This window comes from Rhipicephalus sanguineus, chromosome 3 (assembly GCF_013339695.2).
Source record: "Rhipicephalus sanguineus isolate Rsan-2018 chromosome 3, BIME_Rsan_1.4, whole genome shotgun sequence".
Classification (NCBI taxonomy): Eukaryota; Metazoa; Arthropoda; class Arachnida; order Ixodida; family Ixodidae; genus Rhipicephalus; species Rhipicephalus sanguineus.
This window is the reverse complement of record NC_051178.1, coordinates 14,243,242-15,334,763: the sequence shown is the minus strand read 5'-3', so window position 1 is coordinate 15,334,763 and position 1,091,522 is coordinate 14,243,242. Positions and strand designations below refer to the sequence as shown.

Here is a 1,091,522-nt window from a genome sequence, read left to right as displayed (position 1 = left end):
TCAATTGGAAGAAGGCCGAAGGAAAAATTCCTAAGCGCACTACTCCGGGCTTAGATGAGACATAACACTAAAGAAGCACTTCTGAAAGCCGTAGAAAAGTGCTTACAGGAGAGGGAAATACCAGACAGTTAGCGAAAAAGTAGAATGAATTTAATCTATAAAGGCAGGGGAGAAAAGGATAACATTCGCTCGTATAGACCGCTAACCATTACATTGGTGCTATACAGGTTGGCGATGCAGGCAGTAAAATTAAAAATAGAAGCGTGGGTAGAACAAAATGATATTTTGGGAGAACTTCAGAATGGATTTCGAATCGACAGGCGGTTAGACGATAATCTGTTCTTACGCAGTGTATAGAAATATCGAAAATAGAAAGCAGGCCCTTATACGTAGCTTATCTAGATATCACCGGGGCGTATGACAACGTTAATCAGGAAATTTTGTGGGATATATTGAAAGAAGTGGGCATAGGGGACGACTGTATACAGCTTTTGAGGGAAATACAGTCGAACCCACTTATAACGATCCCACATATAACGATCTATCGGTTATAATGACCATATTTGGGTGCACTTGCGATTTTCCTATGCTAACCATTGAAGCTGCGTCCAGATATAGCGAACATTTTTCAAAGCCTCCTACTTTTACAACGAACACTTCAGACACGGTCGCGGTAAAAATACGGCGCATATGAAGCGAAAAAAAGTTAAAACATGCCTTCTAAAGCGTGACAGGGGCGCGCGCTCGCGCGTGCTTCGCTCCAGTTTACTCGCGGCTGAGATACCCAGATCGGCGAGCACCGCACGGAGATTTCGGACGCTGCGAGCGACGTCGCTCACTTTCCAGGCGTTTCTTCAGTGGTAGAATGGCAGTGAGGAAAAAAAAAAATAGTAGGCAGCATGAAGCCTTGCGGTCAGCTTTCGCACAGTAACCTTTCCTGATGCCGTTCTCTGCAGCTACGCCCGCCTACGATGAACCAAACAATGCCTTGGAACGCAAGAAGGCATAACCGCGATAACTTTCCATTGCAAAAAGGTTCACTGCGTCCCTAAACTCGTCGACGCCACAATGTGCCGCGAAAAGTCGTCCGTCTTTTCGGTAACGGCAGAGACCGGTCGATCGGTGATTACGACTTCCGCGCGATTGCGGCGATGCCTTCGCGGATAAGCATCAGACAAGAGCGAAGGCAAGGTGGCGGCCGTCGATGAACATGTCATTATGCCTTATAGCCGACAACCTTATCACAGTCATCTGTAGATATAGCTGCTCGGCTGCGCGTGTGGCGTACGCCGTACACTGCGGATTGACGGCGGTACGAGCGCGCCATGCTTAGCCATGCTGCCGTTCTCAAGTTCGCCGCCACCGCGTCGTGCGAGACCGCTTTAAACTGCGCGTCGCTTTGTAGAAACGAAAGTAGCTCGCTGTTGTTGAGCGGCGCGGGCACCGAGAAACGTTGATGCACTGACAGCGAGTGTATACTGCGTGTTTGACTAGTAGGTGACAACTGAAGTGCGCCGCGCATCGTCGTGCAGGGCCGCGAGAGCATCGTGGAGACGTAGAGTGCGCGTTGCTTGCAAAATGCGTTTTCGCCGCGTTGAACGAAGAGGCTGCAGTCGCCGCACCCGTGCACGGTCCGGAGTGAAGCAAGCACGAAGAACGTACAAACGCGCGCATACGGCATACAGCAAGCGGCCCGGCAGTGACTCCGCGACCCGAGTAGGCGACGCGCTGCACGCAACTAGCCAGGGATGATCGGCTCCACGTCGCGGTACCGCGCTTCGGTGAAACAGTGTCAGCTCATTGCAAAGGCGGTTAATTCACTCGTTAGCACGCAGCGGGCGTCGCTTCACGACGCGAAAAGGCTTAGCTTGTCACCGAAGGGGTTGTTAGCACTTTAATAAAAGTGCACAAAGAAAAAAAAAAACGGCTTGGCCGCTAAGCGCACGTTTTTAAGGCCGAGTCCATATACAACGAACTACTGATATAACGACCATTTTTCGCGACACTTTCGAATTCGTTATAAACGGGTTCGACTGTATACCGAGAAAATACAGTTTGTATAGAATGGGAAGGAATAAAAAAGCAAGGACAGCGTTGAAATTAGCAAGGGGCTGAGACAGGGATGTCCTTTGTCCCCGCTGTTATTGATGCTGTACATGGTGAGGATGGAAAAAGCGCTACACTCTGAGACAAAATCGAGTATTTTGGGAGTGTTTCTGCCACACAACAACAATCGTCATCCACCTCGCGTACTTTCCTCGCGTTATCACCGCGGTCGCGGCACTTCCCGGTCACGAACGGCACGCGCGTTATCAGCGTGACATAGCATTCTTGACAGGAAAGTGACGAGAGCTGGGTTTTCAAGAAAGGAAACGCGAGCAAGCCAGATGACGAGTATTGTTGTGTGGCAGAAATACTCCCCAAATACTCGATTTTGGCTTAGAGTGTAGAAGGTAGCAAAATTGGATTTAATTTGTCGCACAAACAGGTCGGCACGATGGTTGAGCAGAAGCTTCCAGGTCTATTTTAAGCTGATGATATTGTCTTATTTGCGGACAGTCAAGATGATATACAGCGACTGGCAGATATATGTGGAAGGGAATGTGAGGCTCTAGGACTTGGATTTAGTGCAACAAAATGTGGATTGATGGTATTCAATGATCACGAAGACCATGCGGTCTTCATACAGGGCCAAAAAATACCGAGGGTAAGTGAGTACAAGTACGTCGGAGTATGGGTAAATGAGGGGGATAGATATATGGAGGTACAAGAGAAAGCATCGGTAGCAAAGGGAAAGAGGAATGCTGCAATTATGAAGCACAGAGCTTTATGGGGATACAATAGGTACGAGGTGCTTCGAGGGCTGTGGAAGGGTGTGATGGTCCCGGGGCTTACATTTGGGAACTCAGTGGTGTGCATGAAGTCAGAGGTACAATCAGGAATGGATGTAAACATAGGCGTGCACAGGGGGGGGGGGGCAAGGGGGCGAGAAGGGGGGCGCAAAGTCAGCTCTATACATTGTAGGGGGGGCGAGAAGAGGGGCGCAAAGGCAGCCGCATACATTGACATAATAGGTAGGGGGGCGCTGCGACGAACCTTCGCCCCCCCTGAAGGGGAACCCTGCGCACGCTTATGGATGTAAATCAAAGGACGGTGGGCCGCCTCGCGTTGGGCGCTCACGGGAAGACGACAAATGAGGCTGTAAAGGGTGATATGGGATGGACAGTCTTTGAAGTGAGGGAAGCTCAGAGCAAAATGAGATTCGAAGAGAGGCTGAGGAAAATGAAGAAGAGTAGATGGGCAGAGAAGGTTTTCAGGTATTTGTATAGAAAAAGCGTTGACACGCAGTGGAGAAAAAGAACTAGGAGGCTCACCAGTAAATATACTGCTAACAGTGCGGGCGATATGGCAACAAGGAGCATTAAGCGGAAGGTCAGAGAGGCGGAGAGGACTTATTGGATGACAGCGATGGAAAAGAAGCCGACTCTGAGTAACTACCGAAAGGGAAAAAACGAAATAAGGAGGGAAAGGTGTTATGATAATTCAGGGGGAAGCGCTTTACTGTTTGAAGCAAGGTCGGGCTGCCTTAGAACGCGTAGTTATAAAGCGATATTCAGTAACGAAGAAGAACAATGTACATGCTGCGGGGGAACTAAGGAAACGATGGAACATGTACTGATTGAATGTGGCGATATTCACCCAGGTATACGAGTGGAACACGAGTCTACATGAAGCCTTGGGTTTTAGAGACAACAATGGAAAGCTGAACACGTCCGCGATAGAAATAAGTAAGAGACGGTTAGAGTATTGGTGGCAGAAAAGTAGAGATAAAGTACAAAAATAAATGATGGGGAAAAAAATAAGGTCATTCTGTCTTAAGAGGCAGAGAGATAGACCGTGAATTTATAATTTTTTTGGTATAATAACATAGATTTAATCAATGTATATAAGGCATTAGGACAGCATGAAACAAGGAAGTTTTTTCTTTTTTCTTCGAGCATGGTGGCAGACATGTCACCGCCCCGTTATAAAGGGGACGCTCATAGCATCCATCCATCCATCCACATACAAACTGCAGTTCAGGGACGATATTCTAGATGGCGCTGTACACAATCTGTGTCGTCATCACCATTTCTCGTCTCATTTCCTAGATGGCGTTGGTCCAATAGAATCCAATAGCTACATGCGCAGAAGCAGTCAAGGAAAGGGTGAGAGGCGACAAACGAGTTTTAATAGGAAAGTTCCCGGGCCATAGGCTGGGATCAGTGATGAGACAAGCTAACGCAAAACTCGCAGCTAAGCCTAATGGACGTAACCTCGTGATAATCGCGGGAGGTCTAAACGACGTCTTGAGTAACGAATCAGCCGAACTAGCGACCACATTGGCGAAAGGGGTCGATGACATGCGCGCCATTTCCCCTCAGGTGCAGATAGTGGTATGCACAATACCGGAGGTACCGGTGCGTGACGGCAACCTGCAAAGAGCGGTTGTCGACGCAAACAAACAGATATGGCAGATGAGTAGAGAGAAAGGCATCGAGGTAGTGGAAATAAACAGAGAGGTGCACAGGTGGGGTGGTTTTCGAAGAGACGGAATACACTTCGATAGGAGGCTTGGCCATGAGGTGGGTTGGCGTCTTGCAGGACGCGCAGTAGCTTTTTTGGGGGGCACGCGGGCCCTTCGGTGCCCATGGTAGCTTGTAATGAGGAAAACAACCAGGGGGACTCTTTGACAGGTAGTATAGCGAAAAAACAGAGAAAAGGTAAAAGAAGGGAGAAGGCGCGTGTTGCAATTAGTTACATTAACATGCAGGGTGGCAGAAAAAAGGCAAAATGGTTAGAGATTGAGGGACAGTTAAACAAGGAACAGATAGGTGTTTATGCGGTTACAGAAACACACCTTAGAGACTTGGAAGAGCCACCACATATTGAAAATTATGTTTGGGAAGGATGTAACAGGATCACATCAGAAAGGAGCGGTGGGGGGGTTGGAATGCTAATTCATAGCAGAACAAAATGGGAGAGAGTGAAACAAACGTGTTCAGAGCACATGTGGGTTTCGGGCACAGTAGGTGGAAAGAAAACGTGGCTAGGTGTAGCTTACTTGTGGACAGGCAATAACTGCAGAGAAAAGAATCTGGAGATAGTGAAATGCATAAGCACCGATATTAAAGAATTTGGTCATGATGCCGAGATAATCCTTCTAGGGGACATGAACGCTCACATTCATGACCTTGACGGATATTCAGACACCAATGGCAAGTTATTGCTAGATCTCTGCGAGCAACATAGTCTTGAGATAGTTAACGTGGGGCCTAAGTGTGAGGGGCAGATCACGTGGGAAGTCAGAAACAGGCAATCGAGCATTGATTACTGTCTCATGACAGAAGGAATATATGACAAACTTAGAGAGATGAGAATAGACGAAGAAGGCATTAACAGCTTAGGTAGTGATCATAAACGCATAATATTACAAATGGGATATAAAACTGAAAATAAGAACATAGAATCAAAGTTTGGCAGCTCGTATCTAAATGACAAACAAATAACAAATATAGCCGCAAGAGTCGAGGAAAAAGTAGACGAACTACCAGGCAAAGACTGGAAGTATAGTGAGCTGCTACATGTAATCACGAAAGAAATGGAAATAGAGAAGAAAACTATTTGTTGGAAAGGAAAGAAAAAGCCAAAAAGTTGGTGGAACAAAGAAATCCGGGAAGCGATCGAGATGCGACGTCAGGCATCACGGGAGCACAGAAAGGCAAAAAAGGAGAAGCGGCCACAGGACGAAGTCAACCAAATATGGGAAATATATTTAGAGCAAAAATCCATTGTGCAGAAATTAGTCGAGGCAAAAATTAAAGGTGAAAGTGAACGCTGGATGACAGAGATTCGCGAAAAGAAGAAGGCCGCGCCTAGGATATTTTGGAGCCACCTAAAAGCGCTGGGTAGGAAGTCTGTCACAATGCAACAACATATAGTAGATGAAGGAGGAAATAAATTGGAAGGATATGAAGCGCTAGGTTACATCCGAAAGATAACAGCCGATTCGTTTAAAAAGGTCCCCCAGGGGATTCCCCCGGTGAGTAAAAGTACGCAAAGGAGTGCAACCGACGAAGATGTAGTACTAGAGAATTTCAATTGGAAGAAGGCCGAAGGAAAAATTCCTAAGCGCACTACTCCGGGCTTAGATGGGGTTCCCGTCAGCCTCATTAACGAACTCGGACATAACACTAAAGAAGCACTGCTGAAAGCCGTAGAAAAGTGCTTACAGGAGAGGGAAATACCAGACAGTTGGAGAAAAAGTAGAATGAACTTAATCTATAAAGGCAAGGGAGAAAAGGATAACATTCGCTCGTATAGACCGCTAACAATTACATCGGTGCTATACAGGTTGGCGATGCAGGCAGTAAAATTAAAAATAGAAGCGTGGGTAGAACAAAATGATATTTTGGGAGAACTTCAGAATGGATTTCGAATCGACAGGCGGTTAGACGATAATCTGTTTGTTCTTACCCAGTGTATAGAAATATCTAAAATAGAAAACAGGCCCTTATACGTAGCTTATCTAGATATCACCGGGGCGTATGACAACGTTAATCAGGAAATTTTGTGGGATATATTGAAGGAAGTGGGCATAGGTGACGACTGTGTACAGCTTTTGAGGGAAATATACCGAGGAAATACAGTTTGTATAGAATGGGAAGGAATAAGTAGCAAGGACAGCGTTGAAATTAGCAAGGGGCTGAGACAGGGATGCCCTTTGTCCCCGCTGTTATTCATGCTGTACATGGCGAGGATGGAAAAAGCGCTAGAAGGTAGCAACATTGGATTTAATTTGTCACACAAACAGGTCGGAGCGATGGTTGAGCAGAAGCTTCCAGGTCTATTTTATGCTGATGATATTGTCTTATTTGCGGACAGTCAAGATGATATACAGCGACTGGCAGATATATGCGGAAGGGAGTGTGAGGCTCTAGGACTAGGATTTAGTGCAACAAAATGTGGATTGATGGTATTCAATGATCACGGAGACCATACGGTATTAATACAGGGCCAAAAAATACTGAGGGTAAGCGAGTACAAGTACCTCGGAGTATGGGTAAATGAGGGGGATAGATATATGGAGGTACAAGAGAAAGCATCGGTAGCAAAGGGAAAGAGGAATGCTGCAATTATGAAGCACAGAGCTTTATGGGGATACAATAGGTACGAGGTGCTTCGAGGGCTGTGGAAGGGTGTGATGGTTCCGGGGCTTACATTTGGGAACTCAGTGGTGTGCATGAAGTCAGAGGTGCAATCAGGAATGGATGTAAATCAAAGGACGGTGGGCCGCCTCGCGTTGGGCGCTCACGGGAAGACGACAAATGAGGCGGTAAAGGGTGATATGGGATGGACAGGCTTTGAAGTGAGGGAAGCGCAGAGCAAAATGAGATTCGAAGAGAGGCTGAGGAAAATGAAGGAGAGTAGATGGGCAGAGAAGGTTTTCAGGTATTTGTATAGAAAAAGCGTTGACACGCAGTGGAGAAAAAGAACTAGGAGGCTCACCAGTAAATATACGGCTGGCAGTGCGGGCGATATGGCAACAAGGAGCATTAAGCGGAAGGTCAGAGAGGCGGAGAGGACTTATTGGATGACAGCGATGGAAAAGAAGCCGGCTCTGAGTAACTACCGAAAAGGAAAAAACGAAATAAGGAGGGAAAGGTTTTATGATAATTCAAGGGGAAGCGCTTTACTGTTTGAAGCGAGGTCGGGCTGCCTTAGAACGCGTAGTTATAAAGCGAGATTTAGTAACGAAGAAGAACAATGTACATGCTGCGGGGGAACTAAGGAAACGATGGAACATGTACTGATTGAATGTGGCGATATTCACCCAGGTATACGTGTGGGCACGAGTCTACATGAAGCCTTGGGTTTTAGGGACAACAATGGAAAGCTGAACACGTCCGCGATAGAAATAAGTAAGAGACGGTTAGAGTATTGGTGGCAGAAAAGTAGAGATAAAGAACAAAAATAAATAATGGGGGGAAAAATAAGGTCATTCTGCCTTAAGAGGCAGAGAGATGGACCGTGAATTTATATTTTTTGGTATAATAACATAGATTTAATCAATGTAGATAAGGTATTAGGCCAGCATGAAACAAGGAAGGCTTTTTTTTTTTTTTTTTTTTTTTCTTCGAGCCTGGTGGCAGACATGTCACCGCCCCGTTTTAAAGGGGACGCTCATAGCATCCATCCATCCATCCATGTGAGGGCCAAAAAATACCGAGGGTAAGCGAGTACAAGTGGGAGAGTCGGCCGCGCGTTAAAAAAGTCACGTGGTACACGTCGGCTGTGCTGCCCTGGCTGCCCTCTGCCTGCACGCGAGGAGTTGGCGGGGGTATTCGCAACTTTCACGGCCTATAGGTGGCGCGACTGTACATCCAACATGGCGGTCGTTGAGATTATCGGCCCGCTGCAGACGATTTAGGAACGTACATGTTTGGCGAAGAGTTCAGTTCTTTGCGCTTCGGCTGCACTCCGATTTGTGTTTTAGTGAAAGCAGGGTTGCGGTGACATATTATAATAAGTAAACGAATGTCGGGTACGTGATTGGAACCTCATTAGGAAGATAAATATGCACACAATTGTAAATAAAGCAAACACACTAGTCGCGTTGCTTGCGGCGCTTAATCGCGCGTTGCAACCCCCGCTGCATTGTTAGCACGATACGGTAGTAGGAGACTCAGTAAAGATGTCTCGGTAGTATCAGAGACATTCTCGGAGACATGCTTTATCTCATTTTTGCTTGCATGCATTCTGCAGCGTAGCTAGCTCAGCTCCATTCAAAGCACGAAGTAATGTAAGTAAACGAAAAAAAAATGTGTTGCCCTTCGAGACCGAAGCGCAAGAACCACTTGAGGCATGTGCGCGATTATCGGAAATACGATTTTATTGCGCTTTCTTGGTAAAAAAGAGAAAAAACCCAGCGGAATGCCACAATAGGTCGACAAGCAGCGAATGAAACCAGCGCAAGACGCAATTTTCACGTTTAAGAAGGGACGTTTCTGTCATCCTACGCTTTCGGTGTTTATGAGAAGTGCAATAAGTAACATCGCACGGGACCGGGACGAAAAAACAGCGCGATCAGCAAGTAATACAGAACAAAAAGAGCTGGAGATGTGAAGGTCACGGAGGCACTTCACAGCCACTTCAGACGTGGAATGGTGCAATGGACGCTTTGAAAGCGGACTTTTCATTATATTCTAGAGGCAGAACGCATTCCTTATCAGTTCTGGTACTGTCTGCACAGCGACTGTGTCGAGCGGAGGAACGAAGCGCGAGAAAGGTGATATGAGGTAGTAGACATATACTCAAACACAAAATGGGATTCTGCATACATTCATGGGCCTTGGTTATTTGCTTGCGAAGTTTAACCCGCTTAACCACTCACGGCTTTTCGAGGCGCTAATCTGAAGTGGAGGCTTTTGCTTTGCCTCCCGCTGTACGCTGTGAACACCGAGGCCCGCAGTAAAATCAGTTGCCTTTTTCTTTTATTTTCCGTTCACATTGAGGAACCGAAAGTGTCACGTATCGAGACCGTGCACACCGTCGCAAAACGACCCCAAACGAGACAAAACAAGTGGCAACATTCGCTGACTCTAGTGGGTCCAACATTTCAATAATCTCAACAGAGCTTCCGGCGGCCACCGCTCGGCGGCGCCACGGTACCTGGAAGTTGCTAGAGGACTGCTAGAGGACTCTAGCAGGAAACTGCTAGAGGACTGCTAGAGGACGGACGTGTTTTTCGTGGGCTCCGGAATGACAGCGTCAGATAAGTGCTTTTTTTTTTTGCATGATTCGAGCTTGTTTCTTTAGTTAAGCCACTAGATTGCAGCTTAATAGAGCTTACAACTTTGTGCTGTTGGTACAAAGTGGTGTGACAGTCGCTTCGGGTGTTTTTTTTTTTTTAAATATTTGTTTTTTTTGGCCACCACGTGGCTGAAAGGTGCACAGGTGCTTTGAAGTGTAACATACTTGCGGAGTTTTGTGATATCATTTGGCTTTAAGTGTATCTAATCTGCCGCGTGAATGCTCTATAGCCATGGTCAAAAAGACCGTAAAGTGTTCAGGATGCGGAATGGGGCGGAAAATAGAGGTTTGTGAGGATGAGACGACAGAGAGAGCTGACGCCAAGTGTAAGCAATGCGAGTTAGAGGCGAAGATGGAAATAATGATGGCCGCCCAGAATGAGCTCAAGGTGAGAATCTCCGAGCTGGAGAAAGCGGTAGCGACAGAGCGGGAAAAAACGATGGCTATGGCGGAAAGGCTTAAGTCAGCCGAGGAGGGATTGGCAAAGGTAGCCATGCCAGCAAATGTAGCCATGCCAGCAAATGTAGCCACGGGGAACAGGGAAGCAGGCGACAGCGGGAAAAATGGGGCATCGACCCCCACAGTGGTAGGCGCGAAGGGGGAAACAGGTTTGGAAAAGACAGGTGCAAGGGACACAGGACCCACCTTCCGCGAAGTAGTCTTGGGAACGGGAGGGGACAAAACAACAGCAGTAGCACGCGCTAGTAACAGGTGCAGTGGCCAGGTGCGGGAGAGTCCACCAGAAAAGTCGGATCACGTGATAATCGCCGGGGACTCGAACTTAGCTACATGCGCAGAAGCAGTCAAGGAAAGGGTGAGAGGCGACAAACGAGTTTTAATAGGAAAGTTCCCGGGCCATAGGCTGGGATCAGTGATGAGACAAGCTAACGCAAAACTCGCAGCTAAGTCTAATGGACGTAACCTCGTGATAATCGCGGGAGGTCTAAACGACGTCTTGAGTAACGAATCAGCCGAACTAGCGACCACATTGGCGAAAGGGGTCGATGAAATGCGCGCCATTTCCCCTCAGGTGCAGATAGTGGTATGCACAATACCGGAGGTACCGGTGCGTGACGGCAACCTGCAAAGAGCGGTTGTCGACGCAAACAAAGAGATATGGCAGATGAGTAGAGAGAAAGGCATCGAGGTAGTGGAAATAAACAGAGAGGTGCACAGGTGGGGTGGTTTTCGAAGAGACGGAATACACTTCGATAGGAGGCTTGGCCATGAGGTGGGTTGGCGTCTTGCAGGACGCGCAGTAGCTTTTTTGGGGGGCACGCGGGCCCTTCGGTGCCCATGGTAGCTTGTAATGAGGAAAACAACCAGGGGGACTCTTTGACAGGTAGTATAGCGAAAAAACAGAGAAAAGGTAAAAGAAGGGAGAAGGCGCGTGTTGCAATTAGTTACATTAACATGCAGGGTGGCAGAAAAAAGGCAAAATGGTTAGAGATTGAGGGACAGTTAAACAAGGAACAGATAGGTGTTTATGCGGTTACAGAAACACACCTTAGAGACTTGGAAGAGCCACCACATATTGAAAATTATGTTTGGGAAGGATGTAACAGGATCACATCAGAAAGGAGAGGTGGGGGGGTTGGAATGCTAATTCATAGCAGAACAAAATGGGAGAGAGTGAAACAAACGTGTTCAGAGCACATGTGGGTTTCGGGCACAGTAGGTGGAAAGAAAACGTGGCTAGGTGTAGCTTACTTGTGGACAGGCAATAACTGCAGAGAAAAGAATCTGGAGATAGTGAAATGCATAAGCACCGATATTAAAGAATTTGGTCATGATGCCGAGATAATCCTTCTAGGGGACATGAACGCTCACATTCATGACCTTGACGGATATTCAGACACCAATGGCAAGTTATTGCTAGATCTCTGCGAGCAACATAGTCTTGAGATAGTTAACGTGGGGCCTAAGTGTGAGGGGCAGATCACGTGGGAAGTCAGAAACAGGCAATCGAGCATTGATTACTGTCTCATGACAGAAGGAATATATGACAAACTTAGAGAGATGAGAATAGACGAAGAAGGCATTAACAGCTTGGGTAGTGATCATAAACGCATAATATTACAAATGGGATATAAAACTGAAAATAAGAACATAGAATCAAAGTTTGGCAGCTCGTATCTAAATGACAAACAAATAACAAATATAGCCGCAAGAGTCGAGGAAAAAGTAGACGAACTACCAGGCAAAGACTGGAAGTATAGTGAGCTGCTACATGTAATCACGAAAGAAATGGAAATAGAGAAGAAAACTGTTTGTTGGAAAGGAAAGAAAAAGCCAAAAAGTTGGTGGAACAAAGAAATCCGGGAAGCGATCGAGATGCGACGTCAGGCATCACGGGAGCACAGACAGGCAAAAAAGGAGAAGCGGCCACAGGACGAAGTCAACCAAATATGGGAAATATATTTAGAGCAAAAATCCATTGTGCAGAAATTAGTCGAGGCAAAAATTAAAGGTGAAAGTGAACGCTGGATGACAGAGATTCGCGAAAAGAAGAAGGCCGCGCCTAGGATATTTTGGAGCCACCTAAAAGCGCTGGGTAGGAAGTCTGTCACAATGCAACAACATATGGTAGATGAAGGAGGAAATAAATTGGAAGGATATGAAGCGCTAGGTTACATCCGAAAGATAACAGCCGATTCGTTTAAAAAGGTCCCCCAGGGGATTCCCCCGGTGAGTAAAAGTACGCAAAGGAGTGCAACCGACGAAGATGTAGTACTAGAGAATTTCAATTGGAAGAAGGCCGAAGGAAAAATTCCTAAGCGCACTACTCCGGGCTTAGATGGGGTTCCCGTCAGCCTCATTAACGAACTGGGACATAACACTAAAGAAGCACTGCTGAAAGCCGTAGAAAAGTGCTTACAGGAGAGGGAAATACCAGACAGTTGGAGAAAAAGTAGAATGAACTTAATCTATAAAGGCAAGGGAGAAAAGGATAACATTCGCTCGTATAGACCGCTAACAATTACATCGGTGCTATACAGGTTGGCGATGCAGGCAGTAAAATTAAAAATAGAAGCGTGGGTAGAACAAAATGATATTTTGGGAGAACTTCAGAATGGATTTCGAATCGACAGGCGGTTAGACGATAATCTGTTTGTTCTTACCCAGTGTATAGAAATATCTAAAATAGAAAACAGGCCCTTATACGTAGCTTATCTAGATATCACCGGGGCGTATGACAACGTTAATCAGGAAATTTTGTGGGATATATTGAAGGAAGTGGGCATAGGTGACGACTGTGTACAGCTTTTGAGGGAAATATACCGAGGAAATACAGTTTGTATAGAATGGGAAGGAATAAGTAGCAAGGACAGCGTTGAAATTAGCAAGGGGCTGAGACAGGGATGCCCTTTGTCCCCGCTGTTATTCATGCTGTACATGGCGAGGATGGAAAAAGCGCTAGAAGGTAGCAACATTGGATTTAATTTGTCACACAGACAGGTCGGAGCGATGGTTGAGCAGAAGCTTCCAGGTCTATTTTATGCTGATGATATTGTCTTATTTGCGGACAGTCAAGATGATATACAGCGACTGGCAGATATATGCGGAAGGGAGTGTGAGGCTCTAGGACTAGGATTTAGTGCAACAAAATGTGGATTGATGGTATTCAATGATCACGGAGACCATACGGTATTAATACAGGGCCAAAAAATACCGAGGGTAAGCGAGTACAAGTACCTCGGAGTATGGGTAAATGAGGGGGATAGATATATGGAGGTACAAGAGAAAGCATCGGTAGCAAAGGGAAAGAGGAATGCTGCAATTATGAAGCACAGAGCTTTATGGGGATACAATAGGTACGAGGTGCTTCGAGGGCTGTGGAAGGGTGTGATGGTTCCGGGGCTTACATTTGGGAACTCAGTGGTGTGCATGAAGTCAGAGGTGCAATCAGGAATGGATGTAAATCAAAGGACGGTGGGCCGCCTCGCGTTGGGCGCTCACGGGAAGACGACAAATGAGGCGGTAAAGGGTGATATGGGATGGACAGGCTTTGAAGTGAGGGAAGCGCAGAGCAAAATGAGATTCGAAGAGAGGCTGAGGAAAATGAAGGAGAGTAGATGGGCAGAGAAGGTTTTCAGGTATTTGTATAGAAAAAGCGTTGACACGCAGTGGAGAAAAAGAACCAGGAGGCTCACCAGTAAATATACGGCTGGCAGTGCGGGCGATATGGCAACAAGGAGCATTAAGCGGAAGGTCAGAGAGGCGGAGAGGACTTATTGGATGACAGCGATGGAAAAGAAGCCGGCTCTGAGTAACTACCGAAAAGGAAAAAACGAAATAAGGAGGGAAAGGTTTTATGATAATTCAAGGGGAAGCGCTTTACTGTTTGAAGCAAGGTCGGGCTGCCTTAGAACGCGTAGTTATAAAGCGAGATTTAGTAACGAAGAAGAACAATGTACATGCTGCGGGGGAACTAAGGAAACGATGGAACATGTACTGATTGAATGTGGCGATATTCACCCAGGTATACGTGTGGGCACGAGTCTACATGAAGCCTTGGGTTTTAGGGACAACAATGGAAAGCTGAACACGTCCGCGATAGAAATAAGTAAGAGACGGTTAGAGTATTGGTGGCAGAAAAGTAGAGATAAAGAACAAAAATAAATAATGGCGGAAAAATAAGGTCATTCTGCCTTAAGAGGCAGAGAGATGGACCGTGAATTTATATTTTTTGGTATAATAACATAGATTTAATCAATGTAGATAAGGTATTAGGCCAACATGAAACAAGGAAGCTTTTTTTTTTTTCTTTTTTTTTTTTTCTTCGAGCCTGGTGGCAGACATGTCACCGCCCCGTTTTAAAGGGGACGCTCATAGCATCCATCCATCCATCCGTTGCGAATAGTGCCAGGCGGGGGTATAGTGCCTATTCGCAACTTCCAGGTACCGTGGCGCCGCCGAGTGGTGGCCGCCGGAAGCTCTGTTGAGATTATTGAAATGTTGGACCCGCTTGAGTCAGCGAATGTTGCCACTTGTTTTGTCTCGTTTGGGGTCGTTTTGCGATGGTGTGCACGATCTCGATACGTGACACTTTCGGCTCCTCAATGTGAACGGAAAATAAAAGAAAAAGGCAACTGATTTTACTGCGGGCCTCGGTGCTCACATCGTACAGCGGGAGGCAAAGCAAAAGCCTCCCCTTCAGATTAACGTCTCGAAAACCCGTGAGTGGTTAAGCGGGTTAAACTTCGCAAGCAAATAATCAAGGCCCATGAATGTATGTAGAATCCAATTTTGTGTTTGAGCATATGTCTACTACCTCATATCACCTTTCTCGCGCTTCGTTCCTCCGCTCGACACAGTCGCTGTGCAGACAGTACCAGAACTGATTAGGAATGCGTTCCGCCTCTAGAATATAATGAAAAGTCCGCTTTCAAAGCGTCCATCGCACCATTCCACGTCTGAAGTGGCTGTGAAGTGCCTCCGTGACCTTCACATCTCCAGCTCTTTTTGTTCGGTATTACTTGCTGATGGTGCTGTTTTTTCGTCCCTGTCCCGTACGATGTTACTTATTGCACTTCTCATAAACACCGAAAGCGTAGGATGATAACAGGAACGTCACATCTTAAACGTGAAAATTGCGTCTCGCGCTGGTTTCATTCGCTGCTTGTCGACCTATTGTGGCATTCCGCTGCTTTTTTTTCTCTTTTTACCAAGAAAGCGCAATAAAATCGTATTTCCGATAATCGCACATGCCTCAAGTGGTTCTTGTGCTTCGGTCTCGAAGGGCAACACATCTTTTTTTTTTTTCGTTTACTTACATTACTTCGTGCTTTGAATGGAGCTGAGCTAGCTACGCGGCAGAATGCAATGCAAGCAAAAATGAGATAAAGCATGTCTCAGACATCTTTACTGAGTCTCCTACTACCACATCGTGCTAACAACACAGCGGGGGTTGCAACGCGCGATTAAGCGCCGCAAGCAACGCGACTAGTGTGTTTGCTTTATTTACAATTGTGTGCATATTTATCTTCCTAATGAGGTTCCAATTACGTACCCGACATTCCTTTACTTATTATAATATGTCACCGCAACCCTGCTTTCACTAAAACATACATCGGAGTGCAGCCGAAGCGCAAAGAACTGAGCTCTTCGCCAAACATGTACGTTCCTAAATCGTCTGCAGCGGGCCGATAATCTCAACGACCGCCATGTTGGATGTACAGTCGCGCCACCTATAGGCCGTGGAAGTTGCGAATAGCGGGGGTCTGGCCGTTGCCAGGCGAGCGAGACCGGCGAGACGCGTGGACGCGGTGGCTCCGGCCATCGTATCGATAGTATGCGCTCCCCTTCTGCGGTAGTGTTATGTTATTTCGGCAGAGTAAAAAGCTGGGCTTGGTGTCCCCTGACTACTGTGCGATGGAGTGAGGAGAGGCTAGGATAGACGCACATCTTCATTATCTTTGTTTATTGCTAGCGTGCATGCTTGTTGACATTCGACCGCCAGTTCGTGTTGCATATCGTGCTTCAATTGTGGTGTTAATTCTAATGCGGCCGGACTGCTCGCACTGAGCTTACAAGAGTGGCCCCTACCTCTAGGCCGCACACCTTGATTTAACAGCACTAACATTGATTCATTTCGTTGTTGCTGCAAGAATAAATTCTGCGTGAACAAAGCAGTACAAAAGCGTGCACTGTCGGCGCAGAGCATTACGACGTTCGGCGACGAGTATGGCGAGTACGAACAAGGTTCTGTCTTCGGGAGAAGCGGCGCGGCGGGAAATATGATGGGAATTAGCATGGGCCCAACGTGACGGGCCGACCCCGAGTTTCGAGTGAGAGAGGCGTGTCGCGGCAACTGCACGACAAAACTCATCAGGAAGAGAGACGTCGGCCGCCCAGCAACGAAGGGAATCCGATCCTGGCTTACGAGTGGCCAAAGCAGGAGCTCACGGACCGTTTAGCGGCGTCATATTATCAGTTGTAATACCAAAGGAAACATGGCACTGCCGCAGAACCCAACGACGGTCGGAGTGCCGCCGCGGCCGCGTCTTCGTCGCCTAGGCAACCGCGACCGCCGCGCGCGGAGCAGCTCTGTGTACCACGTGACTTTTTTAACGCGCGGCCGAAATACTCTCCCAGTACAAGTACCTCGGAGTAGAGCACTGCACGGGCCCGGGCCGGCCCGAAAGCCCGGGCCCGACACGGCCCGCGGGCCGGGCCGGGTCGGGTAAGGGATTGTTGGATCGGGCCCGGGCCGGGCTCGGGCCCGTGATGTTCGGGCTCGGGTCGGGCTCGGGCCTGAGCCAGGCCCGTATTAGGCCCGGGTCTCATACGTATCTGTATAATTGCGTGTGTACGTTGTTTGGCTTTGTTTTTGTTTTGTGGGGTTTAACTCTCCGAAGTGACCCAGGCTATATGAGACGCCATCGTTGAGGGCTCCGGGTAATTTAAACCACCTGGAGTGCATTGGCGTGCACAGAAATTGCACAGTACAAGACGTCTACAATTTTGCTCCATCGGTATGCTACACGTAATTTCAAGAAACGCCTAATATAAGTTTCCTCCATTATAGTGAGTGAAAGACGTTCTTGGGTACCGTGTAAGGAAACAGTAAACTGCCTAGATTAGTGTATATAAGATGTGTTCACTTCGGCGCTCTAATAAACAGTTGTTTTGGAAGCCCTTAGTCTGGTCTTGCTTTAAGGCGTAACATTTTCAAAGATCGAAGGCGGTCATGGGCGTCCGCAAGGGGGGGCAAGGGGGGCATCTGCCCCCCCCCCCCTGGAATTCGGGATATATATATATGAAAGAGAGGGGGGGGGGGGGGAGTACTTTTAGCGTTGTATCGTGGCCAAAGTTTTCCCAAAGCTAGAGCGGGTCGTATGTATCTCTTCTCGTGTGTGCACGGCCCGGCGCCGCGGGCTAACTGCGGTACCATCTTAACTTGGACCATCTGTGTGATGTGTAGAAGCGACAATTCTCTTTTCCCCTTTTCCTTGGTCGCTTGCTCAGGCCGCCTTTTTATCTACCCTACGAAGATAAGACAGGGATAAACCGCCCGCCTCGCCCGCCTCCGGCGGCTCTCCGTCTTTCCTACCGCTGTTCTTTCCCTCCCTCGTTCTGCAGCTGTTGACGAATGCCCCAACAAAGCAATTGTTGCTGTTGCTGCCTTCGTTATTTCTCTCTTTCTTCTTTTCCTTTCTCCTTTTTTTTATCTTTTTTTTGAAATTCTCGTTTGGCACCCAAACTGGGCGGGCGGCCCTGGTGCAGCAGGTTGGGCCATGTCATTTCAATTACATCCTCCGAAGAAGGCTGCACCGCGCGCCAGCCGAAACTGTTACGATAAAATAAATATTTGTTTTGTTTCTTATATTGTAGCACGAAGGAGTTTTTCACAACTTTTATGACGGTAGCCAGAAGACGTTCTCTTTATGCCTATATATATATATATATATATATATATATCTAGACGTCAAGTCATGGCAGTGAGACTGCCTGCGATGGCTATTGAAGATAGCGAATAATTCTGAGATACAAGTTTCATGTTTTCTTTTCCTGAACTAAGAGATTTACGCAGTCTGACACAAGAACTTTAGTTCTCACAAAATTGACGGCTACATTTAGCAAGAAATCATTACCGCTACACTTCGTTAAAAGACTGTAACAATATCCCATGGCGTCGCGCCTCTCACCACCCAAGCTCCCAAACAATGCTTTTATATCGGTCGCTCAGAAAGCTTGTGGGCTTGTACAAGTTTCATGCTGTGCTTTGTTGTGGAGCTCAAGTTGCCCTTGTTGTTGGTCCTTATAAGGCCTCGATTATACCTTCACAACAGCGGGCCTTCATGCTCATGCAAATTAAATCGCCTTACCATTTTCGGGAGTCATGTACTTATGTTGCTTACATGATTAGTTAATGTTGCGGCAATGTCATACGCATCTCAAAATAAAATACTACTGCATGTGCATGTTAGTTTTTTAGGAATGTGTCCAAACCCTGACAAAAGAATCGTGAAGTACAGCGTGTACGAAGGCGACATGATGAGTACTCGTAGGAAGTGACGACACTGACGAGTCACGACGGAGGATGTATTTATATAATCAGAAGCAGAAATTAATTTACAAAAAGGACTAACTTTGCAGTACCTACTGTACTCATTGTTCATTTGGTTAGAGCCTAAGTATAGCCGTGGTACAGGGTTTGCCTGGAGCTTCAGCTCAGACTGTACTGGCTATCGAGATTTTGCTCGCGCTAAAATAAAAAACTTGGTTAACAAGCATCAATAAAGTTGTTTCACTCACTTACTTGGTTAACAAGCCAGTTGCGACGGTTATTCAAAAATGCCATCAGAAGATCAGCCAATCAAATATCATTAAAGGTGACCACCACCTTAAAGCTTAGGCCCAGTTTAAGGCCCGACCAATAACACAGAGCAAAGCAAAATCAATAGCTTTATTCGTCCCCCTTGAAAGCACAATCAAGCCTTCTTCCTATGGGAGTCTTTTTTGGCCCCCGACACACATCCGTGCAGCCGTGCCCATCCGCGCGATGATTACAGCCTAATGGCAACGCGCCTATGCTTAAACACTTAAACCGTGACTGATGGTTGTCAACGACGAAAGGAAAAGAGCCGCCACGAATGGGCCGGCGACGCACCCTGCGAAACGGGTGAAATCAGCCCCCGCTTTTACGCTTTGGGTGGCACCTCTGGACTGTGGCGTGTCTATAGGTTTTACGGGCACGTGTCCTTTTGCCGTCTTCGAAAGGTGTCATCGTTAAAAAGGGCTGAAGGGCGATCTGTTCTAATCATTTCGACACGTTCAGGCGCCGGGCGCCTCCAAGTCCGATGGTAGCAGTGCCGGCACGCATGTGTTCCGACCCTTCTTCAGGGGAGGTCTCTGTTGTTCAGCTCTGTAGAGAGATAGCGGCACGAAAAGAGACACCGTACAGGGCATTGTGTTTTCGCCTTCGTTGCTCACTGTGTTCGGAATACGCTGGTACTCCCGAGCCGGCAACCCTTGTGAGCACGCATCTTGTTGAGTGCACCTCCAGTGTGGGGGACCTCAACAAGGTAGCAAATTCGGCGAGTCGGAATATATTTATGATGGCCAGCCCTGCGCCTTGTTTGCGCTATCCATCACGGGGAACCTCGCCAGAGCGGCGACAGCGCGTAAACGATTCCAGCCATCTTCCCACTTTGTGGTGCGCGCAATGTCCTGTCTACAAGGAGAGCCGACACGGCCACATGGTTCCGTTTTTTCGACAGTAAGCCCCTGCACCCGTGCGCCTCTCTTTGTGTGGTTCAGTGTGTTTAAGTGCATGGCTATGCGGAGATGAAACAACCAGGACACTGGACGAGAGAGCAACGAGCGGCAAGCAGTGCATGGCCCGGTCGCTCGACTGTGCGGGTGCGCGAGCGAGATTGAGCTAGACGAATGAATTTGTGAGCGTGTGTATTAGCCGGTAAATAAGATTTCCTTGTAAATATAATGCTTTCGTGTTTTTAACGTGAGCATTTGAATAATTATCCTTCCAGTCAGTGTGCGTATATTTTCTAGTGGTCAACCACCAGGAACTCTGACAGCTTTGCCTCGTCCGGTCCCCAATTATGGATATCCGACGCTTCTTCAAGCGTCCACGGGTGTCTGACGGAGTGTCACTGAGCTGTCCGGCGGACGATTCTAGTGTGGCGTGTGACGATTTTGCAGAAGTTGACCAGCCTAGTGAATGTGATGCATACTTTCACCAACGGACTGTGCCTGAGGTCGTCGCCACCATGGAAGAGGTTCCACCATCAGTGAGCTACCACGACACAGTAAGCCACGATGATACTTCTCCTTGCTTGAGATTAAGTAACAGTGACAACAGCAAGCAAGCAACTAACATTTCTCTAGAATGTGATTTGGGAGAGTTTCTAGACAAAGCTAAACTCGCGGGCATCCCAGACAATTTGAAGTTACGCCTTCTGACTAATTCATGGTCGCCAAATGCTACATATGACTTTAAGAAAGATGTAACACCTGGCAAGAGGACTTTTCGCTACCAATGGCTGGCAGATTACGCCCCTTGGTTTGCGTACTCAGCGACACTGAAAGGCGCCCTTTGTCGTTTCTGCGTCACCTTTCCTCCAAATGTTCATCGGGGTACTCAAGGTAGCTTTATCGTGCGCACTTTCAGTAACTACAAAAAAATGCACGAGGCGTGCAGGGATCATGGGAAATCCCAATGGCACCAGGAAGCAATGGCCGCCTCACAGAACTTTATGGGTGTGATATCAGGCAAGAAATTACCCGTTGTACAGCAGCTAAACAAAGCCCTGCACGAGCAGGTTGAAACGAACCGCCAGAAACTATTTCCGATCATTTCCACCATTATATTTTGTGCAACGCATGACTTGCCAGTACGCGGGAAGCAGTCTGACAGTGGAGTTTTCAATGATCTCCTTGACTTTCGGGTAGAAGCAGGAGATACCTGACTTCAAGAACACTTTGCATCTTCTCCTGGTAATGCAAAGTACACTTCCGCCCGAGTCCAGAACGAGATCATCACAATCTGTGGCGACATCCTGAGGGAGGAAATAGTGGCTGAAGTTAACACAGCGTTTGCTTTTTCCGTCCTTGCGGACGAAACTGCAGATATTGCAGGAACAGAGCAGATGTCTATAGGCATTCGCTTCATTGACAAGAGAGTAACGGATGCCTGCGTTCGAGAGCATTTTATGGGATTTGTAGAGTTGAATCAGCTGAACTCAGCTTGCATCGCCGCCGCAATTTTGAAGTTTTTAAAGGATGCTGGGCTGATTCTTTTGAACCTCGTTGGACAGGGGTATGATGGATGCTCCACAATGGCTGGAAGAGAAGCTGGAGTTAACAGAATAATACAGAAAGAACTTCCAAAGGCACTATTTTTCCACTGCGCAAGCCACAAACTGAATCTCGTGATCAACGATTTGAACGAAGTCTCTGAAATTCGCAACACAATAGGGATAATCAAGCAAACCATAAACTTCTTCCGTGAGAGCGTACTTCGAAGGAAATTGGTGCCCAACATTCCGATGCTGTGTGAAACAAGGTGGTCTGCAAAATACAAGTCGATTAGGATCTTCTCTCAACATTACGTGGCCATAGTTGAAGCCCTCGAGGAGCTCGCATCAATGGAATCAACCTCGAATGCTGCAACTAGGCAACGAGCTCACATCCTCTACTGTGCAACGACAAGCTCATCTTTCATTGTCTGCTTGCACATCGTAGCGAAGTACAGCGCACGACTGGAACCTGTTACGAACGTTCTGCAGAGTGTAACCATGAACTTTCATTCTGTACACGACTACATCACTGAGCTGCAGAATATATTTCGCGACCACCAGAATAACGCTGAAGAGCAGTTTTCTGACATCATGAGAACAGCAAGTAAGGCAGCCAATCGCTTTAATATAGTGATATCTGTGCCAAGGCAAGCCTCTCGTCAGACCCACCGAGACAACTACGGGATACAGTCGCCGGAGAAATATTACCGCGTGGCAATATATGTGCCTTACTTGGACTCTCTCACTGCTTCTTCATTGGCTCGCCGCTTTTCTGACACTAATGAGAAGAGCTTCAAGCTTCTGCAGCTTCATCCAACAAAAATGAAGTCTTTGAGCCTTGTTGAGTTTGCTGTCCTCGCTGATGAACTCCAAGAATTTTATAGCATCGAGAACTCCAAGGAAGAGAGCATATCTTGGTACGAGATGTGGCACAACAAAACTAGGGACACCTCAGAATTAACATATTCTGAACTCTTGATTCAGGCCAAGACATTCTTCCCCGCTGTCGCAATTACCTACAAAAGAAAGGCATTTACCTGCAAAAGGCATCGCATTTACCTACAAAAGAAAGGCATTTGTATCGAGTCCAGTGTAGCACCAATTTCAGTACATCTTTTTATCTCGTATTGACCAGGCACTACAATGTGTTTCTACTTCATTTCATCCATTTTCTATTTTTAGGTATGTTGTCGATTTTTTTTATTGTTTAATATAAGATATGTCATGTGCCTTACCATGAAATGGTATATTTCATTTTAGGTGCCTTGAAGACGAATTCTAAGGAACTAACTTTCACTCATGAGCTTCAGACCGACAATTGTTTGCAGTTTTTAGATATTTGCCCGGCTTTGAAAAACGATCATGTCTCTTGCGCTTACTTTCCTCGCAGCACAAAAGCGCTATTGTCTTATGATTGTTCAATGTGCATCGCTCTGTATTGCCTTCAATCTGCGTTGCGCGGGTCGTGTTCGCACATGATGTACTAGCCTTTGCACTCAGATTGGCAAACTCCAAAAAGGCTGGCTTCCCTCGGATGGTCTTGGTTGACGTCGCCGAGTCTTTACTACGGAAAGTGAAAATCAGTACTCTGGAAGAGCACTTGAGAGAACCGGAGCGTGCAAAACCACAAGTGCTACCGTGCGTGCACAAAGTGAGCCATAACCTGAAGAAGGTGGCCACTAGCCGTGGAATTCCTGTTGTGTTTTCCGCTCCAAATTAACTGGCACAGCTGTGCCAGCGAACCGCTAGTGCTAAGCAGCAAGGGTGCCAAAAGAAGCACGCGAAACCCTTCAGGCGACGTGCCGAATGTGTTGTCTACCAAATTCCTGTGAGCTGTGGCAATGGCGAGGCCTATACATAGGACAAACGGGACGTAATGACCACCTGAGGGAGCACGCCAATAGTATTGGTAAAAGTGATGGTGCGCATCTTCCGGTGCATGTTAAGGCATGCGCATATACGCCACGTTTCGAGCAAGCTAATATCGTTGGCAAGAGCAGAGACCAAACGGCGAGATAACTTTTAGAAGCGTTTCATATTTCAAGGAATGGGTCCGCTTGTGTCAGTGGCACATCATTTGTATCATATCAATCTGAGAGATCCTTTTTTAATGGACAGCTTACGTATTGACATGCTGACGTCACAGTTTCACGCCCCTGCGATATGCGTATACGTTTTCTTGATTTCCAATCTTCGCCGGCAATAAACAGTTCGTAGTTTGGTGCCCCTCTGACTCTTTCCTCTGTCTTTTTTCATGTTTCTAGCTTTGCGCCAAAATTAACACGTTGAGAGCGGTGCTATGTTTTCGCATATTGCTTATTAGGTTTAGTTATTTGTTCATTAACAAAATCCAATGTATTTTCCAATCCAATGATTCGTTGTTTCGATTTTGTTTTCGCACGTGCATAACTCAGACCATAAATAGTGCCTTTTTAGTGCTAACCTACCATACCCCCCCCCCCCCCCCCCCCCCCGCCCAGCGGTTGCCCCCCCCCTGAAAAAAGTTCTGCGGACGCCCTTGAAGGCGGTCACACGAAGACGACGAGACAGCCACCTTCAGCGAACAGCGAGGACGGTGGCTCGCTCGCTAACGGGTGTGCCTCACTTTGACAGATCTATGGCACTGCAGTGGCGGTGACTCGGGGAAGAAGGGTGAGACAAAGAACCTTCTTGTTTTCAACACGAAAACGTAGTGTACGTTGGGTGCAGTTTCCTGCCGAGGAGTCAACACGACAGCTTGAATTTATGTAACGCTGCCCAGCCTGGTGTATTCCTCCCAGAAGCAGCACTTCTTTTTTGTCATTGCATTGTGCAGTAGATGAAGTTTGCAGGAGACGCTACTTTTACTCAACAGCCCTAGCTCCTATGCAGTTGATGTAGACTCAAACAAAAATGTTTGCCATGCTTATTTTTCCCACTTTATGGAGGTATTTTGTAGTCGTTCTTTGAAATGCAAAAGTAAGATTGCGTGGTCAGCACTGCGTGCGTACATGAAACAGCCAGCTATGACTCCAATTATATTTTATATTGCCCTGTAATTATTTCGCAAGAGTGTTACGGGCGTAATTAACAGAAAGTATACACAGTACCAGTGAAAGTCGTGACACTGAAAGAAGTTCCTTAAACAATCTCTAGATAATATCTGGTGTGCGGCAGGTATCTTCACAATCACCGAAGGTTGGACAGTGTCTCCTTTATGCTCAAGGCATAAGTAGCTGAAACGGGCCGGGCCGGGCCGGGCCCAAACCTTTCGTGCCCGGGCCAGGTACGGGCCACATTAAAGAACACCGGGCCGGGCTCGGGCGGGCCGGAGCATGGCGGTTTCGGGCCGGGCCGTGCCCGGGCCGGAAAAATCGGCCCGTGCAGTGCTCTACCTCGGAGTATGGGTAAATGAGGGGGATAGATATATGGAGGTACAAGAGAAAGCATCGGTAGCAAAGGGAAAGAGGAATGCTGCAATTATGAAGCACAGAGCTTTATGGGGATACAATAGGTACGAGGTGCTTCGAGGGCTGTGGAAGGGTGTGATGGTCCCGGGGCTTACATTTGGGAACTCAGTGGTGTGCATGAAGTCAGAGGTACAATCAGGAATGGATGTAAATCAAAGGACGGTGGGCCGCCTCGCGTTGGGCGCTCACGGGAAGACGACAAATGAGGCTGTTGTCGCGGACGCGCCACTAGCAGATGGCGCTATGTGTACCGCATCACGTGACCAGTGGAGGATCAGGCGGGAAGATCCTCTCTAGGACCTGGGTGTGTGATCGTGTCTGTTGAGCTAACATGTAGTCGCGCGTGCCCGCGTGCTTTAATCCTTAAGTCATTAAACAGTTGTCGTTATCCGTCTGCTCGTTCGTGTGCTCTGTTCTCGACCACGACATGGCGGCAGCGGTGGGATACGTGGAAGTCACGACAACGCAGTGAAGAAGGCACCGGTCAAGTAGGCCTAACAAACGCCGGCACCGCAACACGGAACTTTGCAGCACCCATGGCAACGCCTACAGTGCCCGCAGCTCAGGCTGCAACGCCGCTCAACCCTTTCGTCTTCGAACTGCCGGAAAAGCTCGACTTTCGGAAACCCGAGGAGTGGAAGCGGTGGTTTACACGATGGGAAAGGTACCGCGTCATCTCAGGTTTGAAGAAACAGGACGACGAAACCCAGGTGAACACACTCATTTACGCGATGGACCGTGAAGCAGAAGATGTCCTGGCGTCGCTCAAACTTTCCGACGCTGAGAAACTCAACTACGACGCGGTAACACGAATGTTCGCGAAACATTTCGTGCCGCGGACGAACGTGATATACGAGCGGGCGAAGTTCAACAGCCGGAAGCAAGAAGCGCATGAGTCAGTCGACGCGTTCGTAACTGAACTCTACAGACTAGCCGAAACCTGCGAGTACGGAGATCTGAAAGAAGAATTGATCCGCGATAGGCTCGTGGTCGGTCTCGCTGACACGCAACTAAGCGAGAAGCTGCAACTTAACGCCGAGCTGACTCTTGAAGCCGCCGTCACCGCTGCACGCAACTCAGAAACGATCAAGCAGCAGCAAAAAGATCTACGGCCGCAGCAACAGACGCCTGCGGCTATAGACACCATGCGTGGATGCTTGAAGAGCAAAGGAAAGCCAAATCAGCGCTCTCAAAAAACACAGCGCGATCAAACGGCGCTGACGTGCAAGTGGTGTGGCTCAACAACGGACCCACCATCACGCACTATGTGCCCGGCGTACGGGAAAATATGCAGTGCCTGCGGCAAAAAGGGACACTTTGCCGCCGTGTGCTTGTCTGCCTCTCCGAGGAAGAAAAAGAGCACCCACCAAGCCGTTTTGGAAGAGGTTTATTTGGATCAATTGACTGACCAACAGGACTCTGGGCCGTGGAGGACTGACGTTACAGTAAATGGCTTGCCAATGAAGTTCAAAGTAGACACCGGTGCAGATGTTACCGCTATACCTACAAGCCTCTACAAAGAACAAGTCATGGGCAACCTGAAGCAGGCCCAGAAACAGCTGCTGGGACCCGGCCGGACCAAAATCGCAACAGTGGGTGTGTTCAGCGCAACCTTGTGCTGGAATGGCCGATTGTGTCAAGAAGTTTACGTGATCGACAAGTTACACGATGCACTTCTCGGACGTCCTGCAATCAAATCATTGGATATCCTTCCAAGCCTCCTCGAAGTCACAGCGTCAACAAGCAAGGTCAGCGACCCTGCCAACATTCTCTGCCACTACCCCAACTTGACTACAGGCCTGGGTCTTCTCAAGACGGAATACAGGATAATATTACTCCCCGATGCCAAGCCAAGCGCTATTACGTATCCGCGGCGAGTACCCTTGCCCATGCTGCCCAGTGTGAAACGTGAGTTGGAGAGAATGGAGAACCTTGGCGTCATCAGAAAGGTCGACGAGGCCACAGAGTGGTGCGCACCTATGGTAGTCGCGAAAAAGAGAGGAGGTGAGCTTCGAATCTGCGTCGACTTCGGAGGGTTAAACAAGAACATTTTGCGGGAACGAGTCGTAATGCCCACCGTCGACGAATGTTTGGCCAGACTTGCCGGAGCTACATGGTTCAGCAAGCTTGGTGCAAGGGCTGGTTATTGGCAAGCTCCGCTAGCACCAGAGTCCCAGAAGTACACCACTTTTCTGACGCCATTCGGCCGGTTTCTATTCCTCCGATTGCCCTTTGGAATTTCGACAGCACCCGAGTTTTTCCAGAGAGAAATGCTAAGAGTTCTAGAAGGCGTTGAAGGCCAAGCGTGTCTACAAGACGACATTATAGTGTTTGGCCCTTCAAGGGAAGAACATGACGCACGGCTGCACGAAGTACTGCAGCACCTGCAAGAAGCTGGCATCACCTTGAACGCAGAAAAATGCGTACTACACCAGCAGTCAGTGAGATTCCTGGGACACATTGTGTCTGCGAATGGTATCAGTGCCGACCCTGAAAAGGTCAGCGCACTATGTCACCTAGCAGAGCTTACAGATGTAACAGAAGTGAGGTCCTTCTTGGGAATGGCAAACCACTTGGCCAAGTTTCTCCCAGGGCTCTCGCAGCTCACAAAACCGTTACGTGACCTGCTTCACAGCGACGCTGAATGGTGCTGGGACAAGCCACAGCAAGAAAAGCTTCAACGCCGTCAAGAAAGCATTGACGACGACTCCAGTGCTTACTCACTACGACCCTTGTAGTCATCACACTGTGTCGGCGGATGCATCGTCGTACGGTCTTGGAGCAGTCCTCCTTCAAGAGACAGCGGGTCAGAGACTTCCAGTAGCCTATGCCTCAAGATCCCTCTCTGACACGGAGACGCGATATGCGCAAATAGAGAAAGAAGCACTCGCAGTTACATGGGCCTGGGAGCATTTCCGCTCCTATCTGCTTGGTCTGCAGTTTCACGTGGAAACTGATCACAAATCACTAGTGCCATTGCTGTCATCAAGCCGCCTGGACGAACTTAGTCCCCGTCTGCAACGGTTCCGTATCAGACTCCTCGAGTTCGATTACACCAATGCCCACATCCCAGGCAAGGAAATCCATACAGCCGATGCGCTCTCAAGGAAACCACAGAAGGAAACGGACAACAGCAGGCCAAGGAGCCTTAGCAAGGCCATCGTAGAACATGAAATTCTCACTGTGGAACTTCTGCCTGCTTCCCACGATATGCTTGAAAAGATAAAGGCAGCACAAGAGAACGATCCTGTTCTAGCAAGAGTTAGGGACTACTGCACGACGTCGTGGCCCAAAGAAGTGGCACTACCTCCGGACGTGCAGAGGTACTCAGCATTTACCCATGAACTGACACAAGTGGATGGCATTTTACTCAAAGGCAGCCGCATTGTCATTCCACCAAGCATGCAAAGTGATGTGCTAGAACACTTGCATGCCGGTCATCAGGGCATTGGGAGATGTAGGGCTCGAGCCACTCAATCGGTGTGGTGGCCAGGCATTAACCAGCACATCCAAAGTTATGTGTCAAGATGCCCTATCTGTCAACAACACCGTAAACCACACGCCGAGCCTATGATAGTCTCCCCACTTCCTAAACACCCATGGGAAGCGATAGGAATCGATCTCTTCTGTGTGGATGGTGTTAACTACCTCGTAGTTGTGGACTACTACTCACGTTTCTTTGAACTCAAAAAGTTGAAGCGTACCACCACAGAGAACATAACACAAGCACTGAGTCAGATCTTCGCGCGCTTTGGGGCACCGGCTATCATACGATCAGACAACGGCCCTCAGTTTGCTTCGGCACAGTTCAAAGCGTTTGTCAAGCAATGGGGATCAAGTCACGTAACCAGCAGCCCCTACTTCCCTCAGAGCAATGGCGCGGCAGAAAGAACAGTTCAGACTGCTAAACAGCTGATCAAGAAATCGCCGAACATCCACAAGGCTCTGCTCGCGTATAGAGACACGCCAGGGAAACAAGGATTCACACCAGCGGAACTCCTCATGGGAAGGCGCCTAAGAACTGACGTGCCCGTGGCACCACACGTGCTGAGGCCACAGTGGAGCACCGTAGAATTTACTAAACGAAACGAAGCCTATAAGGTCAAGCAGGGCCAACAATATAATCGGAGACACAGGACCTTGGCAAGAGAGCCCATTCAACCGCAGACAGCCGTCCGCATTCTGTCTGATGCTCCAACAACAGGGGCCGTCATTGGGCCAGCTCACACGCCTCGTTCGTATGTAGTGAGCACACCTGGAGGTCTCACAAGACGCACCAGCAAACATCTCCAGCCGCTACAACCTGTGGCGACAACAAGAAGTGGACGAACCGTAAGAGCTCCGAGTCGGCTTGACCTGTGACAAGAGCAGGGGGTCACTTCAAAGAAGAGGAGGTGTCGCGGACGCGCCACTATGAGATGGCGCTATGTGTACCGCATCACGTGACCAGTGGAGGATCAGGCGGGAATATCCTCTCTAGGACCTGGGTGTGTGATCGTGTCTGTTGAGCTAACATGTAGTCGCGCGTGCCCGCGTGCTTTAATCCTTAAGTCATTAAACAGTTGTCGTTATCCGTCTGCTCGTTCGTGTGCTCTGTTCTCGACCACGACAGCTGTAAAAGGTGATATGGGATGGACAGGCTTTGAAGTGAGGGAAGCTCGGAGCAAAATGAGATTCGAAGAGAGGCTGAGGAAAATGAAGAGGAGTAGATGGGCAGAGAAGGTTTTCAGGTATTTGTATAGAAAAAGCGTTGACACGCAGTCGAGAAAAAGAACTAGGAGGCTCACCAGTAAATATACGGCTGGCAGTGCGGGCGATATGGCAACGAGGAGCATTAAGCGGAAGGTCAGAGAAGCGGAGAGGACTTATTGGATGACAGCGATGGAAAAGAAGCCGGCTCTGAGTAACTACCGAAAGGGAAAAAACGAAATAAGGAGGGAAAGGTTTTATGATAACTCAAGGGGAAGCGCTTTACTGTTTGAAGCAAGGTCGGGCTGCCTTAGAACGCGTAGTTATAAAGCGAGATTCAGTAACGAAGAAGAACAATGTACATGCTGCGGGGGAACTAAGGAAACGATGGAACATGTACTGATTGAATGTGGCGATATTCACCCAGGTATACTTGTGGGCACGAGTCTACAGGAAGCCTTGGGTTTTAGGGACAACAATGGAAAGCTCAACACGTCCGCGATAGAAATAAGTAAGAGACGGTTAGAGTATTGGTGGCAGAAAAGTAGAGATAAAGTACAAAAATAAATAACGGGGATAAAATAAGGCCATCCATCCATGTGTGCAATATGGCGCTTGTGTGAATCGACACTAGATGGCGCTAGAAGTGCCGCTGCTCTGATGAGACAAGCTAACGCTTGTCTCATCAGTGATGAGACAAGCTAACGCAAAACTCGCAGCTAAGTCTAATGGACGTAACCTCGTGATAATCGCGGGAGGTCTAAACGACGTCTTGAGTAACGAATCAGCCGAACTAGCGACCACATTGGCGAAAGGGGTCGATGACATGCGCGCCATTTCCCCTCAGGTGCAGATAGTGGTATGCACAATACCGGAGGTACCGGTGCGTGACGGCAACCTGCAAAGAGCGGTTGTCGACGCAAACAAAGAGATATGGCAGATGAGTAGAGAGAAAGGCATCGAGGTAGTGGAAATAAACAGAGAGGTGCACAGGTGGGGCGGTTTTCGAAGAGACGGAATACACTTCGATAGGAGGCTTGGCCATGAGGTGGGTTGGCGTCTTGCAGGACGCGCAGTAGCTTTTTTGGGGGGCACGCGGGCCCTTCGGTGCCCATGGTAGCTTGTAATGAGGAAAACAACCAGGGGGACTCTTTGACAGGTAGTATAGCGAAAAAACAGAGAAAAGGTAAAAGAAGGGAGAAGGCGCGTGTTGCAATTAGTTACATTAACATGCAGGGTGGCAGAAAAAAGGCAAAATGGTTAGAGATTGAGGGACAGTTAAACAAGGAACAGATAGGTGTTTATGCGGTTACAGAAACACACCTTAGAGACTTGGAAGAGCCACCACATATTGAAAATTATGTTTGGGAAGGATGTAACAGGATCACATCAGAAAGGAGAGGTGGGGGGGTTGGAATGCTAATTCATAGCAGAACAAAATGGGAGAGAGTGAAACAAACGTGTTCAGAGCACATGTGGGTTTCGGGCACAGTAGGTGGAAAGAAAACGTGGCTAGGTGTAGCTTACTTGTGGACAGGCAATAACTGCAGAGAAAAGAATCTGGAGATAGTGAAATGCATAAGCACCGATATTAAAGAATTTGGTCATGATGCCGAGATAATCCTTCTAGGGGACATGAACGCTCACATTCATGACCTTGACGGATATTCAGACACCAATGGCAAGTTATTGCTAGATCTCTGCGAGCAACATAGTCTTGAGATAGTTAACGTGGGGCCTAAGTGTGAGGGGCAGATCACGTGGGAAGTCAGAAACAGGCAATCGAGCATTGATTACTGTCTCATGACAGAAGGAATATATGACAAACTTAGAGAGATGAGAATAGACGAAGAAGGCATTAACAGCTTGGGTAGTGATCATAAACGCATAATATTACAAATGGGATATAAAACTGAAAATAAGAACATAGAATCAAAGTTTGGCAGCTCGTATCTAAATGACAAACAAATAACAAATATAGCCGCAAGAGTCGAGGAAAAAGTAGACGAACTACCAGGCAAAGACTGGAAGTATAGTGAGCTGCTACATGTAATCACGAAAGAAATGGAAATAGAAAAGAAAACTATTTGTTGGAAAGGAAAGAAAAAGCCAAAAAGTTGGTGGAACAAAGAAATCCGGGAAGCGATCGAGATGCGACGTCAGGCATCACGGGAGCACAGACAGGCAAAAAAGGAGAAGCGGCCACAGGACGAAGTCAACCAAATATGGGAAATATATTTAGAGCAAAAATCCATTGTGCAGAAATTAGTCGAGGCAAAAATTAAAGGTGAAAGTGAACGCTGGATGACAGAGGTTCGCGAAAAGAAGAAGGCCGCGCCTAGGATATTTTGGAGCCACCTAAAAGCGCTGGGTAGGAAGTCTGTCACAATGCAACAACATATGGTAGATGAAGGAGGAAATAAATTGGAAGGATATGAAGCGCTAGGTTACATCCGAAAGATAACAGCCGATTCGTTTAAAAAGGTCCCCCAGGGGATTCCCCCGGTGAGTAAAAGTACGCAAAGGAGTGCAACCGACGAAGATGTAGTACTAGAGAATTTCAATTGGAAGAAGGCCGAAGGAAAAATTCCTAAGCGCACTACTCCGGGCTTAGATGGGGTTCCCGTCAGCCTCATTAACGAACTCGGACATAACACTAAAGAAGCACTGTTGAAAGCCGTAGAAAAGTGCTTACAGGAGAGGGAAATACCAGACAGTTGGAGAAAAAGTAGAATGAACTTAATCTATAAAGGCAAGGGAGAAAAGGATAACATTCGCTCGTATAGACCGCTAACAATTACATCGGTGCTATACAGGTTGGCGATGCAGGCAGTAAAATTAAAAATAGAAGCGTGGGTAGAACAAAATGATATTTTGGGAGAACTTCAGAATGGATTTCGAATCGACAGGCGGTTAGACGATAATCTGTTTGTTCTTACCCAGTGTATAGAAATATCTAAAATAGAAAACAGGCCCTTATACGTAGCTTATCTAGATATCACCGGGGCGTATGACAACGTTAATCAGGAAATTTTGTGGGATATATTGAAGGAAGTGGGCATAGGTGACGACTGTGTACAGCTTTTGAGGGAAATATACCGAGGAAATACAGTTTGTATAGAATGGGAAGGAATAAGTAGCAAGGACAGCGTTGAAATTAGCAAGGGGCTGAGACAGGGATGCCCTTTGTCCCCGCTGTTATTCATGCTGTACATGGCGAGGATGGAAAAAGCGCTAGAAGGTAGCAACATTGGATTTAATTTGTCACACAAACAGGTCGGAGCGATGGTTGAGCAGAAGCTTCCAGGTCTATTTTATGCTGATGATATTGTCTTATTTGCGGACAGGCAAGATGATATACAGCGACTGGCAGATATATGCGGAAGGGAGTGTGAGGCTCTAGGACTAGGATTTAGTGCAACAAAATGTGGATTGATGGTATTCAACGATCACGGAGACCATACGGTATTAATACAGGGCCAAAAAATACCGAGGGTAAGCGAGTACAAGTACCTCGGAGTATGGGTAAATGAGGGGGATAGATATATGGAGGTACAAGAGAAAGCATCGGTAGCAAAGGGAAAGAGGAATGCTGCAATTATGAAGCACAGAGCTTTATGGGGATTCAATAGGTACGAGGTGCTTCGAGGGCTGTGGAAGGGTGTGATGGTTCCGGGGCTTACATTTGGGAACTCAGTGGTGTGCATGAAGTCAGAGGTACAATCAGGAATGGATGTAAATCAAAGGACGGTGGGCCGCCTCGCGTTGGGCGCTCACGGGAAGACGACAAATGAGGCGGTAAAGGGTGATATGGGATGGACAGGCTTTGAAGTGAGGGAAGCGCAGAGCAAAATGAGATTCGAAGAGAGGCTGAGGAAAATGAAGGAGAGTAGATGGGCAGAGAAGGTTTTCAGGTATTTGTATAGAAAAAGCGTTGACACGCAGTGGAGAAAAAGAACTAGGAGGCTCACCAGTAAATATATGGCTGGCAGTGCGGGCGATATGGCAACAAGGAGCATTAAGCGGAAGGTCAGAGAGGCGGAGAGGACTTATTGGATGGCAGCGATGGAAAAGAAGCCGGCTCTGAGTAACTACCGAAAAGGAAAAAACGAAATAAGGAGGGAAAGGTTTTATGATAATTCAAGGGGAAGCGCTTTACTGTTTGAAGCAAGGTCGGGCTGCCTTAGAACGCGTAGTTATAAAGCGAGATTTAGTAACAAAGAAGAACAATGTACATGCTGCGGGGGAACTAAGGAAACGATGGAACATGTACTGATTGAATGTGGCGATATTCACCCAGGTATACGTGTGGGCACGAGTCTACATGAAGCCTTGGGTTTTAGGGACAACAATGGAAAGCTGAACACGTCCGCGATAGAAATAAGTAAGAGACGGTTAGAGTATTGGTGGCAGAAAAGTAGAGATAAAGAACAAAAATAAATAATGGCGGAAAAATAAGGTCATTCTGCCTTAAGAGGCAGAGAGATGGACCGTGAATTTATATTTTTTGGTATAATAACATAGATTTAATCAATGTAGATAAGGTATTAGGCCAACATGAAACAAGGAAGTTTTTTTTTTTTTTTTTTTTCTTCGAGCCTGGTGGCAGACATGTCACCGCCCCGTTTTAAAGGGGACGCTCATAGCATCCATCCATCCATCCATCTCCGATTGGCTGCTGCGCGGGCTGCGCGGGGATGCGCGGGGAGCGAGCGCCTCTCTCATTCTCCTGGATCGTCGCCGTACGTGTCGGATCGTTGGTGGAGCATGAAGCGGGGGACAGACGGGTCCGATTTTCCATGCGATCCGACGGCCGACGCCGTGGTGGGGGAGAGGGAATGGTGGCTGTACGATGCTATGAAAGGTCACCATTCCGGTTTTCCCTCCGCCGTGTCGGACGTCGAATCGCATGAAAAATCGTACCGTCTGTCTCGCCCTTGAACGATGCGCAGCGGCGGGCGCTCGCTTGGCGGCAGCCAGGCGGATCCCGGGATGGTGCGCGCCAAGGACGCCGTTGCGAAATGGGCTCAACGAGAAGCCGATCACGAGACCACGATTGCTTCAGGAGCTTCGCCCGAGCTCTTCATCATTCACCCGTGGATATGCTGTAATTTTTTCACCATATGCCTCCGGTGTGGACGTAAAAAGAATAAGAAAATCATCCACATAGACCGCCGAGTAGTCAGGTTCAAGTAATGAATGACTTGAATGAAGAAATTGAGGCAGTTAACGGAGATCACGTAATATTGGGGGGTGACTTTAACTTGCCTGAAATTGACTGGCATCAACCAAATAATGATTCTTGCAATATTAGTGGCTCATGTAAAGAACTGTTAAGGATGTGTAACTGCTACTCGCTTAACCAACTTGTACGGCAGCCTACAAGAGGAAATAATGTGCTTGATTTATTATTTACTGATTTAGCTGATCAGGACCAGCAAACGATAGTGTTACCCGGTGTTAGTGACCATAGCGCTGTGCTTTGCGAGTTGAACTTGCGTCATGTTAAGGTTACAGATACTGGAGCAAGACGAACATAACACTGAAAAGATAACAGAAGCGCTTGATCGGTACTACGACATTTTCGAGACACTGTCAGATACGTCTGATGTAGATGATCTGTGGGATAAATTTAAATGTAAACTGTTTGAATTACGTCACCAATATGTACCTTCATGGTTGATGTCAACGCGACGCAGCAAAAGCAAACCCTGGTTTACAAGAGGTATTCAAAGCTTAAACTCGCAAGCGGCAGCATGCGTACAATAAATTTAAAAAGAAATCGAACGCAGAGGCAAAAGAAAAACTACTAATTCTTACGGCAAAAATGAATGACGCCATAAAAAATGCAAAGGCCAATTACTTTGAAACTCTAGAAATGATAAAAGATCGCCCGAAAGAATTGTGGCAAGTTTTCAAAAAAAAAAAAAAAAATGGAAAAGACGATCTAACCGTACCGACTATTGATGACAACGGCACGTTTGTGTACAACAATCGGAAGAAAGCTGAATGCTTTATCTCTTTTTTTTAGTTCGGTCTTCTCCAGGCATGCGCATACACTCGCTAAGGTTCCTAGAACACTTTGTGGCGTTTCTATGAGCAAGGTTGAACTTAGTTTGCACGGAATCGAAGCCCTCCTAAAAAAATTAGATCCCAGTACAGCTAGCGGTCCAGATGACATACCGACCGCTTTATTGAAATTAGGTGCGCACTCACTATCTAAATATTTATGTCTACTTTTCAATAAATCCATAGATGAGGGTTGCTTACCTTCTGATTGGAAAAAGGCACATATTGTACCGATTCACAAATCTGGACCACGTAAGTTGGTTTGAACTACCGTCCTGTGTCGTTAATCAGTACGGTATGTAAGCTGATGGAACATGTACTTTTCTCAAGCATAATGAAGCATCTAAATGAGAACTCGTTATTAAACATGCCAGCATGGATTTCGCTCTTGACTTTCCTGTGTCACACAACTAACGGACTCATGACCTGTCAAGTGCATTGGACAGAGGTGACACCATTGACTGCATATTTCTCGATTTCCAGAAGGCTTCTGATGTTGTACATCATGATGCGTTAATTGAAAAGTTGTCATGGTATTGTATTGACAGTTCTGTGATTTCATGGATTAAAAATTATTTACAGTTTAGGCACTTAAGAGTTATAATTAATGGTGAAAAATCGGGTGAGGCTGACATTACCTCAGGAGTGCCGCAAGGGTCGGTACTTGGCCCCTTGCTCTTCTTGATTTATGTGAACGACATCAGTGATAATATTGATTCTTCTGTACGCATGTTTGCAGATGACTGTGTGTTGTATAGAGTAATTCATGACAAAAGTGATTGTGCAATTCTGCAAGGTGATATAGATCAGATTACACAGTGGTGCGCAGATTGGCATGTGAAACTAACGTTAAAAAACAGTACACATGTGTTTTTCTCAAAAAAGAACTCAACAATTTCAGACTATTTACAACATTAATGGAACTCAGCTATTGTCCGTGCGCGAATTTAAATATTTGGGAGTGTTCTTTACCACCGATTTGTCATGGACACGACATATTGACTACGTTACTGCCAAAGCATCTCGTGTGCTCGGGTATCTCAAAAGGAATCCCAAACAATTTCCAATCAATGCAAGGGCTCTACTTTATCTTTCCCATGTACGATCAGTGCTTGAGTACGCCAGTACGGTTTGGGATCCCTGGACGCAAACGAGCATAGACAAGCTGGAAAGAATACAGAGTAAAGCAGTGCGGTTTGTTTTTCAAAATTATTAGAGGCAATTTAGTGTATCTGAGGCAAAAAAGTTAATTGGATGGGACAGTCTTCAAAACGACGCTGTACTAATAAATTGAAATTGTTCCATGACATCTACCATTCACGTACGGGAATCGACCGTACGAAATATTTGCATAACCCTGATTACGTGTCTAGGAGAGTGGACCACGATTCAAAAATAAAAGAAATATTCTGTAGAAGTACCATGTATAAAAAGTAGGCGTGTGCGAATATTCCAAAGTTGCGAATATTCGTCGAATATTACATTCGAAATATTCGTATTCGATTCGAAAATCGTGTATTCGGAAAGTTTCGAATATTCGATAACTTCGAATATTCGAAAAATTCGAATATGCGATTCGACTATCATCATCATCATCATCATCATCAGCCTGTCTACGCCCACTGCAGGGCAAAGGCCTCTCCCATGTTCCGCCAATCAACCCGGTCCTGTGCTTTCTGCTGCCACGTAATACCTGCAAACTTCTTAATCTCATCTACCCACCTAATTTTCTGTCTCCCCCTCACGCGTTTGCCATCTCTTGGAATCCAGTCAGTTACCCTTAATGACCACCGGTTATCCTGCCGACGTGCTACGTGCCCGGCTCATATCCATTTCTTCTTCTTGATTTCAACTATGATGTCATTAACCCCCGTTTGTTCCCTGACCCACTCTGCTCTCTTCCTGTCTCTTAAGGTTACACCTATCATTTTCCTTTCCGTCGCTCGCTGCGTCGTCCTCAATTTAAGTTGAACCCTCTTTGTAAGTCTCCAGGTTTCTGCTCCGTAGGTAAGTACCGGTAAGATGCAGCTGTTATATACCTTCCTCTTGAGGGATAGTGGTAGATTACCATTCATGATTTGATAATGCTTGCCGAATGAGCCCCAACCCATCCTTATTCTTCTAGTTATTTCACTCTCATGGTTCGGCTCCGCGGTTACTACCTGTCCTAAGTAGACGTACTCCTTTACAACTTCCAGTGTCTCGCCACCTATCGCAAAGCGCTGTTCTCTACCAAGATTGTTCCACATTACTTTAGTTTTATGCATAATAATTTTCAGACCTACTCTTCTACTTTCCGTATCCAGTTCAGTAATCATGAGCTGCAATTCGTCTCCCGCGTTACTCATCAATGCAATGTCATCAGCGAATCGTAGGTTACTGAGATACTCTCCATTAACTCTTATCCCTAGCTCTTCCCAATCTAGGGCCCTGAAAACCTCCTGTAAACACGCGGTGAATAACATTGGAGAGATCGTGTCTCCCTGCCGTACGCCCTTCTTTATTGGGATTCTGTCGCTTTCTTTATGGAGGACTATAGTGGCTGTGGATCCGCTGTAGGTTTCTTCCATTATGTTTATATAGGCTTCGTCGATGCCTTGATTCGACTATCATGCATAAGATAACTGGATTTCCACATTTCTGCTGCGTTCGTATAGCGAAAAACGTTGCCGAGAGGAGCAACAAACATCGTAAGTACATGGAGGCACGATATCTGCCTGCGACGAGCGCCCCAATACGTATGATTTATTGCTGGTGCATCTCCGACGTGCAGCGCTGTTGGCGATCATGTAACCGTACATTTTCAATATTATGCGGCCGTAACGTGCCGCACTACCACTCGTTCACTATGCGGGACCACTTCTGAAGAAAGACAGTGACCCATGTGAGTGGTGGCGGACTGTAGGCACCTTCAGATACCGCAGTCTGGGAAAGCTTTGCCCCATGTACCTCCCTATACCAGCCATTTCTGTTCCAAGCAAGCGTGCCTTTTCAGTGGCAGAGGGGGGGGGGGGGTGTCTCTGTTAGAAGGGAGCGCCTGCTGCCTGATCATGTGGAGCAACTCATATTTCTTCATGATAACATCTAGTCATTACTTTCATTGTGCCGTGATATTTGCTTGTGTTGTGATGTGCATTGTGCTAGCCTGGACATTGTGTTCTGGAGATAGCAGCGTATGTTGTGTTGCCAGTCAGGCTGTTAATGTTTTTTTTTTCAAATAGCTACATGTTAAATAAAATATTATTACCGTGGAGGCATTTTTCCTTTCATATTCGATATTCTATTCGATATTCGAAGGTGGATATTCGTATTCGATTCGTATTCGAAAAATGTGATATTCGCACACCCCTAATAAAAAGTCCTTTTTTTCCCAGTACAATTACAGCCTGGAATCGGCTGCCATCAGACATTGCGAAAATAAATTCAAATGCAGCGTTTGTCCAGGCACTCCATGATGTTATTGTATAGGTGTAACCATGTTGTGATGTACTAGTATAGTTATGATCATGTTTCTCTGTTAATGCGTGTAACCTGTATTTTTGTATTATGTACTTTATGTATCCCCCCACTGTAATGCCTATGAAGGCGCTATGGGTATTTGATAAATAAATAAATAAATAAATAAATAAATAAATAAATAAATAAATAAATAAATAAATAAATAAATAAATAAATAATTAATACTGGAACACATGAACCACCCCCGAACCATCCAGGCGTTCGACAATTCACGGTCATAACGGGCCAACAGAAGATCACTGAGAACCGGTGCCAGGCAGGAGCCGATACACACTCCTGCCTTTTGCACATAGTGGGTGCCGTCGTACGCTATGAGGGAGGAACTCAAATAGAAGTGCAGCAGCTCAAGAAACTTACTCGTGTTCGTGCCACGAGTTCTGAAAACGTGCTTCACCGAGTTCGTCGATAGGCCTCCCAAGCTCGGCCAGGGGGCGCTGCGTCGCACGCGTTTCGCCGCCTTTCTTGCAAAAACCGGTCGCTTCACTCCCCGCACCTGCCTTTTGACTGCGCTGTCTCAGCACGTTCACGCACCCTGCACGCGCTGTTTTCTGCTCGCCGTGCACGTGCAGCTTCACGTGTCGCTTGCTCTGAAGGTTTAGAAAGATCCCAGAGGTGGAAAAAACGTTTTCACGGTGGGAATCTCGCCAGAGGAGGACGGTTGATCGACCGCCTTTTCGGGACCGAGCAGGTCGTCAAGGACGATGCTGTTTGTGCGAGCGCTACGCGCGTGCCGATGCTGAACGGGCACATTTATTTGACATGAATAGGGAGGGGACTGCGTGAGCTCTGTGATTATGTTACCGGTAAAACGCACATTCGTTGCGGCAGTCGTGTCTACTCGGAGCTGTCAGCAAACATTCACCACGCTTTCGCGTGCGTTTTCTATTGATAACTTTTCGATTGCTTGGATGCCAAGTTTGTCGCGAGGCTTTAAATTTATTATGAGCTCAGTGTGAAGAGTGTAAATTTACATCTGCCCTGTTGAGTCACTGGCTGCATCGCAATGCGCAGTGTTCAGTTTCGTGGGAGTTTCACTTTTGCCGAGGTTTGCATCGAATGATAACAACGTCGTATCGCATACTGAAAAACCAAAAAGACGCGTACCATCAAGGAAAAAAGTAAGGACAGGACAGAAAGGGCGTCACTCGCAACTAACTTTATTCCCAGAACATCAGCATCATATATAACCACAGCGACCCTGCGCGCGCACATCGCCTCACAAGCTCGTCAAAAACCCGCGATAACAAGATTAACTAATCGAAAAATAAATCGATGAAACTAAACTCACCCCCACGCAGAGCAACAGAAGTGTCACTAACACAGCATTCTTTCTTCTTTCTAATATAGTATGCTTCCATAATTTCACGCGCTAAGACATCGTTACTCTTTCCAAGAACGGAAACACTGGCAAACCCAGGCTCACACTTGCAGGAACCACAATGCACAGGCAAATGTGCTGAAAGTTTATTTTTCACCGAAAGTTCGTGCTCCCTCATCCTGTCGTTTATGCACCGGCCTGTTTGGCCGATATATACCCTACCGCAACTAAGCGGGATCTCGTACACCACGCCAACCGAGCAGGCGACAAAAGGCCTTGCGTGCCTCTTCCCACACGGGGAGGGCCTCGGTGCAGAAGAAATGCGTGGGCACAGGCTAGCCAACTTGCGGGGCGCCGAGAACACCAAGGGTACCTTGTACCTGTTGGCCACATTCTTAAGGTTGTGAGCAACCTTGTGCACATATGGCATAACCATGGGCCTTTTTTCCATCGGCTGCCTATTTCTTCTCGATCCCTTCAGTTTCTGAAGGAGGGTTTCCGAGACTGCAACAACGACAGAACCAGGGTAGCCGGCTGAATACAGCCTCGTGACCTGATTATTGAAACTTTCCTGCATTAGATGAGGACAAGATTTCACCAGCGCTCCTTCCAGGCACATGGAAGCAACGGCCCTCTTGACAAACGAAAGCAAACGCACGCATGTACCAACTAGCCCAACAAAAAGTTCTATTAAGTCGTATCGCATGTTTAATGTCACCTTGGATTTTTTTAGAGCTCCCTTTGACAGCATATTGAAACGCGCAAAAAAAAAAAAAAATTCATGCCCACTTCGACCATGCGTGTTTCTTGCGGAGGCGTGTTTCATTTCGAATATTATCGATGCCTGATCACGCACCGTGTTCGCTTATTCGAATGTCGCTTTGGTTGTTTCGACAGTTCGCTTGGTCAGCATCATACTATCCAGGGGCGTAGCCAACGGGGGGGGGGGGGGTTGAAACCCTCCCCGAAAATTTTCAATTTTGCTTGCGTATATGTACACGCACACATACAAACGCACGCACGAACATACATAAAGTATGGTTGGACCCCCCCCCCTGAAAAAATTTCTGGCCACGCCCCTGATAATGTATACAATACGCACTGGGATCGCGGATGTTTATGATTATGCCGAGATTTGTGCCCGATGATAAGCGCATCTGAATTCACGAACCCATCGAAAATTTATTTGCCGCCTTGGTTCTTTTTTCAGCTCGTTTCCAAAACGGCAAATGTATATTGCCCGCGGCTCACGGGCATGCAAGGCTTTTTATTACGTGCCAAACGCATGACATCATTACGAGGCACGCCGTGGTGGGGGACTTCGGATTAATTTCGGCCACCTGGGGTTCTTTAACGTGTACGTAAATCTAAGTACGCCGGTGTTACTGCATTTCGCTCCCATCGAAATGCAGCTGCCGTATGCGTGAACCGAACCCATGACCACGATCTTAGCAGCGTAACACTTCAGCCTGCTAAGCAATCACGGCGTGTCACATGCAAGGCCAATAAAAACGCTCAGTGCAAACATGCAGCTTAATTCTGTTTACAGGGAGCCGCGACGGGAAATGTACCGCAATCACCTGAATTAAACACTTAGTACTCATGGTACGTTATTTAAACTGTGGTGTATTAAGCCCACATGCTCCGCTGCTGTCACATTAGAAATGGTTTACTCGGAAAGTCAGCGCAATCTCGAAACGTACAGCGGCTGTCTATTTGTTGTAGCTTAATTCGGTTCACAAGTGCACTTCCCTGTCAAATGAGCACGATCATCGCGTTTCTCCCCGTTAATAGTTCGTAATACTGTGTACGACAAAAATTACTCCAAGGTGACAAGACCGCGAAAGCATCGCATGCCATAATCCACTCTTGACGCCTCTGCTCCTCGCACGTACTGCATTGGAAACGGTAGAACATGACAGGAGGTTTTCGGCTCTTCGTCATTTTAAAACTTTTGTGACAGTTCACAATGCAGCAGGACTGCATGCCTGATTTCGAGTAAGACGAAGGAATGGCACCCATAGCGTGAAAAATGCGAGATAAAAGCCCCGGGGAGCACGTTCTCCGCGCGCGCTATGGGAAAACCAAGCAAGAGCGACCCGTCCGAGCTACCGGAGGTTTCCCCTCTCTCCGCTGGGGCGGTGGACGGCGTTGCGCAAACTTGAGCGTTGGAGGCCTATGGCCTCCTGAACGGCAGCCAGAAGTTCCTCGTGGGGAAGGGAACGTCCTTCACATCCACGGACAGGGCGAGCACATCACGTTGGCTCAAACGTTCTAAGAACTGGGACACTTCCGCTGGACTTCTCACCAGAAAGGGGTCTCTAACTGGTAATGCCGAAAGGGACGATTGAACTTCAATTGATGGCGCAAATGTTGAGACAGGAACGTAGAAGACACGTAAGACACGGACAAGCGCACACTCGCAACTAAATTTTATTCTTCGAAGAATGTGAAGAGAGCGATAGCAACTGCTAGTTTGCAGATGGCTCTAAATAGGTCCTGCTCACATGCAGTTCAAGAAAGCTTTGAACTGCAAGTTTCTAGACTTGTTTCCGCGGGTTACCCTTCATTGCTTTTAGGATCTGTGTGCGAGGCTTTATTGAAGAAAGTTCGGCGTGATGTCAGTGGTGCTCCTCCAGTGAATGCAAAATATAGGCGCCCCGTCGTCATTCCCTACATTCACAGGGTATCTCATTCTTCGAAAAATGTGGCCTCTAGGTATAATGTACCGGTGGTGTTTTCGGCTCCGAAAAAACTATCTCGTATTTGTGCTCGTGTGTCGTCAGATAAGAGCTCTGGGTGTGGGAAAGAACACACGAAGAAGACGCGCTTTATGGAATGTGCTACGGGTGTTATTTATAAGATTCCTTTGAGTTGCGGCCGGATGTATATCGGCCAGACAGGCAGATGTATTAATGACCGACTAGCAGAGCATGCCCTGTCTATGAGGAATGGGACCGGATCTCATTTGCCACATCACTGTAAAGTTTGCACGTGTAAACCACTACTGGGCAGCGTGCGCATTTTGCGGAAAAGCAAAGACAAAGTGGCAAGGGAATTGGCTGAGGCTATGTACATACAGAAAGCTGGCGATCTGTGTGTCAGTGTTCCTTCTATAACTCTTTATCAAAATGAGTATAGTTTTTTGGTGGATAGGTTTTGATCAAGCGGTGGTATCAGAGATTGATTTTTCTTCTGTGGCGTTGTGCGCATGCTTGAGGGTTCTTAAGCTAAGCTTTCGGAAGAATAAAATTTAGTTGCGAGTGTGCGCTTGTCCGTGTCTTACGTGTCTTCTACGTTCCTGTCTCAACATTTGCGCCATCAATTGAAGTTCAGCTATGCACCAACTAGCCCGACAGCAAACGCTATAAAGGGACGATTGCAGGTAGGTTTCCAACTGTCGCTGCCAAGTTCCCCTATCTGAGACAATGGCTCGGAAAGGGCAAGCTTCTTTATGCGTCTCACCGAGAGAAAGATGCTCTAGGCCAGACCTTCTTGACTGCGTCTGCCACGCGGCCTAGACCAGCTCTCTCTAACATCTTCAGGGACTCTTTTTTGAGGCGAGAGGGTCGTTCTTCAGCTTTGCGAAAGTTTTCTTGTTTTTTGTTTTTTTCTTGGCCCTCGCTGCTTTGTCTTCATAGTTTCCACAGGTGAACACCACAAATCCACCCTCCTTATCAGACAAGACCAAATGGTCATTCCTCTGACGCAACAGGGTTCACCTGGTTTTACACGGGTGTTGCCTTTCACGCTTGGCGGTAGGCTGTCAACCATTTCAAGGGCGCATCTGTCAGCTTCCAGGGTTTTTGCCTTGGCTGCTGTGTTTCGTACGAGACTTAGAAGGTCAACCCTGTCCATCCTCCGTTGGACGCAGTACTTAGGTGCCAGCTTCAGTACGTCCTGTACCCTAGTATTGATGGATGCTATGGGCGTCCCCTTATAACGGGGCGGCGACACGTGTGCCACCAGGCTCGACAACAAAATTACCGTTTCTTTTTATGTTCTCCCAATGCCTTGCCTACTTAGAATAAATCGATCTTACCAGGGGCGTAGCCAGAAAAATTTTTCGGGGGGGGGGTGTGTTCAACCATACTTTATGTATGTTCGTGCGTGCTTTTGTATGTGCGCGTGTATATATACGCACGCAAAACTGTAAAATTTCGGGGGGGGGGGGGTTTCAACCCCCCCCCCCCCTCGGCTACGCCCCTGGATCTTACAATAGAAAAAAAGCAAATTCACAGCCCAGCTCTCTGCCCCTTTACGGCAGAATGTCCTTATTTTTCCCATATGTATTTATTTTCCTCCTTTCGCTTTAGTTTTCTGCCTCCAATACTCTAACCGTCTCTTACTTATTTCTATCGCAGGCGTGTTCAGCTTTCCATTGTTGTCCCTAAAACCCAAGGCTTCATGTAGGCTCGTACCCAAACGTACACCTTGGTGGATATCTCCACATTCAATCGGAACATGCTCCGCCATTTCCTTATCTTCCCCACAGCATGCGCATTGTTCTTTTTTACTGAATCTCGCTTTATAACTACGCGTTCTAAGGCAACCCGACCTCGCTTCAAGCAGTAAAGCACCTCCCCTCGAATTATCGTAAAATGCCTCCCTCCTTATTTCCCCTTTGCCCTTTCGGTAGCTACTAAGAGCCGTTCTTTTTTTTTCTGTCTCTGCCATCCAGTTAATCCTCTCCACCTCTCTGGTTTTTCGTTTAAAGCTCTTTTTTTGACATATCGCTTACACTGCCGTATATTTACCCGTGAGCTTCCTACTTCTTTTTCTCCACAGTGTGTCAACGCTGTTCCTGTACAAATACCGGAACACCTTCTCTGCCCCTCTACTCTCCTTCATATTCCTTAGCCTTTCTTCGAACCTTATTTCGCTCTGAGCTTCTCTCGCCTCAAAACCTGCCCATTCGTTATCGCCCTTTGCAGCCTCATTTGTCGTCTTCCCGTGAGCGCCCAACGTGAGGCGTCCCACAGTCCTTTGATTTACATCCATTCCTGATTGCACCTCTGCACTCATGCACACCACTGAGTTCCCAAAAGTAAGCCCTGGAACCATTACACCTTTCCACAGACCTTTAAGCACCTCGTACCTATTGTATCCCCACAACACTCCGTGCTTCATTATTGCAGCATTCCTCATTCCTTTTGCTGCCGAGGCTTTTTCCTGCACCTTTATGTATCTATCGCTCTCATTTAAGTACTTGTACTCGCTTACCCTCGGTATTTCTTGGCCTTGTATCGACACCGTCTGATCACAGGGATTATTGAATACCATCAATCCACACTTCGTTACACTAAATCCTAGTCCAAGAGCTTCACCTTCTCTTCCGCATATATCCGCCAGCCGCTGTATATAATCTCGACTGTCCGCAAATAAGACAATATCATCCGCATAAAATAAACCTGGAAGCTTCTGCTCAATCATCACGCCGCCCTGTTTGTGTGACAGGTTAATACTAGGGGTGTGCGAATATTCGAAAGTTTCGAATATTCGTCGAATATTACATTCGGAATATTCGTATTCGATTCGAAAATCGTGTATTCGAAAGTTTCGAATATTCGATAACTTCGAATATTCGAAAAATTCGAATATGCGATTCGATTATCGTGCATAAAATAACTCGTCTTCCACATTTCTGCTGCGTTCGTATAGCTAAAAACGTTGCCGAGAGGAGCGATAAACATCGTAAGTACACGGAGGCACGATATCTGCCTGCGACGAGCGCCCCAATACGTATGATTTATTGCTGGTGCATCTCCGACGTGCAGCGCTGTTGGCGATCATGTAACCGTACATTTTCAATATTATGCGGCCGTAACGTGCCGCACTACCACTCGTTCACTATGCGGGACCACTTCTGAAGAAAGACAGTGACCCATGTGACTGGTGGCGGACTGTATGCACCTTCAGATACCCCAGTCTGGCAAAGCTTTGCCCCATGTACCTCCCTATACCAGCCACTTCTGTTCCAAGCGAGCGTGCCTTTTCAGTGGCAAGGAGGGGGGGGGGGGAGGGATGTCTCTGGTAGAAGGGAGCGCCTGCTGTGTGATCATGTGGAGCAACTCATATTTCTCCATGATAACATCTAGTCATTACTTTCATTGTGCGTGATATTTGCTTGCGTTGTGATGTGCATTGTGCTAGCCTGGACATTGTGTTCTGGAGATAGCAGTGTATGTTATGTTGCCAGTCAGGCTGTTAATGTTTCTTTTTTTCAAATAGCTACATGTTAAATAAAATATTGTTACTGTGGTAGTAGGGCGGCAACAGGGGCTAGTCGGTACGTATTCATACTTGTAGTGCGCTTCCGGAGGACGCGTGTCAAGAGATCTCTTGACACGTTTCGGTGATACTGTTTAAAGCCATGATATGTATATTTTTCTTGTTTGTTGTGTTATACTGCCTCATCACTGAATCCCCTGCCCCCCTCGTCATTTAGTGTGCCTTCTTTCTTGTACGTACATAAGGCTGTATGTTATCGAAATAAAGTAGTTGTGAGTTTGCGCATCATCTTGTGTTGTTTTCCTTGTTTCTTGGTCCGTGTCCTCCGGAAGCGCACTACAAGTATGAACAAGTATGGTTACTGTGGAGGCATTTTTCCTTTGATATTCGATATTCGATTCGATATTCGAAGGTGATTATTCGTATTCGATTCGTATTCGAAAAATTTGATATTCGCACACCCCTAGTTAATACCAATCAGGGCTGGGCAGTATCGCGATACAAGAGTATCGCGATAGTATTTCAGAGATACTTTTTAGTGCCTATATTTCTGTATCGAGGTACATTTGAAAAATGTATTTGTATCTCAGTAGTGAACTACAGTTACGATGTATCGCCTGTATCGCGATACTATGCAGGACACGGGTATCTCGTTACATTGCTTTTTTGTGTCGGAAATGAGTCGAGGCGTGTTTCCAATGGGGGAATGGCGTTTTTTTTTTCTTTTTTGTGCCAAGAGAAGCAAAGGCGCGCCGCCGGTCGCCGACAGATAGGGCGGCGATGGTTTCCCCTCAAGCACAGAATGGTACATGTGGTAAAGCGCGCGACGCCGCAGACGGCAGAATCGCGGGGGCAGTGTTGTCGGCCTCTGCCGACGAAAGTCGCTGTCTCTCAAGGTCAGTGCAGCACGCCTAATATTTTTCGGGTGGCAAGCCATTACTTCGCGACCCCCCACGCGGATACCGCCTTGGAACAGGCTTTGCAATGCTTCGCGTGCGTTCAGTTCTCAAAGCGGCGGCACTTCCAAAAGCAGTTCCCGTAGTCGCGGCGGAAGTGACTAGAAGATGGCTATCTTTGACGCGCTTTCAGCCACCTCTCCAATGTCAAGGTGCGTTCCTAATTGATTACATGCGTGAAACGGTCTTTGTGGTAGCAGGCTCGCCCACCGCCGGAGCCGACTTCACCTGTTGCGGCTTTCTGAAATTGGTGCTGGTAGCGTCGGTGGTGGTGACAGCTTCATTGAAGCCGACAGGATCAGACGGCTGAGGATTCCGAAGATGGGGACAGACTTCGGATTCTCAACGGTCAGAACAACCCAAGTGAGGGTGGAAGTGTTTCGGTATCTAGATGACCCGAGAACAGATATCGCCACGCTGAAGAGCAATCCGGCTATGAAGGCGATATTTATTCATTATAACACGAATTTGTGCTCGCCTTTAGACAGACTTTTTTTCTTTCGTGAGTCTTGTGCTGAGGCTGAACCGACGCTGTTAGAAAACAGCCTATTTGAGAAGCCTACACAGCAACCTTCTCAGCAAAGCAGATCTTCAAAATAAATGTGTGCTTTTTCTTAATTCACTGGTGTTCATTAGTGATTCGAGTGATTTGCTTAAAGTGTGCTATGTCTAGCATAGCTTAGTTTGTTCGCCAAGTATGTAGATTTTTGTGTCCAATCCTTGTTACTGTTGCTGTGAAATAGTGTATTTTTATTGCAATTGATACTTGTAATTATGTCATTATTACTAATTATATACTTTGTCCACCCCCTCCCCTGGAATGTCTTAATGGCGCTGAGGGTACGGTAATAAATAAATAAGTGAACTGAACGTTTCGATGCGCTGTAACTTTAATTACAACATTATGCTGCACTAATAGGTGTCTTTGCGCAGTATGAGCATCCTTGAAATAAAAAAAGTATTCCAGTATCTGTATCGCTGTAACTGTAATCCGGAATACTTTTTTCGTCTTATTGCAAAAGTATCTCCGAAATATCCCGTTACGTTAAAAGCAAATGTATCTCAGTATCTGTATTTTAGGCTTCCAGTTCATGTATTTCGATATCTGTATTCCGGAATACTTTTCTCAGTATCTCTGCCCAGCCCTGATACCAATGTTGCTACCTTCCAGCGTTTTTTCAGTACTAACCATGTGCAGCATGAATAGCAGCGGGGACAAAGGACATCCCTGTCTCAGCCCCTTGCTAATATCAACGTTCTCTTTGCTACTCATTCCTTCCCATTCTATGCAAACTGTATTTTCTCCGTATATCTCCCTCAAAACCTGTATACAGTCGTCGCCTATGCCCATTCCTTTCAATATATCCCACAAAATGTCCTGAATAACGTTGTCGTACGCCCCAGTGATGTCTAGAAAAGCCACGTACAAGGGCCTATTTTCTATTTTAGATATTTCTATACACTGAGTGAGAACAAACAGGTTATCGTCTAACAGCCTGTAGAATCGAAATCCATTCTGAAGTTCTCCTAACATATTGTTATGTTCTGCCCACGTTTCTATTTTCATTTTTACTGCTTGCATCGCCAACCTGTATATAGTACCGATGTAATGGTTAGTGGTCTATACGAGCGAACCTTAAGGGGTATTCAGACGGGGGAGGAATGCTCGGGGAAGACGGGGGGATTGCGTATCACGTGACCGCGACGTCACGGATTAGCGAGTGGGCGTGACCCCCCCGCGCCTCCTCGGAGGAGACGGGGACGTTTTCCCCGAATGGACAAACGATCCCCCTGCGGTGGGGGATGTGGCGGAATTTCGGGCTCTTGTTTGGCCACATTGTTGCACTTGCTCCTGCAGAGAGCGGCAGTGGGTGTCCAGTCTGCAGCTGGATGGTCGTCTGCAGCTCGTCAAACGGGTGGTGCAAGCCACCAGAGTAGTCTAGTAACACTGGTCTCCCCCTCCGTTTGCCTCGTCCGTGTGAGTGGGGGGCATTTGTGGAGACTTCTCCTCGCGAGTTGACGTCACTAGGCTCCGCCTTTACCCCCCGAGCATTTCTCCCCCGTCTGAATACCCCTTTATCCTTTTCTCCCTTGGCTTTATAGATTAAGTTCATTCTACTTTTTCGCCAACTATCCGGTATTTGCCTGTCCTTTAACCATTTTTCTACGGCTGTCAACAATGCTTCTTTAGTGTTATGTCCTAGTTCGTTAATGAGGCTAACGGGAACCCCATGTAAACCCGCGGCAGTGCGCTTTGGAATTTTTCCTTCGGCCTTTTTCCAGTTGAAATTCTCAAGTACTAGGTCTTCCTCGGTTGCTCTCTCCGCCACACCTTTACTCACCGGGAAAACCCCCGGACGCTCTTTTTAAACGAATCGGATGTTACCTTTTGAACGTAACCTAGTGCTTCGTATCCTTCCAATTGATTTCCTCCTTCATCTACAATCTTTTGTTGCATTGTGACAGACTTCTTACCTAGCGCCTTTATGTGGCTCCAAAATATCCTAAGCGCGGCCACCTTTTTTTCGTCAATCTCTGTCACCGAGCGTTCACTTTCACGTACATCTAATTTTTGCCTCGACCAATTTCTGTACAATGGATTTTTCTCTAAATATGTTTCCCATATTTCGTTGACTTCGTCCTGCGGCCGCTTCTCCTTTTTTGCCCTTCTGTGCTCCCGTGATGCTTCACGCCGCTTCTCGATCGCTTCCCAGGTTTCCTTGTTCCACCAACTTTTTGGCTTCCCCTTTCCTTTTCAGCAAATAGTTTTCTTCTCTTTCCCTAAGTCTTTCCTCATTAGATGTAACAGCTCACTATACTCCCAGTCCTTGCCTGGTATTTTGCCTACTTCTTCCTCGACTCTTGCAGCTATATTTGTTATTTGTTTGTCATTTAAATACGAGCTGCCAGACTGATTCCATGCTCTTATTTCCAGTTTCATATCCCATTTGTAATGTTATCCGTTTATGGTCACTACCCAAGCTTTTAATCCCTTCCTCGTCTAATGTCATTTCTCTCAGTTTGTGGTAAATTCCTTCAGTCATGAGACAATAATCAATACTTGATTGTTTGTTTCCGACTTCCCACGTGATCTGGCCGTCACATTTAGACCCCGTGTTAACTATCTCCAGACTATGTTGCTCACAGAGATCTAGTATCATCTCATTGGTGTCTGAATACTCAAGGTCATGTATGTGTGAATTCATGTCCCCTAGAAGAATGATTCCGGCCGCATTACCAAATTCCTTTATATCCGCACTCAATAATCCACTATCTCCTGATTCTTTTCTCTGCAGTTATTCCCCGTCCACAAGTAGGCTACCCCTAGCCCAGAGCCATATATACCCTTCTGGAGAGTTTGGCGATTCTTTCATCTCGCCGCTCTCCGCGCTCCGCCCCAGCGCCGCCCTCTTCTTGTGACGTAAACCCTCTATCCTCGCCGGCGGCGGCAGTGGCGGAAGCGTAGCGCGGAGTCTGGCGGAGCCGCGACGGTCTCGCGCGCGTATTCATGGCGACTGCTCCTCACATTCATGCGTGAATTTGTTGCGTGCGATGGGCTGTTGTTGCGCAGTTGGCTGCTCGAACAGCAGCGCGCTGGGTTTCCGCCTTTTTAGGCTTTCCAAGGAAAAGAAGCGACGACGCCTTTGGATTAGGAACATCAGACGCAGCAAATGGACACCGACCGACTGCTGCGTGTTATGCGAGATACGTACTTGAGTATTTCGCTTGAATATTGCTGGTATTGTAAACAGCGTACCATTAACACAAACTTATTATTTGTTGTGTAATGGGGCCCTTTCAGGCGCACAAACTTTAAAAATCACTGTATCACGCTGAAAAAAGGAGTTTTATGGTTCGCGTTTCGAACGCTTGGGCAGACTGAAATTTTGCAGCGATCACGCTATAAGTGTCAAGCGTGATGTGTTCCGTTTACAACATTTATCGCGCGTTCTGAGCACGAGCTTGGGATGTTACCGTTATGTTGTGAGGGGAAGATTTAGTTCGATATCGCAGGTTACTGCCGCCGCGCGTCAGATGCGGCGGTTATCTGGCATGTGTTGTACGTTATGTGGTATGCGTTTCTGTGACTGTCAGCCTATGGTGTCATTTACCGCTGTGTTGCCGCTTGTGCACATGCTGCCAGTTTCACGCTTAATTCGCGCATGTAAATTAATCCGTGCCTCTGTGCTAAGCGAATGTGCCTTGCGCTTTTTAGTCATGCATGTATAGTGCACGATGTCTGTGCTCGTGCAGGAAGCTCTTCTACTATAGCAAGGGACCCTCATGTGCTCGATGAAATTTCGTGATTAGGAAGTATAGAGCGTGAAGAAGTTGAGCAGAAAAATGATTTTCTGAAGTAAACCAACAGGATGCCCGCTATCACAGACCAGCAGAACGAAGTATTATTTTCATTTAACACTCGCCCTCTGGGGGCCCTGCACCTGCTCTGGCGAAAACCGATGCCTCAGCAAACACGAAAATAGACCACTGGCGGCCACGGCGTCGGCGACCCGCGTCGGCGGCGTCAACACGAGGGATGTGAAAAATCATCACGTAATGACGTACCATACGACCAATGCTTGTGACGTCATGATGACGTCGAATAACGTGACTTCACGCGATGACCTCATCACATGACCAACAATTTGCACTGCCTTCGTGATCGGGCCACCGATCACGGAGGCTGTGCAAAGCGCTGATGTCATGCTATCAGATGACGTGACGTAAGCTGACGTCAACATGACGTCATTGTGACGTCCCAAATTCTAGCTATCTGTGACGTCCCAGTGAAGTCATCACATGATTATTTCTGCCTCCAAGGTCGGCGGCGTTGCAAGCTTTCTGCACGTCCCCGGTTCTTGCATTGCCTCCGCGATTGGTGGGCCGATCACAGAGGTTGTGCAAAGCGCCGATGTCATGTGATGACAATATCAGATGATGTAACTTAATCCGACGTCATCATGACGTCGTTGACACGTCACCAATTCGAGCTATCTACGACGTCCTGGTGACGTCATTACAGGATTTCTGCCTCACTCGTGTTGGCGCCGAAGCCTCGGGACTCCAGTCAATTCGCGCGTTTCATGAGGCATCTCAGGCGTTCGCCCTAAAAGCAATGTTTTAATGACCGTGACGTTCATGAGCGCGAATCCTGCTTGCATGAACACCCCCATACTGTTGAAAGCGCGAGCATGGGATATCTGATTTCTGACTGTGGTGATCTTGCACACCCGCCGGTACCCCGCTCCTGAAGCAAATAAAGAAATCAATGTTATATACCCAAGCAACATTTTATCCTTGGCAAAAAGCCGGCCTGACGTCGCTACCCAACTACGCTGTGGGTGGCCCATCCTTGGCACCCAATGTAGGGCCGGTCTCGGGGACTGACATTGGCCTCACGTGGGCCTGCGTCGGCACCCAACGTAGGCGAGCCCACCTTGGCCGACGAGGCCGAATGCAGGCCGCTCGCGGGTTGACCAAGGCCCGACCTTACATAAGCGTCAATTTACCGACGGCCGTAGGTCGGTTGCGGACGTTTCTCGCAAGTATTGCTCTGCTTTTCTGCATCAATTGCACAAAATGCATCAATTGTTTTTCTGGTGTGTTGGTGCGTGCCGTATTTAATGTCAACGGGCAGTTTATAGAGGCGCTGAAGCCTATCTGAATTACGGGCACAGTGCACATGTAAGACGGAGTTAAACGCCTCTCACGGTCTGCACTTGTTAGCCTGTTAATACGTAACACGTACACAATAAAAGAAAGACGTGAATCAGTGGCGTACCAACTTGTTCGCAAATGAGGGGGGGGGGGGCTGGCCTCCCTCACTCCGTCCGCCGTCTATATATATATATATTGCCACGCCCACTTGTTTGATTTGGATGTAATTCGGGTTTGACCAGGCCAGGAAGGACGGTTAGCAACGCTCGACAGTGTTCGAGAAGCTTCGCGATTGCAGCAGATCATTTTGTTAAGATTGCGCGCAGAACGCGAATAGTCTAGATTATTCCGGAGCTTGCGCGACCACCAGTGATAAGACTGGAAAGTTCGATGCGTAATGTATAAAAGACGGCGCGTCCCAGCCATGGGGAGATTATCGACGGCCGACGCCCAGTTCGCCGCTATCAGTATACAGCGTGTATTGCTTTAGGTTGGCTTTTCGTTTCACGGCCACAGGTTCGGCCAAATAAAGAGTTTCATCTCGACACGCCGACTGCTGCCTTCATCAACGTCACGACCACGTGACAATACATATATATATATATATATATATATATATATATATATATATATATATATATATATATATATATATATATATATATATATATATATATATATATATATATATATATATATGTATATATATATCGTAGTGGGAAGAGGATCACGCGGACCCCGATAGAATAAGGAATGAAGAAAGAGACTACGACTTTCTTTTTTTTTCTCGAAAGTCTGCCCTTAGGGATAATATTAATTCAGAAATACACATATAAATTTGCTTCCTGTATGAAGTCCAGTAACGACTGGTCCACTAATCCAGCGGTCAAGGTCGGGTGGTCGGCCAGGCCTGAGGACTTTCGTTGGTTTGGCACTAACGTTACGTCTGGTGGACCAGGCTTTGTCAAAGTAACAAGTACATCGTGGTGGGTTTCCTTATAAACACGCTTAAATTAGATAGCTTCAAGGAACTTATCGATAGCAAGAATGACAGCATAAGATAGCGGTCACACGCAGTTGATATGGCATTACACACTAGTGATATGACAGAATTATTGGATTGCACGTATATATATATATATATATATATATATATATATATATATATATATATATATATATATATATATATATATATATATATATATATATATATATATATATATATATATAGAGAGAGAGAGAGAGAGAGAGAGAGCTTAATTCGTACTGAATTTGATGTGATTCTTCATATACAGAGATTAAATTTGGATAACATTACAGAAAAGGTACAGGCAGTCCTGTGTGGCATATACTGGGACAACCATACGTATACGTGCTATGCATGTAATAGTATTGAACGCAACACTCTTATAAATTACCCACACTATTTTATGCTTGATGAAAACTTGAGCGCAAACCCGGACGGACCACAAAGAATAGACGAGACAAGCACTGGCGCTGTGCTTCTTTCATCTATTCTTTGTGGTCCGTCGGGGTTTGCGCTGAAGTTTTCATCTTAAAAGCTGTATATACCAACAGATGTTGTATTGACTTTATGAATAAATACAATGATGCCGTTGGCGGCCTCCCCTGTAGTATAGATTTGCATCATTCAATTAAATTTCGTTAACGTCTAGGCGCTGCTCAATAATAATTGCGTTTTTTTAATGTAGGCAACAGTGACTGTACATTTCCTTTTCCGTAATTAGTAGGGATGGGCGAATAGTGAATTTGAGGTTCGAAGCGAATCCGAAGTGAATAGTGGTTTGGTCGAATAATTTCGAATCGAATAGTTTGAATCGTATTCACCGCTTATTATTAAGAAAAATGAGCATTTCTGTCATGAACTTTGCACAATATTTTTAAGGATTGGAACTAGGTATGAGTGAATATGTCACTTTTTTGGATTCAAATGAAACAGTTTTGAATAGTATCAAGATTTGAATAGCAGTAGGGTGCAAGTTATAAGTGCTGCAATACGTTACAATTTAAAAATTACTATACTTAGCGCATATAACCCCATATAACACGATTTTAAACTTAAAAAAAAAAATTCGGCGTATCCCACGTACCGTGGGAATCGATGTTATGCGAAGCATGCGCGGGAAAGCGACTGTGGCGTATTTTACAGCGAAAGCTGTTATAAGATCACAACAAGGGCCGTTTTTGGCGCCGTAGTTGTCCGCCGCCGCCGCCGCCACCGCCGGTGTCCGTAACCACTATCGCACAAAATGAAAAAAGGAAACGAAATAAGAAAAAAATATCCAGGATGGAACGAGGTTCGAACCTGTACCCTTTGCGTGGGAGCCCAGTATTCTACCCCAGAGCAATGGCGGTGCTTGAAAGTGCCTTGCAAAAAGACCCTATACAATAACAGAGAGCTGAGCTAGTTGGTAAGTATTCATTCTAAAAAGACGGGGCGTGCAAATACGGACACAAGAAAGAGGTCAGGACACCACAGACGCCGACTAACAACTGAATAGATGCACAACGGCGGAAAAGAAAGAAGGCACGAAAACTTATCTGCGCATGCCCGTGCAACAGGCGAACCTATGAATCCGACACGCGCCTACGCGAAAGATTCCTGTTAAGGCATTTGATTTCATCTTTATGCAAGTTAATCGACGGCTGGCTCATGCATGCGCTACCACTATTGTCGAAATGCCATGCCTCAATCATCAGACGCGTTTCTTCATTGCTATGTGGGTACAAAACTGCGCATTCATTGAATTTTGGCGTGCACTTACAATCTCGACAATGTAACGATAGATTAGAAGGTGAGCCTCCGGTTAGTGATCTTTTATGTTCTAATAATCTCTGGTTAGTGCATCGGCCCGTTTGTCCTACGTAGAAGCGACCGCAGCTGAAAGGGACCTTATACACCACACTCGTACGGCAATCAGTGAATTTGTTTGTGTGTTTTACGAAACAAATATAGGTTCGCTTCTTGTCTTTTACTCGCTCATTCTTCCTCTGCACAGGGGCACATACCTTACCTAGCTTATTGGCAGCCGTGAAAACAATATTAACGGCCCGAAGGTCGCGGGATCGAATCCCGGTCGCGGCGGCTGCATTTTCGATCGAGGCGAAAATGTTTGAGGCCCGTGTACTTAGATTTAGGTTCACGTTAAAGAACCCCAGGTGGTCGAAATTTCCGGAGCCCTTCACTACGCCGTCTCTCACATCATATCGTGGTTTTGGGACATTAAACCCCAGATATTATTATGAAAACAACATTAACGCCGTATCGACCTCCTACTTTCTTTAGCCTGTGAGATACGCAATGAATGTACGGTATACCTACGACACGTTTCTTCCTATCGCTTTCTGCAACCATGCTCGGACTTAACATAATGGATTTCTTTAAACGCTGAGCGACAGTGGCCACTGCATCACGGGGATAACCTACATCTAAAAGACGCGTAAGCTGTGCGTTAAAGCTATCACTCATTTTGTGCTCACACGACTTGGTGAGGGCAGACTTTAGGCAAGACATGGCGATACCGTTTTTTACAACCTTCGAGTGCTTCGACAAAAAAATTAATAGCGGTTTTGAAGATCTAGGAGCATACTGCCAGCACACGTGGTTCTTCTGAAACGTTAAGGAAATGTCTAGAAATTGTATTGCATTACTCTGGGGCATCTCTTTAGTAACGCTCAGCCCTCCTCCATTTAATTCAAATTTTTCGCTCACTGAGGTTACTACGTTTCTACTGAGGTTACTACGAGACTTCCTACCTAAAATCACTAGGTAGGAAGTCTGTCACAATGCAACAAAATATTGTAGATGAAGGAGGAAATCAATTGGAAGGATACGAAGCGCTAGGTTACATTCAAAAGGTAACAGCCGATTCGTTTAAAAAGAGCGTCCGGGGGTTTTCCCGGTGAGTAAAGGTGTGGCGGAGAGAGCAACCGAGGAAGAGCTAGTTCTGGAGAATTTCAACTGGAAAAAGGCCGAAGGACAAATTCCAAAGCGCACTGCCGCGGGTTTAGATGAGATTCCCGTTAGCCTCATTAACGACCTAGGACATAACTCTAAAGAAGCACTGCTGAAAGACGTAGAAAAATGCTTACAGGACAGGCAAATGCCGGACAGTTGGCGAAAAAGTAGAACGAACTTAATCTATAAAGGCAAGGGAGAAAAGGATAACATTCGCTCGTATAGACCACTAACCATTACATCGGTACTATACAGGTTGGCGATGCAAGCAGTAAAAAATGAAAAAAGAAACGTGTGGCAGAATATAACGACATTTTGGGAGAGCTCTAGAACGAATTTTGAGTCGACAGGCGGTTAGACGATAACCTTGTTTGTTCTCACTCAGTGTATAGAAATATCTAAAATAGAAAATAGGCCCTTCCGCGTGGCTTTTCTACACATTACTGGGGCGTACGACAACGTTAATCAGGAAATTCTGTGGGATATATTGAAAGAAATGGGCGCAGACGACGACTAATTATCACACATATTTTCAAGTTTGTGCACTGTGGAGCTTGAAGCACTTCTCAGAATTTCAGCACACTCGCATTTATTGTAAGTGCAGTGTTTTTCGATTTGTGCAGCGACAAAATTATTTTGCTTAGTTGTGTGATGTGGAGATAGGTTTAGCACAAAGCTTACCCTACGAGGCGACCGTGAAGGGACGCGACGTTCTCCACTGCCGCAGCGAACAAAGACGCTACGGCCGGGTTCGTCGACTCCGGCACGGCGCAGAAAAGGCACTCGAGGCAGGATGTCAACAAACAACACGGGTTTATTAACCCAAGATGCAGCACAGTACGACAGTCACGGGCTTGCAGGCCGTAAAAGGGAACTCCGCAAGACCGATAGAGTACGCTTGCCAGCGGCGCTAAGACTACCACACAAAGGGCAGCAGTCGAGCGCACGGACGAGAAGCCGCCTGCCAGAGCAGCGCGTCAACCTTCTCGTGCCAGCCTGAGAGCAGGCCCCGGAAAGTCTCAAGTTCCAGCGATCGCCGCAGAGGGCGAAAAAATCGACCGCGGCGAGTTCCAGCTTCAAACACCGGGAGTGGATCTACTAACCTCTGCGTTAGGATAACATGGCGACGTTGTGGTGGCCGCCATTCGCGCTATTTGACTTTTTATGTAGGGGCGCCCTCGTCGGGCCCAAACTTCAAATTAAAATATTCTTGAAATAAGGAAGTTTAGTTGTTTGCTTACTCTTACACTTCAATAAACAAACTGCTGTTTATACGAAGTGGCTTTGCCTTGCCAGGTATCACGTAATCAATCTTTTGTAATAGTTTTTGCTCCAACAAACTCGTAGTTGTCAGCAGCCTATCGGCATCATTATCTTCATTTCAAAATATACCGCGGCGCAACGACAGGTAACGGTTCGCGGTGCATTGGGATGTGTCTCGCGCTGTTTCGTTTCGCTGTAAATGTTTCGAGCCACTGCCGGCCGACACACTCGCTTTTGTTCTGTTCGTTTTGACTCGTTAAAATTCCTTCGCGAAGTGCATTCAGCTGACTTCAGGGGAACGAAGGGACCGTTGAAGCTTTCACCGGATGACACTCGTTTCAAGCCCGAGAATACACGGACCGGTGAGTAAAAGCCCATTGCTTCAGTTTTTTTTTAACCAATGGTTTTGTGTGGGTGTCACACGGAGGCGACGCACTGCAATATTCAATTTTTCAACGTCATACTCTGTCGTTGAGAAAACGTGCGTTCCTTGAGGCGTGGCTTCACATGGGAGCGGGTTGCTGAGTTTTATCTTTCGGTTAACATTAACCAGGCCACTGCAATAAATAAAGGGAGGCAATTGCATCACCAACGCCTCGCATGTATCTTCGTAACTAGCCCGTATATCAGTGCAAAAAACATATGAGTTATAGTTTGCCGGATCGCATTTGAGAAGCCAGGTTTAGAGGTCTCATTTCTCCTGCTGTTAGTTTAGGTTACCTTTACTACACATTTAGTGTAACAAAAGCTTCACATAATTGTGAGCGTACTTTCACTTTAGTGTGATAAAAAACCGTCACTATAATCAGAAATATTTTTTTTTCTGCTGTAGCCTCCTGGCCTGACAAGGAAACAGCTGTGTGCAATGAGCAAGGCACCCGTTACATGACACGCCTTGTAAAGAAGCTAGCCCGAGTGATACAACATGCATTATGAGGTACGTTTACATATATGTATAACAAACCGCTGTTTTTGTTCACTATGTTCATATGTTTATTTTGCAAAATTTAATATTTCATTGATTATGCTTATCAATATCTGGTGATGTCATTACTTGTTTTTCCAGGATTGCCAGGCAACGACAGGGTGACTACCCCCGAATGTCCACTCTGCAAGTGCGGCAAAACATGTGAACGTCTGCTGCTACAACAGGTCATCTTGAACCTCACGCTTGCAATGCTGTATTTGTGAATGGTTTACCAGGCATCTCATGGAGCTGTGCCTACAATCGTCTACAAGTATTAGCTGTCTACTGTGTCATGCAATCTACACCGCAATAGCGTTGAAATTGAGCACTAGCTCCGTGCATTAGTTACGTTACCTGGCACTGCTGAGCTCAACGACGCAGGTTTTATACCCAGCCACGGTGGTCACATTTCATCGGGGGCGAAATACAAAGACACTCGTGTGCTTAGATCTGCGTCTGAAGTTCAGGGAAAAACGAAAGCTTGAAGAGACGACAAATTTGTGAACAAGAGGTGTCACTGGAGCAAATGTTTCGACAAGCAGTCTTGTCTTCTTCAAGGCTACAACTGCGTTTGTTAAACGCCAGTCAGTTAGAATTAATCTAGAGTTGCCCACTACTGTATGACTCATAATCATATCATGGTTTGCATGTGAATCATCAGAAATTATAAATTTAAAGGTAAATAATAGAAGTCTGTCTGGCTGGGCAAGATGATAAGAATAGAAAGACTCTCCAGCCACATTTAATCATTAGTCTTCTTAATTTAAAAAAAACTAAGAGACCAAACGAGTCTTGAAACGTAGGGTCAGTTTTTTTTTAAATTATAAATCACATTACAAAACGAACATCACGGCAGTGAGGGGAATTAACAGTCTTTCCAACATCTAATAATATCTGGGCTTTAACGTCCCAAAACGACGATATGATTATGAGGGACGCCGTAGTGGAGGGCTCAGGAATTTCGACCACCTGGGATCTAAGTACACGGGCCTGAAACATTTTCGCCTCCATCGAAAATGCAGCCACCGCGCAACATAAATGGAACATTTAGTTGTGGATTATGAGACAGTTTGCAAACTATGCTCAAAACTGTTTTGCCTTAATTAACTGTGTTTAGATCATAGAAGTTTACAAAAAGATACGACAAAGCTTTAGAAGGCTGTGCTCAATTACATTAGCCTTTGCACATATGTTCAATGGGCTCCTTCAAATTATTTACAGCTATTAAACAAATTATAAGTGTGACGAGCACTTCTTCCAGCACAGCTTCACCAAGCACGTTTACGTTGTCGTGATGAGTGAGATTGTGTTCAGTGAGTGTGGTAGTGTTTTCTTTTTTACATATCGGAGAAACGTCCCAAATTTGTTTGAACACACCTACTTCTGCTGTTTAATTAAATTAACATGTCACAGTTGTAGCACCTACCACTATGAAGTGAAAGTCTGTGAACTACTGTCACCAAAAAAACCTAGGAAATCGAAGAGGTAATTTAAAACATACATGAACTTGGACTTATCCACAGCCACACTACAAGATTTTACGTATTGTCACGGGGTCGTGACGTCGACGAAAGCAGCAGTCGGTGTGTCCAAGATGAAACTTTTTATTCGGCCGAACTTGTGGCCGGGAAACGAAAAGTCAAACTACAGCAATACACACTGCACACTGATAGCGGCGAACAGGCGTCGGCCGTCGATAAACTGATCTGTGGCAAGGCGCGTCGGCATTTATACCTGCGGCATCGAACATTCGAGCATTATCACTGGTGGCTGCGTTAGTTCGACAATAAACTGAGCTGTTTGCAGTTGCACGCTCCAGTCTAACAGAAGATCCTAAAATAATCTGGAATGTTCCCAGACATTCTGGCACGGTTTGCGCAACGCAGTAACAACACGTGCAATTGGCCAATAACATAAAACATAGAAAGAAAGGTGCGCATGTGGCAGTATTTCAAGCCGGAGCTTCTAAAAGTAGCAGGGAGAATACATACTTGAGCTCCCAAGCCCAAATATATTGAAAAAGTAAATAACACAATAACAAGTATGCAATACATATATGACCTTTATTTATCCAGCATTGGCACAGGTTCACATCATGCCCCACAGCTTGATTTCGTGAGTCTGCTTGCAATAGAGTGCTCAAGTTCTATCGACATGTCTGTGATACAGAGATTGTGCTTACGGCTGAGAAGTTGTTTGGTGTTCTGTGCGAACACCAACAAAGATGTACACTGAATGCCTAAAGCTTATTTTCTTAGAATTGTGCTTCTAGAATCTGTAAGCACTCGCCTTATATCTCTGTTTCTTTAGCATTCATCTATGCTGCATACTCAGCAGTCCGATTACTACTAGCGCCAAGAAATTCTAGCTGTAGAAACTGTGTAACAGAACTATATCGAGGAACAAAACGAGCCTGAAATATTTTCTTCCACCTATTACCTGAATACGTAATACCTATGGTATGGCTTCACGGCCGAGAATTTAGCCGAGAAATTCGTGCCTGCCCTGTAGACACAACGCGATATTCTTTATTTGTAACGCATTCAAGGTGACATCGCAGAGCGAGAAGGATGCAGAACTGTACGCATCCGCGATTGTTTGCGTAAAAGATTAATCAAAACTACATTGCTCTCACTGCGCCAACTATCTGTCGGCGTAGCGCACGTTTCGTTTCCGACTCCACACCATGCACTCAAAGATCAACACAACCTGGCAAGCGCCGCATAACTAACGGAAGGATAAGACCCCTGTCCTAAAGCTATGCTGTTAAAACTCGGACGCTGCTATACAACGAGAGCAACGTTCTTTCAGCGATCTCGGTGTTCAGTTATATGCACATATTTGTCAGCTTTCAGACTGATTACACACGTACGGGTTGAAAGCTTTCGACGTGTATGAGTGACTTGTTTTGATTGGACCTGACTGTATACATTGCTTGTACCAGCTTGGGCACTCACAATAAACGATGCAAACCTTACTTGATTGACGTTGTTTTTGCCAGTCGAGGCCAGTTTGGTCACCTGGCGATAAATATTACACACGCGAGCAGCGATTTAGCAACGACAAAGAACAAAATACCACAGGGAACAAAAAGCGCAGTAGCGCGACCAGGGCGAACCAACCGCAAAAACGCGTTTTTCTAATGATGATGATAGTACTTGCAGCGCCATCTCGCCTCGCTCTATTGCAGTTCAGTACGCCGCCGCTACCCTTATTTCCGTACTACAGTCAAAGGTACAGTTTCCGTTCTCTAAAGTGGTAGATATTCTCTGCTGAGAGCATCTCACGCGGGCAAGCCCGCGCCAGACAGAAGCGAGCTCAAGGGGGAAGGAGGTTGTCACTGGCGGCCAATGAGGACAGGCGTTGCGCAGTGACGTAAGCTAGCTTGGTGGCGTGAGCATGTGAGCATGTCCAAGCATGCCCGGACGCGTGCCCGCGCGCCGGGAAGCCGACGCATGGCTCGCACCAGACAAAGAGGCCTGGCGCTGCCGCCATGGTGGCCATACTGCCGATTAACGGCGGTCCCCGGCGCTCGAGCCGCGCGGGGCCAACACACGCGCTAGCTGGGGAACGAGGCGTCAAAGGGGAGGGCGCGCTCGATTCCCACAGTGAATAGAGTTTCTAGACGCGACATGACTGTGCAACTGGTCAAGTAAATGGTCTACCTTTCTCACAGTATTATTCATTGTTCTTTCTTTCAGTCTTTCCCGACAGACGAAGAATGCAAGTCTCACATCTCGATGAGGGTGGCGATTTACAGTCTCACATCTCGACGGTAAAACGTCGCATCTGCGTACGTGTTCAGGGCCAAGAGCACGAGAACTGGTCTAAAGAAGGGAGCCGAACCAACAAGAATGCCGTCCGTCTTATATATATATGTCAGCGCTATATTACAGGGATCACATGGACTGTACGGTTGCGTTGCACAAGGGCTGATGCAAACGCTCCGTGCGAACAATGTTGCATGTAAAATTAGTGCACCTATACAATTGCAAAATCAACATCTAAAGAGAGAAAACTTATATTCACGCGTCTTTCTTTTATTGTGTTACGTATTAACAGGTTAATTAGTGCAGACCGTTAGAGGCGTTTAATTCCGTCTTACATGTGCACCCTGCCCGTAATTAATTCAGATAGTTAAACGCCTCTATAAACTGCCCGTTCACATTAAATACGACACGCAATCAAAGGACAAAAAAAAAAACAACTGATGCGTTTTGTTAGAACACGCACAAAAAAAATAAGAAAAAAAATTGGCCGCGTATCTGCGTGCTTCGCTGCAAATGTCGTCTAAAGACGATAGAAGAGGCGCTGCGTGAGATATGGACGCCATCTGGCAATACGTCGGGAAACATGAGTGCTGTGTTGCGGGCTGGTAGTCCCGGCGCAGCAGCAGGCGAAGACCGGCGGTGACCAACGCGACTGGCGGGAACGCCAGCCAGCCCGAACACGCGGTTTGGCACGAAGCGCTGAAGCAGAAGAAACTTCCGCACTCAACGAGTTCTCTACACACACTCTTTTATTTACACGTCGCCTGTGTAAAAGAGGAATGCGAGAGCGGCGCCCCATGGCATTCGTACAGTGCAATGCAGAACCGAAACCGAAACACAACAATGAGCTCGTGCAGAGGGCACGCAGGAAGGCAAGTTTCAGCGCAGTCGCATTTTCAGCGCAGCTTAAGAAACTAGGGTCTTTAGAATTACGTATGTGTGCATTTTCTATTAAAGTAACACACCACCTAATACTTACCTAATGATGTTGCGCCTCAGATATGCGTAATGTTTGCTTTTTGGTCGACAATGTACACAAGTATGAACCTAGTCAGCCGTTCAAGATGGCTGGCCCCTGGGCAAGTGGTTCAACTTTGGCCGAGTAGTTGAATCGAGGGACGTGCCGACAAACAGAAAGACAGACCAAAATTTCTCCGTTTAAGTATCCCAAGAAAGACTATCGTCTTTAAAAACAGCAGAGCAATACTAGCGAGAAACGTCCGCAACCGACCTACGGCCGTCGGTAAATCGACGCTAATGTAATGTCGGCCCTTGGTCAACCGGCAAGTGGCATGCACTCGGCATCGTCGGCCACGGTGGACGGGCCTACATCGGGTGCCGACGCAGGCCCACATGAGGCCAATGTCAATCCCCAAGACCGGCCCTACATTGGTTGCCAAGGTTGGGCCAACGACAGTGCAGTTGGCCAGCGACGTCAGGCCGACATTTTGCCAAGGATAAAATGTTGCTTGGGGCTGTGATCCCCCCCACTTCCAGTGCACGTCGTATTGGAAGCGCGACGTCACGCAGGCAGCTGATCTGATTGGATATGTCCAGTCCACGTCACTGGACCTCTTGTGGGCAACGATCGTCGTCTGCCTGTGTTACAACGTGCTCTGTGTTGACGTGAGCTGAGCGGCAGTGTTTACCTCGAGGTTTCTTTTCTTGGACCAAAATGAATTGCCCTAGCCGTGTTGTGTACCACATAGCTAACAACTGGTGACGTGTAGCTGCGACATCGTGCAGTGTTTGTGAGGCATCTGGCGAGCGGAATCCCTTCAGCTCGTCGCTGCAATGAGCGTCGCGCTCTCGCTATCTATTCAACGCCACCATCGACGTGTCTGCGGCTTTAACTTCACCACTGAAGACACAACCACATTGCCCGAGTTTACGCTTATCGGGGATCGTTCTCGAATTCTTTTTGTTTGTCCGCGTGCTTTTGCAGGTTGTCGCCGTACAGGAGTATAATATAATATTATAATATCTGGGGTCAGCGCCTCCTCTATTTTCAGTGCCTGGGCGAACGCTCTCCTCGGGCCGTCGAGCGCGCCGCTACCGCGTGGTGGCGCTGTGCAAGTAGACTATACTTGCACAGCGTACTTACTTGTACAGCGTACTTACTCGTACTTACATGCTGTGCAAGTACAGCGTACTTGCACAGCATACTTTTCCAAAATAAATATTGAAAAAAAAGGACATTGCCGTAAAGGGCAGAGAACGGAGCTGAAAACTTAAGTTTTTTTTTTCCGGAGTAAGATAATTTTAATTGAAGTAAGGACACTAGGCCAACGCTAAGAAAAAAAGAGTAAAAGGTTTTTTTGTCGAACCTGGTGGCACACTTGTCACCGCCCCGTTATAAAGGGGACGCTCATAGCATCCATCCATCCATCCATCCATCCATCCACGGGAAGCTGGCGCTGAACGGCCGCACGTACTACGAAGCTCACGAATTCGTGTTCGCATCCGAGTTTAATTACATTTGTGCTTCTTGCAGGCGTTCACAGGTACAGGGGGATGGAAAGAATCGCGAACATAGCGGCGCGCTGTTTTCATCACGCTCTAACCGTGGTGGCAATAAAGAGATGCTACATGGTCTTTTATTGAGTCATTAATGACGTCGTCTTCTTATCAATCATCCAGGCTATAACGACTTGAAAATAAATGCGAAACAGCAAAGAATGCAGATGCCGTATGTTCACGTGTCTTTCCATCCCCGCTGTACGTATTCCGCAGGCATTCTGTCAGGTCGTGCTGCCGGTTCGATACTTGCACTCGAGTTTGATAGTATTCGCGTTTTATTTTCTATTTCAGGCTATTGCAACCGCCCCAATGCCTTAGTATGTCATACTGTTATATTCCACTCTGCAAATGGAACTGAAAGAAATCACGATTGTCTTCATTTTTATTTCCCTTTATTGATAAAGAAAAAAAAATCTCACAGGGTCCCTTATCAGGGGCGTAGCCAGAAATTTTTTTTTTTTTGGGGGGGGGGGGGGAGTTGAACCATGCTTTATGTATGTTCGTGCGTGCGTTTGTATGTGTGCGTGTATATATACGCAAGCAAAATTGAAAAAAATTGGGGCGGGGGGGGGGGGGTTCGAACCCCCCCCCCTCCTCTTGGCTACTTCCCTGTCCCTTATGCATTCATCTATGACGACTGAAAGGCGACAGCCATCTTCTTCTTTTTCTTCTAGTCAGTGTATTGAACATTCCCTGCCTCTCTCCGAGATATTTCTGCGCCTAACGTGGTTTTCTTAAAGCCTCAAGGATCGGAGGCAGTGCAAGCTTTCTGCGCGAACAAGCGGAGGCATGCACTGCCTCCGTGATCGGCCCATTTTGACCAAGCGAAGATGTAATATGACGACGTCACGTTATGTGACGTCACGATGATGTCACAAAATTTTATGATCTGATACGTCATATGATGACGTCATCACGTAATTATTTTTTGCATCACTCGTGCTGACGCCGCCGACGGTCAGTTTTCGCGTTTGATGAGGCATCTAAGGCTTTCGCCTTAATACACTGTTCGGCTGGCGTTCCATGAAATTCCAGCTGCCGCTAGTGTTCGGTAGAGTTGGCTTGCAGTAATTAGGCGGAAAAGTTGGTCCCTACATCTTCAAGCTACACTAAAATATGCAGCCGTCGTTTACGACGCGAAGATTTCATAGAATATAAGAAGCGGCGGCTTAAGAAGGATGCAGTAGCATCACTCTTTGCAGACTACCCTTCACGTTTGCAGCCCAAGGTAACAACTGAACCAAGCATGGCAAGTATCACTAAACGTGACCGTGTTGCGTCGTAACAGTCAACGAATGCATGTAGTGCCAGTAGCATATCGCTGCCTCGCGATCGCCGCCATGTGCGTGCAGCGCTGACATTAGGTCCCGAATCTGAAGAATCAGAGTCCATGTACACCACATGCGCTACCGGCGAAGCAACCGACAATCATTATGTACAGTGTCACAATAAATGAGTGCACAAGGCTGGGCAGGTTGCACCATGAGAGAAAAGCGTCCAGGTCGACAGCCATTGGGCCTCTATACTTTGCTCACTACCGAAAAGGCCAAATGGAAGATAAAAGAAAGATACCTGAGGAGCCATATGCTGAGGTTACAACAGTCCGTCGACAAAAACGAAGACGAGCTCAAGCAACTGACAAGAGGCCTCGTTTTAGATGCGAAGTATCTTAAGGCCGAGCTCAATACGGTGGTGTGCGGCGTGACCACCCTTACTGCGCATGCGCATACCCTCTCCACTTTCCATCTCCATTTACCCTCTCCCCTCCCCCTCTCCACTTTCCCTCTCCCCTCCCCCTCCCCCTTTCCACTCTTCGTCTGAAACGCGGGCTAGACCAGCGCCTCCTAGACTTTTCAAGGCCTCTTCACTCCCTTCGTTTCCCTGTCTGACGTCACCACACCTAGCCCGACGAACTGGTGGGCAAGGTGAGGACCGGTTGGGGAATGCACAGTCAGTCACTCCTGAACTTGTTTGGGCCTGCCACAGCGAGGTGCTACGCTGCACAAAATTTGGAAATAGTGCTGGTGGACGTGCTTTGGAGATTTGTGCAAGTCTTGACCCTATCTGTGTTATTTGGAGTGCAAGCAGTGAAGTTTCGTGACGTGAAATTACCAGGAAGTCCGCAGGATGGGCCGCTGCTGCGTGCCGAACTGTCGTGGAAATTATGACGGTGGACCGAAGGTCCGCTTGTTCTCCTTCCCTAAAGACCACCGCAGGGTAAATGGAAACGCGCTATTCGTCGGGAAGACGTGGACATCGATACTCTGCGTGATCCGAAGGTAAGAATTTAAGATTTGTACCAATAAATCTTCACATAAAGCCAGGCCCCTAGCCAGGAATTTTTTTTCGGGGGGGAAGGGGGGGGCACTTGCTGAAAGCCTTGAAAAAGTGAGAAGAACGCCTATTTTCATTATTTATTTTCGGTAAAACACCATGTATCATGAAAATATCGAGAGGGGGGGGGGCGCCCCCCCCCCCCTGGCTACGGGCCTGCAGAAAGCCAATTCTGTGTCGCAGACCTGTGTTAGTGCAATGGATTACTGAGCAGCGTCACTATAGACCTCAATCCTTGCTAATTATAACGTTCTATAAAGTAATTCAGGCAGAAAAACATATCTGAAATGTTGCTAAAATATTTTAAAACATTCTTTTTGCTTTTGCATATCGCAGGTCTGCGAACTTCATTTCAAAGCAGAGTATTTGAGGACTACCACTACTTACACGGATAGCAACGGAAGGACTATAGAAGTTCCGATGAGCCTTACACGACTAACCGAAGATGCAGTGCCGACGATGTTTCCTAACAGCCCCGCTTACCTATCCAACGTGCTCCGGTTCGCGAGGAGCCTGACTCAAAATGGAAGCGCCGTGAGGCAGACCAGCCAGAAAAGGTCATTCAGATGTCGCTTTCTTCGCACGAAGAGGATGAACGCAAAAATAGGGTGGCATCTTTCGAGCAGCTCGTGTCACAACTCTCGGAACTTAAGTTGTCCGACTATTGGATAGTGAGCAGCACGGAAGCTGCTATTATGTTTTTACATATTCAGAGCAACACACTACCTCCAGAGGTTGAACGTTCTGTGGTCGTTTCCGACGCGTTGCACATTTCTGCCTACTGGAAAAAGATGAAGCTGTGCATTGCTGATGTTGCCATTCCAGAAAAACTGGAGGACATTCGGAGCTTGCAGGCTATTCTTGAAAGTGTGGAGCATTTCAATGCTCCAGACGTCTGTGAAAAAGAAGAAAAGTTGAAAGCCTGCTTCCACAATATTTTTTCTCTTCTTGATGACCTGTCTAATGGTGACCTCCTGCCAGAAGAGAAATTAGAAGCACTCGAGTTTCTGAAGGAACAGTTGCGCCTTCTACTTAAAGAGCGAGGAGCTGTGAGATATTCTTCAGATCTTCTTATACTAGCAAGCATTTTTCACACGATCTCTCCTCACGCATACAAATTTGTTCGCAACACTGGGAAATTAATGTTACCTCATCCTTCCACAATATTAAGGCTGTGCAGCAAGTACAATGTAAGTCCTGCAAACGAACAAAGCGATGAAGGCTTTTTGCAGTACATTACAAAAAAGGTGAGCCTTCTAAAGCCGCATGAAAGAGTCGTAACGCTCATGTTAGATGAAATTCACATACAGCAATATTTTGAATATAAGGGCGGCTCATTGACAGGGACGGCATCAAATTCCTCTCAAGCAGCAAAAACAGCACACGTGTTCATGACAAATTCGTTGCTTTCTGCGCACAAAGATGTGGTACACATCCTCCCTGTTTTCAGCATTGAAGCCAGCCATTTGCACGACATCTTGAAAAAAGTAATTTTGGGTCTTGAAAAAGCAGGACTTACAGTAATTGCCGTTATCACTGATAACAACGCCGTGAACCGAAAAGTCATGTCGTTTTTTTCAAAAAACAAAACAATAGACATTGTGTACCCACATCCAGCAGACAATTCAAGGCCGCTATTTTTTGTTGTCGATACCGTGCATTTATTAAAGTGCATCCGTAACAACTGGTTGAACCAGAAAAATGAAGGCTGTTCAATTTTTTATCCGGAATTTTCAAGTACGACATCGCAGGTGCAAGTGAAAAAAGCAACATTTGAGACACTTCGTGAACTGTACGCCTCCGAGCAGCACAATCTCTCGAAGCTTGGATACGGACTTACCTACAAGGCTTTGAACCCCTCCAACCTCGAAAGACAAAACGTGAAACTAGCACTGAAAGTGATGAGTCCATTCATTGCAGAAGCACTCAAAACTTATGGTGCAAAGCTTGGTTTGAGTTCTGCCCGAGAAACTGCCGAATTTATTGAATTAATACACAAGTGGTGGTGCGTTGTGAACACTAAAACACCATCGAAAGGCAAGCGCCTAAGAAATCCTCTTCAAGCACCCGTAAGAAGTATGGAGGACATGCAGCTTCAGTTTCTTAATACATTTGTGGACTGGCTTGACACTTGGGAAAACATGAAGGTTGGCACTGGCCGTGCAGGACTGTTAACCACGGAGACGCACTCGGCACTACGTCTCACGTCGTACTCCTTGATTGAAGTCAGCCGGTACTGCCTGGAGGAGCTACGTTTTGAATATGTCTTGCTTGGAAAGTTTCAGACAGACAGCCTCGAGGAGGGATTTGGTCGTTACCGTCGGCTATGTGGATCCAACTACCATATTTCCGTCCAACAAATATTTGAATCAGAAGCCAAACTGAGGCTTCAAAACTCGCTGGTATTTCCAGACATGAAAGAACTGTCCCAGCCGAGCAGCATTGTGTTTGATGCAGCCAAGGTGATAGAAGAATATGGCATCAAGGTGACCGAAGAGGACGTGAAATCAAAAGAGGAAAGCTTGCCTGCAATAGTGTATATTGCAGGTTACTGCGCCCACGCCGCTCTCAGAAAAATTCCCTGTGAAGATTGTGCGGCCAACATCACGAGACGAGATAGGGATATGCCAATGGGAGATGATATGCTAATCGAAGGCCTCACAAGAGGGGCCCTCAAGTTTCCCCAACCAGTAGTAATCAGTGCTGTTCTTCACACACAACTCGTGCTAGAAAAGCTAACCTCAAAAGAGAACATCGCCCGCTTTCATGCAGCACGGCACCAAAGGCAGCTTCTTCTCAGTGTGGTGAAGCACCTCTTAATTGACAATGAAGATTTAGACATTTGTTGCAAAGGACACCATCCAGACACAGTGCTTCATAACATATTGTGGGCAGCCACCAACACCTTACTGAAAAACTACGTCCAAATGAAAACCGACAAGTTAACGGCGGCAAAGAAGGGTGCAGCACTGAAGAGAAAACTGAAGACGCTTAATTAAGGTACCTTTAACGGCTTGAAAATTCGCCTCAGAATAAATAAATGATGCAGTTTGCATGAAATATATTTGATTGTAGTTTATTTCTATTTATTCAAGTAAATCGAAAGACGCCATACCGTAGTCTGACACGCTTCTAACACTACGGCTTTCGGGCAAAATAATCAAAGCTTCCTTTAGCATGTCTTAGTTTGACATACCTTGCCCTCGAGTTTACATCTGCATGCTTGAGTGAAAAGTACATATATGTGATTACCACTGCGACTTGTGTGAGGCAACCCCACACACGTCTAGCCATGGAAGTGAGTAGAGCCTGGGCGGCTAGCAGACAAACTTTTTCGCGAGGCGCGGCCCACTCGGGCAAGGCGCGTGACGTCACGGAGGGAGTGCGCAGGCCTTAACCTGTTCTAAGTGGCTTTGGCTAGACATGCCGAAATTCTCTCCTGCGCAACGCCGCGATGAGCTCGAGCGCATGCGCGTCCCCTCCCCTTCTCTCTCCTCTCCTACGCTGCCCCCCTCTCGCCCGCCTGTCGACCGCGTTCCCCGCTCGCCCTTTGAGAATTAACGGCCAGGCTAGATGGAAGATACGACGCGCGTAGCGTCCCTCTTCGCGTTCCACGACGCGAGGTCGGTAGCATGCCCAACGAACGCCAACGGAACGCGATCGTGCAAGTGCTCCGGCTTCGCATCGCCTCATGGTCCCCTTTAGCGGGAGATGGTGTAATTTTTCTTTTTCACACCTATCACATTGGCTCAAGTTGAGAGTCGGCACTACAACTTTAGACTTGAAAAACAGCGTATGTTCACACACATCGGCCAGCGTTGCAGGAATCGCGCAGCATATGCAGCTGAATTTTGTTTGCTTTTCGTACCACCACGATTTAACTGGTTTAATCTCTGAAATGGTGGAATCACTTCGCATGGTTTTTCATTTTCTGGCACCAACTGTTGCTTTCTCTCGGTGGCAACAAATGTAATTCTCGAAAGCTTTTGGAAGAGAAAGGGTGATCACGTATATCCCTGGAAGCAGTCTAGTGACATTTCGTGCTATTTAGTGCATGAACTCCAGGCTTGAGTATAGTGTGCTTCACCAGCAGGCGGTAGCACGCACCGGGGAAATTTAAGCGCCCAAGTTTTCAGTATTAGCTCCTGGCAAATGCTGCTTTCAAAATCCGCTTTCACACAGTCAAAAACTGACTATCACTCAAGCGAACGGAACGGTGACAAAACAATCTTCCGTGCATCACTGGCATGCGCTCTCTGGTATGCGCCTAGCAGACGACGCGCGAGCATCTGGATCAAATAGTGTGCCTCGATGTGTGCGCCCCCCTTGAAAAAACGCGCATCAAGGCACCCTAGATCAAATAGCCGGGAGCGACACGCGCCTTTGAAATGAGCTGGGTGCCCAAAACGAGAGGCGCTTCATGATTTTCGTTTACAAGTTTTCATTATACTTTAACCAGCGCGAATACAGCCGAAAACTGAACCATACAGAAGCTTCGAGTGCAGCCCCGGCATTAAGGGCGAGACAGACGGTATGATTTTTCATGCGATTCGACGTCCGACACGGCGGATGGGAAACCGGAATGGTGACCTTTCATAGCATCGTACAGCCACCATTCCCTCTCCCCCACCGCGGCGTCGGCCGTCGGATCGCATGGAAAATCGGACCCGTCTGTCCCCCGCTTCAAGGGCGAGACAGACGGTACGATTTTTCATGAGATTCGACGTCCGACACGGCGGAGGAGAAACCGGAATGGTGACCTTTCATAGCAACAGGGTAGCTGCTTGGGCTGGTTGGTACTGCATTCTTTAAAGGAACCCTTTTTTGTGCGCAAAACGTTTCAGGAAAAAACTGGAGATAGGACAGAGCGCACACTTACAACCATTTTATTGCTCAGATGGCGGGAGAATATATACACGTTCAGATAGGTGAGGGGATGAAGCAGCCATGAGAAAGGGAAGGCAACAACGCATGGGCAAAAGGCTATTCACGTATTGAAATGACACATCAATTCAACAGATACCGATATTCATTATCCGACAAATTGATAGAAGCGGCACTCACACACACTGGTCCTGCCTTGCGGATCAAGAAGGCTTCGTAAATTTCGCGTGCCCTCTTGTCCCCGTATCTTGCCATTACTTGACAATCTTCGAACTTGGGGGTACACCCACACTTGGAACAGTGACTAGCCAAGTGGCTGCCCACAGACCCGCGCATGAGATGCGCATGTTCCCTGAGGCGGTCGTTGAGACAACGCCCCGTCTGGCCGATGTAGCATCGACCACATGATAAGGAAATATTGTACACAACTCCAAAAATGCATTTTACAAACTTTTTGACATGATTTTTAGTGCAACCAACGCTTGAAGTATCTTCCGAATTCACTCGTTTACAAAGGGACCCTAGCTTATTTTTGGCCGTAAAAACAACCTTCACTCCAGTTTTTTCGACAATTCTTTTTAAGCGATGCGAAACATTGTGCACATAGGGTATGGCCGAGACTTTCGGCTTCGGCTCGTCCTGAGTTTTCTTTTGTGAACCCCTTCCCTGCTTCAAGTCGTTAAAAAGTGACTCGGCTATGCCCGAGAGCTTCCTTTTTCCGCTGCTGGGGCTTAACAAACCACGATATGATTATGAGAGACGCCGTAGTGGATGGCTCCGGAAATTTCGACCACCTGGGGTTCTTTAACGTGCACCTAAATCTAAGTAGACGGGCCTCAAACACTTTGGCCTCCATCGAAAATGCAGCCGCCGCGGCAGGAGAATAAAATAAGATCGGCTGGTAGTGTGGCGGCACCTGTGGGAGCAGACATCAACCACTCCGCGAGCTTTGTCTTTGTTGCCAGGCGGCGTGCTGCCGGGCACACTGGGCCTCCGAGATTTCGCTCAACCTATCGGCGCACAATATCGGAGTCCACAAGTGTTGAAGATTGGGCGAGTTGGTTGTAGCACTCTGTCTTCTTGTGTCGGTCTGCTCGGCCGTTTCTTCTTCCCCGTAATGCGCTATACCAGTTCAAGTACAATATCGGAGGCCATCACTAGGCGAAGCTCAAACCGTCGAGTGTGCTCATGAGAGCGCTGCGATCGCCGGCGATGCCAGCGTGTCTGTGAGTTAAGGGTGCAGCGCAGGGTGAGGAGGAGCGTATACATATAATTGTCCGTAGTGGCCTTGGTACACGGTGCGTCGCTTTATTTCTGGTGCAAATGATTTGGGGATGCTTTTGCCTAAACGCCGACAAAACTTCAAAAAAAAAAACCGTTTCAGGGTCCCTTTATGGGGCGGCAGTCGTCGGGCAGATTCCAAGGGCTGACGTATCGGCCCACCCAAACGCAACACGAAAGCACGCACAATTTAAATGTAGGCCCTTTTAGTGCGCCAACGAACGCCGGTTGTAGTCCAAAGACCGAGTTATAGCTAAGAGTTGACAGCACAAACAAAACGTATTCTCAGTTAAGGCAGTACAAGCATCACACAAACTTGGACACTAGGCAGGTATCAATTACAGCTCACAACATCATTTAGATGGTGTTTAAAACAACGGGAACCAACTTACCGCGCTAAAAAAATGCAATCTCATCCATTCGAAGCTATCCAAGAACACCTTGAATATTCACCGAACGTGTGCTGCCCACAATTCTTCGAACGTTTCTCGAATGTTTCCCTCCCAGGAAACACTCAAACGAACTCCAGCTCTTATCACCGTCGGCGACACTCTTCAAAACAGCGCGCCCACGGCATCACTCGATTCTTCACGATTGACTGACCGCACTAAACGACTCACTCGAACAACATAACTACTTCGCCGACTTCACCATAGTGTCCTACCCTCCGTGGTCTCTCGTTTGGATCTTTCCCGGTTTCGCGAACATTCCAAGCGATTGTTCTGCGCATAGCACATAGGACAGCAACAGCTAGGGGAAAGGAATTCGTCTCGCCGGTTCGTCTGAAAAAACGGTCGGTCCCACTTTGATTTTTCGAATTCTCCCGATCTGCGGGGGCGTTAAGCCTGATCACCCGTATGCGTTGCAGCGCGTCAGCGCGTGGCGACTCGGCGTTGCGACCTCTGCCTATGGATAGAGAGGGCGCGCAGCTTCGTGTAGTCGCGCGGCCTCTCCCTCCATAGGGAGAGGGCGCGACGCCGAGTCTGCTACGCGCTGACGCGCTGCAGCGCGTACGTGTGGTCAGGCCTTTAGGCTATCGCGACGGCATCTTCGGTGGGGAGGGTAAGGGCAAGCCGTGGGTGCCTTTTGATGCTTGTTTTTTTTTCCGTTGCGCGCGCCCCTTGAGAGGGAACGGTCGGCTTACTTTATGATGTCGTCAGGATGCGGCGGCGCGCCTGTCTGAGCGCTCGTTTGTGAGAAAAAGAAGTGCTCTATTACGAGTATTACGCTTCCCGACACTTTAGATCGCACGGGAATACGTGGTACTTCACAGTAGCATCTTTTCGCGCGTTCGAGTTGCACAGCGGCACACAACGTTACAGCTTCGCGGCATCAGGCACACCACTGGAAAAAAAACAGTCTGCCAGGCACGTGCGCACCAAAGAACCGTACTCAAGTACAGGGAACATGACGCAAGCTGCCGACACACACGATCACACACAAGAAAAACAGGAGAAAGCACATGAAAAAGCACACGGACACGCATAAATCCTGAGGCGACCACATTGTAACAGGAACCGGCGTCTGCTTTGTGTACTGGAGTAGTGGCGGCCTCACCCAAAACAGCAGCCGCAACTGTCAACTCAGCCGAGACGCGCTCGCCCATAGACGGTGACAATAGAGTGACCTAGAATAGGGGGAGTGTCCAAAGCACCGCGCGAATACATGGGAGGAGCGAGCGCCTTTTGCGGTGAACTGCCGCGCTGCGGCGCTGCCATGCCGGACGCGTGAAAGTGAAAGTGAACGCTGGATGACAGAGATTCGCGAAAAGAAGAAGGCCGCGCCTAGGATATTTTGGAGCCATCTAAAAGCGCTGGGTAGGAAGTCTGTCACAATGCAACAACATATGGTAGATGAAGGAGGAAATAAATTGGAACGATATGAAGCGCTAGGTTACATCGGAAAGATAACAGCCGATTCGTTTAAAAAGGTCCCCCAGGGGATTCCCCCGGTGAGTAAAAGTACGCAAAGGAGTGCAACCGACGAAGATGTAGTACTAGAGAATTTCAATTGGAAGAAGGCCGAAGGAAAAATTCCTAAGCGCACTACTCCGGGCTTAGATGGGGTTCCCGTCAGCCTCATTAACGAACTCGGACATAACACTAAAGAAGCACTGCTGAAAGCCGTAGAAAAGTGCTTACAGGAGAGGGAAATACCAGACAGTTGGAGAAAAAGCAGAATGAACTTAATCTATAAAGGCAAGGGAGAAAAGGATAACATTCGCTCGTATAGACCGCTAACAATTACATCGGTGCTATACAGGTTGGCGTGCAGGCAGTAAAATTAAAAATAGAAGCGTGGGTAGAACAAAATGATATTTTGGGAGAACTTCAGAATGGATTTCGAATCGACCGGCGGTTAGACGATAATCTGTTTGTTCTTACCCAGTGTATAGAAATATCTAAAATAGTAAACAGGCCCTTATACGTAGCTTATCTAGATATCACCGGGGCGTATGACAAATTAAGTTAATCAGGAAATTTTGTGGGATATATTGAAGGAAGTGGGCATAGGTGACGACTGTGTACAGCTTTTGAGGGAAATATACCGAGAAAGTACAGTTTGTATAGAATGGGAAGGAATAAGTAGCAAGGACAGCGTTGAAATTAGCAAGGGGCTGAGACAGGGATGTCCTTTGTCCCCGCTGATATTCATGCTGTACATGGCGAGGATGGAAAAAGCGCTAGAAGGTAGCAACATTGGATTTAATTTGTCACACAAACAGGTCGGAGCGATGGTTGAGCAGAAGCTTCCAGGTCTATTTTATGCTGATGATATGGTCTTATTTGCGGACAGTCAAGATGATATACAGCGACTGGCAGATATATGCGGAAGGGAGTGTGAGGCTCTAGGACTAGGATTTAGTGCAACAAAATGTGGATTGATGGTATTCAATGATCACGGAGACCATACGGTCTTAATACAGGGCCAAAAAAATACCGAGGGTAAGCGAGTACAAGTACCTCGGAGTATGGGTGAATGAGGGGGATAGATATATGGAGGTACAAGAGAAAGCATCGGTAGCAAAGGGAAAGAGGAATGCTGCAATTATGAAGCACAGAGCTTTATGGGGATACAATAAGTACGAGGTGCTTCGAGGGCTGTGGAAGGGTGTGATGGTTCCGGGGCTTACATTTGGGAACTCAGTGGTGTGCATGAAGTCAGAGGTGCAATCAGGAATGGATGTAAATCAAAGGACGGTGGGCCGCCTCGCGTTGGGCGCTCACGGGAAGACGACAAATGAGGCGGTAAAGGGTGATATGGGATGGACGGGCTTTGAAGTGAGGGAAGCGCAGAGAAAAATGAGATTCGAAGAGAGGCTGAGGAAAATGAAGAAGAGTAGATGGGCAGAGAAGGTTTTCAGGTATTTGTATAGAAAAAGCGTTGACACGCAGTGGAGAAAAAGAACTAGGAGGCTCACCAGTAAATATATGGCTGGCAGTACGGGCGATATGGCAACAAGGAGCATTAAGCGGAAGGTCAGAGAGGCGGAGAGGACTTATTGGATGACAGCGATGGAGAAGAAGCCGGCTGTGAGTAACTACCGAAAAGGAAAAAACGAAATAAGGAGGGAAAGGTTTTATGATAATTCAAGGGGAAGCGCTTTACTGTTTGAAGCAAGGTCGGGCTGCCTTAGAACGCGTAGTTATAAAGCGAGATTCAGTAACGAAGGAGAACAATGTACATGCTGCGGGGGAACTAAGGAAACGATGGAACATGTACTGATTGAATGTGGCGATATTCACCCAGGTATACGTGTGGGCACGAGTCTACATGAAGCCTTGGGTTTTAGGGACAACAATGGAAAGCTGAACACGCCCGCGATAGAAATAAGTAAGAGACGGTTAGAGTATTGGTGGCAGAAAAGTAGAGATAAAGTACAAAAATAAATAATTGGGGGAAAAAAAAGGTCATTCTGCCTTAAGAGGCAGAGAGATAGACCGTGAATTTATATTTTTTGGTATAATAACACAGATTTAATCAATGTAGATAAGGCATTAGGACAGCATGAAACAAGGAAGTTTTTTTTTTCTTTCTTTTTTTTTCGCCTTCGAGCCTGGTGGCAGACATGTCACCGCCCCGTTATAAAGGGGACGCTCATAGCATCCATCCATCCATCCGTTAAGGTCCCTCTATTTTTCAAAGGTAGCGCAAACTCCTCCTCTCAGCGCCGTTTCCTCCTCTCCCGGTCGCCATTATTGGGCGAGACTCGCAAGGCGCGCCCGGCCCGCATGCGGTGCGTCGAAGCGCCTGCTATTTCTGGGCGCAGATTCACACAGCTGTTCGTACGTAAGATGTGTAGTAAAAATAGCTTGTGGTTGGTCGGTACATTAGCTATCATTTCGCGTTTTATAAGCACCAAATCGCACACTAGTGCCGGCATATATGAGAAATCTCATTGCGGCACCTTACGCGCGAACAGTTTTCTGGACCTGGGACCTGTTTTGACAACTTGAAAACCTAGCATTTGTGCATTGTACTTGAGTTCATAAGTATAGGATGCGTCGCTCGCACCAGGCGAACAAGAGGCAGAACATATTAAACGCAATCCTAGAAAGTTTTTGCAGCTGCCGTTTTTCTTTTCGGATACAGTGGTGTTTGTTCACAAGACGCATTTCGGATAATCAGACGCTACATGAAATTATGAACACACAACACGGCGGAGGCACCTATTTGCTAAATACCCCCATCGCGCATTCTTTTAAATTTCGAACTGGGTTGACGCGCTTCTGTTGCCCCCTCAGGTAAATATCTTTTTGGTTCCATCGTGTGCTGCTCGCGCTCATTAATTGGATCTAGCTCTTTAATTGGAGACTGTTCCAGACAGGCCGATGCAGAAATATGGAGGGAACCGCATTAGGCTTTAGCTTCTTGCAGCCATTTGTTGCAAGGATGACAGGCTCGAAGTGATCGTCCGTGAAGTGTTTCTGAAATATACAGACATCCTCCAATGTGCCCTCTGTAATTTGCCTAACGAAATACGGCCGAAGTGCTCAAAGCTACAACAAATAATAAAGCGCATCAAAGAGAAACATGCAGCAACTGTCTTATAATAATTATTATTATTGAACACAGAGTACCAGTAACACTGAATCAGAAACACTGAGAAATGCGGATAAATTTAAAAACATATAAAAACCGACAACACAAAGAATAAAAACTTACACCTGCTTCAAATAAACATATAGTTAAGGGGAACAAACATGCGTTTAAAATTATAGTTTGCATACGGGCAGCTTTGCAGCATATTGCTAAGTAAATTTTTTTTTTACGTTCAGCAAATTACGCTGATCAATCGATGCTACTTACTTGTCATGTCTCTTTCTTTATCGTACACATCTCATCACCACCCTCTATTTATGAGCGCTAAAGGAACAGCTCCGACTTTCTCAGAGTAAGCTTTTTAAGGACTTTTGGCAAATAAATTTTGTAAAATCTACAGGCCGCGCCAGGGTTGAGCGAGAAAACAGAGATCTTGCAAAGATATTTTTCTCAAACGTTGCAGTAAATTTTCGCAGAAGAATTATTTTCGCTGTGAATATAGTGTGCGAGAAAGCTTGGCCGATAATGTCTCGCCGCTTTTTTTTTTGTCTAATTTAGGCATCAGTATGGAGCCTTAGCTCCATCTAAAAGAGTTCGAATGGCAAATATGCGCGAAAGGGTTTAATAGTGGTCGATTTACCTCACAAAGCCTCCCGTCGTGGCAATCGAAATCCTTTCTCCCGATAAAATAAAGCCATATCGCTCGCCGTTTGAGGTTTTCCTTTCCACGAGGAACAAAAAAAAAAAAAAAAAGCTTGACACCCTTGGTAGTGCTGTTCGAGCAGCCAACAGCGCAACAAGTTGGCATCTGGCTGCAGCCGATGGCATCTTGCAAACTGTAAAAAGCTATAAGAAGCCCGCGCTCACGCACAGCGTGCACGTGCGGCGGTGTTTCTACGCCCAATAATGGCGTCGTTTTCCGGCGCCAGAGCAAGAGGCGGAGGGGTCATCGGGAATAGCTGGTCACGTCTCTAGCCTAGTCCAATAGGGGAGCACAAAAGGGCGAAGAAGAGAGGAGAGACGCAGAGGGCGGGGAGGAAATTCTCCCTTTCCTTTTCGGACAATGGTTTGCGCTACCTTTGAAAAATACAGGGACCTTAGGACGCGTGGTTTTGGCTCGGGATAGAGCAAGGCAGGAAGCAACGTTTTTGCAGGAAGGTCGTGTTTTTCGAGAGCTCCGGAACGACAGCGACAGATAAATGTATTTGCATGATTTGAGCTTGCCTCTGTCTATTGGCCGCGAGATCGAGCGGAGCCGCCGCCTGGCGGCTTCTGGCTGAACCGCGCCTAGTGTGGATTGCTCCATGCGTCGTCTGCTAGCCACGTGTGTTTGCATGTGCGCGTACGGCATGCAGGTCCTCAAAAGGCGGTTTGTTCCTTTGCGTTAGTGCAACTTTAACCGCTCGTACGTATGCCTAACACGATTTAAAGAAGCATTTCGCCTTGATCGGCTGTATATGTACTGTAATAAGATCAGTGAGTGCACTTCTCTAGAGTGCTGTGTGTGGTCGTCGTTCACGAAAGTGATATCAGTGTAGGTGCAGCTCTGTGGTTCAAGCGCATTGCAAAGTGCACTTGGCGTTGTCCTAAAGATGAGAAGTATTAAATCTCATGTGAATATAGCCTTTTAACGGCTCGGGGGTAAAAAAAAAGGTTCTCATGCACTTGCGCGTTGTGGTTAGGTGTATAACTTCGGGACTGTCGTTTATAAGTTACACGACGAGCTTTAGTTGTGCACGGTCCTGGTCTCACTACAGAGAAATACTTCTGTCAAGTCACGTCTTACACTTCGGTATTTAAATTGTCTCCTAAAAAGAACGGAAAATGGAATGACACGGAAATCGCAAAATTAACTGAGTCCTTGCGCAATTTTAACTTGTGGCGAAATTTATACAAAAACACCCGTGTACTTAGATTAAGGTACGTTTAAAGAGCCCTGATAGTCAAAATTAATCCAAACGGCGTACTTTACATTTATGTCGTGGTAATTTCACGCGAAGCCACATTTTTTTTCTTTACATTATCTTGAGCGTTTGTGTTGCATTGTTACAGATTGACGGAAGGCAGCGGACATTATTCGCGTCAAAAACATTCTTTGGTCCCGTGAAATAACCGGGCCTTTGTTCCATTACTGTCGTGTAAGTAATCAATCGAAGAAAGTTCCGTGCTGTACAGTTACCTTTGTGTACTGTTACTGGAATAAAAAGAAGCGTGTGCGTGTTAAACGTCTCCGTAGCGATAAAGCGCTGTCAGCCACGCAGCTTCCCTCAGTAAACCTATCAACTGTCCTACATTTCATGGAGAACTTAATAAGAAATGCGAATGAATATTTGAGCATGCAGTGCACAAAGAACTCATCGTGTAGGAACACTGGCTTTCTTTTTGTTGGGGGATATCCAGATGAACAAGAAGTAAGTACTTAATTCAGTCGCGCTACAGCAGTAGGTGGAACACAAGCTAAACATGTACAAATAAAACAAGAAAACGTCATCCATTGCGAAAAAGGCGACTGCTGCCGAAGGCGAGCAACCCGTTCGTTGGCAGAATGCGATTCTCTCACAAGTCATAGTAACGTTCGGCGCGCTTCGCGCATTAATTCGGGAATGAAGAGCGCACATATTACGAGAAAGCTGCAGTCAACGCATTTTGTTTGCCGGAAATCGGGTCAAATCGCTCACAACGAAGCGCTGTTGTGTGCGTTTGTATACGCGCCAACAACCGCCTATCCACACTAGCGCGGCGACAGTGCTGCCACCTGTAGCCCGATCTCGCGGCGAATAGGGACCTCCCGCTCAAGTTTGCGCGCCGACGCCAGCGCTTGCCATTCCCCTGCCGGAAAAAGCGTACAACTGTAGAGCGGTACGACTCTTCCGCTCCCTTTGGCTCCCACGCATTTGCGAAGCGCGCGCTGCACGTGAAACGCCCCTCGTTCCGCGATGTCTCCCCGACAGAAAGGGGGGAACTATTGCTGCGTCTTCAACTGTCACAATGGCCATGCAAACACGAAGGGGTCGGCTCCACCACTGAAATTCTACCGATTCCCAAACAGATGGCACGAAAAAAGCAGACGACAGGCATGGATGCGAAGCTTACGCTTGAGTGGGCACGACCACAACTACGAAAAAAGAAAAAAAGGCATTAGCCATTGTTGCACGTCCAGTGGCTTTTTTTTTGGTAGAGACAGTGAATTAGTTGTTACTGAGTGTGCAGGTACAGCCCGTACAACACGGTGTACTTTGGATAGTGACCAAGATAAAATGCCTTGACAGCAATTGGCTCTTCTCCCGCAGATTGCACAAAAAAGTTCTTCTGAAAGCGCGGCGCTCGTCCTGTTCCTATTAACAATGCTATGTCAAGTTGATAGTACGCACGCTGTCCGTGAACTCGGAGTACCGGCTATGAGAACGGCGATAATGCAAGGAAGAACACGCGAGGTAGATGTCAGTTTTTGTTCCGGGAAAGAAAGGAGCCCAAAATAGACCATTTATTTTTGGAGTGTTGCGTACCGCACGATAACTCGAATGGTTGCTAGTAAATTAAGGTATCCCAACTAATTCCGCAGTCACAGCGCCAGGGCCGCTTAACCTAAAGCACGAGAAGCGGCCTTACCCATGCATCGAGTAACAAACATAGGGAGTGCGTAGTACACACAGCAAAACCAAATAAAACAGGTATATAATTATGAACGTACAGAACATTGTGCTAACTTCACGTCGTAAACAGCGTCGACGGCGTCGTCTGCTATCACTTGCTCCGCATCTGCTACATGGCTGAGCAGACGCTGACCTTTCACTAAATTGCTGCCACACGGACAGAAGCGTGTACATCCTAGCCGCGCGCGACCCGAAATTCTCAAAAACACGAGCAGAACGCGTGCAGCGTGCGAGCAAAGCAACGCGTTTTCAAGCAGCTTGAAGGGGACAGCGGAGGGGTGAACACTCGAGTAACCAGTTCTCGCCCCACATTGACTGACAGCGCCCGGCGCCGCAGCGCCTCCCACGGCGTGGGTCTCCCCTATAGCTTTCTGATTATATAAGGCGTTAGCGTCAAGCTTGATTGGTTTCTACCTACTGTTTCTTTGTGTATTACTTTCTACTGTGTTTTTTTTTTCTTTTCTGCCACCACGTGGCTGAGGTCCGCGTGTAGACCGACCACGTGCATGCACAGGTGCTTTGAAGTGTAGCGTATTCATTGGTTTTTGTGGTTCCCTTTGACTTAAGGCAGTGTATTTAGTACGCCGTGATTATTTGTTGTGACAGTTTTGTAATACGTGGGCATCGGTGAACAGACCTAGCCATGGTCAAAAATACCGTAAAGTGTTCAGGGTGCGGGGTAGGTTGGAAGATGGAAGTTTGTGCGGACGAGAAGGCAGAGGAAGCTGACGCCAAATGTAGACAATGCAAATTCGAGGAGAAAATGGAAAACATGATGACTCTCCAGAGTGGGCTCTAGACGAGAATCTCAAAGCTGGAGAATGCGTTGGTGACAGAGCGAGAGAAGACGAAGGTCGTGGGAGAAAGGCTCAGGTCAGCCGAGGAGGGTCTATCGAAGGTCGTCAAAGGGAACAAAGAAGACGCAGGTGACGGTGGAAGCATTAGAGAGTTTTAGCACTGGGGACCCCAAGCCACCTGCGTACGCACGCTCTTGCGTTCCTTTGTACTCCCAGCCGCATCCACCGAGAATACAAAAGAGCGCAAGGGCCCGCGCGCCCCCAAGCCCGCGGGAACCCAGCACTAAAACTCTCTAATATGGAGAGTTTTAGCGCTGGGGACCCCAAGCCACCTGCGTACGCACGCTCTTGCGTTCCTTTGTACTCCCAGCCGCATCCACCGAGAATACAAAAGAGCGCAAGGGCCCGCGCGCCCCCAAGCCCGCGGGAACCCAGCACTAAAACTCTCTAATAGAGTTTTAGTGCTGGGTTCCCGCGGGCTTGGGGGCGCGCGGGCCCTTGAACGCAAGAGCGTGCGTACGCAGGTGGCTTGGAGTCCCCAGTGCTGACCCCCCGTGGGGGAGAGGCGAAGGGAACATCAGGCATGACAAAGGCCGGTGCAGTGGTCACAGGGCCCAGCTTCCGAGAAGTAGTTTTGAGGGAGGGAGGGGACAAAGCGGCAGCCGTGACTCACGCTAGTCGCCCAGCCAGCAGCCAGGTGCAGTTTACGGAAAGAATGTCTGATCAGGTCATTATTGCCGGTGAAGATGTGAAAGTTTCAAAGTATAACAGAGGAAGGCATACGTGCGATGACCGGAAGCGTTGAGTGCTCGACGATCGCATGCGACAATTCACAGAGGTCGGGCAAGACTGCGATGTCAGCGGAGTTTCAACGTTGATCATTCCGGGGCCTAGTACCTATAAAGGCGATCTTAGGCAGGTTGAGCTAACTTGAGATTGAAGTTCCGATGCCTACGTTGCAGATATTTATTGCGCGTCTCAGCTAGACGAACGGCTAAGTTTAGTTGGCCAGCCGATACAGAGCCACACTAAAAACTTCTTGAAGGGATATTTGCTGATCTGCTTCTACACGATGTTAGACAAGCAACTAGACTGATTAGTAGGGCGATATACCTTCGTGGCCCCCCGATTCTCTTCATGGGGGAAAAGGGACCTCCACATGGGTCGAATCATGCGCGTTTCATTGTTACCAACTCCGCCCTAAAATATATTGACCACGCTCCCTTTTCTTTATGGGAGGGTACTCAAGTGAGTGAGAGTGACAACCTGTTAAGGCGATCGCATAAGGCTTGCTCATCTGCAGTTTTCATCGTGAGAATAGTCCGTATCCTTGGCTCTCAGCCGGTGTCTTGCAGTCTACCTGGTTCGGGGCAGTCTTGGGCAGTAACTAGTCACTAGTAACGCGTTACCATCTCCATCTCACCACTACCGTTCAGCACTATCAAGGCTACGGGGTGTACGCAAGCCACCCACTTGCGCAGCAAAAACTAGTTGAGTATACGTGTGTTCGTGTGTGTGCGCTGTGTTAAGATGAAAAACTAGTTCCAGAATAATTGCCATACAATTGGCAGGGCTGAGATATATTTGCGCTTGTTGGGCACGTGTTACGTCACATCGATGCATGATATGTTTATTCTTCTTCGCACTGATGTCGTGTGCCTTTAAGTGCTGTATCAGTAAGCGCCGGTAACTGCGGTTACAAATCAACATGGCAGCACCCATGCGGAAGCGACCGCCCGCTTCGACCCGAACTTGCGCTTGCTGTACGCCCACTGCGCTGGAAGCAGCAAATAAATGGTGAAATGAGCCATCGGTTTGTGCCATCTCACGCTGAGGACAAAGCATGAGGCACATTAATAATAATAATACCTGTGGTTTAACGTCCCAAAACCACGAAATGATTATGAGAGACGCCGTAGTGGAGGGCTCCGGAAATTTCGACCACCTGGGGTTCTTTATGGTGCATCCAGACTACGGGCCAAACTGCCACCCGCCGCGGGCGGCTGAGTCACGTGACGCCGGGGCCGCGAGGGGCCCGGCCGCTTGCGCCGTACACACGCGAGGACCAAAACGAGAGGAAGATGCGTGGGCCAGGCTAGTTCAAGCCTCTCGCCGCAGCTTGGTGGGCGACGCTGCGACAGTGACTTTCACACGCGGTGTGCGTGCCTCTCACACGCCTCAAGACCCCAGGCTCCGCTCAGCCGTCTGTCTATTCGCGCAGTACACACAGAGCTGGCAGAAACAGAAAGCCTGTTTTGCAAAAGAAACAAACAAATAAAGCCAGGAGTGATGGTACAAAAAAAATTGACAAACTAAGGAAACGAACAACATCAACAAACGCGTGTAAAAGCGGGCAGAGCACGGTGTGTGGCTTCCCAAGAGGTTGGTGGCGTCAGTCAAAGGGTTGGCGTGTGGTTAGTCGCTGACAGAGGTCACAATAGGGGGAGGGGAGAGCAGCGAAGGCTACGGAGCTAGACAAAAGAGGATAGGAAGCGCCGGAAAATTTGAAAAGGCACTGCCCACAGGCGAAAGTCGGGAGCGCTTCGCATGCGAACAAGAAAAAAATGCCGTGACGGAAAGAAATGCACTGAGAAGAACCGCGCGAGACGCGCGAAAGACCTAATTGATACCAGGTGACAACACGAAAGCTAAGAGGAAAGAACGTACCGCTACGGAAGTTCACAGTTTGAACATGGAGGTTGCGCGAAAGAAATCCCTGGCGGCTATGGCTCTCGCGCTATCGGTTGAGGACGACGAGGATCTGCAGATATATTCGTTCAAAATTGTCGGGAACTGCTCCACCAATGGGAGAAAGTATAACGTAGCATCGTCGCTCCACGTAGCCATCTTTACACAAGCACGGCCGGTAGAACGAGTACTGGGCCGCAAAAACGACGCGAATGATCCCGCGTGCTTGTTTTCAAACAGAAACACGTGTTCGAATAGTCGCCGGCGTGCCCAGCTGCCAAAAAAAGATGATAAAAACCCGGTTTTGTTGACACACCACCCCCGAGAGCGCGCGGGCCGCCGTCGAGGGCCGGTGCGGGCGGCTCGTGAAAATGTTTTCGGGATTTCTCGCGCCCTCCCTCCCCGGGCCGCCCGCGGCCTCTCCCAACCGGAAGCGGAGGGTCACGTGACGGCGAGGCCGCGGGCGAAAAGAGCGGTTTGGCCCGTCGTCTGGATGCACCATTAACGTGCACCTAAAGCTAAGTACACGGGCCTCAAACATTTTCGCCTCCATCGAAAATGCAGCCGCCGCGGCCGGGATTCGATCCCGCGACCTGCGGGTCAGCAGTCGAGCGCCATAACCACTAGACCACCGTGGCGGGGCAGCATGAGGCACATTTTGCCTTTATTTACGAGGTCAGCTGTTTGTTTAGCCACGCCTGCTAAGCCTAACGCGCCGAGAATTTGATAACGGTTAATGAAATTAATGCATTATAGTCGCGAATACATTGCTGTCGAAGCGTCAGCACATTCATCTGTAGCAAATACAAGCGTCAGTTCGTAACTTACGGGTCACACAGCGCACGATGACGTCTCGATAAATTCGAAGCAGAGGGCGCGAGCTGCGGTGGGTGCTGCCATTTTTTTTCAGTGATGCCGTCTGTTGGCTTTACTCGCCCTAAGCGTGTGAGCAGACGCCAGGGAGACGCTGAGAAGACGAGGCGACGCGGATGAATACATGTGTAGTGGCTAATCGCCCTTCCTATTGGCTAAGGGGCCCTGTAGCCTTAGCAGTGCCGAAGGGAACTTCAGAGATGGAGTATAGTCACTTTTTTAACAGCGAAGCTGTTTAGAAAAGAGTTCCTTGTCCAGCGAACAAAAAAAAAAAAACTATCATCATCATAAAATGGTATGTGGCACAGAAATTGGATAAAGCCCTACTCACCACTGGTCCACTAAAAATGAAGAAGGCAACAGTGATGGCGGCCCCGTAGCGATGAAAGGCCTATGCCAACGATGGCGTGCCCGTAGATCTATGAGTTCTGTCTCGGCAGTTTGGACATCCGTGTTGTGTATGTGACTGTCTGTGGTTTCACTCGAACCTCTCTGCGCTGAGAATCAACATAGGAACAACCTAGCGCCACCTAGCTAAAGCCTAGCAATGACCTAGAAGCAACCTAGAAACAACCTGCATCACCTAGCTAAGGCCTAGAACCAACCTAGAAACAACGAGATCAGTCTTCAGAATCGTCCAGTTTCGCTGTTTCAAGCCTTGCTCAGCTTAGTGCAAGCTCCGGCAAATTTCGTTAATTACGTTTAAATTAGAGTAACTTGTAACTGTAACACTCTTACTTTCTACACAGTAAATGTAATGGGAAATACCGTTGCAGTTGCTTTCCCATATCCGCCACAGCTTTCACCTGTCCGCAGGACGGCTCCCCTCGAAGTGTAGGAGAGGTCGCTAAGAGAATTATCTTCCGTGCAGATGACCGAGGTATGCGGTCGGTCTTTAATACAACTTCAAGTTTACTTGTAAACTACATATCGTAAATCAATCATGTTGCAACTGAACAGCTTGCTAAGTTCACGTCCGTTTTTTTTTCCGGCATATATATGCACATAGACAAATCACCAAAGCAGTTCAACGCAACGATGACAACCCACAAATCGACCGACACCTTGTGGCGCGCATTTTACCCGTACCTCAGACGCTAAGCAGCGTTTGCGTCGAAATGCAACGCTAGCCATCACTTTCCACGGCGTTACATGGCGCGCGCCAAACCGGACTACTTCTGCTACATGTGCAGACGCTCCGCCCCGTAGCTTTCCCTTCATTGCAAAGAAAAGTTGTCCGCGAGCAGACAGCGGAAGGGCAAGGTTCTCCCTGCGCAAATATTAGAAGAAGCGAGCGAGATGTCCGACGACTTTGAAATGCGCCCGTTTAGGGAGCCTTCATGTGCGGAGCTTCCGTCGGAGGCACGGAGGCGCGCACTTTAAAGGGGCCCTGTAACACTTTTTGAGCAGGGTCAAAAAGCGCTGCCAATCGGTAGTCGAGGCTCCCGAGAACACGCGAGCCAAATATTATAGCGAAGCGAGCGGCCTGGAATTTATAATAAATTCTCAGTCAGCTGAAAATCGCTCCCTCTTCTCTCGACAAATGATGTATTAGTCCGCAATATATGACGCGATTGTCGGCAGTTCCACCATTGGCTGATGTTATAATCACGATAACACCCTCATTATTACCTTAGTTGTTAATTTTGAGTTCAATAAGTAGATAATATGTATGTTTATATTGTGTTATGCCGTTAAAACACCGAACAAACATTAATATTAGCACTTCCGGTCTCAACGACAGCTCGTCTGCTCGTAGTTGCGTGGTTGCGTTTTCTTCACCATGTGCAGTGCCGAAATCGTGAATATTTCTGTGCTTTTGACCATCGCCGGTTGCCGTTGAGAGTGGCAGCCGTTCGAGTGTTGCCTCGTCAGCTGGAAACTGCATCGTCGGCACGTTCTCACGACCGACCGAGGCAGCGGTGCAGCATTTCTCCGATAATAATGCTGGCACCGGCTAGCTTAGGATACCTGTGTTCGCTGTATGGCGAGAGTCCCGTTCGCTGTCTGTTCAGTATGTCATCGAGCCGTACCTCGGCGTATCCTCCCCGTAGTCTCAGGTTCCCGAGAAACCGCGACACAGCAACCAAGCCGACTCGCATTTTCACGGTAGCTGCAGACAGCCGGGGGATGGGTCCGCGCCGGCCCGATGCCCCACGATTCTTTCTTGTAGTCTTTAGTTCTTTGTTGTGAGCCCGCACTCGCTGTGCGCCCGCATTCGAAGAGCCAACAGCATCGAAGTACCGCCACTGGGAGAAGGGTGCACGCAGCTTCGCCGTGTTGTATACGATTCAAGCGCGAGCAGTGCGACGAGGCGGTGTATCGGAGTGTGGTCGAAACTCATCTCAGCTGTCATTCGTTCCAAACGCGCACGAAGTTTGCGTCCATGGTTGGCAGAGCGATGAAAACACTACGGCAGTTCGAGGTGCACACCCAACATTACCAAACCGACTCGCAGTTTTCAAGCACGCGCGATACACGGTGCCATGGGCTCCGCCGCTCGACGACGACCGCAGGCCCGAGGCATGATGGCAGTTTGGCGTCCGGGAGATGGGGCGTCGCTACCGTCGAAACGATTGCAGCTAACCTGGTACGGGCGGGAAGTGAAGGCCTCAGTAAGCCTAATTAAAATAAAATAACGCGGCCACGGTAGTACACAGTAGTAAATAAAAACGTGCTTCTGCATTAAACTATAACCATCCACGATTACTACAAGGCAAAGTTTTAAAGAAGTTTTGTAAACATGACTGTGCGTGGCTCCGCTAGGTACCGCCGCCATCACGCCTGCGCAGCGCACAAGCAGACGACGCGCAAGCACGAGAGCGCATTTACCACCGCAGCGAGGAGCCGAGATGTCGCACCTTTATTGCGGTGTGAAGTGGTGCGATTCCTCAGGGAATGAAGGCGAACACTTCTTCAGAATCCCTGCTGACCACAGGTATTTATACGTTTCACTAATATATATTTCCCAAGATGTTCACAAAGTTTTGATTTGACTGTCGTTGACCGTTATGATTTGAAACTGCTGAATGAACAGCGAATTTTCTTGCTGCCATTCGTTGCTGCAGCTATCTGTTTCAGAAATGGTTACGATAATAAGTTAAAATTAGTGGGCGGGCTGCAGTTTGTGGCTCGACGCGGCGTCACCTCTCAAAAGCGGAGCTGTTCGCTAGTTATGGTTGCTCACTTTAGTATTCGCAATGCCCACGAACTATAGGTGGCGCGCCGTGCTTTTCAAGATGGCGCCAGGAGGAGGGTCAACCCGTTCGTTAGCATAGGAACAGATAGGACGTGCGGACGTACGGACCATGCCACTTTTACCGGATGAAGTCATGAGCTGCGCTGAAATGGATATGAGACTAAAATACTTTCTCAAACCATGGAAAGTGCTAAGTACTTGCCACCTAATTATTTGCTGCGAAGTGAAAGGTTATATTTCAGCTCCGTTACCGTGCATAACGATGCTTTGCGAAATCCTGTGCGTGCTACATAAACCTGTATGAACTAGAATTGACGTATGAGCTGAACGGCACTCCGAGGTAGTACGTACCAAGCCTGCCTGACGGATTTGCCGCAGTAGTAGGCCGCCAGTGAGTAGCGCCATCGCTGCTGCGCGTGATGATGGCTGGCAAACATAAAAGTGTTCTGCGATAATACCCCTTCGTCATTACTTGCGCAGTCGGAAACGCGGAGTTACGTCTTCAACGGAACACAAGCATTTAACATGCCATTCAGTAGCGCTTGTGTCACAGCCATGCTGAGACTCTAGCCATGTGTACTTCACTCGCATGTTGCAGGTTCGATCAGCACGATCGAAACATGAATATCGAAAAGAATGCACACGTATATGCTTTTCGCAACGTCGAAGAAGTTCGCCGAGAGGCGTGGATTATGGCCGTGACTGCACGCTCCATCGCTCTAACCATTTCGCTTCGCTGGTAGAGCTCAAGCGTGTTGGCGGCATGCGGCGCTCCATAATATCCACAATAATTGTGATACATGCAATGCACAAGAGGAACTATGCTTTTATTTTGATCTCGCTCAAGGATATTAGGGCTATACATTAAACACAATCAAAGTGACTTACGAGTTACGAGCGTGAAAGAACATTAACGCACGAGGGGACGTGAAGTGCAACTCGCTCGTCGTGAGTTAGCAGCTGGTGGTTCATCGTCGCTATCACTCTCGGTGCTTTCACAGTCTTCTACGTCCAGTGAAAAATTCTCGTCGTCAAGACGGTTCCTTTCAACATCACTGCTGAAAGCAATCTGAAGAATTTCCTTCGCCGAACGACTTCGACCACTCCGCGTCACCACGCTTACAATCAGAAAGACGTCTGGGCGCGGAGAACGTTTTGCTCTCAGACCGGTCAACAAGCCAATCGCTTGCAGTGTGCTGCCACCTATCAACAAACGTACAAAAACAAGCGGCGCAGCGGTGGCTATGAAACCCAACACACTGGCGAAGGACGGCGTGGATGGAAAGCGTTCGCTCCACGAAAGGCGTCGAGCTGACGCGTCCTCGAATGATTCGTAACAGCGCTTTGCTGACAAAGGATAGAGGCCCTATTTTAATGTATCGCCAACTTGAGATCGCTCAGTTATACATGAGCACATCGCGAGCCCGCGCGACCTCCGTCCCGCGTACAGTGTTATGGGACTCATGCACTACAAGAAACACTGACCAATTATATATGCAAGTAAAACAGGGTGAGCTTCAACTGAATATGTCACACGATAACATTTAACTTAGCTACGTGGCTACAGAAAGCCTCGCGAAGCTGATAGTATGTGTGCACTGTGTGCTAGCATTGAAAGCGCGAGTTGCCACGTATTTTCGCGAAAACTTCGCGTCTCGCAAGAACGAATCAGATTTCTCGTGTCACGGAGGGCCCGGTTTGTTCACTGATGCAGGGAACATGCAAAGTCGTAGTGTTCCTTTCTTGCCAACGCGTTAACACTGAGGCTAGCACAGCCGAACAAGGGAGCGACTGCATAGTGCCGCCATTTTGTCGTCTACTAACCCTCCTCGAGAGGACGCTGCTCGATTCCGCTCGTACTGATTGAATGTGGCGATATTCACCCAGGTATACGTGTGGGCACGAGTCTACATGAAGCCTTGGGTTTTAGGGACAACAATGGAAAGCTGAACACGTCCGCGATAGAAATAAGTAAGAGACGGTTAGAGTATTGGTGGCAGAAAAGTAGAGATAAAGAACAAAAATAAATAATGGGGGAAAAATAAGGTCATTCTGCCTTAAGAGGCAGAGAGATGGACCGTGAATTTATATTTTTGGTATAATAACATAGATTTAATCAATGTAGATAAGGTATTAGGCCAACATGAAACAAGGAAGCTTTTTTTTTTTTCTCTTTTTTTTTTTTTTTTTTCTTCGAGCCTGGTGGCAGACATGTCACCGCCCCGTTTTAAAGGGGACGCTCATAGCATCCATCCATCCATCCGGCGGCGCGACAGTCTATGGGCATTGCGAATATATGTGCGTGCCTCAGTGCCTGACGTTACCTCTACTATCTCATGAAAGCTAACGAATTCGGATTACCGTGTCATGCAACCGTGTCTTCAGAGTGTTTTGTTACGTGTTACTTTAACTTATGCGTGCTGGTAACATTAACTGAGTGGGATAGTTGTTGTGCTCGCTGCAGCTGTTTTTTTAAGCGCTTTAATGCGTGCGTATACATCACGTCCGTGTAGTTTATGGGTGGTGCTCGCAGCCGACGAAAGTATCGCTCGCAAAGTTATTGCGGAGGCCCCAGTAGCGAACTCGGGACACTGCCCTCAGATTCGAATGTGTGCTGCGGTGTTGCACAAGTGAAAACCACCGCGTTCCTCATCTGTGTGTCTGTTTACACACCGACCGCCTGCTCGGATTTTTGTCGCCGTAAATTGTCCTCATTCCTTCCCTTCGGCGTACCTTGCCGCGCTGCTCGACGGGGGACCTTGAACCAAGCGTGATACCCACCTGCCCCTTTTCGCTCTCGGGAAGCTCCCGGAAACAGTTTCGCTTATCTCTTCGTTACTCCCTCATGATGCTTCCAACGGGCGAAGGCATGACCAAGCTCGGTTTTGGATGTTCGTGAAACAGGCCGCGCTTATCGCGCGGGGCCACTTTTTTTTTCCTCTCTAATCTGGACCCATCCCACCGCCACCCTTCCACTTTTCTGTATTTTTTTTTCAATGCGCTGTTTGCTCTTGGCGTTTACACACCATAATTCCTTATAAGCTTTCAATATCGTTTCGACTCGCAAAAGCAGTGGAAAAACAACAACTCGATCGAGTTGTGTTTCATACATCAAGTTTTAATTCAGAGAATATTGTCGGGATATATGTAATTATCTGTAATTATAATTTAGTGGAGATTAAAAACAAGCACATTTATTAAGCTTAGTGCCATGCCTTTAAAAGCTTGCAAGTGTATTTACTCTACCAGCTGTTTTTTCACCGTAGGGTGACTAAGTTCGAGTACTTTAATTGCAGACAACCAGTTTACTGCAAGCGAGTTGCCATCCCTGCTGCTGAGACTGCCCCCCTAGTGTGGAAGGTAGGTGTACCGAACAAGGATCTGTTTCACCTTTCTGCTTGGAATGAAAGGGTACAGAATATTTGGTTGGTGGTGCCACTGTAATACTGCACGAATAGCTTGCAAAAAATAAAAACAAACAGCGGTACTATTTTGTATTCTACACCTGCACACTCGAGCAGATTGTTCTCTGAAATTAGAACAGTAGGTAGAAATGCCACAGCTGTTTTTCAATTACCAGTGCTATGAGAACAATTGCTGTACGTAAACCTTAAATGCAGGAAATGTACTCTAGGGGCAAAAAATGTTGTTAGCTTACGCTCATAGAGTAGCATTTTGCATGCTTTCCAGTAAGAATGTCTGAGTGCACTGTTTACATGGTATAGATCAAGTGATAGCATGCTGCACAAACGCAAAATGAAGAAACAGGGAGATAGAGCAGCGAAAATGGCTTTTGGCATCTCACAGTATAAATAGTTTGTACTCTGTCCTGTTTCCGTCCTTACTCCTCTAGTGTTTGTGGAGCTCGGTATGAGTTCACAACAAACCAACCTCCCTGCAATAAAGCTTTGTTGCGTGGTATAGATATCTTTTCTTTTTCTACATCAATGCATAGACTCAGTGCTTTTTTTGTTGAGCTCATTCCATAGAGATGAAAACACTGAGTAGTTTTCCTCAGGCACATGTGAAAATAGCTCCATAAGTCTGTTGCTCAGTATTCACACGTGCAATGCAAAGTCAGGGTATTAAAATACCTACTTGCCAGCCTTTTATAGCATATTTATTTATTTTTCAACAGCCGCTTCGCCAAGCACACCCACAAGAAGGCCCACACCACCGTCACAGGTTTCACCAAGTGATGGTAAGTGCAAAAAGTGAGAGAGAGAGGATTATTGCAAAGTACACATCCTGCATCTGCATAAGGAAGTATGGACCAGTAGTCTTGATGCTTTCCTAGTAGATATGGACACCTAAGCCTGTGTAATATTGTCACAACCTATAATGTTGACAAAACCATACATATAGTTCAGGGCCTTCAACCAGTGATTTAGTTCACGCAATTATTTATATTTCAAATATAAGGTGGGTGCAGTTGGACCTACATGGTTCACACTGAAAATTGTGTTGCCCGATTTGTTGTGATGAGAGTAGCTCTGCGAGATAGGCCAGCGAAATATGACGCACAATCAAGGTGTGCATTCATGTAAATGTGGCTTATGCAGCCCGGATAGATATTTATGAGATGAATAATTCAAAATCCTCCACTTTGTAAATGTCATTGCCTCTGTTCAGCATTTCATGAAATGTTCATTTTTGCAATGCTTTGTGATATTTCCTTAATCATGGATGATTCTTTGAAGATAAAATGCTTGGAATGTATAAATCAATTATGATTCCTGTCTCAGTCGCAGAATACACATTGCTTCCAATGAAAAATGGCATGGCAGCACATAGTGGTCCATATATTAGTAGCCCCGTGATTGCGCCCTGATAGCTTAATCGTGATTTTTTTCTTTCTCTACAAGACTGATGAAAGTCTATACCTTCGCATTCCTCCATGTCTTTTTTTTTTCAGCTGAGCCTGGTCCGAGCGGCCTCCAATTTTCCAAGGAGGGCAGCAGCGCGGAGCAGATGCAAGAAACGCCAAAAAAGTGGGCGAAGAGAACGCAGCTCTGTGCACACCCTTCGCACCAAAAAGAAGCTGTTAACACTTCACTCACGAAGTGAAAGTTACCGCAAGGCAGTCGGTCAGATGAAAAAAAGGGACGAGGCGAGGCGAGTAACGCAGCAGGAGGTTTTAAACAAGCTTGAACCGGATTTGTCAAAGGACCTTTCTTGAACTGCTTAAAGCACAAATCAGGCTTGGTACATTCCCCCCCCCCCCCAAAAAAAAAAAAACATTGGTCCAAATGGATTAAACAATTGGCTCTCTCAAATTCACGCTTCCTCAGAGAAATGCTTCACTTGCCACATGTGCGGACACTCGGTGCTGGCTGGCAGACATCCCAATGACACCTGGTATCATTCCAGGTGCCATGGATGCAATAGAATCAATCATTAAAGCTTGACCTCTGCAAGACAAAGCATGCTGTCTTTTATTCGATTAAATAGCCCTGAAAAGACATTTGATGTACGATCAATCAAAAGATATAGTGATTGGCTACACATATGATGGAAACACAAGGACTTTTCGTGTGGCAAATGCAGCCATTCTAATGGCTGTGTCTGGCATATCGAGAACTTGGATACAGCCAGTAGCCTTTGCAGTGTCCCGCAATGCAACGTCAGCTCTTGCAATGCACAAGCTGCTATTAGATGTAATTATGCAGCTTGAAAAAAAAGGTCTTTTGGTAAAAGTGGTCATCTATGATCAAGGGTCAAACAATGTCAGCCTGTCAAGAATGCTGATCCATTCTCTTCATGAACCATGTTTTACTGTCAACAACTGCAAACTATACTTCATGTTTGACATCCCACACCTGATAAAATGCACGCGGAATAATTTGAGAAAACACAAGCTCACGATTGGCTCCGAGGCTGTTGACTGGGCGTACATTGAAACCTTTTACAAAAATACTCGCAAATCACGCCTCTAACACACCAACTGAACATTTAAAAAAGAAAGATTGCCAAGGAAGCTCAAAGAGCAACATATCGACAAGATGCCCTTTGCTGACATAAGAGTGAAGTATGCCACACAAGTATTGAGTGAATCTGTCTCTGTGGCACTCCTCACTCTCATTGCCATTCAAGAGCTTCCTCTTGATGCTAAATTTACAGCTCAGTTCACAGAAAGAATGGATAAGATTTTTGACAGCCAGAACAGTTCGACCCTAAAAAATCAGGACGATAAGTTGCGGTATGCAATGATTGATGGGTCGGGACACCGTGCTTCCCTTGAGTCATGCATCAGTTGGATTGCCAAATGGCACTTTGGTAGTCCTCGGGACAAGCAGCCGCGCACTGTTAAAGGCTGGCAGATTACAATCAAAGCCTTGTTGTTGCTGTGGACTGATATAAAAGAGGACTTTGATTTCACTCATCTTTTCACACGTTGATTGCAGCAAGATCCCCTAGAAAACTTTTTTGGAATCATTTGTCAAAAACATGGCTGCAATGAGACAGCAAATGTGTACCAATTCGTGGCGGCTCTAAAACATATTTGGATTGGCAAGCTCTTCAAGCTTTCTCAAGGAAACTGTGAGGTGACAACAATTGCTTTCCTCAACAACTTGGAGAGTGCATCTGCATTGTTGTCACCTAGCAGCACACCAACCACAAGCCACAGCACGCAGCAGGCCTCTGATTCATCTGATCTGCAGGCATCTTCACAAGATGCCACCGACATGGTGTATGAAAATGTTGTGTACCATGTCGCTGGTACTCTTGTGAACAGCTTTCTTGAACTGAGGACTAGTGAGTGCATATGTGAGAGAACACTCCTTGAAGTGGATGGTGACTCTCTCAATGGACGACAACACCAATTCTTTGCACTACTCAAGGAAAGTGGTGTACCCGAGAAACTCCTCGGTTCCATTGCAGTAACCTCTGAATCATGTCTGAATTACATAAAGGAATTAGATTCGGCCTTCAGACATGAAATCAACTATTGAGCACATTTTTCCAATGTGTGCAAAAATCTGGTGGAAAGGATGCCAATCCGTCAAGCTCTTTTCTGTTCAGTTGGCTGCACTGAGAAATTTCTTAAAATATTCTGCCGCACAAGGCTACATTGGCACATTACATTTGTAAACAAAAATACACAAGAAACAAAGTCAAGGCACAGTGCTGCTGCCAGCAAAAAATGTAAAGTGGCAGGCTAAATTTATCCTGTACCTTTATAGAACATGATTATGTAAATTGGATTTCTAGTGCAGCCTTCTGCACCCATTTCCTATCCATTTTTTAGATGTGTTGCACTATTTCTTTTTTTATGTGTATATGTACGTATTTTTATGTATATATGTATATTTTATGTAGGTATATGTTTATATATGTGTATTTATAATTCTGCTATGGTTGTATGTAATGCATTGACTACTTTTGCTCCTGCTGCGTTACTTTTGTATTATACAAGTTTAACTGACTAACTTTTTTTTTGAAGCCTTGTGTGCCCCTATCAGCATGAGTATTACAACCAGAGGGTATGGATTGCTTTAGTATTGGGAAATGCCAACACTTCCCAAAATGCACTGGAAAACCCTGCTCGTTCTGCTTTCTTTCTGTTTGCTTGACATGGTTTGGAAGGCAATCAAACATCCAGCCTCCCAAAAAATGCCAAAATTTATATAATACTGACGACTCGTTTTACACTGAAGCAGACTTTACAAACAGTAACAGTGTGATTAATTCACAATGAACGTTGCGAAAATAGGTTGATTAATAAAAAAATGTGGGGGTTTTATGTCCAAAAACCATGATACGAATATGAAGCATGCAGTAGTGGAGCACTTCAGATATTTTGAGCACCTGGGGTTTTTTTAACGTGCACCTAAATCTAAGCAGATGGGCCTCAAGCATATTGCACCATTGATATGCAGCCGGGATTCAATCCCACTACGTTCGGGCCAGCAGTTGAGCACCGTAACCATTAGACCACTGCGACGGGCCACGAAGGTTTAAGCATGCATGAATTCAGGTGCTCACCAAGTCCAAAAGATTTTCAGCACCCAGGGGCTCTGTCACTTTTCAATTACAAACCTCTGGTCATGACTGTTGTGCCACTGCAAAGAACTGATGGTGTCAGCTATTCACAGGCATAAAAGATACATTGATGAAGTGCTCAGCTCTGTGAGGATTCCAGAGGGGTTTGTGCAGAAGCTGTGACTCGGTTGACATGCATGTTAGTTTAAAATAGAAGCATGCATCCATACTCACTGAAACTATTCACAACGTACTGTTTGTGTAGAACAACTGTGTTTCTTGTTAAACTCTGCAAACTCCGACATTCCACTTCCTGAACCAACGAATGACAAGCGATGCAGTTCTAGTTAGTGACACATTATGATGAAACTGTGCAGCGTTCTCCATCTGCAATTTAAGTACTGCTCAGAAAATCTTCTGACAATTTGATGGATCCAACATGATACCTGGTAGAACAATAATAGGGAAGCTGCGTTCAACTTTGCACTTTACTCTACTTATTTCTTTGATAAGATGCTTATCTTCGTGTATATTTCATGTTACCTTGAGTATTTCGCACCACTTCGAACTTAACTAATGACCTGTGATCATTCCTGTTGTTCACCAGTCACAACCACAATGTTTCCACAAAATTCAAAGGTCACCTCTGCAACTGAGTTTAGACCATTCTTCGTTGCGTTTTCTCCCTTTATTACTTGAAAATTAAAGCGTCGCGTGTCTTGTTCACATCACGTGAGCTTGCCTGCAACACATTTACCTGGAGGAAAACATTATCAGGGATAGCTGAGCCAAATTGGTAGATTTGTCTCACTGCTTTTACAAAATAATATGCTGTAGCACTGCAGCATATTATGACATTGATCTACTTATGCTCCATGGGTTTGTCTACATGAGCCAAAGGCTATGACTGTTAGGTGCACTTTCTGTGTACATATATGCAAAGGTATGTGTGTGTGTATATGTGCAAAAGGCAATAACACAACGCAGGGCAATAAAAAAAAGTACAGGAAAGGGTGTTTTTCCTGTACCCCTTGGTTTCCTCGGCTTGCGTTGCGTCATTATCTTTTGCACAGTATGAACCAACCATTCTAACAACTTGTATTGTTATGATATATTTCAATGCGCGGCAATGTTTCGCTTCATGCTGTTAGTCATAATCTGTACAACTCGTATGTGTACACTTATTTACGCTGATGTAGCACTTCTTTATATGCTTACCCTGCTTATGTGATTGTATTATGCTGTATTATGCGTTTTCGTATGTACGCATTCCTGTATTCAGGTTTTACCACAGCAGTATTTCGAATCTTTTTCGTTTTCTTTTGTTATTATTACCGATAATATAGCCCAAATATTGCCTAAACGTACAGCAATTTACGTTTCTTTCAATAAAATGTCATGTGAAGAAAGTTATATGCGCTTTTTGCTTCTCGAGCGAGCGCCGAAAGCGGCTGCTATGCAGCTGCGACGGCGCCGCTCGCCACCATTCGCCATGCTACCACAGAGACTACAACGAAGCAGAAAAACAACTACACACATTACGTACGTACATCGGCAATAAAGAGAGAAGACAGTGCAGTGGCAATTAGTGCGCAAACGCTCGAACCGACGTCGCGGCCGCGGGGCCGGCGGCACCACGAGCGAGGAAGCGACCGCAAACGGGCGCGGCCATATTGGATTTTTTCCTTTCGGATTGGCTCGCCTCCACCAGAATTCCAAAATCCAGTCAATTCCCGCCGCTCCCAGGAACCGCCACCATCACCGGAAGCGGAAAAACGTCCCCATTGGCCCTATGGGTATGTCACTCCACTGACGACCGCGCGAGCCGACCGGAAGTGGCGCCACAGACCACGTGGTTGCGCTGAGAGGCCAGAGAGAAAAAAATGAAAAAAAAAAAAAGCCGCCGGCGCTGACGTCGCCTCCTCGCACCTCCGCCCTTCCTCCCTTCACGCCGCGCGCAGCTTTCCGCGCGCTCGCTGCGTTGAGTTGAGGGAGAAAGCTGCGGAACGTGATCTCTATAATTTGGTAACACCACTTAGACTTGACGGATTCGAAAAATTTTTGCGGCATATGACTCGTGAAGAGTCATACGTCAATAATGAGACTATTCCAATATAACTAAAAAAGGTGTTGCAGGGCCCCTTTAAGGCTCCCTACGCCCGTTGTGCGCCTCGCGCCATCTCGCTGGTAATGAAGAAACGCTTATAAGCGCTTGCCGTCTCTGAGTCCTGCCAGCGGTAAAGGGTGTGTATATAACGCTCGCCGTTAGCTACTTGAAGGATCTGCTCTTTGCGGCGTATTGGCTAGGCCACGCACTACGGAGCGAGAGGCGGCTGGTTCGATTCCGCGCTTCGGAAGCATTTTTCTGAATTATTTTTCTTTGGGACTTTATATATATATATATATATATATATATATATATATATATATATATTTATATACTTATACATATACGGTGCATGACGGCGGCGACGGGGACGGCAAAACCATCCCGGACTGTCCATATAATTGCTATGGCAATAAACTGCACATGTATATATGTCCGCATACCACATCACGTGAGAGCGCATAAAAAATTGCGTAACCATAGTCAATAGGTTAAGCAGAAAACACTTATCGGACTTGACTAAATGCATAATAGTGACATACCCATAGGGCCAATGGGGACGTTTTTCCGCTTCCGGTGATGGTGGCGGTTCCTGGGAGCGGCGGGAATTGACTGGATTTTGGAATTCTGGTGGAGGCGAGCCAATTCACAGAAAAACCAATGAAAAGCATATCAATGGTGTGGACCGTGGCTGTCAAGAAGAGCCAGCCAACAGAGACAGCGCTTCTCTCTGTTCCCTTTCTTGTCCCTTGTACGTTCTGCGCTGGTCGTTGAAGATGTACGTACGAGCCTACTAGCCACTCTACCAGCCGATTGCAGCCAGACACAGCCACGTGCTCCCCACCTCGGTGGTCTAGTGGTTATGGTGCTCGACTGCTGGCCCGAAGGTCGCGGGATCGAATCCCGGCCGCGGCGCCTGCATTTTCGATAGAGGCGAAAATATCTGAGGCTTGTGTCTAAGATTTAGGTGCACGTTAAAGAACCCCAGGAGGTCGAAATTTTCGGAGCCCTCCACTACGGCGTGTCTCATAATCATATGGTGGTTTTGGGACGTTAAACCTCAGATAATAATATTATTGCTTTGTAGACATGACAAATCAATACTTGTGCGTCTAAGCTTTTTCAAGGCGCAGGTTACGCCATGTGGTAGGTGTACACTGTATGTCTGAATAAAAACATTGGGTGAAAAAGCCAGTTTAAGCATCAAGAAAAAGCATGAAGAAATTTTCGTTTATCAAGATGTTATCCTTTTCTAACTGGCATGATTCAAGCATCCTTGGGGCTTGGCAGTGCCGCAGTGTTCTACACGTTCCTCTAAAACACGAACGACAGCTCGTTTCTCGTTCCTTCCCAATTTTGAAACTAGTTCCCGTTACAAGTTCCCCTGACGCGAAAGGAACGCGTTCGAGTTACATTTCGAAAATTGGAACGTGTCGTTACATTAAAGTTACATTTGACTTTTTAATCAAAATATAGTGTCGGATAATCCTGAGGTGAAACAAAGTTCGCAATATGTAGTTCACATCGAGGTACATATATAGTACGAATTTGATATCGCCGGAAGCAGGTTATATGTATATAAAAGAAATCTAAAGAAACGCTCCCTAGACGAATTACTTTAGAGACCACCGGCCATACTACACACATTCTATAAGTGCAACTTTCGTGCACGTCTATTAAAAGTGCAACACATGGGGCACTTTCCACGATAGGTCTACAAGTGCACTGTTAGGATACTGCGCTTGGGATATTAAAATAGAAATTTCCACACATCCACCAACATAAAGAAATTTCTTGCGCGGGAAACCTCATCAAACGGGACAATATACAGGCGTTTAGTGAGTTCTGATCCAATATTGTAGTGTGAGTAGAAAATAATGTCAACGATACGTATTCGCAACTTAGTAAAATCCCTTGTTCGCACTTAGCAACAGTTGCATCTCGATGTTGGTATCCGTCAGACGTATACCAACATCTCGTCAGCACTTCCATGGAAATGCTTGTTGGAAGAGAGCCGTTCCATGGAAATGCTTGAGGGTACTGCCGTCTTGTACACAAATCAGAACAAAGTCAACTGAGGTCGTAGGAGCGAGGGCAGGCTCAGAGGACGCAACGAGAATATAGCGCTTGATGTACGCCTATTGTTTTGCATGACAGACCAGCGCGAAGGCTGTCGAACTGAACTCTAAAGGCCTGACCACACGTACGCGCTGACATGCCGCAACGCGTACGTGTGATCAGGCCTTAATAATATTGTAGACCGATAGCCGCGGGGATAACTCGTATGTTGAAGGTGTACCCTCAACAAGGATTTAAACTGCGCGAAGAAGACCGGACGAAAACAGGAACACATACGCACACACAAGCTCTGAACTTCCAACTCACTTTATTTACGGAAAGCATACCATTTATGGGTTCTTCAAAATAAGAAAAAATAAAAGCAAGGAACAATCGCGCAATGAGAATGTTAAGAAAAATAACAAGAACGCGTGCGCATCACGTACGCGGGAGTGACCTGATGTGTCCATCTAACGATTCCATTTCATCTCTTGATAGTGATGTGGAAGGAGAGCTGACACACCTATCGCGCCTTTTTGCTATGTAAAACGCCTTGATGACTTCCCTTTCAGCTCTATACTCTCGATCAGGCAAGCAGCTTTTTCTATCGTATTTCTTGCAATGCACCTAGGCCAGACTGCTGTCCGTGCCGGTGCACAAGGATCGGTTGTGCTCCTGTGCATGCTCATTGAAAGATTGGCTTGTTTGGTCTATATGTAAGACCCACTGCGCGTAAAGGGCATCTCTTACGTAACGTTAGAAACACAACTGATGAACTTCGTCTGATGGTGCTTCTTGCATGACATCTCTTGTTTTGTTCTCTTAGTGTGATCTCTTAGTTTGTAAGGCGCCAAGAAGACGATGCGAACCTCATACCGTTGTGTCTCCTCCTTAACGTTGTGGGACGCAGTCGCTTCCATACATACATGGTCGGTCTCGGCGTCGCACGTTTCCCTGCGCCCCGACGAGGGCCTTCAATTGAAAACCAGGATGCTTCATAGTCACGGGACAGGCGAGCGGTATGTTATTGCACCTCCTGCGTTCGCCCATCCGCCCTGTTCTGCACAATGAGCTGCATGCGTGTGCCTCTTCAATGCGGTGGAACGTGCACAGAAGGAACGCGGTTCCCTCTGCCATTCCCTCGTAAAGGTAACGAGTTACCGTTACAGTTCCACGCATCCTAAATGGATCGGTGGCGTTCCTCCCAAAAGGAACTAGTTCCTGGAACGCCGTTCCGTACAACACTGGGCAGTGGCTACAATGCTGCAAGGTTAATTTAACTGTAGGGCACTGCGACCCGCTTGTCTATCACATAAGTGAATCCAACTGCTGGCTGCTGCAGTGGTCTGCAAAGAGGAGTTCCGGTGCTTGTTGAAGACGTGTATTTGGGCAGCTTCCACCCACACTGTTTCACGAGTTGTGATATCTGATCATTTCTGACCAAAATCAACGGCAAGAAGAGTATATGAAACTAACAACGAAAATTAAGGAAAAAAAGCTAGCAGAATAACTATAACAAAATGAAAAATATGGTGTGGCAGCCTTGTATAATTGTCAGTCCAATAATATAGTTGTCTGAATTTTTTTACTTTGTTCCAGGTGTTGTTATGCAGTAGCGACGTATGTCTGCCAAAAGCAACGTATGAACACTTGATGCTGCGTCCAAAAGGTGACATTTTTGTCCGTGAGGCCTGCGTTCAAATTTATTCAACTGCAGGCCTCGTGGGCAGAAGTGCCAGTGGGTCTGTATCAAACAGGACAATAGGAGAGCCAGAGCCAGCTTTGGATGCATCGAAGTATGATGCGCTAAAAGGTATGCCTCATACTTGTAATCATATGGCAAATTGGCAGCAAACAAGGAAGATGTGTTATGTAACATTGACTCATGGGGCCCTTTTGTCAAGAGTTGGTGACGTCCTCTGCAGTTTATTTACTCTATTGTTCTCACTGCTCAGAGCTTGTGGCATTAAAGATGTAATGTCAGTACCATTTCGTGATGGTTGTTTTCTACTGCAAGCTTTTTTACCAACATCCCCAATATTTGGTGAAGTGGCTTAGCCCTTGCTCTGGTGGTGGTGGGACGCCCCTATTCGGCATCACCTACTCTGTTCATTTGGCCACAGACGCATGTATGGGACATGCTGTAAAACAACTTTGTCAGTTTTTTAATTGTACAGTTTAGCACTTGAGTGGTGCCTCTGCCGCATTGCATTGTAACAAGACTAAGGACAAAAAAATAAAAAAATATGTACAAAAGGCAAAAAGGAAAAGAAGCAGGATGATGCAGATGATATTTCAAAAACACTGAAAACTGCAAGCTTGTCTTCATTAAATCTCAATACATTGATCAAAATGTGTGCAAGTTTTCGAGTGATAAAATGCGCTCTACTAGGCGACAGTAAAGTTAAGTCGGTGTTGATTGCTGAAATAACGTTCGAAACGTTGTTTCGTGCCAAGGAAGAGCTTATTTAAAAAAATCGCATTTTAGTGGCCCGCACAGCGTCAGTGCACTTCAAATTGCCCGCCTGGAAATGGCCTCCTGATGTAGCGTTTGCATTGCCTAACGTTGGCCGCCTTTCCTGCTCGGCAGGCGACGCGGCGGTTTCTGCTTTGAAGGGCACATTACAAGCCTTGCCCAAGTTGCAGTTTATCTCGTAATACTCTGCACGAAGATGCAGCGAGTACACACGCATATTCCTTGGTTGTTTAGCACACTGTCGCGGAGGCACGTTACACGGCCACTTCGTCCTAAGGGTTTATTTGCGGCACCCATTGGAAAGTCACGTCGGTTTCTTTGCTGCAGCTACTGTTTCTCAAGCGGCGCACACCATTCAGGCACCCAGCAACATAACAGGGACGCGATATCTTGTTGAATTTTCCGGAGCGACTTTGATGAGTGGAACGTACACGCAATCGTACGCGATAACGAAACTACCACTCAGACGCCGCCCGAGCGGGGAGCAGCCCGGCGAAAACGGAACTTTTAAACCACCCGCGCTGTTCTCATGAATGAAACAGAAACGCACAAGCAGCCTTTTATTACCTCTTGTACTGTACGGAAGGTTATCTTTTTATTATGTGTAGTTTGAGTACTAGTGATTAATTGTACTCGAGACTCTTGACGTCATGAAGTTCATTCCAAAATTTCCCACTGCTGGCGCATATCGTGCCCTAGATTTACCTTAATTTCCCGATTAGTATAGCACTGCTGTTGATAATATTGACAACTTAGGCGTTCGCAAACATTCACCTTTCACGTTGACATAAATCGTTATTCGGCTTTAGTGTCCCTTTAAGGAAGCTGATCACCAATAAAAAACTTGTGCAACTGTCCCATACTCAATTGGAGGTCAAGCTAGCTGAATCCCATTTTGTGGCCAACACAGTTACACTAGAGAAGTACTATTTATTCAAATTTATCTGTACGACATCGCGAAATTCAGATGCTGGAATTGGTTTAGTGTGAATGTTGTGGCGCATTTCTCCGCGAGTATCCACTCGCATGAATGAGGCTTGGGCACACAGTCTTTATTGCTTCTGCTCTACATTTGACAAAACATGTGCCTTTACTGTGCTTAGCTGTTCCATGCTGCCAGCTCGCCAGAATTTTTTTACATTGATTCCGTGTTGTGTGCAGTTTGTATGTTTCTTCAAAATAATGCTTTACAATTTTTCGTTAAGTAGCACTTCTAAAAATTGTTGTTCTTACTACCTGGCATTTTGTATTTTAGTTTTCTTCAGGCACTACCTGGAGAAGCGGTGCAGTGACTGGGAACTAACGAAGAGGCACAACATGTTGGGGAAGCTTGTTGCGGCGAAGATTGCGGACGTTATGAAGCAGAAGTGATTTTGTAATTATTTAACACATGCCTACCTTCCAATGGAAATTGTTCATTCTATAGAGGTTCTGTACATCGCAGTACTCAAAATAGGAAGAAAACAGGCCCATTCCTTTTATGCCTTAATCGTGAGTCGCCAGTAAATAATTACAGCACGAAAAGGCCAAAACTGCGGCAATACACAAATACGCTACTAATAGGCCAATAATAATAATAATAATTTTTGGGATTTAACGTCCCAAAACCACGATATGATTATGAGAGACGCCGTAGTGGAGGACTCCGGAAATTTCGATCACCTGGGGTTCTTTAACGCGCACCTAAGTCTAAGTACACGGTAATAGGCCAATAGGCAAGTACACTACTAATGGGCCAATAGACAAATACACTACTAACAGGCCAGTAGAGTGCCTGTAGGCAGATACACTAACAGGCAAATAGCGATCGAATAGATCAGCATGCTACCAATAGACCAATAGACCAATACCAATACCAATAGCAATACAATACCAATAGCAATAGCAATACCAATAGCAATACCAATACCAATACCAATACCAGACCAATACCAATAGACCAATATGCTCAATAATCCGATAGGCTGTTGGTTTTCCTACGGGTGATTTTTGCTAGGGCAACAAAAGAGGGGATTCTATTGTGGTCTATGACTTGCGGATGGCTCTCTTTGCGCTACCCAGTTGACGCCAAGGCGGCTGGTTGCGGTGTTTTTTGCAGCGCCGCCTGGCCAGAGTCTGACACCTATAGGGAACCACGCCATCGCACAGGGCGATTTTTCTTTGTATCTCTCCCGCGTTGGTCCTACAAGTTCGTCAAAGTATGCAGGAAAATGTCCTGAACGATTCTCCTTCGCCATAAGCGCAAGGCAAACGATCCAAACACGCGCACTAAGCCAAACAATTCACCGCACGAACGTAAACACGGCGCGGTCACTGAGATGTATGTGCTCGATGATGGCGGACGCAAAACCGGAATACAGAAACTGATGTCACGTGCTAGTTATGTCTACGGCGGCGGTCATCCTCCCGTCCACTTCATTGGGTATATCTGTGCATTTAATGATTATAAAAACTGCGCTACAGTTACTGCGAAATACAAAGTTAGGAGGGAGACACGAAACGAAGTGGACACTACAAGCGCAATAGTGTCCACTTCGTTTCGTGTCTCCCTCCTAACTTCGTATTTCGCAGTAACTGTAGCGCAGTTTTTTATAATCATGAAAAACCAACTAGCCCAATACCTCACTTTGTGCATTTAACACCTTACTGCACCTTGTTGCATTTACGCAACGTTGCAGTAAATGGCGATCAAAACAAAATGAAAGGCCGTTTGGAGCATCCTGCACTCGTCGTTGCATTTCTGCAACATTGCTTCGAAAAACACGGGGACTTGTGCTGCCATCTGGGGTCATCCCGTAGAACTATTACCAAAACATCCATGGCACACGCTGAATGCTCCCGCATGAAGTGATAGAGCTAGGTTTTGCCAATTGTAAGTGCATTTCTGAACAGGATAAAGTGCGGGAAAATTTCTTACGATCTGCTACACATTCTCTCGATTGTGTTGATCCTAAACAGAAAAAAAGCGGGAATTGTGCACTAAGTTGCGCACAGCTTGCCTCAGCGAAGCTGGTTGATACTCAGCTCATCGTGCACGGGAATCGCCGGTGGCGACTGGATCCAGCGTGCTTGGCCGAAGAGATGGCGACGGGCGGATCTAGAATACGCTCAAAGCTTGCCACTCTGAATGTGGTGAAATCGCTGTCCCTAAGCCACAGTGTAAGAAATTGTGGAGGCTGCTATGGCGACAGCCCGGCGGCGGCTTGGCTATTTTTAGCAACGGCGCAGCAAGCGTGCTTTTGTTAACGGATGTCTTACTGCCAGCTTTAACTGCTTCCCTGTTGAAAGCCTTCTGATCTCGAAATAGTTTGTTCCTGGTGACGGAACGTTGCGATGTTGCACAAATGCAACAACGGGTACGGGGGTTTGTTCTTCTTAAAAATGGAAGTGGGCCATAAACGCTTCTATGGCTGAGTAATTACCTTTGATAGTGAATACAGCGAGCTCTCCGGTAGTGATGGCAACCCCGAGTGTAAGTTCATTTCGATTCAGCATGTTTCAGCGTGTTTCAGGTCGTAGGCCGAGTTTCCTCTTAGGATATCGTACTGGTGTAGCGCAGCTCAGTTTGAGCATGAAGGAAAGAGGCAACAGCGGAGAAGGAAACACAGGCAACAGGATGAGCGCTAAACTTCCAACTTTTGTTTATTGCATGACCCTACAGCACATTATATGGCTCACCTCACAGCACACGTGACGCTGCAACCTGACCAAAAAAAAAAAAAAACACAACTAAACATGTGGCGCAGCACACGTGACCAGAAGCCGCCGTTTACGCAAAAAACCACATTAACAATTCTACATCCGCACTTCACTGCACACGCTCAAGAAAATCGATCTCTTTTTCAGATAAGGCTATAGATGGCATACTCACACACAGCTTCACACATTTTGCAATTGCATACGCCTCAATGATCTCACGTGTCAAGTGATTACGACTGCGGCCCAATACAACACAACGGTCAAACAATGGAGTGTACGCACACGTCTTACAATGCACAGCGAGGAAACTGCCTGAGGAAACCTTGTTTTTTACGTTGCAACAATGCTCGCGCAGGCGGTCATTGATACACCTACCCGTCTGTCCTATGTAAACCGCATCGCACGACAGAGGGAACATATACACGACAGCTAGGGAACATTCAACAAACTTAGTCACATGCCTCTTTCCACAGGCGGGTTGAGACTCCTTCTTAGGATTCGTGAGCTTGCATAGTCGACTAAGTCTCTGCGGCGCAGAGAACACTACGCGGACGTTTTCTCTCAGGGCTATCTTCTTCAAATGGTGTGATACTTTATGCACGGGTATGACACTGGTTTTTCCAGCATCGGGCACACCATTGTTCTGCGGACGTTCCCGCTTACGTGAACAATGCAACAAGCACTCAGCCACTGACACCTGCAGCAACACTGGAGAGACTGCCATGAATAATCTCTTGCTTTGTCCTGAGAAACTAGCGGCCATAGTGTGATGGCATGACTTCATCAAGGCATTCCTAAAGCATAGCCTGGCAATCCCTCGTTTAATTAGCTTTGAATGCGCTTAATTGTACTGCAGGAGAGGCTTTTACAGCCAAAGCTGTTATGAGATCATTTCAACGGCCGTGTTTGGCGCCGTAGTTGTCCGCCGCCGCCGCCGCCGCCGCTGCCGCCGGTGTCCGTAACCACTATCGCGCGAAATAAGAAAAAAAAAAAAACGAAATAAGAAAAAACTTCCAGGATGGAACGGTGTTCGAACCTGGGCCCTCTGCGTGGGAGCCCAGTGTTCTACCTCAGAGCCATGACGATGTTTTCTTTTCATGGTATTTATTCAACATAGGATAGCACTTGAAAGCAATTGAATACAGAATTCTGTAGTGCCTTCTGTTCGTCATTGTGTTGCGATAAGAGCATAATCAACAGAGCCATGTCGGTGCTTGAAACTGCCTTGCAAAAAGACGCTATACAGGCTTCATGTCCGGAAGGAACCACATTAACATATGTAATTTAGTGTGGTAGAAGAGTGAAATAACAACCACGCATCACACAACGCGAATTCTGTAACCAGGCGTCACGCAATGCGAATTGCGCAACGAGTGGGCTGTTGGATGGTTCCAACCCATTACAGGGGCTCTGCAATAAGTCTTCATCGTCATCAGGCACAACATCAACAAAGTGCGCATAATGCCTTACATGTTTTTAGCGGGTACCACGGCTCTCCTTTGAATGACGAAAAATGACATAGTGGCTGCTTCCCTACTTCACAGAAATGATGATGATTTATAGCGTAGTGGGTTCCTCGCAAGTGCACTTGTATTGGTTGTCAAGGAAGCCCATCAGCACATGATCCATTTCCTCAGGTTCTCAATAAAGTTCTTCCCCCCTCTCTCTAGCTGTCTCTCTTTCTTACGTCAACGTATGTTATATTGCATGGTGGGAGAGTGAAATAGCGACCGGGCGTCACGCAATGCGAATTACGTAACTGGTGAGCCGTTTAAAGCTTCCAACCCATTACAAAGGGCTGAGCCACAATTCTTCATCATGATCAGTCGTCACGTCAACAAAGTGCACATAATGCCTTACAGATGTGTAGCTGGAAACTCGCTTCTGCGCAGAATGACGAATAATGGCGTTGTAGGTACAACGGGCTCTAGAAATGCCGCTCTTCCAGCTTTCGCTGTGACTGTGCTGCGCTTTCCGCGCAGGCCTGGCGTTTTTTTGTGATACAGCAAGTATGTCCTACTGAAAAAAACAGACGAAGGTCAAGAAAGCGGATAGTACCTTCTTGCGGTATTTCATACGTAACGTCAAGGGGAACCAGACACTCCTTAATGGTTGGCAAAATTTCTGCAACCTGACGTTCAACGTCAGTTGAAGCACACTCAATAAAAAACAAGAAATCGTCAACGTAACGAAAAGATTTGCGCACTTTCGTCTGAGCCAGCATAGGTCTGGCTAGCAACCATGGCTATGTCGCGAAGACTCAATCCGTTTTTGCAGGCGACATGCCTACCGGGTCACCGGTCGACATGTTTGGCGTGTCGAAGACCGGTGATTTACTTTAATATGAATGACTAGTGTCAATCCAGTTCGCTGCAGCGGCGCCATCGAGAAATACAAAACTTGGCCCCAGCGTCAGCTTCTCCACAACGCATGGTTGCTAGCGGCGTTTGGAAGACATGCGCAACTCTGCTACCTAAAGGGAGCATATGCAGTAACTCTACGCTGGGTGAGATATGGGCGCTATCTGGCAATACGTCGGGAAAGGAGCTTGTGCAGAGGGCACGGAGGAGGAAAGTCCTTTCGTTCCTGCGTGGCAGAGGGCTTTCGTCGGCGCGTCGCACTTTCAGCGCAGCTTAAGAAACTAGGGTCATTAGAATTACGTATCTATGTATTTTCTATTCAAGGAACACACCATCTAATACTTACCTAGTGATGTTGCGCCTCAGATATGCGTAATATTTACTTTGTGATCGACAACTTTCACAAGTATGAACAGCCGCGCCAGTTCAAGCTTGGTGGGCGGTAAGCAAGTGGTTCAACTTTGGCCGGGTGGCTGATTCGGGTGACAGACAGACAAACAGACAACAAGAAAGACAGACAGACCAAAATTTCTGTAAGTTCCCCAAGAAAGACTATCGTCTTTAAAAATACTTGCCTTCGGTGCAGCCAGAAGATTCTGGTGGTGGTTCTTGCTCGTACGCGGAAAAAAAAAAAAAAAAAAAACACGCGCACGCTGACGTCCCGTGCGCTCTGCTTTCTGCCGCAGTCACCGCCGCCGCCGGAAGCACAGTGAATGCGCCCTCTCGCGGTAGCCGGGCGAGCGAGGCGAACACGTTGGTTTCGCTGGAGAGCGCGACGATTGGGACGGCCGGAGAGAAACGCGCCGCGCGCCCGCCATCTCGGAGGCCATGCTCCATCCATAGAGTTTCCTAAGATTAAGTAGAGGAGACTCTGGCGTTGCAATCGCTCAGCCACCATGAGAATGATGGGTAGTACACGGATTTGCCTAATATTTGTGCTTACGGCTTCGAACGCACTTGTGGCTTTGTTTATTGCTGTGTTTTGGCGTTCGTTTAGGATAAATGAATAGACCGTTGTGCACTTTGTGACCAGATTTGAATTGGTGAGTCTAAAAAAGTTAAAGCGGTGAAGTGGAACTGCTGAAATTTGTTTTTCGACAAAGAGGATGCAGGTGACGCGGAGCCAAAAGAACGAAGTTTAGACAAATCCGTGTACTACCCATCATTCCCATGCTGCTGAAGCGCCATGCGTTGCAGCTCCCATAGACACTAGCGCCGGAGTTCCCTCTAGTAAGTATTGTACGAAACTCTATGCCTCCATCGGCGCATTGTATTTTTGTATTTTTTGTGACGTTATCTGGACGCCCGCCAACGTCCGTTCTAGGGGGTTTCGCCTCCTAAATATTTCTTCCTCCGTGCCCGAGTTGTATGAATCTGGGGACCGGTACTGTGGTTGGCCGTTGATATGCCCCGATAACACAAAGTAAGCGTACGCCGCGCACAATATATAGCCTGCGTTTAGATCTTTAGATTTGATATCGTCAACATTTAATTGTTTTGTTTTTGAGTTTAAGAAGACTTGAAACATGACATATCATTGCTAGCTGCAGTATTCGATATACCAGTCACGCCAATAATCAGCCAAATATGTACTGCAATTTGTTGTCGTTGACCAGTTCAGAAGAGCCAACAAATTCACAAACCCACTACAGTATATCTTTCTGCAGCCCTTCCAACGCAGTTATGAGGAATGTAACAATATTCTATAGAATCCATTCTAGCATTATGCATCAGTGCCTGAATTAAGCAATTTTTGCCTCAGGACATTTTTCCCATATAAGTCTTTCAGGTATGTTTTTCTAGATATGTTGTGTTTACAAAGAATATGAACCTGCATTGTTTCATTTTGGAGGAACTGTACACTCTCAAGGTATTTGTGCCGAGAAGTGTGAAAGGGGCTGAAGCAATGTCACATAAACTGAAATAATTTTGCTAAAGTATAAGCGATATGACTCACGCTCGTATATTACAGAATTTATTGCTCACGTTCAGCCCGATATAATGTTGCTACGCGTATTGTGATTTATTCCTTCTTTACAAAATGTGCAGTTGCTTAAAAAAAGCGTTCCACTGAAAGTCTCCTGCAAAGTTTACGTAAATATGCGCAAGCACTGTGCCACTAGCTAATCTTCGTCGTCCGTGATGCTGCTGCAGTTCGGTTTTGCCGTTGCGGTCTTCGCTTGTTAAAGCGATGCGACGTACGCGTGGAGATGAGTAATTGGCGCCATGCTTGCGCAATCCTGTAGAGGCGAGGATCTTGAAACACTTATTCAGTGGGTGCACGAGTCGGGCGTCTACAGCATTATGTTCGACGAAACAACCGACGTATCTCAGACGTCACTGCTAAGGGTTTTTCTGCGGTATTTACGCGAGAACATAGTACAAAAGGACTTTTGACAATTCGTTGACCCTTCCACTGATAGCCATGTTGTCGACGCCAGCGTAACTTATCCCATCTTCACAGGGAGAGTGCTTGGTGAGCGGGTTTTGAAGATGCTGAAGGACCCAGAACTCGACTTAGACAGGTGCACAGCTACAGATGGCTGCAGCCTCATGGTGTCAGAGCTGTGTGGCGCCGTGGCAGAAATTGAACGGTGCGAAACAAACGCAGTTCACTCTCTGTGCTCTAACAACGCAGTCAACTTGTCGCTATCAAAATCATCGTGTGTTCAAGCCGTCAGGACCGCGTTGGGGATTATGACAGATATAATTTCCTTCTTCACCGCCTGACCGAAACGAAACAGTGTGGCAAAGAACACACTTGGCCACCGGATTCAAGGCCATTGCGAGACGATATGAGTGAAGCGATATGACAGTGTCATCCAGTTTTGGGACTCTCTCGACATCTTGACGAAAGCTCTTGACGCCGTCGCCAACTGAAAAGAGCTTCGAAGCGCCGCAAATGCAAGAATGCTCCGCGTCGCTGTTGCGATGGTGAGTTCATAATGGCAATGGTTAGCCTCTCGGACCTATTGGCGCACACGCTTCCAGTGAGTCGTCTCTACCAGAAGGAGCGCGTTCATGGGTATACTGCAAGGAAAGCGTTTTACACATATACGTGCAAGCCGTCGCGCTCGTGGACGAACTTGAAACAAATCTGCGGCTCCCTCACATCAAGGAGAGGCAGTCCTACAGGTCCAGTACTCTAGCACTTGTTCCGCAGAGCTTATACAGGACACAGACAGACAGAGGAACTTTATTTAGCTTATACAGGACGTCAGTATACATTGCACTGCTGGATAATGTGTTGGCAGATCTCAAATGGAGATTCGGTGAAGGTACTTTCGAAGTTTCCAAGCGCTTCCTATTTATGCCGTCAAAGCTGCTGTATCATCAGAAGACGAGGCTGAAATAGTAACGCAGACTGCCAAGTGTCATGGATCGTTCGTAAGGCATGGCCCGATAACTGCGAGTGTTATTGCAGCAGAATTGTGGCTATGACGGTAAAAGTGGAAGCGCGAAAGCGAGGAAGGAGAGGCATCCCTGCGACTAATGTTGAAGCACTCTTCTTGTGCGACGCTGATATTGCTGCATCATTTTCGTCTGAACCAAATCCTCCGTTGACGCTCCCTACGAACACGAACCTAATTGATTTGCAAGTGGATGGTATTTCTGTGACCGCGTTAATTGATACTGGAGCTCAGGTGTTTATCATCAGTGCGCATCTCTGCCGTTGACTTAAGAAAGTACTCACGCCTGCTACAACTAAAGCCGTACGCGTCGCCGATGGTGGAACTGTTGCCGTCACGGGAATGTGTACCGCTCGAATAAGCATTGCCGGCCCCCACGTTCCCGTCCTCTTTACCGTGCTCTGCAGTTGCCCTCACGACCTCATCTTAGGGATGGACTTCCTCTCGACACATTCTGCCCTGATTGCTGTTCTGCCGGTACTCTTTGCTTGGAACTTCCTCTTCTGCCAGATACTAGCCCCAAACTCCAGAACAGCCTCTGTACCACAGAATTTATTCGCATGCCACCTAAAGCCCTAACATTCGTCGAATTGGCAACGTCTTCACCGGTGCTTGATGGGGACTACGTCGTCACGCCTATTTCTGATGTCCTTCTGGCGCACGACGTCACTGTACCACACTGCGTTGTCACCGTAGCCGCTAACTGGATACATCTCCCTGTTGTAAATTTCGGCTTCACGAAGCAAGTGCTACCCCACGGCATCTCAGTCGCCACGCTCCGATCCTTATCAGATGACCACGTCACCATTTTCGCTGCGGACGTGTGCTCAGATGTTCCTTGTCGCCCGCCGGACACCATACGCCTCGACATGGAATTACGCCACATGATCGCCCCGGACCTCGAACCTGAGCAATCAGCCGCTCTAAGCCGCCTTTTGGCTTCTTACCGCGACTTCTTTGACGTCGATAATCGACCACTAGGCCAGACTTTTCTTGTAAAGCACCGCATAAACACCGGTGATTCTTTTCCCATTCACCTCCGACCATATCGGGTGTCTGCCGCAGAGCGCACGGTCATTCAACAAGAAGTGAACAAGATGCTAGCCAGAGGCATTATTGAACTCTCATCGAGCCCTTGGGCGTCACTCGTCGTGCTGGTTAAAAAGAAAGACGACACGTGGCGCTTCTGCGTTGGTTACCGCCATCTGAATCGAATTACGAAAAAGGACGCTCTTGATTGCCTACACGGCGCGCGCTACTTTTTTAAAGACGATAGTCTTTCTTGGGGAACTTAAACGCAGAAATTTTGGTCTGTCTTTCTGTCTTTCTGTTTGTCGGCACGTCCCTCGATTCAGCCACTCGGCCAAAGTTGAACCACTTGCCCAAGGGCCAGCCGTCTTGAACTGGTATGGCTGTTCATACTTGTGAACGTTGTCGATCAAAAAGTAAATATCATGCATATCTGAGGTGCAACATCACTAGGTAAGTATTAGGTGGCGTGTTCCTTTAATAGAAAATGCATACATACGTAATTTTAAGGACCCTAGTTTCTTAAGCTGCGCTGAAAATGCATAAGAATGGAAGCTTGAGCGAGTTGGTAGGCGTTCATCTTTGTTGAAACAGCGCTCACTAGACGACGACGAAGTAAAAGAAGGCACAGGACAGGCGCTGCCTGTCGTGTGCCTTCTTTTACTTCGTCGTCGTCTAGCGAGCGCTGTTTCAACAAAGCTGAAAATGCGACTGCGCTGAAATTTGCCTTCCTCCGTGCCCTTCGCACGAGCTCATTGTTGTGTTTCGGTTTCGGTTCTGTATTGCACTGTACGAATGCCATGGGTTGGTGTTGAAAAACTTTAGTTTTGAGAAGGCCAAGAAGGTGAAAAAAAATATTTAAAAAATGAAAGAGCAGCGTTGTGGGCGGCCTTCAGGCTGCCGGTTGTGGGCGCCGCTCTGGCGTTCCTGTTTTACCCAGGCGACGTGTAAATAAAAGAGTGTGTGGAGAGTACTCGTTGAGTGCGGACGTTTCTCTGCTTCAGCGCTTCGCGCCAAACCGCGTTTTCGGGCTGGCTGGCGTCCCCGCCGGTCGCGTTGGTCACCGCCGGTCTTCGCCTGCTGCTGCGCCGGGACTACCAGCACGCAACACAGCACTCATGTTTCCCGACGTATTGCCAGATGGCGTCCATATCTCACACAGCGCCTCTTCTATCGTCTTTACTCGACATTTGCAGCGAAGCACGCAGATACGCGGCCAATTTTTCAATAGACCTACGCTCTGGCTACTGGCAGATTGCTATGGACGAGAAAGACCAAGAAAAGACTGCGTTTGTAACTCCCGATGGCCTCTACCACTTCAAGGTTATGCCGTTCGGTCTGTGCAACGCTCCAGCCACGTTCGAGCGTATGATGGACTCTCTGCTACAAGGATTCAAATGGTCTTTGTTACCTCGACGATGTCCTTGTATATTCGCCTACATTTGAAACCGACCTTCGGCGTTTGGCAGATATTCTTGGCGTCTTCCGCAAAGCTGGCCTCCAAGTGAATTCGTCGAAGTGCCACCTCGGCCGCCGGCAGGTTACAGTCTTGGGCCACCTCGTCGATGCTTCAGGTGTGCAGCCAGACCCAGAGAATTCGTGCAGTCACGAGTTTTCCTGTACCCCACTCAGCCAAAGATGTCCGGAGTTTTGTGGGACTCCGTTCCTACTTCGGAAGGTTCGTGGAAGATATTGCAACAATCGCTCGACCATTCATTGAACTTCTGAAGAAAGACGTGCCTTTTACGTGGGGTCCCGCTCAAACCGCCGCTTTTTCTCGCCTCGTCACACTTTTGACAACGCCACCTATATTGGCCCACTTTGACCCATCCGCTCCGACGGAGGTCCGAACCGATGCTAGTGGTCACGGGATCGGAGCCGTCCTAGCCCAACGACAACAGGGACGCAACCGCGTTGTCGCCTACGCCAGCCGCCTCCTTACAGCTTTCCTCCGGTCAAGGCACTTCTACCAATACTGGCCACCCTCCCTGTCGGCCTCACCAGCGCCGAACGATCCTTCCAACTCAAAGTGGAAGAATGGGCCAGTTGGTGATTCATGATCGAAGTATAACGATCCTTCCTAGACTCCGCCTCTTAAAGACATGGCTGCGTTCACAGATGAGTGAAAACCACCTTACCGGGCTGGCCTGGCTGCATATGCACAGAGGCATCCCAGTTGACTGCGAAGAAGTTATTGATCGCTTTGTGAACAAAAATCGTAGGCGATGGAGGTTAGAATTTGTCACCTCAAACAGATTTTACAATAGAAGTGCCCAAATCTACCAACCTGACGTTGTGGTGCTCAAGCTACATATATCTTTTGTGGTATTGTTTGTGCAGTCTAGCACACGAAATCACATTGTATTTGCTGTAAAGCTTAATTGTCTAATCACTTTCGCGTCTTTCGAAAGCATACACACTAGTGGAAGGAACGTCGGTAGGAAGAAACCACACCGACGACTACCGCACTTACAAATGTTGTTTCTTTTGAAAAACTCTCTGAACGGAATGGCTTCTTTTGCAGCCAGCACGTGCGCAGTTCCGAAACCACATCTCCACACGGCGCACTCACACGTGTACCGCCCTGGTATGGCACTCAGAAACGCAATTTCTTTATAGGTTAAAACCAGTGATGGTTCACTCACGCCTCATTGTCTCTTCATCAAGAAGGCTTCTAACAGCTTCCGCTCGTGCCTTGTCGCCTTGAGAGGTGTGCCCCTCGCTTCTCAACGATTGAAGACGACCCGGAGTGGGTGGAGGGGGAGCAACAATAGCGCACCTGCCATGTCGCCTTTTTGTCGCCATACGGATGATCTCTGGCCAAATCCTCGCACAAGTGCTGACTAATCCCCGAAATGATCGTTAGAGATGTCGGTCTTCAACCTGTAAAACGCTGCGCGGCCAACGGAACATTAACTTTTGGAGTGCAGGTGTGTGCTCATCATTGTGACCTTGCCAAGGTTCCAGGTTTGGTGGGATCCTGGTGCCCGCGTGGAGGAAGGAAAAACGGGGTGTATACCCCGAGCTGCTTATTTAATCCGTTGCACCGGAGAGCGCCGTGCCTGTTCACTGAGATCTGAATCATGTCGTATAAAGTTTTCTTTCTTACATCAACTTGTCCTGATGAATGCCCCGGAACGACAACCCGTCTTCGCACCGGCCACGCAAGCCCAGTCCTAAGGAAGGCTTAGCAAAATTAATTTGTTTTAATTCTTCTAATTTATCACGCATATAAAACCGATTAGAACAAATTAGTGGGACCACTGTGAACAACAAATTCACAGTATTTATGCTGTGATGGGGTTGTTGTGATAATGGTAACTGCCAAAAACTAAAGAGTCGGCACCCCCCCGCCCTCTCCTAAACTGACTGGATGGATAAGCCCCTGATTTGTCACCACAAGTCTATACTGTGCATCCGGCTCTCTTTGGCCATATGCTAAAGTAATGTTGACGTATGACTGCTAGTTTCAATGTGGCAGTTTTTTTCTTGGATGCATTGTCCCACTGAATGGTCTTAGGAGACAGATTATTTGAAAGGCATAACGAGAGGTGGGTCTCGGTTACGCATATGGCTTTTTCGCGCTTAGCTTTCAAAGTGTACAAGGGAGGGGTGAGGAGTATTCTAGAAGAGTCGATATCTGAGCCGGTTGTTTCATGTTACTTGAAAATACCCGCTTAAGCCGACACACTAGAAAGATAATAATAATAAGTGATGCCCTTTAGCGTCACAAAACCCCGGTTTGGTTATGACAGACGCTCTAGTGGTTGGCTCCAGAAATTTTGACCATCTGGTGTTCTTTACCGTGCACCTAAATCTAAGAAACGGGCCTAAGCATTTTCGCCTCCATCGGAAATGCGGCCGCTGCGGCCAGGATTCGATCCCACGACCTGCGGGTCAGCAGTCGAGCACCATAACCACTAGACCACCATGGCGGGTGACAAACGAGATAGAAGACAGACGTACAAGACGTTTGAGCACATTTTAATGTGTCCAAAGGATATTTCAAGGTGATGAAGTAAGCACAAAAAACTTGCATATTCATAAAATGCTCCACGGGTGAGCACCGCCGTCGGAGCCTGCTCGAACTGAGGGGCCGAAATAAAACATGCATACTTCTGAGCGCTGACTTGGCACACATTTCTAGCAGAGGAGGAGGACGCCTGACCCCGAAAGGTCGCGCCACTGACGGCGCGGAGATGCTTTTGCCGCCCAGGATGGGAGTGGCCGTTCCGAGCGCTCTCGTCCGAGACGACTCTTTCAGCGGTGGTCCCACGGGGCTGCAGATGTGCCAGGTGCCGAGCTTCGCGAAGGGTCCATGGCGCTCAACGCCACCCAGCTGGCGGCCAACCTCACTGCCCAACTTTTGGCCCAGTCTAGTGAGTTGTTTATTTTCTACAATGTTGCCGTGATGTCTATTTTCCGGGCCTTTGAAAATGCCTCTGCTTATTGCCATGTCGAGTGCGAGGACATTTAGTGGGTTTGTCGACCGCGACAAGGACGACACATACGTAAGATTACTTTGAAACGTTATAAAATCATTTTATGCCTGCTGTCACATGTATGAATTTTTAAAGAGTTCGGCATCTGCTGAAATAAAACGCAGTAAGACTTCCAAGTGCACATGTGTCAGTTGTTCACCCTGCGAGAATTCACTTGGTGTGCGGCAAGCCGGAGCTTCTTCAAGAGTGGTGCGCTCCTCAAGCTTTGTCAGAGCTGCATACATTTTTCTTGCATTTCCAACCCGCGTGAAAACACCACGGCTAATCTAGTATTACATAAAGATTAGGTGTTCAGTGGAAAGGTTTCATACGTAAATACATGAAGTTTCAATATCGCATCTTAGGAACGATCCGTTGAGTGGTTAATTTTCATAATTTAATGCTTGCTCACTGGAATGCAATGAAATTATATTCTTGTACTTTACATGTCACAGCCACAATCCGATCGTGAGGCTCACCTTTGGAATGAATTTGACCAACTCGGGTTGTTTGCATAATGCGTTTACACATTCCGCCTCCATAAAAATGCGCTCTTTGAAGCCGGCATTTCATCTGAAGACGTCGTGCTCAGCCGCGCCAGGTCAGTAAGCCAATACTACGCATCATTTCCGTGCCGACGTCTCGCTTACTCCCGCTAATCCACAACAGTAAGGGCTGTTACACACATACAAAAATATCTCAGGCACATATACACATGTGCTCCGTTCAAGGTAGAAGATGCTTAAGATGTACTTACAAACAATCTTCATTTCACGAAACAAACCGGCAGATCTCACGCATTGTGAGAATCAGGGTCATGCGAAGCACTCACCGAGTAGCAGCCTATGCCAGATTCTTGCTTTGAGTCAAGTGTTACGAGGTGGAGCGACGTGCAAAGGGAGAAGAGCGCATAGAGCGGCCTTACCAGGCACGTCGACTATAACTGGCGTTTAGAGGCTAGCTCATGGTCAGACCTAACGTCGGCACTCACGTTATGCAGGGACGTCAATTTTATCGTGCGCGCTACGATGCGATGACGTGCGTATCTGTAGCCAAACGCAACTATTGACTATAGCTTGCGGAATCATTGGTGTACGTATGTAACGTCTATTGCATCGATATAAAGTCGGATGACCAACTCCGCAATTTGCGTTGTTCTCACATAACGCTTACACAGGGTCTTTTTCCAGAGCAGCTTGAAGTACTGTTGTGGCTCTGTGGTAGAATACTTGGTTGCCATGCCGAATACCTGGGTTCGATACCGGCTCGAGTTGTGCTTTTTAAGGAGAAGGCCTTTAATGTCTCATACTTGAATCCATCCGTGCGTCCGTACCCGGACATGGTGCCAGCTGTGGCCTCTCCCCCTCACACTCTCTCAGCAATGACGTCATGTCACAGCGGCTCATAGCAACAGTTGCGCGTTGCTTCATCCAACGCGCGTTGCGCAAGTGTTGCGTAACGCGGCGGCGGCGTCCGTTCGTCAACGCGAAAAAGTTGCGCGTTGTTCCTACCAACGCGCATTGCGCAACTGCTGCGCAACGCGACGGCGGCGTCCAGAGGGGGCGTCCGCCCGTCAATGTGCAACAGTGGTGCGTTGCTTCGCAACGAGACGACAGCATCCGTCCGTCAACGCGCGACAGTGACGCGTTGCTCCTTCCCACGGGCTTTGCGCAACTGTTGCGCAACGCGGAGGCGGCGTCCGTCCATCAACGCGGAACAGTTGCGCGTTGTTCCTTCCAACGCGCGTTGCGCGACTGGTGCACAACGCGGCGGCGGCGTCCGTCAGTAAACGCGCAACAGTTGCCCGTTGCTCCCTCCAACGCGTGTTGCTCAACTGTAACGCAAAGCGGTGGCGGCGTCCGTCGGCGGAGTCGAATGGCCACAGGCTTTCGCCGAACACACTTTCGAATTTACAAAGTGCCCTTCAATTTCTTATTTTTTGCTTCCTTCGGGATATTTCTCCTCCCCCCTTTCTTTCTCTCCCACCTACCGCCATAGATGACACGGGCTACTGTACGCTTTCGCGCTAAGATTTCCAGTCTGGATTGACGTAGACTAAATCACCGGCCTATGGTGCATACCCGCACCATAGGCCGCTTCATGCGGGTATGTGCCACACATGACTGGTGGAAAGGATTTCGTGACGCACGCGACAGGGAAGTCACGCTACTCATGTCATGACTAGAGGCCGGATTTTTAGGCAATAAAAAAGCTCGTTGTAGCCTCCAAGAATAGGCAGGCAAAAGAACGTTTTAGGCCTCCAATATCGTAAATATAGGCACAATAAACGTTCACATAAATAATTTCAAACCAAGGCATGCGCAACATTTATCTAGACAGGAAAACAAAAATGTTATTGCTTAAGATGGCACAAAGGCGCCCACAGTTGAACATAGCCGAGCAATTGTGCTTTGTCCCACTCGGTTCGGAGAACACGGTCTCTCCCGTGTTCTGCAGGCGACTCAAGTGTCCACTGCCGAATCAACATACTCCTGGGTGACTTTTCGGCATGACTGAGAAGCGCAGAGCAGGAGTAATATTGCTAAATCACCAAAAGGGATGGATTCCTTCAATTGGCCAGGTGGAGTGGGGGGTTCAACCGACCACCACCCCAGAGAGAGAGAGAGAGAGAACAACTTTATTGGTTCGATCCGGCAAAACAGGGGAGGGGATAAGGATGGAGACTCTTGCGTGCCCGCAAAACTGAAAAGTTTCTGGGGTGGTGGTGACTCTTGCGTAGGGCAAGGGGGCACGCAAGATTCACCACCACCCCAGAAACTTTTCAGTTTTGCATGTGTATGTACACGCACATACAAACGCATGCACGAACATACATAAAGTATGGTTGAACTAACTACGCTACTGCAATGAACACCTTAAAAAGTCAATTACAAACAGAACAAAAGCTGCGTGCACATCACATTTTTCTTGCTTTTCTTGTTCTTCACTCTCCTTTCCGCTGACGGCTCTCCGCAGGTTCGCATTCGCCAACCGCTCGCGCCATGTCAATGCGGCGGCGAATGCTCGCAGACGTGTCCCACTTCACTGCTGCTAGCGGTTGTTTCAGGGAGTAGGTTGAACTAGAGGACCACGTTGAACCCCATAGTCCCCGACAGTCAATGTCACGCAGTAACATGAATAACGGTCTTAAACAGCACCCGGGAGCGAAACTTGAGGCTAAATATCGTTGATATAAGCATTAGTGTTCAAAAAAGGCATTTGTAGGCATTTGTAAGCATTTAGGCACGAACGCCAAAAATAGGCATTTATAGGCACTATAAAAACACCATAAATCCTTTTCTTAACCTCTAATTAATGCTCATCTACCAAATAGTGCGATAGGAGCGCAAGGAACAAGATAGGCATTTGCCTAAAATCCGGTCTCTAGTCATGACCTGCGAATCGCGTTTTTCATACACAGAAGTCATCCTGTGCCGATTTTGGTACATACCAAGTTAAGGAGACGATCACGAGAGCGCCAAGGCGTAGGCGGCCAGATAGATAGCTAGATAGAAACGGTAAAAGTTTCTTTGGTTCGCTCAGAAATGCTTCGCATTTACAATGGGTTCTGTACTACATTAATATGTCATCAAAACGTCAAGTGCGCTATACCGTATTTACTCGAATCCAGGCCGGCCCCGATTCTAAGTCGACGCCCGAAATTCGCAAAGCCAGAAAAAAAAAAAGATCTTAATCATTGCACTCGAATCTTAACCTACCCCCTCACTTTCGCATTGTTTTTTCGAAAAAAAGATATCGGCTTAGATTCGAGGAAATACGGTACATAGAAAACAATTGCAGGACACTGTAAATTCCAAAGTGTGTTCGACGAAAGCCTGTGGCCATTCGACTCCGCCGACGCGTTGGAAGGAGCAACGCGCAACTGTTGCGCGTTGATGGACGGACGCCGCCGCCACGTTGCGCAACAGTTCCGAAACAGTTCCGCAACGCGCGTTGGAATCAGCAACGCGCAACTGTTGCATGTTAACAGACAGACGCCACCGCCGCGCTTCGCCACAGTTGCGAAATGGGCGTTGGAAGTTACTACGCGCAACAGTTTCGCGTTGACGGACACGCGCCGCCGATGGACGCCGCCGCGTTGCGCAACAGTTGCGCAACGCGCGACTATTGCTATGCGCCTCTGTGTAGAGTCACTGGAAATTTTTCAGAGTATCGCATCTGTTTTCCGCGCGCCGCCGCCGACGCGATTGGCTTACTCGCATCACGTGACCTCTCGCCGCCATATCCCTTCCAAGCGCTTTGGGTGCAGGCGCGTCCAATGCAGAGCGTGGCCGGACATTTAGCAGTACCACAGTCCCTAGAAGTACTTCGTCGCATTTTTAAACGCGCCTTGCAGACAGGGCGTAAGAAATTTTTTTCGGGAGGGGGGTGGCACCTCCTTGATCTGAAGTGGGGGCCTGGCAGGCAGATGTGGTCGAGTGGCATTTCGTGCTATGTATGCCACGGGAAAAAAATTTGGGGGAGGTGGGGGCACGGGCCCCGCTGTGTCCGCCCCCTGGCTACGCCACTGCATGCAGATTCCAGAGAGTAGCTCACCAGCAATCTAACATTACTGGTGAGCTACTCTAGGAATCTCGTTAATTTTTGCATGCCATGTGGGAAAAATTAATGTCAAAGAGCGCCGTTCTACGTGGCTGCATATAGTTGGTCGGAATGAATTCGTCCCCCTCTAAGAACACACCTTCCTACAGTGAACTACACAAACTTTGCTCGAAAAGATCTCATGCGACAGGATACTTCACATTTTCGGTTCGCTATGGTCAGTGATATTGAAAACAATATATACCTTTCTATTTGTTCGGCTATTTATATCTCGATCTGTTGAACAGATTACGTATGCTGTTCGAGTTATAAGCGTGTCACGCACGAGAGGGAAATTAAAGATTTATTAAAATAATAACTGTTTATTGTGATACCTTGAAGGCAATTGTGGCATGATCATTTGCCATTGCGCAAAACAGAAGCGTGGAACTCTGTTGATAAACTTGGTATAAGGCAATGTTATAAATCGCAGTTTTAAATTAGTTGCCAAAAAAATGTTGCTAATGCTGCATTGCGCCGAGCGTACCCCTAAGATACTGTTTAGTGGGTGAGAAATGGTCACATAAAAAAAAAAAAAGCAGATCCCACGCATTGCGTGAGTCGATTTTATGCCAGCCCTATGTCTATATACGTACTGCGTAGCAGAAGCTTTAAAAATTTTCCGGATGTGCTATTTCTGATGAAAAAAACATAAAGCACCGTGCCGATGAAGTTTTAATAAAAGTGCATTTCATGAAAAAAAAAGATGCAACAGTGCAGAAACCGAACCCCAGCTGTTTACCCGCTGGCAGCGCAAAAAAAAAAAAAAGAACTGTTTGTCGGAACACAGCAAAATATTTGCAAATGCACTGCAACGTTGGGAATATTAGGGAGAAAAGAAATAGTAAATGAAACAATTAAGTAGTGATGTCAATCATTTTCGATGGCCTATTTTCAACGTGTCGCAAGATAAGACGCACCTTACCTACCGCACGCCGATTCGCCCATGCGTTTGGCTGCTGGCGTTGCGAATCAAGACATAAATGCATCGCACACAACTTCCAATTACCGTAAACACACAACTTCTATTACACATAACAACCAGTTGAACAGCAAGCATGGTGGCAAGGTATGCGTCAGCGATCAGTCGCTGACGCATACCTTGCCAAGACGCAATGTTGAATGTTCTCGATGTTGTTCGATAATGTTCTTGAGTGGGTTATGAATTGAACCTGAACGCCGACTGCAAAGCTAGCGCAAACAGTCAATATTCACCAAGTGTCGAAGTAAATGGCATCTCGCACGATATCACTGCGCTAATGCAACTATGTTTTCAGCTCCGGACCTAGCGAACACACCCGGGCGTGACACGAAAAGAGACCGACGAAGCCATGAAGCGAGTTCGCGAGCACATGGCAGTATTCGCCGTACGTTTCATTAGTTACACCGCTAACCGCGCAGTCGATCCATAACTGTCGATGAGTCGAAATCACTTCTAATATCCTCTTGAATAAACACACACACATAATGCCGTTCCGCCGAGCGTAACACGGCACCGAGGCGAAAAGATCGGTCACTTCTCAACACACACTAGCAACGCGCCGGACGGTCTGGAAGGGAAATGGCCGCCGCCGCCCAATGTTGCCCGCATGCAGCCTACCTTTGCGGTACTCTGATTTTCCAGTGACTCTACCTCTGTGACGCCGACTGCCTGCCTCGCGCCCCGTCAACCCACCGCCGCCACACGACCAGGACGATCACTGCTTCTTGGGAGCCATAACTGCAGACGGCTTCGCTAAACGACAGCGAGCTTACCCGGAACACCGGGGCCTTATGGAATACTTCGAGGGCAAGACCGCCGTGGTTCCGAAGGTATTCAAGCAAGGACTCGCGTCGTTCTTCTTGCGAAATGAGGTTTTTCTAAAGAAAAATTTCTAGCCGCTTCGAGCCAACTACTTCCCCGTTACACGTTCAGCACTACGTTCGGAGGTTCTAGATGCTTTGCATGACGACACCATTTCCGGGCACCTTGAATTTTCCCGCAAGCTCGTAAAGATACAAGAAAATCACTACTGGCGTCGCCTTACTGCCGACGCCGCCCATTACAACTCACTGAGAATGTCAGCGACGGAAGACGCCGCCGACTAGGCCAGCCGGATTTCAGCAGTGCATCAAACCGTCTCACCTACCGTTCCGGCAAATCTGGATGTACTTATTGGGACCGTTCGTGACGTCAACTTCCGGAAATAAAGTGATCGTCGTAGCTGACAACTACCTCAGCCATTACGACGAAATAAGTTCCCCGCCGAAAAGCAGTGGCGCCGAGGTGGCCAAGTTCTCCGTTGAGAACATCCTCCTGCGTCAGGCACCCCAGAGTCATCGACAGAGGTGCACCCTTTACTGCTGACTTTACTCAGGCAATGTTGGAATACAGCCAGACAAACCACCGGCGGACCACCGCCCTTCACACACAGACCAATGGCCTCGCCGAGCATCGAACACAAAACGTGTAATGCCATCTTTCCGTACCTGACCTTAGCACACAACTCCATCGCGCAAGAAACGACGTAGATGACGCCATAGAAGTTGGTCTACGCAAGGAACCCCGCAACGACGCTTGATGCAATGCGGCCGAACATCACCGACGAAGAAAATCTAGACGTTGGTACCTACCTGCAGCGCGCCGAAGAAGCTCGACAGCTTGCCCGTCTACGCATCAAGAATGAGCAGAGCTTCGAAAGCCGTCCCTACAATCTTCGCCTACGCAAGATAGAAAAAACAATCACAGCATATCTACGTTGTGAATGATGATGAGTGGGCGAAGCTCCGGAGGATATCATCGGTAAACCATGAATCTTCTGTGTAACGCCCCATAAATCGTCATATAAAGAGTGAGAAACACTGTGTGCATATTACAAACATCAAACTTTAATTTTTCTTAATTACATGATGCTTGGCTTGCGTTGTCCCTTCATTATCACGGCTTTATGGTGCGTGAAATGAAGGGATAGCGGTTCCTGTACGGGTTGCAATTGGAAATTTGAAAATACCAGGTCTATACGTGTCCCTCGGATGGTCGTTGGTTTCATATGATCAAAGGACGTGCACGTGAGGGCATATTTGGCTGCCATATGTTGTATTAACCACTCATTGTTCTTTTCGGTAATATCGACATTCAGGTCACCATCTAACAGAAATGGTCTATGCTTGTACTTGTACATGGAAACGAAAATAATAGGTGCAACCTTAAAGGAGTCATGAAGCTCCCCTCGGGCTTGTTGAACAAACTTATCCTGCGGAGAACTGACAAGGCCATGAACTGCTCAGCCAAATATTGCAGTCGTGCGCGCCGCGTAAAGGCTACGAGCGGCGCGCGAAGTTCCGTGTTCTCAGGCGCCCTCTTTTCAAACAGAGGCCGGTTCTCACTCTCGTCGGTGGGCGGGGCGCCTGTCAGTTGACGTCACGGATCTGTTTCTCTGCGTCGCAAGAGACATAGCATCCTTATTGGCCAATAACCGACATAAATCAAGATGCGCTTGTTCCCGTTGACACTGTGTATAATAGTTGCTGTAGTTAAATAAACAGGCTGAAATATAGAAAAACTTTGTTGCGAGTTTTCAAAAAGATGACTTACTTCCGGTAGAGGCCAACTGTCGTCTTCCCGCGCTATGCTAAATGCCAGTTTATGATGAACCAACAAGCCCACATTGGTACCCTTGTCAACTGTCATCTGCTGAACTCAGCGTGACCGCGCACGTTCGAGCGTAACCTAATTGGCCACGCTGCCTTTTTGATATCGCAGCCTCTTGTGCCTCCATTATTTCAATTAGTTTTCAATGTCATAACTGGCCTCAAATCTTACAAAGCTTGTGTGTGGAGTTGAGTTCTAATGCCACAGATCTCGTGCTGACTTGATCAATGCGTGCACAGATCGAGTTGCAAGCAGGTTCCTAATTAACAGGCCACAGAGCGGCCCCTCGTGAACCATGGGGGTTGGCTTATAGCTGAGGGTTTTAACACACTATTATTCTTTTGACAGAGAATGCTCACGATCATTTAACCTTTGGATGATACACTTCACGTCAAAGATATCCCCAAGATGGATGCAGCGGTAAGGTCGAAATAATACAACCTGAATTCTACTGTCAACTCACTGAGAGCACTTTTGCTTCCAGTTGTCTTCAAAGGACAACCATCGGCCTGTGTTTAAGCTTACGTAAGGGCAGCAGCGTGTCCTGAGCTGTTCTAAGACCGCCTGTGTTTGCATTGTAGTGGTCTGGGCCAGCCGCTGCGCAGAACCCCTTAGAGACGAGGACGAGACACTGAGAAACACGTCTTTATCATTCAAAGTCTCGGCCGCGACTCACTGTCAACGGTCACTGAGCGCGAGCCGCGAGCGTGCCCGTGTCCATAGTTCTCTTCCACCGTCGGCGCGCTAGCGGCTGCCGCTCCCATAGCATGCAAAAGTTACACAGACGCCACAGTTACAAGGATATTGTAACGCGGCTACACTAGGTGCATTTAAAGCGCGCCTACTGTCGCGAGCTGCACGCAGGGGCAGCAGCGCCTTCTGAGAACTTATTTGCAATGCGCCCTTTAGCGTGGCATACAGTGGTTCTCCATAACTGATATTTTGTATTTAGTTGCTTTCATACTCGGATACTACCTACTATCTTACTAATTAACCGTTATTGTTAAGCATGACGCCACCACGTTAAAGAGAATGCCAAAAGCATGTCCCGATGTCAAGCTAATCTAGTAATGTTGGTTGAGCACAACATGCACAAATTTACCAGTGACATGTCTCCCGCAAAATAAAAAAAGTTAGTGAAATTGTACTTCTCCCTTGTGAACGTCCACGTGTACTTGGCACTCCCCTTGCACCGATGACGCAGTACGAGTTAGAAAAAAAGTTCTCCTTAATGAAACAGCTGTTATTCAGAAAATAATGGTTCGTTTGAATTGCTAGTATACTATATTCACAGCAGTAAACATGTTGGCTTGTTCGCAATTCATAATTTTGCATACATAGCATAACATAACACAGAAACACGAGGACTATAGCAAATATGCACAAAACTGGAAAAACTTGGTCGTATGTGCACTCCCTCCTCCACCTGTACATTACGTTAAAGTTCACTTATACAACAGGCACCTTCAATTATGGTACGGTTGATGAAATATCACCCAATCTACGATAGAACACAATGACTTATTGCATACCTGCCTGTCACCCATTTCTCTTCCACAATGTGTTCGAATGTGTAAATAATCTGTTCTACATGTTTGATAATATAACACAAGCCGTTACATTGAGCGAGCATTGTTTCACCAATTTGTATTGCATACTGAAGTTCATTTCTTTCATTTGCATGCACGACAAATAGTCATACCTCAACTGATACGAGAAACAGTGTTTGCACTATTTTATTGGAATCAATACAGTAGGGTGTGTCCAGATAAAATCGAACACGAGGTCCCGGTCACCATTCCCGATTTTGATGAAATTCACTGTAGGTCTAGGCATTTGACCCAGAACAATTGTTTCAGAGTTGGTTTTGTGAAAAAGAAATGTTGTTCGCCTTAAACGAAAATATCAATTTTGGCCGCAGAGAACACTTTCCCGCCAATTTTGCGATTTATGAATTTTGAGCGCATCTAGGAAAAAAACGGTGCATATGTATTGGTCACAATACTTATCGCCCTTGAAGAACAAGTGAAATGCAATCTTATGAGTCTACTATTTCTCTTACCTGTCGAAGCACCATTCATGAAAAAAATCACAAACATGGCAAATCGCACAAAATACCTGTATTTCAGGAATTCATTCCTGCAAACAAGTTAAAGTGAGGATAATGAATATCGCTACATATTTACTTTGATGTTTGCGCTCTCTTTTAACATACTTAACGTGGTTGTATCGCGCTCCGCTTCACTCTATAATTGTGCTTATACGTAAGTGATTTACCAAAAACACCGAAGTTTGAAAAAAGTTTTCTCAAGAAAGTCCATTTCTGATTCATTAAAAATTCCTCTGATTGAAGTCTAGGACGTGATCCACCATACTGCGTAAAATAACGTTGCATTATTTGGGTTTCTAAGAAGTCATAATGCTTCACACGTGACCAAATCAGCCTAGCGGCCGGGCCGTTCGTAATGTGCTGAAAATCGTATAAAAGTTGTTCAAAATAATTGTACGCGACATGATCACGAAGCAGCTCCTCCACAACAACAAATTCACAGCCAGGTCCCATGGTTGAGCAAGCTTTGTCTTGAGATCAGCCACTTGATAAATCCGGAGCAGCGGCCGCTCGATGCCGGGGGGCGCTCACATTACATGAGTACCGCTACGACTGCGGACGAGCTCCGCTTGCGCGCCAAACTACTCTCAGAGGACGAACGAAATAAGAAATGCATCAATGTGAAAGTTAAAGGCTGTTAGGTTCCAACAAAAGCCATATTATGCAACAAACACTCTGCCGGCAATCTTGCAGTGAGCGCCTCTAGTAGTGCGCTCAAACTATTTTCAAACTTCGGCGTGTTTGGCAAACTACTTACGTTTCAGCACTATTATGGAGTGACGCGGAGCGCTATAAATCCACGGAAGGTATTTTAAAAGAGAGCGCAAACATCAATCTTAATTTGTACCGATCTTTATTTTCCTCAGTTTAACTTGTTTTGCAGCAATAAATTCCTGAAGCACAGGTATCTTGTGCGACAGGTAGTTTGTGCGATTAGCCATTATTGTGATTTTTTGTCAAAGGTGCTTCGACAGGTGAGGAAAATAATATGCTCATAAAATTGCATTTCACTTTTTCGTCAAGGGTAATAAATATCGTGACCAAGAAGTGCACCGTTTTTTCTTTAGTCGCGCTCAAAATTCAGATATCGCGAAATTGGTGGAAAAGTGTTCCTTGCGGTTAAAATCGATATTTTTTTTTCAGGCGAACAAATTTTTTTTTCACAAAACTAAGTTCAAAAGCATTGTTCTGGGCCTAATGCCTAGACCTACAGTAAATTTCATCAAAATCGGGAATTGTGACCGGGACCTGGTGTTCGGTCTTATCTGAAAACACCCCGTAGCAGTTGTCATGTCAGCGTAAGCATATGTATATTTCTCTCCTTGTGCACAGAACCTGCACCCAAATACTGAACACATGGAACAGCATACACAGTACAGCCCAAGCACTATATATAATTCTCAGCAGTAAAGCAACATGAAGGTAGTGTGTAAAACCTCCTCGTAATGCCTACTGACATGTGCACTTCACAGTGCCAGTACCTATATACTGTGTACCTTCACCGTATCCAAAGAAATAGGATGCTCAAGGAACTTGGTGTCAGCCTACACATGAAGGCAACTAAATTAGCACAATAAGGCTAGCTTTACTTTTGAGAAACATGTAATTATGCAGATTGGCATGTTCTAGTTTTTTTATTGCATTAGTTTGCATTATGGCATCAACACATGTCGCACATGATCATACAGTTGAGTTTCTTGCAAAAAAAGTCTAAAATTGATTGTAGAACTACTCACCACAATTTATAAAAGCATTCAGCAATGCTCACAAAATGACAACGCTGCCTTCACATACTGCTGCACATATTTGCTCACAGATATCTGAAAACTGACGTAAATTTCTGGAATTATGCGTGGGAACTTGTCGGCGTTATCACATGACTACAATGTACCGATACTTCTATTATGCATAATTAGTACATCTGGCATATATCCATGTCAGCTAGTGCTATCTGCAACCTAATGTTCTTCATCTTTAATTCATCACTTCATGGCTTATGCATAATTACCACATTGAAAATTAAGCCCGGCATTATGGCTGCACGGTAAACTTGAAATGAGGTTTGAAATGAATCAGCTTAAAATTACAAATTTCCTATAAATAGTGGTTGATGGGTTGGCACATTGGATCCTAGGACTTGATATGACATGAGGTTGAATAAAATTTCACCACGCACATATAGAGGCTGTAAAGCACTCAGGACTTAAGTTCATGGTAAAAGAAAGTGGGAAAACAAAACCACAACACACGTAGAAATGAAGGGGACAGGACGACGCAGTACTAGCAACTGAAGTTTAACACGTGCTTGGCTTTTTAGACATGTTTTTACTCTTTCTGCGCCTGCGTGATTCTTTAATATTGTAGTTTTTTCATACTGTTGTGTATATCTTTCTGTGGTTTGCATTAAACTTCAGGTTCTTGTAGCGCATCGTCCTGTGCCTTTCATTCTCATTTCTCTGTGCTATGGGATTTGTTCTGCACTTTCTTTAACTATGAATACACATCAACTCGCCCAACTGTCCATTTTAGGATAAAGTTTGCTGAATAAAGCCGGTTCCACTAACTGTCATTTTGAACAATTCGAAATTTTGAAATGCACATCCCATTGGAAAGGTTGCACGCAGTATCATGCATACCACTCCTCATCAATCCCAGTATTTGCCCAAATGCTGTAGTACGAAATGTTCGAGATAGTGTACAGTGAGGCACAGTGGAGTGTTCCCACAGTACACTGTCTCGTACACAAGCAGTGGGCGAGCAACTCTTGCTGTTTTGCCAGAAATGTCTTCCTGAAAATGATTAAGGAAACCATGCTTGATTCCTCTGTCACAGGAATTGGTATAGCACGAAAGTGAAACGTGTCTTCACAGACATAGTTGAGCGTTTCTTGCGCATTCATTCGCCCCAAGGGCGAAGGAATGAATGCTACAGCAACAAATTGTAATGTCACGCGAAGAACGGCAAGCAGCTCGAAGCTTGCAACGCGCTGCTCAAGCAGAAAGGACGCATGGAACGAACATACACAGGATGAGAGCGAACTGTCACATTTGTAACTTAATTCTGCGTCAGCACCGCGCTCGTTTTGCAAAAGCGGCCGCTGCAGTGAACCAAGTGACCTTCGTGCTCTCAACGCGAGATGTACACACCACTGCGATCACGAGATAAGCGCACGCACAAGCGACCACGCCCTGTAGACGCGGGTGGTCGTCACAACGGCGACGACCTTTCAAGCGCGCTCTTGTTATACGCTCTTCGAGCCCTTCGCGCCATCTCGCTAGTGATAACGAAAACACGCTGTAACACAGATCTCTGAGTACAGCCACCGGCAAATGGTGTATATAAATAGCTCGCCGTTAGCATTGCGAGGAACGTGCCGTCCATGGCCAAATCATTTCGCGCTGCGCGCTGCAGAGCGAGGGGTCGTAAGTTCGATTCCCGGTGGCAGACCTTTTCCTTCTGGTTTTTTTCTTTGCCCACTGTTAGTCTTTATATTTTACAACGTCAAGTACGTCAGTGGAGCCGTGGTGGACCCCGGCATAAAACACTTTCGTGTTGAAAAGAAGTTCATTAAGCTTGCTGCGTCCATAAAAATGAATTTCTTGCCAGGACTCACACTTGACTATACTTATTGCAGACTTTTTAAGAAAACGTGAAACAAATGCAAAATTGTGAGGCTGCTAAGTAGTTCCTTGTGAACTTTTCACTTAAAGTACACAGGGCGAAAAATACATGAAGGTAAAGAAATGCAAAACAACACCAGAAGTGTTACTCTTGTCCTGTGTACCACCATTTGGGCAGATTTCGATGACCGTCAAGTTAGCGTTATAGCGTAAAGGGGTGCGAATGTTAGTGAGGTTCCCTTTGTATTTAAACACGTTGGACTCTTGCTTCTTCATCAACCACAGCTGCTCTGTTTAGTACTGAAGTTTGTGCGACTTGGTATGGATTCATGGCAAAAATTAACAGCGTACTTGTAATGAGGGCAAAAGAAGACCTGGACGCAATACCAGCGCTTTTACATTGTCAGAAATTGTGTCAACAATGAGAATGCTGTGTACACTATGGCAATATAATGCAAAACAAAATAACGAGAGGGAAGAAACAAGGTGATTGAACAACGTGGTTCAACCGGTTCAACTTACTTATACCAATGTGATTAAAATAGCCTTGGATAACTAATACATCTTCTAAAGACTATTAATATGCATATGTAACCCTGGCAAGTTTCAGTGCTGATATGTGACTAATGAAGTGACAATATCATAAAATGCATGTTCTTCACAACATACACTGTCACTTAGCGGATGTTTGTCACATCATATGGCTATTTATCTTTTTTCTTATGGTCAGAATTATGTCACGATTATGCCACATGTCAACGCACACAAATTGACATAGAGACCGAGGATCAAAACAAGCAAATCAAGCATGAAAACAGCATAAACAGAAAAGAAATATGGCCCCAATGCATATTTCATCATATGACAGCGTGATAATAGCGGCGTTTTGTTTTGCGTTAGTGTAATAATAATATCTGGGGTTTAACGTCCCAAAACCAGGATATGATTATGAGAGACGCCGTAGTGGAGGGCTCCGGAAATTTCGACCACCTGGGGTTGTTTAACGTGCACCTAAATCTAAGTACACGGGCCTCAGACATTTCCGCCTCCATCGAAAATGCAGCCGCCGCGGCGAGGATTCGATCCTGCGACCTTCGGGTCAGCAGTCGAGCGCCATATCCACTAGACCACCGTGGCGGGGTTTGCCTTAGTGTACAATCCTTGAAAGCATTCTGCTTCATGTATGCGTTATCGCGAGGTAGGAAATTATGGTGTGCAAATATCTTTTTTCAAGGCACAATCGCAAATCGATTGGCTGGCCGTGTGAAGCATGTGCTATGTTCACAAGAGTTTCTAAACACTCATTACACAGCGTTGCTGTGTTAGCCTAATGAATATTTTTTTAAATGCGAAGCATTTCTTAGCGAAACTCTGGCACTTTGAGCGTTTCTATCTATCTATCTATCTATCTATCTATCTATCTATCTATCTATCTATCTATCTATCTATCTATCTATCTATCTATCTATCTATCTATCTATCTATCTATCTATCTATCTATCTATCTATCTATCTATCTATCTATCTATCTATCTATCTATCTATCTATCTATCTATCTAGCCGCCTACGTCTGGGCGCTCTCATGATCACCTCCTTGACTTGGTGTAGACCAAAATTTGCATGGAAAGGTAAGACGATTTAACGAATATGATTGCCGGGTCATGATGTGAATAATGTGAAAATCCTGTCGCGTACGTCGTCAAACCCTTTCCACCGGACACGTGTGGCACATACCCGTTTACCACGGGCCGCGGTGTACGGTTATGCGCCACAGGTGATTGACGGTTTATATCTACCCAGGAACGGCGAGAACAGACATTGGTAACTTAAATGCTAGAGCGTTAAGGAAAACCAATATCGGCAGCGTTGACTCAACGAACGGAAAGAATAAAAATTAGGATCCCAGCAGGAATCTAACCCAAGCATTCTACGTGGCAATCAGGTATTCTACCACTGAGCTACGCCAGGTCTATAAACTGGTTTAGAAAAACTGCCTACGCAGGCGTAATATCGGTGCAACGTCAATTGTGGTTGTGGTGCTGGCTATCTAATTTTACAAGAAAGCAATAAACACTACATGATATTCCTACGATGTGTACTTCTACGATATAGGCCTCATATCAGATTAACGTCTGTAGTTCCAGTGTTGGCTCCGCTTTTTTAGCAGTCCAATAAACATTACGTTTGTATTCCTATGATTCAGCAAGCAGTATTGAAGCATTGCTCGACCCCGGAGGAATACATTAACGAAAGTTACATATGATATCCACATCACCGCACCGTAAAGTGCACTTCGTTCACTAGAACAACGCAGTCTCCTCTTTATTTCTTGCAAGGCTGGGCGATGGCTTCATGCTGACCGAGGATGATGCCAGATTGATTGACAGCCGCTTTGTAGACTAGGCTACGTAGGCCAGATACGCGCAGGTAGTCTACGAATACGACAAACACCATCCATTGATGTTGGTCTACGTAGCACTATCCAGGCCTACCAGCCTCGATGGCTTATACTTCACCAACGCGAAGGGGGGCTTCAGGTTCCGACATGTCGCCGGCTCTGTCGACAGACAATTTGTCGACGAAATGACCGAGGCATCCACGAATTCCAACAGCTCTACTATACCACATACTTCACTACACATGGACCTCTCGTCACCACGATCACGACCGGATCCTATAACAAGTCATGACCAGCTGCTGGTGCTCACTGATCACGGTGATGATACCCTTGTTCAAGAACTGTCAAGAGCTACTTGCACACATGCGCACGGGTTCGTGAAACGTGCGTGCGTTCTCGGGAAACGTATAAGCACTACATATCAGCTTACCGCTTCTGGTGTTGATAATACCCACGTTGCCATTGGCAGTGTTGCCCAACCGTAAACAACTGGCTATATAACACATATGCGGCTCTTCAACATATATATGTGTGCGTATAACATTGATACAAATCTTTAGCGTCATTTTGTAACGTGTCGCTCAGTAAAAAAGTTACGCCACAGTCACCTACCCGCCGCATGCTTCGCATAACATCGACTCCCACGGTACGTGGGATCTGCCGATTTTTTCGATTGCACTTTTCAGACGACGCAATGTGCAGAACGACGCCTAGAGGAAACATAAGTATTACTTACCATTTTGTTCCCGACGGTACCGCGAACGCAGCGTGCACATCATCTGCTTGGTAATGTACACAGCGGCAGGCTCGCTTGAGTCGCCGGGTCATCTTCACACGATATCCCACCCGCAGTAAGGCATATTGCACTGTCGTGAAACCACGTATTTCACGTCCAGCTGCGAGAGCAGGCACAAAACGCACACACACGGCCGACACAGCTGGGTAGTTGAGAAGCGGCGTTCACACTCTCCGCCGGCGTTTCTTACTTTATTCTTTTTTTCCTTCGTGCTCGCATACGTCGCGACGCTTTCTCAAATCGCGCTTATATTCCGACGCGTCTGATTGTCTGATTTCCTCGCTCTTGCCGACGAGCAGGCGGGCTGCAGCCGTCTGAGGTCGAAGGGCATTTTATCTCGTTTCCTCCTGTTCACAGCGGCAGCTTAAAGGGCCCCTCACCAGGTGACAAAACAAATTTTAGTTAGACACTGGAAGTTGTTGTGCGCCCAATAAACAGCATTATGCCACAAGAATTTTTCTAATCGGTCCGTTAGAAGCTGAGAAAACTAATGTTTTGAGGTGGCGCGAAACCATGATGCGAGGAGGCTAGCTTGAAACCCTTGTCGATCGCCCCGTGTAGCCTTCGCAAGCCAAATTCCTTCCCTAACCTCGAATCACATGACGCATACGCATGAACACGTCATGCGCACACTACGAGCGCAAGACGTACCCGAACCAGCCCGAGCCCCCGAGACGCGAGCGGTGTTGTGGCGGCGTTCTTTGCGCTTCATGTCTGCAAGTTATGCCGAATGCGCCCTCGCCGATCACTTGGCTTTCAACCTATGCGACATTTGCACGGACGCGAGACTAGCGGTGTGCCGCATGAACATCTAGTTAGACGCGGGAGGATAAATGAGCCTAATGAGCGCTGGAACGCGGTGGAAAAATTGTTTCGTTGTAAGGGGTGGCGTCTGCACGATGCGCAAAGCGCGACATCACGAACGCATGCGAAACGGAGGTAGATTAGTCTCTCATCTCGCGGTGATTCGCAGTAAACATTTAAAAAAAGGTAACGCACACATTCCGTTTGTTTGTTTTATTGCTCTCAAGTTTTATTATCTATTCAATCAACAAATTACACAGACTACACGTCGTGTCAAATAATTATCGCAGTGGCACGTGCTACTGTTGGCGACGTCAGAGCACAGTCGTCTACGTAGAGGAGCGAAGTCACAGCACTACCATCTACGTAGGGCCATTCCCTCATGTACATCATCCCCTCATTCTCTGGGCAGGAGCCTGCGAGAGGAAGGGCAAGCAGCGTTCAGCTTGAAATTTGACCATTTTCTGCGGCGCGTAGCGTTGCAAATTTTGGCAGACGTGATCGTGAACGCCAAATGTATGCGTTGCGCTCGTCAGCTCAAAATTGTCAAACCTGGTGAGGGGCCCTTTAAAGGGCCCCTCACCGGGCCACATAGCAAATTTTAGTTAGACGCTGGAAGTTGTTGTGTGCCGAATGAAGAGCAGTATGCCGCAAGAATTTTTCAAATCGGTTCATTACGAGCTGAGAATAATTTGTTGCGGCGCGAAACCATGATGCGAGAAGGCGAGTTTCAAACCCTTGCCACTCGCCCCGTGTAGCCTTAGCAAGCCAAATCCCTTCCCTGCCCTCTTCACTTGACGCATACGCATGAACACGTCATGCGCATGCATGGTCACGTGCGCATGACGTGCCCGAGCCAGCCCGAGAACGCGAGCGGCGTTGCACGGCTGCTACCTTTTTTGTTATGTAGCGGCCGTGGGCGTTTTGTCGGCGTTCTCTGTGGTGTACTGCCTGCTTCTGCGGGACGGGCATGAAAGTTGAGACATTTGTACGGACACGAGAGTGTCGGTACCATGAGCCATTGCCGCATTAACGTTTACTTGGACGCGGTGGAATAAATGAGCATAATGAGGGCTCGAACGCGCCAGAACATTACTTTCGTTTCCAGGGCTGGCGTCTGCTCGATGCGCTAACCGCGGTGACACGAACGCATGGGAAAGGGAGGCACATTAGCCCCGCATCTCGCTGCAATTCACGAAAAAAAAATGAAAAAGACGCACACGTTCCCTTTGTGTGTCTCATTATTTCTCTCAAGTTTTATTAATATGTTCAAGCAACAAATTACACAAACTACACATGCCGCGTCAAATAATTATCGTGGTGTCACGTGCTACTGTTGGCGACGTTAGAGCACAGTCGTCTACGTAAAGGAGCGACGGCACAGCACTACCATCTACGTATGGCCATTTCCTCATGTACGTCATCCCCTCATTCTCTAAAGCGCGCGCCCGCGAGAGGAAGGGCAAGCAGCGTTCACCTTGAAATTTGGCCCATTTCCGCGGCGCGTAGCGTTGCAAATTTTGGCAGACATGATCGTGAACGCCCAGTGTATACATTGCGCTCGTTAGCTCAAAATTGTCAAACCTGGTGAGGGGCCCTTTAAAGAGAATCGCGTTTTTTTCCTTTTGCGTCGCGTTTTCTCCGCACGGGATTTTATTCCGTGCGTTGAGGCAGGCCGCCTTGGCCAGTTCGTTATCTAAAAGCGTATACTGAGTGTACTACATTCCGCGCCAATCCGCCACATCGAGGGCATGCCGGCTTTTTCTTTTAGGTTAATTTTGATTTGATGGAAAAAAAATTACAGCATATCCACAGGTGAATGATGAGGAGCTTGGGCGAATCTCCTGAAGCAATCATGTGTACACCGTGAAATGTTCAGTGGTTTCGCCCAGCAGTAATCAAAGCGATACGCTGCTTTGATTATATTTCCATTTGCCGTTTTTTCTTCATTTTTTATTTTTCTATTTTTAATTTAAAAAAAAGATATTATTTATTTATCTTTTATTTATTATTATTTTTTTAATTTTTAATATTTTATTTTTATTTCTATTGATTTTTTATTTTTTATTTATTTTCTTTCTATCTCTATGAGACAGCGCAATCTATTATACTGTTCGGGAGATACTGCCACGGTTACGCCTGACATGGGACAAGGTTAGACTAAGTGGAGCTACGCCCCTAAAAGTCACAGTTCGCCGCAACGGCGAAGCAATGAATGCGATAGCAACAAGTTGGAATGTAATGAGAAGAACGGAAAGCAGCTCGAAATTGTCAGCGCGTCGCTCGAGCCTAAAGGATGCACGAAAAGAACGCACACAGGACGAGAGCGAACTATCATGCGACACAGCTCGATACTTGAAGCGCACTGCTGAAACATAAAGCAGGACGCATGAAACGAACGAACAGGTATACACAGGACGAGCGCGAACGAAACCTCTCAGTTGTTACTTATTTCTGTTTGAACAGCACGCTCCTTTCGCAAACGTGGCCGCTGGAGCAAGCGAAGTGACCGTTGTACGCTCTGCGACTTCAGCGCGGACATCGTGGGGAAAGCACAAGACATACAACCCCCCGCTCTACCCCGCGCCCGCCCCCCTTCTTTCCTTGAGATAAGCGCACGAAGGCGACCACGCCCTGTCGGGCAAAGAGCATCGGCGTGCTCCTCGCCCAGCTAAAGCCCCTTGATCTAGAAAGTAGCGACACTCTCCTCCGCGCGCGCGTTCTCCTCCTCAATTCTCCTCGGATTTCTCCCCTCCACTGACCGGCGCGCTGCGCACGGCACGCTGAACCCTCCACTGGCTCGCCGCAGCCGCATTAGAATCATTGCGCGCGCTTGTTTAAAGGGATGCTGAAGTGGTTTCACAAATCGGTAAAACTTTGTTGTTAACAAGGACCAACATTATTGTCGACGATGGCGTAATTTTTTTCGCTGTTGTGGTAGCAGGAGCTTTAAAATACGCGAAAGAAAAGTTCGTCATGCTCCCCCCAAGCAAGCGCGCCAGAAGTGTGGGCGTGGAAATGAACTAACCGGAACTACGTCCTAGTCGGTAGTTTTGGCCACGGTGGTAGAATAGCAGCTGGCCCGATGCGCCGCTCCGCCAATGCGCCGCGCGTGTCACGGAGGTGCTCGAGTTGCTGCCGCTTTTCCGCAAGGTGGCAACAGGTGTACTCTGGGCCGATATCTCCGCTCCGGCGCATTTGAAAGCATGTGGCGAGCGTGCCTCGCGAGCACTTAAACTGCAATTTACATCTCTAACTTTTGAGAAAGAGATCCGCGGTGTATTTATTACGCCATAGAGGCCTTGAGCAACACTGAAGAGTTGCTGTCGCTTAGAACGGACGCGCCACTAAAGGCCGTTTCACATGACACAAAATAGAGTGATTTTCAGGCTGCGAATTCGCTCGCGGCGAAAAAAACGGCCGATTGCTCTCGCCGCAGTGGTCAGCGGCGATCGACCAACATGTTGGAAATTTTTCGCTCTGTTCGCAGCGGCGGAGCGATTTTTCAGTCGAGACCCGTCGAAATAGCGCCGACCCTGCCGAGCCGTCGAAATTGCGCCAACGAGTTTGTTTCGGTTCTGGCAGTTGTTGCGTATTCTCAAGTGAATTTCGATTGGAAAATGTTTTTAAATGACAAAACACGCATGCTCTTCGCTACCGGCGATGAAAAGTTAAGAATATCATAACGCACAGATTGTTACATTACATTCGAAAATTATGCAGCGTCTGCCATAAACAACGGCAGCAAGCAGCTTTGCGCGCCGCGCCAGTCGCAGAGCGAAAATCATAGACCATTTGCAGTCCATGTGAAACGAAACCGCCATTAGCGGCGGTTGCGAACGGAGCGAATAGAGCGAACCGAGCGATTTTCTTCGCTGCAATCGCGGCATGTGAAACAGCCTTAAGGAAAGCATACAACGCACCCAGCGTCGCAAAGTCGCAATCAGCCTTCGAGTCATGATCACGGCCAGATCACGGTGGTCGTGATTAGGTGATCCCACGGCTTGAGATCCGCTCTGATGCGTCGCATTTCTTGCGCTCTGTCAAACCAACGCGCGTGACCGCATCGGTGTTTCCGCTCACTTTGTAAGCTGGAACCACGGCTGAAACCACGGTTATGGTGGCTACCACGGTGGCTCGAACTGTGCCGCTGATGCGGCGGCCACCATGGGACGAAAATGCTTCGCTCCAAATTGCAAATATGGCTACAAAACGTGAAAAGAAAAGCTGTGTCTTTTCTCCGCGCCGAAAGACGAAAAGCGACTGCAGTTGTGGAGAAATGCAATTCCACGGAAAGACCGCCAGCTACAGTCGTCCGACATACATACGATAACGTGAAAACCAAATGCTTTTTTTCTTTACTCTGTACACTCGCCGGTAAGAATTTTCACGCTTTCGAAACAAAAAATACACGCGCGTCTCTTGCAATCGGCACCCTGTGACAGTGACATCGGGACTACCCGCGCCGATTAAAAAAAAATTAAGCTTCATAAAGCCTGGTGCTCTTACTTTTGCGGTCGAAGCTGGCAGACAGCGGGTACAAGCTAGTAAAAGCACAAACAACCGTTTAAAGCCACAAAATTAGCTACAGAAACCGGTTTTTACAGCACAGCGAGAGCTTGCGGTGCGCGTCTTTCAGCCCAAAAACTCGTCGTGAACCTAGCGGCGGCCGCGAGCAACTCGAGCAGTACGGCGACGTGCTCGCGGCGCTCGATGGGGCACCTGTTTTATTCTGCCACCGTGGTTTTGGCGGAGCCGTGGCCTCCGTGAGTACTTCTGGATGCCCGTGTTGGTGGAACCGATCGCAAAGGCCATGCTTTTACAGAGCTGATGGCGCCCATGACGCGGCACAACGAAGTTGACGTCGCCGCCTTCGCTCAGCAGTTCAAGAAGCCCTGCGTCTGCAGCCGCTGTTTTTTGCCAAGAAATGCCATTTGCGTTCACTTCTGTGAACACTTTACATTGGTTTTCGAATTCAGCAAGGATAAAACTATGGTTACACATTCAAAAGTCATTTTTTAAAAGTGCTTCAGCTTCCCTTTAATCGGCCCCTTGAAGCATTAAATGAGAACCTGTCTCTTAAGCAATAGTCATGACGAAAGTGGGCTTCCCCTAGAACAAATTAAGTGACAAATATATTTTTTAGACGCTTCGATAAATACAAATGAGCGCTTCGAAAGAAATGAGTATACGAACCGCGGCGGCTGAGCAGTTTACCTCTCCGTCGCCGCCTCGGCTGTCCGTAACGCGGAGGTGTATTAAGCGCATATAATGTAAGCAGCATAAAGTATAGGCGAGAATTTTTTTCGTAATTGTGGTCTTGATGAGCTCAAAGAAGGAACTGTTCACTTAGGAAGTCCATTCCAAGTATTGCATCCCTGGAGCAGTTTTGTAGGATTACAAAGCTCGCAGGATAAGTCCGGTCATTGATGGTGACTCTCGCCGTGCAGACACCAATCGGCGTTATCAGATGGCCTCCAGCGGTGCGGATTTCGGGGCTTTCCCAAGCGGTCTTAACTTTCTTCAACTTCGTGGCGAAAGGCCCACTGATGACGCAATAGTCGGCTCCAGTATCGACGAGAGCGGTGACGTTGTGGCCGTCGATGAGAACGTCGAGGTCGCTAGTTCGTCGTCTTGCGTTGCGGTTGGGTCTCGGCGTCGGGTCACGGCTGCGTCGGTTTGTTCCGCTGCTTCCATGTTGCGTCGTCGGGTCTTCTTCGGTCCGCAAGATCTCGTCGTCAGGGGTCTGTCTGGTTCGCGTCGTGTTCTGAAGGTTTCGTCGCGACGTCGTCGTCGTCGGCGGAGGATCTTCGGTAGTTCGTCGTACAGCAACCGCACCTCCATCGGTTGCTGCCCTTAGTTTTCTGGATACGGGCTAGGCGACCGGCCCCGGTTTGGGCCAGTGTACGGCCGGCGGTGCGGTGACATGTAGCGGCCGGGCGACGGCGAGCGTGAAGGACGTCGTTCTTGCCACTGCGTTCCGGTTAGGTAGTCGTCGATGTCGCGAGGCCGTTCGCCTGGCTGCGGTCGCGGCGCGTTGATGGCGAATCCTCGTAGTCCCATCTGTCGGTACTGGCAGCGGCGGTACTAAAGCTCCTTGATGTTGGAAAGTAGCGACGCTCCTTTATCCACGCCGGCTCATCCTCGCCGCGCCGTCAACCTCCTCTTTTTTCACCCTCTCTTTCGCGGAGCCGGCGCATCCGCAACGCTGAATGGCTGCGACACGCGATAGCTCCCAGTCAGGTGACCCTGACGTCACGAGAAGCGAGCGCAAGCAAACTTCGCGCGCTTTCAGCTGCTCACGCCCGCCATGAACCCTCCAGGCGTCAACCCTCCAGGCGTGTGTGTACGGGTGTGTGCAGGTGTATGCGTGTTTGTATGTGCGCATATGTGCGCCTGCGTTTGTATGTGCGTGTGCGCACGTGTTAACGTGTGAGTGCATGTGCGTGCGTTTGTGTATTCGCGGTGTTTGTGCGTGTACGCACGTATGTGTATGCGTGCGCGTGCGTGTCTGTATACTCTGTATCACTTGTGCATGCGCGTGCGTTTCTGTATCGCTGTGTATGTGCGTGTGTGTCTGTATCGCGTGTGTATGTATGTGCCTGCGTGTCAGCATCGCGTGTGTATTTATGCGCGTGCGTGTCTGCATCGCGTGTGTATTTATGCGCGTGCGTGTCTGCATCGCGTGTGTATGTATGTGCGTGCATGTCTGCATAGCGTGTGTATGTATGTGCCTGCGTGTCTGCATTGCGTGTGTCTGTATCGCGTGTGTATGTATGTATGTGTGTGCGTGTCTGTATCGCGTGTGTATGTATGTATGAGCGTGCGTGTCTATCGCGTGTGTATGTATGTGCGTGCGTGTCTGTATCACGTGTGTATGTATGTGCGTGCGTGTCTATATCGCGTGTGTATGTATGTATGAGCGTGCGTGTCTGTATCGCGTGTGTATGTATGTATGAGCGTGCGTGTCTGTATCGCGTGTGTATGTATGTGCGTGCGTGTCTGTATCGCGTGTGTATGTATGTGCCTGCGTGTCAGCATCGCGTGTGTATTTATGCGCGTGCGTGTCTGCATCGCGTGTGTATGTATGTGCCTGCGTGTCTGCATTGCGTGTGTCTGTATCGCGTGTGTATGTATGTATGTGCGTGCGTGTCTGTATCGCGTGTGTATGTATGTATGAGCGTGCGTGGCTATCGCGTGTGTATGTATGTGCGTGCGTGTCTGTATCACGTGTGTATGTATGTGCGTGCGTGTCTATATCGCGTGTGTATGTATGTATGAGCGTGCGTGTCTGTATCGCGTGTGTATGTATGTATGAGCGTGCGTGTCTGTATCGCGTGTGTATGTATGTGCGTGCGTGTCTGTATCGCGTGTGTATGTATGTGCCTGCGTGTCAGCATCGCGTGTGTATTTATGCGCGTGCGTGTCTGCATCGCGTGTGTATGTATGTGCCTGCGTGTCTGCATTGCGTGTGTCTGTATCGCGTGTGTATGTATGTATGTGCGTGCGTGTCTGTATCGCGTGTGTATGTATGTATGAGCGTGCGTGGCTATCGCGTGTGTATGTATGTGCGTGCGTGTCTGTATCACGTGTGTATGTATGTGCGTGCGTGTCTATATCGCGTGTGTATGTATGTATGAGCGTGCGTGTCTGTATCGCGTGTGTATGTATGTATGAGCGTGCGTGTCTGTATCGCGTGTGTATGTATGTGCGTGCGTGTCTGTATCGCGTGTGTATGTATGAGCGTGCGTGTCTGTATCGCGTGTGTATGTATGAGCGTGCGTGTCTGTATCGCGTGTGTATGTATGTATGAGCGTGCGTGTCTGTATCGCGTGTGTATGTATGTATGAGCGTGCGTGTCTGTATCGCGTGTGTATGTATGTGCGTGCGTGTCTATATCGCGTGTGTATGTATGTATGAGCGTGCGTGTCTGTATCGCGTGTGTATGTATGTATGAGCGTGCGTGTCTGTATCGCGTGTGTACGTATGTGCGTGCGTGTCTGTATCGCGTGTGTATGTATGTATGAGCGTGCGTGTCTGCATCGCGTGTGTATGTATGTATGTATGTATGTGCGTGCGTGTCTGTATCGCGTCTATATGCGCGTGTATATGTATGTATGTATGTGCGTGCGTGTCTATATCGTGTGTGTTTGCGCATGTGTATGTAAGTGCGTGCGTGTCTGTTCGCATGTCCACGCACGTGTGTCTATAACACGTGTGTACGCGCGTGTGTATGTATGTGCGTATCTATATTGCACGTGTATGAGCGTGCGTGCCTGTATCCCGTGCGTATGATCATGTGTATCTATGTGTGTGCGTGTCTGTATCGCGTGTGTATGCATGTCCGTGTGTGTACGTATGTGCGTGTCTTTATCACGTGTGTATAAGCGTGTGTGTGTGCATGCATCGTGTGCGTGCGTGCGTGTCTGACAGCGGCATTGACACAAAAAGGCTTCGGGCTGGCTCATTTGGCCAAATTTAAGTAAACCACCACATTCCTTCTTGGGTGCCCTTTTTTAGCTCATCAAGACCACAATTATGAAAAAAATTCTCGCCTATACTTTATGCTGGTTACATTATATGCGTTAATACACCGTGTTAAGGACAGCCGAGGTGGCAACGGGAAGGTAAACCGCTCCGCCAGTTGATATACTCATTTTTTTTCGAAGCGCTTATTTGTATATACCGAAGCGTCTTTAAAAATATATTTGTCACTTTGTTCTATCGGAAGCCCACTTTCGTCATGATTATTGCTTAAGAAACAGGTTCTCATTTGACGCTCCAAGGAGCCGATTAAACAAGCGCGCGCAGTGATTTTAATGCGGCTGCGGCGAGCCAGTGGAGGGTTCAGCGTGCCGTGCGCAGTGCGCCGGCCAGGGGAGGGGAGAAATCCGAGGAGAATTGAGGAGGAAAACGCGCGCGCGGAGGAGAGTGTCGCTACTTTCTAGATCAAGGGGCTTTGCCCGTTGCCACCTCGGCTGTCCTTAACACGGTGTATTAACGCATATAATGTAACCAGCATAAAGTATAGGCGAGAATTTTTTTCATAATTGTGGTCTTGATGAGCTACAAGAAGGCACCCAAGAAGGAATGTGGTGGTTTACTTAAATTGGGCCAAATGAGTCAGCCCGAAGCCTTTTTGTGTCAATGCCGCTGTCAGACACGCACGCACGCACACGATGCATGCACACACACACGCTTATACACACGTGATAAAGACACGCGCATACGTACACACACGGACATGCATACACACGCGATACAGACACGCACACACATAGATGCACACGATCATACGCACGGGATACAGGCACGCACGCTCATACACATGCAATATAGATACGCACATACATACTGTCACGTGGTCGTGACGTCGACGAAGAAAGCAGTCGGCGTTTGCAGAATGAAACTGTTTATTTGGCCGAACTCGTGGCCGGGAAAATGAGAACTAGAGCTACAGCAATACACGCTGTACAATGATAGCGGCGAACAGGGCGTCGTCCGTCGATCAACTGACAAGCGGTCAATCGCGTCGGCTTTTATACAGGCAGTATCGAACTTTCCAGCAATATCGCTGGTGGCGGCGTTATCTCTAGACAAAGCTGGAACATTCGCGTGCGGGGCGCAATCTTAACAGAACGATCTACTATAGACGTGAAGCTTCTCGAACAATGCTTCGCGGACAGCGTCGAGCGTTGATAACCGTCCCTGCCGGTCAAACCCGAATACATCAAAACAAGACAAGAAGTGGGCGTGGCATTGCCCCCCTCTGAAAAAGCATCGTCCCGATGCTTGTGAAAGAACATAGAAGAGAGAAAAAAAAAACAAGTGCATACAAAAATAAATTACAATAACAAAGGAAGAAAAATAGAGTCCCCAGGTTCTCTAACGCGCAAAAAACGGCTTAAGGCGCACGACATGGACGACTTCTGGTCGTGCGCGGCGTCGCTGGGAGTTCGTAATGCCGTCCGGGATCACCTCGTAGTCAAGAGCGCCGAGGCGTCGAAGAACCTTGTATGGCCCGAAGTATCGCCGAAGGAGTTTTTCGCTAAGCCCACGTCGGCGTATCGGCGTCCAGACCCAAACACGGTCGCCGGGCTGGTATTCCGCGAAGCGTCGTCGAAGATTGTAGCGACGGCTGTCGGTGTGCTGCTGGGTCTTGATGCGCAGGCGGGCGAGCTGTCGAGCTTCTTCGGCACGTTGTAAGTAAGCAGCGGCATCGAGGTTTTCTTCGTCGGTGACGTTGGGTAGCATGGCGTCGAGCGTCGTCGCCGGGCTCCTTCCGTAGACCAACTTGTACGGCGTCATCTGCGTCGTTTCTTGGACGGCCGTGTTGTATGCGAATGTCACATACGGAAGGATGGCATCCCACGTCTTGTGTTCGACGTCGACATACATGGCCAACATGTCGGCGATGGTCTTGTTTAGCCGCTCGGTCAGGCCATTTGTCTGTGGGTGGTACGCTGTGGTCCGGCGGTGGCTTGTTTGGCTGTATCTCAGTATTGCCTGAGTTAGGTCAGCAGTAAACGCCGTACCTCTGTCGGTGATGAGAACTTCTGGGGCGCCATGACGCAGGACGATGTTCTCAACGAAGAACTTCGCTACCTCGGCGGCACTGCCTCTAGGCAGGGCCCTCGTCTCGGCGTAGCGTGTGAGGTAGTCTGTAGCTACGACGATCCATTTGTTTCCGGTATTGGACGTCGGGAACGGCCCCAGTAAGTCCATCCCGATTTGCTGGAACGGCCGTCGAGGTGGCTCGATAGGCTGCAGAAGTCCGGCTGGCCTAGTGGGCGGTGTCTTGCGTCGCTGACAGTCCCGGCAGGTCTTCACGTAACGAGTGACGTCGGCGGAAAGGCGCGGCCAGTAGTACTTCTCCTGTATTCTTGCTAGCGTGCGAGAAACACCCAGGTGTCCAGCCGTCGGGTCGTCGTGCAGAGCCTGGAGGACCTCTGGCCGCAATGTCGAGGGTACCACGAGAAGGCAATCGGCTCGAAGCGGTGAGAAGTTCTTCTTTAGGAGAACACCGTTGCGCAAGAAAAATGACGCCAGTCCCCGCGTGAATACCTTCGGAACAACGGTGGTCCTGCCCTCGAGGTATTCCACAAGGCCCCTGAGTTCTGGATCCGTTCGCTGTCGTTCGGCGAAGTCGTCGGCACTTATGATTCCCAAGAAGGAGTCGTCCTCCTTGTCGTCCTGCGGCGGTGGGTCGACGGGGGCGCGAGACAGGCAGTCGGCGTCGGAGTGTTTCCTTCCGGACTTGTAAACGACGGTAATGTCGAATTCTTGAAGTCGTAGGCTCCACCGTGCGAGGCGACCTGAAGGGTCCTTCAAGTTAGCTAGCCAACACAACGCGTGGTGGTCGCTCACAACTTTGAAGGGCCTGCCGTAGAGGTAGGGGCGAAACTTGGATGCAGCCCAGATGATCGCTAGGCACTCCTTTTCTGTTGTGGAATAGTTCGTTTCTGCCTTTGATAGCGACCGGCTAGCATAACTGATGACCCTTTCCTGCCCGTCAGTCTTCTGCACAAGGACGGCGCCGAGTCCTACGCTGCTTGCGTCGGTGTGGATTTCCGTATCGGCGTATTCGTCGAAATGTGCTAGTATGGGAGGCATCTGAAGGCGTCGTTTCAGTTCTTCAAATGCTTCGATTTGCGCCGTTTCCCACTTGAATGGCACGTCTGTCTTCGTGAGGTGAGTTAGCGGTTCGGCGATTCGTGAAAATTCCTTGACAAAGCGCCTGTAGTAGGCGCACAAGCCGAGAAAACGGCGCACGGCTTTCGTGTCGGTGGGGGGCGGGAAGGCAGCGATGGCAGCTGTTTTCCGCGGGTCTGGGCGAACACCACCCTTGCTGATCACGTGACCCAAAAACAGCAGCTCCTCGTATGCAAAGCGGCACTTTTCAGGCTTCAAGGTGAGGCCAGAAGTCTTGATTGCTTGTAGTACAGTGTCAAGGCGCCGGAGGTGTTCGTCGAAGCTTGAGGCAAACACAATGACGTCGTCCAAGTACACAAGGCAAGTCTGCCACTTCAGTCCAGCCAGCACGGTGTCCATAACGCGCTGGAACGTCGCAGGTGCCGAGCAAAGACCAAAGGGCATAACCTTGAACTCGAAGAGGCCGTCTGGTGTTATAAAGGCAGTCTTCTCTCGGTCTCTCTCGTCGACTTCGATTTGCCAATAGCCGGTCTTGAGGTCCATCGACGAAAAGTACCTCGTGTTGTAGAGTCGATCCAGGGTGTCGTCTATCCGTGGGAGAGGGTAGACGTCCTTCTTCGTGATTTTGTTCAGGCGGCGATAATCGACGCAGAAGCGTAGGGTTCCGTCTTTCTTCTTCACTAGCACCACGGGTGACGCCCATGGACTCTTCGACGGCTGGATGATGTCGTCGCGTAGCATTTCGTCGACTTGTTTCTTTATGGATTCGCGTTCTCGCGTTGAAACTCTGTACGGGCTCTGCCGGAGTGGCCTGGCATTTTCCTCTGTTATGATGCGATGTTTTGCGACTGGGGTCTGGCGGATTCTTGACGATGACGAAAAGCAGTCCCTGTATTTCAAGAGCAGGGTTTTGAGCTGTTCTTGTTTATGCTTCGGAAGGCTAGGATTAACGTCGAAAACTGGTTGAGAAGCTTGGTTCGTCGGTGTTGGCTCGGAAGAATCGGCGATGGCGAAAGCCATCGACGTAGCCGTGATTTCTTCGATGTAGGCGACTGTCGTGCCTTTGTTTACGTGCTTATACTCGTTGCTAAAGTTTGTGAGCATCACTGTTGCTTTGCCTCCCCGCAACTCTGCTATTCCTCTTGCGACGCAAATCTCGCGGTTAATCAACTGGTGCTGGTCGCCTTCAATGACGCCTTCCAGGTCTGCTACTTTCTGAGAGCCGACGGAAATGATGACGCTGGAGCGAGGGGGAATGGTGACTTGGTCTTCCAGCACATTCAAGGCATGCTTCCCTGGCGGCGTGTACCGCGGTAATGCTTTTTCTGTAGATAGTGTTATCGACTTCGATCTGAGGTCGATGACTGCACCATGAAGGCCTAAGAAGTCCATACCAAGGATGACATCTCGGGAGCAATGCTGAAGGACTACGAAGCTTGCGGGATAAATCCGGTTGTTGATGGAGACCCTCGCTGTGCAGATTCCTGCCGGCGTTACTAGGTGACCTCCCGCTGTGCGGATTTCGGGGCCTTCCCAGGCGGTCTTGACTTTCTTCAGCTTCGTCGCGAATGGTCCACTGATGACGGAATAGTCGGCTCCAGTATCGACGAGAGCGGTGACGTTGTGGCCGTCGATGAGAACGTCGAGGTCACTCGTTCGTCGCCTACCGTTTCGATTTGGTCGCGGCGTCGGATCACGGCTACGTCGGTTTGTCCCGCTGCTTCGTCGTGGTGTCGTCAGGTCTTCTTCGGGCCGTGAAGTTTCGACGTCAGGGCTTCGTTCGGCTTGCGGCGTGTTCTTTAGATGTCGTTGCAGCGTTGTCGTCGGCGGCGGAGGATCTTCGGTATTTCGTCGTACAGCAACCGCACCTCCATCGGTTGCTGCCCTTAGTTTTCCGGATACGGGCTGGGTGACCGGCCTCGCGTTGGGCCAGTGTATGGTCGGCGTTGGGGGGAGACGTAGCGGCCTGGCGACGGCGAACGGGAAGGTTGTCGGGGCGTCCATTGCGTTCCCGCGAGGTAGTCGGCGATGTCATGTGGTCTTTCCCCTCGCTGTGGACGCGGCGCGTCGATGGCGAACCCACGCAGTCCCATCTGTCGGTACTGGCAGCGGCGGTAAGTGTGGCCAGCTTCCCCGCAATGGTAGCAGAGTGGGCGGTGGTCGGGGGTGCGCCAAACGTCGGTCTTTCGGGGGGCGCAGCGTTGTCCTGTCGGCGGGCGGTATGGCGTCGGTGGTGGTGGCGGCGGTGCCTGGCGGCGGAACTGCTGCGGCGACGCGGCGTCTTGACGTGGGCGAGGGGGTGGGGCGTTGCGTCGGGCTGCAGCAGCATAGCTCATTGCTTCCGGCTGAGCCTGCGGTGCTTCGGGAATTCCAAGCGATTGCCGGACTTCCTCGCGGACAACGTCGGCGATTGAATGCACTTGATGCTGCGGCGAAGGTAACAGTTTGCGCAGCTCTTCCCGCACAATCGCTCTGATGGTGTCACGCAGGTCATCAGACTGCAGCGCCTGAACCTCCCCGTAGGTCGTCGTAGGAATGCGGCGGTTGTACTGCCTAGTGCGGATTTCTAGTGCCTTTTCGATTGTGGTGGCCTCTGAAAGGAATTCCGAGACCGTCTTCGGCGGGTTGCGCACAAGTCCGGCGAAGAGTTCTTCCTTCACTCCCCGCATCAGGAAGCGAACTTTCTTTTCTTCGGACATGGCTGGATCGGCATGGCGGAATAGTCGAGTCATTTCTTCGGTGTACAGTCCGACGTTTTCATTGGGGAGCTGTACACGGGTCTCGAGAAGGGTTTCAGCCCTTTCTTTCCGGATGACGCTCGTGAAGGTGTTGAGAAATCCGGTGCGGAAGAGGTCCCATGATGTTAGCGTGGACTCTCGATTCTCGAACCAGGTCCTTGCGCCATCTTGAAGGGCGAAGTAGACATGGCGTAGCTTCTCGTCGCAGTCCCAGTTGTTGAACGTGGAGACTCGGTCGTATGCCTCCAGCCAGCTTTCTGGATCCTCGCATGGTGATCCGCGGAATGTCGGCGGCTCCCTCGGTTGATGCATGACGACCGTTGTAGGCGCCACAGCGGTTGTCATTGTGGCTGTTGTCTTCTTCGTTGTGATCCTGGTCTTGTCCGGTAGGGGTCCGTATTGTGGGGGTAGTCCTTCCAGTCTGCGGCTGGCTCGACTGCCGCTGATGGTGTCGGTGTCTTCTTCGCGACGTGGGCTGGGTTCAAGGCTTGTCGGGGGCGTCCGGAACATGAACGAGCAGCACCTCCACCAGATGTCACGTGGTCGTGACGTCGACGAAGAAAGCAGTCGGCGTTTGCAGAATGAAACTGTTTATTTGGCCGAACTCGTGGCCGGGAAAATGAGAACTAGAGCTACAGCAATACACGCTGTACAATGATAGCGGCGAACAGGGCGTCGTCCGTCGATCAACTGACAAGCGGTCAATCGCGTCGGCTTTTATACAGGCAGTATCGAACTTTCCAGCAATATCGCTGGTGGCGGCGTTATCTCTAGACAAAGCTGGAACATTCGCGTGCGGGGCGCAATCTTAACAGAACGATCTACTATAGACGTGAAGCTTCTCGAACAATGCTTCGCGGACAGCGTCGAGCGTTGATAACCGTCCCTGCCGGTCAAACCCGAATACATCAAAACAAGACAAGAAGTGGGCGTGGCAATACACACGCGCGGACACACGTGTTATAGACACACGTGCGTGGACATGCGAACAGACACGCACGCACTTACATACACATGCGCATACACACGCGATATAGACACGCACGCACGCACATACATACATATACACGCGCATATAGACGCGATACAGACACGCACGCACATACATACATACACACGCGATACAGACACGCACGCTAATACATACATACACACGCGATACAGACACGCACGCGCATAAATACACACGCGATGCTGACACGCAGGCACATACATACACACGCGATACAGACACACACGCACATACACAGCGATACAGAAACGCACGCGCATGCACAAGTGATACAGAGTATACAGAGTATATGGAGGGGGGGGGGGGAGGAGGGGGAATGCATGGTGTACGGGTTTGTGACCGTTCGCTAGCGGCCCGGCTGGAACACATGAGCGTATCCGTCCCATTTGTTTTTATTTTCTAAATAAGTATGTTCGGTGAACTACACAGGCATGACTGGTCTCAAGCATTTCTTTCGTGAGGAACATGTGGTCACCATGTGCTGAAACATAACCGTGGAACAAAAAATCTACATTTCAATCCGCGTCCAGATTTCACTCGTTCTGTACATCGGTATCAATGTTTCTCGAATCCTGACTCCAAATACCCTTCAGAAATCACTTATATATGAGATATGGGAAAGGTTTTGTTTCAAATTGCAACGTCATTTTGTTCAAACTCTCTCCGACCCCACCATCTTCACTGTACCGGCCCTTGGAGCTAAATTTTGCTACTGAGTTTGAGCTGAGTTTGAGACCCCTGGTGTATACGTAGATGACGTAAAACTGCAATGAATTTTCATGTTCTGCTTAGCTGCTGGCGTGAGGGATTCATTGTTGATATGCTCACCAACCTGCAATCTTTTGGCAATTTTTCTTCAACGAGAGAACATGTGCAACGCATAAACGTCTCAGGCGTATCGTACAGTTGCACTAAGCGTCGCAGGACACCGCAGCTATTCGCGCTATTGCCGCTTATAGCTCCCATTACGTGGCGATTAGTAATAGAAAAAATATTCAAGACGCCCTAAAACAGGAAAACAAATATAAGTAGAATAGAGAGGTGGTTTTGTATCAAACATTCACATTGAATGAGTACAGAAAAACAATACAGACGGCGCCCTAATAACTATAAGCATGAAGTATCGTAGACTTACCTGTTGAGACAATAGAAAATTCAGTGCCTACGGAAAATTGCCTGAAACGGCTCGTTGGGACGCTCATGAGCAAAACAGAGCATTCAGTAAAGCAAAGTTTCTCGAATCCCCTTCCTAACATCTTCAAGATGGCTCCTAATTATTTCCATTATTATAACGCAAACTCAATTTCGCTATTTTCTTAAGCGGTAAGCAGAATATGTTGTACTGTATACTCAAGGCACACCCACATAATAATATGTTTGTTTTCAAAATCGCCTTGGCAACGTCTAAATGTGTAAACAGTAGTATAAATAAAGCAGACAGAAGAATAAAGCAGAAATCTTATTTTGGGAGCGCGTTACAGAAGACATACTGCAGTGACCAGACTAGAAAAGCAGTCCAGAGACCTAGGTAATGTATGTGATGCAAAATGACAGCTAAGAAAGCACTTGTGCTAATAAAGAAAATATGATTTCATAAATTCTTTGAATAAATGTAGATGGAAGTGAAAATTACGGCACGCGAAGATATTTTCTGTTAGGTAAACGCTTGCTCTGTTAGATCTAGCATCTGTACCAGTGGTGCTAAAGTTGTTAGAACTTTATTTGCATATAAGTTAATTCATTGCATGCAAGTCAAACTTACATCCACGAGATCCTTCAAATCGCTGATATGCAAAATCTACGCGACGCAAAGCAACCCCATTCTTGCACGCATCACATTTCGTTACGGAGCAAGACACAAGAGAATCTTCAATAACGACACTGTAGCAACATCAGAATTTGCGCGATAGACGCCGCACGCAGTGGAGTACGCGGCGCAGGACAGTGGCTATAAGAGCAAGTATCACGGCATAGGCACAACTAAAAAGAACAGAAATCAAGAAAACAAAAGGTGCGTGGGCTGTTCGTAGACGTCCGCGTGCTTGTGTTCCTCATCTTCTACCCTCACTGGAGGACTCTGGCGTAAAAATAAAATAACGCCACTGCCCTTAGACTTTTTCAGATGGCTTAGTGGCACCAGTACCAGCTTGAGAAGCGGAGCTGGGCCAGAGATTATTGTTTCGCACGGTTGTGTTGCGATAGAAGTATCTTGTATCTTAAGATGCACGATACATTATCGAATGTATCGGAAATACAGATACTGATACTCGTCTTTCGAGTCGTATCGCGATACAGATACAAGATACCCATAGAGTATCTAAGATAGTATCTAAGATACATGTATCTTCGATACTGCCCAGCACTGACATTGGCGGGCGTGAGCAGCTGAAAGCGCGCGAAGTTTGCTTGCGCTCGCTTCTCGTGACGTCAGGGTCACCTGACTGGGAGCTATCGCGCCTCGCAGCCATTCAGCGTTGCGGATGCGCCGGCTCCGCGAAAGAGAGGGTGAAAAAAGAGGAGGTTGACGGCGCGGCGAGGATGAGCCGGCGTGGATAAAGGAGCGTCGCTACTTTCCAACATCAAGGGGCTTTAGCGACGGGAAGGTAAACCGCTCCGCCAGTTGATATACTCATTTTTTTTCGAAGCGCTTATTTGTATATACCGAAGCGTCTTTAAAAATATATTTGTCACTTTGTTCTATCGGAAGCCCACTTTCGTCATGATTATTGCTTAAGAAACAGGTTCTCATTTGACGCTCCAAGGAGCCGATTAAACAAGCGCGCGCAGTGATTTTAATGCGGCTGCGGCGAGCCAGTGGAGGGTTCAGCGTGCCGTGCGCAGTGCGCCGGCCAGGGGAGGGGAGAAATCCGAGGAGAATTGAGGAGGAAAACGCGCGCGCGGAGGAGAGTGTCGCTACTTTCAAGATCAAGGGGCTTTAGCGGTACGTGTGGCCGGCCTCCCCGCAGTGGCAGCAGAGCGGGCGGTTGTCAGGGGCGCGCCAAACGTCGGTCTTCCTCGGCGCGGATCGCTGGCCGGCTGGCGGGCGGTATGACGTCGGTGGTGGCGGCGGAACTGCTGCGGCGGCGCGGCGTCTTGACGCGGGCGAGGAGGAGCATTGCGGCGGACTGCAGCGGCGTAGCTGATCCCTTGTGGCTCAGGCTGCACTAGTTGAGGTGCTCGCAGGGATTGCTGTATTTCCTGGCGCACGACGTCAGTAATCGAGTCTACTTCAGGCTGCGAGGACGGCAACAGTTTTCGCAGCTCCTCCCGCACGATAGCTCTGATCGTGTCTTGCAGGTCGTCGGATTGCAGCGCTTGAACCTCCCCGTAGGTCGTCGTGGGAATCCGGCGGTTGTACTGCCTCGTACGCATTTCAAGCGCCTTTTCGATCGTTGTGGCTTCCGAGGCGAATTCCGCCACCGTCTTAGGTGGGTTACGAACAAGGCCGGCAAAGAGTTCCTGCTTGACTCCTCGCATTAGGAAGCGGATGTTCTTCTCCTCGGACATAGCGGGGTCAGCATGGCGAAAAAGGCGGACCATTTCTTCAATGTACATGCCGATGTTCTCGTTCGGCAGCTGTACACGAGTCTCTAGCAGAGTTTCGGCTCTTTCCTTCCGGACGACGCTCGTGAACGTGTCCAGGAAAGCGGCGCGAAAAAGGTCCCAGGTTGTGAGCGTGGCCTCTCGGTTCTCGAACCATGTTCGAGCGGTGTCTTCCAAGGCGAAGTACACGTTCCGTAGCTTGTCGTTATCAGTCCAGTTGTTGTAAAGGGCGACGCGGTCGCACCTTTCAAGCCAACTTTCCGGGTCCTCGAGCGGTGACCCACGGAAGGTAGGTGGCTCCCTCGGCTGCTGTAGCAGCACAGGTGCAGGCACCATGGGTGCTGTCGCCGTCGCTGATGTGGTGGGCATGGTCGGGGTCTTCCTGGTCTTGTCGGGTAGAGGCCCGTACTCCGGTGGGAGACCTTGCTGCCTGCGGCTGGCCCGCTGGTCGGTGTCTTCTTGACGGTGTGGGCTCGGCTCACGGCTTGACGGGGGCGTCCGGATCATGAAGGAACAGCACCTCCACCAGATGTCACGTGGTTGTGACGTCGACGAAGACAGCAGTCGGCGTTTTCAAGAGGAAACTGTTTATTTGGCCGAACTTGTGGCCGGGAAACGGAAAGTTGATTTACAGCAATACACACGGTATGCAGTGATAGCGGCGAGCAGAGCGTCGACCGTCGATCAACTGACAAGCGGTCACACGCGTCGGCTTTTATACAGGCGCTATCGAACTTTCCAGCAATATCGCTGGTGGCGGCGTAATCTCTAGACAAAGATGGAACATTCGCGTGCGGGGCGCAATCTTAACAAACCGATCTACTACGATCGCGACGCTTCTAGAACACTATTTCGCGGACAGCGTCGAGCGTTGATAACCGTCCCTGCCGGTCAAACCCGAATACATAAAAACAAGACAAGAAGTGGGCGTGGCACCAGGGTGTTTTTCACGACAAGCGCAAGGGGTGGTTCATGACCCCTTTAAGGAACGAGAAGACAACAGAATGGTAGTCATTTTTGCAGTGCAAATATAAACACTCGGACGCAAAAAACGACACGGAGACAAGACCAGCGCCCGTCCTGTCTTCGTGTCTTTTGTTGTGTCTCTGCGTTTATATTTCGTGCTGCAAAAATTATAGCTAGGTCTTGCAACCAACTAGCCCGCGTAACCGCTTTGACAGCAGAGTGGGTAAGGGAGGAAACTGGTGTTGAGGGCATCTTGGTCGAAATCAAGAGAAAGAAATGGGCATGGGCAGGGCATGTAGCGCGTACGCAAGATAACCGCTGGTAATTAAGAGTAACAGACTGCATTCCAAGTGAACGCAAGCGCGCATAGGGGAGGCACAAAGTTAGGTGGCCAGACGAGATTAAGAAGTTTGCGACGAGGTTGAACGAGCGGCTAAGGCTAGTGGAGCTAATAAGGCTGCAACAAGGGCTAGTTCGTTCGTCTTCACCTTGTGATGCTCTGCCAGGTACGACACGGGCCGAAAAAACGAGAGACAACACAGGGTGATGCCAGTGGAGCCCTCGACTAAGGCTCCCCCCATAGTAATAACTTACGTTTCATCAAACATTTAGGGGCGAAGCTCCTTATAGTGGCACCCGTTCGTCCCCTGTATGTAGTGCGTAACCAGTCTTAACGCTAGTACCAGATCTTGACCTCCAAGGTGGTGCCGGTGTGAGATTTCTCCTGTGCGTTGTTGAACAATAAAAAATTCGCAGCGTGCGCGTTAACTAAAAGCCGACTTCTTCTGTCTCCCATTCCCCATTAGCAGCCATTGTTTACCTCCAAGGTAGTGCCTGGTGAGATTTCTCCTGTGCGTGATTAAACAATAAAAATTCACAGCGTACATGTAAAATTAAAGTGAGCTGCAAGTCGCCATGACTCTCATCGACCCTTTAGTATAAACCGGCCCAATCTCACGTGTTGATGATGTACTGGGCGTGAAGCTGCGCGACGCCGCCGCCAAGATCCTGCCGTACGAGAGCTTCATCCCACTCATCATCATTCACCCCGTGGATATGCTGTGGAATTTTTTTTTCTCTTGTTCTGTTCCGTTGCGGACATGACGTGGCCGCATCAAGCACAGGACAGGGTTGATGGGCGAAACATATCACATGCCTTTGCCCCGCAGTGGGCGCAGTTAAACTGCTGCTACTGGTAGTGATGATGATGGTGAAATTATTTTGCTATGTATTTGCAGTTCCGTACAGCATGGGGACGAAGCTGCACGTCGGGAGATTGACACGCTTAGTTGCCTTCTTTTATTTGATGGGGTCCGCCTTATCATTTTCTTGGGACGCGCTGTATTGCTCGGTGCAGGCTGTGCTTCAACTTGCATGGTTCTTCGTGAATGAAACCGAATGTTCTACAAACATCGCATGCCCGGCGCATGCGTTCAGTGCCTTCTAGATTGTACGCGAGCATCAGTGATAACCCTAGAATGTACTGTGACGCATGTATACCAGCTGACGCATTTGGCGGCCAGTCAGTCCTTTTTAGGTGCGAATGAGCTTATGCTCGAGGCCTGTCCCCCTGGCGTAGCCAGTACGCCGCTAGTACACGATGCGCCCACTAGATGGCTCTGCGGTAGAGCGCTCACTCCACTCCGGCCGTGCTCTAGTTTGGGTGGAGACCACTTGCGGCTCTCCACTCCACTCCTACCTCTCCTCCTCTGCTCTCCTCTCCCCCGGCGCGCTCACTTCTACAGCAACTGTCATGGAGTGCGCTTCGACGAACGAAGATGGCATCGCGGCGGCGCGGGCTCGCAAAGCGGCCGCAGCGCGGCAGCGTCGTCAAGCCGATCCGGAGCGGTGGGCTTGCGAAACCTAAGCGAAACGGGCGCGTTGTGAAGCCGACCTGGAGTTGAGAGCTCGAGAAGCTGCAGCAGCACGGGCACGTCGACAAGCCGACCCGGCTTGTCGTGCATTCACATCGTATTCTCAAACTTCAAGCTACGACCTTTGCAGCAAGAGCCATTAACTTTATACTTACGGACCACAAGGCCTTTATACCGAAGGGGAAACGTTCCCCTGAGCTTAGTCATATATGACGAGTAACAACATAAGAGGAACCTCGAATGAAAGAATCATAAACAGTGATGAAGAAAATAAGATTTGGAGAACTTTAAGTCGACACATGGCTGCTCCGCATACTACTCAGGGTTCCCTTTACGGTGATATGGTGACATTTTTTCGGCTACCGACGACTGTACTCGCTGCTATCGTTTTGCAGTGTGATTCGCTCGCTTGGCTAGGCACAACTTCGCCCAATAAACAGTTCGACTTCCAGTGCTTTGGTATCGGCGTCCTCTATCGTCAGAACCACGTGACAGTGCACACACACACACACACACACACACACACACACACACACACACACACACACACACACACACACACACACACACACACACACACACACACACACACACACACACACACACACACACACACACACACACACACACACACACACACACACAATGTGGGAGCCACGCTCCTTGCCAGGCGGACGTGCTGCGCACTGCCGTTGCGCGTGGCCAACTCTCGGGGTTCAAAAGTGGCAGCCGTGGCGTTTCACAGAGAGTCGGCAGCGCATTCAAGAGTGGTTTGAGGAGGCGGGGACGTTGGTGTGTGTGCGGGTGGTGCGTGCCTGGCGCGGTGTCCGGTTCTTGAGGCAAAACGAACCACTTCAATATATATATATATATATATATTGTTAAGCTGTTTATTGGACGGCACTCGGCGACAATTCGCTATGGCGACAGTCAAGGCCAAAGCACGGGCTCCGAGAGCGAGCGGCGTTTGTAAGAGGACGACCCACTAGGAGCCGCTGGAGAACGCAACCGTTAAACAGTACCAAATGCTTCGCCACAATTACCCCGGGTACGAAAAGGGAGCCGTCCGGCGACCTAACAGCTCGTCACTATGAGTGGGTCATAGTAGGCCTTGAGGCGCTCCACGTTGACTATGTCGCGCCCTCGACGGCGCATGTCCGAAGCTGGTTCGATGGGTTCAATCAAGTAGTTGACCGGGGATGTGCGCTCGACGACCCGGTATGGGCCTTCGTATTTCGGCAGCAGTTTTGAAGAGAGGCCACTTGCAGTGGTAGGGACCGAGAGCCATACGAGCGATCCAGGGAGGAACGTGGGCTCAGAAGTGGTGGGGCCATCGCGAATGCTCTTCTGCAGCTCTTGTTCCTGCGTCGTAAATGTCTTGGCAAGCTCGCGACACTCTTCAGCAAGCCTGGCTGTGTCAGAAATAGGCGCACACTCGGATGGATCCGGCTTGTATGGCAGTATCGTGTCGATGGTGTGCGACGGGTGCCTTCCGTACAGTAAGAAGGGTGAAAAACCAGTAGTGCTCTGAGGGGCGGTATTATAAGCGTAGGTGACGAAGGGCAGAATAGCATCCCAATTGGTGTGATCAGCGGCGACATACATTGACAGCATGTCGCCGATCGTGCGGTTAAAGCGTTCGGTTAGGCCATTCGTCTGCGGGTGGTAAGCAGTAGTTTTGCGGTGAACAGCACGGCACTCTTTCAGAATGGCTTCCACGACTTCCGATAAGAAGACACGGCCCCGATCGCTGAGAAGCTCTTGGGGTGGACCGTGACGCAGTATGAATCGGTGTAGTAGGAAAGAGGCAACATCGCGCGCTGTAGCCGCTGGGAGGGCAGCGGTTTCGGCGTATCGCGTTAGATGGTCAACAGCGACGATGGCCCAGCGGTTACCAGCCGAAGTCAGAGGAAGTGGTCCATACAAATCGATGCCTACGCGCCCAAACGGACGGTTAGGGCAAGGTAATGGTTGTAGACCTGCTGGCGACAAGTGCGTTGCAGGTTTTCGGCGTTGGCAATCGAGGCAGGAGCGAACGAACTTCTGCACGTAGCGGTACATCCCACGCCAGAAGTATCGTTGTCGAATGCGGTGGTAAGTTTTGGATGCCCCAGAGTGCGCACATTGCGGGCCAGAGTGGAAGGCCTCGCATATTTCAGAACGCAGACTGCGGGGTATCACTAGTAGCCACTGGCGGCCGTCGGCGTTGTAATTGCGTCGGTGCAGGAGGTCGTCACGAACGGCGAAATGGTGGGCTTGACGACGCAACGCGCGAGTGGATGGTGTCGCCGACGGATCAGTGAGCAAGTCGATCAGCGAGGTGATCCATTTATCCTTGCGCTGTTCGGTAGCGATCGTGTAAACGTCGATTGAAGCAACAGCTATGTGAGATACTGAGCAGGGGGCATGGTCGTCAGGCAAGGGAGAGCGCGAGAGGGCGTCGGCGTCAGCGTGCTGGCGTCCGTTGCGGTACAGCACGCGGATGTCGTAGTCCTGCAGGCGAAGTGCCCAGCGGGCGAGACGGCCTGAGGGATCCTTCAATGACGACAGCCAGCATAGTGCATGATGGTCGGTGACGACATCAAATGGGCGACCATACAAATAAGGTCGAAACTTTGTAAGGGCCCATATGATCGCCAGGCACTCTTTCTCCGTGACTGAGTAATTGGTCTCGGCTCTGGTAAGCGTACGGCTTGCGTATGCCACGACATATTCGGGGAACCCTGGTTTGCGCTGCGCAAGGACAGCGCCGAGGCCTACACCGCTGGCGTCCGTGTGTACCTCCGTTGGGGCCGTAGGATCGTAGTGGCGTAGTATGGGAGGAGACGTCAACAAACGACGGAGCTTTGCGAACGCGTCGTCACACTTGGACGACCACGAATTTAGGGGTCCGTTACTTCCAAGGAGCTTCGTCAGCGGCGATATGATGGTGGCAAAGTTTCGTATGAAGCGTCGAAAGTACGAACACAGTCCTACGAAACTGCGCAGTTCTTTTACGGACGTAGGTTTGGGAAATTCGGCCACGGCCCGAAGCTTGGCCGGATCGGGAAGTATTCCGTCCTTGGACACGACGTAGCCGAGGATTGTCAGCTGCCGTGCTGCAAATCGGCACTTCTTCAGATTCAGTTGGAGGCCGGCGTTGCGCAAACGCGTCAAAACATGCCGCAGACGTTGGAGATGCGTGGAGAAGTCCGGAGCGAAAACCACGACGTCGTCCAGGTAACACAAGCACGTGTGCCATTTCAAGTTGCGCAGAACGGTGTCCATCATGCGCTCGAAGGTCGCGGGCGCATTACACAGACCAAACGGCATGACGTTGAACTCGTACAAGCCGTCAGGCGTGACAAAAGCTGTCTTCGGTCGAGCGTAATCCGCCATGGGTACTTGCCAGTACCCCGAGCGCAAATCAAGAGATGAAAAGAATTCGGCTCCTTGCAGGCTGTCAATTGCGTCGTCGATTCGCGGCAGCGGATAAACATCCTTGCCAGTGATCTTGTTGAGCCGTCGGTAGTCCACACAGAACCGCACGGAACCGTCCTTCTTCGCAACGAGAACAACGGGAGACGCCCATGGGCTGTCCGAGGGCCGAATAACGTCGCGTCGAAGCATATCGTCGACTTGCTCATTAATGACCCGCCGTTCTGAGGGAGACACGCGATATGGACTTTGCCGCAGTGGTGGTTGGGCGCCGGTGTCGATGCGATGCGTAACGGTGGAAGTGCGGCCGAGAGAAGTTTGCCCGACATCGAAAGAAGAACGAAATTCTTCCAGCAGGCACAGAAGTTGGGAACGCTGGACCGATGTGAGGTTGTCAGCAATGGAGGACCTAAACACATCAGCAGGTGACGAATCGGACGAATAGATCGCGAGCCAGTCCTCCACGTCGGTCCCATCTGCGCCAGTGAAGACTGGGGGGTCGCGGATACGAGGGACACCGGGACATGAGGTCGGTGTGGGCGGAGGCGTCTGCTGGGCGGCGTCTTGAGGCATGGTAGCTGGTAGGGTACGGGATCGAAGCTCCAGAGGCATCGAATGGGAGCACAGCACTCTCCACCAATTTGTTAAGCTGTTTATTGGACGGCACTCGGCGACAATTCGCTATGCCGACAGTCAAGGCCAAAGCACGGGCTCCGAGAGCGAGCGGCGTTTGTAAGAGGACGACCCACTAGGAGCCGCTGGAGAACGCAACCGTTAAACAGTACCAAATGCTTCGCCACAATATATATATATATAAATTCGGCAGATCCCACGTACCGTGGGAGTCGATGTTATGCGAAGCATGTGGCGGGTAGGTGACTGGGGCGTAACTTTTTTTACTGAGCGACACCTTACAAAATGACGCTAAAGATTTGTATATATTTTATACGCAGATAATAACCAGTTGTTTACGATTGGGTAACGCAGCCAATGGCAACGTGGGTATTACCAAAACCAGAAGCGGTAAGCTGATATGTAGTGCTTATACGTGTCCCGAAAACGCACGCACGTTTCACGAACCCGTGTGCATGTGTGCAAGAAGTTCTTGACAGTTCTTGAGCAAGGGCATCATCACCATGATCAGTGAGCACCAACAGCTGGTCATGACTTGTTATAGGATCCGGTCCTGATCGTTGTGACGAGGGGTCCATGTGTAATGAAGTATGTGGTATAGTAGAGCTGTTAGAATTCGTGGATGCCTTGGTCATTTCGTCGACAAATTATCTGTCGACAGAGCCAGCGACATGTCCGAACCTGAAGCCACCCTTCGCGTTCGTGAGGTATAGGCCGTCGAGGCTGGTAGGCCTGGATAGTGCTACGTAGACCAACTGCAGTGGATGGTGTTTGTCGTATTCGTAGACTACCTGGGCGTATGTGGCCTACGTAGCCTAGTCTACAAAGCGGCTGTCAATTAATCTGGCATCATCCTCGGTCAGCATGAGGCCATCGCCCAGCCTCGTAAGAAATGAAGAGGACACTTCGTCGTTCTGGTGGACGAAGTGCACTTTACGGTGCTGTGATGTGGATATCATACGTAACATTCGTTAATGCATTCTTCCGGGGTCGAGCAATGCTCCAATATAGCTTCCTGAATGATAGGAATACAAATGTAATGTTTATTAGACTGCTATAAAAGAGGAGCCAACACTGGAACTATAGACGTTCATCTGATATGACGCCTGTATCGTAGGAGTACACATCGTAGGAGTATCGTGTAGTGTTTATTGCTGTCTTGTAAAATTAGATAACCAGCACCACAACCACAATTGATGTTGCACCGAAAGTACGCCTGCGTAGGCTGTTTTTCCAAGCCAGTTTATAGACCTGGCGTGGCTCAGAGGTAGAATACCTGACTGCCACGCAGAATGCTTGGGTTCGATTCCTGCTGGGATCCTAACTTTTATTATTTCCATTCGCTGAGTCAACGCTGCCAATGTTGGTTTTCCTTAACGCTCTAGCATTTAAGTTACCAACGTCTGTTCTCGCCGTTCCTGGGTAGATATAAACTGTCAAACACCTGTGGCGCATACCCGTACACCGCGGCCCGTGGTAAACGGGTATGTGCCACACGTGTCTAGTGGAAAGGGTTTGACGACGTACGCGACAGGATTTTAACGTTATTCATGTTATGACCCGGCATTCATATTCGTCAAATCCTCTTACCCTCTCATGCAAATTTAGGTCTACACCAACTCAAGGAGGCGATCATGAGAGCACCCAGACGTAGGCGGCTAGATAGATAGATAGATACGTAGATAGAAACGCTCAAAGTGCCAGAGGTTCGCTAAGAAATGCTTCGCATTTAATATATATATATATATTGTAGTGAACCAGGCAGAGACAACACCCTTTCGTCGGGCATGCTGTTCTAATCTGACTCGTCTTCCTCTGCTTCGCGCTAGCTCCCCGCGCGCCCAAAGCCCGGTGCCGTTCTTCGTCATCACACTCGGCCATGACTGCGAGTGCGCGGAGCTGCCGACAATGTTTCTGGTGGGCGGTGCTGGCGGCATCGTGGTGGTCGGCCCTGAAAACGCTGCAGCATGGTTTGGTGGTCTGCCAGAAGTGTCTCTGGAGGGCGACACTGGCTCCATCGCGGTGGTCGATCCTGGACACGTTGCGACTTGGCTTGAGAAGTCTCAGCGTACTCTGGCTGGCCAAATCGACTTTGTCGTTGTCGTCGAAGTTCTCGGCCACTCTGGCATTCGGCATGGAAAGCTGCCGATGGCGACTCTGGTGGGCGCCATTGGCTGTGCCATCGAAGTCGTAGGTCTCGCTGACGACTGTCTTGCATGTAGGAGCAATGCAGATGAGACTGTAGACGACGTACAAGAACGAATCGGTCGTCCTGATCACGACTGGTCACAGTGTGATGGTGTGGTAGTATGCTACGTATCGGCGAACCGAGAACCGCACTCAGTGCCGGCGCGCCGCGCGACTTGTGCTCTGGCAGCTCGGCTGCCACTGGGCCAGTGCACCACGGATTTGGGCAAGCAGTAGTTGTTGAGTAAATTCCGCGTAACTTCAAGCCGAGGACTTCATGCCAACAGGGGTCAGAAGCCGTGTCAGATGAAAGATACTTGGGCTGAGTGGCCAGTTCTCGGCTAACAATTACTTCAGCTATGCTCGTCGTTATGGCTTCGTTGACCTCACTAAGCACCCTTCTGGAGTCGGAAGCGATGTCGTAGGGAGGAGGCGCAGACGGTATGAGAAGGTCGTTTGTGAGAAGAGTGGTTTCTTTTATCTGGGGTTCATTAACCGAGTGTTCGCTCAGCATGGAATGGCTGCCTCCTTGTGCCTCCCATGCCTGCACTGACAACCGAGGATGTTGCATCAACGGCTCACGAAGCCTCTCGTTCCTGACATCCGTAGGTAAGTCAGCGTCCCGGTATGGCACATCAGAGGCGAGCCAAGCCATCGTATCTGTGTGGTGTAACAATGCTGAACTTGGTGGTGGCATTTGCGATTTCAACGGATGAAAAGTGTTGTCGGCCGCTGAAAGTGGTGTAGCGTTCATCCGGTTATCGAAATCCGTTGGCTGGTCTGTTACCTGGAACGACGGTGGGAAAGGAACAGGCCGCTTCATGTATTCAAGCGAAGATGTCCTCGAGGGCAGCGTCACAGACTTCTGTAGATGCAAGGAGGTCTCGGCCTCTGGTAGCAACGGTGTCTTGTCCGACACGTATGCAGAGTACGAGACACGAAGTGGTGAGCACGACATAGGTCCGCTGCTTACATTGGGGAAAGCTGCGAAGATGTCTGCCGGTGAGCAGCAGTGCGCAGTTTCAGCCTCGAGGAGATGGCCGTCCTCGGTAACAGACGTGTTAGATTCGTTGGTGGCGTCATAGGGGATCGGGCCGAAAGCAGCAATCAGAGCTGCGCACCATTCCGGCCATGACTGTCGCTTGATGCCGTCGTAATAGTGCCGTGCCTTGGCTGCGCCCCGGAGACGGTCTATGGCAACGAGCCGTTTATGATCGTCAGACCAGGCCTGACGGGAGCCGAGCGCAATGACCATCTCTACCCAAGCATCGCCATTGTCCTGCAAACCGGAGAATTCCGGAAGTTCCAAAAGAACCGGTTGTCGAAAGGTGGCAGACCGCGAGCAGGAGCTCAACGACGCCAAGCGGTCGAGTTGTTGCGTCATTTGCGTGATTGTACGCATGAGCTCCGTGACAATGCCGGGTGAGGCGCCCGAATAGCCAGGATTCACGTCCGTGGAGCATGTGGTGATAGCAGCACTTACGGCGGCGACATCCACGGCCAAGGAAGTAGCAGGGTCCTGGTGTCCATGATCGATCGAGGAAGCGTGGACGTCGTTCCTTCGATGGAGACACCCGCAACGCCGACGGCCTACGAGCACTGACAGGTGGCTTCAGCCTTAAGGTTCAGTCGTCGTAGACTGCGCCATTGTAGTGAACCAGACAGAGACAACACCCTTTCGTCGGGCAAGCTTGCTTGCTTGCTTGCTTGCTTGCTTGTTTGCTTGTTCCTTGCATTTGGCTCACACCCACAACGGGGGATTGGTCAAGAAGCCGGCGGTTACAGTCAATTGGAACATTGGGTTAAAAAAAAGTCTGGGAAAGGCAAAAGTGGCTTTCTTCAAGTAGAATAAGGCGATTCTCGTGATAAGAGAAAATGAAATAACGATATAAATAAGATTTTGTTTTCGGGGAAAGGGGATGGGAAACAATAAATTGATAAACAATGGATTAGCAAGGTAATTTCATCGTGTCAATCAGGAATTCGCAGAGGGCCCCGCAGACGTTCCTTTTACTGAACTCCAATGAAGCAGCCCCAAAGGAGAGGATATCTAGAGTACTTAGCGGTATTCCTAATTTTTTAAAATAAAATTTCAAAGCATTTTTTCCTTTGGTTTTTAAAATGGTGGCATCTTAGTAGATAATGGTCAATATTTTCGGGTTCGTTACAGTTGGGACACAGAGGGGATGGGACCAGACCAGACCTTTTTAATTAGAAATTAAGCGGTGGAATACGACATCTTAATTTAGTGATGGATACTTCCAATTTACGCGTGGGACACCATTTATTATCCCATGCAAAATACAAGTGCGAATATTCTGGATCCCGTATTTTAATCTTTTCTGAGTCTTCAATAAGAGAAAATTTTCTGAACCTCGCCGCTGTGACATAAGCTGACAAAACTGGGCCTTCAAGGGATACTCTCGCGAGTGAGTCAGCCATCTCGTTTACAAATATTCCACGATGACCTGGAACCCATATGAGCCTCACTAGGCGAATGTTTATGGGGATTAATGACCTGAATGTGTTTAGAATAACTGACTCCGAAGTTGAAGTGAGGGACGAACACACAGATAACGAATCGGTCACTATAACAGCTTGCGAATGATTTGCGGGAAGTTTTTGAAGGGCTAAAATAACTGCCGTTAACTCCGCTTCAAATATAGGAGTATAACCTGGAAGGCGTAATGAATATGACCAGGATAACGATTGGGAGAAGATACCCATACCTGCTCTCTTATCATTCATGGATGCATCTGTTGCAATTACATTATTAATTCCTAATTGTAAGTGGTGATCTTCGAATACGCCAATTAAATACTTAGAGGGCAAGAGTTTGGCATTTGCTGGGAATATGTCGTCGAATTCTATTTTTACATTGTATATGGATTTATCTAATTGAATGATTTCGGAGATATTAGCATTCAGGGGTTCCAGTAATGTTTGAACAAACAAAATCTGAGGTTTATGAAGACGGGACCAGTGCTCATTGAAAAAAGCACTCGATTCAGCAAAAAATACGAATTGCAACCGTCTTGGAGTAGCTCATATAATTTTAAATATGTTTTAACTGTCAGCATACGGAATCTGCAAGCAAGAGTGGGTACCCAAGCTTCTTGATACAACACACTATTAGCTGTAAATTTAGGAACACCAAGACAACTCCGAAGAGCTTGGCGCTCTAAGAGAACCAAAGGATTAATCTTGTATGCTGGCCCACCAGAAAAAAGCACGCAACCAAATTCAAGAATCGGGCGAACGTACATATGGTAAATCATGATCAGAGTATCTCTGCGTAGCCCGGAACGGAGCCGACCAAGTTATCATTCCGACGGCGCGTGCAGCCTTAGCTTTAACATGTTCAATGTGACTACGCCAGCTCAGTTTTTCATCATATATTATTCCCAGATATTTAATACAGTCCACTTGGGGAATTCTTTCTTGCCGGTAGTGAAGAGAAATATTAACAGGCATATTTAAAGGAAAAACAATTATGGCACTTTTGGTAACGTTTAGTTTCATTCGAATATCTTCCAACCAGGAGTCTAATGTTGCTAAGTATGATTGCAACGTTGAATGGAGTAAATGTATGTCATAAGCAGATGCGAAAAACGCAATGTCATCTGCGTATACATACACTTGTACCTTATCACACAGTGGAATCGAACTTAACAAGATATTAAATAAAACAGGCGAAAGAACAGAGCCCTGGGGAACACCTCTCTTTTGACTATACTTAGATGTAGAATCGCCTCGTTGGGAGCAATAAAATTTTCTATCTTTTAAAAATTCGTACAGCCAATTTGTAATATATTGCGGAAAATTTAATTTGTTGAGGGCATTAAGGAGAATGATATGTTCAACGCTATCATATGCCTTGGCTAAATCTAGGGTTACTAAAGCCGATAATTGTCGTCTGTGCCGGGCAAGCTTTATACGAGCCTCTAAATCGACATGTGCACACCATATCGAGCAACCGGGTCGAAATCCAATCTGGCACGCGCTCAGTATTGCATTATCTGTGTTAAACTTAATAATTCTTGTGTATAGAATTCTTTCTATTAATTTAACGACATGGGATGTTAGAGCGATTTGTCTAATGTTGTCTATCTGCATTCCCGCTCCCTTTTTAAGAAGGGGAACAATTTTTGAGGAATCCAGCCATTGCGAAGGGAGTGGTTGACGACGTTAAGAAGATCGTCTGGAGAGATATCAAATAATATCTTTAACATTTCTGACGTAACTCCATCTGGGCCTGGAGCTGAATTAGGGAGAAGGCGAATGACATGCGCAAGTTCTTCCATATTTACTTCGATAAAATCGTTCACACATGAATGCTTTACAAACTTTAGTTGTAACTGTGATGTAAAGCGCTTTTCAAGGCCCGATGCAATTTCAGTTAATAAATCTGCCAATTCCTTTGGTGAAAGAATAACCGAGTCAATGTTTACGGGCGCTGCAATAGCCTTACGACTACGAAGAAATCTAAACAGAGCTTTTTAATTACCACCCTTGGATAGAAAATTATATCGTTTTTCGTCATATTCATCTTTCACTAATGATACTGTTCTTTTGAACATAGCTTTAGCATACAAATAATTTCGCCAATTAGTAGGACTTTGGTTTATAAGAAGTTTCTTCCAGGCCGCTTTTCGGCGGCGATAATCTCTTGCACAATCCGAATTCCACCATGCACACACTGAATTTTCTTTTGCTGAGGATATAGTGAGCTGTGATTTTGTTATGGTACGTTTTAAAACTGAGCAGAGGCTCATAGCTTTAACATTTCTGTCCATACTAGACAATGATGACAAAGTTGACTGTAAATTCTTTTTAAATTTGGAGTAGTTCACAAAAATTCGCGCCTGGTAGTCTACCGATAATACTGGGATCTTGACTTCAAATACAAGTGGACGGTGATTAGTACTTGTAGCAGTATCAAGCACAGTCCAAGACGAAATTAAAACGTTTGAGCTAGCGAATGTTAAATCTAAGACGGATCTCGAGGTACATCGAACAAAAGTGGTAACTTTGGAATTTAGACATATAAAGTTATTTGTGTTGGTCCAGTCCCATAACAGTTTTCCCGATGTGTCTGAGAGGAAACCCCACGACACATGATGGGAGTTGAAGTCTCCCGCAAACAGAATGTTCTTTTTGCAGAAGCTCAGAGTGACATCAAGAGCGCTCTCATCTTGTATCCCAGCCGGAAAATAGTTATTAACTATGGATAGCGGAGCGCAGCCAAGAAGGTTTAATTCCACTACCAAAACTTCATAGTCAGACGACATTGCTTTATAAGCTATCTTCGCTCTATGGAAAAATTTTGAAGAAATGAAAACAGTTAGTCCTCCACCACGTGAGTTTCTGTCCAATCGATAGCATTGATAATTTTTAAATAAAAGTTCTGATCAGCTGACAACCAAGTTGGAGATTGCTGAGAAATAAGGTCTGACTCGTCTGTGTATATATATATATATATATATATATATATATATATATAATTCAAAAGAAAGTTCTGAAGGTCCGGTGCACATGTAGTTGAAGAAATGAAGGAGCACACTTACGAAAATTGCATATTTTTACTCATTTACGTTTCGGCCGTGGCACGGCCGAAACGATTCTGACGAAGGCCGTGCCACGGCCGAAACGTAAATGAGTAAAAATATGCAATTTTCGTAAGTGTGCTCATTCATTTCTTCAACTATATATATATATATATATATATATATATATATATATATATATATATATATATATATATATATAAAGAAAGAGACAAGTTCAGGGAAGATGACGCTTCAAGGGATGGAAAAAGTGGTCGAAGAGCGAACGTTGCTGTACAACTCAGTGAGTGCTCCGCTGTGAGCACTGAGAAGGACAGTGATCAGTGCGGCTGAAATCTGGGCTAGTTGGTGACTGATAGTTATACCGCATGGTGAAGTAGCGCATTTTTGGCGAGGGCAAAGGGGACAGTAATCAGCAGCACGAAAGAAGAGCCAGCCGCGTGATGGCATTAGACGTGGAAGCTTGAGCTGCGTTTTTCTGCGTCGCTTCACAAATGCACGCGTAGCACATATGAATCAATGCCTTTCGGGTCGGTTAAATTTTAGGTTAGATAGCCATTTTTTTCAAGTTGTTGCTCCTTATCATTCCCTGCGGCTTTGACGCAGTTCGTTGCTCTTGTTTTAGGAAAGATAGGAGTAGTCTATGTTGAGCTGAATGTTTTAGTAGACTAATTTTAAGATACATACTTGAGAAATAGACTGTCAAAGATGTGATGGCATGGCTTTCTTAAGTCGTCAGATAAGACAGTGGGTACAGTGACATCATATGCTTCGACATAATGTGCTTCTGTATCTAGGCAACACGCTCAGCGACATTCGGAACGTGGAGTATGCGATGGGCACAATGGCGTTGCTCTTCTTGGCTGCCTACTACCGCGCCTATTCGCAGCTCTACAAGCACTACAAGGAGAACATGGCCACCTACAGGCACCCGCATGGTAAGCATAGAGTGACGTGGTTCACCGATATCTGAAAGTATCTAACCGTTGCTGTACAATAACAATGTGTGGGACGTAGCCAGGAATATTTCCCGGAGGACAGGCAGGCGTTAACATGTCAACAAGTGAAATGGGCCAAAACACATCCTATATATATAGGAGTCCCTCTCCTCCCAAAAGAATGCGCGAGTTGAACACCAAAACATGAGCAAGCACAGTGTTAAAGCAAAAATATCAAAACGCGGAGTAGTTCCATGTCACAAGGGAGTTCCGTAAAACTAGTACTAAAACTTTCAAACAGAGTCCCGCAGTCCGGTGATATTCAACGCAGCTCTGGTGGGCGAGGCTGGCTGTTCCACATTGGATGACATAAGAGTGCCCGGCGCGTGGACACTGCTGATGACATGGCTTGAGCTCATGTGAAGAACGAACAAGGTTGGGAGCCCTTGTAGCAGAAGGTCGTATGTCCCACGAGTCGGACTCTGTGTCGTGGCTGGCACAGAAGCTTTGCTTCCAGTCTGCGCGTGCAAAGATCAAGGCTGATAGGGCAATGTCTGTGTTCTTGCGTTGTAGCTTCCGGCCTCTTTCGTGGTTCTCTGTGGCCTTGTCTCAGGTGGTTTGGTAGTAGGCGCAGTCTTGATAGCTGGTGGAGAAGTGCATGGCGAGTTTCCTTTGTGCGAAGATGTCTTCGATCCTTAATTTGTACTCATTTTAAATGACTTATTTTCAGACGTCCTTTTTTTAAGCAGGGAGTGTGCTGTCAATGAAGTATTCTTTCGTCGTTGCAGATGTTGCAGTCTTTGTTGTGGTCGCTGAGGTTCTTCGAGATGCCTTTGCTGGTAGTGATGATGTAGCGGAAGTTGCACAAGCAGACTCCTGTTAGGAACATGACATAGAGCTTTTGTTTCATAGTGATGCGGTGTTCAGTAGGTGCCTGGTGCATTGTGGGATGTTGTGATGCTTTCCAGAGAGTGAAGGTATTGCACCATAATTGATAGAAATCTCTTCAGAGGCTCCTGCGTCGCCGTTAATTATGGATTCTTCTAGCACCTGGCAACGTTCGAGATTCGGTGCATCCAAGTCTTCTGTTTTGCTTCACCTTATAGCAACAGCGCCGAGCGAACGTGCTCAAGGCTCGAAGTACACGTTGACGTCGTGTAGTTTTTACTGTGCTGGCGCCGAATGCGTCCGGTCAACTCGAGTTACAGCCAGCGCATCCCTGACCTTGGCCAATCGTCTGTTTACGCGCCAAGCACGTGCGCTGGAAACACAGCGGCCGCGCCCAACTTACGGCAGTCGCCTCGTCGCTACTGCCTCGTTCGCCTCGCAACGTTTTTGCTTAAAATATGCAAGTTCGTATTGTAGACGTGCCTTTGTTTCTGTTTACTTGTGAATACGCAAAATTATCATGCAAACAACGCCCGGACGTCTACAAATTGGTGACCACGGACTTTCGAAATTTCGCAACCATTTCATGACTGCGACGACAATGGATACCACCGGCTACTCCAGACAAGCATCCACCGACCCAGCAGCTAACTGCGTGATTGAATTCGACTTCCCATCCATGTCAACGATCGCGACCACTTCCACTACACGTGAGGCATCTCGCCCTTTGCCACCAGACCTGCAAGTCCTACGCGACGACTTTCGCAGCCAGATCGAACAGCTATCCGCTCAGATCGCTACCATGTCTGCGCGCTCTCGATTCTCGTCACGCAGTCGCTCCTCTCCCCGCCGGCGCTCCTCATCACGGTCTCCACATCATGGCGAGTGTTGGTATCCCCGGACCTTCGGTGCAGCCGCCCGAAAGTGTCCATCTTTGCACTTTCTCGAGAAACGCTCCGACTCACCACTAGAAGCGGCGAGTGGTGGCGGTCCAGCAAGCAGCCGCTTGTTCTTCGTTTTGGACAAAGCGTCTGGGCTCCGTTTCCTCGTGGATACGGGAGCCGAAGTTAGCGTTCTTCCACCCTCACCTGCATTCCCGAAGAATCGCCTATCTGCATTTACGCTGCAAGCCGCCAACAAGATCACCATCGTGGCTTACGGTGAGCGCGCGCTCACGCTGAACATTGGACTCTCGCGTTTTCCGTTGGGTTTTCCTCGTTGTGGACGTGTTTTACCCAATTCTCGGAGCGGAATTCCTTCGTCGTTTCGACCTGCTCGTGGGCATCGTTCGCAAGCGTCTTTTCGATGCAAAGACACACCTAACGGTGCAAGTTATAGCGTCAACAAGCAGCATCAGCGCAGTTATCAACAAGCCACCTTCGTCGGTGTACGAGCAGTTACTCGACGACTTTCCAAGCTTTCTTCGCCCATCCAATTTTCTGCGCCCAGTCAAGCACGATGTCACCCACCACATTATTAGCTCAGGGCCACCTGTCCATGGTCGTTCACGACGCCTCGCACCCGATCGACTCAAGGTTGCCCGAGCTGAATTTGATCACATGCTCGCCCTTGGTATTGTGCGACCTTGGGCTTCTCTGCTGCACATGGTGCCCAAGAAGTCCCCAGGCGACTGGCAGCCCTGCGGCGACTACCGCGCTTTGAACTACGCCACCGTTCCTGATCTCTACCCACTGCCTAACATCGCGGACTTCACAACACCACTGCATGAAGCGACCATCTTTTCGAAGCTTGACCTGGTCAAGGCGTATCATCAGATACCTGTCGAACCCTCGGTCATTCCCAAGACTACTGTCATAACACCTGTCGGCATTTCTAAATACCTGCGGATGCCCTTCGGACTCCGTAACGCCGCTCAAACATTCCAGCGGTTTGTAGACACAGTCACCCGAGGCCTGTCGTTCTACTTTGCGTACATCGATGATATCCTCATCTTTAGCCGCAACGCAGACGAACATCTTTCCCATCTTCGACAGCTCTTCGAACACCTTGCCGAGTACGGCCTCACCGCCAACAAAACCCAGTGTACGTTCGGCGTGCCTGAACTTGACTTTCTCGGACACCACGTTGATTGTCATGGAATCCGGCCACTCCCTTCCAAAGTGCAAGTTGTTCGAGACTTCCTGACGCCAACTTCCTTGCGTCAACTGCGCGAGTTCCTGGGACTCATCAATTTCTATCGGCGTTTCAATCCCCGCTGTGCTGACCTGATTAGACCCCTTGCTGGCCTGCTCCAGGGTAAGAAGAAGAAGTGTACTCCCATTACATGGTCTGAGAATACATCAAGCTCTTTTGAGGCAGTTAAAACAGAGATCGCAGACGCCACCCTGCTTGTTCACCCAACACCAGACGCTCCAATCTGCCTCATGACCGACGCATCGGACGGGGCAGTCGCACCGCCTTCGGAGCGTTTCGATGAGTTCATCTGGACATCCTCGGACCATGGCCTCCATCGGACGGAAACACCTATACTCGCGGACAACTTTTCTTGACAATGAAGTGAAGGCTACAGAGCCAAATCGCGAGTATCCTACCGCTCGTGAATTAGTCCCACAATTGTGTCCGCATTTTCTGCGTGATGTATCAAAAATACTCCTTTATTTTCTACATGTACCCCTTTCAGACAGGACGCAGCTCACACCAGCGAGATATTTTCATTTGTTTTGCTTTACACGTTGTCACTTTGCGTTTCTGAAGGCGTGAGAAAGTGGCGCCATTTACGTGTACCTCAAACGCCAAGCGGCGCCTGCGTCGATATGCAACGCTGATTGCGCATAGCCATCACTTTGCACAGCGGTGCGAAACGCGCGCCATAGCGGACTACTTCGCGTAGGAGTACATGTGCAGAAGCTCCGCCCCCGTAGCTTTCCCTTCATTGCCAAGAAAAGTTGTCCGCGAGTATACCTGCTGACATGCGTTCACCGTTTTAATCGTTGGCCAGAGGCGTTTCCCATCCCCGACATAAGAAGCAAAACAATCGCTAAAGCTTTTGTTTCGGGTTGGGTGTCACGCCTTGGCGTCCCCACTACAATCACCACCGATCGCGGTCGACAGTTCGAGTCTGCTCTTTTTAAGAAGCTCATGGTTTTGCTGGGAAGTTCGCGGATTCTCACAACAGCATACCAACAGATCGCTAACGGCATGGTTGAGCGTTTTCACCGGAACCTGAAAGCATCCTTGAAGGCGCAACCCGACACGGTGAACTGGACAGTTTCCCTGCCACTTGTTTCGCTTAGCCTTAGGGCGACGTTAAAGCAAGGTATCAAGTTTACACGTGCCGACCTGACCTACGGTTCACCGCTCCGCCTTGCTGGAGAGTTTTTAGATGCTTTAACTACCTCGCCTTGCCCTGATCCAACCGAGTATGTGGTGCAGCTGCGCTCCGCTGTGCGCAGTCTTTCTGCCCCACACCCTCGCGTAAAACACCGTGTTTCTACCTACATCTCTCCTGACTTGGAAACGGCGACACACGTGTTTGTGCGGCGCGACGCAGTCCGAAAGCCTTTGCAGCACCCTTACGATGGACCTTACCGTGTCATCAAGCGCCATGAGAAGCTCTACACGCCTGATTTGAACGGTCGTCATGATACCGTGTCTATAGACCGTCTTAAAGGAGTGGTGACACAAAAATTCGGACACAATTTCACTGTTGAATCACACTAATGGGTGCATATAGGTGCCATCTGTACAATATCAGCCACAAATACAGCCTGAAAAGTATTTTAATTGAGTTTTGAAGTTCGTGAAAGTGCCGAATCGGAAATAGAAGCAAAAGACGATGAGGTGTTCGAGCGGATACCACGTACGTCACGAGTTCTGGCCGGGTTACCGGAGGCGTGTACGAGACGGACAACGCTGGTAGCGACAGCTGATGATGCATAGCCTAACCAGAGACCTACAATATAACATCGCAGCGACTTACCCGCTTACTGATTCTGTGTAAATCATTAGCAGTGAGATAATTAGCAACTCATAGTATTCTCGTTGCTTTTCTCCCGACAGGAACAGCAACGCGACAGAAAGAATAGAAAAAAAATGATTGTAGTTGGAAAAAAAGCCACAAGATGTCACTACGGGCTCCGCAGTTGTACGCAGTTGCTGCTACTGCTGCAGCCGTCAACAGCTCCGGTAACCAGGTACTCGCAAACGTTAGCAAGTCTACAGACGAACTAAAACTCTCTGCTGCCGGGATCATATTGCGTAGTGGACAGATAACTGCATCGGCCCTCCGATGCGCGTACGTGGGATTGATAAGCCTTGAGAACGCGACGTTGCCCGATATAAACACGAGTCAGTAAAGCGTACATCACGTCACTTGCATGTTACGCATAAACACTGTTACATAGCGCCAATGTTCTGATTTCACTGCTTCCTTCGTCACTTGTCGTCCTACTACTTTACGATTAACCGGAGCGAAAATGTTTCAGCACGTCTAATGCTGCGGCTACTCCAAGCCTGGCGGAAAACGTCGCCTTAGTTGGACGACGACGACAAGAACGAAATCGCAGGCACCGGCGAGATTCGCAAAGTGAATCGAGCTTTTCTTACTGATTTTTACGCTCCTCCCAGCTCTTTCGTACATCACCGCACTAGATAAGCAACGTAGTTTGACAATCGAGGAAACAAGCACTCGCAACGCTCAACACCTGCTCAACACAGCAGACGAAACAGAAGCGCTGACAACATGGCAGAAGCTGGCCAGTGACGTCACTGGCTCTCGCAGTCACCTGATCGAGTAGGCCGGCTACGTCACGGGGCCAGCGAGTGCTCTTCGAAATCGAAACTGCTTCCGGTTGTAACATACGAGCATATAATTAAACATTCGTCTCGCGCTGGGGCAAATGAGTTTCGTTGCCGCTATTACCGAGTCAGTAGACATTGATTAGGAGCAAAAAACAGAGGTTCAGAAATTTTCTGTCACCACTCCTTTAAAGCAGCCTTCTTCGAGGACCGGCTGCCCCGTGGTATTCCAGATTGCGCCACACCTTCCGCCTCGGTTTCCACCACTTCATCGCACTCTTCACCCCCTCCCTCCGATGCAACCAGGGAGCGTCGCTCTGTATCGTTCAGGCTCCCTCCTTTCAGCGGCCTCCTTCACTAGCTGGGGGCCTATATAGCAACAACGCTGAGCGAACGTGCTCAAGGATCGAAGTACACGTTGACGTCGTGTAGTGATTACTGTGCTGGCGCCGAATACGTCCGGTCAACTCGAGTTACAGCCAGCGCATCCCTGACCTTGGCCAATCGTCTGTTTACGCGCCAAGCACGTGCGCTGGAAACACAGCGGCCGCGCCCAACTTACGGCAGTCGCCTCGTCGCTACTACCTCGTTCGCCTCGCAACGTTTTTGCTTAAATATACAAGTTCCGCGCAGGGGCGTCTGCGCAACACTACGGACGCGAGCTAACGAGGGGTTTAGACCCTTCCCACGCCTAGCCGTGCGTGGTTTGGCCGTGTCCTGGGAAAAGGGGATCCTGGGGGTTGAGCCGACGCTGGGTGATCGGACCATTAAGGCGCCCCGGCAGAGACAACAACCCCTTTGGCCCCGGCTTCACGTAGACGGCACCTCTGGACTGACCCACCCAAGGGAAATCGGCAGTCGCCTCTTCCTGTCTCTCTCTCCCCTTATCTTCGTCTTTGCCTCTCGCTTTTAATTTTTCCTGTCCTCTACTCTCTCACATTTACTTCCACTTTTCCTGGCGGCAAGGGTTAACCCTGTGTGGCTATCCTACCTAGGGCAAACCCTATTCGGTGATAGGAACGGTGCACTACTGGCGTTGCGCAGACTTGTTCACATGTTCTGCCACGTCCCCTTGTTGGGCTCCGCGGTCGGTGGTAGGCGCCGTTTCCGAACAAATTGCTCTTCAACCCTTCTTAAACCGATCGTGCCCCGAAAAGGGTACGTACCGACGCAACGTCATTCTTCTGTCCTAGAAGCAAAGAAACGTTTCCGAAATTTCACGTGCTTCACTGCGAGCAACCGACGACAAAAGCTAGAGCTATCTCACCATTCCTAGTGGCCAAGCGCCTATAAGAGACGATTGGAGCCGGGTATAAGGCCACAAAGAAGGCAAGTGGGGATCTGCTGCTCGAACTAAAAGGCAAATAACAGTTCAACAAACTCGCACACCTAGTAGCTTTTGGTAACGTCCCTGTATCTGTAAGTCCACACCGAACGATGAACACAGTCAAAGGCGTAGTGTCGGACGAATACTTGATGACATTGAACGAAGATGAACTCCTCGACGGATGGAGCAACCAAGGTGTAATCCTTGTGCAACGAATCAAAGTCAGACGGAACAACAACGAAATCGCAACGAAACATCTACTAATTGCCTTCAGTTCAACCACACTACCCGACACTCTTGAAAGTGGCTATGTGAAACTTCATGTCCGATCGTATATCCATAACCCGAGGTGTTGCTTCAAGTGCCAGAGATTTGGTGATGGAGACTGGGGACGTCCCATCTGATTGGAAACATTCAGTTGTTGTCCCGATTTCAAAACCAGGAAAGTCTACAAATAACCTGCTAGCTTTACGCCCAAGTTCACTGACTGCGACCGTCTGCAAGCTCGTTGAAAAGATGCTGGCCACACGTATTTCCTGGTGGCTTGAACGAGAGAATAAATACCATCCGGCTCAAATTGGATTCCGTTCTCATTTGGGAACTGAAGATGGGCTTTCTATCTTGTCGGACGACATTTTACAGGTTTCACCACACAGCCACGCAGTACGCACGGTTGTAGCAATCGACATAACGAAAGCGTATGACAATATAGACCATGAAGTCATTATTTACAACCTCATCGACCTGGGACTTCCGACGCGGGTCGTAAGATTTATTTACTCTTTCCTTCACAACCGCACATTTGCTATAGGAGTAGATGGAAAGCCAGAAGGTTGCTTCACGTCCAACAGAGGTGTCCCACCTCCTCTTCTGTTCAACGTTGCACTAATACCTCTAGCTTGGCAACTACACCGGATTCCAGACGTGAAGTTTCTAATATATGCTGATGATGTGACATTGTGGTCTGTGCATAGAGACGTCTCAAGACAAGCTCAACAGCTTCAGCAAGCCCTTGATGTACTTGAGAACTACACTCGGAACGCAGGGTTAGACATTTCCGCCCAAAAATCAAGCTATGTTGTAGTGGCTAACAAGGCAGGACGCAGAAAGGTCACGCAGTGCCCCTTTACATTTACACTTGGTACAGTGACAATTCCTGAGGCTTCGGAGGTCCGCATACTGGGTCTTGACATTCACTGGTCCGGCAGTGGTGCGCACTGGCTCCGCAAAGTCAGGCAGAGTTCCACAAAAACGCTTCATCTGATCCGCCGCATTGCATCAAAAGCAGCTGGAGCTTGTACTGATGTAGCTCGATGGCTCGTGCGCACAGTTGTACGTCCAAGAATTGTATATCAGGCGCAATTTCAAGGTTTAACTTTGGCACAGCTGGCACAGTTGGAGACTATTAACCGTGATGCCATGCGCACAATAACAGCGTTACCCCGCATCACCCCGATACCAACTTTACAGGAGCACGCCCAGCTTAACACAATTGCAGAGCTAATTTCGCAAAAGGAAAAAGCGCGTGAAATAAAAAAAACTTGTTCTGGTTGTTGCTGCGCTGCATGCCCACTTTCAACGCGGGTCTCTCATTGACCATCAGTCCGATACAATGCCTCCCTGGGAATTCACCACCATCACATCTAAGACAAGCAAGTTACGGCGCAGCGCTACATCAGGTATTATTGACGAACGATCTGTCATCGAAGCACCATGCGCTAACGTCTGCAAAGTCTATACAGATGCTGCCATCCTACAAGACGGCGGAAGGACATCATTCCTTAGTACCACGCATAATTTCATCAGTGGTCACCAGCGTTATCTATCTACGGAAGCCAGTCCTCTTGTAATGGAACTTCAAGCCATTCATGACGCAGTGCGGGATGTCACCTCTAAGCTGTCCAGAATTAGGCAACTTGACGTATTCACCGATTCTTTAGCGATTGTCCAAGAACTCAAGAAAGTTCACAAGGTGATGGAAGTCTGCGAGGCGATACATAAGCTGAACCGTAATACAGGCACTTGCATAAGGGTACACTGGATTCAAGGCCATGCTGCGAACCCTCACAATATTGCTGCTGACCAACAGGCACACTGCCCTCCTAATACAGACCTCCCATCTATTCCCCTTCCACCTCAACCCCTAAATACACTCCGCGCCCGTAAAAATGTTCCCCGGCAGGATACATGCGCTCTTATCCCACCGTGTGTCTGCTCTCTCCCCCTTCACCTTACTAGGGCGGAGGAAGTCGTGCTTAGGAGGCTTCGGGCAGGGGTGGCCCTTACACCAGCTGTTCTCTCAACATGGAACTGGTCGCATTTACCATTTGGTGATACATGCCCGTACTGTTCTGTTCCGGTGATGCAAGCAGATGCATACCACCTTATATGGACATGCCAAGGATTACAGTCGAAACGCTCCCGTCATCTCCTGCAAGCTGGCCTTCGCTACAGTGACACAAACAGTTATGACCGATGGATACAAGACAACACATTCCACAAGACACTTCTTCACTTCATACACAACACCGGCCTAACGGCGCACATTTAACACAAGTATACCCAACAAATATTATGCCTTAAGGGCAAGTCTCTGTCGTAAATAAAAAAAAAAAAAGATTGCAGAGCTGCTGAGGGTAGCTTATTTGCGCTGAGTGTGGCACCATCGGCCACAGTACTGACGATTGATGGAATGATGAGGTCCATTGTGCAAACTGCGATGACAGTCACCCCGCATACTCCAGAGCTTGCCCGGCCTGGAAGAAAGAAACAGAAAAAAATTCGGCAGATCCCACGTACGTGGGAGTCGATGTTATGCGAAGCATGTGGCGGGTAGGTGACTGTGACGTAACTTTTTTTACTGAGCGACACGTTACAAAATGACGCTAAAGATCTGTACGTATTTTATACGCACATATATATATGTTCCAGAGGCGCATATGTGTCATATAACCAGTTGTTTACGGTTGGGTAACGCTGCCAATGGCAACGTGGGTATTACCAAAACCAGAAGCGGTAAGCTGATATGTAGTGCTTATACGTGTCCCGAGAACGCACGCACGTTTCACGAACCCGTGTGCATGTGTGTAAGAAGTTCTTGACAGTTCTTGGTCAAGGGCATCATCACCATTATCAGTGAGCACCAGCAGCTGGTCATGACTTGTTAAAGGATCCGGTCGTGATCGTGGTGACGAGGGGCCATGTGTAGTGAGGTATGTGGTATAGTAGAGCTGATGGAATTCGTGGATGCCTCGGTCATTTCGTCGACAAATTATCTGTCGACGTAGCCGGCGACATGTCCGAACCTGAAGCCACCCTTCGTGTTGGTGAGGTAGAAGCCGTCGAGGCTGGTAGGCTTGGATAATGCTACGTAGACCAACTTCAGTGGATGGTGTTTGTAGTATTCGTAGACCACCTGGGCGTATGTGGCCTACGTAGCCTAGTCTACAAAGCGACTGTCAATTAATCTGGCATCATCCTTGGTCAGCATGAGGCCATAGCCCAGCCTCGTAAGAAATGAAGAGGACACTGCGTCGTTCTGGTGGACGAAGTGCACTTTACGGTGCGGTTATGTGGATATCATATGTACAGTGGCGGTCAAAATTTTGCGGACCACGGGAGCGCATGGCAGACAGCGCCGAGGCGCCTTCTCACGGCTGCTTGCGAAGCTCTAGAGCGTGCACTGCGCACGCGCATCCTTGTTTACCTGCCGGCCTGCTCGTTCGCTCGCTTCAAGTGCGCGCGCGCCGGAAAGCCAGAGAAATCGGAAGGTGCCGCTTCTGGAGTCGCCGCGGAAGCACCGAGCGGTGATATCGCGACGAAAATATGTAACTTGTACTGGAAGTGCTCGGTGCGCGCTGCGCTTTGTTCCCAGACGCTTCGCAGCGTGGGAAATACGCTTTGCGTCAGTTTGTCTCGAATCGACATGTGTGATAAAACATATAAGCAGCTTCCATTCGCGGAACTCATGCATGCTGCAATATTTTTTTTTTTGTGGTGCTCGGTGCAACTATCATGCGCCCGTTGATATGCGCTATAAAAGAAAAAAACTTGGCATTGACTGGTTTGTAGCACGAACCTACAAGAAAAACCCACATGGGTTAAAAAATGAAAAAGAAAATCTTGAGAGCTGACGAAAAATTTGTCTAGACCAGGACAAAGTTTTCGCCAAGTAGAAAAGTTTTCTTTTAGGCAAATCGCTCGGGGCTTCCGCGGTGACTGCAGTAGCGGCACCTTGCACTTTCTCTGGCGTTCTGGTGCGCGCGCACTTGAAGCGAGCGAACGAACAGGGCGGCAGGTAAACAAGGATGCGCGTGCGCAGTGCGCGCTCTAGAGCTTCGCAAGCAGCCGTGAGAAGGCGCCTCGGTGCTGTCTGCCACGCGCTCCCGTGGTCCGCAAAATTTTGACCGCCACTGCACCTTTCGGTAATGTATTCCTCCGGGGTCGAGCAATGCTTCAATATAGCTTCATGAATCATAGCAATACAAATGTAATGTTCATTAGACTGCTATAAAAGAGAAGCCAGCACTGGAACTACAGACGTTCATCTGCTATGAGGCCTCTATCGTAGGAGTACACATCGTAGGAGTATCATGCAGTGTTTGTTGCTGTCTTTTAAAATTAGATAGCCAGCACCACAACCACAGGTGACGTTGCACCGATGGCACGCCTGCGTAGGCTGTTTTTCCAAACCAGTTTATAGACCTGGTGTGGCTCAGTGGTAGAATACGTGATTGCCACGCAGAATGCTTGGGTTCGATTCCTGCTGGGATCCTAATTTTTATTCTTTCCATTCGTTGAGTCAACGCTGCCGATGTTGGTTTTCCTTAACGCTCTAGCATTTAAGTTACTAATGTCTGTTCTTGCCGTTCCTGGGTAGATATAAACTGTCAATCACCTGTGGCGCATACCCGTACACCGCGGCCCGTGGTAAACGGGTATGTGCCACACGTGTCCAGTGGAAAGGGTTTGACGACGTACGCGACAGGATTTTAACGTTATTGATGTCATGACTCGGCAATCATATTCATGAAATCCTCTTACCCTCCCATGCAAAGTTTGGTCTACACCAAGTTAAGGAGGTGATCATGAGAGCTCCCAGACGTAGGCGGCTAGATAGACAGATGGATAGATAGATAGATAGATACGTAGATAGAAACGCTCAAAGTGCCAGAGGTTCGCTAAGAAATGCTTCGCATTTAAAAATCACTGTAAAGAGAAAGGAAAATATATCATTCCGCGAAGCAAGACAACGGATTTCATCGACATTCCCACTGGAAACATCCTTCGCGGAAGTAGTGCAACGAGGGGCGGCACCACAAAGGCCGCTGGCAGTTGCCCGGACCACGCCTAGCGTGCCAAGGCTAACGCCACTCGCCCCTACGGCGGGAGCAGCAAGCGCTGCCCTACCCACTGTCACTCAGTCCATACCAGTGGCCTCCACAAGTTCTGGCAGCAGCCGGGGCAAAGAAGAGGCCAAGGGGGTCCCATCGACTTCCGGCTTGGTGGGGGCGAAGACTTCGTCAACCGTGGCGAAGTCTACACTACGAAACACCGCTCTGTAGAGCGACCGTCTCTCGCCTCTCAAGAGGCGATGGACACTACTGGTCCACCGGCGCAGGCTGCGCCGAAGGAGCGGCCAGCATCCCTCGACCGCTCCAAAAAAGACAAAACCCTAATCACAGGGCCTGATAAAGGCTCTGTGAAATAAGTGACTCTCCTTTTTTGGCGACACACAGCATACGTACACTTTAACATGGACACAATATTACAATGGAACATTAGAGGACTGTTACACAATCTAGACGATATTCAAGAACTTAGTAAATTGTGTCCAAAGGTGCTGTGCGTACAGGAGACGCACATAAATCCCAAACAGACAAATTTCCTACGTAAATATGTCGTTTTTCGGAAAGACCGCCAGGATGCTGTCGCGTCATCTGGCGGTGTGGCAATTATGCTAGACAGAAATGTAGCATGCCAGCACTTTACACTCCAAACGGCACTGGAGGTAGTGGCCGTTCGTGCTATACTCGCTAACAAGCTTATAACTATCTGTTCTGTATACATACCTCGTCATTACCAGCTACACAAACACGAATTCCAATCATTTGTAGACGAGTTGCTCGAGCCTTACCTCGTTCTCGGCGATTTTAATGCTCACAGCAGCCTGTGGGGCGACTCTCGCACTGACGTGCGAGGCCGCCTCATTGAGAATTTCCTTTTTTTTTCCACAGGCGCAACAAGAAAGAACCCACATTTTTTAGCTTAGGGAACAAACCTTATTCAGCAATTGATCTTAGAATCATCTCTCCATCGAGTTTACCTGATTTTAACTGAGAAGCGGTTAAAAACCCTTACGGGAGTGACCAATTCCCAATACTCCTCAAAACACAAGAAAAAACGAATCTCCACCCCAGGCTCCTCGGTGGAAGCTTGACAAAGCCAATTGGGAGGAGTTTCAGAAACTTACTAAGATCTCGTGAGCAGACATTTCTTCTTTTAGTATGGACGCTGCTGTTGAGTATTTTACCGCTTTTATAATTAACGCTGCTCTTAGATGTATGCCAGAAACAGCTAGGGGAACAAGCAAGCGTCGTGTTCCCTGGTAGAACGACGAGTGCCGTAAGGCTCGGAGGCAACAGAATGAAGCGTGGGGGCTTTTGCGCGATTCTCCCACAGCGGAAAATTTTATAAATTTTAAACAGATCAAATCGCAAGGCCGCAGAATGCGCCCGCAGGCTAGAAGGAACAGCTGGCAGACGTTCATATCCGGCATAGACTCCTATAGAGATGAGGCGAAGGTATGGAATAGCGTAAATAAAGTACGAGGCCTACAAGCTTATTCGGTACCCTTAGTGGAAACCCAACGGGAAAGCCTGGAAGAGCAAGCTGACTCTCTGGGAGCACAGTTCGAATTCTTATCGAGTTCTACAAACTATTCCGAAACCTTCCAAAGATACAAAACAAGACTGGAGCGAGAGAAGTTAGAAAGAAAATCTACAAATAATGAAGCATACAACCAACCGTTCCGCTTAGCAGAGCTGCAGGCAGCACTCATCTGCTGCAACAAGTCTGCCTCAGGTTCCGAGCGTATTGTATACGATATGTTAAAACACTTCTCCCACGAAACACAAAAAACACTGCTTTCCCTCTACAATTCTATATGGTTTTCCGGCGTGATCCCTACCTCCTTGAGAGAGGCTATTGTGACATCTATTCTGAAAGAGGGAAATGATCCATCCTCTGTGACTACTTTGAGACCCATCGCGCTAACAAGTTGCCTGTGCAAAGTTTTCGAAAAAATGATAAACTGCCGGTTAATATATTTTCTCGAAAAAAACAAATTGCTTGACCCGTACCACTGCGGATTTCAAGAAGCTCGATCCACAACCGATCACTTAATACGCATTGAGGCTGAAATTCGCGAAGCATTTCTTCATAAGCAGTTTTCGTAGCGTTAGCTACACTGACTTTGCGAAGCCAGTTTCGTGTGGATCATCAAGAGCCGTGCTGCGCATGCGCGAGGATCAGTGATGTCACGCACCGGAGCCGGCAACTCTCGCGCACTCCGTCGCCGCCGCCTGTCTGCGCTTTCCAGAGGAGTGACGTCGTAGCCTTGGCAGACGTATTGGCGCTGGCGCGCGCGCAGCTATTCGCCTTCACTGCGCAGTCGCCGTCTGACACTGCGCTAGAGCTGGCGCCTGTGACTGGCGCCTGTGACTGCGCCTGTGACTGGCGTTTGCCAGTGTGGTATAGCCATGAAGAAGGAGAGCGCAAATGTTGCTCAACGGCGCAGAAGAGCGGAGCAGCTTAACTCATCGGATCCCGAAGTAGTTGCCTGGCAAAATAAATATACATGTGCCACATAATGCGTATACCGTGTGTGTGTCATTGGAGCGGCAGTAAGCATGATAATTAAGCTAGTCCTTGACAATCAGGAAAACTAAGAATAATTAGCTGGAACTTTGCTAACGCTACGTTATCGTGCCATAGCCGTGCTAAGCCACTGCACCATTTTCTCTCTGTATTCCTCTACATGGAAAAGGCCTACGATACGACTTGGCGCTTTGGAATACTGAGAGATCTCTCACATTTAGGTGTACGAGGCAGAATGCTGACTATAACTGAAAACTACTTGTCCGATCGCACTTTCCATGTCGAAGTGAGAAATGCGTTATCACGAGCATTTGTCCAGGAAACTGGAGTGCCGCAGGGTGGTGTCCTCAGTTGTACACTTTTCCTGATGAAAATGACTTCCCTGCGTGTGTGAATCCCGCGTACCATGTTTTACTGCGTGCACGTGGATGACGTCATCTTGTAATCTTTCAAATCTTGTAATCTTCCAATGTGTGAGCGGCAAGTACAACTTGGTTTGAAGGAAGTTGCCAAATGGGCAGACGAGAACGGGTTCAACATAAATCCACGAAAAAGCACATACGTCTTGTTCTCTAGAAACAGAGGTCTGCGCCCTGATCCTGACATTGACCTGTGCGGTCGGCGGCTACCTGTCCAAATCGAACACAAATTCCTAGACGTAATATTAGACTCCTAACTGACATTCGTGCCACACATTAAATATATTAGGGAGAAGTGCATGAAAACGATAAATGTTTTAAAGGTGTTGTCGCGCACTGCATGGGGTAGTGACAGAAAGTGTCCTATAAGTTTGTACAAGAGCCTCATACGCACACGCCTAGATTATGGGGCCATAGTATAGCGACACCAACCACTTTAAAAATAATTGACCCTGTCCACCGTCTGGGCATTCGCCTATCTACGGGTGCTTTTAGGACGAGCCCCGTAGAAAGCCTACAGGTGGAATCAAACGAGTGGTCGCTTCATTTGCAGAGAGCCTACATTTCCTCCGTATATTTTCTGAACGTCAATGCTAACAGTGAACATCCCGCATATTGTGTTATAAATGATCTATCTAGTTCTCGTCTCTTTCGCAGCTCTCCTGCATTCAGAGAGCCCTGCTCACTGCGCGCACGATGTCTTGCCGAGGAAGTGGGAGTCCCACTCTTTGAGCACCGCGTGATGGCTCCCGCTGTACAGCCATGGCAGTGGCAGATTATAGACTGCGATGTATCTTTCATGGAAGTCACAAAGCATGCACCAGCAACACATATCCGCATGTACTTCCTCAAACTACAACAGAAATAATCTTGCCCTGAATTTTTTCAGACGCTTCAAAGTCTGACAAACGTGTGTCGTACGCCGCAGTCGGTCTATCCTTCTCTGTGATGCTGGTGTTCTCCACCCCAACACGAGCATTTTCATAGCGGAGGCCTATGCGATACTTGCTGCTGTTAAACACATTAAAGAATGCAGATTACACCACGCAGTTATATACACGGATTCCTTAGGCGTTGTAAAAGCTTTGAGGACTCTCAAAACGCACAAAAATCCTGTCGTCGTCACGCTCTACTCACTACTGTGCACAATCTACGCAGTTAAACAGGATGTGGTGGTGTGTTGGGTGCCAGGGCACCGCGAGATAAAAGGTAATGTGTTAGCGGACGAACTGGCTGCATCCGCCCTTCGAAACAGCACCGATCCACCCATAGCTGTCCCTCTCATTTTTTTCTTCTTTTTTGTTTTTTTGTGCTTTGTTTTTTACTTTTTGTCTGCATTTTTTTTGCAATGTGTATACTGATGCGCCCCTTACTCAATGCCCTTTAATGGGCCTGTCAGGCATTTTGAATGAATAAGTAATGTACCTGAAACCTCCGCTAAAGAAAACACTCAGGGCTTACTGGCAGCGGTTATGGGACGGTGAAATACACAATAAACTACACGTAATAAAACTGTATCTTGGAAATTGGCCACCACTATCTAAGTCACGACGCACAGAGGTCACACTTAGCAGATACATACACACAACACACATTCATACCTATCGTCCCGTAATGATCCACCCATGTGTGAGAGGTGCGGTGAACCGCTTACCGTGCTTCACATTCTGATGCAATGCAAACAATTAGACGCTATTTGAAGGAAACACTTTCCAATGCCCTACCGGCAACAACTCCACCCGTCGATGTTCATAGGTCGAGAGCCGCTTTTTAAACATCAGTCATTGCTTTCGTTTTTAAAAGATGTGGATAACTTTCACGTCATTTACCCAGGCATTCCGTGCACGGCCTGCTAACAGAGGCTGCTGCTGCGGTAGTTACACCTAACAAATGCACCTGCTTCGCAGCCCTTGGACGGAAGAACTCTGACGAGATATTCGTGCTCATCTATGTACCCGCAGTTTCATTATTACGACCACTCGCCATTCATTCTCATAACACACATTTCACGTCGCTCTCATGGTTTTAATTCTTATATGTTCTACTCGCCTTTTGCGCGAGGAATTTCAAGGCCCCTTTACAGCCATTTACCATATTCATTGTCCACATTCTTTACCATGTCGTGGCGCTCTTTGGCCAACAAATGGCCCTTACATCACATATCATCATCATCATAAAATATACAAGTTCGTATTGTGGACGTGCCTTTGTTTCCGTTTACTTGTGAATACGTAAAATTATCCCACAAACAGCGCCCGGACGTCTACAAATTGCTGGCGCCGAATGCGTCCCGTGAACTCGACTTACAGCCAGCGCATCCCTTACCTTGGCCGATCGTCTCTGTTTACGCGCCAAGCACGCGCCTTCGAAACACAGCGGCCGCGCCTCGTCGCTGCTGCCTCGTTCGCCTCGGAACGTTTTTACTTAAAATATACAAGTTCGTATTGTAGACGTGCCTTTGTTTCTGTTTACTTGTGAATACGTAAAATTATCCCACAAACAGCGCCCGGACGTCTACAAATTGCTGGCGCCGAATGCGTCCCGTGAACTCGACTTACAGCCAGCGCATCCCTTACCTTGGCCGATCGTCTCTGTTTACGCGCCAAGCACGCGCCTTCGAAACACAGCGGCCGCGCCTCGTCGCTGCTGCCTCGTTCGCCTCGGAACGTTTTTGCTTAAAATATACAAGTTCGTATTGTAGACGTGCCTTTGTTTCTGTTTACTTGTGAATACGTAAAATTATCCCACAAACAGCGCCCGGACGTCTACAAATTGCTGGCGCCGAATGCGTCCCGTGAACTCGAGTTACAGCCAGCGCATCCCTTACCTTGGCCGATCGTCTCTGTTTACGCGCCAAGCACGCGCCTTCGAAACACAGCGGCCGCGCCTCGTCGCTGCTGCCTCGTTGGCCTCGGAACGTTTTTGCTTAAAATATACAAGTTCGTATTGTAGACGTGCCTTTGTTTCTGTTTACTTGTGAATACGTAAAATTATCCCACAAACAGCGCCTGGACGTCTACAAATTGCTGGCGCCGAATGCGTCCCGTGAACTCGACTTACAGCCAGCGCATCCCTTACCTTGGCCGATCGTCTCTGTTTACGCGCCAAGCACGCGCCTTCGAAACACAGCGGCCGCGCCTCGTCGCTGCTGCCTCGTTCGCCTCGGAACGTTTTTGCTTAAAATATACAAGTTCGTATTGTAGACGTGCCTTTGTTTCTGTTTACTTGTGAATACGTAAAATTATCCCACAAACAGCGCCCGGACGTCTACAAATTGCTGGCGCCGAATGCGTCCCGTGAACTCGACTTACAGCCAGCGCATCCCTTACCTTGGCCGATCGTCTCTGTTTACGCGCCAAGCACGCGCCTTCGAAACACAGCGGCCGCGCCTCGTCGCTGCTGCCTCGTTCGCCTCGGAACGTTTTTACTTAAAATATACAAGTTCGTATTGTAGACGTGCCTTTGTTTCTGTTTACTTGTGAATACGTAAAATTATCCCACAAACAGCGCCCGGACGTCTACAAATTGCTGGCGCCGAATGCGTCCCGTGAACTCGACTTACAGCCAGCGCATCCCTTACCTTGGCCGATCGTCTCTGTTTACGCGCCAAGCACGCGCCTTCGAAACACAGCGGCCGCGCCTCGTCGCTGCTGCCTCGTTCGCCTCGGAACGTTTTTGCTTAAAATATACAAGTTCGTATTGTAGACGTGCCTTTGTTTCTGTTTACTTGTGAATACGTAAAATTATCCCACAAACAGCGCCTGGACGTCTACAAATTGCTGGCGCCGAATGCGTCCCGTGAACTCGACTTACAGCCAGCGCATCCCTTACCTTGGCCGATCGTCTCTGTTTACGCGCCAAGCACGCGCCTTCGAAACACAGCGGCCGCGCCTCGTCGCTGCTGCCTCGTTGGCCTCGGAACGTTTTTGCTTAAAATATACAAGTTCGTATTGTAGACGTGCCTTTGTTTCTGTTTACTTGTGAATACGTAAAATTATCCCACAAACAGCGCCCGGACGTCTACAAATTGCTGGCGCCGAATGCGTCCCGTGAACTCGACTTACAGCCAGCGCATCCCTTACCTTGGCCGATCGTCTCTGTTTACGCGCCAAGCACGCGCCTTCGAAACACAGCGGCCGCGCCTCGTCGCTGCTGCCTCGTTCGCCTCGGAACGTTTTTACTTAAAATATACAAGTTCGTATTGTAGACGTGCCTTTGTTTCTGTTTACTTGTGAATACGTAAAATTATCCCACAAACAGCGCCCGGACGTCTACAAATTGCTGGCGCCGAATGCGTCCCGTGAACTCGACTTACAGCCAGCGCATCCCTTACCTTGGCCGATCGTCTCTGTTTACGCGCCAAGCACGCGCCTTCGAAACACAGCGGCCGCGCCTCGTCGCTGCTGCCTCGTTCGCCTCGGAACGTTTTTGCTTAAAATATACAAGTTCGTATTGTAGACGTGCCTTTGTTTCTGTTTACTTGTGAATACGTAAAATTATCCCACAAACAGCGCCCGGACGTCTACAAATTGCTGGCGCCGAATGCGTCCCGTGAACTCGACTTACAGCCAGCGCATCCCTTACCTTGGCCGATCGTCTCTGTTTACGCGCCAAGCACGCGCCTTCGAAACACAGCGGCCGCGCCTCGTCGCTGCTGCCTCGTTCGCCTCGGAACGTTTTTGCTTAAAATATACAAGTTCGTATTGTAGACGTGCCTTTGTTTCTGTTTACTTGTGAATACGTAAAATTATCCCACAAACAGCGCCTGGACGTCTACAAATTGCTGGCGCCGAATGCGTCCCGTGAACTCGACTTACAGCCAGCGCATCCCTTACCTTGGCCGATCGTCTCTGTTTACGCGCCAAGCACGCGCCTTCGAAACACAGCGGCCGCGCCTCGTCGCTGCTGCCTCGTTGGCCTCGGAACGTTTTTGCTTAAAATATACAAGTTCGTATTGTAGACGTGCCTTTGTTTCTGTTTACTTGTGAATACGTAAAATTATCCCACAAACAGCGCCCGGACGTCTACAAATTGCTGGCGCCGAATGCGTCCCGTGAACTCGACTTACAGCCAGCGCATCCCTTACCTTGGCCGATCGTCTCTGTTTACGCGCCAAGCACGCGCCTTCGAAACACAGCGGCCGCGCCTCGTCGCTGCTGCCTCGTTCGCCTCGGAACGTTTTTACTTAAAATATACAAGTTCGTATTGTAGACGTGCCTTTGTTTCTGTTTACTTGTGAATACGTAAAATTATCCCACAAACAGCGCCCGGACGTCTACAAATTGCTGGCGCCGAATGCGTCCCGTGAACTCGACTTACAGCCAGCGCATCCCTTACCTTGGCCGATCGTCTCTGTTTACGCGCCAAGCACGCGCCTTCGAAACACAGCGGCCGCGCCTCGTCGCTGCTGCCTCGTTGGCCTCGGAACGTTTTTGCTTAAAATATACAAGTTCGTATTGTAGACGTGCCTTTGTTTCTGTTTACTTGTGAATACGTAAAATTATCCCACAAACAGCGCCTGGACGTCTACAAATTGCTGGCGCCGAATGCGTCCCGTGAACTCGACTTACAGCCAGCGCATCCCTTACCTTGGCCGATCGTCTCTGTTTACGCGCCAAGCACGCGCCTTCGAAACACAGCGGCCGCGCCTCGTCGCTGCTGCCTCGTTCGCCTCGGAACGTTTTTGCTTAAAATATACAAGTTCGTATTGTAGACGTGCCTTTGTTTCTGTTTACTTGTGAATACGTAAAATTATCCCACAAACAGCGCCCGGACGTCTACAAATTGCTGGCGCCGAATGCGTCCCGTGAACTCGACTTACAGCCAGCGCATCCCTTACCTTGGCCGATCGTCTCTGTTTACGCGCCAAGCACGCGCCTTCGAAACACAGCGGCCGCGCCTCGTCGCTGCTGCCTCGTTGGCCTCGGAACGTTTTTGCTTAAAATATACAAGTTCGTATTGTAGACGTGCCTTTGTTTCTGTTTACTTGTGAATACGTAAAATTATCCCACAAACAGCGCCTGGACGTCTACAAATTGCTGGCGCCGAATGCGTCCCGTGAACTCGACTTACAGCCAGCGCATCCCTTACCTTGGCCGATCGTCTCTGTTTACGCGCCAAGCACGCGCCTTCGAAACACAGCGGCCGCGCCTCGTCGCTGCTGCCTCGTTCGCCTCGGAACGTTTTTGCTTAAAATATACAAGTTCGTATTGTAGACGTGCCTTTGTTTCTGTTTACTTGTGAATACGTAAAATTATCCCACAAACAGCGCCCGGACGTCTACAAATTGCTGGCGCCGAATGCGTCCCGTGAACTCGACTTACAGCCAGCGCATCCCTTACCTTGGCCGATCGTCTCTGTTTACGCGCCAAGCACGCGCCTTCGAAACACAGCGGCCGCGCCTCGTCGCTGCTGCCTCGTTGGCCTCGGAACGTTTTTGCTTAAATATACAAGTTCGTATTGTAGACGTGCCTTTGTTTCTGTTTACTTGTGAATACGTAAAATTATCCCACAAACAGCGCCTGGACGTCTACAAATTGCTGGCGCCGAATGCGTCCCGTGAACTCGACTTACAGCCAGCGCATCCCTTACCTTGGCCGATCGTCTCTGTTTACGCGCCAAGCACGCGCCTTCGAAACACAGCGGCCGCGCCTCGTCGCTGCTGCCTCGTTCGCCTCGGAACGTTTTTGCTTAAAATATACAAGTTCGTATTGTAGACGTGCCTTTGTTTCTGTTTACTTGTGAATACGTAAAATTATCCCACAAACAGCGCCCGGACGTCTACAAATTGCTGGCGCCGAATGCGTCCCGTGAACTCGACTTACAGCCAGCGCATCCCTTACCTTGGCCGATCGTCTCTGTTTACGCGCCAAGCACGCGCCTTCGAAACACAGCGGCCGCGCCTCGTCGCTGCTGCCTCGTTGGCCTCGGAACGTTTTTGCTTAAAATATACAAGTTCGTATTGTAGACGTGCCTTTGTTTCTGTTTACTTGTGAATACGTAAAATTATCCCACAAACAGCGCCTGGACGTCTACAAATTGCTGGCGCCGAATGCGTCCCGTGAACTCGACTTACAGCCAGCGCATCCCTTACCTTGGCCGATCGTCTCTGTTTACGCGCCAAGCACGCGCCTTCGAAACACAGCGGCCGCGCCTCGTCGCTGCTGCCTCGTTCGCCTCGGAACGTTTTTGCTTAAAATATACAAGTTCGTATTGTAGACGTGCCTTTGTTTCTGTTTACTTGTGAATACGTAAAATTATCCCACAAACAGCGCCTGGACGTCTACAAATTGCTGGCGCCGAATGCGTCCCGTGAACTCGACTTACAGCCAGCGCATCCCTTACCTTGGCCGATCGTCTCTGTTTACGCGCCAAGCACGCGCCTTCGAAACACAGCGGCCGCGCCTCGTCGCTGCTGCCTCGTTGGCCTCGGAACGTTTTTGCTTAAAATATACAAGTTCGTATTGTAGACGTGCCTTTGTTTCTGTTTACTTGTGAATACGTAAAATTATCCCACAAACAGCGCCTGGACGTCTACAAATTGCTGGCGCCGAATGCGTCCCGTGAACTCGACTTACAGCCAGCGCATCCCTTACCTTGGCCGATCGTCTCTGTTTACGCGCCAAGCACGCGCCTTCGAAACACAGCGGCCGCGCCTCGTCGCTGCTGCCTCGTTCGCCTCGGAACGTTTTTGCTTAAAATATACAAGTTCGTATTGTAGACGTGCCTTTGTTTCTGTTTACTTGTGAATACGTAAAATTATCCCACAAACAGCGCCCGGACGTCTACAAATTGCTGGCGCCGAATGCGTCCCGTGAACTCGACTTACAGCCAGCGCATCCCTTACCTTGGCCGATCGTCTCTGTTTACGCGCCAAGCACGCGCCTTCGAAACACAGCGGCCGCGCCTCGTCGCTGCTGCCTCGTTCGCCTCGGAACGTTTTTGCTTAAAATATACAAGTTCGTATTGTAGACGTGCCTTTGTTTCTGTTTACTTGTGAATACGTAAAATTATCCCACAAACAGCGCCCGGACGTCTACAAATTGCTGGCGCCGAATGCGTCCCGTGAACTCGACTTACAGCCAGCGCATCCCTTACCTTGGCCGATCGTCTCTGTTTACGCGCCAAGCACGCGCCTTCGAAACACAGCGGCCGCGCCTCGTCGCTGCTGCCTCGTTCGCCTCGGAACGTTTTTGCTTAAAATATACAAGTTCGTATTGTAGACGTGCCTTTGTTTCTGTTTACTTGTGAATACGTAAAATTATCCCACAAACAGCGCCCGGACGTCTACAAATTGCTGGCGCCGAATGCGTCCCGTGAACTCGACTTACAGCCAGCGCATCCCTTACCTTGGCCGATCGTCTCTGTTTACGCGCCAAGCACGCGCCTTCGAAACACAGCGGCCGCGCCTCGTCGCTGCTGCCTCGTTCGCCTCGGAACGTTTTTGCTTAAAATATACAAGTTCGTATTGTAGACGTGCCTTTGTTTCTGTTTACTTGTGAATACGTAAAATTATCCCACAAACAGCGCCCGGACGTCTACAAATTGCTGGCGCCGAATGCGTCCCGTGAACTCGAGTTACAGCCAGCGCATCCCTTACCTTGGCCGATCGTCTCTGTTTACGCGCCAAGCACGCGCCTTCGAAACACAGCGGCCGCGCCTCGTCGCTGCTGCCTCGTTCGCCTCGGAACGTTTTTGCTTAAAATATACAAGTTCGTATTGTAGACGTGCCTTTGTTTCTGTTTACTTGTGAATACGTAAAATTATCCCACAAACAGCGCCCGGACGTCTACAAATTGCTGGCGCCGAATGCGTCCCGTGAACTCGAGTTACAGCCAGCGCATCCCTTACCTTGGCCGATCGTCTCTGTTTACGCGCCAAGCACGCGCCTTCGAAACACAGCGGCCGCGCCTCGTCGCTGCTGCCTCGTTCGCCTCGGAACGTTTTTGCTTAAAATATACAAGTTCGTATTGTAGACGTGCCTTTGTTTCTGTTTACTTGTGAATACGTAAAATTATCCCACAAACAGCGCCCGGACGTCTACAAATTGCTGGCGCCGAATGCGTCCCGTGAACTCGACTTACAGCCAGCGCATCCCTTACCTTGGCCGATCGTCTCTGTTTACGCGCCAAGCACGCGCCTTCGAAACACAGCGGCCGCGCCTCGTCGCTGCTGCCTCGTTCGCCTCGGAACGTTTTTGCTTAAAATATACAAGTTCGTATTGTAGACGTGCCTTTGTTTCTGTTTACTTGTGAATACGTAAAATTATCCCGCAAACAACGCCCGGAGGTCTACAACTTCTTAGGTGTGTGTGCACTGGACGGTGATGCCGCAACAGGCGTGGCTTGGTCAGACTCCGATTGCGAATATTTGTCTCTCTGCGCAACTACCGAGCGAAGCTTTTCAGACGCATGAACCCATACGGATGTGACGTAGGTCGGTCGAGTATCTTCCGAGTTCCTGAGCTCTATCCCGACCGTAGTGAGCTTATGAGGCGTGAGGTGAGCGTTGTGGACAACACAAGAGCCACATGATGCAAAACCTGGTGGTGGGCCAAGTGTGCGAAACGGGTAGTAGAGTGCATATAATGGTTCAGTAACATGAGTCCTATGGTTCAATGGTGACGTTGAAAAGGCCGATTTTCGTGCAGTAGGGAAGGCCGGTGGAAGACTGAGTCTTCGTGGAAAAAGATCTCCATGCCTTTCAGTGAGCGGATGCTTTAACTTGTCGTGTGGGAATGATTGATTCATTCTGGGTGTTCGAATGCGTGATGAGTGCTTGTGATTGTGACGACTGAGTGCGATTCTTTTCAGATGGTGGATCATAAGCGATTCGTCGTTGTAGTTTTTAAATCGGGCGATCATTTCTTTCCTGATTTTAAGCTATGACACGTTGTTTTGAAAGATATGTGTCAGGTAAAATCGGAAAGCCTCACCGGTGACGCAGTCGTTGAATTTGAAAAATAGAATAACATCATCATAAAATAGTTATCATACGTAGAAATTAATTTACTTTTTATGAGGATGGTTTGCAGTGAGAAGACTTGAGGTTTGACGGAAACGTGACGCTGACGAAGACAGCAGTCAGCGTGCTGAAGATGAGACTTTTAGATGTGAAGCATCTTACAGCGGAGTTCAATCCGGTGGTGGTGTGCGGCGTAACCAACCTTACTGCGCATGCGCAAGCCCTCTCCCCACACCACTTCCTCTCCACTCCCCTCTCTCCACTTCCCATTTTCCCTCCCCTTTGCTCATCACCCTCTCAACTTCCCCTCTCCCTCCACTTCTCCCCTTTCCCTATCTCCCCTCCACCTCTCCACTTCCCCTCTCCCCTCCCCACTCCCCCTCTGAAACGCGGGCGCTACATGCGGAAACGCTGCTTCGCATTGCCTCATGGTCCCTTTTAGCGGATGATGATGATGATGATCAAAACTTTATTTCACCCAAAAGAGCATCATCATCATCATCAGCCTGTCTACGCCCACTGCAGGGCAAAGGCCTCTCCCATGTTCCGCCAATCAACCCGGTCCTGTGCTTTCTGTTGCCACGTTATACCTACAAACTTCTTAATCTCATCTACCCACCTAATTTTCTGTCTTCCCCTCACGCGTTTGCCCTCTCTTGGAATCCAGTCAGTTACCCTTAATGACCACCGGTTATCCTGCCGACGTGCTACGTGGCCGGCCGACATCCATTTTTTCTTCTTAATTTCAACTATGATATCCTTAACCCCCGTTTGTTCCCTGACCCACTCTGCTCTCTTCCTGTCTCTTAAGGTTACACCTATCATTTTCCTTTCCATCGCTCGCTGCGTCGTCCTCAATTTAAGTTGAACCCTCTTTGTAAGTCTCCAGGTTTCTGCTCCGTAGGTAAGTACCGGTAAGATGCAGCTGTTATATACCTTCCTCTTGAGAGATAGTGGTAGACTACCATTCATGATTTGATAATGCTTGCCAAATGAGCCCCATCCCATCCTTATTCTTCTAGTTATTTCACTCTCATGGTTCGGCTCCGCGGTTACTACCTGTCCTAAGTAGACGTATTCCTTTACAACTTCCAGCGTCTCGCCACCTATCGCGAAGCGCTGTTCTCTGCCAAGATTGTTCCACATTACTTTAGTTTTATGCATATTAATTTTCAGACCTACTCTTCTACTTTCCGTATCCAGTTCAGTAATCATGAGCTGTAATTCGTCTCCCGCGTTACTCATCAATGCAATGTCATCAGCGAATCGCAGGTTACTGAGATACTCTCCATTAACTCTTATCCCTAATTCTTCCCAATCTAGGGCCCTGAAAACCTCCTGTAAACACGCGGTGAATATCATTGGAGAGATCGTGTCTCCCTGTCGTACGCCCTTCTTTATTGGGATTCTGTCGCTTTCTTTATGAAGGACTATAGTGGCTGTGGATGCGCTGTAGATTTCTTCCATTATGTTTATATAGGCTTCTACGATGCCCTGATTCCGCAGTGCTTGCATGACTGCTGATGTCTCCACCGAATCAAATGCCTTCTCGTAATCTATGAAGGCTATGTATAGGGGTTGGTTGTATTCCGCGCATTTCTCTATCACCTGATTGATAGTATGAATATGGTCTATTGTTGAGAAGCCTGTACGAAATCCTGCCTGGTCCCTTGGTTGATTAAACTCTAATGTCGTATTAATTCTGTTAGCAATTACTTTTGTGAATAGCTTGTAGACAACGGACAGTAAGCTGATGGGCCTGTAATTTTTCAGGTCCTTGACGTCCCCTTTCTTATGGATCAAGATGATGTTGGCATTCTTCCAAGATTCTGGTATCCTCCCTGTCGAGAGACACTTCGTATACAGGGTGGCCAGTTTCTCTAACATAATCTCTCCACCGTCTTTCAACAGGTCTGATGTTACCTGATCCTCACCAGCGGCTTTGCCTCTTTGCATTCCCTTTAGGGCTTTCTTTACTTCTCCTGTTAATACTGGTGGGATGTCAGATTCCTCTGGGATAGTACTGCTTCTTACGTTATCATCCTGACTGTCTCGGCTGCTGTACAGATCTCTGTAGAACTCTTCCGCTACCTCAACTATTCTATCCATATTGGTTGTGACCTTGCCATCCTTGTCCCTTAATGCATACATCTGATTTTTGCCTATGCACAGTTTTGTCTTCGTAACTTTGAGGCTTCTTCCGTTCTTTAGAGCATGCTCAATTCTCTCCATATTATACTTTCTTATGTCGGCTACTTTACGCCTATTGATCAACTTCGAAAGCTCCGCCAGCTCTATTTTGTCTGTTGCATTTGAGGCTTTCATGGCTTGACGTTTCTTAATGAGGTTTTTCGTCTCTTGGGATAGCTTACCAGTGTCCTGTCTAACGACTGTACCCCCGACTTCCACTGCACACTCCTTAATGATACTAGTCAGATTATCATTCATTGCGTCAACGCTAAGGTCGGTTTCCTCGGTTAAAGCCGCGTACCTATTCTGAAGTGAAACTCTGAATTCCTGTACTTTCCCTCGCAGAGCTAGTTCATTAATCGGCTTCTTGCGTATCAGTTTCTGCCGTTCCTTCCTCACGTCTAGTTGAATTCTAGATCTTACCATTCTATGGTCACTGCATCGGATCTTGTTAACTACTTCCACATCCTGTATAATGCTCGGGTGGTCGCACATTATGAAGTCTATTTCATTTTTAGTTTCGCCATTAGGACTCCTCCACGTCCACTTACGAGTAGTCCGTTTTCTGTAGAAGGTATTCAAGATCCGTAAATTATTGCGTTCTGCGAACTCTACTAGTAACTCCCCTCTGGCATTTCTGGAGCCGATGCCATATTCCCCAACTGCATTATCTCCAGCCTGCTTCTTGCCTACTTTTGCATTAAAGTCGCCCATCAGTACAGTATACTGTGTCTTTACCTTACTCATTGCTGATTCTACGTCTTCGTAGAAGCGTTCAACCAGTTGATCATCGTGGCTGGATGTTGGCGCGTAGGCCTGTATCACCTTCATCCTGTACCTCTTATTAAACTTAATCACGATACATAACACCCTCTCATTAATGCTATAGTATTCCTCTATATTGCCAGCTATATTTTTATGAATAAGGAACCCCACTCCTAGTTCTCTTCTGTCAGCTAAGCCACGATAGCATAGGACGTGTCCGTTCTTCAGCACTGTATAAGCCTCCTGTGGCCTCCTAACCTCACTGAGCCCTATTACATCCCATTTAACACCCTCTAATTCCTCGAATAGTACAGCTAGACTCGCCTCACTAGATAAAGTTCTAGCGTTATATGTAGCCAAGTTCAGATTCCAATGGCGGCCTGTCTGGACCCAGAGATTCTTAGCACCCTCTGCTGCGTCGCAGGTCTGACCGCCGCCTTGGTCAGTTGCTTCGCAGCCGCTGGGGACTGAGGGCCGAGGGTTAAAAGAGCAACGCCGGGTAATCTCACGCGCATTGGAGGCCGCGGCGTCCCAAGGCATTCCCGCCGACCTCCTCTAAGCAGCGTAACCGATCTTTGAGTCGGTCCCCTTTTAGCGGGAGATGTTTAATTGGCCGAACTTATGGCCAGGAAACGGAAAGTCAAACTACAGGAATACACACTGTACACTGATAGCGGCGAATACAGCGTCGGCCGTCCATAATCTGGTGATCGCTGGGACGAGCCGTCTTTTATACATTATGCATCGAACTTTCCAGTCTTATCACTGGTGGTCGTGCAAGCTCTGGAATAATCTATAATATTCGCGTCCTGCGTGGAATGTTACCAAAATGATCTGCTACAATCGCCAAGCTTCTCGAACACTGCGGCGCGGTCAGAGTCGAGCGTTGCTAACCGTCCGTGCGGGTGAAACCCAATGCATCAAAATAAAATAAGGAGGCGTGGCAATGCCCCCTCTGAAAAAGCATCGTCCCGATGCGTAAAACAGAAAATGGAAGTGCATACACTAAGAAAGTAGAATAATAAAGCAAAAAATACAGTCCTCATGTTGGCTAACGCGCAGAAAACGGCTTAAGGCGCACGACATAGACGACTTCAGGACGTGCGCGGTGCCTCTGAGACCACGAAATGCCATCCGGGATAACTTCGTAGTCTAGGGAGCCGAGACGTCGGAGCACTTTGTATGGCCTGAAGTATCGTATAAGAAGTTTCTAGCTAAGTCCCCGTCGGCGTATCGGCGTCCAGACCCACACACGGTCACGCGGTTGGTACTTCATGTGGCGTCATCAACGATTGTAGTGACGGCTGTCGGCCCTTTGCTGGTTCTTGATGCGCAGACGGGTGAGCTGTTGAGCTTCTTCGGCGTGTTGCAAATAAGCGGCGACGTCAAGATCGTTTTCGTAGGTGCCGGTTGGTAGCATTGCGTCGAGCGTCGTTGCCGGGCTCCTTCCGTAGACCAGCTTGTACGGCGTCATTTGCGTCGTCTCTTGCATGGCCGTGTTGTATGCGAAGGTCACATACGGAAGGATGGCATCCCACGTCTTGTGTTGGACGTCGACATACGTGGCCAGCATGTCGGTGATGGACTTGTTTAGCCGCTCGGTGAGGCCATTGGTCTGTGGGTGGTACGCTGTGGTCCGGCGGTGGCTTGTTTGACTGTACCTCAGTATTGCCTGAGTTAGGTCAGCAGTAAACGCCGTACCTCTGTCTGTGATGAGGACCTCTGGGGCGCCATGACGCAGCACGATGTTCTCAACGAAGAACTTCGCTACCTCGACAGCACTGCCTCTGGGCAGGGCTCTTGTCTCGGCGTAGCGGGTGAAGTAGTCGGTAGCTAGGACGATCCATTTGTTTGCGGTTTTGGACGCCGGGAACGGCCCCAGTAATGCCATCCTGATTTGTTGGAACGGCCGTCGAGGTGGTACGATAGGCTGCAGAAGTCCGACTGGCCTAGTCGGCGGTGTCTTGCGTCACTGATAGTCCCGGCAGGTCTTTACGTAGCGAGTGACGTCGGCGGCAAGGCGCGGCCAGTAGTACTTTTCCTGTTGTCTTGCCAGCGTTCGGGGAACACCGAGGTCTTCTGCTGTAGGGTCGTCGTGCATGGCCTGGAGGACTTCTGGTCGCAATGCTGAAGGCACCACGAGGAGGTACTTGGCTCATAGTGGTGAGAAGTTTTTCTTTAGGAGAACGCCATTCCGCAAGAAAAACGACGCGAGTCCTATGTAAGAATGGCAGACTGGGCTTGTTGGTTTAACATATTTGAAGTTTTAAGGCGCGAATAAGACACGGACAAAGAATAGGAACACACACACGGAGCGCCTCGCCTGAATACCTTTGGAACAACGGTGGCCTTTCTCTCGAGGTATTCCACAAGACACTTGAGTTACGGGTCGGCTCGCTGTTGTTCGGCGAAGTCATCAGCGCTTAAGATTCCCAAGAAGTAGTCGTCATCCGGGTCGTCGTATGGCGGTGGGTCAACTGAGGCACGGGACCGGTTGTCGGCGTCGGAGTGCTTTCGTCCGGACTTGTAAACGACAGTAATGGCGAATTCTTGAAGTCGCAGACTCCACCGTGCGAGGCGACCTGAGGGGTCCTTCAAGTTAGCTAGCCAATACAAGGGATGGTGGTCGCTCACAACTTTGAAACGCCTGCCGTAAAGATAAGGACGAAACTTTGATGTAGCCCAGATGATGACAAGGCACTCCTTTTCTGTTGTGCAATAGTTGGCTTCTGCGTTAGACAGCGACCGGCTAGCATAACTGACAACCCTTTGTAGTCCGTCAGTCCTCTGCACTAGGACGGCTCCGAGCCCTACGCTGCTTGCGTCGGTATGGATTTCCGTGTCGGCGTGTTCGTCGAAGTGGGCAAGTGTCGGTGGCGTCTGCAGGCGTCGTTTCAAATCTTGAAACGACGGTCAGCGTCGGGCGTTGCTAACCGTCCTTGAGGGTCAAACCGAATGCATCAAAATAAATAAAGAAGGGGGCGTGGCAATGTCATAGATTTTTATTGCGTGAGCCTATGTATGAACTGGTTTATCTGGTAGTTAGGAGGTCGTGTCAGTCATCATTACATATTCCCTTGCACTCCCGATTTACAGCAAAAGAAAGCATATCAGATATTCTAGGGGCGAAGCTCCTTAAAGCGGCACCCGATCGTCCCTCGTAGTGCGTAACCAGTCGTAACGCTAGTACCAGATCTTGACCTCCAAGGTGGTGCCGGTGGGAGATTTATCCTGTGCGTTGTTGAACAATAAAACATTCGCAGCGTGCGCGTTAACTAAAAGCCGAATTCTTCTGTCTCTCATTCCCCATTAGCAGCCTTTGGCATGTTCCAGTAGGAAACGTTAGTAGAAGTAGAAGTGTAAGTGTTAGCTAAAAGCCGACTTCTTCTGTCTCTCATTCCCATTAGCAGCCATTGTTTACCTCCAAGGTAGTGCCTGGTGAGATTTCTCCTGTGCGTGATTAAACAATAAAAATTTTGTTCAAAACGGCGTTGATTGAAGAAAGAAACCAACGAACGACGCCAGATGTTTTCTAAAAGCAGAACGAAAAGACGCCAGATGTTTCTAAAGCAAAACGTAAAGACGCCAGCTGCTTAACGAAAGACGCCAGATGTTTTCTAAAGCAATGGTTTTCTAAACAATGAAAATTCACAGCGCACATGTAAAATTAAAGTGAGCTGCAAGTCGTCATAACTCTCATCGAACCTTTAGTATAAACGCGCCCGATCTCACGTCGGTGATGATGTACTGGGCAGAATTCACGGAAGATTCACGGTTTACCGATGAACCTCCGCAGCTTCGCCCACTCATCATCATTCACTCCGTGGATATGCTGTGATTTTTTTGTAAGTAGGATATGTATATATTGTGATGACGAAGATCGACACTGGGGCTCTGGCGCGCAGGGACAGCTAGCGGGGAGAAGCAGATGAAGAAGAGGTCAGACAATATAACGGGTTTTTGAAGTTTCATATATAATTGTCAGTGTGGCCAATCCCCCTCGTGGGTATGAGCCAGTCTCCTTAGGGCAAACAAACAAACAAACAAACAAACAAACAAACAAACAAACAAACAAACAAACAAACTCTAAATTTCCAGGTAATGTTTACCGCCGGTTTCATGGCCAATCCCCCTTTGTGGGCAAGAGCCAGTAGAAGAGGATCAAGCAAGCAAGCAAGCTAGCCCAGGACCGGGCGTTGTCTCTGCGTCTGATTTCATTCCAATGGCACAGTCTACAACGCAAGCTGAACCTTGCAGCTGATGCCGCCTGTCATCGCCCGTCGTCGGCAGCGCGGGTCACTCAATCCTAGGAACGCCGTTCACGCTTCCTCGATCATGGACACCATGGCCCGACCGCTGCTGCAGCTACCTAGCCAACCATACGAGGACGGCGTCCAGGCCTCGTCCGTGGCTCATGGGCTCGCTTACTCCGGCGCTGCGAAGACGGTGCATTACCTACTATTGCCAGGGAATGCCGTTCACGCTTCCCGTGGCGACACCCTCTCATTCAGGGCTCCATCGGCACATGAGCCGCTTTGGGATGCGGTACAAGCTCCGTCGGAACAGCAGCCCGCCGTCTCAAGAGCCAAAGCACCACCACCTACTGGTCGGACATTACAGGCTCCGCACGCGAACCATCGGAGAGCGCCGCGCACCTGCGGCGTAACATTGCGCGACTTCGCGTCAAGGCCAACGCATTGACAGCGTCGAGCTCTGCGCTGTTTCCGGCACTGACAGCCGTCAACGCCATGTTAGATGTAGCTACCTCGCTAGACCTCGAGGCCAGCTCACCTGAGCAACGTAGAGAGCTCCGGCCTACCCTCAGCGAGGTCTCTATCAAACTTGGTGACATCGCGCACACACTATACCGTTTCGCGCCTGCCGTATCACCATCCCAGGCTACCTTCGTACTACCGGAGTTCCGCGGCTTCCAGGACGACGCCGAAAAATGGGTGGTGACCGTCCACACCCTAGGAGCTCGAGAAGCCTGGACGGAGGCGCAGAAATGGTCCATGGCGGTAGACCGCCTTCGGGAAGGCGCCGCGGCGTGGCACAGGTACGAAGGCGTGAGGCAGCAGTCCTGGGCAGGATGGAGTGCAGCTCTGATTGCTGCTTTCGGCAGGATTCACTATGCCGCCACCAGCGAATCTGACACGTCTTTTACCGAGGATGAATCTCGAGAAGGCCATCTCCTCGAGGCTGAAACTGCGCACTGCCACTCACCAGCAGACAGCTTCGCAGCTTGCCCCAGTATAAGCACCGGACTGAGGTTGTGCTCACCACTTCGAGAGTCGTCCTCTGCATACGCGTCAGACACGACACCGTTGCTACCAGAGGCCGAGACCTCCTTGCATCTACAGGAGTTTGTGACGCTGCCCTGGAGGACATCTTCACTTGGAGACATGAAGCAACCTGTTTCTCTCCCGCCGTCGTTCCAGGCAAAAGATCAGCCAACGAATTCCGATCAACGGACGAACGCTACACCACTGTCAGCGGCTGACAACACATTTTATCCGTCCAACTCACCAATCCCAAGTTCACCATTATTTCAGCCCGCAGAGGCCACGGCTTTGCTCGCACTTCATGTGCCATACCGGGACGCTGACTTATCTAAGGATATCCGGAAAGAGACGCTTTGTGAGCCGTTGGTGCAACATCGTCGGTTTTCAGCGCAGGCATGGACGACACAAGGTGGTTGCCATTCCCTGCTAAGCGAAGTCTCGGTGAACGAACCCCGGATAAAAGAAAGCATCACTCTCACAAACGACCTTCCGATACCACCTGCGCCTTTTCCCGACGACATCGCTTCGGACTTCATAAGGGTGCTTAGTGAAGTCAACGAGGCCATGGCGATGAGCAAGGCTGAAGTCACTGGTAGCTGACATCTGCCCATGCAGCCCGAGTATCCGTCCTATGACACGGGTTCTGACCCCTGTTCGCATGACCTCCCCGGCCCGGATTCACGCGGCACTTACTCAAGACCTGCTGCCTTCCAAAATTCTCGGTGCACTGCGGAGCGGCCAAAGCAAAAGTCGTGTGACGCGCCGGCACGGAGTATCGCTCCCTCTTCGCCGATACGAGGCATACCACCACACCAGCGCATTGCGACCAATCGTGATCCGGCCGACCAACTCCTTTTTGTACGTCTCCTTCATTGTACGTTATTGCTCCTACGTGTGGCAGGACAGTCGTCAGCGAGACCTACGACATGAATGGCACAGCCAGTGGCGCCCGCCAGAGTTGCCATCGGCAGCTTTCTATGCCAGAGGCTAGCGTGGCCGAGATGATCGTCCACCGCGAACCAGCCAGTGCGTCCACCGGACACATTTATGGCGGATCTCCTGACCGAGTTGCCGCGTGGTCAGGTCCGACCAGCGCGATTCAGCCAGCACCGTCCACCTGAAATACTGTCGACGTCTCCGCGCGCGTTGCAGTCATGGCCGAGTGTGATGACGAAGATCGACACCGGGGCTCTGGCGCGCGGGGACAGCTAGCGGGGAGAAGCAGAGGAAGAAGAGGTCAGACAATAGAACAGCTGGCCCAGGACCGGGCGTTCTCTGCGTCTGATTTCATTACACTATATATATATATATATATATATATATATGTGTGTGTGTGTGTGTGTGTGTGTATTTATATTTATATCTAATGAAAGTATTATAGGAATAAGCACGTATATATTTTAAGGAAGATAATCCATATAACCCGGTGGCTTTTTACGACGTCGTTTGAGAGGAAGGCATGCAGGAGGTTTGGGTGAAGGGTTCACTGATAAAGCCTAAACGAGCTCAGAAGAGTTAGATCCGTGGGCCTCACCTACTTGCTCATCGTTCGAGAGCGAACGCGGCAGTTTCTTGTATCAGGAAACAGCGCCGTAAAAACGAGTACGAAGCGTATGCGTACAACACACTACATGAAGCGCTGTGGTGTGTGGTAAATGTGTCAAAATAGAAGTTCAAGGTAGCGCTTCACGTCGGGTGTTGTTCGTTCCTATGCTTCGTCCTAGTTTTTGCCGCGCTGTTTCCTGATACAAGATGTTCAACCAACTAGCCGACAAGTTCACCTTCTTAAATTTTTTCGATTGCCGTGCATGACATATCTTTCCCCCTTCCGATAAGATGTGCATTAAGACAGGGCATGTTAGCAGATTGTTTTGAAGGCGGCTGCAGGGTTGCCGTTGGTGGCTACTTTGAGCCAAATTGGCTACTTTACGGCATAGTCTGGTGATGAAAATTTCTAGTCGGCGGCATGGCTACTTTCTGGCTACCCTGAACTTCTATTCAGGCGCATTTACTAGCCATTTTCTTGCTATTTGCAGATAACATAGCAAGCAACCCTAAAGAATAACCATTGTTTCTAAGCTTTTTGCCGTGCTGGCCGATGCACGCGCATGTCCTCCTTCCGCGAGCGGGGCACCCAACGCGCGCCACGACAGCAAAGGTGGAGTGGAGAAGTTGCGCGCAAACGCGTGGCTGGCACACTGCTGACGCTGCCCGCCATGTACGCTGAAACTGCGCACTAGTTTTTAAGGCTGAAACACAGCGCCTGTCCTCTTGTGAACTTAACACATAGAGATATTTGCAACAAAATGAAGCCGTACTGTTCATTTTCAGCCAGATTTCGCACTTGAAGCGGGACTGGTATACGGTAACGCTGTCGATTCCGGTCTATCACTTCAAGAAAAAAACAGTTTCAACATTTAGTCTTTCTATTGAGTTGTTGGCTCAAAATAACTTTGGCAAGAAATAATGTAGAAAAACTGCATGCAGGTGCACTGAACTTATAACAATTTATTTATTTACTTGCAATTTGCCCGTGCCTTGAAGTGCATACAAGAGGAGAGCGCATACAGCTCAATAGGGAGCATGACGCAGCGGCACGGGTAGGGAAGTTCTTGCCAGACTTTTTTATGCGCTATATATATATTCATTGGAACTAGTGGTTTATTGAGGAGATGACGCTTAATTCTGCAGCCCAATAGGGAGTATCTCGCAGCGGCACGGGTAGGGAAGTTTTTGCCTCCGTTTCTTATGAGTTACTCATTCGATGTAGCGGTCTATTGTGGATATGACTCTTAATTCTGCTGCCCAATAGGGGCATGGCGCAGCGGCACGGGTTGGCAAGCTTTTGCCTCAGTATTTGATGCGCTAGTCATTCGAAGTCGTGGTTTATTGTGGAAATGTCGCTTAATTCTGCAGCCCAATAGGAAGCATGGCGCAGCGGCACGGGTAGGGAGGTTTTTGCCTTAGTTTTTTATGCGCTACTCATTCGATGTAGGGGTCTATTGTGGAGATGACGCTTAATTCTGCAGTCCAACAGGGGCCACGGCACAGCGGTACGGGTAGGGAAGTTTTTGCCTCCGTTTTTTATGCGTTGCTCATTCGAAGTAGTGCTCTATTGTGGATATGACGCTTAATTCTGCAGCCCAATAGGGAGCATTGCGCAGCACCACGGGTAGGGATGTGGGGAACAAAGAGGATCGCAGAAGAAAAGGAGGAACAGCCAGGGCCCTGTCGAATCATGGGAGAGGCCGATGGTGAAGGAAGTCCAGCAAGTTGCGGGCGCTCAATGGTGGGCGGTGATCCCGGTTGTCTCCACAAACTCCAAGAGGCTGTGCCCCGAGGCTGGGAGGCGAAGGGAACAGCAGGTCGTTTGTGTTCGTAGCAGGAATACCCTGTCGCCTGCAGGAAGGGGTGGGCCTTGAGCTTTCCTACGCAAACGCTGGACAAACACACACAAGGTGTTCAAGGGCCTCGAAGTCGCCCCAACGTTCGTAGGCCGGTGAGGGGGAGCGTCCCTTAGCGTACAGGAGCGCCGCTGCCGACACGCAAACCGTGCGGAGTCGAAGAAGCGTTGCGCGCTCCCGCTTAGTGATGCCACCCTCTGGGAGCGGCTTGGGACCCTTGCCTTTGGACACTCTGGCATCCGGGTGGACGGTTATGGGGAGTTGTTTCTAGCGCTGCTTCAAAAAAACAAATTCGGCAGATCCCACGTACCGTGGCAGTCGATGTTATGCGAAGCATGCGGCGGGAAGGTGTCTGTGGCGTAACCTTTTTTTACTGAGCGACACGTCACAAAATGACGCTAAAGATTTGCATAAATTTTATACGCACACATATATATGTTGAAGAGCCGCATATGTGTTATATATCCAGTTGTTTACGGTTGGGTAACGCTGCCAATGGGAATGTGGGTATTACCAACACCAGAAGCGGTAAGCTGATATGTAGTGCTTATACGTGTCCCGAGAACGCACGCACGTTTCACGAACCCGTGTGCATGTGTGCAAGAAGTTCTTGACAGTTCTTGAACAAGGGCATCATCACCGTGATCAGTGAGCACCAGCAGCTGGTCATGACTTGTTATCGGATCCGGTCGTGATCGCGGAGACGAGGGGTTCATGTGTAGTGAAGTATGAGGTATAGTACAGCTGTTGGAAATCGTGGATGCCTCGGTCACTTCGTCGACATATTGTCTGTCGATAGAGCCGGCTACATGTCGGAACTTGAAGTCACCCTTCGCGTTGGTGAGGTATAGGCCGTCGAGGCTGGTAGGCCTGGATAGTGCTACGTAGACCAACATCAGTGGATGGTGTTTGTCGTATTCGTAGACTACCTGTGCGTATGTGCCCTACGTAGCCTAGTCTACAAAGCGGCCTGTCAATCAATCTGGCATCATCTTCGGTCAGCATAAGGCCATCGCTCAGCCTCGTAAGAAATGAAGAGGACACTGCGTCGTTCTGGTGGACGACGTGCACTGTACAGTGCGGTGATGTGGATATCATATGTAATTTTCGTTAATGTATTCCTCCCGGGTTTGAGCATTGCTTCAATATAGCTTGCTGAATCATAGGAATACAGTCAGTCAGTCAGTCAGTCAGTCAGTCAGTCGGTCGGTCGGTCGGTCGGTCGGTCGGTCGGTCGGTCGGTCGGTCGGTCGCTCGGTCGCTCGGTCGCTCGGTCGGTCGGTCGGTCGGTCGGTCGGTCGGTCGGTCGGTCGGTCAGTCAGTCAGTCAGTCAGTCAGTCAGTCGAGAACTTTTATTCATCGGTCCTGAGGAGTTTAGGCCGCCGGGGGATTCAGGGGGGACACCCTAGCAGCCGCTACCGTAGGCGACGCCCTAGTCGGGGCAGGAACGTGATGGCGTTCCGCCAGTTCTTGGGCCCTCTGGACTGCCTTGATTGTTGGTGGAGCTCGTAGCTCCTGAGTGCCTCTTCCCAGTCTGACGCACTGGTGAGAGGTCCCTGAGGTAACGTGCGACATTGCCATATCATGTGCGAGAGTGAACAATAAAGTTCTCTGCAATCTGGGCATTGGGAAGTGATGTCTCTTTCGTAATGGCTCAGTCGGTCCCGTGATGGGTACGATCTCGTTTGTAGCATGCGAAAGGCTACCGCTGGCGCACGTTCGAGCTTTGTGTGTGGTAATGGGTATTGGCTTCTGTTGTTGCGGTAGTGAGAGGTGATTTCGTGGAAGGTTAGTAAGGGGTCGTTAAACTGTATGTCTGGGCCCAGCTCTTCGGTGGCTGATTGATCGTCGCGGCGGGTTTGCTGTCGCGCTCGGTCATGAGCCGTTTCGTTGAGGTTGGGTTGTTGGGAGTGGACAATACAAACGTATGTTTATTAGACTGCTATAAAAGCGGAGCCAACACTGGAACTACAGACGTTAATTTGATATGACGTCTGTATCGTAGGAGTACACATCGTAGGAGCATCATGTAGTGTTTATTGCTTTCTTCTAAAATTAGATAGCCAGCACCACATCCACAATTGACGTTTCACGGTTATTACGCCTGCGCATACTGTTTTTCCAAACCAGTTTATAGACCTGCCGTGGCTCAGTGGTAGAAAACCTGATTGCCACGCAGAATGCTTAGGTTCGATTCCTGTTGGTATCCTAAATTTCATTCTTTCCATTCTTTGAGTCAACGCTGCCGATGTTGGTTTTCCTTAACGCTCTAGCATTTAAGTTACCAATGTCTGTTCTCGCCGTTCCTGTGTAGATATAAACTGTCAATGACCTGTGGCGCATACCCGCACACCGCGGCCCGTGGTAAACGGGTATGTGCCACAAGTGTCTAGTGGAAAGGGTTTGACGACGTACGCGACAGGTTTTTAACGTTATTCATGCCATGACCCGCAATCATATTCGTCAAATCATCTTACCCTCCCATGCTAATTGTGGTCTACACCAAGTTAAGGAGGCGATCATGAGAGCACCCAGACGTAGGCGGCTAGATAGATAGATAGATAGATAGATACGTAGATAGAAATGCTCAAAGTGCCAGAGGTTTGCTAAGAAATGCTTCGCATTTAAAATCCGAGACAGCCATTGCTCGTACGAGCGGTGCACCAGGGTGATGGGCAGGCGGTTGTGGCGAGGGTGTCCGCTTGCTCGTTACCGGCGATTCCCACGTGTGTCGCCATCCAGTTAAAGGAGATGGAAACCCCCGCGGCAGCCCGTGCGGAGAACTTCGACCTCAGCAAGGAGCCTGTAAGCTCGGATCGTCGCTGGTTCACGAGGCTGTGGAACGCTGGCTTCGAGTCGCATAGCACTGTCACCGGTTGTTCAGGAGGGTCCTCAGCCAGGACGTCAGCGGCTAGGTGGAGACCCGCTAACACTGCCGTGGTGGAGCCCGCAGCAAAGGGAAGGCGGCATTGTTGGTTCAGCGCCCTAACCGGGATGGTGCACGCTGTAGTGCGGATACGTTAGGATGGACTCATCCATCCGTGAAGCCTTCCATCCACCTGCTCGTGAATCTTGCAGGACTGCTGCAGTGCATCAGCTTGTGTCCGCCGCTTGGTCACCCCACCGAGCGACAGGTGGACGTCCGCTGGGCGGTGGTATGGTGGAGGCAGTGCGACTGCCACAGGGGGGTCCGTGATCGTCTGCTCATAGAGCAGGCAAACACCTCCCATCCGTGAGCACGGCTGGCTGCAGAGTCTGCCCAGCAGGGCTCTGCTATCTGGAGCACGACGAAGGCACGCTGAACGACGAATAACGGCATTACGAAGCCTTAACAGCTCCGCTCTGTAAGAAGCTTCGCAAAGTCAGAGAGCTTGATAATATGTGGTAAACCACAAAAAGATGTGCGCTCTCTGTGATTATGAAACAATTTGTCTCTCGCATGCAATAAAGAGCATGGTATAAAGTACAGAATAACCTAGGTCATTCATCGAATGCATATTGTAGTGATGGCTTTGAGCAACCTATGAACTGCAGTTATCGATACCCATGCTGCATTTGTCACTTCTATGTGGCCCCTGTCACGCAGACCGCAGGCACCGGTACTACGAGATGAAACGGGTGTGCTACTATCTGCTTCCGCGTGGAAGTGGCGCCACTGAATGGTCATCGGAGCTGAACCCTGATGTGATCGACGACACACTGTGCACGCACGTTTTGGTCGGCGCGCTGGCAGTGTCGGCTCAGGGACGCCTGGTGACGGTGCTGCCAAAGCACGAGGAGCTCATCAGCAAGATAGCGCGAACAAAGCTCAAGGTAAGAGCCATACTACTTCGATAACGCTGGAGAGCCGGTATTAAGAAAAAAAGAATTGGAGCGCTGCTGGAACTACGTCGCGCAAGGCTACGTCACAGCAGAGCTGGAGGGCACCAGCTGGCCCTGGCTTGGCTAGGCTTTTACCCTGTCTCTTTCCCACCCCTTGCTACACTATTCTATACATGGCTATGCTTGCTCTTTTTTATCTTTTTTTGTGTCTTTCTACATCTTTCAGCTAACGAGGTAATACGTGGGCGGCAAACACCGATTAAGTCTTCTGTACAGACGTAACCAATTAATGAAAGAGACAGAAATGAACCGTCAGGACTAAGTAATAGTAATATCTGGGGTTTAACGTCCCAAAACCACGATATGATTATGAGAGATGCCGTAGTAGAGGGCTGCGGAAATTTGGACCACCTGGGGTTCTTTAACGTGCACCTAAATCCAAGTACACGGGCCTCAAACATTTTCGCCTCCATCGAAAATGTAGCCGCCGCGGCCGGGATTCGGCCCCGTGACCTTCGGGTCAGCAGTCGAGCGCCATAACCACTAGGCCACCGTGGCGGGGCAAAAAAACCGTCAGGATTAGCAGAACACAGTACAGAGGGAGGTGATGACAGCACAAGCGCTTACTTCCAACTAATCATTTATTCGTCCGCCTCGGTGGTATAGTGGGTACGGTGCTCGACTGCTGACCCGAAAGTCACGGGTTCGATCTCATCCGCGGCGGTCGCATTTCGATGGAGGCGAAATGCTAGAGGCCCGTGTAGTGCGCGATATCAGTGCACGTTAACGAACGTCAGACGGCCGAAATTTCCGCAGCCTTTCGCGGCGGTGTCCCTCATAATCATATCGTGCTTTTGGGACGTAAAACCCCAGATAATATTATTAACCATTTATTCACAAAACTGCATAATATAAACGCTTTCTTTGAAGACGCCATAAGACTGAAATGCCGACATGAGGTGAATATGCGCAAAACTGTGTTTCTTCAGATGAGAAAATTATGGAATGTTGGTGACGCACGACTGACCACCCTTTCTAGTCAAATCAGCTTGAAATATCTCCCTGTCATCTTGACTCATATTTCTCGCTACTACCCTGCACAAGGTATACAACGCTTTACATGGCTTCCCGTTCTTAAATCCGCACCCTAGACAATGCATGGAAAGATTACTTTCTCGATAGTTCCCCACCTTCCTCTTGTGTTCTATAAGTCCTTGAATCAGACTCCTACCTGTCTGGCCGATGTAGCTGAAACCGCATAAGGGGCATTAATATTCGCAATGCCCACGAACTATAGGTGGCGCGCTGTGTGATTCAAGATGGCGCCCTGAGGAGGGTCAACCCATTTGTCAGCATAGGAACAGATAAGACATGCGGAAGTACGGCCCGTGCCACTTTGACCGGATGTGGTCATGAGCTGCATTGAAATGGATATGAGAACAAAATAATTTCCTAAACGATGGAAAGAGTAAAATGCTCGCCACCTAATCATTTGCCGCGGTGTGAGAGGTTATATTTCGGCTCCGTTACCGTGCATCAACGATGCTTTGCGAAATCCTGTGCGTGCTACAGAAAACTGCATGAACTAGAATTGACGTATGAAGCGAACGTCACTACGAGGTAGTACGTATCGAGGCTGCCTGACGGATTTGCCGCAGTAGAAGGCCGCTAGTGAGTGGCGCCATCGCTGCTGCACGGGACCACATTTTTACCGTGTTGATGGTTTCCGAACATATTGCCACGCCCGCTTGTTGTTTTATTTTGATGTTTTTGGGTTTGACCCGCAAGGACGGTTAGCAACGCTCGACGCTGACCGCGCTGCAGTGTTCGAGAAGCTTCGCGATTGTTGTAGATCACTTCGTTAAGAAAATAGCGCAGGACGCGAACAGTGTAGATTATTCCAGAGCTTGCGCGACCACCAGTGATAAGACTAGAAAGTTCGATGCGTGATGTATAAAAGACGGCTCGTCCCAGCCATGAGCAGATTATCGACGGCCGACGTCCAGTTCGCCGCTATCAGTATACAGCATGTATTGCTGTAGTTTGAGTTTCATTTCCGGGCCACAAGTTCGGCCAAATAAATAGTTTCATCTTGAACACGCCGGCTGTTGCCTTCGTCGACGTCACGACCACGTGACAATATTACCCCGTTACGCTGAATTACTTCTTCAACGGAACGCACGAATTCGACATCCCAATCAGTAGCGCTTGTGTCACAGTCATGCTCAGACTCTACCCGTGCGAAATTCACTTCTTTCGGATACTGCAATTTGTTTAGCACGATGAAATCATAAACATAAAAAAGAATGCACATTTACACTTTTCGCAACGTCGAAGAATTTGAGGTTGCGAAAATTCAACGAACAACAATACCGTTCGGAAGGTACCGGTGAAGAACAGGTGAAGTTAGCAGAGAGGCGTGGATCGTGGCTGTAACTGCACGTTTCATTCTTAAAAAGACAGGGCGTGCAAACACGGACACAAGAAAGAAGTCAGGACACCACAATGGCCATACAAGTGTGGTGTATAAGGTCCCTTTCAGCTGCGGCCGCTTCTACGTAGGACAGACGGGCCGATGCATTTGCCAGAGCTTGTTGGAACAGAAGAGGTAACAGGAGGCTCACCTTCTAATCTATCTTTACATTATCTAGATTGTAAGGGCACGCCAAAATTCGATGAATGCGCAGTTTTGTACCGCCATCGAAGTGAAGAAACGCGCTTGATGCTTTAAGCATGGCATATCGAGAATAGTGGTAGCGCATGCCTGAGCGAACCGTCGATTAACTCGCATAAGATGAAATCAAATGCCTTAAAGGGGCCCTGCGACACTTTTCCAACTGCCTTATTTAGCACCGCAAATGCGTGTATTATGAATGCCGAGACGAACGCAAAAAGAATTATGCAAATTGGTGCAAGAAAAGTGATGTTATTTGTCCTCAAAGTTCAAAACTCAAAACTCAAGCAGACGACGACGAGAAACGTTTTTTAGGGGCGAAGCTCCTTATAGCATCACCTGGTCGGTCGTCGCTCCATCCGGCGTTCCCCCGCCGTCGCGTCTCCCGTACCATTCAATAGATGGCGCTGTCCCATAGAGATGCATGCAAACTGCAGTTGGGTGACGATATACTAGATGGCGCTGTCCCATAGAGATGTCTGCAATATGGCGGTTGGGTGAATGCACGCTAGATGGCGTTATAGGTGCCGCTGCTCTCAGATTGGCTGCTGCGCCCGTTATCTCTCATTCTCCTTGATCGTCGCCGTACGTAGAGGAGTGCGCTTGCCGGATCGTGCTCCTTGGCGGACCATGGACGACGAGGAGCGCCGGGTGCGGAAGGCCGCTGCGTCTCGTGCTCGTCGGCAGGATCCCGAGGTGCGAGCTCGAGAGGCTGCCGCCAAGCGAGCGCAGCAGTAATCAAGGCGGCGTATCGCTTTGATTACTGCTGGGCGAAACCACTGAACATTTCACGGTGTAACCATGATTGCTTCAGGAGCTTCGCCCAAGGCCTTCATCATTCACCCGTGGATATGCTGTAATTTCTTTCGCTTTTCACTCTCCAGCTGACGTCAAAAGCCCGTTCCACTCACCGCGCGCGTCTTATAAAGACATACCGGAAATGTCACCTCATGGTGGCCTTCACGCAGTACCTTGCTGCCGCTCTTTTTGACGGCGTTGTTACCATGGTTACGACAAACCACGTGCGTCAGCTAGCGGACGCTCCTATGGTTTGTCGTGCAGTGCGCACAATGAGTCTGGAAGACCTAACAGACCTCGAGCGCGAGCTCTTGCGACGCAGCGATGGCTTGCATGTCGTGCACGCCATTGCAAATTGAAAGTGCGTCACTGAGCCCCGCGCAACGCGAGGATGGCTCCGAGGGCCCACACGAAACGCTAACGCCCGATGACATGGAAGGCGTCGGCCGGTAAGCGTTTAGATTTCTTTTTTCGTTGACGCCGACAACGCTCTTTGCGATGCCTGTTGTTACGAGGAGACGCTACACCACGTCCTGCGCGACTGTCCGGCATATAATGTTCAGAGACAGTCACTGGCAGGGGCGTAGCCAGAAATTTTTTTCGGGGGGGGGGGGTTCAACCATACTTTATATACATCAGTTAGAAGCAGGAATGATTTGTTTCTGAGAAAGCATAAAAAGGTGCTTTGTTCCTTTTAGGGCTCCATAATATGGCCTAGCTACCACTTTATGAATATTACTTAGTACTTGCCGCATCAAGCCAATCAAAACGCATGGCCTTTGTCGTCACTGTCACATGACGAAACGTCAATTCCCATAACAAAAAACCCGCACTTCCCCGAAGGGGAGTATGAGGAAGTGCGAAGCACGGGGTGATGTTATGAGGGGGCGCGCGCGACTAAACTGCAGAGCCGAGCGAAGGAGACGGCAGCGAGAGAGCACGCGCCAGCCGACCCACGGAGGTCTGGCCGTTTTTAAGTGCAAAGCACTTTTACTGGTGATGATGATCTGTCTTCCGAACTCGTTCCAAAGAACCCGCAACGCGTTCAACTTGTTGGCGGCGTTGCGCACGCCCGAGATGGGGCTCAGGTTGTTGTCGAACCACAGTCGATCGCACACCGCGCAGCTATATCCGAAGCTGCGGTCCAGGAAGTCTCGCTTGAAGCGCGCGTCCGGCCGATCGAATTCGAGGGCCCGCGCTCGCTCACGCATCGCGCGTCCCCGCGCCAGATCGGCTTCGGGGTGCTCGGCTCGCTTCGCACGCTTTCGTTCGGCGTCTCGCCGCCGGCCTTCATCACCACAGGCAATGCGCGGGGCGCGCGCAGCCACGGAGCGGAGGGCGCAGTCACGTGGGGCGTGACGTCGCTGCGCCGTTGCTACAGACGCTCCTCTCCGCTCTTCGCGCCGTTGCTATGGGACGGCGGATTCAGGGTCGCTTATAAAGTGCATTCGCACTTAAAACAGCCGATGTGTGTCACTGTAGTCGGAAATCAAGGTAGTTTATCAGGTAAAATGAAATTATAACGGCTTTGTTTGGGGCGTTGCCACTTGCGCAACGATGTCGGCGCAATCCACAGTACCTGAACAAGCGTTGAAAACGACATGCTCATTATGTGTCGCAGGGCCCCTTTAACAATTATCTTCCACGTAGACCTCCACGCGTGCCGGATTGATTGGTTCGCCTGTTGCATGTGCATGCGCAGATAAACTTTCGTGCCTTCGTTCTTTTCCGCCGTTGTGCGTCTCTTCAGTTAGTCGGCGTTCGTGGTGTCCTGATTCTTTCTTGTGTCCGTGTTTGCACGCCCTGTCTTTTTAGAATAGATACTTACGAACTAGCTCAGCTCTCTGTTATTCTAAGCTGCACGTTTGATTGCTCTATTAATTTCGCTTCCGCTGGTCGAGCTCGAGCGTATTGGCGGCATGCGGCACTCCATAATAGAGAGTTTGAGAATTGGGGCCCGAAGAAGCTTGGGGCCCCATGATGTTTTCGAGGCACCAGGGCGCACGCGCAGAACCCAAGCCACTGTTGGGCTCTTGCGCTCGTGTTGACCCAAAACCGAAAAACATTGGCCGCGTATCTGCGTGCTACGCTCTAAATGTCGTCGAAAGACGATAGTGTTCTGCCGACCATTTTTTACGCCGGCCGTTTCTGCGCCGTTTCAGAGCAGCCTAAGAAACACTAGCATTTTCAGCGCAGCCTAACAAACACTAGGCTCTTTAGAATTACGTATCTATGTATTTTCTGGTAAAGGAACACCCTACCTAATACTTACATATTGATGTTGCGCCTCAGATCTGCGTTATATTTGATCGACAATGTTCACAAGTATGAACGCGGCTACCAGTTCAAGATGGCTGGGCGTTCAGCTAGTGCTTAAAATTTGGCCGGGTGGCGGAATCGTGCGACAGACACACCAAAATATCTGCGTTTAGGTATCCCAAGAAAGACTATCGTCTTTAAAATCGAAAGCTAGCGTGGGTCCCCAAGGCGCCTTGGGTCGCTATCGAGACGACGCAGCGCGGGCGGCGAAGCTCTATCACCCGCGTCTCGCGTGATTTTAAGTTCGCCAAGTGCGGCGCCCCGTGCATCTGACCCAAGGCGGCATGCGTTTGACGCAGTTCTCATATGCCGTATTCGACAAATCGCCCCAGTGCGCACCGGTGCGATTTCATGAAGATGCCAATAGCAACAGCAGCGTAGCCAGTGTCCTGGGTCCCCAATTCTCAAACTCTTTAATAGAGTTTGAGAATTGGAGACCCAAGACGCTGGGCCCCCAAGCTATACCCAAGCTGCGTTGGGCAGCCTGCTCTTGCGTTCAGATGATCAGCAGAGTTTGAGAATTGGGCCAACGCAGGCTACGTTGGGTCAAGCGTACGGAGCGCCACGGTTGACGAAACTAAAATCATGCGAGACGCGGGCCATACTGCGCCGTGGCCCGCGCTGCGTCTGTGTCTTCTCGCTGGTAACCCAAGAACCTTGGGGACCCACGCTAATTTTCGATTTTCGCGTCTTGGGTCAACGCCAGCGCAAGAACCCAACAGTGGCTTGGGTTCTGCGCATGCGTCCTGGCAGCTCGCAAGCTTCTTAGGTCCCCAAGCTCCTTGGGGTCCCAATTCTTTCTGATATCCACAATAAGTTGCGCTGTATACAGTGCACAAAAAGTACACCATCTCCCACTAAAGGGAACCATGTGGGGATACGAAGCAGCGCACGGGTCGACTTAAAGGGACACTGAAGCACTTTTTAAAAAAATGACTTTGGAATGTGTAATCATAGTTTGATCCTTGCTGAATACGAAAACCAATGTAAGAGTTCAGAGAAGTGAGCGCAAATGGCATTTCTTGGCAAAAAAAGAGCGGCTGCAGCCGCAGGGCTTTTTGAACTGCTGAGTGAAGGCGGTGACGTCAACTTCGGTATGCCGCGTCATCGGCGCCATCAGCTCTGTAAAAGCATGGCCTTTGCGATGAGTTCCACCAACGCGCGCAGCCAGAAGTAGTCACGGAGGCCACGGCTCCGCCAAAACCACGGTGGCAGAATAAAACAGGTGGCCCATCGAGCGCCGCGAGCGCGTCGCCGTACTGCTCGAGTTGCTCGCGGCCGCCGCTAGGTTCGCGACGAGTTTTTGGGCCGAAAGACGCGCATTGCAAGCTCTCGCTGGGCTGTAAAAACCGGTTTTGCTAGCTAACTTTGTGGCTTTAAACGGTTGTTTGTGCTTTTACTAGCTTGTAGTGGCTGTCTGCCAGCTTCAACCGCAAAGTGAGAGCGCCAGGCTTTATGAAGCTTAAAATTTTTTAATCGGCGCGGGTAGTCCCGATATGACTGTCACAGGGTGCCGATTGCAAGAGACGCGCGCGTATTTTTTCTTTTTTTCGAAAGCGTGCAAAATTCTACCGGCGAGTGTATAGAGTAAAAAAAAAACATTTGATTTTCACGCTATCGTATGTATGTAGGAGGACAGTAGCTGGCGGTCTTTCCGTGGAATTGCATTTCTCCACAACTGCAGTCGCTTTTCGTCTTTCGGCGCGGAGAGAAGACACAGCTTTTCTTTGCACGTTTTGTAGCCAGATTTGCAATTTCGAGCGAAGCATTTTCGTCCCATGGTGGCCGCCGCATCAGCGGCACAGATCGAGCCACCGTGGTTTCAGCCGTGGTTCCAGCTTACAAAGTGAGCGGAAACACCGATGCGGTCGCGCGCGTCGGTTTGACAGAGCGCAGCAAACGCGACGCATCAGAGCGGATCTCAAGCCGTGGGATCACCTAATCACGACCACAGTGATCTGGCCGTGATCATGACTCGAAGGCTGATTGCGACTTTGCGACGCTGGTTGCGTCGCATAGGGACGCTCTTGCTCTTCGGACGCTTGCACCCACGGACGCCTCCGCATTTATCGAAGATGACGAAGCAGAAAGGAAGAGGCGCGGCTGCAACGCTGGTTGCGTTGCATGCTTTCATTAGTGGCGCGTCCGTTCTAAGTGACGGCAACTCTTCAGTGTTGCTCTAGGCCTCTCTGGTGTGATAAATACACCGCGGATCTCTTTCTCAAAAGTTAAAGATGTAAATTGCAGTTTAAATGCTCGCGACGCACACTGGCCACATGCTTTCAAATGCGCCGGAGCGGAGATATCGGCCCAGAGTATACCTGCTGCCACCTTGACGAAAAGCAGCGGCAACTCGAGCACCTCCGTGACACGCGCGGCGCATTGGCGTAGAGGCGCGTCGGACCACCTGTTATTCTACCACCGTGGCCAAAACTACCGACGATGACGTAGTTCCGGTCACGCCCACACTTTCGGCGCGTTCGCGTGGGCGGAGCAAGACGAACTTTTCTTTCGCGTGTTTTAAAGCTCCTGCTGCTGCAACAGCGAAAAAAATTACGCCATCGTCGACAATAATGTTGGTCCTTGTTAACAACAAAGTTTTACCGAATTGTAAAACCACTTCAGCATCCCTTTAAGGTTCTGTTCATCACGGGCACCTTGCCCGATGTTAACGCGTCCTTGCAAGTGGAGCACACCATGAATTCAATGTAGTTGCTGTTACTCGTCCCGAACGCTTGTTGGCGCACGCCACGCGGGTTCATGGCGCGTCTGCAGAATCTCGTTCCCCGACGCCATCACGTGATTGCTGGGAGAGTGTAAGGGTGAGAGGCCACAGCGTCTTACCCAGCCCGTTGCACAGGCCTGAACGCGCTAGCGCGTGGCAGCGCGTTCTGTCTAGGATACAACGCGTTGGTTCATCGCGCGTTTTACGTGCTCTGCACGTATCATCATCAAGGCGGTCGAAGAACAAGAGGAAGAAGACTTCCCCTTGGCGCGAGCGCGCGCTGAGTATGTTTCAGATGGCTATGCTAGATGGTAAAATGCGGACGGTCGCCAATGGTCGGACACTGCCCCGAGCAAAAGCTGCTTCGCATCTAAAAAAACTATGCTTATGTTTTGATCTCACTGAATGATATTATACATTAAGTACAATCAAAGTGACTTACGAGCGTGAAAACATATTAACGGACGAGGGGACGTGAGTTGGCAGCTGATCGTTCATCGTCGCTGTCACTGTCGGTGTTTTCACAGCCTTCTACGCCCAGTGAAAAATCCTCGTCGTCAAGATAGGTTTGTTTCAAGATCACTGCTGAAAGCTATCTGAAGAATTTTCCCTGCCGAAAGACTTCGACCACTCCGCGTCACCAGGTTTACAATTTGGGAAACGTCTGGGCTCGGAGAACATCTCGCTCTCACAACTTTCAACAAGAAAATCGCTTGAAGTGTGCTACCTATCAACAAACGTACAAAAGGAAACGGCACAACGGTGGCTATGAAAGCAACACCCGGGCCCGATAAGTCTCAAGTTCTAGAGACCGACGCAGAGGGCGAAAAAATCAACCCCGGCGCGTTCCGGCTTTAAACACCGGGAGTAGATCTACTAACCTATGCGTTAGGATGGCAAGGGCGGCGCCATTCGCTCTATTGCGCTCATAGGGTTTCCTCAAGTTAACTAGAGGCGACTCTGGCACTGCGATCGTTCAGACACCATGGGAATGATGGGTAGTACACGGATTCGCCTCGTCTTCGTGCTTGCGGGCTTCGAACGCATTTGTGGCTTTGTTTATTGTTGTGTTTTGGTGCTCTTTCGGATAAAAGAATAGAGTGTTGTAAACTTCGTGACCAGATTTGAATTGGTGAGCTTAAAGGGACACTAAAGGCAAATATTAAGTCGACGTTGATTGTTGAAATAGCGGTCCAGAAACCTCGTAGTGCTGCTTTTGTGCCAAGGAAGTGCTTATTTTGAAAGAAAATCACGTTTTTAGTGGTCCGCATCGCGTTAGCGCGCTTCAAATCTCCCGCCTGAAAATACGACTTTCATACGTCACTGCTGCCATGCCCAACGTTGCCCGCTTTTACTGCGCGGCCGCCGACACTAGTAGCAGCCGAGCGGAAGTAGCGGGACCCACAGTAGCAACAACGGCGCTGCGGCAAAGACTTGCTCGGATGGGCACATTCAAAGCCTTCACCAAGTTGCGGTTGGTCTCGTAATCCTCAGTACGAAAGTGCAGCGAGCACACACGCAGAGGTTTGACTGTTTAGCACACTGGTGCAATGGCATGACACTAAGCCACTTCGAGCGTAAGGGTTCATTCCGTGGCACCCAGTGAAAAGAGACACCTGTTTCCTTGCTGCAGCACTGGCGTTGTGCACCATTCGGGCATCCGGCAATATCACACGCATGCGGCATTTTGTCGAACTTTCTGTCAGAGCGACTTTCACGAGCGCGCAAAACACGCACGGCAGTACGCGATCCCGAAACTACCACTGAGATGGGCGAGGCGCAGTTCGGCGAAAACGGAACCTTCGAACCACGCGCGCCGTTCCCCATGGCAACGCCACGGAGGTTTTGTTTTCCATGAATCAAGCGGAAACGAACAAACAGCATTTTATTACGTCTTTTGATGCTCGGAATGTTTTTTTTTTACTGCTGCTAGTTTGAATACTAGTGATTTATTGTAGGCCGACTTCCATACGTCATCGGGATCACTTCGAAAATGTCCCACTCGTGGCGCTCATCATGTGATACATTAAGCTTAATTTCTCGGTAAGTAGGGCACTGCTGTTGATAATATTGCCGTTTTAGAAGTTGTCATACATTGGGCTTTCACTCTGACATAAATTGTTATTTGCCTTTAGTGTCCCTTTAAAGAAGTTAAAGTGGTGAAGTGGAGCTGCTGACTTTCACTGAACTTCGTCTTTCGACAAAGCGGATGCAGGCGACGCGGAGCCAAACGGAGCCGAAAGAACGAAGTTTAGACAAATCCGTGTACTACCCATAATTCCCATGCTGGCTGAAGCGCCATGCGTTGCAGCTCCCACAGACACAAGCACCAGGGTTCCCTCTAGTAAGTATTGTAGGGAACTCTATGATTGCGCTTTCATGTAGGGGCGCCCTCGTCGGGGCCAAATTTCAATTAAAAAATATTCTTCAAATAACCGAAGAACACTACTTTTTGTAATGATATACGTAATAAAAGAAATTGTTGTTTACATTAAGCGGTTTTGCCTTGCTATGTACCGCGTTATCAATCTTTTGTAATTGTCTTTGCTCCAGCTGACTTGTAGTTGTCAGAAGCCTATCGACATCATTATCTTTTCAATATGTACGGCGGCTAACGCTAGGGAGAGGAGAAACATCTGGCGTCTTTCGTTTAGCAGCTGCCGTCTTTTCGTTTTGCTTTAGAAACATCTGGCGTCTTTTCGTTTTGCTTTTAGAAAACATCTGGCGTCTTAGAATAACAGAGAGCTGAGCTAGTTGGTAAGTATCATTCTAAAAAGACAGGGCGTGCAAACACGGACACAAGAAAGAAGTCAGGACACCACAAACGCCGACTAACAACTGAAGAGACGCACAACGGCTGAAAAGAAAGAAGGCACGAAAACTTATCTGCGCATGCCCATGCAACAGGCGAACCTACTAATCCGGCACGCGTGGCGGTCTACGTGGAAGATAACTGTTAAGGCATTTGATTTCATCTTTATGCAAGTGAATCGGCGGTTGGCTCACGCATGCGCTACCACTATTCTCGATATGCCATGCTTCAATCATCAGGCGCGTTTCTTCATTTCTATGACGGTACAACACTGCGCATTCATCGAATTTTGGCGTGCACTTACAATCTCGACAATGTAAAGATAGATTAGAAGGTGAGCCTCCTGTTAGCGATCTCTTGTGTTCCAACAATCTCTGGTTAATGCATCGGCCCGTTTGTCCTACGTAGAAGCGACCGCAGCTGAAAGGGACCTTATACACCACACTCGTACGGCAATCAGTGAATTTGTTGGTGTGTTTTACGAAACAAATATTGGTCCGCTTCTTGTCTTTTACTCGCTCATTCTTCCTCTGCACAGCGGCACAAATCTTACCTAGCTTATTGGCCGCCGTGAAAACAACATTAACGCCGTATCTACTTCCTACTTTCTTTAGCCTGTGAGATACGCAATGAATGTACGGTATACCTACGACACGTTTCTTCCTATCGCTTTCTGCAACCATGCTTGGACTTAACACAATAGACTTCTTTAAACGTTCAGCAACCGTGGCCACTGCATCACGAGGATACCCTACATCTAAAAGACGCGTAACCTGCGCGTTAAAGCTATCACTCAATTTGTGCTCACACGACTTGGTGATCTGGCGTCTTTCGTTGGTTTACTTCATCAATCAACGGCGTTTTGAACAAAATTTTTATTGTTTAATCACGCACAGGAGAAATCTCACCAGGCACTACCTTGGAGGTAAACAATGGCTGCTAATGGGAATGAGAGACAGAAGAAGTCGGCTTTTAGCTAACACTTACACTTCTACTTCTACTAACGTTTCCTACTGGAACATGCCAATGGATGCTAATGGGGAATGAGAGACAGAAGAATTCGGCTTTTATTTAACGCGCACGCTGCGAATTTTTTATTGTTCAACAACGCACAGGAGAAATCTCCCACCGGTACCACCTTGGAGGTCAAGATCTGGTACTAGCGTTAAGACTGGTTACGCACTACGACGGGGACGAACGGGTGCCGCTTTAAGGAGCGTCGCCCCTAAAAACATACGAGTTATAGTTCGCCACAGTCGCATTTGAGATACAAGGTTTAGAGGTCTCATTTCTTCACGTTGTCAGTTTAGGTTATCTTTGCTACACATTAGTGCGACAAACGTTTCACATAATTATGAGTGTGCTTTCACTTTAGTGGGATAAAGCAACCGTCATCATACTAAGAAATAGTGATTTGTTTAAGCTGTAGCCTCATCGCCTGACAAGGACACAGCTGTATGCAATAGGAAGGCACCTGCTACATGACACGCCTTGTAAAGAAGCTACCCCGAGTGATACAACATGTATTATAAAGCACGTTTACATATATGTATAACAGACTGCTCCTTACTTGTTCACTATGTTTATATGTTTACTTTTGCAAAATTGCATAATCATTGACTATGCGTATCAATATCTGGTGATGTCATTACTTGTTTTTCCGGGGCTGCCATGCAACGACAGGATGACTACCCCCGAATGTCCACTCTGCAAGTGCGGTGAACCATGTGAACGTCTGCTACGAGAGGTTATCTTGAACCTCACGCTTGCAACGGGGGCGTAGGCAGAAATTTTTTTCGGGGGAGGGGGCACCTCCATGATCTGGATGGGGGCAGGGCTGACAGATGCGGTCGAGTGTCATTTTGTGCTGTGTATACCATGGCAAAAAAATTCGGGGGGGGGGGGGCACGGGCCGGTGTGCCCCCCCCCCCCCTTCACTCTGGCTACGCCAATGGCTTACGATCCTGTATTTGCGAATGGTTTACCAGGCATCTCATGGAGGGGTGCTTACAATCGTCCACAAGCATTGGCTGTCTACTGTGTCATGCAATGTACACTGCAATAGCGTTGAAATTGAACACTACCTCCGTGCATTGGTTACACTAAGTGGCAGTGCTGAGCTCAACGACGCAGGTTTTAATCCCAGCCACGCTGGTCACATTTCAATGGGGGCGAAGTGCAAGGACACTCGTATGCTTAGATTTGCGTCGGAAGTTCAAGGAAAGACAGAAGCTCGAAGACACGAAAAATTTGTGAACATGAGGTGTCGCTGGAGCAAATGTTTCGACAAGCAGTCTTGTCTTCTTCAAGGCTACAACTGCGTTTGTTTTAACCCCATGAAGTCAGAATCAATGTAAAGTTGCCCACTACTGCACAACTCATAAGCATGTCATGGTTTGCATGTGAATCATTAAAAATTATAAATTTAAATGTAAGCATATTCGACACAAATCTGTCTGGCTGGGTAACATTATAAGAATAAAAAGACTCCACCCACGTATAGTGTTAATTTTTTTTTTTAATTTAAAAAGAACTAAGAGACCGAACGGGTCTCGGAACGTAGGGTCAGTTTTTTTAATGATAAATTACATTTCAAAACGAACGTCACGGCAGTGAGGGGAATTGACAGTCTTTCCGATACTTAGTTGTGCCTTGTGAGACAGTTTACAAATTACGCTCAAAACTGTCTTGCCTTAATTGTGTTTAGATCATAGAAGTTTACAAACAGATAGCGAAAGCTTTACAAGGCTGTGCTCAATTACATTAGCCTTTGCACCTATGTTCAGTGGGCTCCTTCAAATTATTTAAAGCTAATAAACAAATTGTAAATGTGACGAGCACGTCTCGTAGCACATCTTCACCATGCATGTTTATTTTGTCGTGATGAGTGAGATTGCGTTAATTGAATATGGAAGTGTTTTTTTGTGTTTTTTTTCATATAGCGGAGAAATGTCCCATTTTTGCTGGAGCACACCTACTTCTACTGTTTGATTAAATTAACATGTCACAGTTATAGCGCCTACCACTATGAAATGCAAGTCTGTGCACTACTGTCACGAAAAAAAACCTTGGAAATCGAAGAGGTAATTTAAAACATGAATGACCTTGACTTATCCACAGCCACACTGCAAGATTTTACGTATTTTAAGCCGGACCTTCTAAAAGTAGTTGGGAGAATACACACTTCATCTTCCAAGCACAAATGTATTGAAAAAGTAAATAGCAAAATAACAAGTATGTAATCTATACATGACCTTTGTTTATCGAGCATTGGCACATGTTCACATCATGCCCTACCAGTTGACTTTGTGAGCGTTTGCTTGCAGTAGAGTACTCAAGTTCTGTTGACATGTCCATGTGATACAGAGATTGTGCTTATGGCTGAGTAGTTGTTTAGAGTTCTGTGCGAGCACCAACAAATATGTACAATGCATGCCTAAAGCTTATTTTCTTAGAATTGTGCTTCTTGAATGTACAAGCACTCACCTTATCGCTCTATTTCTTTAGCATTCATCTTCGCTGCATACTGAGCAGTACGATTACTACTTGCGCCAAGAAATTCTAGCTGTAGAAACTGTGTGACTGAACCATAACGAGGAACAAAACAAGCCTGAAATATTTTCTTCCAGCTATAACCTAAACACATATCACCTATGTAGATGGTCTCACGGCCGACAATGAAAAATTCGTGGCGTGGCTACCGTGTAGACACAACACGATATTGCTTATTTGTGACGCATGCAAGGTTACTTCGCAGGGCGAAAAAGATGCAGAACTGTAAACATCCGCGATTGTTTACGTAAGAAATTTAGCAAAACTACATTGCTGTCACTGCGCCAACTATCAGTCCGCGCAGGGCACGTTTCGTTTCCGATTCCACACCATGCGCTCAATTCAAGATCAACACGACCTGGCAAACGCCGCATAGGTAACGGCAGGATAAGACCCTTGTCCCAAAGCTACGCTGTTAAACTTGGACGCCGCAACACATTGAGAGCAACGTTCTGCGATCTCGGTGTTCAGCAGGGCTGGGCAAAGATACTTTGAAATTGTATCGCGATATGATACAAGATACTACGGCAATGATTGTATCCGATACGATACATTCCAACTGTATCTTGAGATACTTCGCTACATTCGGAAATTTGTTATTATATATCTATTCAATGTAGCACTCAATCCCTATGCACGAAAAGGCTCGCTTGAAAATGTATTAACTGCGACCAATTTTGTTTTATATGAATGAATGTGTATTAGCATCTAAAAAGTTTTCTACTTCTTGCTCAAGGTATATTAGTTTCATTCCGAAACAACTTTTGGCGTTGATTTCGCTGCTTAACATGATAGCACTTTATACTCTTCGATTATAGAGGTTCTTGCTTGTCACTTTGGTAATTGGTGGGAGTCGCTGATCGGTTTGCCGATCAGCTAGCGGGTTGCTATGTAATCATAAGAACTTCAATAAGAAGCCTCCGCACGATGGTGCAAATACCACTGTGGAGTTTCACCTTTCCCGTAAACGTATTACTGTTTTCGCAATAACGAATCACCGGACAGGTGTACGTCACCAAGAACATGTGCCACTCAGAAACGATACAGACGTATTGTACAGTGGCACAAAACGCCACAGGACACCGCCGCTATTCAGACTAATGCCACATATAGCACCGACTACTTGGTGACTAGTAACAGTAATATAATTTAGGGAAGCCTAAACAAGGAAGTTAAATATGTCTAAGTAAAATGGGAAAGCGGTTGCGTATCAAGCACAGCGAATAAGCATAGAAACACGATACAGGCAGCACCCCCAAAACCTAATAATAGTTTTTGCGTTTGACGTCACAAAACCACGATATGATTATACATTTATAATATGTATGTAGACCAGGGGCGTAGCCAGAAATTTTTTTCGGGGGGGGGGGGTTCAACCATACTTTATGTATGTTCGTGCGTGCGTTTGTATGTGTGCGTGTATATATACGCAAGCAAAACTGAAAAATTTTGGGGGGGGGGGGGTTGAACCCCCCCAACCCCCCCCCCCCCCTTGGCTACGCCCCTGATGTAGACAAAATTTTGACCACCTGGGGTTCTAAAACATAAATATAAGCGCACGGGCCTCCAGCATTTTCCCTCCATCGGAATGCGGCCGCCGCGACCTTCGGGTCAGCAGTCAAGTACCATAACCGCTAGACCACCACGGCGGGTAACCCCTAATAGCTATGAGAATTGAATTCAGTGCCTATGGAAAATAGCGTAGAACGGCTCGTTGGGACGCTAATGAGAAAAACAGAGTATTTCCTATAATAATGTTTCTCGAATACCTTTGGTAACATATTTAAAATAGCCCCTAATAATTTGTGGTATTAGAATGGAAACTCAATTTCGCGATTTTACTTAGTAGTAAGCACAATTTTTGTTATTGTATACGCCAGGCGCGCCCAGTTTATATTTATTTGCTCTCAACATCGCGTTTACATAAAAGTAAATTCAAGTGGACTATAAGTACGTAAACAGTAGCAGAAATGACGCTAAAAGCAAGAATAAATCAGAGAGCTTACCTTGGCAGTACCTTAAGAACATATTGCAGTAAGCAGATTAGCAACAAACTCTATGGAATCATATGTAATGTATGGGATGGAAAAGAAAGACGGCTAAGAAACAACTTGTGCTATCAATGAAATTATGATTTTAAAAACTCTGAATAAAAGAAAAAGAGACGTACGCCAAGATAGCGGTTGTTATGTGAATGCTTGTTCTGTTAGATCCAGCATCGGTGCCGGTGGTTCTATAGCTGTTGGAATAATATTTGCATATAAGTTAATCTTAGTGCATGTAAGTCAACTTACACCCACGAGATCCTTCAAATCGCCGATGTGTGAAAGCCACTAGACGCTAAGCAGTCCCCCATGTTCGCATTCTTCAGACTTCGTAACGAAGCACCACGCAAGAAAAACTTCGATAATGACGCTACAGCGGCATCAGAATGTGTGCTAAAGACGCCGCGCGCATTGGAGTACGCGGCAAAGGAGAGCTGCTAATTGCAAATTGTCACGGCACTGTCACAACTAAAAGGAAAAAGCGATAAAACGAAAGGTCGGCTGGGCGTACGTTCGCGCGCTTGTCTATCGAGATGACGCGAGCGCCACCACGTGACTGCTCCACCAATAGGGACGCTAGCAGCTCATCGTCTATCCTCGCTGGAAAACTCTGGTGGAAAGATAAAATAATGTCACGGCGTTCAGCTTTATTCTGGTGACTTAGTGGCAGCAGTATCAGCTTGAGAAGCGGCGTTCAGCCAACGCTTATTGTTTCGCACGGTGGTGATGCGATCGCAGTATCTTGTATCTTAAGATACACGATACATTCTTCAATGTATCAGAAATACAGATACGGATACACGTCTTGGTAGACGTATCGCGATACAGATACAAGATACCCAAAGAGTATCTAAGTTAGTATCTAAGATACATATATCTTCTATACTGCCCAGCACTGGTATTCAGTTATATGCACATATTTGTCAGGTTTCAGACTCATTACACTCGGACGGGTTAAAAGCTTTCGATGTACTATGAATGACTTGTTTTGCTTGGACCTGACTGTATACATTGCTTGTACCAGCTTGGGCTCTGACAATAAACGATGCAAAGCCTACTTGATTGACGTTGCTTTTGCCAGTCGAGGCCAGTATGGAGACCTGCCGACGCACTGCTACACACGCGAGCCGCGATTTAGCAAAAAAGTCAGTTTCGCCGCAAGCGCGAAGCAATGAATGCGAGAGCAAGAAATTGGAATGTCACAGTAAGAACGGCAAGCAGCTAGAAACTTGCGACGCGCTGCTCAAGTACAAATGACGCAGGGCAAGAAAACACACAAGGCAAGTGCGAACTAACAGTCGCAGCTCGACGCTTGAAGCGCGCTGCTCAAACACAAAGGAGGAGGCAGGAAAAGAATGCACACATATACATAGGACGAGCGCCAACTGTTAGAGCTGTTACTTCAACTAACCCCTACTTTGGCTCTTCTAGCTAGCAGATTACCCATTTCGCAAACGCGGCCGCTGCAGCGAGCATTGTGGCCCTCGTGTAGTCCATAGCGCCAACGCAAACATTGCGGTGAAAGAACAAGACGTACAAAACTCCCTTTCAAGAGATAATCGCGCGAGCGCGGTCGACCACGCCCTGCATGTCAAAGTACAAGTTGAAGGCGCACATCCCAACTCCGGTGAAACACTAGACAGTGTTAGAATTTGGGACCCAAGAAATTTGTGAGCCGCCAGGACGCATGGGCAGGACGCAGGCCACTCTCGGACTCTTGCACTCGCGTTGTTTCAAGACCTTGCAGGGCCTTCCTTTGGGCGGCAAACAAAACCGCAGAGCGCACTACCTCAAAAGAAGAAAATAAAGACGGCGCTTGGCAGTAGCGCATGAAGCCACGGCTCGCGTTCCCTGCGGGCGTCGATTCTGGTCACTAAGATAAATCTTGGGCTATATATACTGTGATAACCTATATACTGTAATTATGGTTCAGCCGTCACCCGCGGCATAAGACTACAAGAGCCAAAGCCTTCCCACTAGCTCGCGCCACCACGAGCCATGGGACGCTCTTCTTTTTCCCTGGCCGACTGGCCACCAGTGGCGTAGCGCTAGAGCCCCAAAATGGAAAAGTAGCGTGGGTCGCCAGCAATACGACGTAAACGCAGCGCGAGCAATGATGCAGCATGACCCGCATCACAGATAATTTTAATTTCGCCACGTGTGGCGTCCCGTGCGTTTCACCCAACGCCGCGTGCGTTTGTATTCTGCCGTTAGTATCCTGGAGAACGAATGAGGCATGGCGTAATTGTATAAGGCAGCGAGCTGCGGAGCGAGGGGTCGCAGGTTCGAAACCCCGGTCGGGCGCTTCGGAATTTTTTAAAGACGATAGTCTTTATTGGAATACTAAAACGCAGACATTTTGGTCTGTCTGTGTTTAGCAAAAGTTTATTTCATCGTAGGACGCTACGAACACTTGGGAACAGTGCCCGTACAACAAGAACACTAACATACAAAAATTAGAGCTGTGCACGGGCAATATTTCCGAGCCCGGCCCGGGCCCGCTGACTTCGTCGAAGGCCCGCCCGAGCCCGATGTCAAAGGGCTGGGAGCCCGCCCGGCCCGACGTACGAAAGCACAATGTCGGGCCCGGCACGCCTTTTTGAAGGTTCGCTGCAAAAACAAAACATCGTATTCCGGTAATTTGGCATTTTATTCAGCATATCGAATACGATCAAACGACACACGACGAAGAGTCTCTACTACACAGATTACAATTAAGAAGTAGACGGCCTCATGCCAGCAACAATGGAGTTCGCTCGCCAAAGCCGTCACGTGTATGGGCAAGCGTCAGCTTGCACGAAGGCGATCTACGTCGGGTCGCTCGTCGCTGTCGCGTGCATTTTGACTCATATGGGATTTGGCCTTCAATCTAATAATAATATCTGGGGTTTAACGTCCCAAAACCAAGATATGATTATGAGAGACGCCGTAGTGAAGGGCTCCGGAAATTTCGACCAACTGGGGTTCTTTAACGTGCACTTAAATCTAAGTACACGGGCCTCAAACATTTTCGCCTTCATCGAAAATGCAGCCGCCGCAGCCGGGATTCGATCCCGCGACCTTCGGGTCAGCAGTCGAGCGCCATAACCACTAGACCACCGTGGCGGGGCGCCCTTCAATCTAACGCGAACAGTCGCGTGGCGCCGTCACTAGCTCAAGTGGTGTTACTTCCTTGTTTGTCGGAGTGCAACAGAGCCAGTGCTTTACCCGTGCCCCTTTTGTTTAAAGTAGCGAATGGAAAGGAAAAGCGGTAAACGGCGGTTGCGGAAAAGGCGCTGTATGCGTGCTGGAAAACAATTCTCGCTCATTCTCTATATTTCGGGTTTGAGTCGGGCTTTGCGCCGGGCCTGAGCCCGGCCCGATAAAACTCCAAGTAGCCCGAGCCCGGCCCGGGCCCGAGGTGAAAATACGTCGGCCCGCCCGAGCCCGGCCCGCGGGCCGTGTGGGGCTCAGGCTTTCGGGCTACCCGGAGCCCGTGCACACCTCTAACACAAATGACTAAGCACAATCTACATGAACCGTTTTAACAGAAATGTCCAAGTCCACAGGGTGTCCCTAATGCATGCTACTAAGAACTAGCATACGCACACTTATCACAACATACACAATGTACATGACGATCTATACACACAATATACATGACTTGGTGAACATGCCAGCAAATTAGTGATGCAGAACTATCGGTAAAATGACTATTGATAGTTCTTTGAAACTATAGATAGTGTAAACAAACTATCGATAGTGCAATCGGTAGTAGCATCGCTAATATTACTATAGCCATATTGCTGCCACGCGCGTTAATTGCTTTGTATTGACGTATTCGGCTTTCACCCACAAAGACTGTTAGCAACGTTTGACGCAAACCGCGCCGTAATGTTTGAGAAGCTTCACAATTGTTTGAGATCATTCTGTTAAGATTACGCACCGGACGTGAATAGTCAAGGATATTCGAAAGTTTACGCGAGCACAAGCGATAACGCTGGAAGGTTTGATGATTGAAGTACAAAAGACGACGCGTTCTACCGATGGTCAGATTACTCGACTGCTGACGACTGCTGTGTATCGCTTGTATTTTGAATTTTGATTTTCTGGGCACAAGTTCGCCCAAATGAAGAGCTCCGTATTTCCCAGTCTTGCTGCGGCATTTTTCACCGTCACAACTACGCGACAATACTATCGATAGTGGTGTGAATAATGATGCGGTTGCTGGCCGGCCATATTGCCAAAATATTTGCGATAGCCTACTACCAACTTCGCTTAATTTATGAGCAATTTATGGCAGAGAAATGAATTATTTCCGCAGTGAAAATGGTGGAATATATCCATCAATAAATTCGTTTCCAAAATCAACCGGTTACACATTACAATTACTTTTCTTGCTATTTTTTTATTTTGAAATCATGAAATGCAATATCAATTTCGAGCCGCGCAGTCCCACCACATGTAAAGGCTTCCTTTCCGCTACAGCTGAACTGTTGGACTTTATGAACACGTGTCAGCAAAGCACTCTGGTGAAGAACACAATCATGTCAACTTTTTAGATGCGAAGTATCTTAAGGCGGAGCTCAATCCGGTGGTGGTGGTGGTGGTGGTGGTGGTGGTGTGCGGCGTGCGGCGTGACCACCCTTACTGCGCATGCGCATACCCTCTCCACACACCTCCTCTCCACTCACCCTCTCCCCTTCCCCTTTCCACTTCCCCTCTCTACTTTCCCTTTCCACTTTCCCTCTCCACTTTCTCTCTCCCCTCCCCCACCCCCTCTCCCCTTACCCTCTCCACTTTCCCTCTCCCATACCCCTCTCCCCTCCCCCTTTCCACTCTTCCTCTGAAACGCGGGCTAGACATGCCGAAATTCTCTCCTGCGCAACGCCGCGATGAGCTCGAGCGCATGCGCGTCCCCTCCCCTTCTCCCTCCTCTCCTACGCTGCCCCCTCTCGCCCGCCTGTCGACCGCGTTCCCCGCTCGCCCTGTGAGAATTAACGGCCAGGCTAGACGGAAGATACGACGCGCGTAGCGTCCCTCTTCGCGTTCCACGACGCGAGGTCGGTAGCATGCCCAACGAACGCCAACGGAACGCGATCGTGCAAGTGCTCCGGCTTAGCATCGCCTCATGGTCCCCTTTAGCGGGAGATGGTGTAATTTTTGTTCTTCAGCCTGCTCCTCCGGCTCCACTATGTACGACACGCGCGCGGGGAACCAAGTTTATTCTGCAGTTAGTCGGCGCTGTTTATTTTATACTATCGATAGTTTTATCGAATTTTTTACTGTCGATAGCGCTATCGATAGTATTTTTCACCATCGATAGTTCGATAGTGACTCAGCTATTGAGATTATCGATATTACCATCGATAGTCCTGCATCACTACAGCAAATACGTAGAACAGATGGTATGGCACATGTAATTTAAATAATTTACAGTGTTATTATGAAATATATATATATATATATATATATATATATATATATATATATATATATATATATATATATATATATATATATATATATATATATATATATATATATACAAGAGCATACACGCCTACGGGGACATGCACACACAGATATGAAAAATACGAACCGATTATATGCATTAATATCCACTGTGTGATAACCTGGCTACAAGAACCAGGTCAGTTGAAAAACTAGCCGCACACGTCCATTAACTACCGACAGGTAGCGGCACGACCACTGCCGTAGAAATTCCTCTTCCCCAAGGAAAAACAATTCCTCCGACAAAAAGGACAGCAGTTCGGAGTACAATCGTTCCAGAATCGGAAACAGCACGACGACGGTGACCCGCCGCAACAGCCTCGCACCTGTTACGCCACAAAAAAAAAAGCCCTCGCAGCAATTAGGAGGCGTGCAAAGCGACCACGCAAGCAACGACCAGATATGACAAAACGATTAACTCCTAGGAGACGGAAACCAGTGTTAACGGCTCTCCAAAATGCTCTTGGAATTACACATTGCTGCATCACATGCTGGTTGGACTCCTGTAGCGGACAGTTAGGACAAGTGCAAGATGGGACCATGCCCCACCTCTCCAACCTGTCTCGTGTTGGGAGTGCTCTCCATCCCAGACGCCACATGAAGTCACAGAGATGACCAGGTAGAAAGGATGCCGTTATCGCGCTCGACGAGACACGACTGGAGCGTGCTAGACGAGCTGGCGAAACCAGAGGGAGCAGCAGGGCCGCCGTTGTATCTACAACATGGTTTTCTAGAATGTTTACATCAGTGCAAACCTGTTGCGCGATGCGATAAAATGCTATGGCCGTGGAATAAAGTGCAGGCATGTTAAGTGCTTCCGGCGCAGAGTTAAGCCGTGCTCCCGGTAACAAATAGCGTATACTAATAGCAAATAGCCTAACTACGCGTTCTAAGGCAATCCGATCTCGCTTCATACAGTAAAGCGCTCGCCCTTGAATTATCGTGAAATGCCTCCCTTCTTATTTCAATTTTGCCCTTTCGGTAGTTCCTCAAAGCCGGTTTTTACAGCGAAAGCTGTTATGAGATCATTTCAGCGGCCGTTTTTGGCGCCGTAGTTGTCCGCCGCCGGTGTCCGTAACCGCTATCGCTCGAAATAAGAAAAAAAACGAAATAAGAAAAAAATTCCAGGTTCGAACCTGGGCCCTCTGCGTGGGAGCCCAGTATTCAACCTCTGAGCCATGCCGGTGCTTAAAACCGCTTTACAAAAAGGTCCTATACAGGCTTCATGTCGGGAAGGAACCACATTGCCATGTGTAATATAGCGTGGTAGAAGAGTAAAATAAGCACCAAGCGTCGCACAACGCGAATTCTGCAACCAGGAGTCACACAATGCGAATTGCGCAACGAGTAGGTTGTTGAATGCTTCCAACCCATTACAAAGGGCTCCGCCATAATTCTTCATTGTCATCAGGCACAGCATCAACAAAGTGCGCATGATGCCTTACATGCGTTTAGCAGGTACCACGGCTCTCCGTAGAATTACGAAAAATGGCATAGTGCCTGCTTCAATACCTCTTAAAAAATTACAATGATTTATAGCGTAGTGGGTTCCTCGCAAGTGCACTTGTATTGGTTGCCAAGGAAGCCCATAAGCGCATGATCCATTTCCTCGGGGTCTAAGTAAAGTTCTTCGCCCCCCCCCCCCCACCTCTCTCTCTCCCACGTCAACGTATGTTATACAGCATGGCGGGAGAGGGAAATAGCGACCGGGCGTCACCCAATGCAAATTACATAACTGGTGGGCCGTTTACAACCCATTACAATGGGCTGAGCCACAATTCTTCATTGTCATCAGTCGTCGCATCAACAGAGTGCACATAAAGCCTTACAGACGTGTAGCTGGTGCCTCGCTTCCCCGCAGAATGTTGAATAATGACTCAGTAGGTGCTTCCCAACTTCACAAAAATTGTAATTTATGGCGTAGTGGGTACCTTGCTAGTGTAGTTGTATTAGTACCTCCAAGAGAGCTTACAACGGGCTCTAGAAACGCCGCTCTTCCAGCTTTCGCTGTGGCTGTGCTGCGGTTTCAGCGCAGGCTTAGCAATTTTTTTCTCCATAGCTGCCGTCCAGTAAATCCTCGCCGCCTCTCTGACTTTTCGCTTAACGCTCATTGTTGACATATTGCTTACAGTACCAGCCGTGTACTACTAGTAAACCTCCTAGTTGTTTTTTCTTCACTGTGTGTCCACGCTCTTCCTATACAAATAACGGAACACCTTCTCTGGCCATCTACTCTCCTTCATATTAATTAGCCTCACTTAGAACCTTATTTTGCTGTGAGCTTCCCTCGCCTCAAAACCTCCTATCCCATATCGCCCTTTACAGCCTCATTTGTCGTTTTTCCGTCAGCACGCAACGCGACGCGTCCCACAGTCGTTTGATTTACAACCATTCTTGATTGCACCTGTGCCCTCATGCGCACCACTGAGTTCCCAAAAGTAAGCCCCGGAACCTATACACCTTTCCACAGACCTCGAAGCACCTCGTACCTATTGTATGCCCACAAAGCGCTGTGCTTCATTACAGCAGCATTCCTCTTTCCTTTTGCTGCCGAGGCTTTTTCCTGCACCTTTATGTATCTATCACTCTCATTTAAGTACTTGTATTCGCTTACCCTCCGTATTTCTTGGCCTTGTATTGACACTGCCTGATCACAGGGATCATTGAATACCATCAATCCACATTTCGTTATACTAAATCCTATTCCAAGAGCTTCACCTCCGTTCCGCATATATCCGCGAGCCGCTGTATATCATCTCGACTGTCCGCAAATAAGACAGTATCGTCCGCATAAAATAAACCTGGAAGCTTCTGCTCAATGATCACGCCGCCCAGTTTGTGTGACAGATTAAAATCAATGTTGCTACCTTCTAGCACTTTTTCCATACTCACAATGTACAGCTTGCAAACAGTGGGGACAAAGGACATCCCTGTCTCAGCCCCTTGCTAATATCAACGTTCCTTTTGCTACATATTCATTGCCATTCCATGCAAACTGTATTTTGGACAGATAACAACTAGTGCCCCTGGCGGCCGTGGCGCGAAGCTAGCGCGTTTTCAATGGAACGAGCGGGTTTTTCGCGAATGTGGAATGTTGGGCTAATGTTGAAAAACGCAGACCCCAGAGCGCTTCCGGGAACAGAAACGCTCGAGAAAACTGCAGCGATCATTTTTAGTAAGTTGCGATTTTTTTCCGTGAGCAGTTAAAGATCGTACAGGGGAGACTATGGAAACGACGAAAATTTTGGCCTGTTTTTTGAGACAAAAACGCTCACTCTGATGAAACTAAGCAGGCTATATTAATGGTCAGGAAATGTGATGTAGTCCTGATACCCAGCTTTCGTTTGAAGCCATTCTCAACTTGCCGCAATTGGGGTAACATTGTTCCCCAACTCGTTTTCTAAAACATTGCCCTTCAAATGCGTGTGGTATATTGGTAAACCCTTGCGTATCACAAGTAAAACGTCGGCGATTGTGGCCGAGTGGGGTTCACTCTGGGGGGCTTGGTCTGTGTCATTTGTGTGTGCGTCCGTTAGTTAAGCGGTTCATATTCTTTCGAAATAATCGAGACCCGTTCATACGCACTGTTATACAGCTTAGGCGTAGGAGGGTGTTGCCGGAATTGGTGGTGGCATCTCGCAACATAAAAAGAAACGTTAGAGGTAACCTCAGAGAAGCAGATGATTCATGTCTTCTTTTAAAAACGCGTTTTTCTTTGGAATATCTCTGTTCTGCTTCCCGTAAAAGTTATACAACGATCTAGCTGATACAAATTAGAGGTGTGCACGGGCTCCGGGTAGCCCGAAAGCCCGACCCGGCCCGCGGGCCGGGCTCGGGCGGGCCGACGCACTTCCACCTCGGGCCCGGGCCGGGCTCGGGCTACTTGGAGTTTTATCGGGCCGGGCTCGGGCCCGGCGCAAAGCCCGACTCAAGCCCGAAATATAGAAAATGAGCGGGAATTGTTTTCCAGCACGCATACAGCGCCTTTTCCGCGACCGCCCTTTACCGCTTTTCCTTTCCATTCGCTACTTTAAACAAAAGGGGAGCTCTCCGATTATCTCTCTATGGAATCGTCCGCCTGTCCATCTGAAGTTTTAGTCTTCTGGAAAAACAAGCAGCAGAGATATCCCAAGCTTGCCAGGCTGGCAAAAAAGATATTAGCAATTTCGGCGACGAGTGCAAGCAGCGAACGCAACATCAATTCGGCGGGCTACATAAAGCAAAAGCGCCGCACTTCGTTGAAGCCGGAATCGTGGGACTGCTTGCTGTTTTGCACGACAGTTTGTAATCTGTGTAATAGAGACTATTCGTCGTGTGTCGTTTGATCATATTCGATATGCTCAATAAAATGCCAAATTACCGGAAAACGATGTTTTGTTTTCGCAGCGAACCTTTAAAAAGCCGGGCCGGGCCGGTCCTGGGATTGTGTTTTCGAACGTCGGGCCGGGCCGGGCGGGCTCGCAGCCCTTTGCCGTCGGGCTCGGGCGGGCCTTCGACAAAGTCAGCGGGCCCGGGCCGGGCTCGGGCTCGGAAATACGGCCCGTGCACAGCTCTAATACAAATATTCCTGTTCCTCTTTATAGAGCTATGTACCGTGTAGACCCAGGTCAGAATGTCTTAAGCCGAGTAAAAATAATGGAGTTAACACCTGGAGTAAAGTCCTTTTTATTCAAATTATACAGTGGAACATGGCCTGTCAAAACAGGGATGCAGGAAAAGGGCTTATTTGTTCCTTGAAATTATTGTTTACTCTGGAGGAAGCCCGACCAAATCGAACGTGTTTTTCTTGACGGCTGGGATGTGGTCTTTTTTTGGGACGTTCTTCAACGGATTTTAAGAAAGATGCCTCAATATTAGCATAATCATATTGGCATCAGTATTAGCAATTCTGCTTTGTACACACATTCCTAGCGTGCTTTACTTTAATAAATGCGAAGCATTTGTTAGCGAACCTCAGGCACTTTGGCCGTTTCTATATACGTATCTATCTATCTATCTATCTATCTATCTATCTATCTATCTATCTATCTATCTATCTATCTATCTATCTATCTATCTATCTATCTATCTATCTATCTATCTATCTATCTATCTATCTATCTATCTATCTATCTATCTATCTATCTATCTATCTATCTAGCCACCTACGTCTGGGCGCTCTCCTGGTCGTCTTCATTGGTTGTAAGATACCAAACTTCGCATCACAGAGGATCAGTGCTTGAAGACCATGATTCACTGGTCATGACATGAATAACGCACAATACCTGTCGCATACGTGATGAAACACGTTCTCTCAGTCACGTGTGGCACATACCCGCATACCAGAGTTCATGTTAGGCGGGTACGTGCCACAGGTGATAGAGTCTCAGTCAACACAGTAACCACGAACATACACATTCGCACGCGAAGAAAGTGATAATAATGAGAATTGTTGGGGTTTTACATCCCAAACCCAAGATATCATCATGAGAGACGCCGTAGTGGAGGGCTCCGCAAATTTTCAGCATTGTTCCAGTGCTCTTTACCCAGTGTGCACCATTGTTCTTTAACGTGCACTGACACCGCATAGTACACAGGCCTTTATCATTTCGCCTCCATCAAAATGCGACCACCGCGGCCGGGTTCGAACCCGCGACCTTAGGCTCAGCAGCTGAGCACCGTAACCGCTACACCACCGCGGCGGACGCAAGGAAAGTGACGGAGCTGAAGAAAGAACACGCAAAAACAGGGGTCAATGCTTCCTACAATAACTCTGCCGAGGAAACCATGTCCCTCATCTATACCGGTGACTTCAACATCGATTTATCAAAACCCAACAACGCCTGCTTCTTACACTGCATGAAAGACAGCTTGGATGCGAACAGGGCGTCTCAAGACCTAGTTGCCAGGCCGAGGACAGGAGGCATCGTTGATCATTTCTTCTTAAGAGGCATCCACGATTTCCACCAGCTGTACTATACCTTGCACTTCACTACACTTAGACCCCTCGTAGCCGCGATCACGAACGGATTCGATAACAAGGCCTGTCCAGCTGCTGGTGTTCACTGATCACTGTGATGATGACCTTGTTCAAGAACTGTCAAAAACCCCTTCCACCCATGCACAAGAATTCGTGAAACGTGCGTGCGTTGTCCGTCATAACGGACAAGTACAATCATAAGAACTGTAACAACTGCAACTGTGACTGTAACGTGCGTGCAGTGCGCCTGCGCAAACTACTCGGCTGTGTATATAACTAGAGATTTTTCTTCATAACGCTTAGTTGGGAGAAGCGCCTGTCCTGTGCATCTGTGTTCCTTGTTTGTCCCGTTCGAATTCGTGCTATACAGTATTGAAGAATATAAGCACTACATATAAGCTTACCGCGTCTGGTGTTGGTAACACCCATGTTGATGTTGGCATCGTTGCGCAACTGTAAACAACTGGTTATAACACATGTGTGACTTTTTAACACATGTGTACGTATAACGTTTGCACATTTCTCTAGCGTCATTCCGTCAGGTCGCGCTCAGTGTGAAAAATTACGCCACAGTCAATTTCCCGCCCATGCTTCGCATAACATCGATTCCCAGGGTACGTGGGATCTGCCGAATTTTAGATGCGAAGCATTTATGGCGGAGTTCAAACCTGTGGTGGTGGTGGTGTGCGGCGTGACCACCCTCACTGCGTATGCGCAAACCCTCTCCACACACCTCCTATCCACTCCCCCTCTCGACTCCGCCTCCCTCTTCCCGCTCCCCTCTTCATCCCCTCTCCCCCTACCTCTCTCCACTTCCTCTGTCCCCACTCCTCCCCCTCTCCACTCCCACTCTGAAACGGGGGCTCGGCATGCCGAAACGCTGCTTCGCATTGCCTCATGGTACCCTTTAGCGGGAGATGGTGTGATCTTTTTTTATTTCTACTCTGAGGTAATGCAACATGCAAACACCTTAGCGGTTTTCACAAGGTACTCTGCTAACATATGCCACAAAAATATCTTGTTCGTACCAGGACCTATTGCTTTACGCCGGCTCTTGAAGAAAAGCTCAGGAAGCAGCACGCTGGTGCAGTATCCCACCCTACAGCAGCGTAGAAGCCAAGAAATAAGCCCAAATAAAAAAGATCGGCAGATCCCACTCGTTGTGGGAATCGGTTTCATGCGAAGTAGGCAGCCAGTAGTTCTGTGCTGCATTTTTTGGCCTTGAGCCAAGCGTTGTGAGGTCGATCGGCGTGTTTTTTGTAAATGGAAGAGTTGTTTGCACATCGTGGGCTTACCAGGCAGGCCGACTAGACGGACGTTCAAAGGCTAAGTTATAGTCTGACGTACTATCTGCACTGACGTTAGAGCACAGACGTCTGTGTTATCGAAAGGAAGTGCATGCGATGGTGCGATGATGTTAATATCATACGTAACTTTCGTTAGCATATTCCTCCGGGGTCGAGCAACGCTTGAATATAGCTTGCTGAATCATAAAAATACAAATGTAACGTTCATTGGAGTGCTATAAAGGCAGAGCCGACACTGGAACCGCAATTGACGCTAGTTCGACATGACGCATGTATCATCACAGTGCATGTGTAGTGTTTATTCATTGTATATCAATTTAGATAGCCAGCACTACGACTAGAATTGATATTGCACCGACATTACGCCTGCATGGAGTCTTTTTCCAAAGCTATTTCTAGACCTGGCGTGGCTCGGTGGTAGCATACCTGACTGCTACGTAAAATTCTTGGGTTTATTCCTGCTACCGACGCTACCGATGTCGATTTTGATAACGCTCTCGCATTTAAATTACCATTGTCTGTTCTCGCAGTTCCTGGGTAGATATAAACTGTTATTCACTTGTGGCGCATACCCGTATACCACGGCACGTAGTATACGGGTATATGTCACACGCGTTTGGTGGGAAGAGTTTGACGACGTATGCAAGAGGATTCTGACGTTACTCATGTCATGACCAGACAGTCATATTCGTCAAACCCTCTTACCCTCCTATGCCAATTTCAGTCTACACCAAGTTAAGGAGGCGATCACGAGAGCACCCAGACGTAGGCGGCTAGATATATATATATATAGATAGATAGATAGATAGATAGATAAAAATACACCATTTACCGCTAAAGGGGACCATGAGGCGATGCGAAGCCGGAGCACTTGCACGATCGCGTTCCGTTGGCGTTCTTTGGGCATGCTACCGACCTCGCGTCGTGGAACGCGAAGAGGAACGCTACGCGCGTCTTGTCTTCCCTCTAGCCTGGCTGTTAATTCTCACAGGGCGAGCGGGGAACGCGGTCGGCAGGCGTGCGAGAGAGGGGAAGCGTAGGAGAGGAGAGAGAGGGGGAGGGGACGCGCATGCGCTGGTGCTCATCGCGGCGTTGCGCAGGAGAGGATTTCGGCATGCCTAGCCCGCGTTTCAGAGGAAGAGTGGAAAGGGGGAGGGGAGAGGGAAGTCGAGAGGGGAAAGGGGAGTGGGAGAGGGGAAGCGGAGAGGGGGAGGGGAGAGGGTATGCGCATGCGCAGTAAGGGTGGTCACGCCGCACACCACCAACACCACCGGATTGAGCTCCGCCATAAGATACTTCGCATCTAAAAACGCTGAAAGTGCGTAGGCTTCGCCAAGAAATGCTTCGCATTAAAAACGATTCACTGGATGCATCGCCGGTGCAGTTATCACGGCCAGACATCTTGTGCGGAATGCTGCGAGCTGTCTGGTATGTCTAGAAAAATTGCCAATTCATTGCCAATCATCGACTTCGAGATAACTCCGACGCACAGCGCTCTCCTTTCTGCGTACTGAGGTGAAGCGATATTCACAAAAGTAATTGCTAACAGAATTAATACGACATTAGAGTTTAATCAACCAAGGGACCAGGCAGGATTTCGTACAGGCTTCTCAACAATAGACCATATTCATACTATCAATCAGGTGATAGAGAAATGCGCGGAATACAACCAACCCCTATACATAGCCTTCATAGATTACGAGAAGGCATTTGATTCGGTGGAGACATCAGCAGTCATGCAAGCACTGCGGAATCAGGGCATCGACGAAGCCTATATCAACATAATGGAAGAAATCTACAGCGCATCCACAGCCACTATAGTCCTTCATAAAGAAAGCGACAGAATCCCAATAAAGAAGGGCGTACGACAGGGAGACACGATCTCTCCAATGCTATTCACCGCGTGTTTACAGGAGGTTTTCAGGGCCCTAGATTGGGAAGAATTAGGGATAAGAGTTAATGGAGAGTATCTCAGTAACCTGCGCTTCGCTGATGACATTGCATTGATGAGTAACGCGGGAGACGAATTACAGTTCATGATTACTGAACTGGATACGGAAAGTAGAAAAGTAGGTCTGAAAATTAATATGCATAAAACTAAAGTAATGTGGAACAATCTTGGCAGAGAACAGCGCTTCGCGATAGGTGGCGAGATGCTGGAAGTTGTAAAGGAGTACGTCTACTTAGGACAGGTAGTAACCGCGGAGCCGAACCATGAGAGTGAAATAACTAGAAGAATAAGGATGGGATGGGGCTTATTCGGCAAGCATTATCAAATCATGAATGGTAGTCTACCACTATCTCTCAAGAGGAAGGTATATAACAGCTGCATCTTACCGGTACTTACCTACGGAGCAGAAACCTGGAGACTCACAAAGAGGGTTCAACTTAAATTGAGGACGACGCAGCGAGCGATGGAAAGGAAAATGATAGGTGTAACCTTAAGAAACAGGAAGAGAGCAGAGTGGGTCAGGGAACAAACGGGGGTTAAGGATATCATAGTTGAAATTAAGAAGAAGAAATGGATATGGGCCGGCCACGTAGCACGTCGGCAGGATAACCGGTGGTCATTAAGGGTAACTGACTGGATTCCAAGAGAGGGCAAACGCGTGAGGGGAAGACAGAAAATTAGGTGGGTAGATGAGATTAAGAAGTTTGCAGGTATAACGTGGCAACAGAAAGCACAGGACCGGGTTGATTGGCGGAACATGGGAGAGGCCTTTGCCCTGCAGTGGGCGTAGACAGGCTGATGATGATGATGATGATGATGATATTCTCAGGGCGTGTGAACTCTTTTTAAATGCGAAGCATTTCTTAGCGAACCTTTGGCAGTTTGAGCGCGTCTATTGTGGTGAAGAAGAAGTGCACTCTGAAGGACTACACAATCGTATCGTCAGCGCTACAAAGGAGCGGCTCGTGCTGAACGTTGGTGCTGTTTGCGCTGGCTAGGCTTACGGTTCTATACCCTGTCATATTGAAGTTTCTCTTGTTCACGCCGTGTCTCAGCTCTTTATTATAATTGGAGGAGGTTGCTAGGTCTTCTGACAATCCTGGAGTTGCGCAACCGGACTCTACCTGCCGCCATGACCACCGAAACTCACACAAGCCCGCCGCTACCTGCTCCGCAGGCCAACGCATGCTCCGGCGCGGTCCGTCGGCGGGACCCTCCAATACTCAGCGGCACTGATGACCACGACGTCGACGACTGGCTGTCTACCTATGAACTCGTGAGTGTCCTCAACGAACGGGACGACGCCATTAAACTGGCCACTGTCGGTATTTACCTCGCCGGCATTGCTCACTTTTGGCTTCGGAACCACCAATCCGACGTTCCCACCTGGACCGCGTTCAAGGCTAAGTTCAGCGAAGTCTTCGGCCGTCCTGCTGTCCGCAAGCTTCGCGCGGAACAGCGCCTGCAATCGCGCTCACAACAACCTGGCGAGACCTTTACCAGCTATGTTGAGGACGTCATCGACCTGTGCAAACGCGTCGATGCGACCATGGCCGAGGCGGACAGAAGCAAGCACATCTTGAAGGGCATAGACGAGGACGCATTCCAGATGCTGATTTCGAAGGGCCCGGGTACTGTCGCCCAAGTCACTGAGCTGTGCCATAGCTATGACGAGCTCAGCCGGCAACGCCTCGTCACCCGCCGTCCTGTCCAACAGCAGGAATCGTTGTCCGGCTTAACTCCCTCGCAAGATCCCGTACTTCTCTCGCAGATTCAAGCTTTTCTGCGCGAAGAAGTTGCTCGCCAGCTCGCACTCATCCCCAACCTGCCGGAGCGAAGTACGCCGCTCAATCCCGCACTACAACGCCTCATACAAGACCAAGTGTCTGAGGTTCTTCAACCAGAGCTGCCGTCACCAGTCACCGCACCGTTGACGTACGCCGAAGCAGCAGCACGACCACGACCACAGACGTTCCGCGTGCCGCCTTCGTTGTCTACTCCTGCTTATGCCACGATGCCGCCATGACCTCCTGTCGATCGAATCGCCAATCCTTGGCGCACAGCCGACAACTGGCCAATCTGCTTTTCATGCGGTCTACCCGGACACGTTGCACGCCAGTGCCGCCGCCGACCACTACATTCACGTGACGATCCACAAGCACCTGATTACAGCCACACGTTCTCCTACGCTTCAGACCGCGAGTTGCCCCTTCCACGACCAAGCCTTCGACCATCTTATGACCGTCGTTCTCCTTCTCTTCGTCGTCGCTTGCTCTCCCCGATGCGTCGACGTCCATCTGCAACCGACACGGAAAACTAAATGGCGGAGTTCCCAAGGCAAGAACTGCGTCATCGTCGCAAAGTACAAGCCCTCTTCTTCCGCCGCCGAATGTTATTAATGCCGTTCTCGAAGGTGTATCTGTGCTTGCTCTCATCGATACGGGCGCCGCAATATCTGTCATCGCCGAACAATTGTGCCGCTCAATCCGAAATGTGACGACCCGCTTCTACGGTCCGTTTCTTTGCACTGCCACAGCACAGCCCGTCCAGCCTTTTGCGGCATGTACTGCCAGACTCCTCATTCAAGAAGTACCCTACACAGTTGAGTTCGTCGTACGTCCGCACTGTTCTCACGATGTTATTTAAGGTTGGGATTTTCTGTCCCGTCACCAAGCCATCATCGATTGCGCCCGTGCAGAAGTCGTGCAGAAGTCTCATCTCTTGACGATGCTCTACCTCCCGACGGTCACCTTTCCTGCGCGAAGTTGGTCATCACAGACGACACCCAGATCCCTCCGCACGCTACTGTCTTGGCACCTGTGTCATGTTCTGCTGCCTCCGAACGTATCGCGCTCTTCACGCCTTACGCTGCTTTCATTCATCGCCACCTCTCACCGCTCCCAACCGTTCTGCTTACCCTTGAAGGTGGTGCGACCGACGTACCTGTGGGCAATCTATTCCCATTCCCGATTACATTGCTTCGAGGTGAATGTATCGGCACAATGGAGCCTTGCGAAACCATCACGTACGTTCCTGATGGTTCATCAGAGATCGACCTCCTCGTAGTCCCTTGACTGGCACATCAGCCGGCGACGTTTTCGATCATGTCATCGACGAAGATCTAAACCCGCAGCAGCGCCGTGATCTTTTATGCCTCCTTGACAAATTTCGCCCAGCTTTCGACAGCTACAGCATTTGTCTAGGCCGAACATCAACTGTATGCCACCGGATCGACACAGGTAATCACCCACCACTACAGCAGCGACCGTACCGTGTGTCGTCGACTGAACGCCGCGTCATTGATGAACAAGTTGGTGACATGCTAAAGCGCGGCGTCGTTCAACCGTCAGACAGTCCGTGGGCATCACCAGTTGTTTTAGTTAAAAAGAAGGGTGGCACGATATGCTTTTGCGCAGATTATCGTCGTCTAAAGAAGATAACACGAAAGGATGTTTATCCTTTGCCCCGGATAGACGACGCGCTAGACTGTTTACAAGGTGCAGAGTTCTTTTCCTCCCTCGATCTCCGCTCTGGTTATTGGCAAGTACCTATGGATACAAGTGATCGGCCAAAAACCGCATTTATCACACCGGATGGCTTATACGAATTTAATGTGATGCCATTCGGCCTTTGCAATGCGCCCGCGACATTTGAGCGCATGATCGACACTATTCTACGAGGTAGAGCACCAAGACGGGGCTAGTCGGTTTAGATGCATAATAACGACTAAAACTGCGCTAAAAACACGAAGAAAAAGACGAGGAAAACTGCGCGAGGCCTGTTTTCCTCGTCTTTGTCTTTGTGTTTTTAGCGCAGTTTTAGTCGGTACTATTCTACGAGGCCTCAAATGGAACGCTAGCTTGTGCTACTTGGATGATGTGGTGGTATTTGCGCCTGACTTCCCCACGCACCTTCGTCGCTTGGAGCAGGTTTTACGATGTCTCACTGAAGCTGGCCTCCAACTAAACTTAAAGAAATGCCACTTAGGGGCACGCAAGCTGACCATTGTCGGACATGGCGTATAGAAAGATGGCGTACTCCCTGATCCCGCTAAGCTACGTGCTGTTAAAGATTTCCCGAGGTCTGCGTCTTTAAAAAAAGTTGCGCAGTTTCATCGGCCTTTGCTATTACTTCCGCCGATTCATTCGCAATTTCACCTCGATTATGGCACCCTTGACGGACCTGCTTCAAGGAGACCCCAATCAATCCGCGTGGTCCCGGGCTTGCGATCATGCGTTTGCGACGCTACGTCAGCTACTCACCACACCACCCATACTGCGTCATTTCGATCCAAGTGCCCCCACAGAAATCCACACGGATGCTAGCGGTGTCGGTCTTGGAGCAGTCCTCGCCCAACGAAAGCCCGGCTACCAAGACTATGTGGTTGCGTACGCGAGTCGCACACTAACAAGAGCTGAAGCAAGTTACTCAGTAACTGAAAAAGAATGCCTACCGATCATCTGGGCCATTACAAAATTTCGGCCTTACCTGTACGGTCGCCCCTTCGATGTCGTTACCGATCATCACGCACTTTGCTGGTTGTCCTCCCTCAAAGATCCCTCCGGCCGCTTGGCAAGATGGGCTTTGCGGCCCCAAGAGTACGACATCCGGGTTATCTACTGCTCAGGCCAGAAGCATGCCGATGCCGACGCTCTTTCGCGTTCGCCTGTTTCCGCTGACATTGCCAGTGTCTCCATTCTGGACAACTTATGTTCGCCATTAGGATCCATCGACATGGCTTTGGAGCAACGCAAAGGTTCGTGGAGTGCGTCTTTGATGGATTACCTCTCTGATGCGCTCGCACGCCCGCCATCTCGAGCACTCCGCCGACAAGCCTCTCACTTCGCCATCCGTGATGGAACGCAACTACGAATCTGACGGCCGCAAATGGCTACTTGTCATACCCAGGCAACTCCGCGCCAGCATATGTGCTGCCTTCCATGCCGATCCACAGTGCGCACACGCTGGTCTGTTTAAAACTTATGCCAGACTACGTCTTCGGTTTTATTGGCGCGGCATGTGCACATTCGTACAAAAGTACATTCGATCTTGCACGGAGTGTCAACGCCGCAAGCCCATCCTTGCCGCTCTTCTGGACCATTTCAGCCGTTGCCGTGCCCAATGCGACCATTTGACCGGGTTGGAATAGACCTTTACTGTCCTCTACCATACACATCCGCAGAAATTTCGACACGATGACGGGCGGCCCCACAATCAGTTTTCGCCCAACTCTCTTGTTTGGCTCTGGGTGCCTCCCACGTCTGCGCCAGGTAACTTCTCGAAGTTTGTCAGCCGGTACCATGCACCCTACCGCGTGCTACAGCAAACGTCTCCCGTTAACTACCTCATCGAACCCCTCACGCCCACTACGGACCTGCGTCGCCGAGGCCGCGAAACTGTTCACGTTGATCGCCTCAAACCATACCACGAACCCCTTGTTCTTACGACACCTTAGAACTCCTAATGGGCTCCGTCTTCAGCGAGGGGGAAAATGTGATGAAGAAGTGCAGCCTGAAGGGTTACACGGTCGTATCGTCAGCGCTACACAGGAGCGTTCTATACCTGTCATATTGAAGTTTCTCTTGTCCATGCCGTGTCTCAGCTCTTTATTATACTATCTATCTATCTATCTATCTATCTATCTATCTATCTATCTATCTATCTATCTGTCTATCTATCTATCTATCTATCTATCTATCTAGCCGCCTATGTCTGGGAGCTCTCATGATCGCCTCCTTAACTTGGTGTGTACCAAACTTCGCATGAGAGGGTAAGATGACTTGACGAATATGACTGTCGGGTGATCACATGAATAACGTGAAAATCCTGCCGCGTACGTCGTCAAAACCTTTGCTCCAGACACGTGTGGCACATACCCGTTTACCATGGTCCGTGGTGTACGGGTATGCGCCACAGGTGATTGACAGTTTATATCTACCCAAGAACGGCGAGAACAGGCATGGATAATTTAAATGCGAGAGTGTTAAGAAAAACCGACATCGGCAGCGTTGACCCGAAGAATGGAAAGAATAAATATTAGGATCCCAGGAGGAATCGATCCCAAGAATTCTGCGTGGCAATCAGGTATTCTACCACGGAGCCACGCCAGGTCGATAAACTGGTTTGGAAGAACGGCCTATGCAGGCGTAATGCCGGTGCAACGTCGATTGTGGTTGTAGTGTTGGCTGTTTATTTTACAAGAAAGCAATAAACACTACATAAGTACTCCTGCGATACAGGCTTCATATCAGATTAACGTCGGTGTTTCCAGTGTTGGCTTCGCTTTTATAGCAGTCTAATAAACATTACAATTGCATTCCTATCCTTCAGCAAGCAATATTGAAACATTGCTCGACCCCGGAGGAATACATTAACGAAAGGTACGTATGATATTCACATGACTGCACCATAAAGTGCACTTAGTTTCGATAATATATTATGTACTCTTAAGTGAGGACTGACGTTACGTCGCACCATAAGTTACCCTTTAAACGCCAGGGTTGTCGACGTGCCTGGTAAGCCCACGATGTGCACAGTGCTACTACACTTACAAAAAGACGTTGATCCACCTCGTAACGCTTGGCTCAAAGCCATAAAATACAGCATAGAAGCACTCGCTGACTACTTCGCATGAAACCGATTCGCACGCGAGTCACTGCATACGTCATGGCGGTACTTTTGAATTCTTTAAGGTCGGTACGCCCCGTAGTGCCATTCACGCGAACTAAACCGCCGGTGACCACAAAAGCTGCATATGACAGCCAAAGGTACAGTTTCCGTTCTCTAAAGTGGTATAGATCTTCTCTGGCAACACATACACACACAGGTGAAGGACGGCGTTGAGAGCGTTCGCTCCACGATAGCCGTGGAGCGGACGCGTCCTCGAATGACTGAAAAATGATGACCAACCGGTCATAGAGTTTCTTACAATTACCTAGAGGGAAAACTGGCTCTGCCAGGTATTGTACGCATGGGAATGCCGGGATATGTGAGCTTCAGACTTGGCTCGGATTGGTATCGTTAACGAAAAGTTCATGAAAAGTCTGGACACCTCGAAGACGCGTCTGGCTTCAACGCGTTCCTTGCGCCAAAATGATCGATTTTGTACTGATTATGTATCGATATGTATCATACCTCTTGTGTACCTTTGTAGCCCGTTCCATGTTATTATAATTTGTCCTGTTCACTGCCTGCTGCTGTCCTATCAAGGAGGGGCTGTCACCTCGTCAAGCTAATCACTGTGGTAGCTTTTTGGGACAGCTCCTATCTTTCCTTTCTTCGAAAGATGAATGAACTTGATTTGATTTGATTTGAAGGAGCACGTCGTCAGCTATATTTTTAATCATTGCAGAGAAACGAGCTTTATTTAACTTTGGAAACTTATGCGCTGATGTACAATTTACGAACCGTGAGAAGTAACGAACGGCCGCTAAACATGGAAGGCAGGCGACAAAGCCAGCGTTCACTCTGCGACTGCTCGTCGTGTGTTCTTTCTTTCGTTGTTTGTTTATGCCGTACAGGTGGGTGGACTTTTATTCTAGAATATAATACGCGTGAATGAGATTCACTTATAAATACTTTTTTTAGAGAAGATTTATTTGCGCAGTCGTATCCGTTTTTTAGCCGAAGCCTCGCCCAAGACCAGCCAACAAAAGCTTCGCAGACACATATACCATCATTACCATCGCGGCAACGGCTCCCCTTGAGAAATTCGCACAGACGGTAGCGCCAGACTTCCTTCTAGGTATTACTGCGAGAAACTCTATGCACCCGATTGTAGCACGAAGCCACAAAGAAATCCATACGGATTTCTCAGAATGAAAGCTTCTTATTTGCCGGAAAATTCGTCCTGTACTACTTTATCTTTTTTTTTGGGGGGGGGGGGTGAGAGGGAGGGAGATGAAGGAGAGTAGTTTTTTATGTATATTTGTGTGCGCGCAAATTCAGGGCGGTGGTTGAGCCTCCCAACGCCCTTTGGCTACGCTTCTGGTCTCTCTGCAGGTCGATAATTCAATTCTTCACAGATTGCACTGTGCTGTGACTCCCTATACAGCTCAAACTCAATCTAACGAAACCCGATTTTACAAAGTTCTCAATTTAGCGAAGAAATTTTCAATCGCCAGCAGCTGCACATAGGGTAGATAACTGAGAAGAAAGCGGTGATTTCCTTCTAGTTTTGACGGACACAGTATTTCCTTCGAGCTGCGTTCCAACGCCATCCCGTTAAGAATTGAATTGAATTGAATTGAATTTATTGACATAAAAATAGTGTAGAGTATACAACAGTGTAAAAAATGCATCTGAATCCCTAGCCAAAGGCTAGTTGGGATTCATTCAAAAAAGTAATTTAGAAAAGGGCATGCACAAAAAAAGTTTACAAATACAAATATTTTACACATGAAAAAGTGAACATAACGTAATGTATTTACAGTGCTTGGCGAATGATCATGGATGCAGGCAGAAAAAAAAGAGAAAAAAGAAAGGTATGTAACGCATTGTTTGAGAAGAGCATATCAAACTTCACAACAATAAATGAGCGCATCAAAAAAGTATTAATGACATTGGGATACTATGAAAACTAATCATGACATATATATTTGGACAGCATAACAATACCGAGTAAGTACTGAAAGGAACTAGATTCTAATGCATACATACATATTATATAATTGCAGATGAGCGTGCACATAAGTAATGTAATAGCATGTTACATAACTTTCTTTGAAAATGTATTTAATATAGCTATTTCTAACATTGTAACATTTAGCCGTCTATATTTTATTTAATAAATATTTTTTCAGTGCAAGAGAGAAATTCTTATTCTGTTTTATTTCTAGTGGAAGGGTATTTCACACAGCGACTCCATTAGCTGTAAGTTTTCTGTTGCCGTATACATTCTTTGTTTGCTGAGTAAGATAGTTTCCTTTTACTTTGTTACGGCTTGCATAACTGGAGCATGAAAAATTTAATGAGGAAACTGGATAGTTAGTGTTTATACTAGAATGGACCATGAGAGCTGTTTTATAATCTATTAGTGTGCTGAACGGCATGATATTTAGGTTTCGGAAGAGTGGTAGCGTGTGTGCCGTATAGTCTGAATTCGTTATAAATCGTATTGCTCTTTTTTGAAGTTTTATTACCGGTTCTAGGTACGTGCGGTAAGTGTGACCCCAGGTAACAACACAGTAGTTTAAGTGACTATGGAATACGCTAAAGTAAATTACGCGTAAAGTCGGTAAATCAAAAAGGTCCCGACATTTATATAGAAGAAAACAAACTTTACTCTGTTCGCTGTTCGTTCTAGCCACCACGCCAGCTTTACTTTGACGAGGGTGTGCTCTGGGCTCATGAACGTAGGAAGGGACGCGGAGCCGGTAGCCCTATTGCGTGCCGGATGGTGCTTGGGGCAGTGGTGTTTGCTTCCGTGGCTTCATAGTTTGTGCGGCAGGTAGCATTCATGGTCTCCTGACAACCTTATCGCTCTGCTTTCTCGCACAACCACTACATTGGTTCTCGGTGTTTGCGCATATTACGACCGGCATATCGTGATCACGTGACCATCCACCCGGCCTGTGTTAGAACGCACTTCTCGGCAGAGCGAGGCGAGTGAACAGCACGCGTACAAAACAACGAGTGAACTTTTATTATCTGAAATCCGATCAAGGATAACTCGGGCAGTTCCACGCACATTCGTTCTTGGCACTACCCCCTGAGTGCCGCTTTGGGTCACCACAGTATTCTCTCTCTCTCTACCCCCCCTCCCCTAGTGCGTGCACGAAAAATGAGCGCACACGGACTACAAGCTGTTGTTCATAAGCTCATGCGCACCGGATGTCTTGAACACTGTCCACACCGCGTGACCCTTTTGGCGACTTGTTGGGCCTGTACTCTCTGGTCTGCTCGGTGTCCTTGGGGTGATGAAGCGGGAGGAGATGCAGTCTTCGCTGTCGCATTTCACGTGGGCTGGATTGACGCGGTCCAGCGAAACTACGTCGTGCCGACGACCTCTGTAGATCGTAATGCGCTTGTCTCCACGTTTCACCACGTTGAACGGTCCATCATACAGTGCTCGGAATGGACATTGTACGGCTTCGTGTCTCAGAAACACGTGAGAGCAAGAGGATAAATCACGGTGCACATGAACGGGCCGTGCTGCTTGCGGACGCGAAGGCATAGCGCGTAGCTGGCTCGCGATGTCCAGCAGTCGCAGGTCGTAGTCGGAGCGCTTCTCTGGAAGTTTGCGCCTTTAGGATCAGCGAAAAACTGCCCTGGTAGGCGAAGTGCTGTTACGCATACCAGCTCAGACGAACAGCACCCAATGTCCGCATTAAAACCTGCCCTAATTCCGGAAAGAACAAAAGGCAGTGCCTCCTCTCGACTATGACTTGCAGTCGCCGTCAGGCCGGTCGTCCGTCAGCGACCGACGGGACATTTCCACCATACCGTTGCTGATGGGATGGTAGGCAGTTCGCATTCAGGCGGTTCCCAAGAGCCGTTTGATGTTCGTGAATAGGGCAGACTCGAATTGTGCTCCACGATCTATAGGCACTCTTGATGGTACTCCAATATCGGGCTACCCGGTGATCGATGAAAGCTCGGCAAACAGTATCGGCAGTCATATCTTGAAAGGGGTCGGCCTCTAGCCACCGCGTGAAGCCATGGGTGCAAGTTAGCGAGCAGCTTTATCCCTGACAAGCGGGCAATGGTCTCACACTGTCCACATCATAGGTCGGCAAAAACTGGAGCTCACTCACACTGACTAAAAAAAACATTTTGCTCTGAGGGCTCACTCGGACTCACCAAAATTTTCCTCAACCGGACTCACCCCGACTTAGACTCGCCAATTTATTACTCAGCCGGACTCACTCGGACTCAAACTCACCAACTTATTTCTCAGCCGGACTTACTCAGACTCAGACTCATGGCTTCACCTGAGTCTAAATGAGCCTGAGCGAGTCCGTTAGCGTGAAATTATCTTTTTTGATCATGGTGTCAATGCCCTTTAACGCCAATATCTCACATAATCGGTGCTCTACGATACGGCTTTTGATCTTGTGCCTTGAAATGCGAGTCATCAGTGGTTTCATTTCAGCGAGGACATTTTAGGGGCGAAGCACCTTATGGTTTCGGCGTGTCGGCGTGCATCCTGCATCGTCGTCTGCTGTCGGGACGGTCCATTTGCTGGAGCGCAAGAGAAGGCGCCACCGCTTCAGCGCTCGCCGTGTTGTGAGTGAGAGTGAACGGCGCGCGTTGACTATGAAAAAGCTCTTTATGCGATGAACACTGAACTTCCAGCTCGCAAGGAACGAGAACGCGCCCTCGCCCGCGAGAGACAACGACGACGCAGGCAGCGTGTGCTAGCGAGTTTCATGACTGAAAAAAATTCGGCAGATCCCACGCCTTGTGGGAATCGGTTTCGTGCGAAGCATGCAGCCAGTAGTTCTATGCGCATTTGTTGGCCTTGAGCCAAGCGTTGTGAGGTAGATCCACGTGTTTTTCTAAATGGAGGAGTTGTTTGCACATCGTGGGCTTACCAGGCAGGCCGACTAGACTGACGGTTAAAGGGTAATTTATGGTCTGACGTAGTATCTGCACTAACGTTAGAGCACAGACGTCTGTGTTATCGAAAGGAAGTGCATGCGGTGGTGCGATGATGTGAATATCACACGTAACTTTCGTTAGCCTATTTCTCCGGGGTCGACCAACGCTGCAATATAGCTTGCTGAATCATAGGAATACAAATGCAGTGTTGATTGGAGTGCTATAAAAGCAAAGCAAACACTGGAACCGCAATTGACGTTAGCTCGACATGACGCATGTATCATCATAGTGCATATGTAGTGCTTATTCCTTTATTATCAAGTTAGATAGCCAGCACTACAACCACAATTGATATTGCACCGCCATTACGCCTGCATGGGGTATTTTTCCAAAGCAGTTTCGAGACCTGGCGTGGCTCTGTGGTACTGAAGCGTACAGACACGAGTGTACAACAGTGAACAACGTTTATTGGGAGCGAGGCTTTTTATAGCCTTTGAAGGGTATGCGCATACAAGGTGCGCAGTGGCAGTGACATGTGTCAATGACGATGCATCAGCCTTCTTTCCCCTTAAGGCTGGTAGCGATCCGGCGGGCGTCGGTTTCTGGTGGACCTGCGTAACATAGTTTCGCCGGGATCGAACTCTTTATTGCCATCAGATTGCGCGCCGCTGACGTCATTTCCAACCTGGTTGTCGTGCATATTTGGTCGGCTGTCCGCGTCTGGCACACCTGGGCTCTGGGGTCCTTCTCTTGAGGTCACTGGTGCACCGGTTTCACCAGCTTCCGTCTGCGGTGCCTCAACAACGGGCTCTTGCTTGACTTCTGCTTCACCGGCGGCGAGTCCCGGGCTGTCGGTTTCTCTTGATTTCAGCTGGTCATAATGCCGGCGATGATGTTCGCCGTCTGCGGCCTTGATGGTTACCATGCGGTGGCCTTCGGGGGCCTGTACAACACCAGCTTTCCACCTGGCTCCTGTCCCGTAGTTCCTGTACCAAACAGAGTCTCCCACTTGGCGAGTGGTTCCGGGGTGCTCAGTATCTGCGTGAGAAAATGGCCGACATCACACGATGTTATCCAACTTGCATCGAGGCTCAAAACCAAGCAGCATGAACGCTGGCGTTTTCGCGCTGCGCAGAGGGGTGCGGCGATACTGCAACAGAATTCGATCTAATCGGCCTTGCAGTGTGCCACTAGCGTTCTTGCGCAGTCCCAGTTTAATCGTTCGCACTGCCCTCTCTGCTAAACCGTTGGACTGCGGATGATAAGGCGCTGTGCGAAAGTGGCGAATTCCGTTTTCATTCATGAACGACTGAAACTGTGCGCTAGAAAACTGTGGTCCGTTATCAGAAACCACGGTTCGGGGCAGGCCAAACCTACTAAACAGTGAATGTAAGGATTCGATAGTCCGTCCCGCGCTGGCTATCTTCACTGGGCTCACTTCTATCCACTTTGTGTGCGAGTCAACCGCGATGAGCAACATATGTCCGTCAACCGGGCCGGCATAGTGTACGTGCACCCTTGACCACTTTTCATTGGTTTCCGGCCATGGCACAGGCTCCTTGGCAGGTGGCATGCTGCTACACTGCACACATACAGGGCAAATGTTTACCACACGTTCAATGTCCCGATCCAGTCCAGGATACCAAAATATGGAGCGCGCCAACTTCTTCATCGACGTTATCCCTTGATGAGTCTCGTGCAGCATGCGTAGTACGGAATTCCGGGCGGTGACCGGAATTATCGCTCGGTGGCCCCAGTAGACAATGCACACAAGCTCGTGTTTTTTGAAAAAGAATGGACGTAAGTCTGGATTTGACCTCGGTAGTTTCCTAGGCCAGCCGTCGCGAATATAGACAGTGACTTGTTTGAGGGGACTATATGCTTTTGTCGCCCGGGCTAAATCACTAGACGACATCAGGGTGGTGTCTAGTTGCTCCGCGAAAAGTACGTACTCACGGGCGTCGTTATTGATGGACTCCATGGTACTGGCATCGTGCGGGAAGCTTGCCGGAAGGCGGCTCAGGGCATCAGCTACCGGAAGGGTTTTTCCTGCCTTGTACTAGATCGTGTACGTGTAGCCGCTGAGTAATAAAGACCAACGTTGGATCCGTGCCGCTGCCAGAGCAGGTACGGGCTTGTCTGGGCTGAGCAGTCGCAGCAGTGGCTTGTGATCTGTAATTAGCGTGAAAGTGTTACCCAGTAGGTACTCACAAAATTTGGTCACCCCAAAGACAACTGCCAGCGCTTCACGCTCAATTTGTGCGTAATTCCGCTCTGCGGCAGTGAGAGTGCGCGACCGAAATCGAACTGGCTTCGCCTCTCCGTTGACCTGGTGGTATAAAACAGCCCCGATTCCGTAAGACGACGCGTCCGTTTCTAACACGAGGGGCTTGTCCGGATCGTAGTGCGTGAGGAACTTGGCGCCTTGGACGAGGCGTTTCGTTGCTTCAAAAGCGGCCGCTTGCCTTGCTCCCCACTGCCAACGGGCGTTTTTCTTTAACAGTTCATACAACCCACTATGATGCCCGTCATGACCACATCATAGTGGGTTGTCAGCGCCCAGTCAGTGGCGCGCATCATAGTGGGACGGGTCAGTACCCACTATGATGCGCGTCATAATCGAATCGTGGTTTCAGCTCGTAATTCTCCAAAAACAATGAATATATTAAATTTTTATGGATTCAAAACTATTTTAACTGGTGGAGCGAACCTATAATAAATTCGCCCTGGATGAAAAATTATCCTAACGTCTAGTTTCTCTCTGCAGAGGCAATCGGCTAAGTTGTGACCAAAGAGGCAAGTAATGGCTCGGAGTAGCACAAAATTTGTTTCAGCTTGCAGCTGACCGCAGACAAGTGGGCTGGGACAATTCCAACCTTTCTTGGTAAAGAGCCCATTTGACAGCACGGCAAGTGTCCAGAAATTAATAGGTATGGTCTAATCATTCTGTGCGTTCCCACATTGTAAGTAACCACATGCTTAATTCACAACACAGATACATAACAAGCACTTCATGGTGACAACAATACTGTAGGAAATATCAGTACATTGCTTTTAAACACATGGACAACAAGTAAAATTGTACAACCAAGTCACGAGCTCCTTGGATTGCTTATCCTTTTTGCTTAGAACAATTATAACACAGCAGTAGATGAGCCCACAAACAATAGTCTTGGACTGCTAAGTCAATTTTTGTAGCAGACTTCCAAGTCTTTGCCTGGCCTAATTCTCTGTTTTTGTATTCCAAATACCACAGAATCCTAGTATGTACAAACATTTGCAGAAACAATTTGCGGCAGTGAGCACTGCAAAATGGGCCATTAGTCGCCTCCATCGTAATACGAAGCAGTTTCTCTGACACCCCTCTTAAGTGTGCTACAGCACCTATTTGAAAAGATAATGCTTTTTCCAATTTTCTGAAAAATTGAAAGCTGCTTCTGTGGGCACTGTTAAATTACCTAGAGTCTTGTCCTGCACCTCCACTGCTTTCAACATCATGGAGATTTGGTTTGGTGAAGACAAATATTCGCTTTTGTCTTTCAAGAGATACTTGCACTGCGAACATGGTGCTTTTTTCAGAAATGCTTGTACTAGGTATCCTGACACGTAACAAACTATGTTTGATTCAAGTACATCTGGTGGTTCTTCGGTGTCTGAAAGGTTTGATGAAGGTGTCGGCCACAGTAGGACTTTCATGATCGAGTCTTAATTTCTTTAGCTCAGTTACAAGAACAGCCTTGTCTGCTTCACAGTTGCTGCCATCTGAAAGCTTGAAGAGCTTCCCGACAATGATATGCCTGAAACCGGCAGTGAACTAAAATATGTTTGGAGTCTCGTTACAGCCGTGCTGCTGCCGAACAATCCCAAACAAGTTCTCCAAGGGATCCTGATTCAGACGAGGAGTGAGCGAAAATTTGAAGTTATAGCATTCCTGCAGATCTGCCCACAGCATACAAACCGCTTTAATCGTCACCTGCCAGCCCTGAATGGTTCTTGGTTGCCTAGGTGCTTTGAATTTGCAAGATTTAATCCATGCAATGCAAGAATTCAATGTGCCCTGTCGAAGTATTAACTGCATACCTCATTTTTCTCTCAGTTATCTTTACACAAGAACTGTTCAATGAATGAATCAAACAACTTCTCAACAGACTCAGTTGTGCTTGTGGCTTCTGGTGGTAGAACATTAAATGCTATGAATGCTTCTATTGCTAGATAGACACTGTTGCTGAGCGCCTGAGAGGCCCACATTACTTTCATATTACCAAATGCACTTTCATAGATGTGCCCTCAGTGAGTTTGGGTAGGTATTTTAGTTTCAGGTGATGCACTGATTCATACAGTCTTAATACGCCCCCATGAAGCAACCTTATCACCAATAGAAATATCATGCTTCCTCAGATTATTCCTCATACATTTAAACGGGTGGGGGATGTCAAAAATGAAGGAAATCTTCTCTTTAACAGTAATAAAGAAAGGCCTGTCAGGGCTCACACCCAGTGTCCTTGCAATAACGCAATTGCTGCTACCCTGGTCACAAACCAATGCTTTGACGAAGAGGCCACATGCCTTTAGCTGAATGATTAGCTTTTTCAATTACATTAAAAAGGGCCCTTTATGAATTGTCCCCTCTCCTGTCAAAAAGGCTACTGGCTGTACTCATTTCTTCGCTATCCCAGAGACCAACGCAAGTGCTGCAGTGCTCGCTGTGCCATTTGTTCTTTCTCTGGCATTATCAAGATATCCATGTATGATGTCTTCCTTAGGGTCATACTGCAGATTTCTTTTTAAAGAAATCTTGTCAAAAATCAGGCAGCAAGCTCTGTCTAGAGTTTCACTTTTTTTTTGCCTTTTCTTTGAATAACTCGAGAATCTGAGGCAGAACTCCTGTCTTTATATTTACGGCCGACAACCTTCAGGACTTTACTGTGGGAAGGCTTAGTACTAGGGGTGTGTGAATATTCGAGTTTCGAATTCGAATCGAATACTACCTAATCGAATAATTCGACAGTACGAATATCTAAAACGCGACAAAGGCCAATAGTGCAACTTGGTGAAGGTGGGGCGGCCAAAACTAACGCTAACGTCATTACAATAGGCCTTTCATTAAAATTTTCACTAATTTCCTGCTTCGAAAATGAGCGCATGTTCACTTTAGAGGAGATTATGTTATTTCAGCACGTAAAAAAAAAGAAAGACAAGAAAAGTGGCAAGCCCTTCTCAACTTCGCTTCCGCACTTCTTGCATAGTTCGGTCGCATATGCCGTAAAACATATTGACTTTGGCCTGCGAAACCCTTGATGATTGGTTTCAGATGTGAAAATCTGTTCACGTTGCGCAGTCGCCACTGCCACACTGACCACTCGTTCAGAAACTCCCATCATTTCGACGTACAATCAAAACGCTGCTGTGAACGGGCGCCCGAAGATTTTCGGGCCCAGAGCACCCATGGCGATGGAGCACAATAACGTGACCATTGTCAGATGAACCGTATTGTACGGCCATAGGAAAAAAAAAGCTTTCTACTGTACCACCCTCTCTTACCCTTTAGGAAGTTAAAAGTCGCGCTGCTGACTAGAATGGTGGCTCTTCTATAAACATGGTTGCACGCCCATAAAAGCTAGAAAAAAAAAGACTCCCGAACAAGCGCGTAAGCTGTCACCACGCCGTACCTTGCTTGATTTTTTTTTGTCTTGCCGTAACTGGTGATGGCACGCTTCGATACTATTCGATATTTTCGGCCACTATTCGGCACTATTCGATTAGAATTCGATTCGAGATGAAATTTCACTATTCACACACCCCTACTTAGTACCTTTGATAGATATTTATATGCCTCAGGGCTTGTAAAGTAAAGACTGAGGGCAAACTGTGTAAGTTGCATCGGCCATCGTCTCCCATGTTTTTTCAGTGGTTGCAGATGGATTTGCATTCTTAGAATTTCCAAAAAGTCCTTACTTAGGTACCTGCCTGCTTCAAGAAGAAGCTGCGTATGAGATGCAATTGGTCTCTTGGGCTTTTTAAGTCTTGCAACAATTTGATGAAGATGGGAGTTTTCGTCACAGTAGCGCTGAAGCCTCTTCATAGAACGTGGAGTGAGCACCTTCCGGGTCCTGGTCCTGGCTCCTGGGCCCCTGGAAAATCAAAAAGCCACATCACTAATGTTAAGTCTAAGCAAGAGGCTTTAAAACTTACACTTTGGTTAAATGGTTTGCTAAGTTTGGTACACTAGAAACACGTACGTTTGTATTTTAATGCAATGTATTATTACCTGGAATTTTGTGTGCATCCTTTACAAAATTTGCAAGCTATGCCCAACTTGAAATACCAGGTCAAGCTAGTGTAAAAGGCTAATTTCGTATTTTTGCATGTTATGACAACAAAACAAACACAGGCAAAATGTATTTTTGTATATGACTGGCCAAAAGTAGGCACACAACCACTGGCAGATAGTAAAACGTTAAAACAAAAGTGCATTTATTTAATGAAAGCATCTATTTAATGTAATGAGCTGTATCATTAACCAGTTGTAGTGCCAATATTTATATACTGGGGACGCACGTGGGAATATTTCCTTTTTGTTTTGTAGAATTAGGACACACTTACTGGAATTATTATGTAATCTTGCATTAATCTTGCTTTAATAAGAGGAAGAATACCTACTCTGTGCAGTCGGTGCTGTTGGCAGTGGCTCCTGTGCCCCCATGAGATGCTGGCTCTTGTATTGTTGGAGAGATATTGAGGGGCACTGGAAAAGAATGCTGTATATCACTATACAAATTTAAGATGGGGCAATGGCATCGTGCTTTAGTTTTGGAAAGCGCCCACTTACTGGTCTCACGCCTTGATGCTGACAGCTCTGGCACGGCCGCTATTTATGTAGCGGCCGTGGCTCTGCAGAGAAGTCGGGGAAATCTTGGTATTCTGAAAGTACACATCATTACATTAATTCTATATCCGCTTTAGAAAAAACACATAGGATGAAATACACACTTTCAATCAAGTAAACAATGAAACTTACCATCTATGGAAGCAGCGAAACGATGCTTCGGCACTTGTAACATATGAAATATTATTCGCGAAACCATTGCCGTTATAGGGTTGAAGGTACAAAATACTCATCAGGCAAAATTCGTTACAAAATTTAGATTTTATAGTAATCGTGAAACAAAGGAAAATGATAAGAGTTTCTTAAGAATCTCGACAGTCCCAACACCACACACCCCTACATTCTGGCGAGATGGGTCTCAGATCTCAGTATCGGTGGAGGGGTATGAGACCCCCAGAGACCGCATTCACTTTAAGCCCCCTTGACTTTAATCACTGCTGATAATAATCTAAATATTTAACACAACCTAATCATTCATGGAGAACCCCAAAACACTTAAAAGTTCTCTTTCACCTAATGCGATTACCATTACGTTCAATAATCACCGCTGTTCACGCCCCTCGCGGATATAAAATCTATTTTAAAAAACTTGCGCTCGATTATTCGTAGAAACGCTGCACGCATAGCCACTTCAAATTGCCTAGGCGTCCTATTGCAAATCACGCGCAATCCCTTTACGTACAGTACACCGAAATCATAAACCATACGTGTCGTGTGTGCAAATTACACGGCAATGCAAAGCTGACACTGAACAATATGTGGTTTATGTGTTCGTCATTATAGCAATATATTAGTTGATGTAAAAACTATGTCAAAGAAACGACGACAGACCATTGAACAAGAACATAACTGACGCTCCGGTTTACCTGTTTACGGTGCGGAATCAACAGATCGACTCCATGAAAGCGTCAAACGTACCAATCGAGCTCGATCGCTGCGGCATTCCTAAATTCGCCGGTAAACTGAGTCAGCTACTATTGCTGTAAAGATAAAAGGGAGTCTGCGAACTGAAGCGAAAGGTGCTTCCGCATTTACGTTGCCGCAACACTGTAGTTGCCGCCGAACAATTTGAACGCCAATGGCCAAAGTCTTAAAACGTTGACACTTCAATTAAAAAGCAGCTATACAAATTAAGTCTAAATGTAATTCACTCCTTAGTTGTCCAAAGCAAAATAACATGTTTGAATAATTCATTGGCTTGCGCAAAACGATTTAATAAAGTGGAAAATTTGGATGGTTCAGCGCCCCTAGCAGGGAAAATGCAAATTAAGATAGCCGACCGCTAAAAGAGGAGTCAGTAGCTCCACTCTGCGCGCATATCGAAGGAACTCGCCGCCGTCGATGTTTTCGCCCTCTGCGGCGATCGCTAGAACTTGAGACTTTCCGGGGCCTGCGGTGCCGTCGTGGCCTAACGTATAATGCGGCGGGCTGCAAAGCGAGAGGTCGCCCGTTCGATTCCGCGCGTCGGAAATAATTTCTTAATTATTTTTCTTTGTGGCCTTTCTGTATATATACATACTTATACATATACGGTGAATGACGGCGACGGGGACGGGCATTTTCCAGCCGAGACTGTCCATATAATTGCTATCGCAATAAAACCGGTGGGCCCGCGTGCGCAGCCATGGTCGCAGTGCGACCAACGGTTCGACCGCTTCGTCGCCACTGAAGCGTACAGACACGAGTGTACAACAGTGAACAACGTTTACTGGGAGCGAGGCTTTTTATAGCCTTTGAAGGGTATGCGCATACAAGGTGCGCAGTGGCAGTGACATGTGCCAATGACGATGCATCAGGTACCATACCTGACTGCTACGTAGAATTATTGGGTTCAATTCCTGCTGGTATCTTAATTATTTTCTTTCTTTCTTCGGGTCAACGCTGCAGATGCCGATTTTTGAACGCTCTCGTATTTAAATTACCGCTGTCCGTTCTCGCAGTTCCTGGGTAGATGTAAACTGTCAATCACTTGTGGCGCATACCCGCATACCACGGCCCGTGGTATAGGGGTATGTGTCACACATGTCTGGAGGGAAGGGTTTCTCACGTTATTCATGTCATGACCAAGACAGTCATAATTGTGAAACCCTCTTACCCTCGTATGCCAATTTCGGTCTACACCAAGTCAAGGAAGCGATAACAAGAGCATTCAGACATCGGCGGCTAGATAGATAGATAGATAGATAGATAGATAGATAGATAGATAGATAGATAGATAGATAGATAGATAGATAGAAATGCTCAAAGTGCCGAGGTTTCGCTGAGAAACGCTTCGGATATAAAAGCCACTGTTCGAGCTGCACAACCGTTCACCGGCCACCCCTATATATAGGCACTGGATCTCGACCTGCAATGTAGTGCCGGTGGAAGATTTCGCTTGTGCGTAATTGAACAATAGAGATTCGCATCGCGCACGTTAACTAAAAGCAGACTGCGGGTCTCTGTGTCTAATCTTCTTTATCTCATTGGCCATTAGCAGTGATATTGCTGTGGGAAACACCGGCGCACACTGCATGCTTCTCCCGTCCATGTTTCACGTTAGACGGAGCTGAAACACCCTCTATACATTATTGCCCATCCCCAAATTTCTTTCATTTTTTATGAAATACGCGACACACGAGATACTGCTATCAAGAACTCCCCATGAGAGAGTTTGCGAGGGGAAGTCATGCCACCCCGCTCTCCAACTCACGCCTCTCATGAATAAATATTGAGGTAGCGCATGAACGCTAGCGCGTCAATATATGTATGAATTAGATCACTGCACGGGCTCGGGCCTGCCCGAAAACCCGAGCCCGGCCCGGCCCACGGGCCGGGCCGGGCCGGGTAAGCTAGTTCTCACGGCGGGCCTGGGGCGGGCTCGGGCCTGAAGCTCCTGGCTTAGGGTCGGGCCTGGGTTTAAGTGGCCGGCTCGGGTCGGGTCGGGCTTGGACTTTGCTCAGTTCTTAAACGGACACTAAAGTGACACACTGAATCGGTTTAGGCTGATAATCGGATGTCATTCATTTCACCACCACAAATGTATGAATAGAGGAGGAAATCAAGGTCAAAGTTCCATTTTTAAATTCCGCGCTGAGATCTCCGCATGTGAGGTCACGGACCTCAAACTGTATTTTGTCGCATTTTGGGGGCATTGGCTTTACGAAATTCATGAAACTTGTTTTGTTAAGTCTATGGCCCCCTCAGAGGTCAATGCACTGCATTTTGCCGATTAGTAACTACGTAGGCCCCTGTAGCGCTATCAGATTGTATGACCTCACGGCGTCTGCTGCGCGAATTTGAAAATGGTGTCGCCACCCACATTTTCATTTCGCGCGATTTCGCGCTTACCAACAGCCTTGTCGCGAGCGTGGTTATTATGGAGTTCTAAAAAGAGTAATTTACTGATATAGAAAAATCATTTTTCTCCGTCGTGTCCCTTAAAGTTTATTCCACATACGTTGTCCATACATTTATGTTTACATTTTATATCGAAAAATCTTTTTTTTTCTTTTTGAAAGGGTCGCAAGCAATTTGGAGAAGTTTTATGAGAGACACGTATTGAACTTCTTTTGCTTCTTGCATATGGGGCTACTTTATTTATCTAAAATGGGCGAGTATATAGACCAGGCGCTTATATAGTTGACCTCTCGCTATTCTGTGCTTTATTTGCATTCGTTCTTACTTAATATCCCAAAGGTTATTCTGTAATCGCGGTAATAAATGTAATATGATAAATTTACACCTCTACCTTATCGTAAGAGCGATCATATAGCGCTCTATAAAGCGGCGAAACGTCTTCAAGGTTCCAGCCCTCCGCTAAAACGAAACGACTGCACGGAGCCTGGTTACATAGAATCCCTATAAAGACACATTCTTTTTCCTTGGCTCCATCACGGCTCCAATGGTCATGTGACGCGAGATAGACATGCGCAGAATGCTTTGTGTGCCCACATTGTTAACGTCTGAGCTTTCGCCATGTTCCGCTATATCAGGGGTCTCAAACCCTCCTCAGCTAATGGACCGCATTCATGAAAATTTACTCCCACAAGGGCCAGTACAGTGACGAAGGCAGGAGCGGGGTGGGACGGGGTTGTACCAAATGATAGCTAACGTTGCCATTTGAAAGACCTTTCCCATATCTTATATATGGGTCAATTCTGAAGGGTATGTGGCGGCAGGATTCCAACAACATATCGATACCTATCTTCAAGATGACTAAAATTTGGACGCCGATTCTGAAATATAGTTTTCTTTCACGGTTTTGCATCAGCACATGGTTGCCGCTGGGGGTGCCTCACGAAAAAAATGCTTTGACCTGTCACGGCTCTTGAGAGCAGATGGCGTGACTGTCTTAACGTGGGAACGGCCCACTGCGCGCTGAGTCGCGCACCTGAGGACTTTCAATAAAGTTTTGCATCCATCCATCCATTACACCTGTCATGCCTTTGTAGCTTAAGAACGTGCTTATAAAGAAAATGAAAAAAAAAATTGGACGAAGACAGTCATGTGCGGGCCGCGGGACGCGTGGCGTTAGAATGTGCAGGAACAGCATAGGTCCATTAACCAGGCGTGGGGCAAAGTATATTCGCTTGACGAAATATCTGGCTTGAAAAACGACAATGACTAATTCCGTGCCGGTGATGTCTCTTTATCTCGAACCATATGCATCCAATGCGTAAGCATCGGCACGCTTATTCGCGCCTTTATAACCAAACTAGCCCGAACGCCAAAAATAGATCGAAATCTCTTCTTCCACCTCCTGCCAGTCCTCCTCGCGTTGTCCAGTGGTCATCTACTACATAAAACATCGTTAGGAAAGCATACACCGCTATAATATATATAAAACAAAGCTTGGTGCAAACCGTGCACAACATGCACTGCTGAAAACTGCTAGGAGAAGCCCTCAAAAACGAGTTTTATAGATGTCATTGAAGAGTGCCACGACGTTCGGGAACTACAGAAATGAAATGATGATCTGCACAGCTATGCTCATTCTAGAGAGGTCCACAAAGACATCCTCCATTTTCTCCGCTGGTGGAAGTTATATGAACAACGACTCCCGGCGCCTTCACAATTCGCAAGGCAGATGTGCGCCCCTACGGCTAGCGCAAGCAGTGCGAGAAACTTTAGCGCGGCATGATATGTGACGCAGCAGCGCATGGAGTGCTTAAAACTGGAATCTCTTAATAATTTGGATTCTTCCTCTATTTATCTTGCTATGGCAAGGTGTCAGTATGCTGAAGACAGGTGCTACATATCCGGAAGGGTGCACGATTGGCTTTGTCGTTACAGCAGCTTTAAATTTCAATAGAGTGCAATAAAAACAAAGTGAAGAGATCGTTCTGCTCTCTGTCTCCTATGCGTTTATGGCACTGCCTATCAAAACTGAACTGCTGCAAATCCTTTTCCTTGCTACAATATCTGCTACAAAACGCTCTTGATGTTCCCCATTGTATTTGCAGAAAAAATAGGTACAGCATACCACTGCTGAACAAACACCCATTGTGCCCAGCATGTCCGCTCAACTGTTTCCACCGTGAGCACCTCTTACAAGAAATTACCGTAGGTTAAAGTATAATTGTTAGCGAAACATGCGTCAACAAAGCGTAGATATTTGCCACTTAAAACACCTTGCTGTCAATTTCTTGTTCGGGCAACACCACCTAGATTATTGGCTGGAGCCCCTGTCGGGCTCGATCTACGGTCGGGCCGGGCCGGGCCAGATAGGCAAGATTTTTTTCTCGGGTTCGGGCCGGGCCCGGGTCTCGCTTTGAGTCGCCGGGCCGGGTTCGGGTGGATAAAGTTAAACGAGTTCCGGGCCCGGGCCGGAAATCACGGCCCGTGCAGTGCTCTAGTATGAATACACTTGAGTATGAACGTCAGCCGATATAAGGCTACCATAAGCTGGAGATGAGTACGTAGGACCACAGGTCGGCAATAAAAGGTAGAACTCACTTAGACACATTCAAGAAATATATTTTGCGCTTAAGGCTCACTCGGAGTCAGACTCATCAATATTTTCCTCTACCGGGCTTACTCGGACTCAAACTCACCAAAATATTACTTACCCGGACTCACCCAAGCTCAGACTCACGGACGATGTGACTGAGTGAGTCGACTCGTGAGTGAGTTTGCCGATCTATGGTCCACATGCACATGGGCAATGGACAGTCCGGCATGGGGAATGATCCCAAGGGGGTTACAGTATGTCACTGCACTTCCGAGTATTGGCATACGAGGCACTTTGGATCATTGGCATGCGAGGCACCCTTGCATCCAGCGTGGGACTTCCTGGTTTATTCTTGGCTATACGCACCTCGCTGTGCACAGTCGCTGAGTGGCTCGAATCTCCGGATGTGACAGGTTGTTTATCATGTCGCGCCGAAGACTCGAGGGCACGAATGGTCTGGCCCTACGCGAAAGGACATCTGCAACAGCATTGTCTGTTCCGCTGACATGGCGTGTATCTGTCGTGAACTCTGCCATGTACGACATCTGGTGGCGCTCCCGTGCCACGGGTGCACCCGTATCTTAGTTCATCGCACGTAACGCGTAGGCCAGCGGATTGTGGTTCCTGGGTAAGAATTCTCGCCCTTCTACGTTATGGTGGAAATGTATGACAGCGTATACGGCCAGCTGTTTCCTATCAATGTGCTGTACCTCCGTTCGAATAAGCTACATTTTCTGGAGAAAAAAGAAATTGGTCGCCACTCAACTGCGGCTGCCATATAGCTGCAATAGCTGCATCGGAGGCGTCCACTATTATGCATTGCGGAACGCCCGACTGCGGGTAGGCGAGCCGCGTGGCATTTGCATCAGCTTCCTTAATCTGCTGGCATACTTTCATGACTTGGTCGTTCCAATGAACGACACTTGCGTTACTTCCTGATGCGGTGAGTAGACTGTGGAGAGAGTGAAGAATGTTGGCGCATTTCGGAACATACCTACGGTAGAAGTTTACCAGTCCCATAAACTCTTGCATATGGTGGACGGTTTTCAGCTGTAGGAACTGTCACACTGCTTCTACCTTGTCCTGCTGGGGTTGAACTCTCGCGCTTAAAAGGCTGTGTCCCAAAAATGATAGCGATGGTACCCCAAGCACACTCTTTGCCGTATTGATAACTATGCCATGCTCTGTCAGTCGTTACAACACGCAACGCTGATGCCTCTCGGGCGCCTTGGGAATGTGGTTAGCAACCATCCAGGTATACCTTGAAAAAGTCCTGGCATTGACAACGCCATGCACAAAACGTTGAGAAGCTTGGCCTGCGTACCTGTAAGCCGTAAGGAATACGTAGAAATTGGAAGATCTCAAATGGCATTGTTATTGCAGTCCTGTGAACATCTTCTGGTGCCACGGGTATCTGATATGCTCGTACCAGATTTATTTTTGAGAACATGTGAGCCCCATGCAGGCAGGAGGACATGTCGCAAACGTTCGGCGCTGGGTAAGGGTCCGGTACGGTCACCCGGTTCAACGCTTGATGATCCCCGCAAGGGCGCCAATCGCCGAGCATTGATTTGGGGACCATGCTGGGAGGTGACGCGTATGGGATGGGCGAAAGACGTACTATATCGGGTTCCATCATGTGCGCGAACACCTGTCCGGCTACCCGCAGCTTCTCGGGTGGAAGGCGCCGTGGCCGCACGTAGACCGGTGGGCCTGTGGTTTTGATGGGATGCTGAACACTGTGTTTTTCGGCGAATGCCTGTGGCTGTCTGCTTACTACGTTGTGGTATTTTTTAAGGTCTGCTGTTATGCGTCGGGCTGAGAACAGAGATTCGACTTGGATGGACCAGAGTGCGTGGTCCGCAATCCAAAATGGGGGCAGCTAACCGTTGTTCAAATTTGAGGCTCTCCCGACTGCGCTGGTTTCCTTGCGTCCAGGCAGGCGGTCGCAAACCTCGTCTTTAAGAATTGCTGCTATTGCAGGGAACTGGACTGAGGAGCCGATAAAGCGTACAAGAGATTTATTTACACGTTTACAGTTTCAAAATTCATTCCAGACTCCGTCTCTCATGCATTCGATTGCGTCATTTACGCCCTTTGCAGACCCTAGATGCCAGACCTAAGGAAACAGGGGACAACGTTTCTTGCCAATCAGGCCACAAATAACACGGGTCACTTAGCTGAAACCACACCCAACACATGCACATACACACGCACGCGTATTGTTCTTGCGAGGCCATCTTTTCATGGAAAACATGCCTCCAGCATGCGGGATCCGGCGAGTCCTTCGTCTCGCTGTTCGATGTATTCCCAGGGTGTCGAACGGCAGCCGCAGGCCAGGCTTCCCCCCTCGCCCCAGAGCAGGGGTCTGGGCAGGGGGCGCTGAACCCAGCGCAGACGTCCTGTTAGCCGGAGACACATGGCGCTGTTGTCCGAGGCCCCACTTCTCCACATGCGGGGAAACTCGGCGTCGCGGCACTCCCTGGGGCACGGAGGCGCAAAATGTCGCATTTCGGCTCCGGCACCAGCGACAATGGTGTTGTTTCGAGCCGAGCTCCATCTTTTCGTGCAAAAGTGCAGAGCGCGCCCTTACGCTTTTCTTCTCGCTGCAGATCGGGGCTGCCTCCTTTATTCTGTGCCGGCGCCCCGCAGCGATGGGAGGCCGGCCGATCTTAACAGCTCCTCCGGGGCCAGGAAACTCTCGAATGGCCAGGAATCCAAATGCTGGCCACTCAGTGGACTTGAAGTCGACGATGACTGAGACTTGCAGCTCGAAGAACCTCACACAAAGCGAAACGGCAGAAGAACGATCCAGGCGCCACAACGCTACACCACGTACAAGCATTCACAATCTGCCTTAAACCCGCCAGGCTCGTGAAAACGAAATGTTCATAGTACAAACACAAAATTGTGAACCTTAATAAATTTTGACACCTAGGGCACTTGAAGCAAAACAACTCACCATCTTCCCTCTTTCACGGAAGAGAGAAATTGTTATGACGCATAATAGGCTGATCGCCCTTAGGAACTATTCAGTCAGAAGTGACATCTGTGAAGCCAAAGATTATCACTTTAGGCTCCGACTCTACAATATGAACTAAACTTCTACGTCCGTTCGCATTTCCGTTCCTCCTTCCTATCTTATGCCAGACGGAAAAGCTGTACTCTTGGAGGACCACACTCCATCGGAGCAAGCGTTCATTTTTTTGAGATGATCATTACACCTCTGCTGAATCGGACTCTCTCGTAGTACGACGGCAGTTTACATACTCATGAGGAAGCTGATGTCCTCTCCCGGTAACGTGATCCGTACGCAACTATGCCTTTCTGTACTTCTACTTGTCGCAATTCCCGGCTTATGCGATCCCATCATATTCAAGCATCGAAGGAAAACAAAGGAGATTAACCTGCATATGTACTAGCCCGCCGGGTTAATCTTACCTCCAGATGCCAGCGCCTCTAATATGAAATGCGCAAAGCTCTTCTGGGCGCTTCAACTCTAGACTGCTCTAACTCTTAGAGCGCCGCAAAACATTAAAATACGCAACTGACCACACACCCAATCTCTCTAAGTTACTTTAAACGCGCGTCCGTAAGGCATCTTTACGACGCACACAGATACTGTGCCTCAGTTCTAGACACATCGAAAACACATGGCATAAATTACGTTGCACACGCAAGGCGAGCTTTTACTTGCTCAAAGCTGCGTTGCGCGTCTTCTGACCAGGATAATTGTTGTCCCTGCCTGAGCATGTTGCGGAGCGGTTCAACGAGATCCGCGGAGTGGAGAAGGAATTGGGGATAATTCCCTGTAAGGCAAATAAAGGACTGAAGGGTTTTCAGACATGCAGGAGGAGGGGTAATGAGACTTGCCCGAAATTTATTCTTCATGGGCGATATACCCTCTGCAGAAGTTTTATGCCTCAGGAACGTCAGTTCTTTTACTGCAAGGGCACTTTCCTGATTCAAATTCATGACACTCTGCGCTATGCAGGTTGACACCTTATTCAAGTTTTCATCATGCTCAGACTTAGAGCTTCCCAGAGCAGTACATCATATAAGTAACAAGGAACATTGTTACACTCTAGCAACATGAGAGACATCATTCTTTGAAATACCACAGGTGCGCAGGCTAGACCAAAGCATACTGTTTTGAAACGAAACAACCCTTCATGCGTAATGAAATAGGTAAATCTCTACTGGATTCCTCTGAGAGCAGTTGGTGGTATGCCGATGCTAAGTCCAATTTAGAGAAGTATGACGTACCATTTAACATTTGAAGCAGCTCATCAACATGGGGAGCAGGAACCCGTCGATGGCAATGGCTTTGTTCGGTTCTCTCAGATCGACGCCTAGTCGGATGTCCCCGTCTGAATTAGTTTCTTACGGTCGACAAATAGTGGCGACACCCATTCGGATGCCGACACCCGCTAGATGACGTCGTTATCCTCGAGTCGACGCAGCTCGCTGGCGACTTGTTGCCGGAGCGCCACTGGCAGCCGACTCAGCTTGGCAGCGCTGGCGCGATGTCCTGGCGCCTCTTGATCTGGTGGACGCAGACCCTGACAAGTCCTAGCTCCCCGTCAAACAGGTGCTCGAACCCCGGCGGCACACGCGCAGGAAGCTGCGAAGAAAGGGGTGTAGCGAGAGTCCCAATTGCTGGACGGCCTCCAGCCCCTGCAGTGATGCGCCGTTCGCCGTCACGTAGAATGTGACGTAGGCCCGCTTCCCTCGGTGGTGCAAGTCTGTGCGGAAATAGCCCAGGACTGGTATGCGATATTAGAAAAGTTCTGCAGTTGGATGGACGTTTGCAGCAGTCGATGCTTCGAAGTGAAAAGCATGTCGAAGTCCTTCTTGGTCGTTAATGACGCAGTGGCTCCAGTATCCGCCAACATCGACATGTGAATCTGTCCTTCGACAACCACAGGAATACGCAAGTCCCTTGGGCTTGTGACGCAACTAGCACGAAAAGAACTGTAGCAGTGCAGGAGTCAGCGCCTTGCACTGGGGTAACCTGTTGCACTGAGTCTTGACGTTTACGGCAGACTGTCGAGAAGTGCCCTTTGATACGACAGACTTGGCATACTTTGGCCGGACATTTCTTAGGACGCCAAATGTCCTAACTGGCCGCACCGAAAACAAGGACCAACTTGAGGTTTGAAAGCAAGCTGTCCTTTTATCTCGTCCCGAACGCCGATCTGCCGACCTGATCTCGTCCCGAACGCGATCTGCCGAGCCCGCGCAGCCATCTCGGACGCGGCCGCCTCGGCCGCCCGGCTTGAGGGGGATACCGCCGCCATGTTGACCCAAATGCGGAGCCGGCGAAGCCGCCGACCCGCCATCTTTGGCTGCTGCGACGCGCTGGACGCTACCGCCGTCACCGGTGAGCGAGCCGGGTAGCCGTTTATTTTCTTCGAACGGTTAACAGTTGGACTTGTGAAGCGCCTCCAAATCTCGTCCAACTTCTTCCGCCTTTTTCAGTGGGAGGGCTTCCCTGTAGGACTGCAGCGTGAGGGCTTCCCTGTAGGACAGCAGACTGCAGAACAGCATGTACGTCGGCGACCCGGTGAATTATTTGGTCACGTATTTTGTCCCCGTATGTGGCTCCGAACTTGCACTAGAGGGCTTTGTCCTTGATGGCCATGACCAATTTAAGAAATATTTCGTCGGGAAGTTGTTTGCGGCTTGTGAAAAGGTGCCGCTCGGCTAACACGTTGGTTGTCTCGGCGAAAAGCCCATCCAAAAACTGGAGCAACGTGTCGTACTCCGTTGTGGTCGCCGCGTGTGTCGAGGACACCGCGCCGGAGCCCGATGCCGTCGGCGGACTGGTTGTGTGCATCGCATTTTGGCCGCCTTGTGCTTCGAGCTGCTCCTGCGCTGCGAAATATTTCTGTTGTCCCTTGATTCTGAGCGCGCTGACGAGCGCTGACGCCCTCCGCTCATCCTCCCAGCCGCTTCCACGGGGCGCCTTCAGATGTACCTGGAAAATTTGTTTCCATTTATGCCACGGAATAGAAGGCGCGCCAAGCACGTCGAGGAATGCCGGGAGGTTGGCACAGAGGGCCGCCATGCATGCAGTAGTAAACCGTAGGCTTAGCAGGAAGGTGGCGTTGTTCAGGGAGCCAAAGCCGGAAGAAAGAAAAATGTCAGGCCGACGCCATTGCAGCGTGCAGGAAAGTGAGAGCCTCGACGTGAAGCAGGAAATGTGACTTAGAATAACAGAGAGCTGAGCTAGTTGGTAAGTAATCATTCGAAAAAGACAGGGCGTGCAAACATGGACACAGGAAAGAAGTTAGGACACCACAAACGCCGACTAACAACTGAAGAGACGCACAACGACGAAGAAGAAAGAAGGCACGAAAACTTATCTGCGCATACCCATGCAACAGGCGAACCTATCAATCGGGCACGCGTGACGGTCTACGTGGAACATAACTTAACAGTTACACAGTTGTGGGATACCGTGTCGATGGAAGGACGCATCCCAACATAAAACGTAATAACTGTTTATAACGAAGTAGCAGCAGCGGGGCGAGCATACCGACGCTGCGCTCGGTCGGGTAGCGAAGGAATGATGAATTCCGAGCTTGGCAGCTTCGGTTTATAGCCACCGTCGGTGACGTAAGCCTCCGGTGACGCTGCGGTGGCGCTGTCCCTTAGCGGAGGCGTGGTGCAGCATGCAGCCCTGTCACGCCGGGATAGCTAGTCATAAAGCGTAGGCTGCGCCAGTTTGTGCGCAGTGTGTCGCCACATCACCCCCCCCCCCCCCCCGCAGAGTGCATAGCCCTCACGGGAGGCGTACCAGACGTCCAGAGCGTGCCGTGAAAGGAGCGGGCTGCGACGTCGGCGGCTGTGGATAGATGCCTGTCGATGGAGTGGCGCTGCCCGGTTCGTTCTCAGCGATGTATGCGAGCTTGAGCCGGTCAACCGAGACGCGGACTTGGTCCCCGTTCACGCGCAGCGTGAAGGTTTTGTCGTCGCGATGGACGATCAGGTAGGGTCCGCTGTAGGGTGGCTGGAAAGGCCTGCGGACGGTGTCGTCGCGCAGGAAAGCGTGCGTGCACGATGCTAGCTCCTTGAACACGAAAGGTGTAGGCTTGCTGTGGTGGGCTGCAGGTGACGGGCGTAAGGCGGCGATGGTGCGCCGGAGCCGGGCGACGAAGTCGGTGGGATCTGACGTCGTAGTGCTGGATGGCAGTGCAGCGAGAAATTCACCTGGAAGACGGAGTGGTTCCCCGTAGACGAGCTCTGCTGGTGTAGCGTGGATCTCCGGTTTGAAGGTGGCGCGAAGACCGAGGATGACGGCTGGGATGGCCTCGAGCCAGGTTGAGTCCGGGTGGCACAAAATGGCTGCTTTGAACTGTCGGTGGAAACGCTCGATCATTCCGTTGGCGCAGGGGTGGTAACTGGTGGTCCTCAAGCGTTCAAAACTGATGGTCAGCCCGAGGAGCCTGAAAAGGCGCGACTCGAACTGTCGTCCTTGGTCGGTGGTTACGCGGCAGGGGGCGCCGAAACGAGCAATCCAGCCGGTGAAGAAGGCTGAGGCGACGTCTTCCGCGGTGATTTCCTCGAGGGGCCATGCCTCGGGCCATCGAGTGTACCGGGCGATGGCGGTGAGGCAGTAGCGGTAGGGTCCGGCCGGGGGAAAGGGTCCTATGATGTTGAGGTGGACGTGCTCAAACCGACCAGAGGGCTGAGGGAATGTTCCGAGTGGTGACGTGACATGCCTCGTGACTTTATCGCGTTGGCATTGAATGCAGGAGCGCGCCCAGGTGCGACAATCCCGCTGCATAGAGGGCCAGACATAGCGGTCAGCCACGAGGCGTGTAGAGGCGCGTATGCCGGGATGGCTGAGGTTGTGGAGCTGGTTGAAAAAGACCACGGCGATGGGACAGGGGCACATAGGGTCTGCTTCGTCCTGTCGACATGTCGCAACAGATTGTGGTTGTCGACTCTGGAATGGGGACTTGTTGCAGCTGTAGTGAGGACCTGCCCTTGAGAAGTTCTTGCAGTTCGGCGTCTGTAGTCTGAGCCTCGGCGAGGACTTCCGCTGTTACCGTCACCGAGCTGATGGCTGCTAAACGTGAAAGCGCGTCGGCGACCACGTTGTCTTTCCCGCTGACATGTTGGATGTCGGTGGTGAAATGTGCAATGAACGAGAGTTGGTTCTGCAGCACAGGCGGGAGTTTGTCGCGACGTTGAGAGAAGGCGTAGGTAAGGGGCTTGTGGTCTGTATAGATGGTGCAGTTCTCTGCTTCGAGAAAGTGGCGAAAGTGTTGCACTGCTTCGTATATCGCCAGAAGTTCTCTGTAGTAGGCTGGTAAATTTGTCCGGGCCGTGGTCATGGTTTCGTCAGTGGAACTGGCGGTTGATGGGGTCGTTTTCTGAGCTGCGAGTTTCTTGGAGAAGAACGCCATGGGATGCTATGTGTTGTCCACGCGTTGCATGAGGGCGGCGCCGATGGCGAAGCTAGATGCGTCCGTGAAGAGTCCCAAGGGAGCGTCTGGCACGGGATGGGTGAGGAGCGTGGCGGTGCAGAGGGCGACTTTGCATTCTTCGAAAGTTTTCGTGAACGTCGGTGTCCACGTAACGGGTTGGTTTCCTCGTAGCCCAGCCAAAGCATCATGAAGGGGAGCCAGGTAATCGGCTGCGTGTGGCAAGAAACGCCTGTAAAAGTTAAGCATGCCGAGGAAACGGCGAAGATCTTTAGCGGTGGTGGGTTGAGGGTAATTTTGCAGGTCCGAGATGCGTTCGGGCAAAGGTCGAGTTCCCTCAGATGAAACTTCGTGGCCGAGGAAGTGGACGACTGAAGCGCCTAGCGTACTTTTTTGGGTATTCACGAGTAGACCGTGGTCATCGAGGCGTTGGAACAGCAGACGAAGGTGGCTGTGGTGCTCTTCGGCGTCGCGGGAGAATACCAGTATGTCGTAAAGGTAAACGAAGCAGAAGTCGAGGCCACGGACGACTTTGTCGATGAAGCGCTGAAAGGTTTGTCTAGCGTTCCGCAGGTCGAAGGTCATGAAGGGAAACTCGAACAAGCCAAAGGGAGTGATGATTGCGGTTTTCGGGACGTCATCCGGATTGACGGGTATCTGTGTGTAGGCCTTCACCAAGTCTAGTACGGAGAACACGTAGCAGCCATGAATGCGATGGGCGAAGTCCTGTATGTGGTGGACGGGGTACCTGTCCGGGATGGTGCGTGCGTTGAGGGCACGGTAGTCCCCACAGGGCCGCCAGCCTTCGGTCTTCTTTGGAACAAGGTGAAGTAGCGAGGCCCATGGACAGTCAGAGCGGCGGGCGATTCCTTCGCGGAGCATGGCCTCGAACTCTGCCTTGGCAATGCGCATGCGGTCCGGCGCAAGGCGACGGGCGCGGCAGAAAACCGGGGGGCCTGAAGTGGTCCGGATGTAGTGCACGGTGGTGTGCTGCACTTTGCGTGGCAGTCCGCTGGGGGCGCGTAATTCGACGAGGATGGCGTGGCACGGCGAATGGTTGTCAACACTGAGTACCTTGATGCTTGGCTGTTGGGCGGTCGTTCGCTGGCCTGCTGTGGAATGTCCCGTTGTCGTGTCGATGAGGAGGTCGTTGAGGCAGTCCAGAAGGAGGTTGTAGTGGGCCAGAAAGTCTGAGCCGATGATTGGCTCGGCGACGTCGGCGATGACAAAGTTCCAGTGAAGGTCACGGCGTAAGTTTCTGAGCTAGATGTGCAGGCGGAGCGAGCCGTACGTCTTGATTGTGGAGCAGTTTGCCGCACTGAGCTCGAAAGACGTAGGCGGACGAGGACCTTGAAGATGGGATCGCGGGTAGCAGCAAATGTCGGAACCGCTGTTTCGTGATTTGGTCAGTGACGAAGATGCGACGGCCTCTGGGTTAGCAGCTTGCGGCCGTCTCTACGAGCTGCCGTTGGCGTTTCCCGCATGCCCAACGGAACAGGGTGGTCGACATTGCCGGGCTCTGTCCCCGAAGCGTCGGTGGTAGTAACACGGGCGGCCGTTGTTATCGGGTTGTCGCGACGAAGTGGTGTTACGGTCGCGGCTTTGCGAGTGGCAGCGCTGGTGCATCGGAAGACCTTCACCCAGGCGTTGTTGAATGTAAGTGAGCTGCCAGTCGATGTCGTTTATACGGTGTGCAAGCTCGGTGGTGTTCAGCGGTGCGGCGACAGCCTGGATGGTGGGCGACAACTGCGGCAAGGAGACCTCGATGACGCAATCAGCGACCTCGGTAAGTTGGTCGAGGGGTAGCGTCAGCTGAGCCCGCAGAATTGCCTGAACGTGCAGTGTTAGTCGTTGGAGCCAGAGTGATCGCAGGAAAGATTCCTGGACTTCCATGTTACCCGCGAGAGCACGCATGTGGCGGAGTAACTGCGAAGATGTGCGCTCGGCAAGTTCGGCGGACTGAAGTTGTCGCACTTTCTGGTCTTCCGAGAGTGACAGCCGGCGGATGAGTTCGGTCTTGAGGTATTCATACAGGTTGGCCGTTGGTGGGTTGGCGAGGATATCCCGGACCTCATTGGCGTAGCGGGCGTCCAGGTGGGCGACGACGTAGTCGTAGCGGGTCCGGTCTTGTGTGATGCGCGCCAGGGAGAACTGGGCGTCGACTTGGGCGAACCATACCTGGGCGAGTCCGCCCAAAATGGCGGAAGCTTGACAGTGACACGCCAGACGTCCAGGTCGGCAGCGGCCGCAGTGGTACCAGCATCTGCGTTGACAGCGACCGTTGCAACGGAGCTTTGGGGGGCGTTGTCTACAAGAGGCTGTGCGGAATCGTCGGGCGAATGCGGTCCATTTTGCATGCGCTGCTGCTGTTCCTGAAGTTGCTGTTGAATTTGTTCCACTTGCTGCCGAAGAGCGGCAAGGGCTTCCGCGTCGGCCATAGCGGTGTGGTTTGTTCGGTTTCCGGGTCACCAGATGTGGGATGCCGTGTCGATGGAAGGACGCATCCCAACATAAAACGTAATAACTGTTTATTAACGAAGTAGCAGCAACGGGGCATACCGACGCTGCGCTTGGTCGGGTAGCGAAGGAATGATGAATTCCGAGCTTGGCAGCTTGGGTTTATAGCCACCGTCGGTGACGTAAGCCTTCGGTGACGCTGCGGTGGCGCTGTCCCTTATCGGAGGCGTGGTGAACCATGCAGCCGTGTCACGGCGGGCTAGCTAGTCATAAGGCGTAGGCTGCGCCGGTTTGTGCGCAATGTGTCGCCACACAGTTATCTTCCACGTAGACCGCCACGCGTGGCGGATTGATAGGTTCGCCTGTTGCATGGGTATGCGCAGATAAGTTTTCATGCCTTCTTTCTTTTCCGCCGTTGTGCGTCTCTTCAGTTGTGAGTCGGCGTTTGTGGTGTCCTGACTTCTTTCTTGTGTCCGTGTTTGCACGTCCTGTCTTTTTAGAAGGAAATGTGACTTGTAGTTGAAGGTCACTGACGTCGGGTTCTTCCTGGCATCGCTTTTAGTACTGTGTTCAGGAGCTCGTCGCCATGTGTTGTATTGGCAGGAGCACGGCGTAGCCCGCGGCCGGCTGACCGAGAAGCCTAGTGACGGGAAGGCGCGCAGAGAGGCGACACAGACACTGGCGAAACTGCGCTTGGAGTGAAGTAATGCATCATGAACGTGGCCTCCGCGATTAGCTCCTGTAACGCGTCGTTGCTACGCGTCCGTTCCATTTGGCACGTTTGCAACAGGAGAAGTGCAATTTTGTCAACGCCTTAACACACCGCGAGGTGGCGACCTGAGCCCCAGCCTCGTAGGGAGCACACATGAGAGGCCGTTTTAGGGTGAATTCAGCCTTTGACACACTACATGCCACCAACGCACCGCCGCCCGCCAAACACAATGTTGCCGGAAAGTGACACCACGCTATGGCGCCATCTTGGCCCCCGCACAGAGTTTTCGCCCGGTTCTTGCTGGCGCACCGAGTAATCGCAGCTAATCCTCGACAATACGGCCCGCCATAACGCTGCCAGCGGAGCCTGAGGAGCAGAACTGCTTGAGGTTGCGCAGCGCTGTGAAGTAACCACAGCAGAAACGGTGTGCGAATGTTCCGCTTCCCAACGAGCCAGAGCCGAAGAAAACTTTGGCTTGCCCAAGTGAAGCGAGACTGGGAGCTCACCCATGCGTCTCGTGTTTGCTCTGTGAGTACTGCGTATTTTGTTCACCGTTTTATGCTGCAGGACACATTACATGTGTTTGACGGTGTTTGCGAATCCATAGATGACCGAAGGTGTCGTTGCTGCGTTCACGCAATTCGAGTAGGAAGCCTACATACGGGACGCGTCGTTGCGTCCCTACGGAGACGCACTCGCTAGCCGTGAGCTGTAGCCTCCTTCGCATTAACTAGCGTCAGCGTCGCTTAGCGTTATGTCGCAAGAGTTCGTGTGCGAGCTGCGACATTGACTACACGGCAAGCCCATGCTAAACGGGCGGATGACGAGTGAATCCAGTGAGGCTGCCCTTGTGGACAGCAAGAGCACTTCACGTAGCTCAAGCCAGCGGCGGTCGGGACCGTAATGGCGGCGCACAAAAATCAGAACAAATTTGGTGAGAGCTGCCAACAGCGTGCCCAATACCCGGCGGTTGGGGCGGAGTTTTTTGAGGCACTTTTTAAGATGTCACCACCCTAAAACGGCCGGTCATGTAGGCTCCCTACAGCTTCGGCCTCGCCCATAGCATCTGTCCATATTAAAAAAAATTCGGCAGATCCCACGTACCGTGGGAGTCGATGTGATGCGAAGCATGCGGTGGGAAATTGACTGTGGTGTCATTTTTTTTACTGAGCGAAACGTTACAAAATGACGCTAAAGATTTGTATAAATTTTATACGCACACATATATGTTGTAGAGCCGCACATGTGTTATATAACCAGTTGTTTACAGTTGGGTAACGCTGGCAACGGCAACGTGGGTATTATACCAACACCAGAAGCCCTAAGCTGGTATGTAGTGCTTATACTTGTCCCTTGTGATAGAGAACGCACGCACGTTTCACGAGCCCGTGTGCTTGTGTGGAAGAAGTTCCTGGCAGTTCTTGAACAAGGTCATCATCCCCGTGATCAGTGAGCACCAGCAGCTGGTCATGACTTGTTATCGGATGAGGTCGTGATCGCGGCGTCGAGGGTCATTGTGTAGTGCAGCATGAGGTATAGTACAGCCGTTTGAAATCGTGGATGCCTCGGTCAAATCGTCGACAAATTGTCTATAGATAGAGCCGGCGACATGTTGGAATCTGAAGTCACCCTTCGCGTTGGAGAGGTATGGGCCGTCGAGGCTGGTAGGCCTGGATAGTGCTACGTAGACCAACATCAGTGGATGGCGCTTGTCGTATTCGTAGACTACCTGGGCGTATGTGGCCTACGTAGCCTAATCTACAAAGCGGCTGTCAATCAATCTGACATCATCCTCGGTCAGCATGAGGCCATCGCCCAGCCTCGTAAGAAATTAAGAGGACACTGCGTCGTTCTGGCGGACTAAGTGCACTTTACGGTGCGATGATGTGAATATCATACGTAACTTTCGTTACTGTATTCCTCCAGAGTCGAGCAATGCATGAATATAGCTCGCTGAATCATAGGGATACAAATGGAATGTTTATTAGACTGCTATAAAAGCGGAGCTAACATTGGAACCACAGACGGGGTTCCATCTGATATGACGTTAAACCACAGGCGTGGTTAATCTGATATGACGTCTGTATCGTAGGAGTATACGCATCGTATGAGTATCTTGTATAGTGTTTATTGCTTTCTTGTAAAATCAGATAGCAAGCACCACAACCACAACTGACGTTGCACCGACATTACGCCTGCAGAGGCCGTTTTGCAAACCAGTTTATAGACCTGGCGTGGCTCTGTGGTAGAATACCTGATTGCCACGCAGAATGCTTGGGTTCAATTCCTGCTGGGATCCTAATTTTCATTCTTTCCACTCGTCGGGTCCACGCTGGCGATGTCGGTTTTTCTTAACGCTCTCGCATTTAATGTCTGTTCTCGCCGTTCCTGGGTAGATATAAACTGTCAATCACCTGTGGCGCATACCCATGCACCACTGCCCGTGGTAAGCGGGTATGTGCCACACGTGTCTGGAGGAAAGGGTTTGACGACGTACGCGATAGGATTTTCACTTTATTCATGTCATGACCCGACAGTCGTATTCGTGAAATCATGTTACCCTCCCATGCAAATTTTGGTCGGCACTAAGTTAAGGAGGCGATCATGAGAGCCCCCAGACGTAGGCGGCTAGATAGATAGATAGATAGATACGTAGATAGAAACGCTCAAAGTGCCAGAGGTTCGCTAAGAAATGCTTCGCATTTAAAATAGCTCTGCGATGCGCGCCTGCCCACGGTGTTGGCCTGTCTCGCCTGGCTGTAACACCGCGTCCCCCCGCTTACGCTCTCCCCGAGGCCACTTGTATCTGGGCTAGAGAATAGACACGAAGCGCGTTGCGTTTCCCTCTAGTCCCGCCGGGGTGCTCAATAACTCATTAACATGCGGCGAGACAGCGACCTTAGCCCAAGTTCTGCGTCTAATCAGCGACGCTCTTCTGGCAGTCACAACGCTTTCTTTGATTACGCTCTCACCGTTAACTACTACAGATGCCACAAATGTTTGTTAATCTTTGATCAAGGACGTTAGTCGTCGGGATGGAGACGCGCCACCAAGCGCCAACGTCGGTGCATCAACGCTAAATGGTGCTAAAGCTGCCGAACGCCAACAGACATTGTGCAAGCTCTCTTGTATGAATGTACTGTAAACATTCAACTACCGTAAAGACACGTTTTACTTCCATGTTATACCGATTCGTATGTCGAAGGGATCAACCATGTCCTTTTTGGAGTGTACCGCAATTAATAATATCACAGCTTGCCAATGAGGACGAATCGCTTTGAAAACTTTTGATGAGATTATTGGAGAAGTACAGCTACTACATATATTTGCTGACATTTTTGGTCAGTGATTTACACGCTTCTGTTAACATGCATAAAAGTCAGTCTTGTAAAGAATCGAAGGATGCTTCTGGTTCTCCCCTGGCATGCCATGGGCGACTGCACAGCTATTGGCCTGGTGAGCCACCGATCGCGGCGCTGCGAACGGCGCTCCGGTGCCGCAAAGGCGGGGATTCGGTTTTTGTCGTCTGCTAGGCTGCAGCTAGAACAACAGCATTTTCGTTATAGTTCGCTAGCGTCGCAGGACGCTTTCGTGTAATGATAGTTCTTTAGATGGCCGCTAGCATTACTGGAGGTGAAGAAACGTGAACATTTAACGTATCTTCTATATACAGAGCCATCGCGGTCAGGATCATGCCACCGAGTTCGTAGCGTCACTCACTGGGCTGGATGGCGTTGAAACAGCTGACGTGAGAGCGCGAACGTCCCCCCAATCGAGTTAAAGAGAGTGTACGACGCTTTCGAGCGACGCGCAATCAATTCACGGCCTATTCGCAAAAGTTATTGTTATGTAAACAGACATGAACGAAAGTTCACACTACACGCCGAATCGCAGTACGTACACAAAACGTTTGCCGACAAAATAAAATTGGCAACTTCATCGACCAGCTGGTTATTGTGGATAACTAGCGTAGATTGGGCGAGTTGGATGCACATTAAAACTTGTTACACGTACTATCGGCTCCGAATGAAACGCCAGCAGTGGTGCACGTGGTACAGTTCGCACCCTTATCAAGGTTAATGTAAATGGTAGCGAAGCTTCCATAGAAGCCCATACGTTCAGAAAATGGCTGCTCATCAGCTGCTCATGGGGCTTAGCGCCATCTGTGTGAGGAGGGAACACTTCCGGAGGAACAAAAAATAAACGGATGTGACGCAATATCCGGTAAAAAAGTGACGTCATTTTGTTGGCACTAGCGCGAAATTTGACCTCAAAATGTTTTTCATAGGCCCCTGATCGCTAAGGACTCGCGCTACGGCGAGCCGACAAGCCCTTGGCGAATGCGCTTGAAGCCAACGCTAGCTAAACTAATATCGACCGGTGACTAAACAGCGGTGTTTAAGTGTGCCGTCGTGCAATTCGCCTTGGTTTTACCAGGAGACTTTATTCTTTGAGCTTTTATTCTGGGTTCGTGTCATCTTCCACAGCGTGAATAAAGTAGGCAACAGCGTACCTCTCATGTTTGCAGCGTTGCTTATTTGATTCGCACATGCGCAGGGGACTTAAAGAGCGCATTGCATGTGTGCTTCAGTTCTAACGAGAGGAAATGACGCCTGGTCACGCCAAAATAATGATACTTCAGTTTTATTCAATGGTCACAATTACGCAATTTAACACACCCTACACAATGAGCAACAAATGTCATAATAAGTACGAAAGGTGCGTACACTACGTGCACTATGTTTTGCCTTTTGTTCCGATAAAGTAACCTTACGTGTAACGTATCAAGACATGCGAATTGTAGTGATGTAGCGCGACAGATAACTTAGCGATCTGCTCACCGATGACAGGAAATATAGTAGGCACCGCGTATTCACGAAGGAAACCGAATACTGATCCATGAAAATCGAGCAAGCACACTACTCCGAACCGTTGCCCCGGTGTCCTATCTAGAATAGAGGGCTCGCCAGGCGTACGTTTGTTGCTATTGCATCCTTGGAACACCACATCGTTTCCGCGAGTACCGAGGAAAGCGTTCGGCGTGAAATGTTAACCGCCTCGTGCCGTTGTCCGTTGAACACCGTAGCCAACACGTTCACGAACGATGAAACGCACCTCGCAACTTCGCGCACACCAAAATCAAATTCTCACCCCAATAATTCACAGAACGCATGCAAGTGCGAAACACCAGAACACCTGAGGGGGCGTGTCGCCGCAGACGAACTTACGAGCGCGCCTTTCCATGCACCGCAAGGGCTGCACCGAATGAGAATGACGTGCGCCTCTCTTCAGGGGGCGCTAAGAAAAAGCTTTTTCGTAAGAATTAAACACTGCCGTACATTCTTGGCACATTGCACCTACATAATATTGTTCGGGAAATAAATGTAATTTGTAAAATAAAGAATGTTTTACGATTGAATAAAACTTCGTTTTTCGCTATTAGTGTTTGTTCCCTCCAAACATAGTCGCGCTTCAATCGCAGCACCCATAACTCCCCTTGCTGGTGTCGTTGGCAATAGGTTCTGAACCGTTTTTCGCCCGAAGCTTCGCGACCTATTTGAATCGATCTTGCCCTTGTGACTAGATATAGATATGCTCATGCGGTTTGCCGCTCGTGAGCCAGTTCATGCTTTCGAATGCGCAGTGCTGCCTAATCGGTTGTGCGCGCCTGTCAATGGTGATGATAGGACGGCATGCGTTATACAGTTCCTAATGCTTGGGGAACGCGCTCCGCTGTTCGTGTTTCATTTCCCCCCGATAATACAGCTTGGTAAACAGTAGGAAAAATCGGCGTATATGACCAGGAAGAGCAGAAAGAGAGCTGTTCTTTGGTCCCTTTGGCTGGTTACTGCTATTTTTTACCACACTGTAACAAGATTGAATATTTTTTGGTAAAAGCTTTGGATTCCTGATCAAACGCGAAAATTCACCGTCGGCGTCCCGAGTCGGCAGCGTCAACACGAGTGATGCAAAAAATAATCACACGATGACGTCACCTTATGACGTCCTCATGACATCACAGACCGCCAAAATTTGTGACGTCATAACGTCACGTCACATGATAACGTCATCACATGACATCGTCAGTTCGCTTTGGCTCCGTGATCGGTGGGTCGATCACGGAGGCAATGCAAAACCAGGTGATGTTTAGAGAGCTTGCACAGCCTCCGATCCTGGAGGCAGTGCAAAACCACGTTACCTCCAAAAAGCATTCGAAGGGAGGCGGTCAGGAACAATACATCGACTAAGAAAAAGAAGATGAATTTCGCTTTCGAGTCATCTTAGGTAAGTGCAAAGGGACCCTGCAAGTCGTTTTAGTGCAATCACCGCGTCACGCCCTATCGGGATTCGACCGTTGAGAGTGAATTACACTATTTTATTGCAAATACATCTTATTATGACTTTCGTTGCGAAAGCTTTTCATTTATCTACGTTACTATGATTACACTAATTCTGTTCAGCATGCTGTCAAACGGCCGGGAATGAGTGAGGAAACGTTGATTTATTAACGTAGGGATTAAAATATGCTGCGAAAATAAAGAAAAGACAACTCCGCACAACCTACGATATATTTCGTATCACCGTCTTGCACCCCCTTTTGACACGTGCTCTCAATCTTTTTATTTCTTGTTTAGACTTGAACTACTTACGACGCGCATACACGGCAGCTGCGGAAAACTTGTATTTAATCAAGAGTTCTTGCCTGTAACGACCATTTATTTGATTTGAATGAGATCACACGTCACTTGTCACGCGTTTAAAACTCCGAACAAAAGAAGTGAATCGAAGGCTTGGCAACCGAACACGTGCAGCACGCGGTATACCAATATTGCGCTTTAACGCAGACACGGTAGCCGAAGCCCGAACACTGAAATTACTGATTGAAAACGGGCCGGAAAGTCATTTTCAGTGCGCCACGGCCATAGAACAGTCGCCAAAAAAATCGTCGCCATACATGCAGATGGACACGTTGATGGCTAGCAGAGGACACCAGGAGCAATCGACACTGGACGTGCTGCTGACGGCGGCTCCGCTCGATTTCGCTGGGCATTTTGCTTGAACATTCAGTACAAATTGCTTTATGAACATGCCCATTCATGTTTCAATAACTCGAGCAGGACAGAGTGGCTGGTAGCGTCGAGTAGCCTCCACGCAGCGAGCGCAAGGGGAGGTTACTCCGCATACCTCCCTTAGGACGCCTTAATTCATGACGTCAGCGCTGGCAGCGCCAAACGTCCCTCTAGTTACAATACTGGCGGCTGGGATTCGCAGACTCAAACTGCAGAATCGCGGCGCACACGCTATGCGTCGTCATGGCAACACTAACACCAGCCGCGCCTCCTCTCCTAGCTCTCGCGCGCGTGCCGTTCTTTTTATTCTTTTTGTTTTGTTTGGGTACGGGGCTGCGTAATTTTCTTTCCTCGAGGGCTCGTGCACGCGAGAAAAAAAACGAAGGAGTGAGAGGAGGAAACCGGCACCGGCCGACGGCTGTTCCACCGCCGGACTTCACCCCCAGGAGACCGGATTCCTCCTCGCACTCCTCCGTTTGCGAGGAGGAAACCGCTCTGAAGGACGCCTGTTCCGCTTCTCGGCATCTTCTCTCTTCGTCGCGCCTGTCGACATCCGATCACTTCCTTTCCTCTTTCTTTCTACTTTTCTTTTATCCCCCTTACCCTACCCCTACAAGGCACCGCGCCGTGTCGCCTAAATGCAGACAGAAATTAGGTGCCTTTTTCCTTTTCCTCCCGAACCACCAAGAAGGGAGACGTGTGTGGCAGTTTATTTTTCTCTTTTTTTGTTTCTTTTTTTATGAGGGGGAGAGGAGGCGCTGGCGCTCGGCGCCCGCTCCCTGTCCGACCAAGTTTGACTGGTTTGGCGCGAGTGAGCTGCGTGAGTCCTGTTAGCTTTTGAGCGCGTAGTGCGAATCTGCGTGTCGACGATGAGCAGTACTGTTGATGTTCAGGAGCCTATTCTCAGAAGGCACTTGCAGGACTTAAAGCATGAAGATGGCATTTGGTCTGGGTACCTAAAATCGGAAAGGGTTATTCACGTGTGTCAGGTACTAAAGTGCTCGTGAGATAAAGATCAGGCTGTGCTTAGAGTATGTGTTACTTTCGTGTGGGGGTATCAATGGGAACCAACTCGCAGGGATAAATTGTTTCTCCCTTCAGTATCTGCTGGGATAATACATTTGTTTTTACACTAGCTTATGCCTCCGTTTGTAGTAGGCACGTTGCTTATAAATGTACCGTGCTTGTAATCAGCCAAGCCATTTAAAAAATACGGCTTTATTGCTAAATTCGTGGCTCTAACTTACTAATGTTTGAAGTTTGAAAAACAGCGCATAGACAAAAACGTGCTCTATTTACGGAAAAAGACGCAATTCCATTCCCATTCCATTCCGTACAAAAGGCGCTTAATTCCATTCCCATTCCATTCCACCAAGCGTTGTCCCCATGCCATTCCCATTCCATTACAGGGTCGCGAAAATGCGGAATGATTCCGGATTCATTCCAATTCCGGAGTGGCAACTCCGCAACACTGGTAGATATCAAGCTAGAGGAGGCAGGCCCAAGAACCTAATCTCAAATGACATGCTTACTTCTCATACGTTAATGACTGATAGCCTTCAAATTCATTAGGCTGCAGTCTACAGATACAAATCCGAGTGTATATGAAATGCACGTAATGCTGATAAATTGAGACTTATTTCCTGTTCAGCATTTCAGCTGGTTGGTTAGCTTTGGAAATTATCAATAATTTGGAAATCTACAAACACTGCTACGATGAACACGAGTGGTTGCATGTTGTACACGAGCTCACATTATCAAGCACAGAATATAATTGTGAGAAGTACAGGGATCATATAATCGGCGCTCAACAGAATGGATACATAACCTCTAGATCCTGAGCCGACCATGCCAAAAGAAAATACAAAAAAGCCTAGCGCGTAGGGGCGTAGTTCCAGGAGTTCATTCCGGGTGGGAAGGTTGTCTGACTCCTCTTTACATATGTTCTTGCGTATGCTTGTATGACTTCTAGAATGGGCGCTCGTAGGTCAACATTGCCGCTCATTAGTACGCCGGAGAAACGTCAAGAGTGTAGTCCTTACGAAGCAGCCGCGCACGCGCATGCGCGCACACATGCACACAATGCGATAGCTTCTCCTAGGAACGAGCCTTCCCCCTTCTGATGGTGTGTAAAACACGCACACACACACACACACATGCACACACAAACAGAAAATACGCAGTACCAGGTAGTACGTGGTTGCAACGTCTGACCCGGGACGAAGAGCCGCTTTAAACACAGTTATATTCATTAATTCCTTATTTGCCCCGTTTCTCGCAGCTGCGTACGCGAAGTAGTAGCTGAATTAGAGAAGCGAGTTGGACTAGTTGGTGCGTATTAACTGCGGATGTATCTACTAGCGCGAAAAACACAAAGGACGAGGTAAATACGGCAGATTAGCGCTGCGTCCTGTCTGCCGTGTTTACCTCGTCCTTTGTGTGTTTTTCGCGCTAGTAGATATGTCCGTAGTTAGTAGCTGAACACCAAACTCTAGGCGCGCGGGTACGCCGACAACGCAGACACGAAGTGTGGCCAAACCGGCACTGCACGCGCTACATTGGACAACTGTGCTAGTCTACACCGCGCCCGTGCAATGCGCGCATCAAACCAAACAGAAAAAAAAGAGAGAGAGAGAGAAAAATAAACTGCCTCGCACGTGACAAATGACGTCGCGGAGCAGAAGCCCCGCCCTAGACGGGCGAGTTGTGAAAACAACGTCTTCCTGCTCGGGACGTCCTCCCGGTTGTGCAGGCCGGCGGTAGAACAGCCGTCCGCCCGTCGCGGTTTCCTCCTCGCACTCCTCTCTTCTCTTTCTCGCGTGCACGATCCCCCGAGGAAAGAAAATTACGCGCGCGGGCTCCCTCTACCACTCCTTTTTTTTTATGACCCCCTCGTCCGCGTGCTGCGCTGTGCAGCGCGCCGGGCGCCTTTTTTTTTCAACGGCTGCGCGTGCTGCGCCGCGCGTTCGTTGCGCGTTTCAATGTACGCAATTAGCAATCAGGCATTCTGCAAACACTGCAGTCGTGCAGCATGTGCCAGAACGCAAAAGAATGAATTGCACTCACAACACAAAATATCTTTGGTCCTCGTTTTATTGTCCTTGTTTCCGAATATCAACATTTTCATCAAATGTGGTGCGATACAGGCTCAGAAGATTAAAAGAAATGATTAACAGGAGATTAACATACACGTGTTCATGAACACCAAGGTTCTCGGCGAAGTTAAGAACTTGAAGAACAGTGGAATAAAAAACATAACATAACACTAGGGCACATACTAAAAAACACAATTTTTATACTGAGAAAAGTGCAGAAGAGCTTCTGATATATGCGCGCGATATTGCACAAAATTATCATAACTAACAAAAATGAAGATTTACTGCAATGCAAAAGCACTGAAAGGAGTTGAAATACCTAAAAATAGAATAATAAAGTAAAGATCATTTTAAAGATGTCCGCACTTTATTGACTACATTTCAAAAAACGTTGATTTTCATATAACTAGTGATGATAAACGCCGGGAAAATGAATCCTCCGACAGCAGCCGCTGTGATGTCGGAGGATTCATGGCATCTCTTCTTGAAATGCGGCGATTCTGCAATTCTTCAGCTTTTTTGTGGGCCCACCGATCAGCTCTGTGGCGTTGCGGAATACTTTAAAAACGCTTCCACCCCGAAGAAAAGGGACGAGCTCCAATCAGATAAAGAGCGCCGTCGACTCTTGCAAAAGTGAACTCGTTTGATCGTCTCAGAGAAGCACAAGTTTTCATATATCGACTTAATATCTCACAAACGTCGTTATAGGCGATGGCGAGTAATTAACCGGAGACAAATGCAAAGCACACACTCAAGCACGCGGTTCTGTGAGAGTTGTAAACCTGTAACTATAGTTACGTCGCATGGGCTTCATGTCCGTTCCTTGTTCGTATAACGATTTAAACGCAGCATCGTGCCTAGAACACTGCACGGGCCTGATTTCTCGGCCCGGGCCCGGCCCGTGCCCGCTTTATGAAGCCCGAGCCCAGCCCGGGCCCGTGGTTCCAAGCCATGGCCCTGCCCGGGCCCGCTCGTACGTAACGAACCCAGCCAGGGCCCAGCCCGGGCCCGGGCGAGCATGACCGAACCCAGCCCGAGGCCGGCTCGGGCCCGTGGTTCCAAGCCCAGGCCCGGCCCGGACCCGGGCGTTCATTACAAACTTATCTAAGGCGCGCGTTTTGATGACCAGGCCCGGCCCCGGCCCGCTAGAGGATATTAGTTGTTGATGATGATTATTAATGATGCCTTGCGCGTTGTAACGGGCGATCGGACGGAAAATCCGGTGTGTACATGCATCCAAATATTGCTTTGCCCGCAGTGGTAGCTCAGCGGTTAAGCTGTTTCGCTTTTAAGTCTTAGAACGCGGGTGCGATTCCCGCGACCACGGCATCGGCATCTTGATGGTGGCGAAATTCAAGAACATCCGTGTACTTATCTTTAGGTGCACGTTAAAGAAGTTCAGGTGGTCGAAGTTAATCCGGGCCCCACTACGGCGCACCTCGTAATCATACCGTGCTTTTGGCACGCAATACCAAGGAATATAAATGAAATGTTGCCTATATGGCACATGGCAAGTCATTCAGTATAGTGAAAATAAAACATAGCAACAAAATTTATTTAAAAGAAGTGTACGACTAACATGAAAAAGCGGATAGAAGCAAACCCGGGACATTTTCTTTAATGCTCTTTTCTACACTCGCGTTGGAAACATTACTTACACAATTTTTTAAAAACAGGCTCCTGATTAATATTTCTTGCAGCAAGATAAAAAACGTTAACGTTACATATGGTGAACAGCCCACCGAAAGCAGATCAAATATTGTTCATATTTAAATCGTTCATATTCTAACGTAGTTGTTTATAATGTTTGACGAAAAGCCCTACCTGCAGCGGCAGGGAATCTGCATTGGTTCGTGTGTCGCGCCGGTTCTCTGCGATATCTTTTTGGCTGAAGTAGATGGGGACTTGGATAATGCTTTTAAAGGGGGCGGGAGGTTTTAAAGGTTTTTAGATACGTAGATGATTTTTTAATTCTTTTACAGGGAGACCTTACATCCCCTGAAGCTATTTTAAACGTCTTTAAAAGACTAGGACGAGGCCTATCTTTCACGGTCGAATTACCGCAAGAAGCTTGTCTGCAATTTTTAGATTTGAGCCTCACGTGTAACGATGAGCACTTTTGCTGGTTTTTTCATCCCCGTGTTAAGAAGGAGCTGTTGCCGTACGACTCTGCCCACTCAAAGATTGTCAAGAGGGGTGTAGCCTCTCTCTGCTTGGAATCGGCGCTGAGGAGGTCCTGTCCACACAGCATGCAACGTAGTTTTCATAATCAGGTTAGCCGATTAGAGGCTGCTGGCTTCCCTCGATCGGTCATCACGGCCGTTGCTGAGTCTCTGCTGCAGAAGTTTAAACGTGGAACAAGGGAAGCGACGACTGCTACCCAGCCCTCAAGGATTAGGCCGCAAGTTGTGCCATACATCCATAAGCTCTCGCACAATCTCAAGAAAGTCGCGGGTAGGCACGGTGTACCGATGGTCTTTTCGGCACCCGAGAAAATCGGGAAGTTGTGCCAACGTATTTGCGATAGCAAAAAGCGCGGCCGCGAGAAGAAGCATGAGAGGCCTTTTGTAAAATGTTCCACGGGGGTCGTGTACTCGATACCCCTATCCTGCGGCAAGGTGTACATCGGTCAAATCGAAAGATGTGTTAATGACCGGTTAATGGAAAACGCCCAAAAATTAATAAAACGAGATGACAAGTATGCGCACCTGGTTGCGCATGCTATAATGTGTGGCTGTGGCGCAGGATTCTCTGAGACAAAGATTCTTGGCACAAGCACAAGGAAAACTGCACGTGAAGTGTTAGGGGCATTTTCCATAGAAAAAGACAAGGACCGCTGTGTAAGCACCCCGTAGCTATCTCTGTTTCCCAGTGAATTTCACTTCATCAGATCTAGACTGTGAGATGGAAGGAGCAGGAACGAACTCTATGTCTTGATTGTTTGTGTGTTGGCTTTATCGGATGTTAATGCGCGCATGTGCCACATGTATATATTCAAGCCCGTTGGAAGGGCTTGAATATATACATGAATATATACATGGGGAATAAATCAGTTGGAAGTGAGCGCTGTACGTGGTTGATGCCTGTGTGTGTGGGTGTGTGAATGTGTCGTGTGGTTGCGCTCTAATTAAGTTTTGGAAATATTCTAACGCCGTCACGGAAACGTAATCGCCATGTACAATATAATTAGTCAAGCTAATTGGCACAGAATACCTTAGACTATGCAATGCGACGTTCGTGTGTGCTCGAAAGCCCGACTTAGGCCTTTTAATAGGCGGGCCCGAGTCCGGCCCGCAACCTCCAGCCCGGGCCCCGCCCAGGCCCGCGGCTTCGAGCCCGGGCCCGGCCCAGGCCTGCACATTCAAGCCCGAGCCCAGCCCGGGCTCACCGGAAAGCGCTCGCGGGCCGGCCCGGGCTCGGGCTTTCGGGTCGGCCCGGGCCCGTGCAGTGCTCTAATCGTGCCCTTTTCAAATCAGTGATTTTTGAAAACATTAACGGTAGCTCCACCGCAGAGAACAGCGACTTGGTATGGACGAGAATTCAAGTTGACACAATGAAAACCGCGACTCATAGGGCACGCTCACCTGTCGTTCTTTTGGGGGCCGGCACATATATTCCGGGACTTGTTCTGGAAGTATTCGAGCAACAAAGCACTATGCACGAACAGCGCGAGTCGTAAAACATCGCGTCGCACAAGTGGCACAAGCACACGCGAGCGAGCACAGTGAAACGGACGAGCGACGACGGCTAACGTACGCCTTACCAACGCCAGACATGAAACTTTCTAGCGGATTTCAAAGTCGGAGGCGCCAGGAAGGCGGCGGAAAGGAGACGGAACGCAGATTTTAACTCTGATCCCAGGCCATGGATGGCGCCTCAATTTGCCATACCAGTCACGTGGGTTTCTTTCACTAGCCATGCGAGCGCGAGCGCGAAGAGCGGCACCCGAGTCCCCTCTCTGACGTCACACGCGAGAGGGCGCCACTCAAAGATCTCGAGGCCAATACTCGCGGACAACATTTCCTGGCAATGAAGGAAAGGCTACGGGGGCAGAGCTACTGCACATGTACTGCTCCGCGGTTCGGCGCGCGTTTCGAATTTAGTTTTGGTTCGTGAACCTTCCGTATCTCCTGTGACGACCATTTGATTATTCGAGCGGCCGTCACAGGCTTAGGCAGCCATTTGTTAGCGAAATTCGTCACAAGCCACTTCGGCGAGTCGTGGGAAAAGCTGGAAAGTGACATGAGCTCACCTGAAGACGAAGACGCCATTTTGACTGTAAGGTGCACGTAAAAAGTGCGACGTTTTAACATGCGCAAAAACGCAAAATAAAACTGCATAAAGTAAAACAAACATAAACATCTCTTTGGTGCGTGCTGACCTTCTTTTCAAACAGCGTCCCGTAGAAAATAAAGTTCTTTTTTATCCTCACGCAGAAAACACGGACGGAACTGTGGGAGTATATATACTCCAGCGGTAGCACACGCGTAGTTCAGCTCTGTAGCCTTCCTTTCATTGCCAAGAAAAGTTGTCCGCGAGTTAGCTTGTATGTTTTCGCACCAGCATGAATTACGCAGTTTAAGTTATTTGGTTTTCAGCGTGTTGTGTGCTCTCAATAAAAAAGTTTTACTTTGTGCAATCTGGAGATAAGACCTGTGGTTCGTTGTGGTTGCCCATCCATATAAATAGACGAAAATCATGCAGCCGTATATTTGCTTTTATACACCACACATGCCCCCTTTCACAACGCAAGTGTATCTTTTAAGTCACTACGACTACCCTCACCGACAGAACGTTCAAAAGTGCAGGGAAAACTTTGAACACGCCACACGTCTACGAAGTCGAAAAGACTGGTTCGATAGAAGAGCTTCGAGATACATAAGAGGCAACACTATGGGAGACCAGCGCTGGATAGGTGGCGCGCCGAAAAAAGGGCGCCTGGTGGGGAGTCGCGACATAACTCAGCCGCTCGCATGGCCTCCGCGCCGCCGGCTAATCTCGGAGGCCATGCCGCTCGCGCTCGCACGACCGGCCGCACTTGTTCGTGGTGAGCGCACGCGCGTGCGCCGTTCCCGTGCTTCATTTTGGCACGAACTGCTCGAGCAGCCATTGCGCCAGTAATACTGCTCTATGGTTTAGGAAAACATAACTTTGTCTGAAACAAGTTAATCGACGGTTGGCTCACGCATGCGCTACCACTATTCTCGATATGCCATGCCTCAATCATCAGACACGTTTCTTCATTCCTAGGTCGGTACGAAACTGCGCATTCATTGAATTGTACCGACATAGGAATGAAGAAATGCGTCTGATGATTGAGTCATGGCATATCGAGAATAGTTGTAGCGCATGCGTGACGTCGATTAACTTGCATAAAGGTGAAATCAAATGCCTTAACAGTTATCTTTCGCGTTTGTCTGAAGGCTACTTTCTCAGGAAAGGCACTGGAAAACGGAGAGAAGCCCTGCAAAGCAGACTACGTCAGTGCATACGGCGTCGAAGAAAGAGTGCTGTGCCGCGGTGGCGACTCCGTCGTCACCATTGTCAGGTTGCGTACTGGGATTTGTGTCAAGCTAGTGCCGGCTCACAAGCGTCCATTGATAAGTACGTGCTGCGTCGATATCAGCTGCCCGCTACTGCAGCAAAAAAAAGAGGCAAGGGGTAGCTGCGTCAAAGTTTTTCTGTCGTGGTATGTGTGCCCAGCCCGTGGTATGTATCCCAGCCCGCGGTACGTATGCACGCGGACGTTGATCAAGCAAACCACCGTGCTAGCATAGCATGTGTGGTGTCGCGCTGTTATGCTCGAGGGCGCGGGATAGATTCCCGGCCACGGTGGCCGCATTTCGATGGGGTTAAAATATAAAGAACACCCGCGTACTGGGATTTATGTGCACATTAAAGAACCACAAGTGGTCAAAATTAATCCTGATTCCCACACAACGGCGTGCCTCATAATCATACCTTGTTTGGCACGTAAAACGCCAGCAATTGTCGATGTTGATCAAACACGTTTATTCTAAGCAGACACCGGCAAGCGAAAAAACTAACACAGTACGTTGAGCGAATTAAACGGCGAGTAAAAATCCAAGGCATTTCACTCTTTCCTAGCGAAGCATGAATTGCGATATCACTTCGCCGCGGCAGCTAATGCACAAAGAAGCTTTGCCACATCGGCTGACTCCAGAAAGCTAAGCTTCGTGTAGTCCGCCACTTTGTTCGTGACAACAACTCTGTAGCACAAGTGAAGTTCAACGGAGGCATCCATAGCGTGCGTATTTCTCATAACAGTTCAGCGGCTTCGGCGAACGTGCCCCCGTACGCATCTAGTAGACAGACAGACAGACAGACAGACAGACAGACAGACAGACAGACAGACAGACAGACAGACAGACAGACCTGCCTATCGTATCATATTCACTGCACACGGTGGCATCAGAAGGAGCTTGGTGGTGATGAGATAAAAAGAATGTTACATATGCCGCATGCTGCATAATATGTATGTTTTATTTACGACAAAACACCGACTTAAATTCGGCTCTTTGGCCCCAGTTTCCACTGGTGGCCCTCACTATCGAACAAATCTAGCAGACACGCGCAATTCGGTTTAGAAACCAGCCTGACGCCACTAGGCAGGAGAGCAAGAGCAGAACATACTGTGCTCGCCTGAATGCCGGGATGCAACGCCGCATCCGTTCCTATTCATATGTTTTAGAAGGAAAATCATAGAAGGATACGTCCTCCCTCATTTCTACGTATTGTGGCACTTGAATGCGCAACAGTACCGCCAGCATCCTTTAGTCTTGTTTCGGCGATACGCGCCCGCATAGCCTCAACCAGTCGCTACTTTCGTCCGCGGGAGCGGCTGCAGTATGCGCGCTTTGACCGCCAGGGCGGCACTGCCCACACCGCGGAAACTACAGCGCGTGTCACGAAGTGAATGCGCTTTGTGATAGGGGCACAGGCGCTGGGATGTAACGCGGTCTGCAGCTGTGTACAATTAATCGCCATGGCGCATCGCACCACATAGAACAGCTGACACGGAATAACACGCGAAGAACAGCAATAGCAAGGGCAGTAAATGTCATCACGTGTGATCGGATGAGCATTTCAGGAACCCATGGATGTCTAGCATTCACCAACATATGCTGCTGCGACCGGCCTTCGCAGGTACCGGAGACTCGGGAGGCAGCATGAACAGACTGAAGGGAAACGTAACAGGGGTTTATTTACATTGTTTACGTGGCGAGCATTTCATGTCGAGTAAGCCCGCGGGGGCTCATTATAAAGGATCTCTTTGCCTCAGATGCCTAGATGGGGCAACTGCTCCAAATTACGACGGTCCAATCACGTCACACAGAGCACTAATAAGGGTGCCGCCACACCCGCCCAGGCCAACGTCCTCGACGAGGGCGTAGCCAGCGCTCTCTCCCCTTGTGGCACCAAGGGCGTCCTTTCTTGACACGTGAAGGCCGCAGGTCCCACACGTGGGCATCTAGGCTCTTGAAAGGGCTTGCCGTCCCGAAACACCTGCCCGCTCAACTTGCGGTATCGGATCGTCATCCGCGCTGGCGCCGTTGTCTCCTCAAACATGATTTGGCGACAGGAAACCTTGATGTGTCGGACTGCATGGCGCCTCACACCCCGGCTCGAGAGGGCAATGCACGGGCTTGGACGACTGACTTCCGAGTGAGAAGCCTTTCGGAGCATTGTTCCGACAACAGAGAACGCCACTTCCACTCCACCACAGGCACCGATCGTAACAACGCATACACGCGTGCTGTTTGCTGCGGTGAACCACGTACACAGGGGACACAAAAATCACATATGCTGGTTGCGGAATCACACACTTTTCATTTCGGTGCACACTGAATGCGTATCATGCTGAGAGCGCGTGAGAACACGATGGATGTACTTTTTTTCAACACATGCCCGAAAGAAAGCAGAAAAGCGCGAAATCGACGGCTTCGAAAATGGCATCGATACTCACACAGGCACAACACACTACGTCCGTTTGTATGTTTCCGTTGACGATCGTACGCACTCACGGGGCCAGGAAGTGCACATCTGTTTGCTACATTCGATGAATATCTGCGCGGGTGCTGTATAGTGCTTGTAAGGATCACGACGATAATGTCGGCTGTCTTTGCACGTCCCTGCAGTGATAGACCTCGCACCCGTTTCGAGCAAGCGACACCCCATGAAACACAAAACTTCTAAAAAAGCTTCTTTCATACGTTTAAAACCTCTATAAACCTCTATAAAACGTTTTATAAAGGTTTCGTGTTTCGTGGAACGTTTGCTGTGAAGACGTCATGTTGACAGCCAGTGAGAGGCGAGCAGGCCGGGCGGCTGCCGCCGAGCCAAAAAGCTAGGGACCGCTGTCCGTCTGATCATAGGAACGGTAGCACTGGGCCATTTGACCTGCCGCCCTGTGCGGAGCGTGTGGGCCGTTAGCGCGTGAATAGTCTGTAAGGGAATACGCTGCTCCAGGGAGCGAAACGGTTTTCGTTCTCTCTAGTCTCAACGCGAATTAAGGGGTGAGAGCACTGCATGTGCAAGGGTAGGATCCGTCTACTGAAGTCGGTCGACACAATGCGCACGACTGCACCCTTTAGACCATAGTTCGCAGTTCCCGCCCGAGAAACGCAGCCCCCTACCCCTTACTACTCCCTACTGTGCCTTCTTCATACTCGTTCGCCCGACTGAAGACGGGCGGGGTTTTTCCTCTCTGCTTGAGGAGCCATCAACGGCAGCGCCTGCACGCGCGGGGCGGTGTTATCGCATTGTGGCATACTTTTCTTCTTCTTCTGGCACGACGCACTTGGGACATAAACTAGTAGTGGGTAGTCTGCTGTGGAGAAAGAAGAAGTAGTTGGAACAATGGCGGAGATACAATAATAAACCGCGCTGTGTTTTCGGAACCGCGTTTCAGTGTGCTATATTTATTGGTGACCCGGACTACGAACGCGACCTTCCATGGAGCAGCGTGAGCATCTCGACGGCCTCAGCCCTGGTACCGCTGCCACTGCACCTGGCCATGTACCCTCTTCCGGCGTTGTTGGAGGTACTACTACCATAACGCTACCACAGCTGTGGCTTGCCGATCCCTCCTTATGGTTCATTCAAGTCGAGAACAAGTTCCGCATTCATCGCATCACGTCAGAAGTTCGCAAGCATGAGCTCCTCGTTGAAGCGTTGCCGCCACAGGCAATGGCCGAAATACGCGACATCCTCGTGGGCCCGCCTGGTGACACTCCATATACGACAGTCAAACAGGCTCTTCTTCACCGACTCGTTCCGCCTAAGCATCGGCGCATTCAGCAACTTCTGTGCAACGAAGAGCTCGGGGACCGCCGTCCCACACAGTTTCTACGTCACCTGCAGCACCTGCTTGGGGACCAGCCGGACGGCTTAGAAACATCCATACTACGTGAGTTGTTTCTACAGCGTCTTCCACCTACCGTGCGAATGGCTCTTGTCCCAGCTCAGGATAAGACGCTGTCGGAGCTGGCAGAAATGGCCGATGACATGATGGACGTTGCTCCGGCAGTCATAAACGCTGCCCACACCTCTCCGATTTCTGAAGCAGATTCCCTTCGAGAAACGGTAAAAGATCTCGCAGCTGAAGTCGCTAACTTGCGTCTGCAATTGCTGAGCATTCATAACTTAAATGACCATCCTCGTCCACACCGACCATCTCTCACGTCGCCTGCTCCGCAACGGCCCCTCCACCAGCCCGAGCACCGCTTTTCACCGCAGAACACATGCTACTATCACCGGCGTTTTCGTGCCGCGGCTCGCAGATGTGTGCCACCCTGCTCATGGCGCATGGGAAACGCTCCGGCCGATCGTCAGTAACAGCGGCGGGCGATCAAGGCCAAGCATCAAGCCGCCTCTTCCACATCACCGACAGAACCACAGGTCTTCGCTTGCTGGTGGACACTGGAGCAGAAGTCAGCATAATTCCAGCGTCCAAAACTGACCGGCGTCTCCGCGAGAAGTCTACTCCTTTACAAGCGATCAATTCTTCGGTCATCGCAACTTACGGACAGAAGTCTCTGACCCTTGATCTCGGTCTCAAAAGGAAACTGCAGTGGTTATTTTGGATAGCAGACGTACGCTACGCAATCTTAGGCGCCGATTTCTTAAGGCATTTTCATCTGCTCGTGGATATGAACCGCTGTCGCCTGGTGGATAGCTATACCGGCTTATCGGTCAATGGTTTTCTGTCACGCGCTACGGCCCTAAACCCCACTTTCGTGAAACCGCCTACGTCACCATATACAGCTCTGCTCAACGAGTTTCCGGAGATTACAACGCAGTCTCCAATGGATAAGACCCCCAAGCACACTGTGACCCACTGCATCGTAACCACAGGCCCACCGGTTCACTGCCGCCCTCGCCGACTTGGCCCTGATAAACTTCGCATTGCTCGCAACGAGTTTGAGCATATGTTACAGCTGCAGATCATTCGTCCGTCATCAAGCTCGTGGTCGTCGGCGCTACACATGGTTCCCAAGAAGAACAATGACTGGCGGCCCTGTGGTGATTATCGGGCTCTCAATGCAGTCACCGTTCCAGATCGATACCCGTTACCCAATATTCAGGACTGTACTGCCTTTTTAACCGGCACAACAGTATACTCGAAGATTGATCTCGTGAAAGCTTATCACCAGATCCCCGTTGAGCCTTCTGACATTCCCAAAACTGCAATAATTACCCCATTTGGGCTCTATGAGTATTTACGAATGCCCTTCGGTTTGAGAAACGCAGCTCAGACATTTCAGCGTTTTATAGACGAAGTCACAAGAGGCTTGCCGTTTTGTTTCGCCTATATCGACGATCTTCTCGTTGCCAGCAAGGACGCTGAAACGCACAAGGCACATCTACGTGAGCTTTTCACTCGACTGCGTGATTACGACCTTGTCATCAATGTAGAAAAGTGTCAGTTTGGAGTCTCGGAGATAGCATTCCTCGGACATCAGATCACTAAAGATGGCATCACTCCTCTACCTGACAAGGTTCAAGCTATCCTCGAGTACCCGCCTCCCACGTCCATACGTAGTCTGCGACGTTTTCTCGGACTCGTCAATTTTTATCGCCGCTTCATCCCTTCATGCTCTACACTGCTGCAGCCTCTGGAAGCACTACTCTCGACTTCGCAAGCCGAGTCAGCCGCACTTCCCTGGGACACGGTCGCGGATCAAGCTTTTTCCGCCGTTAAGACCAAACTCGCCCAGGCCACCCTCCTGCATCACCCTTCACCAACTGCTCCCACTAGCCTCATGGTGGACGCTTCTTCAGAAGCAGTTGGAGCCGCTCTTCATCAATGGATCAATGGTGCATGGGCTCCAATTTCCTTCTTCTCCCGCAAGTTACGCGACACTGAGCGCCGATACAGTACTTTCGGACGGGAGCTCCTCGCAGCCTACCTTGCGGTGAAGCATTTCAGGTACTTCCTTGAAGGGCGACAATTTGCCATTCTTACCGACCACAAGCCACTTGTTTCGGCTTTACGTTCCTGCAGTGCCACGCACACTCCTAGAGAACTTCGGCACCTTGCTTTCATTGCCGAATTCACCACAGACATACGTTATGTAAAAGGCAGTTTTAACAGTGCAGCGGACGCTCTCAGTCGTATTACCATCAATGCCACGACAGGCACCACCGACCTTTCATTGTCTTCGCTCGCGGAGGCACAGGCATTAGACGATGAGCTTCCACGACTCCGATACTCTACTTCCCTCCGACTGGAACAAGTCAACTTTCCCGACGACGACGTTACGCTCTGGTGCGATGTTTCACACAACTGCACTCGTATCTATGTTCCTTCACAGCTGCGTCGTGCTGTTTTTGACACCCTCCACTCCATCTGCCATCCAGGCGTAAGAGCTACGCAACACCTGGTCACTGAACGCTATGTCTGGCCGCGCATACGCGCTAACATTCGTGACTGGGTTCGCACTTGCACAGCGTGTCAGCGTATCAAGGTACAACGGCACACCAAGCCTCCATGGGGAAAATTCCCTCTCCCTGATGCACGTTTCGACACCATTCATTTGGACATTGTCGGGCCTTTACCTCCATGTCGGGGAAATACGTATTTGCTTACGTGTATTGACAGGTACACTAGGTGGCCTGAAGCAGCTCCAATGCCTGACATCACGGCAGAAACAGTTGCTCGTACCTTTCTTGCTACCTGGATTAGCCGTTTCGGTGTACCATCAACGGTGACTACCGATCGAGGCAGACAGTTTGAGTCAGCGCTTTTCACCTCTGTCACATCTCTACTGGGTTGTGCGCGTATTCGCACAACTGCGTATCATCCAGCATCAAATGGCTTAGTGGAGAGACTCCACCGTCATCTAAAAGCAGCACTCGCCTCGCAGCCTCACGCCGAAGATTGGGTATCACACCTCCCTATCGTGCTTCTCGGCCTGCGTTCAACACTTCGGCCAGAACTTGCCTGCTCTGTAGCCGAGATGGTTTATGGCTGCACACTCCGTTTGCCTGGTGACCTCGTCAGCCCCGTTACTACGCAGAGTGTTTCGGATCCATCTTCTTTCGTCCAGCGTCTGCGGGTCTTCATGCAAAACTTGCGCCCATCACCAACTTCAGCTCATACTAAGAACGACGTTTTTCTGCCGGCAAACCTACAGACATCTTCACACGTTTTTGTTCGTGTCGATGCGTCTCGCCGTGCTCTTCAGCCTCGCTATGACGGTCCTTTCCCAGTCATCAAGCGTTCTGAACATCATTTTACAATCCTGCGTAATGGGCATGAAGACACAGTCAGCATTGAAAGGATCAAGCCGGCACCCATTCTGACAAGCTCAGTCTGACCATTCTTTTTTCTTCAAGTGCCCACGGCCACTTGTCTGCAGGGGGGGCCTATCTGTGGCATACTTTTCTTCTTCTTCTGGCACGACGCACTTGGGACATAAACTAGTAGTGGGTAGTCTGCTGTGGAGAAAGAAGAAGTAGTTGGAACAATGGCGGAGATACAATAATAAACCGCGCTGTGTTTTCGGAACCGCGTTTCAGTGTGCTATAGCATGCTCCCTTCGTGTGACGGAGATGGCCGACTGGTTTCATCGCTGCTTCGTTGTATCTCAAAAACGGAGCTATTTTATCGGCGGTACACGGTTGACGAAGCCTCATTACTCAAATCTAAATCAAATACGATCATTATTAGGGAATGAATAAGTTTAATAATGCAGGACGACGGCTACAAAGATTCGAAGTGGACGGCTCTCGCTTCAACAGGCACCGCCATCTTGCCCTACGTACGGGATCTCTTGCGTGTGTTAGCGTTGAACGCTATATTCCAGAAATAGCGTTCGTACGTAAGAGCTCGGGCTACGTTTACGTTCTGCTCATGCGCAGTTAGGAGCACGCAACGCTAACGCTAACGCTAAATCCTTGCGTTTGCTGTTATCCGCTATACTAAAAATCGCTATTACACGGAACATGACGGCGATGGCGAAATCCCGCCGAGAGTGTCCATCTAATTTCTGCCGCAATAAAAATTAGTGCGCCACAAATTTTCCCCAACTTCAACTTCCTAATGCCTACAACCGCCCTGAAGTCAATAATTAAAAAGCTCATTAACAAGCTCGTGTTAATTAATCACTTCAACATCACATTAGCCGCGGCAAAGTATTTCAGCATCGGCGTAGAATTCGTGTGTGAAAACAACACGAGCCTGACTGTCATAAGGTACTTAGAAAAAATTTGTATAACCTAAAAACAAACACCTTGTTTATCATTTCAGTGAGTATTAATGAGTTGCACTTCTTTTGCCAACGTGTTGTCGCAGGTGCTGCTCTCCGTGGGTGCTAACCATGCCGCAGCGCTGTCACATGTGGTCGCCTACAGGTGGACGAGGCTTAGGTACGGCTCATATCATGTCCCAATGTCCCAAATGCAGCAGAACTTAGCAGATAAGGCAGCGGTGTAACATAAACAGATGGCTGATCCCTCTGTCATAGGAATCAGTATAACACGAAAGTGAAACGTGTCATCACAGAAGTCGTTTATTGTTTATAGTGCATTGGTATATGAAAGGTTGTATAATGTATATTGTAGTTTGGCAGATATAGCAGCGCTTGATGTGGACGTACCCGCGTTGACAGTGGCACATCTCCGTACCGAGGACTAACGCCGATGATCATGATTTAACCCTTGCGGTAGCTGAAGTTGTCAAGATATACCTAGACACCGCATATGGCGAATCCCGCGCAAATATGACATCAACAAGCGCATAGTAAACACTGATACTCGATATGCACTCCTTTAAGGCGTCGTGAAACGCGAAGAGAAACGAAATGCAGCACGCGACGAGCGTCGTGCCTTCCCTCTAGCCTTGCCGTTAATTCTCACAGGGCGAGCGGAGAACGCGGTGCGACAGCCAGGCGAGCGTCGGAGAGCTATTTTTCGATATGGAGGGATGCTACGAGCGAGGCTTGGGCTAAAGCCGCCACCTCGGGGTGTGTTAAAGCGTTGAAGAAATTACACCTCTACGATCAGAAACGCGCCGAATGGGACGGTCGTAGCAACGGCGCGTTGCCGGAGCTAATTGCAGCGGCAACGAAGCTTTTATTGCGATAGCAATTATATGGACAGTCTCGGCTGGAAAATGTCCGTCCCCATCGCCGTCATTCATCGTATATGTATAAGTATGTATATATATAGAAAGGCCACAAAGAAAAATAAATAAGAAATTCTTTCCGACGCGCGGAATTGAACGGGCGACTTCTCGCTTTGCAGCCCGCCGCGTTAGAGGTTAGGCCACGACAGCACCGTCTCTCAGCCTGCTAACGGCAAGCTATTTGTATACGCCATGTAATTCAGCATGCTTTCTTAGTGGCCACATAGATGGCACGACGTGCGCGCGTGTTGCGCGCTTTAAAGATCGTCGCCCCGCCCCTGCGAACGCCGTTGCTGTTCGCTCTACAGGGCGTCGTAGCTTTCGTGCGCTTATCTCAAGGAAAGAAGGGGCGGCCGGTGGGGTGTTTCGCTTCGCTCGCTGCAGCGGCCGCGTTTGCGAAAGGAGCGCGTTGTTCAAACAGAAATAAGTAACTGTGACAATTAGTTCGCGCTGGTCTTGTGTGTACCTGTTCGTTTGTTTCGTGCGTCCTGCTTTATGTTTGAGCAGTGCGCTTCAAGTGTCGAGCTGTGACGCATTAGTTCGCGCTCGTCCTGTGTGCGTTCTTTTCGTGCGTCCTTTGGGCTCGAGCGACGCGCTGGCAATTTCGAGCTGCTTTCCGTTCTTCGCGTTAGATTACAATTTATTGCTATCGCAATCATTGCTTCGCCGTTGCGGCGAAACTGTGACTTTTTTTAAAGCCTGGTGGCACACATCTCACCACCCCGTTATAAAGGGGATGCTCATAGCATCCATCCATCCATCCATCCATCCATCCATCCAAGAGCATTCTGAGAGGAAAGTGTGAAAGATGAAAGGCGCATTCATGTGGCCTTCGTTATGTGTTTGGCGGTAGCTCAGTGGGCTAAACGCCCGTCAGCCATCCTCGTGGACCGAGAGGTCCATGGGTTCGACTCCTGTCAACGAAACTTCTGATAGTTTTTTGCCACCTGATGGCCTTCATTTTGCTGGCGTATTTCCGTGACGGAAATACGTCATGCAATTCTTAGTGGATCCCGGCATAAAACACTTTCATGTTAAAAGACGGAAATGTCACTTTATTACAACGGAGCTATAAATGGCACGCCTGTTTGATTTTGCGGCGCCCGTCCGCGCTAGCCTAGAACAGAAAGCCTTCGTGGCGTCCTCCGAGCGAACGATGACGTCCCTTAATGCCATCATCATTACCTGACAGCTCTCGTTTAATGAAGCGCAGCACCGTGTCGGACCGAGGAAGGAGAAATACCTCCTTTCACGAGAAAGCCCGTGCTTACGAGCACTTGCAGCTAGAATCGACCGAAACGGCTGACAGTAAATATCGTTCGTGATGTTTGAGCCTCGCTTCTTGCCAGTGAACCGTATGCCATTTTAAACAATTTGGTGCCGTAGATCCGGGAACTACTACCAGAGACCACGGAAAGCTACGAGTGAACTGACCGGCATGGAGCGGCTGAAATCGAAGCGGACGTCGAGACGATCTCTCAACACAAGGATTATCAACGAGGCAAGAGCTCTTTTCGGCGATGCTACAGCCACCGTAGATCAGCTCAACGCAATTTACGGACGTCTCAAGGTGAACAACGATGAGCTGAACCAAATCAACTAGGAGCTAGAGAGCCACATAGCGGATGAAGAGCTTGAGCAAGAGTACAACACCGTCGTTGAATACGAGGACAACGCTACCAGCGTCATGAGTGAGCTGCTTTGCAAGCGCGACCGCATGGTTGCGGCCATGTCATCAACACCGGAGCTTCAGACTTCGTCAGTAGCCAGTACCGCTGGAGCCTCTGGTACCAAGCATACCATCGCCTTATTTGCTGGTGATCGGTGTCGGTGGAATGACCTTTGGGAGCAAATTGACCACATGATTCACCGTAACCGAAGCCTCACTGCGACGGACAAGTTCAACTGTCTGAGGTTCATCTTGAAAGGCGACGCAGCTTCAGCTATTGTGGGCCTGCCAACCACGGAAGCTTGCTACAATTACGCCATCGACATACTCAAGAGACGCTTCAGTGACAAAACGAGACTCGAAAAGGAGTACTTCTCTAGACTTCGCACGTTGCCTTCAGTCTGTTCAAGCGACCCGACAGCTCTTCGCAAGCTGTACGACCAGGTCGTCATCAACATCCGAGGACTGGAGACCCTTGCGGTCTCCAGTCCTCGGATGTTGATGACTGTATTTTTTCTGCGATGTATGTATTTCTTTCTGCAATGCTGTGCGACATATTCTTTCGGGCTCTACCACACGGTCTCGTTGTACAGTACCACCGGCCTTGCGCTAATCGCGCGACGAGCGACAGCAGTAATGCAGCCTCTATCACGGAGCTAGAACGCCTATTAAAGTACTTGTCCATTGAATTGGAGAGCTTACAGAAAAGCGAGCTCGCGAACCGTCAAGGAAGAAACAGCTATACGGAGAATGCGCAAAATAAGTCGCGCCAGTTTCGTGGCTCGAAGCCCACGTCTTCAGTTCTGCATAACAATGCCATGAAAGTATCCGAGAACTGTGTATTTTGTAAATCGAGCCAACATTCCACGGAAGACTGTTCGTTCGATAACCCGCTGCCGCAAAAGAAGCACATTTTATCAGGACACATGAGGTGCTTTCGATGCACGACTAAAGGTCACAGGGCGAGTGATTGTAGGCGCAAGATTACGTGCTCTACCTGTCAAGGACGTCATGCGACGAGCGTGTGTGATCCGCAGAAATTAAGCCAGAAGACACGCGAAACCGACAGGACAAATTTTACAATACCGCCAAGCAAACCAAGCACAAACACGAGTGTGTATGCATCTCTGGTGACTAATCGACATACCATCGAGAATTCATCAACGAGCGTCCTCCTGCAGACATTTCGGGCTTGGGCCGTAACAGATGCTACATGTCGGTACATCAGAGGTGTCACAGACGGAGGCAGTCAGCGCACGTTCGTCACAGAGAGGCTGTCAAAGAAGCTGAAGCTGCCACGTGTGGGATCCATTCTCATTGCGCTCTACACATCTGCAGGCAAGTCAAGTCGAGCAGCGCAGAAGTGGCGTGTTGTGCAGCTCGGTTTGCGGAGCCAGTTTTCACACGCCGAAGTTGAATTACAAGCCATAGAAATTCCGCACATATGCCAACATATCGAGGCAACTACCACAAGATCACCGTTCGTTGCTGAAATTCAGAGGTCTGGAAAAGACATCGCTGATGAACTACTATACGGATCCGTTGTCCTTGAAGAAGGCATGAGCGTTCTCATCGGTTCCGACCAAATGTAGACGGTGATGACGGGAGAGGTCACTCGGTGCACAAGGAATGAGACACTTATTTCTATGAAGTCCAAACTAGAGTGAATGTTTCCAGGCAACACCAGCACCACGGCATCGGATGTCAAAGACTCGCATATTATGATCTATGTATTGAAAACGAGAGTACAGGAGAGCGACGAATTCCTCCGTTCATTTTGCAAACTCGAGAGCGTAGGAATATCAGACGCCGTTGACAGTGAGAGCAAGCTCAGTCCAGTATTGAAGCAATTTGAAGGCAATTTGAAGAAACCATCTGTCTTAGGGACGGAAGATACGAAGTGACCTTGCCTTGGAAGTGACCTTGCGTAGAGCTCTCGGACAACAAGGAAGTCGCCATGACAAGACTTTGGAAACTTCTCTCCCGACTGTCGAACAAGCAAGGACGTGTAGCGTCATCATCATCGCCATTCGTCATCATCGTCATTTTCCAACTCTCGCGCAGCTCTTGCCTAGAGCTCGAGGCGCGAGCAGAGGAACGTGCCCACGCTCCTGGCGGTTTGGACGCTGCAGCCGCCGCCGCTCCGCTTTGGCAATCGCCTTACAAATAAAGTGGCGAGACAACGACACGGTCACGTTGGCCGCCGTCACGTCTACCTCTCTCGCTACATTGCTGACCCGGAGAACATGCCCTTCGCCGAACGGCCCGCTGCTATGCTTCCGCGACTGTGCCTTCCAGTTCCGCCGTTTCACCCGGCCTGCCCCCGAGCGTGGTTTATGCGGCTCGATGCCATTCTCGCGGTGAATGGCATCAAGGCCCAGCCGATGATGTACGCTGTCCTGCTGAACGCCCTCCCGGTTGAGCTGTGTCATCTAGCCGCCGAGTCGTCCTCCAGCCCGCGGCCCAACGATGACCTCTGCGCTGCGGTGCTCGCCTGCTACGGACAAACGTACCGCCCGCTTCCGGGGAGCCGCGAGTTCCAGATTTCCTCTCCGTCGCAGGGAGCAGTACCAACCGGCCCGCAGCCTTCGCTTGACAAAGACTTGACTTTCCCGGCTACGACTCCTCCGACCTCACGTCAGGTCATCAGCGCATCGATTCCTGCGCCCGACCACCCGCCCAACGAGGTACAGGAAGTGCCTGCTGCCATCGGCCACTCCACTGAGAGCTCTGTCTTTTCGACAGCCTCGGCCCATGGTCCTTCAGACGTGCCGGCCATCTGCACATCTTCCCCGACCTCCATGGCCCATGACACTTCTTGCACATCAGCCTCCACGACGGCTACCTCGGCGCAGGCCCTGGAGTCTGCCATAGACAGGGACATCGTCACGCCCGCTATACGACCCCCAATTGCGGAGGCATCGCGAGCGATGATGTCCGACGAACCCGTTTCTCCATCGACCTCGGCACTGTGCGCATCTTGCCAGCAGCGACCAGCCTCGCCTTCGCAGTCTCTGGCAGCCGAAGTCCCAGCCCCTAACCGCCGATGGCCGAACTTGCGAGACGCTGCGACTATGACTGATGCGCCTGAGGACGACGTGCCTGGTCAGCATACGCCAGAGCTGACCGCATATGCCACGCCAGCCCCAGAGGCAGACATCCAGCATGCCGACCTGCGCACCAGCCCTCGTGAGCCGACCACCGTAGGGACTTCCACAAGCACAGGTTCGCCGTCCGAACCTGCAGCAGACACCACGCCTGCCCAGCTTCACCACAGGTTTCCTGCGGAGCCCTTGACGCAGAACACCATCCACCCGACAAGTGACCGCTACGCAGGCGCACTGGTCGCAACGGCAACGACGCCCAACCGCCACACATGTCTACCGCACGCAACTTTACGTCGACGAAGCCACCGCGCTCGACGCTAAACACAGAAGCTTCACACCCGCCCTTCAACGCTGCCACGCGGTGCAGCCATCTCCCTCAAGGGTATCCATGATTTGCGGAGACATCCCTTCGTGCGTCGTCATGTGACCGATACGCACTTGCGTCGACGCGCCCCCCGTCATATGACCCAGTGGTCAACGCTGCGCCGACGACTGCAAGGACGTCTGCACCCGCCCTCAACTGCATCTGCGGGCACCTCTCTCAGCAGCGCTCACTCGCGACAACCAGTGCGCTACCGAAAAGCCCCATCAAGTCGTCGTGGGACCCACCTGGGTACGACCGCAGCGTACTTTCGCCCGGTTCTTCGTCCGCTGCGCTTCTCCCGGAGCCGCCCGCCAGAGACTTACCGGTTCCCGAAGGTCATTGCACGTTTACGACCTGGGTTTCTCACGGACCCTCTTGTCTCGCGATAGCAAAATTCTTGTATATACGCCCCATCGTTTTTCATTCCGGGCTCTTTTCTGCGGGGGGGGGGGGGGAGTAATCTGTAGCGTCATCATCATCGCCATTCATCATCATGGTCATTTTTCAACCACCGCGCCGCGCCTCTCGCGCAGCTCATGCCTAGAGCTCGAGGCGCGAGCAGAGGAACGTGCCCACGCTCCTGGCGGTTTGGACGCTGCAGCCGCCGCCGCTCCGCTTTGGCAATCGCCTTACAAATAGTGGCGAGACAACGACACGGCCACGTTGGCCGCCGTCACGTCTACCTCTCTCGCTACAGATGTTTGGAGACGTATGACACCACCATCCGGGAGTACCTACGAGCGAGACATGCGGAAGTAGTTGACGGGCCACCCCTGGATTCGACAAAGGTATATTATATGCCGCATAGAGACGTCATCCGAGAGCACGCACTAACCACGAAGGTCAGAATGCTTTTTGACGCCTCTTCTCAGGCAAAAGGGTGCCTTTCATTGAACGAATGCCTAGAAAAGGGCGAAAACCTGTACCAAGATCTCGTGAAAGTACTATTACGCTTCAGAACGCACCGTATAGCTCTGCTAGCCAACACTGAGAAAGCATTCCTTCAAATGTCAATTGCAGAGAAAGACAGAGATGACTTCAGGTTCCTCTGGTTTGGGGAAAAAGAAGCACTGCATTACTCAGGAGAGCATTACTCAGGAGTGGAGAATGACGCGAGTGCCATTCGGAGCAACTTGTGGCTCCTACCTAGTGACGGCAGCTATACTCTACCATCTAAAGAGTCTGCCTTCAAGCAAAACCAGAACCACGAAACCACTCCGTGAATCACTCTACATGGATGATCTAGTGGCTGGAGCAGATTGTGTACAGCGCGAGGAACGACGAAGACGGTAAGAACAGAAGGGACAAGGACGAGGGCTGACTCTTTCCATCTTGAGGGTCGAATCGCGCAAACGACACAGGGACTAAAAGAAGAGACGACAACACACAGAACGCAAACTACCAACAAAAGTTTATTTCCTGAGCACACAGTTTTTATGCACCACTCTTGCGCCACCAGGTGAGTACGACAATCAACTACTTAGAAACGCGAGCTCTTTGCCAGATAAGTTAACAGACGGCGTGCTGACGCATTCGGGACCTAATCTAACAATGTTCTCAGCTTCGATAATTTCTCTCGTCAATTTATCGTTCTGCGATGCGATAACTGTACATGCGCTGAACACAGGTTGGCACCCACATGTCTTGCAGTGAATCGCAAGCCATCCGTCACGTCCATTTTTTACATTGTTGTTATGTTCTCTAAGTCTGTCATTAATACACCTTCCGGTTTGACCTATATATATCTTACAACAGACGCAGTGAGCGTCTGGTGTAGAGAAATGCAGTGCTTATATTCTTCCATAGTAGAAAGCGCTAATATATATATATATATATATATATATATATATATATATATATATATATATATATATATACATATATATATATATGTATATATATATATATATATACAGCCGACTGGTACGCGCAGGCGCCCTGCACGTACCTTACAGTCACAGTTGCGTTAGAGTTGTTAGCTTATACTTATCCATAAGATCATCATGTACAGTTGTCGCATCGCAGAACGATAAATTGACGAGAGAAATTATCGAAGCTGAGAACATTGTTAGATTAGGTCCCGAATGCGTCACCACGCCGTCTGTTGACTTATCTGGCAGAGAGCTCGCGTTTCTAAGAAGTTGATTGTTGTAGTCACCTGGTGGCGCAAGAGTGGTGTATAAAAAACTGTGGGCTCAGGAAATAAACTTTTGTTGGTTGTTTGCGCTCTGTGTGTTGTCGTCTCTTCTTTTAGTCCCTGTCTCTTTTGCGCGATTCAACCCTCAAGATCATGAACCAACAAGCCCAACCGACAGCCATCCTTTCCATCTGTTTTTTCACGCTTCTGCGCAGTGTTGATATATTTTCTGCCTTTACCTATACGTGTTATTCAAAAATTCGGCAGATCCCAGGTACCGCGGAAATCGACGTTATGCGAAACATGCGCAGGAAGGTAACTGTGTCGCAATTTTTCCCATTGAGCGAAACGTTACGGAATGACGCTACAGAAATGTGCAAATGGCACACGCACATACATTTGAGTCGCGCATGTATAACCAGCTGCATAGGTGGTACCAACAACAGACGCAGTGAGCGTCTGGTGTTGAGAAATGCAGTGCTTATATTCTTCAATAGTAGAAAGCGCTACTATATATATATATATATATATATATATATATATATATATATATATATATATATATATATATATATATATATATATATATATATATATATATATATATATATATATACACACAGCCGAGTGGTACGCGCAGGCGCCCTGCACGTACCTTACAGTCACAGTTGCGTTACAGTTGCGTTACAGTTGTTAGCTTATACTTATCCATTATGACGGAAGAGCAAGCACGTTTCACGATTCTGTGTGTATATGGGGAAGGGGTTCTTGGCGGTTCTTGAATACGATCATCATAACCGTGATCAGTGAGCACCAGCATCTGGACAGGACTTGTTATGGATCCGTTCGTGATCGCTGCTACGAAATGTGTAAGTGTAGTGAAGTGCGAGGTATAGTAGAGCTGCTGGAATCCGCGGATGGCTTTTACGAAGAAATGATCCATGATGCCTCCCGTCCTGGACGTGGCACCGAGGTATTGTGATGCCCTGTCCACATCCAAGCCATCTTTCATGCCGTCTAAAAACCAGGCGTTGTTGGGTTTTGATAAATCAATGCTGAAGTCACTGCTAATTATGAGGGACATGGCCCTCTCGGCAGAGTTAATGTAGGAAGCATTGACTCCGGTTATTGCGTAATCCACGTGGTCGAGGTTGCGGACCGCGTGGACGAGTGGATGGTAGCTCAGTGTCTTCCAGGGGTGCTCTGTCTTCAGCTCCCTAACTTTCCTTGCGTCGGCCGCTGTGGCATAGTGGTCACGGTGCTCGGCTGCTGACCCGAAGGTCGCGGGTTCGATCCCAGCCACGGCGGTCGCATTTCGATGGAGATGAAATGCCAGAGGCCCGTGTACTGTACGATGTCAGTGCACGTTAAAGAATACCAGATGGTCAAAATTTCCGGAGCCCTGCACTACGGCGTGTCTTATAATCGTATCGTGGTTTTTGGACGTAAAACCCCGACAGTGACTCTCACTTTCCTTCTGTGTCAATGTGTATGTTAGAGAGAGAGAGAGAGACTCTTTATTGGAAAAACAGAGATTTTTGCCGGCGTCAGTATACCGCTGGCATGCTACTCTGTGTAGGGATGGGGAACGGGATTGACAGACTAAAGAAGAGCGGGAAGGAAGTAATAATAAAAACAAAGAATATAAAAAAATGAAATGCGCAAGTGAACCTGATAGAAATATTTACAACGAGTGTGTCAGGTAAGTGAAGCCTTTGCTGTATGAAATAATCATGCAATCATTAAAGCTTTCCTACTAGGCCAATGTTTGACAATTAAACAGGGACTGTAAAACTCGTCGCTGTTTACAAGGGCCGGACACTGGGCCTAATATGTTGTGCAACGTTAATTGATCGTGACAAACCATGTCCATTTGTCTCTCAAACAATGCTCTCTCATCGCGGTACGCGGAGCAGTCCAGTAATATGTGCGCTACTGTCGCTATGCTGCCAGAGTTATCACAGCAGGGACTAGTGGTGCGCCCTATGCGGTACAAATAACTGTTCGTGTATGCCACGTTCAGTCGAAGACGATGGTACAGTGTCTCAAGTTGGCGAGGAAGGGTTGGGGAAATTTTCGCTCTCACTTCTGGGTCAATACAACGCAGACAGTTATCTTGTTGGAGCGGCAGATTCCAGAGGCGGTCATTTTCTTGATAGGCATAATTTTTTGCAATGTTCGAGTCGTCGACTTTAGTAAAAAAATATTCTTCTGAATTTCCGGTACTGGAGTCCATTTCGGGCTGCTTCGTCCACTTTTTCGTTTTCTGAAATACCAGCATGGCCAGGTATCCATTGGAACTTAATGTAATGTCCATCAATCTTAGCCTTGTGATGAATATAGGCGATACCAGATGCTACACTTTGGTGATTACCATGCTTGTGCCTGTTCCACATACTTTGTAGGGCTGGTTTAGAATCTGTAAATATCACCCATGTTTTTGGCAGTTGCTGTCGTAATATAAACTTAAGAGCCTCTTTAATGCCATATAGCTCAGCGTACGTAGAAGATGTCGCTCTCTCAAGACGATACGAGAGGGATTTTCCTGTTGAGGGCGCAAAAACTCCATATGACGATCGACGTTGGGTTGTAGACCCATCTGTGAATATGTGCGTTTCGGCTGCTTATTCTTTTACATATACTCAAACGCTATCTGATGAATTGCTGCTTGGAGCATTTTCCTTTTTGCACTAATTCCGGGGATATATGGCACAATTTCTAGTGGTGACAGTGTCCAGGGTGAGATGTTCTTTGGCATAATATGTGAAGTCTGAGCAGGGATCGTAATACGTGCGCCTATGCTTCCGACGGCCTGCCCGAAACTAGATGTAGCACTGGCTTTAGAAATATTCTTTAGAAAGTGGTTCTTGTTGTGAAGAACGTGTGTGAGGTGAATCCGAAGTGTCTCCTGCGAAGCTATCACTTCAAGAGGCAGACATCCGGCTTCTGCTACAGTTGCTACTCGAGACGATCCCTTTGGAAGGCCGACATATTCGAAGACAGTTGTTACGTGCCGCTTCTAGCTTTCTCTTGCTTGTATAAGACATATTATGCAGGATGGGCAAGTATAACGCAAGGTCCCGTCGACGTAGGCCTTTTGAAGGAGCACCATTGTTCGGCAGTTGCTGCCCCACTGTGACCCGGCTGAAAAAATCACAGCATATTCACGGAGTGAATGATGATCAGTGGAGGAAGCTGCGGAGGTTCATCGGTAAACCGCGAATCTTCCGTGAATTCTGCCCAGTACATCATCGCCGACGTGAGATCGGGCGCGTTTATACTAAAGGTTCGATGAGTTATGACGACTTGCAGCTCACTTTAATTTTACATGCACGCTGTGAATTTTCATTGTTTAGAAAACCATTGCTTTAGAAAACATCTGGCGTCTTTCGTTAAGCAGCTGGCGTCTTTTCGTTTTGCTTTAGAAACATCTGGCGTTCTCTCGTTTTGCTTTTAGAAAACATCTGGCGTCTTTCGTTGGTTTACTTCATCAATCAACGGCGTTTTGAACAAAATTTTTATTGTTTAATCACGCACAGGAGAAATCTCACCAGCCACCACCTTGGAGGTAAACAATGGCTGCTAATGGGAATGAGAGACAGAAGAAGTCGGCTTTTAGCTAACACTTACACTTCTACTTCTACTAACGTTTCCTACTGGAACATGCCAATGGCTGCTAATGGGGAACGAGAGACAGAAGAATTCGGCTTTTAGTTAACGCGCACGCTGCGAATTTTTTATTGTTCAACAACGCACAGGAAAAATCTCCCACCGGCAACACCTTGGAGGTCAAGATCTGGTACTAGCGTTACGACTGGTTACGCACTACTACGACTACGAGGGACGAACGGGTGCCGCCTTAAGGAGCTTCGCCTCTAAAATCGGAATACGTGCGACGCCGACGAAACCTCAGTCAGTTTCTTCACTTGAGACCATGTGAGATTCCTATCAATCGTCACCCCAAGAAACCTTTGTGTCTTCACGTATGGAACGGTGCGACCACCCAACACTAGTGGGTATTTTTCCATTCTTTTCCTCGAGAAAGCCATAGCAACGCTTTTTCGGGGGACAGTTTGAGACCTCTTGAATTTAGGTAGGCTGATATGTTTGCCAATGCTCTCTGGAGACGTTGTTGGGTGTTTCTTCGGGAACGCGCCGCACTCCAAATGCAGATATCGTCCGTATACAGTGTGATGCTGACGCAACGGGGCAGGTTTCTTTTCAGATGGATAAGCACTAGATTAAAAAATTCGGCAGATCCCACGTACCGTGGGAGTCGATGTGATGCGAAGCATGCGGTGGGAAATTGACTGTGGTGTCATTTTTTTACTGAGCGAAACGTTACAAAATGACGCTAAAGATTTGTATAAATTTTATACGCACACATATATGTTGTAGAGCCGCATATGTGTTATATAACCAGTTGTTTACAGTTGGGTAACGCTGGCAACGGCAACGTTGGTATTATACCAACACCAGAAGCCCTAAGCTGGTATGTAGTGCTTATACTCAGGGTGTCGGAACGGAACGAAAACCAAAAATGAAAAACGAAAAAAACGATATTTTGGACCGGAACGAAAACGTAACCGAAACTTTATCTATTATTTCGTTCCGGAGTGAAAACGAAATTTTTTCAATCGTTTTGCGGTTCACGAGAAAACTTCGCAATCCGGAGCAACTGAGCTCGTGCAATGTGAGCATATCTCAGGGTACGGTATTAGCGCGTACCTCGGGCAGGAATTCCAAAGCAAAGATATGTTGAAATTGTGCGAAAAACGAAAACAGTGGCAACTATAGATGTTTATATTAACGCAAGTGGATTTTCGCGCGCCTGTCACGCAGGCCAGCGTAGAGAGGGCATTGTCGGCGCTGAAGTTTGTTACAGCGAAAGCTGTTATGAGATCACAACAGCTTATTTTGGCGCCATAGTTGTCCACCGCCGCCGGTGTCCGTGACCGCTATCGCGTGATATAAAAAAATAAATGAGAAACAAATTTCTAGGATCGGATGAGATTTCAACCCTCGCCCTCTGCGTGGCAGTCGGGTCTTCCACCACAGTGCCACGCCAGTGCTTCTATGCTTGCGAGGAGCGCTTGACAAGCGTGAGTGCTGACGAGCAGTGCGGCCCAGTGTTCCGTATTCGATAGAAAGGCACAAGGTGCCCGAGCGGTGCACTGTTCCAACTAATACCAGCAGATCTAGAGGGTCTTATTCCTCATTAACCAAATCTTATTTTTCTCCATATTCACAACCGCTCCAGACGTGTGGCAAAACTGCTTAGTCTTCTTGAATACTACTTTTGTCAGCATAAAAATACGCTACGTCGCCATTTTAGCATTAACACATTTAACCATAAACAATATTGAAACACCACCATTCGTTCAAACATGCTGACCATGCAAATACTATAGGTAGCGGGAGAACTGCCCCTATGGGAATTAGTAGGGTGGTTGTACTGCACGAGATATGTAAGCAAGCTACTATCCCTCGACCTTGGTAACCTGTTTTGCGTACTCTTGCGGTTCTTAATGCATCTGATGGCATCAGCTTTATGGGTCGTTCATTCTTAACTCAATAAAACTATCGAGATGCCTTTCTTACGTGGAGGAATTACATTGATGGAATTGAACTGCCCGGCCATTCCCGGAGTGCGAATGGGCTAAGTTTTTTCATTCCGAGGAATTGAAAGGAATGGAATTGCGGCAAGTTCTAATTCCCCGCAATGGAACTGAAATAGAATGGAGGCACCCATTCCGCCACACTGCTTCCAACCCACTGCAAAGTGCTCAGCCATAATTCTTTGTCATCATCAGTCACAGCGCAAAGTGCACATAATGCCTTACAGATGTGTAGCGTGTACCACGAGACTCCAAAGAATGACGAAATATGGCGTAATGGGAACTTGTCTACTTCAGAAGAATTGGGATGATTTATGGCGTAGAGGGTACCTTGCATGTGTACTTGTATTATTGCCCCAAGAGACTCTCCAGCGGGCACTACAAAGTCCGCTCTTCCAGCTTTCGTTGTGACTGTGCTGCGTGTGTCGCGCAGGCCTGGCGATCTTTTTATCAGAACAGCGGTCTTGCACATCAGAGAGTACACTCAATGACGTGCTGCTTCTGAGATCGTGCTCAGTGCCTTGACACAAAGCATTGAGCCCACTAAAAAATTCGTATTTGTCTTTTGAGAAAATAAATACTATGACTTTGAAATTAATACTGGTTTGTACTAGTTGGTAGAAATTCGTGGTACAGTTACTTCCGCTCCTCTGAAGAACGTATTTTACCTTTGTCCCACTTTCCTAAGAGGAGGGCAAGTATCTACATCACAAATCCAATGTCCGTTATGATTACTTTAACTTCAAATTTTTCCATAAAAAATACCGTTACGAACCGTTACGGAACATTTTTTTTTCGTTCCGGAACAGAAACGGAACGGAACTTTTTGCGGTGGAACGAAACTAAAACCGAAACGAAAAACATTTCGTTCCGACACCCTGCTTATACTTGTCCCTTGTGATAGAGAACGCACGCACGTTTCACGAACCCGTGTGCTTGTGTGGAAGAAGTTCCTGGCAGTTCTTGAACAAGGTCATCATCCCCGTGATCAGTGAGCACCAGCAGCTGGTCATGACTTGTTATCGGATGAGGTCGTGATCGCGGCGACGAGGGTCATTGTGTAGTGCAGCATGAGGTATAGTACAGCCGTTTGAAATCGTGGATGCCTCGGTCAAATCGTCGACAAATTGTCTATAGATAGAGCCGGCGACATGTTGGAATCTGAAGTCACCCTTCGCGTTGGCGAGGTATGGGCCGTCGAGGCTGGTAGGCCTGGATAGTGCTACGTAGACCAACATCAGTGGATGGCGCTTGTCGTATTGGTAGACTACCTGGGCGTATGTGGCCTACGTAGCCTAGTCTACAAAGCGGCTGTCAATCAATGTGACATCATCCTCGGTCAGCATGAGGCCATCGCCCAGCCTCGTAAGAAATTAAGAGGACACTGCGTCGTTCTGGCGGACTAAGTGCACTTTACGGTGCGATGATGTGAATATCATACGTAACTTTCGTTACTGTATTCCTCCAGAGTCGAGCAATGCATGAATATAGCTCGCTGAATCATAGGGATACAAATGGAATGTTTATTAGACTGCTATAAAAGCGGAGCTAACATTGGAACCACAGACGTGGTTCCATAAGGTTGAGAGCTGGGCTAGTTGGTGACTGATCATTATGCCTATAAGGTTAGGTAGCGCACTTTCGACGGGGACAAGAGATGAGTAGCGAGTGTCGTGTCCTTTCTGTTTCTTTTGTCCCCGTCGAAAGTGCGCTACCTAACCTTATAGGCATAATGATCAGACGTGGTTCCATCTGATATGACGTTAAACCACAGACGTGGTTAATCTGATATGACGTCTGTATCGTAGGAGTATACGCATCGTATGAGTATCTTGTATAGTGTTTATTGCTTTCTTGTAAAATCAGATAGCAAGCACCACAACCACAACTGACGTTGCACCGACATTACGACTGCAGAGGCCGTTTTGCAAACCAGTTTATAGACCTGGCGTGGCTCTGTGGTAGAATACCTGATTGCCACGCAGAATGCTTGGGTTCAATTCCTGCTGGGATCCTAATTTTCATTCTTTCCATTCGTCGGGCCCACGCTGGCGATGTCGGTTTTTCTTAACGCTCTCGCATTTAATGTCTGTTCTCGCCGTTCCTGGGTAGATATAAACTGTCAATCACCTGTGGCGCATACCCATGCACCACTGCCCGTGGTAAGCGGGTATGTGCCACACGTGTCTGGAGGAAAGGGTTTGACGACGTACGCGATAGGATTTTCACTTTATTCATGTCATGACCCGACAGTCGTATTCGTGAAATCATGTTACCCTCCCATGCAAATTTTGGTCGGCACTAAGTTAAGGAGGCGATCATGAGAGCCCCCAGACGTAGGCGGCTAGATAGATAGATAGATACGTAGATAGAAACGCTCAAAGTGCCAGAGGTTCGCTAAGAAATGCTTCGCATTTAATAACACTCAAGCACAAGCACGTGCCTATGAACCAAGGAATGCATCGTTGCAGCAATATGCGTCAATACATAGGCATGTAAAAAAAAACAAGAAAGGAAAACAAAGGGGCTACTCAAACATGGAAATACTATAACCTTACAAAAATACCATTATGACAGCAACAGGTTAGTTACAGCAGCCTTAAACTTAGGGTTATCAGTAATCTCAACGACAGATCGGGGAAGGTGATTCCAACTTTCTGACGTACGGGGGATGAATGAATTGTAAAAATTGTTGGTGTGGCATGTCGGAATGCCAACTTTATGACGATGGTCGATGCGAGCAGATACGTAAGAAGGAGGGGTTATTAATTTATTCTTGAGGATCTGGTTGTCCTAATATACCTTGTGGAAAAGGCAGAGGCGAGATATTTTCCTACGTTCTGAAAGCAGAGGTAATGATAAACTTGTTTTCATGGAAGTGACGCTGGACGTGCGATGATAGCTAGGAAGAATGAAACGAGCAGCCCGGTTCTGGATGGATTCAAGCCGATAAATGAGCGTTTCTTGACTGGGGTCCCACACAGATGCAGCATATTCTAGTTTGGAACGGACTAATGATTTATAAAGAAGTAGTTTTACAGGACTAGATGAAAGAGAGGAGTTGCGGCGTATAAAGCCCAGCGTGCGATTAGCATTATTGGTTACATGATCTACATGCATCTTATCCGAAGAGATGAGTACGCCTAGATATTTGTAACAGGAAACAGATTCCAGGTTAGTATTATTGAGATGATAAGAGGGCAGTGTTGTATTGCGACGTGAAATACGCATGTGCTTGCATTTGTTAGTGCTTAATTCCATGTTCCACGTGTTAGTCCAGTCACGAACCCGGTTTATATCAGCTTGAAGGAATGCAGAGTCACTGTCAGAGTCACTGTTGTGTGTGTCAGTGTCACTATTTCAGAGTCACTGTTAATACCACGGTACAAAACGCAGTCATCAGCGAACAGGTTAATTGATGAACATAGATTTTCAGGTAAGTCGTTTATATAAATAAGAAAAAGCAAAGGTCCCAGCACAGAGCCTTGCAGCACGCCCGATTCGACAGCAGATGTGATGGAGGAGGTGTTATTAACAGTGATAAATTGGGAACGATCAGTGAGAAAAGAGTGCAGCCATTGAAGAACGTCAGGATCAATGTTAAGTTTACTGAGTTTCAAAAGAAGCAGTTGATGAGAAACCTTGTCAAACGCTTTTGAGAAGTCTAGGAGCACGCAGTCGACAATAGAACCCCCGTCAAGGATGGAATTTAGGTCATGTGTGAATGTCAAAAGTTGTGTTTCACATGAAAATGATTTGCGAAGTCCATGCTGATGATCTGTAAAAAAGGCATTTGACTGTAGGAAAGATGCGAGGTGAGAGCAAATAACATGTTTCATAATTTTACATGAAATGCACGTAAGTGAGATGGGTCGATAATTATACGGAGATTGCCTGTCCCCAGACTTGTGCAAGGGAGTCACCTTCCCTACCTTCCAGTCTTCCGGAATGCAACCAGTCTGAAGTGATTGCTGAAATAGATTAGTGAAAATCATGGCACTGTACACTTTAGTACTAATTAAAAACTTAGAATTGATGTCGTCAACGCCACATGATGATGAAACTTTGAGGTTTTGTATTATTTTTTCTATGCCAGCAGTATCAAAGACAATAGGGTCCATTGTTAAAAAATCGGTACCGACATAGGTGGGAGTTAGAGAACACACATGTTTTGAAAAAGCAGAAACGAATACAGAGTTTAAAACATTTGCAGATTCGTAAAGTGGGATTAAATGATCGCCTGCATCTTTAAGGGTGATAGGTGAATTGTCTCGTTTGTTGACTACATTCCAAAACTGCTTAGGGTTAGTATGTAAAAGAGATGGTAATGTAGTATTGAAAAATAAATCCTTTGCATCTTTGAGGGCTTGTTCATATTCAGTAGCCACGGTCTGATAAGCACTCCAGCGCTCTTGAGTACTGGGGTGCTATGCGGGATGGCCCGAGCTTCTCGGGCACACGAGTTTGCTCCGAGCCCGCCCTACGACGGTCATGATAGGAAGACAGTGCGGAGCGCGCGATAGAAGCGTTGATAAAAACGGCTACAAGAACGAGAATGGCATCACAAACGCATGCGCGGCATTTGCGGCGGTTTTCAAAGGAATACCGCGTGCGAACGCGTCAGCGCCGCCACTCAGTCAACATTTTGACAGTGCAGCGACGTCTGCGTGATTTTCGCGCTATCTTTTTGCCAACTGATGATCGCGCCTCCCACGGGCGTGTTCGTGGGCGTTTGTCCTCTTTCGGAAAATTCTTTTGTTCCACCTAGTGCATGGAAAATTCCACTCTCCAAGGCAACAAGGGCGACCACGCAGCAGTCTGGTGCAGCTCGTTTCGCTTCTCTGGAATATTACAGATAAATAAATGGACAGGTTACTGCTATAATTACATTACACGTGTGAACATTTTTTTGTATTAGCGAATCGGTAGAAACAGTGTCTTCACAAACAAGTAAATAGTAACATTGCTCGCCGCAAATCCCACCAGGGGCGCTTGCTTCATAGCTCTGAGTGGTACGTCGTGAGAGCGGTGAAATTGAATGCGACACATCGTAGCCACGTGATGATATAACCTGTAGTTCTTCGTGCGTGTGTGCATAGTCTGTGCGATTAAGCTCATAGATGAATCGTGCCGCTCGCTGGCGTTGTTGCGTGATCACTGCTCCTCGGCAAGAGGAAACGCGGTGGGCGGACCCGCTCTTCGCCGCGGGCGTCTGTCAATCAAATTGATTGACGCGCGACCTCGGGCACGAACTCGTTGATTCTGAAAAGGCCCCAGTTCAACTCGTGACTGTCATAGTGCCGGTGTGCCTGTCAAGTGTTTAATGCGGTGGACGCTACTCAGCAGCTTATTTGCATATAAAATAATCTGTTAAGCTTTCACTACTTGCGCAAGGCTGGGGCCATCGGAGGAGCTTGTGATCACCTAGCTTCTTCCACCTTTTTACGTGGCTCGTCTACTCAGTCTGCTTGGTTTGCTTCGGAGCAATGACCGTGTCAGTTTGGTCTCAGTATTGAAGCTTTTGCTTAGGAAGGTCTTAACTAACGTGATAGTGAATAGTCCTTTCTTAATTGTTAATGATTTATTACCACGAAATTAATTAAGTACATATGTAATTAGCATTATAATAATTAGCATGATCCCAATTAACACGTCCTCGGTGAGTAAAGTCTTGATTATCTTTGTTTTAATTACACGCTTCTAATTATAGTCGTGTTAATTAGCATTAATTGATAATGTTTAAATACCGCACCATTAATTACGCAAGTTTAATTCGCGAGGTCCTGAATAGTACAGAGCTAATTAGCGCAATTCTAATGAGCACGATCCTAATTAGCACGTTCATAATTACCGTCGTGTTAATTAACAATAGTTAATAATGTCTTAATTACAACGACATTAATTACACAGGCTTAATTTGCAAGGTTCTGAATAGTACAGAGGTAATTAGCATAACCGTAATTAGCACGGCCCGAATTAACACGATCTCGGCGAGTAAGGTCTTGATTACCTTGGTTTTAATTACACGCTTCTAATTAGCGTCATGTTATTTATCATGATCTCAATTTTGTTCTTAGCTTTACACGACTTCATTAGCATGGTCTTAGTAAGACGTGGCTTAGTTATCATCTCGACCTTAGCAAGATTTGGCCTAATCAGCTTCGTCATAGCACGTCCTGACTTAGCTAGGTATACCGCCCAGCCAATTAGCTAATCAGCCGGGCGCACGTGCTCTGGGACCGAGCAGACGATGAAAAAGAGAACGACGAGGGCGCGCGCCGGCGGAGCAACGCGCTAGAACGTACAGGCCGACCACGGTGATTATACGCGTGACCTCGGCGATTAGCTCTAGCCGCGGTGTTGTAAGGTGCTCGGTCGGAACTAATCTCGGAGGCCACGGTGCTGATTATTCTAAAGGATACTTGCTGCAGACATTAAAAGCTTGAAAATGAATTCAAACGGCCCGCGCACAGATAAAAAATATAGTTAGTAGAGCTTTCTGCCACTTTTCCTGCATGGGTGTACGTCTGCACTCAGTGGAACGACAAACAAATGAAAGAAGGTGCCTCTAGTTTTACGACACCACCCAACCTTCTCGACCGCCCTTGATGTGACGCCGCGTTCCATAGTAACCAATGGAACGGAGCGCGCGCTGAGGGATGGATTTCACCTTATCGTACTATTAGCTTGTTCAAAAGGGGGTGTCGTCAGAGCTCGGAAAGATACCGAGTTTCGCCAAACATCCTGCATAGCACCCCTGATTAGCTTTGCAGAGCGGAAAATCCGTTTTTTCTTATTGCGTAGTCTTTTTAGCGATTGACAGAACCATGGCGATTGCCGGTTAGATGTGATTACTATGCGCGGCACATATTTTTCTATGAGTGATAGAACCTTTTCCTTGAACAAAATCCAGTTAGTATTTACGGAGCGATCATAAAAGTTGTGCATGTAATCATCCAAAAAAGCAGAGAGTTCATGAATAACAGCATCGAAATCTGCATGTTTATAGTCCCGGATATATTTTTTGTGGTTGCTACTATGAGACACTGAGGAGGCGAAATAAAAATGAAGCAGCAAGTGGCCGCTTAGCCCCGGTAAGTAGGATATGGGATGGAAAAGATCAGGTGCAGTGGTGAGTACTACATCTAAGATGTTAGATGTGGTACACGTAATTCTTGTTGCCTGCGTCACTAGCTGGGACAAGTTAAAATCGTTGCACAAATTCAAAAACGCGTCGCCCATACCGGAGAAAGGATGACAAGTGGAACGCACGCTAGACCAAACTATATTCGGGAAGTTAAAGTCACCTAGTAAAAGGAGCGGACTATTCGGATACCGTATTGTTAACATGTAAATGACATCGTGAAGCTCGTCAACAAAAGTGGGTGAATAGGATGGTGGTCGATAGCAAGCGCCCAATATCAGCTTCTTAGAACACGTTTGTATTTCAACCAGAACAAGTTCTAAATCGTTACTGAGATGAATTGGAAAAGACAAAATCGTGTCCGAAATCGCTATAAGCACGCCTCCGCCACACCGAGCATCTCTGTCACACCGATAAATGTTGTAGCGTTTTTTGCAATCAAACAATTGACTGTTATCAACCTGCGCAGACAACCATGTTTCAGTAAGACAGATTATGTCGGCGTCAGTAGCATCGATAGCAGAGCAGAGATCGTCACGTTTTGGAATTAGGCTTCTAATGTTTGTGAAAAGAAACGAAAGTTGGTTTGTGACAGGTAACTTTGGTCCACTTCCCTCGCGCAGTGCTATTCAGCGGCGAGTGACACAGAGGCATTAGGCGATTTGTGCGCGATACCGGAAGTTTCGGCTGACGGCTTAAAGGCACCCGAGATTTCACGCACGCAATCATCAGAGGGGCTGTAGATGTAGCACTTTTTATTTATGTGCAGTTTGTTGAAACGAAGCTTAAAACTTGAGGATTGGGTTTTGCCAAATTCAGCCAGTTTCTTTCTAGCAAGGCGAGTAGCGGTCGAATAGTCCTCACTAACGGTAATATTTTCTTCCTTCAGCTTAGAACTGCTGATAAGTATTTGCTGCTTGAGCTTGAAAGAAGAGAACTTGGCAATGATTGGCCGGCACTTATTGGAAGAAAAGCCGCCAAGCCTGCGTGCTCTTTCGACTAGTATTTCAGAGGGTGGTATTTTCAAGCTGGATGAAAGCACATTGATCAGCTTTTCCTCTGACTGAGCCCAGGACTCTGACTGCGCATCAGGTAGCCGATAGAATAAAAGGTTGTCTCGCCGCTGCATGTCTTCAAGCTCTGCTTGCTTAGCACGTAGTTGATCGTTTTCGCTGTTAAGATCGACTGGCGAAGGCGCTGTATCTCTTCCTCGACATCCTCAAGGGCGACCGCTTTACGCTCTACCTCCGTTAATCGGTTGTCTAAAACAGTAAGATTTTCTTGAAAATTCGCCTGTGTTTTTTTAAGTTCATCAACAGATTTGATTAAATCCGTTTGGTTCCTTTCCATTTTTTCGGTACGCGTGTTTACAGCTTGTAATATCGCGAACATTTCATTAAACTTCTTAGCCTGTGAATCAGCAAGAGGGCTTTGCACTTGGGCTCTAGTGTTAGGCCCGGGATTGAGCTCAACATCACCGGACAGCATAAGTAATTGAGTTACAACGTCAAAGCACTCATGAAAAACAGAAAGCAAAACTCCCGGGCGTGGGAACAGCAACAGACAAACGTTATTCGACTTTTTAGCGTACAGAGATGTAACTGAACTAACCTGGACGACAAAACAGAACGGATTAGTGAACTGCATCGTAGTGCTGTTCACACGCCCACTAAGGGCGCCGGGGTTCCGCCAGTTCTTCATATAGGCAGTCGTCGATGATGTTGTCGTCGATCCGAATCCTTCGTTTAGTAGAGGGATGACCGTAAACACGTGGGTGTCGCGCGGCCAGGCTGATTCTTCCGACTCGTAGGGTTGATAGGACACCTTGCTGGTATCACCCATCGCTGAAGATAGCGGTACGGCGCTGAAGTGAATCCATGCCGTAACCTGGACGACAAAGCAGAACGGATTAGTGAACTGCATCGTAGTGCTGTTCATACGCCCACTGCTCGTCGACGCGAGACTCGGAAATGGCCATGAACGGGAAACGGTACACTCGCGCTAGATACTTAGTCTGGTAACTTGTACCGCAAACCGCGAGCATTCCACTGGAAAATGGTACATGTTCGGAAGTGCTTGTTGGTGGACACCGCTGGCGAGTCGATTGGTAGCGAATCCATGGTTGTTACTCAGAAGAACCACGGCGTTGCGCCGTGGGAGAAGTCGTCACTAGTGGCTCAAAAGCCAGGACTGCCTGCACCTCTGGGATGTCTTTCGACGATGGGTTGGCACAGAGGAGAGCCTGGATTGCCGCGAGCATCATGGGAATCAGCATACTTGATATGTCTTGTATGGTGCTGCCACCCAACAGCTTTCCTTGGCTCTTCCTGTTCGGTTGCGACTTCGGAGACATTTGTTGTTGACTTGCATCTGGATCACTTGAGGACTTTTCTTGGCTCTTCTGGTTTCCTTTCACGACTGAGGCAAATGACTTTTTCGAGGTTGTGTCGCTGCGCTGGATTTGCTGCTCTTGCTGCTTTTGATTTGTAGATGTGAATATCACATCCGGATCGGCGGCGGTTCTCGTCGTTTTCGCGCTTTTCCCTGGAATTGCTCCATTGTCCGTGCTAGAGTAGCTGCTTTCTTTTTGGGGCACCCGCCATATGATGCAGCATGGTGAGCTCCACAGTTTGCACATCGAGGCTGAGAACGTGACGTACACTCCTTGTGCGTATGTGCGCCAGCGCACATCTTGCAGCGGATGGGCAGTTGCAGTATTTCGCTATATGCCCATGCCTTTGACATCTGAAACACTGTGTATGTTCGCGGTTACTGCGTTCATTGAGACTCAGCTATCACCTGTGGCACATACCGCATAACATGAACACTGGTATGCGGGTATGTGCCACACGTGACTGAGGGAAAGGGTTTCGTGACGTACGCGACAGGTATTTTGCGTTATTCATGTCATCACCAGTGAATCGTGTTCGTCCTACACTCATCCTATGCCATGCAAATTTTGGTATGTTACTATCTATGGAGACGATCGGGAGAGTGCCCAGACGTAGGCGGCTAGATAGATAGATAGATAGATACGTAGACAGAAACGCCCAAAGTGCCTGAGGTTCGCTAAGAAATGCTTCGCATTTAATAAATCTTTTCAGTTGCCAGTCAGCGCTCGTCCGTGTCCTTTCTGTTCTTACCGTCTTCGTCGTTCCTCGCGCTGTACACAAACATGCTGCCGTACCAACTAGCCCAACTTTCAATACGGCTGGAGCAGAGTCAGATGAGCAAGAAAAAAATTTTTTTGTTCAGAACAAGAAGCAGTGAAGTTTGGTTTGTTCCGAGGTTTCGCAATAATTACAAATCGCAAACATTGCAATACTTTCTACCAACCATTCACAAGAAATACAGTCACGTAAACAGCTTCTCATTAAAAGAACTGCGATCCTTTTTTGTAAATATAGGCTAACTTTTTGACGTTGTAAAATGTATTGTTTTTATACGATTTCATTTTTCTTTTCAGTGTGTGCATCCATACTGTACCGAATAGATTATGATGGAGATATATAGCAATAATAGTGTCTGTATAATTTTGTTGTCTGACATCTGATGTACATTGTATGATGCAGGTCATACACAAGGAGCAATTTTGCATATATGTTTTTGATATCTGGTCAATATATTTTTTTTTTATTATTTTTTGGTGATAGTGGTGTTATGGTTGTTGGATGTTTGTCCTTTGTGTTTTTTCCTTTGTTTTTTTTTTCTTTTTGCTGGCGTCCATGTAACTATCATCTGTGCTATGTTTGGTATCAGGATGTTTTCGTAGTAATGTATATATGTATTTTTCTTACACCGTATTTGGTATTTTAATGTTAGCTTATGGTCACTTTATCGTGACTATAGCCAGTGAACCTCTCCAGAAGCTGTTTCTTTCTGGGAAAATAAAATGAATTGATTTGATATAAAAAAATTGCCGAGAAGCGAAGGAGATTATGCAGCAAGCAAGAATGACACTACGGAAATAGAAGACCAACTCAGATAGCCTGATTGACGCATTGGAGCATGAAGAACAGACAGCAGGCAAGGAACTGGCTATCCTCCACGAGACGAGTGCGAAAGCACTTGGAATTACATGGAATCCACCCAGGGATACTATCACGTATTTTTTTAGGGGCCTTCTAGAATTTATGAAAGAAAAGTGTGATACCAAGCGGTTCGTTCTTCAAGCTGCTTCAAGAATATTCGACCTTACGGGAATCGTTGCGCCATTCACCACTGCTATAAGGATCTTCTTCCAGAAGTTATGGACACGTGTAATAACGTGGGATGAGCAGCCACCTCGGGATCTTCTGGATGAGTGACATGACTGGGTGCGTTAACTACCGCTCTTGCAGAATGTTTCCGTACCACGTGATCTTGGCAGCGGATCCAAATTGCCGAAATCACCCCTAGAGGTACATGTGCATTTTTTTTGCGACGCAAGCCCTTCCGCATACGGTGCAGCGCTTTACGTCATAACGAGCTGCTCAGTAAGGCCCGAGTTGCTGATCGCAAAGGCACGTGTAGCACTTAACAAGACGATGACACTGTCACGGCTAGAGCTTCTTGGAACCTTGATTGGAGCAAGACTAATTCATTATGTATCACGTGCACTCACAGACTACGAGATCCACTGCACAACGTGGTCGGATTCCACAATCACTCTGTCGTGGATAAAAGGCGACATAACGAAATGGAAGCAAATTGTGTCGAACACAGTGAAAGATATCAAGGAAAAAGCACATCCTTCTGTGTGGAGATATTGTCCGGGACTGGTGAATTCGGCTGACCTGCTCCCACGTGGGGTTTCGATGGATAAATTATTTGAACAGTTACATAGCGAAAACTTCAGGGGATGAAAGACAGGAGAATGCGACACACAGAAGCGCTAACTTCCAGCTGAATTTTAATAAAGAAAACACATGAATATAAAGGGTAACCCCGCGCCTGCGCAGCTTCACATCCACGTAACGACATTCACGCATAAGTGATAAGATTCATCTCTCTAAATATGCAACACCAGTTTCATAGAAGAGATAAAAGTTTATAAATCACATGTCACTATCTTGCGATACACCCAAAAAAGTTCTTTTACTGACAGAGCAATGGAAGGCACGCTGATACAATGCCTAACATCCTTGGGCATCTCTGCTGCTTCTACTATCTCTCGCGTTTTTTGGTCGTCATGAGCGAAGATTTTTCAAATTCCGGTGTACAACCACAGCTTCGGCAATGCGCCGCCACGTGACCTTGCAGACCTCCCCGGACATTGTGCACGTGCTCCCTGAGACGGTCGTTTAAGGAGCGCCTGGTTTGTCCCACATATCTGCTGCCACATGTTAAAGGAAAGGAGTAAACCACTACTTCTTTACATCCTGAAAAGCGTGTACGATGCTTCGTAGAACACGTGCGCTTTTCTTTGGCCGTTGGGCATGTCATTTTGCAAAGGCTTGACAATATTTTGGGTGCCGACATGTCAACCTTGACATCTGCGTGTTGCCCCACCTTCTTTAAATTATGGCAGGCACGGTGGATATACGGAATTACGGCAAACCTTTTCTTTTGACTTTGGACAGTTTCTGCGGTGGTTTGTCTTGGCTCTGGCCTGGCGCCACCTCTTACATTCTTTATCTTGCGATGCAAGACTTCTGACACCGCTGTAATTACTTCTTGTGGTTATCCAGCAGCATCAAGCCTCTTAATTTGGATGAAGAAGCTTTCTTCGATCATACGCGGGCATGATTTCTTCAACGCGCTTCCAAGTCATGATTCAACGATAGCCCTTTTGACTAATTTACTGTGCGCGGATTGGTAGGGCAGGAGCGGCTTGAAACCTCTAGGTTCGTACAACCAACAAACCTCATCAGAAAACCTAATCCTCAAATCTAGAAACTTGATTTCTCCGTTGCTTATTGGTCGTTGCTTTGCTTTAGCTAGGCGATGCTAGGTTGCTTCTCTGTTGATTTTCAGCGCAGAGAGGTTCGAGTTCAACCACAGAGAGTCACATATAGGGCACGGATGTCGGAACTACAGAGACAGAACCTCGCGCTGAAACCAAGCGTTCTCACCTCTCATAGATCTACGGGTACGTCGTCATTGGCGTAGGCCTTCTATCGCTCAGGGGTCTTCTCGCAGCCGCCGTTGCCTTTCTCCTTCCCCAGTATTATCTCGTTGTACGTATTCAGGGTCATCGGTACGCCGCCTTCACTTCCCAACCATTTGTTATTGCCAGCCTTCTTTATTAATGGACCAGTAGTGAGTAGTCGGATTTACCTCACTTCTATGGCACATACCCGTTTATGGTAATGGCAGTTTTTTGGTTCGCCGGACAAGGAACGATTCGCTAAACAGCTTCGCTGTAGGGCAGCTCGCCTGCTCTAATTACTAAACATAATTTCACAAACATTTTCAAACCATACGCACAAGGGAGGCTGCTAACTGCTTCATATGAGAATATGATTCACATATTAAATGCGAAGCATTTCTTAGCAAACCTAAGGCACTTTGAGTGTTTATATCCGTCCGTGCATCCGTCTGTCCGTCCGTCCATCCGTCCGTCCATCCGTCCGTCCGTCCGTCCATCCATCCATCCATCCATCCATCCATCCATCCATCCATCCATCCATCCATCCATCCATCCATCCATCCATCCATCCATCCATCCATCCGTCTGTCCGTCCATCCGTCCGTCCATCCATGGGAGGGTAAGAGGGTTAGACGAATATGACTGTCTGGTCATAGATTGAATAACGTGGAAATCCTATCACACACGTCGCCAAAGTCTTTCCTCCATAGACATATGGCACATACCCGTTTACCACGGGCCATGGTAAGCGGGTATGCGCCACAGGTGATTGGCAGTTCATATCTTCCCAGGAATGACGAGAACAGACATTGGTAATTTAAATGCGAGAGCGTAAAGAAAGACGCATCGGCAGCGTTGACCCGACGAATGCAAAGAATAAAACTCAAGCATACTGCGCGCCAGTCAGGTATTCTACCACAGGGCCACGCCGCGTCTACGTGGCGTAATGTCGGTGCAGCCTGTATTGTGGTTGAAGTGCTGGCTATCTAATTTTATAACAAAGCAATGAACATTACATATGTACTCTTTTGATACAGGCGCCTTGCCGCGTTAACGTCAGTTGTGGTTCCAATGTTGGCTCCGATTTTATAGAAGTCTAATAAACGTTACATGGCTATTCCTATGATTCAGCGAGCTATATTCAAGCGTTGCTCGACCCCGGAGGAATACGCTAACGAAAGTCACATATGATATCCACATCATCACACCGTAATGTGCACTTCGTTGCGATAACGCTCAAGTCTGTGCTCGAAAGCGAGTGCTGACGTTACGTCAGACCATAAGTTACCCTTAAACGCCAGTGTAGTCGACGTGCATGGTAGGCTACGATGTGCACACAACTACTACTCTTACATAATCACGTCGATCCACCTCGTAACGTTTAGCTCAAAGCCATAAAATGCATCATATATGGACAACTTCTCGCTGATTGCTTCGAATGAAACATTTCCTCAAGGAGTGGTATCTGCCGAATTTTTAGAATATATCACAGGGCTTCCGAAGTGGCATTCAGTGAGAGGGGTATAGAGCAATTAGTAACAAAGCACAAGGCGCAGGCAGTGTAAACGAACGTGCAATACAGGCCAGAAGCAATAGGACAGAAGCCTAATGACAATCGTTACACTATCCTGAAATGTCTGTTAGTCGTTCGCGAAAAACGTTCACGGCCAGTGATTGCGACAATGGTTTCGGAAAGATCATTCCGCAGTGCAATGTGGTAGTGCGGATGAATGAAAAGCTTCGTGAGGCCTTCCATAAATATGCCTAATGCTAACGCCGTTATGTAAACGTCGCGATATACGCGTAGGGGTGTGAATTGGTAAGTGATGTCACGGCAGAACATTAACATATTTTTGAAGGTGACATAAAAGTGAAACCGAGTTAAGTGTTTTGATGACTGTAGATCATGTTCTCGCTTAAGGTTTATAACACTTGAATGACGGTCGTAGTTAAATGATAGAAATCAAGCGGCCCTATTTTAGATTGACTCTATCTTGTTAACGAGGTACTTGTAATGAGGATATTATCATTGCCTCACACCAGACGAAACACATTTTCTTTTATTAGCCTTTCATGCTGCAGTAATATTATGGAGGATCAAAAACAGGGAGCAAAGGTCCAGAGCGTTGGCAGGTCAATTGTATCGACTATATAATAAGCTGCGTAATCGTGGCAGTTAAGGGTCACAGGGTTTTAACAGTTCCTGACAACCTTCCTGTTGCCTTCTTCATTTTTAGTGGACTGGTGGCGAGTAAATCACCGTCACTTCGCAGATATGTTTCAAGAAGTGGTGTTTCAAATGGATGACTTTACCGTAGAGATGCACGTTTGTGTCTCTGGTATTAGATAAGAAACTTGAGCGCCTTGGTAAATTTTGTCAGGGATTCTAAAACCGCTGCTAAGCCAAGCCCAAACGTAATGTTTTAGGCAGTAACGACGAACCTTTGACTCATAATGTGCGTAGTATGGACTGCTGCCGAGTAGTGGCATTTACCCAATTTTTATTGCACATAGCCGCTCATGATGGACCGTGGTAACATGACACGCCGACAAGACGAGACTCTAAGGTGCTTCGCCCCCAAAATTGAAATTTGTTTTGAAATTAGGTTTTTTGCTTGTTCGGAATGATAACGTTTTCCTTAACAATATCCAGTGCCTTGCCCAAAACATATTTGCGCATTTTGATCGAGCCAAAAGGAGCAGGTTGTCGAGACCAACTTACGAGCAGCAACCCGCCCCCCCCCTTTTCTGAGGCCGTGCACAACCTGAGCTTCCGCCTCAAGTGTATTTTTTAAACATCAAGAGTGGTAGTTTCTCTGTGCTTGGCAGGTTTTAACAATTATTCCGGCTACTTAAATGCACCTGGCGCTGTGCTTTTGAACACACGTAGCATTTACCGAGTCTACTTGTCTTTTGTGTGTGAGCCGCGCATGCAGATGCGGTTCTGTGCATTTATTTTGAGTTGAGTTTCGCCTTTATCGATTTCGTTGCGGCGGCAAAGGGTATTCTCGTGTTGACAAATCAAAGAAACTGTTTAGAAAGCACAGTATAATTGGAAATTGACACACTTCGGCTACTAACAGAAACGAGACCGGGAGCACTCACGCGAGCAGTTCAGCAAGTAAGCTTTGGCCTCGTTCAACGTCGCCGCAAGCACGAATTGTTACCTGAAGTGACAATAGCTGCGCATTGATTTATGTGGAGCTTCCACAAATTGTGATTGCGAGCAGGCCCGTAGCCAGGGGGGAGGGAAGCCCTAGCTCTCCCCCCCCCCGAAATTTTCCTGAAGTAGGTGTTTTTGCCCAAAATAAATAATGAAATAAGGCGTTTTTCTCAAATAGCCAAGCTTTTCAGCAAGTGCCCCCCCCCCCCCCCCCGCCCGGACAAGTTTACTGGCAACGGGCCTGATTGCGAGTAACCATGTCTGCCCAGAATGCGCAGGAACCATGACACTCATAGGGGACACAATGGATGGTGTTCCTTGGAATGGAAACCCTCAGAGCTGTCTCCTTTGAAACCCTCCTAACTATTAAAAACGCCTGCATGGCCCGAGTAAACGTTCTCGAGGCCGTTTTGTATGTCACCGAGGCGCAACACTGTGATGCAGTTGGGTGAGATTGACCGCCATCGAGAGTATTTTGCCAGTAGAGAGACAGAAGATACGACGAAACAAGCCAGTGAACAAATAAAACAAGAAAATACGTGAAACGCTGATCCGTGTGGTGAATATATGGCAGGTTACTATAGATGAATTCGCCCAGTACACCTTCTTTTGGAACACAACATGAAATAAACTAGTTTTTCCTCTTTAGCTCTCACTATCTCGAAATCAAATTTTTGTTACATTTGCCCCACTGTCAAAACAACTTGAAACAACCGAAGGCTGATTTTTTTACCACAATAAACCAGACATCAGTACGAAGCTACTGAACTAGAATTGTGTACGTATGCGGAATAGTTCTAATTTTTTGGGCAGCTTTGTTTAAAGTATAATGACAAAAATTAGTTGCCTTGCTAAAAAATTGCAAAAATGTCAGCAATCGAAATAGCATCGTAATTCGACATCCATTGCAAGAAGAGACACCGATGAATAAAATGAAAAAAAAAAAGCGAACGCTTTACATGTAGTAGTTTAAGAGGAATTGGGTCGTAAAGAAGCCTTAAAATAAATGGGCGGTATGGGGCCCTCCCTGTGCGCTTAATATTTGGTATGTTGCACGGGCTTTTGTTTTTTTTCTCAGAAAGAAAGAACCAGGCATGTTTCGGCACAAGATAAATGCTTGATTCTAAGGTTATTGGTGTAGCCCAAAAGTTATAATTTTACCGGTTGAAGCAATAGCTAAAAAGCTGCAGTTAGATTTAGTAATTTACAAATACTAAGTAGTGACAATTATATAGGTTGTAAGTGCCCAAGACTGCCACTAATGTTAAGTAGTTACAAGTTCCCTAGAGCGCATTTCTTGTTTTGAATCTTGTTCTGAGTTAGCTGGGACTTTCTCAGAGGACCCATTAGGCAGCGTTTTATGCGACGCTTTGTGCGTTTACGCCAAAAATATGGTGAGTAGTAATGACAGCATTTGTATTAAAGAACGGAATCTTAATACCAGTAGCACATTTACTTGTGCGTGTTGGTTCATACTCGGAGAAACGTAGCACCACTCAGACGAAGCGGGAGACACAGACTGCGCTCTTCCATGTCTATCTGTGTCTCCTGTCTTCGCCTGAGTCGCGGTGCATTTCTCGGACTTAATGGCACGCTTCAGCCTTTGAAACCCTAGAAGTGTCAAATATCGCGCGTTTTCTGAAAAAACACCATCTCCCGCTAAAGGGGACCATGAGGCGATGCGAAGCCGGAGCACTTGCACGATCGCGTTCCGTTGGCGTTCTTTGGGCATGCTACCGACCTCGCATCGTGGAACGCGAAGAGGAACGCTACGCGCGTCTTGTCTTCCCTTAGCCTGGCCGTTAATTCTCACAGGGCGAGCGGGGAACGCAGTCGGCAGGCGTGCGAGAGGGGGGCAGCGTAGGAGAGGAGAGAGAGGGGGAGGGGACGCGCATGCGCTGGTGCTCATCGCGGCGTTGCGCAGGAGAGAATTTCGGCATGTCTAGCCCGTGCGTTTCAGAGGAACAGTGGAAAGGGGGAGGGGAGAGGGGAGTGGAGAGGGGAAAGGGAGATGGGGAGGGGAGAGAGAAAGTGGAGAGGGGGGGAGAGGTGGAGGGGAGAGGGGGAGTAGAGAGGGTATGCGCATGCGCAGTAGGGTGGTCACGCCGCACACCACCACCACCACCACCACCGCCGGATTGAACTCCGCTATAAGATACTTCGCATCTAAAACGCTATCTCAGGCGCCGTGGTGACACAGCGGTTACGGTCCTCGGCTGCTGAACCTAAGAACGTGAGTTTGATCTCGGCCGCGGCGGTTGCACTTTCGATGGAGGCAAAAATGCACGAGGCCCGTGTACATAAATATAGTGCACTTTAAGGAACAGTAGGTTGTCGCAATTTCCGGAGCCTTCCGCTACGGCGTGCCGTATGGTGGTTTTGGCACGTTAAACCGCCGCATTTATTAACATAGCTCTTTCGTTCGTCAGGTTCATTCGGTCTGCCGTGCGCATGGTTCGGAAGTACAGATTGAGTGGCATCGACCTGGACTGGGAGATCCCGGGGTGGTTGAGCGGACATGTCGGCGATCGCTACCTCTTCAGGCTGCTCTTACAGGTGGGTACCTTATCTGCTACCACACGCTGTGTTCTACATTCTCACTCCTCTCTGCCGATTCCGAGCTGATATTTATTATTTTAAGGATTTTCTCTTCATGAGGTAGGGAATATACAGCGCACACTATCCCTCATTTTGAGCACATCTTGCACACGCTGCAGGATGGAGGCCTCTACCGTGTCCTGCGTGAGCAGCTCCACTTTATGCCTATAAATACCTTGATTTCATCACATTAAGCAATGCTCTTCCGTCCTCGGTTGCTGTCCCCATATTTGGTACCCATTTCGTAACTCTAACTATCGGTCATGAGTCACTTGCACAAACTCTCCTAGCCCAGATACGTTTTTCTTATGTTAATGGGAAATAGAATATTGCCTACCCTGTTACTCGTTCATTCATTGTGCGCGGCTTTCTGATCTCTCAATGTTGCTTCTGTCTTTAAGCTTTCCGTCGCATGATGTGTTTAGAACAGAAAGTTGGGCGAGTTTTCACTGCTCCATGAAGGTACTTGGAAGCGCAGAACACACAAAATACACATTAAGAAGTGGACAAGACGAGCGCTCTCTCTTCAAACTAAAGTTTATTATGGAAAATGGCCAGGTTTTATCGTACAACAACCGCACCAGCAAAAAGGGAAACGCGTGCGTGAAAACACCAAACTGACTCTTGCTGAACAATTATCACCTCAAAGATAAAAAACCCTAACAAAACAATAACAAAAGCTACCCTGTGCTCATGAGGTTGACAAAACTAAGGTTAAAACAACTGTGGGGAAAACCCAGATCATGCCAAGCGTGTGAGTGGCTGCCGCTGATCTAATCGTAGCGCCGAAGACTTATCGAGATACGCCACTTCACTGTTTAGTAGGTTAATGGACGGCTGGCTGACGCACGTGGGAGCATTCTTGTGGATATGGAACGCCTCGATGACTTGTCTAGTCAGCTTGTTCCAGTGCCGCAAAAGAACGTTCGTTTTGTTGAGTTCGGGACCCGCACTGTCGACAGTGACGCGCGAGGTGCGAATAGGGAGGGGGCACCTTTCAGATAGCTGTCGTGCTCCCTTAACCTAATATTTAGGCGGCGGCCTGTCTGGCCTACGTAGCAATGACTACATGAGAATGGAATTCGGTAAACCACGTTGCGCACGCAGGAAACAAAAGGAATGCTGTGATTAATGTTACATGTTGTCTGCCTCGTCAGTCCCTTGTTACGCAGGCGTTTGTGAAGAGCTGAGCATATGGAACTGAGCTTATTCTTGGCATTGAAAACGACGTCAACATTGTATCGTGAGGCCACCTCATTCAGTCGATGAGAAAGACCGTGTATACATGGTATGACGGCATATTTCTTTCTTTCCTCCGCCGGAACATTGGGTTCGCCATACATTCTTACTTTGATAAGCTTCAGGCATTTTTGGTTCGCTGTGGCGATGTTGCCTTCAGGATTGCTTTTGGGGATTGCTTTTTCTTGCATCCGTTCAGCGGTGACCAAGTCATGCCAGCATTTGATGAACGAAAGCGCATTAGGCCAAGTAAAAAAGGTGCGTGAGGACGGCTACCCATCAATTTAGCTTACGGTCATCGGCTGATCAGAACACCGTGAGCAGCATAGTTACCTAGAAGAACACGTTGCTGGGCTAGTCGGTTCATGTCCAAGTACAAGCCACAAAGTATGGCTGTTTCTTGCGCGAGGAAATAACGAGGAAAGGGGTCCAGGGGAGCGCAAACTTTCGAATGTTTATTCAAGAGACAGTGCAACCAAATATATAATATATAGGCACAGACATGCCCAGCAAACTACGCACACAGTGAGTGCATACCACCCTACTCACAACCTGTGATCTATGAACTTGCGCTCTGCCTGCGAAAGAAACAATGAAGTGTCACTGATACACAAGGAACCTCGTGCTTTGATATGATATGCCTCCAACTCTCGAGCCGTGGTAATGGGTTGCGTAATGAGTAATGGGTAATGAGTAATGGGTAATGAGTAATGAGTAATGGTAATGAGTAATGGGTTGCGCTCTGGGTCGTCGCCAAAGGCGACGACCCAGAGCGCAACCCATCACTCATTAAAGGCTTCGCTACAATTTCCCCGGGTACGAAAAGGGAGCCGTCCGGCGACCTAACAGCTCGACACTATGAGTGGGTCATAGTAGGCCTTGAGACGCTCCACGTTGACGATGTCGCGCCCTCGACGGCGCATGTCCGAAGCTGGTTCGATGGGTTCGATCACGTGGTTGATCGGGGATGTGCGCTCGACGAGCCGGTAGGGGCCTTCGTATTTCGGCAGTAGTTTTGTAGAGAGGCCAGTTGCACTGGTAGGGACCGAGAGCCATACGAGCGCTCCAGGGAGGAACGTGGACTCAGAAGTGGTGGTTACACCGCGAATGCTCTTCTGCCGCTCTTGTTCCTGCGTTGTAAACGTCTTGGCAAGCTCGCGACACTCTTCCGCAAGCCTGGCTGAGTCAGATATCGGCGCACACTCAGTTGAATCCGGCTTGTATGGGAGTATCGTGTCGATGGTGTGCGACGGGTGCCTTCCGTACAATAGGAAGAAGGGTGAGAAACCAGTTGTGCTTTGAGGGTTGGTATTATAGGCGTAGGTGACGAAGGGCAGAATGGCATCCCAATTTGTGTGATCGGCGGCGACGTACATTGAGAGCATGTCGCCAAGCGTGCGGTTAAAGCGTTCGGTGAGCCCATTCGTCTGCGGGTGGTAAGCAGTAGTTTTGCGGTGAACAGCACGGCACTCTTTTAGAATGGCTTCGACGACTTCCGACAAGAAGACACGGCCTCGATCGCTGAGAAGCTCCTGGGGTGGACCGTGACGCAGCATGAATCGGTGTAGCAGGAAGGAGGCAACATCGCGCGCTGTAGCCGCTGGGAGAGCGGCGGTTTCGGCGTATCGCGTAAGGTGGTCAACAGCGACGATGCCCCAGCGGTTACCAGCCGATGTCAGAGGAAGTGGTCCGTACAAGTCGATGCCCACGCGCCCGAACGGACGGTTCGGGCAAGGTAATGGTTGTAGACCGGCGGGTGACACGTGCGTTGAAGGTTTTCGGCGTTGGCAATCGAGGCAGGAGCGAACGAACTTCTGCACGTAGCGGTACATCCCTCGCCAGAAGTATCGTTGTCGAATGCGGTGGTAAGTTTTGGATACCCCAGAGTGCGCGCATTGTGAATCAGAGTGGAAAGACTCGCATATTTCAGAACGCAGACTGCGGGGTATCACAAGTAGCCACTGGCGGCCGTCGGCGTTGTAATTGCGTCGGTGCAGTAGGTCGTCACGAATGGTGAAATGGTGGGCTTGACGACGCAACGCGCGAGTGGTTGGTGTTGCCGACGGATCAGTGAGCAAGTCTATCAGCGAGGCGATCCATTTATCCTTGCGTTGTTCGGTAGCGATGGTGTGAACGTCGCTACCGAGCAGGGGGCATCGTCGTCAGGCAAGGGGGAGCGCGAGAGGGCGTCGGCGTCAGCATGCTGGCGTCCGTTGCGGTACAGCACGCGAATATCGTAGTCCTGTACACTCTAAGGCAAAAGGGTGTTAAAAGGGTGTGTGGTTCGTCCTTTTGGGGACTAATGGGGCTGCCACAACCATTAATCCCTTTAAGGACTAACGGCACCGGGTCTAACAGTTAGTCCCCACAATAGACTAACATTTAGTCCTCACATTTACACCTTACCGGGCAACTGTTAGTCCCCACAAATCACCTCAATGGACTAACATTTGGTCCTCACATTTACACCTTACCGGGCAACCGTTAGTCCTCGCAGTTGCACCTCGCAAGGACCAACGGTCGGTCCACTCAAACGCTCCATTCGGATGAACTTTTTATCCCAGGGATGATTTTCTACAGTTACTCTCCGCAAGACTTAATACTTTTTTCGCGTGTTTCTTTCCGCGGTGACCAACAAATGCCGCAGAAAAGAACACGCAAAAGAATATTTAGTCATGCGTATGTCACTGCTTTCGCATTCAATGCGACAACGAAAGACAAAAGTGAGACAATGAAACGTTTTATTTTTTCTATACATATGAAGTTTCTGCTTTCTTCCATTGAATTCCCTACAAAATGTCCAATACAGGTTCAGCCGCGTTGTCATATCTCGTACAGTCCTTTCTGGGAAGCTGCTCCAACGGAAGCGATAGATGGCAGGCGTTGTACGCGCCAGGGCACACAGCATTCTGCTCGTTGTGGGCAACGGCTGCATCCTGCAAAGCACAAAAATATTGCAAATATTTAGTCACGTGACAGCGAGGGTGAAGACGCACGAACTGTGCAAATACGTGCGATGTGAACGAAAACACGTCTAAAACATGGCACGCAAATAATTTCACCCCTGCGAAGCACAAAAATATTGCAAATATTCTGCGACACGTCACAGAAGGGATGAAGACGCACGTACATGACAAATATGTGCAAGGTGAAATCAGAATCAGAAATCGTTTTATTTAGTTATCGAATCAATTACAAAATTTGTGTATACAGAAGCAGGTCCCATAGTCAGAGACTGAATCGGGACCTCCTACAGTAGTGAATATAGAAACAATTAATTGGTGCAGCAAACAGTGGTGCAGAAAACAGGTAATAAAATACATCGCAGGTAAAAAAGAAAAAAGGAGTTCTACTGAAGAAAATCATTAGCAGAAAGTAGCAACAAAAACTGAAATTAGACAACATCAAAAATAGAGGTAATTCAACTCTCCTAAACAGTTTTCAGATAATTAACATGGTGAAAAATGTTAAAAAATAAACTACGAAAAAGAAAACTAAACATAGACATCTGATATCAGCAATGTAGGATGATGATGCGATGCTGCGTTAACATTAGGTTGTGAGAAGGCACGAAAGGAAGCGGGAGTAATAGAAGTGACCAAAACTATCCAGATTATGGAATGGATGAGAGGAAAGTTTTCATATCTTTTTTGAATATGCCGATTGATTCCGAGGTTTTTATTCCTGAAGGTATAGTATTACAGAAATAGATTCCAGTGAAGTGGGCTGTTTGTTTGCCATAGTTAGTATTAACTATAGGTAAGATAAAATTGTGATTTTGTGCAAACCTTGTCAAGTTTGTATTCTCTAGACTTGATGGTGGGATTATAAACAAAGGAAGCTGATTTACTATTTGCTTGAAAAATAGTATTCCTAGATTATATTTGAAAGTGTTCTCGATTGTTAGGATGTTGTTGGCATGCAGGAGTGCTTTAGCATCACTGCGATAATGACTGTGGGTAAGTATTCTAATAGAGTGATTTTGCATAGTTTGAAGGGAGACGAGATGACTGCTGTAGGTATTGCCCCAAGATGTGATACAGTAATTAATATGAGAATGAATAAAAGCGTAGTACAATGAAAGTAATGTGGGTTTGGAAAATATATCGCGGGATTTAATTAGAACACGTATGCCGTAAGCCATTTCTTTTTCGCAGGTATGCAACAAACGAATGAAATTTCAAATGACGGTCCAGTTTAATTCCCAAGAAGGTCGCCTCATCGTCTGCTTCAATTGCGAATTGATTTAGAAATACTGGCGGGATATAATTATGTTCACGTTGGTGAGAGTGGAAAACAACGAATTTCGTTTTAGTGGGATTTATTTGTAATTTATTATGGATACACCAAGCAGCCAAGCCTGAAAGATCATCATTTAGTTTTTGTGTCAGAGATTGGAGGCATTTATCAGTGTTAACAACTGTTGTGTCGTCTGCATACAGTAAGCATTCTGAACTGGTAAGGCAACATAGCAAATCATTTATGTAAATAATGAAAAGAAGTGGGCCGAGAATAGAACGTTGAGGTGCTCCTATATTTGTTACTTTAAGTATAGATTTATGACCTAACAGACTGACAATTTGGCTTCTATTGAGTAGGTAGTTTTTTATTAATAATAGTGCAGGACCAGTTACGCCTATTGCTTGAAGCTGCATAAAAAGAATGTGGTGGTTGATAGTGTCGAATGCTTAAATAAAAACACACGTCTAAAATATGGCATGTAAATAATTTCACCGAGATGTCATACGTCATCAAAGACGCATTTCAAGCCACACAGCGCAACAAACACTTCAAGTGCGGCGGCCGCAGCCATCACGCCGAGGCGCCGCCAACCACCGTGCCCCAACGAGCCGGCGAGTTTTTTGCGAGCGGCGTCGTACAACTCGAGCAAGCCCGTCAGCCGCAACGCGAAGCCGACGCCACCGACGCCACGAAAGGCGCCAGGCTGCTAGCGAGCGAGCGAAGGGGACGCCGACGATAACGGCGTCCAATTTCCACCAAATTCTTCGAGCGCGCACTAGTACAGTGCAGCGAGCGAAAGCGGGGTCGACGCCTCGAACGGCGGCGAACTGCTTACGAGCGAGCGTCGAGGAAGCCGAAGGTCACGGCGACCAATTTCCGCACAGTTCCGAATCGCAGCTAATGTCGGCTAGCTGAAGCACCCGCCAACCCATGCCGGTGCATTTCAAGCGCGCGGCATACAATCGAGCTCGTTGCTACCGCACAGCGTTTCGGACGAGTCGCAAAACAGCGGCGAGGCCTCTGCCTAATATTGCTAATATCGCGAGCTTGCAGCTCATCACCACGGTGAATCATCGGTGAGCGAACATCCGGCCAGGCGACGACAACGGCGGCCAATATCCAGGCGGTCACAAAGCACAGGCAAGCTCACGCCCAAGCCGGCCCTCGCGGTACATTTCGTGCGCGCGATATACAACACGATCGAGTCCGTTACCGATAATCGCGATCAGTTTCGCGCACGCGATAGGTACGGCAGAATAAAAGCGATCACTTACTTGTGTAAGAATCCAGCGCCGATTTGTGCCCCGAGTCAGATTGAAGTCCGATAGGCCTACAGTCTTCTCGGCCGCCATTCCTAGCCGGTGGCGACGCAGTGCCGTGACTGCGCCGGAGATATACAGCGCGGCGTCGCGACGTGTCGAGAGCAGCTCCAGACTTCGTGGGTGTGGCGAAACGTAAAAGCAGCACGACACACTCATCCACGCATACGTCTGTATCATAGGCAGCAAGCCGTAGGTCCTAGATCGGCGAACTCCGAGCGCGACTTAACCGGCAACACGCCAGCTCAAACACAAGATGGAAGACTGACCCGAGCGAGGAGGACGATTAGCTCCCTTGACAACGGTTTGCACACGGAACGTATCCATGCACACGGCCTGCATCTCCCGCGCCGTTCATCCCTTTGCAGACTAACTGAATTGCACACGGCACGCATCCCTCTCCGCTTGCTCCTACGACGGTCTAACCGTTCATCTGCGGGCCTATTGGGCTCCGTTACTCCTCGTTCGGGGTAATTTTGCCTTAGAGTGTAGGCGAAGTGCCCAGCGGGCGAGGCGGCCTGAGGGATCCTTCAATGACGACAACCAGCATAGTGCATGATGGTCGGTGATGACATCAAATGGGCGGCCATATAAATAGGGTCGGAACTTTGTAAGGGCCCATATGATCGCCAGGCATTCCTTTTCGGTGACGGTGTAATTGGTCTCGGCTTTAGTAAGCGTACGACTTGCATATGCCACGACATATTCAGGGAATCCTGGTTAGCGCTGCGCAAGGACAGCGCCAAGGCCAACACCGCTGGCGTCTGTGTGCACCTCTGTAGGGGCCGTAGGGTCGTAGTGGCGTAGTATGGGAGGCGACGTCAACAAACGACGGAGCTTTGCGAAAGCGTCGTCGCACTCCGACGACCACGAATGGAGGGCCTGTTACTTCCGAGGAGTTTCGTCAGCGGTGATATGATAGTCGCAAAGTTTCGAATGAAGCGCCGATAATAGGAACACAGTCCTACGAAACTGCGCAGTTCTTTGACGGACGTAGGTTTCGGGAACTCGGTCACGGCCCGAAGTTTGGCTGGATCGGGGAGAATGCCGTCCTTGGACACGACGTAGCCGAGTATTGTCAGCTGCCGTGCTGCAAATCGGCACTTCTTTAAATTCGGTTGCAGAGCAGCGTCGCTCAAACGCTTCAACACATGCCGGAGGCCTTGAAGATGCGTGGAGAAGTCTGGAGCGAAAACGACGACGTCGTCGAGGTAGCACAAGCGCGTGTGCCATTTCAGGTTGCGCAGAACAGTATCTATCATGCGCTCGAAGGTGGCGGGCGCATTACACAGCCCAAACGGCATGACGTTGAATTCGTACAAGCCGTCGGGCGTGACAAAGGCGGTCTTCGGTCGAGCGTCATCAGGCATAGGTACCTGCCAGTACCCTGAGCGCAAATCGATAGACGAAAGGAATTCGGCTCCTTGTAGGCTGTCAATCGCGTCGTCTATTCGCGGTAGTGGATACACGTCCTTACGAGTGATCTTATTGAGTCGTCGGTAGTCCACACAGAACCGCACAGAACCGTCCTTCTTCGCAACAAGTACGACAGGAGACGCCCAGGGGCTGTTAGATGGTCGAATAACATCGCGTCGAAGCATGTCGTCGACTTGCTCGTTGATTACGCGGCGTTCTGTGGGAGATACGCGATATGGACGTTGCGCAGTGGTGGTTGGGCGCCAGTGTCGATGCGATGCGTAACGGTGGACGTGCGGCCGAGAGAAGTTTGAGCAATATCGAAAGAAGCGTAATACGGGCGGCTTGACTGGCTGGGGATGGCTGAGGCTACACGAGGCGGCTGCACGCGATTGCAATAGCGGGCGACATCACCGGCGCAACCACACGCGAAGCAGATCGGGCGGTTGTCAGAAGTGCGCCATCGGTTCGCCGGGGTAGGTCCCATCCATGGAGCACGAAGCGGTGGACGAGGCGTCTGCTGATACGACTGCATGATGGGCTGCATCGGTGGCCTAGGTATGGCGTCGGCAAACGCAGCCGGCCCACTCGCTTCGAAGGCTTGAGGTCTGGCGACGGCTTCGGTGTAAGTAAGTGGGGCAGCCACAGGAATCGCTTGGGGTGACCTGGCTACAACCTGCGCGTAACTGAGCGCCGCAGGTGCCGGAGGGGCTGGTGGTATTCCGGCATGACCTCCGCGATTTCCTGCTGAATAGCGCGGCGTAAGGGAGCCAGCAGCGTGGTCGACGGCTGTTCAACATGCTGCGGGTGAGGGAAGGCCAGTAGGGAGAACTGGCGGGCAATTTCCTCGCGCACGAATGACTTGATCTCGGCGAGCAAGGCGGACTGATCAGAAATGGCCGACAAGCCTGCGAGATCGGCGTCGCGTGATGGAGGTCGACGGGTCAGCAGTCGCTGCCGGCGCAGCTCCTCGTAGCTTTGGCAGAGCGTGATCACCTCGGCCACAGTACGAGGGTTCTTGGCGAGCAGCATAGTGAAGGCATCATCGTCGATGCCTTTCAGAACGTGGCGGATCTTGTCAGACTCAGGCATGGACGCGTCAGCCTTCTTGCACAAGTCCAGGACGTCTTCTATGTAGCTCGTAAAGGACTCACCGGTCTGCTGAGCTCGTTCACGTAAACGTTGTTCGGCTTGCAGTTTACGAACGGCAGGGCGGCCAAACACATCGATGATGGCGGTCTTGAAAGCAGACCACGTGGGGAACTCGGTGGTGTGGTTCTTGTACCACAGGCCCGCCACACCCGCGAGGTAGAAAACCAGGTTGCTGAGTTTGCCTGCCTCGTCCCATTTGTTTGGTACGCTCACACGCTCCTACATCGCAAGCCAGTCCGCAACATCGGTCCCATCCGCGCCGGTGAAGATAGAGGGTCGCGGATGCGGGGGACACCGGGGCATGTGGTCGTTGTGGAAGGAGACGTTTGCTGAGCAGCGTCTTGAGGCATGGTAGTTGGTAGGGTACGGGATCTCAGCTCCAGGGGCATCGAATAGGAGCACAGCAACTCCACCAATTTGTTGAGGCGTTTATTGGACGGTAGTCGGCGACGATATGCAATGGCGACAGTCAAGGCACAAACACGGACTCAGAGTGCGAGCGCGAAGAGCCAAAAGCGACGACCAGAGCGCAACCCATTACTCATTAAAGGCTTCGCTACAATATATATATATATATATATATATATATATATATATATATATATATATATATATATATATATATATATATATATATATATATATATATATATAGTATAGACGTGCCACTTCAGCTTGGCACAGTATACCTTAGATCATGGAATGCATAACATTCGCGTGTGCTCGAAGGCCCGACTTACGCCTTTTAATGAGTGGGTCCGAGTCCGGCCCGGCCCGCAGCCTCAAGCCCGGGCCCGGCCCAGGCCCGCGGCTTCAAGCCCGAGCCCGGCCCGGGCCCGCCGGAAAACGCTTCGGACGGCCCGGCCTGTCCCGCGGGCCGGGCCCGGGCTTTCCGGCCGGCCCGGGCCCGTGCAGTGCTCTAGTCGCGATAGAGACATGCTGTCAACATGGGTGCATCCACGTCAAACGGTGCTATAGCTGCCAAACACGAATGGACATTGTACAAGCTCTCAATATATCATACACAATGAGCACTACTTCTGTGAAGACACGTTTCACTTTCGTGTTATACCGATTGCTATGACGGAGGGATCAGCCATGTTTTTTTCTCTCTCTCTTCATTTTTCTCTTCTCTATCATCTTTTAATGCCCTTACCCCTTTCCCAAGCAGAGGGTAGCCAGCCGGTGTGAAAACTGGCTAACCTCCCTGTCCTTCCGTTTTTTCTTTTCCTCATCCTCTAAAATAATGTGGAAGGTTCCCAGTCATCTAGGCGCGGTTTCCGCGAGGCAGTGATTACACGTGGAAGGGCAACTTAAAAGCGTGTGATAACGAGCCAGTTGGTACGTATCTGTGGACGTAGCGGGCATCGTTTGTGAAATAATTTGCGTATTCACAAGTACATACAAATAAATACACGTCTACAATACGAACTTGCCTATTTTACACAAAAGCGTTGCGAGGCGAACAAGGCAGCAGGGACGAGGCGATTGACGAAACTTGGGCACGGCTGCTGGGATTCACGTGCTTGCATGTAAACAGAGATGATCGGCCAAAGTCAAAGATGCGCTAGCTGTAGCTCGAGTTCACTGGCGGCGTTCGGCGCCCACACAGCAAACACTTCACGGCGTCGACGTGGAAATTGACTGACTGCGCGCCCTCTGCGGTGCTGCTATATACGCCCCCCGCCAGTGGAGGAGCCCGCAGAGAGGAAGGAGCCTGAACGATACAGGGGGACGCTCCGTGGTTGCAGCGGTGGGAGGGGGAGAAGGATGCGATAAAGTGGTGGAAAGGGAGACAGAAGGTGTGGCGCAGTCAGGAATACCACGGGGCAGCGGCACTTCGACGATGGTTGCTTTAAGGCGGCCGATAGACACGGTATCGTGGCGACCGTTCAGATAAAGCGTGTAGAGTTTCTCACTGCGCTTGATGACGCTGTAGGAGCCATCGTAAGGGCGCTGCAAAGGCTTTCGTACTGCGTCGCGGCGCACCAACACGTGTGTCGCCCTTTCCAAGTCAGCGACGATGTAGGTAGAAACATGGTGTTGTAGGCTAGGGTGTGTTGCAGAAAGATTACGCATAGCGAAGTGCAGCTGCACCACATACTCGGTCGGGTCAGGGCAAGGCGAGGTAGCTGTAGCACCGAAAAATTCTCCGGGAAGGCGGAGCGGTGAACCATATGTTAAGCCAGAAGGTCTGTGCTTGATGTCCTGCTTTAACGTCGCTCTAAGGCTAAGAGCAACAAGTGGGAGGGAAACTGTCCAGTTGACCGTGTCGGGTTGCGCCTTCAAGGATGCTTTCAGGGTCCGGTGAAAACGCTCGACCATGCCGTTAGCGATGGGGTGGTATGCTGTTATGCGAATCCGCGAACTTCCCAACAAAACCATCAGTTTTTTGAAAAGAGCAGACTAGAACTGTCGACCGCGATCAGTGCTGATTGTTGACGGAACGCGAAAACGTGACACCCAACTACAATAAAAAACTGTTGTGATTGTTTCGCTTCTTAAGTCGGGAATGGGACAGGCTCAATGCATGACGGCAGATATGTGTTTCCATCGGATAGAGGCCACGGTCCTAGAATCTCCAGATGAAATTTGTCGAAATGCTTCAAAGGCGGTTTGAAGGAGCCGTACGGTGACCATGTATGACGATACACCTTGGACTGCTAGCACTCGAAACAATTGCGGGTCCACGCACGAACGTCTTTGTTACTTCCCGGCCAGACAAAACGCTGGGTGATAAGGTGTTGAGTAGCACGGATCCCAGGATGAGAGAGGGTGCGCACCGAGTTAAAAACAGCGTGACGGAAATCGCTTGGATATAGCCACCATAGCTCGGAACAACTGGTCGATGGTTGCCGGTAGTCACGTCACACAAAATAGGAATGGTGCAGAACGGAAGGGTAACTTCACGAAACTGAAGTGTTCCAGGGGATAGGCGAAGCTTAGCGATTTCTTCATCCTGTGCTTGCGCTGACGCAAGGGCGCTGAAATCGACAGTTGATAGCGCTGCGGCGCAAGATACGGAAGCTGTCAGGCGAGAGAGTGCATCGGCTGCAGCATTCGCAGATCCTTGCACGTGCCTGGTGTCAGCTGTGAATTCCGCGATGTAAATGAGTGACAACTGTCACCGGGCGAAAACTTGCTGTTTGCAGATTTGATGGCATACGTTAGCGGCTTGCGATCTGTGGCGATGATAAAAACATCGGACTTAAAGGAAATGCCGGAAGTGACGCACACCAATGTAAGCAGCGAGGAGTTTGCGTCCGAAGTGCTGTAGTGGCTTTCGGTGGCTGAGAGCTTGCGCGAAATAAACGCTAGCGGCTGCCACAATCCGTCAACGAACATTCGACGCGTCTGTCATGAGACAGAGTGGAGCGTCTGGTGCTGCGTGAAAAAGAAGGGTGGCGTCGGCGAGCTGTGTCTTAGCCTCTGTCGGGCGGAGCAATGCGGCGCCTGCGACTCGTATAAACAAACCCGAGCTGCGGGCAAATGCCGGGGGTCGGAACGTATATCAGCTGGCTTCGGCGGTGTTTTCCTGGAAGCGCGCTTTCGTAAACGCGTGGTGGCGGTGGCCGCAACATATCGGTCAGCGCCTCGTACAACCGTGCGGTAGGCGCAAGCCATTGCGGCGGACTCGGACAGCGACGGCAGCGAGCGTCTGCTCAACGAGCTTGGGGCTCCTATTTACGACTGGAAGTGCTCGCCACGGACTGCGACTTTGCCAAGCTAAATGAGCCGACAACTATGGTGTTGCAGATCTCAATGGCTGGAGGCATCCGAGCAGCGTGCTCGAACCGTGTGAATGTGACCTTCGCTCGAGATTGCCGTGCATGAACTTGTGTAGACCCCGTGCATCAGTGTTTTTAATAGACGCGAGCGGAGAGTCTGGGGACAGACGGATTTCGGAACGTGTCAAGTGCGCATCCTGAATGAACGAACTGCATTTATCCAGTCTAAGTTTCCTCTCATCAGCGATATACGAGAACCGGCTGTATCGGTCGACACTGGAGAAAGGGGCACCCGAACTTCACTGCCTCAAAGGAGCTGGACGCACGCTTGGACTATGTAATAAGAGTACATTTATTCTTATTACCCTGAATCAGATCAGTAAGGGATCGAATCAGCTGAGCGCAGCGGGGAATGAAACGCCGATAGAAATTGATAAGTCGCAGGAACTCGTGTAGTATAGGCAAGAAAGGTGACTTAGGAAAGTTCGGACTTGAACTTTCGAAGGGGGCGGTGGGATTCCATGACGATCAACGCAGTGTCTGAGAAAATCAAGTTCAGGCACGCCGAACGTACACTTGACCTTGCTGATGATTAGGCCATACTCGCAAAGGCATTCAATAGCTGTCGAAGATGTGAAAGGTGTTGGTCTGCGTTGCGGCTAAAGATGACCTGATCATCGATGTACACAAAGCATGGCAGGCCTCAGGTAACTGTGTCTACGAACCTTTGGAATGTTTGTTTGAGCGCCGTTACGGGGGCCAAAGGGCATCCGTAGGTATTCAAAAAGGCCGAAAGGTGTTATGACATCAGTCTTGGGAATGTCCGAGGGTTCGACAGGTATCTGATGATATGCCATGACCAGGTCTATATCTTCGAAAAGATGGTTGCTCCATGCAGTGGTGCTGTGATGTCCGCGATGTTAAGCAGTAGGTAGCGAACACGAACAGTGGCGTTGTTCAAACCGTGGTAGTCGCCGCAGAGTGGCCAATCACCTGGGTACTTCTTCGACACCATGTGCAGCGGAGAAGCCCGAGGACTCGACGAAGGTCGCACAATGCCAAGCTCAAGCATGTGATCAAATTCAGTTCGGGCAACATTTAGTCGATCGGGTGCAAGGCATCGTAAACGACCATGGACCATGGACCATGGTGTTCTTGAGGTAATAATTTGGTGGGTGGCATCGTGCTTCACTAGACGCAGAAAATTATACGGGCAAGCTTGGAACGTCGTCGAGTAACGGCTCGTACACCGGCGAAGGTGGCGTGTTGATAACAGCGGTGATGCCGGTTGTTGATGCTATACCTTGCACCGTTAGGTGTTTCTTGGCATCGAAAAGACGCTTGTAACGAGGATCGAGAGCGCGCAGATAGGGTAGCTGTCTGTGCGGATAGCTGTTCGATCTGGCTGCGAAAGTTGTCGCGTAGGGCTTGCAGGTCTGGTGGCTAAGGGCGAGATGCCTCAGTTGTGGAAGCGATCGCGATCGGGGAAATGGTTGGGGCGTCGAAATCCATCACGGAGTTGGCAAGTTGTACGAGCCTTTCCAACGACAAGCCAGCTGCGGCGGCGAGCAGCATGCGGACAGTGGAAGGTAGGCACTGAAAGAGCTCTCGGAGCACGTACTGATTGAAAGAGGTGGCCTTGTCACCGAGAAGCTACTGAATATGGCGCAAAAGCTGTGAAGGCTTGCGGTCGCCTAGTTCTTCAGAAGAAAGCAGCTGTTGGAGACGCTGCTTTTGTGATCACGAAGCGCGCTTCAAAAGCTCGGCCGACAACGTCTCATAGGCGTTCGTCTCCGGTGGGGCGAGACGAGGTCTCCGATTTCACCGGTGATCTCCTATGAAAGTGCAGACACCACGTGGTGAAAGTTTGAGCTCTGTGTTGGGTGCGAACTTCGTGCGATCGCCGAATACCTATATATTGTTACCCGCCCCGCGGCCGACGATCCCACGCCAATATGGAAGCGGTGCCACCGGAAGGCGGAGCGACGACTGTCTGCCGGTCATAAAGGACGCGAATACTCACGTCTCCCGAGGGGTTCATCCTTGGAGGCAGCAGCAAATATCGCGCAACCAGCGAGGCGAGTGGAAGAACCAAACAGAACCTAACCGGCGCAGTCGAGCAGGATCTGCATGGCTGAACTGATGAGGACAGCGGGGAGCGACATCGGCCGAGACTGACGACAACCACCTTCAACGACTACCGCACTGCGGGATCAACGAAGCAAGGCTAGTCCAAAGGATTCCGAGGAGGAAGAGCGCACCGCAAGGGTACTTCAGGCGGGTACCTCTTGATTTTCTGTTGGACGCAGGCGATGACAAAGCATTACAACGTGCGAGACAGAGAAAGGGACAACTCGGAAATGAACGGGGACGGGGCAGGAAACTTGCAGGCGTTGGGAGTCGGCGACAGCGGCATGGGGGGGGGGGGGGGGGTCATGGTAGTGGCACGTCAGGTACGGCGTCGGAACAGCAGCTAGCGTTGCTCCAGCTTCAATTGAACATTGCTCAGGCGGAAATGGTGAAGCTGCGCTTGATGCTGGAAAGCCAGCGGCTACGAGCCCGTGATTGGGCAGAGTCAAACGAGGGCGATGACAGGGTATTGCTTGGCGGAAGGTTAGAGGAAGATAGGCGACTGAAATTCGCAAGCTTGTTAAAGGCTGTACTGGCACCAATGCCGAACCAAGAGGCACTTGCGCCAAAGTGGTTCGAGGATGTTGAGGCAACGCTCGAGTCAAGTTCCGAACGAATGTTGGGCCGGGCTAGTTTTACCACAGTTGAGCGAAAGGGCACGTGGGCTGCTGGGCAGGCTGACAGCAGAGGAGCTAAAAGCCTACGTTAAGCTTAAGTCAAGCATTTTGGAGGGTCTCAGGCTTTCGGCGGCGGAGTACAAAAGGCTATTTGCGGGATCGAAAAAGGGAGAAAAGGAGTCCTGGGATCAATGTGCATTGCGCCTTGAGAATTATTTCGACTATTATCTCCAGAGTTCAAAGGTAGGCAGGTTCGAAGAACTCAAGCAGCTAGTGGTCGCGGATCGCTTGAAAGAATGTTGGATCACGGAAGCGAGAGCGGATATCGTTTGTAATCAACAGGAGGCCTTTTTTCTACCCAGTGGTGTGGCTAGGCTCGCGGAGAGCTTCGAAGAGAGTGAAAAGTGCAGGGCAGCACAAAAGAAGGCGAATGTCGAGGAGTGGCAAAAGAAAGATAAAACATCTGTAGATACACCCACGGACGGAAAGAGGAAAAAGCGATGTTTTGAGGTCAAGGAAACCGACCACATTGCCAGGAATTGCCCCAATAAGGGCTTAGGTGCTAGGCAAGGCACTAGGCCAGCAGGACGACAACAAAACGGTTCAGTGGTCGCCAGAGTGACGGCTTCTGCATTCGGGTAAGGAATAGCAACGACAGACAGGTTGCGGCAGTGTAAAGAGCTGAAACAACCCTCACCGGAAACGGTAACGCTTAAGAGCCTTAGGTCGGTCATTAAACGCCGCGGTAGACTCAGGAGCAGAAGTGAGTGTCATTAGAAAGGCAGTGGTACCTCAGTACAGTGGTACGGGTCCGCAGATAAAGTTGACGGGAGCGTTCGGGCAACAGGTAACCGCCGAGTTGGCTTACGTGCCGCTCATAGCTACTGAAGGAAGTCCTTACGTGGTGTCCGAGGCGGTGCAGTCGGCCGCGCTTTGTGCAATCACAGATAAGCTTCTAGACGGCGCCGACGCGCTGATCACGCCCTACGATTACGCACTTCTCGAGGAAATGGTTAAACGTGACGTAGTGTCAGACGCGCGTTCAGCAGTCGAGGAGACCGAAGCCGCAGTAGAGCTCTCAGATGAGGCATGCGAGGAGCAACGGGCGATTGCGGGCGTCATAACTGCCGAGAGGAACAGCGAAGGTTCCGAGCCGGTCAAAAGCAAACGACAGGAGTTTAGTGAGGCTGAGGAAGCAGACCCGGCTTTGCGAGACGCTTGGGCGCAGGCAATGGCCGGAACGCATGGTATGCTCGTTGAGGACGAGCTATTATATCATCAGGAACACCTCGCGGGTCGCATCTGCAAACAGCTAGTGCTACCATCGCACAGGCACAAAGAAGTGCTGAAAATGGCTCACGATTCACCATGGGCAGGTCATTTAGTAAATTAGAAAACACTACAACGGATGAAAAGCTCATTTTACTGGCCGCAGATGTCGCGAGACGTGAAGGAGCACTGTAGATTGTGCCATGGATGCCAGGTGAAATCTCCGACGAGGCAGATAGATAGGGTTCCGATAACGCCCCTGCCCAGGCGCAGCGCGCCGTTTCAGAGAGGGAACATGGACTGCATCGGTCCTATGGTACCCCCTTCGGCTAGAGGTGACCGCTATGCTCTTCGTGTCGTAGAATTTCATACTAGATGGCCAGAAGTGGTATGCCTCTGTTCACTAACGGCAAAGGCTGCATGTGACGTGCTACTGCAGATATTTTCTCAACGTGGGGTGACAGAGACAATTTGCTCAGATCAAAGCACCAACTTTACGTCAAGATTGACACAGGATATGTTGCAAAGACTGTGAGCAACACCGAGGTTTGCCACACCTGATCACCCGCAAAGCAACGGCTTAGTGGAGCGCTGGAACGGCACGTTCAAAAGAATGCTTTCTCACATAGTCAGCGAGCATGGACGCGAGTGGGATAGGATGATTCCATTTTTGTTATGGGCATATCGTGAGGTTCCACATGTGACTACAGGGCGGTCACCGTTCGAGCTCCTGTACGGGCGGGTTCCGAACGGGCCGCTATCCATTCTCAAAAGGACTTGGTCAGGAGACTGGGAAGTTCCGGAATCACTGGGTATGCCAGCAGCGGAATAGCTTGCGAAGCTCCAAAGTAGTTCGGAAGAAGCTAGCGAAGGAGCCGCCGACAGAGTTAAGTCAGTCAGAAGGAGTACGTAGGACGCTATAACTTGAGGGTCACAGACAAACACTTTGTCACAGGGGACCAAGTACTATGGCTCGAGAAGGAAAGAGAGGGGAAGCTAGTGGTAAAATGGAAGGGACCGATCACTGTGGTTGCAAAACTGCGACCGTACAGTCATTTAGTTGAGCTCGATGACGGTTCACGCAGAACCATTCACGCTAACAAGCTTCGCGCATATCACGCCGGAGTAACTGCAGTAGGAGTGATATTGGAGGGCGATCAGGATTCTGGAGAGGTTCGGGTCCCACCATGCGGGCTAGAGATCCCGGCTCCCAAAACAAAGGGACAAGTTCATAGTTTCTTAGGACTAGCCAACTGCTATAGAGACTACGTGCCTGAGTACTCCAAAGTCGTTATGCCTCTGACCAACCTTACTGGCTCACGCATTCCGCAGAAATTACCTTGGAATACAGAGGCGCAGGAAGCTTCGCAATGGGCGTAGCCAGAAATTTTTTTCGGGGGGGGGGGGGGCTCAACCATACATTATGTATGTTCGTGCGTGCGTTTGTATGTGTGCGTGTATATATACGCAAGCAAAACTGAAAAATTTCGGGGGGTTCGCCCCCCCCCCTTTGGCTACGCCCCTAGCTTTGGACAAGGGGAAAAACTGTCTAGTGCAGGCGTCGGCGTTGCAGGCCCCAGATTCGAGGTAAGATAACTTTCCTCGAAGAAATAGTGCAGAAAGACGAGCTAACAGCAACCATGAAAAAGAAAAAAAGTAGCTGTTGTTCCCTACATGCATCAGATCACCCACCGCTTGAAAAAGGTTGGGCAACGCATGGGAGTGCGTGTAGTTTCCTCTGCACCCCACAAGCTTTCTCAGCTGGCTAGGTTGACGTGTGCTGCTAGACACAGGAGGCAACTGTGCAAAACAAAGCACAGAACTCGGTTTGTCGATTGCATTAACAACATAGTCTACAAAATCCCGCTTTCATGCGGCGCCTGCTATATTGGACAAACCGGAAGATGTCTTAACGTCAGACTGCGTGAGTATGCGTGCAACGTTCGCAATGGCGACGATGGTTTTCTGGCCCAACATGTCAGCATGTCTGGATGCGAAGTTCAATTTGATAGCACAGTTGTGGTTGGTAAGCACAAAGTTGAGCGCACAAGGATTATTGTTGAGGCCGCAAACATAGCGCGTGGCGGCTCGACTTGCGTGAGCAAACCGTCAATAGCTCTGTTTGATAGGGAGCTTGAGTTTCTTGGCAGTGGCAGATGCCGTAGGCAATAAGGAATTGCTGTATGGTAAAGTGGGCTTTGGGAAAGTTCTTATCACTCTTTTTATGGTTTGTTTTTGGTGTGCTCTTATGGGATGTGCTTACGAAACTTTTATCTGTCAGTATATATGTCTCTTTTTCCCATTAAACCTTCAGTTGGTAGTAAGCGCCTGTCCGTGTGTTATTAAATGCGAAGCATTTCTTAGCGAACCTCAGGCACTTTGGGCGTTTCTATCTACGTATCTATCTATCTATCTATCTATCTATCTAGCCGCCTACGTCTGAGCGCTGTCCTGGTCGTCTCCAAAACCTATAATATACCAAAATTGGCATACCAGGGGATCAGTGTATGGGGAACACGATTCACCGGTCACGACATGAATAACGCAAAATACCTGTCGCGTACGTCATGAAACCCTTTCTCTCAGTCACGTGTGGCGCATACCCGCATACCAGAGTTTATGTTATGCGGGTATGTGCCACAGGTGATACATAGTCTCAACCAGCACAGTGAACGCGAACACACACATTGACACGCAAGCAAAGTGATAATAATAATAATTGTTATGGCTTTAATTGTGACTATCTGGTATTCTTTAACTCTCACCGAGATCGCACAGTACACGGGCATCTAGCATTTTGCATCCATCAAAATTCGACCGCCGCGGCCGGGATCGAACCCGCGACCTTCGGGTCAGCAGCCGAGCACCGTAACCGCTACACTACCGTGGCGGACACAAGGAAAGTGAGGAAGCTGAAGACAGAACATCCCTGGAAGACACTCAACTACCATGCACTCGTTGAGGTGGCCTGCAACGTGGACCACGTGGATTACGCAAAAACCGGGGTCAATGCTTCCTACAATAAATCTGCCGAGAGAACCAGGTCTCTCATCATTACCGGTGACTGCAACATTGATTTATCAAGACCCAACAACGCCTGGTCTTTATACTGCGTGAAAGACAGCTTGAATGTGGACAGGGCATCAAAAGACCTCGCTGCCACGTGCAAGACGGGAGGCGTCATAGATCATTTCATCGTAAGAAGCATCCAGGATTTCCACCACCTGTGCTATACATCGCACTTCAGTACACTTAGACCCCTCGTAGCCGCGATCACGAACGGATCCGATTAACAAGTCCGGTCCAGCTGCTGGTGCTCACTCATCACGGTGATGAGGACCTTGTTCAAGAACTGTCAAGAACCCCTTCTACACATACACGTGGGTTCGTGAAACATGCGTGCGTTCCCGTCATAACAGATAAGTTTAAGCAAAACAACTGTAACGCAACTATAACAAATGCAACTGTGACTGTAACGTACGTGCAGTGCGCCTGCGTGTGCCACTCGGCTGTGTGTATCCAGGGGATCTTTGCTGAATGAAGCTTAGTTGCGAAAAACGCCTGTCCTGTGCATTTGTGTTTCTTCTTTGTGCTGTTCGGATTCGCGCTATCAAGTATTGAAGAATATAAGCACTACATATCAGCTTACCGCGTCTGGTGATGGTAACGCCTATGTTGCTGTTGGCATCGTTACGCAACTGTAAACAACTGGTTATATATATGCGACTCTTCAATATATGAGTGTGCGTATGCCACTTCCACATTTCTCTAGCGCCATTCCGTAACGTTTCGCCACAGTCACCATCCCGCGCATGCTTCGCATACGATCGAATCCCACGGTGCGTGGGATCTGCCGAATTTTTTTCTTTACATATTTGTCTACGTTAAGCGCTCGCATTTCAAGCAAGCAGAATCGAGGAAAGAATTTATCCTCACCACAGATGCATCCAATTACGCTGTTGGTGCGTGCCTGGCACAGCAGGATCTGGAGGGCAGGGAGTACCCTATTGCTTTTCTGAACAAGAAGCTTAGCCCGGCGCACACCCGATGGGCCACAAGAGAAGATGAAGCTTATGCAATCATTTGGGCACTGGGGAAGTTGGACACTTGGCTGTTTGGCGCTCAAATCAGGGTGATTACCGATCATAACCTCTCAAACTTCTGACTCTAACCACTCCGCAGAGCGCGAGGCTATCACGCTGGGCGTTGGCGCTACAGAAGTATAACCTGGAAATTGAACACAAAAAGGGGTGTCGAAACGCTAATGCCGACGCAATGTTGCGCGGTTGGTGACTGCTAACGATGACGCATAAAAGGGACAGCGAGGTAAGGGGGGTACATGCTTTGTCAGCGAGTGCGCGCGCAGAGTCAACGGGGTACGAGTGACAGTTGGTGCCTCACGTGTCGAGGCAGTGAGCATGTGTATATGCGGTTGTGTTGGCAGTTGGCAGTGAACATGTGTGAATATGCGGATGTGTGAATATACAGTTGGAGGGGAGGTGTTAGGTTCGAATTCGTGCGTTCGCGGAATGCCTTCATATTGTTTCCGCCCCGCGGCCGGCGATCCCACGCCAAGATGGAAGCGGTGCCACCGGATGGCGGAACGACAACTGTCTGCGGGTCATAAAGGACGCGTAGACTCACCTCTCCCGAGGGGCTCAATTATCGTGCCTTACAGGAGACAGTGGCCGTGCCGGGCTGCAAGGGTGGAAGGTGCACTTGCGAATCCTCTGTGGCACCCAAGATCAGCGGCAGCAGCGGAATTGATGCACGGGCCAATTGTATTGATGGCCTGTCAGCCTAGCATTGCAGGCACGTAATCAGAGGTGCTTTCCCACGACCCATCAACGCCTGACGCCGAACATTCTGGGACCCGGGGTGAAAGGGAGCTGAGCGGCGGCTGCGAACCGACGAGTGGGCGAGAGGCGGTGGTTCTTCGAGGATGTGGCGAGTAGGAATCCGGGCCTGGTACTTTGAACGGCAGTCGATCGGGAGTCGAGGAGAGAGAGATTCCTGCGTTCCGATTTGACTGTAAGAGTGTTTGAATGGGGAGATAGGGAATAAAACCAGGGGTGCAGCGACAGTGAGGGGGAAGAGAAACGAATAAAGCATCTCTATCCATGTGATGTCGTAGCGGTCGTTTCCTCAAGGTGCCAGCAGATGAAAGTTCTCGTCTTGAGGCGTCCTTGGTGGCAGCAGCAAATGTCGTGCAACCAGCGAGGCGAGTGAAAGAACCAAACAGAACCTAACTGTCTGAGTCGTTATCCAGGGCGTCCAAAATCAGCTGTTTACTTTCGCCAGCCAGACAGATGGACCAGCAGGCCAGAATTTTGGAAGCGCAGCTGCTTCCGTCGCTGCGGGGCTACTTGTCTGGAGTCCCCAGTGGTTACCATTGTCGTCGCAGTTAGGAAATGGTAGCGAAATTTTGAGAGTCCATAGTCACCAATTTGTAGACGTAGTGGGCAGGGCATCGTTTGTGAAATAGTTTGCGTGTTCACAAGTAAATAGAAATAAAGACACGTCTACAATACGGACTTGTATATTTTAAGCAAAAGCGTTGCGAGGCGAACAATGCAGTAGCGACGAGGCGACTGACGAAACTTGGGCACGCCTGCTGGCACGCACGTGCTTGGCGCGTAAACAAAGACAATCGGCCAAGGTCAGAGATGCACTGGCTGTAGCTTGAGTTCACCGGCCTCGTTCGGCGCCCGCACAGGAAACACTTCAAGGCGTCAATGTGGAAGTTAAACTTTGACTGCGTTCCCTCTGCGGTGCTGCTATATATCCATAGTAACAAAACAGCGCAAGGTTAACACGGACAAGTGCACAGGACTAGCGCAGAACCAACTGTTGGTTTATTGTGAAACGCGTAAATAGATTGAATTGGGGTACACGAGGGAGGGCAAATAAATCTTCTAGCGACGCATGCGTCGAGCAGCACAAAATTGTTTAGTCAAAAGGGGTTAGTTATAGAGATAGCCACACTTCTTGCCTGTTTGATTAATCGAGGGCGCATTAACATATGCTGCACTTTTGCACTTCATCGCGGAAGCTTCGAACACTTCGCGTGCAGTCTAATCTTTGTATGTAGGCAGAATCCAGGTGGTTTCAAAACGTGGTACGCAGCCGCACTTTGCACATTGGATGGTCAAGTACCTGCCGCTTCTTGCCCCAGAAGCGGCACTGAGATAAAGTAGAGAGGGGGGCGAGTTGGAACTGATGCATTCTTGCGCGATTGAAAACAAGGCTAGAGGAACTTCGGGGCGGGTTGCACGGCGAAGCATCGCAACACCCCGTTTCATGCTCTGTTGGAGTGGTCTGTAGGAATCCCCTCTCCTGCGGCAAGTTCTATATAGGCCAGTCGGGTAGATGCATAAATGAAAGACTCCGCCAGCACAATAGCACCTTAAAGGGAACACCGACGTCACACCTTTCGACACATTGTAGGGCGTGTGGATGTAAACCCTTCTTCGACAACACTGTCATCTTGCACAAGCATAGAGGTAAAAGGGCACGTGAACTTGCGGAAGCGTACTTCATTAAACATGCGGGAGATGACTGCATATCTGAGCCGTCCGTTTGCCTTTTAGATTGTGAACTACGTAAGCTTAATGAGTTCTTTGAGCACAGATAACTTCCGCGCATGCGTTGTTGGTTTTCTGGTGTTTGAATTTTCTTTCAATAAACTTCAGTTGTTACAGTGCTCGTCTTGTGTCCTCTTCTTTGTGCTCCGTCCAGTTCGTGCTGCAAAGTGTTCAAGAATGCGGCACTGAGACCGTCACTGAAATATGCACTGAGAACGCCTGCGTTCCCGCGGGCATTCGAAGTAAGCGGCAGTCGAGGTAATCAAGGACGCGGGCTTACAGAAGCTTGCAGCATCTCTCAAGAACTCAAAAGTTCTCTGTCTGAAGGCTATCTTCTCAGCCAAAACACACAAAGAAGGTACCCCATTACGAGTGATTGTCTCGGAGGCTGGTATATGCAAAAGAGCTTAGAAACTTGTCTACTCAAGTGTTTGAAGCTTCTTGATGTGCAGAACCTGTTCATTGTTCAGATGGCCTCTGAGGTCTCGGACTTTATGGCCAGGGCTTGCCCCGCAGGAACACGGGCGTTCTCAGTGGATGTAACAAACCTATTCTATTCCCTGCCGCAAGAAGACCGTTCTATAGTGGTCGAACATAATCGAAGAATGTATCTACAGAGGAATGGCATTTGCATCGGCTGCTGCGTTGAGCGACCTTCTTCTGGCACATAATGATGCGATCCTCGAGGAAAATCTTGAGCCGTTCGGCTGGGTCGGGATCTTCCGATATGTGGATGACTTCTTGGTGATACTCCGTGCCGAACCTGAAGAGACCTTTTGTAAAGTTGATGGCGTATACAACATGTTCCGGTCCTATTTTCAATTTCAAATTGCGGTTAAAGCGCAGGGGAAGACACGAGACAGGGGCCGACGAACACGAGCGCACTTCCAACTAAAATTTTATTGTGAAGGACAAGCAAATTTATGAAAAACAACACATGCGATAAATGCCCTCCGAAACACGAAGCCAACATGAGTAAACACTCTAATGCAACAAAGCAGGAACAGCCCTGTCAAGAAGAACGAGAGCGCACGTGTGGGTGCAAGAAAGCAAGTTCCTTGTCAGTTAAAGCTATCGAAGGCTTACTAACAGAGTCACCTTCAGCAATTGCTGCAGCTTCTATGATTAGTCTTGTGTTCTCGTTAGGATGCTTTGCTAGTATAGCCGTCTTTTCAAAGAACGGAACACAGCCGCATTATGCGCAGTGCACACCAAGAAAGCCCTCCCTCCCTCTCCTCACTTTGTTGCTGGATACAGGGCATTTATCGCATGTGGCTTTTATCGCATGTGTTGTTTTTCATAAATTTGCTTGTTCTTCGCAATAAAATGTTAGTTGGAAGTCAGCGCTCGTCTTCGTCGGTCCCTGTCTCGTGTCTTCCCCTGCGCTGTAACCGCAATTTGAAATGGTATACCAACTAACCCGTACTCACACCTTGCTCCTACTTTCGAGGAAGCTACCTGTGCAAGGCAAGATTCGCATTCTTGACCTGGAAATCTACTTCGGCTGACACCATACCGACTGGTCACCACACTCGAAGAGACTCCCTTTGTCATGTTCATCATATCATTCAAAAGTTGTCAAGCGGGATATCACTTGCGCTGCCTTGAGAAGTGCCCTAGTTCGCCCCTGCCACGACTCTGTCGCAAGGAGCTATGGGTCTCAAGTTCAAACACTGAAGGAGAGCGGCTACCCGGAAGGTCTGCTGTATTCGTTGACGACAGGTCTTATGAAAGAAGTACGGTCTACGGGGGAATGCGTCCGGAGAAGCCCACAGTGTTCCAATTTTTTGGCTATTCCGAACGTGCACAGTGTCTCCCACCACACCAAGAAGGCCGCTGGGCGGGTGGGGGTTCATGTTAAATTCTCGGCCCCCAACAAACGGAGCTCCCTTTGCAACAAGGTTAATGAGAATGCAGCCAGCAAGCTTTGTGTTAAGAAGCACTCGACGAACTATGCATCATGCAGGTGTGAGGTGGCGTACGAGATCCCGACATCGTGTGGTAGTTCTTATGTCGGGCAGACGGGCCGTTGCTTGAACGACCGTCTGCGTGAACGCGCCAACAACCTGAAGGCAAGAAGTGGCAGCAACTTGGCCATCCACTGTGCGAAGCGCGGCTGCGTACCACGTTTCAAAACGACCCGGATTCTGCGTACATACAAAGATCAGACTGCACGTGAAGTCTTCGAAACTTTCGCGATTAAGTGTAGAGATGCAACATGTGTTAGCGTGCCCTCAAATAATCTAACAGAGAAGGAGTGTATCTACCTCTGTAACTAATCTGTTTTGAGAAATCAATTTTGTGCCGCTAAACGCACGAACCGCTAGAAAATTCGATAACTTCCGTTGCCCCGTGTACCCCATTTCAGCGCTGGGCAGAGATACTCGCAAAAGTATTCCGGAATACAGATATCGAAATGCATGGACTAGAAGCCTAAAATACAGATGCTGATACATTTGCCGTTAACGTAACAGGATATTTCTGAGATACTTTCGCAATAAGACGAAAAAAAGTATTCCGGAATACAGATACAGCAATACAGGTACTGGTAAAACTTTTAAATGCGAAGTATTGCTTAGTGCTCTATCTATCTATCTATCTATCTATCTATCTATCTATCTATCTATCTATCTATCTATCTATCTATCTATCTATCTATCTATCTATCTATCTATCTATCTATCTATCTATCTATCTATCTATCTATCTATCTATCTATCTATCTATCTATCTATCTATCTATCTATCTATCTATCTATCTATCCATCCATCCATCCATCCATCCATCCATCCATCCATCCATCCATCCATCCATCCATCCATCTATCTATCTATCTATCTATCTATCTATCTATCTATCTATCTATCTATCTATCTATCTATCTATCTATCTATCTATCTATCTATCTATCTATCTATCTATCTATCTATCTATCTATCTATCTATCTATCTAGCCGCCTACGACTTTGAGCTGTTCTGGCCGTTTCATTAATGGCATGTATACCAAAATTGCTATGACATAACATGACCATATTACGAGTATAAATGACAGGTATAAACATGAAAATCATAACATACATGTCATGAACAGCATGACCTACGGGCCATGGTCTTGGGGCGCTCGGGGCGGTTTAAATGAATGGATACACACCAAAACGGGTATGATGAGACAGTTATGTATGGTGAACATAATTGACACATGGTACCATGAAGATGGTGACATGCATGTCGTGTACGATATGATTTATATGCCGCCTCATGGTGCACTCGCGGCCGTATAGCTGGATTTAGATACATCAAAATTTGTAATGCGCGACGAGACTGTACGATGAACGTAAATCAGAGGTGGTAACGTGAAAATGATAATATGAAAGCCATGTACATGATTTACATGCCACGCTCATGGTGCCCCCGCGGCTATTTCGCTCACTTGATATACACAAACATTGGTATTGTGTGACGAGACTGTACGATAAACGTAAATCAGAGGTGGTAACGTGAAAATCCTGACATGCAGGTCATGTGCGACATGGTTTACATCCCGCGCACATGGTGCCCCCACGGCCAGTTCGCTCGCTTGATATACACCAACATTGGGATTGCGCGGCGAGACTGTACGATGAACGTAAATCAGAGGTGGCAACGTGAAAATCATGATATGCAAGTCATGTATGACAAAATTTATATTCCACGCTCATGGTGCCCTCGCGGCCATTTCGCTCGCTTGATATACCCCAAAATCGGAACTGCGCGACGATGCTGTATGAGGAACGTAAATCAGAGGTGGTAACGTAAGAATGACATGCAAGTCATGTATGACATGATTTACAAGCCACGCTCATGGTGCCCTCGTGGCCATTAAGGCTCGCTTGATATACACCGAAATTGGTATTGCGTGACGATACTGTATGAGGAACGTAAATCAGAGGTGGAAACGCGAAAATCATGACATCGAAGTCATGTGTGACATGATTTACATGCCACGCTCCTGGTGCCCTCGCGGCCTTTTCGCTCGCTTGATATACACCATTAAGAGGTATTGCGTGACGGTACTCTATGACAAACGTAATTCAGAGGTGGTAACGTGAAAATCCTGACATGCAAGTCATGTAGGACATGATTTACATGCTACGTTCCTGGTGCACTCGCGGCCATTTCACTCGCTTGATATACACCAAAATTGGGAATGCGCGACGAGACTGTATGATGAACGTAAATCAGAAGTGGTATCGTGAAAATCCTGACATGCATATTATGTACGACATGATTTACATGCCATGTTCATGGCGCGCTCGCGGCCGTTTAGCTGTCTTGATATACAACAAAATTGACATTGCGCGACTGTATGACGAACGTAAATTAGAGGTGGCAACACGAAAACCATGACTTGCATGTCATGTGTGGCATGATTTACATGCCATGCTCACGGTGCACTCGTGGCGTTTCGCCCGCTTGATATACACCGATATTGGTATTGCGCGATGTGACTGTAGACGAACGTAAATTACAGGTAGTAACATGGAAACCATGACACGCATATCATGTACGACGTGATTTACACAACACGCTCATGGTGCACTCTTTTGGCTAGCTTGATATACACCAATATTAGTATTGTGCGCTGCGACTGTATGGCGAACGTAACTGAGAGGTGGTAACATGAATATCATGACATGCATGTCATGATCGACGTATGTATACTGCGCGGTAGTAAACACGAATGTTTTCTTTTTCTGTTTCAGTCATATATATGTGGTTTGTGAAAAATAAACCTTCAGTTGGTAGTCTGCGCTTGTCCTTGTATCATCTTCTTGTCGTTCGTGTTTACTACCGCGCAGTATACATACGTCGATGTCATGTACGACATGATTTATATGACGCTGTCATGGTGCGCTTTCGGCCGTTTTGTTAACTGGATATATACCAAAATTGGTACGGCATGACACTAGTGTGTGATGAACATAAATGACCGGTCATGCATTGTTTATTCCACAATATACGTTTCATTAGCATGGCATATACCGGAATGTACATGCATGCATGCATGCATGCATGTCAAACGTGCAATATTTAGTGAACTAGATGCCATGGCATGGTGAGTTCAATTGTCTCAAAGACAAACAAGGCGATGTAGCAGCTCTCTGCTGGCTGCTTCGCATTATATCGATTCCCACAGTGCGTGGGATCTACCGATTTTTTTTATTTCAATGATGATCATACTCAGCAAAGGCATTGATAAGTGCAGCATAATGTTGTAAATAAAGTTGCACCACGTTGATACTTTCAGTTCATTGATTTCTTTATAACAGTACCCTCAGCGCCATTAAGACATTACTAGGGGGGGGGGGGGGGTACAAGGTGCATAATTAGTAATAATAAAAGTACACGTTCCATTTACAATAAAAATGTACACTATTTACACAGCAACAGTAACAAGCATTGGACACCGAAATCGACATACTTGGTGATAACAATATGAGCTATTCTAGAAATAGCGCAGTTTCTGCAAATCACTCTAATCGCTAATGAACACCAGTAAATTGAGAAAACGTATACATTTATTTTGTACATACGATCTGCTTTGCTCATAAGGTTGCTCTGTGAGCATCTCAACTAGGCTGTCTTCTAGACAGCATCGGTTCGGCCTCAGCACAAGACTCGCGAAAGAAGAAAAGTCTCTCTACCACTGCAGATGAGCACAATTTCGTGTCAGTGAATAAATTGGACCATCTCCCCGAAGGGAACGGTGATAGGATGCGAAGCAGCAGCGTTGCGCACGGGTGGCGTCACGGGTTGAACGGCGCTAACGCGGGTGCTGCGGTGAGCGCTGGAAGATTCGTTTGAAGCGAAACTCGGTGTAGCGTTTACTGGTGTAAACGTTTTTTTGAAACGCAGACACGGGAGGCGAGCGGGCGTTGGAGCCAGCAGCTGCGGCGCTCCGGCAGGTGAGGGAGAGGGTGACGTACGCGCGCACCTGCGAGGGAAGCGTGCGAGGGGTGCGTGACGTCAACGCCCAGCTGCGGCGTGACCTACTTGTCACCGCTCCAACACCTGCGCCGAGGGAAGCGCGTTGCCTCGCGTTTGTGCGGACGGACAGCGTTACACAGGCTAGTCAAAGAGTTGCTACGCATCTAAAATATCACCTTCATAGCCGGATAGCCCTGCATCGTGGCGATATCTCTTGTCTTGTCACCTAGATACCGAAACATTTAAGCCCTCACGTGGGTTGTTCTGACCGTTCAGAAGCCGAAGTCGGTCCCCATCTTCGGAATCATCAGCCGTCTGGCTCGGTCAGCGCCGGGTCAGACCGCCGAGGATTCCGCTGCCCATATAGGCCGGCCATAATTACCTGCGCGCAATGAAACCCAATATGTCAAAACTGCCTCATTCAAACATTGGCTTTCTAAAATCACGTTCTTTGGGGATGAGAGGGCTAAAGCCCTCGCAAGTCGCTCCTGCGAGCTCTCTAAACAGACGTGGAAACAGGGACAGCTGCTCAGAGCGCCCAATCAGAAACTACAGCAAGCACTCGTCGCTTGGGCCGAAAGGGTAACTCTTCAATACAGCTGTCACCACCACCGACGCTACCAGCACCCATTCCAGCAAGCCGGAACAGGCGAAGTCGGCTCTGGCGGGGGGGGGGGGGTTGCCTGGTACCACGAAAGGCTGTTTCACGCTTGTAATCAATTAGGACCGCACCCTGATACGCTGGAGAGGTGGGTTCTTCTAGCCATCTTCTAGTCACTTCCGCCGCGACAATGGGAACAGCTTTTGGCAGTGCCGCCGCTTTGAGAACTGAACGCACGCGAAGCATTGCGAAGATTGATTAAGTAAAAACTTCAGCGCGCGTAAACGACGCAGGACCAAGAAAGAGAAACACAGACTACAATCGCTCTGTGTGTTGACACGGAACACTTGTGTTGGCAGTATTGCCCTAGCTCCACAAAACCGATCTTGAATTTCGCTTCAGCACATTCAAAGATTGTAAAGCGTCGAATTCTATTGTCCTGCTTACGTGCGGTAATAACAAAAGTTGCCTGCATGCGATGAACAATACCTTTCGGGTGCAATATGATCGCCTCAAAGCGGCAGGGTATCCAACACACCTCATCGCTTCGGTGTGCGAAAATCTCATACGCATAGTTAAACAGAAACATGGTCCCCCTGCGCCTAAAACTAAGGAACAGAAAAACAGGACTACGGCTGTTATTCCGTATATACACAAGACATCGCATGAACTAAAAAATGTTGGGAAGAGCTATGGGGTGAGAGAAACTTTTTGCTGCACCTCAGAAGCTGGGGCGCATCTGCCCCGTCGTGCACAGAAGGGCGCAGGGTTCTGTTGTGATAAGTGGAAAGTGTATTCAAAAGCACGTGAATGCCTTCGCAAGATGACAGTAAAGTGTGGTCTACCAAATTTCTTTTGTAGCGTTAGCTACACTTGCCGAGCCGGAGTCGATTTCGCGTGGATCCTCATGAGCCGTGCTGCGCATGCGCGAGGATCAGTGATGTCACACAGCTGGCTCACCGGAGCCGGCATCCCACGCGCTCTCCGCCACCGCCGCGCGCGGCTCGCCGCTGCTGGTCTGCGCGTTCGGGGGAGTGGCGTCGTAGCCGCGGCAGACACACTGGCGCCGGTGCGCGCGCAGATTCCGCCACCGCCGCGCGCGACTCACCGCCGCTGGTCTGCGCATTCGAGAGGAGTGACGTCGTAGCCATGGCAGACACACTGGCGCCGGCGCGGGCGAAGCTATTCGCCTTCGCTGTGCAGTCGCCGTCTGACACTGCGCGGGGGCCGCTTGATAGCGCATATGGCTGGCGTTTGCATATGGGTAACGCCATGGAGAAGGAGAGCGCAATGCCGCTCAACAGCGCAGAAGAGCCGAGAAGCTTATCTCATCGGATCCCGAAGTAGTTGCCTGGCAATTAGCCGTTCAGCGTACGAAGAATGAACAGAAGAAGGCTAATAATCCTTGACAATCTGGAAAGCTAAGAATAATCAGCTGATCCTTTGCTAACGCTACGTATATCCTGGCATAACCAAGCTAAGCCGCTGCAAATTTTTTCATGTGGGTGCGTGTACATCAGCCAGACCGGTCGATTTATGAACCCCCGCCTTCGAGAACACAAAAATTCATTGAATGGCACTCCTTCATCTTATCTAGCCTCCCATTGTCAAATATGTAAATACAAACGTTTGTTCGAAAGCACCAGTATATTGTGGCGGGGGCCTTTAACTTGGTGTAGACGAAAATTGTCATGCGAGGGTAAGAGGATTCGGCGAATATGGCTGGCTGGTCACGACATGACTAACGTGAAAATAGGGTCACAGGAGGAATCGAGCCCAAGCATTCTGCGTTGCAGTCAGGTATTCTACCACATAGACACGCCAGGTGTAGAATCTGCTTCGGAAAGACAGCCTATGCAGGCGTATTGTCGGCGCAATGTCAATTGTGGTTGTGGTACTGACTTTAATGTTATGAGAAATAAAGAAACACTACATGTCCTCCTAGGATATAGGTATATCAGGTTAACGTCAGTGGTTCCAGTGTTGGCTCCGCTTTCATAGCATTCCAACAAAGATTACATTTTATTTCTATGATTGAGCAAGCTATGTTCAAGCGTTGGTCGAGCCCGGAGAAATAGACTAACGAAAGTTACGTATGGTGTTCACTTCATCGTAGCGTAAAATGCACTTCGTTTCGATAATACTGACTTGTGTGCTCTAACGTGAGTGTTGACGTAACGTCAGACCATAAGTTACCCCTTAAACGTCAGCGTTGTCAACGTGCCTGGTAAGTACAAGACGTGCACACAACTACTACACTTACAAAACTCATCGATCCATCTCGCAACGCTTGGCTCAAAGCCAAAGAAAAGGAATGCACACTGAAAAACAAAAAAGACGCGTACCATCAAGGAAAAAAAGTAAGGACAGGACAGAAAGGGCGTCACTCGCAACTAACTTTATTCCCAGAACATCAGCGTCATATATAACCACAGCGACCCTGCGCGCACACATAGCCTCACAAGCTCGTCAGAAAACACGCGATAACATGATCAACTAGTCAAAAAATGAATCGATGAAACTAAATTCACCCCCACGCAAAGCAACAGATGAGTCACTAACACAGCATTCTTTCTTCTTTCTAATATAGTATGCTTCCATAATTTCACGCGCTAAGACATCGTTACTCTTTCCAAGAACGGAATGTACCAACTAGCCCAACAAGAATGTACCAACTAGCCCAAAAAAAGGTTCTATTAAAAAAAAGGAATGCAGCATAGAATTACTCGCTGGCTGCTTCGCATGAAACCGATTACCACAAGGCGTGGGATCTGCCAAATTTCTTTATCATTCCTCTTTCTTTATTTCGTCCGTTTATTTCCCTTTATTTCTCTCTTTGTCTTTCTTTCAATGCTGTGCTTTACTGTCTTCCCTTTTCTATACCCTTGTGACGTTGTTTTGACGGTGAAGTCTGCGGCGTGACTGGAAAATACGGAACTCTTTATTGGGCGCACTAGTGCGCGGTAAATGAACAGTCGAAGTACAGCCGCCCAGTTTTTTAACCTGAACGCGCGAGCGTCGACCACCGCGTTTATAAGCGCCACACAAAAGAGCGCCGTGGCGAAGTCAATGGGAATACGCGCATGCGCGCTATGAGCAGTCCTGGGCAGCAGTCGTCTGCTACGCTTTCCTGGGAACTGGACACCACCCTCGCTTCTTTTGAGCGCGGCTATCATCTTTTCCTTCCTTTTCTATTATCACATTTTTCTTTTGTGAACGCTGCCATCAAGTTATAAAGGAAAGGTCAAGTTGTCGCGCTTGAGATGGACGGGATGTGTTTACACACGGTTATAATACTACGTTCCTATCAGCATTTTTACAGTGGCACTGTTAACCTTTCCGTTATGCCGTGCAGAGTCGACAAGAAACTATGACCATCGGCCAGTGCGCTCTTTGGCTCTCTTCGTTTTCCTCTTCGTGTTCTTATTCAGTCTTCATGCCTAGTCGAGCGAATCATGCCAAGGTATGCTAAGATCAAGCTAATTAAGCGAAGTCATGTCATAATTACGGTAATTAAGACGACGATAGTCAAAACCACGCCAATTATAACCTTGCTAATTAAAATCGCATAATTGAGACCTGACGAATTATTCCCGATATAATTAGACCTTCTCCTATTTAGGTACATGATAATCAAGATCATAACAAATAATACCTTGTTAATTGGGATCATGCTATTAAGAACTTCTAGTTAAGGTCACCTTAATGAAGACCTTCCTGATAAGCAAGACCTAATGATCAGTCCTACTTAGCACGATCATGTTTAGCAAAGTATTATTTAGCAAAGTCATAGTCAGAATAATTAGCGGAGCCTTAATTAGTGTGTAGTTAATTAACACGACTTATCAGGTTCCTATCAGCAAGACGTAATTTGCATCCCTTTTGCTGGCAACGCCGTAATTACAATGGCCTTAATATGGTCTTAAACATTATGGTCCTAATTAGCTTGATCTTAGCATGGCATAGCCTAATTAGCTTGATCTTAGCATAGCTTGTCTTGTTTATTGAAATAAAAATAAATGAACGTTTAATCGGCTTCACTACGAATGAAGACTGACTAAGACCATGAAGAAGAGGAAGAAAGAGCCGGCCTGTGATGAGTTTCTTGTCGACTGCGCACGGCTTAACGAAAAGCTAAACAGCACCGCTTTAAAAATTCTGACGCGCACACAGTGTAACTACCGGGTGTACTCACATCCCATGCACCTGAAGCACGACCACTTCACCTTTTCTTTATGACTTAATGGCAGCGTTCAGACAAGAAAAAAAGAATTATGATAGCGGTGCTCAAAAGAAGCGTGGTTCGTGTCCGCTGTTCACGTAAGCTCTCGAATAGATTTCACTACCCTGGTGCTGTGCGTAATGCTAACAGAAAAATCTGACACAATCACGAAGGTTCGCAAACAGTGCACCGCGTCCTGCGCCTAAAGGTGCTAACAGTCACTGTGGGTGAAACCAGAATACATCAAAATAAAGAAATAAGGGCACGTGGCAAAAGTACAAACGGGGCGATGCTCCACCGAACGGCAAAGATAGCGGGAACGTTCACTTGACAAGGGTTGTAAACTGTGCATTGTTTTTACTTCAAGTTACTCAATCTTCTGGGCACACGTTCGTTAAATACAGTTTCGTCTCGACCAGTGTAACTGCCACCTTGTTCACCATAACTACCACATGATTTCATGTAAACCTTGTAATGCAGAGAAACAAGAGACATAGACACAACGCCTGTTCAATAGGCCGGCTGTTCTATTCTCCCCCGTCTTTCTCTTGCTCGCACAAACCGATCGCGCGCCCGTGCCCTGTGCCGTTCATCATCATCACACTCGGCCATGCTGCAAGTATGACATCCTGTCAACATTGTCTTGTCTGTAGCCGTCCTGGACACTTCACCGGCATCTGCAGCACTAATGTCTGATGGTCTGCACTGACTGTACCTCACTGGTCGGTCTTTCCAACGCTGTAGCCTGTCAGGACGTTCTTTAAAAGACAACTCCGGAGGGCGGCATTGTCTGTGCCATAGTGGTCGCTGCACGCTTAGCTGACAATTTTGTTGCAGCAGTTTGGGGCGCTGGTCTTCATCCCCGTTTGCGCGCTGAGCAGGCAAATACTTGCACAGCGAAGAATGCTTACAGTCTTGGACAAGCTGTGGAGCGTGGTAGTGGTTCGGCGTAGCAGCGTCTGCGTTGCTGTTTCTGCAATCGTTAGTTCTGCGGTAACAAGGACAAAAGATGGTCTCTGGTGTCTCCGAACCGCGTCCGTACACGTGAACAGCTTCGCTCCACGTCGGAATTTTTGAAGTTTTTCGAAGGCATCTCACTACTTTGTTCGAACTGGTCGCCGTCCGACCGGTCAGTGGCGGATCCCACGACGGCAAGAGCCACTTCGTCCTGACCCGCGCGGCGCTCAGGTGGTGTACCAGGTGTCAGAGTAGAGCACTTGCCATCGTCAGCAGACTCGCACGTGGGTCTGCCGGAATGGTCGATACTGGCTCCGTTGGCCTGGAGCGCAAGGCTTCCGGAATGGCCGATGCCGGCTACGTCTGCTCGGGTCGCATCGATAGTCTCCGTATTGACTTTCTTGAGCGAAGCGTTCGCACCCTCGGCCAGTGACTGCCGTGAAGCCAGTAGATGTTTGTCCGCCTGGTCACAGAAGGTGCTTTTGGTATCAGCAGACACTTCGGGTTGTGGTCTGTCGACTTGGGAGCATTGGGATGATGCGGTACTTGGAGTCAAGCGGCTGAGGTTGACTCCAGAAGAATCTACGGTGAGGCGAACTTCGCCAGAGAGGAGGTAGTCAACCCCTAGGATCATATCAGCGGGCAGGTCCTCGATGACGGGACCGCCGGCAAGGAACTTGCTCCCGGCTTCGGTTTGGAGGTGCAGGTCTAGCGCCCCGACAGGTAATGCGCAACCACCGAGGCCACGCAGGGGTGCTTCAGGCCATGGTTCGAGGTTCGCTGGGGCATGGCGTCGGTGCAGCGCCGTGCGTGGAGCGCCAGTTTGCACAAGAACCGTAAGCTCGCCGATTCCGAGCCGGTGGACCTGCACGGCTAGAAGTGGCCGCGCTTGGTGGTGTGTGGCTCGATATCGTGGAGCTGGTGGTGTAACGTCGATCCGGCCGAAAAAAGCAATGAGCCTGCCACTCCATTCGGTCCAGGAACGTTGCTTGACACATTCGCACTTGTGCCATGCCTCGGCACCACCGCGAAGGCGGTCTATAGCCACCAGCCATTTTTGGTTGTCGTGCCAGGCATGGCGAGAGCCGAAAGAATTCATGGCCTCAATCCACAGGGCAGCGTCGTCCTGGAAGCCTCGGAACTCCGGCACTGCCCAAACAGCCGATGATGAAGCGGCAGATGCGAACACGGAGTTGGTCGAGCCAGGATGTCGAGCTGCTTAGACAGTTGCGTGAAGGCATGCAAGACCTCCGCGACTCTGTCGGGTGAGGCGCCCAATGAGCAGGAAATCACGGCCTCGGAGTATGCGGCGGTCGCAGTACTCACGCCGGCGAGATCCACGGCCAAGGAAGCGTGGACGGCATCTCTTGGCGGCTCAGATATTGGTAGACTCTTTGCTACTCGATCCACACCTTTGGAAGCGTGAGCTGCGTTGCCAGAAAAGATCCCGGGCGCCGTGAGGTCGTGAACCGGTAGCGCGGCGTCTGTAAACTGAAGTAAAGCCGCCGAGGAGGCCTGGACGCCGTTCCCAAACGGTGCTATCAGCGCCGGCAGGTTGACAGATACCGAGGAGGCATGGACGCCGTCCCGGAACAGCGCTTGGTGCGGCGGCAGGTAGGCCGGTTCCATGGCCGAGGAAGCGCGGACGGCTTTCCTTGGAGGGCGGCTCTGGAACACCGATCACGCACGAGCACAGGCAGTGTGGGCCTTAAGGCTTGGTTTTCGACGACTGCGCCATTGTAATGCAGAGAAACAAGAGACATAGACACTACGCCTGTTCAATAGTAGAGTAGAGTAGAACCTGGGAGCTGTGGCTCATACCCACACTGGGGGATTGGCCAAGAACCGGTTAGTTTTTAAAGGAAAAATTGAAATTGAAGTTCAAACTTTAATTAATACGAAAAAAGTATAAATGAATTAGAGTTAAAATTACACTAATAAGAATAATATAGAATAGAATTGAATCAATAAAACTGATAATTTGGGGGAAAATATAAATAATATTTTGGAAACGTAAATTTTACACTCTAAATCTTTTTGAACCTTTTATAAACTCCTGCAATGCATCAGCAATCTTCCCGTCACTGTGGCCCAGAGAAAAAGCCCCGAAAGACAGTACATTTTGTTAATTTAATTCTAATCTAAGCAGACGGAAAACGACACCTAAGGTATTTTTGCGCAAGGTAGAGTACCTCTTGCAGGAAATGAGAAAGTGCTTCGTTGTCTCACGTATTCCGCAAAAAGGGCAATTAGGCGAAGCTGCCAGACCAGCTCTGTTTAGATAAAAATTTAGATAGGGAGTCTGACAACGTAGTCTTGTGGTTGCGACTTCTATTGCTCGTGATTGACATACTTTACTATTCTACTGATGATTTAAATGCTGGAATTCTAATATGGTCGTTAATGACGGTGCGGAAAATTCCTCTAACATCATTTTCCTCCTTAAGTCTAGCACCTGTAATGAATTTGAATGCGGGCAATACCTGAATTACCGGGCCATTCAATGATGACCTGGCTAGCGCATCTGCTATTTCATTCATAAATAGGCCCTTATGCCCAGGAACCCACACTAACTTAATGAACTTTATGTGCAGTGGAAATAATGATTTGAACGCATCCAAAACATACGAATCCTCGTTTACAGTGAGGGAGGAACATACTGATAGTGAGTCCGTCAAAATTATTGTGGAGCTTACTGATGCTTCTGATTTACGTAGGGCTAGACTGATGGCTAAAAATTCTGCTACAAAGATGGGCACAAAATCTGGAAGGCGAAGTGAAAACAACCAGTCTAGAGTAGGAGAGAAAATCCCAATTCCACATTTCTCTTCATTTTGGGAAGCATCCGTCGCTATCACTGTTTTAAATGGCATATGTTCCAGGTAGTCACTTAATATAGCGTTTAATAAGCGGTATGACATTAGTTTTGCATTTTTTGGAAAAATGTCATCAAACTGTATTTTAATAGAGTTGTTACTATTACTGATTATACACAGATCATTAATTTGAACGTTTATTTTGTCAAGAAGGCTTTCTATAACTAAAATTTGGGGCTTATGAAATCGCGGCCAATATAATCCAAAGTACAAGTCAGGACGTGCAATAAAAACTGTTTCGGAATGTCTAACGAGGGAATCATACAGCCCTAGAAATGCCTGTACTGCTAACAATTTAAACCGGGTAGCAAGTGAGGGGAGTCTAGCTTCCATATACAGGACCTTTATTGCAACAAATTTAGGAAGGCCTAGGCATAATCTCAAAGCTTGTCTCTCGAGAACAACAAGAGGACGAAGCTTGTAAGCAGCAGCCCCAGCGTATAAGATGCACCCGAATTCAAGCACTGGACGAACATACATGCAGTATATTGATATAAGTGTGTGTCTCCTCATACCTAATCGGCAATGGCTGATCTTCCTTAATAGTCCGACTGCTCGAACACCCTTTGTTGCGATGTTTTCAATATGATCCTTCCACGTCATAGATCGGTCATATATGACACCGAGATATTTTACTTTCTCTACTTGTGGAATAGGCTCGAGATGATAGGAAAGTGACATATGGATAGGGTCTTTTAATAGAAATGTCAGCACGGCGCATTTACTGACATTCAAATGTAGATGTATACTATCAAGCCAGCTTTCTAGTGCTGACAAGTACGACTGTAATATTTGGAACAGTTCGTGAATATCACCTGCTGATGAAAAAAATGCGATGTCATCAGCATATAGATAAGTGTGTACATCGTCTTGTAGTGGGATAGAACTCATTAGGATATTAAATAATACTGGGGAAAGGACTGTGCCTTGCGGGACCCCTCTAGTTTGAGCGTACATAGAAGATGAGATGCCGTTTTGGAAGCAATAGAATGTTCTATTTCTTAAGGATTCCGCAATCCACGCCTGAATATACTTTGGAAAGTTAAGGTTGTCAAGCCGATTGATTAAAACTATGTGTTCAACGCTGTCGTATGCTTTTGCGATGTCAAGAGTGACTAACGCCGCATGTTTTCTTTCACGCCTAGCTAATAGTATACGACTTTCGAGATCTATATGGGCCTGCCATATAGAGCATCCTGATCTGAAACCAATTTGGGCTGGATTTAATATTTGTCTCTCATTAATAAAATTTATTATGCGGGTGTTTAATAGTCTCTCGATTAATTTTACAAAAGTTGAAGTAAGCGCAATGGGCCGAACGTTGTCCCCTTACCCGGAACCTTAAGTAATGGTATTACCTTAGCTAATTTCCAATCTGATGGTAGCCATGCCATTCTTAGTGAGTGATTGATTACATCTAATAAAAAGACTTGGGATTCCTCATTCAGCAATTTCAGCATTGAAGACGTGACTCCATCCGGGCCAGGAGCAGCTGATGGTAAGCTACCTAACACCTGTGACAATTCCGAACCGGAAATTTCTGAGAAATCTTCATCAAATAATGCTTGCAAAGGAGCTAGTGATAGTTGAGAAGAAGAACGAAGTTCTAGCCCTCTACCAATTGTTTCCAACGATTCTTTTATTTCTTGCGGAGACAAACTGGTGGAATCTGCATTGATAGGCCGTGGAATCATTTTCTTTTTACGCAGAAATCTATATAATGCGCCTTTATTGTTCGATTTAGAAAGGTAATCGAAGGTCGGAATATCGTAATTTTCTTTTGCTTTCAAAACAATTCTTTTAAAAACACCAGCATAGAACTGGTAGTCCTTCCAACTTGGAGGACATTGATTCCACAGCAACTTTTTGCAGGATGCCTTTCTACGTCTATAATCCCTTGAACAATCGTAAGTCCAAAACGGAGAGTTAGGATTTTGCGCAACTGACGAGACCACGAATTCAGCGTTTTCGCGAGAATTCTGTAAGACAGAGCAGATGCTCAACGCTTTCGACTTTGTGCACATATGGGATATTGAAGCGAGTGAAGAAACCACGACCTCCTCTATAAACTTACGACCTGCTCATCGGCGCTCCCCCTACGGCGGCGCGCGGTCCTGAAAGCTTGCGGATAGGGACCGAAAGTGCCGCCAGGTGCCGCCAGCACTTACCCCCATAGCAGACGATGCGGCGGCTTCGTTTACATTGAGCGCACGCTGGTCTTGGGCTCCTGGCGCACTAGTGAGCGCGTAATTGTCGTCTTTTTTCGAGTTTCTAGCGTCTAAACTGACTGATTCACAGAGTTTTACCCGTCTCAAAGCAACACTCCGGCTATGCGAAGCACCGTACGTGGAGGACTCCTGAATAATGTCGACCACCTGACCCAAAATCTAAGTGCGCGAAGGCCTTTGCATTATGTATCCGTCTACGTGCGAGCAGCGGGAACGGGTAGGCAACAAAAAAACCAAACACAATATACAAGGAATGGCCTGCAGAATGCAGTCCTTATATTACTGGCGTTATTTCGTGCAATGGTGCCCTACCTTATCGTTCTCTTCGTATGTGCAAAAATAATTCGTCCAAGGGCTGATGGTGGGTTCATCTTAAAGCCGAGTTTCTGCAGGACGACGAAAGACTGTATTCGACGCAAGCGGTCGCCCGAATATTAACTAGTATATCAGTTACACATATTTTTTTTTTATCTACTCTCCTGTCTTCCTGTATTTTAGTTTTACTCAGGGCTGGGCAGAGATACACAAAAAAGTATTCCTAAATACACATATGGAAATACATGGGCTGGGAGCCTCAAGCACAGGTTCTGAGATACATGTGTTTTTGACATAACGGGATATTTCCGAAATGCTTTCGCAAAAAGACGAAAAAAAGTATACCAGGATACAGTTACAGGAATTCAGATACAAGAATGCAAATACTAGAGTGTACATTTATTCTAGACATCAGATCTGTTTTGCTGAAAATGTTGGAGCGGTAATTGCACTTTAGAACAGCAGCTATACTCAAATAGGCTGTAATTTATGCAGCATCGGTTAAACCTCAACACAAAACACGCGTGGGGAACCCTTCGCCGCCCGCACTGTGTCACAGACCGGCGGCGTGCCTTTGCTTGGATTAGGACAATAAAAGTCTTCCTTTCCCCTTTTGAACGCATTGAGTTCAGTTCCGACAAAAAAAAGTAACGATATATGATACCCGTGTCCTGCGCTGTATCGCGATATGATCGATACGTACATATCGTAAAAGTATACTTCACTACTGAGATACAAATACCATATTTTGCAAATCCATGTCGATACAGAGATACAGATACTCAAAAGTATCTCTAAAATACTATTGAAATACTCTTGCTGCGCTAGCCCTGGTTTTGCTCCTATCATTTTTCGTTCCATTGCATGCGTGGTTCTTAACTTCTGTGGTTTCATTGTCACTCTCCAAGTTTCTTCAATGTATGTTTGAACTGGCAAACTGGAATAGTTGTACACTTTCCCCTTCTGTGACAGTGGTGTTGTCAGCCATGGGTTAAGAATGCACCCATTCTTATTCTTTGGTAAATTTGCTAGACATGAGTAGGCTCCAGTATATTTGACGTATAGAGTCTTCTACATGTTCTCGTATCGAGTTGTCTGTCGCGAACACTCTTTCGCTGAACATGTAGCATTATTTTGTCTGCTGCATATTCATCTTCGACGCTACTTTAACGCGTTCTCAGTTTAGGTCTGCGATATATTTGTTTTGCAATTCGTCGCTATCATTGCTGAAAAGCGCTCGACACCCCGTTCTTCAGAAATGACGGCTTTCGTAGTATCTCGTACAAATATATACATAGGAAAATCGGGATGTCGCCTAATGATGCACCGGGAACTCTGCGTACATAGCTGGTACGAGTTAAAAAAAAACCATAAACCTTTGAAAACGCAGCAGCGCACCATTGGGGGAATGTACTGCTACCGTTGCCTATAACGTTGCTTCTGATTGCGCAGTCACTGCGAGGTTATCGCGTGTCACTGATGTCATGCAATAACTTCGGAATGTCGCAAAGGCGAGCGCCTACTATACGCGCCGAACAAGCACACTCTGCGGAGGCAGCAACCGATAGCGAAGCCCGCAAAGTCGCAAGCTGGCGATGCCATGAGGGCATAGATGGGGGTCAGTTGTGGCGCCGCGGCGTGCGGTGGCAGTTTGGGGAACTACAAAAAACTGGCGACACGGGGAGCGGCGGCATGAGCAGGTCGGAAGTTTATAGAGGAGGTCGTGGAAGAAACCAATGATTGTTTAAATTTATTGTAATTAATGAACTTATGCGCGTTGGAAACTGATGGGGCAACCGGACTTATTATTTCAAATGTTATCGGCAGGTGGTCGCTATTTGTAGCACAGTCAACCACTGACCAAGCCGAAATATTCAGACTGGAGCTAGCGAAAGTCAGATCCAAGGATGGTGCGATGCGACCTTTCACGTATGTAGGGCTTCCAGAATTTAAGCATGTTAAGTGATTATCCTGCGACCAATCCCACAAGCGGCTGCCGCACGCATCAGTTTTTAACCCCCAAGTAACATGATTAGCGTTGCACTCTCCTGCTAATAAAAAATTTCTTCCACACATGCCAATTATCGTGTCCAATGGCCGGGTGTCGTGCACGCCTGAAGGGAAGTAAGCATTGGCTTAAGTAAGATGTTCAATAGGCCGGCTGTTCTATTCTCCCTCGTCTTTCTCTTCCTCGCACAAGCCGATTGCGCGCCCGTGCCCTGTGCCGTTCTTCATCATCACAACCTTTACACATGTATGCGGGACCTGATAAACTATACCTTTGCACCGGTCAAGCGGTTTGGTAAGCTCAGTTCCTCAGGTCATCTTTATTGTTTCTTGGTCATTAGGTCGTGCGCACAAAAGAAGCAAGTTTATAAGGGTTTGAATAAACTATCGGAACGTTGAACTTATATAAGACCTTCTTAAGATGGTGGGCTACATGGTGAGAGTACGGTACGACTGCAGGTGTTACCCTCGTTAATTTTTCTGGCGTGTTTCTACAGTTATCTTTTTATCCCTTGGAGCGTGGACTCCATTACATCTGTTAAACCTGTCTGTCGACAGTTTGTCTTTTGTAGCCTTTCAATTTGGAGTCGAATGCTGCCTTGCATTTGATATTCACTTGATATCACTTGGTTACATCAGACGTTCCCTTTCCTTGTGTCCCTCATCCACGCGAAAACTGGCTTATGAAACATTTATACGAAGTAAGCTTGAATATGCCTCAGCTATATGGAGCCCTCATCAAGCATACCTCATTAACACTTTAGAATCTATACAGAACCGTGCGGCCAGATTCATCGCTTCTAGGTACGGCCGTGATGAAAGCATTAATGCCATAAAGTCATCATTGGGACTCGAGCCATTGTCGTTCCGTCGGAAGATTGCAAGGCTGTGCTTGTTCCATAGGCTTTACTATAACTTCCCACATCTTCACGGTAAACTCTTTATCCCGCCAAGCCGTACATCTCGTCGCCTTTTTAACTCGTGCAGCGTCCAGCGTTTGCACGGTTCTACGTCTTCTTTTAATCAATCTTTTTTGCCAACAGCCATTTCAGAATGGAACACTTTGCCAGACTGTGTTGTCGTTGAGCGAAACCCTATTGTGTTTAAGCAGTTGCTCACTGATCATCTTACGCTGTAAAATTCATTTACACTGTTCTTTCTTTTCGCCTTTATATGCCTGATTCAAATTGTAACATTTTTTTAGTGCTTTTAAATAAGTCTGCATTTCTCTGTGTTATGTTTCAGTATTGTGATCCGATATGTTTTGTAACTCTTTATGTAACCTCCCCCCCCTTATGTAATACCCCGAGAGGGGCCTTTAAGGGAAAAATAAATGATGATGATGATGGTGATGATGATGATATTCACCTTGATTTCTCGATAGAATGTTCCAATGCCGCTGTGACTTGTAATAAGCTGCGCTGCGATAGCGCCAGCTTCATTTATTTATTTATTATTTTCGCTGCCGTAATTGATATCGTGCATCGTATAAAAATTACAAGGGCATTAAAATTTTCATAGGTTCGTCTTTTCATAAGAACTCGATCGAGAAGAAGATACGACACCCACGTGAGTTTGTCGATGTATCGCCCTTTTTCTGTACGCCCTCACACTCTTGTTATTCAAAGCTCTGCAGGTGAAATTGTATTACTATTTAAACGCTGATGAAGGATGTCTGCGATCGATGCTGTAAGATGTCTGCGGCCGTGGTGAGCGAGCGATTGGCGTGCAGAAGCGTGCAGTAAAATAAAGCTATGGGGCAAAAACTCGGCAAGAAGTGCCCGCGTAAATGCATACCTTGTAGCTTAGTCAAAAGCGACCGCGACTCACTTATTGAGAGAGCAAACGCACGAAGAAGGTTCAGACCAACTCCGAAAAATGTTTGGGTGAGATGTCATTGGCTAGAGTCTCCGAGCTAGAAGCGTTCCCAGGCGCCGAAGTAAGGCAAGCACGAAGAGGGCGAGACCAAGCGCAAACAAGCGACAGCGCATGCGGTAATATCTGCGCAAAATTTCAAAGTGCCCTGTCAAGACAGCGTCGAGAGTTCGGCCGACCACACTGGAGCACACGTGTGTGGAAATGATGAGCATAAATATCAGAGCTTGAGGGTCAAAGCAATGGAGGTGTAATCTCCGCTCCTTCAGGACATACATCCGGTGATTGGCACCAACAGACCTTCATCGCAGCCGTCTTGCAACGAAAAGTCTTTTAACGAAGAATCGCGGCCTTCTTCTTCGCCTGTTTCCACAAAATGCAAACGATAGGATCAGGATCTGCAGTTCTTTCCATTGAAAAGCGTGACAAACAATCTGCATGCTGCAGGTGCAAGCATCCCATGCATGTCATACACGACGGAGAGTATATATTATTTCTTGCAGGCCTAAGACCAAGCAAGCGAACAGCCACAAATTACGCTGTGACTGCGCAGTGCCTCTTGCGGGGTTTTGGGGTTTTATGTTTAAGAGGACAGACTGGTGGGCTAGTTGGTAGTGCATAACTCAGAACAGTAGCGCAAAAAATCACACAGATGACGACAGAGCAAGACGGGACACTGCAACAAACTAAACTAACAAACAAGTTGTTAGTTTAGCGCTTTGTTTAGTCTGTGTGATATTTTGCGCTACTGTTCCGGGTTTTATGTTCCATGCTTCATTCTGCTTATCCCAGTTTCCTGAATACTATCTAAAAAGGTACTGCTGCTGAGCGTCGGAAGGGACCTACTTATCATAAAGCAGTTTTGTTCCTGGGTAATAAGTGTTTCCTTAGTATTCAGAATTTTGATTTAAATGTGCGCTTGGGCTTTGTCGGATGAATTCGTTGATGTTTAGTTTCCGAAATCCTTTAAGATTATAATGCACTACGTAACTACGCGAAGCCACGTAGCCAGGATTTTCTTCGGGGGGAGGGGGGGCAAGGTTTATTTATTCGAGAAAAAGCTTTCCCATGGCAAAAAAAATTGCTCGGGAATATAGAAGGCACATAATTATTTGAAGAAAATGAGAACAAAGTGAAATGAACCACAAGAGGCGAGTTAATCCGCGATGGAAAGGATGTTTTTGACACTGCAGTAAAGCTAGTGCATGTGCACCAGAAAGAATGCTTTTCAACCAAATTATCTCGACCAAGAAGGGCCATACAGAGTCAGTGACGGAAAAAGAAGCGACAAAAAAAGAGGGGGGGGGGAGGGGGGGAATGCAAGGGAATCGGGCGCCCACTTACGGATGTGCAGCAAAAAAAAAAAAATGGCGGACGCTTTCTCTACCGAACATTTCACACTCTCACAACAGGCTGCGACAAGAACGTGAGCCATTTTATGGCATCAATTTTTTTCATTTTATCGCAGCTTGTGGTGAACATCCGCTTTGTTTTGTTTACAAATGCGACGTCTAAGTCACTTATTGTTCTTTCTGAAGTCTACCATTGCTGCATTGCCGTTTCTGTAAATAATAAATGCAAAACGGCGGTCGAACCCAACCAAGACATTCTCAGGCTACGATAACTTTCGTCGCCTACCAGTGTCAACATGATCGAGTGCACCGAACGAGCATCGATATGGCAGAACGAAAGCATGAGAACAAGAAGCGACGCATTAAGTCGCACAGTGACGGAGCGGCTCGCCTATCCTAACGAAGAGCGGCGATCTATTGGTTCCGCCGCTCTTTCTCATGCGGCCTTGCGGTCAGTGAGTAAAACCGTGTTGCGGGCGAGTTTTTGTTGGTGTTTGAGCACCCCACCCCACAGCAATTAATATTAGACACCACTTGAACTTTCGGCCACCACACATACGACGAACGTTGCCTAGGCCATTTCCTTACGGAAACGCGAACAACGCGGTAACACACGTACAACGACGTAAATAACAACGGCTGTCGTCTGCTTACTTTCCGAGAGTGAGGAGTAAGTTCGCCACCTATGGCGCTTCCGTCGGCACGCACAGTGTATGCATGAGGGCAAAGGTGTGTACACGAGGTGTGTGCATTAGGGCAGAGGTGCAATCGGGAATGGATGCAAATCTAAGGACTGTGCGGACATATCTACTAGCGCGAAAAACACACTTTAGGACGAGGTAAAAGACGGCAGACAAGAGGCAGCGCTAAACTTCAACTGATCATACTGCAACATAATGCAACAAAGGATTGTGAGACGCCTCGCGTTGGGTGCTCGCGGGAAGACGACAAATGAGGCTCTAAAGGGCCATATGGGATGGGCAGCTTTTGCGGCGAGGGAAGCTCAGAGTAAAATAAGGTTCGAAGAGAGGCTAAGCGATATGAAGGATGGGCAGAGAAGGTGTTTCGTTATTTGTATTGGCCGCGAGATCGAGCGGAGTCGCCGCCTGGCGGCTACTGGCTGAAGCGCGCCTAGTGTGGATTGCTTCATGGGTCGTCTGCTAGCCGCGTTGTGTTTGCATGTGCGCGTACGTCATGCAGGGCCCCAAAAGGCGGTTTGTTCCGTTGCGTTGGTGCAACTTTAACCGCTCGTACGTATACCTAACACGATGTAAAGAAGCATTTGGCCTTGATCGGCTGTATATGTACTGTAATAAGATCAGTGAGTGCACATGTCGGGAGTGCTGTGTGCGGTCGTCGTACCGTCCGTTCACGAGAGTCATATCAGTGTAGGTGCCGCTCTGTGGTTCAAGCGCATTGCAAAGTGCACTCGACGTTGTCCTAAAGATGAGAAGTAATAAATCTCATGTGAATATAGCCTTTTAGCGGCTCGGTGGTTAAAAAAAAAGGCTATCATGCATTTGCGCGTTGTGGTTAGGTGTATAACTTCGGGACTGTCGTTTATAGGTAACGCGACGAGCTTTAGTTGTGTACGGTCCTGGTCCCACTGCAGAGAAATATTTCTGTCAAGTCACGTCTGACACTTCGGTACTTAAATTGTCCCGTAAACAGAACAGAAAATGGTATGACACGGAAGTCGCAAAACTGAGTTGCCTTGCGCAATTATAACTTGTGGCGAAATGTATACAAAGACACCCGTGTACTTGCGAGGTAGCTTATGCCTGTCAAATTTGCGCTTTGGCAAGTTCAGTGTCGGAAGCGCGTCAGGCCTCAATCTCTTCCGCGAAAACCCTTAAGAAAAAGACAGCGAGCGAGAAAAATATATTCATCAAGATCAGCAGTGGCGATAAACTAACTCGCGCATGTTCATCGCTTACGTGGCGAGTGAGGGCTCATAAAACCATACCCTTTACAATGCACCAGATCATGCATACACACTTGCCGCGTTTCGGTGCACGTACTTGCCCTGCGGAACACTGAGAACTGTTCTCACGGCCGTGTAAACATAATGGAACATACGCGAACCACAAATGGGCTCGGGGACTCTCGTTTAAACAGACTCATAGCCGAGCGCGAACAAACTTTGCATTCACAGCACATGAATGACAAAGAATAAATTCCATGAATTAATTTTCTTCTTTCTCGATTGATTCTCGCTTAATTTTCCTGCGGAAGTGTACGAAAATCAAAGCACAGGGAAGCTTCCCCGAGCGTTCGCTTACTGCGACCGTCTTCGCGCTCGTAGTGCACAGCAGTAACAAGCATATAAATGCACACATTAGCGAAGTTATCGCTGACTACTCACCATTCTTTCTCGTCTGCGAACGCTTGAATGCACCGTCGTCGAAGCGCTTGCTGCACACCATCGCTTACTTGGAAGGCGTCTAGCCGTTACGAAGCCTAACGAGCCAGTCGGCGACGTTCCGCGTCAGTGGGATAAAAATGGAAGCTTATCCCTGGCTCTGTGCAGTATGTGCGGCATTGTGGCACCGAACAAAACCTCACCATCGATAACGAAGAGTTTTCTGCGGGTACGGAACACAAAATCACGATGTGAAAACAGACGTCCCGTGTACTTCTACACACGCCACACGAAACCAGTATCCACACTAGCGGGTTGACGGTGCTGCCACCTATAGGTCGATCTCGCCGCGAATAGGAGGAGCGTGGACACACAGTGGAGAAAAAGAACTTGGAGGCTCACTAGTAAATATACCGCTGGTAGTGTAAGCAATATGTCAACTTAAGCGAAAAGTCAGAGGGGCGGAGAGGATTTACTGCACGGCAGCTATAGGGGAGACCCATGTCGAGGGAGGCGCTGTGGTGCCGGGCACTGTCAGTCAATGTGGGGAGAAAACTCATTACTCGAGTGTTGACCCCTCCGCTGTCCCCTTCAAGCTGCCTTGAAAACGCGTTGCCTTGCTCGCACGCTGCACGCGTTCTGCACGTGTTTTTGAGAGTTTCGCGTTACGCGCGGTTAGGATGTACACGCTTCTGTCCGCGTGGAAGCAATTTGGTGAAAGGTCAGCGTCTGCTCAGCCATGTAGCAGATGCGGAGCAAGTGAAAGCAGACGACGCTGTCCTCGTCAGAGAGAAGTGCAGTTTCCAAGTGAAGGACGACGCTGTTTACGACATGGAGTTAACACAATGTTCTGTACGTTCATAATTATATACCTGTTTTACTTGCTTTGGTAGTACACTTTGGTGTGTGTACTACGCACTCCCTATATGTTTGTTACTCGAAGCATGGGTAAGGCCGCTTCTCGTGCTTTAGGTTAAGCGGCCCTCGTGCTGTGACTGCTATTAGTTGGGATACCTTAATTTACTAGCAACCATTCGAGTTATCGTGCGGTACGCAACACTCCAAAAATAAATCTATCTAGCGTGTCCTTCCTAGCATTATCGTCGTTCTCGTAGCCGGTACTCCGAGTTCACGAACAGCGTGCGTACTATCAACGTGACATAGCATTATTAATAGAGAAATGACGAGCGCCCAGCTTTCAGAAAGACTTTTTTGTGCAATCTGCGGGGGTAGAGCCAATTGCTGTCAAGGCATTTTATCTTGGTCACTATCGAAAGTGCACCGTGTTGTACGGGCTGTACCTGCACACTCAGTAACAACTAGTTCACTGTATCTGCCAAAAAGAACAATCGACGTGCAACAACAGCTAATAATTTTTTTTAATCTATTTTCGCAGTTGTCGTGGTCGTGCCCACTCAAGCGTGAGCTTCGCATCCATGCCTGTCGTGTGCTTTTCTCGTGCCATCTGTTTGGGAATCGGTAAAATTTCACTAGTGGAGCCGAACCCTTCGTGTTTGCGTGGCCATTGTGAGAGTTGACGACGCAGCAATAGTTCCCCGCTTTCTGTGGAGGTGACATCGCGGAACGAGGGGCGTTTCACGTGCAGCGCGCGCTTCGCAAATGCGTGAGAGCCTAAGGGAGCGGAAGGGCCGTAACGCGCTACTAGTGTACGCTTTTTCCGGCAGGGGAATGACAAGCGCTGGCGTCGGCGGGCAAACTTGAGCGGATCTCCCTTATGAAGAAAAAACCGCTCTGAGTAACTACCGAAAAGGCAAAAATGAAATAAGGAGGGAATCATTTTACGATAATTCAAGGGGAAGAGCTTTACTGTTTGAAGCGAGATGGGGTTCCCTTAGAACGGGTAGTTATAAAGCGAGATTCAGTAAAGAAGAAGAACAATGCACATGCTGTGGGGAAGATAAGGAAACGGCGGAGCAAGTTCTCATTGAATGTTTAGATATCCACCCAGGTGTACATTTGGCCACGAGCCTACATGAAGCCTTGGGTTTTAGGGAACACAATGGAAAGCTGAACACGCCCGCGATAGAAATAAGTAAGCGACGGTTAGAGTATTGGTGGAAGAAAATTAGAGAAAGGACAAAAATAAATATTCGAAAAAATAAGAACATTTTGTCGTAAAGGGCAGAAAACCGGTATGAAAATTTGTTTTTTTTTTCCTGTAGTAAGGTAGATTTAATTGAAGTAGAGGCATAAGCCAACATTAAAAAAAGAAGCGAAAAAGAAAAAAAAGATTTTTTCTTTTTTTGTCGAGCCTGGTGGCAGACTTGTCACCGCCCCGTTATAAAGGAGACGCTCATAGCATCCATCCATTCACTGGGCGTATAAGTACAGAGCCGCATATCCGCTCATTCAACAGGTGGGCGTTCCAACCGTAACAAAATGTTTACCCATACTCCTTCCAGCACCCGGACGCCTGCCCGACGACACAGGCAGCGGACTAAGGGTGGTGGGGTTCGCAGAGGCGCCAGTGGGGTCGAATGAGTTAATGGGTCGTCGAAGCCGTCGCATTCCATACAAAAGTCCCCTTTTCCAAGGTTTCGGTGTATACAGTGCCTTGGGCTGTCTCCCTCGGTGGACGGTCTTTTTGGCAATATACATATAGAGAACATGTGTTCGTAGGCTTGTGGGTCACTCGGGTGCCTTCTTTTCTGAGAATACGGGCGATGGTTTCGCTGACGCCTCAAATATATCATAGAGTGTGGTGTTTCTGTTTTGATGTTGACTCACGGGTCGAACAATGAATTTCTCGGCGAGCGTTGCCATGCTTTCTGAATAAAAGTTCTTGGATAGCTACTCTTCGCGAGTTCCTTGAATAGCGTTTGTTTTAGGGGCGAAGCTCCTTAAAGCGGCACCCGTTCGTCCCTCGTAGTTGTCCTAGTCGTAGTGCGTAACTAGTCGTAACGCTAGTACCAGATCTTGACCTCCAAGGTGGTGCCGGTTGGAGATTTTTCCTGTGCGTTGTTGAACAATAAAAAATTCGCAGCGTGCGCGTTAACTAAAAGCCGAATTCTTCTGTCTCTCATTCCCCATTAGCAGCCATTGGCATGTTCCAGTAGGAAACGTTAGTAGAAGTAGAAGTGTAAGTGTTAGCTAAAAGCCGACTTCTTCTGTCTCTCATTCCCATTAGCAGCCATTGTTTACCTCCAAGGTAGTGCCTGGTGAGATTTCTCCTGTGCGTGATTAAACAATAAACATTTTGTTCAAAACGCCGTTGATTGATGAAATAAACCAACGAAAGCCGCCAGATGTTTTCTAAAAGCACAACGAAAGAACGCCAGATGTTTCTAAAGCAAAACGAAAAGACGCCAGCTGCTTAACGAAAGACGCCAGATGTTTTCTAAAGCAATGGTTTTCTAAACAATGAAAATTCACAGCGTACATGTAAAATTAAAGTGAGCTGCAAGTCGTCATAACTCATCGAACCTTTAGTATAAACGCGCCCGATCTCACGTCGGTGATGATGTACTGGGCAGAATTCACGGAAGATTTTTCATTTGCTTAAGTGCGTACGCCGCTACTTGTACTTGTGCCTCTATACTCTTGCGTTGATGGCCGACTGGACGTACTTCGGGAGAGGGGGCCGGGCACCCCTGCCCCCCCCTTGCCTACGTGCCTGAATACGCGTCCTATTCGTGGTTCACTATGGCCCAATTTTTCGCATTCATGTATCATGAATTCTTAAAAGGCATTTTCCATGTTCCAATTGAAGGGTCATGTAATATACTGCACCTCCCAGGCAGCACGCCGCCATTGGACCGATCTCGGCCCAAAGTCGGCAAATGACGGCAACAATGTTGGCCCCACGTCGGCAAATCACGCTCGCGCTACTTTCACCCACCTCGGCCCGATGTCCGCTAGCCGGCGTAAGGCCGATGCGGGCTTGCCGGCTTTGGGCCGATGTGGGAGAGCCAGCGTCGGTCCGAGACGGGCTTGCCGTTATTCAGCCGATGATGGCAAGCAGTCATTGATCCTTTGCAAGCTAGCCGATGCTGGCGTGGTGTCGGCCCCGCCGACGTCGGGGAGCCGCCGGCGCGACCGTTTGGACCGGCTATTATGGTGTTTTAGCAGTGGCTGTTTACCGTGCGTTAAAGGGACACTAAAGGCAAATACCAATTTATGTCAGAGTGATATCTCAGTGTATGACAACGTCTGAAACGGCAATATTATCAACAGCAGTGCCCTACTTACCGAGAAATTAAGCTAAACGTATCTAAAGTCCCTTGATCTAGGAAAGTAACGACACTTTCCTCCACGCGCGCGTTTCCTCCTCGATTCTTCTCGCCCGCCGCCGGCGCGCGCTGCGACCGGCGCCATATTACGCCAGGGCTCCAGCAGACGCGCCGCAGAATTCAATAGAGGCGCGTGATTTGGAACCACTTGCTAGCCCCAGTGGTGTAGGAAACTTTGAAAAATGGTGATAACAAGATCGAGAACACTGAAATGAACGTTCATTAAAAGATTAGTTTAAAAATTTTAAAGAAGTTTTATGGAGCGCTCCATCATGCAGACGTTGTTTCTGCCGCATGATAACATGCTTTACATCTGCATCTGATATAGTTTAGCGTGCGTCATGTCCGCCTGTGTGTCGATTTTTTGTCGCTTTCCTGTGCGCTCATGTGCAACACAGGTGCTTAAAGCGGCGTCGCATCTTGTAATGACTTCGCGGATAATACATTGTCAATCCATGTGTTATCTTGACGTGAAAGTAGGCTTATGCGGATGTCTCCTAACTGACCAAGACGCTTGCGCGGTGTCGGCACGATCAAGTGGCGCCAACAGTACCGCATCTACATAGCGCAAGAACAGAAGCGCCGTACAAAGATTTTACAGAATAGTATTTTGAGGTTCGCGTCAAAGAAACTAGCACTCGGTTTACCTGTGAGAGGAGACATATCGTACCTTGAGAGTGAGAAAACGCCTCTAGTAACGTATTGTGATAGTTCACACGAAAATGCCGTTGCAATATGTAGCAATAGAGTTGCAAATGTGATTTTCATTAGGCAAAAAAAATTATAAGAGCCAGAATCAGAGTGCCATACCAGCAGGATGTTTTATTGTCATGCACGCGCAACTAGTTGGTTGATATGTAACTAAAAAGAGCATCGTATCATATTCAGCACCAGAATCATTGCCAGTGCGTAACATGAAATAGCAATGTTTCGAAAAATACAATGTCAAGAAAATAGAAAAGTGGTAACAGTATATGACTGCCCAAATATACGCTGATTTACACGTGACACACAAGTTTCGCTGCGACAAAAAGGTGGACGGAAGATGATATCTCGCACTACCAGCTTGTTCTTTACAAACAGCGGCTTTATATTCTCGGAAGTGACAGTGAGGAGAGGTATAGCACGTTTTCTTTTGAGCCGAGCCGCTTTTTGCAAAGAATATTCCATGCGGATATTCGTGCAATTGAGATTGGCTGCACATTCACAGTCAAGCCAATAATTTTATGAGCACTATAGTCGGAAACAGCCCAAAAACACTTAGAAAATAACAGTTTACATGCAGTGAGCACTGATAGAAGTAGTATCTCGCGACGCAAAGAAGCGCCGTTTTCGAAGGTCCATTCAAAGTATACAGCTTAACAGGGGCAACTGCAGTGCCTTTACGATAAGCATAGGCACTCATCAGGTGAATGGTCATAAAGCAGACAACACCGTAATCAATGGCGGTGTCACGCGGGCACTTTTGATCATGATCGGGGCCGACCCGCATTAGGCTCATAATGATTTTTTAAGGCGCAAAGCAGGACAAACACAAGAAAGGACACGGGACGGAGCGCCACTAACAACTGAAGTTTATTCGCAGAAAATCACATATAAATATATGTCGTCCTCAGCGCGTGCGCAGAAAGTTGTATTGCCATCAATGGGGGCGGGATAAAGCATGTTCAATTAACTTTTTCTCTGATTTGTACAATACTATGGACGTGTCGCTGACGCACATGTCACCTTTTTTATCGATAAAAATGCTTCCATTAATTCTCTGGCAGTTTGGTCTGAGCTTTTAGCGATAACCCGCACGTCATTAAATCGCGGTCCACAAGAGCTTAAAGGGCACTGCCTAATGTGCTTAGGTAAATTGGGGCCCTGTTTATTTTGCTCCACATTTCGTTCGTGCTCCCTGATTCGCTCATTTAGGCATCTGCCTGTTTGTCCAATATAGGAGCAGCCGCACGCAAGAGGAATCTCGTACACTACCCCTTCAGCACATTTCGTGTAGGATAGCCCATGTCGAGTTCCACAGCCTCTTACATTCTGAAGGTCTTTTTCTTTTTCTTTTCCTATTTGAGAGCAAAGCCCTCCGAGCTTCCTGGGCGCAGAAAATTTACCTAAGCACATTAGGCAGTGCCCGTTAAGCTCTTGTGGACCGCGATTTACTGACGTGCGGGTTATCGCTAGAACTTCACACCAAACTGCCAGAGAATTAATGGAAGCATTTTTTATCGATAAAAAAAGGTGACATGTGCGTCAGCGACACGTCTATAGTATTGTACAAATCAGAGAAAAAGTTCATTGAACATGCTTTATCCCGCCCCCATTGATGGCAATACAACTTTCTGCGCACGCGCTGAGGACGACATATATTTATATGTGATTTTCTGCGAATAAACTTCAGTTGTTAGTGGCGCTCCGTCCCGTGTCCTTTCTTGTGTTTGTCCTGCTTTGCGCCTTAAAAAATCAGTATGAACGTTCACCAACTTGCCCAACAAAAAGTTCTCCTAAAGCATTAGGCTCAATCCGGATCAGGTGCTGCTACACGGTCACTTTAATAGCGATCGGGTTCGATGGGGATCGAGGCCATCGCGATACACTCATCGACATCTGGCTCCCAGATTGCGATTTGATTTACGTTTGCGCCAAAATCGATCCGGATTAGTTTGTACCGTATAGTAGCGATGATTGTTGATTGCGATCAAGAAATTCTATCGGGATTGACTGCGATCGCGATGAAAAGTGCCCGTGTGACGCCGGTACAAGAGATAATCTGGTTTCTTATTGGTAAACGGACAACGCGTTAATGCAGGCGTGAATAAGACGAGCCATTTCGGCCGCAGCGTGCTAGATAACGGCTCACTTGCGCTCACCTTCGTTATCACGATGTTATTGTTTTACAGCGAAAGCTGTTATGAGATCATTTCACCGGCCGTTTTTGGCGCCGTAGTTGTCCGCCGCCGCCGCCGCCGCCACCGCCGGTGTCCGTAACCAGTATCGATAGAAATAAGAAAAAAAAAAACGAAATAAGAAAAAAAATTCCAGGATGGAACGAGGTTCGAACCTGGGCCCTCTGCGCGGGAGCCCAGTATTCAACCTCTGAGCCAGGCCGGTGCTTGAAATTGCTTTGCAAAAAGGTCCTATACAGGCTTCATGTCGGGAAGGAACCACATTAGCATATGCAATATAGCGTGGTAGAAGAGTAAAATAAGCACCAAGCGTCGCACAACACGAATTCTGTAACGAGGCGTCACACAATGCGAATTGCGCAACGAGTAGGTTGTGAAATGGTTCCAACCCATTACAAAGATCTCTGCCATAATTCTTCGTCGTCATCAGGCACAGCATCAAAAAAGTGCGCATAATGCCTTACATGCGTTTAGCAGGTACCACGGATCTCTGTACACTGTAAAAATTTTTTCTTGAAAAAAAAACAGAAACTGTCTGGCAGCTGGCCTGCCAGAAAATTTCTGTTCTCTTTCTGTTTTCTGTTTTTACGTTTTTGTAATTTTACATGTCTCTTCTGTTCCTGCTAACAGAAAATTTCTGTAATTTACATGGTTTTTTTCTGTTTTCAGTAACAGAAAATGTCTGTAATGATACATTTTTTTTGTTCTCAGTAACAGTAAATTTCTGTAATTTCGAATAGTTTTTTCTGTTTTCAGTAACAGAAAACTTCTGTACCTTGACATGGTTTTTTCGGTTCTCACTAACAGAGAATTTCTGTAATTTTACTACACTATTGGTTTCTTAGTACAGAAATCTTCTGTGACTTGACAAGCTTTTTTTTTTTCATTTGTTCAGTACAGGAAGTTTCTGTAATTAAAATGAGCTTTCTGCTTTAAGTAAGAAAAAATTTTTGAAATTGTATTTCTTTCTCATCGCAGCAACGTCAGTTGACAAATATTCTGCAATTTGACAGGTTATGCAAACCTAAAAGGTATGCGGTGCAAGAATAGAAAATCTCACAAACAGAAAGCACCACAATTTTTTGCATCTGCATTGTCCCCTTTATAGCACGCATCATCTCTCACAAATTCGTTAATTCAGTACACCATAGAGTGAAATGCAAACAAGTTTATTGACATGAAATGTAGAATAATAATAATAATAATATCTGGGGTTTAACGTCCCAAAACCACGATTTGATTATGAGAGACGCCGTAGTGGAGGGCTCCGGAAATTTCGACCACCTGGGGTTCTTTAACGTGCACCTAAATCTAAGCACACGGGCCTTAAACATTTTCGCCTCCACCGAAAATGCAGCCGCCGCGGCCGGGATTCGATCCCGCGACCTTCGGGTCAGCAGTCGAGCGCCATAACCACTAGACCACCGTGGCGGGGCGTGAAATGTAGAAGTTCAGGCAGTTGCTAACATGTGCATCTTGAACTACGAGAGATGCCCACACTATCACAAGCGGTCACTATGCGTTAATCTAAGGTCGCAGGTTCGGTCCCTGCCAGCGGCATGTTATCTTTTCGTCGACTTTGCTTTCTTCACATTTGCTTCGTAATGACTACAAATAACATCCCCTGTAGCTTGCCTTGGCTTTCTTGCCTGTTGTAATTAATGTTGTGGCTAACAAAGAAAAAAAAAAGCCATTACAATTGCCGTTTCGTTCACTATGCCCACAGTATCACGAGGGGTCCAGAATAAGGAATCTCCCGGGGATATTGTTCGAGTTGGCAGGCACAGATGTTTAAAAGTCAAGTCCTTGAGGAAGCTAATCAATGACGCCACTTTCGGGTTCATGTGCTGTTTCCCACAAGTATGCTCAGTCTTTGTGCCCTTTCCAGGACTGACAGTGGCAATTGACCTAAAAAAAAGAGGCAATTCTCTTTAGCAGTCCAGAAGTACCTAAATATTCTTAGATACAGTGTAACCAAAAAGGCACCCACGTGTTCTTCATTAAGAATAGGCTTTTCTGCATGCATCCATCTCTACTTAAATTACCTTCACTTTAAATACAATATTGCCACATCAGTCTAAAATGAAACTCCTAACCTATCTAACACTAAAATTAGAATTTGAACCTTCTAATGTCTAAGTACTGACAGCCAGTATGTTTGTGGATACTCGCAAGCAGTATACCATAAAACAGGTAGCTTCTCATTGAAGGGATAATGGTTTAGTTTTAGTAAGTTTGTTCCAAAACGCTTTCGTTTCCTTTTAACCCTTTCAGCCCTGGATTTTTTATTTTGGTCGGGGACTTTTTTTCTGCGTGTTTTCCTAATAGTTATGACCTCAGATGACCACAAACGAAAAATTTAGCCAGTGGTGCAAGTAATAATGGATTTACAGACATGACATCAAATTAAGTCATCAGCGCTCAGCGGTTGTGAAATGAGAAAAATAACATCTTTTTTCCGGCTATTCACTAGAGTAAACAAAATGTGAACCAGGTCTCATTTTTCAGCGTGATACTCATCGAAACAGCTTCGGTACGTCGATCCGAAAATGGCGCTCACCCGCAACAGCTGACCTGCCTCGGCGTCACCCATGACTTCGGTCAAGCGTCTTCTTCTTTGCGGCTTGCAGCTCCGCAAGCATGTCACCATTTTTGTGTCAATGGCAGTGGGGATCATTGAAGAAGTATTCCCCCAAGAATGGGCAGTTTTGGTTTCATTTCCGAGGTGCTAGGGGGAATTTTGGGTGATGGTGTCAATTGACACCGCCAGGGCCGAAAGGGTTAACTAAATGAAGCCATCTCAATAAATAAAGGTATTGTATGTGAGCAATATACCGTACATTTTTTTTTCAATGTTACCGGAAAGCTAGAGTTATTGACCAAAGTATTGTGCCCAAGATTTAGTTTCATTCTCACCTATGAGTGAACTCCAGGGTAAGACTTGCCTCTTTTGGGTAGGCAACGTCGACGCAAAGTGTGCCAGGAATAATATCTTGAACGCCTCTCTAGGACTGCATGCTTGCATAAGAGGAACGTTGTCAATGCAAACTGTGAAGTACTTCGCTGTCAGGAAATCACCACCTGCAAGTTGAAAATTTGGGTTCAAAATTTACTCACATTTAGAAGGCGAGAATAGCATACCTTTCGCAAATATGAAAGGCCAACTTGGCATTTCCTGAAGGTCATCATCCCAGATGATATCCTTGAATAAAGAAACGAGCATTGATCGAATAAGTAGGCATGAGGCAAAATAGAATTTGTTAACTTGTTAATAACAGGAAACAGCGCGGGCAAACGGGACAAGAAAGGCTGACAGGACTTTCTTGTGCCGTTTGGCCGCGCTGTTTTCTGTTATGAAGCCAAGCCAAGAAGCTCAAGCTCATACCATTTTAAACAATTTGTTAAAACTGGATGTTTGCACATATTTCAACACAGCGTACTCTAAAAGACTTCGATCGCCCCAGCGATGCTTAACAAAAAGCACAATGCAAGAAAGAAGATAAAAAAATCAACAAGCGATTTTCAAGCTGCATTAGCACCGAATGTCTTGCCCTAAGTGGAAGTGACATGGCGTATTTTGAAAATGCTAGTCTGCACCTGCGATCATTCGCTCTATTTTCGGTGTAAAATCGAGCCCGGATATATCGAACTCGATGGAGATTGTGAAAAAGTTGGATATATGAAGAATTCGATATTCGAGACCGTGCTCGTAATAAAAACATAGCACGTATCTGGCAAATGTCTAAACTTGCAAAAAGACGGGAGATTACCGATTGGCGTATCCAAAAGCAGCAACGTCAATAGACACACGATGGTGATAAATGATTTGATGAGCAAAAAGCCGATCAGGTCAACGGGGCTCAACTGGCAGAACACGTGAAATGCGCAAGAAGGAAGAAGTGCTGCATAAAAAAAAAATGTTGCATTGGCTTAGCTCGGCTATGCCAGGATAACGTAGCGTTAGCAAAGGTTCAGCTAATTATTCTTAGCTTTCCTGGTTGTCTAGGATTAACTTGGTTATCATGCTTACTGCTGCTCTAATGACACGCACACACGGTATACGTATTATGTGGCACATGTATATTTATTTTGCCAGGCAACTACTTCGGGATCCGATGAGTTAAGCTTCTCCGCTCTTCTGCGCCGTTGAGCAGCATTTGCGCTCTCCTTCTCTATGGCTATACCACACTGGCAAACGCCAGTCAGAGGCGCTATCAAGCGGCTCCAGCGCAGTGTCAGACGGCGACTGCACAGCGAAGGCGAATAGCTGCGCGCGCGCCGGCACCAATACGTCAGCCAACGGCTACGACATCACTCCTCTGGAAAGCGCAGACCGGCGGCGGCGGCGGAGTGCGCGGCAGATGCCGGCTCCTGTGCGTGATATCACTGATCCTCGCATGCGCAGCACGGCTCTTGAGGAGCCACGCGAAACTGGCTCGGCTAGGCCAGTGGAGCTAACGCTACAAAAGGCCAGTTTGGTGCCGAGAAAGACATACCCTCTAGTCATAAGTAAGCGCTGTAGTCACATTCAAAAAACAGCACCAAATCACGGCGCCGATACCTATGGGGGACCGCAAATTCATCAAAAGCCGCCACTTCTTCAAGGCACCCACCCTCCCCCCACGCCAGAGAACGCCTGCAAGAACAGCCAGCGTGTTTCTAACAAGTAAGAGCTTGCACCACATTCAAGAGCCAGCGTCAAATCACGGCGCCGATACCTCCGACGGAGCGAAAATTCTTCAAAAGATGCCACTTCTTCAAAGCACCCACGCTGCCCCCACGTCAGCGAAACGCGTGCAAGAACAGCCAGCGTGTTTCGAACAAGTAAGCGCTTACACCACCTTCAAAATGCAGCGTCAAATCATGGCGCCGACACCTTCGACGGAGCGCGCATTCATTAAAGGCCGCCAGTTCAAAGCACCCACCCTGCCCCCACGCCAGCGAAACGCGTGCAAGAACAGCCAGCGTGTTTCGAACAAGTAAGCGCTTACACCGCATTCAAAATCCAGCGTCAAATCACGGCCCCGATACCTTCGACGGAGCGCGCATTCATTAAAGGCCGCCACTTCAAAGCACCCACCCTGCCCCCACGCCAGCGAAACGCGTGCAAAAACAGCCAGCGTGTTTCGATCAAGTACGCGCTTACACCACATTCAAAATCCAGCGTCAAATCACGGCGCCGATACCTTCGACGGAGCGCGCATTCATTAAAGGCCGCCACTTCAAAGCACCCATCCTCCCCCCACGCCAGCGAAACGCGTGCAAAAACAGCCAGCGTGTTTCGATCAAGTAAGCACTTGCACCACATTCAAAATCCAGCGTCAAATCACGGCCCCGATACCTTCGACGGAGCGCGCATTCATTAAAAGCCGCCACTTCAAAGCACCCGCCCTGCCCCCACGCCAGCGAAACGCGTGCAAAAACAGCCAGCGTGTTTCGATCAAGTACGCGCTTACACCGCATTCAAAATCCAGCGTCAAATCACGGCCCCGATACCTTCGACGGAGCGCGCATTCATTAAAGGCCGCCACTTCAAAGCACCCACCCTGCCCCCACGCCAGCGAAACGCGTGCAAAAACAGCCAGCGTGTTTCCATCAAGTAAGCGCGTACACCACATTCAAAATCCAGCGTCAAATCACGGCCCCGATACCTTCGACGGAGCGCGCATTCATTAAAAGCCGCCACTTCAAAGCACCCACCCTCCCCCCACGCCAGCGAAACGCGTGCAAAAACAGCCAGCGTGTTTCGATCAAGTACGCGCTTACACCGCATTCAAAATCCAGCGTCAAATCACGGCCCCGATACCTTCGACGGAGCGCGCATTCATTAAAGGCCGCCACTTCAAAGCATCCACCCTCCCCCCACGCCAGCGAAACGTGTGCAAAAACAGCCAGCGTGTTTCGATCAAGTAAGCGCTTGCACCACATTCAAAATCCAGCGTCAAATCACGGCCCCGATACCTTCGACGGAGCGCGCATTCATTAAAAGCCGCCACTTCAAAGCACCCACCCTCCCCCCACGCCAGCGAAACGCGTGCAAAAACAGCCAGCGTGTTTCGATCAAGTAAGCGCTTGCACCACATTCAAAATCCAGCGTCAAATCACGGCCCCGATACCTTCGACGGAGCGCGCATTCATTAAAGGCCGCCACTTCAAAGCACCCACCCTGCCCCCACGCCAGCGAAACGCGTGCAAAAACAGCCAGCGTGTTTCGATCAAGTACGCGCTTACACCGCATTCAAAATCCAGCGTCAAATCACGGCCCCGATACCTTCGACGGAGCGCGCATTCATTAAAGGCCGCGCCTTCAAAGCACCCACCCTGCCCCCACGCCAGCGAAACGCGTGCAAAAACAGCCAGCGTGTTTCCATCAAGTAAGCGCTTACACCACATTCAAAATCCAGCGTCAAATCACGGCCCCGATACCTTTGACGGAGCGCGCATTCATTAAAGGCCGCCACTTCAAAGCATCCACCCTCCCCCCACGCCAGCGAAACGCGTGCAAAAACAGCCAGCGTGTTTCGATCAAGTAAGCGCTTGCACCACATTCAAAATCCAGCGTCAAATCAATGCCCCGATACCTTCGACGGAGCGCGCATTCATTAAAGGCCGCCACTTCAAAGCACCCACCCTCCCCCCACGCCAGCGAAACGCGTGCAAAAACAGCCAGCGTGTTTCGATCAAGTAAGCGCTTACACCACATTCAAAATCCAGCGTCAAATCATGGCGCCGATACCTTCAATAATAATAATAATATCTGGGGTTTAACGTCCCAAAACCACGATATGATTATGAGAGACGCCGTAGTGGAGGGCTCCGGAAATTTCGGCCTCGAACATTTTCGCCCCCATCGAAAATGCAGCCGCCGCGGCTGGGATTCGATCCCGCGACCTGCGGGTCAGCAGTCGAGCGCCATAACCACTAGAGCACCGTGGCGGGGCGGCGCCGATACCTTCGACGGAGCGCGCATTCATCAAAGGCCGCCACTTCTACAAAGCACCCACCCTTCCCCCACGCCGGAGAAACGCGTACAGGAACAGCCAGCGGGCTTCGAACAAAGCGGTTGCGCATAGCCTCGAAAGTTCGAGAACCTGAGGCCTGACGCCGTCTCAAACGACACAGCTTTCACCGGCGCGTCTGCCTACGACGCCGAACTGGCTCAACATCTTTACCGAGCCGCTGCTGTACTATGAACAGATTAGTCATGTCCAACTCTCCCGAACCCAGGCGCGAACCAATAAGTGCGCAGAGGCGTGTGGATCGGCGAGTCAACGAAGAAGCCAGTGAGCCAGAAGTGAGGAAAGACACTCTATCAGACTGTGGCACTGAAAATGACTTATCTGTCGCCACGCATACATATCTTGTAGTAACGAAAAGTTCAAAAAAAAGAAAGGAAAGGAAACATAAAACGGGAAGGAACCAAAGACAGGCGCTACACTCTCTACGCTACGCGTGCGCGGACTTTCTGCACCTGTGGTGCAGTGCACTTTGAGGCCTTGGGCATGGCGTCGCGTTCGATATATCGAATGTGCAGTGAAGAGGAGCACTATATTTGCGTGAACTAGTCCAACATATTTGCATGGGATTTTACAACTGTTTGACAGGCGCAACAGTTCGTGTGGTTCGACATATGCGTGTTCGACTGCATTTTTTCGATAAGTGCTGTTCATGTAGAGGAGGGCACAGAATCGTTGCGGTAATATGAAACCGGTTGAGGCGTTGCGTTGCGTCACTTTTTTAAATGATTATATTATCGAATATAATCTCGAACGATACAATTCAATAGACAGACATTACCGCTCCGGTGTCAAAGATCCTCTATAGTTCGACGTAACGTCGACGCGTGCGCAAGCTCGGCACAGCGAGGCTACGCTATTCAAACGTACAGCACAAAGGCCGGCGCGACCGGCGCGTCCGGCGTCCGTCGGCGCGCCGCGCCCCTGCTTCAGCCGGCGCGAGATACTACATGCTGCATTCCGCGCCGGCGACGTTACCCAAAGAACACCGTACCCAAAGACCCCGACTTCATGGTGTCTGCGTTTCTTCGTTCTTCGTGACGAAGGGACGCCGGGCGTGCTCAACTGCGCATGCGTCAAGTCGACGTAGTGCTCGGTTTTCGCGTCAACGTAACGTGACGAACCAACGAACGTGGCGTCGCCAACTTCTGCTGACGCTGGTTGACGCGAACGCTGCGCTGGACTATAAAGAGCCGTTTATAACGAGGCTGGCAAAGCAGAACAAAAAATCACGCATCATAGCAATCTAAGGACGCACGCGATCCGCATAAATGGGACTCATTCCGCCAACGCCACATGACACGAACACATTCTTTGATGGCAACATTAGCGGAGCACCTGCTTCGGTACGCCTAAACCAGCTCCTTCCAGATAAGACAACGGACGGACACATTGCAGTGTGACTCTATCTCGCGCACTCAACGCCTGAACTGGGCGTGCACGATAGTACGCTCTGCGCGGTAACAACGAAGCACACTGCGCAGACGGCGGCAGCCGTTTGGCACATTTCAAATCGCAGTACTGCTCTGCTTACACCTTCCGCCGCACGGCTAAGAGCAGCAGCACAGCTAAATACGACGTGCACTTGCAACCAACGTTTCTAGAACCATTGGTTCAAAAAACGTTGCTAACTGTGTATGGCTACACGAGGCGTTGTCATCGAGCGCTATAGCAACAACATAATCACGTAATAGCACTTCAGTAACACAGAATAGTGTTCAGTAATCACATAAAGCAGCAAGAGAACTCTCACTCACCTGATGGACGAACTGTAACAAAGCGCAGTGGTTCAATGGCAGCAGACCGTCGACGAGCAAACAACGAGGAGCATCAGTTGGTCCAGTCCACAAAGAAGAAACTATAGGCCTACGCAGCATGAAATTTGAATCTGTGCATTGAAGCGCGCCGAAAGCAAGGACCGCAACATGTACAAATACGCATATTACTTTAAACAAAATTATTCGCTACCGTTGGCTTGCTTCCTAAAATATAAGCAATGATTACTTAGTGCAGTCTATTTTTTATAGTTGTTTTTCAAGTACTAAGAGACACGTGATCAATCGTTTGTAAAGCGCCGACTTTAAAGACAGAAATTCTCTGTTTTTTTCAGGTACGTATTTCTGTTGAGGGTAAATAACAGAAATTTTCTGTGTGACCACAGACATTTTCTGTAAAGATATCTGTACTTTTACATATATTTTTTACAGTGTAAAATGAAGAAAAATGACCCAGTGCCTGCTGCCCTACTTCTCAAAAATTAGAATGATTTAGAGCGTAGTGGGTTCCTCGCAAGTGCACTTGTATTGGTTGCCAAGGAAGCCTATAAGCGCAGATCCATTTCCTCGGGGTCTCAGTAAAATTACAATGCTTTATAGCGTAGTGGGTTCCTCGCAAGTGCACTTGGATTGGTTGCCAAGGAAGCCCATGAGCGCATGATCCATTTCCTCGGGGTCTCAGTAAGTTTCCCCCCCCCCTCTCTCTCCCACGTCAACGTATGTTATACAGCATGATGGGAGAGGGAAATAGCGAGCGGGCGTCACCCAATGCAAATTACATAACTGGTGGTCCGTTTAAAGCTTCCAACCCATTACAAAGGGCTGAGCCATAATTCTTCATCGTCATCAGTCGTCGCGCCAACAAAGTGCACATAATGCCTTACAGACGTGTACCTGGTGCCTCGCTTCTCCGCAGAATGACGAATAATGGCTTAGTAGGTGCTTCCCAACTTCACAAAAATTGTGATTTATAGCGTAGTGGGTACCTTTCGTATTGTAGCCCCAAGAGAGCTTACAACGGGCTCTAGAAACGCCGCTCTTCCAGCTTTCGCTGTGACTGTGCTGCGGTTTCATCGTAGGCCTGGCGATTTTTAGATGCGAAGTATCTTAAGGCCGAGCTCAATCCGGTGGTGGCGGTGTGCGGCGTGAGCACCCTTACTGCGCATGCGCATACCCTCTCCACACACCTCTCCACTCACCCTCTCTCCTTCCCCTCTCCACTTTCCCTCTCCCCTCCCCCTTTCCACTCTTCCTCTGAAACACGGGCTAGACATGCCGAAATTCTCTCCTGCGCAACGCCGCGATGAGCTCGAGCGCATGCGCGTCCCCTCCCCTTCTCTCTCCTCTCCTACGCTGCCCCCCTCTCGCCCGCCTGTCGACCGCGTTCCCCGCTCGCCCTGTGAGAATTAACGGCCAGGCTAGATGGAAGATACGACGCGCGTAGCGTCCCTCTTCGCGTTCCACGACGCGAGGTCGGTAGCATGCCCAACGAACGCCAAGGGAACGCGATCGTGCAAGTGCTCCGGCTTCGCATCGCCTCATGGTCCCCTTTAGCGGGAGATGGTGTAATTTTTTTATTGCGCAGTGTTTGTTTTTCTTTTTTTTTTTTGGCGCCGGATCGCCTTGATGTTACTATTTTTGTGTGTGGACAGCGCCCCCCCCCCTCTAAAAAAAGAAACCAAGAATGAAAACGAACGCCAGTAAGGGTCATTCGTCCAATCGTTTTTTTTTTCGCCAAACATTCACGTTAAGCGGATCCTAACAATCACGACAAGCGCGATCGAGAAGCTGTATTGTTCGCAGGGGACAGCAGTTTCGCAGTTGTGCATTTCAGACTGATTAACATTTGCCGACATGCGAAGTGATGGAGTCTCAGCATATTATTCAGCATATTGAGAACAACCCCATTTTTATGCAACGCGAAAATAGCCGAGAAAAAGAAGAAGGTTACGAGCATCCAGAATATTTAAAACGCAGCATTCGGCAGTGCTTCGACACGAGCAATAAGAAAGGCGCCTTACCTCGCAAAGAAAACTGTTCCTTGTCGAAACAAAGTTTTGCGGCCGATGTGTTGCAGCCACTACTTCTTTGCGCAAGCAATCACGCTTACGTTGGGGAATCGTAATATGTGCATAACCGTTCACACTCTCGTTGTTGCAGTTACAGCCGCAACAGCACGGCATAGCGCCCACACAAAGCACAGAAAACAAAGCGCGCGTAGCGTTCGCTAAGCGGCGCTCCGGCATAAAATGGCGCGAGCGAAAGAGCGAAATATCAGCAATACGCAAGCTCCGCGCGTCTCTAAGGGCAACGGCGAAGCAGACCCATCGTCGGCGCGTGAAAAGCGATGGAGAACGGGAGGCCGCGAAAGGGGCGAGGAGAGAGAGAGGAGCACGCGCGCGCGGCGGCGAGTACAATGAATGGCGGTACTTTCCCAAGGTCAAGGGGCTTTAAGTATATCACACGATGAGCGCCAAGAGCGGGTCATTTGGGAAATGATCCCGGTGACGTGAGAGAGTGCGGCTACAATTATTCATTCGTAATCAAACTAGCGGCAATAAAAAAAGAACCTTCCGTGCACCGAGATACCTAATGAAATGCTGCTTGTTCGTTTCTGTTTGATTCATGGAAAAAAGAACCTCTATGGCGTTGCCATGGGGAACGGCGCGCGTGGTTCAAAGGTTACGTTTTCGCCGAACTGCAGTTCGCCCGGCGCCCTGCTTCGCTCACGCGGTCGCGTCTGAGTGGTAGTTGCGGTATCGCGTACAGCTGCGTGTGTTTTGCGCGCTCGTGAACGTCGCTCTGACAGAAAGTTCGACAAAATGCCGCATGCATGTGATGTTGTCGGATGCCCGAATGGTGCACGCCGCCAGTGCGCGCCGCCGCGCAGTAAAGGCGGGCAACGTTGGGCGCGGCAAGAGTGACGTGAAAATGACTGCTTTGAGGCGGGTGATTTGAACTGCGCTAACGTGATGCGGACCACTGAAACGTGATTTTATTTCAAAATAAGCACATCGTTGGCACAAAAGTAGCACTACGAGGTTTCTGGACCGCTATTTCAACAATCAACGTCGATTTAATATTTGCCTTTAGTGTCCCTTTAAGTACGGTAGTACTGTACCATAGTGGTCTGCACGTAGCTAGATTATATGGGGACACCCGCGGTAGTTGCTCGATGCGTATAGTAACTTGATCAGAAAGGCTGATACAGGTGTTATAAAGTAAAACGGCTGCGTGCCGACCACGGCAATTCTGTATTACTGTAGTTACTGTGCTGCAAATCAGCAGTGTTAAAATAGCCTATTCGCGGCCCAACGGCATTCATCGACTACCATTGGCGCCGTATTCGAAAAATACTTCTTCATTACGACTGCTCCACTGGGGTCTTAGCGTGCCATTGAGACCCAGAATTCTGTGGAACCGTGCAACGCCGAGTACGAAAGTCAATACTGTCTCCAACACAACTAAAAGTACGAAAGGCCTGCTGCACCAACTACGCATGCGTCTGAGAAATGAAAAAGTAACACATTTGCAATGTGATAAACGCAAACTTGCTTACAGATATGTGCACACGCCAGGAGTTCCGGAATAATTGTGCCATAAAGGAATGCCTTAACAACCGTACATACCATAGCCAACATCTAAAACGATCCCACATCACCGCATTCCTCAAGAAAAGCAGGACAATCCTGATCGAGAATGGGGTCAGGTGAAGAGTTGCAATCTCTTCAACGTTATTCACGGCACATCCACTATAAATTTTTAAAGAACTGCAACAAAAAAAAGGAATAAGAAATAACGGAGAATATCTTGGCTACTTGCGTTTTGTGGACGATATCGCGCTTTTCGGCAATGACGGTGCCGAATCACGAAAAAAATTCTGGAGATTTAAACGAAAGGAGCGTTAAAGTAGGACTAAAGACGGATCCGAAGAAAACAAAGATAATGTTAGGCGGCCCGGCGAAAAATCGAGATTAAGAGTGGCTACCAGACTATAATAATATCTGTGCGTGTGAGCTAATTACTACCAGAGGAACCCCCCACCCCCCTATGTTTATTAAGTTCACGAAAGAATAAGGTGGCGTTGGTTCGCAAATGTTAGGAACTCGCAACACATGACTGGCAATTAAATTACCGTTATCATTTAGGCGGAAATTACAATATTTTCAGGGATAACTTACAGGCCAAGAAGATTAATAAACTACTGCACGCGACGCGATAAACATTGTGAGCGATACCACAAGATCCCATGAACTCTACACCTAAACAAGGTAGACACGTACGCACTCGTAGTCTAAAGCTAAGATTGTAACGGAAAGGAATCGTGCATAAAACCCGCTCACGTGTGCCCGTTGGATCGGTAGAAACACGAGCGAATAAAAAGACATGGCTGATCCATCTGTCAGAGGAATCGGTATAACACGAAAGTAAAACGGTGTCTTTACAGACGTAGTTGAGCGTTTGCTGTGCATTCTTTCGCCCCAAGCGCGAAGGAATGAATGCTACAGCAACAAATTGTAATGGCACGCGAAGAACGGCAAGCAGCTCGCAACTTGCAACGCGCCGCACAAGCAGAAAGGGCGCACGGAACGAACATACTACACAGGATGAGCGCGAACTAACTGTAACAGTAGTAACGTATTTCTGTGTGGGCAGCGCGCTCCTTTCGCAAAAGCGGCCGCTGCAGTGAGCGAAGTGACCTTCGCGCTCTCGACGCAAACTTGCGGTGAGAGCACAAGACGTACAAACCATCGCCATCACGAGATAAGCCCGCGCACGAGCGACCACGCCCTGTAGAGGCGCGCGCTCATGCGCTTTGGGCAACGACCTGTAAAGAGCGCTCTTCTAGAGTTACTGTATACGCTACCTTTAGGTAGCAGAGTTGCCCATGGGTCCGCCACCTTGCCCGCCGTGGCATCCACGCTAAGCAGGAAAGCCACCTCTCTGGAATGTAGGAGCCGACGCGGCTGCTGTTGTTGCTGCTGTCCTCTCGGCCCAGCGGCTCCGTGTACTTTCTCCTTCGTTCATAACGCGTCGCTGGCGCAATGATTTCGATTCGAAGAAAAAAAAAAGAATGGAAAGCTCGGAGAAACAATTATTTGAAATGGAACATGTGAAGGTGGAACACTATCGCAGGTAATATTTTTGTTTTAAGTGGCAATTAGGAAAAGTGCGACGGTCACGATTCTGGCCAATTAAATTCAGCCTAATTATTCGTTTCACGTAGTTTATGATGCAGCGCTTCAAAAGATTATGTAAATAGCTCGGCAAAACAAGTGCTAAAATTATCACTGTGTTTTACAAATAGCGCAAGCTAACGAGAATTTCGCGTACGTCTAGGTAGATGTGCCATATAATAAACACTCGGTCATGCTTCAAACGTTTGTGCCGCACAGTGCTCGGAATGAATCCTGCTGAGTTGATAGGCCTGTAAGGTTCATATTCACACACATCTCCTCCTTCACACAGTCACTCGCGCATATTTTTACCGTTTTGTCCCGTTCGATTTTTAGCCAGCCTTTGACCAATGAGAGAGAAGCGATATATAGCCTGCGCGTTATCGCATACTTTAGTCGCAAAATATTGCCATGAGATTATTCATTGCGTTCTATAGTCAGATTTTGTATCTGACGTGTATAGGGATGTGCATACTGCATATTGGAACGTAGTGTTATGCTAACGAGTCGCATGGAACTGCCGATGCATTCTACCTGCAGTGACAATTTTGACAGCTGACGAATGTACTGTCGTGAGCAATTGATGAGCAGGAGCGCCGCATTCAGGTATCTTCAGTTACTTATAATATGCTGTTGAATTTGTGGCACATAATTGCCAGAAATAACTATACCACTATCTGCTTGATCCTTTAGTGTCATGGTTATTTTAGCTTTTGCCAACTACATGTAGTCGTTATGTCCCTTGAAAGGCAATTTCAGTGTTCCACTTCGCTCTGCTCACTACTATATACATACTGACCACGATCATTCAAGAATACAACTTCTCGAGTATCGCTTTTTTCTATTTCTAGCACGCTTGAAAAGGCAGAGTCTATTTTGTACTTTGAAAATACAAGCTGGTAAGAGCACAACATGGACGTTGACAACTCTGTCCAATATATAACTCAGCAAGTCACAGATGTGGCACTGGCTTCTTTGTCACGGTCACTATGAAATGGGATACGCAACGAGACGAGAGACCCGATCACGAAATATTGCTGCTTCAAGCCTCCTTGCTGTAAAACTACTGTGGTGTGTCGAAGGACTGCTTTCTGCATGCAGAAATGTTCATTTTGTGTTTACTGTGACACAATAAACACAGTTGTGTTTTGAAGTGACGGATTATACCCACAGTTGCCGCATTACATAATTGCTCTGTACACAATCCTCCACAACTCACGTGAAAGGTTTTACATCACTGAACTGAACTGACAATACAATTTCAAGCATTCACTGAGTACAAGTGTAATGTGTTAACCAAACATAATAAAAACTATCATATGGACGGTCTGCCGAAATGAGGTATGTCGTCCAACAAGTCACTGCTGTCAGTGCCATGAAGCAGTACTCGGATTTCATCAGAAGACCCACAGCTCAATGCTGGGATTATCAATGGACAACAAATATCTTGGTTGTTGTTACAGTTTAACGCAGTAATCATAAACGTCCAATTTAAGCAGCTAAAAATTCTCGAACTTACAGAAGCTAGCCTGAAATCGCCTAAACATTGATGGTGTCGGTCAAGTGTGCAATCTTCTCCTGCTTGGGTGCATTCGGAGCTATTTTTCGAGACTTGCCGGCTATAAACTCTAAAGTCGCACGACTCAAGAGGTTTTAGTGCAGGAGCTGTGATGACCTCAACGCATACAAAAGAAGCAAGCAAACTCTTTCTAGAATTTTAACACGAAAGTGTTTTATGCCGGGGTCCACCAAGTACATCCGTCACGGATATGACGTTGATAAAATGGACGCCAGCGGGTGAGAAAGAAAAAAACAAAGATCACCCACTGGCACTCGAACCCACGACCTTGCGGCCGCGACGGCAAGCGCGCGACGCCCTACCGACAAAGCTAACTCGGCAGATGCGGAGCCCGGCGCGAACGCGACTTATATCTTTCGCACATTCTCTCTTTCGCACGGAGCTCTCTGTTGGCGGTGTAGGTAGGCGGGGCGGTGCCGCCGTCTATGAGAGGTGAAAAGAAGTAATTCTTCACGATCGACACTTACTTGCGCTTACTGCGAGATTGCGCGCGATGTCGGAGGTCATGGTTAAAGCGTCTCGATACCAGCGAGGTGCACTGCCCGCGCTGGCGTCGCTGAGGCACTCTTGACGCAGTTACGTCGTTACGTTCTTTGCCTTTCGCTTCGTGTTAGTGTGCGTTGGCACATCGGAGTAGCTTCCACATGCACTAACGTGATTTCTCCGCCGGCGACTGCCTTGATTGCGAGAGCACGGACTGCTGCAATACGCGTTGCAGAAAGGACGCGATTTCGACGGGCGAATGTCGTGCCTTGGTGGAGCGAGACCAGCGCCTGCGAGACAGAGGCCAGCACGACGCACGCGTTTGCGGCTCAGGTTACGAACCGCTACCTCCCGTGTTGCTGAAGCGCACTGTGTGGTAGTGTATACATGAGCGCAGACGTAGGTCACCGATTGCTAGAAAGCGCACACTGTGTCGTTTCTTTCCTTAATTGACGACGCTTTGAAAAAGTGCATACCGGGTACCAGTGTTGATTGTGAGCTTGTTGATATCATCCTTACGCGGGATTCACGATTCGCACGTCACTTACCACCATAGGTCGGCACTGTAAGAGAATAGTCACTCACACTCACTCACCCCAATTTTTTCAGCCTTTGCACTCACTCACGTTCATACTCACACCTACTCACACTCATAGGCACTCACTCGCGTTCATATTCACGCCCACTCACACTCATAGGCACTCACTCAGGTTCATACTCACGCCCATTCACACTCATAAGCATTCACTCACGTTCATACTCACGCCTACTCACACTCATAGGCTCTCACTCACGTTCATACTCACGCCTACTCACACTCATAGGCTCTCACTCACGTTCATACTCACGCCCACTCACACTCGTAGGCACTCACTCACGTTCATACTCACGCCTACTCACACTCATAGGCTCTCACTCACGTTCATACTCACGCCTACTCACACTCATAAGCCCTCACTCACGTTCATACTCACACCTACTCACACTCACAAGCATTCACACACGTTCATACTCATGCCTACTCACACTCATAGGCACTCACTCAGTTCATACTCACGCCTACTCACACTCATAGGCTCTCACTCACGTTCATACTCACGCCTACTCACACTCATAGGCTCTCACTCACGTTCATACTCACGCCTACTCACACTCATAGGCTCTCACTCACGTTCATACTCACGCCCACTCACACTCGTAGGCACTCACTCACGTTCGTACTCACGCCTACTCACACTCATAGGCACTCACTCACGTTCATACTCACGCCTACTCACACTCATAAGCCCTCACTCACGTTCATACTCACACCTACTCACACTCACAAGCATTCACACACGTTCATACTCGCGCCCACTCACACTCATAGGCATTCACTCAGGTTCATACTCACGCCCATTCACACTCATAAGCATTCACTCACGTTCATACTCATGCCTACTCACACTCATAGGCACTCACTCAGTTCATACTCACGCCTACTCACACTCATATACACTCATTCAGGTTCATACTCACGCCTACTCACACTCATAGGCACTCACTCACGTTCATACTCACGCCTACTCACACTCATAGGCTCTCACTCACGTTCATACTCACGCCTACTCACACTCATAGGCTCTCACTCACGTTCGTACTCACGCCTACTCACACTCATAGGCACTCACTCACGTTCATACTCACGCCTACTCACACTCATAAGCCCTCACTCACGTTCATACTCACACCTACTCACACTCACAAGCATTCACACACGTTCATACTCGCGCCCACTCACACTCATAGGCATTCACTCAGGTTCATACTCACGCCCATTCACACTCATAAGCATTCACTCACGTTCATACTCATGCCTACTCACACTCATAGGCACTCACTCAGTTCATACTCACGCCTACTCACACTCATATACACTCATTCAGGTTCATACTCACGCCTACTCACACTCATAGGCACTCACTCAGTTCATACTCACGCCTACTCACACTCATAGGCTCTCACTCACGTTCATACTCACGCCTACTCACACTCATAGGCTCTCACTCACGTTCGTACTCACGCCTACTCACACTCATAGGCACTCACTCACGTTCATACTCACGCCTACTCACACTCATAAGCCCTCACTCACGTTCATACTCACACCTACTCACACTCACAAGCATTCACACACGTTCATACTCGCGCCCACTCACACTCATAGGCATTCACTCAGGTTCATACCCACGCCCATTCACACTCATAAGCATTCACTCACGTTCATACTCATGCCTACTCACACTCATAGGCACTCACTCAGTTCATACTCACGCCTACTCACACTCATATACACTCATTCAGGTTCATACTCACGCCTACTCACACTCATAGGCACTCACTCACGTTCATACTCACGCCTACTCACACTCATAGGCACTCACTCACATTCATACTCACACTTACAGGCACTCACTCACGTTCATACTCACGCCTACTCACACTCATAGGCACTCACTCACGTTCATACTCACACTTACAGGCACTCACTTACGTTCATACTCGCGCCTACTCACACTCATAGGCACTCACTCACGTGCATACTCACGCTTACTTACACTCATAGACACTCACTCAAATTCATATTCACACTTACAGGCACTCACTGACGTTCATACTCACGCCTACTCACAGTCATACGTACTCAGTCACGTTCATGCTCACACCTACTCCTACTCATAGGCGCTCACTCACGTTCATACTCAAGCCCACCAACACCCACTGATGGGCATATTCACGCCCATACTCGCGCCCACTCACACCCACTGAAGTTCATACTCACGCTTCCTCACACTCATAGGCACTCACTCACGTTCATGCTCACACGTCGCGACCATTGGTACTCACTCGCGTTCATACTCACGCCCACTCACACTCATAAGTGTTCACTCACTTTCAGTAACGCCTCTCACACTCATTGGTACTCACTCACCTTCATACTCACGTGCACTGACTATCATACCTGCTCACTCACGTTCACACTCACACGTACACACACTCATAGCACTTACTCACGCTCTTACTCACATCCCGTACTCACTCACGTTCACACTCACGCCATCTCACACTCATAGGCACTCACTCACGTTCATACTCACGCCCACTTACGCTCATAAGTACTCACGTTCACACTCAAGGGTACTCACACTTATGGGCACTCGCTCACGTTTATACTCATACCTGCTCATACCCATCGGTACTCACTGGCCCATTCACACTGGTAAGTACTGACTCACACCTACTCACACCGGTGCTCACGTTCATACTCACACCTACTCACAGCCATTTGTACTCACGTTCACTAATGTCTACTGACTCCTATGGGTACTCACTCACATTCATACTCACACGTATTACACTCGTATGTTGCCGTCATACTCATGCCTTCTCACATCCCTCGTCACTCACTCATACTCACACTCACGCCTTTGAAATGAGTCTACTCATGAATTAACATGTCAACCTTTCCGCTCTACTCACACTCACGTGCGGCCCCTGATGTCCATACTGAAGTACACTCCCGTTCACAGATACTCGCGTTTACACGTCTAATAGCTCCCATCTTCGATCATGACCACTCACACCTGCTCAACCTCGCCGGGTCTCATTCACATCTCTCCGTCACACTGGACAAACGTTTTGTATGCATTCGCATCTAAGATGCTCATCTCTCATATGTTCTCGTTATATCCGAACGTGCAGATTTGTAAGTTTGTAATGGATAATCTCAGGGACAAACCTGTGGATAATGGATAATTTGTAATGGATAGTCTCAGGGACAAACCGCAGATGTTAACACTGGTTCAAGGGAAATGTGCTATGTATATGTATTAATATTTTTTTTAATTTGAACTTTATTCAGACAGACATTATCTGGGATGAAGGGGCTAAAGGCGGATGCAACTCCCTGACAAAGGCCCCCCTACCTATACATTGCTCAGGGGATGTCATATGGGACGTCGGGACCGTGGAAAATTTGTTCGAATTAACCGAATGCCGAATTATCGAAAGTATCAAGGAAACAATAAACAAGTGTCTATTACATCGATGCATTCGCTTTTTCTTGATGACCACTTAAATTCATGGTTCATATCTGGCATAAAAGCAATGCAAATGCCGCAAATTTCTTCATTCGCAACTCCGTTCACAATGTGACCGCGGCTCAAGACAGCCGTGTCTTAACACTAAACGTGATCTGCCCCCCTTCATTATTACGTACCGCCACCGCCACCACGCGCACGTGAAGATAACTTCTGCGCCGGAAAAATGATCGACAAATGATCGTTCGTTCATCGTAATGTCGCAACCGAATTTTATACCAGCATGCGCACTGCGGCTGAATCTCCTCACCTTCAACAGCTTCCACTATGTTCGAGTTGCGTGACATTGCGCGCGCATTGCCCGAAGTCAAAACAAGGCTACTGAGTGCCGCTTCCGCTGTGGACTAAAGTGCGGTTGCTAAATTCAGACACGATCATAGCGACCACGCAGTTCTGAAGGCGCGTGCGCGGCCCGCGCCCACAGTCGAAACGAAACTGCTCGGCACAGCATCCGCTGCTGAATAAACCTGGCTCGCTAATGCACAATAATGAATGGCTACTACACAGTTCTGAAGCGACGCGGCGAAAACGAAACTACTGCTTGTCGCAGCTTTGACCCGCAGTCGCCGCTGGCGCTATGGACGCCACCCTAGATATATCCACTGACCTCCATTAAAAAGGCTGGACGGCGCATCCCCGCTCTGCGAGGCGGGCGCTTGTGAAGCCACCGGAAGGTGTCCTGTTTGTCCCGGAAGCCGGCGTCTTCTGTGCGTCTCAGTCACGCAATTCAAATATTCTCGGGTAGCAGCTGTTGTTATGATCGTTTTTATTTTTTATTTTTTCAAACTCTGCGATTACGCCTCACTTTAGACGCCGGCGAACGCTACACGAAATATGACAGACGCCGTGCCGACACCGTCCGAATACGGCGAAGTGCTGCAACGTACAAAATGCGTAAAAAGTAATGCAACTTTGAGGTACTTACGCGTGAAATGTCTTCCCTGACGACTTTTCCGGTCGATTCGTACAGTTTACTGCGCTACAGGCAAGTATTTTTTTTTAAAAAAAAGAAGAGAAAAGCTCTCTTCCGGGACAAAAACGGCGGCTTCCGGTGGCTTCACGCCCGCGTGCTCGATGCGCCATCCAGCTCCTCCTAGTGGAGATCAGTGGATATATCACCCACGCAGTTCGCGTACGCCGAGCAAAATTGAAGACAAAGCAAGTGGGCCGCAGCCGTCGAAGTCTTTGTCGCCAACAACGTGATTATGGCTAGATCGTGAACGGCGACCACGCCTTTATGAAGGACCGCAGCCGTTTGAGTTTTTCGCGAATGCCGTTTTTCCTCCTGTGAGTCGAACTCCGAGTCGAACCTCGGATTGCTTGGTGCGCTCCGAGGATCGTCCAAATTAACCGGGTTGCGGGCAAATATGACCGAATTATCGAGAGTTTGATACCATTAAACAATGCATAAGCTTGCCGCGACCAGAGAACACGTCCGAATTATCCGATTTTCCGAATTAACGAGGGGCGAATAACGACGTTTTAGCGTATAGCCTTTCATTTTCGTCGACTGACCAAACAGCAAATATATGGCGCGCTTATTTGCTAACTCCACCTTCACTGCTTATGCCAGCTGTTTAAAACACACGTCAGCTAAAGAGCCGCAGTCACGAAAATTTATTCCCGCAAGGGCCAGAACACAATGACGAAGGTAAGAGCAGGGGGCGGGTAGGAATAGTTTGTACAAAATGTCACGCCATGCATAAACATGTTCCGCCGCTATGTCAGGGACAATTGTCTCCCCCCCCCCCCGCCTCTCGCCCCCTGAAAGTGCATTGCGCTTGCACGCTGCTCGACCAATATTGGCCGCGAGATCGAGCAGAGTCGCCGCCTGGCGGCTACTGGATGCAGCGCGCCTAGTGTGGATTGCTCCCTGCATCGTCTGCTAGCCATGTAGTGTTTGCATGTGCGCGTACGTCATGCACGTTCTCAAAGGGCGGTTTGTTCTGTTGTGTTAGCGCGAGTTTCACTGCTCGTACGTATACCGAACATGGTGTACAGAAGCAAATGGGCTTGCTCGGCGGCACGCGCATTGTAATAAATCAGTGAGTGCGACTTTCGAGAGGGCTGTGTATTGCATGGTGTCGTATCCTTCGTTCGCCAGAATCATTTCAGTGTTGGTGCTGCTTTCTGGTTCAAGCGCATCCTAAAGTGCGCTTGACATAGTCCCAAACATGAGAAGCATTAAATAGTGTGTGAAGGCAGCGTTTTAGCGACTCGTTGGTAAACAAACACGAGGCTCGAGGCCATGCACTTTCGCGTTGTTGTTAGGTGTATAACTGCGGCACTATAGTTCATGGGTTATGCGATGAGCTTTGGTTGTGCTTAAAGGGACACTGAAGGCAAATAATAATTTATGTCAGAGCGAAAGCTCAATGTATGACAACTTCTAAAACGGCAATATTATCAACAGCAGTGCCCTACTTATCGAGAAATTAAGCTAAATGTATCACATGATGAGCGCCACGAGTGGGACATTTTCGAAGTGATCCCGATGACGTATGAGAGCCTGCCTACAATAAATCACTAGTAATCAAACTAGTAGCAATAAAAAAAGAACCTTCGGTGCATCAAAAGACGTATTAAAATGCCGTTTGTTAGTTTCTGTTTGATTCATGGAAAAAAGAACCTCTGTGGCGTTACCATGGGGAACGGCGCCCGTGGTTAAAAGGTTCCGTTTTCGCCGAACGACGCTTCGCCCGGCGCCCTGCTTCGCTCACGCGGTCGCGTCTCAGTGGTAGTTTCGGGATCGCGTACTGCCGCGTGTGTTTTGCGCGCTCGTGAAAGTCGCAGGTCCACCACAGCTTCGTCGCCCGACACCGCACTGCTGGTTTCCTCGCTGCTGTCGGGCTCGGGAGAGTCGCTGCCGAGGCTGCTGTCGCAGTACGCAACGACGCCGGCACTATGAGCCCTCAGCAGCATACCGCGTTCATCGGGGCTCAAGTCGCTGAATTTGAGCCCAGCGTCGCGAGCCAATGACTCGTTGTCAAGTTCTCTGTCCACATCTATGGCGGCGATTGCGGCAAGCTTCGATGGCTTCGATGGCCGTTGTTGTTGCTGTGGGTCCCGCTGCTTTCGCTCTGCTGCTACTAGTGTCGGCGGCCGCGCAGTAATGGCGGGCAACGTTGGGCACGGCAGCAGTGACATATGAAAGTCAGATTTCAGGCGGGTGATCTGAAGTGCGCTAACGCGATGCGGACCACTAAAACGTGATTTTATTTCAAAATAAGCACTTCGTTGGCATAAAAGTAGCACTACGAAGTTTCTGGGCCGCTATTTCAACAATCAACGTCGACTTATTATTTGCCTTTAGTGTCCCTTTAATGCTTAAGATGTCCTTTTATTGTGCGGTCGTGGTCCCGCTACAGCGAAATCTTTCTATCAAGTGAAGTCTGACACTTCGGTACTCAAACTGTCCCCTAAAAAACAGACAATGGAATGACACGGCAGTGATAAAACGGAGTTGCCGCGCGCAATTTTAACTTGGTGTGAAATCGACGCAGAAGCACCCGTGTGCTTAGATTTAGGTACGCTTTGAAGAACCCAGATATTCAAAATTAATCCCGATGGCGTGCCTTACATTTCTGTCGTATAATTTCACGCAGAACATCATCTCTTTTTTACATTATCGTGAGCTTTTGTGTGGAGTTGTTATAAATTGATGGAAGGCAGCGGACATTATTTGTTTGAAAAAAAAAAAAACACTTGTTTCATAAAATAAACGGAAGATTGTTTCATCGCTGAGGTGCATGTAATCAATCGATGAAAGCTGTGTGCTAAACTCTTACCTTTTTATTATGTTTCTGGAGCAAGAACAAGTGCGTACGCGTTGAACGTATCAGTGGCGCTACGGCTAAAGCGCTGTCGATCTCTAGCTTTCCTGACTAAACTTATCAACTGTCCTACATTTCATGGAGAATTGAACAATAATAATAAAAAATGCGTATTCCCGCGAGCAGGGCTCATTGCATAGGAATATGGGCTGGTATACATATGAACAAGAAGTAAACACCTAAGTAGTTAAGTCTTGCTACAGCAGCGCGTAAAACACAGAACACAAGCCCAACACGTACCGGGAAAACAACGAAAAACGTCATAAAGCGCGCAAGCTCAAAGTGTCATCCAGGGCGAGCATCCCTTTCATCGGCAGATTGCGCTTCTCTCACTAGTAATAGTAACGTCCGATAATCTTAGTGCGTCGATTCAACAATGAAGAGCGTATATATTACCATTAAGCTGCAATCAACACATTTTATTCGCCGAGAATCGGCTCAAACCGCTCACAACGAAGCGCCGCTGTGCGCATTTGTATACGCGCCTCCGACAGCCTCTCCACACTCACGCGGCGACGGTGCTGCCACCTGTAGGTTGGTCTCGCGGCGAATAGCCTTGAATGCTTAGGTTTGTTTTGTCGGCGAACACAGTGAAAATCCAGCGCACAATCACGCCGTCGAGGAAGAAGCACACCACCACAGCGCTGATCGGCCTTGTGCCACATTGTGATTTCTGTGCGTCACACCAGCGGCCGCGTTAATCCTTGGATTATGCCGCTTTTGAGACATTAATTAATCCAGGATTATGCCGCTTTTGAGACGCGCATAACGGTGTCATTAGTTGGGCATCCGCAACAGCCCCGCGGACGCAGGCTGCTGTTGGAAATGGCTGGCAGATAACTTCCGCGGAGCTGTTGCAGACGCCCAGCTAAAGCTGTATATATGTGCCTACGGAAGCAGTACACTCACCGTTTACGGGCGCACGTTGTTCGTGTCCGCGGCTCCATGAATATTCCGCTCTCTTAGCGTGACTTCGAGCACGGAGCCTGGCGTCAAGGCCACCGAAGATGCGCATTTTTGATCGAACACAAAACTGCACGACAGACAACTGACGCAACCCGCGCAACCGACGCAACACACAACGCATCCCAAGAGACTGAGCAGACTGAGAGAGAAGGCCGAGACGCGGCGCCAGCCCGCTTGGCTCCGTCGGCGAGGGAGGTGAGCAACCGCGCCAGAACGGCGCCGAACGGCAAACGCGCGATACGTATGGCGCATACGACGGCGCCTTCATCGTGGAAGCCAATCGAAACGCGCTTTAGGGGAGTCCCATGACTCCAGCCCAAATGCTCTCTTTCTCTCATCTACCTTCCAAAAGGGATCAAATGGACACCAGACGAGAGTCACGCGGCCGTGGCCCTCTTTTGACTATTTCTTAAGCCTGTTTCACATGCAGCGATTTTGCTCCAAGAGCGGAGCGGCTGCCGTCGCGGGAGCCCGAAAACAGGTTTTAAGGGCGACCAAAGGACGCTGCGATCTTTTTCGCAACATTTGGAAAAATTCGCTAGCGGCAGAGCGTCTGCCCAAGGTCAACCAATGGGGGAGCAGTGACGCGGGGAGCACGTGACTGTAGGGATGGAGACGAGAGCAGCCGCGCGCGCCGGGAGGAACTCGCTCCGACTCGGTTTCCTAGCAGACGACATTCGCTGCAACGAGCTGGCAGTGTAGAAAACGCCGCGTTCTTTTCCTTTTGTTGTTCTCTACTGCGCTTCCATCAAAGCAGAAAATCGTTTGCACGTGTCATTTTGTTCTTTTGTATTTTTATCTAATCGTGACACCAACATAGGTCCGGACAGGGGGACCTACGACACTCCGCACTTGTTCGCAGCAGATGTTTCGGTTTTTTTTTTTACTACTCTGGTGCAGCACGTTCGAATAGTTTACTGTTTTCTTTTTCTTTTTAGTGGTCACGTACCCCGAAGACGACAAATGCCGCCACCGCTTTACTGCAGAATGCCCATAGGCAAAAAAAAAGAGACGAGCTCCTTTACAAACCCACAATGTCGTCGACTGGGCCGCTTGCATCCGCTTGCCGGCCCATACGGCGCACCAACGCCTTGCGGCATTCGAGAGCAAAAGCCACCGAAAGCCCTGTGAAAGCTTAAAACCCCAAAAACAAATTCTTTCTTTTGCTTTTCCATGGCCAAGTGTATGTGCGTGCAACATGACTTGCGTGGTAAAAAAAGAAAGCTGGAACAGAAATAAACGTGTCTACTGAAGTTGTTTAATTGCACTCTGATACACTGCACATTTTCATCATTCAAGGTTTAGGCGCGTGAAAATCGATCACCGAAGTAGAAGGCTGGTGAAACTTGCAACCCAAGCGCACCAAAACAAGCGAGCCCGGAGAAAGGAAACCCGCGGATAACGGGCGCTTCCCACAACCATCACTGCGTATCGCAGAGGCGCGCGCCGCGCAAAAGCGGTGCATGTGAAGCCGCGTCCGAGCGTCCTGCTGCCGCTCGATCGCCGCGGGCCCCGCCGCTCGGTCGCTCGCATGTGAAACAGGCTTTAGAGTGTACTCAGTTACTCACACTAATAGTACCCTCATTAGTGCTCACTCACGTTCAAACTCACGACTACTCACACTCATGAGCACTCACTCACGTTCACACTAACCCTCATCAGTGCTCACTGACGTTCACACTCACGTCCACTCACACTCATGAGCACTCACTCACGTTCATACCCATTCCTACTCACACTCATGAGTACTCACTCACGTCCACTCACACTCATGAGCACTCACTCAAGTTCATACTCACATCTACTCACACTCATGAGTGCTCACTGACGTTCACACTCACGTCCACTCACACTCATGAGCACTCACTCACGTTCATACCCATTCCTACTCACACTCATGAGTACTCACTCACGTCCACTCACACTCATGAGCACTCACTCAAGTTCATACTCACATCTACTCACACTCATGAGTACTCACATCTACTCACACTCATGAGTACTCACTCACGTTCACACTCACGCCTACTCACCCTCATGAGTGCTCACTCACGTTCACACTCACGTCCACTTACACTCATGAGTGCTCACTCACGTTCACACTCACACCTACTCACCCTCATGAGGGCTCACTCACGTTCACACTCACGTCTATTCACACTCATGAGCACTCACTCACGCTCATACTCACGACTACTCACACTCATGAGTGCTCACTCACGTTCACACTCACGACTACTCACAGTCATGAGTGCTCACTCACGTTCGCACTCACGTCCACTCCCACTCATGAGTGCTCACTCATACTCACACTCACGACTACTCACACTCATGAGTGCTCACTCACGTTCACACTCACGTCTACTCACACTCATTAGTCTCACTCATACTCACACTCACGTCCACTCACGCTCATGAGTACTCACTCATACTCACACTCAAACGTTCAAATGAGTGTGAGTGAGTGTGAGTGAGTGCACTCATGAGTGAGTGTGCCGAGCTATGCTTACCACAACGGTTTAATCATGATCATGGGCGTTAGTCGTCGCGATAGAGACATGCCGTCAAAATAGGTGCATCCACGTCAAACGGTGCTGTAGCTGCCAAACACGAATATACATTGTACAAGCTCTCATGTATCACTACACAATAAGCACTACTTCTGTGAAGACACGTTTCACTTTCGTGTTATACCGATTCCTATGACGGAGGGATCAGCCATGTTTTTTTACATGCAGTCATCCACCCTCCGAATAAGAATGCCAAAGTTTTGCATAAAAGCTTTTATTATTTTATAGGGGCAAGCAAAGCAGAAGCCAAGGTTTCACCTTGCCTACCTCTACAACAACAAAATAAATCAGCAGATCATCAGTAACATGAAAATATTATTTACACTACAACAAATAGACAGAACAGCACTAGATAGGCACTTCAAACTTCCATAAATACAGTTGTAGATAACAGTACATTATATACAAAAGCTAGTATGAAGGGAAAAAAACACTAGTATGCTGGTCTGCATTTCACAGAGTGATGCATTATTGTAATGAACAGGCAATGTGATCACTAGACATCACCCTGATTAAAAAATAGCAATTGATATGGGAATTAACAAAATGATATCTTACAAGTTATGAAATGCTGCTGGGCAGCTGAACCAAAGTTCACAGCCTTGCGAAATGACTGGTTCCCGAACGGTAAGAGAGGAACGTGTCTTTAATCTACAATGATGGCGAAGTGTCTGCCCTGCAGTCCACTCGCGAGCTCTGTCCACTTCAGCTTCCACCGCTTCCCTCAGGTGCCGCACATTTTGCTCCGTTCCTGATAATTTTGCAGCACACTGGTTTGATCTCGGCCACACCAGTCGCATTGTGATGTAGGCGAAGTGCTAGACGCCCATGTACTGTGCGATGTCGGTGCGTGCTAAATAACACCAGATGGTCGAAATTTTCAGAGCTCTCCGCTACGGCGTGCTTCATAATTATAGCGTGGTTTTGGCCTTTAAAACTTGATATCATGTATTATTACAAGTTATTTGATTCACAGTTAGAGCAAGCACTCAGCTGACATTCTGAATGAGAACACGCATGCCTAGGCTCTTTGATGCACACTTCCCCGACTGCCGCAACATAGACAGCAGTTGCGCATTGCGCTGCTTTAGTGAAAAGCGAAGTCTGCACAAAAAAAAGCGCGCTGTAAGTTTCTCAGCGACACTGTGACAGACGGCGAATTGCTTATAAACATCCTTATCTTGCACTGCCTTCTTCAAACTGTCGAGACTGCACTTGGACTCGATTAGCTTTTCCTCATTGACACGAAAAAGTTGCTCACAAATCGTTGTAAGGTCTACCAACGGCTGAGAAGGCACCTTCAGCCCTTGCTGTACGTAGCATTTCAGTGCTATAAGTTCCGGCAATTCTTTGGTACTATCCACAAGGCTGTCACGACAGACATTGCACAGTTTGTGCTTGTCTGTGACGGCGTATACGACATACCCTCCAAAATAAAGTAGGCTATCTTGCTCCTCCTCACAGAGTTCAACAATGCCATCATCGCATGTCTCTTCGCCATCTTCTGTGAAGGGCTGTAAAAACTTCTTTTTTTGCTCTAAAAAATGTAGCAGGTCCTGCGAGTCGTCAATGGCATAGGAACCGTGCCTCCTGGGTTGAGAGAACTGTCCAAGTACAAAATTCTAAAGGTGCATTTGAATTCTCTGGCTCGTGGCATCGAAGTCTTGAATCTGATGCTACTGAAAAGATTTTCCAAGGCGTCCTCGCTCAGCCGGCTCAGAAGTAAGAACTTGAAGTCCTTTTCTGCAATATAATACTGCCTCAAAAATAAAGCAGACAGGGTTGAAATGATGCCACCCGTTTGAATGGGCTTCCAAGCTCCCTCCCTATGCCCGCCTTGTCCATTATAGTTAGACCAAGGAACATCTTAAAAAGGCCTGAAGAAAATTTGTGTCCTCGGCAGCTTTTTTGAGCACACAACTCCCTCAGTGCTGTTTTCCTAGTCCGAGATGTCATGATTGTGAACCATCTGAACACCTCATCAAGGAAGAAGGCCGTAGTGATGGCTTCCTTTGGGAGGAGGTCTCTGTTCACTAAATACCGGAAACCTGCAGCCGTGCTGTGGTGCATTAATGTATGCGCAGAAGCAACATTCGTTTTCTGGAAGTGCAAGGAGGGAAAACAGCGCGAATTTTCGAACGAACACAAAAGGGAGACGGACGACGACAGGCGCTGACTTACAACTGATCTTTATTTCTGTGAAGTAGGCACATTATACCATATCAGTGTACACACACGTGACTGACATTAATGTGGTATCATCCCTCTGACATCGACATCACCGCATCACCAATCTGCGTCACAAACAAGCGTGAATCTTCTCAATGATAAAAAGTCAATTTCTTTTTCAGATTGGGTTACAGATGCCATACTAACACATTCATCTTTAAGGCGTACTATATCGGCTGCTTCAATTATTTCCCTACTTCTTTTTTCTTTATGTCTGGCAATGACAGTTGCCTCGCGAAACTTCGGTGCGCAGCCACAATCCCTACAATGGATACCGAGGTGGCCGCTGATACATTTTGTACGTTACACTCGTGCTCTTTCAACCTTACATTCAAGCACCTTCCTGTTCTACCTACGTATCTTTTACCGCAGGACAGCGGGATCGAATGCACCACATGTTCCACGTATTCTACGAAGCTGAGTTTATGGTTTATTGCGCAGTACCGCTGCTTACTTGCTGTGTTGTTCACTTTCGCGCACATAGACGATAGCTTTCTTGGCGCAGAGAATAGCACTCTCACATTGACATGTTGCCCTATCTTTTTCAAATTAAGCGCAATCCCATGCATATATGGTATAACAGTGAACTTTGGATCTCTGTTGCAATCTGATGCCAATTGCCTGTCCTGGGTGCCCTTTAGCTTATTTAGAAGTGACTCTGCGACAGAAATGAACAGATGTAGCGGATACCCCGCTGCCTTGCGACGTTCGAGCTGTTTACTAAAGCTCTCTGAAATTAAGTGCGGACATGACTTCTTTAGAGCAATAATGAAGCATGTTGTGGCAATGGATCTTTTGCAAATCAGTTTTGCGGAAACCCGCAAGGTGGCGGAAGGGTTAAGAAAGGGAAAATAGACAAACTTTTCACTAGCTTTGAATGACACGAGTCAAATGGGAGCAGTGGCTTGCTGGCGCGTGGCTCATACGCCCAGCAAATATGAGCTGTGGCAAAACTAAGCTTTAGATCAAGAAATATAATTGTCTGCCCCGCTAGTAACTCGTAGGTTAAAACAAGTGGCTTAAAAGACTCTCGAAATTGATTTAACACTTCAAACGTCAATGCTTCGAGGCCCGCTTCGTCCGTGTCTAGAACTACTAAAAAATCATCTACGTAACGGAAAACCTTCGTCAATCTTGAACATTTTAGTTGATCCTGCAGTCGCCTATCTAGATGTGCTAAAAAGAGATCGCTCAAAACTGGTGCTATCCTGGAACCAATGCAAACCCCGTTAGCCTGAATATACACCTTGTCATAGCATGTGGCAAACGTGGAATTTAGGTACATAGTTAAAAGCTCTAAAAAACTTTGCATCGATAAACCTGTGTCATTTTGTAAAGCGACGCGACCATACTTGTCTAAACATTCTTCAATACACAGCAAAAGTTCTCGATGTGGCAAGGAGTTGTACAGGTCCTTCATATCGAAGGAGCAAACCACATAGCTTTTGTCGTTACAAGTTTCTAAAAACGCAATCACATCGTCAGACTTTCTTACAAAGAAAGGAGTTATTTACGTACAATTTCATTAGTTTTTCTTGCAGGAACGAGGACACGCATTTCTGCCACGTATCGTTTTCCGATACTATTACCCTTAGCGGTATGTCTACTTTATGGGTTTTCGCACTGAAGAACATACGCAGGCTCACACCTTTGCTTTTATCTATAGATTTCAACAAGCTTTCCAGATTTAGTTTTTCACACAGCTTTTTGGCGTTGACTTAACCTGCTGCAGGGAAACTTTTGGTTTCATTGTGAAAGCTGACCGTATGGCTTCCTCAGCTTTTGATTTAAACGTGCTGTCCCTTAAAACTAGGAAGCCTCCTTCTTTATCCGAGGGTAACAAGGCTAACGAGTTAGTTCTCAAGAAGGACACCGTCTGCCTAACTGAAACATCACTCTCCCTCCGTTTGCATTTCACTAGAACGTCCACGCCTTCTGACACGCACCTGTCAGCCTCTGCCTCTGGAGCCAGATCAGACACTTGAAGGTTAGCAGTTCAAGCGCAGTCTTTTCAGGTTGAACGGCGAATTGTGGTCCTCTGTTCAGTACTCTGCGAACGCTGTCCGGGAGTGACACGTCTCCTAAGGTCTTGACGCTGTCAGACTTGGCCCCTGTAACCCTGGGTTCGGAAGCACGAAGTCCTGCTAGAGTTCGCAGCCACATAAACTCGGCCGTAGAATCCGCCAGGCTCCTGAATTCCCTCCACTTCTTACTTGGTTGGGGTTGCGCAGTTGTTCCATGAAGGCGCAGAAACAGGCATTCTCTGTAGAATCTCGCCTGCATGTTCCACTCAGAACGCAAAATTTTGCATATTCTTGTTCCGTGTCCTTGTGATGGGCTGAAGCCACCAAAAAGCAACATGACTTCCGCGGTCAGCCTCTTCTTCCTTAGGTAATAGGACAGGGTGCGTGCTCGACACACAGAGACGGCGATGAGGGTGACGAGAATGCAGGGATCCACATAAAAACAGTTAAGAGCCCTGCATCAGATTGCAACAGAGATCCAAAGTTCACTGCTGCGCCGTTCTGAAGCCATGCATCTGTAACAACTCGCCCAATCGTCAGTGCTACTCAACGTGGTTCACTGTTATATCATATATGCATGGGATTGCTCATCATTTGAAAAAGATAGGCCAACATGTCAATGTGAGAGTGCTATTCTCTGCGCCAAGAAAGCTATCGTCTATGTGCGCGAAAGTGAACAACACAGCAAGTAAGCAGCGGTACTGCGCAATAAAACATAAACTCAGCTTCATAGAATACGCGGTACATGTGGTGCATTCGACCCTGCTGTCCTGCGGTAAAAGATACGTAGGTCAAACAGGAAGATGCTTGAATGTAAGGTTGAAAGAGCACGAGCGTAACGTACAAAATGTATCAGCGGCCACCTCGGTATCCATGGTAGGGATTGTGGCTGCGCACCGAAGTTTCACGAGACAACTGTCATGGGACATGTCACCAGCAGACTCATGGGACATGTCACTCATGTTGCATCAAATGCTCTTGTTGTTAACGGCACTGATATTCTATAATCGAGCAAAAAATGACTGTTAGTGAGTAGTGGGCGTGACAACTTTATGCTTGAATATGTTTGAGAATGCATTCCAAGTGAATGTCTTTATGGAGGTAGACAGGCTCACCTTGCTACTAGGTAGGCTGTTTGCTTTCACTGTGGCATCATCCAAGATTATTTCTTAGGCGTCCTCGAACTAGGTGCCCTCTGAGATTTTTCAGGAGATGTGGAGCATCTGCCAAAAATATAAGTGCCGTCCATTGCCACATGGGTAAGGCCAGAAGTTCTTGGTTTTCCAAACTTGAAAGCATGAATTCAGATAGCAGTGTTTCCGGGCCCCATGTCTGTCAGCACAGCACTCACTGTTACACCAGCACCTTCTGATCTTCGTATCACATTGAAAAGGCACGGTTTAACATGCTCAGCATCAAAGGAGAAGCAGCGATAACGCTGGCAGCCAGCGATAACGCTGGAATATTCGACGGCACATGTATAAATGCCGACGCGCTTCACTGCTTGTCAGTTGATCGACGGTCGACGCTCTGTTCGTCGCTATCAGTGTATTGCTGTAGGGCGATTCCACGAGAGATCGAACATGCCTGTCCGGTCGACATTTTTGTTTTGCCTGGGTTTTTTATATGTTATGTGGGCACATTCAAAGTGCACGGAACTGAAAATTTTATTTCCAAGAAACGCCCCCAGCACGCCAAAAAATATTTGAAGGTGGCGGCGCGGGCGTCCTCTTTTTGCTCACTGCAACGTTTTCGGATTTCACGGCCGAATCTAACACGAACTATAAATGATGTGTCCAAAATTTCTTTGGCTGGTTTTAATACGCATTACTGTGAATTACATGCATGCTTTTTTATGCCGTCCTCAAAAGGAAGAAAATGTGAAAAAATGGCAAACACGGCCGAAATAAAAAAAGCGTGCTATGTTTGAGGCGCCTTCGCGCCTTTTCTTTTCACACAGAAACTTCAAAACAATGTCAACTATAAAAAAGAACCTTTGAAACATTTATACGGAAGATCATTTTCCTACAGGCAGCACAAAAAAAGAAAAGAAATAGTTCAAGAAGCGAGTTTTTTCAAAAAAGCTGATTTTCAAAAAATAAAATAAAAAAAACTCCGGTCTTAATTTTGACGACAATTTTTTATCGAAAAGCGCTTATGTCAATGAAAACACAGTTTTAATATCATATGTCATCATTTGCTTTGTTCACGAGATATGACGGGCCGAAATGACTCTTGCTGTGTGTGCTCACTTCAGTGCGATTGATGGTTGTTATGAGCTTGCATTGTGGTGAAATCTACAGTTTTAATAATTTTGCTGCAGCAAAACATTGCTCTGGTGGCTTTTCGTCAAGGAAAATGTATTCTCAGATTTTATTCGTGTCAAGCGTGTGCGGGGGTGGGCTGCTGCCGCTCTCTAAAGGGCTAACGCGTACGCAGTTTGCAGCCTACAACCTCGCCTACGAGCATCATAGGAAAGGTGGGCACACTTGTTCAAGATATCAATGGCTTCTTCTTCCTGAAGAAATTCCTCGTCTAAATCATCGCGGTTTTCATAGATGTAGACAGGTTTTTCTTGAGGCGCGTAAAGCAATGCTAGCAGACAGGGACGTAGCCAGAAATTTTTTTCGGGGGGGTTTCAACCATACTTTATGTATATTCGTGCGTACGTTTGTATGTGTGCGTGCATATATACGCAAGCAAAACTGCAAATTTTCGGGGGGGAATTTGCTCCCCCCCCCCTTTGCTACGCCCCTGCTAGCAGACCTGGCAGGTGTCACCAAGATCCTGAGCCTATGGCAGTAGCTTCTGGAGGTAGGCAACAACAAAAACAGCAACGAAGAAAAAAATTTACGCAACGAAAATGTTTTTCTCAGCAATTTTCCTTCTGTGAACGCGTAAATAATCGGCACAGAATACTCGGACGTAGCCATGGCTTACGCGCATCGCGTGTAGTGAACAGCTAGACCAAGTCGAAACTGAACGGCGCCGCACACATTCTCTCACTTCTGCGCTGCTGTCATGAATGAGTTTCCAGAACTGCTCAGGGTTTCACATTTTATGACCAAGGGTGTCTAAGCGCTTTGGGCTGTGATAATTAATTTGTAGGCCACACTCGTCAAAATTAAGGATAATATCACTCTGGCGCCATCAGTGACCTCTGCTGTTCTCGACGTGGGAAAACACTTTAGTAAAGTGCAGGCAAAACATCATCAATTGGGCAGCTTCGGCCACTTGTAGGTTAATCATGCCGCACCGCACGTTTTCTGGCTGCTGAAACGCTGAGGTAAAGGTCGAGATGATACAGGAAGACGTTATCTGCGACGCCGAAAACATGTGACAACGGGAAGCAAAATAAATGGCTAGGAAATGACTGAGCTAACTTTTTACAGATGTTGTTTAGGCACAGTGTGCGTCGAATGGGGAAGATGGTTAGAGCGTAGAATCCACGTAATGGAAGGGAAGCAAGCAGGCAGTGAGAAAGCGACTGCATAACAGCGCGCCTGCTGATTCTGGCATTTAGTTACAGATTAAGCTGGCCTGTCGATGCATACAGATGCTTTGTTTGGTGTGCAAAGCGAGTTTTGACAAAGACACCTAAACCATGTGCTCGCTGTGTCTCGCGTGTTCCTGATTAGCGAATAACGGCGGGGTAAGTTGAGGTTGTAAGCTGCAAACTGCGTACGCGTTAGCCCTTTAGAGAGCGGCAGCAGCCCACCCCCGCACACGCTTGACACGAATAAAATCTGAGAATACATTTTTCTTGACGAAAAGCCACCAGAGCAATGTTTTGCTGCAGCAAAATAATTAAAACTGTAGGTTTAACCACAATGCAAGCTGATAACAACCATCAATCGCACTGAATTGAGCACACACAGCAAGAGTCATTTCGGCCCGTTATATCTCGTGAACAAAGCAAATGAAGACATATGATATTAAAACTGTGTTTTCACTGACATAAGCGCTCTTCGATAAAAAATTGTCGTCAAAATTGAGACCGGAGTTTTTTTATTTTATTTTTTGAAAATCAGCTTTTTTTGAAAAGCTCGCTTCTTTAACTATTTTTTTCTTTTTTTGTGCTGCCCGTAGGAAAATGACCTTCCGTATAAATGTTTCAAAGGCTATTTTCTATAGTTGACATTGTTTTGAAGTTTCTGTGTGAAATAGAAAAGGCGCCAAGGCGCCTCAAACATAGCACACTTTTTTGATTTCGGCCGTGTTTGCCATTTTTTCACATTTTCTTCCTTTTGAGGACGGCATAAAAAAAGCATGGATGTAATTCACAGTAATGCGTATTAAAACAAGCAAAAGAAATTTTGGACACATCATTTATAGTTCGCGTTAAATTCGGCCGTGAAATCCGAAAACATTGTAGTGAGCAAAAAGAGGACGCCCGCGCCGCCACCTTCAAATATTTTTTTGGCGCGCTGGGGGCGTTTCTTGGAAATCATATTTTCGGTTCCGTGCACTTTGAATGTGCCCACATAACATATAAAAAACCCAGGCAAAACAAAAATGTCGACCGGACAGGCATGTTCGATCTCTCCTGGAATCACCATGTAGTTGACTTTCAGTTGCCCGGCCACAAGTTCGGCCAAATAAAGAGTTTCGTCCCGGACGTGCTGACTTCTGCCTTCGTCGACGTCACGACCACGTGACATCTGGTGGAGCTGCTGCTTGTTCATGTACCGGACGCCCCCGTTAAGCCGTGAACCCAGCCCACGTGCCGAAGAAGACACCGACACCGTCAGCGACAGTCGAGCCAGCCGCAGACTGAAAGGACGACCCCCCAATACGGGCCACTACCGGACAAGCCTAGAGCCACGGCGACGAAGACGACAAGCACAATGACGGCCGCAGTGTCCCCTGTAGCGATAGTAATGCAGCCGCCCAGGGAGCCGCCGACATTCCGTGGTTCACCATGTGAAGACCCCGAGACATGGCTGGAGACGTTTGAAAGGGTCTCGACATTTAACAACTGGAACTGCGAGGACAAGCTGAGCCACGTATACTTCTACCTAGAAGACGCCACGAGGACGTGGTTCGAGAACCGAGAATCCGCCCTAAACATGGGATCTCTTTCGGACGACGTTCCTAAGCACGTTCACGAGCGTGGTCCGCAAGGAACGGGCCGCGGCTATGCTGGAGACCCGTGTGCAGCTGCCCAATGAAAATATTGCCATCTACACGGAAGAGATGAATCGCCTGTTTCGACACGCCGACCCAAGTATGCCCGAAGAGAAGAAAGTGAGGTTCCTCATGCCGCTTGTCAAACAGGAGCCCTTCGCTGGATTGATAAGGAACCCGCCGAAGACGGTCGCTGAATTTGCTTCGGAGGCTTCCACAGTCGAGAAAACGCTTGAGATGCGAACACGGCAATACAACCGCAGCTTCTTGGCCACAAGTTACGCCGACGCTCAAGCACTAGGATCCGCCGACCTGAGTAACACGATTCGAGCAATCGTGCAAGAGGAGCTGCGAAAAATTCTACCTTCGTCGCAACCACAAGTAGATTGCATCGCCGACGTCGTGCGCCAGGAGATCCAGCATTCACTCGGCGCGCCTCAGCTAGCAGAGCCGCAGCCGCTGGCTATGAGCCATGCTGCTGCAGCCCGCCGTCATGCTCCTGCTCCACGCCCACGCCAAGACGCCGCATCGCCGCAGTACCGTCGACAGACGCCGCCGCCGCCGCCACTAACGCCCTACCGTCCACCTGTCGGCCAGCGCTACACCCCGAGGAAGACCGATGTCTGGCGTGCCCCCGACAACCGCCCGCTCTGCTACCACTGCGAGGAGGCCGGTCACACGTACCGCCGCTGCCACTACCGACAGATGGGGCTACGCGGATTCGCCGTCACACGCGCCGCGCCCGCAGCCAGGCGAACGGCATCGCGACATCGACGACTACCTCACCGGAACACAGTGGCAAGAACGACGACCTTCCCGCTCGCCGTCGCCCGGCCGCTGCCTGTCACCGCACCGCCAGCAGTACACTGGCCCAAACCGAGGCCGGTCGCCTAGCCCGTATCCGGAACACTAAGGGCAGCAACTGATGGAGGTGTGGTTGCTGAACGACGAAATGCTGAAGATCCTCCGCCGTCGACGACGACGCCGGGACGAAGTTCCGAGCCCCCGCCGCACGCCGAACGACATCCTAAAGACGAAACTTTGCGACCGGAAGCAGACCTGATGACGCAACGCGGAAGCAGCGGTGCAAACCGACGTAGCCGTGACCCGACGCCGAGGCGTAACCGCAACGCAAGACGGCGGACTAGCGACCTCGACGTTCTGATCGACGGCCACAACGTCACCGCTCTCGTCGACACTGGAGCCGACTATTGCGTCATCAGTGGGCCTTTCGCCACGAATTTGAAGAAAGCGTAAAGGCGTTTATTGACGGCGGGATCGACGGCGACGACGCGCAGCGACGACAGTAACGACAGAGCGCAGACTCGCAGACTCTCACGAGCAAGAGCACGAGGGGCGTGCTCTCCGAGAAGAGGCGAAGAGGGCGACCCACTTGAAGGCGCTCAAGAGGACGGCCCATTACAGCGTTCTAATGCTTCTGTACAATTACCGCGGGTACGCAAAGGGAGCCGCCCGGCGACCTAACAGCTGGTCACTATGAGCCGGTCATGGTAGGGCTTGAGGCGCTGCACGTTCACAATGTCGCGCCCTCGACGGCGCATGTCCGAAGATGGCTCAATGGGTTCAATCAGGTAGTTGACCGGGGACGTGCGTTCGATGACACGGTAGGGGCCTTCGTATTTGGGCAGTAGTTTGGAAGAGAGGCCAGTTGCAGCGGTCGGGACCGAGAGCCACACGAGCGCTTTAGGGATGAACGTGGACTCAGAAGTGATGGGGCCACCGCGAATGCTCTTCTGCCGCTCTTGTTCGTACGTTGTAAAGGTCTTCGCAAGCTCGCGACATTCTTCAGCAAGCCTGGCTGTGTCCGAAATAGGCGCACATTCAGATCCATCCGGCCTGTTGGGAAGGATGGTGTCGATTGTGTGCGACGGGTGCCTGCCGTACAATAAGAAAAATGGCGAGAAACCAGTAGTGCTCTGAGAGGCGGTATTGTAGGCGTACGTGACGAAGGGCAGAATGGCATCCCAATTTGTGTGGTCGGCTGCGACGTACATTGAGAGCATGTCGCCGAGCGTGCGGTTAAAGCGTTCGGTGAGGCCATTCGTCTGCGGGTGGTAAGCAGTAGTTTTGTGGTGAACGACGTTACACTCTTTGAGAATGGCTTCGACGACTTCCGACAAGAAGACACGGCCTCGATCACTGAGCTGCCCCTGGGGCGGACCGTGACGCAGCATGAATCGGTGGAGCAGGAAGGAGGCCACATCGCGCGCTGTAGCCGCTGGGAGGGCGGCAGTTTCGGCGTATCGCGTTAGATGGTCAACAGCGACGATGGCCCAGCGGTTACCAGCCGAAGTCAGAGGAAGTGGTCCATAACCGCCATAACCGCCCAAACGGACGGTTAGGGCAAGGTAATGGTAGTAGACCTGCTGGCGACACGAGCGTTGCAGGTTTCTGGCGTTGGCAATCGAGGCAGGAGCGAACGAACTTCTTCACGTAGCGGTACATCCCTCGCCAGAAGTATCGTTGTCGAATGCGGTGGTAAGTTTTGGATACCCCAGAGTGCGCGCATTGCGGGTCAGAGTGGAAGGCCTCGCATATTTCAGAACGCAGACTGCGGGGTATCACTAGTAGCCACTGGCGGCCGTCGGCGTTATAATTGCGTCGGTGCAGTAGGTCGTCTTGAATGGCGAAATGGTGGGCTTGACGACGCAACGCGCGAGTGGATGGTGTTGCCGACGGATCCGTCAGCAAGTCGATCAGCGAGGTGATCCATTTATCCTTGCGCTGTTCGGTAGCGATGGTGTGAACGTCGATTGAAGCAACAGCTATGTGAGATACTGAGCAGGGGGTATTGTCGTCAGGCAAGGGAGAGCGCGAGAGGGCGTCGGCGTCAGCATGCTGGCGTCCGTTGCGGTACAGCACGCGGACGTCGTAGTCTTGCAGGCGAAGTGCCCAGCGGGCGAGACGGCCTGAGGGATCCTTCAATGACGACAGCCAGCATAGTGCATGATGGTCGGTGACGACATCAAATGGGCGACCATACAAATAAGGTCGAAACTTTGTAAGGGCCCAGATGATCGCAAGGCACTCTTTTTCCGTGACTGTGTAATTGGTCTCGGCTCTGGTAAGCGTACGGCTTGCGTATGCCACGACATATTCGGAGAACCCTGGTTTGCGCTGCGCAAGAACAGCGCCGAGGCCTACACCGCTGGCGTCCATGTGTACCTCCGTTGGGGCCGTAGGATCGTAGTGGCGTAGTATGGGAGGAGAGGTCAACAAACGACGGAGCTTTGCGAACGCGTCGTCACACTCGGACGACCATGAATTTAGGGGTCCGTTACTTCTAAGGAGCTTCGTCAGCGGCGATATGATGGTGGCGAGGTTTCGTATGAAGCGTCGAAAGTACGAACACAGTCGTACGAAACTGCGCAGTTCTTTGACGGACGTATGTTTGGGAAATTCGGCCACGGCCCGAAGCTTGGCCGGATCGGGAAGGATTCCGTCCTTGGACACGACGTAGCCGAGGATTGTCAGCTGCCGCGCTGCAAATCGGCACTTCTTCAGATTCACTTGGAGGCCTGCGTTGCGCAAACGCGTCAAAACATGCCACAGACGTTGGAGATGCGTGAAGTCCGGAGCGAAAACGACGACGTCGTCCATGTAACACAAGCACGTGTGCCATTTCAAGTTGCGCACACGCATGCGCAACTTGAACTGGCACACGCATGCGCTCGAAGGTCGTGGGCGCATTACACAGACCAAACGGCATGACGTTAAACTCGTACAAGCCGTCGGGCGTGACAAAGGCTGTCTTCGGTCGAGCGTCATCCGCCATGGGTTCTTGCCAGTACCCCGAGCGCAAATCAAGAGATGAAAAGAATTCGGCTCCTTGCAGACTGTCAATCGCGTCGTCAATTCGGGGCAGCGGGTAAACATCCTTGCGGGTGATCTTGTTGAGCCGTAGGTAGTCCCCACAGAACCGCACGGAACCGTCCTTCTTCGCAACGAGAACAACGGGAGACGCCCATGGGCTGTCCGAGGGCCGAATAACGTCGCGTCGAAGCATATCGTCGACTTGCTCATTAATGACCCGGCGTTCTCCTGGAGAAACGCGATATGGACGTTGCCGCAGTGGTGGTTGGGCGCCGGTGTCGGTGCGATGGGTAACAGCGGAAGTGCGGCAAGTTTGCCCGACATCGAAAGAAGAACGAAATTCTTCCAGCAGGCACAGAAGTTGGGAACGCTGGACCGATGTAAGGTTGTCAGCAATGGAGGACCTAAACACATCAGCAGGTGACGAATCGGACGTGGAAACAGCACTGAGCGTACGGGAGCTGGCGCAGTGCGTGTCACCCGGTGCGTCTATAACTTGTGCGTCTTCGAGGGGTTCCGCTCTGCCGAGACATTGCCCTCGCACCAACGTAACAATGAACGGGGATGGGTTGGTCACATAAATATCCGTGTCGCCCTGAGTGATTTCCACGGTCGCAAATGGCACCAGCAAGCCTTTCCTAGTGAAAACGCGGTCACAATGAGAAATGAGTGCAACGGCGTCGCAGAAACCGGTGCAATAGACTGACACAGTCGTTGACGAATTTGCAGGAACCGTGATGTCGCCTTTGACGAACACCTTGGTCGCAGCCGATGAACTGTCTACCGGCGTCAAATCTGAGAATGGTGAAAGCTCTATTTCGGCTGGCGCGCAATGAATGACGGCGTCGTGGCGGGAGAGAAAATCCCATCCCAGGATGACGTCGTGAGAGCATGAGGAAATTATCATGAATTCGACGGCGTACAGAGCGTCCTGAATGATGACACGGGCTGTGCATACCGCCGTCGGGTAAATACATTGGGCGCTGGCTGTACGGAGGGAAAGACCGGAAAGTGGCGTCGTCACTTTTCATAGCAGGCGGCTTAGTTTAGCGTCCATAACGGATGCGGCGGCTCCAGTGTCGATAAGAGCAGATACGCGAACACCGTCCACAAAAACGTCTATTACGTTCGATGGGCTTCGCTGAGGGCTTTCGCAGTTCGATAGCGTCGCAGCCCTTGCCTTGTGGACTGCGACGACTAGTTTTCCTGGTCGCGTGCGACCGGACGCGGGCGCATCGGCGACAGTGAGCGACGTCGGGGACACGGAGAGCGCCGAGTAGATGGAGCTTGGCGTGACGTCGGTGACAGAGGCGTAGGTGGGGCGTAAAATGTGCGGTTTGACAGGCTGGTGGCGGGCGACACGACTTGAGGCGGCTGGACGCGATTGCAATAACGCGCCACGTGGCCGGCGTAACCGCATGCGAAGCATATGGGGCGGTTGTCAGGTGTGCGCCATCGGTTTGCTGGAGCAGGGCCCGCCCATGGCGCAGGACGTGATTGACGGGGTAGCGACTGATATGACTGCATCGTGGGCTGCGGTCGTGGCCTCTGCATTACGTCGGCGTAGGTAGCCGGCACAGCCGCTTCGAAGGACTGATGTCTAGCGGCGGCTTCGGCGTAACTGTGTGGGGCTCCCGTAGGTATTACTGGGGACGTCCTTGCGACAACTTGGGCGTAACTCAGTGGTGCAGGAGCGGGATGGTGCTGGTGGTACTCAGGCATGACCTCCGCGATTTCCTGCTCAATCGCTCGACGGAGGGGAGGGAGAAGAGTGGTTGACGGCTGGTGAACGTACTGAGGCTGAGCAAAGTCCAGCAGAGAGAACTGGCGCGCGATTTCCTCGCGCACGAATGACTTCACCTCTGCGAGCAAGGCGGAGTGGTCGGATATGGTCGACAAGCCAGCGAGCTCGGCGTCGCGGGATGGAGAGCGACGGGTCATCGACCGCTGCCGGCACAGCTCCTCGTAGCTCTGGCAGAGCGTGATGACCTCGGCCACTGTGCTGGGGTTTTTGGCGAGCAGCATCGTGAAGGCATCGTCGTCGATGCCTTTCATAATATGCCTCATCTTGTCAGATTCCGACATGGTGGCGTCGGCTTTCTTACACAAATCGAGGACGCCTTCAATGTAGCTGGTAAAGGTTTCGCCGGCCTGCTGAGCTCGTTCTCGCAAACGCTGTTCGGCCTGCAGCTTACGAACGGCAGGGCGGCCAAACACGTCGACGATGGCGGTCTTGAAAGCGGACCACGTCGGGAAATCGGATGCATGGTTGTTGTACCACATGCCTGCCACACCCGCGAGGTAGAAAACCAAGTTGCTCAGCTTCCCTGCTTCGTCCCATTTATTGGGGACACTCACCTGTTCGTAAATCGTGAGCCAGTCCTCCACGTAGGTGCCATCCGCGCGGGTGAAGACAGGAGGGTCGCGGATACGGGGGACACCGGGACAAGCGGTCGGGGCAAGAGGCGGCGTTTGCTGAGCGGCGTCTTGCGGCATGGTAGATGGCACGATACGGAATCGAAGCTCCAGGGGCATCAGATGGAGACCGAAGTTGTGGGGACGATACAGCACTCTCCACCACTTTGTAAAGGCGTTTATTGACGGCGGGATCGACGGCGACGACGCGCAGCGACGACAGTAACGACAGAGCGCAGACTCGCAGACTCTCACGAGCAAGAGCACGAGGGGCGTGCTCTCCGAGAAGAGGCGAAGAGGGCGACTCACTACAAGGCGCTCAAAACTGCTTGGGAAGGCCCCGAAATCCAAACCGCTGGAGGCCATCTCATAACGGCGTCTGGAGTCTGCACAGCAAGAGTCACAATCAATAATCGCACGTAACCTGCGAGTTTCGTAATCTTGCAACACTGCTCTAGGGACGTCATACTTGGCATGGATTTCTTAAACCATCTCGGGCCGTCATAGACTTAAGAACGAAGTCGATAACCCTATCGTCGGAGAAAACGACACCGCCTGATACGAATCCATGTCTTCATGCCCTGAACGTGCTCGAGGATCAAGTTACCATCCCGCCTCGCTCCAGCGTCATTATTCCCGTCAGCACCGAAAAAGCTGAAGACATCGAAGGCGTCATCGAGAGCGATCAGCGTTTGCTACTAGACTGTGACATTTGCGTCGCAAGGGGCATTGCTCGGTTGCATGAAGGAAAAGGAAGCGTGATGCTAACGAAATTCAGCCAAGAATACAGGCACCTAAGCAGGGGCACGACAACTGCATACATCGAAGAAATCTTGGCCGTCAGCGATGAGTTTGCCTTTTCAGATTCTGACGAAGCTACGACAACTACGCCAATACCTGAGCCACCCTTCGACGTAAACCAAAGTCTTCGCGCTCGCCAACAGCAACAGCTTCGAAGCCTTGTGCAGAAATACAAGGACTCTTTCTCGTCGTCATCGCGGGTCAGACAAACGCCCCTTGCTAAGCACCGCATTATAAAAGAAGAAAATGCTCGACCACTCCGCCAGAGTCCCTACCTGGTTTCGAGTGGGAACGGGAGGCCGTGAAGAAACGGGTCGACGAAACGCTACGCGATGATATTATCGAGGCGTCGAAGAGTCCGTGGGCATCCCCCGTGGTGCTAGTGAAGAAGAAGGATAGGACTCTCCATTTTGTGTCGATTATCGTCGCCTGAACAAAGTCACGAAGAAGGACGTGTATCCCCTTCCCCGAATAGACGACACCCTGGGTCGATTACACAACGCAAAGTACATTTCGTCGATGGAGCTCAAGACCGGTTACCGGGAAATAGAAGTCGACGACAGAGACCGAGAAAAGACTGCCTTTATAACGCCAGACGGCCTGTTTGAGTTCAAGGTCATGCCGTTTGGTCTTTGCTCGGCACCTGCGACTTTTCAACGGGTTATGGATACAGTACTGGCCGGCTTGAAGTGGCAGACGTGCCTCGTGTACTTGGGCGACGTCGCAGTGTTTTCCTCAATTTTCGACGAACACCTTCGGCGCCTTAGCAAGACCTCCGGACTCACTTTGAAGCTGAAAAGTGCCGCTTCGCGTACTAGGAGCTCTTGTTCTTGGGTCATGTGATCAGCAAGGATGGTGCTGGCCCGGACCCGCGGAAAACATCTGCCATCGCTGACTTCCCGACGCGCACCGACAAGAAGGCCGTACGCCGTTTTCTCGGCTTGTGCGCCTATTACAGACGTTTCGTCAAGAAATTTTCACGGATCGACGAGCCACTGACGCAACTGACGAAGGCCGACGTCGAATTCAGGTGGGAAACGTCACAAGTTCACGCATTTTAAGAACTGAAACGACGCGTGCAGGCGCTTCCGATGCTTGAACATTTCGACAAGCATGACGATACGGAAATCCACAGCGACGCAAGCAGCGTAGGATTCGGCGCCGTCCTTGTGCAGAAGACCGACGGATTGGAAAGGGTCATCAGTTATGCTAGGCGATCGCTATCAAAGGCCGAAATCGACTACTCTACAACAGAAAAGGAGTGCCTGGCCATCATCTGCGCTACATCGAAGTTTCGCCCCTACCTCTACGGCCGGCCCTTCAAAGTTGTGAGCGACCACCACGCCTTGTGTTGGCTAGCTAACTTGAAGGACCCTTCAGATGGCCTCGCGCGGTAGAGCCTACGACTTCAAGAATTCGACATAACCATCGTTTACAAGTCCGGAAGAAAACACTCCGGCGCTGACTGCTTGTCTCGTGCCCCCATCGACGCACCGCCGCAGGCGACCACGATGATGACTGCTTCTTGGGAACCATAAGTGCCGACGATTTCGCTGAACGACAGCAAGCCGACCCGGAAATCAGGGGCCTTGTGGAATACCTCAAGGGCAGGACCGCCATTGTTCCGAAAGTATCCAGGCGGGGATTGACGTCATTTTTATTGAAAAACGACGTCCTCGTAAAGAACTTATCTCCAGCCCGGGCCAACTACCTTATCGTTGTGCCTTCGGCACTGCGACCAGACATTCTGCAGGCCCTGCACGACGACCCGACGGCTGGCCACCTCCGCTTTTCCCGCACGCTCGCGAGGATACAGGAAAAATACTACTGGCCACGCCTTCCTGCCGACGTCGGCCACTACGTTAACCCTTGCCGAGATTGCCAGCGACGGAAGACACCGTCGACTAGGCCAGCGGGACTCCTGCAGCCAATCGAACTACCTCACCGGCCGTTCCAGCAAATCGGGATGGACCTACTGGGGCCGTTTCCGACGTCGACTTCCGGCAACAATTGGACCGTCGTAGCAACTGAATACCTCACGCGCTACGCCGAGACAAAGGCCTTGCCCAAAGGCAGTGCCGCCGAGGTAGCCAAGTTCTTCGTGGAGAACATCGTCTTGCGTCATGGCGCCCCAGAGGTCCTCATCACAGACAGAGGTACCGCCTTTACTGAGGACCTAACTCAGGCGATCTTCAAATAAGCGAGACACCGCTGCACCACCGCCTACCACCCACAGACCAATGGCCTCACCGAGCGTCTAAATAAGACCATCGCCGACATGCTGGCCATGTACGTCGGCGTTGAGCACAAGACGTGAGACGCCGTCCTTCCGTACGTGACCTTCGCTTACAACACGGCCGTCCAAGAAACAACGCAGATGACGCCGTACAGGTTGGTCTACGGAAGAAGCCCGGCGACGACGCTCGACGCCATGCTACCCAACGTCACCGACGAAGAAAATCTCGACGCCGTCGCTTACTTACAGCGCGCCGAAGAAGCACGACAGCTCGCCCGCCTACGGATCAAGAACCAGCAGACGACTGACAGCCGCCGCTACAACCTTCGACGACGCCACATGGAATACCAACACGGTGACCGTGTATGGGTATGGACGCCAATACGCCGACGGGGACTTAGTGAGAAGCTTCTTCGACGATACTTCGGACCGTACAGGGTATTTCGACGCCTGGGCGCACTCGGCTACGAGGTTGTCCCTTACGGCATTACGAACTCTCAGCGGCGCCGTGCACGACCTGAAGTCGTCCATGTCGTGCGCCCCAAACCATATTACGCCCGTTAGCGAATCTGAGGACTGTCATTTTGCTTTATTATTGTACTTTCTTGCTTGTGCTTATTGTTTATTGTACTTTGTTGCTTTATTCTTGTTATTTATTGTTGCATGCATTGGCCTGTTCTGTTTTAAGCATCGGGACGATGCTTTTTGAGAGGGGGGCATTGCCACGGGCGTTTCTTATTGTCACTTTTGCTGTATTCGTTTTCGCCCACAAACACTGTCAGCAACGCTCAGCGCAAACTGCGCCTTATTGTTCGAGATGCTTCGCGATTATTGTAGATCGTTTTGTTAAGATTGCGCGCGAGACGCGAACACTCGAGCTTATTCTAGAACTTGCGCGACAGCCAGCGATAACGCTGGAATATTCGACGGCACGTGTATAAATGCCGACGCGCTTCACCGCTTGTCAGTTGATCGACGGTCGACGCTCTGTTCGCCGCTATCAGTGTATTGCTATAGCTGACTTTCAGTTTCCCGGCCACAAGTTCGGCCAAATAAAGTTTTATTTCGATAGCAATTATATGGACAATTATATGGACTCGCCCAGCAACATGCATCATATGGAGAGTCTCGGCTGATTTTTGCCGTCGCCGTCGCCGCCGTCATGCACAGTATATGTATAAGTATGTATATATATATATATATATATATATATATATATATATATATATATATATATATATATATATATAAAAGCCCGAAAGAAAAATGATTCAGAAAAATGCTTCCGAAGCGCGGAATCGAACCAGGGACCTCTTGCTCGGCAGCGAGTGGCGCTATCCACTACGCCACGAAACGCAGGTCCTCCACGTAGCTAACGGCGAGCGTTATATACACACGCTTTACCGCTGGACGGACTCAGAGACGGCAGGCGATAATAAGCGTTTCTTCATTACCAGCGAGATGGCGCTAGGAGCCCGACGGGCGCATTTAAAAGTCATCGGCGAGCTCGCTCGCTTCTTCTTATATTTGCGCATGGGAGAAACTTGCCCTTCCGCTGTCTGCTCGCGCGGTTTTCTCGTGGTGAGGGGAAGAGGAATGTTTCAAGCTTTTACCGTGATGTCGGCGCTCATGTTACGGCGCGTACAAATGTCACTCGAGCTCAGGGACGCCGCTAAACGAACAAACAGAAGATGAGCGCGAACTATCAAGTGTCACAGCTCGACACTTGAAGCACGCTAATTTCCTTCGCTGCTCTGGCCGTCTTTGCAACAGGAGCGCTGTTCAAACTGAGAGTATCCATTGGCGAGCCTCACTTCGTATAGCATTTTTCTTGCTATCGCATTCATTGCTTCGCCCTTGCGGCGAAACTGTGACTTTTTTCATCCCGGACGTGCTGACTGCTGCCTTCGTCGACGTCACGACCACGTGACAGTATATTTGCGGCATTTTCCACCGAATGTATAGTTTAACATGAGGTAGATTTTTGTGCACGTAAATCAATGCATGTTGCCCACGCTTTTGCTTTTAGGCAAGCAGCAGGATGATCAGAGTAAAAAGCTGAGAGTACACACACGTATTTTGGATGTATACATATGGCAAAGATACTGCAAGATTTGAAAATAATTTCGCATTTCGCGCTTTGTTCCGCTGACCGCTTGCTGGCAGGTAACAGCTGCACAGAACCTACACTAATTATCTTGAATAACGCTCTTATATTAGAAATCGCGGAAACGGGACCACTCACAAACACACACAGCCTCCTTAGGTGTTAGCGCTTATTTCAGTTGTCAGTTCATCGAAGGTTCAAAAGGAAGTGAGTGAAAAGCGAAGCGTGATACAAAATGAAATAAATGAACATCTACGCGTGAGGAGACATTCGATACAGCCGAATTCTATAACCACCTTGAACTACCAGAAAGTTCATCGCCTATTTATTAATTAAAAGGTGACTGCGGCAAGAGTTTGAAAGACTGCGACTTCACAACTAATAGAAATTTGTGTGTTACAAGTCCATTATTTCTTTGCGCGAAGCGAGCGGCGAAGGGCAATTGAAAAACGGATCGACAACGCGAGAAAATAACCAAATAACACACGCAAATGCTGACAACATCGCTAAGGGCGAGTACTTAACTAACCTACTTCGACGCGCACAACAAAGCCTAGCACATGGGTATTCACAAACGAACAAATCTAAAGACAATACGCGGTAATGTAATAAACGCAGCACATATTTGTCATACGAAAAACATGGAATGTAACATGCGACGAAGGAAAGCAACGACTTACTGAACACGATACGAACACAAAAATCCGGCGGAAAGTTTACGAGTTGTCAGAACACATCGGCGCTCATCTGCGGATTGCTCTTCAAAAGTGAAAACAATGAGGTCCGATGAAGAACAGGACAGCTGCTTCTCACTGTGGCATCGCCGTAGAATCTCGGTATCCGTAGAATCACGGCATCCGACTTCTTTTTTTCCCGATGACTCTTGACTGAATATTGAGGGGCGCGGGCCCGCCGATGCCGAGAGCCCGAACGAGGGAAAGTAACCGCCACTGAATGACGAAGAATAGCCGCCGGCCAGAAGCAAAGCCCGTATACTTCGTAAAAGTACCGCCATCTGCTCTCCCCTCCGCCGCCTCCTCTCCTGCACGTCTTTCGCGTGCGACGGCGGCGCCCCCTCGAACCAGCTTCTAGTCCAGCCGTGGACGCGTGAAGCTTTGAGGCCGGTTGCGCGCTGGCGCTTCCACTTTAGCCACAGCCTTTCTAGTCCAGCCGTGGCCGCGTGCCATGTCTTTCATACGGCTGTGTGTAATGATTCTCTTTATTTCTGCGTTCATTTTGTCAATTCGTGCGCGTGTGCGCACCATCTAATTCCCTTATAGCGTGCCAGAAGAGCTGCTGCAAGCCATGTACAATTTGTAGCAAATTGCACGTCGTTTACGGTTCTTTTCGGAGCCTAGCGTTTCCCTGTATATCTGGCGCAGATATCGGTAACTGGGTTTACTTAAAAAAGGTTGACATAAAATTCTGTAAACACGACGTGCTATTTATTGCATCGGTAAGAAATATTTACATGGCAGCTGTGATGTCAAGCCAAGCCGTTTGGGAAGGAATAGTTCCCGTGCGTATAAACAATCGCTTTCATATGTAACTGCAGCAATGCCTGCAATTCCCAGGAAGGTGTTCGACCAAAACTTCATGACATTTCACATATGTTACTTCTCCTCGGCCTGCCCGCGACGGTGATGTGGCGGTTTCGGTGCTCACCTGCTGATCCGAAAGTCGCGCGTTCGGTCCCGGCCGCGGCCCTCGGAATGCGATAGAGGTGAAATACTAGAGGCCTCGCGTACTGTGCGATGTCAGTGCACCGTTAAGGAACACCAGATGCTCAAAATTTCCAGAGCCCTACACTACGAGTGTGCCTCGTAATCATATTGTGGTTGTGGCTCGTAAAACCACATGTATCAATATTATCTCTTTGCCTGCCCAATGACGTGTGCTCGCAGTACGCCGTTCTGGGACGTTTGGCCTGTGCGGAGCAGCTTGACAATAAATGAAGTTTATTTATTTATTTATTTATTTATTGATACCTCAAGGGTCCCGGGGACATTACATGAGGGGTGGGCATCAAAAGTAAGAACAAAAGATAGAAAAAAAAGGGAAAAAATACAATAATTAACAAAAAACAACAAACGGAAAATGCAATATACAAAAGACGGCAATGATGAGAATTTGAAAGGAAGGAGAAAAAAAAAATCTATTTACAAAGGTAAGTCCAAAAACAGCAGTTCCATATGTTAGACTAAGAGTTCGGTAGCAGATCGGAAGCACGCTGCGTCACGGACGAGTGCGACATCTCCCGGAAGGCCATTCCAGTCTCGGGCAGTTCGGACGAAGAATGACTGATGGAACGTAGTGGTGCGGGTTCGGGGTGGAATTACTGCGTTCATGTGGCCTGTTCGAGATGTACGATGAGTCTGTTGAATCAACTGGCTGTCACGAGGTATGGTATGAAAGAATCTGTGATAGAGGCATAGGCGTGAGATGCGACGTCGAGAGGCAAGAGGTACTAGCTCCAGTTTAGACGTTAGAGACGAAACGCTTGTGTGATAGGAGTACTCAGAAAGAATAAATCTAGCAGAACGGTTTTGAACAGATTCGAGAGCTTTAGTGAGGTTAGATTGATGGGGGTCAAAGATAGCACAGGCATATTCAAGTTTCGGTCGCACGAGAGTTTTGTAGGCAAGTAATCTTACGTGTGACTGTGCCATGAAAAGATTACGGCGAAGATAACCAAGCATTTTGTTAGCTGAGTTGATAATGTGGGTTACATGATCCGCCCAAGACAAATCATGAGACAGGTGAAGACCTAGGTACTTGAAGGAATGCACATTAGTTATAATGCAGTTATTAATCTTGTACACGGAGGGTGCGTAGTTAGGTCGACGATGGAATGAAATGTTCACGGTCTTACTGGTATTCAGCGACATGAGCCATGTAGCACACCAGTCTTGAATACGAAAGAGGTCTTCCTGAAGAGAACAGACGTCGGAGAGGTTATTGATAGGGCGATACACGACGCAATCATCTGCAAAAAGACGTATTACAGAGGTTACAGCAGATGGCAGATCATTGATGTAGATTAGGAAGAGTAGCGGTCCAAGAACAGTGCCTTGGGGTACGCCAGATAGAACGGGCGAAGTGGATGATGTGAAGGTGTTAGCATACACGAACTGCTTCCGGTTGGATAAGAAACACTCGATCCAGTTGCGAACAAGCGGATGAATGTTTAGGCGCGATAATTTTAACAAAAGACGAGAATGAGGAACCTTATCGAACGCTTTTTCGAAATCTAAGAATAGAGCGTCGGTTGGAATATTACAGTCTAAGTTTAAATGAATGTCATGAGTGAATAGAGCAAGTTGGGATTCGCATGAGTGACCTCTCCTGAAACCATGTTGATTGGGATGAAAGAAGTTCACCGAGTTTAGGAAATGAGCAACATGAGAGTAAATGACGTGTTCCATGATCTTGGAGCATATGCTGGTGAGGGAAATGGGACGGTAGTTACCTGGGGAAGACCGGTCACCTTTTTTGAAGACTGGAATGACCTTCCCTATCTTCCAGTCGTTTGGCACTGTACCTGTGTCAAGTGAGTGCTGGAAAATGATACAGAGAATCGAACTGCACACATACTTTGTATTTTTAGCACTTTCGCGTTGATTCCGTCTATACCACAGGACGATGAGCACTTCAGGGAGTCTATAATCTTAACAATGCCTTCTGCCCTGAATTCAATACCCTCCATTGGAGGAAAATTGAAATATGGAAAATGTGGCAATGCATCTGTACATTCTTTTGTGAACACTGAACAAAACGCTAGATTCAAGGCATCGGGAACATCGGAATCGGCAATGGTTGCACCCGTGTTATCACATAATGAAATGGAACTTTTATTATCAGGCTTAATCGCTTTCCAAAAACGTCGCGGGTTAGACTGCAACATATTTGGTATGGTAGTGGAATAGAAGTCACGCTTTGCACGGGCTTTTAATAAGTTGTACTCTTTAGCGGATTCATTATGTTTTTGCCAGGCCGAAGGAGAACCAGTTCGTTTAGCTTCTCGAAATAATCGCTTTTTCTTATTATTTAAGCGCTTTAAAGACTTGTTAAACCAGGGAGAACGTGCTTTTTCGTTTATAGTGATAGTCGGGATGTAAAGATTCATTAAACGCAGCATTTCAGCTGCGTTTAGTTATTTTTCAGTTATTTTTCGTTTCAGTTATTAAACCAATAAATGAAGATTTAAAACCAGTATGCTAAAACCAACGACATTAACCCACTCATTCTACTGAAGTGTCGAATTTCAAACGGACAACTTCAGCGGCTGCAGCTCGAATAAAGATCGCACTCAACGAGCATACCTTTGTGAAACATGTTTTTATTGCCGTACTTTTATGCAATGCGAGATATTTTGCAAAAGTACGGCACAGGTGATATATGTCATTTGTAGCGTTTTGAAAAAATCAGTAAACAGGGGGTGGGTGCTCGAGCCGACGTTTCGACAAGTGGAGTGTCATCTTCAAGGCTGGAACTTGCAGCGTTTTGAAACTTATGCGCTACATGTGTGACGCGATAATTCATGATGACACGCCGGCCGATCAGCCGCGGTCCGCTGAACTAAAGCCCCGCTCATGTTCCGAATTTGCAGAAAGTTCTGACTGTCACCCAGAAGTGGTTCACCAAATTAGACAATCTGATAGAGGAGCTGCACGAAAATGCACGGCTTTCGATAAATTCTGCGCGCTAGGTCATTCCGACGCTCGCTCTGTCTTCGCCCTTCCATCCGCACATCACAGTGAAAGGTTAGTAGCCTGACAAAAATTTGGAGGCACAAAGGAACAAGGACAAGAAATGACAGGACTGGTGCCAAACTAACAACTGTTTTATTGCAAAAAACATTGCATTCCAGGTAGCTTCACGCGCATGCGCGAGTCACATTGACAATCACAGTAACAGAATGACAACCTACTTTGAGTTATCAAAACTTGTCTAAAAAGTGCAATTCGTTGCGATATAAATTCAAGGAAGGCACACTAACACATTGGACACCCGTCTTATTTATGCAAAAAGCCTCCAACAATTCTTTGGCCACCTGGTTTCGACTTTTCCCAAGCACCCTGGTTTCGAAAAACAGGTGCGCGCTTGCGCAGGACATGCAGTGCGAAGGCAAGTGTAAACCAAATACACCGTTAAGGGAGGCTTCATCGACCTGCCTGGCCGATGTATGTCCTACCACAGCTGAGGGGTATTTCGTAAACCACCCCAACTACGCATGGGCAATACGGTTTTACATGCTGTATGCCACAGGCGGCCTTATTGTTTTTCTCAGACACACGGGCGCATAGCCGCGAGAGTATGTTAGGGGCGGAAAACACCACGGGAACGTCGCGTCTGCCCACAACCTTCTTCAGGTTGTGGGCGACCTCATGAATATAGGGTATCATTTCCGGCCTTTTTTTATGCTGATTAGGTTCCGCCCATTTTCGCATGCCTTTCAATTTCTTGAGCAAGGTCTCCGAAACACTAGTTATGACTGAGGACGGAAAATCAGCTGATTGCAGACGCGACACCTGATAATCAAAACTGTGGAGCATCATGTGTTCATGATGTAAAACCGTATTGCCCATGCGTAGTTGGGTGGTTTACGAAATACCCCTCAGCTGTGGTAGGACATACATCGGCCAGACTGGTCGATGTTTAAATATTCGATTAAAGGAACATGAAGCCTCCCTTAACGGTGTATCTGGTTTACACTTGCCTTCGCACTGCAAGTCTTGCGCATGCGCGCCCCGGTTTTTCGAAACCAGGGTGCTTGGGAAAAGTCGAAACCAGGTGGCCAGAGAATTGTTGGAGGCTTTTTGCATAAATAAGAAGGGTGCCCAATGTGTTAGTGTGCCTTCGTTGAATTTATATCGCAACAAATTGCACTTTTTAGACAAGTTTTGATAACTCAAAGTAGGTTGTCATTCTGTTACTGTGATTGTCAACGTGACTCGCGCATGCGCGTGAAGCTACCTGGAATGCAATGTTTTTTCCAATAAAACAGTTGTTAGTTTGGCACCAGTCCTGTCATTTCTTGTCCTTGTTCCTTTGTGCCTCCAAATTTTTGTCAGACCATGCGCCAACTAGCCCAAGAACGCGTTTTAGTCGAAAGGTAATTAGAATGTGTGGAACACAACCTAGTGTTGCAGTGCATGACACTCGTTCTTTCAGAGTTAATAATATGTGAGGTTTTACATGACAAAACCGCGATATGATTATGAGGCATGCCTTAGTTGAGGGCTCTGGAAATTTCGACCATCTGGTGTTCAAGGCAGTCACTTGCTCGAGCAAGTGACTGTCTTGGTGCATGACAAATTACTCAAAATTTCGCGTGACATTAAGTCAGAGGTCGGCAAACTCACTCATGAGTCGACTCACTCAGACTCAGATCGAGCCGTGAGTCTGAATCTGAGTGAGCCCTTGTGAGTAATATTTTGGTGAGATTGAGTCCGAGTGAATCCGGTTAAAAAATTTTAGTGAGTCTGAGTTTGAGTGAGTCCGGTTGAAGAAAACTTTGGTGAGTCTGAGTCAGAGCGAGCCCTAAGTGCAAAATATATTTCTTGAGTGAGTCTGAGTGAGGTCCACACCTTTTTGCCGACTTATCATGCTATCTACACCACTTCGGCATTGCTATCGGCCTTATGTCGGCTCTCGTTTATACTCTCGTCGACTCACACATATTTCAAAAGCTGGAGTTCATACGCCAGCTGAACGTTTATTCATCAGAGGCGTGAGTTACATGGGGGGGGGGGGATGTGCCGCGACCGGCCACCGCAAACTGTTTCACAGGAAGTTCTTGATAAAAATATCTCGTTTGAGTCAGCTCTTTCAATAAAATGACCTTACTGGATTGCAACCACTGATAACTCACAATTGAAAGTTCGAGATCAAAAGGCGCCAAGTAGAGCACCAATTATGCGAGATATTGGTATGAAAGAGCATTGGCACCATGTTCGATAATGCCAACTATACGCTAACAGACTCATGAGTCGACTCACTCAGACTCACTCAGATAGAGCCGTGAGCCTGAGTCTGAGTGAGACCGAGTGAGTAATAATTTGGTGAGTTTGAGTCCGAGTGAGTCCGGCTGAGAAAAATGTCAGTGAGTCTGAGTTCGAGTGAGTCCGGTTGAGGGAAATTTTCGGGAGTCTGAGTCCGAGCGAGCCGTAAAGGCAAAATATGTTTCATGAGTGAGTCTGAGTGAGCTCCCCACTTTTTGCCGACCTATGCAATAAGTAATATACCACATATGACACACGGCAAAGCAAGACGTCTGTCAAGAGTTAAAACGCACGAGCACATACCTCACAAAGCCGCGCCGATCTCGGCTCGAAGTTTGCTCGACCTATTCTGTGGAGCGAGACTTTGCGACGACCTGCATTCTCTTTTCCGCGAGGAATGACAGCAAACTTTTTCCCTTGGGTTGTCGCTGTTATGGCAGCCAAACGCACAGCAACCGGGCATCGCGACAAAACGAGCGAGACGCACAGGTGCACTTCATACTTCGTGCACTTCACATGGGGCGAACACACAGCACATAGCACGTTGGAGGGTTCAACATGGCACCGAGAGGCGAGGGAAGCAAAATACCGAGAAAGAGGGCGCGCGCAACCACGTGACCTGCAGCCGCCCTATCAGAGGCATGGAGAGGAGGAAGCGACGTAGATCAAGAGAAAGCTGTACTTTTCCAAAGGTATAGGGGCTTTAGTTTCAGCGGGTGCTGGAAAAGCGTTAGGAAGAACATGGCTACCGAAAACGAGCGTTAGCCAATGAGATCTGTCGACGGCGCTTCAGGGAAAAATCTAGGGGCTTACGCGGCGCGTGTCACTCAGCGCAGTAATTCGCTACAGTGCGGCTGCCCGAATCTCGCATATCGCTTCGTCGGCCTGCTGTATTTTCTCGCACGGACCATGGTAGAGCAGCTGTCTGTATCTTGTCAGGTACCCCGCTCAAAAAAAAACACTACCTCACGTTAAATATTCAAAACTGCGAATCAGTTTGCTTGGAATTTTATATAATCTAACTTTCTTAACATCGATAACAGCAATTCCATCGGCCGTATAATGAACCGCTGTTCCGTGTTCCGTATTCCGTTTTGGCCGCCATTAGCGCTCCGTGATTGGTCGTTTCACCTGTCACTCAAGTGACGTGTCGGAAGCCCAAATTTTGGCGACGTCAAAATGACGAGTACGCGCTCATTATGCTAAAATATACGGAATCGGTTCCGTCGAAGCGCGGAACAGCCAGTGACTGGCCCCGTTTCGACGGAATAGCAAACATGGCGGTGCCCGCGAGCTTTTTCGTGTTGTTGGCGGCGATCGCTCGGCGGCTCGGCAGCACCGTGGGCGCCGTGGGCGCCCGACGACGCGTTCGACATGCCAGTCGATGAAAGAGTTCGCCGTCACTTTCGCCCGAAGAAAGGAAGGTGCGGCGGTTGTGCGACGAAGTGGCCGAGGAAGGCGTGCGACGGCGCGACCGACTTCGCTGTCGGTGCAGCCTGTGGGTGTTGTGCGGCCTTCGGTTTTTCGCGAGTGGCAGCAGTGGCAGCTTTCAAGCCTCGTTTGGAAGCGAGGATACTATTGTCATCATGCAAGCTGCAGCTGAGCAGACTGTGTGCGATGTTGTGGCGGAGGTAATCGTGCACGCCGGGATCCGTAACAAGTGGGTTCACTTCCCGTGGACGCCGGATGAAAAGGGGGCCTTCAATGTTTCCTACGGCTGCCAGCGTCATCGGATGCGTGGACGGCAGCGTTGCCGTCATCATTGCACCGAAGGGCGACCATCACAAGGCGGCGATTTATCCCAGCAAGGGACATCATGCCCACATCGTCATGCTAGTAAGTATAGGTCTTCCGATCCTTTCGAGCGCATGTCCGCGTAGCGAAATGTGGCTCACAGTGGTTCATGCTTTCGTCAGATCTGCGACGCAGACATCGGAATCCTGCCGTGAACCACTGCGTCTGGGGTCAGACTACGACGCCCGCGTCTGGCGGACAACGCGGCTGCGTGAGCGCATCGAAGGGGCCCGGATTGCCGCGGCCGTACCTTCTGGCCTCTAGGTGAGCAGAACAAAAAGTGGGGATATTCACAGTTTGAGCTAACGGAATATTTGCTCGCGCTATGGTTAATGCCCTGTTTGATTAGCTCCAGGTACTTGGTAACTGTGACAACTGACAGGATGTCGCTCGCTGCATGTGTGTCATCTTGCAGCTATCGGTTATCCGCTCCATAATATCGACAAATGACTCACATTGTCCTGACAACCCATTTGTAGTAGTCATGCTTCGCATAGTACGGGTAAGTCAGACTGGTGAGGTGTATAGCATTAGGTCATGTAGATCATTCTATCATTGCTATCTTTGTGTGGCTCAGCCTTGTGGATCCCTTACATTGAAGTAGTATTTACAACACACCACTTGTATTTGTGCAGGTGACAGAGGCTACAAACAAGGACCATGGCTCCTGACACCTCTCCAAGGCTGTCCTCTCAGAAACAGTGTTAAATAGGTAAGTGCTACACCGCACATGCTGCAGTGCAGTCTGTAATGAAGCTTTGTATTGGGCTAATGAAGAGCTGCTTTCAGCAGTGCTGTACCCTCCATTAAGAATCAAAATGTGCATCTCACATTGCTGCAGCATGTGTACTGTTGCACTTGCCTTTGCATTGCAGAAGGTGACAAAAGTGTTCATGATTTCAGCGATGAATACAATAGTGAGCATGGCAGTGTTGACCCCCAACCACTGCTTAGACAAGGAAGGTCATCACACTCCACATGTATTCCTGGACAAGCTGTCCGTAACGGTATTCCACTATTTGGCTAACTGCACCACTGACAACAGCACTAGGCAAGTGTCATTTCAGTGAGAAACATGTGCCTAAGAGACATAAGAATAATATATGGGGTTTTCCGTGCCAAAACCATGATACAGTTGCGAGCCACGCTGCAGTGGAGGACTGGATTTATCTTGACCAACTGTGGCTCTTTAACGTGAATCTCAATGCAAGTACAGCAGTGATCCTGCATGTTACCCTTATGAGATGTGTTCGCTGTCAGCAGGAACCGACCCATGTGCTGAATGAAGTTCAGCAGCGCGACTTCTTACCTGCTAAGATGTTACCTAACAAGTAGAAGAAAACGTTTCGAAGTTAATAATTAATATCTGGGGTTTAACGTCCCAAAACCAAGATATGATTATGAGAGACGCCGTAGTGAAGGGCTCCGGAAATTTCGACCACCTGGGGTTCTTTAACGTGCACCTAAATCTAAGTACACGGGCCTCAAACATTTTCGCCTTCATCGAAAATGCAGCCGCCAGGGCCGGGATTCGATCCCGCGACCTTCGGGTCAGCAGTCGAGCGCCATAACCACTAGACCACCGTGGCGGGGCAACGTTTCGAAGTTAAATTTCCTGGTAATAATAAATCGCTGCTGGGTTTCATCATACGCTGGCATTTCAAGTACATTTTTTTATTCAGAAGTGTGCTCATTTGTGAATGCAGAAGAATCTGAAAGAATATGTAAGCAGTCTCTTCAAGACAGAACCTTGTAAACAAAAAGATGGTTGATCCCTCCGTCATAGGAATCGGAATAACACGAAAGTAAAGCGTGCCCTTACAGAAGTAACTGAACGTTTACTGTACATTGATATGAGAGTTTGCACAGTGTATATTGATGTATGGCAGCTATAGCAGCGTTTAATGTGGATGCACCCACTTTGATGATTCGTGGTACATCTCCATCCTGACGACTAACGTCCATGCTAAATGATTAAACAAACCCTTGTGGTAGCTATAGTAGTTAACGGTTAAAGAGTAATCAGAGAACGATGTGTGATAGCCAGAAGAGCGTCGCATATTGGACGCAGAACTTGGTCGCCATCCCGCGGCATGTTAAAATGTGATTGAACACCACGGCCGCACTAGAGGGAAACGCAAAGCGCGTCGCGCCACCCCGGTAGCCCGGCCGCTATCTTTCTCGGGGCGAGCGCGTGAGCGGGGAACGCAGTGTTGCAGCCATGGTGAGGCAGGCGCGCGTCGCAGAGCTATGTTTGGTGTGGATTAGCGTGTTGCTATGAGAGACGCCGACGCTGACGCTTTTATGACGCTTGGGCAAAGGTCGCCACCTCGCGGTGTGTTAAGAAACTGACAAAATTCAACTTCTATTGAAAACGCGCCGAATGGGACGGACGCGTAAACGCGTTGCAGGTGCTAGTCGCGGAGGCCACAACAATGACGAATTACTTTACCTTACCACTCCCAGAGGTCAACACCACCCCGCCGACCGGGAGAGTGGTAGATATAAAAGGCGCGTTCGTAAAGCCTGCAGAGTCTGTGAATAGCGTGCCCGGCATCTGTTGTTGCGGACCGAGCGGTCGTGGGTTCGATGCCCGTTGACGGTAGCTTTTTTTCTTTGCCATCTGATTGTGTATATTTTTTCGACGTCATTTCCGTGACGGAAATACGTCACTGAAGTCTTGGTGGACCCCGGCATAAAACACTTTCGTGTTAAAAAAGAATTTATTCGTGTTCACACCAATGCAAGGATGGCATATACTTTCTGTAAATAAACGTACATTGTGAAACTGTAATGTCATGTTTTTAAAGCATTACTGACATTTATTACATGCGCAAGTTACAAGAAACATCATGCTGAAGGAAGCACAGTGTCACATGTACTGCTTGGGTAATTAATGACTACTACAATGCAGATATAGACGACATCAGCATGCCTTTCTACCATGGACACGTTACGTTGCTAAAAGCGTTATATGCGTTTCAAGGAGCACCTTTGTGGTCGCGTGTGGCAGGGACCTGTCTGCGCACCTCCAATTTTGGTTTAAGTTCGGCACATGTTCTCTGTTTATTGCTGCGTCCCATCCTACCGCATGAAAAAAAAGAGGGACACATGAAATGTGCACAATATACGAATCACAAGGTACGTGGGCAACTGTGTGCACAGCTATGCATTTCAGATATATTACAGAGTAGTATAGTACCCCTAACAAGATGGTGGTTTGTCAGTGTTTATAAGAAAGGACAGTTGCATAACAATGGTATTACATGAAGCAGCAAGACAGTGTTCACAACACGCCTGTGCAAGTGACAGGATGCTTTCCTGAATAGCAATAGCAAAGTTTTTTCTTACAGATATAGCGCCAACATTACGTAAATGTAAAATGCATGTTGCATTGTAACTGGCCTAATTTGCAAAAAAGAGTATATGCTTGGTTTTCGAGGACATAACTTTGCAAAAGGATTGATAGCTGTGACCCGCGCAAAAGTCAACTGCAGCTTCAAAAAGGACTGTGTGATTATTTTGTTCAGTGTAAAAGCACCTCCTGTGAGTGGCAAACAGGCATATCATCCTTTAGCGCAACTTGTAAACACACTTGTGTCATATACATTCCTACTTCAAGTGACATCATGAAACTACAGTCTTTTGGTGCACGGTCAAGCATGGTCTGCATATCATTTCAGATAGCTGACTAGCATATGCCAAAAAAACTTATGAAGAGCAAGCACTGCCACTAAACCTTGCAGTGTCAGTTTTACTGGAGAGAAAGGCTATGCTTACAGGCTTGCCGCATGAAATGACGCCACATGATATGTGTTGTGTGCATCATTTCAGAAGGCTGACGATCACATGCCAAAGCAACTTGGGCAGACGTGCTCACACTACCCCAAGAAAGTGGAGTATCGATTTAAAAACACTTACGCACTACACCTTTCACACCAAAAAGATGACACGCAAGTAAAGAAACGCGAAACAAAGAACAGAAAAATGAAGACAAGTTAAAATGGCAATAAAGTCTTAATGTTCATGGCCGACGAGGTGGCTACAGCAGCAGTGAAGACTGGGGAACTCCAGGCCCATTGGCAGCCAGGAGATGTTAAAGGGTGCCTGCGATGCATTAGGTAGCCAAACGCATGCCCCTCACTCCATCGACAAGCTCCGGATGCTGCAGCTAGAGAAATTCACATAATGTACTACAGGCCACCTAATGCAAGAACACACAGGAAACCAAACTAATGGTCCATCGGTTTGATTCGGATAGGCAGCGATGACAAGCAATTTGTCATTGAGCTGGAAAAAAAGTACAACCGTTTTTTATTATTTATATGTTTAAACCAGGGCCCAACCACAAGAAGTCAAATAGATTTGAAGTGTTGATTTCACTTATTTTTGTTCCATGAAAATGTGACCCTGAATTGACTCCGCTTCTTCCTAACCTCGGTACAAGCACTTCAAAGTAGCATCGTTAAGTCTTCACACTTGAGCCTCCTTTACGTGGCAAAAAAGAAACTCGGAACTTGGCGAAAAACTCGTAGCACTTCTAGCCACACACACCAAAAACAGGCCCGCCGCTGCTGGAACAGCCTGACAGGTGGCTCCGTAAATTTTCCCCTCTTTTTTTTTTTTTAAGAGTTCTCGCCGCAACGCGGTAAACCGATGCAGCATATATCAGACAGTTCTTTGCAGGCTACAACAATTATACTTATCAAATCTATTCGTTATATCATCACAAATGAAACACCGTGGTGTGCACGTTAACACAAATATTTTACGCAGCAAGTTTCTTCTATGCAAGTTCGATTCAGCAGAAATGTACGTAAAATGCACAGGGGAAACAACTGAATGTGCACGTCCATGTACGCTGTAACTACGCTCGCTCACGCACTATCGTTCACGAAATCAAAAGGTGAAGCTTACTAGATATCAGACGATAGAAGTACAGGCTTCCCCAGTTCATAACGATTTTTTTTCGCTACCTGTAAGAACCAAAGCAAAGTAAACATAACGCGGTAACGGCATGCTCGGCATTGTTTACTCACCTTGCGCCTAGAATTCCACGTTTTCCTTGCTCTTAGCAGCTTCCGATATTCCTCTGCGACTAAAATACTCCCCGGCAGTCGCGATCACACTCTTTTCGCAGCATTATAGGTAACAGAACAGAAAACACGGTTCGCAGAGACGATCAGCTGTTTTTCTCGCAACGGCCGCCTTAAGCGACTTGGATTGGATGCAAAAGCGACACCCATGTGGCTACGACTGTCAAAATACGTTTGTTTTGCGTTTACTTCGCAATACGCTTCATTAACCTTAGCACCAGAAGCTCATAAAACAAATTTATTTTCATTTACGTACAATCGTTGTTTTGTCACACGCTCGCGGACGAAATAAAAGAGTTATACGGCCCCTATGCGGCCCTCAACCAAGAAGTCACTAAAGCCCCTAAATTTTCCTTCCGAAAATACCTAAAAAATACTAGGGATTTCCCCAGAATTCCTACGTAAAAAACGCGAACTGCCGCACTTGTCTTGCTCAACAAGCTATGAGCGGCTACGAGCGCTTTTCATTGGCCAAATTCGAAAAACGACGCGGCTTCCGGCATGGGCGGGGCCTCGAGCGTGACGTAACACGGAAAACGGAATACGGAACACGGAATAAAAGTACATTATACGGCCGCATGTTTGGTTGCCTTTACCGATCACTTTCTTCCTCAGGTTCAGACTGTTATGTTTCTCGCTAATATACTAGAGCAAGGTTATCTTCAGATAAAAAGAAAATATAAGCATGGGTTATATACATAAATTAATGGACTCATCCCTGAACTCTGTGAGTAATTCATCTTGTTTTCATGGCTTCAATTACAAATGTCTTATTCATACCCCGGCTTGTTCAGTTCTTGGCGGCTCCAGCACTGTAATCAACAATCGAGCATGCATTGTCTAATCTTTTGTGGTCCATATCACGTAGGAGTCCTCACAAATTAATATTACTGACCACTTCCTCGTCATTGCGCGCACTACATATCTGCCCATTATTCTTACTCCAGCTCTTACACTCTAGTATCTATAACAAATCATTGTTAGAATCAGTATATATAGCTGACTGGTTTGCTGTTCTTGACACCAATGATCCGCAGGTACCCTTTTCGCGAGTTCTAATAAAGTTGCTATCGCATTATCACTCCTGGTCGCATCCGTCCATTTCTCACCTGTCGCTTCCTGGAACACATTTTTTGTACACACAAAACACTTATAATTCACGAATTCAAGAAACAGCTCAAGGCATAGACGTCGGAAGCATTTTGTCATGGGGGGTGCAAACCTGTGTTGGATCGTGTTGGGGGAGGGTAAGCGCTGGTGTGGCTTGCATTGGCTAAAACAATTTCTTTTATCCAATACTAATGTGTAGCCCATATAGTCATCACTATACTTTCAGTGTCCTATCATTTATTCTAGTCTGATTTAGCCTGTTTTGTTTTGTAACACTTTATATGTTGTTTACAATCCTTGTCATGGAAATGTGTGTCACATGATTTATACTGTTATTTTGTCCGTCATGCATATGCATTTCCAAATTATCCTTTGTGCATCATGTCATTTGCACTGTTTATAAATCTTCACTATCGCGCAACGCTTCCTGTATCTTTATTATTTGTACATTTTATATTCCCTAATTATAATATTCATGCTAAAAACCAGCTATTGTTCTTTGTACTCGGCTTATATAAACTGCTGTAGCATAGTTTTACAGCGAAAGCTGTTATGAGATCATTTCACCGGCCGTTTTTGGCGCCGTAGTTGTCCGCCGCCGCCGCCGGTGTCCGTAACCAGTATCGCTCGAAATAAGAAAAAAAACGAAATAAGAAAAAATTCAAGTATGGAACGAGGTTCGAACCTGGGCCCTCTGCGTGGGAGCCCAGTATTCAACCTCTGAGCCACACCGGCGCTTGAAACTGCTTTGCAAAAATGTCCTGTACAGGCTTCATGTCGGGAAGGAACCACATTAGCAAATGCAATATAGCGTGGTAGAAGAGTAAAATAAGCACCAAGGGCCGCACGACGCGAATTCTGTAACCAGGCGTCACACAATGCGAATTGCTCAACGAGTACATTGTTGAATGCTTCCAACCCATTACAAAGGGCTCTGCCATAATTCTTCATCATCAGGCACAGCATCAATAAAGTGCGCATAATGCCTTAATGCGTTTAGCAGGTACCAACGCTCTCCGTAGAATGACGAAAAATGGCAAAGTGCCTGCTGCCCTACTTCTCAAAAATTAGAATGATTTAGAGCGTAGTGGGTTCCTCGCAAGTGCACTTGTATTGGTTGCCAAGGAAGCCTATAAGCGCAGATCCATTTCCTCGGGGTCTCAGTAAAATTACAATGCTTTATAGCGTAGTGGGTTCCTCGCAAGTGCACTTGGATTGGTTGCCAAGGAAGCCCTTGAGCGCATGATCCATTTCCTCGGGGTCCCAGTAAGTTCTTCCCCCCCCCTCCCGTCTCTCTCCCACGTCAACGTATGTTATACAGCATGACGGGAGAGGGAAATAGCGAGCGGGCGTCACCCAATGCAAATTACGTAACTGGTGGGCCGTTTAAAGCTTCCAACCCATTACAAAGGGCTGAGCCATAATTCTTCATCGTCATCAGTCGTCGCGTCAACAAAGTGCACATAATGCCTTACAGACGTGTCGCTGGTGCCTCGCTTCTCCGCAGAATGGCGAATAATGGCTTAGTAGGTGCTTGCCAACTTCACAAAAATTGTGATTTATAGCGTAGTGGGTACCTTTCGTATTGTAGCCCCAAGAGAGCTTACAACGGGCTCTAGAAACGCCGCTCTTCCAGCTTTCGCTGTGACTGTGCTGCGGTTTCAGCGCAGGCCTGGCGTTTTTTAACGTATAGTTTGAAAATAATATGTCCCATTCCAGTGTTTAACTTCGGGGCCTCCCCCTGCATATATCCTAGCTGTAATCTTTTAGTAATCTTTTAATTATCACAATTAATAAAGAGGTGTGCGTTTTCACTTTCAAGCTGAGCCCTGTGTCCTCTACCATGAACTCCTATATAACAAGCCTGCATCACAACTATATATAATGAAATAGGGCCGATAGCACATAATGAGCGATCGCTGTGCAGCGAATGTTCGAGCGCGTGCGGTAAATAGGAAAAAAAATGTATACTTGGCCAAAATAAAGCCGCTGAGCCATGCAGTGAGCAAGCTGGCTGTTTGGTGTTTGCAAGAACCAGAAAGCAAACACACGTTAGTATTAACCGCAGCTGCAACTCTGAAGGGGCCCGCGACGGCCCGACAACGCAGCCAAAGCTGCTAGGAAATGTAGCAGTGGCGCCATTTCGCGTCATCCGTGTAAAAAGAGGATGCGGGAGCCCGGCCGGTCGTGCCACTAGAGTATATTCTAGTTCACTATAGACCTTTTCACAGACGGCTCCCTGGGCGCCGCCATAATCCTCTCTGGGCTGCGCTGAACTGGAGTGACCACCCAAAAATGCATTGCCGAGGTTGTGACGTCAGCCTTTGTACACCGGCATGCCGCCCAGCATGGCGGCGTTTTTTCTCTCCTGTGAAAAGGTCTATAGCCTATGCCAAGAAGCCTTCGTTCGAAATGTGCATAGGGAGACAAAAAAGGGCAAATATATAAAGAGAGCATGCGGAGGGTATTCTCCTTTCCTCTTTTCCTATTTGAGTGCTCTTGCTTAGATAAAAATACAGACCTTACTTCGCAGTTCGTGAGGGCATATAACGCTTCCTCAAACAAAGCATTGGAATGCTTCTTCCGCTGACGCACTGTTTTTTTTTCTTTTCGTGAATATCCCCCGGTCCTCGGGTCACAGTGAAATCTCCCTTCTACTACTCTCGGGAGCGTGATCAATTTGGGCTTTTATCGTCATTCTCAACAAAGCCATCCAAGAACGTCCTTCCAAGGTCATTTAACCCGCACTGCACCGTTGGATTCACCGAGTGGGACGATCGAGTGCCAAGCTTTGCTGAACGGCCACTGTCACGACTGGCCATGCGGCCAGGAGCCTTCGAGACAGCAGGGACGAAGACGTACGGCGATGTTGGGAGATCAAAATTAAAGAGATGTCTACTTGATTACATATTGGTAGCTAGTACGCATGCCTCTTCCAGCGGGCTGAAGCCCGGCTAAAATGTATTTCGGACGATTGTAAGGGAATATATTTTTCATTTCATTTGTAAAATAAGGAAAGAGCCACAACACGACGTCCCAGAGGAAGAACGTACGGGACCACCTCCGCTTCACCCCCGGCAAAGGGCGAGGTGAGCCCGTCAGATCTCCCAAACAAATACCACATAACTGCACCAGGAAGTTCCAGACGAATTGATCGGTGGAGCCAAGCGTTATCGTCTTCGCAGTGGTGGCGACAATGCAACGTCGCCGAGGTCATCCCACGCTCGTGGTGACCGATCCCTGCACCTGGAGACGTAGTCCAAGAAAGGGCTGAGCGTGTCATCAGTGCGAGCCCCCTCCTCTGGCTTGCTTTAGCTCAGTCACAAAAGCTCTTCTGTTAATATTTCGGAAGAATTTTGTAGCGCTAGCTACACTTAGTGTAGGATGATCAGCGCAACCTTGACTCCCGCAAACACTCACACAAACACTCACTCATCCACCCGAGGAACACACACGACACTCAGCGCTCACTACCAACTGTTTATTGCACCTGAATGACCCTCTTATATAGGTACAGAAAAATGCGCAAAACCAATGAAGAAGAAAGGTGCGCATGTGGAAAGCAACTCACAAGCGAAGTAAGAGCGCCCCCTCCCCACCAGGCAAAAAAAAAAAAAAAAAAAAAAAAAAAAAAAAAAAAAAAAAAAAAACAAATTGAAAAAAAAGCAGATAAACCAGCAGATCACTAAATCCTTGCCTCGAGAAAAGATATTTCCTGTTGATGTAACACCAACGACGGCTCGCTTACACAATTGTCCTTATTTTTTCCAATAAAATATGCTTCCAACAGCAGAAGTGCAGATGATTTCAAGCTTCTTCCAAGTGCCTGCGTGTTAGTAAATCGTGGTTCACACCCACATGCGGAAGTATGCGCCACAAGATGCGCGGTGTGGTTCACACCACAATCGTGGTGTGAACCACGATTTACTAACACGCAGGCACTTGGAAGAAGCTTGAAATCATCTGCACTTCTGCTGTTGGAAGCATATTTTATTGGAAAAAATAAGGACAATTGTGTAAGCGAGCCGTCGTTGGTGTTACATCAACAGGAAATATCTTTTCTCGAGGCAAGGATTTAGTGATCTGCTGGTTTATCTGCTTTTTTTTCAATTTGTTTAATTTTTTTTTTTTTTTTTTTTTTTTTTTTTTTTTGCCTGGTGGGGAGGGGGCGCTCTTACTTCGCTTGTGAGTTGCTTTCCACATGCGCACCTTTCTTCTTCATTGGTTTTGCGCATTTTTCTGTACCTATATAAGAGGGTCATTCAGGTGCAATAAACAGTTGGTAGTGAGCGCTGAGTGTCGTGTGTGTTCCTCGGGTGGATGAGTGAGTGTTTGTGTGAGTGTTTGCGGGAGTCAAGGTTGCGCTGATCATCCTACACTATGTCGAATAACCAACTAGCCCAACAAGAAGTTTTATTGTTTTATCTAGCTACACTTGCCTAGCCGGAGCCGATTTCGCGTGGAGCCTCTTGAGCCGTGCTGCGCATGCGCGGGGATCCGTAATGTCACACAGCTGGCTCACCGCTATCCGCCACCGCGCTCTCTCCGCCACCGCGATCTCACGCGCTCTCCGCCACCGCCGCGCACGACTCGCCGCTGCTGGTCGCGACATTTGTTTTCGTGGCCGCTACAGGGACCGACCGCCGCGCCGCCACCCGGTAGTGCCTGAAACGAGCTTCTGGGCACTTTTTCTCCCTGAAGACGGCCGCTAGCCTAGGTACTGAGGAGGAGAACGCCCCTAGCTCCACTTGTCCCTAGCCGGATCGGCAGCCATGGCCATGGGCCAGCAGATGTGTCAACTCGCGCCAAGGTAAGTTCTTGCATTCCTTGTTCTGCGGTATTTTCTACGGCGACGATGAAATTTCTCCACGCAGTACGCGTCTCCACTTAGAACCATTTTCAGCGTGGCAGTTTTTGTATTTCATTGGAGCCTAGGAGCACCGTTCAATTTGTGCGACAGAAACTTATGCAGCTTCCGTCTGATGGAAACGGTTGAATACCGCTTGTAGTTACTTTCTTGCCCTAGATTTGAACTAGTAAAAGGTTTGCGACACACACTTATGAGAACGAATACAATAGGCTAGGTCTTCGCTTGTACATTAGTGTACAAAAAGCTTTTATTTGCGCAGGTGCCCATGCTGCGAGTGCAGTCGTAACCCTTTGGAGTTGGATCCGAGCCCATGGAGAAAGTTGGAGCCGTAGAGCTGTATTTAAGTACACTTTGTTCGTGTATATTCTTCGTTTGACCATTGCGAAATATGTCAGAAGTGGTGTACTAATCAGTGCACAAAAATTGAGCTGCCAACGTTAAACAAAAAGCATTTAATAAAACTAATGAGCTGTAGTGTCCCCACTTCACTTGCTCATGGGCTTTTTTTTCTAATGGGCACAGCCACTGCTCTGCCAAGAAGCCATACATGAAGTTCAAGGGGACACAACGTTTGCATCGGTCTGGTTTAATGAGGGTAACTTGCATGTGATTCAAAATTTTATTTTCAAGCCGTTGTTCGAAGCTTTACAGGAGGCTAACACATACAATAGGGCTCTCGTGGTTCAAAAACCGTGGGCAAGACTACCGCTCAAAGTGGAAGAAATCTAGGCCAAAGGTTTACAGGTTAGTATGATTGAAAATTGGGCGAGTTGGTAACAATTCATAGCTGGTAGAGGAAAAAGCGCGAAAGAAAAGACCAAAGACCAGTAGACACGACACGAGCGCTGACTTTCAACTGAAAAATTTATTGAAGAAAGATCATAATATATAATCTTACAAGGCGTTGTTCGAAGCTTTACAGGAGGCTAACACATACAATATACTGAAAAATTTATTGAAGAAAGATCATAATATATACTCTTACAAGCCGTTGTTCGAAGCTTTACAGGAGGCTAACACATACAATAGGGCTCTCATGGTTCAAAAACCGTGGGCAAGACTGCCGCTCAAAGTGAAAGAAATCTAGGCCAAAGGTTTACAGGTTAGTATGATTGAAAATTGGGCCAGTTGGTAACAATTCATAGCTGGTAGAGGAAAAAGAGCGCGAGAGAACAGACCAAAGACAAGTAGACACGACACCAGCGCTGACTTTCAACTGAAAAATTTATTGAAGAAAGATCATAATATAACTCTTACAAGGCAAGAAACTCATGACGACGTCATGTCATTGAAGTGGTGTTTGCAGCCAAGAATAAAGTTGGCGATGTATGCACAGTGGTGCGGAATAAGGCCCAGTGGTGAAGGATCCATATTCCATAAGCACACGAATGTTTTTGTGCCATTGGCATTGTGTACAGCATACCCTTCACGTGTGGAAGTGTTTACATTGGGCAATCGGGGCGATGCGTAAACTGACAACTGAGCCCATGTAACACAAAACCTCTAAAAGACGTCTCGAAACGGCTACGGACGGCTACAGACGTCTTGGTTTACGAGAAGATCAAGAATAGACATTTTTGCAAAATAAAGCACTTGCCTCTCAAATATGCCTGCAAACTGTTTATTACCGTTTTCAACAGCTACGACATAGCCAGAGTGTATTCTGCCAAAGAAGTCCACAACGTCTACTTTGAGACATTTTTAGACATTCTGGGGGAAAGTGCGCGCGCAACGACTATCTAAATGATTCTTCAAATGTTTTGTCCACGAGCGCAAAGATGCCAAAACGGCATGTCTAAAGAGCGGTGACTGTCGCTTTAGTGAGAGAAGAGTCGCAGAAAACAAAGCCCCCAAAATAAGTGGTTTCGCTCCACAACGCGGGTTTCTATGAGCAGTTTGGTAAGTATATTCTTTTCAAGCCAAGGCGGCTCAGGCTGCGCAACGCTCGCGCAACAGCGAACGCAAACGCAGGCAAGCCAGGCAAGCATGCTACTATGGGTGTTCTCTGATGCTACTGATGCTACGCAGTCGGAAGCTCGAAGCGGGTGTTGGCGAAGCGCGCATGTTTACCCCTGCATTCAAGAACATCTTTTCACTCGGCGCTCCACCTTGACTCAATGTCGATGGCAGGTACACCTATTGGCAGGAATGTTCACTAAATATTGAGCAATAGCCGGGATCATTTTTTGAGAACCGCTGTGTCTTTTCTGTTGAATGGAGACGCTGGGCTCAGCTCAGTCAAGTGAAGAGTGAGGCTTGTTTCAGAATACTTGTTCCTTCCTCCCCCTATCCCCTCTTCCTCCACTAGTTCGCGCCAGGCGCCAGTTCGCGGCCTGGCGGTCATTTGCGTTTTGTGTAGCGTTGTCAGCTTTTGTTTGTGAACGGATGAACGGATTACGGGCTGTTTGGCATCAAGTAACGGTGATCATACTGTCAGTCGCATATTTTCCATCAGTGTTTGGTGAAACAAGCTTTACTGTGCTTTTTGCGATGGTACGTTCATCGGTACGTTCGTTTCAAGAAGCGATTGTTCTGCTCACCACCTTCGCTGCAGCCAGACAAACAGCTAAGAAGTTTGCGAGTTGTCAGAACACATCGGCGCTCATCTGCGGATCGCTCTTCAAAAGTCAAAACAATCAGGTCCGATGAAGAACAGGACAGCTGCCTTCTCACTGTGGCATCGCCGTCGAATCTCGGTATCCGTAGAATCGCGGCATCCTGTCTCGGCATCCGACTCCGTTTTTTCCCGATGACCTTCGACTGAATACTGAGGGGCGCGCGCCCGCCGATGCCGGGAGCCCGAACGAGGGCAAGTAACCGCCACTGACTGAAAAAAATTGGCCGCGTATCTGCGTGCTTCGCTGCAAATGTCGCCTAAAGACGATAGAAGAGGCGCTGCGTGAGATATGGACGCCATCTGGCAATACGTTGGTAAACATGAGTGCTGTGTTGCGGGCTGGTAGTCCCGGTGCAGCAGCAGGCGAAGACCGGCGGTGACCAACGCGACCGGTGGGGACGCCAACCAGCCCAAACACGCGGTTTGGTGCGATGCGCTGAAGCAGAAGAAACGTCCGCACTCAACGAGTACTCTCCATGCACTCTTTTATTTACACGTCGCCTGCGTAAAACAGGAATGCTAGAGCGGCGCCCCATGGCATTCGTACAGCGCAATACAGAACCGAAACCTAAACACAACAATGAGCTCGTGCAGACCGGTGGGGACGCCAACCAGCCCGAACACGCGGTTTGGTGCGGTGCGCTGAAGCAGAAGAAACGTCCGCACTCAACGAGTACTCTCCACACACTCTTTTATTTACACGTCGCCTGCGTAAAACAGGAATGCCAGAGCGGCGCCCCATGACATTCATACAGCGCAATACAGAACCGAAACCGAAACACAACAATGATATCGAGCAGAGGGCATGGAGGAAGGCAAGTTTCAGCGCAGTCGCATTTTCAGCGCAGCTTAAGAATGTAGGGTCTTTGGAATTACGTATGTATGCATTTTCTATTAAAGGAACACACCACCTAATACTTACCTAGTGATGTTGCGCCTCAGATATGCGTGATATTTACTTTTTGATCGACAACGTTCAAAAGTATGAACAGCCGTACCAGTTCAAGATGGCTGGCCCTTGGGCAAATGGTTCAACTTTGGCCGAGTGGCTGAATCGAGTGACGTGCCGACAAACAGAAAGACAGACAGACCAAAATTTCTCCGTTTCAGTATCCCAAGAAAGACTATCGTCTTTAGAAGAATAGCCGCCGGCCAGAAGGGGCCGAAACGCGTACGCATCTTCCGAGGTGCCGTCGTCTCCCGCCATGTCCCTCACCCCCCCCCCCCTCGTTTTCAAAGGCATTCAAAGCACGGAGCCACGTTTGAACCGTCATGGGCGGAGCAGCCGTCAAGTGACAAGTGTTTTATTACCACGGCCGGGAGAAGAGGACGTAAAATTTCCGAGCAAAACATGGCCTCGCGCTGCTTCCCGATCCCGATCACCGACATTTATTCAAAGTGAACACGTCTGGTTGCGTGAAGCGTTGAGAGCGCAAACATAACTCATCGCTAATTTAGAGATTCCGCGCGCGATACCGTAGTCTTGGACAGCACGTCGCTGTAGCGCGCACACAAAGAAGCTACAAGCCTGTCATCCAACCAGTCGTGTAGCAAACACAAAAATACGTGGTGCGGGTGAAGTCACATGAAATGTTATGATTGTTCGCCGCTAATAAAACCGTCAGAATAATTTTGGTGTGCTTACACAAAAGCCGCACCAGCGCAGAGGCCCATTGCGAAGCAGACTAGAATTCTATTCTACCCCGTTGACTCATCAGCGCTATATTGCCACGTGCATTTCTTATTATCACTTTTGCTTCATTCGGTTTTCGCCCACAAAGACTGTCAGCAACGCTAAGCGCAAACCGCGCCTCATTGTTCGAGAAGCTTCGCGATTATTGTAGATGGTTTTGTTAAGATTGTGCGCAAGATGCGAACACTCGAGCTTATTCTAGAACTTGCGCGACAGCCAGCGATAACGCAGGAATATTCGACGGCACATGTATAAATACCGACACGGTTCACCGCTTGTCAGTTTTATCGGCGACCGACGCCCTGTTCGCCACTATCAGTGTACAGCGTGTATTGCTGTAGTTTGACTTTGAGTTTCCCGGCCACAAGTTCGGCCAAATAAAGAGTTTAATCTCGAACGCGCTGACTGCTGCCTTCGTCGACGTCACGGCCACGTGACAATATACAGCTTCAATCAATGTAAAAATAGGTCTTTTTTTGGTTTTTATACAGTTGCGATGTATACGCTGGTTGTATCACACAATTAACGTTAACTTTTAACAAGTACTGCAAAGTGATATTTTGTTTTGTGTTTCCTTTCTCACAGATGTATTTCCAGCAGCGCGCAACACTCAGTTGAGAACTTGGTACTTATTTTACATTGCTCAACATCTATAAAAAAAATTTTGTTCAACTATTTAGCATACATTTTGTGCCACACTAAATGCCAACTTAAACCCTGTGTGCGCCATTGGAAAACTGGAAATTCCATTCTATAAGAGAGGGAATTTCTTATAGAATGGAATTTCCAGTTTTCTTTGTTGACTAACAAGGATGGACTGCTTTTGCTATCTTTAACACTAAAAGCTCGTTAATTCCACACACAATAATTCGGAAATTCAGATAATTGGGACGTGTTCTCTGATCCCGGCAAGCATGTTTATTGTTTAATGACATCAAAGTCTCGTTAATTCGTGTATATTGGGCGCAACTCGGTTAATTCGGATGAACCTCGGAACGCGCCGAGCGCGAAGCGCCGCAAATATGCGATGCAAAGGAGCAAAAACGGCGCTCGCGGATGGCTGAAGCGGCCGCTGGCTTTCAGAAAGGCGTGGTCGTCATGTACAATCGCGTTGTTATACGTAGTAAGGAATGGGTTCAGAGGACGTTTCGGACTAAGACTCGAGGTTCTTGAGCAGCGTCCACATTTTGAACGAATTTGCAAATGACGAAAAATGCGGCTTTTGCAATGCTCTTATGCAAAATAATAATGAATTTGCGTATTCCGCAAGAAAATGAAAGTGAAATGATATAATATACATGCATGTATTTATCCTTTTCGATAATTCGGTATTCCATAATTCGACTTTCGGTAATTCGTCGTGCCGTGAAATCCGAATTAAAGAGATTTTACTGTACAACGACGCTGCCAATATCATACGTTGGTTGGCAACGGTATACCATTGTTGCCGTCCTTACAGGATGGCTGTTTCAATATTCTATGTTGTATGGGAATGATGGGCCTTTCTTGCCGTCCTGATACAATGGCGCTGCCAATATTGTATGTTGGCAGGGAATGATCAAATCAAATCTGTATTTCCAACGTGTATTTCACAGATGGAGGACAACGGAAAAAAGCTGCCTATAGGCGGCTTGACTTGATGGGCCTTTCTTGCCGTCCTTATAAGATGGTGCTGCCAATATTTTGTATGTTGGCCGGCTACGATGGGCTTTTGTTGCCGTCCTTGTATGATGGCGGTACCAATATTGTATTTTGGCTTGCTACGATGGACCATTGTTGGCATCCTTATAGGCTGGCTTGCCAACATTGGTTTTGTAGTGGCTTGAATAGGGCATCATTGGGCCATCTTTTGCCAACGTATAAACAATATTGGACCAATGTGCTGTGCTGCCTGGGAAGTCCTGGTGAGATTTGAATGTCATCCATCAGGACACATGCATGGCGTTCCTCTGCTTGCATCCCAGACATTTTCTGCTCCAAAGCGGCAAAAAACTCTTCAAGGATCCCTGCAAAACATTTCTTACACCAACTTCTCAGGGAGAAAACAGGTCTGTAACATGCAGTGACAAAAAAACAAGGATTTTAGGGTAATCAGCCATATTTACCAGGAGTTAACTTAATGTGTTCTGTCTGCCGTCGCAAAGTTCTTTTTGCTGGGAGAAGTACATTTCCTTTGACGAAGTCATGCCCCTTGCTACCACAAGAAACCTTCAATCGCAGGGCTTTTTGAAGGGATTCGGGGGACCAAGAACCTCCCCGCATGGAGCCTTTTTCAAGAACACGGATGTGATCTTCAGAGAGCACGCGCCTACAGTGTTCACGAAGTAGCTGTGTCTTTTTCAGTCTAGAGCCGCCGCTTTTTCACTACATTCAGCTTACACTCAAGCTCGAGCACACTATCCTTTAACTTCATGCAGGATGTACATCCTGCTCAAATTCAAAAAGAAAAATCATAAATGCATGACATTGTTACTTTTTCACAAGGGCTCAAAAAACTGATATGCTCATCATAAAACATTGGAACAACGTAATCACTTTTTGTGCATTTAACTTTGTTCCTACAGATAACGGAGAGACAATTTTGAAGCACTTCGCGCAACCTGGTTTCAGTGGTAGTATGTATATCATAGCATAAGCATCATTTAGAGACATGAATCAGGAAGGGCATAATTGACCACCTTCATCATGCTACTGCAAACCGTCCACGCTTTCAGTCCGTGTTAGGAGTAACTTAAATACTAGCAGAAAGATGGCTTCTGGACGTGTTCTGTCTTGATAACCAAACCACAATTGAGGCAAGAATAGTAACAGAGCTACCAATGAACAAATTTGCAATAGCGCTGAACAACCCTCTCTACTTGAATATCTTACCTGCAAGCATGGAAGGCAGGCTAAAAGGAAATGTAGGTGTGCCTGAATATTCGGCCATTGTTGAATCTGCAAAAATATAGAAGCACGAACATGTTATTAAGCAAGTGCCTGGCACGGCCGTCTAAAAGGAACTGTCACATTGAAACAATTCTGCAGACCAACCTAGCAGTAATTAAACGGGAACAGTAATATATTGCCAGCACCCTTTGTAAAGATGACTGCTGTGATCTTGCATGCACATGCTGAGGGAGCCTCCCATTTAGATCTGGCTGGCATTTGTAGCAAAAAGGGGTCCTAAGTGGTCAACTTTGCATTTAGATGTATTCACGGTGCATAATTGGTATGTCTCATTTCTGCAAATTAGTTCATTTTAGCAGCTGTCATCACGAGCTTTTGATGAGAAATGTTAAGACAACACGAGCCCACAACGCCACTACTAAACGTAAGCTCAGCTTCATCTCACCTGATATTAATGAGATCTGTGGTTCTGAGGCAACACACGCTTCTGGTTTTTTGGCGTCTGCAGGAAAAATATACTTGTTGAAGAAAACAAAAAAGGAAGTTTCGGAGACACTTTTGGAGGGAATTAAGCGAACAGTTTGTATACGTTGTTTTCCCCGACTGCAGAAGCTAATGCAACATAAAGCCCCAACACATCAACTGACACTTCTCAAAATTCTGCCTACTGTCTTACCGATGGGTGTAGATTTGATGTCCCTGCAAGGAGCGGAAGCATTGCAGCTGTCCGACTGAACTTCCATTTCGATTCCTTCTGAAAGAAATGTCATCATTCCCATCACAAAATCGTGACTGTGCTCACATGTAGACTTGTATACATGTTCCTGTATTGGAGGAACTTTCACTTGCTGTGTCAGCAGCCCTGCATGGCGATTCTGACGGTGTAGAATCTGCAATGCAATGAGCAAAGTAGATTACTATGAGCAGAACGGATCAGATGGAATGAAAAGTAAAAACTTCAACCATTTTTCTCAAACACGCACAACTGAAGATGCTGTGGATGACATCTGGCTTCAACCGTTTCTTCCCTTTTACAAGGACCTCCTCAAACTGATCTTAGCCGAAGTGATCCTGTATAAAAACAGTTCAATAACCATTCTGAGCATGCAGATGCTCATGCTAGGGTTACTGTATATGCAAATACAGCAGCTAGTTCAGAAAGTAATAAAATAATTGTTGAGGTTTAACATTTCAAAACCCATGCTATGATTTTGAGGGATGCCGTCGTGGTGGGGTGGGCTCCGAAAATTTCGGCCACAGACAAGATGCAGTGGTATGAGAAGCGGGATATGACTAATGCAAGCAATTTGATTGCACCACTTCCCTGCTCCTACTCTCTAAATGTGTATGTTAGCTAGTTAGAGAGCGCACTTACAAACACACATTTTCGATTAGGTCATGCTACCCGAGCTGATTGTGAAATTACATGATGTGTGCTCGTTTGTTATAAGAGTCCGCCGTAGTGTTTCGTGCAAAAGTTCATTACGCAACATCCGCCGTTTTTCTAATGCGTCACGGAAAGTCAGTGCCAACTTCGCTTTTCAAATGTGAGCTCGAGTCGGACTGAACTTTGGTCCGTAGAGATAAACCGGATTCAAAATTCGTGCGTGTGTTTTTAAGCTCTGAGATGACGGGCCTTACGAATTCGTTGAATATTTGGCAACTCTACTGGTCGGTTTGCCACAGAACACTTTGTTTTTATTGCTTTTGTCACAGTCGCCCATTCGTCTCGTGAGCGTTAATGCAACGTTCGCACCTCTTATGCTACTTGTAGGACCGAAAGGGTGGTCTGATTGTCGACAACGGACGGCGTAAGCAAAGGCAGCATCTGCACGTAAAAACTACAACGCTTCCATCGACCTTGCCAGTTCCCGACCCCATTGTTGTCTCAAAGATAATTGAAATTGAGATTACTTAATTCGATAACAGGTGGTGGAGGGTAAAAGCATGGAGCGGCGGCCTAGAACGTCGGTCCACAGCGTAACAAGGCGCACCACGCACACAAAGCCTCTTTTTCCTAAAAATGAGACGCTTATTCTGAGCGCACAGTCAAGACATTTAAGACCCAGAAATGCATTACCTTGCATATTCTTGCTCCTCTCGCTGCCGGCTTCTGACGTCTCATGCACAGCAGCCACTTGGGACGGACGACAGAGACAGACTTGCTACATGGAATCGAGAAGAAGGCCTTTCCGTGCTCTTTTGGTTTCGTGCAGTGGGGAGCGCAGCATCCTGTCATTGGCGGAACTTCGCAACACTGAGTCAGGGGGCTGCGCCGCACAGACGTTCGCAAAAACGGACGGCAGAAGACACCACCACAACAATGACAAACAATCTGAATTTAGCCCGACCGCCTTGCGCTTTGCCGGACGGCTTGATTTCGCTTGATACAGCGGTATTGGCGCTGTGATGGCCAGCACCCGCGCGGCCGTGAAGTTGGCTTTCCCTAAAACGGATGCTGTTTGCGCACCTGAGCGCGCTGGGCGAATGGCGGCGCGAGCGGCGAGTTCTATCAGAGGCGCAACTCTGCTACCCCCCCCCTAAAGGTAGCATATACAGTAACTCTACGCTCTTCGAGGCCTTCGCGCCATTTCTCTAGTGATAACGAAAACACGCTGATCTACTACCGATCTTCGAATACCGCCACCGGCAAATGGTGCATGTAAATAGCTCGCCGTTAGCATGGCAAAGAACGTGTCGTCTGTGGTCGAATCGTTTCGCGCCCCGCGCTGCGGTGCGAGGGGTCGTAAGTTCGACTCCAGGTGACGGAACTGTTTGTTCTGGTTTTTAGATGCGAAGCATCTTATGGCGGAGTTCAAACCGGTGGTGTGGCGTGACTACCCTTACTGCGCATGCGCAAAAACTCTCCACACAATTCATCTCCCCTCTCCCTCTGCGCATTCCTTTCCACTTCCCCACCTCCTCTCCCCTCCCCCCTCCCCCTCTGAAACGCGGGCTCGACATGCCTAAACGCTGCTTCGCATCGCCTCATCGGGAAATGGCGTGATTTCTTTTTCTTTGCCAATTATTAGTTTTTATATTTTACAACGTCATGTCCGTGACGGAAATACGTCAATGGAGCCGTGGTGGACCCCGGCATAAAACACGTTCGTGTTAAAATGCAAGCGCACTATATCAGAATAGATAAAAACGATGGTGAATAGAAAATGCGCGATAAGAGCGAGCTAGCGAGGAACTTTATTGAAAAAGACCAAAGGGATCGGGATCAGGGGCCGAATTCACAAAGCTCACTTACGAGCAAATTGTCGCGTAAGAGAAATTTTGTCGCGTAAGTCGATTCACGAAGCGAAAAAAACGTCGTAAGAGCCATCGTTATCACATCGGCCGCTGCGGTAAAGCGCGCTGCGACTGTCAAGGAACATGCCAGCGATGGTGATGCAGTTGCTATATTTGGTGACGTCACTGAAAAAGGCTCGTAAGTGGATTCACGAAGCAAAAAAATTGCGCAGAAACAGCGTGGCTACGAGGAAATCCCAAGAGTGGTCCGGACCACTCTTACGAACAATATGGCTGTTTAGAACATGCAATTGCGGCGGGTATCTGGGTGCCACGGATGATTTTAAGCTAATTCACGGCGATGTAAGGCTGCTTGATGACTGCTGGTACGTTTTAATTTATTTCGGCGCTTTGAGTTTCGTGTGTTGTTTCGCTTGAACGCTATGGACAGTATTGACACTCGCAGTCGTCCAATAAGCTGGGAGTCATGGTAATCAAAGAAGCCTATTGGGTGTTAATGGCGAAAAATTATGCATGCAAAGGCTTGTGGTTGGATTAAAACCAAAGTTCTACATGAATGGTCGATGAAGTCGAAAGCGGCGTGGTATTTGGTCAACATTTTTTTTTGTTATGTTGTTGTGTTGCGCCCTACTTCCTCCAATGAGATGTCCAACTTATGATGATGTACGCAGCATTGGTCGAAATTACCACCAAAGAGGTTCAGAGGAGCACATCAGCTGCACGTTATTGGTAATAAAATTGAACGGAGCATTTCAGTTAGCCGTTATTAAAGCCTATTATGTGATTCCATAACTTGTCTAGTTGGATTGGCTTTAACTGACCAATAGGCACGATCTCCGAAATGCAGCTGTCGCTGTGCACTTTGGGCCGATCCAGAGCGAGCTCGTACATTGCAAATCACATCATATTATAGATGTTCGTGATTATGCACGAAATCACAAACAAATCGCGCTTTTCGACCTTCACTGTTCGGAAACCGAAACGGAACGCGTTAATGTGGCAAGTAGTCAGAAAGAAATGACTCCAGTAATTTGAAATGACATTGAAAATAAGTGCGAATGCTCACGATTGTCGAGTATAAACAAACCTTTGCCGAATTCATGTCCCTTTGATTATTAGCTGCCATTTAACTTGGCGTGAGAATATCATATAAAGCTGGCTTCACCCACTCATATGTGTATTTTGTGGTCAGAAGCGTCATCTTGACCTGGAAATCATCGCGTAGCCAAGGCGAAACCCCCACTGCAGCCTCCTATCGTAGCAGACGACAAACGCAAGCAGACGACGGCTTGGGCGAGAGGCGCAGCTTGTGATTGGTTGGGAAGCAGTACTCTCTACATCAGGTCATCTGATGACGTTGACAAAACACTTCTTTCATCGCGCGCTCCTGTCGTGTTCGTCATATCTTCCCCCTCGCACATAAGAGAACTTTTTATCTTCTCGCGATCAACGCGAAAGAGCTTTTTCTAAGTTGTCTTAGCGCCTACCCCCTGCTGCGCAGTTCGCGAAAACAACATGGCGCCGTAAACTGTGTGTGTCGGTATGTGTCGGTGCCGATTTTCGCAAACGCTTGGGTTCCTTCAGCGTTCGACTGGATGTGCTGTGAATACCGCTGCTTTTTCGGTGCGCGCAAGCCGTGTGAGGACCGACGGCAGTGTCTCTTGGTGCGCGGTGAAGCGTAGCGAAGCCTGTGCCTCGGTGTGTTTATGAAGCGGGAATCGGCGCCTGTGCACCGACGCTAACTAGCATTCGAGGAGCCTGCAGTGCGTGTTTGAGTGTCGGTAACAGTTCGTTTGCTTCGCTTTCCAGTGTCTCAGTAAGGTACAGTGCGGCATTTCGAATTGACAACACTTCGGCACGTTACTTGAGTGATTCTGTGCTCGCACGGTAACGCATGAACTACGCTCTGCATTTGGTTCTTGCTTCGCCACGGGTTAGCCCGTGCGCTTCTATTTTCTTGTGAGCAGTCCAGGCAAATGCAGTGTTCGGGAGTGAAACGATGTGCGTTTTGAATAGTGGTGCTGTGCTGACATTTCCAAGACTTGTGAAGAGGCTGTGCCCGTGTGACAGAATATAAAAGCGTTGATAACCGTGTTTCACCCTACGAAGTTGCGATGGTGCTTTATGGGGGCTTTAAGGATTTGGCGCTGGGCTTGGCGTTTTCTTTTTTAACTCGTTGCTTCTCCTTCTTGTGATAACCGTAATCCGAACGTCATAACGTGTCGAACCGAAGTCGCACGCCGAACATTCTGCTGTAAATGTGGCTGCTTTGGCAGTACGCCTTGACTGTCTTCCGGTGAAAACTTGGACTTGTACCTGGCAGCGAAAGCACGTGAACGTCAAGCTTCGATCCGGACAGAACACACTTCTCACTAGTGCCTTGCCTTGGATGAAGTCGTAGACCAGCACCTGCTAACTACAGGTTTTCGAGTCCATCTGTCCTGTCGTTTTGCACGGCACTGGAGCCTTGACTACAGCGGCCCACGCCGATTTCTCACGCTTCACCAGTGGACGTACACGTCTTGCTAGCCTTGCATTAGTCAACGGCACCTTCCAGTCCACAGACGTCTTTTGCCTGTGGCTGCAGAGCACATTCGATTCCCGATGACGCTGACGGCTGCTAATATCGTTGTGCCATCGGTGAGTTGAACTTGCGCAACTAATTTCGCTGTTATTCGTGTAGCGCTATAACGTACGTTTGTAAGTTTTTCATCCCAGCAGATGTAATGTCACCCCATGTTAAGTTCCAGTACGAAAAATGTACTACTACCGCTTTGTATACACGTATATATGGCCAATATACATATATTGGAATATGAGCAAGTACACCAGCAGTGTTTATGATTTGGGTTAAGCAGGTTATTATCTGGTTATTAAGAGGAGCCTGTCTGTTTACCATGCTTGACAGTTGAGAGAAAAATAGTTGATGCGAATTTATTTTCCAGGAGCCATGTAGCACGTCTTCAGGAATTCCCTTTATATTGCAAAATTACTTGTATAGAAGATTACTGCTGTGGCAGCACTATACTTTACCTGGACATATATATCTTACAGCATGTAAAGCTTACATGGGGCTTCAGTTTGTTGCAAATTGAATATAGCATATTTGATAGCTTTGACTAAGTGATAGTTTTTGTGTTACTGCCAAAAATGTATTAAGAGCGCTTTCAATGATGGTTTTTTGAATATATCCTGTTTGGCCTCTTCACAGATCGCAGACTTTCGTAAGGTCCTGGAATCCATCGATTGCAAGCACAGGCAAATCAAGCCACCTTATGACTTCGAGCACCTGTACAGAAATAGGAAGGACTTGTGCTCCCTAAATGTACAAGTCTTTTGCAATGGTAGGGGTGTCATCATCCAGCCGACCTCAAAGGGGCGTGGAAGCATGCATGGCAGCCTCATCTGGATGGACTGTGCTCATCCTGGGAGCTTCAAGGGCAGAAAACTGCCTAATGGCTGGTTGCTAGGTTAGTTTTTTTAAGGTACAGATGGTACAGTTAACACCGGTTAATGTACACACATTCACAACCCAAACATTGTTAGTAACAGTGGATGCTTGTATTATTTTCACACACCAATGCTAATTGGACACTTAAGGAGAAGCAAACTATGATGGAATTGACAATGTCGAAAGTGTAAAGTCTGCAGCTTATGAATTTTACTTCATACATGTGAGACTGGAAAGTTGTGCTTTTGAAATAGCACAAATACTTTTATATCTTATTGAGCTCTTGTGCTTGTGACTTACTCACTGTATCAAGTGCTCTGTATGGAAATAGCAAGCGGGTGAAAATCGCCTGGCTGTTCGCAACATGCAGGGACAAAGAGCTCAGGCAGCACAGGAGCAGAGCAGTAAATGCGCATTTTACCGGTCGTAGCTCATCTTTTTTCAATGTTGTTGCATATGTTGCATTTCCGTCGTACATGTTCTCAGCACAATTGCATAGTGGCACGGTTATTTCTACAAATCCTGAATACACAATTGTTGATCTCTGAAGGTGACTGTCGCTGTGCCTGAGAGCCATGGGTGCTCACCCTTCTGTCCGTGGCTGGCCCAGCTGAGCAGCAGTGCAGTGCTGCCCCCACCCATGCAAGACAAGTCATACAGTGCACATTTGGTGTTCTGAGCAGGACACAGCATATCCGTCTGGCATGGCATTGACAGCAATAGTAATGATGGTGAGTGTTTGTGGAAACCATAAGAGCCTATTAACCTGCATTTGTTGATTATGAGTGTGTTTGTTGCTCACAATCATTTCTCCTAATCAAGTGCATTTTTTTTTCAAAGTGTACTTTTGGTAGGAAAAACGGCTTTGAGAAACAAAAACACACATAATCCGCATATGCTTTGTGTTTTCTAGTCTTCAAAATTGTTGCTGCACACTGTATGATGAGGTGGCTATGTCAGATAATGTTAAAGTGATCAGCAATAGCTGTTGTCTTGTAACATAGCAATACATGAGTACACTAAGAAAAAAACGAGTTTTTAGTATTTCTGCCACACAACAATAACGTAATCTTGCTTGCTCGGGTTTTCTTTTTTGAAAACCTGGCTCTTGGTACTTTCCTATGAAGAATGCTGTCACTCTAATAACGCGCGTTAACCGTGACCGGGAAGTGCCGAAACCGTGGTGGTAACGCGAGGAAAGTACCTGAGATGGATGACGATTGTAGTTGTGGGGTGGCAATACTCCCCAAATATTTCATTTTTTCTTAGAGTGTAGCATAGTGAACTCATTTGTGGTCGGCTTCTTGCACCTAGTGTAAAGTCGAAATAGAAGATACTGTATTGGCTTATGTCTCACTATTAGGCAGAAGTTTGCTGCCTTCAAAATGAACATCGTAGTGATACATTTATATCATAAAATATTTTTTCAAAGACTTCATTGTTGGTGGCTCTATGTTCAGACCTTTTTTTGTTTTTAATATTTCTTCATACTTGTCATCGGATTCTGAAAATACGATAGCTGGAGTTTCTAGCACATATCAGCTGTCCAGTTTTACACATAGCACGGTTCTAACAATCATCTGTATTTTTCTATGTTCCAGCAGTATCACGGGATCAGGTGCCCCACTGTCATCTAATTGTACAGTGTATCTCGGACAAAACGCACAAGGCCAACAAGTAGACAGCGACTAACAGTGACTGTGTCCTGCTGTTCAAAGTGAACATCAACAGACAGAATGCACTGTGATATCTGGAACAGTTTGAATTGTATGGTGAGAATCTGCACAGCTGCAGTTTAATTGTTGAGCAGTGCATCATTCAGCAATTCCTTGCACTTGAGGATTCAAAATTAATTAAATTCTGCATTTAATATACGAAACCTTGACATTAATGTAAAGCACACTGTTGTGGTAATGTGCAAATTAATTTCGGCTACCTTGATTTTTTAACATGCACGTAAATCAAAGTGCATGTGTGTCTCTGCATTTCACTGCCATTAGAAACAGCAGCCATGGTCGGCAACCAAAACCGTGTTTTCATGTTTGGTAGTGCAAGCATGAAACCATTGAAGCGGGTAATTTTGCACTTGGTCGATATAGTCGTTCAGGATACGTGCATTCGTATAGCACAAATGATTTTATGTTTATATAAGCTCTGGAAAGTCCTTCTCCACGGATTATTTAGATGCAAGAGGAGCATCACTATTCCTAGTACGTCCAACAGGCTTTAGCACCTGTGTAATGTCATCCCGTCGCATGTCTGTCCTCTTCAACAGTCAACCTCTCTGCATGTACTGTGTAAGTTTTTTTTTTTTCATATAGCGTTTGTTGCCATAGGTTTCTCCATAATGTAATTGTATACTCTGAAATATTTTATCATCTATGCAGCTTTGCTCATTTTACTGCTGAAAGTATTTATTGCTCTTTGTAGGGTGATTATAGCATGCATTTACTTATGCCTTTTGATGCGTCTGTACAATGGATTAGCCTGAAGAAGGCTGTTGGTATACTCTAATCTTGAAACTGGAGACTTCGAGCAAATTTCAAGGCTGATAATCATTACTACTATATTCAGATAAGCTGTGATTGCTCCATGAAAATGTATTTAAGATTCTGTAAACTGTGTCAGGTAAGTGTTTTGAAATTATTTTATTGTTGTCCATGTTTTATGTGCCTGAAACATAATTACTTCATCGTGGTACATTATAAAATGTTATTCTGCACATTTCTGCTGATAAACATTGCAGCTGAGGCCAGCAGCAAGATATACATGCAAGTCACTCAAGCTTCACATCACATGCCTTGCCCAGAAGTGCATTTAAATTCTTTTTTCGAGCGGAATGAGAGACTGCTATACAAACAGTCTCTCATTCGAAGGAAGTCGGCACATGTGCACACCTTGAAACCTTTTTAGGAGTGTTTTCAGTAGAAACAATAGGGTCTTGACATGTCAACAACAGCATTATTTGTACCGAGGAGCTTAGTAACAGTGAATTGTTTTATTTATGTATTGTCCAGAATTTGTCCCACCTGTGCCAATTTTTCAGCCCACGTCACCTAACATGGCTTGTATAGTGTTGTCAATGTGCCGGACTATGTAAATAAACTATGTGTCATATTGCAGACGTGTACCAAAATGTGATGCATTGCGCTTTTCCTTGGCATCACATTGTCAGGGGCTCTTTTTTTATATATCGTCGTGGGCTGCGCCCACGAAAATGTATAAAAATTGCTTGTGAGTGGGCAGCAGCAGGAACTATGCATCAAATTGTTCCAAGTGGGTTCGAGAAATGCCGAGTTGGCACATAAGATTGGTGAGAGATTTCTCTGTAAGTTACTGCCTTGAAACCTCATGTGCTCAATACTGAGTGTATCAGCATTGTTGTTTTATAGCAGCTCATCCTATTAACTACACCTCAACGTATGTATGTATGTATGTATGTATGTGTATGCATGTATCTTTTAAACAAAAACTTACGTTATTTTGTTTACTGTAACTTTTATATGAATTTTGCTATTTGCTTTCTAGTTCTCCTTTTTCTATCTCATTTTCATTTTTCAAGTATGTTTCCTACTGTGCAAAAATGAATGTAAGCTTACATAAAATGTGTGCATTCAAACAAGATGTTTAATTTACAATGTACAGTTCTGAGCAACAAGTTGGAAACTATGCAACCAACCAGCAAAAATAAGTTTATAGGACAGCTGCTCCGTCTAACATTGCTTCTACAGATTGCGTTTGTCGAATATGTAGAATAGACTAGTCGACTTCAACCAGCATAACCAAGCTTTCGCCCGTGGCTGTACATACTTTTACATATGTGCGTGGTATTTCTACGTATTGTCATATGTGTTGCCAATTACTATTTAGGGCACAAAACTAGTCAAGCTGAATACGTGGATTTTTGTCTGTCCACCTGTCATCTATACTGTAACTGCTGTTGATAAAGAATAAACTCGGATTTAAAATTTTCAAGTACTTACAAAAAGAGTAGCCCTTAATGACGCAAATGAATTTGCTGTAATCTTTTCGCAGACCTACTGTTTTGCCCTCTCCTCAGAACTCGATAGCCTGCTGGAGTTCTTTAGAACCATTGACAAAGGCATTACACGGAGCTGCGCAACACGGCAGATACTGAGAGAGAAAACACATCACTGTGTTTGTGTCTTTTCTCTCTGTCCCTGTCGTTTTGCGCTGCTGCGTGTAATGAATCCCACCCAACTAGCACGGAAACGTGTCCCGACAAAGGCAGTCATCTTGGCCGCAAACAGTTTGGCCGCCGCTTGTCTCTTGATGTTCTTGAAAACACCGTGGTGTCTGACCGGCGCTTGAATAGCCAGAGTCGTGAAAAGTAATGCCCAGGTATGATAACTGGGTTTCGGGACTGGGCGCTCTTGCGATAGTAGTCGTTAGAGAAAAAAAAAAGGTACTCTTATTTCTGTGACCCGTGAGGGAGGACGGCGCAGCGTTTTTGGGTTTAAAGGGGAGTGAAAGAAGAGAGCGGAAAGGCCACGTTATCAAAAAAAGAGTGCCCGCAACACATAAGCTCAGGCCTTGCTATCTGTTTTTCCATTAAAAAAAATACGTGAGTGCTTGGCGACACTGCGAATCGAACCCAGTACTTCCCGCATTGCAGCCGGACGCTGTAACGACTCGACCACCGCTGCAGTGTTTCGCAAGAGAGCTGGCCACTGTAACACTTACTTCATTGTATATATACTATCTTTCCCTCGAAAGACACCTAATGCAAAACGTCCGGGTGAAAGTCTATAAAAAGAGAAAAAAAACTCGGGATCCTAATGCATTCGCCTAAGGTGACTCGAAGGTTAAAGCCATCAAGTGTGGTTATATTACCGTGCACTTTGTAACGAGTGCGACATCACTAATCAACTTTCACTAATTGACTGTCACTAATGTCACTTTCACTAATTGAATATTCTATTTGTTTCGATTATCGTCATTTAAATAAACATTCACTAAACAAATAACTGCTCACTTAATTTGCTCCGATTCTTATATATAAGCACAATCACACTTTCGCTCGCTTTTGTATGGCTTTCGCTCGCATGGACGTTAGTAAGTAACGCGACCGCCGTCTCTTTTTTTTTTCTTTTTGTTAATCGTGCTAACGCGCAGCACGCGCGCCCTGTGAATCCAGGCGCACGTGTAGTGATGTCACTTCAGGCCGAGACAACTGAACGCCACTTCTTTTATGTTTGCTCACGCAAACTCCGCAAGGACGAAGTGACTGCGCCGTGTTTTCTGAAAAGCATTAGCTCGTAGTAACCTCCCCACGAATCTTCCTCGTTTTACGCGTTCACATATCTAAGCGTATACGATTGCTCTGGCATTCCGGCCCTGTCAAAATGCTGCGGTTAATTGACCTTGCGGCATTACGCGCATCATGCCTTTCTTACTGCTGCTTTATATATCTGTACAGTTCTCCGTAGGCTGAGAAGCCGCTCCTATGTCTTGTACTGAGATCTTTGTAAGAAATGCAACATTTTACGTCTAGCTACAAAACACCCTAATGGCAACCACCATTCCGTGCTCGAACATGCCTGATTTGAGTGGCAGCGCAGCTTCATGAAAATGTAACTGGTTGTGGTAAACAGGGGGAGACGCTTCGGTCACATCTTCAAACCTTCAATGTTTCAATTTATGCGCGGTTTATAGATGCGGTCCATCTAGAGCGTTGTTCGCCTGCACTTGACGAGATAGCGCACGGACTATTAACGCCATCGAGCAACTAGATTTTTGTTAGCTATGGTTATCGATGAAACACGAGCACTTGGCTTCGCGCAAGACCCCAGGTCGTCTGCTGCAACGCGTAAGCGCTGTAGCAGACGCCCGGAACTGGAAGCTGAGACACAGCGAAAATACATTCGCTATCATCGTATACCCTCGATGCTAGACGCTTCGCGTGCTGCCGTGCTATCACCTGCGCGCACTTCTTTCTTTCCTTGTCGTTTTATCGGCTTTCGCGTTGCCTCCTTGCCCTCAAAAGTGGCGAGTAAGTTAAATTCGTACCATTGCTATCGTATTCCCTCGAGATACGAGAATTCTTGGCTAAGAAATTGCGCAGGCAAGAGAAAGCTTTGTGAATTCGGCCCCAGGGGTGGAAGCGATGAGTAACAGTATACTCGGCGACAGCTTTTCTTGACATTGGAGCGAAGGCTACGGAGGCGGGGCCTCCGCACATTTGTGTTACTACGCAAGTAGTCCGGTAGCTTGCAGCCAATTTCAGTTCCAGTTTCGGTTTTCGCTTGCTCGCAGCACTAGTGTGTTTAGCAAAATGTGTGCATGCAAAATGGGAATGTCAAACTATGATGAGAGTGCATACATGCAGCAAGTTACTGTGCTGTATATATACTGGTACATATAAAATTTTCCGCTGTTCAGAACGTTTTCCCAGCATTATTCAGCCTTTATAACAGTGACGTTTAGATTGCGTGTTCTGTCAACGAAAAGTGTGGCAGCCCAGTATATACGGGTACGCGCCACACGTGATCTAATGTTAACGTTTACAGTATCGAGCCCTGGTACAGGCGAAATGGAAGGCCGGTTTCGGCACGATCCTGCCACGGGCCTGTCTTGTTTCAGTTTTTCTGTATTCGGTTTACGCCCACAAAGACTGTCAGCAGTGATCGGCGCAGACTGCGCCTCAGTGCTCGAGAAGCCTCACAATTGTTGGAGATCGTTGTTAAGATTGCGCGCAAGACGCGAACAGTCAAGCTTATTTCAGAGCTTGAGCGGCCACCAGTGATAAGCTGGAAAGTTCGATGCGTGATGTACAAAAGACGGCGCGTCCCAACGATGAGCAGCTTTTCCGCGGCCGATGCTGTACTCGCCCCTATCAGCGCCTGTGTGCATTGCTGTAATTTGACTTTCCGTTTACCGGCCGTCTGCTGCCTTCGTCAACGTCATGACCCCGTGAAAATATAATAGCTATGCAAACTATGCAAGATGACGACCGTCTCCACGCACACACCGCAGCAAAAATACGCAAGTACCATGATACCACTGAACTGGAAGATTTTAAGAGAGCTTACGCTTAATTGAATAGAGACTGAAACAGATTTTTTTATCGAGCTTCGCTCGTCAAGCACCTTCATGTAGTGTGATGGCCGCCGTTGTTTTTTTCTATCCCTGTGCATGCAGTATGTAACAGGTATTGTCTATAATAATAATCGTTATTGGTAGAAAAAAAAGTATGCATAAAAACACTTCATATCTTTTATTGTGTCACAGCCATACGGAAAAATTCTCGAGGCCCGTGTATTTAGATTTAGGGGCACGTTAAAGAACCCCAGGTGTTCAAAATTTCCGGAGCCCTGCACTGCGACGTCTCTCATATTCATATCGTGGTTTCAGGACGTTAAACAACATGAAATATTATTAACATAACAATTTGCACTTGTGGCACAGAACGTGATAGCCATAACCTTTTGCTTGCACTCCATGTCGACATAACATTTGGCACTTGTGACCAGAACATGATAACCATAACTCGTTGCTGGAACTCTGTTAACATATCATTTTTGCAGTTGTGGCACTGAACATGATAGCCATAATTTTTTTCTGGCACTCCATGTCGACATAACATTTTGCACTTGTGACCAGAACATGATAACCATAACTCGTTGCTGGAACTCTATGTCAACATAACATTTTGCACTTGTGGCACAGAACGTGATAGCCATAACCTTTTGCTTGCACTCCATGTCGACATAACATTTGGCACTTGTGACCAGAACACGATAACCATAACTCGTTGCTGGAACTCTGTTAACATATCATTTTTGCAGTTGTGGCACTGAACATGATAGCCATAATTTTTTTCTGGCACTCCATGTCGACATAACATTTTGCACTTGTGACCAGAACATGATAACCATAACTCGTTGCTGGAACTCTATGTCAACATAACATTTTTTCAGTTGTGGCATTGAACATGATAGCCATAATTTTTTTCTGGCACTCCATGTCGACATAACATTTGGCACTTGTGACCAGAACATGATAACCATAACTCGTTGCTGGAACTCTGTCAACATAACATTTTTGCAGTTGTGGCACTGAACATGATAGCCATAACTTTTTTCTGGCACTCCATGTCGACATAACATTTGGCACTTGTGACCAGAACATGATAACCATAACTCGTTGCTGGAACTCTGTCAACATAACATTTTTGCAGTTGTGGCACTGAACATGATAGCCATAATTTTTTTCTGGCACTCCATGTCGACATAACATTTTGCACTTGTGACCAGAACATGATAACCATAACTCGTTGCTGGAACTCTATGTCAACATAACATTTTTGCACTTGTGGCACAGAACGTGATAACCATAACTCGTTGCTGGCATTGCTTGCCATAAGAACCATTTATAATAAACAAATCAAAATAGGTAAGAGCAGGAACACATTGATAATGAAGAATGAGACTGTAGAATACATTAGGAAATGAGTAAATGAAAAACAAAACAATGACAAGAAGCAGTATCACACTATCAGGTCCTATTGAGACAGCAATGAAACAAGGCATCAAGCACTACTGGCATGACATCACACAGAAAAATGAACACAATTTTGAACACTTCAATCCTCAACTAAGAAATGTGGTTTTCGCTGATGCAGCGTATAATGTAAAAGTTCATGGCTGTGATACATGATCACATCAGAGCCGCTGTGACAGTACAGTGCACAGCACACGGCCGCTGACACAAAACGCACAGGTTTGAGCCTGTCGCATTTCGATGGATCAGAAATGCCAGACGCCCGTGTACTTATGTTTCGGTGCATGTTAAACAACACCGGATGGTCAAAACTTGTGCAACCCTCTAGCACGGCATGTCGCATAACCACATCGTTGTTTTGGCACACAATATCCCAACAGATATTATCACACCACGGCAATGTAACCAGAACATACACGAAGTGCAACAAAACATAGAGAGATCAGCAGATTAAATTAAAATGAAGTCAATAAGGAATAAAAAGTAACTAAATAGCAGTGACAAATGGACCTCACAAGCAATATCACAGTTTCTGGTTAGGCACGCGTGCAACCTTTTGGTTGAAGCTTTGAAAAAGCACACATGGAGATGCTCATGGCAGTTCATCGATTCCGCTCATGTCAGAGCTGCTTGACTCATCAGAAGTACTCGAATCTGTGCCCAAAGAAATTATGAGACTTTCTGTTTGGCTGTCTATAATGCCATCCCGCTCCCATGTCTCATCCTCAAGCTTTATCACGTGATTGCAGTCTCGGAACCAGTTCTGCGGGGTCACACCTGCAATTCCTTCCAGCAACAGCTGCTCGACTGAATCGATCTTGAAGTCAGTGTTCTTTGAAGCAACATAGCCTTTGACCTGGCTCCACACGAGCTCTATTGGATTGAACTCACAGTGGTAAGGAGGCAAGCGCACAACCTCATGACCGGCAGCGCTGGCAAGTGTGTCAATCTGGTAAGCAAGGAACATGTGCTTATTCTGCTTAACGAGCTGCAGCAGTTCGCTCTTCAGATAGTCATCCGAAAAAGGGATACTTTTCGACTTCAACCAGCACTGGATGTCGGCTTTTCTTGATGATGAACTTGGCACCTTTTCAACTTGAGCACTGTGATAGGACGCATTATCCATCACAATCACACTGCGTGGCTTGATGTTTGGTAGCAACTGTTCAACAAACCATTTTTGAAAACGCGCAGCATCCATTTCTGCGTGGTAATCACCAGCGCCCTTCTTGGCACGAAAAACTAGGGCGGCTCCATCAACAAAGGCTTCCGCACTGCCAGCATGCAAAACAATTAGGCGTCCTCCTTTACCGCTCGGTGCACGGAGACCTGTTGAGAGGCCTTGACGAAATGCGTCTTGCCGGGACATCACTTTGGTGTCTGTCCATACGGTCTCCTTAGTGTGGCCAGCGTTTACCCAGGTCTCATCAAGGTAGTATATGGTCCTGTAAAAGAAAAGAAATCAGTCGTATAGTTAAGAGCGTACTTTAACTGGCAACAGCCCATTAATAAACCAGCGGCCTTGATTCAGTTATGCCTCTGTTACAGCGCCAAGAATCCACTGACAAAACCCATGTGAATAGATATAACAAAGATGAGCTGACAAAACTTCCCCTGAGAACGACTGAAGCGATTGTTTACAAAACGTGTTTCAGGCTGCTCATAAAAGCTAATGCAACCACATCCCCAATCTTGTGCACAGCATATTCGCTGAATAAAATTAGCTATTATTTCCTTCAAGCCATTCAGATTCCTTGCTCCTACGCGGAAAGGCAGTAAATCGTCCCAAACAATGCGACGGGAAATTCAGCAATAGCGAAATGATCAGTGACATCTTCGGCACAGATCATCGCATCCTTGGCTGATACTATTACCCACCGTACAAGCACAAGCATGAACAGCTACCTTATTTCACTGGAGAATTTCGCTGCGACTGAAGTTAGGATTGTGTAAGGCTTTCGATCACTCGCGTCAACAGCACACGTTTGGCGATCACTGATGCAAAGCATACCTCTCGTTTTCGCTCACCATTAGGTACACACGCATGCTCACCATTCGCGTCTACACTTTTACCAACAAGCACGCGCAACGAATGTTTGCAGAAATTAAAAGAACGCAACAACTTACCGCTGCTGCCTCCGCATTTCTCGAATTGTACGGAGGTACTTTCGACGCCAAGCAACGATGTCGTCTCGTTCGAGCAATGCGGAATTCCTTTTTCTCTTTCGGAAGAGGAACCCCAAGTCGTTCAGCATTCGTTGCATCGTGCGAGTGCTGATCGTCGGCATGTCCATGTCAGTGTCGCTGATCACGTCGTTGCGTAGCTTCTCGGCAGTAGGCAGTTCATTGCGCATGAAATAGCTGTGCACTTTGCGCCGCAATGCTGCCAACGCAAACGTGTCGTAGCGCAGCAGCCTCGTCTTGGCGGTCATGCGCTTCCCAGCTTCGCCCGAGACCGAGAAATCCAGTTTCTTACGCTTTGGAGAGGAAAGTGGGGCCCGCAGAGCTTCAGCCTTGATTCGTGTTACCGTTCACATACTCAATCCGGTGAGTTCGGCGACAGTTCGGCACACAGAATTCGTTGATAGCTCCGGCTGACGGCGCCTTACTCCAGCGTAGACGTTGCAGATAACCTGCTTCGTTTGCTTGGACACCCACTTCTTGTCACACTTAGAGTATAACCTCCTCGGAGAACTAAAAGGAGAGTTCGCAGCCGCACACGGTAGCGCCGGCACCGGGGACGCCATGTTTACTGCAAGAGCAAGCAGCAGGCGCAGCAGGCGTCCGGAAAACGTGGTGCCGTCCAAGAAATAAAAAAGGAAAAAAAATTAAGGCGCACGATAACTTCTTTTCCATGTACAGCTTCCCATACTTGTTCTATCTTTATAATGAAGAACGTTTTATTTATTCGGGCCAAGTAACTATTAGAATCAGAAAATAAAATAGGTACTATTTCCTGGCGCGCGCGCATGCAGGCGCTTCGGCTCTGTAGCTTCCACAGTGCTGTCAAGGAAAGCTGTCGCCGAGTATAGTCAACACGTGGCCTTATATGAGCCGAGAGAGTTCAATATGGAAGCAGGGGGCTATTGGTTGCTCGCTGCGGTGATGTCTGCCGAAAGTGCCGGAATGCTGCCGCGGAGCCGTCTCGCACACGATTGTGACTTTCCGCCACACATGTCCACACACCGCACTTCTTGAAAAATTCTGCTGGCCGGAGTGAAAAAAAATCTGCTCCCGCAGCAATGAGTGACCCTCCGTCGGGACGGCAACCCCACCCTGCCTGGTCAAGCGAGTTTCGTGACAATGACGCTGAGCGAGGGGAAGTAAGGGGAAGGTCAAGGTCGAAGAAGACGAAAAAAATGTACATTCTCCCTTCTTGAAAGCACGGCTCAGCCTCCAACAGTGGTGTACGTATGCATGCCGTCAGCATGCCGTCAATGGGCATGCCGTTTGAGAAAGGCGTTCGTTGAATTTTCAAGCATCGCTTGTTGCAACGTGTCGCTACATGAAAACCTTGCGTAAACCACGTTCGAGCCGCATTTTTTATGGTATTTTACGTGCCATAATAATAATTTTAATGTGACTGTTTCTGAAAGGACGTGAGAAGCAATCGTTGAACAAGATTTTTACTTGAGAAAGATAGGTATGGCACAAAAAGGACGGCGACGAAGTGCAAACGGAAACTGAGACACACATGCTTGTCAGTTCGTTAAAGATTGTCAGTGGGCTTGTTGGTTTGGAAGCATTCAAGCAAAAAAAGAAACGTGTCTTCACTTCGCCCGGTCCTTTTTGCACCATATCCATTTTTCTAAAGTAATGAAACAATTAGCTCAGCAACACGCCTTGCTGAGCTTTATACTACTTTCACAAAGGAAAACTATGTGACATCACTGAAGCAAATGCGCTTGCTACGCTTGATCACAACATGTGCGCGAGTAAATACGTGTAAACACAGAGATCGGAAACTATCTATATGGTATATGAGCGCTCGCGCCACACAGTCAGCGGCTGAAGGGATGTAAATGATATAGCGCTATAAATATGATGTCAGGTTCGGTTTATGCACAGAATGAGTATTCACGTAAAACTTCTTCCACTAAAAGCATTCGTGAGGGAATGTTTGGGTGAATTCTGATGCTGGATACATTAGTGAACTCGACCGACCAGCGGCAAAAATATTTACAAAACAGAAGTACTTTGAATTTGGCCCATGAAGTTAATGGTATGTGTTATAACGTTTCAACATTTTGATAGCGTTGAACCACTGGTCAAGAAGTGGCCATCTAATCTGTGTCAGTCATTCTTCTAATTACCACTTTTTTTGTAGAAAAGTGACTGTGCTAGTGATAGCTGTTAGTTAATGTAATAGCAGAAACTAACAAGAGAATGAAGCTATTCAGTCGGCAATACATCGCGCCCCGAATCGTACGTGCGGCATTATCACGATACAGTACATGAACTTTCTTAATTGTGCTAGACTTAGTACACGAATCCACTTACGGGTTTTTGCAGCTCAGGCTACAAACATTCAAGCGCCTAATGCTCTACTGCATTACAATTCTATCCTGTGTTTAGGAAGAAAAAAGCACATGAAAAAAAGCTACTCAGAAGCGCGCACGCGTGATGTTCCGGCAAGGAAACGCGTACGTAGCACGCTCGATGTCTGATTGATACATAGAATAAATTAATGTAGTTTTGGTAATGCTTATCTCGATCGGATCTTAATTATCAGGTTGAACGCAGACGGGCAGCAAAAAAGGTCGAATGTCCCCGGCAATACTGTCACCTCAGGCCCGTATTCACAAACCACCCTTACCTTAACGCTATAAGGTGGCCTTTCGTAAGGAAGAGAAAAGTGAAAGGATAAGAAAAGGCACGGTGTAAGAAAAATAATTTAGGTGTGGACACTCTCCGCCCGCCGCGAAGGAGAGCGCGTCCAGATAATGTTCGCCTTTAATACATGCGCCGGCCGCAGTTTCGTGGGGGGCGCTGCGACATGGGGGCTTAAGAAACCTATTGCGACGAGGCGAACGCGCGTTTTTCTTCATTTTTTTTCACCTCATTGCATTTTTTCACGGCGAGTTTTCATACGGCCACGGTGTAAACGGCGCACCCGACGCACATAGCGTCCCTAACAGCGTTGCGTACGTAAAAGCGCGGCGTCTTGCTTAGAGCGCGTGAGCAGTCTTTCTGCTCGCTGACTTCTCACGTGCGCAACGCCGTTACGGACGCTACGCACGCAGCTCGCCTTCTATAGTACATGCGCCGGCCGCGGTTGCGTGGGAGGTGCTGCGACATGGGGACCGAGAGGAGGAAAGAGGCGAACATTATGTGGACGCGCCGTCGGGCGGAGTGTCCACACCTAAATCATTTTTCTTACACCGTGGAAAAGGTCACAGTGGGTTTCATAAACTCGCCTTATTCGGTTTTAAGGTAGCCTTACGGAAGGCGGCCTTGAGCGAGGCTACGAACTTTTACTGTCTTATTGTTGGATTATTAGCAAGAAATAAAAGTTGTATGCTCCTCAAAACAATAAGAAAAATGCAAGAACGCATAACCGTACAAGTTTCGGTACGAGCGAGCTTCGTCTGGCCGCGCCGTTTGCTCCTTTTCTTTGTTAACGTTTTTTCCGTTGTCATAGCAGCCGGCGGCTCGCGTAGACGCGCCGGCAGATGCGGAGTCAGACGCGCCGGTCCACGAAACGCTGGTTTCTACGAGAGTACCGACAGGCGCATGGAGTTGCGAGCGGTTTTTGTCCGTCTGCCTGCGTGTGTGCGTGCGTGGCTATTTGCGTGGACCATACATAGGCTTTTTATTGAGTGCGACAGAAAGGCGAAAATGAAATTTCACTGAAGATCGAGCGCTACTCATCGACTTGAAAGCGTCGCATTGTGATAGCACGCGGTGTTATTGAAAGACAAAACGAGAAAATGGGAGCAGCTCAAAGCAGCAAGAGCGACGTGCGGCTGCGAACCGAGCAGCGGCTACGTGAGTGATAAAATAGGTAAAAAATATCCCATCCTGCAGAGAAACACGTCCGCTTCCGCGCCGCACCCTGGCCGATTTTTTCACACGTTTAGTAATGCGGGCCAGTGTGGAAGTCGCCATTCACGATTTGAAAAGCACCTGCGCCGCAGAAACAGAGCGCCACCAGCAGATGAAGGAACGGTGGCACGGGAAAGCCGACGTAGTGAGGGCCGTTTCCAGCGGCAAGCTCGGGGATATGAAGTGCTCGCTTCGAGAAGCGGAATCTGCTCAGCAACACATCGTCGCTGAACTCTTCCATGGAATTTTGACGGTTCCCAAGCACTCGCAGCATGATTTGCACATATGGATGACGGTAGCGTACGTCACCTTTTCTTTAATGACATTGTAAAGCTTCTTGCATAGTCAGCCATAGCGGGCCGCATGAGTGGCGCCTTAAGGTACCTGCCGGGCTACCTTATCGAACGCCACCTTTTTACGCCGATAAGGTTAAAGAAAGGCTGGATTGTGGCATAAGGTTTGTTTATGAAACGCGTTAAGGTGCCGAAAAGGTAAGGAGGGCAAAAGATAAGGATAAGGTCGGTTTGTGAATACGGGCCTGAGCTCTACACTGTTTGAAGGACGACAAAATGGGTCCAATATTAGCCACTGAAAGCTAACGGCTCAGCGAACGTCGGCTGAAGCGCGGCAAACGTGGTCCAATAGTAACGCGATAGCGTTAAAGAGCTCGTTCCGCCGAAATTCCGGCGTCGGCGTTTGTGTCGGCGTCGCTGGTTGTGAGCGAAAAATCATCTTGTCCGTAACCGAAAAATTAAAAAATAAAAAAACCTTTGGTTCGAGTGAGAATCGAAGCCAGGCCGTCTGCATGGCAAGCAGGTGTTTCACGCTAGAGCCACTCCATTTTTTTGCTTTATTGCCTGTTTTCAGACACGAATTACATCAACAAGCACATAGAGGTAAAAACTTCGGCAGATCCCAGGTACCGTGGGAGTCGATGTTATGCGAAGCATGCGGCGAGAAGGTGACTGTGGCGTAATATTTTTTTACTGACGACAGGTTACAAAATGACGCTATAGATTTGGATAAATTTTATACGCACACTAATATGTTGAAGAGCCGCATATGTGTTATATAGCCAGTTGTTTACGGTTGGGTAACGCTGCTAATGGCAACGTGGGTAATAACAACACCAGAAGCGGTAAGCTGATATGTAGTCCTTATACGTGTCTTGAGAACGCACGCACGTTTCACAAACCCGTGTGCATGTGTGGAAGAAGTTCTTGACAGTTCTAGTTTGAACAAGGGCATCATCACCCTGATCAGTGAGCACCAGTCATGACTTGTTATAGGATCCGGTCGTGATCGTGGTGACGAGGGGTCCACGTGTAGTGAAGTATGTGGTATAGTAGAGTTGGAATTCGCGGATGCCTCAGTCATTATGTCGACAAGTTGTCTGTCGATAGAGCCTGTGGCATATCGGCACCTGAAACCGCCTTTCGGGTTGGCGAGGTATAGGCCGTCGAGGCTGGTAGGCCTGGATAGTGCTACGTAGACCAACATCAGTGGATGGTGCTTGTCGTGTACCGTAGACTACCTGGGCGTATTGGCCTACGTAGCCTAGTCCACAAAGCGGCTGTCAATCAATCTGGCATCATCCTCGGTCAGCATGAGGCCATCGCCCAGGCTCGTAAGAAATGGAGAGGACAGTACGTCGTTCTGGCGGACGAAGTACACATTACGGTGCGGTGATGTCAATATCCTATGTAACTTTCGTTAATGTATTCCTCCGGGTTCAAGCACTGCTTCAATATAGCTTGCTGAATAACAGGAATACAAACATAATGTTTATTAGATTCCTATAAAAGCGGAGCCAAGACTGGAACCACAGAGGTTAATCTGATATAACGCCTGTATCCTAGGACTACATATCGTAAGAGTATTATGTAGTGTTTATTGCTTTCTTGTAAAATTAGATAGCAAGCACCACAACCACAATTGACGTTGCACCGATATTACGCCTGCGTAGCTGTTTTTCCAAACCAGTTTATAGACCTGGCGTGGCTCAGTGGTAGAATACCTGATTGCCACGCAGAATGCTTGGGTTCGATTCCTGTTGGTATCCTAAATTTCATTCTTTCTAGTCGTCGAGTCAACGCTGCCAATGTTGGTTTTCCATAACGCTCTAGCATTTAAGTTACCAATGTTTGTTCTCGTCGTTCCTGGGCATATATAAACTGTCAATCACCTGTGACGCATACCCGTACACCGCGGCCCATGGTAAAGGGGTATGTGCCACACGTGTCTAGTGGAAAGGGTTTGACGACGTACCCGACAGGATTTTCTCGTTATTCATGTTATGAGCCGACAATCATATTCGTCAAAACCTCTTACCCTCCCAAGCCAATTTTAGTCTTCACCAAGTTAAGGAGGCGATCATGAGAGCACCCAGACGTAGGCGGCTAGATAGATAGATAGATAGATAGATACGTAGATAGAAACGCTCAAAGTGCCAAAGGTTCGCTAAGAAATGCTTCGCATTTAATAACAACAAATAGTGTCAGTCCAACTGGACGGACATCAATTTTAAAATTCCTTGAGCACTGTCAAGGGTTCCACCCTCGACAACCACTCAGGTACAAACTCCTGCGCTTTCTGTAATTCAACAAATTTCGACATGCCCTCTGGAAAGTACATTCTTGCGGGCCTTGCATCTGGAGCGCGGTCAAATCCCGCCATGCGGGCCCGCCATAGACAGTGGAGGCCGGTTAACATTATTAAGTGTAACAGCAATCCATCCTCATTATCTATTGAGAGAAATCTGATACCTTCTGAATCCAACGGGAATTCCTTCTTGATTGTCCTCTTTAGTACATCCCAAAAGTACACGCCCTCCCAGCAATGTAAGAAAACGTGGTCAATAGTTTCTGGCTTATTACAGATAAGGCAGTGTGAGCCCCAAGGTAAGAAAAAACCACGCTCCTCTAGAAATACCTTGACATGCAATGTGCATGTGTAAAGCTTAAAAAAGGAGGTCGTGGTAGGAGCCACTTGCATTTTTTTTAGCTTGGAACTGCACTGAAATTAACTTTAATGCTTCACAAACATACGCGTTCTGTGTATTGGTGTCACAGTACGAGATGTAATATCGCAGTAAAACGGGGTACAAGCGTATATTGCCATCGGGCGTCACACCATGTGAACTGCATAACGAGTTGGTGGTTTAAAGCCGGCCACCCCTTACAAAAGGCACACACATTACTTCGCGTATTGCGTTACGAACGTGTAGTGGGTGCATCACAACTTCGAAAAATATCACCCGCGTAATTGCTGCTGGTTTAAAGCATGCCACCCATTACAAAGGGCATACACATTAGTGCGTGCATTCTCTTGCACACACGTAGTGGGCACACTGTTCTCATAAAGGTGCTGTTGAAGAGGGCAGAAATCATTACCCTTACTATAGGTATATCGAGAGTGTGTGTGTGTGTGTGTGTGTGTGTGTGTGTGTGTGTGTGTGTGTGTGTGTGTGTGTGTGTGTGTGACCGGGCGACTGAACATAATGACAAGCAAAATAGAGCACGACGACGATGGGGCCGGGTATCGCGTTCAAGTCTTAAAGGCGAAGCCTAAGCGTCCGCTAATTTTTAGCCGGTGAAAGCCAACAACTCAGCTGACATAGGCTGAAGAACGGCAAGAATGACCCTATATTTGCCGATGAAAGCCATTGGCTCAGCCGATATCGGCGGGACGGCGGCAAACGAGGCCCAATATTGCCGGTGAAAGCCTAATATTCGATGAAGGGCGGCAAAGCCAGCCCTGCATTGCCGGCCAAGTTCAACGGCTCAGCCAATAATGGCACACTGCCGGCAACACTGGGCCGAGACTGGGCCTCGCATAGCCGCCGTAAAACCGATATCGGCTCTATGTTGTGTGCTGCCTGGGCTGTATATCACTTTTGACATGCCAGCTTTCATATTCGTTGACTTGCGCAGGACTTCCGGTCATACATGAAAGAGACAAAGAAGGTATTTCTGCTGAGCGCCAGCATTTGCGCTATTCCTGCGGCCATGCCGTCTACCTACGACGTGCGAGGGCTCTCTAGGTAGGTACTGAACACAGGAGTTTTCTATTGACACCGCAAGTTTTATTGCACAGATACAATAGTCTTCATGTTTAAGAGACAGGGCACGCAAATAAGGACACAAGTGAGCAGTCAAGACACCACAAACGCCGACGCAGTGCAATAGTCTCTGTGTGTATATTGGTAATAATAAATTTTATTTCTCAATTTATATCTAAAGTGGAAATTTATGAATATGCAAGCAATAACGAATACGTTACCCAAATACGCCCAGTGTCCTACATGTAGGACGCCTCTTTGATGTGTTTTAAAATCGGCACTTCTTTAGGCGAATACTAGAGCCACCTATAAAGAATCAAGCTGGTGTCTGCCGAAACGTGTGCCTACACATCGCTTGCCCTTATTATTGCCACGTACGGACTGTTTCATCTGGGCGAACGTGTACTCTGTACGGGATAGGCCATGAAGAGGAGGAAACTTGAAGTTATGACCTTTTTTTGTCTTCAAATTCTTGCAGAAATCCTGCCGGTCCAGCATACAAGCAAAAAGTCGCTTGGTAGCAGTTACCAACCATTGGCCCCAATTGCGAATAGACAAGGTGCGCTTACTGCCACACGAAAACAACTCGGTGCAAAAAGCGTGGGAAAAGTGTGTTGCACTTACCTGACAGTAAATAATGATATTGTACGTTTTGTTGAAGATACCACTGCCCTGTTTGTGAATAGAGTCGTCAATATATATATATATATATATATATATATATATATATATATATATATATATATATATATATATATATATATATATATATATATATATATCTGCCAGCTATCTTTAGCCAAGGGATAAAAAAATACAATATTAGAGGCAGGCGAGCGAAATCAGTTGCAAATTACTGACAGTCACCTTCTGCACTACAGACACTTTTTTGTTTGCTAATTAACTAATTTCTTAATTAGGACTATTTACCTATTTGTCCCAACCCCACGCAAAACATCTTGGTGATAAGCGCACCGGAGGAAAAAACAGCGACGAAAATCGCCAAGATCAAGGTTTTGACGATCAACGGCAAGAGGTACGAAACCAACGCATATGTTTCGGCGCCTGAGCAAATGGTCAAGGGGATTATTCGCAACATAGCCCTGACTTATGGTCAAGACCAGCTCGTGCACGCGCTGGTGAACACTAGAAACCCCTCTCTAACGTACGCTAAGAGGCTCGGCAGTACGACCACCGTGATACTGCTATACGAGGGAAACAGAGTACCCACGTGGGTTTACTTCAATAGCGTCATGATAAGAGTATCCCTGTACCGAAAGCAGATAGACTTCTGCAAAGAATGCGGCAGGCTCGGCCACCGACCTGACGTGTGCCCAAGACCAGAGATCAAACTATGCCCAATCTGCGGATCAAAGAACCCCAGCAGCGAACACGAGTGTACCCCCAAGTGCCAAATCTGTGGTGAAGCCCACCCTACGGCCGACCGAACGTGCAAAGCCAAATACAAGGTGCCGCACATAGTGAAGCAGAGAAGGTGGCGGGCAAGGTGCAGAAGCTTACAAGAGCGTACCCCATCACCATCAGGGTGCAGTGATAGTGCGGCGGAAGGAAAACGCCGAAGTCGCTCGAGATCGAGATCCCACTCCCGACGGGGCATTGGCGGTCCACCCAGATCCGGATCCCCCTCGCCGGTAAGAAGCCAAAGCCGAAGTCGTAGTCGAAGTAAGAGCAGAAGTCGAAGCCGGAGTCGGAGCAGAAGCCACAGCCAGAAACGAAACTACCCCTCACAAGACGGAGTGCGGTCCACACCTGGCGGGAAACAGAGAGGGCCGCGTAGGCTCACCTGGTCTGACATAGTCGCGAAAAGAGACGGTGACTCTGTCCAGGGCCCCCCTCTCTCTGGCAGCCCGAGGGCAGCGCCCGACCGCGACCTGGCGGCGAGGATGGAGAACATGGAGAAAGAGAATAAGGAACTTAGAGAAGAGCTGACCAGGGCCAGAAAGCAGAACGAAAAATCACTGAGGAAAATCGAAGAGCTACAACAGACGCTGAACGAACTGCTTAAGCGCATGGGAGAATCCTCCGGAGGAATTCCATCCTCCTGCACTTCCGCTCCCCGCGGGGCTGCCGAGCGAGGTGATGCGACTGCCACAGGAGGAGAAGAAGGAGAGAAGGACATGTGCTGCGGCGGCGAAGATGAAGCACCGGCGGCGGTGGACTCCAAGCGCAAGAACCCGAGCGATGCCCAGCCTTCGAAAGACGCGGATAATCACGCACAAGAACCTAAGCGACCCAGACCCGGAGGCCGAAAGATAGACGCGATGGAAGAGATGGTGAACAAACTGACGAACAAGACGGAGCGAATGTTTGAGACGCTCCTGACGAGGCTGAACGAATCCAACGCGGAACGGAACGCGCAATATGCCGCGGTCAACACCCAACTCGCGGCCGTGAATAAGCGAATTGAAGATCTGGAACGCGGGACCGTGCAACTGCAGCAACAGCAACAAGAACGCCACGAGTCCGCAGGAGCCGGGTTACCGTTATCACAAGTAGTCAACGTTGCGACCATTCTCAACAGAGGTCACAACGCCAACGCCACCCACAATGACAGGAGGGACGCACGGATAGTCGCCTCCCCCCCTAACACCTTTGAATAACAACCATGGCTGCGTCCCGCAAGTCCGACGGCAGACGCATAGTCTGGCAGTGGAACTATAGGGGCTTCAAAAACAAAAAAGCAACGATGGTGCAATACATGAAAGCGCTCTCGAAAAACAAACATCCCGAGGTGATTGCTTTGAAAGAACCTTTCGACCGGGCTCAGCTACCGGGCTATGTCACGTGCGGTCCCCCTTGCGAATACACGGGGAAGGACATTAGGGTGTGTACCCTGGTTAAGAGAGGGACGGCCTTCATCGAACATGCACTTGATATCAGCGAAGAGTCGGCCATAGACCATGTCCTTATCGAAGTCGTGCCCTGCAGAGGAGCAATGAAGACCGGCCTATTCGTGCTTAACGTATACAGCACCCCCTCAAAAAGAGGCCTCACGCACAACTTCGGCGCCCTCTTTCGCAAAGCGATGGCCAAGGCCGCCTCCAGTCCCCTCCTACTCTGCGGAGGCTTCAACGCGCCGCACACGCAATGGGGATATGGAGCCGACTCGCCGAAAGGGAAGAGGCTAGCCGGATTGATGGACGAGCTCGGCCTGATTTTACTCAATGAACCGGCGTCGCACACAAGGATCGGACAGGGCGCGTGCCGCGACACGTCCCCCGACCTCTCCATCTGATCGGACGCGGGCGCGATCGCCTGGTCGAACTCCTTCGAGGACCTGGGGAGCGACCACAGGGTACTGTGCGTGACTGTGGGAGAGGACGAAAGCGAGGTGGACGTCTGCCGAAAGGCCAGAGTCGTGGACTGGGACAAGTTCCGAGAGACCAGAGAACGAGAGAAGCAGGGTGGCCCGATCGAGGATATCGGAGAATGGTGCAGAAGACTACTCGCGGACGTAGAGAGAGCTACAGAAGAAATCGAATTGACAGACTGGCGACAACGACCTTCCAGAGAAGGCGGAGACAGGTCCCGCGGAGGCGTCGACGATGGCGTTCCCAAACCAACCAGAGTGGACAGCCGGCTGGCACATCTCGTAGCGGCCAAGAAATCCATGCAACGGAGATCGAGTAAGCAGAAACTCAACCGAAAGATACGCAAGAAGATCGCCGAGATTAACCGAGAGATTGAGGCACACTGCGCTCGGCTGTGCGAACAGGAATGGCAGGAGCTGTGCGATACGATGGACGGGAACATGAGCGCAGGACGGATCTGGAAGATCCTCAGGCACCTGCTGGACCCGACCAGCACCAGAACGGCGACCCGTGTGCAGATGGCGAAGCTGCGACACAAGTACAAAGACGACCCGGAGGCCTTCGCGGAGGAGATCGTGCAGACGCACCTCGCTCGCCCGGCAGGCCAGAGTCATTTCGAATACCGCGGGGCTCCCAACGAGGAACTAGACGCGGACTTTTCCGTGCAAGAAATCAGAGCGGTCCTCCAGCTACTGAAGACCAAGTCGGCGCCCGGTCCTGACAAGATCACCAACCAAATTCTGAGGAACCTGAACGATGACGCCATCGAGAAGCTATGCCAGTACATCAACGCGTGCTGGAAAGAAGGTCGCATTCCGCACGAATGGAAGACCGCAGGCGTGATTCTGATACCCAAGCCAGGTAAATCGCTAGCGGTTGGAAACATGCGGCCAATCTCCCTGACGTCCTGCGTCGGGAAAGTCATGGAGCACGCCTGTCTCAACAGGGTGACGACGGTCCTCGAAAAGCGGGACGCCTTCGGCACCCACATAATCGGTTTCCGGAGGGGGCTTTCGACGCAGGATGCCATGCTGCAGATCAAGGAACATGTCGTTAACGCACCAAGCACGCATGTGCGCGCCCTGCTCGGATTAGACCTGAAGAGCGCCTTCGACACCGTGAAACACATGGCTATATTGGACAAGATAAGCCGACTTAATCTCGGTGCGAGGTTCCACCGTTACGTCAGCAGCTTCCTGAACGGGCGCAAGGCGACGGTCAAGATCGACGGGGCTCTGCCGCGAACGGTTGGCATGGGGGGTGCGGGTACGCCGCAGGGCTCTGTGCTTTCCCCCATGCTTTTCAACCTCGTCATGATCGGGCTACCGGAGCGTCTTGACGCGATAGAGTGTATCAATCACACGATCTATGCAGACGACGTGACCGTGTGGACGACGGAGAATACGAGCGTCGGCGAAATGAAAGACAGACTACAGCGGGCTGTCCGGGAGGTGAAGCGGCACCTCGAAGACACGGGGCTCGTCTGCTCTCCAGATAAATCGGAAATCCTGCTGCATAGACCGCGCAAGAAAGGACCTCACCCGCAGGCTGTAGTGGACGCCCGTCGTTTGGGAATCCACGTCACGACGAAGGAGGGGACCCGAATACCGATGGTGTCCAAAATACGAGTGCTCGGCCTGTGGCTGGAAGAGAACGGTGCCAACCGCGAGCTGGTTGCGCGACTTCAGAAGAAAGTGGCCGCCGCCACGCACCTTGTGCGACGGGTAGCGAAAAAGAGGAAAGGGCTGAAGGAACACAACGTGACAAAGCTGCTACATGCGTACGTGCTGAGCCACATAGCGTACGTCGACTGGAACAGGAGCGAAACCGACAAGCTGAACGTGGCGATTCGCAAGGCCTTCAAGACAGCCCTGGGTGTGCCCCAGTACACGGAAACCCATAGGCTCCTCGAGCTGGGCGTGCACAACACGCTCGACGAGATCGCCGAGGCGCAGAGAATCGCGCAGCTCGAGAGGCTGTCGGGCACCAGAACGGGAAGACGCATTCTGGACCAGCTCGGGATTCGATATCACGAGGCGCGGGGACTGAAGGAAGCATTGCTACCAGAAGTCAGGGATGCTATACTGACAGAAAACATCCCCAGGAACATGCACCCCGTGCACGACTTGCAACGCCGAAAACGCAGAGCGGTAGCGATCCTGAAGCAGCACGGAAGACGAGAGGGCGTTCTCTTCGTCGATGCGGCCAGGTATCCACGGCACTCCGGCAACGGGGAACAACCACCGCCGCTCCAACAGAACGTGCGAGACGAACTGGGGGCGCCACCACCATCACCGTTACTACTGCTACGACAACAACGGCAACAGCGCCAGCGGCAACATCAACGACAATGCCAGCCAACAGCGGCGGTACCTGCTTTCTCCATGGTGGTCGTGGATACGAAGGAAAATGTCCGGGTCACGGCATCTGCGAGGCTGCGGTCGGCCGAAGCTGCGGAAGAGATGGCCATAGCCCTCGCGGTACTCCATGGAGGTGCGGAAGACACGTTGATTATCAGCGATTCAAAATCAGCGATTCGCAACTACACCAAAGGCTGGGTGTCCGAGGAGGTGGCTCGCATGCTAAACGCCAGGGCTGGGTACTTCAGGTCAGGCACGATTACGGACAAAGCCCTCAAGTGGTTCCCTGCACACATGGGGGACATTGCAGCTATTTACACCAGCAGCCGTAAAAGCAACAGCAGCAATGCCAACGGCCAAAGACCCACCGGCACCCTGCCCGACCACAATGAGCGCGCCCACCTCGTCGCGAGGCAACTTACCCGCCGCGACGCGGTCACCCAGGGAGCAGGCGCCGCCATTGTGTTGAGGGACTCCGGTGGAGGAACGGCGGTGGAAGCCACCGGCTCCGGCGCCGCCGCTGTTGACACCACCACCACCTCCGTTGTTGCGGCAACCGAAGTCGTGGCGCAAGGAGCAAGGGACCAGATGTACGCTGACTGCTATGCCGAAGAGTTCCCGGCCACGTGCCACGAGGTGCTTGGGCACTATAGGAAAGACCGCAAGATATATCCGGAACCCCGCGTGCGTCTGGACAGGTCGCATGCGGTTGACCTGAGGCGGCTGCAGACGGGTACTTTCACCAACCCCTACCACCTGCACCTCCTGTGGCTCGCGCTGCACCCGTCGCCTGGCTGCCCGTGGTGCGAGCACAGACGGGCCGATATGGCCCATGTACTTTGGGAATGCAACAAAAATGTAGATACACTACGAGGAAGGATGAGGACACCTGAAAAACCCTCTGAAGCGGGGCGCCTTGCTGAGCGATGGCGAACCGCCCTTCACAGCGAGGCCCCCGAAGACCAGGAATGGGCCGTCCAGCGGGCCAGGGCCGTCGCCGAGGACCTCGAAAGATGTTCCTCGACTGGTGGATCCCTGGCAGCCTAGCCCCGGGCACAATATCAACCGTTGGGCAAATAAAGTTTATTCAACTCAACTCAACCTATTTTCACTTTAGGCAAAAAATGCGACTTGCAAAGTTCGAGAGCGTCTTCAGAAACCCCAACTACACTATTTGCGATAATGAAAGTCTCGCGTATACCCTTCTGTAAAAACTGCGCGAAAAACGTGGACAAAGGGAGAAACGGCCGTCCGTTTCTCCCTTTGTCCACGTTTTTCGCGCAGTTTTTACAGAATGCATTACCAACTCGCCCAACAGTCTGTTCTTCTAAGCGTATACCCTGTTTTCGAAGCTGCAAGGAAAGCCCGTGAAATACAAAAAGAACCACTTGACTAGCGGATTCGCGCGCCATAAAAATGCTGCCCTCAGCCGTGGTTTGAGTGAACGAAATCAGCTGCGGCAGGGACTCGTCGGCTCCGTTGCAGCGGTAGGCCGATAAGTGGGCGTTGGTTTCTGGCCCGCGTCAGCCAGTTGGCGCGCGTGACGGTTTAAGTTGTAGCGAGCGCGGGCCAAGAAACCACTGTTAACTTATCGGTACCAAATAATTCAGTACAACTGCTTGCCACTTATTTCAGTAATACAGCTGTATATAACGTGAAAAATCGTAATAATGCTAAAATTATGGAACGGTACTACCCTCTTGAACCATCAAAGGGCAGGTAATATTCAACCGCTTCATCGTCCAAAAGGGCAGAATTATAATGTTGTCAATGGCCTGCAGAGCTGTCCTAGGGCGTAGTGTTTGGCTTCCGATGATTAGGATACATGGTCCTGCGTAATAATTAACGGCATAATTAAGCTAGAGTTTGCCTATGTTGTTTTTATGATCTTTCAGGTATAGGGCACACGTTGGCTTATACTTCAAAGATAATAAAAACAACTTAAGCAAGCTATAGCTTAGTTGTGTCAATAATTATTACGTAAGACCATGTGTCTTAATTATCAGAAGCCAAACACGACACCCTAGAACAGCTCTGCAGGCCACTGACTATATTACAATTCTGGCCCTTTCGACGACAAAGCGGTTGAATATCACCTGTCCTTTGATGGTCCAAGGGGGTAGTACCGTTGTATAATTTTAGCATTATTGCCATTTTTGACGTTATATACAGCAGTATTACTAAAATAAGTGGCAAGCAGTTATATGAATCGCATTATTTGCTGCGAAATGGCCCCCGCTAGAATCCTGCGCTGACGTGCTATGCAGCGAGGCGAGGCAAAGGAAAACTTCGTAGGAACTTGTGGTTGTTGAGTTAGAAAATATTTTTCTCGCTTAAAATAAAAACTACTCTTTTCAAACATCTTATCCCTCATACCCAGAAGGCATACTACAGAACGATGCAAAAGTCGTATTTTTACTTGGACCGCTACATTGTGAAAATGAAGCCGATATGGGTCAAAACGCCATTTTTCCCAACTTTGTCACAATATTGTGGCAACGTTTCTTCTTTCGATCCCGCAGTATTTTTATCACTTACTATAGGAACCTACGAAGCCTTCAATGTGAATATATCACTCGCGGAAAAATCGGTGCTCTTTCTAAGAAACTCTAAACATGCAGCATCTTGCGACATTTCGTCAAGGCCAAAGATAATGGAAGTTGAAACAGAAATGAATAAACTATCATAGTCATGGAATAGTAGCGCCTTGAAATTAAGAAACACATTGTTTCGTAGTAATGGCTCAAACCACTAATTTTATATATATATATATATATATATATATATATATATATATATATATATATATATATATATATATATATATATATATATATATATATATATATATATATATATATAAGGTTGCTTATCTTTGCACTCGGTCACCGGTTCGCGCATTGTGCCAGCTCCGAGTGACGTCGACCGCCACCCAGCGGTATTTATTTTTTTATTTATTACATAGTGTAGATATCCTCAAAGCTATACAGGAGGGGGCATACAATATTCTGAAGACTCCATGGTAAGGAGGAGCCAGGAAAAACGTATAAATTCCACGAGGCGGAAACGCATGTTGTGGGTTGCAGGCGAATCTAGTCTATGCATATTCTATGCATTCTAAGCATATACGACATCGCCATCAAAGCAGTGAATGAACTTTACATTTGAATATTTTAATGTACGTATCAGGATTTCTATATTATTTCACGATAAAATAAGCATGCAGCAGTAAAATAAAGGTCACCACTTCCACACCATACGTACCACGAAAAGAGTCATGTAAAAAAGAACAAGAAAGAAAAACTTGTTTGAACAGAAGAGTGTGCAAGTGCATGAGCCATGTACTGTTTTTCGCTTTCCTTTGCGTACGAAAGGTGGGGGATTTAACGCATTAAATTGAAATAAGATTCTAGAAGCGAAAATAACGGGTCAACTGATTCAGCATTTGACAAGTCATTCCATACTTTGATGGTTAAAGGAAAAACTGAAGGACACTTTGCAAATTCCAAAGTGTGTTACGCGTTAGCCTGTGGCCTTTCAACTGACTACGCCATGGAATCGGGGGAATCCACAATCTTGGGGCGCTTCTCCGATCCGCTTGCCATGGAATCGTCTCCGCGCCGCTTGGGAGCCATCCAACTAACTCCACTACTGCAACGAGGCGTCTCACGATGCAGCATTGCCGCGCGCGCAGCTGTGCCATCAAGTGATTGCTGAGTGTGAGGAGGCACGGACGGACGCCGCCGCCGCGTTGCGCAACAGTTGCGCAACGCGCGCTGGAAGGAGCAACGCGCAACTGTTGCTATGTGCAGCGGTGCCATCACGCGATTGCTGAGAGAGTGTGAGGGGGAAAGACCACAGCTGTGGGACGCTAAACCCCAGGTATTGTTATTATTATATTATAGGACACAGCTGGCACCATTCCAGGGCATTGACTGAGGACGGACATTGCGAGTATGAGACAATAAAGGCTTTCGCCTAAAAAATGAACACCTAAATGGGCTATTGCATGGGAGGGCACTTACATTTATCATGGTTAAGTGTAGTAGTAAACAACTTTATTAGGAAAGCCGTCGGTTTCCTAAGCGGAGATGGCTGTCAAACCGTGCCTGGTTGCCGCCTCGTCAGCGCGTATGATGGCCCGGAGCTGGGCGTCCAGGCTTGTGGTCGTGAGGGTTCTCTCCCAGGCCTCACTTGACGGTGACTGTCCTAGGAGGTCTGGTGGGGGAGGGTCCTTGCTGCATCCCCAGATGATGTGGGCCAGGGTCGCGGTCTGTGTCTTGCAAAGGGTGCAAGTAGATGTGAAGAGAGCTGGGTAGATGTGTCGGTAGATGTACGGGGAAGGGAATGAATGGGTTTGTAGCCGGCGCCAAGTGATTTGTTGAGCTTTGTTTAGTTGCGGGTGCGGGGGTGGTTTGGTTTGCCTTGTTAGCTTGTAGTGCTGCGTGATTTCGTGAAAGGTGAGGAGTGGTTCGTTCGCTTCTCCATCGTGGTCCGAAGTCTGGCCCACCGCTCGGCGTACGAGTCCTCGAGCTTGTCTGTGGGCGGCTTCGTTACCCGGGTTGCCTGCGTGCGCCGAGACCCAGACGAGTTGAATGAAACTGGGATCTGCATCGTCGGCGCTGCTGGCGGCGGTGTTGCTTGAGGCGTTGCATGTCACTTGGGGCAAATGGCGGAGGATGCGTGCCGTGGTTGGGGAGACCGTGCCACGTGCAAATCGGATGATGGCAGATTTAGAATCACTGATGATTGTTTCGAATCCGGCCATTGCGGCAAGGGCTATGGCGGCTTCTTCGGCCTCGGTTGAGTCTTGTGTGCGTATGGAGCCGGCGCATATCGTGGAGGGCTCTTTATCGACTGGGGTGCGTTTCGCCGATACATTGATTGCATATGCATGTCTGGGGGCTGCGTATCTTGCCGCGTCGACGTGAGCAGCCTTTGTATCCGTATCATAAGCACTGTGAAGGTTTCTGGCGCGGGCCGAGCGTCTACCGTCGTGAATGCCGGCCAGCATGTTCTTCGGCAACGGCTGCACAATGAAGCGTTTTCTGAGCAGGGGTGGTAGCGAGATCAAGTCTGGTCCACTTGGTGATGAGGGGATGCCGATACGTTGGAGTATCCATCTTCCGGTCTTACTGCCCCGCAATCGTTCGATTTGTGCAGTTCTGTGAGCTTCGATAAGTTCTTCTAGTGTGTTGTGAATTCCGAGGCTGAGAAGGTGCGTTGTCGATGTGGTGCGGGAGAGGCCCAGGGCGATCTTGTGGACTGTGCGTATAAGCCTGTCTACTTTTTCTTTTTCGGCCTTGAGGAGTCGTAAGTACGGCAAAGCGTGAGTGATCCTTGTGGTTACGAAGGCGTTTAACAGCTGGAGAAGTTCCTTTTCTTTCATTCCATTTTTCCGCGCAGAGATTCTTGCTAAAAGCCGGGCAGTCTGAGTGATGGTGACCGCAAGCCTCTCTAGTGCGACGGTATTGCTCCTTCCAGTTTGTACGTCGAGGCCGAGAACGCGCATCTGCTGCACTACCGGTATTGCGGATCCGGCGATCCTGATAGTGATGGTTGGTGGTGGCGGGTGCTTAACCTTACGGTAGTCGGGAGGGCGGAGAAGAAGGAGTTCGGATTTCTCCACTGAGCACTCGAGACCAGCTCGTGCGACGTATTCGGCCACAGTGTCCACGGCCCGTTGCAGTGCCTCCTCGATCTGTCCGTCGGAGCCGGTAGTAGTCCACACCGTCACGTCGTCCGCGTATAGGGTGTGTCGGATGTTGGGGATGCGGTCTAGTGACTGTGGGAGTTGGTTCATTACAAGGTTAAAGAGGAAAGGCGAAATAACGGCTCCCTGTGGCGTGCCTTTGTTGGATAGGGCAAGTGTCTTCGTGGCGTTGCTGTCATTCAGGGAAAGTTCCACAGTGCGGCCGTGTAGGAAGGAGCACACGTAGTTGTAAGTACGTTCCCCAGGGTTTGTCGCAGCCAAGTGTTGTGCTATCGCTTCATGTGTCACGTTGTCGAAAGCCTTGCGCAGGTCTATGCCTAGCAATGCCCGCGTGCCGGCACGCACGGGATCTTTCAATAGATCGTGGTGGATTTGTACAAGGGCGTCCTGAGTAGATAAGTGGGCGCGAAAACCGAGCATGGTTGGCGGGAAAAGGTCTTGCTCTTCCGCGAGTGTTTCTAGGCGCGCCAGGACCACATGCTCGAAGAGTTTGCCGAGGCATGACGTTAACGAGATTGGGCGAAGATTGGATACATCTGTCTTTTTTCCGGGCTTTGGTATGAACACTATTTTCGCGTGCTTCCATTCTTCTGGTATACTGCCGGCATGCCAGCAGTCGTTGAAATATTCAGTGAGGGCACTTACTGACTTTGAGTCTAGGTTGCGGATTGTTTTGTTGGAGATTCCGTCTGGACCTGGTGCCGAAGTTGTGCGAAGCTTGAGAATGGCTGCATACACTTCGGCTTCTGTAATGTCGGCATCGAGAGTTGGGTTTGGTTTCCCTTCATAAGGTGGTAGTGGTGGCGCTGGTTGGTGGGCGTGGTTGATGTATTTGTCCGCCAGTGCAGTTAGTAGGCCTTCGTCTGATCCGGGGTGTTTGTGGACGAGGCGTTTAAGTCTGTGTCGCGCGGCTGCTTTTGAGTTGTCAGGATCGAGTAAGTGGCGTAACAGGTGCCACGTTTTCTTATTGCCTAGCTGTCCATTGAGTCCGCTGCACAGCTGGCCCCATTGCTGGCGGGCTAGGTAGGTGCTGTGGCGCTCAATTTCATAAGAAAGGAACTGCATGCGGCGACGCAGTTTCTTATTGTGGCGTTGCTTCTGCCATCTGCGCAGCAGGCTTGCATGTGCGTCCCACATGTGGAGGAGGCGAGAGTCTGTGGCAGGCGTTTCGTCTGCTGCCCTGCTTTCGCGCGTTGTGCGTCGAACGTGGTCGGTTAGCGAGGCTGTCCATTCCTTGAGGTTCGTTATGCTGTCTGGGGCTTCACTTTCACGGACTTTTCTAAATTTGGGCCACTCCGTGATTCGAGCGATTGCGTTGGCTACTTTCTTGCCAGCTGACGTCTGGAGCTGGACGGCACTTATATAGTGGTCACTACCAGCTAGTTGACAGGTGTTCTCCCATCTGGCCTGCGCAATATTCTTGCAGTATGCGAGGTCGGGCGACGTGTCCCTACATACGCTGTTTCCTATGCGGGTCGGCGACTGCTGTGGGTCGTTTAGTAGTGTGAGACGGAGGTCCTGGCTGAGTTGCCATAGTTTCCTGCCTCTTTTGTTCGCTTGCGGGTAGCCCTAGTCAGGGTACCTGGCGTTGAAATCTCCCAATATAAGCAGTTGTGCGCCTCGGGCGAGCGATGTGGTTTTCCGGAAGAGCAGGTGGAAGTCGTCGGCCCGCGCCCGGGGCGCGCAGTACACGTTGAGGACAAAGAGTGGCTGATGCGAGTGTTTTCGCGGAAGAATCTCCACGACTGTGTGTGGAATGTCTGGGAATTCTAAATCGTGTTGCTTTGCCGTGAGGCTCTTGTGGACGAGCGTGCCCGTACTTGGAGCTTCTTGGTTGCGCTGGTCGGTGAATTGTTGGTAAGCGATGTAGCCGGGGAGTGAGACAACAGCTGTTGTTTCTTGTAGTGCAATGACGTCTGGAGGCGTTTGGTTATTTGGAAGTCGTGTTTCTTGTACGAGTAGCTGCAGGTGGTCTTTCTTCTTGCGGAAGCCCCTGCAGTTCCACTGCCATATAGTCAAGTGGGTGCTGGCCATGATGAATCAGTGGGAGCATTACTTGAGGGCGTTGTGGGTCCACTGTGCTGGGCTGAAGAGTGAGAGGACACTCGGTTGCGTGTGCCTGCTGCCGTGCTGGCCATGCTCTGTTTGAGTACTGCAAAGCTGGTGTCTGTGGCAGTTCTCAGCGCTTCTAAGCCGGCTACGGTGTTGTTTACGGTGGTTTCCATGTTTGCGAGTCGTGTCTCCATGTTCGTTAGGCGTGAGTCCACGGATGCGAAGGCTTCTGTTACGGCGGCGCGAACGGCGTCTGCAACCGTGGCATGGACCGTCGTGCGGAGGGCTTCGGCAACGGATGCGTTGACCGTTTGAATGATTCTCGCCGTCGTGTCCTCTTCGGATCGCAGCGTTTCCGCGGAAGTCGTTGCTTTACGTTTGGCTGCTGCGGCGGGTTGGGGCTGTGGGGCTGGCTGATGCAAGTTCTGGCTGCCCTTTGACAGTCTGTTTTCTAGGGAACGGTTCTGCGCAAGCAGCGTTTCGATCTGAGCTTGTTGCGTCGCCATTTGAGACTTTAACGCAGATATTGTTTGGGAAAGTTCCTTTACCAGCGGGTCTTGCGTTGAGTCGCTCGAGTTTGACGGCTGCGGGAGAGATGATGGGGCCGGAGACGGTGGGCCTTGCGCCCATGCCACACTAGGGGGGCTCGGTGATGTTTTCGATGAATCGGCATGCCGGATGCGACTTGATGATCGGGTTTTTGATCTGGGCCTTGAGTGCGGGGTTGCTTACGCTTGCGGGATCGTGACCTCGACTGGCTGTCCTGTCTTGCCGGCGTTTGTGGTGTCCCGAGACTGGGGTAGTGGCACTCGTCCAACGAAGGTGGGCTATCGTTATTAAAGACTGGCTGCTTCGCTTGTGACTGGGATTGCAGCGTGTTTTCCTCTTGTGCTGCGTTGTCGTGTGCTGCGTTTGTGAGTACCGGTTTTTTGGCGAAGCGGTACTGGCATCTTGAGCTGTTTGTCATGTGTCCTCCTTGACAGACAATACAGCGCGCTTGGCATGTTGGTGGCGTTCCTTGTGGTGTCGGCTCGTGGTCTTCTCCGCAACGCGGGCAGCGTCGGCGCCTAGGTTGAGGGCACACGTCGGAGCGGTGCCCGGTCTTACGGCAGTTAAAGCATGCATCTACTTTGGGATAGAAAGGGTATACTCGGATGAGGCCGCCACGGTGTAGGAGCCATCTAGGTAGGTGGTCCCCAAGCAGCGTGATGAGTAAATTCTTCGTTCTTCCCATGCGTCTGCCGCCTACTATTTGGTAGTCGGGGTTGCTATCTTGAAGGTCCTTCAGCGTCTCCTCGTCGGTTGGGAATGTGCGGGCGTAGAAAGAGATGCCTCGTATCGCGTCGTCGGGTGGCGGGGCGTACATATGTACCTCGATCTGCCGGTCGTCTTCGAGGAGGACGGACGTGATGCGTTGGTATGCGATTGCTCGATCGGTTGTAGCCACGCTGACGGTGAAAGTGTTATTCCTTGGGTGTATGCGTATCTGGTCGCGGTTGGCGGGATCCAAGTCAGGCAGAGAGGCCGCTTTAAGCAGGGCTGTCTGCAAGTCTCCGGGTGACGTGCGCGTGAGGTCAATGGGCGTCTTGGGGCGTCCCACGATGTGGTACGTGTGCGACGGCAGTCTCGGCAGGGGGAGGCGTTTCAGTTCCGGTGGTGGCCGGGGAGTTAGTAACACTTGCGGGGCCTTGCTTGCTTGCGCATCTTTCATTTGGGCTTGTTGCTTCAGTGCCTGATGACGTTTTGCCTGGGCTCGGAAGCCTTGTGGCGGTGTCCAGGAATCGTCGGTCCATTCTTCGAGAGAGATTTGAACGCCTTCGACCTCGACTTCCATGTCGGCTGGTGCGCCGGCGGCCACGGCAGCGGCGTCCGGTGCAGCGTCGCTAGGCCTATTCGTCCAGTGCAGGGGCCTAGGCGGGGGCTGCCGGCGTGGTGGGTATAGATGAAAAGCTTACTCGAAAATGGTGATCAATATCTGTCGGAGAGTTGTATCCTCGGGTCCGGTATGGCTTGTTGAAACCCTCCGTTCAAGAGATGTTGATCTATTGGCACGTTTTCCAGTGAAACATCGGAAAATCGCGGAGCTCGGTGCTGACGCGTCCGATCGCTTCGAGCGCTCGCCGCGTCTCCGGTTAAGTGTACTCGACGTGTGGTTCAGAGGTTTGAAATAGTCATCCTTATTCATCCTTAGAAAGAAAAATGAACTTCAAGCAGATTAGCGAAAGCCCGCTAGCCTGAGTTGCAACTTGTGTTTGCAATGAGAGGGTAGGGTCACCCAGGCAGCACACTGGCATTGGTCCAATCTAGATCCAACGTCAGCGGACATTGGCACCGACATTGGCGGGACATCGGTATTTGAACCAAGTGCCACATATAATGGCCCAGATCCATGTCGATAATGGGCCTAGTAACGTAGCGTATTGGGCGTGTTGATAGAATAATAGGCCGACATCCTGCCAATGTAGTTGTCGATGTGGTTTATCTACACTGGGCCATCGCAGATATGCCGACATTGGGCCGACATATCGCCGGCGTAGTTACCGATGTCTTTCCAGCATCGGGCCGAAAAGGGCCACTTTGCTACCAGTATAATCCCATTATTCGGGCGATGCTCGCTGTATGACGAATGTTGGCTAAGGATTGGCTTTTCCATATTTATTTGTTTCAAGATACGACGAGCCAATGTTTTCGCACAAGCAGGAGGGGCACAATACACATAATGATGCAAATGAGAGAATGACACACATCCGCCATTGAAGCCCCATGACACACATTACCAAATCATGGGGCTTCAACAGCGGATTTATTAACTTGTTGACTACCAATATTGACATGGCACGGTAAGAGAATGTGACTCAATCTCAACTTACTCAAAATAGATTTGTGTAGGATTAGCTTAATCCGGCTTAATCCGGGCTGGCTTAACGTGGCCATGCTCAGGCATCCAACAAGCAAGACAATATCACTCCAAATTCACTTTCTTGTAATTAGCTTAATGCGGATTAGCTTAATCCGGCTTAATCCACACTGTTTTGTGGCCATTCTCTATCATCCAACTGACTAGACAAACTGAATTTGCTCAAAATGGCTGGTTCGGGATCAGCTTAATCCGCCTTAACCCGGGCTAGATTAATCTGGCGTAACCTTTATGGTTTTATTGTGGCCATACTCAGTCATTCAAATGGCTAGGCGATTTCAACTTACTGATAAGAGGCTTGCTCAAGATTAGCTTAATTCAGATGAGCTTAATCTGGCTTAATCCGGACGGGCTTAACGTGGCTATGCTTCAGCATCCAACTGGTTAGACAATCTCTTCATCATCATCATCAGCCTGTCTACGCCACTGCAGGGCAAGGCCTCTCTCATGTTCCGTTAATCAACGCGCTCCTTCCTGTCTCCCTACTTTTTCTTGATGGTTGCGCAGCAAGTCGAGTTTACAAGTATGAACCAACTAGTCTGCAAAGAAGTTTTGATGGTTCAAGATTCGGACTACCTTAATCCAGCTTAATCGAATTTAATTGGATCGGCTTAATGTGACCATACGTTGTCACCCAAACGGCTAGTCATTCTCAATTCACTCAACATTGACGTGTTCTGTATTAGCTTACTCCGGATTTATTTAGTCATGCTTAATCCAAAAGAACATAGCCTAGTCGGGTGTAATCTACCTCATGGCTATGCCTTCTCATCGTGGACTGGATTAGCCTGATCCGACATAATCTCCACTAATCTCGCCTAATCCCACTTCATAGGTGTCTATCAGTATAGATTGTTATCGACTAGCGTTAAATTGGCTTGTCCAAACTCAAATAAACTGCCATATAGTGACTTAACTAGGGTTTTTCCAAGCTTACCCTGGTTTATTCAGGTGGCTTAATTGTTATCAATGAATATCAATCAGTATTTATTTGTATCGATTACGGTTGAGTGTTTTGACCATCCTCAGTCAGCATGAGCTATGATTAACTTGTCTTGACCAAGCTTGTCTAAGCTTATCGGCAAGGTAGCCGAAGCGTCTATACACTCCGCACGGCTTAACGCAAAGCGTAACATCCTCTTTGTAAAACAGCTTCACGCGATGATTATGCGATGCAGCTATAGCGAGACAAGCAAGGATTTCTTTAACAGCATGCTCACTGCCAGCGATAAAAAAATGCACGGCCACATGCTGGACAAGTCAACAACTAACCTCGCATATCTTGGTGCTGTCGATCGGACGCGAGGCGTCGTGTTTCACATGTGCTTCCCATTTTTTTCTTCGCTCGCTGTTACGAGGGAAGCGAAACATCCGCTGGCCTTTCGCGTGTGAAGTAGTACGCAGTGACACACCGAAGCCTGTCATAGCAGCAAAAGAACGGATCTCAATACGTCAAGAACAACGTATTTACAACACCGTTCCCCCGCTAGCCTCTGCGCGCCGCCCGACACTTTTGAACCAATATGGCCGCCAGGTGGCGCGAAGTCTTTGAAAAGGTGTCTCCACCCTGAAGCATAGGCGCGCGCACATCGAGGCACCCTAGGCTACCGTAGGGAGCCTACATGACCGGCCGTTTTCGGTGATGAAGGCTCCCTAGGCTACCGTTTCACGCAGCGCTGCTCGTGGGTGCTCATGGAACCAAGGTGTTGCATTGTGGTATAGAGCGAGGGGGAGAACATTCACATAGCAGAACTGCTCCTTCTGGTCGCCAACGAGCCGATCTGCAGTTCAACACACAGCCACTGTGGCGCTGCAACACTGATCTTACAAACCTTGAGCGCGAGACTTTGCGACGCAGCAATGCCATGCATGTAGTGCCGTATGCGGACACGCCATTGTAAATTGAAAGTGCGTCGCGGAGCCCCGCGCCACGCGAGGATGGCTCCGAGGTCCCGGACGAAACGATACAGCCCGATGACGCGGAAGGCGTCGGTTGGTAAGCGTTTAGAATTTTTCCTTTAAATGCGAAGCAGCTTTTGCTCGGGGGTTTCTCCATCCTTGCATTGGCGACCGTGCGCTCGGGAACCATGTGTGCTGGCACGCACTTACGCGTCCGGGCCTGTGTAGGGGCTGGGTAAGGCGCTGTGGCCTCTCCCCCTTACACCCTCTCAGCAATCATGTGATGGCATCGGGGGGACGCGCGATGAACGCACGTGCTCCCGCGTGGCGTGCTCCAACAAGAGTTCGGGATGAATAACAGCAACAGCAACTACAGTGAATTAATGGGGTGCTCCACTTGCAAGGACGCGTTAACATCGGGCAAGGTGCCCTTGATGAACAGAACTTTAAGTCGACCGATGCGCGGCTTCACGTACCCACATGGTTCCCTTTAGTGGAACATGGTGTAATTTTTTTCGTTGACAGCATTGTGCCGAACGGAGCGTTGCGTGTTTCGCATGTGCTGGTGTGGCCGACGTCGCCCGATGCCGCAAAAGGCAAAAAGGGGAAGAGTATCGTTTGATTACCCTTCCCACCACTTCCACAGCGCAACTGCCGTCGCGTCCGTTGTTTTGAAAATACACCAGTTAGAAACAGAAATTATTTGTTTCTGAGAAACCATAAAAAAGGGGTTTTATTATTGCGATAGCAATTATATGGACAGTCTCGGCTGGATTTTGCCGTCGCCGTCATTCACCGTATATGCATAAGTATGTATATATCATATGTATATATGTATGTATATATATATATATATATATATATATATGTATGTATGTATGTATAATATGTATATATGTATAAGTGTGTACATATCAATGTCCCAAAGAAAAATAATTCAGAAAAATGCTTCCGAAGTGCGGAATCGAACCAGCGACCTGTCGTTCCGCAGTGCGTGGCGCTAACCACTACGCCAGAAAGCGCAGATCCCTCAGTTAGCTAACGGCGAGCGTTGTATAAACATCCTTTACCGCTGGCAGGACTCAGAGACAGCAGGTGCTTATAATCGTTTCTTCATTACCAGCGAGATGGCGCGAGGAGCGCGACTGGCGGATTTAAAAGTCGTCGGCGAGCTCGCTCGCTTCTTATATTTGCGCAGAGAGAACCTTGCCCTTCCGCTGTCTGCTCGCGCGGTTTTCTCGTGGTGAGGGGAAGAGGCATGTTTCGAGCTTTCACCATGATGTACGCGCTCATGCTACGGAGCGTACATAAGTCACTCGAGCTCAAGGGACGCCGCTAAACGAAGAAACAGAAGATGAGCGCGAACTATCAAGTGTCACAGCTCGACACTTCAAGCACGCTAATTTCCTTCGCTGCTTTGGCCGCCTTTGCAACAGGAGCGCTGCTCAAACTGAGAGTATCCATTGGCGAGCCTCACTTCGTATAGCATTAATTTCTTGCTATCGCATTCATTGCTTCGCCCTTGCGGCGAAACTGTGACTTTTTCTTTTTAGGGCTCAGTAATATGGTCTAGCTACCACCATATGCATATTACATGTTACTTGTCGCGTCAAGCCAATCAGAAAGCACGGCCTTTGTTGTCACTGCCACCTGACGAAACGTCACTTCCCATAACAAAAATAGCCGATGTGTGTCGCTGTAGTCCGAAATCAAGGTAGTTTGTCCGGTGAAATAAAATTATAAAAGCTTCCTTTCGGCGATGCCATTTGCGTAACGATGTCAGCGCAGTCTACAGTACCAGAACAAGCGTTGAAAACGACATGCTTAATTTGTGTCGCAGGGCCCCATCAATTGGTATAACACTAGCTATGAACTTAAGCCATACGGATTCACATAAAATATCGTTGATTGTGCTGTCAATGCGACGTGTGTATGTTAAACTGGAGTGGCACTATCATCGCCACGGCAGAATTGACAATTACATACATGCTACCCTCATTGTAGATATGGAACTTTCAGATAAATATAGCTCAAATTACGAGTGATCAAGCTAGGAAGGTAACGGGACAAGATGGTTTATAAGACATGATGGTTTATAAGACAGTGAATGTTTAGGTGCAGTAGTGATAATACGGGAGTTTGCGCATAGAGATTCTGACGTTTGCCGGCACGGGTGCGCAGTCGTGTTGATTTAGGTTCAGTTTAAATGAAAACCGATTGCATATAGTAGAAGTTGCAGAGATCTTCTGCACAAGCCAATCGAAACACGCGATTGGAATCCAGTTTCCTGACCTTGACTTTACAATTGTCGGTCCAGAGATGCTTCCAATGGTGTGTTCTCTTAAATACAAATGCCTGTCCAAACAGACGCTTTCGCTTTGGCGTGATGTGATAATTGACATATACAGGTTTAGGACTTGTGCATTGAGCACAACCTATATCCGCGGTTATATCGCGCGGAATTCTTGCCTTTTTAACCAAATTCAGCCTTATTTCTGAAAAAAATTGCGCAACAAGATTGCTTCCATTTTTTGTGGGCACCCGGTGCACGGTGTCTACGTCCATATTTCTAATAATAGAACCAATGTTCTCACCTATAAATTGCACGTCTGCAAGGCAGTGTTCACCGTGTCTCTCAATGATTCTTTTAAGCACTAAACTGTTTAGTCGCGAATATTGTTCACAATCACACATTGTGGTGCTAAGCTTCTTATTTTCATACATAAGGAGCTTGTTTTTTTTAGTTCGTCCCTTATTGTCATTTGTAAATCATTCATTGAGGTCGTTGAAAGTCACGAGGCTAATTTTCGCTCTGCAACTTCCTGCCGAAGACACTGTAATTCTTTTGCTTGAACGTTTGCTTGTTCAGCGCAAGTTGGCATGATCAAGATCAGTAATGCAAAAATGTTGACACAAAGCAATTTAAAGGCAGCAGTGGAAGAGGGCAAAAGACAAAACAGAATGGATTGTACCGAAAATCAACGAACCTGGACGGAGTGAACACAAGGATCAATGCTTGCACACAGCCGCAACCGCTGTAGCCAATATAACAATCGATGGAAAATGATGGCCTATTTATGGTGTTCCTTGCCCGGTACATGGCAAACGTAGTGGCTGAAGTGCTGCGGCGCAGTTTGATATGCCATAGACAGCCAAGCAGCACTGTGCGGTGGGCCACGCAGATAGGATACACCACCTCGACGTGGTGAACACTAGGATCAATGCTTGCAACAACGCGCAAAAATATGGTACCACAACAAGAAGTCCTGTGTCGTTCTTCTTCTTATGGTACCGTGTTTTCGCGCTGCTTTTACCATGATCAATGATTGCACACAGCCGCAACCACTACTGCTATAAACGAAAAAAAGAAATACAATAAAATCCTGATTCGTTTCGCGATTGCGATTTGTTAGCTGCTGTTGCTTCATGCATCAAAAAGAACGGGACTATTGCGTTCCAAAATGCAGCTGGTATTTTGCTTGCTAGCTTTATGGCTCGTTTACAGTTTTACCTGTCTTCTACTATAGTCTCCTTTAAAGATAAGCTCTTCGTGCAACAGAAGGGATTTTGCATTGGCTACTGCGTAGAACCAGTTTTGTGCGACATCTTTCTTGCGGGCCTTGACATAGCTTTGTTGGAAGTTTTAGAACACAGTGTTGAAATGTTCTTGGTTTGTTTGCGATTTTTTAATTACTATAAATAAACGGGCTCCTCCATCTATCAACAAACGGTGCTGGAGTTTTATCCCTTTTAAATGCGAAGCATTTCTTAGTGAATCTCAGGCACTTTGAGCGTTTTTATCTATCTATCTATCTATCTATCTATCTATCTATCTATCTATCTATCTATCTATCTATCTATCTATCTATCTATCTATCTATCTATCTATCTATCTATCTATCTATCTATCTATCTATCTATCTATCTATCTATCTATCTATCTATCTATCTATCTATCTATCTATCTATCTATCTATCTATCTATCTATCTATCTATCTATCTATCTATCTATCTATCTATCTATCTATCTATCTAGCCGCCTACATCTGGGCGCTCTCCCGGTCGTCTCCATAGGTTGTAACATACGAAATTTTGCATGGCATAGGATGCGTGAATGAGGAACACGATTCACTAGCGGTGAGGACACGAATAACGCAAAGATTCGGCAGATCCCACGTACCGTGGGTATCGTTGTTATGCGAAGCATGCGCAGGAAGGTGATTGTGTCGCAATTTTTCACATTGAGCGAAATGTTACGGAATGACGCTAGAGAAATGTGCAAATGCTATACGCACACACATATTTTGAAGAGTCGCACATGTGCCATATAACCAGTTGTTTGCAGTTGCTCAACGATACCAACAACAACATAGGTGTTACCAACACTAGACCCAGTTAGCTGCTATGCAGTGCTTATATTCTTCAATACTGGAAAGCGTGAATTCGAATAGGACAATAAAGGAAAACAGATGCACAGGACAGGCGCTACACGCAACTAAGCTTTATTAAGAAAAGTTTTCCTAGATACATAAACAGCTGCGCAGGTGCACTGCACGTACGCGACAGTCACAGTTACAGTTGTTATGGTTATACTCATCCGTTATGACGCAGAACGCAAGCACGTTTCACGAACCCGTGTGCATTTGTGGAAGGGGTTCTTGGCGGTTCTTGAATAAGGTCATCATATAACCGTGACCAGTGAGCACCGGCATCTGGACAGGACTTGTTTCGGATCCGTTCGTGATTGCGGCTACGAGGGGTCTAAGTGTAGTGAAATTTAAGGTATAGTACAGCTGGTGGAAATCGTGGATGCCTCTTACGAAGAAATTATCTATGATGCCTCCTGTCCTGGACGTGGCACCGATATCTTGTGATGCCCTGTCCACATCCAAGCCGTCTTCATGCCGTCTAAAAACCAGGCGTTGTTGGGTTTTGATAAATCAATGCTGAAGTCACCGCTAATCATGAGGGACATGGTCCCCTCGCCAGAGTTATTGTAGGAAGCATGACCCCGGATATATCGTAATCCACGTGGTCGACGTTGCGCACCACGTGGACGAGTGGATGGTAGCCCAGCGTCCTCCAGGGAGGCTCTGTCTTCAGTTCCCTAACTTTCCTTGTGTGGGCCACTGTGGTGCAGTGGTTACGGTGCTCGGCTGCTGACCCGAAGGACGTGGGTTCGATCCCAGCCGCGGCGGTCGCATTTCGATGGAGACAAAATGCCAGAGGCCCGTGTACTGTGCGATGTTAGTGCACGTTAAAGAATACCAGATGGTCAAAATTTCCGCAGCCCTTCACTACGGCGTCTCTCATAATCATATCGTGGTTTTGGGACGTAAAACCCCGATTACTATTATTATCACTTTCCTTCTGCGTCAATGTCTACGTTCGCGGTTACTGCGGTGACTGAGACTCAATTATTACCTGTGGCACATACCCGCATAACAGGGGCGTAGCCAAAATATTCTTCGGGGGGGGGGGGGGTTCAACCATACTTTTTGTATGTTCGTGCGTGCGTTTGTATGTGTGCGTGTATATATACGCAAGCAAAACTGAAAAACTTCGGGGGGGTTTGAAGCCCCCCAACCTCCCCTTGGCTACGCCGCTGCCGCATAACATGAACACTGGTAGGCCGGTATGTGCCACACGTGACTGTGGGAAAGGGTTTCATGACGTACACTCATCCTATGCCATCATACACTCATCCATACACTCATCCTATGCCGTGCACATTTTCGTATCTTACAACCTATGGAGACGACCGGGAGAGCGGCCAGACGTAGCCGGCTAGATAGATAGAAAGAAACGCCCAGCGTGCCTGAGGTTCGCTAAGAAATGCTTCGCATTTAAAAATCACAGCATATCCACGAAGTGAATGATGATGAAGGAGCTTGCTCCAGAGGTTAAATCCGGTGAACCCTGCATCCTCTACATCTGCTCCATCACCATCATGTGAAGAAGTGACACGAGAGTTGTTGTGGTGTGATTGTATATACACATTATATACGCAATGTTTATAATTCACATATCGATGCACTATACACACAAATTGATATATTGCTGCAGTGTATACATTTTGTTCAAGAGCCTATTTACAGATCACATAAGCTCGGGGGAACGTTTTCCTTTTAGCGTAATGGCTTTGTATAATGATGGGGCAGCAGCTAGCACTACTTGTTTAGCTTTGAAGTGGTAGTATAGTTTTATTGCATCTTGCCCATACCACTCTAATAGACAGGTGTACAAAGAAACATCGCTTAAGATACTGCGGTATGTTGTATCACTGCTCTTTAAGGCGCGTTTACACTAGAGCGACATGACACCGAGGCAGACGTAGGCGGTCGGCTGAGGAGTCGCCCGCCGACGATGTCGCCGGACCGTCTGGTCACACTAGGCCAATGACGACGCCGACGCCTCCAAAGAGAGCATGTCGTAGCAGTAGTGTAACGTGATGGCAGACCAAAAACACTAGCAAAATGCATCGGCAGACCTGTCGTCGGCAGGTCATCGGGAGATCCGTGGCCGAGCGAAAATTTGCCGTGTCGTTGCTTCGAGCGTCAAAGGAGGCCCCGCGTTTGAATGGGCATTTTGCGCACCCCACAGATGTGTTTGCTTGGCTTTGTCTGTCCGTACCCCCGTCCCCCGACGCCGAAAGGGGTGGCGGGGGCTGCGCCGCTATCACGAGAGGGACAATGGGACAGGAGGGAGAAAAGAAGAAAAACGTGGTTTTCCACTTGACAGTGAGCCATGAAAGATGGATCGTCGCCAGAAGAAGAAACGAAGCTCATTTCACTGACCGAATGACACAGTTCAGTTTCTATTTACAAGAAATAATTGACTTGTATGGCTTCCTGGAACATTTTGTTTGCGAGTGACTGCATTTACATCGCAATATAACTCATCTCTCAGATATCTTATCAATTCTGGAGGATCTCAACATTAAGGCGTTATGTCGTACCTACAATTATTGTTAAACACTCTTTGTTAAGCTTTGTTAAGCTTTGAGGTGGTAGTGCAGCTTTATTGCAGCTTGAACATACCACTTATACAAAGGTTTACTAAGAAACCTTCGCTTAACATGGTCCCCTGAATGTTCCCTGTGTGGCGAACCTCACGCCACCCTTTCCCATATTCTTTTCGGCTGCCCTGCTGATCCTCCCCCGCGGAGACAGCCTGCCATCTCCAGCTGGGATGACTGAGAGGTCCTGCTCTCGTCTGGGGACCCAGCGTTGCAACTTGCTGCGGTGACTCGGGCTGCCAATGTCATCGCAGTGAGAGGCATGACCGTGTAGACGTGGCGTATGACCACGCAGTGGTCCAGGGACCCGGGGGATCCAAACACCCTTGCTAATAAAGTTTTTAGGGGCGAAGCTCCTTATAGCGTCACGTGGTCGGTCGTCGCTCCATCCGTATCACGTCTCCCGTATCATACAATAGATGGCGCTGTCCCATAGAGATGCATGCAAACTGCAGTTGGGTGACGATAACTAGATGGCGCTGTCCCATAGAGATGTGTGCAATATGGCGGTTCGGTGAATGCACGCTAGATGGCGTTTTTAGATGTGAAGCATCTGCATTAGAACGCGTAGTTATAAAGCGAGATTCAGTAACGAAGAAGAACAATGTAAATGTACATGCTGCGGGGGAACTAACAAACGATGGAACATGTACTGAGTGAATGTGGCGATATTCACCCAGGTATACGTGTGGGCACGAGTCTACACGAAGCCTTGGGTTTTAGGGACAACAATGGAAAGCTGAACACGTCCGCGATAGAAATAAGTAAGATACGGTTAGAATATTGGTGGCAGAAAAGTAGAGATAAAGAACAAAAATAAGTAATGGGGGAGAAATAAGGTCATGCTGCCTTTAAGAGGCAGAGAGATGAACCGTGAATTTATATTTTTTTGGTATAATAACATAATTTAATCAATGTAGATAAGGTATTAGGCCAACATTAAACAAGGAAGCTTTTTTTTCTTTTTTTTTTCTTCGAGGCTGGTGGCAGACATGTCACCGCCCCGTTTTAAAGGGGACGCTCATAGCATCCATCCATCCATCCATATAAAAACATCCGAAAGATAACAGCCGATTCGTTTAAAAAGGTCGCCCAGGAGATTCGCCCGGTGCGTAAAAGTACACAGAGGAGTGCAACCAACGAAGATGTAGTACTAGAGAACTTCAATTGGAAGAAGGCCGAAGGAAAAAAATCCTAAGCACACTACTCCGGGCTTAGATGGGGTTCCCGTCAGCCTCATTAACGAACTCGGACATAACACTAAAGAAACACTCCTGAAAGCCGTAGAAAAGTGCTTACTGGAGAGGGAAATACCAGACAGTTGGCGAAAAAGTAGAATTAACTTAATCTATAAAGGCAGGGGAGAAAAGGATAACATTCGCTCGTATAGACCGCTAACCATTACATCGGTGCTATACAGGTTGGCGATGCAGGCAGTAAAATTAAAAATAGAAGCGTGGGTATAAAAAATGATATTTTGGGAGAACTTCAGAATGGATTTCGAATCGACAGGCGGTTAGACGATAATCTGTTTGTTCTTACCCAGTGTATAGAAATATCGAAAATAGAAAACAGGCCCTTATACGTAGCTTATCTAGATATTACCGGGGCGTATGACAACGTTAATCAGGAAATTTTGTGGGATATATTGAAAGAAGTGGGCATAGGTGACGACTGTATACAGCTTTTGAGGGAAATATACCGAGAAAATACAGTTTCTATAGAATGGGAAGGAATAAGTAGCAAGGACAGCGTTGAAATTAGCAAGGGGCTGAGACAGGGATGTCCTTTGTCCCCGCTGTTATTCATGTTGTACATAGTGAGGATGGAAAAAGCGCTAGAAAGTAGCAACATTGGATTTAATTTGTCACAGAAACAGGTCGGCACGATGGTTGAGCAGAAGCTTCCAGGTCAATTTTGTGCTGATGATATTGTCTTATTTGCGGACAGTCAAGATGGTATACAACGACTGGCAGATATATGCGGAAGGGAATGTGAGGCTCTAGGACTCGGATTTAGTGCAACAAAATGTGGATTGATGGTATTCAATGATCACGAAGACCATGCGGTCTTTATACAGGGCCAAAAAATACCGAGGGTAAGCGAGTACAAGTACCTCGGAGTATGGGTAAATGAGGGGGATAGATATATGGAGGTACAAGAGAAAGCATCGGTAGCAAAGGGAAATAGGAATGCTGCAATTATGAAGCACAGAGCTTTATGGGGATACAATAGGTATGACGTGCTTCGAGGGCTGTGGAAGGGTGTGATGGTGAACTCAGTGGTGTGTATGAAGTCAGAGGTACAATCACGAATGGATGTAAATCAAAGGACGGTGGGCCGCCTCGCGTTGGGCGCTTACGGGAAAACGACAAATGAGGCTGTAAAGGGTGATATGGGATGGACAGGCTTTGAAGTGAGGGAAGCTCAGAGCAAAATGAGATTCGAAGAGAGGCTGAGGAAAATGAAGAAGAGTAGATGGGCAGAGAAGGTTTTCAGATATTTGTATAGAAAAAGCGTTGACACGCAGTGGAGAAAAAGAACTAGGAGGCTCACCAGTAAATATACGGCTAGCAGTGCGGGCGATATGGCAACAAGGAGCATTAAGCGGAAGGTCAGAGAGGCGGAGAGGACTTATTGGATGGCAGCGATGGAAAAGAAGCCGGCTCTGAGTAACTACCGAAAAGGAAAAAACGAAATAAGGAGGGAAAGGTTTTATGATAATTCAAGGGGAAGCGCTTTACTGTTTGAAGCAAGGTCGGGCTGCCTTAGAACGCGTAGTTATAAAGCGATATTCAGTAACGAAGAAGAACAATGTACATGCTGCGGGGGAACTAAGGAAACGATGGAACATGTACTGATTGAATGTGGCGATATTCACCCAGGTATACGTGTGAGCACGAGTCTACATGAAGCCTTGGGTTTTAGGGACAACAAAGGAAAGCCGAACACGTCCGCGATAGAAATAAGTAAGAGACGGTTAGAGTATTGGTGGCAGAAATGTAGAGGTAAAGAACAAAAATAAATAATGGGGAAAAATAAGGTCATTCTGCCTTCAGAGGCAGAGAGATGGACCGTGAATTTATATTTTTTTTGGTATAATAACATAACTTAATCAATATAGATAAGGCATTAGTTCAACATGAAACAAGGAAGTTTCTTTTTCTTTTTTTTTTCTTCGAGCCTGGTGGCAGACATGTCACCGCCCCGTTTTAAAGGGGACGCTCATAGCATCCATCCATCCATCCATCTTATAGCGGAGTTCAATCCGGTGGTGGTGTGCGGCGTGACCACTCTACTGCTCTCCCCTTTCCCTCTCTCCCCTCCCGTTCTCCACTTCCCCTCTCCCCTCCCCTCTCTACTCCCCCTCTAAGACGCGGGCTATACATGCCAAAACGCTGCTTCGCATCGCCTGATGGTCCCCTGTAGCGGGAGGTGGTGTGATTTTTCTCTCTGTCTGTCTGTCCGATATGTTGTATCACTGCTCTTTGTTAAACACTATTTGTTAAGCTGAGGTGGTAGCATGGCGACCACCTTATATAGCCACAACCTATCACGTGACAGTGGTGTGACTGTGGTAACGCGCACGCCTTTTGTTGGGCTTACTGCTGCATACGTCTTCTTTAGTGCAAGTTGTGTGGCCCCGTCACGGTGGTCTAGTGGTTACGGCGCTCGACTGCTGGCCTCAAGGTCGCGGGATCGAATACCGGCCGCGGCGTCTGCATTTTCGATGGAGGCGGAAATGCTTGAGGTCCGTGTAAATAGATGAAGTGCACTTAAAGAACCCCAGGTGGTCGAAATTTCCGGAGCCCTCCACTACGGCACCCAGCATAATCATATCGTGGTTTTGGGACGTTAGACCCCAGATAGTACTAGTGCAAGTTGTGTGTAGGAGGATCTACCGAATTTCTGTGGCAAATACGCGTTTATGATGATGATAGTTTTCGGACAGGCCGCACAGATTTTTGTGGCACGTATTCGTTTGTTGGGCTAACTGTTGCCTTCATTTTTAGTGGACCAGTGTTGAGTAGTGGGATTCACCCATTGTCTATGGCGCACACCCTTTTATGACGCCCACCAATAGTTGCAAGTTTGCGCAGGTGTCGTCGTATTTGTCTTTGGTGCTCTGTTTTTTGCACAATCCTTCCTTTCTGAAAAAAATAAGAGCTAGATATGAAGTGATAAGATTGTTTTAGCGCCTCCTTTTCTGTTCGAGTACCGCGCGTTTTTTAAATTTAACTTTCAGTTTATAGACCGCGCCTCTGTCGTGTACTTTCTTCTGTCTGTTGTCTTGGTTGCGCAGGCCGTCATGATCATATTCCAACATGCCCAATTTGCTTCATTGCTATCAGGATCTTCTTAAGACGAAAGCCTCAGATGCCTCATCCAACGTGAAATTTGACCGTCTGCGTCGACGGCGAGTGATGCAAAAAACATCATTACGTGAGGGCGTCGCCATATGAAATGACGATGACGTCACGGATCGCCACAATTTGTGACGTCAATATGATGTCACATGATGAAGTCATCACACGGTATCGTAGCTTGGTTAAAGGCGGTACGATCACGGAGGCAATGCAAAAGCAGGTGAGGTGCTTCCGATATTGAAGGCAGTCCAAAACCACGCCAGGTGCAGAAATCTTTCGAAGGGTGGCGGGGCAGGATCAATACACCGACGGAGAAGAAAAAGATTGCTTGCGCCCTCGAGTCATCTTAAGTGAATGCATAAGGGACCCTGTGAGTTTTTGCACTTAGGCCGTATACGTTTCATTCTGACGACAGCGATACCACATCGGGTTTCAGCTATCCCGATCAAAGGTTGAACGGAAGTGCAACATTATTAGAGCATATTGCTAGGCTTGAGTCAGAGATGAAGGTTTGGCCATCTTGTGTGGAGCCTAACTTACTACCCTGGCTGCAATTACTGCCCTGGCTGATTTTGTTAAACCTGTCCAAACTAAGAATTTCTTGCAATTAAGTTTGCAATAGTGGCTTCAATCCACCCAAGCGCCGCCGTGCTTTGTCTCTCCGTTTCCTCGAGGGCACGTGATGCCTGCTCTGACAAAGTCTACCGCACTCATTATTAAGCATCAAACGTAGTAGTTGACTTTGTCAGTTCGACTTTCGAGACATCCAGATTCGAACGTTCAATCGTTGATCGTTGATCACTTTATAGTACACTTTTAGGTGGCTTGAAAGCAATGAAACGATGACATAATTTCAGCGTAAGGTGGAGGATGGATGTTCTAAAATGTTATTAAATTAGGGAATGTCGCTAGACACGACCTGTAGAACCATTGGTTCCAGTGACGTTCCCTGTCAGAGGCTACTTTATTACTCCAAAGCCATGTTAATACCAACCGAAATTTTACTGGGCCAATGAGCACTCAACGCCGCTTTGCTTTTTGTTTGAGGTTGCCTAATATTTTCGCAATACGTCTGAACTTGTAGAACACCACCTCATACAGTAACCTTATGCAAACAGGTACCTGGACTTCATCAACCTGATGGCGCATGACCTGGACTTTTCCCGACCTTGGCGGCAAAGCACCAGCCATCACAGCCCGTTATTTCCGAAACTGCTCAACAAGCATGACGAACGAACAGCACACAGTTGTGTAAGTTCACGGTGGACGTTTTCTATTTTACTACTATACGCTGTACGCGAAATGGTCAAGTGGCATATCGTGAAAATAGTTTTTAAATTTCATCAGGGCCGAAAAGAACTACGTAAGAATATCTCCTGTGCTGTAATGAGCAAATATTACAGTTTGCTTATGAGGCACGCCATAATGGAGGGATCCGGATATTCCGACCGTATTGGAGTTCCCTTAAGGGTCTGTCCGGTGATATTGTAAACATTATGACGTTATATTGCGCCTACATTCCAGGCGGCAACCTAGGGTTGTCTGAAGATAACGACAGTAGGCAGGTAGCCGTGATACTAAACGCTTTATTGTGCGAGCGGTGGCTTGCGAAGGGAAAAAACACGTGAGGTGACGTCACGATACAAAGATTGCAGGGTAACAACATCAGGCTGCAACAATCCTCCATCCATAAGGCGAATAACGGTCCACTAGTTTCTTGTTCCGGTGAGACCTTCGTAATTGTGGAACTAGGTAATGTTCAACAAGAAGGGTTTGTGGCAGCGCTGATTCTTACGTAGGCACGGACGCTGTTCCCTGTAGCGACGCCGTTTCTTTTTTCGGAGAGGGCTTCGTCTCTTCGGCCGGGCTCTGGCGCAGACGAACTTGATCCAAGTGCCGCTGAAGCTCACCTGTAGCCGTCTGGATGGTGACCATGCGAAAGCCCGTGGTTGTTTTTACAATTCCTCGAAGCCACCGTTCTCCTTCGGACGAGCGTGTCTGCGCTTTCCTCCTGCGTGCAAAGAGGAAAATACATGGGAAGGCCGGTGTCAAGGCGCGATCTGAATCGGTAACCCAAGAGCCGCTGTGACGGGGACTTTCCGTCTTCCTGAGGAGTTCTTCGATACTTAAAAAAACATGGCTGATCTCTCCGTCATAGGAATTGGTGTAACACGGAAGTGAAACGTGTCTTGACAGAAGTAGTGCTTATTGTGTAGTGATAACTCAAAGCTTGCACAATGTCTAATGGTGTTTGGCAGCTATAACAGCGTTTGACGTGGATGCACCCACGTTGACGCCTAGCAGCTCATCTTCATCGCGAGGACTAAGGCCCATGATCATGATCTAACCGTTGTAGTAGCTGAAGCTCTTAACATACGCCTGGATACAGCGTATCGTGAATGCCGCGCAAGATGACAACAGCAAGCACATAATAAACACTTGTACTCGATATTGCCACGTGCGTGCTATGAGAAAGACAAAGACGACAGCGCAAAGGCTCATACGCGTTATACCGGAGCCAGAAAGAAGAAAGAAGAACTCGCTGGCGCGCGGTATTAAAAAGACCGACCTGCTGTTCTTCTCTCGATCTTGGCGTTACGACCTCTCTCTTGACGTCGCGACAATATGCACTTCTTCAAAGCTTCGTCAATTCATGAGAGAAACGGCACGGTGTGCGCTCCCAGTAATAGGGTAACCTGCGCCTGTGCTCATACATAAACTACCACGCTGCGCTTGAGCAACACGGGAGGCAGAGGTTCACAGCTTGAGCCGCGAACGCGCGCAGGCGTTCCACTTCCCGCTGGCCTCGGTCTCGCTCCACCAAGGCACGACATTCGCGCGTCTACATCGTCGCCGTTCTACGGCGCTTACTGCAGCAGTTTTATTAGTCGGTGCTATCGCACTCGAAGCAGTCGGAGGCGTAGAAACACCATTGGTGCATGTGGATGCTGCACGATTCCAACAACGAGCCATCACACGCGAACACGAAGCGAAAGGCAAAGAATGTTGACTGGTTGGAGCGAAAAATTACACACCCGGACGAAGGAAAGAAGCACGAAGACACTGCAGTTTTTCGCTGCAACCACTCAACATGCAAGATCACCAACTAGCCCAGTTGCAAAGCAAACAACGTAACTGCGGAGAACTTTTTCGCCTACTTGGTATTGCTTACTGTATGACATCTTGCCGCTAGTGAAAACAGCATACACACAAAAGACACGAAAACAACGACATGGGCGGCCCATGCCGCCCATGTCGTTTTCGTGTCTTGCTTATGTGCGTTGTTTTCAATAGCGGCAAAATGTCATAATGTAACTGCATCTAGGGTTACTCCTCAATGGTATTGCAGCCAGTGTTGCTAGCTGGTATCGAGACGCTTTAACCGGCAGGTTTCCTGCCGGTGCGCCATCTGGGAAGCCATGCTTTACCTGCGTCGTCGCCGAATGGCTCCCTATCGGCGCTAGTTAGTGTCATTTGAGCACCGTGCGAAACAGCATGTCTGAGAAAAAATTCGGCAGATCCCACGTACCGTGGGAATCGACGTTATGTTAAGCATGCGCAGGAAGGTGACTGCGTCGGAATTTTTCACATTGAGCGAGACGTTACGGAATGACGCTAAAGAAATGTGCAAATGCTATACGCACACACATATTTTGAAGAGTCGCACATGTGCTATATAACTAGTTGTTTACAGTTGCTGAGCGATACCAACAGCAACATAGGTGTTACCAACACTAGGCGCAGTTAGCTGATATGTAGTGCTTATGTTCTTCAATACTGGAAAGCGCGAATTCGAATAGGACATAAAAGGAAAACAGATGGACAGGACAGACGCTACCCGCAACTAAGCTTTCAATAGATATATACACAGTTTCCCTAGATATATACACAGCCGAGTGGCACGCGCAGCTGCACTGCACGTACCTTACAGTTACAGTTGCAGTTGTTATGACGTGCTTCTCCGTTACGACGGAGAACGCAAGCACGTTTCACGAACCCGTGTGCATTTGTGGAAAGGGCTCTTGGCGGTTCTTGAATGAGGTTATCATAACCTTGATCTGTAGCACCAGCATGTGGACAGGACTTGTTATCGGACCCGTTTGTGATCACTGCTACGAACGGTCTAAGTGTAATGAAGTGCGAGGTATAGTAGAGCTCGTGGAAACCGCAGATGGCTTTTACGAAGAAATGATTTATGATGCCCCCTGTCCTCGACGTGGCACAGTGATCTTGTGATACCCCGTCCACATCCAAGCCGTCTTTCATGCCGTCTAAGAACCAGGCGTTGTTGGGTTTTGATAAATCAATGCTGAAGTCACCTCTAATCATGAGGGACATGGTCCCCTCGCCAGAGTTATTTATTTTATTGCGATAGCAATTGCATGGACAGTCTCGGCTGATTTTTGCCGTCGCCGTCATGCACCGTATACGTATATGTTTCCTCTGTCTCTCTCTTTATATATATATATATATATATATATATATATATATATATATATATATATATATATATATATAAAAGCCACAAAGAAAAATAATTCAGAAAAGCTTTCCGACGCGCGGAATCGAACGGGCGACCTCTCGCTTTGCAGCGCGCGGCGTTTGACAATTAGGCCACCAACAGTACCGTCTTTCAAACTGCTAACGGCGAGCTATTTATATACACCATTTACTTCAGCATGCTTTCTTAGTCACCACATAGATGGCGCGAAGTGCGCGCGTGACGCGCTTTAAAGATCGTCGTCCCGCTCCTGCGAACGCCGTTGCTCTTCGCCCTACAGAGCGTTGTCGCCTTCGTGCGCTTATCTCGATGAAAGAAGGTGGTGGCCGGGGGGTGGAGCGGGGGTTGTATGTCTTGTGCTTTCCCCGCGATGTCCGCGCTAAATTCACAGAGCGTACGAAGGTCACTTCGCTCGCTGCAGCGGCTGCGTTTGCGAAAGGAGCGCGCTGTTCAAACAGAATCTGCTTCCTGCAACAACTTATTTACTTTACATGCAAGTGGACTGTACATGTTAATATTATATGTTACTTTACATGCGTATTCTACGTATATACCTCATATATTTCCAAGCAGAAGTTACAACTGTGACAGCTAGTTCGCGCTCCTCCTGCGTGTACCTGTTCGTTCGTTCCGTGCGTCCTGCTTTATGTTTGAGCAGTCGCTTCAAGGGTGGAGCTGTGACGCATGATAGTTCGTGCTCGTCCTGTGGCGTTCTTTTCTTGCGTCCTTTGGGCTCGAGCGACTCGCTGGAAATTTCGAGCTGCTTTCCGTTCCTCGCGTTACATTCCAATTTATTGCTATCGCATTCATTGCTTCGGCGTTGAGGTGAAACTGTGACTTCCTTTTACTTCAGACATACTGCCAATCCCAGCGGGGATTTTTGCAGAAAGGCCATAGATACAGTAAAGATATTCAAAAGAGTACTTTTAAGAAGTCATAATATGGTTGATTACAAAGAAGTTGCATGAGAACAAACATATATTTCAAGTTAACAAATGCAAAGATACAGGAGCTACAAGGAACGCGTCATAGACAAAAAGAATGGCAAAAAGAAAGAAAGATATATGTAGTGTATAGGTAGAATACGCATGTAAAGTAACATATGATATTTTACATGTATGGTCAACTTACATGTAAAGTAAATAAGTTGTTACAGGAAGCAGAATTAGCAACACACAGAGCAAAACGTTGTGAATTATTACTGTACAAACAGTTCATGTCTGGCGTGTGTTTAGGTGGTCCTAAAGGAGTAACAGAAAGGTGTTTTCAGTGGTACAAGCAGTTATATATGAGGACAGACTATTCCATACCCTAATAGCATGCGGAAAAAAGGAACATTTGAAGCAGTCAGTTATAAAACGGTATTCCTGAAGGAGTTGGGGGTGCTCATGACCTGAGGGCCTAGCTTCTGGGTGAGATATGTATTTAGCGTCGTCAATACGAAGCTTAGTGTGATAAGGTTGAAAGAACATTTTCTGTCGAGCGAGTTCGGCACGGTTACGGAGGGTTGCTATTCCAGCTTCTTGCAATAATTTTGAGGGGAGTGAGATGTGCGGTATTTATAAAAATAAACCGGACTGCCTTTCTCTGCACGTTTTCTAGTTTATTTATTGAGGTATTTGCAGACGGAAACCAGACGACGTTAGCGTACTCAAGTACTGGTCTGATAAATGTGTTAGAGGCCAGTAGCTTCGTTAGATGCGGTGCCGAGTGTAGACGCCTTTTCAGGAAAAATGGTCTTTTTAAAGCTGATGACGGCACAAGATCTACGCGTGCCTCCCATCGCATGTCATCTGATATGATTAGACCAAGATACTTCTGTTACTTAACTGGGGTTAGTTGGGTGCCTCCGATAGTTTAGGAAAAGTCGGATGTAGTGTTTTTTCTCGTCATTCTAAGTAAGCCTGATTTGCCTATATTTAATGTCATCTGCCACTCCATACACCACTAATATGGCGCTTTTAGATTGTTTTCGAGGCTAAGGTGGTCGTTAGGGCAATTTCTTTATACACAATGCAATCATCGGCAAAAAGCCTTATGTTAGTCTTGACAGATGCAGGTAGATCATTTATAAAAATGAGGAATAAAATTGGAGCCAACACACTGCCCTGAGGCACGCCTGATGTAACTTCGGTTATTTCAGATGTTTGGCAATTAATTTCAACAAATTGTGTTCGATTCGATACATTAGCACTGATCCAGTCACTAATTGGACGTTTACCTAATACTGCTTCAATTTTTATGCCTAGCTTTTTATGTGACACCCGATCAAATGCTTTGGAAAAGTCAAGTAGTATAAGTTATATCTGTTTTTGATTGTCAATAGCTAGGGGTATTTCATGTACTAATTCGGTAAGTTGAGTTACTGTAGACAGACCTTTGCGGAAACCGTGCTGGAATGCTAATGGAATCTGTGTTTCTTTGACATATGTAGTAATGTGTTCTAGGATGATGTGCTCAAGTAACTTGGATATTGTGCTGGTTAGAGAAATAAGGCGAAAATTGGAAGCGTCGGTTTTGTTACCTCCTTTGAGAAATGGTACGACCTTAGCCATTTTCCATTCGCTTGGGAGAGAACATGTTGTTGATGATTTGTCAAATATCAGGAATAAATACTTTGGCTTCCATTCGCATATCGCCTTAAAAATTCATTAGGGATATTAACAGGTCCAGCTTTTTTTTTTACAGTCTAAGTTCAACAACAAATTAAGGATTCCTGGCTCACTTAACGAGATGGCTTCTATTCTATTTGAATTGTGTATGTGGATATGGCTTGGGATTCTGTCGTCATTGGTGGAGATTGATTTAAAGTAGTTATTCATCAGGTTCGCTCTTTCTTTACTTTCTTCTTGAGACATAGGATCATCAGTTTGGCTTTAAGGGCTAAGATAATTCCAAAATTTTTGCGGTGAATTTTTTAGCGTATTGGAGAGATCGAATGATTTCACAGCCTGTATTTGTGATTTCATGGGAGTGATCGCTGATGTGAGGGATAGGCGATTTTTATAGTTGGGTCTCTTTTTAAACAATTTTCTGAGTCGTTCAACTTTACGTTTGGTGTGAATAATTTCACGGCTTATCCATGGGTTGTGCCTTTTTGTTCGTTTAATTTTACTAGAGATGTGATTGCCGGTACAAAAGAATATCATGTTTTTAAATCTCTCCCATAGCAAGTCAATGTCAAAGCCAGGTTGATTGGCAAGCTTTTCAAAAGAAAAATATTCACAGGAAAGATGAGCAAGCACCCTAGAGTCGTCGGCATTCTTAAAATAAGATAAGTTACAGGCAATTATGCTTGCTCAAAGAAATAAAACACTGAATGTGTGTGTTTGTATGTGCGTTTATATCCAGTTTACAGTCCATTTATTTGTGCGCATTAATGCTGCGCTGACAGAAGCAATTACACAAGTAAAACGCAAATTATACAATAAAACACAACTGCCACTAGTTGTGCTCCATCGAAATGGGGCCGCAGCGGCCCCATTTCGATGGAGGTGAAATGACAGAGGCCCGCGTACTTAGATTTAGGTGTACGTTAAAGAACAACAGATGGTCAAAATTTCGGGAGCCTTCCACTATATGCGGTGCCTCTCATAATCATATCGGGTTCTTGGGACGTAAATCCTCACAAATAATTATTATTAGGAAAAAAGTAGGATCCGATCTGCAGACAAACACGCATAATGTATTCCATGATACATTTGAAATCACAAAAATAGCGAAAGCAAAAATCAAAGGCAGATACAGGACCAACCAAGTGCAGTAAAGGCTGTTTGCGAAGAAAAATGCAGGATTCATGCACACGTGAACCAAAGCATTTTAAGCATGTAGCTGATATCAGTGTGTCCATTCATTACGGAAGGTTAACACCGGCAGAAGTTATCCTTGCATGTGCATTCGAAATACCGGCCGGAAACTTACGCTACAAGTGCATAATGTGTTCTTGGGATGCCACTTGTCACGTTTGATTTTTACTGTCCAAAGAAACCTCGTAACTTCTAAAACGATACAGCTCCCAATGTTTCTGGAATGATTGGTGCACTGCAGCACGCAACACCCGGCCATGGAGACGGTAGCGAGCGCATAAAACTGGAGGGAAACGAGCACCGACCTAAAAACAGCACGCGCGCCACGCACAAGTGACCGGGCGGAGGATTCAAAATGGCGGCCACGCTGCCGCCAAGGCCGAGGAGGCGGCACCTGCCCTTTCAAAAGCTGACACCACTCTCAACGGGGGCGCGCGCATCGAGGCACTCTAACCGGGTTCGATTTTCAGTGCCGCCCGGGAACCCAGCGGTTTTTCCAAAGGGGTAGAGGAGGACACCTACCTGGCGCTCCGTTGTTAATGGCTATTCATCTCGAAAGGTGACTCCATAAGGTTCTCTGAAGGCCCCTGGGCGCACCTTAACCCACCACAGCCTTGGTGAAGTAGTTGAGCCCCCGCCGCTGCTGTGGGAGGCAGAGAATTGCTGCCGCCGGGTACCTACCGGTAAAATAGGAACGAGCGCACTTCCGGCCTGGTACTCGGCAAAAGGAAGTTCATAGTCGCTTGGGAGGGCACCCACCCTGTGGGAAATTGGCGGCATGGGACCGCCAGATCTAAAAATAAAGTCATATTCTCTTTTTTTGTAGGAAGCCTGACCCCGGATATATAGTAATCCACGTGGTCGACGTTGCGGACCACGTGGAGGAGTGGATGGTAGCCCAGCGTCCTTCCGGGGGGCTCTGTCTTCAGCTCCCTAACTTTCCTTGCGTCGGCCGCTGTGGTGTAGTGGTTACGGTGCTCGGCTGCTCACCTGAAGGACGTGGGTTCGATCCCTGCCAGGGCGGTCGCATTTCGAGGGAGACGAAATGACAGAGGCCCGTGTACTGTGCGATGTCAATGCACGTTAAAGATTACCAGATGGTCATAATTTCCGGAGCCCTTCACTACGGCATCTCTCATAATCATATCGTGGTTTTGGGACGTAAAACCCCAATTACCATTATTATCACTTTCCTTCCGCGTCAATGTCTATGTTTGCGGTTACTGCGTTGACTGAGGCTCAGTTATTACCTGTGGCACATACCCGCATAACTTGAACACTGGTATGCGGGTGTGTGCCAGATGTGACTGTGGGAAAGGGTTACATGACGTATGCGAAAAGTATTTTGCGATATTCATTTCCTGACCAGTGAATCGTGTTCATCATACACTCATCCTATGCCATGCAAATTTTCGTTTCTTACAACCTATGGAGACGACCGGGAGAGCGCCCAGACGTAGCCGGCTAGATAGATAGATACGTCGATAGAAACGCCCAAAGTGCCTGAGGTTCGCTAAAAAATGCTTGACATTTAATAAACGCGCGTTTTTGGAGTGGCGTGCATGTGCATCGGTAGCCAAGTCGGTAGAGCGCCGTGCGCGTATTTTTGCGAACCGAGAGGTAGTAGGTTTGATTGCCGGCGGCGGAATTTTTACAGTGAAAGCTGTATATGGCTAGGCGAAAAGAAAAACCGTTCGCCACATGTCTCAATAATGGCCTCCACTGGTTGTGCCTTAGTTACGTCGTTCTCTACGTCGCACCCAAGCGCGCGCGCCATTGGCTGCGCCGTCATTCACGTCGTCTCTCCGTCGCACCCAAGCACGCGCGCCATGACGGGCAGATGCTTGATGGAGGCTGTGAGGAGGTGGCAGTGCTACAGTGTACTAGAAGGGGGCAGTGGAGTGAACGAAGCGGCCGCGCCGCATCTCGGGTGATGCTCCGACGGGCGATCGTAGCGGCGGCGCTGTAGTCACTTTGTACACAAGCTGTGGAGAGCGTCTGCATTTGGCGCGCGCGCGTCGCAGCCTACGAAAGCGTGTAATTGCGCGTTTTTAGCGCGTTTAATACATTACTGAGCTTTAATCGGTGTCTCAACGCCTGCTACGCGCCGTGGTGCACGAGTGAATATGCAGGCGTGCCAAAATTGCTCCGAGATATTCCCTGTTTTTGGAGCCTGTCGGCCCCCACAGAAGGCGACAATCGGATTTTGCACGTAGCTGCTCACTGATTGCTGTGCGCTTTGCAAGCAACACTTCGAGCCGCGCTACACTATAAGTGACTACGAAAAAATAACAAACCAGCGACGAAAGCCTACCATTCTTCTGCCGGCAGTCTCTACGATATCCAGAGCATTAATCCTTATATGAGCTCCAATGCGCTCGACTGTTTCATGAGTAACCTCAGTACAAATAACTCTATCACAACATTTATATTAGTTACGGCTGAGTTCTGCCTGTTTTGCTCTGTTTCTTCAATGCCGAAAGGGTGTCTTGTTTCAACAGCGTGCTTCCGCGCATAGGCGTGCGCACGTCCCCCTTCAGGGGGGGGGGGGCGAAGTCGGGCGAAAGTTCGTCGCAGCGCCCCCCCCCCCTCTTTATGCAGTCAATGTACGGGGCAGATATTGCGCCCCCCCCCCCTCTTAGGTGACTAGGGGCCGGCCGCCCCCCTGCTCCCCCCCCCTTGCGCACGCCTATGCTTCCGCGGTTACTATGCATCGGTTATGAGACCTCCGGGTGCATAAAATTCCAGGAAGCCGAGCCAGCTGCAGGAGCCGAGCCGAAGGCGCGCGTTCACCTCCGAGGCACAAACTTCATGCATTAGGGTTTATCTCTAGCATCTTAAAATGCGCAGATGTAAATACAGCCCGTCGGTAATTTTTGCCTAAATTCACTACAACCAGTTCTCCTTTTCAATGGACAACTTATATTGCACTTTTCCTGACCTATCGATGCCATTGCAAAAACTTCTTTTTGACAATGCATGTTGTGTATTATAATTTCGTTGCTTTATCTGTAAAGTGTCAAAAGTGAAGCCAGGAGGGGCGGTGGTGCTCTGCGCTTTGAGATATTATGTTTTTATATATGTGTGCACATATATTTACACCACAAATACGGGCCGGAAAGTCTCACCTCCCCACCCGGCGCCAATAACAATATCCATGCAACGCCCCTGAGGACGACCGTTATTTGTACGGGTCGAGTTACCATTGACTTCCAATACCTTTGAGCCCTCGTAATGTCGAAAAAGTCACATTTACACAGAGCATTTGTAAAGATACGCACCGTACACACAGCTTCGCCAGCGCGCGGTAAATGTTCGGCGTGCTTTCGGCAGAATATCAGCACACAGCGTTCTGAGGACAGTTAAAGTCAAATAGAGCAGCTCAGTTACTCTGAATAAACTAGACGCCGAATCACCACCAGAAGAAAGCATTAAAACAGAAAAAAATCAGAATAAGGCACGCCCTTTCTGTTTCCTCTGTCTCTTTCTTCTGGAGGTCGTTCGGCGTCTAGTTGACAGTAATGTAACTAGCTCTGCAATGAGTTCCGCTCAATTACACCGAGATCGTGAATCTTCAGGGTCGGTATCAGCCCATTTTCATTTTTATATTTTGCGTACCTTCCAGCAGTCACTTCGGCTACAAGAACTGATTTGCAGTATCTCTCAAAGGCATTTATGAAACAAGCATCCATTAAAAGCTTTGAAGTTTCATCCATCAAGGCTTACGACGACAAGTCCTACGCTTATTAATGATAGATGCGCAACGAAAGCTGCATCAGTAATAGTGCCGATTAGCCGGGTGCCGCCGACGCGCCCAGCAGTACTTGCGCGCGGCGCCGCGCGCCTTCAGTACCGAGCGACTGCAGCGCCGCCGCTACGGTCGACGCGGAAGGCATCAGGCGGCGAGGCGCGTTCACGCCACTCGACAGTCCTAGTAGAGTGACCTAGACTAGGGGGAGTGTCCAAAGCGCCGCGCGAATACATCGGAGGAGCGAGGGCCTTTTGCGGTGAACTTCCGCGCCGCGGCGCTGCCGTGCCGGACCCGTGGGCTTTCTCCGCGGGGGAAGCCGCGTCAAAGCGGCGAGCGTCTGCTACGCGCCTGATATTTTGGCCGCGATTAGCTAAAATTGCGGAGATTTAGGCAATATTTAATACTGCGTCACTGCAACATAATACTGCAGCGACTCATCACACAGAGAACGCCTTTGTTAGTTTGTGTGTTGTGAAACGGGGATTTTGTATATATCCTTTCAGCTGGTTTGTCACCGCATTGGTCCACACTTGCGTGGCTGTTTGAGGAACGCATCCTGCGCACACTTCATCGTGAGAAAAGGCGCTTAACTTACTTTCGTGTGGAATGACGAACGTAAACTTGCTGCAGGAGAGAATAAACTGGAGATAACCAGGAGAACGTAGCACATATGCACGTAGTACCAATAGCTCATGCATGCTAACGCGTTTGCACCCTTCATATATCCTATCTTTTATTTTGTGCATTCGATTTGTTTTACAAGGCTGCCTCCGGCGCCCTGCTGTTTCGAGCCATTTCATGCCAAGCCGAATGTGTCAGTGGCCGCGGTACCATAAGTAAAAAAATTCTCGCGTTACTCGCGTCTCGTTCACTTGGTATACACGAAAATTGGCACGGAGGAGCACGAATGTACGTAAGCCCAACACGACCAATAGGTCATGGCATCACTAACCTGACATGCTTGCGGTTTGCGTAACGACTAACGGTAATAATATGGTGTGTGGCGCGCAGACCCGCTTTCTGTAGCCAGAAATAATTCTGACGATGTACGTGTGGTCTGACGAGTTGTTTCTGTCAGGTGATAAAAACGCTGTGGTCACCAATATCGATCTCAACATGTAAGACTTACCCATACATATTGAGGAACTGACCGCATAGGTAAAATGTATGCGAAAAAATTACACGAAAAAAAAAAAACATGGTCCCTTATGCATTCGCCTGAGATGATTCGAAAACGAAAGCCATCTTTTTCATCAGTCGATGCATTGAACCTCCCTCGCCCCTCTACGAAAGCTTTCTGCACATAACGTGGTTTCGGACTGCCCACAGGATCGAAGGCATTGCAAGCTTTCTGCACCTCACCTGCTTTTACATTGCCTCCGTGATCGCCCCCGATCATGGAGGCAATGCAAAGCGACCATGTCAAGAGGTGGCGCCATCATATGACGTCACGTTGAATGACGTCATAGTGCCGTCACAAGTTCTGTCGACGTCATCGCGTGATGATTTTGTGCATCACTCGTGTTGGCTACGCGGGACGCCGACGGTCAATTTTCGTGTTTGATGAGGTTTCGTGAATCTAAGGCTTTAGCGAAAAAAAAAACAAAGAAAATGAAACGATAAAAGTGCAACATTGTGTATGCCTCACTTCATGTTACGAGCGATCACCCGAAAACAAACGTGATTCTCAGTTCAGAGCAGCTGATTGCACGCGTCTGCGAGACAAAAGAGGCTTGCTTTACCCGTCTGGTCATCTCTTTATATTATTCAAGAGATGAGCAGACTCGCTATTTAAGTACTCCGGAGCTTCAGCACGAAATTGTGGTGGACGCTATATTGAGGTCATCACGAAAAAGCGGGAAATTGCGGTCGGGTGCCCTGTTGGCGCGCACTCAACTGCCGCAGAAACAATTGTATTTTATGTAACTATTCGTGCACATCTTTTCGTAAAGTCTCTGAACCGGGCGAACGCTAACCTCCGAGAACCGTGAAAAGATCTGAAGTTGAGAATGAGTTGTTCGAAACTGTTTTCATTTCGTATGGTGAAGGCTTGAAGCAATGCACGCATCTCGCGCGAACGTCGCGCTGACGTTCAGCGATCTAATTGCAACATGCGACAATATATATATATCATGTTGTCGCATATATATATATATATATATATATATATATATATATATATATATATATATATATATATATATATATATATATATACATACATATATATATATATATATATATATATATATATATATATATATATATATATATACATACATATATATATATATATATATATATATATATATATATATATATATATATACATACATATATATATATATATATATATATATATGTGTGTGTGTGTGTGGAATAAGGTTAGTTTACCTGGCGTTGCTTTTCTTTCAAATGTTTGCGCACGGTGAGCCTTGATGTAGGCTACCTCAGAAACAAAAATAGGCCAACAGCATTGCGGTCGTATGGCCGTCTCTACTCTTTCTTATCTTTTTTTTGTTTCCCTTGCGTCTTCCCGGTGTGCTCCGTACATAATAAAGAGCTTGTGGAGGCTAATGAATTGTCATATAAAGCGGTGTGCATATGGCTAGCAAACCAGTGGCGACTATGAGTAAAAAGCTCGTGAAGTCACTGCGCGCAAGTATTTCAGCTGACTGCGCGTGCAATTTACTTTTTGTATTACTCTTAATTCGTGCATGCGTGATGCTATTGGTTGGTTGGTTAATCCTAGAGGAATGGCACAACCCACCACGGGGGATCGGCCACAAATCGTGCGGCAGTACGATATGTGAGTGAAAAAAAAGAAAAATAGGGGGGGGGAAGGAAAAAAAGAAAAAAAGAAAGATAATTCTAAAGAGATAATTTTAGGTAAGCGAAAATGTTAGTTGTGTTCGCGGTTTCCCAAATGAATGCTAAAGAGATACAAAAAAAAGAAGAGAAAGAGTTAGTTAAATAAAAGCATTAAATAAATAATGAACGATAAATGAAATAAATAAAATAAGTGTGTACTAGAAATATTAGCATGGCAGTCTTTTTGATTCGTTTATATAGTTAGTTACTGCATCACATATGTCCCTGTTGCAGTGACCCAGTGCCGACGCCCCCAGGGAGAGTAATGCCGTTGCCCGATTACTCTTGCGAATAGGGTTTTTTTTTCGTTCTTTGCTTGTGCGTGTCCGTTTTGCGCGTTTTTACACACGCACCAACGTTCTCGAACTCTGTGACCGGAACTAGGTCACGCTGATGCCGCTTGACACATGATTTCTTTTGCATTCTGTTGTTGCCCCAGCACTAATAACAACGCTTAAAGATGGATAAGCTCCATTCCGCACCGCATTACTAAAGTTAAGTAGACGTCAAGTGCCCTGTGTGGAAACACGGCGCAAAAAACTACAGCGCGTAGCAGAAAGCCCACGGGTCCGGCGCAGCAGCGGCGCGGCGCGGGAGTTCACGGCAAAAGGCCCACGCGGGAGCCGGCGCTTTGGACACTCCCCCTATTCTAGGTCACTCTAGTCCTATATAATACCAATATAGTACACTCTAGCAGTGCCGGCAGAGTAGTGTCAACCAACATGGCAATGGCGCAACGCGTTCGCCGGGGCCAACGCCCGCTTTCGGTTGGAGATTCTCGAGCGGCACTTCGGCTGTGACGTCTGCGACCGCCTGTGGTTCGACAACCTGGCTACAATCGGCGGGATCTGGTCTCAACAACAACTAAAGGATGCCATAGAGGTACTGACGCAGTGTTTCCCCAGCTGCTCCCGACGTCGGTCAGTTTCGGGTCTTTGGGGCATGCAAGGAATCGCTTATCAAAGGCAGTATGCCGAAGTTAAGCCCCGTTAACGGCTACGTTTACCCACCGATGTCTTCACATTTGCCCAGGCCAAACGTCGTCGAGGAACTACTAGTGGCTCCGCGTCTACCCAAACACGGTCCATTGCTGACAGGAACGCAAGAAGGAGGGACGTGTTCGCAATGGCAACGCAACTCGGCAAGCCAACGGCATTTCCAACATTGTCTGCCCCCGAATTTCATTGGGACCGCTTAATTAAGTTGCTCGAACGCATCAGGGTGCACGGTGACGATACGCAACGCTGGTTCGTGCAGGAGATGGCGTTCCTCGAACGCGTCGAACTTTCAAACAATGATCCTCAGGCGTGTGCGATATACGTCAACAAGCTCTTCGACGTCATCCTCAACATCCTCAAAGACCAGCCGATTTCATCATTCAAACCGCACGAATAATTGAGAAAAGCTTGAAAACAACGTCGGGATTAAACCACTGCTAAACACTGGGAACAACTTTTGGTGTAGCGCGAAAGGAAACACGGACACGAGAAGGCACAAAGGAACACCACACAGCGCTCGTGTCCCTTCTCGCCTTCTCGTGTCCGTGTTTCCTTTCGCGCTACACCAAAAGTTGTTCATATGAGTAACCAACAAGCCCACGTTGCAACCCTCATCATAAACACTGGGGCCGCACGCTTCAGCTTCGCTAGTTAACCATATGTACGGAGTGCTTGGGTGGTGATTTCTTAGTTTTTTTTTTCTTTCTGATCAATTAGCGTACATTTTAAAAACGTTATATCCCTGAGGGAAATAAGTCAATGAAGTCTTGGTGGACCCCGGCATAAAGCCTTTCGTGTTAAAATGAAGTCCTGCTACACGCGCGGGCACTACAGGCGGTGACGAAGGGTGGCCGTTACAGGCACGTTAGAGCACGTTACAGGCGGCGAGCAAGCGTGACCGGAAGATAATGGCAGTACGCAGATTGTCGTCTTTATTGTGAGAGCCCGGCTTTTCTATAGCAGCGGCTAGGGAAGGGCAAAACCACCTGAGGTGACATCACGATACAAAAATTGCAGGGTAACAACGTTAGGTTACAACAATCAGGCGTAACACAAGCGTAATATCACAGGTAAACGCGAGGGTAATTTCCAGAAGCACATTGATGCTTTGCATACTTTTATCCAGCCTTTTCATCCGTACGAAGCTCGCAACTCATTTCCAGATAAGTAGCACGAAGAAACGTGACCATACACAAGATTCTCGAAGCTGTGTTCCCTATGCATTGTTGCACAGTTTGTTCTGCGCTTTTATTGCGATAGCAATTATATGGACACTCTCGGTGGATTTTGTCGTCGCCGTCATGTCCCGGATATGTATATATATGTATGTATTGTGGGAGCCACGCCCATTGCCAGACCGCTATTCTAGCGCTACGTGCTGCGCAGTGGCGATGCACATAGGCCACTCGCAGGCTTCAAAGGCGGCAGCCGTGGCACTGCCTCGACAGTCGGTCACCGACCGCTGTGCGCGAGTGAGGGGCCCGGCCCGCGTGGGTGAAGGTTAGGGGCAATGCGTGTCCCACGCTATTGTATCGTGTAGGTTTTTGCAAAGTTCTGAGTTAGTGTAATATATATTTATTTTGGGAGTTCAACCAACGAGCATCATTTCCTTGGCAGGAAGACGGCCGAACACTACATCTAGCGCCCATCGGGTATTGCCGTCTCTGTCAAGAATGATGGACGCGGCCTTGCAGCGACTCCTAGAGACTCTGGAGCGTCTAGACCTCGTCTCCGCGACATATTGCGCGGCGAGGGGACACGCCGAGTCCGCAGCCTACCTGGCAGTGAGGGGCGTGGCGACCCCGATCGTCGAGGAATAACGATGGCTGGTGCCGCCGTTTGGGCAGCTGGGCACACCGCCACGGGCAAGCGAAGAGCCCGCGCTCGAGAATTTCGATAAGGCAGATGAAAAGGAGGCAGAATTCGGCGAAAGGAAAATGAACCATGGCGAGTCCGACACCTACGACGAGGTCAAGGACGCCGCGAACATTTTGGTAGTCCCTATCGCGGACTGCAGGGTGACGCAGGGTGGCAAGGAAAACACGCACCCACTCCTGTCATCTTCGGTGGTGTTGTTTTCTGGGAGCAAGCCGGAATGTGCTAGCCGAGGGCCAAGTGACCAGGACGACAGGGATCAAGATTCTGCGCCGCGGGAACGCAAGATCCAGCTCAAGCCTCGCTCGGTGCCCGTGGAAGCCAACAAGGAGGCCGCTGCCGTGTTCAAGGCTCCCGAGCTTGTACCTAAAGACTCACCATCTATTTTCGGCGGAGCGCGACCCGTTGAAATGGCTGCTCGAGAGCGTGAGATCGAAGCACAATAGGCTCGGCAGCGTAAGAAGAGCGCCGACAGATCCGGCAGGAAACCCTTTCAGCAGAGCCGCAAGGGCAACCAGGTGAGGCGCTCTTGTGTCGCCTCGACGTCAGGGTGATCGCGGCGTTCCTCCGTGCCTGACAGGGACTCATACGACGGAGGACGGAAACCGCCGAGGCGGCAGTGGAGCAACGAGAGGCGTCACCATTCGCGAAGTAGCCGGTATGGTTCTCAGCCGGCATAGTTCTCAGTACTCGCCGCTCGCGCCAAAGAGAATTGTTCTTCCTGTTGTACTTCGAGCACTTTGATGATGATGTCAATGAGGAAAAATTCAGAATCACAGCATATCCACGAAGTGAATGATGACGAGTGGGCGAAGCTCCGCTCACGCCAAAGAGAAGTCTTCTTCCTCTTGCTCTTCGAGCGACTTGATGATGATGCCAATGAGGAACATTTCAGAATCACAGCATATCCACGAAGTGGATGATGACGAGTGGGCGCAGGCAAAACCACAAATAGGAATTGCAAAAGAGCAAGCAAGCGAGAAATAGGGAGAAAGAAATAAAAAATAGGAAGAAAAATAGAAATAAAGATAAAGAGAAAAAACGAAAAGAGAAAAAGAGAGGAGGAAAGAAAGAGAAAACAGAAGAGAAACAAAGAAGGCTGCCCAGCTCCGCACTTCCTTCAGGCTCAATCAGAGGGACTTGCATTGACCTCGTCTTCCCAAACTTTAGGTTGGATCCCATACAAGAACCTTTCGCTTTACATTTCACCTATCATAAGACGGTTGTAATGAAAGAAAAATGCCGCCTACATCTTAACACCATATACGCAGTGTGATTAATAAACGACTTTGTATATACTGTACACACGTGTTAAAACGGAAGAGAAAAAAAGAAGGCTGCCCAGCTCCGCACATCCTTGAGGCTCGATCAAAGGGACTTGCATTGACCTCGTCTTCTCAAATTTCAGGTTGGATCCCATAGAAGACCCTTTGGCTTTACATTTCACCTATCATAAGGTGGTCATAATGAAAGGACAACGCCGCACACATCTCAACACCATATAGGCAGTGTGATTAATAAAGGACTTTGTATATACTGTACACACTGCCAAAACGGAAGACAAACAACGAAGGCTGCCCAGCTCCGCACTTCCTTCAGGCTCGATCAGAGGGACTTGCATTGACCTCGTCTTCTCAAATTTCAGGTTGGATCCCATCGAAGAACTTTTGGCTTTACATTTACCTAACATAAGGCGGCCATAATGAAAGGAAAATGCCGCCCACATCACAACACCATATACGCAATGTGATTAATAAACAAATTTGTATATACTGTACACACGTGTGAAACCGGAAGACAAACATGGAAGGCGGCCAAGCTCCGCACTTCCTTCAGGCTCCATCAGAGGGACTTGCATTTACCTCGTCTTCTGAAACTTCAGATTGGACCCCTTACAAGAACCTTTGGCTTTGCATCTGACATATCATAAGGCGGGGATAATGAGAGGAAAACGCCGCCCACATCTGAACACCATACACGCAGTGTTATTAATAAACAAATTTGTATGGACTGCAGACACGTGTCGGAGTCGGTGGGTTCAAGATGAAACTGCTTATTTGGCCGAACTTGTGGTCGAGAAATGAAGGTCAAACTACAGCAATACACGCTGTATACTGATAGCGGCGAACAGAGCGTCGGCCGTCGAAAAACTGCTCATAGCAGGCACGCGTCGTCTTTTATACACCACGCATCCAACTTTCCAGTCTAATCACTGGTGGTCGCGCAAGCTCTGGAATAATCTAGACTCTTCGCGTCATGTGCGCAATCTTAACAAAATGGTCTACTACATTCTGGAATTGTCCCAGACATTTTGGCGCGGTCTGTGCAAGGCAGTAGTAACACGTGTAAGGGGGCGGTAACGCAAAACAAAGAAAGAAGCGCGTGTGGCATTGGCCCCCTCTGAAAAGGCATCGTCCCGATGCTTAAACAGAAGATGCAAGTGGATACAGAAATAAAATGCAATAAAGTAAGAAGTAGAGTCCTCAGGTTCCCTAACGCACAAATAAACGGCTTATGGCGCACGACATGGAAGACTTCAGGTCGTGCGTGGCGTCGTTGAGAGTTCGTAATGCCGTCAGAGATGACCTCGTAGTCAAGGGCGCCGAGACGTCGGAGCACCTTGTATGACCCGAATTACCGTCGAAGAAGCTTCTCGCTAAGTTCCCGTCGACGTATCGGCGTCCAGACCCACACTTGGTCACCGGGTTGATACTGCATGTGGCGTCGTCGAAGATTGTGGCGAAGGCTATCGACCCTCTGCTGGTTCTTGATGCGCAGGCGGGCGAGCTGTCGAGCTTCTTCGGGGCGTTGCAAATACGCGGCGACGTCGAGATTGTCTTCGTCGGTGAAAGTTGGCAGCATTGCGTCAAGCGTCGTGGCCGGGCTCCTTCCGTAGACCAGCTTGTACGGCGCCATTTGCGTCGTTTCTTGAATGGCTGTGTTGTATGCGAAGGTCACATGCGGAAGGATGGCATCCCAAGTCTTGTGCTCGGCGTCGACGTACATAGCCAGCATGTCAGCGATAGTCTTATTTAGACGCTCGGTGAGGCCGTTGGTCTGTTTGTGGTAGGCGGTGGCCCGGCAATGACTTGTCTGGCTGTATCTCAAGATAGCCTGGGTTAGCTCCGCAGTAAAGGCCATACCTCTGTCAGTAATGAGGACCTCTGGGGCACCGTGACGCAGGACGCAGTTCTCAACGAAAACTTAGGCTACCTCAGCAGCCCTGCAAGGGTTGACGCTTGGGCAAGTTGGTGTGGATTCATTTCAAAAAGGTTTACAGCGCAAGAACGATTAGGAAGGGACGAGACAACAGAGGTAAAGAGCGCTGACTTCCAACTAGTCTTTATTTCGATAAGAAGTGCATATATACATGGCAAGGGAGAGGGCGCTAGACAAGAAAAGAAAGAAAGGATGTACAGGTGCTGCCATCGTTGCCTCATCATCTCCAATACAGCGCGCATATCACCACGTGTGCCCTAAAACCCAGCCAGGTAATCAATTTCTTGATTTAGAAGCGCAATAGAGGGAGCACTAACGCACTTATCTCCTAGCTTATGTATGAAATCAGCTTCAACAACTTCGCGAGTTAGCTGATCGCGTTTGCCGTGCGCGTTCTCTGGCCTACTGCATCCGGACCAAGGTTCTACCGGAGGAAGTGAAGTGCTTGTTCGGCGGCTTCACACCATCCATCGGACATGGCATCAGGATGTGTAAAATCTTGCGGTCGGAGTGGCTGCGCCAAGCACGCTTTTACCGCGAAGCAATGTACCTACAGCTGATGAACAGCGATACCAATGCACCCTCAGCCAACAGGAAATGGCGTGAACTGACGACCCTGGTGGATAGGTCCACTGAGTTCTTGTGGCAGATAACTCTGGCGAATTTGCGTGTCTTCGGGATGAAGAAGTGTCCGACTGTGAGCAACAAGGTGCACACATTTGGTGACGTCGTCCTCTCCGAGAAAACGACTGGTATTCTGAACCTGGGACCCAAGTTTGCTGTGGAGCCTTCGAACACGCCACATGAACTTCTCACAATGGTCAGGCAAGTCGCCCGTCAGGCCCCTGAGGCCGAGTGTGACAGATGTGTCGTAGAAGGTGTGAAAGTTTTGTCTCGATGTAGGCCTTCAAACCGAGCAGTGCGAACAGCACAAAAGCTCGTTGTTTAATGCTAACTCGTTGTTTAATGCTAAGGCCTTAGAGGCAGTTCATTCTGTTTTTAATCGTGACGATGCTACGCGTGTTGACAAAGTCAAATCACAAGCAAAAAAGTTATGCAGTGCTCTAGGTTTTAACAAGCTTTCAAAAGCTATTGACAAAAGTAATAAGCTCTGCTTAGAGATGTTTTTCACCGCCAAGACCCATAAAACTGATTGTCCTTTACGAGTTATTGTCACCGAACGTGGCACCTGGCAGAAGTCGGTCGGCTTGTTTTTACAAGAAAAACTAAACTTGCTAATTGTAGACGACCCTTTTTTGGTGAAGAGCTCCCAGACTGTGATTGAATTTTTAAAGACTAATGATAGACGGCTTCAAGCACTATCAATTGACATTAAAGACTTATACTACTCGCTCCCGCATGACAAACTGCTTTTATACGTTGAAGAATGCATCGACACGTTTGGGTCGTCGGCGTTTCAAACTTGCTCAGGGATCAACAATAGCAGATTATTAGAACTCTTGCACTTTTACATGAAATCAACTTCGTCACTTGGAATGATCAAAAATTCATCCAAAAGAGCGGGATTTGCATTGGGTCATGTTTGGCACCGATCCTGAGCGATATTTACCTTGCGCATCATGACCGCGTCATAGCATCCGAACTAGATGATTCCGTTGTTGTCAAAGTGTGCCGATTTGTGGATGATTTCTTAATTCTTGTTGACTGTGCAGAAGAACATTTTCATGAAATAGGGCAAAACACTGTAGCCACTTTCCAGAGCTCTCTGCAACCGTTGCAGTTGACTTCCGAGTTCCCTGTAAACAATTCATTGAGATTTCTTGATTTGGAACTTTCATGTTTTTCTTCTCATATATGCTGGATGTATCGGCCAAGAAATGGTAAACCACTTTTGCCCTACAGCTCAGCGCATTCGAAACTAATCAAGCGCAGCATTGAAACCTATGCCTTGCCAGTGCTCTGAAAAAGTCTTGCCCTGACGCCTTGCAACGTAGTTTTCAAGCGCAAGTACGCCGGCTCGAAGACGCCGGGTACCCTAAGGCTTTGCTGACTGCTGTCGCTGAAAAGCTACTGAAGCAGGTTCGGCAAGGAGACAAACGCAAAGAGTGTGAAAACACCAACAAAAAGCGCCTCGTTGTGTTGCCGTACGTGCACAATGTGTCACATAGGCTGAAGAAGATTGGAGCGCGTGCCAACTTGCAGGTGGCTTTCTCGGCTCCCGAGAAGCTTCAGAAGTTGTGCAAAATGGTGAACGCTCAGCCCTCACGGGTTCCTGTGTGTTCTGTGAACCACAGGACACGTTTCGTCTCCTGCGCAGTGGGGGTTGTTTATTCAATCCCACTGACCTGTGGGAAAAGCTATATCGGTCAAACGGGCAGATGCCTAAATGACCGCTTGCGCGAACACCACAATAACGTCTTCAACACGGTCCAGGGTCACATCGGCATTCATTGCCGTGACTGCGGGTGTACACCCGACTTCAATCAGAGCAAAGTGATGGCGAGGCATAGGGATCAGCTAACTCGCGAAGTTATTGAAGCTGATTTCATACATAAGCTAGGAGATAAGTGCGTTAGTGCTCCCTCTATTGCGCTTCTAAATCAAGAAATTGATTACCTGGCTGGGTTTTAGGGCACACGTGGTGATATGCGCGCTGTATTGGAGATGATGAGGCAACGATGGCAGCACCTGTACATCCTTTCTTTCTTTTCTTGTCTAGCGCCCTCTCCCTTGCCATGTATATATGCACTTCTTATCGAAATAAAGACTAGTTGGAAGTCAGCGCTCTTTACCTCTGTTGTCTCGTCCCTTCCTAATCGTTCTTGCGCTGTAAACCTTTTTGAAATGAATCAGCATCCCTGCCTTTGGGCAGGGCACTTGTCTCTGCGTAGCGGGTAAGGTAGTCGGTGGCTACGACGATCCATGTGTTTCCAGAATTCGACGTCGGGAACGGCCCTAATAAGTCCATCGCGATATTCTGGAATGGTCGTCGAGGTGGCTCGATAGGCTGCAAAAGTCCGGCTGGCCTAGTTGGTGGTGTCTTACGTCGCTGACAGTCTCGGCAGGTCTTTAGGTAGGGAGTGACGTCGGCGGCAAGGCGCGGCCAGTAGTACTTTTCCTGTATTCTGGCGAGGGTTGGGAAACACCGAGGTGTCCAGCCGTGGGGTCGTCGTGTAGAGCCTGGAGGACTTCTGGTCGCAATGCTGAGGGCACCACAAGAAGGCAGTTGGCTCGAAGCGGCAAGTTCTTCTTTATGGGAACGCCGTTTCGCAGAAAAAACGACGCCAGTCCTCGCGTGAATACCTTCGGAACAACAGCGGTACTACCCTCGAGGTATTCCATAAGGCCCCTGAGTTCCAGGTCGGCTCGCTGTCGTTCGGCGAAGTCGTTGGTACTTATGGTTTGAACTTTATTCAGACAGACATTGTCTGCGATGAAGGGGCTAAAGGCAGATGCAACTGCCTGACACGGGCCCCCCTACCCATACATTGCTCAGGGGTGGAAAGCCGCGGAACATGCGCAAGTACATGTAACAAGAAAAGAAGGTCAAAACACAGGCATACAGGCGATCAAACTAGAATAAGTAAAGTAGTTGCCTTCGGTACACACTAATAATAATGCGTGACATGGAAATGTTTATACGAGCCCTGATGATGGTGAATGTTACAAAACAGTCGCCATCCTGGTCGCCCTGCGGCGGTGGGTCAACGGGGGCACGAGACAGGCAGTCGGCGTCAGAGTGCTTTCTTCCGATCTTGTAAATGACGGTAATGTCGAATTCTTGAAGCCTCAGATTCCACCGTGCGAAGCTACCTGAAGGATCCTTCAAGTTAGCTAGCCAACACAATGCGTGGTGGTCGCTTACAACTTTGAAGGGTCTGCCGTAGATGTAGGGGCGAAATTTTGACGTAGCCCAGATGATGGCACGACACTCCTTTTCCGTTGTGGAATAATTAGCTTCTGCCTTAGATAGCGACCGGCTTGCATAACCGATGACCCTTTCCAGTCCATCATTCTTCTGTACAAGGACGGCACCGAGCCCTACGCTGCTTGCGTCGGTGTGGATTTCCGTATCGGCGTATTCGTCAAAATGCGCAAGTATCGGTGGCACCTGCAGGCGTCGTTTCAGTTCTTGAAATGCTTCATCGTGCGCCGTTTCCCACGTGAATTCGACGTCGGTCTTCGTGAGTTGCGTTAGTGGCTCGGCGATCCGTGAAAAGGCCTTGACAAAGCATCTGTAATAGGCGCACAAGGCGAGAAATCGGCGTACGGCGTTCTTGTCAGTGGGTGGCGGGAAGGCAGCAATGGCAGCTGTTTTCCTCGGGCCTGGTCGCACTGCGGACTTGCTGATCACGTGACCCAAGAACAGTAGCTCCTCGTATGCAAAGCGGCTCTTTTCAGGCTTCAAGGTGCGGCCAGAGGTCTTGATTGCTTTAAGTACAGCGTCAAGGTGCCGGAGGTGTTCGTCGAAATTTGAGGCAAACACAATGACGTTGTCGAAATCTGCCGTCTTTTATCCAGCCAGTACTGGTGTGCTTAACGCGTTGGAATGTCGCAGGTGCCCAGCAAAGGCCAAAGGGCGAGGGTTGGGAAACACCGAGGTGTCCAGCCGTGCAATGACTGACCTTGAACTCGAAGAGGCCGCCTGGTGCTATAAAGGCAGTCTTCTCTCGGTCTCTTTCGTTGACTTCGATTTGCCAATAGCCGGTCTTTAGGTCTGTCGCGTAGTTAAGAACCGAGCCCTAGACCAAGAACTCTATCTTTTATTCTACTGCTCGTGCAAACTTCCTCTTTCTTCTCTTCTCTGCTCCTTCTTGTTGCCGCCCATCTGCAATCATCGTCAACATATTGTCACAAGGTAGCAGTGGGTCAGTGGCACAAGGTAGTAGTGGGACCCACTCTGGAAGAGGGACAACGACGAAGTGCTGAAGGAACAGGCTCCGGTCCGCCATTGTCTCAGGCACTATTTCTGGTTGTATATATCTCTAAATATACGTTTTCTTGTAACATTATTGGTGGAGGTGCGGGGTACGCCTGCCTGCCAGCGTTCGTCTCAGAAAACCAACACGGACCTTTGGAGCGGTCGTCCCCTCCCTTCTCCTGCAATCACTGACCGAGGATCGCCGGCGCAGCAGCAGCAGCAGCCCCAAGTGGTTCTCCTGCCTCCTCGAGACCCAGGAACCTTTTCGGGCACTGACAAAGGCAAGGTGAATGAGGAGGATTGGGTCGCATTGTACGAGCGCGTGAGCGAGTATTCAAGTGGGACCCCAAGTTGATACTCGCCAAGGTGATGTTCTACCTCAGGGAGACCGCACTCGTTTGGTACGAGACACACGAGTCGGAATTAACCAGCTGGGACACCTGCAAGTCGAAGCTCATCGAGTTGTTCAGCAGGCCATTTGGTCGCCAGCAGGCCGCAAGAAAAGATCTCGAGTCCCGTGTTCAGACGTCGACAGAGTCTTACGTCTGCTACATACAGGACGTACTGGGTCTTTGTCGAAAGGCTGACGTGAACATGACGGAGGCTGACAAGCTTGCGCACATCTTGAAGGGGATTGCCGACGACGCGTTCAATCTACTGATCGTGAAGGATTGCACCACCGTCGACGCCGTGGTCAAGGAATGTAAGCGTTTTGAGGAGGCCAAGAGTCGTCGCATCAGCCGCCAGTTCGTACGACTACCTAATACTGCAGCCACATCGACCTGCCATGACAACACCCCCCCCCCTCACGTTCACGCAGGCTACGTCGTCAGAAAATATCACCCGCATCGCCCGCCGTGAAGTGGAAGCAATGGTTCCTGCTGGCGTTCCACAGGCTAACGCGTCCACCGTATCGCTCATACAAGCAGTCGTACGCCAAGAGATTGCGAATCTCGGCATAGCACCTGTTTGCTCTATTCGCACTCCCGAGAGCACTCCTGCCGTCGTAAACCGATCCCGGTGTACCCTTCACGCTACCAAAACCCTGCTGAATGGAGGACAATTGATGATCGGCCAATCTGCTTTCACTGCTCTCGCGTAGGACACATTGCGCGCCACTGTCGCAATCGGTAGTCGTCGACGTCCTGGAACACCGGGACATGGCGTCGATTTGAAGGCAACTCGCGCAGGTTTTCTCCTCGTTCCGATCTCCAGGCTACTGATGTCCACGTTCCAAACAGAAGGTTCAGCGGATCCCCGACACTCCAAGGCCGGCGATCTCTATCGCCGCTTGTTCGTCGATCAACGTCTCTACACGGCCTGGCCCCTCGACCTCGGGAAACTAGTCCATGCAGCTCCCGGAGGTGACACTGCAACAACGACCTGGTCTTCAAATCCTCTGTTGACGACTCCTACGCGCCGAACCATTTTAGAAATCTTGGTGGATAACGTTACCGTTACAGCCCTAATCGATACTGTTGCACAGATTTCAGTGATGAGTGCTGGTCTCCGGAAAAAACTGCGCAAAATGCTCACGCCTCCTGTTCAGTGTACAGTAATAGTTGCCGATGGGAGCACATCTACAGTTCTTCGTATGTGCACCTGTCGCGTGTGTATTGCTTGCCGTGAGACCATCGTATTGTTCACCATGCTTGCGCAGCGCTCAAAGGACGTGATCTTCGGTCTCGAAGATCACGTCCGACAAAGGACGTGATCTTCGACGCACTCCGCTCTAATCGACTGCTCGGCGGGCCTTCTTCAGCTGGAACTCCCTCTAGACGCCTACGTTGACCACGACGCTCCCAATCGATTATGTGCCATGAAGTTTGTGCATCTTCCGCCTCAAGCCGCGACGTACGTCCAGCTAACCCTTGATCCACCTGTGCGCGATGGTGAATATGTTGTTTCACCCATTACCGACGTCGTCTTGAAGCATTCTGTTGCTGTACCGCACACTGTGGTCAAAGTATGCCGCAACCAGACTTGTTTACCTGTCTTTGAACTTCGGTCTAACCACCCATGTGCTGCCTGCAAGTATTACGCTCGGCGTCGTGTCCTCACTGCAAGAATGCCATATCTCTCAGTTATCAGCAGGTGTTCCTAGTCACCATGCCAACGCGCTGACTGCACTCGACCTTGCACACACTGACAATGAGAAAATGATAGCGCCCGATCTTCCGCCCACTGAAGCACGAGATCTGCGTGGTCTCTTGACATCCTATGCCGATATCTTTGATCTTGACAACCGCCCTTTAGGCCAGACTTCGGTTGTGACCCACCACATCAACACCGGCGATGCCAACCCAATTCACCAGCGCCCTTACCGTGTGTCCGCTGCCGAACACGCTGTCATCCAGAAAGAAGTCGAAAAGATGTTCGCCAAAGGTGTCGTCGAATAATCGGCTAGTCCGTGGGCATCTCCTGTCGTGCTTGTAAAGAAGAAGGACAATACATGACGATTTTGCGTTGACTACAGGCACCTCAACAAGGTCACTACGAAGGACGTCTACCCCTTGCCACGCATAGATGACGCACTCGACTGCCTTCATGGCGCCAAGTTCTTCTCATCCATTCACCTTTGATCTGGTAATTGACAGATCGATGTTGATCCGCAAGACCGAGAAAAAACCGCATTTGTAACCCCAGATGGCCTGTACCAATTTATGGTCATGCCGTTTGGGCTTTGCAATGCTCCCGCCACCTTTGAGCGGAAGATGGATTCCCTTCTACGTGGCTTCAAGGGGTCAACATGCTTGTGCTATCTGGATGATGTCATCGCTTTTTCACCAACATTCGCAAGCCATCTTGAGCGGCTCTCCACTATTCTCGAGGTATTCCGCAACGCTGGTCTACAGTTGAACTCCTCCAAATGCCGTTTTGGCCGCCGGGAAATAACTGTACTGGGTCACCTCGTTAACGCAGCTGGCGTCCAGCCTGATCCCGAAAACATTCGCGCAGTGACACAATTTCCCGTACCCTTTTCGGCTAAAGATGTCCGCAGCTTTCTCGGGTTGTGTTCGTATTTCCGCCGCTTCAACCGAAATTTTGGCGATATTGCGCGTCCTCTCACAGAACTACTAAAAAGACGTCACCTATACTTGGGGTTCTCATCAAGCTGCTGCGTTTTCGGCGCTCGTTACTGCCCTCAAAACTACGTTAATATTAGCCCGCTTTGATCCCACCGCCACAACAGAGGTTCGCACCGATGCAAGTGGCCATGAGATTCGTGCTGTTCTCGCTGAGCGTCAACACGAACGAGACTGCATCATCGCCTACGCCAGCCGACTGTTGTCCACGACGCAGAAGAACTATCCAATCCCCGAAAGTGAGTGCCCTGCTCTAGTTTGGGCAGTTTGAGCAGTACAGGTATGGGCAGTCGCCCATACCTGTACGGCCGCAGCTTTACTGTTGTAACTGACCATCACGCCCTGTGCTGGCTCTCTTCGCTCAAAGATCCCACGGGCCGCCTCGGTCATTGGTCTCTCCGCCTTCAAGAATACACCTTCTCGGTGGTTTACAATTCCGGCCAACTCCATCAGGACGCCGATTGTCTGTCACGGTATCCAGTGGATCCACCCGACACCGCAGAGAGACCGGCTGAGTCTGGGGTATTCTCAATATCAGACTTCCTCGATATAGGTTGTGAGCAACGCCGCGACTAGGTTTTACGTCCCATCATTGACAGTCTGAGTTCCGCAACTCCAAGCACTTCTCTCAACTTGTACTGCCTTCACGACGGTGTCCTATACCGCCACAATATGCGCCCCCACGGCCCTGAACGCCTTCTCGTCGTGCCTTCCCACTTGTGGGCAGATGTTCTCCGCCAGCTCCACGATGAGCCTACCGCCGCTCACCTTGTAGTCACACGCACTTACGATCGCGTCCGGCGCCGTTTCTTCTGGCCAGGCTTCTATCGCTCCGTGCAGAAGTACGTCAGCAGCTGCGACCTCTGTCAACGTCGAAAACGACCAACAATGCTTCCAGGCGGCCACCTTCAGCCTATTGACATCCCCGCCGAACCATTCAACCGCGTCGGGCTCGACCCCTTCGGACCATTCCCCACTTCTGCATCCGGGAATAAGTGGGTCGCCGTAGCGACTGGTTACGCCACACGTTACGCCATTACCCGCGCTCTTCCCACCAGCTGCGCTACCGAGGTCGCCGACTTTCTACTGCATGACATCATCTTGCATCACGGTGCTCCTCGACAGCTTTTCACCGACCAAGGCCGATACTTCTTGTCCCGGGTCAACCAGGACATTGTTCGCTCCTGTTCTACGAACCACAAGTTCACAACGGACAACGGTATACCACCCGCAAACTAATGGGCTTACGGAGCGCCTGAACCGCACTCTCACTGACATGTTGTCGATGTACGCTTCTGCCGACCACCGCGACTGGGACGCAGTGTTACCCTACGTCACATTCGCCTGCAACTCCTCCAGGCATGACACCACAGTTTATTACCCGTTTTATCTCCTGTATGGACGCGAGCCATCCCTCCCTCTTGACACGCTGCTTCCCACTGGTTCAAACTCACCTATCAAATACGTTCTCGATGCCATTGCGCGAGCCGACACAGCACGACAGATTGCCCGAGAGCGCCTCACAGCATCTCAGGCCTCTGAAAAAGACCTGTATAATCGCCGACACCGAGGTGTCTCTTATGAACCCGATTCACTTGTGCTATTGTGGACCCCATGTCGTCGCATCGGTCTCTCCGAAAAGTTGTTATTTCGCTATGACGGACCATGCAAAGTCCTGCGGAAGGTCACTGACCTCACATGAAATACAGCGAGTCGCCGATCCAGTGCAGTCAACGCCACCGCCATCCACTGTTGTGCACGTCGTCAGACTGAAACCGTATGTGCCGTCCACCTCACTACTTCCGTGACCATCGCCGGGTCGGCGCTTTTACGCCGCGGGGTAGTGTCACAAGGTAGCAGTGGGTCAGTGGCACAAGGTAGTAGTGGGACCCACTCTGGAAGAGGGTCAACGACGAAGTGCTGAAGGGCCAGGCTCCGGTCCGCCATTGTCTGAGCCACTATTTCTGCTTGTATATATCTGCAGATGTACGTTTTCTTGTAACAATATTCCCAAGGGGCCAAAGTGATCGCTCGGCAGCCGAATCTTTTCAAGTTGATTTCTGAATTAACACCTTCTGAACAGTTCGTTTGATTGTGTATCCATGGACTATTCGCTGTGTACAGGCGCGCGTACAACCGTCCTTTCCTATGTGCACTGACATAACTCTGTTCAGCTTTCGTAGCAGCTGACGGTCGCTGTAGTTACACCTAATCACATCACCAGCACGTAGGCAAGGCACTAGGGTAGCTGTTTGGGCTTGTTGGATTGGCATGACACAGGTTTAGAGCGCAAAGGACGAAGACAGAGAAGTCAGCGCTCGTGTGTGTCAAGCCTCTTCTCTGTCTTCGTCCTTTGCGCTCTCAACCTGTGTCATGCCAATCCAACAAGCCCAAACAGCTACCCTAGTGCCTTGCCTACGTGCTGGTGATGTGATTAGGTGTAACTACAGCGACCGTCAGCTGTAGTTACAGATGACGGCCCGCTGTGCGCGGATCGAACAGGCCCGCTGTGCGCGGATCGAAGTAAAATCAGGTGCGACCGCTTCCGTCGGATCCGTAGTTCCGCTGTGAGACGCTCATGATAGCGCGCGTGGCGAAGACGGTCCTCACTTCGCACACCGCGCGTCTTCCGAGCAAGAAATGCGATCCAGTCAGCGGTTGCAGTTCATCAGTCAAGATAAAGAAGAGGTCCGCTGTTAATGACCGCTTGAACGTGGCAGAGAACGGTAGCGAGGGCCTCGTCTTTAGAATGGTGCGCCCAAATGCTTTGATGTGATGATGCGCTCTGACCCACCTCCCCACCCAGGAAGCTTTATCACCAACAAACTTCCATTTGACGATTGGTTGGCATCTGTAGACGTGTAGCAGCTGGACAATGTCAGCATTGAGCTTTGTACCATTGAGCACGACATAGGTCTGGCAGGGATGAACCAGTATGCGCAGTGAAGCGTCAAACACAGCACCAAGCTCTGTCGCGATAGCACCCTCGCGGATGACTGCACGGTGAGGCGTATCATATGTTTTCTCTTGTGGCTGTGGTTCTTCAACTCGCTTTGCCTGTCCTTCCTTAAAATCCGCTCTGATTGCCGCGTCATACTGCTTTAGGAACTCGGGCTGTTCATAGAACCTGCTGAATGGCGCTTGCAGATAGCGCTCGGCTAATCTTCGACTATATCTGCTTGAAGGTATCCCTGGAACTTGCGTCTCCGGCGGCACTTGGTTGCGCCCATACTAGTCCACGGTGCTCTCTTCAGCTATATAAAGTGCTGGCAGAGCCTTGTCCTTTTTCTCAGTGGATGGCTTGACTCCGATGACGTCGACACGCCGCATTGTAGTATGATCAAAGTGAGGAAGGAAAGTCGTGCTGCAGTTCAGGAATAGAGCGCTCGTAGGCGTTGAACTTCCTGCGAGTTCGATAGTTCCCTGAACGGTCCATCCGAACTTGGTCTCCACAACCGTCAGATCTCTGGACAAGCGATCTATCCTTCCAGTTGCTACCTTCCAGTAGACGTCGGAACCAAGTAACACGCTTATTTCCTGCGGGTGCCATGTGTCGGGATGAAAGTTGTCCGCAACGTCACAGTTATTCTCGCTCAGACGCTCCAAGACTGTACTGCTGATAGGCGGGCTTGTGACCGTACACACTTCAGATGCCATCAAGGCCTCCACGGTTACCGCTAAGTCCCTACGTTGGCCTCGAAGAGTCAAAGCTACCCACCAACTGCGCATTACTTGGCGGGGCTTCGAGTGGCCGAGCGTAACCAAGGAAAGTTCCTCGTTTCCGATAACCGAGCATCTGAGGCCCTTTAAAACATCCCCTCGAATAAATGTGCACTGGCTTCCGCTGTCGAGAAGAATGTGTACAAGACGCCTTCGTGACCCGCTCTCTATCTATCCACACTTGTCCTGTCTGGAGAAGGACTGCGTTGACTCCGCTCAGGGCGCTTGGGACAGATGTCGCTGGCGGCGTGCTGGTGTCTCGTCCAGCGATGCGTGGCTCATCCTGATCAACTGTGGTCGCGTTAGCATGGGTTGGTGCAGCTGACTGGAACAACTCACATAGGATGGTTAAATGTCGATGATGGCACTTGCTACACATGATGCTGCGCGCACGCCGACAAAAACGAGCCATGTGGTTGCTCCTGCCGCAACGGTAGCAGCATCCCACACTGTGCCAGCGAGCCCCTTGTTCGTCCGCTGAGAGCTGGATGTTGCATTCCGCGATGGTGGTATGACAACTGTTGCATAAGGGGCACGCTTCTTCCATGATTGCAACAGACTCGGCAGCCAGTGCGGACGCCTTTGGCAGATGCCTCACTGGTGCTGGCGAAGATTGGACGTCCTCTTCAGGTATCGAATGCGACGAAGCTGACTCCGTTCGTCCTGGTCTGCCTTCCTCTCTTATCTCAACCTGGACACGCAGAAAACCTCGCATTTCTGCAGCCTGTCACGCTCTCTCTTCAGGTGTTGCGATACCGGATGTAACCTGCGGCGCTTCCTTTACCTTCTGGCGATAGAGTATCGGGAGGTCGTCAGGAAGGCACTTCATTAGGATGTGGTTGAGGACAACGTTGTACTGGTCAGGTGAGACGCCCGAACAGGTCATTGCGGAGACCCGAAACTGAACTTCGTCGTAGAGCAGTCGAAGTTTTTCAACTTCTGCCGAAGACTTGACTGCGGCCAAGGCGAGGAGGTGGTCAACGTGCTCGTTGATGAGCAAGTCGCGTCGACCAAACCGCTCCGTCAAAGTCTCGATGGCGATGCTGTAATTATCTTCGGTCAGTCTTATACCTTCGATTGCTCTCTTGGCTGCACCAGTCAAATATGAGAGCAGGTACTTAAACTTCTCAATCTGCAGAAGTTCTTCGTTGAGGTGTATCGTGGCGCTGAAGTGGTCCCAGAAGGACTGCCAATCGCGAAGCGCGCCGGAAAATGTAGGGATCTGTAGCTTCGGCAGGACCGCTATGCGATGACGCGGCACGGTTCCTTGACTGGGAGTCATCTCAGTTACTCGAGGTGAAGGGTCACTGACCTCGTTGTTTCCTGAGGTGCTGGCACCACCGGCGTCGGCGTTCGGTAGTGTAGCCTCCGGCCTTGAACGCGTGGCCGTCGCTTTGTTTGCAGGCTCTCGAAGAAAGAACTGCCCTCGGGACACGGCGTAACACAACTTTCGGTCGTAATCTCCCGCGGCCTCGAGTTCTTCCACGTAAGCGTCGTCGTCAGTGGCGTTGAAGATGTGCTTGTTGAAATTAACGAGCTCGGCGTTCTTTTGAATCAGCTAGGCAACGTGAGCTTCCACTTGAGCGGCATGGACAACGGAGGCCTGCAGTTCGGAGCGTAAGTGTTCGCGTGACGCTGGCCCTGACGACGCCGCGGTTCTTGCGCAGCCACTCCACTGATGCCATCGAAACTAGAAGTCTTGTAAGGGCGACGACCGGGGGGTTTCGGCACCACAAAGAATGTCGCGTAATTAAGACCCGAGCCCTAGACCAAGAACTCCATCTTTTATACTACTGCTCGTGCCAAATTCCTCTTTCTTCTCTTCTCTGCTCCTTCTTTTTGCCGCCCATCCGCAATCATCGTCAACAAGGTCCATTGAAGAAAAGTACATCGCGTTGTGGATTCGATCCAGGGTGTCGTCTATTCGTGGGAGGGGGTACACGTCCTTATTCGTGATTTTGTTCAGGCGGCGATAATCGACGGAGAAGCGTAGGGTTCCGTCCTTCTTTTTCACTACCACCACAAGTGACGCCCAAACGCGCTGCTTTCTTTCGATGCTTTGCGACAGGTGTCTGCCGAATTCTTGACGACGATGAAACGCAGTCCTTGTATTGCAAAAGCAGGGTTTTGAGCTAATCTTGCTTATGTTTCGGAAGGCCGAGATTGACGTCCAAAGCTTCTTGAGGAGCTTGGTTCGTCGGAGTAGGGTCGGAAGTATCGGCGAGGGCGAAAGCATTGGTGGCTTCCACAGTTTCTTCGATGTAGGTGACCATCGTTCCTTTGTTCACGTGTTTGTACTCATTGCTGAAATTTGTGAGCATCACTGTTGCTTTCCCTCTCCGCAGCTCGGCTATTCCTCTTGCGACGCAAATCGCGCAACTTGTGCTGATCGCCATCAGTGTTGCCTTCCAGGTCTGCTGATTTCTCAGTGCCGACGGAAATGATGACGCTGGAGCGAGGGGGAATACTGACCTGTTCTTCCAGCGCATTCAAGGCGTGCTGTCCTAACGGTGTGTGCGGCGTTTGTGCGTCTGCGGACAGTGTTATCGACTCGGATCTCAGGTCGATTACTGCACCGTGTACGCTTAAGAAGTCCATACCAAGGATGACATCTCGGGAGCAATGCTGTAGGACTACGAAGCTTGCGGGATAGATCCGGTTGGTAATGGAGACGCTCGCTGTGCAGATTCCTGCCGGCGTTACTAGGTGACCTCCAGCTGTCCGGATTTCGGGTCCTTCCCAAGCGGTCTTTGCTTTTTTCAGCATGGCGGCGAATGGGCCACTCACGACAGAGTAGTCGGCTCCGGTGTCGACCAGTGCAGTGGCGTTGTGGCCATCAATAAGCACGTCAAGGTCGGTGGTTCATCGTTTTGCGTTATGGTTAGGTCGCGGCGTCGGGTCACGGCTGCGTCGGTTTGTCGCGCTGCTTCGACGTTCCGTCGTAAGGTCTTCTTCGAGCCGCGAAGTTTCGACATCAGAGCTTGGTTTGGCTTGCGGCGCCTTTAATTTTCGCCACGGCGTCGTCGTCGGCGGCGGAGGATCTTCGGTGTTTCGTCGTACAGCAACCTCACCGCCATTGGTTGCTGCGCTTAGTTTTCCGGATCGGCCCCCGGCTGGGCAGAGTATGGTCGACGTTGGGGATAGACGTAGCGGCCTGTCGACGGCGATCGGGAAGGTTTTCGGGAAGTCTATTGCGCTCCTGCGAGGTAGTCGGTGATGTCGTGTGGTCGTTCACCCCGCTGTGGAGACGGCGCGTTTACGGCGAAAGCACGTAGCGCCATCTCTCGGTACTGGCAGCGGCGGTAGGTGTGGCCGGCTTCCCCGCAGTGGTAGCAGAGCGCGCGGTTGTCAGGGGCACGCCGAACGTCGGTTTTCCTCGGCGTGTAGCCTTGGCCAACAGGCGGGCGGTATGGCGGCGGTACTGCGGCTGTGCGGCGTATTGACGTGGGCGTGAAGGGGGGGGGGGTGCGTCCGGCTGCAGCAGCATAGCTCAAGGGTTGTGGCTGCGGCGGGGCTTGCTGAGGAACACCAGTTGACTGCTGGATTTCCTCGCGCACTACTTGAGAAATCGACGTCACCTCTGGCTCTCGAAAAGAGAGCTTCCGGAGCTCCTCTCGCGTGATGGCTCAAGATAGTTTTGCGAAGGTCTTCGGAGCCAAGCGCGTGCACAACTGCACTGTCGGGTGCGCATGTCTAGCGTCTTTTCATTCGTCGTCGCTTCTGAGACGAATTCTTGGACTGTCGAGGGTGGGTTCCGCATCAGCCCAGCGAAGAACTTCTGCTTTACTACTCGCATGTGGAAGCGGATTTCCTTGTCCTCGGGCATGGCAGGGTCAGCGTGGCGAAACATTCGGGTCATTTTCTCTGCAAAGGTGTCCACGCTTTCATTTGGGAGTTGAACCCGTGTCTACAAAAAGGCTGCGGTGTTTTTCTTTCGGTGAGAGCCTCTCCAAACTATCCATATAATTTTCATCTCAATAAAAAATGTTGAAAAACCGTGGATCCGAGCTCACCTATTTTCTGGAGAGCTGCACTGCCTCTTCTCTAAGGAGTTCGTCCGTTGGAAGAATGAAATAATCTGGCGCCTTTTCCATTGGTTTCGTTCTCCCCTTCACTACCCTTCTTACAGGCGATATCATCTCGCCACTTATTTCTTTATAAAGCACGCGTACAGTGTCAGCGCTAAGCGTCGAGCCTATCAGCATTTCGCGCTTGTAGGCTACACCCTGTTGCGCAGTTGAAAACGCACAAAATGGAGCGAAATCACTTGATCGCGCACGATAGTCATGCGAGACGAGGAAGAACGGGTGGGCGACTGCATGGCAAAGCATGGTGGGAGGCAATTCACAACTGATATTTATCGTATATGGACCAATCAGAGAATGTGTCCTATTGATGTCACGTGAATCACCTGTCTATCGTCACTGAGTGCGCCAAAAAGACGAGAAACGCCAAGAGAGAACAGCGCGCTCGTTCTTTAACAGCGAAGGTGTTCTAGCTCGGTGTATAGTGTTTGACCGTGCGAGAAAACTATCATCATCATGAACGGGTACGTGCCACAGAATTTGGGCAAGTCCCAGTACGGCGTGGCCTGTAATAACCCCGATGGGTGAAAGAACGAGTACAGAAGAGACGAGGACAAATAAAGAAAGAGAAAAGCAAAGAGAGAGACGGAAAGAAAGAGAGAAAGGCAAAAATTCTTCACGAGGCCGGATTTGAACCCCGGTACCCTCGATCCGAAGGCGAGCGTCCATCCACTCAGCTATTCAGGCACGCTAGGAGAGCATAGCCTTGATAGTATAGTGTATCACAGGGGTGGGAATGGGAAGTGAGCGTGAGGAGGAGAGATTTGTTGGTGAGGTGGAGGGAAAGCAGGAGGTGAGATAGAGCAAAGCGTAATGCAGAACGAAAAAGGAGAGAAAACATCAACGAAGGACAAGAAAGAAGTAGAGAGACAGAGAAAAAAAATTGGCCGCGTATCTGCGTGCTTCGCTACAAATGTCGTCTAAAGACGATAGAAGAGGCGCTGCGTGAGATATGGACGCCATCTGGCAATACGTCGGGAAACATGAGTGCTGTATTGCGGGCTGGTAGTCCCGGCGCAGCGGCAGGCGAAGACCGGCGGTGACCAACGCGACCGGTGGGGACGCCGGCCAGCCCGAACACGCTGTTTGGCGCGATGCGCCGAAGGAGAAGAAACGTCCGCACTCAACGAGTACTCTCCACAAACTGTCTTATTTACACGTCGCCTGGGTAAAACAGGAATGCCAGAGCGGCGCCCCCTGTCATTCGTACAATGCAATACTGAACCGAAACCGAAACACAAAATGAGCTTGTGCAGGGGGCACGGAGGAAGACAAGTTTCAGCGCAGTCGCATTTTCAGCGCACCTTAAGAAACTAGGGTTGTAACATGGTAGGGCGAGTAGGGCCAGAAGGACCCTCACGACGAAAACCTGCCTCCTCAGTCGTACTCGCCTGGAACGTTGGTGTGGCTTCGCGTTCCCTCCTCCGCACCTGGCCTTTCCACAAAGCTACTGCCTAAGTACGAAGGCCCCTACCGCGTCCTACGTCAAGCATGCCCAGTTAACTATATTATTGAGCCTGTTCAATCATCTACGGACCGCCGTTGTGACGGCCGCGAGACTGTTCACGTCGATCGACTGAAGCCGCATTATGACCCACCAGTTGTACCTGTTCCTTAGGTCGCCAGGACGGCTCCTTTTCCGCGGGGGAGTGATTTGTAACATGGTAGGGCGCAGACAAGAACGCCTGCGAAAGAAGAAGACGAGGACAGTTGTTGTTGGCGCTCGCGCTTGCTCGGCTTGGACCGCTGATCGCTTCAGCTGTGGCAATCTTTTAATAAACGCGTTACTGTCTCAACGTTAAACGCATACCATCAAGGTCTTTAAACTTGCGTATCTATGTATTTTCTATTAAAGGAACACACCACCTAATACTTACCTAATGATGTTACGCCTCAGATATGCGTAATATTTACTTTTTGATCGACAACGTTCACAAGTATGGACAGCCGTACCATTTCAAGATGGGTGGGCGGTAAGCAGGTGGTTCAACTTTGGCCGGTTGGCTGAATCGGGGGACGTGCCGACAAACAGAAAGACAGACAGACAGAAAGACAGACCAAAATTTCTGCGTTTAAGTTCCCCAAGAAAGACTATCGTCTTTAAAAAGGAAGCAAGCATCGCGTCGTCTTGCAACCAAATACCGCAACACCTGGACAAGCCGCGCATGCGGCGTAGCTAAGCCACGCCCACCGACAGAGACATCGCGCGGATCCTGCGGTCTATAGTGCATAGCATGGCTGCGCCTGTGTCACATGTAAGAGGTGACAGAGAAAAAATGTCATAGAAGACGAGGAAGACATCAAGCGTAGCGTGACGTTGAACGAAGAGGATGGAAGAAGAGTAGAACGAAGTGGGTGGTATAAAAAAAGAAGGTAACGTGGCCATAGGGGGGACCCGGAGTGTTCGAACGGCAGCGCTTGAGCTTGGAAAGCTGGGGACGAGCGTCGCCGGCCTGTGTTCCGGCGCTCCAGCTCTTCATCGTGCTACGGCATCGTACCGTAGCCGCCGCCTGTTCGAGGACACGTCAACGGACCGAGACCTGGGACTACCAGCAACGCCCAGGACGCGGCATCGGTTGTTGGCTCAAGCGCACCGACCTACGGCACCGCTCCGTGGGCTCGACCGAGCCAGTTTCTCTTCCAGGGAGACGCTGGCCATCTCAAGGACCTGCGACGCCCAGGTCACTGAACCCTGTGCTGCCCACCCTGAACTACAACGCCAGCCCGCATTCTGCCGCCGTTAAAGCTGGCGGTATGGACTCGGACGCCAACTTCAACGCCTGCGCCTCAGCAACGCCTCGCCTCTGGGACAGAACGCCACGAGTGGTGTAAGCGATGAACGCTTCTTACTTCTAGCTGTTTATTTCCGTTACTCAACTGATAACTGTGTTTAGCGCTAGTTTTATTTAGTGTGTTCTATTTTAGTGTTTGCAGTGGTTTTTTGGGTTAAGGTGTGTTTTCTTTTGAGTGTAATTAAAAATAGTTGTGTATAACGCTCTTGCCTCGTCCGTTCTTTCTGGCCGACTGCTGTCCGGAGATCCGTGACAAAAATAAGTGGCGAACCTGCCAGGATACTTTTTCTTATTTTTTGTTGTCGATCGCACGGATTTCGGTGAGGCGGAAGGAATGAACTTGCCGAAGATATTAGAGTTGGCTGCGAAGCTTGGCATGTCGAGTGAGGATGCAATGAGGCTATATTATCGCGAGGAAAAGAGGCTGAGGGATGAGCGAGCAGAGATGCGCGAGGAGCGGCGTGAAGAGAGGCGTGAAGAGGAGGACATCATTCGGACATCATGTAAATTCCAAATAATTGATGGTCTTCTTGTTAGGAAACGCACATTAAGGTACGGACGGAAGGTGCAGCAGTTAGTGGTACCAGAGCGTCTTCGAGAGACAGTGTTGAGCTGGGGACATTATAGCATTATGTCCGGACACCATGGTGTGCAGCAGACGCTGTTGCGAATCACAAATTCTTTTGGCCAGATGTCTAGAGTGACATTCAACGTTATGTAAGGTCGTGTGCGATATGTAAGCGCGCATTTCGAAATGACATACTGGAGCCAACTTGATCAGTAGAGTCAAATGGTTGAACCTTCGGACTCCCTCGTCTGTATAATTTGGTTGGTGTTTCGAAGAACTCGGTGTTGTGTTTGTGGTATCGTGCTGTCTATGAACATCGACAGCGATTGTAGGAATACGAATAAGTGTTTTGTGTGACCGATGGCGGCGATTGTGCATCAGTGAGGCACTGTGAGTGCATTCAAGAAAATGGTGGCACTGGAGGAAGTGTGTGGCGGTGTTCGGTGTCAGCTTAAGACTGATAGCGGTAAACGTCGGATTGCGGTGGGTTTGAAGACAACGGAGGTCTTGAGCAGTTTTCTTCTGAAGAAAACTCTTCAAGGAGGGGGCCATTGTCGCATGTAAGAGGTGACAGAGAAAGAATGTCATAGACGACGAGGAAGACATCAAGCGTAGCGTGACGTTGAACGAAGAGGATGGAAGAAGAGGAGAACGAAGTGGGCGGTATAAAAAAATTGGCCGCGTATCTGCGTACTTCGCTGCAAATGTCGTCTAAAGACGATAGAAGAGGCGCTGCGTGAGATATGGACGCCATCTCGCAATACGTCGGGAAACATGAGTGCTGTGTTGCGGGCTGGTAGTCCCGGCGCAGCAGCAGGCGAAGACCGGCGGTGACCAACGCGACCGGCGGGGACGCCAGCCAGCCCGAACACGCGGTTTGGCGCGAAGTGCTGAAGCAGAAGAAACGTCTGCACTCAACGAGTACGCTCCACACACTCTTTTATGTACACGTCGCCTGGGTAAAGCAGGAATGCCAGAACGGCGCCCCATGGCATTCGTAGAGTGCAATACAGAACCGAAACCGAAACACAACAATGAGCTCGTTCAGAGGGCACGGAGGAAGGCAAGTTTGAGCGCAGTCGCATTTTCAGCGCAGCTTAAGAAACTAGGGTCTTTAGAATTACGTATGTATGCATTTTCTATTAAAGGAACACACCACCTAATACTTACCTAGTGATGTTGTGCCTCAGATATGCGTAATATTTACTTTTTGATCGACAACGTTCACAAGTATGAACAGCCGTACCAGTTAAAGCTGGGTGGGCGGTAAGCAAGTGGTTCAACTTTGGCCGGGTGGCTGAATCGAGTGACGTGCCGACAAACAGAAAGACAGACAGACCAAAATTTCTCCGTTTAAGTATCCTAAGAAAGACTATCGTCTTTAAAAAAGAAAGTGACGTGGCCATAGTGGGGGCCCGGGGTTTCGAACGGCAGCGCGTGAGCTTGAAAAGCTGGGGATGAGCGTCGCCGGCCTGTGTTCCGGCGCTCCAGCTCTTCATCGTGCTACGGCATCGTACCGTAGCCGCCGCCTGTTCGAGGACACGTCAACGGACCGAGACCTGGGACTACCAGCAACGCCCAGGACGCGGCATCGGTTGTTGGCTCAAGCGCACCGACCTACGGCACCGCTCCGTGGGCTCGACCGAGCCAGTTTCTCTTCCAGGGAGACGCTGGCCATCTCAAGGATCTGCGACGCCCAGGTCACTGAACCCTGTGCTGCCCACCCTCAACTACAACGCCAGCCCACATTCTGCCGCCGTTAAAGCTGGCGGTATCGACTCGGACGCCAACTTCAACGCCTGCGCCTCAGCAACGCCTCGCCTCTGGGACAGAACGCCGCGAGTGGTGTAAGCGATGAACGCTTCTTACTCTTAGCTGTTTATTTCCGTTACTCAACTGATAACTGTGTTTAGCGCTAGCTTTCTTTAGTGTGTCCCTTTTTAATGGTTGCAGTGGTTTTTTTGGGTTAAGGTGTGTTTTCAACAGGGCTTGTTGCTGAGCTAGTTGGTTCATAACTTGAGGAAAAACTGTAATGACGCAAAGAAGACGGGGACGAAGCGAAGACACGAACAGACAGACACGGGCGCTGTTCGTGTCTTGGCTTCGTCCCCGTCTTCTTTGCGTCATTACAGTTTTTCCTCAAGTGTGTTTTCTTTTGAGTGTAATTAAAAATAGTTGTGTATAACGCTCTTGCCTCGTCCGTTCTTTCTGGCCGACTGCTGTCCGGAGATCCGTGACAGCCTGATCGTGTCCAGAGAGTCCTGGGGATTCCGAATAAAGTGCCTACTCCCGAGGAGGAAGCCGCGCAGCTCGGAGCTAGACGTGCAGGTCAGCGGGAAGTACGAGCGGTGACGGGCCCGTTCTTCTGTGCCAAGCTTTGTGTGACTTAGTGCAAACTGCCCGCATTTTTTGTATTTTCGAAGGCTCATTTGGGGCGCTTTAAAAAGAAGGGGCGTTCATACACTGACACAAGAGAGTAGTCAAGACACCGCAAGTGCCTCTACCAACTGAAAAATCAAACAGCGGCGGAAAAAAAGGTAGATACAAATATTTATCTGCGCATTCCCAGGCAAGAGGCGATACCTGTCAATCAGGTGTGCGTGGTGGTGTACGTGAAAAATAACTGTTCACTCTCTTGACTCCTCTCTTGTGTCCGTCTTTTGACCTCCTGTCTTTTTAGCATGAATATCTAACAACTAGCTGTTATCTGTTTTGTTTTTTCTCCATGGTTGAAGCGCCTTCGTTCCCTCTCATTTTCGTCGAGAGTTGTGAAAGCTTCGTGACGTCAAAATGGCGTTGAAGAAGAAAACCAGAAACAGAGGTTGCGCTGCTAGCCGTGCTCCAGCCATTCAGCGGAGGTTGAAATAGAGTCCATTAAATAGGCACATAGAGAAGAGTTCCCCCTGTGAAGTGATGAATTGTTATGCCCGAGTGCCCGTTCGGGTTAAAAGAAAAGACTAACGGCCGCCGAAATTATTGCGCGGCAGCGGCGACAGCGTGAATACTCTCGGCACTTCGGCGGCGGCGCGAGCAGCGCGAGCAAAAAAATCACAGCATATCCACGGAGTGAATGATGATGAGTGGGCGAAGCTGCGGAGGTTCATCGGTAAACCGTGAATCTTCCGTGAATTCTGCCCAGTACATCATCACCGACGTGAGATCGGGCGCGTTTATACTAAAGGTTCGATGAGTTATGACGACTTGCAGCTCACTTTAATTTTACATGTACGCTGTGAATTTTCATTGGTTAGAAAACCATTGCTTTAGAAAACATCTGGCGTCTTTCGTTAAGCAGCTGGCGTCTTTTCGTTTTGCTTTAGAAACATCTGGCGTTCTTTCGTTTTGCTTTTAGAAAACATCTGGCGGCTTTTGTTGGTTTATTTCATCAATCAACGGCGTTTTGAACAAAATTTTTTTTGTTTAATCACGCACAGGAGAAATCTCACCAGGCACTACCTTGGAGGTAAACAATGGCTGCTAATGGGAATGACACACAGAAGAAGTCGGCTTTTAGCTAACACTTACACTTCTACTTCTACTAACGTTTCCTACTGGAACATGCCAATGGCTGCTAATGAGGAATGAGAGACAGAAGAATTCGGCCTTTAGTTAACGCGCACGCTGCGAATTTTTTATTGTTCAACAACGCACAGGAAAAATCTCCCACCAGCACCACCTTGGAGGTCAAGACCTGGTACTAGCGCTACGACTGGTTACGCACTACTACGAGGAACGAACGGGTGCCGCCTTAAGGAGCTTCGCCCCTAAAGCAGGCGGCGGCGGCGCACAGGTCTAAAAGAGACCTTATACACCAAACCTGTACGGCATTCAGTGAGTTTGTTTGTGTGTTTTACGAAACAAATATCGGTCCGCTTCTTGTCTTTTACTCGCTCATTGTTCCTCGCTTACTCACACAGCGGCACAAATCTTACCCAGCTCATTGGCAGCCGTGAAGACAACATTAACGCCGTATCTACGTCCTATTGTTTTTAGCATGTGAGATACGCAATAAATGTATGGTATACCAACGACACTTTTCTTCCTATCGCTTTCTGTAACCATGTTCGGGCTTAACATAATGAACCTATTTAAACGTTCAGCGACAGCGGCCACTGCATCACGAAGATAACCTACATCTAAAAGGCGCGTAACCTGTGCGTTAAAGCTATCACTCATTTTCTGCTCACACGACTTGGTGAGGGTTGACTTAAGGCAAGACATGGCGATACCGTTTTTTACAACCTCGGAGTGCTTCGACGACAAATTTAACAGCGGTTTCGAAGATCTAGGAGAATACTGCCAGCACACGTGGTTCTTCTGAAACGTTAATGAAATGCCTAGAAATTGTATTCAATTATTCTCAGCCACCTCGTTATTAAAGTTCAGCCCTCCTTACTTTAATTCAAATTTTTCGTTCACGGAGGTTACCACGGTTTCAATGTCCTCACCACCACAAAAAATCAAGTAATCATTCACATAGCGAAAACCCTTAAAGGGACTGTCTACCGCTCGGAAATATTTTTCTGATTGTGGTGAAAATGAGAAGATCGTTCGTCACATTGGCGGCAACGAGCATGCTTTTGCCCCATAACAAACGAATTATATTTTTAATTTTATGTTGAAAATCGTGAAAGAATGACCGCTAGCGTCACCCAACAGCGATGTGGTCAATCTATTGTTAGGGCAAGAAATCCTCGCAGGTAGACTCATTTTGCTTTAAAAACAAACATGTATAACTTCAAATTGTATTTTACGCACTTGAGGCACCTTTCCGTTGCGTCAGAGAGTAAATTTTTGCTTTTTTTTCTCAGGCATCCAAAAAGGCGCCCGGTGGTGCTGCTTGTGGCGCCGTCTTCGATTTCGTCTGCTTCAACTACTGCGCTATGCCATGCGGCCCTCCGCGCTGGTCGTACCCTGCCGCTGTATTGTTTTAGATGCAAAGCATCTCTTGCTCGGGGGTATGTCCCGCGGTGGGCTTGTCCGCGCTCAGGCGAACCGGCCAAGCGGGTTTCCTCTGGGCTGCTGTCCGCAGGAGAGTCGGCAGGGGAGCAGGAGGGCGGCGCGGTGTGGTGCCAGGGGGGGGCTGCGGCGGGGGTGACCCGCGGCAGCTTGTCTCACTGTCCTGCTGTGCGGGTGCGTACGGGTTTTAAAGACGATAGTCTTTCTTGGGGAAAAAGGAATTTTTATTTTTCTGCATAGTTACATGTCACCGGTTCCACACATAATACGGTTGCTCATTTCACTCAATTCACGCTTGGGTTCCACAGCGCAGTCACACGCAATATTTCACATCATCACGGTCAATATTTTGGCACTCACACCACAATACATGGAAGTGGGTTTTATGTAGATCGTCGTCCCTGTAGGGGGAACATGCAAGCACATCAATGTTGTTGGTGATTTTCACAAATGCACAGGACCAACGTTTCAGGAGTTCCTCTTCACCCAACCGAAAAAATTCTGTTTCCAAATGATCTATTACCATATTATACACCTGCATTAGCATCGGCCACTGGTTTCTGCGGGCCTTTGCTTGATTTACTGCCAGACCTCTATTTTCCCATCATGAGAACATTCCGGCGGCCAGCACTAGACGGGCCAGTGCACCATTGGGGCACCTACCCCTTTTAATGAACCTTTCTATACCTAACGAGTGGTACGCCTTGTCCACGAGGGACCAGAAGGTTTTTGCCACTCGGCAGGTTAACAACGCGTGCTTATTATCTTCGTGCTCTTTGCAGTGCACGCACTGCTCCTAACGGACATAACGCCATTTATACATCCGGTCCGCTGTAGGAAACAGGGACCACCCAAAGCGCCACACCACATCCTGAATGCTGCCTGGCTGCCAGCTAGGAGTCAACAATACCCACGGAAACCCGGGGTTCTTAACCGCGCAGCCAGAGTTCACCAACAACTTCTGCGCTAACTCTGTGTTGCGAATCTCCAGGAGCGGAGTATCCAAGTTTAGCACGGCGATCCGCTTATAGATGCCTATGACGTACCTGTAGAAATGCGTCGGATTTATGGCCTTCGGCCCCGGATGCTGCTGCTGCAAAAAAAATTACAGCATATCCACGGGTGAATGATGAAGAGCTTGGGCGAAGCTCCTGAAGCAATCATGGTCTCGGCATCCGCTTCTCGTTCAGCCCGTTTCGCAGCGGCGTCCTTGGCGCGCACCGTCGCGGGATCCGCCTGGCTGCCGCCAAGCGAGCGCCCGCCGCTGCGCATCGTTCATGCTCCACCAACGATCCGACACGTACGGCGACGATCCAGGAGAATGAGAGAGGCGCTCGCTCCCCGCGCTTCCCTGCGCAGCCCGCGCAGCAGCCATTCGGAGAGCAGCGGTACATCTAGCGCCATATAATGTCGATTCACACAAGCGCCATATTGCACACAATTCTATTGGACCAACGCCATCTAGGAAATGAGACGAGAAATGGTGATGACCACACAGATTGTGTACAGCGCCATCTAGAATATCGTTCCTGAACTGCAGTTTGCATGTGGATGGATGGATGGATGCTATGAGCGTCCCCTTTATAACGGGGCGGTGACAAGTGTGCCGCCACGCTCGACAAAAAAAAAAAACAACTTCACTTTTCTTTTTCTTAGCGTTGGCCTAGTGTCTTTACTTCAATTAAAACTATTTTACTCCAGAAAAAAAAACTTAAGTTTTCAGCTCCGTTCTCTGCCCTTTACGGCAGAATGTCCTTATTTTTTTTTTAATATTTATTTTTGTCCTTTCTCTCTAGTTTTCTGCCACCAATACTCTAACCGCCTCTTATTTCAATCGCGGGTGTGTTCAGCTTTCCATTGTCTCTAAAACCCAAGGCGTCATATAGGCTCGTGCCCAAACGTACACCTGGGTGGATGTCTCCACATTCAATCAGAACATGCTCCGCCGTTTCCTTACCTTCCCCGCAGCACGTGCATTGTTCTTCTTCTTTACTGAATCTCGCTTTATAACTACCCGTTCTAAGGCAACCCGATCTCGCTTCAAACAGTAAAGCGCTTCCCATTGAATTGTCGTAAAATGCCTCCCTCCTTGTTTCATTTTTGCCCTTTCGGTAGTTACTCAAAGCCGGTTTTTTCTCCATAGCTGCCGTCCAGTAATTCCTCTCCGCCTCTCTGACGTTTTGCTCTTTGTTGACATATTGCTTACACTACCAGCCGTATATTTACTAGTGCGCCTGCTAGTTCTTTTTCTCCACTGTGTGTCCACGCTCTTCCTATACAAATAACGGAACACATTCTCTGCCCGTCTACTCTCCTTCATATTCCTTAGCCTTTTTTCGAACCTCATTTTGCTCTGAGCCTCCCTCGCCTCAAAACCTGCCCATCCCATATCGCCCTTTACAGCCTGAGCACCCAACGCGCGGCGTCCCACAGTCCTTTGATTTATATCCATTCCCGATTGCACTTCTGCCCTCATGCACACCACTGAGTTCCCAAAAGTAAGCCCCGGAACCATTACACCTTTCCACAGACCTCGAATCACCTCATACCTATTGTATCCCCACAATGCTCCGTGCTTCATTATTGCAGCATTCCTCTTTCATTTTGCTGCCGAGGCTTTTTCCTGTACCTCCATGTACCTGTCACCCTCATTTATTCATACTCCGAGGTACTTGTATTCGCTCACCCTCGGTATTTCTTGGCCCTGTATTGACACCGCCTGATCACAAGGGTCACTGAATACCATCAATCCACATTTTGTTACACTAAATCCTAGTTCTAGAGCTTCCCCTTCCCTTCCGCATATATCCGCCAGCTGCTGTATATCCTCTCGACTGTCAGCGAATAAGACAATATCGTCAGCATAAAATAATCCTGGAAGCTTCTACTCAATCATCGCGCCGCCCTGTTTGTGTGACAGATTAAAACCAAAGTTGCTACTTTCTAGCGCTTTTTCCATATTCACCATGTACAGCATAAATAACAGCGGGGACGCAACAACAACGCCCTGTACTTCTATGAGACAGCGCTATCTATTGCATTATACGGGAGATACTGCCGTTTACGCCGGTAACGCCGGACAACGAAGACGTGACAAGGTTAGACTAAAAGGAGCTACGCCCCTAAAACAGGCGGCTTTGCACTCCTAGGAAATACGTTGCCAGTTTCCTCGTGGCGTGCTCCTCTGGTAACTAAAACCCTGAGGGTCGTCTTTAGAGCGTAAGTGTTTGCCAAGACGATGGCCGAAGGAATGTTCCATCCGCCCCTCTCGCGAGGCAAACCTAACTGTTCATATTTTACCACTGGTGTTTTTGCATTCCAGAAAAACCTAATAAACTGTGACTTGACCTTGCGTGCAACCTGGTAGGGCATCATTAAAGAGTTCGACAAAAACCAGAGGCGGCCAGTAAGGACGCTCATGAGTAAATATCGGCGTACATAGTACGGGAAATTAAACTCTAGGGCCCTGGTGATCTGCTGTTTTAGAGCATTCACCTCCTCCTCCCAACACTCGCTGGTTGCTCCGCTGGTCTTATAGCTTGCTCCTAGGATGCACACGCTTTCTACAACGGAGATGCCGTGTAGACTTGTCAACGGCGACAAATGAATACATAAACGTTTACACTTGTGCAGATTGAGTTTTGCTCCGGAGAGCTCCGCATATACTGAAGAAACTTTGACGACAGCTGCAAGGCTGTCCTCGTCGCTATGGTATATGGTTATGTCGTCTGCATAAGCAGCTACTTTGACCGTGCCGCTGCCGGGGGTTTGCAAGCCGAGGACGCTCGGGCGATTTTCTACCTGGATCTGGAAAGGTTCTACCGTTAACGCGAACAATTGGGGGGAAAGAAGACATCCCTGTCTCACGCCTCTCGTTACTGGGAAAGAGGCTACGATTTCATTGTTTATTGTCAAGTCACTATTAATGTCACTACACAGTTCCATTATGAGGTATACAAATTGCTTAGGAAAACCAAACGCCACCAAAGTGGCGAATATAAACTTATGTTCTACCCTGTCAAATGCCTGTGCCTGGTCCAGGGAGGTGAGCCATCCCCTCGCTTGTCTGTCTCGTGTAATCATAATATCCCTGTTAAGCATGTTCAGAGTTTGGACAATACGACCGACCACTGAGCACGATTGCCAAGATGTGATAAGCGAGGGCATGACTCCCTGTAGACGCAGGGATAAAACGGTCGTCAACATTTTGTAATCTGTCCCTAGGAAGGTAATCAGCTCCAATTACGTGGGTACTAGAGGTGCTCTTGCGTCTTCGGAAGTAGGATGATCCTGCCGCTCTTAAACAACAGTGGAAGCGTGTGCCTGCTCGTAAATACGTTCAGAACCTCACACAAGGTGGGTCCTATGACGTCCCAAAGTGCATTGTACAATTCAATGGTTAGGCCATCGCTTCCCGATGTGGAACCTCTGTTGAGGTGATGCCAATACTCCTCGGGGGAAAGTTGTGGGAGGTTACCTAGAAACGGATGATTGAGAAGCGATTCCAAGTCCAGTTCACAGACAGCAATGTATGACTCATTCAGGGCACTAAACTGTTGCGGCGCGCCTTACGACTCTATTGCCTAGAAATATTCTCATACATTACGCGGTTTAACACTGCTGACCTAGGACAATTATTGCAAATTCACTGCGGCTTGCGTGCCAGCGTCTTTCTGGAAATGTTCAGTCAATCTGCGGCACCTCGTTGACGAGGGTGGCCGTGGAAACACATGATGGCGGGGAAAGCATGGAATGCAGCCACCTATCACAAAAAAAATTACAGCATATCCACGAGGTGAATGATGGTGAGGTGGGCGAAGCTCCGGAGGTTATGGGTGATACCGTTAATCCTCCGAGAAGTTCGCCCGATAAAATAATCATGCAAACACGTGAGGTACGGTGAAGATCTCGTTCCTGATGCCACAAACCACGGTGAGGTTATTATTGAACCAAAGTCGATCACACACGTCGCAACTGTGGCCAAACGAATGAGCGAGAAATTCCCGCTCGAATCCGCGCGTCGGCTCCTTGAATATGAAACCGCTGGCGCCGCTTGGTCGCCGCTTCCCGCGCATGAGCACCATCAAGGTCTGCCAGGCGCCGCGCTCGCTTCGCCGCCGCTTCTCGGGCTCGCCTTTCGGGGTCCGCTGCTCGGTGTGCACGTTGCGCCGCGGCGTCATTGGCGCGCACTGTCGCGGGATACGCCAGGCGCCACGCCCGCTTCGCCGCGGCGCTCGCTTCGCCCACCAACGATCCGACACGTACGGCGACGATCCAGGAGACTGAGAGAGGCATTCGTTCCCCGCGCACTCAGGCACAGCCCGCGCAACAGCCAATCGGAGAGTAGCGGCACTTCCACCGCCATCTACTGGCGATTCACACAAGCGCACTATTGCACACACTTCTATTGGAGCAACGTCATCTAGGAAATGAGACGAGAAATGGTGATGACACAGATTGTGTACAGCGTCATTTAGAATATCATCACTCAACTGCAGTTTGTATGTACTTCGATGAGACAGCGCCATCTATTATACTGTTCGGGAGATACTGCCGGTTACGCCTTACGCCGGACGCGTGACAAGGTTAGACTAAGAGGAGCTACGCCCCTAAAAGTCGCTGTCTGTGTCCATGTCGTCCGCCACCGGCTGCTGGCTTGGACGTCGCTTCGACGTCGCCTCCTCGTACTCGCTCCCCGACGTGCGACCTCGCAGATGCCCTGCGACGTCACGTCGCGCCTTTTTGTTGCTGCGTTGAGGGCGCCCCTCTCAGACTTGTGCGCACCCGGGCCCAAGGGCCTGAGCGACTGGGAGAGAATTCCGCCGTGGGCGGCCTCGGAGTCGCGGCTCGGGCTGTTCTGCCCTCGGCCGACGCCTGCCGGCATCGAGAATGTTTGCTGCTGAGTGTGCCTCGGAGAGCGTGGGCATTTCGGTGTGCGCTCGTCAATAACGAGCTCGCCGGGATCCAGCTCGTCTGACGACGGTGTTGCTGCAGTTTTCTGAGCTTCCAAGACAGCCGCCGCCATCTTCCCTCCTCGGCTCGGCTTCCCTCCCGCTTCGCCATGTTGGGCGCCATGTTGAGCTCCCTCCCGGCCGTGCTGCTGCGCGACGCCGCCATGTTGCGGTGCCGACTCGGACCGCGGTTGCTGCTGGCAGGAAATGGACGGTTCGGTGCGTTTCGGCGCTTCTCCTACTGGCGCCTTCTCGGCCTGTTCCTGCTCGACTTAGCCGCTGGGGTACTTGTCGCTTGCGGGCTGCAGGACCTCTCGGCCGCGTGGCGCTCCGTCGTCGTCGTCTGCTCTCTTATTCCACCAAGCGCTTCGCACAGCGGCACTGGCTGCCGGCCCGGTCTTCCCCTTGAGGCTGAGCTTCCGCTCTCCTTGTGAACCTCTGCCCGCCGCGGGGCAGTCTTCCTTCCCGTCGCCATGACCTCCCTCGAGGCCGCTCTCCCCAGCGACCGTGTCTTCGACGCTGGCCCAACTGACAGCGCTGACGGTATCGTCTTCTCTTTCGTCGTCACCGCTCTCGCGTCTTGCGCCGTGTTCACTGTGCTTTCCTCCCTCGCCGCTGTCTGCGGCCCTCTCTGCTTCGGCGGCGGAGGCAGCTTGGTTGGGCTTAGCATGGCTGCCTTCCCCCTCCTGCCTCTCGTCGCTGCGCTGCCTGCGCATGCTCGCTGGCGTCTGCACGTCTGCTTGTCTGCCTTGTTGCTGCTTCGCCGGTGCCGTAATGGCCGTAGCTTGCGCGGGCGTTTTCTCCGATATAGGGAACCCAAGCTCAAGTTTGCGGCGCGACAACAGCGCCACGCTGGCCGCGCAGCGGCTCTGTCGGAAAGCTCTGGAGCTTATGCGCGGGCGACTCAGCCCCTTTCACGGTAGCGGTAGCGCACGTGCGCACGCGTTCTTCTGTCGGTGCGGGTAACGGGGCGGGGGGGGGGGGGGGGGGGGCGTCAGCACGGCACGTTGAACCGAGAGGCTTGCTGTGCGATGCTGCGCATTTCCGCGATGGCAGAAGCGACCCCATGGAAGTGGACGTGAGGTCGGAAGTATTCCTGTGTCGTGGGCTGTCACAAGAGTGCAGACAACACTAAGGCACGCGATTTACGTGTGAAACTTTGTTGTTTCCCGGTCGTGTCGCACGAGAAATACAGGCGGCAAGCGTAGATAGCTGACAGCGCTGTCTCGCCTTCTATTTTGGTTGTGTGAGTTCATCGCTTTCGTTCGTTTCGACTTCCTGAATCGGTAAGTAACGCGGCGCATGCACGCAGTGACTACAGTAATGATTACATGCTGTCTTCTCGCATTGTGAAAGTCCAGTTACGGTTGTAGGTCAAGCAACTTTGCGTTTTGATTCCCCGTGCTCGTGAGACCTACCCATCGTTGTTGAACGTTCACACTCGCGCTATATCGTTAGCGTTGCGCGGTTGGTTGAATTCAACTGAACTCGGCACATAGTCAGAAGTTCGGCGCCTGCAATTCACGCGTCGGGAAGGCTGCTTTATCACACCGGAACGGACGTCCGTGCATTTTCAGCAAGCTTTGACATCGTTCTGCAGGTTTGCTTTGTTTTTGTCACTTTATTAGTGTGATATATATTTGGGCCGCTAAATACAACTGACACTTAACACATGCTTTGCAATTCCTACCTTGAAGTAACCTTCTGTCACCTTCTGACTTTGTGCGATTTTGTAGCCGCGTTCGCGCAGGAGGTTTTATACGCCTGTCAAGTCGATATCATAAAAATAGACTGCAAGCATGACACGAGAGCCGAAAAAACGAGGCGAGCAGTTCATCTTGCTTCACAGTGGTTAAAGCTCAGCTAGCTGCCTCGCGTCTTAATCGGCGAGTGATTCTCCAGTGGCACGGAGGACTTGACTCTAATCTTCTAAGGAAACAGGGCCATGGCCGTGTAATTTCTTTTTTCGCACGCCGCAAACGTTTGTTCACGAAAGTACACGGCTGCTACTGTTAAGCATGCCATATCAAAACAACAATCATATGATTCGTAGTCCACACCGCAGTACATGCACAGCGTGTACGGCTTCATTTCGGAGTGCATGTAGACCATTATTAAATGCGAAGCATTTATTTGCGAACCTTTGGCACTTTGAGCGTTTCCATCTACGTATCTATCTATCTATCTATCTAGCCGCCTACGTCTGGGTGCTCTCATGGTCGCCTACTTAACCCAGTGTAGAGCAAAATTGGCATGGGAGGGTAAGAGGATTTGACGAATATGATTGTCGGGTCATGACATGAATAATGTGAAAATCCTGTCGCGTACGTCGTCAAATTCTTTCCACTAGACACGTTTGGCACATACCCGTTTGCCACGTGCCGCGGTGTACGGGTATGCGCCCCAGGTGATTGACAGTTTATATCTACCCAGGAACGGCGAGAACAGACATTGGTAACTTAAATGCGAGAGCGTTAAAGAAAACCAACATCGGCAGCGTTGAATTGCCGAATGGAAAGAATGAAAATTAGGATCCCAGCAGGAATCGAACCCAACACTCTAAGAAAATATCGAGTAAAAAGGGCGTCTTTTTGTCCCACAACAATAATCGTCATTTATTTTGCCTTCCTTTCCTTGCACTATCGCCGCGCGCCCGGCACTTTCTGGTCACGAACGACATGCGCGCTATCACCGTGACATAGCATTCTTGGTAGGAAGGTGGCCAGCGCCGAGTTTTCAAGAAAGGAAACGCAAGCAAGCCAGATGACGATTATTGTTGTGGGACAAAAAGATGCCCTTTTTACTCGATCTTTTCTTAGAGTGAAGCATTCTGCGTGGCAGTCAGGTATTCTACCACTGAGCCACGCCAGGTCTATAAACTGGTTTGGAAAAACAGCCTACGCAGGCGTAATATTGGTGCAACGTCAATTGTGGTTGTGGTGCTTGCTATCTGATTTTACACGAAAGCAATGAGCACTACATGACACTGCTACAATGTGTACTCCTACGATACAGGCGTCATATCAGATTAACGGCTGTGGTTCCGGTGTTGGCTCCGCTTTTATAGCAGTCTAATAAACATTACATTTGTATTCCTATGATTCAGCAAGCTATATTGAAGCATTGCTCGACCCCGGAGGAATACATTAACGAAAGTTACATATGATATCCACATCACCGCACCGTAAAGTCCACTTCGTCCGCCAGAATGACGCAGTGTCCTCTTCATTTCTTACGAGGCTGGGCGATGGCCTCATGCTGACCGAGGATGATGCCAGATTGGTTGGCAGCGGCTTTGTAGACTAGGCAACGTAGGCCACATACGCCCAGCTAGTCTACGAATACGACAAGCGCCATCCACTGATGTTGGTCTACGTAGCACTATCCAGACTTACCAGCCTCGACGGCCTATACCTCACCAACGCGAAGGGTGGCTTCAGGTTCCGACATGTCGCCGGCTCTATCGACTCACAATTTGTCGACGAAATGACCGAGGCATCCACGAATTCCAACAGCTCTACTATAACACATACTTCACTACACATGGACCCCTCGTCACCGCGATCAAAACCGGATCCTATAACAAGTCATGACCAGCTGCTGGTGCTCACTGATTACGGTGATGATGGCCTTGTTCAAGAACTGTCAGGAACTTCTTCCACACATGCACACGGGTTTGTGAAATGTACGTGTGTTCTCCATCATGAGGGACAAGTATAAGCACTACATATCAGCTTACCGCTTGTGGTGTTGGTAATACCCACGTTGCCGTTGGCAGCGTTACCCAACCGTAAACAACTGGTATATATAACACATATGCGGCTCTTCAACGTATATGTGTGGCTATAAAATTTATCCAGATTTTATGCTTCATTTTGTGACGTGTCGCTCAGTAAAAAATTCGCTGCGTATCTGCGTGCTTCGCTGCAAATGTCGTCTAAAGACGATAAAAGAGGCGCTGCGTGAGATATGGACGCCATCTGGCAATACGTCGGGAAACATGAGTGCTGTCTTGTGGGCTGGTAGTCCCGGCGCAGCAGCAGGTGAAGAACGGCGGTGACCAACGCCACCGGCGGGGACGCCAGCCAACCCGAACACGCGGTTTGGCGCGAAGCGCTGAAGTAGAAGAGACGTCCGCACTCAACGAGTACTCTCCACACACTCTTTTATTTACACGTCGCCTGGGTTAAACAGAGTGGCGTGTAAACAGAGCCAGAGCGGCGCCCCATGGCATTCGTACAGTGCATTACAGAACCGAAACCGAAACACAACAATGAGCTCGTGCAGAGGGCACGGAGGAAGGCAAGTTTCAGCGCAGTCGCATTTTCAGCGCAGCTTAAGAAACTAGGGTCCTTAGAATTACGTATGTATGCATTTTCTATTAAAGGAACACACCACCTAATACTTACCTAGTGATTTGCGCCTCATATATGCGTAATATTTGCTTTTTGATCGACAATGTACAAAAGTATGAACCTAGTCAGCCGTTCAAGATGGCTGGCCCTTGGGCAAGTGGTTCAACTTTGGCCGAGTGGCTGAATCGAGTGACGTGCCGACGAACAGAAAGACAGACCAAAATTTCTCTGTTTAAGTATCCGAAGAAAGACTATCGTTTTTAAAAAAATTACGCCACAGTCACCTTCCCGTCGCATGCTTCGCATAGCATCGACTGCCACGGTACGTGGGATCTGCCAAATTTTTTTCATCTTTAACATGACAGAATGAGACTTACCTCGAGGTATACGCCCTACACGGTGTAATCGCGACTTGGGAAATGCATTTCGCTTTGAGTCGGGCGTCGTTGTCCTCGATCGTCAGCTCTTCATCGTTAACGTGATTGACGAGCCTTTCTCCTTTTATCAAGTTCGCTTTTCGGAAGTGCTTGTCCAGCTGTGAGATCTTTGTGAACCCGCACTGCAGGCGGTACATTGTGAGGCGCCGCGAGAGCTCTGCACGTGCACAGAAGCGAGCGGCAACGCGGTGGAGAGAAGGGAAAACGCTCGCTGCTTACACCCCAGTTTCTCTTTTTCTGCCAGAGATGGCGCTGCTTGTCAAGAGCAGCAGCGCCGCTAAGCGTTGCTTGGGAAGCCTATACCCTTTTTAGCCGTCACTCGGCTTTGGTCGCTTCGCCGGGCGCAGGGTGGTTAGTCTTCTCTGCGTCTGGCCGATAGCCGGTGTCGCGCCGAGTGCCGGGAACTGGTCGACGTCCATCGCTGCCGCCATACTGTAGGTCTTCCTCGCGGCGTGGGCTCCGCCGCGACGTCGGCACGGTTGTGTGCAGCTATCCGTGCGGTGACCGAAGACTCCGCACCTGGCGCAATGCGGGGTGTCGCATTCGACCTTAAAGTGGCCCTCAAGGTTGCAGCGGCGACAGAGGCGCCTCACGCCGCGGTACTCAAAGGTGGCTCGGTGGCCGCCGACTCGCGCGAAATTCAGAAGCGGGTTTTCAAGCTGCATGCCAATTTTGATATACCTGGTTCCGGTACGAAGATGGGGCGGTCTTTATATCTGGCCTCTTCAATTTTTAGTGTGGTTCCGTAGGACTTGAGGCCAGTGACGACCTCGTTATCGGGCACGTAGCAAGGCAGGTACAGACATGTGACACTTGCGACCTGTCGTGCTACAGGGACAAGGGGGACTGTTATGGTTCCAAGGCTGAGACCGCCAGTTTCCAATAGGACTTGATCTGCTCCAATCGAGTTGACGCCGACTTGAAAGTCGAATCCTCCGTGGTGCTGGACACTCTATATTTCCTGGATGCCGACCAGTGCTTCTATGGCATCGATGACCTCGTGCACCGACGTCCCCGGCGGAGTGCGAACATTGAAGAAATGTTCCTTGGGTGGCGGCATAGTGACGACCCGCGTGCCGCCCTCGCGCGGGCACTAGCTGGAAAAAACTAAGGTTCTGGCGGCAACGGATACTGGAACGAAGAAACGATTAGCGCGTGGACGCAGAAATTTTGTCTGTCTGTCACCCGATTCAGCAACCCGGCCAAAGTTGAACCACTTTCCGAACGCCCACCCATCTTGAACTGGTGGCTAGGTTCATACTTGTGTACATTGTCGATCAAAAGCAAACATTACGCATATCTGAGGCGCAACGTTCCATTATTACGTAATAAATATAATTATACGTAATTCTAAAGACCCTAGTTTCTTAAGCTGCGCTGAAAATGCGGCTGCGCTGAAACTGCCACGCTATGCACGCCGACGAAAGCCCTCTGTCACGGAGAAAGGAAGGAACCTCCTCCGTGCCCTCTGCACAACATGGCCTCCGAGATGGCGGGCGCGAAACCTGCCGCGCGCCCGCCATCTCGGAGGCCATGTGCACAAACATGTTTCCCGACGTATTGACAGATGGCGCCCATATCTCACGCAGCGCTAATCTATCGTCTTTCGGCGACATTTGCAGCGAAGCACGCAGATAGGCGGCCATTTTTCTGACCTGCTGTGTACATCATTCCGCCCGGTTGCTGCTGCTTGCCGGCTCCAGAAGCGGGTTTTGAGGAGAGCGTTTCTGGCTCTCTGGGTGCCTTCGCGACGAGGCTGGCGGCGAGATGGCCGCGGTTGTCTGCTGGGCCAACTTTCCTGACAGGGATGAAGGAGGGGTAGTGGGGTGTGCTGTCATGGCGCTCGCCTGACCCTTCCCGCCTTTGCCTGGCTGTGGTGCGTTCTTCTAGGCGGTCAGAGCCCTGGCGGCCTTTAGGGTGCGTGTGCGGTACGCATGCGCATCTATCCTCTTTCCCTCTCTCCAACAGCTGCGCGTTACTCTCTCCACTTCTCTACCAACCCCTGCTTGCGCTTCCCCTGCGTTCTCGCTTCTGCTCTCGCGGCACAAGCGCTACTCTCCTCCTCTAAGCGGGTAGAGCGCAGCGCGAATTTCAATGTCCACTCACTGCACCACTGAAGTGAACCTCACGGTTCACTTCAGCGGCCACAAAGCCATCCCCATCAAAGCAAAGTGCACACCTCAAGCACTACACGCTGCTCCATAAAGACCTTCGTTAACCGTTGCACCTTTGTCTACAACGTCAATAACACCGTAATTACAACGTTAATAACGATCCGAGGTCGGTAGCATGCCCGAGGTCGGTAGCGAACGCCAACGGAACGCGATCGTTTAAGTGCTCCGGCTTCGCATCGCCTCATGGCCACCTTTAGCGGGAGATGGTGTAATTTTTTTAGAATGTCTCACATGTGCTGCGCTGTGAAGACGTGCATTTATCGTATCTTTTTGAGGACTCAACTTGGCTTGGATTGCGGCAGCAGTGCTAAAGTAAACGCCCAGACTGCGATAACAGCGAAACAAGTGTTCTGTAATCGTATAATAAGGCTTCATTTACCCGCTAGCGCGCTGAAAAAGACTGTTACATTCAATACATTCGTGTTCACCGAAAATAAAGTAATCCTACAGAAATCACATGTGCGTTCGGTTTTAATTTTTACCAGCACTACAATCGTCATCGCGTCCCCAACCAGCGTGTGGGCATGTTTCACGCCAATGGAAGAAGACGAAACGCAGATCGAAAAATCCTGTTTTAAAAATGTCTGCTCACTTTCCAGAGAAACCGCTTCAAGGTCGGACCCATCAGACGGTACGCTTGCCATCGCGGTACAAAACAGAAAAGCGATGAAGGACGGTAGACAGTCCTTTAATAACCGAATACCTGAGGCGCCTTCCAAAATTTTGTCAACCTTGCTAAGGTATAAATCAGTAAGAACCGGAGCAACCTTTGAACCAATAGATATGCCTGATTTCTGCACATAAGCGCCTTCCTTCCAACCTACCAGCGTCGACTTTAAATACACGGAAAGAATTTCTAGAAAAGCCCCGGCAGAAACGCCACATTTATCTGTGCAAACCGATAAAGAGGGCTGAACTTATTATGTTTTGCTGAACTTATTAAGCTTACTGGAGCTTACTGAACTTGAACTTACTGGAGGAGGGCTGAACACTACGAAAGAGGTGCCTCAGAATAATGGGATACACTTTCTAGTCATTTCCTCAACGTTTCAGAAGAACCACGTGTGCCGGCAGTATTCACCTATATCTTGGATACCGCCGTTAAATTTTTCGTCGAAGCACGCGAAGGTTGTAAAAAACGGTATCGCCATGTCTTGCCTTAAGTCAGCCCTCACTAATTCGTGTTAGCAAAAAATGAGTGACAGCTTTGACGCGTAGGTTATGCACCTTTTAGTGGTATGTTATCCTCGTGATGCAGTGCCCACTGTCGCTGAACGTTTAAAGAAGTCCATTATGTTAAGTCCGAGCATGGTTGCAGAAAGCGATAGGAAGAAACGTGTCGTAGGTATACCGTACATTCACTGCGTATTTGACAGGCTAAAGAGAGTGGGAAGTAGATACGGGCGTTAATGTTGTTTTAACGGCTGCTAATAAGCTGGGTAAGATTTGTGCCGCTGTGCTGAGGAAGAATGAGCGAGTAAAAGACAAGAAGCAGACCGATATTTGTTTCGTAAAACACACCAACAATTTCACTGATTGCCGTACAAGTGTGGCAGGTACCTTTCATCTGGGGCCGCTTCTACGCAGGACAGAGGGGCCGCTGCATAAACAAGATATTATTGGAACATAAGAGATTGCTAATCGGAAACACACCTTCTAATCTATCTTTACATTGTCGAGGTGTAAGTGCACGCCACAATTCGATAAATGCGCAGTGTCGTACCGGCATAGAAATGAAGAAACGCGCCTGATGGTTGAGGCACGGCATATCGAGAATAGTGGTAGCGATTGCGTGAGCCAACCGTCGATTAACTTGCATAAAAATGAAATCAAATGTCTTAACAGTTATCTTAGCAGATGGTTTCAACGAGTTCTTCCATTCAGTCTTTAATAGCGATGCACAAAGTTCCGTCGCAGACGAGATAAACTATTCCTGCGCATGCCCTATGGAGCCTCTTTCGTTTCATCAGGAGGGTGTGTTTGAACCACTGTTGAACTTAGATCCAAAGAAAGCCTGTGGCCCCGACGGAATACCAACGGTATTTTTAAAGCGATACGCCGAGTGGGTGTCTTTCTATCTGGTAATTATTTTTGAACAATCTTTAAGTAACCATTCCGTTCCACAAGATTGGCGTTGCGCTGCTGTTATACCCGTGTTTAAAAGTGGAAATCTTATGCATCCAAACAACTATCGCCCTGTATCCTTAACCTCTGTATGCTGCAAGATCATGGAGCACGCAATCGCTAAACACATTATTCATTTTCTGGAAACAAATAAGCTGCTTTGCGCCACTCAGCATGGCTTCAGAAGGGGCCTATCCACGGTTACACAACTTATCGAAACGGTTCACGACTTTTCGCGGGCTTTGGATGAACACCAACAAACTGATGTAATTTTCATCGATTTTAAAAAAGCGTTTGACAAAGTTTCACATGGTAAGCTGCTTTATAAGCTGCGTCAAATTGGTATCAGTAATGATGTTTTAAAATGGATTGAAGCTTATCTAACAGGGCGGAGGCAAGTAGTGCGTGTTAATAATTCTGTGTCAAGCTTTTTGGATCTACTTTTCGGGGTACCACAGGGCTCGGTGCTAGGCCCTTTATTGTTTTTGGTTTATATCAATGATGTAGCCACAGTTGTTCAGCCGCCAGTGGTCTTGAGACTGTTTGCAGCTGACTGCTTAATTTATGCTCCAGTTATCTGTGAAAACGACCAGGGAAAAATTAACCAGTGTCTTGAAAATCTCCATACCTGGTGTGAAAAATGGGATATCGAAATTAACTACGCCAAAACCACTTTTGCGCATATTACCCGAAAGAAAAACGTTCTTGATTTCCAGTATCGTATGGGAAGCGCAATTTTGACAAATGTTTCTAGTTTTCGATATCGAGGCGTTGTGATATCAAATGACCTATACTGGCGCAGCAACGTTGAAAATGTGTGTTCTTCCTCGTACAAAAAGCTGTGTTTTCTTCGAGTAAAACTACGAAACGCAACCAAAGACGTCAAACTGATGGCATATAAAACTTTTATTCGGCCTGTTTTGGAGTATGCTGCCGTAGTTTGGAGTCCCCACCAAAAAGGCCTAATAAATGGGCTGGAAAGAATCCAAAGACTTGCAGCCAGGTTCATTTGGTCAAGATACAAAAAAACAGACTCAGTTACCGAGATGCTAAATTCATGTAAATTGGAACTGCTTGAGATTAGGCGAAACAGGAAAATAATAAAATTATTATTTCAGATTCTCCAGGGTCAAACAAATATTGATAAAAGTAGGTACATACGGGAACCTGGTAGAATTAGCAGAAGAATAAACCATAGTGCAGCCATTAGAACATATGTCACCCGCACAAACGTCTTTCGGTATTCGTTTTTCCCCAATGTTATCGAAAACTGGAATGCGCTACCTGCACATATTGCTGAGTGGACGGATGCAAGGGCTTTTGAACATTTGCTTCACAACTATATGTAACCTAAAAATCGTTGGATGGTGTGTTGATGTATCGCTTTCTTTTTTTTGTCATGCCAATGTTGATGATTTTTTTTGTTATTGTTGACAGTTGACATTACTTGAGTGATTTTATATACCAATTATTACTTTTATGTACTTCCTGTAATGACCCACAAATATGGGTTAACAGTATGCTCAAATAAATAAATAAAAAAAAATAAATAAATAAATCTTTCTCGTAGATTGCCACGCGTGCCGGATTGATAGGTTCGCCTATTGCATGGGCATGCGCGGATAAGTGTTCGTGCCTTCTTTCTTTTCCGCTGTTGTGCGTCTCTTCAGTTGTTAGTCGGCGTTTGCGGTGTCCTGGCTTCTTTCTTGTGTCTGCGTTTGCATGCCCTGTGTTAGAACAAAGACGTAACAGCCGTGACAGGTATTAGTTCACGCTTGTCCTTTGTACACCATTGCGTTCTTTTTGAGCATCCTTTTTCGTGCTTCAGCGGCGCGTTGCAGGGATGGAGCTGCTGGTCGTTCTGCGTGTGACATTCCAATTTCTTGCTATCGCATTCATTGCTTCGCCCTTGCGGCGAAACTTTGACGTTTTTTTATTGGCTAGAGCATATGCCTCATCAATTAACCCATTAGCGCCCAGCGTACTTTACAAAGTACACTTCATTTTTTTGGAATAGAAAATACACTATCCATTATTCTTATTTTTCTGATTAGCATTTTTGACGCTAAAGGTTGCAGCAAGACACTCCTAATCGAACATATTGACTCAGGTCAATGTTTTCTGTGCTACGAGTTGTTAAACTTTTGGAAAACGAGTGCCCGTCGAACGCATGTGACGACTACTACGTTCTCTCAATTAATTTAAGGTTTCACACTTTATATATTGAAAAAACAGATTGATTGTGCTTCAGAAAGAACAATATAATCGCGGCGAAGCGCAAGAATCAGCTGTAGTGCACAGTTTTGGTCTGAGGGGTAATCAAATGTTGGTGTACTTTTCGTAGTACACTGGGCCTTTGTGAGAGGTTACATGGGTATTGCCTTATAGGTTGCCTCAGAGACCGAACCAGGTATTTTCTCCGGAAGAATGCCGTTTTTACGGTCATTTGAGACTCGGGAGACTGCAACAGATGCCGGCAGGGATATACGAGAGCCTATTGGTGAAGTAATTGTCACTCCAAAATGACTGAGGAGGAGGGGGAAGGCGGCTGTGCGAATGAATGCCTTCTGCCTGATGGAACGAAAGAAATTGGGAAGACTGTTTTTGTTTTGATCCGGGAAACGAGTTTCTTTTCGTAAAGGGCAAAGAGAATAGCATAGTTGCTATGGCGATGAACTATGACACAGTCGAGGTACTACGCTCTGTAAGCAGATGATCATCAACTCAAAAGAAAAACGAAGTGCCATCACGAAACAACGTCAGCAGCTAGAGAAATATTGGCATGGGAGAGATTCACCTCCACGATCAAGCTGCGTATAACTACAGAATTTTCATTTGTGGGAAAAAGTGATGGAAAGCCCTATTTACACAGATCATCAACATTGCTGCACTGAATGCATGGAGGATCTGCCAACCTACTGGAGTTTAGCAGACCGTCTATGCGTTGAATGCGTTCATTCACCTGCCTACTTGCAAGACACTATCTGTGTCGTGTACACAATAGAACTATCAAGAGGTCTTCCGTGTCCAATGTGCCTGCCAGTCCCCGCCATCCATATGGGCATTTTCACAAGAAGATTGAAAAACGGTTGAAGTGCACTGTCTGTGATAAATAGGAATGATGCTGCGAAAAGTATGGTGCATCGCTTTGCATGATGCGTCGCTGCTTCGACAAGTTGCTTGTGCCAAAACAACTTTGGTATTAGTATGACAAGGGATAAGCATGCTTGCTATTCTTGTGCCGAGCCAGCTTGCATTGCTATCGCAAGAGCCCAGCGTACTTTCTAAAGTACAGTATCATAACTTCTGAAGGAAAAGATCTAACTCTATGAAAATTGCCAGATGTTGTCTGCTGTAGTTAGATAAGTGTGCGAAATTTCAAATAAATTCAACAAATAGTTTTTGCTTGGGCCTTAATGGGTTAAAGAACTGTGAATAAAAGTCCGCGGTTAAGAATTGGACGTATGATTTCGGAGGCGTCTGTCGCGATGGAGGTTTGCACGTTCGGCCTCTGGTGCCCTGTTTAGCCTCTCAGCTCAGCTGTCGGTGTTTGTCGGTGTTCTCAGCTGTCGGTGTTTGTTGTTTTACATTGCTAGCTTACAGCATAAATAAATGGGGGGCGTCTCTGAAAGCAAGGTTTAGACAGGTGCATTTGATATTGCCAAGGTTGTTGCTACTTTGACGAAGACAAATCCACTTGTCGAAATGGGGCTCGAGCGGCGCCCCCTGCGTAAGAACTTTTTCGTCATCGATCTTTGCACGAACTTCCCGCTTGTTTTTATTGAACACCAGCGTCATGTCTGAAAATGATGGTTATAGCTGTGCCAGCGTCTTAGACCTTCAAAAGAAAGGAAGCGCTGGTTTCGACAATAGGTACTTTTGAATAGGGTACCCAAAGCTCTGCGTTTTTATCGGTTTCATCTGCGCATGCGTCATAGGCTAGCCTCTTGGGTCCGCACGTTATACTTCTGTAGCGACGCGATCGAACCTGGTAATGGGTCGTCCTCTCGAACACCTCCTAGTGGGTTGCCCTCTTCGGCTTTTTTCGAAGAGAACGCAACTCACGCTGAGAGTCGGCCCCGCCTTGACTGTCGCTGTTGAGTATCGTCGCCGCTAATAAACCTCTTTATAATTTGGTGGAGGTGCTGAGCCTTCACAACAACTTCGGCCCTCATTGGATGCCCCTGGCTCTTCGATCCCGTACCCTGCCGCCTACCATGTCTCAAGACGCCTCCCAGCAAACGACCCCGCCCGCACCGACATGTCCCGGTGGCCCTCGTATTCGCGACCCTCCAGTCTTCACTGGCGCCGATGGTACCGACGTGGAGGACTGGCTCGCCATTTACGAGCGCGTGAGTGTCCCCAATAAATGGGACGAGGCCGGAAAATTGACTAACCTGGTTTTCTACGTCGCGGGTGTGGCGGGCCTGTGGTACAACAACCACGCATCCGATTTTACGACGTGGTCCGACTTCAAGACCGCCATTATCAACGTGTTCGGCCGACCTGCCGTTCGTAAACTCCAGGCCGAACAGCGCTTACGTGAACGCGCTCAACAGACCGGTGAATCATTCACCAGTTACATTGAAGACGTCCTCGACTTCTGTAAGAAAGCCGACGCCACCATGTCCGATTCTGACAAGATCAGGCACATCATTAAAGGCATCGACGACGACGCCTTCACCATGCTGCTCGCCAAGAACCCCAGCACAGTGGCAGAGGTCATAACGCTCTGCCAAAGCTATGAGGAGCTGCGCCGGCAGCGATCGATGACCCGTCGCTCTCCATCACGCGACGCCGAGCTTGCTGGCTTGCCGACCATACCCGACCACTCCGCGTTGCTCGCAGAGATCAAGACCTTCGTGCGCGAGGAAATCGCGCGCCAGTTCTCTCTGCTGGACTTTGCTCGCCCTCGGTACGCTCAACAGCCGTCGACCACCCTTCTGCCTCCCCTCCGTCGAGCAATTGAGCAGGAAATCGCGGAGGTCATGCCCGAGTACCACCAGCACCATCCGGCTCCTGCACCTTTGAGTTACGCCCAAGTTGTCGCAAGACCGGCCCCATCAATCGCTACGGCTGCCCCACACATTTACACCGAAGCCTCCACTCGACCTCACTCTTTCGAAGCTGATGTACCGGTAGCCTACGCCGACGTCACGCACAGGCCACGACTGCAGCCCACCATCCAGTCCTATCAGTTGCCGCCCCGTCAATCTCGTCCTGCACCATGGGCGGGCCCTGCCCCAGCGAACCGACGGCGCACACCTGACAACCGCCCCATATGCTTCGCATGCGGTTACGCCGCCGTCTCGCCCAGCTGCATCTACCCGCCGTTCACCGTCACCACGACGCCGCTGGCTGTCACCGATGCGGCCACGTTCGGTCCCACGCGACCAGGAAAACTAGTCGTCGCAGTCCACGAGGCAAGGGCTGTGACGCTATCGAACTGCGAAAGCCCTCAGCGAAGACCATCGAACGTGATAGACGTTTTTGTGGACGGTGTTCGTGCATCTGCCCTTATCGATACTGGAGCCGCCGTATCTGTTATGGACGCTACACTAAGCCGCCTACTACGAAAAGTGACGACGCCGCTTTCCGGGCTCTCCCTCCGTACAGCCACCACCCAAAGTATTCACCCGACGGCGGTATGCACATCCCGTGTCATCATTCAGGACACTCTGTACGCCGTCGAATTCATCATAATATGTTCATGCTCTCACGACGTCATCCTGGGATGGGATTTTCTCGCCCGCCACGACGCCGTCATTCATTGCGCACCAGCCGAATTAGAGCTCTCACCATTCTCACATTTGACGCTGGCAGACAGTTCATCGGCTGCGACCAAGGTATTCGTCAAAGACGACATCACAGTTCCTGCGAATTCGTCAACGGCTGTGTCAGTCTATTGCACCGGTCTCTGCGACGCCGTTGCACTTCTTTCTCCATGTGACCGCGTTTTCACTAGGAAAGGCTTGCTGGTGCCACTTGCGACCGTGGAAATCACTCAGGGCGACACGGATATTTTTGTGACCAACCCATCCCCGTTCATGGTTACGTTGGTGCGAGGGGAATGTCTCGGCAGAGGGGAACCCCTCGAAGACGCAAAAGTTATGGACGCACCGGGTGACACGCACTGCGCCAGCTCCCGTACGCTCAGTGCTGTTTCCACATCTGATTCGTCATCCGCTGATGTATTTCGTTCCTCGATTGCTGACAACCTTACGTCGGTCGAGCGTTCCCAGCTTCTATGCCTGTTGGAAGAATTTCGTTCTTTGTTCGATGTCGCGCAAACCCCTCTCGGCCGCACGTCTGCTGTCACCCATTGCATCGACACTGGCGCTCAACCACCACTGCAGCAACGTCCATATCGCGTATCTCCAGCAGAGCGTCGTGTAATTAACGAGCAAGTCGACGACATGCTTCGCCGCGACGTTATTCGACCCTCAAACAGTCCGTGGGCGTCTCCTGTCGTTCTTGTTGCGAAGAAGGACGGCTCTGTGCGGTTCTGTGTGGACTACCGACGCCTAAATAAGATCACCCGTAAGGACGTTTATCCCCTACCTCGAATAGATGACGCTATTGACAGCCTGCAAAGAGCAGAATTCTTTTCATCGCTTGATTTGCGCTCAGGGTACTGGCAAGTCCCCATGGCTGTGACGCTCGACCGAAGACAGCCTTTGTCACGCCGGATGGCTTGTACGAATTCAACGTCATGCCGTTTGGGCTGTGTAATGCGCCCGCGACCTTTGAGCGCATGATGGATATCGTTCTGCGCATATTGAAATGGCACACGTGTCTGTGTTACCTCGACGACGTGGTACTTTTTGCCCCGGACTTCTCCACGCATCTTCAACGCCTACGGGATGCGTTGACCCGTTTGAGCGACGCCGGGCTACAACTGAATCTAAAGAAATGCCGATTTGCAGCACGGCAGCTGACAATAGTGGGCTACGTCGTGTCCAAGGACGGAATTCTCCCCGATCCAGCCCCGATCCGTGTCAGAGTTCTCCAAACCTACGTCGGTCAAAGAACTGCGCAGTTTCGTAGGACTATGCTCCTACTTTCGGCGCTTCATCCGCAACTTCGCGACTATTATATCGCCCCTGACGAAGCTCCTTGGCAGCAACGGGCCCCTCAATTCGTGGTCGTCAGAGTGCGATGACGCTTTCGCAAAGCTCCGTAGTTTGTTGACGTCTCATCCGATACTACGCCACTACGACCCTACGGCCCCTACAGAAGTACACACGGACGCCAGCGGTGTTGGCCTCGGCGCTGTCCTTGCGCAGCGCAAACCTGGGTTCCCGGAATACGTCGTGGCATATGCAAGTCGTACGCTTACTAAAGCTGAGACCAACTATACCGTTACGGAGATAGAATGCCTGGCAATCATTTGGGCCCTTACGAAGTTCCGACCTTATTTGTATGGTCGCCCATTTGATGTTGTCACGGACCATCATGCACTATGCTGGTTGTCGTCCTTGAAGGATCCCTCAGGCCGTCTCGCCCGGTGGGCACTTCGCCTGCAAGACTACGACATCCGTGTGCTGTACCGCAACGGACGCCAGCATGCTGACGCCGACGCCCTGTCCCGCTTTCCCTTGCCTGACGACAATGTCCACAGCTCAGTGTCTCACATAGCTGTAGCTTCAATCGACGTTCACACCATCGCTACCGAACAGCGCAAGGATCAATGGATTGCCTCACTGATTGCCTTGCTGACCGATCCATCGGCCACACCATCCTCTCGCGCATTGCGTCGTCAAGCCCACGATTTCGCCGTTCGCGACGACCTCCTCCACCGACGCAATTACGACGGCGACGGTCGCCAGTGGCTACTAGTAATACCCCGCAGTCTGCGTTCTCACATATGCGAGTCGTTCCACTCTGATCCGCAGTGTGCACATTCTGGGGTATCGAAAACCTACCACCGCATTCGCCAACGGTACTTTTGGCGAGGAATGTACCGCTACGTGCAGAAGTTTGTTCGCTCCTGCATCGATTGTCAGCGCCGCAAAACTTCAACGCACCTGTCGCCGGCAGGTCTGCAACCTCTACCTTGCCCTGACCGGCCGTTTGGGCGCGTTGGCATCGATTTGTACGGGCCACTTCCTCTGACGTCCGCTGGTAACCGCTGGGCCATCGTCGCTGTAGACTACCTCACGCGATACGCTGAAACTGCCGCCCTCCCTGCGGCTACAGCGCGCGATGTGGCCTCCTTCCTGCTCCACCGATTCATGCTGCGTCACGGTCCACCCCAGGAGCTGCTCAGTGATCGAGGCCGTGTCTTCTTGTCGGAAGTCGTCGAAGCCATTCTCAAAGAGTGCAACGTTGTTCACCGCAAAACTACTGCTTACCATCCGCAGACGAATGGCCTCACCGAACGCTTTAACCACACGCTCGGCGACATGCTCTCGATGTACGTCGCCGCCGACCACACAAATTGGGATGCCATTCTAGCCTTCGTTACGTACGCCTACAAACCGCCCCTCAGAGTACTACTGGTTTCTCACCCTTTTTCTTATTGTATGGCAGGCACCCGTCGCACACAATCGACACAATCCTTCCCTAGAAGCCGTATAGCTCTGAATGTGCGCCTATTTCTGCCACAGCCAGACTTGCTGAGGAGTGTCGTGAGCTCTCCAAGACCCTCACTACGCATACCCAAGAGCGGCAGAAGAGCATTCGCGGTGACACCACCACTTCTACTTCTACGCCCCGTTCCTCCCTGGAGCGCTCGTTTGGCTCTCTGTCCCTACCACTGCAACTGGCCTCTCTTCCAACTACTGCCCAAATACGCAGGCCCCTACCGTATCGTCGAACGCACATCCCCGGTCAACTACCTGATCGAACCCATAGAACCATCTTCGGACATGCGCCGTCGAGGGCGCGACATTGTCAACGTGGAGCGCCTGAAGCCCTACCACGACCCCCTCATAGTGACAAGTTGCTAGGTCGCCAGGCTGCTCCCTTTTCATACCCGGGGTAAGCGATCGAACCTGGTAATGGGTCGTCCTCTCGAACACCTCCTAGTGGGTTGCCCTCTTCGGCTTTTTTCCAAGAGAACGCAACTCACGCTGAGAGTCGGCCCCGCCTTGACTGTCGCTGTTGAGTATCGTCGCCGCTAATAAACCTCTTTATACTTCAATCATTCAATCAATCAATCAATCAATGAAAATTTTTATTATTCACATGAAGATGAAACATCAGTTATGTTATAGAGGCAGGGCTTCGTAACTCGCGTAGGAGTTGTGAAGGGGGCCCTTATGTCATATTCTGTTATACAAATACAGAGCGCGTGAGAAAAGTGTATGACGCTGTGGGACTTTTCATCAGAGAAGGGACGCGAATGTAAAAGAACGTAGGTTAGTTTTGTAACAAGTAAATGACTGTGGTTCTGTTAGGTCTGTGGGTAGTTTGTTCCAAAGATGTGATGCGCAATGCGTGAATGTAAATGATCCATAATTAGTGCGAGATTTTCCAAGTCCGGTCGAGCTGCTGGTACTCATTGATCACGGTGATGATGGCCTTGGTGAAGAACTGTCAAGAACCCTTCTACACATACACACGGGTCCGTAAAACGTGCTTGTGTTCTCCTCATAACAGACAAGTATAGGCTTGCAAAGCAACGTCGAGCGGCGCCACTGCTCTTATCGCAACTGGGGGCATCCACGGACGCAACACTGCCGCCCCCGCTTCCGCGCACGCGCAGACCTCTCGGGTTGCATCTGGGGTGCGTCACAATGTAACTATCGCTGACTAGTAGTGCAGCATCGTTACGCAACTGTAAACAACTGGTTATATAATACATATGCGACTATTGAACATATGAGTGTGCGTACACCACTTCCACATTTCTCAGGCGTCATTCCGTAACGTTTCGCTCAATGTGAAGTACGCCACAGTCACCATCCAGCGCCTGTTTCGCATAACATCGATTCCCACGGTACGTGGGATCTGCCGAATTTTTTTAGAATGAGAATCGCTCGGAGCACTGTGTTTTGTGCAGCAATAATCGGCACTAATAATGTGGTGGGGTATGTGAGGCCATATATGGTAAAAGCATATGTAATGTGCGAATGTATAAAGCTGATATAAAGCGTGCGAAGGGTGTGCAAAGGAAATATGTAACGCAGTTTATATAATATTGGGATTTTCTTATATATGGATAGCCTTGTTTCATGAGTGTGTTTATCCCCTTCAGGCGCAACGTCCGCATATGTGGACGCAACTTGTTTTTGCCAGTTATTCGGACTAGTCGGAAAGAAAGGGCAAGAAACATTGCGCATAGCATCAATTGAACCTTCTGCATAGTCAACGTGTCTTGACTTAACCTCAATGTGCTAAGTATGACCATAACTGTTGACATTGGTGAAGACACTAACGTGATCGACGAGTCACTCAACGTGCCATGTTCCAGGACCAACATCATACGTATAACTTTTCTCCGCACGAAATGGACACAACCAAAAACAAATTGCGCATGCATTTTGAGCCATCAATTTTCTTATTCTTATATAAAAATGGAACATCACTGACTGCAGAGTAAGTAAATATTCAATTATAATCTAATTAAGAATAATTAGCAAAACTGGCACAAAACAACATATTACTTTATTTTATTTCTTGGAATGTAATATTGAGTGCCTTAGAATTACGTTGTGCGAATTTGAGACATTTGCAGATACTGGATCCTAATTCGCGCCTGAAGGGGTTATGTAGGCACTTTAGTTGGCTGTCGAGGTAGATGCCGAGAAATTTCGTCTCATTAACCCGTTCCAAAGGAAAGCTGTGGAAGTTCAGTGACGTAGTGTTCATTAGTCGGGTGTTTTTGGCAATGAAGACTATATAGTTACTTTTCTTTGTGTTTGCGAGAAGACAATTAATTTGGAGCCACTTAGATAGCTTTTTCAGGACATCGTTACCTTTTTCTAAAGCCCAGTTTTCGTTTCAGCAGTCAGGAAGATATTGGTATTGTCTGCGTATAAAATGCATTCTTCTGAGAGATAGTCAGGTAAATCGTTTATGTATGACCGAAAAAGAAAAAGGCCCAAAATGGATCCCAGGGGAATTCCACTGTTAGTTACTCTTTGAGATGAGGTGATGTTGTTGACCATCACTCACTGCCGCCGGTTTCCAAAATACGTGCTAATTAGGCTCACTGGTGCTCCACGAATGCCATACCTTTCAAGCTTTTGCAGCGGTATGTCGTTTTTCACAAGATCAAAAGCTTTGGTTAGGTCCATGAAAATACCCATATTTAATAACTTTCTTTCTATGTTTATTTCTGTTTTTTTCTACGATGTTAATTTACGCTGTTCCAGTAGACTTTCTTTTTAGATATCCGTATTGTTCTTTAGTATAAATGTTCTGAGCTGTGAAATACTTGTCTAGTCGGGATCGTGTTACCTTCTCAAAAACCTTAGGAAACGGGGAGAAAATAGATATTGGTCGGTAATTTTACATATTTAACTTATCTCCTTTCTTAAATAGAGGCACAACCTTGGAAATCTTTAATAGCGTCGGAAATAATTCCGAAGTGAACATTTCATTAATGATATGTGATAGGGGTTCACAAATTATAGTCGAACAATGCTTTAGCAGTGATACTGTCACCAAGTCTAGACTCACTGAAGAAGTGTTCTTTAACGCCAAAATTACACTTCTCACTTCCTGGGGATCGGTGGGCCTTAGAAAAAGAGAACTGGAAGGGTCGCTTATTGTTGTCGTGTCTTCTTGTGATTTATATGAATCACTTACAACTAAATAATTGGTCAGTGTCGTGAAGTACATGTTGAAGCTTTCAGCAATGGTAGAGGGGTCACTCACTATTGTGTCATTTACCAGCATTCCACATATAGCGTTTGTGTTGGTCGTGTTAAGGATGGTGTTTATCACTTTCCATGTAGCATTTGAGTCACCATGAGCTTGTGTAATTTTAGCGTGAAAAGAATTTTGTTTCGAAGTCATGATTAGGCTTTCAAGTTTTTAACACGAAAGTGTTTTATGCCGGGGTCCACCAAGACTTCAGTGACGTATTTCCGTCACGGAAGTGACGTGGAAAAAATTTACATGGTCAGATGTGAAAGAAAAAAGGTTCCGTCAACGAGCATCGAACCCACGACCGCTCGGTCCGCAACAACAGATGCCGGGCACGTTATCCACTGCGCCACGGTCACAGACACTAGAGGTTTTACAAACGCGCCTTTTATATCCACCACTCTCCCGGTCGGCGGAGGGGGGGGGGTGTTTCCCCCTGGGAGCGGCAAAGTAAAGTAATTCGTCACTATTGTGACCTCCGCGATTAGCACCTGCAACGCGCTACACGTCCCTCCCATTCGGCGCGTTTTCAATAGAAGTTCAATTTTGTCAATGCCTTAACACACCGCGAGGTGGCGACCTTAGCCAAGCGTCGTAAAAGCGTCGGCCTCGCTCATAGCTCTGCGACGCGCGCCTGCCTCATCTGGCTGTAACACCGCGTTCCCCGCTCACGCGCTCGCCCCTAGAAAAATCGCGGCCGGGCTAGCGGGGCGGCACGACGCGCTTTGCATTTCCCTCTAGTCCGGCCGTGGCGTTCAATCACATTTTAACATGCCGCGGGATGGCGACCAAGTTCTGCGTTCAATATGCGACGCTCTTCTGGCTATCACACCTAGTTCTCTGATTATGCTTTCACCGTTAGCTACTACAGCTACCACAAGGGTTTGTTTATTCATTTAGCAGGAACGTTAGTCGTCGGGATGAAGATGTGCCACCAATGATCAAAGTGGGTGCATCCACGTTAAACGGTGCTATAGCTGCCAGGCATCAACATACATTGTGCAAACATCAATGTACAATAAACATTCAGTTACTTCTGTAAGGGCACGCTTTACGTTCATGTTATTCCGATTCCTATGACGGAGGGATCAACCATGTTTTTTTCTTGTATGTCCTGTACCTGTTTTCTAAACTGATATTGTGTGGTTTCCGTTTCAATTTCCTATACATGTTATCATTGTGATTTATTGACTTTAAAATACCAGTTGTTAGCCACGGTTTTCGCTTTATGTTTGTTTTCGATACAACAGAAACATGGTCACCTAGTTTTTTTACAGCTATTAAATATATTCACGAAGTGTTCATATTTTTATGTCAGCCGTATCTGCAGAATACACAGAGTGCCAATTCTCCTTCATTAGGGCATTAAAGATTATGTCATGATTGTATGGTATTCGCTTTAGTAGAATACGTGACTGATTACTCGATGGCATGGTTGGGAAGACAGGCAGATGATCAGTAATGTCAGACGCCAGTGTTCCAGTAGAGAACTTCATGTCAGATATGTTTGTGATTATGTGATCTAATGTGCTCTCTCTTGAGTTAGTAATGCGTGCTGGAGATTTGATTAAGTGTTGTAACCCGTAACTCGTTAACAAGTCGGTGTAGTCATAATTATCGGTTCCATTAACATCAATGTTGATATCACTCAATAAAATGATCTGAGTGTTCTTTATGTTCTTATTAAACCACTGATCTAGTCAGCAAAAAACTCATTTTTATTGTTTTGCGGAGACCTGTAAACCACACCTAATAATGTGTGTTTATTTTTATGCGGTACAAGGCCTTTGGCTGCTCTATCCGAAAGTACTTCGATAACAAGCATTTCGCACCATGTAGTTTTGAAAGCTATATCTGTTCTAACTCTGTATATCATGTCGTTTCTTACGTAAACAACTAAACCCCCATGCACAGTTTCGCTACCTTTGGTGCTTGATAAGCTTCGCTACAAGCTTGTTCAAGATGATAGCCGGGGAGTGGGAAAGCATGACACGTGTTTTCAGATAACCAGGTTTCTGGTAAAGCAATGAAGTGAAACCTGTGGTGTAGTGTAGCGCAAAGATAAACGAATTCGTTATAATGTCTCTGTAGGCTCCTTATGTTCCGATGTAGTAATGATAAACCGAATGTACCTGATAACTGGTTCCCAAATTCTCGCGGTTCTAAAAGCTCGAACATCTTGGATATTTTTTTTTCTTGTCTGTTACTGAAGCTTCTTATGTGATGACGTGTAGATCATTTGGTGATCTGATCTTGTGGACTGGACTGTTTGTTGTTTTTCTGGCTTTTATGACACATTGAAGAAGCGAAGGCGTGTTCGCGCCAGCTCCTGCTTTTTGCGTCTTTTTGAAGTGATTTTTCGCTGAATGTGCCAGCAATTTTCGTCGCATTTGATCTGTGAAGGTATCAGGACTCTACCGATACTAAAAACCAGCCCCGTTCGCGGAATTTTGCCATTTTTCGACCTGTTTCGTCGCTGCCGCGCCGCCGCCTCGGCCAAGCCTAACAAGCAACGCCCACCGCCGGCGTGGTGCCGGGCCCGGCTCCTTCCCCGGGTACGTACGCCATCGCCCCAGAGCACGAAAGCGTGATCCAAGATGGAATATCCAGTGGAAGGAGAGGATATCACTCCGGACGAGGTTTCTCAAGATCAAGGGTGGCAGTGCGCCGGCACCAGAAGAACTGGCGCCAGAAAGGCGAGTGCAAACCCTACCGGGCCGCTGCCGGCCGATGCCCCGCGAGATAAACACGATGGTTCTAAGCTCAAGGCCAAGGTTCTACGTGCCGGGAGGATGCCCCATCTGCCCCGGGAGGACATCAAGGTCGTTATTCGCCCCCGTGGAGGCCTAGATATTGCCAAGGTGGGTGCCGTCGTGGTGGCTGACGCAATCATCGCCGCCGCTGGCATCAGCAACGATGATCTACACCAAGATACCCTGTGCCCAAACATGCAGCAAAATATTATGGTGGCTAGCACTCCCAAAAGGGAAAATGCCGTCCGATACGTCCGCATACGTGAGATCATCGTCGCCGGCAAGACCCACGAGCTGAGTGCCTATGAGACTGCCCCTCACTCCACGTGTAAGGGCGTGATCAGAGGTATACCACACCAAGACGGACCAAATGTGATCGATGCCAAGATTGTAAATGAAAAAAACCCACTTGCTCTCGCCGCCAAGCGAATTGCCCAGACCGGCACCGTCATTGTCGCTTTCGATGGGCACAAAGTACCAAAATTCGTCAAATACGGCCCACTTCTGGTGCGGTGTGCACTCTACCGCAAGCAGGTCGACGTGTGCTACGCGTGCGGTCGCCTCGGACACCGCGCCGACGTTTGTCCCTCCCCGGGCGACGTCATCTGCCGTGGATGTGGTGCAACAAACCCAGACGAACAACACCAGTGTACACCCAGGTGCAGGCTTTGCGGTGGCCAGCACCTTACGGCAAGCAAGGACTGTTCCCAAAGGTTCAAAATCCCATACGTCGTGCGACGCAGACGAGGCGAGCGTGCTCGTGCGGCTCGTAGCAAGTCCCCGGCAGCATCACCGCCACCTGACCTGGCCTTCGGAGGCAACCTCGAGTTCCCGGCCATGACTTCAGGGACGGAAGCCGATTCACAGGGCCGTTCCGGCTCCAGAGACCACTCCAGATCTCGAGGACGTTCCAGGTCCCGAGGGCGTTCCAGGTCCAGAGGGCGCTCTAAATCCCGGGCTGAGGCCCGGTCACGGTCAAGGGCCCGCTCCAAGACTGGCTCCTCCACCGCTAGCCGCCAACAGAAACCGGCACTTTCCTGGGCCGACAAGGTGCGGACCGACAACGGCGAACCGGCGGAAGGTGCTGCTTCCTCCTCCCAACAATCGGGTCCCTCGGGTTACGCACAGGAGTTAGAAAGACTTCGCAAGGAAAACGCGCAGTTACGCAAGGAAAACGCGCAGGTTAAAGAAGAAATGAAGAAGATGGCGAACGAAATCGCGGAAATCAAGAAATTCACGCTAGGACAGGCTTCCAATTCTTCCCCGGCGCCGATAGCCATGGAGGTGCCGGAGGCATCTACGGGCGGCTCTGGCGCCTCTAAGCGCCGCGCGATAGAAAGTAAGCAGAATGACGCGACGGGAAAAACATTGGCCGCAATGGAAGAGGTCCTCGCCGCGATGCAGAGCAGCTTAAGTCAAATACAGATTGCGCTTAGTGATCCACAAAGAGGGCTTGTTGCTATTAACGAACGTATCGAAAGACTCGAGAGTGCGGGTAGGACAGCTCCCTCCACCGCGACCGGACCAACTCCCGATATGAGGCTACCAAGAAATCCTCCGAGCTACATTATCGCACCTCCCACCGCTGGTGCCATATTACGTGCAGCCCAAGGCGGCCAAGCGCCAGAACAGCCTCATAATGGATAGTCGCACCGAGCACTTCAAGATATGGCAATGGAACTGTAGGGGGTTCTCAAACAAGAGACCCCTCTTACAGCAGTATCTCAGGTCATTCACGCAAAAACCACACGTCATTGCACTTCAGGAAGCGGGCGCCATCCCCAGCGCGGGACTCCCTCGCTATCAAGCAGTTTTCGGGCCCCCCGGGGGGTCGAGGCGTTTCGATCTTTGTAGATAAAAAGCTTACACACCTACATCGCGATCTCGGGCCGTTGAGCGATGGTACAGAGTACGTCATGGTTGAGATTCTTCTCGATCCACCACGTCGAGGCCTGCGCAGGGACAGTCTTTACATCCTGAACGTCTATAGCAGTCCACGCAGCCCTGCAGCCCGTTTGAAGTCTCTCCTCAAGAAGGCCGTTGATTTGGCTGGCACACGGCCGCTGATTGTTGTCGGTGACTTTAATGCCCCATATGCGCTTTGGGGATATGCATACGACACTCGCAAAGGCCGGGACCTCTGGCAGAGCGCCACCGAGGTCGACCTCACCCTCATTACTGACAACGACTTCCCAACTAGGATTGGTAATTCGGTGTGTAAGGATACCACCCCAGACCTCACGTTTGTCAAAAACGTAACCGGAGCCGAGTGGGAAAACACTGCCCTCGACTTTGGCAGTGATCATTACGTTTTGGAGACCAGGATACGAATAGCCAGGAGTAGATCCAGGGAATTCACGGTGACAGACTGGGATGTGTTCCGCAAACTCAGGGCTAACAGGGATCTCAACTGCGCCCCCGACTTTGAAAATTGGTGCAAGAGCATCAAGGAAGACGCCGCATCCGCTACCAAGAAAATCGTAGCCGACCTGGACGTGGATAAAATGGATAGCAGGCTTGCCCACCTCCTTGAGGCCAAGCAATCACTGCTTCAACGATGGAAAAGCCAAAGGCTCAACAGAAGATTACGCAAGAAAATCGCCCAGGTCAACAAGACGATCGAGGAACATTGCCGCACCCTATGTAAACAACAGTGGGACGAGGTGTGCGAGTCTGTCGAAAACCAACTTCGCAATGGCAAGTCCTGGGGTCTTCTCAAACACCTTTTGGACGAGAACAGCACGAGGTCCAGTCAGAGACGTTCCTTGACCCGAGCCCTGCACGACGCAACTGAGTCATGTACCGATGAGCAAGTCTTGAACGAGCTGATTCGAAAATATCTTCCAGTCGCCGAAGGCGAGGACGAAGCCGATTACCCTGACTATGCGGGTCCGGAAGCCCCTGAGCTCGACCGTGACTTTACCGAGGCTGAAATCAGGCAAGTCGTTTTCGCCCTCAATTCTAAATCTACTCCCGGCCCGGACGGCATCACAAATAAGATGCTCAAGAATCTCGATGACAGGTCGATCGAGTACCTGACGGAAAGAATCAATGAAGTTTGGCGCAGCGGACGCGTCCCACCCCAGTGGAAAACGGCCTGCACGGTCCTCATTCCCAAACCAGGCAAGACTCCCAGTGTTGACAACCTCAGACCAATATCACTGACGTCCTGCGTCGGCAAGGTTGCGGAGCACGCCTTGCTGAATCGACTCACTCGCCACCTCGAGGAGATTGGGGCATACACACACAATATGATTGGCTTTCGCGCCGGCCTCTCGACGCAGGACGCCATGAAAATGATTAAGCACCATATCCTCGATCGGAGTACGAGGGACACGAGAGCCATACTCGGGCTCGACCTCGAAAAAGCCTTCGACAACATCTCCCACCAATTTATCCTCACCTCCATCGCGGGACTTGAGCTCGGGCCCAGGGTCTATAACTTTATTAGATCCTTTTTGAGTCGAAGAATCGCCCGCCTCAAGGTCGAGAGTTGCACGTCGTATGAAGTCGTCCTCGGATCCCGCGGCACGCCCCAGGGATCAGTCATATCGCCCACGCTATTTAACGTTGCCATGATCGGCCTATCAAAGAGACTCTCTCAAGTCGAAGGAATCAAGCATACCATCTACGCGGACGATATAACAATTTGGTGCACCGGAGGCAGTGAGGGCCAAGTCGAGTCGGTCATGCAAGAGGCCATCGACGTCACCGAGCAGTTCCTGCTTCCAACGGGCCTGAAATGCTCCCCGGCCAAGTCCGAGCTCCTTCTGTACAAGAAGAGGCCACGCGGTGGTAGCTACCGGGATTGGAAGCCGGCTTCGGAAAGTGGAATCCGGCTCCACACTGGCAATGGCTCTCCGGTTCCCAGGGTTGACTCTATCCGCATACTCGGCATGTTCATCGAGTCAAACGGAGCAAATGGCATGGCATTAAGACAGATCGTTACTAAAACCGAGAATGCGCTCAGACTGGTTCGAAGAATCTCCAACAGGCACCGAGGCCTCAAGGAAGACAATCTAATCAGACTGATCCACGCCTTTGTGCTATGCCATTTCACTTACACAGTGGCCATGCACAATTGGCAGCGGGCCGAACGAGAGAAGCTAAACGCACTCATACGCAAAGTCGTCAAGAAGGCGCTCGGTCTCCCTATTAGGACACACACCGAAGATCTCCTGAAGTTGGGAATTCACAACACCCTTGAAGAGATTGCCGAGGCTCAGGAAAGAGCGCAACTACTAAGGCTCTCCGGTACACCGGCGGGCAGAAAAATACTCGAAGAAATTGGGTTCAACCCCATCGCTCACAAGCCGAGTTACGCCCAGATCCCCACCGAAATCAGAAACAATATTTACGTCGCCCCCATCCCACGCAACGTCCACCCGGTCCACAATGCCGGGAGACGCAAGGCCCGAGCCGCCGCAATCCTGGGAAGTTTGCTCCGAGACGGCACCGATGCCAGTTTCGTCGATGCAGCGGAATATGTGGAACAAGATGCCTTCTCGGCCGTAGTAGTTAATGCGCAGTGTCAGGTGGTCAACTGTGCAGCGGTGCGAACCCCCAATCCCGAAGAGGCCGAGCAAGTTGCGATTGCGCTCGCCATGCTCGACGATCGCAGAGAGACTGTGTATAGTGATTCAAAAGCAGCAATTAGGGCCTTCCAGATAGGGTGCATCTCCCGTTTAGCGCTCCGTGTACTACAAACCTCCCAGCACATTTCCTCTCACTCTTTACACTGGTTCCCCGCGCACATTGGGGAGGTACAGGGAATTCCCGCGAACCCCAACGAGGTCGCGAACGAAGCCGCGCGAGGAATGACGGACCGCGCCGCTTCCAATCCCGTCCCTCACCCAGGCCACAGGGACGCGCCGTACACGTATAACGAAATCACTAAATTCTTTTACCTGGCGCGAAGGGTTTACCCTCCTCCGCACCCTAACCTCAACAGACCCCAAGCAGTCTCCCTTCGACTACTCCAAACCAAATCGTATCCCAGTCCTGCGTATCTTCACGAGACATACCCGGACGTCTTCCCGAACGGACTATGCTCGGCATGCGGCGAGACAGCCACATTAGAGCACATCCTCAGCACGTGCCAAGCCATGGACTCAAGCTTCACCTTGGAGGAGTGGGAGACGCTTCTACGTAGCCCCGCTCCCAATGATCAGCTCACGGCTGTCCAGCGGGCCCGCGAGGTGGCCGGCAGGCTCGGCTTGCCGGTCCCTACGTGGGACTGAGCCGGGTGCGCGACCCAGTCGCGTTCTGCAGGACACAGTAAAGTTATTTTCCTTCCTTCCTTCCTTATGACACATTGGTCCGTCCACAGGAACTGCCATTGCTTGCTTTTCTTCAACTTAAGCGCTCCAGAAAAGAGTGTCTTGTTTTGCGGACTTAGGTGGTCGTTAAAGAACACTTGGCTCTGATCTTTGCTTTTGACGAGATCTTTCGCAGTTAGTCGAGCTTTCTTAGCTCTTTTCTGGAAATCATTGTTTTAGATGCCTTTGCTCGGGGGTATGTCACGCGGCGTGGTAAACCGCACGCGGCGTAGTAGTCCGCGCTCACACTACGCATGCGCAACTCTCCTCCTTCCCTCTCTCCAACAGCTGCGCGTTACTCTCTCCACTTCTCTACCAGCACCTGCTTGCGCTTCTCCTGCGTTCTCGCTTCTGCTCTAACGGCGCATACGCTACTCTCCTCCTCTAGTCTCCTCTCCTTCAAGTGGTAGAGCGCTGCGCGCGTTCAGTCCAGCGCTTGCCTCGGTTGGCTCCTCCGAAATGCGGGCTCGACATGCCGAAATTCTCTCCTGCGCAGCGCCGCGACGAGGGCCAGCGCATGCGCGTCCCTTCCCCCTCTCTCTCCTCTCCTACGCTGCCTTTCTCTCGCGCGCCTGTCGACCGCGTTCCCCGCACGCCCTGTGAGAATTAACGGCCAGGCTAGAGGGAAGACACGACGCGCGTAGTGTTCCTCTTCGCGTTTCACGACGCGAGGTCTGTAGCATGCCCAGCGAACGCCAACGGAACGCGATCGTGCAAGTGCTCCGGCTTCGCATCGCCTCATGGTCCCCTTTAGCGGGAGATGGTGTAATTTTTTTGCCTCTCGAGACGAACCGAACAATACATTATTTGCTCTCGGGTTATTAGTAGTGGGCACTCTGTGAACGGTATCAATGTCTGATTGCGCAATAGGGCATTCTACTTTTGCGCCAATATCAACTACGAGTTGTACAAGGTTTTCGTCTGTAGCATTTGGTATGCTACGTATCTCAAGGTTGTTCAAGCGTGAATATCGTTCCACTTGTGTGATTTCTCTTTTCAGGTAAGCATTTCATTTTTTCAATTCCTCATTTTCTTTTTTCAAAGCTTTGCTCTCAGCAAGAACTGCGTTTCGTTCAGCTTTAATGCTGTCATACTCTTCGCACAAAAACGTCAGGCTGTTTTGTGTTTCTTGAATTTCCTTGTTCTGAGATAATACTTTTTTCTCGCTGAGAACAAGTGCTGCGTGAAGCTCATCCGTCAACTGTTTAAGTGACGCCTTTAGGGACTTAATTTCTTTTTCGAGCTCCACATTTGTCGGCATAGTGAATACCACACGCGCGATCCGCAGTAGCCCTTTTTGGTCGAGTGACAATATAATAAAATCAGCAGTGCGTACCTGAAATGGGACAGAAAGACAGTTGAGCCTCTCCTGTCGTTTCGACTGGGTCTGGGCTGAGCGGATCGCTCAAATGGTGACGGTGTCACTGTGTTCCGTCTTTAAGTAGGCGCTGACAACACGTGACGCTCCTGGAACCTTGATACGCGGCAGGGCAGCAGGGCATGCAATAGGGATGCGCAGCAGGTAGGTGCAGCCATGAAGAATGCCTGTTAGCCTCGTTACGGCCGTTGCAGCTTGCGGTGAATTTGGGCAGCGGTGAATGGCAATCTGAAATGGGACAGAAAGACGGTTGAGCCTTTTCTGCCGTTTCGGCTGTGTCTGGGCTGTGCGGATCGCTGAAATGGTCAAAAGATAGTTTGCGTACCGAAGCGACGCAATAACTTTGAAGCGAATTCTGAACCATTCGAAAGAAAGGTAGGAATCTCCGCTTGCGTCTGAACCGCCAACACGCAGACCAGTCGGTCCAGTTAACGCCCTTCAAATAGACGCCTGCGCTCGCGGTGCGTTAACGATCGCGACGACGCGGTCATTTCAGCTGACTACTGAATTTCGGCATGTGTACAGAGACGAGCTTTTGCTCTGTCGGCGAATCTACTCCGAGCTTTGATAGTTGGGTCGAATCGCGGCTGCAGCAGCCGCATTTCTATATAGGCGAAATGATAGAGGCCCATGTACTTTAAAGAACCCCAGGTTGTCGAAATGATCGGAGCCATCCACTATGGCGTTTCTCTTAATCATAGCGAGGAGGGTTCCAGCCAACTATTTGGACCAGCACAGAAAGACATACGACACACCGTTGGACCAGCAACTGAACTTTTATTGAAAGTATTCTTTGATATTTATAGCAGTTGTTAGCGAAAGCATAGCTCACTGATTAGCAGCTTTTTTATTTATGCGCATGAATCTTTTTTTCTTTTTCCGTTAGTAGTATGGATGGCGTACTGATGCATGATTGTCTCCTTTCGTCGATATCCATGGCTTATAAATTTCACGTGTGAGCTTGTCATTACTTCTTGATAAAATCATGGTGTCGTGCAGTTTGACGGTGCACTGACAGTGGCGACTGTAGAAGGCGAGATGTCAAGCAGGGGTTCTTTCTAGTGAAAGGAGCTTGATGTGGGCGAGTTCGTGAAGCATACTGGTAAATTTAACGTTGCGCAACGTACACGAGGACAAGAAAGGAACACTTAAACAGACAAGCGCAATCTGTTGCACTTATCTGTTTAAGTGTTCCTTTCTTGTCCTCGTGTACGTTGCGCAACGTTAAACTTTCTAGTGACGCCGCTTGCTCTCCTGTCCTGTCGTTGAGGAAGGTTTGTTCTATGTATCTTTGGCCACATGATAATGGAATGTCGTAGATTACCCCTGCTCGGCACGCGCAGTACATTGTGTTCTTCGCTTCATTGATTCCTTTCATTGCTATCATTGACTTGCGCACACATTGAGTAAGCCTTGTTGGGTGGAGAACATACAACCGCGATGCCTACATTCCCGGCTATTTCTTTAGCTTGTGGGTCAAGCCATGTACATATGACATATTGAGCTTGTTTGTCGTCTCTTCGCCATTTTCGTTTTGACCGATGTTTTTCCGCGCTTGGATTTTCAGTAGTTTTTCGGCTGCTTTGACAAGGCCACTAGGGTAGCCAACATTGTTTAGTCGGGTGAACTGCTGCATAAAACGTCCTTGCATACCATGGTGGCATGACCTTCTTAGTGCTGAGTAGAGAACCATCGTCACGTTGGCTCCCTATACATTCTTTCAGTGGTCGGAATCGTTGGGCAAAAAACCATTGCATGAACGCATTTCATGCCTGCAGCACATAGGTCCTTTGTTGAAGGTTAGATTCAGATCAAGGAATGTGAACTGCTTCCTTTCCGATATTTCGTACGTGAAATTCAACTTGGGCCTTGCTTCGTGGAAAGTGCCGAGCGTGTTTTCCCGGCACTCCGTTAATTCTATTTTATCGGCAGTAGTGCGTAGCACCAGAAAATCATCTGCGTAGCGAAAGTTGCGTAGAATCTTGTTGTCGTTTAAGGCTTTTTTCAATTATTTTGCCTACTGCCGCGAGGTATAGTTCACACAAATGCGGTGCCGCTCTTGAAGCAATGCATACTCCACTCTTCTGATTTTAGTGCTGTTCCTCGAAGGAAATGACCGTCGCATTGAGGTACGCGCCCAAGAGCTCTAGCAAGGTATTTACAGTCTAAGCACCGTAACGTTTACTAAAGGTGCAAATTTTCGCAAATTTGTGCATTGACAAACTAGAAGTTATCTAGTAGCGTTTGCAAAATTAACCTTTAATAAAAATGCACATATTTATTTTAAAACAGAAGTTACAAAAATAACGTTTAGTACCCGTTCACAGTATCGAGCCTTCTTACGTAAAAATAGAGGTTACGTTGTACAGTACACGGCATACTGTTTGCACAAAACGGCTTGCAGGAGATTTTATACGGCCACCGCTATGCGCCTCTTCTTTCCTTCGCTCTTCTTTCTCGACGCATTCAAGGAGGTCACGCTCATCGCATGCTTGGATCAGCCAGGTGTGCCGCTGCAACGGAAGCACAGCTTTCCACTCTTTCGCACTTCTTCCTTCGCGAGTCTCGTGTTTTTTTTCGCGCTTCCTTGTGCGGTTTTAATACACCCTCTATATACGTACGCTAGGATATGCGAAACTTTGCGAAAGACCTCACATGGAAGGTACTTGTCGGAACACACGCGCTGGCGCATTGTAATAATTGAAGTACATGAATGCTCATAGAACGCGACAATTGCCGTCACCAAGACCAAACGCGTCGCCGTCGCTCATTAGAAGAGGCAGCTAACAAAACATTCGCATAGTCGAGGCGACAGAGTTAGCATGCACTACAGTACTGATCAGCCGCGATTAATATTACAATGTGGTCGACCCGTCAATATCAATGAAGACCAGAGATTTTATAACAGCATCACGATATACGTGTCAGGCAATCCTCTCTTGGTCCAACTTCTATGCAGTTTAAGCATTAGGTCGGCGTGATTATAACACTTGAATTATTTTCCTCCTGCTCGTGCACTTTCATTGACTGTGTGATTCGTGCTTATCGAACTATGTGTTATGCGATAATAAATACCAGTCGTCAATTTTTCTTACAGGGCTATTTGTCATTTTGCTCACTTTCAAATGTGGGATCTGCAATGCAAACGTGGGTACTGACAAAATCTGATGTTGACAAAGCAGGGAAGCTCCTGAAGGCGGTAAAGAAGTGCACGGAGAATTAACACTGCTCCTCGCGGCGAAGAGTATAGGCAAAATTCATATACAAACAGCTCGCCATACGCCGCGTTAAGTTAGTTTTACGTACTTCTCGCAAAACCAACAGAAATGTCGGAAAACATCGCGTAATAAGTAGCTGGTTGGTACGTATGTGCATATATATACGAATTGTGAATGATATTATCAGAAAATCACGCAATAAATTTAAATGTATGCATATGCAAAAATACAATAATACCAAGAGCGCATATCAAGAGGCGGAACGCGGTTTTCTCGAGAGATGCAAGTTGTAATGCTTAAACATCTACATAATTGGATCAAGAGAGGATACTTGTCTGATACACACGGCAGAACTCATAATTAAGAATATCTGTCACTCACCTTCTCTTCTTAATCGTGGTTTTAGGGGCAGACCACATTTGAAAGACAATATTGTCACGTGGTCGTGACGTCGATGAAGACAGCAGTCGGCGAGTCGAGATGAAACTGTTTATTTCGCCGCGGGAAACGAAAACTCAAACTACAGCAATACACGCTGTATACTGATAGCGGCGAACTGGGCGTCGACAGTCGATAATCTGCTCATGGCTGGGACGCGCCGGCTTTTATACATCACGCATCGAACTTTCCAGTCTTATCAATGGTGGTCGCGCAAGCTCCGGAATAATCTAGACTATTCGCGTCCTGCGCGCAATCTTAACAAAATCGTCTACTACAATCGCGAAGCTTCTCGAACACTGCGGCACGGTCAGCATCGACCGTTGCTAACCATCCTTGCTGGTCAAACCCGAATGCATCAAAATAAAACAAGAAGTGGCGTGGCACTGCGCCTCTCTGAAAAAGCATCGTCTCGATGCTTGTGACCAGAACATAGAAGTAAAAAAAAAAACAAGTGCATACACAAATAAATTACAACAAGCAATATGTACAAGCAAAATTACAATAATAAAGCGAAAGGTACAGTCCTCAGGTTCGCTAACGCGCACGACATGGACGACTTCAGATCGTGCACGGCGCCTTTGAGAGCTCGTAATGCCGTCCGGGATAACCTCGTAGTCTAGCGCACCGAGACGTCGAAGCACCTTGTATGGCCCGAAGTATCCCCGAAGAAGCTTCTCGCTAAGTCCCCGACGGCGTATCGGCGTCCAAACCCACACACGGTCACCGGGTTGGTATTCCATGTGGCGTCGTCGAAGATTATAGTGGCGGTTGTCGACCCTCTCCTGGTTCTTGATGAGCAGGTGGGCGAGCTGTCGAGCTTCTTCGGCGCGTTGCAAATAAGCAGCGACGTCGAGATTGTCTTCGTCGGTGGCCGTTGGCGGCATTGCGTCAAGCGTCGTTGCTGGGCTCCTTCCGTAGACCAACGTGAAAGGCGTCACCTGCGTCGTTTCTTACACAGCGGTGTTGTATGCCAAGGCCATGTACGGAAGAATGGCATCCCACGTCTTGCGCTCGACGTCAGCGTCCATGGCCAGCATATCGGCGATGGTCTTATTTAGTCGCTTGGTGAAGCCATTGGTTTGAGGATGGTAGGCAGTGGTCCGGCGTTGGCTTGTCTGGCTGTACCTCAAGATCGCCTGAGGTAGCTCCGCAGTAAACGCCGTACCTCTGTCGATGATGAGGGCCTCTGGGGCGCCATGACGCATAACGATGTCTTCAACGAAGAAGTTTGCTACCTCGGCGGCACTGCCTCTAGGTAGGGGTCTTGTTTCGGCGTAGCGCGTCAGGTAATCGGTAGCTACGACGATCCACTTATTACCGCTAGTCGACGTTGGGAACGGCCCCAGGAGGTCCACTCCAATCTGCTGGAACGGTCGCCGAGGTGGCTTGATTGGCTGAAGAAAGCCCGCTGGTCTTGATGGCGGTGTCTTGCGTCGCTGACAGTCTCGGCATGTCCTTACGTAGCGAGTGACGTCGGCGGCAAGGCGCGGTCAGTAGTACTTTTCCTGTATTCTTGCCAGCGTTCGGGAAACACCGAGGTGTCCTGCTGTCGGGTCGTCGTGCAGAGCCTGGAGGACTTCTGGTCGCAATTCTGAAGGCACCACGAGAAGGTACTCGGCTCGAAGTGGTGAGAAGTTCTTCTTTTGGAGAAGGCCGTTGCGCAAGAAAAACGACTAGTGATGCAGAACTATCGATGGCACTATCGATAGTATCGATAGTTGAGCCACTATCGAACTATCGATAGTTGAAGATACTATCGATAGCGCTATCGATAGTAAGTACTATCGATAGTTTAAAATCAAAAGCGCGAACTCATTGCAGAAAAAAATTACATCGTCTCCCACTAAAGGGAACCATGTTGGGATGCGAAGCAGCGCATGGGTCGACTTAAAGTTCCGTTCATCACGGGCACCTTGCCCGATGTTAACACGTCCTGGCAAGTGGAGCACACCATGAAATCATTGTTGTTGCTGTTGCTGTTACTCGTCCCGAACTCTTGTTGATGTACGCCGCGCGGGTTCATCGCAGAATCTCGTTCCCCAACGCCATCACATGATTGCTGAGAGAGTGTAAGGGGAAGAGGCCACAGCGTCTTACATAGCCCCTTACACAGGCCCGAACGCGCTAGCACGTGCCAGCACAGATGGTTTTGTCTGCGTTACGCCAAGCTAGGACGGCATACGGCAACCCGGGCCCCTAAAGTGCTCTGCACGTATCATCGTCAAGGCGGTCGAAGAACAAGAGGAGGAAGACTTCTCCTTGGGGCAAGCAAGCGCTCAGATGGCTATGCTAGGTGGTAGAAAGCGGACGGTCGCCAATGGAACTACGGACCTACGGACACAGCCCCGAGCAAAAGCTGCTTTGCATCTAGTAAATTTGGTTAGTGGAGCCGGAGGAGCAGGCTGTAGCGGAAAGGAAGCCGTTACATGGGGTAGAACTGCGCAGCTTGAGTTTTCTATTGCATTTGATGATTTCAAAATAAAAAAATTATCAAGAACTAAGTTTGTTAACTGCAAGATGTAACTGGCTGCTTTTAAATATTAATTTATTGATGGACATATGCCGCCATTTTCACTGCGCAAATAATTTCTCTCTATAAAAATTTCCTCATAAATTAAGCGAAGCTGATAGTAGGCTATCGCGAATATTTTGGCAATTTGGCCAGCCAGCATCACCTTCGTTATTCGCACCACTAAGGATAGTTTGTCACGTGGCTGTGGCAGTGAATAATTCTGCAGCAAGACTGGGAAATACGAAGCTCTTTTTTTTTTGGTCGAACTTGTGCCCAGAAAATCAATACTCAGAGTACCAGCGATACACGCTGCGCACTGATTGCGGCGAGAACAGTCGCCGGCCGTCGAGTAATCTGATAACCGGTGGAACGCTTTGTCTTTTATACATCAGTCACCAAATCTTCCAGCGTTATCGCTGGTGCTCGCGTAAGCTCTCGAATAAACTTGAATATTCGCGTCCGGCGCGTAATTTTAAAATGTCAAACAATCGCGAAGCTTCTCAAATATTGCGGCGCGGTCTGCGACAGACACAGCTAACAGACTGTGGGTGAAACCCGAATACATCAAAACAAAGCAATAAACACGCGTGGCAGTAGTATCGCTAGTAATATCACCGATGGTACTACCGATTCGACTATCGATAGTTTATCGATAGTAGTACTATCGATAGTTTGTTTACACTATCGATAGTTTCGAAGAAACTATCGATACTATCGATAGTCAATTTACCGATAGTTCTGCATCACTAAAAACGACGCCAGTGCTCGCTTGAATACTTTTGGAACGACGGCGGTCTTGCCCTCGAGGTATTCAATAAGGCCTCTGAGTTCCGGGTCGCATCGCTGTTGTTCAGCGAAGTTGTCGGCACTTATAGTTCCCAAAAAGTAGTCATCATCCTGGTCGTGTTGCGGCGGTGGGTCGACGGGGGCGCGAGACAGGCAGTCAGCGTCGCAGTGTTTTCTTCCGGACTTGTAAACGACGGCAATGTCGAATTCTTGAAGTCTCAAGGTGCATCGTGCGAGACGACCTGAATGGTCCTTCAAGTTAGCTAGCCAACACAGGGCGTGGTGGCCGCTCACAACTTTGAAGGGCCTGCCGTAAAGGTAGGGGCGAAACATTAATGTAATGCAGATTATGGCAAGGCACTCCTTTTCTCTCGTAGAATAGTTGATTCCGCCTTTGATAGCGACCGGCTAGCATAGCTGATTACCCTTTCCAATCCGGCAGTCCTCTGCACAAGAACGGCGCCGAGTCCTACATTGCTTGCATCGGTGTGCACTTCTGTTTGGGCGTATTCGTCGAAATGCGCGAGTAACGGAGGCGTCTGCAGGCGTCGTTTTAGTTCTTGAAATGCTTCCTCCTGCGGCGTCTTCCACTTGAAGTCGACGTCGGTCCTGGTGAGGTTAGTAAGTGGCTCGGCGATGCGGGCACAGTTTTTGACGAACCGCCTGTAATAGGCGCACAGGCCGAGAAATCGACGCACGGCCTTCTTGTCGGCAAGTGGCGGGAATGTAGCGATGGCGACTGTCTTCTATGGGTCAGGGCGTACTCCGGACTTGCTTATCACGTGTCCCAAGAACAAGAGCTCCTCGTACACAAAGCGACAGTTTTCTGGCTTCAGGGTGAGTCCAGAGCTCTTGATTGCTTGAAGTACAGCTTCAAGCCGCCGTAGGTGTTCGTCGAAGTTTGAGGCAAACACAACGACGTCGTCCAAGTATACGAGGCAATTCTGCCTCTTCAAGGCAGCCACTGCGGTATCCATGACACGTTGGAAAGTCGCGGGTGCCTAGCAAAGACCAAAGGGCATGACCTTGAATTAAACCAGGCCGTCTGGTGTTATGAAGGCAGTCTTTTCTCGGTCTCTCTCGTCGACTTCGATTTGCCAGTAGCCGGTCTTGAGGACCATCGACGAAAAGTACTTGGCTGTGGAGTCGATCTAGGGCGTCGTCTATTCGTGAGAGAGGGTACACGTCCTTCCTCGCGACCTAGTTCAGGCGACGATATTCGACGCAAAAACGTAGGATTCCATCCTTCTTCCTCAATAACACCACAGGTGACGCCCACGGACACTTGGAGGGCTGGATGATGTCGTCGCGTATCATTTCATCGACCTGTTTCTTGAAGGCCTCGCGTTCTCGCCTCGAAACTCGGTACGTGCTCTGACGGATTGGTCGGGCACTTTCTTCGGTTATGATGCGATGTTTCGCGACTGGGGTCTGTCTAATTTTTGACGACGACGATTTTTGAAGCAGTCCTTGAATTGTAGGAGCAGGGCTTTTAGCTGGTCTTGCTTGTGCTTCGGGAGGGTCGGGTTGATGTCGAAATCAGGTTAGTTTCGTCGATCCGTCGAAGCAGGTTCGGTAGCATCGAAGAGGGCGAAAGCATTGCTGGCGTCCACGAATTCGTGTATGTAGGCGACCGTCGTACCAATGTTCAGGTGTCTATATTCGTGGCTGAAGTTTGTGAGCACTACTTTTACTTTGCCATAACGCAGCATGGCTATGCCTCTTGCGACGCAAATCTGACGGTTCGGAAGTAGGTTCTGATCGCCGTCGATGACACCTTCAAGGTCTGCGGGTTCTTCGGTGCCGACGGAAATGAACTGATGATGCTCGAGAGAGGCGGAATGGTGATGTGTCCTTCTATCACATTCAATACGGGGTTTCCTGGCGTCGTGTGCGGCGGCAGCGCTTTTTCTGAGGTTAGTGTTATTGACTCAGACCTCAGATCGATGACGGCGCCATGGTGGCTTAGGAAGTCCATCCCAAGTATCACATCCCTGGAGCAATGCTGAAAGATTACAAAGCTCGCGGGATAAGTCCGGTTATTGATAGTGACTCTTGCGGTGCAGACTCCAGCCGGAGTTATTAGATGGCCCCCAGCGGTCCGGATTTCGGGGCCTTGCCAAGCGGTCCTAACTTTCTTCAATCTTGTGGCGAATGGTCCACTGACGACGGAATAGTCGGCACCAGTGTCGACGAGAGCGGTGACGTTGTGGCCGTCGAATAGTACGTCGAGTTCGCTAATCCGTTGTCTTGAGTTGTGGTTAAATCGCGGCATCGGGTTACGGCTAGGTCGGCTTGTCCCGCCGCTTCTACGTCGCGTGGACAGGTCTTCTTCAGAGACCGAGGTTTCGTCGTGAGGGCTAAGTCTGGTTTGCATCGTGTTCTTGAGATTTCGTTGCGGCGTCGTCGGCGGCGGAGGATCTTCGGTATTTCGTCGTACAGCAACCGCGCCTCCATCGGTTGCTGCCCTTAGTTTTCCGGATACGGGCTAGGTGACCGGCCCCGGGTAGGGCCAGTGTACTGGCGGCGCTGCGGTGAGACATAACAGCCTGGCGATGGCGAACGGGAAGGTTGTCGGGGCGTCCACTGCGTTCCTGCGAGGTTGTCGGCGATGTCGCGTTGTCTTTCACTCGCTGTGGACGCGGCGCGTCAATGGCGAACCCACGCAGTCCCATCTGTCGGTACTGGCAGCGGCGGTAGGTGTGGCCAGCTTTTCCACTATGGTAGCAGAGTGGGTGGTGGTCGGGGGCGAGCCAAACGTCGGTCTTCCTCGGCTTGTATCGCTGGCCGGCTGGCGGGCGGTATGACGTCGGTGGTGGCGGCGGTGGTGCCTGGCGGCGGAACTGCTGGGGCGGCGCGGCATCTTGACGTGGGCGAGGATGGGGGGCGTTGCGTCGGGCTGCAGCAGCGTAGCTCATTGCTTGCAGCTGCGGCTGCGCTGACTCGGCGATGCCCAGCGACTGCTGGATTTCCTCTCGGACGATGTCTGTGGTTGAGGCAGCTTGAGGCTGGCACGACGGGAATATTCCTCGAAGTTCTTCGCGCACTACGGCCCTTATGGTCTCGCGCAGATCGTCGGAGCCGATGGCTTGAACCGCTGCGCTGTCTGGGATCAAGCGACGGTTGTACTGGCGGGTTCGCATTTCCAGCGTCTTTTCGGTGGTCGTGGCTTCCGAGACGAATTCCTGGATGGTATTCGGTGGATTCCTCATAAGTCCAGCGAAGAGCTGTTCCTTTACTCCTCGCATGAGGAAACGAAACTTTTTTCTTCTTGCATGTTGGGGTCAGCATGGCGGAACAGCCGGGTAATTTCTTCCGCGAATATGGTCACGTTTTCGTTCGGGAGTTGAACCCGTGTCTCCAGCAAGGTTGCGGCCCTTTCCTTTCGTACGACGCTCGTGAACGTCTCCAAAAAAGCCCTCTGAAAGAGATCCCAGGTTTGAAGTGTGGACGCCCGGTTCTCGAGCAATGTCCTTGCTGCTTCTTCCAGGTAGAAGTACACGTGGTGCAGCTTGTTGTCGGCGTTCCAGTTGTTAAAATTTTGCGACCCTTTCAAACGTCTCCAGCCAGGTTTCGGAGTCTTCACATGGCGAACCACGGAATGTCGGCGACTCCCTGGGCGACTCCCTGGACGCACGCACGAACATACATAAAGTATGGTTGAACCCCCCCCCCCCGAAAAAAATTTCTGGCTACGCCCCTGGTTGAAGCTGTAAACGGCCCACCAGTTGTGCAATTTGCATTGGGTGACGCCCGATCGTTATTTCCCTCTCCCGCCTTGCTGTATAATATACGTTGACGTGGGAGCGCGAGGGGGGAGGGGCGAAGAACTTTACTGAGACTCCGGGGAAATGGATCATGCGCTTATGGGCTTCCTTGGCAACCAATACAAGTGCACTTGCGAGGAACGCACTACGCTATAAATCAATGTAATTTTTGAGAAGCAGGGAAGCAGGCACTATGCCATTTTTCGTCATTCTACGGAGAGCCGTGGTACCTGCTAAACGCATGTAAGGCATTATGCGCTTTGTTGATGCTGTGCCTGATGACGATGAAGCATTATGGCGGAGCCCTTTGTAACTGGTTGGAAGCATTCAACAACTTACTTGTTGCGCAATTCGGATTGTGTGACGCCTGGTTACGGAATTCGCGTTGTGCGACGCTTAGTGCTTATTTTACTCTTCTACCACGCTATATTGCATATGTTAATGCGGTTACTTCCCAACATGAAGCCTGTATAGAACCTTTTTGCAAAGCAGTTTAAAGCACCGGCATGGCTCAGAGGTTGAATGCTGGGCTCCCACACAGAGGGCCCAGGTTCGAACCTCGTTCCATCCTGTAATTTTTCTCTTATATCGTTTTTTTTTCTTATTTCGAGCGATAGTGGTTACGGACACCGGCGGCGGCAGCGGCAGGGGCGGAGAACTACGGCGCCGAAAACGGCCGCTGAAATGATCTCATAACAGCTTTCGCTGTAAAATCGTTAAGGCAATGCGTATCGCTTATTGCATAACATATCATTCTCAGCTGGCCCGTTTCGACAGCGACACAGAGTAAATACTGCCGGTAACAATGCATCGCGTAAAAGCATGACATAATTTATTTTTCTGACATGACCCAACTCTTACAGTAGGGTAAGCATGAGCATGAATTTGAGGTAATCTGAATTTTGAGTGCCGTACATTGGATCTGTATGAGTGCAACTATGGAACGATGATGACTACAGCATATATTTGTGAAAACTGCACCTTGGGCGAGTTGGTTCATGATTAAGATAGATTTACTAGCGCAAAAATTTAGCAGCGCTATGTGTGTGTGTCCTTCCTAAGTTGTTCCGTCTTTTTTGCGCTGGTAAATCTATCTGAATATATTTTTGGTAGGGTTTCAAGTTAGATCAAGACACAGAAGTTTAGTCTACCGGAAGCCCGCTCTGGTTGGGATGATACATGGTGACGCCATAGAAAATCCGAGGCACTGAGCCGACCAAAGCAAAAATCACACACGCACGCACACACGAGCACAAATACACACGCAAACATGCACACACACACGCGCGCGCGCACACACACGCACACACGCAAACATGCACATACACAGACACACGCAAACACACGCACGTGCGCACACACGCACGCAAACATGCGCGCGCGCGCACACACACACACACACACACGTGCACACACGCGAGCACACACGCACGCGCGCACACACATCCACGCAAACATGAACACACACACACGCACGCGCGTGCACACAGACACGCACACAAACATGCACACGCACGCTCATACACGCGCACGCACGCTCATACACGCGCACGCACGCACGCACGCACGCACGCACACACACACACACACACACACACACACACACACACACACACACACACACACACACGCAAGCACATGCATGCGCGCGCACGCACGCACGCACACACACACACGCGCGCGCGCACGCTCGCACATACAGACACACACACGCGTGCACACACATGCACACGCACACACACACACACAAGGAGACGTCGGCTCCCACACGGAAGCCTTGTTCACAAGTAAAATTAAAACATGCGCCCGAGCAGTTCCCCTTAACTACGCTTGAATTAATCACGCGGGCAGCGCGCACATACTGAATGTAGATTGCCACCGCTCGTGTTGAGTGTGCGCGGAGTGGTGAGTATCAAGAGCGACTCGAGATGAAGACGTCGTGACAGTCATTTTCTCTAGCGCGAGCACGTTCCTTCCCCCAGTCGATTGCGTGTCCCCTGAAACGCGCTCAGCCAAAGCACTGGATTTAACAATTCATTTTTTCACGCCATAAACGTATCCTTGCGTGTATGGTTTTGTACATTCGGCAACACACGGAAGGATGCTGTGATTCCCTTTACGACACTTAAAAGGCACTCTTAACGCCATTTCATTGTCTTTCGTGTACTTAAACCCTCACTGACATTTATTTCGGTAGCGCAAAAGAATTAGACAGACAAAAGACATGACACGTAGACAGGACGGGCGCTAGACATCAACTGACTTTACTGCAAAAAAAAAGACATACAAAACCCGTTGCACAGGCGCGCACGCGCTACATCACTCTACGAGGGCTTTTTGTAACGATAGCTACACCAGAAAACATCTGCCACATTCGAGAACGGAAACTCTACCTTTGACTGTAGTACGGAAATAAGGGTAGCGGCGGCGTACTGAACTGCAATAGAGTGAGGCGAGATGGTGCTGCAAGTACCATCATCATCATCATTTAAAAAACGCATATTTGCTGCTGGTTCGCCTTGGTCGTGCTGCTGCGCTTTTTGCTCCCTGTGGTATTTTGTTCTTTGTCGTTGCTATATCGCGGCTCGCGTGTGTAATAGTTATTGCCAGGTGACCTAACTGGCCTTGACAGGCAAAAACAACGTCAATAAAGTAAGGTTTACATCGTTTATTGTGAGTGCCCATGCCGGTACAAGCAATGTACACAGTCAGGTAGAAGCGAAACAAGTCACTCGTAGACGTCGAAAGCTTTCAACCCGTTCGTGTGTAATGAATCTGAAAGCTGACAAATATGTGCATATAACTGACCAGTGAGATCGCTGAAAGAATGTTGCTCTAATTTTGTTGCGGCGTCCGAGTTTAACAGCGTAGCTTTAGGACAAGGGTCTTATCCTGCCGTTGGCTATGCGGCGCTTGCCAGGTTATATTGATCTTTAAGTGAGTGCATGGTGTGGAGCGGGAAACGAAACGTGCGAAACGAAAAGTGAGAGCAATGTAGTTTTGACAAATTTGTTACGTAAACAATCGCGCATTCGTACAGTTCTGCATCTTTCTCGCTCTGCGATGTCACCTTGAATGCGTTACAAATAAGCGATATCGGGTTGTGTCTATCGGATAGGCACGAATATCTCGGCTGTGAGGCCATACCATATGTATTATATATTCAGGTAATAGATGGAAGAAAATATTTCAGGCTCATTTTGTTCCTTGCTATAGTTCACTTACACAGTTTCTACAGCTAGAATTTCTTGGCGCTAGTAGTAATCGGAGTGCTGAGTTTGCAGCGAAGATGAATGCTAAAGAAACAGAGATGTAAGGCGGAAGCTTACAGAGTCCAGAAGCACAATTCTAAGAAAATATATAGGCATGCATTTTACATCTTTGTTGGTGTTCGCACAAAACACGAAACTACTGCTCAGCCACGAGCACAATCTCTCTATCACACAGACATGTCGATAGAACTTGAGCACTCTATTACAAGCCAACACTAACGAAATCAACTGGTAGGTCATGATGTGAGCCTGTGCCAATGCTGGATAAATAAAGGTCATATATATATTACTTACTTGTGATTGTGTTATTTACTTCTTCAATACATTTGTGCTTGGAAACTGAAGTATGTATTCTCCCTACTACTTTTAGAAGCTCCGGCTTGAAATACGCAAAAACTTGTAGTGTGGCTGTGGACAAGTCAAGTTCATGCATGTTTTAAATTGTTCGATTTCCTAGGTTTTTTTTTCGTAAGCGTAGCTCACAGACTTTCATTTCGCAGTGGTAGGCGCTATAACTGTGATATCAAACAGCAGAAGTAGGCATGCTGAAACAAATTTGGGACGTTTCTCTGCTATATGAAAAAAAAAACACTACCATATTCAATGAACACAATCTCACTCATCACGACAACGATAACGTGCTTGGTGAAGCTGTGCTGCAAGAAGTGCTCGTCATATTTACCATTTGTTTATTAGCTGTAAATAATTTGAAGGAGCCCACTGAACATAGGTGCAAAGGCTAATGTAATTGAGCACAGCCTTGTAAAGCTTTGGTGTATCTGTTTGTAAATTTCTATGAATTAAGCAAAACAGTTTCGAGCGTAGTTTGTAAACTGTATCATAAGGCACAGCTAATGTCGGAAAGACTGTTAATTCCCCTCACTGCCATGATATTCGTTTTGTGATGAAATTTATAAATAAAAAACTGACCCTACGCTTTGAGACCCGTTCGTTCTCTTAGTTTTATTTTAATTAAAGAAGTAATGACTAAACCTGCCTGGAGAGCCTTCTTATTCTGATAATCTTACCAAGCCAGACAGATTACTGTCAAATATGTTTACCTTTAAATTTATCATTTCTGACGATTCACATGCAAACCATGATATGATTATGAGTCATACAGTAGTTGGCAACTTTAGATTTATTCTAACGGCCTGGAGTTAAAACAAACGCAGTTGTAGACAGGACTGCTTGTCGAAACGTTTGCTCCAGCAACACCTCATGTTCGCAAAGTTTTCGACTCTTCAAGCTTCCGTCTTTCCCTGAACTTCAGACGCAAATGTAAGCACACGAGTGTCATTGTATTTCGCCCCCATTGAATTGTGATCACCGTGGCTGGGAATAAAACCTGCGTCGTTGAGTTCAGCAGTGCCACGTAATGTAACTAATGCACGGAGCTAGTGATCAATTCCAATGCTATTGCCGTGTAGATGGCGTGACACAATGGACAGCTAATGCTTGTCGACGATTGTAAGAGCCCCTCCATGAGATACCTGGTAAACCATTCACAAATACATCATTGCAAGCGTGAGGTTCAAGATGACCTGTTGTAGCAGACGTTCACATCTTTCACTGCACTTGCAGAGCGGACATTCGGGGGTAGTCATCATGTCGTCGCCTGGCAATCCTGAAAAAAAAACGAGTAATGACATCACCAGATACTGATAAGCATAATAAATGAATCTGAAATTTTGCAAAAGTAAATATATAAACATAGTTAACAAGTAAACAGCAGCTTACTATACATCTATGCAAACGTACCTTATAATACATGTTGTATCAGTCGGGCTAGCTACTTTACAACGCATGTCATGTAACAGGTGCCTTGCCCATTGCACTCAGCTGTTTCCTTGTCAGGCCAGGAGGCTATGGCAGAAAAAAACAAAACAAGAATATTTCTGATTATAGCGACGGTTTTTATATCCCACTAATGTGAAAGTACACTCACAATTATATGAAGCTTTTGTTGCACTAAATGTGTAGTAAAAATAACCTAAACTGACAACAGGAGAAATGAGACCTCTAAACCTGGCTTTTCATATGCGACTGCGGCAAAATATAACTCGTATGTTTTTTGCACTGATATACGGGCTAGTTACGAAGATACATGCGAGGCGTTAGTGATACAGTTGCCTTTTTTATTGCAGCGGCCTGGGTAATGTTAAACTCAGCAACTCGCTCCCACTTGAAGCCACGCCGCAAGAAACGCACGTTTTCTCGTCGACAGAGTATGACATGTTGAAAAATTGAATATTGCAGTGCATCGCCTCCGTATGACATCCACACAAGCCATTGGTAAAAAAAAACTGAAGCAATGGGTTTTTACTCGCCGGTCCGTATATTCTCGGGCTTGAAACGAGTGTCATCTGGTGAACGCTTCAACAGTCCCTTCGTTCCCCCGAAGTCAGCTGAATGCAGTTCGCGAAAGCATTTTGATGAACCAAAACAAATAGAACGAAAGCAAGTGTGTCAGCCGACAGTGGCTCGAAACATTTACAGCGAAACGAAACAGCGCGAGAACCATCCCAATGCACCGCGATCCGTTACTTGCAGTTGCGCCGCCTCTGCCGCCGTAGATCTTGAAATGAAGCTAATGATACCGATAGGCTCCTCACAACTACGAGTCGGAGCCAAAGCTATTACAAAAGACTGATGACGCGGTACCTGGCAAGGCAAGGCCATTTCGTACAAACAGCAATTTGTTTTAATGAAGTGTAAGAGTATGCAAGCTACTAAACTCAGTTACTTCAAGAATATTTTGATTTGAAGTTTGGCCCCGACGACGGCGCCCCTACATAAAAAGTGCAATAGCGCGAATGGCGGCGCCCATGCGACCCTGACGCAGAGGTTAGTAGATCGATTCCCAGTGTTTGAAGCCGGAACGCGCCGCGGTTCATTTTTTCGCCCTCTGTGGCGATCGCTGGAACTTGAGACTTTCCGGGGCCTGGCTACACTGGCCTAGCCGAGCCAGTTTCACGTGGCTCCTCAAGAGCCGTGCTGCGCATGCGCGAGGATCAGTGATGTCACACAGCTGGCGCATCGGAGCGGGCACCTCCCGCGCACTCCGCCGCTGCCGTGCGCGACTCGCTGCCGCCGGTCTGCGCTTTGCAGAGGAGTGACGTCGTAGCCGAGGTAGAGGTACTGGCGCCGGCGTGCGCGCAGCTATTCGCCTTCGCTGTGCAGTCGCCGTCTTACACTGCGCTGGAGCCGCTTGATAGCGCCTGTGACTGGCGTTTGCCAGTGTGTTTTAGCTATGGAGAAGGAGAGCGCAAATGCGGCTCAACAGCGCAGAAGAGCGGAGAAGCTTAACTCATCGGATCCCGAAGTAGTTGCCTGGCAAAATAAATATACATGTGCCACATAATATGTATGCCATGTGTGTGTCTTTGGAGCAGCAGTAAGCATGATAATCAAGCTAATCCTAGACAATTAGGAAAGCTAAGAACAATCAGCTGAACCTTTGCTAACGCTACGTTATCCTGGCATAGGCGAGCGAAGCCACTGCAACATTTTTTTTGTTGCTGTGGATGTGTCTAATTTTCTTTGCGCTACCGAAATGAATGCCAGTGATCACAACCAACTAGTCCGCATTACCGTCTTAAACCCTCACCCGTGCACTTTCAGCTACCGCAGCTGTGATTAAAACATGGCGAAAAGTTAAATTAGCCGACACTTTGCGTATAGACGCCACGAGATATCATCTACCTGCGACCAAGACGTGACAACAGCTCAGACTGCCATGGACAGGAGCGAGTTACTGCTCACTCAGACCTCGTGTGGGCAACGCTGGTCCGGGGCACTTTGTTTATGCCGCGCCTACAGTATTTCACACCGTTGATTGCAGCCTTCATCGAGCGTGTTAAAGGTACCAAGACGGCCACAGCAAGAAAGGTTAAACTTCTTTCCTTCATCGTTCCTCACATAAACGTGTATGACGACAAATGATCTTAATCGAATGTTTGATAATATACGCCCAAACACCCATCTTGTATAAAGTCAAACGCCGAGCAAATACTGCCAATAAGAATGCATTGCATAAAGGCATGACACGATTTATTTTTCTGACACGACCCATCTCGTACAGTAGCGTAAGCATGAGGATGAATTCAGGTAAGCACGCGACATAAACCCATATACACAAGCAAATAACGTACTGAAGCATGGAGGAAGGAAAAATAAGGAGAGGCCCTGACGTCACGTTCGTGAAGCCTCCACATCGCAAACACCCGCATCGCCTCCTAGCGAAGGAGCCTCGAAACATTTCGCGACTTCCGCCGTGTCGTTCGGAAGCGCATGCGCGATTCGAGCCTTTTTTTTTTTTTTCGCCGTGCTAGCGGCGCCGCCGCGGCGCAGTCGATTCACGCGTGCTGCTCCTTGTGTGTGTTCTTTAGGAAAGCTACGCAATGCCCAGCTGTTGCGCATGGTTGCGTATACCCGGTGCAAATCGCGTGCACTGCGGAAAGTACCGGCTGTCACTTTTCATGTGTACGTACATGTTCGCTGCATTGCTGATCACTAATGCATGTTATATGCATGCGAAGCTCTCGGATGTGCGCTCTGTTGCTTCTTACTCATTGTGTCAACTCAGGACACACGTGAACTTTTGTTTTTGGCGTCTGACGCGCCGTACATAACATGCGCCGAAGGCATCGTACGTTTTTAGAGGCTGTGTCGTTCAACGAAAGGGCAATAAACTTATGTTGTTGTTATTGGACTACGTGATGTATGTATTGTGCGGTGTGCGCTCGCTGCGTGCTTGTTGTTGTGTGCGCACTGGAATTACAAACTTTACGTGCACGATCGCGTATACAATACAGCGGTGTCCTCTTTTCGACGTGAAGTTACGTCAACTATAGGTTGGCGTTGCGCCAAATAGCTACAACGCTCACTCCATTTACACGAACAAAGAACCGCTAATCCGGCAACAGATCGGGAAATCGGGCTACGAGTAAGGGAAAGCCTAACGCCCAGCAGAACGCGGAAGTCACTGCTAGGTGAGTTCGAATACGATGATGCAGGGGCTGAACGTTTTTGATCACGGCACGTACCGGTATTCTGTACTGTTGCACAAAAACGCTCCACGAAGAATTTCAGCACGCAGCGCTCGGGCCTGCCACGCACACTGCAAACGCAAATTAGCCGAATTGGGCGTTTTAAGGGCTACAATCTTCCTTAATACTACCTTCATCTGGACAGTACTACCTTAGGGAGTAATGAGGTGGGTGTAATAAAGTTCTGCGTCCTCAATTTTACTTCGTTAAGAAATTATGTGGAAGAAAGGAGGTAAATTCACTATCTGACGCCATTCGTCGAATGGAGCTAGAGGAACGAAAAACTCCCATCTCATTTCCTCTGGCATGTTTTCTCTTTTTTTTTCCCGAGGCTTTCCATAATGCCTTCAGTGCTGGCAGGCATGTATGCAGCTGTGCGGGGAAAGAAAAGAAAGAGGCGGCATGCTTCAGCGCACTCAAAATCCCTTGCACAGATAGCCCAGAGAAAGAGATATACGAGACCCTCCGAACGGCTGGAGAGGAAGCGAGGAAGCCCTTTGGCCTTGGCGGCTGCAGCCTACTGCTGCCCGCCCCCGCCAGGTCAAAAGCAAGCCAGACGAGGCGCTACCGAAGTGAAATGGGACAAAGCTTCGCGCCGCATGCGCGCGCAAAGAAAAAAAAACAGAAAAAAGAAAGAAACGTGAGGAGGGAGTCGTTCCCGCGGCGGCGCGATCGTCGTAGCTAGGCCGGCTAGGCCTTGTGAACGCCACTTCTCAAGTGATCAGCTGTGTCGGTCGTGTGTGCGCGTTTTGTGCCCGCAGCCTCACTGTGTTCTCGCCGCTGGATGTGATATGCGTGGTTTGACGACAGTGCGACATGCTGCGCTGCGAGTGCGATAATCGCGACGGCCTGTCGACTCAAGCGAGCGTGCCGCTGTGCATTACCAAGCAGATGATGGGCACCCTGCGTGCTCGGCACAGTCAGGAACAAAAATGGTAAGTAATACTGATGTTCTCTCTCTTTGCGAGCCCTTATCGTCGCTTATGCACCTGTAGATGACCTTCTGCACATTGCGTCGCTTGAAAAGTGCAATGAAAAGCAAAAAAAGAAAGAAAGAAAAGAAAATCGGCATGTCAAGCTTGCGAAATGCCCGCCAGCGCACCATGAGCGTGGCATGTAACCCATGCCGTACATTACACGCATGTCATTCATTGTTTCCATGTTACCAGCTGTCATTTATGTACGTCATACAGTCACGTCACGCTATATCAATCTTGGTATGATATCAAGTTAGAGAACCGGACGCGAGTGCACCAGGCTCCATGCCGTAAATGACATACATGTCGTTATTTTCATGTTACTATATGTCATTTATGTTCGTCGCACAATCACGTCACGCTATATAAATTTAGGTGTATGTCAAGCTAGCGAACCGGGTGCGAGCGCACCATGAGCGTGGCGTGTGTACATGACATGCGTGTCACTATTTTCATGTTGCCAGCTGTCATTTATGTTGGTCGTACAGTCATACTGCACAATACCAATTTTGGTGTATATGAAGCAGGCGAAATGGCCACTAGTGCCCCCGAGACCATGTTGTCGAAATAACGCCATACATGATAAGCGTGTCATGATTTGCACGTTAGAAACTGTCGTTTATGTGCGCCATACACTCTTGTGATGCCATACCTATTTTGGTAAATATCAAGTTAACGAAACAGTTGCAAGAGAACCAAGGGAGTGACGTGGAAATCATGTCGTTAATGAAATAGATATCATGATTTTCAAGTTAAGACCCATCATTCATGTTCTTCATGCAGTCGTGTCATGCCACACGAATTTTGGCATACATCCCATTAACGAAACAACCACACGAGCTATGAGTCGTAGGCGGCTAGATAGATAGGCAGATAGATCCGTTCAAAGTCGTAGAAGTGTTTAACAAATGCTTCACATTTAAGTCGTTAAACTCAGATAGCAATGATGTGTGATGCATGTTTTGGAACTTCTGTGAATATCACTCATGCTTCATACGACCAGTCAATCGACCCAGGAGTGCACCCTGATAAAGTTGTTTGCACGATATAATTTTCTTGCCTGCGATAAAGCATGAATGAGGCATGATGCTTTCAGGGAATATACATTAGAGCAGAAGGCCATGGTTATCACATTGTCACATGATGGAATGTGCATAAAGGACAACTTTTTTTTCGATTTATTCTTTTCTCCAACTTCATTTGTTTGTTTTAATCCTTCGTCATCGTGTCAATTTGCACACATTGACATGTGACAAGACCGTGCGCTCTCATTTTGCAGCATCTACCTTGGATGCAGTCAACTACCCTGGACATCTTTCTCCCGCCATGCAACTGTGAGAACCCACCGAAGCACAGATTGTCAGGAAGTGAAAAGACTTTTCGGCAACAATTTTGCATTGCGCACTCTGCCCGTCTCCCGAAATAGCATATTAAGGTACATAAGCACTGTACCTTCATACATATGCATCAAGGAACAGTGAAATAGCATATCAAGGTACATTAACATCATTAGCTTGGATTCATTTAGCTAGAACGAATAAATCATGTTAAAGCTATACAATGACGGCCATATCATGTGACAGACATCTGCTAAGTGCAGTGTGTATTGTGAAGCACATGCGTTTTATGGTATTGAATGAATGGATAAATGTTTATTCCAGCAAAATACCGGAAATGGGCCTCAAGTGAAAAGCGACAATGGTAGCTTGAGAAGTGCACAAGGCCCAGTAGAGCAAAAAGAGAGACAGAGCAGCAGAAACGTGCGCACGTTCAAAGGCAAAACATATACGCATACAAAAAGAAACAGGAAAGACAAAGCAGAAGAAACGTGCACATTCAAAGGCAAAACACCTACGCCATCTGCAAAGTGACAAAATCAAAAAGGGTGAACATTTACGCCAGTGAAAACAATGAAAATCAGAAAACAGTGAACACAGAAAAGAAGGAACGGCCATTCAACGGCATGGAAGGAATGCAACTTCACTGGTCACGTATCAACAGTGGAATTTGCCAAGGTTACATGTGCATATTCTTAGCCATTAGGAGATGTGCAAGGCTAATTTAATCGCATTGATATAAGTCAGCTGTTCAGTCTATTGAACCAGATTGTTGAATCATCTTGTTTATTCCCTCTCGTTAATTTGCTGTTTTGCATTATGTTGCCATAGTTTTCAAGGTCAATACATAGTATCATGACTGTTGACACAATTTGACAAGGTGAAAGCGCTGTTATTGTGCCCAGGCCTTAGTTTATCCTCACTAGAAGCGCGCTGTTTATTTTTGCCATGGTTCAGTGCCAAGTTGCCCAATCTTCACTCCTAAACAGAGTAGGTGCGGTTAATCAAGACCTTGCTAACATTCACAACCCTTTTAAAGTGTACTTATAGTGATAACTTTACTGACATCAAAAACTACCCACCTAATGGTAAACATGGCAAGAGTACACTTCTGGTGGTGTTTCGCATTTTTTTTACATTCGTATGTTTTTCACCCTGTGCACACGAAGTGAAACGCTCACAAGGAAATACTTAGCAGCATCTCAATTTTGTATTTATTTCATGGTTTGACAAAATGTCTGCAATAAGGATAGTCAAGTGCGAATATTCGGTAAGACATTCATTTTTATGTATACAGAAATCTTAGTGGACTTCTTTTTTGTGTAATTTTCAGGAATACACTTCTGGCAAAGCAGCAAGTGTTGCTTGCTCACCAGTCTGTGTTCAAGTCAAGTGTATTGTGGGCATGAGTGTCGGCAGGATTTTGTCTTGGGGGTGCAAGGCGGCGTAACGTGTAGGCCTGGTGAGCAGGAGAGCGTTGGTGTAGCTTGGGTGGGGTCAAGTGCTGGTGTGTCTTGATGGCGGCAGGTGCCCTTTGTGCAAACCCCTGCCGACACCCATGATTGTGGGAACACCCTGATGTGCCTCACTTTACACTATGTCGAACAGCTTGTACATCTTACCACATTTATGCCAACACTGGTATTGATGCAGAGTGTTATGCGCAATACTGCGTGCAACCTTTCTGATATCGTGTGCATTTGAAAATTTCGCATTGTTTAAAAAGACGCTGAGTGGACCCAGTGTTATTCAGCAAACATAAGTCTTAACAGGGGCAGTTGGGCGAGTTGGTGTATATTCATAGTATATTCAAAGAGGGTGCAAAAAATCACAGCACAGAGAAATGAAGGGGACAGGATGACGCGCTACTAGCAACTGAAGTTTAATCGAAACCACCGAAAGATGTAAACACACAGTACGAAAAAATTACAAGACTAAACAATCACACATCCACAGAGGAATGAAGGGGGCAGACAGGGCAATGTGCTACTAGTAATTGAAGTGTAATCAAAGCCACAGAAAGATATAAACACACATGACTAAAAAAGCCGCACATGTTCAACTTCAGTTGTTAGTAGTGTGTCGTTCCATCCCCTTTGTTGCTATGTGTTCTGATTTCATTTTCACGTTTTCCTTACCTATGAACTGAACTCCTGACTGTTTCACAGTCTCTATATATGTGTGGTCAATTTTTATTCATCCTCATGGCATATCAAGTCCTAGGATCCAATGTGCAAAGCGACCAGTCACTATTTACAGGAATTTTTTTATTTAGTGCCTGTGATTGCCTAATTGCAAGTTGACGTTGCAGCCATGGAGCTTGGATTATTTTCAATGTGGTAATTATGCGTAAGCCATCAAGTGAGGAATTAAGGATGAACTTTTGAGTTACAGATGGCACTAGCTGGCATAAAAACATTGAAGCATGGCTGTACTTGTTATGCATATAGAAGTATTGGTACATTGCAGTCATGTGATTATGCCGACAAGTTCCCAAGCACACTTCCAGAAATTTACGATGGCTTCCAGGTATCTGTGAGTAAATATGTACAGCAACATATGACGGCAACCTTCTAATTTTGTGGGCATTGCTGAATGCTTTTATGCACCTTGGTAAGTGGACCTACAGTCAACACCACAGGTCTATTTTGGGCTTTTTTGTAGGAAACTCAACTCCAAAATCATGTGCGACATGTTTTGATGCCATAGGGCAAACTAATGCAATAAAAAACTGTACAACTGCCTGTCTACACGGTTTCATATTTCCCAAAAGTGATGCTAGCCTTATTGTACTAATTAGTTGCCTTCGTGTGTAGGCTGACACCAAGTTCCTTGGGTAGCTTATTTTTTTGGATTGTACTTACATACTGTCACGGTGAAGTGCACACGTTAGTGCGCATCATGATGAGATTTTACACCCTACTTTCGTATTGCTTTACTGCTGTGAATTATGTATAGTGCTTAGGCTGTACTGTATATGTTGTTCCACGTGTTCAGTTTTGGGAGTAGGTTCTGTGCACGACAATGGAAATATATACCTATATCCTTACATTGACACGAGAACTGCTGCTGTTTTGATTCCAATAAAATGTTACAACCACTGGTTCTTGTATCAATTGAAGTATGACTACTTGTCGTGCATGCAAATTGAAGAAATGAATTTGTGCTTGCAAAACAAATTGCTGAAACACTGCCTGCTCAATGTAACTGCTTGTGTTTTATTACCAAACACATTGAACAGATGACTCACAGATTATGACACATTGTAGAAGATAGGCAACAGAAAGAAAGAAAGTCATCGCTGTGTTCTAACGTAGATTTGGTGATCTTTTATCAATAGTAGCATAATTGGAGGTTGCTGTTGTATAAATAAAGTTTAACGTAGTGTGCAGGTGGACGAGGGAGTACACATATGATAGTTTTTCCAGTTTTCTGCTTATTTACTGCACTCCTCGTGTTTCTGTGTTACGCTTGTGAAATTCTGAATTGCAAACAAGCCAACCTCTCTGCTGCTGTGGTGAAGTAATTCAACAGAACCATATTTTCTCAAGAACAGCTGTTCCATTGAGGAAGAGGGTAATGCTTTTTTTAAATGGGTACTGCATCATCTGTCTGAGGGGAGGGCCAAGTACATATGGACGTTCACAAGAGAGAATTGCAAGTACATTAACTTTTTTGTTTCGTGGGAGACCTGTCACTGGTAAACTGGGGAGGTTGTCCTTGACCTTGGGGCACGCGTTAGGCATTCGCTTTAACGCGGCGGCGTGATGCTTACCAATAAAAGCTAATTAGTAAGAAATGTAGGTAGTATCCGAGTATGAAAGCAAATAAATACTGAATATGCGTTATAGAGAATCACTGACTGCCGTGCTAAAGCGTGCATTGCGAATAAGCGCTAATTGCGGAAATAGGTAAGCGTTCAGCTGCTCAGAAGGCGCTGCTTGCGGCTGTACGGGCGCATTCAACGCACTTTATGTATGCGCGTTACATAGTCCTTGTAACTCTGGAATTTTCTGCGTGTGTAATTTTCATATGCGAACGCAGGCGGTCCGCGCTATAGGGTGCATTGCGAATAAGCGCTAATTGCGGAAACAGATTTTTGTTCAGCTGCTCAGAGCGCGCTGCTGACCCTGCGTGCCGCTCACGGCAGTACGCGCGCATTAAATGTACTTAATGTAGGCGCGTTACAATGTTCTAAGTCGGGCATCTGCGTGTGTAACTTTCATATGAGAACGCAGGCGGTCTTCGAACCGCTCATAACACGCTGCCGCATCTGGACGCGCGCAGTTTGCGGCTGCAGAAATAACGAAAATTGGCCCACAGCATACGCTCATGGAATGCACATACGTTCGCTCATCTGAAGATACCTTTGTCACGCTGGTATTCACGAATTTAGCGCGAGCGAAGAGGGCACACGTTTATAATTTTTCTAGCGGCACGACACGGTGAACCGGAGAATTCGCAGCCGAGGGTGTTTACGTCGATCGGCTCGGCCTGCATGACGCCCCACAAATTATGTATTGACCTTCCGCAAGAGCAAACACACGCCGATGGTACAAGAACAGAAGTTCGAAGTTGTGCCTACGGGTTACCAGCCGCTTTGCACATACATTGGTACATATATAAGCCCACGAAAAAAGCAAGCTTGCAAGTGGTGGCGCTGTGGTGTAATGGTTATAGTGCTTGCTTTGAGTGCGTGTGGTCGCGAGTTCGAGTCCTGTGTCCTGCGTACTTGTATGCAAATATCATGTTTGTGCATAAATACTTTGATGTCAATTTTCTACTATGTCCTAGTAATGAATAGTAGCGGGAATTGGCCGGTAAAGGTAACTAAAATATACTTTTCTTTTTTCATTTCGCGACCGCTCCAGGGCCTCGTAAAGAAGCAGAAAAACTCTCAATGCGCTCTGTTCAAGCCCCCAAAATGGGTTACATAAAAACACCAACTTTACCTCCAAAAGAAGGCTTTAAAAGCTCTCACAAGAACCAGAAAAACTCTCAATGCGCTCTGTTCAAGCCCCCAAAATGGGTTACATAAAAACACCAACTTTACCTCCAAAAGAAGGCTTTAAAAGCTCTCACAAGAACCAGAAAAACTTCCAATGCGCTTCGTTCAGGCCCTCAAAATGAGTTCAATAAAAACACAAATTTACCTCCTTAGTTCCGTCTAATCACTCCCTTAAAGGATGTAAATAAAACCTCCTTTTGAACCTCTTATTGAAGGGGGTTTTGCGTAGTACCTTTTGGATGCACGTTATGCGTCGAGCCCGAAACTCCCTAAAAGGCTCAAACCCGTTTGCTGTGCACGAACATCCTGGTAAACGTCTGCTTGCAACATTTCACTGCGTGCGAACCGCACAATACGCGCTAAGTTTACGCCAGGACTACAAATCTGCGCAGAAGCTAACCACCGCGGAGAGCACGCCGCGGGGCGTCTGCTGTTTTGTTTGCCCCATACCGGTTTGTTTGCCCCATAAATCTGACGTCACTTCCGCCACACTTTTCGCAATGCATTGAAATACGATAGGGCGTCTCCTTAGTATTCCTTCCTCCATGTACTGAAGAAAAAATATTGCTTACCAGCAGATCACGTTCACTACTGTCTTCGGCCAGCGTAACAACGGATGTAACACGGTCGACAATTGTCAGTCTAAGGCAAGCGAAGAATCAGCAATGCAGCTCGTTGCAACGGCCGCGCAGCGCACTGAACGTCACTGTTGCATTGCCTCGTGGTTCATTTGCGGCGGATCGTGCACGTTTACGAGTGTCCTTGATTACTGTATCACCAGTTACACGCCACTCACGTACAAAACACGATTATACCACGCACGTTATCAAAGCGCGGAGCGTAAAACCTCGTTGAATCGATGAAACAAAGAGCAGTACAAACGCGACTTCAACAACTGCACCAACCGCCTCGCATTTGAATGCTCTTCCCGGCATACACATCAAGCTCTGCACCGCCTAGGAGAGATGACGCCGTCCCTGGTTCAATGAAGCAGGATCGGCGCCTGGAGGACGCCACATTTGTGACTCACCGCGAGCTCACACATCTCTCTATGCGCCATCACTGGAGCGGCTGTCGCATGCTATTTTGTGAACTTAGCGACTTCTTTTTCTCCTGTGTTGGCAAACTGATAAGGGTTAAGCGTGTTTGGTGCTATATTGTGACCTCACACTTGCTGCATTTTACAGTCACTTAATTTTAACGCTGAAAATAAACTAGACAAGACGACAAGGAAATTCGGATTAATTGTATTGCGAGTCCTGAAAAATTTTCTCTCGCACGACGGAATGGTTCTTCGATCGAATCGTTGGTTTATTTTGTCGGTTGTCGCGTGCTCACAGTACTTTATCGCGTCGCCATTTACCATCTGATGTATCCTCTTCTCCGCTATCAGCGAAGCTTCACGGGGGCAAATGAATTTTAAAAGCAAAATAGATGTGAGAGCAACATAGGAAGTTATTTAGCACATTTAACCAACATAAGAAGGTATTTCGTTCTTGTCCTTCTGCCCATGTCTCTGCGGATTTTACGCCACTTCTTAAATTACGTGTTTTGGAAGCAGGCTCACATTATTGAACTCCAGTTTTAATTTACACCCCACCATCGCTTGCCGCAGTATCCCGCAATCTAATATCGCTGCTTCTATGATTTGCTTTTCTGCTGTCAAGACCCGTTCTGTGTATACATTATCCGCTGTTCAATTGCTAAAGCCAGCCTTTAACAAGACAGACCGCGATGTGACACAATGACCAATAAACTTCCACTTCATAGTGTAGGTCCTCTGACAGATGAATCACTGCGATTCATCTGCCACTGAAGTTACAGCCTAAAGGTTACCCGGTGCTTTGGCCTTTAAAATGGCATGCTACTGTCAATGTAACCCATATGTGAGAGGAAAATGAAGGAAACAGAAAGATAAAATTGTTGTAACAGCCACGTAACTTTAAATTATAAGTTACCTGCCATTTTATGCTGTCGTAAACGTTACCGTGAGGATGCCTGCACTATTTTGCATACACAATGGAAGTCTCTTCGCCTGCTGCTCGTGGAACTGTTAATGAACTATCTTGAGAAATAGAGTAATACATGTTCTGGACATCAACTGAGAAGCCCACCGAGATTTCCGATCCTTTCTGCTGAAGATACTCCATGACGGCGTCCGAGTTTTTTAACTTGTACGAGTCGTTGACAGTGAGTGGCGGTAACTGCGTGGATAAGTACGTGGAAACGAGCCTGCCATGTGTTCCTTTCTGACATGGTGGCTCTGAATGGTACGCCCTCCTGCTAAGTCTTCGCTGTGAAGAACACGGAAAGAGTGCTGCCTTTTTCTTTTAACAGGGAAGTGTTTTATGCCGGGGTCCACCAAGACTTGAGTGACGTATTGCCGGCAGGAAAATAACGTCAAAAAAATGCGCGCCTTCTGACGACAAAGAAAAGCTCGAATAAAAAAAAGTTCCATCTGTGGCAGTCGAACCCACGAGCTCTCCACCTGCGACAAGTGACGCCGGGCACGCTATCAACTACGCCACGGTCACACACTCTGGAAGCTTTAGAAGCGCGCCTTTTATATCTCAGACTTTCCTCTCGAAGTGCTCTTGGCTGGCGCCGTGGTGTCGCCGTCTGGGTGCGGTAAAGTGAATTAATGCATTACGACCGTGGCCTCCGCGATTAACTCCTGCATAATTAGAGACGTGATTTGGGCTAGTTGGTGCGTATTAACTGCAGACATGACTGAATAGCGCAAAAAAAAAAAAAAAACCACACACAAGGTAGAGTTGAAGTTTGCGCTCCGTCCTTTCTGTCGTGCCTACCTTGTCTGTGTTTTTTTTTTGCGCTATTCAGTCATGTCTACAGTTAGCTCCTGCAACGCGTCCCTGCTGCGCGTCCTTCCCGTTCAGCGCGTTTCCAATAGGAGAAGTGCAGTTCCGTGTACGCCTTAACACACCACGAGGTGGCGACCTTAGCCGAAGCCTCGAAGCCCCAACATGCAGGGTGGCAGAAAAAAGGCAAAATGGTTAGAGATTGAGGAGCAGTTAAACAAATAACAGGTAAACGTTTATGCGGTTACAGAAACACACCTTAGAGGCTTGGAAGAGCCAGCACATATTGGATGTTATGTTTGAGAAGGGTGCAAAACAATCATATCAGAAAGGAAAGGTGGGGGTGTAGGAATGCTCATAGGCGTGCGCACAGGGGGGGGGGGGGGCAGGGGGGCGCCCCCCCTAATCACCTAAGAGGGGGGGCGCAAAATCTGCCCCGTACATTGACCCTTCTAGTCACCTAAGAGGGGGGGGGGGCGCAAAATCTGCCACATACATTAGCTTAGTAGGGTGAGGGGAGGGGGCGCTGCGGCGAACCTTTGCGCCCCCGAATGCGGAACCATGCGCACGCCTATGGGAATGCTAATTCACCGCGGCGCTAAATGGGTTCGAGTGAAACAGACGAGTTCAGAGCACCTCTGGGTTTTGGGCACAGTACGTGGAAAGAAAATGTGGCTAGGGTTGCCTACTTGTGGACGCGAAATAACTGCAGAGAAACGAATCAGGAGATAGTGGATTGCATGAGTGCGGATATTAAGAAATTTGGTAATGGGGCCGAAATCATCCTTCTAGGGGACATGAATGCCCATATACATGACCTTGACGGATATTCAGACACCAATTGGAAGTTATTACTAGATCTCTGCGAGCAACATAGTCTGGAGATAGTTAACACGGGGCCAAAATGTGACGTCCAGATCACGTGGGAAGTCGGAAACAAATAATCAAGTATTGATTATCGTCTCATGACTGAATAATTTTATTACAAACTGAGAGAAATGAGAATAATCGAGGAAGAGATTAAAAGCTTGGGTAGTGATCATAAACAAATAACAGTACAAATGGGATATAAAACTAGAAATAAGAGCATGGAAAAGTCTGGCACCTCGTATTTATGACAAACAAATAATAAATATATCCGCAAGAGTCGAGAAGAAAGTAGGCAAAATACCAGGCAAGGACTGGGAGTAGAGTGAGCTGTTAGATCTAATGACGAAAGTGATATGGAGAGAGAAGGAAACAAATTGCTGGAAAGGAAAGAGGAAGCAAAAAAGCTGGTGGAACAAAGAAGTCCGGGAAGCGATCGAGAAGTGGCGTGAAGCATCACGAGAGCATAGAAGGGCGAAAAAGGAGAAGCGGCCACTACAAAGTCAACAATATAGGAACTATATTTATAGAAAAAATCCGTTGTAGAGAAATTGGTCGAGGCAAAAATTAAAGGTGAAAGTGAACACTAAGTGAAAGAGATTCACCAAAAAAAAGGAGGTCGCACCTACGATATTTTGGAGCCATATAAAGGCGCTATGTAGGAAGTCTGTCACAACGCAACAACATATTGTAGATGAAGGAGGAAATCAATTGGAAGGGCACGAAGCGCTAGGCTACATCCGAAAGGTAACAGCCGATTCGTTTAAAGAGAGCGTCCAGGGGATTTCCCCGGTGAGTAAAAGTGTGGCGGAGAGAGCAACCGAGGAAGAGCTAGTACTGGAGAATTTCAACTGGAAAAAGGCCGAAGGAAAAATTACAAAGCGCACTGCCGCGGGTTTAGATGAGATTTCCGTTAGCGTCATTAACGAACTGGGACATAGCACTAAACAAGCACTGCTAAAAGCCGTAGAGAAATGCTTAAAGGACAGGCAAATACCGGATAGATGGTGAAAAGGTAGAATGAACTTAATCTATAAAGGCAAGGGAGAAAGGGATAACATTCGCTCGTATAGACCACTAACCATTACATCGGTACTATACAAGTTGGCGATGCAAGCAGTAAAAATGAAAATAGAAACGTGGGCAGAACATAACGATATTTTGGGAGAACTCCAGAATGGATTTTGAGTTGACAGGTGGTTAGACGATAACCTGTTTGGTCTCACTCAGTGTATAGAAATATCTAAAATAGAAAATAGGCCCTTGTACGGGGCTTTTCTAGACATCATTGGGGCGTACGACAACCTTAATCAGGAAATTTTGCGGGATATATTGAAAGAAATGGGCACTGGCGACGACTGTATACAGCTTTTGAGGGAGATATACCGAGAAAATACAGTTCGCATAGAATGTGAAGGAGTATGTAGCAAAGAGAGCGTTGATATTAGCAAGGGGCTGAGACAGGGATGTCCTTTGTCCCCGCTGTTATTCATGTTGTAGATGGTGAATATGGAAAAAGCGCTACAAGGTAGCAACATCGGTTTTAATCTGTTACACAAACAGGGCGGCGTGATGATTGAGCAGAAGCTTCCAGGATTACTTTATGCTGACGATATTGTCTTATTTGCTGACAGTCGAGATGATATACAGCAGCTGGCGGATGTATGCGGAAGGGAAGGTGAAGCTCTGGGACTAGGATTTAGTGTAACAAAATGTGGATTGATGGTATTCAATGATCCTTGTGATCAGGCGGTGTCAATACAGGGCCAAGAAATACCGAGGATGAGCGAATAGAAATACCTCGGTGTATGGATAAATGAGGGTGACAGCTACGTGGATGTACAGAAAAAGCGTCGGAGGTACAGGAAAAAGCCTCGGCAGCAAAAGGAAAGAAGAATGCTGCAATAATGAAGCACAGAGCGTTACAAGTACCTCGCTTGTATTCGTCGAAGATGGAAGTACACCAACTCGCCCAGTTGTCAGTTCTGATGCACAGTGCGTTGTGGGGATACAATAGGTATGAGGTGATTCGAGGTCTGTGGAAAGGTGTAATGGTTCCGGGGCTTACTTTTGGGAACTCAGTGGTGTGCATGAGGGCTGAGGTACAATCGGGAATGGATATAAATCAAAGGAATGTGGGACGCCTCGCGTTGGGTGCTCACGGGAAGACGACAAATGAGGCTGTAAAGGGCAATATGGGATGGGCAGGTTTTATTATTATTATGTTATTATTTTATTTTACGCTCAGGGCTTTACAGCACTGTAGAGGGGAGGGGCAAAAAAACAGAACACACGTGTAAGGAAACTAACCAAAGCACAGAAAGAACCAACGATTCAATAATAAGAAAAACGAGAAAAAATGGCGTTATGAAACACAAGTCATGAAAACAGTGAGGCACTATCACATGAGCGGCGTTCAATGCTTATAACATGGAAGATGTTAATGCTTGACGGAATGCGTCAGACTTAGTAATATAGGCGATTGATGCTGATCGAAGATTCCAGTCACGACATGTGTTCGGATGAAAAGAATGGGAAAAGGTGAATGTGTTACTTCGAGGGATAAGTACTTTGTTGGAATGATCTATGCGGAATAATATGAAAGATGCAGGCTGTATTAAGCGCGATTTTAGATTGCGATTGTGATAGTATATTTTATGAAAAGCGCAAAGGCGAGCTATTTTTCTGCGCGTGATAAGCGGAGGGAGTCTAAGCTTCATGGCAGTTTCACTGCATGTTCGATGATAGTTGGAAAGAATGAAACGTGACGACCGGTTTTGAATAGCCTCTAACTTGTTAGCGAGCGTTACGTGGCCGGGATCCCATACACATGAGGCGTACTCTAGTAAAGGACGAATGTAGGTGATGTACAGATGTTTCTTTAAAAATGTTGGCGTAACAGGAAAGTTTCGTTTTAGATAACCGAGCATGGGATTAGACTTGGATGCGACGTGATTAATGTGGTCGGACCATGATAGCGAGTTAGTAATGTGAACACCGAGATACTTATATGACCGGACATATTCAAGTGGCATTGCGTTCAAACTGTAGGAATAGTTAGCGATAGATGTGTGGTTACATGAAAATCTCATTGCTTTACTTTTAGGAATGTTAAGTTCCATTTTCCAAAGGTTACACCAATGTAAAATGTTGTTTAGGTCTGTTTGTAAGGTTTCGTTGTCGGTATCATGAGTGATTTTGCGGTAAATGACACAATCGTCAGCAAAGAGGCAAATAGGGGAGGATATGTTGTTAGACAAGTCATTGATATAAATTAAAAATAGTAGTGGGCCTAAAACAGAACCTTGAGGTATGCCTGAACGCACGGGAACTTCAGAGGGATTAATATCGTTAGCGCAAACAAACTGAGTGCGGTTAGAAAGAAATTCTTTTATCCAGTTTAGTAATAAACGTCAATGCGCAAGCAATGTAATTTTAGTAGGAGCAGTTCGTGGTTAACCTTGACAAAAGCTTTGGCGAAATCTAAAAAAATACAGTTTATAGTCGCACCTGTGTCAAGAGCAGCGTGCAGGTCATTAGTAAATATTATAAGTTGTGTTTCGCACAAAAAAAATTACGAAAACCATGCTGGGAGTTATGAAAGAAGTTATTTGATTCGAAATGTTTAATGAGGTTAGAGTAAATTACGTGCTCCATTAGGTTGCAGGGGGCCGATGTGAGAGAAATAGGACGATAATTACAGCGGTTATGTCTTTCACCAGACTTATGAAGTGGGATCACTTTAGCGGTTTTCCAGTCTTTAGGTAGACAGCTATCATGGAACGATTTTGTAAATATGCAGCCTAAGCTTATGGAACTGTATTCTTTAGTATTCTGAAGAAATTTAAAGTGAATTGAGTCAACCCCACATGATGATGATTGCTTTAGCTTACTAATAAGTATCGCAATGCCGGTTGTATCAAAGGTAATGGGATCCATAGGGAGAAAGTCAAGATGCTGCATGCATGTTCGATTGTTAATTATGGAGTCAGAGAAAGAGGAAGCGAACGTTTCATTCAGTAATGAAGCACAGTGATGCTTTGGAATTGCATTACCCAGTTCATCGACAAGGCATAGAGTGAATTCGTCTTTCGGATTGAATACATTCCAAAACTGCTTTGGGTTAGTCTGTAACAGTGCTCGTAGTGTAGAGTGAAAGAAATGGTATTTGGCACTTTTGAGAGCATCATTGTAGGACGTAGCTGCTGTTTTACAGATGGACCAGCGTTCTGCGCTTTGCAATCTTTTTGCGGCACGAAACAGCCGTGATTTTTTATTCCATAACCTTTTAAGGTGCCTTGAATACCAAGGCGCGTTAGAATTACTGTATATAGTTCTAAGAGGGACATGTTGGGCAGTTTAGCAACCTTTACTTTGAATGACTGCCACAGTGTTTCAACAGGTTTATGACAATAATCTAAAAGAAATTAATCGAGAAAAGAGCAGAGACTGAAGTTAATAGCTTCGAAATCTGCTTTGCTGTAGTCTCTTATCTGTTTCAACTGTCTACGTGGACTGGGTGCAGGAAGGGTAATGGTAACGTGAAGTACGTCATGATCGCTGAGGCCAGGTGTGTGTGTGTGTGTTACAGAAGTGATATCAGGAACTGATGTTAATATCAAGTCAAGAAGTGACGCGGAGGTGGGCGTCACACGTGTTGGCCGAGTTACTAATTGAGACAGATTGAAATCCAAGCATGCATGAATAAAACTGTTAGCTTCAGCGGACGATGAATATGAGGACAGGTATGGTGCTGGCCATTGAAGTGGAAAATTGAAGTCACCAGCAAGAAAAATAGGCACTGCGGGAAACTTGACAGTAATTTCACTCAGCGAGTCATGAAACGCCTCAGAAAAACCACTGGCGCAACTTGGAGGACGATAACTCCAACAAGAATTAATTTCTTGAAATTGATTGTTAAACAGCACCAGAGCATTTCCAAACTACTAGCACGTGAAATTAAGAAACTCTCGAAGGTTTTGTTCACAGCAATCAGTATACCACCACCAATCCTCTCGTCACGATCACATCGGTACACAACAAACTTTTTGTTGCAATGAAACAGCTCGTTGTTTTTTTATTTCACTTGACAACCAAGTTTCACTCAGTATAACAACATCTGCTTCCGAATCGTTGATTAGAGCGTTCAGGCTCTGTTTTTTATTACTAAGGCTGCGGATGTAGGTATATAGAATAAGTTTAGGAAACAAATGGCCACCACCCCTCGCGATATCCTATTTTAGGGGCGTAGCTCCTCTTAGTCTAACCTTGTCACGTCTCCGTTGTCCGGCGTCAACGGCAGTATTTCTGTCCGGCGTAAACGGCAGATGGCGCTGTCTCATAGCAGTAAATAAAAACTGCAGTTCAGGGACGATATTCTAGATGCCGCTGTACCCAATCCGTGTCGTCATCACCATTTCTCGTCTCATTTCCTAGATGGCGTTGGTCCAATAGAATTGTATGCAATATGGCGCTTGTGTGAATCGACACTAGATGGCGCTAGAAGTGCCGCTGCTCTCCGATTGGCTGCTGCGCGTGCTTCGCGGGGATGCGCGGGGAGCGAGCGCCTCTCTCATTCTCCTGGATCGTCGCCGTAGTACGTGCGGGATCGTTGGTGGAGCATGAACGATGCGCAGCGGCGGGCGCTCGCTTGGCCGCAGCCAGGCGGATTTCGAGAAGGTGCGCGCCAAGGACGCCGCTGCGAAACGGGCTCAACGAGAAGCCGATCCCGAGACCATGATTGCTTCAGGAGCTTCGCCCAAACTCTTCATCATTCACCCGTAGATATGCTGTAATTTTTTTGTGGCCTGCGTTCGAAGAGAGCGCGTTAACCTAGGTGAGAGAGAGGAATTCTGATTAGAGCGGGAAGTTGGCGCAGGCTTACACACATTGTTTGAAGGATTAACATATTCTTCGCTAGTACGTTCGTGCACGCTGTCTTCGCCTGGAACGTAAATATAGCACTTACCACCTGCGAGAAGTTTGTTGTGGGTTAACTGAGAGATTATGTTGAGCGTTTTGCTAAACTCGCTCAGTTTTTTTTCGGGCAATGCGTGTAGCGAGCGAATAGTCTTGCTATATACCGAGTTCAGTTTCAGAAAGCAGAGAACGCTTTGAGAAAACTAATTCTTTAGTTTTGTGTGCAGCAAAATTGACAATAATGGGCCTGTTACTCCCTATTTTGTGTCGTCCCTACCTATGGGCACGTGCGGTGCTATCTGACGAAAGCTGTAGCTGCAGTTTATCCGATGCAAGCCCGATAATTTTTTCTGTTGATCGCTCCCGGTCTTCTAGAGGATCATCCGCGATGCCAAAGAACAGCAGGTTGTCCCGCCTAGAACGATCCTCAGCGTCGTCAAGTTTTGCGCGTAATGTAGCTAGTTCTTTTTGCATTGTGGACCCACATTCACGTGTGCGGCAGACGTCTTGCTCGAATCCCTCAAAACAAGTTGTTTGTTGTTCCACTGACCGCAGGCGCACATTAATGCCCGATACAGTGGTGCCTAAAGAAGTGTGGGCAGTTTTAAGGTCGTCGATTGCTTGCGCAATGTTGCTTTGGTTTGCCTCAATTCGAATGCATCGAGCATTTGCTTCTTTCACGATCTTAAGTTGTGATGGTGTAATGTGGGCCCAGGATACGAAATAATTCAACCGGCAGTCAGGTGATTCTGTACACACAACACAGACTTTAACACAAACGATAACTGACGATTTACACACACCACACTACAGCATTCCTTATGTACATTCTAAACGTCCTACGCGCCTCGGCACACAAACTGTCCTACTCGCCGTTATGCCTGTTGCCGCTGCGACGAGGTCGGTTGTCACCGGTGTTCCTTGTGCAGTCAACAGTCACGCTGCCTTGACCGTGGCGAGGTGGTGGTGGTGGTGATGGTGGCACTGCAGGCCGGTAGATCACCAGGCCACTGCAGTTCAGGTTAACTGCCCGTCGCCAACATGAGCCGCGGCCACCTCGTGACACCACTCGGGCCCCAGGACCTCAGGCCAGGAACAGACTAGGCTGCCGGTCTCCGTGTCAGCACCGGGCATAGAGCGGGAAACAGGCTCACCAGGTCCACATGGCTGCCGGACGCCTGGTTGAGTGACGCAGCCCGAAGCAGGAAGCCAGGCTCACCAGGTCCGCAAGGCTGCCGGACGCCTGGTTAAGCGATGTCGCGACCCGAACCGCCGACCAGCGGCTGCCGTTCCAACCGTGTCGCGCTCCAACTGCTCGAGCCGCACGCCCCGCTCGCGCTTCCTTTTCGTCATCTTCTCCTCCAAGGCGTACGGCAGAGCAGAACTGTCGTTCCCTCTTCGCCCCGTCACGGGCCACACAATCCACATCATCACATAAGTATTTCATCAGTAGGACCGGGATTCTGCTCGACGTCTCCGCACAACGTCAAAAACAAGGCACAGAAAGGATCAAGCAGAACACTGGGGCATGGAAGCACAACAATGCATCGGTTGTCTGATCGAAGAGACTTAACAGGTGGTAATGAACTGCAACTAACCTGCGTAACGATGAATAAGAAGCGCGAGTGCCACATTTTGGTTGTGCGTCCATGCCCACTGGTGATAAGATCCGTTGGATGGGCTCTTAAAGGATCCGGCAGGTGAGAAGTCGATGTCCCCGTGACTGTGACACTCCGAGGAAAGGCAAACTGTGGGAAATGGTACGTGCACTGCTGACCGTCAGCAGCGAGAGCGGTCGTGCGCCACCAACACACCAGTCAGGGGCGTCGCATGAGGGTCCCTTGTCGAAACCACCACCCGTCAAAACCGTGAACGCGGCGCCGTCCGCGCAGCCGGCAAATCCAACGAAACCAAGAAGCTGCGTAACAATGAATATGAAGCGTGAGTGCCACATTTTGGTTGTGCGGCCATGCCCACTGGTGATAAGATCCGTTGGTTGGGATTTTAAAGGATCCGGCAGGTGAGAAGTCGATGTCGCTGTGGCTGTGACACTCCGAGGAAAGGCAAACTGTGGGAAATGGGACGTGGCACTGCTGACCGTCAGCAGCGAGAGCGGTCGTGCGCCACCAACACACCAGTCAGGGGTGTCGCATGAGGGTCCCTTGTCGAAACCACCATCCGTCGAAACCGTGAACGCGGCGCCGTCCGCGCAGCCGGCAAATCCAACGAAACCAAGAAGCTGCGTAACGATGAATAAGAAGCCTGAGTGCCACATTTTGGTTGTGCGTCCATGCCCACAGGCGAGAGAAGCTCAGAGCAAAATAAGGTTCAAAGAAAGGCTAAGGAATATGAAGGAGAGTAGATGGGCAGAGAAGGTGTTCCGTTATTTGTATAGGAAGAGCGTGGACACACAGTGGAGAAAAAGAACTAGCAGGCTGACTAGTAAATATACGGCTGGTAGTGTAAACAATATGTCAACAAAGAGCAAAACGTCAGAGAGGCGGAGAGGAATTACTGGACGGCAGCTATGGAGAAAAAACCGGCTTTGAGTATCTACCGAAACGGTAAAAATGAAGTAAGGAGGGAGGCATTTTACGATAATTCAAGAGGAAGCGCTTTACTGTTTGAAGCGAGATCGGGTTGCCTTAGAACGGGTAGTTATAAAGCGAGATTCAGTAAAGAAGAACAATGCACGTACTGCGGGGAAGATAAGGAAACGGCGGAGCATGTTCTGATTGAATGTGGAGATATCCACCCAGGTGTACGTTCAGGCACGAGCCTACATGAAGCCTTGGGTTTTAGAGACGACAATAGAGAGCTGAACACACCCGTGATTGAAATAAGTAAGAGACGGTTAGAGTACTGGTGGCAGAAAATTAGAGAGAAAGGACAAAAATAAATATTGAAAAAAAATGAGGACATTCTGGCGCAAAAGGGCAGAGAACGGGGCTGAGAATTTACGTTTTTTTTCTGTAGTAAGATAAATTTACTTGAAGTAGAGACACTAGGCCAACACTAAGAAAAAGAAGAGTAAAGGGATTTTTTTTTGTCGAGCCTGGTGGCGCACTTGTCACTGCCCCGTTATAAAGCGGATGCTCATAGCATCCATCCATCCATCCATCCATCGGCCTCGTTCGATGGCGCGATGGGGACCTTAGCTACTAGTACCTTAGCCAAAGTTCTGCGTCCAATCAGTGACGCTCTTCTGGCTGTCACACCACATTGTCTGACTGCGTTCTCACCGGTAACTCCTACAGCTGCCACGAAGGTTTGTTTATTCATTCATCATGGACACCAGTCGTCGGGATGGAGATGTGCCGCGAAGCGTCAACGTGGGTGCATCCGCGTTAAACGGTGCTATAGCTGCCAAACACCAATAGACATTGTACAAGCTCTCTTATATCAATGTACAGTAAACATTCAACTACTTCTGTAAAGACACGTTTTGCTTAAATCCCTGTCTGAATACGATTTGCCATGGGTTAAGTAAGGATCATTCAATCATCAACAAACTTCATTATCCGAATATGCAATGCTGTTTCTATCAACATTACAAAATTTGATGTCAAAGCATTTTGCCTGATACTGCCTAGAACATAGCGTTATCCTGGTTTTTTCAGCACCGGTATAATTTTCGCTATTGTTGATTCAGTGGGAATCCAAGCTTCTTTTATTGATCCATTTATTGCGTTAACAAAATCATCTCGCGACTCCTTGAGTTTAAATTTCAACATTGCCAATCTGACTCCATCAGGGCCTGGAGCGGCCGTGGGAAGTTTCCTTATAACCTCTGATAATTCCTCTATCAATATTTCCGTAAAGCTATCACCTCAACGCGACATTAATCAAGGGGATGAGCCTTAAACGAAAATTGCTTTTCCAAACCTTGCGCCATGCTCTCCAATGGTCTTCAGCAGCCGCCAAGAGCGAGCTATGAGCGTGCCAGCTGGTCCTCGTTGTCTTCCTCTCTGTGCTGGCTCCGCTGCATCCGGCGTTCTTCATGATATATATACACAAAATAAAGCGCTGTAGCACAGAACCCGGCAGTAAAAGTCGCACAGCAAAGACCGGCGTTTCGGCCGCAGGGTGGCCTTCGCGCAGTGGACGAAGGTTGGTCCCGCGGCCGAGGTTTTTTGCCACGTGCTTCAGTTTTTCAATATATATATATATATATATATATATATATATATATATATATATATATATATATATATATATATATATATATATATATATATATATATATATATATATATATATATATATATTGTGACGGCGTTTATTCACGGTGGGATGGACGGCGGCGAAAGACGACGGAGCGTAGACTCCCACGAGCAAGAGGGTGCGTGCTCTCCGAGAAGAGGCGAAAAGGGCGACTCTCTTGAAGGCGCTCGAGAGGACGACCCATTACAGCGTTCGAACGCTTGTCTACAATATATATATATATATATATATATATATATATATATATATATATATATATATATATATATATATATAATATTCTATGGCGCAGGTGTCAGCCGTTCGCCACTGGGCTCAACTGGGTATGCCGCATGAGAAGATTGTGCTTGGCATTCCTCTTTACGCGCGTGTCTACCAACTTGAGGACCCCTCTGAGAACGGGTGGGGCAGCAGGGCTCTTGGACAAGCCGTTCTTCCTTTTAACAAGGTACGTGATAAGTTCTCGAGGCAGGTAAGTGCCTATCAATGCTTCGAATGCACATTTAAAGACATTTACATAGTATACTTAATAATTACGTCGGCCGTGCTAAGGAGTTCCGTATAAATTTTACGGCGATAGCGATTGAACGGACGCTATAGAGGCATATTCCCGCTATTGGTGCATGTGGGAGTCGATACAATAATGGCTGTGAATTCTTGTGACACGAGCATTCCTACTTAAGGATAATGGCTTCCTGTGCGAGTTGGTGTTTTCCTAGCATATATATATATATATATATATATATATATATATATATATATATATATATATATATATTGTCAGGACGTTTATTAACGGGGACTCAGCGACGGCGCACGGCAGCGACAGTCAAAGCGGGGCCGACTCTCTGCACGAGGAGCGTGCTCTCAGAGAAGAGAACTACCCACTGGAAGGCGCTCGAGAGGACGACCCATTACTGAGCAGGAACGCTTCGCTTACCCCGGCTACGAAAAGGGAGCCGCCTGGGGACCTAGCAACTTGTCACTATGAGCGGGTCATGGTAGGGCTTCAGGCGCGCCACGTTGACAATGTCGCGCCCTCGACGGCGCATGTCCGAAGATGGATCGATGGGTTCGATGAGGTAGTTCACCGCGGATGTGCGTTCGACGACACGGTAGGGGCCTTCGTATTTGGGCAGTAGTGTGGAAGAGAGGCCAGGTGCAGTGGTAGGGACCGAGAGACATACGAGCGCTCCAGGAAGGAACGTGGACGCAGAACTGGTAGTGTCACCGCGAATGCTTTTCTGCCGCTCTTGGCTATGCGTAGTAAAAGTCTTGGAGAGCTCGCGACACTCCTCAGCAAGTCTGGCTGTGGCAGAAATAGGCGCACATTCAGATCGACCCGGCTTGTAGGGAAGGATTGTGTCAATGGTGTGCGACGGGTGCCTGCCATACAATAAGAAAAATGGTGAGAAACCAGTAGTGCTCTCAGGAGCGGTATTGTAGGCGTACGTGACGAAGGGCAGAATGACATCCCAATTCGTGTGGTCGGCGGCGACGTACATCGAGAGCATGTCGCCTAGCGTGCGGTTGAAGCGTTCGGTGAGGCCATTCGTATGCGGGTGGTAAGCAGTAGTTTTGCGGTGAACAACGTTGCACTCTTCGAGAATGGCTTCGACGACTTCCGACAAGAAGACACGGCCTCGATCACTGAGCAGCTCCTGGGGTGGACCGTGACGCAGCATGAATCGGTGGAGCAGGAAGGAGGCCACATCGCTCGCTGTAGCCGCAGGGAGGGCAGCAGTTTCAGCGTATCGCGTGAGGTGGTCTACAGCGACGATGGCCAGCGGTTACCACCGGACGTCAGGGGAAGTGGCCCATATAAATCGATGCCAACGCGCCCAAACGGTCGGTCAGGGCAAGGTAGAGGTTGCAGACCTGCTGGCGACAGGTGCGTTGAAGTTTTGCGGCGCTTACAATCGATGCAGGAGCGAACGAACTTCTCCACGTAGCGGTACATCCCTCGCCAAAAGTAACGTTGGCGAATGCGGTGGTACGTTTTCGATACCCCAGGGTGTGCACACTGCGGATCAGAGTGGAACGACTCGCATATGTCACAACGCAGACTGCGGGGTATTACTAGTAGCCACTGGCGGTCGTCGCCGTTGTAATTGCGTCGGTGGAGCAGGTCGTCGCGAACGGCGAAATGGTGGGCTTGACGACGCAACAAGCGAGTGGATGGTGTGGCCGATGGATCAGTCAGCAAGTCTATCAGTGAGGCAATCCATTGATCCTTGCGCTGCTCGGTAGCGATGGTGTGAATATCGATGGAAGAAACGACAAAGTGAGACGCTGAGTTGTGGGCATTGTCGTCAGGCAAGGGAGAGCGCGACAGGGCGTCGGCGTCAGCATGCTGACGTCCGTTGCGGTACAGCACGCGGATGTCGTAGTCTTGCAGGCGAAGTGCCCAACGGGCAAGACGGCCTGAGGGATGCTTCAATGACGACAACCAGCACAGTGCATGATGGTCGGTGACGACATCAAATGGGCGACCATACAGATAAGGTCGGAACTTTGTAAGGGCCCAAATGATTACCAGGCATTCTTTCTCCGTGACGGTGTAGTTGGTCTCGGCTTTAGTAAGCGTACGACTTGCATATGCGACAACATATTCCGGGAACCCAGGTTTGCGCTGCGCAAGGACAGCACCCAGGCCAACACCGCTGGCGTCCGTGTGTACCTCTGTAGGGGCCGTAGGGTCGTAGTGGCGTAGAATGTGAGGAGACGTCAACAAACGTCGGAGCTTTGCGAAAGCGTCGTCGATTCCTGACGACCACGAATTGAGGGGCCCGTTACTTCCAAGGAGCTTCGTCAACGGTGATATGATAGTCGCGAAGTTTCGGATGAAGCGCCGAAAGTAGGAGCATGGTCCTACGAAACTGCGCAGTTCTTTGACGGACGTAGGTTTGGGGAACTCTGTCACGGCCCGAAGCTTGGCTGGATCTGGGAGGATGCCGTCCTTGGACACCACGTATCCTAGCATCGTCAGCTTCCGTGCTGCAAATCGGCACTTCTTGAGATTCAGTTGTAGCCCGGCGTCGCTCAAGCGCGTCAAAACCTGCCGCAAGCGTTGAAGGTGTTTGAGAAGTCCGGGGCGAAAACGACGACGTCGTCGAGGTAGCATAGGCACGTGTGCCATTTCAAGTTGCGCAGAACGGTATCCATCATGCGCTCAAAGGTCGCGGGCGCATTGCACAGCCCAAACGGCATGACGTTGAATTCGTACAAGCCGTCGGGTGTGACAAACGCTGTCTTCGGTCGAGCGTCATCAGCCATGGGGACTTGCCAGTACCCTGAGCGCAAATCGAGCGATGAAAAGAACTCTGCTCCTTGCAGGCTGTCAATGGCATCGTCTATTCGAGGTAGGGGATAGACGTCCTTACGGGTGATCTTATTGAGTCGTCGGTAGTCCACACAGAACCGCACAGAGCCGTCCTTCTTCGCAACGAGAACGACAGCAGACGTCCACGGGCTGTTTGAGGGTCGAATAACGTCGCGGCGAAGCATGTCTTCGACTTGCTCGGTAATTACACGACGCTCTGTTGGTGACACGCGATATGGACGTCGCCGCAGTGGTGGTTGGGCGCCAGTGTCGATGCGATGCGTGACAGCAGACGTGCGGCCGAGAGAAGTTTGCGCTACATCGAACGAAGAACGAAATTCTTCCAACAGGCATAGAAGCTGGGAAGGCTCGACCGACGTAAGGTGTTCAGCAATCGAGGAACGAAATAAATCAGCGGGTGACGAATCAGATGTGGAAACAGCACTGAGCGAATGCGAGTTGGCGCAGTGCGTGTCACCCGGTGCGTCCATAACTTGTGCGTCTTCGAGGGCTTCAGCTCTGCCGAGACATTCCCCTCGCACCAACCTAACAATGTACGGGGATGGGTTCGTAACAAAAATGTCGGTGTCGCCCTGAATGACTTTCACGGTTGCAAATGGCACCAACAAGCCTTTTCTAGTGAAGACGCGGTCAGATGGAGAAAGGAGTGCAACGGCGTCGGCGAGACCGGTGCAGCAGACTGACACAGCCGTTGACGAGTTTGCAGGAAGTGTGGTGTCGTCTTTGACGAGTACCTTGGTCGCAGCCGGCGGACTGTCCGCCGGCGTCAAATCTGAGAATGGTGAGAGCTCTATTTCGGCTGGTGCGCAACGAATTACGGCGGCGTGACGGGTGAGAAAATCCCATCCCAGGATGACGTCGTGAGAGCATGAGGAAATTATGATGAATTCGACGGCGTACAGAGCGTCCTTAATCATGACACGGGCTGTGCACACCGCTGTCGGGTGAATACTGTGAGCGCTGGCTGTACGGAGGGAGAGCCCGGAAAGTGGCGTCGTCACTTTTCGTAGTAGTCGGCTAAATTTAGCGTCCATAACGGAAACGGCAGCTCCAGTGTCTACAAGGGCCGATGTGCGCACACCATCTACAAACACGTCTACTACGTTTGATGGGCTTTGCTGAGGGCTTTGGCTGTTCGATAGCGTCGCAGCCCTTGCCTCTTGGACTTCGACGACTAGTTTTCCTGGTCTCGTGCGACCGGACGAGGCCGCATCGGTGACAGTGAGCGGCGTCGTGGGGACGGTGAACGACGGGTAGATGGACCTGGGCGTGACGTCGGTGACATAGGTGGCAGCGGGTCATAATACGGGCGGCTGGACTGGTTGGTGACTGCTGATCCGACTCGAGGCGGCTGCACGCGGTTGCGATAGCGGGCTACGTGACCGGCGCAACCGCACGCAAAGCAGATCGGGCGGTTGTCGGAAGTGCGCGATCGGTTTGCCGGGCTAGGTCCCATCCACGTGGCAGGACGCGAGGGACGGGGCGGCTGCTGATATGACGACTGCATGGTTGGCTGCAGTCGGGGCGTATGGACGGTGTCGGCGTACGCAGCCGGCACATTCGCTTCGAAGGCCTGAGGCCTGGTGACGGCTCCAGCGCATGTTAGCGGGGGCACCACAGGGAGCGCTGGGGGCGGCCTGGATGCAACTTGTGCGTAACTGGTGGGCTGGTGGTATTCCGGCATAACCTCCGCGATTTCCTGCTCGATAGCCCGGCGTAGGGGAGGCAGCAGTGTGGTCGACGACTGTACAACATCCTGCGGGTGAGAGAAGGCCAGTAAGGAGAACTGGCGGGAAATTTCCTCCCGCACGAATGACTTGATTTCGGGGAGTAAGACGGAGTGGTCCGACACGGCCGACAAGCCAGCGAGATCGGCGTCTCGTGATGGAGGTCGACGCGTCATCAGCCGCTGCCGGCGTAGCTCCTCGTAGCTTTGGCACAGCGTGATGACCTCTGCCACAGTGCGACGGTTTTTGGCGTGTAGCATGGTGAAGGCATCGTCGTCGATGCCTTTCATGACGTTCCGGATCTTGTCGGCTTCAGACATGGTTGCGTTGGCTTTCTTGCACAAGTCGAGCACGTCTTCAATGTAGCTCGTGAAAGACTCGCCGGACTGCTGGGCTCGTTCACGTAACCGCTGTTCGGCTTGCAGCTTGCGAACGGCAGCGCGGCCAAACACGTCGATGATAGCGGTCTTGAAAGCGGACCACGTAGCGAAATCGGATGCGTGGTTGTTGTACCATAGACTTGCCACACCCGCGAGGTAGAAAACGAGGTTGCTCAGTTTGCCTGCCTCGTCCCATTTATTAGGTACGCTCACACGCTCGTAGATCGCGAGCCAGTCCTCGACGTCGGTGCCATCCGCGCCGGTGAAGATAGGAGGGTCGCGGATGCGGGAGACACCCGGACATGGCGTCGGTGCAAGAGGAGGCGTTTGCTGGGCAGCGTCTTGAGTCATGGTAGCAGGCACGGTACGGGATCGAAGCACCAAGGGCATTGAATGCGGACCGTAGTTGTTTAAAGGGCACAGCACCTCCACCAAATTGTCAAGACGTTTATTAACGGGGACTCAGCGACGGCGCACGGCAGCGACAGTCAAAGCGGGGCCGACTCTGCACGAGGAGCGTGCTCTCAGAGAAGAGAACGACCCACTGGAAGGCGCTCGAGAGGACGACCCATTACTGAGCAGGAACGCTTCGCTACAATATATATATATATATATATATATATATATATATATATATATATATATATATATATATATATATATATATATATATATATATATATATATATATGCACCAAGTTGCCCAGGAAGAAATTATCACTCTAGCACGGTAACGTTAACTAAAGGTGCACATTTAACGCTCCCCCTAGGAACAAGGACATGTGCGAAACAAAGCACCGCCATCCTTTTGTGTCGTGTTGTGTCGTGTGTTGTGTACGCCACTCTCATGCGGCAAGTGGTATGTTGGACGAACGGGCAGGTGTCTTAATGTCCGTCTCAGAGAGCACCAGCAGAACCTGTCAGCGGTCTCCTGCAGTCATTTAGCGATGCACTGCCGAGACTGCAGCTGCTCCCCGCATTTCGAGGGTTGCACTGTCTTAGCCAGGCATGGCAAGCAAATTGTTACAGAGATCTTAGAGGCAGCCGAAATTCAGAGGCTGGGTGATAAATGCGTCAGCAGGCCTTCCATTTCCGTCTCAAATAAGGAAGTAAGCTACCTACGGCGCATGCCTTTTCAATAGTTTTTACCCTGCGCTTTACACATTTCTTATATTTCATTTTAGTTTTTAACGTTTTATATCTTTTTTAGCTTTCTTGTGTGGCTGCCTTGGGATCTCTGGCTTTAACGTGTTTGCTGGTTAGTTTTAGGATCAATTATACTTTCACTTCTTTCATATCGGGGGCGTACTTTGTGGCGAAAGAATTTTCGACTGCTCAGTAACCTTCGGTTGAATATCGTTTCTGCAAGCAGTTGTCACGCGGTTTTCATCGCTTTTTTTCTTCATGTTATCTTTCTGCTGCTTCGACGCGTGCCTGCAAAAAGGCCCTGCGTTCGAATAAATCAGTTGTGAGTTCAGCGCTGTGCGTGTGTGTGTCCTTCCTAAATGTTCCGTGTTTTTTGCGCTGGTAAATCTACATTAATCACATTTACTACTGTCTTCGGCCAACGTAACAACGAATGTAAACGCTGGATAATTGCCACTCTCAGACGGGCGAAGAAGCAACAATGCAGCTCGTTGCAACGGCCGTGCAGCGCACTGAACATATATGTCCCTGTTCAATTGGCTCGTGGCGGCTGATTTGCGGAGATCGCGCACGTTTACGAGTGCCTTTGCATACTGTATCAGCAGTTACACGCCACTCACATACAGAACACGCTTAGACCACGCACGGCATCAAAGCGTAAAACCTGCTTAAATCGATGAAACAAAAAGCAGCACAAGCAGGCACAAGCGCCACTTCCACCACCGCACCAACCGCCTCGCATTCGAATGCTCTTCCCGGCATACACCTCGCGCTGTGCAACACCGAGGAGAGATGACGTGGTCTATGGTTTGTTGAAATACTAGCGGCGCGTGGAGGATGCCACATTTTTGACTCACCGCGAGCTCACACATCTCTCTATGCGGCCTCTCTGGAGCGGCCGTCGCACGCTGTTTTGTGAATTTAGCGGCATTTTTTTCTCTCATGTTGGCGAATTGATAACGGTTAAGCGTGTTTGGTGCTGTGCTGTCCCCAGACGTTAGCTGTACCTTAGGGCCAGTTAATTTTAACGCAAAAAAAAGAACCAGACAAGACGACAATAAAATTCGAATAAATTGTATTGCGAGTCTTCGAAAATATTTTTCTCGCGCCACGAAATAGTTCTTCGATCGCATTGTTAGGTTTAATTCTGTATGTTGTCGTGTGCTCACAGCCCTTTATCGTGTCGCCATTTACCATCTCACGTACCTTCGCCGCTATTAGCGAAGGGTCGCGGGTAAAATGAATTACTACTGCGGCTTAAAAGCAAAATAGATATAAGAGCAACTTAAGAAGTTGTTTATCGCAAAAATTTAACCAGCATAACATGGTATTTCGCTCTTGTGCTTCTGCCGACGTCTGTGCAGATGTTATGTCACTTCTTAAAGTACGTGTTTTCGAAGCGGGCTCACTTCATTGAACTCTAGTTTTTATTCGTACCCCAGCACCGCTTGCCTCGATCAGTATACAGCAATGTAAATTCGCTGCTTCTATCAACTGCTTTTGTTCTGTCAATACCCGCTATGTGTATACATTATCCCCTGTTCAATTGCTAAGGGCAACCTTGAACAAGACAGATCGCGATGTGACACGTTGACCAATAAATATCCACTCCATAGTATAGGTCCCCAGACGGATGAATGATTTCACTTTTCACATGCTACTGTCAATGTAAGCTCTATGGGTGAGCGAAATGAAGAAAACACAAAAATAAGATTGTTGGAACAGCCATGTAACTTATAATTTATAAGTTACTTGCCGTTTTATGTTGTCGTAAACGTTACCATGATTAGAGTGTACTACAGTAGCGCGAAACTCGACATTCGAAGAAAACAGAAGGAGAGGAAAAACAGCAGCTACGCTCACACCTGTATATTCTGAAGAAATGCTTCCTGTAAATACTGCATGTGTAAGCACAGAGGCATAAAAACAGACAAATGGCCCGCCAGTCAAGAAAACGTGTCGCCACCCTTACATATCCACAACTTCATTACAACATCACAGACATTTCACTCATGCATGCACGACCAATGGTTCAAAGGTGATAGGCTTCTAACAGTTCACGCTCGGCTTTGCGCTTGCTTCTGCCGAGGGCTCCGCAAATCGCGCTTCACAAAGACACGACCTGCAATGTGCAGACACTTTTCTTAAAGGCGTTTCCGTGCGCCCTCATTCCGTTGTTAATGCATTAGTCAACTTGAGTCGACTGAATGAAGTACGACGACGCGGGTATTCAAGTTTATTCTGCAGCTAACGCGAACGCTAGTGGTAACGCCGGAATGTTTGCTCACAAATGCAGAGTATTGAAAATGAAGTTCTTTATTTCTGCCTTGTAGAGGTACAGGCAGTGGAGGCATAGAAAAAACTGCCAGAAGCAGCTTGACAGAGCCGCGGCACCCATTTGCTTGGCAGCGGCTTCGCAGCAAGGCTTATAAAACAACAGTATTGAGAAAGTGTAATAATTATACAATAATCGACAAACACAAAAGAGAAACAAAAACAGATTATAGAATGTATAGACAATATCCACATTGAATACACACAGGTATGGCTACAAAAAAAAATAAACACAGTCTACATGTTAACGTACATGACACGCAAAACACTGTTTGACGAACTGAAGAGGTCAAAACTTTTATGTACATACGAATTTAAAAAGGAAGGAAGATTGAATTGCGGGCGTTCTCCTTATTCTGGGTGTCGGCACAACCCAAGTCTCTGCATGCCTTGTCACACATGCTGCTTCTTGGCCATGCAAATCAGCAAGTACCGTAAGTGGTTTACGTTTTTCCGTAACATTGACACTCTAGTGGTATTGGTACATGTTCTGGAACTTCTGGACAAAGCTGCAGGTATAGCGCTGCCGAGCACTTTTGTGAGATACTAATTAAACGATTTCTTCAAAAAGGAGTCTTCTTACGAAGTGCTTTCGTTGTCACAGGTAAGACAAAGCACTCCATCTCTTTGTTTGAATGCCTAGCACTATTCCGTGACCAGAATACAACAATTTCCTTCAAAGAAAATCTTCTTACGTACTTCCTACGTTAAGGTTCCGCAGAACGGTCTGCCCGTATTGTCCAATATATTACGGCACATTTGCCTTATTGCAAAATAATGGTTTTGTACCACAGCTGTACCATAAAATCTGTTTGAAAAATATCAAAATGCTTTCTTTTTATTAACAAAACCCCATAGAACCTTTGCCACCTACGCAGATGGCAGTCTGAGTATACACGGGCAACAAGTGAGCGGAGGTCGACCAGTCTACTAGCCACATACGTCCTCGTAAACGTTCGGTATGGGTCTGTGCTTGTTGTTTAAAGCAGATGCTCGCGATGTATGAACCATAATTCTAATAGTTTTCTTTTCCCCCACCTTCGTTCCTGAGCCAGCATCGTCACATTATTTATGTTGAAGCTATAACCTATCGTCTAGCAGTGTTTAACGAGCTGTCTTAAAATGCGCTGCATGGGTGGCTTTAGAAACATGCCCCCTTCGTGTTCTTTGAACCTCTTTGGCCTCTCCCTGCCCGTTTCGCCAATGTAAGTGGTGTCGTGATCCCCGCATCGTACTCTGTAGATGACCCTGCTCTAATCGTCCGCAGGTGTGTGGTCTTTCGGCTTTGTGAACACATGTCCCAAGGTATACCCAAATACCGCTGCAGATTAGAGCGGAGTCTCCTACAAAGTACAATGTGCGGATTGCGACACGACTTGCATAGGCGAAACGGGTGGACGAAGGTCATCGAAGCTTAAAGAACACAAAGAGGATGTTGTGAAAACCACCCATGCAACGTGTTCTAAGACGGAGCTTGTTAAACGCTGCTGAATGACAAGGCAGAACTTCGACCAATCAATTCGACGACGCTGGCTCGTGTACAATGGTGGGAGGAAAAGAAAAATCCTGGAATCATGGTTCATTCGTTGCGGCGCATTGGCTTGCAACAACAACAGCGGTCCGCTACCAGATGTTTACAAGGAAATGTACGACTAGTGGACCGGTCGAACTCCGCTTATTTGTTGCCAGCGCATGCTGAGAATGTCACCTCCATAGGTGGCAAAACATTCATGTCATTTTGTTAATAATTGTTGCGTTAAGTCAAACTAAACATTTTACAATCAAGCTACACATCCCGAGCTGGTAGATGTGGGCGTAGTATGCCATGTGTATATGCACTGTACTGTGTGAACTTGCGAATGAATGAAGCATACCTGCTGCTTCATGCCAAATAAACAATGAAGTACAGTACTACGTGCTTCTGTAAATGCCACTTTGGCAAGTGTATTCAGGAACATAATTGTCAAAGGTGTTGCATGCCCGCTCACCAAGCTGTGGGCACGGCCCATCGACAGCTCCACGTCGCTCCTTTCTGTACGTATGAAAAGGAACTGAAAGAAAACGCCTGTAGGAACAGAAATGTTCAGAATGTATACACATTTAAACATTGCCATGGTGCATGTGTACATGGCCTCACTTGGCATCACTGTTTCAGCAATAAAAAAGCAGAAACGGTATTTTGCAGATATTTCTGGACTCATTCTGATCATATGAAGAACAAGCAGCATGATTTCACGAAGACCTATTTCTATAGCACACAAGAATACAGGGTTAAACACACTACATTCTAAGTGCAAGTTAATTTATGTACTTGCATAACCAATTCTATACAATTATTGCCTTGATGTCGCAGCAAAAGCCTTAACAGTTACATTTTTTGTAGCTACTTAATGCTGCCGAGAAGGCCGAGAGTTACGTGGGCGAAGAAATGAAGAATTGCGTATGTATAAAATGGAATCACCTCGCAAAAGACTAGGCAGATTGTGGACCATTGCGAAGGGTTACTGCTGCAGTGGACATATAATAAGGCTGAAGATGACAAAGATTAAAGCGTAAACGTAAAGGGTGAGCAATAAATTGAGAAGCAATGCGTGCTGTCAATAGCTCTTGAATTCTATCAGAACACAATACGACAGTTGTATACGTTGTACATCTTAACGCGACAAAAGTTGAGGTGAAGATGGCCGCTTGAATGAATGTCAAACCATTGAACAAAGCGTGTTGTCGGAGCCAATGTTTTAACAAAATGACGTGTCTAAACTCTGGCAGGAACCTTGATGCGATTCGCTGCCCCTATAAACATGAGTCCTCTTGTCGAATGACTAGCTCCAACAACATTCGTTGTTCAACAAGTTTAACACGAAAGTGTTTTATACCTGGGTTCACCATGGCTCCACTGATGTATTTGCGTCATGTATATGACGTTATAAAATATAAAGACTACCGATCGCAAAGAAAAAAAACGACCAGAAAAAGTTCCATCACCGGGAGTCGAACTTACGACCGCTGGCTCCACTGCGCGCGGCGCGCAACGATTAGGCCATAGACGGCACGTTCTTCTCCATGCTAACGGCGAGCTATTATATACACCAGTTGCCGGTGGCAGTACTCAGAGATCGGTGGTACATCAGCGTGTTTTCGTTATCACTAGCGAGATGGCGCGAAGGGCTCGAAGAGCGCGCTTTAAACATCGACGCCCCACGCGTGGTGATGAGTGCGCACCTCTACTGGGCGTGGTCGCTCGTGGGCGCGCTTATCACTTGATGGCGGTGGTTTGTACGTCTTTGGCCCTCACCAAAAGTTTGCGTTGAGAGCACGATGGTCACTTCGCTCACTGCAGCGGCCGCTTTTGCGAAAGGAGCGCGCTGCTCACACAAAAATAAGTTACAACTGTGACAGTTCGCGCTCATCCTGTGTATGTTGTACACAGGATGAGCACACAGGATCCTGTACTTGTAGAGATATCACTATAAGCTTTAAAAAAGGCAATTACCATGCCCAATCCATGCAGCATAGGGATGTCTTACACCTTTGCAAGAACTTTACTATGGTGGCTGCATGTTTGTGTAGGCCAGAAGCAGCAGGCACGTGGCTTCCATGTATTTGACTCGTTCGTTGAAGGGCAACTGCTGCTCACATCCTTGTAGCACTGCTTTTTGAAGATGCTTCCTGCGATAACAAAATGAGCACAACACAATTATGGTCTGCAAACATCCACAGAAGACCTACATTGCTGCCCTTTCTCATTAAATTCAGCTCTAGACAAATCACTGCGACAGCAGCATTCTCCTACTTTACAGGACATCATACTGCTTTCCCTGGCCTAGTTTCTAGTTAAATACTTGTTTTCACCCGTGACAGAATATAGCAGTAGTAAAGCTTCGGTTGGGGAGGGTGCACTTGCAAAGTATGTATGCAAAATACCAATATGAAAAAAGATGGTTGATCCCTCCGTCTTAGGAATCGGAATAACACGAAAGTAAAGCGTGCCCTTACAGAAGTAATTGAATGTTTACTGTACATTGATATAAGAGAGTCTGCACAATGTATATTGACGTCTGGCAGCTATAGCACCGTTTAACGTGGTTGCACCCACTTTTATGACTGGTGGTACATCTCCATCCCGACGACTAAAGTCCATGTTAAATGATTACACAAAACCTTGTGGTAGCTGTTGTAGTTAACGGTGAAAGCATAGTCAGAGAACCAGGTGTGATAGCCAGAAGAGCGTTGCAATTGGACGCAGAACTTGGTCGCCAGCCCGCGGCATGTTAAAATGTGATTGAACACCACGGCCGGACTAGAGGGAAACGCAAAGCGCGTCGTGCCCCCCCCCCCCCCCCCCGCCTGCCGTGATTTTTCTCGGGGCGAGACCTCGCGCTTGGTCCTGAATTAGCCACTTTGCTCCGGACATCGACCTACACTGCCCTGAGTGCAATGCAGAGTATTGCTCGCTAGCACACATGCTCTGGCAATGTTCTGCGTTACGAAATGCGCCTTTTAATAAACAAGAGAACTGGGAGGAATCCCTCAGAAGCGGCGATCCCCAGGAACAACTAAGAGCTGTCCAAAGGGCCCGCGAACGGGCGGAGGACCATGGTCTTCCGGTCCCAACGTGGGCGCGGCCCGCAACTACGAGTTTGTAGTTCCTTTGGACCTTAATAAAGTTTATTGACAGACTCACTGACTCGGGGCGAGCGCGTGCGCGGGGAACGCGGTGTAACAGCCACGTGAGGCAGGCGCGCGTCGCAGACCAATTTTTGGTTTGGATTCGACGCTTTTACGAACCTTGGGCTAAGATCGCCACCTCGCGGTGTGTTAAGGCATTGACAAAAATTGGGGGCGCTTAAGCTTCGCCTTCAAGAGTTGAACGCGATGGCGATATCCTGCCGCTCGTGCGCACTTCGAACACTACGAGTGTTTAACAGAATGCGCGCACTGAGGTGTGTGATTTATGTAATGGGGTAGCATGCTTTAAACCAGAAACTTTTTCGAAGTTGCAATGCACCCAATACGTGGCCTTTAAGGAATACGCGTAGTAATGTGTGTGCCTTTTGTAATGGGTGGCTGTCTTTAAACCACCAAGTCGTTAGTATACTGACATGGTGTGACGCCCGATGGGAATGTACGCTTGTACCACGCAATATTACTGCGATATTACATCTCCTACTGTGACACATGTATACAGGACGCGTATTTTTGGGAAGCATGAAAGGTATTTTCAGTGCAGCTCCAAGCAGAGGCGTTGCTGTTTGGTAGAACACCTGCTTGCCACGCAGACGGCCTGGGTTCGATTCGCACTCGAACCAACATTTTTATTATTTATTTTATTTGCAGCTTTTTCGATTTCTCGGTCACGGACAAGATGATGATTTTTCGCTCACACCCAACGGCGCCGACGCCAACACCGACGCCGACGGCGGAATTTTTGCGATACGAGCTCTTTAATGCTATCGCGTTAAAATTGAACTTCTATTGAAAATCCGCCGAATGGGACGGACGTGTAACGCGTTGCAGGTGTTAATCGCGGAGGCCACAGTAATGACAATTACTTTACCGCTCCCAGAGGGCAACACCACCCCGCCGACCGGGAGAGTCGTAGATATAAAAGGCGCGTTTGTACAGCAGTCTGTGACCGTGGCGCAGTGGATAGCGTGCTCGCCATCTGTTGTTGCGAACCGAGCGGTCGTGGGTTCGATGCCTTTTTTCCTTGCCATCTGATCGTGTAAATTTTTTCGACGTCATTTCTGTGACGGAAATACGTCACTGAAGTCTTGGTGGACCCCGGCATAAAACATTTTCGTGTTAAAAACAATGGCATAATTTCACGAGATATAAAAATTACCATAATTCCTGTAATGCGAGACACCAAGAAGTGCGAAATTAAGCAAGATTTGACTTGAGGTATCACAAAACAATGCCTTTATAGAAAGTGGGATATGCAGAGTAAACTGTTATGTTGAAATTGGCTGCCTCTGCTGGCTCTGTAGCTGCAAGTTCATTGCTAAAGTTGCTTGAATACACTTAACAAGCCTGTGTAATGGTATTGACAGATGGACAGACAAGACAAACCCATTTGTTCTCACTTAGCTACCATCACAGCAAAATGTTGCTTCAGGTGAGCTTTCCTCGTATGCAGAACGCACGTGCACGAACTTGGCGGCTGTGCCATACCACAGTAAGCATGATCTACGTCTGCTCCAACTGCGTGAGCAGCTGGACAGTGCTAAATTAAGCATTCAGCTGTACCATGAACACATAATGTAAATTTTAGCAGTGGCAACATTTCACACATCATACAGGTCTATGGACATTGTATTCCTTGATGCTGCCAGCTGCATTCCCTGTTTTCATTTCTCTCATGCATAGCACGTACACACAAGTGGCCAATAATTGTGGGAAGCAGAATAGGTGGTCCGAGGTAATAAAATTCATTGACAAGAATTCCACAAATCACTCAAGCCTGTTTTTTAGCACAAGTGATGAAAATGTGCAGTCAGATGTACAGAGCAAATTCAGTATTGGCTTTGAACAATTGCAGGAGATAGGTTGAAGCTTTGCAGAAACCAACAGTATATAGTAATGTCCCCCAGATAATGCAGTCATGAAGTTATAAATTTTAAAGTGGGCTGCTATATCCTTCAGGCACCATTCATTGCATTTATGAAAAAGATAACACCCCTGTGCATGAATGCGTGCTGTAAGAAGTCATAAACCTTAATATTTTTGGCACAATTCCACTTCCCAGTACCACGTTTTGCTCAAAGGCAACATCTATGTTTGCAAAACTAAGCATGTTCCCAGGCAAAATGCACTGTCTATGGTGACAAACACATGGACAGTGCTAAATTAAACATTCAGCTGTACCATGAACATATAATGTAAATTTTAGCAGTGGCAACATTTCACACATCATCAAAAACTATGGTAATGATATCCTAATTGAACTGGCTAGCAAAAGCCTTCTCGCTGCTGTTTATGTGAAGTAATTTCACCTTGGTGGAAGGTCACAAGAGTAAGTAGCACATAATAATGAGTGCAAGAACACAGTAACAGGATGTGCAACGACTACCAGTTATGAACATTCGTGGAAACCATGGGGCTCTTCACCTCAATGAACCAGTTGAAAATAACACTTTGGCATGAATAAACTTAAGTTGGTTGCTGGCATACATCATGTTGTTTCTCTGCATTCCCATGTGATTTATCTAGTACTAATTGTTTTGCTTCGACATGAAGAGGTCAAAACAAGTTTCTTCTTCATTAAATGGAACTTTGTACATTACCTTTACGCTGGCTACATATGCTTATTTTTTCTGTTTGAATAAGCATCTCTTATGGCATGCTTGCTTCAGCCACCTTCTGGAGTGCATGGTCAGCACTCCACTGTTTGTCGTGGCACTGCTGTTTGCAAACTGCAGTACGTTGCGAAAAACCTAAGCATTAAAAATAAAGAAGAAAGAAAAGCCGAAGCAGGTGTACCAGCAGCACCTTGCGCTTTCAGGAGGGGAGAAGAGCTCTGATAAATGGCTAAATCAAGACAAGCATTGTTCTTCACAAGTTATTATTATGCGGCGAGAGGTGGGACTACAATACCCGGACGCACATATAGTGCTGAAAGCAAGTGAATATTTAGCTGAATGTAAGACTTGTCTAATTAAGTGAACGTGCATAAAGAATAAAAACGGGGCACACCAGCTGAACAAAATACAGTGTCATGCTGCAGAAATTGCATTTTTGGCAATAGGCGCAGTCGTCTTGGAGAAGGCGACCTCGTCAGGCTCATCCACGCGTTTCTACTGTGTAATTTCACGCACGTTGCGGCTTGCATGTCTGGCAGAGGGCTGAGCGGGATAAACAAAACACGATGATCCGGAGGGGCATCAAGAGTGCTCTTGGGCTCCCGAACTACACGCAAACGGAGCCACCCCTCCATAGAAAATTGCGGAAGCATAGGAGAGGGCACAGGTCATCAGACTATGGGGGACAAGGACTAGGAGGCGACTTCTGACGGACATGGGCATCCCAATCACCACCGTGGACCACAGTTACCGGGGCCTTTCAAGAAGTCAACGCGAACAGATAATCCTTTCCCCGTTCCGCGCAATATGCACCCGCTGCGAAACGTGGCAAGAAGACGGGCCACGGTGGTGGTCATCTTCCGCAGGGTCGCAGAGATCCCTAGGGGGAGCTGCTTTGTCGAAGAGGCCCGGTACGGGAAGCAACAGATACGCGGTAGTGTCGGTCGACAAAGCTGGTTTTGTCATCAACGCCGCATGAGTCGAATGTTCCTCCTCGAGCGCTGCCGAGAAGGTGGCCATCGCCATCGCTCTCTTCGAAAACGTTCGGACCTATTTAGCGACTCCCGGTCAGCCATCCGGGCCTTTGGCGCCGTCTCCAAGGAAGCACGCCGTATCCTCGGTGACAAAGATATTAGATGCGAAGCATCTTATGAGAGAGCTTGGTCCGGTGGCGGCCGCGCTCCACTGCGCATGCGCCTACTCTCTCTCCCACTCTTCTTTACGCAGGCGTTCGGTCGCCTTCTCTCCTCCTCCCCTCGCGCTGCAGCCTGTAAACCCACTCTCTCCTCTCCCTCCCCCACTGCATATAAGCGCGTGCGCTCGGTCGGCTTCCGTCATTCTCGCTTCGCTCCCGTTCAGATAAGTTGTAACGTCAACGTCGGCGTCATTCTCGCTTCGGTCCTGCTCAGAGGAGCTGTAACGTCAACGCCGGCCCCAGTTGCAGCAGCACTCCAACCTCTACCGAGATTGAGAGCGTCGCGGAGCAGCAGCAGCGCAGGGCTCGCTACGTAATGATAGCACAAGTACTAAATACAAACCGCACACACTAACAGAAACGCCGCGTGAACGTATACGGAAACTTGGTGTGCACCCCCAATGCAGCTTTGCATCCCCTCATGGTTCCCTTTAGAGTGTGATGGTGTAATTTTTTTGTAATCACATCTTAACGTGGTGTCCTGCTCACCTGGGCCTTTTCGAAAGAGACCCCACCAACCTCAACGCGGTGGAACACTCCAAGGCGCAGGTCTCACGTTCCGCGCCCACGGAGGTTCTCCCCAGCTCACGACGTCGAAGAACAGAGCTGAGACCACCACATACCATGAGATTTCACAGCACTTTTACCTAGGCAGAAGGGTCTATCCCCTTTTCACAGAAAATTACAAAGAGCCTAGACAACGACACCCAGACTCTTAGAGACAGGTTCGTACCCAAATTTCGCTTTATTTCACAAAATTTATCCGGATTTTACAGTCGAAGCTAGTGCCCCCGTTGCGGGGAGGTAGCTAACTTAGCGCACATGCTCTGGCGATGCCGTTGGTTACTGGGCAGCGATCAAGCCAACCAAGCCAAGTTGTGCTCCGCGATCAGAAGCCCCAACAACGGGGATCAGCTTTGGGCTGTCTAGAGAGCTCACTATGCGGCGATCAGGCTTAGCCTGCCCGTCCCAACGTGAGAAGAGCCCACTCCGCGCTAGTCCCGTCTCTCAGGACTACTAATAAAGTTTCACCAACCAACCAACCAACCAACCAACCGACTGTGACAGAATGCGGCTAGCGTAGGCTGTTACACGATTTGTGCCATTCTGTATCTGAGCGAGGAAAGCACTAATGCTGTAGCCACGTGCGTCAGTGTGAAGCTCTGTTCGGGCGGCTGGGTCAGAATGAGCCAGCCGCCGGATGGAGCTGACACAGATGCAGCTCCCATCACTGTGGGACACTTTGAAAGTTAAGAAAAAAATAATCCCGTGTGCAATCGAAACTTTTGAACGCTGCGTCCATCTAATTTACAGTGGAGTTAAGACAAGGAGTATTCACGCGGCTAGGATTTAAGATCTGTGTTTGAAGTTCGCACACATCTCACGTTAGAGAGAGAGAGGCATAACTTTATTTTTGTCCTTGCTGGGATCAAGGAAGGCGGGGGCCAGGAGACTAGCCCTATCGAAGCCCCCGTCCTCAGGTGGCGCCCAGACCTTGGGTCTAGGCGGCATCTTCGGCCAGCCGGGCTGCCCTGAGTTGGTCATCCGGGCACGCGCCGAGCAGGATAGCCTCCCACTGCTCGGGCCTGGTTATCTTAAGTTTAGGGTTCTTGCTGTGCTTGATGGAGCGCGTCGCTGCGGGACATGCCCAGATAATGTGCTCGAGGTTGGCGCGAGCCACCCCGCAAGCTTTTCACTGTGGTATGTAAACGTCCGGGTATATGTGAGTGGGTGGCCTGGGTGTAGGGAATGTTCGTGTATGTAATAATCGCCATGTTGTTGACTGTTGCTTATTTAGCGGCTCGTCGGAGGTGGGTACTTCAATCTTGCCCTGCGGTATTGCATGAGAATTTCACCATACGTGACCACTCTTTCTTTCGCGTAGACGCACCAGGACTCGACTTTTTCGTCCATAGCCTGCGGGGTTTCTCGGGGGGGCAGCTGCTCTGATGACTTTAGAGAGAAGCTTTATGAACTGATGTTTATTTTTGACCGAAACAGAAGTGTCAATTGCACATACGCGAGATTCTCTTGCATGCTACTGCAGCAGAGGCCGCACATGTGTCCACACCGTCATTTCCTTCACGCCCCACGTAAATATAAATACTTGGTGCGCGCAACCAGAAGGGCACACGTGCTTTTTATCTTATGGCGAATGACGCGCTTTACTTTATCTAAAGTATTATTGCGACGCGAAGCGTATTGAAACGATGAGAGGCTACCACACATTTACTTATTTAACGAAAGTTCGCAGCCAAATAACAAAAAAGGCTTCAAAAATGCTTCAAAACTTTGGTTGCAGCAAACTGAAAGTTGGGTAGAGTCAAGCCTAAATTATAGTCGTATTTTTATTATTACAATATGGTAGATTTGCCAACGATTCATCCGTGATGGCAATCTTAACCAATAATAATCTTCGTTAACACTTTGTCTTTGTCAATTTGCCAGGTCTGCCAAATATTGAAGGAAGGGAGCGTCACCGTTATGGACAAGACGGCCTATGCGCCGTACGCCTATCTAGGGGACGTCTGGATCTCGTACGAGAACGTGGAGAGTGTCGTTCTGAAGGTTGGTGCATTCTGATTTCCATTCGTAGCAAGCCATTCAATGCTAGTGTTGTCTTTTGGTGTTAAAGCCGCAATGACGGCAACGACGTCAGTTATGTTTCCAGAAACGGCTGCCAGTGGATGATGCGCAACGAATGAACGGGGGCCAGGCGAATAAGCGAGGTCTGTTCAAAAAGAAACTGACCTTTTGAAATACCTTGCCAACCGGCATAAGGAGCGCGCTGCTTCCACAGGGAACGCGTAACGGCAGGTTTAGGCCACAAACCGCAATTTGTGGCCTTTCGCTGTGACCGCTACTTGACGAGCTATGACCGCTATTGAAGTGAACACGCGCACGTCCTGCTCGTCGGATTAGTACCAAGGTGACAGTGAAAGAGCTTTAAGAACAACGTGCCCACGTCTGTAAAGTTTCACACAAACTTGACAAAGCTTCGCATGTCACGCAACGAGACGTAGCTTTAGGCTATTATGTTGAAACAATGGTGCTGCTGTCGCTGTTAGGGGGCAAAGGGTCCCGTCGTCCAAGAAGCACGCAAGTCGTTGAACAATCAAGGTGTCGTGTTGTGTTTTTTAACACGAAAGTGTTTTATGCCGGGGTCCACCACAGCACTAGTGACGTATTTCCGTCACGGGTACGACGTTGATAAAAAACAGATAAGAAAGAACTGTAAGAAAATCTTCCCCATCGCGAATCGAGCCTACGATCTCTTGGTACGCAAAGATAAGCGGTCGGTGCTCTACTAACTAAGCTACCAAGGCAGATGCACGACACTGTACAAACGCACCTTATATCTCTCACACGTACTCTCTCGCACGGTGCTCTCTCTTGGCTGGGCTAGATGGGGCGGAGCAGTGCCGCCGTCTGTCAGCGGTGAGCCTGCTGCAACGGCGCGGTGCTGTAGAACGTCGGCCGTCGCCGCGCGCGCGAAAGCTGTCCAACGTGCACGGGAAACTTCGGCGGCAAGGCAATCGCGCCTCCAAAAAACATGGCCGCACTGCCAAATGTGGTTGTCGTCCACCTCGAATTTATGAAAGGGCCGCTGTGCGCTCTGTAGCTTGTCAGCTCTGAACTGATGCTTCCATTCGCCTTAGATCATGTCTTTAAGCTTCGACGGAAATGTATTACTCCCGATTCGGCGCCGTTTTTGAGAGACGTAGTCTATAATCGATGATGTAGGCTTAGCAAGGCGAGATGGGCGCTTCCGAAATCTCGGAGGACATAGATTACGCGTTTGTTAGTTGTTCGTAGTCCTCCTTAGCTGGCGCCACTTGACCTGGCGCCAGCATGTGGACACTTTATTTGGTTTTACGATTTCACTTTCTTTATTGGCGGACAAACTAAAACGCTTTATTTACTGTTGGAACTATGCCTGGCAACGACACGGACGACATCCGCACTTGTAGCGTGAAAAACGCGGAGCACAAAGCAAGCAGCTGGAAGCGTCCCGCGGCAGACGCAGACGACGCGGAAAGCCGAAATCAGACGACGCGGTACGCCGTAGTCATGACAACCGCTCCTGTGTCGGTGATTGGCCACGTCGCTCTAGGGCAGCCGGAGAACCGCGCGAAAATGGCTCAGACCTATTCTCCGAACGACAAAAACTGGCTGACGTGCCCGAACGAAACCGTTTGCGCACGGCAGCCTGAGAACGGCAAACGGCGAGCTGCCGTGCCGCTAGCGTGAGCGGGCCAGAAGGCACTCCCGCGACGGTGGAGGACGGCAACCACCGTCGCGGCAGTTCAGCAACGACAGCCATCACCATTCGCAATGTAGACAGAATAGTTCTCCGGCTGCCTATGATGCACTTGTACGAAGCAAACAAGGACACACGGCAAAGCAACTGCCGGCTCATTGGGTCCGATGACCAGACTTTGACGCACAGGTATCGTCGACACTGCCGTCGACGGACACGGCCACCGAGTCCCACCCAAAGCGCAATGCCCTTGGACGCCTGCGACGAACACTTCACAGGGGGCAAATGTGTGGGAGCTGCGCCCATCGCCAGGCCGCTATCCTAGCGCCACGTGCTGCGCAGTGAGGATGCGCGTCGGCCACTCGCAGACTGCAAAAGCGGCAGCCGTGGCACTGCCCGGAGAGTCGGCGACGGACCGCTGTGCGCGTGGGAAGGTTGTGCCCCGCCGGGGCGAAGGCTAGAGGCCAGTACTTGCGCCCGCGATCAGTTGCATCGTGCAGCATCTTTTCCGTATGCTAAGTTAATGTTAATAAACGTTTATTTTGGAGTTAGAACCAGTGTAGCATCATTTTCGTCGCAGCAAGATGGCCGGACCCCACAAAGTTCAACGAAACATTTTAATTTCACACGATTTGAGAAATACATACCACCGTACCCCTCCCCCCCCCCCAAAAAAAAATATAAACAAACAGTCAGTGGCGTATATCCCGGAACTGAACACTTGTCCAAGGTGCGATCAAAACAAGCAGAGCGAAACTCACCGCGCCAATGCAAGGCATTGGCCTTTGTGAGGCAGGGACACCGCTAATTTGCTTAGGCGAATCTTTTTTCTAATCTAATAAACATCAATAGTAGACTGAAACTGAAATCTTCAGTTGAAATTAGGGCTGCGTCTCCCTTCTGTTTGCTGACCCGAAGGTCGCGGGATGGAATCCCGGCTGGAGCGGCTGCATTTTCGATGGAGGCGACGTTTGAGGCCCGTGTACTTAGATTTAGGTGCGCGTTAAAGAACCTCAGGTGGTAGAAATTTCCGGAGCCCTCCACTACGGCGTCCCTCATAATCATGTCATGGACGTTAAATTCCAGATGTTATTATTATGTCTTCATTGTAAAAAGACAGGGTGTGCAAACACGGACACAAGAAGGAAGTCAGGACACCACAAACGCCGACTAACAACTGAAGAGACGCACAACGGCTGAAAAGAAAGAAGGCACGAAAACTTATCTGCGCATGCCCATCCAAAGGCGAACCTATCAATCCGGTACGCGTGGCGGTCTACGTGGAAGATAACTGTTAAGGTATTTGATTTCATCTTTATGCAAGTTAATCGACGGTTGGCTCACGCATGCGCTACCACTATTCTCGATATGCCATGCTTCAATCATCAGGCGCGTTTCTTCATTTCTATGCCGGTACAACACTGCGCATTCATCAAATTTTGGCGTGCACTTACAATCTCGACAATGTAAGGATAGATTAGAAGGTGAGCCTCCTGTTAGCGATCTCTTATGTTCTAATAATCTCTGGTTGATGCATCGGCCCGTCTGTCCTACGTAGAAGCGGCCGCAGCTGAAAGGGATCTTATACACCACACTCGTACGGCAATCAATGAATTTGTTGGTGTGTTTCACGAAACAAATATCGGTCCGCTTCTTGTCTTTTACTCCCTCATTCTTCCTCTGCACAGCGGCACAAATCTTACCTAGCTTATTGGCAGCCGTGAAAACAACATTAACGCCGTATCTAGTTCCTACTTTCTTTAGCCTGTGAGATACGCGATGAATGTACGGTATACCTACGACACGTTTCTTCCTATCGCTTTCTGCAACCATGCTCGGACTTAACACAATAGACTTCTTTAAACGTTCAGCGACCGTGGCCACTGCATCACGAGGATACCCTACATCTAAAAGACGTGTAACCTGTGCGTTAAAGCTATCACTCATTTTGTGCTCACACGACTTGGTGAGGGCTGACTTAAGGCAAGACATGGCGATGCCGTTTTTTACAACCTTCGAGTGCTTCGACGAAAAATTTAACAGCGGTTTCGAAGATCTAGGAGAATACTGCCAGCACACGTGGTTCTTCTGGAACGTTAAGGAAATGTCTAGAAATTGTATTCCATTATTCTGAGGCACCTCTTTAGTGAAGCTCAGCCCTCCTCCATTTATTTCAAATTTTTCGCTCACGGAAGTTACCACCTTTTCAAAGTCCTCACCACTACAAAAAATCAAGTAATCGTCCACATAACGAAAAACCTTAATAACCGAATTACCTAAGACGCCTTCCAAAAGATTGTCAATCTTGCTAAGGTATAAATCACTAAGAACCGGAGCAACTTTAGACCCAATACATATCCCTGATTTCTGCACATAAACGCCTTCCTTCCAACCTACCAGCGTCGACTTTAAATACATGGAAAGGATTTCTAGAAATGCCCCGGTAGAAACACCACATTTTTCGGTGAAAACCGTCTGGTGTTCTTGTTCGTTAATACATTCATTAACACATTTTAACAAGTCCTCATGCGGCAAAGAATAATACAGGTCTTCAATATCCATGCTAAAGGCCTTACAACAGCCTGGGTTCTCCTCTGAGAGGAATTGAACTAGCGCCTGAGAATTACGCATACGAAAAGGGTCTGAAAAACTCAAAGAGGTTAAGCAGTTCTGCAAATAACTAGATACAGCGACTTGCCAGGTGCCTTGCTCTGAAACGATTGCTCGAAACGGAATCTCGTTCCTATGTGTTTTGGCTGAAAAAAACAATTCTAAAGTGAGTGATTTAGCCTTCTTGACATTACAAGCTATTCTCTCAAGATTACGTCTTAACAAAAGGTCGACAGCACGTTGCCTAACTATCGATGGCTTAAGTTTTACCGTCCTAAAATTCTTTTCTATGGCTGTTAATGCTTTTTCTGAGAACACACTGTCCGGCATAATTACAAAATACCCTTCCTTATCTGAAATTACTGGCCTGAGTTTCTTCTCGACACAGTAATTAACCAAAGGCCGGATAGGATCAGAACATTTGAGATGCATATTAGAACCCTTGATGCTAGCAACGCAGTCTGACATGCAGTGGGAACGCTCTTCCTCAGGAACAAGTCTAGTGATTGTACGCGGCAAACTTAAAACGTCAATTGGTTTCAGGTTCGGCTTAAAACAGTATTTAGGACCTAAGGCTAGGGTTTTGCAGTGACTATCATCTAAGGCAGCTCCTCCAAGGATTAGCAAGTTATTTTGCGGTGAAACAATAGAAATAACCTTCCTCTTACATGGTTGAAGTTCTCGAAGTTTAACCCTCCATATGAATTCCGCATGCTGGTTAGCTACCCTCATCCAGTCGGCGTACATCTGCTTCTGGCGGCGATCGTCACGCGAAGTCGAGCAACGGACCTTGAGGTATTCCTGGTAAAATCTCCCTTGACGCCATGATTCCGCGGTCAATATGGCACATATCCGCCTGGCATGTCCGGTAGATGGTTGCAGAAAGCCGCACAAAAGTTGAACTTCAACTGGGCAAACTCTATTCCTAGAAAACCATGAAAAAGTTCTAGCACGGACCAAGCAAATAGCAATTAAAGAAGCCAAAGAGGCAGGATTGTTCAGATAAGTAGGGGAACACGGAAAAGGGCTCAGAGTACTAGAAATGTAGCTTAGAATAACAGAGAGCTGAGCTAGTTGGTAAGTATTCATTGTAAAAAGACAGGGCGTGCAAACACGGACGCAAGAAGGAAGTCAGGACACCACAAACGCCGACTAACAACTGAAGAGACGCACAACGGCTGAAAAGAAAGAAGGCACGAAAACTCCGTTGCTCGACTTCGCGAAACGATCGCCGAACTCCGAAAAGGTCCGTTGCTCGACTTCGCGTGACGATCGCCGCCAGAAGCAGATGTACGCCGACTGGATGAGGGTAGCTAACCAGCATGCGGAATTCATATGGAGGGTAAAACTTCCAGAACTTCAACCATGTAAGAGGAAGGTTATTTCTACTGTTTCACCGCAAAATAACTTGCTAATCCTTGGAGGAGCTGCCTTAGATGATAATCACTGCAAAACCCTAGCCTTAGGTCCTAAATACTGTTTTAAGCCGAACCTGAAACCAATAGACGTTTTAAGTTTGCCGCGTACAATCACTAGACTTGTTCCTGAGGAAGAGCGTTCCCACTGCATGTCAGACTGCGTTGCTAGCATCAAGGGTTCTAATATGCATCTCAAATGTTCTGATCCTATCCGGCCTTTGGTTAATTAATGTGTCTAGAAGAAACTCAGGCCAGTAATTTCAGATAAGGAAGGGTATTTTGTAATTATGCCGGACAGTGTGTTCTCAGAAAAAGCATTAACAGCCATAGAAAAGAATTTTAGGACGGTAAAACTTAAGCCATCGGTAGTTAGGCAACGTGCTGTCGACCTTTTGTTAAGACATAATCTTGAGAGAATAGCTTGTAATGTCAAGAAGGCTAAATCACTCACTTTAGAATTGTTTTTTTCAGCCAAAACACATAAGAACGAGATTCCGTTTCGAGCAATCGTTTCAGAGCAAGGCACCTGGCAAGTCGCTGTATCTAGTTATTTGCAGAACTGCTTAACCTCTTTGAGTTTTTCAGACCCTTTTCGTATGCGTAATTCTCAGGCGCTAGTTCAATTCCTCTCAGAGGAGAACCCCGGCTGTTGTAAGGCCTTTAGCATGGATATTGAAGACCTGTATTATTCTTTGCCGCATGAGGACTTGTTAAAATGTGTTAATGAATGTATTAACGAACAAGAGCACCAGACGGTTTTCACCGAAAAATGTGGTGTTTCTACCGGGGCATTTCTAGAAATCCTTTCCATGTATTTAAAGTCGACGCTGGTAGGTTGGAAGGAAGGCGTTTATGTGCAGAAATCAGGAATATGTACTGGGTCTAAAGTTGCTCCGGTTCTTAGTGATTTATACGTTAGCAAGATTGACAATCTTTTGGAAGGCGTCTTAGGTAATTCGGTTATTAAGGTTTTTCGTTATGTGGACGATTACTTGATTTTTTGTAGTGGTGAGGACTTTGAAAAGGTGGTAACTTCCGTGAGCGAAAAATTTGAATTAAATGGAGGAGGGCTGAGCTTCACTAAAGAGGTGCCTCAGAATAATGGAATAAAATTTCTAGACATTTCCTTAACGTTCCAGAAGAACCACGTGTGCTGGCAGTATTCTCCTAGATCTTCGAAACCGCTGTTAAATTTTTCGTCGAAGCACTCGAAGGTTGTAAAAAACGGCATCGCCATGTCTTGCCTTAAGTCAGCCCTCACCAAGTCGTGTGAGCACAAAATGAGTGATAGCTTTAACGCACAGGTTACACGTCTTTTAGATGTAGGGTATCCTCGTGATGCAGTGGCCACGGCCGCTGAACGTTTAAAGAAGTCTATTGTGTTAAGTCCGAGCATGGTTGCAGAAAGCGATAGGAAGCAACGTGTCGTAGGTATACCGTACATTCATCGCGTATCTCACAGGCTAAAGAAAGTAGGAACTAGATACGGCGTTAATGTTGTTTTCACGGCTGCCAATAAGCTAGGTAAGATTTGTGCCGCTGTGCAGAGGAAGAATGAGGGAGTAAAAGACAAGAAGCGGACCGATATTTGTTTCGTGAAACACACCAACAAATTCATTGATTGCCGTACGAGTGTGGTGTATAAGATCCCTTTCAGCTGCGGCCGCTTCTACGTAGGACAGACGAGCCGATGCATCAACCAGAGATTATTAGAACATAAGAGATCGCTAACAGGAGGCTCACCTTCTAATCTATCCTTACATTGTCGAGATTGTAAGTGCACGCCAAAATTTGATGAATGCGCAGTGTTGTACCGGCATGGAAATGAAGAAACGCGCCTGATGATTGAAGCATGGCATATCGAGAATAGTGGTAGCGCATGCGTGAGCCAACCGTCGATTAACTTGCATAAAGATGAAATCAAATACCTTAACAGTTATCTTCCACGTAGACCGCCACGCGTACCGGATTGATAGGTTCGCCTTTGGATGGGCATGCGCAGATAAGTTTTCGTGCCTTCTTTCTTTTCAGCCGTTGTGCGTCTCTTCAGTTGTTAGTCGGCGTTTGTGGTGTCCTGACTTCCTTCTTGTGTCCGTGTTTGCACGCCCTGTCTTTTTACAATGAATACTTACCAACTAGCTCAGCTCTCTGTTATTCTAAGCTTATTATTATGTCTTCTTTCTGCGTCTTTGTGAAGTTGTGCTCGCTCACTATTTTACTGATTATAACCGTGTAACCCGCCAATGTGTTTTAGCCGAATAAGCAGCTGATTTTTTTTCTTGCAAATGTTGCCTGTTGGAAGACTCGGCTTGACGCATGCGCCTGGTACAAGTGCTTAAATTGCTGCAAAGCCTATATTTGCAGCAATATTGAGGCACAAAGAGCGTAATCGACCACCACGTGGTGTCAGCTATGTACATTGGCGGCAGAATACTCACTCAATACTGAATAGTTTCACCAACTCAATTCGCCTAAAATTTTGTGAAAGCAAATGTACATGTTTGGTACATTAAAGGGCAGTCTGTGCATGAATACATAGAAAGCGCATTTATCATTGTTTACATCTGCACATTATTGCAGTCACAAAGCCACGTTTTAATTCTCATCGTTACTCCTGTGAATTTTCTCTCACTCTCTTGCAGTGTCTGTGGGCGGATTCAGTTGGCCTTGGCGGTGTCATGACATACGCTATTGATATGGACGACTGGGAAGGAAAATGCGACAACAACACGAAGTTCCCAATTCACAAAGCAATATGGAAGACGATCGGCTGAGGAGCACTTCAGTTATACTACTTATTAGTTCTACATGGTGTGAGATGGCGATTGTACTACTAGCCTGCAAAACATAACCAGCAAATTTAAAAGCGTATCAGAGCGAGACCAACTATAGACGTTTAAAGAAGGAGAGATACGTGGGTCATTTCGAAATAAAGACAACCTTCCTTGAAGTACCTTATCTCAGTACAATTTCCCTGAGCGAATGTCATCTTGGCGCTGCTAATGGCGCCCTTCAACCAACTAGCACACGTCACTTTGTCAAAGAGCATTGCAGTTTCATATAGCTCGCGCAGAACGGAAAGGTAAGCATTACGATAGGTTTATTCCGTTGTCCATCTCCTGCCGTCATGCACTCCTTCCGTGCTTAAGACGTGCTGTTGTTCATCATGATCACGCATGGCAGCGCAATCGAAACAAGCAACTGTCATGGCACGCAAATACATGCGCAGTACTGCAGCCACGACGTTAGTACTAGAAAGCAAGCATTATAACTTCAACGGGTATGTAAAGTGAGTCATCAAAAAAAGCCCCACCCAAAACGAACGTTAAATGCGCATACATACGTACTTTAACATGACCTCATTGGCATACATAACATTTCTTCATCAACAGGACAACCAGAAAGAAACTAATGCAATTTTCCTGGCACTTCAAAATTTCTGCAACATCTACAATTCTGTCTGTGACGTAAAATTTCGGAGCAAAGCTGTTCTTAGTCGACCCTTTGCCATGCGTACATCTGCTCGCGTGGTGTTCAGGTGAGGGCGAACAAGCCAGCTAAAGCAACTTCAAGGCCGGGAAGCTCCTCGAGTGACGTGTCGTCAGTGGGCTGACGATTGACTCGCGTGATCTCGCTAGTGATAGAAAATTTTTCGAGAGGAACTCCTGTTATTTTACTGATAAACATTCTTATAGTAAAAACAAAGGATTATTCAAAGCATAAATAAGCGTGCACGCGTCATTTTGATTTTCTTCCTTTTGTATTGCAAACACTAGTCCACTCATTTAGCGTGGCAAGTTTCCTTTTTATGAACTTTTATTCTGTCTCGTCTCTCGTCATTGAGGCGTCAGACAATTTTTTTGGCGAAATATTCGGCCTGCACTACAGCACATGATATTGCAGTAGTTCACTATCGTGTCAGTTTTTACAGTAAGCAGAGTCTGTGGACGCTTCACCTGCAGCAAGTCCAGAGTCAACTCCGCGACTCTATGGCGCTGCACGTGGGCATTTAATATTCTGGCTTCGTTGCAAGTTGTTCCACAACAACATGGTTGTGTGCAGCTGCTTTGACAGCCTACATTGCAGGGTAAACAAGACCTTCTCTATCTACTTCCTTTACGAGGGTGTAGAGCGGAGGTGCGGGTCAAATATTTGTTATCCTGTTGCGAACTACTGCGTCTTCGCAGTTGTAATGTTTATCTTGAGGGCCGCATGCACTGCCTACCCTGTCACATACCCTAGCACCGGTAAAACGGCCTTTAGCGCTAATATTGCCTGGGTAGTCAAAACAACGTTCCAGCGTGCTCGCAGTACACTTTCTCCTTCTTGAAACTCCCCCTGTTTTGGCCGTCGCCGGTGGGGTTTGCAGCGGACGTGCCAACCTGGGGTAGTGTGCGTTACAGGCGAAGCCTTATTGTTTTTGCTTTTGCACAGCTGCTTGGTAGATACGCCGTAACGGAACCCAGCTAGGCGCCTCTACCTCCCAAAGTAATCTTCATGAAGGTAGGTCTGTAATTTTCCGAGCAGAGGGAAAAAAACATGTCGTGCTCATCAAGACAGTACCTGCCAGTCTCCACAAGTGCTTGGATTTTCTGGTGAAGAGCACCGTGGGCCGCGTCACTGAGTCTGCAAGCGTTAGTATTTCCTTCCTTACATGCATCCAGCCGGTCCAGAAAGTCGTAGAGGAAAATAACTCATACAGTCATAGTCGTAATTGCCACAACAGAGTCGCAGTATCCACAACAATGGGGCGCAGAACACTTCGCAGAAAATTTGCCGTTAGTAGGATGAATCAAATTCAAAATATTTAAGTGTGAGGACTAATTTCAGTAATGAGAGGTGCACTTCAGCATGATGTGTTTGCTTGCTTTCTATGAGTGACTTTGAGACGACTTCAATCCCTTCAGCGTACATTAGTGAAAGAAGCAGATAAATGCTCCTTTGGAAATTTTTAGCGGCTCAGTAAGTGTACTGCTGTTGGATATTATAGGTCTGCTTGGGATTTGCGCGATAAGTAGTTCATCTATAGAAACCTTATGAATCTTCGGAAGAAGGTAGAAGCGACCTGCTTGCTTGCTTTTAGGCATAAAGAACCGGTACTCGTAGGGTGTGATGAATTCCCTGGCCAGAGAATCCGTTATCCTATGTTGTATACAATTACTACATTCTTGAGTCGGATGGGAGGTTAATTTGCGGTCGGGGGTATTGTTGCTGAGTTACCTGGCAGCTTCGTTTCTGTATTTTTTATGGGTAAGATTACTATAATGCAGGCCTTGTCCGCAGGTGTTATAACAATCTCCTTTCTGTTTGAGATTTGTTTCAAGACGTCGTGCTCAGCATAAGTTAAGTTCTTCGGCTTTCGACTCTGTCTAGTTGTTTGTTTTTGAAACGTTTGGGTATGCCTCACACGTGATTGAACTTCCGATTGAGATCCGATTATGGCGGTTTTGTTTAGAGATGCTCCACTTTCTAGCCCCCGATGAAGGCCGGCCAACACAAACTTCGTGATTCCCACGCAGGAAGGAAAAAGAAAGGAGGAAGCATCGCGCATGGTCGGTCTAACACGTAATCAAAACGTCAGAGCACGCGGAAGGTGTTGGTACTCTCGGTTTCGTTTTGCTCTAAAGCATCTTCCAAGTACCGCTATGACACTTTCGTCAACGCTATAGTCACGTTTCTGGATTGTGGCGTCGAATCGCAGTGTTTCTTCGAAGCCAAAAGGAGTTTTTGCTGTCACTCAGCTTATGTAGAACGATCTCGAGGAATGCAGCGTGAGAATACAGCCGGAAGTTGAAGGGGGCAAGTGTTGGCGAGTAGCAGGCCTCGCTGCAGCAGGTAGGATAGTTTTTGCGGTAATGTTGCGCTGTGGCTTGGGTTTCAGTACGTGATGTATGCTGCCATTTCAGAACTTTAACTCCTCACTTGTAGAGCGAGGCTAAACACCTCAGTTTTTAGCCTTCTTTAGTAGTGATAACCGTAAAGGCGTTTATTGACGGCGGGATCGACGGCGACGATGCGCAGCGACGACAGTAACGACAGAGCACAGATTCGCAGGCTCACGAGCAAGAGCACGAGGGGCGTGCTCTCCGAGAAGAGGCGAAGAGGGCGACCCACTAGAAGCCGCTCAAGAGGACGGCCCATTACAGTGTTCTAATGCTTCTGTACAATTACCCCGGGTACGCAAAGGGAGCCGCCCGGCGACCTAACAGCTGGTCACTATGAGCGGGTCATGGTAGGGCTTGAGGCGCTCCACGTTCACAATGTCGCGCCCTCGACGGCGCATGTCCGAAGATGGCTCAATGGGTTCAATCAGGTAGTTGACCGGGGACGTGCGTTCGACGACACGGTAGGGGCCTTCGTATTTGGGCAGTAGTTTGGAAGAGAGGCCAGCTGCAGCGGTCGGGACCGAGAGCCACACGAGCGCTCCAGGGAGGAACGTGGACTCAGAAGTGGTGGTGCCACCGCGAATGCTCTTCTGCCGCTCTTGTTCGTGCGTTGTAAAGGTCTTCGCAAGCTCGCGACATTCTTCAGCAAGCCTGGCTGTGTCCGAAATAGGCGCACATTCAGATCGATCTGGCCTGTAGGGAAGGATAGTGTCGATTGTGTGCGACGGGTGCCTGCCGTACAATAAGAAAAATGGCGAGAAACCAGTAGTGCTCTGAGAGGCGGTATTGTAGGGCAGAATGGCATCCCAATTTGTGTGGTCGGCTGCGACGTACATCGAGAGCATGTCGCCGAGCGTGCGGTTAAAGCGTTCAGTGAGGCCATTCGTCTGCGGGTGGTAAGCAGTAGTTTTGTAGTGAACGACGTTGCACTCTTTGAGAATGGCTTCAACGACTTCCGACAAGAAGACACGGCCTCGATCACTGAGCAGCTCCTGGGGCGGACCGTGACGCAGCATGAATCGGTGGAGCAGGAAGGAGGCCACATCGCGCGCTGTAGCCGCTGGGAGGGCGGCGGTTTCGGCGTATCGCGTTAGATGGTCAACAGCGACGATGGCCCAGCGGTTACCAGCCGAAGTCAGAGGAAGTGGTCCATACAAATCGATGCCCACGCGCCCAGACGGACGGTTAGGGCAAGGTAATGGTTGTAGACCTGCTGGCGACACGTGCGTTGCAGGTTTTCGGCGTTGGCAATCGAGGCAGGAGCGAACGAACTTCTGCACGTAGCGGTACATACCTCGCCAGAAGTATCGTTGTCGAATGCGGTGGTAAGTTTTGGATACCCCAGAGTGCGCGCATTGCCGGTCAGAGTGGAAGGCCTCGCATATTTCAGAACGCAGACTGCGGGGTATCACTAGTAGCCACTGGCGGCCGTCGGCGTTATAATTGCGTCGGTGCAGTAGGTCGTCACGAATGGCGAAATGGTGGGCTTGACGACGCAACGCGCGAGTGGATGGTGTTGCCGACGGATCCGTCAGCAAGTCGATCAGCGAGGCGATCCATTTATCCTTGCGCTGTTCGGTAGCGATGGTGTGAACGTCGATTGAAGCAACAGCTATGGGAGATACTGAGCAGGGGGCATTGTCGTCAGGCAAGGGAGAGCGCGAGAGGGCGTCGGCGTCAGAATGCTGGCGTCCGTTGCGGTACAGCACGCGGATGTCGTAGTCTTGCAGGCGAAGTGCCCAGCGGGCGAGACGGCCTGAGGGATCCTTCAATGACGACAGCCAGCATAGTGCATGATGGTCGGTGACGACATCAAATGGGCGACCATACAAATAAGGTCGAAACTTTGTAAGGGCCCAGATGATCGCCAGGCACTCTTTTTCCGTGACTGTGTAATTGGTCTCGGCTCTGGTAAGCGTACGGCTTGCGTATGCCACGACATATTCGGGGAACCCTGGTTTGCGCTGCGCAAGGACAGCGCCGAGGCCTACACCGCTGGCGTCCGTGTGTACCTCCGTTGGGGCCGCAGGATCGTAGTGGCGTAGTATGGGAGGAGACGTCAACAAACGACGGAGCTTTGCGAACGCGTCGTCACACTCGGACGTCCATGAATTGAGGGGTCCGTTACTTCCAAGGAGCTTCGTCAGCGGCGATATGATGGTGGCGAAGTTTCGTATAAAGCGTCGAAAATACGAACACAGTCCTACGAAACTGCGCAGTTCTTTGACGGACGTAGGTTTGGGAAATTCGGCCACGGCCCGAAGCTTGGCAGGATCGGGAAGGATTCCGTCCTTGGACACGACGTAGCCGAGGATTGTCAGCTGCCGTGCTGCAAATCGGCACTTCTTCAGATTCAGTTGGAGGCCTGCGTTGCGCAAACGCGTCAAAACATGCCGCAGACGTTGGAGATGCGTGGAGAAGTCCGGAGCGAAAACGACGACGTCGTCCAGGTAACACAAGCACGTGTGCCATTTCAAGTTGCGCAGAACGGTGTCCATCATGCGCTCGAAGGTCGCGGGCGCATTACACAGACCAAACGGCATGACGTTAAACTCGTACAAGCCGTCGAGTGTGACAAAGGCTGTCTTCGGTCGAGCGTCATCAGCCATGGGTACTTGCCAGTACCCCGAGCGCAAATCAAGAGATGAAAAGAATTCGGCTCCTTGCAGACTGTCAATCGCGTCGTCGATTCGCGGCAGCGGGTAAACATCCTTGCGAGTGATCTTGTTGAGCCGTCGGTAGTCCACACAGAACCGCACGGAACCGTCCTTCTTCGCAACGAGAACAACGGGAGACGCCCATGGGCTGTCCGAGGGCCGAATAACGTCGCGTCGAAGCATATCGTCGACTTGTTCATTAATGACCCGGCGTTCTGCTGGAGACACGCGATATGGACGTTGCCGCAGTGGTGGTTGGGCGCCAGTGTCGATGCGATGCGTAACAGCGGAAGTGCGGCCGAGGGAAGTTTGCCCGACATCGAAAGAAGAACGAAATTCTTCCAGCAGGCACAGAAGTTGGGAACGCTGGACCGATGTGAGGTTGTCAGCAATGGAGGACCTAAACACATCAGCAGGTGACGAATCGGACGTGGAAACAGCACTGAGCGTACGGGAGCTGGCGCAGTGCGTGTCACCCGGTGCGTCTATAACTTGTGCGTCTTCGAGGGGTTCCGCTCTGCCGAGACATTCCCCTCGCACCAACGTAACAATGAACGGGGATGGGTTGGTCACAAAAATATCCGTGTCGCCCTGAGTGATTTCCACGGTCACAAAAGGCACCAGCAAGCCTCTCCTAGTGAAAACGCGGTCACATGGAGAAAGGAGCGCAACGGCGTCGCAGAAACCGGTGCAATAGACTGACACAGCCGTTGACGAATTTGCAGGAACTGCGATGTCGTCTTTGACGAATACCTTGGTCGCAGCCGATGAACTGTCTGCCGGCGTCAAATCTGAGAATGGTGAAAGCTCTATTTCGGCTGGCGCGCAATGAATGACGGCGTCGTGGCGGGAGAAAAAATCCCATCCCAGGATGACGTCGTGAGAGCATGAGGAAATTATGATGAATTCGACGGCGTACAGAGCGTCCTGAATGATGACACGGGCTGTGCATACCGCCGTCGGGTGAATACATTGGGCGCTGGCTGTACGGAGGGAAAGACCGGAAAGTGGCGTCGTCACTTTTCGTAGCAGGCGGCTTAGTTTAGCGTCCATAACGGATACGGCGGCTCCAGTTTCGATAAGGGCAGATGCGCGAACACCGTCCACAAAAACGTCTATCACGTTCGATGGGCTTCGCTGAGGGCTTTCGCAGTTCGATAGCGTCGCAGCCCTTGCCTCGTGGACTGCGACGACTAGTTTTCCTGGTCGCGTGCGACCGGACGTGGGCGCATCGGCGACAGTGAGCGACGTCGGGGAGACGGAGAGCGCCGAGTAGATGGAGCTTGGCGTGACGTCGGTGACATAGGCGTAGGTGGGGCGTAAAATGTGCGGTTTGACTGGCTGGTGGCGGGCGACACGACTTGAGGCGGCTGGACGCGATTGCAATAACGCGCCACGTGGCCGGCGTAACCGCATGCGAAGCATATGGGGCGGTTGTCAGGTGTGCGCCATCGGTTTGCTGGAGCAAGGCCCGCCCATGGCGCAGGACGTGATTGACGGGGTAGCGACTGATACGACTGCATCGTGGGCTGCGGTCGTGGCCTCTGCATTACGTCGGCATAGGTAGCCGGCACAGCCGCTTCGAAGGACTGATGTCTAGCGGCGCCTTCGGCGTAAGTGTGTGGGGCTGCCGTAGGTATTACAGGGGACGTCCTTGCGACAACTTGGGCGTAACTCAGTGGTGCAGGAGCCGGATGGTGCTGGTGGTACTCAGGCATGACCTCCGCGATTTCCTGCTCAATCGCTCGACGGAGGGGAGGGAGAAGAGTGGTTGACGGCTGGTGAACGTACTGAGGTTGAGCAAAGTCCAGCAGAGAGAACTGGCGCGCGATTTCCTCGCGCACGAAGGACTTCACCTCTGCGAGCAAGGCGGAGTGGTCGGATATGGTCGACAAGCCAGCGAGCTCGGCGTCGCGGGATGGAGAGCGACGGGTCATCGACCGCTGCCGGCGCAGCTCCTCGTAGCTCTGGCAGAGCGTGATGACGTCGGCCACTGTGCTGGGGTTTTTGGCGAGCAGCATCGTGAAGGCATCGTCGTCGATGCCTTTCATAATGTGCCTCATCTTGTCAGATTCCGACATGGTGGCGTCGGCTTTCTTACACAAATCGAGGACGTCTTCAATGTAGCTGGTAAAGGTTTCGCCGGCCTGCTGAGCTCGTTCTCGCAAACGCTGTTCGGCCTGCAGCTTACGAACGGCAGGGCGGCCAAACACGTCGACGATGGCGGTCTTGAAAGCGGACCACGTCGGGAAATCGGATGCATGGTTGTTGTACCACATGCCGGCCACACCCGCGAGGTAGAAAACCAAGTTGCTCAGCTTGCCGGCTTCGTCCCATTTATTGGGGACACTCACTCGTTCGTAAATCGTGAGCCAGTCCTCCACGTCGGTGCCATCCGCGCCGGTGAAGATAGGAGGGTCGCGGATACGGGGGACACCGGGACAAGCGGTCGGGGCAGGAGGCGGCGTTTGCTGAGCGGCGTCTTGCGGGATGGTAGATGGCACGGTACGGGATCGAAGCTCCAGGGGCATCAGATGGAGACCGAAGTTGTGGGGACGGTACAGCACTCTCCACCACTTTGTAAAGGCGTTTATTGACGGCGGGATCGACGGCGACGATGCGCAGCGACGACAGTAACGACAGAGCACAGATTCGCAGGCTCACGAGCAAGAGCACGAGGGGCGTGCTCTCCGAGAAGAGGCGAAGAGGGCGACCCACTAGAAGGCGCTCAAGAGGACGGCCCATTACAGTGTTCTAATGCTTCTGTACAATAACAAAATAGTTGTTTAGCGTAATGAGTAGTAGTGCGCCATTATCGTTCACCGATACATCTTAAAACGTTTCTAATGAGGATGATATGCTTCCGATGACCTACCGCTCGTTCCTGTTGGCAGGAAAGCCAGCGCTTGAGAACAGAGTGAAGGCCAGCACTCGCAAGATATCTGAAGCTACCGAGCAAATCCTGTGGTTCCGGCTAAAAGGCAGCTGGTTGCGAAACGCTACGCCATTGTTAAGTCCGTGTTTTTACGAGCGCTTACTAGACAGGGAAATGGGGTGATGAAGGGGCATGGTAAGTGATGGAGTTGTCAAAAAAACATGGCTGATCCCTCTGTCATAAGATTCGGTATAACACGAAAGTGAAACGTGTCTTGACAGACGTAGTTGAGCGTTTGTTGTGCATTCTTTCGCCCCAAGCGCGAAGGAATGAATGCTACAGCATCAAATTGTAATGTTACGCGAAGAACGGCAAGCCACTCGAAACTTGCAGTGCGCTGTTCAAGCAGAAAGGACGCGCGGAACGTTCATGAGCAACAATAGCGTTGTGCAGCAATCACTAGCCACTGTAATTACCGTGTCATGTGAATGAAGACCAGCAAACTCATGTTTTTTGCAGATAAGTTTCAGCGAATGAAGCAGCAAGGTCTACAAGGCTTCTCGAGAGTCTTCAATTGGGATCCACAGGTAGGTCGCTCAAGCTGCTCTTTTTATTCAGGCAACATAGAGACTGAGATGAAGACGGAGGCGAAGTGATCAAATGACGTGGTCAAACAAGGACTAAGTCTTGGACTTGGCGTAGGGGCTGTTTCCGCAAGGTAGATGATCTTCATATGCCTTTCCACACATTAGTTCCTAGCGCGTCGTAGTGGTTGTGAGCTGATCGCACAAGCCGAATAAAGAGCGCCACACCAATGAATATGAGGACTATTCATGTGCTGAACTGTGTTTTTCCCCTGTGCGATTTTATTAAGGCGAAAGCGTTATATACCTTACTAAACACGAAATTTGACCGTTAGCGTCGGGCGCTGTAGGCGGCATCTCACGCCCTGCGGCGTCGGGGACGAGTGGTGCGAAAAAATCATCACCACGACCGAATAAATTTGTTTCATTCACTCACTCACCCCGTGTGATGTCACAATTTGACGTCACCATGAGGTCACAAATTCTGGCGTGACGTCATCTAGCGTAACGCCGCATAATGCCGTTGTAGCGCCCTCCTTTGGGCGGCGAAGAAAACCGGAGAGCGCGCGACCTCAAGAGAAGAAAATAAAGAAGGCGCTTCGCAGTGGCACGTGAAGACACGGCTCGTGTTCCCTACTGGCGTCGATTGTGGTTCAGCCGTCTCGTTCTTTCGCTCCTGTGGCATAAGCCTGCACCGTCATCACATGACATCCTAGCTTGGCCAAAGGTGCGCTGATCACGGAGGCAGTGCAAAACCAGGGATGCAGCGCGAAACCACGCTAGGTGCACGAAGCTTTCGGAGGGTGGAGGGGCAGGATATATAGGGAGCCGACATGACCCGTCGTTCTTGGAGGCTCGCTAATACATCGACCGAGAAGAAAAAGGTGACGGCTTCTGTCTTCGAGTCGTCTTAGATGAATGCACAAGGGACCCTGTGATTTTTCCCAAGGATTTACATTTAGTGGACACCCTTTAACCCTTTCGGCCCTGGCGTCGTCTATTGACGACACCGCACAAAAGTTCCCCTAGCACCTCGGGAACGTAACCAAAACTGCTAATTCTTGGCGTAGTACTTCTTCAATGATCCCCGCTGCGATCGACACCACAAGTTAAGCATTCCTATGGGGCTAGGAGCTACAACGGAGAAGAAGCTTGACCGAAGTCGTGGATGACGCCGAGGCGGGTACGCTGAGGCGGGTAAGCGCCATTTTCAGGTCAACGTACCGAAGCTGTTTCAATGACTATCAAACTGAAAAATTAGACGTGGTTCACATTTTGGGTACTCTACGGAGTATCAGGGATAGAGAGGACATTTTTCTCATTTCGCAACCTCTGAGCCCTGATGACATAATTTGATGCAATGCATTTAAATCCATTAATACTTGCACCACTGGCTCAATTTTTCGTTTTTGGTCTTCTGAGATCCTAACTAATAATAAAACACGCACAAAAAAAGTCTCCGACCAAAATGAAAAATCCAGGGCTGAAAGGGTTAAGGTTAACCAACTAGCAAGGCTGTTAAAAAGGTTTTCTCTAGGCATAGCTCTTGTTTGACAAACATGACATACGCGAGTGCAATAAATGACAGCAACATTGGATCTCTGCTGATCCGAAGGAAGGGAAAGTAGTGTTCTTTTTTTTCCGGTAATACTGCGACGTTGGTGACAAATAATGCAGGTCACTTAGTGAAGCTTACTCAGTTGTCTAAGGAACCGTATTTGTCTGCAGCACCGCAATATTTTAAAACTTAGACTGATAGTGATTATTGCAGGCCAAATGGAACAAAGAATAGACCTTGGCACAAAGGATAGACCTATTTAGCCCAATGTGTGTGCATTGTGATTGCTTTGGGGGCTGAACCATCAGCTTCAACCTTCACAGCTACCATGTGCCAGATAGACGCAAATGTTGACAGGTTTCGCATGACTCATTGCTTTGAATGGAATGTTTCAACATATGATGTTTTAGGGACCACTTGAAGTATTTGTGTTATCACTATGGTGCTGATTAAGAGAGAGCACGAAAATGCGTCTTTAAGTATTCTGAGATGTTGTGATTTAACATAAACTCTGCCTGGTTGGTTCTTCATGTTTCAAGCAGCTCCTGCCGTCTATCGTTGCACGAGTGGCGTACAAGGCTTTTACATAGTTTCATGGTCTCGTGTATGAGTTTATGTTGTTGTCATCAATTCTGTCCACAAATTTATGTGCCGATGCCACAGTATGTATTTGAATCAACTAGCTTTTTTGTCAAGCATTACTAGTAGAAGCCATTTCTATATGGACACTTCCAATGTCTTGTTCTTCTGCGGCGGCACACCCGGTCTGAGCACAATGGGGCAAAGTTAGCCTTGGACCCTGTAGATAGGCCAACTGGACTCGCACTGTCTTTGTATCACTGGGCATCAGCAATGGAGGGTTACCACTGTTAGGCTTCACTCCTACTGCAAGCGCAACGAAGTGGGGCAATAGCTGTACGTGAACGATTTTATGCTAACTTTGCTCCATTGTGCTCAGACCGGGTTCACAAAATGCAAAAGGACTTCAAATCGCTTGTGAGCCGTCACTGTCTCAAATGCATGCTATAGAGCATGGTAGTCTAAACTTGATAACAGTGCCTCCCTATATGTGCAGAAGTCCACGGAGTGTCACGGAGCTCGAGGATGAACCAAGTTTCTGGTCGTCGACAGGCTGTTCTTCCTTCTATTCGCAATGCCCATAGACTGTCGCGCCGCCAAGCGGAATTCAGGAGCGTCCTCTCGAGGAGGGTTAGTAGACGATAAAATGGCAGCACTACGCAGTCTCTCCCTTGTTCGGCTGTGCTAACCTCAGTGTTAACGCATTGGTAAGGAAGGTACACTACGACTTTGCTCGTTCCCTGCATCAGTGAACAAACCGGGCCCTCCGTGACATGAGAAATCTGATTCGTTCTTGCGAGACGCGAAGTTTTCGTGAAAATACGTGGCAACTCGCGCTTTCAATGCTAGCCCACAGCGTACGCATACTATCAGCTTCGTGAGGCTTTCTGTAGCCACGTAGGTTAGTTAAATATTATCGTCTGACATATTCAGTTGAATCTCACCCTGTTTTACTTGCATATAGCATTGGTCAGTGTTTCTTGTAGAGCATGAATCCCATAACACTACGCGGGAAGTCGCGCGGGCTCGCGATGTGCTCTTGTAAAACTCAGCGATCTCAAGTTGTCGATACATTAAAATAGGGCCTCTATCCTTTGTCAGCAAAGCGCTGTTACTAATCGTGCGAGCGACGTTTCAATCATTCGAGGACGCGTCTGCTCCACGCCTTTCGTGGAGCGAACGCTTTCCACACCGTCCTTCGCCAGTGTGTTGGTGTTGGTTTCATAGCCAGCGCTGCGCCGTTTGTTTTAGGGGCGAAGCTCCTTAAGGCGGCACCCGTTCGTCCCTCGTAGTCGTCGTGGTCGTAGTAGTGAGTAACAAGTCTTACGCTTTGACCTCCAAGGTGGTGCCGGTGGGAGATTTCTCCTGTGCGTTGTTGAACAAAAAAAAAATTCGCAGCGTGCGCGTTAACTAAAAGCCGAATTCTTCTGTCTCTCATTCCCCATTAGCAGCCATTGGCATGTTCCAGTAGGAAACGTTAGTAGAAGTAGAAGTGTAAGTGTTAGCTAAAAGCCGACTTCTTCTGTCTCTCATTGCCATTAGCAGCCATTGTTTACCTCCAAGGTAGTGCCTGGTGAGATTTCTCCTGTGCGTGATTAAACAATAAAAATTTTGTTCAAAACGCCGTTGATTGATGAAATAAACCAACGAAAGACGCCAGATGTTTTGTAAAAGCAGAACGAAAGAACGCCAGATGTTTTTCTTAAAGTGTAGTAGTAGTAGTAGTCCACCTCGCCCGATCGTCAACGGGCGAGGTGGACCGGCAACGGCGCGAGGACCCTGCCGTACGAGAGTTAAATCATACTAAAAGACATACTTTGCGGGCGATACACTCTAGTGAGCTTTCAACTTTTCGTCTTAATGTACATGATAAAGAAATTATTTCTACGAAAAACGCAAGGCACACCTTGAGCAATATGTTTGGTTTTGGGACGCTAAATGGAACCATGAGGCGATGCGAAGCCGGAGCACTTGCACGATCGCGTTCCGTTGGCTTTCGTTGGGCATGCTACCGACCTCGCGTCGTGGAACGCGCGTCCTGTCTTCCCTCTAGCCTTGCCTTTAATTCGCACAGGGCGAGCGGGGAATGCGGTCGCGCTTGGCGCTCTTTCGCTCGGGAGCGGACTTCTTCCTTGCATTTCAGCGATCACAAGTGATAATGAAGGGACCACGTAAACCAACAGTACAATAAAAGTTTGATGTTTAATATATACACGATGTTTCACACTCTTTATATTATGTACTGGGCGCATTTCACAAAAGAGTTTCACGGTTTACAGATGATTCCCTCCGTAGCTTCGCCCCACTCATCATCATTCACCCCGTGGATATGCTGTGATTTTTTGTACGTTTGTTGATAGGTGGCAGCACACTGCAAGCGATTTGCTCGTTGACCGATCCGAGAGCATAATGTTCTTCGCGCCCAGACGTCTCTCTAATTGTAAACGTGGTCACGCGGAGTGGTCTCGGTAGTTCGGCGGAGGAATTTCTTCGGATTGCTTTCAGCAGTGATGTTGAAAGAAACCGTCTTGACGACGAGGATTTTTCACTTGAGATTGAAGACTGTGAAAGCACCGAGAGTGACAGCTGTGACGGCGACGATGAACGATCAGCTGAACTCACGAGGAGCGAGTTGCACTTCACGTCCCCTCGTGCGTTAATGTTCTTTCATGCTCGTAAGTCACTTTGATTGTATTTAACGTATAATATCCTTGAGTGAGATCAGAATAAAAGCATAGTTCCTCTTGTGCATTGCATGTATCACAATTATTGTGGATATTATGGAGCGCAGCATCGCCAACACGCTCGAGCTCGACCAGCGAAGCGAAATGGTTAGAGCGATGGAACGTGCAGTCACGGCCACAATCTACGCCTCTCGGCTAACTTCTTCGACGTTGCGAAAAGTATACGTGTGCATTCTTTTCGATATTCATGTTTGGATCGGGCTGATCGAATCTGCAACATGCGAGTGAAGTGAATTGCACACGGCTAGAGTCTCAGCATGGCTGTGACACAAGCGCTACTGAATGGGATGTTAAATGCTCGTGTTCCGTTGAAGACGTAATACCGCGTTCCCGACTGCGCAAGTAATGACGACGTGCGGTCCCGTGCTGCAGCGATGACGCTACTCGCTGGCGGCCTACTACTGCGGCAAATCCGTCAGGCAGGCTCGGTACGTACTACCTCGGTGTGCCGTTCAGCTCATACGTCAATTTTAGTTCATGCAGTTTTATGTAGCACGCACAGGATATCGCAAAGCATCGTTATGCACGGTAACGGAGCTGAAATATAACCTTTCACACCGCAGCAAATAATTAGGTGGGGGGGTACTTTGCACTTTCCATGGTTTGGGAAAGTATTTTAGTCTCATATCCAATTCAGCGCGGCTCATGACTTCATCCGGTGAAAGTGGCACGGGCCGTACGTCCGCACGTCCTATCTGTTCCTATGCTAACAAACGGGTTGACCCTCCTCCTGGCGCCATCTTGAAAAGCACGGCGCGCCACCTATAGTCCGTGGGCATTGCGAATATTGCAACTAAAACAGGGGCACAGCTGCTCCCGCCAGGAGACACGCTGTGCGATACCCCTGCCACACAGTGAGGTGCCTCTGCGGAGGACAGAGGAACTGAGGACAGAGACAGAGGAAGGGGCCCTGAGTCTTTATCATCATAAATATCCCAGAACGACTCGTTGTGTTCTAGCCTTCATTCTAAAAAGACAGGGCGTGCAAACACGGACACAAGAAAGAAGTCAGGACACCACAAACGCCGACTAACAACTGAAGAGAAGCACAACGGCTGAAAAGAAAGAAGGCACGAAAACTTATCTGCGCATGCCCATGCAACAGGCGAACCTATCAATCCGGCACGCGTGGCGGTCTGCGTGGAAATGCCTTAACAGTTATCTTCCACGCAGACCGCCACGCGTGCCGGATTGATAGGTTCGCCTGTTGCATGGGCATGCGCAGATAAGTTTTCGTGCCTTCTTTCTTTTCAGCCGTTGTGCTTCTCTTCAGTTGTTAGTCGGCGTTTGTGGTGTCCTGACTTCTTTCTTGTGTCCGTGTTTGCACGCCCTGTCTTTTTAGAATGAATACTTACCAACTAGCTCAGCTCTCTGTTATTCTAAAGTTCTAGCCTTGGTCGAATGAATCGCTTTTGACACAGCGCCTGATATCGCTTGCTTAAAAAAAACTTATATGAACAAAACGAAGGAAGTTCATGCTACAGTACGTCGGCTCCTTCACACAACCTCTGCTGGTCATTGAAACCTCCTCTTTATGCATTCTGCACAACCCTAGAAAAGTGTAAAACGGCGCAATGTTTTCAAAGTACAGGAAGATTGACGCAAGACCAGTGACGACTCGCAGCTGCGAGTTAACTCGTGATATAGAACCTCCCTACTAGAACGAGAACAAGCAGGCCAAGCACCGTACATATGTTATTTTATGCATTGTGGGCATTTCGCACCTATCGCACTGGCATATACAGATGACCGCGACAGATTCAGAGTTGTCACAGCAGCCCTGTAAAGACGTTCTGTCACGCGCTACAGAATCTGAAACTATTCATAACATATTGCGTAACATAACACCATTTCACAAACAGACGTAAACGTTCGCATCATGAGGGTGTGCGGTGGCTCCTCCTCGAATCCATAGCGAAGAAGATCGGCTGGTACTATAAATGTTCCTGGTTTTCAGCAGCACATGTAGTCGAATATATCTCACTGGAAATTACAGTGAAATAGATAACGTGGCTTCACTTGCCTGCCACGGCAGCTGCATTCTTGTGGGGGCGGAATGCAATAGCACTAGCGTACTTAAATTTCAATGCAATTAGAGAAACCCAAGCACACAAAAATAATTTAGAATCCCACACCAGGGCTTGCCTCAGAAATTATTTATTTATTTATTTATTTAAAAAGTCAGCTGGTGTGTCGAATACGGCACTGCATACAATAATACAACTTGTAGTGGCAAACATTCGGTATACAAACATAAGCAGTGTTCCTTTTACCCAATGGTTCCTTTTACACTTCACACTTGAAATAACTAAAGAAAAAAGAAACAAGTGTCTATTTAGTGCGTTTTATATTTTAGTGCACTCCATATTATTAGAAGAGAAAAACAACAACAGAAAAAGTAAGCAATGATAACCAAAACATGTGGGCGATGTTCTTGTGGCACGTTGCTACAGCACTGGTGAATAAAGGCACTTTCATTTCGTCCTCTCAAGTGCGGCAATGAAAGCGGAAATAGAAGGGCACTCGATTACTTCTCTGGGCAAACGGTTCCAATCTCGGATGGTACGGGCGAAAAGAATTCACGTAAGAGTTAGTTTTGCACGAAATTTCGCTGACCTTTTTTGAGTGGAAAGATCGCGTGGAATGCTGTGCGCGAGGTTTCAAGTACATGCTTTTGCGGATTCCGAGCTTGCCATGGTAGAGTATATGAAATATTTTTAGCCTTTCGCGATAGCGTCTGATTTGTAGGGATTATAGATTTGCTGAAATCAGAAGAGTGCTTGGAGAAATTGTCCAACTGAACTGATTTACATCGTGGATTCGACACTTAGAACTTCAGAAATCGGTACAGTTTGTAGCGAAGCATTGGAAGTCTGTAATGGGTCGTCCTCTCGAGCGCCTTCTAGTGGGTCGTCCTCTTCGGCTCTTCTCTGAGAGCACGCCTCTCGCGCTCAGAGTCTGCGCTCTGTCTTGACCGTCGCTGCTGTGCTTCGTCGACTATTGCCGTCAATAAACGCCTTTATAAGTTGAACATCGTTATGACGAACACTGGTATAGAAGAGGTGAACACTGGTATAGAAGAAGTAAATACAGACATTGGTTGGCCACGCTTTATTTCAGTGGCATTTATTCCTTTTATAAAGAAACAGAAAAGGCGAGAGCCGTCGCGGTGCCGGATATAACGGAGAAGCATATGTGCTTCACGCGATGCTCAAAAATTGAAACCTAGCGTGAAAAAAATATGGCACAACAGTTCACAACCACATTATTTTTACAAATTTGAATTCCTGATTTGTGAATTCCTGATGAAAGTCACCAGATGGATATATCATCATTTGTAGAGTACATGTGAACTCAGGCCTGTTTTGTTAACTGATTTTTTCCACCTTCTCATCTTACGGTTCGTTTAGTTGGAAATGTAACATGCCGACTTCCAAGCGTCACCTCATTTATGCTCGATTTAAGCCTAGAATAATGCGTTTTTTCATGCAGGTTTTTTGCGTGAACCAGACTGCTGGAATATTAGAGCCGGGTTTTGTTTTACAACGAATATTGGACACAAAGAACCAATACATGGTCCCGATGCTACTTCGTCATGAGAGCATTATTATTAAAAGCACAGTAACAGCACTGAAACATTCGGATAAACTGCGCTAACGATAGTGCAAAATGCAAAATGATGGTCACTGAGGGAAGCTATTTTTTTATGTATCACTTGGCACTTTTTTATAGGAAGTCAGCCATTAAATTTTTCCTTCTTCGAATACGTGCATCATGGGATACAAAGGGTTAACGTACGTGCGCGCGCATGCATGCATAAATGTTGAATGCAAGATTAACATGAAAAATATGAAGCATTTTCTGACAATTACAGATACAAATGCACGCGAGTGAAGCCAGACACGAATAAACACGCAGTCCTGGTCACCATTCTCAATTTCGATCAAATTTTCTTTAGGCGCAGGTTTTCGACCCAGAGCAACGATATTCAAGACAGTGTAATTTAACGCAGACAAAAGTTGGTCACCTGAAATACCTATATTCAAACACATTACTACCAATGTCGCATTTTCTGAATATCGAGCGCATTTAGCAAAACGAAGAAAAAAAACGCTGAACTCATTGATCGCTATATTTTTTGCCCAACAAGGAACAAGTGAAGTGCAACTTATTGCTTTGTTGGACCATGATACCGGCATAATGGGGGAGGAGGGGATCGCGAACATGGTAAACGAACCAAGATTACTGCATTCCAGAATTTAGTGCTTCAGACAAGGCAGCCTGAGGATACAATAAAGCCCAGCAAAATTTTGTGTTAGTGCTTTTTTTATAGGTGATTTGCCGGTTTAGTAAAGACTTTAAAACTCCGACGAAACCTCAACAATCCATTTTGCTTTTTTTTATCACTCTCGTTATACGTTATCCTGCGTAAAGAAAAACACTGCTTATTGCTCTAGTAATCCGAGAAATTGTAATGCGTGAAAAGTGTCGAACCAAGCCTATAGCGGCGCCGCCGCAGATATTGTGTTACATTCGAACGAGGTTGTTAAAATATCATTGTACCCCATACATTCACTAAAAAGTCGCCCCCCCCCCCCCCAAACAAAATTGCGCCTGCACGCTGTATGGTGCGGCAACCTTTCTCTTGAGATCCGGTGTTTAGTAAACAAAATTTTTGTATTTAACCGTTCTTTTAAACACAGGGCCTATTCTGATATTGAGGTCTTTGCGGAGATTGTTCATACAAATACAGTGACGCCTACCATCACCTGCTTACTATTTCCCCTCTTCGACAGGGCAGGTAAATGTAAGCTGTGCCTAACTAGTACTTAATTCCTATTTTTCATTCAGAGGTGCCATGTGCCAGCTGCCCTGTCACTGAAGATCCTTAGCAAACGTCCTCACAACATCTACAAAAGTCCACCCTGAAGCCGCAAGGGCTATGTAATTGTGCGTGACCAGGAGTTTTGTAGATGCGGCGTGACCACAAAGCTACGTGGGTCGCAGTTTCATTTAATTAATGCGAATGTAAACACTATAAGACAAAGAGAGAGAGTTTGCAGTATATTTATTAGGTATCGAAAAACATCTGCCGTTATCAAAAAATGATAATATGACGCTTGTCAATGCCACAGCAGTTTCACATGCTTTTCGAAACAGCCTGTACCAAATGCGGTAACATATCACTTCAGCTGTACGCAACCGTTAAAGCAGTGGAGCGCATTTTCACTATCTCCTCTAGTAATCACCGCATTGGTTTAAGTAAAACATGAAAATTTAAGCCCACCACCTTCAATGAACAGTAATTTTCAGACACGTAATATAGTCACTAGGAATGATATTGCAGTTTAATAACACTCTGTTGACGCTGCCTTGACACCAGCCAGTGATGAAATGTTATTGCGACTTTAAAACACACGTTGCCTGAGGGTTTCATCTGGTGCCACCGCACTTTGCAGTATTCGCCAAAGGAAACTCCAGAGAAAGCGTTTCTACGCCAAGAGGTGCGCAGGTACACTGAGATACAAGTGCAAGCAAGAAGAGGATTAAGCTTGTGCAACAATCTAAACGGCGCCTGCAGCGCAGCGTAGCTAGACATAGAAATGTAATAAAAACCTTTCAAGAAACCACAGTCTTTGTGACGAAAACATAGAAACATTGAAAAATGTTGGCGGCTGTGAAGAGGACTTGTTGAAAACGCCAGCTAGCTCTAATATCAGGAACACCGCTACAAAAAGCGTATTTTTCCGATCTCGGAGCATTTGCTCTAATTTTTATTCACCACGGGCATACAGCTATATGTGGAAAGTGTTAGACAATTGCGTGCCACACCCTACGACATTTAGGAAATGTTACCAGCATATTGATGGGGCCCCTGGGTTTCTTCAAGAGGCACTATCAGCTTTACGCTTTGAAGTGCAGGAAAATGTGCAGGCTGGTTACCCCACATTTTGCTCATTGGTAGTTGATGAGATGGTCATCCGAAGGCATGTTGAATGGGACGGAAAGATTGTCTAAGAAACAACAACAACGCAAAGAAGTTTCATGGTCATGTTAACATCGGAACGGACACTAACAATGACAGTCTGCCATCTGCGAAAGATGCCTTTGTGGTCATGTTGGTTGCAGTTAATTGCCGGTGGTATCTGCCAATAGTATATCTTCTTGCTGATGGAATTTATGGGGAGAAACGTGCCAATGTCTGAATACAAAGGCTGAATACAAAGCCCACAGAGTGTCAGAACTGCTAGAGTCTTCTCCCACGGAAGAATTTATACCATATGTAAACTATAAATTCTCAGAGTATTAAGCAGAAAGGTTGCAAAAAGGCCTTCTGCCCTTCAAGTGTCCATGTAGTGACTTCATCTCTAAAAAAAAAAACAAAGCTATACTGGTCCTCATTAAAAGATTCTATTCAAAACATGCTGCGCACACAAAAAAAACCCCGGCAGCTCACATGGTAAATGACAAAGGCGCACATATTCTCAGCTTCACCTGTGATACAGCCGCTGCGCATTCTTGGCTGTAAACGGGAGCCACCTGAAATGACAACACTTTTTCGACATGCAGACACAAGAAACTAATCTTTCTGCTACTTGACGCATGCCGTATGTTAAAGCTTGTCAGAAATAATTTATGTGACACGAGGGTGCTTTTGAATACCGTGGGAAGCAGAATAACGTGGCAACACATCGAAGGTCTTCACGAAGTTCAATACGAAGAAGATTTCCATGCCGCTATCAAGCGGAGGCAGCCACACATCAATGGGAAAACCCGGCCAATCAAACATTCCCCGGCAGCCCAGGTGTTCAGCACATTCCTTGCAGATGCTCTGGCTGAATACAAATCCCACAGAGTGTCAGAACTGCTAGATTCTTCTCCCATGGAAGAATTTATACTATGTGTAAACTCTAAATTCTCACAGTATTAAGTAGAAAGGTTGCAAAAGGGCCTTCTGCCCTTCAAGTGTCTATGTAGTGACTTCATCTTTGAAAAAAAAAAACAAAGCTATACTGGTCCTCATTAAAAGATTCCATTCAAAACGTGCTGCGCACACAAAAAAACCCCGGAAAACTGGCTTCATTGGCTTCTTAGTTTGCATGCAAAGTGTCATTTCGCTTGACAGCCACCTAATTTGTGACAAACATGTGCTGGCTTACCTTCCCACATTAAAATTAAGACAAGACCAACTGGAGTTGTTTTTTGTCGCAATTCGATCATTTGGCCGCTGTGACGATAAGCCTACAGCGAGACAGTTCTCTGCTGCATTGGAGCTTCTAATTGTTTAAAATGAAGTGCAGGACATGGCCAGTGTAAACTGCCTTCTACTGGACCACATAAACGTTTTGTATGTCAGTTCACTACAAAGGGCATCATCTGCAAGCATAATAAATGCTACAGCAGCCCAGAGACACTTGGCAAATAATAAGCCATCACATGACAGCCTGCTGACTACCAATGAGGGTCATGCAGAATGTTCAGAGCCAGGAGAAATTCCAGAAATTGCAGGCATCACCAGAGCGTACATTGCCGGATTTGTAATCTCACGTCTTCAGAACGAGCTATTATGTCACGAGTGCCCTGACGTCACCTGCACGATGTGACGGGGCATACTTCCTTATTACAATGAAATCGCATGGCGGATTTGTTTATCTTTGAAATCACATTCTCACCATATGTCGACAGTGGGAGTAGGAACTTCGACGAGCTCTTGTTTACTGCCAATTGCTGTCTCACGTGTTTGCTGTGGCGACAATGACCGTTCTTTTAGGGAAGGTTCTCTTCACAGATATAAATCAACGTGGATTTTATAACTCTTCAGTGGGAAGTCATGTGCTAAATTTACGATGGGCATGTAGGTATCTGCAAGTTAGGATTAACCGGCCAGGACAACAAGAACCCATCTTCACCAAGAAAGGCGTGTCAAAAGCACACTAAGCTGAAAAAATTCAAAGGTTACTGTGTACAACTGTATGTGTAACTGCATATACCTGTTCACAACAGCTCTCTGTGTAATATAGCCTCTCAATGAAATATTCTTTGTGTAATATCTTCGAAGCCAAGTTACGTACGCCATTGAGTTGTGAAACAATTCAGACACACTCTGGCCCATTGCGTGTTTCCGTATTTATTGCTACACTTTCTAACGAGGTGCTTTCTGTAATGTTTTTCTTCTTTGTATTCATTTTATTTTCTTCTAAATATTTGTTGTAGATAAGTGTCAAGCGAATTATAATGTTTCTAAACAAACTTCTCGTATTTCATTTCTGTGTTATCGATGGAAGCGAAGATGTTTAAGGCCCGTTTACTTAGATTAAGGTACACGTTAAAGAACCACAGGTGGTCAAAATTTCCGGAGCCCTCCACTACGGTGCCCCTCAATCATATCGTGGTTTTGGGACGTTAAACCCCACATATTATTATTATTTCTGTATTACTCAGATCTTTATAATTGATGTGAACCTACCGTAACTAAGCGTTACCTCTACAATAAGATCCTTCAACGTGTATACAGTGGTGTAGTACACTACCTGCCAAGTGTATGCCTCAACATAGGTGCATCCACGTCAAACGGTGCCATAGCTTCCAAACACTAATAGACATTGTACAAGCTCTCATATATCACTACACAATAAGCACTACTTCTGTGAAGACAGAAGTAGTGCATAAGATCCTTATGACGGAGGGATCAGCCATGTTGTTTTAGCTGCTACCGATTAGTTTTATTCACGCTGGCCGTTTCGGCATTTTAAACAAAAGCTTCTTTTCCGATTTTTAGTTTGTTATACGATAGCCTGAAGCCCAAATCTTTAGTTCTCGAGAACGAAATTAATTTTCGCCTCTCCTGTCGAACTTTGTTGCTACAGTCCTCGCTAACAGCAAAGCTTGTACCTTTCAGCCTCGACGCAGCTCACAAAACACGTTGGTTGTCTTTAAGCTAAACAAACCAAACTATATTATGTCTGTTTTTTTGTTGTCGGGAAGCTCGCGAGCCTGTGAGCGCTCTCAACCACATCGACTTTAATTTTTCCTCGCAAAAGGCGAGCACTTTATTCTCCGAATATTGCCAGGTTTCACCGGCTACATCTTGGAAGCCAAGAAGATAAGGTTGTTCATTCGAGATCGATTTTCCATATCATCTACCAATTGATGCAGCTTCAAAAACGTGGCAGCAAGTTTGTCGGTTTGCGCAGTTAATTGCTTCACTTTTTCTCTTAGTGATAGCGCCGATAATTTATCCACAACAGCGTTCAATTTGTCCTCTATAAGCGAAAACATTTACTCGAGTGCCTCTTGCCGTGACGCTACGGATCGAAGTTCTCCAAGAATTTCCGTCTGCTTATTTAGCACCGTAGGAATTGCCTTGACAGCATTGAACCTTTGTTGTTCTTGCGCAGAAGCCAGAGGGCGTGGGTTTTGATACACATTTCCTGGAAGTTGCAGTAATGTGCGTACATAGCGCGCACATAACAAACACTTGATTCTCACGAAAGAAATGCTGCGAGTACAAAATTCAAGGGTGAGTTGGGATCTGGCGCCAATTTCCCGAAAGGTTTACCGTTAACAGGGTGATAGAAAAAAATTACACCATCTCCCTCTAAAGGGGACCATGAGGCGATGCGAAGCCGGAGCACTTGGACGATCGCGTTCCGTTGGCGATCGTTGGGCATGCTACCGACCTCGCGCATGCTACCAACTTCGCGTCGTGGAACGCGAAGAGGAACACTACGTGCGTCGTGTCTTCCCTCTAGCCTGACCGTTAATTCTCACAAGGCGAGCGGGCAACGCAGTCGACAGGCGCGCGAGAAGGAGGCAGCGTAGGAGAGGAGAGAGAGGGGGAGGGGACGCGCATGCGCTGGCGCTCATCGCGGCGCTGCGCAGGAGAGAATTTCGAACGCGGTCGACAGACGCGCGAGAGGGAGGCAGCGTGGGAGAGGAGAGAGGGGGGACGGGACGCTCATCGCGGCGCTGCGCAGCGCCAATTTCAGAGGAGTCAACGGAAGCAAGCGCTGGACTGAACGCGCGCAGCGCGCTACCACTTGGAGAGGAGATTAGAGGAGAAGCGCGTGCACCACGAGGGCAGAAGCGAGAACGCAAGAGAAGCGCAAGCAGCCCTATTGGAAAACCCAGTGGCACTGTCCCAGTGCCATACCTGATTATTGGACCAGTGTGGCGTTGGGTGCTGGCACGCTGGGACGCTGCACGAGGCACGGGACGCTGGGACGCTGCACGCTGGAGCACTGCACACTGGGCCACCCGTTACGGGTCGAAATCATGCTTTTAAATTGTTTTTAAAAATTGTGGTCCTACCCAGATCGTAATTGATTGATTGTTTGATTGATTTAGGGCATTAGGGATTGATTGATTTAGGGAATTAGGGCTGATACGCGAGCACTGCGACAAAACAAAAACCCTCAAAAGAAAAAACACGAGCGAGCGGGAGTCGAACCCACCACCACGACGCACCATGCATTCTGAATCTGACACGCTACCGCTGCACGACACCTGGAAGACGAGAGACAGAAACTTGTTTCTTCATGTTATAACTACTTGCGGTAGGCAGTATTTTCATTTTTCTCGTTTAGAAACGTAGATTTCAGTCTCTTCGTGCTCGCGAGAACCTAAAAAAAGGTAGTTCATTTGTTTTTTTATGTGCTGCCTAGGATCAGAACGTCGATCTGGCACGTTTTGCCGCAAAAAATATTAGCGTAACCGCAGATGTGTTGCGGCAATCGCACTGACTCTCTAAGCAGTTAGTCATACCTATGAAAAAATCAGTATGCATATGACCTGCACACTGAACACTTTAGTTTTCGTCACCCGTTTGAACATATTTTCGGCCTTTTTTATTACGTTCTGCGTACTATACAGCCGCAGTAGTTCATCCTAGCCGAACCGATCGTTAGGCTTAGAGCTGTACTCCGCGTGCGCCACGGTCGCTGTGAAGAACGTGTATATTCAATTACGGAGAATCTAATAACCGTTCAAGTGTAGTTTCGATCATACCTGACTCAAGCGAGGCTATATTAGCACCTTCGACTACATGAATCAGAAGCTAAAAACGCCGAGGCTCACTGTTGCCGGTGACCTGCGGCTTTCAGCGGTACGAGCCCATATGGAAGGACTGGCTGTTAGAGTAGGATGACGTTATTATCAGACAAGTACTAATGTCATATTGTGTCGCGAATGATAAGTTCTTTCGATGCAGTTATATGAACTGCAAAACAGTCAAGCAAAACAGTCGTCATTGATAATACAGCGTCAACATGCCAGCGCGCAGCGATTCCGTACATTCAAGGTGTAAGCGAAGCCCTAGCTCGCGTGTTTAGAAAGCGTGGTGTCCAGATCGCGCATGTGCCAGCAAGCAAGCTTAAGGGTGACTTGCTAAATGTGAAGGATCCGCTCCCTCGGCAACGTTTTCCTGGTGTGGTCCACAAGATCCCATGCGCCGACTGCGAATCGGTGTACATTGGCGAAAGCGGCAATTCCTGCAAGCGTTTGAAGCAGCACAAGAACGACGTCGCCAAGGGCCACACAGTGACAAATACACTCGCAGAGCATTCCGAGAAGACGGGCCACGAGATAAGCTGGGACAACGCGCGCATCATGGCCACGGAGAAGAATTGGACGACGAGGCTCAATCTCGAATCACTAATAATTCAGACCACGAGTAACACAATCAATAGATCATCTGGCACACTAAACCACGTGTACTCCCGTACTTTGCGTCATGCGCTCAACGCTACTTAAGAACCTGCTGCTCTGCTGTCATTCCATTGTGAACAAGGGATCCGTACGGATCCCGAAACGTCATTTTGTTGTTTTTTGACATTGGTCAGTGACCTGTTTTTTTACCAGTTATATGAACTACATTTACAACACCCGATCACACACTTCAGAGAAAACGCGCGCGGGCCAGCTCTACAGATGATTGCTTTAGCGTACCGACCGTCGCTTAACTAAAACCAAAGCTAGATATGTATACGACACAGCATAGAATAATATTTTAAAGATATTCGATAAGCTTTTCTTTCGATTTCTCGCGACTCAATACCAAACCTTATATGAATTCCACCCAGCGCGCCCAGTTTTTTTCAATGTGCTGCCAGTGTTCCCAGTGCACGGGCAGACACTGTACAGCGTGGCCAGTGCCTCCCAGTGCGCTTTGAGAGACTGGGCCACACTGTACAGTCATCCCAGTGCCATTCAGCGCACTGGGCGGCACTGGCCACGCTGTACAGTTTCTCCCAGTGCCTCCCAGCACGCTGTAGTACTCTGGGACACACTGTACAGCGTTTACAGTGCGCTGAAAGGCACTGGGAGGCACTGGAAACGCTGTTTTTTCCGATAGGGAGGTGCGGGTGGAGAGAGTAACGCGCCGCTCTTGGAGAGAGTGAAGGAGGAGAGTTGCGCATGCGTAGTGTGAGTGCGGTCTACCAGGCCGCGGGACATTCCCCCGAGCAAGAGATGCTTCGCATCTAAAACCAACCCGAAGAAGTACGAGACGTAAGTGAGCAGCGGCCATGTTGGCGCTAGATCCCAAGGTGGTATGAAGGGGCGGCAGCCTACGTATAGTGACGCTGAGTTCCGTTTTGCTAGGTTGCCAGTTAACGTAGCGATAGTCGATCAGCTATGGTAGCGCCATCATCTCCAAAGGAAGGCGCCCCTCCGTGGAAAAGTCCAGAGCAGGGCATACATCGCAGGCGGCACGATGTATGCCCTGCTCTGCGTGGTTGAACAGCTGCTCCACTCCATATGCGTAGAAAGTTGTCACCATCTGCAGAGCCTAAGAAGTACGAGACGTAAGTGACCAGAGCCCATGTCGGCGCCAGATCCAAAGATGTTATGAAGGGGCGGCAGCTTATGTATAGTGACGCTGAGTTCCGTTGTGCTAGGTTGCCAGTGAACGTAGCGATAGTCGAACAGCGATGGTACCGCCGTCATCTCCAAAGGAAGGTGCCCCTCCGTGGAAAAGTGCACAGCAGGGCGCACATCCCAGGCGGCACTGTCTGCGTGGTCGAAAAAGCTTCTCCGCTCCAGATGCGTAGAAAGTCGCTACCATCTGCAGAGCCGGAAGAAGTACGAGACGTAAGTGACCAGCGGCCGTTTCGGCGCGAGATCCCTTTTCAACAATGCGAAACAATTCAAACTTTTCGTCTGTTAACAGAGAATTGGTTCTGCTTTCCTGGACAATTGCATTGCAGAGACCGAGAGGTCGCAGGATGACGTAACCACTGCGCTCTTTGGAAGCCACAGAAAGGTACTAGCAATGTTTACGGTATCATAGAGTTACAGCAATACACATAGTGGCGAGCAGACCGTCGGTCGTCGATAATCTGCTCTGCGGTAAGGCGCGTCGGAATTTATACACGCAGCATAGGACATTCGCATGGTGGCCGCAGTGGTCCGAGAACTATCTCAACTGTTCGCGTTTGCGCGGTCAAGCCTATTAGAAGATTCTAAGGTAATCTGGAAGGTTCCCAGACATAAGGGTGCGGTTGCGCAAGGCGGCGGCTACGCGTGCAACGGACTAGTTACATAAAAATGACAAAAAGAAGCGCGCGTGGCGTTGCCCCGTACTGAAGAAGGTCGTCCCGATGCTCTTAACAGAACATGTAAGGGGGAAAATAGTGCATACACAAAGAAAGTACAATGATAAAGCAAAACTCAGTCCTCAGGTTTGCTAACGCGTATAAAACGGCTTAAGGGGCACGACATGTACGACTTCGGGTCGTGCGCGCCGCCGCTGAGAGTTTGTGATGCCGTCAGGGATGACCTCGTAGTCTATAGCGCCGAGACGTCGAAGAACCTTGTATAGTCCTAAGCATCACCGAAGAAGTTTTTCACTAAGTCTACGTCGGCGTATCGGCGTCCAGACCGAAACATGGTTGCCGGGCTCGTATTCCACGAAGCGTCGTCGAAGATTGTAACGACGGTTGTGGGTCGTCTGCTGATTCTTGATGCGTGGGAGGGCGAGTTGTCCGGCTTCTTCGGCGCGCTGAAGGTAGACAGTCACGTCGAGGTTTTCTTCGTCGGTGACGTTGGGTAACATGGCGTCATCTGCCTCATTTCTTGTACGGCCGTGTTGTATGCGAAGGTCACCTACGGAAGGAGGGCATCCCATGTCTTGTGTTCGAAGTTGACGTACATGGCCAGCATGTCGACGGTGGTCTTATTGAGATGCTCGGTGAGGCCATTGGTCTGTGGGTGGCAGGCTGTGGTCCGGCGGTGATTTGTTTCGCTGTATTTCCAGGTAGCCTGATTAAGGTCAGCAGTAAAGGCCGTACCTCTGTCGGCGATGAGGACTTCTAGGGCACCATGACGCAGGACGTTGTTGTCAACGAAAAACTTGGCTACCTCGGCGGCACTGCCTTTGGGCAGGGCCCTTGTCTCTACATAGCGGGTGCGGCAGTCGGTAACTACGACGATTCACTTGTTTCCGACGGTAGACGTCGGGAACGGCCCCAGTAAGTCCATACCTTTTTGCTGGAACGGTCGGCGAGGTGGCTCGATCGGCAGAAGTCCTGCTGGCCTTTTCGGCGGTGTCTTGCGTCGCTGGCAGTCCCGGCATGTCCTCACGTAGCGAGGGACGTCGGTTGTAACGCGTGGCAATTGTACTTTACCTGTTTCCTCGCGAGCGTGCGGGAAAAGCCGAGGTGGCCAGCCGTCGGCTCGTCGTACAGGGCCTGCTGAAATTCTGGTCGCAGTGCAGAAGGTACAACGATAATGTAATTGGCCCGGGCCGGAGAGAAGTTTTTCTTTACGAGGACGTCGTTTTTCAAGTAAAATGACGCCTATTCTCGCCTGAACAGTTTCGAAACAATGGCGGTCCTGCCCTCGAGGTATTCCACAAGGCCCCTGAGATCCGAGTCGGCTTGCTGTCGTTCAGCGAAGTCGTCGGCACTTATTGTTCCCAAGAAGCAGTCATCATCGTGGTCGTCCTGCGGCGGTGCGTCGACGGGGGCACGAGACAGGCAGTCGGCGCCGGAGTGTTTTATTCCGGACTTCTAAACGACGGTGATGTCAAATTCTTGAAGTCTCGGGCTCCACCGTGCGAGGCGACCTGAAGGGTCCTTCAAGTTAGCTAGCCTACGCAAGGTGTGATGGTCGCTCACAACCTTGAAGGGCCTGCCGTAGAGGTAGGGGCGAAACTTGGATGTAGCCCAGATGATGGCAAGGTACTCCTTTTCTGTTGTAGAATAGTTGGCTTCCGCCTTGGATAGCGACCAGCTAGCATAACTGATAGCCCTTTCTAGTCCGTCGGTCCTCTTCACAAGGAAGCTCCGAGTCCCATGCTGCTTGCATCGGTGTGGATTTCCGTATCGGCGGATTCGTTGAAATGCGCAAGTATCGGAGGCGTCTGCAGGCGTCGTTTCAGTTCTTGCGATTCCTCCACTTGCACCGTTCCATGTCACTCTTCGTGAGGTGAGTTAGGGTTTCGGCGATCCGGGAAAATTCCTTGACGAAGCGTGCGTATTAGGCGCAGAAGCCGAGAAATCGGCCTACGGCAAGGCAGCGATGGCAGCTGTTTTCCGCGGGTTGGGTCTAACTCCATATTTGCTAATGCCGTGGCCCAAAAACAAGACCTCCTCATACGCGAAACGACACTTTTGTGGCTTCAGGGTGAGTGTGGAGGTCTTGATTGCTTGAAGTACAGCCTCAAGGCGCCGGAGGTGTTCGTCGCAGTTTGAGGACAACACAACGGCGTCGTCCAAGTATACAAGTCACGTCTGCTACTTCAAGCCAGGCAACATTGTGTCCATAACGCGTTGAAAAGTTTCAGGTACCGAGCAAAGACAAAAAGGCATGACCTTGACTCGACAGGCCGTGCGGTGTTATAAAGGCAGTCTTTTCTCGGTCTCTCTCGTCGACTTCGATTTGCCAGTAGCCGGTCTTGAGGTCTATCGACGAAACGTAGTTCGCGTTGTGAAGTCGATCCAGGGCGTCGTCTATCCGTACGCAGAAACGTAGGCTTCCATCCTCCTTTTTCACTAGCACCACGGGAGACGCGCACGGACTCTTGGACAGCTGGATGATGTCGTCGTGTAGCATTTCATCGACTTGTTGTTTAACGGCCTCCCGGTCCCACGTCGAAAGCCGGTAGGGACTCTGATGAAGTGGCCTACCATTTTCTGTTATAATGCGGTGCTTGGCAAGGGGCATTTGTCGGACCCGCGATGACAACGAGGAACAGTCCTTGTATTCTTGCAGAAGGCATCGAAGCTGTTGCTGTGGTGAGCGGGAATACTTGGGTTAACGTCGAAGGGTGACTCAGGTATTGGGGTCGTCGTCGTATCTTCATCAGAAACTGAAAAAGCAAACGCATCGCTGGTGGCCATTATTTATTCGATGTATGCCATCGTCGTGCCCCTGCTCAGGTGTCTGTATTCTTGGCTAAAGTTCGTTAGCATCACGCTTCCTTTTCCTCCATGCAACCGGGCAATGCCTCTTGCGACAAAAATGTCACGGTCTAGCAGCAAACGCTGATCACTCTCGATGACACCTTCGATGTCTTCAGCTTTTTCGGCGTTGACGGGAATTATGGCGCTGGAGCGAGGCGAAATGATCACTTGATCCTCGAGCACGTTCATGGCACGTGGACATGGATTCGTACCCGGCGGTGTCATTTTGTCCGACGATAGAGTTATCGACTTGGTTTATAAGTCGATGACGACGTCGTGATAGTTTAAGAAGTCCATGCCAAGTATGATATCCCTGGAGGAGCGTTGCAAGATTATGAAACTCGCAGGATACGTGCGATTATTTATTGTGACTCTTGCTGTGCAGACTCCAGACGGAGTTATTGGATGGCCTCCAGCGGTAGGGATTTCGAGGCCTTCCCAAGCAGTCTTAACTTTCTTCAACTTCGCGGCGAAGGGCCCGGTGACGACGGAGTAGTCGGCTTCAGCATCGACGAGAGCTGTGACGCTGTGGCTGTCGATAAGAACGTCGAGGTCACTTCTTCGTGTTGCGTTGCGGTTAGGTCGTGGCGTAGGGTCATGGCTGCGTCGGTTTGCTCCGCTGCTTCCATGTTGCGTCGTGAGATCTTCGGCGGGCGAGAGGTTCTGTTGGCAGGAGTCTGTCTGGTTCGCGTAGAGTTCTTGGGTATCGTCGCAGCGTCGTCTTAGTCAGCGGAGGATCTTCAGTAGCTCGTCGTACAGCAACCGCACCTCCGTAGGTTGCTGCCCTTAGTTTTCCGGATATGAGCTCACGGGAAGGCCCTGGTTAGGGCCGCTGTATTGCTGTCGTCGCTGAGGGGACCGGTATCGTCCAGGCGATGGCCAAGGCGACGTGTGTCGAGGTGCCCATTCAGTGATGGCCAAGTAGTCGGCGATGTCGCGTGGCAGCTCGCCCAGCTGTGGATGCGCTGCGTTGACGGCGAAGCCACGTAGGCCCATGCGACGGTAGGTGTGGCCGGCTTCCCCGCAGTGATAGCAGAGCTGTCTGTTGTCAGGGGCACGCCAAACATCGGTCTTTCGGGGGCGGTAGCGTTGGCCTGTAGGCGGGAGCGATGGCGTCGGAGGCGGCGGCGGTGTCTGGCGACGGAACTGTGACGACGCGAGGCTTTGGTGATTGCGCGGAGTGGTGACACCATGACGTGCAATGTCAGCGTAGCTAATGGCTTCCTGCTCAGGTCGCCGTGGTACAGCAACTCCCAGCGAATGCTGAAGTTCCTCGGGAACGACGTCGGCTATGGAATGCACCTGGGGATGCGATGCAGGAAACATCTATCGCAGCTCTTCACGGACGACTGCCCTGATAGTCTCACGCAGGTCGTCGGTGCCCAGCGCATCTGCTTGCCCGCAGTTCGTCGTCGGCATGCGGCGGTTGTATTTCCTCGTACGCATTTCTAGGGCCTTTGCAATCGTTGTCGCCTCCGAAATAAACTCCCTGATTGTATTGGGCGGGTTGCGTGTGTCAGGCAACGTGCTCTTCCGTCACTCGCCGTATCGGAAAACGGAGCTTCTTCTCCTCACACATGGCGGGGTCGACGTGACGGAAGAGGGGGGTCATTTCTTCGGTGTACATCCCGAAGTTCTCATTTAGGAGCTGTACACGGCTTTCCAGCAGGGTTTCCGCCCTTTCCCTAGGCACGATTCTTGTGAAGGTTCCGAGGAATGCGGCGCGAAATAGATCCCAGGTGATCAGGGTGGCGTCTCTGTTCTCGAACCAGGTCCTGGCTCTATCTTCAAAGGCGAAATATACATAACGAAGTTTCTCATCACAGTCCGAGTTGTTGAATTGGGCAACTCGGTCGTATTTTAAAGATGATAGTGTTTCATGGGATACTTGAACGTGGAAATTTTGGTCTGTCTCTCTGTCTTTCTTTCTGTCTGTCTGTATGTGTGTCGGTCTGTCACACGATTCAACAACCCGGCCAATGTTTAAGCACATGCTCAACGCCCAGCCATCTTGAACTGGTAGCTGCGTTCATTTTTGTCAATATTTTCGATCAAAAAGCAAATATTACGCATAGCTGAGGCGCAACATGACTACGTAAGTATTAGACGGTGTGTTTTTTTACTAGGAAATATATAGATACGTAATTCTAATATAACCTAGTGTTGCTTAGGCTGCGCTAAAATTGCGACGCTATGCACACAAAAAAAAAACTTCCGCCGATGATATGGTGCTGCCACCTGGCAGTGGCCATAGGTTCAGCACAAGGTCATCTTTCCCGACGCCACTGCCAGATGGCGTCCATATCTCACGCAGCGCCTCAGTAAAGTTTTCGATGGTCCTTCGTCGTTGATCACGGAGATCTAGGACGGTGATCGACAACGATGATGAACTCACATGCAGGCAGCAGCGGAAGTCAGATGGATGAAGTCGTTTGTGATAAGGCAAAATAATACATGAAACTGAGCTTATAAAGATACAAAGATTAAAACAAGACAAATGTACAGTCTCACTCTTCTACTTGTTAACAAAGTTAATAGCCCATACTGTCCTAACTTGCGATTTCCACTAGCCTCACTGATATATCAGCGCTTTGATTACAGCCCAGACTAGCTTTACGTACATTGTACGGAGCCTCACCGGTCTATCAGCAACGTTGATTACAACCCAGACTGACGTGCCACTCACGTGCAGGTCAATATCTACTGCAACAAACAAAGAAAAAGGGCCGTGGCATTCCTTTATCCCTCCCTTGACCACGGCGGCCAACCAGAGCGTAAGTACTCGTAGTCGTAGGCAACAGCCCACCGGGCAGGCCCTAAACGGAAAACCAAAAAATTACGAAAAAAATCGCAGCATATCCACGGAGTGAATGATGATGAGTGGGCGAAGCTGCCGAGGTCCATCGGTAAACCGTGAACCTTCCGTGAATTCTGCCCAGTACATCATCACCGACGTGAGATCGGGCGCGTTTATACTAAAGGTTCGATGAGAGTTATCACGACTTGCAGCTCATTTCAATTTTACATGTACGCTGTGAATTTTCATTGTTTAGAAAACCATTGCGTTAGAAAACATCTGGCGTCTTTCGTTAAGCAGCTGGCGTCTTTTCGTTTTGCTTCAGAAACATCTGGCGTCTTTTCGTTTTGCATTTAGAAAACATCTGGCGTCTTTCGTTGGTTTATTTCATCAATCAACGGCGTTTTGAACAAAATTTTTATTGTTTAATCACGCACAGGAGAAATCTCACCAGGCACTACCTTGGAGGTAAACAATGGCTGCTAATGGGAATGAGAGACAGAAGAAGTCGGCTTTTAGCTAACACTTACACTTCTACTTCTACTAACGTTTCCTACTGGAACATGACAATGGCTGCTAATGGGGAATGAGAGACAGAAGAATCCGGCTTTTAGTTAGCGCGCACGCTGCGCATTTTTATTGTTCAACAACGCACAGGAGAAATGTCCCACCGGCACCACATTGGAGGTCAATATCTGGTACTAGCGTTAAGACTGGTTACGCACAACGACGGGGACGAACGGGTGCCGCTTTAAGGAGCTTCACCCCTAAAACAACGGCTTTCCTTCTTTCTCGTCGACACGTGGTCACGCACAATGTCAGGAGCCGACGCCACGTGCGGAATTATTTGCTCACACATTCCGCGCTTCAGCGGCATCGTCGGCCAGCAAAAACGCCGTCGCCTCCAACTTGGCGCAAACCAGGCTCCTGGGGTTTTGCCTCTGCAGCGTGTTCCCGTCGCTGGCTGGTGTCATCAAACAGCGCCTCCTGCGGTCCTGCGCTAGCGCCCCCCGCCTCGTTGAAAGGTCGCTCCTATAAGTTCAAAACCAGTGGGGGCATGACCCCACACTGTTTCAACGCCCCCTTCCTCGCCTCCTTCTCCCCTGGTACCACCCGTGAGTCTACAGACTCCTTTGACTAGTTAAATGGTGCTCCTTTCCTTTAACAAACGAAACACAGTCTTCTAGAAGCCTGTGACTTCCGACGTTCCATTTCTCGGTGGTTTGTCTCCGCAAGCAGCACTGCCTTTTTTTCGTCTGGTCCAGCGTATCTTGTCTTGAAATTGTTCTCGAGGAGGTGAAGGCTTGCGCTATAGTCTGTATTTCTTGCATGAGCACGTCTCTGCGCCACTTCGGAATGCCTCTCCTTCTCTCCTTTTTCTTTTTTTTTGCTCATATCCAAGCCCATGAAGGGCAATAAGATAAAAAATCACACCATCTCCCGCTAAAGGGGGCCATGAGGTGATGCGAAGCAGAGTTTTGGCATCTCGAGCCCACGTTGTAGAGGGGGAGTGGACAGGGGGAGGGAAAGGATGAGGGGACAAGGAAGTGGAGAGGAGGTTATGGAGAGGGCTTGCGCATGCGCAGTAAGGGTGGTCACGCCACACACCACCCCCACCACCACCACCACCGGATTGAACTCCGCATAAAATGCTTCGCATCTATGAGTTGAGTGTAAGCCCGTTCCACATAAGTATGATTTTAACCATGAACGTACCTATCCAGGGTCGTACACAAAAACGTTTTCTCTGGGGTTCTCGCTTCCCTTTATGTGTGATCTGGCATGTTTTTGTACGTGTGTGCTAGACATACATGTACAAAATGTAATAATATCTGGGCGGTGGGAGGTTGAACCTCCAAAACCTCCTTCTAGCTTCACCACGGAACGTATCGCTTGAAATGTTCGTTTTCTTCTGGTTCGGCCAAAACCACCTTCGTTCATCGACGCGTACTAACCGTAGTGAAAATCGGAAACGGAAAGCGCTGCCCACGGTCTTGTTGCTTAAGGGTTGCAATCGAGCAGCTTTTTAGCAACTCATCAGACATGTCAGCCTCCAAGCTTGCGGGGAGCTTTCATGGGCAGACGTCGGGATGAACTAACAAAATAAAAGAACTATAAGTGTGGGCTTCCCTGCAAGGTATCTTTCTTGTAATTTTCAAATCAGAAGCTCATTGACAGACCGCTTTCTGCCATCAAATTGCGTCACCCCTCTTCATTTTTCTCTGTGTATCGGTATCTTCCCCATGATACTTACTCCCATCAGCGTGCGTAGGATGGGGTTGATTATGAGGAATGATCGGTGTCCACGAAGTAATTTTTGAGAAGACTTCGTGGTGTGGGCGTGTTACGCCCACACCAAGGGAGGTGTCACGTGTGAACTCACTGTCGCTCACCAAATTATTATTTGCGTTCCTAGTCTGCAGAAAAAGTCGCCTTCCCGGAAGTGCTTGCTGCAAACACGTGCGCGGGACTTCGGATCATTGCACCTTCTAAGCTAGCTTTATCAGCCATGCGTCGTGATGTCCGTTATCCTTGAAGTAAAACCGTAAGTGTGAAATTACACCCTGCTCTTCTTGCACGCGCGGTGCATTAATTGTGTCACACGGCATCGCCAGCGTCATCACCAGCATCACACAGCATCACAGCATTATTGGTAACGCTTTCCAAGCTCTTGTTGTTTCTAGATGCCAGTGCACATGAACTGGTTGTGAAACGAGGCGGATTGAAGGAGGAAACTCAAAGAAAAAAACGTGCTCGGGCCGCCGTCTCCCCGTCTTTAGAGCAAGGTTCCGTGAAGCAAGGTGACATCACGTGATCGTCATGTCGTAGCATGTCGACTGCAGCGCCCGTGTCACCAGTGGTGGGCCTAGTGCACAGTAGCTCCAAAGAGATACAGGAAGTAGCACTGCAATGGCAAATTATCCTATTACGATCACTTTAGTACCATTATTACTGTGAACTGAGCTTTAACAAGCGAGAAAATTGCTAAAAACGGAAGGATATATACATGTATCAACGCTCTACACCTTTCTCGTAGTGATCACAAACAGTTTCCGGTCGTAATTTGCCGAGAGCTATTCATCTTGATATCTTTCTCATTCGTTTCATTTTGTTATTTTGCTTCTGCCGGTGAGCGCGGTGGCAATAACAGCAGCCAGCTGTAGTCTGAGCCCAGTGATGATGACGTAGTTTATACGAGCGGGCCTCGCAACGTGTTCTGCCGCTGTCCCGCAGAGAACTATGGGGCTACAATGGTTTTGATCTCATGGTACATTTCTCCTCACTGGTACCCTCCCTCCTGCTCTTAGGATTCGCGCCGCTTTCCACGGGCGGATTGAGTGGCCCTGCGTGGCCCTCCTCTGCGGCGGCTTTATTCACAGCATGGCGCCACTGCTCGAGTTCTCCATAAGGAAAACGCCATTTATAAAAACGAAAAATAAATACGCGCGAACATAAGGAGTATTTCGCCATTGGACGCCTCGCATGCCGTCGATGAAAACGACGTTTCGCTTTCCGTCGGTTGGAGCGAGGCTTTGTACGCAGAAAGAGCTGCCGCTGCCGCCGCGAGAGCACGGGGGATCATTGCAGACTCACTGAAATGCAATCGTGCTTCCATGTTGAGATCTTCGCTGCGAGGTTCTGTCTGCAACCGTATCTATCGTGGCAATCATGAAAGCCGCGGCTTCACTGGACCGCGGCCAAGCAGCAGCCAATGGCACGCGTGGTGACGCGTGATGGAGCTTTTTTATTCGCGGAGAGCAATCAGATCCATGACGACACCGCTTCAGCACTGAGTCTTGGGCGAGAGAAATTGAGTAAGAGATATTCAGTCTTGCTTGTGACCGTATCTCCACTATATTTTCACACCCAACCTTCACGCATGCTTCAATGCCCCTGCTCATTCCACTTCAACTTCATATTTCTAGTTGGCGTACCTTTAAGGTTCCTAACTGACTGTGCGTATCAGACGCCCAAGCAGGAAAGTTACACCAGAAAAATATATATAGGCTTATGTTTGACCCATACCTTGGGGCAGAAGGCGGACCACGAACATCGACTTCACTATCGGATTGAGTGAGGCGGTACGCTACAATGACACTTCATTTTCGGCTAATATAGCTCTAGATTTTGTGTTTGATTTTTCACGTAAAGGGGTTATGGTGGCTACATGAGGTGGTATCAGAGTCATGTGGCCGATATTGTCGCGAAGCCTTCTACTGTTTGCTTTGTGCTTGCCGATAACCGCCGGCCCGGAGATTTATCATCCAAGTTTGTGATACGAGACGTGTCGCGCTTTATCTGGAATGATCGCCACCCAGCGCATTGGCTTCGAGATAGTTGCCGAATGTAGTGGATGTTTCGGGGGGTTTATTTGGAACATTTATGCCGTCTTTAAATTGAGTGCTGGCGACTACAGTGGGCTTTCCTGTTCGTCGACGATATCCGTTCGCGTGCTTGCTGCCGCCGCAGCAGAGTTGTATGTGCAGTTTCTTTTAGTCGGCGCAAGTCAGCCTAATAAACGTATTCTCTTCTTTTATTTTACGAGCCTGTCAGTTTCCTGTGTTCCGAACTACCGCCACTGCTACGTGACATCTGGTGGAGGTGCTGGGTATGCACAAGACCCATCCAGCAACAGCCGCCTAAGACATTGATATTCGAAGCAGCCGCCGTCTTCGTAACCTGCCACCTGAGCTGGGACCACTGCCGAACCCCACAAGACAGCACAAAGAAGCGTCCGCATCCACCATGAGTTGGCCGCCTACATCCCTTCTTGTCATTCTGCAGCAACCCCGGGTACCTCCAACGTTTCATGGCTCCCCTGGCGAAGACCCGGAAGAATGGCTCGACCAATTTGAGCGTGGCGCTACCATGAACAGGTGGGAGGATGTCATGAAACTCCAATATGACTTCTTTTTCCTGGATGGCCCCGCCAAAACGTGGTATGAGAACCACGAGAATACATTGGCCACTTGGTCATTACTTAGCAATGAGGTGCTGAATACGTTTACTAGCATTATGCGGAAAGAAAGGGCTCAGCTACTGCTAGAGTCAAGGACTCAACATACAAATGAGACATTGAACATGTACGTGGAAGAAGTGACACGACTTTTTCGGCGAACGGACCCAAACATGACGGAAGATAAGACAGGTACTTGATGCGAGGCGTAAAGGAGTCTCTTTTTGCCGGCCTCATTAGAAACCAACACAAAGTGTCGGTGAATTCGTTCAAGAAGCGTACACTGTCGAATGGACTCTTGACGCCCGGACTCGACAGTACAACCGTCCGCTCCAGGTCAACACAACTGGCCCCCAACCTTCAACCCCCCCCCCCGAATGGCGGGAAGTTGTACATGAAGTGGGTCGAGAGTAACTGCGTCGACTGATGCCGCCTTTTGCACAGCCTCAATCAGAATCACTTTTGGACGCTCTGCGAGATAAAGGACAGCTGGCGCTTCGCTCTGCGTTAGCGACGACTGGAACAGAGACCCAAGCTCTGACCTACGCCGCCGCAACGCGCAATGCCCCGATCCGAGTCGAGCCCAACGCCCCTCGGCGCGAGCCAGCAGCGCCAAACCGCCGGCCCCTAACTCCCAGCCGCCCAAACTACGAGCTCACGGCATACGAATGACGCCCCAGCCCCCGAAAGTTCGACGCCGGGGAACTCCCGACGACCGTCCACTGTGGTTTCACTTTAGTGAGGCCGGTCCCATTCTTCGACATTGCCCCTACAGGCGAATGGGACTAGATAGCTTCTCCACCGGGGCATCACAACCACACCCCCAGCCATCAAAGACTACTTGCGCCATGCCGAGTACATGTCCAGCCGTTCATCATCGCGATTATCCGTACTGTTCACGTCGCCGGGCCGTAGCTATGCAGCGGCTCCACGAGGAAGGTTGCCAAGCTGCCGTAGGGGCAATAAAAACCAGCAGCCTTTGGAGGTGAGGTTGCTTTAAGACGAAAAGGCGAAGATCCTCCACCAACGACGACGCACAATGACGCTGCCTCAAGTACCACGACGATCACGCGACGCAGTTGCGATAAAAGTCGCTCTCGATTTAAAATGGTAAAGGAAAGGCCCAACCACTGTCACATTACCCGACGAAGCCGCGACCCTACCTCGAAACCTATCCGTAACTCCAGTACACAGACCACTGACATTGAAGTGTCTGTCGATGGTCACACGGTAACTGCCTTGATAGATACAGGCGCCGACTACTCGGTCATCAGTGGCCATTCCCAGGTCATCTGAAGAAGGCGAGAAGAGCTTTGGACGACCAACAGATCCGCACAACAGGAGGCCACATTGTCACCCCATCGGGACGATGCACTGCAAAGGTCACATTCAACATACACACGTACTGTGCGACTTGCTTGGTGGTACAAGAGTGCTCCCGTGACGTGATTCTCGGCCTGGACTTTTTGACCCAGCATCGAGCGGTTATCGATCTGAGGTCCAGGTCTATCACACTTTCCAGGGACGAGGCCATAAATTCACTTTCATCACTGAAGAAGCAAGCAGCCCTCCGTGTGCTCCATGATGACGTGAGCGTCCCACCCCGATTGACAATGCTAGTCACCGTAACCGTTGGCACTGCTGAAAACATCCATGGCATCGTAGAGGGAAACATGCAGCTTCTTTTAGACACAGAAAGTGTAATCGCAAGAGGCGTTACCGAGTTCAGGAATGGGCAAAATGCCGTGCTGGTAACAAATTTCAGCCAAGAGTACTGTTACCTGATCAAAGGCGCAGCCATTGCCTTTTTCGAAGAAATTGCCGAAGTGAGCAGCCTCGCCCCCTCGAATCCGACCACAGTGACCACACAGCCCCAAAGCTCGGAGCCGACACTCGATATCAAGCCTCCCTCCCCCACACAGGCAACAGCTGCTGCGGAACCTTCTTCGAAGTTATGGCGACTGCTTCGCTGCTGCTTCAAGATGTTCAAGCAACGTCGGTTGCAAAATACCGAATCATAACACAAGAAGACACCCGCCCCATCTGTCAGAGCCCTTACCGTGTGTCAGCGCGGGAAAGGCACGTCATCTGACAGCAAGTCGAAGAAATGTTGCACGACGATATCATTCAACCACCCAAGAGCCCTTGGGCAGCACCAGTCGTCCTTGTCAAAAAGTAGGACGGAAGTCTTCGGATTTGCGTCGATTATCGCCGGCTGAATAGCGTCAATAAGAAGGAGGTCTGCCCCTTACCCAGGATCGATGATACATTGGACTGCCTAGGCGAAGCAAAGTACTTGTCCTCCATGCATCTGAGGAAGGGGTATTGGCAAATCGGAATCTACGAAAGAGATGGAGAAAAAACCGCCTTCATTACGCCGGATGGGCTGTACGAGTTCAAGGTGATGCCATTCGGCTTTGTTCTGGCCCAGCAACCTTCAAGCGTGTAGTAAACACAGTACTCTCAGCCCTCAAATAGCAAATTTGTCTGGTATATTTGGATGATGTCGTAGTGTTCTCATCCAATTTTAGTGATCACCTGAAAAGGCTTCGGACAGTATTGGACACGATCAAATGATCAGGTCTAAGACTGAAGACAGAAAAATGCCACTTCGCCTACAAAGAGCTGCAGTGTCTTGGCCACATCATAAGCAAAGAGGGGGTACGCCTAGATTCGCAGAAAACAGATGCTATCGCACAGTTTCCTCCGCCAGCAGACAAGAAAGCCGTGTGCAGGTTCTTAGGTCCGGCGGTTCATCTGGAACTTTTCGCCCACTGCCGCGCCTTTGACTGAGCTGACCAAATCAGACGTACCGTTCAAATGGGAAGAAGCGCGACGACAGGCATTCGAAGGACTTAAACGTCATTTACAGTCACCGCCTGCACTTGGAGACTTTGACGAAAATGCCAAAACTGAGATTCATACGGACGCGAGCGGCATCGGCTTGGGTGTTCTCGTCCAGACAAAAGAAGGCTCCGAGAGTGTCATAGCATGTCCCAGCCGTTCTCTACGACGGAGAAACTATTTTATTACAGAGAAAGAGTGTCTTGCGATAGTCTGGGCCACGTCAAAATTCCGACCATACTTGTACGGCAGGCCCTTCAAGGTTGTGAGTGACCATCACGCGTTGTGCTGGCTGGCCAATCTGAAAGACCCATCCGGTCACATAGCGCAATGGAGCCTACGGGTTCAGGAGTTCGACGTCAGCGTGGTCTATACGTCTGGCCGTCAGCACTCCGATGCAGACTGTCTGTCACGAGCTCCCATCGGCCATCCTCCAACGCACGACGATGACGATGCCTTTCATGGGCCTATCAGCAGCAGCACTTTCGCACAACAGCAGCGCTCAGACCCCAACCTGCAAGAGCTCGTCGAGTACCTCGAAGGCAAGTGCACTATTCCTCCTGCACCATTCAAGCGTGGCTTACCTTCATTCAGTGTGCGAAACGATATGGTCGTGAAAAAGAACTTTGCACCCAGTAAGACCGCTTACCTTCTAGTCGTCCTAAGTAGCCTCCGAGAAGAAATCCTACAAGCCTCACACGAGGAACCCATCGCTAGCGATCTCGGTTTTACTCGTACCCTCCTCAGAATCCAAGACAGGTACTACTGGCCCCGTCTCTCCACCGATGCGCCGCGCTACGTGAAGTGTTGCCGAGAATGCCAGCGACGGAAAACACCACCCACAAGACCAGCTGGATTCCTACAGCCAATTCAGCCACCCTTGAGACCATTCCAGCAGATCGGTATGGACCTGCTTGGCCCCTTCCCCAAGTCAACATCAGCTAACAAGTGGATCATAGTGGCGACTGATTACCTCACACGGTACACCGAAGGCCTTGCCGAACGGCACTGCAGTGGAAGTCGCCAAATTGTTCGTGGAATCCATTCTCATGCGACACGGCGCCCTTGAGGTACTCGTTACAGACAGGGGAACAGCGTTTACAGCGCAGCTGACTCAGGCCATCCTTCATTACAGTAATACAAATCACCGGAGAACAACTGCGTATCATCCGCTAACAAATGGCCTCACGGAACGCCTGAACAAAACCATTTCCGACATGCTCACCATTTATGTGGACCCGCAGTACAAGACCTGTGATTTATTTCCACCTGACGTGGTCTTTGCCTACAACACCGCAGTGTAGGAGACGACCAAAATGAAGCCCTTCAAACTTGTCCACGGGAGGGACGCCACCACTACCCTGGAAGACATGCTGCCTAAAGTCGCCGACGAGAACAACCTAGACGTCGCTGCATACCTCCAGCGCGCAGAAGAAGCCCGGCAACTTGCGCGGCTACGCATAAAAGACCGGCAGTGCACCGACGCCCGACGTGACAACCTCCGAACACGCGAAGTGACATACAAGCCAGGTGACAGAGTATGGGTTTGGACGCCCTTGTGTAAAAAACATGGCTGATCCCTCCGTCCTAGGAATCGGTATAACACGAAAGTGAAACGTGTCTTCACAGAAGTAGTGCTTATTGTGTAGTGGCATGTGAGAGCTTGTACAATGTCTATTCGTGTTTGGCCGCTATAGCACCGTTTGACGTAGGTGCACCCATGTTGACGGCATGTCTCTATCGCGACGACTAACGCCCATGATCATGATTGAACCGTTGTGGTAGCTGACGTTGTGAACATATATTTGGACACAGCGAATCGTGAATCCCGCGTAAGCATGTCAACAATCTCATAATCAACACTGGTACCCAGCTTGCACTTCTTCGAACCGTCGTCAATTAAAGAGAGAAACGGCACGGTGTGCGCTTTCTAGCAATGGGTGACTGACGCCTGCGCTCATGCATGTACTACCACACACTGCGCTTCAGCAACACGGCAGGTAGAGGTTCGTAGCCTGAGCCGCAAACGCGCGCGTCCCGCTGGCCTCTGTCTCACAGGCGCTGGTCGCGCTCCACCAAGGCACGACATTCGCCCGTCGAAATCGCGTCCTTTCTGCAACGCGTATTGCAGCAGTTTTGTTAGTCGGTGCTCTCGCAATTGAAGCAGTCGGCGGCGGAGAAATCCCGCTGGTGCACGTGAAAGCTGCACTACTCCGATGAGCCGACGCACGCTAACACGAAGCCAAAGGCAAAGAACGCAGCTTCGTCAAGGGTGCCTCGGCGACGCCAGCGTGCCGAGACGTTTTAAACATGATCTCCGATATCGCGCGCAATCTCGGAGCAAGCGCTAGTAAATGTCGATCGTTAACCAGTACTTCTTTTCACCTCTCACAGACGGCGGCACCGCCCCGCTCAGCCCCGCCTATACACCGCCAACCACCGCCAACAGAGCGCACCGTGCGAAAGAGAATGTGTGAAAGACATAAGGCGCGTTCGGGCCATGTACTGCACAGCCGAGTGAACTTAGTCGGTAGGGCGTCGGGCACTTGCCGTCGCGGCCGCAAGGTCGTGGGTTCGATTCCCAGCGGGGGATATATTTCTTTCTCACCCGTTGGCGGCCATTTTATGAACGTCATATTCGTGACGGATGTACTTGGTGGACTCAGGCATAAAACACTTTCGTGTTAAAAACTCTTGCGCCGATATTTTGGCCCATACAAGGTCATCCGTCAAGTTGGTGAACTGGACTACGAAGTGGTTCCTGATGGTATTAGTGCATCACAGCGACACTGCGCACGACCAGAGATGGCGCACGTCCTCCGTCTAAAGCCATATCCCGCGCGCTTGAGGACTCACACTGTTTGCATTTCTAGTTACCCTTTTTTGTGCGATCCGTGCTTACTTCCGTGTTTACCTTTATACACGCAGTCTTTTTAGCATAGGGCCAATGCTTTCTTTTCAGGGCGAAGTAATGTCGTGAAGCCTTATGTTGTTTGCTTTGTGCTTGCCGATAACCGCCAGCCCGCAGCTTTATCATCTATGTTTGTGATACGAGACGTGTAGCGCTTTATCTGTAACGATCGCCGCCCAGATTGAGTTGCCAAATGTAGTGGCTGTTTTGGGGGACGCACCTGGAACGTTTTATGCCGTCTTTAAATTGAGCGCTGGCGACTACAGTGGGTTTTAATGTTCGTCAACAATGTCCGTCCACGTTGCTTGGTGCTGCCGCCGCAGAGTTGTATGTACAATCGAGCGCGATGTGAAGGTTATCACGCGAGCGTCGACCGGCTTAGCGTTCCAAGGGCCAAGCGGCGCGTTTCGGAACAGTGAAAATCAATATTATGCATTCTTCTCGCCCTCGATGGCTGTTGCATGCTACAACAATCGCCCCTACGACGAACTCTCCACCCTTTCTTTCCATTTTAAGCTTTCCATTCGTTGAGATCAAATGTATTCTCCGTTGGCTCTTATATCCGCGGAAGATAAAAAAATTGCTTGTGTAGTGAACAGAGGACGACGACGAAGCACACGAGCAAGCTAGCAAGCAAGCAAGCAAGCCGCAGTGTCAATAGAGTTGAAACCCGCAATAACGAAATCGGCGGGGAAAGCACAAAATTTCGCTCTTGCGGGAATTTCGTTGGCGCGAGAATGCGGCAGAAAAGACATGCAATTTACAAAAAACACATTTTATTTCCAAAAGTCAGTAAGATTGCTTTGGTGGCAGCAGTTTCATGCCTCTCGATCGGGAATGTCGTTTGCCACGGCACAAAGTTCGCCTCATGCACTGGTCAGTGACGGCGCAACTGCGCTGTCACCAGTACCGTCATCAAGTGCGCCTACAGGCGAACCTTCTTCCGGCTCCGCTGGATCAGCCCGGATCAGCGTAGACGTCTACAGCGGGCTGCACCCAACGCCGAATTCTTCGGCGATGTCCATTTTTTTCCTGCCCTTTTCCACCTCACTGATGATTGAAGCCTTATCTTCCAGCATGATGAACTTCCACTTTTTCGTTGGAGGCAGCATCGTCGCAGGCAGCGAAATCGGACGAAGCAATCGCAACACAGAGTTCACGTTGCACCAAGCGACCAAGCAAACGCTCCACAAATAGCTCCACACACGCGACCATGTGCGCGCAAAGCCGACAAAGCCAAGCCAACGAACGAAACTCCACGAGGAATGTGGATTTGGCTACGTAGTCCGCGATAACGAGCAGGTGTTTCGGCAAGCCATCATCATCATCATTGTCGCCAGCTATGTTTTTTTTTTTTTTTGTAAACATTGATGGTGGCTGCTTCTCAAGTGCGCTGTAGCGATAGTTTTGCACAATTTAAGGGTAGCATGAATGCATTTCAGCAGTTTTCGAATGTAGTCAATGATGCGACAGTAGATTATTTGCGCACTCGTGTTTCAAAAATTTCGTTATTGAGAGACTGCGGTATGAATATTTTTCGTAGTCGCGAGTTACGAAATGCATTGACTCCTATGGGCGTTCGCCGGTCCTCCGAAAATATTTCGTTGCGGTGAGAATTTCGTTCCCTCGGGATTTCGTTATTGCGGGTTTCGACTGTAGTAGCAGGGGACACCAGCTCGCGCTTGCCCGGATTTTGGCTGCTTGACGCCCGCCGCTCTCCGACGCCCTACTCTTGACGTCTGTTGAGATTCCCTGAAGACGCGTCAAAAAACCACGTCACACTGAGAAAGATCTGGTAGAGCTTGTGCTTGGCATTGCTTCGTTTCAACGGCTTGCTAAGTTGAACAAAATATATCGCGTGGTCATAAAAAAAAGAAATGAAAATATACCTTCCTCACACGGGATTGATTGCAGCTCAAGAAACAGCAATAAGAGTGAGTGAAGCTTGCCTGATACCTCTCTCTCCTCGAAAGAGGATTCTGGGCCGTGGCGCTGTTGTAGCTTTTGGTCTGGGTAACTCCGGCTCTGAGTAACTACCGGCTCTGAGTAACTACCGAAAGGGAAAAAACGAAATAAGGAGGGAAAGGTTTTATGATAATTCAAGGGGACGCGCTTTACTGTTTGAAGCAATGTCGGGCTGCCTTAGAACGCGTAGTTATAAAGCGAGATTCAGTAACGAAGAAGAACAATGTACATGCTGCGGGGGAATAAAGGAAACGATGGAACATGTACTTATTGAATGTGGCGATATTCACCCAGGTACACGTGTGGGCACGAGTCTGCATGAAGCCTTGGGTTTTAGGGACAACAATGGAAAGCTGAACACGTCCGCGATAGAAATAGGTGAGAGACGGCTAGAGTATTGGTGGCAGAAAAGTAGAGATAAAGTACAAAATTAAATAATGGGGAAAAGTAAGGTCATTTTGCCTTAAGAGGCAGAGAGATGGACCGCTAATTTATATTTTTTGGTACAATGACATAGATTTAAGCAATGCAGATAAGGTATTAGGCCAACATGAAACAACGAAGGTTTTTTTTTCTTCGAGCCTGGTGGCAGATATGTCACCGCCCCGTTATAAAGGGGACGCTCATAGCATCCATCCATCCATCCATCCATCCATCCATCCATCCATCCATCCATCCATCCGTCGACGCTTGCGCGATAGCCTCCAAATCGTGCTCGACTGTACAGTTTCGTTTAGTCGGCGCAAGTCAACGTAATAAACGCATTCTCTTCATAGTGCAATAGCGCAAAAAACACAGGGACACAGCCAAGAGAGACGATACAGGCGCTAACTTTCAACTGACGTTTATTTTTTCAGAAACACACATATATACATACAGACAAACAATTGGTCATGCGCAGTGACTCCGTCCGACAGCAAAAACCAAAAATTCAAAACGACAAAAAATTCTCACTTTCCCAGTCACAGCCCTGAGACCAGCAAATCTATTTCCTTATCCGACAGGGATAAAGATGGGTGGCTTATGAAGAAAAATAAACGTGCGCAGCCTAGAACTGCGAGAGAAGACGATGAAGTTAGGAATCCTATGGGCAAGATGGCTTCGTGTCTGATTTATCGCTCAACGATACGAGAAACAGCGCGACACACGGGACAGTGAAGGAGACGGACCAAGCGCTGACTTACAACCAAGGTTTTATTCCGTATATGGGGGTATATATAGCACACGCAACATGAAAGGAAGGAGAGGAGAACAGTGACGTGAAACATTGTTCACGAATTCTATGAAAGCTTCTGAAAAAAATAAAACCATCATCCACTAGACAGATAGGCAATTTCCCTGGTGAGGAGCGCTAACGAAGGCACACTCACGCACATGTCACCTTTTTTGTCAATGCAAAATGCCTCATAAATCTCACGTGCTCGTTGATCCCTGTATCGCCGAAGTATCTTACATTGATCGAACATTGCATGACAGCCGCATACGGAGCTGTGCGCAGCTAGGTGGCTGCCCACAGAACCCCGCATTAGATTGCGGTGTTCCCTGAGGCGGGTGACATGTGCGTGAGTGTGCCTTCGTTAGCGCTCCTCACCAGGGAAATTGCCTATCTGTCTAGTGGATGATGGTTTTATTTTTTTCAGAAGCTTTCATAGAATTCGTGAACAATGTTTCACGTCACTGTTCTCCTCTCCTTCCTTTCATGTTGCGTGTGCTATATATACCCCCATATACGGAATAAAACCTTGGTTGTAAGTCAGCGCTTGGTCCGTCTCCTTCACTGTCCCGTGTGTCGCGCTGTTTCTCGTATCGTTGAACATGTAGCAACCGGCCCAAATACGCACCTTAGTGATTTATCGCGTTCGCTCATAGTTTTCTTTATTTATGGTGCCTAAAACCCCCGTGCGGAACGTTTCCTTTCTTCGCACGCCTCGAGGGATCCTCTGCTCGTCAACGTCGCGTCGCGGGTGGCGAGGATCGACCGACCGACGAGCGCTTCGCTGATCATTGCTGCAGGAGCCGGGCGCCTGTCTACGCCGAGAAGAGGAGCTTAACTCATGGATCGTCTCAAGGCCAAGCGGACCGCTCGACGCTCCCAGAACACCAAGTTGCTGCAGGAGGCCCGAACGTTGCTTAACGACTCGAACACCGACATCGCCAAGCTCACAGGTATTCACGACCGCCTGAGTTCGAGTAATCTGGAACTCTCGAGCATTAATGCCGCTCTCGAAGAGCACATTCCCGATGACGAGCTTGAAGGAGAATATAACGCTGCAGCTGAGTGTAACGATCAGGCCATAGGCATGCTGGCTGAATTACGCTGCCAGATCGCCGCTTTGGAACGTGCTGGAAGCGCGCCGCAAGCCGCATCTTCTGCTCAGACTAACGCTCGACTAACGACTGTTCAGCCAGGACCTAACGTGGAAACCCATTCCGGAGCTAACGCTCAACTAACGACTGCTCAGCCAGGACCTAACGCGACATCCCATTCCGGATTAAGACTACCGAAGCTCAGCATTCCCACTTTTAGCGGAGACGTTCACAACTGGACAGGATTTTGGGAACAGTTTGAACAAATGGTTCATCACAACGAGGCTTTATCCCCGACAACAAAGTTCTACTACTTGCGGAATTTCCTCGCGGGACAAGCGGCAGCATCTATCGCGGGGTTACCAACCACAGAATCCTGTTATACGCATGCCATCGACATTCTTAAGGAAAGGTTCGGTGACCGAAAGAAGATAGAGCAATATCACCTGTCAGCCTTAAGGAACCTTCCGCATGTCGTGTCGGGAAACGATGTAAGAGATCTTAGGAAGCTCTACGACGCCGCGCAGCTCCATATTCGTTGCCTGAAAGCCTTGAACGTACCGACACTTAGTTTCTCAGCAATGCTTGTCGACATCCTGCAAAACGCCTTGCCGGCCGACATCGTGTTGGCGTTTGTTCGCGAAAAACGAAGAGAGACATTAAGAAGTCCTCCCACTGCAAACCCTGCAGGTAGTATGTCGGAACCGGCACTCGTGACTGCGTCTTCGGAAGGCGAGCTGAACGACCTGCTCAACTTGACTAGAGTGGAGTTCGAAAGCCGAGAGCAGTGTTTCTTAACGACGCCAAGAGAGAAAAGGTGAACGTTGACAAGTAAAGAGATCGCAGTACCGCTTCTGTGCTGCATAATACTGTGGCAAAACGCGAATGCTTCTTCTGCAGATCGGATAAGCATGGCACCCGCACCTGTGATGCCAAGATTTCTCTGGGCTCGAAGAAGCAGCAACTAATGAAGGATAATCGCTGCTTCAGGTGTACGTCTCGAGGGCATCAGGCAAGATTTTGTCAGGTAAAACTGACTTGTTCACTTTGCCATGGAAGACATGCCTCCAGCATGTGTGACCCCACTTACAATAAGCCGGAGAGTAACGGCAAATCTGACAGTACGACCGCATTTGTATCGTCCAACGCAATAATGCGAGGTAACCAGTCGTCGTGCCTTATGTCTAGGATGGACACTGGTGTATTCCTTCAGACTTTCCGTGCTTGGGTCGGCCACGATGCTAACCGTACATATATCCGAGGTATCCAGGACGGGGGCAGCCAGCGATCATTCATCAAAGAAGACATCGCAAGGAAACTACGACTGAAGGTCGTCAGCGAGATAAGAATTGCACTCAACACTTTTGGAACAGACACACCATCGCGCGCGGAAAAGGTCAATATCGTGGAAGTTCCGCTGCGCAGCCAGCACAGTTCTCAGGTCTGCGTCGTGCAAGCCATCATGGTACCAGTTATCTGCCACGATGTTTCTACACCATCCGACGACAACAAATTTGTGAGACAGCTGCGACTTGAAGGAAAATTCATCGCTGATGAACGATGCTTCCTTGGAGCGGATGCAGAACCCGGACTGTCCTTACTCATCGGGTCAGATCATCTATGGCAGATACTGACCGGAGAACTAGTGCGACGCACAGATACAGAAGGACTGGTCGCTATGAATTCATTCTTCGGATGGACTCTCCAAGGACCAATCCGATATACAGCATTCATGGAGCGCGATACAAACTTGATGGTCTGCGCGCTACGAGTAGATACTTCTTCCGAAGAAGAGGCAACCTCGCAGATTTTACAGTCATTTTGGCAACTCGAGGCGATGGGCATTACTGACCAGCGTGACTCCACCACAGACCGGACCCTCGAGAGATTCCGAAAGACAATCAGCAAATGCCATGGAAGGTATACTGTTGCACTACCATGGAAAGAAGAACGTAAGCATTTACTTGGAGGCAATCGTAGCATAGCTCTCACTCGACTGCACAAGCTAGTGAGAAGGTTATCTCTACATCACGGCCAACTTCAGAGGTATGACACGGTCATAAGGCAGTATCCTTTGCTCGGACACGCAGAGTTAGTGCCCGAAAGCATTACTGATGACCGAACAGTCTACTATATGCCTCATAGAGAGGTAATTAGAGAAGAGTCTTTGACTACAAAGTTGAGAGTCGTGTTTGACGCGTCGTCTCACGAACGGGGCATGCCATCTCTCAATGAGTGTCTCGACAAAGGAGAGAATCTAAATACGGAACTGCTCCAGATTCTGATACGATTTCGCCGGTACCCCATCGCTATTACCTCGGATATCGAAAAGGCGTTTCTGCAAATCGAGATACAGGTGTCTGACAGAGATGCATTCCGTTTTCTGTGGTTCGACAAGGTTCCCGTTAGCCCAAGCCATGACATTGTGGAATGGCGTATGACACGGGTGCCCTTTGGGTCGACATCAAGTCCGTTCCTTCTGATGGCGACTATTCATCATCACTTGGACAATGTACCAGACGAAGACAAGACATTAGCCTCTGACCTAAAGAAATCATTTAATGTTGATGATCTGCTCATGGGGGCTGACACTTTCGAAGAAAGTTTAGACATCTACCAGCGATCGAAAAAAATCATGAGAGATGCCGGCATGAACCTGCGTAAGTGGAAAACAAATGACAAGCGGCTGCAAGAAGTGTATGATAGAAGCGAGGAGCAGATAGATGGGTCACAGAAGACATCTGTTTTAGGTATGCAATGGGACAGAACGACTGATTTCTTGGAAGTCTCGCCAAGTTCTCTGCCCCAGTACCTAAATCAAGCGAAAGGTGACACGAAACGCACCCTACTTAGAACTGCTTGGAGAGTTTTCGATCCCCTCGGCATATTCTCTCCATTGACGGTGAAAGCAAAGCTGCTGTTTCAACGATTGTGGATTTTAAAGTCCTTGGGATGAAGAACTGCCTGAAGAGATAAAGACGCAATGGAAGGAATGGAGCTCCCAAGTTATTCAACTGCCTTCTCTGAAAATCCCGTGATGTGTAAGACGTGGCCCGAGGGCAGAGATAGTGTCTGATGAACCTCATGTCTTCTCTGACGCCAGCTTGAAAGCCTACGGAGCGTGCGCTTACTTGAGAACGGTCGACATCCTTGGCAACGTATCCATGTCACTGGTAGCAGCTAAATCACGAATAGCGCCCATAAAAGCAATTACGCTGCCGAGGCTAGAGCTCATGGCAGCAGTCGTAGGAACAAGGTTAATGAAGTATATACGGTCGTCGTGGGATTCAAAATTTACTCATTTTGTCATGTGGACTGACTCAATGATAGTTCTGAGTTGGATACGTGGCGAGCAGGAAAAGTTAGCCCAATTTGTCAGAAATAGAGTGAGAGAGATAGTAGACACCACTGGACTAGATACATGGTGGTACTGTCCAGGTGAGCACAATCCAGCCGACGTATTAACGCGAGGGATATCTGCTCAAGCCTTCTGTGAGAGCAAGGACTGGTGGAAGGGTCCTAGGTGGCTGGATCAGCCAAGATCGACGTGGCCTACAGAACCACAAGGATTTCCTATTTCCGGCAAAAACGTGGAGTCAACGTGCGAACCGCCAAGCGTTATTCTTCACGCACAACCACAAGAGGAAATGTTGATTGACATCACGAAGTTTAGCAGTCTGCGAAAGCTTCTGCGTGTCACAGCTTGGATCTTCCGGTTTGTGAACCGAAATCGAAGACTGTCGGTAGTGAATGCAGCCACGATATCAGCAGAACAGATAGTCAACTCCGAAATGTTTTGGACTTGTCGCGTCCAACGAGATGCTTTCTTTAAGGACATAAAGCAGATCTTGAACGGAAAAGCTGCTCATAAACTTTCCGCTTTAAGGGACCTGCACCCTTTCGTCGATGAGCATAAACAACTTCGACTCGGAGGGCGCCTGGAACGAATGGACGCAACATATGAGGAGAAGCATCCCATTCTTTTACCAAGACGCAACCACTTTACACTGTTGGTAATTATGCAGGCGCACTGCAGAGCGTTACATGGAGGCATTGCGAGTACCATGGTACAAGTTCGCCAGCGCTTCTGGATTTTTCGTGCTCGTCAGGAAATCAAACGTGTTATAAACGCGTGTTCTCTGTGCAAGAGGTATCGCACGAGTCCATCGAAAGTGCAGTATGCTCCACTGCCACTCGATCGAATTGTCTCTTCAAGGCCGTTTGAAGTAACTGGGATGGACATTGCAGGACCTCTTCATTTAAAGCAAAGGACCCTCACTGATACAACCTCCAAAGGATACATATTGTTGTTCACGTGCGTCACCACCCGAGCAGTGCACCTGGAATTGACGAACGGGCTTTCTACTGAAACCTTCATTCTGGCATTCCGACGATTTCTAGCTCGAAGAGGAGCACCGCTGACGCTACACTCGGACAACGCAATGACCTTCAAAAAGGCTTCACGAGACCTGAAAGAAGTATGGGAGGTCATGAAATGTTCTCCTTTTGCGTCCTTTCATTCCACGCACCGCATACAGTGGAAGTTCATTGTGCCAGGAGCGCCTTGGTGGGGAGGTTGGTGGGAGAGGTTAGTCCGGTCAATGAAGTGTTCACTACGCAAAGTGCTTGGCAAGAGCTACCTCAACAGCGAAGAGGCTGAGACAGTATTACTTGAAGTGGAAGCAGTGATCAATTCACGACCTTTGACCTATTCGTATACGGACGCCGCAGAACCTTTGCCAATATGCCCCGCCCATTTCCTGGTCGGAAATTCATTGACTGCTTCGTCGGGGTCACGTAGCTCTGTGTATGAAGCCAGGTGCGCCCAAGCAACAACGGGAGACCTTACTAAGAAGTTGAAGTATCGTTAAAAACTGCTTGATCACCTGTGGATACGATGGAGAAAGGACTACCTCCTAGAGCTGCGCGCCCTTCACCGCTATCCATCGCGTACTAGCAAGGGCATAGAAGTGGATGACATCGTTCTTGTCGAGAAGGCCTGCGCTTCAAGGTGCATCTGGCCCCTTGGACGTGTGGTAGAAGTTTTTCCTGGTCAACACGGTGTAGTACGGGCCTGTCGAGTCAAGACGCAAGACGGTAAACTTGTGCGGAGACCAGTGCAGAAGCTCTACAAACTCGAGATGGCCTGCAACTCGTTGGGGCGGGAGGATGAAGAAAAATAATAAACGTGCGCAGCCTAGAACTGCGAGAGAAGACGATGAAGTTAGGAATCCTATGGGCAAGATGGCTTCGTGTCTGATTTATCGCGTTCGCTCATAGTTTTCTTTAGCTTATGCACTTATCTTTGAACCGTGAAATGAAGAACGCTTCGGCTACCTCTCTAGCTGTTTGATCGCCGTTCTCTAGCTGTTTGATCGCCCTGTCGGATAAGGAAATAGATTTGCTGGTCTCAGGGCTGTGACTGGGAAAGTGAGAATTTTTTGTCTTTTTGATCTTTTTGTTTTTGCTGTCGGACGGAATCACTGCGCATGACCAATTGTTTGTCTGTATGTATATATGTGTGTTTCTGAAAAAATAAACGTCAGTTGAAAGTCAGCGCCTGTATCGTCTCTCTTGCCTGTGTCCCTGTGTTTTTTGCGCTATTGCACTATGAATTCGTACCAACTAGCTCGGCTTTCCGTACTACTGTATTCTCTTCTTTTCTTTCACGAGCCTGTCAGTCTTCTGTCTTCCGAACTACCGTCACTGCTACGTGACAACATAGACTTTGGATGAGGCACAAAGCACACACAAAAAAAGACTAATGCTTCAAATGGATAACGTTGCTATTTGGAATAACTTTACCTTATCTCATTTATGGGTCATTTCTGAAGGCGAATTGGCGCCGCGATTCCAACAACATATATCTACCTCCAAGACTACTAAAATCTGGACGACGATTCCGAAGTATAGAGTTTTGTTTCACAGCTCTGTATCAACGCATGTCGACCGCAGGGGTTCCCTCAAGTGGAAAATGCTTTAGACAAGTCATGCCTGTGTAGCTCATGACCAGACTTATTAAGAAAATCATAATAAAAACATTGGGGGACCCTTAAGCTCCGCCTTTAGGAGTTGAACGCGATAGTGAAATCCGGCCCCTAGTCCGCACTTCGACCACTAAGTGCACACTTATTAATGTGTGTTGTTACACACACACGCACGCGCACACAGACACGCGCGTGCGCGCGCGCGACGCGGACAGGCCAGGAAAGCGGAGGTGAAACGCCAACAACGCCATGAAGATGCCTTCCTGAGAGCGAGGGAAGCGGAAATGAAGCGTCGTCGTCGTGATGTCGATCAGAGGCGTCAACGACGCCAAAATGACGCAGAACTTCGAGCTCGAGAAGCGGAGGCCAAATGTCCGCGTCGCCAAGACAACCCTGACATGAGAGCGACTACCTGATATGTATGTCCCGCCAGCACTCATCGAATAGCAAGGGCTCTGCTGTAGTCTCATAGCCTCCGAGATGGCGGACGCGCGGCACGCTTGCCATCTCGGAGGCCATAATGTTTGCTGTTTGTTTGACATGTTTTCCGCTAGATGGACATAGTTGTCCATTTTGGAGCTGTTTGTACTTTTGTGTGTGTGTGTGTGTGTGTGTGTGTGTGTGTGTGTGTGTGTGTGTGTGTGTGTGTGTGTGTGTGTGTGTGTGTGTGTGTGTGTGTGTGTGTGTGTGTGTGTGTGTGTGTGTGTGTGTGTGTGTGTGTGTGTGTGTGTGTGTCTTTAGCGTGGTTTTTAGCGGAGATGGGTGCACTATACCGGCTTTTTCGAAGCATGGCGTCGCGCAAAAAACGCAGTTTGATGGCCTTGCCAATGCGCCTACAAATCGCTGAATGGGCTCATTTTCGTCGTGACACCTCCCGAACAATATGCATTAAGGGGACTCCTTCCACTACATGGCATTTATGTAGTGTCTTTTTCCGGAGTAGTTGCAAGTAACATCGTGGCTTTGAGGTAGGACACTTGCTTGCCACGTAAACGGCCCGGATTCGATCCTCAATGGGACCGAAGATTTTTATGTTTATTTTATTTCCATCTTTCTCTATGTTTCCCTCACGGACGATTTTTTGCTGACGCGACGCCGACACCGACGGCGGACTTTCAGCGAAACGAGCTCTCTAACGCTATCGCGTTAAAAAAAAACATGCGACGAAGACAGTCACGTTCGGGGCGCTGTTCGCTTGCGAAGCGTCCGCGGGCCGACGGCGCAAATGCGTGAGCGGAGAGCGACAGCTCCTTTCTTAAGGGAATATAAAGAACGCGTTTTAAATGCGAGGCGTTTCTTAGCAAACCTCAGGCACTTTGGCCGTTTCTATCTATCTACCTCCGTCTGGGCGCTCTCCTGGTCGTCTTCATAACTTGTACTAGAGGTACATTTACAGCGCAAACGTAAAGACGCACCACAAAGAAAGAAACGACACACACAAGCGCTGTGTGTAACTTGTAATATACCAAAATTCGAATAGCAGGGGATTAGTGTATGACGAACACGATTCACTGGTCATGACATGAATAACGCAGAATACCCGTCGCGTACGTCATGAAACCCTTTCTCTCAGTCACGTGTGGCACATACCCGCATGCCACAGTTCATGTAATGCTGGTATGTGCCACAGGTGATTCACAGTCTAAACCAGCACAGTTATCGCAAACGCACACAGTGACACGCAAGGAAGGTGATAATAATAGTTGTTGGGGTTTTATATCCGAAAGCCACGATATGATTATGAGAGACGCCGTAGCGAGGGGCTCCGGAAATTTTGACCATCGGGTATTCTTTAACGTCTACTGAGATCGCACAGTACACGGGCACCTAGCATGTTGCCTCCATCGAAATGCGAACGCCGCGGCAGGGATCGAACCCGCGGCCTTCGGGTCAGCAACCGAGCATCGTAACCGCTACACCATCACCGCCGACGCAAGGAAAGTGAGGAAGCTGAAGACAGAACACACCTGGAAGACGCTCAACTACCATCCGCTCGTCCACGTGGTCCGTAACGTGGACCACGTGGATTACGCAAAAAAACATGGCTGATCCCTCCGTCATACGAATTGGTATAACACGAAATTGAAACGTGTCTTCAGACGTGTCTTCGCACAATAAGCACAGAAGTAGGGCTTACTGTGCAGTGATATATGAGTGCTCGTACAACGTCTAATTGTGTTTGGAAGCTATAGCACCGTTTGACATGGATGCAGCCATGTTGACGCCTAGTGGCATGTCTCCATCGCAACGACTAACGCCCATGATCATGAATAAACTGTTGTGGTAGCTGAAGTTGTCAACATATATTTGGACACAGCGAATCGTGAATCTCGCGTAAAGATGACATCAACAAGCTCACAGTCAACACTGGTACCCCATATGCATTTCTTCAAAACGTCGTCAATTAAGGAGTAATTCTACTAATGGGTAACCGACGCCTGTGCTCATGCTTGCACTACCACTCTGCGCTTGAGCAACACGGGAGGTAGAGGTTCGTAGCTTGAGCCGCAAACGCGTGCGACTCGCTGGCCTCTGTCTCGCTCCACCGAGGCACGGCATTCGCCCGTCGAAATCGTGTCCTTTCTGCAACGCGTATTGCAGCAGTTTTGTTACTCGGTGCTCTCGCAATCGAAGTAGTCGACGGCGGAGAAATCCCGTTGGTGCATGTGGAAGCTTCACAACTGCGATGAGCCGGCGCACGCAGCACGAAGCGAAAGGCAAAGAACGCAACTGCGTCTAGGGTGCCTCGGCGATGTCAGCGCGGCCAGTGTCCCTCGCTGGTATCGAGACGCTTTACCCATGACCTCCGATATCGCACGCAATCTCGGAGTAAGCGCTAGTAAGTGTCCAATCGTGATGCATTACTTCTTTTCACCTTTCACAGACGGTGGCACCGCCCGCTCCACACAGCCTACATACGCTGCCAACGGAGAGCACCGTGCGAGAGAGAGTGTGTGAAAGAAAGAAGGCGCGTTTGTGAAGTGTTAAGCATGTTCGAAGGTGGCTTAGTCGGTTTAGCCTCGGGCACTTACCGTCGCGGCCACAAGATGGTGGGTTCAATTCCCAGCGGCGGATCTGTTTCTTGGCTTTTTTACTTCTCACACGTTGGCGTCCATTTTATCAACGTCATATCCGTAACAGATGTACTTGGTGGACCCCGGCATAAAAGAGTTTCGTGTTAAAACCGGGGTTAATGCTTCCTACAATAAGTCCGCTGACAGAACCAGGCCTCTCATCATTACCGGTGACTTCAACATTGATTTATCAAGACAGAACAACGCCTGGTCTTTATACTGCGTGAAAGACGGCTAGGATGTCGACAGGGTATTAAAAGACCTCGCTGCCACGTCCACGACAGGGCGCACCATAGATAATTTCATCGTAAGAGGCATCCAGGATTTCTGCAGCTGCATTATACCTCGCACTTCACTACACTCAGATTCCTCATAACCACGATCACCAACTGATCCGATTAACAAGTCCGGTCCAGCTACTGGTGCTCAGTCAATCACAGTGATGATGGCCTTGTTCAAGAACTGTCAAGAACCCCTTTATACACATAGAGATTCGTGAAACGTGCGTGCATCCTCCATCATAGCGGACAAGATATCAACTGTAACGCAACTCTGACAACAACTGTGGCTGTAACGCACGTGCAGTGCGCCTGCGCGTGCCACTCGGCTGTGTATATATCAAGGGAAACATTCCTGAATGAAGCTTAGTTGCGAGTAACGCCTATCCTGTGCATCTGTGTTCCTTCTGTGTCCTGTTCGGATTCGCGCTACCCAGTATTGAAGAATATAAGCACTACATATCAGCTTACCGCGTCTTGTGTTGGTAACACCCTTGTTGCTGTTGGCATCGTTGCGCAACTGTAAACAACTGATTATATTGCCACCTGTCTCCGCTCGAGTGCCAGCCCCGACGGTCGCGCTTTTCAGGAGCCAGCTACTCGCCTGCCCTGTAAGCGCATTCCGGACCCGTCGGTCTACACTGGCTCAAATGGCCGCAGATGCCGCTTGCCATCCAGCGGAACACCCGCTGCCTCTGCTTCGTTTGTTCCCAAAGGACTGCTTGCTTCTGCACAAAGAAACCCTCCGGCGCTCCACGCGTGCACTCATTCCTCCGCGTCGATCGGACCTTCCCGGCGGCTTAACTCGCCGAGGAGGAGGTTGCGCTCAGGAGGATTCGTGTGGGCGCCGCGTTTACTCCTGCCATCCGGGCTGCATGGACATCCGGTGCACAGCCTCCCCCAACGACATGCCCCTTCTGCGTTGCCCCAGCCACAGAGGCAACGATCGATCTCCTACTTGGGACCTGTCCGGGCCTTCACAAGGCTCGCACCCGCCACGGACGCGCTGGACGCACGGGCCTTTGCATCGACCGCTCCTGTCCTTTATACGCGAAACTGAACTCTTTCTTTTTATTTGACTTATGCCGTAGGGCATACTGGCGCCAATAAAAGAAATACCCGTTGGTTAATAAAGGACCCAGTACGTCTGAATTCTCGTGACAGTATAATACATATGCGACTCTTGAACATATGAGTGTGCGTATAAGGCTTCCACATTTCTGCGTCATTCCGTAACGGTTCGCTCAATGTGAAAAATTACGCCACAGTAAGCATCCCGCGCATGCTTCGCATAACATCGATTCCCACGGTATGTGGGATCTGGCGATTTTTTTTCTTGGCAACCATTGTACACAATCAAAATGAGCACTGGCGCCGCAAAAGGCAATAATATATGCAACAACAGGGTTCACCGGAACGAATTTTTGAATGCATCATTAGCATTGATAAAAAAAATGTTGGCATAGTATGCGGATTTTATGTACGAAGTAAATATTTTGAACAACACATTTAATGGTGATGTAGCCAAAACCGATAAGAACCGTTTCCCAGGTAGCACACATGCTCTAGAAAACGTCTTTTTTAGGGACGAAACGGATAAAACGGATTCTAAACCAATTTCGACGTTTTAAAAACGCCATAGAAAATCCGTATTATATCCCTTTTTGATAACGTCTAGAAAACGCATTTTTAAAGACCATTTTGGTCTGGAACGTATATTTGAAGACGTTTGTTCGATTCTAAACCAATTTCGACGTTTTAAAGACGTCACAGAAAATCCGTAATATATCCGCTTTTGATAACGTCTAGAAAACGCATTTGTTAAGACCATTTTGGTCTGCAACGTATATTTGAAGACGTTTGTTCGATTCTAAACCAATTTCGACGTTTTAAAAACGTCACAGAAAATCCGTATTATATCCGGTTTTCATAACGGATAGAAAACGCATTTTTTAAGACCATTTTGGTCTGCAACGTATATTTCCAGACGTTTGTTCGATCCTAAACCAATTTCGACGTTTTAAAAACGTCTTGCTTGTGACGTCTCGAAGACGCACTTGATAAGACGTTTTGTCGCCCAGCAGCGGACCGGCGCCACTTGGCCCATGCATGCATGGGCATGCATGAACCACCGCGAATTGAAATTTGAACTCGAGCCTGCGCACGCCATCTCTCATTGCGATAAAGAAAGTAGCGCGCAAAAGGATAAAGGCGTATGGTGTCTACATTGCATCAGCAATAATGAAGACTTCAAAGTTCGTTAACCAGTAAACTTTACGTCATTTACTGTAATTTACTCGCAGCGATAACCGTCTAACTTCCGCACGAAGGCCTTAGCGCTGACTGTATCCATCCGCGCGGCCGTTGCTTCTGCAATGTCAGTTAAGCTCGCCGATTTCGCATGGGCGGTCGAGCTCACCGGTCATGCACTCTTTTACTATATTTCGTGCTCGTGCCGTGGTTCGTGGAGGCTATAAACGCAGCTGTGAAGAAACTATACTTCGCTGCGTGTTAAACTTGTGGACCCGAATGGAAGTATGTCTCTATGGAGCGACTGTTACGCTGACTGACGGTTAGAGTCCCGTAAAATTCTCTGCGGAAAAATTCACTCATCAGCTTGCGCGCGGGACGCTCTCGCAACTTCCTTTCTTCTATGCTCGAGGGACGAGCGTGGTTACTTTGATGTGCGATTAGTTTTCTGTGGATTTGCGGATACTGTAAACCACGGGCTTTTGTCATTTTTGCAGGTAAGTTGATTTTTACTGCATTTGCGCTGAGTATTTCAGAACTATGGCAAATGAAAAAGCATGTCCATTGCATCACGGGCTGCATGTGCGACATGTTTCCGCAGTATGTTACTGCGGAATTTACTCAGCATACATGATAAAGCTGTCTAAACGTAAATGCACGTCGTGGTTTCCGTTCATGCTCGAACGAACATCGGCGAAAACCATATTTATATTTGTTAACCTAATTTCAGTAAAATGACTGTCTTTTCTTGGCCGCTTGATTAGTTTCAAGATACGCATTAGCTTAAGCTACGTGTGCCGCGTAAGAAACAGTTTTAGAATAGGGTACGCAAAGATAGCGTTCGTTGGGCGTTACGCTATTTCCGCCATTTAACGTGAGTACGCAAGAGGATGGCGTACGACGCATGCGGAGTAGCCAGTTTTACAATGGGATACGCAGATAGCGTTTGTTGCGTACGTAGCGCATAATGCATGCGCAATGGCGATGGACGAACGCAGAGCTTCGCGCACCCAATTTTAAAACTGCATTGTTGGAAGTTAGAAATTTATTGTGTCACTGAAGTTTGTGGATGAGAGAACCTTTGCAGCGACAGCCTACTGGTTCATGGTTCTTTCCACAGTACTAGGTGCATGTAAGGAGAGGCTGGGCACGCTTTTCTGTTAGTTGCGAATTTCTGAGTGCATGAGAGTCAAAGACGCGTTTCACGGAGAGGAGTTCGGCATTATTTCTCAGTGCTGCCTTGCCTATCTCGATGCGCTTACGGACTTGTGATTTGTTTCCCCTACTCTGTTAACCTCCTCCTTTCTCGGTAAAGCCTGCAGCTCTTAGCAGAACCAAGAGGTTCTCTTGCGCGTCTCTTGTGCCTGGTTAAATATAGCAGGCTCGCTCTATGTCGCCGTACGGTGTTACCGAGTTTTCATCTCTTCACACCGTCCTATAGGTATAATAACAAATACTGAAATGATCTTTTCTCCTATTTATTGCAGATGGTACTTGCCCTAGATGTTTAGAAACAAAAGCTACACCAACTAAATTATTACTTTCTTCTTTTTGATGGGCTGACTGACAGGTTTTAGTATGAAAAAAGATGGATGTCAAGAGATTCACATTTTTCTCTTTTCCTTGGAAACTTTCAAAAATAAAAGGTCACAATTTGTAAAGCAGTTAACCTTTTTGAGCGTCTGTGTTTGTCGGCAACTTCAAGAAACCGCACTAGGGCTATTGTGCTAAAATACCTTTGACGTGGAACGCTGCCCCAAGCTGCTAATGGCACAACTTTCGTGTGTATGCTATTTGTAGTGTTCTTTGCAGACTTCCGGATGTGCCTAGTGATTTCCATCAAGTACCTGTCATGAAGCCATGTGTCCCGACTGACTTGCCACACATTGTGATATTTTGACACTGAGCAATGTAATGTACTAAGTGCAATACCCTGATCTGCCTCTGACAATCCTGAGTTTACAGCTGTGTGCTTTTCGAGTAAAAAATGGGGAAGAGTCCCAATTTCTTTAGCTGACGTGTGTTATCATTATATTAATTTGTTCTTTTAGCCTGACATTTTCTAATACTGGGAATCATAAAAGAAAGATGTTTTTTTATCAGGCTGGCATTTTCATATTCCTTTTTATTTATTCATTTTAGTAAGCGGCTCATTCATTGTAATTTTTGTGGTCGTTTCGATTAGTTTTCTGTTCATACATTTTGTTTTCGCGCTACAATTGGTTTAGTTGTACTTTTTTTCTATGTCGCTGTAATTTACAGTGTTTATATTTCCTGCTAGCCATGGCACATTTAAGCTTAACTGTGTGCTCTCTAGGGATGTCAGACCATGATTTCTGGGATAACTTTTGTACGCTGAATTTCGAAGCCTGAAACCGTTACTTCTTTAGTGGGCGCCGTTTGAAACACGGATGCTGCATCAACAAATATTTTTAGCTAACATCTAAAATGGCGCCTTTTGTTCCCAACGTCTAATCTTACTTCTGTAATGATGCCATAGTTTTTTGCCAACATTTTTTCAGTGAGAAATGTTCCAACAGAGGCATGTTGTAAGAACGTTCCTAAAAGTTTCATTTTGTAAGCAATACACTTCAGCAACAGTGATTTTGCTAGCAATTTACATTCTTCTTTCATTACGCATTCTTGGCTGGGTGGGCCAAATATTATTTTGCAGTTTTGTTTTGGTATTAGTGATTTCAACACATTGGAGTCGATTTCCACTAACTGTGGTCTTAAGTAACGCTCTGAACGATTGTTTTGAAACGAAGGGAGACACACACCAGGTGCTTGATTCATGCCTCCTTGCCTGCTTTGAATGCTGTGTTGGAGCAAGATGGCGAGTTGGGCCTGTTGGTTTACGTTCATGTTTGGAAAATTACGTTGAAGCAAACTGAAAAAAAAAAACGTGGACAGTAGAAGTGGACAGGAGTAAGCGCTGTGCTGTCCACTTCTACTGTCCACGTCTTTTTGTTGTGTTGCTGTGGCTCGGTGTAGGGTATTCTGACTCATTCACCTATCGGATTGGTAGGGCACATTCATCAATGTGCGATAACTGCAACTGTGTAGAGACTTTCGATCATCATTTGTGCCGCTGTATGCTATTTCAAACACATCGCCGGACTCTCCGGTGTGCCAGTGTGCCTTCAAGAGACTTGACGGTCGGCCTTTTCCCGAAGGAAAGATTTTGGGAGTCTGTCTTCATAGCACATCAGCCCACAAATCCATACGAGCCCTCCTGCAGTACTTCAAGGCAACAAAATTGAGTGACCACCTGTGATACGCTCCTCTGTGTGTGTGTGTTGTGAAATGTGTCTCTTTCTCTCTATTGTTACTCCCTCATTCTCCTCCCATGAGTAGGGTAGGAAACTGGACGCTAGTTAACCTCCCTGCCTATCCTCTGTTCCTTCTCTCTCTCTCCTTCCTACAAGAAAAAAGTTCAGCGGAAGATGAAGCGTTGAGGAAACGTTTCATCATGAATGCTTGTCTTCGTCAGGGCCCTGACGGCAGGGGCGTAGCCAAGGGGGGAGGGGAAGGGGTTCAACCCCCCCCCCCCCCCCGAAAATTTTCAATTTTGCTCGCGTTTATATACACGCACACATACAAACGCACGCACGAACATACATAAAGTATAGTTGAACCCCCCCCCCCCCGAAGAAATTTCTGGCTACGCCACTGCCTGACGGAAACTAGTCCCCTTGTCGAGTCGTTGGCTTCAGCGACATTCCCTTTTCGACAATTTCTCTTCACTTCATCCTTGCGTTTGATTAAGTAAAGATAATGAGACGACGCTTACATATTGCAGAATGATTGTGCCAGATCCTAAATTTTTTCATATTGCACTGTTAGTTGTTTGACAACAATTCTGCGAATGATGAATCGTGCAACAAAAAGTGTTCTTGAAAGTTGCATACTATATAGCTGCACTTTAATTACCGCGATATTTTGCGTTCTTTTGCCGCTTCTGAATAATGTTATATAGTCGCATGCTATATCTCATTTCGTAGTTTTTACGTTTCTATGCTGTATAGGAGTCATTGCCGTTTTACATAATAAATTATGACATGACCACTTTTGTCTGTGAATCGACTGAGCTCTCACTCTGTAATAGTAAGTACCGAATAAGGTAACTGTAATTACTATAACAGAGAGGGCTTCCTAAAAACGTGCGCTATTATACTTGCATGCGCAAAAACAAAACAGCTAAAAGAAAAGAGATCCTGCATGACGTCGTAAAAAGGTTTAGAAAACGTCTTTTCAAAGACGATGCAATGGGATATTTTTATTTTAAAATGGGATTTTTTGCGACGTTTTTAAAACGTTTTTTAGACCGTCTTAAAACGATTAGAAAACGTATTTTCAAAGACGATGCAATGGGATATTTTTATCTGTTCTAAAATTGGGATTTTTGCGACGTTTTTAAAACGTTTTTAAAACGTTTTTTAGATCGTCTTAAAAACGTTTTCTAGATGGTCTTAAAAACGGATTCTAGCCGGACATTAGACGAGATATAAAAGGTTTTCTAGACCTTTATCTTGTTTTCCGTGACGTTTTCTAAACGTTTTTATCGTCTCGGATAAACGTTTATAAAACTTCAATTATCCGTTTTGTGCTACCTGGGTTGCATGCCTACTTTGTCGATGTCTTTTCAGTGGTTGTATGTAATTTACGAACGTTTCGCGCAAAGCGACGACGACAACAGGACAGCGGCAAGGTTCATTTCTTCTTTCACATTTTAGATGCGAAGTATCTTAAGGTCGAGCTCAATCCGGTGGTGGTGGTGTGCGGCGTGACCACCCTCACTGCGCATGCGCATACCCTCGCCACACACCTCCTCTCCACTCCCCCTCACCATTCCCCTACCCCTCTCCCCTTTCCCCTCTCCACTCACCCTCTCTCATTCCCCTCTCCACTTTCCCTCTACACTTCCCCTCTCCCCTCCCCCGTTCCACTCTTCCTCTGAAACGTGGGCTAGACATGCCGAAATTCTCTACTGCACAACGCCGCGATTAGCTCGAGCGCATGCGCGTCCCCTCCCCTTCTCTCTCCTCTCCTACGCTGCCCCCCTCTCGCCCGCCTGTCGACCGCGTCCCCCGCTCGCCCTGTGAGAATTAACGGCCAGGCTAGATGGAAGACACGACGCGCGTAGTGTCCCTCTTCGCGTTCCACGACACGAGGTCGGTAGCATGCCCAACGAACGCCAACGGAACGCGATCGTGCAAGTGCTCCGGCTTCGCATCGCCTCATGGTCCCCTTTAGCGGGAGATGGTGTAATTTTTCCTGACCTTGTGGACTTCTGGTGTGTCGTACGATGCGTGGATGTGCAAGACGGCTTTTGCTTGCACCTAATAATAATAATAATAATAATAATAAAAATAATAATATTAATAATAATAATACTAATACCATAATATTATTATTAATAATAATAATAATAATAATATATTAATAAAGACTATCATTACCATCATGAAGGGCGCAGAAATATATTTGGCATGGGCGCCGTCCTGTCTGTTACGCTGCTGTTCCCCAATGCTCCCTTCGGTGATCCAGATTGTAAAGTTATCAGCATATACTGCGTGTTGAGTGCCTTCCACCCGGACCAATTGATGCGACGGCTGACGACGATAAAAAATGATGACTGAGCCCTTTGCAATGAGTTGGAAGCACTCAACAACCCACACGTTCCGCAATTCGCAGTGTGTCAGGTGTGCCTGGTTACAGAATTAGCGTCGTCTGACACCTGGTTGTTCTTGTACTGTACTACCACGCTATATTACATATGTTAATGGGGTTCCTTCCCGACATGAAGCCTGTATAGGGTCTTTTTGCAAAGCAGTTTCAATCACCAGCACTGTCCAGTTCTTGAAAGCCAGATTCACGTTACAGTACTTGTACAATGTGCACAGAAAGGCGCTAAGCGTCGCACTTGTCAACAACCTCTTCCCTGAACCAGTTCATCGACGGCAATATTTCCCTAATCCTGGTCATGACGTATTCTGCCGTGTAGGTAAATGTGTATATCGCCAGCTGTTGAAACGTAAACGTTTTTCTTTAAGTTGCACACATCCACTTTACCCATAAAGACATGGCTTCGTGGAAAAGGGATATACGTGCCCTCGCGTGTAAATTGCAGGCGATGCAATGAGCCTGAAACAATCAAGCATTGTTTAATTCATTGCCGTGATGCAGTCCATTTCTGGGACATTCCTAAGAGAACCCTCAGAAAAGAACTTCCAATTACATTTCATGGTGTTTGGTTGCTCCCGTACAAAAAGAGCATCAAAAATATTGCACGAAACGAATAAATCGTGATGTTAAGTCTTTATTCGCTATGGAGAAGCAGCATGATTGACACACATGCTGAGCCACCTCGCTCGACAAGGTCTGTCTTTCCAGAAGAAGCAGCTAATGTGTGTAGTATTGCTGAGACTTTTGACCCGGTTCCGGAGTTATTTGGACGCTTGTGTCTGTTTACAGGACTTTTGAAGGTTCCTTAGACTATGTGAAATTAGGTGCGTTTTGTGCGTATTATTTCCATGCATTAAAGAAAATAAAAAACGGCACGGCTCTGAGGTACCATACTAGGCTCCAACGCAGATTGCCCAGGTTCGAACCCCGTTCCATCCTGGAAATGTTTTATTATTTCGTTTTTTTTCTTAATTCGCAAGATAGCGGCAACATTATTGCCAAATGTGTAAAGCTTTCTAATATTTCTTTTCGTGCGGTATTCTATCAAATGCTTTTAACAAATCCAGGGATATCATGTCAATTTGTTCTTTAAAGTGAATGGCCTTGGCAATGCAATGCACTGTTTCAAATAACTGAGTGACGGTTGACAAGCGCTGATGAAAACCATGTTGTTTAGCATAACAGAAATTATCCCTCTCTATGTGCTCTACTAGGGGCTTAGATATTATATGTTCAAGTGCTTTACTTACATCACACGATTGGAAATGGGCGGTAATTCTGGACGTGAGGCTTATTTCCCGATTTATACAAGGGTACAACTCTAGCGGACAACCAATCACTGGGAGGATTGGCGCTCTGTAATGAAGCAACGAATATCCTTTGGAGGAAACATAACACCTATATTCACTATCGTTTTAGAAATTCATTTGGAATGTCATCAGGACCACAGGATTTCTTGATGTCTAATTTTACCAATAACGCAATTATGCCCTCCTTTGAAGTAATAATGTCATCCCAAGGCGTCAGCGAATTATTCCAAGAGGAGAGTCCGATTTTGCGGAAGAAAACAGAGACAAAGAAGTTATTGAAGGCTTTAGCAATTAACGCGGGTTCACTGCACATGATACGGTTCAGAGAGACACCATCGATTGCCGGGTTGTCACCTCATAGGTATCTCCAAAATTGTTGGAGTGAATTACGCATGTAATTCGTTAGCATAGTTGAAAAAAAATATGTCCTCGAATCTTTTAGCCTGTAACGAACCTGCGCACTAAGGGCAGCGATTTTCTCTCTGTCCTTTGGAATTTGTTGTCGTGCGCGACGTAGCTTTCGTTTTAAGTGGATAAGGTCACGTGTTATGCAGGGCCAGCGTTTTCCACGCGCCTATCGGTTTTCGGCAAGAAACGCAATAAACAACCGTGAACCGTGTCTCCGAAATATTTCCAAAGCTCATGGACGACATCCTCCTGCGGCATCATATCAAGTGTGATTTCCAAGTGGTCAAGAATTGACACGTCGTCAACTCGGCTGAAATTGTAAACCTGGACAGTTTTAGTTTTTTCCAAGCATTTTTTAATCATAAGGCTAGGTACTACTATTTTGTGATCCGACATTCTTTCATCAATATTAATGTTACAATGAAATGACGCCTCGCTCAGGAATAACAAATCGAGGACAGTGTTTACTGATCCTTGTAGGCGTGTTGGATCGTTAACAACATGTACGAGCCCGCGTTTTGCCAGTATTTTGATTATTACGTCTGCGTCTTGCTCGTCCACGGAGCTTGGAATACGCGCGTTTCAATGTGCACTGGACAAATTGAAATCGCCAGTAAGTATAATTTTAGTTTGGTCGCTGTTAATGGCTGCCAGACAGCGTCAATTTCATCAAGAAACTAGGCAGGGCTAGTTGGTGGACGGTATAAAACTCCTATTAACATTATGATGCCGGCTAAAAACAACTTGCACCACACATATTCATATCCAGTTATAGACGGTAGAGGCTCGTATTTAGTGGCTTCTTGACTAACAACGATCCTTTAGTGTGCTGTCAAGGCTTAGCAGCTTAGGGAATTGGTCCTTAATGTATCGAGTTTTTCTTCCACAGCTGTAAAACCGCTTTCCAATTTGTTCTGCTTCTGTAAAATTTCTCTAAGCATCTGCTCAGTAGACGGCCCCTGATTCATTTCAACATCGCCAGAAAGTATTATCTGTAAGTAAGACTATAGCATGCACAAAATTTGAGCACACTTCATTGGGAGAGGCAGCACAATGAGACTTAATGTTACTGTTTATGATCAGAATCAGAATTTTATTGATAGCAATGCAGAAACATTGCGTGTGTTTCGTATACACAAGGCGGTCCCAATGTCGAAGACTGTATCGGGAGCTCCTGGTACAAAGGCACGAATGATTGAACGTAGCCATGCACTTGTCTTTTCTTTCGCATGGTTCGCAGAACATGGTGTCTCCTTTTATTGTCTAGCATGGTGAGTCCAACGTCGAATAAACCCACTCCTGTGTATTTTTCTTTTCGGCATGGCTGAGAAGGGTAACATAGACGCAGATAGCTTGAACGCCAAAAGAGTGAAAGGGAGCGATGCCTGCATCCGGGTCTAATCGCACAGGGTGAATTTATCTTCTGCCGGTAAGCACCTTAAAAATGCCCCTCACCAGGTTGGAGCACTTCGAGGTGACAAGTGTAGTACATGCGCTGGGTGCTCACGACCACGTCTGCCAAGATTTGCAAAGCTAGGTGCCGCAGAAAGAGGGCAAATTTCAAAATGAACGCCGCTTGCCCTCCATCTCACGCCCCAACATGAAGGGGGTGACGTACAACAAGGAATGGTCCTGCGTAGTTATGTGTGCCCTGACGTCGCTCCTTTACGTAGACATTAGGGCTCTGACAAAGCTCCCAGTAGCGCGTTAAACTGCGAGGATTATTAGAGGCTTATAAGTAGTTTCTGCAATGTGCTCTTAACAGATGAATGAAAGTTGATAGATATATTAAAACACAGAAGCATATTCTGTGTGCGTTTTCATTTTTATTTTTTTTTTACTTCGAATCACAGCGGGATGCGAGACTAGAAGCGGGATGCGAGACTAATCTGCCTCCAATTCGCACGCGTTCGTGTTCTCGCCGTTTGCGCGTCGTGTCGGCGCCAGACCTGACAACGCTTGGCGTGCTTTTTGTTCATTGTCCCTAACAGTGGTTCCAGTGGTGCGACGCCGTACTTCGCGGCATGTATATACCATCCGTGCCAGCCACCCGAAACGTGCGCGCACTGAGTGATCCGTCCCACAGAAAGAAGCAGTACACAACACCGGTCGCGTGGAGTTGACAACCTGGCTCGGGCACGTTATGCGCACGTGACCTCGCGTGCGCGTGACGTGTTGATGCTTCTGCGTCATGTGATGATCCGGCTCCGAGTAGCTCCGATACCTAAGAGGGCAGGAAAGGAATTTGGCTTGCGAAGGCTACACGGGGCAAGTGGCAAGGGTTTCAAGCTTGCCTCCTCGCATCATCGTCTCGCGGCTCGTAATGAACCAATTTGAATAATTATTGTGGTACAACGCTATTCATTGGACACGTAATAACTTTCAGTGCCTAACTAAATTACTCATTCAACCGGGTGAAGGGTGAATTTCTTTCGCTTAATCTGCACTCTGTTTTTACTTGATGGCAACCCGGGGTTTCGCATTCGTTCTCCGCTTTCCTGCGGTTGCACAGCGGGACCTCCTGCTCCGTGCCCACCGAACGTCCAGGCCTTCAACCATGTTATTCGATTCCTTGGGACACTGGAATGGACAACCGGCTGCAGAAGCCGCCCACCGCGTCCTCGGTCATGAGCGGAATTCTCGTCATCTCCTTCTCTCCTCTTCCCATCTTTATGTCCCTCTCCACATTCCCCTGCAGACGCTGAGACATGCGCCCATTTAGTGTTGAAGAAATAGCGTCTTTTCCATTCATGAACTTCTTCTCCTCGTCCTCCTCCAACAGGTGGCGCCATGTCATCGCAACGGCGTAAGGTGGCCCATTTAACTGCTGCTAGAGGTTGTTTTTCAGAAGTTGGTTGAACTAGAGGGCTAGGTTGAGTTCCGAAAGGTCAATGTTGCTGGGTAACATGAATAACGTTCTCAAAGTGCACTTGAAAGCGTAATTTAAGGTTAAATAGCATTCATAAAGGCACCGATTATGAAAATAGGCATTTATAGGTAGTACTAGGAATTTAGGCACAAACACCAGAAATAAGCATTTATAGACACTATATAACACTATAAAAGCCCTGCTTAACCTTTAATTCATGGCCATATAAAAAACTGGCGAGATAGGATCGCAAGAAACAAAATAGGCATTTGCCAAAAATCTGGTCTCTAGTGATCGCGATGGTAAACGGGTGCAGAGATCAACGCGGAGTCTCCTGCTCCGGGTGGATACTGTTCCGGCTGCAATTCGGAGTCGCTGGTGCTGTTACGGTCTTGGTGGCGGTGGCAAGCATGGAAGCCGGAGGTAGTGCACGAATTTTGTGGCTACTGTGGTAGCTTTTACTGCTAGTTCTGCGGCCCCATGCCGGACATGGCGTAGGTAGGCAAATCGTGAAGTCGCGTGCGACACTTGCACACAAAGAAGCCTGTGTCGGTAGACTCCCAGAAAAAAAGGAAATTGCGGAGAGAGGCAGTATTTAGACTTATAGAGAGCTGCAGACTAGAACATTGGACGGCCTGATTACACCACTTCCTTCCCAAAGTACTTCAAGTAAGGAGTTTTGTATTTTCGTAACGTTAAAGGTATAGTCTGCTTGTGTGAGTGCGATCAGCTGGCGATTCTATCCTTGGCGATTAGTTTTGGGCATTTAGCTTCACAAATGTCGTAAGCATTGTAGCGTTTCTTTAAGATACTTTACTCAGACACAGAGCTAGAGAAAGACGGATGTCTTCCGCTTTTTATTATCCTGTTCTCAAACGTTCTCTTCTTAATCTTCTTCACCCCGATGCCTCTGCATTGATGCTTCAGGTACAGACCACTTTACTCTCCCGGAGTTCATTGTTCACACCTCATGGTGTAATATTTGAAACATTACTGATGGAGGCGCATTCTGTGTGCCCAGAGACTCCCAGGTACCAGATGGTCTTCAAGATACCCCATTGCGAAGCCGTCTTGATGACTTGAAAGGGCCCACAAAACTTATCATTGGAACTCCTTATTCCTTTCCGCACCAGGACGAAGTCTCCAGGTTGTATGTCCGGTATGTCACTGTTCCGTCTGCTGTCCAAGTTTTTCTTCATTTTCTTTTTGTACGCCTCTTGCTGTTTCTCTGTTTTCTTTTTCTCAAAAAGCACCAGGTTTTTAAGAAGGCCCAGTTCGCGGTCACCTGGAAGCACCGATGCAGTCCCTGAAGCAGCAAAAAGAGGACTGCATCCAAGACCACAAGTGCAAGAACGGTTGTGATGTCTCACAGCGGCTTCGAGGCAGCATTGTCAACCACCAGAAAAGTTCGCGTACATCTTCATGTACTGCTTGACGTCTCGTATTGCACGCTCAGCGAGGCTATTACCAGCTGGGTGGTATGGTGCGGAAAACTTGATTGTCACTCCCTGGTCGTTCACCCATTTTGAAAGCTTTGTGCTACGGAAAGCCGGACCATTGTCGCAAACTAATGTCTTCGTATTCCGAGGACATTCTGCCATGAGTCGAGCCATGATGCTGTTGGCGTCTTCCTTTCCTGCCCTGGCCCTAACCATTCTTGTGCACTCATCGATAGCGAGCAGGAAAGCTTGCGTCTTCCTGACCCCTTCCCCTTTCTTTTTGAGCTCCGCGAAGTCCAAGTGAACAACGTCGAATGGGACACTGGAGTGATCTGTTGTTATCATAACGTCCGTGGGCTGCATGTATTTGACTTTGTTCCTTTGGCACTCGTGGCATGTACGGATATAAGTCCTTAGGTCGTTTTTCATACCTGCCCACGTAAATCTTTTCAGTAGCTTGCCGTACGTGCGCCAGAAACCGTCATGTCTGCGTGATTCGGGGGTGTCGTGGTAAAGATGCAGAATCTTGGTAATCACTGTTGGTGGCCCATGATATTTTCCATTAATGAAATTCATTTCTTCGGTACCTTCCCAGAGCTTTGTGCGATTAATTTGTAGATGATTGTCAGCTGCGGTTGGTATCAGAAGCCTGTACAGCGCATCCGCATCGGTGAGTAGAGGACCTGGACGATGTGACACGACGAAGTCAAACTGTTGCAGATAATTTACCCACCTAGCGATGCGGCCTTTTGGTTGTGTCATACCGAGTAGGAGAGTCAATGCTTGGTGGTCTGTAAAGCGGGTAAATTTCGCACCCTCAAGGTACGTTCGAATATACTGCACAGCTTTCAATACGACCAGCGCTTCCTTTTCTGTGGTCCAGTAGTTCACTTCAGCCGGCTTCAGTGTATAGCTGTAATACGCTACTACATAATGTTTTTGATTACTGAAGTCTGGTAGCTTCTGGTGCAGGAGTGCTCCGGTCGCATAATGTGATGCATCTTTATTCAGCACAAATGGCAAGAAGTCTGGTATCCGTAGGATTGGGTCCGACGATATTATCTTCACAAGGTCAGAGTAAGCCCTTTCACAGTGGCCGTCCTATTGGAACGGTATACCTTTTGGGCCAAGCGTGTGAGACATTTCGTTTTAATAGCATAGTCTTTAATGAAGGCCCGAAAGTGTCCGGCCAGACCCAGAAAAACACGCAATGATAAATGTCATAGGGCTTTACCAATTTTAAGATTCTCTCAACGGATTCCTGCTTTGGGATTTTCGTGGACCCGTGGAATACTCTTCCGAGGAACACTACCTTTTGTTGGAAGAAGACACATTTCTTAAAGTTCACTTTAAGACTTGCAACACTCGGAGCTTGCAAAATTATGGACAGGTGTTCCCGATGCTCTTTTTTGGTCTTCGAATAAACAATTATATCGTCGATGTAAACATTGCACAATATGCCCAAATATGGCTTCAGGGTTTCGTTCATGATCTTTTGAAACCAGGCTGGGGTATTCTTCCACCCGAACGGCAGCCGTTTGTATTCATATAAGTCAAACGGTGTAATAAACGCCGTGTACTTCTTTGTGTCTCCCTTCAATGGAATCTGCCAGAAGCCTTTGCAAAAGTCTAATCGTGAAAAGCAACGGCAACCACCGGTCTCGTCAATGACATCATCAATCCTAGGCATTGGCTATGGTATCAACTCAGATTGCTGGTTGAGAGCCGTGTAATCTGTGCACAGATGAAAAATACCGTCTTCTTTCGGAGCAATAGTTATTGGCGATGCAAATGGCGATACCGAAGGTCTTATAATGCCAGCATCAAGCATCGCTTGTACCTCTGATTTCAACCATAACTTTTTTCTCGGGACATATTACACGGACTTCGTCGAACAAATGCTTTGTCCGCGAGGTCGAAAGGAACCTCATGAAATCGTATTGCTGGAGGGTAGTTTCCTATGCAGGAGAGCTCTGGGTACTTTGTTTGTGTGTCTTCCTCGCAGTAAATTTGTCTTAAGCGTCGAGGCGTCTCTATCTCATCCTTGGTTCCTATGTGGTCTTCAATTAGAACCTTGTCGTCCCAGTAAATATTAATCTTTAATTTCTTTATGTCTGGGGGAGATAGTAGGAAGTCGTAAATGACATCTGCCAGCACCAACGTATCGGTTGTAATTCTAGGGCCTTGAAATTCGAGAACTACAGATGCCCACTCATTACGAGAACTCATAGTCCCATCATATCCCTGAACGCGCAGAGTCCTTCCAGCATGCAGGCTGCTGACGTCCACGAGCCTCTTGTTTATTATCGACACGGATGCTCCACTGTCGACGACGGCTTTCATTTCCACGTCATTGACTTTAACAGAGAACGTGGAGAAACCAAGTGGACACGACGTAGACAGTATCGTACAAGCCTGTCATTTGGGGCTCTTCATAGGCATCTGGTTCTCTCGGCGGAAACAGTTGAAGTACTGACAGTGTGTCACTATGACCATTGCTATCGTGATATGAGCTTTGCTTTAGACAAGGTGACGAGCTAGACACATGAACTAACTACTCATGGGCGTTCAGTTCATGTGGTGCGTTCAAGTCAGCTGAATTAGAAACCTGTTCTGTTTTACAGGGCGGTAGTTCTTGCGGCAATTCAGCTGTTGGCGACACGACTTCCAGGCAATGTAGGAGATCTTCAAATGTCTTAAGGTCACTTATTTGAACTTGGCTTCGGACATCGACGCATAGCCCTTGCATAATTAAAGCTACCGCTACCGGTGGTGTGAACTTCGGCTCCGCTTCGTACAACAAGCGCCGTTTATCAAGAACATGTTATAGCAACGAACAACACCGGTAGGTGAAGCGCAGAGCCGCGTCCCAACATTCCACAGTGTTCCAATGGAAAATTGACAAATTTATAATTTTCCAGTTTCCTGGTGGTTCAAGCAGAAGTTGCATGTCATACCACTTTTTAGCTATACCACCAAGATAGCGGCGCACATTCTCAATCTTCTGGTTGTTAGAGGCCCATACATTTTTTTCGCATGCATATTCGTAAAACGGAAGCCAGTAGTTGGGGCTTGCGGAGCTTTTCTCGAAAATATCTGGTTCCACTATGTTTCGTCTGTGGTCATGCAGTCTCATTAAGCTTGCGAGAAATTCAGTCTGCTGCATCATCTGTCGTTGTTGTTGTTTGATGAGGTTCGTAAAAGTGCTCACCTTCGCCGATGCTTTCTTCTGAACTGTGCGACGGTGCGAAGGCTTCAAGACCCAGTCCTCGGGCTCGTCCAGCTGCAGGGCTAGCCTAGCGGATCCCGTCTCTAGAAGTTCTTCGCGGCTGATTGAAGCTCTTTGCAGCAACGACTCGACGAGGGTAGTGGTTGTTGCACCTCGGGCAAGGTTCTTCGCTGGCTCACCTTCCACTTGGTAGCTCGAGAAGGTTATCCCCCTTGGTGACGTTCGAACAACGAAGAATGTCACCCACACGTTCGCTTGACGGCTGCACCAAAATTTAGCGTTCCTTTAAGGTACTTTACTCAGACGTTGAGCTAGAGGAAGACGGATGTCTTCCGCCATTTATTATCTTTGTTCTCAAACATTATCTTCCTCTTCTTCTTCACCCCGGTGCCTCCATGTTGATGCTTCAGGCACAGGCTGCGTCAAACATATCTATAAGGAAATCATCCCTGTATGGCATAATTAGCGCCAGAATGCTGTGAACAACACCTGATTTAACAGAAGAAACAAAAAGTTACATTTCTGCCGCAACGGTGAAGCAACGAATGCGATAGCAACAAATTGTAACGTAACGCGAGGAACGGAAAGCCGTTCGAAATTTCCAGCACGCCGCTCAAGCCGAAAGCACGCACGAAAAGAACACACACAGGACGAGCGCAAACTTTCATGCGTCACAGCCCGACAGTTGATGTGCGCTGCTCAAAAACAAAGCAGGACGCACAAAACGAACGCATATGTACACACATGACGAGCGCGAACAACTGTAACAGTTGTTACTTATTCCTGTTTGAACAGCACGCTGCTTTCGCAAACGCGGCCGCTGGAGCGAGTGAAGTGACCTTCGTACACGCTGTAACTACAGCGCAGACATCGCGGGGAAAGCACAAGACATACAACCCCCGCCCCTGATACCTCAAGAAACGCGCGCGCGCAGGCGACCACGACCTGTAGGGCGAAGAGCATCGGCGTGGCAGGAAGCCCGCACGCACCGCAACGAGCGGGGCGAGGACCTTTAAAGCGTGCCTCGTGCCGACTGCGCGCCATCTCGCTGGTGACCAAGAAAGCATGCTGAAGTAAATGGTGTATATAAATAGCTCGCCGTTAGCATGGTGAAAGACGTATTTATCGTGGCCTAGCCGTCTAACGCCGCGCGCTGCGGAGCGAGAGGTCGCCCGTTCGATTCCTCGCTTCGGAAAAGATTCTTCTGAATTATTTTTTTGTGATTTTTATATATATATATATATATATATATATATATATATATATATATATATATATACATTCCTACAAATATACAGGCCCTGCCGGCGCCGACGGACGGCGACAGCCAAAACCTGAAGATAGTGTCCACATACTTGCTATCGCAATTCAATGGTGCGACTGCAGAACCTTACGCAATTTACTGCGGGCGTGTAGTATTCAAAGCAATTTTTTTCTGATGTAACCTGGCTTTAGCAGGAGCGAAATATTATTCCAGCATGATTACACATACGCATGACATGATCATTCCTTTGGTAGTGTGCCGGGAGTCTCAATCGTTTGGCGATCATATGCAAATTGTCACAACGTAGAACGCGGCGTGCTTAGTACCAGCTCGCGCGTGCATATTGCTATAGTGTGGCAGAGTCTAAACTTCCCACTTTTAGTATAATATCAAAAACGAGCGCGACGTGAAGTCCGTAGGGTAATTCAGCAGTGGCGTTCACCCAACTGACAAAAAAACGACCTCCAGTATCGCAAGCCCAGTTGTTTGGCGCTGAAGAGTAGGCTCATGCGCAGGGCGACCTGGCGAAGCGATCACAGTGTTCCTGGCCAATGCCGGAGGCGACCGCGGACAGGATGCCGTCACCACCCAAGAACCACCTGCGTCACAGATTCACCAGCGATCGTGTAAGAAAATGCACGTTTTTTAATAATCTTGTACTTCACGCAATGTATTTTGACCAGCAGTGTCTACTCGCTGAAACGCATAAAGGCGTTAATTATAAGATACAGCCAAATTATTCGCTGGGGCCGCAGTAGAAACGGCCAGTAGATAACGCTAAGCTCTAATCGCCGCGAGAATGGCCTACAGCTGGCAGTATCGTCGCCGCTTTAGTGCGGATAGGCTGTCGGAAGCACGTATCCAGATTTACACAGAGGCGCTTCGCTGTGCGCGGTCCGAGCCGACTGCTGGCGAATAAAAAGCGTTGATTGTAGGCTATTGGTAATACACACACGCGCGCACACACACACACACACACACACACACATATATATGTATATATATATATATATATATATATATATATATATATATATATATATATATATATATATATATATATATATATATATATATATATTATATTGCAATGATCACTGGTTGGCTGTTCTATATTGTCTTGTCTTCGTCTTCCTCTGCTTCCCTAGCCGAGCATGCGCCCGTGCCTGAGGGCCGCTCTGTCTTTACATTCGGCCGCACTGCAAGCATGGAGTGCTTCCAAATGATGGCATTTCACTGGCGGTGGTCGTTTCCCACAGGTCCTGGCGCCTGAACCATCATCGATGGCACTGATACTTCTGGGGGGGGCGGCACTGGCTGCCGAGACGAGGCTGCTCGCGGCCACGTTGCGACTTGCTTTGGAAGCCGTGCGACGATGGTTCTTGTGGACGCCATGGCTGTGTCGTGACGTTCGTCGCACGCCTACTATGAGATTACGTCGTCGCGGTTCCATGCTTCGCTCTAAGCCATGTTCGTCCATGTCAGCGGGCTGAGTACGCAGCGGGCTGAGTGAACACACACACACAAATATATTTACACGGAAAGGCAACTATTAATGAAGTATCTCTGAACGTAGCCTGTCACATGCAGTCCTGTACTAAATCTGTCTCTAAATTAGAAGTCTCTAGCCGCGTTTAGCTTGGGCTTTTGGACGCCGATCGCTCGGGGAAACGCGCCACCTGGCTCGTTGACGTCCTCAGCGGGAGTTAACCCTCGCCATGTCAAGGCCTTCTGCCGGAGCAGCAGCAGGAGGGTAGCGGTAGCTTAGAAGCTCCGCAGCAGAGCAGCAGCTCTCAGCCGCCGCGTTCGTCCCAGAAGCACACCGGGGTCGTGCCAGCCAGCCGGAACGGTAGCAGGATCAGCGGCCCACAGCAAACCGGAGCTCGCAGCCACTCGGGACGGCAGCCAGAACAGCTGAACCTCGCCTGGTCCCTGGACCAGTCACCCAGCCGGATTACAGGCCTCGCTCACCGGTTGTCCTGCCGTCAGGAACGGCAGCCGGAACAGCAGCGGATCGCCTGGTCCCTGGGCCAGTCACCCAGCCGGAAACAGGACAGTACAGCGCCTAAAGGACCTCGCCTAGTTCCCCGGACCGGACGTCCAGCTGAGAACCGTCTGTCCTTGCACGCTGCGCTGCTTCGTACGCTGTCACGCGCTTTCCGATCGCGGGTGCCCTTCCTTGTCTTCAACGTTGTCACTCTTCTGCCCATATAATCAGAATAGGCACATACTTTCCTGACGAAGCATCCTTGCGAGTTCGGTGAGGCTACGGGGCCTGGCCTTCATGTTTTGGCGCAGCAACTTCTGCGCGGCCGTCATCGCACTCCTCTATTCCGTAGCTGCAAGGAAGAAAGATGCTCTCTGGGGGTTCCGTACCACGCTCATCTGACCGATGAGCGTTGGGACCCCCGTAGACGCAGACCGCCTCGTGGCGATCCGTACGCCATTCAGGTTGTACACTGGCGGTCAGAATGAACTGCCCGTCGTCGTCAGCAGAATCGCACGCCAGGCGGCTGGAAGGGCCGATGCTCGCTCCATCTTCCGGCGGTGCATCGATAACCTCGGCCGTGCCGCGGCCTGCAGATGCCGACAAAACAGGCAAACCCTCAATAAATGTGTCCTCGGCAGGCATGGATTTCTTGAGCGAAGCACTCGCGACACACTCGGCCAATGACTGGCATGGAGTCGGCAGATGTGCCTGCAGTTGGTCACTAAGGATAGTGTCGCTGCTGGACATCTGTGGCTGCGGTCTTTCAACTTGGCAGTTTGGGGCCAGGAAAGTACTCGGAGCGAAGCAGCGGAGCTTTACTCGGCCGCCACCTGTGATGAGCTGAACAAGAGGTAGTCAGCTGCGAAAACCATGTCAGCGTACAAGTCCTCGAAGACGGGAACGGCGACAAGGAACTTGTTCCCGGCTTCGGTTTGTATCTGCAAATCCAGCGCGCCGAGAGGCTGCGCGCTCCCGCCGAGGCCGCGCAGGGGTGACTCTGACCAAGGCTGGAGGGCGACTGGGGCAGGGCGTCGATGTAGCGCAGTATGTGGAGCTCTAGTTTGCACAACAGCCGTAAACTCACCAATTCCGTCGACGTAGACCTCTACTGTAGGAAGTGGCCGCGCTCGGTATTGGGTGGCGCGATGTCGTGCATGTGGTGGTGCCACATCGCCGAGGCGGTCACCGGAACTCGGCGCGAGGTGCTCCCTCTGGACTGGCTGTGAAATGAAGTAGAGTCCGGTAGTCGTGCGTGGGCAGGATTCCCAAGTGCATGTCGATTAGCTGCAGTGTTTAGCTGCAGCCTCGAGGACGCGCTGCTCCTGAGCTCCGTCCTCGGTGTTCGTCTGGTTGAGCACGCACGTGCCATAGCGAATACGGCCGAAAACAGCGATGAGCCTGGCACTCCACTGGAGTCAGGACTGTTGCTTCATGCCCTCCTATTTATGCCATGCTCGGCGTCACCACGAACGCTGTCGATGGCCACCTGCCATTTGCAATTGTCGAGCCAGGCATGCCGAGAGCCAAGATAGTCGCCACCCATATATCGGCGTCGTCCTGGAAGCCTCGGCACTGTGGTACTTCCTGAAGAGCGGTATATGGTAAAGCGGCCCGCCGGACCCCGGAGCGCGACGACGACAACCGGTGGAGCTGTTGTGAAAGTTGCGTAAGTGCACGCAAGAGGTCTGCGCCGCGGTCGGCTGAGACGCCCGATGAGCGAGAAGTCACGTACGTGGAGTATGAGGTCTCAGTACTCTTGGAGGCGAGATCTATGGGCAAGGGAGCGTGCATGGCGTCTCTTGGCAGCACAGAAGTTGGTATAGTCCTTGCCGTGAGATCCACGCCTTTGGAAGGGTAAACCGCGTTCCCAGAAAGGAGCCCGTGTACCGTCATGTCGTGAGGAGGCAGCGCGGCGCCCGTGAAGGAAAGTCGAGCCGTCGAGGAGGCCTACACGCCGTCCCCGGACGGCGTTCGCAGCGCCGGGAGGTTGCGAGGTGCCAAGGAGGCATTTACGCCGTCTCCGAACTGTAGTAGGTGTGGTGTATAGTGAACTAGAAGGCTTTCTAGTGGTGCGACGGGCGGCGGCTGCGGCCGGCTCGGGTGAAGCGAGATGACACTGACGGCCAGCGAGGGCGCTACTGCGCCTTTTCCTAGCCTCCGGCGCGCTCGTGGCAGCAGTTGGCGGCACGTGGCTGTGAGGTTGTGGTTTTGCTCGTTTTGTGCTCGCGATGTTACTCTGATGACTTGACATTATCTTGCGTATCTAGGCGTTAAGTTGCCAATGCAGTGAGAAGGATCTCTAATGTAGTAGCGACTGGGAATTTTGCTATGACATGGCGAAAAGATTAACAGGTTCCAACTGTTTTGCACCAGGCTGCCACACCGGCTATCCGGGCGCGCCGAAAGCATCGCTGTTCGCCGCACCAACAGACCACTCGCTTCGAAGTAAATGGGAGCGAAACTTAAGAAGAGCAGACAAGAGCCTGACAGAATCATCAGCTGTGTGTTAACATCATTTGGAAGCGCATTGCATATTGCGCAATTACGTTCATGTGGTCGATGGCATGGAAGTGCGCATTCCGAGAGGCAAGCCGTCTTTAGCTGCCGAGGCCATACCTACGCTGTTGCCGCAGTGCCCAGCCTACCTCTCCGTTAAAACCCCGAAACAGAGAACGGATAGAAAGAGACCTGCCAAGTAAAACAACATTGCGCAAATATTTGAAGTTGTACAGAACAGGGTTTGGCATCTCCCAAAAAAATTTTCAATGTGGTAAGTGAAAAGACAGCCACAGTGGTGGAATTACTGTAGATGAAATGCACCTTTCTGAGCATCTTTCTGTAACAACCACCGGTCACATAGATGGTTTTGTAGATCTAGGTAACTTTACATCTTCTAAAGATAAGCACGCACCGTGTGACCATGAAATTGTTTTGATTTTCGTACCGTTCCTTGGGGATTGGACTCAATTTCTGGCAGCGTTTGCAACAAGAGGAAACGCCAATGGAGTTACCTTGACCAAGATCATGCTTGAAACCATAATTTTGGCAGGAAAAGCAGGCCTGAAGGTGGACTTCATCACATCAGACGGTGCAAGTTGGAACAGACGCATGTGGACGCTAATGGGTGTCAGGGCATCCTTGAATGAAATCAAGCGCAGTGCGCCACATCCAGTATACGAGCACCGTCAGCTCTACTTCATATCAGATTTTCCTCATCTCCTCAAGTGCCTTCGAAACCGGCTGGTATGCTTGGATTTTCAAACACCGAATGGTCAAGTAAACTGAAGAAGACACGCAAGTTGGGCGAGTTGGTGAGGTTCCATGGTAAAAATGTAAAACAGCGCTTACTTAAACACAAGACGAAGGAAGATGAGACACACACGGCGCTGATAATGCGAGCTCGGCATATGCTCACAGCAATGAGCGGAGACAATACCGCTGGGTCTGACAAGTTGAGATTGGCACACATAAAAGACGCCCACGTACTAGAAATAAACTGAAGAAGACACGCAAGTTGGGCGAGTTGGTGAGGTTCCATGGTAAAAATGTCAAGTAAGTACCTTAATCAATCAAAATAACGTGCTAATTAACCTGCCGCAATTTTTCTTCCAGTCACTTTAACTTTCAGTGGATTTTCACTGCTTTGGTTATATGCAGGTGACTATGCGAGCTTTTCCAAGGTTACCCTGCAGGCTATGCATGCCATCACATCCAGCCATACAAACTCTAACTTCGAGAAAATGCGAGTTGGCTTGGCAGTCCAGCTCTTCAGCGAAGAAGTAACACATGGGCTTGAGCTGCACAAAGCCAGGCTGGAACATCTGTGTGGTAGCATAGCAGAAACAATTCACTTTTTTGAGTAAGCGTTGCATAATTTCATATTTACCTAATTTTGTGTTTTTCTAACTCTTTGTACATTTCTTCGCTGCACATACAGGTCACTGAAACATTCTTTTGCAGGACCATACACGGTGTTATAGAAGTCATGACATCGCGCTTTCCAGCTCAAGCACTCCATCCCAACTCTCGATCAGCAGAGCAGCTAAACGATTTTCTAACCTTTTTGTCAGAGTGGGAACATAATACTGTCACGTGGTCGTGACGTCGACGAAGACAGCAGTCGGCGTTTGCAGGATGAAACTCTTTATTTGGCCGAACTTGTGGCCGGAAAATGAGAACTATAACTACAGCAATACACGCTGTACAAATATAGCGGCGAACAGGGCGTCGTCCGTCGATCAACTGACAAGCGGTCAATTGCGTCGGCTTTTATACAGGCGGTATCGAACTTTCCAGCAATATCGCTGGTGACGGCGTTATCTCTAGACGAACCTGGAACGTTCGCGTGCGGGGCGCAATCTTAACAGAACGATCTACTATAGACGTGAAGCTTCTCGAACAATGCTTCGCGGACAGCGTCGAGCGTTGATAACCGTCCCTGCCGGTCAAACCCGAATACATCAAAACAAGTCAAGAAGTGGGCGTGGCATTGCCCCCCTCTGAAAAAGCATCGTCCCGATGCTTGTGAAAGAACATAGAAGAAAGAAAAAAAACAAGTGCATACAAAAATAACTTACAATAACAAAGGAAGAAAAATAGAGTCCCCAGGTTCGCTAACGCGCAAAAAACGGCTTAAGGCGCACGACATGGACGACTTCAGGTCGTGCGCGGCGTCGCTGGGAGTTCGTAATGCCGTCCGGGATCACCTCGTAGTCAAGAGCGCCGAGGCGTCTAAGAACCTTGTATGGCCCGAAGTATCGCCGAAGGAGTTTTTCGCTAAGCCCACGTCGGCGTATCGGCGTCCAGACCCAAACACGGTCGCCGGGCTGGTATTCCGCGAAGCGTCGTCGAAGATTGTAGCGACGGCTGTCGGTGTGCTGCTGGGTCTTGATGCGCAGGCGGGCGAGCTGTCGAGCTTCTTCGGCACGTTGTAAGTAAGCGGCGGCATCGAGGTTTTCTTCGTCGGTGACGTTGGGTAGCATGGCGTCGAGCGTCGTCGCCGGGCTCCTTCCGTAGACCAACTTGTACGGAGTCATCTGCGTCGTTTCTTGGACGGCCGTGTTGTATGCGAAGGTCACATACGGAAGGATGGCATCCCACGTCTTGTGTTCGACGTCGACATACATGGCCAACATGTCGGCGATGGTCTTGTTTAGCCGCTCGGTCAGGCCATTTGTCTGTGGGTGGTACGCTGTGGTCCGGCGGTGGCTTGTTTGGCTGTACCTCAGTATTGCCTGAGTTAGGTCAGCAGTAAACGCCGTACCTCTGTCGGTGATGAGAACTTCTGGGGCGCCGTGACGCAGGACGATGTTCTCAACGAAGAACTTCGCTACCTCGGCGGCACTGCCTCTAGGCAGGGCCCTCGTCTCGGCGTAGCGGGTGAGGTAGTCTGTAGCTACGACGATCCATTTGTTTCCGGTATTGGACGTCGGGAACGGACCCAGTAAGTCCATCCCGATTTGCTGGAACGGCCGTCGAGGTGGCTCGATAGGCTGCAGAAGTCCGGCTGGCCTAGTGGGCGGTGTCTTGCGTCGCTGACAGTCCCGGCAGGTCTTCACGTAACGAGTGACGTCGGCGGAAAGGCGCGGCCAGTAGTACTTCTCCTGTATTCTTGCTAGCGTGCGAGAAACACCCAGGTGTCCAGCCGTCGGGTCGTCGTGCAGAGCCTGGAGGACCTCTGGCCGCAATGTCGAGGGTACCACGAGAAGGCTATCGGCTCGAAGCGGTGAGAAGTTCTTCTTTAGGAGAACACCGTTGCGCAAGAAAAATGACGGCAGTCCCCGCGTGAATACCTTCGGAACAACGGTGGTCCTGCCCTCGAGGTATTCCACAAGACCCCTGAGTTCTGAATCCGTTCGCTGTCGTTCGGCGAAGTCGTCGGCACTTATGATTCCCAAGAAGGAGTCGTCCTCCTTGTCGTCCTGCGGCGGTGGGTCGACGGGGGCGCGAGACAGGCAGTCAGCGTCGGAGTGTTTCCTTCCGGACTTGTAAACGACGGTAATGTCGAATTCTTGAAGTCGTAGGCTCCACCGTGCGAGGCGACCTGAAGGGTCCTTCAAGTTAGCTAGCCAACACAATGCGTGGTGGTCGCTCACAACTTTGAAGGGCCTGCCGTAGAGATAGGGGCGAAACTTGGATGCAGCCCAGATGATCGCTAGGCACTCCTTTTCTGTTGTGGAATAGTTCGTTTCTGCCTTTGATAGCGACCGGCTAGCATAACTGATGACCCTTTCCTGCCCGTCAGTCTTCTGCACAAGGACGGCGCCGAGTCCTACGCTGCTTGCGTCGGTGTGGATTTCCGTATCGGCGTATTCGTCGAAATGTGCTAGTATAGGAGGCATCTGAAGGCGTCGTTTCAGTTCTTCAAATGCTTCGATTTGCGCCGTTTCCCACTTGAATGGCACGTCGGTCTTCGTGAGGTGAGTTAGCGGTTCGGCGATTCGTGAAAATTCCTTGACAAAGCGCCTGTAGTAGGCGCACAAGCCGAGAAAACGGCGCACGGCTTTCGTGTCGGTGGGGGGCGGGAAGGCAGCGATGGCAGCTGTTTTCCGCGGGTCTGGGCGAACACCACCCTTGCTGATCACGTGACCCAAAAACAGCAGCTCCTCGTATGCAAAGCGGCACTTTTCAGGCTTCAAGGTGAGGCCAGAAGTCTTGATTGCTTGTAGTACAGTGTCAAGGCGCCGGAGGTGTTCGTCGAAGCTTGAGGCAAACACAATGACGTCGTCCAAGTACACAAGGCAAGTCTGCCACTTCAGTCCAGCCAGCACGGTGTCCATAACGCGCTGGAACGTCGCAGGTGCCGAGCAAAGACCAAAGGGCATAACCTTGAACTCGAAGAGGCCGTCTGGTGTTATAAAGGCAGTCTTCTCTCGGTCTCTCTCGTCGACTTCGATTTGCCAATAGCCGGTCTTGAGGTCCATCGACGAAAAGTACCTCGCGTTGTAGAGTCGATCCAGGGTGTCGTCTATCCGTGGGAGAGGGTAGACGTCCTTCTTCGTGATTTTGTTCAGGCGGCGATAATCGACGCAGAAGCGTAGGGTTCCGTCTTTCTTCTTCACTAACACCACGGGTGACGCCCATGGACTTTTCGACGGCTGGATGATGTCGTCGCGTAGCATTTCGTCTACTTGTTTCTTTATGGATTCGCGTTCTCGCGTTGAAACTCTGTACGGGCTCTGCCGGAGTGGCCTGGCATTTTCCTCTGTTATGATGCGATGTTTTGCGACTGGGGTCTGGCGGATTCTTGACGATGACGAAAAGCAGTCCCTGTATTTCAAGAGCAGGGTTTTGAGCTGTTCTTGTTTATGCTTCGGAAGGCTAGGATTAACGTCGAAAACTGGTTGAGAAGCTTGGTTCGTCGGTGTTGGCTCGGAAGAATCGGCGATGGCGAAAGCCATCGACGTAGCCGTGATTTCTTCGATGTAGGCGACTGTCGTGCCTTTGTTTACGTGCTTATACTCGTTGCTAAAATTTGTGAGCATCACTGTTGCTTTGCCTCCCCGCAACTCTGCTATTCCTCTTGCGACGCAAATCTCGCGGTTAATCAACTGGTGCTGGTCGCCTTCAATGACGCCTTCCAGGTCTGCTACTTTCTGAGAGCCGACGGAAATGATGACGCTGGAGCGAGGGGGAATGGTGACTTGGTCTTCCAGCACATTCAAGGCATGCTTCCCTGGCGGCGTGTACCGCGGTAATGCTTTTTCTGTAGATAGTGTTATCGACTTCGATCTGAGGTTGATGACTGCACCATGAAGGCCTAAGAAGTCCATACCAAGGATGACATCTCGGGAGCAATGCTGAAGGACTACAAAGCTTGCGGGATAAATCCGGTTGTTGATGGAGACCCTCGCTGTGCAGATTCCTGCCGGCGTTACTAGGTGACCTCCCGCTGTGCGGATTTCGGGGCCTTCCCAGGCGGTCTTGACTTTCTTCAGCTTCGTCGCGAACGGTCCACTGATGACGGAATAGTCGGCTCCAGTATCGACGAGAGCGGTGACGTTGTGGCCGTCGATGAGAACGTCGAGGTCACTCGTTCGTCGCCTACCGTTTCGATTTGGTCGCGGCGTCGGATCACGGCTACGTCGGTTTGTCCCGCTGCTTCGTCGTTGTGTCGTCAGGTCTTCTTCGGGCCGTGAAGTTTCGACGTCAGGGCTTCGTTCGGCTTGCGGCGTGTTCTTTAGATGTCGTTGCGGCGTTGTCGTCGGCGGCGGAGGATCTTCGGTATTTCGTCGTACAGCAACCGCACCTCCATCGGTTGCTGCCCTTAGTTTTCCGGATACGGGCTAGGTGACCGGCCCCGAGTTGGGCCAGTGTATGGTCGGCGTTGGGGAGAGACGTAGCGGCCTGGCGACGGCGAACGGGAAGGTTGTCGGGGCGTCCATTGCGTTCCCCCGAGGTAGTCGGCGATGTCACGTGGTCTTTCCCCTCGCTGTGGACGCGGCGCGTCGATGGCGAATCCACGCAGTCCCATCTGTCGGTACTGGCAGCGGCGGTAAGTGTGGCCAGCTTCTCCGCAATGGTAACAGAGTGGGCGGTGGTCGGGGGCGCGCCAAACGTCGGTCTTCCTCGGCGTGTATCGTTGGCCGGCTGACGGGCGGTGTGACGTCGGTGGCGGCGGCGGTGGTGCCTGGCGGCGGAACTGTTGAGGCGGCGCGGCGTCTTGACTTGGGCGAGGAGGGGGGGCGTTGCGTCGGGCTGCAGCAGCATAGGTCACTGCTTGCAGCTGCGGCTGCGCTGACTCTGGGGTGCCCAGAGACTGCTGGATTTCCTCTCGGACGATGTCAGCGATCGACGCAACTTCAGGCTGTGGTGAGGGTAAGAGCTTGCGTAGTTCTTCCCGCACGATCGCTCGGATCGTTTCGCGCAGGTCGTCGGAGCCGACAGCATGAACAACTGGGTTGTCTTGAATCGATCGGCGATTATACTGCCGGTTGCGCATTTCCAACGTCTTCTCAATCGTCGTCGCCTCTGAGACAAACTCTTGGACTGTCGACGGTGGGTTCCGCATTAGCCCAGCGAAGAGCTCTTGCTTTACCCCTCGCATGAGCAAGCGGACTTTCTTGTCCTCGGGCATGGCTGGGTCGGCGTGTCGGAACAGTCTGCTCATCTCTTCCGCGTACAGCACCACGTTCTCGTTTGGAAGCTGCACACGGGTTTCCAGCAGAGCTTCGGCCCTCTCCTTGCGGACGACACTCGTAAATGTGGCAAGGAATCTTGTGCGAAAAATGTCCCACGTCGTGAGGCTTCGCTCTTGGTTCTCGAACCAAGTTCGGGCAGAGTCCTCCAAGGCGAAGTAGACGTGTCTTAACTTGTCTTCATCGGTCCATTCGTTAAAAATGGCGACGCGGTCGTACTTCTCCAGCCAACTTTCCGGGTCTTCAGCAGATGATCCGTGAAAGGTCGGTGGTTCCTTTGGGCGCTGTAGCAGCACGGGTGCAAGCGGCATGGTTGCTGTCATTGTCGCTGTTGTGTTGGTCATGGTCGGGGTCTTCCTGGTCTTGTCGGGTAAAGGCTGGTATTCTGGAGGTAGTCCTTGTGTCCTGCGGCTTGCTCGCTGTTCGGGGTAGGCGTCGATGTCTTCGTTGCGGCCCAGACTGGGTTCACGGCCTGACGGGGGCGACCGGAACATGAGCGAAGCAGCACCTCCACCAGATGTCACGTGGTCGTGACGTCGACGAAGACAGCAGTCGGCGTTTGCAGGATGAAACTCTTTATTTGGCCGAACTTGTGGCCGGAAAATGAGAACTATAACTACAGCAATACACGCTGTACAAATATAGCGGCGAACAGGGCGTCGTCCGTCGATCAACTGACAAGCGGTCAATTGCGTCGGCTTTTATACAGGCGGTATCGAACTTTCCAGCAATATCGCTGGTGACGGCGTTATCTCTAGACGAACCTGGAACGTTCGCGTGCGGGGCGCAATCTTAACAGAACGATCTACTATAGACGTGAAGCTTCTCGAACAATGCTTCGCGGACAGCGTCGAGCGTTGATAACCGTCCCTGCCGGTCAAACCCGAATACATCAAAACAAGTCAAGAAGTGGGCGTGGCAATACAAATGGGAGAAGGGGCTGTCTCAGTCAGCCCACAGCAACTGGACTGCGAGTAACACTATCCAGTACCTTGCCGCTGTTGAAGTATTTGACTGAAAATGTAGGTTTCAAGTATTTGATGACAAGCAGGTTGAGCCAGGACCCTGTCGAACATCTCTTTGGCATCGTTAGGCAGTCTTCAGGGTGCAATACCCACCCGACACCTCAGCAGTTCATTGCTACAGTCAACTGTCTCAGCTTCAGAAATATATCGCATTCTGTTTCAAGGGGGAACTGTGAGCCTGCTGTTCTCAGTTCACTCTTGAATGCAGATGATGCTGAGCAGAACACTTGCACTGGGAGGCAGAAGTTGATTGACAGGTTTCTCGATGATGGAAACCTAGATGCCGCAGATGCCTTACTCACTAAGGCTGCGCCAGATCATTCTCCCTCTGTTGTGGCATCAAGCGATCGCGGACCAATCTTGTACATTGCCGGTCATGTTGCAAGAAAGTGCATTCGTAAAACTGGTTGTGAAGAGTGCATTAACCTTCTTTTGCTCGCCAAGGAGGCAGCTGATGATTTGAATATGGCTGAGCTTGTAAACTCGACTTGCTGCGCAACCAGCTGGAAAGAAAAAGGGAGACAGGAAAGAGCGCAGGCTACCAACTGTTTTTTTTCTCAGTTCACGAAGACAATATAAAAGCATGCCACGCATATCACTTTCAGAAAAAGAAATAGTGTTCTTAATTGGCCATATTTAATTTTGGGGGTAACACTTTGGAAAGGTTTCCTTCTTTTAAACTTTTGATGAGGGTTAGCTGTTGTGCACTCTTTTTGCATATTTTGTTTCCCGTATGACGCTTTGTAAAGTTTTTAGACGGTTTTAAGTTGCGAATCTTGGTGTTTTGCCTCATTGGGGTGCTTCATCGTTGGTGCTCTTATGTAGATGGCTTTGAATCATATGAGCAGTGTTGTTTTATAGTTTTAGTCATTTTCTATGGCCTTTACAATTTTCACTGTGGCTTTTCATATGTTGTCCGCGCCATCTTAGAGTTGTAAAAACATAAAATAATAAAGAGATAAAAGTAGAGGTGTACACCCTGTGATTATGTGAACCAAAAAAACGTGGCGCTCGTTAAAAATGAGGTGTTTTTTCACAGCTCTGTGCGCGGTGCAGTGTTGTAAATGAATCTTGGTGTTGTGCGCATCGGGATGGCGCAGCGTGCCATGCCTATATATTGGCTTCGTGAACTGAGAATAAACACTTGGTAGTCTGCGCTCTTTCCTGTCTCCCTCCTTCTTTCCTGCTGGTTGCGCAGCAAGTCGAGTTTACAAGTATGAACCAACTAGTCTGCAAAGAGGTTTGGCTGAGCTTGTCCGTTTGAAGGACAATGGCGGGTTACTTTATCCTGCAGGCAAGCTGTGCAAATTCATGGCCGACCTCGAGGAGTCATTTGCAACGTGCTTTAGCCTTTTAGAGCTGCACTCTGAAAGCGTGCTTGATGTGTTAGACCTTGTCAAAAAAAGCAGCCAACTACGCTTGGATGCCCTGAACATGCTGAAGCCATAGCTGCTGACGTAACTGCATCTTACTTAACGACATGACTACATTTCTTCACGAAAAGTATCAATCGAGCTAACGACAAAAGGCGGCAGGCATCAAAGAATTTGAAGTTGGGTAGGTGCTAAATGAGTGTGTACATGAAAGTTGTTGGTCATGACGGTCAATATTTTTTGTGTCATTATTTTTGTAGTGAAGTAAGTTGTCAACAAATTCTTGATGTATGGTTTCATATAAACGTGGCTGTGTTGTCATTGTTTCATAATTAAGCCTAAATCAAACCGCCATTATCGTCAGAAACCTTCATGGCCATAACCCTGCTGTTTGAACAATGGTGGAAAAGGTGCGACTGAGCAAAAGTGTGGGGCAAACTTTGCGCCCATTAGGTCATTAGGGGGGTCTCGTGCACACGCCTAGGGTCATGCGAACAGTTACCTTTGCACGTCATCACAATGGTACGTCGTTGTTTGGTGGCAATTATAACCAAAAAATTACTCTCGAAGTCAAAGTTTCGCTGACAACACGAAAATCGGAATACGGTATTCTTCGCGACCGAATAGGGACGTGGCCTTCGTACACGCCTTTTAAATGTTTAACAACGCTAGCCATCAAAACTTGTGGGCTTTCACCAGTGAGAAGGATGTAATCTTCGAATGAAATCGATAAATCAGCTGAAAAACGCAAAATAACAAGCGAAATTCTAAAAAATGCCGCGAGGTTTCGTTCTATGAAAAGGTGCAGTGGTGCCACCTCGTGGCGTCAGTATGAAAACGGCTCGCTCACGCCTCGCTGCTCGTGCCACTAGAAGTCTTCTAGTTTACTATAGTACGGTGGCACGTAGGCGGTTTCCATGGCCGAGGAAGCGTGGACGGCTTTCCTTGGATGGCGGGTCGGGAATGCCAAAGACGCACAACCAGAAGTGTTGTCTGCCTTAAGGCTTCGTTTTCGACAGCTGCGCCATTGTAATGAGACAAATAGACACAACGCCCGATGATCGCTGGCTGGCTGTTCTATTGTCTGTCTGTCTTCGTCTTCCTCTGCTTCCCTAGTCGACCATGCGCCCGCGCTGTCTTTACACATTGGACATATACATATACATATATATATATATATATATATATATATAAGAAGAAGAAGAAATGGAGAAGAAGAAATGGATATGGGCCGGGCACGTAGCACGTCGGCAGGATAACCGGTGGTCATTAAGGGTAACTGACTGGATTCCAAGCGATGGCAAACGCGTGAGGGGGAGACAGAAAATTAGGTGGGTAGATGAGATTAAGAAGTTTGTAGGTATAACGTGGCAGCAGAAAGCACAGGACCGGGTTGATTGGCGGAACATGGGAGAGGCCTTTGCCCTGCAGTAGGCGTAGACAGGCTGATGATGATAACGATGATGACATATATATATATATATATATATATATTGTTGCGAAGCTTATTGGAACTCTGAAGTGGGTCGTCCTCTCCGGCCCCTTCTAGTGGGTTGCCCTCTTCGGACAGAACGCAGCTCGTGCATAGTCGGCCCCGCCTTGACTGTCGCTGTCGTTCATCTTCGCCGAGTGTCCGCCAATAAACATCTTTATAATATATATATATATATATATATATATATATATATATATATATATATATATATATATATATATATATATGACGAAGCTTTTCCAGTGGGCCAACCGTACTTGGGATGCTGAGCGGTTATCTCTCATTTCTTCGGTCATTACAACCTGACAGTTGTAATTCGTGCTGGATGCTAAAATGGAGCATCGAACAAATATCTGGGGGAGCGGGCCAACCGGACACATTTGTTTATTCTGTACTTATGTGTATTTTTGTTGACATGTTTTTTTGTGTGTTTTATTTTTCCCCAACTTTTCAGTAATCAATGTCTATCTTTCCCACATCTGACCTTTGCCTTTTTTATTATTATATTTGTTTACGTTTTATTCGTTTTATTCTTATTTTCTTCATTTCTTTTTATAATTTAACCGCGTTATTTAATTTATTAATTCATTATTTAAAAGGGATAGGCTGACCCGCACTGAATTTTTTAACCACAGGCGCCCCGGAGAGCCGCACTAACGGGGCACGATTCTTGCACCCACGCCGCCACTTTGACATAGACACGAGGGTTAAACTGTAGTTCTCAAACGGCCTCGTGCGCATGCACAATCTTTGCCCCCACGCACACGCAACGGGTAAGCGACAAAAGAACACCGACCCTTTTTTCCCCCTCTGGAAGTAACCGCAACAGGCACGGGATCGGGGCTTGCTCTGCCACGGATGCACCCCTCGCAGCAAGTAATTGCTGCCGTCCAAGCAAAGGAACTATGCCCTCCGCGACCTTCAAAGGCGCGTCGCGGAAGCTGCGCTATGCGTTTTGTTTCCTTTCTGTCATTTCTATTTTATTTTATCTTTTATTTCACCCGTATCTACGGCACCCGCTCCACTCCGCCGAAACGGCGCTTGTTTCCCCATTCTCTTCTCTCCTTGCTCTAGCGAATGAGCCGAAAGGAACTGTTTGACACACTATACGTCACCACTGTCAACTTGACTTATTTATTATTTTCTTCCTTTCCTTACTTCAACTAAGAGTGATCAGGACGATTTGGGATGTTCGCATAGCAGCGTATTTCCTATATCCTATTTCCTTATTCCTATTTCCTCATAAGCCCTGACGAAGACCGGTCCACCGGTCGAAACCGTTGGCAAATAAAATTTTCCTAACCGCTTAGTTGTGTCTCTTGTCTTCCTATATATATATATATATATATATATATATATATATATATATATATATATATATATATATATATATATATATATATATATATATATATATATATATATATATATAGGGTGTTTCAAGAAATGTGTGCAACCTTCTAAAAAAAATCAGGAAAATGCGATTTTTTCTCGGGGCTTGCAGAATTGCTTTTTCTGTAGCGTTAGGAATCTTAAGGTAGATAGGGACATGATTTAGGAGAGTAATTAAGACTGTTACAATAATTAACTTTTATTTTAGTGGAGTTAGGTGATTGTGTCAAATGGGAGGTTTGAAGTTCTTCATGCGAGGAACCCATCCGAGCATTGAGATTTCGAAAAAGCGTCCTCTAGTAATTCTTGTGGCGTAATGAAATTCAACGAAATGCGACGGCTTTCAACAGCGAAAGTCATCGAATTCGGTTGAATTTCATTACTTCGTAATAATTACTAGAGGTCGCTTTTTCGAAATCTAAATGTTGGGATGGGTTTCTGGCACGAAGAACTTCAATTCCCCAGTTTGACACAGTCACCTAACTCTACTAATTAAAAAGTTAATTAATGTAACTTTCTTAATTACTGTCTCAAGTCATGTCTCTAACCATCTTAAGATGCGTAGCGCTACAGAAAAGGTCATTCACTCATCTTGGACGTCTCAGAAGATTATGGCAGTTGCGTTCTTTCATACTTCTGTTTAGGTTTCGCCATTGAATTTGGTTGAATTTCATTACTTCGTAATTATTACTTGGTGCGACTTTTTCAAAATTTCAAAGTGGGGTTGAGTTTCCCGCAAGAAGGACTTCAATTCTCCCATTTTAGACAACCACCTAACTGCACTAAATAAAAAGCTAATTAATTTAATTTTTTAATTACAGTCCCAGATAATTTCTTTAACCATCTTAAAATGCCTGCCACTACAGAAAAAACAATTCTGAAGGCAGCAATCAAATATCGCATTTCCCTGATTTTTTAGAAGGTTGGACACATTTCTTGAAACACCGTGTATATATATATATATATATAGTCAGGCGTGCATAACACGCCTTTCGTTCCGGCACCATGACAACGCATGTCGCATGTATTGTCAAAACTCTAAATAAACTTCAATATATATATATATATATATATATATATCTATATATATATATATATATATATATATATATATATATATATATATATATATATATATATATATATATATATCTCCAGCTTTTACACAATATTGCGCTCTGCCGGCCTAACGTTCCTATTACCTGCCAGATGAGCGTAATCTGCCAGAAATGGCGTGCTGTCCTCCGGCGAAAATCGTGTGTATTCACACTGAGTTCGATGCTTTTCCTTGTTTTGTTTTCACGTGTTAAGCTCGTGTTCTGACTATGCTGCGACAGCAATGGTGTGGTGCCACTGAACCAACTAAGTATTTAGCTCTTGCTCAAGTATTTCGTTCTACTAAATACTCGAGTATTCTTGCACTCAGGCTACATGAAAGGTGAGAGCTTCCGCACCCCCTCTCGCACGATGACTCGGATGGTTTCGCGCAGGTCGTCGTAGCCGAGGGCTTCAACAGTTACGTTCTTCCGAATCAAGTGACTGGTGTACCCCAAAAGTGTGGTTCGTTGGGCGAGTTGGTCAAACACTTGCAAATGGAAAAAAAACAGAGCGGAAGGAGACGTAGCACAAGCGAAGGACAGCGCTCGCTTTGTGTGTTCTTTCGCTTGTGCTACGTCTTCTTTCGCGCTGTTTTTTCCCATTTACAGATGCTTTTGCTGCCGAATGCGCCTTTCTAGCGTCTTCTCGATCGTTGTTGCCTGTGACAGGAATTGCTGGATGGACTTGGGTCATCAGTCCCGCGAAGAGTTCTTGCTTGACTTCTCGCACGAGGAAGCGAACTTTCTTCTCATCGGGCATGGTAGGGTCTGCGTGGTGGAGCAGTCTAGTCATCTCTTCCGTGAAGAGCATCACCTTTTCGTTTGGGAGCTGAACACAGGTTTCGAGCAGAGCATTGGCCGCCTCCTTGCGGACGACTCTCGTGCCTCTGTTCAGGAATCTGGTGCGAAAAACATGCCACGTTTTCAGCGGTGGCTCTTGATTCTCGAACCATGTCCTGGTGGTGTCTTCCAAAGTGAAGTAGGCATCTCGTAGCTTGTCTTCATTGCTCCAGGTGGTGCAAACAGCGAGGCGGTCGTACGCTTTATTCCGGCTTTCCGGGTCTTCCAATGATGATCCGCAGAAGGCTGGCGGCTACCTGGGTTGCCGGAGAAGGATAGATCTAGGCGGCATAAGGACAGTCATCGTCCTTGCGGTCAATATCAGGGTCTTGGTTTGCCTGGTCTTTTCGGGAAGGAGCGCGTACTCTAGCTGTGGACTCTTCTGCCTGCGGTTAGTTAGACGATCGAGGTTGTCTTTCGCGTCTTCTCCGTGGCTTCGGCTTGGGTCAGTGCTCCGCGGGGGCGTCCAGTTTATGAATGAAGCAGCCCCTCCACCAGATTTCACGTGGTTGTGATGGTGAAGAAAAGCAACTACCAGCCGTTAAAGAAGAAACTCTTTTTTTGCGCGAACTTGTGCCCACAAAAGTGACAAAGTGCAACGATACTGCGGCACACAGTCGACGGTTGTCGAAGAATCTGCTCGTCAGTGAAATGCGTCAACTCTTACATGTAGTGAGTGGACGAATGCATCAGGGAAATTCGTGTGTTTGTGAACTTTGAAGGGAATTTTGAGGATTAAACTTGGGAAAAAAACAGCGCAATATTGAGACAGGACACAAGACGAAGAATGCACGACGTCTTGTTTCCTTCTTCGTCTTGTGTCCTGTCTCAATTTTGCGCTGTTTTTTGCCAAGTTTAACCATGAACCAACTAGGCCAAGCCTCGACCATAGTAATTTTGAGGACTTTTTTCTGAACGTGGAGAAAGAAAATGGAGACGACGGAGAAAAGAAGGTGAGCCAGGGGCAGGTGGCACGCGCGGCGGTGGCACGAGAAGAAAACAAGAATGGCAAAGAAGACGCAAAGTGTGTTACTCCCTGTCCCGTCCTTGTCATTTCAGCTCGGTGCTTTACAATACGAATATGTCGCATCAACAAGGCCAAATATCTACCCTTGCAAAGAAGAGAAGGAATAGAAGCTCGTGTGGAACGCGCAGAGGAACGAGACAGGTCGAAGGACTCGCCGGACCAGGGCGCTGTCCGTGGAGCTCCTCCTGCCTGTTCTTGCTGAGGCCCTGAAGCCGAGGTACCTGTCTGCGCTGCAGATACCAGGCGTGGCTCCTGCTGTGTTGGCGTGCGGGACGGGGACAACCAGAACCTGATCGCCGCCGTCACCTGGGACGGCGGGCGGCCGTGTTTGCATACGAGGCCTAGCAGAGGCCTTGTCTGCGTTCCGAGGCCACACGCGGGACGTGTGCCGCGTGCGCGCGTTGGCTCGCCTACGACAAGGGGGTCACTGACGCCTCCAGAAGACGTCATCGCCGACGAACCTCGCCGACGAATTTCTTCAGTGGACTATTTGCTTACGCGCATGCTGATGATTTGTTCGAGGCCGCCATTGCACAGGAAAGTTTCATGGGAGTAAACGTTGCTGCCTCTGGTCCGCCAGATGCTCCTTCAGTTTGCACACGGCACCCTCGTCTTGCAGTTTGTCTCTCCGCGGACTAACTCTTTGTTGCGGGCACGAAATGCAGCAGTTACTCCTATTTCGCTCCTTTCTGGCATAGGCTGTAGTTGTGTGGGCGTCGGTGCCGTACACGCCCAACGCATCGGTGATAAGGAACATGTTATCGCTTATGCCAGCCGCTTACTGAGCAAGCCGGAGTGCATTTATACTGTGACTGAACAGGAATGTTTTGCCGGAATCTTTGCAATCCAAAGACCACAGTCATACCGGTACGGACGGCATTTCACGATCCTCACAGACCACTACTCCTTCTGCTGGCGTGGTAGTCTACGTGATCCACCTGGCCGACTTGCGCGCTTGGCCCGCAGGTTTCAAGAGTACGACTTCACAGCATCTTAGAAGACCGGCGGGCGCCATGCCGACGCTGACGCCCTTCCAAACTGCCATTAAAATCCAAGCACTTCGAGGCAAAAATCTTCGACCATTACCTCTCTTCTCTGGACTTGGACGTGTTCAAGGCTGTACAGCTGAAGGACCCAAAGTTGCAGCCATAGTTTTCCACCGCACAATATTCTACCATAGCGCGTCCTTTCTGTGTTCGTAATGAAACACTATATAATAACAATTGCACTGCAACTTGGCCTTCACTGCTATTGGTGGTAACGGAAGGCCTCCGTCCTTCTGTATAAGCTGCCATGCATGATGACCCCACTTCTGACCACTTGGTATCAGCGCGAACTCTGTAGGGAGCTAAAGAGCGTTTTTATTGACCACGAATGCGTCTGTCCACCGAGCAGTATGTCGCCAGCTGCCCGAGATGTCAGCGTCACAAGCATCCCACGAAAGTTTCTACGGGTAACTGCAGCCTGTGCCGCCTGGGTGCTCGCCTTTTGAGCAAGTTAGCAGATTTTCTGAGCTCTTTCTCACGATCCTCCGCGGGTAGCCGCTGAAACTCCGCGTGCATAATTACCTAACTCGGTTCTTCAAGACGGCTGCTGCCGCCTCTCTGTTCCTGTTACATTCCTTCATTCTCCGGCAACGTCGCTGATAATCAGTGACCGTGGACGCCAGTTCACTGCAAGTGTTCTAATGGATAAACGGATTCACCGAGCGCTTACCGGACGCTTACCAACATACTTTCAATGTACGTCACATCCAACGAGGTTTAAAAAACCTCCTTGGTCACATCCAATCATAAGAACTCGAGCGAAAGTTTGCCCTTTATAACATACGCGTTCAACACAGCAAGACACGAAACGGCATGCTATTGCCCATTCGTCCTTCTCTACGCAACGCCCACCTCGGTATACTTTGGGCAATATCCTGCCTTTGACGACCGCTGATAATCTATCAGTGGCTGAGACACTCTGTCGTGCTGAGGAAGCTCGCCGCCTTCCGCGACTTCGCACGCTTGCTTCCCACACCACGTCAAAGGCCAGATACGACAGTAAGCACCATCCAGTGAGCTATGCCCCTGGTGACTGTGTTGTTGTGGACCCCAGTACGGAAGTGCGGTCTATGCACAAAATTTTTGGCACACTATGTCGGGCCGTTTGTCTACATTGACCGCGAGGTAAACTATACGATAGCGTGCCTCACACCCAGCGGCCGACGTTCTCCAAGAATTAAAGTTTAGCATGTCGGCCGGCTAAAGCCCTATACACAACGACAGGACACCTGACTCGCCTGGCGGGCTTAGTCTACGCGAGGAGAAGTGTAACGAGAAAGAGGACTGCGGGAGAAGAAGACAACGAGGACATTGTTGTTGCTTCCGTAGCCTCACCCCATCCTGTCCTCCGCCGCGGAGCGTTCTCAATATACGCTTCCTGACTTGTAACAATATGTTTAACTTCGTAAGCCTTTAAAACTGCAGATACGTGTTCTTTATGTGGTATTTTGGTATAAAGTGATGCCACGTGCAAGCCTTGCCAGCATTCTTTCAGATAGAACTTGAAGGTCTACAAGTTTTTCAAGAAAATGATTGGTATCTTAATGAATATGCGGAAATCTTGCTGAAATATTGTTAATGAGGGAGGCAACGTAGCGTAGTAAATTCTTGGCGACAGTGCCTAAGCAAGAAATAATGGGGTGGCCAGGGTACTTCTCGTTATCAATATTTGGAAGCACGTAAAATTGACCCGCTACAATAGTGAGTGGAATCACAGCGCACTATGTTTTCTTTTAATTTTGGCCAAGTTCCATTAGCGGCGTCAGTGCATCCATTAGCGTAGCTTTAATTTAACTACTTGGATCGGAAAACAAGGATGATTCGCAAAGCACTTCTTATTTCTCATTCATCGTGCATCATCGTCAACATGTTCGTGCGGCCACGACGACGAGGATGTGCAGCATCTGTTGCTCGACTGTCCCAAGCACGACACGCATAGACAGCGACTCGAACAGGAACTTCACACGCTGGACTCTGAGCGAACGTTTTCCTTAGCGAAAGTACTAGGCCCATGGCCGACTACGATAAACCGTAAAGCAATGAAAGTGCTCCAGCGTTTTTTCGAAGACACTAATATTTGCGATGGCTACTGAGTTCTTGAACTTGTAGGACTGTATATATATATATATATATATGAGGAACAAGAGAGAGTACGACGCACGTTGGTTTTTGCGGTATGTTTACTGACGTTTCGGCTGGTGGACAAGCCTTTGTCAAAGTAACTTTGAGAAAGGCTGGTCCACCAGCCGAAACGTCAGTAAACATACCGCAAAAACCAACGTGCGTCGTACTCTCTCTTGTTCCTTATTCTACCGGGGCCAACGTGACTTCCTTGCTGCAACTATATATATATATATATATATATATATATATATATATATATATATATATATATATATATATATATATATATATATATATATGTATATATATATATACATATATATGTATATATATTATTTTGTTATCCTAACAACTATGCGGAGAGGGGTAGCCGTCACCAAGCAATGGTGACAACTCCTTCATTTATTTTCTATTTCAATAAAAAAAAGCATTCGCAAGAATGTGCCGTCTGAAGGCTGCTTGCTGAGCTCGTTGATATCGTCATCCGTGTCGAAGATAACAACAGCTCCTCCTTCATCAGCCGGTGTTTTGGGAATATCATTATTATTCGACAACGGTTCAAGGGTGATTCCTTCTTTTAGCTGCCATTTGAGATGACCCGCATATTTCTTAAAGATATGCCGAGGAAAAAAAGAGCATACCTGCTGGCCGGAAGCATGAGGTTGAGCAACGGCATGCGCACTATGGCGTGCCGAAACCAGACGCAAAGGCGGTACGTCAAGCAGCCTGTTCGCGGTGCCACGGAGTGCGCATTGTGCTGGCTTGCAGCCACGGCCACCATGGCTTCGCGAGCCACGTGCATACCTGCGACGTCGCGACTCATGTTATCACGTGGTTGTGGCGCTGAACAACAATAAATAGGGTAAAGCGTTTATAGCGTGAACTTGTGCCCAGAAAATGAAGTAAAATTCACAGTGCAACAATGGCGGCGAGAACAAATGCAGATCGTCGGTGAAGCACGTCGGCTTTATACATGCTTGATCAAGTATTGCAGCGTGACCACTGATGCTTGCACTCGTTATAGAATAAACTTGAGTGATCACTTCAGTCTTATGAAAATTCTTTAAAGCGATTGCGAATGCGAAAGCGTTTGCAAAGATGGCTGAACGCCCTGGCATCTTGAACTGGTAGCGCCGCTCATACTTGTGAACATTGTCGATAAAAAAAGCAAATGTTACGCATATCTGAGGCGCAACATCAGTGCGTAACTATTAGGCGGTGTGTTCCTTTACTAGAAAATACACAAATAAGTAATTCTAAAGACCCAACTGTTTCTCAGGCTGCGCTGAAAATGCCAGCGTTGTTTGGGCTGCGCTGCAAATGCGACGCTATGAGCCAGATGCCGCGATTAACATAGAGGAGGAGGACTCATGTAGTACGGCCGGCACAATACTATCGTCTTTCGACGACATTTGCAACGAAGCACGCAGATATGCGGCCAAATTTTTTTGCATGGCTTTTGTTTTCGTGATATCCTGCATCACCGCTATAACTGTCGCTAGTGAGTTGGCCACCTAATAATTCAGTGCATAAATGGCATAAAACACGATTTCTTCAAATTCCAACATGGACCGCATGTTAGCAAGTGACGCTCACCGACGGCCACCAAGAGAATCGTAGAGACAGTGCCTACGAGAACAGTGAGGAGTAGGCAGTGGACTAGGGCTGGAGATGATGGTCGTTGCGGCATAAAGGACGACAGGGTGGCGTGCGACGTGGGCGCGCCTCCTTCTTCAGGGTCACTTTCGCGAAGCAGCCAACGGTTGGTGGTACCAAGGAGACGCTTCATCGTTGTGGTGTACAATGGGAGCTACCCACTATAGACCAACAAGGTGATCCATGTGTTAACGCGAAGTTATCGCTATATCTCATTATATGCGGCACTAACCACAGCGAAGTTGCGAAAAATTTCACCATCTCCCGCTAAAGGGAACCATGTGGGGATGAGAAGGAGCGCATGGGTCGACCTAATGTTCCGATCATCATGGGCAGCTTGCCCGATGTTAACGCGGCCTTGCATGCGGAGCACACCATCAATTCACTGTAGTTACTGTGGCTGTTATTCGTCCCGAACTCTTGTTGGAGCACGCCACGCGGGTTCATCGCGCGTCTACAGAATCTCCTTCCCCGACGCCATCACGTGATTGCTGATTGTAACGGGGAGAGGCCACAGCGTCTTACCCAGCCCCTTACAGAGGCCCGAGCGCAGGTTCTGACTAGGATACAACGCGTTGGTTCATCGCGCGTCTGCAGAATCTCGTTCGCCGACGCCATCACATGATTGCTGAGAGAGTGTGAAGGGGAGAGGCCATAGCGTCTTACCCAGCCCCTTACACAGGCCCGAACGCGCTAGCGCGTGCCAACACACGTGGTTTTGTCTGCGTTACGCCAAGCTAGGACAGCATACGGTGCCCCGTGCCCCTAAAGTGCTCTGCACGTATCATCATCAAGGCGGTCGAAGAACAAGACGAAGAAGACTTTTGCTTGGCGCGAGCGCGCGTTCAATATGTTACAGATGGCTAAGGTAGGTTTTCGAAAGCGGACGGTCGCCAATAGAACCGCGGACAAAGCCCAGCGTAAAAGCTGCTTCGCATCTAAAAAAGCATATCTCAATCGTTACATAGAACATGCATGTTAAGAAGAAGAGAGGGAGAAATTTATAAGAAAATAATGACATGCATGTCATGTGCGCCATGGCTTACATGCCACGCTCACTGGGAGCTCGCAGTCGTTTCGCGCGCTTGATATGCACCACAATTGGCGTTTTTTGACGTGACTATATGACGAAGATTTATGACAGGTGAGAATAAGAAAATAATGACATGCATGTCATGTGCGCCATGACTTACATGCCACGCTCATGGTGAGCTCGCGGTCGTTTTTCTCGCTTGATACACAAAATTGGTGTTGTGTGACGGGAATATAAAGACGAACATTTATGACAGGTGAGAATAAGAAAATAATGACTTCCACGTCATGTCCGTCATGACATACGTGCTACGCTCCTGAGGAGCACTTGGCCATTTCGCTCGCTGGATATACACCAAAATTAGCGTTGCGCGATGTCACTATACGACAAACATTTATGAAAGGAAGTAACATGAAAATAATGACAGGCATGTCGTGTGCGTCATGACTGACGTATCACGCTCATGAAGAGCGTGTGGGTATTTCGCGCGCCTGATATACACCGAAATTGGTGGTGTGTGCCGTGACTGTATGATGAACATATATGACAGCTGGCAATAATGACTTGCTGTCATGCTTAGCATGATATACATGCCACGCTCATGGTGAGCTCGCGGTCGTTTTTCTCGTTTGAGATGCACCAATATTGGTGTTGTGTGACGTGAGTATATGACGAATATTTATGACAGGTGCGAATAAGAAAATAATGACTTGCCTGTCATGTGCGCAGTGACTTACATGCCACGCTCATGTGGAGCTCAAGGCCATTTCACTCGCTGAATATACCAAAAAGTGGTGTAGTGTTACGCGACTGTATGACGAACATTTATGACAGGTGGGAATAAGAAAATACTGAATTGCATGTCATGCATAGCATGATATACATGTCATGCTCATGGTAAGCAGGCGGTCGTTTCGCTCACTTTATATACACCGAAATGGGTGTTGCGCGATGTGACTGTATGGCGAATATATGTGACAGGTGGTAACATGAAAATAATGACATGCATGTCATGCCTAGCATGATCTACATGCTGCGCTCGCGGCCACTCATTCACTGGCTGTATATCAAAATTGATATGGAATGACAGAAGTGTAAAACGAACATAGATGACCGGCGCTAACATGCAAATTATGATATTGCCACTCCAACCTCTTGTTTTATTTTTACGTTTTTTTGGGTTTGACCAGCAAGGACGGTTATCAACGCTCGAGGCTGTCCGCGAAGCAGTGTCTTCAGCAGCAGAAGCGGAAGCTTCTCGATTGCAGTAGATCGTTTTGTTAAGATTTCTCGCCGCACGCGAATGTTCCAGCTTTATCGAGAGATAACGCCGCCACCAGCGATATCGCTGGAAAGTTTGACAGCGCCTGTATAAAAGCCGACGCACTTGACCGCTTATCAGTGGATCGACGGTCGACGCTCTGTTCGCCGCTATCAGTGTATTGCTGTAGTTTGACTTTCAGTTTCTAGGCCACAAGTTCGGCCAAATAAAGAGCTTCATCTCGGACGTGCTGACTGCTGCTTTCTTCGACGTCACGACCGCGCGACATCTGGTAGAGGTGCTGTTCGCCCATGTTCCGGACGCCCCCGTCAAGCGGTGAACGAAGCCCGAGTCGCAAAGAAGACGTCGACGTCAAGGCCGAGCAGCGAGCAAGCCGCAGGCAACAAGGTCTACCGCCAGAGCACGGGCCTCTACCCGAAAAGACCAGGCAAACAAAGACTCTGACCTCGACCACAGCGACGATGACAGACGCTGTGCCACCCGCACCGATTCTTCTCCGAACGCCCAAGGAACCGCCAACCTTCCGCGGATCGTCATTCGAAGACCCGGAAAGCTGGCTCGAAGCCTAAGACCGAGTCGCCGTTTTCAATGCCTGGACCAGCGAAGACAAGCTACGGCATGTCTACTTCGCCTTGCAAGACGCCGCTCGCCCCTGGTTTGAGAACCAAGAGCGAACCCTCACACATTTCGCACCAGGTTCCTGGCTACATTCACGAGCGTCATCCGCAAGGAGAGGACCGAAGAGCTGCTTGAAACCCATTCTCAGCTGCCAAACGAAAACGTGGTGCTCTTCACAGAAGAGATGACCAGACTCTTCCGCCACGCCGATCCCGAAATACCGGAAGACAAGAAAGTTCGCTTCCTCATGCGAGGAGTAAAGCAGGAGCTGTTCGCGGGTCTGATGCAGAACCCACCGAGTACTGTCCAGGAATTCATCTCCGAAGCGACGACGATTGAAAAGACACTGGAGATGCGCACCCGACAATTCAATCGCCGCTCGACGCCAGCTCACGTAGAAGTTCAATCATTCTGCTCCGATGACCTGCCTGAAACGATTCGAGTGATCGTGCGGGAGGAACTGCGAAAGCTTTTACCCCCGCCGCAGCATGAAGTGGATTCAATCGCCGACATTGTTCGCGAGGAAGTCCGGTAATCGCGTGGAATTCCCGAAGCACCGCAGGCTCAGCCGGAAGCCATGAGCTATGCTGCTGCAGCCCGACGCAACGCCCCTCCTCCTCGCCCGCGTCAAGGCGCCGCGCCGCCGCAGCAGTTCCGCCGCCAGGCACCGCCGCCGCCAACAACGACGCAATACCGCTCGCCGACAGGACAAGGATGCGCCCCCCGAAAGACCGACGTTTGGCGTGCCCCTGACAACCGCCCGCTCTGCTACCACTGCGGGGACGCCGGCCACACGTACCGCCGTTGCTAGTACCGACAGATGGTGCTACGCGGATTTGCCGTCAACGCGCCGCGCCCGTAGCCAAGCGAACGGCCTCGCGACATTGACGACTACCTCACCGGACACAGTGGCAAGAACGACGACTTTCCCGCTCGCCGTCACCCGGCCGCTACATGTCACCGCACCGCCGGCAGTACACTGGCCCAAACCGGGGCCGGTCGCCTAGCCCGCATCCAGGAAACTAAGGGCAGCAACCATTGGAGGTGCGGTCGCTGTACGACGAAATGCCGAAGATCCTCCGCGGCCGCCGACGAAGACAACGCGACGAGACCTGCAGAACACGAGCAAACCGGACGGAGCCCTCACGAAGAAACTTCGCGGCCTGAAGAAACCCTGACGACGCAACGTCGAAACAGCGGGACAAATCGACGAAGCCGTGATCCGGCGCCACGACCTAACCGCAACGCAAGACGACGAACTAGTGACCTCAATGTTCTTATCGACGGCCACACCGTCACAGCTCTCCTCGACACCGGAGCCGACTATTCCGTCGTCAGTGGGCCATTCGCCACCAAGCTGAAGAAAGTAAAGACCGCTTGGAGTGGACCCGAAATCCGGACAGCTGGAGGCCACCTGATAACGCCGATTGGTGTCTGCACGGCGAGAATCACCATCAATAACCGTACTTATCCTGCGAGCTTTGCAATCCTACAAAATTGCTCCAGGGATGTGATACTCGGAATGGACTTCCTAAATGACCACGGCGCCGTTATCGACCTGAGGTCTGAGTCGATAACACTAACCTCAGAGCTCCCGCCCCAAGCGATGCCAGCGAACCATGCACTGAATGTGATAGAAGAGCAGGTGGCCGTTCCGCCGCGCTCCAGCGTCATTATTGCCGTCGGCACCGAGAAACCTGCGAACCTTGAAGGCGTAATCGACGGCGATCAGCAACTACTCCTGAACCGTGAAATTTGCCTCGCAAGAGGTATCGCCGAGCTGCATGACGGTAAAGCAAAGGTAGTGCTGACAAACTTCAGTTACGAATACAAGCACGTGAACAAGGGTATGACAGTCGCCTTCATTGAAGAAACTGTGGAAGCCTGCAATGCCTTCACCCTCACAGATTTAACCGAAGCTTCCACGAAAACGCCAGGGCAGGAACCTGCTTTTGACGTCAACCCAAGTCTTCTCCAGCGCAAGCAAGAACAGATCAAATCCCTGCTCCAACGATACAAGGACTGCTTCTCGTCGTCATCACGAATTCGGCAAAGTCCGATGGCGAAACACCGAATTATAACGGAGGAAAGTGCGAGCCCCCTCCGCCAGGGCCCCTACAGTGTTTCGACTCGAGAGCGCGACGCGATAAAGAAACAAGTCGACGAGATGCTACACGACAACATCATCCAGCCGTCCAAGAGTCCGTGGGCGTCACCCGTGGTGTCAGTGAAGAAGAAGGACGGGACACTGCGCTTCTGCGTTGATTATCGGCGCCTGAACAAAATCACAAAGAAGGACGTGTACCCCCTCCCACGGATAGACGACACCCTGGATCGACTTCATAACGCGATGTACTTTTCGTCGATGGACCTCAACGCCGGCTATTGGCAGATCGAAGTAGACGAAAGAGACCGAGAGAAGACCGCTTTTATAACACCCGACGGCCTTTTTGAGTTCAAGGGCATGCCTTTCGGTCTTTGATCGGCACCTGCGACGTTCCAGCGCGTCGTGGACACCGTGCTTGCCGGATTAAATTGGCAGACGTGCCTTTTGTATTTCAGCGACGTCGTCGTGTTTTCCTCGACATTCGACGAGCATCTCCAGCGGCTTGAAGCAGTACTTCAAGCAATCAAGACCTCTGGACTGATCTTCAAGCCTCAAAAGTGCCGCTTCGCGTACGAGGACCTCTTCTTCTTGGGTCACGTGATCAGCAAGGATGGTGTTCACCCGGACCCGCGGAATGCAGCTGCCATCGCTGCCTTCCCGCCGCCCACCGACAAGAAGGCCGTACGCCGTTTTCTCGGCTTGTGCGCCTATTACAGACGTTTCGTCAAGGAATTTTCACGGATCGCCGAGCCACTGACGCAACTCACGAAGGCCGACGTCGAATTCAGGTGGGAAACGTCGTAAGTCCAAGCATTTCAAGAACTTAAACGACGCCTGCAGATGCCACCCATACTTGCGCATTTAGACGATTGCGCCGATACGGAAATCCACACCGACGCAAGCAGCGTAGGACTCGGTGCCGTCCTTGTGCAAAAGTCTGACGGGCTTGAAAGGGTTATCAGTTATGCTAGCCGGTCACTATCCAAAGCAGAAGCCAACTATTCCACAACAGAAAAGGAATGCCTTGCCATCATCAGGGCTACGTCAAAGTTTAGCCCCTACCTCTATAGCAGGCCCTTCAATGTTGTCAGTGACCATCACGCCTTATGTTGGCTAGCTAACTTGAAGGACCCTTCAGGTCGTCTCGCACGATGGAGTCTGAAGCTTCAAGAATTCGACATTACTGTCGTGTACAAACCCGGACGAAAACACTCTGACGCCGACTGCCTGTCCCGTGCCCCCTTCGAGGCGCCGCCGCAAGAGGACGACGGCGACTGCTTCCTCGGAACTATAAGTGCCGACGACTTCGCCGAAAGGCAACGAGCCGACGCGGAAGTGGGGGGCCTTATGGAGTACCTCGAGTGCAAGACCGCCGTTGTTCCGAAGGTATTCAAGCGAGCACCGCCGTCGTTTTTCTTACGGAACGGTGTTCTCATGAAGAACTTTTCGCCACTTCGAACTGACTACCTTCTTGGTGTGCCCTCATCATTGTGACCAGAAGTCCTCCAGGCCCTACACGATGACCCGACTGCTGGACACCTCGGTGTTTCCCGCACGCTCGCCAGAATACAGGAAACATACTACTGGCCACGCCTTGCTGCCGACGTCGCCCACTACGTTAAGACTTGCCGAGATTGCGAGCGACGGAAGACACCGCCGACCAGGCCCGCGGGAATTCTGCAGCCAATCGAACCACCTCACCGGCCGTTCCAGCAAATCGGGATGGACCTACTGGGGCCGTTCCCGACGTGGACTTCCGGCAACAAGTGGATCATCGTAGCAACTGACTACCTCATCTGCTACGCCGAGACAAATGCCTTTCCCAAAGGCAGTGCTGCCGAGGTAGCCAAGTTCTTTGTGGAGAACATCGTCTTGCGTCATGGCGCCCCAGAGTTCCTCATCACAGACAGAGGTACCGACTTTACTGCGGACCTAACTCAGGCGATCTTAAAATACAGCGAGACGAGCCACCTCCGCACCACCACCTACAACCCGCAGACCGATGGCGTCACCGAGCGTCTAAATAAGACCATCGCCGTCACGCTGGCCATGTACGTCAACGTTGAGCACAAGACGTGGGACGCCGTCCTTCCGTACGTGGCATTCGCTTACAACACGGCCGTCCAAGAAACGACGCAGATGACGCCGTACAAGTTGGTCTACGGAAGGAGCCCGGCGACGACGCTCGACGCTATGCTACCGAACGTTACCGACGAAGAAAATTACACCATCTCCCGCTAAAGGGGACCATGAGGCGATGCGAAGCCGGAGCACTTGCACGATCGCGTTCCGTTGGCGTTCTTTGGGCATGCTACCGACCTCGCGTCGTGGAACGCGAAGAGGGACGCTACGCGCGTCGTATCTTCCATGTAGCCTGGCCGTTAATTCTCACAGGGCGAGCGGGCAACGCGGTCGACAGGCGGGCGAGAGGGGGGCAGCGTGGGAGAGGAGAGAGAAGCGGAGGGGACGCGCATGCGCTAGAGCTCATCGCGGCTTTGCGCAGGAGAGAATTTCGGCATGTCTAGCCCGCGTTTCAGAGGAAGAGTGGAAAGGGGAGGGGAGAGGGGGTGGGGAGAGGGAAAGTGGAGAGGGGAGGGGAGGGGGTGAGTGGAGAGGATGTGTGTGGAGAGGGTATGCGCATGCGCAGTAAGGGTGGCCACGCCGCACACCACCACCACCGGATTGAGCTCCGCCTTAAGATACTTCGCATCTAAAACCTCGACGCCGCCGCTTACTTACAACGTGCCGAGGAAGCTCGACAACTTGCCCGCCTGCGCATCAAGACCCAGCAGCACACCGACAGCCGCCACTACAATCTTCGACGACGCTTCGTGGAATACTAGCCCGGCGACCGTGTCTGGGTCTGGACGCCGATTCGCCGACGTGGGCTTAGCGAAAAACTCCTTCGGCGATACTTCGGACCATACAAGGTTCTTCAACATCTTGGCGCTCTTGACTACGAGGTCATCCCGGACAGAATTACGAACTCCCAGCGACGCCGCGTACGACCTGAAGTCGTCCATGTCGTGCGCCTTAAGCCGTTTTTTGCGCGTTAGCGAACCTGGGGACTCTATTTTTAGCTTTGTTATTGTTATTTGTGTATGCACTTGTTTTTGTTCCCTTCTTTGTTCTTTCACAAGCATCGGGACGATGTTTTTTCAGAAGGGGCAATGCCATGCCCACTTGTTGTTTTCTTTTGACGTTTTTTGGATTTGACCAGGAAGGACGGTTATCAACGCTCGAGGCTGCACGCGAAGCAGTGTTCGAGAAGCTTCTAGATTGTAGTAGATCGTTTTGTTAAATTTCGCGCCACACGCGAATGTTCCAGCTTTATCGAGAGATAACGCCGCCACTAGAGATATCGCTGAAAAGTTCGATAGCGCCTGCATAACAGCCGACGCCTTTGACCGCTTGTCAGTTTATCGACGCTGTCAGCGTTCGCCGCTGTCAGTGTATTGCTGTAGTTTGACTTCCAGTTTCTCGGCCACAAGTTCGGCCAAATAAAGACCTTCATCTCGGACGTGTTGACTGCCGCTTTCTTCGACGTCACGACCACGTGACAATATGCATGCCATGTATGGCATGACCTACATGCAACGCTCATAATGCGTTCGCGGACATTTCGCCAGCTTGATACACACCAAAATTAGTGTCGCGCAGTGTGACTGTATGGTGAACATAACTGACAAGTAATTAAATAAAAATCGCGAGATGTGTGTCATGAACAGCATGATTATGATGCCATGCTCATGGTACGCTCGAGGCCGTTTCGCATTTTTAATTTGTGCCAAAAATCGTATGGCGCGACATGACCCTATGACGAACATAATGGACAAGTGACAACATAAAAATCGTGACATGTTTGTCGCGTACGGCATGACATGGTTAGCTCATGGTGCGCTCGTGGTCGTTTCACAAGATTGATATAAAGCAAAATTGGTATTGCGTGACGTGACTGTATGATGAATATAAATAGGAAATAAAAATTAAGAGATGTATGTCATGTATCAGAGACTTTTATGTCAGACTTTTAAGGGGAGCTGTAAATGGCATACCTGCTTCATTTTTGAAGTCCGTTGGCGTCCGTCCAATGACAAAAAAGACAATTGACCTCCGCCAAGTGAACAATGACGTCAAGTAATGACGTCTTCACTTGATGTCATCACGACGTCACAGATCGCAAAGTTTTGCGGCGTCACACGACGACGTCAATAGATGATGCCACATGATGTCACTAATTGACATCTTCGATTGCAGTCAGTTCTTCGACAATACTGTCACCTTCCACAAACATAAAGATAAAAGGGCACGGAAACTCGTGGAAGCGTACTTCATTAAATATGCGGGAGATTGTTGCATACCTGAACCATCCGTTTGCATTTTAGATTGTGAACTACGTAAGCTTAATGAGTTCTTTCACTGCAGGTAACATTTGCGCATGCGTTGTTCGTTGTGAGGTGTTTGAATTTTTCTTTCAATAAACTTCAGTTGTTAGACAGTGCTCGTCTTGTGTACTCTTATTCGTGCTCCATCCTGTTTGCGCTGAAATGTTTTCAAAATGCATCAGTTGCAACTCGCCCACCTCTCTACTTTACTGCAGTTTGTTTCTTGTTTAAAGGGCTGTGTTATTTGTCAACCACTAGACTTAACCAACCCCGCTGTGCTTTCGTCTATCGTCGCCATTTGTGTGTGCCGTGCTCGTACCGCTTCGTGGTACGCAAAAGCGTTTTCTGCCCCCCTGACCTACAGGGGTCGTGTGGTTTCCTGGAACATTCCCCAGGGCATTCGCGACGTTTCTGCCGCCTTCTTCGGCCGGAATGGTGGCGCCAGGCAAGGCACTTCAACGACTGTCTGGGACTACGGTGCTGGAACGGCGGCAGTGGGGAAAAACGCCCCAGCCTTTACGCTGAGTGGCAATTGACGACTGAACGTGTCACTGAGTGCCTATGGAGTTATGTTCATCCGACGTTTCCGAAGAGGATGAAGCAATCCCCTCAAAACGAGTGGAGGTGCAGGTTCTGGGGGACGTTGCTGTTCCTGAAAAGTTACGTCGAGTGTTAGAGCTCGGTTCGAAGTACTGCTTCGAACGAAAGCTGTCTACGCTTGACACCCTGGCCCTTTCCCGCACTATCTTGCAACAAGTTCCTGAAGGGGAGCGGACTTCGTGCCTACGGACCCTTGTCTCATCCACATCTCAACCAAGAGGTAGGCCCATACCTTCAGCGGGACTGCGACCACTTGTGAACATTTTGTCGATAACCACCTGAGACTGTTGCTGTCAGACAAGGAAGGTCACTTCGTGGTACTTCATCAGAAGGGGTTCTCGGAGAAAGCCATGAGTGCTGTCTCGAAAAATTTCATGCCTTCACTTTTGAAGCCTAACCGCGTCAAAAAGCAAGCCGTCTCCCTCCTGAATGAGTTTGGCCTTGAGCGCACCACCTCAGCGGTTGAAAAGGCACGCATGGACACTCTTCAGGTTTTCTTTGCTGCCAAAACGCACACGCTCGATGTCCCGTTTCGCTGTATTGTGTCCGAACATCACACTTGGCAACACGAAGTATCCGGCTACCTGTTGAATCAGCTGTCTACACTGCATGTCATGGACCCTCTTCGAGTGTCTAATTCCGGCGTTGTTGTTGTGGTGTTTTTAGCGAGCAATAATCCAGGTCATTGCGATGCGTTTAGTCTCGACGCGGAAGATTTGTTTTATTCACTCCTGCACGACCAGTTGATGAAATCAGTGAAATCTTGCATCACCGAGGATAACGAAGAACTGGCCTTTGTCAATAACCAGTAGCCTAGCTTCTGTTGCGGCTTTCCTGGAGCTTTTATCTAAAGTCCACCTTTGTAACGTGGGAAGGAAAGCTGTTCATACAAATGTCTGGTGTATGTATCGGCTCTACGGTGGCACCTGTTTTGAGCGATATTTTTCTCAGTACAGTTTACCGGCTTGTAGAATGTGAAGCGCGTGATCTTGTGGTGCTTCGCTAAGAAATGCTTCGCTAAGAAATGCTTCGCATTTCTTAGCGAACCTCTGGCACTTTGGGCGTTTCCATCAATCTATCTATCTAGCCGCCTACGTCTGGGCGCTCTCCTGATCGTCTCCATAGGTTGTAATATACCAAAATTTGCACAGCATAGGATGAGTGTATGACGAACACGATTCACTGGTCACGACATGAATAACGCAAAATATATGCCGCGTACGTCATGAAACCCTTTCCCTCAGCCACAGGTGGCACATACCCGCACACCAGAGTTCATGTTATGCGGGTATGTGCCACAAGTGATAACAGACTCTCATTCAACGTAGTAACCGCGAACATACACATTGACAGGGAAGGAAAGTGATAATAATAGTAATTGTTGGGGTGCTACGTCCCGAAACCACGATATGAAGAGAGACGCCGTAGTGAAGAGCTCCGGAAATTTTGACCATCTGGTATTCTTTAACGTGGATTGACTTGGCACAGTACACGGGCTTCTAGCATTTCGCCTCCATCAAAATCCGACCGTCGCGGCCGGGATCGAACCCGCGACCTTCGGGTCAACAGCCGAACACCGTAACAACTACACCACAGCGGCGGGCGCACGGAAAGTTAGGGAACTAAAGACAGAGCACCCCTAGAAGACGCTTAACTACCATCCACTCGTCCACGTGGTCCACAACGTCGACCACGTGGATTACGTAAAAACCGGTGTCAGTGCTTCCTACAATAACTCTGCCGAGAGGACCATGTCCCTCATCATTACCAGTGACCTCAGAATTGGTTTATCAAACCCAACAACGCCTGGTTCTTAGACGGCATGAAAGACGGCTTGGATGTGGACAGGGCATCACAAGACATCGGTGCCACGTCCAGGACAGCCGGCATCATAGATCATTTCTTCGCAAGAGCCATCCGCGGTTTCCACCAGCTCTACTATACCTACCAGATCTGTTGGGCTGGATTTCACCAGTGAATTACCGTGTAAAATTATTTGCAGTTTTTGGACCTCCGTTTGTTTTTGCAAAGTGACCATGTTTGCTGGTGTTTCTCACCGCGTTCTAAAAATCTATGCTTCCTTACACATCCAGTCATTCTAAGATTATCAAGAATGCAATCGCAATGATTTCCTTATATTCTGCCTTGAAGAAGTCATGCATTCAAAAATGTCAGGATAGCTTTCGCCCGCAAGTTGATCGACTAAATAATGCTGGGTTCCCCGCCCATGTTCTTGTGTCAGCCTCGGAAAGATTAAGCAAGAAGTGCAAATCCGGCCAAGTTATAACCGGTGAACCAAACGATAAGCCCAGGAGATACGCTGTCATGCCTTACGTGCACCGGCTGTCTCATCGTTTTAAGAAGGTAACAAGAAGTTTTGAAGTCGATGTTCTTTTTTCGTCAAACCAAAAAGTTGGTAAAGCTTGTGCTGCGATTGAAAACAAGGCTAGAGGAACTTCGGTTGTGGGTTGCACGGTGAAGCATCGCAACCCCTATGGCATGCGCTGTTGGTGTGGTCCATAGGACCCCCCTCTCCTGCGGCAAGTTGTATATAGGCCAGTCGGGTAGATGCATAAATGAAAGACTCCGCCAGCACAATAGCACCTTAAAGGGAACGCCGACGTCACACCTTTCGACACATTGTAGGGCGTGTGGATGTAAACCGTTCTTCGACAACACTGTCATGTTGCACAAGCATAGAGATAAAAGGGCACGTGAACTTGCGGAAGCGTACTTCATTAAACATGCGGGAGATGATTGCATACTTGAGCCGTCCGTTTCCCTTTTAGATTGTGAACTACGTAAGCCTAATGAGTTCTTTGACTACAGGTAACTTTTGCGCCTGCGTTGTTGGTTGTCCGGTGTTTGAATTTTTTTCCAATAAACTTCAGTTGTTAGACAGCGCTCGTCTTGTGTCCTCTTCTTTGCGCTCCATTGCGTTCACGCTGAAAAGTTTTCAAATTTTAAATACCCTTTCTTCATTATGTACGCTTTTCGCCTGTTATGTTTGAAATAAACTTTCTTGATTCCTGAAGAAGGGCTGTTTATGGCACACCGGCAATTTTTGACGAATAGCGAAGTACAAATGATCAACAATACGCTGTATTGAAGATAGTTTATTGTTCTTTTTGTTTTTTTTTCTTTGACGTAGTCGTGCATAAGTGGTCATTACGCGGTGATTCCCTTACGTGTCATTTCGTGGACCGTGTTACGAGCAGGTGCTGTGAGCATGACCCAGAAAGTTTCGACCAATCATTAACAGTTAACGATGTATACGGACGGAATCAACCAATGCAGGATACTTTAACGTTATAAGCACCCTCATTTTTTAAAAAGAAAAGTTTAGCTTACACAGTTTGCGTAAGTGTATTTACTTGGAAGCGCCGGAGGGGACGAGTGGAGGGCCACTTAACCTCACTTCTCTCCACATCCCGCCCAAGCTGCGAAAAAGAGTGCAAGAACGACACGTACTATTTAAATTCGTAGCCACTCATAATCTTAAATACACAACCACCTCAATGTGGTTTCCATAAAAATTATTCGACTGAACTTGGCCTTCTTCTTCAGAAAGGCTTGATATTATTGGGCTCTAATATACTGTAAAAAATTTCACACTCGGCTTACTCTGAAGGCTTCTGCGAAGTACCTTGCTTTTAAAGCAGCGTGTTTTATTTAAGAATAATAATATTATATGGGCTTTTACGTGACAATCCGCGATATGATTATGAGGCACGCCGTAGTGGAGGGCTCCGGAAATTTTGACCGCTGGTTTTTTTTAACGTGCACTGACATCGCACACAACACGGGCCTCTGCCATTTCGCCTCCATCCAATTGCGACCGCCGAGGCCGGGATCGAAACCGCGACCTTCGGGTGAGTAGCCGAGCACCGCAAACGATATATCCCCGTGGCGGACTTTTTGTTTATTAGAACTTAAGGCACTGGAGCAGTTTCTTCATACCCATCATGTTTACAACGCCAAACCGAGTCTGTGAAGTTTGCAGATGGAATGCAAAGATGAAGAACAGGTTAATTGTGGCTGTACTTCTTAAAATTAGCGGTAATTTTTCCATAATGTCATCACACACTGCTGTGTTGTGGCAGTATAGGCCTGACTGGCTGCCCAGGCGGCGCTGCGAAAACGGTGCTAAAAAGCGCCCCCTACGATAAGTTCTTTGGTTTCGAGTAGTCAGACTGGCGGCCGCATGCAGCACTAAGCTCAGATGCGCAATGGAGCCGCCGCTGTCGGTTGTGTTGCGCTTTGGATCTCGGCCAATTTCTGGCGTGGCTGAGTTCTTCAGGCCAAGCAATCTGTGTAAACGCAAGAAGCTCGTCAACGTCAAGTATGTTTTCGACATGCAGGAGATTGAAGGAACCATTTCGGCGCGCTGCAACTCGCAAGTGCAGCGAATCTCATACGACGTTGAACTCGAGTTAAGTTTTACGAGGCATGCTCGCGCGATTAACGACAGTGCATAAACGAAAAGATATCTGTTAAGAAAGCCGAAATGATTTGCATTACACGACGAAACGGAATCAAGAAAGGTCCAGTGACGAAGGCTAGCCGTCGGCGGCCCGAATGAGCGCATTCGCGCCGTGTGCCGTTTTCTGCCGCATTCAGTCGCAAACACACTTTTTCCCCATGCACGGTCTTAATTTTCAACATTTGCTTCTAGGGAATTCGTCAAATTCTGTCAGCGTGCGGTGGCAGTCGAGAAGCGACGGCGCGCAATGTTTACAGCCGGCCGCTGGAAGCAGCCGGCTGTAAGCTGCCGGAGAAATCGTAGGCACATACGCAGGGTGACTCTTGGCATCGTTTTTCTCGTTTCCCACGAAATGCCGGCTGCATATCCTCGTGATCGCCGTCGGCAGCCACGGCGTGCCGTCTGGACTGCACACAGGGAATATATACATATATAAACGCGTGCACGCGCGCACGAAAAGTAATCAGCACGTTACGTTGCAAACCACGTTTTGCTCGCGTACTCACTTCACGCGTCGGACGGCACGTATCCAGCGGTTCCATCGCTCCACTTCGTACGGCTTTCAGGGGAACCAGTAAAACCGCACATTAGGATCCTTACCCCCATGTTCGAGGCAATTAACCACGCAACAATAACGGCGGCGACCGCGCTTCGGGACCGCGCGCAGCTCAGAGCCGTCGCCCGGACGACCTGCTTTCGGCACGGTTTGTTGAAGCAGGGATCGCTCGTCAAACATGTCAGACTCTGCAGGCATAGCGGACAAGTTCCTGCGTACGTTTTAAGCACTTTTTGAGCCTGAAAACTAGGCGCAAAATTAGGTAAAGCGCTCAAAGCAACTGAGAACTGCGTAACTCGCCGGTCGGCGTCCATTTTTGACTACCCAAGCAACTTCGGCGCACGCCACCAGGCTCCGCCACAGTACTCAAAACTCCAGCGCGTCAGCCCTATAGGGCGGCCCAGCTTACACAATCTGTTTGGGCAACTCCTTCCTTGATTTCAGACAACAGTTTTGAAAAGCGAAATATTTCTCGGCGATAAAAAATCATGTCCCTCTCTTTCTCTCTCTCTCTTCTCTCTCTATATGCATATATATATATATATATATATATATATATATATATATATATATATATATATATATATATATATATATATATATATATATATATATATATATATATATATATATATTGTGGGGAAGCATTTCGTACTGTTTAACGGTTGCGTTCTCCAGCGGCTCCTAGTGGGTCGTCCTCTTACAAACGCCGCTCGCTCTCGGAGCCCGTGCTTTGGCCTTGACTGTCGCCATAGCGAATTGTCGCCGAGTGCCGTCCAATAAACAGCTTAACAAATTGGTGGAGAGTGCTGTGCTCCCATTCGATGCCTCTGGAGCTTCGATCCCGTACCCTACCAGCTACCATGCCTCAAGACGCCGCCCAGCAGACGCCTCCGCCTATATCGACCTCATGTCCCGGTGTCCCTCGTATCCGCGACCCCCCAGTCTTCACTGGCGCAGATGGGACCGACGTGGAGGACTGGCTCGCGATCTATGAACGCGTGAGTGTCCCCAATAAATGGGACGAGGCAGGAAAATTGACCAACTTGGTTTTCTATCTCGCGGGTGCGGCCGGCCTGCGGTACAACAACCACGCATCCGATTTCACGACGTGGTCCGACTTCAAGACCGCCATTATCAACGTGTTTGGCCGCCCTGCCGTTCGTAAGCTGCAGGCCGAACAGTGTTTGCGAGAACGAGCTCAGCAGGCCGGCGAAACCTTTACCAGCTACATTGAAGACATCCTCGATTTGTGTAAGAAAGCCGACGCCACCATGTCGGAATCTGACAAGATGAGGCACATTATGAAAGGCATCGACGACGATGCCTTCACGATGCTGCTCGCCAAAAACCCCAGCACAGTGGCCGAGGTCATCACGCTCTGCCAGAGCTACGAGGAGCTGCGCCGGCAGCGGTCGATGACCCGTCGCTCTCCATCCCGCGACGCCGAGCTCGCTGGCTTGTCGACCATATCCGACCACTCAGTCTTGCTCGCAGAGGTGAAGTCATTCGTGCGCGAGGAAATCGCGCGCCAGTTCTCTCTGCTGGACTTTGCTCAACCTCACTACGTTCAACAGCCGTCAACCACTGTTCTCCCTCCCCTCCGTCGAGCGATTGAGCAGGAAATCGCGGAGGTCATGCCTGAGTACCAGCAGCACCATCCGGCTCCTGTACCACTCAGTTACGCCCAAGTTGTCGCCAGGACGTTCCCAGTAATACCTACGGCAGCCCCACACACTTACGCCGAAGCGGCCGCTAGACATCGGTCCTTCGAAGCGGCTGTGCCGGCTACCTACGCCGACGTCATGCAGATGCCACGACTGCAGCCCACGACGCCGTCATATCAGTCGCCACCCCGTCAGTCACGTCCTGCGCCATGGGCGGGCCCTGCTCCAGCAAACCGATGGCGCACACCTGACAACCGCCCCATCTGCTTCGCATGCGGTTACGCCGGCCACGTGGCGCGTTATTGCAATCGCGTCCAGCCGCCTCAAGTCGTGTCGCCCGACACCAGCCAGTCAAACCGCACATTTTACGCCCCACCTACGCCTCTGTCACCGACGTCACGCCAAGCTCCATCTACTCGGCGCTCTCCGTCTCCACGAAGTCGCTCACTGTCGCCGATGCGCCCACGTCCGGTCGCACGCGACCAGGAAAACTAGTCGTCCCAGTCCAGGAGGCAAGGGCTGCGACGCTATCGAACTGCGAAAGCCCTCAGCGAAGCCCATCGGTGTCTCTCCGACACCGGTCTCTCCGACACCATTGCACTCATTTCGCCATCTGACCACGTTTGCACAAGGAGAGGCTTGCTGGTACCTTTCGCGACCGTCCAAGTCACTCAGGGTAGCACCGCTATTTTTGTTAACAACCCATCTCCATACATTGTTACGTTGGTGCGAGGGGAATGTCTTGGCAGAGTGGAACCCCTCGAAGACGCACAAGTTATGGACGCACCCGATGACACGCACTGTTCCAGTTCCGGTACGCTCAGTGCTGTTTCCGCGTCCGAATCGTCACCTGCTGATGTGTTTAGGTCGTCCATTGCTGACAACCTCACATCGGTCCAGCGTTCTCAACTTCTGTGCCTGCTGGAAGAATTTCGTTCTTCTTTCGATGTCGGGCAAACTTCTCTCGGCCGCACTTCCACCGTTACGCATCGCATCGACACCGGCGCCCAACCACCACTGCGGCAACGTCCATATCGCGTGTGTCCCGCAGAACGGCGGGTCATTAATGAGCAAGTCGACGATATGCTTCGACGCGACGTTATTCGGCCCTCGGACAGCCCATGGGCGTCTCCCGTTGTTCTCGTTGCGAAGAAAGACGGTTCCGTGCGGTTCTGTGTGGACTACCGACGGCTCAACAAGATCACTCGAAAGGATGTTTATCCGCTGCCGCGAATCGACGACGCAATTGACAGCCTGCAAGGAGCCGAAATCTTTTCATCTCTTGATTTGCGCTCGGGGTACTGGCAAGTACCCATGGCGAATGACGCTCGACCGAAAACAGCTTTTGTCACACCTGACGGCTTGTACGAGTTCAACGTCATGCCGTTTGGTCTGTGTAATGCGCCCGCGACCTTCGAGCGCATGATGGACACCGTTCTGCGCAACTTGAAATGGCACACGTGCTTGTGTTACCTGGACGACGTCGTGGTTTTCGCTCCGGACTTCTCCACGCATCTCCAACGCCTGCGGCATGTTTTCACGCGTTTGCGCAACGCCGGCCTCCAACTGAATCTGAAGAAGTGCCGATTTGCAGCACGGCAGCTGACAATCCTCGGCTACGTCGTGTCCAAGGACGGAATACTTCCCGATCCGGCCAAGCTTCGGGCCGTGGCCGAATTTCCCAAACCTACGTCCGTAAAAGAATTACGCAGTTTCGTAGGACTGTGTTCGTACTTTCGACGCTTCATACAAAACTTTGCCACCATCATATCGCCGCTGACGAAGCTCCTTGGAAGTAACGGACCCCTAAATTCGTGGTCGTCCTAGTGTGACGACGCGTTCGCAAAGCTCCGTCGTTTCTTGACGTCTCCTCCCATGCTACGCCACTACGATCCTACGGCCCCAACGGAGGTACACACAGACGCCAGCGGTGTAGGCCTCGGCGCTGTCCTTGCGCAGCGCAAACCAGGGTTCCCCGAATATGTCGTGGCATACGCAAGCCGTACGCTTACCAGAGCCGAGACCAATTACTCAGTCACGGAGAAAGAGTGCCTGGCGATCATATGGGCCCTTACAAAGTTTCGACCTTAATTGTATGGTCGCCCATTTGATGTCGTCACCGACCATCATGCACTATGCTGGCTGTCGTCATTGAAGGATCCCTCAGGCCGTCTCGCCCGCTGGGCACTTCGCCTGCAGGACTACGACATCCGCGTGCTGTACCGCAACGGACGCCAGCACGCTGACGCCGACGCCCTCTCGCGCTCTCCCTTGCCTGACGACCATGCCCCCTGCTCAGTATCTCACATAGCTGTTGCTTCAATCGACGTTTACACCATCGCTACCGAACAGCGCAAGGATAAATGGATCACCTCGCTGATCGACTTACTCACTGATCCGTCGGCGACACCATCCACTCGCGCGTTGCGTCGTCAAGTCCACCATTTCGCCGTTCGTGACGACCTCCTGCACCGATGCAATAGACCGATCCCACCAGACCATCTGCGCATGCGCGAGTTTCCGACAGTGGCACTGTCGCCATCTTAGTTGTAGTTCTCGGAGCGCTGCTGGTGCGGCTGCTTGCTGCGTGTTTCAGGTATATTGGCGTTTTGCACCAATCCTCGACACGCAAGACGATCGAACGCGGTGGAAAACTGTGTCCGCACCTCCAACGTATGTTATTTTATTTCGGATTAACTGCATCCTAGCGCTAAAAGAAAAAAAGAACAGTTGATAGTGCCTACGTGTGACGAGGTGGTCTCGTCGGGTTGATGAGCTTGCCTCGTTTTGCTGAATAAATATTAGTAATAAAAAATGAGAAATCACGTTCCCGTCGTCATGAGAGCAAATATCTTCTTCAGTGAACGCAAGCGACACAAGCTACAGTATCCGGAAAATAACTTGCCCAAACTGCGCAGAGCTCTCCGCTATACGACAACAGGAGAAAAAAAAAAAAGCCGAAGGGGACCAAAAAAAGAAGCTTATTGCGCTTTTTTTTTTGTCGAAGCGACACTTTCCATGTAGACTGTGTTGTCAACGCAGGACTTCGATCACCGTAATAAGTTAAATGTGAATGAAGATAAAACGGTCGCCGTGAAGCAGGTTAGAGGCGCGTCCGCTGAACAGTGACTGGCCGCTGATGCCGTTTGGCAAAGGTTAACATCACGAAAATCTCGTAAATGGCATAATATTTCCTGCTGTACAAGAGATGGATGAGTCAGTAAGAGATTTTGGCGGCACACGCAATGCGGCGGATAAGTAGCAGCTCGCTCCGGCTGGCGGCGGCAGCCTCAGCCGGTGGCTCGGCGCCGGTATCGTCGCTAGGCCTACCGCTTCGAAACGGCAGTGTACGGTTAATAGCCTACGCTCATAAAGAAGTCCAGCTTTGCTACCGCTGTTGCCCGCTTTACGATGCGTTCACAATAATATTGCATATTGAAAGGAACAGGGAAATCCCGGCGGCGGAGTTGGCTGCGATACCGGCACGGCCGAGTTTTCGCTGTGCGCTCCACGGCGCGAGCTGTGCACAGCATGCAGTTATAATCTTGACTTGTATCACAGGTCTCGTTCATGCTAGATGCTTGACAGTCGTCATCGCATTTGGTGAGAAGTCGGTTTAGGTCTCCCTATATATTAAAGCGATATCTGTTGAGCCCGGAAAGGACGTTGTATCCAACCTGTCGCCGCTGGCGGTGATTGGCCCGGCAAGGGGATCCAGCTCGTGTTATATGAACTTTTGCTGTCGCTGATCGGTCCATCGTTCGCGCAGCAAGGTTGCTATGACGCAATAGGGCACTGCTAAACCATGATGCATCGTGCACAGGGAGTTCACGAACACGTTGAACAAGAAAGTGCGCGGTAGTTGCCTCTCTGTCCGACTTCGTTGACTGTCGCACACATTCCTGTTGGAGCTTGAAATCCTTTGAGAACACGCAAAATCCGAGTCATTTTGCTTCAGGCTCGTGTTGTAGCATTCCAGTACACAGCATGTCAACCCAGCCATCGCAATTCCTCCAAATAAGGCCGCTAAAGCTCGTTAATGCAGCTCGCCAATGCACCAGCTGTAGGCAGCTGAACGTACCGAGTACTACAAGTACCGGCATGCACTGCGGCAGCGGTGGCGTAGTGAAACTCGCGGTGAGATCGGTCTATTACAACGCCGACGGCCGCCAGTGGCTACTAGTGATACCCCGCAGTCTGCGTTCTGAAATATGCGAGGCCTTCCACACTGACCCGCAATGTGCGCACTCTGGGGTATCTAAAACTTACCACCGCATTCGACAACGATACTTCTGGCGTGGGATGTACCGCTACGTGCAGAAGTTCGTTCGCTCCTGCCTCGATTGCGAACGCCGAAAACCTGCAACGCACGTGTCGCCAGCAGGTCTAGAACCATTACCTTGCCCTAACCGTCCGTTTGGGCGCGTAGGCATCGATTTGTATGAACCACTTCCTCTGACTTCGGCTGGTAACCGCTGGGCCATCGTCGTTGTTGACCATCTAAGCGATACGCCGAAACCGCTGCCCTCCCAGCGGCTACAGCGCGCGATGCTGCCTCCTTCCTACTACACCGATTCATACTGCGTCACGGTCCACCCCAAGAGCTTCTGAGCGATCGGGGCCGTGTCTTCTTATCGGAAGTCGTGGAAGCCATTCTGAAAGAGTGCCATGCTGTTCACCGCAAAACTACTGCTTACCACCCGCAGACGAATGGCCTAACCGAACGCTTTAACCGCACGCTCGGCGACATGTTGTCAATGTACGTCGCCGTTCACACCAATTGGGATGCTATTCTGCCGTTCGTCACCTACGCTTATAATACCGCCCCTCAGAGCACAACTGGTTTTTACCCTTCTTCTTACTGTACGGAAGGCACCCGTCGCACACCATCGACACGATACTGCCATACAAGCCGGATCCATCTGAGTGTGCGCCTATTTCTGACACAGCCAGGCTTGCTGAAGAGTGTCGCGAGCTTGCCAAGACACTTACGACGCAGGAACAAGAGCTGCAGAAGAGCATTCGCGATGGCACCACCACTTCTGAGCCCACGTTCCTCCCTGGATCGCTCGTATGGCTCTCGGTCCCTACCACTGCATGTGACCTCTCTTCAAAACTGCTGCCGAAATACGAAGACCCATACCGCGTCGTCGAGCGCACATCCCCGGTCAACTACTTGATCGAACCCATCGAACCAGCTTCGGACATGCGCCGTCGAGGGCGCGACATAGTCAACGTGGAGCGCCTCAAGGCCTACTATGACCCACTCATAGTGACGAGCTGTTAGGTCGCCGGACGGCTCCCTTTTCGTACCCGGGGTAATTGTGGCGAAGCATTTGGTACTGTTTAACGGTTGCGTTCTCCAGCGGCTCCTAGTGGGTCGTCCTCTTACAAACGCCGCTCGCTCTCGGAGCCCGTGCTTTGGCCTTGACTGTCGCCATAGCGAATTGTCGCGGAGTGCCGTCCAATAAACAGCTTAACAATATATATATATATATATATATATATATATATATATATATATATATATATATATATATATATATAGAGAGAGAGAGAGAGAGAGTGCGCGACCTCCCCCCTGCGACTCACGATCGAGTTTACGCCACTGATGGCCAGCCACCGATAACTCGTCCGTCACGATGTAGCAAGGTTTCTACCCACATGTCGACCGCGGCTGAAAGCCCTGCATCTTCAACAGCCTACGCCATGTTTGCGTTTTGTGACATTGCGCGCGGATTGCATCAAGCTAGAACGAAGCTGCTGAGTGGCGGATCCACATATGGACAAAAGCGTGCTCACTGACTGATATATAATAATTGTTGCGGTTTATCGTCGCAACACAGCGTTATGATTATGAGGAACACCGTAGTGCAGGGCTCTGGAAATTTCGACCACCTGGGGTTCTTTAGTGCACCTAAATTTCAGTACACTGGCATCAAGCATTTTCGCCTCCATCCAAGATTCGGCTACCTTATGAACATAGCGTACCGGACAGCACCGCCTCGTTTAGATTGTTTATGGATGCTGCTTTCGCTTGTTGGCTCGGGACTTTTGCGGCGCTTCGCGGATCATCCAAATGAACCGGGTTGCGGCCAAATGTGGCGGAGTTAACGCGGGTTGGATGCCATTAAACAATGCATATGCTTTCCGGGAACAGGAAGCGCGTCCGAATTATCAGATTTCTCGAAAGAAGAAGGGTTGAATTAAGGAGCTCGTGCTCTAACGTTATTTTCACTTAATTGTGACGGTGAAGACGGCAACAGTGAAAATGGTAAAAAATAGATTCTTACTGGGCAAACAATATACAGCAAAAAATTACAGCATATCCATGGGTGAATGATGAAGAGCTTGGGCGAAGCTCCTGAAGCAATCATGTGTACACCGTGAAATGTTCAGTGGTTTCGCCCAGCAGTAATCAAAGCGATACGCCGCTTTATTTTTCCTTTTTCCGTTTTTGCTTATTTATTTTTCTATTTTTTTTTATTTTCTTATATTTTTTATTTATTTAATTTCTTTCATTTTTATTTTTTTATTTTATTATTTTATTACTTTATTAATTTTTTTCTATCTCTATGGGACAGCGCCATCTAGTATATCCTCACCCAACTGCAGTTTGCATGCATCTCTACGGGACAGCGCCATCTATTATACTGTTCGGGAGATACTACCGCGGTTACGCCTGACATGGGACAAGGTTAGACTAAGAGGAGCTACGCCCCTAAAAGAAGCGTGAACAGCGCGGCGTAGTGTTTTCACTTCGCTCTGACCTTGGTGGCAATAAAAAATTCAGCCACGATTACGATACTGCCTAATGCAAATTCTGAGCGCATCTTCGTTCGGGGGCAACGCGAAGTGTGTCTGAATATTTTGCTATCCGCAGTTGTAGCAACGTAACATTCGTTACATATCGTCACAGAAACTGCCATCGCTCGAGTGTCACGCACACCACTCTGTGCATTGCAGGCGTCGCGAACCAAGCCAAACGCCCACAGAGCCGTTACGACAAGCGAAGCCAGCCGCTGTGCGCGTGCCAGCCCTGCATGCGCATGAGCTCCGAACGAAGGGCCAGCGTGCGTGACGAAGGAAGAAATTGAGGTTAGAGGTCAGTGGCTCGTTATATCGAGACACCGCGTTCACTCTCTTCCGTTTTCGTTCACTCAATTGGTTACCCCAAAGACGCCAGCCAATGACGACGAAGCTCAACGCTGGAACGGGCGCCCAAGAGCTGCGCTCAAAAAGATGCTACAATTGCTCTTGAATGTATCATGGATGACTCGAGTGACCTTATATTACCATCCAGGCTACAACCGCTTGAAAATAAATGCGAAACAGCAGAGAATTTGGAGGCCATACTGTTCGCGTTTCTTTCCATACCCACTGTACGAACACATAAACGTTATCACCGGTACTCGCGTAAGTTCCAGAATGTACTGATCTGCAAGCGTCTTGCATGCACTCTCACTAGAACATTAGGGTAAATTCTAGAACGTTTCTGTAGATTCAGGCACCGCCTGCGCCGAGCGGTACCAGGGGTAAGAATTTTTTAGACGTTGAAATCGACGGTCGCCATGAAGAACAAAAATACGTGCCAGCAGTGTCGCAGGCGTTTCATTTAACGTCGTCACATCAGGTACACTCCCTTATTGCTGTAATGTGCCATGATTATACTGATTATACAAAGTACTGTAACGTGTCACGCAACAAACTGTTAATGATGTGCTGAAACCAGTCATGGGCACGTTACCAGTAAAAAGTTCAAGTCTTGCTCTTACAGTTACCTAAGCAAAAAAAATGCCCCCACCCCCCCCGAAGGGAATCGTGAGTAAATGCGAACGCATTTCTTGCGCCGAGAGTACACGGCGTAGTAATTTTAATGGCGTAAATTAGTGACGAGGCGAGGATTTGTACCGTAACCATTTATTTATACATTCATCAGCACCTGTTGTGTTGTCACTGTACCTGACGGCCATAATCTCAGCCTTGTGGTCGCCGTTGGCGTTTCACAGCGGCGTCTCGAGCACACATTTCCGGATGTTCTTGAGAGGCGCCCAGCCAGCGAACGGTCGAGAGTGAGGCGCCAGCGGACGGGAGAGTGGGACACAGGGAGGAGAGAGAGCGAATGGCGAGAGAAGAAGCGGCGAAGCACTGCACCTACCCTCTCCTACACTCTCTCGCACCACATGCTCCGGTTGCTAGGGGTGAGGATAAGGGCGCGCGCCCGCAGCTGTTGCTATGAGAGAGGGAGTGAGAGCGGAGAGATAACACCTGCCGGCGCGCGGACAACGCCGGACGCGTCACATAGCCCGACTAAGAAATGCATTCGCATTAAAAAAAAATTCTGTTACAGTCACAGTTACCATGTTTCCAAAAGTAGCTTGTGACAGTTAGTTACCGTGAAAAAATAAAGCCGTTACTTTTTCATTACTTTATAGAATACTTGATTACATACGAAAAAAAATCGGCAGATCTCACGTACCGCGGGACTCGATGTTATGCGAAGCATGCGCAATAAGGTGGCTGTGTCGCAGTTTTTTACATTGAGCGAAACGTTGCGGAATGACGCTAGATAAATGTGCAAATGGCATACGCACACACATATTTTGAAGAGTGGAACATGTGTTATATAATCAGTTCTTTACAGTTGCTTAACGATGTCAATAGCAACATAGGTGTTCCAACACCAGACGCAGTAAGCTGATATGCAGTGCCTATATTCTTCAGTATTTGATAGCGCAAATTCGAATAGGATAATGAACACGGATGCACATGACAGGCGCTACTCGCAACTAAGCTTTATTCAGAGTAGTAGTAGTAGTACAAACTTTATTGAACTGAAGGGAATTAGGGCGAAGGTGGATGGGTCCCCTAGTCCAGGGCCCCACTGGCCTTTGCGGCTCGCTGGGCCTGATCGAGTAGAGCTACTTGGCTCTCCCGATCATTGCTCGCAAGCCAGACCTCCCACTGCCTCTGAAATGGGTTTCTCCCCAATAAGGGCGAATTGATTTCGGGTGGCCTGAGTGTACACGTCCGCGTTATGTGGGTGAGAGATGGCCGCTCCCTGCACCAAGGACATGTGTCCGGGTACTGCGTTGGGTGGATTTTGTTGAGAATTAACAGATTGGGGTACGTGTTAGTTTGTAATCGGTGCCAGTCCCTAGCCTGCCCGATATCGAGTTTAGGGTGTGGTGGGCTGAATTTTTGCCTTTCTTTCCTTTGTGCCTCCAGGATGTCGCGTGCGGTGACTGGAGGTTCGTCGAGAGTCTCGATCGGTGCCCGGATACTGATTCCGCGAGCTATACCGTCTGCCCTCTCGTTACCCTCTAGCCCCGCATGTGCAGGACACCAAATGATAGCGTGATATTGTTGCATGTGTGTTCCTAAGATTTTCGCAGTAATTTTTGATAGAGCTCCGGTCGTGTATTGACGACAGCTCACTGCGAGTCCGAGATGACTAGGTCGTCTTGGGTCTTGTATTCGGCATCTCGTATGGCCAATGCTATTGCTGTTGAGTCTGCCGTGCTAACTGAGGTGGTTCGTACGGTAGCTGTGATCGTGCTTTTTTGACTTGTGGCTACAATAGTGTATTTGTCTTTGGCTATTCTGCAGGCGTCAGTGTAGTACACGTCCCGATTGTGACCTAACTGCTTTTGCAATGCCCTGGCCCTAGCCTCTCCCCATTATGCGGCGAGAGGCAATTATGTGTTCCCTGACCTCATGGGGTAGAAGAAGTGTTTGTTCTCCGCAATGTTGCGGTCTCAAGGGATACCCTAGTTTTTGTAGTAAGGCTCTGCCTTGCTCTGTTGAGTTGAGTCTTTCCCGCTGCGCGAGAATAACTGACGTTGCAAGCTCTTCAAATGTGTTATGAATCCCCAGGTCTTCAAGTTTTTCAGTACTTGTATTGTGTGGGAGTCCTAGGGCTGTCTTGTTTGCTGTGCGTATTAAAGCATATTACCTGGTAGGTCTCTCTGTTTGATAGTTTTTGAAACGGAAAGCCGTAAGTTACGCGACTTATGACAAAAACCTGCACTAGCCTGGTTGCTTCCTCTTCGGTGAAACCTTTCTTATTTCTGGTTACTCGGTAGATCATGCGCGCGACGCTTGTCGTGGTTTTCCTTAGGTTGGCTAAGGTGTGATCTACCTTGCCGTTTTCCTGGATCAACAGACCTAATATGCTCAGTGTTTTCACTTCTTTTATAGGCCAGCCGTTTAGGTGTAGCTCTATGTGTGGTCGTTGCTGCTTTCTCGAGTACGGGGCCCGGATACGTATAAATTCGGACTTTTCTTGTGAGCATTGCATTCGTGCGTCTTCGGTGAATTTCTCGACTTTAGAGATAGCTCTCTGTAGGGAATCCTGTTCGTTTCCGTATGAACCTTTATGTGCCCAGATCGTAATATCGTCTGCGTAAATCGCATACCCAAGGTGCCTTTCTTCTGCACATTCCATCGCAAAAACACTCTATACAGGCGTCATCTCGGGCAAGGAATCGCGTTAACATATGTAATGTAGCGTGGCAGCAGAGTAAAATAACAACCAGTCATCACACAATGCTAATAGCGCAAAGAGTGCGTGGTTTAATGCTTTCCACCAGTGTTGCGGAGTTGCCACTCCTGAACTGGAATGACTCCGGAATCATTCAACATTTTCGCGACCCCGGAACGAAATGGGCACAACGCTCGGAGGAATGGAATGGGAATGGAATTAAGCGCCTTTCGCACCGAATGGAATGGGAATGGAATTACGTCTTTTTCCGAAAATACGGAGTTTTAGCTTGTACGTATACTTCTTTACGTTACCGTGTTACCGGATACCGGATGGAATCTGCGCATGCGCGAACCTTTACGGAACCTAAGCTTTTGCGGAACGTAAACTACTCGCCGGATAGGCTTTACTTTCACGGCTCTATCTCGCAAATCCATCTTCGTTCGTGGCTATTCGCGATATCCGCTTCGCGGAGACTCCAGCCGCTGAGCCAAATTAAGCCGAAGTGCGAGCGCCACTTACGATCACCTAATTTCAGCCGGATTACCGAGGCTAGAGCGACCTAGAATACCGAATCCGCAAACGTGAGAGGCCCAAACATGCTGACAGGGGGAGAGGTTCTTTGCAGTACGTTCCACATGGGTTTCCTTTGCGCATGCGTGGCCGTCGCCTAGCAACGGAGACACGCGCCTTGCAGCGCGGCCAAGCACAGGCATGTCGGGCGTGTGGTAGTGCGGTAGTACGGTCCCTATAGAATATGCTGAGCGTAGGGGTAGTGCCGCTTTGCCGCTGCTGCGACTACGCTCAGCACTTGTTGAGGGCAGATTCCGTGCAACTTTTCCTGCGGCGCGGGTCACTGTGTAGCCTGCAGTGGCGACAGCACCTGAGGAAGATGTAAGGCACCTGCGAGACTTGTTAGTAGCGACTAACATTTGCGTGCGGTAGATATTGCCGTACTTATGGCGTTTACCGTACGGAGGTGCTAAGATGCCCCAATGAAATGGCCTGTACTGAAGTACCATAAAAACTCAGGATCCCTTATGCATTTGCCTGAGACGACTGGAAGGTGAAAGCCATCAAGATAATGTTCTAGATGAATTAGCAACCCGTTCGAACGCTCACGTGAATAGGCCTAGTTGCTGCATAACTTCGCAGGTAAGAACTTCAGCACAAACGAACAAACGAGGACGAATTACAAAGAGATATGAGACGAGTCCTGGCGCAGTGCGCGTGTTCCGTCCTATTAGAACTGAAGTTTTCACCTTTAAAATGTACTGAAGTATCATCTGTATTGGATGGAATGACGTAGCACAAGCACAGACCCTTAATATTTTCATGAAGCTAGATGCATGGGTCGCGGGCCGCTGCGGATGCCTGCGTGCAGCGCATATAATCTCCCATCGAGCTGCACGCCCAATGCTTCTTTCAAATGTGCCCGCGTGGGTGCCTTCGTCCCTAAGTTTTCCTATTCTTCTAAGCTTGATTTCGGCTGTTGTAGAGCGACATTTTTATTTGGGTCCTTATAGCCGTCGGCGTGCGGCGTCTTCTAGCGCGCGCTGCCCATATTTTCCAAGGCCAGGCGTTTCCGTGAGGCGGGTGCCAATGAAGTCGAAAGAACAGGGAAAAATCTAGGGACTTTAGGTGCCAGCGCGCGCTGCCCATGGTTGCCTTGCGTGGCCACGCACGCGCAAAGGAGACCCATGTGGAACGTACTGCAAAGAACCTCTCCCGCTGACAGGCTGGATAGGTGGCGCCATCTAGCGGGGCCATGGTGTACCAGGCAAGCCAAAATTGTTATTGCAGAAACATCGGGCGTTGTACTTCGAATGTAAATGCCTTGCAGCGGCATAATTACGAATGAGTTGCCTTTTTAATCATTTTCACCCCTCAAGAACACTAAGCGAAAACAAACTTGACCATGATTGTGGTTGCACGAAGCGTCACAAGATGTCGACACCATCACCCGGTAACCCGGTATTGCTACACCCAGAGGTGTGCACGGGCTCCGGGTAGCCCGAAAGCCCGAGACCGACCCGGCCCGCGGGCCGGGCTCGGGCGGGCCGACGTATTTTCACTTCGGGCCCGGACCGGGCTCGGGCTACCTGGAGCCTGGGGTTTTGTCGTGCCGGGCTCAGGCCCGGCGCAAAGCCCGACTCAAGCCCGAAATACAGAGAATGAGCGGGAACTGTTTTCCAGCACGCATATACAGCGCCTTTTCCACAACCGCACTTTGCCGCTTTTCCTTTCCATTCGCTACTTTAAACAAAAGGGAAGCAGGTAAAGCACTGCCTCTGTTGCACTCCGACAAACAGAGAAGTAACACCACCTGAGCTAGTGACGGCGCCACGCGACTGTTCGCGTTAGATTTAAGGCCAAATGCCATATGAGTGAAAATGTACGCGACAGCGACTAGCGACCCGACGTAGATCGCCTTCGTGCGAGCTGGCGCTTACATGGGCATACCACATACACGTGACGTCTTTGGCGAGCGTACTCCATTGTTGCTGGCATGAGGCCGTCTACTTGTATAGCAAAAGTGCCGCGCTATCGCAGATATGCAATGTAAATAAAATATTTGTTGCATGTTGGTACGTAAAACGTTTTACCGTTGTCTCGCAGTATTTTTTATATGCACGTCCATAATGATTACGTTATTTGTTGGTGTACAGCATGATGTGCTTAGTACGTCGCTGATTGTTTTCGCAGCGAACCTTCAAAAAGCCGGGCCGGGCCGGGCCGGGCCCGGGATTGTGTTTCCGTACGTCGGGCCGGGCCGGCCGGGCTCGCAGCCCTTTGCCGTCGGGCTCGGGAGGGCCTTCTACAAAGTCAGCGGGCCCGGGCCGGGCTCGGGCTCGGAAATACGGCCCGTGCACAGCTCTACTACACCCCTCTGCTTATACCAGAATACTGCACATGCTAAAAACCTCTTGTTATGTTTGCCGCTCATAAATCGATCGTGCAGACGGGACGGCGCGGCACTGTACGTCGTACAAAGCTTCTTTCTTGGCTCCCTCTCTGCGTGGTCTTTGACTGTGCAATTATCAACGGAAGGCAAACTGCAGGGAGCAGCTCGATCCCACGATGGCCCCCAGGGGTTCCGGGTACGTGACCGTTCTCAGAGGTCGGCTTCGGGAAGAGCGGCCCGAACGTGTGGGAAAATGAGGAAGGCAGACATCTCCTGCTCTATGCCGTCGCTCGAGGCGACAGTATGCTTGACCCCAACAACGACCGGCATGCGCTTTCGGCGCGCCGACGGTAAAGCAGGGTTGAGTCGCAACAATGCCCCTTCCGAATGCGGGAAAGGCGAAGACACGCAAATTGTTTCCCCGAACCGTCTTTACGACTGGCGCCGTGGGCTCAACTCGATGAGTATGGGAAAATGACGTGAATGCACCAGGGCTAAGATACCGATGTATTTCGACCGTGAGAATCCCTGAGTGCGTGGGATAAGGAGAGGGAGAGCCATGATGGAAAAGAGTGCGAAAACGCCTGTCTGCAGTGTAAAGACACTGCTGTCGAGATTAGGGACAGCCCAGTAGGGAGTGGCTTAATCTGAGGATAAACGGATTGGATAAGGGAATGTCGAGGCGGACCACCAGTGGCCACCTCCCCTTTTCTTTGTTTACCGCAAGGTACTTAAGACTGGATGGAATTCGTTTCCCTTCAGTCTAGGCTGTAATCACTTAACTGATTGATCAGTAAGACTCCGTACGATGCAACTTTTGTGTGGGCCGTAACCACTTGGTGGTCGAACAGTGAGACTCGGTTCTTCGTATGTAGTAACAGTGTTCTAGGCTCTAACTTAAGAAAAGTAGGAGAGTAAGATGCTGTTGATGTCTATGTTATCATCAGTGAGCTTCGGCAAGATGTACATTATGACTGTAAATATTTCGCTGCAATATACCTTCAAGTTTTTATTACCTCCTACCTGCCTCCTGCTTCATCGACGTCGATCATCTCCTTGACGGGACTTCAATCCACATCAAGGAGAAAACGAACAAGGAAAAACGTAACTCCTCTCTTATGATTTTGCCGCAGCGTAATTTAATATAATCTAAATTAAATGTAGTTTAAATGCAGTTATCATCACCACTTAGTGGTTTGCGCAAACGTAAATGTTTACGTACGTACAGGGGTGGTCAAAAATTCCCAGGCCGCAACGCCCGGCCAAGGAGCAGCAGCTCGCTGCTATCGGGGCGCTGTTATAGCAATCACGCATTGGCGCACGCTGGCGTCGAGCGTGTGCGTGGAGGGGGTGTGCAGCCCTTTCTTGCTCTCGTTCATAGGAAATCAAGGAATAAAGATGGTGCGTCCTGTTCGTTCACTGTTCGATCTTCGAATTGTATAATTCTGTGCAGCGCTGCTTATTCCGCTAAGATGTTCCGACTAGCCCCAGCACAAGCTCTTCTGAATGCATTTCGGGCGCCGACCATGTTCTTATGCAGCGAATTTGCCTGCGCAGACGTCTGAGAGAGCTCCCGCAGTGCCAATGGAAAGTTAAGCCCACGATATTGTTCTCCAGGAAGCCGTAAACTATGGTAATGGGTTTGTAAGACGGTGTCTGTAGGAAATGTGGCCGCAAGCATAATGCGCCAGTTTGCGGAACACTGTCGCCCCGCTACACGCTGCACAGTATTCGAAGAGCGAACAGTGAGGAAACATGACGAACCAAGTTTATACCTCGCTTTCTTATCAAGGAGAGCAAGAGAGAGAGAGAGAGGGATGCACCCCCGTCCACGCACACGCTCGACGCCAGCGTGCGCCAAGGCGTGATTGCGATAACAGCGCCGCGATAGCAGCGAGCTGCCGCTCCTTGCCCGGGCGTTGCGGCCAGGCAACTTTTGACCACCCCTGTACGTAAATGTTTACGTTTGGGCAGCTAAAAAACTTTACTGAAACTCGAGTTCCGGTAAAACGGTAAACGTAATCCGGTAACGGTAACGTAAAGATATACGTTACAAGCTAAAACTCCCTAATAGAGAACGTTTTCGTCTACGTGCTGTTTTTTAAACTTCAAACGTTATTAAGTCAGAGCTTCGCAAATTAACACCAAAGCAGTATTTTTAAAATGGCTTGGCTGATTACAAGCACGGTACATTTATAAGCAACGCGCCTACTACAAACAGACGCATAAGTTAGTGTACAAACAAATGCATTATCCCAGCAGATACCGAAGGGAGAAACAATTTACCTCTGCGCGTTGGTTCCCATTGATACCCCCACCCGAAAGTGGCGAATACTCTATGCACAGCCTGATCTTTATCTCACGAGCAGTTTAGTACCTGACACACGTAAATAACCTTTGCGACAAGGAAGACATTGCATACCTGTGCACAGGCGAACACAGAAGTTTCTCCTCACCCCATCCATGCTTGCGGGGCGCGCTTGACAAGCGTGAGTGCTGACGGGCAGTGCGACCCAGTGTTCCGTATTCGATACAAAGGCGAAAATTGTCAGCATAAAAATACGCTATGTCTTCATTTTAGCATTAACAAATTTAAGCTTAAACAATATTGAAACACCACCATTCGTGGGCAGCGGGAGAACTGCCCCTATGGGAATTAGTAGGGTGGTTGTATACTGCACGAGATATGTCACCAAGCTACTATTCCTCGACCTTGGTAACGTGTTTTGCGTACTTGTGCAGTTCTTAATGCATCTGATGACATCAGCTTTATGGGGCGTTCATTCTTAACTCGATAAAACTATCAAGATGCCTTTCCTACGTTGAGGAATTACAGGAATGGAATCGAACTGCCAGGCCATTCCCAGAATGCGAATGGGCTAAGTTCTTTTCATTCCGAGGAATTGAAAGGAATGGAATTGCGGCAAGTTCTAATTCCCCGGAATGGAATTGGAATGGAATGGAGGCGCCCATTCCGCTACACTACATCCTACCCACTGCAATGTGCTCAGCCATAATTCTTCATTATCAGCCACAGCACAAAGTGCAGATAATGCATCGTCCCATTTATTGGGCACGCTGACACGCTCGTAAATCGCGAGCCAGTCTTCGACGTCGGTGCCATCCGCGCCGGTGAAAACAGGAGGGTCGCGGATACGGGGGACACCGGGACAGGATGTCGGTGCAGGGGGAGGCGTTTGCTGGGCGGCATCTTGAGTCATGGTAGAGGGCATGGCACGGGATCGCAGCTCCAAGGGCATTGAATGCTGACCGTAGTTGTTTGAAGGGCACAGCACTCTCCACCAAATCATAAAGATGTTTATGGGCGGACACTCGGCGAAGATGAACGACAGCGACAGTCAAGGCGGGGCCGACTCCGCACCAGCTGCCTTCTCTCCGAAGAGGGCAACCCACTAGAAGGAGCTGGAGAGGACGACCCACTTCAGAGTTCCAAAGCTTCGCTACACCTTACAGATGTGTAGCGGGTACCGCGATTCTCCGAAGAATGACCAAAAATGGCATAGTGGGAACTTCGCTACTTCATAAAAATTGCGACGATTTATGACGTAGTGGGTACCTTGCATGTTTACTTGTATTAGTTGCCCCATGAGATAAGAACGGGCTCTACAAAGTCCGCTCTTCTAGCTTTTGCTGTGACTGTGCTGCGTGTTTAACGCATGCCTGGCAATCTTTTTATCAGAACAGCGGTCTCGCACATCAGAGAGTGCACTCAATGACGTGCTGCTTCTGAGATCGCGCTCACTCCCTTGACACCAGTGGCGCACCGACGGGGGGGGGGGTTTTGGGGGTTGTAACCCCCCCCTGAGACCGACCAACCCCCCCCCCCCCCCCACCGTATCTGCCCCGCTGTCCTTCTCACCGGGAGTCCAAAGTTCATATCCAGAGGGGTCCTGAGGTCGACTTTTCCTGACTGGCTCTAGAAATGTGTTGTATTCACTCATCTACTCCTAAATTGAAAAAAAAAACGCAAACCGCATGCTCTATGGCTCTGCATTCCTAAATTTCCAGGGAAGCAGCTTTCCAATAATAATATCTGGGGTTTAACGTCCCAAAACCACGATATGATTATGAGGGACGCTGTAGTGGAGGGCTCCTGAAATTTTGAACCCCTGGGGTTCTTTAACGTGCACCTAAATCTAAGTACACGGGCCTCAGTCATATTTTCGCCTCCATCGAAAATGCAGCCGCCGCGGCCGGGATTCGATCCCGCGACCTTCGGGTCAGCAGTCGAGCGCCATAACTTATCACTAGACCGCCGTGGCGGGGCGCAGCTTTCCAAGAAAAAATATGCTTTCACGGGTTGTCAGTCTGGCCCCTTTTTTATTTTCTTGCCCTTTTGATTACTACAATATAGAGTCACTGTATATGCTACCTTTAGGTAGCAGAGTAGCGCATAGGTCCGGCTAGCAACCACAGCTATGCGGTGAAGTCGCACTCCATTTTTGCAGGCGACATGCCTACCGCGTCGCCGATAAACATGTCTGGCGTGTCGAAGGCCGGCGATAAACATTGGCTGTCGATAACTAGTGTTAATTGAGTGAGCTGCAGCGGCGTCGTCGAGAAATACAAAAATTGGCCCGAGCGTCAGCTTCTCCGCAATGCATGGTTGCTAGCGGCGTTGGAAAACAGATGCGCAACTCTGCTACCTAAAGGTAGCATATACAGTGATTCTACTACAATAGAGCATGCCACGGCAAATATAAGAATGGAACACATCGAGGGACGAGCTCTCATTTCACTCCAGCCGCAACCAAAAATATTTCTCAGATACGTCTAAACGACTGTTTTTCGATCGTCAAGAGATCCTACGTCATAATTTTTCTCTCTCATATAAATTTCATTGAACGAGAATTCAATTCGCCCTTGAAACATAAGACTCTCGGCCGTGTTTGGATTTTCCCGTAGCCTGAAAATAAAACACTGCAAAAACACCTACACAAGTCGATATCTTCGGTTTTCTTCAGACCCCCCCCAAAATGCGGAATATATTAGTCTTAGACATTAATGCGAAGAGCCGGAACATACTGCAGCGCACAACGTGAAAAAACAAAAGAAAAACAGATGATATATTCAAGAAACTCACCAAGAACACCTACGGAAAGTCTTTTATTCAGAAAGCAGTTCACTTTCAAAAACACGACGCAAGCTGATAAATCCAGCAACCCCCCCCCCCTTTTCCAATCAACACCACCACAGAAATGCATCAGTCTCTACTATCCGAGTAGTGATCGATCATCGAAACCATCGCTCGCATCGACCGGCCGCCGAAAGAGAAAATTCAAGACACCAGCTGAACCGAGAACCTGAAAGAACGTCGTTTTGCGATCTCTTGCAAAATTGGGGAACGACGTCGCCAATTTTGCAAGAGATCGCAGCCCCATAGCCGAAGATTCCGAGGACGCGGACAGCCGAATCAATTTTCCTTAAACTACAGTTTTCGCAGTTGAAACCAACTACCGGAAATGAATTTTGACATATGTTAACGACCCAACAACGTGAACCGCGCTCAATACAACCTACCCCTTGTGTACAGCACACAAAAAAAAGAAAGAAAAAGAGAGAGAGAAAGAGGCATCTGCGTACCCACTTCGACGCGTCCGTCTAAAAAGCTCCCCACCCCCTTCACTGTTCAACTCATGCCTTCCGGTCAAGCCCTTGCACTGCTCTGTTCTTTTGCCGACAAGCACCGCCGCCGCCTGAAGCACCCTTCCATACCTGCCGAAAAAGAAGCACTCTTCATGTGTGTCCTTTCCTCAAACTCCGAAGAGGGAACCGCATGGTTTCTGAAACGCGGGACAATGCTCACTCAAATTTTAAAGATAAGAAGGCGTCGGCGGCATCTGATCCATCCGCTAAGCTTCGACGCACGTGTTTTCTATTTTCTTCGGGGCTGCTGGTGAATGGTACCGTCTGTCGCTTAATGGCTGCAACGGAGTGGTCGCGCACTTTTTTCTGAACCTCGTTGACAGCGGACGAACGAGACGTGTTAGTGCGGCGAGAAGAAAGGCCACCTCGCAAGCGGCTCGTTCATCAAAGCGGCCGCGAACCCACGGAGGCTGCGTAGCACGAGCACACGACGAGTTTCAAGCACATTGAGTGGTTCCTGCATTACTGAGCAACCCTTGGAGCAACTAGTGTGTGCGTCGCCAGCCATTGTCGCAGCATCGCACGCACACCAAAGATGGGAGGAGCAAGAAGCCGTGGCAGAAGGAGTAAATGTTTTTAACGACGTCTGCTAAGAAAAAAAGAACCTTGGGAAAGTGCGGAAGGTCTGTTGGGGCGGCACGTTTCCTTCTCTTTTTCTCAGTAAACGTCTCTCGCCCATTCTTTTTACCACTTCTTTTTTTGCATGTACATCGGGCGGAAACTAAAACGTTTGATGTGCACACATGCGTGCATGTTCAGTTTGCTTGCTAGAACTTGTGGCCGTGTTTGCTGCGTGAATCTGCGTTGGCAATGACCTACCTCGCCGAAGCCCTCTGTCAAAGCGCCAGTCGAACGAGGCTATGGTCGAACACATCCTCACCTACTACCCAAAAAGGATTTCGTGTTCATATTCAAGAGAATATGAACACGAAACTCATTTCCCCTCAAGCAAGCTGAAACAACAACTCGTTCGAGTGAAAGACCGTCTTGAAAAGGAAAGATACCCTGGCGTCGTCTACAAAATTCCGTGCCAAGACTGCCAGGTGTGCTACATAGGCGAGACTGGAAACTTTAAAAGAAGACTGCAGCAGCACCGTAATGATGTAGCCAAAGGGCACACGATTTCAAACGCTCTGGCAGAACATAGTGAAAAAACTGGACACTGTCTTGATTGGCAATCGGCTTCCATCATCGAAAAAGAGAAAAAGTTATCATCCCGCCTGCTCATCGAATCTTTTTGCATACAATCAACTACTAACACGATAAATCGGACACGGGGTCCACTCCCTGAGGTATACGCAAGCGCGTTGCGCCTTTCGACGCATATATAATAAAGACCAGCATGCATTCGTTCATTGTGAACAAGGCACCCGTACTGGGCGCCGAAAAGTCAATTCTGTTGTTGCTTTATTTATTTTGGCGAGTGTACGTTTTCATCGACCATGATTTTTCCTCGCCAGACGAGTTTTCGTCAAACCCTAGACTTCATATTCAAGAGACGTAGCAACAACACCGGAATGCCCGATTACGTCCATAGAGGAACCGGTAACTCAGCAGATATTGTCGTCTCATGCGTCCGTTGACCAGGCAATTTTTACTAATGATGGTTCAGCCGCCGAACCTATATGCGCGGAGTGACCTGGGAATCTACGCTGGAAAGTCAGTAAGTGTGGTTATAATGCAGTTTATCCGTGAGCTGAGAATTGTACTGTACGTGTGCTGCATTGAACTGTACATGCTATTTATAATCAATACTATGTAGTTTATAAGTAATATTTATGGTGCGCTTTGAAATTTATAGTTTGGCGAGACTCCAAGGAAGCGTAGGAAATTATCCGCTGCAGCGTTTTTTAAGAGTTGAAGTTGCCATGCATGCGGGCTTGTTCGTATGGCATTTTCTTATTACACTGGTAGTGCAAATACACGGGACACAAGAAACGCACACGAAAACACACACACGGCGCTGGGTGTCTTCATGTGCCTTTCTTGCGTCCCGTTTGTATGCGCTACCTGCCATAGTAATAAAGTTTTAACATCATTGCGCGACCGCCAGCCAGCCGACATGTCGGTTCAATTTGTAGTTTATTTTCTACGTGCACAGCTGCTCCACTGAACGGTTTTTTGGCCTTGTCAAGTTATTTCAAGACCTTTCTGTAAAACGCTGAATAATCATCATCATAATTCATATTATTATTATTATTATTATTATTATTATTATTATTATTATTATTATTATTATTATTATTATTTGGTATTTTATTTGTTGTCGCATTACTCCAGCTGAAGCAAGGAAATGGCATATTATGCAATGTGCTTGCCCCCCCCCCCCGCACTCCTGTAATCTTGTCAGAAGTTCAACCCCCCCCCCCTGAGAGAAATCCTGGGTGCGCTAATGCTTGACACGAAGCATTAAAAAGCCAAATAAAAAAAATCGTATTTGTGTTGTGACAAAATAAATACTATGACTTTGAAATGAATACTGGTTTGTGCTAGTTGGTAGGAATACGTGGTACAGTTACTTCCGCTCCTCTGAAGAACTTGTTTTACCCTTGTCCCACTTTCTTAAGAGGAGGGCAAGTAACTACATCACAAATCCAATGTTTTTTTTATAATTGCCTTACCTTTTTCATACTTTTTTTTTCATACAAAAGAAAAAAGACGGTTACGAACCGTTATGGAACATTTTTTTTTAGTTCCGGAACAGAAACGAAACGGAACTTTTTGCGGTGGAACGAAACTAAAACCGAAACAAAAAACATTTCGTTCCGACACCCTGATTTTCAGAAACACTGAGAAGCAACGCGAGATTGGGTTCTGGAGCGTACCAAGTGCTTAAGAAAATAAATTGTTTGCAGTGCATCTTATTGCAAGCTTGAGAACCGAAAGGAATGGTTCAAACTAAGTCCCCTTAAATAAAATGCTTTAAAGAAGAAGGTTACTGAACAATAATCAGTTTTTAAACAAATGCGTGCCTTCACTTCTGCCGTATATTTAGCTCTATAAGCGAAGTCTGTCCGCGACTATAACACGTGGCTTGGCGCTTTCACCCAATTGTGGAATACCGTGGGTTTGTAAAATTACCCCAATAAAACTAGAAAGGTCCAACCCGAGCATGCATTTTCTGCAACAACGCGACCATCATAATTTAAGATAGTAGTATTTCTCAAGATTAGCTTGAGCGATTCGGAACACTAGAGCGACAGAAGGCATTTTCGCCTACTTTAAAAGAAACCAGGGGAGGCCAACGGCAGTACGATCGGACGAAAAATATTGAAGGGGCCAGAGACGGATTCCAGATTTCGTCGTCTCGATGAAGGAACGAGCCACTGTGATACAAAACTGCTGCTTCACTGTTGAGCACTCGCCTGCTCGTCGTATGCGTTGTTGTTATCAGTCGGCGATCGCCGCCGGTTCGCGCTCGGTGGTGAAAGCCGATAACAAGCAGTTTTCGAATAGCGTACGCTAAGTAAGCGTTAGCGCTTGCGACCCGCTATTTCCGTCACTTAACGGGAGCCCGCAAGCGGTTAGCGTACGATGCATGCGCAGTTGCGCGAAAAGCCACCGCAGAGATTCGCGTACGCTATTCGAAAGCTCCCTGTCGTAGTCTGTCTTTGTGGGCGCTACGCTGTCAGCGTCCATCGCGCGAATTTTGAATCTTCAAGGTCTGTACGCCACGTGGTGTGAAAAACGGCGAACTAAAAGGGATGTCCCGAACTGCTCGGTATGGAAGAATGAGCGAGTACAAGACAAGAAGCGGACCAATATTTGTTTCCTAATACACACCAACAAATTTACTGATTGCCGTACAGGTGTGGTGTATAAGGTCCCATTCAGCTGCGGCCGCTTCTACGTAGGGCAGACGGGCCGCTGCATTAACCAGAGATTCTTGGAACATAAGAGATTGCTAACCGGAGGCTCACCTTCTAATCTATCTTTACATTGTCGAGATTGTAAGTGAATGCCGAAATTCGATGAATGCGCAGTGTTGTACAGGCATAGAAATGATGAAACGCGCCTGATGATTGAAGCATGGCATATCGAGAATAGTGGTAGCGCATGCGTGAGCCCACCGTCGATTAATTTGCATAAAGACGAAATCAACTGGCTTAACAGTTATCTTCCCCACGCGTGCCGGATTGTTAGGTTCGCCTATTGCATGGGCATGCGCAGATATGCTTTCGTGCCTTCTTTCTTTTCCACCAATGTGCGTCTCTTCAGTTGTTAGTCGGCGTTTGTGGTGTCCTGACTTCTTTCTTGTGTCCGTCTTTGCACGCCCTATCTTTATAGAATAAAATCAATGCCCACGCGCCCATACGGACGGTTAGGGCAAGGTAATGGTTGTAGACCGGCTGGTGACACGTGCATTGAAGGTTTTCGGCGATGGAAATCGAGGCAGGCGCGAACGAACTTCTACACGTAGCGGTACATTCCTCGCCAGAAGTATCGTTTTCGAGTGCGGTGGTAAGTTTGGATACGCCAGAGTGCGCGCATTGCGGATCAGAGTGCACTCTAAGAAAAAAAGAGAGTCAAAAGAGGGTCATGGCACCGTGACTCTCTTCGGGCGTCCATTTGACCCCTTTTGGAAGGTACTGGCAAAAAGAGTTAGCATTTGGGAAGGAGTCACTGGACGTTCCTGAAGCGCGTTTCGATTGGCTTCCGTCATGAAAGAGCTGCCGTATACGCCATACATATCGCGCTCTTGCCCTTTGGCGCCGTTGTGGCGCCTTGCTCGCCGGCGGAGACGGGGTTGGCGCCGGGGTGGCGCGCCGCTCTTCTCTCTCAGTCGCCTCAGTCTCGTCGTCTATAGGCTTCCCAAGCAACGCTTACCGGCGCTGCTGCTCTTGACAGGCAGCGCCATCTCTGGCAGAAAAAGAGAAACTGGGGTGTTAGCAGCGTGCGTTTTCTCTTCTCTCCACCGCGTTGCCGCTCGCTTTGCACGTGCAGAGCTCTCGCGGTGCACTTGCGGCGCCTCACAATGTACAGCTTGCAGTGCGGCTTCAAAAGGATTTTCAAGCTTGACTGGCACTTCCGAAAAGCGAACTTGATAAAATGAGAAAGGCTCGTCAATCACATTAACGGTGAAGAGCAGACGATCGACAACAACGACGCCCAACTCAAAGCGAAATGCATTTCCCAAGTCGCGATTACACCGTGTAGGACGTATACCTCGAGGTAAGTCTCATTCTGTCATGTTAAAGATGAATAATGGTCCACATGCACTCCGAAATGAAGCCGTACACGCTATCGATGTTCTGCGGCGTGGACTACGAATCATATGATTGTTGTTTTGATATGGCATGCTTACAGTAGCAGCCGTGTACTTTCGTGAACAAACGTTTGCGGCGTGCGAAAAAAAGATTATACGACCATGGCACTGCTTCCTGAGAAGGTTAGAGTCAAGTCCTCCGTGCCGCTGGAGAATCATCCGCCGATTAAGACGCGAGGCAGCTAGCTGAGCTTTAACCACTGGAAGCAAGATGAACTGCTCGCCTCGTTTTTTCGGCTTTCTCATGCTTGCAGTGTCTTTTTATGATATCGACTTGACAGGCGTATAAAAGCTGCTGCGTGAACGCGGCTAGAAAATCGCACAGAGTCAGAAGGTGGTTACTTCAAGGTTGCAATTGCAAAGCATCTATTAGGTGCCAGTTATATTTAGCGGCTTAAATATATATCACCCTAATAAAGTGACAAAAACAAAGGAAACCTGCAGAACGATGTCAAAGCTTGCTGAAAATGCACAGACGTCCGTTCTGGCGTGATAAAGCAGCCTTCCCGACGCGTGAAATGCAGGCGCCGAACTTCTGACAATGTGCCGAGTTCAGTTGAATTCAACCAACCGCGCAATTCTAACGGTATAACGCGAATGTGAACGTTCAACAACGACGGGTAGGTCTCACGAACACGGGGAATCAAAACACAAACTTGCTTCACCTACAACCGTAATTGGACTTATACGAGAAGACAGCGAGTAATCATTAATGTAGTCGCTGCGTGCATGCGCCGCGTTAGTTACCGATTCAGGTAGTCGGAACGAACGAAAGCGATGAACTCAGACAGCCAAAATAGAAGGCGAGACAGCGCTGTCAGCTATCCACGCTTGCCGCCTTTATTTCTCGTACGACACGCCCGGGAAACGATACAGTTTACCACGTGAATCACGTGCCTTGGTATTGTCTGCACTGTTGTGGCCGGCCGCTAAACCGTAATACTTCGGACCACGCTTGCGCTTCCGCGGGGTCGCTTCTGCCATCGCGGAAATGCGCAGCTTCGCACAGCAAGCCTCTCAGTTCAACGTATTCAGCTGACGGCCCCCCAGTTACCCGCACCCAGAGAAGAACGCGTGCGCACGTGCGCTACCGCTACCGTGAAAAGGACTGAGTCGGCGGCGCCTAAGGTTCAGAGCTTTCCGACAGAGCCGCAGCGCGGATGGCGCGGCGCTGTCGTCGCGCCGCAAACTTGAGCTTGGGTTCCCTATTGGAATGCGTTGCGAGGTTGCGTTGGTTGCGCGGGTTGCGTGTCTTGAAATTTCATCAGTTTCATGTTCATGCGTGTCTTCGGTGGTGTTGACGCCGGCTCCGTACACGAAGTGACGCTTGGAGGGCGGAATATTCATGGAACTGCGGATACGGACAACGGGCGCCCATTAACGGTGAGTGTACTGCTTTCGTAGGTACTTATTACAGCTTTAGCTGGGCGTCTGCAGCAGCTCTGCGGAAGTTATCTGCCAGCCATTTCCAACAGTAGCCTGTGTCCGCGGGGCTGTTGCGGATGCCCAACTAAAGCGGTCAGTTAAAGAGTTGCCACCGTTATGCGCGTTGCTGTACAAGCTCCCATAAAGTGAGCGATGCAAACAATTATCGAGGGTCATTTCTTGCTGGTCGCACGTTATGTCTGCACTACCGAAGGTGCAAGATGTCGTTTTGAGATGCACTTTAGTCTACTTCATAACATTTTCATCGACCTTGAGTGTGCAGCGTGCTTCCACGCCTGGGAACGTCAAAAAAAAAAGCCTGCGTACAGAACGCTCAGACGCACTATACGTAATGGGTTTTGTTGGCTTAAAGACGGTAGTTTGAGGTGCAGATATAGTACGGTGGCTTCCACAACGTACGGGGTAGTCATTCAATTTGGACACGCCTCGCCGGTAACGTGAAAAAGCTCTAGACTTTCGACGGCGCGCGTTGTTGCGGCCGCCGCCGTGCACTCTTTTCCCTCGTTTCTGTATGCTGTTTTCGTGGTTTGCATACACTGCGATGGCGTTGGGCGTTATAACAGAATCGAGTAAGTGTACGTGATTGTGGGAGTTATGTGCGCTAATTCTAGTATATGATATTATTGATCTCGACGTAGACGGCGTACGCACGCGCTGGGTGTCGTTCGGGCCCTCGTACTCGCATGTGTTTATCTGAGTATTTAAGGATGGCTTACGTTTCTAAAACATGCGGTCAGTAATCGCTCACGGCATGCCCCTGACTGCCGGAGGATGTGCTTTGTTGTTTTGTTCTTAGCCTTTATTATGTCTGCGTGAACCACTTATTGTGTAGGTTTTGCAAACCTTTACTGCAATTTCATTTTCTCATCATAATATCACGTTCTGCTTTTCGGACACCGTTTTTCATGGTGCTCACGCTGGACAGGAGCGACAACCTAGCAAGCCACAAGTCTGATGCCTCAAGCCGTCACCACTTTTTGATTTATTCTTAATCATAAGGAATAAATATGGGAACATGCTGGCGATTTCTGCTGTTTATTTAGCACCTATGACACTGTGCACATCACAGTCACACATTTTAGTTGGCTATACACATAGAAGCATGTAAATGAGGAGTTCCCAAACTTCTTAATTGGAAATCACAGGCCATCTTTTCGCGCTTTCTATATAACTTTGCTGGAATATGTGTTGTTTTGACGAGTTTTATTAAAATAATGCTAAAGCTGAACTATTCTTTTTTTTTTTTGAAGTCGCTGGGCAGAACGGCAAGTATTATTGGACTTGCTTAAAATGAATACTCCACTATTTTCAACAGTAGTCGCGCAAAAGTAGAGCAAGGGTCAAATGAGTAGCTTAAAATATTTGTGGAGTCGCTTGATGCTTCGGTGTGGGTCACTTGACTCCCGTAGGAGTGTTACCGGCAAGAGCCGCCTGACTCCCTATAAGTGGTAACGTGATCCTCCGGATGAGTCTTTCCACTCTTCCTAGAGGGTCAGGGGACTCTCCTAGAGCGAGCCGACCCTGACGCTCCAAGAGAGTCACCGTCACTATTTAAAGAGAGTCCTATACGTGGCAAGTCAGAACTCTCCGAAAAGAGACACGCATACTCTTTTTTTTTCTTAGAGTGTGGAAGGACTCGTAGTGTGGAAGGACTAGTAGCCACCGGCGGCCGTCGGCGTTGGAATTGCGTCGGTGCAGTAGGTCGTCACGAATGGCGAAATGGTGGGCTTGACGACAGAACGCGCGAGTGGTTGGTGTTGCCGACGGATCAGTGAGCAAGTCTATCAGCGAGGCGATCCATTTATCTTTGCGCTGTTCGGTAGCGACGGTGTGAACGTTGATGGAAGAAACATCAATGTTAGATACTGAGCAGGGGGCATTGTCGTCAGGCAAGGGGGAGCGCGAGAGGGCGTCGGCGTCAGCATGCTGACGTCCGTTGCGGTGTAGCACGCGGATGTCGTAGTCTTGAAGGCGAAGTGCCCCGCAGGCGAGACGGCCCGAGGGATCCTGCAATGACGACAACCAGCATGGTGGTTGGTGATGACGTCTAATGGGCGACAATACAGTTCTCTTAAATGCAACTCCCTTTACACTTAATTATCTAGCTGCGCTCGGATTTATTGTAGCAAAATATAGCTAGTATTTAATTTCGTGCTAAGAGAATGCTGCTGCATGCAACGAAGCAGTCAACTGGGCTAGTTGGTACCGAGTCATTACTCACTGGGTGAGAGCGAGGGCCTTATTAAGGCGAGAACCTTAGATGCCTCAGCAAACAAGGAAATTGACCGCGGGTGGAGTCGGCGTCCCACGTCGGCGGCGTCAGTACAAATGATAAAAAAATCAACACTTGATGACGTCACCATATATGTCATAATGATGTCACAAATTGCGAAAATTGTGCTGTCACATGATGAAGTCATCGCATGGCATCGTCCCTTTGCACTGCCTCGGTGATCTGGAGTGCTATGCAGGATGGCCCGAGCTTCTCGGGCACACGAGTTTGCTCCGAGCTTGCATTACGGTGGTCATGCAGGAAGACAGTGCAGAACACGCGATAGCAGCGTTGATAAAAACTGCTACAAGGACGAGAATGGCGTCACAAGCGCATATGCGGCATTTGCGGCGGTTTTCAAAGGAACACCGCGTGCTAACCTGTCAGCGCCGCCACTCAGTCAACATTTTGACAGTGCAGCTACGTCAGCGTGATTGTCGCGCTATCTTTTTGCCAACTGATCATCGCGCTTCCCACGGGCGTGTTCGTGGGCGTTTGTCCTCTTTCGGAAAATTCATTCGTTCCACCTGCAGCATGGAAATTTCCACTCTCGAAGGCAACAAGGGCGCACGCGGCACTCCTTGCAGCTCGCTTCGCTTCTCTGGAATATTACAGATAAATAAACGGACAGGTTACTGCTATACTTACATTACACGTCTGAAGATTTTTCCGTAGTAGCGAATCGGTAGAAACAATGCCTCCACAAACAAGTAAACAGTAAACAAGTAAATAGTTCTCGCCGAAAATCCCACCAGGGGCGCTTGCTTCATAGCTGTGAGTGGTACGTCGTGAGAGCGGTGAAAGGGAATGCGAGACATCGTAGCCACGTGATGATATAACCTTTAGTTCTTCGTGCGTGTGTGCATAGTCTGTGCGATTAGGCTCATAGATGAATCGTGCCGCTCGCTGGCGTTGCGTCGTGAGCACTGCTCCTCGGCAAGAGGAAACGCTGTAGGCGGACCCGCTCTTCGCCGCGGGCGTCTGTCAATCAAATTGATTGGCGCGCGAACTCGGGCACAAACTCGTTGATTCTGAGAAGGCCCCAGTTCAACTCGTAACTGTCATAGTACCGGTGTGCTTGTCAAGTGTTTGATGCGGTGGATGCTACTCAGCAGCTTCTTTGCATATAAAGTAATTTGGTGAGCTTGCACTATTGTGCGAAGGCTGGAGCCATCGGAGGAGCTTGTGATCACCTAGCTTCTTCCAGCTTTTTGCGTGGCTCGTCTACTCAGTATGCTTGGTCTGCTTCGGAGCAATGACCGTGTCAGTTCGGTTTCAATATTGGTGCTATTGATTAGGAAGGTCTTAACATGATATGGATGTCATTTCTTAAATTTTAATGTTTTAATTACCACGACATTAATTACCCAGGTTTAATTCGCAAGGTCCTGATTAGCACGGAGGTAATTAGCATTATGCTAATTACACGATCATAATTAACACGACTTCAGTGAGTAAGGACTTCATTATCTTGTTTTAAAGTACACGCTCCTAATTAGCGTCGTGTTAATTGGCACTAATTGTCTATGTTTTAATTACAGCTACATTAATGACTCAGGTTTATTTCGCAAGGTCCTGAATAGTACAGAGGTAATTAGCATAATTCGAATGAGCAGGAACCTAATTAACACGCTCATAATTAGCGTCGTGTTAGTTAACATTATTTATGTTGTCTTAATTACCACGGCATTAATACTCAGGTTTAATTCGCAAGGTCCTGGATAGTACAGATGTAATTAGCACAATCCTAATTAGCCCGTCCCTAATTAACACGATCTCCGTAAGGTGTTGATTATCTTGGATTTAATCACATGCTCCTAATTAGCGTCGTGTTAGTTAGCATTATCTTAATTACCTTGTTCCTAGCTTTACACGACTTCATTAGCATGGTATTAGTAAGACGTGGCTTAGTTAGCTCGGCCTTCGCATCATTTGGCCTAATCAGCTTCGTCATAGCACGCCCTGACTTAGCTAGTTATACCGCCCAGCCAATTAGCTAATCAGCCGCGCGCACGTGCTCTGGGAGCGAGCAGACGATGAAGAAGAGAACGACGAGGGCGCGCGCTGGCTGAGCAACGCGCTAGAATGTACAGGCCGACCATGGTGATTATACACGTGGCCTCGGCAATAAGCTTTAGCCGCCGTGTTATAACGCGCTCGGTCGGAACTAATCCCAGAGGACACGGTACTGATTATCCTAAAGGATAGTTAGTGCAGACATTAAACGCTTGAAAATGAATTCAAACGGCCCGCACACACATAAAAAATATAGTTAGGAGAGCTTTCTGCCACTTTTCTTGCATGGGTGCACTTCTGCACTCAGTGGAACGACAAACAAATGAAAGAAGTTTGACGACACCACCCAACCTTCTCGACCGCCCTTGACGTGACGCCGCGTTCCATCGTAACCAATGGAACGGAGCGCGCGCTGAGGGATGGATTTCACCTTCTCGTACTGTTAGCTCGTTCAAAAGGGGGTGTTGCCAGAGCTCGGAAAGATACCGAGTTTCGCCAAACTCGGGCCATCCTGCATAGCACCCCTGATCTCGCGACCAATCTGTCCCGACGACTAAAGGAACAATCATTCGCACCTTCACTATTGCCTTCTTATATGGGGAACAACGACAAAAATGAACCTCAGCTACTTATACGTTTTACAAAAACGAGCTGTGCGATTAATTGAACTTTTGCCCTTCCGTTCACGCACAGCGCCATTTTTTGATAAGCATGGACTGCTAGTAATTATTAACATACGACATAAAAATTAGCAATGATCATATATCATCAAGTTAAATCTAACCTAACTGAATTTTTAAGGAAGTTTCTTGAGCGGAACCACAGCCATAATTTACGACACATCAGCTTCAAGAAAGATATGCTTCGTACTAACTACGTACACAAAAACTAACTTACCAAATTCCCCACTTCCTTAACGAGCACCCAACCGTGATGACATTAATTGAAGAAAGCTCCTCCATTCATGTCTTCAAAAAAAAAGATACACGCCTTCCTTCTAAAAATCCAAACAGACTTTCACAACACTATCGATTCCTCTCCATACGTTATGTAATTCGCATATGCTGCAAGTCCCTTTTTTTTTCCTGGTTATTGTTTTGTGTAAGTTGCTCTCTTGTTCATAATTAATGTGAATTACGTGTGTTACGTGAATTAAGATTTACGTCGTGTTATTCATAATTATGTACATATTTTTGCGTCTAACTGCTTGACTTGTAGAAAAAACGCGATGTTTGATGGCACCTTATGTTCGCATTTGTTATGTCATGTATGACTGGTTATTCATGTGTGTACGCTGGTGATCGGCGCTTTGTCAGGCTTTCTTTGCCTTTACGCCGATCCCCTAGGCAACTATGTATACTGGTTGTCTGAAATAAAGATGATATGATAAGACGAGGAGGAAACAACGCAAGTTTTACGATGTCATCATGCTAACAAACATGATGAAAAAATCACCGCCTTTATTTTTGGCAGTTCATAAGACCGAAGTCATCCAATCGAGATCCGTTTGTTACAAGTAATGTTCGTACATCAGATGAAAAAAAAAACATCGTCGATCCCTCCGTCATAGGAATCGGAATAACACGAAAGTAAAGCGAGCCCTTACAGAAGCAACTGAATGCTTACTGTACGTTGATATAAGAGAGTTTACACAATGTATATTGATGTCTGGCAGCTAATGGCGCCGTTTAACGTGTATGCACCCACTTTGATGATTGGTGGTACATCTCCATCCCGACGACTAACGTCCATGTTAAATGATTAAACAAAGCCTTGTGGTAGCTGTAGTAGTTAACGGTGAAAGCGTAATCAGAGAACGAGGTGCGATAGCCAGAAGAGCGTCGCATATTGGATGCAGAACTTGGTCACCATCCCGCGGCATGTTAACATGCGAGTGAACACCACAGCCGGACTAGAGGGAAACGCAAAGCGCGTCGTGCAGCCCCGGTAGCCCGGCCGCGATTTTTCTGGGGCGAGCGCGTGAGCATGGAACGCGGTGTTACAGCCAGGTGAGGCAGGCGCGCGTCGAAGAGCTATTTTTGGTTTGTATTAGCGTGATGCTGAGCGAGAACGACGCTTGGGCAAAGGTCGCCACCTCGCGGTGTGTTAAGGCATTGACAGAATTCAACTTCAATTGAAAACGCGCCGAATGGGACGGACGCGTAGCTCGTTGCAGGTGCTAGTCGCGGAGGCCACAGCAATGACGAATTACTTTACCTTACCACTCCCAGAGGTCAACGCCACCCAGCCGACCGGGAGAGTGGTAGATATAAAAGGCGCGTTCGTAAAGCCTCCAGAGTCTGTGACCGTGGCGCAGTGGATAGCGTGCCCGGTATCTGTAGTTGCGGACCGAGCAGTCGTGGGTTCGATGCCCGTTGACGTTCCCTTTTTTCGTTGTCATCTGATCATGTATATTTTTTAGACGTCATTTCCGTGACGGAAATACGTCACTGAAGTCTTGGTGGACCCCGGCATAAAACACTTTCGTGTTAAAAGAAATCGCCAATGAATTTAGCGAACACTTCGAATCTGTTTTTACTTGCGATGACGAACCCATCCCTACATTTTGCAAGTTTAAGACATGCCTTCTAATGGAAATCTGGAAACCGCAAAGGCTGGCTTATTTGAATTATTACGAAATTAGAATGTAAAGGAATCTCGTGGCCCAGGTGATTTACTAAATGCATTTTTGAAAAGATATGCTGAATGGCCTTCGAAATTTTTCACGCTTATTTTTAATTATTTGTTAGCCGATGGTGTTCTGCCTGTTGATTGAAAATTGTATAAAATAAAGCCTTTATTGAAACATGGGGACAAACAATATGTTTCTAAGTATCGCCCATTAGCTTGGACTCCTATGTGGTGCATGTTATTGGAACACATCACGCATAAGCACATTTCCTGCTTTTTGGACTCGCACTGAGTACTTTCACTAGCTCAGCATGGTTTTAGGCGTGGTTTTTCCACAACAACACAATTAGTTGAAATCGTCCATGACTTCGCACTAGCCATAAATACCAGCCACAGATAGATGCTGTTTTTTTAGACTTCGCGAAGGTTTTCGACAAAGTCTCTCATTCCGAACTACTTATGACACTTTGGGAAGTATTGAAAAACCCACAACTTTGTGACTCGATACAAGCACACCTGAGTTCTCGAAAACAGTGCATTGTTTTCAATGAACACTTGTCAAAAAAGCAGCCTGCCGATTCGGGTGCCTTCCGGGATCAGTTCTGGGGCCGTTATTGTTCCTTCTTTTTATAAATAACATTGTGGGTGAATGTGGTGTTAAAATAAGGCTATATGCTGATAACTGCGCAGTGTATAGTGAGAAAAATTCAACTCCTGATTAAAGGGGCCCTGCAACACCTTTCTGAATTATAATGGAATAGTCTCATTATTGACGTATGACTTTTCACGAGTCATATGCCGCAAAAATTTTTCCAATCCGTCAAGTCTAAGTGGTGTTACCAAATTATATAAATCACGTTCCCCAGCTTTCTCCCTCAACTCAACGCCGTCAGCGCGCGGAAAGCTAGGCAGGGCGTGCAGGGAGAAAGCGCGGAGGTGCGAGGCTCCGCCCAAGAGTACGTCAGCGCCGGCTGAATTTTTTTCTTTATTTTTTTTCTCTCTGACGTCTGGGCGCAACCACGTGGTCCGTGGCGCCACTTCCGGTCGGTTTGCGTGGTCGTCGAGTGGAGCCCATCGCACCGTGTATCGCGCGTGCTTGAAAACTGCGAGCCGGTTTGGTAATGTTGGGTGTGCACCTCGAACTGCCAACCATGGACGCAAACCTGCGCGCGCGTTTGGAACGAATGACAGCTCAGATGGGTACCCATACTCCGATACACCGCACTGGCAGACGACGACCCCGAACCGCCGCCGTCACATGACGCAGGAGCCGACGGTATGCAATGTGTGATACCTGCTTGTTCTCTTGATGGATACGCGTACTGGCATAACGATCAAAGTCATATTTGAGGCTGAACGGCAGTCATATTTGAGGCTGAATGACACTGCCGGCCTAGTGCTTGACGGAAAGATTCCTGTCAATCGCGGCTCGGCAACATAGAATGATAGAATGTAGCGCGAACGATGACCTGCAGCAGCAGCCGTCGGGAGAAACCATAAATATTTAGAACTATCGGAGTGTCGCAGCGGGCCACATCGTCGCGCTGCGCTTATATAAGTGTGAAAATGTAGACCGTGCGCGTCTAACTCCCTTTCGTGTTGATTAATATGTGTTACGTTTTGTACCGGGCTGTTGTTTAGGCCGCGGGAAGAGATATGTTTCCGCACACTCATTTATTGTTTTTCCTGCAGGTGCCTTTGTGAGTTTTGTGTGCGCAGCGCAAGAGCTGTGGAAAATGTGTGTTGTCGAGTGATTGCGCAAGTCTTTGCTAAAGGCACCGACGATTGCGTCATACGGCACGCACATTTCCCCAGCCTGTGTCTAAATCCCGCCGTGCTGGAAGCCATGTATTGGGAACTTGAGGACCATGGCGTACCTACTCCATCCTACCGGCACAAGTAATTAGGTTGCTTTTCCATTTTCCCCCCAAAAAAAGAGAAATAAAGGGGGTGGGTGGGGCAGGAGGTAGTGTGCCACTCTAATTGTACATTGTGGCTACAGGCATAGGAGTGCGCACGGAGGAGGGTAAGCCGCCCCCCTAAACTCCCAAGTGGGTGCGCAAAATCTGCCCAATACTCAGTCGCGCTTGTCCCTTCATTGTTTTAGGTGTAGGATTATGGCCACGCAGGCTTTTGACGATACTGGCGGCCGAAGGCCCCTGATGTTGCATTCCAAGAGATGTTTACTTCAAATCTTTACTCCCGGAAAGTCGGGAACCACAAGTAAGGCATTGTGGGAAGCACGTCATCGCATCATATTAATATTTTTCATTCAGTGTGAAGCATGCCTTTGGACTCGGCCAACCGAGGTAGGGGGGCTTTGACCCCCGTGCCTCCCTATGGTCCGTGTGCACGCCTATGGCTGTATAAGCCAGGCCCAAGGGTTGGTGTGATTTCCACCTAAGTGGTGTCACGGGCATCACCGAAATATTGTTGACATTTGCATCATAAAAATATGTCTTTGTGCGGGAAGTACCACTTCACGTCTTATGGTTTCGTCGTCCCGACTGGGACGACGAAACCATAAGGTAGGCTGTATGCGCAATGAATTTCCATCGGCCACCTATGTCGGCTTTCACTATCCAGCACTTTGAGGAAAAGGTAATTTGATGGCATTGGTAAGTAGAGAGAACTGTTCACACATTCATTCACCGCATCAATAGCGCCTGCCTTTTATTTTAACTCACTGCAGGGTGAAAGGGCCCTACAAAAGTTGGTAGCAAAAATACAGAGGTGGCTATGGCAATACAGGGAATACTATATGCAATGAATATCAGCGGTTAGCAATATGCAACAGGAATTCAGAAATTGACAAAGATAGAACATGACTGGAACAGAATTCCGCAGTTCTATATAGTGTGGACATAAAACTGCATTTAAATGCATTAGTGCTCTAATGAAAAGGAGATGTTCAACTCGTGGCTGGTAGAGGGTTAGAGTACAGAGAAACTTCAAAGATTCAGTGTCACAACAGGAGCACAGAATTTATCTTGTACCACTGCTCCCTGGCCTTCTATATGGCTAGTTATGCTCATGTTATTCCACCAACGTGCTCTTTCCTCTTGCCACCGTAGTGGACAGGGCGCTGCTTCTCGGGCCACATGTGCACGTGTTGCTTGATTGATATAGATCGTAAAATTTTTATGCAGACAACGACTCCATTGTCTTATTGCTACATTCTTGGCTGCTCTTCTCCTTCCCTTCTCTTCAGACCGCTGCCAAAGTAAACTGCTACACTTCCCCAGCCAGCCATGAGTTTCCTTTCGCTGGTACAGTAGAACCTCGTTAATATGTTTTCATTTTTCATGATGCCAACATTACCCAAATATTTTGCCAGCCTAATTGTGTGATGTTTCAGTGAACTTGGATTGTACTTTTTCTCACGCAGTACACTTTTTCCCAGTTTTTTTTTTTCAAGAATGCATGAAGGTGGTTGCGCTGCAGTATGATATCACATTTCCTTTTAGATGTCTTATTTTGTACTGACATATCCAGCACAGAGCTAGAATGAACACAAAACAGCTATTGTAAAGGCATGAGTGGTTTGATGACATGAGCAAATGGGGATGTCACACGACAGACACTCTCAAGAGGTCGTCATTGGAAAGTTAACGAAAGAATTTACTCATGCATGTTCATTCAAACACATCGTGAGGAGTAGTTATGTGAGATAGCAGGGCTGAAAATAAAAGTTATCATTACGGGTGTGCGAATATTCGAACGTTTCGAATATTCGTCGAATATTACATTCGAAATATTCGTATTCGATTCGAAAATTGTGTATTCGGAAAGTTTCGAATATTTGATAACTTCGAATATTCGAAAAATTCGAATATGCGATTCGATTATCATGCATAAAATAACTCGTCTTCCACATTTCTGCTAGGTTCGTATAGCTAAAAACGTTGCCGAGAGGAGCGATACACTCGTAAGTACACGGAGGCACGATATCTGCCTGCTGCGAGCGCCCCAATACGTATGATTTATTGCTGGTGCATCTACGACGTGCAGCGCTGTTGGCGATCATGTAACCGTACATTTTCAATATTATGCGGCCGTAACGTGCCGCACTACCACTCGTTCACTATACGGGACCACTTCTGAAGAAAGACAGTGACCCATGTGACTGGTGGCGGACTCTAGGCACCTTCAGATACCCCAGTATGGCAAAGCTTTCCCCGTGTAACTCCCTATACCAGCCACTTCTGTTCCAAGCGAGCGTGCCTTTTCAGTGGCAGGGGGATGTTGTCTCTGTTAGAAGGGAGCGCCTGCTGCCTGACCATGAGGAGCAACTCATATTTCTTCATGATAACATCTAGTCATTATTTTTATTGTGCCGTGATATTTGATTGCGTTTTGATGTGCATTGTGCTAGCCTGGACATTGTGTTCTGGAGATAGCAGTGTATGTCCTGTTGCCAGTCAGGATGTTAATGTTTTTTTTTTTCAAATAGCTACATGTTAAATAAAATATTGTTACTGTGGAGGCATTTTTTCTTTGATATTCGATATTCGATTCGATATTCGAAGGTGTATATTCGTATTCGATTCGTATTCGAAAAATTTGATATTCGCACATCCCTAGTTATCATTAAAAATGGTTACACCAACTGCTCATAAAGCCTGTTTATCAGTGAGCGGTACCGAGTGTACGTTGACGCACATTGTCAAGTTTGCGCTCATCTACCCAGTTTCGGTAATCTCCCTTGCTAGTAAGCCTTCGGACATGCTCATGACAGCCGAACCACAAAACAGAGATGCCACGGTGGTGCAGTAATTATGGTGCTCGACTGCTAACTCAAAAGTTGTAGTTTCGACCCTAGCAGCTGCAGTCTCATTTCGATTTAGGTGAAGTGCTAGCAGCCCGTGTACTTAAATTTCGGTGCACGTTAAAGAACCCCAGGTAGTAAATGTTCCAGAGAGAATATGCCTACGAGGCACAGCGTGCCTCATGATCATATTGTGGTTTTGGCACATATAAGCCCTGACATTATTATTGTTAGTAATAGTACTACAATTTTGTCCTTCTTACATTTTTAAAAGCATCCCCCCGCCCAATTAGCAGATTGGCTCAGAAACCTAAGCTGGCCAAGCAGCTCACTTGAATGCTGAGTCTGTGCTTGATCCTGTATGCATTACACTTCCCTTACAAAGAATGCCATTTTGTATACATACCACCAAACCGCTCACACTTTCACAATATGTTGCAGCTACTGGACAAGCAAACGACTATGTAAGGTAAAAAGTTGGGCGAGTTGGTGTTGGTTCATGATAAACGGAAGGGCGCGATAATACGGTACACAAGGAAGAAGATGCACACATGGGTACCGTTTTATCGCGCCCTTCCGTTTATCACAAACGACTATCCTGAAAAAAAAAAACAGCTAGTTTTGTGTTCGATATCGGTGCTGTTGAGTCATCAGGAGCTCTTCTTTTGAAGGCCTGTCGACATAAGCATCAGTCATGTGATGGCCTTGTGAGCTGCTTTGTTGGCTAATACTTTCTCAATGAGACATTGCAGCGTTCAGTGACATCCTGGAGGAGGAGCCGGACATATGTTGCAATAAGAAAAGCGCATTGTCATTGTTAGGAAGCCTGCTAGTCTTATAGTTTTCCTCTTGTTTAAGATATTATACAGGGCGTCTGAATGTGAACACAAATTTCTATTTAGTACCAACGTGCAATCAGTGACAATTTCAAATTATGGAGAAAATACCCTACAGAAGGAACGTGACGTCCAGTTTAATTTATCTCTCTCATTTCTCATCGCAATATCAGGTGCCCACCTTTCCTGGGCTTCGAATGCTATTCTGGTGAAAAGGTATGACTATAACTTAGCCTGTGTTTATGAACCATTTACCAGCTTCCTAATGCTCAGTTGATGCTATCAGACCATTGAAATGACTGGGCAGGGATAACAGGAGAGCAGAAAGCACTTGGTATACTTGTCATTTTTGGCGAGCAGTATGGGCTATATCTTTTTCTTCTCACTAATAACAGATGCTGGTGACATCATTCAACTAAAAAAGAACTTAATACCATACGTACCAAAGGTGGGTGCTGTTTTGACTGGAAAAGAATACGTAAGAGCAACACGTCAACTTCGGCCAAACAGATCTCAGTGTGAACAGGTGCGATGCTCGAACATATACATGTGCCACATTGTTGGACACGGAACTTTTCCTGAAAGCCTACAAGGTGACCAATTTCTGCTAACTAACAACCAAAACTTTAAAACAAAGCATGCCGTGGAATCCTTCACAGAACTGAGTATGTGCCTTGTAAAACGGATGTTGTCTACGAGATTCCGCTCAGCCGCAGTTTGGTATATGTTGGGCAGCCAGGAGGCTGAATTATTAGGTATTCAAGAGCACTGTAACTCTTTCAGTCCCCACAGTGCAATGCACTTGCCTAGACATTGGCCGTTGTGTGAAATAAAATAAAATAAAAAATGCAAGCCGCTTTTTAGGCACACCAAAATTATCGACTGTGCAAAACGCAAAAAAGCGCATGAAATCGTGTAAGTCTTGGATATGATAAGATATGGGCCTGATAAGTGTGTTTGTTTGGCATATTTACAGCTCGCTGTACAAAAAATAACTTTACTTTCTTGGTTGTTACAATGTTATCTTATGATGTACGGCTATGGACGACTGTTTCGCATGCGATTTGCTGTTGTAAAAAAAGAAGTGTCGCTCAAATAAATCTGTTTTTAGTCTGCACTCGTCGTGTTCAATTCTTTCCTGTGTCCTGTTGCAAGGCATAGTTTTATGTTCTTGATCAGGAGATCAGTTTTTATGCAAAAATTTTATGGTTTAACTTGAATTCTATGCACATGCTATCTAGGAAATATCAGGTTTGTATTGAGTCATTTTGTTTAGGCTTTTTGGCACTGAGCATGATATGCATGAATAAATATGAAAGCACACGAAAACAAGGACTGCGCTCATTAATGTTTAATTGCAGTGGCATTAGCATAGAACATGAAGCTTGATGTCTAGCTGAGCCTGTACACCTGTAAATTAATATTATTCTACCTGATGGTACTGGTCGCAATTATAACAATGTTCTGCCTGCCTGGGATTATCACGCAATCTTAGCATGTTAGCCATAATTTGAATTTCCTGGCAGAGGGCAGCATTATTAAGCAAAATAACTGGATGCTCACCAATATCCCTTGCTGCCTCCATGCCAAGTGAGCACTGTGTAGCCACAGACACTCTTGCAGGATGGTGGCAGCTGCACTGGGACACTGTGGTCTGTAAGTAGTGAGCATTTGAATTTGCTGCAAGGATTTACGAAAATGTGTACTTCATCTGCTCAATGAACGATACTTCAGGGCTGATATTTTCCCTGCAAATAATGAACTCGCAATTGGTATCAATTATCATGCGTCTGGCATACTTAAAGGGGTCATGAAACGAAAATGAAACTTCCCGGTTGCAATTTTCCCTGATTTAATACGGATTAGACATACCAATTCCGAAATATTTCGGCACAATATCCATTCTGTAAATAATGACACCCATTTGAAATCACAGTTCTTTGGAGATCGCTAGCGACCATGCGCGACCGTCGGCCGCTAAAAGCACTAAAATGTGACGTCAGTGATACGTCATGTTAAGAGAAGTTACAAAGAGAGCGTCCGCTTTATTTTGCTCTGAAGTAATATAATTATAGGATACTAAAAAAAGAAAAAGCAGCAGAGCTATTTTGGCGCTCTGAGTTCTAAGCTGTACAATCACAGTGAGTGATCTGCTCGGTTCCGCTTTCAAGTACATCCGGGCTCTTTCACGTGTGTATCCATGCCTTCCCGTCGGTTTGCTGGGCTCGGTCGGTGCAGTCAGTGCAGCGTCGCAAGTTGTGTTCTACTGTGTGTTCTCGGTGGCTTAGTCCTCGCTATGCCAACTGTGTGCGTCGTCAGACAGTGCCGCACAACTTATGAAAGTGCAAACAACGTTCGCTTTCACAAGCTGCCCAGCGAGCCACAGCGCAGAGCAGTGTGGCTTCGAGCTATCAACCGCGATGGCGAGCTATCAACCGGTCTGGGCTCAGAGAGTGGTTTCGTGTGTTCCGACCACTTTCTGCCAGAAGACTACCAAACCAACCTCAATGTCCTTCGGAGTCTCGGTTTGTACACAAAAAACGCTCGCCTCAAGCGTGACGCCGTACCGACGCAGAACCTCTTGCTCGACGCACCACCGAAAACGCTCAGGAGGTGTGAGGTCATGGTCGGGGCTTCCGCTAGCGCAGGTTTTTCCACGTGGTCTCGATACAGGTGCCTCCACGGCGCAGGCTTCTTCACCGTCGTCGCCGCTGCCGCTGTCTTGCTCTGACGATGGCCGGTCTCGCACCCGCATGGGTGCGTCGGCGTACGGCTCAAAGCCTAACAGCCGACTCCGCTCTAGCAGACGACGCTGTAGTTCGGGAAGGTCAGCCATCGCCCGCTGTGTGTCCATGATGTTATGGTGTTGCCGGCACCACAATCTAAACAGTATGATGCTACGAACCACGGTCAACTAAAACTCAAAAACATCGCTGCGTCGCCATGTTTTGTCAACGACAGAGACTTTTCATTGGCTGTCTTAAAATGACGTCAGCTACACAGTTGACTGGAACGTGAGCGGGGAAACCGAAATTGCGCTTTTTTAGTAATTCAGCGAACCCAGACATCAAACGAGTCGATGTATAGTACTAAATGGACGGCCAGGATTCTGAATACACACGTAGTTGAAAATTTTTGGAGGACGTTTCACGACCCCTTTAAAGTAGTGCTTGCAACACCTTTGTAATGCTTAGAAAATGGGGAACTTTCATGCATACATTCCTTTTCTTTGTAATGACCACTGCTTTCTGCCACATTGTCATTATTCCTGATCTTTGGCTGAATGCAAGACATGCCAGCTCCATGTGCTTGAGATTCCGCATTGGAAATCTTGCTCAATCATGTTTTGTGCTCAGTACAAGTGATGTTATAGATTCTCATATGTATAACGACCCTGAAATGCAGTGCAGTACATGAAAAAAAAAGCTTTTAGGGGGAGAGGGGGCACAGAAGAATCTTTTTTAAATAAATAACCACTTTCTGCTAATACCTTTGCTCTTTCTTCCATCCTTTGTCATCACTACAATGTGAAAATGGAAGAAAAGTGCTGACAACATTTGACTTCATTTTTGCTACCGATGAGTGACCACTGCGATGAATAACACAGAAGTATAAATTACTGGAGGAATCTCTACGGAGCTGCTGCTTGATGCAGCTGATATTGCAGCCCCCTATGATGACTGAACATCCATAGCATGTCGCTGTAGTAAAATCAAATCTGTCCTTAAAGATTTTACAAATGCCAAGCGTAGTCACATTATTTTAGTAACAATGAACGTTTAGGTTGATGCACACTTCACTGTTGCCCGAGGATTGTGTGAAGAACAGATGTTTGGTAAATCAACAAGGGGTGAATGAAAGCTGCCTTCGTTTTTGTCGAAAGTAACTAGTAAAATGCACCATAACCACATTTTTTAGGACAGGTTGTACTGACCTCTTATGCACTCAACTCTGACGGTAGATTTAAGATAAGTATTAAATAGGAGCTCTATATCTGTAACAATCATTTTAACTTATATTTTGTGAAGGATAGTGGTGCAGTAGTTTAAAGTTAAATTATAGCACTTGCACCATGATAAACAGTGCATAGGCATCCTCCATCCATAGCCAGTCCTTTTTGCAGCTGATATCTGTTAATTGACAAGGATGTGCATAGCAACGTGTGCAATGCTTCAGAAGAGCAGCTGCCAGGTGCTGCTGACACAGCTGCTTGGATTTGCAGTGAGTGGCTCGGTGCGTAGTTGAAATGACATTTGCTGTGAGGTGTGGATGTAGGGAATATTGTCACGTGGTCGCGGCGTCGACGAAGACAGCAGTCAGCACGTCTGAGATGAAACTGTTTATTTGGCTGAACTTGTGGCCGGGAAACTGAAAGTCAAACTACAGCAATACGCTGATAGTTTGACTGCCTCGTTGGTGTGTATTTCCGTATCGGCGCAATCGTCGAAATGCGCAACTATGGGTGGCGTCTGCAGGCGTCGTTTAAGTTCCTCAAATGCTTGCACTTGCTCCGTTTCCCACATGAATTCCACGTTAGTCTTCGTAAGAAGCGTCAGTGGTTCGGCGATGCGTGAAAAGTTTTTGACGAAGCGTCTGTAATAGGCGCATAAGCCGAGAAATCGGCGCACGGCCTTCTTGTCGGTGGGAGGCGCGAAGTCGGCGATGGCAGCTGTTTTACGCGGGTCTGGGTACACTCCAGACTTGCTGATCACGTGACCCAGAAACAAGAGCTCGTTGTACGCGAATCGGCACTTTTCTGGCTTCAGGGTCAGTCCAGAGGCCTTGATTGCTTGAAGTACTGCCTCAAGCCGCCGGAGATGCTCGTCGAAGGTCGAGGAAAACACGACGACGTCGCCCAAATACACAAGGCACGTCTGCCACTTCAATCCGGCCAGCACGGTGTCCATGACGCGCTGGAACGTCGCAGGTGCCGAGCAAAGACCGAAAGGCGGTCTTTTCTCGGTCTCTTTCATCTACTTCGATCTACCAATAGCCGGTCTTGAGGTCCATCGACGAAAAGTACGTCACGTTGTGTAGTCGATCCAGGGTGTCGTGTATCCGTGGGAGGGGGTACACGTCCTTCTTCGTGATTTTGTTCAGGCGCCGATAATCAACGCAGAAGCGCAGTTTTTGTCCTTCTTCTTCACTAACACTACGGTTGACGCCCACGGACTCTTGGACAGCTGGATGATGTTGTCGCGTAGCATCTCATCGACTTGTTTCTTTTTCGCGTCGCGCTCTCGAGTCGAAACTCTGTAGGGGCTCTCACGGAGGGGCCTCGCACTTTCCTCCGTTATAATTCGGTGTTTCGCCACCGGACTTTGTCGAATTCGTGATGACGACGAGAAGCAGTCCTTGTATTGCAGGAGCAGGGTTTTCAGCTAGCCTTGCTTGTCCTTAGGAAGGCTCCGGTTGACGTCGACATCTGGTTCGGGACCTCGATTCGTTGAAGCAGGTTCGGCAGCATCGAGGAGGGCGAAAGCATTGCTGGCGGCCACACATTAATCGATGTAGGCAACCGTCGTACCAATGTTGGGGTGCCTATATTCGTGACTGAATCTTGTTAGCACTACCTTTGTTTTACCGTCACGCAGTTCGGCTATGCCTCCTGCGACGCAAATTTATCGGTTCAGGAGTAGTTGCTGATCGCCCTCCATGACGCCTTCAAGGTTCGCAGGTTTTTCGGTGCCGACGGAAATAATGACGCTGGAGCGCGGCGGAACGGTCACCTGCTCTTCTATCACGTTCAATGCATGGTTCCCTAGCGTAGCGTGGGGCGGGAGCGCTTTGTCTGAGGTTAGCGTTATCGACTCAGACCTCAGGTCGATGACGGCGCCGTGGTCACTTAGGAAGTCCATTCCAAGTATCACATCCCTAGAGCAATTTTGTAGGATTAGAAAGCTCGCAGGATAAGACCGGTTATTGATGGTGACTCTCGCCGTGCAGACACCAATCGGCGTTATCAGGTGGCCTCCAGCTCTCCGGATTTCGGGTCCACTCCAGGCGGTCTTTACTTTCTTCAGCTTGGTGGCGAACGGTTCACTGAAGACAGAATAGTCAGCTCCGGTGTCGACGAGAGCTGTGACGCTGTGGCCGTCGATAAGAACGTCGAGGTCGCTAGTTCGTCGTCTCGCGTTGCAGTTAGGTCGTGGCGTGGGGTCACGGCTGCGTCGTTGAGTTCCGCTGCTTCCGGTTTGCGTCGTCGGGTCTTCTTCAGTCCGCGAGATTTCGTCGTCAGGGGTCTGTCTGGCTCGCGTCGTGTTCTGAAGGTTTCGTCGCGGCGTCGTCGTCGGCGGCGGAGCATCTTCGGTAGTTCATCGTACAGCAACCGCACCTCCATCGGTTGCTGCCCTTAGTTTTCCGGATACGGGCTAGGCGACCGGCCCCGGTTTGGGCCAGTGTACGGCCGGCGGTGCGGTGACATGGAGCGGCCGGGCGACGGCGAGCGGGAAGGTCGTCGTTCTTGCCACTGTGTTCCGGTGAGGTAGTCGTCGATGTCGCGCGGCCGTTCGCCTGGCTGCGGGCGCGGCGCGTTGATGGCGAATCCGCGTAGTCCCATCTGTCGGTACTGGCAGCGGCGGTACGTGTGGCCGGCCTCTCCGCAGTGGTAGCAGAGCGGGCGGCTGTCGGGGGCACGCCAGACATCGGTCTTCCTCGGGGTGTAGCGCTGGCCGACAGGTGGTCAGTAGGGCGTCGGTGGCGGCGGCGGCGTGTGGCGACGGTACTGCGGCGGTGTGGCGTCTTGGCGGGGGCGTGAAGGAGGAGCATGACGGCGGGCTGCAGCAGCATAGCTCATAGCTTGCGGCTGCGGCTCTGCTAGCTGAGGCGCGCCAAGTGAATGCTGGATCTCCTGGCGCACGACGTCAGCGATGGACTCTACTTGAGGTTGCGACGAAGGTAGAATTTTTCGCAACTCCTCTTGCACGATTGCTCGAATCGTCTGACGCAGGTCGGCGGGTCCTAGGGCTTGAACGTCGGCGTAGCTTGTAGCCAAGAAGCTGCGGTTGTATTGCCGCGTTCGCATCTCAAGCGTTTTCTCGATCGTGGAAGCCTCCGATGCAAATTCAGCGACCGTCTTCGGCGGGTTCCTTATCAATCCAGCGAAGAGTTCCTGTTTGACACCCCGCATGAGGAACCTCACTTTCTTCTCTTCGGGCATACTTGGGTCGGCGTGTGGAAACAGGCGATTCATCTCTTCCGTGTAGATGGCAATATTTTCGTTGGGCAGCTGCACACGGGTCTCCACCATAGCCGCGGCCCGTTCCTTGCGGACCACGCTCGTGAACGTGCTTAGGAACGTCGTCCGAAAGAGATCCCATGTTTGTAGGGCGGATTCTCGGTTCTCGAACCACGTCCTCGTGGCGTCTTCTAAGTAGAAGTATACGTGGCGCAGCTTGTCCTCGCAGTTCCAGTTATTAAATGTTGAGACCCTTTCGAAGGTCTCGAGCCAAGTCTCGGGGTATTCACATGGCGAACCACGGAACGTCGGCGGCTCCTTGGGTGGCTGCATCACGATCGCCGTAGGGGGCACTGCGTCAGTCATCGTCCCTGTTGTCTTCGTTGCCGTGGCTTTTGGCTTGTCCGGTAGGAGTCCGTATTCTGGTGGGAGACCTTGCTGTCTGCGGCTGGATCGCTGGTCAGCGGTGGCACCGGAGTCCCCTTGACGGTGTGGGCTTGGCTCACGGTTGAGGGGGCTGTTCGGTACATGGATGGGGAAGCACCTCCATCAGATGTCACGTGGTCGTGACGTCGACGAAGACAGCAGTCAGCACGTCCGAGAGGAAACTGTTTACTTGGCCGAACTTGTGGCCTGGAAACCGAAAGTCAAACTACGGCAATACGCTGATAGCGGCGGACAGAGCGTCGACCGTCGATCAACTGACAAGCAGTCAAGCGCGTCGGCTTTTATACAGGCGCTATCGAACTTTCCAGCGATATCGCTGTTGGCGGCGTTATCTCTCGACAAAGCTGGAACATTCTCGTGCGGCGCGCAATCTTAACAGATTGTTCCAAAACAATCGCGAAGCTTCCTCCACATCACGGCGAGGCCTGCGCAGCGCGTTGCCCACAGTCTTTGTGGGTGAAGCTTCAACTCATGAAATATAAAACTCGCGGCAATATTATTGGCGACGACGCCAGGTTTATCACTTGTATTTGCGCAGAGGAACACTAATTTTGAAGTGCATGTTTAACTTGTTTTATGCTTATGTGCTTTGTACCCTTAGGTTTTTCGTCCATGGCTCTGTGACAATTTTTTATACATATAGATCACGCAAGGAGCTATTCACTACATGAACAAAACATAGTTGTGGCCATTTCTTATGCAGACACGAGCTCCAATCCAACGAATAATATGCACTTCTGGAGGTACCTAATCATTTAGGAACTTTAAAGCTTGACCACATTTATCTAAATATGAGCCTTCATTTCTCAGCCTGCCTAGGTAAGAAAGTTGAATTACATCCAAGTGTACTTGTACCTCCTGTGAGTTTTAGAAATCTGCACATCCTCAACAGCTTAGGGAAAGAATCCTGCTACATATGTTCAAATGAGCGAGTTGAAGTGCAGCTGTTCTATTTACTTCGGGCAAGTTTTTTAAAATCAGCACGAATACAGAGTAAAGAAACAGAAGAACCATACTAGTAATAAAGCTGAAGCAGTACAAGTGTGCCATATTCCTTGGGTAAACTTCTAAGAAGGCATAACACAAAAAGATATAAATAAAAAGCAATACAGCTGCTACCCTATAGTGTGATGTGAAAAAAAAAAATTTGCATTGAAGTCAGTATATTCATGCATCATGAACTTTGAACAATCTAGTGGTAATTGACAGGTGGCTCAATCAAATAGGTTGACAGGAAAAGGAATTTGAAAGGTATTGCACTGACAATGGGCACATTACCTCTAGCAACCCTGCTGGTTTTAAAAAGTAATATGACACACTGGAGGAACATCCATGAAACTGCTACTTGATGCAGCTAACGTTGCAGCCCCCTGTGATGATTGAGCGTCCGTGGTTGTGGCTGAAGTAGTAAAATCAAATCTACACTTAAATATTTGATGAATGCCAAACATAGTCGAGCACTATTTTGGTTAACATGCAACCTCTAGGTGACACACACGTGACTGTTGCCTGAAGATTGCGTGAAGACAAGATTGCAGGTAAATTAAGAAGGGTTGAATGAAAGTGCATTTGTTTGTGTCGAAAGTAATAAGTGAAATGCGCCATAATCACATTCTTTAGGACAGGTTGTACTGGTCTCTCATACACTCAACTCGGACGTTAAATAGGAGCTGTATGTATGGGTCGATAATCTTAACTTATATTTTGTGAAGTGCACTGGTGCAGCAGCCTAATATTACATTATAGCAATTATGTGCTATGCATGTCACGTCGAAAACTCCAGTGCATGTGCTTTATCTGTCATACTTCACCCCCAAATATTTTAATTGGGTATGTACTATGACAGGCGAATCTCATCCATCGCAGTATTCTGTATGAAATGCATCACCGTTTGATTGGAGAAAGCAACAGCACCTGCTGTATGTTTGGAGTGCTCCACTACACCATGTACACTTACCAGAATGGTCGGCAGAAATAAGCTCGGTACTGGATCCGGGTTCAGACGTGCGCATCCGGCTTGAAACGACATGGCTTGCCTCACAGCCGGGTTTCGAGTGTAATCCTCGGCAGAAAAATGCCGTCCACATACGATTAACAGTACGCGCTTTTCTGAAGCTGCAAACCAGTGCGCCGTAACCACGTTTGCCGAAGCTCGGCATCTTCAGGAACCCGATGCATTTCACTACTGTCACCTTCGCAGCCAGCAACATCACATCGTTTGCATTTCCTCCCGGACATGTTAAACGCAGTAAAAGCGTTGCGAGGCGAACAAGGCAGCACGACGAGGCGACTGCCGTAACTTGGGCGCGGCCGCTGTGTTCCCAACGTAAACAGAGACGATCGGCGAAGGTCAGGTACGCGCTGGCTGTAACTTGAATTCACCGGCAGTATTCGGTGCCAGCACAGTAAACACTACTCGATGTGAATGTGGACTTCGAGCCTTGAGCACGCTCGCTCGGCGCTGTTGCTATAAACTGAAGACTAGAAGAAAGGATCGTGGGGCATCGGGCCGGCGCGGACCCATCCCCCGGCTGTCTGCAGCTACCGTGAAAATGCGAGTCAGCTTGATTACTCGCGGTTTCCCGGGAATGTGATACTACGGGGAGGAGACGCCGAGGCGAGGTACAGCTCGATGACATACTGAACAGACAGTAAACGGGACTCTCGCCATACAGCGAACGCAGGTATCCTAAACTAGCCGGCGCCAGCATTGTTATCGAAGAAATTCTGCACCCCTGCCTCGGTCGGTCGTGAGAACGTGCCGACGATGCAGTTCCCAGCTGACGAGGCAACAGTCGAACGGCTGCCACTCTCAACGGCAACCGGCGATGGTCAAAAGCACAGAAATATTCACGTTTTCGGCACTGCGCATGGTGAAGAAAACGCAACCACGCAACTACGAGCAGACGAGCTGTCGGTGAGACCGGAAGTGCTAATATTAATGTTTGTTCGGTGTTTTTAACGGCATAACATAATATAAACATACATATTATCTACTTATTGAACTCAAAATAACAACGAAAGTAATAATGAGGGTGTTATCGTGATTATAACATCAGCCAATGGTGGAGCTGCCGACAATCGCGTCATATTTTGCGGAGTAATACATCATTTGTCGAGAGAAGAGGGAGCGATTTTCAGCTGACTTTGAGAATTTATTGTAAATTCCAGGCCATGCGCTTCGCTATAATATTTGGCTCGCGTGTTCTCGGGAGCCTCGATTACCGATTGGCAGCGCTTTTTGAGCATGCTCAAAAAGTGTTGCAGGGCCCCTTTAAGGTGCATTGAATTGTGATTTAGAGAAAGTGATGCATTGGTGGAAGACGTGGCAGATGGCTATAAATTACGACAAAGGCGCAGTAATGACCATAAGCAACAAAAAATCCCTTTATACAGTTGATCGTAAATTATTAAATCGTGTCGATGAGTTCAAATATAAAGGCCTCATTATACCTCATAATATCCACTGGGAAAATCATATCACTGCTGTTTCTAATGAGGCTCTATGTGAACTTCATCACTTCAGACGATCAAAATATCCGTAAACAAGGGGTGGGTGCTCGAGCTGACGTTTCGACAAGTGCACTTGCCTTTTCAAGGCTGGAACTGATTTCCTTAGCGCTCGTATGTATATGCTTCGTGCCCTCTCCACCACAAGCGAGAAGGGGAGGGCAACTACGAAAGTGGGGGTGGGGGGAGAGAGGCCGCCGTGACAAACTGGGCGAGTCAGAAGGAAGGGGGGAAAAGAAGGAAACGGGGGGGGGGGTATACGTTTCACTGAATAACGATTGTCAGAGGAAGCACGTCGCACTTAACAATGGTATTCGTGTTAAAGAGAGAAGGAGTGCAAACACGGACACAAGAGAGAAGCCAAGACACCACAATCGCCCACTAACAACTGAAAAGCGCGCAACGTGTTTTTAACAAGGATAACATGAATAGTGTCTCTTTAACATGAATACCTATCAACTAGCTCAGCTGTCTGTTATTTTGACAATGGTAGGTTAAAAATTCCTAGAACAAGGACCTAACTCTCATTGGTTTTCATTGTCTGTGTACCATATCGAATGGATTCGAGAGACCACTTAGAAACAATAAATAAATTAAACAAGAGATCTCTTGAATACGTTCGATATGGTGCATACGCAACAAAGTCAATGAGAGTTAAGCGTCTCTTCTAGGAATTTCTAACTTAGTATCATTGATAAGTGCGACGTGCATCCTCTGAGAATCATTATTCAGCGAAGCGTATAAACCCCCCGTTTATTCTTCTTTATTTTCCCATCCTTCTTACTCACTCAGGTCGTCACGGCGGCCTCTCCCTCCTCCACCCCCACTTTCGCAGTTGCCCTCGCCTACTTCATTGTGGTGGAGAGGACACGAAGCATATACACACGAGCGCTAAGGAAATCAGTTCCCGCCTTGAAGAAGACAAGTCCACTTGTCGAAACGTCGGCTCGAGCACCCAGCCCCTGTTTACGGATTTTTTCATCGCAAGTCTCCATCTTCCCCTTCCTCACATCATTTAAGGGGGTCTCTCAATAGTGCCTCTGCCATCTGTAAACTCTTCACTTTCAAAGCTTTTATACTCCCCATGCACATGTGATTTGGGACCCGTTTACAGAGACTAACACACACAAGCTGGAAAGAGTTCAAAGTAAGGCTGTAAGATTTATTTTTCATGTTTACAGTCCCTCATCAATTACTCACCAACTTCGCCAAGCATACTTTAAGCATATAACGGTAGGAAATAAAATTTATTCTTATATAACAGAAGCGCAAAAAAGACAAGGACAAGAAAGTGGCATCACTGTCCTTGTCTTTTTTGCGCTTCTGTTATATAAGAATGAACCAGTACCAACTAGCTCGCCTTTATGTTTTGCTTCAAAGAAACATTCGCCTAGAGTTCTTGTTTAAAATAGTCAAGGGCAAGTTACATAGCCGAACACGCCACTACATTTCATTTTACACAGCTTATTCTACAAGCCAACGACATCCATTTTCACAGGTACCATTTCAATCTAAAAATATTGCTTTTAAACATTCTTTTATTCCCCGAACTATAACAGAGTCGAATGAACTCGATGTACACATAGCAGCGGTACTTAACAGTGATGAATTTCAGGCTCTCCTTGAAGTATAACCCTATTCTATTTCGCATTACCAAGCGGTTGTCTGCGTTTTCTCTCACAACGTAAAATATTGACATTTAACGTTGCTATTGTCAGTTGAATTACTTTAAATTGTCTGAATTTATTGTATGTTACGCTACCTCGTTATATGCTTTGTACTATCCTGCTAGAGCCCCCATTATTGGGGTTAGCTGTAGTGGAACTAAAAATAATGCGACGCGCAGTGATTCATTGATAGCGCCAGCCGGAAGAAGAAGCGTTAGCGTTATGTTGCCTATAGCTTCGAGCCGTTGCCAGAATAAAAGCAGCGCGCAATGGCCGCGGCACATCAAGGAGCCACTATACGCTCTCTTCCTTGAGTAGTCATGAGAACCGAAAATAACCTTTAAATAAAATAAGTTTGGGCATGTTGGTATTTCATTTCAGCATCTTGCGGACAACACAAGGAGTGAGTGACGACCCACAATGACATGCAGTAGCACCCGTCGTCGAATACATATGCCGAAACGAAGTGAAACTTTACAGCTGAATACCTCGGAGCATGAACATGTTAGAAGCATTCAACCAAGTGGAACCGTATAGAAGCCGGCTGCCCCTAAACTCTCAATGCAAACTGCCCGCATTCTGCAGGGAGTTACAACTTACTATCTCTTAGCTAACTGGACATCCGACGCCAATCATTTTCACTTCACTGTGTCGCCTTGGATGCATAACTTATTTGCCAAAGTCGTCTTCACATACCTCAAAGTGCTGAATTTCAAGAAAAAACAATACTTAATTTTGGTCACCCTATGTATGCGCAACACTTTCGAATAAATTTCAGCTGAGAGACAGCGCTACGCCTGTGTATCCCTCGTCCCTTGTCCTGTGATGGGCTTAGTACAGGTAGTATGAATTACTGCGCCATTCCTTCAGTAATGCTTTCTTCTGCAACAAATCAGAGTAGCATGACGGTTAAAATTATTTTGATAGAAGAGCATTGAAGATTTCATTATTTTTATTTTGTTTAATTTCATGACAGGAGATGGACAATATGGCTAGATGAGCTTCCAATTTCGTTACGAAGGTAAAAAATTGAAAAAAAAAAACGAGAGCTGATAAAGGTGGCGTTACGTAGAAAGCAACAATCTCAGTTGTTCCGTTTTGTTTCCTTTGGTGTGAGCGCGCACACTGTGAACCTTACTACCACGTCGTTGTGGTGGCGAAGAAAGCAATCGCAGACGGTAAATACGAAGCTCTTTGTTCGGTGAACTTATGTCCAGGGAAGAAATGACACGCAAAGTACAACGATATCGGCACACACAGTCGTCGGTCGTCGAATAATCTGGTCAGCAATAAACCGCGTTGGCATTTATGCATGTGGCATCGAAGATTCCGGCGTTATCGTGGCTGCCTGGGTTAGCTCCAGAATAAAGTCTATTGTTCGCGCTGGGTGCACAATCTTATCGGAAGATTCTAAAAGTCACAGTTTCGTCTCACGGGCGAAGCATTGAATGCGATAGCAAAAAAATGGAATGTCACAGAAAGAAAGGCAAGCAGCTACAAACTTGCTGCGCGCTGCTCATTCACAAAGGGCGCAGGAAAACAAAACACACAAGGCGAGTGCGAACTATCACAGCTCGACACTTGCAGCGCGCTGCTCAAACATAAGGAAGGACGCACGAAAAGAATCGACAGGTATAGACAGGACGAGCGCGAACTGTCACAGTTGTTACTTCAACTAGCCCCTACTTTGGCTCTTCTAGTTAGCCGCTAACTCCTTTCGCAAACGCGGCCGCTGCAGCGAGGAAAGGGACCTTTGCGCGGTCTATAGGTTCAACGCAAACTTTGCGGTGAAAGCACAAGATGTACAACACTCTCCCTCAAGTCATAAGCGCGCGAGCACAGTCGACCGCGCCCTGTATGTCAAAGTACACGTCGGAGGCGCACATTACCCTACTTCGGCAAAACAGTAGAGATTTTTAGATCTGGGGACACAAGAAATTTGCGAGCCGCCAGGGAGCATGCGCAGAACGCAAGCCACCCTCGGACTACTGCGCTCGCGTTGTCCCAATACTTAACACCTATAGCGCACCGAAGGGACACGAACACTAAGAACGACGATTCCATCGTTCGTCGATCGATTGCCGTCAATCGAGCTCACAAGAAAGGAATTTCATTTCTTAAAGGTGATAGGAAGGGTGACCTGAGGGAGATGGTTGCGTACACATGGCATGGTAATTTTGTAAATATATTCTTCTACTCTCATGTTATCGTTTTCTACACGTCTTTAGCATGAGTCATGATAATTAATAATCTCGTACTTATGCGCCTGCGTGCGTTGCTTCGTTTTTCCAATATTTTCATGTCTGCTTCGTAAATAAACTTTTGTTGGAAGTTAGCGCTGCGTCCGCATCGTTCTTCGTGTTCCTGTCTTTTCGGTGCGCTATAGGTGTTAAGATGAATTACCAACATGCCCAAGCTCACGTTCTTTCAAGTCCCAAGACTCTGTAGCGACCTGCCTTGGGCGGCGAACAAAACCGGTCAGCGCGCGACCTCAAGAGAAGCGAAATAAAGACGGCGCTTGGCAGTGGTACGTGAAGCCACGGGTTGAGTTGCCTGCGGGCGTCGATTCTGGTCACTTAAATAAATGTTCATTTGGGTGTAGTTGGTACATATTTCTGAGGCTAAAATTACAGCGCAAGCGCACTTCTTTGAACTACTGGCTTCTTTACTCCTTTGGCCCTGCACCCATCTGAATATCATTCAATGTCTTAGCGTATCTAATACACTATCATGGTCAGGTCACCCTGCCGGTCCCTGTAGGCGGCAGGTTATCCTTTCGTCCACTTTACTTTCTTCACATTTATATCCTAATAGCGACAAATAACACCTCCTATACTTTCCTTGGCATTATTGTCTGTTAGTTCTCATTACTATCATCCCTTGTTACACCTTTTGGTTTAGAGCTATTGCGTGGCATGTGTGATGAACGAATGTGCGTATGAACGAATAATGCAGTTGTTAGTCAGGCGCTTGTGTCGTACGTTTCTTTTCTTCGTGGGTGACTTGTCTTTGGGTGTAGCGCCGCGTACGAATTGGTAAGAAAGAAGATGACAGGAAAGAGGCGCACTCGCAACTGAACTTTATTTTGCGTCGATTGCAAATATAACGCTATGAAAAGCACCACGTGTTACCTCTAACACTGCCACATAGTAAAACCAGATAAAACCAGATAAAATGGCCTACCGCACTAATCATCGAGATAGTCTATTTCACATGAAAATAGGTCAAGAGACTGCTTGCTGATGCATCTGCTGCTCAACTTGTTGATGACATATGCTTCAAATAACTCACGCTCTTGTTTTCTTTTATATCTTTTAAGTACTCGCGTCTTCTCCAGCTCAGGTGCGCAGTGGGCTGACGCGCACGGTTTTATGCAATGAAGTGCCAAGTTGCTTCCCGTACCACTCTTTAACGTGCCCTTATGTTCCCTTAGACGTTCGTTGAGGCACCGCCCCGTTTGACCGACGTACACCAGTCCGCACGTCAAATAAAGTTCAGTTGCGAGTGCGCCTCTTTCCTGTCATCTTCTTTCTTACCAGTTCGTACGCGGCGCTACACCCAAAAACCTGCAATGAAATACCAACTAGCCTGCATTGACACCCTTGTCCAGTATAGTGACTTGTCCGTTTGCGCTGTAATTTTAGCCTCAGGATTGTGGTCCCGGTGTAAGATATATACTGTGATTCTGGTTCAGCCGTCTCGTTTCTTCCCTCCTGTGGCATAAGCCTGCAAGAGCCAAAACGTTCCCACTAGCTCGCGCCACCACGAGCCACGGGACGCTCTTCTTTTAGATGCGAAGTATCTTAAGGCGGAGCTCAATCCGGTGGTGGTGGTGGTGTGCGGCGTGACCGCCCTTACTGCGCATGCACATACCCTCTCCACACACCTCCTCTCCACTCCCCTCTCCACTTTCCCTCTCCCATTTGCCCCTCTCCACTTTCCCTCTCCTCTCCTCCTTTCCACTCTTCCTCTGAAACGCGGGCTAGACATGCCGAAATTCTCTCCTGCGCAACGCCGCGATGAGCTCGAGTGCATGCGCGTCCGCTCCCCTTCTCTCTCCTTTCCTACGCTGCCCCTCTCTCGCCCGCCTGTCGACCGCGTTCCCCGCTCGCCCTGTGAGAATTAACGGCCAGGCTAGATGGAAGATACGACGCGCGTAGCGTCCCTATTCGCGTTCCACGACGCGAGGTCGGTAGCATGCCCAACCAGCGCCTCCTCTATTTTTCTGTGCCTGGGCGAAGGAGCGGAGAGCAATGGGAAGCGGCCGTCGGTGTTAGTGTGGCTTTTAGCCGCCACGCGCCGCCACCAAAGTAGAGCTGCGGTCGCACCGTCGTTCACGGAAACGCAGGTTCGCAGCTGTTACATTGTTGACTTTTCGGCTGTATTCGCGCTGTTTGACGTGTAATCAAAATGTTTCTAAACAGAAATGGTGAAGCACTTGTCGCTCTTGGCAACAAGAATTTTTTTGAAGGCCTGTGTCTTTTGCGACTGCTGCTGATCGAGCCGCTCGCGCGTCGTCTGCTGAGCCGACATGAACACGGGCAGGTGGTGCGGAAAATTGTTCTTTCATCATTATGTTCGCTTGTCTGCAAGTCGGTTTTTCAGTGTCTGAGAGTCGAGTTTTGCAAGCAGTGTTTGCCAGTAGCTAATGCTGAAAGCTTCGGCGCTTCAAGAGCTCCGATGCATGCTAAAACGTCTACTGCAGGGGCGTAGCCAGAAATTTTTTTCGGGGGGGGGGGGGGTTCAACCATACTTTATGTATGTTCGTGCGTGCGTTTGTATGTGTGCGTGTATATATACGCAAGCAAAACTGAAAAATTTCGGGGGGGGGGGGGTTTGAACCCCCCAACCCCCCCCCCCCCTTGGCTACGCCCCTGGTCTACTGGTGTAGCAAACTACACGCAAGCCTTGAGTGCATGCGCTAACTAGCACGAAATGTCGCGAGACTGCTTCCAAGGAGGTCCGCAATCTCACGTTCCCTTCGTAAACCTTTGACAGGTACATTTGTTGCCACTGAGAGGAAGCAACAGCTGGTGCCAAAAAATGAGGAAGTATGTCGAGTGAATCCATCATTTCAGATCTTAAAGCAATTTTATCGTGATAGTACGAAAAACAAACAAAAACAGCTCCTTCATCCACGCGCTTCTTGCAACACTGCCCGATGTTTGTGGACAGACGGTGTTCAAGTCTAAAGTCGCAGTGTTGACTTTTAACTTGAGCTGTGACAATGTACAGAGTAATTGTCTATTGTTTCACCGGCAGCCCTTGTGGTGTAGAATAACAGAGAGCTGAGCTAGTTGGTAAGTATTCATTCTAAAAAGACAGGGCGTACAAACACGGACACAAGAAAGAAGTCAGGACACCACAAACGCCGACTAACAACTGAAGAGACGCACAACGGCTGAAAAGAAAGAAGGCGCGAAAACTTATCTGCGCATGCCCATGCAACAGGCGAACCACTTGTAGTGTCCATCGGCTCCGATTCCTTAGCTTCGGCACCTAATGTCAGCGTTGCACATGGCGGCGGTCGCGAGGCAGCGTTGCTACTGGTGCATGTTGACTGTTCGGTCACAGCGCGCTCACGTTTAGTGATAGTTGCCATGCTTCGTCCAGTCGTTACCTTGGGCTGCAAATGTGAGGGGTGGTCTGCAAAGACTGATGGTACTGCATCCTTCATGAGCCGCCGTCTTTTTCCTTCTGTGAAGTCCTCTGGTTGAAAATGGCGGCTACATACTCTTGTGTAGTTCGAAGTTGTAATCGCTGCAAGCCACCGCTCCCGTACACCAGTGGCAGCTGGTATTTCATGGAACGAAAGTGCACCAGTGTTTTTCTTTCCGCTCGATTTGCACAATGGTACACAACAATGCGACATACCGAGGCATGCGGAGCACGTGGTTGCAAAATCCTGAAGTATAAAACACGAATTGTATTCGCGAATTCGAATACAATTTTCGCACCAGCATCACGGCCATACAGACTGCATGCGGCATACGTACCTGGGAAAGCCTGTGAGAAGTGCGAATTCAATTAAACTCGAATGTAAACACGCATTCGGGAGCTTCGTAATACACGCGGCCGTTCAGCGACAGCTTCCCGTAGTCTACTTGCACAGTGCCGCCGCGCGGCAGCGGCGAGCTGCGGCGGAGCGCGCGCTCGACGGCCTGAGGAGAGCGTTCGCCCAGGCACTGAAAAATACAGGAGGCGCTGGCCCAACGAACGCCATCGGAACGCGATCGTGCAAGTGCTCCGGCTTCGCATCGCCTCATGGTCCTCCTACGGTCCCCCCCCCCCTATCTTGCCTCGCGGCGCAGCGGCGCCGACGCAGGCAGCGTCGCGAGGCAGCGTCGCGGCAGCGTCTTGATTGAAAAAAAAATCACAGCATATCCACGGAGTGAATGATGACGAGTGGGCGAAGCTGCGGAGGTTCATCGGTAAACCGTGAATCTTCCGTGAATTCTGCCCAGTACATCATCACCGACGTGAGATCGGGCGCGTTTATACTAAAGGTTCGATGAGTTATGACGACTTGCAGCGCACTTTAATTTTACATGTACGCTGTGAATTTTCATTGTTTAGAAAACCATTGCTTAGAAAACATCTGGCGTCTTTCGTTAAGCAGCTGGCGTCTTTTCGTTTTGCTTTAGGAACATCTGGCGTTCTTTCGTTTTGCTTTTACAAAACATCTGGCGTCTTTTGTTGGTTTATTTCATCAATCAACGGCGCTTTGAACAAAATTTTTATTGTTTAACCACGCACAGGAGAAATCTCACCAGGCACTACCTTGGAGGTAAAGAATGGCTGCTAATGGGAATGAGAGACAGAAGAAGTCGGCTTTTAGCTAACGCTGCGAATTTTTTATTGTTCAACAACGCACAGGAAAAATCTCCCACTGGCACCACCTTGCAGGCCAAAGCGTAAGACTGGTTACATACTACGCTACGAGGGACGAACGGGTGCCGCTATCAGGAGCTTCGCCCCTAAAAACCGACCGCTCGCGCTACACAACCGTTCAGTGACCACCCCGTATACATAGGCACTGGATTTTGACCTCCAAGGTAGTGCGTGTGTGCGATTTCTCCTGTGCGTGATTAAACAATGAAAATTCACAGCGTACATGTAAAGTTAAAGTGAGCTGCAAGTCGTCATAACTCTCATCGAACCTTTAGTATAAACGCGCCCGATCTCACGTCGGTGATGATGTACTGGGCAGAATTCACGGAAGACTCACGGTTTACCGATGAACCTCCGCAGCTTCGCCCACTCATCATAATTCACTCCGTGGATATGCTGTGATTTTTGCTTTTGCCTCCATCGAAAAGGCAGCCGCCGCGGCCGGGATTCGATCCCGCGACCTTCGGCTCTAAAGCCCTTGAAACTTCGTAAAGTAGCGACACTTTCCTCCTCTGCTCGCGTTCCTCCTCGTTCTCCTCTCCTTCGCACTCTCTTTTCGAGCATGGCGCCACCTACCTTGCTCCCGCGTAGCAGACGACGCTTCGCCACGGCCGGGCTAGACCGCACGTGCGCGCTCGCTAAAGAAGCGCGCGTGCGGTCTAGCCCGGCCGTGGCTTCGCAAAGAGAGCGCGCGCTTGCCAGGCGGCGCGCTTTAAGCATTCGCGCTAGCCGTCTAGCTCTTGGTATCCTTATTTTTTTAAATTATATGTTGTTTAGGAGATGTTAGGACGCGTTTGTAAAGGACATGCGTAATGTTGAACGTTAATGTCCCGCTCTACATGAAGCCTTCTGAAACTTATACATTGTATACGTCATCCTCGCGAGGCGAATTCGTCGTGCATACCAATGACGCACTGAGGCTGCCAGTACGCACTAGAGGTAGCCGTTCCGAAGTATCGGTAGGGTAAATATAGTTAACGCCGCTATACGTGCCTGTATTATGTAGCACTGTACACTGCAGTATAAAAGGGGGCGTATTTGAGCCATCTCTTTCCCACAAAACGATATCCAGCATTTGGCTCGCTTGTTTTTTTTTCTTTTTCGCCAAATATCTGCGTGCTAGGAGGCGTATTCCTGTTCCGAAACAATAACCATCAATCTCGCGCGTCTTTCCTTGCATTATCGCAGGGCACACCGTACTTCCAGGCACGAATGGCGTGCGTGTTATTAAACAGCACCTTGATAGGAAAGCGGCGAGCGCCGAGTTTTCAAGAAAGGAAGCGCAAACTAGCCAGACGACGGTTGTTGGTGAGGGGCAAGAAGACTCCACAAAGGGTACGGACAGTTTTTAGAGTGCAAGAAACACATGGGCAATGGGTGTTGGCGGTATTATGCTAGTTAAAGAGTGGCGACTAATATTTATTTAGAAAATGACTGGTCAGTGCAAGCAGCAGCTCGGAGCTTCATTGAAAGAAGAATGCGCCAGAAGGCGTACATCATTTCCAGTCTAGACAGCGTTGGTTGATTCGTTAAGAGATTAGACGCACCAACCATAGTGCGCAGGTGCGCCTCGTAGACATACTTGACATACGAACTATACTCGCTGCTCAATGAACGAGCAAGCGAAAGAATAAACTAGCCAGCTGCCACCGTAAACGTTTCCTCCGCGAGAGCTCCACTCGCGGATAATAACATCATCTGGGGTTTTACGTCCCAATACCACCATATGAATATGAGAGACGCCGTAGTGGAGGGCTCGGGAAATTTTGACCATCAGATGTTCTTTAACGAGCATTGACATCTCACGGCACACTGGCCTCAAGCTACTCGCCTCCATCGAAATGTGACCGCCGCGATCGGTCGCGACCTTCGGGTCAGCAGCCGAGCATCGCAACCTCTGCTCCACCGCGGCGGAAAGCCACTTGCGGATATAAACCTCCACACGAAATGGCACGTAAACCTTCGCGCTAAATAACACATATACGTGAGGTTCCTAAACGATGAACGCACCCTGCGACTCGGTTGGGCACGCACGCTTTGCCTACCTACCTTCTATCGCAGGTCCACCGGCGGATCTGTCGACGTACAAGAGCCAGAGAAAGCTCTTTGCTCCAGAAAAAAAAAAAAAACAAAAAAACAACCGAGCACGCAACAAAAACAAACAGAGAGTACCACTCCTAATGTGAGCTTTCACACTGCAGCTTTGTTTCTTCAAAAGAACTGCGCCGAATCTCTGAAGTTTGGCAATGATATTTTCGATCGTCAGTCGGCGTGCCATGCTAGGCGCACAAACCAATACCGCAAACTCAAACCAGTAGGCGCATCACGTCAAGCAGAAAACCTAACCATATATCCTTGAAAAAAAAAAACACTGAGTACAGACCCCGCAGAAGCAGCAATAAAACGTGTGAGGAATAGCGACGTACTGCACAATTAACTGACACCTGTCTACGGTTTGCGCGAACCTCGACGAGTACTTATAGTGGGAGGATAGCAACTTACCTCGCACATTCGCGTCGAAAGCGTCGGCCGACAGTTCTATCTTCCGATTCGGTGTAACCAAGCCTTCCTTCGCAACTCGTTGCGCTTCCCGGACGATTTTTTCCTTCGCTTTATTTGTTTCGGCATCCGAAAGCGCAGCAGAAGCCCATGGCAACCAACCGCGACGTCGGTCTTGTGTGCAAGGTATCACAGAGCACAACGCACGCGGTATGGAAAGTGCGTATCCATAGAACACGTGCGCTGAGAACCAGCGAGCCCGCACTGCCCGCACTTCGAGAGCAAAGATGGCAGTCGCGAGCGACTGTAAACAAACGAACGCGGCGCGCTGTCCCACGTGACGGCAGTTGACCAATGCCGACGCGGCGTCAGCCTCGGAGAGGGCAGAGGAGGGAGAAAAGAGAGGAGGCGCGCTTTTATGCACGTATGTCGCTACTTTACGAAGTTTCAGGGACTTTATTCGGCTCAGCAGTCGAGCGCCATCACCACTACACCACCGTGGCAGGGCATAGCGCGATTGTCTAAAGGTGGAATCGCATGGCATGACTTCAGGCGCGATTGAGGCGCGCGTTTTTTACGAGCGGAGCTCCTTATAGCATCACCTTGTCGGTCGTCGCTCCATCCGGCGTGCCCCGCCGTCGCGTCTCCCGTATTATTCAATAGATGGCGCTATCCCATAGAGATGCATGCAAACTGCAGTTGGGTGACGATATACTAGATGGCGCTGTCCCATAGAGATAGGAAAAGATAAAGAAAAATAAGAAATAAAAAGATATAAAATAGAAAACTCATAAAATGAAAAACGAAAAATAAAAATAAGAAATAATAAAATAAAAAGATTAAAAAGTAAAAAAGGAAAACGGAAAAATAATCAAAGTGGCGTATCGCTTTGATTACTGCTGGGCGAAACCACTGAACATTTCAGGGTGTAACCATGATTGCTTCAGGAGCTTCGCCCAAGTTCTTCATCATTCGCCCGTGGATATGCTGTAATTTTTTGACGAACGCCGTGGCGAAATCGCACCGCCGCCTCTTCCTACTCGGAGTAGAAAAGACGAAACGCCTCGCGCGGTGCGTCGCCCGCTCGTCCGCCAAGCAGAGTTTAGGGTGCAGACGCGTGTTTGGTTTCTTCCAATGCCGCCAGACGGCGTTGACCTCCACACCTCTAGGCGGAACCCTTTGAAGCTGACGTGCGTTTTTCACGAAAATCTAGCAACCCGGCAAACGAGACGCGAAAACACCGCTGCTATCGTTCTGTGCGGGTGCGTCAGCGGCTACGCGGGCATTCTCCGCGCGTCGCGTTTTTCGCGAGCAAAAAACGCGCCAGGTGCTTGCAGCTTAAGGCAGCGCGCGCCGGAGCGACGGGTCGCACGTTCGAATCCCCGGTCGCGCGCTTCGCAATTTTTTTCTTCTGAATTATTTTTATTTGCGACTTTCACGTATATATACATACATACACATATACGGGACATGACGGTGACGGCAAAAATCCGCCGAGAGTGTTCACCTAATTGCTATGGCAATAAAGTAATCGGGAGTGTACCCAGACATTCAGGCCCGTTTTGCGCACGGCAGTGTTTACACTTGTAACGGACCAGTTACAGACGCGAGGTGATGGCGCTTCGATTCCCGCTGGCGCTACTCCAGTAGCACCAAAGCATTGGCTTTCTCGGAATTTTTCAGTTGACGTTAGATTTCGTAGTCGGTGCCATAGCACTCGAAACAATAGGCGCCGTACAAGCAACGCTGCTTAATGTGGAAGATGCGCTACGCCGGCGACGAGGCGTCACACGCCAACACAACCCGAAAGGCAAATGACGTATCAGCGTAAGGCTGCGGTGCACCGGCAGCCTCCGCTGCGCTGACACTGCCGAAGCGCTCCCTGCCTGTCCTTAGCGTCACGACGCAGTACTTCACCTCCCCCTCCCGTACGGCGACACTGCCCTTGGCAACTTCCGTGCTCAACGCCTGATCAACAATGACTCTGCCTGTTGTGACCTTCCCTCCCACCATCTATCTCCTCCTTCCCTTTTACCCCCCTCCCCTAAAGTGACGCGGTTGTGGTGTCCTCGACTGAGAGACAATTGCTTTGTAACTCCCCACCTTTCTTTCTTCCATCAAGAACCTCTTTCTCAAGCGCAGTGAGAGGGAGAAAGTGTGGCAGTTATAATGCGCGTTTGTGAAACCTCGCGCATGTCTGTCGGTAGTGCAGTGAGTACTGCCATCGCTGACTGAGAGAAACTGTGGGTTTGACGCCCAGGTGAGCCACATAGACAAAACTTTCTCTTATAGTTTCTTCTTTGTCATCTGTTCGTTCGCATTTTACAGAGGTTAATTTTGGGACGGAAACGATGCCAGTCAAGTCTTGGTGGATCCAGGCGTAAATTACAGAACGAAGCATTCTTACTTGCCACTGCTATTTTTGTGCTGTCATCATTCAACAAGCGCTCCTCGGTTTTCTATCTGCTGTTGAATGCGCTTACGTTTCTTCACCTTGGCTGGTGTTCTGTCCTTCACTTTGCTTTATAAAATCGGAGTGGGTTAATTTATACGAAGTTCACGTAAGTCATAACGCCAGGCTAGTCCATTACCCAACACGGTACTCTTTTCACCAGTATTCTTCCCAGAATTTCGAATTACCTTGCGATGTTGTTGCACATGACATTTCTTATCCTAAATCTGGCCATGGCATTCACCCGCTTGCATACTATAATCTCTACAAACGTAGAAAGGAGATAAATTTACATTAAAAATCAAGCATCTAGCTAACAAATGTTTAAAGCAAAATGGCCTTTGTGGATGCAGGAGTGTGATTTTCTCCTCTGCCTGTATATTGATGTCTACAACCCGGACAAGGTATTAATGATACATGTTAGCAAATTACTAGCAAACGCCCTTATTGAGGTAATTTTTAGTGAAAACAGCAAAGCAATCATCTCTTACAAGCGCAGTTGTCAGCGGAGAAGATTGTTAAGCTATGTTTAGTGGTACAAAAGCAAATAAGGCACTACTGCGCCTACTACTGGGGTGGAACGATTCCCCAGTGGACACAGCATACACTGCAAGTCTAATTGAAAAAAAAATTACAGCATATCCACGGGTGAATTATGAAGAGCTTGGGCGAAGCTCCTGAAGCAATCATGGTCTGGGGATTCGCTTCTCGTTGAGCCCGTTTCGCAGCGGCGTCCTTGGCGCGCATCGTCACGGGAGCCGCCTGGCTGCCGCCGAGCGAGCGCCCGCCGCTGCGCATCGTCCATGCTCCGCCAACGATCCGACACGTACGGCGACGATCCAGGAGAATGAGAGAGGCGCTCGCTCCCCGCGCATCACCGCGCAGCAGCCAATCGGAGAGCAGTGGCACTTCCAGTGCCATGTAGTGTCGATTCACACAAGCGCCATATTGCACACAATTCTATTGGACCAGCGCCATCTAGGAAATGAGACGAGAAATGGTGATGACGACACAGATTGTGTACAGCGCCATCTAGAATATGGTCCCTGAACTGCAGTTTGTATGTACTGCTATGTACTTCTATGAGACAGCGTCATCTATTGCATCATACGGGAGATACGTTTACGCCGGACAACGGAGACGTGAGAAGGTTAGACTAAGAGGAGCTACGCCCCTAAAACATGGTTGATCCATCCGTCATAGGAATCGAAATAACGCGAGAGTAAAACGTGCCCTTATAGAAGTAACTGAATGTTAACTGTATATTGATATAAGAGAGTTTGCACAATGTATATTGATGTCTGGCAGCTATAGCACCGTTTAACGTGGATGCACCCACTTGGATGCTTGGTGGTACATCTCCATGCAGACTACTAACGTCCATGTTTAATGATTAAACAAACCCTTGCGGTAGCTGTAGTAGCCAACGGTGAAAGCATAATCAGAGAACTAGGTGTGATAGCCAGAAGAGTGTCGCATATTGAACGCAGAACTTGGTCGCCATCCAGCGGCATGTTAAAATGTGATTGAACGCCACGGCCGGACTAGAGGGAAACGCAAAGCGCGTCGTGCCGCCCCGCTAGCCCGGCCGCGATTTTTCTAGGGGCGAGCGCGTGAGCGGGGAACGCGGTGTATGAGCGAGGCTGACGCTTTTACGACGCTTGGCTAAAGTCGCCACCTCGCGGTGTGTTAAGGCATTGACAAAATTGAACTTCTATTGAAAACGCGCCGAATGGGAGGGACGTGTAGCGCGTGCAGGTGCTAATCGCGAAGGTCACAATAGTGACGAATTACTTTACTTTGCCGCTCCCGGAGGGCAACACCACCTCGCCGACCGGGAGAGTGGTAGATATAAAAAATTACACCATCTCCCGCTAAAGGGGACCATGAGGCGATGCGAAGCCGGAGCACTTGCACGATCGCGTTTCGTTGGCGTTCGTTGGGCATGCTACCGACCTCGCGTCGTGGAACGCGAAGAGGGACGCTACGCGCGTCGTATCTTCCATCTAGCCCGGCCGTTAATTCTCACAGGGCGAGCGGGGAACGCGGTCGACAGCCGGGCGAGAGGGGGGCAGCGTAGGAGAGGAGGGAGAAGGGGAGGGGACGCGCATGCGCTCGAGCTCATCGCGGCGTTGCGCAGGAGAGAATTTCGGCATGTCTAGCCCGCGTTACAGTGGAAGAGTGGAAAGGGGAGGGGAGCGGGGTATGGGAGAGGGGGATGGGAGAGGGAAAGTGGAGAGAGGAAGGGGAGAGGGAAAGTGGAGAGGCGAGGGAGGGGGGAGGGGAGAGGGAAAGTGGAAAGGGGAAGTGGAGAGGGGAAGTGGAGAGGGGAAGGGGAGAGGGTGAGTGGATAGGAGGTGTGTGGAGAGGGTATGCGCATGCGCAGTAGGGGTGGTCACGCCGCACACCACCACCACCACCACCACCACCGGATTGAGCTCCGCCTTAAAGGGCCCCTCACCAGGTTTGACAATTTTGAGCTAACGAGCGCAATGCCTACACTGGGCGTTCACGATCACGTCTGCCAAAATTTGCAACGCTACGCGCCGCGGAAATGGGTTAAATTTCAAGGCGAACGCTGCTTGCCCTTCCTCTCGCGGGCACGCGCTTTAGAGAATGAGGGAATGACGTACATGAGAAAATGGCCCTACGTAGATGGTAGTGCTGTGACGTCGCTCCTCTACGTAGACGACTGTGCTCTGACGTCGCCAACAGTAGCACGTGACGCTGCGATAATTATTTGACACCACATGTGTAGTTTGTGTAATTTGTTGCTTGAATAGATTAAAAAACTTGAGAGAAATAATGAGACACACAAAGGGAATGTGTGCGTCTTTTTCATTTTTTTTGTGAATTGCAACGAGATGCGGGGCTAATGTGCCTCCCTTTCCCATGCGTTCGCGTCCCCGCGGTTAGCGCATCGAGCAGACGCCAGCCCTGGAAACGAAAGTAATGTTCTGACGCGTTCGAGCACTCATTATGCTCGTTTATTCTACCGCGTCCAAGTAAACGCTAATGCCGCACTGGCTCATGATACCGCCACTCTCGTGCCTCAACTTTCATGCCCGTCCCGCAGAAACAGGCAGTACACCACAGAGAACGCCGACAAAACGCCCATAAAAACGCCCATAAAAAAAAATCACAGCATATCCACGGGGTGAATGATGATGAGTGGGGCGAAGCTACGGAGGGAATCATCTGTAAACCGTGAAACTCTTCCGTGAAATGCGCCCAGTACATAATATAAAGAGTGTGAAACATCGTGTATATATTAAACATCAAACTTTTATTGTACTGTTGGTTTACGTGGTCCCTTCATTATCACTTGTGATCGGTGAAATGCAAGGAAGAAGTCCACTCCCGAGCGAAAGAGCGCCAAGAGCGACCGCATTCCCCGCTCGCCCTGTGCGAATTAAAGGCAAGGCTAGAGGGAAGACAGGACGCGCGTTCCACGACGCCAGGTCGGTAGCATGCCCAACGAAAGCCAACGGAACGCGATCGTGCAAGTGCTCCGGCTTCGCATCGCCTCATGGTTCCATTTAGCGTCCCAAAACCAAACATGTTGCTCAAGGTGTGCATTGCGTTTTTCGTAGAAATAATTTCTTTATCATGTACACTAAGACGAAAAGTTGAAAGCTCACTAGAGTGTATCGCCCGCAAAGTATGTCTTTTAGTGTGATTTAACTCTCGTACGGCAGGGTCCTCGCGCCGTTGCCGGTCCACCTCGCCCGTTGACGATCGGGCGAGGTGGCTACATGCAACTACTACCCTACTACTACTACACTTTAAGAAAAACATCTGGCGTTCTTTCGTTCTGCTTTTACAAAACATCTGGCGTCTTTCGTTGGTTTATTTCATCAATCAACGGCGTTTTGAACAAAATTTTTATTGTTTAATCACGCACAGGAGAAATCTCACCAGGCACTACCTTGGAGGTAAACAATGGCTGCTAATGGCAATGAGAGACAGAAGAAGTCGGCTTTTAGCTAACACTTACACTTCTACTTCTACTAACGTTTCCTACTGGAACATGCCAATGGCTGCTAATGGGGAATGAGAGACAGAAGAATTCGGCTTTTAGTTAACGCGCACGCTGCGAATTTTTTATTGTTCAACAACGCACAGGAGAAATCTCCCAACGGCACCACCTTGGAGGTCAAAGCGTAAGACTTGTTACTCACTACTACGACCACTACGAGGGACGAACGGGTGCCGCCTTAAGGAGCTTCGCCCCTAAAAGAAAGGTAGCGGCCGTGCAACGCCGCTCGCGTGCTAGGGCTGGCTCGGGCGCGTCATGCGCACGTGACCATGCATGCGCATGACGTGTTCTTGCGTATGTGTCAAGTGAAGAGGGCAGGGAAGGGATTTGGCTTGCGAAGGCTACACGGGGCGAGTGGCAAGGGTTTGAAACTCGCCTCCTCGCATCATGGTTTCGCGCCGCTACAAATTATTGTTTTTCTCAGCTAGTAATGAACCGATTTGAAAAATTCTTGCGGCATAATGCTCTTCATTCGGCACACAACAACTTTAAGCGTCTAACTAAAAATTGATATATGGCCTAGTGAGGGGCCCTTTAAGATACTTCGCATCTAAAAGGCGCGTTTGTAAAGCTTCTAGAGTCTGTGACCGTGGCGCAGTGGATAGCGCGCACGGCATCTGTTGTTGCGGATCGGGCGGTCGTGGGTTCGATGCCCGTTGACAGAACTTTTTTTCTTTGCCATCTCATCGTGTAGATTTTTTCGACGACGTCACTGAAGTCTTGGTGGACCCCGGCATAAGACACTTTTGTGTTAATATATTTTATTTGACAAGCTCATTCCGTCGGTCGGAAGTACTTGGGCATCAACTCGGGTACAATTTTTTTGACAATGGCCATGACTGAATGTATGGGCAGCCGTGAGAGATGAACAGTGCTATCGCCAGAGGTATTCGCAACATTTAAAAAAGAAAATATCACGCATGCCCCCCCCCCCCCCCCCACACACACACGCACAATATGAGCGTGCATCAGCGATGCTTCCGTATGAGAGGACACTTCCTGTGCGGGTTCATCGAAGAACCAGCTGGGCACGAAAAGGCATTCGCAAACTCCTTTGTGTTCATTAAAGGACCGTTGACCTTAAACCAAGCTCCCTGCGACGTGCGTGCATTACCGCGGCCACTGAGAAGTGGGACTTTTCGACTTTCGCACAAGTTTCTCGCGTACTCAACGAAGAACATTCTTGTCGGATTGAGATCCTCGCTGCCTTTGAAGCGGTAGAGCTTGTGTTTTGCGGCTACATAGAACAAATACGCATCCAAAGTGCTGCCGAGGGCAAGGGCGTCGAACAGCTGGTCCAGACTGTCGACTCTCTTTCGTGACGGCAGCGAGGTCACCGACGAATCGGCGACCTTGCGCACGACCGATGAGTATTGGTCCCAGAGGCAATCGGCCGCTGCATCGAAGTAGCGAAGTGAATTCCATGTCATATTCTCCAACGCTAGGCCCCTGCTAATGAAGTACAGTGCCTTATAAATGACGTGGTAGATACGAGGGCCGATTCTTGCCAATTGAAGGTGACGAACAGAATCATCTAAGGCCCGGGCCAGGTTGAACACCGGAAGGGGAATTTCTAGAGCCTTGTAAGGGTATGCAAGATTGGCGATCGTGCTGAGAAATCCTCCCTTCCACTGCATCGCCGCGAGATCACTGGCAGAATCCCTTCTGGCTTGTACCACTGACTGTATAAAGCCAATAAGAGACTTCGGATCAGACACGTTCAAGCGCTCGTAGGCAGAGGACAGGCGCTCGAAGGTCCAGGTGTGCTCCATGATCTCCGGATTCAGCACCTGTTGAGGGATTCAGATCGGCTATGAAACATTCGCATAGGCAATCACCGACCACAAGAGCAAGCAGAAGAATCACTGCAGTTGCGTACTAGCATTGACTAAGAGATGCGGGGGAAATGCCTTGCAGTGTAATTCAGAGCATCGCCTCAGTTCTGAGCAGCGGCCAGAAGTCAGCACTTGATTGTATGCGAATGACAAGAGCAGCGCTGCTAAGCACAATGATACCAATGATATGCGGTGCTTAAATGGGCAAAAGTCAATTGTGACGAAAGAGCGACGGAGCGGCTATGGTAAGTATTCACTCCTCTAATGGGTCCCGTGCTGCGAAAATGGAGAGCCCTGATACTAACAGTTATTGATGTTTCAAAACATATGAAATATAATGATTGAAGAGGAGTATGCTTAAGGGTAAGATGTTGTACAATGTTATGACAGCGTACTCTTGCTTGGACACAATCTTGCCTGCTAGTGCATCATAACTTTCGGACGTCTTCGCCAGCTCTCATTACTTGTTGAAATATTCGGATACCCGTCCCGCCAATTGCCGAGCTGTCAGAATTTTCGTAGCTCGGATTTCTGAACTTCTTGCGTTATCACTCTTCTGCGTAACAGAACCGGTGCAACAGCACCTGCTTGAACGTTGCGTAGTCCGTATTCTTCAATAAACATGCGCTCTACGATAGGTAATGTTTCGCCACTGAGAGTCTCTTTCATCACCTTCTTCGATCTCTTCTCGTTTCTAAATCCATTATACGGCGGAACTGGCTTTTGCGGGCTGCACAAACACTAACCGCCAGTTGCGCAGTTCACTAAAGAACTCATCAGGGCTGGGCAAAGATACTTTGAAATTGTATCACGATACGATATAAGATACTCAGGCAAGAAGTATTTGAGATACAGATGCAAGATACCACAACGCCGATTGTATCCAATACGCTACATTCCAATTGTATCTTAAGATGCTTCGATACATTCGGAAATTTGTTAATATATGTATCTGTATGTACAGTAATGTAGCACTAAACGCCGATGCACGAAAACGTTCGCTTGAAAGTTTATTAACTGCGACCAATTTTGTTTCATTTGAATTAAATGTCTGTTAGTATCTCACAAGTTTTGTATTTCTTGCTGAGTGTTTATTACTTTTGTTCGAAAACAACTTATTGGGGTTGCTTTAGCTGCTTAAAGTGACAGCTCTTTATACACTTCGCTGACAACGGTTTTTGCTTGCCGCTTTTGTAACTGGGCGGAGTCGATGTTGTGCTTGCGGACCAGCTAACGGGCCGCCATATTCAATAAGAAGCCTCCGCACAATCGTGCAAATACCGTTGTTAAGTTCTACCTTGCCCGTAAATGTATCACGGTTTTTTTCGCAATACCCGATTAACGGACAGGTGTACATCAGTGACATTCTCTGCGACGCATCTTGATTACGTAGAGGACATAAACTGCAATTACTTTTATATTGTATTTATCGGCTGGCGTATAGCGTTCGTTAGTGACGTACTCAGTCAGTTCTCAGTTCTCAGTTCTAACAATTTTTCTTTTATTAGAGAACATGTACAGCCCAGAAAATGTGTCAGGCGTGTTCTGTAGTTGCACGAAGTGCCGCAGGACACCGCCGCTACTCCCACTATATTGCCACTTAAGCTCCGATTACCTGGCGATTAGTAACAGTAAAAATATTTAGAGAAGACTAAAAAAGAAAAACAAATATAACTAAGTAAAAGTAAAACAGAAAAGCGATTCTGTATCGGAACAAGATACAGGCGGCACTCCCAAGAGCTAATAATAATGAATGAGTTTAACGTCCCACAGAACCACGATATGATAATGATAGACGCCATAGTGGAGGGCTCCGGAAATTTCTACCACGTGGTGTTATAAAACTTAAATATCAGCACAAGGGCATCGAACTGCTGTTGGCGCGACCTACGGGTTAGCAGTCAAGCACCATAACCACTAGACCACCGCGGCGGGTAACCCCTAATAGTCATGACAATTAGGCATTTAAAGTAAAACCACAGAAAATTCAGTGCCTACGTAAAATAGCGTAAACCGGTTCGTTGAGACGCTCATTAGAAAAACGGAGCATATTGTATAACAATGTTTCTCCAATCCCATTGATAACATACTTGAGATGGATCCTAATAATTTACGTTATTATCATGAAAACTCAATTTCGCTATTTTACTAAGCAGTAAGCAGAACTTTTGTTACTGTATACTCCAAGCACGCGCAGATTATTATATATTTGTTCTCAACGTCGCCTTGACACAACAGTAAACTTAAGTAGAATATAAGTCTGTAAACAGTAGAAGAAATGATGCAGAAAGCTAAAAGCAAAGATAAAGCAGAGATCTCGAGCTTACCCTTGCCATCACGTTAAAGACATATTGCCGTAAGCAGACCCGAAAAAAGCAACACAGAGACATAGGTAACACTTGGGATGGAAAAGGACAGCTTAGAAAGAACTTGTGCAAATATCCAATCATGATTTTGAAAACGCATTGAATAAAAGAAAAGGAGACGTACGCCAAGATAGCTTCTGTTAAGTGAATGCTTGTTCTGTTAAATCCAGCATCGGCACCGGTGGGGCTGTAGCTGTTGGAATCTTATTTTCATACAAGTCAATATCATTGCCTGTAAGTCAAACTTGCATCGACGAAGTCCTTCAAATCGCCGATGTGTGAAAGCCACCAGACGCACAGCAACCCCTTTTCTTGCATTCTTCAGACTTCGTGACGACGCACAAAGCAAGAGAAACTTTGATAACGACGGTACAGCGGCATCAGAATTTATGCAAAAAGACACCGCACGCATTGTAGTACGAGGCACAGGATAGTAGCTAAGAGCCAAGTGCCATAGCACTGGCCCAACTAAAAAGGAAACAAAGAAACCGTGAAAACAAAACGTCGTCTGGGAGTAGACGTTCGCGCTTTTGTCGAGACGACGCGAGCGCCACCACGTGACTCTGCTCCCTCGATAGGGACGCTCGGAGCTCATCACCTGCCCTCGCTGGAAAACTCTGGCGGAAATATAAAATCATGTCTTTGTCATTAGTTTTAATCTGGTGGCTTAGCAGTATCAGCTTGAGTAGCGGTGTTCAACCAACGTTTATTGTCTGGCACCGTGGTGTTGCGATCGCAGTATCTTGTATCTTAAGATACACGATACATTCTTCGATGTATCGGAAATACAGATACTTATACACGTCTTGCGAGACGTATCGCGATACAGATATAAGGCCCACAAAGAGTATCTAAGATAGTATCGAAGATACATGTATCTTCGAAACTGCCCAGCACTGGAACTCATATTCGGGAGCTGCACCACTGAATCTCCACGACGCTCTGCATGGAGGGGCTCTCAAATTCCATGCACTGGAAACGGCTTGGAGCCTTTGAGGGAGTTTTGGGCTTGTTGCGCAGGGTGCATCCTAAAGTTACTACGCAAAACCCCCTTCAAAAGGGGGTTTTATTTATATCCTTTGTTAAAGGAGTGATTGGATGGAACTAACAGTCTTTAGGAGGTACTTTTGGTGTTTCTATTGAACTCATTTTAGAGGCTTGAACGGAGCGCATTGGGAGTTTTCCTGCTTCTTTTAAGAGCTTTTAAAACCTCCACTTACAGACGGCCTCAGAGCGGTCGTGAGAAAAAAAAATATTTCTAGCACTATACTAGCGTTTCACGAACAATTTCTGCTATTATTTACCACTAGGACATATTAGAAAATGGACATCAGTGTATTTGTGCACAGTTATGACATTTACATAAAAGTACGCACAACACAGGAATCGAACTCGCGACCACACGCACTGCAAGCAAACACGATAACCATTACACTACACCGCCACCACTTGCTCGCGTGCATTTTTCATGGGCTTGTATATGTACCAATTTATGTACACAGCAGCTGGTAATCCGTCGGCGGAACTCCGAACTTCTGTTCTTGTACCATCGGTGTGTGTTTCCGCTTGAGTAAGGTCGATACCTAATTTGTGGGGCGTCATGCAGACCGACGTAAACACCTTCGGCTCTGAATTCGTCGGTTCATCGTGTCGTGCCGCTAGGAAAATGAAAAACCTGTGCACTCTCGAGTGCTTCTCCATATATCGACAATGCTTCGCTCACCCGAAATTCGTCAATACCAGCGCGACAAAGGTATCTTCCGATGACCGAACGTATGTGCATTATGCTGTGGAGCAATTCTCGTTATTTCTGCCGCCGCGAGCTGAACGCGTCTAGAGGCGGCAGCGTGTTCTGTTTTGTTCGAAGACCGCCTGCGTTCGCATATGAAAATTACACACGCAGAAAATTCCAGAGTTACAAGGACACTGTAAAGCGCCTACATGAAGTGCGTTTAATACGCGCGTACAGCCACGAGCTGCACGCAGGAGCAGCAGCGCCTTCTGAGCAGCTGAAAGCTTCCCTTTTTCCGCAATTAGCGCTTATTCGCAATGCACGCTATAGCGCGGCATTCAGTGATTCTCTGTAACGCATATTCAGTATTTATTTGCTTTCATACTCGGATACTACCTACATTTCTTACTAATTAGCTACATCAAATCATTAGCACTTCGCAGAAAAATCTCTCGGTTATGCCTCTTTCATAAACTGTATTACAACTTCCCACACTTACGTTACCTGCTTCTTTTTCGCCGAACTGCACTTCACGCCGCCTGTCAAACTCCCTCAGTCTTCAAAAAATTCACGGCTCTCCTAATTTCTTCAACAACTCCTTCCTGCCATTAACCATTGCAGAATGGAATAGCTTACCTGACACTGAGTAAGATTTGTTGCTGGGTGAGTTGGTTGCTGTCACTGTACGTCACCCCACCAAATTTCGAAATATACTAACTAATGTATTGAGTGCTGCTGGGTAACGTATTCTGAGTTTTTTTTTTGTCGCGCATTATTCTACCTGTGTATTTTGACCGTCTTGTAATTTCACTTCGTTCCTTTGCATGTTACTTTTATTGTATTTTTATGACTGTTTAACGCTCCTTTTCTATTATGCATGCTCCCCCCTTATGTAATACTCCAACAGGAGCCTTTAAGGGTTAATAAATGATGATGAAATGATGGTGATGATCACGCCACCGTGTTAAAGCGAATGCCTAACGCGTGCCCCACGGTCAAAGACAACCTCCCCAGTTTACCAGTGACAGGTCTCCCACAAAACAAAAAAAAAGTTAATGTACTTGCACTTCTCTGTTGTGAACGTCCATGTGTACTTGGCCCTCCCCTTGCACGGATGATGCAGTACCCGTTAAAAAAAGCATTACCCTCTTCCTCAATGCAACAGCTGTGCTTGAGAAAATGTGGTTCTATTAAATTCCTTAATCACAACAGCAGAGATGTTGGCTCGCTTCCAATTGAGAATTTCACATTTGTAACACAGAAACATGAGGACTGCAGAAAGTATGCAGAAAACTGGAAAACCTCTATTATATGTGCACTCCCTCGTCCACCTGCACACTACGTTAAATTTTATTTATCCCTTTCAGTCACGGTGTGTACATTTGTACACATCAAATTCGGAGTCGCATCACGCACCGCGTGTTTCTTCAAATGGCCTGAAACTTAGTGTCCACATTCGCGCAGGCTTCCTGAGTGGACAACTAGCGGTTATTTAACTTCATTATGCTGCTTATTGCTGCTGATGATCACTTTGCTAGAGACACTACCATGTTCGACGATCGTTCGACGTGCGACGTTCCAGGACCGACGTCAAGAGCACTTTTTTTCTCCGCTCGAAAAGCCTACAACCAAAAAACAAAGTGTGAATGCGTTTTGGGCCTAATAGTCGATTCCTTTTATTTAAGGACTGAAGCTGACTGGTTGCAGAATAATGAGATATTTAATGACACGCTAATTAACATTAATTACTGTAACTCACACAAAACACATTCCTTCATTTTATTTCTTGGAATGTATTACTGGGTGCCTGGAAATCATGCATGCAAATTTGATGCATTTGCAGACAGTACATCATAATTCGTGACTGAAAGGGTTATACAACAGCCACCTTCAATTATGCTACTATTGATGAAAGATCACCCAATCTACGTTAGGACAGAGTGATGACTATCAGTCTCACTTTCTGTTGCCTATCTCTCTTCTACAATGTGTCATAATCTGTGAATTATCTGCTCAATGTGTTTGGTAAAAAAACACAAGCAGTTTCAGCAATTTGTTTTGCAAGCACAAGTTCATTTCTTCAATTTGCATGCACGACAAGTAGTCATACTTGAATTGATACAAGAACCAGTGGTTGCAATATTTTATTGGAATCAAAACAGTAGCAGTTCTCGTGTCAATGGAAGCATATAGCCAGTGCTGGGCAGTATCGAAGATACATGTATCTCCGATACTATCTTCGATACTTTTTGGGTATCTTGTATCTGTACGCGATACGTTTCGCAAAACAAGTATCTGTATCTGTATTTCCGATACATTGAAGAATGTATCGTGTATCTTAAGATACAAGATACGGCGATCGCACCACCACCGTGCGAAGCAATAAACGTTGGCTGAGCTCGAGCTTCTCAAACTGATACTGCTGCCACTAAGTGACCTGAATAAAACCAAAGGCAGTGACATTATTTTATCTTTCCGCAAGAGTTTTCCAGCGAGGATAGGCGATAAGCTCTGAGCATCCCTATATATTGGTTGAGCAGAGTTACGAGGTGGCGCTCGCGTCGTCTCGACAGACAAGCGCGCGAACGTCTGCGCCCAGCCGAATTATTGTTTAATCTTTTTTTTTTTTTAGTTTTGCCAGCGGCATGACACTTGGAACTTATCCACTTTCTTGTGCCGCGTACTACAATGCATGCGGCGTCTTTCGCACACATTCTGTTGCCGCTGTAAAGTCATTATCAAAGTTCTTGTGTGGTGCTTCGTTACGAAGTCTGAAGAATGCAAGAATGGCGGGTTGCTTTGCCTCTCGTGGCGTTCACACTTCGGCGATTGGAAGGATCTCGTGAATGTAAGTTTGCATTACATGCAATGAGATTGACTTATATGCAAATAAGATTGTAACAGCTATAGCACCAACGGTACCGATTCTGAATTTAACAGAACAAGCATTCACCTAACAGACACTATCTTGGCGTACGTCTGTTTTTCTTTTATTAAAGGAGTTTTTAAAATCATAATTTCATTGTTAGCAGAAGATATTTCTTAGCTGTCCTTCTTTTCCATCCCGTACATTAGCTATGTCCCTATATTCTTTTTTTTCTGCCGGTCTGCTTACTGCAATATACCTTTACGTGCTGCCAATGTAAGCTCTGCTTTATTCCTAGTTTTAACTGTCTGCGTCATTTCTGCTACTGTTCTTCTTCAAGTGGAATATAAGTTTATATACTTATATTCCACTTGAATTTACTGTTATGTAAAGGTGATGTTGAGAACAAATATATAATAATCCGGGCGCGCCTGGAGTATACAGTAACGACAATTCTGCTTACTGCTAAGTAAATTAGCAAATTTGAGTTTGCCTTATAACGTAAATTATTAGGCGCCATCTTAACTACGTTCGCAAAGATATTGGACAAACACTGTTATACTACATGCCCCGTTTTTCTCATGAGCGTCCCAAAGAGTCGTTTTACGCCATTTTCCATAGGCAATGAATTTAATTGTCGTAGCTAGTAGGGGTTACCCGCCGCGGTGGTCCAGTGCTTATGGCGCTTGACTGCTGGCCCGAAGGTCGCGGTAGGCGGATTTCGATGGAGGGAAAATGGTAGAGGCCCGTGTGCTTATATTTAGGTTTTAGAACCCCAAGTAGTCAAAATTTCCGGAGCCCTCCATAGAGCGTCTTTCATAATCATATCGGGGTTTTTCGACGCAAAACGCAACAGTTATTATCACTTAGGGGTGCCTCTTATATCGTGTTTCTATACTTATTCGCTGTGTTTGATACGGAACCGCTTTTCTGTTTTACTTAGATATATTTGTTTCCGTTGTTTACGCTTCCCTGAATCCTTTTACTGTTGCTAATCACGAGGTAATCGGACCCATAAGTGTCAATAACGTGAATAGCGGCGGTGTCCTGCAGCGCTTTGCGCAACTGTACAATACGACTAAAACGTTTCTGGGCTGCACATGTTCTTGGTGATGTACACCAGTCCTTATTGCTAAAACCGTAATATGTTTACCGGCAAGGTAGAACTCCACAGCGGTATTTGCACCATCGTGCGGAGGCTTCTTATTGAAGTTCATATGGTCACTTGGCAACCCGCGTGCTGGTTAGCAAGCAGAACAGACAGCGACTAGCTCCCATCAGTTATAAAAACTACAATCAAGAACCGCTATCAGCGAAATGTATAAAGAGCTACCATGTTAAGCAACTAAAACAGCCCCAATAAGTTGTTTCGGAATGAAACACATATACTTTGAACAAGAAGTACAAAAATTTTTGAGATACTAACAGAGCTTTCATTCAAGTGAAACGAAATTGGTCGCAGTTAATAAATTTTCAAGCGAACATTTATGTGCATAGGCGTTTAATGCTGCATTACATAGATATATGTTAACAAATTTGAGAATATATCGAGGTATCTTAAGGTACAATTGGAATGTATCGTATCGAATACAATCAGTGTTACAGTATCTTGTATCTGTATCACAAATACTTCTTGCCTGAGTATCTCGTATCGTATCGCGGTACAATTTCAAAGTATCTTTGCCCAACCCTGGATATAGCTATATATTTCCATCGTCGTGCACAGAACGTACTCCCAAAACTGAACACGTGGAAAAAAGTATACCGTACAGCCCAAGCACTATACATAATTCACAGCAGTAAAGCAGCACAAAAGTAGGGTGTAAAATCTCATCATGATGCACACTGACGTGTGCACTTCACCGTGCCAGTATGTAAGTGCAGTCGAAGGAAATTGGCTACCCAAGGAACTTAGTGTGAGCCTACACATGAAGGCAACTAAATCAGTACAATAAGGCTAGCCTCACTTTTGGGAATTATGAAACCGTGTAGACAGGCAGTTTTACAGTTTTGTATTGCATTAGTTTGCCCTATAGCATCAAAACATGTCGCACATGATTTTGTAGTTCAGTTTTCTATGAAAAAGGCAAAATCGACCTGTGGTGCTGACTGTAGGTCCACTTACCAAGATGCATAAAAGCATTCAGCAATGCACACAAAATGACAAGGTTGCCTTCATATGTTTCTGTATATATTTACTCACAGATACCTGGAAGCCATCGTAAATTTCTAGAAGTGTGCTTGGGAACTTGTCGGCACAATCACATGACTGCAAGGTACCAATACTTCTAAAATGCATAACTAGTACAGCTATGTTACAACATCTTCATGCCAGCTAGTGCCATCTGTAACTGACAAGTTCTTCATCCTTAATTCCTCACTCGATGGCGTATGCATAATTACCACATTGAAAATAATCTAAGCACCATGGCTGCAACGTCAACTTGGAATTAGGCAATCACATGCACTAAATAAAACATTTCCTATAAACTGTGAGTGGTCGCTTTCCACATTGGATCCTAGGACTTGATATGCCATGAGGATGAATAAAAATTGACCACACATGTATAGAGGCTGTAAAACAGTCACGAGTTAATTTTGTAGGTAAGGAAAACGCGAAAGCGAAACCACAACTCAACGACTAAGGGGACGGAACGACACTCTACTGACAACTGAAGTTGAAGATGTGCTTGGCTTTTTTAGTCATGTTCACGCTCTTTCTGTGGATGTGTGATTGTTTAATCTTGTAATTTTTTCATACTCTGTATTTATATTTTTCTGTGGTTTCGATTACAGTTCACTTGCTAGTAGCGCGTCATCCTGTCCCCTTCATTTCTCTGTGCTGTGATTTTTTTGCACCCTCTTTAACTATGAATATACACCAACTCGCCCAACTGCCCCTAATAGGACTTATGTTTGCTAAATAACACTGGGTCCACTCAGCGTCTTTTTAAACAATGCGAAATTTTCAAATGTGCATGATATCAGAAAGGTTGCTCGCAGTATCACGCATAACACTCTGCATCAGTACCAGTGTTGGACCAAATGTGGTAAAATGTACGAGCTGTTCGACATGGTGTAAAGTGAGACATATCAGAGTGTTCCCACAATCATGGGTGTCGGCAAGGGTTTGCACCAACGGCACCTGCCCCCCTCAAGACACATCAGCACTTGACCGCACCCGAGCTACACCAATGCTCTCCCGCTCACCGGGCCGCTACATTACGCCGCCTTGCACCCCCCAAGACAAAATCCGGCCGACACTCATGCCCACAATACACTTGTCTTGAACACAGACCGGTGGGCAAGCAACACTGGCTCCTTTGCCAGAAGTGTATTCCTGAAAATTACACAAAAAAGAAGTCCACTAAGATTTCTGTATCCATAAAAATGAATGTCTTACCAAAGACTCGCACTTCACTATTCTTTTTGCAGACTTTTTGTCAAAACACAAAATAAATACAAAATTGAGATGCTACTAAGTATTTCTTTGTCAGCTTTTCACTTAGTGTGCACGGGGCGAAGAAAAACGAAGGTGAAAAAATGCGAAACACTACCAGAAGTGTACTCTTGTCCTGTTTACCATTATCTGGGTAGTTATTGATTTCAGTAAAGTGATCATTATAAGTGCACTTTAAAAGGGTTGTGAATGTTAGCAAGGTCTTGCTGAACCGCGCCTACTCTGTTTAGGAGTGAAGATTGGGCAACTTGGTGTTGAACCATGGGAAAAATAAACAGTGCACTTCTATTGAGGATAAACTAAGGCCTGGGCGCAATTACAGCGCTTTCACGTTGTCAAATTGTGTCAACAGTCATTATACTATGTATTGACCTTAAAAACTGTCATGTTCGTTAGGCCTCACTCCCCGAATCCCGCGCCACTCTCGTCCAACCACAACACCGTCCGCGCACACACTGCCCGCACACAGGCCGGATGTCCCCTGTTGCCACCACGCCCAGGGGGCGCCACATACCCCCATCACTACTAATGGATGTCCTCACAGCCCGTCCCCCCCTTGAAGCGTGAAGCTCCCCGCTGACCATGGAGGATGGTATTTGACGAGCTGGTCGGCATGGGCCTCGCCACAAGCTCTCCCATTCTGTGGGTGGACGAGCTTGAAAGTGTTTGGACCAATACGTCTGCAGATGCGGAATGGACCATTTCGCCTTGGTGCCAGCTTCGATGAGATGCCTCTTGCAGCGTCACTGAGTATGTGGGTTTCTCGCAGGACAAGGTCGCCTTCCTCCAATGTCGTGGCTCGGCGTCGCTGGTCGTAGTGCTGCTTCTGGGCACGCCAAGCATGTTGCTGATGCTGCCGTGCAGCATTCATGACCTCTGCCAAATGGTACTGAAGTTCTACTGCGAATGCGTGAGAAGATGATACCGCAGGCTCAGCGTCTTGCTTGTCTTCGGTGGGTTGCCAGAGTGTTCGGAGTTCACGGCCATAGCAGAGGAGGGCTGGGGTGTATCCAGTAGCAGCACTTACAGCAGTTCGCATTGCAAAAGCAATCTCGGGAATGTGTTGTCCCAGTTTTTGTGCTCATTGCAGTATGCACGAATGCACTGCTTCACGGTGCCATTGTGCCGCTCGACCATCTGTCCGGCTGGCCTGTAAGGCACCGTGTGACGCTCCGAGATGCTCCATCGCCTAAGCAGGTTCTTCCATAATTTACTAACAAAGGGCTTCCCATTATCGCTAGAAATAGCAGTAGGTACCCCGTGTCTGCATATGAACTCTTCCACACGGCTGGCTATCTGCTGTGTTGTTGCTGCACGAAGAGGGAAGAGCTCAATGAATTTGGTGAATTCGTCAACAATGACGAGCAAGTGCTTGTGCCCCCGAGGGCTGGTAGGTAACGGCCCCATTAAGTCAATACTAAGTTCTTCCATTGGTGCTGCAGGCCATTGGCTTGCCATAAATCCTTGGGGTTTGCAACGCTGTGCTTTTGTCCTTTGACAGACTGAGCAACTGCGGAAATACTTCGATGTGTCATTGCTCATGCCCAACCACACAAACTTGTCTCTGATGCGCCGCAGTGTCTTGTAGAATCCTGCATGGGCACTTGTCGGGTGGTCATGGGCCATCTGCAGGACCAAGGGGCGAAGGTGAGTAGGCAACCAGGCTACTGTGCGGTCGCCGCGACATTGCACCAAAAGTCCTGATGGCTCTAGATGAGACGTGGATGCCAGATCCTCCAGACGACGGGTTTCGGCAGTGCCTTTGTGCAGGCACTCTCCCTGGATAGTTCTCGTTATGTCACACAAAAGAGCATCACGTTGTTGTTCCTGTGCGAGTTTTTTCGCACAGTTTATCACACTGAGGTCCTCAATGGTGGTTGGCAGGCAGGTTTCAAACATGACAGAGCCTTCGTCAGTGTCCAAGTTAAGTGGCAAAAGTCTCTCAGGCAGGCTTTCAGCTGCTGTCTTGGAGTTTGGCTGAACAGGTGCCCGGCTTAGGGCATCAGCAGGAATGTTGGCCTTCCCACGACGGTGCTTAATTTTGCACTGAAACCCTTGAAGGCATAGCACCTAGCGCCGCACACGAGGAGATGCCTGCTCAGTGGTGAACATCCAAGCCAATGATGCATGATCACAGTGCACTTCGAATTCTGTGAATTCCAAATAAGATCGGAATTTCTCTACAGCCCATACGACGGCCAAACCCTCCCACTCCTGGACTGTGTAATTATGCTCCGCATCCGACAAGCCTCTGCTGATGAATGAAATTGGTTTCAAAATGTTATCCCGACGTTGCAGCAGCACTGCGGCGATACCAACACTGCTGGCATCTGTTTCAACTACAAATGGTGCATTGAGGTCTGGCAAGCTCAGAACTGCATCTGTTGCCAGCCTTGCTCGGAGAGTCGCAAATGACTGTTCTTCAATGCTCGTCCACTGCCATTTCTGTTGAGTCTTGAGCAAGTTGGTTAAGGGCTTAGCAGTGAGGGAAAATTGTGGAATAAAGTTCCTGTAATATCCAGCTAAGCCCAGAAATACCTGCAGTTGCTTCATGTTGGATGGCCGTGGGTACTCTGCCACTGCACGCACCTTCTCTGGGTCTGGTCGGCACTCTCCTGGAGATACAACGTGACCAAGGAAGGTAAGGGATTGAGTGCATTGTTGTACTTTGGTTGGATTAATTGTAAGCCCTGCATTCTTGATGCGTTCAAGGACTTCACGGACGTGTACCAGGTGTTGTTGTATTGTTGGAGAGTACACCAAGACATCATCAAGGAACGCCATGGCAAATTTGTGGTTTATGCCCTCAAGAACCCTGTTCATTAAAGCTTGGAATGTGGCTGGGCCTCCAGCCACACCAAACGGCATCCTTGTGAATTCGAAGGTGCCCCTATGACATATGAATGCAGTCTTCTCAACATCTTGTTCCCGCAGTGGAATTTGGAAGAACCCTTGGGAGAGGTCAAAGCTTGTAAACCATTGTGCATTACCTAGCTGAGCCAGGAGCCAATCAGTGCGAGGCATTGGGTACACTGGTACCCTTGTGCAGGAATTCAAGCGTCTGTAGTCGACAGCCACCCGGTAGCCTCCGGATTTCTTTCCCACCAGGACTGGCGCACTTGTCCAGCTGCTTATGCTCCGCCTGATTAGGCCTGCTTCTAGCATCTCGTCCAAGCAAGCATCCATGATGCATTGTTTTTTTGGATTGACTGGGCGCAGTTTTGTGCGCACTGGTGTGCTGTCACCTGTGTCGATAGAGTGCTCAATGAGTGTTGTACAACCAGGCAACTTTGTGAAGAGTGCCTCATATTCTCCCAGCAGGCCCCTGAACTCACTCATCACTTCTGCTTGCTGTCCTGAGCCACTAATGGTGTTGCATGCCACAACGTCTGGCTGTTGCTCAAACAAGTTTCCGAGGCAATTGGCATCATCCACTGGATCTGGGGCAACCTTTCTCTCTGGTTTGGCAAATGGAACAACAAGCTGTGGCTCCATACCTATAGTCCACCCGCCCAAAGCTATGTGCGAGGACATGCCAGTGGCTGTAAGGAAGTCCCTTCCGAGCACAACATCCTGGCACAGGTCAGGCAGACAAATAAATTTTTGAACCCGGGAGCCGCCATCCCACTATATTTTGCATTTTGTAGCCTCGGAGCTCTGGGACCAACCTGATGCCAAGCGGAGTGTTCGAGTTTCGCGTTTCCTTTTTCCCCCCGAAGAGCATTCCTCACTGGTGGCTAGTGGACCAAGGAGACTCACGCTGGACCCAGTGTCGAGCAATGCGCGGAACGTCGTACTGCCGATTCGAACATCCAAGAGCGGCTCCTTCCCTCCTCCGGCTGCAGATGCAACTTGCATAATAAAATTGCAGTAGGAACCCGCCGAACCGGTGCCTACTGGCGCCCGTTTCCCGAGCACTGAGCCTGGAAGTGCCCTGGACGGCCGCACTGGAAGCAAACGGCGTTGTCTTGGCGCGGTCTACTCGCACAGTTGCGTGCAATGTGGCCGACGCCGCCACATCGTCGGCAAACAACTTGGCTCGGGGCCCGCTGAAGTCGACGCCCCGCTGGTGGTCGGTACGTTGGTGCGCCGACAGATTGGGCCACTGGTCCCGGTGGTATGACGGTTGCACTGCTGCGGGGTGGAGGGGCCACGCGCACCCAAGTGTCCAACCGGCATTCGGCGCGGAGACGACTGCTGCGGAGTGCTGGGGCACTGCCATTGCGTCAGGCATGCCATGCGCCGAATATGCCAAGTCGCGCGCGACCTGATTTGTTTTGGGTGGCGGAGGCAGATATTGTAGCCGGCGCCGCACTCGCTCCATCAGGCCATCGGCCGCATCCGCCAGGGCCTTCAAGCTTGAGAAGGTGGACCCCGCTACCAAGTCTGGCAGCTGGGGGTGCATTTGGCGCAGCACTCTGTCGACCTTGACGTCGTCGGCAACCTCCTCTCCGATTCGGTCGTTGAACTCGGAAATAACATAAATAAATTCTTTCAAGTTCTCCTCCGGGTGCTGAGTGCGTGCCTCCAACTCTTCCTTCAGGCGCTTCTTTTCGTCGGCCGACGCGAATTCCCGTCGGAAAGCGGTGACAAAGGCATCCCACGTAGCGAAGGGACCCGCGAAACGATGCCACAATTTCGCGCTGCCGTCAAGCGCCGCGGTAACGACGCGGCGAACTCGGTCCTCCGGAGCTATGCCGTTAATCAGGCAGAAATTGTCCACTTTGCTGAGGAATTCCTCCGGGTGTCGCACATCCTGGAAGCCCGCAAACCTAGGCAACGTGGTCGCAATGGGCGCTGTCACAGTCGCCGACATTTGTGTAGCCGGCGGTCCAACAAAGGCCGGTCGGCGCTCGTTGCCTCCGGGAACCACGGGAGCGGCCATTAACGCCTGCCGCAGCTCAGATGCTATGCGCTCGCGTTCGATAGCCGATCCATTTGTCTGACGCAGCATAAACTGTACGAATTCATCGGGAATTTCAGTCGGTCCAATCCCGGACGGGCCCCCACTTGTCATGTTCGTTAGGCCTTACTCCCCGAATCCCGCGCCACTCTCGTCCAACCACAACACCGTCCGCGCACACACTGCCCGCACACAGGCCGGATGTCCCCTGTTGCCACCACGCCCAGGGGGCGCCACATACGCCCATCACTACTAATGGATGTCCTCACAAAACTATCGCAACATAATGCAAAACAGCGAATTAACGAGAGGGAGTAAACAAGGTGATTCAGCAATCTGGTTCAACAGACTTAGCAGCTGACTTATATCAATGCGATTAAATGAGCCTTGCACACCTCCTAAAGGCTGACAATATGCACATGTAAGCTTGGCAAATGCCACTGTTGATATGTGACCAATAAAGTTGCATTCCTTCCATGCCGTTGAATAGCCGTTCATTCTTTTCTGTTTTCACTGTCTTCTGATTTTCATTGTTTTCACTAGTGTAAATGTTCACCCTTTTCGATTTTGTCACTTTGCAGGTCGCGTAGGTGTTTTGCCTTTGAATGTGCGCATGTTTCTTCTGCTTTGTCTTTCCTGTTTCGTTTTGTATGCGCTTGTGTGTTTCCTTTGAATGTGCACACGTTTCTGTTGCCCTTTTTTGCCCTACTAGGCCTTGTGCACTTCTCAAGGTACCATTGTCGCTTTTCGCTTGAGGCCCATTTCCTGTATTTCGCTGGAATAAACATTCATTCATTCATTCAATACCATAAAATGCATGTGCTTCACAATACACACTGCACTTAGCAGATGTCTGTCGCGTGATATGGCCGTCATTATATAGCTTTAACATCATTTATTTGTTCTAGCTAAACGAATCCAAGCTAATGATGTGAATGTACCTTGATATGCTATTTCACTGTTCCTTGATGCATATGTATCAAGGTACAGTGCTTATGTACACTAATATGCTTTTTCTGGTGACGGGCAGAGTGCGCAATGAAAAATGCTGCCGAAAAGTCTTTTCACTTCCTGATAATCTGTGCTTCGATGGGTTCTCACAGTTGTATGGCGGCAGAAGGATGTCCAGGGTAGTTGACTGTATCCAAGGTAGATGCTGCAAAACGAGAGCGCATGGTCTTTTCACATGTCAATGCGCGCAAGCTGACACCATGACGAAGGATCAAAACGAACAAATGAAGTTGGAGAACAGAATAAATAGAAAACAAAGTTCTCCTTTATGCACATTTTATCATGTGACCATGTGATAACCGTGACCTTTTGTTGTAATGCATTGAAAGCATCATGCCACATTCATGCTTTTTCGCAAGTAAGAAAATTATATCGTGCAAACAACTTTATCAGGGTGAACTCGTGGGTCGATTGACTGGTCGTGTGAAGTATGAGTTATATTCACAAGAGTTCAAAAACATGCATCACACATCATTGCTATCTCAGTTTAATGATTTTTAAATGTGAAACATTTCCTAAACAATTCTGCGACTTTGAGCAGATCTATCTACCTATCTATCAGCCGCCTAAGACTCATTGCTCGTGTGGTCGTTTCGTTAATGGGATGTATGCCAAAATTGGTGTGGCATGACATGACTTTATGAAGAACATAAGCAACGAGTCATAACTTGAAAACCATGATACACATTTTATAAACGACATGATTTGCACGTCACTCCCTTGGTTCTCTTGTGACTGTTTCGTTAACTTGATATTTACCAAAATAGGTATGGCATCACAAGAGTGTATGACGCACATAAATGAATGTTTCTAATGTGCAAATCATGACACACTTGTCATGCCTGGCGTGATTTCGACAACATGGTCTCGGGCCACTAGCGGCCGTTTCGCCTGCTTCATATACTCTAACATTGGTATTGCGCAGCGTGACTGTACAACCGACATAAATGACAGCTGGTAACATTAAAATAATGGCATGCGTGCAATGCACGGCATGGGTTACATGCCACGATCATGGTGCGCTGGCGGGCATTTCGCAAGCTTGACATGCCGATTTTTTTTTTGGCTTTTCATTGCACTTTTCACGCGACGCAATGTGCAGAACGACATGTACAGGTGCATGAGCGACGATAACGACTCGCAAAGAGAGTCCTTTTCGCTACATCAGTAAGCATCAGTAAGCTACATCAGTATTACTTACCATTTTTGTTCCTGACTGTGTCCAGCACGCAGGGTTCCCATCATCTGCTTGGTAATACACAGAGGCAGGCTCGCTTGAGTCGACGGGCCGTCGCGATTATTGCGCTCGCAGTGCAGCATGTTGCACTGTCGTCAAACCACGCATTTCACCTCCAGCGGAGAGAACGCAGTGAGGCTACAGGCAAAAAAACGCGCACATACGGCCGACACAGCTCAGCACTTCAGAAGCGGCGTTCACAAAGCCAAGGTACGATCGCGCCGCCGCGGGAAATTCGGAACTTCAACGACTCCCTCCTCGCGTTTCTTTCTTTTTTTGTATTTTTTTTCTTCACGCGCTCATGCGTCGCGAAGCTTTGCCCCATTTCACTTCGGTAGCGCCTCGTCTGGCTTGCTTTTGAGGTGGCGGGGGCGGTTCGCAGTGGGTCGCAGCCGCCAAGGTCAAAGGGCGCTCCGTCGCTTCCTCTCGAACGCATACAGCACCCGTTCAGAGGGGCCGCTCGAAGAGTCGCGTATATCTCTTTCTCTGGGCTATCTGTGCACGGGATTTTATTGAGTGCGCTAAAGCATGTCGCCTCTAGTCAATTCTTTATACACAAGCGTATACTCTGTGTGCGTGCGGTGCCGATTGGCCACATAGATGGTTCGCAGGCTTTTGCTTTAGTTTCTTTGTTTATTTATTTCTTTCTTTTACTTCTTTTCCCCGCACGGCCGCGTACATGCCCGCCAGCACTGAAGTCATTATGGAAGGCTTCGGAAAAAAGTAGAGAAAACATGCCGGAGGAAGTGAGATGGGAGTTTTTTGTTCTTGAACTCCATTCCACGAATGGCGTCACATAGTGAATTTACCTGCTTTCTTCCACATAATTTGTTAACGAAGCAAAATTGAGGACGCAGAACTTTATTACACCCACGTCGTTACACCCTAAGGGAGTACTATCCAGATGAAGGTAGTATTAAGGAGGATTGTAGCCCTTAAAACGCCCAGTTTGTCTAGTTTGCGTTTGCAGTGTGCAAGTCACCCTTCGTTCTTGATCCGGCCGAGCTGCTCGAGCATCCTCTCGTCTTTTACTTTTTGGGCCCTCATTTCCTTCTGCTAAGCGCTCAGCCACGCCATCCGCACCTCTTCGCTCAGCTCCATCTCCTTCCCTTGCTCCACTAGAGTTCTTTGCTCGTTAGCTCTCCTCTGCGACCGACAAACATCGTCAGGCTCTGACATGTAGAGATAGAGCTGAGTCGTGTGCTGCGGACGCCGGAAGTTGGGATGTTTAAAGACGTTCGTGACGATTTCGTGTCAGTTTGTCGAGGTACAACGTGAAAGAGACTAACGAGAACGTGAGAAAAACATTTAAATTCCTCTTTCGCAGTACCAGGTGTTCAAGAGAGAAAAGGAAGTGGGCAGCATGTTACACTTTGTAAGACAGGAAGGCTGAAGCCTCCTGCGCAATCGGTAAAGCAATAAATTATACCAGGGTTCTCAAACACGCGGCCCGCTCGCAAGCGGCCGGCGGCTTCACGCGGAATAAAGTTTGGTGACTGCTAAATAGTCGCCTATTGCAATTAATACCGTTCGGATAAGCTACAGAGACGGGACTGGTCTCAAGCCCGGTCTTTTTATGTGAGGCATCCCATGCGGTCACTACGAGCGGAAACATCACCGTAGGACGAAAAATCTCAATTTCAGTATCGGCGTCCACATTTTACTCATTGCGGAAATCAGTATCAATAAGTTTTTCAAAAATTTCACGTTAAATCCCCTTCACAAATTACAAATATATTTGATAAGGGAACGGCGTTCTTTCAAACTGCAATGTTACTGGACAGTTTGTTCAAACTGTTTCCGCCCCCTTACCTTCTCTCTCACCGTTTTCTCGGTCCCGGCCCTTGTGGTACTCAATTTCGTGACTGCGGCCCGCAAACATAGGTGAGTTTGAGACCCCTTAGTTATACCATTGGGGATCAGACTTCTTACAAGACATAGCAAGCCACATTGTTAGAAAACCCACTAAATTACTTAGGTATTCTTAGTTAATTACATTGTTTCTCCTTCGCTAAATTATGACGCCTCCGGGATCGGCTACCTGTAATCAAGCGATGATGCCATAAAATAACGTGACCACGTGTTCTCACGATGGCATAACAAGTTTCTGCTATCTGTGATATAATTATGTGACGTCGTTGCAGCGTCGCCATGGGACATCATTATGGCGTCCCTCAGCTCAGACGAGGAGATGCAGGCTACCATACCACGCCACACTTCCGAACGCGTAGCTCCCGAATACGGGAAACACCATCTTGCAGCTTTAATACCGGAGCTTTTTAAGCGTGGCAACACTCCATCGCCATGCCGCATTAGCTGGTTGGGCAAGCAGGAGCGACTTTAAGAGAGGAACAGTCTAACTTAGCTGTGCCAAGGCATGCAAAGCAAAGAAAGCAGCCGAGTATAATGAAGCAAGATGGAATCCTGCTCACACGAAGTGAGAACGGCTCTCCCACTAAATGTCTCATGAAAAAGTCGTTCACACGAGGTATCATTCACATAATTGTACAGGGGGTGTTCGAGATTCGCACTTGCATTGAAAAAGCATGTAAAGCGGAAGTATGAATGTCGAAGCTGAAGTGACCACTCATTCGACTCAACATACAGGCTCTGTACCGGAGTGACGTGAACAGCGCGTATAATACACAAGGACGAAGACCAACGAGGACTAGCGCTGACTTCCAACTGAAATTTATTATCACAAACATGGAAAAACGAGAACAAGTGGGCACACGTGATCACCGCTCATTTGAAACGCGCATGACGACAGACATGGAGAGAGAACCAAGAAACAAAAAAGAATTAACAAGCAAAAACCACAAAACCGCGAAAAGACGTCAGGAGAAGCAACCGATGTATGTCTAGGTTATTTGACCGGATGAACTTAGGTAATCTATTTCTTTTTCAGTGAGGGCGATTGAAGGTTTGCTGAAGCAACTGCCTTTAGCGATAGCAGCAGCTTCAATGATTATGCGCGTGCTATCCTCACGATGCCTAGCTAAAATCTGTGTGTTATTAAATGCTGGAGCGCACCCGCATTGTGAACAGTGCATTGCGAAAAAACCTTCTGTCCCTCTGCATACCTTGTGGTTATGCTCCTGCAAACGTACATTAAGGCACCTGCCCGTCTGGCCGATATAAGTCTGTCCGCATGAGAGTGGAATGCTATAAACAACGCTACTAGAGCAGTCAACGAATTTATTCTTGTGGTTAATTTTGCATGCGCTTTCATCCGGTTCTATAGGGTTGGTCCTGACACTCAGCTCAGACAGCTTGTGCGGTGCCGAAAATACGACTGAGATGCCCGCCTTTTCACCTATCTTTTTCAGCTTGTGAGAAATGGTTGTTTATACGGGATAACCGCCACCTTATTTGTCGCTGGTACCTGAAGATCAGGAGAACTACTCGACTGCTTGAACCTTTTCCGCAGCTTTTCAGCAACAGAGACGAGAAGGTGACGGGGATAGCCGGCTGCCTTCAATCTACCTATCTGCGAGAAGAAGCTGTCGTGAATGGAATGATGGCAGGACTTAACAAGGGCGTTGTGCAAGCATGCTTGAATGATTCCCCTCTTAACAAGTTTATTATGTGCCGAAGTGTACGGCAGGAGAGGTTTTTTGGCGCGGGGCTCGTACTTCCAGCACACATGCAAGTTAAAAAAGGTCAGTTTTAAGTCGAGATATTTGAGCACTCCCTCATCAGCGAGCTCATGTGTGATGACAAGCGGGTCAAGGCAATCCTCGAAAATTGACAAAGTGCCCCGACACAAGGACCCAAAAGTGACTGCGTTACACTCAAACAAGACGAGATAGTCGTCTACGAACCGGAAGCATTTTGCCACATTGGTTCCTTCCAATCTCGCTTCAATCTTCCTATCCACATGGGCTAGAAACAAGTCACTTAGTATGGGAGCGATGCACGAACCGATACATACACCGCTTTTCTGCAAATAAACACGCCCATTCCATTGAGCGAAGGTAGAGGTGAGGTACACTCTGACTATGTCAAGAAAGCCTGCTATTATAACACCGCACTCGTTTTGGAAAGCAACGGCGCCGAAATCAAGGATTGCTTGTTCAATGACACTCATGAGAGCGCGATGGGGAATAGAATAATAAAGGTCCTTGACGTCGATGGACATACCCTTGTACGATACAGTGTTATGCTCCTTGAGGTACTGGATGACATCAGAAGAATTATTAACTATGAAAGGATCACTGACCTGTAACATTTTTAGGTGATATTGTAACCAACATGCGATAGACTTTTGCCACGTTCCCTTTTCAGAAATGATCACTCGAAAAGGCGTGCCACTCTTATGAGTTTTTGCAGCGAAGAACATGCGTAGGGCCAAGCTTTCATGCTTTTTTACGGACTGGGCTAGCGCATCCAGATTAAGCTTGGTTAACAGAGAAATAGCTGTTTTCTTGGCGTGTTTCAGCGTTTTCTCTGACTCAGCATTGAACACAGCGTCTATGGCAGCTTCAGCTTTGCAAATGAACGATGCGTTGCGAGCAACAACAAACCCACCTTCTTTGTCTGAGGCCAAGAGGCAAAGGTTGTTTCTGGTGAGGTAAGACACAACTTTTCTTACAGGGACACTTGCGTCACGCCGGGAATACCGACGAAGCACATCAACACCTCGGTATGGACCTGTCCTGATGACTGTGTGTTACTGGGCCGTTTGTGCAGCCGAAGGACGAAAAGTTCCTCTCGCCACTTGTTTTCCAAGGCGTGCTCTATGAGAGCAGCATGCTGGTGGCGTTTCTTTGCTTTCGCTGAGCGGCTACCAGGGCCACGGTCGATTTGGAGGTGGAGTGCCTCGCGGTAGTCTTGCTTGCCTCAGAGCCTCAGAGCGCAAGATTTTGCAAACTCTTTTTGCGTGTCCTGCTGAAGGGTGGAATCCGCCGAACATCGCCTCGACATCCGTGGGTAGCTGTTCAACGCGAATGCAGTAAGCCAAGACCCGTGCACGGCAAATGGCGAGGGCGATCAGGGTGATGAGGATTGAGGGTTGAAGATGAACACAATTGACAGAGCCCGACGAACTAGAAATGAACTGGAGCAAGGTGTGTGACCGGGCTAGTTGGTATTCCGTAGTGACGTGAACAGCGCGTATAATACACAAGGACGAAGAACCGACGAGGACTAGCGCTGACTTCCAACTGAAATTTATTCACACAAACATGGAAAAACGAGAACAAGTGGGCACACGTGATCACCGCTCATTTGAAATGCGCATGACGGCAGACATGGAGAGGGAACCAAGAAACAAAAAAGAATGAACAAGCGAAAACCACAAAACCGCGAAAAGACGTCAGGAGAAGCAACCGATGTATGTCTAGGTTATTTGACCGGATGAACTTAGGTAATCTATTTCTTTTTCAGTGAGGGCGATTGAAGGTTTGCTGATGCAATTGCCTTTAGCGATAGCAGCAGCTTCAATGATTATGCGCGTGCTATCCTGACGATCCCGTATAACGATCCCGTTATCCCGTATAAACATGCCATATCTCACAAGCTGAAAAAGATAGGTGAAAAGGCGGGCATCTCAGACTTATTTTCGGCACCGCACAAGCTGTCTGAGCTGAGTGTCAGGACCAACCCTATAAAACCGGATGAAAGCGCATGCAAAATTAACCACAAGAATAAATTGGCTGCTCTAGTAGCGTTGTTTATAGCATTCCACTCTCGTGCGGACAGACTTATATCGGCCAGACGGGCAGGTGCCTTAATGTACGTTTGCAGGAGCATAACCAAAAGGTACGCAGAGGGACAGAAGGTTTTCTCGCAATGCACTGTTCACAATGCGGGTGCGCTCCAGCATTTGATAACACACAGATTTTAGCTAGGCATCGTCAGGATAGCACGCGCATAATCATTGAGGCTGCTGCTATCGCTAAAGGCAATTGCATCAGCAAACCTTCAATCGCCCTCACTGAAAAAGAAATAGATTACCTAAGTTCATCCGGTCAAATAACCTAGACATACATCGGTTGCTTCTCCTGACGTCTTTTCGCGGTTTTGTGGTTTTTGGTTGTTAATTCTTTTTTGTTTCTTGGTTCCCTCTCCATGTCTACCGTCGTGCGCATTTCAAATGAGCGGTGATCACGTGTGCCCACTTGTTCTCGTTTTTCCATGTTTGTGTGAATAAATTTCAGTTGGAAGTCAGCGCTAGTCCTCGTCGGTTCTTCGTCCTTGTGTATTATCCGCGCTGTTCACTTCACTATGGAATACCAACTAGCCCGGTCACACACTTTGCTTCTGTACCGGACTTGTTCTGAAAGATCGAGTTGCTAAACTTAGGCCGAGATGGGGGACAGAGTCTAGTGTTTTTAATAGGCTTGGGGTTGCAGAATCGTATACAATGGCGCCATAGTCAAGTCGTGAGCAGACTAGACTCTCATATAAGTTTAGAAGGCACATCCCATCGCTACTCCATGTTGTACGCGATAAATGTTTGAGCCGATTCAGTGTGTTCAAGCATTTCATTATCAGATACTTAAGATCCCTAGGGGACGAACGTAAGTCTAGAGTCGAGAATTACTCCAAAGAACTTGTGTTCTCAGCTTACAGAGAGCGCATCGCCCTTGATCGAAATGCTGGGGACTGGCGTCACACTTCGCTTGTTTGTGAACAGCACACAAGTGCTCTTCTATGTGTTTAATTTAAAGTCGTTTTATTCTACCCATTTAGAAAATCTGTTCAAACAGATCCGCACCTGTCACTCACAGATAGCAATATTGCATCATATGAATTATATTTGAACATCATCAATGTATACTGAGTAAGAAATGCGGCGTGGAACAACCGTACGGAGTGAATTCATCTCTACAATAAAAAGTCTACAACCAAGCACACCCCCTTCCCAGCTTGCAAAAAAGTGATATAAAACTGCTACGGAGCGGATTGGCCAATCCGAAACGAACGTCTTCAAACGTCATCCGACTGTATCGGTCTCATTTCTCCGCTAATGTCTGGCCAGTATAACATTTGAAAGAGAAAAACTAAAATAGTTTCACAGCTACCTGTATGCACACGAAAGAAGCAAGTAACCCCATCAGTAGAGAAGCAATAATTTTGTTGGCGTAGTGCTTGTTTCCAAACCCTTATAGGCAAGTAGAATGATGCGGGAGGCACAATTACAGCGACAATATGTTTATTATCTCTCAAGTGAAAGTACAAGAACGGCCATGAAAAACACGCAAGTCTTGTGGGACCAGTGTTCACAACAGGAAAATGATATATGGAGATCACAGCTGCCTCGAGTTATACATATTTTAAGCTCCTATGCAGACTGTTGTATAAAAGTGAGATGACTCGAGTAGCACGAGAGCACGAACTTATATTTAAGCTCACTGGCTATAAACGTTTATCTCAAATGTTCGTGCACAGCTGTTTTTTCGTACCCATTTAATGCGACCATCACCAAGAAACCAGTTGCACAAACGGTCCTCCCGTAATATATTCCAGTTTGATAGAACAGTATTCCAGAACTGAGTAAAGAAACGAAATACAGAGCAGAGGCAGCAATTGTGATGCAGGTATCAGTTCTCTATGAACAAACATAAATGTTCAAGCACTGCACGAAATAACCATGACAAAGGCTAAAATCACGTGCTGGTTTAAATGAAAAATGCCTAAATGCATGCCCTAGCTACAAAAATAATGGTAGTAAAGCGCATGCTCTAACCTTTCACAGAAGAAATATTGCACAGTCAGGTACATATTTAGGAGAGCACGGGTATGGCGTCCACATATGGCGCGACGATAGCTGGCCGAAACGGCTCGGCCGTCCCGCGGTGCGATTTCTTGACGATTCCAACACACAGACATTCACAGTTCACAGTTGCTTTAAAATTTGTGTGACCTTTCGTTTTCTTTAGTGTCCCCAAGGAAAAGAGAAAAACTAAAACAGTTTGGCATCTATCTGCATGCACACTAAAGAAGCAAGTAACCCCATCAGTAGAAAAGCCATAATTTAGTTGGCGTAGTGATTGTTTCTAAGCCTTTATAGGGCAAGTACCACCTGCAAAAAAAAGGAAAAAAAGAGAATTTTGTTATATGCATTAATATCTTATAGGGGACGGCGTGAAAAGATAACACTGTACGCGAACAGAGGGCGAGCATGTTATATAAAACCAGGCGCAAGTGACGTGCTAGAGAACTTTTCGATCATTCTGCTAACAGGTGCCGGGCTTACAGATGAAGTAGGAGGTTAACAGAGAAGGGAAAATATAATCCGCAAGTTCCAACGCACGTGTCGAGGCAGTAAAGACAAGGTGTCATCAGGCACTGAGAAAAAATGTCAAACTCCTCCCCTTAAAACGCGCCTTTGACTATCATGCCCTCAAAAATTAGAAACTAATAAAAAAGCTCGCCTAGGCTCTCGGCACGTGCACATAGTACTGTGCGAAAAACGACGAACTGGTGCATTGTCATTATGAAGATTCTGTTATCAACAAATTTGTTGCAGTGACACGAGAAAGCCCGTGACACATGTACAAGTTCTCCGAGTTGCCCACGTGCCACACGCAATTCAAGCTAATTTATATCTTCAAACTAGTTCCATCAAGCGGCCAGTAAATATCATATACGGTCAGTTTACTGAAATCAGGTCAAGTAATAAAAATAGTTCCGTTCATGTGCGTTCAAACATAAACGAAAACCATAGCCTACATTTATGTTTGTACACCTTAATAATTTATTCTGCGTGAATTACACAGTCATGCACTGCTGAAATATGTCGCACATGTGATTCGTGATGCAACGAAACACATTTTGCTTTGTTCATTTTCCTATGGTTTTCGAAAACAGAGTGTAACGCAACTTAAATTAATTTACCTTAAAAATGACAGAAGCCTGTGGTGTATATAAGATCCGTAAATCCAAAGAAATATAATTGCACATCAAGGTGCCGGCGTCCATCCATCCAGTATAGAAGAAAGGAAGTTGCGAGAGCACTCCTCACGCAAGACGAGGCGTGCATTTCTCCGCAGTGAATCTTACGGGACTAGGCCTAACTGTCAATCAGCGTAATAGTCGCTTCACAGAAACACACTTGCATTCGGGCCCATAAGTTGCACATGGAGAGAAGTACAGCTTCTTCAATGCAGTGTCCACAGTCTCTACCAATCAACACACAAGCACAAAATAAAGCAGTAAAGGTCATGACCGATGCGCGCGACCGCGCATGCTAATCAACGGGCTTAACTGACATTGCAGAAGCAGAAGCAGCCGCATGGATGTATGCAAGATCAACGCTCATGAGGAATTAAGTTAAACGGTTATGGCTGCCAGTGAATTACGTACAGCTTGCTGGTTAACGAACTTGGAAGCATTCATGATCGCTGATGCAGTGTGAACGCCACACGCATTTATGCTTTTGTGCGTTACTTACTTTATCGCAATGGGAGATGTCGTGCGCAGGCTCGAGTTCAAATTTCAGTTCGCGGCGGTCCATGCATGTCCGTGCATGCACTGTCCAAATAAAGGGCAATGTTAACGGTCTTTGAAAATCCGTCATATAGCGGGATTTCAAATTCCCCTTATATTCTTATTGAATGTGACTTCTTCAATCCGTGTTCCTGGCGGCTTAGAAAATATATTCGTGAACACAAATTATAAACAAGAAGACGCTTACAAACGTATTTAAAGTCCGTTTTATTGCAGGATATCCTGGCTTGATTTAATTCGCCCTGAAGTTGACTTATATTCGGCCTGCTGGCGGTTTAGACGATATATCCCTTAATAAGACGGACTATATCTCTTTTGTGCTTCCTAGGTTGCGGCACTCCGGTCTCTTGGACAAATAGCCTAGAGAAAGCGCTCCAACCTTTGCTCGAAATGCGCGATCACAGAGATAGCTTTCAGTGACGTTCAACATGTTGCCGCAGACACGCATAGCTGAAAGATCTCGTAAAATTCTAAAGCGCCATGTGGTATCATATGCTTTTTCAATGTCCAAGCACACAGACCAGAAGTAATGTTTGTGTATGAAGTCGTCTCTAATATCCACCTCAGTGGGAAGCAGATGGTCAAATGTTGATCTGCCCTCCCTTTTAACCGCACTGATATGGATTGACCACAGGCACGTAGCCAGGATTTTTTTTCGGGGGGGGCCCCAAGGCCTAATTGTTCGAAAGAAAGTATTTCTATGGCAAAAATAAAACAAAAGTTGCCCGGGAATATAGAAGGCCGGACGAATTTCGGGGGGGGGGGGGGGCCGGGCCCCCCGGCCCCCCCCCCCCTTGCCTACGTGCCTGATTGACCAGCTTATAACTCTCCAAGAAATGTAACAGGCTTCGGTTTACCATTTTCTCAAAACATTTGCAAAGGCAACTGGTTAACGCTCTGGGTCTATAGCTACTAGGCAATGATGTATCTTTTCCCTCTTTCAGAACTGGTATTGTGACAGCCACTTTCCAAGCAGACGGAATACACCCAGTCGATCACATATTCTTAAAAAGGGACAAGAGAGTTCTTGGTTTCGAGGTGCAAGTGTTTTATCATTTCTCAAACGATCTGGTCAGATCCAGGAGCAGATTTGTTACAGCTGTTCAGTCATGTCTGCAGTTCTGCTAAATAAATAGATGGTTGTAGGCCTCAGTTTGTTTGCACTTTCTTTCTGAAGGGTACCGCTCTATTTGTTCTTTTTCATCTTAAAAACACAGCGCGAATTTAAACATGGACAGAAGAGACAGCAAACGAGGACGGGCGCTGACTGCCAACAAAGCTTTTATTGTGCGTGCACAAATACATAGCTTGTGAAAGAGAGGAAGGAGACGGGGAGTTGGGAAAGGAGGGAGGGAGATGGATGCTGATGCACGAGGTACTAAAAACAGGCGTGTAGATAGTTAAGATTGCTGTAGGAAACTGTATTACTTGTAAGACAGGGTGAGTGACGGGGCGCTAACACACACTGAGCCTTTGCGCATCATCGTGAAAGTCTCGAAAATTTCTCGAGCGCGATTGTCATTGTACTTGCGTAGTACCTTGGTGTCTTGAAGCAGAGGTGCGCATCCGCATTTGGCACAGTGGATCGCAAGATTACGAGGACGGGCAGTCAGCAAACGAGGACGGGTGTCCTCGTTTGCTGTTTATTTTGTCCATGTTTAAATTAGCGCTGTGTTTTTAAGATGAATCCGTACCAACGAGCTCGCATCCAAACTCTTCTTGTTCTTTTTATCTGAGGAGTGAGTCTGTATATTGTAATGAACCGGAGATGTGCTCAAAACGTGCCCCCAAAGAGTCTGTCTGGTCCTCGAGGTTCTCTCCTTCAGTGTTCACTAGAGGTAGTATGACCGCCGCTCTTTAATTCTGTTAACTTTATCCCTATTGAAAATCCTGGGTTGGTGGATGCTGGAATTGTTGGTGGATGTGGTGGAAAGAATAGTGGATGTGGTAGAAGCTGTGGTGGTCATAATGGATGATGATGGCGACAGTGGAAAAAAATGGTGGCAGATGGTGGTGGTTGTGGCGAGCTTCATTTGATGTACTTCAATAATGCATGTTGCTGGGCGAGTCGGTCGTACATCATTTGATGTTAAGTGGAAAGTGCTGGCTGATGGTGGCGATCCAAACATGTTATGGAGGATGGTTATGGTGGATGACGGTGGCATGATGGAAGCATGCTAGATGATGGTGGTGGCGTGATAGAAGTGCACGTGGTATTACACTCTTAACTCTGTAACGCTTACTATCGGTGCACCAAACCACATTTATTCGTTAATTTGTAACCGCTAATTAGAAGGGTACATCATAACTGACAAAAACATAAGGTACAATGTAACAAATACAAATATAAGGTGCATTATAACTCTTGTAAATGTTGATATAATAGAGGTTACGCTGTAGCCCTTATGTTTCTAAAGCCAAATGTAACCACTCAAATGGTGTTATTTGGTGGTTACTTCAGATACTGAGAGATATGTTCTTGTTTCGATTGCACTCCGTTTATATAGGCAACCTATAGGTTCGCTACAATTATGTTTACAACATATACAAAATGTTGCACTTCAACATATTTTTTTTGCATCTCGAATTGGACAAGCAATATCATGTCTGCCAGTTTGCTGAATCCTTCTCAAAAAAGGTTCTCGTGCAGCGATTCAAATTGAGATATATGAAAGGAGTTTCCGTTCCAATGCATTTCAATGGCACATTGAAAAGAGCATATAATTTGGTCGAAGTGATGTTGCATCCATATATGCTTTTTTTTGTCAGTCCCATAATGCTGCATAAGAGTCTGTTGCGAGAACAAATCACTCAGATATCAAGCATGACAATACTTACCCAACACGAGTGCAAAATATTCTAAAGTTAGACATTGTGTACATGTTCAAAAGAAGGGTGCAATCAAACCAAAGACATCCCTACAGGTAGCTGAAGTAACCTCCAAATCTACATGCGGAACAGACGAGCGCTATCAAACGGGGACATAGGCAAGAGGCACACAGAACAGGCGCTCAACTTTCGTAGCGCTCGTCTGTTCCGCATCAAGTATGAACAATCTTGCCCAAACACAAGTCTTCCTACATCAAATGTAACACATCCTTCTGTGTACAGTCGCTGCTTCACCGCCCACCACATAAACCACCCGTACAATGGCGGACCGGAGCCTGTCCCTTCAGCACTTCGTCGTTGTCCCTCTTCCAGAGTGGGCCCCACTACTACCTTGTGCCACTGGCCCACTCCTACCTTGTGACACTATTGTGTCCGGACGTTACCGCCTGTTACCTAGGCTTTTTTCCAAGATATATATATATATATATATATATATATATATATATATATATATATATATATATATATATATATGAGAACAAGCAAGTTTGTGGCTGCTGTGGCCGAAAGTAAACATCAATTATTCGCTTCGAGTTCCCTGTTTGCCGTTTCCTCTCGTGACAATGTATATACGAAACGCGAAATTCCCTCCAGTTCTTACAGTAACACTTGTGTACAAAAAATTACTTCCAAGAAAAACAAGTGACCTTGCAAGCACAAAGGAAAAGCCTGAGGTGCACACGCAATAGCGAAAAATGCTTGGAACAGCCGCAATTTGTAGATATTTTAGGCTGGCTATAATAATGTAGTGCAGGTACTGAAAGCAATTGTAAAAAGATCGGTAATTCGGCTAGTTCATACATATTCATTCAGTGAACTGGGAGTGCGGAAACAGAAAAACGGCGACGAAGAACTATTCAAAACGAGCGCTCGCTGACTCCAGTTGTTAATGAGCGCTCGCGTTGTGTATTTCGTCGTCCTTCGTCTCTTTCCGCGCTCCCAGTTCACTGAATGAATAAGTGAAAGCACATTGCAAAGTACCGCTAGCAATATTGTGGTAACAGTAACATTTTTAACGAACTTGAAGGCAATTTTGTTGTCTGACTTTTTATGTATGCGTCCAAACCTTTAAAATATGGTGTTGGTTTTAAAACTGTATGAGCTTTCTGAAGGTGGGAGTACTCACGGTAACGAAATAGTTTATTAAAAAACATTTCGTTCAACAAGGTTTTGTGTAACAAATTAGGGTCCTAAGACCTCACACGTAAGTAGAATTGTCAAAGGCAGGCATAGTAGTAGAATTACGGAGAATGACAAAAGAGCTCACATAATATGCTAGATAATTGCATTTGCAGTACTAGGTCGATTCCTGCGCAGGTTCAAGTACATATACTAATATGCTAGCACAGATCAAAAAAGGGACAACAATGCACAATACATGTTTGTAAAACAGAATCGCCCAATAAAATTCACAAATTAGATAAAATGGCGCTTGTAAAATTCGTAACCTAATAAGATGTTGTGAAGCTTATAAACAAGCGTGTTAAACAGACCAAGTAAATACATTGCGCGTGGCTACAGAAGCGAAGAATGTCTGAAATACAAAATCAGCTGCCAATGCGCTCTTCCACGCATGGATCGAAGGAACACTTTGAACTCAAATGTGGCACTTTTTTTCACTTCACTGCTATCCCTGAAAACACAGAAAGCAGCAAGAAACGCACTGTACCCAAATGACATTCCACTTGCTTACAATGCTCAAGAGATGATTCAGAAGGGCAGAGAGCAGTCCTTTTTATAGCCTCTCGACTAACAGCGTAACTTTTTGCGCAGGAACAAGCATTGCACTCCTGTTCCCCACAGAAGTCAACTTCTCCACCCCAGTAAATTTGCGCCACCGCAGTGAGCTTGCTTTCAAGTTCTGCTATTTTAGCTCCAAACAGTATATTGAAAGGGTTTGCAGCGTAAACACGCTAGTGCTGAAGGAAAGGTTTAAAAGCGAGGAACGGAAAGCGTGTCGTCTCTCTTTGAACGGAAAGCAAAGAGGGACGACACGCTTTCCGTTCCTCGCTTTTAAACCTTTCCTTCAGCACTACCGTGCTTGCGCTGCAAACCCTTTCAATATGCATTTTAGCCAACTAGCTCAAATAGCCGTTCTTCTCCAAACCGTAGTTTCACCTCGATGCACAACTGCAAGAGAGCATTTTAGAAAATTAGGAACTATAACATTGAGCAAAAGATAGTTCAAATGACGTTTGACGTCATAAACATCAGCTGTACAGGTGTGAACACTATGAAAATTAAATGCAGTTGCTCATACGCCAAAAACTATTAGGCAATCATCAATACTAACACTTCCATAGAACTTAATGTCCTATTTTTATTGGACTATTTTTAAAATTCACTTTAAAATTTCACACGAAGTTTTTTACACATTTTTTGCACAAAAACTCCGGACATGAAATAGCAATCATATCAAAAGTTCAGTGAAATCTGTTGACGAATAGTGCTTTGCTTCCTTTATGCTCCAATTCTGCATCGTCCTTGTTGCTTCCGGATTTCGTCTTCTGCCTATAGACCTGAAGGTTATAATTTATGTTTCTGCATTTGCATACTAACTTCTTTGTCCTGTGCTTCCTTAACCGACCCCTCCAGACACCTTAAGGCGACAGACAAACAAACAAACAAACAAACAAACAACCAAACAAACAAACCCCTACAGTCTCATTCTTTTGCAGTTTTAATGGAGACCCTCTGCTTTATGTGTATTATTTCATAAATGAGCACTTTGACCATCAATAAGATTCCTTAATAGTAATAAACCTGCAGCGCCTTGCAAGGTACTCCATCCATAAAATGGCACAAGCTACAACAGACTATAAGTTGAAGGGGAGTGTCTAAGCTAAGGAACTAAAGTGGAACTTGCCTTTGCAAGGCCATTCCTCGTACAAAATGTTAGCCAAGACGCTGCACCCAGCTTCTCTTCATCCAACCATGTTTTGTCCTCAGAAAACTTTGAAAGATTAGTAATTCAACCTACTATTGCCTCCACTAAGCAATACTGCAAGGTGGGATCCATGAGTTCAATGCGGCGCTGTGGGAATGTCTCTATGAGAGAAGGGTGCCTATTCTTTCGATATCAAGTGATGTACCGGTCATACTGGAAACGCTTAGGATCTGGAAAAATTTAATTATATGCATAAATGGTGGTGCCCCTCCCTGCTAATAGGAAGTAACGAGATGTCTTTGCATGACGTTCATTTTAATGATTAATTAAAATGTGGAATAAGGAGAGTACTTTGTTGCAAAACATCTCTACAGATCTGCAATAATAGAGCAGTTTTTTCGACCGTATTTGCTTGAATAAAACCAAGACCGACTGCAGAACTGTTGTTTACGTCAAGGTGTAGACGACACGTTTGAGCCCGTGCAACGCATACAAATACTTCATCTACAAGTGAGAGTGGAGGCCACTGGATTACCCAGCGATATGCGGTACCCATCTAAAGAGCGGGCGGGAGAGGGACGAGCGATAAGAAATGCATGTAACCGACGCATTCAACTTCGCAGCTTTGGCTGGTGCAGAGCACGAAAGCCCAACAATGGATGCGCGACGGCGGTCCTTAAGCAGCGCTCTGGCCCTCGCCGTTCGTCGCTGTCGCCGACTGAGATTTCTTACATTAGTGCAAGGACGACGCGTCAAGCAAGGTTGCCGCCTTTAGTGTGAAACGATGCTGCCAAAGAAGAATGAAGAAACGCGCCTGATGATTGAAGCATGGCATATCGAGAATAGTGGTAGCGCATGCGTGAGCCAACCGTCGATTAACTTGCATAAAGATGAAATCAAATGCCTTTTATCTTCCACGTAGACCGCCACGCGTGCCGGATTGATAGGTTCGCCTGTTGGATGGGCATGCGCAGATAAGTTTTCGTGCCTTCTTTCTTTTCAGCCGTTGTGCGTCTCTTCAGTTGTTAGTCGGCGTTTGTGGTGTCCTGACTTCTTTCTTGTGTCCGTGTTTGCACGCCCTGTCTTTTTAAAATGAATACTTACCAACTAGCCCAGCTCTCTGTTATTCTAATGGCATAACATTGTTCCCTAACGCGTTTTTTGGTACGCGGTCCTTCAAATGCTTGTGGTAAATTGATAAACCCTTGCTTACCACCAGCTACAATGCGGCGACCGTGGCCGAGGGAGCTAATCGCTCGTGTACAGAGCGCGGCATCACCGCGCCGTCATCGGTTCGATTCCTGGCGACGGATTAGCATTTTTTTTTTCATGACTTAGTTCGAGAGCTTCGCACAGGATGTCGTCGCCGAAACAAAGAAGAGCTTTCGTTTCGGTTTCGTTTTTTGGCTGCAATCTCGAGCTGCCGTTTCTTTTTCTCTTTATTTAATTACTCTTTTAGTGTATGTTTAAACACTGCACGCGTATCATATCGTTCAGATCTACATTCGTAATTCTTACTTTATTCTTTTATAAACATGAAGTTATGGTGAACAAAGCTCTTTCGAACTCTCGTACGCGTATTTTGGTGGAAACTTATTTCTCCGTTCTCATGATTTCGTTACGATCTTCTCAGGTACCTACAATTCAGCAGCGTAAAGGAAACGAACAAAGCTTAGAAAAACGAGGCATAGTAATTAAATGGCAAAGTTACCTGTTTTTGCATTTGCTTTTTACGTTAGGGCTAACGCAAGTGGCTGTCGTAATCTTAACGAAAGAAGGGGAATCATTCGAGGGGTTCTATTCTTTGTTAGACACAACTAATGAAACCAACAGATAATTAAGCCAACCAAAAAATAGGAAACATCATTTCTTGTTGTTTTTTTTTTCAACACAGTGCATTGATTTCGCCCTAACTTCAAAGAAATCAAGATCGCTATCTCGACCGACATCAGCGGACGGCTCGTATATTCTTCTACATGCTGCGCTCTCAGCGCGAAGAGACTGTCCGAAATTTCATTTCCGACCCGGGGTGGCTGTGTTCCGTTACAGCAACATTTTGTAGAGTTACGCGAGACTGCAGGATCTGGAAGAGTTAGCTGCCAGCGTTACTTCATTTGTTGTTATCGCACTCATTGCATCGCCCTGCGGTGAAGCTGGGATTTTTATTCATCTCTTGTCATATCTAACGTCCTACGTGAACAGAAAAAGACCAGCATGCCTTCTCCTTTAACATCACAAAGCTCTGTGCGCCGCATCGGATAGACCCGTGTGATATGACGTGTGTGGATCAAACCTTTGGGGAAGTCCAGGGACTCGTGCTGCCAGTTACAAAACGAAAATCCTGTGATTCAGCAGCTTTTCGCTCGACTCGCGCCCACCTCAACGTACCGTAGTAAGATGCCATTTTAATCATCGATAAATAAAATGTGCACAGCATGTGCTAGTTGCGCTAGGCTGGAACCGACAGCGGAGCTAGTGTTCGACCTAGCTTCTTCTACGGTTTTGCTAGTTATGCCAAGCTATTGCTTGAGGTGCAAAGTTTTTGCTATTATAGTACTACACTGACAGAATATATGGAGTAAAAAGGGCGTCTTTTTGTCACACAACAATGATCGCCATTTATTTTGCCTTTCTTTCCTTGCGTTATCGCCGCGCGCCCTGCACATACTGGTCACGAACGGCATGTGCGCTATCAGCGTGACATCGCGTTCATGGCAGCCGGTCTTAGGACTGGTAACCTCTGTCTTTCCGTTTTTCTTTACCTCCTCCTCCTCCATTCATGTTAGGAAAGTGGCCAGCGCTGAGTTTTCAAGAAAGCAAACACAAGCCAGCCAGATGACGATTATTGTTGTGGGACAAAAGGGCGTCATTTTTACTCGATCAGGATATGGCTAGGCTTGGATATTCTACTCTTCTCAGGTTTCGGTCGGCTCCCCACACTACGCACTTGTTACGTGGTTCTGAAGGGGACATGTGGCGTCACTAGTAGTTACGTGATGGGATTTTAGCCACCTAGAGTGAAAGTACAACTTTATTACAGTCCAGTGCAGACACGCTGAGGTTGCCTCGCGTCACCCGGTTGTTCCGAAGTTTTGGGCGGCAACATGTTTATAAATATTTACGTGACGTTACGGGATTTTAGTCGCGTGACCAATTACATGATCTTACATGACATTTAGTCACGTGACTAGTTGTTACGTGTTGTAACGTGATTGTAGTCACGTAAGTAGATGTGCGATGTTACGTGATTTTAGTCAGGCGACAATTGTAGGCCTGGCGTACAAAATTGCAGTCACAGGAAAGAACAACCCATCATCGATATCACATATTTTACGATCACGAGAAATGCACTCTCGTTGCTCGAAAGAGCAAGCGAAGCTTCACTCATGCACTATTATTTCAAGTTTCAAAATTTGTTGGGCTTCTACGATTTTTTTCTGGAATTCTTGGTGTGCTTCATTTGCTCTATTCTTTTCTCTTTCCTGGTGAAAAGCGCGTCTATATTGCTGTAAGCTTGAAAATATAGCCACTTGTAAGTTCAGCGCTTTCTTCCGATATCGTCCTCGTTCCTTACGCAGTCAAACATCGAATTATGATCTACAGCGCATTTTTGCAAACAGAAAGCAGCTGTTTTCAATTCTGCATTTCGTTCCTGCTATTTGTAAGGAGGGGACACTTGCAAGGAGCGTGCTGCAAATCGGCACTGCTTCAGATTCAGCTGGAGGCCGGCGTTGCCCAAACGCGTCAAAACATGCCGCAGACGTTGGAGATGCGTGGAGAAGTCCGGAGCGAAAACCACGACGTCCTCCAGGTAACACAAGCACGTGTGCCATTTCAAGTTGCGCAGAACGGTGTCCATCATGCGCTCGAAGGTCGCGGGCGCATTACACAGACCAAACGGCATGACGTTGAACTCGTACAAGCCGTCGGGCGTGACAAAGGCTGTCTTCGGTCGAGCGTCATCCGCCATGGGTGCTTGCCAGTACCCCGAGCGAAAATCAAGAGACGAAAAGAATTCGGCTCCTTGCAGGCTGTCAATCGCGTCGTCGATTCGCGGCAGCGGATAAACATCCTTGCGAGTGATCTTGTTGAGCCGTCGGTAGTCCACACAGAACCGCACGGAACCGTCCTTCTTCGCAACGAGAACAACGGGAGACGCCCATGGGCTGTCCGAGGGCCGAATAACGTCGCGTCGAAGCATATCGTCGACTTGCTCATTAATGACCCGCCGTTCTGCGGGAGACACGCGATATGGACGTTGCCGCAGTGGTGGTTGGGCGCCGGTGTCGATGCGATGCGTAACAGCGGAAGTGCGGCCGAGACAAGTTTGCCCGACATCGAAAGAAGAACGAAATTCTTCCAGCAGGCACAGAAGTTGGGAACGCTGGACCGATGTGAGGTCGTCAGCAATGGAGGACCTAAACACATCAGCAGGTGACGAATCGGACGCGGAAACAGCACTGAGCGTACCGGAACTGGGACAGTGCGTGTCATCGGGTGCGTCCATAACTTGTGCGTCTTCGAGGGGTTCCACTCTGCCAAGACACTGCCCTCGCACCAACGTAACAATGTATGGAGATGGGTTGTGAACAAAAATAGCGGTAATGCCCTTAGTGACCTGGACGGTGGCGAAAGCTACCAGCAAGTCTCTCCTTGTGCAAACGTGGTCAGATGGCGAAATGAGTGCAATGGTGTCGGAGAGACCGGCGCAGTGGACGGACACAGCCGTCGACGAGTTTGGAGGCACTTTGGTACCGTCTTTGACGAGGATCTTGCTCGATACCGATGAAGTGTCTGCCGGTGTCAGATGTGAGAACGGGGAGAGTTCGATTTCGGCTTGTGCGCAATGAATTACGGCGTCGCGGCGGAAGAGAAAATCCCATCCCATGGTGACGTCGTGAGAGCATGCAGCAATTATAATGAACTCGACATCGTAGAGAACGTCCTGAATGACGACGCGAGCTGTGCATATTGCTGTAGGATGAATACTCTGGGAGCTGGCTGTACGGAGAGACATCCGAGAAAGTGGCGTCCTCACTTTTCCTAGTAATCGGCTCAATTTTTGGTCCATAACGGATACGGCGGCTCCAGTGTCGACAAGGGCAGATGCGAGAACACCGTCGACAAACACGTCTATCATGTTCGATGGGCTTCGCTGAGGGCTTTCGCAGTTCGATAGCGTCGCAGCCCTTGCCTCCTGGACTGCGACGACTAGTTTACCTGGTCGCATGCGACCGGGCGTGGGCGCATCGGCGACAGTGAGCGACGTCGTGGAGACGGAGAGCGCCGAGTAGATGGAGCCTGGCGTGACGTCGGTGACAGAGGCATAGGTGGGGCGTAAAATGTGCGGTTTGACTGGCTGGTGGCGGGCGACACGACTTGAGGCGGTTGGACGCGATTGCAGTAACGCGCCACGTGGCCGGCGTAACCGCATGCGAGGCATATGGGGCGGTTGTCAGGTGTGCGCCATCGGTTTGCTGGAGCAGGGCCCGCCCATGGCTCAGGACGTGATTGACGGGGTGGCGACTGATATCACTGCATCGTTGGCTGCAGTCGTGGCCTCTGCATGACGTCGGCGTAGGTAGCCGCCACAGCCGCTTCGAAGGACTGATGTCTAGCGGCGCCTTCGGCGTAACTGTGTGGGGCTGCCGTAGGTATTACTGGGGACGTCCTGGCGACAACTTAGGCGTAACTGAGTGGTGCAGGAGCTGGATGGTGCTAGTGGTACTCAGGCATGACCTCCGCGATTTCCTGCTCAATCGCTCGACGGAGGGGAGGGAGAACAGTGGTTGACGGCTGTTGAACGTAGTGAGGTTGAGCAAAGTCCAACAGAGAGAACTGGCGCGCAATTTCCTCGCGCACGAATGACTTCACCTCTGCGAGCAAGGCGGAGTGGTCGGATATGGTCGACAAGCCAGCGAGCTCGGCGTCGCGGGATGGAGAGCGACGGGTCATCGACCGCTGCCGGCGCAGCTCCTCGTAGCCCTGGCAGAGCGTGATGACCTCGGCCACTGTGCTGGGGTTTTCGGCGAGCAGCATCGCGAAGGCATCGTCGTCGATGCCTTTCATAATGTGCCTCATCTTGTCAGATTCTGACATGGTGGCGTCGGCGTTCTTACACAAATCAAGGATGTCTTCAATGTAGCTGGTAAAGGTTTGGCCGGCCTGCTGAGCTCGTTCTTGCAAACGCTGTTCGGCCTGCAGCTTACGAACGGCAGGGCGGCCAAACACGTTGATGATGGCGGTCTTGAAGTCGGACCGCGTCGTAAAATCGGATGCGTGGTTGTTTACCACAGGCTCGCCACACCCGCGAGGTAGAAAACCAAGTTGGTCGATTTTCCCGCCTCGTCCCATTTATTGGGGACACTCACGCGTTCATAGATCGCGAGCCAGTCCTCCACGTCAGTCCCATCTGCGCCTGTGAAGACTGGGGGGTCGCGGATACGAGGGACACCGGGACATGAGGTCGGTGTAGGCGGAGGCGTCTGCTGGGCGGCGTCTTGAGGCAAGGTAGCTGGTAGAGTACGGGATCGAAGCTCCAGAGGCATCGAATGGGAGCACAGCACTCTCCACCAATTTGTTAAGCGGTTTATTGGACGGGACTCGGCGACAATTCGCTATGGCGACAGTCAAGGCAAAAGCACGGGCTCCGAGAGCGAGCGGCGTTTATAAGAGGACGACCCACTAGGAGCCGCTGGAGAACGCAACCGTTAAACAGTACCAATTGCTTCGCCACAATATATATATATATATATATATATATATATATATATATATATATATATATATATATATATATATATATATATATATATATATATATATATATATATATATATATATATATTGTAGCGAAGCGTTCGTAGTCGGTAATGGGTCGTCCTCTCGAGCGCCTTGTAGTGGGTCGCCTCTTCTCTGAGAGCACGCTCCTCGTGCAGAGAGTCGGCCCCGCTTTTGACTGTCGCCGTCACCGAGTGCCCGCTAATAAACGTCTTGACAGTTTGGTGGAGAGTGCTGTGCCCTTTCAACAACTACGGTCCGCATTCGATGCCCTTGGAGCTTCGATCCCGTACCGTGCCTGCTACCATGACTCAAGACGCCGCCCAGCAAACGCCTCCTCTTGCACCGACGCCATGTCCAGGTGTCCCCCGCATCCGCGACCCTCCTGTATTCACCGGCGCGGATGGCTCCGACGTCGAGGACTGGCTCGCGATCTACGAGCGTGTGACCGTCCACAATAAATGGGACGAGGCAGGCAAACTGAGCAACCTCGTTTTCTACCTCGCGGGTGTTGCCGGCCTATGGTACAACAACCACGCATCCGATTTCGCTACGTGGTCGGCATTCAAGACCGCCATCATCGACGTGTTTGGCCGCCCTGCCGTTCGCAAGCTGCAAGCCGAACAGCGTTTACGTGAACGAGCCCAGCAGGCCGGCGAGTCTTTCACGAGCTACATTGAAGATGTGCTCGACCTGTGCAAGAAAGCCAATGCGACAATGTCTGAGTCCGACAAGATCTGGAACGTTATGAAAGGCATCGACGACGATGCCTTCACCATGCTGCTCGCCAAAAACCCTCGCACTGTGCCAAAGCTACGAGGAGCTGCGCCGGCAGCGGCTGATGACGCGTCGACCTCCATCACGTGACGCCGATCTCGCTGGCTTGTCGGCCACGTCGGACCACTCCATCTTACTCGCCGAGATGAAGTCCTTCGTGCGCGAGGAAATTGCCCGCCAGTTTTCTCTACTGGCCTTCGCTCACCCGCAGCATGTTGAGCAGCCGTCGACCACACTGCTGCCTCCCCTACGCCGGGCAATCGAGCAGGAAATCGCGGAGGTCATGCCGGAATACCACCAGCCCCCTCCAGCGCCTGCGCCTCTCAGTTACGCGCAAGTTGTAGCCAGGCCGCCCCCAGTGCTCCCTGTGGTGCCCCCGCTAACTTACGCCGGAGCCGTCGCCAGGCCTCAGGCCTTCGAAGCGAGTGTGCCGGCTGCGTACGCCGACGTCATTCATACGCCTCGAGTGCAGACCACCATGCAGTCGTATCAGCCGCCGCCCCGTCCCTCGCGTCCTGCGACATGGATGGGACCTAGCCCGGCAAGCCGATGGCGCACTGCCGACAACCGCCCCATCTGCTTTGCGTGCGGTTGGGCCGGTCACGTCGCCCGCTATTGCAACCGCGTGCAGCCGCCTCGAGTCGGATCAACCGTCACCAACCAGTCCAGCCGCCCGTATTACGAACCGCCGCCGCCTATGTCGCCGACGTCACGCCCAGCTTCATCTGCCCGCCGTTCACCGTCCCCACGACGCCGATCACTGTCGCCGATGCGGCCTCGTCCGGTCGCACGAGGACAGGAAAACTAGTCATCGCAGTTCAAGAGCCAAGGGCTGCGACGCTATCGAACTGCCAAAGCCCTCAGCAAAGCCCATCAAACGTAGTAGACGTGTTTGTAGATGGTGTGCGCACATCGGCCCTTGTAGACACTGGAGCTGCTGCATCCGTTATGGACGCTAAATTTAGGCGACTACTACGAAAAGTGACGACGCCACTTTCCGGGCTCTCCCTCCGTACAGCCAGCGCCCAAAGTATTCACCCGACAGCGGTGTGCACCGCCCGTGTCATGATTCAGGACGCTCTGTACGCCGTCGAATTCATCATAAGTTGTTCATGCTCCCACGACGTCATCCTGGGATGGGATTTTCTCGCACGTCACGACGCCGTAATTCGGTGCGCACCAGCCGAAATAGAGCTCTCGCCATTCCCAGATTTGACGTCGGCGGACAGTCTAGCGGCTGCGACCAAGGTACTCGTCAAAGACGACACCACACTTCCTGCAAACTCGTCAACGGCTGTGTCAGTCTATTGCGCCGTTCTCGCTGACACCGTTGCACTCCTTTCTCCATCTGACCGCGTTTTCAACAGGAAAGGCTTGCTGGTGCCATTTGCGACCGTGCAAGTCACTCAGGGCGACACCGATATTTTTGTTACGAACCCATCCCCGTACATTGTTACATTGGTGCGAGGGCAATGTCTCGGCAGGGCGGAAGCCCTCGAAGACGCACAAGTTATGGACGCACCGGGTGACACGCACTGCGCCAGCTCCCGTTCACTCAGTGCTGTTTCCACATCTGATTCCTCACCGCTGATGTATTTGGTTCCTCGATTGCTGACAACCTTACATCGGTCGAGCGTTCCCAGCTTTTATGCCTGTTGGAAGAATTTCGTTCTTCGTTCGATGTCGCGCAAACTTCTCTCGGCCGCACATCTGCTGTCACGCATCACATCGACACTGCCACCCAACCACCACTGCGGCAACGTCCATATCGCGTATCGCCAGCAGAGCGTCGTGTAATTAACGAGCAAGTCGAAGACATGCTTCGCCGCGATGTTATTCGACCCTCCAACAGCCCGTGGGCTTCTCCTGTCGTTCTCGTTGCGAAGAAGGACGGCTCTGTGCGGTTCTGTGTGGACTACCGACGACTCAATAAGATTACCCGTAAGGACGTTTATCCCCTACCTCGAATAGACGACGCCATTGACAGCCTGCAAGGAGCAGAATTTTTTTCATCGCTCTATTTGCGCTCAGGGTACTGGCAAGTCCCCATGGCTGATGACGCTCGACCGAAGACAGCGTTTGTCACACCCGACGGCTTGTACGAGTTTAACGTCATGCCGTTTGGGCTGTGCAATGCACCCGCGACCTTTGAGCGCATGGTGCATACCGTTCTGCGCTACTTGAAATGGCACACGTGCCTGCGCTACCTCGATGACGTCGTCGTTTTCGCCCCGGACTTCTCCACGCATCTTCAACGCCTGCGGCATGTTTTGACGCGTTTGAGCGAGGCCGGGCTACAACTGAATCCAAAGAAGTGCGATTTGCAGCACGGCAGCTGACGATACTAGGATACGTCGTGTCCAAGGACGGAATTCTCCCTGATCCAGCCAAGCCTCGGGCCGTGACAGAGTTCCCCAAGCCTACGTCCGTCAAGGAACTGCGCAGTTTCGTAGGATTATGCTCCTACTTTCGGCGCTTTATCCGAAACTTCGCGACTATCATATCGCCACTGACGAAGCTCCTTGGCAGCAACGGGCCCCTCAATTCGTGGTCGTCACAGTGCGACGACGCTTTCGCAAAGCTCCGTCGTTTGTTGACGTCTCCTCCCATACTACGCCACTACGGCCCAACGGCCCCTACAGAGGTACACACGGACGCCAGCGGTGTTGGCCTCGGCGCTGTCCTTGCGCAGCGCAAACCTGGATTCCCAGAATATGTCGTGGCATATGCAAGCCGTGCGCTTACTAAAGCCGAGACCAACTACACCGTCACGGAGAAAGAATGCCTGACAATCATCTGGGCCCTTGCGAAGTTTCGGCCTTATTTGTATGGTCGTCCATTTGATGTTGTCACCGACCATCATGCACTGTGCTGGTTGTCGTCGTTGAAGGATTCCTCAGGCCGTCTCACCCGTTGGGCACTTCGCCTGCAAGACTACGACATCCGCGTGCTGTACTGCAACGGACGCCAGTATGCTGACGCCGACGTCCTGTCGCGCTCTCCCTTGCCTGACGAAAATGCCCACAGCTCAGTGTCTCACTTTGCCGTTTCTTCCATCGACATTCACACCATTGCTACCGAACAGCGCAAGGACCAATGGATTGCCTCACTGATAGACTTACTGACTGATCCGTCGGCCACACCATCTACTCGCGCGTTGCGTCGTCAAGCCCACCATTTCGCCGTTCGCGACGACCTGCTCCATCGACGCAATTACAACGGCGACGGCCGCCGGTGGCTACTAGTAATACCCCGCAGTCTGCGTTCTGACATATGCGAGTCGTTCCACTCTGATCCGCAGTGTGCACACTCTGGCGTATCGAAAACCTACCACCGCATTCGCCAACGGTACTTTTGGCGAGGGATGTACCGCTACGTGCAGAAGTTCGTTCGCTCCTGCATCGACTGTCAGCGCCGCAAAACTTCAACGCACCTGTCGCCGGCAGGTCTGCACCCTCTACCTTGCCCTGACCGACCGTTTGGGCGCGTTGGCATCGATCTGTATGGGCCACTTCCTCTGACATCCGCTGGTAACCGGTGGGTCATCGTCGCTGTAGACCACCTCACGCGGTATGCTGAAACTACCGCCCTCCCTGCGGCTACAGCACGCGATGTGGCCTCCTTCCTGCTCCACCGATTCATGCTGCGTCACGGTCCGCCCCAGGAGCTGCTCAGTGATCGAGGCCATGTCTTCTTGTCGGAAGTCGTGGAAGCCATTCTCAAAGAGTGCAACGTTGTTCACCGCAAAACTACTGCTTACCACCCGCAGACGAATGGCCTCACCGAACGCTTTAACAGCACGCTCGGAGACATGCTCTCGATGTACTTCGCCGCCAACCACACAAATTGGGATGCCATTCTGCCCTTCGTCACGTACGCCTACAATACCGCCTCTCAGAGCACTACTGGTTTCTCACCATTTTTCTTATTGTACGGCAGGCACCCGTCGCACACAATCGACACCATACTTCCCTACAAGCCAGATCAATCTGAATGTGCGCCTATTTCGGACACAGCCAGGCTTGCTGAAGAATGTCGCGAGCTTGCGAAGACCTTTACAACGCACGAACAAGAGCGGCAGAAGAGCATTCGCTGTGACACCACCACTTCTGAGTCCACGTTCCTCCCTGGAGCGCTCGTGTGGCTCTCGGTCCCGACCACTGCAACTGCCCAAATACGAAGGCCCCTACCGTGTCGTGGAACGCACATCCCCGGTCAACTACCTGATCGAACCCATCGAACCACCTTCGGACATGGGCCGTCGAGGGCGCGACATTGTCAACGTGGAGCGCCTGAAGCCCTACCATGACGCGCTCATAGTGACAAGCTGCTAGGTCGCCAGGCGGCTCCCTTTTCGTACCCGGGGTAATTGTAGCGAAGCGTTCGTAGGCGTTAATGGGTCGTCCTCTCGAGCGCCTTCTAGTGGGTCGCCTCTTCTCTGAGAGCACGCTCCTCGTGCAGAGTCGGCCCCGCTTTTGACTGTCGCCGTCGCGGAGTGCCCGCTAATAAACGTCTTGACAATATATATATATATATAGTGAGGAACAGAGACAGAGACAACGCCCGATCCTGGGCCAGCTGTTCTTTTTAAATGCGAAGCATTTCTTAGCGAACCTTTGGCACTTTGAGCATTTCTATCTACGTATCTATCTATCTATCTATCTATCTATCTATCTATCTAGCCGCCTACGTCTGGGTGCTCTCATGATCGCCTCCTTAACTTTGTGCGGACGAAAATTGGCATGGGAGGGTAGGAGGATTTTACAAATACGACTGTCGGGTCATAACATGAATAACATGAAAGTCCTGTCGCGTACGTCGTCAAACCGTTTCCTCTAGACACGTGTGGCACATAGCCGTTTACCTCGGGCCACGGTTTACGGGTATGCGCCGCAGGTGATTAACAGTTTATATCTACCCAGGAACGGCGAGAACAGACATTGGTAACTCAAATGCGAGAGCGTTAAGAAAAACTGACATCGGCAGCGTTGACTCGACAAATGTAAAGAATGAAAATTAGGATCCAAGCAGGAATCGAACCCAAGCATTCCGCGTGGAAATCAGGTATTCTACCACAGAGCTACACCAGATCTATAAACTGGTTTGGAAAAACAGCCTGTGCAAGCGTAATGCCAGTGCAACGTCAATTGTGGTTGTGGTGGTGGCTTTCTAATTTTACAAGAAAGCAACACACTACATATGTACTTTTAAGATACAGGCGCCATATCAGATTAACGTCTGCGGTTCCAGTGTTGTCTCCGCTTTTATAGCAGTCTAATAAACATTATATTTGTATTCCTATGATTTAGCAAGCTATATTGAAGCATTACTCGACCCCAGAGGACTATATTAACGAAAGTTACGTATGATATTCACATAATCGCATCGTAAAGTGAACTTAGTCCGCCAGAACGACGCAGTGTCCTCTTCATTTCCTACGAGGCTGGGCGATGGCTTCATCCTAACCGAGGATAATGACTGATTGACAGCCGCTTTGTAGACTAGGCTACGTAGGCCACATGCGCCCAGGTAGTCTACGAATACGACAAGCACTATCCACTGATGTTGGTCTACGTAGCACTACCCAGGCCTATAATCCTCGACGGCCTATACCTCACTAGCGCGAAGGGTGACTTCAGGTTCCGACATGTCGCCGGCTCTATCGACACACAATTTGTCGGCAAAATGACCGAGGCATCCACGATTTCCAACAGCTGTACTATACCTCATACTTCACTACACATGGACCACTCGCCACCGCGATCACGACCAGATCCGATAACAAGTCATGACCAGCTGCATGCTGGTGCTCACTGATCACGATGATGATGACCTTGCTCAAGAATTGTCAAGAACCTCTTCCACACATGCACACGGGTTCGTGAAACGTGCGTGCGTTCTCCATCATAAGGGACAAGTATAAGCACTTCAGCTTACTGCTTCTGGTGTTGGTAATACCCACGTTGCCGTTGGCAGCGTTACGTAACTGTAAAGAACTGGTTATATAACACGTATGCGGCTTTTCAACATATATGTGCTGCGTATAAAATTGATACAAACCCTTAGCGTCATTTTGTAACGTTTCGGTGAGTAAAAAAAACATTACGCCACAGTCACCTTCCCGCCGTATGCTTCGCATAACATCGACTCCCACGGTACTTGGGATCTGCCGAATTTTTTCTGACCTCTTCTTCCTCTGCCTCGATCAGCTAGCTCTCCGTGCGCCAGAGCCTCGGTGCCGCACTTCGTCATCACACTCGGCCATGACTGCGAGCGCGCGGAACAGTCGACAATGTCTCTGGTGGGCGGTGTTGGCTGCATCGCGGTGGTTGGTCCCGACCACGCTGCAAGTTGGTTGGGAGACCTGCCAGAAGTGCCTCTGGTGGGCGACACTGGCTGCATGGCGGTGGTCGGTCCAGGCCACGCGACGACTTGGCTTGAGAGGGCGCCTCAGCGTGCTCTAGCGGGCGACCCTGGTTGATATAATGTGGTCGTATGTAGCCCGCACATTTATGCCGTCGCAGTTGAGAGAACAGGGAAGGAAGTGGTGGGTCCTGTAACGCTACTTGCTGTACCGAACGATGCCATCTGCGCTTTTTGCAATGGTTCGAGGGCGTTTAGGTATCTTATTCAACGTCTGTGGCAACGGGAAGCTGTGTTCACGCGCTGACCTTCGACGCTGACCTTTTCTTGAAGCGACGCTGCGAGCAGCCGAGACATCTCGTCAGAAGCCGCTCCAAGAGACTTGTGCTGCACTGGCAGGTCTTCCATTAAAACGATCTCAGCCGTGTCAGACACCTTGCCGGCTTCTGGATAGACGTCTCGCAGCAAGTTGCAAACGTTCTCACGTTCTGCCATTGCATGCTGTGAGGTACGCTGATCCGCTTTCGTCTGTTCAAAGGGGGTCTTGCTGGAATCCACGGACAGGTACGGCGCGTTGCATGGTAGAGCGTCCAGTACTGCAAGTGCCGGTGCCTCCAAGTGCTCAAGCAACGACGAGCATGGGGGCACCGTTTCCGACAGATGTGGACGGAAAACAATCTCGGCCACCGGCAGGGATGTTCTGGCGTTGGATACTGACGCCGTGTCCGTGACCTGAGGTGGTATTCCTGGTCTCAGTTGCGCCTTTGTCCCAGGGCAGCTTGAGACATTGTCTACAGGTGAGCTGCAGCGCGCAGTTGCAGCCTCAAGGTGGTGCCCTTTCAGAGCTCCATCCTCGGTAGCGGTGAGGAGGTTGGACTGGGTGGTGGTAGCGAGGTGGTGGTCAATCGGTCCAAAGGCAGCTATGAGCCTGGTGCTCCACTCGGCCCAGGATTGCTGCTTCACGCCGTCGTACCTGTCCCACGCCGCGGCACCTTCCCGAAGGCGGTCTACCGCCATGGACCATTTCTGCGCCTCCGTCCAGGCTTCGCGATCGCCCAGGGCGTTGACGGTCGCCACCCATTTTTCGGCGTCGTCCTGGAAGCCGCGGAATTCGGGTACTACAAAGGTAGCCTGGGATGGTGATATGGCAGGCGCGAAACGGTAGAGTGTGTGCGCGAAGTCACCAAGTTGGAAAGAGACCTCGCTGAGGGTAGGCCGGAGCTCTCTACGTTGCTCAGGCGAGCTGGCCTCGAGGTCTAGCGAGGTGGCCGCATCCAACATGGCATTGATGGCTGTCAGTGCCGGAATGATGGGAGGAAAATTAAACCATCTCCTGCTACAGGGGACCATGAGGCGATGCGAAGCCAGGGCACTTGCACGATCGCGTTCCGTTGGCGTTCGTTGGGCATGCTACCGACCTCGCGTTGTGGAAAGCGAAGAGGGACGCTACGCCCGTCGTATCTTCCATCTAGCCTGGCCGTTAATTCTCACAGGGCGAGCGGGCAACGCGGTCGACAGGCGGGCGAGAGGGGGGCAGCGTAGGAGAGGAGAGAGAAGGGGAGGGGACGCGCATGTGCTCGAGCTCATCGCGGCGTTGCGCAGGAGAGAATTTCGGCATGTCTAGCCCGCGTTCAGAGGAAGGTAGAAAGGGGGAGGGGAGAGGGGAAGTGGAGAGGGGTATGGGAGATGGAAAGTGGAGAGGGTGAGTGGAGACGGGAAGTGGAGAGGTGTATGGGAGAGGGGGATGTGAGAGGGAAAGTGGGGAAGGGAATGGGAGAGGGGTAGGGGAGAGGGTGAGCGGAGAGGGGAAAGGGAGAGGGGTAGAGGGCATGGGGAATGGTGAGGGGGAGTGGAGAGGAGGTGTGTGGAGAGGGTATGCGCATGCGCAGTAAGGGTCGTCACGCCGCACACTACCACCACCACCGGATTGAGCTCCGCCTTAAGATACTTCGCATCTAAAACAGCGCAGAGCTCGACGCTGTCAACATACTACCCTTGTCGGCGACATCCGTTTTTTGAACGATCCTGATCGCGTTCATTGTGTTTGTTGATATCGCCTCTACGGCTGCTCACGCTTGTTACTTGGTAACGCAAAACACTCGATCGGTCGCCGAGGGACCGTACGCGCGGCGCAGTGACGGGACAGCCACATGCTCTCCTTCTCCACCGCTCCGAAGGCGAGGATCGAGATCATGGAGGCATAGAGTTTCCTACAACACTTACTAGAGGGTACACTAGGGTAGCTGTTTGGGCTTGTTGGTTTGGCATGACACAGGTTGAAAGCGCAAAAGACGAAGACAGAGAAGAGGCTTGACACACACACGAGCGCTGACTTACAACAGTATTTTATTATAACTCTGGCGCTAGTGTCTATGGGAGGCTGCAACGCATGGCACTTCAGCCAGCTGTGAATGATGGGTAGTACACGGACTTGTCTAAATTTCGCTCTTTCGGCTCCGTTTGGCTCCGCGTCGCCTGCATCCGCTTTGTCGCAAAACGAAGTTCAGCAAAAGTCAGCTGTTCCACTTCACCACTTAAACTTTTTTAGGCTCACCAATTCAAATCTGGTCACGAAGTTCACAAGGGTCAATTCTCTTATTCGAAACCAACGCCAAGATACAGCACTAAACAAAGCACAAGTGCGTTCGAAGCCGTAAGCACGAATATTAGGCAAATCCGTGTACTACCCACAATTCCCATGGTGGTTGAATGATCGCAGCGACAGAGTCCCTTCTAGTCACGGAGGAAGGAAATAACTTCTTTCCCTCCTCCGTGCGTCTAGTTAATTTTAGGAAACGCTATGCATGAAGGAGCACCCTTTTCTTGCTTCCGCAAAACACGCTGCTCCGCTTCGGCGGCCGTTATCTGTGGTGTGGCGCGAGATTTGAAAAATGCGTTTAGAAATGAAGTCACCGCTTCGCCTCAAGGGCGAAGCAATGAATGCGGTAGCAACAAATTGGAATGTCACACGAAGAACTTCAAGCAGCTCGAAACTTGATGCGCGCTGTTCAAGCACAAAGGACGCAGGAGAAGAACACACACAGGGCAAATGCGAACTAACAATTGCCAAAGCTCGACACTTGCAGCACGCTGCACAAACACAAATAAGGACGCATGAAAATAACGCACAGGTATACACGGGATGAGCGCGAAGTGTCACAGTTGTTACTTCAACTAGCCCCCAATTTGGCTCTTCTAGCTAGCAGCTCGCTCCTTTCGCAAACGCGGCCGCTGCAGTGAGCGAAGTGACCTTCGTGCAGTCTATAGATAGTCTACGCTAGTCTATAGTCTACGCAAGCTTTGCTGTGAAAGCACAACACGTACAAACCTCGCCTTCAAGAGATAAGCGTGTGAGCACGGGCGACTACGCCCCTGTATGTCAAACTACAAGTCGGAGGCGCACATCCAACCTTCGGCGAAACACTATAGAGTTTTAGAAGTGGGAACCCAAGGAGCAAGGGGACCCAAAATATTTGCAAGCCGCCAGGGCGCATGCGTACAATGCAAGCCACTCTCGGACTCTTGCGCTCGCGTTGTCCCAATAATTATATACCAACACCCTGCAGCGCCCTCCTCTGGGCGGCGAACACAACCGGAGAGCGCGCGACCTGAACAGAAAAAAAGAAAGATGGAGCTTAGCAATGGCACGTGAAGCCACGGCTCGCGTTCCCTGCTGGCGTCGATACTGGTCACTGACACATCTATCTGATATGCACTGTGATTCTGCTCCAGCCGTCTCGTTCCTCAACTCCTGTGGCATAAGCCTACAAGAGCCAAGACGTTCCCACTAGCTCGCGCCACCACGAGCCACGTGGCGCTCTTCTTTTTCCCTGGTTGACTGGTCACGAGTGGCGCAGCACTACAACCCGAAAATCGAAAGCTAGCGTGCGTCGCCACCGATACGATGCAAACGCAAGGCGTGCAACTATAGTGTACTAGAATTACGTGCAACGATGCAGCATGGCCCGCGTTTCGCATAATATTAATTTCGCCACGAGTGGCGTCCCGTGCGTTTGACCCAAGGCAGCGAGCGTTTGTGTTCTGCCGCTATAGTATACTGGAAAACGAATGGCGCATGGCGTAATTAGACAGTTATAGTTTAACGGGTTTAGCGGAATAGCGAGCTTAGCGGAATAGCGGGATCGAAATGCGCATGCGCAGTACGCTAAATGGCCGTAGCGTTTACCGTACGTACGCAAGCTACTTTTCAGATGTAGCGTTACCGTGTTTGCGTGGTTAGCGTAGTGTACGTAAAACATGGCGGCGGTTTTGGACTGCCCGCTTCGAACTGAATTTAGCGTTGATGTGGATGGATCCATTTTTTTCGTGGCAAACGAATGCGCAAAATAACTTCGCTTGCCTTCAGGTACCTTCGACGACAGAGTATTACGGATAACTTGGCGTAGTTTTTGAGATCGCTACCCATTTCGAACGTCTAGGCCTAACTAAAAGATCGGTGTAAACAAGTCTGCAACATGAAAATATTCGCTTTTGTTGCGTAGTACATATTTATTTGCGGTTATTGTCACTAATAAAAGTAGTGATATCGCCGCGTGTGGAGATACAGGCGAGCATTCTCGGTTTTGTTCTTATCACTTCTTTAACGCATTCACCCTTCGCTAGGTGGCGCCACCGTCCCAGCTTGGGCACGTAAACGCTATTCTGCTTAACTAAAACACACTTTCCGCAACTAACGTTTGCGGCACGGAAACGCTATTCCATTAACCCCCGCTTCACGCTAACGCTCAACTATAACTCTCTGTTGTCTAAGGCAGCGCGCTGCGGAGCGAGGGGTCGCAAATTCCAATACCCAGTCGCGCGCTTCGGAAATTTTTGCATCTGAATTATTTTTATTGGCGGATTTTATGTATGTATACATACATATACATATTGCCACGTGCGTTTCTTATTATCACTTTCGCTGTATTCGGTTTTCGCTCACAAAGACTGTCAGCAACGCTCAGCGCAAACCGCACCTCATTGTTCGACAAGGTTTGCGATTATTGCAGATCGTTTTGTTAAGATTGCGCGCAAGACGCCAACACTCGAGCTTATTGTAGAACTTGCGCGACAACCAGCGACAACGCTGGAATATTCGATGGCACATGTTTAATGCCGACGCACTTCACCGCTTGTGAGTTGATCGACGGCCGACGCTCTGTTCGCCGCTATCAGTGTATTGCTGTAGTTTGACTTTCAGTCGCCCGGCCACAAGTTCGGCCAAATGAAGAGTTTCATCTCTGACGTGTTGACTGCTGCCTTCGTCGACGTCATGACCACGTGACATCTGGTGGAGGTGCTGCTTCCTTAATGTTCCGGACACCTACGAAGAGCCGGGAACCAAGCCCACAGCGTGAAGAAGACGCCGAAGACCTCGTGCAACAGCGAGCTAGCCGCAGGCTACAAGGCTTGCAACACGAATACGGTCTCCTACCGGAGAAGCCATGAGCCACGGCGACGAACACAACGGGCACGATGACAGCCGTAGCGTCCCCTGCAGCTGTCGTGATGCAGCCGCCCAGAGAGCGGCCGACCTCCCATGGATCACCAAGCGACGACCCCGAAACCTGGCTCGAGACGTTCGAAAGGGTCTCAACCTTAAAGAACTGGGACTCCGAGGACAAGCTGCGCCACGTCTATTTTTACCTTGAAGGTGCAGCAAGGACCTGGTTCGAGAATCGGGAGCCCACTCTTCGAACCTGGGACGTCTTTCGCACCGCTTTTCTGGAGACGTTCGAAAGCGTCGTCCGTAAGAAAATGGCCGCAGCCTTGCTTGAGACACGGGTCCAACTTCCAAATAAAAGCGTGGGCATCTTGCAGAGGAAATGACCCGCCTGTTTCGCCACGCTGACCCTGCCATGCCCGAGGACAAGAAAGTCGGCTTCCTAATGCGAGGGGTAAAGCAAGAACTCTTCGCTGCTATGATGCGGAACCCACCTTCGACAGTCCAAGAATTAGTCTCAGAAGCGACGACGATTGAGAAGACACCGGAAATGCGAACCCGGCAGTACAATCGCCGTTCGATTGAAGACAGCCCAGCTGTTCATGCCCTCGCCTCCGACGACCTGCGCGAAACGATCCGAGCGATCATTCGGGAGGAACTGCGCAAGCTGTTACCCTCACCACAGCCTCAAGTGGACACGATCGCAGAGCTCGTTCGATCAGAAATCTAGCAGTCACTGGGCAACCTTGAACAGCCACTGCCTCAGCCGCAAGCCATGAGCTACGCTGCTACCGCGCGACGCAACGCCATGTCTCCTCGCCCACGTCAAGACGCCGTGCCGCCGCAGCAGTTCGGCTGCCAGACGCCGCCACCGCCGCCACCACCGACCGCCTACCGTCCTCCTGTCGCCCAGCGCTATGCCCCGCGCTACGCGCCAAGGAAGACCGACGTTTAGCGTGCCCCTGACAACCGCCCGCTCTGCTACCACTGCGGGGAGGCCGGCCACACGTACCGCCCCTGCCAGTACCGATAGATGGGGCTACGCGGTTTCGCCGTCAACGCGCCGCGCCCGCAGCCAGGCGAACGGCCTCGTGACATGGACGACTATCTTGAAAAAACTATGAGCGCACAGAAAACACGGACGACAAAAAGACACATATGCACACACGTAGGCACTACTTCCAACAAAATTTATTCTTGTGATCCACTGCTACTTATAGCACACAATCAGCCCATATCGATGCGCCGAACTCGCAACCCCCCTTTCCCACCCAGATCACACTTTTAATTTCACGTTGTCATACCCAGGTATTCAAACTCTGTTTTCGTTAGTGCAATGGACGGCATGCTTACGCATTTTTCGCCAATCTTTTCAATCTGCTCTGCCTCGATTATGTCTCTTGTCAACTGATTTCAATTCTTGTTAACAATTCTACATGTGTCAAACAAAGGCACAAAGCCACACTTCTTGCAATGTATCGCTAAAAAAGCCACCAGCCACGTTCTGGACATTGTACGAGTGCTCACGTAAGCGGTCGTTGACGCAGCGACCGGTTTGTCCTATATAGCTGCGGCAACGGTAGACAATAAGCAACGCTTTCAGCACATTCTACACACTTGTTTTTCTGCTTCATTTTAGAGACGCGTTTTCGCTGTGCTCCTGGAGCTGTCATCTTGCAGAGCTTCTTCAATTTTGTCGGGGCTGAAAAAACAACCCGCACGTTGGCTCACTGTGCGATTTTTTTCAAGTTATGGGAGACAGTGTGTATATACGGCAACACACTCATGCGTCCTCCGCGCTCGAACAAGTTAGTCGGAGGTTCATGTACACTTTTCATGTCTCGCAAGATGCGCTCCGCTGCAGATACGAGCACAGGCTGTGGGTAGCCAGCATCAGTCAGTCTTTGGCGCTGCAATTCAAAGCTCAAGGAAACCGAGTGGTGACACGACTTCCTCAAGGCGTTCTTGACGCAGAGGTTGGCAATTGCCCTCCTAACCAATTTAGAGTGTGCCGAAGAAAGCAAGGGTTTATTTGGACGTGGCTCGTAACACCAACAAGAGTCATCTTCCTTACTTGACAAGCATAGGTCCAAAAAACGCATGGTTCCATCTTGCGGTAACTCGTGTGTCACTTCTAGGGGTTTCAGGCTATCTTGAATAAACGGCAACAACGCTTGCACCTCAGCTTCAAACAGATCGCCATGACAATCAACAAAAAACAGAAAATCATCCACAAATCTAAACACTTTTGCTACCTTAGTTCCCACTAATCTTTCAGGTAGCTTTTACAAAGATGGCGCAAAAACAAGTCGCTAAGGCGGGGGGCAATGCAGGACCCGATGCAAATGCCCTCTTTCTGTAAATGCGGGGTATCATCCCACAAAATAAAGGTAGATTTCAAGTAGCACTGGAGAAGTTCCAAGAAATGCCCACACGACAGACCGCTCACGTTCTGGAAGCTAATGACACCATATTCTTTAAAGGGGCCCTGCAACACCTTTCTTAGTTATATTGGAATAGTCTCATTATTGACGTATGACTCTTCACGAGTCATATGCTGCAAAAATTTTTCGAAACCGTCAAGTCTAAGTGGTGTTACCAAATTATAGAGATCACGTTCCGCAGCTTTCTCCCTCAACTCAACGCCGCGAGCGCGCGGAGAGCTAGGCAGCGAGTCGAGGGAGGGAGCGCAGACGAGCGAGGCTCCGCCCAAGAGCGCCGGCGGAAATCTTTTTCTTCATTTTTTTCTCTCTGACATCTGGGCGCAACCACGTGGTCTGTGCCGCCACTTCCGGTCGGCTTGCGTCGTTCTCGTCGAGCGGAGCCGTATCGCGCGTGCTTGAAAACTGCGCGTCGGTTTGGTAATGTTGGGTGTGCACCTCGAACGCCGTAGTGTTTTCATCGCTTTGCCAACCATGGAAGCAAACCTGCGCGCTCGTTTGGAATGAATGACAGCTGAGCTCGGTTTCGGCCCATACTCCGATACACCGCCTCGTAAGACGGCACTGGCAGACGACCCCGAAGCGCCGCCATTACCGGACGCCAGCATTGTTATCGGAGACATGCTGCACGGCTGCCTCGGTCGGTCGTGAGAACGTGCCGACGATGCAGTTCCCAGCTGACGAGGCAACACTCGAACGGCTGCCACTCTCAACGGCAACCGGCGATGGTCAAAAGCACAGAAATATTCACGTTTTCGGCACTGCGCATGGCGAAGAAAACGGATTTAAGGCGGAAAGTTGGGCTAGTTGGTAACGTGAATAATAGGACATGTTTACTAGCGAAAAAGACGAGGACGAGAAGAAGGAATACAGGACAACGCTAGACTTCAACTAAACTTTATTACACATAACATTCAGGTATATATAGACAACTTGGCGAGCGCATACGCGCAAAGGTCCTGTTAATACCGAAAAAATTAATCAACACAGAAGAGTTATCAGTATCTTTCCAGATAGCCAAGTTCCTTGTCAGAGAGAGCCAAAGAGGGACTGCTGACACAAGCATCAGCTTCTTTTTTAATGACCAAAGCTTCAAAAATTTCCCTCTCCCCCTGCGTTGCGAAGCTGCGCAGCACAGCCGTTTTTTCATAGTATTGCAGTGAAGGCAGTGAAGGCGTTGGCCGGTGGTGGACACCTTGCCGACCATTGTAGGAGATGTTCATGCTCTCCATACTATGAAAAAACGGCTGTGCTGCGCAGCTTCGCAACGCAGGGGGAGAGGGAAATTTTTGAAGCTTTGGTCATTAAAAAAGAAGCTGATGCTTGTGTCAGCAGTCCCTCTTTGGCTCTCTCTGACAAGGAACTTGGCTATCTGGAAAGATACTGATAACTCTTCTGTGTTGATTAATTTTTTCGGTATTAACAGGACCTTTGCGCGTATGCGCTCGCCAAGTTGTCTATATATACCTGAATGTTATGTGTAATAAAGTTTAGTTGAAGTCTAGCGTTGTCCTGTATTCCTTCTTCTCGTCCTCGTCTTTTTCGCTAGTAAACATGTCCTATTATTCACGTTACCAACTAGCCCAACTTTCCGCCTTAAATGTTTCACTTGTCAATAGAATGGGCCCTGTTCTTCCACCCTTTTTATGTGTTAATCCTTCTATTACCTACGTCAACCTATTAGCCATTTCTACGTTCAAGGCAAGGCTTTACACCTTTGCTTTGAACAACTACTTAGTGACCCCTGAAGTACAGGCGTTGTTCGGACCTTGCTTCGCATCACAAACAACTGCTACGCGTGTCATGCGGTCTATCCGTACGGAACTTTGTCGTCAGGGGCGATTCTATCAAGAGTGCATCCGAGTGCTTTCTGCCTCACTGGTCGTCGGGGATAACAACAGTGAGTGTGTGTTTCGAGCTCTGATGAGGGAGGCGTCAGCGGTGACCGAGTTCCTGTGGACCAAGCAGCTTCCGTTGCTCTGCTTATGGAAGAAGTCCAAGAAGAAGAAGGCGATGTCTTCAGCAAAGGTGACGTACCTTGGACAGTCGTCTACGCCTGACAAGGTGGATGCGCTCTTGCGTTGTGGACCGAAGTTTTGCACTGTTCCTAATGAGAACCCGGTAACCTTGCTGTCCATGGTTAGAAAGGTAGCTTCTCGTGCCAAAGATAATGAATGTGATATACTTGTGTCGGAAGGTGTTGATTGCCTTAATAGCAAGAGGCTCAGGGCTAGGCAAGGCTTGTCGGTGAAGGAAACTATTGAGAGCTTGAAGAGTAATGAGCAAGCGCTGTTAGTATCTGATAAGGAAGGTGGCTTTGTTGTGTTACCGGTCAGTCTTTATGAGATTAAGGCGCAAGAGGCAGTGTCCAGGAATTTTGTGGCTACAAAGACTTCTTTGACAGATCTGAAGAAAAGGGCGTTACGTTTGTGTGACGATTCGAACCTTCCCAGCCTCAGGAAGAACCTTGTTGCAGCCAAAAAGAACACCTTAAGTTTGTTCTTTACAGCAAAAACGCACAAGGAAGGTGTGCCGTTTAGGGCTGTTGTCACGGAAAAAGGTTCTTGGCAAGGTTTTTTATCAAGGTTCCTTCAGAGGCAGCTGGCTCTAATCAAGCTGGATGATCCGTATTTGATACGGAATTCAGGCGATGTCATTGAATTTTTATCCGCGCAGCCAGGGACGGGGACGCAGCTTGTTGGCTTTTCTGTAGACGTTGTAGACTTGTTTTACTCTATTCCAAAAAGTGCCTTGTTTTGCGCGGTCAGAAACAGCATTGATAGCTTTGGTGCAGTTGAATTTATGAACGCGGCGGGGCTTTCTGTTGACAATTTTTTAGAAATGCTTAGATTTTATCTATCTTGTACACTGGTAACCTTCGCCAATGACACCTTTGTACAAAAAGATGGGGTGTGCATTGGATCATGTATAGCACCGATTTTAAGCGACATTTTCTTAACATACGTTGATAAGCGCATTGCCTCAGCTGTTGACGCTGCAAGTGTTGCAAAGATTTTTAGGTACGTGGATGATTACCTTGTGTTGTTAAGAAATACGCCTCAAGGGGGAGCGGGGGCAGCAGAGCAAGTCCTGCAATTGTTTGATAGATGCGGTGAGGGTCTCAGGTTCACGTCAGAGAAGCCTAATGAGGGATGTTTGCAATTTCTAGATCTGCGAATTAGCTTTAGTGATCACATTTGCTGGGAATACCGACCTCGTTCCAAAAAATCGATCCTGGGATATAATTCGGCCCATTCAAAGATTGTAAAGCGAGGCATAGCAAAAAACTGCTTGCGAGCGGCGCTTGCTAAGTCGTGCGAGCACCTTGTAGGAGACAGCGTGAAAGGCCAAGTTGAACGCCTCAAGTTGGCCGGCTTTCCGGAACCGCTGATTACGTCCGTGCTGGAGAGTCTGGTAAAAGAGGTGAAGGCTGGCGGCCTAGCCGCTAGACAAAACGGGAATGAATCACGGGAACGTCCTGTGCCTATCCCTTACGTACACCAGCTCTCGCACCGATTGAAGAAGGTGGCAAAAAAAATGCGGCGTTCACGTCGTGTTTACCGCGCCGAATAAGCTTGTACGTATGTGTGCGGCGGTGAACGGGCTAGGCCAAGACAAGGCTTGTAAAGTGAGTCACGCCACTCGTTTTGTTCCATGCAGAACTGCAGTGGTGTACAAGATCCCGCTGTCCTGTGGCCGGTGTTATGTAGGCCAAACCGGCCGTTGCATTAACGTAAGGCTGCGGGAGCACCGAGCGGCAGTGAAGGCGTTGGCCGGTGGTGGACACCTTGCCGACCATTGTAGGAGATGTTCATGCTCTCCATACTATGAAAAAACCGCTGTGCTGCGCAGCTTCGCAACGCAGGGGGAGAGGGAAATTTTTGAAGCTTTGGTCATTAAAAAAGAAGCTGATGCTTGTGTCAGCAGTCCCTCTTTGGCTCTCTCTGACAAGGAACTTGGCTATCTGGAAAGATACTGATAACTCTTCTGTGTTGATTAATTTTTTCGGTATTAACAGGACCTTTGCGCGCATGCGCTCGCCAAGTTGTCTATATATACCTGAATGTTATGTGTAATAAAGTTTAGTTGAAGTCTAGCGTTGTCCTGTATTCCTTCTTCTCGTCCTCGTCTTTTTCGCTAGTAAACATGTCCTATTAAGAAAACGGAACCACGCAACTACGAGCAGACGAGCTGTCGGTGAGACCGGAAGTGCTAATATTAATGTTTGTTCGGTGTTTTTAACGCGATAACAGAATATAAACATACATATTATCTACTTATTGAACTCAAAATTAACAACGAAAGTAATAATGAGGATGTTATCGTGATTATAACATCAGCCAATGGTGGAACTGCCGACAATCGCGTCATATTTTGTGGACTAATACATCATTTGTCGAGAGAAGAGGGAGCGATTTTCAGCTGACTTTGAGAATTTATTGTAAATTCCAAGCCGTGCGCATCGCTATAATATTTGGCTCGCGTGTTCTCGGGAGCCTCGACTACCGATCGGCAGCGCTTTTTGAGCATGCTCGAAAAGTGTTGCAGGGCCCCTTTAATGGCCTTCTCAGCACAGAGTAACAATTCATTATGAGGAAGGGAGTAAAGCAAATCCTTTACGTCAATAGAAAAAAATTGCATGCATTTATCGTGGCTCGGTCTCATAAAATTAACAACTGCTTCCGATTTGTTAATCAGGAATGGGTCACATAGGGGTAAAACATCAAGCTTGGCCTGTAAAAACAACGTTACTGGCTTTTGCCATGTGTCATACTCAGAGATAATGACTCTAAAAGGCACACCCACTTTGTATGTTTTTGCAGCAAGAAACACTTCTAGAAAGCCACGTTTACTCCCCTCAATACTCTTAACCAACTTGTCTAAATTGAGACGGTTGCAAAGCTTCCTAGCCTCAGCCTTTTTCTTTGGAAGCACCACCGTCTTGTGACTGTCAAAGACAGTGGAAATGGCTTCGCCAGCCTTTTTTCGATAATGGCTTCGCCAGCTTTTTTTCTGCACAGCAGAACGCCATCAGTGCCCTGCTGTGCCTTGAGTAGGTCCTCTCTGCTGAAGACGGTACCGGTGGACGTGACAGGGTCTGCCAGGTATGCGTCCTCACCCGAGGGAGTTGACTCGAAAGTCACCTCGCCGTCGCGGTTCGCGCCTTTCGATCCGTTGCAGCCAGAGGCCCCGGAGTCTACTTGGTGCGATTGCTCTTGGGAGTGGCGGACACAAGTGTCAGGCGCCAAAACGGGGGCACGCGACAAGGCGTCAGCCACGACGTTCGAACTCCCTTTCCGGTAGCGCACAACAAAGTTGTACCGCTGCAAGGTCAACGCCCAGCGCGCGAGGCGGCCCGAGGGCTCACGCAAGCGCTTAAGCCAGGTGATTGCCATGTGGTTCGTCTTCACCACGAATAGCACGCCGTCGACGTAGCAGTCGAACTTCCGGAGAGCAAGGACTATAGCGAGACATTACCTTTCAGTCGCGCTGTAGTTGCGCTCGGCGGCGTTCAGGTGCCGGCTCGCAAAGGCGATTGGCTGTAGGACGCCGTCGTGCTCCTGAAGCAGTACCGCCCCGATACCCAGGTCACTCGCGTCCGCTTGGACAACGAACTCCCTGTTGAGGTCAGATAGCTTCAGGTCGTCTATGGCCACTACAGCTTCGGATAGCGCCCTAAAGGCTCGCTCTTGCTCCGGTCCCCAGCGCCATCGTGCCGACTATTTCAACAGTGCGGTCAAGGGCGCTTGGAGGTCCGCGCAGTTTGGGATGAACTGTCGGTAGTAGTTAACCATGCCCAAAAAGCGCCTCAGGCCCTGAATGTTCACCGGCGTCGGGTACTCCAGAATAGCTCGTACCTTCTCCTCGCTCGGCAGAACGCGACCACTCTCGATGGTAAAGCCCAATAGTTAAATGCGAATCTCAGCTATTAGAGTTTTCTTCGGGTTCAAGGTCAACCCGGCGGCACGCAACCTCTCGAGGACATCCTCCAAGTGGCGGAGGTGCTCCTCGAACGTTCGAGACAAGATGACGATGTGGTCCAGGTACGCCATGGCGAATTGCCATTTAGCGTCCCCAAGGATGCGGTCAATCAGTCTCTGGAACGTTGCTGCAGCTCCAGAACAGCCAAACGGCATGCGGGTAAACTCGTGCAGACCTCTGTGAGAGGTGAACGCAGTTTTCTCCGCATTAGCCGGCTTCATGTAAACCTGCAGTTAACCGCGGCTAGCGTCCAAGGTGCTGAAGTAGCAGGCGCCGCCTTGAGCAGCCACGATCGAGTCAACGTTCGACATTGAGTAGGCATCCTTCCTCGTGACCCCGTTCAGCCGGTGGTAGTCCTCACAGAGCCGATAGGAGCCGTCTCTTTTGGGGACCATTACCACCGGTGAAAACCAGGGACTGTTTGAGCGTTCGACAACTCCGGTCTCAATCAACTCATCCAATGCCTCGTCAATTGCTTTCCTCTTGGCCACACTGACGGGGCGAGAATTGCATTTCCACGGTTCTGCGTCGCCTGTGTCAATCCGGTGCCTAACAAGAGAGGTGTAACCCGGGTGTTCAGTGAACATGTCACTGGAACGAGTCAGCAGCGACGACAGGCGTGCCTTCTCATGTTTCGACAAGCTCTCCGGCAAAGGCGGCAGCGAGCGATTCGAGCTGCTGCTTACCGGGGTGGTCACCCGCGTAGCCGAGACCTCGTCCAGCACGTTAGCGCTATGCTCGAGAGAAAGCGGTAGGCGCCGGCCAAAGGGCCAGTATTGGCGTCAGAGTGAGAGACACGGGCCGAGGGGGCTCTCGTCCTGCACCCTCGTGGCTTCCGGCGACTCACGGTCCGCCGAGACCACGGGAGGTGTAGCGAATGGCCGTAGGGCGCCGGAAGGGCCGTCCCTGTAGCCTCCGCTCGCGGCGTCTATCACGATACCCGTGCGCGCGAGAAAGTCGCGACCAAGAATGACGGGCGCGGAAAGACCCGGGAGATGCGTGAAGCGCTGTCGGCGCGCGCGATTCTCCCAGCGCACAAACAACCGCGCAGCGCCGCACGAGGTGGCGGTACCGCTGGAGAGATGGAAGGCAGTGTCGCAAGCTCGAATGCGGACAGAGTGCTCGCGCAAAAGAGCTATAACCTCTTCGCCGAACAGCGAGATCGAAGTCCCGCTATGCAGCAACGCCGCAAACTCTCGACCAGCGATCGTAAGGGCGATGAACGGCGCCGGCGTGGCTGGAAAGTCATGTCCAACGCGACACGCCATCGGTGCCAGAGGTTGGGTTACACCCCCATGCTCTCGTACTGCTGTAGCCGCCGGCGAGGGGGAGCTCACCGACGGCTCACCCTAGAGTGCCTAAAGTCCCTTGATATATAGAAAGTAGCGACACTCTCCATATCCTCTCCCAAGTGTCCAAACCGTATCTATTTCCTCTCCCGAACGACCACCGTGCGGGCGCCGGCCCTATAACCCGGCTCGCGCCACTTTCCTATCAAGAATGCTATTGGCCGCGAGATCGAGCGGAGTCGCCGCCTAGCGGCTTCTGGCTGAACCGCACCTAGTGGGGATTGCTCCATGCGTCGTCTGCTAGCCCCGTTGTGTTTGCATGTGCGCGTACGTCATGCAGATCCTCAAAAGGAGGTTTGTTCTGTTGCGTTAGAGCAACTTTAACCACTCGTACGTATTCCTAACACGACGTAAAGAAGAATGTGGCCTCGATCGGTTGTACAGGTACTGTAATAAGATCAGAGAGTGCACTTGTCGAGAGTGCTGTGTGTGGTCGTCGTACCCTCCGTTCACGAGAGTCATATCAGTGTAGGTGCCGCTCTGTGTTTTAAGCGCATTGCAATGTGCACTTGGCGTTGCCCTAAAGATGAGAACTATTAAATCTCATGTCAATATAGCCTTTTAGCGGCGCGGTGGTAAAAAAGAAATGCTCGCATGTACTTGAGCGTTGTGGTTAGGTGTTGTTTATACGTTACGCCACGACCTTTAGTTGTGCACGGTCCCGGTCCCACTAGAAATATTTCTGTTAAGTCACGTCTGACACTTCGGTACTTAAACTGTCCCCTAAAAAGAACAGAAAGTGAAATGCCACAGAAATCGCAAAACTGAGCTTGCGCAATTTTAACTTGTGGCGAAATTTATACAAAAACACCCGTGTACTTAGATTAAGGTGCGCGTTAAAGAGCGCTGATGGTCAAATTTAGTCCAAACGGCGTAGTTTACGTTTATGTCGTAGTAATTTCACGCGAAGCCACATCTTTTTTTCTTTATTATTATCTTGAGTATTTGTGTTGCGTTGTTTAGATTGACCGAAGGCAGCGAACATTATTCGTATGAAAAAACGTACTTTGGTCCCGTAAAATAACCGGACTTTTGTTCCATTACTGTCGTGGAAGTAATCAATCGAAGAAATTTCCGTGCTGTACAGTTACCATTGTGTATTGTGGCTGGAATAAAAACAAGCGTGTGCGTGTTAAACGTCTCCGTAGCGCTAAAGCGCTGTCAGCGACGTAGCTTTTCTCAGTAAACCTATCAACTGTCCTACATTTCATGGAGAACTGTATAAGAAATGCGAATGAATATTTGAGCGCGCAGTGCACAAAGCGCTGTTTCAACTCATCGTGCAGGAATACGGGCTTTCTTTTTGTTGAAATGAACAAGAGGTAAATAGTTAATTCAGTCGCGCTATACAGCAGTGCGTAGAGGTGGAACACAAGCTAAACATGTGCAAATAAAACAACAAGAAAACGTCACCCATTGCGAAAACGCTGACTGTCGCCGAAGGCGAGCAACCCGTTCGTCGGCAGAATGCACTTCTCTCACAAGTAATTGTAACGTTCGGCGAGCTTCGTGCATTAATTCGGGAATTAAGAGCGCACATATTACCACAAAGCTGCAGTCAACGCATTTTGTTTGCCGGAAATCGGGTCACATCGCTCACAACGAAGCGCTGTTGTGCACGTTTGTATACGCGCCGACAACCGCCTATCCACACTAGCGCGGCAACGGTGCTGCCACCTGTAGCCCGATCTCGCGGCGAATATCACGCAGATAACGCGTGCGTTTCCCAAGCGACGGCCCGTGAAGCGGGGAGGTGGAAGGCGGGAGAGGAGGGTGCTCGGCGTGGCGGCTCGGTTAAAAGAAAGACGGTACTTTCAAATATCCAGGGACTTTAAGAGTGCCTGGATGCGCGCGCCCCCGCTCAGAGTGGTGTCAGCTTTTGAAAGGGCAGTTGCCGCCTCCTCAGCCTTGGCGGCAGCGTGGCCGCCATTTTGAATCCCCCGCCCGGTCACTTGTGCGTGGCGCGCGTGCTGTTGTTAGGTCGGTTTCCCACCAGTTTTATGCGCTCGCTACCGTCACCATGGCCGGGTGTTGCGTGCCGCAGTGCACCAATCATTCAAGGAACGTTGGGAGCTGTATCGTTTTAGAAGATACGAGGTTTCTTTCGACAGTAAAAATCAAACGTGACAAGCGGCATCCGAAGAACACATGATGCACTTGCAGCGTAACTTTCCGGTCGGTATTTCGAATGCACATGCAAGGATAACTTCTGCCGGTGTTCACCTTGCGTAATAAATGGAGAAGCTATCAGCTACATGCTTAAAATGCTTTGGTTCACGTGTGCATGAATCCTGCATTTTTCTTCGCAAACAACCTTTACTGCACTTGGTTGGTCCTGTATCTCCCTTTGATTTTTGCTTTCGCTATTTTTTTGATTTCAAATGTATCATGGAATATATTATGCGTGTTTGTCTGCAGATCGGATCCTACTTTTTTCCTAATAATAATTATTTGTGAGGATTTACGTCCCAAGAACCCGATATGATTATGAGAGGCGCCGCATATAGTGGAAGGCTCCCGAAAGTTTGACCATCTGTTGTTCTTTAACGTACACCTAAATCTAAGTACGCGGGCCTCTGTCATTTCACCTCCATCGAAATGGGGCCGCTGCGGCCCCATTTCGATGAAGCACAACTAGTGGCAGTTGTGTTTTATTGTATAATTTGCGTTTTACTTGTGTAATTGCTTCTGTCAGCGCAGCATTAATGCGCACAAATAAATGGACTGTAAACTGGATATAAACGCACATACAAACACACACATTCAGTGTTTTATTTCTTTGAGCAAGCATAATTTATTTATTTATTTAGTTATTAATAATGTAAGCCCTGAAGGCTCATACAGGAATGCGCATACAAACAGTTCTCGCGAAGCGTCTATACAAAGAAGACGCATGAAAACAACAAGAAGACGGGGAAGCATTGTGTACAGTAGGCACCCTATGTCAGTAAAAAATACAAGAAACAAAGTCAAGGTGTACAAAGAGTACGTTATGGAAAACCAGTTAATGAAATAAACTCACAGGGTCCCTTATGCGTTCGCTTAAGACGACTCGAAGGCGAAATCCATCTTCTTCTCAGTTTTTTTGCGCACCTAGCGCGGTTTTGCATTGCCTCCAAAATCGGAGGCACCTCAGCTGGTTTTGCACTGCGTCTGTGATCTGCCCACTTTTGACCAAGCTACGGTGTCATGTGATAACGGCATCATATGACGTCACGCCAAAATTTGTGAAGTCGTGATGACGTCATATGGTGACGTCTTTCCGTGAAGATGATTTTCTTCATCCGTCCTCCCCGATGTCGTGTTACGCTGACGCCGTAGACGCGGGACGCCGACGGTCAAGTTTCGCGTTTGATGAGGCATTTAAGGCTTTCGCCCTAAAAATACGTCCGCCACGGTAGTATAGTGGTGACGGAGCTCGACTGCTGACCCGAAAGTCACGGGTTTGATCCCTGCCGCGGCGGTCGCATTTAGGTGGAGGCGAAATGCTAGAGACCCGTGTGCTATGCGATGTCAGTGCAGGTTAAATAACACCAGATGGTCAAAATTCATGGAGCCCTCCACTACGGCGTGTCTCATAATCATATCATGGTTCCGGCAAGTAAAACCCCAGTATTATTATTAAAGGGGTGGTGCCATCAAATTTTAAGGCTATAACAAGCCTCTTGTGGGTTTCCTCTGTATGCAAGGACACTCCACACGAAGGGTCGGACACAGCAAACGTTTAGAATATATTTTAATTCACTTCCAAAGTGTACCTAAATGCCCATTCTCCCGATCAAAACCCATCGCTAGCGCGCCAACACTGACGTAGATCTGTAGGATGGGCAACGAAAGTTGTAGTGACGTCACACTAGACCTGCTGTAGTGACGTGAGTGACCACCGGACCTCTGCCACCTCCGCACTATACGTACCGGCTGTAGTGAACTAGAATATATTCTAGCTCACTATAGTACCGGCAAAGCATCGGTTGCTACATCACTCGCCGAGTTTAGATCGCTTCATGGCTAAGTGCGTCACAGCCTTGTGTGGTCGTGTGACCAAGCTCCTACACTTCTACGTCACTGCCCAACCACGGCGCCCAGAAACCGAAACTGAAAGTTGTCCACATCAAACGGTGATAATTATTTAGCGAGAATACATGAATTTTGGTGCATGCATCATGCTTCCTGGAGCTATAGGAAACGCTTACAGCAAAGAACACGGAAGCCACAAATTTGGTGGCACCACCCCTTTAATAAAAGAGACAAATAAATGACGCCGTGCATCTGCCGCACAACAAAGTATAAAACAGTATTGTAAACACTCATTATATGTGCATGCAATTGGGCATGCGAGAAAACCTGCAGATACACAAAAAGGAACTGCAGATACAAAAAGAAGGAAAAACGCACTGATACTGCGCGCATTCAAAGTTTTACGGCATACTACTCAACAACGTATTCATCGTTTTGATAAGAACTCAAGGTGCAACCCGAGTGCCGATACAGTAGCGGTTACAGATTGTGAGCAAGAAATGTCAGCAATAATAATGATAAAGAAGCTTTCATTTCATTTTAGCCCGATATTCGCACCATATTTCCCCTTGGCCCTCTATTCTGTGTACAATATGTATGATGCCATTTATAATAAACGAGTAAATTGTTTGCAAATTTAGCAAAATGAGCCACCTTAATCGCGCTTAGGTAGCTTCGCAACACTAAATTGTGTGTGTTCAGATACATATACTGCTGCTGCTGCTGACGTGTATACAAATACTTTAAACGATTGTTTGTGTATTTGGAATGCAGAGCTTACGAGAAAATTAAGTAAGGCTTGAGAGTTTGTCGTTTTCGGCGTAAGAAAGAGGATTCGTTTTCAACATCACAGAGTCTATGTCTACCTCTAGCGTTTAACACATGCACAGGCCGTCAGCTTAGATGAATTACATGCTTCCTTAATAAACATTTCGGCAACAACAGCAATAAAAGCTTCCCAAGCTTCAAAAAAGAAAAGAAAGAGAGAAAGCTCACTAGCGTGCACTTATTTCCCGACGTATCCGCGCACCGCAAGCGCTTTGTGTAGCGCGTTTCGCATGCTGCCGAGCTGCGGCGGGATTCGCAGTGGCGGCCGTAGTAGCAGACGACGCGCCTGTCCTCACCCTCAGCGGAGCGCGCGGGCATCAAGGCACCCTAGCTCACCCCGTTTACCGACGGGCGAGCAGGCCCTTGCGTAGGGTGGGGCACGTTGCACGATCGCGCGGTGTGGCCACGCTCATGACAATGGTAGCAGACGACGCCTTTTCCCTCATCAGTGAGAAATTTTGGCGACCCTTGGGAGCTTGGAGGCCTCCATTTGATAGCCGCAAGGGGGGGGGGGGGAGGGGCTTCGCGATCGGATCTCCCCTCGTGCATTGGGGCACGGAGGTTCCGTTCTCGTTCGACCTGCAGTGCAAAGGGGCACGCCCGGGCGTACGAGTACGGGTCGAGAGCGCGGTCCGACACGTCGGGCGCGTCTCGTTGCTCTCTCGCGGCCGAGGCCACATCGTGATTGAGGGGATTACGGGCTGACGAGTCACCACCAGCCCACGCACAACGAGGCTCGAGAGAAGCGGACGGCGGTGGCGGCGGGCGCTAGGCTCCCGCCGCCAGTATGTCGCCCTGAATACGCTTCGCGTCGGAGGCCAGCTCGTTCAGGTTACGATAACGGGCGCTCCGAAGGTAAGCGGCGAAGGTGGGATGAGCCTGGCGAATGGCTCGCTCTGCCTTCTCAGCGTCTGATGCTGTAGGGTCGGCAAGGAGGTAGAGCTCCTGCAAAGCCCGGAAGTACTCGATGAGAAGTTCGTCGGGATGCTGTGTTCGGAGCTCTAGCTCACGACGCATGCGGCGCTCATAGTCAGGAGGAAGGAATTCGCTATGGAAGAGCGCCCTAAACTCCACCATCGACCGAGCTTGGTAGCCGACAAGACGGTACCACCGGGCCACTTGGGCTGTCAACGACACAGGCAAAACGCTGCCTAGCATTGTGCCGTCGTTCAGCCGCATCGCCTGCTGATAGCGGTGCAGCACCTCGAGGTACTGTGTGGCACTCATGCGGTCCGAATAACCGCTGTACTTAGGCAGAGGTACCCTAAGGCTACTCGGTGCGCTCGGCTGAGGGGACTCGAGGTCTCCCTTTAAAGCACAAGGCTGCGAGCGCGCCGCTTCCAACAGGACGTTTCGGAGTTGCGCCGCAGTTGCGTGCAGCGGCGATTGCTCCGACACAGGCACGGCCGTAACAGGGTCGCGCGCCTGTTCTCCGGCATGCACTTCAGACCTAAAAGGGCCAGTAAACGGCATGGAGGCATATAGGGTGGTTTCCGCTCTGACGGGTGCATGAGGCGTCACGCGATAGGCAAACGGATCGACCGCGGAGCACGGTGGCTCACGTATGTCAAAAGTGCCCCGTACGCGAGTCTGAGGCATGCGAGAGTCGGGAAACGCAGTGACGTTGTCGGCCAAGCGAGCTGGCTCGCGCACGACATTGTCAACCCTTTGCGCCCCTGACCAAGGTGGGTCAGTGAGAGCGTGCATGCCGACACCTAAGTGGCCTGGGAAGGAAGGCGCGGGTGCGGCGGTTTGGGCCGCCAACTGCGCGGCCGACAAGGAAAGGCCAGCGAGCGGAGACGACGCATGGCGGGGCCCGTAAGAGCGTGCGTCTCGAAAAGCTGAAAAAGCCTGCAACTAGCTTGGCTAGGACTATATTCCACATTCGAGCGGTTAGCGTCACCGTAGGGGGCCCCAAAAAAGGGATCTCTCCCGGTGACCGAAAGCAGAGGGCCGCCGAGGCGACCGTAACTCGTGCTGCCGGGTTCGTTCGCATCGAACGAGATCAAGTCCGTCGCCACGGGATCGAGCAGGAACGAGCGCTTCGAGGGGCACTGCTCTGCTGCCATGCCGAAACCAAGTTGGGCACCACTTATGTGGAGACGGGTTTTGCACGAAGCTTACCCTACGAGGCGACCGGGAAGGGACGCGACGTTCTCCACTGCCGCAGCGAACAAAGACGCTACGGCCGGGTTCGTCGACTCTCCGTCACGGCGCAGAAAAGGCTCTCGCGGCAGGTTGTCAACAAACACAGGTTTATTAACCCAAGATGCAGCACAGTACGACAGTCACGGGCTTGCAGGCCGTAAAGGGAACTCCGCAAGACCGATCGAGTACGCTTGCCAGCGGCCACGGAGAAAGAAAGACAGCAGGGGAAACTCCGAGCCGGCGCCAGCGCGAGCGTGCGCCGCGATAACATCACCCTGGGAGAGGAGGTTGGCGAACTAAAGCCTCTGAAGCCCCTTGATCTAGAAAGTAGCGACGCTCTCCTCCGCGCGCGCGTTTTCCTCCTCAATTCTCCTCGGATTTCTCCCCTGCCCTGTCCGGCGCGCTGCGCACGGCACGCTGAACCCTCCACTGGCTCGCCGCAGCCGCATTAGAATCACTGCGCGCGCTTGTTTAATCGGCCCCTTGAAGCATTAAATGAGAACCTGTCACCTAAGCAATAGGGAACCCAAGCTCAAGTTTGCGCCGCGACGACAGCGCCGCGCCAGCCGCGCTGCGGCTCTGTCGGAAAGCTCTGAACCTTCGCGCGGCCGACTCGGGCCCTTTCACGGTAGCGGTAGCGCATGTGCGCACGCGTTCTTCTCTCGGTGCGGGTAACTGGGAGGCCGTCAGCTGGGTACGTTGAACCGAGAGGCTTGCTGTGCGAAGCTGCGCACTTCCACGATGGCAGAAGCGACCCCGCGGAAGCGCAAGCGTGGTCCGAAGTATTGCGGTTTAGTGGCCAGCCACAACAGTGCAGACAAGGCACACAATTCACGGGTTAAACTGTATCGGTTCCCGGGCGTGTCGCACGAGAAATAAAGGCGGCAAGCGTGGATAGCTGACAGCGCTGTCTCGCCTTCTATTTTGGCTGTCTGAGTTCATCGCTTTCGTTCGTTCCGATACCTGAATCGGTAAGTAACGGGGCGCATGCACGCAGCGACTACAGTAATGATTACTCGCTGTCTTCTCGCATTGTTAAAGTCCAGTTACGGTTGTAGGTGAAGCAACTTTGTGTTTTGATTCCCCGTGCTCGTGAGACCTACCCGTCGTTGTTGAACGTTCACATTCGCGTTATACCGTTAGCGCTGCGCGGTTGGTTGAATTCAACTGAACTCCGCACATTGTCAGAAGTTCGGCGCCTGCATTTCACGCGTCGGGAAGGCTGCTTTATCACGCCGGAACGGACGTCTGTGCATTTTCAGCAAGCTTTGACATCGTTCTGCAGGTTTGCTTTGTTTTTGTCACTTTATTGGGGTGATATGTATTTAATCCGCTAAATATAACTGGCACTTAATACTTGCTTTGCAATTGCAACCTTGAAGTAACCACCTTCTGACTTTGTGCGATTTTCTAGCCGCGTTCACGCAACAGGTTTTATACGCCTGTCAAGTCGATATCATAAAAAGAGACTGCAAGCATGACGCGAGAGCCGAAAAAACGAGGCGAGCAGTTCATCTTGCTTCACAGTGGTTGAAGCTCAACTAGCTGCCTCGCGTCTTAATCGGCGGGTGATTCTCCAGCGGCACGGAGGACTTGACCCTAACCTTCTCAGGAAGCAGTGCCATGGCCGTATAATCTTTTTTTCGCACGCCGCAAACGTGTGTTCACGAAAGTACACGGCTGCTACTGTAAGCATGCCATATCAAAACAACAATCATATGATTCGTAGTCCACGCCGCAGAACATCGATAGCGTGTACGGCTTCATTTCGGAGTGCATGTGGACCATTATTCATCTTTAACATGACAGAATGAGACTTACCTCGAGGTATACGTCCTACACGTTGTAATCGCGACTTGGGAAATGCATTTCGCTTTGAGTCGGGCGTGGTTGTCGTCGATCGTCTGCTCTTCACCGTTAACGTGATAGCCTTTCTCATTTTATCAAGTTCGGTTTTCGGAAGCGCCAGTCAAGCTTGAAGATCCTTTTGAAGCCGCACTGCACGCGGTACATTGTGAGACGCCGCAAGTGCACCACGAGAGCTCTGCACGTGCACGGAAGCGAGCGGCAACGCGGTGGAGAGAATGGCAAACGCTCGCTGATCACGCCCCAGTTTCTCTTTTTCTGCCAGAGATGGCGCTGCCTGTCAAGAGCAGCAGCGCCGCTAAGCGTTGCTTGGGAAGCCTATAGTCTAGACGAAAGTGGGCTTCCGAAAGTGGGCTTCCGAACCAGCATAAAGTATAGGCGAGAATTTTTTTATAATTGTGGTCTTGATGAGCTCAAAGAAGGCACCCAAGAAGGAATGTGGTGGTTTACTTAAATTGAATTGGTCCAAATGAGTGGGCCCGAAGCCTTTTTGTGTCAATGCCGCTGTCAGACACGCACGCACGAAAATGATACAGGCACGCAGGCGCACACACACGCTCGTAAACATGTGATGAAAACACGCACATACATGCACACACGCACATAGATACACACGCGATGCAGACACGCACGCACATACACACGCGCCTACACACGTGATACAGACACACGTGCGTTCATGCGAACAGACACGCACGCACTTGCATACACATGCGCTTACAACGCGCTATAGACACACGCACATACGTACATACATATACACGCGCATACAGACGCGATACAGACGCGCACGTATACATACATGCAGACGCGATACAGACACGCACGCACATACATACATACACACGCGATGCAGACAGACACGTACATACACACGCGCATATACACTAGATACACGCACGCACATAAACACGCATGCGATATGGTCACGCAGCCACATACATGGACACGCGATACAGACACACGCACATACACAGCGATGCAGACACGCCCGCACATGCAGAAGTGATACAGACACGCACGCACATACATGCACACGTGCATGCACATGCGGTACATGCACACACGCACATACATACACGCGCGCGAACACACACAAACGCACGCACGCGCAGGCGCACACATACACACATACGTGCATAAACGCACGAACACCGCGAAGACACATACACAAACGCACGCACATGCACTCACACGTTAACACGTGCGCACACGCACATATGCACACATACAAACACGGATACACCTGCACACACCCGTACACACACGCCTGGAGGGTTCATGGCGTGCGTGAGCACCTGAAAGCGCGCGAAGTTTGCTTGCGCTCGCTTCTCGTGACGTCAGGGTCACCTGACCGGGAGTTATCGCGCGTCGCAGCCATTCAGCGTTGCGGATCCGCCGGCTCCGCGAAAGAGAGGGTGAAGAAAGAGCAGGTTGACGGCGCGGCGAGGGTGAGACGGTGTGGATAAAGGAGCGCCGCTACTTTCCAACATCAAGGGGCTTTATGGCGAACGTGCGCGCAGCGCGCCTAGCGGTGACGCAAGGAACTACGTGTTTTCCCCCGCGGTAGGAGAGCGCGCGCGCCCGCGGTCTCCGATGGCGCCCGAGTGTCGTCTGCTAGATCTGCCACTGGCCGCGTGCACTACGCTACGGGACGCAGCCATAAAAGTTTCTCGCCAGCGTGTACAATTTCGCCAGCAGGAAATAAGGCGCGTGTAGAGGATCTTAGTGGCAATATGTTTGATTATTTCTGTTTTAGATCAGATGCCTTTCAGGCCAAAACGAAAGAAAGAAACTCCGAAAATTCAAAAAACAGACGATCTGCCTTCGTAGTCGGGTGCGTGCCGGAAATCACGTATAATCTTCGACATAAATCACGCAAGTTCTTCGATATAATAAAAGACGAGAATTTCTTCTATCTCATTAGCATACACCATAAAATAATGTCGATAACTGCGATACAGAACTATCGCGCAGAAAGAAAGCGTAGATTTCCGGAGCACGTTTGGGCAGACGTGAACCAACGGAACAGCAGAGCAACGTCTGCAACTCGCTTCGAGCAGTGAAAACCAATACTTCGTAAGTACGCCAGTTTATATGCTGCTACACTACGAATGGTAAGTGCTAGCATTGTAACCATTTGCTAATAATCGACAATGAGGCGCAGATGGTTCGTCCCCAACTTTCATTAAGTGTACAAGTCCTGCGCGGAAAACGTTCGAACTTTGAACGCTCCATCTGACCATGAACGCATGCAAGAATGGTCAAGAGGGTGGAAGGGAGGTGGAGAGGGTATGCGCATGCGCAGTAAGGGCGGTCACGCCGCACGACACCACCACCGGATTGAACTCCGCCATAAGATACTTCGCATCTAAAAGGCCTGGCGCCGCCGCCGTAGTCGCCCTACTGCCGATTAACGGCGGTTCCCAGCGCTCGACCAGCGCGGGGCCAACACACGCGCTGGCTAGGGAATGAGCCGCCAAAGGGGAGGGCGCGCTCGACTACCACAAGGGTAGTTTTCAAATTGAGAGAAATTTAGGAGCGTTTCGTGGTAGAAAACACGCTCAAGCTCCTCCGAGATTTGCTTACCACCAGCGATAAATGTCGTATATAAATAGCTCGCTGTTATTTCGCCTGCGCATGCATGGGGCATGGTTGAGTTGGCAAATGCAGCAGGCTGAGGAGCGCGGGGTCGATAGTTCGAATCCCCGGTGTGGTGCTTCGGAATCTTCTTCTGCTTTATTTTTCTTTGTGCCTTTTTATATATCTACATACATATAAATATATGGGCATGACGGCGACGACGACGGCAAAAATCAGCCGAGAATGTCCATATAATTGCTATCGCAATAACAAGAATTGATCGCACGGGCTGGGCGTAGACGTCCGCGCACTTGTTTCTTTGTAGACTGCGCGAGCGCTACCACGTGACTCTGCTCCACCAAAAGGGACGCGCCGACCTCATCTTATGCCCTCATTAGAGGACTCTGGCAAAAAAGTTGAAACTATGTCACTGCGCTTAGTTTTATTCAGATGGCTTTGTGGCGCCAGCTTGAGAAGCGCAGTTTATCCAGTGATTATTTTTTCGCACGATTGTGTTACTATAGCAGTATCTTGCATCTTAATATACACGATACATTATCGAATGTATCAGAAATACAGATACAGATTCCCGTCTCACGAGACGTATCGCGATACAGATACAAGATACCGAAGGAGTATCGAAGATGGTATCAAAGATACAGGTATTTTTCATACTGCCCAGCACAGCCTTCATGGTAGGTTGTCAGATTTTTTATTCCTACTTGCTGAGTCAGGTTGCTGGAGCTGGAGAGGTAATAGGAAATTTGAGCATGCAGTCTTGCTAACAATGAAACATAACAGCTCACTCATTGCAGATTGACTCCCTGCTGGTGGCCTGTATGGAAACACTTCTAGTGCACTCATTGGTGTAGTCTTGTGCACTTTAAATGTCATACAATGGTTCTCCTTCTTTGGCTTTTCGTTGGTTTGGATGGGAACGCAACGGTAGGTTCCTAGCAGTTGCCACCTAGCGAGGCTTGCGTTGAGCTAAGCGCGAGGCAAGAAGCCTAATCTTCCAAAACTGTTGGCATGGCTCCAGAACAGTTTTTCCATATGGTAGCCTTCAACATGATCGCTTTGACCTGCTGCACACTTCTGATTACAACTTGTTAATTATAAGTTGTTCCCTCGCAATGTTTCTTTGCCATTTTTAGCAGAGGAGTTTGTCGATCGGGGTTTATTGAGATGAAGCACCAACAGCCACCCATCGCTGGGATATTTACGTGCGCATCTGTTGCTGCTCACCCTAGTGGCGTAGCCAGGGGTGCACATCGGGCCCGTGCCCCCCCCCCCCCCGTATTTTTTCTACAATGGGACACAGAGCACAAAATGACACTCGACCACTCCCGCCCGCACCCCATATCGGATCAAGGGCGTGCTCCCCCCCCCACCCCGAAGAACACTTCTGCCTACGCCACTGGCTCGCCCCCCTCAACAGCCTGTATGATATGACTGAGGATCGATGCCGACCCACACCTTCTAAATCACCAAGACAACTGTGCATGCCCCTTCACAAGGCCTTTAGGTCCGTTTTTGTTTCAGTGTGAGGGCACGTAGCGGACACTGGACAACATGCCTACATACCTCAATTGTGTTTGTCGTCTCCATAATTACGTTACGGTTATTACAAAAATCTGATTGTCGACACTGGTCATCCGAAGATTGATGTCGTCACTCCTGACGGGACTGGATAAGTCTTGCTGTTTGCATTGTGCAACACCCCCGTTATATTTTTGAACGGATGATGACTGGCATCCTTCATGGTTACAAGTGCAAATACTTGGCGCGTGCTACATTGAAGATATTGTACTTATTTCTTGAAATTTTTCAACACACCATGTTGAACTTTTTGCGATTATCACGTACCTCACCTCTGCTGGCCAGTATAAAGACGTCACATTTTTCTAAACGCAAGCTGACAATACTAGGGCATCATCTGCTAGGAAGGTGTTCGTGCTGTTGCCGAATATTCTTAGCCCATTTATATGAAGACGCTTAGAAGTTTCATTGGGCTGTATAACATTATCACGAAATAACCTTGCAGGCATGGTGTCAAGGATTCTTGGGTTTGTGAACATTGCACTTTTCTGACTAATTCACCAGCTTGTCCCTCGACAGCAAGCTTCCGTCATTCAGCTTCATGTTCTAAATTCGAAGCATTTCTTAGCAAAATTCTGCGACTTTGAGTGTATCTATCTATCTATCTATCTATCTATCTATCTATCTATCTATCTATCTATCTATCTATCTATCTATCTATCTATCTATCTATCTATCTATCTATCTATCTATCTATCTATCTATCTATCTATCTATCTATCTATCTATCTATCTATCTATCTATCCGCCTACGACTTCGTGCTCTCCTGGCAATTTCGTTAATGGGATGTGTACCAAAATTGGTATGGCATAACAGGACCGTATTACACACATAAATGACAGGTCGTAACATGAAAATAATGACATGAATGTCATGATCTGCGTCGGTGTCGTGCCGCCATAGTGTAAACGCGCCTTTACGGACGACGTAAGGGAAATCAGTCACAGGTTGTATGCGAAATTTTATGCCGTGATTAGGTATGAAAGCAATCCGAGCGTTATTCAACTCCGGGGGAAGCGCGCCCGCATGCCAGCGGTCGTTGAGGAATGTCGTGAAGGCAGCGATAAGAAAGGCGTCACGTTGCGTAGGAGTTTATTGGGGTTCCGTCGGGTGTTGAGGTGGTAAGGAGCTTGGGCAGAGTCGCGTACACCTCCACCTCTGAGATGTCCGCGTCCATGTTGGGGTTGCGGGAAACGCAAGTGGCGGCGCCTGCATGCAGGATATGAACGCATTGCTGAATGAGCGCATAACAAAGGGCTTGGGTGCCGCCCGGATACTCCCTAACAATGGTCTGAAGCTGATTTTTTCTGAAGTAGGCAATAAGGAGATGACGGCTAAGAGCTCAGTACTTGTTCTTTAAAATGCGCGCTATGAGAAGGTAGAGTGAAAGAAGACAAAGAGGAAACACATAAACCTCTTCAGTCCCGCACGCTTCGTGGCCGATCCCCCGTAGTGGGTTGAGTTATTCCCCTAAGGAACCAATCAACCAACCAACCGGCTATGGAGAATTGTGCAATATAATGGACAACTCATTGTCGTCTGCTTTGGAACCCACTATTAGCCGTTGACAACTATTTTTTTCAGTTTTTTCAACGTCTACTAGAGCCCTCTGTCAAGTGTGGGCAAAATGAATGCAGCGGCGTGCCTAGAATACCAGTCCAAAATGGCAGCGGTCAGCAGGGGCATGTTTTACGGCCGCGCTCGTCAAACTACGTTTATTTCAAATATATTTGGCTAGCATTTCTCAAGTTTATTTGCTTGCTGATCATTTTTAAGCACCTGAGGCATGTTCCGACGTCATTTTCGCCGTGTTATTTGGTCCTGATGTCCGACATATTGCACATGAGGACCAAGTCAAATCCTGATGTCCAATATATTGGACATTGCACCACATACAAACCCCAACTTTTACTAAGCTAAGGTTTAACACTTTTTGCCTACGTAGTCTATTCGAGCTATACTGAACTTTCTGAAAAAATTCGTGCACCTAACTTCAACCCGGGACTTAGGAGGATAAACAATAAAAGGAGCTCCAATCTAAGAAGGACACGGAATACATTAGAGGCAACCAGAAAGGAACACGAAAACAGCAGGAACCAATAGTCAAGAGCCTTGTTACGCCAGGCGAAAGGAAAAGGCGAAGCGAGGAGGCAGGTGGGGGAGTCGAGAGAAGCAGCAGAGAAAACCAGCCATGCTACTCGGCGGTTGGGTTCCGGACCGCAGCCACTATGCCTACCTGAGTGCTGAACTGGGTGCTATCGGACAATGGCCACTCGTCTTTGACGGGCTCCGGCTGCCAGACGTTCCTGTGCCCGTGGACACAGCTGAACGGTCGAGCTCGGACGCGAGCTCATTCGTGGATGTGCGGCCAGAACGCGCCTTCGACGTGGGCTCTTCGATCTCAACTCCACAGCTTTGGTAGGCTGCTAGATCCTCGTCCTCGTGGCTCTGGACGACGACAGCTGCAATGTTCCTCACGAGCCGCCATGATTCGTTCCAAGGCCTGTCTACGAACACTAGCTTTGGTGAAAACAGCCCTCCGAAATCCGACGTAGCTAGGGACATACCGATTAGTACATGATAAACAGAGGGGCGCGATACAACGGTACACAGAAGGAATAGAATGAACACGGGACGACGCGCGTCGTCCCGTGTCCATTCTATTCCTTCTGTGCCAAGCATACTCTTACATACCATACATGGTATATAAGTGAAAATAGAACCACACTAAGAATGCGAATTATGGGCCATTGTTGCCACGCTTAGGGGATGGCAGCGTCTATATTGTTTGTTGGCTGACACTGTTGGGCCGTTCTTACCGTCTTGATAGCATGGCGGTTGCCGATATTGGACATTGAATAGAAAAGACTGACCATCGCTACTGTTTTTACAGGATATGGGGAGAGCATTGGCCGCGAGATCGAGCGGAGTCGCCGCCTGGCGACTACTGGCTGAAGCGCACCTAGTGTGGATTGCTCCCTGTGTCGCCTGCTAGCCACGTCGTGTTTGCATGTGCGCGTACGTCCTGCACGTTCTCAAAGGGCGGTTTGTTCTGTTAAGTTAGCGCGAGTTTAACTGCTCGTACGTATATATAACATGGTGTACAGAAGCAAATGGGCTTGCTCGGCTGCATGCGCATTATAATAAGATCAGTGAGTGCGACTTTCGAGAGGGCAGTGTATTGGTGTTGTACCCTTCGTTCGCCAGAATCATTTCAGCGTTCGTGCCGCTTTCTGGTTCAAGCACATCCTAAAGTGCGCTTGGCATAGTCCCAAAGATGAGGAGCATTAAACTGTGTATGAAGGCACCGTTTTAGCGACTCGTTGGTAAACAAAAACGAGGATCTAGGCCATGCATTTTCGCGTTGTTGTTAGGTGTATAACTGCGGGACTGTAGTTCATCGGTTATGCGATGAGCTTTAGTTGTGCTTAAGATGTCCTTTTAATGTAGCGGTCCCGCTACAGCGAAATATTTCTATCAAGTGAAGTCTGACACTTCGGAACTCAAACTGTCCCCTAAAAAACAGACAAAGGAATGACACAGCAGTGATAAGACGGAGTTGCGGCACGCACTTTTACCTTGGGCCGAAGTTTATGCGGAACCACCCGTGTGCTTAGATTTAGATACGCTTTGAAGAACCCAAATGTTCAGAATCAATCCCGACGGCGTGCCTTACATTTCTGTCGTATAATTTCACGCAAAACCTCATCCTTTTTTTACATTATCTTGAGCGTTTGTGTGGAGTTGTTTTAAAAAGGTGACAGGCAGCGGACATTAGTTGAAAAAAAAAAGAAAAGGCACTTATTCCACAAAATAACCGGACCTTTGTTGCATCACTGTCGTGCACGTAATCAATCAATGAAAGCTCTGTGCTAAACTATTACCTGTTTTTATTCTGTAACTGGAGCAAGAACAACTGCGTACGCGCTTAACGTCTCCGTGACGCTAACGCGCTGTCCATCACGAAGCTTTCCTGACTAACCTTATCAACTGTCCTACATTTCATGGAGAACTGAACAATAGAAAAACATGCGTATGCGTATTCGCGCGAACAGTGCTATTGAACTCATTGCGCAGGAATATGGGTTGGTATACAAATGAACAAGAAGTAAACACTTAAGTAGTTCAGTCACGCTACAGCAGTGCGTAGTACACAGAACACGAGCTAAACACGTACAGAGAAAACAACCAAAAACATCATATAGTGCGTAAGCGCAGACTGTCATCCAGGGCTAGAATTCCTTTCATCAGCAGATTGCGCTTCTCTTATTAGTAATGGTAACGATGGATAACCTTTGTGCATCGATTCAACATTGAAGAGCGTATATATTATCAGTAAGCTGCAATCGACGCATTTTCTTCGCCGACAATCGGCTCAAACCGCTCACAACGAAGTGCCGCTGTGTGCATTTGTATACGCGCCGCGTACGGCCTCTCCACACTAGCGCGGCGACGGTGCTGCCACCTACAGGTCGATCTCGCGGCCAATAGGGGATCTTCAAAATGTACAGTGCCATCTGTCGAAGATCTCATAAGCTCGATCCGCCATGTTTTGGTGGGCGCGAAAAGGAAAGCAGTCGCCTATAGCAGACTTTCAGGTGCTAGCTAATGTTTTTTTTTTTTTCTATCTTCGTCCGGCGATGACTTAACCAATGCTTAGTGCGCTGTTCAGGCAACGAGGGAGCCCTGGTAATGCCGGGAACAACGTAACACTATTTTTAATCGAATTTATGAGTTACCTGAACGAAGAAAAAGAATGAACCGACGCGAAATTGTTTTGTCAACAAGATCAGCACTGCGTTTTGGTTCGGAAGTTACCGGCGCGCAAAAGCACTCTTGAACCTCAGTTCTTATTTCTCCGTGCAATTTAGTTGCTCGCCTGCACCATAAGCTAGACTTGCAGAACGTTATGTTACAATATATGCATTTTAAAAGAGACGGCCGACGTCGCACACGCGTGAGAGAGCATGATTGAGCAACATTACCTTGTCGGTGTTACAGATCGACGAAAGAAATGATTTACGTATATAAACGTGTGGGCAGTGCCAATAAGGTGCTGCGCGCGTCCGCGGTCAATCAGTGCCGCTACACGAGGCTCGATCGGCGCAAACATTCCAACAGGCATTTCTTGCAAGCTTCGCAAGGCAGTGTGCGCCGAAGTACATAGCCCTACTATCCCTCTACTTTTTTAGGGGCGAATCTCCTTAAAGCGGCACCCGTTCGTCCCTCGTAGTTGTCGTAGTCGTAGTGCGTAACCAGTCGTAACGCTAGTACCATATCTTGACCTCCAAGGTGGTGCCGGTCGGAAATTTTTCCTGTGCGTTCTTCAACAATAAAAAATTCGCAGCGTGCGCGTTAACTAAAAGCCGAATTCTTCTGTCTCTCATTCCCATTAGCAGCCATTGGCATGTTCCAGTAGGAAACGTTAGTAGAAGTAGAAGTGTAAGTGTTAGCTAAAAGCCGACTTCTTCTGTCTCTCATTCCCATTAGCAGCCATTGTTTACCTCCAAGGTAGTGCCTGGTGAGATTTCTCCTGTGCGTGATTAAACAATAAAAATATTGTGAAAAACGCCTTTGATTGATGAAATAAACCAACGAAAGACGCCAGATGTTTTCTAAAAGCAAAACGAAAGAACGCCAGATGTTTCTAAAGCAAAACGAAAAGACGCCAGCTGCTTAACGAAAAACGCCAGATGTTTTCTAAAGCAATGGTTTTCTAAACAATGAAAATTCACAGCGTACATGTAAAATTAACGTGAGCTGCAAGTCGTCATAACTCATCGAACCTTTAGTATAAACGCGCCCGATATCACGTCGGTGATGATGTACTGGGCAGAATTCACGGAAGATTCACGGTTTACCGATGAACCTCCGCAGCTTCGCCCACTCATCATCATTCACTCCGTGGATATACTGTGATTTTTTTTAATTTGCTTTCTTCGGTCAGCGTGCGCTGCGAAGACGGAGCAAAGATTTACGGAGCCGTACACTAGATGGAGCTGTGTGTTCGGTACATCCAGAGCCGTCGATGAGGAGAGTCTGGCGAATGGGCGGGGCAGTGACGTCGCGGCGCGGCGATGACGCTGTTCACGTCACCGCCACGCCTCCGCTCCGGCGGCGTCCGCCATATATAGTCTTTCCGCGCGAAGGGCGCACGGCTGAGGCTATATACGCGCTGTTCATTCGTGAAATCTAGCGCTCCTAAACGAATTGCGAAAAGGAAATTGTGCGACAACATTGCTATACAAATTTAATGAAGAATATGGAGTGAATTAGACGTGTCCAAATCATCGTGAAACTGAGTTGCGCACGCCGATTCGAGTCCACGACGTTCTACGATACCCGCTGTGCTTTTAGAGCGCAGCTTTTAGGCGTCTGTTCCTGCGTTGTTCGGCATCGCCGTTGGCGTAGTCGGCGTAACCGATAGAGCGAACGAAGACGAAAGACAGCGAACGTGGATTCTGTCGATGTCACGAGCCACTGGCCTCTAACATCGCTTTCTTCCTCCGTCATACGTGCTCGCCCTTACGTGCCAGCACGACTTACGTGCCACGCTCATGGTGCGCTGGCGGACGTTTCGCTAGCTTGATATAAACCAAAATTGGTATTGCGCGACATGACTGTGTGGTGAACATAAATAACGGGGGTTAATACGAAAATCATGACACACGTGTCATGTACAGCATGACTAACGTGCCACGCTGATGGTGCGATGGCGGCCGTTCCGCCAGATTGATATACACCAAAACTGGTATTGCGCGATGTGACTCTGTGACGAGCATATATAACAGGTGTGATTTTTGGAACATGTCACGTGACAAGTCTTACGTGAGAATCATTGCATACCACGCCGGAAGAGTCTGTGCACGTGTTCTGGCAGCAAAGCAGAAGATAAAGAAGAGGACGGATTGCGTGCCGGTTCATGAAGATGACTATTTTTATTCGTCACTAACGGGGATTCCCCAAGCTTAAACAGCTCTGCTTTTAAAAGAAACAGAGATACCAGCGCACGTAATTGTATTAAGGCCACAAAAGCGCGAAAGCGGGCGTACACTCTAATCACGGTAACGTTTACGACAGCATAAAAAGACATGTAACTTATAATTTATAAGTTACATGGCTGTTACAACAATTTTATCTTTGTGTTTTCTTTATTTCCCTCTCTCATAAAGGTTACATCGACAGTAGCGTGCCAAGTTAAAAGCTAAAGCACCGGGATGAGCATTGTAACCTTTGCATTGTAACTTATAAAAGCGCAATGACTCATCCGTCAGGGGACCTACACTATGGAGTGGAAGTTTATTCATCGATGTGTCACATCGCGATCTGTCTTGTTCAAGGCTGGCTTCATCAATTGAACAGCGGATGATTTACACACAGAACGGGTCTTGACAGCAGAAAAGCAAATCACAGAAGCAGCGATTTTACATTGCGGCATACTGAGGCAAGCGATGGTGGGGTATGAACTAAAACTGGAGTTCAATAAGGTGAGCCCGCTTCCAAAACCCGTGATTTATGAAGTGACATAATCTGCACAGACATCGGCAGAAGCACAAGAACGAAAAACTATCGTATGTTGGTCAAATGTTTGTGCTAAATAATTTATTAAGTAGCTCTTATATCTATTTTCCTTTTAAGCCGCATAAGTAATTAATTTGCCTCCGGGAAGCTTCGCATACGGCGACAAGATAAAGTACTGTGGGCACACGACAACCGACCAAATTAAACTGACGATGCGATCGAAGAACCATCCCGTGGCGCGAGAAAAATATTTTTCCGAGACTCGCAATACAATTTATTCGACTTTCGCTGTCGTGTTTTCTAGTTTGTTTCTTTTTTTTTTCGCGTTATAATTAACGGATCGTAAAGTGCAGCAAACGTCACGGGACAACATAGCACCAAACACGCTTAACCGTCATCAATTCGCCAACACGGGAAAAAAAGATGCCGCTGAGTTCACAAAACAGCGTGGGACGGCCGCTCCAGTAGAGAGGCCGTGTAGAGAGATGTATGAGCTCGCTGTGAGTAACAAATGTGGCGTCCTCAAGGCGCCGCTTCAACTTTATCGAACCAGGGACGGCGTCATCCCTCCTAGGCTTTGCACAGCTTGAGGTGTATGCCGGGAAGAGAATTCGAATGCGAGGCGGTTGGTGCGGTTGTTGAAGCCCCGTTTGTGCAGTGCTGCTCTTTGTTTCATCGATTTAACCAGGTTTTACGCTCCGCGCTTTGTTGACGTGCGTGGTCTAATCGTGTTGTGTACGTGAGTGGCGTGTAACTAGTGATACAGCACGCAAGGACAGTCATTAACGTGCGCGATCCGCCGCAAATCAGCCACGACGCATTGCAACGGGCACGTTCAGTGGGCTGCGCGGCCGTTGCGACGAGCTGCATTGCTGATTCTTCGCTTGCCTGAGACTGGCAATTGTCGAGCGGGTTGCATCCGTTGTTACGTTGCCCGAAGACAGTAGTAAATGTGATTTGCAGGTAAGCAATATTCTCTCTTCAGTACGTTGTTTGCTTGTGTATATGTACTTATGTCTCGTGTTTACCTGAATTCATGCTCATGCTTACGCTACTGTACGAGATGGGTCGTGTCATACTTTTATGTTTTAAATAAATCGTGTCATACCTTTATGTAATGCACTGTTATTGGCAGTATTTGCTCTGCGTTTCACATTACAAGATGAGTTTTTGGGCGTATATTATCAAACATCCGACTAAGATCATTCGTTATCATACACGTTTATGTGAGAAGAGATGAAGGACAGAAGTTTAACCCTTCTTGCTGTCGCCGTCTTGGTACCTTCAACACGCTCGATGAAGGCTGCAATCACGGTGTGAAATACTGTAGGCGGCATAAACAAACTGCCCCAGATCAGCTTTGCCCAGACGAGCTCTGCGTGCGCAGTAACTCGCTCCTGTCACTGGCAGTCTGGGCTGTTTGTCATGTCCTTATCACCGGTACATGATATTTCGTGGCGTCTATACGCAACGTGTCGGCTAATTCAACTTTTCGCCATGCTTCAAACTCTGCTGCTGTTGTTTTAGGTGGACGAGTGAGGGTTTAAGGCGGTAATGCGGGCTAGTTGGTTGTGATCACTGGTGTTCATTTCGGTAGCGCAAAGAAAATTAGACACATAAAAAAAAAGCCCTCGTAGAGTGATGTAGCGCGTCGCGCCTGTGCAACGGGTTTTTGTGTGTTTCCTTGCAGTAAAGTCAGTTGATATTTAGCGCCCGTCCTGTCTACGTGTTCTCTCTTGTCTTTAATTGTTTTGCGCTACCGAAATGAATAAAGCTTTAAGTACACGAAAGACAATGAAATGACGTTAAGAGTGCGTTTTAAGTGTAGTTTTATGTGTCTTAAAGGAAATCACAGCATCCTTCCGTGTGTAGCTGAATGTAGCAAATCCGAGGCACTGCGCCGACCGAATTAAACATTTAATACACACACACACAAAAGGACGTTTATGACGTGAAAAAATAAATTGTTAAATCCAGTGCTTTGGCTGAGCACGTTTCAGGGGACACGTAATCGACTGGGGGAAGGCACGTGCTCGCGCTAGAGAAAAATGACTGTCACGACGTCTTTATCTCGAGTCGCTCTTGATACCGACCACTCCGTGTGTGTGCGTGCGTACGTGTGTGTGTGTGTGCTCGTGCGCGTGTGTGTGCTCGCGCGTGTGCGTAGGTGCTCGCGCGTGTGCTCGTGCGCGCGCGTGTGTGTGTGTGCTCGCGTGTGCGTATGTGCTCGTGCGCGCGCGTGTGTGTGCTCGCGTGTGCGTATGTGCTCGCGCGTGCGTGTGTGTGTGTGCTCGCGTGTGCTCGCGTGTGTGTGTTTGCGCTCGCGCGTGCGTGTGTGTGTGTGCTCGCGTGTGCTCGCGTGTGTGTGTTTGCGCTCGCGCGTGTGTGTGTTTGCTCGCGTGTGTGCTCGCGTGTGCGTAGGTGCTCGCGCGTGTGCTCGTGCGCGCGTGTGTGTGTGTGCTCGCGTGTGCGTATGTGCTCGTGCGCGCGCGTGTGTGTGCTCGCGTGTGCGTATGTGCTCGCGCGTGCGTGTGTGTGTGTGTGTGCTCGCGCGAGCGCGTGTGCGTGTGTGTGTTTGCGCTCGCGCGTGTGTGTGTGTGTTTGCTCGCGTGTGTGCTCGCGCGTGTGTGTGTATGCGCGCGCGAGTGTGCTCGTGCGCGTGTGTGTCGTGCGCGTGTGTGCTCGCGTGCGTGTGTGTGTGTGTTTGCTCGCGTGTGTGCTCGCGCGTGCATGCGTGTGTGTGAGTGCGCGCGCGCGTGTGTGCTGGTGCGCGTGTGTTTGCTCGCGTGTGTGCTCGCGCATGCGTGTGTGTGTGTGCGCTCGGGCGTGCGTGTGTGTGTGTGTGCGCGTGTGTGTATGTGTGTGTGTGTGCGCGCGTGTGTGTGTCGAGTGCGTGTGTGTGTATGTGTGTGTGTGCTTTTTGCTTTAGTCGGCTCAGTGCCTCGGGTTTTCAACGTCACCACGTATCAACCCAACCAGACGGGCTTCCGTCAGACTTCAAACTTCTGCGTCTTGACCTAGCTTGAAACCTTACCAAAAATATATGCTGAAGTCATCTTCATTCCATAGTTGCACTCATACAGATCAGAATGTACGGCATTCAAAATTCAGATAATTCATGCTCATGCTTACGCTGCTGTAAGAGTTGGGTCGAGTCAGAAAAATAAATTGTCATGCTTTTACGCATCGTTGCCGGCAGTATTTGCTCTGCGTCGCTCGATTACGTCTAACTGCTTCGCTGTCGAAACGGGGCAGCTGAGAATATGTTACGCGATAAGCGATACGCTGTGGCTTAATGATTTTTCAGATAGCACGAAGGCCAGCAATGGTGCAACGTAGGAGTTCAAAGGGGGACATGGTCAGTGTGGTTGGTATGTCTTTCGATCTCCTTAGTTCCTTGGCGATAAAAATTTGTTGTCTGGCACTGAGATAACTTTTTTTTGTGTTCTCGTTCTGTTCTATAGGGTGCAAGCAACGTGTCATTGTGGTTATAAAAAGTGAATCAGTATACATGTGATTTAACTGTCAAAGCTGGAATGTTTAAAGGTACGTAGACAACACAAATGATTTTTTTCCCGCCATATTAAATGTGTTGCGTTGGAACTGTTTACAGCATACATCCCGCCCAAGGCATGCTGGGATGATCTCCTATCAGGCAGCTTGGAAACTTCCAGACGCCGATATGCCTTACGTTCGGTGCATGAAGCCGAGGTTATGAACTGTCAAGTGGAATATGCCCCTTAAAGAAAACGAGCATATTCAAGCTCCACGCGAAATGCAAAGTATGGTCATTGAAAAATGTAAATTGTAATGTTTCTCTTTCTAATCACCTGCTGTCGTGTTTCTGCTACTAAACTGTCACTTACATTATTGTATTGCTGACTCTTGTGCTAAACAGATGTAATTTGCATTTGGGATTAACGTGCGTTTTCAAATAAGATTTTTGTTTTCCGATAAACGTATTGCACAGGATAGTAGATTTGAGGAACGCTTATGTATTGGTCAAGTAACACCCTTTTTTTTTGAGGGGGGAGGGGTGGAGTATGTGTCTCACATTACATGTTATCGGCAGTTGTGTGCAAAGTGGCAGTAACCGTTGGAATAGTGTAAAATAACGGTCCTCTTCTTTTAGGATCGACTGTCCAGCGAGGAGATTGCGGAATCAGCAACTGACATATTGACTGATGAAACATGATGGTGCGTGCAGCAAGAGAGGGTTTGACTGCAGATCCTGACCACCTGCTCCTGTAAATTTGTACCAACCACAGGCGAAAACAAGGAGAAACGCTTTGAATACCTGCGGTCTTCTATCAGCTAGACAAGTCCCTGAAGCTTTAAATCAATAAACTTTGATGTATTCTGCTTTGGAGGTATAAAGCAATGAAATATGAATTCTTTTCGAATGGTGCATGTTTTTTTCTTCAGAAAGTTTCTTGTGAGCACGCACAACCCGAGCAACAAAAGTAAAGGACTGACATCACCCTCTTTTTGGCTGCCCTCTGGGTTTCAGCTGCCCTGCTTATGTGCAAAATACCAGCAGTTATGGTATGCCGCACACATTAGTGTACTTAAGGAGAAGCACGACGCTGATCACGTATTATTTGCAGGGGTATCCACTCAGTATGACCGCTCTACCCGTGGCCCACCGACCCAGGTGTCGCCTAACAAAGGGTATGTGCCTCATTTTCTTTCGATCTTCTTTCTGCGACACATTTCGGACCACTCGCTATGCACATGATCGGCCCAGCCAAGTGTCGTCTAGCAAGAGAAGCGTGGCTCTTCCTTTAGGGCTTCTTTCTGTGCACGCCTAATCTTTCGTACTTCTTCCTGCGGCTTTATTATGCAGCGTACAAATATGTACACAGAGTAATGAGAACTTTCACGGCGGTGTCATATGGCCTGCCCTTTCCTGAATACACACGCTGGAGCTTTGCAATAATTCTGGTACATGCATGTCTGCTTAGAGCACGACAATTTCGGTGTCCGTGGCAAGAGATGTACGCTTCCCTAATCGCAAGAAAAAACACAAAACAATTTCCTTTGGAGTTGGCTTAGAGCTTGCATGCATCATAACGTCACACCTTCGCCCACAAGCATCGCGTCGTTCAAAGGCGGTCTGCCACTAAAACGATAATTAAGAAGAGCAGGTGATTGACAGATATTCTTAATCATGAGTTGTGCCATGTGTATCAGACAAGTATCCTCTCTTGATCCAATTACGTAGATGCTTAAGCATTACAATTTGCATCTCTCGAGAAAACCGCGTTCTGGCTCTTGATATGCGCTCTTGGTATTATTGTATGTTTTGCGTACGCATACATTTACATTTACTGCGTGTTTTTCTGATAATATCATTCAGCATTCGTATGTAATTTGCACAAACGTACCAGCCAGCTACTTATTACGCGATGATTTCAGACATTTCTTTGGGTTTTGCGAGAAGTACGTAAAACTGACTTAACGTGGCGTATGGTGAGTGGTCTGTATATCAATTTCGAATATACTCTACGCCGTGAGGAGCAGTGTTAATTCTCCGCGCACTTCTTTACCGCCTTCAGCAGCTTCCCTGCTTCGTCAACTTCCCATTTTGTCAGTATCCACGTTTCCAATGCTGATCCCATACTTGAAGGTGAACAAAATGGCAAATAGCCCTGTAACAAATAGACGGCTGGTATTTATTATCAGATAACACATAGTTTGATTAGCACGAATCACACAGTCAAAATGAAATTGCACCGACAGGAAAAAATAATTGATGTGTTATAATCAGGCCAACCTGCTTAAACTTTAAACTGCATAGAAGTTGGACCAAGAGAGGATTGCCTGACACTTATATCATGGTACTGTTATAAAATCTCCGGTCGTCACTGATATTGACGGGCCGACAACATTTTAATAATAATCGCGGCTGATCATTACTGTAGTGCATTCTAACTCCAAATCGCCTAGAATATGCGAATGTTTTGTTAGCTGCCTCTTCTAATGAGCGAAGGCAACGCGTTTGGCCTCGGGCACCGCAATTGTCACGTTCTATAAGCAGTCATGCATTTGAATTATTACAATGCGCCATCGCGTGTGTTCCGAGAAGCACCTTCCATGTGACACCTTCCGCAAAGGTTCGCATTTCTTAGCGTACGTATATAGACGGTGTAATAAAACCGCACAAGCAAGCGCGGAAAAAACACGAGGCATGCGCAGCACGAAGTGCGAAAGAGTGGAAGGCTGTGCTTCCGTTGCTGTGGCACAACTGGCTGATCCAAGCATGTGATGAGCGTAACCTCCTGGAATGCGTCGAAGAAAGAAGAGCGAAGGAAAGAAGAGGCGCAGAGCGGTGGCCGTATAAAATCTCCTGCAAGCCGTTTTGTGTAAACACTATGCCGTGTACTGTACAACGTAACCTCTATTTTTACGTGATGTGGCCGCATGAAATCTCCTGCAAGCCGTTTTGTGTAAACAGTATACCGTGTACTGTACAACGTAACCTCTATTTTTACGTGAGAATGCTCGATACTATGAACGGGTACTAAAGGTTACTAGATAACTTCTATTTTATAAGTACACAAATTTGTGAAAATGTGCACCTTTAGTAAACGTTACCGTGCTTAGAGTGTACATAAGCGGCTTAGGGATCTCGAGCCCTAAAATTCCCTCTTAGAAAATTTTAGTGCCGGGACCCCAAAGTGCCTTGCGTACGTAAGTCCCTTACGTTTCTTTGTATAGGCCTGACTGGCTGCCCAGGCGGCGCTGCGAAAACGGTGCTAAAAAGCGCCCCCTACGACAAGTTCTTTGGTTTCGAGTAGTCAGACAGGCGGCCGCATGCAGCACTAAGCTCAGATGCGCAAGGGAACGCAAGAAAACGCAAGGGAAACGCAAGAAGCTCGTCAACGTCAAGTATGTTTACGACGTGCAGGAGATTGAAGGAACCATTTCGGCGCGCTGCAACTCGCAAGTGCAGCGAATCTCATACGACGTTGAACTCGAGTTAAGTTTTACGAGGCATGCTCGCGCGATTAACGACAGTGCATAAACGAAAATATTGCTGTTAAGAAAGCCGACATGATTTGCATTACACGACGACATTACACGACGAAACGGAAGCAAGAAAGGTCCAGTGACGAAGGCTAGCCGTTGGCGGCCCGAATGAGCGCACTCGCGTCGTGTGCCGTTTTCTGCCGCATTCAGTCGCAAACACACTTTTTCCCCATGCACGGTCGTAAGCACGGTCGTAATTTTCAACATTTGCTTCTATGGAATTCGTCAAATTCTGTCAGCGTGCGGTCGCGGTCGAGAAGCGACGGCGCGCAATGTTTACAGCCGGCCGCTGGAAGCAGCCGGCTGTAAGCTGCCGGAAAAATCGTAGGCACATACGCAGGGTGACTCATGTCATCGTTTTTCTCGTTTCGCACGAAATGCCGGCTGCATATCCTCGTGATCGCCGTCGGCAGCCACGGCGTGCCGTCTGGACTGCACACAGGGAATTATATACATATATGAACGCGTGCACGCGCGTACGAAAAGTAATCAGCACGTTACGTTGCAAACCACGTTTTGCTCGCGTACTCACTTCACGCGTCGGACGGCACGTATCCAGCGGTTCCGTCGCTCCAATTCGTACGGCTTTCAGGGGAACCAGTAAAACCGCACATTAGGATCCTTACCCCCATGTTCGAGGCAATTAACCACGCAACAATAACGGCGGCGACCGCGCTTGGGGCCGCGCGCTGCTCAGAGCCGTCGCCCAGACCACCTGCTTTCGGCACGGTTTGTCGAAGCAGGGATCGCTCGTCAAACATGCCAGACTCTGCAGGCATAGCGGACAAGTTCCTGCGTACGTTTTAAGCACTTTTTGAGCCTGAAAACTAGGCGCAAAATTAAGTAAAACGCTTAAAGCAACTGAGAACTGCGTAACTCGCCGGTCGGCGTCCATTTTTGACTACCCAAGCAACTCCGGCGCACGCCACCAGGCTCCGCCACAGTACTCAAAACTCCAGCGCGTCAGCCCTATAGTCCATGGGTGCGGCTGAGAGTACAAGGGAACTAAGAGGGTGAATAAGGAAGCGGCTTGGAGTCCCCGGCACTAAAACTCTAATAAGAGAGAAAAAAAAACTCACAGGGTCCCTTAAGCATTCGCCTAAGACCACTCGAACACGAAAGCCGTGTTCCTTTTCTTCAGTTGATGTATTGTTCCTCACCCCTCCCCCTCTAAAGCTTTGTGACCTAACATTGTTTTGCACTGCCTCCAAGATCGGAGGCACTGCAATCTTTCTACACCACATCTGGTCATGTGCTGACGTCATCGCGTGAAGTCACGCTATTCGACCTCATGATGACGTCACAATCTTTGGTCGTATGGTCACGTCATTACGTGATGATTTTTGACATCCCTCGTGTTGACGCCGCCGACGCGGGACGCCGACGCCGCTGACGCCGGCGGTCAATTTTCGCGTTTGCTGAGGCATCTAAGGTTTTCGTCAGAGCAGGTGCAGGGCCCCCAGATGGCGCATGTTAAATGAAAACAATACCTCGTTCGGCTAGTCTGATAGCTTGTTGGTTTACTTTACAAAATCATTTTTCTGCTCTACTTCGCGCTCTATACTTCCTAATCACGAAATTTCATCGAGCACATAAGGGCCCCTTGCTATAGTGGAAGAGCTTCCTGCACGAGCACAGACATCCTGCACTATACGTGCATGACTAAAAAACGCAAGGCACATTCGCTTAGCACAGAGGCGCGGATTAATTTACATGCGCGAATTAAATGTGAAACTGGTAGCCTGTACACAAGCGGCAACAAAGCGGTAATAGAAAACATAGGCTGACAGCCACAGAAACACAGACCACATAATGTACAACACATGCCAGGTAACCGCCGCAGCTGACGTGCGGCGGCACTAACCTGCGATATCGAAATAAATCTTCCCCTCACAACATCACGGTAACATCCCAAGCTCGTTCTCAGAACGCGCAATAAATTACGTAAACGCAACAGATCACGCTTGACACTTATAGCGTGATCGCTGTAAAATTTCAATCTGCCCAAGCGTTCGAAACGCGAAGCACAAAACTCCTTCTTTCAGCGTGATAAAATTAATTTTAAAGTTCGTCTGCCTTAAAGGGCCTCTTTGCACAACGAATAATAAGTTTGTGTTAATGGTACGCTGCTTACAACGCCAGCAATATTCAAGCGAAATACTCAAGTACGTACCTCGCATAACACGGAGCAATCCAAGGGCGTAGCCAGGGGGGGGGGGGGGGGGGGGTTGAACCCCCCCCCCCCGAAATTTTTCGATTTTGCATGTGGATATATACACACACACATACAAACGCACGCACGAATATACAAAAAAAAAACCCGCATTTCCCCGACGGGGAGTATGAGGAAGTGCGAAGCACGGGGTGATGCTATGAGGGGGCGCGCGCGACTAAACTGCAGAGCCGAGCGAAGGAGACGGCAGCGAGAGAGCACGCGCCAGCCGACCCACGGAGGTCTGGCCGTTTTTAAGTGCAAAGCACTTTTACTGACGATGATGATCTGTCTTCCGAACACGTTCCAAAGAACCCGCAACGCGTTCAACTTGTTGGCGGCGTTGCGCACGCCCGAGATGGGGCTCAGGTTGTTGTCGAACCACAGTCGATCGCACACCGCGCAGCTATATCCGAAGCTGCGGTCCAGGAAGTTTCGCTTGAAGCGCGCGTCCGGCCGATCGAATTCGAGGGCCCGCGCTCGCTCACGCATCGCGCGTCCCCGCGCCAGATCGGCTTCGGGGTGCTCGGCTCGCTTCGCACGCTTTCGTTCGGCGTCTCGCCGCCGGCCTTCATCACCACAGGCAATGCGCGGGCGCGCGCAGCCACGGAGCGGAGGGCGGAGTGGGCGGAGCGCGCGCAGTCACGTGGGGCGTGACGTCGCTGCGCCGTTGCTACAGACGCTCCTCTCCGCTCCTCGCGCCGTTGCTATGGGACGGCGGATTCAGGGTCGCTTATAAAGTGCATTCGCACTTAAAAGGATGGTTGAACCCCCCCCCCCCCCCCGGAAAAAAATTTCTGGCTACGCCTCTGGAGCAGTCAGTCGGGATCCATTTGCTCCCTCTGATGTTTCTAATCCAAAGGCGTCGTCGCTTCTTTTCCTTCGGAAGCCTAAAAAGGCGGAAACCCTGCACGCTGCCGTTTGAACAGCCAACCGCGCAACAGCAGCCCATCGCACGCAACAAATTCACGCTTGAATGCGAGGAGCAGTCGCCATGAATACGCGCGGCTTCGCACAAGAGCTTCGTAACCTACGCGCGCTCCTCAGCGATCGTGTGAGTGCGGCGCGCCGGCGTCTCTCCGTCGCGGCAGCGCCGGACTCCGCGCCGCGCTGTCGCCACTGCCTCCCTCCGCCGCCAGCGAGGAGAGAGAGCTTACGTCACGAGAAGAGGGCGGCGCTGGGGCGGAGCTCGGAGAGCGGCGAGATGAAACAATCGCCAAACTCTCCCGAAGGGTATATATGGCTCTGGGTACATCTAGAATTACTGTATATGCTACCTTTAGGTAGCAGAGTTGCGCATCTGTCTTCCAGAGCCGCTAGCAACCATGCATTGCGGAAAAGCTGACGCTCGGGCCAATTTTTATATTTATCGACGCCGCCGCTGCAGCGAATTTAATTAACAGTAGTCATCGACAGCCAATGTTTATCGCCGGCCGTCGACATGCCAGACATGTTTATCGGCGACACGGTAGGCATGTCGCCTGCAAGAACGGAGTGCGACTTCAACGCATAGCTGTGGTTGCTAGCCGGACCTATGCGCAACTCTGCTACCTAAAGGTAGCATATACAGTGATTCTAGGTACATCTAAAGGCTTCAGCTAGGCCTAGAGTGCCTCTATGCGCGCTTCCGCTTAGAGTGGCGTCAGCTTTTGAAAAGGCAGGCGCCGCCTCCTCGGCCTTGGCGGCAGCGTGGCCGCCATTTTGACTGCTCCGCCCGGTCACTTGCGCGTGGCGCGTGCTGTTGTTACGTCGGTGCACGTTTCCCGTCCAGTTTTATGTGCTCGCTACCGTTACCATGGCCCGGTGTTGCGTGCCGCAGCGCACCAATAATTCTAGAAACGCTGGAAGTTGTATTGTTTTCCAAGATACCCGAACAGAAGGCTTCTTTGGACAGTAAAAATCAAACGTGACAAGTGACATCCGACGAACACATCATCCATTTGCAGCGTAAGTTACCAGCCGGTATAGGCTTCCAAAGCAGCGTCGCCACTGCTCTTATCGCAACTGGGAATATCCACGGCGCGCCTCCTTTCGCCACAACACTGCCGCCCCCGCTTCCACGCACTCGCAGAGCTCTCGGATTGCATTTGTGGTGCGTCACGACGTAACTGTTGCTGATTAGCAGTGCTCGGGCCGAATGAGGAGCGCACGCGCGCACGTGTCCTAGCCGCCGCCGCGGCCAAGTTGGGTGACAAACCGCCTACGGCGGCGGCGTCTATCCCCAGTAACGCATAGCTCGGCCACGCGCGTCGCGCGCAACCTTGAGTTCTGTTTCCCTATTTCGAAGGGACATGCAAGGAGAGCTTGTGCCGGCATCAACCTTGCGTAAGAAATGGACACACTGATACCAGCTGTATGCCTAAAAGTGTTTGGTTTACGAGTGCATGAATACTGCATCTTACTTCGTAAACATTCCTTACTGCTCTTGGTTGGTCCTGTGTCTGCCTTTGATTTTTGCTTAGACTATTTTTTTTATGTGAAATGTATCATGGAATACATTGTGCGTGTTCGTCCGCAGATGATATCGTTCTTTTTTTCTAATAATAATTATTTGTGGGAATTTACGTCCAAAAACCACGTCTGATTATGAGAGACGCCCTAGTGGAGGGCTCTGGAAATTTCGATTATCTGTTGTTCTTTAACGTGCACCTAAATCTAAAATTAGACGGGCCTCTGGCATTTCGCCTCCATCGAAATGGGGCCTCTGCGGCCGGGATTCGAGCCCGCGACCTTCGGGTCAGCAGTCGAGCACCACAACCACTAGAAAACCACGGCGGGTTCTTGTTTTCTATTCCTTTCCGTGATTTAAGTACACCTTCTGTGTTTTATGATGCCCATGTGTGTATGCGTGCAGTTAAATCTATTTTATTCTTTGCTGTTTCTGTGTTTCAAGGTTACCTTTTCATCCTGTCCTAAATAAATACGCAGTTCCTGTTTTTTAAATCATGCACGATCACTGTGAGGCGACTAGTGGCAGGCCTTAGCAAATTATGCCATGGAGCACTTTATTTGTGTTATCGTTTCTGTCAGCGTAGTAATAATGCGCACAAATAAATGACCTGTACACTGGAAAGGGGAACGGCAGGTGTTTACACACACACGCGCGCACGCGCACACAGGCACACACACACACACACACACACACACACACACACACACACACACACACACACACACATACATTAAGTATTTATATGCTTTGAGCAAACATAACTTATTTATTTATTAATAATGTAAGTCATGAAGGCTCCTACAGAAGTGCGCATACAAACAATACTCGCGCAGCTTCTATACAAAGGAGACGCATAAAAACAAGAAGACGGGCCAGCATTGTGTACAGTAGACACGCTATGTCTACAAGTAAAAAAAAATTCACCATCTCCCACGAAAGGGAACCATGTGGGGATGCGAAGGAGCGCATGGGTTGACTTAAAGTTCCGTTAATCACGCGCACCTTGCCCGATGTTAACGCGTCTTTGCATGTGGAGCACACCATGAATTCACTGTAGTTGCTGTTGCTGTTACTCGTCCCGAACGTGGGGAGCACGCCACGCGGGTTCATCGCGCGTCTGCAGAATCTTGTTCCCCGACGCCATCAGGTGATTGCTGAGAGAGTGTAAGGGGGAGAGTCCACAGCGTCTTACCCAGCCTCTTACACAGTCCCGAACGCGCTAGCGCGTGCCAGCGCGTTGTGACTAGGATACAACGCGTTGGTTCCTCGCGCGTCTGCAGAATCTCGTTCGCCGAAGCCATCACATGATTGCTGAGAGAGTGTAAGGGGGAAAGGCCACAACGTCTTACCCAGCCCCTTACACAGTCCCGAACGTGCTAGCGCGTGCCAGCCCACGTGGTTTTGTCTGGGTTACGCCAAGCTAGGACAGCATACGGCAGCCCGGTCCCCTAAAGTGATCTGCACGTATCATCATCAAGGCGGTACGTCGAAGAACAAGACGAAGAAGACTTCTCCTTGGCGCGAGCGCGTGCTCTGCACGTATCATCATCAAGGCGGTCGAAGAACAAGACGAAGAAGACTTGGAGCGAGCGAGCGCTCAATATGGTACAGATGGCTATGGTAGGTTTTAGAAAGCGGACGGTCGCCAATGAAACTACAGACAAAACCTCGGCGCAAAAGATGCTTCGCATCTAAAAAATACACGAAAAAAAAGTCAAGTTGTGCAATGAGTAACTCAAGTAAAACCAGTTATTACAGTAAAAACCCACAGGGTTCTTTAGACTCGAAGAGTCTTCTCTGTTTCTCGCACACCTAGCGTGGTTTTGCATTGCCTCCAAGACACCTCACCTGGTTGCGCACTGCCTTCGTGACCTGCCCACTTTTGACCAAGCTAAGGTGTCGTGTGATAAAGGCATCATGTTATGTCACGCCAAATATTGTGAATTCATGATGACGGCACATGGTGACGTCATCACGCGACGATGGGTTCTTGCATCCCTCGTCCCCGACGCCGCGGTACGCTGACCCCGTAGACGCTGACGGTCAAATTTCGCGTTTGATAAGGCATTTAAGGCTTTCGCCCTAAAAAAAAAAGAAACGTCCGCCTCGGTGGTATAGTGGTTACGGTGCTCGGCTGCTGACCCGAAATTCACGTGTGCGATCCCGGTCGCGGCGGTCGCATTTCGGTGGAGGTGAAATGCTAGAGGCCCGTGTACTGCGCGATGTCAGTGCAGGTTGAAGAACACTAGATGGTCAATATTGATGGAGCCATCCACTACGGCGTGCCTGATAATCATATCGTGGTTTTGGCACTTAAAACCCCAGATAATATCATTATTAAAAGAGGCAAATAAACGATGCCGTGGATCTGCCTCACAAGGTACAAAGCAGCATTGGAAACGCTCAGTAACATGTACAGGGGTGGTAAAAAGTTCCTAGGCTGCAACGCTCGGCCGAGGAGCAGTAGCTCGCTGCTGTTGGGGCGCGGCCATCGCAATCACGCCTCGGCGCACGCTGGCGTTGAGCGTGTGCGTGGACGGGGAGGGGGGGGGGGGGGTGTATCCCTCTTTCTTTCTTGCTCTCCTTGATAAGAAAGCGATGTATAAACTTACTTGGTGCCTCATGTTCCCTCACTGTCCGCACTTCAATTCTTTACTACTGTGCAGCGTGTAGTGAGGCGGCAGTCTTCCGGAAAACTGCCGCATCATGCTTGCGGCCACATTTAGCTGCACACCATATACATTACCGTGGTTTCGGCCTTCCTGGAGAACAATTTCGTGCGTTTAACTTTCCATTGGCACTGCGGTGCCTCTCTCATTCGTCTGCGCAGGCCAATTCGCTGCATACGAACATGGTCGGAGCCCGAAATGAATTCAGACGAGCTTGTGTTGGGGCTAGTTGGAACTAGCCCCAACACAGTTGGAACAGGGCAGCATACTTATGCCTCTTTTCTTCAACATTTACATTAATGATATCACAATCATTGATGATCAGTCCAGATTCATTATTTATGCGGGTGACACTACAATGATTCTGTCAGCAGATACACATAATGAGCTTTGCGCGGTAATAAGGTATTAGGTAACCTTGAACTCTGGACAAACGAAAATGCACTGTCAGTTAATGTTAATAAAAGCAAAGCTATAATTTTTATTTCTAGAAATAAGAAACCTGATACTCCAGTAAATTTGCAGTAAATGCCAGCCAGTCGAAATTGCTAATTCGATGAAATCTCTAGGAATTTATTTTACTCAGCACATGCAATCGAATGACCATATTAATAGTATTTCATTAAACGCATCCACAGCGGTTGGTATAGTTTGGCGTCATATATGTGTTTTACCTTTGAAAGCAAAACTTGTTGTATACAATGCTTTATTTCTTTCACATCTAAACTACTGAGACAATAGGATTAGGCGTGTTGGTACAGGATGATAAAGAGTGCTTAACAGCGCAAACCACAGGAGGGGATAGAAGAGACGAGACAGAGCGCTGAACTGCCAACAATTTATTTCTTGCGAAAGTCTTCGCTTTTATACAGTCACTAGCTCCACCAGTCATGCGCGAAACACAATGATGTTGCACAAGTACATCACAACGCCAAGCCTAGGAACAACTTTTCTCTATCGGTGAGCGCGACAGAAGGGGTGCTAACACAATCATCTTTTTTTTTGAAAAAATCTTTTCTGCTTAAAGAAATGTTGTAAGACAAAGGAAAGTTCCTTTGCTTCTCATTGTGATGTACTTGTGCAATATCATTGTGTTTCGCGCGTGACTGGTGGAACTGGTGACTGTATAAAAGCGAAGACTTTCGCAAGAAATAAATTGTTGGCAGTTCAGCGCTCTGTCTGCTCTCTTCTAGCCCCTCCTGTCGCTTGCGCTGTTAAGCACTCTTTCTCATCTAAACTACTGTACGTTAGTGTGGGGCACGACGACTAAAACAAATTTACGGAAGATTTCACCTCTACACAATAAAATCCTTCGTCTAATTTACAACCTTCTTTACAGACATACAACGCAACATTTGTTTAATGAACACGAAATCATGAATGTCTTCAACCTCGACAGTTACAGGCTCTTATGCAACTATAAGATCGAACAAAAAGGACGCTTATCCGCTATTACAGAGTTAGCTTCCATAATACGCTATGAACCAAAATACCGTCATCAACCAGACTGGACGCTTCCTCGTACGAGAACTAATTATGCACAACAAAAAATTACCTATCAGCTACCGTTACATTTAAACTCACCAAATTCCTCAGCTATTGGCATAGCAGACATCGCCTTTCTCAACTACGCCAATATCTTATCGACACTACTGAAAGTTGGGCGAGCCTCTCTTTTTTCATTGTGTCCGTGTACGTTTTGCGTAAAAGAAGTCATGAAACGTATCAACACACCTGACATTTAAAACTTGTTGAAATTACGTGGCGAAAATAAAAATAAGGAAAAAGCCGACACTGCTACGCGTAAATTTTGTGTTTAGTGTATTTGTAGTTCATGTACTGACGTTTGATCTATGCTTGTATATATGTTTGTTGCATTGTGTTTTTTTTTCTGCGAGCACCGCAGCCTGCTGCTTCGAATTTATGTAATTGCTAAATTCTAGAATGTTGCATATCTTCGTCAGCTCTTGTGTTCTGTTGCCGCCACCGCCTCTGTCTCATGTATAGGGGGGTTAGAACCTAGTCGCTTTATTCTCACCCCCTCCATCAACTTTGTATTGGCGGAAATAAACGTTATTATTATTATCATTATCTTAGTGGAATAAGCAGCGCTGCACAATAGCATTTTATACCTCGTTCTTTTATCAAGAGCAAGAAAGAGAGAGGGGTACAACCCCCCCCCCCCCCCCCCATCCACGCACACGCTCGACGCCAGCGTGCGCCAAGGTGTGATTGCGATGGCAGCGCCCCAATAGCAGCGAGGCTGCTCCGCGGCCGGGTGTTGCGGCCTGGGAACTTTTGACCACCCCTGTACATTAAAAAAAAAAGGAAATCTACAGAAAAAAAGCTGCAGACACAAAAAAAGAAGGAAAAAGGCACAGATACTGCGCGTATGCAAAACTTTATGGCATACTGCACGACAACGTATTCGTAGTTTTGATAAGGACTCAAGGTGCAACTTGAGTGCCGATAAAATAGCGGTCACAGATTGTGAGCAAGAAATGTCAGCAATAATAATGATAAAGAAGCTTTCATTTCATTTTAGCAGGATATTTGCGCCTTACTGCCCCTCGGCCCTTTATTCTGTGTACAATATGTATGATGCCATTTAGAATAAACGAGTAAATTCCTTGTGAACTTAGCAAAATAAGCTACCTTAATCGCGCTTAGGTAGCTTCGCAACACTAAATTGTGTGTGTTCAGATACATGTACTGCTGCTGCTGACATGTATATAAATACTTTAAACAATTATTTGTATATTTGGAATGCAGAGTTTACGAGAAAATTAAGTAAGGCTTTAGACCTAACTCTGTCGTTTCCGATCTAAGGAAGATGATTCGTTTTCAACATAACGGAGTCTACGTCTACCTCTAGCGCATAACAGAAGCACATGTCGGTCAGCTTACATGAATTACATGCTCTCCTAATTAACATTTAGGCAATAGCAGCACTAAAGGCTGCCCAAGCTTCAAAAAAGAAAAGAAAAAGGAAAAGCTCACTAGCGTGCACTAATTTTCGGACGTATCCGCGCACCGCAAGCGCGCTGTGTATCGCGTTTCGCATGCTGCCGAGCTGCGGCGGGAGGCGCAATGGCGGCCGTCGCAGCAGACGACGCGGCTGTTTTCGCCCTCAGCGGAGCGCGCGGCCAACAAGGCACCCTAGGTAGATCATCGCACTCATCTTCTCGCCCATCGCTGGCCCTCGCATTCGCATGCTGTTCGCAATATCGCATGGTTATGCATGTCTCCATGGCATGCGAAAGCAAAGAGCGCAATATCTTAAAAACTTATGTCAATGAACGCACAAGCGTTCAAGAAAACCCGAACGACAATACTAAATTCGAGCTATTGATTACGACCAAAATACGTTATAAACAACCAGTGTGAGCTCAGAGGGCATTACTCGGGCCGCTCTCTTTCTATACATCTGAAGCGCGGTCACTACTTTTGTTTGGATTGCGGCGCACCGTTCATGCACACGTCCATGCCTTGTTTTTTTTTTTTCGAAAAAAAAAAAGAACTACTAAACACGCTACTTCGGAGGGTGTAGCGATATTTGTGGCTGAAGAAATGACCCGAGAAAAGCAGCATAGCGTTGCACATGTCGCGCAGAAACAACCAGGTGTCGGTATCTGACGAGTGTTTATGACGCGTGTATAAAATCGCAGTGGGAAATACAACGGAGATTTATTGTAGTACAAGGTTATCTTAGACGTTTGACAGTCACACCTCTTCTGCAACGAACACTTTTCTTGAACGCCTACCTCAGATCGGAAGCGAACGCCACTTGAGTTCAGTTTCGCGAAGCGGTGTGCCTCTCGCAACAGCCGCCCGGGAGTGTTTTTAAGAGCGCAGAGCTCCATTATTGAGTTCTGCTCGATTTGTGGCAGTGCAATGAGGTCCGCTGACTATTAGGTGCTAGATGACGAAAAAAACAGCCGCATTTTCTTGGTCTGTAAGCATCGCCAACGAGTGCTGCTCAGCCTCTCCGTGGCGTCTCCTTATGGAGACGCCAGCAGACGATTCCGCGATGGCACTTAACAAAAAATGGCGGACGCGCCCAATGTTGCCTGAGCGCCAAGCATTATGAATATCCCGTATTGTACGTTCGTTAGAATTAATGGACCATTGTTGCCTTCCTGACAGAATAGCAGTGGCAATACCTTTTGCTGACAGGCAATGGCGGGTCACTGTTGCCGTCCTTGTAGGATGGGGGTGCGAATATTGCATTTCGCCTGGCCATGATGAACCATTGTTGGCATCTTCACATGATTGCTCTGCTAATATTTGTTTTATAATGGCTTAAACTGGGGATTCACTGAACAAGTGGTTACTATTGGCTCTACAATGCCTTGCTGCTGGATGGGCCGTGCAGCCTGGATGGGCCTCACCCGTGCAGCCTGGATTAGCGGCAGACACGATGTCGCGGTAACATTTGATCATCGCTAGGTTAAAATATAAGATTTTGAAGGAGCCAAAATATTTCTCTCGATTTCACGAAACTCCTGATTTAACAAAAAATAGGAGCGTGGTGATCATTTCGTTCAACTGTGTTTCCATTATGTCGGATTTATCCTATCAGGCCAGAGATTCAGAATTTCTTACCTGCCAAGATAGCTGTCTGAGAAACTCTAGCAATGCCTTCGAAACGGCTGCCGTCGAGGACGTGAAGATCATAGAGCTTGTCTTGAGGCACTGGTTTAGTTCGGCTCGCAGGAAAGACACCAGCTGCACAAGCTTCTCTGGTCTGGCTAGGCGTTCGTTCCATTCCCCATGAAGACGACGGGTCGCAACTACTGGCTCGAAGCGGTTCACGAACCTCAGACATGCCTAAAAGGAGGCAATGTGCGAATGCCATGTTCCATTTTCTTCCTAGAGATCGCAAAGCCATTCTAATGAGAAAACCAGCTTAGAAGAATTCAGTACAATATCAATATTTTGAGTGGGTAACTGCAAATATAACCATCATGTATACCATTTTCGGCTACGTACTCCGACATTTTTTTTTTCGCAGGCATCCTTATGCGCCGATGGTAGTGTCTCCAGATGACTCCCGAAATGACAGTCCGTCGTATGATGAAATGACATGCATATTTCGTCGGAATAAGAACTGCGAAACATTTTCGTAAAGTCAATCGTCGAACCCGAAAAAAAAATCCAGTTTGGTTTTGGTTCAACGCGCCCCATTTTGCTGTGGTTTAGCTTCGCTTTGAAGAAGTAAAAGTATACAGTGATTGGAGTGTCACTTCGATTAGGTAAGCTTTAATTTGCTACGTCGCACAATGCCACTGAATGATGTGTGTTAAGCTGAAACAGTTCTGGCGCCACTACTGAAGTTACTGCGCAAGTACGGTGGAGCGCAAGATTCGCCAGCAAGAGGCGGAAGAAATCAGCCGGCAGGCAGATTGGATTGATGTGTTTATTTTTTTTTAATGCGAAGCAATTGTTAGCGAACCTAATCCGTAAACAGGGGGTGGGTGCTCGAGCCGACGTTTCGACAAGTGGACTTGTCTTCTTCAAGGCTCGAACTGATTTTATTAGCTATCGTGTGTATATGCTTCGTGCCCTCTCCACCAGAAGGGAGAGGGGGTGGAGGAGGGGGGGAGAGGCCACCGTGACAACTGGGTGAGTCATAAGGAACGCGAAAAAAAAGAAACAAAAAGCGGGAGACGAGAGGGTATCCGTTTCGCTCAATGATTGTCAGTGGAAGCACGTGGCAGTTTAACAATAGTAGCTTCGAAATTCCTAGAAGAAGGACTTAACTCTCATTGCTTTTAGTTGTGTACGTACCATACCGAATAGGTTCGAGAGCCTCCTTAGAAACGTTAATAGCCGCTGGCTGGAGTGTATTGAACTTGTGAAAAAGGTATGACTCCGTATATTTTCTGTCTCTTGCGGACCGGAAGTTTGACTGAAGTATGTAAAGTTTGAGATCTCCGAAGTTATGACCTGCTACAATAAAATGCTGTGCCACTGCTTTGGGTAACTTCTTCGTTGTGTCCGCGCGATGCCCGTTTAATCAAACATTAACAGGTTGTCCCGTTTCGCCAATGTACCGTTTTTGACAATATGAACATTCGCTTATGTAGATAACGTTTGAACTAGTGCAGGTAAAACTAGATTTGTATATGATGGACGTAATCACTTCCGGTGCTTTTAACTATAACGTCATCTTGAAGGTGCTTACAAGTCTTACATCTTGGACGAGAACAAGGTGTTATGTGGGCAGTAGAATAAGGGTTTACTTTTGCATGCACTAACATGTCCTTAAAATACCTATTGCGGCGATACACGACCTTTGGTACTCTGGGAAACGCTTTTCTAAGGCGCTCGTTGCTTACCAGTATTGGGTAATACTTACGGAGGATATTATTTATGTTTGGTAGCGCATTTGAGTATTTCGTTATAATTGCTGGCGGCTGGTTAGGCTGTGCTATGGGGGCCCTCTGAGACTAGTGATGAATTCCTATCTAGTTGACATGCTTCGTTGAAGACCTTGTATAGAGCATCTTGCGGGTAATTTCTTTTAAGCAATGTTTCCTTGTGGTTGCTTAAGTGGTGAACGTATTCACTGTCATCGCTACAGATCCTTCTTATACGCCTCGCCTGTCCTACAAATATCCCTTGTTTGCAGTGTCGTGGATGATGACTAGTGTAATCTAGGTATTGCTGGCTGTCTGTTGGTTTTCTGTAAAGCGTCGTATTTATTTTTCCTGCTTCAATAGATACCGTCGTGTCTAGGAAGTTATTTCCCTGAAACAACAGAGTTTATTCAACTTGTGAAGCAATGAGTCTTTGCGTCCTCCAAGCACTTGGACACCAGATACAGAACACTGCCAAGAGTAGGATCAATATATAAACTAGTCTCAAGGAAAATTCTGAGCACAGCTAAACGGAGTCGAAAGCCGAAGAACTTAACTTATGCAGAACACGAGGTCTTGAAACAACTTTCAAACAGAAAGGACATTGCCATAAAACCAGCGGACAAGGGTGGTAGTATAGTAATCCGGCCTATAGAAAAATATAAAAACGAAGCTATCAGACAACTCAGCAACAACACGCACTATCGAAAATTAGCCCCGGACTCCACTCAAGAATATAGTAATAGCATAAAACATGCGACCACGGATTTTCTAGCCAGGGAATTAATCACACACTCTAATCACCGGTTCCTGATGCCTAAAAACAAGCAAGCAGGCCACTTCTACATTCTTCCGAAGATTCATAAGGTGTCCATAGATGAACTGCTTATCGCGCAAATCCCGGGCAGGCCTATAGTATCTAACAATGATAGACCTACTGAGTCGCTATCAACATTTCTAAATCATCATTTATCTGAAATACCATCTAACCTACCGTCTTTTGTTCAAGATACACCTTATTTCCTTCAAATAATAGATTCTATGAACGAAACACAAACACTCTCGGATCAGGCCATTCAGGTAACATTAGATGTCTGCTCCTTGTATACGAATATACCTATCGCTGAAGGGATTGAAGCGGTCTCAAAATCACTCATAGAAAGCAAGCAAGCACATAATGCTGAAGTTTACCTATCGTTACTGAAATTAGTCCTGCCGCTAAATTATTTTGAATTTGATTCGTCCTACTACCTGCAAGCTTTCGGCACTAGTATGGGAACCCCTTTTGCGCCAACATACGCCAACATTTTAGGAGCGGAGCTCCTTATAGCATCACCTGGTCGGTCGTCGCTCTATGCGGCGTGTCCCTGCCGTCGCGTCTCCCGTATCATTTAATAGATGGCGCAGTCCCATAGATATGCATGCAAATAGGAGTTGGGTGGTGACGATATACTAGATGGCGCCGTCCCATAGAGATAGAAAAAAAATAAAAATAATAATAAAAAATAAGAAATAAAAAACAATAAAAAAATAAAAATGAGAAGGAAAAAAAGGAAAAAAGGAAATTAATCAAAGCGGCGTATCGGTTTGATTACTGCTGGGCGAAACCACTGAACATTTCACGGTGTAACCATGATTGCTTCAGGAGCTTCGCCCAAGCTCTTCATCATTCACCCGTGGATATGCTGTAATTTGTTTATAGGACAGTTAGAATCAGAGCTGTTGGAATCATGTCCAGTGAAGCCTTCCACCTATCTCCGTTACATAGACGACATATTTATCATATGGGAACATGGCGTAAGTACACTAAACGCATTCATTGACCACTGTAACAAGTTTCACTCTAGTATTAAATTCACCATGCACCATTCTTCCAGTGAAATTAACTTCCTAGACACGACGGTATCTATTGAAGCACGAAAATTAAAGACGACGCTTTACAGAAAACCAACAGACAGCCAGCAATACCTAGATTACACTAGCCATCACCCGCGACACTGCAAACAAGGAATATTTGTAGGACAGGCGAGGCGTATAAGAAGGATCTGTAGCGACGACAGTGACTACGTTAACCACTTAAGCAACCTAAAGGAAACATTAGTTAAAAGAAATTACCCGCATGATGGTCTATACAAGGTCTTCAACGAAGCATGTCAACTAGATAGGAAATCATCACTAGCTCAAAGGGCCTCCGTAGCACAGCCTAACCAGCCGCCAGCATTGATAACCAAATACTCAAATGCGCTACCAAAATAAATATTATCCTCCGTAAGTATTACCCAATACTGGCAAGCAACGAGCGCCTTAGAAAAGCGTTTCCCGGAGTACCAAAGGTCGTGTATCGCCGCAATAGGAATTTTAAGGACATGTTCGTGCATGCAAAAGCAAACCCTCATTCCGCTGCCCACATAACACCTTGTTCTCGTCCAAGATGTAAGACTTGTAAGCACCTTCAAGATGACGTTATAGTTAAAAGCACCGGAAGTGATTACGTCCATCATATAAAATCTAGTTTTACCAGCACTAGTTCAAACGTTATCTACATGATCGAATGTTCATATTGTCAAAAACGGTATACTGGCGAAACGCGACAACCTGTTAATGTTAGATTAAACGGGCATCGCGCGGACACGGCGAAGAAGTTACCCAAAGCAGTGCCACAGCATTTTAATGTAGCAGGTCACAACTTCGAAGATCTCAAACTTTACATACTTCAGTCAAACTTTCGGTCCCTGAGAGACAGAAAATACATGGAGTCATACCTTTTTCACAAGTTCAATACACTCCAGCCAGCAGGTATTAACGTTCATAAGGAGGCTCTTGAATCTATTCGGTATGGTACGTACACAACGAAAATCAATGAGAGTCAAGTCCTTCTTCTAGGAATTTCGAAGCTACTATTGTTAAACTGCCACGTGTTTCCACTTACAATCATTGAGCGAAACGTATACCCTCTCGTCTCCCGCCTCCCGCTTTTTGTTTCTTTTTTTTTCGTGTTCCTTACGACTCACCCAGTTGTCACGGTGGCCTCTCCCCCCCTACCCCACCCCTTCTCCTTTCTGGTGGAGAGGGCACGAAGCATATACACACGATAGCTAAGGAAATCAGTTCCAGCCTTGAAGAAGACAAGTCCACTTGGTGAAACGTCGGCTCGAGCACCCACCCCCTGTATACGGATTTTTTCATGCCAGCTTCCATCTTCCACTTTCTGCCGTTTTTTGGATTAGTGAAGGCACTTTGGCCGTTTCTATCTATCTATCTATCTATCTATCTATCTATCTATCTATCTATCTATCTATCTATCTATCTATCTATCTATCTATCTATCTATCTATCTATCTATCTATCTATCTATCTATCTATCTATCTAGCCGCCTACGTCAGGGCGTTCTTCTGGTCGTGCCCATAACCTGTCATTAGGGACGGTCGATTAAAATTTTTAATCGATTAATCGTTATTCGATTTAGCCTTTAATCGATTAATTGCTTTCGGTGGAATCTTTTAATCGATTAATCGACATTTTTAATTGGTGCTTTAAAACAGATATCTCTTTGTTTGAGAGGCATCGTTCGTGTTTAATATGGGCCCAAATCTTTTCATTAGACGCGCTGGCGATCCGAATTCCCACTTTCGAAAGTGTCGACGACGGGCCCCTTGTGTGCAGTGTGCGAAAATTCACACTTTCGCACACTGGACACAAGGGGCCGGTCATCGTTGGTTGATGTCGCGGATTCAAGCATCTGTGGCCATCATCCCTGGACTATTCGGCAGCAGGTCGCATTTTCTCGAAGCCTGCCTACTCGAGCTCTGCGAAACCGGAGGCGCGTTCGGAGACCACACTGGTTGGAAAGTCGCAGTTGAAACATGCAGTGTGGCGCAGGGTGAGGAAATCCCGAGAAAGGTAAAAGAGAGACGAGGAGAAATTAAATAAGACGCTCGCTCTAGTAAGCAAGTCATCTTTTCTCGGTTTGTCGGTAAAATATTGTGGAAGTCCTACATAATACTGTAATTGCGGACTGACCCGATCTTTTTCTTGAGGTCACCTATGCAGAGATTACACAGAAATATGGCCTCAAACAGAATATCCATACAGGCAACTGCGGGAAATAGAAGGAAAGAAGATGACATTTAGGAGTTCGTTTTTCTTTGTTAGACACAATATTAATTAGAACTAAAAGACAATATTGCCAAGAAAAAGTATAGGGGGTGTTATTTGTAATAATTGGGATATAAATCTGAAGAAAGTGAAGTGGACAGAAAGATAACTTGTCGCCGGAAGGGACCGAACCTGCGACCTTCGAATTACTTTTAGGGGTTCGTTTTTCTTTGTTAGACACAATATTAATTAGAACTAACAGACAATAATGCGAAGGAATGTGTAGGGGAGCTTAAGGGTGTATGACAAAGAAAAACGAGCCCTTAAAAGTCACCTTCTTTCCCTCATTCATAGCGAGGGTCTCGTTCTGGCAGACTTGGTGCCTTCAGGTAGTATGCGAGGGATTATTGGTCAGCTGCCAGCTCGTAAAAAAAGGCCACTTGCTACATGACGCCAAAAGGCAGAAAAAGAGTGTTCCACACTCGCCGCCATGGCTGTGATCGGCGCTGACTAACACTCCTGCACTCACAGATGTACAGGGAGTACTGCGAGGGTAGAGCGACTGTATTACTCTCGCCAGAGTTCTTTAACGCCGTGGGGGAGTAGTGGAGAGTTAGAATAACAGAGAGCTGAGCTAGTTGGTAACTATTCATTCTAAAAAGACAGGGCGTGCAAACACGGACACAACAAAGAAGTCAGGACACCACAAACGCCGACTAACAACTGAAGAGACGCACAACGGCTGAAAAGAAAGAAGGCACGAAAACTTATCTGCGCATGCCCATCCAACAGGCGAACCTATCAATCCGGCACGCGTGGCGGTCTACGTGGTCTACGAAGTCTACGCGTGGCGGTCTACGTGTTAAGGCATTTGATTTCATCTTTATGCAAGTTAATCGACGGTTGGCTCACGCATGCGCTACCACTATTCTCGATATGCCATGCTTCAATCATCAGGCGCGTTTCTTCATTTCTATGCCAGTACAACACTGCGCATTCATCAAGTTTTGGCGTGCACTTACAGTCTCGACAATGTAAGGATAGCTTAGAAGGTGAGCCTCCTGTTAGCGATCTCTTATGTTCCATCAATCTCTGGTTGACGCATCGGCCCGTCTGTCCTACGTAGAAGCGGCCGCAGCTAAAAGGGATCTTATACACCACACTCGCACGGCAATCAGTGAATTTGTTGGTGTGTTTCACGAAACAAATATCGGTCCGCTTCTTGTATTTTACTCCCTCATTCTTCCTCTGCACAGCGGCACAAATCTTACCTAGCTTATTGGCAGCCGTGAAAACAACATTAACGCCGTATCTACTTCCTACTTTCTTTAACCTGTGAGATACGCGATGAATGTACGGTATACCTACGACACGTTTCTTCCTATCGCTTTCTGCAACCATGCTCGGACTTAACACAATAGACTTCTTTAAACGTTCAGCGACCGTGGCCCCTGCATCACGAGGATACCCTACATCTAAAAGACGTGTAACCTGTGCGTTAAAGCTATCACTCATTCTGTGCTCACACGACTTGGTGAGGGCTGACTTAAGGCAAGACATGGCGATGCCGTTTTTTACAACCTTCGAGTGCTTCGACGAAAATTTTAACAGCGGTTTCGAAGATCTAGGAGAATACTGCCAGCACACGTGGTTCTTCTGGAATGTTAACGAAATGTCTAGAAATTGTATTCCATTATTCTGAGGCACCTCTTTAGTAAAGCGCAGCCCTCCTCCATTTAATTCAAATTTTTCGCTCACAGAAGTTACCACCTTTTCAAAGTCCTCTCTACTACAAAAAATCAAGTAATCGTCCACATAACGAAAAACCTTAATAACCGAATTACCTAAGACGCCTTCCAAAAGATTGTCAATCTTGCTAAGGTATAAATCTCTAAGAACCGGAGCAACTTTAGAACCAATACATATCCCTGATTTCTGCACATAAACGCCTTCCTTCCAACCTACCAGCTTCGACTTTAAATACATGGAAAGGATTTCTAGAAATGCCCCGGTAGAAACACCACATTTTTCGGTGAAAACCTTCTGGTGCTCCTGTTCGTTAATACAGTCATTAACACATTTTAACAAGTCCTCATGCGGCAAAGAATAATACAGGTCTTCAATATCCATACTAAAGGCCTTACAACAGCCAGGGTTCTCCTCTGAGAGGAACTGAACTAGCGCCTGAGAATTACGCATACGAAAAGGGTCTGAAAAACTCAAAGAGGTTAAGCAGTTCTGCAAATAACTAGATACAGCGACTTGCCAGGTGCCTTGCTCTGAAACGATTGCTCGAAACGGAATCCCGTTCTTATGTGTTTTGGCTCAAAAAAACAATTCTAAAGTAAGTGATTTAGCCTTCTTGACATTACCAGCTATTCTCTCAAGATTATGTCTTAACAAGAGGTCGACAGCACGTTGCCTAACTACCGATGGCTTAAGTTTTACCGTCCTAAAATTCTTTTCTATGGCTGTTAATGCTTTTTCTGAGAACAAACTGTCCGGCATAATTACAAAATACCCTTCCTTATCTGAAATTACTGGCCTGAGTTTCTTCTCGACACAGTAATTGACCAAAGGCCGGATAGGATCAGAACACTTGAGATGCATATTAGAACCCTTGATGCTAGCAACGCAGTCTGAAATGCAGTGGGAACGCTCTTCTTCAGGAACAAGTCTAGTGATTGTACGCGGCAAACTTAAAATGTCTATTGGTTTCAGGTTCAGCTTAAAACAGTATTTAGGACCTAAGCCTAGGGTTTTGCAGTGACTATCATCTAAGGCGGCTTCTCCAAGAACTAGCAAGTTATTTTGCGGTGAAATAGTAGAAATAATCTTCCTCTTACATGGTTGAAGTTCTCGAAGTTTTACCCTCCATATGAATTCCGCAGGCTGGTTAGCTACCCTCATCCAGTCGGCGTACATCTGCTTCTGGCGGCGATCGTCACGCGAAGTCGAGCAACGGACCTTGAGGCATTCCTGCTAAAATCTCACTTGACGCCATGATTCCGCGGTCAATATGGCACATATCCGCCTGGCATGTCCGGTAAACACGGACACACTTCTTGTGTCCGTGTTTGCACGCCCTGTCTTTTTAGAGTGGAGAGTTAGCCGCGGAACTTGCTCTTTCCTTGAAGGCAGAGTAAAAGAGACCGCGAATTCTCTGCTACTCAGATAGAGTTCCCAATCCACGGAACTCCCGCCCCGACGTAGCGTGAACAGGGTCGGGAACTCCCTCCTAAGCAGACGGAGTACAAACTAGCGCGAGCTTCTGGCCAACGCCGCACAGAGATATATAACTGTCTTTTAACCATAATTCTCCGAGCGTAGACGCCACAGATGTCACTTTATTGTGCAAGTTAATAGGATAGCTTTCAGTAATAACAAAAGAAAGCGTTTGTGATCGTAAACCTTTGGTTTCTGAAATGCCAACAGAGGCATGCTTCGAAGCCTCGAACATCGGCAACTTCTAACGGATCGACAACTTAGTTTACGACACAAGCTAATTGCCACTGGAATAAGGTAGACACTAAAGCATTATTGCAATAAAAGAAGAGCCGTGAGAAAAAAAAAAAACGTCCGGCAGGAGGAATCGAACCTGCCACCATCAGATTCTCAGCCGAGGTCTCTACCACTACGCCACGCCCCAACGCAGCACTATTGCCGTAAAAAGACTAGTCAAGACAGAGCTCACCGCTCGACTTCATCCATTGCTTCATCTTTACGGGTCGCATACTGAAGATAGACGCGATCTTCCTTTTCAAATAAAATTCGCGTCTTCATAACACACAAAACAGCTGACGACCACGAATGACATTCAATAACCTGTATTTTCTCGCGCTATCGACGATACACCCGCACAGCGCCCGTGTCAGTGTACTGATTTGCATCTGAATCGATAGGTGCAACTACATACATAACCGATCGCCAAGCACCAAATTGAACGTGCAAGAAAGTATGCCATCATGTTAGTTCTACAAGGCGTCCTAATTGACAAGTCTGTATCTGCGAAGTGCCGGCGAGTGCGCCCGGCGGCTTTCGGTGGCTGCCGGGGTGCGTTTGCTGAAAGCGGCGTCGTAACGATGCCCATCGCTTCTTGTACGAACACCGTACGCAAGAAAAAATTGTTCATTCAGGTTAACCGATACTAAATCTCTACTGTACACTCATTTTTACACGTCGGAATTGCGTATCCTTAAACCCAGAAGCGCCGACAGCATCTACACACGGACTCGGCAGGTGCGCTAGGCCTACCTTCGCTGGTTGTCGTACGGGTGATATTGAGTGCGACCGATCTCGGCGCAAGTGGCTGACGAAGGTTGAAGAATGCGCATTTTATCGTCGAAAGCTTTGAATGCATTAAAATGCAACCGAGGTTGAGCGAAAGTGCGAGAATCGCCAGAGATGCGCTTGCATTGTGGTGATGTTGACCGGCGTTGCTTTTCTGGCGTACGTGCCGCGCCTGCCGCGGCACCGCATGTCCGAGCGGACGCCAGATCGTAACGTCGTAAAGTATTCATCAGCCAGCCCTGGTAAAAGATCGCCGCAAGTGTATTTGTAAGCGCGTGACTACAACTCTCAGACTTGGGCATGAGCGGCTGTACGGCATTGAGCCGATATCATAGAGTCCCAGCTGATATTTGGAATTTACGAATGAAAACAGTGTTGAATATTATGCTGTTTTATAGTAAAAGGTCGATGTGCCAACAGTATCCCGATAGATCATTAGATAATTACACGTGTTCCGTGTATATTTGATGTGTAAATACGCACGGCAGAGCTGTTGCCACTGGCACTGGAAGGGGGGCAAGACATCATGGATATATATACCGGTTACCGGGTGTATGGTGGTGTGCAGCGCCAGTAGTGCATATAGTCAGTGTTGCTGTGTTGTGTATGAATGAGTGTGCGGATGTGAGTTCTGTGTATGTGTGAGGTAAGCTTGAGGCATTTCAGCCAGGTTCACTGTTACATTTAGAAAACGTACGAAGGATTTCTTTTTTCCCCCTTTTTTTAAACGTTAGTCCTAGCAGCAAGAGTGATTCTACTCTTGGAGGGAGTTCATGCACTCTAGCCCAACCAGCATTGTAAAACTCTGCGAGGGAGTAGCGCAATTCCAGCCGAGAGTCTATGTACTCCATTTCAAAAGCGTGACTTTACTCTGGCGAGGGAGCTTGTTCACTCTCGTTCAGCCAGAGTACCAGAACTCTGTCGAGAGAGCGTGCCTACTCTGTGCAGCAGAGAGTTCCCAGCACTCCTGAAAAGGGAGTGAAATATGGGACAAGAGTTTACTCTCGCAAAGAGAGTTGCTAGCACTCTCTTGCCGCTGTGAGGGTAGGTTTAAATGCACATGTGTACCCTATGAAGTGGACGGGGTATGACCGCCGCCGTAGCTCAGTGGTAGAGCATCGGACGCGTTATTCGAAGGTCGCAAGTTCGGTCCCTGCCCGCGGCAAGTTATCTTTTCGTCCACTTTACTTTGTTCACATTGATATCCCAATTATTACAAATAACATCCTCTGTACTTTCCTTCGGAGCAGAAACCTGGAGACTTACAAAGAGGGTTCAACTTAAATTGAGGACGACGCAGCGAGCGATGGAAAGGAAAATGATAGGTGTAACCTTAAGAGACAGGAAGAGAGCAGAGTGGGCCAGGGAACAAACGGGGGTTAAGGATATCATAGTTGAAATCAAGAAGAAGAAATGAATATGGGCCGGGCACGTAGGACGTCGGCAGGATAACCGGTGGTCATTAAGGGTAACTGACTGGATTCCAAGAGATGGCAAACGCGTGAGGGGGAGACAGAAAATTAGGTGGGTAGATGAGATTAAGAAGTTTGTAGGTATAACGTGGCAGCAGAAAGCACAGGACCGGGTTGATTGGCGGAACATGGGAGAGGCCTTTGCCCTGCAGTGGGCGTAGACAGGCTGATGATGATGATGATGATACTTTCCTTGGCATTATTGTCTGTTAGCTCTAATTAATATTGCGGGAAATAGAGTGACATGAGCTTCTGCCTCCCGGCTAGAAAAAACAGCAGCTGCGCCAGTATACTCCGCAGGTTTCACCTGATCTTTGCCGTAACACGGCGCCACTCACAACTTTTCAATTCTGCGTACATCCTGAACTGTGAGCGCTATCTAGTGTACCAGACATTACAACATAAATTGCGCGACTGTCCTTTCTTGTCACAGCAGAAGACGGGGGTATCTAGCTGAAAGCTGTATTTCTCCCTAAATATGCGACCATACAGTATTACTAAGTGCTACAAGGTCACTTCTTCAATAGTAATGCACTGGATGCTAGACGTTCGGTAAACCGACGCGTAAAGTTGCGGATTACATATAGGGTCTATAAGGGCCTTTTCACAATTCGCGAGTGCGCATTCCCGCACTACATTTTCTCTCAACTAATGGCAGGAACTTTCGTGCTTCAAGAGAAGACGAGGTCGTAGTTGCACGTGCTGGCGTTTGTCTATTATGCGTGTTCCTGTCAAGAGAGCCGAGTTTACACTTTCCGCGTCCCAGCGCAAGCAAACCACGCTTGAACACTCCGTTTGAAGAAGTGACTAGCTGCCATTAATTGGGCTAACTGCATCGTAGGAAAGTTAGCTCAACAATTATGAAAACGGTATATATACCCTATAAGACGGACAGTTGGGCTAGTTGGTATACAGTAAATAAAAGATGGTTACTAGCGTCGTTGTCCTCTTTACGCTAGCAAACGTATCTTATTATGTATATACGGATTACCTAATCATCTCCCCATCATCGTACTTCATCACTCTTTTTGCCCCGTTGCGTTTTCCCCGGTGCAGAGTAGCAGGCAGGGGCGTACTAGCTCAGGCCACTCTCTCTGCCTCAAGGCCATCGGTGTACTATCAAAAATAGGAAAACACCGTGAGCACAACCTGTCGAGAGAGGAGAGCAATGCGATCCGTGCGCTCCGAAAGGATGAAAAGATTGTCATCCTCCCGGCCGACAAAGGCAACGCGATGGTCCTGCTTGATAGGGAGGTGTACGACGACAAAGTTCAGGATTTGCTCCAAAGCCCGGCCTATGAAAAGCTGACGAAAGACCCCACACCAAGAGTCCAAAGGGAACTAAACAAGCTTCTGGCGGATATCTTCAAAGGACACCAAGAGGCAAGAGCCATCTATCTCCAGCTCATCTGCAGGAACGGCTCTGCACCAGGATTTTACGGGCTTCCAAAGATCCATAAGCCCACCATCCCGCTCCGTCCGATCGTGGATTTTACATCTTCTCCACTCCGTGCGCTGTCCCAATATCTCCACCGGACTCTGGCGCCGCTCGTGGGAAAAACACCAACCCACATACGCAACGCCAGCCACTTCGTGGAGCGCATGAAGGAAGTGACCGTGAGCAGTGATGAGTGCCTCGTCTCGTTCGACGTCGTGTCCCTGTTCACCAGCGTGCCCATAACACTGGCGGTGTCTTGCGCACGGGCAGCTTTGAATGACGACGAACTCCTGAGTGAAAGAACCTGCCTGAGCACCGATGAGCTGTGCCGCCTACTGGAGTACTGCCTCAAGGGAACATACTTTAGTGTCAACGGGGACTTCTACAGACAGGCCAACGGGACCGCGATGGGAGCAGCCGTCTCCGTTACAGCTGCGAACCTCGCAATGGAGCACGTAGAAGAGGCGGCACTGCGTTCCTTTATTGAAAGGCCGAAAGTATTTGTGAGGTATGTGGACGACTGCTTCTGCATCATAAAGAGAACAGCGGTAGACAGCTTCCTCGAACATCTTAACTCCGTCGACCAAGCAATCCAGTTTACGGTGGAAAGAGAACGAGACGGAGCGCTACCGTTCCTCGATGTTTTAGTACGACGACAAGGCGAACGCATGACCTTCTCGGTGTACAGAAAACCAACGCACACCGGCAGGTATTTGCATTTCACCTCGAGTCACCCCACTGCCCACAAAGCTTCCGTGGTGTCGGCACTCTTTTCACGAGCAAGAGCCATTTGCACATCAGAAGGAGAGAGAAAGAGAGAAGAAGAGAGGATCGTGGCCGAGTTAAGAAAGAACGGATACACGACAGCTTTCATCCGCCGTGTGGCACGCCGCATGCCGAAAGATCAGCTTCCCCACCGCGGAGACGCACCTGCGAACGACAAACGCGACCCTCCCCCCACGCTGGCCACCCCACCGGATACAATGGTATCGAAGAAACCAGCCCAACGAGTCGTCATCCCGTATGTTCCGGGAACTAGCGAACAGCTCGCCAGGGTTCTCGGAAAAGCTGGGGTCACGGTGGTCCACAAGCCGGCCTCAACGCTCGCTCGCTTACTACCGCGGCCGAAAGATCGACCATCCCGGGAGCAACACCAGGGCGTGGTCTACAAAGTGTCATGTGCTGACTGTCCAGCGAGCTACATAGGCGAGAGTAAGTGCTTCCTGGAAAGAATGCGCCAACACAAAAACGACGTCAGAAAGATGGAAATGCAACGCAGTGCCCTTGCAGAGCATTGCGAGAAGCACGACCACAAAATTGACTTCGAGGGCGCTTCCATCATAGAAACGGAAAGGAATCTGGGAAGGAGGCTCTTACTCGAGTCGTGGCACATCCAGAACACACCTGCGAATGTGAACCGGTCCCTCGGAACAATGCCTCCGATCTACGTGCACGGCCTCCGGAATGTGAGGGAAAGAGAAAGGCGGAGCCAAAAACAAGCTCGACGAAGCCCCCCTGATCAGCACAGTCACCCCTGAAGAAGAGACCAAGCCGGTCTCGAAACGTCGGGTTTCCTACAAGAATTTGTGGCTGGAGGTATTTCAACTTCTTAATTCTTCTACCCAGCCAGACAGACTTCTGTCGAAATGTTTACATTTAAGTCTTTACGCACTGACTTTGGTCAAGAGGCAGCTCTTCTCGCAAAGCGTTACGTGAACGTAGCACGAGGCATCACGACCTATCGGACTCATCTCGACTTCTCGAAGACCTGCCGGGAGATGAACGCAATACCGCGAAGCCTTCAACTTAAACGCATGGTGCACACGGCGGAGGGCAACAAGATCGTCGCACAAGCTGAACGACGCCTGCTCAAAGCCCGAATCCATGAGTGCCACAACGTGATCAAGAAGAAGGAATTAGACCTGTTCTTCCTTCGACGACAGCTACAACATCGACTGCCCAACATCTTTCCGTCGTTGGAAGAATTCGCGCGGGATGTGGCTGCAACAACAGCTCGGAAGCAACAAGCAGCTCACAAAGGCAAGCTTGCGACGCTTCAAGGGAAACGCCACCGCAGTCCGGTCAACGAAAATTTCGTCGTCAACTTGTCCTCCAGACAACTCTCCCCGACCGAGCACGACGTGCTGGCAAAGGGACACAATTTTAACACGACCACGACGTGTCCGCCACTACCAAAGATCATTGCGGCTGCCGAGGAAGGCATCAGGAGACTCGACAGTGGAATTCGAGAGAACATCCGTCTCAAGGCCATCGGTGTACTATCAAAAATAGGAAAACACCGTGAGCACAACCTGTCGAGAGAGGAGAGCAATGCGATCCGTGCGCTCCGAAAGGATGAAAAGATTGTCATCCTCCCGGCCGACAAAGGCAACGCGATGGTCCTGCTTGATAGGGAGGTGTACGACGACAAAGTTCAGGATTTGCTCCAAAGCCCGGCCTATGAAAAGCTGACGAAAGACCCCACACCAAGAGTCCAAAGGGAACTAAACAAGCTTCTGGCGGATATCTTCAAAGGACACCAAGAGGCAAGAGCCATCTATCTCCAGCTCATCTGCAGGAACGGCTCTGCACCAGGATTTTACGGGCTTCCAAAGATCCATAAGCCCACCATCCCGCTCCGTCCGATCGTGGATTTTACATCTTCTCCACTCCGTGCGCTGTCCCAATATCTCCACCGGACTCTGGCGCCGCTCGTGGGAAAAACACCAACCCACATACGCAACGCCAGCCACTTCGTGGAGCGCATGAAGGAAGTGACCGTGAGCAGTGATGAGTGCCTCGTCTCGTTCGACGTCGTGTCCCTGTTCACCAGCGTGCCCATAACACTGGCGGTGTCTTGCGCACGGGCAGCTTTGAATGACGACGAACTCCTGAGTGAAAGAACCTGCCTGAGCACCGATGAGCTGTGCCGCCTACTGGAGTACTGCCTCAAGGGAACATACTTTAGTGTCAACGGGGACTTCTACAGACAGGCCAACGGGACCGCGATGGGAGCAGCCGTCTCCGTTACAGCTGCGAACCTCGCAATGGAGCACGTAGAAGAGGCGGCACTGCGTTCCTTTATTGAAAGGCCGAAAGTATTTGTGAGGTATGTGGACGACTGCTTCTGCATCATAAAGAGAACAGCGGTAGACAGCTTCCTCGAACATCTTAACTCCGTCGACCAAGCAATCCAGTTTACGGTGGAAAGAGAACGAGACGGAGCGCTACCGTTCCTCGATGTTTTAGTACGACGACAAGGCGAACGCATGACCTTCTCGGTGTACAGAAAACCAACGCACACCGGCAGGTATTTGCATTTCACCTCGAGTCACCCCACTGCCCACAAAGCTTCCGTGGTGTCGGCACTCTTTTCACGAGCAAGAGCCATTTGCACATCAGAAGGAGAGAGAAAGAGAGAAGAAGAGAGGATCGTGGCCGAGTTAAGAAAGAACGGATACACGACAGCTTTCATCCGCCGTGTGGCACGCCGCATGCCGAAAGATCAGCTTCCCCACCGCGGAGACGCACCTGCGAACGACAAACGCGACCCTCCCCCCACGCTGGCCACCCCACCGGATACAATGGTATCGAAGAAACCAGCCCAACGAGTCGTCATCCCGTATGTTCCGGGAACTAGCGAACAGCTCGCCAGGGTTCTCGGAAAAGCTGGGGTCACGGTGGTCCACAAGCCGGCCTCAACGCTCGCTCGCTTACTACCGCGGCCGAAAGATCGACCATCCCGGGAGCAACACCAGGGCGTGGTCTACAAAGTGTCATGTGCTGACTGTCCAGCGAGCTACATAGGCGAGAGTAAGTGCTTCCTGGAAAGAATGCGCCAACACAAAAACGACGTCAGAAAGATGGAAATGCAACGCAGTGCCCTTGCAGAGCATTGCGAGAAGCACGACCACAAAATTGACTTCGAGGGCGCTTCCATCATAGAAACGGAAAGGAATCTGGGAAGGAGGCTCTTACTCGAGTCGTGGCACATCCAGAACACACCTGCGAATGTGAACCGGTCCCTCGGAACAATGCCTCCGATCTACGTGCACGGCCTCCGGAATGTGAGGGAAAGAGAAAGGCGGAGCCAAAAACAAGCTCGACGAAGCCCCCCTGATCAGCACAGTCACCCCTGAAGAAGAGACCAAGCCGGTCTCGAAACGTCGGGTTTCCTACAAGAATTTGTGGCTGGAGGTATTTCAACTTCTTAATTCTTCTACCCAGCCAGACAGACTTCTGTCGAAATGTTTACATTTAAGTCTTTACGCACTGACTTTGGTCAAGAGGCAGCTCTTCTCGCAAAGCGTTACGTGAACGTAGCACGAGGCATCACGACCTATCGGACTCATCTCGACTTCTCGAAGACCTGCCGGGAGATGAACGCAATACCGCGAAGCCTTCAACTTAAACGCATGGTGCACACGGCGGAGGGCAACAAGATCGTCGCACAAGCTGAACGACGCCTGCTCAAAGCCCGAATCCATGAGTGCCACAACGTGATCAAGAAGAAGGAATTAGACCTGTTCTTCCTTCGACGACAGCTACAACATCGACTGCCCAACATCTTTCCGTCGTTGGAAGAATTCGCGCGGGATGTGGCTGCAACAACAGCTCGGAAGCAACAAGCAGCTCACAAAGGCAAGCTTGCGACGCTTCAAGGGAAACGCCACCGCAGTCCGGTCAACGAAAATTTCGTCGTCAACTTGTCCTCCAGACAACTCTCCCCGACCGAGCACGACGTGCTGGCAAAGGGACACAATTTTAACACGACCACGACGTGTCCGCCACTACCAAAGATCATTGCGGCTGCCGAGGAAGGCATCAGGAGACTCGACAGTGGAATTCGAGAGAACATCCGTCTCAAGGCCATCGGTGTACTATCAAAAATAGGAAAACACCGTGAGCACAACCTGTCGAGAGAGGAGAGCAATGCGATCCGTGCGCTCCGAAAGGATGAAAAGATTGTCATCCTCCCGGCCGACAAAGGCAACGCGATGGTCCTGCTTGATAGGGAGGTGTACGACGACAAAGTTCAGGATTTGCTCCAAAGCCCGGCCTATGAAAAGCTGACGAAAGACCCCACACCAAGAGTCCAAAGGGAACTAAACAAGCTTCTGGCGGATATCTTCAAAGGACACCAAGAGGCAAGAGCCATCTATCTCCAGCTCATCTGCAGGAACGGCTCTGCACCAGGATTTTACGGGCTTCCAAAGATCCATAAGCCCACCATCCCGCTCCGTCCGATCGTGGATTTTACATCTTCTCCACTCCGTGCGCTGTCCCAATATCTCCACCGGACTCTGGCGCCGCTCGTGGGAAAAACACCAACCCACATACGCAACGCCAGCCACTTCGTGGAGCGCATGAAGGAAGTGACCGTGAGCAGTGATGAGTGCCTCGTCTCGTTCGACGTCGTGTCCCTGTTCACCAGCGTGCCCATAACACTGGCGGTGTCTTGCGCACGGGCAGCTTTGAATGACGACGAACTCCTGAGTGAAAGAACCTGCCTGAGCACCGATGAGCTGTGCCGCCTACTGGAGTACTGCCTCAAGGGAACATACTTTAGTGTCAACGGGGACTTCTACAGACAGGCCAACGGGACCGCGATGGGAGCAGCCGTCTCCGTTACAGCTGCGAACCTCGCAATGGAGCACGTAGAAGAGGCGGCACTGCGTTCCTTTATTGAAAGGCCGAAAGTATTTGTGAGGTATGTGGACGACTGCTTCTGCATCATAAAGAGAACAGCGGTAGACAGCTTCCTCGAACATCTTAACTCCGTCGACCAAGCAATCCAGTTTACGGTGGAAAGAGAACGAGACGGAGCGCTACCGTTCCTCGATGTTTTAGTACGACGACAAGGCGAACGCATGACCTTCTCGGTGTACAGAAAACCAACGCACACCGGCAGGTATTTGCATTTCACCTCGAGTCACCCCACTGCCCACAAAGCTTCCGTGGTGTCGGCACTCTTTTCACGAGCAAGAGCCATTTGCACATCAGAAGGAGAGAGAAAGAGAGAAGAAGAGAGGATCGTGGCCGAGTTAAGAAAGAACGGATACACGACAGCTTTCATCCGCCGTGTGGCACGCCGCATGCCGAAAGATCAGCTTCCCCACCGCGGAGACGCACCTGCGAACGACAAACGCGACCCTCCCCCCACGCTGGCCACCCCACCGGATACAATGGTATCGAAGAAACCAGCCCAACGAGTCGTCATCCCGTATGTTCCGGGAACTAGCGAACAGCTCGCCAGGGTTCTCGGAAAAGCTGGGGTCACGGTGGTCCACAAGCCGGCCTCAACGCTCGCTCGCTTACTACCGCGGCCGAAAGATCGACCATCCCGGGAGCAACACCAGGGCGTGGTCTACAAAGTGTCATGTGCTGACTGTCCAGCGAGCTACATAGGCGAGAGTAAGTGCTTCCTGGAAAGAATGCGCCAACACAAAAACGACGTCAGAAAGATGGAAATGCAACGCAGTGCCCTTGCAGAGCATTGCGAGAAGCACGACCACAAAATTGACTTCGAGGGCGCTTCCATCATAGAAACGGAAAGGAATCTGGGAAGGAGGCTCTTACTCGAGTCGTGGCACATCCAGAACACACCTGCGAATGTGAACCGGTCCCTCGGAACAATGCCTCCGATCTACGTGCACGGCCTCCGGAATGTGAGGGAAAGAGAAAGGCGGAGCCAAAAACAAGCTCGACGAAGCCCCCCTGATCAGCACAGTCACCCCTGAAGAAGAGACCAAGCCGGTCTCGAAACGTCGGGTTTCCTACAAGAATTTGTGGCTGGAGGTATTTCAACTTCTTAATTCTTCTACCCAGCCAGACAGACTTCTGTCGAAATGTTTACATTTAAGTCTTTACGCACTGACTTTGGTCAAGAGGCAGCTCTTCTCGCAAAGCGTTACGTGAACGTAGCACGAGGCATCACGACCTATCGGACTCATCTCGACTTCTCGAAGACCTGCCGGGAGATGAACGCAATACCGCGAAGCCTTCAACTTAAACGCATGGTGCACACGGCGGAGGGCAACAAGATCGTCGCACAAGCTGAACGACGCCTGCTCAAAGCCCGAATCCATGAGTGCCACAACGTGATCAAGAAGAAGGAATTAGACCTGTTCTTCCTTCGACGACAGCTACAACATCGACTGCCCAACATCTTTCCGTCGTTGGAAGAATTCGCGCGGGATGTGGCTGCAACAACAGCTCGGAAGCAACAAGCAGCTCACAAAGGCAAGCTTGCGACGCTTCAAGGGAAACGCCACCGCAGTCCGGTCAACGAAAATTTCGTCGTCAACTTGTCCTCCAGACAACTCTCCCCGACCGAGCACGACGTGCTGGCAAAGGGACACAATTTTAACACGACCACGACGTGTCCGCCACTACCAAAGATCATTGCGGCTGCCGAGGAAGGCATCAGGAGACTCGACAGTGGAATTCGAGAGAACATCCGTCTCAAGGCCATCGGTGTACTATCAAAAATAGGAAAACACCGTGAGCACAACCTGTCGAGAGAGGAGAGCAATGCGATCCGTGCGCTCCGAAAGGATGAAAAGATTGTCATCCTCCCGGCCGACAAAGGCAACGCGATGGTCCTGCTTGATAGGGAGGTGTACGACGACAAAGTTCAGGATTTGCTCCAAAGCCCGGCCTATGAAAAGCTGACGAAAGACCCCACACCAAGAGTCCAAAGGGAACTAAACAAGCTTCTGGCGGATATCTTCAAAGGACACCAAGAGGCAAGAGCCATCTATCTCCAGCTCATCTGCAGGAACGGCTCTGCACCAGGATTTTACGGGCTTCCAAAGATCCATAAGCCCACCATCCCGCTCCGTCCGATCGTGGATTTTACATCTTCTCCACTCCGTGCGCTGTCCCAATATCTCCACCGGACTCTGGCGCCGCTCGTGGGAAAAACACCAACCCACATACGCAACGCCAGCCACTTCGTGGAGCGCATGAAGGAAGTGACCGTGAGCAGTGATGAGTGCCTCGTCTCGTTCGACGTCGTGTCCCTGTTCACCAGCGTGCCCATAACACTGGCGGTGTCTTGCGCACGGGCAGCTTTGAATGACGACGAACTCCTGAGTGAAAGAACCTGCCTGAGCACCGATGAGCTGTGCCGCCTACTGGAGTACTGCCTCAAGGGAACATACTTTAGTGTCAACGGGGACTTCTACAGACAGGCCAACGGGACCGCGATGGGAGCAGCCGTCTCCGTTACAGCTGCGAACCTCGCAATGGAGCACGTAGAAGAGGCGGCACTGCGTTCCTTTATTGAAAGGCCGAAAGTATTTGTGAGGTATGTGGACGACTGCTTCTGCATCATAAAGAGAACAGCGGTAGACAGCTTCCTCGAACATCTTAACTCCGTCGACCAAGCAATCCAGTTTACGGTGGAAAGAGAACGAGACGGAGCGCTACCGTTCCTCGATGTTTTAGTACGACGACAAGGCGAACGCATGACCTTCTCGGTGTACAGAAAACCAACGCACACCGGCAGGTATTTGCATTTCACCTCGAGTCACCCCACTGCCCACAAAGCTTCCGTGGTGTCGGCACTCTTTTCACGAGCAAGAGCCATTTGCACATCAGAAGGAGAGAGAAAGAGAGAAGAAGAGAGGATCGTGGCCGAGTTAAGAAAGAACGGATACACGACAGCTTTCATCCGCCGTGTGGCACGCCGCATGCCGAAAGATCAGCTTCCCCACCGCGGAGACGCACCTGCGAACGACAAACGCGACCCTCCCCCCACGCTGGCCACCCCACCGGATACAATGGTATCGAAGAAACCAGCCCAACGAGTCGTCATCCCGTATGTTCCGGGAACTAGCGAACAGCTCGCCAGGGTTCTCGGAAAAGCTGGGGTCACGGTGGTCCACAAGCCGGCCTCAACGCTCGCTCGCTTACTACCGCGGCCGAAAGATCGACCATCCCGGGAGCAACACCAGGGCGTGGTCTACAAAGTGTCATGTGCTGACTGTCCAGCGAGCTACATAGGCGAGAGTAAGTGCTTCCTGGAAAGAATGCGCCAACACAAAAACGACGTCAGAAAGATGGAAATGCAACGCAGTGCCCTTGCAGAGCATTGCGAGAAGCACGACCACAAAATTGACTTCGAGGGCGCTTCCATCATAGAAACGGAAAGGAATCTGGGAAGGAGGCTCTTACTCGAGTCGTGGCACATCCAGAACACACCTGCGAATGTGAACCGGTCCCTCGGAACAATGCCTCCGATCTACGTGCACGGCCTCCGGAATGTGAGGGAAAGAGAAAGGCGGAGCCAAAAACAAGCTCGACGAAGCCCCCCTGATCAGCACAGTCACCCCTGAAGAAGAGACCAAGCCGGTCTCGAAACGTCGGGTTTCCTACAAGAATTTGTGGCTGGAGGTATTTCAACTTCTTAATTCTTCTACCCAGCCAGACAGACTTCTGTCGAAATGTTTACATTTAAATTTTTTCTCTGTGTTTCATTGGAAAACAATATTTTATTTGCTAAAGACTAAAACAGAACGGTACTAAGAACCAGTGAGTAAATAAGCAGCGCATATTACAATGCCGCACATACACAAGAAACGAGTAAAATCTGAGGGTTGAATAAAATACAAAGAAAGTTGCGATTGACACTACAGGTGACGAAAGCTACTCGTTTACCAAATGCAAGCAGACATGCGTTTACGCGGCAACACGATGAAACAGTGCGGCAAAAAACAAACACGAACAAAATAAGCTACAAGACGATGCGCTGGCACGTATGATTTTAACAGAAAAGAATAAACTTCTCTTTTGAAAGTTGGCGAATCCACGTGCTGCTTACGTTCTCAACAGTCCTCTTTTGTTTTGTTTCATGTGGTTGCTGCTCCGAACCACATGCATTTTTCTACTGAGCGAAAAATTGTCAGTTGCCCCAGATGCTCGAGCGACAACCGACACCTCCTTTGGGTCGCCACACATCCAGCATCCGAAAAAAGGCGCTCGGATGCTACTGACGTTGCAGGAATTGGTAAATACTCCATTGCAACGTCAAACACATGATCTAGGCCAGTTCGCATGCTGCTGTGCCAAGTCACAAGTGGGTTCGGATTGTTGCGGCGATCGACTAGAGGGTTACTATAGTATGTCTTGAACTGAGAAGGCATTTAGTTCATCGGATCGTACTCCAGTGCAACGCAATTGCGTAGAAGTGCGCGATCGACGGTATGCCAAATAGAACCAGAAAAAGTAGTTGTATTCGGCTTTGCAACTTCCTGCGTCTAAGGATAGCGTTCAGGGTCTGCGTCTCAGGATAGCGCGCCTCGCAGTCATGCGCTCCTGCCAAGGGGCGAGGTTGGGGACGGGAGTGGGGGATGCCGTAATCGATTAATCGAATAGTTTTAACCGATTAATTCGAATAATCGAAAAGCGCAAATCGATTATGATTAATCGATTAATTGTGGACCTTTAACCGATTAATCGATTAATCGTTCATCGATTTTACCATCCCTACCTGTCATATACCAAAATTTTCGTAGCAGGGGATCAGTGAATGACACACACCATTCTCTGGTCATGGCATGAATAACGCAAAACGCCGATTGCGTACGTCATGAAACCATTTCCTTCAGTCACGTATGGCACATACATACCACAGTTCATGTTATGCGGGTATGCGCCACAGCTGATTCACAGTCTCAGCCAACACAGTGACAGCGAACACACATACTAAATCAGAAGCAAGTGAGGGAGCTAATGACTGAACACCTCCTAAGGACCCTCAACAACCACCCACTCCTCCACGTGGTTCGCCAGGATGACGCAGTGTTCTGTACATTTCTTACGAGTATGGGTGATAGCCTCCTGCTGACGGAGGATGACGTCAGATTGATTGAGAGCCACTTTGTAACACGCGAAGAAGCCGTCGTTAAGTGCCCTGACTGCACACGGCTTTACTCCAGCACTGCAGACGTCGACCGCTAAAAACGCACATTATCTCGATGCTGCGGACAACGTGTTGTAATCCCGCATGCGTTAACGTAACTGGCTACAAGAACGAGCAAGTACACAGTAATGCCCTGGCCAAGGTGGACAAGATGAACGTTAGCGACATGGGTGGCCTGGCGGCCTCAATTTGCGTGATCGTCGGCGAGACCTACATGATCACGGCCAACAACGACGTAAGCGGCGGCCTTGTTAATAGACACAAGGGCACCTATAGCGGTACATCGAGTTTGACGATCACGGCAACCTCGAGCGAGTGGCGCGTGAATTTCTGACGTCCACGGTAGTAATTATCGTCAAAGCCAAGACGAAGAACATCACTAGCGCACACCAGTCAATACAATTGAAATGCGTACCCGTGAGATTTCGAACCACAACAACTACGATGTACGCCATACAAAATATCTCGTGTACCAGGGCGTAGTTTCCCCTCGCACAAGCAAACGCCGTAACTATGCATAGGTAACGTGGGGCCACATACCCCCAGTTAGTTTACGAACACGATAAGCATATTTGTCAATTTGTAACGTGTCGCTCATAAAAAAGTCACAGTTTTGCCGCAACAGCGAAGCAATGAATGGTATAAGAAGAAATTGAAATGTAACGCGAAGAAAAGAAAGCTCGAAATTGCCAGCGCGTCGCTCGAGCCCAAAGGACGCACGAAAATAACGCACACAGTACGAGCGCAAACTATCATGCGTCACAGCTCGACACTTGAAGCGCACTGCTCAAACATAAAGCAGGACGCTCGAAACAAGAGCTTGATTTGGGCGAGTTGGTTCATGCTGAATATCGTGGGTACAGCGCAACATCAGTAGGAAAAAAAACGACACACAGGAAAGAGCGCTGACTTTCAACTAGATTTTATTGAAGGTGCTCTGGCCGCTTTTGTACATGGTGCAGGCTCCGTGCGCATGCGCGATAGCACGTGTGATACTATGTATGACTACGCTAACTAAGAAAATAATATTCTATATCGAATAAGTGAAGGGAAATTATATATAGATCAAACAGGGCAATGTTTTAATGATCGAGCTCGGCAGCATGCGTACAACGTCAAGAATGGGTATGGTAGCCATATAGCTATACATCGCAAGGAATGCAAGTGCAGTCCTGTATTCCATAAGACAAGGTTTCTGAAAAAAGCAAAAACGAAGCATGAAAGAGAAATTTTAGAAGCGTTTTTTATCAGGAAGGCCTCGGATCAGTGCTTTAGTACACCTTCTCTTCACTTATTCGATATAGAATATTCTTTTCTTAGCGTAGTAATACATAGTATCACACGTGTTATCGCGCATGCGCACCGAACCTGCACCATGTATAAAAGCGGCCTGAGCACCTTCAATAAAATCTACTTGAAAGTCAGCGCTCTTTCCTGTGCGTCGTTTTTTTCCTACTGATGTTGCGCTGTACCCACGATATTCGACGCACGAAACGAACGAACAGGTACACACAGGACGAGCGCGAACGAACTGTCACAGTTGTTACTTATTTCTGTTTGAACAGCGCGCTCCTTTCGCAAACACGGCCACTGCAGCGAGCGAAGTGATCTTCGTACGCTCTGTGACTTCATCGCGGACATCGCTGGGAAAGCACAAGACATATAACCCTCTGCTCTACCCCCCCCCCCACCCGGCCGCCCCCTTCTTTCCCCGAGATAAGCACACGAAGGTGACCACGCTCTGTGGGGCGAAGAGCAAAGGCGTTCGCAGGAGCGGGGCGACGATCTTTAAAGCGCGCCACGCGCGCACTTCGTGCCATCTATGTGGTGACTAAAAACACATGCTGAAGTAAATGGTGTATATAAATTGCTCGCCGTTAGCAGGCCGAAAGACGGTACTGCTCGTGGCCTAACCGTCTAACGCCGCGGGCTGCGAAGCGATAGGTCACCCGTTCGATTCAAAGTGTTTCTGAATTATTTTTCCTTGTGGCTTATTTACATATATATATATATATATATATATATATATATATATATATATATATATATGTGTGTGTGTGTGTGTGTGTGTGTGTGTACGGTGCATGACGGCGACGACGGCGTTGGCAAGAATCAGCCGACACTGTCCATATAATTGCTATCGCAATAAAAATTACGTCACAGGCCCCATCCCGCCGCATGTTTCGCATAACATCGATTTCCATGGTATGTGGGATCTGCCGATCTTTATTTCCAGGTACTATTGACCGACTGGGCCGTTACAGGGGTGGGGTACAAATCTGGCACTGTCCATCAATGCTTACAAGAAGTAGCAAATACATAAAGTGTACAACTCGTGATGTGTCACTATACATCAATAGTAAACAAAGTCTGACATAACAACCGTCATGTCAAACATAAAGCAGCAATGCACAGCCGACACAAAAAAAAGCATTCTGGATGATAAACATGAACATATATTCAGCGACTCCAGGGCAGCCATCCGCGCCTTCAGCGTTGGCGCCGTGTGTAAGGAAGCCTGTCGCATACTGGAGGGCAAAAGCATCACCACCCACACTCTCACGTGGTTCCCCGCTCACATGGGATCCATCAGGGGAGGCTCCACAAACCTGAACGAGCTGGCCCACTCCACGGCGCCAGGTCTCGCTTTCCGCGACCACGGAGAACTCCCTCGCCGGTCCGCAGTTGTGGAGAATAGAGATCATCCGACCACGTACAACGAAATTACGCAGCACTTCTATCTCGGCAGAAGAGACTTTCCCCTTCCTAACAAGAAATTAAATCCAGCGCAGGCATTGACTCTCAGGTTACTGCCGACGGGTTCGTATCCCAGCCTGGCTTTATTACATAAAATTTATCCCGACATTTATCCCAATAGCTCCTGCAGGCACTGCAACGAATTCGCTAGCCTAGACCACATGCTCTGGCGTTGCCCCTCGTTACGGGGCACGGACCAATTCAATGAAGACAAGTGGCTATCCGCCATCAAGAGCCCCGATGTCGGGGCTCAACTATGGGCTGTCCAGAGGGCCCACGATGCGGTGGTTGGGCTTGGCCTGACTGTCCCAACGTGGGAGCGGCCCGCTGCGCGTTGAGTCGTGCACCTCAGGACTTACAATAAAGTTTCGCATCCATCCATCTATTACACATCACGATACTTCACACTACAACTTACATTATACATGTTACATCCCCTACATAGCAATGTTATACGTCACAATACTAAATTCTACAACTTACATGAAATATGTGAGATCAGTTACATGCAATCGCATTAATAAGAAAAAAAAGGAGAGCTAGCGTTCATGAATATTCACTTAGAAAATATTTTGTATTGTCGGCTTCATAGTATTGTAAAGTTTGGCAATTATAGCCTCCGGTAAATTATGGTTCTAGGAAAATAAGAGTATGCATATGTGTTGACACGAGATTGAGCGACTAGAAACTTTCTGCGGTGGTCACTTCGTAGGTTCAGGACATGTCGTTGCAGTGGTATTAGTCTAAATTACTACAGCAGGCCTTCATAGCAGGTATAAGAAAAACAGTGCAAACTCAACGAGCACTAAGAAAGAGTAGACACAACGAGAACGCCGATTTTCAACTGAATATGTTACCGTAACAAAACCCTAAAATACTATTATCTGCGCATGCTTTTACAAGACACAAAAAAGAACAACTCATGACGATCACTCTTGATTAGAGACAAGGAGACTTATCGGAATCCTGGTCTTCCAGTGCTTACATTAGTCAAAAAATGAGATTTCCTTATCTCGGAGGGCGATTGAGGGCTTTGTAACGTTCTTAAGAACGGCATTCTGTATTCGGTCGCAGTCAAAATTTTCAAGCGTTAGTTGGTCATGGTGGCAGAAAAGAATCTTTGATAACTCGAGTAGCGTGTGTCGGGGGGCTAGTTGGTAGGACATGTGTAAACTTATACTGCGCTTGTGACGAGACAGCAGAGTAGAAATAGGCAGGACAAACGCAGAATAACAACTGATTTATTGAAATCACACAAACTCGCCTCCTAGAACAAATGGCGCGCGCAATAACAGTCAGGACCGCGTGACTATCGTACACTCCCCCAAGACCCCTATCTGTTATTGCGCATGGCATTGTTCCAGGAGGCTGTTTCTGTGATTTCAATAAATCAGTTGTTAGTCTGCGTTCGTCCTTTCTGCTTCTACTCTGGTGTCTCGTCGCAAGCGCAGTTTAAGTTAACATGATTTGTCTGAGAAAATTGCGCCATCCTCATACAATCTCGGCAATGCATTGCCAAGTGCGTCAAGCAGGCATTGCCTCTCAGGTCATTTTATGATCCCTGTGGCGCGTCTTTACACATGTCCTGGTAACCTATGTGTGACCTATGTAAGCACTCCACACGTGAAGGGGATGCTGTACACGATATTAAAGGCATTTGACACAAGTACATCAGTATGCTTAATAGGACATGCAGCTTTTACCACTGGACCTTTTTCTACACGTTTTCGCACCCCTGCGCAGATATTGCCTACTTTATTCTTAGCTGGGAAATCCACATGAATGCCATGACGTGTTGCCGCCTTTTTTAGCTCGATCGATACGTGTAGGCTGACGACCGCTCTATAAATACGCCCAGTAAAATCTTTTTGATGGAGGTTGCGCGTCTTAAAACTCGGCTCTGGATCTCCGCAGCCGACGCCACCTTCGTCTAGCCACGACGCCTGAATACGGCGCGCTGTGCTCGTAGTCCGCGCCAGCTCCATCATCTGTGATACCTTTTGTCGGAAATCAGCAGACAACGACGAAGAAAAATTTATCGTGGGCTGCTGTCTCCGCAGCTACCGTCAAGACGTCCGTGCACCACTATCGTCACGCACCTTTTTTGTGTTCGATGGTTGCCATAAACGGCATTTCGTTGGGTGTCTCATGGCTCTGTGTTTCTGGCGGCGCTGCCTATAGAAGGCCGACGTTCCGCAACAAATGGTGCCGAAACCCGAGATAACAAGCGGATCCAACGGCGTGGACAACGAGCGACGGCGAAGATGAGTTTCCACTAGAAACCGCAGCCGGAGCAACTTGATCCTCATCGGAACCGCCTCAGGGAAGAAATGAGCGGAGCCGGCTACCTTACGAGCAAGTGAGCGCGTGATCCTAAGCATACATGCACCTCCTGAAAGCTAAACGGGCTGCTAGGCGAATCCAGTCAACGAAAGTCATGAATGAGGCGACGACGTTGTTGGAGAGTGGCTGCTACTACCAAACGTCGTTATGTAAGGTCATTGACAAGCTCGTCGCAAACCGTGACGAGCTTCAGAAGATCAATGCCGAGCTCGAGGAAGTGATTCCAGTAAACGAAATTGAGATGGAGTAAAAGTCTGCGGCGCATTATGACTACCTGACGCTCGAGACCCTGACGCGCCTACGGTGCCGGTTTGAAGGTATCCGCCTCGGTAACACGCGACAGACTTCTGCGACGACGCTCAACACGCCGCCTGCCTCAACAACAGCTGCATCCCAGAGCTTCGGACCTCGTCTTCCAACGCTAACCATCAAGCCGTTTCATGGGGACGTGTGTCAACGGACGTCATTTTGGGAGAGATTCAGCGGAGCAGTTCACACGAATCCAACTCTGAGAACGACGGATAAAGTTCATTACCTACACAACTATTTCGTAGGTGAAACACTAGCTGCAATTGCCGCAGCTGCAAACTGTGGCTCAGTGTTGTGGCGAAAGAGGCGTTAGCCTGCTCATAGGATCTGATCAACTGTGGAAGGTCGTGAGCGGCGACATCATACGCAGCACCGAAGTGCAAGGATTGGTCGCGGTTTCTGACCACTCTCGGATGGACGCTCCAAGGTCCTGTCACAAAAACGAGCGTCATAAGCGGAACATCTGATGTGATCATCTGCGTCCTGCGAGTTCAAGCTGAAGAAACTAAAGAATGGGAGCAAAACGTACTGGAGGCCTTTTGGACATTGGATGCCATGGGAATTACGCCAACGGAAGTAACTCAGGGCACGCAGCAGACACCTTCTCTGTTTTCGAGAGTAAGATGGCAAAGATCGGAAAACGATACCAAGTAGCCGTGCCATGTAAAGACCCAGATATCGAGCTGCTACAAGACAAATACAGCGTCGCGCTTACCCGACAACGAAATCTGGTTAAACGTATCTGGAAGCCAGAAGAACTGCTCGAGAAATACGATGCAGCGATTCGTCAGTACATTGTTTCCGGCCATGCTGAAGTTGTACTTGACAACGAATCAATGGATGGCCCTGCGTACTACATGCCACGGAGGGAGGTCATTCGAGAGGACTCACTCACCACCAAGCTACGCGTGGTGTTTGATGCGTCGTCTCACGCTAAAGGAGAGAGATCTCTGAACAGTTGCCTTCAAACTGGACCGAACCTAAACCCGGACCTAGTGTAGGTTCTCCTCCGTTTCAGATAGTATTTAGTTCCGATGACAGCAAACATCGAAATGGCGTTCCTGCAAGTCGAAATGTGAAAAGAGGACCGTGTCCTGTTCAGGTTCATGTGGTTTGACAAAAGACCTGATGTGCCTTTCAAGGAAGATGTGCAGATTTGGTGAATGACCAGAGTACCCTTTGGATCCACAGCAAGCTCATTCATGCTTACGGCTACTATCCAGCATCACTTGAAGACACAAGTCCATCCCGAGAAAAAGGCAGTAGCACAGCTACTTCTGAAATCAATCTACGTCGATGACCTTTTATTCGGGGCGAATGACATAAACAAAGCGGCGACTCTTTACAAGTAGACGAAATTAATGATGGATGGTGCTGGCATGCCTTTAAGGAAATGGAGCTCTAGCTGCAGCGATGCGCTTACCCAGGATAGCGCTGGACATCAAAGAAAACTTCTAGGAATGTGTTGGTTCAAAGAAACAGACACCTTTATCTACAACCCGGAAAACATCCTTACTTTCATAGAGAAGGCAAAGGGCACTACGAGTTTTGTGCTCCCGACCGTGTGAAGGATCTACGACCCATTAGGCTTTCTCGCACCGTACGTGGTAAGAGGGAAGATGCTGTTTCAGCAGTTACGGATTTCAAAAGTCCACTGGGATGATTATCTTCCCGGTCACACTAGGGAAAAACGGCACGACTGGAGAAACCAGCTTATTCATCTGCCGAATGTCAACGTTCCTCGAAACCTCACGAGTGGTGTTGCAGCACCACGTGACAATCAGCTACACGTATTCGTCGACGCAAGCACAAAAGCGTGCGGAACTTGCGCATATCCTCGTGTAGAAGATGGCAATGAGAATGTGAATAGCGCTCTGATTACAGCCAAGTGAAGGATAGCCCCACTGAAAGCTTTAGCATTGCCGCGAGTAGAGCTAATGAGCGCGCTGAGAGGAAGCAGACTGTTAAAATATATAGTGAAAACAATCGGCGATCTCACGCCAACAGCCTAATGTTTTCTTTGGCCTAACTCAACCATAGTGCTTAGCTGGTTCCAGCGGGAGGTTTCGACTTTAGACGTATTCGTGAAGAGCCGAGTCAAGGAAATTCTGGATAATATGTCGGAATGCACTTGGAGCCATTGCCCAGGAGAGACAAATCCTGCGGATATGATGACCCGAGGTATCCTCAGAAGCACTGGCTACCGTCGTAGTCTGGTGGCAAGGACCAGTTTGGCTCAGTAAGGACTCAGCAAAACGGCCAGCCGTGAAGCAGTCACCGCTACAGATAAACGACGTCCTAAGCATAACACCGACGAAGCCACCGACACTTTACTTAACAGGAAGTGCACTGCATATAGTCCCGCTGCTGGATGCCATGAAGTTCTGCTCACTGCACAAGCTCCTTCGGATCAGAACATGGGTGCAGCGTTTTGTCTCCAACCATTGGTTCAAGAATAAAGAAGATGGAGCCATATCTACTGAAGAAATCTTGGCAGCCGAGAGATATTGCATCCGCCAAATTCAAACTGAATCGTTTCCCGACGAGGTTTGCCCAGTAACTCATGAATAGCACAACCACACCCATTTATCGACGAAAGCGGGGTTCTACGCGTCGGCGGAACGCTAGAATACCTCAGGGACAGATGAGGCGTGAAGTATCGATTCCTGCTTCCAAGTCGACACCGTTTCACCGAGTTGGTATTTGCCGATGCCCATCGTCGGGTCATGCACGGAGGAGCAACGGCGACAGTACACAACGTACGCAAACGCTTCTGGGTCCCGAGAGCGCGACAACCGGCAAAGCAGGCAATCAACCGATGCCTGCTATGCGAGCGCCTTCGCACAAGGCCCATCGTGCCGCCGTACCCGCCGCTTCCAGCTTGCCGCGTCGAAAAGACCAAACCTTTCGACATAACAAGACTTGATTTCACCGGACCATTGTATGCGAAGTCATCCGAGAGCTCCGATTCCAAAATGTACATCGTTCTTCTCACGTGTGCAGTAACAAGAGCATTGCACAGGGAACTGGTCTCGGATATGTCGTCACTTGCTTTATGTGGGCATTCCGGCGCTTTAGGGCAAGAAGGGGACTGCCAAGTACCAGTTACTCCGGCAATGCCCTTGCCTTCTGTCAAGCTTGTCAGAGTGATCGACAGACGCTCGTTACATCGTGACCAAGAAAAAGCCCTATTTAATCTTTCGTCGTGGAATATATAGTCAGAATGATCACATGACTCTCGTCATAACCAGATGATGAAACAAAGATAGCGCGTGTCTCAGCGCTTGTCTCTGGAACAGGCGGCCACGGAATGCAGCAAGATGACGTCACTTCTTCCCCGTTTTATAAGCATAGTGGGCCTGCCAAGAAAGGAAAACATTTCACAAATTGGTCATCAACACCGAGTCTTTTCGGAGCTCGTATGACGCACCCATATCGCGTCGTTCGTTGCTCTGGACATGAAGTTTCGTTCGATGAACGAGGCTCTTGGATGACAGACGACTCGGTAGTTACAATGTCTTTGTCTGTCGCGTCCGTTGGCTCGCTGTTTCTTGGATGCTGCTCCGTCTTTACGGGGCTTGTTTCTCCTCCGTGTGGGAGAAGGAACAGATGACGCCTGTTTCGGCGTACGGTTTTTCCTTCAGTTTGGACCCAATACGATCTCAGTCTTTTGGAAGGACGAAGGACCGTGCCCGCGGCACCTCTGTCTTTCAGCCATACTTGAGTGCCTGCGGATAGACAGGGAAGAGGTCTCGCAGCATGACGTTTGTCAAAATACATCTTTTGTATAAGAATGGAAGCTTGAGCGAGTTGGTATGCGTTCATCTTTGTTGAAACAGCGCTCACTAGACGACGACGAAGTAAAAGAAGGCACAGGACAGCGCCTGTCCTGTGCCTTCTTTTACTTCGTCGTCATCTAGTGAGCGCTGTTTCAACGTAGATGAACATCTTTTGTTTTTGCCTGTATTTTTCGTCTTCCTCTTTCCAAGAAGCCTTTACTACTTCTGTCTCTAGCGCGGATGGTATGCACGGTACTTTTGAGCGTAAACGGCAGCTCATTAGCAGTTGCGCTGGACTATAGCCGGTTGGAGCCGGCGTGTTTCTATAGTTCAGCAAGGCAATGTAGGGGTCATCTGGCTTCTTCAAAAGTCTTTTAAGAGTCCCTACCATGCGCTCGGCTTCCTCGCTAGCTTGTGGGTAACGAGGACTTGTGACATGCCTAAAGCTGTAGTTTCTTGCAAAATCAGCAAACGGGAATGAGATGAATTGTGGTCCGTTGTCCGATATTACCGTTTGCGGTATCCCACGCCTGGCGAAGCAGCCTTTGAGATGCTGCATGACCGCCTTCGACGACGTTCCTCGATCCAGCAGGGCCAGCTCAGGATACCTGGAGTGATAATCAACAACGAAAAGACAGACTGCTGCTTTCATCTCAAATAAATCAGTTCCGATTTTCTGCCATGGCAGCTCGGTTGTTTCCGAAGGAATCATTGGTTCGGAAAATTGGGTACGCTGTATGGCGCATGCTTGGCAGTTGGCCATGGTTTGTGCAATGTCTTTGCTAATTCCTGGCCATTCGCGCTCGCGCGGCAGCGTGCAATTGCCGGGCGTCCCTCGTGAACACTCCGAAGCATTTCTTTTCGCAGCGCTCGTGGGATCACCAGCCTCGAGTCCTTCAAAAGCAACTGCTTGCAAGCCGTGATGTTACCACGATGCGCCCAGAATGGCTTGAGAAGTTGTGGTGTGCGGTGCTTAGCGGGCCAACCTTGCATACAAGCTTCGAACAACGACGCACATTCGGGGGCATTTGCTTGCTCTGAGCGTATGCGCTCGAGCATGTCGTCTGAGAACGCATACTGAACGACTCATTCCGCGTGAGCCGAAACGTCTGCTTCAGACAACTTTCCGTCAGAAAGCGCCGTGTTCATCACTCTCGCCCGAGAAAGTGCGTCCGCCGTAGCAATGCTTGAACCTTGGAATTCTTGGCGGTAGAGAATCAAGAGGACTTCGACCCAGTAGCGGGAGGAGAGGCTTGTGATCCGTTTCAAATAGGAACGTGAGACCTCTTAGGAATTCGTCGAAGCGTTCCGCAGCCCAAGTTAAAGCTAACGCTTCTTTTTCGATCTGTGAATACCTCTGCTCTGTTTTTGTGAGCGATCTGGAGGTCTTGGACGCACCGAAGGTACCGGGAATCAGTGCGAAAGCGTCAATCAGGGCTACACTACATCCTGCCCAGGACTGCTGGCTCACGCCTTCGTACCTGTGCCACGCCGCGGCACCTTCCCGAAGGCGGTCTACCGCCATGGACCATTTCTGCGCATCCGTCCAGGCTTCGCGAGCTCCTAGGGCGTTGACGGTCGCCACCCATTTTTCCGCGTCGTCCTGGAAGCCGCGGAACTCCGGTAGTACAAAGGTAGCCTGGGATGGTGATACGCAGGCGCGCAACGGTGGATTGTGTGCGCGAAGTCACCAAGTTGAATAGAGACCTGGCTGAGGGTAGACTGGAGCTCTCTACGTTGCTTCAGGCAAGCTGGCCTCGTGGTCTAGCGAGGTGGCTGCATCCAACATGGCGTTCATGGCTGTCAGTGCCAGAATGATAGGAGGAAACAGCGCAGAGCTCGACGCTGTCAAAGCGTTGGCCGTGACGCGAAGTCGCGCAGTGGTACGCCGCAGGTGCGCGGCGCTCGCCGATGGTTCGCGTGCGGAGCCAGTAATGTCGGACCAGTCGGCGGTGGTGGTTGTGCCCATGACGGCGGGCTGCTGTTACGAAGGAGCTTGTACCGCATCCGAAAGCATTCAGGTGCCGATGTAGCCATGAATGAGAGGGTGTCGCCACGGGAAGCGTGAACGGCATTCCGTGGCATGGTAGGGAATGCACTGTCTTCGCATGCGCCGGGGTAAGCATCAGGGGCGTAGCCAAGGGGGGGGGATTGAACCCCCCCCCCGAACATTTTCAATTTTGCTTGCGTATATATGCACGCACACATATAAACGCACGCACGAACATACATAAAGTATGGTTGAACCCCCCCGAAAAAAATGTCTGGCTACACCCCTGGTAAGCATGCCCATGAGCCACCGACGAGGCCTGGACGCCATCCTCGGGTGGTTGGCTAGGTAGCTGCGGCAGTGGTCGGGCCATGGTGTCCATGACCGAGGAAGCGTGGACGGTGTTCCTAGGATGGAGAGACCCACGGTGCCGACGACGCGCGATGACAGGTGCCGTCAGCTGCAAGGTTCGGCTTGCGTTGTAGGCTGCGCCATTTTAATGCCACGGCCGCTACATAAAAAAAAAAACATGTGCGGCCTGTTGCGTCCCGTCACCATCAATGGGCGAGCGCGGGTCGGCAGAGTTGACAGTTGTGGCCGCTGTTTTCGGTGAGCGCGCCACTACTCACGTACACGGAGCACATGGCAGTTCGTGTTACAATGTGGCCACCCCAGGATTTATGCGTGTTAGTTTGCTTTTTCTTGTGCTTTCTCGTGTTTCTTGTTTGTGACCACGTGTGCAGGCAGCTTGCCTCATGTTTCGTGCGCCTGAGTACGGTTTTTTGGTGCGCGCGTGTGGGGCAGACGGTTTCTTCTAGCTGTGTGATGCCTCGAAGCTGCTGTGTGCCGCTGTGCAACCCGGACGCGTGAAAAGACGCTGCTGTGAGGTACCACTTATTCCCGTGCGATCTACAATGTCGGGAAGCATAATATTCGTAATAGAGCACTTCTTTTTGTCACATACGAGGGATAAAACAGGCACGCGCCGCCGCATCCTGACTACAGCGTCAAGTCACTGCGCCGACTGTTCCCCCCATTGGGCGCGCGCAACGAAAAAAAAAAAACAAGCATCAGAAGGTGCATAGGGCGTGCCCTTACCCTCTCCACCGAAGACGCCGTCGCGACAGCCTAACGCCCGCGCAGATCGGGATAATTCAAGAAACCAAAGTGCAACCGACCGTTTCCGCATACGAACCGGCGAAACGAATCCCTTTCCCCTAGCTGTCGCTGTCCTACGTGCTACACGCCGGACAAGCGCTTGGAATGTTCGCTAATCCGGGAAGGATGCAAACGAGCGACGACGGAGGGTAGGACAGGATGGTGAAGTCGGCGAAGAGTTATGTTGTTTGAGTGAGTCGTGTAGTGCGGTCAGTCGATCTTGAAGAACCGAGTGATGACGCCGTGGGAGCACTGTTTTGAAGAGTGTCGCCGAATGACGGGGATCAGAGCAGGAGTTCGTTTGAGTGTTTCCTGGAAGAGAAATATTCGAGAAACGTTCGAAGAATGGTGGGCTGCAGACGTCTGGTTAATACTGGAGGCCTTCAAGTGTTCTTGGATAGTTTCGAATGGATGAGAGTGCATTTGTAGCACGGTAAGTTTGTTCCCGTTGTTTTAAACACCACCTAAGTGATGTGAGTTGCAATTGATACCTGCCGGGTGTGCAAGTTTCTGTGATGCTTGTACTGCCTTAATTGAGAATACATTTTGTTGGTGTTGTCAACTCTTCGCTCTAACTTGGTCTTTGGACTACAACCGGGGTTCCTTGGCGCACTAAAAGGACCTACATTTAAATTGTGTGTGCTTTTGTGGTGCATTTCGGTGTGCCGATACGTCAGCCCTTGGAACCTGCCCGGCGACTGCCTCCCCATTAACGGGATCAGTATTTCAGTGACACTTTCATTTTAGGTGATAATAATAATGATAATAATAATAATAATAACTGAGGTTTAACGTCCCAAATTCAATTCAGGTGAGTCAAACGGGCAGAATTCATGGAGAGTACTGAGGCCCACTCTACGAAAGATTGGCACTGCTAGGGCAAACTGTTCACATATGTGGTGAAGGAAAGAAGTGTTAATTTCAAGGGCTCGTTTTTCCTTGTTATACACAATATTAATGAGCACTAACAGACAATAATGCCAAGGAGAGTATAGGGGATGTTAGTAGTAAATGTAAGGTAAATGTGAAGAAAGAAAAGTGGACGAAAAGATAACTTGCCGCGGGCAGGGACCGAACCTGCGACCTTCGAATAATGCGTCCGATGCTCTACCAACTGAGCTACCGCGGCGGCCATCCCCCCGTCCACTTTATAGGGTATATATGTACATTTAAACGTGGGAGTGTCAGTCAGCGCCGCCAGTAGCCATGACGGCGAGTCTGGAACACTCTTTTTCTGCCTGTTGGCGTCACGTAGAACGTGAACTTATTACGAGCTGGCAGCTGACCAATAATCGCTCGCATACTACCTGAAAGCATCAAGTCTGCCAGAACGAGACCCTTGCTATGAATGAAGGAAAGAAGTGTTAATTTCAAGGGCTCGTTTTTCTTTGTTATACACAATATTAATGAGCACTAACAGACAAATGCCCGTCTGATAAATGGTGGTCAACTTACAAATCTGCTGCCGCAACCTATTTATCTGAAATGAAACGAGCTAAGTTTTCCTTTTTTTAGTCACACTCTACCGGTTATGCTTTACAATTTTGGAATTTCGTGCGTGGCAGCGAGCACCGCACTATGGCCTTGCTGACGGCTGAAGGGCATCCCGTGCCCGACGTAGAATGCGCATCTGTACTAATTGACACATTCATAAAAGCTTTCTCTCACCAGGTGACCATCAATAACCAAATCACCTTGCCGTCACCCCATTACCTACCTATGGACGCTATTTTTGTTACCTCAGAAGGTAGTCGTGCGGTCATAAAAAAACTTAAAAACTCAATATCATGTGGAGTTGATGGTATCAATACTAAATCCTTGCAAAACACTGTCCAATACTCCTCTATTATCCTGTCATACATTTTTTCACAGTCTCTGCAGCATTCTAGCCTTCCGGAAGACTGGCTGGTCGGTAAGATAGTGCCAGTTCACAAGTCGGGGGTAACACACAATCCATCAAACTTCCGTCCGATTTCACTCACATCTGTCCCGTGCAAAATACTTGAGCATATCATTTTCACTCACCTTGTTTACGTTCTCGAATCTAACCAGTTTTTCACACCCTCACAATTAACACGGTTTCCGCAAGAATTTTTCTTGCGAAATGCAGCTCTTAGTCTTTACTAACGACTTGCATGTCCTACTCCATTATGGATTCACCATCGACTGTATTTTTTTAGGTTATTTTAAGGCATTCGATAAGGTCAGCCATCAGCAGGGGCGTAGCCAGAAATTTTTTTCGGGGGGGGGGGGGGGGTTCAACCATACTTCATGTATGTTCGTGCGTGCGTTTGTATGTGTGCGTGTATATATACGCAAGCAAAATTGAAAAATTTCGGGGGGGTTTGAACCCCCCCAACCCCCCCCCCCCCCTTGGCTACGCCCCTGGCCATCAGTTACTACTTCTTAAGATGAAACGTTTAAATCTAGATCCTAACGTATTTAACTGGATTCGAGCCTTTCTTTCTAACCGAACACAGTTTGTTTCTGCTAACAATGTTGATTCCCCCGTCCAGCCAGTGCTCTCGGGTGTTCCCCAAGGTTCTGTGTTGGGACCCTTACTGTTCTTAATTTTCATGAACCCCCGCAGGGGCGTCTGCGCAAGCAGGCGTTTGGTGTGTAGCGACACCACGGACCCGAGCTAACGGGGGGGTTTCGACCCCCTCCCACGCCTAGCCGTGCGTGGCTTTGCCGTGTCCGGGGAAAAGGGGATCCTGGGGGTTGAGCCGACGCCGGGTGACTGGACCTTTAAGGCCCCCCGACAGAGGCAACACACCCCTTTGGCCCCGGCTTCACGTAGACGGCACCCTTGGGCTGACCCACCCAGGGGAAATCGGCAGTCGCCTTTTCCTGTCTCTCTCCCTCCACATCTTCGTCTTTCTCACTTTTAATCTTTCCTGTCTACTCATCTCTTCTGTTTACTTCCACTTTTCTCGGCGGCAAGGGTTAACCTGGTGTACATGTCCAACCTTGGATATATATATTAGGTTATAGTAACGGCGTACTACTGGCGTTGTGCAGACCTGTTTACATGCTCTGCCACGTCCCCTTGTTGGGCTCCGTGGTGGGCGGTAGGCGTCGTTGCCGAAAAAACACATTTTCCCATGGGATCACCAAACCCTTTCTGTTTTGATCGCCCCCCTAAAAGGGGACGCACCGATGCAAACGCATTCTCTCTCTTAAAAAAACAAGACCCGTTCCCCAAGTACCATGTTATCCATTGCGAGAATCCAGACAAGAAAGCCCGCAACATCTCACCGTTCCTTGTGTCCAGGTGTCTCATAGAGACCATCGGAAGTGGCTACAAGGCCACCAAGATGGCCAGTGGGGACATTCTGCTAGAGGTTAAAGACAAGACACAGTTTCTGAAATTGGCAAACCTTGTATCATTTGGGGACAAGCCCATAACTGTCACGCCTCACCGAACGATGAACACCGTCAAGGGTGTCGTGTCAGATGACGACCTAATGGATCTATCAGACGAGGAACTCCTTACTGGATGGAAAGATCAGAACGTCGTACAGGTGCAGCGCATAAAAATCCGACGTGAAAACAAAGAGCTACCAACCCGGCACATCATCCTAACCTTCGCCTCAAGCACTCTACCAGATGAAATTGAGACCGGCTACCTGAAACTACGCGTGAGACCATACATTCCAAACCCGCGACGCTGCTTCAAGTGTCAACGGTTCGGACATGCTGCGCAGAGTTGCCGAGGGCAGCTAACCTGTGCAAAATGCGGCACGACGGGACACTCTACCGATGATGATTGCAAGGCCGAGGTACACTGCGCCAACTGCGACGGTGACCATCCAGCATATTCCAGGTCCTGTGCTGCGTGGAAAAAAGAAAAAGAAATTCTAACAATCAAAGTCACACACAACATCAGTTTCCGTGAGGCAAGACAGCGTGTCTCGCCGCACATTGCCGCGAAAACATCTTTCGCCGAAGTGGTGCAACGGGGGGCAGCACCACAACGGCATGAGGCGGTTGCCGAAGCCACGCGTAGCGTGCCGAGGCTACCGCCATCAGCCCCCACGGTGGGAGCAACCAAGGCTGCCCTGCCTTCCTCTAACATGGCCATGCCAGAGGCTTCTTCCAACCATGGCACCTCGGAGGTCAAGGAGCTCCCTTCGACCTCCAGGTTGGTCGGGCCAAAGGCTTTGTCTTTGAAGGCGAAGCCAACACTGCGCGCACACCGCTCGCTGGAACGCTTGTCCGATGCCTCGCACGAGGCAATGGACACAACTCCAAGTGGAAAGGCGCAGGCAGCGCGAAAGGAGCGGCGAGAACCTCTCGACCGCTCCAAAAAAGACAGAACCCTAATTACAGGGCCTGACAAAGGCTCTGTAAAATAAGTCACTTTCACCTTTTGCGACACACAGCACACGTACACTTTCAACATGGACACAATAATACAATGGAACGTCAGAGGACTATTACACAACCTAGACGACATACAGGAGCTCCTTAGTAAATTGTGTCCAAAAGTGCTGTGTGTACAGGAGACACACTTAAATCCCAGACACACAAACTTCCTCCGCCAGTATGTTGTTTTTCGGAAAGATCGCCAGGATGCTCTCGCATCTTCTAGCGGGGTTGCTATCATACTTGACAAAAGCGTAGCATGCCAGCACTTTCCACTCCGAACGGCACTGGAGGCAGTAGCCGTTCGAGCTATAATTGCAAACAAAATCATGACTATCTGCTCAATATACATACCCCCACAGTATTAGCTACACAAACACGAATTTCAATCTTTTATAGACGAGTTGCCGGAGCCCTACCTTGTTCTAGGCGATTTTAATGCACACAGCAGCCTGTGGGGCGACCCTCGCACCGACGCGCGAGGCCGCCTCATTGAAAATTTTCTCTTTTCCACGGGCGCATGTCTACTTAACAAGAAAGAACACACGTTTTTTAGCCTTGCGAACAAAACATATTCATCCATCGACCTTAGCATCATTTCCTCGTCTATTTTACTAGATTTTAACTGGGAAGTGGTTAAAAACCCTTTTGGGAGTGACCACTTCCCAATACTCCTCAAAACACAAACAGCAAATGATTATCCACCCCAGGCTCCTCAGTGGAATCTTGACAAAGCCGATTGGGAGAAGTTGCATAAGCTTACTAATATCTCGTGGGCGGACATGTGTTCTTTTAGTATTGACAGTGCTGTTGAGTATTTTACTGCTTTTATAATTAACGCTGCCGCTCAATGTATACCGGAAATAGCCAGGGCCACAAGCAAACGTCGTGTCCCCTGGTGGAACGACGAGTGCCGTAAGGCTCGGAGCAAACAAAACAAGGCGTGGACGCTATTGCGTGACTCCCCCACAGCTGAAAATCTAGTAATGTTTAAGCAAGCAAAATCCCAAGGGAGGAGAACGCGTCGGCAGGCTAGGAGAGAAAGCTGGCAGAAGTTTCTATCGGGAATAAACTCATACACCGACGAAGGTAGAGCCTGGAACCGGGTTAAGAAAATAAGAGGGCAACATACATTTTCACTTCCTTTAGTAAACATACAGGGCGACACCCTGCAAGACCAAGCCAACTCTCTCGGTGCACATTTTGAACATGTTTCCAGCTCGTCTCACTATTCGGAAACGTTTAAAATGTACAAAGGAATAATTGAGAGACAAAAGCTTGAACGCAAATCCACAACAGACGAACCATATAACAGACCATTCTGCCTAGCAGAGCTGGAGGCGTCGCTCAGTTGCTGCAACAATTCTGCGCCTGGCTCTGACCGAATAGTGTATGAGATGCTGAAACATTTGCCCCATGAGACACAGAAGATTCTCCTCAGTCTCTATAACACTATATGGTTTTCTGGCGAGATGCCCTCAGCTTGGAAGCAGGCCATCGTAATTCCCATCCTGAAACAGGGTAAGGACCCATCTCTTGTTACGAGTTACAGGCCTACAGCCCTAACCAGTTGTCTCTGTTTATTATTCGAAAAGATGATAAACAGGCGGCTGCTACATTTTCTAGAATCCAACATTTTTCTCGATCCATACCAGTGTGGATTTCGAGAGGGACGATCTACAGCTGATCATTTAATACGTATCGAGGCAGCAATTCGCGATGCATTCCTCCATAAGCAATTCTTTCTCTCAGTATTCCTTGATATGGAAAAGGCTTACGATACAACATGGCGGTTTGGAATACTGAGAGACCTCTCACACTTAGGCATCCGAGGTAGAATGTTGAATATTATAGAGAGCTACCTGTCGAACCGCACATTTCGTGTCCGAGTGGGAAATGTTTTATCGGATCTGTTTGTCCAAGAAACTGGAGAACCACAGGGTGGGGTGCTTAGCTGCACTCTTTTTATTTTAAAAATGAACTCTTTGCGTCTTTCCATCCCGCGCAACATGTTCTATTGCACGTATGTGGATGACATACAGATAGGTTTTAAGTCGTGCAACCTCGCAATCTGTGAGCGGCAGGTACAGCTCGGCCTAAACAAGGTGGCTAAATGGGCAGACGAGAACGGGTTCAGCCTCAATGCACAAAAAAGCACCTGCGTGCTCTTTTCTAGGAAAAGAGGCATACACCCCGATCCCGAACTTGATCTGCAGGGTCAGCGTTTACCAGTAAATGCAGAACATAAATTTTTAGGCTTAATTCTGGATTCAAAATTAACCTTTGTGCCACATATAAAACATCTGAAAAACAAGTGCTTGAAAACAATGAACCTCTTAAAACTGCTGTCACGCACTACGTGGGGTAGTGACAAAAAATATCTCTTGAATCTGTACAGGAGTCTTGTACGCACGCGTCTCGACTACGGAGCCATAACGTATCAGTCGGCTTCACCAAGCGTCCTAAAGATGCTCGATCCTGTCCATCATTTAGGTATTCGCCTCTCTACAGGTGCCTTCAGGACGAGTCCTGTAGAAAGCCTGTATGTGGAATCTGACGAGTGGCCACTTCATTTGCAGAGGTCATACCTATCATTCATGTATTTTTTAAAAGTTAGTTCGAACAATGAACACCCCGCACACCCTACCTTAAATGATTTGTCCAGCTCCACCCTCTTTTATAACCGCCCCCGAGTGAGACAGCCCTACTCACTGCGTGTGAGAGGCTTGGCAGAGGAAATGGGTGTTCCACTTCTTGAACACAACGTGATGCCTCCTGCAATAGAGCTCCCACCGTGGCAGTGGCAGACTATCGACTGTGACCTATCCTTTGTAGAGGTTACTAAACACGCCCCACTTGCACATATCCAAACGTATTTTCTTGAATTACAGCATAAATATTCCTGCCCTGAATACTTTACAGATGCTTCAAAATCTCACACGGGTGTGTCTTATGCGGCGGTCGGCCCATCATTCTCCGATGCCGGCGTTCTGCACCCTAATACAAGTATTTTCACCGCAGAAGCCTTTGCGATATATGCTGCCGTTAAACACATTAAGCAATTACAATTACAAAATTCATTCATATACACAGATTCATTAAGCGTCGTAAAGGCATTGAAAACCCTCAAGAAACACAAAAACCCTGTCATCGTCTCGCTGTATTCACTGCTATGTACCGTTTACTCATTCAAACAGCATGTTGTAGTGTGCTGGGTCCCAGGACACCGTGAGATAGAAGGCAATGTTATGGCAGACAAACTAGCTGCAACCGTCCAAGAAAGCGCTGCCGATACATCTGTTGCAGTCCCTGCACTGGACCGTAAGCCCGCTCTAAAGAAATCATTAAGGGCACACTGGCAGCGCTTGTGGGATAGAGAAACCAAAAATAAATTGCATGTTATCAAGCCCTGTCTTGGTGCCTGGCCACCGGTGTCAAAGTCACGCTATACAGAAGTCACACTTTGTAGAATGAGAATAGGACACACACATAGTACACACGCACACGTTTTGTCCGGCGGTGACCCACCCATGTGTGAGAAATGCGACGCGCCACTCACTGTATTCCACATCCTCCTTCAATGCACCCATCTTGATGCCATCAGAGAAAAGCATTTTCCATCATACCGCCGACATCTCCCACTCCATCCCTCAATGTTCATAGGCAGCGAACCTGTTTTTAAATATGATTCACTCCTCGGTTTTCTCAAAGATGTACATAGTTTTAATGTTATATTTCCAGGCAGCCGCAGCACGGCTTCTCAACAGAGGCCGCTGCTGCGGTAGTTCTCTCAAAGAAAAGCACTTGCCTCCAGGCCTTTGGACACAAAGGACTTGAGGAGGCACACGTGCTATTCACTCCGTACGTCATCGCCATAATTTCATTGTATATATATATAGATCTATTCACACATTTTCATGTCACTCCATGATTTTAATAGATGTATGTTTTTACCCGCCTTTAGGGCGTGGAATCTTAAGGCCCTTATACAGCCACTTACCATAATCATTGCTCACATCTTTTTGTCCCACGACCTGGCGCTCTTTGGCCATTAATTGTCCCTTGCGCCATAAAACATCACATATCATCAATTTTCATGAACGACCTGCCAACTAACGCCTCATCAAAGGTATGTGTCACGGTGTACCGCCACGGTGTGCAGTATCCACCGTAGCAGGTTCCTAATTACAGGTAATTAGGACGAAGCACACTTTCTCTGACACACACACACATACATAGAATATAAATTCTTACAACACCCGCTTTATATACGATATACAACACAACACTCGCGTCATACACATTAAGTACAAGGGTACAATCTAACACTTCAAAGTTAGTAGAAAAGAAGAGAGAAAAGTCGATGTGCGCACATCACCGTTAGGACCTCGCTGTGGAAACCAGAGCGTCCCAGAAGCGATGCTCCGATGTCTTCGGCTCGGTGCTAGAGGTTCCACGCGGAATCTGGTGGCCAGCCGGTGTGTTGCGAACGCGTTCCGTCGGTACTTCGCAGGGTCACTGACGTTTGGTGCACTGTTCGGCCATACACGACGTCGCGCCCACCGTTTACAGCAATAAGCTTGTAGACTTAAACCATCGGCAGGAGCCAGGATTTCTTCTCCCCATGGCTGCTTCTTCCGCCGTTCTGTCTCCGTTCCACTCGTTTCTCCACGCGCCCCTGCGTTTCCTTCTTTTTCTTTTTTTTCGATCCTCGCGCCACGAGAGTTTCTCGCGTCGCTCCTCTTCTTCGTTTTCTTCCCGTGGTTTATACTCCGGTGTCAGAGCAGCTTTCTTCTTATTTCGTTGCTGTCGTTCATCAGTTTTTGTTTTCTTTCACGCGCCTACATGCACCACATCACATTACCCCGGAGTTCAAGTTTTTTTTCGGAAAAAAAACCACGCAAAGAAAAAATGAAAGGCATGCATAACAACAAGATGGTGTTGAGTAGCAGCATGAATAGCACTTCTGCACGCAGGTGACATCCACTATGACCTACACAACCCAACTATACAACAGTGGGCACTATGATCAGGTAACCAAATGCAGAACATCTCGTGCTAGCAATGATATTTTACTCTAAACATGGTTTCATTGTAGCATGAATGCCTTATCGCCGTAAACAATCAAGGGCTGTAAAATGCTGTAAAGTACTCATCATACGCGACTTAGAAAGTCTGCTCCCAAATTTTCGACTCCCTTGATGTGCACGACCCTAAAATCGAACTCTTGTAGTACTAACGCCGAGCGTAGTATGCGTGAATTCTCTAATTTAGCCTTAGCTAAATATTTCAATGGTTGATGGTCCGTCTGTACTGTGAACCGCCGACCGTATAAATACAGGGAAAACCTGCGAATTGCCCACACCAGAGCTCAACACCATTCTCGCTCAATAGCGGCGTACTTGGTTTCCCTTGGAAGTAATCGCTTACTGGCATATGAGATAGGGTGAAGGTTACCTTCGTGTTCCTGCATTAACACAGCCCCCAGAGCAGTGTCTGATGCGTCTGTACGCAGTATAAATTCCTTCGAAAAATCGGGCGCACGGAGTATTGGATGCTTTGAGAGTGCCCCTTTTAGTGTTTCAAACGCCATCTGATGTTGTGGAGTCGACTGGACGATGTTTGGAGCTTGTTTCCGTGTAAGCTCCGTCAACGGCTCAGCTATTAGAGCGTATTGGTCAATGAACTGACGGTAATAACCGGCTAGGCCCATGAATGCTCGAACCTGCTTCTTTGTCTGAGGTCGCTCTGCTTCAATTACTTTCTGAAGAGTCGCTGGTAATGGTGCAATCACTCCTGAGCCGATTACGTGTCCAAGGAATGTAATTTCTCTCGCACCAATCTGGCACTTCTCGGGCTTTATAGTAAGCCCAGCATTCTTGATTCTTTTTAACATCATTTCTAACGTAAGCAGGTGTTCCTCCCACGTGTCGGTCGCCACTAAGATATCGTCGATGTAGTGTTGGACGTTTGGTATGCCATCTAATACCTTCCTCATCAAACGAGTGAAAACTGCCGATGCAGTTGTAATGCCAAAGGCATGAAAAGGAAGTGATAATGACCTGATACTGTTGAAAACGCCGTTTTCTCCTTCGACAGCTCCGTGAGTGGGACTTGCCAATATCCTTTGACCATGTCAAACTTCGAGAAATACCGCTTTGCACTGACTTCGGCAAAAACAATAACGGTGCAGGGTATTGGCTCTGCATCTGGGATCAACATGTCGTTCAAGCGGCGAAAGTCGATGCACGTTCTATACGAGCCATCCGGTTTTTTCACCAATACCAAGGGAGAGTTGAACGGAGATGATGATCTTTCAATGATGCCGAGTTTCAACATCTCCTGTATTTCATTTTGAATGACCTGCTTCATGGAAAAAGGTATGGGATATTGTGTGGTATTCAGAGGAATGGCTGAGGTCAATTGTAAGTCGCAGTGTACCAGTGTCGTCGCACCGGGTTTACTGGAAAAAACTTCCTTGTAGTCTCTCAGGACTTCGTTCACCTGGTGCTGTTGTGCACTGGTCAACTCCTTACCCAGTGGCACACAGACATTGTCGTCATGCTTCACCTCAAGCGTGGGGATTTCACTTGGGAAGCCTGAGTCTTCGATTGCCACGAAGTTGGCTACCACATTTGTCTGGGGTGTTGGTTCACGATCTCTATATGCCTTAAGCATATTTATATGCAACAACTGTTTCTTGTGCCCAAGGTCCAACAGATAATCGACGTCATTGTGTTTTGCAAGAACACGGAACGGGCCTTTCCAATGTAGTAACAGCTTGTTGTGACTTGTCGGCAGCAAGATGAGTGCCTTGTCTCCCACCTTTAGCTGTCGACGTGAAGTGCGCAAGTCATAATGTTTCTTTTGATACGCTTGTGCCACCTTGAGTTTCTCATGAGCAAGTCTTGTCGTCGCTTCCAGCTTTTCCCTTGAGGATATACTCATAGGTAGTTTTCACCTCCCCGTCGAGGTTATGCTCGGTCCACAGTTCCTTCAGCACAGTGAGAGGGCCTCGTACCTGCCGGCCGTAGAGCAACTCGAAGGGAGAAAATCCTAGGCTGGCTTGTGGGACTTCCCGGTAAGCAAAAAGGAGAGGAGCCAGATAACTTTCCCAAGACTGGTTTTTCCTGGCACATCTTTCTCAACATTAACTTCAGAGTTCCGTTGAACCGTTCAACCAACCCATTACTCATCGGGTGGTACGGGGTAGTTCGCAGTTGTTTAATAGACAACAGATCGTTGACCTCTCTCATTAGGCCTGATGTGAAATACGAACCTCGGTCACACAGTATCTCGCGTGGGAAACCAACTCGTGAAAAAATCTGGATTAGTCCCTCCACAACAGACACTGAATCACTCTTCTCAAGTGCGACTGCGTCCGGATACCGCGTGGCAAAGTCTACGACTGTCAGGATGTAGCGCTTTCCAGTCAAAGATGGGGGTGACAAGGGGCCGATAATGTCGACTGCTACCCTTTCAAAGGGCGTATCAATAACAGGCATCTTGCCCAATCCACCTTTTCCCACCTTGCCTTTAGGCACAGTTCGCTGGCACTTATCGCACGAGCTTACAAATCTATTAATATCTGCTTGGATTCCGGGAAAATAGAAAGCTTCTAGAATCCTATCGGTGGTCCGTTTGATCCCCTGGTGTCCAGCTAAGGCACTTTCATGTGCCGTCTCCAAAATCTCCTGTCGAAAGGCAGCGGGAACAACTACTTGTTGGAATTCTTTGCCACTTGATAACTCATAACGTCTGTACAAAAGTTCCTTCGATAGATAGAACTTCCATTTTCTTCCTTTACGACTGAATTCTCGGTTCACCGCCTGGAAACAATTTTTCAAACTAGCATCCTCTCTTTGTGCTTTCTTAAGAACATCTTTGGTCACGATCTCCTTCTCAAAGTTAGCTTTTGGCACATTCGTAACCTTTGGGACCTTAGCAACTGCGAGAACGTCCCGTGCCTGTAAGTCACCCGAGGCCGAACCATTTACTTGAAGTACGCCACGTGTTGTCTTGCTTTGAGAACATACCCATGTGGGGTCGGGGTCACTCGGTTCGCGAGCTCCTGAAATGTTCCCTAGGATCACATCATAAATAGGCGATTCCATACACCTCACCAATGTCTCTCCTGTAAAATGAGGTGACGACAAAGTGATCCGGGCCTCTGGAAGAACGTGAGTAGACCCATCAACTAATATCACAACCCGATGTTCGCCGGTAAGGGATTCTCGAGGCACCAGGCTGCGGCGCACCACAACCGTATTGCTGCCTGAATCACGCAAAACTGAGACCTGGCGCCCATTTACCAAACCCTTTGTCACAGGCATGTTGCTAAATTGATGAGTCCCTTTGCATTGGTCATGTAACGTGCTTATCATGTCACCAAGAGAGGCCCTTTGATTTTCTTCTTCAGTCGTTCTTTCACCAGACCCAGGCTCAGGATGCCCTAATTTCGCCGTATCTTCGGACGCGGGATGGGAGTTTTCGAGAAGACAAGATGCCTCGTCTCTGTGCACTGTTTCGCCTCATGCCCCTGTCGACGACATTTCGCGCAAAATGGTGCTTTCGTCTTGGCACGGCAGTTTGGAGCCGTGTGGCCCGGTCTGCCACATATGAAGCACTTTGTGAGGGTAGTTTCTCCATCGCGCACAGGTTTTCGGTTGTGAGTGTTGCTTCCCTCCGAATCTTCCTTGAAGAATAACAAATTCTTCTGTTGCTGAGCATCCATAAACATATCGGCTGCTTCTGTGGTAGCGTTCAATGTGCAACATTCTCTCTCGCGGAGGAAAGTCACTAGCTTCCTGTTGCAATTAGATAAAAACTGCTCCTTAACGACCAACTCGACCAGACCCTCGAATGTATTGGGAGTCTCCGAGAGCTCAATCCACCTATCGAAGTACCCTTTAATTCTGGATGCGAACTGGGTAGCCGACTCCCCGTTCTCTGGTTTCGATGCTCGGAAACGCTCACGATAACCTTCGGCCGTGAAACGGAAACGCCGTAAAAGAGCTATCTTTACCTTGCTGTAATCTAGACAGTCCTCAGGCGGCAGTCTACCATACACCTTCAAAGCTTCTGTGAGGCACATACTCAACGCGATCGCCCATTGCGATTTGTCCCAGCTTTGGCTGGTCGCAACGGACTCGAACCTCTTGAGGTATGCGTCTAAGTCGTCTCGGGCATCCTCAAACTGCGGGAGAAATTTGCGCGGATTTATCGTCTGCGAACGAACCCCTTGTATGCCTTCATTCGTTTCTCCCTGCTGCGTTCGGTCCTCTCGTGCCGCGTCTAACTCCGCGAGCCTTATACGTAGCTGAAGGCTGCGTTCCTCTGCTTCGGCTCGCGCTCGTTCCGCGGACGCCCGTTCGGCCGCTATTTTCTCACGCTCCACGGCAAGCAGATCGCGTTCCTTCGCAGCTTCACGCTCAGACGCCCTTTCATCACGCTGACGCTTTTCCTCCTCTGCCATCCACTCTTTCAACTCTGCCCCCGACAAGCCTACTCGTTCTCCAAGTTCGACTAATGTCCGCGTGTCCATTGCCTCTGCTATGCGTCTGTGCGGCAGAGAACTGCTTCGTCCTGTCGCGGACGCCAAAAATGTCACGGTGTACCGTCACGGTGTGCAGTATCCACCGTAGCAGGTTCCTAATTACAGGTAATTAGGACGAAGCACACTTTCTCTGACACACACACACACACATACATAGAATATAAATTCTTACAACACCCGCTTTATATACGATATACAACACAACACTCGCGTCATACACAATAAGTACAAGGGTACTATCTAACACTTCAAAGTTAGTAGAAAAGAAGAGAGAAAAGTCGATGTGCGCACATCACCGTTAGCACCTCGCTGTGGAAACCAGAGCGTCCCAGAAGCGATGCTCCGAAGTCTTCGGCTCGGTGCTAGAGGTTCCACGCGGAATCTGGTGGCCAGCCGGTGTGTTGCGAACGCGTTCCGTCGGTACTTCGCAGGGTCACTGACGTTTGGTGCACTGTTCGGCCATACACGACGTCGCGCCCACCGTTTAAAGCAATAAGCTTGTAGACTTAAACCATCGGCAGGAGCCAGGATTTCTTCTCCCCATGGCTGCTTCTTCCGCCGTTCTGTCTCCGTTTCACTCGTTTCTCCACGCGCCCCTGCGTTTCCTTCGTTTTCTTTTTTTTTCGATCCTCGCGCCACGAGAGTTTCTCGCGTCGCTCCTCTTCTTCGTTTTCTTCCCGTGGTTTATACTCCGGTGTCAGAGCAGCTTTCTTCTTATTTCGTTGCTGTCGTTCATCAGTTTTTTTTCTTTCACGCACCTACATGCACCACATCACAGTATGCCTATTCGCAGATGACTGTGTAATTTATAGGAAAATAACTAACCAAGACGATGTTACCTCGCTCCAGACGGATGTAAATAACATATTTACCTGGTGTCAATCACGGAACATGGAACTAAACATTTCAAAATGCAAAGCAATGCGTGTGTGCCGCACTTCACTTGTATGCCCAGAATAGCATCTTAACGATACCCACCTCGAGTCTGTTTCATATTACAAATATCTAGGTGTTCATATTTCCAGTAACCTGTCATGGAACCATCATGTGGAGTACATCATCGCCAAGGCTAACCGTTCACTCGGGTATTTTCGCAGGAACTTCTACATGGCACCCTCATCCCTTAAGAAGCTTCTTTTCATTACTTATATCCGTCCATCACTTGAATACGCATCATCCATCTGGGATCCTGGTGGCACTACACTCACACATGAATTGGAAGCAGTCCAGAATCGTTCCGTTCGCTTCATTTTATCCAATTATAACCGCACGGCCAGTGTTACCCTAATGAAGTCCCAGCTCAACCTTCCAGAACTCGCCATTCGGCGTTAAACAGCCCGGCTCAGTCTCTTTCATAAACTTTATTATCATAACAATAACCTTCGCGAACAGTTTGTTAAACCCCTTCCTTCATATCACCCAGAATTGACCACCTACAAAAAGTTCATGTTCCTCGCTGCAGAACCGTAACCTATTCGCATGCCTTCATTCCAAGAAACACATCCCAATGGAATCTAATACCACAATCAGCTACCGCTATTACCGATACATCAAGTTTTAACGTTTTTTTGCAAAACATGTTTGGCGCGGTTTGATTCTGCTTCGAGTTATATATGTCATGTTTTCTTCTTTCTTTTTTTGTGGTTTGGCTTCTTCTTGTTGTTGTTTTTTCTTCGCTTTGGTTCTTGAATATGTACTACCTGTATTATCGCTACCGCTACATTCTTTTTTTTGACACATTTCATATGTAATCTATTTTGTATAATTCTGTGAATTGTTCAAGTATCGCTCCTTTATTTTTGTATCAAGTGTTGTTTTCCATTGTCGATATGTAACATGCCCCTCCCCTCTGTAATGTGCAAACCCTGAGGGTAAATAAATGAAATTTAAAAAAAATAATGCCAAGGAGAGTATAGGGGATGTTGTTAGTAGTAAATGTAAGGTAAATGTGAAGAAAGAAAACTGGACGAAAAGATAACTTGCCGTGGGCAGGGACCGAACCTGCGACCTTCGAATAACCTTCGTCCGATGCTCTACCAACTGAGCTACCGCGGCGGCCATCCCCCCGTCCACTTTATAGGGTATATATGTACATATAAACGTCGGAGTGTCAATCAGCGCCGCCAGTAACCATGACAGCGAGTGTGGAACACTCTTTTTCTGCCTGTTGGCGTTATGGTGGATTGGCATCACGTAGAACGTGAACGTATTACGCGAAGGCAACTGACCAATAATCGCTCGCATACTACCCGAAAGCATCAAGTCTGCCAGAACGAGACCTTTGCTATGAATGAAGGAAAGAAGTGTTAATTTCAAGGGCTTGTTTTTCTTTGTTATACACAATATAATGAGAACTAACAGACAATAACGCCAAGGAGAGTATAGGGGATGTTGTCAGTAGTGTTGTTAGTGTCTGTCAGTGCTCATTAATATTGTGTATCACATATGTGGTGTAATAGGCAGTTCTAATTTTGAAATACTAAAATACAATATGAATTTGCCGCGCAGTTCCACCACATATAACGGCTTCCTTTCCTCTGAAGCTGAGTAGTTTGACTTTATGATCATGTGTCAGCAAAGCACTCGGGTGAAGAAAACAAGTATGTTAATTTCCTTGCCCTTCAGCCTGCTCCTCCGGCTCCACCATGTACCACGCGCGCGGGGAACCAAGATTTTCTGGAATGAGTTCGCGCTGTTGCTTTTATACTATCGAGTGTACCAACGAATTTACTATGGATAGCGCTATTGATAGTACTTTTTACCATCCATATTTCCATAGTGACCCAGGTATCGATAATATTGATGGTACCATCGATAGTTCTGCACCACACGTCACGGGCCTCTAGCGTTTCGTCGCCCCCCCCCCTATGCGACCGCCGTGGTCGGCATCGTACACGCAACTCTTGGGTCGGCAGCCGAGCACCACCACCAATATATCAGTGAGCCAGACTGGTAAAAGAAGGTCGCCGTAGAAGCACGGACACTAGAGAACTAGATAAGACAAACGAGGACTATGAAGCGAAAAGGCGCACGGAAGCGGAGAAAAGTAAGTAGACACAAACGTTTCTGCGCATGCGTATTTATGGAGCGCCATTTCCTAATCCGGGGCACGTGGAGGTGTGCGTGAGAGATAACTGTTCAAACACTTAATTTCTTCTTTATTGAAGTTAATCCACGGCTGGCTCGCGCACGCGCTTACACTAATTTTGCGCCAGGCCTCAGCACTTCGGTGCATTTCATAATCGCTCTGCCTGCATAAGCCTATGAAATATGCTTACCGTTCATCTTTTAGTCATTGAAGCTATGGCATCACTACTGGTGGGGACAATTATACCAGCGTTTTCCTCAATATGTATCTCTCCTACCTTTGTGGCGCCGAATTATGGATAGACCAACTGCACTGAATAAAAGCCCGCTTAACATTCTCGTGACAGCGAAGAAATCGGTTGTTCTTGGGTAGTCTAGGAAATGTTGCTTTCCTGCCACAAAATATAATTGTTGCTAAAGTGTAGGGTATAAAATATTAGAGGAAGAATCGCTCTTTCTAAATGTATTATTTTAAACAGATTTATTTTGAATATTTTCAAAACATTTATTAAAACAAAAAAGTAGAGTAGGAAGAAAGAAAATAAGAAAGACATCAATGCTATTCTGAAAAGGGTAAATATAAAAACACAAATGCACGTTTTAAATGCACGGCCCTAATAGAACAGTACTGCAAATGTAAGCTCTGTAGGTGCAAACGCTATTTACATACATACAAAAATATAAGCACTACTGGCTATCATGGCACCACACGAAGTATTTTTTCAACGCTGTAAAACAAAGATTGGCTGCACATGTTTCGCACAAAATTGTTTTCTGCTCCACTTTCCTTTCCTTGTAGCAGTTCTGCTATTTTTCAATGTATTGTGGTTTGTGCTGGGGTCCCTGAGGCGCGTTTCCGTGTATACGTTGATATGATCAGTGTACCCCATATGCGGATCTGCCGAAACCCATAATTTGCATCCTCATATGACCACATTGTCCCTCATGTGCTGCCGAATACCAGACTGACCTTGTGATTTCACCATTTTCTCATCGACGGAAAGGTTCCGACGCGGTTGAAAAAATAGCGCCGATGAATAGATCATGCGTTGCAGTAGAGGAGACACGCGGTGAAACTTCGCGTGCGGCGGTCTTCTTTAGATGAGAGACGCTCGAGAAGGCAAGCAACGCCTTCCGTGCCAACACTTATGGTGGACGAAGGCCTGGAAATATGTGTCGTCGACCCCAGTAGCGACGCAGGCGCGGGACTTGGAGAAGTCTGATGAACTTGCGCATCTCCTCCTCAGTTACCTCATTCCCGGATACGTCCCTCAAACTGTGCGTTGGGTTTTCGAAAATATGCATCCACGCATACTAATTAGTGTGGTTGCATATTTCTCTGACATCTGCGGTGAAAAGTAACGCCAAGTCGCCGCTCGCTACTCCGGAGTGCTAGGTCACGGTCTACTCCACAGGTCTTCGCGGTGAAAACTCCGCTCTTTCGCAGCCGGCGCCCAATGCTCCCGCCCGAACGAAATTGGCACACTGCCGATAAGAGATGTGTCATTTAGTACGCCAAGGCTACGTTTACCTCAACGCGCGACACCAACAGAACATCCAGAAGGGAGAGCGAAACTAACAGATGGATACCTGCTGATGTTGCGGGGTGGTTTGAACCACTATCGCCGTCCGTACTGAAGTCTGAAGAATCCCAGTCGTCTTCCGTGTCCGTGCTACTACCATCATTTAGAGATCGCCGCTCACATTTCTAGGAGTCCGTAGAAATTCGCCGTTTCCATGGAGCACACGCGAGCGATGTCGACGCCATAACAAAAACCACGAGCACTCACTTCCCCGACTTCGAAGGAACATTAAAAATCTAGCTTCAGCGGAAAAAAGAAAGTCAAAAGCGAAACTGATGAAGTGCTTTTTCTTTTGAGCGCTTCTGGGCAGTGAGCTGTCCAGAAGCGCTCAGAGAGCTCCATAATTTCAACTTGAAGTCATCGTTAGCATACTAACGATGAGAATAGGCGCGGTCACGAAAGGGTGAAGAACTAAGGTTTGAAAGAGTGCACACTCACTTAAGCTTCCGCTAAAATTTTGGTGCTTGAAATATGAAGCATCGTAGACAGGTCACAAATACAGCCGTTTTACCCAGCCGAGGTGTATTTGTGAAAAGAATAAAACGACATGAAACACAAGAAAGGACAGAAAGAGACGCGTTTGCCTGCTTCTCCTCGGTTGTGTTGCCTGCCGTTTATATATGCACTACAATGCCTCAAACACTTATGCGGGATCAACTAGCAGAGCAGTTAACTGTTGCATACCCGTTTTTTATTACCGCGGATAACTCACGGGAAGGGCGCGTCATAGAAGGCACAGCTCTATGGCATGATCTTCATGATGAACGAATTCGGCCTTGCTTGTAACATACATATCTAAATATTGAGGAGATAAGCAACGCAAGGCCACAAACAGTTTGCTACGATTTGTGTAAAAAATATCGCACGCGTTCTTTTCATTCTGGTGTGCATTATACGCTGAACACTTTGTTCCATGAGATACGAGAGCGTTGAAACATGTTGCATTCTCACAGCTACGTTATGGCAACAGCTCCAAGATGAACATTAGAAAATAAAGAGCGAATTTCGTTGGATACAACTTTAAGAAAAATAGTGTTTACGTCAGCAGGGTCGCAGCTCCCTTCCCTTAACAGCGCGTTTATGCGCGCACTGCTCACACTTTCCCAGTCACAAAAGTACAGGGAGAAAAAAAAGCAGGAAAAGGATATAGTGGGCTCGTGCCATAAAACTTGCCAGTTTGAGTTTCCCGAGTAAAGTAGGAATGGAAAACAAACAAAATACAAAAGAAAGAGCGGGATGTAGCCAGGGGGCATAACACTTTTAAATGCGAATGCATTTCTTAGTCGGGCTATGTGAGGCATCCGGCGTTGTCCGCGCGCCTCTTCGCTCTCACTCACTCTCCCCTAGCAACAGCTTCGGGCGCGCGCGCTTATCCTCGCCCCTAGCAACCGGAGCAGGTGGTGCGGGCGGAGTAGCGGAGAGTGAGTGGAGAGGAGGAGCGCGCTCTGGCGTGTGAGGGCGCTCGCATCCGAGCTCCCGCGTGTGTGGAGGGTGCGTAGGAGAGGGCAGGTGCAGTGCTTCGCCGTTCGCTCTCTCTCCTCCCTGCACCACCGCCTCAATGCAGTGCGTTTGAAACGCGTTTGTAGCGTTTGTGCTGCCTTGGCACAGCCTGAAAACAGCGCGTTCTAAACGCGTTTGTGCTGCATTAAAGGCGGTGGCAACATCCCTGAGGTGATTACGAACGCACGTAGGAAGCGTTCGTTGAAAGAGGCGCCCAAAAGGGAGACACTTGAGCGCGTCGATTTGTCCAGCTTTCCGCCATTAAAATTACTACGCCGTGTACTCTCGGCGCAAGAAATGCATTCGCATTTACTCACGATTCCCTTCGGGGAGGTGGGGGCATTTTTTTGTCATGCTGACAATGGCGAGGACAACGCACGGCATATGGTCTTCATTCGGGTCTACAGGTTTTCCCACTCACTTTAATCCAAGTGCCAGCTAAAATAATCGCTACGTTACTGAAATAATCTGAGCGCCATACTATTTAATCTATGTGCCAAACATTTAATCCTAGCGCCAACATATTTAATCCAAGCGCCAGCACGATTAGGCCGCGTGCTAGTGAGTTTAATCCAAGTGCCACCATATTTAATCCAAGCGCCAACAACTTTAATTCAAGTGCCAGTCACTTTAATCTATACACAATACACAGTAATACGGGGCATGAAAACGGCAGTGCAATTGAAATACATTTGCTACAATATGAAATACGATAGCCCGAAAGCTGAAGACTGCACTAATATTTGTATTCGGTGCTATTATTCACGGGACAAAAAACTTACTGCCATAGTTTGCTTCAGCTGTGTTTGTAGGGCTTATACTTTGCTATGCATCATTTTATGGGACAATGTTTGGAACGAGTGCGATCATATTAGCGGGAACGAAAGAAAGGCATCTGCGTGCCGCTCATTACAAACATCTTAACGAATAGTTTGTAGTTGAGCAAAATTGTGTTTTACTCACTAGAGCTCATAATTGGATTTTGGTTTTGGCACAAAAAAGAGCAGCAGCTCCAGGACAGGTCGTGTAATGCGAAGGAAAGACAGTCTGTGCTCAGTTAAAGTGACGCAATGGCTACCAAGATGTGGAATACCTAGCCGAGGGCAGAAATGGGTCGAATGGAGTACGGAATTAAGAAACTCTCATGCTCGCGCAGGGCAGGGCGAATTGGAGGTAATTCCAAGAGCTTCTCGTTCGGCAGTGTACTAAAACATAGACTGCTGATTACGATATGTGGAAAACGGAAGTTATATTTTATATCCGTGTTAGTTTTTATCTTTTTCTTAAAACAAAATCTGTCCGGTGATTTGAACAGTATTAACTGTTGGCCTAGTTTGCCCGGTGACATATTTAACGCAGTGCGAGAAAACATACGCAGACAAAACATAAGGCACAAGGACGAGCGCTCCTTCTCTTTACTTTATACTCGTTTTTCCGCGCTGCATTATGCATCTCACCGAGCATTTGAATCTTACGGATGTCAGTGAAATGATAAATTTATTGGATCAATTTTGTATATCTAACGTGTACACACACAAACACATATATATATATATAATTTAGTCAATGAGAGGGGACAGAATGGGATTATAGGTAAAACGAAATCGAACAATATTTTTGCACACTCCAGATCACTCGAGAAATGCAACATAATTAAGCATAGCTTATAATAAGTACTTATTAGAATAGCGCTGTCTCCTAGGGCTTGGAAACGGACGTTCACAAGTCATCTTCACGCAATGCTGCAGGCACAAACGGCCCGCAGGCACGGTTGCGCTCTGCGGGCCTCTGCGTCACCAGCTTCACCGAGTAGCTGTGGGCGTCCAGCAAGCGATCAACTGTGCTTGTTCTGATCGTCACTCCAGGCATTTCTTCCTCCAGGGCCGTCTTTATCTGCCTTAGAGTAAATGTGCAGTTTTCGTCGACAATTCGCCTCAAAGCACTCACGACATCATCTCCAAGCCTTTTTTTAGAACCGCCACCCCGCAATGATGTTTGTCTGTCGGTAGCTGCAATCGATCTTGCTGTTTTTATGTTGATGCCCAGGGCCTCCGCCAGTTGCTTTAGGTCACCACCATGCCTGTAGACGTCCACGATCCTCGCTCTGTCGAGCACCGACACCCTGCTGTTTTTTCGACGAGGTTCACCTGGATCTTTGAAACGTGGCCCTCGCTTGCGTCCAGCCATGACTTCAAGCAAAGCTTTCTTCTCGTCGGGAAATATTTCCCTCTGAAACACGCGTGTTACAGGCGGCGACGCTTCGGGAACACATCGTCGTCTGTTATATGAACATGGTCATCTCCTTTGACGCTTTTACATAAAACTTAATGGTATATAAGCCCAAATAAATGCACGGTTACTTGTTTTAAATTGTTATTCTTTGATTTCAGGAATGGGTGAATATCGTCTGTAAGTCACCATCGCTCTCATTGAGCGAAGCAGACGGCTGCGAACGCTTTTGCGGAAACGTAGCCTTAGAGCCGTCTGCTAGCAGACGACGTGAATCTCTCCCACATGCGATCAACGGAGTACGTGATTACCCAAAATTCCGCAGTAGCGGTGAAGCATAAACTGTCTCGGACGCTTAAGCTTTTACCACGTGCTTATAATGAGCGTATACATTTTGTACCCGAACATATATAATTAAACCACACTGCTTTTTGAATTCTAAGATAAATGACACCAAAACATTCGGGCAAAATACCGTAGTACCTTATTTCCTAAGCGCGACCATGCATTGGCAAAAAGAAATAATCCTCTCGCTTCATGTTTACCTTGTTCCAACATTTAGACTATATAAATTGGCAAACCGTCTGTTTCTTGTGTATGGATTGAACTGACTGGCACTTGAATTAAAGATGCTGGCGATTGGATTAAATATGGCGGCACTTGGATTAAACTCACTGGCACGCGGCCTATTTGTGGTGGCGCTGGGATTAATTGTTTGGCACATGGACTAAATGGTTTGGCACTCACATTATTTCTGTGGCGTGCGGATTATTTTAGCTGGCACTTGGATTAAAGTGAGCGGGAAAACCTGTAGTTGAAGAAAAGGGCGTCGTTGTACTTCTACGAGGAATCCGTCGTACATATTTGTTGAAATACATACGAAGTATCGAGGGGTTTCTCCCTTTATGACGTATTTCATGAAACATGGCGCGAATTGCTCAAACGTTAATGGGATCATGACTCTCAGCAATGCCTCTTGCCTGTCAGTGTGACTCTACACCCTGCGCTTCTTTTTTTTTGCTTTTCGCGTGTGTTATTTCTTTCTTCTTCCCTTGCTGCCCAACACAACGCCCCGATTCGGAAAACCAAGCAGTATTTGTCAATAGTCCCAGTTTCTCTACTCCGCAGCATGCTTCCACCAACAATATCGAGATTGGGGTAGCCTGAGCAAAGCACACATAAAGACGCTGCTAGGGAAGGCTGCCCTGACATGCCCAGCCTGGGATGAGCGACACTGTCTGTTCAATACATTTTTGATCGCTCCCAACGTCCATCTTCCATTTAACTAATCTGTCACCGTGTACGCCTTATAATATTTTCAAAAGTTGCCGCAAGCTTTATGCTCATTGTATGAAATTTTCGAGAGTTTGCTAGCGAACGCTGTGAGCTATCGTTAGGTGTACTCGACTTGCAAAGCTTGGTGGGTACAGCACGAGAATTATGAATTTTTAGAAGTAACATGTTACGTAAAGCAAGAAGTACCTGATAATCATGAAGACTTGTCGGGTAGCTTCGATGCATGGCGTATTCAAGGCTCGCTGGCATGTTGGTGTCATCGGCGCCAGTGCCAAAAGGAGAGAGGAGGAGCAGTACACGAAAGCCGAGGTAGTTGGCCATCCTGAACTTCGTACCACGCGTGCTTAACAGTTGCGTACTGTTAAGCTTTGTGAAGAGATCCGGGTCTGGAAGCAGGACTTCTGTCTCGTTCATATCGCTTTTTTCGAGTTCGGTGAACAATTTGTCCCAGAAGAGCCAGTCACCGAGGTCAGGAAGGTCGCCGACGAATTTCCTTTGATCGATGATCAAGCATTACAGAAGCGTCAGTAAATGGCGCCCTCTAAGCCTTTCCACTTGAAGCTAAATCCCATTCTCCAGCTAAAAGCTAGTGTCGCTGCGTTAATTGCGTTCTAAAGAAAAGTTTGACTGCGCCTCTGAAAGACGATAGCAGTACAGGGCTGAAGAATGCCCAACTGAACTGGTTGAGTGTTCAATGAGAACGTAACGCTCTGTCTAAAATAAGCAAAAAGGGACGACGCTGTGTCTCGTGCATATACTTCCTCCCTTCTAGAAATTTGCCGAATTCTGTTAAATAAATAATAGTGCACTTACCCCTAGCGATACACACTAGTCCCAAAGCAAAAGGCGATTGAGTCAGAATTATTGCTAAAGGCCAACTCCGGCGATTTTTCGAGGTCGATGGATCTCAATGAAATTCGCTGGCTACGTTCCTTTGCACGTTTCTGTCATTTATGCCAAATTAGAGGCTTGAGACATGCGCAGATTGCTTGCAAATGAATTTTAAAGATTGTCTGCAAACGCCCTCCTGGCATCCCACAATTATTGGCAACATTGCGTCTGTGACGTCAGTATTGGGAAGGCGGCGGAAGTGACGCAGCCGAGGGCACCGCTAACTTCGGCGCTTCGGCCACTACAGCGAGCGTCTGCTGTGCACAAGGCGACAGACAGCGTTGGTTTGGCCGGCGCTTCGCTGGTCGTCCCGGCTGTCACAGTTTTCATACTCCGCGCCGGCGTGACCGGCATGCCTTGCACGACTTCCGGTTCGTTCGTAACAACGTCTACGTCATACGTAGACAGTTCACTCGGTTGTGTTTCGGTTTCGGTGTTGCGCTTTCTTGCTTGTTTAAAACATTTCTCCAATTTGCCGAGTATTTCTGCTATCGGGCCCGTAACAGGAGCGTCTCAGGAACATAAAAGCACCATTACTTTGACATGGCCAAAAAATCGCCGGAGTTGGCCTTTAAGCAGAAATGTCGCACGATTCACAACAGTTCACATTCTTTTAGTCCTCTTAGTCTTTCGGACAACATAACAAAATGGACATAGCAGGCTATTTAAAGGGACAGTAAAGTGAAAGTATAATTCGGTTTATATTGATAAAGTGTGGTATGAGAAATTTAATATCGTTAATTTCACAATCTTGAGTTTATTTATGGAGGACAAAATCAAGGTGAAAGTTCCATTAAATTTCGCACCGAAATCTCCGCACGTGACTTCACGAATTTCAAACTGCTTTTATCGTATTTTGGCGACATTGGCTAAACAAACTTTCCCGAAAATTGGTACGTTAAGAATACGGTGCCCTCAGAGGTCATTGTACATCATTTTTATCGATTGGTAAATACGTAGGCACTAGTACATGCCGTCCAAAACTATGACGTCACGGCGTTTGGTGCGGCAATTTCAAGGTGGCGTGACCTCCCGCATTTTCTTTTTGTGCGTTTTCTCGCTTGCCAGGCGTCTTCTCACGGCAAGCGCGGTGATACTGGAATTGTGAAAGAGTAATTTACTAATGATAGAAAAATAATTTTTCCCTTTAGTGGCCAAAGAAACCAAAGGGGAGATTATGTGTTCTGCAGCGTAACTGTAAGGCTATGCATAAATTGAAATGAATGGAAGTGGACGAAAAATATTGCGGGCAGTTTGCACTAAGTCGGGGAGAGCTTGGCACAGCGAAGCGCGGACCTTCCGCCACTCGTACTGCTCGTCGACGAACACGCCTAGCTTCGATGTGCGTGGCTTCCTCGTCGGGAGTACGCAGCCAGGCTATGCACTATAGAGCGGAGGTTGCGCGCGATGTCTCCGTCTGTGGGCGTGACTTAGCTACTGCGCATGCGCGGCTTGTCCAGAGGGTGCGGTATGTGGTCGCTAGACGACGCGATGCTTGCTTCCTCTTGCTGTCTTTTTTTCGCTCTCTGCTTTTTTCTGTCTCTTTCATTGATGTTCTCTCTGTCTTTTTCTTTCTGCTTTTCTTTCTCTGTATTTCTATTTTTCTCATTCCTCTTGTTCTACGTTTTACTCCCCCTCCTCCTTTCCCTCCTCCATGCGCTCACTCCCCTTTCCCACTTCCTTGCTACAATATACTATACAAGGCTATGCTATGCGCGGCTAGCGTGCCTGAATGGCGAAGTGGTTAGGACGCTCGCCTACGGGTCGAGGGTACGCATGTTCGAATCCCAGCTCGTGAAGAATGTTTTTTTTTGCAAGAATGTTTGTCTCTTTATCTTTCTTTATGTCCTTTCCGCCTCTCTTTTTATTTCCTCTCTCCGTACATGATCGTTCTCAAGTAGCCGCACATACCCGTTAAGATGATTTCTGCGATCGACTCGCAAGAAACGGTTTGCTAAGCAAGTTCGCTGTTAAAAAAAAATTCGGCACATCCCCCTCCTTGTGCGAATCGGCTTCATGCGAAGCAGTCAGCGAGTACTTCTGGGTTGTATTTTTCGGCTTTGAGCCAAGCGTTGCGAGGCGGAACAACGCATTTTTGTAAGTGTAGTAGTAGTGTGCACATGGTGGGTTTACCAGAAACGCGGACTGCTATGGCGTTTAAAGAGTAACTTATGCTCCGACGTAACGTCAGCGCTCACGTTAAAGCAAAGGCGCCAGTATTATCGAAACCAAGTGCACTTTACGGTCTGATGACCTGAATATGATACGTAACTTTCGTTAATGCATTCTTCCGGGGTCAAGCAACGCTTGAATATAGCTTCCTTAATCATATGAATACCAAATGTAACGTTTACTATACTGCTATAAAAGCGGAGCAAACGCTGCAAACACACAGCCTAACCTGACACGGCAGCTATAGCATACGAGTCCATATGTAGTGGTATTGCTTTGTTATAAAACTAGATAGCCATCACCACAACCACAGTTGACCTTGCACCGATATTACGCATGGATATGACGTTTTTCCAGAGCAGTTTGTAGACCTGGCGTGGCTCTGTGGTAGTATAGCCGACTGCCACACAGAATTCTTGGGTTGTCCTGCTGGGATCCAAATTTTTATTCTTTGCATTTGTCGGGTCAACGCAGGCGATGTCGGTTGTTCTAACGTTCTCGCATATAAATTACCAATGCCTGTTCTCGCCATTCCTAGGTAGATATATACTGCCAATCACCTGTGGCGCATACCCGTACACCGCGGCCCGTGGTAAACGGTTATGTGCCACACGTCTCTGGAGGAAAGGGTTTGACGACGTACGCGACAGGATTTTCACGTTATTGATGTCATGACCCGACAGTCATATTCGTGAAATCCTCTTACCCTCCGATGCTAATTTTGGTCTACGCTAAGTTCAGGAGGCGATCACGAGAGCACCCAGACGTAGGCGGCTAGATAGATAGATAGATAGATAGATAGATAGATAGATAGATAGATAGATAGATAGATAGATAGATAGATAGATAGATAGATAGATAGATAGAAAGAAACGCTCAAAGTTCCTAAGGTTCGCTAAGAAATGCTTCCCATTTAAAAACATGCTTTTTGTCGTTTAGGCCCAAACCCAAACCTTCTATTTACGCGAAAGGAAATTGTCTGTTGGATTCATTTTTCTTGTGTGCAGCAATGAAATGAGCCCCTTGAAAAAAAGTCACAGTTTCGCCGCAAGTGCGAAGCAATCAATGCGATAGCAAGAAATTGGAATGTCACAGAAAGAGCGAGAAGCAGCTCGATACTTGCAGCGCGCCACTGAAGCACAAAGAAGGACGCCCGAAAAGAACGCTAAGGCATGCACATGGCAAGCGTGAACTAACAACTGTCGCAGTTGTTACGTTTTTGTGCTTGAGCAACGCGCTGCAAGTGTCGACAATATAGAGCATGAGAATTGGTGCCCCAAAAAGCTTGGGGACCAAAGAGCTTGCGAGCCGCCAGGGCGTATACGCAGAACCCAAGCCACTCTTGGAGTATTGTGCTCGCGTTGACCCAAGACCCAGAAATCGAAAACTAGCGTGGGTCCCCAAGACGTCTTGGGTCACGGCGAGACGATGCAGACGCCGCGCGTGCCACGACGCTGCATGGCCCGCGTCTCGCATGATTTTAATTTCACCACGTGTGGCGCCCCGTGCGTTTGCGCCAACGCACTTGCGTTTGACCCAGTTCTCAAGCTCTGCTGATCTTAGATATTTCTTTTTCTTTTAAACTGCGCCGCCCTACGTTTCCTGTCACACGGGGGCGCCTGATGCAAGGCCTGCCTAGAGTTACTGTATATGCTACCTTTAGGAAGCAGAAATGCTCCTTCGATAGAACTCGCCGCTCGCGCCCCCATTCACCAAACACGCTCACGTGCGCCCAAATCGGCTTTTGAGAGAAAGCCAACTTCACAGCCGCGCGGGTGCTGGCGACCACCGCGCCACCGCCGCCGCTGTAATAATATATGGGGTTTGACGTCCCAAAACCAAGATATGATAATGAGGAACGCAGTAGTGAAGGGCTCCGGAAATTTCGGCCACCTGGGGTTCTTTAACGTGCACTTCAATCTCAAACATTTTCGCCTCCATCTCCGCCGCTGTCCCAGGCGTCGGGCGAGGCGATCCGGCTTGTGCGGAATGTATTCCGCTGGCTTTGTGTTGGTGTCTTGTGCTGTCCGTTTTTAGTGAACGTGAGCTTTTGTGGTAACTGTGCGAAGCAGCGCCGTGACTCAGTGCTGCAAAGTTGCGACGATGACAGGGTGCTGCGCTCCCCACTGCACAAACCAATATTTTTCCGACTAGAGTAGGCGATAACAAACAGGGTTATAGGGATACAAACAGGGTTATAACAGGGTTATAGCGCCCGTCCCGTCCTCTCTGTCTGTTCATGTGTTGCTCTGCGCTACCATTTTTTCTTCAGAAAACCGGGTATGTGTTACATTTAGCCCACTGTCCACGGCTGACAAAAATCGAATCGAAGAGGGCACAGAAAAGGGCCACTTTGTCGTGCGCGTCTCAAGGACAGTTTTCAAATTGAAAGAAAATTAGGAGCGTTGCGTGATATAGAACACGCTCAAGGTCCTCCGAGATTTGCTTACCACAAGCGGTAAATGGTGCATATAAATAGCTCGCTGTTACTTCGTCGGCGCATGCATGGGGCATGGTTGAGTTGTATAATGCAGCAGGCTGCGGAGCGAGGGGTCGATGGTTCGTATCCCCGGCCGGGTGCTTCGGAATTTCTTTCTTCTGCTTTATTTTGTGCCTTTTTTATATATATGCATACATATGCATATCCGGGGCATGACGGTGACGGCGACGCAAAATTCAGCCGAGAGTGTCCATATAATTCATTTCGCAATGAAATTCCCCTTCTTTCGTTCTTCCTGATGATGTACATAGTGCCACCTTTCACAGGCTACCATTGCTACCAGTATTTGATGTGTACAATTTTTTCACGGCTGCGCTTTCTCGATCAGTAGTCACCGCTCGTTGTGAAAAGGCTGCAAAATGCAGGATGTCTTCCAGATTGTGAGCAAAGCGCGGGAGGCGTGCGGCGTGAACTGTCAAGACATCCTGATGTGTTTTATTGAGCTTCTGTATGTACTAGGTACTTCCCACTGGACATCATGATACATATATGCAGGGACGGAGTAACGTACAGCTATTGTGTCACGACTCTGCTTAATTTTGCCAGAGTTCGAATTTGCGTAAATGACAAAACAAGCACAGGTGGGAACCAGGAAAAATGTCTGAAGAGCTCAATCAAACGCCCTTCCTGTCCAACGGAACTCCTCCTTTTTTGTCGGAAATAAAATAGTGTTACGTCCTCTGAAAATTATTGTACCGGGTTCCGTGACTCAATCAGGGGGTAGAAATGGGGGAGGGGGTCGTTGCGTGTTTCAAGTGCTTTCAAGTTTGAAGGGATTTATTCTTTATTTAGCCTTACCAGTCCCTGTCACCAACACCGTGTTCGAGGTCTCTGTACGTCTCCCCATCGCCATCGTCGCTCCGCAAAGGCGTGACCGAAAACTCCTGGGATAGATCGTCGTCGCCATTAAAGTCTTCAACCAATTCTTGTGTTTCTTTTTCACGAGGTTCGACCCATACCATGTTTCCCGCCACCGAATTATCGGCTGGCGGGAAACTCGGTGGCGGCTCCTCCTCGTCGCGGCAGCTGTGGCGGTGGCTATGGCAACGGCGCAGCAGAGGGCTTTGTTAACGGACGTCTTACTGCCAGCTTTAACAGCTTCGCTATTAAAAATGTTCCAGGAGACCAGGGAACGAAAAAAGCTGATGAAACATCTTGAGGGCGTCAGCGCAAAGGGTAGTTACTACCCTACAGGCACGTCAGCGCAAATGGTAGTTACAAACAGAAAAAGGAAATACACATACAGTATATTGGACATGGCTCACCTTCAAAAAAGAAGCGTGCTTGCACTAAGGACTCATTGAAAAATATTTCCTTTTACAAACGACAAAAACGGAACAAATACACGACGGCATTTTGAAGCCAAGTTTACGGCAAATTTACCGCAAGGATGTTTTTAAAACACTCTCCGTAGTTATTCAACTGGAATTTGTCGTTGCCCGGTCTTGCCAGTCTGCACATTCCGAAAGTGCTCGCGCAGGCGCACATTGATGCCCTTTGACGTCTGCCGGACATACTTCTAAGTATCTATGAATTTATTCTACTAAGATTTCTTCCATCTGTCACGTATCAAGATATCTAAGACTTCTATACTTCTTCCGTCTGTCGGGCAGACGGAAGAGCAGAACGAAATAAAGAGACCGTAGTGTTTTGTTATCCGGGGAAAGTTCAGTGGTTAGCGTGAAAAAAGCCAGATTTCTAATGTCCACAGGATGATCTGGGCTTGTTCCTGATGCTCGCCCTATATGGACATAAACACCACTAGAAAAGCGTCCATGCGCGAGAATACGTGAACCTCTACTGAACTGCTTTAATACTCAGGTAGGGCATGGTCATACTGAGCCAACTAAGAGGTCACTAGGAGCCCGCACCATACGCGAGCCATTTTAAGTTATAACATACCTGAATGGCCACTGTATCATACACAAAAGTTAGATTAAAATGACACTTAATTGAAACGCTAAGTCAGTTTAGACAGATATATTACTGTTGCAGAACTCTATTATCATTAATTTCGCCACACTACGACAATTATTTGAGGAGAAAATTGAGATTAAAGTTTTGTGTTTGAATTTCACTCCGGAACCTCTACAGGCGAACGCTAGTGTGGCGTCGGAAACTATAAAATCTTTTCGCATATTTTAGCCGCATTGGTTCAATGAGAAAATTTGTCTTTCATTGCTCAATGTAAGCATGTTTTACCTCAGTAAAGTTGAAAGTTGGGCGATTTGGTGATAATTCATGTTTACGTGGGAAGCAGCGCACTTAGACAATGCACGACAAGTAATGACAGCGGTCTTTTTTCATTGCTTGTCGTGCCTTGTCTAAGTGCGCTGCTTCCCACGTAAACATGTTTTACCTTTACACGATTACGTAGACCATAGGAGATGTCATCAAAATATATGACATCACGGCGAGCTGCTGCGGGAACTTAGGAGGTGGCGTCCTGACCTTTCTTTTCTTAGATACTGTCAAGGAACAATGGCGATTGAAAACAAGGACGAACCACACAAGACGAGTGCTGACTGTAAACTGAAAATTTTATTGGAAAAACATCATATCAGCAAATAACTGTTCTGGATCTACTCATGCGCGACATGACCACGTGTCCGCAACAAGATGAAACAGCTACATAGGATTTTTGTTACACCCTTTGAGCTGTCGTGACACATAAGCTCTATCACGGATGGACCCCGAGGCTTGGCTGGCGTAATCTTCTCCGAAGTCAATGCTTCAAGCCTAGGTTACCTCTCTGTAAAGCTGATATGTTTGTTCTGAAGAATGCTTGCCTTATCGAGAAGGGGCGCGCGGCACCAATGCGGTGTGAGGGTTTCCTTTAAAGATTCTTAGCAGGCCTCGGAAACGTAGGCTAGTTTTGGTATTGAATATAAATAACAAATATTTGTTCAACATGATTTTGGTGCCTACCATGTGACCAGGTTGTTGTGTTGGTAAGATGTAATCACATTCATTACACTATCCTTCGCAGCCACTGTAGCGTTGAATGACTATCAAAAGAACCAGCACGCTTGTAGCAAAATGATGATCTAACTTCTGTCGGGATCTTGCTTGTCTTCACGTGAAGTATAATTCTTTTACCGAGCGTAGCGTGCCAAGTTTTCTCCTATTTGTGCATGTTTTATTTCTGCGTGATAATAGGCGTCTTTTTGTTCCGTGTCGGAATGTGAAGTCTCATAATGCTATTGCGATAAACACTGAATTGAGATACCACTCCACGTAGGTTTTTCTAATTGAAACGAGACAGTCTTCAATATTTTTTTGAAGCCACCGAGGTAATTGCTGACGAGCACATTCTTATCTACGCACCGTAGGTTGCAGGGCCATTCTCCTTAAGTCTTTACTGCTGCTTCTTTTCAACGTAGTCGTTGGCATACTTCTAAGCTTGTAGAATATTATATTGGAGAGATTGTATTATTTTGCCAGGCCATTTCTGTAATAAGCAGTTTTTTCCTTTTCTTGTGCAAAGTTAGGTAGCTTTTGTATCTTTTCAGACGTTCCCTAATGTGTCTGCACGTGATTCAAGCACGCTTTTGCGACCCAATCCTTTGGAAAGTGATGCGATCTCTACTCTGTTCAATCCATCTCCGTAGTTTGCAGTTGATCTTTGCTGTACTCAGTACATTTGTGAATTAGCAGATTGTGCAAAAAGATGTGTCATGTTGTAGAGTACTACTTTTTATAACCACGTTCCTCTTTGCATATAATAAAGTCAAGTGCTTTTATATAATCTAGTTTGAAAACACCATCGAAAATTGTGTGTAAAATACTGCAAGTGAGGTGATGAACCTATATTACAAGTTCTTTTACGACTCCCTGCTTGTGTATTAATCAAACATTACGCTTTTCGTGCTCACTGACACATTTGAAGTCTTAGACAGACCGTCGCGTGTAAAGAGTTTCAAGTTTCCTAAATATAACACCCCTTCAACATTGATTAAGTGAACCGTTTTTCGCTCGCCACATGTCGTATGCCCTTTCTAGGCTCATCGGTAGTCACAGGTGAAAGTTTCACGTTCTGTTTTACTCTGACTTTACTCGGGGATAGGCGATTCAGCAGCCAACTGTACAGTTTAGAATAGAAGCCTACTTACAGAATGAGGACGCCGACAAAATTGCTAATAACAACGCCCTGCTTATCTTTTATACTATGTGCGTTTCGATCGTGCTTGTAAAAAAACTTTCTTTAGGCTATTTTGATGCCGATGCTTCGCTTTTAATGTTGTTCGTATGTTTTGACGCTAGGGATTATCAGACAAATAAACAAATGCAGGTAGGTCTTAAACATACACAAAATATATAAACTGTAAGATTTATTCAGAAAGCAACATGTGACAGTTATCTGGACTGTATGACAAACAGAATTCTTTCTTGCTGTGATTTTTGTTGCTGACATGTATCTGTTGGGCTCAGTGAGCATAAAACTGTTTGCCGATATAAAACAAGATATCCCTTTTTTAATCAATGTGCGTGTCTTTCCGTTTTTTTCTAAATCTCGCATATTACAGGACATCGTAATAGAATACATGGCCACGTGTCTGGAGGCTTATAAAATAAGAATAAATTGTAAGTACCTGGTACAGTTCTTCATCGTGAGGGCCAATGCAGCTGTGCGTGATGTGTCTGTAAACAAGGCCGACAACTGGACGTCAATCTCAATGGGATCGTACAGCGAGTTCTCTTTGATGGCTTCTACAATGTGGTCATATGCCTGCGTCAGGGTGTCACGAACAAGTTGTTAGCAAGGTTCTCAAGTGGGCTAATTCGTTCATGAACATTTTGGCAGGACAGCGCAAAAAAACGGGACACACAGCGCTGTACCTGCGTGTTCACTGTCCTGTTTTTTGCGCTGCCACGCCAGAACTGTTAGCAGGATTCCCCCCATTTGTATTCAATTTTTCACCGTCCCCTCTTCAAACTGAATGCGATATTTTTCACGTTGCTGTAGTGGTGAAGACGGCAACAGCCAAAGTGTCAAAAAGTGAAATCACCATTTATAAACATGCGACTTTAACTATGCAGGTAATGAATTTGACAAGTACTGCCGATTGGGCAAGTTGGTGTATGACATTCTCGTATTGCTTCAGCGAAGTTCCGTTTGAGCATGACGGCAGATACATAAGCAAGGAATCAAGCAGACAACCGCTCATCCTGTCGCCCGTCTGTTTCCTTCTTTGCTTATGACACTTTGGCTTCACGCTCAAACTTAGCGGCGCTAAAGCAAAATAAAAATACGCAGTTAGACATCAGTGTAATACAAAAGCGACGAACACAGTCGTCAGTCATCGAACGTTATAGGACGATTATGTGTTCCGTCATCTATACAAGCGTAATCACGCGCTACAATTTGATCTCTGGTATTAGCTGAGGCTCTAAATTTTCGCGCAATTCCACCTCGTAGTGACAATCGGATGTGGAGTCTCGTAAACATCCCGATGCTTCAAGTGGGCCAAATCAACGCTTGCGCCGATACAAAACATTGTGGAAGTTACGTTATGCTTGTGATACGTAGGAATAATTCTGACAGGGGAATCGCATTCCGAAAGAAAAAAATGGCCGCTCTTCACACGACGCCAGGCTTGGCTTTAACTTATCTTTAGTTATTTACAGATGCTGCTACCCTCACCCGAGGTTCATCATAAAACAGCGCGCACGCACAAATACAAAAGGAGAACTAGGACCAACTAGATCAAATAGCTACCTTGCTCGCCCGAGGGTTTTAGCAGAGTGGATTGGCATTTTTTGCAGTTTACAAATTGGGAAAACTGAAACAAAACACAGGGAAGTATGCACTTCGGGAATGCACTGATTGATTCACGAAAATCAAGTACAACACCATGAAGTAATTAACTCCGCAGGAATCAACACCGCAGCGTTAATAAACTTAGCACCACATTGAAGTTTAACCACTACCGGAGGTCATGAAAAGATTTTAAGGAAGGTTGTGAAACGACTTCGTTAGTAAGTTTATTACATTGGGCAAGTATCCTACGAAAAAAACGAATCCGACAATATGTTATTCCTGATGGAGAAATGAGGTATTGCCAACGCTTGCGTATGCCTTGCGGCATATTTCGTAGCAAAAGCAAGTGCGATGTGTCTAACTTATGATAACGTTTAACTAAAGCAAATAAAAACAATGTCAATCTGAGAACTTGATTTCTTTGCGTTAGCGTTGGCAAGTTGGCTGTTGCTGCAGTTGAAGTCCCACCGATACCGACGCATCAAAATCTAACAGCTCTTTTGAATTTTCACATGAAAGGGTCCCATATGAGGGTCCAAAAAGACTCCACTGACGTGATTTCCGCCACCGAAGTGACGTCGGCACAATGCACTCGAGTAAATGACAAAAAAACGAAAAGTTTTGTTCATTCGGATAACTTGGCACTTGAACCCGCGACCTCTCAACCGACGACGACATGTGCAGTGGGCTGCTGAGGCAAACTCTCAGACTCACAAACGTGCCTTATATTCCTCCATCTCGCAATGATGTTCATTCGCCGTCTGGGAGCGCTGAAGTGTAGCACTGCATCGTGGCAAACGAGCGCCGACAAGGAGCGCTTCCGCAGTTATAGCACAGCGGAGGCTTTCTGTGCAATATTGTAGAAACTGCTCTGTCTGCAATGCGGCGTATTCAGTGATTCTGTTCGGGCTTTGCTTTTTGCATTGTGTTAGCGAGTGACGCCTCCTCGCCAGAGCAGCGAAGCTTGCACACGGACCAACGGTGTTTCTCCGCCGCGTACTTCTTCGAGGGCTATAGCACCGTCTAATGAAACTGCTGCAATAAGCGCCGCAGAAAGACAACGATGTCGGTGGTGAATGTTGTGCAGTGAGTAATTTGATGCAGCGAGGTTACGCCATTCGGAAGCGTAACGCCTTCGCGCGTTCACAGCCCAAACAACCAACTCCGCCTCTTGCATTCCTGAAGCGCTCTGCGGTGTAGTATGCCTGTATGCCCTACCTTACGCTATCACTGGGGAACGCACACTTTGGCGTTTCTCTCTTAAAATAACGACGCTTTGAATGAGCACGCTTCGAGTTCCAGTGTTTATTGTGTCATCTTTGCGCGGGATTCTCCATGCGCTGTGTCCAGGTGTTAACTACTTCAGCTACCACAAAGGTTTAATGGCGATCATGAACGTTAGCCGTCGGGATGGAGAAGGGCTACCAAGCATCAGCGCGGTTGCATCCACGTCAAACGGTCCTATAGCTGCCAAACGCCAATAGACGTTGTGCTAGCTCTAATGTATAATTGTGCAATAAGCACTAAACTACATGCGCGATGACATGGCTCACTTTCGGGCCTTACCGAGTCCACTAAGAAAAATTACATTTTACCTAGTGTGCGGATACCAAATTATAGACGAGTAGATTCAACAATGAGCGTAAACGCAGTATGACCAACATAGGCACTGCGGCATGCAATGATCAAGGTACTTGTAGTGCTCAAATTCCTGCAGAATGACATCAGAAGCTCAATAAGCGAAATGAAGATGGTCACGCTTACGGGAAATTTTTATCAAAACCGTCCTCTTAAAGTTAACGGGCATTTGCCGTTTATCACATCCACGAATAACTTTTCCAAATGCCGCTCGCTGATGGCGTTGATCTGACTGGCTTTCAATTTCGGAGTGGAATGTACAGTCCTCTGCGCGTATACCTGAGTCTTTACAGATGGAAGTTTAGGGCACGAGGGAGTCTTTAAACAATGAAAAATCGTTGAAGCAAGGGGCGTCGCTTAACGAAGCCAAGCGTGCTTGTCTAAACATTGGCTCCAGCGACGCCCCGTGTTCGAATAATTTTTCATAGCCTTTGCAGGTGGGTATTGTGTGATATGAATTATAGAAACCTGGAAGATCAGGGGCCCGAACACCGAACCCTAAGGGACACCTGAGTGAACCGGTAATGTGTGAGAGGAATCATCGAAAAAACAATGTTTTCGATTGGAGAGACAGGTGCGCACTAATACAATATAAAAGCAGACTGGTTCTTTTTGTATACTCGCGTATGGTTGGTAGCGCAACCTACCTCAAAGACCCGGCTGTGGGGGCATCAGTCGTGGCTGTGTGTATGAGACGCGATGAAAAAGAACTCAGGGAGGTCCCAGCCCGCCCGTCATGTTTGCGGAGCTCTATGGGCTACTAGCTTCCTAATAATAAACAAGTTGCTCCCAACCCCGGCATCCAATGGTTCTAAATGCTATATCCTCTTTGAAGACTAGTTTCTTGTGAGCGACTTCACCAAAGGCTCTGAAAAAATTTATAAAAAGTGAATTCAAGTGTTTTCCAGAATTTATAGCTGCTGCGAAATTGTTTACTATACCTAGTGAGTGCAAATAAAAAAAATCTTTCTTGAATCTAAGTTGGGATTATAAAGAAACATTACACTTACCTGTGAATTCAGACATTTCTATGTATTATACGTTCACCCAGTTTAGATGGCGTTGGAATTAAAGAAATCGGGCGATAATCAGAAACACACTGTATCTCGATCTTATCGAGGCCTTCACATCTGGAATTTAGCTATCACTCAGAAATTTGGTGGATGACCAGGTAGAGCACTGCACGGGCCGTGATTCTCGGCCCGGGCCTGGCCCGGGCCCCGGACTCATTCACATTTACCCGCCCGAGCTCTGCCCGACGTCTCAAAGCGAGACCCGGGCCCGGCCCGAGCCCGACAAAAATTTCGCCTACCCGGCCAGGCCCGGCCCTATTACAGATCGGGCCCGACAGGGGCCAGAACCAATAGATGGTGTTGCCCGAACATAGAATAGACCGCAAGGCGTTTTAAAGGGGTCATGAAGCACCCCTTGGGCTTGTTGAAAAAACACAACCTGCGGAAAGCTGACACGGCTATGAACTGCTCTGCAAAATATCACAGTCGTGCGCGCCGCGTAAAGGCCAGAAGCGGAGCGCGAAGTTGCCGTTTCCTCAGGCGTCCTCTTTTCAAATAGAGGCCGGTTCTCACTCTCGTCGGTGGGCGGGGCGTCTGCACGTTGACGTCGCGGAGACATAGCATGCTTATTGGCCGATAGCCGGATGAGATGCGCTTCTTGCCACGGGGTGCCGCCACTTGCCCGCGCCGCACTCCTCAGTCTGCTAGGTTTACACGGTAGCCGCACTCGCGCGTGCGAATCACAGCGGGAGAGCGATCGCGTTTCATGACGCGCGCTGACGTAACTTCTTACCCCCGTGCCATCCCTCCCTGTCTAGCTTCCAGTGCGCTCTTCGGCACGAGAAAAGGGAGAAAGCGCTGAGAGCGTGCGCCAAACCCCCGTAACTCCGCTGATTCTTGACGGATTCGAGAAATTTTTGCGGCAATCGATTCGGGAGGCAGTAAACTCCGATACTAAGGTCATTAGATCATTACTTGGAAAAGTGGTTCATGACCCCTTTAGGTGGCAAATGTCTACGCATGCTTGGCGCATGCTTCGCTAGCAAATATACTTTAACCTACGGTACTTTTTTGTAAAAAGGGACTGGCTCACCATGGAAACAGTTGAGCGCACATATTGGGTACGATGAACGTTTGTTCGGCAGTGGTATACCACTAATTTCTAATTCCTCCTTTTCTAGGAATACAATCGGGATCATCAAGAGCGGTTTGTAGCAGATATTGTAGGAAGAAAAGATTCGCAGCATGAGTCCGGTTTCGATAAGGAGTGCAATAAAAACAGAGGGGACAGAAAACAGAACGCTCTCTTCACTTTGTTTTTATTGCGCTCTCTATTGAAATTTAATTGGGCACGAAAGTGAAACAATGAATCGGCTTAGATTGATCAAATGTACTCGGAGAAATCTAATGTCGTTAGTTGCATCACCACAGGTGTATTAAAGCAGAAAATTAAGGTCAATGCCTCAGTTTTAAATTTCTCTCCAAAATCTCCACGCGTGACAACACGGATTTCAAAGCGTGTTTTTCGTATTTTGGCGACTTTGGCTTTTCGAAATTTCCTGAAGCGTCAAACTTAAATCTATGGCCCCCTCGGAAGGCAATGCGCTTCATTTTTACCGATTAGGAACTGCGTAGGACCTAGCAGACGGCGCCAAAATCTATGACGCGTTTGATGCGGGATTTTCAATGTGGCGTCACCAGCCGTAATTTCTTTTTGCGCGTTTTCTCGCTTCCCATACGTCTTCTCGAGACAAGCGTGGTGATTTCGGAATTGTGAAAGAGTAATTTACTAATACGACAAAAAACGTTTTTTCCTTTAGTGTCCCCTTAAAGCATGCCGTAACGGCAAAGCCAACCGTGCGCCCTTCTGGATATGTAGCACATATCTTCGTCATAGTAGCACCTTGCCACATCGAGAGAAATAAAGGAAAAAAGCCAAATTTATTAAATTTGTTCTAAATACACTAAACTATATAAAAATTTAACGAACCGCGCACACCACGTGCACTTCTGAAATACGTATAAGAAGCCGAATGGAAAAAAAAAGTATTTTTCATAGCATTGTTTTCATACACCACATCACTGCTATTATATACTGTCTAAGTTTATGTGGCATAGTTTATACTTTATTTTTCCCCTTGTTATTGTACAAAAAAGAAAAATTATGAAGATATTCCGCTATAACCGCACCATGCGCCGTTGCATCACATGCCCTGCCGCGCTGAAGTTTCTTGCATTGCTTGCTTTAGCCGCAGGTGCGCACATCTGCCTTGCGAAATGTGAAGGCGTCGGCCGTCGTAGATCCCTTCCACCACTGGAGCAAATATAGGATGTATTTTTGGATCTCTGCAAAATGAAAATAGCTGTCTAGCGCATCCCTTCGGCGTTTGTGGTGTCCTGACTTCTTTCTTGTGTCCGTGTTTGCACGCCCTGTCTTTTTAGAATGAATACCTTCATTTCTCTCGTTCCCGAACGTTGTGCCACTGTTCAATATAATCTAGAAATGCCTATTTGAGGGTTTCTACTTGCAGTTTTCAGCAGCGTTTGTTATGCACGGCTTGCACGGGTCGCTTGTTTTTTCATATTATAATAGTGTACGCCTTCATAACGATGTTGTACCGGTGGAAGGTGGCCTACGCTTGTAAGACTACACTGGTAGAACTGGCAGTAGGTGGACGAAGTGACTGCTACCTGTTTTGGGGGTTAATTCCAGCTTGGTAATAAAGGTGCGAATCAGCTTCTCGACCAGTGGCGTAGCCAGGGGGTAGGACACCGGGCCCGTCTCCACCGCCCCCCCCCCCCCCACTCCCTCGAATTTTTTTGCCATAGCATACACAGCACAAAATGACACTTGACCGCGTCTGCCTGCCCGGCCCCCACTTCATATCAACGAGGTTCCCCCCACCCCCGACAAAAGTTTTTGGCTACGCCCCAATTCTCGACGCTTACTACATTACCCGGCATAGAATTCGTGATTCTTATTTCAAGCCAGATATTTCGTCAAGCTAATATACTTTGCCTTGAAACATGAATACACATGTTTAATGGACTTATGTTATCCCTGCACATTTTATCGCTGTTGTGACAGTATCATGTAGATCTCGCACTATCTAGTGCGGGGGTCTCAAACGCGCGGCCTGTGGACTTCTCGCTAGCGGCCTGCGGCCCGCACATGACTGTCTTCTTCGCATTTTTGAAATTTTCGTTATAAGTACGTCCTTGAGCTACACAGGGATGACTGATCTAAAGCATTTTTTTCGCGAGGTATTGCCTGCATCTACCAGTACATAACCGTGAAGCCAAACTCTGTATTGCAGAATTGGCGACCATATTTTAGTCATTTTCGAGATAGGTATCAATATGTTGGTGGAAACTTGCCGCCAAATACCCTTCAGAAATGACCCATATGCGAAATATTCAAAAGGTCTTTAAAATGGCAACGTTAGCTGACATCTGGTACAACCTATTCCTCCCTCCCCCTCCACTCCCACCTTCGTCACTGTTTTGGCTCTTGCGGAAGTAAGTTATCGTGAATGCCGCCCGTTAGCTGAGGCGAGTTCGAGGCCACCGATATTGCAGAACGAGACGAACGCTCAGATGTTAACATTGTGGGCACAAAAAGCAGGTTGCGCATGCCCATCTCGCGTCACGTGACCTTTGGGAGCCTAGACGGAGTTACGGAAAAAGAATGTCTTTATAGATATTTTATGCTACGACACTCCGCGGAGTCTTTTCGTTTTAGTGGAGGGCTGGAACATGCAAGAACATTTCCTCGCCTTGGAGCTCCGTGATCGCACTTGCGATGATATGTTGTAGGTATAAATTTCTTATATTAGATTTAGTTCTGCGATTAGAGAATAACATTTAGGATATAACATAACGAATGCAAATAAAGCAGGGAATAGCGAGATGCCCTTGCGCATAGACCAGGTGCCTATATAGGCACCTGGTCTATTTTCTTTTAGCTCGCCCGTTCCAGGTAAATCAAGTAGCCCCATATGAAAGAAACAAAAGAAGATCAGTGCTTGTCGCTTATAAAACTTCTCCAAACAGCTTGCCCCACATAGAAAAAAACATGGTTGATCGCCCCGTCATTGGAGTCAGAATAATACGAAAGTAATGCGTGCCCTTACAGAAGTAACTGAATGTTTACTGTACACTGATATAAGGGGAGCCTGTAAAATGTATATTGATGTCTGGCAGCTAATGGCACCGTTTAACGTGTATGCACCCACTTTGATGATTGGTAGTACATCTCCATCTCGACGACTAATGTCCATGTTAAATGATTTGTAGCGAAGCGTTCCTACTCAGTAATGGGTCGTCCTCTCGAGCGCCTTCCAGTGGGCCGTTCTCTTCTCTGAGAGCACGCCCCTCGTGCAGAGAGTCGGCCCCGCTTTGACTGTCGCTGCCGTGCGCCGTCGCTGAGTGCCCGTTAATAAACGTCTTGACAATTTGGTGGAGAGTGCTGTGCCCTTTAAACAACTACGGTCCGCATTCGATGCCCTTGGAGCTTCGATCCCGTACCGTGCCTGCTACCATGACTCAAGACGCCGCCCAGCAAACGCCTCCTCTTGCACCGACGCCATGACTGGGTGTCCCCCGCATCCGCGACCCTCCTATCTTCACCGGCGCGGATGGCACCGACGTCGAGGACTGGCTCGCGATCTACGAGCGTGTGAGCGTCCCCAATAAATGGGACGAGGCAGGCAAACTGAGCAACCACGTTTTCTACCTTGCGGGTGTGGGAAGTCTATGGTACAACAACCACGCATCCGATTTCGCTACGTGGTCCGCTTTCAAGTCCGCCATCATCGACGTGTTTGGCCGCCCTGCCGTTCGCAAGCTGCAAGCCGAGCAGCGGTTACGTGAACGAGCCCAGCAGTCCGGCGAGTCTTTCACAAGCTACATTGAAGACGTGCTCGACTTGTGCAAGAAAGCCAACGCAACCATGTCTGAAGCCGACAAGATCCGGAACGTCATAAAAGGCATCGACGACGATGCCTTCACCATGCTACTCGCCAAAAACCCTCGCACTGTGGCAGAGGTCATCACGCTGTGCCAAAGCTACGAGGAGCTACGCCGGCAGCGGCTGATGACGCGTCGACCTCCATCACGCGACGCCGATCTCGCTGGCTTGTCGGCCGTGTCGGACCAGTCTGTCTTACTCGCCGAAATCAAGTCATTCGTGCGGGAGGAAATTGCCCGCCAGTTCTCCTTACTGGCCTTCTCTCACCCGCAGGATGTTGTACAGTCGTCGACCACACTGCTGCCTCCCCTACGCCGGGCTATTGAGCAGGAAATCGCGGAGGTTATGCCGGAATACCACCAGCCCCCTCCGGCGTCTGCGCCGCTCAGTTGCGCACAAGTTGCAGCCAGGCCGCCCCCAGCGCTCCCTGTGGTGCCCCCGCTAACATACGCTGGAGCCGTCACCAGGCCTCAGGCCTTCGAAGCGAGTGTGCCGGCTGCTTACGCCGACATCATCCATACGCCCCGACTACAGCCCACCATGCAGTCGTCATATCAGCACCCGCCCCGTCCCTCGCGTCCTGCCACGTGGATGGGACCTAGCCCGGCAAACCGATGGCGCACTTCCGACAACCGCCCGATCTGCTTTGCGTGCGGTTGCGCCGGTCACGTAGCCCGCTATTGCAACCGCGTGCAGCCGCCTCGAGTTGGATCAGCGCTCACAGTATTCAACCGACAGCGGTGTGCACAGCCCGTGTCATGATTCAGGACGCTCTGTACGCCGTCGAATTCATCATAATTTCCTCATGCTCTCACGACGTCATCCTGGGATGGGATTTTCTCGCCCGTCACGCCGCCGTAATTCGTTGCGCACCAGCCGAAATAGAGCTCTCACCATTCTCAGATTTGACGCCGGCGGACAGTCCCCCGGCTGCGACCAAGGTACTCGTCAAAGACGACACCACACTTCCTGCAAACTCGTCAACGGCTGTGTCAGTCTGCTGCACCGGTCTCGCCGACGCCGTTGCACTCCTCTCTCCATCTGACCGCGTCTTCACTAGCAAAGGCTTGTTGGTGCCATCTGCGACCGTGCAAGTCATTCAGGGCGACACCGACATTTTTGTTACGAATCCATCCCCGTACATTGTTAGGTTGGTGCGAGGGGAATGTCTCGGCAGAGCTGAAGCCCTCGAAGACGCACAAGTTATGGACGCACCGGGTGACACGCACTGCGCCAACTCCCATTCGCTCAGTGCTGTTTCCACATCTGATTCGTCACCCGCTGATTTATTTGGTTCCTCGATTGCTGAACACCTTACGTCGGTCGAGCGTTCCCAGCTTCTATGCCTGTTGGAAGAATTTCGTTCTTCGTTCGATGTAGCGCAAACTTCTCTCGGCCGCACGTCTGCTGTCACGCATCGCATCGACACTGGCGCCCACCCACCACTGCGGCAACGTCCATATCGCGTGTCGCCAACAGAGCGTCGTGTAATTAACGAGCAAGTCGAAGACATGCTTCGCCGCGATGTTATTCGACCCTCAAACAGCCCGTGGGCGTCTCCTGTCGTTCTCGTTGCGAAGAAGGACGGCTCTGTGCGGTTCTGTGTGGACTACCGACGACTCAATAAGATCATCCGTACGGACGTCTATCCCCTACCTCGAATAGACGATGCCATTGACAGCCTGCAAGGAGCAAAGTTCTTTTCATTGCTCGATTTGCGCTCAGGGTACTGGCAAGTCCCCATGGCTGATGACGCTCGACCGAAGACAGCGTTTGTCACACCCGACGGCTTGTACGAATTCAACGTCATGCCGTTTGGGCTGTGCAATGCGCCCGCGACCTTTGAGTGCATGATGAATACCGTTCTGCGCAACTTGAAATGGCACACGTGCCTATGCTACCTAGACGACGTCGTCGTTTTCGCCCCGGACTTCTCAACACACCTTCAACGCCTGCGGCAGGTTTTGACGCGCTTGAGCGATGCCTGGCTGGAACTGAATCTCAAGAAGTGCCGATTTGCAGCACGGCAGCTGACGATACTAGGATACGTGGTGTCCAAGGACGGCATCCTCCCAGATCCAGCCAAGCTTCGGGCCGTGACAGAGTTCCCCAAACCTACGTCCGTCAAAGAACTGCGCAGTTTCGTAGGACTATGCTCCAACTTTCGGCGCTTCATCCGAAACTTCGCGACTATCATATCACCACTGACGAAGCTCCTTGGAAGTAACGGGCCCCTCAATTCGTGGTCGTCAGAATGCGACGACGCTTTCGCAAAGCTCCGTCGTTTGTTGACGTCTCCTCCCATTCTACGCCACTACGACCCTACGGCCCCTACAGAGGTACACACGGACGCCTCGGTGCTGTCCTTGCGCAGCGGAAACCTGGGTTCCCGGAATATGTTGTCGCATATGCAAGTCGTACGCTTACTAAAGCCGAGACCAACTACAGCGTCACGGAGAAAGAATGCCTGGCAATCATTTGGGCCCTTACAAAGTTCCGACCTTATTTGTATGGTCGCCCATTTGATGTCGTCACCGACCATCATGCACTGTGCTGGTTGTCGTGATTGAAGGATCCCTCAGGCCGTCTTGCCCGTTGGGCACTTCGCCTGCAAGACTACGACATCCGCGTGCTGTACCGCAACGGACGTCAGCATGCTGACGCCGACGCCCTGTCGCGCTCTCCCTTGCCTGACGACACTGCCCACAACTCAGCGTCTCACTTTGTCGTTTCTTCCATCGATATTCACACCATCGCTGCCGAGCAGCGCAAGGATCAATGGATTGCCTCACTGATAGTCTTGCTGACTAATCGATCGGCCACACCATCCACTCGCTTGTTGCGTCGTCAAGCCCACCATTTCGCCTTTCGCGACGACCTGCTCCACCCATGGAGGAAAGAATACTAAGGAGAGGCCCTATCGTATTCCAATGCATTGCGAAAAGTGTGGCGGAAGTGACGTCAGATTTATGGGGCAAACAAACCGGTATGGGGCAAACAAAACAGCAGACGCCCCGCGGCGTGCTCTTCGCGGTGCTTAGCTTCTGCGCAGATTTGTAGTCCCGGCGTAAACTTAGCGCGTATTGTGCGGTTCGCACGCAGTAAAATGTTGCAAGCAGACGTTTACCAGGCTGTTCGTGCGTGGCAGGCCCGAGCGCTGCGTGCTGAAATTCTTCGTGGAGCGTTTTTGTGCAACAGTACAGAATGCCGGTACGTGCCGTGATCAAAAACGTTCAGCTCCTGCATCATCGTATTCGCTCACCTAGCAGTGACTTACGCGTTCTGCTGGGCGTTAGGCCTTCTTTTTCTCGTAGCCCGATTTCCCGACCTGTTGCCGGATTAGCGGTTCTTTGTTCGTTTATATGGAGTGAGTGTAGTAGCTATTCGGCGCAACGCCAACTTATAGTTGACGTAACTTCACGTCGAAAAGAGGACACCGCTGTATTGTATACGCGATCGTGCACGTAAAGTTTGTAATTCCAGTACGCACACAACAACAAGCAAAAAAGCGAGAGCACAACGCACAATACATACATCACTTAGTCCGATAACAACAACATAAGTTTAATGCCGTTTCGTTGGACGACACAGCCTCGAAAAACGTACGATGCCTTCGGCGCATGTTATGTACGGCGCATCAGACGCCAAAAACAAAAGTTCACGTGTGTTCTGAATTGACACAATGAGTAAGAAGCAACAGAGCGCACATCCGAGAGCTTCGCATGCAAATACCATGCACTAGTGATCAGCAATGAAGCGAACGTGTACGTACACATGAAAAGTGACGCCCGGTACTTTCCGCAGAGCACGCGATTTGCACCGGGTATACGCAACCATACACAACAGCTGGGCATTGCGTAGCTTCCCTAAAGAACACACACAAGGAGCAGCATGCGTGAATCGACTGCGCCGCGGCGCCGGCGCCGCTTGCACGGCGAAAAAAAAAAGGCTCGAATCGCGCATGCGCTTGCACACGACACGGCGGAAATCGCGAAATGTTTCGAGGCTCCTTCGCAGGAGGCGATGCGGGTGTTTGCGATGTGGAGGCTTCACGAATGTGACGTCAGGGCCTCTCCTTATTTTTCCTTCCTCCATGGCTCCACCGACGCAATTACAACGGCGACGGCCGCCAGTGGCTACCAGTAATACCCCGCAGCCTGCGTTATGACATATGCGAGTCGTTCTACTCTGATCCGCAGTGTGCACACCCTGGGGTATCGAAAACCTACCACCGCATTCGCCAACGTTACTTTTGACGAGGGATATACCGCTACATGGTGGAGTTCGTTCGCTCCTGCATCGATTGCCAGTGCCGCAAAACTTCAACGCACCTGTCGCCAGCAGGTCTGCAACCTCTACCTTGCCCTGACCGACCGTTTGGGCGCGTTGGCATCGATTTATATGGGCCACTTTCCCTGACGTCCGCTGGTAACCGCTGGGCCATCGTCGCTGTAGACCACCTCACGCGATACGCTGAAACTGCTGCCCTCCCTGCGGCTACAGCGAGCGATGTGGCCTCCTTCCTGCTCCACCGATTCATGCTGCGTCACGGTCCACCCCAGGAGCTGCTCAGTGATCGAGGCCGTGTCTTCTTGTCGGAAGTCGTCGAAGCCATTCTCAAAGAGTGCAACGTTGTTCACCGCAAAACTACTGCTTACCACCCGCAGACGAATGGCCTCACCGATCGCTTCAACCGCACGCTAGGCGACATGCTCTCGATGTACGTCGCCGCCGACCACACGAATTGGGATGTCATTCTGCCCTACGTCACGTACGCCTACAATACCGCTCCTCAGAGCACTACTGGTTCCTCACCATGTTTCTTATTGTATGGCAGGCACCCGTCGCACACCATCGACACAATCCTTCCCTACAAGGCGGATCGATCTGAATGTGCGCCTATTTCTGCCACAGCCAGACTTGCTGAGGAGTGTCGCGAGCTCTCCAAGACCTTTACTACGCATAGCCAAGAGCGGCAGAAAAGCATTCGCGGTGACACCACCAGTTCTGCGTCCACGTTCCTTCCTGGAGCGCTCGTATGGCTCTCGGTCCCTACCACTGCACCTGGCCTCTCTTCCAAACTACTGCCCAAATACGAAGGCCCCTACCGTGTCGTTGAAGGCACATCCCCGGTGAACTACCTCATCGAACCCATCGACCCATCTTCGGACATGCGCCGTCGAGGGCGCGACATTGTCAACGTGGCGTGCCTGAAGCCCTACCATGACCCGCTCATAGTGACAAGTTGCTAGGTCGCCAGGCGGCTCCCTTTTCGTAGCCGGGGTAATTGTAGCGAAGCGTTCCTACTCATTAATGGGTCGTCCTCTCGAGCGCCTTCCAGTGGGTCGTTCTCTTCTCTGAGAGCACGCCCCTGGTGCAGAGAGTCGGCCCCGCTTTGACTGTCGCTGCCGTGCGCCGTCGCTGAGTGCCCGTTAATAAACGTTTTGACAGATTAAACAAACCATTGTGGTAGCTTTTGTAGCCAGCGGTGAAAGCGCAATCAAAGGAGGAGGTGTGATAGCCAGAAGAGCGTCGCGTATTCGACGCTGAACTTGGTCGCCATCCTGCGGCATGTTAAAATGTGATTGAACAACACGGCCGGACTAGAGGGGAACGCAAAGCGCGTCGTGCAGCGCCGGTAGCCCGCCCGCGACTTTTCTCGGGGCGAGCGCGTGAGCGAGGAACGCGTTGTTACAGCCAGGTGAGGCAGGCGCGCGTCGCAGAGCTATTTTAAAGACGATAGTCTCAGGGAATATCTACCACTTTAGAGAACGGAAACTGTACCTTTGACTGTAGTACGGAAATAAGGGTAGCGGCGGCGTACTGAACTGCAATAGAGCGAGGCGAGATGGCGCTGCAAGTACTATCATCATCATTAGAAAAAGCGTTTTTACGGTTGGTTCGCCCTGGTCGCGCTACTGCGCTTTTTGTTCCCTGTGGTATTTTGTTCTTTGTCGTTGCTAAATCGCTGCTAGCGTGTGTAATATTTATCGCCAGGTGACCAAACTGGCCTCGACTGGCAAAAACAACGTCAATCAAGTAAGGTTTGCATCGTTTATTGTGAGTGCCCAAGCTGGTACAAGCAATGTATGCAGTCAGGTCCAAGCAAAACAAGTCACTCATACACGTCGAAAGCTTTCAACCCGTACGTGTGTAATCAGCCTGAAAGCTGACAAATATGTGCATATAACTGAACACCGAGATCGCTGAAAGAACGTTGCTCTCGTTGTGTAGCAGCGTCCGAGTTTTAACAGCATAGCTTTAGGACAAGGGTCTTATCCTTCCGTTAGCTATGCGGCGCTTGCCAGGTTGTGTTGATCTTTGAGTGCATGGTGTGGAGTCGGAAACGAAACGTGCGCTACGCCGACAGATAATTGGCGCAGTGAGAGCAATGTAGTTTTGATTATTCTTTTACGTACACAATCGCGGATGCGTACAGTTCTGCATCCTTCTCGCTCTGCGATGTCACCTTGAATGCGTTACAAATAAAGAATATCGCGTTGTGTCTACAGGGCAGGCACGAATTTCTCGGCTAAATTCTCGACCGTGAAGCCATACCATAGGTAGTACGTATTCAGGTAATAGGTGGAAGAAAATATTTCAGGCTCGTTTTGTTCCTCGATATAGTTCAGTTACACAGTTTCTACAGCTAGAATTTCTTGGCGCTAGTAGTAATCGGACTGCTGAGTATGCAGCGCAGATGAATGCTAAAGAAACAGAGATATAAGGCGAGTCCTTACAGATTCTAGAAGCACAATTCTAATAAAATAAGCTTTAGGCATGCAGTGTACATCTTTGTTGGTGTTCGCACAGAACACTAAAGAACTGCTCAGCCGTAAGCACAATCTCTGTATCACATAGACATGTCGATAGAACTTGAGCACTCTATTGCAAGCAGACTCACGAAATCAAGCTGTAGGGCATGATGTGAACCTGTGCCAATGCTGGATAAATAAAGGTCATATATATATTGCATACTTGTTATTGTGTTATTTACTTTTTCAGTATATTTGGGCTTGAGAGCTCAAGTATGTATTCTCCCTGCTACTTTTAGAAGCTCCGGCTTGAAATACTGCCACATGCGCACCTTTCTTTCTATGTTTTATGTTATTGGCCAATTGCACGTGTAGTTACTGCGTTGCGCAAACCGTGCCAGAATGTCTGGGAACATTCCAGATTATTTTAGGATCTTCTGTTAGGCTGGAGCGTGCAACTGCAAACAGCTCAGTTTATTGTCGAACTAACGCAGCCATCATTGATAATGCTCGAATGTTCGATGCCGCAGGTACAAATGCCGACGCGCCTTGCCACAGATCAGTTTATCGACGGCCGACGCCTGTTCCCCGCTATCAGTGTGCAGTGTGTATTGCTGTAGTTTGACTTTTCGTTTCCCGGCCACAAGTTCGGCCGAATAAAAAGTTTAATCTTGGACACACCGACTGCTGCTTTCGTCGACGTCACGACCCCGTGACAATACGTAAAATCTTGTAGTGTGGCTGTGGATAAGTGCACGTTCATGTGTGTTTTAAATTACCTCTTCGATTTCCTAGGTTTTTTTTTCGTGACAGTAGTTCACAGACTTTCACATCATAGTGGTAGGTGCTACAACTGTGACATGTTAATTTAATCAAACAGCAGAAGTAGGTCTGTTCAAACAAATTTGGGACGTTTCTCTGCTATGTAAAAAAGAAAACACTACCATACTCACTGAACACAATCTCACTCATCACGACAACGTAAACGTGCTTGGTGAAGCTGTGCTGGAAGAAGTGCTCGTCACACTTATAATTTGTTTATTAGCTGTAAATAATTTGAAGGAGCCCATTGAACGTATGTGCGAAGGCTAATGTACTTGAGCACAGCCTTGTAAAGCTTTGTCGTATCTTTTTGTAAACTTCTATGATCTAAACACAGTTAATTAAGGCAAAACAGTTTTGAGCATAGTTTGTAAACTGTCTCATAATGCACAACTAAATGTTCCATTTATGTTGCGCGGTGGCTGCATTTTCGATGGAGGCGAAAATGTTTGAGGCCCGTGTACTTAGATCCCAGGTGGTCGAAATTTCCTGAGCCCTCCACTACGGCGTCCCTCATAATCATATCGACGTTTTGGGACGTTAAACCCCAGATATTATTAGATGTTGGAAAGACTGTTAATTCCCCTCACTGCCGTGATGTTCGTTTTGTAATGTGATTTATAATTTAAAAAAAACTGACCCTACGTTTCGAGACTCGTTTGGTCTCTTAGTTTTTTTAAATTAACAAGACTAATGATTAAATGTGGCTGGAGAGTCTTTCTATTCTTATCATCTTGTCCAGCCAGACAGACTTCTATATATTTACCCTTAAATGTATAATTTCTGATGATTCACATGCAAACCATGATACGATTATGAGTCATACAGTAGTGGGCAACTCTAGATTGATTCTAACTGACTGGAGTTTAACAAACGCAGTTGTAGCCTTGAAGAAGACAAGACTGCTTGTCGAAACATTTGCTCCAGCGACACCTCTTGTTCACAAATTTTTCGTCTCTTCAATCTTCTGTCTTTCCCTGAACTTCAGACGCAGATCTAAGCACACGAGTGTCTTTGCATTTCGCCCCCAATGAAACGTGACCACCGTGGCTGGGTATAAAACCTGCGTCGTTGAGCACAGCAGTGCCAGGTAACGTAACTGATGCACGGAGCTAGTGCTCAATTTGAACGCTATTGCGGTGTAGATTGCATGACACAGTAGACAGCTAATACTTGTAGACGATTGTAGGCACAGCTCCATGAGATGCCTGGTAAACCATTCACAAATACAGCATTGCAAGCGTGAGGTTCAAGATGACCTGTTGTAGCAGCAGACGTTCACATGTTTCGCCGCACTTGCAGAGTGGACATTCGGGGGTAGTCACCCTGTCGTTGCCTGGCAATCCTGGAAAAACAATTAATGACATCACCAGATATTGATAAGCATAATCAATGAAATATTAAATTTTGCAAAAGTAAACATATGAACATAGTGAACAAAAACAGCGGTTTGTTATACATATATGTAAACGTACCTCATAATGCATGTTGTATCACTCGGGCTAGCTTCTTTACAAGGCGTGTCATGTAACAGGTGCCTTGCTCATTGCACACAGCTGTTTCCTTGTCAGGCCAGGAGGCTACAGCAGAAAAAAAAATATTTCTGATTATAGTGACAGTTTTTTATCACACTAAAGTGAAAGTACACTCATAATTATGTGAAGCTTTTGTTACACTAAATGTGTAGTAAAGGTAACCTAAACTAACAGCAGGAGAAATGAGACCTCTAAACCTGGCTTCTCAAATGCGATCCGGCAAACTATAACTCATATGTTTTTTGCACTGATATACGGGCTAGTTACGAAGATACATGCGAGGCGTTGGTGATGCAATTGCCTCCCTTTATTTATTGCAGTGGCCTGGTTAATGTTAACCGAACGATAAAACTCAGCAACCCGTTCCCACGTGAAGCCACGCCGCAAGAAACGCACGTTTTCTCAACGACAGAGTATGACGTTGAAAAATTGAATATTGCAGTGCGTCGCCTCCGTGTGACACCCACACAAAGTTATTGGTTAAAAAAACTGAAGCAATGGGTTTTTACTCACCGGTCCGTGTATTCTCGGGCTTGAAACGAGTGTCATCCGGTGAAAGCTTCAACGGTCCCTTCGTTCCCCTGAAGTCAGCTGAATGCACTTCGCGAAGGGATTTTAACGAGTCAAAACGAACAGAACAAAAGCGAGTGTGTCGGCCGGCAGTGGCTCGAAACATTTACAGCGAAACGAAACAGCGCGAGACTCATCCCAATGCACCGCGAACCGTTACCTGTCGTTGCGCCGCGGTATATTTTGAAATGAAGATAATGATGCCGATAGGCTGCTGACAACTACGAGTTTGTTGGAGCAAAAACTATTACAAAAGATTGATGACGCGGTACCTGGCAACGCAAGGCCACTTCGTATAAACAGCAATTTGTTTATTGAAGTGTAACAGTAAGCAAACAACTAAACTTCCTTATTTCAAGAATATTTTAATTTGAAGTTTGGGCCCGACGAGGGCGCCCTGTAACGGGCGATCAACAAGGCAACACTGTGTACAACCAATAGAGCAACGCCTGGCAACGCTGTACGCAAGCGTTCCTTTTGTTATTAATAAACCAGTGTTCTTGTGTCCACCACCGTGTGCAGACGCTTTCTACAAGACGCTCGATACATGGTGTCAGAAGTGGGACGCCACGATGACTGAACTACGCCCGCCCGAGCCACTGCAATTGGGCGACAACGCAGCGGCGTCCTGGCAGACATTCAAGCAACGCATCGAGCTGTACCTGATAGCTACGGAGCCCATCAAACCACGCAGTAAGGAGCAGAAAGCTGCAATTTTTTTGCACGTCGCCGGTCAAGAAGCAATTGATGTGTTCAATACCCTGAACCTGACGCCGGAGGAAGCTAAAGACTACGACGCTTTGGTTAAAGCGTTTGAAGCCTACTGCTTGCCCAAGTGTAATGAGACTTACGAACGCTATGTGTTTCGCTCGCGTCGTCAGGCACACGGAGAGCCATTCGAAGAGTTCTTTCGGGATTTGCAGCTGAAAGCAAGAACGTGCAACTTTGGTGATTTACGAGACTCCATGCTGAGGGACCAAATCGTGTATGGCATTTCTAGCGCTTCCCTGCGTGAAAAACTTCTTCGCAAGAAGGACCTGACCCTCGTCACAGCAGTGGAATACTGCAAGGCTGAGGAACTTGCTGAATCGCAAAATAAAGCGTGGGCTGAAGAAAACAAGATTGAACCTGTTTCAAGAACGCCACTTAAGAAGGGACGAAAAAAATGCCGGTACTGCAACTTGTCACACGCGCCAAGAAAGTGTCCGGCGTACGGCAAAATATGCAACAACTGCATGAAGCCTAATCACTTCGCCGCCTGCTGCACGAGCAACCGAGCAGCAGTTGATGACGTGGTCGACGGAGTGGAGAGCGACGGTGACTTCGACGTTCTGGAGATCAGGACAACGGAAAGCAAGCGTGGTCACGAAAATCGCGATTGGGTTGTAACAACGAACATTGAAGGAAAGCAGGTGCAGCTGAAGGTCGACACCGGAGCGCAGGCCAACTTGCTGCCGCGTTCGCTGTTCAACAGGCTCGGTACTAAACAGCAGCCGTACCCCACGAGGAGCATCTTGCGTCATTATGGGGGTGGTGAAATACCACACTGTGGAAAGGTTCGCCTCGCCGTGCAGTTAGACAAGCGACACGTTCTGCTGGAGTTCTTCATAGTAAAGAAGAAGCAAGCAATTTTGGGCCTCGATGCTAGTGAGCAACTTGGTCTGGTCAACAGAGTCAATGCGGTGGACAACAGCGACGGATACGCAAGCCTAAAGCAGACATATTCACCGGCATTGGAAGGACACGGCGCGAGTACAAAATGGTGCTTCGAGAGGACGCTGTCCCCGTAGTACAGCCAACCCGGCGCGTGCCTTACGCACTCAGAAAGCCACTCAAGAAAGAGCTCGACCGGATGTGTGCCGACCCCCAAGGCCCGTGCGAAAACATGTGCAAGCAAAGACCCCAAGAAGGTCACTTGCTCTATTACAGAAGGGAGACGTCGTCCGCGTTGTCAATGATGGTAGATGGGAAATAAAAGCACAAGTCCAAGATATCGTGGCGCCAAGGTCGTACACCGTTCTGACAGAAGATGGCCGGATTTTCCGTCGAAATAGACAACACCTCCGCAAAACGCCAGAAGCGTTCTGTCGATTCTCCCATTACAACGCCGACGACAGCGACACCTCCGATTCATCTACAAGTGGAGCCATACCGCAGGGGCCAGAACCTCCGCAGGGTACGCAGGACCGACCGCCAGCCGGCACCTCAGGCTTACCGAACACTGACGACTTCTGCCGACGATCCACTAGACAACAAAGACTACCATCTCGCCTGACCTACACTCACGGATTCCAGCAGAGTGAAACAGCCTAGGAGAGAGGACAGTTGCCGACCGACGTTAAATGTTTTCGGTGTTTTCAGTGTTTTTTGTGTGTTTCGCCTTCAAAGAAAGGAGGATGTAACGGGCGATCAACAAGGCAACACTGTGTACAACCAATAGAGCAACGCCTGGCAACGCTGTACGCAAGCGTTCCTTTCGTTATTAATAAACCAGTGTTCTTGTGTCCACCACCGTGTGCAGACGCTTTCTACAAGACGCTCGATACACGCCCCTACATAAAAAGTCAAATAGCGAGAATGGCGGCCACCACAACGTCGCCATGTTATCCTAACGCAGAGGTTAGTAGATCCACTCCCGGTGTTTGAAGCTGGAACTCGCTGCGGTCGATTTTTTCGCCCTCTGCGGCGATCGCTGGAACTTGAGACTTTCCGGGGCCTGATAGTCTTTCTTAGGGAACCTAAAAGCAGAAATTTTGGTCTGTCTGTCTGTCTGGTTGTCTGTATGTCTGTCTTTCTGTTTGTCTGTCTGTCACCCGATTCAGCCACACGGCAAAAGTTGAACCACTTGCTTACCGACCACCCATCTTGAACTGGTACGGCTGTTCATACTTGTGAACATTGTCGATCAAAAAGTAAATATTACGCATATCTGAGGCGCAACATCACTACGTAAATATTAGGTGGCGTGTTCCTTTAATAGAAAATACATAGATACGTAATTCTAAAGGCTCTAGGGCCAAACAACGAAACGTTCCTTTCCTCAGTAAGGAAGCCTTCATTTTGGTGAGGCCGCCTTATGTCACTCTGAAAGCTTCCTCACTGAGGAGCCCTCGGTGGAGGATTCCTTGGCGGGTTACCTTCGTGCGCTCTTAGGTCCGCTCCTGGCCCTGAACGAGCGCTTCACCTCACAGCTAGCCCACGTGGTGAGCTAGCCCACGTGATGCTTGTTTCCGAGGTAACCCTCCCACCCCACCTCTGCGGGGAGACGCGGAGTCGCGAGGGTGCGTGCACGGTACAGTGTTCTAGAACTGTAGTGCACGGTGAAGCGCGTACTGACAGCGTTTAAAGAGGCGGGCGTTTCAGTGTTGCTAGAACGCACCAGGTTTTGCGCTCGACTACGGTGGCTTTTCACATTTAGTAATCGCAGTTGGAAGAAAGCGTACACGCGTCTCTATATTAACACTTCAATTTGGAAGTGATGTGGTGACCCAACTTCTTTTTTTACAGAATAAACGCTTGTGAGCAAATCTTATATTTGATAGTCTCGAACGCAGGAGCGCGGCAACCATTTCTTCCGCGAGGACGGGTGAAGGGAGCTTTCAGAGTACGTTTGCTTCCTTCGTCGGTACTTAGCTGTAAGGAGGCCTCACGTAAGGTGAGGACGCGGTCGAAGGAAAGGAACGTTTCGTTGTTTGGCCCCTAGTTTCTTCAGCTGCGCTGAAAATGCGACGCGCCGACGAAAGCCCTCTGCCACGGAGGAAGGAAAGAACTTTCCTCCTCCGTGCACTCTGCACAAGCTCGTTTCCCGACATATTGCCAGATGGCGCCCATATCTCGCGCAGCGTAGAGTTACTGTATATGCTACCTTTAGGTAGCAGCGTTGCGCATCTGTCTTCCAAACGCCGCTAGCAACCATGCGTTGCGGAGAAGCTGACGTTGGGGCCAATTTTCGTATTTCTAGATGGCGCCGCTGCAGCGAACTGGATTGACAGTAGTCATTCAGATTAAAGTAAATCACCGGCCTTCGACACGCCAAACATGTCGACCGGTGACCCGGTAGGCATGTCGCCTGCAAAAATGGAGTGAGTCCTCGCGACATAGCCATGGTTACTAGCCAGACCTACACTCTAAGACAAAATCGAGTATTTGGGGAGTATTTCTGCCACACAACAATAATCGCCATCTGGCTTGCTCGCGTTTCCTTTCTTGAAAACCCAGCTCTCGTCTCTTTCCTGTCAAGAATGCTATGTCACGCTGATAACGGGCGCGCCGTTCGTGACCGGAAAGCGCCGCGACCGCGGTGATAACGCGAGGAAAGCACGCGAGGTGGATGACGATTGTTGTTGTGTGGCAGAAACACTCCCAAAATACTCGATTTTGTCTTAGAGTGTATGCGCACCTCTGCTACCCAAAGGTAGCATATACAGTAACTCTAACGCAGCGCTCCTCTATCGTCTTTCGACATTTGCAGCGAAGCACGCAGATGCGCGGCCAATTTTTAGCTTTGGATTAGCGTGATGCTATGAGCGAGGCCGACGCTTTTACCACGCTTGGGCCAATGTCGCCACCTCACGGTGTGTTAAGGCATTCATGAAATTGAACTTCGTTTGAAAACACGCCGAATGGGACGGACGTGTAACGCGTTGCAGGTGCTAATCGCGGAGGCCGTAGTAATGACGAATTACTTTACCTTACCGCTCCGAGAGGGCAACACCACCCCACCGACCGGGAGAGCGGTAGATATAGACGGTTTCAAGATTGCGATAGCAGGAGGACATGGTGTACCCCAAGAAACTTCCTGTCACCTCATTTATTATTCTGCAACACCGAAGCGTAAAGCGTTTTTTTAAGATTTGTCAGAGTAAGGGAATACTCTTTTTCCAGTTTCACATAAAAGAAAGGCGTTTATAGTTAAACACTAACACTTTTAGTGTTGTGTGTAGCTTAGAAGAATATTTGATTCAAATATTTCGCTAGACACAGGGAGAAAAGTGTTGAAACTCTACGGGCTACTCGCCAAGGCTTTTGTTCCCCGCCAATCCTGCTAGCCTACGCCAGCGCAGGAAACCGGAAGCGGTCGAGGGCCTGTGTTAGTAAACAGTGAAACCCTCTATAAAAGGCGCGTTTGTAAAGCCTCTAGAGACTGTGACCGTGGCGCATTGTCATTCTTTCGTCGGCACTCACGTGCGTCGGACGCAGGAATCATGTGCTCCGATGGAGCGGCGTTTGTGGCACAGACTAGCCGCGGAAACAGGACGAACGAAGATGAAGACGCAGGGTACCAGATTATTTTGCCCCCACTGCCACAGGGACGCGTCGCGCAAGACACCGTGTTTTTACACGGTGATGTGCGTGGTAGGCCGTATCGAGTGGAAGATTTCCGAGACGCGCTTGGCCCTACAGGACTGCTGCCAGAGATGTTAGCCCTGGGGGCCTACCAGATAAACCATGTCTGTGCTGTCGCCATGAGGAACGCAGACACTACGAAACGCTTGCTGGACGTGAAGGAGCTGAAGGTTAAGGGGCGACGCTGCATCATCGTGGACCCCCAAGACCAGCAGGTGCGGCTGCGTCTTCATTAGTTGCTCTATGGCGTCGCCGATGAAGACGTACGTTCGGCGTTGGCGGCCTTTGGGAAGGCCGTTCAAGTAACCCGGGAGCGTTGGCGTGTCCAAGGAGTCAGCGACAAGGGGTCGACCACTCGGTCCGTGCTGCTCAAGCTCAAGAGCGGCGTGAAGCTTGAAGATCTCCCGCATCAAATTAGTGTAGCTGGTGAACTAGCTCTTGTAGTTGCACCTGGTCGGCCAATGCAGTGTTTGCGCTGCCAAGGTACTGGCCATGTCAGAAGGGAGTGCAAGGTACCCCGCCGCTGCTCGCGCTGTCGTCGGTTTGGCCACGGTGAAGATGAGTGCATGCGTACGTACGCATCGGCAATTGGGTCCGCCGAAGGTGAAGAGAGAGCACAACTGGTGATGGACGCGACAGGGGCTGAGGATGCTGCGAAAGGGGCTGGTGACCTAGGGACCTCAGATACGTCAGGATGTACCGCCGCATCGATTGGCGGAGATGGGCCAACGGCGCAAGCCGAGAAGGAGCCTGGAGCTGTGGTGCATGAGCTAGCCAGCCAAACAGAGGACGGCCGCACGAGTACCCCAACGGAGGCATCTAATCCGATGGAATGGTCCGAACACCTTCCAGTGAAGAACGAGAGCACCAATATCGGAGTCCCTGGTAAAACACCCCACGAGCAGTCTGCAGGAGGGAGCGAGGCATCGAGTGGAAAGCATCTGGATTGGCCTCCCACGAAGGCGTCTTCATTCAGACGCAGCAGCATAAGACTGCGTCCCAACCCGACTGTGCAGAAACACAAGACACCACCACCCTCCAGTGGCACGGGTCCACCTAGAGGCTCCGAAGACGTCTAGCTACGTGCTAGACGGTGAAGGTAAGCATCATGCTCCGGGTTAACATCGTATTGGTATAGCGCAGCTCAGTTTGAGCATAAAGAAAAGAGGCTTCAGCGAAGAAGGAAACACAGGCAACAGGATGAGCGCTAACGAGAGTGGCGGCATACCAATACGATGTCATAATGCACCAACTTGCCCATTCTGCAGTACTCCGGGTTAACTTCTTCACTAGGTAGCCATGGCTTTTATACCGACTCTAAGATTGGCAACACTAAATGTTAGAGGTCTGGCTGCCAAGCGGAAGCAGAGGCAATGTACAGGCTACTGGGGGATCACAATCTGGATGTACTAGCTGTACAAGAAACAAAAGTAGACGGTGACGAGGAGACCCGGGGCATGATGCTAAGGTTTACGGCGCGTTACTACGCGATTGTAAGCCATGCAATAGGAACGTCTGCAGGCTGTGTCTTGTTCATTAAAGGGCCCCTCACCAGGCCACACAGCAAATTTTAGTTAGACGCTGGAAGTTGTGTGCCAAATGAAGAGCAGTATGCCGCAAAAGTTTTTCAGATCGGTTCTTTATGAGCTGAGAAAAACAATAATTTGTAGCGGCGCGAAACCATGATGCGAGGAGGCGAGTTTGAAACCCTTGCCACTCGCCCCGTGTAGCGTTTGCAAGCCAAATCCATTCACTGCCCTTTCTCTTGACACATATGCATGAGTACGTCATGCGCATTCATGGTCACGTGCGCATGACGTGCCCGAGCCAGCCCGAGCACGAGAGCGGCGTTGCACGGCCGCTACCTTTTTTAATGTATGTTTTATATTTTACGGGCATGAAAGCTGCGACATTTGTACGGGCACGAGAGTGGCGGCATCATGAGCCCGTGCCGCATTAACGTATAGTTGGACGCGGTAGAATAAATGAGCACGCGGTAGAATAAATGAGCATAATGAGTGCTCGAACGCGCCAGAACATTATTTTCGTTTCCAGGGCTGGCGTCTGCTCGATGCGCTAACTGCGGGGACACGAACGCACGGGAAAGGGAGGCACAATAGCCCCGCATCTCGCTGCAATTCACGAAAAAAAAATGAAAAAGACGCACACATTCCCTTTGTGTGTCTCATTATTTCTCTGAAGTTTTATTAATCTATTCCAGCAACAATTTACACAAACCACACATCGTGTCAAATAATTATCACAGCGTCACGTGCTACTGTCGGCGACGTCAGAGCACAGTGGTCTACGTAGAGGAGCGGCGTCGCAGCACTACCATCTTTGTAGGGCCATTGTCTCATGTACGTCATCCCCTCATTCTCTAAAGCGCGCGCTCGCGAGAGGAACGGCAAGCAGCGTTCACCTTGAAATTTGACCCATTTCCGCGGCGCGTAGCGTTGCAAATTTTGGCAGACGTGATCGTGAACGCCCAGTGTATGCATTGCGCTCGTTAGCTCAAAATTGTCAAACCTGGTGAGGGGCCCTTTAAGAAGTTACCGGGTCTTGCAGTGCAAAACACCTTCTCATGCCCGTCTGGTAGATTAGTGTCTTGTGATCTTGTTTTAGGGTGTTTCCACGTAAGATCGAACAAACGATGGCTGGTCGACCTCTCAAATTTATTTGAAAATTTTATATATTATTGCCTGATGAGTGGAAAGAAGAGATCCGCAATTTGTTTTGTCGCCAAAAATTTTTTCGAACCACAGGAAATCAATAATGACGAAGAGGTGGAGTGGAGCGCTCATCCGCTCTGCTGTTTTGGCCAATTTTCGTTATGAATTGCACAAAATATATTAAAGTGAGGTAGCTGAAATTTATTTACCTAAATATATGCATGTTTTTGCTTCTGCTCAGGTATTTTTAGTTTTTATGTGTAGTGTAGATGTTTTTATAAAAAACCTCAAAAATGGCCCAATCGGCAAAATTTTCTTTACTTTGAAGATCTTTATCTCAAAAATGCCTTGTAGCAGAGCGACAAAAATTCTGCATTACGTTCTTCGCATGCTTATCTACCAAACTGCCAAATCTTGTATTTATATAACTTTTCAGTAAAGAGATATGATCGGGCTAACTTCAAGAAAACACCGAACAATGAAAACTTCTGACGACAATTAAAAAAAAGAACCATTTTTTAAATTTCTTAAACTTTGTCCACTTATTCTCCTCCACATCAGCTTTCAAAATCATTAAAAACATGTTGCATAATGTCGTTGCACTAATAGTTACGGCCCCTCCAATGAGACCCTTTGGCGAGGATGTGCAATTCCGACTTCTTGCCCAGCAAGTGTATAAAATGCAGGCAGGATTGAATTTCTTTTTATTAAAAGGTTAGCAGGCACCTAAAAAGGTGTCGCCGGCACTGAAGACGTAAATTTTTAAATTATGTGGTCACTGCAGCGGCCACGAGCGCGGAGCTACCGAGTAGGCGCGCGCGCGCCCGAGATGCTCGTTGTAAGAGACGGCGCAGTGAGAGCTCGTTCTCGCGCCCTCAGACCGATTGAGTTCGAAACAGCAACACCTCTCGAGTGACTTGAAAGCACGTGCACTGGAGCTTCGCTATTCTATCCGCCCTCTGTTCGCATCTCAGCTAGGCGCTGATAACACGGCGGAGATGGAAGCAAGATGAAAACTCTATAAGGGAGCTATGTGAGCGCTCGCTTCACGCACGCTGCTGCCACAGAAACTGCGCTGCGCCAGTTGCGATCAGTGGAAAGCATGAACGTGGCGCTCCAGTGGCAAAGCAAAATATGAATTGTCAAAGGAAAGAAAAGCAAAACTATCGGTAACCGGATGCGCTTGTCTATATTAGATGTCGGCAGCAGACGGCGTGAACTGGCCGCGCGTTCGGTGCGCTGTTCACACTTCATTCGGCGCGGATAATTCTTGTGCTTTGCTCTTACTCTACTCCTCCTGTGCGTCTCATGACGAGAAAGTATAGCTCTGAAGAGTCTATTGTGGAGACTACCTTTCGAAGCACAAGAAGCTTAAAGGAGTACTGACACGAATTTAAAAGAAATTCGGATTGTTGCTCTAAATAAAAATACTGGTGTCGAGAAACCTAAAACGACTATTGTCGTGCCTGGGGATGCATCCTATATATTTTAATTAGCGCCACCTTAAAAAGACACTTTCGGTTTCGATATCGAGGGGGTGGCTTCTCAGTGTCGTTTCATAGCAGTGTGACGTCACGGAGATACAGAAATTCGCGACGTACTAGCGGGAAATCCGTCATCTGCTCGTGGTGCAATAGACAACGATGAGTGAATTGTCGTCCAGTGACCCCGACAGTGATTTCTACGATTTAGGCTGCATGCAGGACGCAGAACTCGCGAACTCGGAGGAACTGTCTTGACTTGTCGGGATAATGTCCTTGCAGTGTGGCTGGCTTGCATATGCTCAGCGACGAAAACTTCAAAGTCAAATTAAAATATTTTATACGTATTCTCCGACTCCAGTGTGTGGACAGCGTGGACACTGCATACCAACGAAGCAAAAAATGTCCCTTTTGCGATGTCTCAAAATCGTGTCAGTACTGCTTTAATTATTGCAAAGAAGCCAAAATTTCGCAGAGTTACCGACCTAGACATAAATGCTTTGAAGGAACGTTTAACGCTCGAAAGATCAGTGACTGTCAGTGAGACGGACTACTTGTGCTACGCGTGCTTTTGCTACCACTGCAATGAAAGATCTTCACGGAACGCACAGTTAACGATGACATTCTTATGCCCCCTGAAAATGAAATCGACGCAATTAACCAGATCACTGCGACTACCGGTGCACGTGCGTTCAAGTCACCCGAGAGGTGTTGCTGTTTCGAACTCAATCGGTCTGAGGACGCGAAAACGAGCTCTCACTGCGCCGTCTCTTACAACGAGCATCTCGGGTGCGCGCGCGCCTGGTCGATAGCCCCGCGCTCGTGGCCGCTGCAGTGACCAAATATTTTCAAAATTAACGTCTTCAGTGCCGCGACACCTTTTTAGGTACCTGCTGGCCTTTTAATAAAAAGAAATTCAATTCTTTTTCAAAATTGGCTAGCGCGAAAATCGACAAGGACTAAGAAGGAACACTGATGTACAGGACAGGCGCTAGTGTTCGTCAGTGTTCCTTCTTAGTCCTTGTCGATTTTCGCGCTAGCCAATTTTGAAGATTATGAACCAAGTAGCCCAACAACGTATACTATTAAAAATTCAATCCTGCCTGCATTTTATACACTTGCTGGGCAAGAAGTCGGAATTGCCAATCCTTGCCAAAGGGTCTCATTGGAGGGGCCGTAACTATTAGTGCAACGACATTATGCAACATGTTTTTAATGATTGTGAAATCTGATGTGGAGGAGATTAAGTGGACAAAGTTTAAGAAATTTAAAAAAATGGGGTTTTTTTTAATTGTCGTCAGAAGTTTTCATTGTTCGGTGTTTTCTTGAAGTTAGCCCGATCATATCTCTTTACTGAAAAGTTATATAAGTACAAGATTTGGCAGTTTGGTAGATAAGCATGCGAAGAACGTAATGCAGAATTTTTGTCGCTCTGCTACAAGGTTTTTTTTGAGATAAAGACCTTCAAAGTAAAGAAAATTTTGCCGATTGGGCCATTTTTGAGGTTTTTTATAAAAACATCTACACTACACATAAAAACTAAAAATACCTGAGCAGAAGCAAAACATGCATATATTTAGGTAAATAAATTTCAGCTACCTAACTTTAATATATTTTCTGCAATTCATAACGAAAGTTGGCCAAAACAGCAGAGCGGATGAGCGCTCCACTCCACCTCTTCGTCATTATTGATTTCCTGTGGTTCGAAAAAATTTTTTGCGGCAAAACAAATTGCGGATCTCTTCTTTCCACTCATCAGGCAATAATATATAAAATTTTGAAATAAATTTGAGAGGTCGACCAGCCATCGTTTGTTCGATCTTACGTGGAATCACCCTTTAAATGAATACCAGTGGCGTATTGCGTGTATTTATGCATCGAACTCTTGTGAGGAACGCACGAAGGTTTTTTTCGAAGGTAAAAGATCACTTAAGTTTGGATAGGAAGCTTGTATTTGTGATTTTAACTGCGTCCTTAATGCGCGAGACCGATCAAACGGACGAGTTATGAGCGACAGGAGTAGCAGGGTGCTAGCTGATATAATTACAGAATATGATTTAGAAGATGTGGGTGGCTGTATGGAGGGGACGCGAGTAGTGGGTTTCACACATTTTCAAGGTAATAGCCACGCTCGCCTAGACCGCATTTACGCGTCCCTTGAAATAATCACGCACTGTAAGACCTATGCTGTTTATCGCGTTTCCTTCAGCGATCATTGTTTAGTTAAATGTGATATGGGAGAGAAAAAAAAAGGTGGAAGTTTTTTGTGGGATCTGTGGAAGATGAATTCCAATTTAATAACCGACGAATGTTTTATGGATCAGGTACTGAACTGCATCAAAGACATCAAAATCAATGATGAAGGTAAACTTGCAGGACAATGGGAAGAGTTCAAGCAGCGTATAAAAAAATTACACCATTTGCCGTTAAACGCGGGCTAGACATGCCGAAATTCTCTCCTGCGCAACGCCGCGATGAGCACCAGCGCATGCGCGTCCCCTCCCTTCTATCTCCTCTCCTACGCTGCCCCCCTCTCGCACTAGACATCGCATTAGACGATGCCAAGCCGGAGCACTTGCACGATCGCGTTCTGTTGGCGTTCTTTGGGCATGCTACCGACTTCGCGTCGTGGAACGCGAAGAGCAACGCTACGCGCGTCTTGTCTTCCCTCTAGCCTGGCCGTTAATTCTCACAGGGCGAGCGGGGAACGCAGTCGGCAGGCGTGCGAGAGGGGGGCAGCGTAGGAGAGGAGATAGAAGGGAGGGGACGCGCATGCGATGGTGCTCATCGCGGCGTTGCGCAGGAGAGAATTTCGGCATGTCTAGCCCGCGTTTCAGAGGAAGAGTGGAAAGGAAGAGGGGAAGTGGAGAGGAGGGAGGGGAGATAAAAAGTGGAGAGGGGAAAGGGGAAGTTGAGAGGGGGAGGGGATAGGTTGAGCGGAAAGGGTATGCGCATGCACAGTAAGGGTGGTCATGCCGCACACCACCACCATCACCACCACCGGATTGAACTCCGCCATAAGATACTTCGCATCTAATAACGGCCATCGATCGTTCTTGCGAATTGAGTAATGAAAAGAAAAAGTCGCAGTTTCGCCGCAAGGGCGAAGCAATGAATGCGATAGCAAGAAACTAATGCTATATGAAGTTAGGCTCGCCAATGGATACTCTCAGTTTGAACAGCGCTCCTGTTGCAAAGGCGGCCGAAGCAGCAAAGGAAACTAGCGTGCTTCAAGTGTCGAGCTGTGACACTTGATAGTTCGCGCTCATCTTCTGTTTGTTCGTTTAACGGCGCCCCTTGAGCTCCAGTGGCTTTCGTACGCTGCGTAACATGAGCGCGGACATCACGGTGAAAGCGTGAAACATCCCTCTTCCCCTCAGCACAAGAAAACCGCGCGAGCAGACAGCGGAAGGGCAAGGTTTTCCCTGCGCAAGTATAGAAGAAGCGAGCGAGCGAGCTGACGACTTTTAAATGCGCCTGTCGTGCTCCTAACGCCATCTCGCTGGTAATGAAGAAACGCTTATAAGCGCAGCCGTCTCTGAGTCCGTCCAGCGGTAAAGGGTGTGTATATAACGCTCGCCGTTACCTATGTGGAGGATGTGCGTTTCGTGGCGTAGTGGCTAGCGCCACTCGCTGCGGAGGAAGAGGTCCCGGTTCGATTCCGCGCCTCGGAAGCACTTTTCTGAATTATTTCTCTTTGGGGCTTTTATATATATATACATACTTATACATATACGGTGCATGACGGCGGCGACGGCGACGGCAAAATCCAGCTGAGACTGTCCATATAATTGCTATCGCAATAAAAAGAAAGAAAAAGAACTGAGAACAACCTTGGAAAGGTTAATAGACTTGGAGTGTAAAGAGCCGGGAGCGTTTCAATGTGACATACGCAATATTAAGCAGCAACTTGAATTGCACGACGAGGAACGCTATCGCGGTGCACTCGTTCGCGCTAGGGCTGAGGCTTTAGCTGTTGGAGAGACGCCCACCAAAAGACCGTTAGGATTGGAAAAAACGAACGCTCGAAGGAATCACATTGAAAAAATAGAGGCGGATGGTCACGAAGCAACTGATAACAACAGCATTTTACATGTGTTTTCCAGGCACTTCGAAAACCTTTTTGCATGTCGACAGGTAGAGTTGGAAAGATTTAAAGTAGAATATTTGGGACGCATGCCTCAAGTGAATGAAGAAGCGAAAATTGGGTTGGAGCTACCTGTATCTGTTACTGAAGTTGAAAGGGCGATTGACAAGTTAAATCCAGGCAAGTCACCGGGACCAGATGGCCTTTGTGCAGCGTGGTACAAGTGTTTTAAAAACGATTTGTCCCCCATACTAGCAGCGGTTTTTAACGAGGCATATGAGGAAAAAACATTACCGCCGTCGTTTGGTGAATCACACACTGTACTGATTCCAAAGACAGATGAGGTCGGAAAACTTAGGCAAGTCACGGCGTACAGACCAATCGCACTGACAAATGTAGACTACAAGATTTTAATGAAACTTTTGGCGGCTAGACTTCAGTCAGTAATAAAAGATATTGTCGGTCCACACCAAACGTGCGGAATCAAAGGTCGTTCAATAGTAACACATGTTCATAAAATGCGGTGAGTTCTGGAGTGTGTTGACATGATTCAAGCTCGTGTAGCCGTACTCCAGCTGGCTATGGAGAAGGCTTGTGTCGCCCATGTTATTATGTTTGCAGTATTGGAGCACATTAATGTTGCTAAAATAATTGCTGACAGTGTTGCACTGGCATATCGGAATGGTAGTACAAGACTAATAATGAACAAGACACTGCGACCCCCTATTAAAATTGAGCGTTCCGTTCGTCAAGGCTGCCCTGTCAGTCCACTGTTGTTTAGCATCTACATCGAAACATTATGTCTGTCAATACTCTAGAACAATGTTGTCAGTGGGTTTCAATTACAATCCTCAGAGGTCAAACTACTCGCGTGTACTGATGATGAGATATGTAGTACTTCTTATGAAGCCATTGAAGAATCACTAAAGGTTTCTAAATCTTTCGCTGATAATACAGGAAGTCACATAAACTCGGGAAAGTGCCTGGGGTTTTGGCATGGCGCGTGGCCTTCAACTCCTGATTTTTTTGCTAACATTAAGTGGACCAAAACGCCAGTAAAGTATCTCGGAGTTCCGCTAGAGTTATACAAACGTACTGATGACTATTGGAAGCAGCAAACAAAAGAAATAAGTGAGAAAGCGAGTAGGTGGAGGACAAATTATCTGTCTATGTTTGCTAGGGCTACCGTCTGCAACTGGTTTTTTGGGTCTAAGCTGTCGTACGTGATGCAAGTGATGTACTGTTCAAGGGATAACGTGCAGAAAATGCATAGGGTGTTTGCGACATTTGTGTGGGCGTCCAACTGCGAAAGGTGCAGTCGTACAAATTAGTTTAGACGGGTAAAGAGTGGCGGCCTTGGACTGGCGCATCTGTTCATAAAACAATTGGTAATAGGTTTTTCTTTTTCCGTGAGGCAAGCGACCCCTTCCTGTTAACAGTGTGCCAAATAAGACTTGGTCGACTGTTGCCCGAGTATGTTGTCAGCACTCAAACGATGAAAGGTGCAGTACAAGGCTATATGAAGGAAGTTGTGGCAAGTGTCCGTTTTTTGAGCGTCCGCTTTTCAAACGAGTACCTTTTTTCTGTTGGAAAGACAAAGCTTTATAAGGATGTACGTGACCTTGTGTTGCCCATCCCAATGTACAGAGCGCTATATGCTGCTGGCAAGGGTCACAATGTACTTAAGCGAGTAAAAAAAAATGGAAGCACCTCCAAATGCAAAAAAATCACAGCATATCCACGGAGTGAATGATGATGAGTAGGCGAAGATGCGGAGGTTCATCGGTAAACCGTCAATCTTCCGTGAATTCTGCCCAGTACATAATCACCGACGTGAGATCGGGCGCGTTTATACTAAAGGTTCGATGAGTTATGACGACTTGCAGCTCACTTTAATTTTACATGTACGCTGTGAATTTTCATTGTTTAGAAAACCATTGCTTTAGAAAACATCTGGCGTCTTCCGTGAAGCAGCTGGCGTCTTTACGTTTTGCTTTAAAAGCATCTGGCGTTCTTTCGTTTTGCTTTTAGAAAACATCTGGCGTCTTTCGTTGGTTTATTTCATCAATCAACGGCGTTTTGAACAAAATTTTTATTGTTTAATCACGCACAGGAGAAATCTCACCAGGCACTACCTTGGAGGTAAACAATGGCTGCTAATGGGGAATGAGAGACAGAAGAATTCGGCTTTTAGTTAACGCGCACGCTGCGAATTTTTTATTGTTCAACAACGCACAGGAAAAATCTCCCACCGGCACCACCTTGGAGGTCAAGATCTGGTACTAGCGTTACGACTGGTTACGCACTACGACTACGGCAACTACGAGGGACGAACGGGTGCCGCTTAAGGAGCTTCGCCCCTAAAATCTTTGTTCTTTAAATTGCACACAAGAACACTACCGGTAAAAACCTTTTTAGAGGAGCGAGGTTTCTACATGCCATGGGGCTCCGATTGCTTAATATGTAACCAACCGGAAACAATTGACCACGTCTTTCTGCACTGTTGGGAGGGAGTGTACTTTTGGGACGTGTTGCAGAGGACAATAAAAAAGAATTTCCGATAGACCCTCATGGAATTCGGTATTTAGCAATAGACAATGAGGACGGACTACCTTTTGACCTAATCATGATGACTGGCTTGCACAGTATATGGCGCTCACGAATGGCTGGATATTACTGTGATCCGGATAGAAGACCAGCAAGACAGTATTTTCAAGAAAGTATGGCCCGGTTTCTTGAGGTAGAAAAATCTCCCACCGGCACCACCTTGGAGGTCAAAGCGTAAGACTTGTTACGCACTACGACTACTACTACGACTACGAGGGACGAACGGGTGCCGCGTTAAGGAGCTTCGCCCCTAAAAACAAAAGAATGCGCTCCTTCATGGTTGGTTAGGGTAGAACCCCTGCTTACTATGAAGGAATTTTAAATTATACTGTTTGTTATCCAGTGGTCGACGGTAGATGTATGCCTACATGTTTGTGGTGTCTTGTAACATAATTCCGTTGTCCCCATTTATGTGATGTACAACCGGAAATAAAGAAAAAAACCCAGGCCTGCGCTGAAACCGCAGCACAGTCACAGCGAAAGCTGGAAGAGCGGCGTTTCTAAAGCACCGTTGTAAGCTCTCTTGGGGCTACTAATACAGGTACACTAGCAAGGTACCCACTACGCCATAAATCACAATTTTTGTGAAGTTCGGAAGCACCTATTAAGCCATTATCCGTCATTCTGCGGAGAAGCGAGGCACCAGCTACACGTTTGTAAGCATTATGTGCACTTTGTTGACGCGACGACTGATGACGATGAAGAATTACGGCTCAACCCTTTGTAATGGATTGGAAGCTTTAAACGGCCCACCAGTTATGTAATTTGCATTAGGGGACGCCCGGTCGCTATGTCCCTCTCCCGCCATACTGTATAACATACGTCGACGTGGGAGAGAGAGGGGGGGCGAAGAACTTTACTGAGACCCAGAGGAAATGGATCATGCGCTTATGGGTTTCCTTGGCAACTGATACAAGTGCACTTGCGAGGAACCCACTATGCTATAAATCATTGCAATTTTTTAGAAGTAGGAAAGCAGGCACTATGCCATTTTTCGTCATTCTACGGAGAGCCGTGGTAGCTGCTAAACGGATGTAAGGCATTATGCGCACTTTGTTGATGCTGTGCCTGATGACGATGAAGAATTATGGCGGAGCCCTTTGTAATGAGTGGGAAGCATTCAACAACCTTCTCGTTGCGCAATTCGCATTGTGTGACGCCTGATTACACAATTCGCGTTGTGCGACGCTCGGTGTTTATTTTACTCTTCTGCCACGCTATATTGCATATGTTAATGTGGTTCCTTCCCGACATGAAGCCTGTATAGGACCTTTTTGCAAAGCAGTGTCAAGCACCGGCATGCCTCAGTAATAAAGAAAAAAACCGGCATGGCTCAGAGGTTGAATACTGGGCTCCCACGCAGAGGGCCCAGGTTCGAACCTCGTTCCATCCTGAAATTTTTTGTTTATTTCGTTTTTTTCTTATTTCGAGCGATAGTGGTTACTGACACCGGCGGGGGCGGACAACTACGGCGCCAAAAAAAAATCACAGCATATCCACGGAGTGAATGATGATGAGTGGGCGAAGCTGCGGAAGTTCATCGGTAAACCGGGAATCTTCCGTGAATTCTGCCCAGTACATCATCACCGACGTGAGATCGGGCGCGTTTATACTAAAGGTTCGATGAGAGTTATGACAACTTGCAGCTCACTTTAATTTTACATGTACGCTGTGAATTTTCATTGTTTAATCACGCACAGGAGAAATCGCACACACGCACTACCTTGGAGGTCAAAATCCAGTGCCTATATATGCGGGGTGGTCAGTGAACGGTTGTGCAGCGCGAGCGGTCGGTTTTTAGGGGCGAAGCTCCTTAAGGCGGCACCCGTTCGTCCCTCGTAGTCGTAGTCGTAGTAGTCGTAGTGCGTAACCAGTCTTACGCTTTGACCTCCAAAGTGGTGCCGGTGGGAGATTTTTCCTGTGCGTTGTTGAACAATAAAAAATTCGCAGCGTGCGCGTTAACTAAAAGCCGAATTCTTCTGTCTCTCATTCCCCATTAGCACCCATTGACATGTTCCAGTAGGAAACGTTAGTAGAAGAAGTGTAAGTGTTAGCTAAAAGCCGACTTCTTCTGTCTCTCATTCCCATCAGCAGCCATTGTTTACCTCCAAGGTAGTGCCTGGTGAGATTTCTCCTGTGCGTGATTAAACAATAAAAGTTTTGTTCAAAACGCCGTTGATTGATGAAATAAACCAACGAAAGACGCCAGATGTTTTGGAAAAGCAAAACGAAAGAACGCCAGATGTTTCTAAAGCAAAACGAAAAGACGCCAGCTGCTTAACGAAAGACGCCAGATGTTTTCTAAAGCAATGGTTTTCTAAACAATGATAATTCACAGCGTACATGTAAAATTAAAGTGAGCTGAAAGTCGTCATAACTCATAGAACCTTTAGTATAAACGCGCCCGATCTCACGTCGGTGATGATGTACTGGGCAGAATTCACGGAAGATTCACGGTTTACCGATGAACCTCCGCAGCTTCGCCCACTCATCATCATTCACTCCGTGGATATGCTGTGATTTTTCAATCAAGACGCTGCCGCGACGCTGCCTCGCGACGCTGCCTGCGTCGGCGCCGCGAGGCAAGATAGGGGGGGGGGGGGGACCGTAGGAGAGGAGAAAGAGGGGGGAAGCGTAGGAGAGGAGAGGGCGATACATATCACGTACTGTCGCAGCGCATTGTCTTTAGGGAGCCTTCATGTGTGCACGGCCCCTCCGTTTTTAAGACTGGTTACACAATACTACGGGACGAACAGGTACCGCTATAAGGAGCTTCGCCCCTAAAACTGGCCGCGTATCTGCGTGCTTCGCGGCAAATGTCGTATAAATACTATAGAAGAGGCGCTGCGTGAGATATGGACGCCATCTGGAAATACGTCGGGAAACATGAGTGCTGTGTTGCGGGCTGGTAGTCCCGGCGCAGCAGCAGGCGAAGACCGGCGGTGACCAACGCGACTGGCGGGGACGCCAGCCAGCCCGAACACGCGGCTTGGCACGAAGCGCTGAAGCAGAAGAAACTTCCGCACTCAACGAGTACTCTACACACACTCTTTTATTTACACGTCGCCGGGGTAAAACAGGAATGCCAGAGCGGCGCCCACAACCGGCAGCCTGAAGGCCGCCCACAACGCAGCTTTTTGCATTTTTCAATATTTTTTTACCTTTTTGGCCTTCTCAAAAATAAAGTTTTTCACCACCACCCCATGGCATTCGTACAGTGCAATACAGAACCGAAACCGAAACACAACAATGAGCTCGTGCAGAGGGCACGGAGGAAGGCAAGTTTCAGCGCAGTCGCATTTTCAGCGCAGCTTAAGAAACTAGGGTCCTTAAAATTACGTATGTATGCATTTTCTATTAAAGGAACACGCCACCTGATACTTACCTAGTGATGTTGCGCCTCAGATATGCGTGATATTTACTTTTTGATCGACAACGTTCACAAGTATGAACAGCCGTACTAGCTCAAGACGGCTGGCCCTTGGGCAAGTGGTTCAATTTTGGCCGAGTGGCTGAATCGAGGGACGTGCCGACAAACAGAAAGACAGACCAAAATTTCTCCGTTTGAATATCCCAAGAAAGACTATCGTCTTTAAAACGGCAGGTGAAATGATCTCATAACAGCTTTCGCTGTAAAAGAAAGACCGTAGCGCATTGGATAGCGTGCCCGGCATCTGTTGTTGCGGATCGAGCGGTCGTGGGTTCGATGCCCGGTGAAGGAATCTTTTTTTCTTTGCTATCTATTCGTGTACCTTTTTTCGTCGTCATTTCCGTGATGGAAATACGACATTGAAGTCTTGGTGGACTCCGGCATAAAACACTTTCGTGTTAAAAAAGAGAATCGTATTATCGAGGGACCGTAGGAGAGGAGACACATCTGGCGTCTTTAAGCAGTTGGAGTCTTTTCGTTTTGCTTTAGAAACATCTGGCGTCTTTTCGTTTTCCTATTAGAAAACATCTGGCGTGTTTCGTTGGTTTATTTCATCAGTGAACGGCGTTTTGAACAAAATTTTTATTGTTTAATCACGCACAGGAGAAATCTCACCAGGCACTACCTTGGAGCTAAACAATGGCTGCTAATGGGAATGAGAGACAGAAGAAGTCGGCTTTTAGCTAAAACTTACACTTCTACTTCTACTAACGTTTCCTACTGGAATATGCCAATGGCTGCTAATGGGGAATGAGAGACAGAAGAATTCGGCTTTTAGTTAACGCGCACGCTGCGAATTTTTTATTGTTCAACAACGCACAGGAGAAATCTCCCACCGGCACCACTTGGAGGTCAAGATCTGGTACTAGCGTTAAGACTGGTTACGCACTACGACGGGGACGAACGGGTGCCGTTTTAAGAAACTTCGCCCCTAAAAAAATGAGCATTTGGTTTTCACGTTATCGTATGTATGTCGGAGGACTGTAGCTGGCGGTCTTTCCATGGAATTACATTTCTCCACAACTGCAGTCGCTTTTCGTCTTTCGGCGCAGAGAAAAGACACAGCTTTTCTTTGCACGTTTTGTAGCCAGATTTGCAATTTGGAGCAAAGCATTTTCGTCGCATGGTGGCCGCCGCATCAGCGGCACAGATCGAGCCACCGTGGTTTCAGCCGTGGTTCCAGCTTACAAAATGAGCGGAAACACCGATGCGGTCGCGCACGTTGGTTTGACAGAGCGCAACAAACGCGACGCATCAGAGCGGATCTCAAGCCGTGGGTTCACCCAATCACGACCACAGTGATCTGGCCGTGATCATGACTCGAAGGCTGATTGCGACTTTGAGACGCTTGTTGCGACACATAGGGACGCTCTTGCTCTTCAGACGCTTGCACCCACGGACGCCTCCGCATTTATCGAAGATGACCAAGCACAAAGGAAGAGACGCGGCTGCAACGCTGGGTGCGTTGCATGCTTTCATTAGTGGCGCGTCCGTTCTAAGCGACGGCAACTCTTCAGTGTTGCTCTAGGCCTATCTGGTGTAAGAAATACACCGCGGATGTCTTTCTCAAAAGTTAAATATGTAAATTGCAGTTTAAATGCTCGCGACGCACACTGGCCACATGCTTTCAAATGCGCCGGAACGGAGATATCGGCCCAGAGTATACCTGCTGCCACCTTGCGGAAAAGCGGCGGCAACTCCAGCACCTCCGTGACACGCGCGGCGCATTAGCGGAGCGGCGCGTCGGGCCACCTGTTATTCTACCACCGTGGCCAAAACTACCGACGATGAAGTAGTTCCGGTCACGCCCAGACTTTCGGCGCGTTCGCGTGGGCGGAGCAAGAGGAACATTTCTTTCGCGTATATTAAAGCTCCTGCTGCCACAACAGCGAAAAAAATTACGCCATCGTCGACAATAATGTTGGTCCTTGTTAACAACAAAGTTTTACCGAATTGTAAAACCACTTCAGCATCCTTTTAAGAACTGAGCAATGTCCAAGCCCGGCCTGACCCGAGGCCGCCACCTCAAACCCGGGCCCTGCCCTAAGCCGGGAGCTTCAGACCCGAGCCCGGCCCGGGCCCGCCGTGAGAACTAGTTTACCCGGCCCGGGTTTTCGGGTAGGGCCGAGCCCGTGCAGTGCTCTATGGCCAGGTACCTTGAAACTTCCTCACATAACGCTGTAGAAGTGCTTTCGGTTACCATTATGAGCAGGAGACATTTTAAAGTGGAGTTTCGACAGCAAATTAACAATTCTGTGTTCACTATTAGCAATATCAGATAGATGTGGATGTGGAACACTAAATTGCCGGTGACTCCACTTTGCCGTGGAACCCTAAATTGTCAGCGACTCCATTATGCCTAGTCAACACAGATTTGAAATGATAATTGAAATCACTATAAATAAAAGACTATTCGTTAATATCTCCATCATCAGTTTTAAACCCATCACTGGTCACAGTATTCGGGGAAATCGAACTCCAGAACTGCTAAGGAGAGGGAGATATGATAGACAAAGACATGTATACATAGACATCTATAGCATAGCCATCGGTAGCGAGGAGGCGGGAAATGAAAGTGAGGATGACGAGCGACGAGGAGGGAAAGGAGTTGTAAAGCAGAGCATAATATTGCCATTTGGAGTAGCGCCGGTGAAACCATGTATTCATAAACATCGATAGCATGGCTATCTGTACAAAGGGGCGGTAAATGTGAGTGAGGACGAGGAGCGACGTAAGAGTGAGGAGGAGGAAAAGGAGGTGTAAAACAGAGCATAGCATAGCCATGTAAAGAGTCGCGCAGCTGAAACCACATATACATAAACATCGATAGCATGGCTATCTGTAGCAAAGGGGCGGGAAAGGTGAGTGATGGTGATGAGCGACGTAAGAGTGAGGAGGAGGAAAAGGAGGTGTAAAGCACAGCATAGCATAGCCATCTAACGAGTCGCGCAGGTGAAACCACATATACAGAAACATCGATAGCATGGCTATCTGTAGCAAAGTGGCGGGAAAGGTGAGTGATGATGAGGAGCGACGTAAGAGTGAGGAGGAGGAAAATGAGGTGTAAAGCACAGCATAGCATAGCCATGTAAAGAGTCGCGCAGGTGAAACCACATATACATAAACGTCGATGGCATGGCTATCTCTAGCAAAGGGGCGGTACAGGTGAGTGAGGATGAGGAGCGACGTAAGAGTGAGGAGGAGGAAAAGGAGGTGTAAAGCATAGCATAGCCATGTAAATAGTCGCGCAGGTGAAACCACATATACATAAACATCGATAGCATAGCCATCCGTAGGAAGGGGGCGGGAAAGGTGAGTGAGGATGAGGAGCGACATAAGAGTGAGGAGGAGGAAAAGGAGGTGTAAAGCACGGAATAGCATAGCCATGTAAAGAGTCGCGCAGGTGAAACCACGTATACATAAACATCGATATCATAGCTATCTGTAGCAAAGTGGCGGGAAAGGTGAGTGAGGATGAGTAAAAGGAGGTGTAGAGCTCAGCATTGCATAGCCATGTAAAGAGTCGCGCAGGTGAAACCACATATACATAAACATCAATAGCATAGCTATCTGTAGCAAAGGGGCGGGAAAGGTGAGTGATGATGTGGAGCGACGTAAGAGTCAGGGGGAGGAAAAGGAGGTGTAAAGCACAGCATAGCATAGCCATGTAAAGAGTCGCGCAGGTGAAACCACATATACATAAACAGCGATAGCATGGCTATCTGTAGCAGAGGGGCGGTAAAAGTGAGTGAGGATGAGGAGCGACGTAAGAGTGAGGAGGGGGAAAAGGAGGTGTAAAGCACGGAATAGCATAGCCATGCAAAGAGTCGCGCAGGTGAAACCACGTATACATAAACATCGATATCATAGCTATCTGTAGCAAAGGGGCGGGAAAGGTGAGTGAGGATGAGGAGCGACGTAAGGATGAGGAGGAGGAAAATGAGGTGTAAAGCAGAGCATAGTATAGCCATGTAAAGAGTCGCGCAGGTGAAACCACATATACATAAACACGGATAGCATAGCCATGCGTAGCAAGAGGGCGGGAAAGGTGAGTGAGGATGAGGAGCGATGTAAGAGTGAGGAGGAGGAATATGAGGTGTAAAGCAGAGCATAGTATAGCCATGTAAAGAGTCGCGCAGGTGAAACCACATATACATAAACATCGATAACATAGCCATGCGTAGTAAAAGGGCGGGAAAGGTGAGTGAGGATGAGGAGCGACGTAAGGATGAGGAGGAGGAAAATGAGGTGTAAAGCAGAGCATAGTATAGCCATGTAAAGAGTCGGGCAGGTGAAACCACATATACATAAACAGCGATAGCATAGCCATACGTAGCAAGAGGGCGGGAAAGGTGAGTGAGGATGAGGAGCGATGTAAGAGTGAGGAGGAGGGAAAGGAGGTGTAAAGCAGAGCATAGTATAGCCATGTAAAGAGACGCGCAGGTGAAACCACATATACATAAACATCGATAACATAGCCATGCGTAGTAAAAGGGCGGGAAAGGTGAGTGAGGATGAGGAGCGATGTAAGAGTGAGGAGGAGGGAAAGGAGGTGTAAAGCAGAGCATAGTATAGCCATGTAAAGAGTCGCGCAGGTGAAACCACATATACATAAACATCGATAACATAGCCATGCGTAGTAAAAGGGCGGGAAAGGTGAGTGAGGATGAGGAGCGATGTAAGAGTGAGGAGGAGGGAAAGGAGGTGTAAAGCAGAGCATAGTATAGCCATGTAAAGAGACGCGCAGGTGAAACCACATATACATAAACATCGATAGCATAGCAATACGTAGCAAGAGGGCGGGAAAGGTGAGTGAGGATGAGGAGCGATGTAAGAGTGAGGAGGAGGGAAGGAGGTGTAAAGCAGAGCATAGTATAGCCATGTAAAGAGACGCGCAGGTGAAACCACATATACATAAACATCGATAACATAGCCATGCGTAGTAAAAGGGCGGGAAAGGTGAGTGAGGATGAGGAGCGATGTAAGAGTGAGGAGGAGGGAAAGGAGGTGTAAAGCAGAGCATAGTATAGCCATGTAAAGAGACGCGCAGGTGAAACCACATATACATAAACATCGATAGCATAGCCATACGTAGCAAGAGGGCGGGAAAGGTGAGTGAGGATGAGGAGCGATGTAAGAGTGAGGAGGAGGGAAAGGAGGTGTAAAGCAGAGCATAGTATAGCCATGTAAAGAGTCGCGCAGGTGAAACCACATATACATAAACATCGATAACATAGCCATGCGTAGTAAAAGGGCGGGAAAGGTGAGTGAGGATGAGGAGCGACGTAAGGATGAGGAGGAGGAAAATGAGGTGTAAAGCAGAGCATAGTATAGCCATGTAAAGAGTCGCGCAGGTGAAACCACACATACATAAACATCGATAGCATAGCCATACGTAGCAAGAGGGCGGGAAAGGTGAGTGAGGATGAGGAGCGATGTAAGAGTGAGGAGGAGGGAAAGGAGGTGTAAAGCAGAGCATAGTATAGCCGTGTAAAGAGACGCGCAGGTGAAACCATGTACACATTATAAAGGCGTTTATTGACGGCAATAGTCGACGAAGCGCAGCGGCGACAGTCAAGAGATAGCGCGGACTCGGAGCGCGAGAGGCGTGCTCTCAGAGAAGAGCCGAAGAGGACGATCAACTAGAAGGCGCTTCAGAGGACGACCCATTACAGACTTCCAATGCTTCGCTACAATTACTCCAGTTACGAAAAGGGAGTCGCGTGGCGACCTAAGTGCTTCTCACTATGAGCGGGTCATGATAGGGCTTCAGGCCCTCCACGTTGACAATGTCGCACCCTCGACGGCGCATGTCCGAAGATGGTTCAATGGGTTCGATCAGGTAGTTGACCGGAGATGTGCGTTGGACGACATGGTAGGGGCCTTCGTATTTGGGCAGTGTTTGGAAAAGAGGACAGTTGCAATGGTAGGGACCCAGAGCCATAAGAGCGCTCCCGGTAGGATAGTGGGCGCAGAAGTGGTGGTTTCACCGCGAATGCTCTTCTGCGGCTCTTGGTCATGCGGAGGAAATGTCTTGACAAGCTCGCGACAATCCTCAGCTAGTCTGGCTGTGGCAGAAATAGGCGCACACTCAGACAGATCGGGTTTGTATGGAAGGATTGTGTCGATTGTGTGCGACGAGTGCCTGCCGTACAATAGGAAAAAGGGTCAGAAACCAGTAGTGCTGTGAGTGGCGGTATTATAGGCGTAGGCGACGAAAGGCAGAATGGCATCCCAATTTCTGTACGGCAACGTACATCGAGAGCATGTCGCCGAGCGTGCGGTTAAAGCGTTCGGTGAGGCCTTTCGTTTGCCGGTGTTAAGCAGTAGTTGTCCGGTGAACAACGTTGCACTCTTTGAGAATGGCTTCGTCGACTTCCGACAACAAGACACGACCTCGATCGCTGCGCAGCTCTCCAGAGGTGGACCGTGGCGTAGCATGAATCGGTGCAGCAGGAAGGAGGCAACATCGCCAGCTGTAGCCGCTGGGAGGGCGGCGGTTTCGGCGTATCGTGTTAGATGGTCAACAGCGACGATGGCCCAGCGGTTACCAGCCGAAGTCAGATGAAGTGCTCCATACAAACCGATGCCAACGCGCCCAAACGGTCTGTCAGGGCAAGGTAGAGGTTGCAGACCTGCCGGCGACAGGTGCTTTGAAGTTTTGCGGCGCTGACAATCGATGCAGGAGCGAACGAACTTCTGCACGTAGCGGTACATCCCTCGCCAAACGTACCGTTGGCAAATGCGGTGGTAGGTTTTCGATACGCCAGAGTGTGCACACTGCGGATCAGAGTGGAACGACTCACACATGTTGGAACGCAGAACGCGGGGTATTACGAGTAGCCACTGGCGGCCGTCGCCGCAATCGCGTCGGTGGAGGAGGTCGTCGCGAACGGCGAAATGGTGGGCTTGACGACGCAACGCGCGAGTGGATAGTGTTGCCGATGGATCAGTCAGCAAGTTTATCAGTGAAGCAATCAAATGATCCTTGCACTGTTCAGTAGCGGTGGTGTGAATGTCGATGGAAGAAATGGCATTGTGAGACACTGAGCTGTGGGTATTGTCGTCAGGCAAGGGGGAGCGCGAGAGTGCGTCGGCGTCAGCATGCTGGCGTTCGTTGCGGTAAAGCACGCGAATATCGTAGTGCTGTATCGCGAATATCGTAGGCCTGAGGGATCCTTCAATGACGACAACCAGCATAGTGCATGATGGTCGGTGATGACATCGAATGGGCGACCATACAAATAAGGTCGGAATTTTGTATGGGCCCAGATGATGGCCAGGCATTCTTTTTCGGTGATGGTGTAATTCGTCTCGGCTTTAGTAAGCCTATGACTTGCATATGCCACGACATAATCAGGGAATCCTGGTTTGCGCTGCGCAAGGACAGCGCCAAGGCCAACACCGCTGGCATTTGTGTGTAGCTCTGTAGGGGCCGTAGGGTAGTAGTGGCGTAGTATGGGAGGCGACGTCAACAAACGACGGAGCTTTGCGAAAGCGTCGTCGCACGCTGACGACCAAGAATGGAGGGGCCCGTTACTTCCGAGGAGCTGCGTCAGTGGCGATATGATAGTCGCGGCGTCTCTAATGAAGCGCCAAAAGTAGGAACACTGTCCTACGAAACTGCGCAGTTCTTTGACGGACGTAGGTTTGGAGAACTCTGTCACGGCCCGAAGCTCGGCTAGATCGGGAAGAATTCCGTCCTTGGACACGACGTAGCCGAGGATTATCAGCTGCTGTGCTGCAAATCGGCACTACTTTATATTAAGTTGCAGACTGGCGTCGCTCAAACGCCTCAAAACATGCCGTAGGCGTTGAAGATGCGTGAAGTCCGGAGCAAAAACGACGACGTCGTCCAGGTAGCACAAGCACGTGTGTCATTTCAGGTTGCACAAAACGGTATCCATCTTGCGCTCATTACACAGCTCAAACGGCATGACATTGAATTCCTACAGGCCGTCGGGCGTCACAAAGACGGTCTTCGGTCGAGCGTCATCAGCCATAAGTACTTGCCTGTACCCTGAGCGCAAACTGAGAGATGAAAAGCATTCGGCTCTTGCAGGATGTCAATCGCGTCGTCTATTCGCGGCACTGGATACACGCCCTTACGAGTGATCTTGTTGAGTCGTCGGTAGTCCGCACAGAACCGCACAGAACCGTCCTTTTTAGCAAGAAGAACGACACGAGACGCCCAGTGGCTGTTAGAGGGTCGAATAACATCGCGTCGAAGCATGTCCTCGACTTGCTTGGTGATTACACGGCGTTCTGTGGAAGATACGCGATATGGACATTGCCACAGTGACAGGTGGGCGCCAGTGTGGATGCCATGCGTAACGCAGACGTGCGGCCGAGTGAAGTTTGAGCGACATCGAAAGAAGAGCGAAATTCTTCCAGCAGGTCCAGAAGCTGGGAACGCTGGACCTGCGTAAGGTTGCAGCTTTGGAGGAACCAAATACGTCAGCGGGTGATGAACCAGACGTCGAAACAGCACTGAGCTTACTGGAACTGGGGCATTGCGTGTCATCGGGTTTGTCCATAACATGTTCGTCTTCGAGGGGTTCCTGTCGCATATCTGTACACGTGTGCTTGTGCGATACTCTGTCACGCGGCCCATATCGCAACACCCTCGCCCACGATGTGAATAAAAGCGCTTGGCGCGCGGTGGGGCGGGGGCACTTTTTCTTTCGGCACTCTTGGTTATCGCTATGTTGCTGGCATGCGAATAAAGCATGTTTGAATACTGTCGGCGTCTTCATACCCGGAAGCCCTGGAACACGACATAGTTCTTGGCGACGAAGTTCTTGGGACCCTGGTGGACTGCCACAAGAAGACAAGTAAGCGAAACGATGTCGGCGCACTTGGGGCAAGTAGAACCCTTCGATGAATCTTCAGCAGATTGGGCTAGTTATGAAGAACGCCTCCAAGCATTTTTACGTGCTAACAAAGTCTCGGAGGACCAGAAGGCTGATACCTTGATAAGCCTAGTAGGACCGAAGACATACGCATTGTTGAAGTCGTTAACGTCTCCTGAGACTCCCGCTAAGAAGTCTTTTGAAGAACTTCTAAGCTTACTGCGAAACCACTTTGTTCCTAAACTGTCCATTATCGGCGAAAGAGCCACATTTCATCGCCGCTCACAACTGCCGCAAGAGACTATTACTCAGTATGCCGCAGAGCTGCGTAGACTCGCGCAAACTTGTGAGTTCGGTACTTTTCTTGATCAAGCGTTAAGGGACAGATTTGTTTGTGGTTTGCTTCGGGCTGACATACAACGAAGTTTATTTGCAGAAGACAATCAGTTAAAGTTTCAGACAGCAGTTGATCGTGCGATAGCCATTGAAGCTGCGATTCAAAGCGCATCTGCTACGCGCTCAACAGCACAGCAGGAATTTCAAGTGCACAAAGTTAAAAGCACTGGGGAAGCTTCTACCTCTTGTTATCGTTGCGGATCGGTGAAACACACCGCCAGCTCTTGTCCGTATGCGAATGCCAAATGTTTTCATTGCAACAAAAAGGGCCACATCAAGAGTGCTTGCCGGAGCAAAGAGCTAAAAGAATCGAAAAGTAAAAATAAACGGCATGTTAGTACCTTGTCACTGCCACGCACCAATTTGAAGAGTGTAAAACCTGCTGCAGATGCAAGACAAAAACCAATCATGGTCGAGGTCGCTATTGACGGCGTACCAGTGAATATGGAACTCGATACAGGGGCTGCTGTATCCGTTATGTCTGTCTCACAGTTCCGTTCTCTTTTTCCCAGAGCTCATTTGCGCAGGACAAGTCTCACCTTGAGAACCTATACAAATGAAACCGTGAAGCCCTGCGGAGTAGCATTTGTTGCAGTCCACTACAACGCGCAGCGCCAACAGTTGCCTTTGTACGTGCTCCGCCAGGACGGCCAGCCGCTGCTGGGGCGCAGTTGGCTACAACACCTCAAGCTGGACTGGACGCAAATACAAGGTCTTCACCACATGCAGGTGGGAAACACAAATGGCTCTGAGAGATCGCCTAAACTAGAGTCCTTGCTAAACCGCTATCAGGACCTGTTCAAGGACGAACTCGGCACAGTAATGGGAGAAAAGGCTACTCTTTTCTTAAGGGGTGACGCGAAGCCAAGATTTTTCAAAGCAAAAAGCTTGCCTTTCGCTCTAAAAACTGCTGTCGAGCAGGAATTGTCGAAGCTGCAAGAGCTAGGGATTATTACACCCGTGACCACAAGCCCGTACGCAACGCCGGTCGTACCAGTTGTTAAACGCGATGGTTCAGTCAGACTGTGCGGTGATTACAAAGTCACGCTAAACCCGATACTGGACATCGAAAGGTATCCGCTACCGAAAGCGGACGAGCTATTTGCCGCGCTGGCAGGCGGACAACATTTTTCAAAGATTGACCTAAGTAGAGCGTATCAGCAGGTCGATATGGACGACGAATCCAAAGAATACCTTACGCTGAATACGCACAAGGGTCTGTTTCTGGTCAACCGCCTACCGTTTGGCATTTCATCGGCTCCCGCAATATTTCAGCGTATTATGGATAATGCGCTGAAAGGACTAAACGGCGTAACTTGTTATCTCGATGACATACTGATCACGGGCCACACAGAAGCAGAACACTTGCTCAACCTGGAAGCTGTGCTGAAGCGGCTATCAGAACGCGGATTTCGCGTCAAACCTTCGAAATGCGATTTTTTTCGCAATGAACTGCAGTACTTGGGTCACGTCATCACAAAAGACGGTGTTCGCCCGACGGATGAAAAGTTGGTCGCAATTGCAAATGCACCAGCTCCAACAGACAAACAGCAGCTGCAGTCAGTGTTAGGACTCATAAATTACTATGGAAAGTTTGTTCCGAATCTCTCATCCATACTCTTTCCTTTCAACAAGCTCTTGAGTAAGGACGAACCTTGGCAATGGAACGCCGCTTGTCAAAGTGCGTTTGCGCAAGTAAAAAAACTGCTGTCGTCAAAGCCTATTCTGATTCACTATGATCCCAGTTTGCCATTGCAGTTGTCATGCGATGCTTCTTCCTACGGAATAGGCGCAGTTTTGTCACACGTTTTTCAAGGCCAAGTTCATCCAATAGCCTATGCTTCACGAACGTTAACAAAAGCTGAACAAGGTTACAGTCAATTGGAGAAAGAAGCATTAGCACTTGTTTTTGGAGTCAAGAAGTTCCATTACTACGTTTGCGGACGGAAGTTTGTGTTGCTCACGGATCACAAGCCACTTGAGACGATCTTTGGCCCCAAAACAGGTATTCCTGCCATCGCAGCTGCCAGACTGCAACGCTGGGCAGTCACGCTTTCTGCATATTCTTTTTCTTTGCAGTATCGCCCTTCAGCGCAGAACGTGGACGCTGATTGCTTATCGCGCCTTCCAATCCAGCAACCGGGAACAGACGGGGCAACAGAAAATTTTCTGGTTTTGCGTTTAGACAGCATGCCCGTCTGCAGTAAACAGATCGCAGAGGAAACTGCACGGGATCGGGATCCAGTGTTCCGTCAAGTAGTGCAGTGCATTTTGTCAGGCTGGCCTGCTAACGTATCTGCGAACCTGAAACCTTTTTTTCTGCAGGAAACTAGAGCTTTCTTTATATCAAGGTTGTGTCATGCTGGGAATGCGTGTGGTGGTACCAGAAAAATTCCGTAAATTTGTCCTAGATGAATTACATGAGGGGCATCCGGGAGTGGTGCGCACCAAAGAGCTTGCAAGAAGCTATGTGTGGTGGCCAAATATCGATCAGGACATAGAGAGATGTGTCGGCTCTTGTCACGCATGCGCAGAGACACGCAGTTTGCCAGTGAAAGCGCCGCTCCATCCATGGTCCTGGCCGACGCGTCCTTGGCAACGCCTACACATGAAATTTGCAGGTCCAATAAAAGGTATATCCTACTTAGTAGTAGTCGACGCCCATTCCAAGTGGCCAGAAGTATGTCCCATGACCAGGGTTGCCACTCACTTTCGAGTAAATGTCGCCAAATGACGAGCAAAAAGTCGCCAAAAGTCGCCACTTTTTTTACAAACCTCGCCAAAAAAGTCGCCATTCTAGATATGTGCGTCATACCTAGTAATAAATAAAATTTTCTCTCACATATAGCCCCATAGAATACAGTACCATCCAAGACTCTTAAATTATATTGACGTTTCTCAATGCCAGTCGTATCGCCCGCTCCACCATGGGAGTGCATGGTGCTGCTTCTCCGACTAGCCGCAAGATAGATGTGCGTGGTGGCGCAAGAGTGAATGAATGAAACGCTCATGATATCCTTCCATCCCTGTCCGCTCGTTTCAAAGGTAAAAGTGTGGTAAACCTTGGGCGAAAACCTTGAAAGCGTTGTTTGTAGACAGCTTTACGTACCCTTATATGAGTTAAAAGGATTATAAAAGGTCTATTGAAGGTAACACGACAGAAGTCTTAGAGGAACCGATCATTAGTGAGTCTTACACCTTTTCAGTGTGAGCTAATATGATACCGGACGCTACCGACCCTTTCTTGCAGTAACTTATATCTACACGCGTCAATCCGATGCGTTATTAATGAACAGGTAGGCAATGTAAAATGTTGTATAGCAATTGTTGTCATTGCACACGCTCACCGAGAACAACAGTGGAAAATGCCTCAATAAATATTGTTTATTGCACAAATAGCCGCGTATCCTCCTCTCTTCGCTATTCCAAAACAGTCTTTACCAGCTCAATTGGGGGTACTGCAACAGTGAATAAGTCGCCAAGCTATTTAGAACAGTTGGAGCTTCGGCGGAACAAATGGCCGGAACACGCGGCCAACCCGTCGCCTAGCCCCTCAGAAGCGAAACTTTAGAGAAGCTTAAAGCGCCGAAAGCTATTAACTTATAGTCAAACACTGCCCCCTCGCGGTTTACATTTTGGTAGAATGTCTCTGGGGGACGTTCCCGTACCTCCTGCCTCTAGATGAATTGAGGAGATACACACGAGTTACAGGACGGACATACGGAATGACGCGTAATGTGCACATTCTACTCTTAGGTGTAAAACCAAGAAAAATACAGTGAATGTTGCCGCTCATTCGTTGCGAAGACACTGAGCTTAGGATGTACAACTCAGCGCAGACCTAAGCCGAAAATCGCCAAAAATTCGCCATGTCGCCATTCATAACTTTAGGTCGCCACGGGCCCCTCAAATTCGCCAATTTGGCGAAAAGTAGCCACCATTGGCAACCCTGCCCATGACAACCACTACATCAGAGGCAACCATTGCTTGCATTCATGAACTTTTCTGCAGATTTGGATTTCCAGAAACACTCGTGTCCGACAACGGAAGCCAGTTCATTTCTGCAGAGTTCCAAGCCTACCTCAAGCACAGGGGCATTCGGCACGTAAGAACCGCACCGTATCACCCAAGTAGCAACGGACTGGCTGAACGTTTTGTTCAGACTTTGAAGTCAGCGCTCCGCAAGACCAGTCCGAGGAGCGCCAGTGAGGAGTTAGCCGACTTCCTTCTGACGTATCGTAATACGCCTCATGCTACGACAGGGGAGGCCCCTTCCACTTTGCTCCTGGGGAGACGCCTGCGGACCAGACTAGACCTCATACGACCAGCGGTCGAGAACAGAGTGCGCCAGCGCCAGTTCGACCAGACAAGGCGTCACCCGTGTCGTGACAACGTCGTCGCTGTTGGTGATGCCGTTCGTGTGCGCAATTTCCGATCGGGACCAAAGTGGCTGTGTGCAACAGTTCTTGCCCGTACGGGACCAGTGTCATATCGGTTAAGTGTAGTGACTCCGCGTGGTGTGTTCCAGTGGGTGCGTCACCAAAATCACATCCGCAACGATAACACCGGCATCGCCACGGAGTTCGAACTACCCTTCAGTGAAAGGCAGCAAGAAGTTCCCGCACAGGTCCCGGCCTGCGACTCATCACATGACGTCGACAGCTCGCCCACCGCACAAAGTGAACCGGCGGACACTTCAAACGCTCCTAGCGAACGTCGCTACCCGCAGAGACAGCGTCGCCCACCTGATCGCTTTGTGCCGTGAACTTTTTGGACAATGCTTGGGGATCCAAATAAGTGTGGGGGGATGTCGCATATCTGTACACGTGTGCTTGTGCGATACTCTGTCACGGGGCCCATATCGCAACACCCTCGCCCACGATGTGAATAAAAGCGCTTGGCGCGCGGAGGGGCGGGGGCACTTTTTCCTTCGGCACTCTTGGTTATCGCTATGTTGCTGGCATGCGAATAAAGCATGTTTGAATACTGTCGGCGTCTTCATACCCGGAAGCCCTGGAACACGACAGTTCCACGCTGCCGAGACATTCCCCTCGCACCAACGTAACAGTGTACGGGGAGGGGTTGATCACGAAAATAGAGGTGCTGCCATGAGTGACTTGCACGGTCGCGAAATGCACCAGCAAGCCTTTCTTCGTGCAAACACTGTCGTGTGGCGAGAGGAGTGCAACGGTGTCGGATAGACTGGCGCAGTAGACTGACACCGCCGTTGACGAGTACGCAGGCACTTTGATGTCGTCTTTGACAAGTACCTTGCTCGCCAGCCGATGAACTGTCTGCCGGCGTCAAATTAGAGAATGGTGAGAGCTCTATTTCGGTTGGTGCGCAATGAATTACGGCGTCGTGGCAGGAGAGAAAATCCCATCCGCGGATGACGTCGTGAGAGCATGCAGGAATTATGATCAATTCGACGGCGTACAGAGCATCCTTAATCATGACGCGGGCTGTGCACACCGCTGTAGGGTGAATACTTTGGGCGCTGGCTGTACGGAGGGAGAGCCCGGAAAGTGGCGTCGTCACTGTTCGCAGTATTCGACTAAGCTATGCGTCCATAACAGATACGGCGGCTACAGTGTCGATAAGGGCAGATGCGCCACAAACACGTCTATCACGTTCGATGGCCTTCGCTGAGGGCTTTCGATAGCGTCGCAGCCCTTGGCTCGTGGACTGCGACGACTACTTTTCCTGGTTGCGTGGGACCAGACGTGGTCGCATTTGGGACAGTGAGCGGCGTCGTGGTGAGGGTGAACGGCGGGTAGAGGGAGCTGGGCGAGACGGCGGTGACATAGGCGGCGGTGAAACGTAATACGGGCAGCTTGACTGGTTTCGGATGGTTGAGGCGACTCGAGGCGACTATACGCGATTGCAGCAGCGGGCGACGTGATCGGCGCCACCGCACGCAAAGCAGATGGGACGGTTGTCGGAAGTACGCCATTGGTTCGCCGGAGCAGGTTCCATCCATGGCCCAAGACGCGGTGGACGAGGCGGCGGCTGATGGGGCTGCATGGTGGCCTGCAGTCGTGACCTAGGAAAGACGTCGGTGTACGCAGCCGGCACACTCGCCTCGAAGGCCTGTGGTCTGGCGACACCTTCGGCGTAAGTAGGTGGGGTAGACACAGGGATCGCTTGGGGTGGCCTGGCAACAACTGGTGGTATTCGGGCATGACCTCCGCGATTACCTGCTGAATTTCTCGGCGTAAGGGAGACAGCAGTGTGGTCGGCGCTGTTCAACATGCTGCGATTGAGGGAAGGCCAGTCGCGAAAACTGGCGGGAAACTTCCTCGCGCACAAATGACTTGATCTCGGCAAGCAAGGCCGAGTGATCAGAAATGGCCTTCAAGCCAGCGAGATTGGCGTGGCGTGATGGAGGTTGACCGCTGCCGGCGCAGCTCCTCGTAGCTTTGGCAGAGCGTGATCACCTCTGTCACAGTACGAGGGTTCTTGGCGAGCAGCCTGGTGAAGTCGTCGTCGTCGATGCCTTTCAGAACGTTGCGGATCTTGTCAGACTCAGACATGGTTACGTCGGCCTTCCTGCATAAGTCGAGGACGTCTTGGATGTAGCTCGTAAAAGACTGACTGGTCTGCTGAGCTCGTTCACGTAAACGCTGTTCGGCTTGCAGTTTACGAACGGCAGGGTGGACAAACACGTTGATGATGGCGGTCTTGAAATGAGACCACGTGAGGTAATCGGTTGCGTGGTTGTTGTACCACAGGCTTGCCACACCCGCGAGGTAGAAAACCAGGTTGCTCTTTTTCCTGCCTCCTCCCATTTGTTGGGTACGCTCACGCGCTCGTATATCGCGAGACAGTCCTCCACGTCAGTGCCATCCGCGCCGGTGAAGACAGGAGGGTCGCGAATGCGGGGGACACCGGGGCATGGTGTCGGTACAGGGGGAGGCGTTAGCTGGGCGGCGTCTTGAGGCATCGTAGGGGGCACGGTACGGGATCGAAGCGCCAGGGGCATCGAACGAAGACCGAAGCTGGTTGGACGGCGCAGCACCTCCACCAAATTATAAAGGCGCTTATTGGCGGCAATAGTCGACGAAGCACAGCGGTGACAGTTAAGACAGAGCGCGGACTCAGCGTTAGAGGCGTGCTCTCAGAGAAGATCCGAAGAGGACGACCCACTAGAAGGCGCTCGAGAGGACGACCCATTAAAGGCTTCCAATGCTTCGCTGCAACATAAACATCGATAGCATAGCATCGTAGCAAGGGGGCCGGAAAGGTGAGTGAGGATGAGGAGCGATGTAAGAGTGAGGAGGAGGGAAAGGAGGTGTAAAGCAGGGCATAGTATAACCATGTAAAGTGTCGCGCAGGTGAACCCATGTATACGTTAAACATCGATATCATAGCCATATGTAGCAAGAAGGCCGGAAAGGTAAGGATGAAGAGCGATGGACAAAGAGCATTCTCTCTCTTCACGTGCTGCCCTCAGTGAGGGGGAGCGAAAGGAGGTGTAAAGCAGAGCATAGTGCCACGCCCGCTTCTTGTTTTGATATATTCGGGTTTGACCAGCAATGCCGGTTAGCAATGCTCGGCGCTGACCGCGCAGCCCCGTCGACTCACCGCCGCAGGACGACCAGGATGACGACTATTTCTTCGGAACCATAAGTACCGACGACTTCACCGAACGACAGCGAGCCGACCCGGAACTCGGGGGCCTTATGGAATACCTCGAGGGTAGTACAGCCGTTGTTCCGAAGGTATTCAGGCGAGGACTGGTGTCATTTTTTCCTGCGAAAGAGCGTTCTCCAAAAGAAGAACGTCTCGCCCCTTCGAGCCAACTACCTTCACGTGCTGCCCTCAGCATTGTGACTAGAAGTCCTCCAGGCTCTACACTACGACCCCGAGGCTGGACACCTCGGTGTTACCCGCACCCTTGTCAGAATACAGAAAAAGTACTAATGGCCGCGCCTTGGCGCCGACGTCACTCGCTACGTAAAGACCCGCCGAGGGTGCCAGCGACGCAAGATAACACCGACTAGGCCAGCCGGATTTTTACAGCTTATCGAGCCACCCCGACGACCGTTCCAGCAAATCGCGAGGGACTTACTGGGGCTGTTCCCGACGTCGAATTCTGGAAACAAATGGATCGTCGTAGCCACCGGCTACCTTACCCGCTACGCAGAGACAAGGGCCATGCCCAAAGGCAGTGCTGCAGTGGTAGCCAAGTTTATTGTTGAGAACATCGTCCTTCGTCACGGCGCTCCAGAGGTCCTCATTACTGACAGAGGCACGGCCTCTACTGTGGAGTTAACCGAGGCAATCTTGAGATACAGCCAGACGAGTCACCGCCGGACCGCCGCCTACCACCCACAGACCGATGGCCTCACCGAGCGTCTAAATAAGACCATGGCCGACATACTGGCTATGTACGTCGACGTCGAGCACAAGACTTGGGATGCCATCCTTCCGTATGTGACCTTCCCATGCAACACAGCCATACAAGGAACGACACAGATGGCGCCTTACAAGTTGGTCTACGGAAGGAGCCCGCAATACGCTCGACGCAATGCTGCCAACTGCCACCGACGAAGACAATCTCGACGTCGGCACGTATTTGCAACGCGCCGAAGAAGCTCGCCAGCTCACCCGCCTGCGCATTAAGAACCAGCAGAGGATCGACAACCGTCAGTATACCCTCGACGACGCCACATGGAGTAACAACCCGGTGACCGCGTGTGGGTCTGGACGCCGATATGCCGACGGGGACTTAGCGAGAAGCGTCTTCGACGACACTTCGGGCCATACAAGGTGCTCCGACGTCTCGGCACCCTTGACTGCGAGGTCATCCCGGACGGCATTACGAACTCCCAGCGACGCCGCGCACATGCTGAAGTCGTCCATGTCGTGCGCCATAAGCCGTTTTCTGCGTGTTTGCGAACCTGGGGCCTCTACTTTTTCCTTTGTTATTGTAATGTTTTTGTATGCACTTGTTTTTATGCCTTCTATGTTCTGTCACAAGCATCGGGACGGTGCTTTTTCAGAGGGGGGCAATGCCACGCCGCTTCTGGTTTTGATGTATTCGGGTTTGACCAGCAATGACGGTTAGCAACGCTCGGCGCTCACCACGCGCCAGTGTTCGAGAAGCTTAGCGATTGTAGTAGATCACTTTGTTAAGATTGCGTGCAGACCGCGAACAGCAAGGATTATTCCGGAGCTTGCGCGACCACCAGAGATAAGACTGGAAAGTTCGATGTGTGATGTATAAAAGACGGCGCGTCCCAGCCATGAGCAGTTTTATCGCCGGCCGACGTCCTGCTCGCCGCTATCAGTGTACAGTGTGTATTACTGTAGTTTCCGTTTTCATTTCCCGGCCAGAGGTTCGGCCAAATAAATTGTTTCACCTTGAACACGCCGACTGCTGTCTTCGTCGACGTAACGACCTCGTGACAATAGTGTAGCCATGTAAGAAGTCATGCAGGTGAAACCATGTGTACATAATCATCGATAGCATATCCATCTGTAGCAAGGGGGCGGGAAACGTAAGTAAGGATGAGGAGCGATTTAAGAGTGAGGAGGAGGGAAAAGAGTGTAAAGCAGAGCATAGTATAGCCATGTAAAAAGTCGCGCAGGTGAAACCATGTTTACATAAACATCGATAGCATAGCCATCTGTAGTACGAGGCGGGAAAGTTAAGTGAGGATGAGCAGCGATGTAAGAGTGAGGTGGAGGGAAAGGAGGTGTAAGGCATAGCATAGAATAGCTACGTAAGAAGTGACCCAGGTGAAACCATGTATACATAAACATCGATAGCATAGCCATATGTAGCAAGGTTACGGAAAAGGTAATTGAGGATGAGGAGCGATGTAGGAGTGAGGAGGAGGGAAAGGAGGTGTAAAGCAGAGCATAGTATAGCCATGTAAAGATTCGCGCAGGTGAAACCATGTATACATAAACTTCGAGAGCGTAGGCATCTGTAGCACGGGGGCGGTAAAGGTATGTGAGGATGAGGAGCGATGCAAGAGTGAGGAGGAGGGAAAGGAGGTGTAAAGCAGAGCATAGTATAGCCATGTAAAGAGTCGCGCAGGTGAAACCATGTATACATAAACATCAATAACATAGCAATCTGTAGCATGGGAGCGGGAAAGGTAAGTGAGGATGAGGAGCGATGTGAGAGTGAGCAGGGGGAAAGGAGGTGTAAAGCAGAGCATAGTATAGCAATGTAAAGAGTCGCGCAGGTGAAAGCATGTATACATAAAGATCGATAGCATAGCCATCTGTAGCACGGGAGCGGGAAAGGTAATTGAGGATGAGGAGCGATGTAAGAGCGAGGAGGAGGAAAAGGAGGTGTAAAGCAGAGCATAGTATAGCCATGTAAAGAGTCGCGCAGGTGAAACCAGATATACATAAAAATCGGTAGCATAGCCATCTGTAGCACGGGGACGGGAAAGGTAAGTGAGGATGAGGAGCGATGTAAGAGTGATGAGGAGGGAAAGGAGGTAGAACGCATAGCATAGTACAGCCATATAAGAAGCGACGCAGGTGAAACCATGTATACATGAACATCGACAGCATAGCCATATGTAGCAAGGTTGCGGGAAAGGTAAGTGAGGATTAGGAGCGATGTCAGGATGGGAAATGCAAAGCATAGGATAGCCAGCATGGTAGAGCACAGCCCTGTGTTGTATAATATAGCAAGGGATAGGAAAGATGAGAGATGTGAGGCTGAGGAGGAGGGACGGACGAGAGGGGTAAGATTGCTCCAGAAAGCGCGGAAAAAGACGGTCACACGAGAAAGGCGGTAAACACAGGACGACGCACTGCTAACTGAAAATTTATTACCTTTGTAAAGGCGTTTATTGACGGCGGGATCGACGGCGACGATGCGCAGCGACGACAGTAACGACAGAGCGCAGACTCGCAGACTCTCGCGAGCAAGAGCACGAGGGGCGTGCTCTCCGAGAAGAGGCGAAGAGGGCGACCCACTAGAAGGCGCTCAAGAGGACGGCCCATCACAGCGTTCTAATGCTTCTCTACAATTACCCCGGGTACGCAAAGGGAGCCGCCCGGCGACCTAACAGCTGGTCACTATGAGCGGGTCATGGTAGGGCTTGAGGCGCTCCACGTTCACAATGTCGCGCCCTCGACGGCGCATGTCCGAAGATGGCTCAATGGGTTCAATCAGGTAGGTGACCGGGGACGTGCGTTCGACAACACGGTAGGGGCCTTCGTATTTGGGCAGTAGTTTGGAAGAGAGGCCCGTTGCAGCGGTCGGGACCGAGAGCCACATGAGCGCTCCAGGGAGGAACGTGGACTCAGAAGTGGTGGTGCCACCGCGAATGCTCTTCTGCCGCTCTTGTTCGTGCGTTGTAAAGGTCTTCGCAAGCTCGCGACATTCTTCAGCAAGCCTGGCTGTGTCAGAAATAGGCGCACATTCAGATCGATCCGGCCTGTAGGGAAGTTCAGAAGAGTGGTAAGTTGGCCTAGTTGGTAATGATCCATACTTATTGTAACTGCGCGAAAAACGGACGGAACCACGAAGGGCGAGAATAGGACAAAGAAGCGCAGACTATCAACTGAAGTTTTATTGCAAGAACGAGGCAATATAAAGGGCAGGAAAAAGCGAGAGAGGGCAAGGATAGTGTCGATTGTGTGCGACGGGTGCCTGCCGTACACATAAGAGAAATGGCGAGAAACCAGAAGTGCCCTGAGAGGCAGTATTGTAGGCGTACGTGACGAAGGGCAGAATGGCATCCCAATTTGTGTGGTCGGTTAAAGCGTTCGGTGAGGCCATTCGTCTGCGGGTGGTAAGCAGTAGTTTTGCGGTGAACAACGTTGCACTCTTGGCTTCCACGACTTCCGACAAGAAGACACGGCCTCGATCACTGAGCAGCTTCTGGGACGGACCGTGACGCAGCATGAATCGGTGGAGCAGGAAGGAGGCCACACCGCGCGCTGTAGCCGCTGGGAGGGCGGCGGTTTCGGCGTATCGCGTTAGATGGTCAACAGCGACGATGGCCCAGCGGTTACCAGCCGAAGTCAGAGGAAGTGGTCCATACAAATGGATGCCCACGCGCCCAAACGGACGGTTAGGGCAAGGTAATGGTTGTAGACCTGCTGGCGACACGTGCGTTGCGGGTTTTTGGCGTTGGCAATCGAGGCAGGAGCGAACGAACTTCTGCACGTACCGGTACATCCCTCGCCAGAAGTATCGTTGTCGAATGCGGTCGTAAGTTTTGGATACCCCAGAGTGCGCGCATTGCCGGTCAGAGTGGAAGGCCTCGCATATTTCAGAACGCAGACTGCGGGGTATCACTAGTAGCCACTGGCGGCCGTCGGCGTTATAATTGCGTCGGTGCAGTAGGTCCTCACGAATGGCGAAATGGTGGGCTTGACGACGCAACGCGCGAGTGGATAGTGTTGCCGACGGATCCGTCAGCAAGTCGATCAGCGAGGTGATCCATTTATCCTTGCGCTGTTCGGTAGCGATGGTGTGAACGTCGATTGAAGCAACAGCTATGTGAGATACTGAGCAGGGGGCATTGTCGTCAGGCAAGGGAGAGCGCGAGAGGGCGTCGGCGTCAGCATGCTGGCGTCCGTTGCAGTACAGCACGCGGATGTCGTAGTCTTGCAGGCGAAGTGCCCAGCGGGCGAGACGGCCTGAGGGATCCTTCAATGACGACAGCCAGCATAGTCGGCGACCATAGAAATAAGGTCGAAACTTTGTAAGGGCCCAGATGATCGCCAGGCACTCTTTTTCCGTGACCGTGTAATTGCTCTCGGCTCTGGTAAGCGTACGGCTTGCGTATGCCACGACATATTCGGGGAAGCCTGGTTTGCGCTGCGCAAGGAGAGCGCCGAGGCCTACACCGCTGGCATCCGTGTGTACCTCCGTTGGG

The 1,091,522-nt window shown here is 48.6% G+C and overlaps 5 protein-coding genes, 1 long non-coding RNA gene and 2 other non-coding genes across 8 annotated transcripts; 6 read left to right on the top strand and 2 right to left on the bottom strand.

The window, feature by feature from the left end:
* The first annotated feature begins 25,602 nt into the window (after positions 1-25,602).
* On the top strand, positions 25,603-27,804 carry LOC119384814 (uncharacterized protein K02A2.6-like). Its single transcript, XM_037652508.1, has one exon. The coding sequence runs from the start codon at positions 25,603-25,605 to the stop codon at positions 27,802-27,804; it is 2,202 nt and encodes a 733-aa protein (XP_037508436.1).
* A 41,118-nt stretch (positions 27,805-68,922) lies between these two features.
* Positions 68,923-71,382, top strand: LOC119384836 (uncharacterized). Its single transcript, XM_037652522.2, has one exon. The coding sequence runs from the start codon at positions 69,038-69,040 to the stop codon at positions 71,339-71,341; it is 2,304 nt and encodes a 767-aa protein (XP_037508450.2). The 5' UTR covers positions 68,923-69,037; the 3' UTR covers positions 71,342-71,382.
* A 48,788-nt stretch (positions 71,383-120,170) lies between these two features.
* LOC119386459 (chitinase-like protein 4) lies at positions 120,171-673,998 on the top strand. Its single transcript, XM_037653744.2, has 10 exons — positions 120,171-120,261; positions 172,712-172,852; positions 213,313-213,539; positions 305,131-305,204; positions 337,663-337,789; positions 494,034-494,143; positions 524,939-525,071; positions 645,731-645,886; positions 665,313-665,432; positions 673,796-673,998. The coding sequence occupies exons 1-10, from the start codon at positions 120,201-120,203 to the stop codon at positions 673,925-673,927; spliced, it is 1,281 nt and encodes a 426-aa protein (XP_037509672.2). The 5' UTR covers positions 120,171-120,200; the 3' UTR covers positions 673,928-673,998.
* LOC125757567 (uncharacterized) lies at positions 642,656-643,518 on the top strand. The gene is made up of 2 exons (XR_007415314.1): positions 642,656-642,914; positions 643,235-643,518. It is a non-coding gene; the product is annotated as an uncharacterized LOC125757567 (long non-coding RNA).
* Positions 673,999-998,602: 324,604 nt separating the features above from the next.
* Trnam-cau (transfer RNA methionine (anticodon CAU)) lies at positions 998,603-998,675 on the bottom strand. The gene has a single exon. It is a non-coding gene; the product is annotated as a tRNA-Met (tRNA).
* Positions 998,676-1,013,450: 14,775 nt separating this feature from the next.
* On the bottom strand, positions 1,013,451-1,013,525 carry Trnal-aag (transfer RNA leucine (anticodon AAG)). Its single transcript has one exon. It is a non-coding gene; the product is annotated as a tRNA-Leu (tRNA).
* A 36,838-nt stretch (positions 1,013,526-1,050,363) lies between these two features.
* On the top strand, positions 1,050,364-1,051,581 carry LOC119384811 (uncharacterized). The gene has a single exon (XM_037652506.1). The coding sequence runs from the start codon at positions 1,050,364-1,050,366 to the stop codon at positions 1,051,579-1,051,581; it is 1,218 nt and encodes a 405-aa protein (XP_037508434.1).
* Positions 1,051,582-1,082,617: 31,036 nt separating this feature from the next.
* Positions 1,082,618-1,083,427, top strand: LOC119384810 (uncharacterized protein K02A2.6-like). The gene has a single exon (XM_037652505.2). It carries the CDS (start codon positions 1,082,618-1,082,620, stop codon positions 1,083,425-1,083,427), a length of 810 nt encoding a protein of 269 aa, XP_037508433.1.
* The last annotated feature ends 8,095 nt before the right edge of the window (positions 1,083,428-1,091,522 follow it).

What these genes read in the sequence shown, in the direction of transcription:
- LOC119384814 (XM_037652508.1), top strand. Translation starts at nt 25,603, where the DNA reads ATGGCAACGCCTACAGTGCCCGCAGCTCAGGCTGCAACGCCGCTCAAC.
- LOC119384836 (XM_037652522.2), top strand. Translation starts at nt 69,038, where the DNA reads ATGTTTTTACATATTCAGAGCAACACACTACCTCCAGAGGTTGAACGT.
- LOC119386459 (XM_037653744.2), top strand. Translation starts at nt 120,201, where the DNA reads ATGGCGCTCAACGCCACCCAGCTGGCGGCCAACCTCACTGCCCAACTT. An exon ending in TCTTCAGGCTGCTCTTACAG is followed by an intron (nt 337,790 to 494,033) that starts GTGGGTACCTTA and finishes TGACTTGCGCAG; the next exon opens with GACTTCCGGTCATACATGAA. An exon ending in GACGTGCGAGGGCTCTCTAG is followed by an intron (nt 494,144 to 524,938) that starts GTAGGTACTGAA and finishes TTATGCAAACAG; the next exon opens with GTACCTGGACTTCATCAACC.
- LOC119384811 (XM_037652506.1), top strand. Translation starts at nt 1,050,364, where the DNA reads ATGACTGAACTACGCCCGCCCGAGCCACTGCAATTGGGCGACAACGCA.
- LOC119384810 (XM_037652505.2), top strand. Translation starts at nt 1,082,618, where the DNA reads ATGACAACCACTACATCAGAGGCAACCATTGCTTGCATTCATGAACTT.